General features: G+C 49.1%; 398 protein-coding genes across 398 annotated transcripts; 185 read left to right on the top strand and 213 right to left on the bottom strand.

Annotated features, from left to right (window-relative positions):
* Positions 1 to 324: 324 nt before the first annotated feature.
* N7468_006552 (putative GTPase NOG2) lies at positions 325 to 2469 on the top strand (the record flags this gene model as incomplete). The annotated part of the gene is made up of 4 exons (XM_058475848.1): positions 325 to 422; positions 485 to 1232; positions 1643 to 1990; positions 2050 to 2469. The coding sequence occupies 4 exons, from the start codon at positions 325 to 327 to the stop codon at positions 2467 to 2469; spliced, it is 1614 nt and encodes a 537-aa protein (XP_058328738.1).
* Positions 2470 to 3030: 561 nt separating this feature from the next.
* N7468_006551 (protein kinase IKS1) lies at positions 3031 to 5131 on the top strand (the record flags this gene model as incomplete). Its single annotated transcript, XM_058475847.1, has 3 exons — positions 3031 to 3060; positions 3106 to 3197; positions 3247 to 5131. The coding sequence occupies 3 exons, from the start codon at positions 3031 to 3033 to the stop codon at positions 5129 to 5131; spliced, it is 2007 nt and encodes a 668-aa protein (XP_058328737.1).
* A 406-nt stretch (positions 5132 to 5537) lies between these two features.
* Positions 5538 to 6312, bottom strand: N7468_006550 (uncharacterized protein; the record flags this gene model as incomplete). Its single annotated transcript, XM_058475846.1, has 3 exons — positions 5538 to 5645; positions 5726 to 6071; positions 6176 to 6312. The coding sequence occupies 3 exons, from the start codon at positions 6310 to 6312 to the stop codon at positions 5538 to 5540; spliced, it is 591 nt and encodes a 196-aa protein (XP_058328736.1).
* Positions 6313 to 6762: 450 nt separating this feature from the next.
* Positions 6763 to 8142, top strand: N7468_006549 (Zn(II)2Cys6 transcription factor domain-containing protein; the record flags this gene model as incomplete). The annotated part of the gene is made up of 1 exon (XM_058475845.1): positions 6763 to 8142. One exon carries the CDS (start codon positions 6763 to 6765, stop codon positions 8140 to 8142), a length of 1380 nt encoding a protein of 459 aa, XP_058328735.1.
* A 337-nt stretch (positions 8143 to 8479) lies between these two features.
* Positions 8480 to 10252, bottom strand: N7468_006548 (prefoldin-like protein; the record flags this gene model as incomplete). The annotated part of the gene is made up of 1 exon (XM_058475844.1): positions 8480 to 10252. The coding sequence occupies one exon, from the start codon at positions 10250 to 10252 to the stop codon at positions 8480 to 8482; it is 1773 nt and encodes a 590-aa protein (XP_058328734.1).
* Positions 10253 to 10455: 203 nt separating this feature from the next.
* N7468_006547 (TFIIH/NER complex subunit TFB3) lies at positions 10456 to 11675 on the top strand (the record flags this gene model as incomplete). The annotated part of the gene is made up of 3 exons (XM_058475843.1): positions 10456 to 10495; positions 10553 to 10793; positions 10865 to 11675. 3 exons carry the CDS (start codon positions 10456 to 10458, stop codon positions 11673 to 11675), a joined length of 1092 nt encoding a protein of 363 aa, XP_058328733.1.
* A 379-nt stretch (positions 11676 to 12054) lies between these two features.
* Positions 12055 to 15001, bottom strand: N7468_006546 (uncharacterized protein; the record flags this gene model as incomplete). Its single annotated transcript, XM_058475842.1, has 3 exons — positions 12055 to 13080; positions 13155 to 13996; positions 14023 to 15001. 3 exons carry the CDS (start codon positions 14999 to 15001, stop codon positions 12055 to 12057), a joined length of 2847 nt encoding a protein of 948 aa, XP_058328732.1.
* Positions 15002 to 15023: 22 nt separating this feature from the next.
* On the top strand, positions 15024 to 15233 carry N7468_006545 (uncharacterized protein; the record flags this gene model as incomplete). Its single annotated transcript, XM_058475841.1, has 1 exon — positions 15024 to 15233. One exon carries the CDS (start codon positions 15024 to 15026, stop codon positions 15231 to 15233), a length of 210 nt encoding a protein of 69 aa, XP_058328731.1.
* A 981-nt stretch (positions 15234 to 16214) lies between these two features.
* On the bottom strand, positions 16215 to 17391 carry N7468_006544 (uncharacterized protein; the record flags this gene model as incomplete). Its single annotated transcript, XM_058475840.1, has 2 exons — positions 16215 to 17273; positions 17332 to 17391. The coding sequence occupies 2 exons, from the start codon at positions 17389 to 17391 to the stop codon at positions 16215 to 16217; spliced, it is 1119 nt and encodes a 372-aa protein (XP_058328730.1).
* Positions 17392 to 20267: 2876 nt separating this feature from the next.
* On the top strand, positions 20268 to 21575 carry N7468_006543 (glycoside hydrolase family 64 protein; the record flags this gene model as incomplete). Its single annotated transcript, XM_058475839.1, has 1 exon — positions 20268 to 21575. One exon carries the CDS (start codon positions 20268 to 20270, stop codon positions 21573 to 21575), a length of 1308 nt encoding a protein of 435 aa, XP_058328729.1.
* A 227-nt stretch (positions 21576 to 21802) lies between these two features.
* Positions 21803 to 22667, bottom strand: N7468_006542 (alpha/beta hydrolase; the record flags this gene model as incomplete). Its single annotated transcript, XM_058475838.1, has 2 exons — positions 21803 to 22141; positions 22257 to 22667. The coding sequence occupies 2 exons, from the start codon at positions 22665 to 22667 to the stop codon at positions 21803 to 21805; spliced, it is 750 nt and encodes a 249-aa protein (XP_058328728.1).
* A 394-nt stretch (positions 22668 to 23061) lies between these two features.
* N7468_006541 (ABC transporter ATP-binding protein) lies at positions 23062 to 27438 on the bottom strand (the record flags this gene model as incomplete). Its single annotated transcript, XM_058475837.1, has 7 exons — positions 23062 to 23951; positions 24011 to 24130; positions 24180 to 26199; positions 26251 to 26458; positions 26500 to 26743; positions 26796 to 26887; positions 26981 to 27438. 7 exons carry the CDS (start codon positions 27436 to 27438, stop codon positions 23062 to 23064), a joined length of 4032 nt encoding a protein of 1343 aa, XP_058328727.1.
* Positions 27439 to 27958: 520 nt separating this feature from the next.
* On the bottom strand, positions 27959 to 28661 carry N7468_006540 (polysaccharide biosynthesis domain-containing protein; the record flags this gene model as incomplete). Its single annotated transcript, XM_058475836.1, has 5 exons — positions 27959 to 28007; positions 28060 to 28096; positions 28164 to 28412; positions 28538 to 28562; positions 28617 to 28661. 5 exons carry the CDS (start codon positions 28659 to 28661, stop codon positions 27959 to 27961), a joined length of 405 nt encoding a protein of 134 aa, XP_058328726.1.
* Positions 28662 to 29138: 477 nt separating this feature from the next.
* N7468_006539 (synembryn) lies at positions 29139 to 30916 on the bottom strand (the record flags this gene model as incomplete). Its single annotated transcript, XM_058475835.1, has 7 exons — positions 29139 to 29270; positions 29296 to 30138; positions 30195 to 30314; positions 30375 to 30533; positions 30555 to 30642; positions 30743 to 30809; positions 30889 to 30916. The coding sequence occupies 7 exons, from the start codon at positions 30914 to 30916 to the stop codon at positions 29139 to 29141; spliced, it is 1437 nt and encodes a 478-aa protein (XP_058328725.1).
* Positions 30917 to 31689: 773 nt separating this feature from the next.
* N7468_006538 (uncharacterized protein) lies at positions 31690 to 36986 on the top strand (the record flags this gene model as incomplete). The annotated part of the gene is made up of 5 exons (XM_058475834.1): positions 31690 to 31744; positions 31845 to 33596; positions 33661 to 34604; positions 34655 to 34948; positions 34971 to 36986. The coding sequence occupies 5 exons, from the start codon at positions 31690 to 31692 to the stop codon at positions 36984 to 36986; spliced, it is 5061 nt and encodes a 1686-aa protein (XP_058328724.1).
* A 358-nt stretch (positions 36987 to 37344) lies between these two features.
* N7468_006537 (GNAT family N-acetyltransferase) lies at positions 37345 to 38109 on the top strand (the record flags this gene model as incomplete). The annotated part of the gene is made up of 1 exon (XM_058475833.1): positions 37345 to 38109. The coding sequence occupies one exon, from the start codon at positions 37345 to 37347 to the stop codon at positions 38107 to 38109; it is 765 nt and encodes a 254-aa protein (XP_058328723.1).
* A 271-nt stretch (positions 38110 to 38380) lies between these two features.
* Positions 38381 to 39483, top strand: N7468_006536 (D-hexose-6-phosphate mutarotase; the record flags this gene model as incomplete). Its single annotated transcript, XM_058475832.1, has 3 exons — positions 38381 to 38623; positions 38703 to 39023; positions 39097 to 39483. 3 exons carry the CDS (start codon positions 38381 to 38383, stop codon positions 39481 to 39483), a joined length of 951 nt encoding a protein of 316 aa, XP_058328722.1.
* A 292-nt stretch (positions 39484 to 39775) lies between these two features.
* N7468_006535 (putative choline transport protein) lies at positions 39776 to 41294 on the bottom strand (the record flags this gene model as incomplete). The annotated part of the gene is made up of 3 exons (XM_058475831.1): positions 39776 to 39892; positions 39964 to 40658; positions 40721 to 41294. The coding sequence occupies 3 exons, from the start codon at positions 41292 to 41294 to the stop codon at positions 39776 to 39778; spliced, it is 1386 nt and encodes a 461-aa protein (XP_058328721.1).
* Positions 41295 to 44700: 3406 nt separating this feature from the next.
* N7468_006534 (sugar phosphate isomerase/epimerase family protein) lies at positions 44701 to 45886 on the top strand (the record flags this gene model as incomplete). The annotated part of the gene is made up of 4 exons (XM_058475830.1): positions 44701 to 45060; positions 45111 to 45697; positions 45749 to 45822; positions 45873 to 45886. The coding sequence occupies 4 exons, from the start codon at positions 44701 to 44703 to the stop codon at positions 45884 to 45886; spliced, it is 1035 nt and encodes a 344-aa protein (XP_058328720.1).
* Positions 45887 to 47443: 1557 nt separating this feature from the next.
* N7468_006533 (uncharacterized protein) lies at positions 47444 to 48547 on the top strand (the record flags this gene model as incomplete). Its single annotated transcript, XM_058475829.1, has 1 exon — positions 47444 to 48547. One exon carries the CDS (start codon positions 47444 to 47446, stop codon positions 48545 to 48547), a length of 1104 nt encoding a protein of 367 aa, XP_058328719.1.
* A 622-nt stretch (positions 48548 to 49169) lies between these two features.
* Positions 49170 to 51082, top strand: N7468_006532 (putative MFS multidrug transporter; the record flags this gene model as incomplete). Its single annotated transcript, XM_058475828.1, has 3 exons — positions 49170 to 49807; positions 49865 to 50078; positions 50165 to 51082. 3 exons carry the CDS (start codon positions 49170 to 49172, stop codon positions 51080 to 51082), a joined length of 1770 nt encoding a protein of 589 aa, XP_058328718.1.
* Positions 51083 to 51278: 196 nt separating this feature from the next.
* Positions 51279 to 51737, bottom strand: N7468_006531 (huntingtin-interacting protein K; the record flags this gene model as incomplete). The annotated part of the gene is made up of 2 exons (XM_058475827.1): positions 51279 to 51383; positions 51441 to 51737. 2 exons carry the CDS (start codon positions 51735 to 51737, stop codon positions 51279 to 51281), a joined length of 402 nt encoding a protein of 133 aa, XP_058328717.1.
* Positions 51738 to 52144: 407 nt separating this feature from the next.
* On the top strand, positions 52145 to 53852 carry N7468_006530 (3-deoxy-7-phosphoheptulonate synthase class II; the record flags this gene model as incomplete). Its single annotated transcript, XM_058475826.1, has 6 exons — positions 52145 to 52166; positions 52241 to 52365; positions 52410 to 52473; positions 52535 to 52627; positions 52683 to 52734; positions 52805 to 53852. The coding sequence occupies 6 exons, from the start codon at positions 52145 to 52147 to the stop codon at positions 53850 to 53852; spliced, it is 1404 nt and encodes a 467-aa protein (XP_058328716.1).
* Positions 53853 to 55113: 1261 nt separating this feature from the next.
* On the bottom strand, positions 55114 to 59466 carry N7468_006529 (uncharacterized protein; the record flags this gene model as incomplete). Its single annotated transcript, XM_058475825.1, is given in 4 exon segments — positions 55114 to 55674; positions 55742 to 56237; positions 56254 to 57073; positions 57087 to 59466. The coding sequence occupies 4 exon segments, from the start codon at positions 59464 to 59466 to the stop codon at positions 55114 to 55116; spliced, it is 4257 nt and encodes a 1418-aa protein (XP_058328715.1).
* A 54-nt stretch (positions 59467 to 59520) lies between these two features.
* On the top strand, positions 59521 to 59810 carry N7468_006528 (uncharacterized protein; the record flags this gene model as incomplete). Its single annotated transcript, XM_058475824.1, has 2 exons — positions 59521 to 59725; positions 59755 to 59810. The coding sequence occupies 2 exons, from the start codon at positions 59521 to 59523 to the stop codon at positions 59808 to 59810; spliced, it is 261 nt and encodes an 86-aa protein (XP_058328714.1).
* A 233-nt stretch (positions 59811 to 60043) lies between these two features.
* N7468_006527 (lysophospholipase family protein) lies at positions 60044 to 62142 on the bottom strand (the record flags this gene model as incomplete). The annotated part of the gene is made up of 3 exons (XM_058475823.1): positions 60044 to 61247; positions 61306 to 61972; positions 62100 to 62142. 3 exons carry the CDS (start codon positions 62140 to 62142, stop codon positions 60044 to 60046), a joined length of 1914 nt encoding a protein of 637 aa, XP_058328713.1.
* Positions 62143 to 64790: 2648 nt separating this feature from the next.
* Positions 64791 to 65785, bottom strand: N7468_006526 (uncharacterized protein; the record flags this gene model as incomplete). The annotated part of the gene is made up of 3 exons (XM_058475822.1): positions 64791 to 65546; positions 65602 to 65694; positions 65744 to 65785. The coding sequence occupies 3 exons, from the start codon at positions 65783 to 65785 to the stop codon at positions 64791 to 64793; spliced, it is 891 nt and encodes a 296-aa protein (XP_058328712.1).
* Positions 65786 to 66151: 366 nt separating this feature from the next.
* N7468_006525 (uncharacterized protein) lies at positions 66152 to 66433 on the top strand (the record flags this gene model as incomplete). The annotated part of the gene is made up of 1 exon (XM_058475821.1): positions 66152 to 66433. The coding sequence occupies one exon, from the start codon at positions 66152 to 66154 to the stop codon at positions 66431 to 66433; it is 282 nt and encodes a 93-aa protein (XP_058328711.1).
* Positions 66434 to 69104: 2671 nt separating this feature from the next.
* Positions 69105 to 70295, bottom strand: N7468_006524 (putative short chain dehydrogenase; the record flags this gene model as incomplete). The annotated part of the gene is made up of 3 exons (XM_058475820.1): positions 69105 to 69416; positions 69642 to 69977; positions 70080 to 70295. 3 exons carry the CDS (start codon positions 70293 to 70295, stop codon positions 69105 to 69107), a joined length of 864 nt encoding a protein of 287 aa, XP_058328710.1.
* Positions 70296 to 75220: 4925 nt separating this feature from the next.
* On the top strand, positions 75221 to 76081 carry N7468_006523 (uncharacterized protein; the record flags this gene model as incomplete). The annotated part of the gene is made up of 1 exon (XM_058475819.1): positions 75221 to 76081. The coding sequence occupies one exon, from the start codon at positions 75221 to 75223 to the stop codon at positions 76079 to 76081; it is 861 nt and encodes a 286-aa protein (XP_058328709.1).
* Positions 76082 to 76127: 46 nt separating this feature from the next.
* Positions 76128 to 77918, top strand: N7468_006522 (uncharacterized protein; the record flags this gene model as incomplete). Its single annotated transcript, XM_058475818.1, has 1 exon — positions 76128 to 77918. The coding sequence occupies one exon, from the start codon at positions 76128 to 76130 to the stop codon at positions 77916 to 77918; it is 1791 nt and encodes a 596-aa protein (XP_058328708.1).
* A 37-nt stretch (positions 77919 to 77955) lies between these two features.
* N7468_006521 (uncharacterized protein) lies at positions 77956 to 78375 on the top strand (the record flags this gene model as incomplete). Its single annotated transcript, XM_058475817.1, has 1 exon — positions 77956 to 78375. One exon carries the CDS (start codon positions 77956 to 77958, stop codon positions 78373 to 78375), a length of 420 nt encoding a protein of 139 aa, XP_058328707.1.
* Positions 78376 to 78966: 591 nt separating this feature from the next.
* On the bottom strand, positions 78967 to 81717 carry N7468_006520 (uncharacterized protein; the record flags this gene model as incomplete). Its single annotated transcript, XM_058475816.1, has 3 exons — positions 78967 to 79894; positions 79953 to 81326; positions 81464 to 81717. The coding sequence occupies 3 exons, from the start codon at positions 81715 to 81717 to the stop codon at positions 78967 to 78969; spliced, it is 2556 nt and encodes an 851-aa protein (XP_058328706.1).
* Positions 81718 to 83988: 2271 nt separating this feature from the next.
* N7468_006519 (FMN-binding negative transcriptional regulator) lies at positions 83989 to 84747 on the bottom strand (the record flags this gene model as incomplete). The annotated part of the gene is made up of 1 exon (XM_058475815.1): positions 83989 to 84747. The coding sequence occupies one exon, from the start codon at positions 84745 to 84747 to the stop codon at positions 83989 to 83991; it is 759 nt and encodes a 252-aa protein (XP_058328705.1).
* Positions 84748 to 85293: 546 nt separating this feature from the next.
* N7468_006518 (uncharacterized protein) lies at positions 85294 to 86048 on the bottom strand (the record flags this gene model as incomplete). The annotated part of the gene is made up of 2 exons (XM_058475814.1): positions 85294 to 85676; positions 85793 to 86048. 2 exons carry the CDS (start codon positions 86046 to 86048, stop codon positions 85294 to 85296), a joined length of 639 nt encoding a protein of 212 aa, XP_058328704.1.
* A 1225-nt stretch (positions 86049 to 87273) lies between these two features.
* On the bottom strand, positions 87274 to 88312 carry N7468_006517 (putative oligosaccharyltransferase subunit ribophorin II; the record flags this gene model as incomplete). Its single annotated transcript, XM_058475813.1, has 4 exons — positions 87274 to 87513; positions 87562 to 87846; positions 87898 to 88096; positions 88173 to 88312. 4 exons carry the CDS (start codon positions 88310 to 88312, stop codon positions 87274 to 87276), a joined length of 864 nt encoding a protein of 287 aa, XP_058328703.1.
* Positions 88313 to 88810: 498 nt separating this feature from the next.
* N7468_006516 (putative GPI-anchored cell surface glycoprotein) lies at positions 88811 to 90937 on the top strand (the record flags this gene model as incomplete). The annotated part of the gene is made up of 1 exon (XM_058475812.1): positions 88811 to 90937. The coding sequence occupies one exon, from the start codon at positions 88811 to 88813 to the stop codon at positions 90935 to 90937; it is 2127 nt and encodes a 708-aa protein (XP_058328702.1).
* A 791-nt stretch (positions 90938 to 91728) lies between these two features.
* N7468_006515 (uncharacterized protein) lies at positions 91729 to 92239 on the top strand (the record flags this gene model as incomplete). Its single annotated transcript, XM_058475811.1, has 3 exons — positions 91729 to 91865; positions 91995 to 92059; positions 92169 to 92239. The coding sequence occupies 3 exons, from the start codon at positions 91729 to 91731 to the stop codon at positions 92237 to 92239; spliced, it is 273 nt and encodes a 90-aa protein (XP_058328701.1).
* A 468-nt stretch (positions 92240 to 92707) lies between these two features.
* Positions 92708 to 95385, bottom strand: N7468_006514 (putative regulatory protein Ral2; the record flags this gene model as incomplete). The annotated part of the gene is given in 4 exon segments (XM_058475810.1): positions 92708 to 93076; positions 93118 to 94765; positions 94807 to 95071; positions 95082 to 95385. 4 exon segments carry the CDS (start codon positions 95383 to 95385, stop codon positions 92708 to 92710), a joined length of 2586 nt encoding a protein of 861 aa, XP_058328700.1.
* A 796-nt stretch (positions 95386 to 96181) lies between these two features.
* Positions 96182 to 96909, bottom strand: N7468_006513 (peroxiredoxin; the record flags this gene model as incomplete). The annotated part of the gene is made up of 2 exons (XM_058475809.1): positions 96182 to 96827; positions 96890 to 96909. 2 exons carry the CDS (start codon positions 96907 to 96909, stop codon positions 96182 to 96184), a joined length of 666 nt encoding a protein of 221 aa, XP_058328699.1.
* Positions 96910 to 98661: 1752 nt separating this feature from the next.
* N7468_006512 (EVE domain-containing protein) lies at positions 98662 to 100154 on the top strand (the record flags this gene model as incomplete). Its single annotated transcript, XM_058475808.1, has 6 exons — positions 98662 to 98733; positions 98839 to 99120; positions 99211 to 99562; positions 99617 to 99634; positions 99694 to 99810; positions 99865 to 100154. 6 exons carry the CDS (start codon positions 98662 to 98664, stop codon positions 100152 to 100154), a joined length of 1131 nt encoding a protein of 376 aa, XP_058328698.1.
* Positions 100155 to 100715: 561 nt separating this feature from the next.
* N7468_006511 (aldehyde dehydrogenase family protein) lies at positions 100716 to 102498 on the top strand (the record flags this gene model as incomplete). The annotated part of the gene is made up of 4 exons (XM_058475807.1): positions 100716 to 100936; positions 101002 to 101201; positions 101317 to 101634; positions 101699 to 102498. The coding sequence occupies 4 exons, from the start codon at positions 100716 to 100718 to the stop codon at positions 102496 to 102498; spliced, it is 1539 nt and encodes a 512-aa protein (XP_058328697.1).
* Positions 102499 to 104829: 2331 nt separating this feature from the next.
* On the top strand, positions 104830 to 106479 carry N7468_006510 (uncharacterized protein; the record flags this gene model as incomplete). Its single annotated transcript, XM_058475806.1, has 4 exons — positions 104830 to 104873; positions 105158 to 105319; positions 105473 to 105628; positions 106014 to 106479. The coding sequence occupies 4 exons, from the start codon at positions 104830 to 104832 to the stop codon at positions 106477 to 106479; spliced, it is 828 nt and encodes a 275-aa protein (XP_058328696.1).
* Positions 106480 to 106899: 420 nt separating this feature from the next.
* N7468_006509 (uncharacterized protein) lies at positions 106900 to 107121 on the bottom strand (the record flags this gene model as incomplete). Its single annotated transcript, XM_058475805.1, has 1 exon — positions 106900 to 107121. One exon carries the CDS (start codon positions 107119 to 107121, stop codon positions 106900 to 106902), a length of 222 nt encoding a protein of 73 aa, XP_058328695.1.
* Positions 107122 to 109473: 2352 nt separating this feature from the next.
* On the top strand, positions 109474 to 109662 carry N7468_006508 (uncharacterized protein; the record flags this gene model as incomplete). The annotated part of the gene is made up of 1 exon (XM_058475804.1): positions 109474 to 109662. One exon carries the CDS (start codon positions 109474 to 109476, stop codon positions 109660 to 109662), a length of 189 nt encoding a protein of 62 aa, XP_058328694.1.
* Positions 109663 to 111316: 1654 nt separating this feature from the next.
* Positions 111317 to 112726, top strand: N7468_006507 (uncharacterized protein; the record flags this gene model as incomplete). Its single annotated transcript, XM_058475803.1, has 1 exon — positions 111317 to 112726. The coding sequence occupies one exon, from the start codon at positions 111317 to 111319 to the stop codon at positions 112724 to 112726; it is 1410 nt and encodes a 469-aa protein (XP_058328693.1).
* Positions 112727 to 115974: 3248 nt separating this feature from the next.
* On the bottom strand, positions 115975 to 116222 carry N7468_006506 (uncharacterized protein; the record flags this gene model as incomplete). The annotated part of the gene is given in 2 exon segments (XM_058475802.1): positions 115975 to 116096; positions 116114 to 116222. 2 exon segments carry the CDS (start codon positions 116220 to 116222, stop codon positions 115975 to 115977), a joined length of 231 nt encoding a protein of 76 aa, XP_058328692.1.
* Positions 116223 to 116242: 20 nt separating this feature from the next.
* On the bottom strand, positions 116243 to 117767 carry N7468_006505 (F-box domain protein; the record flags this gene model as incomplete). The annotated part of the gene is made up of 2 exons (XM_058475801.1): positions 116243 to 117363; positions 117446 to 117767. 2 exons carry the CDS (start codon positions 117765 to 117767, stop codon positions 116243 to 116245), a joined length of 1443 nt encoding a protein of 480 aa, XP_058328691.1.
* Positions 117768 to 118609: 842 nt separating this feature from the next.
* On the bottom strand, positions 118610 to 119748 carry N7468_006504 (putative pantetheine-phosphate adenylyltransferase; the record flags this gene model as incomplete). The annotated part of the gene is made up of 2 exons (XM_058475800.1): positions 118610 to 119052; positions 119190 to 119748. 2 exons carry the CDS (start codon positions 119746 to 119748, stop codon positions 118610 to 118612), a joined length of 1002 nt encoding a protein of 333 aa, XP_058328690.1.
* A 358-nt stretch (positions 119749 to 120106) lies between these two features.
* N7468_006503 (uncharacterized protein) lies at positions 120107 to 122117 on the top strand (the record flags this gene model as incomplete). The annotated part of the gene is made up of 5 exons (XM_058475799.1): positions 120107 to 120594; positions 120692 to 120833; positions 120895 to 121501; positions 121560 to 121640; positions 121699 to 122117. The coding sequence occupies 5 exons, from the start codon at positions 120107 to 120109 to the stop codon at positions 122115 to 122117; spliced, it is 1737 nt and encodes a 578-aa protein (XP_058328689.1).
* Positions 122118 to 122875: 758 nt separating this feature from the next.
* Positions 122876 to 124505, bottom strand: N7468_006502 (acyltransferase family protein; the record flags this gene model as incomplete). The annotated part of the gene is made up of 2 exons (XM_058475798.1): positions 122876 to 124081; positions 124134 to 124505. The coding sequence occupies 2 exons, from the start codon at positions 124503 to 124505 to the stop codon at positions 122876 to 122878; spliced, it is 1578 nt and encodes a 525-aa protein (XP_058328688.1).
* A 2402-nt stretch (positions 124506 to 126907) lies between these two features.
* Positions 126908 to 129286, top strand: triA (uncharacterized protein; the record flags this gene model as incomplete). Its single annotated transcript, XM_058475797.1, has 3 exons — positions 126908 to 128560; positions 128670 to 129104; positions 129140 to 129286. 3 exons carry the CDS (start codon positions 126908 to 126910, stop codon positions 129284 to 129286), a joined length of 2235 nt encoding a protein of 744 aa, XP_058328687.1.
* A 792-nt stretch (positions 129287 to 130078) lies between these two features.
* N7468_006500 (uncharacterized protein) lies at positions 130079 to 130402 on the top strand (the record flags this gene model as incomplete). The annotated part of the gene is made up of 1 exon (XM_058475796.1): positions 130079 to 130402. One exon carries the CDS (start codon positions 130079 to 130081, stop codon positions 130400 to 130402), a length of 324 nt encoding a protein of 107 aa, XP_058328686.1.
* Positions 130403 to 130535: 133 nt separating this feature from the next.
* N7468_006499 (uncharacterized protein) lies at positions 130536 to 131140 on the bottom strand (the record flags this gene model as incomplete). The annotated part of the gene is made up of 2 exons (XM_058475795.1): positions 130536 to 130909; positions 130978 to 131140. The coding sequence occupies 2 exons, from the start codon at positions 131138 to 131140 to the stop codon at positions 130536 to 130538; spliced, it is 537 nt and encodes a 178-aa protein (XP_058328685.1).
* A 33-nt stretch (positions 131141 to 131173) lies between these two features.
* On the top strand, positions 131174 to 131476 carry N7468_006498 (uncharacterized protein; the record flags this gene model as incomplete). Its single annotated transcript, XM_058475794.1, has 1 exon — positions 131174 to 131476. One exon carries the CDS (start codon positions 131174 to 131176, stop codon positions 131474 to 131476), a length of 303 nt encoding a protein of 100 aa, XP_058328684.1.
* Positions 131477 to 134531: 3055 nt separating this feature from the next.
* N7468_006497 (uncharacterized protein) lies at positions 134532 to 136240 on the top strand (the record flags this gene model as incomplete). The annotated part of the gene is made up of 3 exons (XM_058475793.1): positions 134532 to 134765; positions 134839 to 135779; positions 135856 to 136240. The coding sequence occupies 3 exons, from the start codon at positions 134532 to 134534 to the stop codon at positions 136238 to 136240; spliced, it is 1560 nt and encodes a 519-aa protein (XP_058328683.1).
* A 1142-nt stretch (positions 136241 to 137382) lies between these two features.
* Positions 137383 to 139039, top strand: N7468_006496 (Zn(II)2Cys6 transcription factor domain-containing protein; the record flags this gene model as incomplete). Its single annotated transcript, XM_058475792.1, has 4 exons — positions 137383 to 137800; positions 137853 to 138115; positions 138181 to 138868; positions 138930 to 139039. 4 exons carry the CDS (start codon positions 137383 to 137385, stop codon positions 139037 to 139039), a joined length of 1479 nt encoding a protein of 492 aa, XP_058328682.1.
* A 204-nt stretch (positions 139040 to 139243) lies between these two features.
* Positions 139244 to 140849, bottom strand: N7468_006495 (NAD(P)/FAD-dependent oxidoreductase; the record flags this gene model as incomplete). The annotated part of the gene is made up of 3 exons (XM_058475791.1): positions 139244 to 139664; positions 139727 to 140151; positions 140220 to 140849. 3 exons carry the CDS (start codon positions 140847 to 140849, stop codon positions 139244 to 139246), a joined length of 1476 nt encoding a protein of 491 aa, XP_058328681.1.
* Positions 140850 to 142193: 1344 nt separating this feature from the next.
* N7468_006494 (uncharacterized protein) lies at positions 142194 to 143545 on the bottom strand (the record flags this gene model as incomplete). The annotated part of the gene is made up of 4 exons (XM_058475790.1): positions 142194 to 143007; positions 143066 to 143133; positions 143195 to 143338; positions 143390 to 143545. 4 exons carry the CDS (start codon positions 143543 to 143545, stop codon positions 142194 to 142196), a joined length of 1182 nt encoding a protein of 393 aa, XP_058328680.1.
* A 901-nt stretch (positions 143546 to 144446) lies between these two features.
* N7468_006493 (uncharacterized protein) lies at positions 144447 to 145315 on the top strand (the record flags this gene model as incomplete). The annotated part of the gene is made up of 2 exons (XM_058475789.1): positions 144447 to 144672; positions 144738 to 145315. The coding sequence occupies 2 exons, from the start codon at positions 144447 to 144449 to the stop codon at positions 145313 to 145315; spliced, it is 804 nt and encodes a 267-aa protein (XP_058328679.1).
* Positions 145316 to 145935: 620 nt separating this feature from the next.
* spt5 (transcription elongation factor spt5) lies at positions 145936 to 149178 on the bottom strand (the record flags this gene model as incomplete). The annotated part of the gene is made up of 5 exons (XM_058475788.1): positions 145936 to 146513; positions 146564 to 147030; positions 147153 to 148804; positions 148869 to 149018; positions 149080 to 149178. 5 exons carry the CDS (start codon positions 149176 to 149178, stop codon positions 145936 to 145938), a joined length of 2946 nt encoding a protein of 981 aa, XP_058328678.1.
* An 897-nt stretch (positions 149179 to 150075) lies between these two features.
* N7468_006491 (putative acyl-CoA dehydrogenase) lies at positions 150076 to 151991 on the bottom strand (the record flags this gene model as incomplete). The annotated part of the gene is made up of 5 exons (XM_058475787.1): positions 150076 to 150569; positions 150627 to 151368; positions 151430 to 151701; positions 151758 to 151769; positions 151877 to 151991. 5 exons carry the CDS (start codon positions 151989 to 151991, stop codon positions 150076 to 150078), a joined length of 1635 nt encoding a protein of 544 aa, XP_058328677.1.
* A 663-nt stretch (positions 151992 to 152654) lies between these two features.
* On the bottom strand, positions 152655 to 156354 carry N7468_006490 (proteasome regulatory particle base subunit RPN2; the record flags this gene model as incomplete). The annotated part of the gene is made up of 5 exons (XM_058475786.1): positions 152655 to 152978; positions 153043 to 155262; positions 155323 to 155849; positions 155918 to 156087; positions 156215 to 156354. 5 exons carry the CDS (start codon positions 156352 to 156354, stop codon positions 152655 to 152657), a joined length of 3381 nt encoding a protein of 1126 aa, XP_058328676.1.
* A 32-nt stretch (positions 156355 to 156386) lies between these two features.
* On the bottom strand, positions 156387 to 156695 carry N7468_006489 (uncharacterized protein; the record flags this gene model as incomplete). Its single annotated transcript, XM_058475785.1, has 1 exon — positions 156387 to 156695. The coding sequence occupies one exon, from the start codon at positions 156693 to 156695 to the stop codon at positions 156387 to 156389; it is 309 nt and encodes a 102-aa protein (XP_058328675.1).
* A 148-nt stretch (positions 156696 to 156843) lies between these two features.
* Positions 156844 to 158201, top strand: N7468_006488 (uncharacterized protein; the record flags this gene model as incomplete). The annotated part of the gene is given in 3 exon segments (XM_058475784.1): positions 156844 to 157494; positions 157514 to 157756; positions 157767 to 158201. 3 exon segments carry the CDS (start codon positions 156844 to 156846, stop codon positions 158199 to 158201), a joined length of 1329 nt encoding a protein of 442 aa, XP_058328674.1.
* Positions 158202 to 158542: 341 nt separating this feature from the next.
* Positions 158543 to 159555, top strand: N7468_006487 (uncharacterized protein; the record flags this gene model as incomplete). The annotated part of the gene is made up of 2 exons (XM_058475783.1): positions 158543 to 158787; positions 158850 to 159555. The coding sequence occupies 2 exons, from the start codon at positions 158543 to 158545 to the stop codon at positions 159553 to 159555; spliced, it is 951 nt and encodes a 316-aa protein (XP_058328673.1).
* Positions 159556 to 160082: 527 nt separating this feature from the next.
* On the top strand, positions 160083 to 162563 carry N7468_006486 (putative Patatin family phospholipase; the record flags this gene model as incomplete). The annotated part of the gene is made up of 5 exons (XM_058475782.1): positions 160083 to 160340; positions 160434 to 160747; positions 160795 to 161277; positions 161329 to 161515; positions 161577 to 162563. 5 exons carry the CDS (start codon positions 160083 to 160085, stop codon positions 162561 to 162563), a joined length of 2229 nt encoding a protein of 742 aa, XP_058328672.1.
* A 2305-nt stretch (positions 162564 to 164868) lies between these two features.
* On the top strand, positions 164869 to 165417 carry N7468_006485 (uncharacterized protein; the record flags this gene model as incomplete). The annotated part of the gene is made up of 1 exon (XM_058475781.1): positions 164869 to 165417. The coding sequence occupies one exon, from the start codon at positions 164869 to 164871 to the stop codon at positions 165415 to 165417; it is 549 nt and encodes a 182-aa protein (XP_058328671.1).
* A 2875-nt stretch (positions 165418 to 168292) lies between these two features.
* Positions 168293 to 169196, top strand: N7468_006484 (uncharacterized protein; the record flags this gene model as incomplete). Its single annotated transcript, XM_058475780.1, has 2 exons — positions 168293 to 168803; positions 168853 to 169196. 2 exons carry the CDS (start codon positions 168293 to 168295, stop codon positions 169194 to 169196), a joined length of 855 nt encoding a protein of 284 aa, XP_058328670.1.
* Positions 169197 to 170561: 1365 nt separating this feature from the next.
* On the top strand, positions 170562 to 171484 carry N7468_006483 (uncharacterized protein; the record flags this gene model as incomplete). Its single annotated transcript, XM_058475779.1, has 2 exons — positions 170562 to 170577; positions 170814 to 171484. The coding sequence occupies 2 exons, from the start codon at positions 170562 to 170564 to the stop codon at positions 171482 to 171484; spliced, it is 687 nt and encodes a 228-aa protein (XP_058328669.1).
* A 1986-nt stretch (positions 171485 to 173470) lies between these two features.
* N7468_006482 (uncharacterized protein) lies at positions 173471 to 174259 on the top strand (the record flags this gene model as incomplete). The annotated part of the gene is made up of 1 exon (XM_058475778.1): positions 173471 to 174259. The coding sequence occupies one exon, from the start codon at positions 173471 to 173473 to the stop codon at positions 174257 to 174259; it is 789 nt and encodes a 262-aa protein (XP_058328668.1).
* Positions 174260 to 175397: 1138 nt separating this feature from the next.
* Positions 175398 to 176655, top strand: N7468_006481 (uncharacterized protein; the record flags this gene model as incomplete). Its single annotated transcript, XM_058475777.1, has 3 exons — positions 175398 to 175662; positions 175718 to 175957; positions 176033 to 176655. 3 exons carry the CDS (start codon positions 175398 to 175400, stop codon positions 176653 to 176655), a joined length of 1128 nt encoding a protein of 375 aa, XP_058328667.1.
* A 2718-nt stretch (positions 176656 to 179373) lies between these two features.
* med8 (RNA polymerase II mediator complex subunit MED8) lies at positions 179374 to 180090 on the top strand (the record flags this gene model as incomplete). The annotated part of the gene is made up of 1 exon (XM_058475776.1): positions 179374 to 180090. One exon carries the CDS (start codon positions 179374 to 179376, stop codon positions 180088 to 180090), a length of 717 nt encoding a protein of 238 aa, XP_058328666.1.
* A 195-nt stretch (positions 180091 to 180285) lies between these two features.
* N7468_006479 (putative monosaccharide-P-dolichol utilization protein) lies at positions 180286 to 181255 on the bottom strand (the record flags this gene model as incomplete). The annotated part of the gene is made up of 2 exons (XM_058475775.1): positions 180286 to 180558; positions 180629 to 181255. The coding sequence occupies 2 exons, from the start codon at positions 181253 to 181255 to the stop codon at positions 180286 to 180288; spliced, it is 900 nt and encodes a 299-aa protein (XP_058328665.1).
* Positions 181256 to 181426: 171 nt separating this feature from the next.
* cox10 (protoheme IX farnesyltransferase) lies at positions 181427 to 183023 on the top strand (the record flags this gene model as incomplete). Its single annotated transcript, XM_058475774.1, has 2 exons — positions 181427 to 181647; positions 181808 to 183023. 2 exons carry the CDS (start codon positions 181427 to 181429, stop codon positions 183021 to 183023), a joined length of 1437 nt encoding a protein of 478 aa, XP_058328664.1.
* A 255-nt stretch (positions 183024 to 183278) lies between these two features.
* N7468_006477 (uncharacterized protein) lies at positions 183279 to 187355 on the bottom strand (the record flags this gene model as incomplete). Its single annotated transcript, XM_058475773.1, has 4 exons — positions 183279 to 184963; positions 185034 to 185568; positions 185621 to 187212; positions 187262 to 187355. The coding sequence occupies 4 exons, from the start codon at positions 187353 to 187355 to the stop codon at positions 183279 to 183281; spliced, it is 3906 nt and encodes a 1301-aa protein (XP_058328663.1).
* A 440-nt stretch (positions 187356 to 187795) lies between these two features.
* N7468_006476 (aspartate--tRNA ligase MSD1) lies at positions 187796 to 189925 on the bottom strand (the record flags this gene model as incomplete). Its single annotated transcript, XM_058475772.1, has 2 exons — positions 187796 to 189633; positions 189697 to 189925. The coding sequence occupies 2 exons, from the start codon at positions 189923 to 189925 to the stop codon at positions 187796 to 187798; spliced, it is 2067 nt and encodes a 688-aa protein (XP_058328662.1).
* Positions 189926 to 190516: 591 nt separating this feature from the next.
* On the bottom strand, positions 190517 to 195391 carry N7468_006475 (uncharacterized protein; the record flags this gene model as incomplete). Its single annotated transcript, XM_058475771.1, is given in 5 exon segments — positions 190517 to 192331; positions 192402 to 193598; positions 193615 to 194871; positions 194883 to 194990; positions 195074 to 195391. 5 exon segments carry the CDS (start codon positions 195389 to 195391, stop codon positions 190517 to 190519), a joined length of 4695 nt encoding a protein of 1564 aa, XP_058328661.1.
* A 1088-nt stretch (positions 195392 to 196479) lies between these two features.
* On the bottom strand, positions 196480 to 197945 carry N7468_006474 (uncharacterized protein; the record flags this gene model as incomplete). The annotated part of the gene is made up of 3 exons (XM_058475770.1): positions 196480 to 197022; positions 197080 to 197274; positions 197409 to 197945. 3 exons carry the CDS (start codon positions 197943 to 197945, stop codon positions 196480 to 196482), a joined length of 1275 nt encoding a protein of 424 aa, XP_058328660.1.
* A 358-nt stretch (positions 197946 to 198303) lies between these two features.
* N7468_006473 (FAD-binding oxidoreductase) lies at positions 198304 to 199784 on the bottom strand (the record flags this gene model as incomplete). The annotated part of the gene is made up of 2 exons (XM_058475769.1): positions 198304 to 199478; positions 199529 to 199784. The coding sequence occupies 2 exons, from the start codon at positions 199782 to 199784 to the stop codon at positions 198304 to 198306; spliced, it is 1431 nt and encodes a 476-aa protein (XP_058328659.1).
* Positions 199785 to 200535: 751 nt separating this feature from the next.
* Positions 200536 to 201584, top strand: N7468_006472 (YeeE/YedE family protein; the record flags this gene model as incomplete). Its single annotated transcript, XM_058475768.1, has 2 exons — positions 200536 to 200823; positions 200892 to 201584. The coding sequence occupies 2 exons, from the start codon at positions 200536 to 200538 to the stop codon at positions 201582 to 201584; spliced, it is 981 nt and encodes a 326-aa protein (XP_058328658.1).
* A 112-nt stretch (positions 201585 to 201696) lies between these two features.
* N7468_006471 (glutaminyl-peptide cyclotransferase family protein) lies at positions 201697 to 203144 on the bottom strand (the record flags this gene model as incomplete). Its single annotated transcript, XM_058475767.1, has 2 exons — positions 201697 to 201752; positions 201905 to 203144. 2 exons carry the CDS (start codon positions 203142 to 203144, stop codon positions 201697 to 201699), a joined length of 1296 nt encoding a protein of 431 aa, XP_058328657.1.
* Positions 203145 to 203790: 646 nt separating this feature from the next.
* Positions 203791 to 204405, top strand: N7468_006470 (uncharacterized protein; the record flags this gene model as incomplete). The annotated part of the gene is made up of 1 exon (XM_058475766.1): positions 203791 to 204405. The coding sequence occupies one exon, from the start codon at positions 203791 to 203793 to the stop codon at positions 204403 to 204405; it is 615 nt and encodes a 204-aa protein (XP_058328656.1).
* Positions 204406 to 204839: 434 nt separating this feature from the next.
* Positions 204840 to 208727, bottom strand: N7468_006469 (mismatch repair ATPase MSH6; the record flags this gene model as incomplete). The annotated part of the gene is made up of 6 exons (XM_058475765.1): positions 204840 to 205535; positions 205595 to 207786; positions 207827 to 207991; positions 208041 to 208218; positions 208290 to 208340; positions 208407 to 208727. 6 exons carry the CDS (start codon positions 208725 to 208727, stop codon positions 204840 to 204842), a joined length of 3603 nt encoding a protein of 1200 aa, XP_058328655.1.
* A 362-nt stretch (positions 208728 to 209089) lies between these two features.
* Positions 209090 to 211139, bottom strand: N7468_006468 (tyrosine--tRNA ligase MSY1; the record flags this gene model as incomplete). The annotated part of the gene is made up of 7 exons (XM_058475764.1): positions 209090 to 209220; positions 209258 to 209801; positions 209853 to 210198; positions 210251 to 210537; positions 210587 to 210740; positions 210820 to 210989; positions 211107 to 211139. 7 exons carry the CDS (start codon positions 211137 to 211139, stop codon positions 209090 to 209092), a joined length of 1665 nt encoding a protein of 554 aa, XP_058328654.1.
* A 383-nt stretch (positions 211140 to 211522) lies between these two features.
* N7468_006467 (putative raffinose synthase protein Sip1) lies at positions 211523 to 214440 on the bottom strand (the record flags this gene model as incomplete). Its single annotated transcript, XM_058475763.1, has 2 exons — positions 211523 to 214180; positions 214252 to 214440. The coding sequence occupies 2 exons, from the start codon at positions 214438 to 214440 to the stop codon at positions 211523 to 211525; spliced, it is 2847 nt and encodes a 948-aa protein (XP_058328653.1).
* A 450-nt stretch (positions 214441 to 214890) lies between these two features.
* Positions 214891 to 216111, bottom strand: N7468_006466 (zinc-dependent alcohol dehydrogenase family protein; the record flags this gene model as incomplete). The annotated part of the gene is made up of 5 exons (XM_058475762.1): positions 214891 to 214935; positions 214993 to 215439; positions 215506 to 215765; positions 215846 to 215894; positions 215953 to 216111. The coding sequence occupies 5 exons, from the start codon at positions 216109 to 216111 to the stop codon at positions 214891 to 214893; spliced, it is 960 nt and encodes a 319-aa protein (XP_058328652.1).
* Positions 216112 to 217858: 1747 nt separating this feature from the next.
* N7468_006465 (uncharacterized protein) lies at positions 217859 to 218728 on the top strand (the record flags this gene model as incomplete). The annotated part of the gene is made up of 2 exons (XM_058475761.1): positions 217859 to 217969; positions 218120 to 218728. The coding sequence occupies 2 exons, from the start codon at positions 217859 to 217861 to the stop codon at positions 218726 to 218728; spliced, it is 720 nt and encodes a 239-aa protein (XP_058328651.1).
* A 1722-nt stretch (positions 218729 to 220450) lies between these two features.
* On the top strand, positions 220451 to 221578 carry N7468_006464 (aromatic ring-hydroxylating oxygenase subunit alpha; the record flags this gene model as incomplete). Its single annotated transcript, XM_058475760.1, has 1 exon — positions 220451 to 221578. One exon carries the CDS (start codon positions 220451 to 220453, stop codon positions 221576 to 221578), a length of 1128 nt encoding a protein of 375 aa, XP_058328650.1.
* Positions 221579 to 223235: 1657 nt separating this feature from the next.
* Positions 223236 to 224641, bottom strand: N7468_006463 (uncharacterized protein; the record flags this gene model as incomplete). Its single annotated transcript, XM_058475759.1, has 2 exons — positions 223236 to 224483; positions 224597 to 224641. 2 exons carry the CDS (start codon positions 224639 to 224641, stop codon positions 223236 to 223238), a joined length of 1293 nt encoding a protein of 430 aa, XP_058328649.1.
* A 1285-nt stretch (positions 224642 to 225926) lies between these two features.
* Positions 225927 to 229168, top strand: N7468_006462 (uncharacterized protein; the record flags this gene model as incomplete). The annotated part of the gene is made up of 6 exons (XM_058475758.1): positions 225927 to 228151; positions 228208 to 228559; positions 228633 to 228887; positions 228938 to 228997; positions 229060 to 229089; positions 229145 to 229168. 6 exons carry the CDS (start codon positions 225927 to 225929, stop codon positions 229166 to 229168), a joined length of 2946 nt encoding a protein of 981 aa, XP_058328648.1.
* Positions 229169 to 230415: 1247 nt separating this feature from the next.
* Positions 230416 to 233886, bottom strand: N7468_006461 (EF hand domain protein; the record flags this gene model as incomplete). The annotated part of the gene is made up of 3 exons (XM_058475757.1): positions 230416 to 230580; positions 230628 to 233382; positions 233405 to 233886. 3 exons carry the CDS (start codon positions 233884 to 233886, stop codon positions 230416 to 230418), a joined length of 3402 nt encoding a protein of 1133 aa, XP_058328647.1.
* Positions 233887 to 234371: 485 nt separating this feature from the next.
* N7468_006460 (putative MFS multidrug transporter) lies at positions 234372 to 236283 on the bottom strand (the record flags this gene model as incomplete). The annotated part of the gene is made up of 5 exons (XM_058475756.1): positions 234372 to 234715; positions 234770 to 235443; positions 235502 to 235680; positions 235732 to 235989; positions 236068 to 236283. Coding segments are annotated over 5 exons (1671 nt in total), but the record flags the coding sequence as incomplete, so codon positions are not given.
* Positions 236284 to 237144: 861 nt separating this feature from the next.
* On the top strand, positions 237145 to 240130 carry gua1 (GMP synthase (glutamine-hydrolyzing); the record flags this gene model as incomplete). The annotated part of the gene is made up of 22 exons (XM_058475755.1): positions 237145 to 237189; positions 237339 to 237362; positions 237466 to 237625; positions 237678 to 237710; positions 237760 to 237799; positions 237856 to 237864; positions 237917 to 237981; positions 238044 to 238168; positions 238219 to 238291; positions 238352 to 238380; positions 238432 to 238819; positions 238877 to 238908; positions 238960 to 239036; positions 239085 to 239128; positions 239196 to 239224; positions 239278 to 239292; positions 239356 to 239367; positions 239426 to 239467; positions 239525 to 239698; positions 239751 to 239903; positions 239978 to 240036; positions 240094 to 240130. 22 exons carry the CDS (start codon positions 237145 to 237147, stop codon positions 240128 to 240130), a joined length of 1665 nt encoding a protein of 554 aa, XP_058328645.1.
* A 2372-nt stretch (positions 240131 to 242502) lies between these two features.
* N7468_006458 (aminoglycoside phosphotransferase family protein) lies at positions 242503 to 243381 on the bottom strand (the record flags this gene model as incomplete). The annotated part of the gene is made up of 1 exon (XM_058475754.1): positions 242503 to 243381. One exon carries the CDS (start codon positions 243379 to 243381, stop codon positions 242503 to 242505), a length of 879 nt encoding a protein of 292 aa, XP_058328644.1.
* A 2341-nt stretch (positions 243382 to 245722) lies between these two features.
* Positions 245723 to 246091, bottom strand: N7468_006457 (uncharacterized protein; the record flags this gene model as incomplete). Its single annotated transcript, XM_058475753.1, has 1 exon — positions 245723 to 246091. One exon carries the CDS (start codon positions 246089 to 246091, stop codon positions 245723 to 245725), a length of 369 nt encoding a protein of 122 aa, XP_058328643.1.
* A 978-nt stretch (positions 246092 to 247069) lies between these two features.
* On the bottom strand, positions 247070 to 247837 carry N7468_006456 (kinase-like protein; the record flags this gene model as incomplete). The annotated part of the gene is made up of 1 exon (XM_058475752.1): positions 247070 to 247837. The coding sequence occupies one exon, from the start codon at positions 247835 to 247837 to the stop codon at positions 247070 to 247072; it is 768 nt and encodes a 255-aa protein (XP_058328642.1).
* Positions 247838 to 249827: 1990 nt separating this feature from the next.
* N7468_006455 (TauD/TfdA dioxygenase family protein) lies at positions 249828 to 250923 on the top strand (the record flags this gene model as incomplete). Its single annotated transcript, XM_058475751.1, has 3 exons — positions 249828 to 249950; positions 250008 to 250214; positions 250297 to 250923. The coding sequence occupies 3 exons, from the start codon at positions 249828 to 249830 to the stop codon at positions 250921 to 250923; spliced, it is 957 nt and encodes a 318-aa protein (XP_058328641.1).
* A 241-nt stretch (positions 250924 to 251164) lies between these two features.
* Positions 251165 to 254096, bottom strand: N7468_006454 (uncharacterized protein; the record flags this gene model as incomplete). The annotated part of the gene is made up of 2 exons (XM_058475750.1): positions 251165 to 253318; positions 253386 to 254096. The coding sequence occupies 2 exons, from the start codon at positions 254094 to 254096 to the stop codon at positions 251165 to 251167; spliced, it is 2865 nt and encodes a 954-aa protein (XP_058328640.1).
* A 733-nt stretch (positions 254097 to 254829) lies between these two features.
* Positions 254830 to 255171, bottom strand: N7468_006453 (uncharacterized protein; the record flags this gene model as incomplete). The annotated part of the gene is made up of 1 exon (XM_058475749.1): positions 254830 to 255171. The coding sequence occupies one exon, from the start codon at positions 255169 to 255171 to the stop codon at positions 254830 to 254832; it is 342 nt and encodes a 113-aa protein (XP_058328639.1).
* A 1334-nt stretch (positions 255172 to 256505) lies between these two features.
* Positions 256506 to 257816, bottom strand: N7468_006452 (cobalamin-independent methionine synthase II family protein; the record flags this gene model as incomplete). Its single annotated transcript, XM_058475748.1, has 2 exons — positions 256506 to 257473; positions 257558 to 257816. 2 exons carry the CDS (start codon positions 257814 to 257816, stop codon positions 256506 to 256508), a joined length of 1227 nt encoding a protein of 408 aa, XP_058328638.1.
* Positions 257817 to 258421: 605 nt separating this feature from the next.
* On the bottom strand, positions 258422 to 259752 carry N7468_006451 (methionine aminopeptidase MAP1; the record flags this gene model as incomplete). The annotated part of the gene is made up of 3 exons (XM_058475747.1): positions 258422 to 259066; positions 259127 to 259525; positions 259618 to 259752. The coding sequence occupies 3 exons, from the start codon at positions 259750 to 259752 to the stop codon at positions 258422 to 258424; spliced, it is 1179 nt and encodes a 392-aa protein (XP_058328637.1).
* Positions 259753 to 260114: 362 nt separating this feature from the next.
* Positions 260115 to 262005, top strand: bna4 (kynurenine 3-monooxygenase; the record flags this gene model as incomplete). The annotated part of the gene is made up of 3 exons (XM_058475746.1): positions 260115 to 260235; positions 260545 to 260759; positions 260824 to 262005. 3 exons carry the CDS (start codon positions 260115 to 260117, stop codon positions 262003 to 262005), a joined length of 1518 nt encoding a protein of 505 aa, XP_058328636.1.
* Positions 262006 to 262283: 278 nt separating this feature from the next.
* On the bottom strand, positions 262284 to 263456 carry N7468_006449 (WD40 repeat domain-containing protein; the record flags this gene model as incomplete). The annotated part of the gene is made up of 1 exon (XM_058475745.1): positions 262284 to 263456. One exon carries the CDS (start codon positions 263454 to 263456, stop codon positions 262284 to 262286), a length of 1173 nt encoding a protein of 390 aa, XP_058328635.1.
* A 54-nt stretch (positions 263457 to 263510) lies between these two features.
* On the bottom strand, positions 263511 to 264129 carry N7468_006448 (Pre-mRNA-processing factor; the record flags this gene model as incomplete). The annotated part of the gene is made up of 2 exons (XM_058475744.1): positions 263511 to 263918; positions 264013 to 264129. The coding sequence occupies 2 exons, from the start codon at positions 264127 to 264129 to the stop codon at positions 263511 to 263513; spliced, it is 525 nt and encodes a 174-aa protein (XP_058328634.1).
* A 778-nt stretch (positions 264130 to 264907) lies between these two features.
* N7468_006447 (cornichon family protein) lies at positions 264908 to 265555 on the bottom strand (the record flags this gene model as incomplete). The annotated part of the gene is made up of 4 exons (XM_058475743.1): positions 264908 to 265000; positions 265058 to 265124; positions 265203 to 265358; positions 265455 to 265555. 4 exons carry the CDS (start codon positions 265553 to 265555, stop codon positions 264908 to 264910), a joined length of 417 nt encoding a protein of 138 aa, XP_058328633.1.
* Position 265556: 1 nt separating this feature from the next.
* Positions 265557 to 265815, top strand: N7468_006446 (uncharacterized protein; the record flags this gene model as incomplete). The annotated part of the gene is made up of 2 exons (XM_058475742.1): positions 265557 to 265629; positions 265661 to 265815. The coding sequence occupies 2 exons, from the start codon at positions 265557 to 265559 to the stop codon at positions 265813 to 265815; spliced, it is 228 nt and encodes a 75-aa protein (XP_058328632.1).
* Positions 265816 to 266471: 656 nt separating this feature from the next.
* On the bottom strand, positions 266472 to 269890 carry N7468_006445 (putative ATP-dependent permease ADP1; the record flags this gene model as incomplete). Its single annotated transcript, XM_058475741.1, has 4 exons — positions 268274 to 269890; positions 267727 to 268221; positions 266776 to 267704; positions 266472 to 266708 (listed from the first exon to the last, which is right to left on the bottom strand). The coding sequence occupies exons 1-4, from the start codon at positions 269799 to 269801 to the stop codon at positions 266472 to 266474; spliced, it is 3189 nt and encodes a 1062-aa protein (XP_058328631.1). The 5' UTR covers positions 269802 to 269890.
* Positions 269891 to 270449: 559 nt separating this feature from the next.
* N7468_006444 (putative aminotransferase) lies at positions 270450 to 271851 on the top strand (the record flags this gene model as incomplete). Its single annotated transcript, XM_058475740.1, has 3 exons — positions 270450 to 270482; positions 270588 to 271051; positions 271110 to 271851. 3 exons carry the CDS (start codon positions 270450 to 270452, stop codon positions 271849 to 271851), a joined length of 1239 nt encoding a protein of 412 aa, XP_058328630.1.
* An 814-nt stretch (positions 271852 to 272665) lies between these two features.
* Positions 272666 to 274718, top strand: N7468_006443 (uncharacterized protein; the record flags this gene model as incomplete). Its single annotated transcript, XM_058475739.1, has 2 exons — positions 272666 to 273499; positions 273555 to 274718. 2 exons carry the CDS (start codon positions 272666 to 272668, stop codon positions 274716 to 274718), a joined length of 1998 nt encoding a protein of 665 aa, XP_058328629.1.
* A 950-nt stretch (positions 274719 to 275668) lies between these two features.
* On the bottom strand, positions 275669 to 276025 carry N7468_006442 (uncharacterized protein; the record flags this gene model as incomplete). Its single annotated transcript, XM_058475738.1, has 1 exon — positions 275669 to 276025. One exon carries the CDS (start codon positions 276023 to 276025, stop codon positions 275669 to 275671), a length of 357 nt encoding a protein of 118 aa, XP_058328628.1.
* Positions 276026 to 277526: 1501 nt separating this feature from the next.
* On the top strand, positions 277527 to 278459 carry N7468_006441 (esterase/lipase family protein; the record flags this gene model as incomplete). The annotated part of the gene is made up of 1 exon (XM_058475737.1): positions 277527 to 278459. One exon carries the CDS (start codon positions 277527 to 277529, stop codon positions 278457 to 278459), a length of 933 nt encoding a protein of 310 aa, XP_058328627.1.
* Positions 278460 to 278521: 62 nt separating this feature from the next.
* Positions 278522 to 280066, top strand: N7468_006440 (uncharacterized protein; the record flags this gene model as incomplete). The annotated part of the gene is made up of 1 exon (XM_058475736.1): positions 278522 to 280066. The coding sequence occupies one exon, from the start codon at positions 278522 to 278524 to the stop codon at positions 280064 to 280066; it is 1545 nt and encodes a 514-aa protein (XP_058328626.1).
* A 367-nt stretch (positions 280067 to 280433) lies between these two features.
* N7468_006439 (WD40 repeat domain-containing protein) lies at positions 280434 to 282221 on the top strand (the record flags this gene model as incomplete). The annotated part of the gene is made up of 1 exon (XM_058475735.1): positions 280434 to 282221. The coding sequence occupies one exon, from the start codon at positions 280434 to 280436 to the stop codon at positions 282219 to 282221; it is 1788 nt and encodes a 595-aa protein (XP_058328625.1).
* A 5810-nt stretch (positions 282222 to 288031) lies between these two features.
* On the bottom strand, positions 288032 to 291409 carry N7468_006438 (histone deacetylase hosB; the record flags this gene model as incomplete). The annotated part of the gene is made up of 3 exons (XM_058475734.1): positions 288032 to 288294; positions 288324 to 288913; positions 288993 to 291409. 3 exons carry the CDS (start codon positions 291407 to 291409, stop codon positions 288032 to 288034), a joined length of 3270 nt encoding a protein of 1089 aa, XP_058328624.1.
* A 537-nt stretch (positions 291410 to 291946) lies between these two features.
* N7468_006437 (uncharacterized protein) lies at positions 291947 to 292240 on the bottom strand (the record flags this gene model as incomplete). Its single annotated transcript, XM_058475733.1, has 1 exon — positions 291947 to 292240. The coding sequence occupies one exon, from the start codon at positions 292238 to 292240 to the stop codon at positions 291947 to 291949; it is 294 nt and encodes a 97-aa protein (XP_058328623.1).
* A 1532-nt stretch (positions 292241 to 293772) lies between these two features.
* Positions 293773 to 294615, top strand: N7468_006436 (YggS family pyridoxal phosphate enzyme; the record flags this gene model as incomplete). Its single annotated transcript, XM_058475732.1, has 1 exon — positions 293773 to 294615. One exon carries the CDS (start codon positions 293773 to 293775, stop codon positions 294613 to 294615), a length of 843 nt encoding a protein of 280 aa, XP_058328622.1.
* A 285-nt stretch (positions 294616 to 294900) lies between these two features.
* Positions 294901 to 297902, bottom strand: N7468_006435 (AP-2 complex subunit alpha; the record flags this gene model as incomplete). Its single annotated transcript, XM_058475731.1, has 4 exons — positions 294901 to 295020; positions 295083 to 297016; positions 297072 to 297406; positions 297460 to 297902. 4 exons carry the CDS (start codon positions 297900 to 297902, stop codon positions 294901 to 294903), a joined length of 2832 nt encoding a protein of 943 aa, XP_058328621.1.
* An 846-nt stretch (positions 297903 to 298748) lies between these two features.
* N7468_006434 (putative copper resistance protein Crd2) lies at positions 298749 to 299209 on the bottom strand (the record flags this gene model as incomplete). Its single annotated transcript, XM_058475730.1, has 3 exons — positions 298749 to 298819; positions 298893 to 298988; positions 299050 to 299209. The coding sequence occupies 3 exons, from the start codon at positions 299207 to 299209 to the stop codon at positions 298749 to 298751; spliced, it is 327 nt and encodes a 108-aa protein (XP_058328620.1).
* A 2158-nt stretch (positions 299210 to 301367) lies between these two features.
* N7468_006433 (uncharacterized protein) lies at positions 301368 to 301652 on the bottom strand (the record flags this gene model as incomplete). Its single annotated transcript, XM_058475729.1, has 1 exon — positions 301368 to 301652. The coding sequence occupies one exon, from the start codon at positions 301650 to 301652 to the stop codon at positions 301368 to 301370; it is 285 nt and encodes a 94-aa protein (XP_058328619.1).
* Positions 301653 to 302383: 731 nt separating this feature from the next.
* N7468_006432 (uncharacterized protein) lies at positions 302384 to 303951 on the bottom strand (the record flags this gene model as incomplete). Its single annotated transcript, XM_058475728.1, has 4 exons — positions 302384 to 302724; positions 302804 to 303421; positions 303492 to 303628; positions 303692 to 303951. 4 exons carry the CDS (start codon positions 303949 to 303951, stop codon positions 302384 to 302386), a joined length of 1356 nt encoding a protein of 451 aa, XP_058328618.1.
* A 6560-nt stretch (positions 303952 to 310511) lies between these two features.
* N7468_006431 (THO complex subunit THO1/HPR1) lies at positions 310512 to 312701 on the bottom strand (the record flags this gene model as incomplete). The annotated part of the gene is made up of 4 exons (XM_058475727.1): positions 310512 to 312074; positions 312130 to 312248; positions 312308 to 312386; positions 312462 to 312701. 4 exons carry the CDS (start codon positions 312699 to 312701, stop codon positions 310512 to 310514), a joined length of 2001 nt encoding a protein of 666 aa, XP_058328617.1.
* A 232-nt stretch (positions 312702 to 312933) lies between these two features.
* N7468_006430 (RNA helicase aquarius) lies at positions 312934 to 317334 on the top strand (the record flags this gene model as incomplete). The annotated part of the gene is made up of 5 exons (XM_058475726.1): positions 312934 to 313160; positions 313220 to 313320; positions 313379 to 315415; positions 315472 to 316854; positions 316913 to 317334. Coding segments are annotated over 5 exons (4170 nt in total), but the record flags the coding sequence as incomplete, so codon positions are not given.
* A 586-nt stretch (positions 317335 to 317920) lies between these two features.
* N7468_006429 (PaaI family thioesterase) lies at positions 317921 to 318957 on the bottom strand (the record flags this gene model as incomplete). The annotated part of the gene is made up of 10 exons (XM_058475725.1): positions 317921 to 317990; positions 318043 to 318121; positions 318172 to 318190; positions 318246 to 318292; positions 318340 to 318411; positions 318475 to 318517; positions 318638 to 318703; positions 318758 to 318770; positions 318830 to 318870; positions 318931 to 318957. The coding sequence occupies 10 exons, from the start codon at positions 318955 to 318957 to the stop codon at positions 317921 to 317923; spliced, it is 477 nt and encodes a 158-aa protein (XP_058328615.1).
* A 191-nt stretch (positions 318958 to 319148) lies between these two features.
* Positions 319149 to 320689, top strand: N7468_006428 (TFIIH/NER complex subunit TFB2; the record flags this gene model as incomplete). Its single annotated transcript, XM_058475724.1, has 3 exons — positions 319149 to 319272; positions 319329 to 319416; positions 319474 to 320689. 3 exons carry the CDS (start codon positions 319149 to 319151, stop codon positions 320687 to 320689), a joined length of 1428 nt encoding a protein of 475 aa, XP_058328614.1.
* A 210-nt stretch (positions 320690 to 320899) lies between these two features.
* On the bottom strand, positions 320900 to 322579 carry N7468_006427 (uncharacterized protein; the record flags this gene model as incomplete). Its single annotated transcript, XM_058475723.1, has 1 exon — positions 320900 to 322579. One exon carries the CDS (start codon positions 322577 to 322579, stop codon positions 320900 to 320902), a length of 1680 nt encoding a protein of 559 aa, XP_058328613.1.
* Positions 322580 to 323219: 640 nt separating this feature from the next.
* On the top strand, positions 323220 to 324376 carry N7468_006426 (NADP-dependent oxidoreductase domain-containing protein; the record flags this gene model as incomplete). Its single annotated transcript, XM_058475722.1, has 3 exons — positions 323220 to 323665; positions 323736 to 324275; positions 324334 to 324376. The coding sequence occupies 3 exons, from the start codon at positions 323220 to 323222 to the stop codon at positions 324374 to 324376; spliced, it is 1029 nt and encodes a 342-aa protein (XP_058328612.1).
* A 523-nt stretch (positions 324377 to 324899) lies between these two features.
* Positions 324900 to 325843, top strand: N7468_006425 (uncharacterized protein; the record flags this gene model as incomplete). Its single annotated transcript, XM_058475721.1, has 2 exons — positions 324900 to 325094; positions 325133 to 325843. 2 exons carry the CDS (start codon positions 324900 to 324902, stop codon positions 325841 to 325843), a joined length of 906 nt encoding a protein of 301 aa, XP_058328611.1.
* A 778-nt stretch (positions 325844 to 326621) lies between these two features.
* N7468_006424 (uncharacterized protein) lies at positions 326622 to 327506 on the bottom strand (the record flags this gene model as incomplete). Its single annotated transcript, XM_058475720.1, has 1 exon — positions 326622 to 327506. One exon carries the CDS (start codon positions 327504 to 327506, stop codon positions 326622 to 326624), a length of 885 nt encoding a protein of 294 aa, XP_058328610.1.
* Positions 327507 to 327534: 28 nt separating this feature from the next.
* On the bottom strand, positions 327535 to 328052 carry N7468_006423 (uncharacterized protein; the record flags this gene model as incomplete). The annotated part of the gene is made up of 2 exons (XM_058475719.1): positions 327535 to 327744; positions 327825 to 328052. 2 exons carry the CDS (start codon positions 328050 to 328052, stop codon positions 327535 to 327537), a joined length of 438 nt encoding a protein of 145 aa, XP_058328609.1.
* Positions 328053 to 329165: 1113 nt separating this feature from the next.
* Positions 329166 to 330356, top strand: N7468_006422 (uncharacterized protein; the record flags this gene model as incomplete). Its single annotated transcript, XM_058475718.1, has 3 exons — positions 329166 to 329426; positions 329518 to 329814; positions 329892 to 330356. 3 exons carry the CDS (start codon positions 329166 to 329168, stop codon positions 330354 to 330356), a joined length of 1023 nt encoding a protein of 340 aa, XP_058328608.1.
* A 772-nt stretch (positions 330357 to 331128) lies between these two features.
* N7468_006421 (uncharacterized protein) lies at positions 331129 to 333416 on the top strand (the record flags this gene model as incomplete). The annotated part of the gene is made up of 4 exons (XM_058475717.1): positions 331129 to 332068; positions 332118 to 332544; positions 332599 to 332887; positions 332940 to 333416. The coding sequence occupies 4 exons, from the start codon at positions 331129 to 331131 to the stop codon at positions 333414 to 333416; spliced, it is 2133 nt and encodes a 710-aa protein (XP_058328607.1).
* Positions 333417 to 334389: 973 nt separating this feature from the next.
* On the bottom strand, positions 334390 to 337594 carry N7468_006420 (uncharacterized protein; the record flags this gene model as incomplete). The annotated part of the gene is made up of 19 exons (XM_058475716.1): positions 334390 to 334606; positions 334663 to 334692; positions 334744 to 334894; positions 334951 to 335015; positions 335067 to 335197; positions 335257 to 335281; positions 335337 to 335439; positions 335493 to 335535; positions 335583 to 335626; positions 335676 to 336061; positions 336113 to 336235; positions 336299 to 336383; positions 336433 to 336482; positions 336544 to 336702; positions 336753 to 336858; positions 336905 to 336960; positions 337009 to 337019; positions 337138 to 337243; positions 337296 to 337594. The coding sequence occupies 19 exons, from the start codon at positions 337592 to 337594 to the stop codon at positions 334390 to 334392; spliced, it is 2190 nt and encodes a 729-aa protein (XP_058328606.1).
* Positions 337595 to 338049: 455 nt separating this feature from the next.
* N7468_006419 (uncharacterized protein) lies at positions 338050 to 339738 on the top strand (the record flags this gene model as incomplete). Its single annotated transcript, XM_058475715.1, has 1 exon — positions 338050 to 339738. The coding sequence occupies one exon, from the start codon at positions 338050 to 338052 to the stop codon at positions 339736 to 339738; it is 1689 nt and encodes a 562-aa protein (XP_058328605.1).
* A 445-nt stretch (positions 339739 to 340183) lies between these two features.
* N7468_006418 (uncharacterized protein) lies at positions 340184 to 342451 on the top strand (the record flags this gene model as incomplete). Its single annotated transcript, XM_058475714.1, has 4 exons — positions 340184 to 340560; positions 340630 to 340657; positions 340712 to 341188; positions 341240 to 342451. 4 exons carry the CDS (start codon positions 340184 to 340186, stop codon positions 342449 to 342451), a joined length of 2094 nt encoding a protein of 697 aa, XP_058328604.1.
* A 129-nt stretch (positions 342452 to 342580) lies between these two features.
* Positions 342581 to 344754, bottom strand: N7468_006417 (uncharacterized protein; the record flags this gene model as incomplete). The annotated part of the gene is made up of 2 exons (XM_058475713.1): positions 342581 to 344622; positions 344688 to 344754. The coding sequence occupies 2 exons, from the start codon at positions 344752 to 344754 to the stop codon at positions 342581 to 342583; spliced, it is 2109 nt and encodes a 702-aa protein (XP_058328603.1).
* Positions 344755 to 346597: 1843 nt separating this feature from the next.
* Positions 346598 to 347589, top strand: N7468_006416 (uncharacterized protein; the record flags this gene model as incomplete). Its single annotated transcript, XM_058475712.1, has 3 exons — positions 346598 to 346740; positions 346798 to 347047; positions 347101 to 347589. 3 exons carry the CDS (start codon positions 346598 to 346600, stop codon positions 347587 to 347589), a joined length of 882 nt encoding a protein of 293 aa, XP_058328602.1.
* Positions 347590 to 348295: 706 nt separating this feature from the next.
* N7468_006415 (uncharacterized protein) lies at positions 348296 to 349212 on the top strand (the record flags this gene model as incomplete). The annotated part of the gene is made up of 2 exons (XM_058475711.1): positions 348296 to 349065; positions 349128 to 349212. The coding sequence occupies 2 exons, from the start codon at positions 348296 to 348298 to the stop codon at positions 349210 to 349212; spliced, it is 855 nt and encodes a 284-aa protein (XP_058328601.1).
* Positions 349213 to 349494: 282 nt separating this feature from the next.
* Positions 349495 to 349974, top strand: N7468_006414 (SRPBCC family protein; the record flags this gene model as incomplete). The annotated part of the gene is made up of 1 exon (XM_058475710.1): positions 349495 to 349974. The coding sequence occupies one exon, from the start codon at positions 349495 to 349497 to the stop codon at positions 349972 to 349974; it is 480 nt and encodes a 159-aa protein (XP_058328600.1).
* A 449-nt stretch (positions 349975 to 350423) lies between these two features.
* On the bottom strand, positions 350424 to 351380 carry N7468_006413 (PhzF family phenazine biosynthesis protein; the record flags this gene model as incomplete). The annotated part of the gene is made up of 1 exon (XM_058475709.1): positions 350424 to 351380. The coding sequence occupies one exon, from the start codon at positions 351378 to 351380 to the stop codon at positions 350424 to 350426; it is 957 nt and encodes a 318-aa protein (XP_058328599.1).
* A 619-nt stretch (positions 351381 to 351999) lies between these two features.
* Positions 352000 to 353064, bottom strand: N7468_006412 (uncharacterized protein; the record flags this gene model as incomplete). The annotated part of the gene is made up of 1 exon (XM_058475708.1): positions 352000 to 353064. The coding sequence occupies one exon, from the start codon at positions 353062 to 353064 to the stop codon at positions 352000 to 352002; it is 1065 nt and encodes a 354-aa protein (XP_058328598.1).
* A 608-nt stretch (positions 353065 to 353672) lies between these two features.
* On the top strand, positions 353673 to 355155 carry N7468_006411 (uncharacterized protein; the record flags this gene model as incomplete). Its single annotated transcript, XM_058475707.1, has 4 exons — positions 353673 to 354219; positions 354276 to 354710; positions 354766 to 354972; positions 355022 to 355155. 4 exons carry the CDS (start codon positions 353673 to 353675, stop codon positions 355153 to 355155), a joined length of 1323 nt encoding a protein of 440 aa, XP_058328597.1.
* Positions 355156 to 355288: 133 nt separating this feature from the next.
* On the bottom strand, positions 355289 to 358896 carry tof1 (putative DNA repair protein (Tof1); the record flags this gene model as incomplete). The annotated part of the gene is given in 5 exon segments (XM_058475706.1): positions 355289 to 356304; positions 356363 to 357892; positions 357903 to 358499; positions 358553 to 358783; positions 358860 to 358896. The coding sequence occupies 5 exon segments, from the start codon at positions 358894 to 358896 to the stop codon at positions 355289 to 355291; spliced, it is 3411 nt and encodes a 1136-aa protein (XP_058328596.1).
* Positions 358897 to 359190: 294 nt separating this feature from the next.
* On the top strand, positions 359191 to 360297 carry N7468_006409 (3-hydroxyacyl-CoA dehydrogenase family protein; the record flags this gene model as incomplete). The annotated part of the gene is made up of 3 exons (XM_058475705.1): positions 359191 to 359316; positions 359366 to 359465; positions 359567 to 360297. The coding sequence occupies 3 exons, from the start codon at positions 359191 to 359193 to the stop codon at positions 360295 to 360297; spliced, it is 957 nt and encodes a 318-aa protein (XP_058328595.1).
* Positions 360298 to 362298: 2001 nt separating this feature from the next.
* On the bottom strand, positions 362299 to 363887 carry arp6 (actin family protein; the record flags this gene model as incomplete). The annotated part of the gene is made up of 4 exons (XM_058475704.1): positions 362299 to 362437; positions 362494 to 362556; positions 362613 to 363309; positions 363383 to 363887. 4 exons carry the CDS (start codon positions 363885 to 363887, stop codon positions 362299 to 362301), a joined length of 1404 nt encoding a protein of 467 aa, XP_058328594.1.
* Positions 363888 to 364196: 309 nt separating this feature from the next.
* N7468_006407 (uncharacterized protein) lies at positions 364197 to 367198 on the bottom strand (the record flags this gene model as incomplete). The annotated part of the gene is made up of 2 exons (XM_058475703.1): positions 364197 to 364357; positions 364405 to 367198. 2 exons carry the CDS (start codon positions 367196 to 367198, stop codon positions 364197 to 364199), a joined length of 2955 nt encoding a protein of 984 aa, XP_058328593.1.
* Positions 367199 to 368123: 925 nt separating this feature from the next.
* Positions 368124 to 369784, top strand: N7468_006406 (uncharacterized protein; the record flags this gene model as incomplete). Its single annotated transcript, XM_058475702.1, has 3 exons — positions 368124 to 368133; positions 368228 to 368415; positions 368483 to 369784. The coding sequence occupies 3 exons, from the start codon at positions 368124 to 368126 to the stop codon at positions 369782 to 369784; spliced, it is 1500 nt and encodes a 499-aa protein (XP_058328592.1).
* An 820-nt stretch (positions 369785 to 370604) lies between these two features.
* Positions 370605 to 371727, top strand: N7468_006405 (60S ribosomal protein eL13; the record flags this gene model as incomplete). Its single annotated transcript, XM_058475701.1, has 6 exons — positions 370605 to 370607; positions 370734 to 370767; positions 370864 to 370910; positions 371061 to 371219; positions 371294 to 371440; positions 371512 to 371727. The coding sequence occupies 6 exons, from the start codon at positions 370605 to 370607 to the stop codon at positions 371725 to 371727; spliced, it is 606 nt and encodes a 201-aa protein (XP_058328591.1).
* A 1040-nt stretch (positions 371728 to 372767) lies between these two features.
* Positions 372768 to 374715, bottom strand: N7468_006404 (uncharacterized protein; the record flags this gene model as incomplete). The annotated part of the gene is made up of 3 exons (XM_058475700.1): positions 372768 to 373713; positions 373766 to 374462; positions 374514 to 374715. 3 exons carry the CDS (start codon positions 374713 to 374715, stop codon positions 372768 to 372770), a joined length of 1845 nt encoding a protein of 614 aa, XP_058328590.1.
* A 317-nt stretch (positions 374716 to 375032) lies between these two features.
* N7468_006403 (oxidoreductase-like domain-containing protein) lies at positions 375033 to 375695 on the top strand (the record flags this gene model as incomplete). Its single annotated transcript, XM_058475699.1, has 1 exon — positions 375033 to 375695. The coding sequence occupies one exon, from the start codon at positions 375033 to 375035 to the stop codon at positions 375693 to 375695; it is 663 nt and encodes a 220-aa protein (XP_058328589.1).
* Positions 375696 to 376157: 462 nt separating this feature from the next.
* Positions 376158 to 380710, top strand: N7468_006402 (uncharacterized protein; the record flags this gene model as incomplete). Its single annotated transcript, XM_058475698.1, has 8 exons — positions 376158 to 376326; positions 376517 to 376911; positions 376984 to 377253; positions 377314 to 377649; positions 377701 to 378811; positions 378898 to 379592; positions 379690 to 380397; positions 380483 to 380710. The coding sequence occupies 8 exons, from the start codon at positions 376158 to 376160 to the stop codon at positions 380708 to 380710; spliced, it is 3912 nt and encodes a 1303-aa protein (XP_058328588.1).
* Positions 380711 to 381056: 346 nt separating this feature from the next.
* On the top strand, positions 381057 to 381688 carry N7468_006401 (DUF3245 domain-containing protein; the record flags this gene model as incomplete). The annotated part of the gene is made up of 2 exons (XM_058475697.1): positions 381057 to 381238; positions 381307 to 381688. The coding sequence occupies 2 exons, from the start codon at positions 381057 to 381059 to the stop codon at positions 381686 to 381688; spliced, it is 564 nt and encodes a 187-aa protein (XP_058328587.1).
* An 885-nt stretch (positions 381689 to 382573) lies between these two features.
* Positions 382574 to 384555, bottom strand: N7468_006400 (heat shock factor family protein; the record flags this gene model as incomplete). Its single annotated transcript, XM_058475696.1, has 6 exons — positions 382574 to 383352; positions 383409 to 383478; positions 383533 to 383876; positions 383945 to 384012; positions 384102 to 384200; positions 384254 to 384555. The coding sequence occupies 6 exons, from the start codon at positions 384553 to 384555 to the stop codon at positions 382574 to 382576; spliced, it is 1662 nt and encodes a 553-aa protein (XP_058328586.1).
* Positions 384556 to 384643: 88 nt separating this feature from the next.
* Positions 384644 to 385009, bottom strand: N7468_006399 (uncharacterized protein; the record flags this gene model as incomplete). Its single annotated transcript, XM_058475695.1, has 1 exon — positions 384644 to 385009. One exon carries the CDS (start codon positions 385007 to 385009, stop codon positions 384644 to 384646), a length of 366 nt encoding a protein of 121 aa, XP_058328585.1.
* Positions 385010 to 385803: 794 nt separating this feature from the next.
* On the bottom strand, positions 385804 to 386950 carry N7468_006398 (F-box domain protein; the record flags this gene model as incomplete). Its single annotated transcript, XM_058475694.1, has 3 exons — positions 385804 to 385971; positions 386005 to 386824; positions 386880 to 386950. The coding sequence occupies 3 exons, from the start codon at positions 386948 to 386950 to the stop codon at positions 385804 to 385806; spliced, it is 1059 nt and encodes a 352-aa protein (XP_058328584.1).
* Positions 386951 to 387470: 520 nt separating this feature from the next.
* On the bottom strand, positions 387471 to 389300 carry N7468_006397 (succinate--CoA ligase (GDP-forming) subunit beta; the record flags this gene model as incomplete). Its single annotated transcript, XM_058475693.1, has 8 exons — positions 387471 to 387605; positions 387671 to 387963; positions 388029 to 388075; positions 388138 to 388683; positions 388743 to 388842; positions 388906 to 388978; positions 389071 to 389157; positions 389247 to 389300. 8 exons carry the CDS (start codon positions 389298 to 389300, stop codon positions 387471 to 387473), a joined length of 1335 nt encoding a protein of 444 aa, XP_058328583.1.
* Positions 389301 to 389572: 272 nt separating this feature from the next.
* On the bottom strand, positions 389573 to 390760 carry N7468_006396 (SDR family oxidoreductase; the record flags this gene model as incomplete). The annotated part of the gene is made up of 6 exons (XM_058475692.1): positions 389573 to 389933; positions 390006 to 390100; positions 390163 to 390314; positions 390371 to 390378; positions 390438 to 390662; positions 390717 to 390760. 6 exons carry the CDS (start codon positions 390758 to 390760, stop codon positions 389573 to 389575), a joined length of 885 nt encoding a protein of 294 aa, XP_058328582.1.
* Positions 390761 to 391246: 486 nt separating this feature from the next.
* Positions 391247 to 392880, top strand: N7468_006395 (tellurite-resistance/dicarboxylate transporter family protein; the record flags this gene model as incomplete). Its single annotated transcript, XM_058475691.1, has 4 exons — positions 391247 to 391619; positions 391671 to 391986; positions 392043 to 392424; positions 392527 to 392880. 4 exons carry the CDS (start codon positions 391247 to 391249, stop codon positions 392878 to 392880), a joined length of 1425 nt encoding a protein of 474 aa, XP_058328581.1.
* A 191-nt stretch (positions 392881 to 393071) lies between these two features.
* Positions 393072 to 395253, bottom strand: N7468_006394 (uncharacterized protein; the record flags this gene model as incomplete). Its single annotated transcript, XM_058475690.1, has 5 exons — positions 393072 to 393161; positions 393215 to 394383; positions 394435 to 394749; positions 394822 to 394884; positions 394938 to 395253. The coding sequence occupies 5 exons, from the start codon at positions 395251 to 395253 to the stop codon at positions 393072 to 393074; spliced, it is 1953 nt and encodes a 650-aa protein (XP_058328580.1).
* A 483-nt stretch (positions 395254 to 395736) lies between these two features.
* On the top strand, positions 395737 to 396178 carry N7468_006393 (dolichol-phosphate mannosyltransferase subunit 3; the record flags this gene model as incomplete). The annotated part of the gene is made up of 2 exons (XM_058475689.1): positions 395737 to 395784; positions 395867 to 396178. 2 exons carry the CDS (start codon positions 395737 to 395739, stop codon positions 396176 to 396178), a joined length of 360 nt encoding a protein of 119 aa, XP_058328579.1.
* A 393-nt stretch (positions 396179 to 396571) lies between these two features.
* N7468_006392 (xanthine phosphoribosyltransferase) lies at positions 396572 to 397545 on the bottom strand (the record flags this gene model as incomplete). Its single annotated transcript, XM_058475688.1, has 5 exons — positions 396572 to 396620; positions 396680 to 396792; positions 396859 to 397171; positions 397274 to 397380; positions 397513 to 397545. 5 exons carry the CDS (start codon positions 397543 to 397545, stop codon positions 396572 to 396574), a joined length of 615 nt encoding a protein of 204 aa, XP_058328578.1.
* A 367-nt stretch (positions 397546 to 397912) lies between these two features.
* Positions 397913 to 399317, bottom strand: N7468_006391 (thermophilic desulfurizing enzyme family protein; the record flags this gene model as incomplete). The annotated part of the gene is made up of 3 exons (XM_058475687.1): positions 397913 to 398426; positions 398490 to 398963; positions 399025 to 399317. The coding sequence occupies 3 exons, from the start codon at positions 399315 to 399317 to the stop codon at positions 397913 to 397915; spliced, it is 1281 nt and encodes a 426-aa protein (XP_058328577.1).
* A 502-nt stretch (positions 399318 to 399819) lies between these two features.
* N7468_006390 (uncharacterized protein) lies at positions 399820 to 400681 on the bottom strand (the record flags this gene model as incomplete). Its single annotated transcript, XM_058475686.1, has 3 exons — positions 399820 to 400238; positions 400303 to 400498; positions 400562 to 400681. The coding sequence occupies 3 exons, from the start codon at positions 400679 to 400681 to the stop codon at positions 399820 to 399822; spliced, it is 735 nt and encodes a 244-aa protein (XP_058328576.1).
* Positions 400682 to 401435: 754 nt separating this feature from the next.
* Positions 401436 to 402735, bottom strand: N7468_006389 (uncharacterized protein; the record flags this gene model as incomplete). The annotated part of the gene is made up of 2 exons (XM_058475685.1): positions 401436 to 402362; positions 402421 to 402735. 2 exons carry the CDS (start codon positions 402733 to 402735, stop codon positions 401436 to 401438), a joined length of 1242 nt encoding a protein of 413 aa, XP_058328575.1.
* Positions 402736 to 404369: 1634 nt separating this feature from the next.
* N7468_006388 (ABC1 kinase family protein) lies at positions 404370 to 406520 on the top strand (the record flags this gene model as incomplete). Its single annotated transcript, XM_058475684.1, has 3 exons — positions 404370 to 404870; positions 404935 to 406274; positions 406331 to 406520. The coding sequence occupies 3 exons, from the start codon at positions 404370 to 404372 to the stop codon at positions 406518 to 406520; spliced, it is 2031 nt and encodes a 676-aa protein (XP_058328574.1).
* A 399-nt stretch (positions 406521 to 406919) lies between these two features.
* N7468_006387 (holocytochrome c synthase CYC3) lies at positions 406920 to 408023 on the bottom strand (the record flags this gene model as incomplete). The annotated part of the gene is made up of 3 exons (XM_058475683.1): positions 406920 to 407169; positions 407231 to 407889; positions 407946 to 408023. The coding sequence occupies 3 exons, from the start codon at positions 408021 to 408023 to the stop codon at positions 406920 to 406922; spliced, it is 987 nt and encodes a 328-aa protein (XP_058328573.1).
* Positions 408024 to 408364: 341 nt separating this feature from the next.
* N7468_006386 (uncharacterized protein) lies at positions 408365 to 410283 on the bottom strand (the record flags this gene model as incomplete). The annotated part of the gene is made up of 4 exons (XM_058475682.1): positions 408365 to 409136; positions 409206 to 409330; positions 409394 to 409713; positions 409773 to 410283. Coding segments are annotated over 4 exons (1728 nt in total), but the record flags the coding sequence as incomplete, so codon positions are not given.
* Positions 410284 to 410996: 713 nt separating this feature from the next.
* On the bottom strand, positions 410997 to 411940 carry N7468_006385 (ubiquitin-conjugating enzyme E2; the record flags this gene model as incomplete). The annotated part of the gene is made up of 3 exons (XM_058475681.1): positions 410997 to 411720; positions 411776 to 411855; positions 411914 to 411940. The coding sequence occupies 3 exons, from the start codon at positions 411938 to 411940 to the stop codon at positions 410997 to 410999; spliced, it is 831 nt and encodes a 276-aa protein (XP_058328571.1).
* Positions 411941 to 412149: 209 nt separating this feature from the next.
* On the top strand, positions 412150 to 414002 carry sam50 (SAM complex subunit SAM50; the record flags this gene model as incomplete). Its single annotated transcript, XM_058475680.1, has 4 exons — positions 412150 to 412239; positions 412297 to 412413; positions 412543 to 412726; positions 412792 to 414002. The coding sequence occupies 4 exons, from the start codon at positions 412150 to 412152 to the stop codon at positions 414000 to 414002; spliced, it is 1602 nt and encodes a 533-aa protein (XP_058328570.1).
* A 485-nt stretch (positions 414003 to 414487) lies between these two features.
* On the top strand, positions 414488 to 415610 carry N7468_006383 (transporter YIP1; the record flags this gene model as incomplete). Its single annotated transcript, XM_058475679.1, has 2 exons — positions 414488 to 414838; positions 415005 to 415610. 2 exons carry the CDS (start codon positions 414488 to 414490, stop codon positions 415608 to 415610), a joined length of 957 nt encoding a protein of 318 aa, XP_058328569.1.
* A 277-nt stretch (positions 415611 to 415887) lies between these two features.
* On the bottom strand, positions 415888 to 418272 carry N7468_006382 (putative ubiquitin fusion degradation protein (Ufd1); the record flags this gene model as incomplete). Its single annotated transcript, XM_058475678.1, has 1 exon — positions 415888 to 418272. The coding sequence occupies one exon, from the start codon at positions 418270 to 418272 to the stop codon at positions 415888 to 415890; it is 2385 nt and encodes a 794-aa protein (XP_058328568.1).
* Positions 418273 to 418648: 376 nt separating this feature from the next.
* N7468_006381 (uncharacterized protein) lies at positions 418649 to 420238 on the bottom strand (the record flags this gene model as incomplete). Its single annotated transcript, XM_058475677.1, has 1 exon — positions 418649 to 420238. One exon carries the CDS (start codon positions 420236 to 420238, stop codon positions 418649 to 418651), a length of 1590 nt encoding a protein of 529 aa, XP_058328567.1.
* Positions 420239 to 422051: 1813 nt separating this feature from the next.
* On the bottom strand, positions 422052 to 423381 carry N7468_006380 (proteasome regulatory particle base subunit RPT6; the record flags this gene model as incomplete). Its single annotated transcript, XM_058475676.1, has 3 exons — positions 422052 to 422310; positions 422386 to 423061; positions 423147 to 423381. 3 exons carry the CDS (start codon positions 423379 to 423381, stop codon positions 422052 to 422054), a joined length of 1170 nt encoding a protein of 389 aa, XP_058328566.1.
* An 875-nt stretch (positions 423382 to 424256) lies between these two features.
* Positions 424257 to 427574, top strand: N7468_006379 (calcium/hydrogen antiporter; the record flags this gene model as incomplete). Its single annotated transcript, XM_058475675.1, has 4 exons — positions 424257 to 426086; positions 426136 to 427002; positions 427062 to 427225; positions 427310 to 427574. 4 exons carry the CDS (start codon positions 424257 to 424259, stop codon positions 427572 to 427574), a joined length of 3126 nt encoding a protein of 1041 aa, XP_058328565.1.
* A 348-nt stretch (positions 427575 to 427922) lies between these two features.
* N7468_006378 (FGGY-family carbohydrate kinase) lies at positions 427923 to 429776 on the bottom strand (the record flags this gene model as incomplete). Its single annotated transcript, XM_058475674.1, has 3 exons — positions 427923 to 428972; positions 429032 to 429592; positions 429648 to 429776. 3 exons carry the CDS (start codon positions 429774 to 429776, stop codon positions 427923 to 427925), a joined length of 1740 nt encoding a protein of 579 aa, XP_058328564.1.
* Positions 429777 to 430263: 487 nt separating this feature from the next.
* On the top strand, positions 430264 to 430892 carry N7468_006377 (uncharacterized protein; the record flags this gene model as incomplete). Its single annotated transcript, XM_058475673.1, has 2 exons — positions 430264 to 430772; positions 430829 to 430892. 2 exons carry the CDS (start codon positions 430264 to 430266, stop codon positions 430890 to 430892), a joined length of 573 nt encoding a protein of 190 aa, XP_058328563.1.
* Positions 430893 to 431239: 347 nt separating this feature from the next.
* N7468_006376 (F-box domain protein) lies at positions 431240 to 432983 on the bottom strand (the record flags this gene model as incomplete). Its single annotated transcript, XM_058475672.1, has 2 exons — positions 431240 to 432099; positions 432164 to 432983. The coding sequence occupies 2 exons, from the start codon at positions 432981 to 432983 to the stop codon at positions 431240 to 431242; spliced, it is 1680 nt and encodes a 559-aa protein (XP_058328562.1).
* Positions 432984 to 433426: 443 nt separating this feature from the next.
* On the bottom strand, positions 433427 to 435681 carry ptpA (uncharacterized protein; the record flags this gene model as incomplete). Its single annotated transcript, XM_058475671.1, has 4 exons — positions 433427 to 434170; positions 434235 to 434283; positions 434327 to 435221; positions 435306 to 435681. 4 exons carry the CDS (start codon positions 435679 to 435681, stop codon positions 433427 to 433429), a joined length of 2064 nt encoding a protein of 687 aa, XP_058328561.1.
* A 1363-nt stretch (positions 435682 to 437044) lies between these two features.
* On the bottom strand, positions 437045 to 437506 carry N7468_006374 (cytochrome c oxidase assembly protein COX16; the record flags this gene model as incomplete). The annotated part of the gene is made up of 2 exons (XM_058475670.1): positions 437045 to 437125; positions 437183 to 437506. 2 exons carry the CDS (start codon positions 437504 to 437506, stop codon positions 437045 to 437047), a joined length of 405 nt encoding a protein of 134 aa, XP_058328560.1.
* Positions 437507 to 437924: 418 nt separating this feature from the next.
* Positions 437925 to 441382, top strand: nic96 (linker nucleoporin NIC96; the record flags this gene model as incomplete). The annotated part of the gene is made up of 5 exons (XM_058475669.1): positions 437925 to 438355; positions 438432 to 439092; positions 439174 to 440179; positions 440229 to 440959; positions 441056 to 441382. The coding sequence occupies 5 exons, from the start codon at positions 437925 to 437927 to the stop codon at positions 441380 to 441382; spliced, it is 3156 nt and encodes a 1051-aa protein (XP_058328559.1).
* Positions 441383 to 441771: 389 nt separating this feature from the next.
* Positions 441772 to 443631, top strand: N7468_006372 (RibD family protein; the record flags this gene model as incomplete). Its single annotated transcript, XM_058475668.1, has 1 exon — positions 441772 to 443631. The coding sequence occupies one exon, from the start codon at positions 441772 to 441774 to the stop codon at positions 443629 to 443631; it is 1860 nt and encodes a 619-aa protein (XP_058328558.1).
* A 523-nt stretch (positions 443632 to 444154) lies between these two features.
* Positions 444155 to 445863, top strand: N7468_006371 (RCC1 domain-containing protein; the record flags this gene model as incomplete). The annotated part of the gene is made up of 2 exons (XM_058475667.1): positions 444155 to 444979; positions 445039 to 445863. 2 exons carry the CDS (start codon positions 444155 to 444157, stop codon positions 445861 to 445863), a joined length of 1650 nt encoding a protein of 549 aa, XP_058328557.1.
* Positions 445864 to 446373: 510 nt separating this feature from the next.
* On the bottom strand, positions 446374 to 447301 carry N7468_006370 (Chromosome segregation in meiosis protein 3; the record flags this gene model as incomplete). Its single annotated transcript, XM_058475666.1, has 3 exons — positions 446374 to 446886; positions 446953 to 447031; positions 447093 to 447301. 3 exons carry the CDS (start codon positions 447299 to 447301, stop codon positions 446374 to 446376), a joined length of 801 nt encoding a protein of 266 aa, XP_058328556.1.
* Positions 447302 to 447521: 220 nt separating this feature from the next.
* N7468_006369 (putative NADH-ubiquinone oxidoreductase 21 kDa subunit) lies at positions 447522 to 448317 on the top strand (the record flags this gene model as incomplete). The annotated part of the gene is made up of 5 exons (XM_058475665.1): positions 447522 to 447578; positions 447639 to 447655; positions 447724 to 447929; positions 447979 to 448181; positions 448249 to 448317. The coding sequence occupies 5 exons, from the start codon at positions 447522 to 447524 to the stop codon at positions 448315 to 448317; spliced, it is 552 nt and encodes a 183-aa protein (XP_058328555.1).
* A 261-nt stretch (positions 448318 to 448578) lies between these two features.
* Positions 448579 to 449400, bottom strand: N7468_006368 (nucleoside deaminase; the record flags this gene model as incomplete). The annotated part of the gene is made up of 5 exons (XM_058475664.1): positions 448579 to 448643; positions 448710 to 448807; positions 448857 to 449065; positions 449126 to 449230; positions 449284 to 449400. 5 exons carry the CDS (start codon positions 449398 to 449400, stop codon positions 448579 to 448581), a joined length of 594 nt encoding a protein of 197 aa, XP_058328554.1.
* Positions 449401 to 449901: 501 nt separating this feature from the next.
* On the top strand, positions 449902 to 450504 carry N7468_006367 (uncharacterized protein; the record flags this gene model as incomplete). Its single annotated transcript, XM_058475663.1, has 1 exon — positions 449902 to 450504. The coding sequence occupies one exon, from the start codon at positions 449902 to 449904 to the stop codon at positions 450502 to 450504; it is 603 nt and encodes a 200-aa protein (XP_058328553.1).
* Positions 450505 to 451380: 876 nt separating this feature from the next.
* On the top strand, positions 451381 to 458700 carry N7468_006366 (phosphoinositide-3-kinase-related protein kinase family protein; the record flags this gene model as incomplete). Its single annotated transcript, XM_058475662.1, has 23 exons — positions 451381 to 451481; positions 451536 to 451934; positions 451987 to 452139; positions 452192 to 452288; positions 452383 to 452862; positions 452923 to 454401; positions 454452 to 455010; positions 455067 to 455571; positions 455629 to 455935; positions 455986 to 456083; positions 456141 to 456233; positions 456293 to 456454; positions 456516 to 456615; positions 456671 to 456865; positions 456922 to 457210; positions 457265 to 457462; positions 457514 to 457638; positions 457701 to 457789; positions 457850 to 457972; positions 458034 to 458121; positions 458179 to 458263; positions 458329 to 458447; positions 458509 to 458700. 23 exons carry the CDS (start codon positions 451381 to 451383, stop codon positions 458698 to 458700), a joined length of 6036 nt encoding a protein of 2011 aa, XP_058328552.1.
* An 85-nt stretch (positions 458701 to 458785) lies between these two features.
* N7468_006365 (Serine/arginine-rich splicing factor SR45) lies at positions 458786 to 459961 on the bottom strand (the record flags this gene model as incomplete). Its single annotated transcript, XM_058475661.1, has 4 exons — positions 458786 to 459271; positions 459342 to 459448; positions 459535 to 459640; positions 459698 to 459961. The coding sequence occupies 4 exons, from the start codon at positions 459959 to 459961 to the stop codon at positions 458786 to 458788; spliced, it is 963 nt and encodes a 320-aa protein (XP_058328551.1).
* A 534-nt stretch (positions 459962 to 460495) lies between these two features.
* N7468_006364 (Peptidoglycan-binding Lysin subgroup) lies at positions 460496 to 460948 on the top strand (the record flags this gene model as incomplete). The annotated part of the gene is made up of 1 exon (XM_058475660.1): positions 460496 to 460948. One exon carries the CDS (start codon positions 460496 to 460498, stop codon positions 460946 to 460948), a length of 453 nt encoding a protein of 150 aa, XP_058328550.1.
* Positions 460949 to 461326: 378 nt separating this feature from the next.
* N7468_006363 (putative AAA family ATPase) lies at positions 461327 to 463629 on the bottom strand (the record flags this gene model as incomplete). The annotated part of the gene is made up of 2 exons (XM_058475659.1): positions 461327 to 462052; positions 462106 to 463629. The coding sequence occupies 2 exons, from the start codon at positions 463627 to 463629 to the stop codon at positions 461327 to 461329; spliced, it is 2250 nt and encodes a 749-aa protein (XP_058328549.1).
* Positions 463630 to 464493: 864 nt separating this feature from the next.
* Positions 464494 to 465239, bottom strand: srgA (Rab family GTPase srgA; the record flags this gene model as incomplete). The annotated part of the gene is made up of 3 exons (XM_058475658.1): positions 464494 to 464826; positions 464869 to 465150; positions 465210 to 465239. The coding sequence occupies 3 exons, from the start codon at positions 465237 to 465239 to the stop codon at positions 464494 to 464496; spliced, it is 645 nt and encodes a 214-aa protein (XP_058328548.1).
* A 750-nt stretch (positions 465240 to 465989) lies between these two features.
* On the bottom strand, positions 465990 to 468121 carry N7468_006361 (NCA2 family protein; the record flags this gene model as incomplete). Its single annotated transcript, XM_058475657.1, has 4 exons — positions 465990 to 466224; positions 466278 to 466403; positions 466468 to 468021; positions 468105 to 468121. 4 exons carry the CDS (start codon positions 468119 to 468121, stop codon positions 465990 to 465992), a joined length of 1932 nt encoding a protein of 643 aa, XP_058328547.1.
* A 160-nt stretch (positions 468122 to 468281) lies between these two features.
* On the top strand, positions 468282 to 469708 carry N7468_006360 (sterol desaturase family protein; the record flags this gene model as incomplete). The annotated part of the gene is made up of 4 exons (XM_058475656.1): positions 468282 to 468286; positions 468699 to 468939; positions 468993 to 469078; positions 469147 to 469708. 4 exons carry the CDS (start codon positions 468282 to 468284, stop codon positions 469706 to 469708), a joined length of 894 nt encoding a protein of 297 aa, XP_058328546.1.
* A 47786-nt stretch (positions 469709 to 517494) lies between these two features.
* Positions 517495 to 517832, bottom strand: N7468_006359 (uncharacterized protein; the record flags this gene model as incomplete). The annotated part of the gene is made up of 2 exons (XM_058475655.1): positions 517495 to 517640; positions 517688 to 517832. The coding sequence occupies 2 exons, from the start codon at positions 517830 to 517832 to the stop codon at positions 517495 to 517497; spliced, it is 291 nt and encodes a 96-aa protein (XP_058328545.1).
* A 1098-nt stretch (positions 517833 to 518930) lies between these two features.
* N7468_006358 (uncharacterized protein) lies at positions 518931 to 519344 on the top strand (the record flags this gene model as incomplete). The annotated part of the gene is made up of 2 exons (XM_058475654.1): positions 518931 to 519056; positions 519168 to 519344. The coding sequence occupies 2 exons, from the start codon at positions 518931 to 518933 to the stop codon at positions 519342 to 519344; spliced, it is 303 nt and encodes a 100-aa protein (XP_058328544.1).
* Positions 519345 to 519972: 628 nt separating this feature from the next.
* Positions 519973 to 521331, bottom strand: N7468_006357 (phosphotransferase family protein; the record flags this gene model as incomplete). The annotated part of the gene is made up of 1 exon (XM_058475653.1): positions 519973 to 521331. The coding sequence occupies one exon, from the start codon at positions 521329 to 521331 to the stop codon at positions 519973 to 519975; it is 1359 nt and encodes a 452-aa protein (XP_058328543.1).
* A 23834-nt stretch (positions 521332 to 545165) lies between these two features.
* Positions 545166 to 545552, bottom strand: N7468_006356 (uncharacterized protein; the record flags this gene model as incomplete). Its single annotated transcript, XM_058475652.1, has 1 exon — positions 545166 to 545552. The coding sequence occupies one exon, from the start codon at positions 545550 to 545552 to the stop codon at positions 545166 to 545168; it is 387 nt and encodes a 128-aa protein (XP_058328542.1).
* Positions 545553 to 549283: 3731 nt separating this feature from the next.
* Positions 549284 to 549671, top strand: N7468_006355 (uncharacterized protein; the record flags this gene model as incomplete). Its single annotated transcript, XM_058475651.1, has 2 exons — positions 549284 to 549613; positions 549666 to 549671. The coding sequence occupies 2 exons, from the start codon at positions 549284 to 549286 to the stop codon at positions 549669 to 549671; spliced, it is 336 nt and encodes a 111-aa protein (XP_058328541.1).
* Positions 549672 to 553945: 4274 nt separating this feature from the next.
* On the bottom strand, positions 553946 to 554230 carry N7468_006354 (uncharacterized protein; the record flags this gene model as incomplete). Its single annotated transcript, XM_058475650.1, has 1 exon — positions 553946 to 554230. One exon carries the CDS (start codon positions 554228 to 554230, stop codon positions 553946 to 553948), a length of 285 nt encoding a protein of 94 aa, XP_058328540.1.
* Positions 554231 to 557419: 3189 nt separating this feature from the next.
* N7468_006353 (uncharacterized protein) lies at positions 557420 to 559064 on the bottom strand (the record flags this gene model as incomplete). Its single annotated transcript, XM_058475649.1, has 2 exons — positions 557420 to 558708; positions 558872 to 559064. 2 exons carry the CDS (start codon positions 559062 to 559064, stop codon positions 557420 to 557422), a joined length of 1482 nt encoding a protein of 493 aa, XP_058328539.1.
* Positions 559065 to 560809: 1745 nt separating this feature from the next.
* N7468_006352 (DNA-directed RNA polymerase core subunit RPB10) lies at positions 560810 to 561196 on the bottom strand (the record flags this gene model as incomplete). Its single annotated transcript, XM_058475648.1, has 4 exons — positions 560810 to 560852; positions 560910 to 560996; positions 561052 to 561110; positions 561161 to 561196. 4 exons carry the CDS (start codon positions 561194 to 561196, stop codon positions 560810 to 560812), a joined length of 225 nt encoding a protein of 74 aa, XP_058328538.1.
* A 259-nt stretch (positions 561197 to 561455) lies between these two features.
* On the top strand, positions 561456 to 564270 carry N7468_006351 (WD repeat protein; the record flags this gene model as incomplete). Its single annotated transcript, XM_058475647.1, has 4 exons — positions 561456 to 561745; positions 561802 to 562532; positions 562597 to 563729; positions 563782 to 564270. The coding sequence occupies 4 exons, from the start codon at positions 561456 to 561458 to the stop codon at positions 564268 to 564270; spliced, it is 2643 nt and encodes an 880-aa protein (XP_058328537.1).
* Positions 564271 to 564582: 312 nt separating this feature from the next.
* N7468_006350 (Clr5 domain-containing protein) lies at positions 564583 to 566485 on the bottom strand (the record flags this gene model as incomplete). Its single annotated transcript, XM_058475646.1, is given in 4 exon segments — positions 564583 to 564770; positions 564782 to 566014; positions 566029 to 566274; positions 566392 to 566485. 4 exon segments carry the CDS (start codon positions 566483 to 566485, stop codon positions 564583 to 564585), a joined length of 1761 nt encoding a protein of 586 aa, XP_058328536.1.
* Positions 566486 to 567069: 584 nt separating this feature from the next.
* N7468_006349 (uncharacterized protein) lies at positions 567070 to 568422 on the bottom strand (the record flags this gene model as incomplete). The annotated part of the gene is made up of 1 exon (XM_058475645.1): positions 567070 to 568422. One exon carries the CDS (start codon positions 568420 to 568422, stop codon positions 567070 to 567072), a length of 1353 nt encoding a protein of 450 aa, XP_058328535.1.
* A 1151-nt stretch (positions 568423 to 569573) lies between these two features.
* N7468_006348 (Het-C domain-containing protein) lies at positions 569574 to 572435 on the top strand (the record flags this gene model as incomplete). Its single annotated transcript, XM_058475644.1, has 4 exons — positions 569574 to 569908; positions 569977 to 570149; positions 570234 to 572088; positions 572147 to 572435. The coding sequence occupies 4 exons, from the start codon at positions 569574 to 569576 to the stop codon at positions 572433 to 572435; spliced, it is 2652 nt and encodes an 883-aa protein (XP_058328534.1).
* A 374-nt stretch (positions 572436 to 572809) lies between these two features.
* Positions 572810 to 574440, bottom strand: N7468_006347 (uncharacterized protein; the record flags this gene model as incomplete). Its single annotated transcript, XM_058475643.1, has 3 exons — positions 572810 to 573457; positions 573534 to 574154; positions 574207 to 574440. 3 exons carry the CDS (start codon positions 574438 to 574440, stop codon positions 572810 to 572812), a joined length of 1503 nt encoding a protein of 500 aa, XP_058328533.1.
* Positions 574441 to 575087: 647 nt separating this feature from the next.
* Positions 575088 to 576268, top strand: N7468_006346 (NAD(P)-dependent alcohol dehydrogenase; the record flags this gene model as incomplete). The annotated part of the gene is made up of 2 exons (XM_058475642.1): positions 575088 to 575267; positions 575342 to 576268. The coding sequence occupies 2 exons, from the start codon at positions 575088 to 575090 to the stop codon at positions 576266 to 576268; spliced, it is 1107 nt and encodes a 368-aa protein (XP_058328532.1).
* Positions 576269 to 576630: 362 nt separating this feature from the next.
* N7468_006345 (putative Ras family GTPase (Rab4b)) lies at positions 576631 to 577836 on the bottom strand (the record flags this gene model as incomplete). The annotated part of the gene is made up of 4 exons (XM_058475641.1): positions 576631 to 577487; positions 577548 to 577582; positions 577659 to 577723; positions 577774 to 577836. The coding sequence occupies 4 exons, from the start codon at positions 577834 to 577836 to the stop codon at positions 576631 to 576633; spliced, it is 1020 nt and encodes a 339-aa protein (XP_058328531.1).
* A 920-nt stretch (positions 577837 to 578756) lies between these two features.
* On the top strand, positions 578757 to 579698 carry N7468_006344 (uncharacterized protein; the record flags this gene model as incomplete). The annotated part of the gene is made up of 1 exon (XM_058475640.1): positions 578757 to 579698. One exon carries the CDS (start codon positions 578757 to 578759, stop codon positions 579696 to 579698), a length of 942 nt encoding a protein of 313 aa, XP_058328530.1.
* A 718-nt stretch (positions 579699 to 580416) lies between these two features.
* On the top strand, positions 580417 to 580818 carry N7468_006343 (putative extracellular serine-rich protein; the record flags this gene model as incomplete). The annotated part of the gene is made up of 1 exon (XM_058475639.1): positions 580417 to 580818. One exon carries the CDS (start codon positions 580417 to 580419, stop codon positions 580816 to 580818), a length of 402 nt encoding a protein of 133 aa, XP_058328529.1.
* An 857-nt stretch (positions 580819 to 581675) lies between these two features.
* N7468_006342 (putative mRNA processing protein (Mss51)) lies at positions 581676 to 583385 on the bottom strand (the record flags this gene model as incomplete). Its single annotated transcript, XM_058475638.1, has 3 exons — positions 581676 to 581703; positions 581777 to 582434; positions 582512 to 583385. The coding sequence occupies 3 exons, from the start codon at positions 583383 to 583385 to the stop codon at positions 581676 to 581678; spliced, it is 1560 nt and encodes a 519-aa protein (XP_058328528.1).
* Positions 583386 to 583686: 301 nt separating this feature from the next.
* N7468_006341 (ATP12 ATPase F1F0-assembly protein) lies at positions 583687 to 589429 on the bottom strand (the record flags this gene model as incomplete). Its single annotated transcript, XM_058475637.1, has 5 exons — positions 583687 to 584469; positions 584525 to 586242; positions 586310 to 587565; positions 588090 to 588861; positions 588964 to 589429. The coding sequence occupies 5 exons, from the start codon at positions 589427 to 589429 to the stop codon at positions 583687 to 583689; spliced, it is 4995 nt and encodes a 1664-aa protein (XP_058328527.1).
* Positions 589430 to 590478: 1049 nt separating this feature from the next.
* Positions 590479 to 591197, bottom strand: N7468_006340 (uncharacterized protein; the record flags this gene model as incomplete). Its single annotated transcript, XM_058475636.1, has 2 exons — positions 590479 to 590592; positions 590916 to 591197. 2 exons carry the CDS (start codon positions 591195 to 591197, stop codon positions 590479 to 590481), a joined length of 396 nt encoding a protein of 131 aa, XP_058328526.1.
* A 490-nt stretch (positions 591198 to 591687) lies between these two features.
* N7468_006339 (glycosyltransferase family 2 protein) lies at positions 591688 to 592727 on the bottom strand (the record flags this gene model as incomplete). The annotated part of the gene is made up of 2 exons (XM_058475635.1): positions 591688 to 592536; positions 592686 to 592727. 2 exons carry the CDS (start codon positions 592725 to 592727, stop codon positions 591688 to 591690), a joined length of 891 nt encoding a protein of 296 aa, XP_058328525.1.
* A 4520-nt stretch (positions 592728 to 597247) lies between these two features.
* Positions 597248 to 597475, top strand: N7468_006338 (uncharacterized protein; the record flags this gene model as incomplete). The annotated part of the gene is made up of 1 exon (XM_058475634.1): positions 597248 to 597475. The coding sequence occupies one exon, from the start codon at positions 597248 to 597250 to the stop codon at positions 597473 to 597475; it is 228 nt and encodes a 75-aa protein (XP_058328524.1).
* Positions 597476 to 597660: 185 nt separating this feature from the next.
* On the top strand, positions 597661 to 597930 carry N7468_006337 (uncharacterized protein; the record flags this gene model as incomplete). Its single annotated transcript, XM_058475633.1, has 2 exons — positions 597661 to 597742; positions 597794 to 597930. 2 exons carry the CDS (start codon positions 597661 to 597663, stop codon positions 597928 to 597930), a joined length of 219 nt encoding a protein of 72 aa, XP_058328523.1.
* A 298-nt stretch (positions 597931 to 598228) lies between these two features.
* On the bottom strand, positions 598229 to 599164 carry N7468_006336 (SSH4 family protein; the record flags this gene model as incomplete). Its single annotated transcript, XM_058475632.1, has 1 exon — positions 598229 to 599164. One exon carries the CDS (start codon positions 599162 to 599164, stop codon positions 598229 to 598231), a length of 936 nt encoding a protein of 311 aa, XP_058328522.1.
* A 778-nt stretch (positions 599165 to 599942) lies between these two features.
* On the top strand, positions 599943 to 602533 carry N7468_006335 (uncharacterized protein; the record flags this gene model as incomplete). Its single annotated transcript, XM_058475631.1, has 2 exons — positions 599943 to 600053; positions 600107 to 602533. The coding sequence occupies 2 exons, from the start codon at positions 599943 to 599945 to the stop codon at positions 602531 to 602533; spliced, it is 2538 nt and encodes an 845-aa protein (XP_058328521.1).
* Positions 602534 to 603793: 1260 nt separating this feature from the next.
* Positions 603794 to 604950, bottom strand: N7468_006334 (NADPH:quinone oxidoreductase family protein; the record flags this gene model as incomplete). The annotated part of the gene is made up of 2 exons (XM_058475630.1): positions 603794 to 604795; positions 604918 to 604950. 2 exons carry the CDS (start codon positions 604948 to 604950, stop codon positions 603794 to 603796), a joined length of 1035 nt encoding a protein of 344 aa, XP_058328520.1.
* Positions 604951 to 605718: 768 nt separating this feature from the next.
* On the bottom strand, positions 605719 to 606795 carry N7468_006333 (Clr5 domain-containing protein; the record flags this gene model as incomplete). Its single annotated transcript, XM_058475629.1, has 2 exons — positions 605719 to 606610; positions 606668 to 606795. The coding sequence occupies 2 exons, from the start codon at positions 606793 to 606795 to the stop codon at positions 605719 to 605721; spliced, it is 1020 nt and encodes a 339-aa protein (XP_058328519.1).
* Positions 606796 to 611861: 5066 nt separating this feature from the next.
* Positions 611862 to 616815, bottom strand: swr1 (putative SNF2 family helicase/ATPase (Swr1); the record flags this gene model as incomplete). The annotated part of the gene is made up of 2 exons (XM_058475628.1): positions 611862 to 614599; positions 614691 to 616815. 2 exons carry the CDS (start codon positions 616813 to 616815, stop codon positions 611862 to 611864), a joined length of 4863 nt encoding a protein of 1620 aa, XP_058328518.1.
* A 460-nt stretch (positions 616816 to 617275) lies between these two features.
* Positions 617276 to 617887, top strand: N7468_006331 (uncharacterized protein; the record flags this gene model as incomplete). Its single annotated transcript, XM_058475627.1, has 3 exons — positions 617276 to 617401; positions 617474 to 617785; positions 617858 to 617887. The coding sequence occupies 3 exons, from the start codon at positions 617276 to 617278 to the stop codon at positions 617885 to 617887; spliced, it is 468 nt and encodes a 155-aa protein (XP_058328517.1).
* An 891-nt stretch (positions 617888 to 618778) lies between these two features.
* Positions 618779 to 622951, top strand: N7468_006330 (C2 domain protein; the record flags this gene model as incomplete). The annotated part of the gene is made up of 4 exons (XM_058475626.1): positions 618779 to 619846; positions 619893 to 620698; positions 620760 to 620945; positions 621001 to 622951. The coding sequence occupies 4 exons, from the start codon at positions 618779 to 618781 to the stop codon at positions 622949 to 622951; spliced, it is 4011 nt and encodes a 1336-aa protein (XP_058328516.1).
* A 705-nt stretch (positions 622952 to 623656) lies between these two features.
* On the bottom strand, positions 623657 to 625355 carry N7468_006329 (uncharacterized protein; the record flags this gene model as incomplete). The annotated part of the gene is made up of 2 exons (XM_058475625.1): positions 623657 to 625003; positions 625212 to 625355. The coding sequence occupies 2 exons, from the start codon at positions 625353 to 625355 to the stop codon at positions 623657 to 623659; spliced, it is 1491 nt and encodes a 496-aa protein (XP_058328515.1).
* Positions 625356 to 627901: 2546 nt separating this feature from the next.
* Positions 627902 to 628150, top strand: N7468_006328 (uncharacterized protein; the record flags this gene model as incomplete). Its single annotated transcript, XM_058475624.1, has 1 exon — positions 627902 to 628150. The coding sequence occupies one exon, from the start codon at positions 627902 to 627904 to the stop codon at positions 628148 to 628150; it is 249 nt and encodes an 82-aa protein (XP_058328514.1).
* A 534-nt stretch (positions 628151 to 628684) lies between these two features.
* N7468_006327 (adenine phosphoribosyltransferase APT1) lies at positions 628685 to 629379 on the top strand (the record flags this gene model as incomplete). Its single annotated transcript, XM_058475623.1, has 2 exons — positions 628685 to 629159; positions 629234 to 629379. 2 exons carry the CDS (start codon positions 628685 to 628687, stop codon positions 629377 to 629379), a joined length of 621 nt encoding a protein of 206 aa, XP_058328513.1.
* Positions 629380 to 629828: 449 nt separating this feature from the next.
* Positions 629829 to 630524, bottom strand: N7468_006326 (gamma-glutamylcyclotransferase family protein; the record flags this gene model as incomplete). Its single annotated transcript, XM_058475622.1, has 1 exon — positions 629829 to 630524. One exon carries the CDS (start codon positions 630522 to 630524, stop codon positions 629829 to 629831), a length of 696 nt encoding a protein of 231 aa, XP_058328512.1.
* A 1146-nt stretch (positions 630525 to 631670) lies between these two features.
* N7468_006325 (uncharacterized protein) lies at positions 631671 to 632475 on the top strand (the record flags this gene model as incomplete). The annotated part of the gene is made up of 4 exons (XM_058475621.1): positions 631671 to 631803; positions 631880 to 631893; positions 632101 to 632274; positions 632329 to 632475. 4 exons carry the CDS (start codon positions 631671 to 631673, stop codon positions 632473 to 632475), a joined length of 468 nt encoding a protein of 155 aa, XP_058328511.1.
* A 182-nt stretch (positions 632476 to 632657) lies between these two features.
* Positions 632658 to 636075, bottom strand: N7468_006324 (uncharacterized protein; the record flags this gene model as incomplete). Its single annotated transcript, XM_058475620.1, has 2 exons — positions 632658 to 634886; positions 634942 to 636075. Coding segments are annotated over 2 exons (3363 nt in total), but the record flags the coding sequence as incomplete, so codon positions are not given.
* Positions 636076 to 636645: 570 nt separating this feature from the next.
* N7468_006323 (WD40 repeat domain-containing protein) lies at positions 636646 to 637965 on the bottom strand (the record flags this gene model as incomplete). The annotated part of the gene is made up of 5 exons (XM_058475619.1): positions 636646 to 636698; positions 636753 to 637511; positions 637570 to 637650; positions 637706 to 637751; positions 637825 to 637965. The coding sequence occupies 5 exons, from the start codon at positions 637963 to 637965 to the stop codon at positions 636646 to 636648; spliced, it is 1080 nt and encodes a 359-aa protein (XP_058328509.1).
* A 307-nt stretch (positions 637966 to 638272) lies between these two features.
* On the top strand, positions 638273 to 639154 carry N7468_006322 (TRAPP complex core subunit BET3; the record flags this gene model as incomplete). The annotated part of the gene is made up of 5 exons (XM_058475618.1): positions 638273 to 638307; positions 638362 to 638370; positions 638456 to 638675; positions 638761 to 638952; positions 639035 to 639154. The coding sequence occupies 5 exons, from the start codon at positions 638273 to 638275 to the stop codon at positions 639152 to 639154; spliced, it is 576 nt and encodes a 191-aa protein (XP_058328508.1).
* Positions 639155 to 641115: 1961 nt separating this feature from the next.
* Positions 641116 to 643714, top strand: somA (putative cAMP-dependent protein kinase pathway protein (Som1); the record flags this gene model as incomplete). Its single annotated transcript, XM_058475617.1, has 7 exons — positions 641116 to 641616; positions 641673 to 641824; positions 641911 to 642253; positions 642311 to 642453; positions 642579 to 643161; positions 643248 to 643493; positions 643553 to 643714. 7 exons carry the CDS (start codon positions 641116 to 641118, stop codon positions 643712 to 643714), a joined length of 2130 nt encoding a protein of 709 aa, XP_058328507.1.
* An 848-nt stretch (positions 643715 to 644562) lies between these two features.
* Positions 644563 to 644901, bottom strand: N7468_006320 (uncharacterized protein; the record flags this gene model as incomplete). The annotated part of the gene is made up of 1 exon (XM_058475616.1): positions 644563 to 644901. One exon carries the CDS (start codon positions 644899 to 644901, stop codon positions 644563 to 644565), a length of 339 nt encoding a protein of 112 aa, XP_058328506.1.
* Positions 644902 to 645332: 431 nt separating this feature from the next.
* Positions 645333 to 646867, bottom strand: N7468_006319 (uncharacterized protein; the record flags this gene model as incomplete). Its single annotated transcript, XM_058475615.1, has 5 exons — positions 645333 to 645970; positions 646034 to 646072; positions 646132 to 646335; positions 646459 to 646502; positions 646566 to 646867. Coding segments are annotated over 5 exons (1227 nt in total), but the record flags the coding sequence as incomplete, so codon positions are not given.
* Positions 646868 to 648269: 1402 nt separating this feature from the next.
* Positions 648270 to 649602, bottom strand: N7468_006318 (RNA-binding protein; the record flags this gene model as incomplete). The annotated part of the gene is made up of 5 exons (XM_058475614.1): positions 648270 to 648677; positions 648766 to 649045; positions 649116 to 649259; positions 649333 to 649437; positions 649502 to 649602. 5 exons carry the CDS (start codon positions 649600 to 649602, stop codon positions 648270 to 648272), a joined length of 1038 nt encoding a protein of 345 aa, XP_058328504.1.
* Positions 649603 to 653775: 4173 nt separating this feature from the next.
* Positions 653776 to 654816, bottom strand: N7468_006317 (uncharacterized protein; the record flags this gene model as incomplete). Its single annotated transcript, XM_058475613.1, has 2 exons — positions 653776 to 654254; positions 654438 to 654816. 2 exons carry the CDS (start codon positions 654814 to 654816, stop codon positions 653776 to 653778), a joined length of 858 nt encoding a protein of 285 aa, XP_058328503.1.
* Positions 654817 to 655449: 633 nt separating this feature from the next.
* On the bottom strand, positions 655450 to 656485 carry N7468_006316 (putative ribosomal small subunit assembly protein; the record flags this gene model as incomplete). Its single annotated transcript, XM_058475612.1, has 2 exons — positions 655450 to 655458; positions 655568 to 656485. 2 exons carry the CDS (start codon positions 656483 to 656485, stop codon positions 655450 to 655452), a joined length of 927 nt encoding a protein of 308 aa, XP_058328502.1.
* A 1031-nt stretch (positions 656486 to 657516) lies between these two features.
* On the top strand, positions 657517 to 658455 carry N7468_006315 (uncharacterized protein; the record flags this gene model as incomplete). Its single annotated transcript, XM_058475611.1, has 2 exons — positions 657517 to 657824; positions 657876 to 658455. The coding sequence occupies 2 exons, from the start codon at positions 657517 to 657519 to the stop codon at positions 658453 to 658455; spliced, it is 888 nt and encodes a 295-aa protein (XP_058328501.1).
* Positions 658456 to 659165: 710 nt separating this feature from the next.
* Positions 659166 to 660627, bottom strand: N7468_006314 (recombinase DMC1; the record flags this gene model as incomplete). Its single annotated transcript, XM_058475610.1, has 8 exons — positions 659166 to 659233; positions 659312 to 659474; positions 659525 to 659547; positions 659599 to 660026; positions 660099 to 660202; positions 660268 to 660363; positions 660431 to 660523; positions 660589 to 660627. 8 exons carry the CDS (start codon positions 660625 to 660627, stop codon positions 659166 to 659168), a joined length of 1014 nt encoding a protein of 337 aa, XP_058328500.1.
* A 798-nt stretch (positions 660628 to 661425) lies between these two features.
* gisB (putative zinc knuckle nucleic acid binding protein) lies at positions 661426 to 662480 on the bottom strand (the record flags this gene model as incomplete). Its single annotated transcript, XM_058475609.1, has 6 exons — positions 661426 to 661878; positions 661941 to 662056; positions 662115 to 662156; positions 662245 to 662256; positions 662309 to 662344; positions 662426 to 662480. The coding sequence occupies 6 exons, from the start codon at positions 662478 to 662480 to the stop codon at positions 661426 to 661428; spliced, it is 714 nt and encodes a 237-aa protein (XP_058328499.1).
* An 863-nt stretch (positions 662481 to 663343) lies between these two features.
* Positions 663344 to 665001, bottom strand: N7468_006312 (UDP-N-acetylglucosamine diphosphorylase; the record flags this gene model as incomplete). Its single annotated transcript, XM_058475608.1, has 3 exons — positions 663344 to 663415; positions 663476 to 664210; positions 664276 to 665001. 3 exons carry the CDS (start codon positions 664999 to 665001, stop codon positions 663344 to 663346), a joined length of 1533 nt encoding a protein of 510 aa, XP_058328498.1.
* Positions 665002 to 665487: 486 nt separating this feature from the next.
* On the bottom strand, positions 665488 to 667083 carry N7468_006311 (PPIL4 family peptidylprolyl isomerase; the record flags this gene model as incomplete). Its single annotated transcript, XM_058475607.1, has 5 exons — positions 665488 to 665880; positions 665949 to 666145; positions 666209 to 666700; positions 666753 to 666898; positions 667004 to 667083. The coding sequence occupies 5 exons, from the start codon at positions 667081 to 667083 to the stop codon at positions 665488 to 665490; spliced, it is 1308 nt and encodes a 435-aa protein (XP_058328497.1).
* Positions 667084 to 668493: 1410 nt separating this feature from the next.
* On the top strand, positions 668494 to 668709 carry N7468_006310 (uncharacterized protein; the record flags this gene model as incomplete). Its single annotated transcript, XM_058475606.1, has 1 exon — positions 668494 to 668709. The coding sequence occupies one exon, from the start codon at positions 668494 to 668496 to the stop codon at positions 668707 to 668709; it is 216 nt and encodes a 71-aa protein (XP_058328496.1).
* Positions 668710 to 670098: 1389 nt separating this feature from the next.
* On the top strand, positions 670099 to 671851 carry N7468_006309 (uncharacterized protein; the record flags this gene model as incomplete). Its single annotated transcript, XM_058475605.1, has 2 exons — positions 670099 to 670291; positions 670638 to 671851. The coding sequence occupies 2 exons, from the start codon at positions 670099 to 670101 to the stop codon at positions 671849 to 671851; spliced, it is 1407 nt and encodes a 468-aa protein (XP_058328495.1).
* Positions 671852 to 674487: 2636 nt separating this feature from the next.
* Positions 674488 to 675275, bottom strand: N7468_006308 (40S ribosomal protein eS24; the record flags this gene model as incomplete). The annotated part of the gene is made up of 3 exons (XM_058475604.1): positions 674488 to 674564; positions 674675 to 674922; positions 675199 to 675275. The coding sequence occupies 3 exons, from the start codon at positions 675273 to 675275 to the stop codon at positions 674488 to 674490; spliced, it is 402 nt and encodes a 133-aa protein (XP_058328494.1).
* A 257-nt stretch (positions 675276 to 675532) lies between these two features.
* On the top strand, positions 675533 to 676769 carry N7468_006307 (protein-lysine N-methyltransferase; the record flags this gene model as incomplete). The annotated part of the gene is made up of 3 exons (XM_058475603.1): positions 675533 to 675760; positions 675875 to 676420; positions 676476 to 676769. 3 exons carry the CDS (start codon positions 675533 to 675535, stop codon positions 676767 to 676769), a joined length of 1068 nt encoding a protein of 355 aa, XP_058328493.1.
* A 932-nt stretch (positions 676770 to 677701) lies between these two features.
* Positions 677702 to 681076, bottom strand: N7468_006306 (uncharacterized protein; the record flags this gene model as incomplete). The annotated part of the gene is made up of 4 exons (XM_058475602.1): positions 677702 to 678977; positions 679055 to 679749; positions 680272 to 680581; positions 681033 to 681076. The coding sequence occupies 4 exons, from the start codon at positions 681074 to 681076 to the stop codon at positions 677702 to 677704; spliced, it is 2325 nt and encodes a 774-aa protein (XP_058328492.1).
* Positions 681077 to 681897: 821 nt separating this feature from the next.
* N7468_006305 (uncharacterized protein) lies at positions 681898 to 684190 on the bottom strand (the record flags this gene model as incomplete). The annotated part of the gene is made up of 7 exons (XM_058475601.1): positions 681898 to 682028; positions 682079 to 682585; positions 682638 to 682884; positions 682937 to 683067; positions 683117 to 683343; positions 683430 to 683453; positions 683565 to 684190. The coding sequence occupies 7 exons, from the start codon at positions 684188 to 684190 to the stop codon at positions 681898 to 681900; spliced, it is 1893 nt and encodes a 630-aa protein (XP_058328491.1).
* A 115-nt stretch (positions 684191 to 684305) lies between these two features.
* N7468_006304 (uncharacterized protein) lies at positions 684306 to 684527 on the bottom strand (the record flags this gene model as incomplete). Its single annotated transcript, XM_058475600.1, has 1 exon — positions 684306 to 684527. One exon carries the CDS (start codon positions 684525 to 684527, stop codon positions 684306 to 684308), a length of 222 nt encoding a protein of 73 aa, XP_058328490.1.
* A 966-nt stretch (positions 684528 to 685493) lies between these two features.
* N7468_006303 (uncharacterized protein) lies at positions 685494 to 686383 on the bottom strand (the record flags this gene model as incomplete). Its single annotated transcript, XM_058475599.1, has 3 exons — positions 685494 to 685902; positions 685984 to 686299; positions 686362 to 686383. The coding sequence occupies 3 exons, from the start codon at positions 686381 to 686383 to the stop codon at positions 685494 to 685496; spliced, it is 747 nt and encodes a 248-aa protein (XP_058328489.1).
* Positions 686384 to 687439: 1056 nt separating this feature from the next.
* Positions 687440 to 688667, bottom strand: N7468_006302 (J domain-containing protein; the record flags this gene model as incomplete). The annotated part of the gene is made up of 4 exons (XM_058475598.1): positions 687440 to 687961; positions 688037 to 688102; positions 688147 to 688560; positions 688623 to 688667. The coding sequence occupies 4 exons, from the start codon at positions 688665 to 688667 to the stop codon at positions 687440 to 687442; spliced, it is 1047 nt and encodes a 348-aa protein (XP_058328488.1).
* Positions 688668 to 688840: 173 nt separating this feature from the next.
* N7468_006301 (DNA-directed RNA polymerase I subunit RPA43) lies at positions 688841 to 690149 on the top strand (the record flags this gene model as incomplete). Its single annotated transcript, XM_058475597.1, has 2 exons — positions 688841 to 689829; positions 689891 to 690149. 2 exons carry the CDS (start codon positions 688841 to 688843, stop codon positions 690147 to 690149), a joined length of 1248 nt encoding a protein of 415 aa, XP_058328487.1.
* Positions 690150 to 690393: 244 nt separating this feature from the next.
* On the bottom strand, positions 690394 to 692191 carry nfr1 (putative AIF-like mitochondrial oxidoreductase (Nfrl); the record flags this gene model as incomplete). The annotated part of the gene is made up of 3 exons (XM_058475596.1): positions 690394 to 691624; positions 691687 to 691879; positions 691969 to 692191. 3 exons carry the CDS (start codon positions 692189 to 692191, stop codon positions 690394 to 690396), a joined length of 1647 nt encoding a protein of 548 aa, XP_058328486.1.
* A 2630-nt stretch (positions 692192 to 694821) lies between these two features.
* N7468_006299 (uncharacterized protein) lies at positions 694822 to 695205 on the top strand (the record flags this gene model as incomplete). The annotated part of the gene is made up of 1 exon (XM_058475595.1): positions 694822 to 695205. One exon carries the CDS (start codon positions 694822 to 694824, stop codon positions 695203 to 695205), a length of 384 nt encoding a protein of 127 aa, XP_058328485.1.
* A 179-nt stretch (positions 695206 to 695384) lies between these two features.
* On the top strand, positions 695385 to 697922 carry N7468_006298 (fungal specific transcription factor domain-containing protein; the record flags this gene model as incomplete). The annotated part of the gene is made up of 4 exons (XM_058475594.1): positions 695385 to 696492; positions 696569 to 697078; positions 697135 to 697355; positions 697413 to 697922. The coding sequence occupies 4 exons, from the start codon at positions 695385 to 695387 to the stop codon at positions 697920 to 697922; spliced, it is 2349 nt and encodes a 782-aa protein (XP_058328484.1).
* Positions 697923 to 698512: 590 nt separating this feature from the next.
* N7468_006297 (putative ABC multidrug transporter) lies at positions 698513 to 703266 on the top strand (the record flags this gene model as incomplete). The annotated part of the gene is made up of 15 exons (XM_058475593.1): positions 698513 to 698713; positions 698763 to 698807; positions 698862 to 699024; positions 699073 to 699320; positions 699371 to 700421; positions 700476 to 701085; positions 701139 to 701413; positions 701464 to 701639; positions 701695 to 701788; positions 701843 to 702150; positions 702204 to 702410; positions 702459 to 702618; positions 702671 to 702864; positions 702941 to 703111; positions 703168 to 703266. The coding sequence occupies 15 exons, from the start codon at positions 698513 to 698515 to the stop codon at positions 703264 to 703266; spliced, it is 4002 nt and encodes a 1333-aa protein (XP_058328483.1).
* A 969-nt stretch (positions 703267 to 704235) lies between these two features.
* N7468_006296 (uncharacterized protein) lies at positions 704236 to 704646 on the bottom strand (the record flags this gene model as incomplete). Its single annotated transcript, XM_058475592.1, has 1 exon — positions 704236 to 704646. The coding sequence occupies one exon, from the start codon at positions 704644 to 704646 to the stop codon at positions 704236 to 704238; it is 411 nt and encodes a 136-aa protein (XP_058328482.1).
* Positions 704647 to 705118: 472 nt separating this feature from the next.
* N7468_006295 (uncharacterized protein) lies at positions 705119 to 709063 on the bottom strand (the record flags this gene model as incomplete). The annotated part of the gene is made up of 3 exons (XM_058475591.1): positions 705119 to 706295; positions 706349 to 708633; positions 708716 to 709063. The coding sequence occupies 3 exons, from the start codon at positions 709061 to 709063 to the stop codon at positions 705119 to 705121; spliced, it is 3810 nt and encodes a 1269-aa protein (XP_058328481.1).
* Positions 709064 to 709541: 478 nt separating this feature from the next.
* On the bottom strand, positions 709542 to 710456 carry N7468_006294 (uncharacterized protein; the record flags this gene model as incomplete). The annotated part of the gene is made up of 1 exon (XM_058475590.1): positions 709542 to 710456. The coding sequence occupies one exon, from the start codon at positions 710454 to 710456 to the stop codon at positions 709542 to 709544; it is 915 nt and encodes a 304-aa protein (XP_058328480.1).
* Positions 710457 to 711450: 994 nt separating this feature from the next.
* N7468_006293 (arrestin (or S-antigen), N-terminal domain protein) lies at positions 711451 to 713379 on the bottom strand (the record flags this gene model as incomplete). Its single annotated transcript, XM_058475589.1, has 5 exons — positions 711451 to 712023; positions 712091 to 712684; positions 712734 to 712943; positions 712996 to 713109; positions 713167 to 713379. The coding sequence occupies 5 exons, from the start codon at positions 713377 to 713379 to the stop codon at positions 711451 to 711453; spliced, it is 1704 nt and encodes a 567-aa protein (XP_058328479.1).
* Positions 713380 to 714229: 850 nt separating this feature from the next.
* On the bottom strand, positions 714230 to 715696 carry N7468_006292 (triglyceride lipase; the record flags this gene model as incomplete). Its single annotated transcript, XM_058475588.1, has 9 exons — positions 714230 to 714255; positions 714315 to 714586; positions 714648 to 714777; positions 714837 to 714875; positions 714928 to 715016; positions 715079 to 715080; positions 715137 to 715146; positions 715205 to 715445; positions 715507 to 715696. The coding sequence occupies 9 exons, from the start codon at positions 715694 to 715696 to the stop codon at positions 714230 to 714232; spliced, it is 999 nt and encodes a 332-aa protein (XP_058328478.1).
* Positions 715697 to 716185: 489 nt separating this feature from the next.
* N7468_006291 (uncharacterized protein) lies at positions 716186 to 716850 on the bottom strand (the record flags this gene model as incomplete). Its single annotated transcript, XM_058475587.1, has 6 exons — positions 716186 to 716359; positions 716433 to 716533; positions 716593 to 716601; positions 716665 to 716698; positions 716750 to 716788; positions 716848 to 716850. The coding sequence occupies 6 exons, from the start codon at positions 716848 to 716850 to the stop codon at positions 716186 to 716188; spliced, it is 360 nt and encodes a 119-aa protein (XP_058328477.1).
* Positions 716851 to 717077: 227 nt separating this feature from the next.
* On the top strand, positions 717078 to 717408 carry N7468_006290 (protein PET117; the record flags this gene model as incomplete). The annotated part of the gene is made up of 2 exons (XM_058475586.1): positions 717078 to 717173; positions 717235 to 717408. The coding sequence occupies 2 exons, from the start codon at positions 717078 to 717080 to the stop codon at positions 717406 to 717408; spliced, it is 270 nt and encodes an 89-aa protein (XP_058328476.1).
* A 1765-nt stretch (positions 717409 to 719173) lies between these two features.
* N7468_006289 (indoleamine 2,3-dioxygenase family protein) lies at positions 719174 to 720954 on the top strand (the record flags this gene model as incomplete). The annotated part of the gene is made up of 6 exons (XM_058475585.1): positions 719174 to 719666; positions 719775 to 720095; positions 720155 to 720315; positions 720380 to 720528; positions 720572 to 720683; positions 720739 to 720954. The coding sequence occupies 6 exons, from the start codon at positions 719174 to 719176 to the stop codon at positions 720952 to 720954; spliced, it is 1452 nt and encodes a 483-aa protein (XP_058328475.1).
* A 565-nt stretch (positions 720955 to 721519) lies between these two features.
* N7468_006288 (Leucine Rich Repeat domain protein) lies at positions 721520 to 723522 on the bottom strand (the record flags this gene model as incomplete). Its single annotated transcript, XM_058475584.1, has 7 exons — positions 721520 to 721979; positions 722032 to 722249; positions 722296 to 722860; positions 722910 to 723034; positions 723084 to 723194; positions 723251 to 723385; positions 723433 to 723522. The coding sequence occupies 7 exons, from the start codon at positions 723520 to 723522 to the stop codon at positions 721520 to 721522; spliced, it is 1704 nt and encodes a 567-aa protein (XP_058328474.1).
* Positions 723523 to 723879: 357 nt separating this feature from the next.
* On the top strand, positions 723880 to 727452 carry N7468_006287 (uncharacterized protein; the record flags this gene model as incomplete). Its single annotated transcript, XM_058475583.1, has 6 exons — positions 723880 to 723927; positions 723979 to 724059; positions 724111 to 725337; positions 725388 to 725572; positions 726137 to 727157; positions 727198 to 727452. The coding sequence occupies 6 exons, from the start codon at positions 723880 to 723882 to the stop codon at positions 727450 to 727452; spliced, it is 2817 nt and encodes a 938-aa protein (XP_058328473.1).
* Positions 727453 to 730300: 2848 nt separating this feature from the next.
* On the bottom strand, positions 730301 to 731620 carry N7468_006286 (Zn(II)2Cys6 transcription factor domain-containing protein; the record flags this gene model as incomplete). The annotated part of the gene is made up of 2 exons (XM_058475582.1): positions 730301 to 731458; positions 731552 to 731620. The coding sequence occupies 2 exons, from the start codon at positions 731618 to 731620 to the stop codon at positions 730301 to 730303; spliced, it is 1227 nt and encodes a 408-aa protein (XP_058328472.1).
* A 2085-nt stretch (positions 731621 to 733705) lies between these two features.
* On the bottom strand, positions 733706 to 734287 carry N7468_006285 (uncharacterized protein; the record flags this gene model as incomplete). The annotated part of the gene is made up of 1 exon (XM_058475581.1): positions 733706 to 734287. One exon carries the CDS (start codon positions 734285 to 734287, stop codon positions 733706 to 733708), a length of 582 nt encoding a protein of 193 aa, XP_058328471.1.
* Positions 734288 to 736236: 1949 nt separating this feature from the next.
* Positions 736237 to 739398, top strand: N7468_006284 (putative nuclear pore complex subunit Nup85; the record flags this gene model as incomplete). Its single annotated transcript, XM_058475580.1, has 4 exons — positions 736237 to 738315; positions 738390 to 738891; positions 738958 to 739182; positions 739235 to 739398. 4 exons carry the CDS (start codon positions 736237 to 736239, stop codon positions 739396 to 739398), a joined length of 2970 nt encoding a protein of 989 aa, XP_058328470.1.
* A 2329-nt stretch (positions 739399 to 741727) lies between these two features.
* N7468_006283 (uncharacterized protein) lies at positions 741728 to 741976 on the top strand (the record flags this gene model as incomplete). The annotated part of the gene is made up of 1 exon (XM_058475579.1): positions 741728 to 741976. One exon carries the CDS (start codon positions 741728 to 741730, stop codon positions 741974 to 741976), a length of 249 nt encoding a protein of 82 aa, XP_058328469.1.
* A 768-nt stretch (positions 741977 to 742744) lies between these two features.
* N7468_006282 (uncharacterized protein) lies at positions 742745 to 743266 on the bottom strand (the record flags this gene model as incomplete). Its single annotated transcript, XM_058475578.1, has 1 exon — positions 742745 to 743266. The coding sequence occupies one exon, from the start codon at positions 743264 to 743266 to the stop codon at positions 742745 to 742747; it is 522 nt and encodes a 173-aa protein (XP_058328468.1).
* Positions 743267 to 743962: 696 nt separating this feature from the next.
* Positions 743963 to 745576, bottom strand: N7468_006281 (uncharacterized protein; the record flags this gene model as incomplete). The annotated part of the gene is made up of 10 exons (XM_058475577.1): positions 743963 to 744083; positions 744130 to 744558; positions 744620 to 744880; positions 744936 to 744976; positions 745035 to 745107; positions 745157 to 745198; positions 745253 to 745282; positions 745342 to 745398; positions 745460 to 745503; positions 745553 to 745576. 10 exons carry the CDS (start codon positions 745574 to 745576, stop codon positions 743963 to 743965), a joined length of 1122 nt encoding a protein of 373 aa, XP_058328467.1.
* A 1962-nt stretch (positions 745577 to 747538) lies between these two features.
* esdC (GTP-binding protein EsdC) lies at positions 747539 to 748335 on the top strand (the record flags this gene model as incomplete). The annotated part of the gene is made up of 2 exons (XM_058475576.1): positions 747539 to 747883; positions 747916 to 748335. The coding sequence occupies 2 exons, from the start codon at positions 747539 to 747541 to the stop codon at positions 748333 to 748335; spliced, it is 765 nt and encodes a 254-aa protein (XP_058328466.1).
* Positions 748336 to 750998: 2663 nt separating this feature from the next.
* On the top strand, positions 750999 to 752072 carry N7468_006279 (uncharacterized protein; the record flags this gene model as incomplete). Its single annotated transcript, XM_058475575.1, has 1 exon — positions 750999 to 752072. The coding sequence occupies one exon, from the start codon at positions 750999 to 751001 to the stop codon at positions 752070 to 752072; it is 1074 nt and encodes a 357-aa protein (XP_058328465.1).
* A 716-nt stretch (positions 752073 to 752788) lies between these two features.
* N7468_006278 (DNA-directed RNA polymerase II subunit RPB2) lies at positions 752789 to 756816 on the bottom strand (the record flags this gene model as incomplete). The annotated part of the gene is made up of 4 exons (XM_058475574.1): positions 752789 to 752896; positions 752992 to 753145; positions 753204 to 753981; positions 754005 to 756816. 4 exons carry the CDS (start codon positions 756814 to 756816, stop codon positions 752789 to 752791), a joined length of 3852 nt encoding a protein of 1283 aa, XP_058328464.1.
* Positions 756817 to 757786: 970 nt separating this feature from the next.
* On the top strand, positions 757787 to 758079 carry N7468_006277 (uncharacterized protein; the record flags this gene model as incomplete). The annotated part of the gene is made up of 3 exons (XM_058475573.1): positions 757787 to 757897; positions 757961 to 758010; positions 758073 to 758079. The coding sequence occupies 3 exons, from the start codon at positions 757787 to 757789 to the stop codon at positions 758077 to 758079; spliced, it is 168 nt and encodes a 55-aa protein (XP_058328463.1).
* Positions 758080 to 758801: 722 nt separating this feature from the next.
* On the bottom strand, positions 758802 to 759683 carry N7468_006276 (uncharacterized protein; the record flags this gene model as incomplete). Its single annotated transcript, XM_058475572.1, has 3 exons — positions 758802 to 759003; positions 759166 to 759357; positions 759412 to 759683. Coding segments are annotated over 3 exons (666 nt in total), but the record flags the coding sequence as incomplete, so codon positions are not given.
* A 2404-nt stretch (positions 759684 to 762087) lies between these two features.
* N7468_006275 (transcription factor domain-containing protein) lies at positions 762088 to 764489 on the top strand (the record flags this gene model as incomplete). The annotated part of the gene is made up of 2 exons (XM_058475571.1): positions 762088 to 762699; positions 762768 to 764489. 2 exons carry the CDS (start codon positions 762088 to 762090, stop codon positions 764487 to 764489), a joined length of 2334 nt encoding a protein of 777 aa, XP_058328461.1.
* A 266-nt stretch (positions 764490 to 764755) lies between these two features.
* N7468_006274 (nicotinate phosphoribosyltransferase) lies at positions 764756 to 766351 on the bottom strand (the record flags this gene model as incomplete). Its single annotated transcript, XM_058475570.1, has 5 exons — positions 764756 to 764973; positions 765030 to 765354; positions 765417 to 766036; positions 766110 to 766193; positions 766243 to 766351. The coding sequence occupies 5 exons, from the start codon at positions 766349 to 766351 to the stop codon at positions 764756 to 764758; spliced, it is 1356 nt and encodes a 451-aa protein (XP_058328460.1).
* An 834-nt stretch (positions 766352 to 767185) lies between these two features.
* N7468_006273 (putative PHD finger domain protein) lies at positions 767186 to 768343 on the top strand (the record flags this gene model as incomplete). The annotated part of the gene is made up of 1 exon (XM_058475569.1): positions 767186 to 768343. One exon carries the CDS (start codon positions 767186 to 767188, stop codon positions 768341 to 768343), a length of 1158 nt encoding a protein of 385 aa, XP_058328459.1.
* A 762-nt stretch (positions 768344 to 769105) lies between these two features.
* On the bottom strand, positions 769106 to 770158 carry N7468_006272 (RPC34 RNA polymerase subunit family protein; the record flags this gene model as incomplete). The annotated part of the gene is made up of 1 exon (XM_058475568.1): positions 769106 to 770158. One exon carries the CDS (start codon positions 770156 to 770158, stop codon positions 769106 to 769108), a length of 1053 nt encoding a protein of 350 aa, XP_058328458.1.
* A 383-nt stretch (positions 770159 to 770541) lies between these two features.
* On the top strand, positions 770542 to 772486 carry sti1 (Hsp90 cochaperone STI1; the record flags this gene model as incomplete). The annotated part of the gene is made up of 6 exons (XM_058475567.1): positions 770542 to 770606; positions 770667 to 770824; positions 770924 to 771303; positions 771350 to 771627; positions 771677 to 772268; positions 772334 to 772486. The coding sequence occupies 6 exons, from the start codon at positions 770542 to 770544 to the stop codon at positions 772484 to 772486; spliced, it is 1626 nt and encodes a 541-aa protein (XP_058328457.1).
* A 2218-nt stretch (positions 772487 to 774704) lies between these two features.
* Positions 774705 to 779559, top strand: N7468_006270 (uncharacterized protein; the record flags this gene model as incomplete). The annotated part of the gene is made up of 6 exons (XM_058475566.1): positions 774705 to 774911; positions 775013 to 775072; positions 775121 to 777782; positions 777837 to 777977; positions 778027 to 778169; positions 778222 to 779559. The coding sequence occupies 6 exons, from the start codon at positions 774705 to 774707 to the stop codon at positions 779557 to 779559; spliced, it is 4551 nt and encodes a 1516-aa protein (XP_058328456.1).
* Positions 779560 to 780133: 574 nt separating this feature from the next.
* On the top strand, positions 780134 to 782773 carry N7468_006269 (Tetratricopeptide-like helical; the record flags this gene model as incomplete). Its single annotated transcript, XM_058475565.1, has 3 exons — positions 780134 to 780237; positions 780461 to 781061; positions 781331 to 782773. 3 exons carry the CDS (start codon positions 780134 to 780136, stop codon positions 782771 to 782773), a joined length of 2148 nt encoding a protein of 715 aa, XP_058328455.1.
* A 779-nt stretch (positions 782774 to 783552) lies between these two features.
* N7468_006268 (alpha/beta fold hydrolase) lies at positions 783553 to 784523 on the top strand (the record flags this gene model as incomplete). The annotated part of the gene is given in 2 exon segments (XM_058475564.1): positions 783553 to 783570; positions 783582 to 784523. The coding sequence occupies 2 exon segments, from the start codon at positions 783553 to 783555 to the stop codon at positions 784521 to 784523; spliced, it is 960 nt and encodes a 319-aa protein (XP_058328454.1).
* A 2292-nt stretch (positions 784524 to 786815) lies between these two features.
* On the top strand, positions 786816 to 788737 carry ugp1 (UTP glucose-1-phosphate uridylyltransferase; the record flags this gene model as incomplete). The annotated part of the gene is made up of 3 exons (XM_058475563.1): positions 786816 to 786908; positions 787315 to 788412; positions 788471 to 788737. 3 exons carry the CDS (start codon positions 786816 to 786818, stop codon positions 788735 to 788737), a joined length of 1458 nt encoding a protein of 485 aa, XP_058328453.1.
* A 1773-nt stretch (positions 788738 to 790510) lies between these two features.
* Positions 790511 to 796235, top strand: N7468_006266 (C6 transcription factor; the record flags this gene model as incomplete). The annotated part of the gene is made up of 11 exons (XM_058475562.1): positions 790511 to 790669; positions 790792 to 791349; positions 791430 to 791758; positions 791832 to 792167; positions 792280 to 792834; positions 792929 to 792968; positions 793410 to 794054; positions 794193 to 794798; positions 794869 to 794927; positions 794986 to 795869; positions 795937 to 796235. The coding sequence occupies 11 exons, from the start codon at positions 790511 to 790513 to the stop codon at positions 796233 to 796235; spliced, it is 4470 nt and encodes a 1489-aa protein (XP_058328452.1).
* A 2084-nt stretch (positions 796236 to 798319) lies between these two features.
* On the bottom strand, positions 798320 to 800032 carry N7468_006265 (uncharacterized protein; the record flags this gene model as incomplete). Its single annotated transcript, XM_058475561.1, has 1 exon — positions 798320 to 800032. The coding sequence occupies one exon, from the start codon at positions 800030 to 800032 to the stop codon at positions 798320 to 798322; it is 1713 nt and encodes a 570-aa protein (XP_058328451.1).
* A 1039-nt stretch (positions 800033 to 801071) lies between these two features.
* On the bottom strand, positions 801072 to 801499 carry N7468_006264 (uncharacterized protein; the record flags this gene model as incomplete). The annotated part of the gene is made up of 2 exons (XM_058475560.1): positions 801072 to 801232; positions 801277 to 801499. The coding sequence occupies 2 exons, from the start codon at positions 801497 to 801499 to the stop codon at positions 801072 to 801074; spliced, it is 384 nt and encodes a 127-aa protein (XP_058328450.1).
* Positions 801500 to 802337: 838 nt separating this feature from the next.
* N7468_006263 (uncharacterized protein) lies at positions 802338 to 803823 on the bottom strand (the record flags this gene model as incomplete). The annotated part of the gene is made up of 6 exons (XM_058475559.1): positions 802338 to 802450; positions 802516 to 802530; positions 802584 to 803016; positions 803080 to 803263; positions 803385 to 803555; positions 803615 to 803823. The coding sequence occupies 6 exons, from the start codon at positions 803821 to 803823 to the stop codon at positions 802338 to 802340; spliced, it is 1125 nt and encodes a 374-aa protein (XP_058328449.1).
* A 1306-nt stretch (positions 803824 to 805129) lies between these two features.
* N7468_006262 (uncharacterized protein) lies at positions 805130 to 805484 on the bottom strand (the record flags this gene model as incomplete). Its single annotated transcript, XM_058475558.1, has 2 exons — positions 805130 to 805383; positions 805442 to 805484. 2 exons carry the CDS (start codon positions 805482 to 805484, stop codon positions 805130 to 805132), a joined length of 297 nt encoding a protein of 98 aa, XP_058328448.1.
* Positions 805485 to 806233: 749 nt separating this feature from the next.
* On the bottom strand, positions 806234 to 807773 carry N7468_006261 (putative sugar transporter; the record flags this gene model as incomplete). The annotated part of the gene is made up of 2 exons (XM_058475557.1): positions 806234 to 806599; positions 806646 to 807773. The coding sequence occupies 2 exons, from the start codon at positions 807771 to 807773 to the stop codon at positions 806234 to 806236; spliced, it is 1494 nt and encodes a 497-aa protein (XP_058328447.1).
* A 918-nt stretch (positions 807774 to 808691) lies between these two features.
* On the bottom strand, positions 808692 to 809999 carry rhgB (putative extracellular rhamnogalacturonase; the record flags this gene model as incomplete). The annotated part of the gene is made up of 5 exons (XM_058475556.1): positions 808692 to 808963; positions 809027 to 809247; positions 809295 to 809317; positions 809410 to 809616; positions 809676 to 809999. The coding sequence occupies 5 exons, from the start codon at positions 809997 to 809999 to the stop codon at positions 808692 to 808694; spliced, it is 1047 nt and encodes a 348-aa protein (XP_058328446.1).
* Positions 810000 to 811110: 1111 nt separating this feature from the next.
* On the bottom strand, positions 811111 to 811661 carry N7468_006259 (uncharacterized protein; the record flags this gene model as incomplete). The annotated part of the gene is made up of 4 exons (XM_058475555.1): positions 811111 to 811300; positions 811349 to 811460; positions 811513 to 811584; positions 811652 to 811661. 4 exons carry the CDS (start codon positions 811659 to 811661, stop codon positions 811111 to 811113), a joined length of 384 nt encoding a protein of 127 aa, XP_058328445.1.
* Positions 811662 to 812324: 663 nt separating this feature from the next.
* On the bottom strand, positions 812325 to 813975 carry N7468_006258 (uncharacterized protein; the record flags this gene model as incomplete). The annotated part of the gene is made up of 3 exons (XM_058475554.1): positions 812325 to 812834; positions 812864 to 813814; positions 813865 to 813975. 3 exons carry the CDS (start codon positions 813973 to 813975, stop codon positions 812325 to 812327), a joined length of 1572 nt encoding a protein of 523 aa, XP_058328444.1.
* Positions 813976 to 817092: 3117 nt separating this feature from the next.
* N7468_006257 (uncharacterized protein) lies at positions 817093 to 817901 on the top strand (the record flags this gene model as incomplete). The annotated part of the gene is made up of 2 exons (XM_058475553.1): positions 817093 to 817158; positions 817221 to 817901. The coding sequence occupies 2 exons, from the start codon at positions 817093 to 817095 to the stop codon at positions 817899 to 817901; spliced, it is 747 nt and encodes a 248-aa protein (XP_058328443.1).
* A 1171-nt stretch (positions 817902 to 819072) lies between these two features.
* Positions 819073 to 820460, top strand: N7468_006256 (uncharacterized protein; the record flags this gene model as incomplete). Its single annotated transcript, XM_058475552.1, has 2 exons — positions 819073 to 819110; positions 819167 to 820460. 2 exons carry the CDS (start codon positions 819073 to 819075, stop codon positions 820458 to 820460), a joined length of 1332 nt encoding a protein of 443 aa, XP_058328442.1.
* Positions 820461 to 821224: 764 nt separating this feature from the next.
* N7468_006255 (putative MFS transporter) lies at positions 821225 to 823094 on the top strand (the record flags this gene model as incomplete). The annotated part of the gene is made up of 7 exons (XM_058475551.1): positions 821225 to 821396; positions 821450 to 821475; positions 821529 to 821838; positions 821892 to 821989; positions 822051 to 822364; positions 822415 to 822882; positions 822935 to 823094. The coding sequence occupies 7 exons, from the start codon at positions 821225 to 821227 to the stop codon at positions 823092 to 823094; spliced, it is 1548 nt and encodes a 515-aa protein (XP_058328441.1).
* A 1470-nt stretch (positions 823095 to 824564) lies between these two features.
* N7468_006254 (uncharacterized protein) lies at positions 824565 to 825350 on the bottom strand (the record flags this gene model as incomplete). The annotated part of the gene is made up of 1 exon (XM_058475550.1): positions 824565 to 825350. One exon carries the CDS (start codon positions 825348 to 825350, stop codon positions 824565 to 824567), a length of 786 nt encoding a protein of 261 aa, XP_058328440.1.
* A 3075-nt stretch (positions 825351 to 828425) lies between these two features.
* Positions 828426 to 830269, top strand: N7468_006253 (sulfatase family protein; the record flags this gene model as incomplete). The annotated part of the gene is made up of 5 exons (XM_058475549.1): positions 828426 to 828434; positions 828512 to 828627; positions 828683 to 828717; positions 828761 to 828923; positions 828979 to 830269. The coding sequence occupies 5 exons, from the start codon at positions 828426 to 828428 to the stop codon at positions 830267 to 830269; spliced, it is 1614 nt and encodes a 537-aa protein (XP_058328439.1).
* Positions 830270 to 830401: 132 nt separating this feature from the next.
* Positions 830402 to 831438, bottom strand: N7468_006252 (uncharacterized protein; the record flags this gene model as incomplete). The annotated part of the gene is made up of 3 exons (XM_058475548.1): positions 830402 to 830905; positions 830967 to 831317; positions 831388 to 831438. The coding sequence occupies 3 exons, from the start codon at positions 831436 to 831438 to the stop codon at positions 830402 to 830404; spliced, it is 906 nt and encodes a 301-aa protein (XP_058328438.1).
* A 3024-nt stretch (positions 831439 to 834462) lies between these two features.
* On the top strand, positions 834463 to 834819 carry N7468_006251 (uncharacterized protein; the record flags this gene model as incomplete). Its single annotated transcript, XM_058475547.1, has 1 exon — positions 834463 to 834819. The coding sequence occupies one exon, from the start codon at positions 834463 to 834465 to the stop codon at positions 834817 to 834819; it is 357 nt and encodes a 118-aa protein (XP_058328437.1).
* Positions 834820 to 835277: 458 nt separating this feature from the next.
* On the top strand, positions 835278 to 836974 carry N7468_006250 (uncharacterized protein; the record flags this gene model as incomplete). Its single annotated transcript, XM_058475546.1, has 4 exons — positions 835278 to 835299; positions 835352 to 835636; positions 835697 to 836062; positions 836121 to 836974. The coding sequence occupies 4 exons, from the start codon at positions 835278 to 835280 to the stop codon at positions 836972 to 836974; spliced, it is 1527 nt and encodes a 508-aa protein (XP_058328436.1).
* Positions 836975 to 837183: 209 nt separating this feature from the next.
* N7468_006249 (uncharacterized protein) lies at positions 837184 to 837983 on the bottom strand (the record flags this gene model as incomplete). Its single annotated transcript, XM_058475545.1, has 4 exons — positions 837184 to 837444; positions 837501 to 837641; positions 837747 to 837888; positions 837913 to 837983. The coding sequence occupies 4 exons, from the start codon at positions 837981 to 837983 to the stop codon at positions 837184 to 837186; spliced, it is 615 nt and encodes a 204-aa protein (XP_058328435.1).
* Positions 837984 to 838245: 262 nt separating this feature from the next.
* On the top strand, positions 838246 to 838503 carry N7468_006248 (uncharacterized protein; the record flags this gene model as incomplete). The annotated part of the gene is made up of 1 exon (XM_058475544.1): positions 838246 to 838503. One exon carries the CDS (start codon positions 838246 to 838248, stop codon positions 838501 to 838503), a length of 258 nt encoding a protein of 85 aa, XP_058328434.1.
* Positions 838504 to 839467: 964 nt separating this feature from the next.
* On the top strand, positions 839468 to 840592 carry N7468_006247 (uncharacterized protein; the record flags this gene model as incomplete). The annotated part of the gene is made up of 3 exons (XM_058475543.1): positions 839468 to 839656; positions 839730 to 840356; positions 840404 to 840592. Coding segments are annotated over 3 exons (1005 nt in total), but the record flags the coding sequence as incomplete, so codon positions are not given.
* A 3044-nt stretch (positions 840593 to 843636) lies between these two features.
* Positions 843637 to 845748, bottom strand: N7468_006246 (uncharacterized protein; the record flags this gene model as incomplete). Its single annotated transcript, XM_058475542.1, has 4 exons — positions 843637 to 844722; positions 844771 to 845231; positions 845299 to 845546; positions 845603 to 845748. The coding sequence occupies 4 exons, from the start codon at positions 845746 to 845748 to the stop codon at positions 843637 to 843639; spliced, it is 1941 nt and encodes a 646-aa protein (XP_058328432.1).
* Positions 845749 to 846562: 814 nt separating this feature from the next.
* On the bottom strand, positions 846563 to 848065 carry N7468_006245 (Zn(II)2Cys6 transcription factor; the record flags this gene model as incomplete). Its single annotated transcript, XM_058475541.1, has 1 exon — positions 846563 to 848065. One exon carries the CDS (start codon positions 848063 to 848065, stop codon positions 846563 to 846565), a length of 1503 nt encoding a protein of 500 aa, XP_058328431.1.
* Positions 848066 to 849156: 1091 nt separating this feature from the next.
* On the bottom strand, positions 849157 to 850718 carry N7468_006244 (uncharacterized protein; the record flags this gene model as incomplete). Its single annotated transcript, XM_058475540.1, has 10 exons — positions 849157 to 849242; positions 849306 to 849385; positions 849452 to 849761; positions 849819 to 849909; positions 849969 to 850015; positions 850067 to 850109; positions 850163 to 850222; positions 850271 to 850279; positions 850330 to 850490; positions 850580 to 850718. 10 exons carry the CDS (start codon positions 850716 to 850718, stop codon positions 849157 to 849159), a joined length of 1026 nt encoding a protein of 341 aa, XP_058328430.1.
* Positions 850719 to 853750: 3032 nt separating this feature from the next.
* On the top strand, positions 853751 to 855304 carry N7468_006243 (sugar porter family MFS transporter; the record flags this gene model as incomplete). Its single annotated transcript, XM_058475539.1, has 1 exon — positions 853751 to 855304. The coding sequence occupies one exon, from the start codon at positions 853751 to 853753 to the stop codon at positions 855302 to 855304; it is 1554 nt and encodes a 517-aa protein (XP_058328429.1).
* Positions 855305 to 855528: 224 nt separating this feature from the next.
* N7468_006242 (uncharacterized protein) lies at positions 855529 to 856277 on the top strand (the record flags this gene model as incomplete). The annotated part of the gene is made up of 4 exons (XM_058475538.1): positions 855529 to 855548; positions 855591 to 855677; positions 855736 to 855810; positions 855866 to 856277. The coding sequence occupies 4 exons, from the start codon at positions 855529 to 855531 to the stop codon at positions 856275 to 856277; spliced, it is 594 nt and encodes a 197-aa protein (XP_058328428.1).
* Positions 856278 to 856575: 298 nt separating this feature from the next.
* Positions 856576 to 858020, bottom strand: N7468_006241 (Zn(II)2Cys6 transcription factor domain-containing protein; the record flags this gene model as incomplete). The annotated part of the gene is made up of 4 exons (XM_058475537.1): positions 856576 to 856929; positions 856997 to 857026; positions 857096 to 857845; positions 857940 to 858020. The coding sequence occupies 4 exons, from the start codon at positions 858018 to 858020 to the stop codon at positions 856576 to 856578; spliced, it is 1215 nt and encodes a 404-aa protein (XP_058328427.1).
* A 758-nt stretch (positions 858021 to 858778) lies between these two features.
* Positions 858779 to 860402, bottom strand: N7468_006240 (uncharacterized protein; the record flags this gene model as incomplete). The annotated part of the gene is made up of 2 exons (XM_058475536.1): positions 858779 to 860167; positions 860214 to 860402. The coding sequence occupies 2 exons, from the start codon at positions 860400 to 860402 to the stop codon at positions 858779 to 858781; spliced, it is 1578 nt and encodes a 525-aa protein (XP_058328426.1).
* A 2148-nt stretch (positions 860403 to 862550) lies between these two features.
* On the top strand, positions 862551 to 862864 carry N7468_006239 (uncharacterized protein; the record flags this gene model as incomplete). The annotated part of the gene is made up of 2 exons (XM_058475535.1): positions 862551 to 862660; positions 862708 to 862864. 2 exons carry the CDS (start codon positions 862551 to 862553, stop codon positions 862862 to 862864), a joined length of 267 nt encoding a protein of 88 aa, XP_058328425.1.
* Positions 862865 to 863434: 570 nt separating this feature from the next.
* Positions 863435 to 865363, top strand: N7468_006238 (putative acetamidase; the record flags this gene model as incomplete). Its single annotated transcript, XM_058475534.1, has 4 exons — positions 863435 to 863475; positions 863537 to 863940; positions 863997 to 864467; positions 864540 to 865363. 4 exons carry the CDS (start codon positions 863435 to 863437, stop codon positions 865361 to 865363), a joined length of 1740 nt encoding a protein of 579 aa, XP_058328424.1.
* Positions 865364 to 865821: 458 nt separating this feature from the next.
* N7468_006237 (uncharacterized protein) lies at positions 865822 to 867033 on the top strand (the record flags this gene model as incomplete). Its single annotated transcript, XM_058475533.1, is given in 4 exon segments — positions 865822 to 865975; positions 866041 to 866398; positions 866451 to 866520; positions 866539 to 867033. 4 exon segments carry the CDS (start codon positions 865822 to 865824, stop codon positions 867031 to 867033), a joined length of 1077 nt encoding a protein of 358 aa, XP_058328423.1.
* A 972-nt stretch (positions 867034 to 868005) lies between these two features.
* Positions 868006 to 869864, top strand: N7468_006236 (uncharacterized protein; the record flags this gene model as incomplete). The annotated part of the gene is made up of 3 exons (XM_058475532.1): positions 868006 to 868522; positions 868576 to 869083; positions 869141 to 869864. Coding segments are annotated over 3 exons (1749 nt in total), but the record flags the coding sequence as incomplete, so codon positions are not given.
* Positions 869865 to 870372: 508 nt separating this feature from the next.
* On the bottom strand, positions 870373 to 872652 carry N7468_006235 (putative MFS transporter Fmp42; the record flags this gene model as incomplete). Its single annotated transcript, XM_058475531.1, has 3 exons — positions 870373 to 871870; positions 871927 to 872089; positions 872319 to 872652. The coding sequence occupies 3 exons, from the start codon at positions 872650 to 872652 to the stop codon at positions 870373 to 870375; spliced, it is 1995 nt and encodes a 664-aa protein (XP_058328421.1).
* Positions 872653 to 874501: 1849 nt separating this feature from the next.
* N7468_006234 (Zn(II)2Cys6 transcription factor domain-containing protein) lies at positions 874502 to 876653 on the top strand (the record flags this gene model as incomplete). Its single annotated transcript, XM_058475530.1, has 9 exons — positions 874502 to 874512; positions 874582 to 874610; positions 874685 to 874879; positions 874946 to 875232; positions 875291 to 875558; positions 875655 to 876122; positions 876197 to 876303; positions 876364 to 876463; positions 876517 to 876653. 9 exons carry the CDS (start codon positions 874502 to 874504, stop codon positions 876651 to 876653), a joined length of 1602 nt encoding a protein of 533 aa, XP_058328420.1.
* A 156-nt stretch (positions 876654 to 876809) lies between these two features.
* On the bottom strand, positions 876810 to 879379 carry N7468_006233 (putative C6 transcription factor (War1); the record flags this gene model as incomplete). Its single annotated transcript, XM_058475529.1, has 3 exons — positions 876810 to 877343; positions 877406 to 877926; positions 877975 to 879379. 3 exons carry the CDS (start codon positions 879377 to 879379, stop codon positions 876810 to 876812), a joined length of 2460 nt encoding a protein of 819 aa, XP_058328419.1.
* Positions 879380 to 880423: 1044 nt separating this feature from the next.
* N7468_006232 (uncharacterized protein) lies at positions 880424 to 880891 on the bottom strand (the record flags this gene model as incomplete). The annotated part of the gene is made up of 1 exon (XM_058475528.1): positions 880424 to 880891. The coding sequence occupies one exon, from the start codon at positions 880889 to 880891 to the stop codon at positions 880424 to 880426; it is 468 nt and encodes a 155-aa protein (XP_058328418.1).
* A 999-nt stretch (positions 880892 to 881890) lies between these two features.
* Positions 881891 to 882466, top strand: N7468_006231 (Clr5 domain-containing protein; the record flags this gene model as incomplete). The annotated part of the gene is made up of 3 exons (XM_058475527.1): positions 881891 to 882009; positions 882064 to 882275; positions 882324 to 882466. 3 exons carry the CDS (start codon positions 881891 to 881893, stop codon positions 882464 to 882466), a joined length of 474 nt encoding a protein of 157 aa, XP_058328417.1.
* Positions 882467 to 882937: 471 nt separating this feature from the next.
* Positions 882938 to 885445, top strand: N7468_006230 (uncharacterized protein; the record flags this gene model as incomplete). The annotated part of the gene is made up of 2 exons (XM_058475526.1): positions 882938 to 883645; positions 883787 to 885445. 2 exons carry the CDS (start codon positions 882938 to 882940, stop codon positions 885443 to 885445), a joined length of 2367 nt encoding a protein of 788 aa, XP_058328416.1.
* Positions 885446 to 885807: 362 nt separating this feature from the next.
* Positions 885808 to 887773, bottom strand: N7468_006229 (phosphatidylinositol-3-phosphate-binding ubiquitin-protein ligase; the record flags this gene model as incomplete). The annotated part of the gene is made up of 2 exons (XM_058475525.1): positions 885808 to 886383; positions 886436 to 887773. The coding sequence occupies 2 exons, from the start codon at positions 887771 to 887773 to the stop codon at positions 885808 to 885810; spliced, it is 1914 nt and encodes a 637-aa protein (XP_058328415.1).
* A 1163-nt stretch (positions 887774 to 888936) lies between these two features.
* On the bottom strand, positions 888937 to 892347 carry N7468_006228 (uncharacterized protein; the record flags this gene model as incomplete). The annotated part of the gene is made up of 3 exons (XM_058475524.1): positions 888937 to 891667; positions 891731 to 892197; positions 892243 to 892347. The coding sequence occupies 3 exons, from the start codon at positions 892345 to 892347 to the stop codon at positions 888937 to 888939; spliced, it is 3303 nt and encodes a 1100-aa protein (XP_058328414.1).
* Positions 892348 to 894860: 2513 nt separating this feature from the next.
* On the bottom strand, positions 894861 to 896069 carry N7468_006227 (FAD-dependent oxidoreductase; the record flags this gene model as incomplete). Its single annotated transcript, XM_058475523.1, has 1 exon — positions 894861 to 896069. The coding sequence occupies one exon, from the start codon at positions 896067 to 896069 to the stop codon at positions 894861 to 894863; it is 1209 nt and encodes a 402-aa protein (XP_058328413.1).
* Positions 896070 to 899301: 3232 nt separating this feature from the next.
* Positions 899302 to 902523, top strand: N7468_006226 (uncharacterized protein; the record flags this gene model as incomplete). Its single annotated transcript, XM_058475522.1, has 3 exons — positions 899302 to 899745; positions 899801 to 902204; positions 902267 to 902523. 3 exons carry the CDS (start codon positions 899302 to 899304, stop codon positions 902521 to 902523), a joined length of 3105 nt encoding a protein of 1034 aa, XP_058328412.1.
* Positions 902524 to 902638: 115 nt separating this feature from the next.
* On the top strand, positions 902639 to 903142 carry N7468_006225 (uncharacterized protein; the record flags this gene model as incomplete). Its single annotated transcript, XM_058475521.1, has 1 exon — positions 902639 to 903142. One exon carries the CDS (start codon positions 902639 to 902641, stop codon positions 903140 to 903142), a length of 504 nt encoding a protein of 167 aa, XP_058328411.1.
* A 125-nt stretch (positions 903143 to 903267) lies between these two features.
* Positions 903268 to 904524, top strand: N7468_006224 (cystathionine gamma-synthase; the record flags this gene model as incomplete). The annotated part of the gene is made up of 2 exons (XM_058475520.1): positions 903268 to 903426; positions 903487 to 904524. 2 exons carry the CDS (start codon positions 903268 to 903270, stop codon positions 904522 to 904524), a joined length of 1197 nt encoding a protein of 398 aa, XP_058328410.1.
* Positions 904525 to 904734: 210 nt separating this feature from the next.
* N7468_006223 (S-adenosyl-L-methionine-dependent methyltransferase) lies at positions 904735 to 905922 on the bottom strand (the record flags this gene model as incomplete). The annotated part of the gene is made up of 3 exons (XM_058475519.1): positions 904735 to 905154; positions 905193 to 905618; positions 905698 to 905922. 3 exons carry the CDS (start codon positions 905920 to 905922, stop codon positions 904735 to 904737), a joined length of 1071 nt encoding a protein of 356 aa, XP_058328409.1.
* A 2391-nt stretch (positions 905923 to 908313) lies between these two features.
* N7468_006222 (uncharacterized protein) lies at positions 908314 to 910014 on the top strand (the record flags this gene model as incomplete). Its single annotated transcript, XM_058475518.1, has 1 exon — positions 908314 to 910014. The coding sequence occupies one exon, from the start codon at positions 908314 to 908316 to the stop codon at positions 910012 to 910014; it is 1701 nt and encodes a 566-aa protein (XP_058328408.1).
* Positions 910015 to 910119: 105 nt separating this feature from the next.
* N7468_006221 (uncharacterized protein) lies at positions 910120 to 910557 on the bottom strand (the record flags this gene model as incomplete). Its single annotated transcript, XM_058475517.1, has 2 exons — positions 910120 to 910329; positions 910462 to 910557. 2 exons carry the CDS (start codon positions 910555 to 910557, stop codon positions 910120 to 910122), a joined length of 306 nt encoding a protein of 101 aa, XP_058328407.1.
* Positions 910558 to 911510: 953 nt separating this feature from the next.
* Positions 911511 to 912074, bottom strand: N7468_006220 (RPEL repeat-containing protein; the record flags this gene model as incomplete). Its single annotated transcript, XM_058475516.1, has 3 exons — positions 911511 to 911680; positions 911773 to 911873; positions 911941 to 912074. 3 exons carry the CDS (start codon positions 912072 to 912074, stop codon positions 911511 to 911513), a joined length of 405 nt encoding a protein of 134 aa, XP_058328406.1.
* An 863-nt stretch (positions 912075 to 912937) lies between these two features.
* On the bottom strand, positions 912938 to 914329 carry N7468_006219 (uncharacterized protein; the record flags this gene model as incomplete). The annotated part of the gene is made up of 2 exons (XM_058475515.1): positions 912938 to 914109; positions 914209 to 914329. The coding sequence occupies 2 exons, from the start codon at positions 914327 to 914329 to the stop codon at positions 912938 to 912940; spliced, it is 1293 nt and encodes a 430-aa protein (XP_058328405.1).
* A 502-nt stretch (positions 914330 to 914831) lies between these two features.
* Positions 914832 to 915823, bottom strand: N7468_006218 (sulfurtransferase; the record flags this gene model as incomplete). The annotated part of the gene is made up of 2 exons (XM_058475514.1): positions 914832 to 914889; positions 914949 to 915823. Coding segments are annotated over 2 exons (933 nt in total), but the record flags the coding sequence as incomplete, so codon positions are not given.
* Positions 915824 to 916068: 245 nt separating this feature from the next.
* Positions 916069 to 916512, top strand: N7468_006217 (anaphase promoting complex subunit 11; the record flags this gene model as incomplete). Its single annotated transcript, XM_058475513.1, has 4 exons — positions 916069 to 916210; positions 916289 to 916320; positions 916369 to 916432; positions 916481 to 916512. 4 exons carry the CDS (start codon positions 916069 to 916071, stop codon positions 916510 to 916512), a joined length of 270 nt encoding a protein of 89 aa, XP_058328403.1.
* A 769-nt stretch (positions 916513 to 917281) lies between these two features.
* On the top strand, positions 917282 to 917980 carry N7468_006216 (uncharacterized protein; the record flags this gene model as incomplete). Its single annotated transcript, XM_058475512.1, has 1 exon — positions 917282 to 917980. The coding sequence occupies one exon, from the start codon at positions 917282 to 917284 to the stop codon at positions 917978 to 917980; it is 699 nt and encodes a 232-aa protein (XP_058328402.1).
* A 528-nt stretch (positions 917981 to 918508) lies between these two features.
* Positions 918509 to 922186, bottom strand: N7468_006215 (putative kinesin family protein (BimC); the record flags this gene model as incomplete). Its single annotated transcript, XM_058475511.1, has 4 exons — positions 918509 to 919465; positions 919522 to 921669; positions 921729 to 921812; positions 921884 to 922186. The coding sequence occupies 4 exons, from the start codon at positions 922184 to 922186 to the stop codon at positions 918509 to 918511; spliced, it is 3492 nt and encodes a 1163-aa protein (XP_058328401.1).
* A 319-nt stretch (positions 922187 to 922505) lies between these two features.
* N7468_006214 (UPF0183 domain protein) lies at positions 922506 to 924101 on the top strand (the record flags this gene model as incomplete). The annotated part of the gene is made up of 2 exons (XM_058475510.1): positions 922506 to 922552; positions 922637 to 924101. The coding sequence occupies 2 exons, from the start codon at positions 922506 to 922508 to the stop codon at positions 924099 to 924101; spliced, it is 1512 nt and encodes a 503-aa protein (XP_058328400.1).
* Positions 924102 to 924654: 553 nt separating this feature from the next.
* On the bottom strand, positions 924655 to 925172 carry N7468_006213 (uncharacterized protein; the record flags this gene model as incomplete). The annotated part of the gene is made up of 2 exons (XM_058475509.1): positions 924655 to 924919; positions 924973 to 925172. 2 exons carry the CDS (start codon positions 925170 to 925172, stop codon positions 924655 to 924657), a joined length of 465 nt encoding a protein of 154 aa, XP_058328399.1.
* A 1604-nt stretch (positions 925173 to 926776) lies between these two features.
* N7468_006212 (uncharacterized protein) lies at positions 926777 to 930979 on the bottom strand (the record flags this gene model as incomplete). The annotated part of the gene is made up of 6 exons (XM_058475508.1): positions 926777 to 927656; positions 927722 to 928342; positions 928412 to 928616; positions 928822 to 929977; positions 930035 to 930827; positions 930885 to 930979. The coding sequence occupies 6 exons, from the start codon at positions 930977 to 930979 to the stop codon at positions 926777 to 926779; spliced, it is 3750 nt and encodes a 1249-aa protein (XP_058328398.1).
* A 1924-nt stretch (positions 930980 to 932903) lies between these two features.
* Positions 932904 to 936019, top strand: N7468_006211 (isoleucine--tRNA ligase ISM1; the record flags this gene model as incomplete). Its single annotated transcript, XM_058475507.1, has 3 exons — positions 932904 to 932929; positions 933066 to 935550; positions 935606 to 936019. The coding sequence occupies 3 exons, from the start codon at positions 932904 to 932906 to the stop codon at positions 936017 to 936019; spliced, it is 2925 nt and encodes a 974-aa protein (XP_058328397.1).
* A 397-nt stretch (positions 936020 to 936416) lies between these two features.
* N7468_006210 (opsin family protein) lies at positions 936417 to 937570 on the top strand (the record flags this gene model as incomplete). Its single annotated transcript, XM_058475506.1, has 4 exons — positions 936417 to 936556; positions 936613 to 937224; positions 937281 to 937415; positions 937489 to 937570. The coding sequence occupies 4 exons, from the start codon at positions 936417 to 936419 to the stop codon at positions 937568 to 937570; spliced, it is 969 nt and encodes a 322-aa protein (XP_058328396.1).
* A 433-nt stretch (positions 937571 to 938003) lies between these two features.
* Positions 938004 to 939499, bottom strand: N7468_006209 (uncharacterized protein; the record flags this gene model as incomplete). Its single annotated transcript, XM_058475505.1, has 3 exons — positions 938004 to 938388; positions 938444 to 939248; positions 939394 to 939499. The coding sequence occupies 3 exons, from the start codon at positions 939497 to 939499 to the stop codon at positions 938004 to 938006; spliced, it is 1296 nt and encodes a 431-aa protein (XP_058328395.1).
* Positions 939500 to 941013: 1514 nt separating this feature from the next.
* On the bottom strand, positions 941014 to 942037 carry N7468_006208 (40S ribosomal protein uS5; the record flags this gene model as incomplete). The annotated part of the gene is made up of 3 exons (XM_058475504.1): positions 941761 to 942037; positions 941342 to 941599; positions 941014 to 941271 (listed from the first exon to the last, which is right to left on the bottom strand). The coding sequence occupies exons 1-3, from the start codon at positions 942022 to 942024 to the stop codon at positions 941014 to 941016; spliced, it is 780 nt and encodes a 259-aa protein (XP_058328394.1). The 5' UTR covers positions 942025 to 942037.
* Positions 942038 to 943007: 970 nt separating this feature from the next.
* Positions 943008 to 943598, top strand: N7468_006207 (Mpv17/PMP22 family protein; the record flags this gene model as incomplete). The annotated part of the gene is made up of 1 exon (XM_058475503.1): positions 943008 to 943598. One exon carries the CDS (start codon positions 943008 to 943010, stop codon positions 943596 to 943598), a length of 591 nt encoding a protein of 196 aa, XP_058328393.1.
* A 534-nt stretch (positions 943599 to 944132) lies between these two features.
* N7468_006206 (eukaryotic translation initiation factor 4E) lies at positions 944133 to 944974 on the top strand (the record flags this gene model as incomplete). Its single annotated transcript, XM_058475502.1, has 2 exons — positions 944133 to 944141; positions 944507 to 944974. 2 exons carry the CDS (start codon positions 944133 to 944135, stop codon positions 944972 to 944974), a joined length of 477 nt encoding a protein of 158 aa, XP_058328392.1.
* Positions 944975 to 946096: 1122 nt separating this feature from the next.
* xanG (cytochrome P450 monooxygenase xanG) lies at positions 946097 to 947828 on the top strand (the record flags this gene model as incomplete). The annotated part of the gene is made up of 4 exons (XM_058475501.1): positions 946097 to 946702; positions 946776 to 947210; positions 947282 to 947626; positions 947694 to 947828. Coding segments are annotated over 4 exons (1521 nt in total), but the record flags the coding sequence as incomplete, so codon positions are not given.
* A 3739-nt stretch (positions 947829 to 951567) lies between these two features.
* On the top strand, positions 951568 to 953433 carry N7468_006204 (peptide MFS transporter; the record flags this gene model as incomplete). Its single annotated transcript, XM_058475500.1, has 2 exons — positions 951568 to 951602; positions 951732 to 953433. The coding sequence occupies 2 exons, from the start codon at positions 951568 to 951570 to the stop codon at positions 953431 to 953433; spliced, it is 1737 nt and encodes a 578-aa protein (XP_058328390.1).
* A 1054-nt stretch (positions 953434 to 954487) lies between these two features.
* N7468_006203 (syntaxin) lies at positions 954488 to 955760 on the top strand (the record flags this gene model as incomplete). The annotated part of the gene is made up of 5 exons (XM_058475499.1): positions 954488 to 954493; positions 954547 to 954703; positions 954768 to 955231; positions 955329 to 955608; positions 955708 to 955760. The coding sequence occupies 5 exons, from the start codon at positions 954488 to 954490 to the stop codon at positions 955758 to 955760; spliced, it is 960 nt and encodes a 319-aa protein (XP_058328389.1).
* Positions 955761 to 956429: 669 nt separating this feature from the next.
* Positions 956430 to 956894, bottom strand: N7468_006202 (BolA family protein; the record flags this gene model as incomplete). Its single annotated transcript, XM_058475498.1, has 2 exons — positions 956430 to 956795; positions 956853 to 956894. The coding sequence occupies 2 exons, from the start codon at positions 956892 to 956894 to the stop codon at positions 956430 to 956432; spliced, it is 408 nt and encodes a 135-aa protein (XP_058328388.1).
* On the top strand, positions 956863 to 959226 carry N7468_006201 (acyl-CoA synthetase; the record flags this gene model as incomplete). The annotated part of the gene is made up of 6 exons (XM_058475497.1): positions 956863 to 956940; positions 957178 to 957502; positions 957582 to 957880; positions 957937 to 958844; positions 958909 to 959135; positions 959186 to 959226. The coding sequence occupies 6 exons, from the start codon at positions 956863 to 956865 to the stop codon at positions 959224 to 959226; spliced, it is 1878 nt and encodes a 625-aa protein (XP_058328387.1).
* Positions 959227 to 959342: 116 nt separating this feature from the next.
* N7468_006200 (exoribonuclease II) lies at positions 959343 to 963344 on the bottom strand (the record flags this gene model as incomplete). The annotated part of the gene is made up of 3 exons (XM_058475496.1): positions 959343 to 962390; positions 962734 to 962748; positions 963180 to 963344. 3 exons carry the CDS (start codon positions 963342 to 963344, stop codon positions 959343 to 959345), a joined length of 3228 nt encoding a protein of 1075 aa, XP_058328386.1.
* Positions 963345 to 964947: 1603 nt separating this feature from the next.
* Positions 964948 to 966597, top strand: N7468_006199 (FAD-binding oxidoreductase; the record flags this gene model as incomplete). Its single annotated transcript, XM_058475495.1, has 4 exons — positions 964948 to 965440; positions 965497 to 965974; positions 966026 to 966221; positions 966274 to 966597. The coding sequence occupies 4 exons, from the start codon at positions 964948 to 964950 to the stop codon at positions 966595 to 966597; spliced, it is 1491 nt and encodes a 496-aa protein (XP_058328385.1).
* Positions 966598 to 967559: 962 nt separating this feature from the next.
* Positions 967560 to 968236, top strand: N7468_006198 (uncharacterized protein; the record flags this gene model as incomplete). Its single annotated transcript, XM_058475494.1, has 3 exons — positions 967560 to 967718; positions 967772 to 968100; positions 968155 to 968236. 3 exons carry the CDS (start codon positions 967560 to 967562, stop codon positions 968234 to 968236), a joined length of 570 nt encoding a protein of 189 aa, XP_058328384.1.
* Positions 968237 to 968661: 425 nt separating this feature from the next.
* N7468_006197 (Homoserine dehydrogenase) lies at positions 968662 to 970466 on the bottom strand (the record flags this gene model as incomplete). Its single annotated transcript, XM_058475493.1, has 3 exons — positions 968662 to 969054; positions 969379 to 969634; positions 969697 to 970466. The coding sequence occupies 3 exons, from the start codon at positions 970464 to 970466 to the stop codon at positions 968662 to 968664; spliced, it is 1419 nt and encodes a 472-aa protein (XP_058328383.1).
* Positions 970467 to 973548: 3082 nt separating this feature from the next.
* N7468_006196 (uncharacterized protein) lies at positions 973549 to 973728 on the top strand (the record flags this gene model as incomplete). Its single annotated transcript, XM_058475492.1, has 1 exon — positions 973549 to 973728. One exon carries the CDS (start codon positions 973549 to 973551, stop codon positions 973726 to 973728), a length of 180 nt encoding a protein of 59 aa, XP_058328382.1.
* Positions 973729 to 976045: 2317 nt separating this feature from the next.
* N7468_006195 (glycoside hydrolase family 5 protein) lies at positions 976046 to 977250 on the top strand (the record flags this gene model as incomplete). The annotated part of the gene is made up of 3 exons (XM_058475491.1): positions 976046 to 976232; positions 976285 to 976649; positions 976711 to 977250. The coding sequence occupies 3 exons, from the start codon at positions 976046 to 976048 to the stop codon at positions 977248 to 977250; spliced, it is 1092 nt and encodes a 363-aa protein (XP_058328381.1).
* Positions 977251 to 977878: 628 nt separating this feature from the next.
* Positions 977879 to 979116, top strand: N7468_006194 (uncharacterized protein; the record flags this gene model as incomplete). Its single annotated transcript, XM_058475490.1, has 2 exons — positions 977879 to 978134; positions 978185 to 979116. The coding sequence occupies 2 exons, from the start codon at positions 977879 to 977881 to the stop codon at positions 979114 to 979116; spliced, it is 1188 nt and encodes a 395-aa protein (XP_058328380.1).
* Positions 979117 to 982242: 3126 nt separating this feature from the next.
* Positions 982243 to 982549, top strand: N7468_006193 (uncharacterized protein; the record flags this gene model as incomplete). Its single annotated transcript, XM_058475489.1, is given in 3 exon segments — positions 982243 to 982341; positions 982398 to 982481; positions 982493 to 982549. 3 exon segments carry the CDS (start codon positions 982243 to 982245, stop codon positions 982547 to 982549), a joined length of 240 nt encoding a protein of 79 aa, XP_058328379.1.
* A 1142-nt stretch (positions 982550 to 983691) lies between these two features.
* N7468_006192 (uncharacterized protein) lies at positions 983692 to 983967 on the bottom strand (the record flags this gene model as incomplete). Its single annotated transcript, XM_058475488.1, has 1 exon — positions 983692 to 983967. The coding sequence occupies one exon, from the start codon at positions 983965 to 983967 to the stop codon at positions 983692 to 983694; it is 276 nt and encodes a 91-aa protein (XP_058328378.1).
* A 2544-nt stretch (positions 983968 to 986511) lies between these two features.
* On the top strand, positions 986512 to 987469 carry N7468_006191 (zinc-binding alcohol dehydrogenase family protein; the record flags this gene model as incomplete). Its single annotated transcript, XM_058475487.1, has 2 exons — positions 986512 to 986747; positions 986821 to 987469. 2 exons carry the CDS (start codon positions 986512 to 986514, stop codon positions 987467 to 987469), a joined length of 885 nt encoding a protein of 294 aa, XP_058328377.1.
* Positions 987470 to 987782: 313 nt separating this feature from the next.
* On the top strand, positions 987783 to 989748 carry N7468_006190 (acyl--CoA ligase; the record flags this gene model as incomplete). The annotated part of the gene is made up of 5 exons (XM_058475486.1): positions 987783 to 987816; positions 987876 to 988136; positions 988199 to 988530; positions 988581 to 988683; positions 988769 to 989748. 5 exons carry the CDS (start codon positions 987783 to 987785, stop codon positions 989746 to 989748), a joined length of 1710 nt encoding a protein of 569 aa, XP_058328376.1.
* Positions 989749 to 990037: 289 nt separating this feature from the next.
* N7468_006189 (sugar porter family MFS transporter) lies at positions 990038 to 991748 on the bottom strand (the record flags this gene model as incomplete). Its single annotated transcript, XM_058475485.1, has 2 exons — positions 990038 to 990697; positions 990768 to 991748. 2 exons carry the CDS (start codon positions 991746 to 991748, stop codon positions 990038 to 990040), a joined length of 1641 nt encoding a protein of 546 aa, XP_058328375.1.
* Positions 991749 to 994472: 2724 nt separating this feature from the next.
* Positions 994473 to 996294, bottom strand: N7468_006188 (putative amino acid permease; the record flags this gene model as incomplete). The annotated part of the gene is made up of 5 exons (XM_058475484.1): positions 994473 to 994702; positions 994796 to 995376; positions 995435 to 995634; positions 995696 to 996159; positions 996207 to 996294. 5 exons carry the CDS (start codon positions 996292 to 996294, stop codon positions 994473 to 994475), a joined length of 1563 nt encoding a protein of 520 aa, XP_058328374.1.
* Positions 996295 to 997209: 915 nt separating this feature from the next.
* Positions 997210 to 998385, bottom strand: N7468_006187 (zinc-dependent alcohol dehydrogenase family protein; the record flags this gene model as incomplete). The annotated part of the gene is made up of 3 exons (XM_058475483.1): positions 997210 to 997298; positions 997367 to 997462; positions 997533 to 998385. The coding sequence occupies 3 exons, from the start codon at positions 998383 to 998385 to the stop codon at positions 997210 to 997212; spliced, it is 1038 nt and encodes a 345-aa protein (XP_058328373.1).
* A 394-nt stretch (positions 998386 to 998779) lies between these two features.
* On the bottom strand, positions 998780 to 999010 carry N7468_006186 (uncharacterized protein; the record flags this gene model as incomplete). Its single annotated transcript, XM_058475482.1, has 1 exon — positions 998780 to 999010. The coding sequence occupies one exon, from the start codon at positions 999008 to 999010 to the stop codon at positions 998780 to 998782; it is 231 nt and encodes a 76-aa protein (XP_058328372.1).
* A 453-nt stretch (positions 999011 to 999463) lies between these two features.
* Positions 999464 to 1000694, top strand: N7468_006185 (TauD/TfdA dioxygenase family protein; the record flags this gene model as incomplete). Its single annotated transcript, XM_058475481.1, has 3 exons — positions 999464 to 999566; positions 999622 to 1000201; positions 1000265 to 1000694. 3 exons carry the CDS (start codon positions 999464 to 999466, stop codon positions 1000692 to 1000694), a joined length of 1113 nt encoding a protein of 370 aa, XP_058328371.1.
* A 182-nt stretch (positions 1000695 to 1000876) lies between these two features.
* N7468_006184 (LipA and NB-ARC domain protein) lies at positions 1000877 to 1002694 on the bottom strand (the record flags this gene model as incomplete). The annotated part of the gene is made up of 1 exon (XM_058475480.1): positions 1000877 to 1002694. The coding sequence occupies one exon, from the start codon at positions 1002692 to 1002694 to the stop codon at positions 1000877 to 1000879; it is 1818 nt and encodes a 605-aa protein (XP_058328370.1).
* Positions 1002695 to 1003067: 373 nt separating this feature from the next.
* N7468_006183 (class I SAM-dependent methyltransferase) lies at positions 1003068 to 1004483 on the bottom strand (the record flags this gene model as incomplete). Its single annotated transcript, XM_058475479.1, has 9 exons — positions 1003068 to 1003119; positions 1003173 to 1003492; positions 1003543 to 1003645; positions 1003701 to 1003841; positions 1003892 to 1003955; positions 1004005 to 1004130; positions 1004181 to 1004208; positions 1004259 to 1004372; positions 1004421 to 1004483. 9 exons carry the CDS (start codon positions 1004481 to 1004483, stop codon positions 1003068 to 1003070), a joined length of 1011 nt encoding a protein of 336 aa, XP_058328369.1.
* Positions 1004484 to 1004890: 407 nt separating this feature from the next.
* Positions 1004891 to 1005320, top strand: N7468_006182 (uncharacterized protein; the record flags this gene model as incomplete). The annotated part of the gene is made up of 2 exons (XM_058475478.1): positions 1004891 to 1005194; positions 1005256 to 1005320. 2 exons carry the CDS (start codon positions 1004891 to 1004893, stop codon positions 1005318 to 1005320), a joined length of 369 nt encoding a protein of 122 aa, XP_058328368.1.
* Positions 1005321 to 1006872: 1552 nt separating this feature from the next.
* N7468_006181 (GNAT family N-acetyltransferase) lies at positions 1006873 to 1007391 on the bottom strand (the record flags this gene model as incomplete). Its single annotated transcript, XM_058475477.1, has 1 exon — positions 1006873 to 1007391. One exon carries the CDS (start codon positions 1007389 to 1007391, stop codon positions 1006873 to 1006875), a length of 519 nt encoding a protein of 172 aa, XP_058328367.1.
* Positions 1007392 to 1007675: 284 nt separating this feature from the next.
* On the bottom strand, positions 1007676 to 1008632 carry N7468_006180 (aromatic alcohol reductase; the record flags this gene model as incomplete). The annotated part of the gene is made up of 1 exon (XM_058475476.1): positions 1007676 to 1008632. The coding sequence occupies one exon, from the start codon at positions 1008630 to 1008632 to the stop codon at positions 1007676 to 1007678; it is 957 nt and encodes a 318-aa protein (XP_058328366.1).
* A 1096-nt stretch (positions 1008633 to 1009728) lies between these two features.
* Positions 1009729 to 1010568, bottom strand: N7468_006179 (A4/G1 family peptidase; the record flags this gene model as incomplete). The annotated part of the gene is made up of 1 exon (XM_058475475.1): positions 1009729 to 1010568. The coding sequence occupies one exon, from the start codon at positions 1010566 to 1010568 to the stop codon at positions 1009729 to 1009731; it is 840 nt and encodes a 279-aa protein (XP_058328365.1).
* Positions 1010569 to 1012038: 1470 nt separating this feature from the next.
* Positions 1012039 to 1012669, bottom strand: N7468_006178 (hemerythrin domain-containing protein; the record flags this gene model as incomplete). Its single annotated transcript, XM_058475474.1, has 2 exons — positions 1012039 to 1012470; positions 1012556 to 1012669. 2 exons carry the CDS (start codon positions 1012667 to 1012669, stop codon positions 1012039 to 1012041), a joined length of 546 nt encoding a protein of 181 aa, XP_058328364.1.
* A 910-nt stretch (positions 1012670 to 1013579) lies between these two features.
* erg9 (bifunctional farnesyl-diphosphate farnesyltransferase/squalene synthase) lies at positions 1013580 to 1015066 on the bottom strand (the record flags this gene model as incomplete). The annotated part of the gene is made up of 2 exons (XM_058475473.1): positions 1013580 to 1014939; positions 1014999 to 1015066. The coding sequence occupies 2 exons, from the start codon at positions 1015064 to 1015066 to the stop codon at positions 1013580 to 1013582; spliced, it is 1428 nt and encodes a 475-aa protein (XP_058328363.1).
* A 416-nt stretch (positions 1015067 to 1015482) lies between these two features.
* Positions 1015483 to 1017157, top strand: N7468_006176 (DnaJ domain protein; the record flags this gene model as incomplete). Its single annotated transcript, XM_058475472.1, has 5 exons — positions 1015483 to 1015588; positions 1015644 to 1015687; positions 1015756 to 1015849; positions 1015916 to 1016943; positions 1016999 to 1017157. The coding sequence occupies 5 exons, from the start codon at positions 1015483 to 1015485 to the stop codon at positions 1017155 to 1017157; spliced, it is 1431 nt and encodes a 476-aa protein (XP_058328362.1).
* Positions 1017158 to 1017590: 433 nt separating this feature from the next.
* Positions 1017591 to 1018404, bottom strand: N7468_006175 (uncharacterized protein; the record flags this gene model as incomplete). The annotated part of the gene is made up of 3 exons (XM_058475471.1): positions 1017591 to 1017915; positions 1017975 to 1018103; positions 1018157 to 1018404. 3 exons carry the CDS (start codon positions 1018402 to 1018404, stop codon positions 1017591 to 1017593), a joined length of 702 nt encoding a protein of 233 aa, XP_058328361.1.
* A 2076-nt stretch (positions 1018405 to 1020480) lies between these two features.
* N7468_006174 (histidine phosphatase family protein) lies at positions 1020481 to 1022219 on the top strand (the record flags this gene model as incomplete). Its single annotated transcript, XM_058475470.1, has 3 exons — positions 1020481 to 1021123; positions 1021177 to 1021306; positions 1021361 to 1022219. 3 exons carry the CDS (start codon positions 1020481 to 1020483, stop codon positions 1022217 to 1022219), a joined length of 1632 nt encoding a protein of 543 aa, XP_058328360.1.
* Positions 1022220 to 1022677: 458 nt separating this feature from the next.
* Positions 1022678 to 1023070, top strand: N7468_006173 (thioredoxin family protein; the record flags this gene model as incomplete). Its single annotated transcript, XM_058475469.1, has 2 exons — positions 1022678 to 1022700; positions 1022773 to 1023070. The coding sequence occupies 2 exons, from the start codon at positions 1022678 to 1022680 to the stop codon at positions 1023068 to 1023070; spliced, it is 321 nt and encodes a 106-aa protein (XP_058328359.1).
* A 1064-nt stretch (positions 1023071 to 1024134) lies between these two features.
* N7468_006172 (uncharacterized protein) lies at positions 1024135 to 1025481 on the top strand (the record flags this gene model as incomplete). Its single annotated transcript, XM_058475468.1, has 3 exons — positions 1024135 to 1024232; positions 1024287 to 1024437; positions 1024489 to 1025481. The coding sequence occupies 3 exons, from the start codon at positions 1024135 to 1024137 to the stop codon at positions 1025479 to 1025481; spliced, it is 1242 nt and encodes a 413-aa protein (XP_058328358.1).
* Positions 1025482 to 1025791: 310 nt separating this feature from the next.
* N7468_006171 (uncharacterized protein) lies at positions 1025792 to 1027590 on the bottom strand (the record flags this gene model as incomplete). The annotated part of the gene is made up of 2 exons (XM_058475467.1): positions 1025792 to 1027013; positions 1027079 to 1027590. The coding sequence occupies 2 exons, from the start codon at positions 1027588 to 1027590 to the stop codon at positions 1025792 to 1025794; spliced, it is 1734 nt and encodes a 577-aa protein (XP_058328357.1).
* Positions 1027591 to 1028173: 583 nt separating this feature from the next.
* N7468_006170 (Y-family DNA polymerase) lies at positions 1028174 to 1030073 on the bottom strand (the record flags this gene model as incomplete). Its single annotated transcript, XM_058475466.1, has 4 exons — positions 1028174 to 1028389; positions 1028460 to 1029702; positions 1029752 to 1029885; positions 1029939 to 1030073. 4 exons carry the CDS (start codon positions 1030071 to 1030073, stop codon positions 1028174 to 1028176), a joined length of 1728 nt encoding a protein of 575 aa, XP_058328356.1.
* Positions 1030074 to 1030250: 177 nt separating this feature from the next.
* On the top strand, positions 1030251 to 1032663 carry N7468_006169 (DNA damage response protein RcaA; the record flags this gene model as incomplete). Its single annotated transcript, XM_058475465.1, has 5 exons — positions 1030251 to 1030287; positions 1030341 to 1030403; positions 1030460 to 1030554; positions 1030603 to 1030754; positions 1030812 to 1032663. 5 exons carry the CDS (start codon positions 1030251 to 1030253, stop codon positions 1032661 to 1032663), a joined length of 2199 nt encoding a protein of 732 aa, XP_058328355.1.
* Positions 1032664 to 1032986: 323 nt separating this feature from the next.
* N7468_006168 (glycosylphosphatidylinositol-alpha 1,4 mannosyltransferase I) lies at positions 1032987 to 1034275 on the bottom strand (the record flags this gene model as incomplete). The annotated part of the gene is made up of 2 exons (XM_058475464.1): positions 1032987 to 1033253; positions 1033307 to 1034275. The coding sequence occupies 2 exons, from the start codon at positions 1034273 to 1034275 to the stop codon at positions 1032987 to 1032989; spliced, it is 1236 nt and encodes a 411-aa protein (XP_058328354.1).
* Positions 1034276 to 1034909: 634 nt separating this feature from the next.
* N7468_006167 (uncharacterized protein) lies at positions 1034910 to 1036703 on the bottom strand (the record flags this gene model as incomplete). The annotated part of the gene is made up of 1 exon (XM_058475463.1): positions 1034910 to 1036703. The coding sequence occupies one exon, from the start codon at positions 1036701 to 1036703 to the stop codon at positions 1034910 to 1034912; it is 1794 nt and encodes a 597-aa protein (XP_058328353.1).
* A 1131-nt stretch (positions 1036704 to 1037834) lies between these two features.
* Positions 1037835 to 1039023, top strand: N7468_006166 (Aminoglycoside phosphotransferase; the record flags this gene model as incomplete). Its single annotated transcript, XM_058475462.1, has 2 exons — positions 1037835 to 1038008; positions 1038064 to 1039023. 2 exons carry the CDS (start codon positions 1037835 to 1037837, stop codon positions 1039021 to 1039023), a joined length of 1134 nt encoding a protein of 377 aa, XP_058328352.1.
* Positions 1039024 to 1040296: 1273 nt separating this feature from the next.
* Positions 1040297 to 1040801, bottom strand: N7468_006165 (uncharacterized protein; the record flags this gene model as incomplete). Its single annotated transcript, XM_058475461.1, has 2 exons — positions 1040297 to 1040423; positions 1040485 to 1040801. The coding sequence occupies 2 exons, from the start codon at positions 1040799 to 1040801 to the stop codon at positions 1040297 to 1040299; spliced, it is 444 nt and encodes a 147-aa protein (XP_058328351.1).
* Positions 1040802 to 1042030: 1229 nt separating this feature from the next.
* On the bottom strand, positions 1042031 to 1042348 carry N7468_006164 (uncharacterized protein; the record flags this gene model as incomplete). The annotated part of the gene is made up of 1 exon (XM_058475460.1): positions 1042031 to 1042348. The coding sequence occupies one exon, from the start codon at positions 1042346 to 1042348 to the stop codon at positions 1042031 to 1042033; it is 318 nt and encodes a 105-aa protein (XP_058328350.1).
* Positions 1042349 to 1043760: 1412 nt separating this feature from the next.
* N7468_006163 (uncharacterized protein) lies at positions 1043761 to 1044036 on the top strand (the record flags this gene model as incomplete). The annotated part of the gene is made up of 1 exon (XM_058475459.1): positions 1043761 to 1044036. One exon carries the CDS (start codon positions 1043761 to 1043763, stop codon positions 1044034 to 1044036), a length of 276 nt encoding a protein of 91 aa, XP_058328349.1.
* Positions 1044037 to 1046147: 2111 nt separating this feature from the next.
* On the top strand, positions 1046148 to 1047069 carry N7468_006162 (uncharacterized protein; the record flags this gene model as incomplete). The annotated part of the gene is made up of 2 exons (XM_058475458.1): positions 1046148 to 1046283; positions 1046414 to 1047069. 2 exons carry the CDS (start codon positions 1046148 to 1046150, stop codon positions 1047067 to 1047069), a joined length of 792 nt encoding a protein of 263 aa, XP_058328348.1.
* Positions 1047070 to 1047264: 195 nt separating this feature from the next.
* On the bottom strand, positions 1047265 to 1053483 carry N7468_006161 (uncharacterized protein; the record flags this gene model as incomplete). The annotated part of the gene is made up of 13 exons (XM_058475457.1): positions 1047265 to 1047377; positions 1047435 to 1047575; positions 1047644 to 1047917; positions 1047979 to 1048190; positions 1048400 to 1048660; positions 1048711 to 1049620; positions 1049670 to 1049961; positions 1050023 to 1050803; positions 1050859 to 1052668; positions 1052721 to 1053105; positions 1053159 to 1053230; positions 1053287 to 1053372; positions 1053430 to 1053483. 13 exons carry the CDS (start codon positions 1053481 to 1053483, stop codon positions 1047265 to 1047267), a joined length of 5391 nt encoding a protein of 1796 aa, XP_058328347.1.
* Positions 1053484 to 1055892: 2409 nt separating this feature from the next.
* On the top strand, positions 1055893 to 1058386 carry N7468_006160 (uncharacterized protein; the record flags this gene model as incomplete). Its single annotated transcript, XM_058475456.1, has 9 exons — positions 1055893 to 1056272; positions 1056321 to 1056551; positions 1056606 to 1056878; positions 1056938 to 1056997; positions 1057054 to 1057107; positions 1057163 to 1057622; positions 1057681 to 1057938; positions 1057992 to 1058246; positions 1058309 to 1058386. The coding sequence occupies 9 exons, from the start codon at positions 1055893 to 1055895 to the stop codon at positions 1058384 to 1058386; spliced, it is 2049 nt and encodes a 682-aa protein (XP_058328346.1).
* A 3856-nt stretch (positions 1058387 to 1062242) lies between these two features.
* On the bottom strand, positions 1062243 to 1062825 carry N7468_006159 (uncharacterized protein; the record flags this gene model as incomplete). Its single annotated transcript, XM_058475455.1, has 2 exons — positions 1062243 to 1062473; positions 1062514 to 1062825. The coding sequence occupies 2 exons, from the start codon at positions 1062823 to 1062825 to the stop codon at positions 1062243 to 1062245; spliced, it is 543 nt and encodes a 180-aa protein (XP_058328345.1).
* Positions 1062826 to 1063852: 1027 nt separating this feature from the next.
* On the top strand, positions 1063853 to 1064458 carry N7468_006158 (alpha/beta fold hydrolase; the record flags this gene model as incomplete). The annotated part of the gene is made up of 1 exon (XM_058475454.1): positions 1063853 to 1064458. The coding sequence occupies one exon, from the start codon at positions 1063853 to 1063855 to the stop codon at positions 1064456 to 1064458; it is 606 nt and encodes a 201-aa protein (XP_058328344.1).
* An 853-nt stretch (positions 1064459 to 1065311) lies between these two features.
* On the top strand, positions 1065312 to 1066094 carry N7468_006157 (uncharacterized protein; the record flags this gene model as incomplete). The annotated part of the gene is made up of 1 exon (XM_058475453.1): positions 1065312 to 1066094. The coding sequence occupies one exon, from the start codon at positions 1065312 to 1065314 to the stop codon at positions 1066092 to 1066094; it is 783 nt and encodes a 260-aa protein (XP_058328343.1).
* A 1410-nt stretch (positions 1066095 to 1067504) lies between these two features.
* On the bottom strand, positions 1067505 to 1068516 carry N7468_006156 (uncharacterized protein; the record flags this gene model as incomplete). The annotated part of the gene is made up of 2 exons (XM_058475452.1): positions 1067505 to 1067849; positions 1068085 to 1068516. The coding sequence occupies 2 exons, from the start codon at positions 1068514 to 1068516 to the stop codon at positions 1067505 to 1067507; spliced, it is 777 nt and encodes a 258-aa protein (XP_058328342.1).
* Positions 1068517 to 1069999: 1483 nt separating this feature from the next.
* Positions 1070000 to 1073934, top strand: N7468_006155 (uncharacterized protein; the record flags this gene model as incomplete). Its single annotated transcript, XM_058475451.1, has 3 exons — positions 1070000 to 1071958; positions 1072041 to 1072800; positions 1072922 to 1073911. Coding segments are annotated over 3 exons (3709 nt in total), but the record flags the coding sequence as incomplete, so codon positions are not given.

The following is a 1073934-nucleotide window of genomic DNA, read 5'->3' as shown; positions in this document are numbered from 1 at the left end:
CTGCCTAGATTGATCCTCTGGTCGGAGAATCAGTAAATTTGACAGACCTGATGTCTGACACTGATGAGTAATGGAATCTCAAAATGGTCGCTCCGGCTAGCGGAGATCTCATAAAAGGAGGATTAGACAGAAAGTAGCCGGAGAGCAACAGAAGCGGATTTTCCTTGGTCCGTGCGTGGGCTTGGCGCCAAAAAAAAATAGTTTCTTCCGCCTTTTTTTCCTCCCTCTTCTTGCGCTTCACCACTCCTCGTGTTTGGTCTCGCAGTTAAATTTTTCACGAAGTCCGAACTACCGTTTAGGAGATTCAAATATATCCTACTCATCATGGGTACCGGAAAAAAAGAGGCCACTCGTAAGGAGCGGCAAGGGAAGAATAGTGATGGCATGGGCAACGTTCGGACCAAAGGTGAAAACTTCTACCGGTAAGTTCATGCGATGTTCCCAGAGCAGACCCTCAAGTTTATTTGGTCTAACTTACTTCTAGTGATGCTAAGAAGATTAAGCACCTGAATATGTTCAAGGATGGCAAGGCTCGGCGAAATGCTGCAGGAGACATCACCGTAGCCGCCTCCTACCAGTCTCGCGATACGCCCACTGCTCGTATCGAACCGAACCGGAAATGGTTCGGCAATACCCGAGTCATCTCACAAGAAGCACTCACCTCATTCCGAGAGGCTGTTGCGGAACGTGCGTCAGATCCTTACCAGGTGCTGCTGAAGACAAATAAGCTTCCCATGAGCTTGATCCGAGACAATGACACTGTCAACGGCTTGAAGCAGCATCAGGCCAAGATGGAAATTGAGAACAACCCTTTCAATGACACATTCGGTCCCAAGGCTCAAAGGAAGCGAGTTAAGCTTGCTGTCACTTCGCTCGAGGACCTAGCTGGCGAGACCGCGAAAAATCAAGACTCATATTATGACAAGCAGGATCAAGGCACACACGAGGATGGTACCCCCATCGTCGCTAGTGATGTCACCGTCGGCTTCACTCAGGATAGCACCTTGACTACGTCTCGAGAGAGTGTTTTCCTCAAGGGTCAGAGTAAGCGTATCTGGAATGAGCTGTACAAGGTAATCGACTCGTCAGATGTGGTCATTCACGTTATTGATGCCCGTGACCCCAATGGAACTCGCTGCCGCAGTGTTGAAAAATACATTCGCGAAGAGGCTCCTCACAAGCATCTTATTTTCGTGTTAAACAAGTGCGATCTCGTCCCTACCGGTGTCGCTGTAAGTTTCAACTCCCCTTGTCTCAATCTGCAACCACTCTTCTCTTCCTATCATCCCAATTGCTTTTTTGCTTTTCCTTTTCTTCGGCCTTCTTGCCGTTCCATTGCTAAGTCAAGGCTTCTCCCTGCGACTCTTGTCGTATTTTTTTTTCCCTCAATGGGAGTCTGTCTGTTACAGCTTTGGTAGATTGATCCTGTCCCGCACCGAATTTCTTTCTGAAGCTAGGTTGATAGTCCTTCGTCTTGAAGGGCTATCGCAAGGGACAGATGTGCTTTGTTTAAGAGTTGAGGTCTGCTTCTGCCTTTTCTGGCGGCCTCATAGCAGAACTCTTAGTAACATCCCACACATTCTCATCGATCTACACTATTTGTTATTTGTTCTTGATTAGTGGCTAACATAGCTCTCATCAGGCTGCCTGGGTTCGTCATCTTTCAAAAGATTATCCGACTCTTGCTTTCCACGCTTCTATCAACAATTCATTCGGAAAGGGGTCCCTGATTACTCTTCTCCGCCAATTCTCGTCCCTGCACTCCGACCGCAAGCAGATATCAGTGGGCCTGATTGGTTACCCCAACACTGGCAAATCCTCCATCATCAACACTCTTCGTAAGAAGAAGGTCTGTACTGTCGCTCCTATCCCTGGTGAGACCAAGGTTTGGCAGTATGTCACATTGATGAAGCGGATCTACCTCATTGACTGCCCTGGTGTGGTCCCGCCCAATCAAAACGACACCGAGGAGGATATTCTTCTTCGCGGTGTGTGCCGAGTGGAAAATGTCGAGAACCCCGAGCAATACATTCCCGCTATCTCCGCAAGGTCCAGCCCCGCCACCTGGAGCGCACCTACGGGATAAAAGAGCCAAAGGACGCCGTTGATCTTCTGAGCAGACTAGCTCGTAAAGGTGGTCGCCTTCTCAAGGGCGGTGAGCCTGATTTGGACGGTGTTGCAAAGATGATCATTAATGACTTCCTGCGTGGCAAGATCCCTTGGTACACACCTCCTCCCAAGGCAGATCAAGGAGACGGCGCCGCTGATGAGAAAATCGAGGGCCGAGATGGTCGCCTTGGGGAGATGGGCCGCAAGCGTAAGCTTGATGAAACCGAACCTGCTGAAGAGAAAGCCTCTTCAGACTCCCAAGATGACGATGAGTTCGAAGGATTTGACGAGGATGACGATGATAACGATTCTATTGCGAACCTGGAGGTCAGCGATGTTGAAAGTGGCGAGGAGGACTGAAGAGCTGGTATCTCTTCACGCCTTGCAAATCTCCAATTCTGTAACAAGCACCACCTGAGCCGGCCTGATCGAGGCGACGAATTGAAGGCCCGATACTGAGCCCAATCCGAGTTTGTCTCGCATTTAAAGCCTGGTGATATTGTGCGCCCGCCCGGACTAAAAACTTTTGAGTTGTCGTTAGGCTCGACCGCATCACCTGGCTTCGGCTTTGTGGGAACCTTCTAGGACAGAGACGAGGCCACTTGGGCATTCGCGTCAAGCTGCACCTTTTGACCCGTCCAGACCAATGCTTAATGCCACAAACGTGCAGATGTGCGGCCCAACTGGAACTGCGCCATTGCCTGGTTTGTGGCCAACCCAGATCATTCTAGATACCCCGGTTCTTCCATCAATTGAAACCAAAAAGCTGTTCTTGGCTCCTCTCCATCTCTTCTATCGTAGCCTCGCCCGTAGTTTAGGCATTCCGTTGGACCAGCATAATCTAGCAATCGATCCTTGTCCCATTCGCCACCGTTTCCAGAAGCTCCAAAAAAAATCGGCCCAACCGTGGGTCGTGGGAGGATGGATCCTGGGGGCTTCACCGCCCGCGGGGTGGGCTCTTAGTTAACTATTAATCTCCGTTTAATCCAACTGCAGTTGCCACGCGCAGGTCCCCGAGATGTGCTTGCAGCCATGCCGGATCATATGTCGATGATCCCCTACAACGGCGGAAACCAAGATGTCGTTCTGTACGAGAGACCCTCCCGCTGGATTTCCTAGCTAAGCTAACCAGAACAGCCGACACAATGATTCCGTCGTGGTTTATGACCGCGACTCGCAGCAGATAGCTCTCCACAATGCATCTGAAGCTCCCGACAGCGATGTCGAGCTGGCGAATTGCCCATTGTGTCACCGACCCATGCGTGACAGTAGCAGGGGCCGTCATCGCAGCGATAGCCATCGCGAGGCTGAATTCATCAACCCAAACTACTTCCGCATGCTCAATAACAGCCTCCCAAGCTCCGCCAGCTCGTCGACCCCGCCTTCGCCTCGTCGTCGTTTAGTACGCCCTGCCCTTCCAGATGGCTCTGCGAATGAGGGACCTACCAGCGCTCCCTCTGAACAAACTCCTCCGCAAGGAATCTCGTCGGCCGCATTTAGCCCGGAATACTTCAAAAAGTTCTTTGTGGAAGAGAAACTTCTCGGTAAAGGTGGAAAGGGCGTCGTGTTGCTCGTTAAGCACGTGCTGGACGGCGTCTCACTCGGTCAGTATGCTTGCAAACGTGTTCCCGTAGGGGATGACCATGAGTGGCTGGAGAAGGTCCTCGGTGAGGTACAACTGCTACAGCATTTGTCCCATCAGAACCTAGTGTCCTATCGCCATGTTTGGCTGGAAAATGCCAAAATATCCACCTTCGGGCCAAGTGTGCCCTGCGCATTCATTCTGCAGCAATATTGCAATGCCGGCGATCTTCATAACTACATCTGCGGCTCTGTCCAGCAATCAACGACAGCGCAGCAGCTTAAGGACCGACTTCGCCGAAGATCCAAAGGCGAACCAGACATCCAGTTCGACCAAGCAGGAGCGCGCACACTCCAGCTTGATCAAATTTATTCTTTCTTCCGTGATATCACGGCTGGCTTGCGCCATTTGCACACTAATGGGTACATTCATCGCGACTTGAAACCCAATAACTGCCTGCTCCATGAGACTAGTGATGGGATCCGAGTATTGGTCAGTGATTTCGGTGAAGTCCAATCACAAAATGACATGCGCAAGTCTACTGGGGCAACAGGGACAGTCTCGTACTGTGCACCCGAAGTTCTGCGCCGTCAATATCCGGGTGGTCCTTTCGGCAACTTCACCTTCAAGTCTGACATATTCTCTCTGGGGATGATTCTTTACTTCCTTTGCTTTGCAGAGCTTCCATATTCCAGCGCGGACATCATTAACGAAGAGAAAGAAGATCTAGACCTGCTGCGAGAAGAGATTACTCGATGGACAGGGTTTGACAATGCTCGTCGAGTTCGTCGAGATCTTCCAGACAAACTCTATGACTTCCTCGAACGACTGCTTTCGGTGAATCCCGATCGTCGTCCCACGGCAGACGAAGTATTGAGCGGAATCCAAGTCGGCGCAATTACCAGCGACAGCTTTCGCTTCAAAAGAGCAAGTTCTGCGAGCCCTGATGTGACCGGAAGTACTCGCATTCGCCCTGTGGATAGCCCCCTGCCCTCGGCGGATGGACGCGCTCTCTCGCCTACCAAGAAGAATCCCTTGAACCAGGTCGCATACCGACATGATTCCATGTTTGACTCCAGTGGATCGAGAGGCAGTCCGACTCCTGCTTCTGAAGGGGTCATAGATAATCGGCCCTCACTCAGTCCAGACCGGGACTTGGTAGTGCGACCTCGGTACTCGACTTCTCCACCGATTTCGCCCACAAGGGCGAGCCATGGCGAACTTCACAGCGCCAACTCTTCTCCAGTTCATCGTCAACAACTCCTTCCTCCTCCCCCTAGACGATTTTCAATCCTTGAACCCCTCCGAAATCCTGCAGTCTCTAATCTTTCACTGCAATTTTCTCTCTTCCTCCTGAAGATTGTTACTGTGGTTCACCCCTGTTCCCCACTCTCTGTGAATCCGTGGGTCCTCTATCCTCTCCTTCTTTCGCAGGGGTGACACTTGGCTTCCATGATATCCGAATCCAAGCTGCCGTGGCCTTTGCCCATGTCACCGTCGTTAGTGTGCTTTTGCAGTTCGGTGCTCTTTGTGCTTGGCCTGGCAATTCTTCCACCCATCCCGCATATCACCCCTGACCCTGAACAGTCTTCCTCCTTGTCTTTTTTATTCTTGACCTGACGAATTCATGAATCTACTATTAATGCCCTCGAGATACCTTGTCCAGTTCGTTATGCGTTCTATGCTGCATATTCTATCCATGTACACAATTGGCGGTGGCAATGCTTCAAGTCTCATCCAGACCCGAAAATGCATGATATTTTCCATTAATACATGAGTGGAATTATCTCTATAGCAACACAAATCTTCATAAACGGGGCCATCAGGAGTATACCAGTAGCAACTTCTAGATTAGACAATCAAACTCCACGACTGCTTCAGACAAATTTCCGAGAGCGCGTAAACGATCCAATCCTGCCATGAACTCCGGATCATCGGTTGCGTTATCACGTTCCTAATCCCAGTCAGCCATAATGCATACAACTTTTCCTCTACTCTACGATCATGTGAATTCAAAGTGGAATATTTCCTTACCTCCAAGCTCTCCCAGCCCAGAATACCAAGAACTACATCCTCCTGGAGGTTCAAACTCTTCCCATGAGTAAGCTTGGCTTTCACGCCAGCTTTGGCATTGAGCTTCTGGACCGAATCCTCCCATGCAGCTCTGGCTTCGCTGACCTTGTCACTCGCAACACTGACCCGATAGATCTCCACTACAGGAGAACTGGCAGGCTCTGTAGGACTTTGATTTGTCTCGAATAGTTGCAGCTCCGGAGGTCCTAGCACGAAAGGTTTGACCAGGCCAGCGAATTCCTTGAATTTGTCAGAGCCGATAAAGTTGTGGAATGAGGCTGCCTCGTTCCATTCTACCTCAAGGGCCCTATTAACACATATCTCAATTTCTAAGACTTCGCGAAGACATTACCAAGGATTAGAGCCTCCAGGCCCTCGCCCCTAACACTCTTTCCGTCTTTACTGACATACCAACCCCGAAACATGCTGAGAATCCCTGGGTTGGGGTCTGTGAAATATTTCTTGAGTCCGGGGAAAATCTTCTCGACATGTTCCAGATTGGCTGGGTCGGGATTGACAGAGACGGTGACGATTTCTGTGATGGCCATTTCTCGAGATATGGTTGATGGGTGATTCTGAGATTGAATATTGGAATGCAGCGATGGGTATATTATTTTGGCTGGATGGTAGTACAATATTCGTTCACTGCGATGACTACATCTGACTATATACTAGCTACGTCGGCTTCGCAATGACCATTCTCGCACCACATCACTATAACCCATCCGGAGTTCAAAATTCCTTAGAGCGGAGTTTAGTTTCGAATCTCCCCCCCACTCAAGTCACTATCAGGCTGGAAAAGCCCAAACCATGAGTCCATACTACTAACAGTCAGAACCTTAGGAATGATTCCCCGGGGGCCAACCTCGATAGGCTTACAAATGGGGGGCGCTGCGGAGTTGCGGACTTTGGCCTGCGGACTTTGACAGCCCTCGACCTTCAAGACCCCCTAGAAACTCCCCTGCCCACCCCCCTAGCCCATCCCCAGAGCACTAACGATGCCTCGCATAACACGCCCAGGGCGCTCGCGCCAAAAATCATGCACCGCGTGCGCGGCCGGCAAGCGTCAGTGCAACCGCCAAACTCCGCACTGCGGCCGCTGCCTCGCGCGCGGGATTCCCTGCACATACATTCACGGGACGCCTCGCGTAGTGCAAGCTCGAGCCAGGAGCCCCGTTTCTTCAGATGACACACCTGCATCATTTGAGTCACTTGATCGGTCGATTCCGGATCTCTCCGATGAATTCCTCTCGATTGCAGAGGCCTCCGAGCCCTGGTTCTCGGGGTACGAGGCAGACGAGGACTTCTTTTCGTGGATGAGTCTGAGTCCGTCGCTGCTGGGGTTCCCGCAGCTGTCACCGATGGAGGAGACCCCGGATATCAGGCGCATCGACAAGTGGTCGAAGGAGCAGAGTCTCCGATGTATTAAAGAGTTCTCGCGGATGTTCGCCAAGCATCGGTGCACGCCGTTTATTCACGCCCGGTTGTACGAGGCGGAGCTGCCGGATGCGATGGCTGATGCGTTCACGGTGTCTGCGGCGTATCATGCGAAGAGTCCGGAGACGCAGGATCTCGTCTTCCGGATTCTGGAGAAGAAGAGCAGCCAGCTTGCGTACAAGGATTACCAGCAGGAATCGATAGCGGAACTGCTAGCGGCGGTCCAAGCCTTGGTGCTGTTTCATACTATCCAGTTATTCGATGGCGATATACGGCAGCGGTCTATTGCGGAGCGAGACGGTGAGCAGTTCATGCGTATGGTCGAACAACTACGAGTGCGGGCCATTGAGCTGGGCCCTGCGTCGACGTGGCAGGCGTGGATCTTTGGCGAGAGTCTTCGGCGAACGGTGATTCTGGCGTATTTTATGATGGATATATTCCAAACGCTGAAACAGGGGTATTGTTCGAATGTGCCTACCCTCAGTGTACTTCCCTTCACGGCGGGGGAGAACCTGTGGGAGGCAACGACGGATGCGTCATGGCAGAAGAAAGTGAGTAATGCAGATTCGACTATGGTCCTCTACGGAGACTTCGCATCATCTTTTAAAAGGGGCCGTCTGCGAGGCAAACTATCGCCTTTCGAGCGATTCTTACTCAGGCCTTGCGCGGGAGAAGAGTACCGGGAGATCATTGAGCTTCAAACCCCCGATAATGTGGGAAATGAATTATTAACGAATCAATGTATTGTAACGAATGTCTGGGCTGAAAAACAACCACATCTCCACTGTTCACATCCTAAAACCAAGCAATCATTGCCAATAAATCCCCCCCGTATGCACCCTTGCGAGCTCAGTACAGAGAAGACCTCCGGTAACAGACCATTCGGCGTAGAATGGAAGGTGATGAGGCCAGAGAAGCCCTCGTCTGATCTTGGAAGCTGATGTATGGATCATCCTATACGCGTGTCACCCGAAGGGAAAGTATGTCCATGTTCCCAATGCGTAAACAATGGGATCAGCTTCCTGCAATTCTACTGATAAGGTTCGTCTTTGGGTTTCCGTGAAAATGTGAAAAAAACTATACTATTCGGTTGTTATAGGTTCCGAATACCCTGGCAGAGCATTAAATCATAATTGGTGTGATATTTCAATTGTACACGTAAAGTGCTCATACGTTAGAGAGCATAGACCTGTGTCAGTGATCCAGAGACACTGGACACAGGTCACTTCATCCTCGCTGCTTTGAACTTACTGATCCGCTTTGGTGGCTCTTCAACGTTCAAGGGTACACCCTCGGGCTCCTCGTCATTGAGAAAGCCTCCGTGGTTCTGGATTTTTCGATTTCGCAAACGGTAAAATTCGCTTGCGATCTCTTTCCGATGAATTTCCTCATCAAGCTCATCAGGCTCGGGGCGTTGACTGGACCTCGGGCAGTCTCGCGCTCGACGAGCATATCAGCTAGAGTTTTGCCTTGAGGGGGCTGGGGAGCAGAGGGTGTATCCGAGTTGTCTGCGATCGGAGTTAAAAAAGGCTTTGGTTCTGAAGGGGTGGCGGGGAAAAGAGCTGGGGGAATAGCGGACGGCACGGCATTAGCTTGCTTTCGAACGGGTTGTGGTCCTGGAAAACCCGGGCTCGAGGTGGATGCAGCCAGCCCTGATGGGGCTTGCACTGCAGCGCGAGCACTTTTGAATCGAGAAACCTTCTTTGGTGCTTCAGCGTTCTGATGGCTCTCCGGAACACGATCGGTACGCTCAATAATGGCATCTGCAAGCGGGGGCGCCTCGGGCATTGGAGGCAGGGTCCTCTTCTCCGCGGAAGGAAGCTGCTCAATTGAGGGGCCTTCGGAAGAAGGAGCAATATCAAGTTCATCCGCAAAAGCGACACGCTTCTTGGCTTTCTTGTCTTTCTCTGAGCGCTTGGAAGCGTCACCCATTGGTACCTCCTCAATGAGTTCCACCTCTGGTTCGGCTTCTTGGATTTGTACATTTTCTGGGATCGCTCGCACGTCTTTGCCCATATTCAACATCTCGCGTCCGGTCAGTCTCTTTTCCAGTTCACGCATCTGTTGGTGATATTCCTCCGTGAGCTCCGTGTGGGAGCGACCGAATTCGTCCTCATCCTCGTCGTCAGTTCCAAATTCGAAGTCTTCGTCGTCCACGGAGAATTCACTGCCCTCCTCATCCAGTTCAAGCTCAGCAACGATAGCTCCAACCTCGTCAATGCCGTACTGGAGCATTTCACGGCGAAGGCGGGCATCTTCCGCTGATTCTTCCACATCCGTAACGGGTGGAACGCTGCGATCTTCGTCTGTGACCAATGAGACTGGCTGAGATAGGTCCAGTTCTTCGCCTGCCTCCTCTTGTGAAGAGGTTTTTGTCTCGGGGGGAGGGGCAGGGCTTGCGTCACTCGTTGCGGCATTAACAGCTGGCTGCGCTTCCTCGGCGTGGCTAGGCTCTGCGTCTGCACGGGGGGTAGTACCCTTGGCAGCAAGCTCCCTGGCTTTAGGGATGTCGGGTATATTCTCCACCCCGGCTTTCTTCAGAAGGTCTAGCAATTGTGGTGCTTGGTCGCCGGGATCGTTCACAGAGCTAGATATGATAGCTCCATCGTCATCCAATTCTTCAAAGATCTCCTTCATCGCAAAGTTACAGCCACCCTGCACTGGCGGATGATCTCCGGCATCTAACGCATAGAGCTCATCCTCCGCAGCCCGCAGGCGTTTTTCCACAATAGAAACGTTTTGCTGCACGTAATCAATTCTCCGTCCAAGGATATCAACAACTTGATCGCGTGATCTCCTCGCGCCCTTTGTATCGAGAATGCTTTTCATATCCTCTTCCTTCACTTGCGAGCTACCGAGTTCGCGGGAGACAAGAAGGAATTCGTCGGTTGTCGCGTCTTCATCAAGGCTCTTGACTTCGTCGCGGAGTCCATCGTAGTCTGCTTCGAGAGTGCGCCAGTGGTAGAGGGATTTCTGAAGTTGGAGGATGTTCTCTTCGAGGGCTCGTCGACGCTGCTCAAGAGCTGTCAGATTATGTGTGGGAACCCCCATGTTTCCAGCTTTTACACCAATCGGTCGATTCCGTGAAGAATACCAGCCTGGCCAAGTTGAGAAGACGGTGGAAAGAAATAGTCGAGGGGCAAAAAAAAGGTGAAGATGAAGAAAGTGGTCCGTGCGCGGGTGGGTCCGCTCTTTATCGGCAGCTTCGTTGATCTCCGACTCATTCATTCCTCCAACAAACCCCCCCCCCCACCATGGCCTCCAGAAATGGTGTCGACCGCCGGGACGACGATGGTGAGCTAATATTCTCTCCTCAAGATGTTTCTGGTTCCCAACTAACTCCATATTCAGAGGTTTGCCCCGTATGCAAGTCCTCGCGGTACCTGAACCCGAATATGCGGTTTCTCATCAACCCGGAATGCTACCACAAGATGTGTGAGTCCTGCGTGGACCGCATTTTCTCGTCCGGTCCATCCAGTTGCCCAGTTGCAGGTTGCCGCAAGACACTGCGTAAGAACAGATTCCGGGCCCAGACCTTTGAGGATATAGGAGTAGAGCGAGAGGTTGATATACGGCGGCGCGTGATGCACATGTAAGCCAACAGCCCTTTCAAGCGCTTGAAGTGCTTCCCAGCTGCTGACGATTCCCCCCCCCCCTCGCCAGTCTGAATCGCCGAGAAGATGAATTCGATAGCAAGCGCAACTACGACGACTTCCTCGAGCAACGCGAAGAGATAATTGCCAACCTAGTCTCTCGCATCGACGTCGCCAAAACCGAAGCCCAGCTCCAAGCATACGCCTCCGAGAATATGGACTCCATCCGCGCAAACCAAGCCCTTGAAGAGGAAGAAGCCTCCACCTTCCAAGCCCGCGTGACAAAGGAACAAGAAGAAGCGCGCCAACGCCGCCAAGCAGAACGCGACCGGCTCGACGCCGAGCGCCGCGAAATGCAAGCTGGCCGAGAAGATTTCTTATCCCGGCTGGCCTCCGGCTCCAGTGCAGACGCAGGCAAGATTGCTCGGGAAGGCCACAAGGTTCTTCTCAAGAAATCTTCCGCACGGCGCAGCGAGGAGGATCGCATTCGACAGAAACAAGCTGCGCTGCGCGGGTCCGAGACCAAGCGGACTGGCACGACTTTGTCTTCGGTGGAGAAGTCGGGCGACTCGGGGCTTATTAAGGGCTTGCGGAAGATCAAGACGCCTGAGCCGGAGAAGCCATATGATCCGTTCATGGGCTATGTGCCTGAAAAGCGGGACTATTATACTCTCAAGCAGTCCTACCCGTCTGGATATCTTGATCGCATCCGGAATGATCCCCAGGCGCAGGCCGGTGGGTATGACTTGCGAGAGTATTATTCTCGGACGCTTCTGGAGGCTTTTGCTGGGTTAGGCGTCTTTGTTGAAGAGGAGGTTACTCGGCGGGATGTCAGCCAGGCTGCTGCGACAGAGGGCGCGGCGGTGGCCGTCGAAGAATAAAATGGGTTTCGTGTGGTCTGAGGATTTTCTTGTCGGTTTTGCAACTTGGTACGGCGTATGTGGCATAGCGACGGCGCTTTCAATCTGCGTTTCTACAAAAAGTGTTATTTTTTTTCCCTTTTATTGGCATTGGAATTTTCTAGTATTGGCCATGAACAGGGCATTAATCTGCTCAAGGATAGCATGGAATGGTGCAAAGTTCTCCCTAGCTACATGCGTTATACTCTCACATAAGAGTTTACTATTTCACTGCCTAGGTATTCATGAGAGAAAACAGTCAATAGACTGACAAAAACATCCATTTGAATTGATTGGGTTCCCGCAAAAACAAGTGCAAAACAAGCTACGCTCAAGTGCTGATGCTAAAAAAAAAAACAACTTAGGTGCGCCCAGTAATCTCAGCTGTGCTCTCGATACCCTCCCAAGGCAAATCATCATCCAAATCGATCGGGTGCGACGATTTCGAGGTCCCAGTTATATCGCCGCCGGTTACATTTGCATCAATGCCAATAGACTCCAGGGTCATTTCCATCTCCTGCTCCGTCATTTCCTTCACGTTCCGGTGACTCTCAAGAACATCGAATAGAGAGTAAATTTGATCAGACTTCATATCAATCTCCCGCAAAATTAATTCAATCTTTTCCATCAAAGCCTTGCGCTGTTTCTTTCCGAGCGATGCATCCAATTTATTGAATGCACTCTGGTAGCTAGCGAGTTGCATCTTCAGGTGAGCCAACTCATCCTCGAGGGCCTTCAGCACATTGGCAAGCGCCACAGCGGGGGATTGCGAAGGGCGCATTGTAGGCTCTTCGTTGTAGATAGATGGCTTGGGCATGCGCTCAGAGACGGGTACGGGCTTGGGCACTTTGACAGGCTCGTGGTTACAGGCCCCGTCGTGAGGAAGGACATTCTTACAAACCATGCAGTTCTTCCCATTGTGCTGGGCAACGCCGTCCAGAGCCCGCTGTGCAGACTCTGGCAAGCGAGACGGGTTGCTGGCCGCAAGCTCAGCACGGCCAAGAGTAATATCGGGGAGGATGAAAGCAGATGTCATGTCCTCGATATTGCGGCGCTTCTTATGCTGGGCGACAGATGCGATAGAGGCGACAGAGTGATCAGAATGGCGTCGTGGGCGGTCAGCTGTGGGCACAACCAGGCTGTTGTCGCCCTCACTCGTAGCAATTGACCTGGTGGTAATATCGCCAGCCGCTGAGGCTGGACGGGGGATGGCAACTTTCGGTTCACGCAGTGATGATTTCCGTGGTAGAGGCGCCTTCAGGATACTCTGCCGCGTCGAGTTGACGGTCTCATTGGCAGGAGGCTCCCTCGGAGCACTCGAACGTCGCTGCTTTCGAAAGTTTCTTTCTTCCTCCAAGCTCTTGCGCAGTCGAGAAAGTTCGGATTCCTGAAACAAGTTAGCTGAATTCACATCCAGAGCGGGACTATCTTTCAGGGGAAAATAAAGAAGAAAAAACTCACATCCACGACGCTGAGCAATGTCAGGTCAATAGCGTCAGCAGAAGCAGTCTTGCTCTGCTCCGTAGCCTCCAATGGCTCCGATGCATCTTCCACGACTACTCTCTTGATTCGCTGCTTGCTGGTATTTGGTTGCTTTTTGGATGTCTTTGTTCCGGACTTCGCTGACTTGGAAGCAGATGGGCGTTTCGGAGTGGGCACATTGATAGAAAACAACTCTTCTTCAGCACGTTCCTTTTCTAATCGTGAGATCTCTTTTTCTACCTGTGTGGAGACACGAGCACGTGAGTCGTCGCGGCGTCGCGACTTCAAATTGGACCGACTGCTCTTAGCTGTCAGGTCCTTTGTGCTGCGACTCATATCACCACTTCGCTCAGTGTAACCCTGGCTATCATCGACGTCGGAGCCAGTCACAGAAGCCTCGGATTCAACATCCTGCTCATGGGACTTCCTCCCCGCGTATCGAGAGATTTGTGACCTCAACTCTGCGTTCTCCGCTCGCAGCGCTTCATTCTCGGCCTTCAGCTCACGAGTCTCAAGATAGGCCACGCCAAGTTGCGAGATGGCGGATTCTTTGTCCTGGTTCAAGCGCTTGACTGCTGCTTCCTGCACTTGAGACTTACGATCGGCAATGTCCAATTGATTTTGAAGAGCAATGTTCTCCGCCTCTAGCTTACTCTGTGTCTCGCTGACAGACCGCTTGGACACCTTCTTGCTGTCAGCATCGAAGGCGTATTTTTCGGGGTGACGAGATCTGCCCGCCTTGAGCGCCGCATTCTCCTCGCGGAAGTGCTCGAGCCGCTTTTCTGCGTCGGATTTGTACATCTCCAGTTCGGCTACCTTGTCTTGCAGGAGGCGCAAAGACACAAACAAAGCCTTCTCGTCGTCGGGGATTGGGACAGCATCGAGAGGAAATGCTCCCGGGTCAGGGAGACGTCGGTCGCGTCGTTCGGAGACACAAATCGGGTCGAGCGCACCCGATTCCGGGAGAAAACAGGCGTTCCATCTTCGTAAACACCAGAGACAAGTTCTGAAATGTTAGGGAGGTCGGGTAGGAGAAAAGAGTTGCGGGTCACGGTATCCCCCATGTTGTTGACATTTGTTTGTCCCGAAGCAACACGTCGAGGAGTACCTGCTACACTGCTCTTCCGGGTCTCTTTTGCATAAGCGTCTCGTGACGCGCGCTCGACGGCGTCGGCAATTTCTTGCGAGCTGTTTCTGTTTCCGAAACGCGTAGATCGTGGCTTCACGTCTATCGGGGCTGGACGCTCATCTCCGAGAAATGAGCCATCGTAATCATCTCTGACCTTAGCATGCATTTCAGAGAGGGTGCGGCGGTGGTCGCGTTGGTTCTTAGAGACCTGGGGACTGGCGAGTATCTCCTTCTGGGCTTGGTTGGCTCGTCGCAATTGCGCGTCTTTGCGTAGGTTTTCGCTGACAGCGCGCCGGGCGGTCGAACGAGCAGGGCCTGCCTTCTGAGGCGTGGGGTAATCGATTCGGACAGCAGGCGAGGAAGAGCGAACGCTGTTTTGAAAACTCATAATCGAGCTTCGGGAGTCGTCGAGCCGACGCGCGGGTTTGTTTACACCGCGTCCAAGCTCCAGAGAGATATCGCTGTTCGAATCCGACATATTGTCCATTTCGTCTTCCGAAGGAGACAGTTGGGAGAAGTCAGGAAAAGCTTTGTCAAGGGTGGAGGTGTGAATGTCCCAATCAGGGTCGTCCTGCTCGTCCTGTGCGTGCTGGTAGGTGTTAGGGAGTTGGGGACTGCCAAATTCACGGGTAGAAGCCAAAGCCTCGTGCTCGGGATCAAAGTCGGACAGAGTCAGACTCGCATCGGGGAGAGGCATAGTCAATAATCAAAACGGGCTCATGGGAAGGAACGTCCGGAGCTTGAAACTTGAAGTTGCGAAGTCCGTTTGTTTTGCTGCCGAGAATGTTTTGGTCGCGCGCGCACGGCCAATCACGAGCGGTCCTGTCCCCACATCCGGATCTAAACACTGTGAAGAGCTTGTTGTTTACTTCTGGTTCATCGGCCCAGGTGGAGGTATGAGATTGATGGAGAAAGTAGATTCTAACTAGAAGACTTCCAGTTTCTTCTTTTGGTACTATATGTTCTAGCCCTAATTTTGTCCGGTACTTCAGATTCCAATGTTCAACTTGTGTTTATATATAAGTCCACCGTAACTCGGTCACGTATACATGAGAGGAAAGAACGTCAATTTGGTCCGAACTTGAAGTACAAGCTGCCTGAAGCCCATGAAAAAAGTAATTGGTGAGCCTTGCCATGGAGAATCTGGATTAGCATGCCATGCTGGGTGAGGTCAATCCTAGCCTTGGAAGACTTCGATGCTGAATATGTCAGGGCTACTACTATTACTGTATGGAACAAGATCCTTGAAGCCACTGGCACTTTCAGAGTACCGCCAGGGAGGAAGGTTCTTATAAACCCTCGTAATAGCCTTCTTACTTGGGTTTTCCACGTCGATAGATGAGTTCTGAACAGTAGACCTGCTGTTGTCGCAGCGCGCATGAGCTCTAAGTAAAGACTGTAAATATTTAGTTCGATTTACTATCATTTGCCCAACGGGCTACATAGCTCTACCTACATCCCATTTGCTTCTATCCAAAGAATCCAAAATTAAGGAGACCAAAACTCGTCAAACTAATAAGAGTACTGCCCACGTACCCACGAACGCCATGCCGGCCAAAATAAACGAATGGAAAGGTGGTGATAGAAAAGACAGAATGCTAATACAGGTCATAAATCATGCTCATTAAAGCCATTTTGTAGAAATGAAAAGTTCACCTCCTTTCACGGTGGGGCGCCATCCCGAGCAACAGGGCCATGCTCTGAAGTGGAGCTTGGTGTCACACTTGAAGCAGTGCTTTGTGACTGCAGTGGCTCTTCAGGGTTCGGAGCTGCGGTTTCTGGCCGTTGAGCTGATGGATCGACAGGCGACGCTGGAGAGAGGGTTATGGGGCTTGCGATATCAACGCGAATTGAGGGAAGTCGAGCGAGATCAGTGACCGGTTGAGACACTGGAGCTTGGTTCTCGGTTTCTACAGTGTGATTTGCATTTGCCTCAGCCTGGTCCGGACCCTCGTAGGCTGGGGCATCACCCCAATCAAGATGCTCATATTCCGGGGCGGTGGGATGTTGACGTCGCCGAGATCAGCCTCTTCGAATTGAGAAGCGGGACGACTCGAGCCTTGAGTCACGGTTGGAACTAGCGTAAGAGTGTCGAGATCGACACCACCTGTATCAACGGTTCGAATAGACGAGGCCATGGATTGAATGCGCGAGCTCCCGCCATCCTGCTGATCGGCTAGCGACGGCGACGAGGGATTTCCGGCGGCATTTTGGAGCAGCGGGCGATGATCCGAGTTCGCAGAGTCCGCGCGAAGCCGGGATCCATCGTGGCGGACATGGCCGAGATCAGCGTAGCTCACGCTCGCGATGCGACGTGCCCGTTCGCGAGCCTGATTCTCTGCTATCACGGCAGATGCGCTCAAGGATGAACTGCTGTTATTGCCGCTTCGGCGGTTGCTGTTTCGAACCCGGGATTCGGCAGCTATTTGGGCGAGCCGGAGACTGTCACCACGAGCTCTTGCGGCGCGACGTTCTTCGCGACGGGCATCTCGTTCGGCTTGTTCCTGGCGACGGTTGAGGCGAACCTGATAGAGCGCTTCCATCTGTTCTTCACGGCGAGCCTCTTCCTCTTCGGCCGTCTCTGGGAATTCCACAACCATATCCATACCAGCCCGCTCACCTTCGCGTGCAACGACTTGCTCGGTTGGGTTCGGATTGGCGGAATAGGCAGGCAACGTGATGACCGACCGAATAGAGGTTTCCCGCCGCACCTCCGCATTGTTGGTCGTTGTCATCTCTGGGGGGTTTGCGCCGCCTCCGCGGTACGAAGTATCCTGGTCATTATTGGCGGCGGTTTGGCTGGGAACCTGACCGTATGATGCCTTGCCGCCCGGACACCATTGCTGCCATTTCCGCTTCAAGGCCTTTCCGGGGATATACTTCGGGTTATAATGGCGTTGGCGTAGATATCGAGCGAGAAAGAAGCCGCATACACAAAGGGCAAGGAAGAAGATAATGGTCACAAAGATCTGGAGGGTCAGCTAGGCAATAAACAAGATACGGATGCGGCGGAACCTTGGAACGTACAATGATGAAGATGTGATTCTTACTTCCACTGCCAGTGTCCCGTTTCTGAGGAATGTACATGATGGGCAACGGGCCCTACAGATCTGCACAAGGCATGAAGTCCTCGACTCCCCAGAATTCAAAGAATGTTAGAGGGAGGGAAACACAACAGACGACCAGCCACGGTAAATCCACCCAGGTGGAGCCGCCCACGGTCGCGGCCAGTGGCTATTATTATCGAGCCACGAGTGGATCAGGGAACCAGTGAGACGATTGCGTGGGCCCAGTAGGGAACGTCAGCGATAAAGCAAAACAACGAATGAGCACATTGCAAGGCGCCTGATTCAGCCTGCACCGCCGTCGATCGTGTCTGAGGCCACGCACGCCCTTTTGGGCCCAGAATCCGGGCCCTTTTCGACCATCTTCGAATCCCCCGTTGAGAAGATTGACAGGTGGGGCAGCTCCGTTGAAACAGAACGGCCCTCGAGGGCATCGTCATTGGTAGCTCGTGAAGGGATGGCACGAGTTGGCCCGGATCGAACGTCGTGCAGCAAGGGTTTGGTTCCTCTACTATGTGATACAAAACTCCCCCCGCCCTTACATGGGGTGGGAAGAGAAAGTACTGGGGCCTATATAGGGTGTCAGGGGGCCTCCAATCTCCCACTAATTACTCTGACACTAGCGCTCTGCTTCAAAGCGCTCGAAGCCACTTCCTATTCATCGGATATCGCTTGTGGGCGATTAGCCAGCACAACTGACAGCACCCCCCCCCCCTACCCTCACCCCGGCAAGCGCGGATTTACCTATCCAATGCCTGTATTCAACACCTGCAATTTACTTCTGCAATATGAACTGCGCAATGTTCCCTTCTTGTCGCTGCTGCCTGCACCATGCAACTTAACAACCATGTCCCGGTAAGAACGGCATCACCGGTGGTGGCTGGGAGTTCTGGTTTGGAGGCTTCCTATTGGAGATTTTATTTTCCCACCACCTATACCATATTCCGACTGCCCCTCATTAATTGAGGCTTCTCTAGTCTCCACGTCACAAAAATCTTCGGAAATAGTGTAAGCCACGAAAGATAATCTAGATCGCATTTTGCAGGCTGTTAATTTTGCGTAAGCATGGGCTCTGGGTTCGAGTTCGCAACAGTTTGAGATGCCTTATTTTTAGAAATCAAATTCAAAGGCGGCTCACACCTTGCATACTGCATTGTGAATCCAAGACATTGGCGTCTAATCTCCCAAGGAATGAATGGCAGTCGACATGCTCATTTTATTCAGTCTCGTCCCCCTATTTTGATTTTCAATGTAAGGTTGAGTTTTACCAGGAGAGGGAAAATAGCATCGTAATGATCCGTGGCGAATAGAGCGAGAGACTAAACTCGTTCCTGCTAGTGATCAAAAGAATTACAATAGAGCAAGCATTTGCATGATCGTCAATTCGAGCCGCAGTACGAAGTGCATCTTCAAATTGGATCGGGCCGGACGGCTATGTACACATCCTATGACACAGTGCTTGAAGGTGAACGGCAAGGGGGCGATCGACCCAGACTCGAGTCCTGGGATAGCATACTAATGAAGACAAATTATTAGTATGACAGTATGACTCTCAACCTCGTGACAGTTTCCGTGGAGGCGTCGGAAGAGTCGGCCACCCATGCACCTACAACATAAGGAGATATCATTTTCCGGTAAAGTCATGCCTATATCAGATGGACACCGCAATTCTGCATGCATAGTACATGCTACTCAAGTAGATATGCCACCCATTCCTGTTTTTCACTCAGCAGCCCGAGCCTGCCCAGGTGAGTCTTCTTTGGATGACTATGCTCTCTCACTTTGGAAATGCTCCCGTCTCACTTTTCTGCCCCCACATTTTTTTCTCTGTGGAAGAGACCCAATAGTAAGACCCTTTATGGTCCCCTATGATAATCACTAGTTACTCCCTGTCAGCAGGAGGGGCGGATATTTGTACCAGTAAAATAAAGCGACACCTGATTCCTCTTTCATACAAGCAAGACACCACGCTATATCATATAGCGTCCGTACTAGTAGCACTTGTGTACTGACATTTACTGGTTGAAGAACTCCGCCAGGCCCAAAATGGTTAATGCACACTGATGGAAGCAAAGCGGGATGGGAATCAAATGATCAACCTGTATCCCAAAGGCCAAGAGCAATGCCGAACTTGCATTTAGGTTGCAACACTAACGACCTTCGTTTCATTAGTCCGAACCCATTGGGGATGGGCTGGGATGAAAGAAAAGCAAAACACCCCCCCAATTACTAACTAGTGCTCCTAGTGCCTACTACCATAGGCCCATCAAATGTCATGCTCTAGCGCAGTTGGCATTAGTATGAGCTGTCATACTGCAGGGTCTAGCCTTAAATTCCTCAAGTCATTCCATTCCCCACAAAATAGGCAACCCCCGCATCCCCAGCTAGAACTCATGACACACCGACAGCCAGATGATCGCGTGGTGGCGCCGATTGGCGCCTGGAACGGCGGTCGGTCCTCTTTGGGTTCCGCTACGATGCCTCGTCCCAGCAACGATCAACACATGGGCGACGATCTCCAAATTGACCCAATCCCCACCGAAAGCCTCGAGCAGATCATCACAATTCATTAAATCTCATCCAACCCGTAGTAACCCTGTATCACCAGGTCCTGTCAGCCAGCCGGACATGTGGCCGCAGAGGGTCCCTTGAAACCGCCGTCCGGAGGAAGGGAGCTCCTATATAACATACTCGCTGAGCCCGGCCAAACTGATCGCTCAAACTTCAAACTCCATTCATCTGCAGCGCTGCAAGTGCTTTCTGCAGCCTTGTGGGTCTGGAACAATTCCGAATTTCCGATCGAATTTCAGGGATCATCGATTGCCATTGCGTTCTGAATTTTGGCCCCCAAGTCGAATTACCGTCCTACAAGTTCATCCTGCTGCACGTGAAGTCATCATGGCTACTCTTGATTTTGCCCTCGTGAACAACACGGGGTCGGACACCGTCTACGCTTATATCACTGGCCAGGCCATTGACAACAACAATGCGGTGTTCCTGTTGCAAGCGGATGGCAAGACAGCTTATTATCCGACTTCCCCGTCAGCAACAGGGTCAGCATTGGCACAAGACTGTGCTATTCCCCTTGGGGCATCTGGAAGCACAAAGACTGTTACTATTCCACATATAGCTGGTGGCCGACTATGGTTCTCTCGGGATGCCAAACTGACCTTCCTGCTGAACCCTGGCCCAGCTCTCGTGGAGCCTTCCTCATCCAATCCATCGGATCCTAACTATAATATCTTTTGGGATTTCGCCGAGTTCACATGGAACAGCTCACAGCTCTTCGTCAACATTAGCATGGTTGACTTCTTCAGTCTTCCCATTGCCCTGGCACTGGAGAATACCTCCGGTAGCACAAATACCGTCAAGGGTCTTCCCGCCGACGGACTCGAGACTGCCTGCAATGGTCTCACAGCGCAAGACGCCAAGGACAACGCTGGCTGGAGCAAATTGATTGTCAAGCAGGGCGGTGCTAACCTCCGCGCTGTATCTCCCAACACCGGCGCAGCTCTGACGAGTGGCTTGCTTGCCAATTACTTTGACGGCTACGTCAGGCAAGTGTGGTCGAAGTATGGTTCTGATACCCTGACAGTCGACACCCAGGCAGCCGCGGGGAAGCTCACGGCCAAGGTGCAAGGCAACAATCTCACCTTTTCGAGCGGTGGCATCACCTATGCTCCACCCTCGAGTGCCGACATCTTCGCCAATAGCTCTGGCGTGTTTGCCGTGAGTAGCGACGACACGAAGAACCAAGTGTCTGCTCGTCTGGCGGCCGCTTTTAATCGAAGCACTCTGCTGACGAATGCCAACCAACCGGATGGTGAGGTCCCGTCGAACTATTATACCAACCCTGTGACGAACCATTACGCTCGTATTTGCCATGCCACAGCTCTTGATGGCCGCGGATACGCGTTCCCCTATGATGACGTGGGCCCTTCGAATGGTGCAGACCAGTCTGGTAGTGTCTACGATCCCAACCCAAAGCTTTTGACGGTGACTGTGGGCGGGCTTACTAGCAATTCGACCAAGAAGGACGCCAAGCAAGGCGATACTCCTCGGTCGGGTGGCGATAACGGTGGTCCTTCTGCTGCTCCTACCCAGCCTTCCCAGGGTGGGAACCGGAATCCAGACACTCAGAAGCAGTCTCGGAGCCAGACCTTGACTACCATCCTGCACAAGCTGCTCTGCCACAAGAGCTCCTGATCACGTTACGACTCGGCTCTTTCATATGGCTTTACGATTCGAACGGATATACCCATCATCAATTCCACGTTGTACTGGTAAATACGCTACTCAGTTAAACGTTCATACTACTACTATGTTGTATAGTTGTTAGACAATGTGAATATATCATGTTCGTGTTTTTGATATCATTTCGCAACCCCCACCCAACCAGAAAAAAAGGAAAAAAAACAAATCATTACATCAGCTCAAACCTCTTCACCAGCCTGTCGCCGAATGTAGGCCACAAACTTCTCCGGAGCTGCAAGCCACGGCGTATGCCCCGTGTTGATCTTTTCTGTCTCGATCTCGGCGCCCTTTCGCCGGGCCCGGTCGACCATGACCTGTTGCACAGCCAGGGGAATCGCACGGTCCTCCTCGCACAGCAGGTAGTACGTTGGGATGAAGAAGTACGCAGCGCTAGTCGAGGGCGTATTCTTCGTGACCCACGAGTGAGGCTTCAGAGCCGCAGCCCACTCCTTGCCATCGGGCACGTCATGGAAGAACAGTGTATATGGATCCGTGGTCGTCAGAGTCCCACTTGCCTCCTATGCAGCCATCAGCACAAAGAAACCCATATGATCCACACCCACGAGGCAGGTCGCACCTGCGCAGGCATTTGAGAGAAAAAAGGGGAAAAAAAAAAAGAGTAGAAGAACTTACATCAAGAACGTACCACGGCGGCGGCGTCCCCCCAAACGCCCCAATCAGACTTTCGCCAATATTAGGAATAAAAGCCGCCACAAACACCAGCCTCACCACCCCCCCCGCCTTGCCCTCCTCCTCGCGCTCCTCCCGGCTCAGCCCGTCCAGCGCGCTATTCACTGGTAGCCCGGACCAGCTGTGCGACACGACAATCACGTCGCGCCCCGCGTCCGCCTCCTGTGCGACTAGCGCCCGCACCGCCTCGATGTCTGGTTTGAGGTCTTTGACACTGGCGGCCTGCTGCACGGAGGGAAACGCCACGGTGTGACAGTGGCTGTAGCCAAGCTCGTTCAGCTTGGTGATAGTAGGGTCGAATGCTGTGGGCGGGTACCACGCGCCCGGGGCGAAGATGAGTGAGGGCTTTGACATTTTTGGAGTAATTGTGAGGTTCAAATGGTGGATGGGGGGACCTGTAGGGTTTTCCAATCTTAAAGATCGAGACCACGTTTCATCGAGAAAGAATAACAGATCAGCCTCGAGATAAGAAGGCGGCTTTGTTGATTGCGTTCCCTGATTCGCTTTTGCCGAAATCTACCGAATTGAAAAGTGGATTGGAGCCCCGCGCGTAGGGCCGCTAACCGGGGAAGGTTGCAAGGCTACAGTGGGGAAAGGACAGCTTGATCTCCAAAATAAATAGAAAAGTGGGTCGAATGGGATTCCTTTGAAGAACGTAGTGAAAACAGGACTTTCGCTATGTACATACGTGTTCAGTTATTGTAGGCTTGATCTGACATTATGTCATGGACATTGGGAGATGCCTTGTTTAGGCGCCACTGTTCCCCTCCGGATCGTTGATCAGTTCGCGTAGTCTGCTATTTTCTTTTTTTACGAGAGCCCCGTATGACCCGTCCTCGACGACCACACCCTGATCAAGCACGATGACGTGGTCCGCGATCTGGATCATGTCCTTCGCGTGCGTGATGATGATCACGGTGAGGTTCTGCCGAGTGGCTACAAGTCGCTGGATTGTTAGACGGACGAGCTCCGCGCCGGCGGGGTCAAGACTGGAGGTCGCTTCATCGAGAATAAGGATCTGAGGGTGGCGCAGCAGAGCTCGGGCTATGACCAGTCGCTGTTTCTGGCCGCCTGATAGACCGATACCGCCGTCGCCAATTACAGTCGAATAGCCCAGAGGGAGAGACATGATGAACTCGTCGATTCCGGCTGCCTGTGCTGCGGAGCGCACGCTGTCGAGAGAAGCGAGCCAGTTGGTGGGGTTGAGGCCGTAACTAATGTTGCTTTGGATGGTGCCTGGGAAAATAGTGGGCTGTTGGGATACGACGGAGATCATGGAGCGGAGGGTGGGGACGTGGAGGTCGCGTATGCTTTGGTTTCCGAGGGTTATGCTGGCTCGACCAGTTTTGGACCCCGGAGCTTCGTAGAGCGCGAGCAGTAGGGAAGCAATTGTGGATTTGCCGGAGCCTGATCTTCCAACAATTGCTGTACACGAACTTTCTTGGATGCAGAACGAGACGTTCTTCAGAACAGGAGTCTTGGGCCTAGATGGGTATCGAAAGTAAAGGTTCTTCAGTCTTATCGGTGTAAGACGAAAGGCTCTCGTTTTTCCACGGTGCTCGTGAGAGTTGTGCTTTGAAAGCTGTGACAGTCGGAGCAGATGGGTCGCTATTTCTTTCGAGGTGTTTATCTGGGGAACTATCAGGAAAGTGTCAGCAGAAAGGTACCAAAGGCAGAGATGGTGTATGCCAACTCACTCCAAGATAATATTTGTGCAGCATATCCAATGCTGAAGAGCAAGAGGGAAAATACTTGGACAACATCGTCGACGGTGAACTCTGAGGCGGCCAGGATTGCTCCATAATAGAAGATCAGTGCTAGATTTGTTAGCATACAGCATTGTCACTATGTCAAGGACGGACTGACCACTTGCTAATATTACAGTAGTCTCGACAAGACCGAACATGGCTCCCGTGTAGATGGCCCGTTTCAGCCCGACATTGAGACAGTTCTTGGCCGCTGAAGAGTGTTTGTCGCGGAAATAGGGCTGGAGCGTGAGTGCCCTGACTGTGCGAATCTCGGAGAATATCTCAGTGAAGATGTCAGACACAATGGCATTGGCTTCATTGCATCGCCTCTCCCATCGCCCATTGGTTATCTCGAAGCCACGGGTGATGGCATAAATGATCGGTCCACAAGCCAGGGCCACGAGAGTCAGCTTCCAACAAACGATCAAGCTCCAAATAATGGCAATAATCATGATAGAAGCTGCAGTGATGAAGAATCCAGCGAAACGGCCAAGTAAATTCCGCATGTCCTCTCCGTTTTGGTCGAGGTAAGATGCAATTCTGTAAGCACCGTTGCCATCCTCTTCGAACCAGGCTTTGGGCTGGTCGAGAACCCGCTTAAAGGATTTCTTTCGCAGTGTATTCATCCATGCTTCACCACAAAATTCCAGAAAATAGTGCATGAAGAATGATGTCACCCCATCGCCCGTAGATACACCAAGAACAGCGAGTGACCACACCATGGCCATATGTGCGCTATTTTCTGTGATATAGAATGTTGCAACCAGCTGGGACAGGCAGTACGAGAATATTGGAGTCGCACTTGCGTGGATGACTGCAGATAGCACCCCAATGAGAAGGATGAGTCTATCAATTGGGGTGAGACTGGGTATTATCGTGCATAAGATCTTGGTCAATGTAGCTGGTTCTGGTTTCTTCTCGCTGGGTGATTTGGGAATAGGTTCCAATCGCTGATAACGGGCATGTACTGTCTGGGATGTAGACCGGCGATGGACCGTTGGCTCAGGCAGCTGCGGCAGAGATTCTCCTGGGTTGGGCCTGTGTGGGTTGATCTCTGCCAGTTCAATTCCTTCCTCTGAGCCTTGGGAGTATACTCTTGATGGTGATGCTGGTCTTTGCATGGTTTGGCTAGTCAGCAGGAAAAGAGATTCTCGAGAGGATATTGGAAGTTTCTTAGCAGCTCTGAGAGATTCGGAGTAAACCTTGTGTTTTCGCTTCGGAATGTCGTAGATGCTCGACCGGAACCCAGGAGGTAAATGATGTTGCAAAAAGGAGGTCCTCCGAGATTGGCGGACTCGCCTGGGCAGCTGAGTTCTGTATTTCTTGCTCCTGCGACTCCGACGGCTCCTGACAGATGACGCGATGGACGAACGACTGGGTTGCTTTCTAATGGACTTGACTTTCAAGAGCTTCGCTCCAGAACGAGATCTCACCATAGATGGGAAGTACTTTTCATTTCCCGGAAGCCTTTCCACTTCGTATCTGTAGCCTTCATGAACGATTGACCCATTCTCCATAATATAGACGAAATCATCGGGCCGAATGTGTGACATATCATGAGTGATGATGATTGTGGTTTTTCCTTTTCGCCACTCGCGAATAGCTTCCATGACTGCAACACGATTCATATTGTCGAGGGCACTCGTTGGCTCATCGAGGATGAGGATCGGCGTGTCACGAAGCTTGGCTCTGGCGATCGCAACTCTTTGGCGTTGACCCCCACTGAGGAAACTTCCACCAGGGCCTACTAAAGTATTCAGTCCTTTAGGCAAGTTGAGAATTGTACTTTCAAGCATCGCGAGCTCGATAGCCTCGTTTATGTCCTTTGCGTTGACGACGGGGAAGTTTTTGAGACCAAGTGTCATATTTCGGTAAACAGAATCATTGAACAAGACGCTCTTCTGTTCAAGTAATGTTATGTTGTTCCTGATCCAGCTCACATCCAATGAATACAGCGGATATCCATCAACCATAATCTGGCCTGTTTTCGGGAGGTAGAATCGCAGAAGAAGTGCACCGAGGGTACTTTTCCCTGAACCGCTCTTTCCTATGACGAATCGAGTTTCACCAGCAGGAAAGACAAAGTTCGACGGGGTAAGGACATTTCGTTCAGGCTGAGTAGGGTATGCGAAAGACACCTATTCACGTTAGTAGTGCGAGACAGAAATGGGGATGCTGACATCACCGACATTTTTCACCTCAATCAAGCCTTTACAATAGAGCGGATACTGCGTTCCTCGCAGTTCACTCTGAAGCCGATGTCTTCCACGATCTCGGACGATGGAACTAAGAATTGCACTAGCAATCTTACCCTTTTCCATCACGATGACCTGTGGTAGAATCTGCTCGATAGACTGAGCAGCAGTGGTGCAGGCCCAGAATGTCCGAACCACGTTCCTGCAGATAGATTCCCTGCGCGCGCTAAGCTGCTGCCATACCAGAACCCCTGAACAAACATCCCGAACATCATCCATCGAATCATGGCGATCTGCACGGAATTCAGCCGTGCTTGTTGGAGATAGTAGAACGCTGATCTCTCAATTCGCGAAGAGTAGCTCTCCATCTCGTTTTCCTCCGCATTCAAACATTTGACGGTATCAATAGATGTAATGGCATTGTTGACAACTTTGGATGCTTCCGTGAGCTCTACTTGTTGCGCCGTGATGCTTCCTTTCATTCGCGCTGTTAAATACGCGATTATTGCGGCGAACAGGGGAATCCCAGCCAGAGTTACCACAGATAATCGCCAGGAGGTATAGAATGCCAGCACGAGAGATGCGACGATCCGGCATGAATATTGTAAGATTAGCCCCAGCGGCTGGGAGGCTGCTACTTGCAAGTCATGGACATAACTGGGTGATTGTAAGCAAAATCAGAAGGCCCAATTGTTCTGACTGGAGGAAGGAGAACGGTGCGTACGATTGAATACCGGAGAGGAAAGCGCCCATGCCTTCTTTGTGAGCTTCAAACCACTCGACGTCGCGTTTCAACAGCTCCTCGAAGACTTTATCACGGATAACGGAAGCTTGAATTTCTCCGAATGCCACGAAGACCATGAAGTAGGCCCCGTTGAGTACCAATCCTGCACCTGCAAGTCCTACCATACCCAAGCAATTTGTGATCATCGTCGACCGAAGTGAGTTCGCGTTCGAATGACCGGCGCCGAAGGACGTGAAAGCGTCAAACATGTTTCCGAGAAGGACAGCGAGCACTGGGGTCACACAGCCAGCGAGCAGGGCAAAAAGAGTTCCAAGCGCCAAGACTGGAACATGTTGGCTTGCCGTGAAAGTGGCGAGTGATTTCCAGCTTGTTCTTATTGTCGGCTTGGTCCCATGCATCGAGTCTCTATCGCGAGCTTCTCCTCGTGTATCAGACATCGCGTTGGGAAACAGATATTTTGTGGTGCATTTGGGATGGAGGTTTAAAAATGAGAAGAAGCGATGGGAGAGAAAAATTTTAGGGTGCGATTTCCTGGGAAATGTTTTGAAAATCGATTGTCTCTTCGTAGAACAATAGAAGGCCGGCTCCACCCCCGCGGGAGCAAACAAAGACTCGACAACCGGTCACCAGACTAAGATAAGAGATAGAATGGGAAGGTTCAATGAGAATTGCCAGCATTCATACACTGGATGCTATTAATTTCGGGGTATATGGACAGTCCTATCAAATGCTATCCACCGAAATATTCTATAAACTCCAAGTCAATTTTTCATGGTAACCGTCAATTCGGCATAGCCAAAAGTTGGCTTCACGCGAGACCGCTTGTGGTGCCACTTTTTCGAAGGTGTCGTTACGCCACAAACGAGATATCTACATGCCGTCGGCTGTACAGTCGGGGTACCTGGCAGGTCATGACAGAGTCAAATGCTGACAGAGGTATGGTAGCATTGACGCGCTTTATTTCTGAGAACGCTCGTAGATCCAGTCATTGAGACCAGCACGGTTTCTAACCCGGTTAGAGGGACGACACGATATATATGCCAAGGTAGGCTACTTACCGCGCAATTTCAATAGCGTAAAACTGCATACGGACACCTGATGCCAACTTGTCAGCTCTGCCTTGGAACACGCTTTCTCGCTAACTGATCGAAAGGCTTCTCACCGAAGATGGTAGTGTCCTGTTCGTATTCGACGTCCGCACGGTTGCGAATGATGGTGCCAAAATTGAAGTCGTCGATCTTCTTCTCGTACTGGTTAATCCAGTTTCGCCACTTCTCCTTGCCGGCCTTGCTCTTCATCAGGTCCTCATTGATGGTGGCTGCAGGGTCGAAATCGGGGAACTCGGCTTTAAATGATTCGTAGATTTCGTCGTCCATCTTGGTCAAGCGCAGTTGAGAGCCCTTGACCTTCTCTAGGATTGCCCAGTATGTCATGAGGTGTTCGACGGCTGATTGAGAGGAAAACAAAAGGTCAGAGCCGAAAAATGAAAAATGTGCGTTTTTAAAGCCTTCGTGGCTGGAACAAATCCAAGCTAACCTTTGACAGCGAATTGCTTCTCCATCTAATGGGAGTGTTAGTGATGACAGACCCGTGCTTCTGCAGGAGGGACGCTTACATCCTCGAAGTTCTCGGCCTCCTCTGGGTTAAATGGCTTCGACATTTTGGGCGGTTGTAAGAAACTCTGGATTTCAAGTTGGAGAGTTCAGGAAATGAAAAACTGGACGAGAGACTGAGTCGCGATGGGGGGGGATACTCACTGCCCCGCGAATAATTTTCGGCGGGCGGAGAGATAATTCTGCCGGTCATTGAACGACGTCAGCGGGGCCCGACCAACTGTTTAATGCATATGATTGGCTCCTAGCTGATGCAAAAAGCTGATTAGAGACTGGAAGAATATCTCAGGAACAAAAATGACTTCTGTGTATCGAGACATATGCCGGCGCATTGGAATAATGTATACAGTACCCATTATTATATAATATTATACATTCATCATACTAGTAGAGGACATCCTGCCATCGCCGGCAGGCCAATACACGTAATAAATCAATCGGTGGCTATATTCATATCATGCCAATATCGCATTTGACATTGTAGAATAAGAGAACCAGTACTGCAGAGCAGATATTGAATGGGATCAGTCGCTATCAGCATCGTCGGGTAATTCCTCGAATCGTCCCTCGCGTACAGCCTGAGCTACGGGGTTCTCCATTTTTAGAATACCATTTGCGCGCGCCCTGAAGTTACTTAGTATGAGAAGTTCGGCCATCTTAGACAAAATCGTAGTGACATACCTTTCGAACAGAACAAAGAGTCGCTCCGCTTCTCTCCTCCTTCTCTTCCTGGGTCATTGGTGGGCCCGTGTCCTCGGGCTCTGCAGCCCATCGTTGCCCTGTGATGGGGTTGACTTCTGAACTCACACCCTCAGCGTTTGTAGCGAAGGCTTCACTAGCATTTTGCGGGATCTCCAGTCCACGAGATGCAAGGAACCCGGCAGCAAACCCGTAGCCAATCCGGCGAGTAAGGTTCTCAGGGTTCTTGCCAGAAAGGACAAACATCAACTCCGAAATACTCGTCTTGAGATTTGGGTAAGGAGTGGTTGAAAGTTTCAATAGCCTTGACGCTAGTGTGTCTGATCGTCCAATCGGCTGGCTGCGGTCGTTATCTTCAGGCAGCAGAAGCCACTGCATGTATTTTCGCGACCCCTCAGGTGCTATTTCGTGGATGATAATGAGGGAGTGTAGAAGTGGGACGGCCTTCTCTTCTAGTTCCTCCGGGGGATATGTTAACACAGCTTGATCAAGAATGTTGATTAACTTGTCCACATTGCAGTTCTGATTGAATGTTGGGAATAGTGGGTTATTCTCCAATTTGCCTTTCTTCCCCTCCAGGTCAAGCACGGACAGAGAATTGATCAGGTAGCTGACTAGGCCATCTAGGGCCTTTGCTGGAATCTCCATGCGGCTGATGATCTTTAAAATGGACGGAATAGATGGCGAGAATGTTCCAGAGAGATCGGGGTAAATTTTTGAAACGTTGAAGATCACTTTGAGGGTGTCAATAAGAGCGAGCTCATCCATTTGAGTTAACTGCTGCTTCCCGGACTTGGGAAACTGTTTCGCGTGTCGACTCATTTGCTGCAGAAGACCGGTATTAGTATGCCTATAGGCCTCACCAAGCCTTGCGAACTCACATAGTTCACGTTATCACCCAGAGAATGATTCTTGATCAGATCGTCAAAGTTGATATTGGTATCGTACGTGATCAGGAAGAGGATGCGGCTGGCGACCATTTCATCCTCAGAGTTGTCGGTCTAAATTTGATTTTTCGATATTAGTGTCAAGCGCATGAAGCTAGTACGACTAGTACCTACCCTAAGTCGTTCGGCCAGTTTACCCGCATACCCTGTATCCACAAAGACCTGTCGCATTTTTCCATCAAGCAGCAGAGCGTTGGCAACGCATCGCAAAGCCGCCCGGCGTACATCAGGTGTCTCCCCATCTATTCCATACCGCGCTAGTATTCCGATGCCCTTGCATTCAAGTCAGAGAACCAGTTTGTCCAAAGTTAGGCGTGGTGGCTTGTACTTTACTGCAGTAGATTGGACTCGCGTCGGTAGGACTCGTGCCATGTTGACGCAGCTGCAGAAGGGTTTGAACTCTTTCTATATGCGAATTGCGAACGGTCAGAAGTGGCTCGCTCCGGGTCAGAGTACGAAGGGAAGCTCACTCACGGGCTGACGTTAAATTTTTGTCTTGCAAGTCTGTTTCCAGAGACTGCAGCAATTGTGTCACTTCTTGTAACTTGGCTAGAGGGGGAACAACAGAGTACTCGATTAGTTCCTTAACCCAAGTGCGCCTCGCATGAACTCCGTATCGATTACTCACCAGGTCCCTGCAGCTGCTGGAAGGCCATGATGTGTCCTGCGTCTGTGGAGCAGGAGCTCGGACGAATGGCAGATACTATCTTCTAATGCGGCCGGTAATAGCCGTAACAGAGGCTAGCGTGGTATAGAAATGGGCGACGAGTCACCGCAGTACGGAATGCGGGAGAAGTTGTCGACGCGGGGAAGTTGACCTAATACCGTCATTGGGGAAGCTCGGCAGAAGGGCTCCTAACCCAAGCTGTCGCCTCTGCGGAGCTCTGCGGAGCTCTAGTGGCTCTAGCCGTCAGTGCACTCGGAATCCCTCAAGCGTAAGTCCTGGCCTCAGTTGATTCCGGTAGACGCGTTTTGGGTTTGCGTCTGCAATATCCTTGTCGACACAATATGTACCGACCCCGGGTTTTTAAAGTTCTGTTAAAGTAAGGCCTGAGGCCGCCGTTGACCATCTTATTATGTATAGTGCTCACGATAGGCAGCGCGAAAAAAAAAAAATTCAGGAAGAGGAAATGACAAACATAAGTCTTCAAGGTCTCTCAATGTAAGAGGTAATCTTGATATGCGATACTACCCTTTTCGAGCTTTGTACAACTCGCAGCAGAATCGAGAATCAGGACGCGTGCCTGAGGCCAGAGTCGCGGTCCACACTTGACACTTTACGCGACTGCGCGACTCGGAGGCGCGTCCGGGCTCCAGTTTTCCCGAGCCCTGGCCTCAGATCTCTTAGGCGCTTCTCTACAGCAAGAAACCATAGGGAAATGCTCTATTTCCCTTCCCACTGTTCCTTCCCTACCTGAACCTGGGAACCATGGTGGAGATGCTGGGTCCTATTCCTGCTCGTCCACCAACGCCCCCACGGCCTGGTTCTCGAAGCGAGAAGGACGAGACCGACACGCCTATTCCCATACTCACACCCGGAGAAGCGTCACACACAGCAGTCTCATCGAAAGCCCCCCCTTCAAGTCGAGGTTCGAAGCGAGTCACCTTCTCCCCCTTGGCTGCACACCTCGATCAATCCGAATGCGACCCCGTCGAAGGATGGCAAGGCCAAGGACAGCCCATTCAAATCCATCCTCAAAGAATCCAATTCCCCGATTCCTGTATGGTCACCGAACACCAACGACTTCACACCCGATTCCCTTGCGATGCTCCTCGAGTCTGTGAGCCAACAACTTGCCAGCGGCTCCGTTACCTCCCGACTGGACGCCTACATGCAATTTTTCGGGGCATTACGAACGTACGATGGCTTGCCAGCTGTAAATGATATCAAGGGAAAATTAAGTCTTATCACGGATTACATTCAACGAGATGTGGCTCAAGAATTGGTGAATGCCTCACCATTGGAAACCAACCTCGTCACACAAGCATTGAAGCTATCAGCTGCTTTTGTTTGGCACACGGACATCGCATCAAACCTGTCCGACGACTTCAAGATTTTTCTTCTCGATCACGCTATCGCTTCCCTAGAGCAGGCAAAGGCGCCAAAATCCGTTTTGACGCACTACATGTCGATCCTTTCAACACAAAATTTTGGCCCCCGTGTATTAACAAATGCTCGGATCACAAAACTTCTCACTGTGTTAAAAGACTTGAGCAATCGAGTTCCCGGGAAAGCTATAATTTCAAGCCGTCTTTCAATCTACCAGCGCCTTCTTGCCCAGTCAGAAGCCCACTTCATATTGTCCTCGTCGCTGTGGGTAGAACATCTTGTCACGGGCGTCCTGAACCACGTGAAAGAGACAAGAACCAGAGCGATATACTTAGGCTTCCAAGTCTCTGCCATTGCGGGACCAAACCAGGCTATTTCAAAGACAGTTCGCGATATGTTTGATCGACCGCTAGACAATGGGCAGAAAATGGTTACCGAAATTCGAGAGCGTTTGTCGCGCATGGTGACTCAACCGGATGCAGGGGTTCACGTGCCTCAAGCATGGAGTGTCATTGTTCTTCTATTGAGAAGTAAAAAGTGGAATTGGGACCAGTGGGAGCATTTCAAAGAATGGGTGCTGATTCTTCAAAAATGCTTCAATTGTAGCGAACCTGCTATCAAATCCCAGGCAATCCTTGGGTGGAACCGCTTTGTGTTCGCAATTGGCCCTAATGAGTCTACCAGTCCCAGCCTCCTGAGGATGCTGGGCAAGCCCGTCATCTCCCAATTCGAACGGAAAAAGTCCGATAAATCCGCTACACCTACGCCGCTTGCATTGGGCAGTTACCATAACTTGCTCTATTATGCTTTTCGCCCATCTGCGCCCCGTGAGTTTCTAAATACTGCTTGGGATGAATTCATCGCGAATCCATCGTTTTCCATATTCTCATCACAGCCAGCCTTAAGTGATAATACATCGCGTGTTTTGGCGAGCATGTTGTGGAGCGCCCAAGCCAAACTTTGGTCAGCAAATCGTATTTACGAGGCAAAGAAGGTTGAACCAGAAGAACTACCTTCTTTTGACCCGCAATGGGTGCGTTCAAGGATCCCAAATATCTTGGCTGTATATGAATCGTTGTTCAGAGCTTCAGTCTGGGATGATGATGAAATTCATAAATCGGGCATTGCTCTTTCCTGGGTCAGTTTGTCGAAAGCTTTGTGCATAGCTTCCAGTAAGGAAATCACTCCGTCAACTGAGACTATGCAAGTTGTTGCGAGTTTACTTGGCTTGCTGTGTCGGCTATGGATAATTGGCCCGCTTTCCCTGAATGCACCATCTGAGGGTGGTGCCGAGATTTTTTTTCGAGAGATTCAAATATCTGTCCACCACAATGATTTCCTCACTGGGAGCAATCCCATTCACTGAAAGGCTTCTGTTGAAAACTTCCCCAGGAACATTCCAAACGTCAAATACCCCGATCCACCGCAATTCCACCTCAGGTACGGACCTGAATAGTCCGATTCTGCATCTTTTAGAGGCCGTTCGCACCACGAGTCTCATCTCAGCTCCAACATTGTCATACACTCAACTTGTCGAGGGAATCATTGGAGCTTCCTCGAAGGGTAGAAGCTCCCGCGGATCCCGCCTTGAGCTACTGCAGCAGTTTTCGAACTTGGGGAAATCTCAAACCACAGTATCAGTGCATGGAACTCTTGATGCTGTCCTGTGGAAGGCGAGTGCGCGAGCAGCAGCAGACGCATTGCAGTCTATTCCGATCGAATCAGCTCGTGAGCGAGATGGTTCGGTATCAAGTGATTACGACAACGTTACAAAAATCCTCCAAGCTGGCCTCGGGTTTCCAGATGTTCACCAGGACTGGTCCCACCTTCTAGGTTCCTTCGGCCGAGTCGTGAGAACAGAAAAGGGCGACCAGGCATTGCCTGGCTTGATGATCGAGCCTCTGAGCAAGGAGTTGAGCACACTCGACGTTCAAGAAACATACATGCCCTTGGCGTCTCTTCTTAGTCATTCTCTTTCCATTTCCTCTTGGCCTGAGACTGGGAGTACACATGCTGCATCTAGTTCCGAACAACACTCGTCACCATCAATTCCTGTGAACCTGCTTGATGCCGTGGGGAGAACATTGCACTCTTCCTATGATCATTTCAGTGTCTCTGAAACACTTGGCCTTGCGGGGTTCATCGAGTCCCTCACGTCCTTTCTGGGCTCTGGTTCATTGCCATTTCGCATAACCGTTTTGGAGATCCTCCAAACATCACTCCGTCCCTGGGTGCAAGATGAAAAACGCAAATTCGATGTACAGCTTGGGGTCGATAGCCGTATCTTGACCGCGGTAAGTGGCCAAGATCTGATTCGTTTGCATTGGAACTAATAATTCTGTAGTGCCGAGCCATAACATCTGCTGTGTTGAATATTCTGCAGACCGGGTGCTCTGATATTCCTTCAGCAAAAAGATTCGAAACTGCCATTTGTGCTGGTCTGGACTCACCTCATGCTTCCCGATGCAGCAAATTCGTGGATTTCTGGCAGTCTACAGCCCTAGATGTCGACGAATGTGGTCAAGATTCAGCCCTTTGGCGGTCGCTACAAGCGGCGAAGAGCAGACTTGTGGCAGATCAGACCGCGATAATCACGTCTTCCATTGATCAGCAGTATCTTCATATCAACTCGTCGCCTGTCATTGGGTTTCGAAAATCAGCCTGTTGTCGAATCGTCTGAGTCAAAAGAACCAACTTTGCCAGTTCAACCCCCACTCTCTGAGGAGTCCATTGAGCAGGAAGATTCGAAGTTCCAGAATGTGCACAATCGTCAGGAAGTCTTCAAACTCATTGACGACATTCGCTCTTCGTCTCCCGGAAATACACCGGGAGGGCTAGGATTCAACACTCCTGTTCATCTGCGAAGATTTCAGGGACTATCTATGCATGATGCCCCTCTAACTCCCACACTTGCAGCAGCTGAGAATGAAGACGGCTTTATTGGATCATCTCCCACACCCGCAACCCGCGACCCAACTCCTGCATCACATGTCGGGGCTTCGGCACTGGGATCTCGTGACGTGATAATGAATGATGCCAGCGACATTCCATCCTCCCCACCTGAAATTCATTCCAACACTCCCAGTCCACGCAAGAAATCCCGACGTTCGAAGGCAGCCCGAAAGAAGGAGAAAAAAGCCTTGGCCCGGAGAGCAGCACTTGAAAACGGCACAAGCAGCAACCCAATTGCCATTTCTGACTCGTTCGATCGCCCTCAGGCTGAAACCCAAGATGCGAGTGATAGTAGCATGTCTTATCAAGTGGACGAAAGGCCTCCAAGTCGACGTACTCGATTAGCCCTGAGCCAAAGCATAGACAATGTTCAAAACACCGACCACTCTGAGGCAGCTGGAACCCCCATCAAGCCCACTGAGGCACTTCCTGCGTCCAGTTCCAAGTCCAAATCCAGGTCAGCATCACGAAATAAGAAGCGGAAGGCAAAACGTCAAACCGATGAGAACCACTACCCTGGCTCATTGCCTGTGACACCGACTCATGCTTCTGAATTGGTGGAGTCTTCCAGCGATGACCTGGAGGAGCAGATTGCCTCGCAGCTTGTACAAGATCTTGAATTGGCAGTCGACCAAACCAGTCATGGCCAGAGCCCGGACATGACCTCCCATGAACCCACCCAGCCCCAACCTTCGAAGAAAGCATCCAGTGGAAAGAAGCGAAAGCGAGACGAGGATTCCCAATCAAGCTCGCACAATTCTACACGCCGATCAAAGCGACTCTCTACCGTGAATGACGTCGACGCAATTCTCGTTGACGACCCCGAGGCTACACAGTCCCAAGAGCCCGATGTTGCGATGGCGTCACAAGCTGAACCAGTCCCACGACCACCACCCTCGGCTACTCGCCGCTCGACTCGTGGTTCACAGCGAAAGGAGGAAGCGGCCGCGGCTGAAGAGCCTATCCCTATAATATCTTCTACTGACAAGACCGCTCCTGAACCTCTTCCACCACCGGAGAATTCAGTCACAAACGACAAGTCAAAAGACCAAGAACTCTCTCAGCGACCGACCAAGCGATCGCGTAAATCTCTTCGCGGTCCAGAGCAATCTTTTCCTGTTTCCACTGCAGATCGGCCTACCACTGCTTCAACAACCCATACTACCCGCAATCGTAAGAGCCGCTCAACACGCCCACCGCCAAGTCAGCAAGTTCCTTCTCAGGAAGAATCTATTCAAGTAGAACCGCCGACAGAACTGCCAGCAGTGGATGCCGAGAGCATCTCTGCACTGATGGTTGAAGAGCGTGTCCCTGAAAGCTTTCTCACGTCTGAGGCTATGCCAGATACTACCATGGATCCTCTCATTTCTACGGAAGAGGCCACAAACTGTCAGGTCACCGGGGTGGATCTAGCGACTGACACTGTGTCAGCCCCTTCGGAGGTCCCTATGGAGATGGATGTGGAGCATGTACTCGAAACAACAACCCAATCCCACCCCCTCGAGCAACCAGTCGACGAGCTCGCCGCTGGCACTCAATCTGAGCCCAGCCCCAGCCGCGAAGAAATGTCTAGCGAGGCTGGTATTACATCCTCATTGAAGCATCTCCTCGAAAACATGAAATCAGCCAACTTGAGTCCTGCTGGTCTTCGTGAGATTGACGATCTTCTTTTCAATATTCGCGTTGAGGCGCACGACGCATCACGACGCTACAATTCCGCATAGCGATGGCGTTACTGAAACATACACTGTCGAATTTTCCACTTGGCATACACCCTCCTTGTTGTTTTTATTCCCGCGTGCATATCACATACCACATGATCCATAAAAATAAGGCGCGGTTTTTGCATAAATATACTCTCGGTATTGAATTGAAGGCTTTGGTCCGAATGAATTTCTATTCTGAATGTCTCATCAATCCCTTTGTAAAAACCACTTACCTGATGTCATGTAGTATCGCCAACCGTATAGTGGAGACCCCGCTCAGGCCACCCAGATTGCTTGTACGCGTCCATGACTCAGTAGCAACTCCCATCCCGAAGTCTCCAGCTGCTGCACCTCATTCCACTACACCCCAACAATAATGTCTGAAACGAATCCAAATAGACAGTTAACCAAAGCCGACGTCCAAGTTGAACAGCTCCAGCAAAATGACTTCGAGCGCTTCTTCGACATCGGAATTGCTTGCTTCGTCAAACAGCTAAATGATGGTTTTTGGATCACCATGCACCCAGGCTACGACACAGAAGCAGGCCGCAAAGCTGCAATCGCACGGCTCGTGGCCAGGTTCAACTCAGTCACCACGAATCATGCCGGCCAGCCTAACACCATCTTCCTCAAGGCAACCGTCCCGTCACGGACACAACCTGGTGCGCGCGAGATCGCCGGCGTCGCCATCTGGGACCAGGCCTCCACCGTCGAGGGCCATGGCAACATCCCCATTCCAGACCTCGCGGAGGCCATGGACTTGAATGCGCTGTATCCTGAACAGGAGGCGGAGCAGCGGTATGCGCGGCAGCTAGACCGGTCGTTCCGCAAGCGCCGAATTGAGGTTGTGAATGAAGCCTCAAGTGCGAATCCACCGGCGGTCTTTGTGTTGGATCTTTGTGAAGTCGATCCGGCGTTTCAGAGGCTAGGAATCGCGACGAAGCTCGTGGAGTGGGGGCTTGCTGAAGCGAGGGCTCGTGGGGGCTTGGAGGCTGTGCTGGAAGCGTCGACGATGGGGAGACATGTTTATCGGAAGCTGGGATTTTATCAGGATGGCGAGTGTGAGTACATTGTCGACGAGGAGTTCCAGGACCGCAGCAGGCCGTCTAATATCTTTATGCGCACTGGGAGACTCGTGTAGGTGGATACTGGGTGATTTTTTTTTTTAGATTTAGTATATAACCTAACGCCGTCGAATATTACTAGATTGCCGGAATAATTCGCTATCTTGCGACCTTGATTTATGTAGCATTGCGATTTTTGTGAGGTCATAAACACCTTCATAGTTCTAGATCGAAAGACAAGACGAAGAATGCGGGCAATGCAGTAACAGGTACCGCAGGTGGGGCCAAGATTCCCCCCGCCATCACTTGAACCCTCGCAACAGTTCGACCTTCCAACCTTCAACAACCATGGACCGTTCAAACAAACCCTCTGCCATCGGGCTGGGCAAGTCCCTTCCCCAACCCACCGTCTCAATCCAAGACAACACCGTTGAAGCCTCCCTCCCCACCGGCGAATCTGTCACAGTCCACCTTTACGGTGCCACCGTCACCTCGTGGAAAGCTAATGGCCAGGAACAGCTGTTCCTCAGCCAAAAGGCTCACTTAGACGGCTCAAAGCCCATTCGTGGAGGTATTCCAGTTGTTTTCCCGGTACGATCGCTCCCCACTTCCCTCTCGAATCCCCCTTCTTACGAAGCTATTTGCTAACTATGGTTCTTCCGGCTCACAGGTCTTCGGCCCTCCCCCCAAGGACCATGCCACCTCGGCCCTGCCCCAGCACGGCTTCGCCCGGAACTCAACCTGGGAGTACCTTGGCAAGTCATCGTCGGAGTCCGCCGACAGTCAGGGTGATATGACCGTGAAGCTTGATTTTGGCCTGTCCCACACCTTGCTGAGCGAGGAGTTCCGGAAAGCCTGGCCGTACGAGTTCGCGCTGGTCTACAGCGTGACACTGAATAAGAACTCTCTGATGACTGCGCTGGAGGTACGCAATGAAGGCAAAGAGAACTTTGATTTCCAGGTGCTGATGCACACGTACCTGAGCGTTGAGGTATGTATATGCGCTTTCTGCCGGCGCTACCGGGCTATGGCGTGCATTGCTAATATAACTTCACTTTTTCTAGGATATCTCCGCTGTTCGCGTCAAGAACCTTGAGTCTAAGACCTACATCGACAAGACCCAGAATGCTACTTCGCACACCGAGGCTTCCAATGCGCTGGCTATTACCGGGGAAACAGACCGAGTCTATCAGGCGCTCGACCCGGCTGTTCCTATCATTGTCTCCTCCGCTGCGGATGACAAGCCCCTGTTCTCGATTACGCGCGAGGCGCTAACAGATGTGGTGGTGTGGAACCCCTGGATCGAGAAGGCCAAGGGCATGGCCGACTTTGCGCCGGATGAGGCGTACAAGAACATGATTTGTGTGGAGGCCGGATCTGTCTCTGGATGGCAGACCCTTGAGGCTGGGGACTCCTGGGAGGGTGCCCAGAACATCAAGTCGCGTCTTTAAACGGCGATGGCTGCGTAGTGTTGAGCGGCTGAGGGCGGTTCGCCTAGACGATTCTGATGACCCAGAACTTTGCTTTAACTTGGAAGTTTCAAAATGAATAGAAGATTTGATATCAGAAAACCGGATGCCCCCATTTTTACAAGCTAATAGTATATCCAGGATCGCATTCGTAAGGTACATTTTCGCATAAGACTTGAACGCTAGACCACAAGGCCACACCGATTAATCGTAACAAAAACTGAATGACAGACCAGCATATTTACCTTGGAACAGGCCCTCACGCAAGCATCAATTATAAGATCATCGTCGGAGACTCAAGGTGTCGACTCGCAAAAGCGGGATGCTCTGCCAGCGGCGGAGCAGCAATACTTGCAACATCAATGAACGAGCGCCGCCCCTCTTTACCCGCCTGCAGTGTGCTCAGCCTTTCCGCGGCTTCGAAGCTATACTGTGGACCCTCATACTCTCTCCTCCCCGGACCAACCACCACAACCCCATCAACACCATCAACCCGGTAGTAATCACGCTGGTATAGTTCATGTTCTGCACGGTCACGGGCAACTCCAATGGGAAGCAGAAGAAGACGACCGTGACGAGAATATAGATAAGTGCCACGATGTTCACCGTCATCCCCAGCTTCTGACCCATGTAGAATGGCCCAGGGACCATGTTCCGGCGGCAGGAGAGTACGTGCGGGAGAATAGCTCCAAAGTAGGAGAGTGAGCTGAGGACGATAAACGACGATATCAGCGCCTGAAAAGCCGTTGTGCTGCCGATATATATGCATCCGAGGCAGGTCACTAGTGTGCTCATAGCGACAGTTGCCCGGACGGGACAGTTGAGCGTTGGGTGGACGTGGGCGAAGTAGCTGGCGAAGGGGGTCGCGTTATCCCGAGCGAGACTCCACCACATACGGCCACCGGTCACGAACGTGCCGATTAGGGTGGGAAAAGTTGCGAGGAAGAGCACTGCGATCAGGGCTATTGCGCCGGCGTTGGAGCCGGTTGCTTGTCGGTAGATCTCGGCTGTTGGGAAGAAGCCGATGTTGCTGGAGTAGACGGCGTCGAGGTCTCGGATGGAGTAGAAGAGGGCAATCAGATAAACGAATGAGCTAATGAATGCCGTGAGCATTTGGATCATTATGCCTTGTGGGACTTTGGTTTCTGGGCTGGGGACTGGAGACGAGCAAAGGGAAATTAGTCGACGGCTATTTCTGATAGAGCTTGGTTTTGGGTACCTTCTTCAGATAGATGGCTGATGCAGTCGGGGACTCCAACGGCAAACGCTGCATTCAATAGCCCTGTCATGAAACATACCCCGTCTGACCACCCGCCGGTTTTGTTGTGGTATTCCGTCCAGACTTGGGCGTTCGAGGCGTATCGCGTGGGCATTACCAAGAGCACCACGATAGTCGCAAGGAGCCCACTCATGGAGAGTGCTAGCGCAATGCGGTTGATTAGCGGGATGAACCGATTTCCAAGGCAGACAATAGCACAGCAAGCCCAGTTGACTACCTGGAAGCAAATAAAGACCTGCCAATTCTGCCACCTGACGCTTGTATTGTTGAGTAAATACATGGCAACGGCCTCGTTCCCCAGCATGGAGCTCATCGAAGAGGCAGAGAGTAGCCAGGCGCATGCATTCAAATATCCTGTAAAGAAGCCAGCTCCACGGCCTCGATTGCGGCTCAGAACAGATGACCAGTAGTATACCCCGCCAGCCGAGGGCATTGAAGAGGCGAGTTCGGCTAATGAGGCGGAGATCGCTGTGTAGAATATGCTCACGAGAATGAGCCCGTATATCACGGCCATGGGGCCTCCGTTTCGAAGAGCAGCGACAATCGTTCCTCCGGTTGAAGCCCAAGAGCTGGAACGTGTTAACGCGATACAATTACACTCCAGAAGGAACAAAAAAAAACATACTTTGCGATCACAATTCCCAGGCTAGTCAGGCTCCATAGCCCGAAGTTTCTCTTTAGTTCCTGCTTGTGCCCCAGTGCAGCCTCGAGGCGCACTTCATCGATCTCTCCTTTGATCTTCAGGGGGCGTCACCCCATCTGGGGAGGTTCGTGAGGCCATAACCATCTTTTCATTCCAGCCTCCTGCCAGGCTGGAACTGTATTCAAAGGAGCGTTCGGTACTGAAGGAACGGGATATGGCCGGCGAAGCCCTCTCAATGATGGAGGAGAACGATTAAAAAGAAACGCAAGACAAGACCTCTTCAGCGGAGAAAAAATAGGGCAAATGCACCTTGAACCCCCCAGAAAAATATCATGCGAGGGGGGACATCCCCGATCTCCATATGGCTTCCACGTGCATGGGGCGCATTCCTGATCATAAATCTACGAGATCAGGCTCCTTTTTCCGAGCGAGGGGCTATTGAGCCAGAGACTGTGCTGAGAGGGTGATTGGAACTAAGCCATGGCGGCTCGCATAAGAAGCTTTGTGTCCACTCTATTGAAGGCTGCCGTGGCGGCTATTGGCAATAGTACAAAATCTTGCGCCAAGCCGACCTGTAGATTCGATACTAGTAGAAGCCATGCAGGATGCCGATCGAAGCAAGTGTGGCGCACAAAAGGCGAATCGGAATTCTCGACAGGCTCTCGAGGCCTGGCGAGAATGTGAGCTGTTGAAGTTGGTGGCTCGCCACGCATGCAAGGGGCTTGGTCTGAAGAATCGACGTACGACATTTTCTGTCGACCAGGCGACATTTAGTCTCCTAGATTTCATAACCATGAGACTGACATCAATCACAAAATAATCTATAAGCAAGTAAAAAGTCAAGGGACCGCATGCTCAAGACATGCGCTCTCTACTTCCACTCGAGTGAGCGGGTCAAGTTGCGAGAAATAAATTCCAGAAGAACATTTCATCTTAGAAGTCGAAGTTGTATATAAGTTCACCTTAAGCCTCCACGGGGTGTCTTCAACATATTCCAAAGTCCTCCACGGATTTGAAAACCAACCCCACCATGCGCTGTCAATGGCTTGCCGTCCGTTTTGCATGGTGTGTGACGGCACAATCACCGGATCGACCAATAGGGATACCTATAGAAAACACATCAGTGTTGAATATTGTTAATTTTCACGTCCAAAATCCCAACCTGTCAACGCTGTCTCCCGGCTGCATACCTTCACTAATGAGGTCTGCCAAAACATTATGGATGAAGAATATTGTATAATCGCAAAAGCCTCTTTCAAACCCCGCCAAAGTAACATGAGGCTGGTTTCGACTATTCCAGGGATATATCCCAAAGGGCTTCAGCGTGGGCACAGGACAAACCTATCGTGGCTCCAGGTGAACCTCTGCCGCTAGAAAGGGCTTTGCACAGATCTGCTGAGCGGGATCGGGTCCCAATGACAAATAAATTTGGCATTAATACCAACGGGCCCATGGTCCGATGGCGTTACTCGTCTCTGAAATCCACAACCGGTGTCGTGGATATCCAGAAGACTACGAAGAGGCTTTTGTTTTTCAAGGCCCGGATGTGTGAGGATCTCCTCTTAACCATCACACCGCAATTGGAATTGACAGAGTTGAGATTGCTGGATTGACTACCTACGTATATTTTCGTTGCCATTGAGAGAAAAGAGTGGAATTGTTCATTCAGTAGAGCTTCTGCTTCCCAGCGTTGGGTTTAACAATCTCGAGATTGGCGGATATACCGATCAAGTGGGCGTGCTGCAACTGAACGGAACAAACCACCCGCTCGTGTTTCAACTAGCCGAGACCCTCAATGTATTCATGAATTCCATCTCACGACAAGCCGGATATATCCTCGAACATATTGACAGAATATTGAATACATTCAACAGCGTTTATTACGGTCCTGACTGTTAAAGACGCCGACGAGTGAAATCTCCAACCATGCAAAAAGTATCAACGGACGATTCATCTACAATTAATATCTGTTTGGCAGACCCGAAAGATGATTACCATATCTTGGGAAGACCTTGATGGTGACGACTAGTCACGTACAGAACTCCCACACGGAGTCCTTGGTTTTGGTGGCTTTCAAACTACATGGACAACAACTATAGCCTCCGTTGGAATTCACTGCCGAGGGTGAACATGCAGAGTACGTCCTGAACATATTCGCGAATTTGCATGGCGAGGTTGCCTACAAAAAGTGTATTGATGATTCCCAGGGCCTTCGCTGATCCGAAAAGAGCCCAACGCTGGAGGGGGGTTGGCTTTTCCCACGGTCGGCCAGCACAAGCTCTACATCTCCACCTCCGGCACGGAGAGCAATGTGAGTATCGCTCTGGCCGGGGCTTAGAATTAGCGGCAAGCCCAGCTTAACGTGGATTATTTTTATTGGTGGGCAGGCCGCGTGAACCATGGCTAGAGTAGGCGAAGAGCCTCTTCCAAAATTTCCATATGAGAGAGCTAACTGGAGGATTAGTTGGGTCAGGGGAGAATGGGCCATCCGCGGGGCTGTCCAACTCCTTGTACGTCCGTCCCTGTTTGATGTGGGCCCGTTGCATCGAGCACAGCTAAATCGGAGAGAGACATAGGGCCGGTAGACGAAGCAAAGGATACAATTCAGACGTGGATGGGCAGGTTGGTGACCGCGTGAAGGGTGTGATAGGGTGATGTTGGATTGAAGCTGCAGGCGCCAACGACCAATTCGGGGAAGTGCGGCGCAGCGAATGAATGCCATCGTAGAAGCGCCGAAGGCCTTAACAGAACCCCTCCACGTGCATGTGCTCGAGTTGGCTGAGCCAGGCAGTGGAAAAGAATCGGGCCTGCTTCTCCCTTCTTATCGACCAATCCTGCTATGTTCCGTCTTATCATTGGTGGGCGAGGTCTCAGTCATCGTTGCGTCGTCACGATGCTAGTACGAAGATCAACCTCGGCCACATACAGCTTGGATGGAAGAAAGGTACGGAAAGAGCTCTCCAAGCTCTGGATCTCATCAGGGTCAAGGCTATTTGTTTGTACCCAGAGAACAAGGTTCGAATGGCATGAAGTATCCAAGCAATTTTAGCCGCATCGGGAACAGAGCAGCAGTTCACGTTCACAGAATAAGGCCGCAGGCGCAGTGAAGACGGACAGGGATTAAAACCCCTCAGTTTCGACCCCACCCAACAACCAACACAATCAACCCCGCTTCTGTGGAAGACAAACAACATAGGAGACCTGGCAGAGATAAATAATAGACGATTCCGTGCAAGGCAACGATGAAGGCTGTTGTACTGTTAACCCCGTTCTCGCCATGTCCGCCATCAAGGTCGCCATCGCGTCCAATTCCATGGGCAAGTCCGTCGCCGGGCACACCATTGAGAGAAAACTAGAGGCTGCAAAGGCACATGGCTTCGATGGCGTCGAGGTGGCTTTTGAATGCGTGGAGGCCAATGCTACCCAGTTCAACACCATGGCCACTCGCGATGACCGGCTCCGCGCCTCCGCGGCCGACATCTATGAAAAGGCCCAATCGCTGGATTTGAAGCTCATAGCATTGAACCCATTCAGAGATTTCGATGGACTGAGGAATCCACGGCAAGCGAACGCTCGGTTACAAGAGGCTGATCTCTGGTGTCAATTATGCCAAATCATGCATATTCCCATAATACAGGTATGATCCACTGCCATGACATCCATTCGCGAAAGCTGACCCATGCTTAGGTCCCCACGGCTCTGTACCCTCTCGAGGAATCCAAAGTCACGACTGATGTCTGCGTGATAGCTACCAACATGCGCAAACTCGGCCGGCTGGCAGAGAAATATGACCTAAAGATAGGCTATGAAGCGCCCTCGTGGGGAATCCATAAGAGTACATGGCAAGAAATCCAGGAGATTCTTGCGCGTGTCAACCTCCCGAACGTCGGGCACTGTCTTGACACATTCCATATCGCCTCTAAAGAGGCCGGGGATCCATTCAACGCATCTTCTCCCATCCGAGGCTCGGGATTTGATGACCTTTACCGCAGCTTGGATGAGCTCAAGAGAACGGTTAGCCCCGAGGACATCGTTTACCTGCAGTTAAGCGACGCGACGACGGCAGATCAAGAGCAGAAGGGGTATCCCAATACCGACCTCGACCAGCCCGCATACATGACCCAGTCAAGGAATTGCAGGGTTTTCCCATGCGAGGAACGTTTGGGAGGCTCCTTACCCGTGATGGAGGTTGCCAAGGCTGTCTTTGACATGGGGTATACTGGCTGGGTCTCCATGGAAGTATTCCACAAGGACATGTTCCATGAGGGAAACTCGTGAGTTCTTTTTCTCAACTGAAATCAGGGTTTTCTGTTAACTTTGTTCAGTGTTCCAGATGACTGGGCGAGACGGGGAATGGAATCTTGGAAGAACGTTGCCCTTCGCTGTGGGCTTGACCGCCGTAAGTAAACCGAAAGGGGGGGGTTACTTGGCAAAGCTAACGGATTGCAGGCGCAAAGATCTAATACAGGAATGCGGGAGTCACAAAAACGAGCGTTGCCATATAAGGAGAAGTAATAGTTGCATTGGAGCTTCAGAGCAAAATAATCTAGGTCAAGAGAATAGCGATGGCATAATTCAATCCTTCCCTCTGATGTGACACGGTAGCCGCCGGTCAAGAATGGTGCGGTGCATGCGGATCTCTGCAAAAATCAGGGCAAGGGACAGAGTCCACTCTGACGCAACGGTATTTAACACTACTGTCGGGATCAAAGCTGAGTGGGATGGACGCTAGTCATCCAAGACATAATTACGCAGTAGCAATCTGGCAAACTGATAATGAGAGCATCCTAAATAACCTGCTCGAAGCCTTAGATCAACCGTAGAGGACATGCGCTTATGAGCCGTTCATACACAATGAGATCTCCAAATCTCTTGCTCATATATTTCTGAGAAATCGTACCTATGCTTGGCAGGAATGTGGCTACCTAGGTAAGTTGTGCAATTATAATATCGGCCGCATGGACCATCCCTACTCTGCAATATGACCTGTCAACTGGCTTCTGGAGAACGTAGCTCAGGGTCCAATCCCGAACTTATTGAGATCGTGCATATGATTGACAATGCATCAGCCCGGTTTTCGGGAGCCGATGAAATCTTTGTTGGATGCTACCTTTGCCTAACTTCCCACTCTACCATCCCGGAAAGAGGGAACTTCGGTCCTAGTAAGGATGTATGTCGTAGGCTGAGTCAGTGAGTTATAACAATGACAAAATGTATTCAAGATGCTTTTTATAGTGGGTTGGAAAATAGAAACAAGGGAGGGGGCTAGCCTCCCGTCCACTTTCCTTGCCAATAATGATCTGCATTCCGGCACGAACTGCCATCAATCAACTTTTGACAGTTTTTGCACCACCCCTTGCATGGGCTTTCGAGCGGCTCCTTGCTTTCAGAAGCTCTGATAATTTCAATAACGAAAAAAAGAAAAAATTAATGCCGAGATACTCCAAAGGGTCTCTCGAGTCTATCTAAAACTAGCTTTCAGCTAAAGCTGGGGTTTGTTTCAGTCCAGCGACTGCGATGAAATCTCCTTGGCCCGGCCAGCTTTAGCTAGCCCTAGTTGCCTAGTCACTTCTAGAGAGCGAATGGGCACGTTTCTGAGAACTTTGATACTTCATTCGCTTTTCTCGAACTCGCTGTGTTTCTTCAGAGGATGGCCATATTTTTCTTTGGCTATATTGGAGGTTAACATCTGAGGTGCTAGCGGTACAAGTCTGCTCTTCCCCCCAGCATGGGGAATGTATCGCCCACTCCGCATCAGCTATTTCTGGAAGCTGTGATATTTTGGAGTATAGCAGTGGTTATTTATGCTGGGAGAATGTAGGACGAGATGAAGTGGATTCGAAGTCTCATGCTGATGCAAGTGTAGGGCTTCACGAATTATTTCCCATGGATCAATCAAAGGGTTGTTTTGTAAGATTGTTCCAACTCGTTATCGTTATGACACTTTCTGATCTTAGTATTTTGGAAATACCAGGGGACGATTATATTATGACTGCCACTTTTGTGAGAGCAATGTTTCTATGGTGTCTTTGGAGTGGACTTTTGCTGACGAATGTCCACAGATAATCTATACCGCACTCCTCGTCTTAATCCAAATTTCAGCTCGCTATGCAACCAATCTTATGGATCCTAAAGACTACAGCGCTGTTCTGGCGGACCCGAAGCAGGTTAGCGACCGAATCTTTGGAAGCAAGATCGTGATCGGATTAGAGCAATGCATGCTTTTTTCGACATGGGGCGTCAAGACATGCATGTTGATATTCTACTGGAGGCTAACCCAGAGTCTACGGTCCAACCTCTATATCAAGATCCTGACCGGATACGTGGTTCTCGGATTCGTAGTCATCATGGTCACCTACTATGCCGTCTACTGCCGCCCGTTCTCTCAATACTGGGCTATGCCCGTCGAAAACATGCAATGCGCAACTTACCAGCACTACTCGATAACCCAGGCTGTGTTCAACATCTCGTCCGACGCAATCATGTTCGCCATCCCGATTCCTCTGTTAATCCGCGCCCAACTCAAGAAACACCGGAAGATTCTGCTCCTGTGCGTGATGAGCCTCGGGCTATTCACCATCATTGCCGCCATCCTGAACAAATTCTTCAACTTTGCGTCCCCGTTGACGACAACGTACCAGATATGGTATATTCGCGAAGCGAGCACAGCCATATACGTTGCAAACCTCATGTGCTGGTGGCCGCTCCTCCGCAAACTCTTCGGCTTCAAGGCATTTTCCTACAATAGCAATCGGCGGCGCGAGGGACTGAATAACGGGAACAAATTCAGCAACAGCTCCGCGGCCAACTCGCAGTCCCGCCCCTCTTTTTCCTTGCCCAGGGCGCTGCAATTCATTCGGCCGGGCGTGAATAAGGCGGGGAAGCACACGCCAGGAGAGCAGCAGACTGCGATCCATCGATCAAGCGAAGAACCCATCACACATGCTTCGCGTGATGGGGATACCGTTGAAGCCTACCAGCTGGATTATTGGAGTTCCCCTGAAGCACACGGGGCGAACATGGAACACTTGAGAGCGATGAGCCTGGATACTCTTTCTGCGTATGAGAGTGCGCATTCGAAACGATCCGAGGGGGGGTATGGTCATAAAGGGATGGGCTGTTAGATACTGCTGCTGAGCGAAGATCCTACTACGACAAAAAATAATGCCTACAGTCCCTCCTTACATTATCAACCCCATACTGTATTTAAGTCCATTCAAGCGGGGCATATAGATGAAGCCCGTGGTTCATATGGACGAAAAAGGGCTATAGAGTGGTAGCTGACCAGGCCAAAAGTCACCTCTTCTGGTACTCCTCGCGCCGATGGTCAAGGGGTTACGATGCCATTTTCCCATTTCCACATGAGTCAGATGGCGACCCGGGTTCGAATCCCGGTCGGCGCAAGAAAGATTTACTTTTTTTGTTTTTGCTATTCATTTCAGATATCCATCCGAGGAACGATCAGAAGCATATACTAGGTCAAACAGAGCAAGCCAGATCAATAATAGGCTGTAGTGCAGTCACGATCGTCGGAATGGACCCGCGGCTAGGTCGGCACTTCGCGAGATTGCGGGGACGATGGTGTCAAGTGGGTTCAATCTTTGCCATTCGGAGCCTTCTCCACCGTCAATGAGTTTCTTTAGACCTAGAATTTTTCGTTAGATAAAACTAATCCTCCATAAACCGTCCCAGACGCCCATCCTGTATACTTCGCCCCGCTCGCGTGTCACCCCCGGCTTGGCTTAGATGGGCTCGTCTTCTCCCGAACACTCGGGCCGGCCCCAAGCAAACATCTCCGAGCCATCCAACGACTTCAACTTCCGTAGATCCCAGGAAGGGGAAGCCCAGACGCATCATGCGAGCAAGCCCAGTCACGTGGCCCCGACTATCGTCACCAGCGGGATAAATACGCCCGAAGTTGAACATGCCGATGCCGAACTCAGGCCCGACTCTAGCACGCCGGAGAAGCCTGTGACGTGGAGTTCGTTGCCCAAGAAAGGGCAACTGGCTATCCTGACGCTGGCACGGCTGTCCGAGCCGCTTACGCAGACTTCGTTGCAGGCATATCTCTTCTACCAACTGAGGTCGTTTGATCCGTCTTTGCCCAGCGCAACGATATCAGCGCAGGCTGGAGTCCTACAGGCTAGTTTTACTGCGGCCCAATTTCTGACAGCCTTTTGGTGGGGCCGGTTGGCGGATACGGAATGGATGGGACGGAAGAGAGTCTTGTTGATTGGCTTGTTTGGCACTTGTATCTCCTGTTTGGGGTTCGGGTTTTCTCGCAACTTTGCAACGGCGGCAGTCTTCCGGACGCTGAATGGGGTGTTGAATAGCAATGTCGGTGTTATGAGGACGATGGTCTCGGAGATCATCGTTGAGAAAAAGTATGCCTTATCCAATACGTCTGGAAAGAAAAATTAAGCTGACAAGTGGGAAACCAGATACCAGTCGCGCGCATTCTTACTCCTGCCGATGTGCTTTAATATCGGTGTCATTATAGGCCCAGTGCTCGGCGGCTCATTGGCTGATCCAATCAACAGCTTCCCAGGTATATTTGGCCCTGGATCCTGGATTGGTGGCGAGAATGGCGTCTGGTGGATGAAACACTGGCCCTTCCTTCTTCCCCAATCTCTTAAGTGCTGTGTTCATTCTTATGTCCTTTTGCACGATCCTCTTTGGCCTTGAAGAGGTAAGCCGCTCTTCCAATCGAGCTGTTCATACTCTACTAATCACGCATCCAGACCCATGAAATCGCCCGCTACCGCCAGGACTGGGGCCGCGATGTCGGCAAACGAATCGCCCGCTCCTTTACCCGACGGCCACAGCACTACCACTCCCTCACCGTGGCCGGTGAAGAAGGCCTGTTCGTTGACGAGAGGGTGGAGATCAATTCCGCACCAGCAAGCCCCACTGGCTCTCCCAGGCCCCTTCCTCGACCTCGTCAACGCCCGCCCTTCAGCCAGATTTTCACCCGCAACGTCCTCTTAACCCTCTTCGCCCACTTTCTGCTTGCAGCACACACAAGTGCCTTCAATGCGCTGACCTTTGTGTTCCTGCCGACTCCTCGCGCACCCGAGGGCTCGAGGACCGATTTCTTCCACTTTGGTGGTGGCCTTGGGTTACCATCTGCGCGGGTCGGTCTCGCGACGGCTATCATTGGGTTCATTGGTCTTCCGCTGCAGATATTCGTATATCCGCGTGTACAGGGGAAGCTAGGGACGCTTACTTCCTTCCGCTTCTTTCTTCCTTTCTCCCCCTTGGCTTATATACTGATGCCGTTCCTGGTTGTTCTACCGCGAGCTGCGGCAATTGTCTGGCCCTCCTTTAGTCTGGTTGTAGGGCTGCAGGTTTTGTCGCGGACCTTTGCGTTACCGGCTGCTATTATCCTTGTGAATAATTCTGTGACAGATAGTTCGATTCTAGGAACTGTCCATGGAGTTGCGCAGAGAGTCTCGAGTGCGGCCCGTACTTTGGGGCCGCTGCTTGGTGGTTGGGGTCTTGGACTGGGCTTGTCTCATAATATTGTGGGTGCGGTCTGGTGGGCCTTGGCTGCAGAGGCTCTCCTGGGGTATGTTGTTCTGTGGACCATTCGAGAGGGCAAGGGGGTTGAGCCTCAAAAGTTTGATGTAGAGGAACTTGAGGAGGAACTTGACAGATAGACAGTCTTGTCTCGCGTGGAGTTGACATTGCATAGCCATTTAGGATTTGCTCATCTAAAATATGATTCGCCTTATTTTGATACATCGCTAGATCAATGGACCCCGTCAATAGAAGCGGCTCTCCCGAGCGATTTTCATCTGATGGATTGGGCACTGTCCAGCAGGAACACGGTCATCGAATCACCAATCGATATCTTCAGAACACCGGAGTAATGAAAGCCCGCAGAGCACCCACCACATCTCCATCATTCGCCCTCAGAAGCTCCGTGGCTTTCACCTTGTTCAGATCAAGCTGGTCAATCTGACGGGGAAGACTGTTATTATGGAATCAGACATCAGACTAAGGAACTGAACTCACCAGCAATGTTACATCGGCGGCATCGATTTTGACTGTTTTCTTGACCTCGGCCTTCTTCTTGCTTTGCTTGCTCTCCTTTTTAACCCCTTGCCCAGAAGTCATCTCCAGACGGCTCATTGCCTTTCCCAAAGCCTCCTGGTCTGCAGCCCCGGTGCCCTTCGGTGAACTTGAGTCGGCTATTTCGTTCTCGTTGAGGGAAGACAGAGCGGCAGCTGCTTTGCGGTCTTCCGCGTTGACTGGAGGCTTCTTTTCGACCACATCAGGGCCTCCCGTGGCGGAGGGGATTGGGTCTGACATAATGAAGTCGGCTTTTAATGTGTTGCAAGGTACAATGAGGAGTATATGTTATTGATAAAGGGCGAGACGCAGAGCGGGGCGGGCGGGGCCGAGGCGTGGATCTGCTAACGTCCCAATACGAATTAGTTAGCCTTCCAGATGTCTAATGCTGCCACAGTGCATGCCATCCGCTTCAGGCACCAAGATGACTCACTCGGAGCCGTGAATAAGCGCGTCTGCGAAGCTTTGTGCTCAATTTCCAGTGTGGTCTTTTCTGCTCATGAGCTGCATTTCATCCGTCTTTCGCTGATCCAGCACTGCTCCGATTTGAGCACTCACGACTCTTCAGCCGACTCATCGCCTTTCGAGGCTCAATTCCATTTTTATTCCACAGTCCCACCAGGCGGGGTAATTCGTGAACTGACGCCATGGCGGACTGGACCCCCAGTTGTATGTGCTGCATATCTCGCGGCATCTCTTCGATTCCTCATGCCAACGATCTGACCGAACTTGACCTATCACAGCTTGGACCACGAAGCCTATCAAGCAGGATGTCGTGTACGAGGACGCACAGGGAGTGAAGGATGCTCTCACGAGACTCCAGAAGCTCCCCCCCGCTCGTCACTACTCAAGAGGTGCGGCGCACTACGTTCAGTGGGACCTTGCATTGGGTTACGCTAAACCGCTCTTCAGATCGCGAATCTCAAGGCTAGCTTGAGAGAAGTCGCTCTGGGCAATGCCTTTGTCTTGCAAGGCGGTATGTCGTCCAATTGTCCGAGCCCTAAAAGCCTAAACTTGTCTCATCTGAACAATCCTAGGGGATTGCGCCGAGCTATTCGACTACTGTAACCAAGAGATGATCGAAGCCAAAGTGAAGCTACTGCTTCAGATGAGCTTGGTCCTAATTTGGGGTATAGTCATACCTTACCACAGCTAATGAACTCGCGGTCTAACGAGGTATCCTAGGCGCCAATAAACCCGTTATCCGTATCGCACGAATCGCTGGTCAATTCGCAAAGTAAACAACCACTTCCTCAATCACACAATTTGAATCGCAACAACCAGCTAATCTCTGAAAAAAAAAAAAGACCCCGTTCTAGTCCAACTGAGACCGTCAACGGAGTCGAAATGCCCTCTTTCCGAGGGGATAACATCAACGGCTTCGATGCCGATCCTGAAATCCGTAAGCCCGACCCATCACGCCTCGTGTCGGCCTACTTCCACTCCGCTGCAACTCTCAACTACCTGCGTGCATCGCTCTCTTCCGGACTCGCCGATCTGCATTCCCCACTCGACTGGGGCCTCGGCCACGTCATCACACCGGCTATCAAAGAGCAGTACAGCAAGATCGTAAGCGCAGTCAAGGATGCCCTCCGTTTCATGCGCACAGTTGGAATCGACAAAGACCGTGGCGTCGAGACTGCCGACATCTACACCAGCCATGAAGGCTTGTCGCTTGAATACGAACAAACACTTACACGAAATCTCCGCGACCCCATCGAGCGTTCCGCACGGAACATCGGCAGCGCAGAGCCCACGTCCAGCTTCTATGCGACGTCGGCTCATTTCCTCTGGATCGGTGACCGCACACGCCAGCTCAACGGCGCACACATCGAGTTCTTCCGCGGCATCGCCAACCCCATCGGCATCAAGATCGGGCCCTCCATGGCCGCCGACGAGCTCGTCGCCCTCCTGGACGTGGTCAATCCTCGCAAGGAAATCGGCAAGGTCACCCTGATCTCCCGCTACGGCGCGAGCAAGATCGCGCAGTTCCTGCCCGGTCATATCGCGGCCGTGAAGGCTTCAGGCCATGTCCCTGTCTGGCAGTGTGACCCCATGCACGGCAACACACAGGCGACCCCATCAGGCGTTAAAACGAGACATTTCACGGATATCCTGGCAGAGCTAAAGCAGGCGCTGGAGATCCATCGCGCTGCTGGGTCGTTCTTGGGCGGCATGCATCTCGAGTTGACGGGCGAGGCTGTGACGGAGTGCGTCGGCGGTGCGGCTGGATTGACCGAGGATGGGCTCGGTGAGAGGTACACGACTTTCTGTGACCCTCGATTAAACGAGAAACAGGCGCTTGAACTGGCGTTCCTGGTGGCTGGTTTCTACCGCGAGGAGGAAGGTCAGTAGAGGGGTTTCTACGCGATATCTTGATCAGATAAGATATCGCAAAAAGTTGATGAGATTTGGTCGTCATTTATTCATAGACTTGTGAATTACAAAGAATCACTTTGAAAGGCCCCTGTTGGTCCCTAGACTTTTTCTCCAAACTCCATAACCTCCAAATCATGACGGAAGATGGGCCACAACACCATTCGAATGTGGTTTTGTGGCAATGAGCGGCTTACTTTTTATTCTGGCCTCCAATTTTTCCTCCTCATACCTTGGTGGGAAGTTAGAAACCTAGTAAGACTGATATTCCATCTGTACCGGGATGACACGGAGTATCAAGCTTCTCTTCCCGCCTGCTGTATCTTGCTGTATAACCAAAAAGCTATTTCTCCAGTTCCCATAAACTCCTGTGAGACCTGTGTATATTTATTGTCAGCGCTCCTCAGTCTCGCCACTACGTTTGCTTGTTGCGGGAGATTCGTTATTCCAGCCCACAAATCAAGCTACTAGTATAAGGCATCTTGACCTTCAGAAGTCCCCATACGGACCTTATTGCAACCACTCCTTAGGATTGATGCCTCCCATCGCGTCTGTCGGGATGTGATCCTTTGATCTCGAGTCTAAATGGCCCGTGCATGGGTCCACTTTCCCGGAGCCTCAAAAGGCTTGTTTCACTTCATAAGCGCGCGCATTTCCAGTAAAGTAAGACATGGTATCCGGTACCCTCTAGGCTTGTCTCAACAGATGCATATGACCGGCAATTGTCTCCAATTCTGACAATCTTACAGCGAGATGCGCAATTATATCCTGACGAGAACAGCACGTCGATTTCTTTCAGATTGCAAGGGAATTGCCTTCATCCTTGAATCCCTTACGCATAGAGAAGGACTGTTATTAGGTGGAGTCCGTTGGGTGCAAAATACCTCCCACCCCCCCTTTCCAGGTTTCCTTTCATGGGCACGCTCATTACCAGAGCCCATGGCAGCGCTGAGAAGAGATGAACTTGAAGTAGATATTCACGATAGCTTGATTCATTGAGCGTTTAACAAAGTCACTTATAATACGACGGTCAGGCAGACAGTGGACAAATTTCAAATGATTGCATTCGACAAAATAGTCTCAGGAACCCTTGGTTTTCAAAGTAATCCCCAATTCCAAGTCCGTCCCTCGCCGGGGTCCAGGGTAAAAACCTCATTCACAAAACTCCCAAAGTATCCCCCCATATGTACAATGAACACGAAAGGCATTGACGCATTCATGCAGAAAGTCAAAACACAAATTACCGGGCAAGCGGACTAGCAACAGCGGGTTTATGGAAAAGACTCTTCCGTCTCGCAGCTTCCATCATAGCACGCTGCTTGCGGCGGCCAACATCTTCGTCCTCGTCTTCAAAACTCAACTTCTTACTGGTGTTCGAGCTCGGGAACAGACCCCGGTTGCTTTGCTTAGGAGGGCAGGATTGTTGGACGAGCTTGCTGCGGTTGGAGAGGAAGTATGGGGTTGCCGGGGACATGCCCATGGCGTCAAGGTTGTCAAAGTTGTAGCCCGGGGTCGCAGGGACGTGGTAGCGGTCCGTAGATCGCTCTGTAGGTGTAGAGGGGGCTTCACCGGCGCGGGGGGTTGGGGGTGTGATTTTTCGGAAGCTCTCCATTGCACCCCAGTCAGCGCCGCAGCGACGGCCGCTGGCTGAGGGGGTTGAAGGCTCGGCGACGTGGACAAGAGTGCCGTTGACGTTGCTCAGGGCACGAGGCTCCATGCTCTTACGGCGGTTGGCCCCTCCGCGGGGAATGATAGTACTGTCAACGGTATAGGGGGTTTCGTCAAGCCATTTGCTTTCTCGCTCGCAGCTGAACGTTTATTAGTAATTTGCAGTACAGCAGTCTGGATTGATAAACTTACTCAAGAACCCAGCCTACACCAACACATTTGACAAGGCCACCGGCGTGCTTGACCTTCTCCAAGGTCCGTAATCCACCGTCCTTGTAGACAACATGGGTGATACCAATCTTAGCATGGGTATGCATAGGGTCTTGGCCATCAACTGGGGACGCGCTAGAGCGGGGGTTCCAAGACCAGGACTTGACACAGCGAGCACCCATCTGTTGTAGCAACTCAACAAAGATTCCCGATGCATCCTCTCCTTCCGTGGTATGTACGTTGACATGAACCACAGCACCGTTCAATACCTGCTTCTCTTTGTTCACGCTGGATTTCCGTCGAGAGGTCTTTGCAGGACTGCTGGCAACAGAGGGGCTTCGTGGAGGAGGCATCATCGAGGATCGAACGCTGGAACGGCGAGCGACACTACAACGGCGTTTCGGACTTGGGCTTCTATCGACCTGTGTTTTGGGCGGAGAAAGAACCGGTGCACTGTCATTCCGAGGGAAGGAAATCGGTTTGCGGCTACGGGGAGAAACACGGGTTGGAGAGGTAGCTGTCAATGAGAGACCGCGCTTTCGAGGCATCTTCAGAGGAGATACCTCTCCCTCCCCTTTCAAAGGAACCTTTGAAACGGTATGAACGGTGCGGTGGCTGTTCGGCATTGATCTGACGGGTGTGGCTGGGAGGACAGGGGGGTGCAGGGGAATTTTCTTTATTTTCCTCTTCGAGTGGCTTGTCGTTGCTTTCAGCTACAGAGCCAGGAAGACTGAAGCGAGATTGCTCTCCAGGAGACACAGGCTCGTTGTCCTCAAAAATCTCGTTCTTGGTAGGCGAATCTATCATATCATCATCTGCCTCAAGCAAGGGGGAACTTGCAGGACTATCGAATGCAGGTGCCGGGGACGATTCGTTACTCCGAGGTTGAAGGGGCAACTCTGCGAAGAGACGTGGAGTGTTCGCAAGAGATGGACGCGAGAGATCAGGGTATGAAACCTTGCCTTCGTCTGGAATGTGGGTCTCACCAGGCTGATCCAATGGACCAACAAGAGAGAAAACACCTCTTCGGCGTGGTCGGCCTTCTCTAGCCTTTGGTGTGTTGGTTTGCCAGCTGCTGAGTTGATTTACGAGTGGCGTGAAGGCCATATCAACGTTGAAGTTGGAGCGACGTCGGGTGTGCGGAGTACCCTTGAGGCTCGGTGGAGCGGGTGTTGGAATGTCGGATTCAGTAAATTCGAAAGGACTATTCTCATAATCAAATCGAGCATCCTCAGTGTTGAAATCGAACATGCGCCCGTTGGATTTGACACTCGCTTCTCGTCCGATAGACGAGGACGTGCCTGGGACCGGAGGGGTTGGAGCTGTAGGTGGAACGTGTATCTCCCGGAAGGGGGGAGTCTTCGTGCTCGCCACTCTCTTCAGGGGTTTGAGACCGAGCCTCGATACTGGAGCTGAAGTCTGCATGGACGGGGGTAGCCTCAGTATCGGAATGGTCATCCTCAGTTTCAGGCTCTTCGATCTCGTAGTCATCTCGTGCGCCCAAGGCTTGATGAACAACGCTCTCTTCGACATGGGCCTCATACTGTTCTGGCGCGTCAATTTCGATTGTTCCATGAACAGGGGCAGGCGAGCTAGGTTCCACAAGAGCGTCAAACGCAGCCAAATCGAGGGTAGGCGAAAAATCGGGAACAACATTTGCATCTTCATGTGCAGGAGACAATGGACTCGACCTTCGAGAACAGAAATCATCTTTATCCTCGGGTTCAGACTCGATAGCATCGTCTTGTTCCACATCGTTTATCTCTTCTTCAACATGTTCGTCGACTTCCTCATCTTCCAGATTCTCCAGAGACAGCGGTTCAAAGGGCTTCTGCAAAGCTTCCATGTTATTGAAGCAGAGTGTTCCAAAATCATCCGGCTCGCGCTGGATCTCGGCCTGAAGAGCATCAAGCTTCTCGTCAACAGTCTGACCGTCGTACTCCTCTTGTTCCGGCTCCATATCGATATCATCATCGCTCAGAGCGAGCGGCTCTGGCTGTGGCTCTAGCCCTGACTCTGGCCCTGACTCCGGTTGCGCCGATTTGTCTTTATGGGCAGATTGCTGCGAAGATGACAGTTCAATCCCAAAGATATCGCGAGCGACCTCTTCGACCATTGATAGCTCATGGTCATCTGCTGGTTCCTCTTCATCATTGTGAAACGAAAGGCGATGGCGAATCACAGACCCTGAAAGATTTTCGGTGTCCGCTTGAGTGGGAGATGGGGCCTTCGTTGGTGCTGGAGATTTGGCGAATAGAGAACTCTTGAACGGCGACGCAATGCGTTTCGCAGGACTTTGGATCAGCGATGCCTTGGGTTTAAAGGATGGCGTAGCAGTCTTTGCCGGGCTTTGGAATGACGAGCCTAATTTACCCTTCTTAGGGGACATTTTAAGCGGCGAAGTCGGTCCTTGGAAAAGGTCTGACGCATATCCAGTTTCAAGTTCTTCGCGGAAAAGCCTGTTCCGGCTGGGGGTGTCCATAATAGAGAACTTGAACGGCGACACCTCCGGGCGTCTGGCCGGGCTAGACATCATCATTGAGTTGCTGAAATCGAAAGAGCTGCCAAGTGGAAGTGCTAGGTGACCATTATCAACAACAGTGTTCTGGCTTCTGTTTGGTGTGAAATTGATTTTGCGGACCGGTGAACCAAGTCCAATCGTCGAGGATCCGTGTTTGGGTGTAGGGACTTTCAGTTCCCCATTCTCGTCAAGTTGACGTGAGGCTTTATTGGGCGTAAAGTTGATTCTGCGGACAGGCGAACTCAGTCCTGAACCTTCGGTGTGCTTTACAGGCGAGTGGACCACGAGTCCGACAGGACTCTTAGGATCAGCCTTGGCTACACTCAATTCGTCTTCCTCATCCTCAGACTCTGTGTAGATGCCAAGAGACTTCGCCATCTGCTTTGTTTTCTTTGGAGAAAGTGGCTGCGGCATATCTTTCTTGGCCCCAGGTTTTCGTCCCCGAGTTGCGCTAGTCGCTTTACGCATCGGAGTAGCTCCCAGGCCAGCTCTACCTGGAGCTTTCCTTCGTCCTGCAGCTGACGCAGAGGACTCTTCAGCCTCTGAGTCCGAGTTTGATACGCCTTGAAAAGTGACGGTTTTCTTCTTGGCGGGACCACGCAGAAGGTTCGAACGCATAGTAGTCGAATTAGTATTGATCACAATATGCGTAGGATCCGCCTCATCCGTCGACTCAGTGGATTTATTAGTAGCTCGTGTAGCTTTTCTTGTGGTGGCTGGCTTTTTCGCAGCAGGCTCAGCCTTGGGTCGTCCTCGAGTCTTCGTCGCGCCTGCGGCTGACTTGGTTGGCTCTGGGGTGGCATTCTTCCTAGGCCGGCCGACGCGTTTCTTCACTGGCTCTGCCTTGTCCTTGTCCGCCGTCTCTGCCACCACCGCGGCAGCTGCAGCGGCAGCGGCAGCGGTAGCTTTCTTGGTTCGGGCGGTCGCAGCCTTTGGCGCGACAGGTTTAGTCACAGCACGCCCAGCAGGCCGGCCGCGAGGCTTGGCTTGTTTATCTGCATCCTCCATCATCATGCCGAGCTCATCGTCTGTATCGTCGGAGTCGGCGCTGTTCAAAGAAGCTAAATGGTTCGGTCTGACTACATTCCTTGGTGCTGCAGCAGTCTTAGCTTCTGTCGTTTTGGTTGTTGTCCGGGGAGCTGTCCGAGCTCCCCGTTTAACTGGAGATGGTGGGAGGACAGCCGCGCGTGCCATTGCGGCGATTTATTGTTATGCCGTCGTGAAGCAGTCGTCGCGATGGATTTAGTGATGTCGGATTTGCTTGCTCATGGCGGATCTGAGCGTGTCGAGATTGCGGGTGGCGGTCAACGTCAAGAATGCACTATGCAGGACGAAATGGGCGCGGTGGAGCGTGTTTTCCTCAAACTGCCGGACCCGCGCCTGGTCGCCCTGGCAACAAATCACGTGACTATCCAAGGATCTGCAATCGATGGGGCAGCGAGGATCAGCCGAAGTATATCTGCATGATTTCTCTGATTACAGTGCATATCGTTGGTGCCTATGGGGTGCATCTCTTTTTCGCTAGTGACGGTGGCTAGTGAAAGTGCTTATCAGAATCCAATAACACAAAAGATAGTCCTAATTTGGTCGTAACGCACTGCAGGTCAAGGCTATCTAAGAGAACCAAGACTCGAATATACATGTTTTCATAAAAGTGGCGCGAGAGAACGCAAGGCCTGTAATAATTCAAATGTAGGAATGAAAGAATGGAAAAGAATGGAGAATCCCCGACCACGAATCGCGCCCGCGAAAATGCAATTTATCTCTCCAACTAAACTAAGGAGAAACCAACGACGGTGGCCACCATAGTAGCCAGCATAGCAGGAACAATGGCGTTGACAGCAGCATCCTCCTTCACAGGGTCTAGGGCCTTGGGCTCATATTTGGCAGGGGTGGTGGAGTTGATCTTGCCATCCCAGCAGTATTTGCTGAAGCAAGTATCACAAATGTCAGGAAGCTTGGTGCCAGTGCGCTCGAAGGAGCGCTGCAACATCGCACAGCCAACACACGCAGTCCAGTTGCCATCGCGAGTACCGTTGCCCATGGTTGCAACCTCATAACCGTTGGTGATAAGGCTGTCACGCTGCTCGTCAGTGTATTCCATCATGAAAGTCGAGGTGTTGGACAGGTAGGAATAAGGGTAGTTGGGGATGTAGACAATGAGCGGGGTCATGCTGGTGGTGTTGGAGCTGTTGCAGCCGAAGAAGGTTGGGCGGGTGTTCAGGCCCTCGTTGACGAAGGTATTCGTATCGGGAACGGCAGGGAAGGCAGTGTGGTTGCCGATTCCGGTGGCGTTCAGGCTACGCTCATAAGTGGCAACCAGAGAAGTACCGTTAGGCCAGTTCATGTCGGTATCAGCAGATGAGTCAATGGCAAACACAACGTCAATGTGACGATTGGGCTGGATCACGGGCTGAAGAGGAATGTTTTGACCATCCTCGCCACCGTCCACAAGCTCCAATGTAGTCTGAGCAGCGTAGGGCGAAGTGTCCTCATTGTAGCGGTAGAAAGGGTTAGGGTCGTAGGGGGCGATATCGTCGTCAGCACGGGATAGCTTGGTGAGGAACTTTCGGACGAGGTCCTGGACAGCACTGGGGATCGAAGTAGTGTTCAGCTGGAGCAGAAACTGATTGAAAAGGGTGGACGAAGTTCCAATGATGAAACCGGCGTTGTCAAAGCCACGAACACAGGATCCGTTACTTGGGAGCTTGCCGTCCTCGAATGGCGAACCCAGGTATTCCAAAGGAGCGAAACCGTAGATAGTAGGGTCCCAGGTGCCGAACTCCCAAGGGTTGAACTCGTAGATGGTCGCGTTACCACCGACCACTTTTTCGCCGGGGTTACGGCCATCAGCAACCACGAGAGGCAGGGGTTGGTTGCCCTGCTTGAAATCGGACATATCGGCAATAGAAGACCAAGTGTAATCGACACCTCCGTCGGTTCCATTGAAGAACTGGTAACCCAAGGCACGGCCCCTATTATATTGAATTAGCATAAGGCACGACCTACTTCGAAGCCTACGCACAAACTCACCAAAGATCAGTAACAGCAGTCTCGTAGCCAGCATCCTTCTTGTCGTCGACCTCATCAACGAGGTTCTTGTAGTAATCCACGGTGTCAAAGATGTGTAGACCGCCCTTATCAGGACCACTGAAGATAGAACTGCTGAGCTGCCACAGATCACCGTCAGAGGTGGTCTGCAGGTCAGAGATGGTGGTGAAGTTGTTGACCCAAATGGAGCCAAGCAACCAACTACCACCACTCAGACCAGCGACATAAGTGGCAGACTGCAGCAGACCACCCAGGTGACCCTTGGTAGTCGAGTTGGAGATACGGCTGTCAAAGGCCTTGATCGCACCGGCACCGTTCAACATGGCACGGTAACCACCACCAGAAACTGCAACTGCGACGTTGGGAAGACTGGAGGCATTTGAGGCGTGCTTGTCCAAATATCCCGCTACGTCATAGCCGCCCACACTCACATGGCCGAAGAAGTCCTTCATCGCATCCAATGTCTTGTTGCGGCGGACGGGCAGCCATTTCTCCTCATTGTCTGACAGCGTCGAGGCACTGCGAATGGATGGTCGCGTAGACGGGCAGCTTACATTCTGGGGGGCGTAGCCGTCGGGAGCATTAGGCAGCGCACGAGCTATAACCTCAACAGCGACTTCATCCAGGTTACTGGGGGCAGCGATTGCGCCTAGAGCAATTTGATGCGTCAGCCAATCGATCTTGAATCGGACCCCCCGATCTCTGTGGAGACGCGATCTCCAATGGGGGGAGTGTCGAGGTAGGGGGAGGGGAGGAGAGTGCAATCGGAGACATACCAGGCAGGGCCAGGGCGGTCGCGATCAATGCAGTCGTCTTCATGGTGAGGACGTTGAGTACGAGTCGCGATGAGATACGAAGCCAAAGGGGGGACCCTGATATTATTTATTTTCGGGACGACCGGAAGCTTGGCGAGGGTTCCATGCCAAGGATCTCGCAGATGAAGAGTTATGCCTATCGTATGCGGGATAGCATTAGTGCTCCTGGGGGAAACGAATCAAGGCAAAGCAAGTGGGTTCGGACGAGTTCGAAGGGCCTTGGATCGTGTGTGATGTCAATCGCAAAAATGAACCCCAAAGGGGGGGCCGCGGACCCCGGGGCTTGAGGACTGCTCTGACTGGCTGCTCGTACTTGTGTGTTGGGGGAGCAGTATGGGGCTTCTTGGTGTTCTCTTGGCAACCGCCCCAATTGTCGACGCCTCGTCTCTAGCTGCATCGTGCCTGGAAGTGACTGTGCCACAACGTATTTCGGGTGTCGGGGGCCAGGCACCGCCCAGTATGCCCCGAACCAGCATTTCATCAGCTGGCCGTTTGTTTTACATGGTTTAATACGAATTCCCAGGTCCCAGGTCCCCTAGGTGGGAAATACGAGGAGTTCGAGGTTTGAAATTCTGTTATTCTGTAACGGCGACGAAACCCGCTTGTCGCAAAGGATTCCTCCCAATTCCACTTGCTCCACTTAGTACGGCGCACAGCTCACAGGAAGAGTAATTCCAGTGCCATGTCTGCCCTACGGGCACGCCACCCCTTTTCCAGCCCCACTCGTTTGCAAAACATGCTGTGTATACCTGCGGTGCAGCAACACATCAGCAGAGATGCGGCTGTGCCCGCCGCAAAACAAGGACTCGAGCAGTGGACCCATCTAAGTCATCAAAATTCGCCTCCGGCAATCCACTGGAACCAGTGCTGAAGTCAAGCCACAGCCGGCAGCATCCGAGAACCCTGCAACCGATCGGACCAGGCAGCCACTTTCCAGAACCTTAAGCTTGTGATTCCAGTACGGAGTACGGAGTAAATTGCGGTAAAAGACGTTGCACCAGTCGAGATGAGGGCCTCCGTAGGCCCTTTGGGGGTAATCGAGCCCCGGATGGGGTATTTGGAGCGTTATTTACGGAGCTGATGTGATCTTAGGCAGCCGTACCTAGGTACAGAAAGTATATGGAGTTGCTTACAGCGGGAAGTCATGGTGCTTGGCATCCGGCTGTGTTCTGAGCATGGCCCCCCGAGCCTCGGAAAATTATTCTGGGCAAAGCAGGACTTGGGAGCTGGCTAGTATTTGAGACTTGGAAGTGGTACTAATAACAGTGCCAAAGGAAGTCTACTAAGTGGCATCAGTAGAGCTTCGCTTGCTACGGCTTTCGTGTGCCTCCAGAATATATCGGAAGATCGGCAGTGGCTTGTCGATTGCCGCAGGATCGACCGCTGGCTGATCGACCGCCTTTACTACCACCGGCATAATCTTGAAGGCTGACCCCGCACTGGCTGTCAGGCTGGCTGGCATACAACATGGTGCGGGCATGCTAATTATAATGTAGATTCAAGTAGTTCAAATGTTGATGCTCGTTCATAAAATACCAAATACCACCACCATTGCTACGGCTAGATATTGAGCTCCGACAGGTTAACGTACGTCACAGTCTGCCTGTAAAGGGATCTAAGTCTCAAAGTTTCAAGTTGAACTAACCAAGGTTCTCATTCCAGCTTCTTCCATCTCATCTGTATATACGGCGGGCAGCCATTCTCCTTGTGGCACGAAATCTAGCTATGTGGAGAAAACCTCGGCATCCTTGGAGATCTCAGCGATCTCGGCAACTTGGGTCACACCGTTCCACTGATATTTGTCTCTGTCATCTGGATCCCATGTAAGTGATCCCCGCGCCTATATCTAGCCCTCGGTTTCTGAGTTCCTAAAGCTTTTTTTTTTTTCGATTTAATGACCAGGAAAGACCTGGCAGTTATCTAGATGCTACTTATCTTGTTAGAACGTAAATCATATCATTGGCTTCAACAAAGCAGTCCAGCCTGAAGGTTCTTTACAGCGCACCTCGGACAAGATCCATGAATATACAGGTAGCTTTTTGGGATGACTACTCCCTGGAGCGGCGCAGTTATCTGCTGGACAGATCAAGGCACTTGGAGCGCTGAAATCCGGATTATCATAATCAGCATCCATCGCATGTAGGTTTACCATTGATATCGGCAAGCTTTTGGCAAGACGCCCATTTCTTTTGACTGATAATCTCCGCATTGTCACAGCAAAGGCACGTTTGCGCTGTTATCATCGGGCTGTCGCAATACTACTCGGCCTATCTACCATTTTCTTGGCTACAGGGGTTGGAATTTTTATGAGCACTATTGATTAGCTTCGGAACAAGGAAATAGCTGTCTATTATAGGAGAGTAAAGACATACCAATAAACTTACTGGGCGTGGTTGACGTGCGAGGATGGAATGTGCGCAGTCGCAGACATACCTTTCGGGAGTTAATGGTCCGATCCAGGGAGCCTCACCGATCGGCTTTTTTAAGATCATCGGAATATGCAGAAGTAGCCTGTGAGGGCCTAAATGGCCCCTACATGCACAGTGCGGTAAAGCAAAGTGGATACTTTGATATGAAAGCCCCAGGTTCTGTCAGCTCCTGATACTCGTTTTCTATTGGAGAATAACTAGTCACTAAATGAACTGAAATTCGCTAGTCGGTAGACTCCTCATTACTTTCCGAGTCCAGATCAGGCGGTCCCATGGGCCCTCCAAGATCATAGGCCGGGCCGATACTTGCTGTTGGCCAGTGTGTCGTGTCATCGAGCTCGAAATGGGACAGACCTTGTAATTCCACGGCATGATCGAATTCTTCGCGGCAGTAGCGGACTACTCGCCCACAGTCATCATAGAAGGCCAAAAGAACATTGCCTGCATCAGGTCCCTCAGAGGCAAAGGTTGTTGCATCAACGATCTGGAGACGACCTACGACTTGGTGCATATGATAACTGCTGTAAAAGAATTGCCACGGAGTTGCATCCTCATCGGGGTCATAGCCGTTTTCTATCGCACGGTCCGGGTCGGAAGCCTCTTCTTCAAGCGCTTCTCGTAAAAGATCTTGGGATTCTCGCTCATGTTCGTCGGCCTCTTCTGGCTTCATTCGTATCTCAACAAGTTGGGGCAGGCGAGTGAATATTCTCTCCCAACTTGAGCCATAATTGAACAGGACACTATCACTGCAAATTCCAGGTTTGAAAGGATCCAAAGACAATATACGATCCTCTATTTCAGCCCATTTTTCTTCGGACGAGGGGTCGTAACATGTACGGAGCCAACAGACGTAATCAATTGAGTGTAACGCTGCGCGCTCCACACCAGATTGACCGATACGATCTAACAGCTGTTGACTCTTCGCTGGAAGGTCTTGTCTAGACTGAATACGACCCTGCATCAACTGAGTCGCGTATGGCTACTCTAAAAATTAGTTCCTGCATTTCAGAGGCTAGGGGGACCTTGAGGATTACCACACGACCGCGGAGTCCGAGCTTGACGAATTCATCAAATAACTGTTCGCGTTGGGCATCCGTGCCTAGCGGCGAGTCTTCCTGCCATCGCTCCTGTAATCATTTAGCTCTCGTACTTCTTCTCGAACAGCGAGGGAACTACCAAAAGAAATAGGTCGGCTTGAGAAATTTTGTCGTTAGACATTTCGCGTCGTAGATAGTGTATTTCGCGATGCTTCGTCGTTTTTCTGAAAATGGAATGGCAACTAGAGAATGTCCTGAATCGAGCAGACCGTGCAGAGAGGCAACTCGAGAAGAACGAGACCCAGAAGATTGATCGGGAGGAAAAGGGAATCCAAGAGTAAAAAGACCCAAGAGAGAGATAGCGAGTCAATTTCGAAACAGGGACCAGCTAGTGAGGCGTACCTAAGGTGTTTGCCCCGCCCCCTCCATGTGGGTCGGTCTCTTAGTCCTGCGGCTACAGCGATTTTAGCGTGAGACAGTAAATTGCGATTTGATCGAATCGTCCGGAGCTGCCTTGCTCACCGTTACAGTATTTCCTATATATACTATGCGCCCATTCAGTTCTGGATCTATCCATTTCATTTTGCCTTGGTGGATCAGCGACCATGTTCGGGCCAATTTCGGCATCAAGGTCACTGGTTTTCTTATTCCCGACCTTCAAGACATCTGCAATCCAACTGTTCAAAGAAGCTCCATCTGGTATTCCCTAGTAGTAGAAGTAGTAGTAGAAGTAGTAGTAGTAGTAGTAGTAGTAGTAGTAGTAGTATTTATTAACGTCCAGGGTGCTGGTGGTGTACGCCGCCAGCTCTTAGCCTCCCTTGGGGTATAGGGACAGGCAGAGCTTCTTAAACCCATTGGATTGGACCTATAATGTTTCCTGCCTCACCAGTGGTGAAGAATATTGTTACTCGCAGATCACAAATTGCAACTTGCTAATCCAGGATGCTTTTCTTTTCTTTTTGCTTCGTGCAGTGTTCCAGCGTCGAGCTATTCCTATTCAACAACAACAAGCACCATTACCCCAGTGACTTCTCCAACCTCGCACGTCACAACGCCCTCTAGAACTTATGCGGCTACTACTTAGACCTTCAAAAAGGGCAATAGCTGTGATTCAATAACATCTGAAATAATATCGCCACGGACCGATTTATGACAGAAAGTCACTTCGATATCAGTTTTGCACTTTGGAAACCGGAGATGAGGTCTCTCTGAGGCCAGCTTGCTCCTTGCAAAGTGCAGGAGAACGATACTTGCAATTCAATTTTGTCAAGCTATACTCTTTACATGAATCAGTTCCTGTCATGTATCCCGTTAGTCTTGCCTTCTTTCTTTGCCGCGACAAAATTTCGTGTCGCGTGAATCATCAAAGAGCATTTCAGTATCACCATCCTCACTATTCTTGCTCATTAAGCAATGTTCGGATGGATCTTCCCTGATGTCAGCCTTGGCACGGAGGGCTGAGCCTACCCTCCAACATGTGTACGGCGGATAGAGCGGAGCTGCTTAATATCATGTAGGACATTTTCCTTGAGCGGGAACATCGGCACGACCTTTCATCGAGCTATTGTGTTGACCTTGGTATTTCTCACTGTCTCACGGATGTTGTTGAGTCCACTGGCCAGCATCGCTGGACCCCAGAAGCTTACGGAGTACTCCACAAAAAAATTTCATGATTTGAGTCGATGAGTCCGTTTACGATGGGTTGTCTTTGCTCGCCGGCTGCTCCGAAGTTGACTATCTTGACCGGTACGATATTATTGGATTGATATTAAGCATATTCCACATCCACAGTCAAATCCTACGTATTCCGCGGTACTATTGATTCTAACCCCAAACATTTGGCTGAACTTGTTGGTCCAGATATTGGATTCGTACTGTCGAGACTCGGGCAAGGGATTAGCATGATCAACTCGGTGCTCCAGCCCGCGATTCACATCATAAAACGGCAGTGGAAATCATGGACCGGATATCAAACTCTAAGGAAATGTCAGCTTTATCTTCCATCGTATGGAATCCATTCAATCCTGCTTCTGCAATTATAAGGTAATAGAGTCACGCGGGCGCATGGGGGGATCCTGGAATTCCGCCCAGTAGGTCGGCTTTCGGAGCCGAAGAAACCTTAATATTCGCAGAACCAGTTTTGACATATCAACCTTTCCAGAATTAGATGAGCTTGCTATGCCAAACTTGGGCAAGGGGTACGAGCCAACAGGAATCCATCTTTGAACGGTCGAAACAAGGCACACGAGCACTATATAACGCTCAAAAAGGAAGTTCCGGAACTACCAGCCTATCAAAACGGCGGCACGCGATACTCGCCCAGTTTGGGTTGCCACTAGTACATTCGTCAAGTCGTGGTTCGACGTTCCAGATTCCAGGATCCCTCCGTTGAAATTCGTGAGCGTGCTACTATTTATAGCGTCACCCCGCTTCAGATACTCTACCATCAGGAAGGCTATGGGGGAATGGAACATGAGATCAAGCGCCAAAATGGACGTGTGCGTCTCATAGGAATATAGCTTTCTACTCATAGTACTCGTAGAGGAGCAAGTGGCATTCAAGCCAAGGTAGCGCATGGAGCGCGTACTCCAAATCAACTAAAGGAACGGGACAAGGAATCACAGGTCCGAGTCATAGCACATTGCCTATACCAAGTTATTTGACACCTGAGATCTGGGATGCATGAAAGTAACTCACTTCGAACAAGGTACCCTTTGTCGCTCATTTCCAACTTTGAGCTAAGAGACTGGTGATCTTTTACAGTCCATTGCTCCCACCCAGCTCGTGTTGATTGTCTATTACGCAATGAAGCAGGCACATATCAACCCACCAGTCATTTGACGTTCTGAAAGTTAATATGACATGGCTCTGGTTGGTGGGTGGCAAGGAACCAAACAAAAGAATCCGGGCATCAGGATGCCTCACGTGTCCTCGCAACTCAATCCTAGAGAAGCCAAGGGATAGACACATCATCCACTGGTCATCTGGAAAGCTTATTTCCCAACAAAAGTTCTCTACAGCCAATAGCTCGCAGATTCTCGCCATCAGAAATTAGTCGGTGAGAAGCGAGCCTATGGGAGTTTCCCCGCAAGGAAAAGCAAGCGGCTCCGATAGGATCGCTCGCCCGGCACTTGACCTAACTACACTTAGGGGTTATCATGACTTCACCAGTGGAGCCAAGCTGTCAAAAGTGGAGAAAGTGGGCCAGAACATATCGAAATAGTAGAGTGATCGATTAATCTAATTAATAAAATCGTAACGGTCCATTGAGACAGACAAAGTCGCTAAAACCTCCAAAACAAGTTTTGACCAAGGCCGAATTAGACAACAGCAAAAATGCGCGCTGCGCAGCTCCAGAACCCCGCAATCCGTCGAACCACCCTTATTAGTGAAATATTATATAGAAACGCCATGCCATGAGACACCTGTACACGGGTCACGCGCAGGTAGATTGAATGAGTCATCGACTCTTCCTTTGCCAAGCCCTTCTTCTGAGGTATCTACCATGCGGCGTGGCCACCGTCCATGCGCAGGTCGCTACCAGTCATGAAGCTACTGGCGTCGCTGAGCAGGAACACGGCCGCACCACGGTACTCCTCCGGTCGGGAGAGGCGGCCGAGCATGTTCTCCTTAGGCCACTGGTCGCGGCGCTCTGGGAAGTCCTCGAAAAGCTTTTCCACCATCGCAGTCACGATGTAGCCCGGGGAGATTGTGTTGACGCGGATGTTGTACTGGCCCCACTCGGCAGCCAGGTTGCGGGCGAGCTGGATAACAGCAGCCTTGCTGGCGTTGTAGGCGGGGCAGATGAGACCCTGTGAGAGAAATGTTAGCCAGATGTCATAAAATTCCAGTATAGTGATATAGATGATAAGAGTGTCAAGAGTCGGAGGGCTCGGAGATGCTGTGCTTCTCGGATCCCTGCAGGGTTCCGAAAAGGGCAAATAGAAGACCACACGACGCAAAGACACCGGAAAACATCCAAAAAAAGGGATGGAAACCCCCAGAGTTGGGGTTGCGGGGGATGGCTGGGTACGTACCCTATTGGCAATGGTTCCACTCATACTAGCGATCATAGCAATGCTACCACCGTTGCCAAAGCGAATCATTTGCTTGGCCACGGCCTGTGCGGTCATAAACACGCCTGTGACATTGACTTCGAACATGGTGTTGCTGTCTTTGGCAGAGTACTCGAGAGCGGGCGTCTCCTGTTGGATACCAGCGGCGGCAACAAGGCCATCCATGCGACCCTCGGCGTCGGCGATCGCCTCAATCACGCTGTTCAGAAGCTCTGTGTCACGAACATCAATGCGGCGGTAGTGCAACTCGGTTCCCAGTTGCTTGGCGCGCTCTTGGATGGCTGAGAACTCTGGGGCCTGTGTATTATGTTAGTCTATTTGGGATCTGGAAAAAGATCATTCGTTCGTTCGTCCAATATGAGTGCCAACGAACAAACAGGTTTAGGGAATAGAACATACCGGCTCAGGTAGACGGTCCAAGGCATAGACTTTCGCGCCAGCTTCCAACAGGGCCTCGGCTTGAGTCAAACCCAGCCCACGACCAGCGCCAGACACCAAAACTACCTTGCCAGCAAGACTGAACTCGGGCATGCGAGCTTGGTGTCCCAAGAGGACAGGCTGCTGGGGAGCCGTAGGGGCAGTAGGAACTGCAGTGGACTCAATGGAGACAGACATTATTGTATAAGGGTGTTGTGTTATTAATTAAAAAGTTGGTAGGCGTGAAGGGCTGATAGTACAAGGAGTCAGGAAGATCTGGTAAAATATACACAGAAGAGTAGAGCGTTGGATGGACTGCTGGATGGACTTCACGATGGAGTGAACCAGCCTTTATATGTTACTGGCAGGGGCATCGGCACCGCAAGCCGACGAAACGTCGAGCCCACCGAAGGGTTTCCATGCGAGAGGTCTCGTGAACACTCTCGAATTTGGAGCGAAAACATGATTGTAGAATCGACAGAATTGGTCCTTGGCGCCGGCCCAGACCCCGACAAGCCGTCCCGGTCTTCCGGGGAATGCGGCAGAGTCGTGGCGACATCTGGGAACTCAGATCGACTGGGCTACTCCTATATTGCTTTTTCTTTCCTTCCTCAAATAAAATTACAAATATTCCAAAAACCCGCTTTTACAAGAATGCGAACGTTCAATTTGAGACGCTGTGAGATCTATTTGGCTCTGTTCGCTTAACGGTGCTATTTTCTAGAGCTTTGGCTGTGCAAAGTCCGGGAGATCAAGATGGGCTGTAGATCGGATATCTTGTTTGGGAAAGCCGGCGCCACCAAACCCATTCAGGTGACCCCGGGGAATCTGGAGCCTTGCAGTTCTTTGGGGTTCCCCGGGGTTCCCCCCCGGACATCAACCTTCAAGCTCCTGAGAATGGTCAGCCCCGCATAATTTCTTTTCTTACTTTTTCATATCCTCCATTTTGCCTGTCATGTGGTCGCTGGCATCCAATCAAGGTTTCTACTCATCCCCGTGCTTTCGGTTCCTGGATGTCGGGTAAACTCAATGGCTCATCCCGCGTCTTTCTGATCGAAAATGAGACGACTAAAAAAAAGTTTCGATGTACTTTTACAAAAGTCCCTACCTTCACAACCTCGTTGAGCGCGCAACTGGTGGATTCCGAATAGCCTCTAGAACGGACTGTACAGACTGCGGCCACTGTCTCCGACCGTGCCCATCATATCGCAGTGACCCTTCTCAATAGTCCAGGTATCTCAGCTTCTGGGCTTAAAAAAGGGTAAGGAACTAACTACACTGTGGGTAACAAACTTGAGGCTTACCCAATTGAGCTTCTTGTCGCCGAGCCCAGGCACGAGTGAGATAGATCAGTCTAGTCCGTCGCGTTAGCAAACCCGCGCTCAAGGCGCCAAACCACGAGAACCATGTGACCCTAAAATTTTTTTTTCCCTTCGCTACAAACTGGCCAACCTGACTTTACCTAATTGGGGATTCCGAAGCTGCCACGACAGGAGACACACTCAACAGCATAGCAAGATAGCGGGCCCACTTTTGTCCGCGTGAGCAAGGTGTTAGCCCTCCAATCCCAATAAACGTCGATCGGGAGTCTTCTAGAAATGTCCGCGAGCCCCTGTCCTTCGCTCCTGCATAGTTGCATCTCACCGCTAGCCTCATATCTTGGTTCCTATCGAGATAACGACAGGTCTAGGCCCGAGACGTTCAAGCATTGGACCCGGCGGTGGGTTGTCTAAATCCTGGAAAACCGGCTATGGCTTATCTTTGAAATGCTGCAAGGATTTGACCATGTGTGCATTGTGAGTAGTACGCCCACCCCTCCCTTGGTCTCTCTGTCCAGTCACGGCTTCCATATCTGGGTTCCCGTTGGAAGAAACCATGTTCGCTGGCTGGAACAGCATCCGGGGATCGCGCGCTGATCATCCCGGCAATTGCGGGAGCGTAAATCTTTTGTATCCTTGGTAAAGCCTGTTTTGTGGAGGTGGCAAGGAGTATATTCCAATGGCTCCATTGTTATCGCTTCCCAATTGCAACCAGTGTTTTTTTTTATTGTTTTAGAACTGATGAAAGTAGCCAAAACGGAAATAATAGGATCATCAATCAGACTGCGAGAGCCCAACGGCCGAAAGCGCAATCGTATGTAGCACTTCGATAAGCCATTCTCTGTGTTGCTGGAGTAAACTTTGCCGCCAAAATTCGCAATGGAGCCAGTGATGCAGTAACATTTTGCGACGTGGATTTTTGGCGGCAAAATCGCCAGGGTGTATAACCCTGCTGTTCCAGGATTCTTGTTGGTTCTGCGAGGGCCACAGGACTCACCGGAATTGCTCTTTGCAGTATTCGATTCCAGTGGTGGCACGAATTCTCTCCCCGTATCCTCTTTGGATCTTGTCGTGGCCACGTTGCTTTGCTTGTGTGGGGGTGAAGGGCGATTGTTGGGATGGGCCTCCTGGGTTCGGTAGTCGAAGACGGGATTCTAGACATGCAGATCCATTGTGGTGTAACCGTGATCTGCTCACATTCTGGCCACATTAGAGACCTTAGCTTGGACAAGCCAGACATATTATGTGATGCGAGCCACGTGGCTCCCACTGACAACAGCAAGCGGGTGTGCGCACCAGATGTGCGGTGAGAATTACTACAGGAAGTTGGAATGAAATATATATTTTCTATTGATTGATTTGGAAATAGAAAATAATATAGAACCAAAGACTCCAATGGAATTTGACTGTCTTCAACTTGCATTCTGGTTTGAAGAATACTTTGGGAGTGTTGGGGAGAACCTCTTCGTGGAAAGGGAAACGAAAAAGTGGCAGGATATTTCAAGACACATCAAAAGAGTCGACCCGAATAGTATTGGGTGAGAGAGCAACATTAGGAGGATTACAGGTACAAAGAACTCAGTGCATTTACTCAAAGTTCCCCTCGGGTAGTCTCGTGGTTATCCGCGTGGAGTAGACGGTGCAAATCCTCATCTCTATTCAGCAACTCGTTCATTCCTTTCTCTAAGAACCTTGTTTATTCCAACAACTCATTCATGAGAGCGCCTCTCACGTAGCCAAGATGATGCACCAAGTTATTTTATGCTCTGGCAATGATCCCCTTCTCCTCGCTTTCGGCTCTCTCGCTTTGCACGCCCCAGCACAACTGGGAATACCCCGCTTAACGATTTCCCAGCAGCTGTAGGAGATTGGGATGTCACTTACTGTATTATGATTCTGACAAGACACACAGATCAGAGCTGCTCTAGCGCCATTTGCGTCTGTATGCGGGGCTGCCGAATGGCAGGTCATGATGAAGTTCCTCAACTGTCTCGACAAAGCCGGCACCATGATCGTATTATGGTGGCGAGTCATTCACGAAAACTGACTGATAAGGAAAGAAGCATAGCTAACGACAATCCAAAGGACCATAGGGTTTCTAGCTCAAAGGACTGGTAGCGCCAGCGTAGGAGCTAGGAGACAGGCGCAGCCGCCGGTTGGGAACAGAATTCCTCGAGTCACTCCTTGTTATATCTCGATATGTGGCAAATGTAAACCTGATGATGCCAGATTGTGTGGGCTCTGTGGATTTCCTGGAACGATCAATAGCTAGTTAACTCAGGCCAGATATTCCAAGAGTCAACTAATATTTCCGTGAACCTAGGGTGCTATTCCAATTCTTCAAGCAACTGGATTAGCCTCTAGTTATCCGACATTTACCAGTATGGAATTTCAACTCCTTGCGGCCTTCGTTCTCCGAGTCCTCCTATATCTTCCTTCCACATTAAGTTCTCACTTTCCCTAATCAGGCGTAACAGAAGAATTCTAAATACACGCAGGACGGTAATTGCCGTTTGTCATTATACTCGTTTGTCATTATACCAATTATACGCTCAGCATGATCTTTCTAGTTTGAAGACAATCGACTCCTAACCGTCATCCGAGTCGTCAACGCTTGCTATTTCCTGAGTCCAATCTCCGACCTACTTCCGCGGCGCATAGGCGGCTGATTGGTGGTCACGCATCTAAAGAATATTTTCAAGTTAATCTATGCCGAGGCACTCCTCATTTAGATCGAATTTGATTGCTAGGTTCTATAAACCGTCTTGTTGGCCAGAATGGCCTTCCACTTTTCTGCAGACACTCCGACTGTGTATTAATCGCCGACTCTCATCACAGCTTGTCTGTACTGATATCCTGAAATGCTAATTGTGCAGGATCATGGGCCACGGCGTACTAAGACTTTCTAATATAAAGTCCGAAGTCTGAGGTTCTAACGCATGCGGGCTTTTCAATCCGGTGTATGACTGAATGGGCTTTCCCTGCGTCATTTTATGAGGCAAGTTGGCAATTCCTGGAATATTGAAGCTGTGGCCCAATTTGATTTAGACATTCTGCCCTCGATATTCTTACAGAGACAACTCTAAGCATATGAGTCAGCGGACAACTTGATTTAACTTGCAGGAAGGCGCATTCCTTATGAAACCCATGCCTCGGGGGCACTCACAGCGGTGAGCGATTTACATATTGAGGCCACAATATCGATTCCAATACTATAATCTGATAAAACGGAATAAATATGCTCTCTTGCACATCAATATCTTTTTCTTGTGGATTTAACAGTAACAACACGTCCTCAGTACCCTCTCGAAGATCCGTTGCCTGTCTCCGAATTCTACCTATTATGCTGGCATTCCTCATCGTGTCTATAGGTTTTCTTGATGAAGTCATGTCCTTGACGGCTTTTACAGTCTCCTAGACTACTATAGCAGTGGGAGGTGCTATTACTATCATCCTGAGTGCTGCGGACGAAGAATCTATAGCGGATCGCAGAATGAGATCATAAACTCGAGATAAACTACGAGTGCCTGAGATAGTGTAGACGTAAACGACAATGCGGTGTACCTAAAATACTTCCTTAGATATGCTAATGTGAACAATACCACATAGGCACCTTGTACTTGAAGGAGCTGGAAAAAGCCCTTCGATATTTCACTTTCATTCTACTTCCATTTCATTTTCCCTTCTACTTGTCCTCGGTTTCCATGAAACGTCAAGCTCCCCTCCAGACCTCTTTCTCTCTTCAATATCCTGAAGCATTCTATCTCTGGGGCTCTCTTGTTTGTTTAAGCATCACTCTAAACCATGCCTCACCCATACCAGCTCACGACTCCGAGTCTACGGGACTGGTATTGTCACCCTCACGGTGCCGACTATCCATCAGCGATAGCATCGGCGGCGAGTAATCACACAACCTTCCATATGACCTTCTACGACAGTAGAATCACTCAGTTCTACATTATTCGCGCTCGTTGTTACATTGAATCTCAGCTTCCGAGGCTTCACATTGGTCCTGACTTCTCTGCCAACGGTGAAGTGATCTTTACCGCTCAGCATACCTTCGACTTCGCTCTCGAGGTCGAGAACAGCCCACTTAGCCTCATCTACCACCACCATCGCCGAGCCTGTCCTCTCCTCTTCTACTCGCGCGGCTGCCAGGACACCCTTACCCACTGGAAACAGGTGTCATTGGTCACCATACGAGTGAACGTCCCGCCTATCGTGTTGGGCTTCCTACCTCTCGATCCTCAGCGAGGACAAGCACAAGATACAGACGACGCATGGGAGGCTCTGACCTCTGCGGCGCCAGGTCAAACCATCTGTCTCTGGACGAGTGTTGGCCCCGCGCAAGGAAGGGGACTAGAAGAGGTGTGGAGCTTGATGAAAGAGCTGGTCCCACTGGCTCGCCAGACCGAGGGCTCGTTCTGGTATCGCGAGCTCCATAAACCTGACAGAGAAGGGTGCCGGCCTACTCCTCCCTGGTTAGTTTTTCCTAACCAGCGTGACCGCGTGACCATGTTGTATCCAGCCATTCCGGCTTTCCTCGACCAGCGAGACCGGCTGTGCCGGCTCCTCGATGCCCTCTATTTGGAGAGGCGTGAGCAGCGTCGGGTTTTTGGGCGATTATTGCAGTTTCGCATTCCGCATGTTGCGTCTCAGCATTGAGTTTCTTGCGGCGAATTTGTTTCGCGTTCATGTCAATATCATGAACATGTCTACTCCACCCGTTGTTCCGGAGATGACGAAGGTGTTTTTCTCGTTCAAGGTCCCGGGTAACTCGCTGGAGGCATTCCGGCAGACCAGTTTCGTTGGGACGGTCGTCGAGGATGACTCCATCTGTGATTTCACGATTGCGTGTCGCGGTGCGGTACCCAAGAGACTTCTTGACTTTTCACCGTTTGTGTTTTTATCGCTCGAGGGAGTCACGTCGCCCCTTGAAAAACAGACTGTTGCGCTCGAGAAGACGGCCCAGCCACTGGTCGAAGGAGACCTTGCGGAACGTTTCAAAGTGGGATTCTCCTTGCTGAGAACTGTCCTGAGTCATGGAGTGGAGATGAACCCTGAAAGCCCTCTCTGTTTCGAATTGAGCATCAAGGATCTCTCTCCTCTTCCACCAAAGGAGGCGTCAAGTCGTCTCCAGATGGTGCAGAAGTTTTTCGAGGACAAGCTCGACAAAAGCCAAAGGAAAGCCGTTCGCCTTTCTGTGGAACGCTTGCGAGGAGGACTGAGCATCATTGTCGGCCCTCCCGGGACAGGGAAGACTCTAACTGCGATCCCAGTCATTGTCAGTGCGATGGCTCTGGAGGTCCCGGTCCTTCTGACAGCGGCCACCAACAAAGCAGTCGGCAACGTGTTGGCTGCGCTGATGAACTTTCTCCAGCGCTACCCATGCATCGGGTCTCTTTGTGGCCTTGCCATGAGACTGCGTGCCGTTGACGAGGAGCTTGCAACACTTCGTGGGCACGGCACGGCGGAGCGGCCCGTCGATGCCACAATCCAGCAAGCTGAGGCGTACAACCTGGTGGTGAAATATGCCACCATGGAAAAGGATCGTAGCAGCGACTGCCGACGCTTGATCGAGCTGTTGGATATGGACTTGAAATTCGGCGTGAGCGGTCCGCCGTTAAGTGAATTGAAGAGGCTGTATAAAAGCACCCTTGGACGGGTTATTGGGAAGGCCCGATTGATCGCGGCCACACTGATTGAGTCAGGAGCAGAGATCCTCAAAACCTCAAAGTTCAAGCCTGCATTAATGATCTGCGACGAAGCCTCTCAAGCTTCAGAGCCAGAGATGATGATCCCCATGACACTGAAATCATTCCGTGGACTAGTCCTGATCGGCGATCCCAACCAGCTGGAGCCTACAGTCCTTTCAATAAACGGCAAAAACGAGCATGCCCTCTTCCTCAAACGGTCTTTGCTCAAACGACTGGTTGACGCAAAGTATCCCCTGGCTCAGCTCCAAACGGACTACCGGAACCACCCACAAATCATGGAATTCTTCAACCGCCGAGTATACCTCAACACCTTGAACGTCGGCGCCCATAAGTCAATCCCCTTGAACAACGAGCGAGCGCGCGTCGGCCAGGTCTTCGACTCCTTCATGGAGAGCTACGTTGCCCGTGCCGAGCATTGTCACATCCCCAAGTCAGAAGTAGCCCGACTAAAGCGAACGGTCCCGGGACGCCGACGTCTATGGCTGAAAATCCAAAGCTACGCCAAGCGCGAAATTTCCGGCCAATCATGGGAAAACAAACCCCAGGTTACGGCACTCAAGACCTTCCTCCTCCAGCTCTACCGGTACCAATACAAGGGGATGAGCATTACACCGGACGACGTGATGGTCCTCTGTCCCTACCGAGCCCAACAAGAAATATGCCGCCTCGAACTGCAACTGGACGCCAACCTCGCGGGCGAGATCATCCCCGTGGACGCGGCTCAGGGCCGAGAGGCGCCGATGACAATTCTCATGCTGACGACGCCCGGACGGGGGGGACTTTGAGGATCTGGGGATCGTGAACAGCGAGGCACGACTGAATATGGCGCTCAGTCGGGCGCAGCAGGTCTGCCTGATCGTGGGCAATATGGACATGTTCACCCTCTACGCGAGGAAAAGGATCAGAAACAATGGGAAAGGCTCCTATTTCTTGGAAGTCCTTGCGGATATCAAATCTAGACAGAGCTGGTTCTACCCGCTTACCAGCAGATATGTCACTAGAGAGCCTGCGACTCCTGCGCCAGGAGTACAGAGGGCTGTACGGAAAGATGCGCCGAAGCCGGTGGACCCCGTGGTCCGGATGAAGAACGAGCTGAGGGCATTGGAGACTGAAGAGTATCGATTTGTGAAGAGGAAGGAGAAAGTCCTGAAAGATTTGGACTCGGAGGAAAATGCCTTGACCAGGAAAATGGCCGAGCTGAACGAAAAGATAGCAGCCAGTATTGCCGCAGGTCAGCCATAAGGCTGGAGGAGACAGCTAGGATGTGCATTTTGCGAGATTGAGAAGGCCTTGTGTGATTATTCAATTTCGTATTTGTTCTATTTTTGAGGATTCCCATCGTTTACAGGTGCTGGCTAGAAGGGGGGGTTTGGGGGGCATTTGCGCTCATGCATGATGAATCCAAGAGAGGATGGTTGGTTTTCCACTGGTTTTCGTGCTCGGTTTCATTATTCTAAGGGCAAGGTATCATCACATAGTCGAACATAAAAATTCCAGATTAAGTGTTAAGTGCTTTTTTGTATACGGCAGGAGCCAATCTCGAGACATTACCATAGAGACGGCCCTTCTCCTCCATGAGGTATGTACATTAAGCAGCCCAGGTACTCGGGTTCTGCCGAAAGAAAAGGAAAAATGACATGAGGTCGGTAGTAATAACACATGAAGAAACCCTCCTGAATACCCCAAAAACTCCATCCGGAACCAGTGGCATAGAGGGCATCGAAATAAGGCAAGTTAGGAGATAGATGATGGCGATGCATGATGCGTAGACGAATCAAAGGAAGGAAGGAAGGAAGAGACCCGAGAAAATGCAAAACAGAGAAAGCTCAGCAATCAGGCTTCGCGGTAGCCCCAGATGCGTCTTTGCTGGCGAACCCACCACTTGCCAACCTTGCCTGCGCTCTCGAGCCACTTGACTGCGTCGCTGCCGTACTCCTCTTTGACTGCCTTCTTGAGCGCACCGATCGACCAGGCTTTGGTCACGTGTAGCTCGCCCGGGTCCTTGTCCAGGTCGGAGAAGATATACTCGAACTCATTCTTGAGAGGCAAAACCAGGCGGTAAGGGAGACCGGCAGTTGTGACGGAGATCATGGAACCGCCGCCGTTAATGATGCCGAAATTCCACTGGTAGCGAGTGGCAGGCATTTCGTTCCCTTCATGTTTTCGCGATTCGCGGCCTTCGATACTGGTGTCATTGATGGAAGAGAGGAATGGGCGGATGAGCGACTGTCCTTGGTACTCTGGGAGGAGGTGGGAGGCGATATCGGAGTCGTGGTCATTGAGGGAGCCAGATTGGACGAGCATGTCAAGGATGGTGGGGATGATGGAAAGAGAGGTTGCGTTGGCGTCGATGTCGATGCGCGGCATGTGTGGGTGGCGAAATACGAGAGGGACACGGAAGTTACTGATGTGCCCGTTCTCATAGGTGCCAGTCAGGTCTTTGTTGTCTTCGGCGAAGGCTTGGCCGTGGTCGCCGACGATGACCACTAGAGTCGAGTTGGCGATGCCGGACTCGTCGAGCATGGACATGATCTCGCCGAGCCAGCCATCGACGAAGTTGACGGAGTTCAGGTAGCTGTTCATGGCGTCGTGCTTGATACCTCCCTCCCTGCCGAGGTATTTCTGGGTGTCGAAGTCTCTCGGGGTATTCCAAGGGTGGTGGGTGGTGCTGGTCACATGGGAAAGAAAAACACGAGTATTGTTGTGCGCGGCTTCGTTGAAGAGATCTTGCAGGTATGGCCTCAGCTCGGTCTCAGCGTATCTAATTGCTTGTTAGGAATTTTCTATATCAATGCCAACTAAGAAACCGTTATACTCACCCAAAGTAGTTGATCTCCTTGCTTGAAGCCCGGTATTTGGAGGTCATCGAAGTCAGATTACTCTTGACAACATGCTCCTCGAACCCCATTTGCTCGTTCATTTCATTCTGTCGGTCATATTCGTCGGTGATCGACTGCATGAAAACAGACTTCCAGGGGCGCTCAAGAGCATCGACCTCCTCTGAACTCAACTCGCTCGACGACTTCACACGATTAAACAACTCAAGCAGCTGCGGCAAGCAGGGCTGGTAGATTTCCAGCTGAGTCTCCTCCAGCAAATCCACCGGCAGAGGCTGAACACCACAGTGACTGCCCAAAATACTCTTGAAAGTCAACGAGCTCCCCGTTACCGCACCGCGGACATTCAGACCTCCCATACCGTCTGCCGTCCTGTCGTGCCATTTCGTCGCATTATCTGGCTTAATGGCCTGGCCATTGCTGTCGAGCACCGTTTCACCCGTGAGCATCTGTGCGACCGGAGTAATCTTCAGGAGCCTATCAATGGCGTCCTTTTGGGCATGGGCCTTGTGCGATGCGACCAATGCATCGAACATGGGGGTACCCTGGTGTATCGGGAATAGCTCCTTGCGCCCGCTTTCTAGGGTCAGCAGGACTACATGGTCTATAGAGACCGCGTGATCCTTGAAGGCTTTTTGCAAGGGCTCATAAATCTCGCCGCCAAGGTTTGAGATCTTCAATGGGTCATCGAAAGGATTGAAAAAGGCACTCTCGGCGTCGTTGCAGAGATAGTATGCGGCGTTATCCTCCTCCGCGCGCTCTAACGGGCTCTTGACCCAACGACTGAATCCCGACGGCGGGTTCTCGGGAAGCCATGAAGGACGAGACCATTGCGCTGGCGTGAATTTGTCACGATTCCAGAGCGGGAAATTCGGAGCAGGCTCCCGACAGCCTTGGTCGGTGGCGGATTTCTTGGTGAACGCATCGAGGAGCGTGAGAGGCAACGCGCCGGAGATATGATTATACGGAATTGCGGGTCGGGTGATCTGCAAGAACAGTAACGAGGTGAACAGGGACACGAAAATCGCGATTCGGCGCATGGTCCGTAGGTCGAACGTTGCAAGCCATGATTTGCTGGGCTGGCCGATCAAGGTATATCGCGCCTTGAAAAGACCCATGACCGAGTCTTGCACCCCCTGTAATGCCAGTCCGGTCACGTTGTAAAGTCGTCCATAGATCGCCCATGCGGCAAAGCCAAGCACCGTTGAAGCAGCGGAAACGGTTGTGATGCCGCTCAGCAGGATCTTCATGGCGGCGGGATCACTTAAGAAGCTGTTGCTAGCAGCCCAGGCGACTTCCGCACCGGTTTGGAGGAAGAAGCCGAACTGGATGGAGGCCGCTCCCCATGTTATCAGGCTGTGTATACGTTAGCTGGTCAAGTTTTGAGGGATACTCCAAAGAAGAAAATCAAAGAAGAAAAACATAGAAAATAAAAAAAAAGGAAAGGAAAGGAAAGAAGTAAAGAGGGAAAGAGGGAAAGGAATGGGACTTACGACAGAAGTCCCCCGATGCATGTCGAAAGCCATTGCAGTCGAGTCTCTGGCGTTGGAAAGCGTAGCAGGATACGTCCACAGGTGATGACGAGAAAATCAGGCAGAAACAGCGTCGGCGAGTACAGCGCCAAGTAAAGAAAGGGCAAAGAGTGGAAATGGAGACCGATATGCAAGATCTTTGCTGCGAGCCCGCTCACAAACAAGGTCGAGAACAGAAACTGGGGAAGTGGCGGAAGATAGGATAAAGGCGACATGGCGACATCAGCTCATAGTTCAGAGCTGGGTAAGGAAAAGAAGAGTCGGAGGTCACGACCACAGGCCGCAAGGGGGGAAGTTGGTGGAATGGAAGCAGAATAAAACGATTGGAAGGGGCATCAGCCTGGAATGGGGGGGGTGGAAGATGGAAATTGGAGGTTAGAGTAGATTCAAGCAGAGAAGTGCCCAGAAACTAGCGCAGGGTCTGCACTAAAAAGGAATACAATGCGGTACAGGGGAAATCAGGCCCACAAGTGTAAAAATAAAATTGGGGGGCTGTAAGTGGCAGCTGGGCACGCGACTGGCTGCAAGTCTCCACGAATGAATTGGCGTTGACCGCTGAATACCTGGTTTTTCAATACAGAGTGGTATTCTTCTTAGTGAAGCCTGCATAAACGGGCACTTCTTTTCTTTCCTTGGCCTAGAATTACCGCCCTTCCGGATTACAACAATCACAAGACGTTCCTGTCGGCTGCCTCCGCTTTCTCCCTGTGGAGCCTTTGGAACGATTCGATTCTTGTGAGCCTGGGAGCCCCCCCCCTTGGATCCCTTGGCTTTCGCGGGGACAGAAGGCTTAGACTGTTTTTTACTCCATTGTTGGTACCAGAGCGTGCCACGTTCCACCCAATGTTAAGTCTAAAAAGCACCGGTCTTCAAGATCTGCCCCGTACAAAATATTGAGCTTGGCTGTCAAACCAAAGAAAAAAAAATTTTTTTCGTACCTGTTCGGAGCCTGAGACACGTCCGTGGTTCTCACTTACCATTCGATGGGCTGAGAACACCCGGATCATAATCTCCACCCGCAATGGAGCCTTTACCCAGGCTCCTACTTGACTTCCGTTCGTGCCGACGTTGTGAGGGTGCCTGGAGCGAATGCCTGTAAAATATTCACTCATTTGTGGCAGAGGCTGTACGGGTCCGGGACAAGGGGGGAAACCAAGCTTTGTACGGTAAGGGAGACTACAGCGCCGGGGAATTGATCAGACCAGCCAGACGCCATTAATTGCAGCCACTGCATCACCTTGCAGGCCACTGGTGGGTAAGCCCGGGGGTCAGTTCCTCCCGAGGTCCGTTAGCAAGACTCGAAAATGCCCGCTTCCCCTGAGAGTCTTGGAGTTGCCTTCTGTGAAAGGGCTTGCGATGGAGCCCATCACCATTTTTTTTCTGCTCTGACGTGCTTGACAGGATGAAAGACGATCTAAGCCCTGTGGACCCCGAGACGATCTCATGAAAGCCCTACTGCCCGTGTGTTGTAAATTCCTGTTTGGGGTACATTGGAGTCTTATGTGCGCTGGTCAAATCACACCAATACAACACGAGTGCGACATCAACGCTTGGACATACTCGGTCGCGTGTCGGAGCCGCCATTGCGGCTGTGGAAGTCGATGTGGAGCCTCGGCTAGGGCTAGGCCGATCGTAATCACGGAAGCCTGAAACTTGAGGATGAGAGGATCACCAGATGACTCAGGCGGTAGACAGTAAAATGGCGTTCGGATCCATTGATCTAAGAATTCCGTTGTACTCCGTACCTTTGACTCTGCTTCGGTATTCTTTTCTAATGCGCATCGCTAAGCGTGGTTCAAATCTCCCAGTGGCGTCAATTACGGAGTCGAGTCATTGTCCCAGTTCATATGTCTCTGTACTGCGTACCTAGTACGATGTCAGTGAATGTATTAGGACTCGTCTAGACGGGTCTCACGGAAAGCTAGCTGTACGACCCAGTAATCTTCAAGTGCCACTAACCTGCCACAGTTCATCAGATCATTGTTCCACTAGTGCGAGGACCTTGCCGAGCTAATGTGACGATCACTTGCTTGGGCTTGTAAATTCTAATCCTAGTAGAACACCTACTACGTAAACTTCTGAACTTCTTGGTCTAATTCGAGATACTCAATCACTTTCCAGAATTGGCTACACTATAGAAAAACGTAATATCTAATCTTGTCCATATTTGCTGCTAAAATTAACCTGAACGAATTGCCGGGCTTTCCATCAAGGCCCACCTTTGCTGTGTAACGAGTGGACTACGCAACGTGTCCGCGCAAACATTCAATCCAAATGACACAGGCAGCAGCATATCACATATCTCAAACCTTGGAACGAGTCCATGCAGTTCCGTATACCCCCCCACTCGTCAGACGCAAAGCCGGGCCGCCTGGAAGCCAGCTTCCAGTGCTGCAAGTAGCTCACTGCTCGTGAACAGCGGCCACCGCAAGTGGCCAGCATCTTCGCAGCGTGGAAGAAAAAGAAATCCAGGTTCCCGGAGCGACTCAATGCCCATTTCCTCCATCTTTAATCGCAGCCCTCTCACGCACCGTCCTCGCAATCCCATCCCCAACATCACTCCCCAACCCTTTAAATCCCTCAACCACACCTTCCCGATCCCCTTCCGCGAGCTCCTGGCTCATTTTAAACTTTCCCTGTAAACGTTCAATCCGTATCTCCACCCCGATAATCCCCTTCTTCATAACCTCGATATACGCCCCCGGCGCCTCGCCCACAGTCCACGGCTTCTCATACCCCATCACCGATGTCTCCGCGTGCCGCGACAGATCCTCCAGCTGCATCTGCAAGAACGCGCCCGTCTCTGCGGATTTGGGGTTGCCATGTACGGTTATCTTGCCGTAGGCCTGGACCGCGGAATAATTCCAGGTCGGGACGACCTTCCCCGTTGCGGGCTTGGTCGCGGTGTAGAACTTGGGCGTGACGTAGTGGTGATGAGGGCCGTTGAAGAGGATGAGGACTTCGTCGGGGAGTTCGAGGGTGTCCTGGCCGGATTCTTGGTGCGAGGCTAGAGATTCGATGAGGGCTTTGGCTTGGGGATTTGCGCGGGCGATGTGACCGCGCAGAACGCCGGGGGTGTCGGGGTCGGTGGAGGGGATGTCGAGGATGAAGGGGATGTGGCTGGATTGGATGAAGGATTCTTGGGAAGATTTAATGGCTGTGGTGAGGATGCCGAGGGGGTTGTCGCGGATGAATTGTTGGAGGAGGGGGATGTGTGTCTCGGCGTGTACTGCGCGGAGGTACATGTTTGCGATTTATGGGATGGTTAGTGAGAGTGGCTGGTGAGGTAGGTCTGGTAGTCAAACGTGAGCAAGTCTGTAGATTGATTGCTTGGGTGGTCACTTCTCGAGCTTGATCTTATCCATAGTTGATACTATACCACGCCCTATTGTCAGTTCGCTTTCTGCGGTTTGTGATTGGTGGTCGGCGCCGATAGCTTCTCCCATCTTTCTCCCGCATGACAGTCATAACATTGGGCCGGTAATGAGTCAGACCACGGGGAAGAGACAATATGGAGGTGCTTGACCAGACCCTACCCCAGAATGGAAATTGTCAGTAGAATCGGTGGGGCATCCACCGTACCAGCAGAAGAGCGCAGAAACGTGGGGCGTGTAGGCAAATCTTTGTGTATGGGATATTGGAGCTGGATTGGGAGTATCATAGATAAAGTACATCATACTATACATGTTTTGTGAGCGATTATGAAAATTGGCAACACCAGCTGCAAGACCACGCGTCTCAATGAGGGTCGCCGCTCAATCAGACTATTGTAGATGATTGAAGAGACAACTTTACGCAGCTGGTGACACAATGCCAGCTTTCCCAAATCGGGCTACCGTGCCCTTCTTCAGTCGTAAGAGCCGTTCGATTTCACTGTGTGGTAGACGCTGTTGGTCACGCATCGTCAGCGCTTGGTGAATCGTCAAGGAGTCGAGGAATTGTCGGCCAGGGAAATTGGCCAGTCCCATTTGCGCGGTCTCTTCTTGCGCCGCCTTGGTAATTTTATCACGCGCCGTGATCGCTAATAGCGCCGGGTTTGAGGACGTTGGGAACACGGTCTGGACGGAGCCTCGATCGTGGACATGAGGGGGTTGGTAGTTGGTGGAGGGATCAACAGGTCCAATTTTACGGAGGGAAGCGGCGAAGTCGGGATCTCGGCCATCAAGGTCAATCGCTAGAGAGGGAAGCATGTTAGTAGCTTGTTCCGTTGGGCAGGACACAATAGCTCCCAAAAGTTACTCTGCAAGTCTCGTTGCAGCTCGGGTTCAGGTTTGTGCTGGGGTCTCATACCGGGAGATTTCACAACAGAGGGTGGTTCTTTGGAGTGGTATACTGGGCCTTGGGATGACGCATTAGGTGCCCTTTGTGACTGCGAGGTTGCGCTTGCTGGCTCTGGATTGGGAGATTGTGAAGGTGTGGGAGGCACTGGGGTTTCCTTAGGCGCTGGCGCTGGTGGCGCCTTGGGCGGAGGAGCAGGCCTTTTAGGGTACTGACGCGCCGCTGCTCCAGCAGCCGAGCGCGCTGGCTTTGAAGCTGCACTGCCCATTGTGAAGAGTCGCGGTAGCGAGCTGTGAATGAGAGACTTTGGTGATTAAACTTGCGGAGTTCGGAGAAAATCGCGGAGGTTCACCTGGCCAATGCGTTCCGCCCTCGGTGACGTCAATTGGATAGAATCAACGAATTGGACACTTTTACTCTCAATAGTATCCATCTCAGATAGTAAAATTCTATTCACAGCGGCTAATTTTGAAGACGGCATTATATAGAATCTTAATTCCAATCTCTATAGTACCGACCACAAAACATTCCACAATTGGCAGCATGCGTCCGGCAGATGCTACTGCTAAACCGAATATATACTTAGCTATCTAGGTCGCAATCATGACTTCTAGGAATCTTCAGGTTTATCTCGGTTCTAAGAGTGAAAACAACACTGAGTTGCGAGCAAAGTCGTTGGATTTCCAGGTTTGTCCAGGCAGGACCAGGACCATGATGGAATTCCGAAGGCTTGCTAGGCAGGGTGCAGCATATCCCACCCTCTTCAAGTTTTGGAAACTTGAAGTCACGAATTTCCGGATCTCAACCTAATTCGGACAACTAGGGGTGATAGAGTTTCAAGTCACATCTGTTCCTGAGAGGAAATTTTGCCGGATCTCCAAATTAAAGAGTGGAGGCCGTGTTGGCATATTCAGAGGTGAAAAGTGTAGGGCTTACAGGACTGCCTTTATTTTTTCCAGTAGAGATGACGATGAACCAGACACACCCTGAGGGTCGCCTACCCGGTCGAAGTAGGAGGTGAGCAAGAAAAGAGGAAACTAGACCTGTAAAGCCAGGGATGAGCAACTAGTGGGTGGAGGGCGTCCCGTGATTGTCCAGGGGCGGCCATCGAGTTGTACGCGAGGTTTTATTGGCCTCATTTTCTCTTCCTCTTTGAAATCTTTAATATCAAATACCAAAGCTTGGCGCGTTCCCGATGAAACTATATTGCAGCACATGCATGACCAACCCGTGGTCTTTGTTGCTTAGGACATGATGGGAATAACATGGCGGGTATGTTTCAATTGGGCCATATTTCTTGATTCAGGCTTCTGTGGGGGCCAGCCTAGGAATCAAGACCCTTCTATGGTAAGGACGAGCTGCTCATTTGCAAGGACGTTTCTGAATACAACGGATATCATAGCTAAGATACATTGCAGCCCCACAAGGGTCGAGTTTTAAAGATAGCAAAAGGTAACATGGAAGCTTACCCGTCTCTGCGGTGTTTTCATTATTCACCGAAGACCGGCCAGCCGACGGCCCTGTACCTCGCCAAGGGCGCGACTGCCGCTCACGAACGCGACCGCGCCGATGGCAGCTGCGGCAGGGAGAGTCTGGAACAGGTTCCAGGATGTGTAATATAGAAAGAAGAGGCCCTCGAAGGCTACCAAAGACCCAAGGAAGAAGGCATGAGGGAGAGGGGCCGACTGGAGGGCCGCGGGGAGGTGTTTCACGTTGGCACCGAGGAGAAGCCACTAGCCAGGTTAGCAGTGTTTGTGACAATGAGTCGGAGAAGATCTTACAAAGCCACCAAGAAGAGGAAGAGCAGCAAGGACAAGTCCGACAAAAGCTAGAGTAATAGCCACCGGAGGGCTGGTAGGAGAGCCCTTAAAGATGTGGTGGATCTGAGGTTGCTTGCCATATCGCGCCACCTCCACAGTGGGGACAGGCACATCGGGGTTACGTTCAATCGAGAGCGAGAACACGGAGTTGTCATAAGGAGTAGAGCTTCCGAAAGAGCCAAGAACCACCCGTGCATCGACTGGTTCGGCAAGGGAGAGGAATTGGATAGGCAGGTCCTTCTGGGTCTTATGTCCGAATTAGCTTAATGCGTCGCTGAGCGCACTGAGATCCCATACCAATTCAACGCGCGATTTGCCATTTTCCTTCACAGTAAAAGGGTACGAGACATCCAGCCCACTCTGAGTATCCTTCAAGAGAAGGAAAGCTTGGTGTGGTCGCTTTGCGGAGCTACCTTCTTGAGTCGTCAAGGTGACGCGCAATGTATCCGCACCGGCGAGCGAGACGGGTTTGGAGAGGGGGGTGGATTTGGAGAGCCTGGAAAAATTACCGAAAGAAAGAATTAGCTTCAATTTGGTCGTAAGCCATAGATGATTTGCCGGTGCTTTCGTACTGTTCTTTGAATCCGCCGTTAACACCAGCGCCCTTAGGCTGGACTGCCACGGTGGCATCAGCAAACCCCCAATCAGCAGCGGCAGCAGGAGCTGCTGCAGCAGCTAGCAGACAGATAGAAGTGGCCTGCCACAAATGCATTATGCGAAAATGAACAAGAACCAAGGGCAGAAGAAGAAGTGGAGGGAGAAGCTGGGGAACTAGAGGGTGACAGATTGCAGAATGAAGGCGGAACGAGGGAGGCCGCGGCCGATAAGCGCCGATCCCTAGCCCTAATTTCTTTTCTTCTCCGACCTCATCCCAACCCAAGCGGCGACGCCCTGGGTCAGCTTCGGAAGTCTGATCCAAGGGGGCAACCAAGCATCTATTGTGTGAGGGTAATCTTGGAGGGCTACCTGGGGTCAGCTTCTACCTGTGAGTCTTGTTTCTAGCCCTCTGCCCTAAGCCCCAACTTCCTTGCCCTGGCCAGCGGGGATTGTGATAGTTAATTAGTCGCCTATGTCAACTTCTGACGAAAGCACTACATTAACTAACCAATATCACTCCTGCTATTGGCCAAGACATGTGTATTGTTGCTGGCTAATCAATTATCGTCACCTGTCGTGGCGGGGCTAACGTTTTGTGAACGCGGTAGTGAATATGGCGCCCCTCAAAGACCGTCGCAGGTCGATGCCTGCAACCATACATCAAGACTACACCCCATCCAAAAATTCCAAACCTACCACGCTCACACCCTCGCGCCGTTCACCTCGAGTTCCCACGAGCACCACAAAAAACAGATCTTCTTCTGCTCAACCTCACAGCCTTCCTTCCACACCTTCCGATCCCACGTTCCCCAGCGCTCCTCAAACTCCTAATACCACTCGATCCCCGAGTCTACGACAGTCCACGATCAACTGGAAAACTGTTAGCCTGCCAGACGAGCCACAGTCGCGTCGGAGATCTTTCAAACCTCGTCCATCCGGTTTATCGAACGTGTACACACCTGCAGTGGAAAAACAACCAACGACTTCGAGCAGTCGCCGAACAACACGGCGACAATCCTCATTACAAACACCCAAAACCCCGCAGTACACATTCTCCGACCACGAGTCGCTTGAGAGTACTGCTAGTCTGAGTCCAACACTCGACCAGTACGCGAGTGACCTTGACGAATCAACTGCTCCACCTTCTCCTACAGCGTCTTCGAACACCATGCGTTCATCCGCTCGCACCCGCAAACCGACCCAGCGCGCCATGGAAGCGATGGAGTCGGCTGAGAAGTCCCGTCGCAGGAAGAGGGCTACTTCTACTCATCCTCCTTCATCCTCTCCTCACGTCACAGAGGAGCTAGCCACGTCCGCACCATCCGAGCCTGAACCACTGCCAGAACCTGAACCATTGCCAGAGACTGTGTCTAAGCCTGTCAAGCCTGTTAAGCCTACGCCTGTTCGAATTGTGAAAAAGAAGCCCACAACAAAAGCAGAGAAGAAGAAGGCATTGCTGGCAAAACGTCAGCTGACTGCAGCCTCTAACAAGCTGCTTGCCCTGGTCGAATCTGCCACTGACCCTAGTTTCACTCCTGACTATGACCCTGAGTGGGTGATTCAAGATGCTCGATTCTGCTGGTGGCAGAGGACTCATCCGAGCGAAAAGCCTACCACCCGACCCTCACTCGAGCCGGCTGATCTCAACCAGCCAAACTTGTACGACAGTGATTCCGATGAGGCGATGGGGGTAGAAAAGCCCTCAGAAATTGAGAAGCCCTCCACTGTTGAAACGCTTTCTCCCGCCAAAAGTCTGGCGCCTGCGGAGAAGATCGCTGACAACCCCGTGCCCGTTGAACAACCCGTACTCGCTGAGAAGCCTGTGCCCCTCAAGCAGCCTATGCCCGCTACTGAGCCGTCGCTTGCAAAGGAGCCTTCGCCTGTTGAAGAGCCCTTGCCTGCTTCGAAGCCCGCGGCTGGCAAGAAGTCAGTCATCAGGAGGCAATCTGCCAAGAAGCAGATCGCCAAGAAGCAGCCCGCCCGGCGCCAATCGGGCAGGAAGGCCGCCCAAAAGGTGCAGACGGCCCTTGAGGCGGCCCAAGCGGAGAAGTCCACCGCTGCGGAGGAACCGGCCATAGTCGAAATGCCGGCTATGGAAAACCCGGCCCTCCGAGGCCTGGCAAAGAAATCGGAGCCTCGCATCGCCGCTCCCGATTTCGTCGAGACGGGCCATGTCAACGAGTACGGGGAGAAGCTGCTGGTTATCTCGGGTGGGTACACCGTGTACCGCCCACCACACACCTACTTGGATGCGGCCCTGCCACAGCCGCCTCTCCGAGTACGGAGCCAGCAGCAGGTCCAGGCCGACCTGCGACTTGGATTCCCTCCTCTCTTTGGGGATCGCAATATCCCCTTTGATGCGGAGACGATGATGAAGGAGGCGGCTGCCCATCCCGCCTCCTCCTCCGACGCTAAGGCGGAGTCAAAGGCAGAGCCCGAGGTGGATGTGCAGGAGTCCGGGCCCACGACAAAGCGTCGCCGCCTGGCCAGCGGTCGATCGCACCGCGTGGCGCCGACTGTGACGAGGCGCATCCGACTCGTGGTGAAGCCGGCTGCCGCCGAAAGCGCCCCGGTTGAAACTGAGGCCTCCTCGGTTCAGAACCAAGAGGCCCCGGTCTCAGCGGGGAAGGGCAGGAAGAGAGCTGCTACTCTCATCTCTGATGAGGGAGAGTCTGCGACACCTGCCCGTCGGGGGTCCAGGTCGGCTGGAGGAAAGGGAAAGAGGGCCCGCCGCGGGTGAAGGAAGAAGGGGGATGGTGATGCGGTTGGGCGATGAGGAAGAGGAGGATGATGGTGGTGGTCTGGGAAGAGTGGATTGGGGGGTCAATTCTAATGAGGTTACCAGCAGGTGGCCTTCATGTATATATACACATTTCGGCTGCCTACGAGGCATTGTTATCTTCTTTTTGTCCTTTTTGAAGTCGCCATTGTGTTGCTGTACATGGCGCATAAAAAAGCATAGCGTGGCGTTCAAGACACCAAAAGAATCCTATTAACATGGTTGGCAACATCTGACGTTCTATATAAACGTAGTGGTATGACCCATCTTCATGTCCGTGTTTGCAGGAACTAGTTTTCGTCTGCAAAGAGGGCAAGCATGGAATCTGGACGAATGACCTTGAAGCCAAGTTTTACGAAGCGTTTTGAACCGCCTGGATTCTGCGTTCCGAGGTTATCATGGATGGGAAGGGGGATAAAAAGCAGATATAGTGTCTTATCCGAGCGTGTCGTCTGACTGTCTACTACCTAGGAACCTTAGAACCTTCATGGCTTGACGAGAGCCACCGAACATAGCGCAATCCCATTGCATCCTTTCCCATTCGCAACACTCAAGGCCCCAATGAGGAATCCTCGCGTGATTGCTTCGAAGAGCATATGATGCTGACCTTGTGGACATTCAATGAACCTTTTCGCGCTGGATCTTTCTTGTATGAGTGCCTCAGGCACCCGAACGCCCGCTACGCAAAGACTAATCCAACCCAACCCCCCCTCCAGCTCTCCAGTATCAACCGTCCAATCCACTCGCCAACGATGCCGCAATATCCTTCAGAGAAATTTCAGACAGGCCAACCGACTCGGCCGCCCCGGCCTCCCCGGCCCTCTCCCTCCAACCTGAAGGGCCACCCTAACATCCGGTCGACACCGGAGTATAAGCGCGCTGCCCGGCGGTACGTACCCTCCGCGAACTGAGTATTACTGTGGTATTGTGTGCTTTTTTCTGCTTTTTCTCTCACATTGCTCGTACTCTTGGCTCGGAGACTTGCTGTCGTCCTGACTCATGCTGATGGAGCTTGTAGCTGGCTCTCGGTGATTGTTGCGACGCCTGTGCTTTTGGTTACAACTTATATGTTGTTTGATCGCGGTAAGTCATCTTCGTTCTTTTTACGACTTGAGTGATTCGGTAGAGATGCCCCTTTTTGGAGAGTTTGAGGCAGGGGTATGCGGGTTGAATTTGCGCTAATGTTGGGCAGTTTATGGGAACAAAAGTCCGAAGAAGTTGGTGCAGAGGCCGTCAGGAGAGCAGGACTCGACTTCACCATAGTGTTGGTTCGGGTCTTCGATGGGTTGAGGTTGAAGGGGGCGGAGACTGTAAATTAAGCGCCAGGAGTTATCTCGTTGCATGTACTAGTACTACTTCTAAATCCCTGATTGCAAAATCTTCGGTTTGATATCTGATTTGTTTGACAAGTCAGTAAGCTACTCATACTAGTACTGGAATGTAAATCGGATCTCTTGTGACGCTGAACCAAGGGTCTAGCTCAAGAGCCTGAGACGGCATGAAATTGGCAAACAGCAGGACTGTAGTCTATGAAAGTTGTATCAAGTTTTATATCGCGAGATATTTGCAAGATTGGAGTGGTAGGAAGACCCCTCTACCGCACAGCCAGCTGACGGGTAGAAAGCGCAAGAAACAAGAGCAAAAAAAAGAGGGCATGGTATCCTGATCAAATCCACAATCCAAAGAAACAAGCATATAAAGCATAACGTATAACAGACATATCACAATATTCTACCCAGTAACTCCCTGCATAATGAAGTGTGGTTCTGAGCCCGAGGACGCAGGAATAGAAGTCGTTCCGCTGCCACCGCTGGGAGGCTTTGCAGAACGCTCGCGCATCCGGCGGCCCTCCATCAGACCACGCAGACCACGCTTTTGCAGCCCAATTACGCTGCTCAGGTCGCCCGTCCAGATCTCGCGCTGGGGTCTGGTATCTGTGTCATGGCGGTGGTGACTGCGCGACGCCGAACGACTGTCAGTATCACTTATGAATTCCGAGTCGGATTGACTGTAGCTGGCGCTAGAAACGGATGTGGCGGTACTGGCGTTGCTGATGGAATCTTCTCTCTCGCGACGGGCGTCACGGTGTTGACGACCTCGCTGATGAGGGAAGTTCGTGTCGATGCGCAGCGATGGGATACCCAAGAGGGGTTTGTCAGGTCGTTTGAGCTGCTAGCAGCTGATGGAGCCATGCCGCCATTTTCGGTGTCGGAGGAGTCCGAGGCCAGCAGCAGGCTCTGGTTCGACTGGCTTCCTTCTGATAGACCGATCGCGGAGCTGCTGCTTCCTGCGTGGGAGCTGTTGAGGGCCTCAAGAGTCCCTCCTAGGCCGGATGTAAATCCAGTGCCGCGGCCACCACCTGCTGCCATCGCAGCGGCGTTGAACACGGCCGCTGCATTGCGCCCATCGAGGACTTGGTGTAGCCGTTCCACCGTCGCTTCAAGCAGTCCATCGATCTGGTACGGGCGTGCAAGTTGTAGGAGGGAACAGAGAATCTGTGGAGTGCAGAGGGAAGAGCCGGGCGGAGGGAGAGCGGATGTATATAGGTATTGGACAAGAACCTGGAGAGTAAGAATGGTGTGCGGAAGGTATAATACGCGCGGACGAGAAGTTGGTGCGAGACCATGGGCAGACGGAGCCTCCAAGTTGTCGAGGAGGGCCTTCGAAGGAGCAGACGGATTCACTAGAGTTGTAGCGTTTGAATAACTGCTGTTCTGGCCGATGGAGGGAGTGATGGTGACGGTCGAGTTTCGACTAGGGTATCCTTGCGCTGGACGCAGAGTGGCCCCATCTGCAACACCGCTTTCTGATGACTCGCGGAGCAGCTGGATAAAATAGGGCCCCCACCGACGGGCAAGGATGCGAGAGTTCACAGGAAGACGCTCTCCGCCCATGGCTTGCAGTTCCATGTCGGAGATCTCATGGAGGGAAAGAGCAAGCTTTCCAAGTTCGTCAGATGTGGCGGACATCGGCCGTCCACCTGTTGTAAGCTGGGAAAGTTTCGCTTGTAATGATGCCGGTACTGATGGGGCGCTGTATGACTTATATCCCGATGTCGAGGCAGTGCGAGTGGGATTGTTGTACAGGCCAAAGGCTTCGAGCTCGACCAGGCAAATATGGGAGAAATTGATTCGGCGATGGTTATAATCGTCGACAAGGCTCCGTTTACGGTGTCCAAGAATAACGAAGGAGTTTCGACGGGGCCAGAGAATGCCTCGGTTCCAGCTTCCGTGACCAAAGACCGACCCGCCGGCATCAATGCGTCCCCAGGTCAATGTCTTGAGATCGAGAGCCCAAAGTGCATATTCTTGTTTTGACGAGGTTAGATAAGTCCCGCTCACAACGAAATGACCATTGATGATGCCTCCGTTCGGGAAGCGGAGTCCAGGTGGGGACGCCTGACTCTGCATTGGGCGTTCAACAAGACGCCCATCCGGTAGACGGACCTGCAATTCCAGCTTGACGTTCAAGAAGTTGTAGTTGGAGTAAATCAGCATGGGGCATCCCGGTTGTTCTGCTGGCTCAATCGGTTCCTGCGTGTCAGCGTCAGGCGCAGCACATCCTATTTCCGACACATCCATGCCAACCAGCGGCGCAACAACGCTACGGTATGCACCGCAGCTCCGTCCCAGAGGGCTTGTATTAGTCCACTTCAGACTCCGCAGGTTGAACACACTGATCTGCTCAATATAATGGTTTGAGCTGTCCTGGCCACCCACAACCACCATCTCCGCCCCGCCAAACCCGTCGATGTCCACACCAAGCGTCCCTGGTGAGGCGTCGCAGACTCTGGATTATGGTGAATAGCCGATAGAGGTGCACTGGGGGACGTGAAAGTAGCGCTGGATGGGATAACCGTGGCACAATGGGCATACCGACCCTGTGGGGACTCATGCGCCGCAACCCGAGTCCAAGTACGCGATGGGACGTCAAATATGTGGATGTCCGACATGACCACCACCTCCGCTTGTGGTTCTGACCCTGGTGTGTTTGGCTCCTTGGGCGTGCCCGGTGCTGGCGACATACCACCATACGCTACCAACTTATTATCGCCGAGGGCACACACGCTGTGGAAGTAGCGCGGCGGCGGGATGTCTCCGCTGACCTCGACCTTGGTCCAATGTCTCCTGAATCAGATCAAGTTCGTATATATCTGAAGTCAACTTGGGACGGGTGCGCGAGAGCACTCTGCCTCCGAAGACGTATAATTTGTCGCCCAAGATGGTTGTGGTTGCCCCCACAAGGGGATGCGGCTCCTTGCCGGTGGTTCGCCGCACATTGCATACCAATCCAGAGAGGTTTATGGGCCCGGAGGCGGGGTTCTGATTGAAGGACGGGGATACACCTGGTGCGGAGGATTCGTGGACGTCCAGGTATCCTCCCAGACTTGACTGGCTTCGGGACATCATTGTGAGGGTTCGTTGCAACGGCAGACTCGTCGACAATGGGCTCTCGTTGTCCAAGGCCGATCTGGGATTTGCCGCTATTCTCAGGTAGACTGAGCCGTGTCGTACATAAGAAGCCCCCTTCCCAAGTGAGGGTGCAACCGTTCAAAAGCCGCGAGAGATTATGTCCTGGAAATATTGTGTGGGGCGCTGGAGTTCGTAATATAGGGGGGGTCCTGGGTTCCAAGGTTGGGGGCCGGAGGGATTTCCCCGCGAGGAAGGGGTTCTGCTGGGGTTTGAGGAATCAGGCGAACGAGTTTCTTGGACTGGTTCTTCCAAGTGGAGGACGTGTCAGACGGTGGACGTTGTGATCGTCACTCGACAAGGCGGTCTCTGCGGTTTTCCCGCAGTTCTTTTTGGGGGCGACCGTGGGCGGGCCCCCTCTATACTGCATACGAAGTATAAGGTGCTGTGCAGGCAGGTCGGAACAGCCATATAGTGTCGCGCCAGTTCATACTTTGTATCTGCTACTATCCTATTGATGCTCTGAATCCTACTTGTCCATATTGGTGACATCTGACAATTCGATCTTACGTTACCCCTCGGATCGGCAATTGTACCGCAAATCTCCATGGCATGAGGCTTACACAACGTACGACATGAAAAACTGACCTACAGTATAAAATAAGGGAAGCTGGCCATCGAGTCATGTCATATTGGTATCAAGTAAGCTATATCTTGACAAAACTGCTAATTAATTGGGTTCCTTCTTTTCTTTTTACTTGGAATCTTTTCGCGTCACGTCATAAATTCCCACTCTTTACTGGGGAACCTTAGTGAATCGCAGGTAGGGCTTAGCCTCGCGAATCTCACCAAACTTGGCCTTGGCGTCGGCAGTAGAAACGGTGGGAGGAACGACAACGTCGTCACCGGGGAGCCAGTTGATGGGGGTGGTCAGACCGTGCTTGTCGGTGGTCTGGAGAGCGTCAATGACGCGCAGGACCTCGGCGGTGTTACGGCCGGTGGAAGCAGGGTAGGTCATGATGAGGCGGATCTTCTTGGCGGGGTCGATAATGAAGACGGAGCGGATGGTCAGAGCCAGACCCTTCTGGTCGACGTTGGTGGTGTCCTGGTAGTCAACCATGTCGTACAGGTAGGCGACCTTGCGCTCAGGGTCGGAGATGATTGGGAATTTGAGATTGGAGCCAGTGACCTCATCAATATCCTTGATCCAGCGGTGGTGGGAGTCGACATTGTTGGCACTCAGACCAATGAGCTGGACACCACGCTGGGTGAACTCGGGCTCGAGCTTGGCGAAAGCACCGAGCTCGGTGGTGCAGATGGGAGTGAAGTCATCGGGGTGGGAGAAAAGGATGGTCCACTTTCCACCGAGGAAGGTGTGGAAGTTGATAGGACCGTTGGACGTCTCGGAGTCGAAGTCAGGGGCAATGGAGCCCAAACGGAGGCTATACAAATACTTGGTTAGCTCATTATGGGATACAGATGTACCTGAAGACAGGGGACTTACGGAGCAGCACGGTCAGCCATTGTGAATTGATGGGGGATAACGGAAGATTATCGATGGAGTGAAGAGAAGAGAAAACTTGAGGGGAAACACCAAGGTTCAAATACCCAGAGCTGCCCCTCCTGGTTGCGATGGTCCTCGTTCTATGACCAGACGATCGCCTTACCTCATCCGGCCATACCTAGCACGCAATTTCATACCGCCCCGGGCAGAACGCCCTCATTGGCTGTTTAACAAGGTGGGCTGTTTAGTGTACCTGATGCCATAGGGGACTTGGCTACAGAATACGGAAACTGCGCGAAACAATTCATGACCAAGCACGCCAGCGGCCTTAGCGTGGGTTTTCTTTTGAGTTCGTGGGATCCCCTCCTCCGCTCCCGCGGGGAAGGACATCTATATCTGTATACCCGCTACAACACGCATCTCCCCCCAGACCGTCATCGCTTTTTTAAATCATCAAATGGTCGCTCCGCATGGCCACTCAAGCGGTAGCTTTTCTCACCCGAAATTATCGGCCGAGCAGCTCATGTCAAAAGATAAGTCGGCCGACAATCCTCCACCACGGAGCCAATAGCGGCTCGACTAGATGGCGCAATTCGACAGGCGCTCGTACTCAGAGTTCGTTCCCAAGGCAGTGGGCATTGGCTGTGTAGAGTAGTACAAGTTGAGCGTTCGCAATAGAAATACTGGAGTATATCTAAACCAATGAAATAGGGCCAAATTCTCGCCTTTGGAAAAGTCGATGGTGCATTCGCAGCAGGGGGTCCACAGGTGGGGCAAGATCGAGACGCTTCGTACGGCTGTCCGATATCGCTTGTCGGCTATTCCTGCTGTCACACTCTAGATCTTCGAACTTGTTATAGATCTGGGTGACTGTGGTGCAGTAATAGTTTAGAAGTCAATGATCGGAGGCTTACGGAGAAGATATACAAGGAAAATTCTCATGATCTTCCGAGATCTACACCCCGGAAGATCAATTGAATAAACCGTCATGGTGGTGCGAAACCGTCGTTGGCGCCTCTTGACCCACAGGGTACTCTAGGAGGGGAATCGACCCGGAGGCACCCTCACTATTGGATCCTGCCTCAGCGCTGCAAGTTCTGATACGCAGAGCCAGATAACCTTAATTTGATAAATTAGGAGAATCTTGCATCGAATTTGGCCAGCCTTGAACTTTTGGGTCATTCATGTGGATAAACTACGTATAAGTCGTTCCTCAGAACATTAATTTGACTGTCCAGGTATATTTACAAGAGGTACGCGTGCTATTCAGGTCCGGCGTTCTATTCCAGCCCGAACTTCAGATGTCGACCCTGTCCGAGTCTCAGGCTGTCTGTACTGGCATTATCGTGCAGACAAGGGATTCTCTGGCAGGAAGGGCTATGCGTCCAGAGGAATACCAGAGAACATACCAGAATCTCAATTCGCTCTTCTCACCTGTTAGCAGATGACACAATTGGTCTTCAAAGACTGAAAGACGATATTTCTCTACCCATTAGCCTCCAGATCCCGAAGATCCCTGTCGATCAGGCCTGGATCACGTGAAACAAGACCCACCGTCGCGTCCCAGTTGAGATCAAACACTAAGCTTTCCCCAAACGCATTGGCAGTCTTCTCCATTAAGGACTCCTTGCACGTAGTCCATTCGCCGTGCTTTGCTATCGCCTTCAATTTGATCTGAAGTTTCTCTCCAACTTCGATTTCGTTTTACCCCTATTTGTCCTACATCACCTGAGTTTCATACGCACAAGCGCAAGTCCATCAGCGCAGCAGCGATGTCAGAGACAAGTGACCCAACGCCGAAGGACGGCGACGCTTCGGCGAACAAGGAGGAAGGAGCTTCTGAGGTAACTCGATACCATGTTCATTTGTTTCCTGATGATACAACGGCACAAGCCATCCGGATTCGCGACGCACTTCAAAGCACGCGTGATGTTAACCATTGACTCTAGCTCGCGACTCCCAAGACGGGCGATAAGCGCAAGCGCGGTCGGCCACGCAAGGACCCCGCGGACGTGACCCCCAAGTCCGATGGTCCCAAGCGAGCCCGTGGGCGCCCTCGCAAGGTCGTCTCGGAGGCTGACGCTGCCGAAGCTGCGAAGAAAGCCGCCGCTTCATCTGGCGAGAAGAAAGGACGTGGACGTCCCCGCAAGGAGCCTGGTACGACTTTGAGCCTTTCCCTTTCTATTGATGCTTTCCGACCAATTTCCAAGACCTTGTCTTTCTCTTTCTCTGTCTCTGTGTTGCTCCTTACTGAACTCAGTCTTGGCGGATGGTCGTAGATGAAGCCAGTCAGAAGACAAATTGCTAATACTGCTATATAGGCGCCGCGACACCCAAGCCCAAACCAACTGCTGCTACTCCGAAAAAAGGATGGCCGTGGCCGGCCACGCAAAAGCCTCCCTTCCAATGGCAACACCCCTGCTTCATCTAAAACCACACCCCCTAAGAAGAAAGATGGCCGAGGTCGTCCCCGCAAGAGCCTGCCTGCCAATGGCGATGATCCCCTCGTGGAAGAACAGACAGAGGTGCCCGCTTTCACTGTGCCCAAGGAGGATACTGGCCGTTCGTACTGGCTGATGAAGGCCGAGCCCGAGTCACGCATGGAGAAAGGCGTCGATGTCAAGTTCTCGATCGATGACTTGGCTGCTGCAAAAGAACCCGAGCCTTGGGATGGTATGAACAAAACTCATCTATATCAAGCAAGGTCTTGACTAACCAATGACACAGGAGTACGCAACCCAGTTGGTATGGATTTGGTGGACGAAGTATCTTGACGCTATTCATTGAAACTAATGTTATGATAGCGCGAAACCTCATGCGCGAGATGAGGAAGGGAGACCTTGCATTTTTCTACCACTCTAACTGCAAGTCTCCTGGCATTGTGGGAGCTATGGAAATCGTGAAAGAGCACTCTGCTGACGGTTCGCATTCCCCTAAACCGAGCTATTCTAAAACCCTCGCTAATTCCCCTGTAGAGTCTGCTTTCGATCCTAAGCATCCTTACTACGATCCCAAGTCGAACGCGGATAACCCCAAGTGGGTCGTCGTTCATGTTGAATTTCGTCGAAAGTTCAACAAGCCAGTCACCCTGACCGAACTCAAGGACCATGCTGAAGCTGGGAAGCCACTTGAGAACCTCCAAACCCTCAAGCAGTCTCGCCTTAGTGTCTCCTCCGTGACCCCCGCCCAGTGGCGCTACATTCTCGAGGTGGCAGGCGAAGAGCCATTTCCAGCCCCAACCAAGGACGAAAGCAGCTCCGAGTAAATGTTTACCAATCTTCCTTTACAATTGATGCCGGATTGCAAGGCGCGGGGTCTCATTTGTACAGTTTTCTAATATCACATAAGCTTTCACGGCGTTTTTCGGCGGGCCGCAGGCACAGCAAAAACAATAGGATATTCAAAAAGATCTTTTGATTCTGGCATATATCGCATCTGCCGTTGTTTTTCAGACTCCCGTAAATCCGCATCGAGTAGTCACGCAAAGTACAAATCTCCTTTCAAGGAATATTCCTTCTTAGCAGTTCGCGATCCGCTTATCGATCCCGACGTTGGTTCTCGCGATCCCTTACGGGGGCCGTACGGAGAGAATCTTATAAATTGCGGGGAGTCTCTGGCTAACCTCGGGAGTAGATTAGGCCGGCTCGTCAGCTCTGGGCCAACCAAAACGGCTCCGCTTGAGCCTAATCGACCCAGCTCTCCAGCGGTTGCCCACGAAGAGTAATTCGATCCGACGGGTGGGCCTCCCGTTATCCTTATCGCGGGCGGGGAGCTTTCGTGGCGGTTTTTTCTTAAGACGTCGCCTTCCCCTCCTCGACGCGCGCGTATGTTCGGCTGCACTTTCACTCTTCGGCCTTTGCGCTGTATATCACTCTCCACTCTGCGCTTGCCATCTCGTTCTTTTCATAGATCTGCTATCATGTCCGACCTTTCTGTGCAATTGACTGCGCCGAACGGCCGCTCCTATACCCAGCCAATCGGGCTGTTCATCAACAATGAGTTTGTGCCATCCAAGTCCGGCGAGAAGATCACCTCAGTGAACCCGGCGTAAGTTCGATATGCCCGGATTGCAGCTTTGCTGCTTCAAGCAGGTTCACTGATGCTCTCTATAGAAACGAGGCCGAGATCGCCTCCGTATACGCCGCTGGCGAGGAGGACGTCGATATCGCTGTACGGGCTGCGCGCAAGGCCCTGAGGGATCCCTCATGGAAGCAGCTCCCTGCTACCGACCGTGGGCAGTTGATGATCAAGCTGGCCGATCTCATTGAGCAGCACAAGGAGACTCTCGCCACCATCGAGACCTGGGACAACGGTAAGCGTATCTCATACATGCTGGCAAAAGACATGGAGAAAACAGAAAAAAGAAAAAAAGAAAAAGAAAAAGAAAAAACAAATCTGGAAAACACGACACTGATACACTCCAACAGGCAAACCTTACTCTGTTTCACTGAATGATGACTTGGGCGAGGTCACCGGCACCCTCCGCTACTACGCCGGCTGGGCCGATAAGTCATTTGGCCAGACCATCAGCACCACCCCTGCCAAATTCGCGTATACGCTGCGCCAGCCCATCGGTGTGGTTGGACAGATTATCCCCTGGAACTTCCCCTTGGCCATGGCAGCCTGGAAGCTGGGTCCCGCTCTCGCCTGTGGCAACACCATCGTCATGAAGGCCGCCGAGCAGACCCCGCTGAGCATCCTGTACCTCGCCTCACTGATCAAAGAAGCCGGGTTCCCCCCCGGGCGTGATCAACATCATCAACGGCCACGGCCGCGTCGCGGGCGCCGCACTCGTCCAGCACCCGGAAGTTGACAAGGTTGCCTTCACCGGGTCGACGCTGACAGGCCGCGAGATCATGAAGATGGCAGCTGGCTCGCTGAAGAACATCACGCTCGAAACGGGCGGCAAGTCGCCGCTGCTAGTGTTTGAGGATGCAGACCTCGAGCAAGCGGCCAAGTGGGCCCATATCGGAATCATGTACAACCAGGGCCAGGTGTGTACCTCCACATCACGGATCTTGGTGCATGACTCCGTGTACGACAAGTTCGTTGAGCTGTTCAAGGAGGTCGTGGCTACCACCAGTAAGGTCGGAGATCCTTTTGCCGATGATACCTTCCAGGGTCCACAGGTCACCAAAGCTCAATACGAGCGGGTGCTGTCATACATCGAGGCTGGAAAGTCTGAGGGCGCGACTCTGGCTGCCGGTGGCGAGCCACACAAGAATGTGGGTGACGGCAAGGGCTTCTTTATTGCGCCTACCATCTTCACCAATGTCAAAGATCACATGCGGATCTATCGTGAGGAGGTCTTCGGACCATTCGTCGTTATCTCAAGCTTTACTGCTGAGGATGAGGCAGTCACTCGGGCTAACGATACCACCTACGGGCTGGGAGCGGCTCTCTTCACTCGTGACATCGAGCGTGCGCACCGGGTGGCCTCGGAGATCGAGGCTGGTATGGTCTGGATTAACAGCAGCAATGACAGCGACTTCCGTGTTCCTTTTGGCGGTGTCAAGCAGAGTGGTATTGGCCGCGAGCTGGGCGAGGCGGGTCTGGAGGCCTACTCTCAGATCAAGGCTGTGCACGTGAACATGGGCACCAAGCTGTAGATGACTAGAGGATCATTGGATCTTCGTAACTAAATGACATATTTATGATGACTAGCAAATATGACAATGCCTATTGAGGCGATGAGGCTCCATGGTATGCACGTCAGTCATTTCTCCCAACGAGTAACTTATTCTCCGAATTTGACTACACGCCTAGTCTACCGTTGGGCCTACCGTCCCTTGATAACTGTGTCCACTGCATATCTCTGATAACTGACAAATCTCTGCAACTTCCTTTAGTCATTCATTCCTGATAACATGTTCAACGGTACAAAAGATAAGGCTACCCATCCAGCCTCGATCTTACCTACCCCATAACCCTATCTAGAAACCAGATAGCTCCAGATCCCAGTGGAGCAGATAGGCAACAAAAGGTTAATCTGACCAAACACCTCTCTCAGCTCATCGCACAGCCATCCAAACCCCCAAGAACAGAAATCCAGCAACCTACCCGATTCGAATCAACAGACATGTGGCCAACAATCGTTAGTCGCCTACACAACTGACAGCTCCGCCTCACCCAGGCCCCGAAAAAAAAAAACAAAACCAAAAAAGCAACCAAAGTCCACCAAAACAATGCCCCCTTCCCCCCAAATCCACCAGTAAGATAACCCAGCGCCGAAACCGCTCGTCACCACCCGATCTCGCCTCACAGAAAAGAAAGTTCAGATTAGGCCGTGACAAAGAAAAACACGCGCATACAGTCCCCTTCCTTGATGCCCAATCTCGGAAACTACGTCCCCACGTGTCTGGGCGCATATGCGCAGCGAACCTGAACCTACCAGGGGGGAGAGCGGGCTGCTGTTCCCCGAACGCAAATACACCTTTCCCGCACTAGTGCCAGCGCGGCGTGCGAATGGCGCAGGCCGGATTGGATGGCATGCGTCGCGCGGAGCCAAGAGCCAGTCAAAAAGCATGCAGTCCGGTTCCAGCCGGGCTTCCTTATACGGTGGGTTCAGGGCTGCGGCGGTGCAGGGCCGGGCTAGGGCTAGGCTAGGTTAAGTATGTGTACACCGGCGCCTCTGCTCTTTGCGGCTTTGTGGCTGGGAAAGGGTGACTGGGGGGGGTTGCGTCCAGGTGCACATGGGCCCATGGGGACCGCGGACACTAGTAGATTTGTTTACTGGGATTGGGAGACGAGGGAGGAGGGACGCTGGTCTGGGACTGTGGCTGTAGTTGTGGAGGAACGTACTCCGTACATAGGGAATTTCCAACCCCCCCCTTTCCTCCCCCTCTTCTCTCTCTGCTTCTTTTCTTCTTTTTTAAGCAAGGATTCAAGATGCATGCGAGTGTGTCGGGGTTACTGGAGGTATAAAGTCAAAGAGGTGACGAGGTGCATTGGACTGTTTTACATATGTGCTTGCGAAAGCCCGGGGGGGATGTGATTGGGTGGATGCAAGAACAAGATTTCGGAGGGGGGCAGAGAGGGGGGCATTGCGTGCCGTTGATTTTGGGATTTGGGTTCGGTAGCTCCCTTTTGCGTATTTTTGTTCTTGTTTCGCTTTATTTCCCTAGGGGTTCCCGTTTTCTCGGTGTGCAAGGAGAAGTGTGATTGGATTGGAGGGGGGAAGTACTTGCTTTTTTGGCTTCTCTGAGGCATGACATCGCCCCTGGGGCATCTCCACACTCCATACTTTCTTGGTGCGATGTGATAATGGTGGTGCCCGCCCAGATTACAATGTTATCAACCAGTGTCGTTCACTATAGAGAAAGAAGTGCGGCATTTCCCGCTGTCGAGGTAAAAACCCCCCTCGTGCCAAAGTCTAAGACTCGCAGCGTGCCCAATAATTGGACGAATCAGGCACGAAATTAGGTGGGTGGCTTAGCGCTCCCAACGCATACCTGCATCAATCTCTTGCATGCAGGCCTGGTCATGTGAATCCACTTGTACAGGTTGGGAAAGGTAGAGTCCTTGCCTGGACTAGTTCCAAGTCCTTCGACAAAAGTACCGGGTATCTCGAACGGGCCAATTTCAAGGGAATCTGCAGATGCGCGGGATCCATTCCGAAGCTGTGCCCGTATCCCGTTCCTTTTTAGGTCCTTGTGTGACGGGTTTGGGCGATTCTAGATCTCCACCCGGCCTTTTTTTCCTGATTGTGGGGGCGGGGCCAGGGAAAAAAAAAAGGTCAAGGGAAGTTCGGACGGTTCCCGCGATCGGCGCTGCCACGAGAGGATTTCCCTGATCCCACAAGGCCCATCAGGGTAGCTGACTTGCACTGCTTGGCCCCCCACTTGATCTTCCCGTGAAATCTGTGGTCCTCGATTTTTCCTCCTGCCCTTCTGTCCCAAATAGCGGTGTCCACCCTCGTTTCGACTTTCATCTGGATCGACATGTCTCAAATCCAAAGGTGGACGGTTAGCGAGGTGAGCATCAGGTTTTCCTATTCGTCCGTGGGTTCTCTTTCCGCAACGACAGGGATCAGGTTCCTGGGAGGGGAGCTTGGTTTTTCTGATTGGTCTGTTCTTTCAGTCGGTCAAGAAATGATGAATTGTTTGGTCCCAATCCAGCAAAGAGCATCGCCGGAAAATGAAATCCTCCAGGGGTTCCAAAAGTCAAAAAATGCCAACAAGCCAAAGGCAAATTCCCAATATTCGAGCCAATCACAGATCCCGATGGATTTCTTTCCCATATGCTAATTTTTCATTTGCCAATGGCTAGCCCTATATCGACGTCCGGGGGCACTCTACTCGAGGGTCCCTATCACGACGTGGCCAACAACGAGTTCCGCTTTGTGGATATCTGGGAGCATAAGCTGTATCGTGTGGATTTGACCCGGGGCCCCGAGTCTCTATCCGTGGTTGACACCGGCACGGCTATTGGGTTAGTACAACGTCCTGGTTTAGAAATGCTCTCTGTGGGGTTTGCCTCTTTATCCCAAATGTCCCAAGGGTTCTTTTCTGCGCTGTTTACCTGAGCACCCGAAAAAAGAAAGAAGTCACCGCTAACCTCGACTACACTATTGTCGGCTTCAAGTGTCACCGCCAATATCGGCAATGCAAGTGAATCCAATGCAGATCAACTAGTAGTTGCTGCCAAAAAAGGATTCGCCCGGCTGGACCGTATCACCGGAAACCTATCCTATATCCGCGAAGCTTGGGGCGAAGAAGACGGGCCCGGAAAAGTGGACTTGTAAGTGGTGACCCGCTAATCCTCCCCTAGATCCCCATGAGGGATGGTTTGATTCGGGGAAGAATTCCGTCTTCTCAGGGAAAATGTGGAAAACGAAAGTGAAAAAAAAAAAGCCAAAAAGCCAAAACGGGAGCAAAAGAAGAAAAAAAAAAGACACAAAGAGATAGAGAAAAATAAAAGGAGATGAAGGAGGGGGGAGAAACGCCCTGAACACCAACGAATCATTGCACACCGACTAACGTTGCCCCCACCGACCACCAGAATGCGTTTCAATGACGGCGCTGTCGACAGCGCCGGCCGCTTCTGGGCCGGCGCCATGAACGACCCCAAGATCAAGTCCCCGGAAGCCGAAGGCGTGCTCTTCCGCCTGAGACTCTGATCTCAGTCTACACCGGATGCTAGCGCCGGTGACCATCCCCAATGGAATCGGCTGGAACGCCGCGGATGACACGATGTACGTTACAGACTCGCCGACAGGCAAGATCTTCGCATTCGACTACGAGCCCGTGACGGGCAGTCTCGGGACTCGGCGCGTGTTCTTTGATCTGGGCGAGCCGCTGGAGCCGGATGGATTTGCCATCGACGTTGAAGGCTGCATCTGGAGCGCTATCTATGGCGGCGGGAGGGTTATCCGGATCTCCGCCACTGGGGCCCTCATCGGCCAGATCGATCTGCCTACGCGAAACCCAACCTGTCCCACCTTCGTGGGCGAGGAGCTCTGGATCACCTCGGCCAAGGATGATAGGGACGACGCCGTGCTGCCGCAGTCAGTGCGGTATGGGGGCTGTGTCTTTCGTGTGAACGTGGGTGTTCGGGGGCAGGCGAAGAATGAGTTTCGGCTTCAGCAGTAGTTTTCCACTAGGTGTGGACTTGGGCCTTGGCTTTTTTCAGGTTCACGTTGTTGGGCGACAAAAGTACCTCGCTTTTGGGTCCTATGCATCTCTAGCGCAGCTAACGGGGCCCGTATTATTGGCGAAGAAATCGCGAGATCGACACTTGGGGTTTTTTTTGTGCATAAGTTGCTGTAGAGATTAGCGGGATCGACATGTCCTGACCTTAGTCTGTCAACGACGTGAATAATTTATAGGGGACCCAAGCCTACTGTACAGTCGATCATTAGGGGAAGGTCGACTGCTCCAGCGGTGGCGGCTACGGCTATTAATAAAGTTTTCTGCGGGCATGGATGTGCAGATATTATACTTCACATGTGGCTAAAATGATCGACTGCGCATCTCGCACGCCATCTCATGAGTAAAGCTCTTAAAGCCTTTTTAGCCTTTGCAGCGCTGTCCAAATCCGCGAAGGCTGGTCGTGGACACATCATGGTGGAGACGTCGATCACGAAACACGGGCGGGAGGGGGAAGAATGACGGACCGCTGTCAATCTCATGGCCTCGAAACTTGACACTGCACGCGGTAAGGAGGGGCGCTCCGGTTGATAGATAATCTGGATAGAGGCGGTATGGGCTGCTTAGGCCGAAGGGCCCGTCCATCTTGTCTGCAGGCAATTAATGTGTAACCACCCGGCGGTCAGTGTCGAAATAGCACATATCAATTATCTCCCTGGAAAATCGAGACCATGACCCGCCTTGCTTACAAATTCCAAGATTGTTCCAAGTTTCCACGATTCTAAATTTACCCATGCTTCCTATTGTCTTATGCATGAGTTGGTGCCATTGCCTGGGCAAGGCAGGCAATCAGCGCCATGTGAAGCGGGTCTGCCGTGCAGGGCGGAATGCAGGCACGGAGGATTGGGTGATGAGCCTAGACGTCGGTGTGGCAGGCTACGTAAAGTAGACGTGGCGAGTCCCGACCGTCTGGGTGGGGTGGGCTCGAAAAAGCAAATAGACGCATCTCAGATAGGAACACGGAAGGACCCAGGTGGAGTGAAGATTACTGCAAGGCTAATTGCCAACCGGTCTGGGATCGGGTGCGGTCATATTATCATCCGTCATCTGTCATCCGACTAACGAGCACTTCTTCTGTTCTTGGGGCCTGTTCAGGGTGCCTTGGACTCAACAGAAACAAACCAAAGAACGTCAAGGCCGACATATCCGATCCTATAAATCGAGTTCAAGAACTTCCGCCCGTTGTACATCCGCGTACCAGTAACTTGGGACTGCACTACCCATACCCGCAATCCCTGCCAGCCCCTGGACCCACGGGGCCCATGACACGCATGGGGTGTTCGGTCCCGACATGCCGGGAATACGCATTGGTGGGATATCTACCTTATTGTCTAGCCTCTTGGCTTCGAATGAAAAAAGTTCCATCCAGGCTTCTTCAATTTGCAATGCTACCAATTCCGGCTCCCGAGGAGCGTTGGATGTATCAGACCGCTCAAAGCTTTTTCCGCGCTGGGAGTGGTGATTCGCTGCCTTGAAGGCGGCAAACTGATGCAAGCCTCCGAGCGGGAAAGGAAAAAGGAAGTGAAACATCGAGCCCTGATCACAAATAGCAAGTGATAGCAACTGCGCCGGCTCCAATCCACCTGGGCATACTCGTACTCGTACCTTTTCCTGCTTTTAGCTCAAGGGGTCAAACAGGAGAGACTTCCAGGGCTAGAGTGCTCGACCTTTATAATCACCGACTTTATTCCCGATCTCTGAAGGGTCGGGAGTAGTTCTTTTAGGCACTAGGTTCGTGTGCGGAGCCGTCGAGCATAAGCTGTCAAGATCCTCGGCCCCAATCACAACGTTAGTTCTTGCGGCAGGAAGCTGTCGCGGCGATCTTACCCCGTCGCGGCTTAGTAGCAAAGACCTCGTGAGGATCGGCTCAGTACCCTCATTTCCCAAGCTACGGGGCTTAGCGCAGCAGCTACTGCAAGTGAGAAAGTAGGTGAGCGTGCGTATCTCAGCTCAGCCCACTTATCGTGATCCCCCCATTATCTCAGTGGAAGGATCAGGGGCAGAGGCTCCACTTTGCGGAGGAAAAGGAAGCTGGATCTTCAAGCGTTGAGTCACGCGGTTGTTATTCGTGCGCCGAAGGAGGTTGGCCGCACCCCACCCATCTCCACTGCGTTCCCTCTTCCCCGGGAGGTGAGGCTTGTACGGAGTTCCGGAGTACAAATTCCAGACTCCCAGGGTCCCACAAATCCCCCTTCCCGGTGATAGATCACCTACAGCCAAGCCCGTTTTCGCGGGTTGGCGATTTACCTGAGCTTGGTTCGCACAAGGACAATGGCCTCGGGCAAGTGGATAAGTACGAAGTTATGTTGTTTGTGTCCTCGGCGCATCTCGGTCCAGGACCGTCCATGCTTCTGCAGATCAGAGAACCGTCTGGCGTGTATTGATGTCAGCGTCGGGCACCCCTGTCAATTATTAACCCAATGACGTATCTGAGAGGGAATTTGCTCGAAGATGTTTCTAAATTGAAATGACGCGGAAAATTCCTTCGAATGACGGGGGTCCGGTTCCCTCGGTCCTCGATTATTCGTTTGCTTTTTCGAATGGCTGATCTTGCGCCCCCTTTTCCCCTCTTCCAACGTCGCGTCTTGCTTAGGAACCCAAAAGTTTCACTGGGGAGTAGAAGTAGAAAGGATAATCGCCAACCACAACCCTCTTCTCCAACCTATCTACTCCAGCTAGTGCACGTCATTCATAAGAGGGACTGAAAAAGAAACAACACGCACATGGGACAGGTATATTGAGAAAATTCTACGGGTCCACTGTCCCCCTTTGCCTAGAGGAAGGACTATTGGCAGCTGCCAGTCCGTTCTGGGCTAGACGGGTCTCCCCGAGGATTGGTGAAGCCAACCTTATTGCTGCCAATAGTGTCCAATGAATCTTTTCTTCGCAACGGCTGGCAAGAAATTGCCTTTTATGGTCGGTGAATGCATGCACAACATGGCTCGGAGTCCAGGAAATCATAACATCAACATGGTGGGAAATGAGGGACGCTCTCATACCGTATTCTTGAAGTCCGGTCACAAGAAAGCCGAGGCCGTTATCCTCCGTACCACGAACATGTTCCTCTCCAGCTGTGCTTGCTCATACTCTAATGGTCCTTCCTGGGACGAGAGCATGTACCCATGAGTCATTGGTTGTCAGAAACCTCCCTTGAGGCTTCATTCTTATCTTTTTATTTTATTTTATTCTATTCTATTTTTTTTTTTTTTTTTTTTTCGCTTTTTTTTCTCAATTGTATCCACTTTTCGGCCCTTGTGGGTTTATGTGCTTGAGTTTACTTCAAACTATTCCGGTGCCAGACCCCCGGAAAATGACAGGACCTGGCTCGGGGACCGTCATTTTTTCCCCGTCGCCACCTCCATAGCCCCAGACCAGACTCGAGCTAGTGTGGATCAGTGGAAATGACTATTCCTCCGTAGTGCGTCATTATTGCGAGGGTGTTCCCCTATATCAGGTCTCCACATGGCATAACCCCGACGCAACCAGCGTCGGGGAACAGCTTCGAGAACAGCACGAGTCAGTCCCGCCAGATCTGTAATCTTGGAAGCCATATCCATGGATGTGGGCTGTCATGTCATGCTGATGGAGCAACTGTGAGCGAACTGCCGGCTCCACGCCACGTTTGATAGAGACCTGTCTTCATTGGATTTCGACAGGCTATCAAACGTCAAATGTGAAAAAGGGGTGGACGGGGGAGCCGCCCAGGCAAAAGCAGGCAACAGAACACCAAAGAGGGCGAAAAGGCGAAGAGTTCTGGAGGACAAATAAGGATCAAAAGAAGGCTCCACCCGTCCCTTTACCATGCTGTCGGTGACGGCACTCGCGCACTTGCAGCTCCCCCCCGCTCCCTCGACGATTGCCGATCCTGAATCCCACGTAGAGGTTTCTTTCCCCCTCGATCCTCTTTCCCCGAGCACGAGATGGACACTAGCCGTGAATCCTGTCTCCACCTGCCTATTCCCAGGCCCAATTCCAAACTCAGGTTAAGGGGGGGGGAAGCAGGGCTTATGAATGGAGCGTAGGGGAGCCACTCCCGGGAGGACATCACTGAAACTTTCTGGAAAATAAAAAGAAAAATGAGAAAAACCCAAAAAAAAATTATCGAACCAGAAAATCGAAAATGCGAAAAATGGGGGGAAAAAAAGAAAAATAAAAAATTACAAATTAAAAAAAATAAAAAAAGGACACCCAAGGTGCAGGGCGATCCTGCCCAACACATCCGGCTACTTGGGTCGGACAGACATAACCTGCGAGCAAATCAAAAATGATGGATCAATGGGGGCCTTCACCGCTGAATCTCAACGGTTCTACTTAATTCTTCCCCCTTTGACTTTTTTTCTTATAGCTTGGACCGCCCAAGATCTTTTCCCCTCCCACTTTATAACTTTAGGGGGCCTCGGACCGCTGCCCATGCACATGTTTCCTACTGGATCCGATTACTTTTTTATCCATTACTTTCTTTTTTCTCCCTCTTATCATATCTATTTGACGCTTACTCTCGACTCTCACCAACCCTAGTCAATTTCCTGGACTTTGTACAATCGGCATCAATCAACTCTGGTCACATTCACCATTTTCCATCGTGGCTACTCTCGGGCTGAGCGCATTGACTGCGCCTTATTCGAGGTCGCTTCACCCTCTGACCTTGTCGCATTATCAAGCAGACCCTCGCTTGGTTGCTGGCTCCCTCTCTCACTCTGTTCGTGAAACCCCCCGAGATTTCGAGAGAGGGGGGAATCGGTCATGCCCTAACACCCCACCTGTTCAGAGAGATCAGTCTATGTCGCAGGAGCCGTTGCACGTAGCTCGATTGTCCGAGGATGCGATCCAAGACCGCACCGTGATAGACAGTGAGCAGGGATCTGCAACGGCTCGTCATTCGTCGCGAAGGCCACCGTTGAGGACTCGTCCGCAGCCGTGGCATCCATATGGCCCTGTAGAACCGCCGATGGAGTCGTCCTCTTCACGGTCGATTGGCGTTCATTCTATTTTGAACCCCCCGGCACAACCAGAGGACCAGGCTGACAGCAGTCGAGAGAAACATAGCGGGCCGGCACCCTCTTCTCCTCGTCCACGCAAAGGTTCTTCTCCAGCACCTCGCGCCATGCATCCTCTCGTACAACAACCGTTGTCTCCCAGGGCTCGTGGTCATTCGATGGTGAACCCAGGCTCACCTTCGGCACGATTTGTCGGTTCTGGAGGGCGAAGTGGACGATCAAGCGTTTCACACTCACCGCTTGTTCCTCATGAGCCTCCTCTGGGGATACGTCAGACGCCGGCCAGCTCGCCGATGTCTCTGGATTCCACACTTCGTCCTATCACTTCATTACCAGGTACCCAGCCACCCGTGTCGGCATCGCTGCACTCAACACCAAGCGTGCAGTCGAGGCAAGCAAGCACTGGTCTTGGACCATTAACAACGCCTGTCTCCCAAGAACCAAGTCCTACGACACCCCATTCTTCATACACTTTCGGCCGTGGCTCTCCCGCCGCGCCGAATGTCTCCATGGCCCCAGCACCACCTGTCTACGCGGTCCCATCCGGCCCATCAGTCCCGTACATGACAATGGAATCCCTCAATCGCGGCATCCCTGCAGCGTCCGGGCCTCGTATGAGCGAGATAACCGCCGTCCCCTCCCGGGGCCAGGGAATTCCTCTCTCCCCCGAAGCCCCAGGCATGATCCCCTGCTTCGTGGACCTGAAATCCGGCTCCTCCAGCCAAGCCGAGAAGCGCAAAGCCAACAGCGATGCCTCGCGCCGGTTCCGCAACCGCAAGCGCAATGAGATGCAGCTGGAAGCCCGCCTAACGGCGCAGCAAGACGAGATCCGCGCTCTGCTCCAGCAGCGTGACCACTACCGCTCCGAACGAGACTTCTTCCGCGAGCAACTGAGCCGCTCTGTCCCCTTGTCCCAATTACCACCCAGGCCGTCTTCGCCGCGAGCTGCACCTTCGACGCTCGTCCTGGGCTCGCCGAGCGATACGCCGTCTGCCCCGGTCTGGTCGGGCTCGGAGATAGCGCGGGGCACGCAGACGCCCGCTACGCCTTCAGCCCAGCGGGGTTTGGAGCCTGCTCGGCCGCAGAGTGGTTGGCCTGGATCATCGCTGAGTCGAGATATCGCACCTTCGGGGCCATCAGTTGCTGGTGGGCCATTGCCTCCGTTTCAAGGGTCTACTTGGTCGCGGCAATAGCGCATACCATGGTGTCGGGTTCATGAAAAAAAAAAGTTTTACTTTTTTTTGAATATCTTTATTTTTTTTTTTTTTTTTTTTTTTTTTCCCTTACGTGTTTTCTCTTTATCTATCATATATATTACCTTCCTTTTACGGTATGGGATCAGCGGTCACTGGCATGGCTGTATGGTGCGGCGACTTTGTGTTTATCGGGTTATTCCAGCGGCGGGCTCTTCTCTTCACAAAAGCGCCTGACCTTCTGGCTGTGTGTATTACTATCTATATTTTTGGTGAATCGGTGGTGGATCTTTTTGGCTTCTGGGTGTCTGTTCTATACCTCTACAACTCTTTCAATCCCTTCCTGGGGTCTCTATGCATCAAAGGTGTTTCAATCCCATTCTCCTTGGCATCACTCCCGTCTCTCTTACACTGTAAGCCTTGGCTTCCCTGGTACCTGACAATCACGTGCAACTCTTCCTTCGACCATGCGCGCGATCCAGATGCCCAAATTGAAAACAGAAAAAAAAGGGGAGGGATGATCAGAATCATCTTGCTAGGGTTTCACGATGACGTAGAGCATGTAACTGCCGGGCGTCGGGGAACGCGGCATAGTCGGCAGTTGCCGCCAGGCCCTGAACCTGACAGGCTCTGGGGGGTCCCCGATCAACTAGTATAATTCGTAGTTTACTGCGTAGGCAGGGCAAACAATACAGTTTTCTTTCTTAGAGAGGGTCAAGAAGGGTCTCTGCCAGACCCACTCGACCAATTGCCCTTTTCGAGCTCACCCCTACCAGTTAGAAAATCTGGTTTCTCACTCTAACCCTAATACTGCCACTGCCAAGGCCAGACATCCGGCCCCATGTCAAACCCTCGCCCTGGATCCCCCAGCCTCGAATGTAGAGTCCGCCGTACCCGCCATAAATATATATACACCAGATCATCCCTAGGACCAGGCTTAGTCTGATATACCGGCCAAGCAGCACAACTATTATTATGCGTCCCCGCTCCCCCCCCAGTATTGCACTGCCACTGCATCGCACTCATCCAATCGGACTGACAAATAAAAAAAAAAGGCGACCAGAGCATGCCGGCAATTTTTTCCCTGCATCGCCTCGCCCAAGTTCCTGCAGTTCCCTATAGTTATGGTCGAGCCGGTCCAGGCCCCCCCCCTCCCCACACAACTCGCATGATCGAGGGCATTAAGGTAAAGAACCCCCTTGCGGCCGTTAGCGGGCGCCAAACTCCGATAGCACCGCAACGGTCGCAGGGCTGCTAGCTAAGTATGTGGCTCTGATTAGTACGTGGCGGAATGATTGATCCAAGCTTCGCGCAATCTTGTGTGGCGTTGGCGGCAGAGGCGCATATCGCGCGCGCTCCCCTCCTTTCCCCCTTGCGGTGTAGGCTAGGCTTGACACTTCTGATACTACGAGTAGGATTCTGACAATTTGAAGGATCTAGTGGGGGGGGTTGATTAAGGTGGATTAGTGATTGCGAGATATATTGCCGCGTGGCGCGGGTATTAGGATGGTGGGGGCAAATCTTTCTAGGCAGTTAGTTTGAACAGCTGATAGTAGTGCAGGTAAGGCAGTGCGGTAACTTGTCCTAGGCAGCGTCATCATGCTCGAAGGATCGCCTCAGGATGAATTTTGCTTTTTTCTCACTGGATAATTGGGATTGTTGCCTGCATGAGGCTGGGAGTTGCGGTGTGTCGGGCGTGCGTGTTGGATAGGTAGGAATTGACGGCCTGGCGGTGTCCTGTGGCGCGGATTGGGAGTTCAGGGGAGGCTTAGATGTACGGCGTTGAGCCGTGATGGGTTTCCTTATCATTAGGAGCAGCTTCACAGAGATTCATGTTCCAAGGACTTGAGGTTCCTCATCCAGAATCTGTGTAAAGATTGTGCCGAAGCTTGAAGGATCTACAAGTAGTGGGAGAGGGTATCCAGCTGATCACTAGTGTAACCGAAATGGGATTTGGAGGACTGAAGAGAATACTATTTTCCTAATGAATTGTACCTATACTGGATGAGTTCGAGCTCATTAAAGTACTAGAGTGTTTGTTTAGCTCATTGAATTGATATTCAAGCCGAGGACTGAAGGGTCTAGGCAGCACTTTGACTTCCGAGACGCTTTCACGATTCATGGAGGTCTTCCACAGCGGTGAACCAGTTGAACGGGCCAACAAACCCGCTATTCGACAGCACGGGCTCCTCAATATTGCTAGATGGGATGCAGAACCTCAGCAAATAGTTTGTCACCTCCACATGTTTGGTCTACATGCTTGGATATGGTGGCTGTTGCAAACGGTCTTGCTATCGGAGAAATGGACTTTTAGCCATAATAAATACTTGGCTGGCTGCTTGGCATATTATGACGCTCAAGGCGTTCACATTCTCTCCAATCCTATCTGGCGCAGCTTCGGGAAACCATACTGCTGGATTTCAGCGGTCATTATGTTTGAATGCTACTAGTACTTCGAAGTGTAAGAAGATAGCTTCACCTTGTATAGCACAAGATCCAGAACCAACATTTGGCTGAAGGATTCTCTCTCCTCACATGAAGCAAAGATTTCATAATATTTCATCCCAGCTTAACAGTAGTCGTTTGACCCGTTCTATCCAAAGATGATTGCAGAAACAATCTAGAGCACACCCATGCGGCAGAGCCATGAGTCCTGCTGCCATCCTAATCCCACATACAAAGTGTGCTGGAAGTAATGCTGCTGTTACAACAGGCCATGAGCGGCGGACAGCTGCCAAAATCCGTGCCTATTTCCATATAGCCAATGTCCATATGGGATCAGGCACGTATATGTTTGATGTTTCATGTAGCCCTGTAACAATATCTTGAGACTTCACAGCTAAATATCTCTACCAGGGCCATATGACCGGACTCCATGCCTCTAGAGGAAGCATCGAAATTGTCAAAGAAAATGCCTTTCTGCGGGAAACATCAAAGCATCCCTGCCAGATGGTGTCCCGAGTATTGGCATGGGCTCAAACACAAGAACCTCTATGGAGAAGCGGTATGTGTTTGAGGCCTGCGATGCTGGTGGACTGGAGAGCCTGGACGACTTCCAGGGTTTTTTAGGACCCTGGCGATGCAAAGTAGCATGGTTGGACATGCGAGTGAGGGGCTTGGTTAATGAAACGAATGCGTACGCCGATCGCTAAAATCCCAAAATGAGTTCATAGCTCCTTATTGCAAGTAGACGAAGTGCGATATGTGGAAAATAAGGTAAATATGCAAAGAACCAAGAATGCGTCCTCTCAACAGCAAAAAGTCAAAAAGCCTCCAACACCGATTCTGATCTTGACCACCCCTTCCCTTTTCAATCGTGACGCCATCCGCTCTTCCTCCTTAAAAGCGATATCCAAGGGCTGGGTGTAATCTGTACTTTGTGATGACCTGTCGTATGCAAAATCTGCGAATCGTTTTCCACCTTCCTATAGCCCAGGCCGCCTCGGCCCAGATAGAACCCACGTTTCCCATAGTCGTATCTGCTCTCGATCAACATGAATGCCTGTGTCACCGAGATCATCTAGCGCCAACATACGCATCTTCTCCCACGACTCGCGTCGCAGAAGTGTCCTCTTTCCACGCGCGCGTGGCGGAAGCCACGAGCCCCCCCGCGTCGGTCCCAAAGCCCGAAAATGGCGGTAACTCCGGCGGCGATGTCCCCGCGGCGACGGAAAGAGAAGATGACGCTGGTGCGACTGGGTCAGGGGCGTCCACTCCGTCAGCGGAAAGCTCGACTTCCGGATGGGACGCGTCGTCCTCGTAATCGGAGACTTCGACACCGCTAGCGTTCTCGTGGATGTCGAAGCCGCCGTCGTAATCGATATCGCGCAGATCTAATCGGTCTAATTGCTCCATTTCGTAGCGCAGGACGGTTAGTACATCTGTCCAGCGACTGCCAGGTCGGAGGTAGATGGCAAATAGGCGGAAGTCACGCAGGTGTTCGCGGTGGCGGCGTAGCAGCGCGTTTATCTCTTCTGCGTCAAGACGCCATCCCTGTAAGCTTAGCATCCGCAATGTTTTCCATCTGATGTTGTGGAATATAGATTCTAGGTCGAGGTTAAGTGGGCTCTTGGGTGGAAATCCAATATGGATGGCCATCAGATTCTTGGCGGCTAGGAAAAATCGATGAAACACACTCGACAGGTCGGCCATTTTAGGCGAGATGTCTGAATGTGAATGAAAATTGATATCGAGACTTGTCAGGCGACCGGCCATGTCGGCCAAGATAGCTGAGGGGGCCTGCAGAAGCTGCAACGTTGCCTCTGGACTGATTTGGGGGCCAGTGAAGCGGATCGAGCTGCACTGGGAATCCAAGAGCGCGATCCCGAGGTTTTTCACGGCGCGCGAACAGGCTGAATCCCAGTCAAGTTGGATTGAAGATGACTCCGCGTCGGTATTATTGCGAACCGTACGGATATATTGGTAGCGCTGGAAATCAAGGAGACTCTCGTCGGCCTCATCCTGCGTCCTGAAGAGCTTGATCTCCTGTAATCCCGAGAAGGCAGCTATTCCGCGTCGGAGGAGCATGAGGTCGTAGTTTGCATTGAGTATCGAATTCTCCTCCTCCAATCGCTGGTGGTGAAATTGGGCGAGAGCCGGATCTACATCCCTCAGCGCAAGCAGTATGGAGGTCCATCCTGTATTTGAATTATATCGTTAGCCAGATATTGCTTTTTTCCCTTGGGTCTTTCCTAGTCGTGGGAGAAAGAGGACTGGTACCGCTGCCTTTCCAGAAGGGTCGTACGAGATATGTCAGCGTCTTCACATAGCACGCGCGTTGCATGGCCACGAGCTCCTCAAGTCGGCGCAAGCCCTTTTTCGAGAAGCGCACATTGACACGTGAGAACTTGCGCGGGGTCGCGATGTGCATGAAACGCTTGCAGACCAGGCGGAATCGATCTAAATCGGAGTTCTCGCCATATTCAATAGGATAGTCGCGGTCCGCGTGGCCATTGCGCCCAGATCTGCGCTCCAGTACAAACGCCAGGATCTCGGCGAGCAGCTCGTCGGCGAGATGTAGAATCGGGGGATGTAGAGGCATGATCGAGCACAGCCGGGTTCGCGGCTGCGTAATCGAGTAGCCACGGCATGGAAGGACGGAAGGAAGGAGAAGAGAGGAAGCTATAAGATGATCATCAGGGCTGCACGATCGGGGGCACACCCGTCCCACTATAAACCGAGGGGGTAAAAAAAAAAAAAAAAAGCAGAAAAAGGAAAAAAAGAAAAAAGAAAAAAGGTACAGGTGTCAATCAAGCGCTGGAAAGGTTGACCCCGGGAGTCTTGTCTCACCATGGGCGCATAACGACACTTCTGGCCCTAACGCTGCGCCGCGACCGGGATGATCGTCGAGACCCTAAGCTTAGCGCGCATGGACGACAGGCCTGGCCTTTTTTTGGCATCACGATCTGATCAGTCTCATTGGCGTTGCGCTTGCCACCACAATCACATGATTCCTTCAACCTGCGGCCAGCCATATGGGAATGCATTGGGATTGGAGAGCAGTTGAGGATCCTCCTGGCGGTGGGGAGCGTTCAGGAGGAGAACGCGCGAGGTCTATGCAGGCCCCGCTCTAGTTGTCACATTTCTGCATAGTGACGGCCTTGCGTTTGGTGGAGAAGACGCCGAATAAGCAGGAGTTGTTTGAGAGGGGTTTGAGGTATTGGACAGCAATTTGTGGTGGTCTTGGTGGTTGGTAACTCTTTATTTATTCTACAGGCTCTCGATGCTTCCCTGGCGGTGCTTTCCCCCTTGGCGCCCTCCCCCCCCAAATCTTACATTGAAGTTCTTCGCCCGTCCACCATCATCAGCTCCACTGTGTCAGACTAAACTTTAGCTTGCAGTCGTCTTCGCCGGATGTCTGTGCTGCTGAGCTTGGACTCGAAACTATTGGTATCCGTGGCCTCTCCCGGAATGAAGGACATCTACTTCAAAGACGGCCAACGTATGCCACCCTTTTTTAGCCCGCTCGGAGTTCACAAAGGCCCCTCCAGCCTGAGTCTCCTTGGACAAGACTAGGGCGGTGATTTCCTCGTCGGTCGCTGTGGGCCCACAGACGTCGAAGAACTCCTCGAATTTGAAGCGAAGGTACGGCTGAACCTGCAGAAGAACCACCTGCCCCCTCCCATCCGCCGTCCTGGTGCGCTCTACTTCCAAGTTTTTATTCCCAGTGAAATCCATTATTGCCGAAAGGAAGGCTGCCGTACTCTGATAGCGCTGTTCCCAACTTTCCAAACACTCCGCGTACTTCTTTTTCTTCAGCAGTTCATCTCCCGTCACTCCAATAGTCAGGATTCGTTCTCGGTCCGGGCTATTGGGGCCGATGGGCTCTAGAGCCAACGCAGTGGCCGTTAAAAGAAGCTTGTGACCAAGGTGAAGGTGATCAAATGTTCCTCCCACTGCCACTGAATAGTGGGGAACTGGTGATAATTGGTCGCTTGGAACGAGGAGGCCTTCCGGAACCAACCAATCCCCGGGACCAGATATGGCGGTGGCTTTCGATACTGTTGGACCTCTGGACGCTTCCGCGATGCTTCCCAGAAAAGAGGGCGCAACTCTTGCCCGGCTGTATTGCCGAGATAGAAGATTTGGTCCCACTGTCGACCTGAGGACGCTATTGTTTGTAGACTTACAATGGGCCCGGTTTCGAAATGCGAGCCCGTGTAAGATACATCTTGACTAGAGGTCGGTTGGTCAAGGAACACCACACGAATGTCGAGGCCGCCGGGAGAGTCCAGCTCTATATCTCGTGCGGTAGCAATAGCGCCAATCAAAGTATAGAAACTTGCGAGGTAATGCTGCAGTGGGGGAAAGATCTTGGCTTGTGGTTTATTTGATGCGGAGTGCAGCGTGGGGACTGCCAGGGCTATGTCAAGGATGGCAATCTTATCAGTTCCCCTCACGGACTGGCCGAGCCTAGATAGAACATCTGATAGTGGTTGTTCAAAGGACACCTTGACTTCGGCAAGCGAGAAGGAGGGTGGGGGCGGCAATAAGAACAACGCTGCAGCAGCACGAGACGCCATGATGGAGCAGTTATGTACAGGAAGGGAGAGCTAAGTTGCGAAAGAGTATCACTTTTTGAACGGCCAGGAACCTCGGGTAGATTTAGACGGGACGCAACCCTGTACGCCGCGCCCCCAGCTGACTCAGCAAGGCACCCAGTGCTGTAACACATCGTGAAGCGTCCAAATACCCTTTTGAGAGGTCTGTTGATCCCATCGCGTCTCAAGAGCCTTTCTTGAAGCTCCGATTCCTGGGCACTCCGCTGCTCCCCTCCCTGATAGCTCACCTTGGACCCAGGGGGAAGTGGAGTCCAGCCCCTCTTCCAATCCACCTCCCTTCGACCTTCGGACCGCCTGCAGTTTAGCCGCCCTGCGCACCATGTCCAATCCCTCCTTCGACTCTTCACGTCGGTCTGCTGTTGGCCGTCAACCGGAGGAACTACACATACCATCCACAGGGCTGGTCAATCCGAACTTGTCTCGCCAACTGCCCTCCAACGAATACCCCACAACTCCGGACGCCCCCGTCCCATCGATCAACGTCCACTCGTCCTCCCAGCCTCCTCACTACGGGAGTGGGAGTGGAAGCAACAGCAACGTTCGTCTTCCAGGCGCCCTGACACCGGGTAACCAACAACGCCCGCCCGCCGTCTCCGTCAACACTGCTCCGTCGGTGCTCCCCACCTTACCGCAGGCCTCATCGCAACAGAGTCACCGGTCTAGCATGATCAATTCGCATGGTCATTCTCGATCTAGCCCTGCAGGATTCGATCAAACAATGTACAAACAACATGGTTCTGCCGAGGGCTCGAGCTATCCCTCCTCTCCAGGGGCCGGGTACCCGCCTCAGACCCCGCAGGGCTCGAAGTACTCGCCGCTCGGTCTCGCAGACATTCGCCCGCCGGGAAACCATCTACTAGGAGAATCACTCATGAGTCCATCGGCCATGCAATAATGGGGATAGTCCGGTGCCAAGCAACAGTAACTACATCGCTCCGTGGCCTATATATGCGGTCGACTGGTGCAAATGGCCGATACCCGGAAGTTCAAGCTCTTTCGGGGGCAAATTGGCGCTAGGAAGCTACCTGGAAGATAGCCACAACTATGTTCGTTTGCATCATGTCGAGCTGCGTTCCTTTCGGCTGAGATTACTAACAGGTTTCTCAGATTCAAATTATTGATACACATTGGGCTCAGCCCGACCCAGACACGCAAGACGCTGCAGCGGGCGAGATCAAGCTCGAGTATGTGAAGACAGCTGAAGCGACCCATTCTTACCCCGTGACACGTATTCTATGGGAGCCCCCTTCGTCTCAGAAACAGTCCACGGATTTGCTCGCGACGTCGGGCGATCATCTCCGACTCTGGTCACTGCCCAACTCCCAACCTTTGCCAAGCTCAAATTCTATTACCCGCCCTTCTGGCCAGCGAGATACACCAACCTCCAAGCTTTCGCCGCTGGCGCTGCTCTCGAACTCTAAATCGCCTGAACACACGGCCCCCATCACCTCTCTCGACTGGAACACTATTTCCCCTAGTCTGATCATTACCTCCAGTATCGATACCACCTGCACGATCTGGGATATTCCAACTTTGACAGCCAAAACACAATTGATTGCTCACGACAAGGAGGTCTTTGACGTTCGATTTTGTGCCAACAGTGTTGACGTATTCGTGAGCTGTGGCGCAGATGGAAGTGTCCGCATGTTTGATCTTCGAAGCCTTGAGCATAGTACAATCATTTACGAGCCAACAGACAAGGTGGAGCAGCGACGTGAGTTCTATCTTCAATGAGCGCGCTTCTAACCAGTGTCGATGCTAACTATGCGTAGCGGTCATGAGCCCCGGTAACGCCAGTCCTTCCGGCCCATCCTCCTCGGGCATGTTCCCACCACCTTTGCTGAGGATAGCAGGTATGCCATCTCATATCCCAAATGTCATTTACCGTTACAGAACTGACCCCCTACCAAGCATCTCCTCATGATGCTCACCTCCTGGCAACTTTCTCCCAGGACTCGAGTGTCGTCCGCGTTCTGGATGTCCGCCAACCCGGACAAGCCTTGCTTGAACTGAAGGGCCACGGAGCTCCTCTTAACTGCGTTGAATGGTCTCCAAGCAAGCGAGGGCACCTCGCTTCCGGTGCTGACGATAGTCTTGTCCTTATCTGGGACCTGATCAACCAACACAACGCTGTGCCCCTCTCGCCTCAAGCTCACACTCCCGGTACGCCAGCCACAACCTCTGAACGTGGCCCTACAGCTGCTTGGCAATGTGACTACGAAGTCTCCAATATCAGCTGGTCACCTCAGGGCGGTCCAAACCACTCCGGTCAACCGCGGGAATGGCTCGGGGTCTGCGGCGGCAAAGGCATCTGGGGCGTGGCCCTATGAGAGCATGTAGTTGCAACCCTTTAAAAACAAAAGAACTTCAAAAGGAAATCTGGGGCTGTTCTGACATCCATATCACGGGCCTTAGTGCCCTCTTCTCTCCCTGGTTTTTTTTCTTTTTTCCCGCATACGCTTCGGGGGTTTTCAAAAATCCTGCTCCCCATCCAACTGCATGAGATGGTTCCAACCATGCGGTGGGTTGAGCTGATGCATTTGCATCCCTCCGCCGTGGGCCCATCATCCTCGTTGTCCTGCAACCCCCGTTCCAGCCAGCTCCCGTGTAATCGGGCCTGCCTTTCTCTCGCGCCTGAAATCTTTCACTGCATGTGCCGCAACTAGTTAATTTCGTCGATTGGAGGATGGAACGGGGCCTGGCGATCTACTTTGATATGGTACGAGTGAATGAATAATGAACGATACATCAGATTCTATTCTCGGTCGCGGAGCGTCTTCTCTTTTTCTTTTCTTTTTTTTTCTCCTATCCAGCTGTACCCTACGGTTTAGACTTGACGGTGGTAGGAAACAAAACATCTTAGTATCATCTTCAACTTCAACAATAAAATCAAGCCAGTGGACTTTGAATACGCGCTTGCTGGTCTATCCAGTGCATAGAATTAGAATTCCTTATTACCATACAGCATTGTTACATAGCTCGTCCAGCGAGTGTATGAAATGGCACGAGCGGTAAGATAGTTCGCACTATGAGAAGACAAGGTCCCAGTTTTCAGTATGGCCTGGGCAGAGCACAAGCCACTAGTCCATTAGTCTCTGTTAGGTTGGGCCGTTGAATTCATAGCCATAGCAGGCGTTCCCTTGGCAACAAGTCTGTCCTCCAGCCACCGAGCGAATTTCACGCTGGGAACATCAACCATGCGCCAGAATACATCGCCCGCCCAGATGGCTATGGGGAGACAAATAGTCCACCCGACAAAGAAGCCCAGGCAGTACTGAAAGTTCGTCTCCTTGCCCGTGACCGCCCAGATATTGGGCATAAGCGCGTATCCCAAGGAATGCAGAATCGGGCCGTGGACAATGTAGAACGCATACGAGATCTTACCCAGATACTGCGATAGGGGGTTTGTGAACAGCTTCTGGATATCAGGCGAGTGATTGATGCTGAAGACGATGAGTGCCGCGCCGAGAGTCTGTGGGAAACGGTGCGGCTCGCCGTACGTCCGGGGCGTGATGGACCACAGCCATCTGTATCCGGGTGTCCACTTGAAACCGAGGTTAGGCGAAGAGCCAAGATACAGACCTACAACGAAGAGGCCGATCCACAGGCGCCGGCGTGAGATGGTGCCGACGATTTTGCCTTGGGGTGGTAGGCGAATGTGAATGTTGTCGGAGACTGCGGAGGGAGGTCGCTCCCATGTTCCGTTAATCAGGTCTAGTTCGGCCATTGTCATGCCGAGTAAGAAAAGCACCACGTCCCATCGGCCGTAGCGCATACAAAACCAAATGAGACTGCCGACTAGGCACATGCGCACATTTGAGACTAGGCGCGATGTTGCAAGGGTTGTGAGGAAGAGGACCAGGGAGCAGCGAAACTCGACAGGTATGGTCCATAGGTGGGGGTTATAGTTGTTGTAGTAGAGAGCCCAGTCGAATGGGTTCATGAGGCGCGCGATCGTGTAGTAGAAGTCCCAGAATTGTTTCCCCAAGGTTTGATATACTGGGGGGTGTTGTTCATTCGTCCCGGCGATCGTGTGACCTTCCTGTATCACTAGCCATGAGTAGTTATAGATTCCTAGTCGTACGGCTATGAAAACAGTTGTAAGGCCAACTAGGGACGGGATGTAGAGACGAAGTGCTCGGCGAAAGGTGGAGGACGCCAGGGTCGTGAATGTTTGGTCGAACGCGCGGGACCGGATCGTTTTTAGAGCCTTGTAGGAAAGCACGTAGCCTGAGATGACAAAGAAAATCGCAACCATGATATGACCCGAAATCAACATGTGGATGATGGGCAGCTGGTGCAATCCCCCAGTTGTTTCCACTAAAACCTCCAAACCCCCATCCGACGGCGACTTTCCAGGTGTAAGTAAATAGGAAGTGGAAATTGAAGACGAGAAGACAAGCCCAACCGCGCAGCCCATCCAACGCGGCGATCGCATGCAGCTTTGCGGGCTGAGGGGGATCAACGCCAACGTATTTCTGGAGAAAGCTGGGAGTGAGCGCGATCGTGAGCCTTATCACAGTATCTTCGGCGTATGCCAGCCAATCTTTATCGTTCGAGGCCAGTCCGTCTGGATGTGCGAGGACGTTGGAGGGGTGGAATTGGGAAAATCCATTCCAACGCGAGGCATTGTGTGCATTTTCATGCTTCGATGCGGATTCAAGGTCTGCGAGAGGGATATTGGCCGTGGTCGAGGCCTCGGGCTGGGGGGTCGTCATGGCCAGGGTCGCGATCAAGAGCTCGGTAACATGGAAACCCTGCAAGTCGGAATGTTTTTAGACCGCGACCATGAGATTTAGCTACCCAGTATCCCTCATTCAGTAGAGTATTTGTGTCCGTTTAATCGGCACTTGTCCGGCGAGGCTCGGGTTGCGCAAAGATTGGGGATGTTGCAGTCGGAGCCGTAGAAATGGGGGAGGAATACGTCAGCGACGGCGGTTTGCACCACGCAGTGCGATATGGCGATAACACCCTCAATGCAGTATCCTAGGAGACGAGAAACGTGCGATGAGAGCAGAGATACCGAGAAAGCGCTTGGAAGGCGACACTTCAGTCATGTTACAATATGAGAAAGCAGGAACGGTTGATCGGCTGCCAGATGCGGAGCCCCTATGACCCGTGTGCGGACTGCGATTCTTAGCTGAGATACCAACTATACCTCCAGCGAATCGTTTCGCACAATACTGATGTCAAGGCAGTATACAGCTAGCTCAATTTCGATAGAAGCAATACACCCGTCTACCATCCGTCTACCAACCCCTGGCCGTAGTATGTCTCGTGTTGTACAGTCAACTACGCTATATTGTACCTCACACGTGTAACCCATCGAGGCCCCACATTACGAGACAGCTCCGCCATCACCTTGGAGCCCTCTCACGTGACGTATAGAACGTCGTTCTGCACATAAATGCTTATCTTGATCTGTTTGTAAGGCTGAGAATAGTTTCAATATCCAGCTGGAAGTTGTCTGCCACACAGGTGTCGCCCTAATGGGACAATCGTTTCTGTGAGTTCGCTTGCAGTGGCCATTGGGTTTACAAAGGTCTGAAACGTGGTTCCAACATGATGCAATGACACTTCGCCAATGGCACCAAGGCAGGGAATGTGCTCAGAAGAATAAACCCCATGATGAATTCCGCGCCGAGGTTCTCGCAGATCCCCGAGCCTATATTTCCTCCGAAGCTCCTGCACCTTCATTGAACCAAGTGTCTGCTATTCCCACTCCTGGCAAACGATGTTTACATACCATGCTGCTAGAACAGGTCGAGCGAGGTTGAATGCCAGACAGACCGCGTGGAAGTCTTCTGCCATGCTTCTGGACGTATATTGCCCTCCCCTTATCTGGCTGTTCACTACGACCATACCCCCGAATGTCATACCGAACCTGGTCCGATGTTAGCATATTGGTATTGCACACTCAAGCTTCCTCTTACAAGGTTCAAAATGCTCCTCCGCTCCTCATCAGAGAATTGATTTTCAAAAGCTATACTTGCGAACCCAAAGACATGGAGAAAAATGATAAGCGATTTGGTAGGATCACCCGCTTGCTCTGCCCATAGCTTGGTCCCATCGGCCGAAACGACAAATTGCTTTTGCATTGCTCCGACGTCACACGATCAACGCTTTGCTCTCAAACTGGAGGCGATAAACTAAAGCAACTGTAGGAATATACATATTATTAAGTATCTTCCGTATGCAATGTAAATTCGGTCTCGGTCGTTCAATCGAGGCTGATACCGAAAGCCCAGACTCGGCTCGGTCTCCGTATACTTATGCAGGGATCGGAATTCGATGCCGGTTAGTGCGGAGAGGATCTTCAAAGAAATGACTCGGGAGATGAATCAATGATACGCTTGCATTATAAAAGACCATCGTTTAAGAAAAGTTCCCAATTACACGTTCATGCTTGTGCAATCTAATCTTGGAAAGCAATCCGACCTTGGAAGCAATCCGATATACAACCTTGGAATTCAGGCATCAGATTACTAACGCCTCACATGATCCCCGGGCCACTTTTTACATATGCGTGCCACAGTGGCCTTTCGACCATATGATCTTTGCGATCTAATGTAGCAGAAGGAAACTCTAGCGAGAGAGTAGGAAAAGCAAAAACACAGGGTGTCCTTGTAGAGGGATTGGATTGCTGTCACGTGCTACATACACTTGGCCCAAGCAGGTTATCAATCCAATGAAACTAAAATTCAAGGCGTTTAGCTGTATAGATCGAAAGCGCTGCAGGGTACTACGCTAGCCCCAGGTCACGACTGTGGGAGCCTCCAACCGTAAATTAATGGCTAATTAATGACACTCTCGGTCAGATCTAACATAGTGCAGCCTCTGGCGAGCCCCTAATGTCCTCTTTAAGAGCAATGCGATTCTGTGGCCGTCCAGCCAGAGCCTCCCCGAAGCGGCGATGATCCTCTTAAACTCCCTGACTCGCGGTCCGCAGCGAGAATTTCTCCCTTCCTCAAGTTCTTTGTCCTGCACCCGCTCAGTGACCATCCGCCCCTCTCTGCCCTCGCGACTCCTTGCATCCTCGTCTGGATGACGCGATTGACGGTGTGCGCCCTGCGATAAACCCTCCTCGCGCCGGTGGTGGTGGCCCCGAAAGAGAACCACCATGGATTTGCGCAACATCATGAATAACGACGCCGGCGGCGCCTCCAACGCTCCGCCGGCCACAGGATCCTCAAGCCCTCCGTCCGATCCAGCCCATCAACAGCGCGTGCCAACAAGCTATTCAGACTACCCAGCACGTCCTCCCCAACCCCAACCTCCAGTGCCGCATGCGCAGCACGCCTCGCCAGATCGCTCTTCGCCTTACGGCCCTCCCCAATCACCGTACGCACCGTTCAACAACGCGAGGCCTCCGCCTTTGAATACCACCGTACAAGCTCAAAGAAGCCAAAGCCCTACACACGTTTCGACGCCCTATGGCGCCGGTGCGCGTGATTCCTACGGCGCGACGGTGTACAATTCTCAGCCTCAACATCCGTCGGTCCCTACAGCTTCGCCCTACACTCCACAACAGCCTGTGAGTGCGGGTCCCCAGTCAAGTGAATCGCAGTCGTACTTTGCGCAACAACGGTCTCATTCACTACACACTGTTATGACCAATCCGCCACGCCCCATCCCTCAAGAAACTTCTCCCTCCACCGCTCCACCTCTCCCATCGCAGTATTCTTCCACACATCGCTCGGTCTCAAGCACACCTCTTGGCCCACCTCCTGCTTTTTCACGTCACTCCCCTTTGTCTACACGTCCACCATCTTCCGGCCGTGATTCTCCGCGTAATCCTCTTTCCAGTCCGAGACCTACCCCCGACCAGATACAATCCCCAGTCGCTCCGCGAAATTTTTCGCCAGGCGCCCGCCCATCAGAATCAAATCCCCAGTTCTACCCGACAGTTGTCAAACAAGAGCCCAGTGAGACTGTAAGTCCTCGCTTTGCCTCTCGGCAGAATAGCGCCGCTGCCACGTCCGATTCTGCTGGGCCCCCTTCCCGCTCGGATGACAACAAGTGGAACGACAGCCCTACAGCGCAGTCCACTGCTCGACCCAGTCCTGATCCTGTCAATTCCCAGAGTACCTCTTCACAGATAAGAAGCTCACCGTCCGGCCCCCGGGCTCACAAGATTGCGAAAATGGATGCGGATCACGAACCGAGCCCGCGCGTTTCAAGCCAGCCACCAAAGCCCAAACGAAGACGCTACCGCGAGCCTCCAATTTTTGCTCAGCGAGTCGTCCGGAACAAAGGAAAATGCCCTGTTATCCCTTTCCCTCAGCCTCCCATCACAAAGCAAGAAAGACGTGACAACGCGGATCCCTGGGGAACGCGACGAGGATCCCTGTTGGCAAGAGTTTCAGAAACCACATCAAAGGCACCGATCACTCCGTCTCAAACCGCTCCAACCCCCAGCATTCTTCCAACAAACAGCAATGGTCCTCCGTCGCAACCACCATCAGCTGTATCCCAGACAGGGTCATTGGGAGCTTGGGAACCGTCTATCACTGGGTTCATTCCGCATGAAGAGATTACAAAGATGCTCTGCGACTTCTTATTTCAGCATGTGGTGGTCCGAGAGGACGTGGCCGTAGGACCAGCTGGCTCTGCTGCTGCTGGTCAAGGTGCTATCATCGAAGTTGAAGCGAAGCTTGGTCATGTCATGGACATGGATCGACGGGAAAGATTGAGTCTGCCAGTCTTGACTGAAACTGTCCTCAATCGCGAGAACTCACAATTTCGGACCTCGTTCGAAAGCAATATGAGTGTCGTAAGTTGCCCCCTGACCTTTGAACACTTTACGCCCCCCCCCCCCAAAAAAAAGAGAAGAAATGAAAAGAAGTAGGTAAATAAATAAACTAACACAAAATTCTCTCTAGGAACAACACCGCGCCATGAACAATTTTCTAAACGATGCCGTCAAAGCGTCCATGCCCAACACCAATCCCAAGCGCGTCCCGGTGTCCTACGCCCACAAGAAAGAACGCGACACCTTCTACGAAGTCTCCCCGGCCGACCTCCCACCCATAATCCGCCAGAACCTGAACCCGCGCCACAAGCCCAAAGTCCGCGTAACAACAGACCAGCGAACCGGCGAGGTTCTCGCCAAAATCATCAAATGCCGTGTCGCAGACATAGACGTTCTCAGCCCTTGCACAGCTGTCGACTGGCGGGTCAGCGTGAACCTGGAAATGGAATACCCCGGCGATATCTCCAATCTTCCCGTAGTCGACGCAAGCAGAGGCGGCCGTGGGGAACGCAACAAAGATCGCATGAGCTACCGACACCTGGCCTACCAAGTCGATTTGACCCAAGTAGCTCCAGCCGACACAGCAAAGGGGAATTCGAGCACGAGCTCGAGGTGGAGGTTTCTGCGGCTGAGCTCCGGCGGCAGGGCAATCTTGCTAGGAAGGGTGACCCGACACATCAGTACGAGGAATTGGTCAAGGGTTTCGTGGACAACATTCGAGTGCTGGCGCGAGCTGTGCCACGTTGACGATGTTTCCTATCTGTATTATGTATCATGGCGCGATTAGGGCCGTGCCTATCCCTTTTATCCTTTTGTCTTTATTCCTTTCTCTTTTCTGGCCCTGCAGGTTACCATACGGCTTCGGGTGGACAGTGAGGCAAAATTATATTCTGATAGAATCGAAGAATATGATTCGGATTGTCATTTTTGCTATGCAAAGCAACTATGGATATGAACTTGCATTTTGCTTCCTGAACGTGTGTGATATAGAGGACCAAGCATTGAGCTGGGATAATACTTTCTGGCAACTAGGGCTTCCTCAGAGTCTAGGTACATTTGTCGATCTTGGGGAACTCGTCGCACTCTTGCCTACTAGTATGATGGTAAGACATGGGGATGGCTCTTCGTTGATTTGATGTGGCAGTTGTGCAGCTATGCAGTTATACAAGAAGTGACTTCTGCAGAAGACATTGCCATCTTCTAGACGTTTTTCGTACCCGCTGGCAGGTCAATTCCTATCATGTTTTTGTTAGTCTCTGTTTTATTGCTTTTCCATTTTCCTCCATCGGTAAAACCAAGTTCCTCAATGGCTGCTGAACCTGTGCAACAGAAATTGAGTCTCCGCATATATGGCGGTACAATGGAAGACGTAAAAGACTCGACTCCATTCACTCCAGAACCACCAATTGAGGCCCTATAAAGGTATCTAGAGATGACTCTGGGTAAACACTAGCGTATTTGGGTTCAATTCCACGTTGAAAAGGCTACTTGGCGGCATAGATGAAAGGCCCTGTCAGCCATAACCTAGTTTAATTAACGATGCCGCCGGAATTACATAGAATATGTTACGGCTGTGACATGATAAAACCCGGCGGCGACCCAGAGGAGGACGTCTGTTCAGCAAAGGCAGGGAAAGTACATTCTCGCACTCGACTTGCTCTGAGCCTGAAAGACAAAGGGCTCTTTATGGAGAACGTAGTCAAAAGCAATGTGGCTTTGTTCTATCTCAATTCCAAGGACAATTCTGCCAAGCAGGCACAGCCCTTGCCACACAGCTCTGCAGATTCCATATCCCATGCTGTCCATAGTAATAGCACACTGAGAGAACATTTCACTACTGACACCATGCAATATTGCTATTGACGCTGGCCTCATCTTACCTTCGGCTTACTTCCCATCTTTACGTCGTCAAGGCGTCCTTGTAGTGTCTGTTGACGGCTTGTATATTCCGGTAGATATCTGCTGCAAGATGGAGGTTTCTTGCAGGGGTCGGGAATTACGCCCGCTGGTCTACCGCCGGGATGGCCGCACACGTAACTTGGAGCTCCTTGATCAGGTCCTTCAACGCCGGGTTCATCTGGAGCAGCGCGTTGAAATCCTCGGTCCACATCCGTGCCCGGCGTCCCTTAGCTGAGAGTGTCTTGGTTACCGCGTAAACATGTTCATCTGATAACTTATGGCTGGAAGGGGGTAGTTGGCATAGCCTGTTGATGAACGGGCCGAGCTCTTCCCGCCATCTGGTAATTTCTCTGGTGATGAAGCCCTGAACCGATGCTCTATCTGCGTCTGTGCAGAGTGCATCGGTTATCTCGCGGTTATAGGGGACCGCCTTCTTGTAAGTCGGCTTTCGGTCTGTATGCTCGGATCTATCTGCGTGACGCTAGTGAAGCAGACGGATATCCCTAACTTCACTTGATGTGTTGGCTTGATAATAATACTATTCTCTCGAATAGTCGCCATCATGTCTGCAAGTATCACAGATTGATGACCGTCGCGTTTGCGCCGAGCAATCTTGTCTTGTAGCTTTCCAGTTAAGATATTTCGTGGTGGTATAAAGACGACAGGACTGCTATCATCGCTCGCAGAAAGAATTTCGACCATGCGGGTTGTAGGATGATACGCTTGCGTGGCGACATGCGAGTAACAGCAATCCAGGACGAAGTCAGTGTCTGTGTCTCCGATGTCGAAGTCCTGGATATCCCCTGCCACCACGGAATCAATGATCCTTTGGAGGTTTATGCTTCGGTTGGGTCGGCCTTCAACAGCAAAGAGCTGTCCCGTTCTAACCTCCCCATGCCCATAATCCGGTCGTACCGTGCCTGCGGGCTTGGTTACCCTGTTCGCTCAGGAGTAATGCCTTCTTTGAGATGGTTGCGCTCTGTAGCTGCAGCCTGGTGGTCACTTCTTGTGCCGTCTCGTTGTGGTAGATGCGCGTGATCGTTCGTCGCGTGGATTGACGCGGGCCTTATCTTACCTTCGGCTCACTTCCTATCTTTATCTTCAAACTTACTTCCCATCCTTATCAACTCACTGCTGGGTCCTACTTGGACCGGCGCCAGGCGAGGTATGTTGGTTCGAGAATTCTGCAATGAGATCGTCCGCTGTGATATCTTCAGCGGCCACCCATTGATCTTCGTGTGCTGATAAGGATGGGAGGTGAGTTTGAAGGTAAGATGAGGCCAGCGTCACTGCTGTGTTGTGCAGTATCTGAGGCAGAGTCGACCTCGATGCACCATGATCAGACCTATCTTTGTGTTGGCCCCTCGACTAGTACCACTAAGGGGTAAGAAGAGGATTTTTGTTGGGGATAAATAGAAGCAATGTAGTGCTTAGGAGAATATGCGGCTGGGCTGTAGCCGAAGCTGGGAGATGTAGAGATGTTTTATTAATCTATCTACGGATTGCTAGATGAGAGATTATACACGTGACCGGCCGTCCTGGCTTGGCGGTGACAATATGCCCTCCGAAACAAAGTATCGTCCCGATGCGAGAAGAAAAGATGCGAAAAAGAATGATTCAAGATAGTACTGGTTGCTTGCTGCCTTGACAAGGTCGGCTTGTTGCTAAGGAATTCAGGTTCGTCTTTTTCGCTTTGTTTAGAATAGACCGGCTTCCCCGGGATAACTTGTGTGGTTTATGACTGAAGTTGCGGTTGTGGTTGGGATATTTTCGTTGTTTTTAAAATAATCTGGCTTATAAAAGCCGGCCTCGATGTTTGTAGGGCTGGTGTACAGTGTCTTAAGATTCGCTAGTGTTGTAAGATTATCTTGGATTAGCTTAGTGAGTGTGCTTAGAACAGTCGCCGCTATTAGTCCGGGCTGGACTGTCTTGAGCTTCTCTTCGATTCTCTTCTATATTGTTAAGGTATTCTTATATTATTGGTTGATAGCTTGTATATCTTTTTAGATATCTGTTATGATATTAAGGTTTTCTGAGAGAGTCGGAAATTGTCACGACACGCTCCGACTAATCGACTACAAAGGAGTTGCTGTCACGAGACACTCCGACTAATCACAAAGGAGCCGCGGAGGAACTCGAAGGAAGGCTCGGAAGGCCTGGCGCCATTATGGCATGACTCGAGACCCATAAAGGGGGCTCGCTAGTTAAATCTCGCAATATATATAGGATAATCGTGGGAGGAACCGAAGGGTTCTCCAACGATTAGTTTGATTATCTTGCTACAATCGAGTCCCCTCTCTCACGAACTCGTAGTAGTATCGGCCTCCCTCAGTCGTATCCCATAATACTCCGAGCCTATTAACATTCAGACATCACAGAAATTGTCTTTTATAATCTATCTTTAGGACCGCTGTGTATATTGTTTGAAGTTTATTAATTAGATTCCCGAATATTAGGTTTATTTCTCGAAGTAGTTTTATCATAAACTTTTTAGATTCTCGGGTTTAAGACTTAGCTTTGATATTGACTAAAAGTGTAGTAAATAATAGATAGTCTATAAGTTGTATAAAGAAGAGCTTATTTCTGATATTTATCAGACTGAGATCAAAAATCTGTATAATAATCCGATCGAATGTGTCTTATAGACCTGGCTATTTCGCTTATTTGGTAATAAGATATTAGTCGAGATGATTATATCTTATAGCCTTAACTTTATAGTAACTATCTTCGCCGTCTTGTCATGATAAACCTGTATAATCGTTCGGCGTGTTTTAACGAGGCTTGCTTCTGCAATAATCGGTCCTAACAGCTAGTCTCGCTCTGCAGTTTTGATTGTTATGTTATTTTTCACGTTTGCTAGTACGCTATAAAGTTCAGGGCCTTGGGAGCCGGTCAGGATATAATAGCCGCGATAGAGCGCTATGTAAGGGACCCCGAAAACGTAAAACAAGGGGCTCGGATCGAGTGGGATACGCTCAGCCCTGATATCGCCGGTTGTATTGAAATCTTCTGTCCAGCGCTATGCGCAGCGCGCCTTGGCAGAAAGGGTTTTTGTTACCATGTATACGTGTTCATCTGAGAGCTTATGCCCGGCTGGAGACAGCTGGTATTTTCCCTCAACGAAAACCATTTCTGTGTATCTTGGGAGGGCATTATCCGGATTGCCGCGGTTGGGTTCGTCACGCCATCTAGCGATCTCCTTGGCGATGAATTTCTCGACCGACGGTCGATCGGCTTGTGTGCAGAATGCATCTGTGAGTTGGCGGTTATACGCCACAGCTTTCTTCTTGCAGTTTATATGGGCACCATTAACAATGGGTCTTCAACCAATCAAACTTGAGCCCCAAGAGATTTGCGATTCCTTGATAAGAGGTATAAGAGGTAACCTTCGGTTGAGAGATGAAATTTGCCACTTCTAGTGGAGATAGCCCTAACTGAGCGCGGAAGATGAAAAGGGAGGACTGAAAGTGAGAGTCCTATAGTTCAAGTTGGAGTGAAGCGAAGGATCGACGCTCGTTCTAACGACTTTGAATGCTAAAATTTTATTGATTTGAAATGGCTAGATAGATCACAGTACTGAATTATTTCCGTGGCAGCCATTTCGTCTTCGACGGAGTATAATCCGCGGGAAAGACGCCCAAAGTCAAGAGAGCACATGTGCCGTGGGCCCGTACGGTATGGATGCCGTGAACCGACGTGGCTTAACGCGCGATTGCTTCATGGATCCGGAGGGAAGTCGAACCACAAAGCAAACCTACTGGCACCGCGAGTGCAAGATTCCCTCATTGGGATATCCGGGGTTGAGGGATGGACTCCCCGCAAAATCCCCCCCCACGCTTCCCCACGCCCCTGGCTTTTTCCACGAACCAGGCCAGCTCCCTCCCTGATTTTCCACCAATTGCCATCCTGGTTAGCTACCCCGGCTTTATTCCCCAGGAACTGTGGGGGTTTACCCATAAGCAAAAGGGAGAATGGGCGAACGGACCATTGGCACCTAGTATTAATCAGTACTGCTGGATTCCCATCTACCATCTTTCTACCTATGTTCGTGCATTGCGTGTGCTAAGTGATAACAAGCCTCTATCCTTCCACTATGGACACTAAGAGAGACGATATGGCGGAAGTCGCGCGCATTGAGGATGTGGGGGCGGTCGAAGTCGATCCCAAGGAGGCGGCGATGGTGAACCAGGCTAATTCGGAGCTATACATGGAAGCCATTCAAAGATATCCAGTGGATGAAGCAATTGATTCAGAGGAAGAAAAGCGGCTGAAGAGGAAGTTGGACATTCGGATTCTTCCTCTTCTTGGAATATGTTACTTCTTCTACGTGAGTGTTTCTAGGCCGTCAGGCTTTCGGGGAAGAGAAAAGGAAATAATCTAAAATGAAGCTGATTGTATAGTATGTCGACAAAACGACCCTCTCATATGCTGCCATCTTCGGCATCAAAGACTCTCTGCACTTGGTGGGTACCCAGTACTCATGGCTGTCTAGTATCTTCTACTTTGGTTGGCTGGCCTGGGCGATTCCATCCAATTTGATCATGCAAAGACTCCCACCTGCCTACTACCTCGCTTTCAATATCTTCATGTGGGGAGCCCTCCTGATGTGCGAGGCTGCATCGAAGAATTTTGCAGCCCTCGCCGCTCTCCGAGTGCTTTCGGGAGCATTTGAGGCGATTGCGGATCCGGCGTTCATGGTGATTGTCTCGACCTATTATACTCGGGAGGAACAACCATGGCGCATCTCAGCGTACTATCTGTGGAACGGTCTGGGGGTGGCCGGGGGCGGTCTCATTGGCTATGGCATTGGGAACATCCAGGGCGCCCTCGAATCATGGCGCTACGAGTTTATCATTATCGGTGCCGCCTGTGCATTCTGGGGCATCGTGATCATTTTCATGCTTCCGAACTCCCCTACTACATTCCGAGGCTTTAGCCATGAGGAGAAGCTGATCATGATCGCTCGCATGCGCCGCAACCAGACTGGCGTCGAACAGAGAAAGATTAATTGGGCACATATCAAGGAGGCTTTTGTTGATTACAAGACATGGATCTATTTCCTGCTCGGCTTCGTGGGCAATATTCCCAACGGTGGGATCTCTAACTTCTCGACTCTTGTGATTGAGGGATTGGGCTTTAATACCTTGGACACGGCCCTCCTCGGTATCCCACAGGGTATTATTGTCGTGATCTGGATTGTGCTCGGTGCCATCTGCAACCAATATCTTCCAAAGAACAGCAGAACTCTCGTTTCTGCCCTATTCATGCTTCCGACCATTGCAGGGGCACTTGGCTTCCTCCTCGCCCCTGATGATGCTTATGTCGGCCGCTTGATTTGCTTGTAAGTAAGCAGTAAATATTACCACGAGTCCCCCAAATAGATGCCGGACCTTGCTAACGTCAATCAACAATTGCAGCTACCTGACTGGGTCATACCAAGCCTCCTTCGTTGTTTGCCTGTCCATTGTCACTTCGAACACCGGAGGTCAGTCCAAGAAGATGATCGTTTCCGGAATGACCTGGTTCGGGGTGTGTGTTGGCAACATTGCCAGCCCGTTCTTTTACAAGACCGACCAGGCTCCCAAATATCCTCTTGGCATTGGCTCCCTTCTGGTTGCCAATGTCATTGAGCTCTGTATCTTCTTCGTGTTACGATATGCATACAAGTGGGAGAACCGGCGCAAGGAGAAGGAGCGAGAGGCTCTAAGAGAACAGGGCCAGGATGCAATGTTGTCGCAGAATGCGACGGCCTTCAACGATATGACTGACCGGGAGAACCCCAACTTTGAGTATGTTTACTGATTCATGAGTATTGTGATACCTGGAATCTCTGGTGGAAGACGTATCAATTCTTGTCATTTCTTATCCGTCAACGAAATGTTATTTCTCTTGCCTATGTCCTTCTGCTCATACGTTGTGTCGGCCTTTTAGAAGTCCTGGCAATCTCTCTGGTCTGACTCCAGTTGCTCAATATTCATGAGACTGTCTGTATTTTGCGGCTCCTGAGATAGACCTGACTTGTTACTCGGAGGATGGTATGCTTCTGTCACTTCTTGAGTTGTCTGTTAGTCGGTTGTCATCGCAGTTCTGCTGGACTCTAGATAGTGAAGATGGCCCTGTTTATGCTCAACTGCGACCGTGTGCTCCGAAGGTTGTTTTTGCCCACAGAAGCCTTCCTTTATCCCGGCCCTCCATTCTTTTCTATATGGCCTCGGCAGTCTCACAGCTAGATTCGGATCTCGGTCAGTGGCACATGGTAAAGCCAAGTCTGTTGAGATTGCATATTTGATTGTCATTGGACCTCGCTCACTTTACCATCGAGCGCTATTTCCGCGGTGTCTCTCAGGTAGTGCACTATGCCCCATTCGGGTCAGTGGGGACAACTATAGATGCACACCAGCTTAGGCCGTGAGCACTTGACGTTCCCCCCCCTGTTTTGATGGAGCCCTAGACCAGCTCCCAGAAGCCACGGAAAACGATTCTGTCGATCAAAGACACCTACCGATTCTGCAACAGTCGCAGAAAGTGAACCCACTTATCACCGCTACTACTGATGCTGTACCTGATGGCTTCTACCTGATGGTTTCGCCAACGATTTCCTAACTGAGAGTGTTATGATTAATGATTCTCATGAGCGACATCTGTTCCTTGCGATCTTGGGCGACACTCATAAATGCATATGTAGCATGAGAAGCTAGGCCCGATATGCAAGACCTGCTATATGGCAGGCAGAAGCGTTTTCGCAGGACACTCCACTAACATACTCTCCCGCTACAACCGTCTATCTCGCATGATCATATTGAGCCTCGAGCCCCGGCCTTCCCAAACAGGCAGCTCGACCCCGTTATCTGCGGGGCGCTCCACGAGATCCACCGTCCCCGCGTGGTTGTAGATATTGCGGGTACCTTCGTTCCGATCCAAACACCGTTTTCACCACGTGTGGCATGTCGACCCGTTCGCACCAAGGCTGTTGGACGTGTAAGCGCAAAAGGCGCCGCTGCGACAACGCACAGCCTCATTGCGACAATTGCGTCCGTCGGGGGATTGAATGCGAAGGCTACGAAGTCCGGCTGCGCTGGGGGAGCGGGATCGCCTCACGAGGCCGGTTCGCGGGCGCTGATAAGCCGTTGGAGGACAGTGTGCCGTCTCGGCCCAAAGGAAGGAAGCGGGACTTGAGAAAAGAAAAGAGGCCTGAGAAGTTGGTGTCGCATGAGTCTCATGACCTGCGTGACGAGCGACGGCCGTCCAGACCGAATGAGTCGTCTGAGGGCGTATACCAGGGAACTGGAGGGCCTGCGGTTCCCGAGGATAGTTCATCGCAGCCACGCAGATCGAAGACGGATGAGGCTCTTTTTAGCAAATGTAGGTCCTGATGCATTTGCTCTCACCATGAGGGAGGCTGACTCTGCGCAAGTCATGAACAGTGGCATAAATGTGTTACATTCAACAACGGCCGGTGACGACCTGCTGCAGCCTCGACTGCCCGAATTATGTTGCGAATCCAGTGCATTATACACCATCTGCCTTGCATTTCAACTTTCGCTAGAGACTGTTCAATCGCCACAATTCTTCGAATATTTTGACAAATCCTTGCGGGAATTTCGAGCCGAACTAGACCGGAGCACAACCCTGCCAGATGGGACTTTACTAGCTGGGCTCTTGCTATCAAGTATAGGGGTGCGTTGGATCGCCCTGCCTGGTTTCCGTCCCTGACACTTCTGTTCTGACCCTTACCCTAACAGTTAATGCATGGCCTACCGTGGACTATACACCTCGAAGGCATGCACAACATCCTGCAGAGCCACGACCTTGCCGATCAGCACTACGTTGCCCGCAGCAACTCATTTAGAGCCCACCTCTTCGAAGTCATGGGCGTCATGGACCTCCCGCATTTTTCGGTCGGGCGCCAGACCCCTACGATAGGCATTTGGAAGCGCTACTGCCAGCCCTCATTCCACAAGGACGGCCCAGAACCCATGAGCGGCCTGCCCAGAACTCTCTTAGATCTTTATGCCGGGATCGGCACGAGTACCACCGAGCAAAGCTTGTGGGATTGGCCAGGTGAAGCCGGCAGTTTTCTCCAGTGCTACCTCTGGGAAGCGCATCGGCTGGCTGGTATTCTTGCTCTCCGTCGCGGCAATAGGAAGCGCCAGCAGAACTCACCGACCGAGCCCAGTATAGCAACGTGGCGGCAGTCACGGGAGTGCCCCGCGAGCGAGACCGTGTTAGTGGCGAGGATCCTGGCAAACCTTGATGCGCTTCGTCTGGCATGTATGGAACGTCCCTCGGAGGATAAGTTCATTAGGAATGCAATTCTGTTTCCGGTCTTTCATGCCGGGCTGGAAGTCTCCGTGCTTTCGCAGAATCCGAAATGGAAGGAGACTATTCAGAACTGTCTCCTTGGGTCGCCGCAGGATGCCATTCTTCTCAGTCTGTTGAAGGGGATGTGGGACAGAAATGATTCAAGTCTGGATGTTAACGACTTGGCAAGGTCAAGAGGGGTGGAAATGGGGCTGCTATGATGCTTTTGGTGAGCAGACTGAGTTTACCTTTCAGACTTACATGAACGAGCTCCTCATCTCAGTTTACTATGCAAGATGAAATCTTTGCGCTCTGTAGATTATACGCGGAAACGAAGGCAATGTGAATTCAAGAAACTTTCCTTGCACAGATCGAATAAAATATCAGCCAAGAAATTGTATATAAGGGGGAGCAAAACTCCTGGCAAATCTCAAAACATAACCCCCTATCCACTGCCCTGATCTAGCTACTTCTTCACACACCCAAGGAACCCGCGAACAACCCCTAAAGGTTCGACTGTCGTCGCGTATCGGTGACATGTCTCGGAATCTCAGCCCTCGCCACCCGATCTTCCGACACAAGCATCTGATCCGGCAGCCAAGAGATATCAGCGCTGGACCCATCAGCAAGTTGCCCATCTTCCAAAAGCAACATTGTTGCAACTGCCTTGCCCGAAAGCCAGGCCTGGACCATCCCATCACCGCCAAATGCAGCACACACCCACTCAGATCCCGATTCAGTCGGATCTGGCAGAGGCCGCTGCGTGACAGATCCAGGTAGTCGCCCCACCCATGGAAAGCTGTCTGTACTGAACGCCATGCTACCGGTCCACATCGACTGAATCGCTCTCCCCGGCACACAACCCCACGACTCCCGACCAAACACCGCACTCAGGGCTCCCGAGAGATGGATGTCGATATACACGCTCATCTCATCGTCAGTCGGCACGCCCAGCTCTGCTATTCCCCGCCTTCGCCGCGAGAGAACCCTCCGCCGAACATCATCTGGCCGCCTGGAAGCTGGGTCAAGTAGTCATAGCCCCGGTCGTAATTGAACAGCCAGGAATGTTTCTCTGCCTGACGTGGAAACAGCTCGCCAGGTGTCTGCGCTGACATCTGGCCGCGCACGGGGAAGATTCGGCCCCGTAGACCTGGGACTAAATGGCTGACGTGCGCGTTGGTACAGTGGATGACATGCCGGGCAGAGATACTTCCATATTCGGTGTTGACCTTGAATTTGTATTCAGAGGCGTCGTCGACCGCAATGGACTCGACACTGGTGTGGTCGTTGATGCGGAAATCATCTGGATATTCAGAGAGAAGGCTGGCAAAAATCCCGGTGACGAACTTGTAGGGCCACACAGCGCCAGCCGGACCAGCAACGACGCCATCCGCGCGCGACAGTTTGAATTCCTGCCCGATACACGTTTTAGTATACACAGAACCCTCAGTCTTCTGTCGTGGGGAAGGAGTGTTCCTACCTCGGGAATCGCGTCTCCTTCATAAGCTGTCCATTCGGCTGCTTCTTCTGGCATTCCTTCCTTGAACCGCTGGAACCTCTCCAGCGCATCCTTCCAAGGCTGCTCTCCGAAGTAAGCGCTCAAAAACTGCACTTTCCGGGCCTGGGTCTCTTCAGTCAAGCCCATTTCTTCCGCCACGCTCAACATCTCCGCCAGATGCGACAGCCGAAAGCCGATGATTTTGCGCGCGGCTTCTTCGCCATGCAGATCGACCAGTTCGGCATACTCGTCGGCAGTCTCGAGGATATGGCCACCATTTCGACCGGTGGCGCCGCTGCAGATGTCTCGCGCTTCGAGGACCGCTACGGCAGGGTGGGAGGGGTTTGGAGGATTGGACTTGGCGCGGTTCTGGAGGAGAGTCCGGGCAATCGATGCACCAGTAATTCCAGACCCGATGATCACGACGTCTGCAGTTTGTGGCAGCGGCTGTGATATTTGGTCGGCGAACCTCGGATGAGGGTCCTTCAACCAGAAGGATGAGGTGGTCGAGTCATTTGGAACTCCAGGGTCGGAGTATATTCTGTCCAACGCTTGTTGACGCTCATAAACTGGGATTGAAGTGTCTCCCAGGAGGAACGTTGCGAACGGCATCACTGCAAGGTCCGGTTATTCTGCAACAGATGATGGGACTTCTTTAAGAGTAGGATGAGAGTCGCGGAAGAGGAAGTTCGTCGACAAGAGTGTACTATCTGGACCGAGGAGAGCCTTCTTATACACCTCATCGACGGCGGTTATCAAGATCCCTGCTAATCGGGTTGACCCTCTTGGACTTCCCTATTACGGCCTTGCCTAGTGATAGAATCTATTCACTTATACTCTGTTAGGGCGGCCCTCAAGTGATTAGTGGAGGCGTCGACCTTCTGTTTTAGAGCTGTCGATAGCGGATGCCAGCGGGACGCTCCTTTGCTTAGCGTATTGAATTTGGCGTATGAAGTTTTCGGAGGGCCCATTCTTTTCATTGGCGGTTTCCCTGCCGCGTGATTAACTTGACCAGAAGAAAGGCAGGCAGTTCATGCCAACTGATCTGTTCGCGGAGGATCAAATAGGATTTGCCATATACGCCTCATGATGCATGTGTGGCTGGGCCGCATGATTCAACGCCATTGAAAATGATCGGCAGATGCAACGGGTTTCCATGCTGATCACAGTGAGGCGATCTTAATGGCCGTATGGCCAGGTTCGAGTCCAGATCGGGCAGGTGGACGCACTCAAGTGGAGACCCAACACGAGCGTTATCACTGGGCCCAACAACACTGCACTAGTCAACTACCTAGTTGACTAGTGCACTGTCGTTGGGCTCAGTAAGCAATGACGTATCGTATCAAAAGATGATATGAGGATCAGATACCGCGCCCTTGTTCTCCCAGGAGATTGAAAAAAAAAGCCACACATCAACACATCACATGCGACCAGATGATGTCAAAAGGTCTTAGAGATGTCAGCTCATAGTAGAATCAGATTGGAGACGTTACTCGGGCATCACGGGCCCACTCATAAATCAGGTTGAAGCCAATAGTTAACAAGTGATAGCCCAACGTTATAATAACACGTTCACGTGCCGATGGCAAGGTTTATTCTGTTATCGGAGAAATTAAAGTATAAGAAGTGGCCTAATATCCCCGGGCGACACCTTGTTGGGATTATATATGCTCAAATCCCGTAATGTGATTGCAAATCAACTAGAGCTTCCCATACTGTACACAATCTTGCTCCTTCCCTCTAGAATGAACTCAAACTTTCCCTCGCATTCCAACAATCCGTGACGATTTGGGTCACTGAGGTAATTAGCCACTATACTGGTTTGATTCCGTTATATTCATTCCTAATGGCCAATGGAGTTATTTCGAGCCGCACAGGTGATTTTGATGGCTAGACAGCTGCACAAAGTCCACATTTGTTACTAATTGACTTGCTTCGATTTTTTTATTTGCCCCGCTATAAACGTATGGGTGTCGCTCTATGGCTTCGTTGATTCTCATCAATGGCAACTGAGGAAAGCTCGGATTGACCGTCTTCTCTCTTTAGATAAATTGATCCTCGCCCAATGGGGACCGCATCCGAAAGGACCGGCTTCTCAACATCCTCCCACGTTGCGCGCACAGGCTCTCCACTGAGGATTTGCTTCACGTTGAGCATGGTGCTATACAATACTCCCCAGCTCGCAAACCCTACCGCATCTCCCTGCTGATCATGAATGTCAGATCCTTTTTCCGCGGCGCCAGCTGCACGGAAACCTCCTGTTAAGGCAGGGAAAGGCGCAAAACAACGCAAATACCCATTCCCGCACATGCGCCCTAATGAAACATCGAACTGCGCCCCGATATCGATCTCTTCGGCCAGTCCGGAGGGATTTACGGACAAGGCCGCGAGAATGCGCTGGGCGCCGTGATAACTCACAGCATACATGCTGGTGCATACGCCGTCTTTGGCCGTACAAGTTAGGCGAGCATGGTCAGGCCGCTCGAACGGAGGCGAGTCGCGCAGATAGGGAAGGAAATGACGAGGTTCAAGGATCGTGGGGTCATTCGGGGTGAGGTAGAATGGGAGTTCGGTCTTGCATTCGATGCCGCAATGACCCAACCACAGAATGTCCCAGTCATCGCCGTATGGAGACGTCTTCGGTATACCAGTCGTACCTTGGAGGGCCCGTACTGAGAGGGCAAAGGTCTGGAGTTGTCTCTTGATGTTGACGTCCCAGTCCGCGTCATCTTCCATAATGATTGCGCTTCCAATTCTATCCTCGACAATTCTATACATTGTCAGTGCTAATTCAGCGTGATTCCGGGAATGATTGATCTATTATTGACCTTTTCATTCCGTTCACATGCGCACGGCGGGCAGCATATTCAGACGCCTTGTGGTCTTGGTTCCAATTCTTTCGTTGAGAGCTGAATTAGTGATGTGTTACCGATAGACAGATGTTACTTGAAACGAACATATGGGAAGGTTTTGGAATTGACTTCTTCCGGAAACACACCATCGATCCAGTCGACGAGGAAGTCGCACACGGAAGAACCCAAGACAATATTATCGCGCTTATCAACCCGGCTGGGCATGTTGATGGCAAAAACTTTCCCGAACTGCGAATCCGTTTAATATATCGTTATCGCAACCTACAAAATGGGACTTACGCCCAATGTCTGGTTTTCAATAGCAGCAAGACCATCCCAGGCCTGCCATTGCTGTTCAGCGGAGCGATGCGCGTGCAGTCTTGGCCAGAATACCAAGGCGAAAGCGCAAGCTCCGAGAAGCCCGAGTAACACTCGTCCCAAGCGTAGTTGAATCATTACTAATGCCTTGCTTAGTTGTAGGGGCGTTTCTCCAAGTCCCGAGCTCCACAGACCATCTCGAGGGACGAAAGAGCCAGCGGTGGTGCCGCAAAGAGCACGGCGAAGAAAGCAGAACTTGCGGACTGTGCGGGTGTTAAGAAATGAGAAACGAGCGAGGAGTAGGGAGGAAACCAGTGATAAGCAGTTGATTAGCGAGGTGGCGTCGGGAAGAAAAGCTGAGCTCAGGTCACTTGGAAGCGGCGGTCGATCTGTACCTTTTTTTATCCCGGGCGCTTATGGATTGACTGATACGTTCGTCGTAAATTACAGGATCGCATTTCCTGGAGCCAATAGCCAGAGGTGAGTGAAACTGCCAATGACCACGCACAGGGAAACGCCAATGCCCCACATACTCAGGTGGAGGTTCCCGAGGCGGCCCGCAAGCTTCCACCTGGCAGTGCGGGTGTCTGATGTCGTAGCTGTACTCTTGAAACAGAGTCCAGCACGCACTACTTGTAGATGGCTCAGGCTCTCTCACTCCAGCGCGTTTTGAAGTTATTTCAACCCTACTATACTCTAAATCCTATGTTTGGCTCTTAGCAGAATTCGGACATCTGGAGGATCAAAAATCATCAGATCAATACCTCCCTTGGTGGCATGTGTCTGGCAAGGATGATTTCGAAGGGCCTCTACCCTGATATAGTACACGCTCTGATCTGGCAGAGCCCCAGTGCGGCGGTTAACCAAACGACAAAATTCACGGACATGTCATAGTGTATGACTCCGAACTTACCTTACGAACGCTATTAATAGACATCAGCTTGGCCTTTTATCCTTGTTGCCAAGTTCATCCAAGTCCAACTCAAGATCCGCTCTCTCAAAGCCTCTCCCGCCTCATTCCCAGAGGTTCCAACTCATCATGCGGTGGGTAGGAGCTCTGGTGATGCTCTGTGGGATTGTCTTGGTAGCTGCCGACACCAAGAACTATTTTACCAGTCCCGCCTCGAACAATGGCATCAACCCTGTATATGCTATCGGAGATGATCTGCTCGTGTCATGGGTTACAGAGCTAGGCGTGTTCAACATAACCATCTGGCAAGAAAGTTTGGTTCAGCAGAGCGCAGCAAGTCAAGGAAATATCTACTGTGAGTCTCTATAATGGCAGGAGCCATCGCGCCGCATTCAAGGCGAAACACTCAAAGATTCGTAGCCAAAATCCATGCCAGTGACGATGTTTCCAATTTTACGTGGAATGTTCAACTTTACGGCTTTGATCTTTCATACTCGAACGTCTTCTTTATCTGGCTCAATCCGGACGGACCAGATGGCTTTGTGTCTACATATTTCAATATCACAAAACCAACCAAGTCTGCCACAACCACTGTCGTTCCTACACCTACCTCTCCACATGGCCTCAATCTGGCCTCGCCGCCCCCCTCATCCTTAACACCATCGCCCTCCTCATCGCCCTCCTCATCACTCTCCTCATCAACCTCCTCATCCCCCGAAATGACGACTACGAGCAAGATTGCGCTTGGTGTTGGCCTCGGTCTCGGACTGCCGATTCTATGTGCAGTCTCTGTTCTGGTGTGGCTGAAGCATCGACAGTCTAACGACTATAGCAATAAAGCTATAGCCCAAATGGCAGCTCCGCCCTGGCCCACACAGCCCGCTTTCCCAATAATGCGGCAGCGGCACTTTGCCTCGAGTGATTCTCAGCCGGTTGAATTACGTGACTGGCGAAAATCAAATGCTCATTACGAGTTGCCGAATTCGCCATATAAATAAGAGCAATTGGTTCTTGCAATTATGAGAATGGCAAATATACGAACGGGTAAAACGTGACTTTCCAACCTTGGGAGGAGACTGAGAAGACAGGAGAGTGACCGAAGATATGCTTTTTGGTGGTCAGTTTTGGGCAGATGCTAGCGATGCCGCGGATAGCGACATCCTGCCTGGAAAGCCACAACGGGCCTTACTGTCCTAGAGTACCTGCTGATAAATTGGACCTAGCTTAGAGCTTGACACACCCAGGAATGAATAATAATGCTAATAATAAATTCTACCTCCGACTAAGGATATCCGAGAGACAGGCTTTTCAGTGTGCTTCAAGTTATTACAAAAAGAAGAAAAGAAAAGAAACATAAAAGATAAAGATAAAAGATAAGAAACGCTAGCAATTCATTCCAGCGTCGATTCAAATCATGCGAGGGAGGAGGACAATCATTTCCAGTGCTTCGTGGTTCAGATTGTTAGAAAAAGATGAAAGATGAAAAACGCTGGTAAATAATTCCACTTTCGAGTAAAGATATGAGGGACAACGCAAGCTTTCGACGGTTCAAGTCGTTGGTAGAAAAGAAAAAGGAAGCAAAAATACAAAGGTGAAAATGATAGAAAGCGCCGGCAAATTAAGGGCTTGGTGTACCCTCGTCGTATCGTGGACCACCATCGTCGTCCCCGTACCCAGCACCAGGAGTAGGAGCAGCACCACCCAATGCAGGAGTTGGCGCATCATACGCTGCGGGAGTCGGTGCATCATAGCCACCACGCTTGGGAAGGCCACCAGGAGTAGGGGCATTAAAAGCTCCGCCTGGAGTGGGTGCATTGTCAGCCCAGGCACCAGGAGTCGGGGCAACGCCGGGGGTGGGAGCTCCGTATGCGCCGGGGGTTGGGGCAGAATAGTCTCCACCAGGAGTAGGAGCATCGTCATAATCGCGGTGATCACGGCCGTGAGAAAGGCCTCCCCATGCCGGGGTTCGGTTTCCAGCACCCGCACCACCCCAGGCGGGGGTGCGCGAGCCTGAAGCAAAAGCATCGAAGCCAGAACCAGAGTCATAAGGGGTGCGGGAACCGGAGTTCCAAGCTGGGGTACGATTACCAACGCCACCATACGCAGTACGGCTTCCATCGTAGGGATTCGAGGTACGGGAGCCGTCGTTCTTCCAGGCAGGAGTTCGAGATCCACTCATCCCAGACCAAGCAGGAGCTTTGAACAGTGTCAGTATACAAACAGGGTAGTGCTATCGAAAGACTTACTGCGAGCAGATGCACTGCCTCCCCAAGCTGGAGTTCGTGAAGAATCACCAGCCCCGATGGGTGTACGGCCGCCATTCCATCCACCACCGCTACCGCCTGCTCCTCCGGCAGGAGCGCCAGAAGATCCGTATGGGACACGCGGGCCTCTTCCACGGCCCAGAGGCAAAGGCTGTTTGGAAATCGGGTGCTTCGGAGCAAGCTGATCGCGTGGAATGAGAACATGCTTGCTGCTCATCGTGTACAGCTCAACTCGGGCGATCTTATCATCGGCATCCCGCACTATACCTATGAGACCCTTGAAACGACCCTTACGAACGGAGACAGTCTTACCAATCAGAACGTCCGTATTACCTTTGGGGAGGGGGGAAGGACTCCGGGTCCGCCGGGGCCGACGGGTGGCTTCATTGCCATCGCAGGGTTCATTTTGGTTAGATCGGGGCCAGAGGGACGACCGCCGCGAGCGGACACTGAAACCACGTTAGTCGATCGCACAACCGAAATCCCAGCATTCTCTGCCTGCGCCTTGTTGTGTAGAAATAAGAAAGAACGATGAATGTGAAGAATTGAACCAGTCCTCTGCTCTCCATACACTTCGCGAACGGTATCACGAAGTCTGATTTGAGCGCCGTTTCGATCAGTTGCGACAATCTCGGAGTTAAGTCGCTCACGGACCGCGGTGACTTGGGTCGGGAGAACGTCGCGGACAGAGCCGTTCTGGTCCATGACACGAAGTGATTCACGGTCCACCTTGATTATGCAGCCCACTGTGGCAGGATCGAGCTGGACAAGTTCATGCACATCGAATTTGCCGACTGGGCCATCAGTCAGATCTGCAGAAAGACGCAAATCCTTGCCGAATACTGTGATCTCTCTCATACTCATGTCGCTGAGCAAGGTGACTTTGTCGCCCTCGACGCTAACGACCATGCCCGATTCATTCTGGTTATGGCTGCCGCCAATCACTTTCACGTGGTCGCCTTCGCGGAAACGCTTGCGAAGGGTTCGAACAGGGGCGTCGATGACTTGGCCAGCCAAATCTCCATCTGTGACCTTCAAGGACACAATATCGCCTCGGGTTGATTCGGTGCGACCAATCAAGCCTTGCTGTTCGCCACGATAAACCTCAACGGGATCACCGGGCTGGAAAGCACCCTCAGCGGTGGTATTCTTCATAGTCTCGGCGAGGGTAGCCAGATCGAGGTTTTGGGCACCATCCTCTCCACCACGAGCGAACATAGTGACCTCCTCCAGCCTTGGGTTGACATTTTTGGTGATCAAGTGCTGCACGCGCATATCCTTGATAAGGAATCCGTCCACGTATAAATCGTTCTGGTAGTTCCATGACTTTCCACCCAGGCCGGAAGCCGACGAGAGATATTTGGCGTGCTTTTTCTTCGCCTCAGACACGTTGAACAACCGCTGCGGTGGACGATGGTTCACTGCGAAGCCACGTTTGCGCTTGGCTTTATCAATGTCATAGACGTCGTCCATCATGCCATAGTCAAGTCGAGGAACAAGTCGTACAGTCACGTTCAAGCCATTGGTCTCGACCTCTTCGAGTTGTGCAAGATCGTTCTGGTATTTACCACGCTTAATTCGGACCCAACCACCTGGCACAAGATCTTCGGATTTCTGAACACGCAGGAGGTCGGGCATCTCCTTGACTGGAACCAAAGTCAACTTCTGGGAAGGGTAATAGAAGTTGATCCCTTGCAATCCCTCAGTGACATCGACTTGGCGGCGTGCTTCACAGTAGACCCATCCCTGCATGACGGCTCCTCGTTCAAAGGCCGAGATGATTCGCATTGGGGTACGTGAACCAGCAGGACGTTCTTCCATGCGTCGTTGGATCGCAAAGACCACTTCTCGTTCCTTTCCAGGCTTGACACGGCATCCCCAAATGCTCGGATCCTCGACGCTGGGAAGCAGGAGACGCTTGGGGATCACGAGTGCATCAGTAGCAGCCGCACGATTTCTTCCGTAGCGCTCCTTCAGCATTTGCGCCTGCTTCTCAGCATCCATGGTCGCATCGAGCTCACGTCGGCGATCCAGCTCTCGGTGGCGACGGTCGTCTGTTTCGGCTCCAGGGGGAATATCGAGGTCATCAGGGTGCATTTCGGCTCCGAACTCGCCAAGCTCGTCCTCCTCGTCTTCGACCTCATCTTCTTCTTCGTCGACGCCGGCCTCTTCTTCGAAGAAGGACTGGATACCACCACCTTTGCGGCGCTTGGCTGGTCGACCCTAAGGTAGCACATTGTTTGTTAGTTGGATCATAATAGAGAGATGAAGCTGCTTGGGTACCAACCACAGCTTCCTCTTCCTCTTCTTCCTCTTCCTCTTCGTCATCCTCTTCTTCGTCGTCGTCGCCATTTGCATCTCCGGCAGCTTCGTCATCGTCGCCGCCTTCGTCTTCGTCAACTTCAGCGCCTTCATTGCCTCGGCTAGACTTCACGGCCTGGGCATCGTCCATCCATTAGCCTGACATCAGGATCTATCAATCCTGAATAGTGACGAACCTTTGGCTGTTCGGCATCAGAGTCATCGGCCGCGACGGGGTTAAAGTCATCATCCTCCTCCTCAGAGCCAAAATCTTGGTCGAGCAGATTCGACGACATTGTGAACTTGACGTATCAACAACGACGTGAAGATCGCGAAAATTTGAGATGGGACTTTGGGAAGAGGGTGCTAGAATGCCTATAGACGTAATATATATGTTAGAGCCAGCGCGGGGTATTCACACTGGCGATGGGCCCGCGAATCTGAGATGTACCTACGCCTTGTAGCAAGTCGCTGCTCCAAGGAACAAGACACGACACCAGGGCGCTGGTAACGATTCTCAAGGGGACACGAGAAAATTTCAACAGGTTGGGAAATTTGAAGAGGGAAAAAGAGAAAGAAGAGGGGAGACTCTCTCTTATACCCAAGAGACTGGTGAGGGATCGAGGGAAGTCTAAGTCGCGGCGAAAGTTGAGCACTGAACGAGACTCCGGGCCCACGTAGGGACCCACTACGCAGTTTACCGCCTATCATTCAGTACTTTTCGGCAGAACTGCCAAGTTATTAAGGCATCGACCCTTCCCAAGGACCTAGAGAAAAAATATCTCAATTCTGGACTGATGGTTTCACCTTTACTAGTAGATGGCTTGCGTATTCTAGTATCGGGTACTTATCTCTCTTATGCAAACCCACCCCCGTCTAGAGTACTAAACTTCGGAGAAAGTCCAAGTAAAACACTAGTACAAGGATGCGGATTGAAGATGCAAGTGTTTGGACAGTTTCATGTGTATTTGGTCTTTATATCATTCTAGAGTTCAACCAAAATAGCCAATATGCGAGGCGATGGTATATCGTACAAAACAGAATCAAAATCATGAGGAAAATGCGCCACAAGGCCAGGATATCTAGTCACAGGGGTCCAATCCCCTGAACAGGAGAGCTGAAAAGTAATTCGCTCGAAAATGCGAGCTTGAAGCGAAGGGATTTCAAATATAAATAAGACGTCAACCCTCAACTCAGAGCTTCATGCCAAACATTTCATGCACACGCAGACTCTGGCGCATGCTCAGGTCAAGCATGATCTCCTCGCTTCCGCCGGGAATAGCGTAGGCACGCACATCACGGTACAGACGCTCGATCTTGCCACCCTGACCGCCGCGGCTGTAACTCAGACCGCCAAAGATCTGACTGGCCTCGCGAGCACAGAACTCGAAGGTCTGGGTGGACTGGGCCTTGAGACCAGCAATGGCGCCGCCCAGTTTGAGCATGGCCTCAGTCTCCTCCATGGACTGGCATTGGAAGATGATGTTCTCCAGCCAGTTGTAGGTAGCCTCGATCTGGCGGGCCATGTGGGCCAGTTTCATGCGAATTACGGGATGCTCGATCAGAGGTTTGCCGAAAGTCTTACGCTTGTGGGCGTACTTGACAGACTCCTCGTAGCAGACACGGGCAAAGCGGACACACTGGATAACAATTCCGATACGCTCGTGGTTGAAGTTGGTCATGATGACTGTGCGATTCGTTAGATCCATAAACGTTTCAAGTTTTGACGGATGTTCAAACTTACCCTTGAAGCCCTGGTTCTCCTTGCCAATCAAGTTCTCGACGGGGACCTTGACATCCTCGAAGGTGACATAGGTAGTACCACTGCTCCAGACACCCTGGCAGTCCATGCGGCGGGTGCTAACGCCACCAGCCTCGCGCTCGATAAGCAGCACACTGAGACCGTTCATACCAGGCTTGCCGGTACGGACAGCAGTGGTGAAGTAGTCAGACCAGACGCCGTTGGTGATCCACTTCTTCTCGCCATTGACGATGTAGTGCTTGCCGTCCTCGCTCAGCTTAGCCTCGCAACCCAAGTTGGCAACGTCACTACCCGCGTCTGGCTCAGTGATAGCAAGACAGATGCGCTTGTCACCAGCCAGAATGCCGGGAAGGATACGGTCAACCAGAGCCTTCTTTCCGAATTTCACGAGAGGAGGGCACCCAATGCCGAAACCACCAATCAGGTTCCACACAAGGCCACCGCTGGCCGCGCGAGACAGTTCGTCAGTGAGCAACATCTCGTGGAACAGGTCCCAGCGCTCGGCGGGCACAGATTGGACTCGGTATGGTGTGTGCTTCGCTGGGAATGCAGTGCCGAGCAGACCAGCGAGGTATCCGCGCTCGCCCATCTGCTTATAGATCTTCGCGGGAACTTCCTTGCCCTCGTCCCATTCGGTCACGTATGGTTCGATCTCTGTCTCGACCCAGTTCCGAACCTCCTCGCGAAGAGCAGCATGGGTTTCATTGTGGTAAACGGAGGAGTGCTACGTACATCCCAGAGTATTAGTATCCGACATAATATTCTCTGGTCGCTCAGAAACTTACACCTTGGTACCAAGAGGGATCAGCAAAAGGAATCAGGTCTCCGAAGGGATCTTGAGGAGCCTCAGCGGTCTTAGGCTTGTAAGACGTCGGTGCGGCCTGAGCCTTAGGTTCGGCCTTAGGGGCAGGGGCAGGAGCGGGAGCGGGAGTGGGAGCAGCCTTCTTAGTGTTCAAAGAGCCGATCTGCAACTGGCCCTTGTACTTCTTCAGAATACCCGCGTTGTGATACTTCCAGAACTGCTTGGAAGCATCCTTTCCACCAACTCGCTGAAGGACTAAAACACTGTCAATATCAGGTGTAGTGGGTTCGCGTTCCGAGGCTCCGACATACTCTTCTTGCCACCTGCGAGCACATGTTAGTTATGTGATTCCACTTTGCGCGTGATGTGACCGGCCACCGCACCACATACGCGGTACAGAGAGATCAGCAGTAGGTCTTGGTATGCTTACCTGGGTGCTCGTCTTGGAACTTGGAGACGTCGTAGACATCCTCGTCAATGATGATATAGATGCTGTCACCTTTGCTATGCGACGCTACGTCCTCTTTGGAAAAGGTCTTGGACATGGTGGCTGACGACAAAAAAACGATGACAGAGAAAGTCTGGGGTATGGGGTACGGAATACAGGGAAGGGAAATCCAAAGAGTGTTTTCGCGGGGAGGAAGAGAAGAAGAGATAGATTCTGGGGAAGATGGAGCACATGGGATATAAGATGGAGCGCATGTGATATTAGGCCTGTGGGGCAGCGCCAGATGCAGCTAATGCTCCGTGCCTAGTATTCCACACCATTCGGGGCCTCGGAGAGCGTGCTACGATGGAGTCTTTCAGCTGCTCATCCCTCGGTCGCTGGTGGACACGGTCAGCGCAGTTTCCGCCCACGCTGATTGGCCGCAGCTGCGTCATCATGCCTGAAAATGCCGAGGCGCATGCTTATTAAGACCTGACATGTGAACCTTGGAACCTTCCTTGGAGCTCCTCCGCCTTGCATTCTTGCCGTGGATGACCCTGCTTCATCGGGCAATTTGCGATTCGTGGGTTAGTACGGAGTATCCAAGTAATCAATAGATCTACTGTGGGGAGCTACTGAAGTAATATCATGTGAAGAATGGTAATCGAAATGCTTCGTATCACAAGCGGAAACCTCCGCACTCCCAATAGATCAGGAGAACCCTGATGCATCTAGTAATACATCCAGCATCAAAGGATTTCTATGCCGAAAACTGTCTGCTCTACTCTTCCTCGTCTGGTTCCGTCTCGTACACAAACTCATCTGGCACCGGAGCATCTTCCACACCCTCCTCATCTTCGTCCACAGCAGTCAGCACACCTGCGGCTGCGGCGGCGCCGCTAGCCGGTGTACTCGAGAGAGCTGCACGAGCGGCAGCCCGTTGAGGAGTCTGGACGGCGGCAGCGCCGATAGCAGCCTGGAGGCGGTCTTGTGGAGTCTCGGTAGGCGGAGCGGTCTGCCGTGATTCTTTGCTGGCCTTCAACTCCACAATATCACGGGGTTCATCGGGCTGCTTGTCAAGGACGACGACAACGCCACCAGTAGGCTATAAGGAAAGAAAGTTAGAATAAAGTTTCTGTGTAGAGTGATCGAGATGCATTGTAACATACCCTCTTGACCGGCTCGTAACGGGGATCGGGGAAGGTGAGATATTTGAGTTGGGCCGGAAGCACTCGAGACATATTGTCCAACTCATATCCAACCTTTTCCCGCTCAGCCTTCTTCTTCTGACCCTCGGTGGCGCTCTTCTCACCCTCCTTGCCCTCTTCTCCTTCGGTCTTAGCATCCTCGGCCTCCATTTTCTCGGGCAATTGGTCTGGCTTAGGAGTAGTGGGGGTCTGGTCAATGTCCATGCTCTCACGTCGTGCTTGCTTCTCACGACGCTGGGCGCGGCGCTTGGCCTGGGCAGTGGTAGAGAGCACAGCAGTTTTAACCTTCTCCGGGGCCTCCTCGGCCTTGACTTGCTGCTCTGGAGGATAGTCGAACAGGCTGGGGCGAGTGTTGCTGTGGAACTTGAAGTTGGGGACCTCAAGCTTCTGATCCACGCCGATGACCGATGTAGGGGCGAAACTGAGGGAGAGGAAATGAGTGAGCGGGAACCAGTACCAGTATTGCACGAAGACAGCGGCGCCAACAATTCCGGGCATGTTCAAGTTTCCGGTCTGTGTTTGCAAGCTGATTGTGCAGTTGCGGCCACCGGCATCGATGATACCGAGAGCAACAGCGCAACCAAACTTGGCCATAGCATCCTCATGGCGGTCACCAATCATCTTCATCATGGCCTTTCGGAGACTCACGACACGAGGGTTCATGGCCTCGTTCTGCTGGACAAGAACCATTGCAAGAGCAATCAGGGCACCCTGACGAACGAAGTCAGTAGAGTCCTTGAGCATTGGCTCGAGCAGATCGATGGCTTCATCCAAGCCAGTTCCAGCACAAGAAATACCGAGAGCCATAGCGGCACCATATCGAACGTGAGGATTGTAAGATTCTGAGAGCAACTCGACCATACGGGGGACGCTCTGATGCTTGCGAAACAGGATGAAACCCAAACTCAATACAGCAACTCGGCGGACATCATCATTGACATCGCTGACAGCCACGTGCAGAAGCTTGCGAACGGCCTTGTTGCTACCGCTGCCACAATACGCGAGCGCAATGGTCATGATACCACCGTAGCGAAGGGTGGGGTCAGGGTCACCAAGCAGGCCGTTGATCAGTTCATCAGCAGCCTCTTGGCGACCATACATGATCAGAGCCATACCCATAGCCAAACCACGAACAATCTTCTCGTGCTGAGTATCATGGGCGTACTGGATCATATCCTCCAGGGCCCTCATGTTGCCAGTTCCCAGCATGACAAGACCCATAGCAAGACCAACAGCCTCACCATTGAGAGCCGAGTCAGTGTACAAGACGTTTCGAAGATCTTCGTAGATACCCTCGTCGCCAGTGGCCATACCAGCAACACCAAGACCCAGAGCACCACCGTGCTGAACAACCTCCTCGGTGGCCTTCTTGAAGTGCTCGCGGATCAAATCGACAGCCATTCCACCGTGGTTGGCGTAGATAAGACCGAACGCGTAAAGAGAGCCACCTTGGCTGTAAACAGAGCCTGAGCCGCCAACCCCAGCAATGTGTTCGCGGGGCAGGTAGGGCTGCAGCAGCTTCTGACCTTGGCTCAAGTTACCACGGTGAATCACACCCAACGCGGCGGTAGCTGTGAACTTAGACCAGTTGACAGCCTTGCCGAGCCATTCTAGGTTATCACGGAAGAACTTGTCGTGCGTAGTCCCAGCATGCATAAATGCGTTGGAAAGTGTGACTGCAGTGTGGAAAATAGAATTCCTGGCCTCCAAGCTGTCGCGGATCTTATTCAAAATGGCGATATCGGCTTTATTACTTCGGTATAGGAATTCGAGGTTCAACTGAATCGTCTTAATGCCATCCAAGATTGCGAGAATATTCTTGAATGCACTGCGTGACTCCTCGGGGAGGTTCTCGTTGCCAGTTGGTCGGGAAGAGGACTGGTCCTCAAGTAGGGCATCGGTTTCCTTAGGCTCTTCCTCGGTCTTCTCGGAATCGTTATCTGGCACAAGCTCCGCAATCTCTTGTCGAACCTTTTGCAGGAACTCCTGGGTGCTGTTATCGTATAAATCAAAAGAGATCTGGTAAGCGACTGCCAAAGATCGGGGGTCACCCTTCTCCACGAGCTGACGGAGGATGACAGAAGCCATCGAGTGTTCGTTCAAATAGACCACGCACTTGGCGATAGAGAAGTAGTCCGGGTTGGGGATTTCGTTAAGGAGTTCAAGAATAAGCTTCAGAATCTAATTCACATGTCTTGATTAGTACATCGCGTTGGGGCCTCAGGATGGAAATCAACAAACCTCGTTACGGAAAGCCCGTTCTTGGACAATTCCCATGCAGATATCGAGAACGTATTCCATGAGCTCTTCGCTCCGACGAGATTCACCCTGCTGTTTCTTCTCATCTTCGCTAGCACGCAGGATCGCCAGACGCAGAACATCCAAGCTTTTAGCCTCGATGGCGATTCCAATCACTTGGCGGTAGCGCTTTTGGCGGAAGCACTCTTCAAACAGCCTCTCAATAATACCCTGCAGCTGACCTTGGACACCACGCTTCAGCACAAGTGGGGTTTCCTCCACATGCTGAACACTGGTATCTTCGCCACCAGGGTGGGCAGCATCAATGCCGGGAACTTCTTGTCGTGAAAGAAGGGACTTTGATGGTAAGGCAGACTTGGAGAATGGTGTAATCGGGGAGGTAAGGCTGGCGGATGTGCTGGTAGCACCGTCTCCGGACGCAGGGAAGGAAGTGTTTAGGTTGGCGGGTTGATCGCCCACGCTGGGCTTCTGGGCGGCAGACAACGAAATGAATGTATCAACGCACTTAGCTATACAGATTTAAGCTAGCGTTAGCCATTTGTCGGTAGAAGCATAAGCAATGTATGGTTCAGCGTACCGATGATAGTCTCTTCGTACTCGCCACCCTTGTCGAGCTTGAACAGCTTGCCTGCACCCAGAGCGAGGACCATGCTCTCATTATATTCCTGCAGATGGTAGTACACCTTAGAAGCGAGCAAAGCAGCAAGCTCCCGCTCTGGGAATGTTTCATCTTCGTATAATGCCTCACTAGGACCCCATGGCGTCAGCGATGTAAAAGGGACATTAAGACGACGCTAGTCATCTCCGAAAAAAAAATGGCTCGGGGCTCTCGGGGCTCTAAATGCCAGACGCGCATCATGTATGAGTCACTCACATCTCAGGAACAGCGTTCACAACTTCGGTCCATAGCAGATCGATCTGGGAGTCTAATGACTTCAAGGCAAACACCTTAAGCTCAGGGTCTGGCTCGGAGAGGAATCCGACTAGGCCGGCGGCCGAAGCAACTCCAACCATGTTGGCTGAGCTGAGAAATAGGTGCTTGAGACTTAGTGACAGATGTCAAGCTGTAATAAGGATGGTTTTGTCGAGGTGACGAAGCGGCGTCGCTCGGGACGAGCTATGATGACAGAACAGCGAGCGAGTCCCAAAGTAGGAACTTGATTCAGGTGGGGATTGCAGTGGGCCCCAGATAAGATGATGTCGAGAATTAGAAGGACAAAAGAAATGAGAAACACACTATGTGATGAAGTGAAAGCGTGAATGGAAGCTGGGAGCATGCAGCGGAAGCTTTGCAGGCGCGACGGGACAACGTCAACGGAGCTGACTGTCTGGTCACGTGTTTCAATCTCATGCATCAGGTCAAGTGCTCCATGCAACAGCCCAAGCCCATTCTTGGATGAATGACTCTGGCTTGTGCTTAAATATGCCTTGAGGTCCCCTTTGAGGTCCGGAGGCACTATCTTGTCTCTTCTTCACAACCTTGACTACGTCTCCTACCTCATGATGTCTACCTTACTCCCGTTTCGAGATGAGCGACTACCTTTAGCGGCTTCCACTTATCACCATGATCCTCTTGTATTCATCGATCGGCAGACGAAATATATTCAGCGCTCACTACAAACTTTTATTGATGCGCAAGGCGAAGGTCTTCTGTCGGGGCTAGGCCACACCCAAACGGACGGTCCTTCAGACGGAAGCGACACGCCTACATCCTCCAGAGCTAGTAGGACCTTATCTCCGACATCCTCGTCAAGGAAACTCCCGCCACGGAAGATTGGACTACGTACGGCACGTGAACGCATATTCCAGTCCATCTATGACCTGCTCAAGCTGCGAGAAGAGGAACATGCCATACTATCGTCGCAAATTGATGAAAGGGACACTGCGCTTCGCGAGATTGAAAGCTTTACTGCGAAGCGGAGGAGCTTAGAAGAAGCGATATCTGCTATCCACAACGGCAGAGACACTCAGCGTGCCAAAAGTCTTAGAAAGGAAGCTCATACGCTTGAAACTGACATTCTTGAGCTGGAAACCAGACTTTATGAGATGAAAGCCAGGCACCGTCACCTAATCGGCGAGATCTCGGATATCGAAAACTCCGTCGATGCTAAACTCTCCTCTTACAATGAATCTCTGTCTCTTCTCCAGTCCGATGTCCATACCTACCTGAAAGAACCCCCCCGTCAAGCCCCTGTCGCAACGTGTGAACGAATCTACATTCTATGCCTTGAATCCGGAACGTCGGACCCTTGCAATAGCTCAAGATCATTGGAAACATGAACAACAAGAGATCCAACAGAGGCAACAGAAAGTGGATGCAGAGATAGTGGCTTTAGAAGAGGGAGGTGGGGTCTGGAAGCGAGCTATCGCTGACGTCTCTGGCTTTGAAAAAAAAGCTCGTGGTGTACATGCGACGGTACACGCAGTTGAGTGCGCAAGAAGAAGACGGCGCTCCCATTGGGGACAGTAAGGAAGAGGTAGCCACCAGTGTGTCGAAGGACCTGGAAGATGTTACCCAACACCTGCAATCGTATCTGGCCCGGGCTGAGGACCAGAATTGGAAACTCCTTGTCTGCTGCATCTCAGCGGAACTTGAAGCACTTCGTCTAGCTAAACGGCTTCTTCTGCCAGCATTCGGTATAACTGACTCCGAGGAGCCAAGTGCAGGTTCATCTGGGCAGACCCTGCAGGGGCCATCGAGCGACCATTTAGATGAACCTCAACACCGTCCCGAATCTGCATTGGAGAATGATAACCCGGAGCCCCCGTCAGACCTTCTGAAAGATGAAGATCATCATGCAGATAATGCTTCGAGATCAGAGGACGACGAGCCTGATCCATCGTGGCTCCTTGAAACCTGAATAGCATAGAATTCTACTAGGATCACAGCGAATTGCGTAAAGCGTCTCTTTCAAGATTTTTATTGGTATTCGTATTCGTATTATTTGGGGGGAAAAAAAGGAAAAGAAAAGAAAAGAAATAGAAAATATAGAAATTAAATTCTGACACAGAGCTTCGTAAATCAAGCTGGGACATGCGTCTTGTTAGTGGTGAGTCCTCCCTAAATTGGTGGATGTCAAGTTCAGGTTCTTGCGGAAGGTCTTGAACCCAAAACACACCTCAACATCATCGATGCCCCTTTCTCAAGATCAAGTCAATCTGTCACTCCTGATGATTACTCCTCAAATGCTACAATTCCACCATGAGTCTTCCCAGGCCATCCTTCTCCTTCTGGATTCCGTCTGTTCATGATGGCACGAAGTTAGAGTGCCGCTTATATATCCCTGGTGGGCTCCAGGATAAACCCACACCAGCCACGAGAATCCGAGGCGCCATTGTCGCACATCCCTACGCACCCCTAGGCGGCTGCTACAACGATCCGGTCGTCAATTTCATCGGTCGCGAGCTGTACGAGGAGGGATTCGTGGTCGGAACCTTCAACTTCCGGTACGTGTAACCACCCATCATCCACGGACCCAACCCGCAGTGGCTCGACTGACAGCAAGCAGTGGAGCAGGTAGGTCTGGAGGACGTACCAGTTGGACTGCTAAGCCAGAACTGGCCGATTATGTCTCTTTCTACGGGTTCATGTTGCAGTATCTGCGCGAGCTGCTGCCCAGGGGCCACCAAAGCGAGACAGAAGCCCAACGCCCTGACATTCAGCTGGTGCTGGGAGGTTACTCCTACGGGTCGCTGATCGCATCCCATGTCCCGACGGTTGATGTCATGATGAATCTGTTTGCCCCCGGTTCTGCAGCTGCAGACAGCTTCCTTGGCCAGATTGGCCGGGCCGCGGGGAAGATCGCTGCTTCGACACGAGAGCCGCCGCACGAGGAGGGAGGCGAGATATCTACTACGACCCCTTGTGACTCCATCTGCGTCTCTTATCTGCTTGTTTCCCCGCTGTTACCCCCGGTAAGTTCGTTTCTGACGGTCTTTTCTACGCTAGCCATCGATCTTGGGGGTCGGTCAGCTCAGGCCCGGCCCGCCCGACCGGCCGAGCAGCTGAGTGCTCACCGGACACTGGCACTGTTCGGCGATGGCGACGCTTTCACATCCGTGCGTAAATTGCAACGGTGGTCAGCCGAGATGGGTCGCATACCGCAGAGTCGGTTTCAGGGCTGTGAGATTAAGGGTGCGGGGCATTTCTGGCGAGAGGATGGTGTGGAGACAGAGGCAAGGCGGGTGTTGCGAGAATGGCTTCGTGGGATTTAGCGGTTGCCAGTGTCTCAACTGGTAACTATACTTTATAGAGTTCCGGACCAAGAATCAAATGACCAAGAATTTACGTTCATAGATATAGATAGGACCTCCATGCATTAGCTTTTGTCTGTCAACAGATTGTGGCGTTCGAAAGGATATCTCACATGCAGGTGCATGTGAACCAGGGGACGTCCAGATGATCATGACGAGGGCCTAGTGAGAGATACCGGGTTATGCAAGGTTGGCCCATGATGGGATTACACATACTCCTCTTTCTGCTTCGACTTCCTCTCAGCTAAGCAGTAAAACCCGCGGGGAAATCGCGGGGAGAACGCCCCCTCCCGAAAAAATCAAGTTGGGGTCATCGGCTCGCTTTTACTATTGGCGCTCGTGACCTTTTTCTCCAGACCGCCAACACTCCCTTTAGGAACCGTGAAGGCTGAACTTTCAACTTGCGCAAAGACTCTACAACTCAGCACTCTCTCGGCTTTGGACTCGTCCTCAGCTTGAATGGCGTGGTCTCGATGCACAAACCTGTGATGTCAGTATTGGGCGATTCCGCAATAGCTCATCCGAACTGCTACCCGAAGAAAGACTCAACTCTCATTCCCTTGCCACCACGCAAGTCCTTGCGCAAGGCGATCTCGATCCCTGCAGTATCGACGCTGGTGAAAGAATCTTTTACTTGGGCCGGTGAGACACTGAATACCTACCGCGATGGCCTTACACCGGAGCAACGGAGGCAACGCGCGCAGATCGAGGACCGCAAGCAAGTTCTCTATCTGCAGATCAAAAATGTAAGTCGGACAAGCGATCCGGGAATCTAAACCGGTTCCTGGCCTTTGGTCGCACTTGCGCCGAACCCACTGCTAATCGGAACCCGGCTGCAGGCGGTGTCGTACGAGGAATGGAGCAGCTGCGCCAGCGAGCTAGACGTATTGGAAGAAAACGATCTATGGAAGGAGGCGTTCGAATGCACCGAGTACCATCCTCGGCTGGTGCAGGAACGGCTAGCACAGCTGGAGGAAGCGCGCATTAGCTGTGACGTGAGTCGCATGCTATTCCTGGTGCGAACCGCACTGAGCCGCGATCTCGGGAAAATGAGCAACGCGTCTCTCTACCGGCATTCCCATATCGGGACGAAAACGCTGGTCGATAAGTATATCACAACAGCCTTAGATACTATCACAACATTGGTAGATCTGTCAGTACACAACCGCTGCGACGGGCTCGAACTTAAATATATTCTAGATCAACTGCTAGCAGCTCGGCAAGCATTTGGCCGGAGTGCATTGCTCTTTTCCGGGGAGCGACGTTCGGCATGAATCATATCGGTGTCCTGAAGGCGCTATACGAGGCTAATCTGATACCTCGTATCATCTCAGGGGCATCTGCAGGCAGCATCGTCTGCGCGGTCTTCTGTACACGCAAAGATGACGAACTTCCCGCGCTCCTGGATACGTATGCACATGGCAAATTCGATGTATTCAATGAAGCGGGCCGGGAAGAGAACATCTTCCAGAAGACTGCTCGATTCCTCAAATACGGCTCTTTTCTCGACATTTCTCACCTGGCTAACACCATGAGGAGTTGGCTTGGCGACATCACCTTTCAAGAGGCGTACAACCGGACTCGTCGGATTTTGAACATCTGTGTATCCAGTGCCGGGATGTACGAGCTTCCTCGGCTCCTGAACTATATCTCTGCCCCAAATGTGCTGATTTGGTCTGCTGTGTAAGTCTAGCCGTCCGCTTCCAGGGAAATCATCTAATTATGCATACGTAGGGCCGTTTCTTGTTCGGTGCCACTGGTGTTTCAGCCATTCACTCTGATGGCTAAAGATCCCTTGACGGGAGAGGCACAGCCGTGGAATGACTTCCATAAGCAGTATATTGATGGCTCTGTCGACGGTGATCTTCCGATGACACGGCTCTCCGAGATGTTCAACGTCAACCACTTCATTGTGTCTCAGGTCAACCCCCCATGTGGTTCCTTTCTTGCCCAAAGAAGACGGGCCGACAAAGGCTCCTGAGGGGGGACCTTCATTGGTCCCTCGATGGATGAATACAGTGACCCACCTTGCTAAAGATGAAGTGCTGTATCGAATGAACGTGCTCTCAGAGCTAGGGATTTTCTCAACATCCATGACCAAATTGGCTTCCATCATGAATCAGAAATATAGTGGTGACATCAACATCTACCCTGAACTGATTTCCTCCAATTTCCCTAGAATACTGGAAAATCCAACGACGGAATTCATGCTCGAAGCTTGCCTTAGTGGCGAACGCGCAACATGGCCTAGGCTTAGCCGCATTCGAAACCACTGCGCCATCGAACTCGCACTCGATGGAGCAATCCAACAAATGCGAGCCCGGGTAGCATTCAGTCCGGCGCAGGTTGAGCAGCGCATCTATAACTCATTAGCACAGTCCAGCGAATCAGCAGAGAGCAACGCTAGCCGTGGACGGATACGGAACCGACGAAGAGGATCCTATAGTCAAGAGCTCGAAAGAAGGCGCTCGAAAGGCACAGCAACAGCCTCAATGGAGCAGGGATTGCGCAAGGCTCGAAGCAGTGTGTCCCTTGAAAACCACCCCTCCAGTATAGCACATGACCTCACCTCTTTGCCAACCCGTTCGCGGGCCCACCGGCGATCTTCGGCGCCTTTCGGCGATGGGGCCTTCGAAATTGAATGTGGCAGCGATGAGGATAATGGCATTGAATTCTCGTTCACGTCACGCCCTCGGCTGCCTAAGAAGTCCTCGCTTTGGGATACATCGTTCTACTCTGAAACTCTGGGCCACAACTCGCGCAGTCCGGCAGGGTCTCGGCCATCATCCTTCTCTGGAAAGTCTCAGCGGTCCGGTTCTGGGCATCGAGGATCGCCCAAACAGGCTCATGCGCCGTCTCCTCACGAAGTCACCATGGCACTATCGCCTTCTTCTCGTCACTATCTCAACATGACACCCAGTGTTCAGCCGAGCTCTCCGGATTCTTTCACCCGCACATCATGCAATTAATTGGATTACGAAATGGACTTAGACGGGCAAAGATTTACTAGAATACTATTGCGACAACGAACCCATACACCGAAACCCGGTACAAATGGCTGTCGCGCCTGTCCCGCTGCTGCAGGCCAGGCGGGCAAGGATTTCCGACAGAGATCGTCATCGTACCTTGAAATTTCACTATACCCAGCCATGCGTTTTCTGCATTTCGTTTTCCTGGGCGTGCCATGGATTGGGCTCTTGGACTTCTTCCCTCTAGAATGATTGAACGGGGCTATATTTCGGGATTTTTCCTGTTTCGGCAAGGTTAGACGGCCCACGGGAGACAGGATGACGAGGGCGACAGGCAGCTCAGGGTTATAGCTGCAGTGCCCTTTGCCAGCCCGGACGATCCTCCCCGAGAACAGGTCAGCATGGTCAGCGTTAGAGATCACTAGATTCCCCAGTTCAACCAGCTCTTTACAGAGTCTAGACCAATACGACAGATCTGGTTCACAATACGAGCTTTCACGCTCTGGCCATTGGCTCGTAGAATCACTGATATCTGCTCGTAGTCGATCCCAGATCCCAGATCCCTACGGAGTCCGGACTAGAAAGACCTCGTGCAGTGCACCAGAAGGAATCATTGGCGGATAGGGAGATACCGAATGGGGGAACTATCGGCAAAGAGATCAGACGGCAAACTTCACGATGCCACCACGGGTTGGGCTGTCCAAGATGCCTTTTTCCATTGCCGGAAGAATTGGCTGCGCACCCGGGACAGTGATTTTATAACTCATCCGCAATCTATCCGCAGGGTTCCGTCGTCTAGTGCCTATTGCTCTAGCTCGAGTCTTTAGGTGATGCGTACCCGCACGACAGGCACTAATCCCGGCCCTCGTTTCTCCTGGATCCCTCATAGGCTGATCCCTGCTGTTCCAGGTACTAACGGTGCCCACTTATGGGACTTTTCACGGCGCACGTTGTGGCGGTTTCTACCTTGCCCCACTCTTTCCCCCTTGATCTGCATTCTGAGCTGAAGACGACACGATGATAACAGGCCCTTGGTCTGGTTTGTCGTCAGATTTGAGGAGCCTTGGCCCGAAGCCCATTGGGACAGAATCCATGGATCCATGAATCCATGGATCCTTCATGAAACGTGACTCAGCAACGCCGGCGTTTCAACCCCTCCTAACGAGCCCCGAGATCTCGAGGTGGGCCTCTAGGGCTTTTTGGCATCGGGCGCTTAATGTTCCTGGGAGTCTAGAACAGAGGCATGAAAGAAAGAAATGGAAAGTTCGTATGTCACATCGACAAAGCTCGCATCCAAAGCCCTACGAAGGCTAAGCTCACGGGTTACCAAGTCCTCCGCGACGATCGCAATGCACCCAATCTATTTTGCTGGTTATCGATCGATTGGGATGTCAATCTCTTACCCAACGTAGACTGTCGCCGGTTCCTTTTACCGCAATGCAACCCACAGCCTTCGTATCTGCTACAGGGGGTGCAGGCAAACGGGGAACCCCGACGAATACTGGTACTTGCTGAAAGGCATTCCAAATCCATGAGGCGGCGCAAAATAGAAGCAAAAGATCATTTCAGCACCCTACTTGAAGGAATGAGGAAAGGGTGAGACCACCACTTAAGATCGAGAATTGGCTCCATGGGCCAGAAGCGCTTCAAGAAAAGAACCAGATGAATTAAGCTCGCCCTGGTCAACCTCAATCCAGCCCCACCATCGGAAGAATAACGGACAGTCGCACGACTTCCAAGGCAAGCCGAGACGGGAGGCCAGCACCGGAATCCCAGCGGAGGTTTCGCCAAAAGAACGCGGAAACTATGATACGCCAAATCCAAACTTTGTTGGGCCAGTCACCACAATGAGCGCCTGCAGCGTCACGTCCTGATACGCTGCTAGCGCCTATCTTGTACGCTGTTGGGCTAGTGTGGACGCTATCGGGCACCCAGGGATTTCAAGGGAGGTTTAGACTCCAGTCCCGGGTTCCTGCGGCTTTCGACTGGTCGTACCCCTGAAGGCCCCCCACAGCGCCTGGACCGACGATCGACATCCGCCTTCTATACCGGTTTAGAAGCCCAAACTCGGAAAACCCATGGCAACAAATCTCTGACAACTATGCCATGATAGAGTCTCCGCTACCTTGGGAGGGTCTACGTGGGTCGATCCACCTACAGCCAACTCCCTATAAAACAGTCGAGGGCCGCCTGGACGCCCGGGGAGGGTTCTCTTTCTTCTGCGCCACAACCCTAATTCTTTCGTTATAGACAATCGCTTGAACTATACATCCAACCGTCGGTTCAAAGCCCCCGATCATTCAAAATGAAGTTCACCGGTGCCGCTCTCATGGGCTTCTTGGGCTGCGCCCTTGCTGTCCCTCACGTCGCTCTGTCCAGCTCGACCCCCGTCAGCTCTTCCTCTGTGGCCTCTTCGTCCTTCTCTTCGACCGCCACCCCGACCCCCAGCGCCCTCATCGGTATCCCCGCTGAGAAGCGTGAGTGGCCTCACCACCACCCTTACGGCCCTTACCCTGGCAGCCCCTTCGGTAGCAGCAGCTCCGGCCTGAGCTCTTCTGCTACTCCTACTCCTTCTGGCTTCCCCGGCTTCCCCGGCTTCCCTGGAGGGTTCCCCGGTGGCTTCCAGAAGCGTGCCGTCGCTACCAGCTCTGCTAGCTCCTCCGGTGTCAGCTCCACCGCTACTCCTACTCCCACCTCTACTCCTCTGGGCTTTCCCTTCCCCGGATTCGCCGGAGGTCTCCCTGGCGGCTACCACAAGCGTGCCGTTGCCACCAGCTCTGCTAGCTCCTCCTGGGTCTCCTCGTCGACTCCGGCCTCTTCTTCCACCCCCGTCCCCGTCTTCACCATCTTCTAAGGACCCTACGTGTCCGAACAATGATTGTTCCGATGGGGTGTGAGGATTAGCTCGGAATGGCCGCTGTAGTCATTGACCGGAAGCGATTGATAGAAAGTAGTGCTTGCGCAGAAAGTAGGATCTGATGTATTGATTGCATCAGGATCCGCGAAGGATCAATTTAAGGCTTTTGGATTTTTGGACTATTGGCTTTCCCCCGCGCACACTATAGATGGTTTGCATGTTTCAATGTTTACACTGACGGCAAAGCCATCGATACGTTGAGCTTGTTTGTTTGTTGGTTACCATTCAATACACTCCTTTTGCTACGGCAATCTACTCGTTCTTTCTACCAATGTTTAGCAGAGGCACCCCTTAGCTGCTGAGTTTCCATGGTTTCTCGCACAGCGTATAGACTAGGTCGATGTTGACGGGTTAGTGGTTAGGTATTCATTGGCTAATAGGATACCCTTGTTCCTAACGAAGATCGCTGGTGGCTCGGGTCCCAGATATCTGATGAGAATCGGGATGTCCTTCATACATGCAGTTCCCCCGCTTGGGTCTACTGTATCTGGTAGAGCGCCCGTGTACAGACTCCGTGCGAAGTCATGTCAAGCAATACTCTGAGTCGCAAAGTTCTTCATCGTAATACTAGGATGCGCGGACTCAAAGGTTCATGCCCGCCTTTGACCCAATCTCCATGGTAGAATCCAGATATTCGACGAAAGATGTCGATGCAAAGAGCTTTGTCCCTCTGTGATAGCAATGGGAACTCTTCAAGCTTAGACCCTGAGCTTTCTTGTTTTCGCTCATTTTTAATTTTACTCTATCTCATCTTATTTATTTTTCTTCTTTCGAAATTGTTGACGAGACAGAAATTTTCACTGTCGGGGCATAGTGAAAAACATAGAACAAGTAGACTTGTTGCTTTGAAGAGGGCTCCAGTAGAATAATAATGAACAGTATTTCATCACCCCGAAAACGCTCTCTGGTGGATGTCCGAAACATGCGATGCCAAGATAAATCAATCCCTCGAGCTGTATGTTCAATAACTCTGAATAGCTCCGTTCTAACAGTTTCCTCAGAATAGCAACAGCGGCGCTTCACGAATAGTGACTTATTGCAGAAAGCCATGCTCGGCTCTGCACTTACCTGATCTACTTCTGGTACATTGCTACAAGACCTTTCCAGAGTGCCAACAGCAGTGTGGCAACTTGAAAGTAGCGATTCGCTACGTGCCATGGTACACGGGAAGCCAAATTGAGAGCGATCGAAAGGCTAAGGCTTCAGATAGGTATTGACGACACCCAATGGATCGGCGGAGAAGTTTAGTCGACCTACAAAACGAGCCGGGCAAAATTTGTTGGCCAAAACCTGTGTGTGCTTTTCATAACAACGACAATTTCCTTTATTCCGCCGTGTTAACATTCTACAGGACTCTGGGCCCTGTCGCTTCTATCGCCCTGCCTGGGACAAGCACAGCACTAGAGACACCCGCTTTGGGAAGAAACCGCCGCGCAAGCATAAGCCGGGCAGTATATCGAAGTCAAAGGCAAAGACGGGTGGGTTGTCGGGGTGGAATAGGATGATTCTTGCTTGAAACTTGGCATTTTCGAGCATCAAGTATAGAGAACTAACCTGTGCGGAAACCACGAGTAGTAGTATTTTCCGAGTCTTCTCTACTGCTAAGACCGATCACTACGATACCCTCACGCTTGCGCAAACTCGGAAATATAGTGTGGAGATAACCTGTTTACATGCTCGTTTTGAGTGCCCTCAGTATCCCTGAAATTATTCCTAGCATATAGTACTCAGTTCATGTTATTCCAGGTTCTTTTTCAAAAAAAAAAGAACCTCCTGGATTGGCCAGGGAACGTCTACATTCGAACTCTTTCGGAGCGCGAGTGCTAACGTGGCGCCGGTGTCATCCATCACACGGACAAAGGAAATCTTCCTGACAGCGGGACGCAATGACCATATCTGAAACACGGCGTGCAGCGGATCCGCAAAGTCCTTCAGGGGTCGACGTTATTTCTTCCGCGCGATCAGAACAAGAAAGTCCGAAGAAAGCGCCGGATTGCAAATCAACCTGTTGTGACCGTAAGAAGCTAATTTCTAAAAATAAGTTAATTTGCCTGCATTATGGTGGGTTGCATCCAAGCAGGGATAAGGAAATGCAGGCTAATTTGTTTCTATTTTAGGGGTCAAGCATGGCTAATTAAGGCAAGATTGGCCAGATGCAGCTCCTGCTGAGCGGTAATGCACGCGTCTGATTGGCCTTCGCGGGAGTCCAGACGCAGCTGGACCTGCTATCGAGGTGCTGAATACTCCATCGTCATGCACGCCAGAGGGTCATGAAACTTGGAAGCCACGTTATCTGAACTGGTGCACAAGCTTTAATACCCGTGCGCCTCCCGCCCCAAAGCTTCAGATCATCCTGCGGAGGCTTGAAGTACTCGACTCTGGCTTCAAGTCATTGAAGCGTTCGGACTTGTCATTTGCAGCCCGAGCAGCATACTCCGCTTCTTCTCCTGCTCCTCTATCGATTGGGTAGCATTACTTCCGCCGCTCTCCAGACCCTTGTCGACCGGAACCTGGTCATATCCAATCCTAAACAACCCGTCCTGTTTGCCTTTGTGTTGGTTAGAGGCCCTTGCACCCAACCAACACCAGAATCCCAGTCTTGACGGGTACATCCAATCTGCCAAGAGACCCAAAGCAAGCTTTTTGGGTTTATTCCTCCCAAGCTTGCGTCATCTAAACTACTCTGCTTGCGTCTGCGTAGAGACTCGGTCCGGATTAAAGTCTCTCTTTTATCTTGTCTATACCTCCCGCCTGTTACCCCAAGGTCGAATGTTGCCCGGTGCCCTAATCCGGACGAGACACCCGCATCAATATGTCTGGCATTGTCACTAGACCACTTTCTGTTTTCCGCCGACCTGATTCCTCCAAGCCATTACATGCTCGATGGGGCGACGTGGGTATTTCAGTCCCTACCGAGGGATCTTGGAACCAGATCGACAACCCTCATCGTCGCGCTCTCGAAGAGCGACAGAGATACGGGCCCGGCTTTGTACCCGGCTGTGTGAGCCCCATCCGAGACACTTCGTTGGTAAAAGACGAAGGAGAGGAGGATGAAGAAGAAGAAGCAGACGAAAAAGAGCAAAGGCGAGAAATAGCCGACAAGCCTCTCCCACGTCTTCCCAAGCGCCTCCCAACCCTCGGCCGAAGCAACTCACTACAGCCTGGTCGTCTCTCAGTGCGCCTTGCCTCACGCCCCAAGAATATGAACGGTGAACCAAAGACAGAACAAGAAGTATACCTAGAAAAATCCAAGAAATCCGACTTCACCTATAAGCCCATTCAGCAAGACTACACTGCCGAAGCCACCGAAATTTCAAAGCGCGGTTCCATCTCCCCTTCCGCTATGTCCCTACAAATGCTCGCTACCTCGAGGATACACCCAAAATAGCCCCTCGCAGCCAGTCTGCCGGGCCCTACCGGTCCTCCGATGGAAGGCGCGGCTCATTCACCGAACCGCTTGGGGAAAAAGACATCAACACGGACCAAGTATCCCTCCACAATCCCCCCTACAGAACGAAGCTCTCGGAAAGAAAGCAAGCGAAGAAGCTTTCTATTCACCCCAAAAGGACCGATCAACCAGCTCGAGTCCTAGCGCAGCCTATGAAATGCCACCCAGGCGGCGCACTTCGCCTTTTGTTGCAGCTGATCGGAAGCGCAGCTCGCTTGTGCGACCGATGACTTTGACTATGGTTCCTGACTCGGAGGAACTATATTAAATGATGATTGTTGACGATTATGAATCTCGTTGTAACTCAGAATGTATCTACATGTGCCTGACCTACCAGCGACCAGGGGTCTATGATAGTGCACCATTTCACGAAATAGAAGCTTTGTACTTATTTACACTCTCCCTTGGCATGCACGAGGCAACAGCTTCAGCTTCTCTTCTGGTCTGGACCCTACCAGTCATGCGAAAGGTATCCACACCATTATAGAAGAATCTTCCTATTACAAGAACGGCACAGATTCTTGGTATAGCATAAGTTCCTCGTACATTACTAGTTATCTTGGGCCGAGTATACTTACAACCGTGGCTCTCAGAGTAGAATAGTTTGAGCGGCAACTAATGAACCCCGAATGATAATCCGTGTCGTTTGGAAAGCTAAAGTCCCGTCTTGAGGTGTCGCAGTCACTAAATCACCAAGTTGAACTCTTTAACGGAAAAGGTTTCCGTCTGGATTTTGGGCTTAGTTTGAATTACCTCGAGGTTCGAGCGGAGGGGCTTGGCCTACGGCGAGCCGCCCTTATCTTGAACACATGAGCATTCCATGACAGACATGTCGCTTAGAGTCCCCCTAACTAATACAGAGCAAGAACATAAACACAGACCCATAATGAATCCTAATCATCTCTCCACAATACTAGCTGCACTGACAACAAAGAATGCGTTTCGTTACGTGACGAAGACTAATTCAAAATGTTGGTCTTCCGCAATCAAAAGCCTGATCTGAAAGCTCTTGACTCGACATGGCTCGTCTGCTACCCCACTTGCTAAAATCCAGAATGCCGATCACAAGCGGTGATCGCCATATGAAGAGGCTGTTGGTGATAGCTAGGCCTAGCGAGACGCTTCGGGGAACTGGGCGCTTAGAGTCTACCAATCACAAGCTCGCCGGAGTTTGTTGGTTCCCGCTGCTGCAGTAGGTGTGATGTGCGGACATGCAGCGGTGCGCAAAAGTACTAGTCCGCCTCGTAACCCTCCGTGGGCGCTCCGTGGGCAGAGTCTGGCCGCTGGCTAGGCTGCATTCGGACTAAATCTGGGCTAATTATGGGCCTTTGGGTCTCGATTCTATCTATAGTCGGTTAATTTGTTCTATCTTTGTTCTTCGAGGAGGCGCCTCGTCTCAAAATAACCCACCTGAAACAGGGTCCTGCTGTCAGAGAAGCTTCGCGCGTTGACCCCGTAAACCATATATCAACCCTGACATGTCAATGCTTCCCAGTATCACTTTTCTCAAACACTCCCTTGGGGTCTGCTCTTTACCAAGCTTTGGGAGACGATTGGGGCCCGAAAATTAGGTGCTGAGTGGTATGGGCGTCTGTTTGACCTCTTAAATTTTACTTCGGCGAGAGCTTGCTGCATGTTGAACGTCGCTAGTCCTTTTCCCTTGCTGGTTTTTGGGTTTGATTTTTTTTTATTTTTTATTTTTTTACTGGCCTTGATTTTACCCTGGGCACACGATCTCCAACAAAAATACCGGCTTAAAACATTAATCTCAATTGGGTGCCTGCAGAGCGTTGGCTCATCCTTGCAAGTATGAACCACGATTTATCTATCTTTGCCCGGCAACGGACCTGGCCAGTTTGGGGGAGGCATGCATGCTAACGAATAGTCGCAGTGACGGGACTTTTGCACCTCTTCTCGCGTAAAGAGAGGGCGAAGCGACGACACGCTCAACAAGAAGCGGAGTATTCGCCCGTTCAAGTGCCGTCGGCCTACACTAAAGACGACTATTATCCACCAGCGGCTGGTCCCCGATCTGCACATCCACGACCACTTTCCTCCTTTGCGCCGGATCTAAGTCGCCAATCATACTATCACGCACAGTATGCGCAGTACGCACAGCACGCACAGCACGCACAGCAGCCTCGAGCCTCTTGCGACCAACCCCCACTCCCCACATACGATCCATCCAAATACCAACCCCAGCCTAGCCGACCAACGTCGATCCCCAACTATGACCTGTCGTCTTGGCAGTATCCGTACAACAGGCAATCATCCCAATTGAGCGCTGCACACTACAACCCACGAGGCTCGGTCTACCAGCCCGTACCGGCGGCCGGAGTGGGCCCTTTCCCTGCACCGCTGCCTTTTGAGTCGGCGCCAAGTAATAGGCGACAATCTGCCATGCCGTTTCGGCCGATGTCTGATAAACTGGAGCCCCGGACAGGTCGCGAGCGCAGTTCTTCGGAGCCGCTACAAGTGGAGCCTGGTCGACAGCAGGACTCGAGCGGACGGCGCCGGGCCAAGCCTGTCCTTTCCCGGCTGATCACAAATTTTTGAGACGCAGGAGATGGCAGGGCATGAGTGGATTTTATTTTGTTTTATTTATTTATTTCTGTATCCTTTGTCTTCCTGCTGCTTCAGCTCGATGCCGCCCTTCAGATCTTGCTCGGGCTTTTTTGCTTGGCTGCAGGGGCAGCTGGAGATCTTATGAACTATCACGATGAAACGAGGGCGTTGGTGGATATTTTGCTCCACTTCATGTTTGTACTTCGTGTTATGCGCATGTTGTGCGTTCGAGCATAACAAGGACTTATTCCTTTGGTCAGATTGACAAAAAAACGAATAACACATGTGTCTGGATTGGGACGAGGCATGCGAGTAGACAACGGCCACGCGCTTACGTAGAAGGCTTGAGTAACTAACTAACTAGTGCCCGGCGAGGGAAAAGCCCTTTGTTCTTCCGGGGATGTCGAGCTCTCCCCCTTTCCTTTCTTGTTTTTCTCCTCTAAACTCCCTCAACCGGCCTCCCCACTTGAGATCGAGACCCAACAGCCGCCTTTGGTCCGTGTCACGTCGATCTTGCATTCCTGTCACCGTGCTTTTGCTCCTAGAAGGTTTTGTGAAATGTCGATCATCATGCGTTAGTTACTGGCCTAAGCCGCTGGTCCTTTGGCTTCTTAATGGCCACCCTTTTCAGGGCCTCGCCTGCACGATAAGCCTCATGGACCTCGATTCGGAGTCCCCCGCGGGTCGATCAACCGCCCCGTCCCTGCCGAGCTAAGGTTAATCGGTTTCCATCGAGCGGGGCTCAAGCGCAAGACAATGACAAATTCTTCGAACAATGCATGCTTTGATCTAATTGGGAGTGCCCAGAGTGAATATAATACTTCTCCACCCGGAGGGTCTCCTAATCCACTTTGTTGCAGGGGTTTGACTGCGCCATGAGTGAAACATAGTATTTCTCTGGCAAGTTCGAGGGGGGGTGCCACCATCATACCCCTCTTTTGAAAAATAATCCCTGCCACTCCCGCTTCCTTTCCTGGTTCTCCAACCCGGAATTTCCTGGTGATCACACTCGATTTCTTTGTTCCAACCCAACCCCTGCCTAGCCAGGAGGTTTAATAGCCAATGTAACACCCAGATCCCTCCGGCCGTAACTCGATCTGATTGCTGATTCGGGCAGCACGAGCAATCGTGGGCAGGCGCCGATCCCAACAAGCGCCATGCCAAGCCCCCGGTGGAGACGGTATGCATTCATACTATGCACTACTTGACTCGACATCTAATGACTCTATCTCCTGTGCCGTGAAGTTGCAACCCGCTTCCAGTAATCCATTTCCTTTTGGTCTAGAGGAACCGGGGAAGAATGGGGGCCCAGGTCTATCCACCGTTTTTTTTTCCCTTTTTCGTTCCGTACTGTCATGGGTTTCATCCTCTTCTCCATACCCTATCTTTCTAGGCTAAGTCGATGTACCAACACTGCAGGTATCCTAGTCTCTCAGCTCACACTTGGGGCCGTTTGCTAGCCTCTCGCACCCGGTCATTTTTCGCGCTTGCGGTTCGTCCACTGCCACTCTTGAAGCGCTCGTTCTCTCCCGAGATACGCACCGTCTTTCTAGTGGCGCCTGGGGCCACCGACAGAAAGGATGACCCATTGCGTCGGTCGTCTACGCGGGTTTCTTCATCATTTGACGAGTGTTCTTTTGTTTTCCCTCCCCCTCGCCAACGCCAACAGGTCAGGGATCTAGAAGATCTTCTCTTTTCTAGGTCTGGCGAACCAACATGCGCAGTCCACTTAGTGTTTTGGAGGACTTCTGATGATATAATTTCTACCCTTGCCGACACTTGCTCTCCACGGTTGTGTCCCTTCCTCTTCACAAGTTCGAGCTTGGGGAGGCGTCCCTTGGCAGACAAGCTTATCGCTTCCTGTCGAATTTTATCGAGCTTGAGATGAGTGCCGCATTTGGGGTGCAACCTCCCCTCGAACCATTTCAGACTGAGCTTTGATTGTATGCCAAGAGATATTATATCGGAGGCCTTTCGATGATCAATCCTTTCAAGGCCATGGCGAGCTTTATCAAGAAGATTAAGCGGAAACGCAGACTTTCTTCCGAACTTCACGACCGTTGGGGCGATCCGTCCATCAGCTACCCCAACGATGGATCATGGAACCAGTGGAATCAACAGGCTGGATTCATGGCCAATGCCACTATACCACACGCGAGAGACAACGAGAGATCTCGACGTCACGCCAGTCCATCCACAAGCCCTGGCTCTCCCGACCCGACACACACCACCGCACCCTTTCCTACGGGATACTACAACGAAAACATACGCCGATCGGATAATTCTGGCACGACGCGAGGACTGGGCATCACCACACCTTCGCGACACGGTTCACACGGCAGCAAGGCCCCTACAGAACCAGAGGACTCTTGCGACGAGGACGAAGAGCGCGATACATTGGGCGACGACCCCGGAGAGAGCAGAATTCAGCGGCATTATATGACAGGTGATCCGCGGCCCTCTGGACGGGACGAAGGCGCTTACTCGGATCGCGCATCGAAATCGCCTGCGCTATCCGTAACGTCGCGGATGCGCCGATCGAGTACGCAAAGCTCCGCGACGACATCCTCTGTGGCTGGCGCCACGTCGCGGCGAACCAGCTACACGACGGCGGCCTCGTCTGTTTCAGCACCTTCCCTTCCGCCTGACACCCCGCGGTTTGCCTACAGCAATATGGAGAAACGGGCTCCCCGCCCCAAGCGGCGGGAGCCTGACCCCGTGGCTATGCAGCAGTTGGTCCCCTCTTATGACGAGCTTTACGGTTAAAAGCTCCTGTCAACTTACTTCTATTCAGCATTCTTTTACTTTGTCTCTTCCTCATTTTCCCTCTCTCTATTGTGGTTTTGCGCTTGAAGAAAGTCGTGGAATGATATACGTCGGGTAGGCTGTCTGATTTTGTTTCTCTTCTGCTGGGGGCCCAGATTGAGTTTCCGTTGTTCAATGGCGATTAATTATATCCTTCAGGCAGTGCGCCTATGCCGATCTACATTGAAATGAATTTGACATATTATTTAAGAGTGGTTACAACTTGGCCTGTACTAAGCGAAATCCTTTCCATAATGCGAGGCAAGTAATTGGCGGGGCAGGACAGGATCTCTGCTCGAGCATCCGATCGCCCCCCGCAGTCAACAGCCCCATTTTTCACCCCCATCAAACAGTCCGACCTAGGTAAGCTGTACGCCAGGCAGGTTCTTCTCGTAAGGCCTCTATTTTGCGGCAGTTCTCCAATGCCGGTACTCCGACTGGGTCCCAACTTGGCACGGTTCCTTACACTGCTGGCGCAGTGCCTTGGCAAAGATTTTCTGCATAGGAGTGTCCGTGCAGACGATGCAGGCCTTGTCACAGTCACAACCGCCGTTCACCAATCACTCGCCCAGATGGATCACACTCGTCACACTCGGGGGCGATCCACCCCAGCCAGGATGAGTGGCCGATTCCCTTCGCTAGCCAATTGTTGGCGTGCAACCACTCCGTCTGGTGGCTTTCGGCCAGCCTCTCTGCGACCAGCTCTAAGCGCCGAGGAGGAACGACGAAACGGATGTGCTTGATTCGACCGGCGCATCCTGTTCCCAGAACTAAGCCCTTTCACACTGCATTGAGTGGAAGTTTCCTACACCACCGGCTGGTCAATCTCCACTCGATCGTCCCACCCCTCCCCTTGCTCCTTCAGGCGAGGGAGCTCTGGACTCAAAAAAAGAAGCTTCCCTCGCTCCCGCTGTTCCGATGGTACTTCACCCTTCAGAGCGGCCACTCTCATGACTCCCTGATCACCAAATCTGCGGTGCGCGCCTCTGTTTCTGCTCGGCGGCTGAAGAAATTCAGAACCTGCGAGACGTAATTGTCTGCTCCCTTCCATTTGTACAAGAAAATATTCCGGGCGCGGAAGCCCCGATTTCCTTCCAATATGCGGGGAGGCCTTTTCCTCGCTGTACTGCTCTGCAGCTTCATCCACGTGTTGGGTCTGAGAACGACTCCAGGTTCCCCGTGTGAGGATCGCTGCAAGAAGCAAGGTCCGACCACGAACACTACCACTGCGGAGATCTCGTGTCTGGATACGCAGTACAACAGCACCTCGAAGGGCGAGGACTTCGAGGATTGTACCACTTGTTTGTTGGAAAGCCAATTCGCGATCTTCTCTACCGGGGAATCGGACGTAGAGTGGGGTCTCTGTAAGTTGTCGGCGACCAACGTATCACAGACTGGTCTAATGTGTTCATTCTCCAGACAATCTACGATTTGCAGCCTCAAGTTGCATTTTCGGAGAACCGGCGTTCGCCTCGAATGTTTCCTCGCCTTGCCCAGTGGCCTGTGAAGATGTTCAAAATGCCGTCGTTTACGACATCAATGATCCGTCGGTGAGTAACTTGAACGACTGGTGCTCAGTATCCTCGTTCGCGGACAATGTCATCAACGAATGCGAGTTCTGCTACAATCTCACCTACAATCAAGTATTCCTGGGAAACTGTACGTACCGACCAAATTACCCGATTCGAAAAAAAAAAAGGCAAGATAGGAAACAAGTACTCACCAAATTCACAGTCCTCGAATCGATCCGGTACAACTGCCACTTCAGAGCCAGCACAGGCCACCCCTTCGACATTGCCCCCTCTCGCATCTTCAGAGAAGTCCTCCTCCCCTCCAGTCTTTCTCTCCCATCCTCAACCCCCAGCCCGTCGCACGTCAACCTGGGCCTGGTAATCGCGCTCCCGGTTCTCGCCTTTGTGATCATCCTTCTTGGCTGCACTACCTGCTGCTTCTTCTTCATCCGGCACCGCCGCAGGCGCACCCGCGGCAACAGGTTCCAGCACCACATGTACGCCGGCTGGAACGACCCCGTCAGCGCGCTACACCAAGGACCCGGCGATTTTGACCACAAGGCATACGCCGACTTCCGGTTCCAGAACCAGATGCACGGCGGTGCCTTCAGCGGCTACGGCAGCCCCATCAGCCCGGCCCAGCAGTACGGCCTTGGCGTAGCTGGCCCGTTTTCGCCCTACCATGATAACAAAGGTGAGCAGGGCCATGAAATGTATGGCTACTATACCCAGCCTACCATGGCGCCTGTGCAGGAGACTATCACCGAGACCATCACGGAGACTGGGCCAGGGAGCGTCCCGATTCCGGGGCCGCATGCCGGGCCGGGCAATCGAATTGATGAGTGAGCGTTGTTGGCATGTTTGATATACCCCGGATCCCTATGTCATGAATCTATATCCTTGTTGATACCCGGTTTCTGCTGTTGAAAAAGCCGTGTAGTGGTCGCAAGATCCCGCGGCTGCTGCACGATGCACTCATTATTTGACCTGTCGTCAACTGAATTCTGGCGTTGGTGTTTTTTTTTTTTTGTCTTTCGGTAGTTTCGAATGCTCTGTTCGAATATGTTCCTGGCATCCTGTCTTTTTGCGTTTGTCGCTTGGTCCTGTGCTGTGTTGCACAGGTTAGCCAATGGGTTGGGAGGAAAGGGCTCTTGATACATCGAATACTGAGCCCTCTGGGGTTAGAGTGGAGAAATGACATCTTGATATAAATGAGAAAGAGATCCTCTGTCTCAGAAAGAAGGGTCCAGCGGCAAGCTCTCTCTATTTAACAAATCTCCCAGTCTCTCCCGCCCTTCATTCTGCGGAGAAGACGGGACAAGACCCCTAAAAATAAATGCGGTGTAGTGCTTACTCTCGACACGTTTGTTGAACGCCATTGCTTCTCGTGGCAGAAAGAGGCGAGAGCTCCACTCCCCGCGCTCGACTTAAGGGGACGCCTCCCAGGCTCGCAGTTTCATGAAGCACTGCCAAGAACACGAGAGTCCAATGGCAGGTAGGCTGGGCTTGGGATATTTTTGGATGGCGGTGGGTCTGGGTCTTTTTATAGAACTAGTATAGGCAGCTTTGCAGTTTAGTTGCCCGTTTCTGTCGGAATTCAGGACTTGAGGGACGGATTCGGTCACCTGCGTTGACGAGGAGGGACGGTCGTTAGCGAGACTACATGAAGTCTTTCCCGTTTTGCGAGATCGGTGGGCATTTGACGGCTGGGGGGCTTCATTGCCATATAATATCTTTGGTTAGGTTCAGATGCCTTGCGCCCAATGGGAGGGTTGGTCTGCATGGGATGTGGCTCTCTTGTCCAATTCAGGATTCATCAGGGCGGGGGGAGGTTTCCTCTTGAAGGGTCATCTGGTCAACATCCTGCATTCTCTGGCGCCGGAGGTCGAAGGAATGCATTGTCGTTTCAAGGGCTGGCCGTGGATCGTTGACGATAGACAATGTATGGGGAACAAGGCTAAAGGTGGGATCTAATCCTTTGTGATCCCCTCTATTCTGAAAGTGATCAATTTCGACTTGTGGGTTGAAGAGGGGGATGTCGCCTTTTCTACGACCAGCTTCGATTGTGATGCTGTTCGAGGGCTCGGGATGGACAGTGTCACTTCCAGTTAATCGGTCTCGGTGTATTCTACGGTGCATTATGACTGCCAGTGCCGGTGCGCCTGAAACATATCCTTACCCAACTTCAAGGGGAAATGCGCTCACGAATGATGATCATTCTAGTTTCATGGTCCTATTAGTGATTGCATAGTAACAGCCCTCGATCAGCGATAGCCTATGAGCCGGGAAGTTGCATCGGACATTAGAGTCGACCGTACTCTTCCAGCCCAGCCAAGTTCCTGCCGTAAAGCGTGACAGGTGCATAACTTGCACTCGAACATAAATTGCATCAGTACATAAATTATGAGACAATAACTTGAAAACCGGGGTGGTCGGTGGCTCAGCGTGGTGCCAACTTCGAGTTCCACCGTGATATGTGCAGCCCTGAAAAGGCAAAACCATTGAACAGGACCTGTCTCTATGTGCATCTTCCAGTGCCGCCTACCTTCAATCAACTACCGATACTCGAACCCCCTGACCATGTCTCGAGAGATGGCATGGGCTTTGAAACCAGTTCAGGCCTCTGATCGGCATCACGTCGTTTACACCATTCCATAAACAGGTTTTAAAAGCAAAATTGGACAGAAAATCAATCGATACTTTTTCTAGAAACCTGTATTGGACTTTGAGTACCTGTATCTACAAAATCTCACCCAGGTGCACAAATTAGTACCGGGTCCATGTGCAGTTTTTGCGCGCTATTCGAACTTTCAGGGTGCCATTCCACGCCATTCTGTTCAAGCACTTTCGAAAAGTATATGAGGAAGTCCGAATTTGGGCGGAAGCTAAATTCGATCATTTGCACGTGTGTATATTGAGCTAACACCCAGTTATAGAAAATCCCACCCAGGTGTACTCGGAGAAACCCGCACCCAGTCTCAGCGTTCGAGGAAGGTTTCAGAGAGCCATTCCCAATCATTTTTGGGATCCTTGGTTTAGTTCGAGGCTTCACTTGCAAAGCTTCAATTCTCTCTGTTCCAGACATAATTCCAGGCATCAGAGCCACCATTGGAAAAGCGTCCAGCGCTCGCCAATCACCTTTTCCAGCGAATATCAAAGTGTTCAAATAAACGATGAAGATCGCCCCTCAGCTATGGAGTAGAGTAAGCTAGGCACCATATTACATTTACATCCAGTGAATATTATACCACACCTCATTCCCCAGAATGAGAATAGTAAGACCAGTGACAGGTCGTCCGATGTCGCAAGTCAGAGAGTCCTGCATACTTCCTGAATGGACGATGCGGGCAACTAGACCTTGTGGACCCTCAGCCCGGAAAGCTTCTATCTTATCCTCCCACTCCGAGCTTCGAACTTTGCCCCAACCCAACCCCCCTCAAACATGGCAGCCTTAACTCAAGACCAAATCAAAGTCCTGGAGCAATCCCGCCAGCGGCTAGTCCATCTCACCCGCTCATTGGGCTCTTTGATCGCAAGCCTGAACCAAAGCGACCCTCTGCCACCATGGTACGCAACTCGAGCCCGATGTCCCTGCTCCCCTCTCACACGAACACCAGGTCCTCGCTCCAGTCCCAAGCCACTATCATCTCCAACAACCTTGTCAGCGTCTCCGAACACCTCTCCGACCACCGCGACCTCCTCTCCTCGCTAGTCGCCTACCCGGGCCCTGATTACCCCGGCCGAACCCAGGCCGGCATTCTCGAGCAACTCCTGCGCACGAAACTCGACCCCCGCGTCGAAGACTGGGTCGCGCGCGGTCGTGCTGCGGGGTCTGGATCGACGCCTGCTTCTGCCTTCACCACGTCTGATGCTGCTTCCGTCCCTGCGCCAAGTGCCCTTGCGGCCAATGACTTCAAACCACTCAGCGATGCGGAGCTAGCGGAGCTGTGGGCGTGGGCGCCGGTCGAAGCGAACCAGGAAGCCCGACGGAGGAATTGGGGAGGGAATTTCACGCTGGAGGAACGGGAGGCTGGGATTGAGAATGTCGTGACGGGACTAAAGCGGCAATTGGAGGACGACGAAGGCGACGAGGAGGACGAGGAAGAGGAGGGGGATGGTGACGCCGAGGGCGAGGACGAGATGGAGATTGTCGGGGTGCGCCGCCGGTCTGGCGCCGGGACGGTGGAGTTTGATGTTGCGGCGCCTCATCATCACAAGGCTGAGCCTGTGGTTCCGTTGCCGGAGATCCTGAGGTATATGACTACGGGGCGCATGCCGTAGCGCTCTGCTTTGGTCTAGACGGGTTGTGGCATGGACTACGGCGGGGTTTCCATACATTCGCATACTAATGAATCTGGAGTTTGAGGCAATGGACTAGCGACGTGCATTCCAAAACAAATTATTAAAGCATCTGAGCGAATTACCAATCAAAGAAGGGGGAAAAAAACAAAAACAAAATTAGGACTCGTTTAATATCTAGCCTCGGCGACGCGTGGTAGGGGTCTTGGAGCCAGGCTTGGGTGACACACCGGAGCTTTGCGCAATGGGTGCTTTCTCCGCAGCCTGGGACTTCTTCGACCCGGATGCCTTCTGCTTCTGCGCGGGGGCGTTCCAGTAGTATAGCATCTGGCCTGCAAGGATTACGTTGAGAGAGAAACCGGCGATGAAGCCGTATAGGATTAGCTTATCATCAACCTCTTGAAGGGTGGTGAAGATGCGAGACAGAGAGCCAACGAGGTAGTTGAAAACCTAAAGAGACAGATGTAGATGTTAGTATATGAGGGGGGGGTTTTTTGGGATGAACGAGAAGTGAACATACGGCAAAGGCACTGAGCTGGCCAGTTCCACCCTCGCTCCAGATAGCAAGGATTTGAGGAACCTTGCTGGCGATACCCAGAGCGCCAGCACCTGCCTGCAAGTAGGACATGGTTTGCGCATCAATCAGAGTCTGGTCGAATAGCAAAGCATACACACTAGCTGCGACAACGGCAACAAAAGCCGCAGCGGCAGCAGATCGGCCCGCAAAGATCAAGACAAGCACACCCACAGCGATATCCTGCACTGCGATGAGGGCTGACTCGCCATAAGTGCTGAACGGGAACTGGTTGCGCACGCCGTAGGATAGGGTGATGAGTAGGCTGGCGGTTTCAAGGGCGTAGGAGACGAAAGAGACACCGGCGGAGGAGCGCGAGTTGATGAGCTTGAGGATTTGAGGGACCTTGACCACTGCACTGGCTCCGACAATCGCAATACCGAGAGCTTTCGAAATAGCCAGAGAGGTGCACGCTGGGTCCTGGGTGAGATCGAGATCGAAAAGTAATGCGCTGTGGCATGGCGCGCCTATCAACGAGATAATAGCATCGTGGACCGGTTGCGGGATGACCTTCACTATAGGTTGAAGGAGTGGCTGGAGAGGCTCGACCACATTTTTCTGAAGGACGTCCATGGTGGCTGGTGAAAGAGGAAAAGTTGAAGAAGTTCTGACTACGCCCTTGAAAGTTTAACTGTGTTGACATTCCGCGGGACTAGAGAGCGGGCCTGGTCCGTGCGCCCCGGGGGAAGTTCGCATCTTCCCACTTTTCTCTTGTCGCTCTCTATTGAGGACTCAACCCACGCCATGATCCCTCTACGGTCCGCCATATCCAGGGCGGGGGCTCGCCGAGAGGCATTGGCGTGCTTGCAATGTCCGAAGATCGCACGGACGAAGTCTCCATCCGCCGTTCGGGGATTTCTGACATCCTCAAATCGGAAGACCGGCATCGCGCATCAATCCTCAACTTTTCAGACGGCCTATTTCTCCCCCAATCGACTGTTCGACAGCTTGAAACCCATTGGGGGGTTTTTCTCCTCTGTTGCGCCTGCCAGCTCACACTATTCCCTCCGATCCTTCCACGACCACATTCAACGGCACATCTACCAATAGCCACCCCGGTCCTCAAGCAGCTTCGTCAAGCTCAATTGGGCCCGAACATAGCCAAAATGAACTGCCACATCGCAGGAGGAGGCGAAGAAAGGCATCAGGACCTGAAGATGTACCAGAGGAGCACGTTATCCCTCCCGATGCGTCGGCGCAGCTGTCAGCGTTCTCCTCGGCCCTCCCCACCACCTCGCTGCGCCGCAAATTGGCCGCGTTCCTCGCCCTCACAAAACCTCGTCTCTCATTTCTCATCCTTCTCACCACTACCTCCGCATACGGCATGTATCCGATTTCGAATCTCTTGACGCTCGACCCGGCGATGACTCCTCTCCCAACACTCTCCACCTCCACCTTGACCTTTATCTACTTGACCACCGGCACGTTTCTCTCGTGCTGCAGTGCCAATACCCTCAACATGGTGTTCGAGCCAAAGTATGACGCCTTGATGTCGCGGACCCGGAACCGCCCTCTCGTTCGAAAACTTGTTTCCCGCCGGGCCGCGGTTCTTTTCGCTGCTGGCACTGCAGTTCTGGGTCTCGGGCTCTTGTACGTGGGAACCAACCCAACCACGACAGCCCTGTCGGCGGCAAACATTGCCCTCTATGCATTTATATACACCCCACTCAAGCGAGTTTCTGTCATAAACACCTGGGTCGGTGCCATTGTTGGTGGTATCCCACCTCTTATGGGTTGGGTGGCTGCTGCTGGACAGACTGCAGCTTTAGGCCAAGATACTTGGCGCGACATGCTTTTCAGCGAGCAGAGTATTGGTGGCTGGCTGCTGGGAGGCATTCTGTTTGCATGGCAATTCCCTCATTTCAACGCCCTTTCGCATACTATCCGCGAAGAATACAAGGCGGCTGGGTATAGGATGCTTGCGTGGACAAACCCAGCCCAGAATGCTCGCGTTGCATTGCGATATTCTCTCATCATGTTTCCTCTCTCTATCGGGCTCTGGTGGGTTGGCGTTGTGGGCCATGGCTTCTTGGTTGGAAGCACTCTTGCAAACGGCTGGCTGGCACGTGAGGCCTATCGCTTCTGGCGACACCAGGGTGCCCACGGCACCGCCCGGGGTCTCTTCTGGGCTAGTATTTGGCAATTGCCTATCCTCCTCGTAGGCGGACTGGTTACAAAGAAGGGCCTTTGGGATGGCGTCTGGCGACAGGCATTTGGTCAGCCCGAGGACGAAGAGGACGATGAGTACTTGTACTATGAAGACGAAGAGGAAATCCGCGCAGAACCTCAACAAAGACCTCGATCGGGATCCGCCAAGCCAAGTACTCTGTCTACTGCGTAAAGGTCCTGGTCAGGACTTCTGTTTCTCTACCACATCTCGCGCATTTCATTCAGTTGTGTCTTACCCTGGCTCTTGATTTGTCGGTTTTGCTCTTATACAGCGGCTGGGAGGGCGTTTTTCTCTTGATTATTTATTGTATAACAACAATGTGCATATGGAGCCGCTGCAGGCCTTTCCCAATTTAGACATCTCTTCATGAAATTTGTTGAACAGTCTCTCTCGGCAGAGGAGATGGTGGATCTGTAGCCGACTATTTCAAATCCGAAAAGACATGAAGGAAACCCGTCCTGACGAATGCCCAATTGCGAGCTTATTGCCTTCAGTCGTGAAGATATGGACCCCTGAAAGCTTCCCACCACTGTGCAAATTGGTAGGCCGGAACTCCAGAGGAAGCCAGAGTGCTTTTTGGCCCTGCAGGATGACCCATTGCCCGTTTTCGATAGCGATTTCCATCTTCACGGGGGGCATAGTTGACGGGTCGGTTTGCCAATTTGAGGAGACATTGAACGAGCCCAGTTCTGTGAGTAATGATGAGCCATCCCGGGAGAATCTCAGCTCTTTGACCGGTATTCCCAAATCCCAACTCTGCAAGAGAGAGCCAGTCTCAACATCCCAAACCTGTAACACCGAATCATCCGAAGTGCTCGAAACTATCCATTGTCCGTTCGGAGAGAAGGTCGCCAGATTTCCAGCCCCTTGGTAGCTTTCCATGACTCGGCCTGTGGGATCTGGGGCAAGGTTCCAAAGGACCATTCCTCTACCTTTGCCCAGTGAGCCACTGGATGCCAAGATATCGCTTCGTTGGGGATGATACGTCAAAGCCCGGACGGAGTTTTCTTGCTCGAATTCCTGGCATAGACTCCCTGTTCTGGTGTCCCATATCTTAATGCGGCCATCGCTACTTCCAGATGCCAGGCTTTGGCCGTCTGGTGAGAAGGAGATCGCCAGAACAAAGCTTTGGTGGCCCTGGAGGGTCCGATGTGAGCCGTTTGCGATGTTCCAGAGACATATCGTCCGGTCGTTCGAGCAAGAAGCTAGGAGCTGGCCATCGGGCGAGAATGCCAACGATCGAACTTTCTCGTCGTGCCCTTGAAACGTATGCATGAGATCCCCCGTTTCGACATCCCATACCTGTATGGTCTTGTAGACGAGGCTGGCGAGCATACTTCCATCGAGTGAGAAAGCAAACAGTTCCACCACATCGTTCACGGCAAATACATACTCAAGTGTATCAGAGTGACTCTTTAAAGTGTGCAACACGGTTCCTTCTGCAGTGTCCCAGATTTTAACTGATTGGTCCTCCGAAGTAGAGGCTAGTCGCCTAGAGTCTGGAGAGAACATAATTAAGCTGACGGGCTGTGTGTGAGCTGCCAAATGTTGTTCAGAGAGCATCACCGTCAAATCCCACAATTTGATAGTAGCGTCGCTCGAGCCTGTAGCCAGTAGTCGATTGTCACGCGAAAATGCCACCGATGCTACCGCGTTAGAGTGCCCCGTCAGGATCTGGTGAAGCTGCCCCTTTTGGACGTCCCAAAGCCGCGCCGTCTTGTCACCGGACCCTGTCGCTAGCATTCGTCCGTCGGAGGAAAACGCCACCGCTGTGACGATGCCTGAGTGACCCTCGAGTTTATGGTGTATCTCGCCGGACGCTGCATTCCAAAGCCGTACGATCTTATCAGATGCGCAGGCTAGCAGACGATCGTCGGGCGAAAAGGCAACAGAATAAGCAGCAGACGTGTCTGCGTCTGTGTCGAGGAAGAATTCCGTCCAATTCATTTCGACTTCCTCCAAGAAAGTACGCTCCAATGCGCCTGTATCGACGTTCCAAAGACGCATCTTCCCGTCAGCAGCAGTGGATGCCAGCCGCCGGCTATCTGACGAGAACGCCATTGATGAGGTAGGGTTATTCCATCCCCATTTCGTATGCTCGAGAGTTCTCCCTTTTTTGGCCCGACTCGACATCCCACAGCTGAACGTTGCCATCAATCCATACGCTAGCCAGAAGCTTACCATTAGGAGAGAAAGTAACTTCTGGGTAGAACCCAGTGGGTACTACTTTGGTCGATTCAGCTTTAATGGTCCGGAACTCTTGGTCTTCGGCGATGTCCCAAAGCTTTACTGATGTGGCGGAGCTGGATGCCCAAAGCCGACCATCCGGTGAAAAGGTGACCGTGCTCAAAAAAAAATCGGGCTCGTCCATATAATTCTGGAGCAGAACACCTGTCGACACTTCCCAAAGTCGGATATCTTCCGAGCCAGACAGTAGGCGGCCACCGTCGGGGGAGAATTCAACCGAAACAACCGTATTATTATGACCTTCAAGAGTTTGCACATCTGCACCCCAGTTCTCGCCGGGGTGTGGCAGTTGAGAGAGTCCAGATTTCGCAATCTCTGATTTAAACGCTCGGCGGACTGATGTCGGCGGTGCAAATATGAGCCCCGTACAATAGATTTGGAGAGGCGCCAACTCAAATATAGCGCGATTCTTGGAAACGAAGCGCCTGGCGTCTTGGATGAATTCTGCGAGAACAGGATATTGGTCGTCCTAAGCTCGTCAGGATGAATGGTTATGATGAAGGTTCCGGCGAGCGGCTTACTGGTATATTCTTTCTGAGAAGGTCAAGTATTCCAACAACCTCCGAGGAGAGTCTTAACAAACTCATGGCTTCCAACCAGTGGAGAAAGTGCTGATAGAGAAAGATTAATAGCTCGTCGAGGACATTCTCTGACTCGACCTCGTCGCCAACGCCGAGGCATCCCACCAAGTGATGAGCCCAGTATCGACAGGCATACTGCAGCTCTGCGGGGAAGCATTTCTGGACCATTCCGAAATCAATTTCTGGGCTTTGGGTCCCATTGCTTGGCAACGAGCACATGTTCCTCCGCAGACACTGAGCTACAGAGAAGCATTGTATGGCCAACCTATGATGGGACATCTTCTTGTCTATCGACAAAGGGGTCTTCTCTTTGGTTTTCGGATCAAGGAGATAATCTCGGAACGACAGATGGAAGAGTCGCAAAGGTGAATTCACATCTTTTGGTACTCTAAGGACGGAATGAAGTTGCCCTAATCTGAAATAGATATGCCTGACAGTCATACTCGGAGTATTCAGGAGTCTCGAAAGGGATGAAACAGATAGTGGAGTCTCTAGAATGATGATCGTACCCACTATCTGTTGAAAATCTTCGATCACTTGTTGCCTGTGCTCTCCGCTGACGCCCCAAAGGATCCGGTTCAAAACAGGGAGGTAGGTCCCATCTAATTTATCGCCATCGTTAGTTTTCTGATGGGCTAGAATCTCTGGGAGACTCTCATAAGGGTCCCATTCTTCGTCTCTGAGAACCCGGCAAATGGTTGCAGCAATGATGAAAAGTGGAACGCAAAGATCCACCAGCCGTTGCATTATGGCCTCGCCCGGCCAGTCCATAGGCAAAGGTTGATCTCGCTCTGTTCTTATTTCCGCGATATGATAGTTGAGAAACAGAGAAATGTCATGGCTGATGATGGGCTTTGGTATTTCGTGCAGAATCAGGTCCTGGTGATCTTCCTCTGCTAGGTCTCTGAAGCCTAGCCGCAGGGGCAGCTCTGGCCTGCTGGTCAGAAAAACGCGGAGCCGAATAACACGGAGCTTGTTCAACTGCGGAAGAAGTTGAATGATCCATCGGATGTCTTTGTCGCCATCACATTCGTCAAGTGCATCGACGACCAGGACAACACTGATAGTGTCTTTCAATGTACCGGAGGCATCCAACTTCTTGAGAGGCTCGATGAGGATCTTCTCGAACTGGACTTTCATGGCCCTTTCTGCGATCCCTGGGTTATCGCTTGCCGCAGCCGTCATATAGGAGAGCAGTCCAGGAATCTTAGTCGCCAATTGCTTCGCGATCGTTGGGAATAATCTTGTGGCATTTCCTCGATCGGTTTCGCCTCTCTTAAAGAAGAAGCTCGCTCCCATAGCCGGCCCATCAGTGAAAATCTGCGCAACAGAGCGAGAAATTGTGGATTTCCCTGTTCCTGCCACTCCACATAGCCAAAAGATGCATCTCTCCTGCTGCGTCGAAGTGGCCCAGTTTTGGATCTCGTGAAGCACTTCGGTTCGCGTGCCGGGGAGACACACGTCTTCATGCTCAGTCTCTCGGGAGTCAAAGATAGCCTGTGGGGCTGATGCCAATAGCTTCTCTAGAATGACTAGCACCAAAGTCAATGTAGTCCAGACTCATTGCTCTGGGATGCTCACCAAGGGGCGGATCCTCATGGATGTTGACTGTGCCGTTGTTGACACCAATCTGGGTCCCGCGGTTCTCACCATGGAAGGCTATCTGGGGCTGCATGCTGGATAAGGTAGAATTCCACCCCTCCCAGTACAGCATACACAATTCTTCCTACGGTTCCCAATGAATAACAGTTTGGACCTCTTGCCCAGCGTCAGCTGAAGGTCAGGTGACATACCACTCGAAGCGCTCTTGAGCCCCATCTTGGGGGCCGAGAGCCTACAGGTACAAGCGGGGTCGTGCAATTAGCCCGCCGATCCATCTACATAAATGTGGCGACCGATTTGTCTTCTTCATAGAATTCCTTTCTATCTACTTACAGAACTAGGAGACGAATTGGACTGGAACGGATAAATTGACGAGGAGATTTTCAACCTGGGTATCTCATATGGTACAAACCGTCTTATCTATCATACAACTCTCAAAATCAGCTCAACAAGCGGAAACGAGCATGGGGTTCTGTCTTGAGTCTGAGCCCAAAAAAGGAACCAGAATATAGACTATTCCCGCAATCGCAAATGATACGTCTCCAACGCCTCCGCCGTCATAGGGCTAGGCGCACGAACCATGGCATCATCACCCCCCTTCCCAGTCTTAGGGAAAGCAATGACATCCCGTACCGATTCCTTGCCAAGCATAACAGCGACCAGGCGATCAAAACCAAGGGCGAGACCGGCGTGCGGAGGACATCCAGCTCGCAGCGCATCAAGCAAATGTGAGAAATCAGCGAGCCGCTCGGCGGGCATTTTCAAGATATCCCTGAGAATAAATTCCTGCACAGCAGCATCGTGGATACGGCGACTGCCGCCGCCAAGCTCGACGCCATTCACGACGAGATCGTAGTGGTCTGCTACAGCCTGTGTGGGGTCTGAGAGGAGCATGTCCACATCGGCGGCAGTCTTGGGTGCTGTGAACGGGTGGTGTGTGGACGCGATACCCGCTGCACCGCCTTGTCCAGGCTCGGAGTCGGAGGAGGGGGAAAAGAGGGGAAAATCGACAACCCACATGAAGTCAAACCCTGTTGGCGCAGGTTTAAATCCCGTGGAGACGGCGAAGGCGTGCAGAGCGCGGCGAAGGTCGCCAATTGGCGTTGAGCCGCCAGAGAACGGTGCACGCGGGCGAGCTTGGAGGATGATCAGGTCTCCGTGGTCAGGTTCCAGAATTTCCTCCACCTGCTCGGCGGCTTCGAAGCCGAAAGGTTGCAGTCCGCACAAGGGCTGTTTGCCGTTGTAGACGAAGACGCCTGGTCCTCCGTCTGGGTTATTGTTGAAAGGGGCACCGGCTGGGGAGTCGAGAAATTGTGCGATGAATTGTCCTGTCTCGGCAGGATCATTCTCATTACTCTCGACCTTGAAAGCCTCGACGATCGGGTCCTGGAGTCCGCTTATCTTGTTGACAAGGTCCACTGGAAGTGCATGATCAAGGCGAATAATCTCCATGCCGTACCGAGTGTCTGGTTTGTCTGAACCATAGCGGGCCATGGCTTCTTGATACGGTAGTCGCCGGAATGGCCCCTCTGGCGCAGGATCTTTCATCAATGTTGACCAAAGTCGGCGAATAACCCCTTCAATGGTGCGCATCACATCCTCTCCCTTTGCGAATGACATTTCCAGATCTAATTGGGTGAATTCCGGTTGGCGGTCCGCTCTGAGATCTTCGTCCCGGAAGCAGCGCGCGAACTGGAAATACCTTGGTAGTCCACTGGCCATCAAGATCTGCTTATACTGTTGCGGACTTTGGGGCAGCGCATAGGCCAATCCAGGTCGGCGAGTCGGAACGAGGAATTCGCGAGCTCCTTCGGGCGTAGACTTAAACAGCAGGGGCGTCTCAATTTCCACGAACGGGGGCTGGGAGTTTTCTTCCAGCTCCTTCTTACATACATTACGCACCTGAGCACGGAATCTCAGTGCCTCCCGCAGCTCCGCATCCGAGCGCAGCTGCAGATACCGCTGTTCAGGAGCAAATACGGTCTCCGGGGTCATGATGATGTCCTTTGGGAAGTCGTTCAAAGCATTTATATCTTCCAACGCAAGCTCCCACATATCTTCGGCAGGTTGATCGGCTGTGTCCGATGCCTTGGCCTTCTTCTTTTGGACTGTTCCGCGCACTGCGACAGGACTGTTTGCGTTGAGCGCTTTGAGCTTCTCGAATGCGTCATTCTTGGCAAAAGCGACAACCTGTAAACTGTATTTCATCGTTGGGTCTGTAAGCTTCACGAACGAGAGCTTCTTGGACAGGTCTGCCCGAGGTCCCAGATACCCATGAAGGACAACTTCGGTATTTGGTTCAGCTCGAGCAAGGAACGTCTCGAAATCATGAGTGGCAGGAGGAAATTCAACTACAGACAAAAAGCAATAGATTCATTAGCTGCAGTTGATCCACTTCCGTCCGCCATGCTTACCGGCCTGTTTATAGGTCTCCAGAAAGCTTGGGACCTCCGCCCGCTGATCTCGGAGACAAGTCGGGCGATGGAATCGCCGCGTTGCAGCCGGCAACACACGTCGCGGGCATGAGAAGCCCTCAAGACAATCCCAATTGGCAAATTTGGGCGCACCCGTACGGGCAGCCTCACAGAAGCACCTACCATTGTCTGGGAGAATGACGAGTTGAAGGTTGCGCCATCGAACCATCCGCTATTTGCGGCAGAAAAAAGGCCGCGGCGCAACCGCCCGCCCAAGACAGACTAGTGCGGGAGCCTTTTAAATTGCAGGTCAGCTCCGCTTTTTTCTTCTTTTCTTCATCCTTCCAAGTTTTATACATGTGAGTGTGCCTGCTTTGCTCTCTTACTTGTTTTCAAGTACTAATGTCCTCTGCAGATGATGAAAGCCTAGTGTGTTCTATATGACTGCAATCACTCCCCTCTGAGACGCACGGCTCTTCCTCTTTGAGGACCCAAGGGCTGGGCGACTCGAGGGGAGGGAGAGTGACAAAGGCGTTCGGCACACCCAACCTTGTTTATTAACGGACGCGATTAAGGCATCTCTGACCCAATTTGAACTTGGAGGTGTTTCTGTTGGCTTCTAGCCAAGCGACAACGATCAGAAGATTTAGGTCTTCGAAGGTATTCATGGTTCATTCCATGAAGGCCCCATGACAAGGCACCTTTCTTCGAGAATCAGGAAATTTATTCAGATGTTTCAATATATTCACATGCTGAGGCATTCTATCTGCAGAGTAGCGACGAAAAAAAAAAATGAAAGAACATAACTTTTCTAGTCTTTTTACCCAAATATCATCTGCTCCAGAACAGCCTTTTCGCCGCTGTTGTCCACCAGGTTCTTGAAAACGCCATTCTCAATGCCCATAAGATCCTTTGGCGCACCAAATTCAACCGCTTTGCCCGCATCCAGTACGAGGATGCGGTCAAAGTCCGCAATCGTGCTCAGTCTGTGCGCAATGACCAGCAAGGTAGTCGCGTTCCGCCCAAACTCGGCTCGAATGGACTGTTGAATCAATGTATCGGTCTCCATATCCACGGCAGACGTTGCCTCGTCAAGTACCATGATCTTAGGCCGGGCAACAATGGCACGGGCCAGACAAAGAAGCTGGCGCTGGCCTTGGGAGAGGTTGAGACCACCCTCAGAGATGGGGGAAGAGAGCGAGGAAAAAAGATTCTTGTTCGAGGCCTGTACTGTCGCGGTATCGGGCGTGGTAGCGCCAGGGGTGCCGGATGGTCGGGGCGTCGCAGTTTGAGAGGTCAGGGTTGCCTCGTCATCGCTGGACGCAACCAAGTGCACGCGGACGAGAGCATCGAAGAGCTCGGTATCGGTATACTCGTCGAATGGGTCGAGGTTGGATCGCACGGTGCCGGAGAAGAGCACTGGGTCCTGTGGAATGATAGCCAGTCTGCTGCGCAGGTCATGTAGCTTTATCTTGGCTACGTCTAACCCATCAATGTAAATCTGACCCTGTCGCGCTTCGAGGAACCGGAAGAGGGCGAGAGTCAATGACGATTTGCCCGCCCCGGTACGACCGACGACGCCGACTCGTTGATTCTTCTCAACGGTAAAACTTAGGCCCTTGAGGACTGGTGGCAAGTCGGGGGCATAGCTAACTACCAGATCGTGCACCTCGAGACGGCCTTCAGTAGGCCAAGCTGCAGGTGCATCAGCGCCGCCTTGGTTCTCGAGCTCGATGTTGCAGTACTCGTAAACGCGCTCAGTGGCGTTCATACCGAGCTCGATATTCGAGTATTGGCGGAGAGCGAAGGCAATAGCGGTGTTGCACTGCAGCGCGAAACTAAGAGCAAAACCAGCGAGCGAAGCAGAGATACCCGGGAGAGAGACAACAAGTGCGGCAGTCAGTGTCGCGAAGATCGCTCCAACGAGGTTCATGCGGATTCCTAACCATCGGTTGAGAAGCCAGACGCTCCACCACGCTTGAGCATGCGAGTTGATCTTGTCGTAGATGATGTCGATGTATGCATCGCTCTTGCTAAAAGCACGGATGGTTATTAGGCCTGTCAAGCTAGCCCCAAACTGCTCGAAGACAGGGCTTTTGGCTGTACTCTCCAAGCGCTTGGCTTCGCGGGCCCCTGTCAGATATGTGACGGAAATCTTCAGTGAAATCACTAGAAGAAGGATTGCCAAGATGATAACAACTGGAGAGATCAAGACACCTGCCACGATGATTCCACAGACATCCAGAAGATTTCCGATGAGAAAGCCCAACTCGTATCCCAATCGAGAGTCGATTGTATGGAAATCGGCGGTGAATCGGTTGAGAATTCGACCGACGGGGACGGTATCTAACCAACGAAGAGGGGCTCGAAGAACAGCAAAGACAAGGGCATTGAAGATGTTTCTTGACGCACGAATGCTCGAAGACAGGATGAAATAGAACCGCGAAGTCCCAATTATGAAAGAGAGCAGTGAGATTGTAATGTATCCACCAAGATACATCATCAAGTTGTCGTCGGTCTGGGGCTTGCTAGTGGTGTTGTTGCGGACCATAGCATGCTGCAAGAGTATCTGCATTTGTTCTGGATGCGCTGATGCTTTTGACGATGAGCTGGTCCAGACATTGATCCACCAAGACTAGAAATCTCATGTTAGTACGATTGTGATGCATGCAACCACGCGTTTCATCTGATTTTTGCCAACTCACCCGAACGATCATTAATGCAGCGTAGCCAGTATAAACTAGAGTCGTCATTGTCCACGCAGTAACGCCTCCACCCATAGACAAGTAAGCCTTATAGACTGCCAACCGGACGGATCCCTTTTCGCGCTTTTCATCCTCAACAAACTTTTTGGGTACACCATTGGCAGGGACGGTGGTAACGTTTGGGGGTGGCGCGTTGCTCGCGCGGCGATTGGACCGGTTAGAAATGACTTTTTGGAGGGTATTCCCATCCTCGGGTTCCTCAGGTTCAACATTGACTGACTGCTTGTCTGCTTCCGTCTCATCGCCATCCAGAATATCATCAAGATGGTTGTCTCTGCGAAGCTCTTCAATCGTGCCGGCATATTTCACTCGTCCGTTCTCGAGGAGAACGGAATAGTCCGTACGAGGTAAGCATAGGCCAACGTGATGAGTGACAAGGATTCGCGTTCTGTTTTCTCCGAGCTCGCCCGTGAGTGCGTTTTCGAAGACAAAGCGACCAGTGTGAGCGTCCAACGCGCTAAAAATATCATCCATGACAAGTATACCAGCGCGGGAGTACAGGGCTCGTGCGAATGACACTCGCCATCGCTGGCCACCACTCAAGTTGACGCCGTTGGCGCCAATGTCAGTAAGCTCGCCATCTGGAAGCATCTCGAGGTCCTTTTCGAGAGCACAAGCATGGATCGTTTTCTGGTAGCGGTCCTCGTTGTAGGGCAGCCCGAAAAGAATGTTGTTTCTGATGCTCGCATTTTCGATCCATGGAATCTGGGCCACATATGCAATTGCGGAATCAATGAGCCAGTTCGCACTAGTCGCCTTATCATCGAAGCGCTCCTTTAGCGCAGGTGGAACCGGCACTTTGACAGTACCGTATAGGACATCACATTCCCCCAGAATGGATGAAAGAAGAAGACTCTTTCCTGAACCGGTACGACCAGCGATCACGCTAAGGCCTTTATTGGGAAACTTGATGTTGAGCTCGCGTAGGAGGAAGAGGTCATCGTCTTCAAGCTCTTCCTGCTTTTCGGCGTTGTCCTCAGAGGGCCAAGAAATAGAAGCGTTTTCAAAAGCAATGTAATCGGCCGGAACGGTATTCACAATCTTCTCTTCGGATGCCATGTAGATATCGATGCGGTCAGCGCTGACCTTTGCTTCCAATCCGTTGGTGATGATTTCAGGTAGAATTGCCAGTGACATCTCCAAGGAGCCAAACACTGCCATGGCTGTGAAAGCCACTGAGGCAGATAAGCCCCCCATGCTGAAGGGCATAGACGGTCAAGGAAACAGCGGAGAATCCAATAGGACCAATGAGCCAGATGGCCATAAGCACGACATCGTAGAGGAAGGAAACCCACAGTGCCCCCAGTTCATTCTCTCGGATTTGCTTAATCTTTGACTGCCACTGCTGCTCTAGTGCGGAGAATTTGATCTGGCGAATACCCTGCAAAACCTCCGTGACAACAGCCATCTTCTGATCTCTCAATTTCATGAGTTTATCCTGAGCGTCGGTATACCGTTTCGTACCATAAATGTTGAGTGGTGCGATGAGGACCGCCACGGCAAGACCAGCGAAGGCGCTTTGCCATCCAAGAATTTGAACTAGGAACGCACAGCCGATCGAGATCTTGAGTGTCGCAGAAGGGATGAGGTAGGCGTAAGAGGTGAAATCGGAGATACGGCGAGCATCTACAGCAGCTAGATTGACAATGCTTTGCTGGCTCTTCTTAACAGACTCCTCCTCATCCTCCTCTTCTTCATCTTGGGTCAAAAGCGCTTTTGCAGAAGCCGCGGCACCGTTTTCATCCTTGCTCTTCTTTCTTTGCTTGGCGTCTTTGCGACGCATAGATTTCGCAAAGACCAGGGCCGACAGTTCGGCATAAATAGGAACTCCGACCTTGGAGCAAACAGCCCAAAAGAGCCATGCTTCCACGATCGAGAATAGAAGTTGGAGAGAGCCCAGGCCAACAACCCAAATTGAGGATCGAACAGGGGACCAAGAGGCATCATTGCGGCCTTCCAAGGAGTCGAGAATGTTGAAAAGAGCGAACTGGGGACCAAAACTCAAGAATGCGATGGCGATGGTCAGTAGGAGCTGAAGGCCCAGAGAACGCCAGTGCGCCAGCACAAGTGCTTTCCATACTTTCCGGTTCCCCTTGACATTCTCCAAGGTCGCTCGGAGATTATGGACTCGCTTCTCCGACCGAAGTTTGGGTAGATCAGCCAGCTCTATATTCTTAGCTTCAAGGGTGAAGTTCAAGAGGTCGTTCGCCCAAGAGAAAGTATAGCGGCCGAAAGCCGTCACAGTAAGCTCTCTGTCGACCAGATGGCCCTGGTAGTAGACATTTGGTCGACGGGGCAGCAGGACGGTGAACAATGCGCGGAGGAGCCCGCTAGCAAATTGGCCGGCTTGCAAGCCCACCCACGCCTGATTGTTAATCAGGCTACTTTTAGAGGTCCATGCTTGTTGGACCTCCAAAAAACGACAACGGCGGTGATAACGCTGCCGACAAATGCGTACTGGCCCAATCTGAATCGACTGGTAGGGCGTGGCTCAGTGAAAAATGCAATGGTTTGCAGCGCTAGCACAACCTTTTTACAATTCAGAGTTAGTTATGGTCGCGACGAAGTAATCTGCGGGGTGAGTTCAGAGACTCGGGGTTGGATTAACATACCCAACTGCTGAACTGGAGCCAGTTCGCCACTCCATGGACGTGGCTCTGAGTTGCAAAAATAGCTAGCGTCAACGAGGTGCCCAGTCCAGTCGCGGAGAACAGAACAATGGCCGCACGTTGCCACTTATCCGAGAAGGCGCGAAGTGATTCCTCAGAAGCTTCACCGTCCTCGTCGCGATAAGCCGTCTTGGCCAAGCTTTCCTCTTCATATTGGACTCTGCGGAACACCCGGTCGGCGGTGCTCTTGGTGGCAGGGATACTATCAAGAGCGACCAAGAGTAGGGCTGCGCCCGTCACAAGGTTCTGATTAAAGGACATTCCTCATGTCACCTACGGAGGCGGGGAGTGAAAGAGAAGGAAGTCAGCAGTGGCGGGCCCTACGGAATTATGGCCATCACTAATCGGAGATATATTGCAGATCCACGGAGTCACCTAAATCTAGCCCGTAGCCTCCAATCTGGCCCCTGCTCCCTATCGCGATCCTAGGCAAAGATTTTAGCGTGAGGAGTTGTCAAGGTCGCATCCGAGCGGAGAACAGGCCCCGTCGCGCCGTTCGTGTCGAGTCTTAATGACTCACATTGAGTCAAAGATCGCGTCGATCCAGGCAGCGGGCACTGACCCTGGAGAATCTTTGAATGTACAGAGTACATTTGGAGGTTCCTTCGACTGGCAGAAAGTTCCGTCACAAGCCCCCGGCGCGTGGAAAAAACGGTGTAGAGTCGAGCTACATCAGCCATTGGTTCCGCGACCTGGCTTGCATTATGCAGCAAGCCAGAGCTCCAAGCGGGCACCTGTTCAGGCTAAGTGGGTATGGGGCGGGGCGGGGAGGAAAGGCTCTGTAGCCCGGTGCTCTCGGACTGATACGCGTTCCTGCTGAAACTCTGGATGGGTTCTAGCCTATATGGTAGGCATTTCATCTTGCCTATATATTTCTGAGCTATGCAAGCGTCTTCGTAAACCCCACAAACTCCATGAAACTTTCATGGGGCCGGAAGTGACTGCCTCTGACAGAGGGGGGGCTTTATCAATACTAACCCGGAAGGATCGGCAGCTCGCCATCATGCGCAAGTGTAAAGCTCATTCAAATTAAACGGACTTCATAGCCCCGCATTTGTTAAAGCTCCCTCGGTCTTCCGAGTCTGTATAATTAAAGCTACACTTGTAAGAATACTCTATAGCGATATCCACGATCTACCTAGGCCAGGCCTTGGTGCAACGGGGGCTCCAAATATGTTCTCCAGGATTTGACCACCGGGACTTTAACTGACCAACCCTTTCTTTCGTTAAAGGATATGTATGCAGTCTTCGCCGATCCCAACCATACCACCCAACAAGACGGCATCAAAGCCCCGCCCCCTTCTTATCGCAGCAGATAGCCATCGATCACATCCTAATCATCTCCAATGCTAGTTCAAGACTGGCCTCCACCCGCGCCTGGGGTGGAAATCTACCACATTCTCATCGTCGAGAACATCTTGTCCGCTTCGCCCTGTAACGACGCTCCTCTCAAAATCTGGTCCGCGAACATAGAATGGGTCGAATCCAAGCAAACCGTCACTGCTACCCTTCCGCACCCATCTTCTCTTCTTTGAAGAACTCTTCGAGCCACTCGTTTCCTTCTGTGGTTCGAATCCAGAACTCTCGCGTGCCATACTGAGATACCATTTACGTTGGTGAATAGACCCGATCGTGTTCACCGATCCAGGGTATGCGTTGTTCTTCTGGATATCCAGGTCTACGCCATTGTCTGAATGACCGTCCTCTGAGTCCTCCGCATCTGAACTAGATGTTGATGGAGGGGGAGGCCTTGGAGAATTCTGATGAGCTCGTCGTCGGCGCTTTGGTCCTTTTCGAATTGGTCGCGAAAAGTCGGTTTTCTTGTCCATTCGGAGAAGGACCGTGTAGTCCTTAGGAAGGCGCGTCCCATGTAGTCTTAGGCGAATTTTACGCTTTCGCAGTTAGCACCGCCATCTCGAGAAACATCACCGTACATGCATCGTGCTCACGTTTTTAAATCCCTCTTTCAGTTTATGGCTGTGCGAAACAGCTTCGGAGCGGGTTTCAGGGCCGTCAGAATCAGACCTGGAATCATCGGTCTCTAGTTGTGATTGCTCTTCTTCGTATGGTAGTACTTCATACTCTCCGGTGTCCCATATAATCAGGCTGCCAGTCTTCGGAGACGCAGTTTCAATGAGGTGGTTCTATTTCCAATTAGTATCTCGCTTGACCAGAAAAACCCTCCCCGCTCGTTCAATCCGCCAGGTCAGATTAAGCGTTCCCGCCATCGCCCTGAATCCAAGACATTGGGAAAACCAAATGATATCTAAAGACATACCCATAAACAATGCACCCGAGTCTCAGTCGCATTCCGATTCAACCTCTCACTATTGGGATCACCCGGTAGCCCGTACATAATCGACCAACTGACCGAGCTAGTCTCTGAAAACTGCAGCCGAAGATCGTAATGTGGGCCTGCAACAGGATGGTCGTGCTGATGTATCACAAAATGGCGTCCGTTCGGGTGCTCATTGCGCCGATACAGCTGTATCCAGTCTCCGTTTGAAATCCGGGGTAATTTTTCTGACTCTAAGGCAGGTCGGGTGAGATCGCTGAGTCTTTTTGAGATGACGCTCAGATGGTCATCAACTTGGACCTGACCTGCTTCGATGGCGGCTAGATCGTGGGGGGTGTCAGGCTCTGCTGTGGCAGTTGCTGACTTTGACTCCGAGGAGTTTCCATTCTTTGAGTTGGACAGCCTTTTCCGAGGTGGAGGTGATACAGGTGTCTTTAAACTCGACAGTATGGGAATTGAAATTGGAGACTCTTGCGGGCTTGACCAGCGATTGTTGTCCGAGCTCGCGGCACGTTTCATTTTTGTACTTTGTTTCGAGTCCAGGCGCGGTATTGGTCGGTGAGCAACGCTCTCATTGCAATGGAGGTTAAATCAAGGAGATGAAGATATCGACTGAATGGCAATCTGATATCATTTGCAGCTAACTGATACGTTTGCCAGCTCGAATGCGAAAACCGCTTAGTCATATTCTGGAAGCCTCGGGCCATGAACGATAATATATACACGAATTTTCCATGGCATTGCTAGGAGTTGCTGCAGCGATGGATAATGAATATGGGAAAACTAGGAAAGCCAAGCAACTTGAACTCTTGGGGGTACTCCCGCGCAATGCGGCCAACCACCCACCCAATTACAACCAGTCGTGCGCATTCCTCCCTCAATGAGGGGCAGCGTTCACGCGGACGCTTTGCGGGTTATGAAATACATCTTGTGGATCAATACTCGTTTTGATGTCTTGCAGGCGTGGCAGATTCACACCCCAGTATTCCGCCTGTGCGTTCTCCAGATATGGATCGACAAAGCCTGGATAGGCACCGAGCTCAGCGATGTCAGTTCGGTTGGCCGTAATCACGCTGTGAAGGCCGTTGAGAAATTGCTTCGTGGCCGGAGGCACCGGACCGAAAAGGCTGATGGCGTAAGATTCCATCAAAACGATGACATCGCGATGCGGGTAGGCAGTGGCTGTCGTCGAATAGTCGTTGACCGCTCCACCTTCCAAATCGAAGATCACGAACCAAGCAGGCGTGCCCTTGTTCACCGTATCTAGGTACCGGAACATCTCATCGACATCTTGGTCTGGTATACTTTGGTTATCTTTGAATACCATCGACTTGGCATAAAATGAAGCCGGGGTGCCGCCTATCGCAGAGACGATGAGATTCTCGGCTTCACTGGTCACCATACCCGCCCAGTCGCTCAATTGGAGGACAGTACCGCTGTTTCGAATCGGAAACTTGTCCTCAAGACCAAATTCAGCGAATTCCTCACGCGTTCCAAAATAGAATCCAGAAAGCAGGGCGCTCTTTTCGAAGAGCACAAGCTCTGAAGAGAACTTCCGGGTGATGTTGGGCGTATAGACCAGTTTCTGCCAGTCCTTGAATAATTGCGCCCGGTCAGCTGTGCTCCCAAAGTTCAATTGATAAGTATATTGGATTGCGTTTTTCAATGTCGCATGGGTCAGAAGCTTGAACTCGGTCACGATGCCAAAGCTGGCCGCAGCACCTTTGATTGCCCAGAACACGTCAGGGTTCTCCGTTTCGGAGGCTCGCACGATGCTTGAGTTTGCCAATACAACCTGGGCCTCGATTACATGGTCAAGGGCCATACCCCATTCGCGGGACATAGTTCCAAGACCACCAATGGTGAGATGTCCACCAACGCCCACCTGACGGCAAGTACCATGCGCGATAGCTCGACCCTCCGCGGCGAGTTTATCATGCAGTTCTCCCAGGTTCAGGCCAGGTCCTGCAGTCGCAATGTCCTCTGCATCCATCGAAAACTGGCGAAAGTGCTTCATATTCACAACGACGGCACCGTCTGTCCCTCCAAGGCCTGTGAGAGACGTTAGCTCTAGCCATGAGTTACGTAGCGGACTCCCGGACCGTAGTTTCCATAGCTGTGACCACCACTGTAGGCCTGAACCTTGAGGTTATAGTCCGCGGCACATTTGACAATCTTGGCGACTTGCTGGGCGGACTCGGGGTAAGTTACAGCAATTGGGGCCACCGGAATATTCAGATTATAGCGCGAGACGTGGGAGCTAAAAAGAAGGTCGCCATTGAATGCAACAGAGCTAGAGCTGTTACCGACTGCTGCAAGTAAGCAGCTGTGGGCAGCGGTGCTCTGAGCAGCGCCCATGGCTCACCAATTGAACACGCTGAGGCCAACCGAAGGCGAACGAAGTGATGCGGGGGAAAAAGGAGTGAGGAATGCAGATTGAGATGCCAAACACTCAGGCTGATCCATTGGGATGGAAGGAGAAGACAAATGGAAGGCGCGCCTGTGGCTTCAAGGGAGGAGCTCGAATGAAGAATGTGCCCTTCACCCCAGTTCTACATGTGGCTTGGCCGCTCATGCTCTCCAAAATTTGTTCTACCTGAATGACTTCCACTCCTACTAGTAAAAAAAGGAATCAATAATTAGCTTAATCGAGGACTGATTCATCCCATTATGTACAACTCAAAGGGTATTCATTCTCGATGATGATGTACCAGTCCGGTTCGATCCGCGTATAGCGTCAGTCATCGAGCGGCAAGCGTATACTGTCGGAGAAATAAGCGGCAGGATTAACTTCCAATAGCGTCAAGTCATGCAGGGAAGTAGTCTAGCCAGTTGCGAACCAAAGAAAGGATCATCGATCCACCTCGGGGACAATCAAAGCCTGTTCGGGGACCCGCGCGTTATTGGTCCCCGACTGGGAATTCCGCCCTGAACAAATGAAATTCCTCGAATTTGCAGGGCATAGCCTGGGATCTCTCGCAGTTGCAGGGAGATATGGTTATATGGTCTGTTACACACAGAGCCTCTGTCCTGTTCCTGTTTCTATGATACCGTACCAGGATAACATAAAAGTCTAATCCTACGTCTACCGAGGTTCTCAACAAGGATAATGTTCACCCCAGTCCAGACCTCGCTGGGGGCTCTACTGCTGTTTCACGGGTCATCGGGGCTGCTCTTTCACAATGGAGTGGTTTTTGGCATCTCCTCCCTCGTGTCGGGCTGTATATTCAACCCTAGCCGGGATAATGTGCCGATTGTCGCCGGCTTGATGTCGAGTATTATACCGGTCTGTCTGTTCGCACCATCTCTCATTCCGGACTACCCTGCATCTCCGAACTCGCTTGGATCTTTGGCGGCCACGATGGGCGTTGGGTTCCTTCTGGGCTGGGGAACAAAGGTAAGCAAAGTCAAATTCGGAAAAGGGAGCTCCTGCACATACTAATCCTGGTCTTTTGTCTGGAATAGAATGGTCGGGGTTGCACTTCGGGCCATATGCTCTGTGGATTGTCCCGTCTTTCCCCACGCTCCCTCATAGCAACGGCAGTCTTCTTTACCACGGCCCTAGTGACGGCGAATATCTCTGGCGCGTTCCCATCTTGCGGTACGAAACCATGCTACACTGCCGTTTCTCCCACCGGTGCCGAATTGGTCTTTATGGGCAGTGCAGTGGTTTTGGCGGGCATCACGAACATGGTGGTTGTTCCTAAGGCATTGTCTCGGTCAGAAAACTCTCAATCTATCTTTTCATATCTTGCGGGGTTGGAGTTTGGCTTGGGCTTGTTGATCTCGGGCATGGCAGATTCCGCCAAGGTGCTGCGATTTTTTGCATTTCCCACCGACATCTCTAGATTTGATCCATCTTTAGCATTGATCATCGTGTTTGGCATTGGTCCATCCTTATTGGCATTTCTAACACAAGGGCCAGGTCAAGCCACCGAGAACCGGCCGAAGACGAAGCCTACCTTGAGCGACCATTGGAAGCTCCCGACAGCGACAGTGGCGGACATCGATTGGCGATTTCTCGCCGGCGCGGCAGCCTTTGGCGTTGCTTGGGGTCTTCGGGGCGTCTGTCCGGGGCCTGCTCTCTTGCGCGGTGCCTTTCAACCCCTTTGGGGCGTTGCGACGTTGGGTGGGTATATCCTCGGCAACTTATTCTAGGGCTGGAGCGAACCCTCCCCTCCACCAACCCCGGTATTATGATCGACTCGGAATAGAGCCTTGATAGAGAGATGACGACCTGACATAATAATATATTGTATAGATATTTATTCTAGTCATTATCAACACGCAGAGCTCCGAAGCATGGGCGCCAACTCGTATCAGGGACTATACACGTTATCAATATCAGCTCCAATGACCATGCAGTAGTTGCAAGGGTTTCAGGAAGAGAGTACACGGTTGGACGGGATTTCTGAGAATCCTATCCTTGGAGGAATGACTCATCGGAAGCCAACAATAAAAGAATGGGAAGAGCTTACAACTCGGTCTTCTTGTTGAGACGGATGGCTTCCGCCTCCAACTCTTCGGCTCGTCTGGAGTCCTTGTGATTTTTCGTGACTTCTGGTCTCTCGGGGGCGTCTCCCTTCCTGGAGCATCTGCAGTGGGCATGTGTCCCTCCAACTCCATCCACTCCGCTGCGAATCCTGCGACCAGGACGGACCAGTCTTCGACCGTAGGCATATCCAGATGCTCGCCGTCATCTTCTATGGTATGCCACACGGAAGGGAAGCCTTTGTGTGGTGTAAAGTCAATGACATGGACCACATCCACACCTCGCACTAAGAAAGGAATGTGATCGTCCTGAAGGCCGCCCAGGGGTTCGACTTCGCGAGAAGTCTTCAGCGTGTCCACGAACCAAGGGTCAGCCCCGGAAGATTTGAACTGGCCAACAGCTCTCAGACGACGTTCCAAGTCGCCCAAATTACGATAAGCCCAATGAGTGGTGGGGTAGAAGGACTGGATATATGGATCCTTCGAGCCTAGTAGATCCAAAAGGACGAACATCTCAATGGACGCCAGTTCGGTCTTGAATGTCGACATAGCTGGATTGATCGTTGAGTCCCAGCTTTCAGCAAGGGACCGAGCACCATACAAAGAGTCGGTCGCAGTCCAATGTTGGAATGCTTCTTCGCCGTCGAGGAAGATTATTTGGATACCACGTGTCTCTTCAAGAGTCATGTCGATACCGTGTTCCTCTGCAGTGGCCCACTTTTGGGTCAAGGCTTCATCAATATTGCGCATTGCATGCAATAGCATTGCACATGGTGCCGCGCTATCGATAGCTCCAATGAAGCCTTCCGGTTCTAGCTTGCTATCATAGTGTGCAACGAGGGTCAACCGAGCGATGTCGCCGACGGGGACACCAGGGGGGTCACGGCGCGCAATCAAATTCACAAATGGGATGTCTTTGTTGCCGGTGACCGGGGTCTTTGACGTAGAGTTCTGGAATGCGATTTCCCACTTGGGTAATGTGGTTTGTACGTATTTCACCATATGCTCGAGCACGGCGGCATGGCCCGAGGTGCCAGGGACGCGAGGTTGGAGGAACGGAGAAAGGACCGCGCCATTATGAATATCAAATTCGTCGCCAGGGCGAGACAAAGCCCTCAGGGTATCGTCAGACAGTTGTTGATAAGCTTGGATTGGGGTTAAGACTAGAGAGAGGCCGAGGCAGAGAGCGAGAAAGTGGCCGCAGAGGCCGCTAAAAGCCGGGAACATGGCGACAGTGAGACGCTGCTACACTCTCATGGTAGGTGAAACTGTCGGAATCCCACAATGAGAGCTAGACCAGCTAGCGGCCTCCTTAATGATACCCCCGGGGTGGAAGCACTCAGGAGAGCAAGTCAGCCAGGTAAACTGCCAAGGCGGTCGGTCGCTTCGCTGTTTGGTGTCGCAAAGATCACCCTCCGCAAAAAACGACCCGGATCTGCGAGTTTGCAACTCTCCGCCATGCGACATCTTGCTCCTCCTAACATATTTTCGGCGCTTCCTAGGTTAAGGCAGGGCAGCCTTTGTAAACGACTATGGATCCGACCCAATTCCCAAGTCCTTCCGGCCAAACACCTTGAAACAACAATCCTACAATCAAGAACGTCAAGATCCGCTTGCTTTTCAACATCTCGGTCACAGGCTTCAGCAGTTACACAGGCGAAGACTACAGCTCGAAAGGGTCGGTAATACCAATGATACGGCGGTTACGGCGCATATGCTGAGAATGGACCACAGGACCCCCGGAGAGAATCCTCGTCTTTTATGGAGGAACGGCCCGAACTATCTTCCTGGGCGCTGTGCGCGTAACCACCATTCTTCTGTTCGGTGCATCATGTGCCATAGGCTATAATTTGAGCTCCACAGACGAATATTCATGGATCGCCGCGCCATTAGGTTCGTTTACCGAGCATATGAACATGCCCGATCCCGACTGACCCATGTATCAGTTCTCGGCGGCGCCATACCCATGGCTTTTGTCGCATACACGTCTGCGCCGCATGTGAGCTTCGTCCATCTAGCCCTTCCTGCCTTTGCGCGCCGGTCCCGGGAAGCTGCCCTTAATTATGTGAACAACCTCCCTCCAACCGCAACCCTCTATCTCACTACTATGCGCTTCAACACAATGCCCCGACAGACCTCCGTGCGCCTCGGCGAGCTCGTTGCAGATAAGAACCCAATACGGCCGGTTTCCTTCCGGCATACTAACCCGGCACCACGGCCGTGGTGGATGCACAAAGCTCCAACCCAGTTCTATACCCCGGATGTCAGCAGACCAGGGAGGAAATCGTCGGCATTTTATCCTGAATTTTGGCCAAGATCTTCGCACGGATACAGAGCCAGTCTACTGGTAGGTCACTCAGTTGATCTAGAACCTTCCAAGCCTGTGACTTTGTTGTATGGTCGCAATGGATGTAGAATATGTACCCTTTCCTCTTGTATAATCATCATGGTCGTGGTCTTGTGTGGCGCTATGACCTATACCAAATGAACGAGTTAGGTCTATTTATCTCTCTATGATGGGATTAGATAAACCAAAGTATCCCAATCCATGGGACCAAATGTTCCCAGATCCATGTCTAGAATGCATGGACGTTGAATGTACCACCCAGCAGCTCTCGGAACCTAGTGCTGCCAGTGGCTTTTTGACACATAAGTTGTTCTAATGTTACGATTATGAAGATTACGTTTATCTAGCGTGGTCTAGACAAACGGACTCGCCTCTCGATACCTCGAAGTCGATGCCATCTGAACACAGGGTGTATAATATTAAAAGATAAATCTTCTCGCAAACGCCTTTCAAGCCCAGCTATAAGACATAAGAAACATGATCAGGTAGAGATCTGGAGTGGAAGAAATGCAAGGGAGAAAAATATGAGAAAAAGATCCAGCTGTATGAAATGAGAATGCCACAGGACTACCTACTCAGAGCGCCTCGATAGCTTTGCGGAGAACCTCCAGTCCGAGATCGCTGACGCCCCCATTCTCACCCTCTTCACTGCTAGGTTCCCGCAGTGCCCACGCAACGTCACTCCACCAGCCGAGCCCAACGTAGCCACCACCCTTGCGGCGCTCCAGGCTTTCCTTGAGACGGCTCGTGTGTTCCCACTGTTTGGCAGCTTCCTCGGCACGTTCAATGACCTTGTTGGAAATGCCACACATAGATGCGCAGTGCATACCGAAACTACCTTCTGCGACGCCTTGCTCCAGTTTGTAGAGGAAGGTGACACGGCGCTCGACATCATCGACGTGAATAGCCATCCGCTTCGGGGCAATCTCTGGGTGATTCTCGAATTCGGCAGCAAGAGAGTGGTAGTGCGTTGCGAAGAAACCCATCGCGCCGATGTGGGTCGCGATGTGGTGCAGGACTGCTTGTGCAACCGCTACACCATCGTAAGAGCTAGTCCCGCGGCCTAATTCGTCGAGAATAACAAGCGAACGCGGCGTAGCCTCTGAAAGAATCTTCTTGGTCTCGGATAACTCTACGAAGAAAGTGGACTGAGCTGCAAAGATGTTGTCATTCGCACCGAGACGAGACATGATGCGGTCGACTGGAGTGAGGCGAGCAGATTTGCAGGGTAAGTAACAGCCAATCTGGGCCATAATCACAGCGACACAGGTCTTGAAAATTGACGTTAGAGATCTTTATCAAATTCAGAGGGATGAGAACGAAGACGTACCATTCGAAGGAGTGTAGATTTTCCGGCCGCATTAGCACCGGTCAACAAATCGATGTTAGCATTCTTACCGCCAAGTTGCACATCGTTAGGAATAAAGTCTTCGACTGAAGAGAGTAGACAAGGATGGCGAAGTTCCTCGAACTCGAGCACACTCCGCTCATCCTCAACAAAGACAGGCCGGCAGCTAGGCTGTCCAAGCGAAGACGAAGCCTTGGCCAAGCTGATGAGACAGTCCAGCTGAGATACTATTCGAACAGCAGCAAGCCATGTGCCGTAATGCTCATCGAAGCGAGCATGGAACCGGCCAGCGACTTCTTTAACAATCTGGCTATGGGTTTCTTGGGCCTCCTGGAGCTGGCGAATTAGGTTGCGAAGTTCAGGGAAGTAGTACCGCTTCACCTGCTTGGTAGCAGACATTTGATCCCAGTCATCAGGGATGTTTTTGATCTTGATAGGAACTTCAAGTTGGTAGATTTCCTTTCCATTGTCCTTGTAGACAATTGCGTTTGATCCAAGGTCACGGCGACATTTCTTCAGGAGACTATCAAGATCTTTGTGGATCTGCTCGATATGGTCTTGCGAGCTATCGAAGTCCGACTCGACACCACGTTCGGGAACTAGAATGCCGGATTCTTTGGCCTTGGGACGATCAAAGGCAGTCTTCCAGTAGTCAAGTAGTGGAGGTAGGTCGGGCATCGATGCAATCAACTGCCCGATGATGCCGTCGCCCGAGCCGGAGTCCTTCAGAAGCCCCATGATGTAGTCTATTTGCTCGAATCCTTCGAGGATACGGACAAAATCTTGTGCCTTGCACTGACCCGCATGGACACGAGAGATCAAGCGCTCCAAGTCGGGCATCTTCGTAAGCTGTGACGAAAATTGATCTCGAGTGGTAGGGTCTGCGTTCAGAGCATCGACCGCATCCAGTCGTGCGTTGATCCGCTTCGCATCCATGAGAGGGTGGCAGACCCATTGCTTGAAGGTACGCTTACCGAAGGGTGTAATGCACTTATTAAGAAGATGGAACAAGGTACCATCAACGCCGCCGTCAAAGGAGTTGGCAAAAATCTCCATGTTGATCAGAGTCTGACCGTCCAGTACAAGACTTGAAGCCTTCTTGATCGGATCATACCATGTGAAGTTCCCGATGGTCACCAAGTCACGGTCAATCTTCAGCATTCGCAAGTATTGGACTAGAGCCCCAAATGCGGAGATAAGAAGATCTTTGTCTCGAGCCTGACGCAGCACTTCAGGCCAAGCCTTGACATTCTCGTCATTCTCGGAGACGAAGTACTCACTGGCATCAAGCTCCTTAAGCGTGATGTCAGCTTCCCAGAATTCCCGACCTGGCTTCATGTGGTTCCACAGAGTCGTCGGGCCGGTATTGTTTTTCAAAATACGCATTGCCTTCTGGGAAACACAAGATTTTTCCAGCAACAACTCTTGGGGGCGGGTCTGCGCAACGAATGTTTCAAACTTTGTCATGTCCACATCGTCAACAAACTCGGATATGAAAAATTGACCTGTGGCGGTGTCAACAAAGGCCAGACCGAAAGCAGGGCGATCATCTAGGACAGCCTCCTTGATGGCAACGCAATAAGTCGACATGTCGTCCTGAAGCATGGAGCCCTCCACCAAGGTTCCGGATGTAAGAACACAAGCTAATTCTCGCTTGATTATCTTGTCTTCTTTCTTGCCCTTCAGGGCATCTCTCTCACGCATCTCCTTGCCCAGCGCAGATTCAGATTGATCGACGCGAGCAATCTTGAAACCCTTGGCTACGAACTGGTTTGCCCAGCGGGACAAACTCATCTCGGGAACGCCGACCATGCGCATATTGACGCGATCTGTGAGCTTGAGATCGAATAGCTGGTGACCAATGGTGGCATCGTTTTCGTACAGTTCATAGAATTTGCCCTTTTTGAAGAAGACGACAGTATCCCAGAACTTTTGCTTGATCTCCCAGTACTGCTTCTCGAACGGAGAGAACTTGGACCAAGCCAGCGGAGGAATGTAGATTGTGCGAGGATCGTAATCTGGGTGACCAGGCGGGTTCCCGTCGATGTCCTTGATCGAAGCAAGCCACGGGTATCGCTTCTCAGGTTCAGTGACATGTGCTTTTTCTTTTTTGTTGCTCGATGCACTCTTCGAACTCTTAATTGCCGGGCGCTCCTGTCGAGGCTCCGGGTTCTCTGGGTTCGAAGGTCCACTTAAGGGCAGTGCCAGCAGAACCTTCTGGGAGATCGAGGTCGAGATCATCATCGTCCGGCGGAGGGGGCGGGAGGGACGAGGATTCGTTGGAAGCTTTGCGAGATGGCTTGGTAGCTGGGCGCTTTCGCTTCTTTGCTGGGGCTTCATCTTCATCGTCTTCGTCCTCGACGATGAAATCGTCCATTTCTGTAGATGTCAGCGTGGTTTTATCACCGGTGTTACCGGACGAGCATACCGTCATCGGAGTATCCAACATCAGCCTCATCCTCCTGGAAATCGTCTTCATCGCTTTCAACTACTGTCTTTTGTCGCTTTGAAGCTCGGCCGCTTGTGTTTCGACCGGATCTGAAGATCACGTCGTCGTCCTCCTCTCCTTCGGAATCAGACTCCTTGTAGCTGACCTGTTTCTTGTTCTGGATCGGGATTAGAAATGAGATTACGGTATGTATGAGAGAATGAAAGGATTGTTTCGATAATAACGTACTCGGCGGGAGGGAGACATTGTGCTGTCCTGGGCATTCCTCGACTCTGCCTGCTGGGAGGGGGAAAGAGTTAGGACTAAGTCTGCGAGAAATTACTAGAACAATTTGGGAAAGCTTACCTTGAGATCATTGCTATTCTCCTCATCTTCGTCAGGCACAGGGAGATCGCTACTTGGGACCGGAGTCAAGTCTTGTGCAAAACTAGAAAAGCTTCTCTTCTGTGTTTGCTTGACTGGGCTACCACCCCGATTTTCAGAGGCACGTTGAGCAGGCGAAGAAGCAGGTTCTTGGTTCTTCCCAGTCTTAGGGGTCCCAGGCGAGGATTTTTGAAAGAATCCAAGGATGGACTTTTGGTTCTTCATATTTTGGGTACTGGGCGTGGCGCGCTTCAGCACAGAGGGCGGCGTCGCAGCAGGTGAGGATTCAGCCCCCTTGGCCATGATTCTTTTTTCGTATTAGACTCAATTGAATACCTGAAGCCCTATTAATATAATGCTGATATAGGACGAGAGGGGCCTGGGGGATGGGATTGAAGGAGCAGAGGGGACCCCAAGGGAAAATGATAGGGAGAGAGAGATAAGGCGCGGATCGCGTCGACGCGTTAAGTGGCGTCAGGGCTTGGCGCTCCACTTCCTACTCGACATGTACACTGTGTACTCGGTACAATCTCTTACAATCGCTACTTCGATCATGATTTGGGCGAAGACGCCTGGATTAATGCAGTATAATACATTTTAAAGTTCGCTATTTTACACAGATGCCACTAAAATTACAAAGCGGAGAGTGTTGTGCTTCCACTGACTCATTTCTGGTCCTCGGTCTGGTCCTCCCATCCTGGAGCAGTCAGACCCTGGGCGCGGAAATCCTCATCGCTGATAATTTGGATCATGCGAAGCTTCCACTTGCCCATTTTGATCATGAGATGGTCGTCAACTATAAATTCCTGAGTTTTTTTCTCCTGGCCAGATACGCAGAGGCATGAATGTAAGGTTGTCGCCCATGGCGGCGCCGGTTCCAGGCTTGCAGCCTACGGTGGCTCCGTTGTTCTTGATGACTCGATGACCCTCGCCCTTGGTGGCAACAAGACCTGCAGACCAAAGGATCTTGTTGAAAGGCTGATTGTACACCAGTGAGCGGGGAAGAGTGACTTTGAAGTTGCCCATGTTGGCAAAGTTGGTCTGGGGTGCGAAAGGGTTACCGGACTGAGGGGTGATCATACCCGCCGTGACGGACTTGGGGTTCTCTTTCGATGGGGTTGTGTTCAGAGGCAAAGGCGAAGGCTCGCCTGTTGATGATCGGGAGCGGAACAGTTGACGATGCTGAAGTGATACAGCCTCCGCCTCGTCCCGTCCGTGGATAAGATAGACGAATTCGTAGGCTAAACGATGCTGGGCAATTCGCTTTGAAGGGTCTTTGTTCTGTTCTTCCATTATGGTCGCAATCTCGGGGATTGGAATGAAAGTAAACAGCTTCAGATAACGCTCAATCGTGTCATCTGGGGTTCGGATGAAGAACTAGATTCAAACATTAGCGCCGATTGATCAATTTAATCGAATCTTGCTTACTTGGTAGAGCTCGAACGTCGAAGTCATGTCTTTGTCAAGCCATACAGCATTACCAGCTGATTTGCCAAACTTCTCGCCGTTGGGGGCAGTTAATAAAGGCGTGGTGAAGCCGATAGGGCGATCCAGTTCGGATTCTAGAGGGTTTCGGACCTGCTCAAGCACAGTGTTCCTGCTGATGGCCTTCACAGCATCCATCCCAAAGAGAATATTACCATATTGATCAGCGCCTCCCACCTGGACCTGACAGCCTTTCTGGAACAGTGTCCACCAATCCCATGCCTGCAGGAGTGGGTAAGAGAACTCTGCGAAAGACATACCATCGCCCTTGCTCAATCGATTTTTGACACTGTCACGTTATAAGTGACTCGTCAATGAAATTATATGGGTATTATACTCACGTATCACGTCCGAGCATGGGCCCAAGCCTCATGTACGCACCCAGATCACGAAGCACCTCGATGAAGGGCATTGACCCCCACCACGTGTTGTTGTTCACCAGGGCCCGCTTCCATATCATCTCCCGTTTATATCCGTATTTGCTTCCGTACTGCTCGATGCTAGCGCCCAGTTTCTTGAGCTGCATATGCATGCTGGCCATGTTGGCTTTGCGGACCGAGCTATGAACTTGATCCCGGCCCTTCAGTCGACCTGTGGGGTCACCAATACGAGACGTGGCACCTCCTAGCTATGTCTCGTCAGTCGCAAGTTGCGCGAGGTTTCCAAAAGTGACGTACCAAAAATGTGACCGGTAAACCCCAAACATATGCCCATGCCAATACCATAAACGGTAACATATGACCGACATGCATGGACGGTGCCGTCGGATCGATTCCGACGTATAGTCCGGTCCGCTTCTCGGTGAAGAGCCTATGCAGGAGATCTCGCTCGCTACGGAAAAAGGATTAGCAAACTGAGCATTTATCCTGCGATCGAAGATTGGCCATGTCCAAGCCAAGAATTGACGTACCCAACAACATCATGAATCAAACCTCGCTCTTCCAAGTGCTCGACAAAACTTTTCCTCGTGCCGTTCTTGATCTCCTCCGCATGTCTGGCCCATTCTTTGCGGCCTTCTTCTTGTCGCGCAAGCCATGCTTGTGTGATCCATCTCTTCTGCTCCAAAACCTCTTTTGATCGCTGAAAAGTCGTAGAGTTATTGCTGGTCCTGCATCGGAGCGGGTTTGTTTGCGCCGTCGTGACGAGGCTGCGCGCTCCGTACAGGGTTCGATGGGGAGACAGGGAATAGCGACAAACCGCTCGTGGGAGCGGTGTCGTTTGCGGCCGCATCAGAACGAATGAGTTTAGAATTGAGGGCAATTAAGCCTGCGATGGACTTTCGAGAAACAATAAATTTCCCCAGAGACACCTTCGATAAGAGTCGGATTATCGTTAACGCGTCATTGCCACGTGACTATCGAGCCGCTGGTTGGGATGAGGCAAGTTAGCATAGATTGAACAATAAGACTAGTTTAGTGTACCCGGGTTTCGTAGCATTAATGACATGGCCTCGCAGTCGAACCTATCCTCCTCCGACTCGCACACTGTGCGATTGAGTCATTTGAAGAGCAAATGGGACAAAAATAAAATAATGTGTGGTAGGCCCTGTTTTATAGAAAACTCTGACAAAGTTATTCCGAAATGTGCTATTCTGTAAGCTATAGTGAGTAAATTCAGCCGACAAAAACTTGGACTACGACTTCATTACTCCATCCACTGTCCAGCTTCATCTCTTTCCACGCGGTGAGAACATCGATTGCCAGCACCGAGGAACCATCTCCGCCTTGTTTCCAGACAGTCTTCTGAGGTATCGCGCGTCCCAGAATAGTGACCATGAAGTTTTCAGAAATGTCCCATTTCGCAAGGTCGGAAAAGTAGATGCCAAGCACACCCAGTGCCTTCAAATGGATATTGAATTGCAGTCGACCGGTGTCTGTCTTGTGTATATCTGACGATACCGTCGCCGCAGCACCTGTCATTTTACCCAAGAGACCAAGGACGGCTACATGAGTGGACTCCGAGTCTTCTTGCGCGTCTGATAAACTCTCCTTTCGCTTGTGCTTCAGAGTAAATGGTCGAGTGGGGTAAGCCGTCAGAATCTCCCATCCCCTTTCCTCTAGCAGAACAGAGACTAGCGAGTCTTGCTCAAGAGGGTGCAAAAGCCCTGTGACCTTGCCACTGGTATGTGCACGTATAACATAGGAACCAGTCGAGTCGGCGTGTATACCTGGGAAATCCCTCAACGAGACGATTGATGATGATTGTCCGGACTGCAGGTTGAACAGTCCTAGGATGCCGCTCCCGGTCTTCGCCCAGCCGGTGTAACTTCCCACACGCAGAATATTTCTTTCGTTATAGTCGTGGTATACATCGATAGTGCGACCGACGACACTTGGCCGGAGGATAATAGTGCCTCCTTGGACGGTAGGTGCCAGCATCTCTTCCAACAGCTTTAGATCGTGTTTACCTGGCTCATCGGTAATATAGACCGGGCCTCCGGAGATACAGCGTGCAGCACCATGGAAGGAGGCATATGGATGGCTCGTCTGGAACATATCCCAGTCAGGCAGAGCATTCAAGTATCGAGTGAAAAGAGAGTTATGAGCATTGCAGAACAGATGCCACGGGTGAGAATCATTGATTTCGGGGAAGTAATCATCCGAGTTTCGCAATATGATAGATGGCTTATTTGTTGGGAGCTGGGAGTGGAAGATCATCTGTGGAATTAGAGACATGCAAGAGATGGTCTTCGTGCCGAAATTTCGTAGTGCGGCGATAGACCACGCGTCTTGGAAGGAGGTGATGTAGCTCTTTCGGTCCTCGGGGTCATCTAAGAGATCGATGAAGAACTGAGCGTCGGCTTTCACGGCATCCACTCCAGCGGATCGGAGAAAGCCATAGAAATCGTTGTAGAACTGCTGAATATCGTCTGGATGGATTGCTAGAATCTTCCCCTCCGGGACATTATGTGCAATTGGACCTCCAGCAGCAGGGTCTTTGACTCGCACTTCTTTGGTTTTATACTTCTTCGCAAGTTCCCCATCAGGACTGATTCCGCCCCAGTAGCCCAGCAACGCATGCCAAACTGCAATATGGCCTACATTGGGGTGAAACTGGCGAATCTTCCAAATGGCCTGTTCCAGTCCTCTTGGAAAAGCTTTTGGATTCGCATCGAACTGCATCCAACGCCGGCGGAACTGTGACTGGCCTTCGTTATCCAGGCTTTGCCAATTATCATCGATGATCAGATTTGTTATCTTGATCCCATTGCTTTTGAGAGCATCTAGAGCTTCGAGAATCTTATCTTGGGTGAGACTTTGACCCAGTCCATTCCATGTGCAGTATGTCAGCCCGTCATACCACTCAGCGAGCCACTGAGCTTTCACATCTTTCTCCACGAGCACCACATCATCTCCTTCGGGTGAAAGGGGTCGGTCGTTTTCTACTGTCTCGACAGAATTTGGGAAAACCGGATTAACCAATTTTCTTGATTCATAAACCAATGCTGCGAGGCCGACCTCGAAGTCTTCCGCGGCAGAGATAAGGACGTGGAAATTCGACGCCTCGTGGTTGTCACTTCGTGATTGAACGACCACTTCCCCGTTCTCGCCCGATTGGAAAACAGTCAAGACATCGTTAACCCCAGAGACAGCCAACAGGACCAGGTTGATACCATCGTCACGAAGGAAAGAGCACATGATCGCATCCTCCGTCAACTGGAACCTGTCCTTGCCATGCCTTGGGCCAAGCCAAGGACTCCATATGCGTACCAAGGAGAAATATCTGTTGAACAACGAAGGAGTTCCAAGAGAGAGCTTTTTAAAGCCAGAAACCCCCTCTTTGGCGGGCTCTGTTGCTCCATATACTCGCCAAAGCAGAGACCCCGGGGATTCGCTGTGACGGGACTCTATTTTGACGTCAGGAGAGAGATGATCAATGTATCGCGCGAGATCATCCCGAGCACTGGATGGCGAAGGCTTGGACGCTAGAGACTTTGCAATATCTGATTCTCGTGACGAAAATATAAGCTCCCCGTCGCTGAGCGGATGCTGCTGGTTTGCCCATTGCCATTCAGTGTTCGGGTTAGTTCGGAAGCGCACTGTGAACTTTGCGTGGCCCCCGCGAGTTGGGAGTGGTATCTTTTGCGCGAATACATAGCGGTAGAAGTTATATTGCTTTTCGTCTCCACTAAGCAGTGGCGCATTTGTGGATTCAACCCGTTGTAGCGGGAGGGCTGACCATTCTGGGCTAGTAATATTGTGCCAGATCTGAGCTTCCCACGATTGCTGCGGGAGCGAAGTGCTGGATTCGATGACGACCGTGAACCGCACCTACCAGGACATGAGCTACTTATTTTCGAGCTTGAGGACAAGGAGAGTCAATGTTCTTTTAGGTTACTTACTACATCTCCTGTTGAGCGGCCGGGTAATCTCTTAATACAAGTCACCTGTCCCAGCGGTGGGTAAGATGTCACTCGCGCAAAGAGACTCATCTGGGCCGGACGAATAAATGTTGCTTGCGATGGTTTCAGACGTTCGGCCGCCCCGGTTATTGGGAGAGTTGAAGCGTCTTTGGCAATGTGCTCGGCCATCGGTGCGTGAGGGGTTGAGGTCCCTGTTTCAGAAGACTGACAGAGCTCTGACGTGGTGACGCGCACTATCGGATTAATTGATGGTATAATAGAGTTTACCCGCAGCTGAGCCCAAAATGAGTAACTCGTCTAATATATATAAGAACAACGTGGATTGATAGTATTAGTTGGGGTGGATGGCTTTCTTGGTGTTTATGATGAAATGGCGGGGAAGCTGATCCACCGACAAAATCGCGCTGGGCTGTCGGCGCCTGCATGGACCTACTACTACTGGCCACAAACGCAAGGCTTCTTCGATAAAAAGTACATCACACAACGAATTTCAGATTCCTAATTTTGATATGAGACTATATAGACGTAGGATTTCCAATCGCTGCGATAAATCATTAAAGAATAACCGAGGCTTTTTGTCCTAGTTGCCCTTGTTTCAAGGTATGCTGCCTTGGAGGCTTAGGCAATCTTGATGGTCAGCTTGCCAAAGTGGCTTTGGGCCCACTGTTTCATACATTAGCACACTACTTCGTATGTTGTGAGGGCAGGTCTTCTCCCTACCTGATACTCATAAGCCTGCCGAGTCTGGTCCAGAGTGAAGACCTTCTCATCCACCACGGGGTGAATGTCGTTGGCCTCAATAGCTCGGATCATATCCCTCATAAGAGCTTTGCTGCCGACATAAACACCGCGAACTGTGCAGATGTTCGAGAGTGTGTCCAGGATACCTGGCTGCGAGCTGGCGTCGGTGCCGCCGAGGAAACCAATGATGCTGATGACACCCTCGAACTTGATGGCCTTGAAACTTTGCTGGAGAGTGCCGGGACCGCCGACTTCAATGATGTGGTCCACGCCGGCCTTGTCGGGGGTCAGGCTGCGAGCAGTTTCGCCCCAGTTGGGGTCAGTCTTGTAGTTAATGACGTGGTCGGCACCCAGCTTCTTGAGCTTCGCTGCCTTAGACTCCGACGAGGTAGTAGCGATGACGGTCGCGCCAGCAGCTTTCGCGAACTATAATGTGGCAGAACCCAACTCAGTCAACAATGCTCGGTCTCTCTAGGTTCATGTAGAACGTACCTGCAAACCAAAGGTGCTCACACCGCCAGTACCCTGGACCAGGACAGTCTGACCCGGCTTGAGGGGCTTCAGACCGTACAGCGCATTCCAGCTTGTGACAGCTGCGCAGGCCAAGGTGCTGTTCTCAATCGCGCTAAGGTTCGAAGCAGCCTTGACAAGACCGATTTGGTTAAAGACTGCATATTCCCGGAGGACACCGTCGATGGCTCCGCCGAGGCCAGTGAGGGCCGCGGGGCCATCGATCTCACCCATTGGTGGCCCTGGTTGAAGAGTGTAGCCACTTTGTCCCCCTTCTTGAAATCTGTCACCTTGGGGCCGACCTCGACAACCTCCCCAGCACCGTCGGAGCCTGGGACCACAGGGAAATTCACGGCGAACGGGTATAGTCCCTGTTAAACAGCGATTAGTTTCGCGAGATAGCTTGAATCATTGGCACGGAAGTGTTACCTTGGGAATGATCAGGTCCCGGTAGTTTAACGACGCCGCCTCGAGCTTCACAAGGACTTCATATTCCCCCACCTTGGGGATAGGAGCTTCTTGAAGAGAAAGACCGTCGAAGTCTTTGTCCTTGCCCTGGACAACCCACTGCTTCATGGTTGGAGACATTTTGACTTGGAAATCAGGGATCCAAAGTAGTGTATAGAGTTATTTGACGGAAATCAGAAGGCTGTGTCAAGGGATGGAGGAGGGTATTATATTATCGAGGACTGACGTATTCGGTGGGCTGCTGTTCCACTCACCCGAAATGCCGATCATTAGTGAGCCCGTTAAAAGTCTCCGACGGGGAGCTTAAAACGGAACCACACGGAGGCAAATCCCTCCGGAAGCTCTGGAGACCTTGCGAGTTTGTCAGTCATTGGCGGCGTTTGACGAAATGCTGATCCCATTATGAAGCGGACGTTCAAAAGGACGCACTTTAAGAAGTATCTGCTATACCAAAACCTGACTGGAGGCGCTCTATAGGTATCCGTTTCATCCTTTTCCGCTAAGCTGGCCAGGATGGATTAAGCTTAAGTGGGTCCTCAGCACCTTACAAGTTACCCGTGCCATTAAGTTAGTTAGTTAATAGTACTCATTAGCTAACAGCAACGGGAATCCAATACCGCGTCCAGGCCGATGGGATTACTAGTTTTCTTTTCGTTTCTAGGGCTTTCCAGTGCCTCCATACTGTGAAGCTAGCTCTGACTGGGGAAGTCTAGAACAAACAAGATTGGGAAAGAAAACTCGGAGTGCTGTGTGAAACCCTCGCCTTTTTCACATGCGGGCAGGGTAAGCTAGTTACTAGTACAGAACAGGATGATCGCCCAGCCCGCGTGTCAAAGTTGTACTAGTATTGGCTTTGCTGAAGCGACATTCGCGGCAATAGTTAGTTATGACATATATCTTTGTAAGCCATTCACCGATTTCAAATCGCCGATCGCTGTGGAGACACTAAGTATGTCTCGACTCTCACGGATCTTTGGTATAAGCTGCCTCGGGCTTTGATGTGATCAAACTGGACAAAGAATCATCTCGACTGTCCGAGTTGCTCTCGACCATGTGGGTGCAAGAAAGCGAAGAATTATCAGCAAAACAATGAAGAAATAGGTACCGCTAACTTCATTCGTTCCCCAATAGGCTTCTTTCGAAAAGGCCCTAAAGGTAAATAGTAGCACAGACAATCAAGACAACAGATCCCGACCCCAAGGTCCTCGTAAGGCATTGGCCGACACAGACCTAATATGGGTTGACATGCAAAGAGCGAAATGGCGCCCCGGAACAAAGAAGACTCCTGGATCCTGCAATTATTCTGTGTAGGTCTCGCCAGACTTGGTCGTGAGATATCGTGTTTGCGGGAATATAAGATGCTCCCACACCCTTGGATGACATCTAAATACAAGAGACATTCCATATCCAATCCTCGGAGTAGCCTTTCGATTTCACATAATTGAAAATCTGGCCTCTGCTAGGTTCAGGTCACATTTAACTTCAATTCAAGCCGTAGAACGGTCTCGGTCGGCTTAGTGCCGCGATAATTGCCTCAATGCGATCTTCCAACATTTGCCATTTTCTTACGATATTAGCTCTAGAAATCTTATACCTAAGATCTATAGAGGCTCTCTCGCTCTTACCCACTACCACATTCGCTCTTCGACAAGCTTCGGTGTTGGCCGATGGAAGGCTTTTGCTCGCAAGGGATGCACTTTGTCCGAATTACACGGTCCAAGCCGAGGAGACCTGCACAACAATTGCCTTCTCCCATGGAATCACCACGGCCAATCTTGAAACCTACAACTCTCAAACTTGGAATTGGCATGGTTGCTCAAATGTAAAGCAAGGCGACTACATTTGCATTGGTCCCGGGGCGCCGCCAATGCCCGTGGCTCTTCCCCACGCTATCTGTGGACCTCAGGTGCCCGGGACAGCACGTCCAAAGGACATGACGACCCTCGCGTCTTTGAATCCGTGTCTTTCAGGTGATTGTGTAAGTAGACTTGTCGACCTGCAAATGAAATATTCAAGTTTGACTCACCCCTGTGCGTGTAACTAGTGTTCTTTGCAGGGCCAGTGTGGGACAACTGCAAACTTCTGCTCCGCGACTAACTGCCTCTCTAATTGCAACCCTCCTGTACAGAAGGCCGGTACCAAAGAAGCGACCCCGCATAAAACAACTACCCAGAAAATGACGACCACGGAGTTGACCAAACCGACGACCAAACCACCTCCCACAACTGCTGCCCACACGACCGTGAAAAGCACACCCTCGACCGCGGATCCTGTACTTCCAACGGATTACTGGCACCTTGATAAATACAGTGATACTAAGTGCGGAGATCAACTCTCTGATGCGAAAGACAGTGGCTACTATCGGATACAGGGATACAAAAATGCCAACGATGTCTGTTTCACGCTAGCAGGTGGGAATTTGTCAACAGATGACAGCGGCTTGGATCTATGGTGCCAATGGTGGCCTGGAGAGGGGGCAGATGGATACAGGAATTGCGATCAAAGTCCTCCACTCGAAAAGCCAGGATCGTGGAGATTCACCGCTGGCCCTTCGGGTGGTCATTGTGCGAGTTTTACGGACGCCAAGTGCACGCACGAGGAGCAGTCAGCCACCATGGGCCGTGGAGGGACGGGCTGTGTCAAGAACACCAAAGCGCCAGGTTTTGGCTTGGGTAATAAGGTTTTCAAATCGATCAAATGCGGGTTGGGTAACTATGCTTACGAGGATTATACTTGAAGAGTGGGGATGTAGATAGCGGAGTTTCATGTATAGGAGGGTCTGAGATAGCTGGAGTATAGGATCACACTCTTTTGAAGCACTGAGGCTTCCCAGATGCGGTGAGACATGAAGTTTGCTTTCAAGGTTTATCCTGATAAACTAGATAGGATCGTTACATGTGAATCCTTGAATCCAATTTTCAGGCTACCATGGTTTGGCCATATTGATAGGAAGAGAGCCCAGTAGATCATTGTCTTATCTTCAGGATCGACGATGAATAGAAAGTCACGGAATTTTCCGGTATGGCTCCAATATGCTGTCGGTGAGAAGGATTGGTTCGGTGGCTGAAGGATCACATGCCCCTATCTCCACGCCATGTGTAGAATGATAAGTGGCGTAAGCGTGCACCTGAAGCTTAAAGTAACCGAATCAATAGCCTCAAACACGGTATCCGCTGGTTTCTCAGACCAATCGTTGTAACTTGACTCCGTGGCTGTTACAAGTCCCGTACTACCCGAAGCACTAAGATGTGAGATCTCGAACCGTAGAATACGAAGACAGGCTGAGCAGGCCAGTTGTAGACTCCAGAGCCGATATTAGCATCCAGCATTGCAGTCCAACTCAGAGCCAGGACTATTCTCGACTGGCTTTTGCATGATTACATGAAGCTGCAGACCTTCCAGGGGAAGCTTTACTTGGGAAGTGTAACTGTTGATCGGGCGGTGATGCCGTGAACCGTGAGCCGTTCCGATATACGGCGCCACGCCGACCTTATCGGCGAACGGTTTTGGAGAACCGCCTATCTGGCCTGGGGAGCTGTTCTTTCATCGAGCTCCCTTGGGTCTAGTACTGACGTAGTAACTAATTCCAGGCCATGGTCGTTGCCATTTCTTGGAACGACTTTGCTGATGCAGATGGGAATTCAGGGACGAATTGCTACAGGCACGCGAGGTTCGGCATTAGGTGCAAGCCATAGGTACCTGTGGGGCATCATGGCTTCATCTGCAAGGAGCCTGGAGAGTAAAGCAGCCATGATTCACGGATGATGATCCGGGGGTTATCAAAAGCCTCATCAGGAGAATCGGACGTATGTATGATGTCGCTCGAGATCAGCAGGAGGAAAGAACAAGGAGAGGCCGGCAGAGGCATTGATCAGTCAAATATTGCCCTTTTCAGTTTAAATTCCCAGACAGATACGGATCAGCCCCGTGCCGGTCCCGGATCTCCCAAGGCCCTAGATCTTTCGATCCCTGGGGAAGCCAGCAATAGGGCACGGGATGGTCGGGACTGGGGGATACGTCCGGCCTGCCCACTGTGGCTGAGACCGTCTGCCTTTATGCTGGATGAACTCTAGATTACGCTGCTCGCGCGGTGGTTATCTGCCAGCCATTCGGGCCCACAGTGGGGCTCACCCGATCAGCTGATCGGTATATAGATATCAACTCCCGTTACTCCCGTTGGTATCTGGCCACCTGATGTCAATGAGGCGTGTATGTTTCTAAAGATGTCATTGATATCGGGCATGAAGGAGCACGACCCGTTGGATGGATCGGGTGGGGTCTATCGATTCCGGGGTCAATCTGCTCGTGAGATAGCTATATAGAACCGCTGATGTCTTCGGTTTGAAGTATCATCAGCACCACAGATCAATCAATCAGCCAAATCCCCAGACTCCAAAAAGTCTAGCTCACTTCTTAAGTCAAGAAAGCTTTATTCAGCTCCTCACCACTCATAACTACAATGTCCTTCTTCAGGAATTTCTTTGGCACCGCCCCTGTTCCGGAGGCAAAGGAAGATGCCAAGGGCCCTGCCCCTATCCGCGCTCTGCCTGCCAACTGGTACACCTCCGAGGAGATGTTCCAGCTTGAGCGTCGTGCGATTTTTGGTCGCAAGTGGCTCTTGACTACCCACAAGCACCGTGTCCCCAAGGTGGGCGACTGGGTCCAGTATGACGTTGCCAACTACGAATTCATCGTCGCAAAGGATGAGCAGGAAAAGATCCAGGCCTTCCACAAGGGCAGCCTTCTCCCTATCCACGTGCACATCGACAACAACGGCTTCATCTGGGTCAACTTGGACAGCAAGGAGACTCCCGAGGTCGCGTGGGAAGATGACTTCGCCGGCTCCGACATGCAGCCTCGATTCAAGTACTACAACTTCGAAGACTACACCTTTGACCACACGTGGGACATGGAAGGAGAATTCAACTGGAAGATCCTGGCCGACAACTACAACGAGTGCTACCACTGCCAAGTCGCCCACCCCGATATCCCCACAATCGCCGACCTGAACTCCTACTGGGTCGAGACCAAGAAGGGCGGCGCCATCGAGCACTACGGAGCGCAGCGTCCAGACCAGATCGAGAAGGGCTTCCGCATTGCCACCAACTACTACTGGCCCAACGCCTCCTGCAACGTCAGCCCCAACTTCTTCTTCATGCAGCGCTTCACCCCTGTTAGCCCTACCAAGTCTGTCATGCGATACGAAGTCTACCGCCACAAGGATGCCACCGACGAGGCATTCAACCTCATCAGCGATATGTACAAGCGCATCATGGGCGAGGATAAGTATCTCTGCATCCACACCCAGAAGAACCTGAACACTGGTGTCTTCGTCAACGGCCTGCTCCACCCGGAGATGGAGAAGGGCCCTCTTCACTTCCAGCACACTGTCCGCGAGGTCGTAACAGAGCACCGCAAGAAAGAACTGGCTGCTGGCCATGAGATCTCACCGGCTGCCCAGGCTCCCATCACCACTGAGGACATTTCTTTCCGCACTGGTGTGGATGCGGCCAACAACTACAATGTGACAGACACCCTCAAAGAGGGGCTGGGTACCACTGTCACCGTCTCAGCCATTTCGGTCTAGATCGTTCGGTGATGGATGGGAACGGGACTGGTTCCTACAGCATAAATTGGCATTGCATTCTTGTTAGCGTTGCGCTTGGTTTTTTAGAACTTAGTCTTTTTTAGTACATACTGGTTATGACTTAATGAATTCTCTCTCTCGTTCGAGTCTTCACATTATGCTAGATGTATTGGAATAAATGATCTTGGAACATCAGTATGACTAAATACCTGTTCCTCAATCCATGTCCTATCTGATCTAGCTATACATTTCCTCCTTATCTTTGATCTGTTTTAGCATGGCTGGAATTGGAGAGGTCCTCCTGAAATAAGAAGCGACACACGGGAATTTGGGCTGGTGGTTGGCGCCGGAGTAGGAGTGTTACCAATGGTCCTTGAACGCTAGCGCAAAGAATTGACATATGCGTTCTTGATAGATCTCCAAGTCTTCCAGCACTGCAGGTAAAGTCACCATTTCCATGACTCAAAATCCCGAGTCGGAAACCCGCACCAATCAAATCCGGACGATCCATTTTCGATCGGCCGGAACATCATCCTGCGTCTCTAAAGCTACTGGGATGACCTTGCCGCCGAACGGATCATCAATATTGGATTATTGGCATATCATATATTGACTGGAGAGCGTCTCGGCAGCTGGATCTGTCACAATTCGAACATATCGCCGAAAACCCTATCACCACAGGTATATGGAAATTTATATATGTTGAAAAAACAGGCAACAACTGAGACTGTGTGTCCTTCTAAGAATGATATTAAGCGGAAACAATATATAATAGCCTTCAGTGATGCATAAGGCATCATCAGCTTATTAATGACACCCACTCCATTAGAAGTTTCGCAAAAGCTCCGCAATCGTATCTACTTGTTCTCAATCTCACAAAACGAGAGATTCCCTGTAAGTTTCTGTGAGATTTGATTCTGGTCTCGATATAATCCATGTCTAGTAGCAAGATATACAAACATGCCTGTACAAGTAGTATGTTAGGATATTAGGGGTAGTTCCATTTCCATGTGGTAAGGATATCGAACTTTCGGGCTTCTCCTGGATATCTGTATGACTCGCAAAATATATATACGTGTATTTTAGGGAAAGTAGATCTTGCGTTATAGCATCGATTTCTTCTGTGCGTATAATATGACTCGGTTGATGCCCGTTGGAACAAGAATAGAATAGTCTCATCTGTGCAGGTACTTAAGGAAATGACCAAAGTATCTTGAACTTTGTTGTCAACAACATAAGTTACTTCAGGCAAAATTTGTAACGACACGGAAGATTTTTAGTTATCCCGCTGAGTGTAGATTATTCTTTCCCCATTGAGGCCAATCTCGGGGTATGCAAAAGGGGAAGATAAAATGAGTGGATTTACTAGACAATACCTCTAGAGGAAAGGGAAGGATATGAGAAGAAGTGAACAGCTTGACTTCAAATAACTGATCAGTGGCTATAAGAAATGTATTTGATATTTGACGCCTCAGGCTTTTCACGACCTTGTATGTATGCCGTAGCTTGTGTAAGGACGTGTTGCTGTCTTGGCCCTGCTTCAATGTGATCCATAGATAGTTAGATTGGGACCTTGGATATTCATAACTCGATGACCTTTCCGCGATAATATAACGAGTATGGAGAGCCCTAGAGAAAGTATTGAAGGCAGGATATTTCACACCACGGAGAAGGAAACTAGACCGTCCTTTTCCGGAATTGGAAGACCCCTTTCTTCGAGAGTTCGAATTCTTTTAGCCCTCTTCTTCGAGGATATCCTCGCCCAGTTCCGGTATAGAACTACATCTTCAAGCGAAACTCTTGGAGGAAGAGATTTATCCGGGGATTCCCCAGGCTCGTCGACAGGAGGCTCTTCAGGAATAGGCTCCTCAGGCTCAGGCTCAGGCTCAGGCTCAGGCTCATCATGAAGAACCTCGTCAGGAACAGGCTCAGGAAGAAACTCATCAGGAATAGGCTCCTCAAGTACAGGTTCATCGGCAGGAGGTTCCTCAGGAAGAGGCTCCCCGGCAGAAGCAGGCTCATCAACAGGAGGCTCCTCAAATATAGGCTCCTCAGGAAGAGACTCCTCGGCGGGAGGTTCCTCAACAATAGGTTCGTCTACAGCAGCTTCCTCAACAAAAGCTTCCTCAAGAATAGGCTCCTCAAGAATAGGCTCCTCAGGAAGAGACTCCTCGGCAGGAACAGGCTCATAGGCAACATCCTGCTCAAAAGCAGGATTTCTCTCTGTTGGTATATCCATATAATGTCGCCCATTCGTTGATATATTCGGGGGTTGGTCTCCTGATGTGCTCCACTCTTCCTGCTGACTGTGTATCTGCTCGCAGGGAGTCTTGCCGTCCTGCGAGGTAATTTCCTGGGGACGAAGGAGTATCTCAAGCATCATTTTCGTCACAAAATTATCAAAATGATGATCCTGACCGAGAGCATTGTAAATCTCGTCCAGATCAAATTTTGACGTACTAGAAGTCAAAGACTGCCAGAGGTTTCTTTCGATATACTTCGGAAGCCAAGTTTCATCGTCGGGGAGTTTTGAAAAGACTTCCGTTGTAGTCCGCAGTATTTCAGGCATAGACAATTCTTCGCCGAACCGTTCTATGTAACTCCTTGCAAAGGCTTCAAGAGCAGGAAGCTGGTATGTCCTGGATGCCTGATAAACCAGAACACTTCTCTTATACTCTCTCGCTACATCAGACGTGCCGTCCTCGACTGACGACCTTATTGTCTCATAGCATCCTGAATATAGATAATGCACAAAAGTATGACCAATGTCCTCGTGAATGTCAGACAGGGTGATGTATGAAGAGTAAAACTGGCGATACTCAAGTTGTGGGCATTTCTGAAGAAAATACCTGGGAATGCAATATTCCTTCTTCCCGATTCTAGCGGTTATGTATGGAGCTTCGTACTGTCTATCAAAAAGTTCAGACAGAATTGGATATAGTGAATAAATAGCACTTCCGAGGACAAAGGCTGGACATAATCGATCTTTGGCGATATCTGGAGAGACATCGGACTCACGAGTTCCTTTTGCGTTTGACGCTGTTTGGATTTCTTCTTCGCCATCGGTCCCGGAAGTATATGGACAAAAGATAAAGAGGAAATTGAGGCCAATGTAAGAGAATTTTAAGAGCAGCGGGATGCCTGCCTAGTTCTTTGGGCAGCAAAAAGGGGGGGATTTCAGGTATGCAGGTATGAGTTGTTCTGCATGTGCTAACGCTGTCGCACCGCCATCGCCAGGGTCTTCCAAAGCTACAGCATGCCAAGTGCCTATAAAGTCCCAGAGTAGCTGTGGCCCCGGGTGACTGGAACAGCTATAGGGTGGATTTTCGTAATATTATGTCCCACGGAGCACGCCCTGCTTCTCTTAACGAATAAGATTTATGTCTTCTGACATGAAATTGCAGCCTATCACACATTTAATGCAAGATGACTTGAATCGGGTTGGTATTAATCGATACAGTAACTCTGCTAATATCCTGCTCTAATCATGAAAGCGTGCCTCAGGCCGATTAGTTGAATCATGCCACAAAACAGACGCGTGGGCGGAACAAGGGAGATTGCATGATCTTTACGGAGCGTGCCGAGCAGCCGATAATATTTTCATCGTGGCTAGTTTCCCTTTCGTTGGTAGTAATCCGAGCTTGATCTGACCGACACGACAGGGGCAATGGCTGTCCTCGCATGACCGAGTTAGATCGAAAGTAAAAAGGTTGCTAAACCTTCGAAGAAGCATAGGTCTATATGAAACTTATGGGTGCGAACGTGAAGATGCTCATTGAAAGCGGAGTGGCCGAAACAAGCGCTTTGGCTGGGAATGGATTTCAGTGGACTTCTTTCGCCCCAACGACAGCTATTATCCCTCTCTCGCCACCTATAATCGACGGTCAACAGGGATCATACAGACCAAAGAATTCGTAACATGCGGGGTTTGGTTTGCTAGCGATACCGCCTATTTCCTCTCTTTACCTTTCAAGCTATACATTAGCCTTCAGCGACAAGTTCCCACCGTTGATTCATGTCACGAGTCCGCTTATATTTCCCTCGGTGAAACTTGGCAGCTGACCCGCGTCTTTCTTCTCAAGAGGGACAGAAAGAAAAAGCCATTTAGCGTTGAAAAGAGGCGCTTTGACCTTCTTTGGCAAAATGCCGTATCTGACCGCACAGCTAGACTACGATTCCCAGCCTAAAATCATTTGCGGCTACCCAGAAGAGGGTTCGATTTCAGGCAGCAAAGCGATCTCAGTCAGCCGCCGAACTGCCCGCCGAGTCTCAGGGACTGTAGTTCTTTCTTCCAGAAAGCGACTCATTGACTCTGGTAACAATCTTCACGAAAAGAAACCTATCAGAAATGAATCCACTATTGTGTGATAATGACGCTCCTCAAAATGCCAATAGCCAAGCCGAACTTCAGCGGGAACTTTTCTCAACGGTGACCTCCATGATAAGGAGCCCCCGAAAGGGGATGCGAAGGAAAAGGCTTCAAAATCTCCTGAGAGACCCAGTAATTGACGTCAACTTTCATATAGACGGCATTTCGCTCTTAGCAAAGGCGACATCGGAATCGAGAGTGCTCGCTGAGGTCTTGCGACACGAAGGAATTGACTTGAATTTGTGCAATCCAGATGGCCGAACAAGCATATTCTTCGCGGTTGAGAACCGGAAAACTTATTCATTGAGACTCTTGATAAAGAAAGGGGCTCTTCTTGACGAGAGGGATAACCAAGGCCGTACTCCGTTGTCACTAGCGGCAGAACTTGGGAATGTTGAAAATGTAAGAATTCTCGTCGAATCTAATGCTGATATAAACTTGGCGGACTCAAAAGGCTGGACACCGTTATTCTGGGCAGCTTCAAGGCAGCATCTTGAAGCGGTGGACTACCTTTTGTCAACTCAAGGCGTGAACAGCGACCATCAAGATATCGACGGCCGGACACCTTTAGCAATTGCATCGGAGACTGGAGATGCTAAAATCATAAGATGTCTGCTCGATGCTCAGTCCAAAGGAAGGCTTATTTTTGGGGTTGAACGCGACCTCCTACTATGGGCCATTTTTCACCGCGATATACCTACAGCTCAACTTTTACTCAAGGTTGGCCACGGTCTGGTGAACTATCGCATAGAAAGCCGTACTCCTCTATCTCAGACTAAAGAGCTTGGACATATTGATATGACCGAGATTCTCATCGATGCAGGTGCAGATATGCATGCACTAAATGAAATAATGCTGCGAATTGAGCTCTTCTTTGCCGAAAATTCCCCAACGATGCAACCTCCGTTATCTGAAGCAGAGTCACCAAGTGCCAAAATTTTACAGGGACTGCTTGATGCCGAAATAAATGTGAACTCGCTTGGTATAGAAAAGTGGTCCGCGCTAGCGTGGGCTGTTGAAAAGCGCCACGACGTCCTTGTCAAGTTCTTACTCGAGATCCCGGGAATCTCCGTAGACTCTCGAGATGCGACTGGCCAGACCCCTCTGATCATGGCAGCACGACTTGGTGAAACCAATATATTGAACCATTTACTCGAATCAAGTGCAGCGATCAATTCAGAGGATGAACAGAAGTGGACATCACTCTCCTGGGCTGTTGCAAATGACCATGAGCAGACAGTAAAGCTTCTACTCAGAGCACCAGAAGTATTTGTGGACCATAAAGATAAAGAAGGTCGTACTCCGTTTTCCCTGGCTGCAGAGCGCGGATACATCCAGATCATGCTTTTACTCATTAAACATGGAGCGGATCCCCATGTGCCCGACAACGAAGGCCATACAGGGTTCTGGCGGTTTCTTCGAGCAAGGTATGATAAGTTTATCCGGTCTCCAAACCAATTGGGCTGGCCAATGCTTGGTGGGACGGTGAATCCTTTCACACTCCAATTTTTGGTCTGGGCCTTGCCACTTCCAAATAAAAAAGATCGAAGCGGTCGCAACTGGCTCTCCTGGGCTGCTGAATATGGCGACAACGAAGTTATACAGTGCTTTCTAAATGACGAAGAAAGGGCGGATAAAGTGGACATAAACATTTGTGATGGAACGGGAGACACATTTTCCCGGACTCCATTGATCTGGGCATTGGAGAGGGGCAATGATGCCTTGATTGATTTATTGAAAGACGGGGACACAATTTCCCTGCATTTATTGGTCGAAGGTATAAGCTCAATCGAACAAGAGAAGGCGTTAGGCTTGGTGACTACCCTTCTTCAGGCGGGGTACGAAGCCAACCAGCCAGACCAGAACGGAAGAACTCCTCTGCACCTTGCATGTCTTGAGGAAAGCAAGGAACTTATTGCGGCCTTGATTAAAGCTAATGCAAAGCTGGATGCCGTAGATCATACTGGCAAGATCCCTTTACAATATGCTTTGAAAGTGCGGAACAAAGCTATCATAGATCTACTGCTCGAGGCTCCATCGGCAGTTCTTGAACCTGTTCGGTCACATGAATGGTTCGCGATGGGAAACAAAGTACATTATTGGATCCAAATCACGAGGATGAGCCAAAACCGTGGCTTTGAGCTGAAGTCAATTAATAAGCTCAAATGCGACTGGTTGCCCAGAGCAAAAGAGGCAAGACTATGGTAAGTAAGACTCTAATCTACTGTACAATCGGCATTGTGTTCCCTAATATCTCAAGTATTTGCGAGAAATCCTTGATATGGTCTCGCTTACCACAGGAGCTTGACATCCGTGACAAGCTCAACAGCGAAAGCTATTATTGGAACTGTGCTCAGAAAGACTTTGGGTATCGGTTGGTAACCTATATCTCATTGACCTTTCCATATCAACAAGGCAAAGGTGGTTATCCATGGGGAATCGCCTGGATTAGCAGGAAGACAGCGGAAGGCCTTGCTTATGGATTTATCAGCATGCTTCCAAGCGGCTGGGTTCCAAGTGATCCTTCTGACTTTTTCAATCTGTTTCTTGAGGCTCTGTACCACAAATGGAGAGCAACCTGTTCTGATGAAAATGCAAGGATTGAGAAGTTGGTGAGTTTACTGGACTTCTTAATCACTTCCAGCCAAATAAAGCACAGAACTGATTCATGGTGATTTCTACTAGCGACATGATCAACTCAAAAATCGTGGTGGAAATTACGGTTTAGTCGATGAGCTTGCCAAGAATGCTCTAGAGCGTGCAGAGCTCCGGCAATGTCTGCAATCACACATTGAAGGACTCCTTGACGTGGTGAAATTTAATGCTTCGCTCCAAACAGAACGTAAATCACAGCTTAGAGAAGTTGTCGATGAACTTGAGCAGACGGTGACCACGAAGCTTGACAATATGGAACAGGCTGTACGAGATCTTCTACAAATTGTATGCTGGCTCTCGAAATTTCCTTGCGGACACTAATTTAAATCTAATAGGAGCTTGCATGGGTTTCTACAAAGGAGGCGGCAAGCTTTAAACGTCTGAGCTGGATTTCTGTGAGCGAATTCTCTAACATCGCTTGCGAGGCTTGTTAATAATCAAATCTCAATATTTTTAGTTCATTTTCCTACCGCTGATGTTTGTTTCAGTAAGTGGAGCGGTTTAACCCTGACACCAAGTACCTGATGACTTTGACTGATCAGAACACGAGAGCCTGTTTGGAATGAACATAAACCTCCTTCAGAATAATCCTGATTGGAAGTGGGTTATATTATTTGGGTGTGTGTCGCTTATCATCACCGGCGGTTTGTGGTTGGCATCCAAACGTATTCCCGTTCGTATCCACGTTCATATCATCCTAGACATATCACAGCAGGAACTGATCTATACTTTAGCAAGTGATACAGGGCAGTGTCCTATGCAGATAAATATCCTCGCGTGGAAGAAGAGAAAGATAAATGCAACTCATTTGGATAATTCAGAGCGCTAAATGGATTTGAGAATTTTTTCGCACTTTACCTGAACTATGACTTCTTCTTTGCAGTATGCCAGCACAAATTTCAGAAAATATGGGGAAGCAAAAGTGTGGTCTAGGGCAGGTAAGCAAGGGATTTGTTTATCGCTAAGCTGTCATCTCGCTATGCACTTCTAACTAGTCCTCGTAAGCAAGCCCTTAGAGGTGATACTTCTCTTAGTCGCTTACCACCCTAAGTATATCTTAACTGTCTTGTAACACCCACATAGTAACAGGACTTGGATGCTTACGTCTTTAAAGGCCTTATCTAGTAATAGAGACGGTACTATGAATATTTTCATGGAGTTATAGGTCTCCCCTTCATTTTTAGGTCGAAGTATTGTCAGGGCTCAGGGCTTCCGAGCTATTGCTGGAACCCTCAGACATTGATGTATGAAAGGAATTGGCTTAGTATTCCTCCGAACCATTTCCATCTGGACCAAATATCACAAACTTAGTCAATCTACTACGCGCTAGAGGATGCAAGTTCCTAAGCAAAATACGGGCACCCTTTGAAGGCACCTACACAACCTCGAAAGATGGTTTAGCTATTCATATAATATACTACATATTCTCCCACCCTAGAGGAGCAAACAGCTCAATCAACTGCCTTCCTTCCACGCCAGTGCTCACGGGTACACCTGAGTCGCAGTGGGACCTTCGGCATAATCGTATGGGGTGCACATGTCGAGAAAGGTCAAGATTAGAAGATGCAGGATCGGTTTCCTCCTATTTTCGCCGAGGAATGAATCTAGCGATCTATGAATAATTTCATCCCTGTTAAGGGTTTCCGTTCCATATTTACTTGTTGAACCTGAACTCCTTTCAATCTTCTAAAAGTTGACTCTTCGCTTTCAGGATTAAAATCGATTTGTGGATTTTCGCCTACTCGTTAGTATTGACTTTTCTTGGTCCAAGTTGGTAAAAGAATAAATAATGTACACAGGCGCGCCACGCCAATCAGAAACTAGCCATCTCAATCCAAGTTACCACAAACGCGAGCCGGCGGCCCTTATCAGCCGCCATTCGGCGCTGGAACTCTTCGAAGTTCAGTTTGGCGCCACTGCCGCCACGACTCTTGGCTTCACGCTCCACTTGATTCAAGTATGCCCATCGGGCTAGAACCTGGGCGAGGGCTTTCGCGGGGCGCTGATTTCTTCGGGTGAAGTGACTGCTTTGGGTGGAGGAGGGAGGGGCTGCATGGGAGATGGAGGTTGTTTAGGGGCTGTTGCTTCAGCCTCGGAGGAAGAGGAGCGAGGTGAAGATGGAGCAGGTAAAGAAGGTGTATCATCAGGCGCGAGACGAAGCCGACTTGAAAGATTCGAGGTAGGGTTGCAATGGAGAAATTCGGTGTCGTGATAATTTGCTTCCACCCACACCTGTGGCTCGGTGTGGAAGACAGGCACAGCTCGAGGTGTATCGTTCTCAGGGCGGAACTGTGGCATTGTAGGGTCGTACCCGGGCCTTTCTTCAAGATTGGAATCGGGACTCTCGAAAGTAATATCAGGACCCTCCTGGAAGTCGGCATCGGCGTCCTCCTCATCAGATGATTCAACCGAACCCTCCTCATCTGAATCGGAAGACCCAGTTTCCGAAGCCGATTCTGTCTCAATGTCGTAAGAGTAAGCCTGGCCCAGTCCTTCTTGATCATCGACATTTGGCAAATGCGTTGGCCGGACATCATCGTCTGAGTCGAACACTTGTGTTGAAGGGGGCGCGAGAACGGGGCCTTCGTTCGCTGGTAAAGTCGGACTTGCAATAGCGTAACCGGAGCGTTGGAGCAAATCATCCAGAGATCTCTCGCTTGTAATAGCCTCTAGCTCTTCCTCGTCCTTCGCCTGCACAGGCTCCTTCAGCTCTGGTTTCGGAGGCGGGGAAGCTTGCACCATTTCGATCTCTTTGGCCCAGGTCTTCCGATCGGCCCGTGTGCGGTGAACCTCCATGAGAAGGTCTTCCTGTTGCTTAAACAGAAGGTCGAGGAGCTCATTAAACCCTTGCTGTGTAACTTGATACAAAATCTCCTTGCCGACATCTCTTTCCATTTCTGGGATCTCAAAGCCACCCCATCGCTCACTGACAGTTACACTCCTCGAGGAGGTCGAAGGGTTGGACCGGATATCATCAAGGTCAGTAGGAATGTCATCTTGGAATCGAACCTTTGACGAAGAGCGAGATCTTGGCGATGGCGGGTGTGAGTCTGCAGAGTGATCTGAGTCGTCGTCACTTAAGTCGTCGAAAGACGGATCGTGTTGATATCCATCGGGGATGGTGGCTCCGTCTTCCTCATCGGTGTAAAAAGCGCGCCGTCGCCAGCGCTCGTCGATTCCATTTCGACGGGCGTCGTCGATCCGCCTTTGGTCTTCGTCGCGTACCCTGTTGTATACGGCTGTCACGACACGGGCCCTATCGATAGGGTCGTTGATTTCCTGAGGGGGTACATACGTTCCAAGGGCGTCAATGATATCTTCTTCGCTGATATGCTCTGGTGGAGGCCAGACGCCACTTATTCCTGAGGAGCCGGAATCATCATCAGACTCGCTGGCATCTGGGTCATCCCCTTCGTCATTTCCCTCATCTTCGTCGTCAGCCCGTTGGGCACTCGACTGGGTACCACCCTCGGCATTCGCCAGACGTATGGTGGATGGGAACAACGGTCGTGTTCGACCAAATTGATGGCGGACTGCAGCCTCACCTACGATCGAGTGGCGATCAGCAGTATCGGAGCTATCTTGCCGCAAGACTCCTTCGTTATCGATAATTTGCATATCACCGTCCTGGTTCAGACGCTTGCCTTCGCCAGTGCGCGATGCATCACCAGACGGAATGCTGCCTGGAAAAGCGGAACTGATTGGTTGACTACCAAGAACAACGTCCCGCGCTCCACCTTCGAGAAAGTCATCCTCCATTCCAGCAATCATGTCGCGAGTCAACTCTCGACTCAAAGCGTAATATGCCCTGAAGATTCGAAGGAAATCTTTGCGTTCCACATAACCATCTCCATCGATATCATATCCGCGGAAGACACGGCGCAATCGCTCATCATTACTCTTGTTGTTGAGGCTAGCCAGCCCTTTCAAGAATTCTTCGAAGCCAATAAGGTTGTCACCATTGGTGTCGTAGAAAGCAAACATGCGGTCGTAGATCAAGCTCGGAGGAGGCGGGCGAATAGAGGTGTGAGGAACGAAGCACCGATCAAATGTCTTGCGATCAATGGCCATATACAGTTTGTTAGGGTCATCGGCCCATTCGTAGTTTGCCAAGCAACGAAATTGGTCCCAAAGAGCATCTAGCTCGGTGTTTTCAAAATTGGTTTCGCGACTGAACTTCTTGGCAAGCGGCCGTGGAAGGCTTCGAGGAAGCATTGCCGGCTTGCCAGGGTACCAAACTGGTTGTGACTGTCGTGGGTTTCCAAGGAATGGAGCTGGAATCCGAACCTTATAGAAGAGATGGGTTTTTATGTGCACTTGCATAGCTTCACACGTCTCACAGAGGTCATAGTCAATGCAGTTAGCACACCTGTATCTGATACCTTGAATCGGCATAGCGCCACAGCTGTTGCAAGTGACTCCACGGTGAATATACCCATCTCGCCGTGCCTGATCCTCCGCGATATGGTATAGCAAGTTGAGGAGATTCTGGCCCTCGCGTGTCGGAGATGCGTCATTATGGCTGTCGCGCCAAGAGAAAACGCTCTGATCATCAACGACCGTCTCTCCACCATCAAGAGTTTGGAGAGGTTGTTCCGCCTCTTGCGCGCCTCCGTCCGGTGCTGCTGCATCGAGCAGGGCCCCATCATGGTTGGTAGACCCAGCAATATTGATGCGGTGGGTACCGTTCCGCCTTTGTCGCAGGTCATCCCCAAAGTTCTCGTCGGCATTGAATCGAGCAAGAGCTCGATCAATACAGGAGCGCGAGATCCCCCCGACGCTGTAATTGCTCGATGAAATACGTCCTCTCAGCCGATCCCTCCTCCAGTGTATGGGAAGGAGGAAATTCAAGAGCCATAAAGGTCTCTAGGAAAGCATCCTCCATTGTCTCGCGCATGCTTTCTGCTTGTTCCATCAACATACCGACTTCTTCTACCAACTGCTCGGGGGTACCCAGCAGAGAAGGTAGAAGTCCACTTTCCACTCTCCGGCCATCATGCGTCTCAACACGAAATGTTCCATAAACACCGTTTTGTCGTTCCAGTTGATCTAAGCGGGTTATCGCGCGGTACGAGGGCGTGTCAGCTATTCCCAGCTCGTCGGCTTCAGTTCGTCTTGTGCGGCGTACGGCGCCTCGGCGGCGGAGCAGGGGTTCCGAGGGACTTGATGAGATTATATGGTTCCGTATGTAAACGAGGGTATATGCAGCTGCGACACCAGTAAAGAGGTAAAGGAAAGGGCGGTATCGCGCCAACGAGACCGGCGCGGAGTGCGGCTCGGACATTGCGGAGGTTGAGCTGGAAGCTGCGTTGCGGTCACGGCTAGAAGTGGAGGATCATGGTTGAATTCCACGTGGGACTGGGAGAGTAAAAGAGAGATGATCTCTGAGGATTTTGGGCTGCTTTCAAAGCAGTCCAAAGGGGCCGGAGGATACAGACAACTGGTGTGTTGAAAGAGGAAATTGTTGATGTGGAAGTTCAGATGTCACGGGGTCGGGAAGCCAATGAGATGCCATACGCGATCTTACCCACATTCATGGGACCGCGCCCAAGATCATACATGTGGTGGGGAGATCAATCTTAGAGTATTCAATTAAAGAAAGTATCCATATTGAAAAGCTATTTCTAGATGAACACCCTTATTGCCTCTATCGTTCTAATGGCACTGCAAGCAAAATACTTTCGATGGGGAGGATTAGCAACCTCGGTGCCGATGCAGCTAAATGAAGACAGATTTTCTGTCCGAAAGTCCTTTGGGACCTGGAGGAATTTAGCGGCTCAGCTTGGCTTCGCGGATGAAGAAGCTGGAAAACAGGGCAAAAGAAACGATGCCGACAGAGAAGGCGAATCCCTTATTGGTTGACCAGCCATAACAGTCGCGCACAATCTCCGCAACGTTTGGGTCTAGCTTTTTGATGAAGTCAAGACTCTGGCGAACACCACTGACGATTTCATCAATATTCTTGCTGTCATGTAGCGCGGATAAAAGCCGATCACGGAGCAGTTGTTGCACGACAGTCGCAGATAACGAGAGCCCAATCACGGACCCCAGAGAGCGGAAGAGATACGAACAAGCGGTCACAACTGCCTGATCCTCAGGAGCAGCGTTGGATACTAGTGAGAAGGTTAGTAGGGAGACGCTTTCTCAGACTATCAAGGAAGACTCACTCAGTCCGATCAGTGTTGTAGTGACACCAATTCCGTTTCCGAAGGCAGCGAAGACTGTTCCAAGCACCATGGGAATGGTACTGCGGATCAAACCGCCGGAGAAAAGATATACCAAGAAGGTCCCAATCACTACTGAGGTATATCCAGCCACGGTGAGCCAATAATACTTTCCAGTCCATCGCATCATCAAACCGGCGAACAAGGAGCCGGAGAACCCCGCTAGGATACTGGGCATGAGACGCAATCCAGCGCCGGTTGACGAAACTCCATCAACAGCTTGAAAGTAAAGTGGAATATAGAATATCGCGGCGAGCCAACCACCGAAGCTGAAAAAGTTGCAACTGTAAAGAGAAAAGAGTGTGCTGTCGAAAATAATGTGACCAGGGGCGAAAGGCTCGTAGGCTAGGTATCGCTCGACCAGCACAAAGACCACAAAAAGAACAGCCGATGCGCTTAAGGAAATCACTGTCAAAGGCATTGTCCAAGATTCGTTACTTCCGCGATCCAACCCGAGGATAACACCAAGGACAGCACCGACAAGCACTATAGCACCAAGGAAGTCTATCCGACGCAGTTTGGCCTTCCAATGAGTGTCCTCTCGCGCCGGGAGCTTGAGCACAAAGGTCACAAGAGCGAATGCCAAGCCACACAAAGGGAATTGCGCCAGGAACGCCCTGTCAGCATCATGTTAGATTATTGCGGGGTCTGACAGATTGAGAAAATGAATCGTACCAGCGCCAGCCGATGTAGTCTGCTAGAATTCCTCCAAGGGGAGCGCCCACCCCAGATCCTGTGGCCCAAATGATATTGATAATACCTTGCCACATGCCTCGATCACGGAGGGGAACAATATCACTCATCAGAATACTGACAACCGTCGTCATGCCACCTCCTCCAATGCCTTGGAAAACCTGTGGACTGTGTTAGTGAAGCCGAGGCGAGGCAAGAGTTAAAGACCATACCCGTGCTGCGATGAGGTGATAGATGTTTTGCGCTAGTCCGCAGAAAAGACATCCCGTGCCAAAGATGGCATAAGCAGAAAGGAGGCATGCTTTCCGGCCAAAGATATCACTCAGCTTGCCGTACAATGGCTGGAAGGAGGTTAAGGTCAAGAAGTACGAGGTGGCAATCCAGCTTGTAAGGTTCAAAGCTTTCAGATCACTTCCAATTTGCCCATAGCTAGCCATAATAATTGTCTGATCCGCTGCAGCAAGGAATACCTACATTCAATTGATTAGCCGGGGAGCGGACATTGTGCCGCACCGGAACGGGCAACTTCAGGGATGATGAGAGCATACACCGACTGATACAGCAGGGATGATTAACACAAGCTGTTTCTGTGCATCCGGAGAGTTATCCTTGGTTTGGCCATCTTCCGGCTGCCCAATCTGCCCTGCCTCTTCACGGGGAATATCAATTGCGCCTGTTGAGACATTGCCGTTTCCCGAGCTCAGCAGCGGAGAGGCCTCGGTTGGGGGGGTTTGCTGGCGCCATGAAACAAAATACCTCCTGACCTAACTAAAGCAAGCAAGCCCGGGACTTTACAATAGCGCAGCGGCCTCAATGAATTAACGATCAGTCGCAATCAGTGAGTCAAATGGCAACACGGTGCCAATCTCTCCAGCAGCACGTGATGATAAATACTTCCCCGCTCTCCAACGGTCCACTTGGCTTATCGGACCAATCATCAGTCGGGTTTCGGAAGCACGGCGAGTTGTGCGATGTATGGCCGACTTGAGACGGAAAAACCCGATTCGATCTTGTAGACTATAATTTTCAGAGCAAACTAGGGCGAAGTCCCTAGTTAGCCGCTGAAATAATACAGTGTATGTCGCATATGTCTCGTCAGACTCCTCTTGCTCCATATCAGTCCGATCTCTTCTCAGTCAGTTCGAGACCCGCGGTGTGTATGACACGGAAAACTCTGCTCAGATCTATCAATCAGTCACCAATGATAGGGCTAAGTGATTATCAATGAAGTTCTTGCCAGCCTGGAGAATAGTCGAATAGTCCTTGCATACTGGTATCTCTGCGTTTGCATGGTGGCGCTGAAGATCTAATACGCGGTTATCTGCGAACGAACTGTTTTCTCCGAGCATTGGGGCTAGTCGTGATATATAATATGCTTATTATGAGACATATAAGACTGATTAGCTCTCTTGTGCTTGTTCGCACTTGCGAGTGTCAGTTGTTTAAGCTCAGGAGGCCTGATGACTCGCAAACGGCAGGAGCCCCACCTCCGTAGATTAGATAACAAACTTTTTTCTGTACAAACTTATTTTTCTCATTTCAAGACCTTCAACTTTTCTTCGGCACCAGACCCCCTTTTCGATAACTCCCAATCCTCTTGGCTCACCGTCAGGACTACGGATACAATGGCTCGCACTCTCGAGGCTGAGACGCCGCACAATAACTTCGACGTACGTCCCAACGACCTCCTATGGAGGGGTAGAATGACTCACTTATTCTACCTCACCGTGACTTGCAACCAATTTTCGCCAGATAGATCGTGCAGGCGCAATGATCTATAAATGCGAAAAATCGAATTGGCTAACAATTGGCTCTTTAGACAATTCTCGTCCTCGATTTCGGTGTATGTAGCTCTCCAACCTCTTCCCCCCCTCCCTCGGCTTGCTCCAGCAATTTTGAACCACGAAGTCGATAAAAGAGCTTTCGTCGTGCTGCACAGATTTTAGATCCCTTCAAATAACAAAAGCTTACTCTCGTTGAAGTCCCAAACCAGTCACCTTATCCTGCGCCGACTTCGCGCCCTGGGCGTTTTCGCTGAGCTGCTTCCGTGCACCACCAAGATCGCCGACCTGACATGGAAGCCTAAGGGAATTATCTTCTCCGGAGGTATGCTTCCTCATAAAATATGAGCTGAGAATAGGTCTGACTCGACCACCAGGTCCCTCTTCTGTCTACGACGAAGGCTCGCCCCGTAAGACTTTCGCTACCCGATTGTTATGCTGCCTATACTCATTGCTCAGATGTTGACCCCGCCGTGTTTGACTTGAATGTCCCTATTCTGTGAGTTTAGATTATAATATTCTCAACTCTGAGGATGAACTAACACAGAGGTATAGGGGAATTTGGTACGAGTTGTTCCAACACCGATGTCAGTATGATACTAATACAAATCATCAGCTATGGTTGCCAAGAGATCGCATGGCGCATCGACTCCAAGAACGTTGCTCGTGGAGAGGCCCGAGGTTTGTCATTTTCCAGATCATTTTTCAAACCATTTAAAACTCCTCTAACTTTTCGCTTGCAGAGTACGGTCACGCCGATGTCAAGGTCACTAAGGTTAACGCTCATGTGGACCGACTCTTCGCTGGTTTGGGTGAGGACGTTTCCGTCTTCATGTCTCACTTCGACAAGCTAGTTAGCCTTCCTGCGGTAAGATACAACGGCCCCTGGTTTCGGATTATTCTTATTGACTTTGCCAGGGCTTCGTTGTCATTGCTGCTACCAAGAACTCGGAATTCGCTGGTATCGCCCATGAGGAGAAGCCAATATTCGGTCCGTTTGCCTTTCATCTCATATCCGTGCTTGAATATTTTACTGACGCGACATAAATAGGCGTCCAATTCCACCCTGAGCTCGAACACGTCTGTAGCCCCGATAAAACCTGCATAATCTTTCCTAACATCAAAATTTAGACCCCCTGCGGAAACGAGATCCTCCGCAACTTCAGCATTGAAATTTGTGGAGCTCAAGCAAACTGGCAAATGGGCGACTTTGTCCAGCTCGAGATCGCTCGTATCCGCGAGCTTGTTGGCGACCGAGCCCTCGTTCTTGGAGCTGTTAGCGGTGGTGTTGACAGCACTGTGGGCGCAAAGCTAATGCAGGAAGCCATCGGAGATCGGTTCAAAGCTATCATGATCGATAACGGATGTTTGCGTCTCAACGAGAGCCAGCAGGTCAAGGAAAACCTCGGAAAGCACCTCGGCATCAACCTCACCGTTGTTGATGCTGCTGACTTGTTCTTAAGTCGTCTGGAGGGTGTTTCTGACCCCGAAAAGAAGAGAAAGATCATTGGATCTACTTGTGCGTATCCAATGCCATCGCGGACTGGTTATTAAAATGATGCTGACGAGGCTGAAGTCATTGACCTCTTCGAACAAGAGGCTATTAGAGTATGCGCACTCTTTCATGTCTTACAAATGACTAGCTAACAGATAGCACAGATTGAGAAGGAAGCAGAGAACACCCCCAACACCGGCAAGGTTGAATGGTTCTTGCAGGGAACCTTGTACCCCGATGTGTAAGTTACACTGGATTCAGCGCTAAGGATATGCTAATGGTGTCTCAGTATCGAATCCTTGAGTTTCCGTGGTCCCTCTGCTACTATTAAGAGTAAGCATTTGAGAAATATCAGGAGAGAAAAATAGTTCCAGAGATCGTGAGCTAACAGCAGAGATAGCCCACCACAACGTTGGCGGTCTGCCTGAGGTAAGTGACAGCCTCCTGGCCAAGCAAAAGTATATTAACTAACTCGGCTGCAGCGTATGATGAATGGCGTAAGTCAAATCAGTCTAATGCAACTCGAGTGATTTAGTGACAAATTAACTCTGCTCTTTTAGCAAGGCTTGCGTGTAAGTTTTCCTTCCGGATTCCCACAGAAGCAGACGACTAACGACACGTTGATTATAGCTTATCGAGCCACTGAGAATGCTCTTCAAGGATGAAGTTCGGGTAAGACGGTCTTGGTTCGGTATATCTTCTGTTCAAACCTAATATTTGAAACAACAGGCAATCGGTCGTCAACTCGGCATCCACGAGTCACTAGTCGGCCGACACCCCTTCCCCGGTCCCGGAATTGCCATCCGTATTCTTGGTGACGTTACCAAGGAGCGAGTTGAGATTGCCCGCCAAGCCGACAACATTTTCATCAGCATGATCCGGGAGGCTGGCCTCTACGACCAAGTCAGTAATTGACAAAATTAGCGGAAGACCCAAACTAATCATAGTTTTCTAGATATCCCAAGCTTTCGCTGGTCTTGATACTAACCGCAGTGTTGGCGTCTTTGGTGACCAGCGTGTTTGGGGCTACATTGTCATTCTCCGTGCTGTCCGCACGAAGGATTTCATGAGTGCGGAGGTGTTTAACTTCGATAACGCCTTCCTCGCGGTATGCCATCCCCCCTTAGCCACACTCTTCAGCATCTCTCCACCCCCATACCCTTGATACTAACTCCGCGCCAGAATGTTTCGCGTGCCATCTGTAACCAGGTCGAGGGCGTGGCCCGTGTTGTCTACGATCTGTAAGTCAAGTTCCTCAACTGATAATCCTTTCTCCGTCAGCTGACATCAACTTCTAGGACCTCCAAGCCCCCTGGCACCATTGAGCTGGAATAGACGGCAAATCGGAAGGAATGTAGATATAATATGGACATCCCGTTGGCTTAGACTCGAAAAAGAAAAGACTGCCATGGATAAAATGGCTTCGATGGCGTCCACAGGCTTCGCTGGCAAAACCTAGAAACGGGACCTAAGAGGAAAACCATTGCATGATGCCAGCAGCCTTCAAAAAGAAGAGAAATGATTTGATTACGACCTTTGATAGAATGAAAATACGTTCAAAATTTACAGGACAGCAGGCCCCCGGGAGTCGGCGTTAGAATGATGTTTCACGCTCGAAACGAACTTCCTCTTATAGCCTTGGGAAGGGTCTAATGACACAACGAATCTCGAACTGAGCAATGCCATTGATCGATACATTTTCATCATTGGCTTAAGCTGTCACCGCCTTGACACTAAAGAAGGACCGTCCGAACTACGAGATGGATGTAGATGGGATAGAGGTTCGTGTAGGAGTAGATAGGTCGTTATAGTAGCTCCTCCCCCTCTCTCCTCTCCTTCCCTCCTCTAGTTCTAATATTTCGAATGAGAGCGCTGTTGCTGGTTCTTTTTTTCGTTCCTAATATAGACCAACATTAATAATACTAGAACTTAACCTTCTTACTTTCTTTACTATGATATATATCGTTGACATCACAACCTTGTTATACTCAAGATATCTACTATAGCCAAAAATCACCAAAACCCCGCCAAGATAGCATCTCTTATGATATAGAATCACTCGAACAGCCTAGACTATATAACTGGTAATTAGACTTCCGCACAACTAGACTTCTGTATAACCTAATTTGGGTCGAAGATTGCGACCTAGAACCTAACCCAGTCTGTGTGTCACAGGCCAGGGCCTGGTGTTGATCATGTAGGACATGTGACCTTGGCATACTAGTAACGGGGAACTGGTGCATTGAACTCTCTTTCTTAAGTTTATCGAACATAGTTCGTGGCCTAGTATAGATTGAATCAAGTCTTGCTTTAGCCCTTCATATTCAATAAACTTCGCTTGCAGAATAACTAAACCTTTACTGGTTATTGGAGGCCTTGAAGTAGTCGGCTTGAGTGTAACGAATTATCCCTGAATCGCTGCTGATTCACTGGAACGTCAGAACAGAGACGTCGATATAATAGATATATCGAATATCGAATATTAGCGAATAACGGAAGTCTCGAGGTAGTCGGCTTGAGCATATATTGGGTTATCCCTGAATCGCGATCGATTTAGCGGAATATTAGAATAGAGATGTTGATATAATGGATATGTCGGATGTCGAGTATTAACAAACAACAAAATTCTTGAGGTAGTCGGCTTGAGTATATATGAATTACTCCTGAATTGCTGTTGAGTTAGCGGAGTAGTAGAATAGAGACTTAGCTTGAGTATATAACAGTTTATTATGGAATCAAGATCGATTTAATAACAAGTACAGGGTTGTGCTTCCTGGATTGATAGGATAGTGGAGCATGTTAGTCCCACCACGCTCGGAAGTAGTGGTGGACGAAGTGATGGAGGCTGGATAAGTAAGATCACCTGTAGCTATCAGTAGCTCTGGTTGGCTTAGGCTATTCCTCTGTGTTAGCCTTGTCTGGATAACAGTATTAGAGTCACACCATACTCTCCCTCCTACCCTAATGATTTGCTGCCAGGTAAGAATTTGATCCTTAGTAGTAGGGTCCTGATGGTATACTTTCGCTTCAGAAACACAGTAAGAAATCTATAGGCTCCATCTCTCTCCGCTCAGGCCCAGTAAAAGCTGTAAATGACAGGATCCCCGCTTTCATCTCAAACGCCTCGAAGGATGCAAAGTGGCTCCAGATCACCAATGCAACAGACATTTCTCAACGTCCTGGGTATAAAAGAGATCAAAAAGCTCGTCAGCCTTTTTGCATATCAAGCCCTTGAAAACAATTGAGGCTCTTGACTTGCTCCAGTATCCCATACTTCGATTAAAAGCTCCTGAACCTGTATTATCCCTAACAAACTTTCGTTTTTTACTTGTTCTGTTACAAAATCCTGACTCCATCATTGGGATCGATAAAGATCGAAACTTGTTGAAGATGAAGTCCCCCCAAGTGCGATAAGAACAATATCACTGGGAGAACCAACTGCGAATTCTGTGGTGCTGAGCTCCCTGCGGCCATGTCCCGACCTGTCATGCCCAATATGGTACGTACGATGATCTCGACAGGGTCGATTTTAATATCATTGACGACTGAAAGAACACGGCTATTTATCAACAAAGCGGCACGATCACACTGGAAAAGGAATAGGCCGGCAGGTCCTAAATGTCATATTTGTCGGAAGCAGTGTCACTCGTTGCTTTTACTGTGGAAGGCCTGTGGAAGATCAGCAGAAGAGTAGCTCGATTCTATTCTTATGCCTCATTTGGCATGCTCAATCCACAACTATTTAAAAAACTTAATCCTCTCTCGTCCAAATTCGGATATTTGCGCAAAGCAAAGAAATCCAACCAAAAATTGCGAGCCTCAGTATGGTCCGGCAGATGCTTGCGTAGTAGCTCTTTCCATTCTTTATCCTCTTGCCCTAGACCAATTCCTGCGCAAGTAAATTCCCACCAAACAGGAAAATAACCCGAAGATTCCCAGTCCAGAATACCTACCAAGTTACCGTTATCCACGATGATATTGACATTGGTGAGGTCGGAGTGAGTGAATGTATACGGAGCAGCACTTGGCATACGTTGACGTAATCCCAAGCGAATTTCCTCTGGCACATTTGACAAGGCCAACGACATCTCCGCCCACAGCTCATCATCAGACGAAAACGGCCCATGCCCAATACCGTAGCCATTCGGAAATAGAAAAGCCGAGTATAGTGGCCGTCCGCCTAGGCATTCCATTCGGTTGGAGTGAAGTTCGCGAAGCTGCATCACATATTCAGCGGTCTGTTTTGCGACGCGTTCTTTGTCCGCTCCGGACATGGTAGGCCAGATTTCACTCAAGGTGTGGCCTTGAATCCGTTTGGTAAGCAGGAAATATGTCCCGTTGTCTTCCTGCCACTCTTCTACGATTTTGGGGATAGGTATTGAAGTTCTTTCAGCCAAGAAACGAATGTTGAGAGATTCGAAGTTGGGTGGCTCAATGGACCGTTCTTTCAGAATCAGGTTTGAACCCAGGGACCATACTCCTCGATTGCTGACACCGTAGAAAATTTTCACATGACTGTTGTAGCGACAATCCTCTTGACGTGTTGGTGACCAGCTACAAGCTGAGCAGATATTTTCGGAGGCCATCTGGAAAATAAAGGGCAGAAATTGTCTTGCAACAAGTAATAAGATGGATAACTTTGAAGTTGGAGAAGTCTGGGGTTCTTATATGCTCGCACCAAAGTTTGAAACGACCAACACACCGCTATTTTTTTCAACCCTTTCCCTCATACCGCCTCATTCAACCCCTAGGAGTAGATAGGTCGGTATAAAAGCTCCCCCCCCTCTCTCCTCTCCTTCCCTCCTCTAGTTCTAATATTTCGAATGCGAGCGCTGTTGCTGGTTCTTTTTCCGTTCCCAATATAGACCAACATTAATAATTAGACTTCCGCACAACCCAGCTTGACCCGGACCCAACCCGGACCCAACCCGGACTGGGTTGGGTTTTGGGTCATATCCACTGTATCAAGAAATCTCTTTCTAATGCAATATCTCTGGCAAGTGGATTGTCGCCGATTCCTGCTCAGGTTTCTAAAGGGCTATAATCATGCGCGCTCTTCAGTAATAGTAGTGATTAAACCTTCGATCCCGGCTCGTAAAGATCAAGATGAATAAGGCATAAGATTTGTAGTAGCGGTATTTAGGTATTCGAATTTCATACGCCTCACCCTAGACGGGCTGAAATATCTATCTACTCTGCCTTCTTGAGGCCAGATCAGCAGTCGATAGCCAAAAGATAAACCCTACCCTGGGGCTCTTTCGAAGATTCTCCCAGTCCGAGTATGTTACGGCTAGAAATATTAATTTAGGATTTAGCCTTCATGGACAGTAACCATTGGCTCCCATTGCCACAGTACATTGTTCAGTCTGCTTAAAAATCGTTTCGCCCAGATTGTGTTACTTTCTGGATGATCAGTGCAGCGGCGGGCAATGGCGCAGGCGATGGTCCTAAGAGAATGAGATACTGATTGGCTCCGTACGGCATCCATAGAGGTCAGCTAAGTGGAAGCTATATATGTCCGCAGTACAGCCGATCGGGGAATACAGTGCTGAATATGCAAATGCCTATAAGTATCAAGCTTCTTGTGGTAAGTTTATTTCTCATCAAAATATCAGATAATATGCTCCCCAAACGAGACAAAAGCGCACTCAGGATTGCTGATGCCAGAGAAACTATGAGGGCTCCGATTCCGAAGCCCCCTTGAACGTCGTTCCGTTGAGCTGGCCATAACACTCCCACTAAACTGCGCCCCCAAAATGGTGCTCATCATGATCCAAAAGATGACCTCAGGATACGATCCTTCAATAAAATCTATATGTACCCCAACCGAAGAATGCCCCGTCAACGTCAAGGACTCTCTGTTCTTTCCGCTTAGGCAAGCGTGGAAGCCAACCATTTCGCAAGGGGTTCAAGACTCCTTTGCTGTGTTCACGATGGATGAAGATCTCCAGTGGCACTGGTGGGAGCGGTGTCAGAGGTCTAGAAAACTCATTCATAACAGTCGTCCGGAGAACAGCTTGGCCGGTCCCCAAAGTGGCGACATATAAGGATATGCCCATAATTTGTCGATTCGACACGCATCTTTGTTGTGTATACCTCGCTGGTCGTCAATAGATGCAGTTTCAAGCTTTTAGTTCGAGAAGATTGTATAGAGCTCAGCACTCTCACGGCCTTCAGGATAATGGATGCTGCGGGCTGCTGGTGTGTCAGATGGTAGTAGCCGTGAATTAGGACTCCAGGAGCGCACCACGGGTCCAAAATTTTGAGGCGGCCCGAAGGCTAGAGCATATGAAATCGGAATCTACTTTGCAATCTTTGCGGAGAGGGAACAAGAAGCAGTGTACACCCAAATAAGAAGGGATAGGGCTCTGCATGGATGGACGAATCTTGCCCGTCGCCTTGGGGGAGTTGGGGGGTCTGAATATCTGGGGGACCATCCCCGGCTCGCGAGCGCTTTGGGACCGAACCAGAACATGCGCCTGTGCGCATTTCAGAGTGAACTTGAAAGGCATTATGTTATTGTTCTGTATCGGATTAAATGGCTAGGGACCAGTATACTCATGGTCGTGCCGGACCAGAACGCCGATGGATACCCTTGGCCCTATTCCAATCGGCACCAGCCTCATATCTCAACAACAACAAGAAGTCTTCAATCCTTCCGATCGTGGAATCTAAATAGCTTTATCGATCAGGACCTTGCAATTGACATATGCACTCTTGCTTGATTTATAAATTTGCTAATAGAACTCCCCCTGAACCATGCGTAATGGCTTTCGCTCTTTATGCATGTGATATAGATATAGTAGATTCGGCCAAAGTTGGCTGGGAGTAGCCTGGTGGATATAGTTTTTCTGCGCCAAGTCGGATATGACCGTATACCTAATTTGGTAAGCCAGCATGGGAATGCTTTCAAAGGCTTTCTTGAACTTACACCCACCACCGGCAACCTGAGCCTCCTCCCGACATCTCATATCTATCACGGCCAAGGCTGTAGATGAGGCGCGCGAAGAACAATACAGTAACTCCTGCCGTAACCTGAAAGTCCCAATGCATGATGGCAGATGTAGTTTGGGTATAGCCATGCCGGGTCCACTCAAGGATCCCAGTCGGGTTATCAAATTCGGCTCTCATGTTGATACGAGTTGATGACACTTGATCGGAATGGATCAAGTACATTGACCAATGATTGTCGCTGGTATTTGGCCCGGCTGCACCAAGGGTGTGTACCACAACACGGACTGTCGTGACTGGAGTAGGGTCAGCCTGCACCACTTGCGGAGGTAACGGAGACGGCATAGTGGAAATGTAGGTATCGGGTATGGTAGGGTAATCTCGCAAGGAAATTTCCGAGTCCGCCTCAATAGCTGGGTCTGACGGCTTCCACGCGACAATTTATATGGGCTGAAAAGGTTGGATCAGAGAATGACGCATTGAAGCCTGTGGCTAGTTTTATTAGCGTAAAGCTCATTAACCCTGCAACCGCCAACGATTCAAGGGTGGCGTTGTACGGTAAATCCAGCTTTAATTGATTGGGCAGGGTAGGATGTGGAAAGGGCACGGTCCCTGGTAATAGTTAGTGATAGGAGGTCGTATAAATAACTACGCGTATTGTCAGAACACACGGTGCTGTTGAGCGGCACCGTATTACCGTCTATTCATTCTTGGCGAACAACAAACTCGTTAGTTAACTAGTTACTCATATTAGGTAACTAACTTTTCTTATAGTTATAGGGAACTCAGTGTAACTTAACTAGTTAACGAGTTAACTGACTAACTAACTATAAAAATGCGGTGTCTGTCATTTTAGAACTTGCAGGGTTACATTTTATACGGTAATACTGTTTTCGAATTCTACTAAGTAAAACAGTACTGTAAAAAGTCGGTACCCGGTCACAAGGTGTCCTTGGATAGGAGAGGATAGCTCGTATATTTCTCAGTAATCGTCTGCTACAGCAGTCATGCTAGGCATCTCCGGATAGTTTATCGCGCGGGACAAATAATGAGCACAAATTGGACAAAGTAAGTACAAGTAAACCGTGGAATCGGCTTTTCTTTCTAGCTTCCAGAACCGGATTTCGATAATCGATGGAAGTTGGACTCTCTCGGGCCGAGCAGTCGTGCTCAGCTTGGTCATACCAATCTGGTGGGTATTCCGGCATTGAAGGGGGCGCGGCAGGGATAGATTGTCCCAATAATCTTTGGCATGAATTGGGTCTTTTGGTCTGGCTGGTGGTAGGTGAGTTTCAATCAATATATGTCTAGAGTCCCACGCACTTACAAAGGATACTTCTGGATATTTCTCCAAAAACACATAATGGACTCTTTTTGCGCCATCTCTTGAGCGGATAAAGGGTTCATCTTGGCTAAGAGAAGGGAATTAAACCTGCCGTCCTTTCCTTCAATAATCCACTGCACACAGAACTCAAATAACCTTGGATAGTAGCCGGCAGATGCCCAATCAATAAGGCAGAGAGACCCATCTTCCTGCCACAAGATGTTTCGAGGTGCTAAATCCAAGTGGCAGAGAACAAAGTCACAGCCCTGAAACGACAATTTCGGATTGTGCGAGAGCAGCCGGCTATTAAACCACTTTTCCATCTCGTCGGGGCTCTTGAATACCAGATCTTCAGTGTCAGGGAATAGTAGCCCACGGCAAGGCCCTTTACATAAAGATCCAGGAGTGGCACGCTGTAGTGTTGCAAAATAGTCAAGCACGCCTGCAACCTTTTCGACGGCGCCTAATTCTTCCAATGGGTCAATTACCTTTCCGTTTATCAACTCCATCACAATATAACCCCGGCCTTGTTCATCACAAAAGAAATCATACACACGTGGAATACGAACTATGCGACTATCCACAAGTTCATATGCTATCCTCTGGTTTTCAGCTTCTTCAATCGTTACATCTGGGCCCCACTTCACCACTTGCTGATCAGATATTCTGATGACACGTTTTCCGTATCGACTAAGAATATTATCGGGTAACGGATTTTGACAATAGGCAATCACCGAGGCTTGTCGAATATCCTGGGGGAATGCCATGTTCTTGTGCTGTGTGGTGTCGAAAGAAGGAGCCTATAGCTTTACAGACTCCAGGTCTCAGGAAAAGGTACTAGAGAGCGAAGATAAGGTAGATGATAGGTCGAGGCTAGATACCTCAACAAGCCAGAGACATATGGCGAGAAAGGGGAGCTTCTTGAACAAAACGCGATTTCAGTTGGGAGTACAAGGCGGTGTAAGGGATCAAGAGGCAGAACAAGGGAAAGTACCTTTGTTATTGAGCTCTCCTTTTGATGATGTGATGACGTAACGAACATACAAATTCGATTGGACTCCAGCCTAGCCTATTTTATTAGTTCATTGGTCAGTGTTCATACTATGCAGTACACAGTTCTTCTTGGAGCTGCAGAAGAAAAAGGGTCTGTTGTTTCTTCTGCCAGTTAGCAGTCCCAGTCCGGGTTGGGTCCGGGTTGGGTCCGGGTCAAGCTGGGTTGTGCGGAAGTCTAGTCAGGAGAGACTCGGAAGCACCAGCGAATCTTGATGGCTACTGATCCTGCGAGTATCCATGAAGTAACTGCTATTCATAATATTTATGCATATGCTTCAAATGATACTATCAGCGTAGCAATGATATACACCAAAGCATAAGGCTCTGGTAGGATGTACCACTGCAATGAGATAGGAACTCCCGCGTAACCCTAACAGATTCTCCACCATATTCCATTGCTCCACTCCCATGCGACTTCCACTAGTTCCATGAAAAGTGTAAAAGACTGATCCAACATATCCTGCAACTCCCACTGTGCCTACTCCGCATATTACTCACCAATTCGAATCATCGAAATGCACGCTACCATGCTAACAGCTCCCAACGTCTTTTAGCCCTTGGGGGCTCTATTCGCCTAAGCTCCCATATATGTCAATCATTCCGTGGCATTCGGCAGATTGCATAATATGAATCTAGAAGCTTAGACCATGATCTCTTCCACCGAGGCATCAGAAGGCACTACTGAGAGGCCACAAATCCAGGGCCAGCGTTTCTTTAAACGCGCGTCATAATGCACTGCATACATGGCATGATCAGGGATCGGCAAGATCCCATTCTAGCCAATCGGCACCAGGGCACTCATCAAGTCTGGAATGTATGAAGATAAGACTGCCCTCCTATTTCTCCCATTGGGGTTCGATGATGCAGCTCCTCACAGGAGCCGACTAGCCCCCAAATCATCCGACATGCCTCCTCACCGCCCGAATCCTGATCGTACAGGGCAAACTCAGGCCAATCTGATAATTGCCTGCGCGAGCTGAGACCCTCTGCGTACGGACACAAGATGGCATGTTGCAGACATGCGAATTGGCCCCTTCCGCCCCTCTGGCCCCGAAGCCTGACGGAGCAAGGCCTTTGCCCCCACTGCTATGGAGACACCATGTTGGGCGGTCTTAGTGGGGGCAGAAGGATAGCCTGAAGGATTGAGGATCGTGTCATGAAGCCCGAGAAATACTCATTTCCACGAGTTGGCCAGATCCTTTCATCTCGGATTGTTTATTGCCAGTTCAATGTTTCCTGGGAAAGTCGGAGCGCACATCATGCGGCTAAAAGGCTCCGAATGGGGAGGCGTCCCTACTGCGATTTTGATCAGATGCTCAGACGGCAACTAAATGATACCAAGCAAATCCTAAAGTCAATTTTAAGGGGCGGAGGGGCCGAAACGAGGCTTTTATGGGTCCTGAAGAAACCCGGTTGAACGATTCCTGGCGGGATTCGTCGAATCCATGCTTTCTCACAGTGGAGTCAAACCCAACACAAAAGAAGCGCTGCCTTCCTAAAACGCGATTAAGTTACCCCGTAAGCCTTATGGCCATTCATTGCAGCTGCGTGTACTTCATTCGAGCGTAATCTTTACGCTGTGGGAACTCACGCCACGGGCGGGATTAGACAAAGTTACTTGCCGGGATTATATTCATATAGAAATAGATTCCGGTCTGTGAACCCGATCTTCCCTCCATCTCCAGGTCACGAACATATCCAAAAATGTTCAAGCACATCTCTATCGAGGAACTTCACCCAACGTTCGGTGCCGAGGTCAGCGGCGTCGACTTCTCAAAGTCGCTGGACGATGAGGTCTTTGAGGAGATCAAGCAGGCGATCTACAAAGTAGGTTCCTTTCCCAGAAAGCTTTAGAGTGCGGGAAGCTAATTCATACCTCGATAGTACGGCGTCCTGGTCTTCCGAGATACAGGCATCACTGACGAGCTGCATGTCGAGTTTGGCGAGCGATTCGGAGAGATCGAAGACGCCAGCCCCTTCGTGAAGGATGGCAAATACAGATTGTCAGACACCAGACTGTTCGACCTCAGTAATATGGACGCTGATGGAAACATCGTCGTCCCCGAAACCCTCCACGGCGTGTGGAACAAGGTATGTCTAAACATCCTAAACGCCAGAATAGGGAGAACATATACCCCCATAGCCTTTCCCCCGAACTAACCAAAAGTCCTAGGGCAACACAATCTTCCACACCGACCTGAGCTATAACCCCCACCGCGCAGGAATCAGCATCCTCGCCGCACACGAGCTCCCTCCGCCAGGAAATGGCGGAACCACCGAGTTCGCCGACCTCCGCGCCGCCTTCGACGACCTGCCAGAGGAGCAGAAGAACGAGTTACGCACCAAGGGCTACATCGGCTCCCACTCCGTCTGGCACTCGCGCCAGCTCGCCTCGCCCGAAGTGGAGATCCTGTGGAAGTTCAAGCCCGACGAGCACCCCGTGTCCAAGCACAAGATCTATCAGATCCACGAGGGCTCCGGCCGCGAGACGCTCTATATTGCGTCGCACATCTTCCGCATCGATGGCATGAGCCAGGAGGAGTTCGACGCGTTTTATCCCCCGCTGTACGCGTTCGCCCAGCGCCCGGAGAACATCTTCAGTGTGGAGTGGAAGCAGCCCGGTGATATTGTGATGTGGGATAACACAAGCGTGATGCACCGGGGCACTGGCGGAAACTTCACTGGCAAATACCGCCGTGACATGCGGCGAGCGACGGTGTACGACGGCGGCAAGGAGGGTTGGGGTGTTAACCAGCGTGATGCGCAGTTCCAGGGTCTTCTCCAAGAGGCCTCTGGTTAGAGTCCTTTTTTTTCCTTTTATTTCTCTTTTCTTTTTCATATGTAGTCTAGTATCATAGGAATTTGAAAGCGTTATTAGGTGGAAAGAAATTATTTAAGTCTTATATGCATTGGCGTAGATCTATATCATTGCTATACGAACTCAATGGAGATAGAAGATTCAACGTATAAAAAGAACAACGTAGCGTCATCTCTGGATTTGTCATAAAAAGAAGGGGAAAAAAAAGAACAATCGTGCAAGTTTACAGACGGATCGTTCCCAGCCACTCGAGAAGAGCTGCTCGGTCCAACGTTTGTGAAGCGGTGCGGGGAAGCTTCTCCACAGCAAGCCATACAGAAGGCACCTTGTCTGCGGTAAGTTGAGACAGAGCGCGCTCCTTGATTGCTCCGATCACCTTGTCAGCCGCGGCCTTGCCTTCGTCGGCAAGGAGTTTCAGAGGCGTTTCGCTAGGAAGCTTCTCCTCGGTGAAAGACACTACACCGATGATCTGAGTGCGGCCCTTGACAATCTTATTTGTGACGGCCACTTCGGCAACGCCCTCGTAGCTTGACAGCTCGTTCTCAACCTCCTCGAGGTGGAAGGTTTGTGTCTTGATGCTGATCTTGTTGGATTTGCGTCCAACGAACTCAATGTTGCCGTCGGCCGTGTACTTTGCGAGATCGCCAGTGCGGAAGAACTTGGAGTTCTTGAATCCGGCGTCAACAGCCCATTGAGGTGCGGGGATGAAGAGCTCGCTCCCATCCTTCTCGCTTTGGAGTGCTTGAGCGACAGCTGGGCCCTCGAACAGAAGTTCGCCCACGCCGCCGATTGGACGCAGGCGGTCAACGTTCTTGACGTCAACAATCCAGGCGGTTGACTTGGTTGGCTTCCCGAGAATGTTTGCAGGAGTATCGGGCTTGACCTCGTTGAAGAGTTGGAAGCCCGAAGTGCCAAGAGTTTGGTATCCATTGAACAGCTTCACAGCTTGGCTCCAGGTCTTGCGTGAGGTGGGATCGACCGGTTCGTTATACGATACAACGGCCTTGAGGGTGGGAACAGATTCAGGGGCAAGCTTGCGAAGGGTGTGGGCAGGCAAAAAGGCAGTGTTGACCTCGTTGTCTTTGATGGACGCACCCAGGGGCGCGGCGTCTCCAGGGACGACGACGGAGCCACCGCTCAACAGGGCTCCGAATACCTCAGTGACGCCAACAATGGATGCAAGTGAGGCATTTTGCAAGACTCGGCTTTCGCTGTTGAGACCAAGGACCTCGGAGGCTGACTGAACGGATTCGAGGAGTGGACCATGCTCAACAACAATACCGCTGGATTTAGGAGTAGGGTTACCTGGGGAGAAGATGAAAGCAGCCGCGCTATCAACAGATAGGGCCTCGGCAGACTCGGTGAGGGATTCGGAATCGACCACAAGAAAATCGAGGGCGGATTTTGCGGCATCCTCCTTCTTGGCTGGAGAGGTTAAGATGACCTTGGCATTCGCCTGGCCAAGGATAGCTTCATTAAGGCCCTTCTTGGCAGTGGGCTCCAGTGGCACAGACACGGCGCCGGCCTTGAGGGCTCCAAGGATGGCGATGACGGGCCAAACGGACTTCTCGAATAGAATAGCGACCGTGTCACCGGCAGCAACCCCCTTTTGCTTCAGCTTCTGAGCAACCTGGTTTGACTTGTCGTCCAATTCCTGGTAACTCGTAGTGCCGTTACTGGTGATGACGGCGGGCTCGCCAAGCCGAGCTTGAGCGCGCTCGCTGAAGAGACCATGAAGGGTGTGTTTGGCGAAGCTGGGGGTCACAGGCTTCTGCCATTCAAGGATCTGCTTGTGGTCCTTCTCATTCAGCAACGGCAAGTCCTGAAGCTTGGCTGTACGCTCGGCCTTCACGAGTGTGACAAAGGTATGCGCGAGTTGAGTCATGAGTCGGTCGAATTCGACTGGCGAAAAGTACGCTGGGTCATAGCGGGGCTTGAATGCAACTCCCTCTTCTTCGACGGCACACATGATCGTCAGAGGAAATAGGCCTCGGTGCCAGATAAATTGAGACATTTGGGCATGTGAGTCGTCGTTGAATTTCTGGATCACGGGGCGAAAGCTCAGAGCAGTCTGGAACTTGGTCGCGATCTTCGCAGATTCGCTGATGGCGGCAATTTTTGGCAGTCCATACTGAATCCACGGGCTGGTGGTTAGTTGACGCATAGAAGTGACGCGATCTCTGATGAAGGCTTCCGAGGTCGATAATGGGTTGATGTTGGCTTGGACAGGGACTTCCACCCGAGTGGTTCCCATCCAGGTCTCCTCGATGCCCAAGCCTCCTGGACGACCAGACAGGTAACTGCCGTAGATAATAAGATTGCTGTCGGAGTAGAGACTGGACACTAAAGTCCAAGCTCCCTCGAAGTAGGACGGAATCTAAGTAGGGTCAGCGCTGCCACTAGGGCGATCATCGGCATTCCGCCTTATATCTCGTCGAACATACCTGGGCCGTCATGAGCTTTTGACCGATCTCCTCCCAGGTCACCAATGTCGGTGATGCTGTTGCTCCGTTTGGTACATGGCCTGGCTTGGGCTGGGGATATAAAGTGCCATTGCCACGGAAGCGGGGAGCCCAGAACTTGGTGGCTCCAGCCTCGTCTAGCTCCAAGCTTTGGATCACGAAGTCCTTGTAGGGAACTCGTTTCTTGGGCTTCTCGCCGTGGTAGAACTTGGCCACTTCGATATCCAGGAAGAGCTCCCATGAGTAGAGATCCATAATGGCATGCTGCATTACAACCACGAGATCCCTTCCAACACATTTTGTTTGGAATAATGGTTCGCCGGGCTTGATCTCGATGGCGTCGGGCTTCTGTACATAATCATTGACATTCCCCGTGCAGCGCTCGGTAACGTGAGGCTCATTACTCACGACCTGGACCCAGCCCAGGTCGCAGTTCACGAGTCGAGTGCGGTACACACCGTGCAGAGCCACCGCGTCCGTCAGCGCTTGCAAGAACTTGTCCAGATCTAAAGCGGGGTCGATAGAGATGACGAATTGGTAGATGGCATCTTTCCGCTCAGTAGCGAGCAGCTCCTGCAGCGGTGTGCAACTAAAGACATCTTCAATGGATTCTAATGGCAGATTGCAAGCCTTCGCGATCGACTCTAGGGTCGCAGGGTCGACATCCTCCCGCGACTTGATGATACGGGACATGATGAAGAGATTTGCAGGTCAAAACGCTCAGCAAAAGCCAATAAAAGAATGTTTGAAAGCTTGGCGACAAGAAGACTAAGGACGATCAGGGCTGACTTGGCTGGCTTGGCTGACTTCAATCGGTCCAAAGAGCAACAGGCGGGGACTAGGAACTCTTGGCGGATGGTGACGATTCAGCCGGGGGTCTCTTGGCGATTATAACTATTTGTACGAATCGTAAGCTGGGAAAGTTTGTTCGGCGAAGGATTCAGCGGATTTGCAGATTCAACTCCTGAATTTTAAACTCTTCTGCTCGGAAAACAGGCCCCCTTCCCCCTCCGAGCTGTTGGCGGGATTCCCTGTATACCGTGCAATTCGCTAGGGAAGTCACCCTAGTCCGGCTTGCGTCTTTGCGCCTCGCATTCTCTGGGCCAGGCGTCCAAAACATGATCCTTCTTCATGAAGATCTATGAATCTGTGATCGCCAGTGGAGCGGGCTTGCCGAGTGGCATGCCCCAGCAGTAACGACAGCGGCGAGATGGGGGCTATGGAGGCGTAATCGATCATCTCGAGACCCTCGAATAAAAGGACTCCGCGAGAAACGACTAGTCCTCACTGGTTGAGCCCTCATCTTTCTCATACTGCCGGTCGCCTGTATCCCCCGTTGGCCCCCAAATCCCGTCATGGCTGTGCAGCCCCTATCTCGACGCGCTAATTCTCAATCCGCGCGTGCAGAGTCCCAAAAGACCTGCCATTACTTGGGGCCACGTTGATTGGGGTCCATTTGATGAAAATTCCGAGATCTGGAATTGGTGGCCCCTGCATGCTGAAAGGACCCATTGTAGACGTCAATTGCTTGGCTAATCGGGGCCCACTCAAGTTTATTCAAGCCTATTAGTTTCTGCATGGTACGGCGTGATGGCCCCCCCGTTGGCCAAGTGGACCCCGTTAAGCCCATAATCTGGCCCCATGCACGGCACACCGGGGGCAGCAAGTGATTAGACCCCGGGTGCTTTGCCACACCCAAGTGCGACATATGGGGTCGATGGACCAGCTCCTCCGCAATGTTGCTCATGGTAGCCGCCGTGCCAATCATTGGGGACAAAACCCTGCCGCCGGCTATTAGCCATTTGTCACGGAGATGGGAGCTAACGTATACAGGGTTCTGAGCGGGTCCTTCTTGCCAAAAGAGTCTAGTTCCCCGGGTCGAGCCAACGTCAAGCATTCTAGTCTCGGAGGAGATGAAGTCATCGTACATATAATACCCCGAGTCGACTTATCAGTCTGTTGATCTGCACGTTACCTCCGTAGATCTTGCCCAGACCTGCAAATGGGATTGGGGGTTTTGCGAGACGTTCCCGTCTGGCCAAAACTTATAAAAGTCAGGCTAGCTGAAAGTGGTGTCTCAGGGTAGCTAATCAACTTGAAGTACTATGGGAGATTCTATGTTTGGTTTCGCCCCTGCCCCGAGTAAAAGGAAATACGGCTGGGATCTCTTCATGTGGCGGGGGGGGATCGAGGCGTCCCTCGTTTGGTCTTATCACGCATCCGACATTCGAATAGGTCACATTGGAGCAGGCCTCGGCGCTGTGATTCCTTTATCGCCTCTGCATCATGCTGTTTCACTCACTAGCGTTTGCAGATTTGTGTCCCAAATGCGAGCATACCACTTGACACCCCCATACTATCAATTGTGTGATAGCTTATCCTCATTCCTTTCGTACCACCCCGATGGTAGAAACGCAGTGTCTCTCTGCATATCTCACACCCGTTCATCATTGCTCTCAGTAGCCGATCTAGTTTCAGCAGTACCCTCTTTAAATTATTCATGCGTTTGCCGTAGTCCGTGAATAGTCGCTAAGCTTAGGAAACCTGCTTATACCACCGGAAGAAATGGGCTTTCCAACCCGGAGGCTTGACTGTCAGGACATTCGCCTACTCAAGTAAACACTCTTTTTGAACTACTGCACTACGCATTACAAGATCGCCCAGTCCACCGTGGCTGGTATGTCCGGATATTCTGATTTGGCAGAGGTAAACGGCACCAGCTATGCAGCTCCACATCCTTACCAACAACTAAGCCAGCTGGAATAGCCCTAAACAGTTTTCGATCGACGATACTTGACCCGTCTTGGAGCAAGTTGAGGCAATTCCAATCGGGTAAGAATAGAGGTCTGAGTCCCCGTATTAGCAATGCCATGCTGCTCTTAAATGCATCCATCGTCCGAATCGTTTCCCCTGCGAGATCTTTCTACTTAATAAATACCACTACTAACCACAGGCCCTTTCAACTAGTCAATCATCAAGGTACCTACAAGTATATAATAGCACTTGAGAGTATAATAACATTTTACTTCCAAGCCGATGGTTCTAATTTGACTGACACTAGTAGTATGAACATGATAAGATTATCGAGAAACGTCGCTCTGCTTATGGTTCGCCCCAGATCTCATCAGCAATTTGGCGGACAAGACCCAGCTTCTTCTTCTCGTCCTCAACAGACAACGGGTAACCGCTCTCGTGGGTACTGAAGCCACACTGAGGGCTGACACAGATGCGCTTCAGCGCCTCCGCCCGCGACTCCCCACTGCCCGAAGCCACAAACTCGGCAGCCTTGTAGATGCGCTCCTTCATCGCCTCCTTGTCCTCCAGCGCCCGGAGCTTCGTGCTGATCACTCCCACCACAACATTCTTGTTCTTAGGAAGATACTTGAGAGGCTCAAAGCCCCCAGCCCGCTCGGTATCATACTCCAGATAGAACGTGTTCACGTTCAGATTCTCAAACAGTTTCTTCGCGATAATATCGTACGATCCCTCCGAAAAGTGACGCCCACCAATGAAGTTGCCCCGGCACAGATGGATCCCCGTATGCATGTCTTCCGGCGTCTTGCTAATCGAATCATTGTACAACTTAATGTACGCATCAAGCAGGTCCTCCACCGTCCCCTCGTTGTCCTTATCTTCCTCCCAGCCTTTGCGGAACTCCTTGGAGCAGAAGTAAGCCATGCCGGGGTCGTCGAACTGCACATTGCGCAGACCCGCCTTGTACAGGGCGTCCAGCTCCGCCTGGTACACCTTGGCCACGCCGTCGAAGTACTCGGCATCGTTGGCGTAGGCCTCGGGCGTGTACGCTTTGCCTTGCTTGTACCGCATGTGGAACCAAGCGGGAGTGATCATCGTCAGCTTGATGTTGCCCCACTCGCTTTCCGGAAGGGCCTGCTGCACCAGCTTGAGCTCGTGGAGGTTGGAGGTGGACTTTGCAGGGTTCCAGGAGAGCTTCGAGCCGGCGATCACGGAGTCGCCCGGCATGACCTTGCGGTCTTTCTCGATAAGACTGACCACATCCGGGTGATAGAGACGGAAGATGGAGGCGTCGGCGTCTTGGAGACGGATGGTTCCTGGATAGGAGTTTAGCAATCGAAGTTTTCATTCACGACCATGGTTATCAACTGAGGGTATTTCGCTCAGGTTAGGGATCCCACCTTCAAATTCATCCCACATCAGACCCCAGAACCGGGTCCGGTTGTACTCGCCGGACCCAATGGCCTTGAAGCCGGCGTCTTTCTGGAGCTTGACCACGTCTGCAACGGCTTCCTTCTCCACGGCGGGCAGACCAGCTGCCTCTTCGGACAACCCTTCGTCGCGGATCTTGGCACGAACTTCGAGCAGCTTGTCCGGACGCAGCAGGGAGCCCATGTGCTCGGCGCGAAAAGGTGGTGCGCTGTGGAGTTTGCTTGCCATTGTGCTTGTTGCTTGATCGGTGTTGCCTCAGGGAGAGATTTATTTGTGGGAATTGAGCTTCTCCGGGCGATAATTACAATTATTCCGGGGAAAGAGCTGGGAAGGAAAAAGAGGCGAAATGACGCTGGTAATTGTGTAGCTGATCCTCAAGTGGAGGAATGTGGGGCTTTTGATGATGGGGCTCCGATGGTGCTGTGGTGAGGTTCGTGGGGCAGTGGACGAACTGCCTCCAGCGCCAAGGAGATTAGATTGAAACCTGAGATCCAATAGAGGGCCAATATGGTTTCGGAGATTCACAATGTCTTTATGACTTTGTCAGATTACCAAAACGCACCATCGCACTCGATTAAGCCTGGTTTCGCAAATTTCGCAAAGGCTTAAGTTCAAGGCTTGACGATCGATGTGGGGCTTACGATAAGCATTGCTCAGTAATTGAATGAGGCTGGATGGGATTGGCTCAACTATGCTATTGCGTCAGAATATTCGTATTCTATGGAGAAACGAAATCTGAGTCCGGCATGAAGACATAAACGTGTCGTGAATTTACTTGCAAATGGTATCTGAGTATGATGCAACGCCGCTTTCGATCATTTACCATGCTCCTCTTATGCTGATACGGGCATCGGCACTGGCCCACCTGGAGAGGTTGGCAGGCGAGCCGTGAGAACCTCTACTCCATCTTCGGTTACCAAGAGGGTATGCTCAAATTGCGCTGAGAGGGACCCATCTTGAGTAGTGCTGGTCCAGTCATCGGGCCAGGTGCGGTCGCGGTGAGTACCGATGTTGATCATAGGCTCGATAGTGAAGCACATGCCAGGCTTAGCAGTGCCCACGGCCTTGTTCTTGCCGTAGTGTGGCACGTTAGGCGCACAATGGAAAAGTTGGTTGATACCGTGGCCACAGTAGGTCTTGACAACACTGCAGTTGCGGCTCTTGGCGTGCTTCTCGATGACGTTTCCGGGGTCGCGGAAAAGCATACCGGGCTTCACGAGTTCGATCGATTTGTCAAGACACTCGCGGGAGGTCTCGACCACGCGGACAGCATCGGGGTTTGCGAGCGCCTTGTCGCCGACGTAATAGGTTTCGTTGATGTCACCGTGGAAACCCTTGTGGTAGAGAGTCACATCGATGTTCACAATGTCTCCATCCTCGAGGGGGCGTTGGTCGGGAATACCGTGGCAAATCGTCTCGTTGACCGAGGTACACACTGACTTGGGGAAGTGCATGTAGTTCAAGGGAGAAGGGTACGACTAAGATTCGAGTTTTGTTAGCCGCTTGTCGACCAAATTTGTTGCGCGTATTGTCCTTACCTCGCGTTCAATACAGGCCTTGTGCACAACTTCGTCGATGTAGTCGGTTGTGACACCGGGCTTGACAGCAGCCGCCGCAAGGTCGAGAACCTCACGAGCCAGGCGGCAAACCCGGCGCATACCTTCCTGTTCTTCCTTGTTCAAGATCTTGATGCTGTGCTGGCCAAACAGGCGCTGTTCGGAGCGAGGGATACCATCTCCGGCGTAGTCGGGGTACGGAATAGACTTGGGGACGGTACGACGGGGAGACAGAGGATACACTGGCCGGAGAGAGCCGGTGTACTGGAAGGACGGGAAGGGGTTGAAGAGGCCGGTAGCTGGATCAGGTTCAGAAACTACCTTCGGAATGCGTAGGTTGGAGAGGATATTACTCTTTTTATGGATAGTCTTGTGGTCACTCTGAAGGGTCGAGCATGGTTAGTAACAGATAAACATAACAAGGACTCGCTTCGCGCCACGCGCTACTACCGAGCTTTTGTATGTGCGCTTACCCAGCTTCGCTTGAAACAATCCTGCGAGCAGAAGAAACTGTCCGTCCCCGCCTTCAGACAAGTGGGACACTGCAGGGTGCCGGCATCATTGGCACAGTCGACACCGATGCACTTTCGAGTAACCGCGGCAGCCATGATGCGCTGAGAAGGAGCACAGGCAGGCCGGAGGAATTCGGAGATTGAAATGGGACGAATTGGGGAAGAAAAGTAAGAGTCTCGAAATCTTAAAGATGCCCGAGTCGAAGGCTTCTCGAAGAGACACTAAGCCTAGAATGGACTAGCCCAAAATTTCGCATCGCTGCCTAACCCTCCAGGCCACAAGCCGCCAGGGTCGCCTCCGCCCCCAGGGTCTGAGTCATCAGATCGGACTTACGCCGGTATAACGTTTTAGGAAAAAGAGCAAAAGCCGATGTCGCAGCACGTGATGCCTCAATTGAGCCCTTAAGTGCTTGTTAATCATACCACATCATCCCTTGGGTACTCTCTCCTGCTGAAGAATGACTGCAGTTCCTCCCAAGCAGAAGGTGGTCGTGGTGGGCGCTGGGCCAGTGGGGTCCCTTGCGGCGCTGTATGCGGCTTCCCGTGGTGATGAAGTTGAAGTATATGAGCTACGCGGAGGTAAGTCAGACATGGTTGTTTCTTTGATTGCTGCACCTGGCAGGCCTGTTTGGAATTGCAAGTCGCCGCAAAGAGCGCCCCGCGAAACCACAATGGTGCCCTACAACATGCGCTTGAGGGTCCCGGGAAGCGATCATTTATATAACGCATGCGGCTCACAAGGTCCCTGGCGCCATGTCCAACCGATGTATTGGACAGGCAGATCCTCAAGAAACGCTCTTTTGAAGTCGTGATGCCGTGCTATTTGCTGCATGACCGCTGCGAAATTTCCCGAAGAAAAAAACCAATAACTTTTCCTTGCATCCGTAGATCTCCGCAATCCCGAAACGGTGCCATTGAACTTCACCAAATCGATCAACTTGGCCCTGTCAGAACGTGGCATCAACTCCATCAAACAGGCCGAACGAGATGGGCTCGTCGAGAATGTCCTCCGCGACACCATCCCCATGTATGGCCGCATGATCCACGGCCGAGAGGGCGGATCATTGTGGGAGGCCGCTCAGGCCTATGACGTGCACGGACGGGTGCGTACATGCATTTGCCCTGCATGGGAAATGTTCCGCGATAAGATACTGATCTCTACCCCAGGCTATCAACGCGGTCGACAGGGGTACTCTCAACAATGCCCTATTGGATGAACTAGAGCGGACTCCGAACGTGAAGCTATTTTTCAATCATAAGCTGACGGGTGCTGATTTCAGAAGCAACAAAGCATGGTTTGAGCGTCGCATCCCAGGCGAGACACCCCAGGCCGATGCTCTGGGTGTGGCAGGTCGAGTGCCGGAAATTGAAGTATCCTTCGACTATCTGATTGGCGCTGATGGAGCCCATTCCGCCAGCAGATTCCATATGATGAAGTTTGCCCGAGTGGACTATCAGCAAGAGTATATTGACACCTTATGGTGTGAATTCCGGATCCCGCCCACCGAGGACGGCCAGTTTCGCATCTCGCCAAACCATCTCCATATCTGGCCAGGCAGAGAGTACATGTTCATCGCCATTCCCTCTGCAGACAGATCATTCACATGTACTCTCTTCGCCCCATCAGCGTTCTACGCTTCCCTGGAGGGCTCGCCACAGAGCCTCCAGGCTTCGTTCGATGAGTACTTCCCGGGCGTGTGTCCGGAACTCATCAAGCCTGAGGCTCTCGCTGAGCAATTCGCCATCAATCCGCATCTTCCGCTGATCAGCATCAAGTGCAAGCCACACCATTTCACCTCGAGTGTTGCGATTCTCGGCGATGCCGCACATGCCGTCCTGCCTTTCTACGGACAAGGACTCAATGCGGGCCTCGAAGACGTGCGGGTCCTTTTCGAGAAAATGGATCAGCACGGCGTCTATGATTCTGACTCTTCGGTGTATACTCGCAGCGTTCGTCGGCAGGTGGCGTTCCAGGCGTACACGAACCAGCGCTGCGAGGACGCTCATGCGATCAATGACCTGTCCAAGCAAAACTACCTGGAGATGCGATGGGGTGTGAAATCTCCGTTGTACAAGGTTAGAAAGGCGGTGGAAGAGACTATTGACCAGCGGCTGCCGTTCCTGGGTTGGAAGACCCAGTATGCTCGAGTCAGCTTTAGCAACCAGCGGTACTCCGATGTTGTGCGTGCTGTGCAGCATCAAAGCGAGATGCTAGGGTACGGTCTGACATCCAGCTTGGTCGTTGGATTAGGAGTGATTTCGGTCCTCTTGTGGAAGCACCCGCCTGTGGGAGCTGCCAAAGACGTTTTCCAGCGAGTGGTTGATTTGTGGAGGAAATTCATTGCATGAGCTTGAGTTCCATTATGTTTCTTATTAGGATGGTCTTTGAGCCTCTAGCTAAAGGATGGGGAAGCATGACAGGGTTGCCTTAGGTCGAGTCTCCCCTCTAAGGTCTGTCATAGACAATTGCCCATCCTTTCCAGTGTAAATAGTTTACTAGAAAAGCGTACGTGTGTATATGCGTTGAAGCAGGCATGCTGAATCATATCATTTTGAACGCCCCCGAGGGCGATAATATAGATACGCCCAAAAATTTCCAACCGAAAGACAACTCCCTGAGAGGAGTCTTAATCCCAGTACCTAATGAGACCATCCAGTCCACCAGTGACAACCTTACTTGTCTCCTGCGGATGCCAATCCAAGCAGGTGACTGCACCTCCCTCTTTCCCACCCGCCTGAATTTTGTGGTACATTTTGCCAGTCTTCCAGTCCCAGAAACAAGCATAGCCCCCGCTGTCGCCAGATACAATGAATTGTCCATCGGGCGAGACCTTAATGTCAACAGCATAGCCTGAAGTGTTGTGACCTCGGAAGCTTTTCTTGCGGTTCTGTCGGAACTTATCGGTAGCCCCGTAGACCACAATTTGGTTATCACCAGACTGGAACGCAACGTACTTGCCATTGGGATGCGGCGTAGCACGCGTGAGGGCGAACATGTATGGCTCGGCAATAAACTTGATTGGAACAGGAATGCCGTACTCCCACGCACGCAGAGACTTGTCGTCAGATGTAGTGATGAAACGGCGGTTTCCGTCAACGAAAGTGATGGTGTTGACGGCGGCCAGATGGTGGTCATATTCCTGGACAAGCTCGCCGGATCGGGTGTCGAACTGCACGATCTTCTTGTCCGACATACCAGCCAGGAACTCGTGTGAGTTTTCAGCGCTGGGATTGAAGCGCACGACGTGCGGCGTTTTGCCGGTTGAGAATCGCCCAAGACACTTGCCATACTCGGTATCCCAGAGCTTGATCTGGCGGTCATAAGACCCGGTAAGGAAAGTCTTGCCTGAGGGGTGGAAATCGGTGTCTGTGATAGCCTTCGTGTGCCCAGAGAATGTTCGCAGCAGCTCGCGTTGGTGGTATACATCCCAAATCTTGGCCTTTCCATCCGCTGCCGCCGAGAGCAACAGATGGCCTGATCGAGGGAAAAAGCGCAAAGAGGTGATGGGCTTTGTGTGTGACTTCCAGGTATGCACCAGCTTCTTGGGAACGTAGTTCTTGATGCTCCCCGGCTCCTTGCGCAGATCGATATCCAGGTCCTGGGGAACGTGCATGTATGTGCGGCCCAGATAATCCGTCTCCGCTGAGCCGTGGAACTCGGTGCTCTCCTCCGTTGTAGAGTCTGCTTGGTAGTCGGTCGCCGCTTTGCTCATGGCAGGCATGGGGGGCTGGCCCGTATGACTCCTCCTCGTCTTCCTCCACCCATTCCTCGTCGCTGGCGAGCTCGCGTTCCTCGCCATCGGCAACCTCTACATCTTCGTACTTCAGCTCGTTTTGATATTTGGCCCAGGGGCCTAGGTAGGCGCCTTCCCCTCGACGATACTCGAGTCACCCTTTTTCTGTCGCTTCGCCCGCCATGCTGCTGATGCTTCCTTCGTGGGTTTCATCTGAACGACATCACGACCGCCGTACTGGGACGCCTTATTCACATCACCCACGAATTGATCTGGACGGGTGGGGTTGCGCGTGTAGCCCAGGCTCTGGAAGGTGCGGTGTTGAGCGGCGAAGGTCGCTTCGCTAATAGCGGTCTCTTCCGCAAAGCCCGCTGGTACATTCTTGCGCTTGACGCCATTCCCTGCGTCGGCGGGTTTGAAAGGGTTGGCGGGGCCTTGAGATGGTCGCATAAGATCATCGTAGGTGGCGTTGTAGGTGAGGGCGTTTGACGAGGTGTTCGCAAGGGTCATCTGCATGTGCGCATGATCCTATTCGGCTGTTAGCATTATCTAGATCGTCTGCAAAGCCCAGACTTGGCTTTCTGAGTCGTGAAGAAGGACACGGGAGCTCAGGGAACCAAACCTCTGTATTGACTTCTGGAGCCGCAACGATCGTAGTCGCGGTCGTTAAGGAGGACTTAGGCATGGTAGGGGCCTCATCGCCAACAGATTCATAGCCAGCGCCAGGTAATCCTGACATTGTGTCGTATTACTCCAGAGGAATCTGGAGCTCTCACGCGACCGATAAGTTGAGTAGAGAGGTTGTCGGAGGATTTTTACGGGCGCGCGGAGAGGCCGTTAGTGAAGACCGCGAACCGCTCTGGGGAACCTTGGGACGATTTGGGACAGGAACAAGCGTATCTCCTACCCAGATGGTACAATGGCCTCAGGCTGGTCTATCATATTAGTACTGTTTTTATCTAAACCTCGATATTCCCATACGCAACACTGAATATGTTTTCATAATGAAGGTGAAAGCTTAACCAAACTGGGTATCGTACGCTCTTCATTGCCAAACCGCTTGGAGGTATATACAACTCACAGGCCGAAAGACACCGCAGGAACACAGGACGGACAGACAAGTGTAACACAAAATAAAAGCATGACGCCAGAAGAGAATACACTAGTAGGCCTCTTCCAAACGCCCGCTCAAAGCAATCAACACCACCACTAGCCACAATCTCTATCATCTCCGAATATCAGCAACGACCGTCTATCTCAAATTCGAAGACAACAGAATCTCGTAATCAAGTATTTGGTTTTTATCTGCTCCGAAAGCCAGGTATAACTCAAGGACCCTCAATTTTGCAAGGCAATTGACATCATATCCCCCAGCAGCAAATATAGATTAAAGACGTGGGCATCATGAAGACGGCATGAAACGCGACATGTCTCCGAGATTAATTTTTGTCGAGAAAACGTTTAATAAGCTAGACAGGACGGCCGTGGCGCATAGCATACTCGGTCTGGTCGCGAAGTCAGTGTCCTTCGTCACGGATGAGAGCGACAATCATGCTGTAGAGGTAGAAGAAGAACATGAGGAGGTGGAATCCTAGCTTAATAAACGATTCCTGTAGCACGAGGGTCAGTATGGGGCCTTTATTCCAAACGGGATCACTTGAACGAACCTTCTTGTGGACATTCAGCTTGCGGAAAATCTCGGTGGCATCCAGAAGGTGCTGGTTGTCGTAGATCCTATACGAAAACCTCAATTAGTCCTTGGTTTCGACAGATAGATGGAAAGGAGGAAGCCGAAAAAGGGTGGTGACTAACTTCTTCGCATTGAAAGCGAGGAGAGGCAAATTCAGAATAATGGCGAGCCAGTAGCCATTGATGATGAACAGGAAGGTGAGGAAAGCGTGGACAGCGGCTTCGGGGATGATGTAGGCGTTCAAGCGGTTGCAGAGGTCGATGGGGTTGATGTAGTCACTATGCAGGAAGAGAAGTCAAAGTCAGTGCCATGTCGCTGTGAAATGTGGAGCTCCAGAGTTGAACTGGGAAACCGCAGTTGGAAGTAGCACTTACCACTCAAGATCACTGTACATGATCGTGAAGAAGACCTGGAGGAAGAGGTTGACGGCGTTGATCAACACCGACAACAGGTAAAGCCACGCTTCGCCGGACATGATGGAGACGATGCGAAAAGGAGGAGGTCGAGACTGGGAAACGGATAAGTTCTGTGCTCTGTGCTCGGTTGGAGGTATGTGTGAGGGTTCTGGGAAGTTGCTCAGTCCGTTCGGACAGCAAGACCAGAATTGGAGACAAGTTTTGTGGGGTTCTTCGTATCTGGGGCCAGGGGCATCGCGTGTACCCCTGGAGGGAGGTTATCGAGGCGCACTCACAGAAGATGGTCCGGGTAATGCCTAAGCTTGGGCAGAAGGGGTAGAGTCGTGAGGGCAGAAGGTTGAGGGGGGGTTAGGTTTGCGAATCCGACTGAACCTGAAGTGGTCGGCGGTGGGCAGCAACTGCGGGCATTAGCGCCATCGTTAACCGGAGGGGCTGGGGAAACCCCATTCGCCACTCACGAGGCGCAAGACTCCAGCAACACCGCTTAGAGGGAGTTTGATTCTAGCTAAAGCTCCAGGAAGGGTATTTCTGCTTATGTAGCTCATTTATGGAACTAGCATGTCTGCTCCCCCACCGGAATTCTTTGAGAGGAACATCGCTGCCCGCAGAAAAGCTCCGATTAGCCGCAATGACGCCTACAAAACGCGTTGGCCAATGCAACCCATCGGATGAGAATATTGTCGCCGGACCCGAATCTACTTGCACATCAGGGCTTTCGAGCTGCCGGGGCGCGAATATAAATTGTGGATACAGAAGTCACTCTCTATTTCAAAGGTATAGACGATCGTAGTATGATCTATGTACATCTGATCGGCCTTCGGTTTCTGGTCGCGATTATTCTTGAATAATGTTTGTTCCTAGTATTCATAAACCGATCCAAGATTGCAAAGAAAGAACCCCGGAATTTAAACATGACAAAATGGAAATGATGGCCCTGCAGCCATCTTCTCAGGACTGAAGCGTCTAGCTTCTCGCTTATCGTTTCTCAACAAGAAGGAAATGCATGGCTGCATATGCAATCACAATAAAGACGGCTGAGATGACAGCAAGCCCACCAACATCGTACCAATAGGCGAGATTGTCGAAGCCGAAGGCACTCAAGATTGAGGCGCCCGGTACCTCGATATCCAGCCCGTACTTGTGATCAATGAGGGTGAGAAAAGTGACCTCGTTCACGATGAGAGCCTCGAATCCATAGTGGAAGATGGAAAGCTGCATTTTGTGTTAGTCGAAATCTCACAGTACTTTCCCGGATGAGCGGAGTGCGGATGATACTTACACTTTGTAGCCATAGCGCAGACGCTGGGATTGCGTCATGGTTCAACAGGAGACCGGCGAACAGCAGACTGAAGAGCATAACCAAACTTCCGATCAGATTGGCGACACCACCATCACGGAAGACGATGCCAATGAAGAGACAAATGTTGGCCGCGGCCAAGTTGAACAGAACAAGAATCAACATGAACCGTGAAAACTCGGGCCACGCAGGAATGAGCCCCGTCATTGGATAAACAATGACACCCATGATGATGGGAGGAATTAGTCGCAGGGGTACAATATCAAATAGCACCTTAGACGCAAAGTACGTGATCGGATGGTAATATCCATTGGCACGCTCCCGCACAAACAGTAGGCGCTCGGTGGAGAATACCGTGAGACTTGTCAGGGTGCTGAACCCGAACAGGGCAAGGATGAAGAAGAACAGACCGAGGCGGTTCTGGAAGCCCTTGATATCGTCTGTCAGACCGTAGAAGAGGTATCCAGCGAAGACGGCAAGGAGGATCGAGATGGCATAGTGAGTGAGCATCAGCATGGGATTGCGGTAAAGATTTCGCCAGGTACGTTGAGACAGAATCAAGAATTGCCGTCCCAGGCTGATACGAGCAAAGCCTTGGGGCTGACATTGCACGGGTCCACCCAGGGCATCCGAATTCGTGGAACCGTTAGCAGCCTGTGCACTTTGCACTGCAGCCACGATCTCGGCGTGGACGTAGCTGGCCACATCAGATTCAGCGAAGCTGCTGACGAGGATATCAAGGTCACTTTGGCCAGGGGCGGGCGGAGGAAGCTGATCTGGATCTTCTAATACTTGTGGGGGGACATCACCCTGTTGGCGCGAAAGACGCAGCCATTGGTCTGTGTTCTCGACGGTCTCGAGTGTGGCGTCTTCATCATCAGTCTTGGTGTTCCGGGGCTTGTTCAGCATAACTTCGGCGAGAGTAAAGTTGACGTTCTTGTTGCTGCTTTAATGAGAGCTTGTGCTTATGCATCGATCGCCGAGTTGGGTCTGTAGTACCGCTGGATGTCTCCTCGAAGCTCACATTTGATGCACTCGCAACAGATTTGATGGCTCTCAAACTACTCGAAGCGGTCTTAGGTGGCCTTCCTTCCACCGGAGAATTCATTTCGTCCGTGAAAGGTTGGCTGCCACCAGCATGCATGGTCAAATCAACCAAGTAGTCAGCAATATTGAAGCCCGGCGGGCAAGAGTAGCCGATTTGGTCAAAATACGCCTGGCAAGAAGAGAAGGGACCCGAGTATACAGTGCGCCCTCCTGCAAGGAGGATCAATCGATCGAAGAGAGCAACGATATTGGAGCGAGGCTGGTGGATGGTGAAAATGACAGTACGGTTATACGTTTTGGCCAACGTGACGAGAGCACTCAACCACATTGAATGCGTTGAATGCATCCAGACCGCTGGTTGGTTCATCCAAGAACAAGATACTAGGGCTGGTGACCAATTCGCAGGCAATTCCGACTCTGCGCTTCTCGCCACCAGAAATGCCACGGCCTTTCCCTTCTTCAGAACCGATAATCTGGTCTCTGATATGACCAATCCCAAGTTGCTTTTCCACTTCATATACCCTTTGCTCCTTCGCTGCTCTAGTCATATCCCTGGGAAGTCTCAACAATGCACTGGTGAGGATAGTCTCATGAACCGTCAGGGTAGGAAGCATCGTATCTTCTTGATCAACAAAGCCAATCATGCTTTTAAAATCCTCATGGCTCATCTTCTCGCCATTCACGTAGAAGTCACCATGGACAGTACCACGCTTATTCTTGCGGGCTAAGATGTCCAAGAAAGTGGTCTTTCCGGCTCCAGAGGCTCCCATAATAGCAGTAATCTCACCGGGAGTGGAGGCGCCCTGAATATTCGACAGGATTTCTTTCCCGTTTAGATCGTAGGACACGTTCTCCCAGTATAGAGCCGCTTGGCGGTGCTCAGATAGCAGTTTTGCTGTATCGTCGTCCGAGTCGTCTGACAGAGAGAGACGAAGGTAGCCACGACGGGCAGCTCGTCGAGACAGATACCAAACGAGCAAGATGACGGCCACGACAAAGAGGCCACAGCCAGCAATAACACCTGCAATGAGAGGGGTATTGATCTTCTTGACAGGCCGCTGGTAGCCTGGCAAGTCGGTCTTATAAAGACACTCTCCGGCATTGCAGGAAAGATAGATGCTGGGCTCACCGAAGAAAGTCTTGATAAGACCGTTCATCTCCTTTTCTGAGAAAGTGCTCTTGGTGCCTTCGTTTGTCGCAGTCGTCGTGAAGGACGCGGGTCCCTTGATCAACTGGTCGAGGAACACCCCAATGTCGACCGAGCCGTTCTCACCACAGAGGAAACGACCGGGTATACACCTGCAATCCATAGTTTCGCATTCGTAAGCGGTGACATTCTGATCAGCTTGAACATCCATGTTCCAGTTACACTTGTCTAGACCACAGTAGAATGATTCTTTCTGTCCGACCCAGAACTGGAAATTACAGGTGTGATCTTCAGCAGTGCAGGAGAAGGTAACCTGTGGCTTGCGATCTCCAAGCTGATTCAAGATACCCTTGTTGGTCACGTCACACATCTGAAAGTTCTCCTTGACTGTAACACCATCCTTATAGCATGCTCCGTCTTTGCCTTCGGGCATCATCGCATCGCAGGCACTGTCCTGCTCACAGACGTTGCAGTTGATGCCACCCCAGCCATCTTTACATTCGCAGGAGCCGCCCGTTCTTGGGAATCGATTCTGGCCATCAGCTAGGGAGCCACATGTTGGTGTGAGGCAGTCATCTCCGCCGAAACCGGGAGGGCAGGAGCATTTGCCGTTGTATTTGTTGCAGTCGGCGAAGTGGGTGCAGTTGTAGGAGTCGAGTTGACAGTTGAAACAGGACGGGTTGTCGGCGGCTCGTTCAAAGATAGAATCGGGTCTGTACATCAAGTTTGCATCAGAAAAGTCCTCCCACACTGCATATGCGGTCGTCGGGGTCGCTAGAGCGATCCCCAGAAGGAAGGTCAATGCCGACCGCATGACGAGTAGGGATTTAGCTTGAATCCCTGTCAACGAAGCCGTCACAGAGACCGACGACCAAAGAATAGGTGCGAGGATCGCCGGCAACACTTAACGAGAGGGTGAGCTAAGCATGGGAACTGGCACTGGTTGAAGAGTCTAAGGGAGAGTTTAAGGGAGATGCCGAGCGGAGGTCAGGCCGAGCAGGTGATGATGACGCGGGCGGAGAGGCGGACACCTTAGCGCCAGGAACCCGTGGACAGCACCCGCAGGGTCATAGGCTTATCATTGGAAGATCGCTTGTTTTTGTTCTTGCACGAGGCTTACGTAGCATTAGGCAATATGTAACTAATACGTTGAAGAGATCTAAATACTGTTTATCACGGTCTATCAGCAGCGCAAGCTCATTTACCATTCCTCCCTATTTCCTAAGGGACCCTATGCCTATGTCCGCATCCTAGTATATCCATCACGTCCGAATTGGGGCAGCTCCAGCTCTTTGCGTGCGGGGATGCCACGTGACTCCCGTACTCTTTGTTTTTAGGTTTTTGTGTAGTAGAGCACATCTTCCCCTGTCGTCGCAGGCAACAGCAGTGCTCACGACAAAAGCAGGCAGTAGCCGTCAAGGAAACTAGGTTTTTTACCCAATAATTGGGGATAGCCAGCATCATGGTGAACATTAAAGCGTTCGCAGTGGAACAGGTATATTTTGCTCCCCCTCGGCGTTCCCCCGGGGCCGTGTGACCCGCGCTTACTCTGGACTCTTGTCCTATGAGGTGCTCTGAACTGACTCTGACGGACTATTAGTGGATGGACAAGTATGAGATGATCGCTAAATACAACACTGCCGAGACCTGTTGCGCTTCTCTCTCAGTGGATGACCTGCGGGAACTTTCTGAAGACAAAGACTCCAATCCCCTAGCCCAGCTGCAAACCACCAAGCTCACATATGGAGCCATTCGAGGATCCGAGAATCTGCGTCAGACCTTGGCCAACCTATATTCCGCCAAAACACCCACTCCACTTCCAGCGGACAATGTCCTGATCACTCCTGGTGCTATCCAAGCCAATTTCCTTGCTCTGTATACCCTAATCGGCCCAGGCGATCATGTCATCTGTCATTATCCTACATACCAACAGCTGTACTCGGTTCCTGAGTCATTGGGAGCCGAGGTCAGTCTGTGGAAATCGAAGGAGAAAGATGGCTGGCAGCTTGACCTCGACGAGCTGAAGAAGCTTATTCGCCCTAACACTAAGATGATCATTATCAAGTGCGTTGGATTAAGAAGTCGGACAGATCTGCAGGCACTAACGCGACCGCTTTCCCAGCAACCCCCAAAATCCTACTGGGGCCATTATCTATCGCGATACGCTCGAGGACCTGGCCGATATCGCACGCGAGTCCTCCATCATACTGTACGCTGACGAGGTCTACCGCCCTCTGTTCCACAGCATTAGCCCCGCGGATCCGCAATTCCCTCCCTCAGTTCTGTCGCTTGGATATGAGAAGACTGTCGCAACCGGATCAGTATCAAAGGCATACAGCCTAGCTGGACTCCGCGTAGGCTGGATCGCGTCGCGTGATCGATTCATAATAGAGGCATGCGCTGCTTCGCGAGATTACACCACCATCTCGGTGGGTCAGATCGATGACGCGGTGGCCAGCTTTGCATTAGCGCCGGAATGTATCCATAACCTCCTGAAGCGAAATCTCGATCTCGGCCGAACGAATCTCGCTCTTTTGGAGAAGTTTATTGAATCCCATCGCTGGGGATGCGAATGGGTCAAGCCCCGCGCTGGCACAACCGCATTTGTTAAATTTTCCAAGATGGGTAAGCCTATTGACGATGTTGTATTCTGCGAGAGGCTGCTTGAGAATACCGGGGTAATGCTTGTGCCTGGGAGCCACTGCTTTGGCGGAAGCAAAGAATTCCAGGGCTACGTTCGCATCGGCTATTGTTGCGAGACGAATTTTCTCGAACAGGCCCTCGAGGCCTTGGCAGGATTCATGGAGGAAGGATTCGAAGACGTACCTACGTTAAAGAAGAATACTGTCAAGGCCCCTGAATAATTGCAGTTGCATCCAATCAAGTGTATAGAACCATAGCGCGCCAATATTTTTATCTGCATTTTAGGGTTACATAGCCTGCTTCGCAACAGACCTGCTCATAATCCTTTCTACTGTCGTACTTCAACTGACTGAAAGCACAGTTTTGCAGTATGTCGGTCTTATCCATCCAAGTATCTAGACTCCCAAGGTGGACTCGCCGATGTGGGGAAGCAGCTGCGGAGCAGTGATTAGCACGGCCAATAATTCAACCCATGTGAAGTGTCACTTTGCGCCGAGATGCCGGCGCTAGACCAGGACTGGTTATGTACGCAAGCTGGCAATGATAACAGGGTGAAATACAGTCTTAAAAAACCGTCTTAAAATGAGAGAAATAGAACTGTTGAGCCTATATTTTGACGAAGAAAAACATAAGAAAGAAAGGGACATCATCCTAACGGGACCGCAGTCAAGTAATCTGAGGCATTCTGTACAAGATTGTGGCCACTTGGAGGTCCACCGGGAGGCATGTATTTGCCCCGAAGCAGCGATCCCGTGGCGGGTCTTCACGGGGACCGCGGCATCACGAAACCGCTTTCTTTCCTTCTTTATTCCCTGACAACCTTGCGACATAATCATCCCAGCCCCTTCCCTTTAACTGCGCTCCACTCTCACGGTGGCAAGTGCTGCTCTAATTTTGCAACTACCACGGCAGGTCCAGCTCTTGCAGCTTGATTGTCCGCATTCGCATTGCTGGTTCTAGCCTCGATAACGCCACAACTGCAATTATGTCACTGCTACCAATACCGAGTAAGTTCCGTCAATCCATTGTCATTCTATGACCTTGAAATTGCTGGAGGATCCTAATGACAACCTTTTCGCGGCAGGTATTCCGTGGAGCATTGCTCTCCCTGCCGTCACAACCGCATATGCCTACCTGAACGCCAAGTACTCCATATTCTACGACCTAAATCTGATCAGAGGACTGCTTAAGATGACCTTGAAGCGTCGTCTTGCGGAACGTGGCGACCGTCTGAACATCTTCTATGTCTTGGAAAACATGGCTTTGAACCCTGCGACTAAGGACCACGAATTTATTGTCTACAACGGCCAGTCATGGACGTCGCATGAGGTCTATTTAACGGCACTCCGATATGGAACATGGTTCAAGACAGTGCATGGGGTGCGACGAAAAGAAATTGTCGCCGTTGACTGCATGAACTCCTCCACCTTTATCTTCATGGTTCTTGGGCTGTGGAGCATCGGAGCTGTTCCCGCATTTATCAATTATAACTTGACTGGCAAGCCTCTAGTTCACTCTGTCCGCACATCTTCAGCCAGGCTTCTTTTCGTGGATGAAGAACTTCGCAACAATTTCCCGTCTGAGCAGCTAGAAGTCTTCTCTTCCTCCGACTTCCGCGACGGGAAAGGGCCCGTTCAGGTCGTTTTCTTGACATCTGAAGTGGAATCGCAGGTTTTGGAGACGGAGCCCAGGAGAGAAGATGATAAGGAGCGAGCGGGTGTGCTACCACGCGACATGGCGTTGCTGATCTATACCAGTGGCACCACAGGTCTCCCCAAGCCGGCTATCGTTAGCTGGAACAAATGCTGGGCTGGCAGTTGCTTCGTAGCTGACTGGATGGAGCTTACGAAGGAAGATCGGTTTTATACAGTGAGACATATCCCCGCCTTTCTTATAATTAACCCTTGCTAACGATCACCTCCAGTGTATGCCTCTGTATCACTCATCAGGCTCTGTCTTGGGATTTATAACTTGTCTGATGGCGGGCACCACATTTATTATTGGCCGAAAGTTCTCAGCAAGGAATTTCATGAAAGAAGCTCGGGAGAACCATGCTACTATCATCCAATACGTGGGTGAAACTCTCCGATACATTCTGGGTGCACCGCCTCAGACTGACCCGGTGACGGGAGAAAACTTGGACAAGAAGCATAATATCCGTATAGCGTTTGGCAACGGCCTACGCCCAGACATTTGGAACCGTTTCAAGGATCGCTTTAATGTTCCCACCATTGCCGAATTCTATGCTGCGACGGAAGGCACTACTGGGTCATGGAATCTTTCATCCAACGACTTTGCCGCTGGTGCAATCGGCCGGAACGGCATTATCGGTGATATGGTCCTCGGCCCTGGTTGTGCCATCGTGGACGTCGACCACGAGACGCAGGAGCCATGGCGAGACCCCAAAACAGGGCTGTGCAAGAAGGTTCCTCGTGGCGATCCCGGCGAGCTTCTTTTTGCCATCGATGCTACTGACCCCAGTGCCAACTTCCAGGGCTACTTCCAGAACGAGAAAGCAACCCAGAGCAAGATCATCCGTGATGTCGTGAAGAAGGGTGACGCGTTTTTCCGTACTGGTGACATGGTTCGCTGGGATCGCGATGGCCGTTGGTACTTCTCCGATCGCATCGGTGATACTTATCGCTGGAAGAGCGAGAATGTTTCGACGAACGAGGTTGCCGAGGTCATTGGTGCTCATACGGAGGTCCACGAAGCCAATGTCTACGGCGTGTCTCTGCCCAATCATGATGGACGTGCTGGTTGCGCCGCTATTGTCTTCAATGAGCAGCTGACCAAGGGCAGTGGGTCCGATACAGCTTTGGAACCGGCGAAAGCCACTCTGGACAGCTTGGCTGCCCTTATCCTCCAGCAACTACCGCGTTTCGCAGCTCCATTGTTCGTGCGCGTGATGTCAGAGATGCAGTCGACAGGGAATATGAAGCAACAGAAGCATGTGCTGCGAACTGAGGGAGTGGATCCTTCGAAGGTATCTAAGAAAGACCGTCTGTACTGGTTACAAGGGAACACATATGTTCCTTTCACAGCCCGGGACTGGGATCGGTTGAATGGTGGCCAGGTGCGCCTCTAGATCATTCCAGAAGCTTTTTTCTTCGAGTTTAGATGACCTTCAGCCTATGGTTTTATTCAAGCGTTGAACCTTCAAATGTCAATCCCTTATGGATACCCTGCACTATTATGAAGCAACAATTGACGATGCCGAACCAAAATATCAGCTTCTTTCGATTAATCCCCCACACTACCTCGGGTATACTGAATTAAAACGTGGGGTAAACCATTCCGAAGTAATAAACGCGGAGGATATTCCGTACAACCCACTAGTTGGGAGGTTGCGAGGAATGAAATGCAGCGAATTCCTGTGCGGATCTTCCAAGGGTCCCGCTATTCCCGCCATCAAGGAATGTTTTTTCATCTCATATATGAGGTTCCGGCCTTCTGAGTATCATGGATGCACTCAAGAGCAAAATAATCCATGCCCCCCAAAAGAGGCTTGATTTCAATAAGCGCTTGGTCTTTACGTGATTCTGTCTGACAAGATTACAACTGAGCACACTGCTCATCACGAATGGGAGACCCGAGATACGATTGAGCCAAGTGCTGCCGATTCTCCGATTGTAAGTACTGCTGGTGGTTTGGTCATAAGTGCACAATCCGAGATCTCACAAGTACAGCATTGGTCCTCCCTTCGAAAACATATCATCTTACTACAATGCGAGTTTTACGCCTTGGGGCCTGGCTTTGCAAGCGCAATCCTGATCCCAGGGGCGAATGACATTGCAAAGAATTCGACGTTACGTCGCAAAAAGGCAACATATCTGGTGGCGGTCCATGTCCTCTTCCTAGGCACGGGAACGTTCGTCTGAATCCCCGACATTTCTTTGAGCCGTTCCTCGTGCTCCAAGCGCCTCAGGTTGTACTCGTTGCTTTTGCATATGGCGTTACATTTGCAATCGTCTCAGTCTGGCTGTCCACCATTGTGCCGATTGCCCTGGCAAGGATATACGGCTTCGGCCCGGTAGCTCAAGGTCTTTTCTTTCTTGGGCCGTTGATCGGTGCGTTGCTAGCGGAGCAGATCATGGGACCGATGAGCGACTGCGTTAACAAGCGAGAGCGGCAGAGGATTTCCAGAGCTTCCAGTGGGGAGTCAGAAAGATTTGAACGTCTTCTTGTTGGCATGTCGGGCTTATACTGGCCATATCCGGAGTCCTGATCTTCGGTTTCACGCTGGAAAACAAGACACATTGGATCAGTCCATGCACGAGAGTTGCGATCGCAAACTTCGGACTCCAGGTAGTCACGAATCCTCTCAAGACTTAGGGTGTTGACTGCCTCCAGGCTTATTCTGACTCTGTGCTCCAGCTTATCAACACCGTTCATCGAGTCATTTCCTTCAGTGTGCCGTTCTGGAGTCCGAACTCGGGTGAGAAGTTTGGATACGGTCTTGGATATGGGTTCGAGGCAATTATCGTTGCAGTCTTCGGGCTTGGGTGTCTTTTGACGTTATGGAAGGGTGCATCTTGGGGAGCAGTCGTGCGGCTGAGGGTACTTGGAGAAGTCCTGAATCATCAATCATCGGAGCAGGGAATATGAAAGTGGGCAAAGGATTTTGACACTGGTGAGGTTAAGCAGCGATCCAGAGAAGAATCCTAGATTAGCGATCTGGAGCCGTCAATATTCGATCCTAAAGTATCGCAGATCATCGATCGATACCGAAGTCGTGAATCTTACAGATTTCGATCTCTTGGCTTTCTTCCCGTCCGTCTACCGACTAGCAGAGGCAAAAACAGTTCAACAGATGATTTCAATGTCCTTAGCATGTTCCAAAATTCATCCTTGATACACCAACCGCGCAAAAGTCTGTGTGCGCTCGAACCCATTACCATCACCCTAACAACCACCTACATTTTTATTTTCTCGCCTACACCTCCCCCATGGCATCGATCACTATCAATCTGGAATGATTTTTTAGCAAGATAGCAAAAAGATCTATATGACGAAAGATATACAGGTTTGGTTTAAGAAGCACAGGATATACGTTAAAGATTGGTCTGTATCCTCGCCTGATCTTAACCCTATTAAACTGGTCTGGAAAATACTAAAACGTTGTCTTTGTGTATTCAAATATAGACGAGAAGATCTGAAGAGGATCGGGCTTATCTTAAAGAGTGTATTGATGCTGCATAGGACGTGTTAGACTAGACGAAGATTGGTACGTTAATATTGAGTATAGGAAGAAGGAAGGATAGATAGATTGTATACGAACCAGGGTTATCATACGAAATATTAAGCAAGACAACTCTGTAACTATATAAACCTGATTATTCAGCATATTGAATTTAGTATGATCCAATAAGGATTGGTGGTGTAGGATATGTAACCACAAATATACATAAGTATTTGATGGGGTAGGTGAAGCGGTATGCACACAGACTTTTGCCCCCTATTTACATCCCTCCCTTGTCGCTCGCTCAGGTTTAGACTGAGATTGCAGCCTAAGATTAGCTAACCGCTTGAAGTGTCTGACTTGAACCCCATATCGGGCCAATGAGGTGCACAGTGTAGACGCCCACCTCAACTCCACCTCCCAAAAACTGTATGCCCAGTGGCTCCGGCATGCCTGCGGCTGCAGGGTGGCAGGGATTAAGAGTGAACACGTCAAGTATTGTCGCCCAGCCCCGCACCTGACTTAATCTCGAAGAGCCCCCATTCCAAATTTTCCTTGCGAGAAATGCTTCCGTCGTGACCCAGCGATACTGGACTGCCTCTGTTAAATCACTGCTTGAAAAGTCAGGATCCAATTTGGTGCCTTTATCACGACAATTTCGTCCCCTTCATGTTCAAATAGCTTAGCCCAGAGCTTTGAACTCGCCATAACACCATGAAAAAGCTTCGAAATCTGATCAAAGGGGAAAGCCCCGCGCCTTCTGAGGCCGAATCTGAACAACCCAGTCACGCGGTGGCCTCGATCGAACCGACAGAAGATTTCGCCGCACCGTCCTCTTTTCCAGAAGGAATCAAAATTCTACATGACTGCCAAGATGCAACCGTTGACATTTGTTTTATTCACGGCTTAACTGGAGACCGAGAGAACACTTGGACCGCCGACGGGCAGTCTGCACCATGGCCACGCACCCTTCTTCCACCAAAGCTCACCACGGCTCGTATCATGACCTACGGCTACGACGCCTATGTAGTCCGCAAGTCAGTTGCTGGAACCGAACGACTGATTGATCATGCTACGAATCTTGTCCATGATCTGACTGCCGAGCGAGCAGAGCATAATGCGTCATCTCGTCCACTCATTTTCGTCACTCACAGCCTGGGCGGTCTGGTCTGCAAGAAAGCTATACTGTCCTCACGTCACAATCCCGAAGCTCACCTTCGGAGCATCTTCAGTTGTACTAAAGGGATAATTTTCCTGGGGACCCCCCATAAAGGGTCGTGGATGGCGGACTGGGGCAAGATTTCAGCTAAAGCTCTTGGTGTTGTCAAGTCCACTAACAAGTCACTTCTCGACATCCTCCAGACTAAGAACCAACTACTTGAGGCCATTCAAGTTGATTTTTGGTCCATGATCCGGGAGCAGCGAGAGGGTGGTCGATTAATTGAGGTCACCTGTTTCTATGAAACATTGCCCTTATCCATAGTTGACAGGGTTGTTGTGTCCAAGGAGTCGGCTGCCCTTGAAGGCTACAATTCAATTGGCATTCGAGCGAATCATCGCAACATGGTCAAGTTCGATACCTCTGATGACAATGGGTACAAAAGGATTCTTGGGGAACTGGTCAGATGGGAACGGGACACAAGGTGACTATTGCTTGCCCCGTATAACCTAGCGTGTCTCTGCTAAGAATTAAAAGTGACACTTATGTTATGGATGATCAAGACCGCCAGGTTCTGAATAAACTATGGAGGAGTGATCCCAAAAATGAAAAGAAACGTATTCAGAATACCAAGGGTGACCTCCTGAAAGATGTATACGAATGGATCCTCAGCAATCCTGACTTCAAAAGATGGCTGGATGGCCAAGAGCATCGAATTCTTTGGATCCGTGGAGACCCTGGAAAAGGGAAAACTATGCTGCTGTGTGGCATCATTGATGAACTGCAACTTTCAATCGGGGAATCAAAATTACTATCGTTCTTTTTCTGTCAAGCTACCGATCCAAGACTCAACAACGCCACGGCTGTACTTCGCTGCCTAATCCGCCAGCTCATCGACCAGCAACCATCTCTGATCTCGCATTTGCGAAAGAAAGCTGACAAGTATCAAGACATATGGTCCTGGTACGACTTATTGGAGATTTTCACTGAGTTCGTAGAGGACGAACGGTTGAAACCTACCTTCCTGGTGATTGACGGTTTAGATGAGTGTGGCGATGGTCTTACAGAGCTGTTCACGATGATCATGGAACATTCTTCGTGCCCAAAAATCAAATGGGTTGTTTCCAGTCGCAACTATGCCTCTATTCATGAGCAACTTAGCCGTGCCGCACAATTATCTCTTGAGTTGAATGCTCAGTCGGTCTCTGACGCGGTTGAACATTATATCCAACACAAGATGAGGCAGTTGACGCAGCGGAAAATGTGGAATTCCGAAACACAAACTATCGTACGAGACCACTTGACTCAGAACTCAGGCGGCACATTTCTCTGGGTGGCTTTGGTTTGCGAGCATCTCATGAAAAAGTCTTTCCTGTATCCTACTACACAAATGAAGCTATTCCCCCCTGGATTGGATGCACTATATGAGCGCATGTTGCAGAGGGTAAGTGAATCTGATGGGAAGGACTTCTGTCTAAGAATCATCGCCTTAGCTGCAATGCTCTACCGACCGATCACATTATCGGAACTGCTACACTTTGTTGAAGTTCCAGAGGATGCGCGCGATCATGAATTAGACTTCCTGCATCATGCCATCGTCCTATGTGGATCGTTCCTGGTAATTCGTGAAGACACTGTGTACATCGTGCATCAGTCAGCGAAGGAGTTTTTGGACAAAAAGGCGGCTCAGAAGGAGATATCATCCGAGGCTGAAGAAATACATTTCCATGTGTTTTCAAAATCAATGGACGCCATCTCTGAAGGGCTGGTTCGTGACGTCTATGGTCTACGTGCCCCTGGATATTCGATCGATCAGGTCAGGTGCCCGGTTCCCGATCCGCTGGCCACAATGCAGTATGCCTGTGTCTACTGGGTCGACCACCTCATCGAATGCTATAGCCGAACAGAAGTCTATGGAAATTTCAATGATGGCAGCTCGGTTGAGACTTTCTTTTGTAAAGATTACCTTCATTGGCTCGAAGCACTGAGCCTTTGGAGAATATTACCAACCGGGATAGCTTCAATCCTGAAGCTCAGAAATTATTTGGAGGTGCGTGTCGTGGTCATCATAAACAACGGATTTCTTTTAACTTAAATATAATCAGACTTTGGGAATCAACTCTGGGTTGTTGAGCAGAGTTCACGATGCGTATCGTTTTGCTCTATATCACAGATCAGTCATTGAGAGCCGGCCTCTGCAAGTCTACTACACAGCACTAGTATTCAGTCCAAGAGGAAGTATAACAAGAGACCAATTTGAATCCCAAGGGCCAAAATGGATAGCCGAAACGGAAGGCATCGAGCAAGATTGGAATGCGTGCCTACAAACACTAGAGATAAGAAAGAAAGATCCCCTTTCTCCAATGGCAGTCTCTCGGGATTCTCAGCTTATTGTCATTGGTTCATTTGATTCCGTGAAAGTTTTTGACACCAATAGTAGGCGATCCCTATGGATATCATACATGTCCGATTGGGTGACATCGTTCTGCATTTCTCATGACTCCAAGCTGATCGCATCTGCATCTATGGGAAGGAACGAGACTATGAAAATTTGGGATGCTAGGACCGGAGAACATCTACGGAGCCTGGAAGGTCCTGCTGACTCTGCATTATCACTTGACTTTTCCCACGACTCTACTCTGCTTGTCGCCGGCTCGTCTGATAGATCCGTCAAGGTCTGGGATGTCAAAAAAGGAATATGTCTACAGAAAATGAAAGGACATAGTGATAGAGTGACATCAGTCTGTTTTGCCCACGATTCCAAGCAGGTTGCATCTGCTTCAAGGGACGGGACTGTCAGAATTTGGGATACTATAACCGGACAATGTCTACGGAGCCTGGGAGGCCCTGATAAAAAGGACCAAGTAGCATCGCTTGACTTTTCCCACGACTCTACTCTGCTTGTCTCCGGCTCATCTGACGAAACCGTCAAGATCTGGGATACTAGGACCGGAAAATGTCTACGGAAAATGAGTGGGCATACTGGTAAAGTGGAATCAGTTTGTTTTGCCCACGATTCCAAGCAGGTTGCATCCGCTTCAGCGGACTACACTGTCAAAATCTGGGAGCCGAAAACCGGAGCATGTCTGAGGACATTAGAGGGTCATGCTTCTTCTGTTAGCTCGGTGGCCTTCTCTTATGATCCTCAAGTTATATGCTCCGCGTCAGCAGATGGGACAATCAAAATATGGGACATTACTAGCGACGACGATCACAAATCTCGGGATGAGAACCAGCAAGTGCCATTGGTCATTCTTTCTCCAGACTATCGACTACTTGCCTTTGCCTTTGCCTTGGACCAGTTAGATTGTATCAAAATCCAGGATGCCAACAATGGAAAAGAGCTAAGGGTACTCGAAACTAGTCATTTCATCAGTTCAATGGCTTTCTCTTACGGTTCAAAGCTACTTTTCGGTTACTCGCCGTCATGTGTCGCAACTGTCTGGGATCTCAATAGTGGTCAATGCTTGCAGACAATGAATGAGCATACTAGAATTGATGAAGTGGCTTGCGTTTGTTTTTCCGACGACTCTAGCTTGCTTGCATCCGGCTTATGCGATGGTACTATCCAGGTCTGGGATACTGGCACCAGAAAGTGCCTGTACACACTGTGGGGTACATCTCAAATGAAGAAGATCAGTGCAATTGCCTTTTCTCATGATTCTGAGCTACTTGCTTATTCTTCTCATGAATATGTTCAAATTGTGAATCATGGCCGCAGGCACTATCTGCAACTATTAAAAGGTCATCGTTGGGTTGAGTCAGTTGCCTTTTCGCGTGACTCCAAGCTTCTTTTCGCTAATTCATTTGGTACGATTGCGACCTGGGATATCAGCAACGGCAGCGGCAAATTCCTACAAAGGTTTGACACCTTTATGTGGAGCATGAAATGCATAAGCTTTGATACAACCAACTCATGTCTTATCACCGAGAAAGGTATCATCCGATTATCTTTGGTATCGGAAAAAAGCCGTGAGCCTAGGCTGGAAGCACCACGATTTCAAGGTTACGGCATAAGTCCCGATGGCACCCGTATTACTTTCAATTCCAAAGATGTCCTATGGCTACCACATGAGTACCAGTGCGCGGATTATCATTATCCTTGTTCTGCTGTATCCTTCTCAAGCGTTTTCATTGGTCGTAAATCGAGGGGGGGCATTTGTGCTCAGATTCAACTCCCAAAATCCTCTGTAACCCCGGGGCTACAAAAGAACAATGTCTTCATCTTGCAAGAATTATACCAACGTTAGTCACCAGTAGCATCGGAACGTTCCAAACCGCTCCTCTTCACGTATCAGAAGATCCTGGTAGTTCTGCATTGACGTCAACTTGTGCTAACCAATGCGACTTGCAATATTTCGGAGTATTTCGGAGGGCCTATAATACATATACGGTCTTCTAAGCAGTAGTCTATCAGCCTCGTATCCACGAAATGACCGGTAGAAGGGAAACATCCCGAGCTTGCACCGATGTATGAACTTTGCGGAGTTTTTTGGTCAATACCTGCCTGATGCTATGATTGGCAATTACTTCCTTACATTGTGAAGTCGACTTAGTTAACTCGGAACAACTTGAACTTGAAGCCGCCTACTTTCATAGTTTAGATATCTCAAAAGCCCTCTACCAGATCATATACACGGTCAACTCAAACCGGACGCTCATTTTCAAATATGTTTGCTTCTCCTGTTATTGAAATTAAAACGATCTAATCACCTAAATAGGGCAACGTGGAACAGGTAAGTCCGACCTCCACGAGGAGGCATCTTAAATGAGAACCTTAAGATAGCTGTACCCGCATGAACCGAAGCCATGTTGGAAAACTTCATCGGTCATGGAGATACATTCTCCGCCTACATCTCCGGCTACTAGTCTCAGCCAGGCTATCGCCGACGGAGGAAGAATCTTCTATAACTCCATCACCTTCAACAATTGGAAAGGACCATATGTGAACGGGTCCCAGCGCCCACTCCTCCTACATAGCACTCCATGGCCGAACGCACAGCAGCGCTGTTTCGTCGTTGGTGGTCAATTTTGGTAGTTAGGACAAGACTCGATGAAGGAGGAAAATAGGAAAACGGTGAAAAAAAGAGGAGAAACAAAACTTACAATCCAGCTCAAGCCCATGAGGATAGACATTGCGATATTAATTCGTAATTTCGAGTACAATCTCCAGAACAGATGGGCTGGATATGTGGCTAGCGCAGCATCACAGAAGGCATTGAAACCTGGAGAATGTAAAGAACTTGAACTATATCAGCAAGATCAAGACCTCCAGAGCAAACAGCGTCCATGGCTTGTATGCCAACTCCTCTTTTGTTCTAAGAATATCACCTGCGTGGAAGATTTACGGCTGTGTTCCGCATATACGAGCTCTCACCCCATTGTAGCACTCCCGTGGGGCGGAAAGTTGATTTTGGACACTGGCGGGCTTAAGCAGGGAACCACACAAGTATCCTAGATTAGCAATCTAGAGCTGGCAATATTCGATCCTAGAATATCGCAAAATATCGAAACCAAAGTCGTGAAACCTTGCAGACTTTGATCTCTGTCCCTAGCATCATCTGGCTACAGGCTAGCAGAGGCAGAACCACTTCAATGGCTGAGTATAATACCAATCAGCAATTAAGTCTTTCGTAAATATTTCTTTAACATTCAAGTTGCTACCATCGCCAATGATTAGACCCGCGTGCGCATTGTATTTGACCAGACCCTGTAAGCTTATTAATGAGGATTTGATGTACCTGGCCCAGACATCATTCGATTGTTGCATCATGAATTGAATGAGACAATATAGGCGCCTCCTTATCTCCGACCTGCTGCAAGTTTCTGAGAGTCAGGCAAGGGGCAAAGTCACTTGGTATGGTCAGTAGCATATCTCCGGATATTGGTGTCACCACATACGCTCCGCCCAGGTAGCAATAGTTCTAGAAACCTGAAATACCAGAACCCTAAATCACGTTTGAAAGGAGCCATTTCGCCTCATCAGTTCTGGTGCACCAGAAATGGCCGGGCCGTTATGATAGCGCGAATTATGTTTACTCCCTGCCATGTGTAAGCTCGCACCAACTTCCAACGCTCCCTCAATTTCTTGGTTGGCGCATATACTTGCGCTTCTCACCTAGGGGCAGACTACGCTCGTATTAACTCGTGATATTATGAGCAGTGATAATCTAACTATCTATCAGATGGCAGAAGGCTAGTTGCAGCAAGTGCGTCATTGCCATGATTCAGTCTAACCTGCGACTCTTCGGTAGGGTCAAAGCCCCTCCCATCAAACCTGGACCGCCATAGTGCATCACCCCAACTATACCAGGATCTCTCTGCGACAATCTACTCGAGGACCCGAATCGATGCCTTCATGAGATATAGCTCTTCGTTCTTGATGGATTTGATGTATACGGACCAGAGTTCATGAGCAGCGACGCCCCTTAATGCGAATGTTGATCCAACAAGACCGCTCGACAAGAAGGAAAAGCGCGTGACCCCAATTTAGGTGCTGGTTACTGTCATATTTTCTCAGAATATAACTCCTCCCGTCGCGATCAACGCTACCAGATTATCCCAACATATACTCAGGACGAAACCCTAGCTTCCCGTCTTCTGACGCGGCACAGATGCTTTATTATTCGAAGCTTTTGTTGAAGAACTTCTACATCACTGATGGAGGATCCCCGGCGCCAAGTTCTGTTCCTGTTATGTACAATACATCCTTCCATTCTTCTGGAAAGATCGATCAAATTTGCGTTGGAAGAGGAGCCAACTGGTGTATTTACCTCCGTACTCTTCTGATCTCAACCCGGTGGAAAATTCTTCGCAGAAATTAAAGCTTTCATTCAGCATCATCGGCAGTCATATACTGACGACTTAGAGCAAGGATCTGATAATGACCTTGACTGGTACATTGATAAGGTTGGAGCAAGAGTACAAAGCAAAAGGTGATTACCAGAATGCAGGAATCAATATTGGATATTTGTGTTGCAGACTAAGTATAGATTACATTGGTTAGGTCTCTCTCTACCTTTGATTAATTATGAAGTGCAATACAATGTATACGCATACTTAGTATTCTGAAAATTAAGACTGTAATAGAATAAGAACACAGCAATCATCTTTCACAGAGGAAACAGATGATGACATGACGTTGACGACCTTCGCAAAAGTGTCATCAAATACGTCTCATACAATATGAAGTTTGATCAATTGCTCAGCAAGATCATCGGAAGAAACAGCGAGCTGCTGCCCTTGGCCATTCCAGTATGGTTGATAAAAGTCACAGGCCCCAAGCCTGCAGACGTAGTGCAGCCCCCGGGAACACGTTTTGTAGTGCCTGCCATCTGAGTTTTGCTAGAAACTCCACAGTGGCAAGGTGGATTAAGGGGATCATTCCCCCGCTCGTCGATGAAGCAAAGGAACTTGTTGCAAGGCGGACACTTGTAATAAGGCCGCCCAGCATTTCCGTTTCTGTTAGATTGCCGGGTGCATTGCTTAACACCAACCCTGTTACACCGAGAGCATCTAGGCGGAGTTTGTGGAGGTGGTGCGAGTTGAACAAGCCTCAGGCTTTCCATATCAAAAGTAACAGTAACCTATACGATTTCAGTATCTACGCCTACATATTAAGGGAAGAAAAGCACTTACTGTCTGATTTGGTTCCATTGGGAATAGACTGTTATGCGGTGGAAGCACTGAACGCGAAGAAGTGTAAAATAGATATCGAGTTGAAAGGAAATATCTGGTTTTACGAGTGGGCGTGTCAGGGTATTAGGGAATACACGTGACGCTAAGGTCGACTGAGGCGTCGGTGAGCAACGACCAATAATGATGATTAGCCACCCTCCTTCTCGTATTGATTGGCGCTTGATCAATGAGGTTAGGCAAGACACGACAGCACGAGTCATTGACGGTTCACGAGGCTTATCGACGTATCAGTGGGCTTAGAACAGAGAGTGATTTTCTTCGAGGAGAGCGGGGTAGGCTGATCGAAAAAGATTGTGTCCAAGCAAAGTTCTTGTCAGGTATCCAGGATGATCCACCTGAATGATCTTAATCTACTCCTAATATACCCTTGTTAATGAGGCTTCATTCCTTGCTACAGTTCTTTCACGCCGCCTAGCCATTTTTCACCATCCCGTCAAAAACGACTAATACTAAGAGGCCATTTCTTACTATGATAATCTTTCAATTTAGTATGACTTTTGGATTCAGTCAGGTCTTGAAGTCTTTTTTCCCTTTGTTTATAGTCCAACGTGGAGCCGATCTACCCGACTCGGCCCACTTTTCTCCTATGAGGTGGGATTGAGAGCAGATCTTCCCAGGTGAAGCTGATTCCCCGGGGAGCCTTGCATGACCAGTAATAAGCACAACGCCATTAAATCCCGCGGATTTTATCGCATTTAAATCATAATATTTTTATAAAAAAAAGAAAAAAAGTTCTTACCATGTTTCTCTTAATCTTAATAAACAATTAAGCTTTTAACAGGTATAAAGCGATTACGAAAAGTATTGGATATGTCATCATATGCTTCAATGCCCAGGTGTCTCCTCCTATTGCATGTATCTGGTAAGAGACCTCAAAGTAATCAGTGATGCTTTCCCCTGTATAGATCTTGCTAGGCATATCAGCTTTTGTAGTGGTATGAAAGTCTATACTAATGCACTATTCTATACACATCTCACCAGATTTTATAAGCCCTGTCAATGGGAGCCAATCATTATCGGAGCAAAGCGACAACGGCGCATGCATTTGACATACTAAGGCTGGATAGAGGAAAAACAGGAGAGACGCTATGAACGACTTAAATTTCTTCTATTATCCAACCAGTCCACCGTCCCATTTTCCTGTACATCAGACGATTAGACGACAGCTTCAATTACTAGCAAAGATAGAAGGCAAAATCGAGTAACGATGATGGCCCCCAGAAACCTACTCCGCATCTGTTTCAGCGTCACGTCCCATAATTATTCTATTAGGGATAGAGGATTCTCTATTTTTCTTCTTCTTTTTCTCCTAGATAAGATTCATCCATGATATTCCATACAATATAGTCGATAGTGATCTAAATTCGGATTTCCTTACCAAGACAGTAGAGTTCAGTCCATATCAGCAGCTAGATCTCTACTAATCAACACTAGCTTTCAAAGTGCTTGATGTGTTATGACTAGCAATTTTCATTTGACATTACAATTTGAAGAAGACACTTGCTTGGAAGAATGGAGAGATTTGATTAATTTTGCGACCAGAGTCACATATCCCATCCAAAGGATCGTTCAATAACTTCGCCATTGGCTTACATTGTCCCAGGATGGTTCGAGGACGGTGATGTTGATAGCAAAAAAATCAAGACCCCCCCAGAACAATCAGCGGCCATGGCTTGAAAGAATGCCGGCCCCTGATTTGTTCTAAGAATATCACCTCCGTGGAAGATTTCCGGCTGCGTTCCGCATGTACGAACTCTTAGCCCCATTGTAGCATTCCCGTGGGGAAGAAAGATGAATCGCAAGGACGGGTTCCTGGGCCAATGGAAGACCTTTCCTCCTAGGCTACATAGATGTCTTAACTACTACATTAAGTATCATGAGGCGTGGACACATTAGTCCCTCGGGAAAAGGGTGACTGGTGTATTCCTGATAAGTATAGCAGAAGAACGTACGTTTTACTGCGGTTTATGCGTGTGGAGCGTATTTTCCTTGGAATATCAGGTAATTGTAGCAAGGGGACCGTGATCGCAAATGGATTGGAAACTCATAGTGGTAAAATAGTACTGATCAAACATCGACCGCAGAACAGAGCAAGAAATGAGATAGTCAAGAATAAATTCTACCATCATGCTCCATAACCCCATGAAAACACCAGATAAAGCCGACATAAACCATCCAGGCACAAGGGGTATATGACGCAAACAAATAGTAGAGAGGACAGCCGATCACATATCCGGGTATCACACATAGCCGACACGACGCCAGGGCAAACAACACAAGCAAAACGCAAGGGAACGCAAGGAGACACAAGAAAGAAAGGCATGATGGTTTTTGACATAGGTTACGAGGTGGTATCCGTACCCTAATTCCCCTGAGCTTGGTGGGAAGCGCCAGGCTTCTGGCTGGCTGCATTATTAGGCGTCTCAGGTGGAGCAAAGGGAATTGGACTACTCGACGTGAAGACCGGAAGGCCGGTTCTTGTCTGGGCAGCAGAGGTATTAGGGGAGAATATGCTCGAGTGCTGCTGTGGGAGATCGGGGTTGTCGGGTGTATGAGGCGGGGAGACGTGGGAGGGAAAAACGCGGGGTTTTGGTTGATGGCCGAAGGGACTGGTTGAGTTTGGAACTGAGGTGGATGATAGGTGGAATGCCCACCATCACCATGTCCCGGTACAGGCTCAGGGGTAAAAGGAGATGCGAGGGGCTGAGAATAGGGCCCGGCGTTCGGTGCTGGCTGCTCTTGTTTCACGGCAGTGTCCATAACACCATCCATAGAAATGGCCGGGAGAGGAGGTGGCGAGCTATCAGGCGTCGCTTTCGCACGCGCACCCCTGGAGCCGTTTGCCTTCCGGGGTGTCCTCCCAGGCGATTTCGTTTTCGCTGACTTTGAGGACTGCTGGCGCTCTTCGGCAGCTTTCTGCTCTCGAAGAGCTTGCTCCTCTGGGCTCGGCATGACCAGTTTAATCTTGCGAAGGCCCGTTGTCAAGTTCTCAACATCGTCGGTCGGTGTTTGGGGTACCTCACCAGACAACTTTGAAGGTAGAAACGAAGGCGGGACCTTGGGCACCGGAGGAGCAGTCTTCCTCGGGCTCGCCGAGCGCTTCGGCGTGCCTGAGCGTGAGCCACCGCTGGTCTTCCGTGCACCGGTAGCGGAAGCAGATCGAGGAGTACTCTTTGACGGTGTTGCAGCATCTGCAGTGCTGGTAATATCGGCCATAGATGCCGCCGTGGCACTCTTCCGCCGACTAGCATCTACCGACGGAGATGGCTCCTGTGAAGCATCGGGTAAATCGTTACCGTCAATAGTTGTTCGCCGATTCTTACGCATCGCCTGCTGTCGAGGTGTAGCAGGTCGCGGTGAATAAGGCGTAGGTGACTTGGCTTTTCTCACACGGAGTTGTCGCTTTTCCTCGGTAGACGGGGGGGGCTGGCGGGGGAGGAGGAATGATTGCAGGGTTGACACCGCCATCAAGTGCAACTTGTCGCTCTCGTCGTTGGCGAGACGCCTCGGCATTGAGATCCTCTGGCCTGCAGCTTGTAGTTTGACGGGTTTCGGGAATAAGGACTTTAGAAAGCTCATGCGCTGCCGTGGCCCAGCCAACTTCTGGCATCGGGGGCAGGCTTGTGTCGATTGCAATGCCAGAATAAGAGCCAAATGATTTGCGGTCACGCGCGGGGGTGGAGACCACCTTGGCCGAGAATGAGCGGGTGGAATTGAGGAAGGTTGGCGTCGACTTGGAGCTCAATATAGGAGGAGACACAAGGGCCTCCAACTCGGCCAAAAGCGTGGGTGACCACCATTCCGGATCATAGTCCGCTTGGGCTGGATGGGGCTTGAAAGTAGGCTTCAATGTGTCAACGGGAGATGTCGTGGGAGAAGGAGGAATGGGTGCATCTTGAGAAGTCGGATGCGTATGTGCTACCGCGCTGGACAGCCCAGCTAAATGGCTCAAGACACCGCTTGTCAGAGCTCGGTCACTGTAGCCACCCTCAAGAACACTGATGACACGACCGTCGGTCCCAAGACCTTCTTCCTGCGACATGCGGACCACATCAGCTGTAAATTTGGCGTAGAATTCCGTCGGCACGTTGACCTTGTGCCGTTGCATCCCCGTCCCCTCCCACTCGCTTGCATCAAACCCCGCAGAGAGGAAAATAGCTCCCTTCGGGGGCGGGCCATTAGGTGTCTGCGCCAGTCGCTTTGTCTGATTGCGAAGGAAATCCCGCGCCTTGTTTATCAGGATGGTGTACTTGTTCCTGTACAGCTTCCAGAACTCGGTCTCAGTCTCCCAAGTATCCAGGTGAACGTTCCAAATCGACTGGCCATGGGCCCCATCAATGCAAACACTCGCATTGCGGACTTTATCGAAGTCACCGCCCTCGCAAGGGTACGAGTTGATGTCATGGAGACTGTAATAGCCGATGGCCGTTTTCTTGTAAGCGGGTGCATTCTTGGACGCGGTCAAGGCTTTGCTATTCTGAGCCCATGTGATGTCTTGAGAGCCATCGCCATGGTGTAGATCAAAATCCAGAATGGCTGCGTGAGTAAGCCCATGCATCTTTGCCGCGTACGATATACCGACGTGCACATTATTGATCCAGCAAAACCCGGAAGGAAAGTCGGCAGAGCAGTGATGACCCGGTGGGCGAATGCAGACAAATGCCCGCGTGGCCGGGCTAGGGCTAAACACAGCGTCAATCCCGTCGCAGACGCCACCTAGCGCACCTTGAAAGGCATTCAAGGACTCTGAGCATAGATACAGATCGCCAGAATGCAGCTCGGGGCTGGTTGTTTTTATGCCCTCGTTTTCTTTGCTGCGAGGCCGGACGAGTTCTTTGCCGGTCAGCGCTAAGCGCGACTCAGCGACCTCACACATTGCATGAAGATCCATCATCCAAGCATTTGGGTGTACATTTGTCACCACCTCATCCATGATCGACAACGCGCGCGAGGACTTTTGCATACGGAATGGGGGCGCAGGTAGCATATCAAGGTTGAGATTAGGATGCGGCGCAAAAGACTCCCCTGAGTGTCGCCGACCCATGCGGGCATATGCAGCAGACACTCCTACCACGCAAGCCCGAATGCGCTCCGGTCTCTCTACAATCGAAGCCAGCATGGATTTCGAGGCGCGTGGGCGCGAAAAGCGATGCCCGTAGCAGGCATCGTGAACGACTACCACGGTTTTGGCCTGGGGATCTACCAACTGGTGGTGCTCAACTTCTTTTCGGAAATGCTCTGCAGCAATCGACGCGGCCGTGGGGGCTTGCGGCTCTGGAGGGGCAGCCGCAAGACGCGGTGGCAACATTGCGGGCGACGCGGCGCCAGTGGGGGACCCCGCAAAGTTGGACGAGGGCCGGCGCGACGACTCTGGGTGCGGCGACGGAGGACCATGGGGTTGGGAAACAGCCCGCAGCGATGCGTTTGAGGCGCGTTTTTGTAAGTTGGGAGACGACTTGCGCTTCTGGAGGGAGGGGGTCGAAGGTGTTGACTTGCGGCGCTCGTCGCGTAAAGAGCTGGAACTGGGCGAACGCCGCGGCACGGGGAGCTGGTTGGAAGGCTGCATCGGGGTTTCATGGGGCGACAGGAGAGAAGGCGAGTTGGGCAGCGGGGTTGTTGTTGCATTTGCCAGCGATAAACGATCCAAAGATTCAGAGAGATCGCACGATTGGACCATAGTCGCCGGGGCGTTCTGCGCGAACGGAGGCGCAGGATCGTGCGAGTGATTGGAGGGTTCCATGATACGTGCAGATCATCGATCTGAGAAGCGTGAAGAGGTGCCCTGGGCAATGATAGAAGCCAGACTCGACGCGTTGAAAAGGGGGAAGTGACCGAAGATGGCGGGACGAGTCTTGGATCCGATCAATCTTCATGGGGCAAGGGGTCAGTCGATCTCATTCCAACAACATTAGGCATTCTTTTTACTCGATCTTTACTTCGCGGTCTCACTGGAATATGTCTACTTCAAAAGGAACATTCTTTCTGGGGAGCGCCTTCCATGGCACGCAGAATTGGTCTATTCTGCTTCTCTAATCAATTGTAAACATAAAAAAAAAAAAGTGGGCACCCTGATCGTCGCGGAACTCTTGCCCAACTCTATTTTGGAGCTCCGAATGTAAACACAAAAGAAATGACGACGGATCGACAAGACTCGAAAAATTGCAGGTTTGTTCCACCAACACCAAAGCTTGGGAAAAAGAAAAAAGAAATTTCAAATCAAATTTTGACATCGAAAGGGAGAGAAAAAGGAGAAAGGAACCCTCGGGGTAATAGTTGACTAGCGGGCCCGCAAGCCCCGCCATTGATACCATTGGTACCACCGGCGGCCAAAGGAGGATTTCTCGTCGAAAGACTCCTGAGATTGACGGCGAAGCTTCTTCTCTTCTTGCCGACGGGTCTTTTTCTCGCTTTTAAAGCCACGGGTTGCGTGAGAATGGCAGAAGCATTGCATGTGCACTGTCTCGACGCTAACTCCCGGGCAGCTGCTACGATGCTGGCCAGCACAGGCGCTTTGGCCAGCCTCTTCCTCGCAGTGGCACCACTCGTAAAGGGTGTAATATTGGCGACACATTGTATGTATGGAGCAATTGAACAGTTCGGTGATTGATTGTAGCAGGTCACACTAGATGGTGACGACGTAGCTTTGAGTAGATGGCGGCGAATTCGAGGTTGACAGCCTCCGAGGACTCGCTTCAGATTGGTTGAGAAAGGTCCTCCGGAAGACTCTGATCGATTTCACAGATCTGTCTTGGGTCGGTCTTCGAATATGGCCGTTTTTGGTAGTAGGAGATGGAGTGGTAGTGAATGCAATACGGCAGTTGCGGATGTCAGGTTATTGGTGTTAGAGCAAGATCAGTCCAGCTGAACAGAATGAGTGATATATTTGCAGAAGAAAGGGGAAAAAAGGGAGTAAGAAAGTGTAGATCATCAAGACTTCTTATACTCCACAAGGGCAGAGGGACAGAGACCGGCTAGGCCGGCACCAACCTATGGGGAGTAGGGCTGCGCAGTAATTCCATGGGTGTGAAGCTTCAGCTGACGTCAATCATGTTGCTCGCCAAGCTCGCCCGATACCCTCGGACAGTGAATACTAAGCCCATTCTAGCCACTGGGGGTATTATTGGCACTGTCGGGGGGAGCCTTTCGAAGAGATTTTAGAGAGTGGACTACCTTGTCCGGCGCTACGCGGGTGCTACGCCGGTTACATTTGGTCAAGCCTAGCGTGGTATTGGCCGGAACCCCAAACTCCGCAGCCCATGGCTGGTCATTATGAGACACTATTCACTTGGCGCTTTTTGTTCAGACCTTGTGACTATGCCATTTGCAAATCGAAGAGGGGTAGCTTGGCTGAATCCGACTTCAATGTGAAAAATCTGGGGGGGGGTGCGTCGGACCGCAAGCGCCGGCCCAATGAGGGTCGGGTGGAACAGCAATAGGGGCGGCTGTAGGAGCCCGGCGCCTGTATAGGAATAGGAAGCCAGTCGCATCCAATCGACAGGAATAGAGTTGGCGGGTATGAAACTTTGGCCATGGGTCAGACTAGTGTCAGGTCCAATCTGGTGTGTTTTTGGGTCTGACAGGGATCCGCGGTGACCCGAGCGGTTTCTCAAACGGTTCCTTTAACGACCGGCAGCTTGACGCCTCGGGCCTTCAGTCCGGGGTCACATTTAGCGCCGGGATTATTGTAAAGTTCATGTTGCACGGGTATGCATTCTTAGTGCCGCATGGACAAGATCAAGATGGATGATATCATGTCGATCTTTCCGCATACGCAACCGCAAGCGGCGTTGAGCCACAGAAACAACGAACGGTGTGGCTAGAACCTACCAACTCTGACAGGCGGTGTGGCAGGACGGCCCTCGAGCATGGCACATCATATGACCTCGAATTTCCCGCGGAGGAGTGCCTCAGGCTACGATATTTTCACCGCGGAGTCAAGGATAACTGTTGTCTCGTTGCCCCATTGCCGCCACCTACAATCTTTGATCGAGGCCAAATATATGCGACTGGGATACGCATACAAAACCGCATAATTTGGAACTCTCCAGCCGCCTCATACCCAAATATCTCCCGTCGAACGAACCACTTCACAGCAACCTTGTCATGACAACCACATCCCAAGACTCGCAACCGCCCAACATGGCCAGCACTCCCGCCAGAGCCTCCTCTCTTTTATCCAATCTAACTGCCGTCTCTGCACGCATCAGCACGGCCGTTGCGTCCTCCCCGGCCCCAGCCAAGCCCGTCCGCCTCGTCGCAGTCTCCAAATTAAAGCCCGCATCCGACATCCTCGCGCTCCACCAAGCGCCCGCCTCGCAGCAGCACTTCGGCGAAAACTACCTGCAAGAGCTCCTCGAGAAATCACGCCTGCTCCCCAAGACCATTAAATGGCATTTCATTGGAGGCCTACAATCAAATAAATGCGTCAATCTGGCCCGCGACGTGCACGCGCTGTGGGCCGTCGAGAGCGTTGACTCGGAGAAGAAGGCTACCCTGCTGAATAAGGGATGGGGTGACCGAAAGCCCGAAGTTATGGGTGAGAGGGAGGAGTCAGATGCTGAGGCGGACAAGCTGCGGATCTACGTCCAGGTGAATACCTCGGGCGAGGAGAACAAGGCGGGAATTGACCCCGCTGCGGCGCCGGCACTGTGCCGCTTTGTTAAGGAGAAATGCCCGCGGCTGAAGTTGCAGGGGCTGATGACTATTGGGGCAATTGCGAGGTCGAAGGCCACAACACCGGAGAATGAGAATGAGGACTTTGTTTGTCTGAGGGATACCAGGGATCGAGTCGCTGCGGAGCTGGGGCTTGGCGTGGAAGAGCTGGAGCTTAGCATGGGGATGAGTTCGGATTTCGAGGGTGCGATTGCGTTGGGGTCGGATCAGGTCCGGGTGGGCACCACTATCTTTGGGGATCGGCCGCCGAAGAGTGAGGCGAGGATTGTGTAGACTAGGTGCTTGGGAAAACTTCATAGAAGGCGTTTTTATGTCATGTATTATGAATCGTTGCATTTGGCACTGTCACATAAAGGTTATATACGACAGGCATGGAAAGAACACTTTAAAAAGATATAGAAGACAGCAGGAGCCGAGTATTGTATGGAACATCACGACCCGCTGCAGAAACGATTGTACAAGAAGGTGAGAGATCCGAAAGGAATGCTCGCTAGTATTAGCTCAAAAAGCTGATAGGAGAATATACATGCTTGCTTCCGCCATGAATGCACTGACTGATTAATCGTAGTTCGAGATAGGCCCAGTCTCCTTGACACCCTGGCCCAACTTCTGCTCCATTTGCTTGACAATGGCTGGTGGAACACTATCCTGCGTCGCGCGAACTGTGATACGGTACATCTATTGTTTGTCAGTATTACTAGTTCAATGTTCTGGGGTTGTTTGATCGCCAGGTTGCATACCTTCTTCTCATAGTTAGGTTCCAAGCGCAACAGGCAGCCAGTCTTCCCGCCCTCCATATGATACACGGCGCAACCAACAATGTTCTTCGGGTTCGGATCCACGTTGTCCAAAATCTTCCATCCAAGACCCTCTACCATGTGTCGAGTAAAAGCCTCGTGGATGATCTTGTTCTTTCCGGAAAGTCCAAAGGTCTTCTGCGTCTCCATAGGAGGACCACCAATCTGGCGCCAGCGCTTAAAGAAGTCTTCAGCTGACAGAGAGGAAGGCTCCATGTAGCGGTGCATAAGGACAGGAAGCGCGAGGGTATAAGCTTGCAGAGCACCAGCCAGATAGGAGATACGAATGGTTGGATAGTCATTGAAGGGGCCATGGGCGACACAGAAGAAAGTCTGTTGGGTTTGACCTGCGGCGGGGACCCTGGGCTCAGGAAGATTCTTCGAATCAATTTTCAGGTTGGGGGAGGCAGGATTGTCAATGGTGGTAGTCAGTGAACCAATCGGGTACGATGATTTGTTCGAAATATAGAGCTTGACAACTCCCATATTGGCACGGTATTCTGATCGTAATCCAATGTGGACCTGAGCATCTTCGAAGAGGACCCCTTCGTGTAAGAAGTACAGCTTGTTGAAGCCGATGTCCCAATCTGGCGTTAGATGAGCAGCACTGGCCATGTTGGGTGCAGGTTGAGCCGGCCCGCTGGAGAAATCCAGACCCTCCAAATCCCCGGATGCACTCTTCGTGCCGGTTGGTGACGGAGTGATTCCGTTGGAACCGGTCCGGGTGCCATTGACGATAGTGGTAAATGAGCGCTTGAGACCTGTGGACTGCGCCATAAGGACTTCTTGCTTGTCTGCATTGGCGGCTTTGCCGCCAACAACCCACGTCTTGCGTTCACTGGTACCAGCTGTCTTCTGATGAAGTCGCGACAATAAGATCGAGGCCCGTTCCGAGAATGGTGGCATTTCATCACATACGGTCCGCAGCAGATCATCTGTGGGTAGAGTGGCCAAGGACAAGTACTCGAATGCGCGCTGCTGCAGTTCAGAATCAGGCGAGTGGCTGTACAGACGAAATATTTGTAAAAGCTGGGGCTTGATTTCCGGGAACAGGTTGACAAATTTGACGAAGGAAGACAAAATCATGGCTCGAGTATTGTCCGAACCGGTGAACATCTTCGCCTGCAATGCCATAAACTGTTCAATGGGGCTCGATCCAGGGTTATCGGCAATCAGATGGCCGAACTCTCCAAGCACGTAACAGCCAATCTTCACCAAACTCTCGTGGCAATCGGTCTTCAGGTAGGTCAGCAGAGTGTGAGCCGCATATGCTTGTAACTCTTCATTATTGGTCACAATTTGAATAACCCGCTGCCACACCTCGTCATTAACATGGTCACCAGCAAGAGACAGCAATTTTAACGTCATGTCAATATACCACTGGGCATCTGTGGCATACTTCTCCGTCAAAATGGCGACCTTGAGAACCATCTCCTCTCGAATCGCATAGTCTGCTGTCTGCAGATAGCGCAGCAGCTCATTCACGATGGGGCCGGCGTTCGAGGTATCGCACATGCTGTACAGCAAGTCCAATCCCTTCCGTCGAACACTGATATCTCGGTCTCGGAGCGATCCAAGAATAATGTTCTGATGTTGTTTGATAGGGTCGAGTGTTTCTGCTCGAGCTGCGAAGTGGGTCATAGCATCCAGACCAAGGTACCGGACGTTGGTCTCGCGAGACTGGATATACTTGCCTAGGCGAGTGGAAATCTGCATCATAAGAGTGTGCTCGGAGTCGAGGTGAATGAGGAGGTTGATAGCTTCAAAGAGAATCGCGTTTTGCGCGTTGTTTTGTTGAACATTTTTAGGCGTCTCCATGGCAGACTGCATGATCTGTCGGAGGGACTCACGGATGATCTCACGGACATGGCTATCCTCTGGAAGGGCAGTCAGTATCTGGATATTCACGGGACGGAAAGGATCGGATTTTACCTGATGGAGGGTAGTACTGCAGAAGTCGAAGCAGCTTAACTTGGATCCATGGGCACGGCACACGGTAGTAAAGGTAGTCCGGCGCAATGTCGCTGTCCACCACTATCCGCTTCAATCGCTGAGCAGCCTTAACATAACAGCCCTTGTACTCGTCTGGGAGGTCCTGAGCCAGCGCCATAACCAGCGAAGTCACTGACAATGTCACGCCCATGTCAGGGTCATCCATAATAGATATGATTCGTTCGGCCCACTCGTTCCGCACAATGCCGGGGTATTTCCGGTAGAGACGCAGAAGGGTGAGAGCGGCCTTCTTCTTCACGAAGGCTTTCGAGGTTCTGCATGTCATTAGTAAGTTCACGTCGTTTGCCAGTTAGACCAGATAACCCACGGAGAGATCAGGAGTCGATGGACTTCGCTGCCAAGGGCCTCTCCAAGCTCCCGCCCACCGACATTGGCCACTGCATGCAGTGCCAAACAGATATTCAACTCGCTATTATCCAATAAATCCTTCCGGATACTGTTGACAACCAAATGCAGCAATTCGTGTTCTTCGTGGAGGAACAGAGTGACGGCGAGGTAACCGATTTGTTTCTCCGAATACTTGGTAGACGAAATGAGGTTGACGGCTTCAAGATGGCCGAAATCGACATCGTAGCCTTGAATGTACACGTAAAGGAGCTTGCAGACGTATTTTTTCTTTTGGTAGCCATTCAGATTGCCACCCTTGAACTTCTGTCGGATGTTAGCAAGTTCCTTGTTCACACGCTTCTCCTCCAGCTCACGCGCCCGCGCATTGCGCAAGTCTGCGATGAACTGGACAAGTCCTTTCATTGACGACATGGTTTAGATCGCCGGACACGGGTCTTGGCGAGAAGCGCAGGAACTCTTTCGCACCAAAGACCGAAATTGTCTTTTCACTTCGAGGGTGGGGTTGGAGTCGAAAAGCACTCGGCTCGCATGCCACGCGGAGATGACCTCAGGGGTTCGCGTATAGACGGATAGCGTCACACAACCATGTCCTGTTGCTGCTGTAGTGTCGATGGGGCATTGGCCGTCCACGCTTGGCAATGGGGCCTCCGGATGTGTTCGCAGGGGAGCTTAGAAACAGGGGTTCGCTAAATTGTTACACTTTGGGTCAGCTCCGGTCAGGTAACGAGACTTCTGCTCGTGCGTGGTAGAGAGAAAATGTCAATCAAGAAGAACTCACCCAGATTCACTTGGTGGAATGGATCCCCAGATAATAGGAGCGCGTCAAGTGTTAGGTCCCCCATCACACACCTCCGGCTTGCCCTTAGGCCACTTTCCGCTGTCGATCATCGGCTTCCGCTGTGGCGCAGGATTAACGTTGATGCGGCTGTGGCGGTGCATCAACCTGTATCTACTTGGTACTTTTGTAATTTTGTACTTTTGCTAAAAGTATACACTAACTCTATGAGCTCAGCGCGGATAGAAGGATAATATTAATCATGACTTGTCGGTAATTTTTATTCCATTCTTGGTTTTCGTTGTCCTCGTAAGCACACACACAGTGCGGGCCAGACCCTTTAATGATACATTACAACCCCTGGGTAATCAAATACACAAACGCCATCCCAACTGACTCCAATTTAAAAATGCAAGTAATGCTGGAGCTTCCAGAACCCATGAAGCGTTCATGAGACCAGTGGGCTCGGCGATTTAGGCGCGAGTAGTAAAGTCGGTTTCAAGATCAGACTGAATGGCTGCCGCCTTCTCACAGGTGCAAGAAGCTAAGGTTTATTAGCATAAGTACATCAAATCGCTTCTCAAATCCAATCTTTGAAAACTGTTAGTGGTACTTACCAGCTGGGCGTGTTCCACAGGGACACTTTTCGCCTTGTACAGGCTTGTTCTCGCTCACAGCGCGCTCACAAGTACACGAACCAGCGGGGCGAGCACCTGGTAGATATTAGTTATCATCTTCAATCGAGGAATGAGCTATAGTGCTATTGGAACTTACGGCATGAGCAGCGAGGGCCAGTGATGGCGTTTTCAGTAGCAGCCTTGTTGCAGGAACAGTGGAGAGCACTCTGCTTGCCACAGGAGCACTTGGCCTGGGCAGCACAGACGCAGCTACCATCTTGGGTAGCCTTGCAGCAGGTAGTGGCAGGGGAAATCATCTTGTCGTTTAGTGAAGTGTTGTCTGATTGAAGGAAGACTTCGAATTGAATCTGGTAAGACTGGAGGCGGCTTGAAGAATGAAAGGAATAGCTGGAAAGCAACAAGCTGTATTTGAATAAATCATAGTTACAAAGATCGGCCTGATTATCATTACCCACTTTGTGATTGGCTGATATACCAGTGATCATGTGATCTGTTTCTCTAAATTCTCGCTCTGATTGGCCCCGCGTCTACCATGACCAGCTCCGTCTTCCCTTGTCTGAGATGCTTGCCACTTGAATGGCTACACAACTCTTCTGATTGGATGATGCAGATTTCGATGACCATTACCTTCATTTTCATTCGTTGAATTGGTCCATGAACTAATGGTGGTCTGATGCAAGATTCGAGGACTGATCGTGCGGCTGTTTACTAGCCGCAAATGGACTGCACTCATAGACAGCATCACCGATGTACGCGGATAGGGCCTTCGCTTTTACGAATTGATAGAACTCTTTTTGTCCTTGTTTCATTTGTGTTGGTTTCTGATCACAACTCTCTTGAATAGACTCGGAATCTCATCTTGATGTTACTCATGAGTGTTGGATTTTGGCTACATATATTTGGCGCTCCGGTAACAAATTCGAAGAGCACCATTTCAAATTGCGCCACGGTCCCACGACTACTAGTGGTAGTCCTAGCCTACCTAATCCATCTTTATGAAATACTAGCAGTGGTCTTGGAGTCTCCAGCTTCGGTGGCAGATATCTTCAGGACATCCTAGCTGCGCATCATGCTCACCTATGACGATCATCTCAGTTACGGTCAATAAATTCAATACCAAGCCTTAAGTTGCTAGAGGTAGCTTAAGCAGAGGGGAGAAGGAGAAGGACTTGAATTTAGATGGAGAGAAGTGGAAGATAAGTCAACCGGCCTCCTGTTTGTGCAAGAGTTGCTCGCAAACCCATAGAGACTGCCAAGCTTTAGAGGAAGACAGAGCTGGAAGCGGCTTTGCTATGTCTCCTCTCTACGATTGAGGAAAGCCTTGCGGCTACCGCAACGTTTGACGCGGAGAGTCTCATCACTATATTCTCCCTTCTTTACCTATGAACAGATGATTCACAGGATTTTTCTGTCTGATCCATTCGAGGTAGTATATAGAACCTTCTCGTGGCGCGACAGAGTTGCTTCAACCGGCCAAATACCATGGGAATCTCATGTTAATATGTGAGGGAAAAAAAGTCTCAATTTTAATGCTATTATCCCTATTCTCGCTAATGCGTTTTTACCCTTGGCGTTATGCTTCTCCGAGAATCATCGAGCGAGACTAGCTGTTGTTTATTGCAATAGTAACTCCAAGCTGCTCTTGAGTATTTCGCATTCCGTTCAACGAGAGGCTCGTAGCAGGACATTTCAAAATGCTCAACTGAATACTTTTGAAGTATTTCTATTGTGGCCAATACTGAACTATAACGGGATGAAAGATTTGAAAGCCAAGAACGAAGAATCTTCCCACTCGAGCATGTATAAAGTAGTAACGCCGATATTGGCCCGAAATGAAGCTTTTCTTCTACGGCGAACAGGACTTTGTACCCCTATAGAATGTCTAGTCTCTGCTAGAGAAAGAGCCAAGCATGACCGATTCTATTCGTCAGCGCTTTCTCAGCCATATTGCCTCCCAAGACAAAAGAACGGGGACAAAAGAACGGGCCACTTGCGTCTAGTCTTGTTCATTTCGTAACAAAAAAAAACCATATCCGTCGTCGCATTCCATCGCTTCAAGTCCCGAATATACGAATGTGAAACCCGGGAAGTCAATCAAAGACATCTATGGGGCTCCCTTGGGCACCATATCGGGCATGTCCTACCTCGGTACTCGGTGATTGCACAAGCATACTTGCCGGGCTTCCTGAACTGGCAGGAGCCCATACTCTTTGTTTGCCAACAAAGCTGCGGAATGAATTTCTTCTGCAATCCCAACAACCGGACTCGGTTTCAATCAATGTAATATCCCGAAGCTCACAGTATAACAAAGCTGGACGGATCCAACTGTCGTCTCCAACAATCACAGCCACTTCCTCTTGCCCGCAAGTTAGCTGGGAAAACCCAATGACGCCGGCTGGCGAAGCCTATCGCCGGGAACACGACTGTCTACCTCTACTACTATAGCTTTTTTTTTTAGTCCTGAAACCATTCGACCTTCCCAAAACAGCCAGAGATGAGGGGGAGGGGGGTCGAATAACCTTTACCCCTGAAGCACAGCAGGGTCGCCTCGAACATGCTCAGTGCTGCGGGGGCCCCAAACAGCAGCCGTTTATGATTTGCTTCGAGAAGCGTGTTTCCGGGCTGCAGAACATACTGGCCCGTGCTTGTATCAGATCTCGGCCGATGAGCCCCTCGTTCTTTTTCGCCCTGCTCGACTGATCGCCGAGATTCGCCCGCGCTTTCGGGCTCTCCGATCATGAGCGACGATTTAGACTGTCGAGCTTGGCCGGCCTTCGTCGCTCCAGAGCACACGTGAATCAGAGTTGTCAAAGGATTCAGTCAGCCACCGGAGAACAAGTATATTCTCCTCGACTATAGACTCTGGGGAACTGCTGGGAGAATTTCCCTCGATTATGCTGGTAAATTCGAGGTTCCAGCTTCGAAGGTTACCTGCAGAGTGGTGGATACGCAGGTGAAGAGCCATGGCTTTGGGTCTTTTCACTAAATATGCTTCACTTCTGGTGCAAATGATTGGCTCAGTAGATTGCGTGTCATGGATTTAGAGTAGAAAAATTAATATTAGATGGAATTCCTTTTCCCAGATCAGAGATGAAACTAGGGCTAGTACATCAAAGAATCGTATATACAGTGAATCGCCCGAACCCGATGCTCCCGAGTCTTATGGAAGAAAAGATGCCCCAGAACAGTTCAGGATGCAGACAAACACCCAGCGGTAACAGGTGCGTTTCAAAAAGAAAAGAAAAGAAAAGAAAAAAAGAAGATACACGAAATAACAATTTTGGCTATACAGAAGTATTAAAATTAAAACACGCTGACTTGTGTCAAATGCCGTTTTGCTGGCTTAGCGAGAGAAGTAAATTTGCGAATGGAACGAATGGATCTAAACCGCCCACCGAGTACCGTTTTTAAAGCTTTTGCGCCTGCTGAAATGATGTTGGAAGACAATTCTGGACCAGCCCCGCCTTCTATTATTGCTGAATATAGCCTGCGTAGTTGAAAGATGGGTTTGTGAACTTATTGCGCACGGTGTCAATCGAATGCACCCCCTGCTGCATCTGATCAGCCGTGATGCCTTGATCTGAAGGTGCATATGTCGCAGGGAGGTTGAGGTTCGAGGCTCCACTTGCGGGAGCATAGTTGAGGCTACCGAGTGGGGACGACGTAGCACCATAGGAAAAAGGACGGTAGTCCTGCGGAAGGGACTGCAGAGAAGAGAGAGGTCGGCCATTGGGGAGTTGGGTGTTAAGCCCGAGTGCACTGCTCTGGGCTGAAACAGGCATCCGAGGCGCATAATTTGGCGGTTGCGTGCCTATATTGCATCCGAGAGTTAGGGTTCGCTCCTTTTCCGGGCCGTTTTACACGGCGGGGGAAAGTAATCAAAGACAAACCTAGGTTGCTCATGTCGTACTGTATCTGGTTGCCTTGTGTGTCTGTAGGCGAAACCGAGTTGTCGAATGACTGGGACTGATCGTAGCCTGGCACCATTCCACTCGCGGGCCGAACCACCGCGTAATCTATTGGCGATCGTCCGTAAGGCAGACCTGGTCCACTTGATGGTCCAAGGCGACCGGGAATCGGATAGCCCGCATGGAAGGTGTTGGGTTGGGGGGAGGTATCGGATATGCTGCTGGACCGGGTGATGTTGTAATCGCTGCGTATCGGTCGCTGCTGGTCCAGGGATCCTGTTGCGCCCGGGCGACCAAACATCACACTCGAGGAAGAAAAACCCTCTCGTCCCTGGCCAGCAGAGGACATGTAGGGCCCGGAACTGAGCGGAGAGACGAGGTATTCGTCGTCACTGGGACGGAAGCCGTCATGGCGTATTCCTCTGAAGCCGGAGTAGGTTGTATTGGGGCTATTGAAGTCATGAGGCGAGGTGAGGGATGTTTGTCCAGGTTTTCCCTCAAAGGGCGTACGAAGTACTTTGCTAGTATCGAAATCGTCTGGTAGAGCTCGAGACTTGAGCATTCTTTCGCGGTCGTTCGTAGTGAGACGCTTGAGCTTTGCTCTCCTATCATGATCATACTGTTAAACCCGCGCCAAATTGCCAGATGAAATAGAAGAATTGATATTCACCTGTTCTGGAACCAGACTTGGACTTGTCGGGCGTCAAGCCGGGGATCTCCCTCGACAGGCGTTCGCGATGAGCGGCATCTGGGTGTGCTTGCCGAGTAAACTCGCTCATCAAGAATCGAGTTTGGTTATGGGTCAAGCTGTGGATGCTGTTAGCAATCGGTACAAAGTCTTGTACAGGACTCGGGAGTCTCCCGTCGTACCGGAATCGCTTCATCTTCTTTTTCTCCAACGACGATGTGTATTCATCGCTTCCGGCAGTATCTCCTCTGCCATCGGAGGGACTCATCGAAGAATCCCTGTCGCGTTCCTCCTTCAAATCCAAACCTAGGTCAAAATTGGAATGACTGCTCGTTTCTTGTCCAGGGCTAGGGCCAGCCCGGGGCCGTAGCAGAGAGCCATCCGTGCTATCGCCCGCCGGAACTTGCAGCTTCATTCTGGGTAAGAGGTCTTCTCTGCCCATCTCGGGTTGCTGATTGAGTTGGGAATGCAAGGCCATTTCTCCGTCTGCACGCCCGCTAGATACTGATCCGGTCATTATTGCAGGTCGTGAAGAGGTATATGAGGAGTCTTCAGCCTTGCTAGAAGGTTGTTTGACAGTATATAAACCGGTCGAGGATCCAGACTCGCGTTCGTTGTATAGTGGCAATAGTGGGGAAACAGTTTTCTGTGCGGGAGGGGGCCCAATTTTCAGTTCTATGTGCCCCAGAAAAATGGACTGGAACAGAAGTGAACGGAGAAGGCAGTGGTGAGGACAACGGAGGCATCCAAAGACAAGGACCCCCGATGGACATGGTAAGAGTATGGACAAGGATCGTCCCTTTTAGAGCCGAGTTGGGGCCAAGTCCCAGATTTTCGTTGATAGTGATGTGCTGAACAGACCCAAGTCTATTCAATGCACAAAACCACCAGAAGAAAAAAAATTGGGGGAGGGGGTGGTGGGAAACAATAAAACCGTTAGAGCGCCCTTCTGCAAGATGAGACGTAGGTGGGTCTGGATAAAAGGCCGGGGCGCCTGTGAAATAAGTCCAGGGTTCCTTACGCAATTAAACGGAATCACGGGTGAGGCCAAACCAAACAGAAGAGTCTCAGTATAAGATGAAGCGGAGGGTCTCTCGGGAAAGGAGGAGGGGGGAGGAAGTTAGGCGCCGAGAGCCGTGGCCACAGATATGTCAAAAAGAGCGGACCAACGGCCCGCGTAAGATCTGAGATCGCTGGGAAGGTATACCCCGTTCCACTTGGTGATCTTTACGATGCTCCGTTGGCAGTGTACGCATCCACTGGTCCTCCGGGGTCCGCTAACTGGGGCCTTGGAGGTGGCTGGCCTGGCGTCTGGACGATCTCAGAGGGTGGGATTATACAGTACGGAGAAATGCACAGTAAAACAGCGACTCCTGAGTTAAAAAGCCCCTTGCCAGCAAAAGCTTGTGCAAGACAAGTGAGTTCCCTTCCCAAAGATACGTATTGAGGAAACAGCGAGGGAAGAGGCTGGGGGGGTGGAAATAATGGCAGTTGGGTCACGATCTTAATCCGGACGCCCACATTAACCTCCCAGGGTCCACCAAGGGTCGAGGGCGAGCTGGGGTGGTGAATAATTGACCTAGTAGAGGACAATATACAACTGTTGTCAAGATTCTATGGAACAATCCTTGTTGAATGAATAGTTCCTGCAAGCCGAAGGATTGATATGTCTCTCGGTAGTTCACGCAAGACGACAATATTTGCGACGGCCAAGCGGGAGGAGAATATAAAGTTCGAAAAGCTATAGCTAGAGAAAAAGGCGCATTTCTAAAATGGAAAGGTCTGATGAGAGGGTCGAAATAAGGGAGCCGAGGAGATAAAAAAATTTAGAATTTAAAAATGCCGAAAGCGATTAAGAAGGGTCCCAGCCCAACGACCCTGTCGTCAACCTTGTTGTGCTAGGGTCAACTATAGTGGGCCGGAGAGAAGAACAGGTTAACCATTAGCAAAGCTAGCTCGGTGCTAAGTTCCATGGAGAGGAAGGATCCTCGACGGGGCATAGTCCGGGAGTTTGTAACCTCCGGGGGCCCCGTTTAGTGTCTTGTCAGAATAGAATTCTTAGAGAAATTCCTAGCAACGATCTCCAGAAGGATTTGAAGCTTCAGATCTTTTTTCTTTTATCAGGTGCTGAAAGCCTTGAAACGCACAGAGCAGGAATGAGGCGTTTCCAAAGGCCTGGACCGATTGCTGAAATTACGGGGTAGCCAGACCGCATCCTGAGACTTGCAATGTGGTAGATTCACAAATGACAGTTCCTATCTGGTTGGATGTACCAGAGTTCTGTCCCACGCCCTGCTCCCCGTAGATTAATGCCACGGGTTACCTGTGGCAAATGGCGGTTCTGCCCGAGTGAGAAGTGTAAAAAGAGAAAACAAGGGAAACCGAAAAAACCGAAAAAACCAAAAAAAAAGGAAAAAAAGAAATTCATCCCAAAACGATAAATAAATCAAAAAAAGGGCCATTAGCCACGGCCACGGGCAAAAGGCTGGAAAGGTCCAAAGAAAAGCTCCTGGGATCCTCTTGGGGTCCCTACACATGGGAGACACAGCAATGGATCTATTGACCCACCAGGTACAACTGTGTTCTGTATGCTCCCGTGCGGGTACTATGAACCCTTGTTGAGGTCCTTGGATACGATAGAAGCAATGTGTATTTTTATCCTAGTAGCGGGACTGCAGGGGTGGGATAAGTCAATCGTGTTCTCGAACTTGACAAAGAACAGAGGGCTGGGGGGTGTTCTGACGAGGTGGGGAAATATCCTAATTCGTTGTTAGGGGGGTGACCAAAAACCAGATATCGAAGCTGCATGGACCGCGGAGGATTAGGGTAGCGTCAGATACTTGGCCCATGGTGGAAGCCTGTCACTTTTTTGGCAACCAAAAGCCGGATGCTGGATAATCCATGGATCGATCAAGGGGAAGTCCGTGAGCCACTCGCAAGCCACTATCCGGTGAGCCACGCAGCACGCTTTCCGCCACCGTTCGTCTTGAATGGGTGCATGATGTAGGTGCATCAACATGTAGCGATGGTGGTCCAATGAGAACTACACTATCGCGAGTTGCCAGGAAGGGAAAAAAGCAAAAAGGAAAAAAGAAAGAAAAAAGGGAAGAAACAAAAAACCCCCCCCAACCAAACCGGGAGAGAGAAATCAGGAAAATAGACATCCAAGAGTAATCCCTCTGTTCGCAGTAGGTCCACGTAGACATGTGGAGGGACTGGAATATTCGAGTTGGGATTTTGTGTCTATTTCCCATTCTCAACCGAGATCATCCATGGTCAGCGATCATCTGGCAATCCGCTGAAGCCCCTCATTGGTGTTGCGATGGATACCTGAAACTCGCCATTAGGGGGGGGGGCGATCGGTTAGACGGTACCGGCCGCTCCAAGACGGGCACTGTCGGGCAAATTGCCCCCGGTTAAGAGCCTCCCAAGGATTCCGCTTTACTAAGGTCATTGATTTCTCCGTCTTCTTCTTCTTCTTCTTCTTCTTCTTCTTCTTTTTTTCCTGCGCCTTTGTCTTTAAATGCTTCTCCTTGTAATCACGTCGGATTAAAGTGATGGACACTGCGAGCTGGCTAGCTTACAAAGAAGAAGAAGGGAGGCGAGAGGTGTTTCCAACTGCCAGACTACAACGGAGTCCGGGCGTGGCTTAGGGCTAACCGTTACCTCCTCCCCCCACCGGGCGCTCTCCACCGAAGAGAGCTCCTTGAAATCTCCACATCCCAGCCCCGTGAAACATTCCGAGTCGCATTGGGAAATGAAAGGTTCAAAGGTCCTTTGCATGGTGGGGGGGGAGTGTGGTCTGCTGTAGACGAATGTGAAGAACAAGCACATGATTCTCCTGAGCCTAGGTTGCCCAGTTCATCTAGACTCTCCGATCTGAGGTGTACGGAGTACTTCCCACCTGGAGCATTGTGAGTCCGAGTCCTGAACTCGGATGCCTATCGTACGGGGGATCAGCTACCAAAACTAGTCCCGATGAATCACAGTGGAGTCGCCATTCATGCTCCAATGCTCTAGCCCTCGTCGCTGCTGTGCTACTGTATCGACTTCAAATTCCATCGGGCAACCGGCCATGGTGCATATCATTCCTTGTCTTGGCTCGTATGATGAGGTCATAACTGCAAAGCATACTCGTGCCGATGGGAAACACTAGCTTGGAAGATGGGGATTGGTCGGTGGCCTTCGGTGGCTTCGGATTTTGGCTTTTGCGAACGTTAAAGTAGCTACTCCGTCCATTGTACACATCTCCAGCGCGTCCGCTCAATAGTCGGTGGAGATTTGCACCGCCCGTTACTGTTCTTACGTAGAACCTCGCCCACTCAGGCCAAAATATGGAGACTTAAGTTCGGCGGGTCTCGGAGGGGAGAAAATTCGGGACCGTTAGACTGAGATCCCGAATCAGAATCCTCGATTCGCTCTCTTTCTACGGCGCTCTGAACGGCCGAAACCATTGTCGACCGGAGGCTGCCTGTGTATGCGATCAGATTCTCGTTTCCTTTTTCGGTATGACGCGGCTCTCTCCACAGGCCAGGATCAGGAACGGGATCGATTACATGTAAGCTGGGCATGTCACCCACGTGGAATCAGCAGGATTTGAACCCACGGCGAGGCCCTTGCGTGCCACTTGTCCCTTCCCCGTCTGTGATCTATCATGCATACGGGTCTAGGACCCTTACTTGAAGACCAAGTAAAAAGAAAAGAAGCAGTGTCTGCATGGATACGGTGAAGCGTCGAGTCAAAACGACGAGTCCGATTAGGGGGGGCCTGGAGCCTCTGAGCCCTGCAATAGGCATTCTCCCTCCCTTGGCCCGCAACCTTGGAAGGATACAATGCCTTGCTTCTGGAAAGGTGCGGGGAACCAGCTGGGCGGGCTCGCACCCTCACCGCGTGGGAATCCCTTGAGAGTAACTTTAATCTTTCGGCCCCTTCTAGCTTCATTAGCGCACGTTGACGATACGCACAGCGGTAGCCGTTCAATCACTGGCTCCGTGCGCTGTCCGCAGAGTGACTATGTTACTTCGATAGGAAAGAGGCTAGGCGGCTTACGCAAGCCAATCTGGACACGGGACCTTCCTATTGTAACGCCAATGGCCAACTGTTTTGGAGTTCTTATCCCCCTCCTTTTGGTGTAAGACCCCTTCGACTCTATGCTCACCGTGTGCCCAGTGCAACTTATGCATCCTACCCAAGGTATCTTCCACCGGTAATTTGGTCCGAACCTCGTTGCCCTGCAGATCAAGAGCAGTGGAGCTATGGTTCTGCAAAACGCTCGTTTCTATACGCCAGCCAGGTTATTCTTTCCCTCTCCTTTTTTTTTTCCCGCCCCTTTCCCCCCTTTCCCCCGCCCCGTAATACGTCCTTTGTACATACGCCTTGCGGGTCTTTCCAACCCTTCAACTTTGGGTGACACCCAGCTCCACGAAGATTCTCACGGGTCGATCAGAGGCAAACTGGGCTGTCGCGTGGAGCTACTACATTGCTTCTTCCCAGGGGGTATTGAGGTGAAACTTTGCTCGATGGAAGGCCCCATATATGCGCGAAACGCCGGGCTATCGTCCAACTTTAGAAGGCACCATGAGCTCGTGAACTCGCATTCCGTCTACAGACCCTCTCGGACACATGTTATTCTCCGAATCACCGGTGGATCTCCGATCCCAGATCGGGAAATGCAATGAGCTGACACCATCGACGCCAGCCAACGGGCATCGGTTGCTCCTTTCCAATTTCTGGTGTAGCGTCCCCTCGTAACTCCACTGTGGAGCTCGCAACTCCCTCGCCCTAACAAAGTGGACCATACGGCGTCCTGGGACTCTCGGTCCTTCATACGATCCATGCGTCTTGTTCTCGAAGAATCTTTCCATGAACTCCCGCAGGCACTCTAGTGGCTTCCAAAAAGGGACCCAAAATGCAGCTTAAATAAGGAACCAACTCTAACACTGCATGGCACTGGGGCCTACTCTGATGCTTAATGGTGACGTTTGGTTCTGAAGGACTAGGATAGGATTCAGCTTCGTCGTTTTCAAATCTGCGTGCTCATAAAGCGTATTATGGCTCGATCCTCTATCGCCGAAACTACCACCATCCTCATACTAGTCTACTCGCCAAGCGTCCGATGGTGAAACACGGCTGCGACGGCTCGGTGCCCCAGCCTCACTGCACTTAGTTTTGGGGGAATTTCAATTTCTCCGAAAAGCCAGACGTGATACGTGGAACCCCCGCTAGAAGGCTGCGGTGGTTCTTTAGTTGGTGGAATCTCATGCAGGAACCCTCCAGATGGCGCGCCGAGCTCAAGATACTTGTCGATCAGCTAGAAGAATTACAGAAAACCAAAGAAATCCCCCGCGATCGGGAGCTAATATTCCGACAGTAGATGGCGCTCACGCCGATCCCACTCTATGTAAGTAGTTTGCCGGTGGTGGCGAAACAGGGGAAATGGTATTGTTGAGATACTATCACCGAGCCTCGCTAAGCTTTAGACCCAGCATGCTACTTTACTTGCCTTCAATCAGGAAGGTCGGGAGTGAGTGCCAGTCAATGCGTCCATCAACCCCCAAATCAACTCCCTGAATCCTTTCTACCGGACTAGAATTACCCTTTGCCCCAGTGCATGCCATATTAACCTGGCGGATCCTATGGACTCTTTCTGCGTGTACCCTATGATCATTGGGGCCGGGGCAGTAAAACTGGGTTCCCTGGAGCAAGTGAGGCGAATGATGTGGACCTCCCTACACAGCCATCACCTTCGCGGTCATCTCCTGAAAACACAAGCGGCGCTGGAGTTCAAAATTCTTTGCGTTGTTCCCGATATCCGTGAAAGGCTTCACAGCCCTCCAGATCCGACTAGCTGATTGTGGATCTTGTGGGCTTCGCCGCCTAGCGATACCCGGTGCGGGTATTGCTCCGCACTCCCGAAGAGGGAGGTCAAAGCTCAAAGCAGACAAGTGCGAACAGAAAAAAAAAACCTTCTTGGGTACGCTAGACCAGGGTCTAAGGGTCTATTCAGGTGGCTGCCTCGGGGCTTGTGATTTCTTCTCCGGTATTGGCAGTTGAGTTCAAAGGACCCTGGTCTGTTGTCGTACTCTCCTCGTTAGCGGCAGTCGATTCCTTCTTGGCGGCATCGGGGAGAACTTCGTTATCAAGAGGTCCGTTGGGTGCTTCTTCGACCCCCTGCGGTATGTCCTTGGCGTCTTCGGTATCCTCCGCCTCTCCTGGACTTTCCACTGCCGCGGCTGGGGCTTCGAGCAAAACTTCGAGCTTGTTGCCATCTTCGATCTTGTCGAATGCGGCTAGTTTTGTTTTCGCAGACAAGCGAAGAATGCGCCAGGTTTGGCTGGTCTTGGATCTCACGGCTTCATCCTTCTCATCTTGGTTTGACGCCATGTCAATATCCATCTCACTGTCTAGTATTTTGCCCATGTATGTTTTGGCCGCTGGAATGGTGTAGCGATCTTGCTCTTTAAGCCGCTCGAAATTCGCCTGTGCCGCGCTCTCAGATAGGAAGCTCAGGTCGAGTGCTCCCATAGGCGTGGGGCGAAGACGTTTGTTGGCATATAGTTTACTGGCCTCCTTTCGTGCCTGCATAGAATCGGGAACAGAGACAGCTGGACGTTCAATCGGTGGACATCCTTCGGCCTTCCAGCGTACCCAGTTCTTGTCCCGAGATAGGACCGTATCGACCATTCGGTAATAGAACTTGCCGCTGACTCCTTCCTGTAGGTACCCTTCGATCCTTTTGCGCATGGCCGTCACCCATTTGGTATCTTCTTCATTTAGTGTAAAGCCGTAGAGCACCGACCTGTTAGTCAGGTCGGTAAGACGTGCTTTGGCTTTAGGATTCAAGGATAAAAGGAAGTCAAACAGAATCAATGCCTGGACAAGGACATGTCGGCGAAATGCTTCGTCGCTGACTTCCAAGTCGAAAAGATCCCGGCTGGTTAGGTATTTGGGGTTGAAGCTGGTGCCAATCTCTGCCTCGTCAGACACGTGCTTTCGTTTGTGAGAATTGCGCTCTTCCTCCGTCTGGCGTGAAACAGTTCTGTTGTCCGTATTGATGTTTTTAAATGCATTCAGCGTTGCTTCGATAGCTGCTTTGAAAGATGCGAATTGTTCCGAATCGAAGGTCTTCGTTGGGTTGGAGAAGTAGGCCTGTAGCCCCCAGAATAAGGGGTATAACTCTCCAAGATCGACCTTTTCGGCAGGCGCCGCTTTTTTGCTGTCATTGGAGACAACCACCTTGGGTGTTTGCGGCCGGGATCCCTGGTCCCCAGTCTTAGGGGACTCCTCCTCTCTTTTTCCTGTCGCGGGGGGTTCCTCATTACCTTCAGCCATAGTCGTATCTTCTTCATTCGATGGGGCTGGCTTCGGTATGTCATCAAAGGTAGTAACATTTTCTGTGTGAAATTCGCCACGCAAGTTGACTGAACTCTTGTCTCCGAGGGGGAAGCTTTGGAAGAGAAAGATGAACACCCGACCGCAGAACACTGTGTCCTCGGCTCGTGAAAGTCTGCGGAGGAGTTCATTGCATGACCGTAGGATGATCAAATTCTTTTGCTTGAAGTGCTTCTACGAAATGGTTAGCCATGACCATCCAAGCATACCTGAATCGACGGGGACTTACTCGAATATTACGCTCACGGCGTGATTCAAGGTAATCGAAGACCTTGCGGCATCCATCTATTGTTTGGCTGTCCAGCAGCTCTTCGATGAGCCAGAATATCAAGCCAGGCTCGCATTGTTCTGGAGGGGGTAATCAGCACGAGTAAAGACGGTTGTCGGAATCGCTTGAGGCAACCCACCATTGTCGGAGACGATGGACACTATGTCGAGTAGGTTCCACATGTCAATAAAACTCGGATCATTTATGGAAGTGCTTGCCTTCAAGAAGCATCCAGTGATTAGCGCATATTCTATCAATCATGGTTGAGTCCGGGGCGGAGTTGAGCTCCTTACCAAAATATGGTAGAACTTCTCTCTGAAAGCAATCTCTGCCGCTGCGAACTGAGTTTGCTGGCTCAACTGCGACACTGTTCCTTCATGTTCCTTTGAAACCTGCCAAATGGCCTCGCCTAGGTGTGCTTCGGTCAACGGGGGTTCGATTTGTTTGTCGGGCTTGGCCTGCGCGGCGCGGTCCAACAGGCTTTCGATTAGCGTCTTATAGACACTAACCACCTCCAGCTCCTCCTGGGCCATTTCGCCGGTGTTCGAGTGACTTGGAGGAAATTCCGAGGATCCAATCGCAAAAAAGAAAGAAGAAACGCGAGTTGAAGAAACGCGGAAGGTTGCAAAGTTGCGGCTCGGCGGAGAGGAAGCGCCAAGACCTTTTTGCCGGAAAAAAAGCTCCCGTAGCTTCACTACTCGGCGTTTCCGACGTGCGCGTGGATTCGCTTCTCGTCCTTCACCACTCCCACCCTATCAACAATAGGGACAATCGAATGCGGTGATGGCGCAGAGTCTGGAAACTAGGCCCACTGTCGTGGACTTTCGTGAAGACAGCCCGTGGGTGCAACTTGCTAAGGCCCACTGGTTAGATGTGAAGGTTCGCAAGGTAAAATCAGACGCGATCAAAAAGCAATTATGGGATCCGCTTGAAGCCGAAGGTTTTAGCAGTCGGTCACTGCTGGTGTTAGAGAACTTGAATGTCCTGGAGAAGTAAGAACCGCACCAGATAGCGTGAAGGGAGAGCGAGAGCCCGAGCTAATATGCGACAGGTATCTGTGGCCCACGTACACTGAAGATGCATCGAATCACCACGTACTCTTGATTGCGATAATCGTGAGTATTAAGTATCGCGACCATCTGCCAATATGGGGTAAGTGAGTGCGACAGTGGACCCGTAAATCTTAGTGAATACTAATAGGTGAATCTAGAGGTGTTTTCGGACCGCAGCGACGACTTCTCCAACCTGTTCCATCGGATTCTATCTATGAGCATCGATCATTCCCTTCCAACTAGCTCGCGCCTCGCGATCCTTTCCTTCGTCATCGGCGCCTTCCAATCCTTGGAAAATCCATTGATTCGGAAGGAGTGTGCCCCGCTTGTTTCAATCTCTATCTGGCACAATCTGGCCAGCGAAGGTGCCCGGGATCGCGTAATTGCCAAATCACAATCTCTGAAGAAAGCGTGGAGGGCATCAGCGAAGCGATACGATGCGGGAGACGAAGCTGCTAAGGCCAAAATTCGCTTCGAGCGCGCTTGGCTGTATAGCATGCTCCTGGACTTTACGCAGAAATTGAATGGGCCGCAAAATCAACCAGCGGAAAACGTGTTATATTGTGAGCGGTTTCTGGAGCTGTTAGTCGACCTCTTGAGTCAGTTACCTACCCGCCGATACGTCAATACTCTTCTGAAAGACCTCAACCTTCTCCCCGTCATCCGACTTTCGCAGTTGTATCTCACCCCAGGAAATGATCTTTTCCGGGACTTTTACAACCTTTTGAAGCACTTTATCAACTTCGCTATTGACGATTATTCGGGAGATGCTCTTGCACCGCAGTCAATCTATGATCTGCACTGTCAAGAGCTAGCGCGACTGCAGAGAACCGCCATGAAATCTTTCAAAGACAAGCTCATGATCCTTGCCCTCTCCAACCTAGGGTCAATAGAGCAGCGATCGGAACTTGAAGGACAACTGTCTTCTCTGAACGAATCGGAGCTGCAGAGCCTCTGCTCTGAGTTGGGATTCCGAACCACTTATCCCAAGTCAGCGAACATCACTCCCGATCGCTCTTTGTATTTGGAGGTTCTTGTCTCGTTCTACGAGCGCAAACTGGCCTTTCAAGAAGTAGTCTCACAGCTCAAGATCGTACCCACAGAGGAAAGTCTCTATGATCCGGCACTGCTGCGGAATGAGACTTACGATGGCTCAAGACCTCTTGCAATCCCCAAGTTGAACCTCCAGTATTTGACACTGGGTGACTTCCTCTGGCGATCATTCCTCTTGTACCGATCGGAGGCATTTTTTCAGATCCGAAAGGATATGGAGGCTATCCTCAAACGCATGCAACCACGCGGGAATCGGGATGGGAGTTTGACCTTCGAAGGATTCTCTCGCATGGCAATCCCTATCTCAAAGCCTGCGATCATCGAGGTTGCACCAGCGAAAGTTGGCTCACCAAACCCTGCCTTTGTTCGTGCAGAGATTGCAATCGAGGTCGGCAGGCTAGCAGATCACATTCGGAAAGAATGGGAGTCACTTCGCCCCGATGATGTTGTTTATTTGATGGCTATCCAGTCAACTGCGGCTCCTCCATCGGGCATTCGCGATGAAACGGCAGAGGGCCCACGTTTAACCCACCTTCGGACAGCCGAAATCGTTCAAGTGTTGGATGACCAAGGCCGTCCGCTGCGAAACCCAGGTGGTGGCCAAACAAACGGTTACAAAGCTCGGCCCCGCCTCCGTCGACTACTTGTCAACCTGGATGCTGCAGCTTTCAAAGAAGACAAGGACAGACAACAGCAGGGTAAACCAGATATCTATCCTCTGATCAATGTTATTGCCAGAAGAAAGGGCCGCGAAAACAACTTCAAATCAATCCTCGCGACGATACAGAAGCTCATTGTTTCAGACATGACTCTCCCGTCTTGGCTCCAAGATATCTTCCTGGGATATGGAGACCCATCAGGTGCCCACTATTCACAACTGCCCAATCGCCTCAAGTCTATTGATTTCCGCGATACGCTTTTAGATTGGGCTCATCTTGTGGAAAGCTTCCCAGGGAAAATAGTCGAACCGGCTGGCTCCGAGACATCTAGCTTTGGCCCTCCATATATCCTGGAATCTGTCCAGGCTGAATCCTCTGAGCCCCAAGAAGTTCCACAAAAGAAGCGGCGACGTGAGCAGGCTGGGCAAACAGAGCAAGGCCCTAGTACCATCCGGGTATCAACTTACAAGCCTCCAAACCCAGGTCCCTACCTGTGGATGCCCCCAAACTCAATCAAGTACGCTTTACATCCGCCCAAGTCGAGGCGATTGCTTCTGGTACTCAGCCTGGACTCACTGTCATTGTGGGACCCCCAGGGACCGGCAAGACTGACGTCGCGACTCAAATCATCAATAACATCTATCATAATTTCCCCCGCGAGCGCACGCTTCTTATCGCTCATAGCAACCAAGCACTCAACCAGTTATTCCAAAAGATCATCGCTCTCGATATCGATGAACGTCATCTTTTGCGATTGGGCCACGGCGAGGAAGAGTTGAATACTGATTCCGATTACAGCAAGTATGGTCGGGTTGAGTCTTTCCTTGACAATCGCAACAACTACTTATCAGAAGTGATGCGGTTGGCTGCTTCGATCGGTGCTCAGGGAGCGCACGGGAACTCTTGTGAAACAGCTGGCTATTTCAACACCGTCTACGTCCAACCTGCCTGGGCCAAATTTTGGGACCGTGTCAACTCTGAGGAGATTTCTTCGGAGGACGCTGCCGCCTCATTTCCTTTCCATGCATACTTTTCCAATGCTCCACAGCCCTTGTTCGATCCAAGCGCTTCAAAAGAAACAGTGCTGGATATTGCAGCAGGCTGTCAAAGACATCTGGAGCGGATTTTCTCCGAGCTCGAGGATATCCGACCCTTTGAGATCCTTCGGCAGCCCAAGGATAAAGCCAATTACTTGTTGTTGAAGGAAGCCCGCGTGATAGCCATGACATCGACCCATGCAGCCATGCGTCGTCAGGAAATTGCTGATCTTGGCTTCCATTATGACAATGTGATCATGGAAGAAGCGGCCCAAATTACTGAGGTCGAGAGCTTTATTCCAACGGCTCTTCAGAACCCCAAGAATGGCGAGCTGCCTCTCAAGCGAGTTGTTCTCTGCGGAGATCATTATCAAAATTCCCCTGTCATCCAAAACATGGCTTTCCGCCAATACGCCCATTTCGAGCAGAGCCTTTTCTTGCGCCTTGCCCGTCTCGGCGTGCCTGTGATCACCCTGGACAAGCAGGGTCGATCTCGGCCCAGTATTGCAGAGCTCTTCCGGTGGCGTTACAAGGAGCTGGGTGACTTGCCCGTCGTTGAGACCGCGCCACAGTTCCAGCTCGCTAATGCCGGGTTCCAATTCGAATATCAGTTCATCAACGTGCCCGACTACCAGGGCAACGGTGAACGCGAGCCTACTCCTCACTTCATTCAGAACTTGGGTGAAGCCGAGTACGCTGTGGCTTTGTACCAGTACATGCGTCTGCTCGGCTACCCGGCCGAGAAGATTTCGATCCTGGCCACGTATGCTGGGCAGACTGCTTTGATCCGGGACGTGCTTAACCACCGCTGTGGCAAGAACCCTTTGTTCGGACTGCCCAAGATCGTGACGACTGTGGATAGATATCAAGGAGAACAGAATGACTGTGAGTACTTTCTGTCAAATAGCTATTGCCGCCATCGCTTTTACTAATATGTCTTAAGACGTCCTTCTTTCTTTGACTCGCACTCGCACTGTCGGCTACCTCCGTGACGTGCGTCGCCTTACAGTTGCTCTCTCCCGAGCCCGATTGGGTCTGTACATCCTTGGTCGTCGGGAAGTGTTTGAATCATGTTACGAGCTCAAGCCGGCCTTTGACCAGCTCTTCCAGCGCCCCGACAAGCTCATGCTTTTCCCTGGTGAGATGTTCCCAAGCACTCGGGCGCTAAACGCTCCTGCCGAGGGTACTGCTATGGAGAGCGTTGAGCATCTTGGTCAATACGTGTTTGAGATGACTCAGGCTAAGGTGAAGGCTATGGGTGATGGGGAAATGGTTCTTGATAATGAGGCCCCCGATGGTGAGGACGGCCTTTTGGAGGACGATGCCTTGGAAGGAGACGAAGAGGACGATGTGGAGATCGTATGAAAATCTTGAAATTAATTTTGCGGGAAGCTGCATTTCCAACGCTGATTCTTGGTCCTTCGTATTTGTAAATACTGAGTCTCCTGCTGTCATTCACCTCGTTTCCTTTCAAGTCCCTCCTCTGAGAATCCGAACAGAATCCGTGCATAACTCATGCCCTACAGTGGGCCAATCCCCTAACACCGCTCTTCATCATCAAGGAATGCTTCATTGCTGACGTCCGCCCACAATCCCACCTCCTTGCCCCCATATAGCTTCCGCCTCTAGAACCAGTCATCCTTGCAGCCGCATACTCCAGCTACGTTTGAAAAGCTGGCTTCCCATGGATCCTAGTTGATTGGCGTTGATTCTTGAGTACATCCTGAGCGATATTGATACCCAAGTTACTGTTCTTTCTACTATACTACGGCACATGTATCAGGTTTTCTGTATTCAAGTATCACGATTCATTGCCATTACAAAGTCGAGCAGTCTTCATACAATCTGACCAATAGTCATGATAGAAGCCGCCCTTAGGTCGTATGGCGCTATAGTTTGCCGTATTGGCGAAGCAAAAACTAGGAAGGAATTTCCGAGTGTAGTTGGCCATTTATGGCTCCTTGAGATTGTTGATCTCCTCCACAATGTTGTTCGGGTCCCTCCAGGCCAGTGTCACGTATCTAGATCGTCAGCAGATTCCTTCGGGGAAACTACGTTTGACGGGTGACTCACTTGGTGTGGCTGCCTCTGGCGACAACGTCTCCCTTGGGGTTAGTGAATAAAATATTGGTGAAAGCAAGCGTTTTTCCAACTGGGTTACGTTAGCTTGCGCTATGGAAGCAAGTACGGCTGGTCTCATACACTTGTCACAGGTGACCTCCTAAAAGCATATTAGCAACCATCAAGGCATCAAATGCACTTTCTTCAGAACATACAGCCAAGATTTTGTCGCCCACTCTGCCGCCAGCGTTCAAATAGGTGACTGCCCGGGTTAGAGGTGTTAGTCCATGAAGGGTAGGGGTCCCGTACCATTTAAATCGGTAGACACTCCGGTAGCGAATAATCCCCTCGAAGCCACAGCTAGGGATCCACCCAGATCAACTGGTGAACGGTAGATGCCAAGGTTAGCTACCAGTCATTGACATGGTCTCTCAGAAAACATACCCATGCTTGCAATGGTGCCTCCATGAATAATACTCAAGCGGTTCTAGTGCGATGTCAATCACCCGGGTCGCAATTTTGGGGACACATTTCGGATGTAGTATAATGCCAGACATCAACCTTATTGGGTCTGTGACGCTTTTATATATTAGATGTCATCACTTACAGTGTGTTCTTTTTGGATGTCAAGCTCAAAGTTCACGGTTCCGGGTCGAGCAGCAGTCACTCGAAGCTGTATTTGAATGAGCGAGGCCCCTTAAAAACTCAGCGCTTGAGAGATGCATACATTGTTTAGGAGCCTTCAGATGATCTCATCATCAGATTTGCTTTTTGATTCAAAGTGAACATCTTGGCTTACCGAGGCTCTAGACCTGAGGTGGCTCGGAAGGACTCCCAGACCTGAGTTAAGAGCAGTAAGTAATAACCCAGTAGTGTGTGTGAGGCACTGCCATAACGCACCGACCGGACAAATCGAAGAGTAGTCATTTTGGTAGGAATTGGAGAAACCAAAGAACTGTTTATAGCTGACGAAGTGCTCTGCCGGCAGTTGAGTCGTTATCGCGGGAACTGCACAAAGTGGCCGCAGCGCCCGCCGGAACTCGAGCATGACTTCACCACGAACTTCTTATCCATCCAACAAAGCGAGGCACTGGCACCAGGTCCCTCCGGTCTTCAAGATGGCAGCATCTATGTCTAGGCCTCTGGAGTACCTGGAGAGCCTGCCGGGCACTACCTTCAAGAAGCTCTACCAGCAGCCTTCAACTGCGCTAGCGATCTTTCGGCGCATGTTACCTGATCTAGGTACCTGGAGCTTTGCTTTCGTTCCATAAACACAGTCAGACTGACTATTGTTACAGCAAAATGCTTTGTAATGGCTATGCTCTACTTGAAGGATCCTTTGCCGACATCTGATCTGGAGAAATGGGTCAGATCTGACAGTAAGAGGTGAGCTTCGACAGTTCTGAGTCGATCTACCGCGATAAGCTAACAACTCCCGCTAAGGCAACGCGACAACGCCTTGTCAATACTCGGACGGCTCCATATCCTCTCAACCACCCTGACCGACAATAATGTGCGAGCATGCATGGTCAACGACCCGTTCGCATCTTCCCTCCGACAGGCGCTCATGGGGTCTGATGATGCACAGTCCTTCGGTGTTCTCTCTCAAACCTCAAATGAAAGTACAATCACGGTTGCTGATTTAGACGAATACGCCCGACGGCAATGGGAAGGAGTCCTGGGCTACATGGTGGGAACGAGTGGTTTGGGCCAACGCGATATCAACCTGAGCAAAGGTGTCAAACAGCTTCTTCAAGCAGGGCATCTCGTGGAAATCAGAAATCATCATGTCGATATCACCAAGGATGGGTTCGGCTTCGTATTGCAAGACGTCAATACCCAGGTCTGGCACATCTTGATTCTCTACGTGGAGAGCGCCCAGGCCATCGGCATGGACAGCGTCGAGGTGCTCTCTTTTCTCTTCCTCCTCAGCAGTTTAGAGCTGGGTCAATCATACGACAAGAAGGGCATGACATCTGTGCAGCTTCGCACTCTGACTGATCTGGCCGACTTTGGCATTGTGTATCAAGAATCTCCCGACGCGACGCGGTTCTACCCCACCCGCCTGGCGACCACCCTAACATCCGACTCCAATGCGCTAAGCACCCCTGCTAGCGGTTCATTGAATGGACCAGGCCAACCCGGCATTCCAGGCACTGGCTTCATTATTATTGAGACTAACTACCGACTCTACGCTTACACGTCATCGCCCCTCCAAATCTCCCTCATCTCTCTCTTCACCAACCTCAAATACCGGTTCCCGAACCTGGTGACCGGCAAGATCACTAGAATGTCTGTCCGCAGAGCCATCGATAAGGGCATCACGGCGGACCAAATTATCTCCTATCTCCTTACCCATGCGCATCCCCAGCTGCGGAAACACAACGCCGGCCAAGCCACCAGTAGCTCTTCTACCATGCCTATTTCAGTGCTCCCGCCAACTGTCACGGATCAAATCCGATTATGGCAATTGGAGCGCGATCGTCTCAAGGCCACCCCTGGATTTCTCTTCAAGGACTTCAGTAGTCTTGCTGATTATCAGACTCCTTGTGAGTATGCTCGAGATATTGGGGTGCTAGTCTGGAAGTCGGACCGGAAGCGCATGTTCTTTGTGTCTCGCCATGAGGAAGTGGTCGCTTTTTTGAAAAGCAGAAGCTAGATTGAAGGCCATCTTCCCCCCCCCAAAGGGCATTAAAAGTGATATTTTAAGAAGGCCTTCTGGTCATTCATGTTCTATATAAATAAGTACAGAGTGATTCACTACGGCTGGCGTTGGCTGAAGATCGGGCAGGTAACGACATTACGATTGGGCTGCGTTCTCCGGAAATATGATCATTGAAATTTGAATAATGGAATTTCTATCACCTAATCACGTTCCTGATATTGACCCCTTATCCAGCATCCAATGATCTGGCGGGGAGGCTAAGCCTAAGGACGAGTACTTCGTGGAGGGGCTGAGTTTGCTCAGCCATCCGGGCTGGACGACTCGAGAGAAATGCTGCCATTTCCCTCCTTCTCTTTTTGAATACCTCATAAAAGTGTCACCGTCCACCCGGTCGGGCAGAATGACGCTCACATCCGAGACTCGCATTTCCTTCTTGACCTTCGGGGGCGGGAGGTCCTTTGCAGGCGGATCTTGAAACGCGATTCTGTCATTTACCGTGGGATCATTATCATAGACTCCGGCTTCTTCCATTTTCATGAGCTGCTCTGCGATATCTGCCAGCAACGGCCCATTCCAAACACCTTCTCTGTGTGGAACAGACCGTAATATTGCAATGGCCTGGCGCCGGATCCCAGGATCACGGCACTTGAGAGTCGTGTAATATATTGGTGGTATGAAGCCGGATTCGACGGTGAACCCATTCCCGGCGCATTTATCACTCGGCTCATCCATGATCTTCCTCATATCTCGTATCCGAAAGTCGAGAGAAGCGAAGAATTTCCACATGTCCAAAAACGCAGTCAGAATGATAAGGAATCGGTGCGTGTATTGGTCAAAAATCATCTCGTCGTCGGACAAACAGGTTGAGCCCTTGATCATAGCCATCTCGTAGTAGACCACCAGCAGTAGATGTCCGAACTGATCGCGCCGCCCGTCTTTTCCCGTCATGAAGCGAGGAATCGAATTATCGAATGCTTTCCGCCAGAGCGCGAGATCGCCCATGATGACCTCCTGAGTCTCCACCATTTCTCTCATATCGTCTTTTGATTCGTTTTCCCTAGAAGCGTACGAGTGCCTCTTCAGACAGTGTATCCGGTTGAGGAGATCATCGAGAGTCTGGCGCGCCTCGGAAGCCGAGGGGAAGTTATATGGGAGCGCATTGGTCTTCGGGTTCCGAATCACAGCACACATGCTGGCAGGGACATGGCCGAACATGGCCGATTGGATGGACAGCCGCGCGTACGAATCAATCAAAGCATTGTGCGCGAAGTCTTCCGCCGCGTCGAAAACATTGGGAGTCATCGGAGACTTTTTCTCCGGTATGTTAGATAGGAGCGCGATCCCATGGCGCAAATGGGCACTGCCCCTCTTATACAGCCCCCGTAGATATTCCAGCGTCACGAAAATCATGCAAGTGATCAACGCAACCCGCACATCGTTCTTCTCATTGCGCCCCATTCGGAGCTTCAGATGCTGAATCGCCTTGTTGTATTGCTGCAGCGTAAACTGCTCGGCATCAAACGGGTACGTAGTCGGGATCGTCCACGGCTCATAGTTCGGATCGAAGCGGTGCGCCGCCGATAAGGCCACGACCGCGTGGCGCACGGCCGGTTCTTGCGCACTGGCCTGGAAGACCAGTGTCTCCCAGAAGTCGGATTTGAAGAGCCCGGCGAATTTCTTCGTCGTCATTTCCTTGAACCAGTCGAACGACATCTGCTCGTCGTGGTTGAGGCTGCCCGCCGGGACGGGAGTGCAGTACGTTGATAACGCGCGATGGCTCTGTGGTTGGCCATACGGAGTACCTCCTCCCCCCAAATGCCGTAGCCGTCGCACACACGTCCTGTTGATACACAGCGCCGGCAGGCTGGACGGCCTTCGTCGCATTTCACCCGGCGCACCCTGACGCAGTTGGGTTAAATGTACGGTATATATACATATTTCGAGCGATATGCTGCGACTTACTTGCATGTTTTGCATCCTGTCTTGACCTTCCTGCGACTTTTCGCCGGGGATCCTGTGTCCATTGAGTTATATATGAGGAGGAAATTAAAGACAATTTAGAGCGTAGAGGGATATGGACCTTTGAATACAAGTAGCACCTCTTAAGGTTGACAGTACGCGAGGCTATTCGAGGCGACTGGCTCGCTCGGAAACCCTCGATGATGATTGGCCAGCGGTCGCAGCTGCGGGGGAGGACCTTGGACTTTGTAACTGCGTATGCTGCTGCACATTGTGGGTCTGCGCTTCTTAACTCCGACAGAGCTGTGGTGGGGGGAAGAGCCATGTTGCAGATGACCGGAGTTTAGAGACAAGATGACACCCATAGAACTGCCTGGAGATCCATTGGAAATGGAATCACTTCCGGACACTATCCGACAGAAAATATTTAAAGGTCGCTGTGTTCCAAGCAGTTCCGGTTCAAACTTTTCACCTACTCTCATTATCCTATCTCCACCTGAATTATTTCTCTCTTCCCACCCCCACCTTTTCGTGTTTGACCTCAAGTGCAACCTCACCTTCTTCAATGTCTCGTGAATTTCCACTTCGTAGTCTTGGCCGTGATGGCCCCAAGGTTACCGCTGTCGGACTGGGCCTTATGAGCCTGGGCGGTATCTACGGTGATCAAGACTCCTTGGAGTATAAGGTGTCCTTCTTGGACCACGCTCATGCCATTGGCCAGCGGTTCTGGGATACTGCCGACATGTATCTTGACAGTGAAGATGCGGTTGGAGAGTGGGTGAAGCGCTCGCACAAGCGTGACGACATCTTCCTTGCCACCAAGTTTGCTTGTCAGTTCGACCTCACCACCAAGAGCATGAAGGTCCGATCGGACCCCCAGTATGTCCACGAGGCGTGCGAGAAGAGCCTCAAGCGCCTGAATGTCGACACAATTGACCTTTATTACTGCCACCGCATCGATGGTGTCACCCCTATTGAAAGGACCATTGAGGCCATGGTTGAGTTGAAGAAGTCAGTGGCCCCATCTCCGGACCCACACCGTGAATGCGCTCGTATGCTAATACTGCTTCCCACTGGATAGCCAAGGCAAGATCCGGTACCTCGGTTTGTCTGAAGTATCGGCCGCAACCCTGCGCCGAGCACACGCTGTGCACCCGATTACCGCCTACCAGATAGAATACAGTCCCTTCGCAACCGATATCGAACGGCCTACCATTGACCTTTTGAACACTTGCCGGGAGCTTGGCATTGCCGTAGTGGCTTATAGCCCGGTCGGCCGGGGAGTTCTTTCGGGCCAAATCAAGTCGGCTGATGACATTGCGGAGAATGATTTCCGCAAGACATTGCCTAAATATTCCGCGGAGAATTTCCCTAATATCTTGAAGCTCGCCAATGGGTTTGAAAAGGTAGCCCAGGCCCACGGCTATACTTCCGCTCAAGTTGCCATTGCGTGGCTGTTGGCTCAGGGACCGGACATCATTCCTATCCCTGGTACCCGCTCTACAGCTCGTATCGAAGAGAACACTGCTGCTTCACTGGTGAAGCTGACCGACGAAGAGCTGAAAGAGCTCCGGGAATTGGTCGACAAGACGGAGATCCCGGGCGAACGTTATCATGCCAGGTAAGTGCATCTCCGATCTGATGCATCGGGAGATCCCTGATTGACACGAGCCTTATAGCATGTCGGCAACTACCCTACGCGACTCTGTTCCTCTGAAGTGATTCTATCTAACACTGGCAACATTGAAATAAGATTTGCAATTTAACGTTATCTGATGCGTACTGCGTAGTGTAATTCAATCGGGTCCGGGTGGATCCTCTTCTCTTGCCCAACTGGCCTATGTATGTCCGACCGCGAAATGCTGTTATGTCGTGCTTGGCTCAAAAATAAGCACAGACACCTTATCTTTCGCCTCCCAATCACATGTGATTCCCCATTCTTGTAAGCTCCCGCAGCATCGTTATGGGGCTGGAAGATAAGCTTAAGTTTTAAATACGAGACGTAGCCCTCATGTCGAACAGCCTACAGGATATACTCCCCGAATCTTCGTCCCCGGTCGCCAAAACAATGCACTTCACGCCGGAAACAGCAGGGGGTGGTGGGTCGAGGGCGGCCCATCCCTGTTGCCAAGGCTGGTTTTTACCCTCTCGAGTCGGACTAGCTTGGAAAGCTCACGAAAGGATTTCCCCGCGTAAAATCCTCTTACCCCCCTAACCCGCGCGTTCCCTCCATGACCCTCACACGATGTCGTCCTCCAGTGATGCCAGCCCCAGCAGCTGGATCACTGGCAGCTACACCGGCGACAGTAATGGCCTGCGCATCACCATCGCAACCTTTATCGGGGTCGCGTGGTACAACGTCATCGAGCTGATTGTCGTCATCTTCCTCACCTTCAAGCGCTACCGCGGTCCCTACTTCTGGAGCATGTTGATAGCCTCGGTCGGCATCCTCCCTGCTCCGTGGGCTACCTGATCAAGTTCTTCGCCCTGACCACCGCGACATGGCTCCCGATCGTCCTGCTCACCATCGGATGGTGGACCATGGTTACCGGCCAGTCATTCGTCCTGTACTCCCGGCTGCACTTGGTTCTCGAGAACCTCCGGATTTTGCGCCTGGTAAAGGGGATGATTATCGCGAACATCTTCTTCCTCCATATCCCGACAACCGTTTTGACCTTCGACGCGAATTTCTCCCACACCGACGCCTCGGTGCGCGGGTACGATATTATGGAAAAGATTCAGCTGACCGGCTTCTGTGTCCAAGAAGTGATCATCTCCTGTCTATACATGTGGGAAACGTGGCGCCTGTTGCAATTGAATCCTGATCGTGGGACCCGGAAGACGATCATCCAGCTGCTGGCGGTCAACGTGTCTTGTGTGCTCATGGACATCGCGCTGATGGTCATCGAGTTCATGAATTTCTACATCTACCAAACTACCCTCAAGGCTACGCTCTACAGCATCAAGCTGAAGCTGGAGATTGCCGTGCTGGGAAAGTTAGTCAATGTCGCCCACCGGCATGTCTGGCAATCGTCCTTTGATCGCGTTGGCGGCCCCCGCTACCCCTCTTTTGTCGATCCTTCTCAGCTCATGACCGACTACAACCACGCCGACTCTTTGCCTACGAGCCGAGGTTCGAAAGGGCATGCAAACGGTCTAGAAGACGTGGACTGTGACGATTCTCGATGAAACCCGGCCGGATATCGAGGAAGCAGTGCGTTATTGCGTGGCGCGCCTCGATCGGTAGGCGTCTCGTTCTTTCTTTCGCGCAATTTCAACAAGGCCCCATGGGGCTGAACAACACATTTGCATACAACGGCGCCTCTCGTTCTTCTCATATACCCCGCACTTCTTTTCTGTTTGCACACAGCACAACCAATGGGTTGGCACCAGGAGTCACCGACAACGTCTCTCCTTGGGAAAAAGCATCTGTATGTTGATCGCGGCCGTCACAAATCGAGGAATCCGCACCTACAACGGGAACGGGCTTTTGCATATACCACGAAGTTACGATGAGCGTTTTCCCATATCCTATGATACCAAAATACTATCTTACTAATTAATTCCGGGCTGTTTGACGCCCGCTAATATCAATACAACTCTTGAAACATAGTCGTTTTCTGGAACAGTACATCGGAACCCAGCTACTCATGCAAGTGGATGCGACGATTCTGAGTAACAACGGAATGTGTGGAAAGGCCTCCTTGAGCCCGGTTGTCTAGACTAGTTCCGCGGGGGCGTCCAGACTGTGCGTTCGGAATCGACAGGCTTGGAAAAAGGTCCTTTGCCAATTCCCTGTCATAAGTCATTTTCATTGTCAGGTTGTTTTCGTTATAACTGTAGTATAGCCTCTTCTATTTTTGTCCAGGTCTGGGGCTGAAAAGTTCCCAAGAACCAGCAGTTTTCACCGTAGTCCTTCCCCAGCATCATGAAGATATTCAGATTATCCGCCTTGCCTACCGCCTCATTATAGTACCAGACCATGGTTCCGGGGGGGGTTCGTCCTCTCAGATGAAGGCTCTCCTTGGCGGATAATGGCCGGCGAAAAGTCCACGGATTGCATCAGATTGGCTTTGAATAGGTTGTTGGTCAAGAGCACGACAGAGTCCGATTCGCCGAACAGAAGCCGTGGACTCTTGCCGGAATCGATGTCTTTGAAAACACTTCTCATGAAGTGTATCGTCTGCTTCTCGGTCGACTGCGCCGTGAATTGTTGCCGGTGGGACAGTGCAATCGACGCCACGGATCCCTGGGCCTGCCTGGCAGTGAGGAACGAGTATGTTGCAAGAACCATATTCTGCACAAAGACCCCTCCCCATTTGAGCAGACTCGGAAACCTGAAACGAGTGTTCAGGAAACTGAAGATGACCAGCGGTCGAGGCTTTGGCTGCGCTGCCGCCAGGGCTCGCGCGACCCACGCAGTAAGTATATCTCCTTCACTCGCAAAAGGCTTCGCGCCGAATCCGTGCGCACCCTCCGCGATCTCCTTCTGAACCGTCTTCTTCAGTTTGAGAACCGTATCTCGGGGCATATAGATGACTCGGCGCTCGTAGTTGGAGTTGGTAGTCATCTCCCACAGAAATCGCATGGAGAACTTGAACAGGTCGCGTCCTTTGAGCCGCCTCTTCTCCAGCTCGAATTCTTCGCCGAGATCGTCCGCCGAGGTTTCCAGCACCTCCCGGTGGGCGTCTTTCCGCGCGCCGACCAGCTTCGGAACCTGATCTTCACGCCCCGCTAAGACTGATGACCAGGCGGAGAGCAGCGCATGGCCGCCTAAAGCGTCCATCATGACATGAGGCCATACTAAGGCGATTAAAGTGGCGTCGTGGAACGAGCTGATATGGACCGACATTGGGGGCAAATTCTTTTGGATAATCTCCTCAAACGTCGGAAAGTTCGTCCGGGCTAGAAATGGCCGGAAATCGGGAGATATCGAATGCAGCGATGGACCGTGAGTCGCGGGGGAGACGGCTGCCCACCGGGTGGTCTCGCAGTCTCATGTCGTATGAGGTGTGTGTCGTATACACGTATACATTGTGCTTATCTGCCGGCGAGGGCTTCTGCACATGAATCTCCAGTTTGCCATCGGGCTGGCGGATTGTTAGCAAATGCTCTGCGGTGTCGGAAGACTGCCACGCCTCGAACAAGCCGCGACAGATCGGCGCAATACCTTACGTCTTAATCGCCCGCCTAGTTTGCGCCAGTCCCCAATCTCAAAAAGGCGTGATAGAGCCCTGTTGAGCTGATTCGCGTCCAGGGCATCGTTAAAGCGCATGAACCAATTGACGTAGGAATAGTTTTCTTTGATGTTATCTAGCGTGTGGAGGGGATAGATGTCCACTGGGGCGCCGCATTCCCCACACGTATGGGCATGCGGTTGTTTGGCGCCGAAGTTCATGCCGTCCAGTGTTCTGCTCTGGCAACCTGGAAGGACTAGAGAAGATTTTTGGAAGATTTGCAGGCGTGATGCAATTATTAGCCGTGGGGGAGGCTTCTTAATGAGAAGTGGGCCTGACAAAAGCCCCAGTCAATCGGGGCAGTCGATAGGCCGAACGGTATTCAGCGTGGTTCCATGGAATTAAGATCGGCGGGTTTCCCTTGGACAGAAGTTTTGGTGACGCAGATCGCGACTGGTGTCCGCCCAGCGATCGGCGGATCAGGGGGTTGATTCCAAGGGTTTTCGGCCTTTTGCGATGAATTATTGCCTCCAGCTCCACTAATTAGTTATGTCCAAGTGGGCGCTCTCGAGGCTCGTGTCATCATACGAAGAGGTCCCCTTTCACAGATGCACCTGATCAGCAAGCTAGGTTTCCGGACGGTCTAGAGGGAAAGCCTCTTCGACCTCCTGTTCGTGATTGGTATAAAGCCTGTGTGTGACAAGAATCAGCACTCCGTGATAGATCACCTCTTGCTGTCTGTTTCTGGGGATCATACTGTTGAAATCACCCATGGGGTACCTTATGTTACATGATAACTAGTACATGATCCAGACCAGGGCCTCGGGACGCGTTGTGCCAATGAAGGCAAGGGTATATAAGGTTGGCCTTGTATCAGATTGGCTCAAGAGTGGGGTCCGCGAGATCATCTATCGCTCTCTTTGGGCCATTTTGGCTCTGGCTCAGACTAGTCGGTCATACTTTTTCTCGCTAATCTTATTTTTGGTCACGGTTAGGTGTTTCCCTGGCACTAGCTATCGCCCCAGTTGTGTGGTGTTGTAGGCCAGCCGGCTTCATCCCCTGCATACTAGTCTGTACGCCGGTGCTACCCTATTTTGATCTTGATTATGCTGGCTACTCATCGTGACTGTGGGGACAACGATCGATCTGCAATACAAAAATGACTATCATCTCGTCTTGCCCGACCATTAGTCCTTCTTTTGTCCCCATTAACATCAGGGGGTATTCTCCAGTCGGTGGGACCTCTTTGCCGACTATCATGTGACTCCATGACATCAGCCGGAGCTGCATCCACGCTGTTCCCAATACCCAAATACACAAACAATATCGACAGAATGGCACCCCACGAAGGATTGGTTCACCCCAAGGAGTATGACATTAAGGACAGCAATGTGGAGTTGATTGGCTCCGATCTGGACCACCGTGTGAAGTACAATTCGGCTGCCTCCGAGCCCGCTTGGAACAACGGCAAGGTCGGTCAGGTGCCCGGACTCTTTATCTGGCGCATTGAAGACTTCCAGGTTGTTCCCTGGCCCAAGGAGAGGACGGGGGAATTCTACGATGGAGACAGCTACATTGTGCTGCACAGCTACAAGGTCGGTGACCACAAGCTTGGCCATGACATCTTCTTCTGGCTCGGCAGCAAGACCACGCAGGACGAGGCTGGCACTGCCGCGTATAAGACAGGTGGAGCTAGATGAGTTCCTGCAGGGCGCGGCAACGCAGCACCGGGAGATTCAGCAGCAGCCCTCTGAGGAGTTCCTCGCACTTTTCCACCATATCAGAATCCGCTCTGGCGGGGTGCGTTCTGGCTTCACCCACGTTGAGCCCGAGGAACCTAAGGAGATTCTCACTTTACTCCGCATCTTCAAGCACCCAGGCTCTGGCCGTATCAGCCCCATCATTGTGCATGAAGTGGAGCCCACTTGGGAGAGTCTGGACGAGAATGATGTCTTTGTTCTGGACAAAGGCGATAAGATCTGGGTTTGGCAGGGAAGAAATGCAGCCCAATGGAAAAGGCCAAGGCTGCTCAGGTTGTGAACGATATGACTCTGGCAAAGCATGTCGATGTTGAGGTTCTCTCTCAGCTGGAGTCTAGATCCAGAATCGTGGTTGACTTGCTCGGTGGTAAAGAGGCTGATCAGTCCTCGCTACAAGCCCCGAGACCCGGGTACTTCTCAAGAAGCTTACAGAGCGACTCCAGTAACGCCCGTCCACGTAGATTGTTCCGACTCAGTGATGCATCGGGCACCCTTTCCTTTGATCTCGTCAACGAGGGAGGCCATGTGCAGCAGTCAGATCTCGATGGCAACGATGTCTTCATTTTCGACACCGGGTCCCGTCTCTGGGTCTGGCAGGGCCTTGGCGCCAGCGAGCAAGAGAAGCATCTGTGGCTCAAGGTCGCTCAGGCTTATGTTCGCTGGCTCCAAGAGACCCAGGAGGACTCGGAAGCTTATTTGACACCAATTTCGAAGGTCACGCAAGGCCACGAGTGCGCTCCATTCTTGAAAGCCATTGCGGCCTAATCATGTACATAAATACCAAAATGAACCTCATCAAGCAATTCTCAAGTCTTCGATCAGAGATTTGCCTGCCCTTGCATAGTCAAGGCCGTTCGCATATGAGTCCTAGTCCTCCAGTCTGAGACTAAGTCTGACATGGATATTGCTCATCAATCATATATTAATACTGCTATTTTACCACAGCGGCACCATCGCTCACTTACTATCATAAATTAATACTCATCTCCTGGTTTAGTTCCGTGCGTTGGATTATGTTAACCCTTTTAACTAGGAAATAAGGCTTCAACACCGAATCAGTCTGCGCTGTCGCACAAGCAGGAAGCCCTTGTACCACGAGATAGCAGGTGTACTAGTAGTATGTAGAATGTAGCGAGATTCAACGAGATTTATTTGCTTCTATTTTTCTGAAGATCAGACATTCGCTTTTCGAACTTTCAATCACTTTGTGAGTCAATCAAGATTAGGATGGAATGGCCGGAGTAGATTAGCCCGGTTAGTCCGATACAACCCCGATACTTCAATTTCACCGCCCTGTGGGGACATCGTCTTCCACCTTTCGCAGGACATGAAATATACCTGTAATTTCTGGTAAGAATTACGCTCTGGCCAGATAAACCGACATCGAATGTTCAGGCACCAAGAAGCACACATTATCGTTTCCTTTGTGTGTGTCAAATCCGATGCCTGCTCTGACCCGAACTTCTCTTCACCCAATGGGGAAACTTCGACCTTCTCGCTTCGGGACGTGTATACTAGTGACCCATTGAAGCATACCATGTCTACTTCTAGTCGCCGGCGCAATCGGTCGTTGGCTTCATGCGAGCCGTGCCGTAAAGCAAAAGTCCGATGTGACCACCAGAAGCCTGTCTGCGGCGGATGTCTCCGCAGACAACTGCAAAATAGATGCTGGTATCACCCAGCGCCACTTACCAGGCGAGCTACGGCAATGCCAACCCCGATCCTGGACCCAATACAGCCTATCTCAAATCTATTAGAGACACACACGTTTCTCGATTCTCCGCAAGCAAATGAATCGGTCAGCCAGGGTAGGGCAGAGATGGAGTCAATCAGGCCTGCCACATTCAAGCCTTGGCTTTGGCCGTTTGCTTCCTTGGTCGCTCCCGAATCGAGATCGTATTTCTCGCGCGTGGAGACTGAGAGTAAGCTGGCTCATGAGGCAAACCTGGCGACCATGATCCATCTTGTGTCAAAGCTCTCATTGTTGCCGACAATTGAAAGGCTGTTAAACGAGTACTACAAGTTTAGCCAGGCTGCGCTGGTTGCAAGGCCGATCGTTTCTCAGCTCATAGCATCCATGAAAACCGGTCTGACCATGGCAGGCTATGCCAACGAAAGTGAGGATGGAGTACTGGAGATCCAGGACCCTACTCAGCTTGCAAGAGGCGTACTTCAAGCGTCGTCGCTCGAGATCACGATAACACCATCCTTGGATCCTGAAGGATTTTGCGCACTTTTCACGGGTCCTTGTCTACGTGTCGAGGCTTTGGGTCTTGTATATACCATTGCCGCACGTTCGGCGCTGTATTTTTCTCGTCATGAGGATGAAAGTGAAGATGCCCTGATGCAGGATATGATATGGTATAGCGATTCTTGTCTGCGCCTTGCGCGGGAGTTAAGCCCACGGACGACAGACTTGATTATATGGCTGGCGCAAGAAAATCTCCAACTTACAACGCTTCTTGCAGGAGATGCGGGTAAGTCTCACAAGACCCATTTTGTTTGCTTTAGTATTCACGACGGAAGGACTCCACGGCTGGCGGCGAGTTAGCGATCTCTCAAACGATGTATTCGCGCTCGGTCTCAATCGCGAGGCAACCTACTCCTCACGCGCAATTCCCTTCTTTCTGGCTGAATGTCGAAGAAAGACATATGCTTCCTCCTATTACCTGGACAAGGTATTTGCCATAGTACTCAGTCGGCCACCTCGTATGTCAGCTCGTCATGCAGACTGCAAACTGCCTCTCGATCTGGCATCAAGGGATATTTTCGTGTCATCGGAGGCAGAAGTCGAGAGCTCGTGTAGGAAGGTGACTTCCGATGGTTGGGCAAATGATTCGAGATATCATACGACAACATGGGCTCGCGTAAGATGCATCCTCGGCGTTTTCCGGGAGGAAATGATTGAATTTCAGATTTCTGCCGTGCGCCCTGTCGACAAGACAAAACTTCTGTGAGACCCCTCTTGCTTCAGGTTTGATCAGACCCCTTGCTAATTGACAGAAAGAGAGCTGTTTGACCGTTGTATACAAGTGTGGGATTCTTTGCCTCCCCATCTCAAGTATCGCCCCGACTGTTGGGACTCGGATATCCCTGTGGCTGGCTGCTTTATGCTCGGCAAAATCTATTTGTCCTACCTTCACATACAATTTTACATCCAAAGGATCCTAGGCGAAGGGTTGCAAACACCTTTGCCAATGCTACTGGAACTTTCCTCCAGCATTTTGGAAACAGTCATCCAAATGACAAATTCCCGGAACAAGACATCCTTTACCTTTCGTGAAGTTCCCGAGATCGTGAGTGAATTCTTCATTCATCCCCTGAAAGGACCCGACTAACCAATTTAAGTTGCTATCTTACGGATTGCCCTGTGCCTCCATTCTGATCACAGCTCTGGAAAGTGCTTCTCGAGATCCGACCCAGCCGCTTCCACCCCTTTTAAAGCCGAGTGCTTTGATTCGGAACCTGTCGGTCTTGGTCGCCAATCTTGATCTTATGACGCGCCCTGGTGACCCTAATCATACTTATTGCCAACAGGCATCAAAGACGCTTTCACGCAAACTTGATCGCATTTTGGATTCATTTGCCGGGCTACGCACAACGGGCGCCCCTATTGACAATGTTTCGAGCTCGAGCAATGACAGGCAGATCTCCGATATCACTCCTCAAACGATCTCTGCGTCAACCCCACTGACTGTAGACACCGCCGCAGGATTCTCAGATCTTGATAACATTGATCTAGCGGATTTCGATAACTTTGATCTCGCAACATGGGTTATGGATGTTGACTTGGACCCAGCTGGCGGGGAATGGAACACTGAATGACCGTTTAGCTCTGCTATATCAATGGTTCAAATTTCATCATTCTTAATGATAACCCACTATAATATAACATTCTGCTCCAGTATACTTCATCCCAACTTTAAAACATGCTCTCCCAGTCTTCGCAGTTCTTTGTTTATTGCTCGAGATCAGCATCGTCAAGACTTGGATTTCACCAGAACAGAATGATCACGATTCAGTCCCTGTGTCGTGACAATTCGTGACTGAGCCGTGATTGGCTGGTATTCTCTTCGGTCCTGTGGTCATTTCCCGCTTTCCATCCGCATGCCATTTAAATAAGTTTATATAGTCTTATGTAGGGATTGGTCTTGTGAACATAGCATACGGCTCTTTCAATCGGAGTCAGACGACAACTTTTCACGGCTGAGCGCTCTTAGGCGCTGGGCATTTTAGAAAGTCATCTTGTGGACTCGAAAATGGAAAGCTACTAAAGCGAAATTTTCCGAGAGCCGACAATAGGGCAGCTGGCAGCGGCATCCGGCTGTCAGACTATGGCGAGTATCGTCCACTTTGCAAAGCTACTCAAGTCGAATTCTCAGTGAATATCATAAGAAACTTATAACTCTTTATATCCATTGTCTATTTGATCCTGTATCGTAGCGTAGCTGGGGGCCCCAGAGTCCTTTGATCGCTGAAGCTACACAGATGCAAATCCGTCCTTACCTAAATGATGGGATCGAGCTCCCAAAACGAGCCACAGAAGACACTCATTCTGAGAGATATTCTCAGACTAGATTATGTCGCGCAAACACCACGGCAGCCATGCGATAAACCATGTTCAGCATGTTCAGTCGAGAAAAATGCAAGTCAGTACTCCCGATCAACCATCTACCATGTGGCTGGGCCAAACTTCTCTCCAGGTGCGACTGTCTTCCTATAGGCAGTCGACAGGTAATCCTAGAGTCGGGTTAGTGGGAACTTCCAAAGATCAAGTCGTATGGCACGCACCATCGTTTCAAAGGGGGCCGAGTTCCCCCCACCAATTTGGCACCGAAACCTCGGGCAATGTTATGGCGAAGAAGATGACAATGGTGGACAGAATGAGGCCCGAGTCGAGTGCAGCAGCCGTGATGTAGTTGTAGTGGCGCCACCATCCGCCCCACCGACGACGGATCCAGTAGTTGAAGATGAGGCCGAAGATGATCCAAGACGAGTAACTGATTGGAGTGGCCCTAGGATTCATTAGCGCACAGAATAGTACAAGCACGGGGTCTTCATGGTAACTCACGGAGGCAGCCAGGACATGGCGCCGAGCATTCTTGCATCTGGTCAGCATTAAATGGTCTGGAGAAGGAAGCGGTTCACGTACACGGGAGCATTCAAGAGTCGCAGTTTGGATGTTGGAAACAGGCGCGTGAATACATAGAACACAACAGGGAGCCCCGCGCCAATGAGCCAGAACCATTGGATCGAGGTGTAGATTGCGCCGGGGCCAAAGATTCGTTTGGGCCCGATGACACCTACAATGAATCAGCGTCAGGTCAAGGTATGGTATTGCTGGTTGGGCTCAACGTACCCCATACGATGCTTGAGGAGAAGAACGTCCGCCCATTCGGGCATGAAAAATGAGAGGCTTGATCTCTAATTCATGTAAGCAAATTTTCAATCTTGAGAGAGAGAACAGCAACATACGCAGCGCAAACATTATCAATATGCCCCATAGTCCAGTTCATGACTGCAATTTGCACAAAACAGGCCCATAACGAAGCGATGACCTGAGACATAAATGTGACTCGGGGTGGAATTTTCATGTAGTGTGCCAACTGTGGGGAATATCAGTTATCACACATTCGACGCATATAGGATTGAAGCTTTAGAGTACCTTCAGATCTTGACAGTAAACTTGCCTATATAAGCGTCAGTCGGGATGATCAAAACAGCTGATGCAGAGTCATGACTCACGCTTGCCCCAGTGTGATCGTGCTGAAGACTTTGAAAACCATAACACCGATTGGCCTCCCGGGGATCATAAACCCAGCCAAGAATGGGGACAGGACATTAAGAGCTGCATCTGATGAGCTTTTCTGACGGATTATCGAACATCAAAGAGATACTTACAGAGCTGGATGTTCGTGACGGCCATTATCATGCAAGTTGGAATCTTGGATGGATTAGTATCGGGCATCACCGAGGCGGGTTTAGACTCACAATGAATATAAACGCAATGATCAGAGACACGAAGAAAGCCCACCCTGTGAAGCACATTAGAATCTTCACGGGACAATCTCGAGAGGAACGTACAAGGCATATTCGTGTCATATCCGAGCACACCGCCAAGACCAAGCGCAATAGCCCCAATGAAAAGAGCTCCATACCACCATTCAGGAGCTTCGCGATACTTTTTCATCATCATGAGATGAATGTCGGATTCTTGGTTTCGAGCTTCCCTGAAACGACGCCATATCTCCGTGCGGTGGTATAAAACAACGTGCACTAGCACCGCAGTCAGGGCGGCGAAAGAGAGTCCGTAGTTCAGAGCGAAGGTGGGTGCTAGGAACATGGGCGAGTAGGCTTTGTATTTCTTCTCATCAAACGAGAAGTTGGGGCCAAGGATATTTCGAACTTCGTATGCTTGCTGTGTGTTGTCAAAGGTAGTGGACGTATTTATAGGAAGGTATTCAGAGTACCTGGTATGTTGTTAGATCAAGCGAGGCTCACAGGGTAAAAGTTCCACATACAAGGCTCCAGTGTACGCAATTCCGATCGTAGTTATCAACACAAATACTACAAGTCCGATCATGGTGTTGAAGATTGCGTGAGCCGGGGTCAGCAACGGGTCCAAGAGATAAGCAGAGACGTATCTTCAAGGGGTCAGCGTCATGAATGGGGGTTCTCTAGGAAGGGCTTTCTGTTCTTAAACTTACGTCCAGTCGAATGTGATTGGAATGAGAGAAAGCCCAGTATAGCCACCAAACAGCTGGTTTAAAACCACATTGTTCGGTTTAATCCCTTGTCGTCCGTCAGTCTAGTCAAAATCAGGTGTCGTCACAAGCCTTACAAGTAATGAATGCAAAGACTGAAAGGCTTTGCCAAACCACGCCCGGTAACCTAACTGATTTAGAGAGCTTTCGCCGGCGCAGGCACAGGAAGGAATAAGCAAGTAACTCACCAATACCAGCAAAATGCGCCTATCATGACATACATGAAGTAGCGATAGCGCGAAATACTCCATCCGTTTGTCTCCAAAGGATTGGATGGGCTTTTGTCATGAAGGGCATAGAACAAAGTGGTATTGGCGAATTGAGTTGGCCATATCATGGCGGCCGGCCTTCGCATCATTAGAAACATCGTCTTTTGCCAGCGAGGTGGACAGCTCACCATATCAGGAATCGGCGAAACATCCCAGCAAGTGCAATTCCTATGACTTGACTACTTAATGCGAATAGAAGCTGGAATCCCCAGGACAGATCCAAGTTGTACAGGGCTAAGTCTTATTAGTATTTACCCCTTTTGCCATGGCGTTCACATACATGGTGCTTTCAATGCCAGCAATGCATCAGTACAGTATGCATAACCTATCGAGACGCTGGTTGGGTTAGGAGACACAGTATAGTAGTATCACCTGCAAACTTACTTGGCCATGATCTATAAACAAAGCCCCGTTAGAATCTCGAAAGTCGTGAAGGCCCTATTCGAAGACGCTTACTGTGATTACTGTATGCTCTTTCATATTAAAAGGACCTGGATTGAAGGTCCAACGCACCCCGAATGTGTTGAATGTCTTGGTAGGAACAACTTTGGCCCATAGGCAGCCAAAAGGATAAACCACCAATTGCACAACAATGGCAGGGATCGATATCGCCGGACTCCTGTTAGAGGCTTTAGCTTGCATTTTGGTGAGTATGGCAGGTGTCCAATTACCTCATGCTCAGAAACATGTTCACTCCACTGCCGACTGTGCAAAAGATCGTCCCCAGGATCCAGGCGCGCACTGTATTAGCGGGCTCCCCGCCATCTGTATTGCGCACAGCAGCACGAACTGATTCATATTGGGAATCTTGCACCAAGGACTTCTCGACTTCCACTGCTTTTTCTTGATCTTCTGTGATCACTGCTTCGTGGATCTCCTCCACCTTCTCCTGTGGCAGGTTGGGGTCCCACTGGCGCGACTTCTCTATCTTGTGATCGCCCTGGGGCTCGTAATCTCCTCGTTCGTGCATGGCCAACGAGACCGCGTGTCAACGATAGGAATAAATGACAATGATCCTCGAATCCAGACATGAGGGAATCCTGTTGTTATGCATATCTTGCGCGTTCAGCCCTGGAAAGATAAGAATGTAACCCTTTGTTGCTTTTCCCCGCACGCCATCCCGTTGTTGCGTTAGAGTGCGGCCCGCCACTCTGATAACCTCAATCGCCCCCCGTTTGGGTAAAAAGGCGGAGGCTGATTGCTTAACATATTAGCCCCAATCGCACCAGTCGGAGCGGCTGGCGACATGATAGCCCTTGGTCGCTTAATGTCGGGGCGCTCCCCCGAAACTCACGCCTGGACCTTCCGGGCCCCTGCTCTGGCGGGATTTCTTAGGCTTCTTTGCACTTATCAAGCTTTACATCTTGTCTCGCCGTGCATGCACCTCAAGTCTCTACTGATAACGAGAAACTAGACTATTTTGCGATGGTTTCCTCGAGCACCCCGCGAGGCATCGCCCTGCGGTACTCCCACGGCGACGATATTCGCGAAAGGATCGAACGTGTAAAGGAAGATCTGAAGGAAATCAAGAGGTTCTACCCTATCACAATATCTCCTCGCAGAGCAAAGCGGCTATATGACTTCTTTGATCAGGAGCTCAGTGCTCTCGGTGATCAGCCCTTTGACGTGTATAACCAACAGGAAAAGATAGACTATCTCCTCCTCAAGAATTACTTGGAGCGACAGCGTCGCGAATTAGATCTTGACTGCAAGCAAAATGAGCAAGCGACGCCTTTGCTGCCCTTTGCCCATATCGTCGTTGACCTATGTGAAGCTCAAGCTCTAGGTTCGCCAATGGAACCCAAGGCTGCTGCTCAAACGCTTTTTGAGTTATATGTGGAGGCAAACAACCTGATCGACCAGATCACAGCCAACCCTGTCCAATTCCAAATTGGCAAAAACAGTGCATTTCGGGCCGCAAATGCGGTCCAAAGCCTTCGGGGTCACCTTCGGGACTGGTTCAAGTTCTACAAGGGATATGACCCTTTGTTCGACTGGTGGGTCGAAAGTCCGTACAACTCGGCAGATATCTCCCTTGAGAGGCTCGCGGCTTTTGTCCGCGAAACCCTCGTAGGTATCGAGCCGGGCAATGAGAATGCCATAGTCGGTCAGCCCATTGGGCGTGAAGGCTTACTCGACGAGTTGCTGGCAGAAATGATCCCATACTCGCCAGAGGAGATCCTTCGAATTGGCGAAAAGGAGTTCCACTGGTGTATTGCAGAGATGGAAAAGGCGTCGCGGGGGATGGGACACGAGGACTGGCATCAGGCTCTGGAGGAAGTCAAAAATGACTTTGTCGAGCCCGGAAAACAGATAGATCTCGTCCGAGGCCTGGTTCAAGAAGCCATTACCTTTGTCGAAGATCATCAATTGGTTACGGTACCGCAGATCGCCAAAGAGACCTGGCAAATGTTCATGATGTCGCCTGAACGGCAAAAAGTCAACCCCTTCTTCCTTGGTGGAACATCAATCATTGTTTCTTATCCGGTCGGCTCGATGGCGCACGACGAAAAGCTCATGAGCATGCGTGGAAATAACATTCACTTTTCTCGCGCCACTGTCTTTCATGAGATGATACCGGGTCACCATCTGCAGTTCCACTACAACGCAAGGCACAAGCCATACAGAAAGCTATTCGACACTCCATTTTGGATTGAAGGATGGTCACTGTACTGGGAATTCCTTCTCTGGAACGACGACCGCTTCAAAAAGACTCCCCAGAACAGGATCGGGATGCTCTTCTGGCGACTGCATCGCTGTGCCCGGATTATCTTTTCGGTCAAATTCCATCTCGGTCAAATGTCTCCCCAGGAATGCATTGACTTGCTCGTAGCCGAGGTCGGCCACGAGCGTGCGACGGCAGAGGGTGAAGTCAGGCGGTCCCTGAATGGTGACTATTCCCCATTATATCAAGCCGGATATATGCTGGGGGCTCTCCAAATCTTTACCTTGCGACAAGAGCTTGTGGAGACGGGAGCTATTCCAGAGAAAGATTTCCACGATCGATTTTTGCAGGGAAATCGCATGCCGATTGAATTAGTCAGGGCCTCAATGATCCACCAGCCGCTGTCTCGCGACTATAAGCCCTCATGGAGGTTTTACGACCTTAGCTGATGTTGCGTCGAATCAAAGGGTTTTAGAAAGAAAACTCCAAAGCTCCTGCAAGATGCACCAATATCATGAGTACAAGCGTGCAACCGACTAGTAGATACCAAGCAGATCCCGATTATGCTTCAATCCATCCAAAAGCCAATTCATAGCTATTCATCGCTTCAAGTGCAAAAGCAGAGGGTCTGGTTTATTGGATCTTGGGCGTCTTTTTGGACAGCCACCGTTGGGGTCGTAACGTAAAGCCCGGGCCTGAAACTTCGGGCAAAACTGACCTCCGGACGGAGAATAGAAATCCCCGAAGCGTCACGCTCACTGTATCGTCTCTCGGGCCCCAGGGAATACAAGAATGGATTTCCTGTCAGAGATGAGATCTTCTCTTAGTACAAGCCTGCTCCCCTTCGAGTCTACACTGTGATCCTGCTGGGTGGGTATAAGGCTGGACTGGGTCATGTCGGACACCAAGAGCTCTGGCGCAGGGCCGCAACACCCGCCCTCACAGCCCAAGATGCAGCGAATCTTGGCCTGCGTGAATTGCCAGCAGCGCAAAGTCAAGTGCAATCGCCAATTTCCTTGTGCCAATTGTCTCCGGCTCAAAACACAATGTGTCCCGGCAACGCAGACACGCCCACGGAAGCGTCGATTCCCCGAACGGGAGCTCCTAGGTCGTCTCCGCCAGTACGAAGATCTACTTCGCCAGAATAACGTACCGTTTGATCCACTCCACAAAGAACAAGGGCCAACGGCAAATGGGGAGGATGACGAGTCGGATGATGAGCAGCTTGCAGACGCAGCTCCATCTGCTTCCACTCCTTCCACATCGCCCAAGTACGTTTTTCTACAGCCTGACTACTGTTCCACCCTCTGGACAATGTGAATTAACAAACAACCGCTCAGGGATATTTGGCGGGCTATGAGCGGCGGGGTATGTCTAAGTTGGGCAAAATATTATTCGCAGTCTTCTCTAATTCCAATCTAGTTCCCAACTCCCAATCCAGGTTATGCGTTGACCGAAAGCGCTCCCGAGTCAGCGGTGAAAGTGTCGTGGGATCAGTCGTTTCAAAGCGATGACCATATTATTCTGACTTCACGCAAAGAGCTTGTTGACATCTCGACGCTCCATCCAGAGCCAGTACACATCTTTAGGCTCTGGCAAATATACCTTGAAAACGTAAATCCCCTCTTAATGGTCACGCATCATCCCAGTCTTCAAAGCAAAATCATCGAGGCGGCTTCCAATACGTCAAACCTCAACGCCCATCTCGAAGCCCTCATGTTCAGCATATACAGCATGGCCGTCGGGAGTCTCCCGGCGGCTGAATGCGAAGCCCTCTTTGCTTTGTCAAGGGATGATCTTTTGACGAGGTATCAGTTCGGCTGTCAACAAGCCCTCTTGAACTGCCGGTTCCTCCGAACTGATAATCGCGACTGCTTGACAGCATATCTTCTGTTTCTTGTAACTTCTCCCGCCCGATCTTTAGTCGACATATTGCTTAACACCATTTAGGTATCACTGCATGCCAGAATGCATCCCCGGTCTCTAGGATCAATGTTAGCTATTGCAGTGAGTATCGCACAACGCATGGGAATACACAATGAATCAGATCTCGCGCGGTGCACTCCCTTCGAAGCCGAGATGCGACGAAGACTGTGGTGGGCACTTGTCTGCTTTGATGCGCGCATAGGCGAGCTCAGCGAGTCCAAAACATCGATACTCAACCCGACCTGGGACTGCCGAGTCCCTCTCAATGTGAATGAATCCAGTCTCTGGCCAGAAATGAAAGTGCCTCCTAGCCCTCGTGGAGATGCCACTGAAACAATGTTCATTGTAACCCGCAGTGAGCATGCGGAATATGTGCGAAATGCTCCATTCCACTGTGAATTCAGCAATCCGGCCATGAAACTTCTCACCAAGTCATACGGGGAAATGAACACCTTTGAAAACAAAATCCATCACCAATATCTCCAGTTCTGCGATGAGGGCAATTCGCTTCATTGCATGGCTGTTTGGATGTCCCATGTACAGCTTTCCAAAAGTCATCTATTGGAAAGTTATGCGAAGAACATGGACGCTGCGAAACACCTGACAGGGTCCCAAATCGAGTCTGGCATCCAGCATGCTTTTCGCATGCTCGAGTGCGACACCAAAATGTTGACGTCGTCTCTCACTAAAGGGTACACTTGGATCATCTCTTTCTACTTCCCCTTCCCTGCTTACGCGCACATTGTACAAGAACTGGTAGCTCGACCTGCCGGGAAGCATGCAGAACGAGCATGGGAGATTATGAACAGCAATTACGAGGCCCGGTTTGCTTCGGAGGATACGCCGGTCGATGGCCTTTTTGGAGTGTTCTCGGGCGTCGTGTTAAAGGCCTGGGAAGTTCTAGAAAAAGTTGCCAGTGATGCAGGGGAGCAAAAGGCCCCTCCAAAGATCGTGCGGAGTATCAACCGAAGGATTCACAAATCTACACAGCGTGCAGCAAATGCCCCTGCTGTGCCGAATAATGGAGTGGCCACCGATCTGAGCACTACCCCCCAATCTATGCCAGTGGATGGGAGTGAGTATATGTTCTACGGGATGGGCGAGCCATCGAACATCCCATGGGTAGATCCCAGGATGCTCGCAAACATGGGGCCCGGTCAGCCATCCGGGCCGGACATGAGCCATCTCAACTGGGCGTCGATGGTCTGGGGGTTGCGTAATGGCCGCGGGTGGTAATTTAGCAATCGTGTGAAGCACCCATAGGCCATGTCAGATAGTGAAAAAGTCATTAATTCGAATATATTCAAAACATAGCATCCCAAAATACAATGTGACATCAGGTCTTAACTTCGTTATGTTGCTACACTAAGCCTCCGCGAAACTGTTGAATATCCCATTAAACCACCTGTCGAAGTCGATCTCCTCCTGGTTCCACGGAAACTGCACTTCGTTCATATCCACAGAGTTCATGCCATCGGGCGTATTGGCTGACATTTTACTTGGTGTCATTTCATCAGAATACGGAATGACGCTCGCCCGACTCAAAGTCGAGAAATTCGAGATGATGCGATTGAAGTCGATGGAAGTCTGGTTGTTCGTTCGGGCCCCGTCGGAGCTCGACTGTTCGGCGATCAAAATCGAGTCAATCAGCGCGACGCCTCTTTGCGCCAATAGATCGCCAGTCCGAGCTGCGAGGCGATTGCGGGCAGCAATCACTGCTATTCGGTACATCTCCACATTCGCCTTGTCCTTGGCGGGGTCTTGGATGAGTGCGTTCATTTCAAAGCACAGGATGACTCCCGCGGTGATCGCGAACGCCGTATGGGTCCAGATAGAGAGGTCACCCTCTTCGACAATCGTTTCGTGTTCTCGTAAGATCGTCATGGCGGCGGCCACGCAGGTTCGTCGTGAGTGGCCGTAATTCGAGTCGTGGAATGATCGGAAGAGGAATAATCGATGGATCATAATGATTTTCTCTGCGGCTGTGATTGCAAGACTGCGCCGCGCGATGGTGAGCCATGGTATCTCGGCTTCCTTTGCGGTATCTGGGCGCAGCATAAATAACGGGATATTCTTCACAATTGTTCTCATTCTCTGGTCCACCTTCAGGATATGTTCGTACTGCTCCTGGGTGGGTTTGCGCCGATTCATAGGTCCTAGCCCGTCGACGAGTCCGGGCATCAACGCGGCAAGGCTCACGAGGGTTCGTACATAGCTGCTGATGGTCGGGGTCTGACTTGGGATATCTACTAGGTCATGGTCGTCGGCATTGAGCGGAAGGCCGGTGGAAAAGTGCATCGGGGAGATGCTATATGTATCGGTGAAGGGGATGGCGAAGTGATCTTGAATGAGCATCTGACACCACACACGCCGGCCGACTTCTCGCTCAATTCTCTCTTCCCATTCATCCCGGTTTTGGCTAAATTTTTTCGAGTGGTCCTTGATCTTGTGGATGCCCAGGCATTCGGCAATGCGCACGGCGGCGTTGAACAAGGTCGCATTCAACTGGCTCAGGCCAAGGTTATGCGCGACCTCGGTGGAAATGACGACTGCCTGGACAGAATATATGGATAAGTTGTTCAAGAAATGGCAGCTATATAGTGTTTGCACCATGGCGGAAAACAGCTGGTGAACCGATTGCATCGCGTCGAGATCTATATTGACCAGGAGTCGGAGCTTGACGCTGTTCTGTATTGAGTTCACCGTACAGCTGAGCACGGCAAAATAAAGTGCCATCCAGAGTGGGTGGTCACATCTCCCAGTTTCCCAGAAGAGCTGGCACTGCTCGAGGAATGTCGGTGTATGAAAGGCGTTGTGATGCCAAGTCAGATGCGTGACATGGAATTTCACAAGCTTTTGGGCGAACTCCGTCGGTGGGAGCATCACGAGGGTTTCGAGCGACGAGCCGTATATTTGGAAGCTGCCACTGTTCATCGATAAGAGCTCGGGGGTGTCTCTGCGATATTCACAACCACACCGTCTATGGGGGAAGCACCCTGCCGAATTCCGCCCCCATGCGAGGTGCTCAATTGCCGTGAGGAGCGGCGGATCATTCCCTTCTGGCGGGATTTCTACGAAACGATGGCGCAGGCCCTTGTCCTCCTGGGTTGTAGAGGGGGTCTCTTGATCATCCGCTGCCGACACGGAGGCAGCCTCCTCGGAGTCATTGCTATGGCCAGTTTGGAGTTGAGAGATCCGATCCCTTAGCCTCCGGGCAACTCGCGGCACCTTCTCTGCGGAGAACGAGTCTAATTCACTTAATATTGACGCCAGAAATTGAATCTCCGAGGCATGTTGCACAGTATTCCGTCTTAATTGTACTACCTCGACGGAACAATGCAAATTGAGCCTCCTGCACCTTGAGCACGGGACCTGCTTGTCACATTTCCTCTTCCTCTTCGTGCACTCTGGGTCATGTCAGCGCAATGCCACCGAGAACAAAAGAAACCAGAAGCAAGGGATGAAGTATTACCGCGGCAGGCCAAAGGACGACGCTGTGAGACGCGCAAAGGAGGCGACGAGTCTTGATCGACTGGCATGGAGTCTAGCCTCTCCTGTGGGGTAGCCCTACTCGATTCCGGGGCGGGATTCTGGGAAGCAACCCTCTCGTATTGCCATATGCGCGTTCAAGAAGGAGAGGGGGCGCCGGGTGAGTTCGGAGACTCGCCCGCGCCCGCCAATTTATATCGGCGAGCTTATCTGCCGCTGGAGATAAAGAGCTGACTCCCCCATGCTGCTCCCTTCCCACGCCCAATCAACGCGGCTTGGTTTCTCTCGGAGGCCAGCGATGAACTGGTGTTCGCCCAAGGCCGATGGTAGATGCCATCATAATTGAGAGGCGATCGCCGTCACTGAGATAGTTGAGCCTCCCAGCTTGTCTCCTCTACACAGGCCTCCCAGCATGCGATAGGCGCATCTAGAATCTTCAGCTTATCATCGACCTGCCCTTGTTGCCTGTCGACGAAGCCATCACTTACGTGCAGTGTCTAGGAGGCCGGATCAGCTCGGCTCGACATAGGCCAGGATAATGTCCGCCTGGTCTTGATCCTTCGTTCAGTGCGACCGAGTAGCGCGTCGTGTTCTTAGACTCCCATTTCGTTCGAAACGAGTTCTTCGCAGGACACAAACGTGCTATTTATCTGGCCTGCTTGGCCCGCTGGGACATTCCGGGAGGTTCCAGGCCACATTGGAGTATCCTGCCACCCACAAGTTATAGGTGTGCCAGGCTGGTCATGATTTGGGTCCACGTTATACCAAATAGGCCACACCCCCGCAGTCTCTCGGCAGGAGCCGTGGGGGATTCCTTATCATTGACATCGGTTTCGAGAACTTGGGCATGCAAAGCGCCCCGATTTCAATCTGCAGGCTCTGAAGGTTCTCACATGTCAGGAACAGGATCACCCCCTTCTCGGGTTTTCCTTTCAGCGCTTAATATGAATCGATCATTGCCCTACTAAACTAAAACCCTTGGAAGTTATCGTACCGCTTGTCCTCAAATTAACTAGCAGTGAAGCTCCCAAACACAGACGCTCTTGGTTCTACTAGTCCATGTGTGCAATGGTTGGCCCGGGGCCTGGACATTCGAGGAACAAGAACATGAGAAAGGCAAATGTAGAGGAGCACCCCAGATGTAGCTGATTGCCGAGAGGAAGCCGGGCCACGTTACCATTGCCTGAAGCCTGAAAGACTCCCACTATTGCCCAATCTCGAAACAAACACGACCCCACCACTCTCCTCCAAGTCGGTGAAGAAGTGTTGGTCCCCAAAGTTCGAAACTCGACCCTTTCCAAGGGGGGGCTTCGGATGAATGCGGGGACAGATCGCGACATCATTCCTCTTGGGGCAATCCCACGCGTCTGATTTGGAGGTGTTGTTCTGCGCGATTCCTTATGATCTGAACTCACCCATCTTCCAGAAGGTTTTGTTCCTGAAGACCTCAGAACCAATCTCGGCGATTGGGCCAACCAGCGCCACGCATGCAACACCGGCGCCCGGGCCGGGGGCGCTCTGATTGGTCGAAATCGCCGGTCTCGACTCACGATCTATAGATGCCTTCACAGCTTAATCCAGCATTGTTGGGCGATAAGATGGTTCTCATTACATTATTGCTTGCTCTGCGGGGGACCTATATCTTCAGGCCTGTGGCTCGCTTTCTCTCTTCGTCTTCTCCAGTCTATACTTGCTCCCACAAACAATACGGTCGACAGTAAGTCTCGGTGCAATCGACTGCCCCGCGCCCAAATTTTCTTTATCTAATCGTCGCAGCCCTATTCCCCCTCGAGTCCAGCGATCCCATCGGTGTGGTGGGCTATTACCACCCTCGACTACCATAGAGCCCCCCGAACTGGGCGACGACCACGTCCCTTCCAGCCTACAGACGCCATGACACCCGACCTGCAAGACAAGTCGATGCCCATAGGCATCCAACGAAGCCGGAGCCGGCTCGGGGAGCTTCTGGTAGCCGACACACTAGTTGCTGCGGGTTCAGCAACCCTTATTACACCGGCGGTGATGATCTTTGACAGGTGAGCATGGAAGCTCGGTGGACGCCATTCCCCCCTTCTTTTCTCACGCATCCGTAGACTCGTCGTCGAAAAGGCCTTCTACAACCAACCACTACTCCCAGCGTTCCGCAAGCATCTCTGGTTCTCGATCACTCAGCCCGCTACATTCCTGACCTCACGGCCCAGTCTCCTTGTCTGGGGCCTCTACACGGCAACTTTCGCCACTGCCAATGCCTCTGAAACGATTTTAAACAAAGTATACCCCAAGATCGACCATGCAATTGCGGGTATGACCACCTTCGCATCTACTTTCTTTGTCAACTCCTCAGTGGGAATTTGGAAAGATGTCAAATTCGCCCAACTATTCGGCCACATGAACAGGCCCCAATCGACAGCAACCCCCCCCACCAGCATCCTCACCCAACGCCCAAGCTGCCTCTGATACCCCTCCCCCCCAAAACCGCTCGCTCTATCGGACGCACCCGGATTCCCTTGGCTACCTACTCTGCTTTTCTCCTTCGAGATGGATTGACCATCTTCGGATCCTTTACACTCCCCACCATGGTTTCCACCGCCATACCCGACTCCGTCGCATCGCAAGAATATCTCAAGATCCTGATCGCGCAACTCGCCATCCCTGCATCCATCCAACTTCTCAGCACCCCGATCCACCTCTTCGGACTCGATCTTTACAACCGACCCCAGGTCCTCCCCACCAAGGACCGCATCTCCCGCATCAGTCGCGACTGGCTGGGTGCATCCCTACTTCGCATGTGCCGCATTATCCCCGCGTTTGGAATCGGAGGATTCGTGAACACCGAAGGACGCCTCTATCTCCATGAACAATTGGATGGACGGGCGCCCTCCTAAGCTCTTTTGTTGAGAATATAAATAAGGAAAAATTACATAAAGCCGAATATATCCTTACCGATTCACATTTCGAACAAGAATTTTTGACCTGATCATAGATTGTGTGTCTGACCCCACCCTAGCCCGGGCCGGTTCTATGCGCCTCGGTAAGCACCGGGCGTCTTCCACGGACTAAGTATTCGTACTATTGCCAACTCAGCCACTTTGCACTGACTTCGTCAAGGTGATGCTGGGTGGTCCGCGGTTGTCCTCAAACTGCGTGGAAAACCCACCACGATCTGCTCTACTGACTACTTGTGTCCTTTGTGTTGGCTGGCCTACATGAAATTTGTACAAGCCAAGCGCAGTTTTACCCCCCATCCATCCCAATTAAATAGCTTAAATAGATAACGTTTGGCTATGACAGCATCCCGCCACCAAGGCTGTGCAAGCCCTGCCCCCATTAGCCCCGTCAGTTCCTAATAGTTTAGGCGGCTTAAACCCCCCCCGCAAGCCATGCTGTCCCAGCACTAGGCAACAGAGCCTCAGCAGGGGTTGACTCACCTGGACGCCTTACTATGCAATAATATGCAACAAGCAGAGATCCACATAGCGTCGCAGAATGATACAGGTTTAAATTGGCACCAGCATCATTTTCTCCGATCTTCTCCAGTCCCTCGCAACTGGAAAAGGTTTCTTGGGACTTCAATCCACCCTACTCGACACAATGGGTTCAAGCATCCCCGACCAATTCCTCCGGGGCCCACCACCCCCGGACGTCTGCGCCCGCCAGCTCTTCAAGGATTCCTCTATCCGGGCATATCAAGACTGCTTCGCCGCTGTCATCGACAACCTCTTCAGCGAAGCCGAGTGCAAGGAACTCCTCCGCCGCGCCGAACAATCGACCTCCGCAGCTCCCTCCGCCCACCCCACCCCAACATGGGAGCGCGCCATGGTCAACGCGGGCGCAGGCAAGCAGGTCATGTCGGTTGACACGCGGAAAAGCGGGCGCATAATCTTCGACTCTCCCGACCTCGCCCAGCGCCTCCTCGACCGCATGATGCCGTTCATGCGCGAATGGAATCTGGATGCCGTCCGGGACCGGCCGCTGGTGACGGGGCTCGGGCCCGCGAGGCGCGGCGAGACGTTCCGGCTCGCGAGGCTGAACGAGCGCCTGCGGTTCCTGCGATACGAGGGTGGGGATTACTTCCGCCCGCACTGGGACGGGTGCTATGTTACACCGGATGGGAAGGAGCGGTCTTTGTTTACGATTCATTTGTATCTAAATGGGGAGGGGGAACAGGATATGGAAGAGCTTACGGATGCTATGCGGCGCTTGGAGAAGGAGAATGGGCTGGCGACGGATGAAAAGGGGGAGGTTGGTCTCATGAAGACCGGGGAGGAGGTCAGTCCTCAGCAATTGGATTCGTCGAAAGAGCTGGAGAAACTGCTGGGGGGAGCCACTTCGTTCACCGACAATTATCAGGGACGGGCGCCGTGCGCGTGTTTCCCAGGACGGGCTCGGTGTTGATTTTCCAGCAGCGTGGTCTGCTGCACAGCGGGGACGATGTCTTCCGCGGCGTCAAGTATACTGTCCGGAGCGATGTGATGTATACCCTGGCGCCGGGGGACCAGAGGGAGTAGGAAAGTGGAGAAAGCTGGTTAGCGGCACCCTCGAATGAAGGTTTAGTTCCTGAGTTTAAGAAGGAAAAACGCGACCAAAGCGGTGGAGAAAAAGTGGAGATACGTCACCCCTCTCCCCTGGGTCAGCAGCTGTTGGAGTAAAGTTGATAATCTGCGATCTTCATAAGTAGATTTAGACTTGCTTTTTGGGGGAGTTTAAGGCTCGGCTGCTGTGTCCTTCTTCCTTCTTTCCCCTCCCCCATCCTATCTCCTCATCTTTGGTAGATATTTTTTTTTCTCGCCATGCCCTCCGCAAACAACATCGCCTACACAGCCCCAATCAACCCTCCTGGAGAGACCCCGCTGAGCCGTGACCAGGTCTGGGCGGGCCTCCTCCTGAAGATTCGCTCGGCCGAGACTTTTGTTCCTTCGGCGATTGAGTCAACGGAGGTGCTCAGCGAGTCGGTGGAGCCGTCGACCGGGAATGCCGTCACCATCCGAGAAGTCGCCTTTCGAGATTCAAAGTTGAGGATCCAGGAGACCGTGATGGCATTCGAGCCCTGTCGTGTGGAATTCGAGCAGGCCAACACCAGTGTCAGCAATGTGATCAGCGAGGGCGCTGATGGGAGTCTCTACCTCACCTATATCTTCGAGTGGAGGCATCCTGGTTGCTCCCCCGAGGAATTGGCGAAGAAGCTAGGCAAGGAGAAGCGGATGAGTCAACTCTCGGTCGAAGGCACGATCAAAGTGCTTCGGCAGTTAGCGGAGGCCGGCCGTCTTTGACTGGGAAATCCGATTCTGGGTAGATACGGTGTCTAGGGTTCAGGTCTTTCGTTATATGGGATAGAAAAGGGGTTGCGGCACTGGGAGGTTGAGATGTTTCGTCCCAGCTCTTCTCCCCGTTGCCAATTCCTATCAGATCTTCCTCGAGCCTCTGGCCGAGACAGATTGGTGAGACGGGTGCATGACCGTGTTGTACTTGAAGTCCAAATTCGGGGCAGTGTAGCTTAGCATATAGAGATCCGCTACCGACTTTGTATACCCCTGTCATGTGTGATAACACACACCTCTCCTGGCGACATGAGCTGTGTGCATGAGGAGTAATCTTTTCAATCTACATTGTAGTAATACCAGCAGCTGGAGCTCAAACTCTTTTTAGTACAAATTATACTGGTACACCTTCAACTTGACATTCGTGTAGAGTACTCAACCCCACTGTGCCATGTCTATAATTATTTCTCCTCATCCGGTACCAAGATCTTACCCTCCGACACTTCGACCGCCGTGCCCGTCAATTCAACCTTCGCAACCTGCTTGCTGCCATCCAACGTCACATTGACGCCAATATCACTGCGTCGCCCCATCTCAACTCCCTGCACAACATGGTAGCGATGCTCCTTCCCCGCCTCGCCTTCCGTCAGCGTTAGATAGGCCGTCAGCCCACTCGCCGCGCTCCCCGTGGCCGGATCTTCCAAAGTCCCCAACACCATGCGCGTCCGGATCACCTTCTGGTTCATGACACTGTCCTGCACATCTCGCACAAAGAAGTAGACACAGGTCAGCCCCGCTCTCCACCCCTCGTCCAGGTACGTGCCTCCTTCGGAATCCACCATCTCGCCCCCCGTCGCAGGCGTCACGGCCGCCAGCGCCTCCAGCGACGGCAGCTCGACGAGCACTTGGCTCATGCCATTGACGATCGAGAAGACCGGAAATGACGCATCCTGCGCGCAAAACGGCGCCAGCGTCGGATGCAAGCGCAGCAGATCCTGGACCGAAAACCGCGCGCCGTGAATGCGCGTGTTATGCGCGATCTTGGCCGCTACATACTGCGTCGCCGGGTCCTGGATCGCGATCTGGATGTCGCCGGACTTGGTGCCCAGCGTGGTCACTTCGCCTGCGGCGGCGTCCGGCCCGTGGCAGAGGAACCATGTCGCGGCGCCGATGGTGGGGTGTCCTGCGAAGGTCAGCTCGCCTTCGAGCGTGAAAATGTCGATCGAGCGCTTAGATGCCTCCTGCTTGGGGTGGACGAAAATGGTCTCGGATAGGTTGAATTCGAGCGTGATCATGTGTTTTTGGCGTTGGGTTAGTGCGTGCGACTCGTCTTCGGGGAGGAATACGACTGCCAGCGGGTTGCCGGAGTACGGCTTGGAGGTGAAGACGTCGAGAGTGATGAATTTGAGTTGAGTCATGGCTGCTACTTGTGCTTTCCTGGTTTAAGAGAAGGATATCGGAAGATGTAGCTGGGTTTTATACTTCATACATCCCCCCGCATTGACTCACAAGTGGGTCTGGCTGCCGATGACAAGCGGGCTCCGGCAAAGTAGAAAGTTTGATTTTAGGGAGTCGGAAATAGTTATGAATCATTTATTTTTGACTAGCATATCGCTGTTCACGGTTTCGTGAAATCCTCTTGCATTACCCGATTCGTCCCCACCCCCCCCCCCCACTGTTTCCGCCCTTCGATTGACACCCGGCTAAATCACACGTGGTAGCGCAATCGCCATGTGTATAGTGGCCGATGCTGCAGGGGCACCGGTAGACTTTTAGGGAAAGAAACTCCGCAAGAAGCGCGAGTGTGAATTGGGCCTTGCGGAAGTGACACGCAGAGGTCAATCATTTTTACTCAAGGCATTCTGACATGTATGAGATGAATTCCAGAATCAGAATCCAGTCGAGGGGAAACTGCGAATACGGTATTGAGATGCACGGGCCATGTGGTAAAGAGTCAGCGCCTAGGCTTGGCAAGCCTGCACTTTCTCTGCCCAGATGGGATTCTTCTGGGTCAAGCTCTTTCTACCGAGGGATGGCTCACTGAGCATTCGTTCCTTGGCTGAAGTCATATGCGTTGCCAAATGCCCGATTCAGGTATTGGGCGGCCACCGCCGCTCTAGTGTCCCAATCGACCGGGATCTCTAACGAGTTGGAAGCTTCGATCAATGGCTTCAGATCGTCAGCGAGCTGTAACCGCATCGGATTGCGGTACCAAGGTGCAAAGTGAACTGATTGAGCGGAACAAATTAGCCATGGATCCTGGGGAGGGCTGTACTGTGAAGACTCACTCATCGCCAGCATCACTCGGACGGTGTCAGTCTGGTTCCCAATCCCAGCGTGCCAAAGTCGCAGATCCCGGATGACAATCGAGCCCTTAGGAACAGTGGGCTGACATGGAGGTCGGATGGCCCGGCGCTTTTCGAGCTCCGCGATTTTGATTCGACCGCTGGCGCGTTCACCGTGCTGGCCGTCTTGGAAGCTAAGATCAGTCTCTTGATGGGTGCCCAGCCACACCTCCGTAGAGCCATTCTCCGGAGTCATTTCAATCAACGGGATATTTACAACGTATGCAAAGGGGTGGCTTGGGTGGTCAAAGTCTGCGTCGGTGTGTACGGGCTGCGAAACTGGTGGGTTTTCAGCTGTGGGTGGCATGGCTGAGTTGCCTGAGCAAAAGGTCCATTTGGGGAGTGGACCAAGGGCAGTCGATGTGAGCTGGGTTGCAATTGGATCTTTGAGATCGTCAGTCATTGGGGTTGGGCTATTATTTTCCGAGAGGCGGGGGGTTGTCTCCGACTGGCACCTACTGAGGAAGATTCGAGCGTCAAAATACTGTCGCATAGGCGGCGGGTCTTGCTGGATGTTGTTGGGGTTGTAGTTGAATGGACTGTTCTCCTTTCGGGCGTACAGCGTATATGCGTCTTGCACCATTTTCTCGTTGAGTTGGTCGAGGGTCTCATGAGGTACAACATCGTTCACGACCACTAAACCATCATGGTGCAAGCTACGCATGGCAATCTCTACGTTCTGCGGAGTGAGACTACCTCTTTGGATTTCTGCTTTGGATGGTCTGATGGCTGTTGGATGGCTGCGGTTTGTACTCATTGGTCGAACAACACGAGCGGACTGGACAGAGGCCCAGAGAGAGCGCGTACAATTCCAATTGGACAATTTGAGCATTGCGACGCCTGTGCTGGAAACTTGGCGGAACTGAGGAGGAATTCTTCGAATATATCCAGTTCTACGTCTGAATGGCAAAGGCATTAAGCCAGCTTTATAACTTTCTAGCTGGTCTACAACAATCGAGGCCGTGCACTAGTGTGGGGGATGTGGGCCAGCTGGGCCAATCGCCTTTGCTTGTCGCCTTTCGCTCTTCGTCATTCCTCGCCTTTCGCCTTTGCGCAAACACAACCGGTGATCATCGAGCGCGTAGAGACCTCTTGGCTCGCATACTTCAATCAGGTCGATCATATTCCAGGGTGCCGTGGTCTAAGAGCCCAGGCCCATGCCCCGCCAGTTCCAGCGCAACCGTTCGTGCCCCTCGTACTCAATATGCACACAAACTAAGTCCTGCAGGGTGGTAAGTCTTGGTTGCATCTTCCAGGGCCCTTGATTCTGATGAACGAGAAGCGAAGAGTGTCGGAAACGACGAGTACGATGTAAGTCCTTTCGGTTATCTCAGCATCAGCATATAATATTGACCTCAAGAGGTGATGGAACTCGCCCTTGCTGCTCCCCCCTGTGCCAGGCTCCATCGTAGGTGCCAGTGGCCCCCTCGAGCTAGTGGCTCATCTCATGCACTGGTAGCGCCTCTTGAGCGCCTTCGAGGAGATTCAACGATAAGATCTTTGGTCTCGACCCCACCACAGCTCTCGAGCTCCTTCCAAGCTTTCCGCTTTGTGTCAACGGATAACCCGGAAGTGGCGCTTCAAGATATCGAGGTGTTCCGCTTGTTTCGCCATTATATGTTGCACCTCGCCACTTGGTATGATCTGAACGATCACTGTCGACACTTTGGGGACCGTGTCCCCGTCATGGCACGACGGAACCCACTTCTTTTGAGTGCCATCTTAGCCTTCTCAGCTGCTAGTATCTGTCACTCAAATGATGGGGGTCGTCGGATGGTAGAGAAGGCTGAATTCTACCATCTCCAGAGTATCAGGATCCTTCTTCGCGTCACAAGCACCATACAGGATGCTATATCGAATGGTGAGATGCTAGCAGCAATCTGTCTGCTGCGATCCTTTGAAATTATTTCCCGTGAGATTTACCGTCTGTATCCCCACTACGGCCCCCCCTCCGCTAATCATATCCAGATAACCTCACCTCTCAGAATCATCTTCAAGGATGCTACTCCATTCTAGCAAGTCATTCCATACAGCTCCAATCAGAGTCGGGTCTTGCCCGTGCGGCGTTTTGGAATTATCTGCGAGAAGACATCACTATGGCCTTGATTGAACGACGGAGACTGATGATCGACCTTTCAGACGAGCACCTCCCCCAAGAACTGGAATTTGACGATGACTATGCAAACCACATCACGGTTCGTCTAGGCCAGGTCATCAATAAGTGCTTTAGCGATGACCTACATCCCTTCGAGATCTCAATATATGATGCGCTTAAACACAATCTGAAGACTTGGTATGACCGCTTGCCCGCCTCATTTACTCCGATTACGATGAAAGCAAGCGATTCTTCCCCTGGTAGTGACACAGGGTTCCCTTTCATTGGCACTCTGCACGGGTGGCACGGTTCGTTGCATTTGGTCCGCTGAGTTGATTTCGCCAAGCCTGACTCTCGTAACAGCTGCCGCAAGGCAATATTATCAAACAGCGATGATCATTCTCCTCGTAGCGAAGCCGAATGACCAAGAAGCCTCAATCAGGGATAAAATGACGCACATGTTGACCGTCGCTAAAGAACTCGAGGACCGTGCATCCGAGATCTGTGCCTTAGCGTTGTCAAGTGACTCGGAAGCTGTCTGGGTGAATTCATTTGGCCCGATAGCTTTCTGTACGCCATCTTCTTCACCTCTTCGCGTTCTCGGCTAACCTCTCCATAGGTGGTTGCTTCCTCCGCGAGCAGGTAAAATTGAATACAATCATTGAGGCGGTGCAGGACTGGGGTGGGCGAACTGGGTGGCCAGTCTCAAAGATCATCCGATGCTTGGAGGATCGAGGCAACGCTACTGTATGAAACTGAAAGAGATAACAAAAATGTACATGTATTCTCGATTCAGAGCTAGATATTGTTCCATGCATGACAAGGTCCCAGTCGCTCCCTAATGCAAAAACGCCTCGTCAAGTCATCACAAATGTCGTCCACCTGTTCATTCTGAGTCGCTATCGATAACAAATCCACCACGCACACGCCGCGATGGTACCACCGGTGCGTCTTCTTCCTCAGCTTCGTCACTCTCGAGCATAGAGGGTTTAGATTGGTGGTTGCGGCTGAATGCGAGATCGTCATCAAACATGAGTTCATCTTCGGCGGATGTCAATGGGGTATCTTCGTCGTGAAAGCCATGACTGGCAGAGACATCCTGTTGTGAACCAGGCGATGCAGCATCTACGTCTGCCATCGAGATATCCTCATCGTCATCGCCATCGCCATCACTTCCGGCAGACCCGGATTCATGCCGGCGCCGTTTCGGCTCCGAAGTGCCTGTGTCGCTTTTCCGCTTGCGCACGCTTGCTTTCTTGCCCTTCTGCTCGGCGATTCCAAGGAGCATGGCTTTCTTGACCTTCGCGGCTTGTTTCTTTCGCCGCTCTTCTTCGAGTCGAAAGAACTCTTGGTCTCCGTCCTCGTCGCTTTCCTCATCACTGGCATGGATGAACAGATCACTCTTGATCTTTGCCTGGCGGGCAAGGTCATTGGTAAGACGTGATTGGCGGCGCGCCTCGATTGTCTCGTCATCCAACGGCTCTCGCTCAGAGTTTGATTTGCTCTTCTTCTTCCGTTTCTTCTTCAATTCATCCAACGCACTCGACTTGGTTCGTGGGTTTGGAGGGAACAGTACTTCATCAGGCGCAATATCTTCGCCTTCGGAGTCGGAGCCGAAGTGAACTTGGTACGAGTCTCGCATGTCACGCGCAGCTTTCTTGCTCTGAAGAAGCTTGCGAGGGTCCTCTTCAGTGCCTTCTAATCTCGGGTTGACCATGATTCTGTTGATTATTTCAACGCTTTCCTGAAGATCGTGGGCCTTCAAGCTTGGAGGAATCACCCAAGCAGCACCCGGAACGTCGGCCACACCAAGTCTTTCGAAACCAGCCAGCTCCATGAGAAGCCGGAGCTTTGCGTTCGAAAACATGGCTTTTTGGCAGAACTCGTCACGAGCTTTGACGTCTGCGCAGCATTAGTAGTGTTTAATGGCTTGGGGGGGGGGGGGGATCATAACACGTACGAATCATTGGGTTCGGGGTGCTAGTAGCTTCAGGGTTCTCAGCACGGCGAGCTTCCTCTTCGGCCTCCCAGGACTCTCGCTCGGAAGCTGCTGAGCTGAGGGTATCGAGCATCCATTTCATAAGGTCCAACTGTCCGTCAAGGGTAAGAGCGCCTGCCACGATACCAAATTTGGCTTGCGGTGTTTTCGCATCTTCGTGATTGATCACTAATTTGGTCGGCGCTTGCTTAGCCCTGGATATAGTCTGCTTGTCGTGTCCATACTCCAAATAAAAAGCAGTCGAGTTCATCTTGCTGAAAAGCATCTCGGTGACCAGTCCAGGGCGTTGGTCGATTTTCTTAACCAGTCGCCGAATAAGCTGCCGCACGAGCTCCTCCCATTCTCTGAAGACCGATCTGTTGTCGGGATCCATGGCGCCTGGGCCTTTGATCATCCGGTAGAAGAGATTGATAATGTCCACTCTGAACAGCAAGACCGACATCTCGTTCTTGAATGCGACACGGTAAAAATAGCGATGGGCGCGTTTGAGCTGCTCAGCGCTTAGTTCTCGATATGAATGCGTAAAGGCGACAAACGTATCAACGCAGCTTTGGTTGCAGAATTTGGCAGCAAAGCGTTTGAAATCAAATGAGCGCTCCTTTGACACCTTGGCAGCGTCCACTATATCCTCCTCTTCGGATTTCTGGCCTTCGTCATTGTCTCCGCCGTCTTGGCCAGTGGCATCTTCAGTCTTTTTCTTGTTGCGCCTAGCCTTTCGACGAGACCGCACCTGTAAGTCGACATTCTCTTTTGAGTATCGCTCAAGCATTCGTAAGAACACATGTGCAAGCTCAGTTGCAGCATCCAAATAACCGAATCCTTGGTCCTTATACCCACGTACGATTGAAATGATGCGGTCGTGAGTGGTTTCCTCGTAGAAAATTCGGTTTTGGATATTTTCCGCGATTTCCTGATCCTCTTCGATTGGTGATGCAGCCATCTCTTGGACAGTCAGAAGAATCTGGGTGAAGCACCGCATCTGGGCAGTGACATCTTCCCATTCCTTTGAATCCAGGCTATTCTGCATTGCACGGTTCAGGGAGATAAACATTTCCTGATTCAAGACCGCAGCCACCAAACCAAAGCTATCCGGCTCAGGAAGTTTCCGTCCTTTCTCTGTTTGGGCCATTTTAGCCACCTGCCGTGACCGCCGGGCACGTTCAGCTTCGAGGAACCAGCCAACAGTGTAAAAAAATTGGCGCGTATTGATTTCAAGGATCCTCTCGGCCTCCCGTTCAATAGCCTTGCGGACGTGGGTGAAGAGAGGATTGAACCCAGCATCGAGGAACTCCTCGACGAAATCCCGGAGGTTTTTCGACGCGCTGAAAGAGAGAGGTGTGGGCATATTGAAATTGTTATTTTGGACCACATCTTCTTGTCTCTTCCGAGGCTTGGGCTTATTCCATTTTTTGGTCTCATCCATTTTCTGGAGAGTTCTCTGGTTATCTTTCAGAATGCTCTGCCCAGAAACGGTAGACACTTTGTCATTATCTCGTTTGACCCAGATCATTGTCCCAAAACGCCCGTGTCGCGTGGGGGCCGTTTTTCGAGTATTCCTTCTGGGCCAATGCTTCCTTGCGTAGCATTTCTTTGAGCTCATTCCCACCGTTGGATTTTTCCCTGGGGTCGTCCATGAACAGCTTCTCAACATTAACACCTTTCACAAGATGAAAGAGAATCTCCAATAAAATCACATCCTGGAGATTGAAATCCTCTCCAACGTTGGAACACATGGTCAGGATGAGAGCGAACGCATCCTGCTGTTGAAAGGCGTCGATAGTGGCCGATCTAGAAGTCTCTTCCTCCTCGCCATCTGCGGCCAGTCTTGCATTGGTGGAGATTATTGCAATATTTCGGAGGAAGTATAGCATGAGCTTCAAAATGCCCTCATCGCGCGCTTCACGTTCGGATCGAGGCATTGCCATACTCGGGATAGCGATTCGAATAATGGTACGGAGGAGGTTCGGGCCGCCATATTTAAGCACGCCACGCTTGTATTGGACTTGGATTTGTTGGAGGTATGCGGTATGGCGATGGTGGTTCACGGTCATTTGGCTGTGATATTCAATGGGCCAGGTCAAAGGGACGAGGAGTTCCACTAGAAAAGGATGAGTTTCTTCCGCCATGAGAGCTTATAGATTAGCCACTTACGACACGCCAGGGCAATACGGGTCATATGTTTGTTCTTCTGCCCGTTCGCCCACCACAGAGATAGGATTGGGAGAAGGTCTCCGTTCACCAAATTGGCTTCTCCGAGGCATCGCGCCACGTCCATTCGATTGTTCTTTTCGTCGTAGAGCTTGAGCCATCGTTTGATATCGCGGAGACATGCAAGGGCGTCATCACCCAGGATGTAGCGGTCTTGGTCCTCGCCGTTGAACCCTCCAAGCTAAATTTTGAAGGTCAGTCGGCGTAATCTATTAGGGGACCAAGACTTACCGCAGTGACTAAAGTATACACATAAGCGCGCACATCTGGATCAATGACTTGGACATCATGTCCGGGTGCAGCCAATGCGACTGGCTCCTCGTCCATGATGGCGAGGTGGGGTGCAAGTAAAGTCCAATCCACCGCGAATGTACCTTAAACGGGCAAACGCGTCCAGACGCGACCTCGGCGATTCGGAGAAACCGCGTTCCCTTGATGAACTAGAAGGATTATGTAAACGAGGGCAATGTCCGAAGTTAACCGGTGACGTCGGAGCACACGTGAAGATCTATGAAACACTAAAGATTCTCGGAACTTCTTCCTGGCTTTTGCTTAGACTTGTAAAGATCGCTTCGTACAGTATGTTTGCCTCTTCCCTTCGTTCTGTTTGCCGCAATGGCCCTGTCTTGGGCCGCAGCTTCTCCTCAACCGCCGCTGCAAGTGCAGCCGAGGTCAAATCGCTGGGCGTGATCGGTGCCGGCCAAATGGTAAGTTCCAGCGCCACGACCTGCAGAAAAGATTCTCACACAATAAAAGGGATTGGGGATTGCGCTGGTCGCTGCACAGAAGGCTCAGGTCCCTGTGACCTTGGTCGACACTTCACAGGCCTCTTTGGATAAGGGCCTCAAGTTTGCTGGTAGGATCTCCTCAATGCGGGCGAGACTCAAATGGACCGATAGCGTCCTTACAGGTCCCAAATTTCTGAACATTTATCACTGACAATACTGGTGCTCTCAGATAAGCTGCTAGAGAAGGATGTTTCGAAACAGCGCATTACTCGGGAGGCCGCTGATGCTGCCCGCGGACTGCTCTCTCCCAGCCAGAAGATGGAAGACCTGTCTTCGGTAGACTTCGTCATTGAAGCTGTTCCCGAAATCCCCGATCTGAAACAGTCTATCTTCTCCAAGCTGGCCGAGATTGCACCCAAACATGCCATCCTGGCTACCAACACCTCTTCCATCTCCATCACAAAGATTGCAGCTGCGACGTCCACCGACCCAACAGATCTCCAAGCTCCTTCGCGGGTCATCTCTACTCATTTCATGAACCCCGTCCCAATCCAGAAGGGCGTTGAGATTATCCGCGGTCTTCAGACCTCACAAGAAACCATGGATACCGCCATTGCCTTTGTCGAGCGCATGGGCAAGGTTGCCTCCATCTCGGCAGACTCACCTGGCTTTTTAGCAAACCGTATCCTGATGCCTTACATCAACGAAGCCATCATCTGCCTTGAGACCGGTGTCGGTGGCCGTGAGGATATTGACAACATCATGAAGACTGGAACAAATGTTCCCATGGGACCATTGGTCCTGGCTGATTTCATCGGTCTTGATACCTGTCTAGCTATCATGAACGTTCTGCACCAAGAGACTGGGGACAGCAAATACAGACCCTCTGGCCTGTTGCGCCGCATGGTCGATGCTGGCTGGCTTGGAAAGAAGTCTGGAAAGGGATTTTACGACTATTGAGGCATCTGATATTAGATGTGTATTGTCGAGGTAAAACTCGTAACAATATGTTCGTGTGGATCCTGGGATAGCTTTTGTGCCAGCTGCCAGCGCAATGACCCTATCCTGAGATTGGTCCCTGAAAGTAGAATGTATAGTCCTAGGGAGTTAACAAGTTTATATAATAAACATTGGGCTCGCAACGCCTTTTCCCCCGACTTCCCCAGATCTAGTAACTCCAATTTCTTGAAATGATTCCTCCAGTCTTTCTTTTTATGATGATACAAGCTATTGGTTAGATGTATTGGTCAAATACTCAGTCCTGATTCACCTCCCTCTCCGTCACTTGGAATCCCATTCTCTCTCTTCCACGTGCGCTGTCATCAATTCGTGCCTGAGGCGCTGGATAAAAGTAGCATCTAGCTTGGCTTTCACAGGAACACTTCGATAATGGATGGCCACAGCCATAGCTAAGGCATATCAGTATCCCCTTTAACTTAGGACCAAGCTGATGGAGGCGATATACCAGAACTCTGCTTTGCATTTGCATATCATATGAGAACATCCTTCTATCTTCTCCACTAGAACTCCACAACTCCAACACTGCTGCCAGTGGTTGTTTCGTGCGAGAGATAGCAGGTTATTGAGGCCTGAGTCGGGGTCGCTGGAACAATCCTTGCCTGCATGGGCAAAGTCCCGACATTTCAAACAGATCGAGATGTCACAATGGGGACACTTCAAAGAATTGGACCTAATAGTCAGGTGCTGAGGGTGGATCCATTTACTGCAGTTTGGAAAAGGGCAGTATATCCTCTCTGACGGAGGAGTTGCTTGCTCTTCTCTTCGACTGCAGTACGTCTCTCGCTCTGGGGGTTTCAAGGCCGACGCAACTCTTTTAACTGGGAGCTCTTGGTCACAGCATTGGACTGGAAAGGTAATGTCATTACCCAGAGAAAGTTTTGCCATTTTGCAAAGACACTGCATGCAAAACTGATGCTTGCACTGGGCGATGACGAGTCGGTGGTTCGGCACCTTTCTGCTGCATGCTACGCAATGACTTCGGGATGGTGAGCTGAGATCGATACTGTGGTTGTGAAAAGATGCCATTACGGACTTTTTATTGGCAATCACATTGCTCCAAGCGCTTTTCAGCAGTTGTCTGAATCTCTCGGTAGCTTGGGATCGCGTCTGTGCCGATTCCATAGGGCGTGGAGTTCCATTCGACCTATCTCTGACCCCTTGCGGCTGAATTGGTGAGCGTCTGTTGCTTTCTTGGATAGCATCTTGAAAAAGACCAGTTTCCATAATGATGAGAGGCGGTTAGAGACTGTAAATATCGTAATTCTGATCGATTATCGAAGACGCGCAGAATGGCCGGTATCAATCGTATGTGAGAGGAATCGAGATACCTTGTCAAAAGAAATTGCCCGAAGTCCTTGCGAGACCTTGAGAAAACCGGAAGAAAAGGGTTGTCCCGCTGTAAAAGCTTGCAGTCTTTCTGAGATCGACAACATGGGGAAGAAGCAAGCCTTGTGTCTGGCTCTTCTCTGAAGAGCTTCCAAAACCCAGTCGCCAGTGCAACAAGGCAAGGCAGCCCTAACCTTCCAGCCAACTGTAATCTGACACTATACGCGGATTTCTAGAAGCCCCAATCTTGGAGTTTCTCACGACAATTAATAATTGAAAATCCGTGAAGCATTCACCAGCGAAGGTGTTTTGTTTACCCCTGCCTACAGGAAATAATCCAAGAACACAGGCAGCTTTGGGTAACATTTGATCATGAAGAGCGAGTAACGAAAGCGTCATCCAAAACGGTGTGTTTATTTTGATAGCTACGTCGATTCCGGTCCAACCCAAGGAATCCCTTAGAGCAACCATGGAACCAGACGCTCTTCAAAGACGGACTGAAGCATCATCATGAAAGGCATGGGTATCATTTTGTTACATACGGCTTCGAATTGACCAAAACACCCCAACTCCGAGAAATAGCGCTCGTCTTTTGTCTTCTCTTTTGCCGGCTCTTCATATCGTCCCAGCAAATCGTCGTCCAGCCCAGCCGGATCCATACTCTTGGTATTCCTGGCGAGTAATTGCAACTCTACTAAGCTCCTCCCGATTATTTGCGAGACGAGATCCGCCAAGCCATGTGGAGACAATTGGACTATTTCATGTCAGTCAGTACAAAACAAGTTGAATCATCTGCCTCGAACAACTTACTCTTCCGCGCGTCCGACTCTAACTACACAATCAGCAGATGCAATTGGGCGCAGTTCCGTCTCCCTGGTGAAAAATGGATTAGGATCTTCATCAGCTGTACTCCGGGTTTGTGAGCTTACAGTCGTTCCATGAAGCCTGGGATGGCAGCATTCCCGCCCACCACCAGCACATTTGCGAGAAAGGCTGCATGTAGTCCCGCAGGAAGTACTGACAAGCTCTGGATGATCATATCTGGGATTCCAGCTTGTATTATTCCGATGTCGCCAGGACTGAACAGCAGTTCCGGCACTGTAAATCGCTCATTACCAAGGACTAAGACGTCTTCCGACAAAGTTTCTGCGTCAAGTCCGGAAAGAGCACCCTTCTTTTTCTTCGCATGTAACAGAGGATCGTGTCGCCGCAAAAACCCTTTCTTGCCAGCATTGGGGTCCGGCAAAACATAATCCACAACGACGCCATCCTCCGTCTGGCGCTTTCGGTTGGCTTTCCAAGTCCGTTCCATGTCTTTGTTGAAATCATTACTGACAAAGCAGGCGGCTTCCTTGACCTCATTCATAATGTATGTTTCGTCCACCATATTGTACTGTCTCATTGACACGATCTCTTTCAGGTAGTTTGTGAGGAACTTGCCTCCAATATCGAGACGACGGATAGCGCGCTGGAGTGCTTGCCCTCTATACACTGGAGTGACCGTTGTGTGAGAGTATCCGGAATCGACAACGAGTAAGCAGTCTTTGGGAAGGATTTCAGAGCCGGGTTTGACAAGAGGGTCCCCAAAGGTAGCATGCAGATCGTTCCAAGAGTTTAGCGTTGGACCTATTGATTGCCACAGTATTAGTATTCCAACGGTCCTCAAATCTGTAAACCCTAGATGCCGAATTTCTCTTACCCAAGCATCTGACATATCCTCCAAACCCCCACTCCTCCATGACCATCTCGTCGGCGTTACGTTGTAAGATCGGCATTGCATTTGGCGCCTCGGTCAACACAAGTGTTGTCTCTTCAGGCGCGGAAATTCGAAGGTTTTTGTTCTTTGCAGTAGCCTTCTCCTCGAAGAATGTTTGCTCCCAAATCTCTCGCTCCGCTTCCCAATTGACAATGTAGCCCTTCTCAACTGGCCGGCGGAACATAGCCTCGTTCCAGTCGCTGACCTGCGTTGATATCTGTGCGCCAACCACAATACGATTGTCTCGAGTCCTGACCAAGGTATTTGGAATCGAGGAACAGTTGGAAAGGGCGTCTTCGGAAGAGGACGCCGGATCCGCGGCGTACCCTGCCTTCATGGTGTACGCACCATTGTCGAGGACGAAGGTCTTCTTTGGAAGGCTTCGTGTTGGAACATCCGGCGATTCTTTTGCAGCCTTTGCAGCGCTGCGAGCCTTTGTCGTTCCCATTATTGTGATTGGAGAAACATTGACAAGTTCCTGACCAGGAAACTCGTGGTGACGCGAGTGTTTGCTGTGTTTGCAATACTTCTCTGGGGTTCTGCCACATGCCACCGATTTAGGTCCGTGTATACTCCCCAATCAGCTTGTGCATATGTAATGTAAAGTATTCGGGGTCTGTGCAAGTTTTCAATATCCAGGATAATAATTCCGATCATTAATATATGTATACAAGGAAATGAAGGTATCACTATGTACAAAACAGTAAAAAACTCTTTCCGCCGTGCGGGAATGTTGAAGCGTGCGGTTGAAATATCGTCAATATGCATCAACGAGTTCAGCTTCATGCTCCCATTCAGGTAGTTGATCAACTGGGATGTGCTCTCGGAGGTATTCAAGAATGGCCGCAGTGCCTTTGGCAACAATCTGCCATCGAGGCACTCGGAAGCGATTCCCTGAAACTTCGAAACGCCTCAGTGCTACACCAGTGCCCCAATTTTTGGGGGGCGTTCAGGACCCAACAGACCAATTTTGGGGGGAAGGGATTCGATGTCATTGTTGCTCACATCCAATGCCTGTAGTCCTTGTACGGCCTCGAATTCAAGTCGAATAATTTTGTTATCGGCCACGATGAAGCTTTTGAGATTCGGGAATGTTTGCCGCGTGTTAGGCAGATCGCCGGTCAAACGGTTCTTGGACACGTCCAGCAACGTGAGGGAAGGAGCTTTGACATGCGTCAGAAGATTCTCAAGTGTTGTGAGGCCGGCAGCACTCAGATTCAAGGTCTGTAGCTTTGGCAACTCCAAGGCTGAAGACAAGAGATGGGAATCGCCCAGCGGGTTATTAGAAAGATCAAGTTCGACAAGGCCCTGGGCTAAAATTTCAAGGGCTGGTACAGGCAGCAGGCTTAGCTCGTTGTGCTGCAAATACAGGCAACGAACGTCCTGCACATTGATCGAGCTCAGTTTCTCCACATCTAGATCCTTCAGATCCGAATGCGACCTGTCAAGAACACCACCAGACTTGATCTTCCATCCACTTTGCACTGTCGGAATCTCAGGTGCATCTGTGAACTGGGTTGCCACAGACCCTTCATCGTCTGTCTCCTGAGGCTCGGGCTCACATCGATTCTGCATGTCCCGTTTAATGTCTTCTGTTTCCATATTCAATAACTTGCGCTCAACAAGGGGGTTATTAGCCACTCGTAGCAAGGAGAGTGTATCCATAAATCCAATCCTCTCATCCAGCCTGGTAATGTTATTGCCTGTAAAATCAGCGCTCTTGAGCTTCTTCAAATCCACAAATCCAACGGGAAGTTCAGTCAAGTTGTTGTCTTCAGCCGAAAGAGTCAATAATGACTGCCATGAAGAAAGAGACGGTAGCTTTCTTATACGGTTTATTCCGATGAAAAGGCTATGGAGATTAGGCAGGGACAACTTTTCGTTGTCTGCAAAGATCTCCACAAGATTGTGAGCAATATTCAATGTCTGCAAGGTATCCAAAGAGTTGACAGATGAAGGAATCAGTGTGCCATCGAGCTTGTTTTTGGGAGCACTGAGGGTAATCAAAGGAAGCTTGCTTAAGGCTTCAAATGGGAGAGAGGTCAATTGGTTCTCACCCACTTCCAAAGTTTTCAGGCGAGTCAGCTCGCCCAATTCGGTTGGCAGGAGCGTGATTGCATTTCCTCGTAGGTCCAGAGACTCCAGGTTCCGAAGATTGCCCACAGCTTTAGAAAAAGACCCTTGCAGTTTGTTGTTTGCAAGTTTTAAATCCGAGAGAGACGGGATCTCCATCACAACGCTTAAATCTTCCATCCTCAAGTCATTATTAGAGAGGTTTAGGAAGCGCAATTGATGCAGTCGTCGGAGTCCCAAAGGCAGTGAGCGGAGCACATTACCGTGCAGATCCAGCGATTCAAGGCCTCCGAACTGCGGGCCTCTTTCGTCGCTATCAGGATCGACATCCTCTAAATCCATGTCTGGGAAAACTGCGTCGGCAATTTCGGCCAAGTCGTTATCGGCCGCAATGAACTTGACGAGATCCACATTCTCGAACCAATTATCGGCTTTCTCGGGATCAAACACGTACATAGAGATGACCTCTTCGGGAATTTCAGTCAAAGACAAAGCCGCGATATTCAAAGTGCCGGAGGTGCGTGCGCCATCTACTCGCTTACGAAGCACATTGGCATTCGATCCCTTGGGCAGTTGATTGAAGGGATCCTCAGTATCTATAACATCCCACGAGTTGGCAACTGTTGGTACGTCTGGCCCATCTTCCTTCTTATTCATTGCGGCCGCTTTCTTTGCGGCTTTTGCCCTCGCAATCGTATCTCGCAAGGTGCTCGACGATTTGGAGGCTTTTCTTGACTCGTTCTCTGCCTGCTGCTCTGGGGTGAGATCATCCTGCAAAGAGGAAGCAGCAGAGACATATCGAGAGGTAGTAGAGGGAGACCTAGTGGAAGATGGGGAATCGGCCGGGGTTTTCCTCGTCTTCCGAACTTGTAAAGGTCGCTCCGGAGGGCCCATGCTGGACAATGAAGACTTCGATGAGCTTCTCGGAGAGGGTCGCACGTTTGATTTTGCAACAGTCGTGGGTTTCTTCGGAGTTGCACTCGTATCCGAAGATTTGCTTGGCACAGCAATACTCTGTCTCTTAGGAGGCGGTGGCATCTTCGTAGCGCTGTCATCCGCATCGACAGTACCTCCGGGAAGACCAGAAGATGATGCCACAGACATACGGGACCGAGATGGAAGACGCAGCTTAGAGACCGGCTGTACCAGCAAATCATTGCTGGCTTGGTTGCTCGAAGAGCGCGACGGGGACCGGGAATAGCTGGACACGTTGGATGGGGTGCGCGAGGGAGAACGAATGGGACTCGCGCCATTGAAAAAACTATTCTGCCTCTTCACAGAAACCGGTGAGGGCGGGATACTAGACAGCGTCTCAATTGTCCGTTCTGATAACGAGGGTCGGGTGCGTCCCCGGGTCTCGTACGCGGCGACATCGTCTCTTTTTGCTGGCGGGCTTCCTTCGGGGCTATGTACGTCATCCGGCTCGTTGGCGACTTCTTCTTGCTTTGGCAGCTTTCCGGGTCGCGGTTTTGCAGGCGAGTAATGGGATCTGGGCTTCTGGAGGAGTGATTCGTAGGAAGGCCTACGTAGGCGCCGGTCATCCAAGCCAGGGTCAGCTCGTAACCTTTCGCGAGAAGGAGACGGACGAATTGACTTGGAGGTTGAAGATGTCGGCAAGGGCAGTCGGGAGACTGGGCGCGGAATTCCACTCGAAAGGCGCGAGCCAACTCTGGATTGACCTTCCATGGCTCACGAGCCTTATAGAACGAGGAGCTAGATTCCCGGGGACCGGAAAATAAGCAATGAGAGCGGGAATGGAACCCCAAAGAAAAACTGACGAACACAAATGGTGGGGGGGCCGGCTTAGGGGGGATTTTGGGATGGATCGAGGCCCACTAATGCACAGACGAGTTCATCCCAGGCAACGGAACTTGACGTTGTTTACTTGGGAAATTACGATCATGAAAATCACTCGAATTGGACACGCGGCGCGGCAAGAGCGATAACCGCCTCAGGCAAGAATCCATATCAATGGGGATTTCTTTATCGTTTTCTACTTTGTTCGTCATGGATGAGCAAAGCATAAAATAAACCTTAATAGCACATGATACCAATGGGGCTCCATTTTTCCTCTCGATAGATAGCCTACTGAGCTCCAGAGGGGAACGGCCATGAGGGTCATACTGTGGAATGTATGCGGAGGGGGAGAGAACCCTCGTGGCAAAGATCGTTGTTGTGCTGGGCTGAATTGAGAAGGCTTTTCCAAAGACGTCATGCTCAATCCTTACAATATTAGGGAAACAAGATATCTCCACTGGGCGCTTAAAATAAATACATCTGTCGTCATAGTCTCTTGGGTATTCAAAGAGCTGGGGCTGGATTTGAGTACTAGCGTCGCTTAGCCTACGTTGAAAGAGGGGGTTGACAAGTGGATAAATTGACAAAACCTATGGGGGGGGCACTCCGTACTCTGTGCAGAGAGAAGGCAATCACCACGTACAAACCAAATGGCTGGGTCAGCGCTTCTAGCAAGGAATTACATTAGCAGGACACATGAGAAGAACCATGGACAAGCTTATCCGTTGCCAGCCCAACCTGCAGCTGAGCGATTGTTCACGGCTGTTTACTTGCCCTGAGCGTCCCGTGATCATCCATCTAGCCGCATCAAGAAATGTGGGTCGGTCAGAGAGTTCCTTGATTGGATGTTCCCCATGTACTCCCTCACATGGTTGGTGCAGGCTGGGCACTAAGCCAAGTCCAGAATCAGATCCCCAGCCGCATTTCGCACTGGGCCGTTCCCAGCCTCCCAGCCCCCTCCTCCACGATATCATCCTCCACCTGCCCATCTTAAACCTCATCTCTCTGTTCGTCTCACCCCTACTGTCCCGGTCGTTCTAGTCGTCGCTCCCACCTCTGTCTTTGAAGTCCCTTTATTCCGCGCTCTGTCTCAAATTCCATCTCCGGTATGTATCTGATCGCTTATCACTATTGATCATCCGAATTGACCCCATTCCAGTGTGAGGACCACAGTTCCCCGCGGTTGACCCCTTGCCACTCTTGATCGATCTACTCCGACCATGTCTCAAAATACTCGTCATTCTGAAAGTCCCCCTCGCTGCCCCAGCTGAGATTATCGCCCCGGCAACTCCTGTTCGCCGGGCTACTTTATCGCCCTCTCCAGATCTCAGTGCCGGCATCAAGGCACGATCCTCGCAATCGGACAGGAAGCTCGAGTCCTCACAACCTCTTTCTTCGTCTGATATGACTCCCCCACCCTCTACTCAGATCCCCGGAGCGCCTCTGCGCCGATCGCACTCTCGCTCTATCAGCCCATCTCTCGTCACTCCAGCGAACCTCGATAAGTCGCTGTACGATGCCTATGGGGCATCGGACAATCTTCCAAGCATTGAAGATATTAACAATGCAAATGAAACGCAACTGCGCTCTATCGCCAAAGACCTGTTGGCTGCTGCCCAGGAAGCCCGCATGTCTGCCTTGCACTTCAAGTTGCAAAACAGTCTCGTTTCATTTGCCAGCAATGAGGCTGTAAAGCGTGCCGAGGTCGAGCACCACTTGGCGAAGCGGGAGGTGGAAATCTTGCAAAGCGCTGAATACCGTCGGTCTCGTCCCGTGGAGCCCCTCACTCCCAGACAATCACAGTCGGTATCATCCGAGGATTACTTCAATGCAGTTCAGCGCGCTAAGGAGCTTGAAAATATGAATGCCGTGCTAGACCGTCGTCTTCGACGTGCCAAGCGTGCCATTGATGATGAAACCGCCCGGTCTTCTGAGTTGAAAGAGAAGAATCTCATGTTGAGAAAACGCATCGAAGACAACCGCTCTCATTTCTCTCAATTATACAACTTTGGTTGCCTATCTCCAGGCATGCAAAATGAATTACACAATATATGTCGTGGCGAACCTACGGACGGTCTTGCTACCCTCCTCTTCGCTGGAGAGTTCACCAACCGTATCCAAGAGCCTACGTATAGGGCCCCCACGCTTCCAATGACCCCCAACCGCTCTTCTCAGCGAGAGGAGTATTCGACTCCTCACCAGGGCTCACAGGATCACCGATACGATAGTGATAGCACTGTTTCTCTTTCTGCCCAAGAATCTGAGGAAGAAACTCTGCACCCGCAACATCCCGAGGCTCGGTACACTGCACCCAAGACCAGCACTCTTCTTCAAACAAAGTTGTTTGGGCAGGTCAAGAAACCTGGTGTGGATCGCAGTTCGTCTAACAAGCGCAAGGCTGGTTCCAACGAGACCAGCTCTACACCCAAGAGAGCTAGAAACAGTGGTGGGGTCGGGTTGGGTATTGAAACCTAAAACCAGACATCTTCTCCACTTGACTGTTTTCGCAGTCCTAGAAATGATTCATGAACTAGCGTTGACCTCTTTGCACTTGTGATGACTTGCTTCCCTCGGGGATTTTACGATTAATGAACGTCATGCCCACAAACATTGCGATTTTTTTTTTCTTGCTTTACGTTGATTTTGGTGTACTGCTTTATATTTGGCTTCCTTTTGGATATCCATTATACATTGGGAAATCCCAGGTAGTCCTGTTGCCGGCTATCTTGGTGGCGTTTGGATTCTGCGTCTTACAAAAAAAACTGGATTGGCTGGCTCTCGGTAGGATTGTGTTCGGGACACTTTGAAATGAGTTTGGGAATGCCGATCAGGAAACGGGATATTAGCATCAGATTGCATGCCCGCAAAGCTGTACAATACACATTGAAGCAATCAATTACATGAAACGATCAGCACTAGAACATCCTTTCGTAAATCGGCATTAGCAACACTCTAATCCTGCCAGTCATGGAGACAGCGAGTAACTCATAACTCCTAGCAGCCGGGTGTCGCCCTCTGTCGGTGCAAGTACGAAAGGTGATGTTTGGGCCCGGAAAGTCCAGTTGACCCAGAAACATGCCCCGGTGCCCAGGCGAAATGCGGCTCGCTGACTCAGCCTTCTGCCGTTGCTCTGATTAGTCAGTGGGACGCACCGAATAGGCCTAGTTAGGGCCTCGCTAAACTAGGCGGTGAACCGCAAAGCGGGCCACACGAAAATTGGACACCCGAGACTTTCTTGAAGGCGAGATTTGACCAGCATCCCTCCGACGACCACGCTCGATCCCCATCCGTCACCATGGTGCGTTTCCCCTCGAATATACGATACAGAAGTGAAGGAAGAAATGGAAACGAGTTTATCTCGTCGGTCCTGGGTTACTTTTTGGGGGAGTCGACGGCTGACGAACATCTGTCTTGCGATTTATAGGCGATCAAGCACAACAACCAAATCCAGAAGAACCGTGAGTGACCTTCCACAGCCCTCCAGCGTGGCGCTTCTTTTACTGCCATGAGTATTGCGATTTTGGGGAGTCGATTCAACTAACTGTCTTTTGCAGACTTCCGCAAGGACTGGCAGAAGCGTGTGCGCGTGCACTTCGACCAGGTACGAACTCGAAAACCCTTTCCTTCCCCCTCATCTGGGGTTACCACCCGGCCAATTGAATCAACTCAACGCACCGGATCTGAATTGGACGGCGTCTTCTGCATGGAATGAACTATTGGAACTAACATGGAATTTTTCCGCGATCCACAGCCCGGCCGTAAGCACCGTCGTCGTGAGAACCGTATCGCCAAGGCTGCTGCCGTCGCTCCCCGTCCGGTGGACAAGCTGCGTCCCGTTGTGCGATGCCCTACCGTCAAGTACAACCGCCGTGTCCGTGCCGGCCGTGGTTTCACCCTGGCTGAGCTCAAGGTAAATTTCAACCCTCCATCTTTCATCGACATGATAGCCTTTTTGAACACAGACTCATATCTCTACGTCTACAGGAGGCCGGTATCCCCAAGAAGCTTGCGAACACCGTCGGTATCGCTGTCGACCACCGCCGCACCAACTACTCGAAGGAGTCCCTGGTCGCCAACGTTGCCCGTCTGCAGGACTACAAGGCCCGCCTGATCCTCTTCCCCGCAAGAGCGGTCAGTTCAAGAAGCTCGACTCTTCCGCCGAGGAGGTCAAGGCTGTTAAGGCCGCTACTGCTGACGGCAAGCGTGAGGGTGTCGCCACCCGTGTCGAGGCTGCTTTCCCTATCACCAACCCCGCTGAGGAGCACGCCATTTCCGAGATCAAGCGCAGCGATCTCCCCAAGGGTGAGGAGGCTGCTTACCGCCGCCTGCGTGACGCCCGCGCTGAGGCCCGTCACCGCGGCAAGCGTGAGAAGCGCGCCAAGGCCAAGGCTGAGGAGGAGGCCAACGCTAAGAAATAAGTGTGATAATTTTCTGCTCGTGCTGATGATGATGATCGGGTCGGTTTTCGGATCGGGGATGAGTGTACTGTGGCATGGCGTGGCGCCTCTTCCTTTTCTCCTTTCAAACTGATTCCCTCTTCCCCTCCTACCTAACCCTTTGCCCTTTTTGTCCCTAAAAATGAAAGAACTCGGAAGATCCTCTCGAAATGCAAAACCGCCCAATACTTTTCAAATCTGGTCTTTTATGTTTCTTTTGTTGCTTATGTTTTGGTGTTGGGGACTTGGGACCTGTGGAAAATCTACATGAGACAATCCTCTGATAAGGATGGGTTGATCTTCTTGTGGGTATGAAAAGTATGGTATTGTAAATTGGTTTCAGTTAAGAGTAGGCAAGAGCTACGCCATGGGAAGAATTTTTGCGCCCTCCAACAAATATATTCAGACTCCGTGGTCTCTATTGCTATAATGTACTAGCGGTATCCGTTGACTGGTAGATTGGCTCGAGGGTAGTACACAACTTGGACTCAGGGGCTTAGACTGACTCGAATACGTTTAGAGAACAAAATTTCAAACCACACTTTATCTAACGAGGTTAATGGCTTATCTGAGCTTCAATTTCTAAGCTACCGACTCGAGATCAAGGGCTGCGGCTGCCAGTGGCCGTGAATTGCAAACTGGACATTACTGTACGTAGTGTGGACTGCGGGGAGGTATATATAGCTCCACCCGAGTCCAAATTCAAGATCAGCTTGAACTCGTTTCCTTGCAAAAAATTGAAGAACTCGTGATAGCAATGAAATGTAACAACATCAGTGGAATGTAACTCTAGACACTAATTGATAGTCAATCAAAGCAATCACTGGTGGTACCTGTAAGGCTCTCTGAACAACGTGAACTAGGATGATGATTGACCAATTATCATATTAGTCTGAATCCTATATTCACTTGATAGGAAAAGAAAACTTTCATATTGATTCACGTCAAATCCCAATGCAATGCATCTTCGATCCCCAGCGCCGTCGCTATAGTCAAAGCAGAATTCAATAGGACAACGAAAATCAAGCCCGTGTTTGTAATGCGTCCAATGTAGCTTTCGTGGTGCGGGAAATGGCAACAAGATTGACCTCCCCTGCAATTTTCGAGGTCGAGGTGAGATCGTTTGCGTGCAACATGGTATGAAATAGCTTCTTTGCTTCTTGGTTGACTTTACTGCCCGATCCTCCATTCGCACCTGAAGATGAAACCCCAAGGTCAGGGTCCAATCGTGGCTCTCCAGTCCAGTCGTCCATAGTCAATATGTTAGATAGCAGAATGCTTGGAGCGGTACTGGGCGGGTTCGGTTTTATGATCATCGTACTGCGTTCAAGATGTGGAATTAGTCGCCGGACATCTGCAAGAGAAATCACTCCGGCTTGAGAACCGATCGATGGTTTTTTCCCCGGTTGACTGCCGAAATTCTCATCAATTTGGACCCACAGATGTGCGCGAGCGACACAAGCCTCCCAGTATCGATTTATACCCCAGCAGAGAGTAGCAACATCCAGTTTCAAAAGCGGATTCTCTAGCCGGGAATCTATCCATTGGCGAAGTCCCGTAGGGACTCTCCGTTTCTTGCTGCTGCTACCTGTTGGGACTGACACTGATGTCACACATTGTGTCTCGGGATTTGTTTCATACACAACCGAGACATTATAAAGGGTTGGCGGGAAAGGGCGGGGTGCGGTAAAGGTCAATGTATGGGTTTCGATAATGGCTGCTTTCGATGTAGTCGCGCGATTGATGGTTGTATGAAGGGCGAGAGGAGCGAATACCGTCAGGTAAGGGGCTGAACGAGAAGTTTCTTCAAGGGCGTATGGGTTGGTGGGCAGAGGCGATGCTTCACGATAAGGTAGAGGAATATTGGTTGAGAATGGCAGTAGTCGGCAGATAATCGATGACATTGATGCCCGATTTTGCTTGGGGGCAGGTCGATTTAGATGTGAAGTTTCTTCTGACAGTAGTTCTCTGCATTTTTGTCAGATGAAAATCTACGAGATGATATCAGGCTGAAACTCACAGGAAGTCGTCAAGCTCCTTCGAATCCGTTGCCAAGTCCTCATTCGACTCAACCCTCCCCGTCCATTTCGTCAATTCGGCAACTTCGTTCCTGAGTTGCTGCAATTCAGCTCGGAGGCTCTTTCGTGATTGCTGCTTCTCCAGGATGGCTGCAGATAGCTCTTCTGATTCCGAAAGTACATCGTCTGCATCTTCTGGTACATCTGTCGACCCAAATTTTAAGGCTTTCAATGGGCTTCCCTGCAAGGCTTCTGTAGCCCTCCGTTTCATACGCTTTTCGTGTCTCGCGCTGGGACTACTGCTTAAAATTCCTCTGGGTCGGCCTGGCGCCTTTTCCAATCCAAGTTGGGTTGGCGTTGGAGGAAGATCTGGTTCCAATGGGTCTTCGTCCTCAAAATCGACATCCATCGACCCATCTAGTCCGGCACCGAGACTCATTCCAACACTCGCATTTCTAGTTGCACTCCCTAGTTCCTGAGCCAACTGACCTTCGGGGGTGTTCGAGAGAGGCTCTTCTGCCGGTAGCGTTTGTCTCCTTGCTGGCGATCCGAAGAAGAAGTCGCCGGGTTTAATTTTGTTCGATAATCTCCGCGGCGGTTTCGTAAACGATTGGATACCACTGGGCTTTCGACTGGGAGACAGATGTGGACGTTCCTCGGATAATTGCGACGGGTTTTTCAATGGACTTGAGCTTGCGCCTAATGAGAGTCTGACAGGTCTTCCCCGTATTCCAGCAAGGCTGGTCCTACTTGAAGCTCCTCGCTCCGTTGGGCGATGACCCGGCGATCTGCTGAGTGCGCGTTCGAGGACATCTGGGTAAGCTTTGGCAAGACTTGACCGTGTTGGTGACTGGAAAGAGGGTTGGCGAGCGGAACGTGATCCAGGAGGCTTTGCAGACTGCAAGGTAACGGCTCCCTCGCTCCGTCGGGGGCGTTTTGGTGGCGAATTCATTGTTGAGTCTGGGAAAAATTTACATTTCGCATGTTCTCAGAGCTCGGCGCATCGCATCGCGTGCATAAACAATCAACCCGCGCCCGCATGGAGTTTGGAGTTTGCCGTGTTTGCATCTATGACATAATGCCCCAGTATGTCCAAATCTCGGTCTCGTGTAGGATTTCCTTGTCCTCTTCCGCACATAATGGAAAGCCTCGCGGCAGGCAGGGCACTCACTCAGGAGAGTGAGGGCCTTTTATACTTCTCCCTCCCGTCAGTTTTCACCTTCTGCACCAATCTTTCGGCGGTATGCCTTCAGCACGACTCCACAGCGCATGGATGCTCAGAGCCAACCCGATACCTCCCGTCTCTCTCCAGGCGAGAGTAATGATTCATCTCAAGCATACCCGTTATCTGGATATTACTCTATGATAATGGATTCTCAGCCTCACTACAAAGGCCAAGTATCGACTGCACGAGCGGCCTCCATGCGAGAAGGTAAACCATCAGCATCTATGCAAGAGGCGAAAACGCCCCAAGAAAAGATGGCTATTGTATTCGGGACACGACTCGCTGGCCCAGGTCGTCAATCCCGGTATAATCCTGGGGAAATGCCACCGGAGGCTCAATGGAAAACAATCAATGGTGTCGCAATCCCACCGCGTCCCGAGGAACCCGACAATTGCTGCATGAGTGGCTGTGTACACTGCGTTTGGGACGACTTCCGAGATGAGATGGAGGATTGGGCCGGTCGAGTTGCCCTGGCAAAGGCCAAGGGCGGTCCCTTGAAGGGCACGGCAGACATGCGCGCGGCTCCTCGCGCCGAAGTAGGCTCCGCTAGTCAAAGTATGGATGACGATGGCGGCGGAAGCGATGCAAACTGGTCTCCGCTCAACGAGGACGAAGATCTATTTGGAAATATCCCGGTTGGTATCAGGGAATTCATGAAGACGGAAAAGAAGCTTCGCACCAAACGTCAACAGGCGGAAGCTTCCTAGATCTTCACCGGCTCTTTTCTCTCATTCTTCGTTGATACCCGTGCTATATATCATAGAGTGAAGAAAACATGGTGGAACCTGCGTTATAGAAAGTGCTATGTATATTGATGAGAGAATCATGTATAGATCAATCGTTTTTAGGGTTGAATATGAAACGTTTGTCCGAGTCTCGCGAAATTCGTTGCCTGTCCGGGGAATAGGATGGTGCTTAAACAGGACTAGTCCGACGAGCTACCCATGAAAAAAATATTATTGCTATTGTTATTCTCAAGATAATTTCGAGTTGATGACAAACTTGGCATTCACTGTCCACTTCAAGGCTCGGGTAGGCAGATCAAGCTTCGCTGGATAAGCCATCGGAGACCCTCTTATCTGGGCTGATACGGGATTTTTTTTTTGCCTGCGCTGCACAGCCTTTATTACCGCGCCCTCGACATAAATCAGACCCGGCGCTGGTCTTCTATGTCGGCGCTGATGCTCTTTCCTGGCGCTTCTCCTCGAATTGGTGTCAAAGCCTTCCCATTGGATCCTCCGCAAATCCACGCCTTCCATCCCTCCCCTGCGATGACCGATCCAAGTCTGTTCAATGGCAACAACCGCATCCCTCAGTACACATTTGTCTTCCCCAGCGGTCATGTTCACTCGATATGAGCCAAGTTATAGAGCTCTTCACTGGGCATCTCTGTCAGGCTCTCGAGCGCGGTGCCAAAAGACCAGATGCGCGACTCTCATTCGGAATCGCCGCAGCTTGACATCCTCAGCTCGCAAACACGGAATATCCTCAACCAGCGCTCAATATGATACTACAACGACAAGACCAGAATACGGGGCCATTTTGACCGATTCTTTGTCGCCTTATAATCCTGATGGGCACGGTATGCGCTCCGCCCATATGTCACGACTTGATGATTCGACTGCCAAATCAAGTGACAATTTGCAGAGTATGCACGCCGAACTCATCGAAAATACACTTGCGGAGTTTCCCGAGGCGATTGCGGTATTGAGCCTGCGAACTCTAAATGCTCGGAGTGCAGAGCATTTCCCAGAGGCTTTACAACGCTGGTGCCAAACCAAAAATTTGACACTCCGTCGCCACTTTTCCCGCCAGAAAATCCTGAAAGAAGATGCTACGACCAACATCCCTCTTTGCCGTCTGGTCATCCAAGGGCCCGGTATTGAAGGGGAATTGCAAACATATGGAAATGGGCCAAGCCAGGTACGTTTGAGATGCGGGTTTATATGCCGTTGAATGATCTGGAAATATCCTGACAGTCACCCCCAAAAACAGGCCGTCGCAGCACAAAATTCCAGCATGGCTATGCTTTCTGAATTGGAAAAGAAAGGACAGTGGAATCTTACCCAGAGAGCCATCGCTCTTCGTTTGTCCAGCAGGCGGGAGAGACTCCGCAAGGCTAGAGCGTTACTTGATGATGGATCTATTGAGGCCACCTTTGAGATTTCAGAACCCAGTCCAGGTGTCTATATCTCCCACGCTGTTTTTCGAGTGCCAGTCAATGATAAACTGGAGAGGCATATTCAAACATCTGGATCCACACCAGTACGTATCCCCTTCTATACCCATTCATTGAACGATAAGCCTGACCATCCTGGTGTTTAGCGTGAAGCAAAGCTGATGGCTATATTGCGTTATGTTTCGCATCTGGAGCTGGTACATCAGAAGGACTATTTTGCTCTACTGTTGCAGACTGCCGCAGATAGACGCGCAAGGCAAGCTTTACAAGATTTAATCGAATCATCTGAAAGAAAATCAGTTTCCAATGATGACCTTCAAGCTCTTGGTCAGATGTGGGATCAGAAATGCTTCCGAATCGACCTCCAAGAGACCAAGTCGTCCTGTACGGCCTCACTCGTGTTGCTTCAAAAGAGATACATCCGTCCGAGTCGGCGGTCAAGAAGTATCATTTCCTCTGCCAGTTTTAATGGTCGTAATATGGTGTGTGATGAGTTTCTCCAGCTGGGGGGGCGTATACTGACCACAAAGCAGCGTCAAAATCTTGAAAAGGCAATCCTTGGTCTGATTCCACGTCTAAAGGAGAAATCGGGCCTGTGGGCCATACTTCAGGATCGTGCATCGGAATCTCAGCTCTCCATAACAGACAATCTGCTTCAGGAGATACAATCGGCGCGGGATGATCTGCTTAAAGCAATTGAAAATCTCCCGAATGTTGCGGCGAGCGAAGAATTACCCCAGGGTTATAAAAGAAGTATTTGCAGCCCAGAGTATGAACGAACCAGATCCTCCCAACTCAAACTCGCTTTGCAAGAACGCGAGCGTGATCGCAAGAAACGGAACCCTCAAGCTGAGTTGGAAAAAGACAAGCTCCCTGTCAGCAAGTTCAAAAAAGAGGTCTTGGAGCTAGTCAATGGCAGCCTATTCAGCGTTTTCGCTTCCAAAACTGGCTCTGGAAAATCGACCCAGGTCCCTCAAATTCTCCTGGATGATGCAGCTGCCAGGGGGAAAGGTGGGCAATGCCGTGTCTTGTGTATACAGCCACGGCGGGTAGCAGCCCAGCTCCTGGCCGAACGTGTTGCGAAAGAAAGGAATGAATCTGTTGGGCAGACCGTTGGGTGTATCGTGAGGTTTCATCACCGGGATCCGTACCCTGCTGGTTCGATCACGTATTGCACTACAGGCATTGCGTTGGCCATGCTCGGATCCCGAAGCATGGATTTCCTCGCATACTCTCACATCATCCTCGATGAAGCTCATGTACGTGATGTGGGCATCGATCTCCTGATGATACTTCTGAAGCGGGTTGTTGTTGAATGCCAATCGAAAGGGGTTCCCGTTCCCAAAATTGTGATCATGAGCGCTACGATAGACCTTGACCTTTTCACATCCTATTTCAGCGTCAAAGACTCAGAGGGGAGACTCATCGCTGCTCCTTCTTTATCTCTTCCTGGGAACGCATACAACGTCAAATTCCACTTCCTTGACGATATCCTCGATAGCTTGACCACCACTTTTACGCCGGAAAAATTGGGCGAGCTCATGGAGTCAGACCAGGAATCGACTCAGTGGTATCTCAACGATCATTACAAAAGATTTGATATGGGCCATATGATAGAAGAGCCTGATCTCGAGCATGCCGCTCGTTGGGAAACAAGAAATCTCCCCTACCGTCGATCTCTACCATGAAGAAGGGGCTTGAGCTGGATCCATTGATGCCTTTGGGACTAGTTGCTGCAACAATTCTCCATATCTTGTCTACCACAGAGTCTGGTGCCATTTTGGTGTTTCTCCCAGGCATTTCGAGCATCCGAGCCCTCGATACTTATATCCGGAGAGTTGCCGAACCCCTAGGATTTGACTTATCGAATGAGGACCTGTTCAGGGTCATCATTGCGCATGCCGAATATCCATTGGAAATGGCCAAGATGCGTCTCCCCTATCCAAAAGAATGCAGGAGGATATTCCTATCAACCGATGTAACTGAGGCTTCGGTAACTATTCCGGACGTCAATTATGTGATAGACACCGCAAAACTTCACCGAATCATCCATGACCCTGTTGGCGGGGTTTCTGAAATGACTTGTAGTTGGATCGGAAAGTCCAATGCAACCCAACGAGCTGGCCGAGCTGGCAGAGTTCGCCCTGGAGAGTACTTTTTTCTTGGAACCAAACGACGCTTTGACACACTCCCAGCCTCCATCTCCCCGGAATTTATACGGAGCGATCTGCGAGCAATATGCCTGAAGGCAAAGGTCATTGCCCCCGACATTCCGATTCCAGAGCTTCTTGCACAGAATATTGACCCCCCGGACCCTGTTGATGTGAATGCCTCCATTGAGTCACTGAGGCTCCTCAAGGCGTTGGACAAGGACTCGGAACTCACACCTCTGGGGGGGGCTTCTCTCTCAAATCCCACGTCACCCGTACCTCGGGAAGCTGATTCTTTTGGGGGCTGTCTTTCGCTGTCTGGATCCAATGATAATCCTAGCGATAATGGACGCAAGTTCACCTTTCCACAAGACAGCTGAGGAGTGGGGAGCATTCGACGATCGCACAGGCTTTCTAGGCACTCCCGAAAGTGACCATATTAGCATGATCAAGACGTTCGACATGCTTAGAAAATTGGTACATGAAAAAGGCATTCCAGCGGCCTTGCGTTGCGCCACAGAGAATGGATTGAATGTCCCGAACCTGAGGACGGATTTCTCGCTGGCGCATCAAATTCTTGACCATTTGGCCAAGATGGATATCATCCCAAAGTCTGCTGCCTCACCAGCTGCTTCGGCAAAGAACAAAATCTTCGGTGGACCAGAATTGAATACCAACTCCAATAATGAAGCCCTCATCAAAGCTCTGCTGCTACATTGCCTCCCGCGGATTGCCAGACCACACTCAACCAGCCAAAGATTCCGGACCAAAAACCAAACCGACCTTCGCTTCCCTGTTAGGCTCGCTAGTGTGAAAAATCACTTGAAGCAAGTAATTCACCGCCGACAATTTGCCATTTTCACGTCCTTGTTCCAATCGCCTGATGGCTTGCTCCAACCGAAGAACATCTCTTTCGTGACACCGTTGATGGCATGTCTTTTTGGAAGTAGGCTCGATTGGAGCCAGAACAGGTTGAGGATTGATTCGTGGCTTCCAATCCGCCTTCGACTTGCGGGAACGTCAGTCTCAGAGGAGGAGGCTGCTCATGCGATCACCAGCTTTCGGGAAACTATCGACATGGTGAGAATCTGCCTCCGCCTTCGCATCATTACCGGGGCAGGACTTTATGTAAAATGGATTGACTAACTTGGAGATCTTACTCTAGGCTCTTGACGCTGCATTAAGCACCTTCAGCCCTGAGTTGGCGTTCGAAACAGAAGATCAGCGCAAACAGTTCATTCACCAGCGCTCTCAGCTCTTGGAGAGCTTCCGGAATGCCGTCTGCCGCGTCATCGATGCTGACACCCATCGAATAACTTCTTTCCGACCTCCAGTGAAGTCTCATCCAGCTCCCAACAGAGAAGCAGACCCGGTCACCGCGATTGAAGCTTGACTCGATCCCATAGCGTCCGCTGAATTGCCATAAAGGGCTTGTTTGTGTACGGCTTCGTGGAGCCCAAGAAATCACTTTCCATGTAATATAGGTCTATGTTTATAATATCTGTACAATACCCTCTGCTGATACATGATTCTCTTTGTATCCGTGTTCATACTACTCCCACAAGGAACCTTGTCATTCTATGTTATCTTGCATTTTCTTATATGTTCTGGACGTATGCGATGAGCATTCTGTATACTTGATTGTCTATCGGCCTCTCACCGCCCTCATACTGCCCTTATCGCCAAAAGCTTCGTTTTGGATTTTGAGAGTTGCAACAAAAAGTCTCCTCACGCCAGAAATGGCCGCTTCGAAAAGCGAATCCGATGTGATTCTCAACCGCGCCAATGTTGCGCTTGCCCGCAGCCAGCGTCTCGTCGCCTCATGGCTTCCTGCACCAACCGAAGACGAGCTCGCCAACACCAAGTCCGAAGAAGAGCTCCGGCGCGAGGAAGACGAGATTTTCACCGCAGTTCCCGAGACGTGAGTCATTTCAATTGACTGTACAAGGTTTCTGAATGCTCCTAACTGTTCCTTCTTTTTGTTAATAGACTCGGCGTTGGTGCTCCGCTCCCCGAAAAAGCCGCCGATGGAAGCTGGAACCGCACAGAACTGAGTTCGAATGATAAACTGCGCAAGCAGTTACTTGGCAGGAATTACGATAAAATCATGAAAGCATCCGCGACGAACCCAGCAAATAAGGGCGCAGCGCCGGGCTTTCAAGCAGGGAAAACGGCCCCGTCTGCGGCTCCCACCAATCAAGACGCCGAAAGCGACGATGATGAAGAAGGCCGGACGGCTCTGGTGGGCAAAAAGAGGCGAAGAGTCAGCGCATCGATAGCTTCCAAGGATTCTCAATCGAAGGACCCATCAGAAGAGCAGGAGGGCACCCCTAGTACGAAAAGATGTGCCTGTGCGACAGGCACCTTCTAAGGGGAAAAAGAAGGCGACGAGCTACCTGGATGAGATTCTAGCACAGCGGGCTAACAAGAAAAAGAAGAAGTAAGGTTCTTCTGGATACTTGATTGACTTCAACTACTGCCCGTCACGGCGTCTTTTGAGGGATCCTCGATGAACACAAATCTGTCGGGCCAAGGCCCGTGGTTATGGCGCTATCGCGGTGACTCCTGCTCACCAGACGCTGCCCTCAATGCAATGAGATGAATCAAGATAGGCGTCCTGCAATGGCAAATCCAACAGAGGCAGACTCGAGTGCGCAGAGGTTATATCCATACAAAAAAAGGGTTGTCAGCCGGCTGTTCCTTCCTACAGACATGGTTGGGTGAGACTTGATTAGATTAAATACTAGTATAAACTGTTGCAGACTTAGAATACAGATTTCCATTCTAATCACCTCTAGCTGCCATGTGTATCTTTCATTGTTCCGACTCCTGGGTATATAAGATGCGGCCAAAAATCCAAATATAAACCACGAATGAGCCTTTTTGCCATTTGGAACCGACGGGGATAACCTCGCCTTCCAGTATCCAAAGCATATGAAATGAGAAAAGGGAAACGGTTGTTGAGGGGACGGGGAAGAGACGGGTGAAAGCATCTACAGACTCAAGGAGCTTCAGCACGGCAGTCCAGGCTGCAATTGGTCTTGTAGAGTGAGCGAAGGAGAGGGGGGATTTTCAAGTATACACATCACATTGGATGGAAATGTCAAATGTAGTCAAATCAAATATGGTAACGTAGCGTCTGAACAGTTTTGACGTGTGCTCGTATTTTGCAAAATGGATCAGGAGATGATGGCGCCAACACGGGTACGTTCGAGAGATGTCATAACCAAGTTCCAATTGTCTGTGAATGATCTAATCACTCCAATCGTTTACGCTTGCGATCATCGTTCATCTGCTGGTCCTCATCCGGCCGTTCGGCGGTGTCAGCGGGATTCAAAAGCGAATGAACATTACTAGCCATGCTTGAGCGACGAGTTGCTGGTAATGATGACTCCTGGCGCGGATATCTAGAGCCTCCGATGGCCCATCCGTTGTCGGCACTCAGCATGGATGGAGATGGCTCGGCATTTGCAGGCGGGGTAGCATGTCGTGACTGATCCTGGAGACGTCGGGGGGCGCCCATTTCGTACTGAGCGAGAACATCCCGCACTTGCTGGTCACTCGAGGCGGGTGGACGGTGCGGGGACGAAGGCCAAGCTCCGCCACTGGCGGTATTACCCGGAGGGAAAGGCGAGTTCCCCGGGGGCCAATCATGCTGCCGGATGTCCGCGAAGGTATGCCGACGTCCCAGGTTGGGCCCCGGCGGGGTGGATATAGATAAAGGATGAGGGGTTGGTTGTTGTTGCGCAACCACAGGAGGAGGCTGTGCTCGATTATAATTAGTGGGAGGATTGGGGCCGCCGGTAGAACCGAAACGGCGGGGCGATACGGCGAGATGAGGGGGAACAGGTGGTCGGATCATGGATTGACGGCGGTTGTCGTCTTGTGGTAACTGGCGAGGAGACAGAGGCGGACCGGATTCAACAGTCATGCCTCCGAAAAAAGGCTGGCGAGGGGGCATGAGAGACTCGTGGGATGCCTCCATTGCGCGCACAGCTTCCAAGTGCTTCTCGACTTCTCGTTGCATATTTGAAACTGGAACAAAAACTGTCAGTACCTCTGGGACCAAGATGCAGGAGAGATGGGCGTACTGTCGCGATACAGAGCACTTTCTCTATCAGGTACAACCCCCTGCAGAAAGCGAGAAATAGAGTGTGTCCACTAAACATTGCCCGTTAGAATTGAAGCGGTCATGACGGGTCACGATAGGCATACATGATAGCATTTCACCAATCCCTCGGCCATGCTTTGACATTTTGAGTTGAGAGCGTAGTTGCTTTCCTCGGCGCGAGCCAGGCGGTTATGCATGTCGTAGAGGGTATGCTCAAGATTCAGCAATCTAGCTTCTCCTGCATCTGGGACAGGCTCTGCTGGGGTACCGGGTTGCGATACCGCAGCTTTGTGCCCAGTGAACGAGTCGCGATGGATCAAGGCATGGCGTGAGGCGCGACGTTTGATCTCTCGAAGGCCCACAAGATCGCCCCTCTTGAAATTGCCATTTCCGTGTTTGAATTCCCATAATGCGGAGTCCGGGGAACCGGTATGAAACACATCGCTCACTATATCCATCTCAACAATTGCCCTGGTTTTTCATTCTTTTTTTTTTTCACCGGATGAAAGTACATACCTTTGTGGAATCCATACATGTTCAATTGCCGAACGAAGGAGGAAATATTGGTGTGTTTAAAGTATTGCCTTGGGGGTTGTTAGTATCCTACCAAAAGGTAGGAGGGCCAAAAACAGAATCGAGAATCAAAAAAGCTCCAAGAATGGGAATTACTGACGCTAGAACTTTGGAGAATTCAGACGTTGGCGACATCACAAAGCTGTCATTGGTACTTGACCATGAGATAAGATGCTGGATGCTGGTATCCTCCAGCATACTATTCTAAAGGTAAGCGACCAGTATTTCCGGAGACGGAACCAGGCAACATACTTGTAAAGCTTATGAATGAACGCAGTTTGTACCACTTTGGGCTGCTGAGCGGCGGCGGCGGCCCCAACGGCCGGGTTAGAGGGATTACTCGTGTTCCCAGCGTCGGCGCCATTGGTATTGATGGGGACCCGGTCAGGGTCGGGGCTGCTATGGACAGCCAGGCCGCCGGCGGTGGTGGGCGAAGGGGGGGTGAGCTCCATTTGTCGAGCGTGCTGGGCGGACGATGGAAGAACGGGGAGATTTCGTGTTTTACCGGGCCCGGCGAAGGTATTCCTGGAGGGAGGATCGGCGAGACCACTCATATCGTACGGTCGCAGATGGGAATATATATGGCGTTAACGACAACTAAAGCGGGCAAGGCCAATGAAGCTTCGCGCGGTCGCAAGAGGGTCAGGATCGAGAATCGCGACCGTTGAACCGCTCGTGGCGGGAGAACGTGGGAGGACGGATAATCGCAGGGGCCCAGACTAGGCGCAGATCAACACCCCAAGCATCAAGGCCATGGCGCGGAGGGTCCAGAGAGAGCCGGAAGAGCCAGGAGAGAAGTTCCTGGAGGGAAGGGGGAAGTCGCAGGAGCTTGGTAACGTGGTAGTTGTTCGGGGGGTCCCCTATCAGCTCAAGGGGAGGTGGTGGAGGGAAGTTTTCGAGGAAGCTGAGGGTGAAGAAATGAGTGGAGAAGAAAAGGGGGGGGGGTTCTTTTCTGAGAGCGAGACCTTCTGGGTGACCTGCTCCACTTGGCGATATACTACCCTTCATTTCCCACTAGTTTCTGATGAAACTGGGAGCTTCTTGGGTGGTTCTCTCTGGCTTCCCCAGGCCATGCCTCCTCCATTCCGGGGGCATTCTTGTGTCTTGTATAGATCACTGCCAAATGCCTGCCAGGGGCGCATATCGCCGCATTTTGCCTGGTTTGCCTCTTCCTGCAGGTATGGGACTCGACATACCATCTAGAGCTTGGCAACCCTGGTCCTGTGTTCTGTTCCTTACCTCTACAGCTTCTATCAAGGTTCTAGACGTTCTAGAGTTCCCTGGTCCGGTTTTGGACTCGGAAGAAAAGTCCACGAACATATTCACCCGGAAAAGCTCGCAGTGGTGGTTCTGCAAGCTTCCCCGCTTCCATCAATATATAACCCTGCACCAGTAAGACGGCCACGATCTACGCACCACAAACCGACCCTGTACTAGTAGCTGGTTTGATTTTTTTTTCTTTTCTTTTCAAGAAAAAAAAAAAATAAAGTAAAATAAAACTAGTGGCCAAGAGGCGACTAAGAGTGATGGTCTTGAATGATTCATTACGCGATGCTGATCCTGGCATTGAGTAGATTAATACTAGTAGCCCTTGGGACCTCCAGAGAAGCAACCTGGAGGCACAGGATCCTTCTCGAACTGCTGCCTACGACAAGGAGTATGACTCGTAGTACTGAAGCTTCAAGGGATTCGGCGCGAGGTATGAAGAGCGTTACCTGTATCTACTCGTACAGCCCAAAAAAAATTGGAAGACAAGAGCACCGTGACTCCTCAACCGCTCAGTAGGAGCAGGTTCTTCTGCCTCACTCTTCATCGAATCTCCAAATCTCCATGACACCTGAAGACCGATGGAAGATGCCAAGAAAGTTCTCATTCCCAAAGAACCGGCTACCCTCATTCCAATCGCCATGGGGAAGATTCTTGGACAAGCGAGACCGATCCGAAGCGCTCAGTACGTTCAGTACATTGTTCTGGCTCATGTAATAGAAAAGCCCCATACCTACATAATGGCAGAACGGCGCATTGGGTGGCAAATCTTTTCTTTCGTCGGGCCATATCATATTGGAGGTCTTGCTGGCCGACCATACGGCCGTGTCTAAGGCTCTGGTTTCGGCTATACCTGATTCCCACTCCCAGCTAACCATGCTGTCGTTGCGGGAAGGTTTCTCAGCAACCATCACATTCGAGCCGTTGACTCGCACGTCAGTAAAAGATGCAGAAGGTAGGCGAAAGGATCTGTACTCATGGGAGACGATACTCCACACATGACAATGTCCCCGGTTTGAGACCGCGGCCACCAATGCTTCTGACATAGCAGGAGAGTGCAGGCTTTCACGGTTTTCGGAGCATAAGTCGGAACGTTCCCCATTTTTCGCATCGAAGAGAGATATGATTGTGCGGTCATTGGAGCGATGCCATGCTGCGACGCCATTGAAAGTGCAGTCCATCCATAGGCTGTCATCAAGGTGTATCATTCGCGCATCTGCCGGTGGCATTATTCTGCATCGGGATCTGGAAACAGGGTCTCCGCGCTCGATTCGAACCCTTTGTCGAATGAGCTTGTTCAGGTCCACAGTAATTTCTCCCGGATCGAAAGCAGCTTTGATCGCAGCGGCCTTGACCTCTGCCGAGGAGAGAATTTGCCTCCATCGGCGCGAGACTCTCTGATTCTTGATAATGTCCACTAACGGGAGGTTTCCCGCGACAAGTGCGACAAGCTCGATGGGCAGTTTTCCTAGTATATCGCAATATGATCTTTCACGGGTGCGAGCTTTAACGCTCATCCATTCTGACGAGTCCAGCCCGTCAAGGATACCATGGATTCTGTGAGTGTAAGTACCTCTTCGACTTGGACTATCCTGGTATTTCCGGAACATACACCGCGCGACGTTCTGTTCGAGGGAGACCGCGGAAACAGGTCAGAATGGCCTCCACGTCTGAGTCAGACATGACATTTTCCAGGGCTTGACCCAGGGGTGGGTGTCCAGGACCAAGAGGAATATTTGCCGTGGAAGTTGATGTGTTTCGGGAGGTTCCGTTGGATTCGAACCCAAACCTTGGGAGAGGCTGATGGGATGCACGACTGTCGGGCGGGGAAGGGCTGTTGGGAGAGTTGCAAGGTTTTCGCGAGAATCCAGGTCTGTGTTCTCACCACGAATTTCCCAAACCACCGCCTTTTGGGTTGTGCCTGTTACAAGGTCTATTCGGCTATCCACTTCAGAGCCTGAGAGCCTTTCTGGTCTACGGCCTCGTACAAAAGAATACATCAAATTTCATATCGCCTTCCAATTAGGAAATGATCTAGAAAGGTCATAGAAACACTCAAAGAATACAGTGACAAAAGAAAATTAAATGACACAGTAAAAGGTGCCGCAGCTTCCGACATGCTTTGATTAAAGTGTGTTCTGCGGCGTACCTGCGGGCTCCCCATGCATGTCGCTCTTCTCTATAAGGTCAGGGCTCCACCCATTTAGATACCCAGGGTGAACTCAACGCCAACATCAATCTCACGGGCCATCTTGACGACCTTGGAGAACTGGACGGACTTCTCAGCAGCGTTCTGGAGGTCCTCAATGGAGAAGATCTTCAGGCCGGACTCGTTGATCTAAAAAGCAGTGGTCAGCAAAATGCGCCATTACATGACAAGGAGATAGAACGAATAGAGCTTACCAGCTTGTGAGCTTGCTCCATGTTGGTACCCTGCAGACGGGCAATGATGGGGGTGCGCAGGCCCATCTCGTTGACAACGTTGATCAGACCCTGAGCGATGGCGTCACAGCGGACGATACCACCGAAGATGTTGACAAAGACAGCAGACACCTTGGGATCGCTGGTGATGAGCTCGAAAGCGCTCTTGATAGCGGCGGGGGTCGCACCACCACCAACGTCAAGGAAGTTGGCAGGGTTTCCACCGTTCAGCTTAATGATATCCATGGTAGCCATGGCGAGACCGGCACCGTTGACTGTCCTTCTATCAGTATTGACTTCTCACCATATGACACTTCAGGGATGGAGAGGCGATGCTTACCCAGGCAGCCAATGTCACCGTCGAGCTTGATGAAGTTCAGGCCGTGCCTAGACAAGGTTAGAACAGGGCGATCTAAATTTCCCATCTGAGATGTATTATGGTCACTCACTCGGCAGCCTTGACCTCATCGGCATCCTCCTGGGTGGTATCGCGCCACGAGAAGACCTCCTTCTGACGGAACTCAGCGTTCTCGTCGAAGCCGAGCTTAGCGTCCATGGCGAGGACCTGGTGGTCGGAGGTCTCGGAGAGAGGGTTGATCTCCAGTTGAGTAGCATCCTTCTCCATGAAGACACGGTAGAGGTTCTGGATGGTGGTCTTGGCATCCTCGATGCACTGCTCCGAGAAGCCAAGGTCGGTGGCGATGGTGCGGGCCATCTCATCGGTGACACCGACGTTGATATCGACCTTGGTAGTGATGATAGCCTCGGGGTTCTCCTTGGCGACAGTCTCAATGTCCATACCACCCTGCGAGGAGGCGACGATAACGGGGCTCTGGGTAGCACGGTCCATAAGGACAGCAAGGTAGAACTCGCGGCGGGCAAACTTGCGCTCGACGATGTACACAGCATTGCAAGGGCGACCAGCAGCACCAGTCTGCTTGGTGATAAGCTTGTGGCCGATCATCTGCTCGGCGAACATCTTGGCTTCGGTAGGACTGGAGGAGAGAATGTTAAAACCTGTCATCATCTATTGGATCGACCATGCTCGACTCACGAGTAGATCACCCGGACACCACCCTTCAGACCGTTGTCGAAGTGACCCTTTCCACGGCCACCGGCGAGGACCTGAGCCTTGATGACCAAGTCATCGTTACCTAGGAACCTATAGTTCAGCAGGGCGCGACGAACCCGGGGGGGTAATCAGCATCATGGCTTACCGATAGACTTGGCCACCGCCTCAGCCTCTTCAGGGGTACGAGCAACCTCGCCCTTGGGGACACCGACGCCATACTATCCTCTTTCATCAATATTTTGAAACTCGTTGATTCTCGCCCAAAAGAAAGGGAGGCGACCGAGGCAAAAGCGGGCGACGCGGCACATACCGACTTAAGCAGGTTCGCGGACAGGTACTCGTGGATGGACAGGTTACGCTTCTGCTGCTGAGCCAAGCTAGGGCGGATGGAGGACTCCTGGACGTTGTGTCGACGAGGTCAGTTCGAGGACTTATGTTGACAACAACCGAGCACCGGACCGATAACACGGCATCGCGAGAACTTACTGTAGCGGCGCGGAGGGCCGCAGCGATTGGGCGACTGCGAGCGAGCTTGAACATTATGAATAGGAGGAGAGGAGAGCGTAGAATGAAAGACGAAGGAGTGGGGAGTTGAAGAAGGAGCCCTTGCAGTAGAAACGACTTGGTGTCGGGGATGAACAGCTTTCTCGATTTTCGTTCGGGATGGACATTGCACGTCGCGGTAAAACCGGGTCACCGCAGCCAACCAGCGTGCGCGGCTAGCTGAGTCAGCTGCCCTGTCTCTCTGCCGGGCGCAAATACTCCGGCCATTATGTACAATAAACCCCTTCCTTTACAGAAGATTCATTCCTCTAGCTACGTCTGATTTGGTTCAGCTTGAACGCCTTGCTCATATACCACCCCATAAGGCCAAACCAGGTAAACCCGCCAGACAATATGTATATCAGCCAAGCCCCACGGCCTGCCCAGATATAATGCTTGTTTCCTTGTGCCCAAGGCCATAGCCATCGCCATGGAGCAGATCCCCAGAGAATTTCGGGCACCACCTTTCGGGCGTACTCTTCACTCGTCCAGGAGCCGGCTTGGCTATGCACGACCCGGCGTTGATAGGAATCTTCGATGTCTGCGTAAAGAGAGTCTGCCTTCAATGTACGCTCGGTGCGTGCAATGCGAGATTTGATACCCCCGGTGACAATGGTAGTGACTTTGACTCTGTTGCAGCATCGTTAGTGTGACTGCTCGATGGGGTGAGAAGAGAACCCCGGGGGTGCTGCAGATACTGACCCGTAGGGTGCTAGTTCGATCCGAAGCGAGTCGCTGAAAGCATGTAGTGCTGCTTTGGACGCGTTGTAGACCGACCCAAAGACATAAGGAAGAACCTGCATATGATTAGTCTCTGAGATCACATTTGAATTTGAACCGGTCGGGATCGTGGACGAACAGCGGTGACTGAGCCAATCTGCACGATCGTCCCCTTAGCCTTGATCAAGAGAGGGGCAAACGTCTGGCATATCGCGATGACGGCAAAGAAATTAGTCTCGAATGTCTGGCGAGCCTCTGTCAGGTCGACTTCCAGTGCAGGAACCGTCAAGTCTAAGAAGCGTCAGTCCGGATACCCCGGCCTTGGGTGTAGGCAAGCATCGACGTACTGCGACCGCTATCGATGTCCGTCAGATATGGGAGCCACTGGGTAGATGTAGATGTATATGAACGTACGCATTGTTGACCAGGTAATCAAGACCCTTATCGCCCAGGCGTGACTCGATCTCCGCATGGCAAGCCTTGATGCTCTCCGGATCATCGACGACGAGGGTGAGAGTTTCAATTCCAAGTTCAGCCAAGTCAGATATCGCGTCCGCCGTTCGGGCGGACGCCAGTACGCGTAATCCATTACGATGGAACTCTCGCGCGAGGGCATTCCCGATGCCACCCGGCGAGCACCTGCGACGAGTCAGCCGCAACAGCCGATTCATTGGGGGCCCAATTTCAACATACCCGGTGATCAAAACGGACTTGCGGGTATCTGTCACTCCCGGCATGGTCGCTTGTGCGGTGGGTGAAAGTCCAACGTGAAAAAGTTCCGAGTGCTACAATGCGACAATTGCTCGATTGTCACGGGGCCCAAGAGAGGCGGCTGACTGACCAGTTAGGATCTACATTCTTTCGATTGGTCTACAGTACAAAGGATATAATAAACTGGATCGAACCCTCCTCTTATGCAAATCCTGTTCTGCAAGACCAGCCGTTCGCATTAGGAAATCCCAGCACGCATTGGCTCCAATGGTTACACGTCCTCGCCTTGTGGGCCTGCCGGCTAACTTGCCGGCTCCTGAGGGGAATTGCCTCCCGCGTAATGCCCCCCCGACAGAACTCCCTGATCTGCCTGCAAATGAACTGCGGACAATCCCTGAGTACTTATTGCGATCGTTACCGGGGCCAGAGACACCGGATCCAAAGGTTGGACTCATCTAGGTGACGGGGATGAGGAGACTCATCCGGCTGTCTCTTCGTCTTGCGTACTCACTATGCAATCCAATTTCCCGGTGCCCAGGCATCTGAGAAATCCTGGAGAGGAGGGATATAGAACCCCTACTATCGAGGATGCAGAGCGTACGCTTTCGATGTTTGGTGCTGGGGAAAGTCCAAGCAGCGTCGCGCGCGACTTTCATACAACCGCGCTGGAAGCTGCTGTTCAAAGAGGCTCGTCCCGGGCAACAAGCCATGAAGAACGCAAAGAGCACCGCAGTGATGCGGACCGAAATGGTACAGGAGTTCATCGCACCGTCACTGAATCGTCTGCCCCTACTCTTGGGTGGAAAAAGCGAATACGCCACGTTACCTGGGCATACTTCACACTAACCATGGCCACGGGTGGTCTTGCCAATGTTCTATATGAAGGTATCCCAACCCATGCTGTACGCCATCTTTTATTATATTGATGATTCATAGTTCCATTCCGCTTCCACGGCTTGGAGACCATTGGCGTAGTCGCCTTCTTGCTCAATATTGTTCTTTATCTATGCATTTGGGCTCTACTACTGGCTAGGTTTTACTATTACCCCTATACTTTCAAAGCGTCTTTTCTGCATCCGACGGAATCCCTGTTCATCCCATCATCGGTGGTTTCTTTTGGGACAATCTTGATCAACATATCTCAGTACGGCCCTGGAAAAGCAGGCCCTTGGCTGGTCGAAGCTGTTGGCATCATGTTCTGGATCGATTGCGTACTGGCCATTCTGTTCTCCGCAGGAATCTATCTTATACTGTAAGTTGGAAGCATCAACTCCTTCAGGCCGCCATTGGATCGCTCACTCCCCTCAGGTGGTCCACACAGACTTTCACCATAGCACAAATGACCCCAATATGGATCTTTCCAGCCTACCCGATGCTCATCATCGGCCCACATGCTGGCATTTTGGTGGCCAAGCTCGAGCCCTCACGCTCCCTTCGCATCCTCGTCGGAGGGACGACGATCCAAGGAGTTGGGTTTTTGGTCTCTTTGATGGTATACTCTGCTTTCATCTACCGACTCATGACCCAAAAGCTCCCTAAGGAGAACATGCGACCAGGCATGTTCGTTTCTGTAGGACCGAGCGGCTTTACCGTTGCCGGCCTAGTCAATATGGCCGCACAGGCGCATCGGTGCTTTCCTGCTGACTTCATGGGTAATGGGCCGCTGGCAGCAGAGGTGTTGAAGGTGACGGTTAACTTCTCTGCGCTGTCGCTGTGGGGGTATGTACTCCGGTGAAATACTAGTACACTAGTAGATGTGTTAAGTCAAGCTTGCTAACGTGCAGCAGAATAGCAATATTCTTCTTCATCATTGCCACGGCTGCGCATTGGTCAGCCGTCGCTGGCCCTAAATCGACTAGTATTTTCCATGACGTGGTTTTCTTTCGTGTTTCCTAATACTGCGCTGATCACGGCGACATTCGCGATCGGGAAAGCATTTTCTTGCAAGCCCATCAACATTGTTGGATGCGTCGCGGTCTTCCCTTTGTTTATAATGTATTTCTTTGTGTGCTATCGAATGATCCGTGCCGTCGTGAAACACCAAATCCTCTGGCCTCAGAAGGGAGAAGACCGAAATGAGGGTGGGTTTGAGGTTCAGGAATTGAATCCTGATCCACAGACCTCGGAGGAAAGCACAATCGTCTGAAAGGTCCTCGAGCGTTCCATGATTATATATTCCTTACTAAAACTCTACTTAATGAGATCCACTTACTTTGATCCAGAAAGATCCCTCGTAAACTCGGACAAGGCATATACTCAACTTCATAGAGGCCATATTCATTCAGTCTTGGCTGGCATATCTATTCTCATATCACATCCCGTGCGCAATTCGGTCTCCTAAGTATTCTGAATATTCTGCAGTCGAGAAGCGTATCCCTTTGCCATTCTTTCCAGCGTCTCTCGATAGTTCGCGGGGAGTGATCCGGGCTGTCACCCAATTAGTATGCATGAAAAATCATACAGTGAACGTTTGAGCTCACCTCGTTCTTCAACAGCTCCTGTACAAGAACAAAAGCATTATCTTGGTCTTTCTCCATTTGGGAAAGGTCTTTCGCTTCGGTCTCTTCGGTGGCTGGGGCATATCCGCTCAGTGTTTCCTCAAGAAGCTTCCTCGTATTCTCATCGTCAAATACGTTCACGACAGCAGCGCAGCCGGCTGGAGTATTCGCCATCAAGGCAAGTGCAAACCAGCCCTCACTTCGTACAACAGGCCACTGCGTTTGAGTAATCATTGCCCCCACTGGACGGGCGACTCTCGGGTGCAAGCTGAATAACCTGTCCAGTGATGTAACTGCCTTGGGATTGCCCTCCCGAGCCTTTGGTATAGCTGTTCGACAGATAGAGGCAATCGTGCGGCCAATTTCGGTCTTAATCGGTGCGGAGTCTGATTTTTCGAAAAGGGCCAAGAGTAAAGATAGATATGTCTGCTCATCGGATCCTTCCGATGGGGCGAGCAGTTGCGAAATGTTGTCCACTGATGAAATGATGATCTGGCGTGCTATACTTGCTGCGGCAAATTGGACCTGGGGAACAGTTTCGAACTCCCACAGGCGTGATATGGCGAAGATGCCCGCCTCTACCAGCTTCGTCCGGTTATCGCCAGCAATAGCAAGATTTTTCAAGAAACCTAGGGAGGCATGCAGAACTGCGCCCCGTGAGTTTCCCTTGAGCACAGCAATCAGCTCTTCATGTATCTTGAGATCCTGTACCATCACCTGGCAGACCTCATCGGACCGAGCGAGGTTACCAAGCATTACACAACCGCAAATTTGAAGCTGGTCCTCATCGGCGACGACCCAGGTCTTGAGCTTTTGGCAGAGAGGTGAGTCAAGGGGATACTCTTCGGAAAAGAGAGGAGACGCTGAGGTTTCCGCAAGAGCTTGGTTGATCTTCAGGCGGAGCTGAGTTATAGCCTGAACATCTTCTTTGGAAGAGAGGTCGACCTCGATGGTGAATGACCCCTGAAGGATTTTCAAAACTTTATCAACCAGATGATGTGATATGCAGACTCTCTGGAATTTTTCTTTCTCCAAGTACGTAGCAAGACAATTCGCCAGCGGAGAGAAATGCTCGAATTCCAAATTGGGATTCGAGGCATTCTCTATCAAGAGACATGTGATGCCATCCGGAGAATTCTCGACAGCTTGTGCTGACCTCTAATTTAGCGATACCCAAACATTGTATATAAAGATTTACATACCTTGCTCGGATGCTAGCTCAATCAAATCGCATGAGAAGCCCAGAAGGGATGCGTATTCGTCAAGAAAGCCATCCCTGAGAAGCTTCGACAGGATATAAGCAGTTTGATTTTCTGCTATTTGAGCATGCGCAGGCTCTTTCCAAGCCGTCAGTAATGAGTTGAGAAGAAAGGATAATAGGTTGTTCGAAGTCTCACCAAAATCCATGCAGATGTTGTAGATCACTGGAATGGCGACCTGAATCAATTCCGGGTTCACGAAATGGCGGAGAATAGCCAACGTGTAGTTGCCTTCCACGACAACTTTGCGGTTCTCATCTGTATCAGCGCAGGAGTTGCCTGCCAGGCGCAAGGAGTGCAATAATATTTCTGTTCCCACAGATGACGTACTGGATATCACATCCAAGAAAAACTTGAGGATCCCCGACTGTCCAATCGAAGCTCTCCATAAAGCTTTGACATTGTCAGCAAGAACGGCTCTCATATAATTACATCGATATGCTCACGCTCTCGACTTTTGTTGGCTAGGACTTCGGCCGCTTGAACCAGAAGATCCGAGCCACATGCCCACAGTTGATTGAGGAGATTCGGTATATCCTCCAGGGAGCTCGGCTCCGCTGATAATCCATCTTGAATGGATGAAAGCATCGCAGTTTGCTTCGATGGATCTAGACTTTCTGAGCCTCTTAAAGGCAGCGAGGTGGGGATGCCTGGAAGCCTGGCTAGCACTTCATCCACCGAGGGCAAGTCAAACGACGTGCCAGAGGATGCAGGCTTCTCTCCCAAACCCCGGGGATCCAATCCCATCTTAGAAGACGCCATTGTATCCTCTTTCTCGTTTGATCAGAGCCAAGTCTCGACGGCTTGGACGGAAGCTTTTCACCCTCGAGAAGCGACTTAGCACCGCAACAATGTGGAGATTGATGCCTTATATGCAAGGCATCCACACGAGCTGCAGAGTGGAGAATCAGGAGGGAGTAGGTATACTGGTCGGTGAGATAGATGAGACTCTGGGGATGAAGCAATTTAAAGAAACCTGGAGTCGATCGCATAACCATGTGATGCCACTATCCATCATATAGGGGATCATCATCGCGCACGATCTCCGGGGATCAAGTTCTCGATCAAAACGTAACGCGATTCCGCCTTCGGGAGAGCCAAGTGGTTTGTTGGCCGCACTTCTCCCTCCATCCCTCATTCTCTCCTTGATTCTGTGCATCCAATTGGATCGGGTCGTCTGATTCGGTTGTCCTCTCCTTTATCCTTCGTATTCACAACGAGACTTATCCCTGTCCACATTTCATCATGACGCGCGCTCAGCAGACGCTCTCCGTTCTCCTTCTCGTTTCCTCCGTACGTCGCGAGTTCAACCCTCCCAAACTGGATCGAAGATATATCGCAAATCAACCAAGAACTGCATACTGATATCTTATAGCTGTACCTATCTCTCTATCTTGGCCTGGTTCCCTTGAACGAGACCATCCAGACCGAGATCATCCCTGTGGTATGCCGTAATCCTCCAACACGGACGCAGAACCCCTGCGTCTCTCCAAGCTATAATACTGATAATGCGAACCACGAGCAGCTTCCGTTCTGGGGAATCATTGTCTTCGGATGCTACCTCCTCGGCCGTCTCGGTATTGCGATTTTCACCTTCAACGATGTGCCCGAAGCCCACGCCGAGCTACAGAAGGAGATTGAACAAGCCAAGATCGAGCTGCGCCAGGGCAAGGTTGATGTTGACTAAATTTGTGTCGGAAGAACATTCATACGGGGGGAACGCCATGCATAACCACTGCACCACCTAATCGAGGCCATTTACGTGGACCCTGCAATACGCAGGAGGATTGGACCATCCTCCAGTCGCAGCGGGCCATTCTGAAATATCATGCTTGTTCATTGCTACTCTATGCGTCAATCCATTTTCACTTGATACCCTTTGAGCAATGCGCCACTTTATCTCTGAAGAGCTCCTCTTTTTTTATTCTTCTCTTCTAGAGTTGATCATGTTTATCGTAACATTATTATCCGGGTCTAGTGAAGCGCCAGGAGTCTTTTTTTTTTCTGGCTCTAAATGCCAACTGCGTACCGAAAGCGCCACGGAGGATTTTCACCTCTATGCAACACCGGTCCAAGAGTCTCAAACAAGCGGGTTCTCCTTGGCGAGGCGGTCGTGCTCGTCAATGTCCCTGTATGACATTAGATTCTTGCTTACGCAACTGCAGGAAAGGGCTGACGAGAAACATACTTAGCTTCCCAGGGATAGCAGATCCAAACATCGTCGGTGGTGACCGAGGCGTGGTAGCGACCACCCTCCATCATGTCGGTAGGCAGCACACCCTTCTTCTGTTTGTTCTTGTTCTATTGGACAAGGTCAGTAAGGAACTTCGAATATCAAAAGAATTGCTAGCGCGAAGGTTGACTCACGTGCAGAACAAAGATGAAAAAGTTGGTCTTTTCGCCCTCACGGCCAAGCTGCTTCTGAGCAATCTGTACGTCCTTCTCCAACTCGCGCACGGCGTACTCCAAAGTGGTACGGGTGTCGTCAACCTCGTCCACAATTAGGATATTCTTGCCAATCAGGTTGGCCATCTCCAGTGAACTCAAGTCCAGCCATTGTGTGCGGGTCACCTTAGTTCCGGGGACCTCCTCGGCGTCACCGCGGCCGAGGTCCTCGTAGAGGGACAACCCGATCGCCTGGATGGGGATGTTGGGGTCGCCAGGGCGCTTGAGGAAAGATCTGTGAGGGGAAATAACCGATTAGAAACATGCTCCGAGTTCTTTCGGGATCTGCTTTACCCAAAGGCACAGGTATCTTAGCAGGCGTTAGATGGAGGCTTACCGGAGAATGCGCGCAGGAACATAGCCGCCACCGCCGATCGCGATCATCAGGTTAGGGTGGAACTCCTTCAAGATCGACTCTGCCGAAGTCTGACAGAGCTTGTGCACCTAATCACAAGGTTAGATGCCACCTGTTCAGCAATGACCAGACGACGTTTACAGCACGAGAGATCCCTGAAGAGGGTCGCCGAGTGTGACTTGATCGTCGGCCTGGGAAGTATGGGGCACGAGATCCCGTACCTGATTGTAAGTGACATAGACTTTCTGAGGCATCTTGGCGGTTGAGGACAGGGCTAGGCCTTTGAAATACTGAGGGTGAGATGCTGACCGGGTGGGGTCAGATTGCCTTGCCGAAGGGAAAGGAGAGTAAGGACTCCAAAAAGAAGAGGGATCTCTAAATGGATCTTGCGCCCACGAAAAAAAAAGAAGAGAAAAAATTGGGGGGCAAGCGTTGTTATCGGGCGCGGGGCGCTTATCGCCGAGTACCGCATACATTTGACAGCTACCGGCTATGGGGAAACCAACTATATGTCTTCAATTGCCACGCATTCTTAAAGCCTAGAACATAGCCTTGATCACATAATGGATGGTATAGGAAGTAGCGTCAAGAAGGATCTGATTTAATTAAGGGTAGCCCCGCTTAGGTGTACCATGAAGGCGCGGGGTACTCATGCAGGAGCGCATACCGTCCCTGTTCCCGATTCTTATACGCCACGGGATCATGCAGGGTGTGTGTGCGGATGTCGCGCCAGAACCGATCAAGTCCCACCTTCAACGAGGTTGCGCGGGCTCCAGTGACTTCGAATACTCCAGAGGTCACGCGGAGTCCAGTGTCAGTTGTGACTACCTTGACACTAGCGACCCACTCGGCCAATTCTCCACGCGCTTCGGCTGTGAGAGCGGCTCGGTTGGCGCCGTACTGGTTATACACTTCGGACGCCTTCTCGCCAGCCCGGTCGGCTAAGGCTTCCGCAGCCCGCAGGTGAGCGAAAAAGTTGCCGTATCTCTCGAGGACGTAGAATTCTTCAGTGGCGGAGTCCTTGTTGTCTCCGCCAAAGGGCCAGGCACGGGTGTGCTGCTTGGTGTATTTCGCGGCAAACTCGAGCGCACCGATGCCAATACCCAAGTAGAAGTTGCTGAACACAAGCTGAATACTAAAATGGCCAATCGGGTTAGCTACTGCGATACCATTACTTCTCGTAGGAGGCGGAACCTACGTTGGTAACAACAGAGAAGCAAAAGGAATCTGTAAAATATCGTCCCTGGGCTTCTTGGTACTAGGGTCCCAGCCGAGAGCATCGCTCCAGGGAGCTCGAACATTCTCGATCTTGACACCACCAGACTCGGTCAGCCGCAGACCGATGTTGTGCCAATTGTGGGCGAACTTGATTCCAGGCTGCACGGTTGGCACGAGGGCAAAGATATGACCATCGGTGCCCTCCAGGACACCTTCAAGGACTGTTAGGTCAGAGACGACACCACCGGTGTTGAAGAACTTTTGGCCATTGAACACGATATGGTCCCCTTCTGCAGTGATTTTCAGATCGCTGTCGCGCGGGTTTACAGCTCCGCCGACAAAATAATTGTTCTTGATGATCGTCTCGTGAGTGCGTTCGATTTGTTCGGGGGTCCCAACCACATTAGCAGTGGTCGACCAGAGAAGGTGATAGCCCAGAAGCATTCCAATTGAGCTTTCCAAGGATATATTAGCGAATATCTCCCACATCACCCCTGGCTCGATCTTTGACTTACCCGTCTGCCTTCGCGACTTCGCGAATAGTCTGGTAACCTACCGACCAAGGCTGTTCGCCACCACCATACTTCTTAGGCCCAAGGACCTTAAGCAAGCCAGAGTGCTTGAGAAGCGCAACCTCGGCGCGTGGTGACTTGTTCTCTTGGTCCCGTTGAGCGGCGTCCTGTGCCAGGACGTCGGCTACCTCGCGCGCCCGAGCTAACCACGCATCTGCAGTGTCCGGGAGCGCAGCCCATTTCGCTTGATAGGAAGCATACACCGCGGGGTCTGTAGCTGGGATACTGCTTGCCATTCTGAGGGAATTTTTTTTTTTGCTTTGGTTCAGGGTTGTATAGGGTTCGAGCTCTGTCCATGCGGGCAGAGGTGGCTTATATCTCGTACTTGGCGATCACACCTTTCCATCGACCTAAATGATGCCATGTGGTGTGATAGGTGTGCTACCAGCTAGCTGCTCCCAGTAGGGCGTTAACTCGGCCGACATGTATTGCAAACGCTTCGTCACTTTCGTGGCCGATGTCGTTATTTGATCGACGCGAATACAGATCGTCCCCGCCGGAGAGGTGGAGCACGAGCACGTCTTCGAGGGGACTGCCCAGCTAGACCAGACTCTAAAAATTACGAGATTTGCGCTAAACGGACGGTCGCCCAATTTTTGTGCATATTGTGCAGATCATGGCATTATTGACCCCTAGGGAAGTCCTCAGCTACTATATCGAGTTTGTCGCTCCACTCAGCCCCATTATCTTCTCCCGGTTCGTATTTACTGCGATGGGGCAGGACCCTTAGCACGCAATCTACTGAGCCCTGTGCCTCTTCTTCTTTGCGAAATATTGCGACGTGTCGCCCAGTGGGATGTCCAGAAGTGAGTCCTGAAGAAGCAGATGGAACACAATGTACCAGCCTATCAACCCGGCCAGAAAGCAAAAGACGCCCCCGGATTTCTTCAGAGCCAGCGAAGATGCAGCGTGGCCATCTGCTAGGGCAAAGTAGCTTGCAGCAACCATCAAGAATCCCAAGTCCACAAACAAGAACACCAAGATGTACGCAATGTTGCTGGGCAGCGATGCGATGAGGAATGTGAATACGAACACCGTCCACAGGATCATAAAGAAGCCCACCGCATTATTATACTCTGCAGTACTGCTTCCACCATATGCCTGAGCGACCCCAAAAGCCGGTGTCAGGATAGCGCCAAAGCCCGCGTAGAAAAGACCTATGGCGCGCGGATAAGCATGGGCGGAGGACGTGATCTAGATCTTCAATTTGCAAGCCCTTACCAAAAGCACTGAAAACCGTATACGAAAATCCGTTGCCAATTGACAGTTCCCATTGGGCGGTGATCACGAGCCCAAAGGCTGCGATGAAGAAGAAGTTGGCGACAAAGACGTTCTCGGTGGTCACGCCGCGCCATTCCATCAAACTCAGCGAGAGAGTCGTCAGGGTCGTTCCGAAAGCCCCCAAGGCCAGCGCAGACTAGAAGTAATTCCATAGATCAGCCACGGGCGCCCCCTTGCCATTATCATACTAGTGACTTACCCCGGCACCAAGAGACTTGGGAGCCTCATACAAAACATGAGGTACATCGCTCTGTCGCTCGAGATCGAGCGGAGCAGCTTTCTCGCCGCCATTGGCGCCGTCGTGAGACCCTGAAGACATCCTGCAGGACTCGAAGTGGAAAGACAAGAGACAAGAGCGAGAGGAAACCCTTCAAGTTGGACTTCGTTCAGGGCCGTGCGTGATATTATATACGTCGCTCCACCAAGCAACCTATCGCATCATAGCTGAGTTTCATCGCATCAAACTCCCTTGGGCCCGCGACAGAGCCATTCCCTATTACTGTGCCGTGAGGGATCTACATGTTCATGCGCTGCTCTAGTCGAACCAGGGGATCGTGTCGGCCTTAGCAAGTAGGAGCCCCGGATGCTCCACTTGATCGGCAGAGAGAAGAGGGCTTGTGGGGTATGCTAATGAGGCCATCCGCTACACGATGAGGTGCTTGGGCTTGGTCTTCAATCCTAGAATGGTGCATCTCCCCCACTGTTCCATTCTATGATTTCATGCGATCCCATCTTTAAGCTTAAAGTTTTCGGCCGAGAGCCTGGCCAACTCGAGTAAATCGGGCCTCGCCCATTAGCTGTCTACTTTCGTAGACTTACCTACGAATTGGAGGACCCTTTCGAATCTGCTAGCTCCAAAGTCATAGTATTCGAACGAGAAAGCGTGGGCTTGCCTTCTTATATATGCTTCCTGGGTACGGTTTAGAGTCTTTACTTTCTGAACTATTGATGCGGTTCTTGAGAAGCTTCAAAATGAGATTGAACTAGTGCGAATATGTGCGAATACCAAAAAAAATGATGCGTATATACTTCTACTATTGGTATCTGATCGACACCGAGTCGGACCCCGAGGGCTAGCGCGTGTCTCGACAAACCCTCTCCTGTGCATAGGCCCGATACCGGTCCACAAGGTCGGTCGCGTCTAGGCCGGACGCGCCCTGAGAGGCCGAGTAGTGCGACGCTAATCCCTTCCCATCGATGGTGATACGAGGCTTGTTCCCATCTGCATCTGTCCAGCTCCGAAGGAGTTCTTCGCTGCCCAATTCATGCTCGAAGATACGGCGGAGAACGCCTGCGTCTTTGCCCCAGAAGCATCCGAAGTTCTTGCTGGTGGGCTCGGCCGGGTCGACCCATAAAGGGAATTTGTAGCGAGCGAGATCCTTGGACTCTAGATGGCGTAGGAAAGAATAATGCTGCTGCGCTGCGACTGTCCAGTCGGTCATATTGGGTCCAAGCTGGGTGTAGATGGAGGCTGATATGGGGTCCCGATCCGATCGAGGTTCCGCCGGCAATAACCAGCGGTGGCCCTCAAAGGGAGGCTGGAATCCCTTTCGCACCCGGAAGCTTGCAGGTCCTTCCCAAGTAGGAAGACTGGAGGCTCGCCAATCATGACGAAGTTGGGATTTAGAACGGGATGGCTGCTCGACGTGGTATAGTTCTGGAAGGTAAGGAAGAGCAACCCCGGGGTGACTGTGAAGTGCGGCTAAGGCTCCTTCATTGATGACGTTGGCAGAGACCATCAAGGTGTCAGGATTGTCGAGTTTAGTCTTCACGATCGTGGGGATTGTATGATCTTCCATAAACACAGTATCACCGTCGATACGGATATACATGTTATCACCATGCGCGATCTTCCAATCCATCTCATGGCCTGAAGGAGCAATGGCATATTCTTCGGTCCTAGAAACGATCGAATACAGCCATTCCAGACTGGCTTTATCGTCGGTCTGAGGAATGAAGACTACTTTGTCAAGAAATCCATGATTCTGGACCAGGTTTCTCTTGGGGAATACGTTAGGATGGCAATTTGATGAACGGTGGAAGAAGTATCCAACTTACTCGCAAGTAACAGTCCAGAATCTCTGTACGCTCAAAGTAGGTGAAAGGCACCAAAGCGATGATCTGGAAACCATCAGGCTTGGGGAAGTACCCTGCGCCTTGGGAAAATGCAAAGAATGGAGACACTTCTTTGTTGAAGAGCAACGCGACCGGGTTCACGGGCAGCAGAGACGGATGAAAGTAGCCCACAATGATCAGGATGAGACACATGTATCCAACTGTGCTCCCTATCACTATGGATGCCCAGTCACGCCACACCGAGCGCGTCTGGCCCTCGTGCGACTCGACGTCCCGAATCTCTGAAATACGACCCATGATGAGCAATCCACAAGCCAGTGGGGGTGAGGGCGATTCTGCAGCACAAGACTGGTTGAAGTTACATTGGGCAGGTCGGGGCTCTTTAATTCTACAAGACTAGTAATCGCCATCGCTCAATGAAGTCTTAGATCCCCGTTTGCGGGGGACAACAATCCCCCGTGGCCAGATGCTGCCAGTTCAAAACGGCCAGACAGATCAGCGATCTGCCATCCATTGGAAGAGTCAGTGCATCGAAGCTACCGGGTTCAGCACTAGTAACACATGTCGTAAGGGATCCAAGAAGAATGTGGACTGGAATGTGGAGACGTGCTGGCGTCTGAATCCGGAAGTCTTCGAGGATCACCTCAATGGGAATGATCGGCTGTGATTGTAGGCGAAACCCAAAATAAAATCAATACAATGCTGAGTCCGTCTCCTGTCTGAATTCGCCAGAACTATTTTAACACGAGACGTTTATAGTCTGGTTCCCTTCGGTAACCTGGTTACCAAATTGGTCAGTCCCCTTTGTTCCAGCGACAGCTCCAATCTTGACATGAAGAGAAGTGGAGTGAAGCTGCCATTCGACTGACAGAGCTTGCCCCGAGCCAGTTGCAAATCTTGGAACTGTGCGCTGGCACTGTGAAGCCCCATGTCAATGCTGCAGCTGGTGCCGAAATCCAAATTTTGTATCTAAAGCCTCCAGGGCCGTTCGCTGGACGCAGCCCTGCCGCCCATTCTGTCAGGAACGTATGCCGCAGCTCTTCCCCATGGGTGATTGAAGCTGGTAAACAAACCCAGTCCAGGCAAGCCACCTTGATCAAGATCTGTCCAACTTGCCGCGGTGGATGTAGCGTCATTTCCGAATCCATCTTTCCACCCTTCGGGCAGCATAGCTCCCCAGAGTGAGTGCAGAAGACCACGGGCGGCAGCGGTAGCATTACCCATGAACAGGACAGCAGTATGGACCGTTTACGTTTGGAGAGATATTAGTGCTGGGATCGGCACTGCTGGCACTGTTGTCATCCTTATAACCTGGACCGAGCTTCAGCTGCTTTGAGGGTCTGAGACGAGGTTGCCCGAGAAGCTTGAGTCAAGCTGGTAGCCCCAGATGTGATGCAAAATCTAATTCCAGCCGCGCTGTAATCTGTTTTTTGAAATGGAATTAAGGAGGATACCCCAACTTGTTCGTTCCATGCGGAGGATTCTCCGCCTCCGAATGTGGAGACGTCTTAGCAGGTCATCTTGGACTTGGGGCATGCTAGTGTATACTAGCCGTATGGCTATTTTAACCAATCTTGCTTCCAATTGGGGACGATTCATTCCTGGCACTCCTGTATGCTTCGAAACAACAGAACCCATACTCCAGGGATCAATGACCCAGAAGGAGAGCATAGTCAACAACGCAATATGGACTTGCGCGCTTAGAACTTACTCAGCCAAGGCCCCGAAACCATCACATCCTTGTATCCAAGCAATATTGATCCTATTACCAAGTATGATTACCAAGTATGATGACGGGATCACACAGATGATTCCGTATACTTGATGACGTCACCTACACGTGCGTGTTATCAGGTTATCGTTCCGGAATCGCGCCGCGGCCCATCCTCCTCGTCTTGGGTCCTCTGAGTCCTCTCCATGCCAAATCAACCATGAGGGCGGTCCTCCTTGGCCGTTTCTGCCTTAGACGTGGGCTCCAGCGCCAGCCCCAGCGTTTCTTTTCACCATGGCGTACACCCTCCAAACTCTCCGCGCCACGGCGAACTCCCATAATCGGTGGGGTTCTCGTAGCAGCATTGGCGCCGGCGGCCTTTCTGAAACTAGTGGAGGACTCCGATGGGAAGACCGGTGAAATGCAAATGTTAGAGGCCTCCCGAGAAGAAATCCGGAGAACCGTGTCGCCAGATGCTAGAGGGCTCTCGCGACTTTGGCAGTCATTTTCGATTTTCTTCTATCATTATGTCTACGACCCCATTGCGACTGGTTTCCGGTTCTTACACCTAGTGGTGATATTTGCTCCTGTCATTGTGACGGTGCCAGCAATTTGGATTGGAAGCTCGGTGGGGACTGTGGATGGGACGCGCTCGGGGACGTTGTGGTGGTATCGATTCCTGGTGAAAGCCATGGAGCGTGCAGGGCCGGCGTTTATCAAGGTAACTAGACCGTATCTGAGCCCTGCAATCCTCTGCAACCATTCTAATATACAGCGATTCCCAGCTGGGCCAATGGGCAGCATCGCGTACGGATATCTTCCCGCCCGAAATGTGCACTGTCATGTCTTCCCTCCATTCACACGCCCCGGCCCATTCCCTCCATGAGACTAAGCGCATCATCCGGAAAGCATTCAACGGAATACCGTTTGAGGATATCTTTGAGGAATTCCAGGAGACACCTCTGGGTGTTGGAGCCATCGCACAGGTCTACAAGGCCAAACTAAAGCCGAGTCTGGCTGGGACCTACCAGGAACTGGGCCAGGAACCTGTGACATTGAGCGAGAAGATGCGGAAGAATGTGGACGTCTTGGTCAAAAGCTCGCCACAGCGAGTGCCTTCCTCTTATGTGGCGATCAAAGTCTTACACCCACGGGTCGAGAAAGTCATCCACCGGGACTTGCGCATCATGCATTTCTTCGCCTCCTTGATCAATGCTATTCCAACAATGCATTGGCTCTCGTTTCCCGATGAGGTCCAGCAATTTGGCGAAATGATGAAGCTCCAACTAGATCTCCGCATCGAAGGCGCGAACTTGGTCAGATTCCGTGAAAAGTTCAAGTCTCGGTCCACGGCCTGGTTCCCATATCCATACCTGGACTATACCACTCGTGAAGTTCTCGTCGAGGAATTCGCCCAAGGAATCCCGCTCGCCACTTTCTTAGATATCGGCGGCGGCGTCTATCAGCGTGAGATCGCCAACGAGGGTCTTGACGCTTTTCTGCACATGCTGCTGATTGACAACTTTGTCCACGCAGACCTGCATCCGGGCAACATCATGGTCCGCTTTTACCAGCCAAGCGAGCTCGACCTGTCTCTACAGAAGAATTCGCGGGCCACTGATGCTCCAACCCGAGCAGAAGTGGATGTAACAGAAGCCGTGCTCGCGAGACTGCGGCCTTATAGCGGAAACAAAGATGCTTGGGATGCAGCTCTAGCGCAACTGAATGACGAGGGCTACCGCCCGCAGCTCATTTTCATCGACACTGGTCTTTGTACAGAGTTGAATGAGACCAATCGGCGAAATTTCTTAGATCTTTTCAGAGCCATCGCGGAATTCGATGGTTACAGAGCTGGACAACTGATGGTCGAACGATGCCGAACTCCTCAGGAGGTGATCGACCCCGAGATATTTGCACTCAAAATGCAGCACCTTGTGCTGAGCATCAAGTCACGTACGTTTGCCTTAGGGAACATCAAGATCGGCGATGTGCTCAGCGAGGTTCTCACCATGGTTCGAAGCCACCACGTTCGCTTCGAGGGAGACTTTGTTAATGTGGTAATCTCGTGTCTTCTTCTGGAGGGGATTGGGCGCAGCCTGAACCCCGACCTCGATCTTTTCAAGAGGTAAGCCACCATATCGATCTGTGATTCGCAGAGTAGAACTAACCGATTTCCCTTAGCGCGCTTCCCATCCTACGACAGCTCGGCTCGGGCTCTACCTTCTTGCAAACTGTGCTCTCGGGCGATACTTCAATGCTTCGTGTCTGGGTTGGCTTGGAAGCTCGAGGATGGCTGCAGGCCAGCGTTGAAAGTGTGGAGCACTGCGTCAAATATGACCAACTCTCCCCCGAACATCTGAGTTTCCTTTGATGCATAGACCGCTTCTCTCTCTGAAAGCTTTTACCCTGGTTTGACAATTCTTTGATCACGTTTGCATAGAACAACTGGCCTACATGTACATACTTTTTCCCCGCATACGATACACGTAATCAATATCTCTAGTCGAATACGACACGGCCACCGAAACGCTGCTCATTTAAGCCAGACATCACTTCCATTATCATATGCGGGGGCGAGTAATCCAATAAGCGCAGGAAAAGAATAAGAACACAGTTTGGAGAAGTCGAAATGAAAAGCAACCGCAATCTCATGAAGTTGTACACAGTGAAAGCAACTGAAAATAGCGCCATATCCATGCCAGATCTAAAATGTACAGGTATGAGTGGAGAAGGCCATAAGAAGCCAGATACAAACAAGAAAAAGAAAAAATTAGGAGCGGTTCTGTTCCCGAACAGAGCCCCCACTGGCGCGCCACCAGACATCACCGCCCCATCGCATCAATCGTTCAACAGCAGCGCTAGGGGAATCTAAGGCAGGACGAATGTCAAGGTAAAAGACGGGTTCGCCTGTTGGCTCTGGAGGGCCCGAGTAGTAATCGATCACATAACGTACTTGCTTTGGACCCGCGGGGGTCTGTCGTTGAACGTACCAGTCATGACGGTCGAAAGGCGGTTTTGTTCTACGAGCAGAGGTTAGTTTATCACAAGACCTGAGAGGCGGCTTGTATCGGTTGCACATACTCGAATTGTGAGGGATAGATCCATCCCAAGGTCTGCAGGATCCGAGCCTTAGGAGTGAGCTCCTTTGGTCGACCCTGGAAGCGAATGAGACGTGGCTCAGATGCTGGATCGACAGCACCGGTCATCTCCGCTTTGTATAGATCGTAGCTGAGATTTTCCTCGCCTCGACGGCACTTCTCCCATCCTGGCAGGAGGCCCTTTGCGAAGGTGCGCTCCCACCGGACGATCTCGTTCCAGGCACCTTCATTCAAGAAGTTGTGAACGGCCACCATAGCCTCCACCGCATCTTGAGGGGTGTCCGTGTGGCCCTTGCGCAGCATCGCATTGTACATCTGCTGAGGTGATGGGTATTCCCAGTTTTGGTCGGAATCGCCCCGTGGGATAGTAGATATTTCGCGCTCGACGCCAAGGTCCACAGTCTGGTTGGGCGCGCGTTCCTGCGAGAGAGATGCGAACATGAAGTTCAGCGGATTCAGCTTGGACAGGGTCGATGAGGATTTGGCCGGCGCGGCGGGCTCTGGAGTAGGTGGAGAGGCTGATTTTGGTGGAACATAGAAGGGGGAATCGGTTGATCGGTTCATGGGGCAGGCGCTTGGAGGCGCTGCAGTTACAGGCGCTGCAGATGAGCCAGAGCCAGGCTCGTGCATCGGGCATCCTGGCTGTCAATACCGGTCAGTCGCGGCTGCGAGAAGTGTATCTCATCTTTTGAGCGTACCGGAATAGCTGCATTCGGGGACGTTGGATGAGGTGCCACTGGGGCCTTTGGCTGTGAGTCTGCCCAAAACCAACCCATCTTTCTTTGTCTCTGCGTCAAAAGGGTAATATCACCCAGGTAATGTCACCAAACAACGATATAGTAGCAAAACCAAATGACCTCGCGATAAAAGACCGGAGCAAAAATCGCGCCGTTGACTAAGCACAAGATAACTAGTCAATTCAGGGCACGTGATTCTTCTGGTGCCGGGTGGTGCCGAAGTATAGAAATGGATATTGGGACGGAGAAAAGAGTTGGAACCAAAAGAGACCAAGAAACGACGCTCCAATGATTCGGGAATCGCGCCCTCTCAATAAATCTTACACCACAGTAACAATACATCGCCTTGTAAGAGGACCTTAGTCTAGCAATTAATCAAGTCATGATATCGCATCTCCAGGGACCACGAATCCAGCCATTGCCTCATCCCAAATGATTTGCCAGCTAGGACCTTGAGCTTCCGGTATGAAGTAGTAGTCTGTTAGGATTCGAGATACCTGTTCCCAGGATTGCCAGCCACATAGCATGGCAACGTGGGCCAGCCGCTCCACAAACAATCGTCGCTCGGGGTGACCGAGTGAACCCTGAGCCCCAATGAACAAGGACCAGGCATAGAGCCCGGTATTTTCTTTTGGCAGCTCCATAAGCAGACTAATCTTGAATCTGCGTACTTCCTTAACAAGGTGTTTTGTTAGAGCTCGGCCAAGGCCCGAGGAAGGAGGTGACACGATTAAGAGGTGGTTCAGAAAGCATATAGATGCCACACGCGTGACAGATTCAATAGGATGGATTTCAAGATCAGGTTCGGGGGTTTGAGAAGACTCCGAATCATCGGTATAGATGTAACTGAGCAATTGGTGTTCAGCCTCGCAGTTCAGGAGGTGAATGAAGTCATGGTCACGTTGCTCAATGGCCTGGGGCGCTGCTCGGAGAGTAATACTGTAGAAAATCATGTCTTGGATTACAGTCAAGATACGTAGGAGTGGTTGACTAAGAAGAGTATTGGCCCAGAATCCAGATCCAATTCTCCGAATCGGGGATGAAGCAGGTGGCCTAATTCGCTGTTGGATATCGGCGGGGACGGGTTGTGCATCCCAAGTCAAGGGGAAGACAGGTTTGGTCATGAGTCCAGTACCTGCTTTTACATCGCTCCTAAGGAAGAGATTAGATTCGGATAGTTTGGCGGATCGTTTGGGTCAGAACCCGGAGCAAGGGCCATACGTTAGAATTGCAGATAGCATCGATGATCTGCGAATACTTTCGTCTGCAATGCCTCCTCGGAGGTCCACCATGTGTTTGAGGCCAGTCAAGTGGATACGAGCTTCATCAAATTGGCCCGCAATCAACTTTGTTGCGAAGACTTAGTCAAGGGGAACCTACTAGGGTTGAGAATATGCAGGAGCACGTACTGATCCGGTTAGGAGGTTCACAATGGTATCAAATGCCTCATCAGTTAAGGCCAGTGCAGGATCTCGCACTTTGACATTCATTTCACGTATAGACTTGCCCTTCATGACACAGTAGTCTTGGTCATTGGCAACCAAATCAGTCGCAACTGTCCTATCCGAGGGACCTACCCCCAAGGCAGCTCGATGTGCAGCGCACATGGTCATCAAACCAAAGAAGCTTCCGGGATCCGAGAAAGAAGATCTGACCATCAACTCAAGTTCTGGTATCTGTGAGTTCTTCAGGCCACTTGGGAATGTCATCGGAACAAAGGTGTTCTTCCCTGCATCCGTGTTAGCTATTGTGATAAAGCGGGAAATTTGTAGTACCACTGCCACGTACAATAGTAAACCAAGGTACCGACAGTCATGGGTAGCTCCCCCGACCCGGGCAGAGAGCAGAATGGATCGCAGAACCATGCTGTCGGCAAGGAATATGGACTAGGATTCCAATGAAAGACTAATGGGTGAGTGGTCCAGCGTGACGGGCGGCGCCGGTGCTTGGAGGTAGACAGGGAGGCGGTCGAACTAGAGCCTACGGGCGAAAATGAAGACTGAGAAGAAGAATATCTGAGAACCAGACATTGCTCTTCTGGTACCTCGTCTTTGCATTTGGACTTCGTGGCTGAGTTCTGGCCGCGGTTCTCACGCCTGGATGTCCGTTTAGTTCCTGCGAGCCGCTCCCGCCGTCGCACATCGCGCATCACGTGGGAGCGAATAGCCTTGCGAGCATTGATATCCTTGATTCGTTTCGAGGTTAAGTCGTCATCATGGTCGATGAAAGTGAATGACGGGCGATCTGGCGCCGGAGCAGGTCTCGAAGGGGGTTCTGTGACCGAGGAATTAGCACGGATCCTTTATATTTATTGTGGTATCTGCTGTCCGCGCGTCTTGATTCGACCAGCCTGCCCCTGGAGGGGGGTGATCGCGGGCTAAAGGAGTGGACTCCCATTTGCTCTCTCGGAAGCCTCGAACATCGCACAGATGCATGGGGATTGGTGGGTCTTGCGGCTAGGGAAGGTACGGGAGACTTGAGCACGAACCTGAATCGGAAGGTCGAGCACCCAACGGCTGCAGATGACGATCCATCTCTTAGGCCCGCAGGCCAGTGCGAGGGGAGAAATGATCTTCAACCAAGCCAATATAGTTGGGGATAGCGGGTGGGGTTGGGAAAGATGACGGGATCGAGGAAGAATAAGGAGTAGTTTACGTTTGTCGATGCGGGGGGAGCATGGGAGCACCAGCCCCATTCAGATCCGCAACCATAATTTATCAACTAGGGGCGACCCGGCAGTAATTGTGTGACCGACTGCCCAATTTCACCTCTGGAGAACAGGAATAAAAGAGTGTGGCATTAATCATGTACACTAACAAGGTGGGGGAAAATAAGCTCCTTGAATCCATCAGTAGAATAAAGAGAAAAAAAAAAGAGAGCCAACAAACCCATCTTATATGCGCCCGAAGATGCCGCCAATAGATCAAGTGCGTCAGAAGGGAAACACGCGCCACCCTGAACAAGAAAAGGAGAGAGAGGAGAAGCATAGACGCTTCACTCTTACGAGTCGCTTCATCCCTGAACGTCACTCACAAGTCGTGAGAGTAACGCATACCCAAGAAGCACCGCTAACCCGATCCAGACCCTATTACGGCGGGCCCATCCTTGGCCGGCTTCCCGAGCTACATGGCCTCCCTCCATTACTGCTCCAAGTCCAGGGGTGCTTCCATTTGGACGTCGACGGAGAGCACTGGTTTCCGGTGAGCATTTAGTAGGGGCGTTGGGATCGGGTAGGATCTGGCCCGTGTGGGTGTCGATGCGATGCTCCTTCATCCACGCCCAGTTCTGTTGGTCTAACTCAGGCCATTCCGTACGGAACTTTAGTCCTCCATCGCCAGCCTTCACATTATTGATTCCCTTTGAGGTTCGCGCGACCCCAGGCGTGGCAACGACATGCGATCCGCCCCCGGTGGAGTTCCACCATCGAGATCGTGCAGCAAACACTCGGCGCTCCGCCTCTGACGCACTAACACTTCCCGTCGTCATTTCCTCGCTCGTCATGAATGACAGCAACCCAATCAAGATCGTTGAAACCTCCCAGGCGGGGTTGAAAGACTTGGGGTGGAAATCACTGATGCTCAAACAAAGCCGTGTAGAAGGTTGAAATCGACCGCTGGGGGTGTGCATGCGAATCGCTGGCGGCGCAAAGGGATACTCGGGAGGGAATATCAAAGTACCCCAATATTGGCCATTCTCGTAAGGAGTCCCGGGAGGCCCAGTTAGGATATAGTGCCACCTAAAGACAATGAGTTCAAGCGCATGAAGTAGTCATCTCGTGAGCGAGAACATACTCAAGAATGTTAGACTCTGAAGGATGAGCGATGATAAATGGAGGCGGGTTCTTCTGGATGTTTTGGTATTCGCGAGTAAGCTGCGCAGGACGTCAGTTTGCGCTGTATCAGGCTTCTGGATATAAGTGTTGTCCTTACCCGCTTGAAGGCTGCCTTTGTTGCCATCTTGGCTGCAGAGAGGGCAGCTAGAAAGATTCGTCGTCTGTTGGGTGATATGAAGACTCTCTCGAGTTTTACAAAGGAGCCCGGAAAATAAGGGTCACAGTCAGAGTAGATTTCTAGACCGAGACGTTAAACAATAGATGGAGACGATTTGCGGCGAATAGGACCGAGTCACGTGGGGGCCTCGACTTCCGCGGCAAACGAATCGGGGCATGCGACGTGACGCTGTTCTGAACGTTCGCAAGCGTCGTGCCATTGCAGCTGCTACAATGGCTTCGCCTTTATCTTCTGGAGATGATGGTGTATGCACTAGCCCTCGAGCTTCTTTTGTGTCCTATATCAAACTAATCTCTACCTAGATTTTCGAGCGCCTGCAGCAGCGCCAGGACCCGAAGGTCGCCGAAGAGCAGCAGAATGCCCTGAACGAGCGAACCCAAGCGATCCTCCAGAAAGCTCAATCGCATCTCTCCTTTCTGGTATGTCATGAGCAGCTTGAAACAAGTCGGTTCCTGTTTTGTTCTATTCCATTCTATTTTTGTCTCAGACACCTTTCATGGTTTACAGAAGCTCTTGGGATACTCCGCTAACCGCATGTTTCTAAACAGATCGACCAAAACTCAACCCTACCTTGTACCGTGTCCTCCGTCCAAGTCGTCAGCGCTCCAAACACTCGCAGAGGCTTCTTAAACCACATCGTCAGCCCACTTTTGCAGGCTAAGGACCGTCCCCAAACTTTATCCGATATCTTGCGGGAAGTGTCGGCTACTGCAGACACCTTGGGAAAATTTGGTCCGTATCTCCAACACTCTATCGTGCAATTGCATGGTATTTGTTTATTTCTAACTTTCTTCTAGATCTGTTCCAGCAGCCGATTTCTGTTCACCTCGATGCCTCCAACAGCAACGGCTTAGACGACCTTCGCAATGTCGATGTAATTTTCGCAGCTCGGGAGAAAAGCCGTGTGCTTCTCAAGACTGGAACCGATCTCGGCAATGCAGAAGGCTCAGCTTATGGCAACCTCCTGTGGCGCAATGTATTCGGTGGTGCTGAAACATTGAATGTGAACGCTTCCATGGGCACTCGCACACGATCTGCTTATCAGGCCGCCTTTGAAACCCCACTCTTTTACGATCCGAACTTCCGTTTCGAACTCGGAGGAATTGCCAGTGCGACCCAAAAGTCGTGGGCAAGCCACGAAGAAGTGCTGAAGGGAGGCTGGGGCAAGCTTCGGTGGTTGTCTCAATCTGGTCATCACCACGAATTGAGCTACAGCGGTGCTTGGCGACAGATCACCGGTCTCGGCGAGAACGCATCTCCTTCTGTGCGGGCTGATGCAGGTGATAGTGTGAAGAGCAGTGTGTCGCACAGCTGGGTAAACGATAAGCGGGATAATCCCATGTTGCCCGCACGGGGTTACTACGCGAAGGCCTTCAATGAGCTTGCCGGATGGGGTCCATTGAAGGGAGATGTCTCTTTTTGGAAGTCAGAAATTGAAACACAGGGTGCTGTCCCAATCCCTATTCCAGGAATCAAAGGGGACAGTGGCATCAGCCTGACCACTGGTTTCCGCGCCGGCATTCTGTACCCGCTAGGAGTGGACTCGAAGCCTCAGCCCCAGCTTTCTCGTATCAATGATCGATTCCTTCTTGGTGGTCCTACTGATGTACGTGGGTTCCGCCTATGCGGCTTGGGTCCTCGCGAGGGGTCTGATGCGCTCGGCGGTGATGTTTATGCTGCCGGAAGCGCAAACCTTCTGCTTCCACTGCCCCGTCTGGGCGCCGAGAAGCCAGTTCGATTGCAAGCCTTTGTGAATGGGGGACGACTCCTGCCGCTACAAACATCCCAGAATAAACCTCCCGCCACTAGTGGAGAAGTCCAAGATGCAATGATCTCAACTCTCTCAGAGCTGCAGAACGGCCTGCCTAGTGTTGCAGCTGGCCTGGGTCTCGTGTACGCCCACCCGGTCGCTCGGTTTGAACTCAACTTCTCCTTACCAATTGCTATTCGTAAGGGCGAAGAGGGTCGTAAGGGTCTTCAGCTAGGGATTGGCATCAATTTCCTTTAGACAATACGTGTATCTTACTAGTTTAGCGGTCTCAACAGCTCAAATTCTCTCTCTTCAGCTCAGTCTTGGACATGCCCGACATAATCACTGAATCTTACAATAATACAATTGTCAATAAACTCGTTATCGTTGGACTACTAATCGCATTGTAGATGTATGGGAACGTACCAGTATTCGACTCGGATCTCCAGGGGGAGGAGAGTGGGTGAGCCTATACTATAGAAGGAGTGAAGAAGCCATTAGATATCAAGCTCTTCGGATGTTTTAGGGAAATGACCTTATATCCTTTCTATCTTTCTTCAAAGTGTCCAGGGCTCCAGGGTTGCCCAGGTGCACATTGCGGGGCTGAGTCAGCGGCCCTTATGACCGCCAAATGGACACATCGGAGCTTCCAAGCTCCCTCAAATTCCACATTAAGACGATTGCATTACGTCCTACGCTCTCGGATCTGTTGCAGCAACTGTTCCCTGTGCCATATCTTGGCCATGGCTCAATATTACCCCCAACAGCCCCAGCAGGGCTATGCGCCCCAAGGTTCTGCGCAGAACCTCCAGTTCTTCCCCTCTTCCTACGGCTCGGTCTCCGGCCACACAACGCCATCGCAAGCGTCCTATGGCGCAGGTTTTGGCAGCACCTCCAATCCAGCAACAGCACAGGCCTATCCATCCGGTGGATATGGTGGGTTTGGATCTCCCAGTGCAGGTGTGAGTGGGAGAATGGGAGATCAAGGTGGCTTGCGGACAGGCTGGTTGGCTGCGTTTGGAACGGAGGGCTACGATGGAGAGCCCCCATTATTGGAGGAGCTAGGTGTCAATTTCGAGCATATTCGTACCAAGGTGAGATACCAGCTTGCAAGTAATCTGAAGGAGAGGGCCGTATAATGCTGTTGAGTACTAAACATGTTGACAAACATGTTCGCTTGCAACATTATGCGTCTGCTTTGTCTGAATCCTGCGGCATTAAGAACCAGCAACTAATGTTCTTTTCTTTTCCAAACTCAAGACTCTCACCGTCCTCAACCCATTTGCATCCATCGACAACCACCTGATGGATGACAGCGATCTCTATGGTGCTCTCCTATACATCGTACTTTACGGCACCTTCCTCCTCCTCTCTGGCAAGGTCTTCTACGGTTACATCTATGGTGTTGCTGTATTTGGCACTGTTGCACTACATTTAATCCTCAGTCTTATGTCGCCAGCTCTCGACGCCGCATCCACTCCCAATGCCGCCGACCCTACCAACTACAACCCTCATCACAAACCATCCGTGTCCGGGTCCTCAGTCGCTGGACATTTCTCTGCAACCCTGACCTTTCCCCGCTCTGCCAGTGTTCTGGGTTACTGTTTCCTTCCTCTTGTGCTCACCAGTCTCATTGGTATCCTGATCCCCATGGACACATTGTTTGGATATCTTCTGACCACCGCTGCGGTGGGCTGGTGCACCTACAGCTCGTCTGGGATGTTTTGCGCTGTGGCTCGTATGAGTGGAATGCGCGGTTTGGTGGCTTATCCATTGGCTCTGTTCTATGTTGTCTTCGGTATCATGGGCATCTTCTCTTCACGGGGCACAGGCACCCTCGCAGCGAGGACTGGTGCTGCTGCTTAGATTAAAAGGCACTCCAACTTTATCATTGAGCCCTATGTGTGATGGATTCTTCATTCTGCCTGCTAGTAGGCGTCCCTACTGTCGAGCTGTTCAGTGTTGTATTCCCCAGTAACCAAAAGTTTGGTAGGGATATTTGAAGGGGACCAGAAGCCCCCCCCTGACTGCTCCATTTGCATTTTAATCATGAATATTACGAGATTCAGCCTTGTGTCATACATTATCGATCATTAAATTCGTTACTTGATTAGAATAACCCTCTTTTCAAGTCGTAGATGGTCTATAGTTTCTCCTGATTGGCGGTCTCTTCTTGCGTTGGAGCCCATTTAGCAAGCCATTCTCTGGCCTTGTCCAAATCACCGCCTGCTGCTTCAGCGCCAGCGACACACCAGGCAAAGTCATACCCTTTACCGGAGACAGCGCTATCTGCGAATATCATCTCAGCGATATTACGACGAATCTGACCAAGTTCGTCGGTACAGAAATAGAAAGGCGCGGTGTTCGGGGTCTCTGGTTGAACACTGATAGGTTCCACTAATGGTCGAGTGATTTTCATAATGTCGGCAACACTTAGGCCAGTAGCTGGAGTAGCTGCCTGGTTATTCTTTTGCTTCCCGTTTTTGCAATATCTGTTCTGGCACCATGGTTTCGCGCATCCGCTCATCATCTGGGACAGATAACGCCGCTCAATACGCCGCCGGAGAGCCTTGCCCTCGGGATCGTACGTATCGACGTATAACGGACCAAAGCAAACACTGCATAGACCGAGGGATTTATTGCTCGCACTAGACAGGGTACGGCCGCAGTTCTGATTCAGACAGATACGGGGCGGTGGACGTGAAACTCGCTCTAGATCATGATGGCGAAGATGTGTTTTCATGTCTCGTAGTCGAATGATCTTGCCACAGAGATGGCAATCGGTAGTTCGACCCCCATCGACGAGTTCATGGGGAGTGAGGCCGGACAGCATGACTTCTGGATCCAGCAAGTCGGGATCTGAATCCCCCTGTTGAGGCACAAGAAGATGACAGAATTGGCATAGAATGAGTTTCTTCGGACAGTCAGTAGTTCGATGATGTGCTAGAGCAGGAAGCCCTTCGAATTGGGATCCACAGTCGACGCAGGCATGGGGGGTATGGAACATCGAATCATGAACGGTCTTGCTCGGCTCATCATTCCCATACGAGGAATCATGGGGACAATGCCAGTGACTTTGCCACTCAGGGGATCTTTTTTGGAAGACGTTGTGGCATTGGGGGCAAAAGATATTATTGCGCAGACAGAAGTTCTCGTGCAGAACCAATGTCCGCTGTGGTACCCATTGGCGGCAATTTTGGCACTGAACATCGCCGGGCTCGTGAGAATCATCGGTTTCCAGCTCTTCATTTGATTCGCCTTTCGATATTCGCAGGGTGTATTGTACCGGTAGGTTCTGGGTGGGGGCCGCAGAAGGCTCGGATTCTAAGGACATGGGACTAGCATGGGCAGATATGTAAAGAGCTTCTGCGCCTTCGAGAGCCATGTTTGTGGGCTGAATGATTATTCGCTTTGTTGACGGGCCAGGAAACTGCCCCCACACATGTATGTCTGTCCGAGGGCGGCCTTGTTGGCGGGAGCTTAACGGGCTCGCGAAGAGACAAACCGAAGGATCATCGCTAACTATCTCGAGTCGTACTGTGTCTTCTCGAATCCACTCCCGGAGCTCATAGTCCACATACTCTCCTGGTATAACCTGGGATGCTACCTCTTCGCCCAAGGTCAGAGTGCCTCCGACGGAACTACCATTAGCAGTGCCTGGTGCGCGAGTTGCCCGTTCCAACCGTTTTTGTAACGTCTCTCGAGCTTGTTCCTCTGATAGTGCGACGATGTCGACCTCGAGATCCGTGTCGACCACACAAATGCCGTCACCTTCCGGATACAGTTTATCCACTAAGAATCGGAAAGACTCGTTGCGAGTCCCGGGGACTGTGAGCAGCTCATTGACCGTCAGAGTGGTAAAGTTATCTCGAAGATGGCGTTCCAACAAAGCCTTCCAATCCTCAGGATCATACCCAGCTTCCAGGGGTCGCAATCGGACGTACGTGCCTTTGGGCAGTTGTTTTGCGTGCACGGTTACGGAGGGATTCGAGTCTGAAGGCTGTCCTGAGTAGACCACGTCTGTGTCGCTAATCGCAAGGTCTTCGGGCTGGAATGAGGTATCCTGGATCCCAAGCGACTCTTTAAGCAACGCACTTAATATCACTTCGTTCTCTGCGGCGGAGAACTCGCGGATCCCTGCATACACAAAGCGTCCATTCTCGGGGTTCACGATGCGAAATGTCAGAGGGTGGGGGAGCTGCTGCTGGCGATGCTCGACCTGCTGGCGTGCGATAGATTCAGCGGCAAATGTATGAGGGTTGAAAGGGTCGAAGGAGCTGGTATGTACGCGCGGGTTCGTGGAGACCGCTTGGAGCGGGGCAGCAGCTAAGAGCTGCTCTAAGGCGGATTGAGGGAGTACAATTTTATCACCAGGCAGGCGGGGGGGGCTCTTTTTGGAGGAGTTACAGCCAGCTGGGCCGACCAAGTTAGAGTATTTCCCTCCATGGTAGGAAGGGAAAGAGAAGAGTGGCATTGCAGAAGTTAAGGTGGAGCTGAGAAGTTCTGGAAGCCTCGGCCACCCCCACATCTCTACCTAAAATACAAAGACTAATAATCAAAACGCCGCAAACTCCCTGCTTAGAAATCATCTCACTTGGTTCCAATACTTCAGGCTCGAATGCGGTGGCGAGAGCTGGTGTTGCACCAGTCGCACTTTGGTTTGGTCAGTTGGATCCGATATCGTTGGGAAAAGGCTGCTTATGCTTACCATGGTCGCAGAGCACCCTTCATTGTGCTCGATGCAATAGTCGCCTCGGCAGCTTTGGCAAGTGTACTGACAGTCCAGCTTACACGAGGCACACTTGGCGATGGAAGTTAGAAACATCCCAGTTTCACGAGCTCGGGTTGCTACTCACAGTTGGGCCACATTCCCAGCAGTCTCTGCTAACACCTTTCTGCAGACGCTAGACGAAAATGTGAGTCGAAAGGCATTTACTGGGAAGCATCTCGGGGAAACGTACCTCTCGGTTTACTGGTCTAGCAGTGGCAGCCATGGGACCATGGCCGTGACGCACTGCAGTCTGGTGAGGCGTCAAATTTGCTTGCAGGTGCTGCGGGTTCGGGAGGCAGTTGGAGCAGAACCATTTGTTGCACCTGTTGCACCATCTATCTGTCAAGCAGTCTGTACATCGAGCAATCAGGCAAGGGTGTCTTCCAGGAATTTGCTCCGGTCGCTTTGCTGCGGCGATGCTCGACAGGTGTAGTGGGATTGGGCCCAGCAAAGGGAACTGTTCATCAGGGGATTGTCCCCAGATAGCTGGCCCTTCGGGAGAACTGTGACACCCGTCACAGCCTCGAGGTCCCAGGGCTACAGTAGCTATCGCAGGAGTGAGAAGGGGTGCCTCTAGTGGGGCACTCCCTTCGTCCATGGAATACGCATTGATATCATGTCGAAGCCCCCGGCAAAGTACAGCATCAAAGGCAATGATACCTTCGCATTTCTGCAACGTCTGCGCCCACCCGTCCTCGATGCTGTGTTTGAACATCTTGCCCGAGGGGCTGTACCATTCATTCTGCACGGGCTTGGGCAGCTGGGGATCTTCTTCGTTATCAGAGGAGGCGCTAGATGAACTTTGGCTTGAGCTTCGAGAAGATCCCACGCGCGAACTCCACCATTCACGATAACGACGGCGCACGGGAACTCGTGGCGGGCTGTGCACAGGAGAGAAGTGGTAGATACCCTTGACTCGTGGGGTGCCCGCTGGACGAGTAGGACGCACGGCATGTTGGATGACTTGCATCAGTTTTCGTTCATTAAGGTGGCGACACTCGCGGATGGAGAGGATGTTCACACTGAAACGATCAGTGAGAATGATGTCGGCCACAAGGTCGGCTGGCACCGTCAGGCCATCTAGGACCAAGGTGCGCACATCTTGCAATATCAATCGATTCTCGAGACTGGAGAAGATATGACGCAGAGGTGCGGAGTATATCTCATCCTCTGTCCGAAGATCATCGGCCTCGTGTTTCGCCGGGTGCTGAGCACCTCGACAACAGGTCAGATCCAGATGCCGGAAAACATACGGCGTCTTAGTGATCATATCATGCAGTAGGCGCGAAGTCGAGGCGAGGGCAAACAATGAAGATACCGAGAGATAAGGTGCCATGTGGTCCAGAATCAAACTATTGGTGAGAACATCCTCCAAAGGCGCGCGTGAGGTCGCTACAGGGAGCGCCGTGGCCTCGGGGATCACTGTAACAGTAGGCGATCTGTAGAATACAGGCTCAAGTCCTATCTCCTTTGGGGTCAAACGACGGGCGCTATAGAAATCCGGGGCGCGGTCGATGAGATTCTGGCGATAGGAAGCCATAGCTCCAACGGTGATTTCATCTCCAAGGCGTGTGAAGGAGGGATGTGGCTGAACCTCATGGAGGGCAGCCCGGGCTTTGATGAGCTCGGATTCCAAGAGGTTGATGGTTGATTGGAGGACAGCAGGCATGGCTTCAGTGTTGGGATCAATCGCGTTCATCAAAGAAACCCACAGGTCAGACATCACCCGGCTATCTTGAGTACTCTGTACGGAAAGAAGGAGGATCCACCGAACAAGGGAATCGGGATATATGTCAAGATATATCTGCGGGAAGAGCGGGGGCAAGAGCCAAACGTGTAGAGCTGCACAGGACAAAAGATAGGGCCAATGAAGCTCTGGTGGGGTGGAGATTCGGAGTGGGGAATGTTGGGAAGGATTGAATTATTCCATTGAGTAATTTGCTGATGGCACCATAGATTGCACAGAATCAGCAGAAAAGTGTCGGTCAACGTTCGGACATGAACGTCTGTTACATTCAGGTCCGATCGCGGGGGGAGTCAGATCAGGAAACCACAGGGACTTGGACCGCGATATATTATTTCTATCTACGGAGTAGAACAATTAAAGTAAGGATAAAGGGGTGGAATTAGGAGTATAAGAGTGTGGATCTCTTGGCAAAGAAGTCTTTCATCGAGATCGCCAGCTTATCATAAGAGGAATGTATGATAAATCGTTAAGAATACAGAGATAACTTACCAATTATACGAGGTCCCCTCAATGGACTCGGGGAACCAAATCGCCAAATCAGAAAAATCTTTAAAAGGAATCCCGTCCAGTTCCAAAAACATACACCGGGGAGTCGGATGAGGCGGGTCCATCTGTCTTTTGAGGCTGGGAGAAGGGCCAAGTAAGGGGGAGTACTGGGTACTGGGGGGATACTTGAAGGTCACCGGACAAATGCCAGGTATCCCGGCAAAAACAGAAGGATAAGTAGGTACCCATTGAGTACTGAGTACCCCACTCCCTCGCCAAGAGCTGACACTACATACTAGTATGTACCGAGTACTGTTCATATGTACACAGTATTAACCGGACTCTGTCAACTGCCCCCACTGATCCGCAGGTCACGCGCTTCTTTTTAGCGCTGCCCCACTTTGTTCTCGAATGGAATAAATGGAAATTTAGCACTGGCTTAGCCCATGGGGGGCTACATGGTGGCAATGGTGAGACGGGACCTTCGTGTCGTGGTCCAATAGGCTTGAGCCGCTGCTTGGATGTACGTGTGGTGAAGATCGTATCATCTCGGGCTATCGTTTCCGCTTCGAGGAGTTCGTAAAATGTCCACTGGACAGCAGATGGGGCTCCGTCACCGGCCTTTAGAAGCACGCTAGGTATGGATACGATCCATCGCAATCTCCAAAGGTCAGCCCCCTGACGCGAAGCGGGAGGGAATGTGACCATAACACTCAATAAGCTGCAGAGGTTCAGTTTCAGACTGCCAAGGAAAGTAGGCTCTCTACGGAAGATCCGCGCCAAGCGTCGATCTGAAATGCAACACATTCGGAGGACGGAGGCCTGATTTCAAGCATGTTGATGCTCATGGTCCTGGGGCCCGGAGCTGCCGTTGCGCAAGGATATCTCGTCAATATGTAGTTATCAGTAACCTCTTGGCCCCCTCTCAGTTATTTACGTCTCTCCTGTTTTCCAAGTCTCGCCCAGCTCGGGGGACTATGATGCACGTCGGCCTCAAGGGGCCAAGACCTCAGGGGGTGACGGCCAAGACCTTAGGCTACATATTTTCTAGCCCCCTTCACTCGGACAAGTTGCATCAAAAACTCTTGGTTTCCCAATTCGTGCCCGCGGCAGCTTGCCAAGGGAAGTTATTGAAACCGCTTGCTTGTGGATTACTATTGGCAAGCTTGGCTGAGGTCAATCAGCTTACAGAGAGTACATCTCGGTCAAGAAATGGTGATAGTCCAGGTGATAGTTCAAATATTGAATTAGAACTAGCGATACAGGTTGATCTTCCCCCACAGGGGTTCCCTGTCAAATCCCCTCACTTCCACAACTTCGACACGGCAACTTCCTTATCGTCGTGCTTGTTGAGGATCTTGGCAGTGGCCAAGTCGAAGTCCTCCTGTGTGACGTGCACTCGTCGCTCACGGAGAGCGTACATACCTGCCTCCGTGCAGACACCCTTAAGCTCCGCTCCGGAGCATCCGTTCATTTTCTCGGCAATCTTGGTCAAGTTGATACCTCGGGTCAGATTCATCGAGCGGGAATGGATGCGCAGGATATCGGCACGCGCTTCGACCCTGGTAGCAAAGCAATCATGTTAGTATAATTAGGAAAACAAAACAGTGGGGGTGTAATCCGCTGGGTAAACTAACGAAGGTGGGGGGAATTCGATCTTTCGGTCAATTCGCCCGGGCCGCAGCAAGGCCGGATCCAAGATGTCCAATCGATTGGTCGCCATAATAATTTTGATGTTTTTGGTGGGCTCGAAACCGTCCAGCTGGTTCAGCAGCTCCAACATGGTTCGTTGCACTTCAGAATCACCGCCTCCAGCAGAGTCTATCCGACTGGAACCAATACTATCAATTTCGTCCATAAAGATGATGCTTGGAGCATGCTCTCGTGCCATCACAAAGAGTTCTCGCACCATGCGACTGCCCTCGCCGATATACTTCTGCACCAACTCTGAGCCGCTTACACGAATAAACCGACACGCGGTATGATGAGCCACAGCTCGAGCCAGCAACGTTTTACCAGTACCTGGGGGACCGTAGAGAAGAACACCCTTCGGTTGCGCGATACCGAGTGACTCAAACAGTTCTGGATGCTTAAGACCAAGTTCGATGACTTCCTTGATCTCTTTGATCTGCTGGTCCAAACCACCGATCATGTCGTATGTGCTGTCGGGAACCTTCTCCACCATCATGAGCGATACCAGAGGGTCGACGGAAGAGGGCAGCATCTTTTCCAGCTTGTATGAATCCGAGAGGAGGGCAACTCGCTTGCCGACGGTGAGCTTGGCCACGTCCACGCCATCTGCAATATCCACCACTGTGTATCGAGGAAGCGTTAGCAGGGCTCTCACTGGCCAGAAGGATTGACACCTTGAAAGTCCCATGTAGCTCCGTTTACGTACCGTATTTTCCTTCCGGATGTACTTTCACAAGCACCTTCTTCGTGCTCATGACTTTGACCACCTCACCCACGTACGAGCCAGGCTGTTGGAGTAAGCCGAGCTCCTCCCGCAACAGACGAACCCGAGAGTTGTAGTCATTGCGTTGTGCTTCTAATCGTCTTAGTATCGCCTGGCCTTGGATGATCTCGAGCTTCATGCCCTCAATCTTATTGCGGTAATAACTGTCCAGCGCCATGTTGGAAGAGTGACGCTATCCGGGGAGAGGATAGGTCCACAGGCTTCGTGGTGTCTCGTCGGAAGGAATCAAGAGGGCTGACTGGAATGTATTAGATGCAAATCGAATGTGCCAATGAGATGATGGCGGACAACAGGAAGAGAAGGCGTGTAGACAGGCGCCTCACATCGGAGCTGGAGCATCACCGCTGGGCAGCTTCGAAGCTGCGGGAACAAGATGACTAAGTACGACACCTTGTCGCCTTATAAAACAGGCACCAGATACAGGCCTGGGTCCACGGGTCATCTAACATGCCTTACGTCATCAGATAGAGCTGGGGGACCTCAGATCCACGCGGGCATATCCCAAGGCTGTGATTGGTTTACATCCTGGCCCAGCCTGTTGAAGATCACGGGTCGACCGTTTGCAAGCTCTCCACGCGGCGGTGGTATCACCCGCAGCCTGCAGCGTTGATTTTTCTCTCGGCTGATGCCATGCGCATGAGCGGTGTTCTTTTGCTCTGTTCCAGCTAAGCACTTGGCGCTGGCTTGTGGTTGAGCTTTGACCTTCTCTACTACTTCTTGGAGTGGGGTTGATTGATCCGCTTATTTTGTGTTTGTTTTTTCTTTACTTCCGACTTGCGCAGGTGTTGCATTCATCATGGGAAATAATAAGGGTAAACCCGAGGCTCCCGACGCCAACGAGGCTTCAAGGACAGCAAATGTGGACTCTGCTACTGGGTCATCGCTACCTGCTGGTAGATCAACGCCTTCTCTCCGGAGAACCTACGGTATGACTGAGAATGGAAAAATTTTGCCTGTGTAACAAGGGGAAGCGATACAGTTGTGCTAATATTCTGGGCAAAAGGAACTCTAGACTCCCTCCCTCCCGAATCAATGACCGAGATGCGCGTGAACGAGACTCAGGAAGATTTGACCAACCGTACCGGAACCTCCACATCTGCCGACAGACCTAAAAAGCCCGCGGTCACCCGGCGCATGTCCTCGACAAGACGGATTCCACATAAGGGCCAGCAATTCTCGGCTGACGATGGACTCAATGAAGTCGAGGAAGATGCGGCTCAATATGCACCTATCTCCCAGGCGTCTCCAAGAATTCGCCCACCAGCACGCAGCCCGAACCTTCAACGACGGCCCAGCGCGAGGCCCACTCCGGTGACACGAGCAGACTGGGAAAATGCGAGTATGGAGAACCTCGACCTACCAAACCCTGGTCTGGATGCTTCTATTCCGTCTCTCAGAGAGTCTCAAGGCGGGAGCGATCGCGGCGATGGGGATGAAGACGAAGACGACGCTCACGAAGTTGACGATGAGGATGATGACAGTGACGCAGCAAGCTTTACCCTCAAGGACCGACAACAAGCTATCAATGATACCCATCCTTTTGGACTGAGGATCTGGAAACCCGCTTTGTACAAGAAGAATCGATCTGTGGAGAAGACTGCGGAGGGTGATATTCATTCGTCGCCTGGGGCACCCGGCTCCCGCGTAAGCCCCATGATATTTCTGAGCAATGTTGTATGGTCCCTAGTCTTTGGGTGGTGGCTTGCTCTCGTCGCGTTGCTGGCTGCGGTAGCGTGTTTCTTCTTCGCCTATTCCTCCAGTGCTGTCGCCTATGGAAGAGTGTTCTCGGGGCTCTCCAGATATCTCCTCTATCCATTTGGGTCTTTTGTTCTTCTAAAAACAGATGACGCCTACGCGGAAGAGGACGAGGGAGAAGGCCGCAGCATCGGCGAATACGAACGGTGGCAGAATGGCGAGGACTTGGAGGAAGGCGTGACCCGACTGTTTTTTGGTCCCGAAAGTAATCGGTCTCTTATAGGCCGTCGCAGAAACACTGTGGACTCGGCTGGTGAGCAGGATAGTCTGCTCGGTCGGCCGCAACGAGGCCGGCGGGATGACTCGCAACAGGGCCCCCCGAAGCGTCGCCTATTTGGCCGTGGAGAGTGGACTTTGGGTCGGGTGGTCTTCTTCATCTTCTTCTATTTCCTCGTGGGGCCCTTGATGCTTCTTGTTTCCCTGGTATGTTGGCTGTTAGTATTTTGGATCCCCATGGGCCGTGTCACATTAATCCTGGCGAGCCATCTGCGACGCCATCCTCTCGCCCTCTCGTTTCACTCTGATACTTCTTATGCTCGACTCAGCACTGGATTCTCCTCTCCATCCATTCTTCTCTGCACTTACCGAGCAGCAGGTTCCAGATACTGGAAGTACACGATTGACGGTACTAACATCTTCTTCATTAACCTCCTGAGCGTGGTCGTCTTTGTGATCGCCGACTTCCATATTCTGGACCGACTTTTGGGGGTGCAATCCTGGGTAACACACCCAGGCCTTATTTTCACCTTGTCCTTGTTTTCGATCATCCCGTTGGCCTATTTCATTGGACAGGCTGTGGCTTCGATTTCAGCCCAGTCTTCGATGGGGCTAGGTGCCGCCATCAATGCGTTTTTCTCAACGATCGTGGAAGTTTATCTTTACTGCGTGGCCTTGACCGAGGGCAAAGCTCAACTGGTTGAGGGCAGTCTTATTGGTAGCATCTTTGCCGGTATTTTGTTTCTGCCGGGCCTGTCCATGTGCTTCGGTGCTATCAAACGCAAAACCCAGCGGTTCAATGTGAAATCTGCTGGGGTGACCTCGACGATGCTGCTTTTCGCTGTTATCGCGGCTTTTGGGCCTACGCTCTTCTATCAAGTGTTTGGCAGTGTAAGCACTGATCGCAACTTCCAAGTCATCTGATTCTAACGTTTTCTAGCACGAGATCAATTGCCATGCCTGTAACGGAGTATTTGATATCGGAGAAGACAGAGACTGCCGCCAGTGCTTTTTCACTCAATCTGCCGCTATTCAGGATACCTTTTTCCAAAAGGCTGTCCAGCCTTACGCCTGGATTGCAGCGGTGTCTCTTTTTCTGTCTTACGTCATCGGTCTTTGGTTCACTCTCAGAACCCACGCTGCTTTGATCTGGGCAGAACATGATGAGAAAAAACCTATCCAAGATTCAATCCACAGCGCCGTATTGCCTGAAGCATCAGGGGCCATCCGGGACGCTCACAGTTACAAAAGAGTCTATAATAAATCGCTGCAACATCTCAAGTCCGATGCCAGGCGTGCAAACAATGCAGAAAGGGCCGAGGACGAACTTCGGAGTCATACACCTCATCTAGTTCCTCCATCCACGAATTGGGATGGACGGACAAATGCAACTAGCACCCCTGGCCTCAATGAGGAACAAACCGATGGCCTCGCCCCCCATCTAGCGGCTGCAGAGGTCGCAGCGGGGACTATCCGTGACAACGCTCGAAACCGTAAACTTTCGGGGCAGCAGACTATCGGACGTCATGCGGGTCGGACTGCTGCTGCTCAGGCAGTTCAATCTGGCGAAGAGTCCGGAGATCTTGGTGTGCCCGTAGAGCCTGCTCAATCGAGCGGCGGCCACGACGCACCGAACTGGAGCAAAACTAAGAGTTCAGTTATCCTCCTCGGAGCAACTATCCTCTATGCAATCATTGCGGAGATTCTGGTTGACACTGTCGATGTGGTGCTGGAGAGTGTAGATGTTGACGAGAAGTTCCTCGGTATCACACTCTTCGCTCTGGTTCCCAACACGACTGAATTCTTGGTAAGCTAGAGCCTATTCTTTGCTTGACTCTATGTTCTGTTGTATTAACTGCGCTACAGAATGCCATTTCATTCGCTATGAACGGCAATATTGCACTGTCTATGGAAGTCGGCTCTGCTTACGCCCTGCAGGTCTGCATGTTGCAGGTACCTGCCCTGGTTCTCTTTAGCGCTTATTACTCGAGCTCCGTAGACCCAACCGAACTTGCATCGCACTCATTCAAGTGAGTAGTTTCCTTGCCACTGTTTGCTTCGCTATTGTCACTGCTGTGCCTTCCTTTGCTAACCTAAAATTACCACACTTATAGCCTCATCTTTCCACAGTGGGACATGATCACTGTAATTCTCTGCATCTTCTTACTGTCGAATGTCCACGGAGAAGGCAAGAGCAATTACTTCAAGGGCTCAGTTCTTGTCCTCACATATCTCTTCGTTGTCATTGGATTTTACCTGTCTGGCTACAGCAACATGAACTCCATGGGTGTAAATCGATTTGACACGCTGGCCCTTGATGCCAATCGCTCCCAAAAGTTTTACACTATTGGTCGCGCCGGCTCCGGGGCCGCTTACTAGGCTGCACATATCTGACATGCGATGAATGATAGTCGCCTGGCAATTTTGAAGACAGTCTTGCTGAAAATTTCTGCGTGATATCTATCCGGTTTCTCGCAAGTATAATCATTCTAGCGGGCGTGTTTTCTTTCTTGTACCTGTCATTCGTTGGATTCGAGCTTTCTGCCTGGCAGGACTGGCGTACATATGGCTTCGTGGACATCAATAGCTTGCATAGTAATGAAACCTAGCACTAGTATCCATTTGCAACCCAATTACATTGCAAGGTCTTGTCCGTCAGACTCTTTATCTAATCCTATGGGATGGAATAGCATACCGTAGAAATGAGGGCCTTTTCCGAGGGCCAAATTAAGCCCAATTATTAACAACCTCGTCAATTGACTTGCGATACTTCTGCTGTGTGTTGCACTGTTCCAAGAAGATCCTGTACTTGGCCTCCAGCAAAGACTTCTGCCTGGCATCTTGTGTTGGCATCACACTTCTACCAGGCTTACTCATACGGTTCATGATATCCCATAGTTTTTCGCCTCTGCCATCCTCAGTGGCACTGGCGGCTTTCGCTCCCATCATTGCAGATCCATGACAGACAGCAGAATCGACATACTTGGGGATAACAACGGGCCTATTGCATGCCGACGCAATGAGGGCCACGAGGATCTCGTTTTTGCACTGCGAGCCAGACATGAAAATGGATTTGAGGCGGTGTCCCGCCTGGCTCATCGTCTCAACGATATGTTTCGTTTGCAAGGCAATAAACTCGAGGGTCGCATAGTAATATATGGCGAGGCTGTCGACAGAGTTGTCACTTGTCAATCCAATCACCGACCCGGCCATCGAGGGGTCAGCAACAGGGGATCTGTTTCCATACAGATCGCCGTAGAAGGAGAAGTGACGGGCAAGATAAGAGATGAAGGGCGCATTTTGACCTCTCATCATATCCTTCAGATGACCATCCAAGTAATCGTATATACTTTCCCCTGGGCCCATGGAATATTTTGCCTGTCCATAAGCTGGATGATTTTCGACGACATGCCTTAACAATTCACCCGTGGCTGTCTGGCCTCCCTCTGTGATGCAGTAGCCAGGAAGAACGACGTCATGGAATGGACCCCAGATACGATCAACAAATATTTGATCTGGAGACAGGGCCAAATGACATGTTGATGTTCCGGCAACGGCTGCGAGTCGTGTTAAGGCTTGAGCCTCGTCATTTCCTGGGACATCAGGGATCATATGGCCAGGTCCCAGGTCGACTTTGGCTCCCACAGTACCAATCCAACCAGCATAGGCATCAATAACGCCGCTGCCGATCGGAATCCCTGGTGGCAGACCGAGATCCGATGCAGCCTTCTCACAAAGATGACCCGCCAACTCGCCTGCACTTCGATATTCGCCGCTCTGATAGGGAAAGATCAGCAAACTCCGTCATGCAGCATATGGAGAAGAGAATAAAGGACCTTATTCACGCCACCGATCCGCTTATATCCATCCTGGGCTAAATCTCCCAGGCCAATGGCCCTCAGAAAGTTCTCCTTCCAGCCCTTGACACTTCCGTCAATTCCAACCGGCATGGAACCGCTTTTTCGATCAGCGATTTGAAAGCTTTTATCTTCTGTGCCAGCTGCGATGTGAACAAGGGCGTCAGCCAGGTCATAAAAGCTACATTTATCAAACATCTCCTGAGGCATGTGGTTCTTGAGCCAAAGAACCTTACAAATCTCCATTTCAGGAGACATCTTGCTTCCTACATATCGGAGCAAGTCAGGATCAGCAGTGTTGTTAATCTGCATGGTTTCTTCGATTGGACGCTGGTCCAACCATAAGATGACGTTTTGCTCGGACTTGAAGTCTGGGTATGTCACAGAAACTGGCTCGTCAGTTTCATAATGAAAGACTGCGAGGGAGCAGGTCGCATCGAACCCGATTCCACGAATCGAGCCCGGGTCCGTATTGTTTTCTTTCAAGGCATCTTTGACTGAAATACAAACACTTTGCCAGATATTTGTTGTAGATTGTTCCTAGATCCTGTTAGCATGGGAGGTTGACTGGCGCAGATCATTCTGGGTTGGGTACATGGAATCCATGCTCAGGATCTTGTCGATCGATATTTTCTGAGCCCTCCCCGACAATGTCCCCCGCTGAGTTGATGATGCAGGCACGTGCACTGCCTGTGCCGACATCAATGCCAATGTAATGATCCATTCCGGCACCTTCGCAATTCCAAGCAAGATCTGGAGGGTCTGTGTATTCGTGAGGAAAGGCGGCACCGCGGGTGTGTGTAACTCCAGACGTAGAAGCACCACACGGTTTTGGATGCTAAACAGCGCTCAGAGGTAATGACAAACTTGAAAGAGGGCGCAAATGTGATAGGGGTGGGGGACTTGGGGCAAGGGAAGTAATTTCGGAATGAAACCAACATATATTGGGTTGGCGATAGCCCAACCGTGGAGGTATTTCTAGGAACAATAATTGAGACTCGAGGGAAATCAAACATGTCAACCCCGTCAAGAAGGATGCGTTTCTTTTCCTCCCATGTGCCAACAGAGTCGAATACACGGTAATTACTCCCAGCTGGCAATATCACCGGCTGGTCTCACCGCATTGCTATAAATTACTTATAATTACAATACCAGTGGCACCCCCATCTCACCATGGAGCTTCAAGTTCTCTGCTTTCCGCTTCAACCACAATGCACCTGCGGTCTCTCCTCGGGGCCCTCGCCCTCCCAATCGTTGCCCTCGCAGATATCACGACAGATATATTCTACTGGCCAGTACATGATGCGCAACCGACCGTCCTTGCGCGTGTCTCCTACGACCCGGCGACATTGAAGTCCGACTTGCTATCCTACCACCCTCCCTCCACCACCGACTCCGATGACCTTCTTCGAATTGGTCTCTACACTTCTACATCCGAAAATCCTAAGCTATGGTCTGGAAGCCTTGTGTCGCGGTCCGCCTTGTCTAGTGATGCCCATCAACCTCAGCTTCGTCTCCATCTTGGTCCAACTCACGAGGTCTTCCACGTCTCGCTGGGTGCCACCCCAGCAACCTCTTCTGCATCACCTGAACACACGGACCTGAAAGTGCAACTCATATCGAGTGCGCCTGGCCCGCAGCCTCACCTGAACCGACCGGTGGTCATTGGCCCCGATGGACAAAATCCGGAAGAGGTGCCGGAGAAGACCTTGCTCCAAAAGTAAGTTATATGTCTCGGTTCCGACAATTTGCTTCCTTTCTCTAATAGTTGAATAGGTATTGGTGGGTGCTTCTAATTGTTATGTTCTTGACCATGTCCGGGGGCGGGGAAGGACAATGAGCGCATGATATAGTCTTAATAACATCCCAACTTTACATATGGAACTACAATTACTCGTCTGGGATGCATCCATAATATGCTGCTTTTGTGGAGTTCTACAGACACGCGCCGACTAGGATGATCATCAAGATTCCTCGATGCCCTCATGCAATTGGTAGCAAGTTCGTAGAATCGTTCATGGAAAGAAGCGCAAAAGAAAGGGCAAAGCAGCCAACGCTCAATACGACTTCGACAACAGTACCTCGTAAATTCGAAGAAATCCCATCCTTCCCAGTCGTCAGATCCGACGCGGATTTCTCTCGCGCAACAATCTCGGCTCAGCTGGGCACCGTGGCGGAGAATGGCTATCAGCCCATTTCTTGCGTCAGGAGTTCGTCTTCTCGGGGAATCACCACTCGGGCCCCCTTTCCATTTGGCTCAAGATGCAAGATAATAAGTCCCTTGTCTGTAATAGCAATGAGTTCATTTTCGTCGTCGGTGAACTGAAGCTGGCAGCAGACAGCATCAAGCTGGATGACAACGGGTCGAAGTATGAGATGGCCTTCTTCTGATCGGCATGAATTTCGATAGAAGATATCATAATCGTAGTCAAGGAGGTATGTGATCAAACATTGGGGATTGATAGGCCATACGGTGACAGTCTTCCAGCTGGCCATCGCCAGTCGAGTTCCGAGGACCGAGGCTGCGATGAGCGACCCTTGGGAAGTAATTGATTCTTCATATCCTCCTAGCTGGGCCATGATCGACCATTCGTCGAACCGTCGTCCTCGCTCGATGTTCATGACGTGAGTACATCGCTGGGCTCTCGGAAAGGATTCGGACATCAGAATACATGCTACAGTCCAATGCTCAACTCTATGGGTTGCAATCCCAACGGCAAGATATCTCCAGTGGCAAGGAACTCCGGCAGCTATGTCCCCTTCGACATGAGCACCGAAGAATGGTATGCCGATGGAGAACTGGAGGGAGAGCGAAGTTGAGAACTGGACATTGCACTTGTTGTGGATGGCCCTATGAGCGTGAATCGGGTCTAAGTTGGAAACCCTATGAAACGAGCCGAAGAGAGTTTGTGCCCGATAGTAATGGAGTAGTTGTTTGCCTCGGTCATTGAAAGCCAACCTCACACTGGGGCCCTTCAACTGGGGCCCGTCGCTGTTGGGCATGCTGCGGCGGATGTCAGACAGGAGATGCGACGAATAAGCGCAATCTATTAGAATATTGTCCACCCGGTCAGTCTTCGGTTCAAGTCGCTGGGTTTGGGGGGGGCAAACTGATAATTTGAGGATGAGGTTGGCCTTCAATCTCTTCAGCCAGTGTATCACTCTCGTTCTGCTCATAGGCCTCATCCATTGAGTAAAGGAATACGCTATGGCTGTCTTCTTCGTCTTTGTGCTGCCAAGAAATGGCGAAATTGTCTCCATGCACTGCAAGGCATATCGGCTTGTATTCACTTTCCTCGGGGAGCGTGTACAGCTTTATGGTTTCTTGCTCAGCTTGAAGATCGTAGCAAGCTAAAAATATCGAGTTCTTCTGCTGCGCATCTTTCACAAATGAACCGCCCACTTGTGTCGGATCGGGTGCTAGGCGATGTAGAACGTAAAGCCCGCGGTGGTCCCACACTGTTTGCAGAATGTCGACCTTGCCGAACTTCTCTGCGGGTGACTCTAGTCGGCGTCGCAGGGTGAGCTTACCATCTTGTACGTCCATGAGGTAGACCGTCGAGTCATTTTTGAACACGAGAAATACCCGTCGGGTCTTCGCAACATCTGTCAGGGACGACGCATGGGCGTCGATCACCCGACCCCCAAACTTGTAGAGCTTGCTGTTAGAGACAAACTCCGCTCCATAAAGCTCACGTCGAGCGACCCTGAGCAGTTGACGGAAGAGCTGTTTGTTCGTGAGGCCATTAACCTCATCAAGGAATCCCGGTGATTCTTGAAGGTGGTGGAGAATGAGGGCGCAGCTGGAACAAGCGTTCCCCAGTAAAACCCGGCACGAAAAGGCCGCCTGGAGAAAAGAGGGCAGGTCACATTTCTGCAGTATCAATTGAATCAACTCAGGGGGCAACGAGGTAAGAGAAATTCTCGCCATTTTGGGTGGGAAGGGGTGAGTGGGTTGTAAAGGCGAAGTACTTCAAGCGATGTTGATTTTATAGTCCGGGTGAGTTTGGTAGTTCGGCGCACGAGCCGCTTGTTGCCTTGAGGTCTCTCCACTTGGCCCAGGCAGCTCCGGATCTTCAAGTTCGCTCATTCTCCACCTTGAAGGAGCTCTGGGCTCTGAAAGAGGCTTGGGAAATATTTGGCCCTGTCTAGGGCCTCTACTGGCTCTTAAAGAGTCGCTTATTTGTGAGTAGGCTCGATTTGGCACCCATAGATTTGATTCTACTTTCTATGGCTTCAAATCACAAAACAAGAAAGCGTTGACAAGGAAACACGAGCGGTTTATCATGCAGGAACTCAACCCAGACCTCCAACCCCCTAGAGTATGCAAGTTTCAAATGACAAGTCAGAAAAGAAAATGGGTATCTCCAATCATCACCGTTGGTCGTGTTCATCGTCCATCCGCGAGACCAGCCATTCAAGGATACTTTCATAGCAGAGGACAAACTGGTTAAGATTTTGCACCATGCTCGGGCGCTGAGTCCGAAAGTCTTCCACGGTCTTAGTGATCAAGTCAATATTGGGATCGTCGACCCATTCCGGAGAGCTAGTAGTTTGTGCGTCCGGAGCCCGTTGTCGTTTCAGCATGTCCAGTACACTGTCCACTGTGCAGAAAGTCCCTGTCCTCCCGCAACCCGCACTGCAGTGGACTAAGATTGGTCGCTGACCGCTTGGGTTCGCTTCGTGACTACTGAACTCTGTCTTGCTGGTGGCACGCACCGCTTTGTTACATTGCTCAATGAGACTGAGTAAATGAGCAGGCTGCGAGGTGGTTCCAAAATCAGGCCAGTAAGGGTACTGGAGCTGTGTGATATCTCGAAGCGGTTGGAATGGTAGAGCGGTATGGTAGAGGCTGAAATGCCGCACAATGATAACGGGGTTTTCATTGTTGTCATCTGTTCGCTGTGTTCTTTGGTCTGGGGCGGAAGACTTCTGGGACTCGGAATGGACTGGATGGGGTTCAACATTGATGTGTCGCTCTTGGTAGGCTTTGACCTTGAATGGCCCGTAATCCCCAGACTGCCAGAAGGGATGGCATTTCACTTGGCCTCGTTCCACTTCAGCGGTCAAAGAAACGAGGACACGGACGTCTTGTTCCCAAATCAACCGCCAAAAGTCCTAGATAATGTCATATCTCGGTTAGGCTCCATCCAACATCTTTGATTAATGGGGTGTCACTTACGTTGAACGTATCGGGGACTGGGGCTTGTGTTGCAATGTAACGACGGTTGCTATACTCAGCTTTAATATGATTGGCATTCACATAATCACAACCCCCCCAGCGGTACTTCTTCAAGTCGGACTCGAGAGTGATCAAATGGATATATGTCGTTGTATCGGTTTTTTGTGCCCTTTTCGATACCGGCGACTCTGTACTTCTTGGAAGCTCCTCCCGCCGAGGCCGAAGATCCGTCATAAGATAAAGCCTGCTTCATCCGCTCAAGCTCTTTCTTTTCCAGATCGAGGAACTTGTCTGATACCACATGGCCTTGATCTTTAGCATCTGAAGCATTTCGTAGCCAGGGAGGAAGCCGCCTCCGCTTTGATTCTGTCAAGTTGTCCGGTAATTTCAAGGCGATTTGCCCGACGCCACCCACTAGATCCATGTTTTGACGAATGTTACTGAAGAACGGATTTGCAGCCGATGAGGAGTCGGGTAAAGCACACCCCCCAACAACAGGGGCTATCGACCCCAGGTTAATGCTCATTGGGTGCCGTTTCTTCGGAGACTGGCTGGCTGTTTCCATTTGGGGTCTGTGGAGCAAGAAGGGGAAGCGGGAAGAGAATGTTTTGTAACCACCCCATAAGATTAAGCCTTCACCTTTCCAGCCTTCTGCCTGGAATTTATTGATAACGTTCAAGAGAGGAGCCGAATCCTTCGACTCAGTTGTGGCAGCGTCATAAACGATGATGGTATGACACTCCTTCCATTTGGCGAATTTCTCCTTGTCAAGGTCGCTTGTGAATGTACCTTCGAGTTTTTGTGTATCGAATGAACGGCGTTTGAGCAAAGTAGTTGGTATGCATAGATTCAATGAGCCACGTATATTGGATTGAGAGTAGTGGGCAAATGGTCGAACATCCAGTAAGAGTACGCCTTTGGCAGGAGGTTTGACAATATCCGCGCAGCGCTCAGGTGAAACCCACTGGGACGATCCAGGCGCCAGTTCTGATGGAATGGTAGGTTAGGTATGGTTCAAGTTGCTGTATAGGGAGGAGAGAAAACCAGGGGGTTTGTTCACAGAAGACTTACCTATCGAGGGCGTTGTCGAGTTCTTGTGGTCTGCCGGCTTGTTCCCGCCAAAGTGCAATTGAGCCCACTGGGTTGACTCGCCATTCTTCGTATCCGAGCTGCCATCTTGAGAGGGATCACGCTTAACAGCGGATTCCCGACGATCTTTGTCGGTATCAGATTCAGATCTCAACAGGTTGACGAGCCCCTCGGAGACGGACTCTTGGGAATATAATTGTAACTTGGGGCTTGGCAGAGTAGACTGGGCTCGAGAATACTGGCCCCAGTTCTTTTGTGCATGAGGTCCTGGAGTGGAAGTTGGGGGATTGCTCGTGTTCTCTACGGTGATGCCAAAGTAGTTTGAGCTAGGTCGTTCTGATATGGAGCCGCTCTGCATGCCGGTGTTCGATGGCGAAACGGGACGAAATGATTGCTGCCCTTTGCCCTCGCGAGGGCTTCCTTGTGCCTGTGGTGCCCAAGGCGAGGAAGGGGATCGCCCAGGACCCGTCATGGCCACTGGTCTAACGCCCAGTACTTTGAAGCCCAGGTGTATTCAAGTGACAATAGCAGGTCATACCATCCGTCACTTTTCCTAGAATCGTAGTTGGAGCACGGGTTGCAATTCAATATGGGCGAGCCCTGGAGATACTATTCGTATGGCGAGGGTTTTGAAGAGAAAGTGAGCATAAGAAATGGTGACTGACGTAAGATGGGCTAGAAGGCGTTCGAGGGGGAAGAGGACGAAAAGGGTCCAGCCAGAATGACCAGGGCAATTCAGGCCAATGGAAGCGAGGAGCAGAACCTGATATCCAGCGCCGATGTCATTCCATGATTATTAAGGCACCGGGAGAGGTGGCAGTGGCTTCGAAGGGAAAAAGAACTATGACGTTATTGTGTGGGGATCACGGGCCCAGCCCTCGGCTCGGGGAAAAAGTCCATTTAAATATGAAAAAAACAACATGCGATTGGTCTCAAACCATTCATATTGAACCGAATTATACGCGGGTTTGGGTCCTGGTGTTCAACGCGCATGCCTCATGCCCATGTATCCTTGTCCTAGAAGCTCTAGAGTGGTCTTCGTGGGATAAGTATATCATGGGACCAGTTCCTCCAGAACAAAACGCCAAAACTCAAAAAACAACGTTGGGGTGGGAATCTACCGATGTAATGTCTCCACTAATGGCGTGGGATCGCTTTCTAGAGTGGGTATAGATACAGACAGTCTCTATGACCAAGGGTGAGGTATGAACGTAGAAGATTACTTGGAAATGTCGGGTTTCAGGGTTAGCCACATTGGATATAGGGTCTGAGCAGTTTGCAGGTATTTGGAAGCCAGAGCCAAACTGAAATAACAGATTGACACCAACCCCGGCTTGCTCAACTTTGGAATGGCTGGGAAGGCGGAAGGGGTGGCGGTTCCGGGAGTAGCCTTGCTGGAAGGAGGCTGACTATGGCCTTGATGCAGCATATCCGTCCATCCGTCTCACCTCACCTCACCTCATACATTATCCACTCTATTGTCCCGAAAAGCCACAATGATGAGGCGGGTGGGTCTCTGGGTGGCGAAAGCAATCGAATAGCCAGGCTGATACAGTAGATACACCGCACCAGGTTTTATGGCTCATGTAGTGAAGGCTAAGTGAAGGCTAAGCAAATGATCACCCTCCCTTCCGGGGATATTAAAAAGCCAAAAGCCGCATGCAGCATCTCAGGTCTGGGGTGAAGTTCCTCGATGGGATCGCACGGATGTGTCGCATTTCTTAAAGCCTTCCATCTGGTTCACCTTCAAATCTCTTCACTCGCTTTTGTTCCCAGTCGTCTAGGTCTTTCGCCATAAGTCTCTGAAAAGGAATTAGTCAGTTTTGGATGGAACCACACGGATAGGTCTGGAACTGTACATAGTATTCCTCTCGCTCATCGCCAATGACCCGTCGACGCGGGTTCCGCTTGATGCCCTCTTCGCCATCCGGGCCTTTCAGGCCAAGATTGAAGGCCTCTTCTTTGCTGACTTGTTGAACTTTTCTGTCATATCGCTCATACCGCAGGGCCGTTGCAGGTGTCAAAGCAAAAGACGCTGCGACAATGACAGTCATGAAGGGTAGGCCAAAAAGTAGAAATGGATGGCGAACTAAGCGCGCTCGATAGAATGCGCCAAGCCTCTCACTGAGTGATGAGGATGCAGTGGTTGCCCGTCGGAAGGTTTTGGATTGGAACGTTGGCATGTCGGCTGGAAAGCGAAATCGTATGACAGGGTCCAAAGGGAATAGATCGAGTACTGTATGGAATAAATCACGAGATTGAGCTACAGGAGCATCACGGATAAACAATTATCCGGGCCGCCGCGTTTGGGCTTCTTATTTTGTATTTTGGAGCTCGCAGCGCGGGTTCACGAATTTCCCTTTTATCGCGTTGTAGTCATTGGAGCGACCAAGGGCTGACTGAACATTCACTACTGACAAGGTTCTCTACATCGGTGGACCTTACTCGCCATTGGCCTGAGGCATTGTTCATAAGTGTGCCATCCTTCATCGCAGATTCCTTTCATCTACAAAGCTCTACGCGCCGCAGTCCCCCTCAATCCCAACATAGGAATTCTGTCACTACTCTTATCTGGACTTGCAACGTTTCGCCTTGCCCCCCATGAACTCCAACTCGGGATCCCTTTTCGGAGGAGGTGGTCTAGGGACCACAACAAAGGCTCCATCTTCCAGCCTTTTTGCCTCCACCAATACACCAAGCGCCTTCGGTGCCACTACCGCGGGAACCCAGCCAGCACAGACTTCATCTCTGTTTGGCCAGTCGCAAGCTCAACCTCACCCTCAAGCCCAATCCGGAACCCAGCCGAAAAACAATGAGCAAGAGCAACTTTCAGCTCAGTCAACCAAGCCTGCATTCTTCAATAGCCTACTGGAACGAGGTAAAAAGCGCCCATTGTCGGGTACCGGGCAGAATGGGAACTTTGATGACGTCCCCAGCCTCCAATTAGGCCTTGACGACATCAGAAGAAAAGCGAGAGAACTAGGCCCTGGGGGCAGTAAAGATTCACAACAGCACAGCACAGCGACTAAGGCGTAAGTGATATCTGTTATGCTTATTGCTTCCCAGTATCGCACTTTGTGATGGGCTAATAACTTGTTTAACCTTCAGCCATTACCTCCTAGCATCCTCTGGCGTTTCTCCTGGGCGAGCCCTGCGAGATCTCCGCTCATTGGACCCGCAGGCATCCTTTGCCCCAACCAGAGAAACTGACAACTTCGATCCCGATAACCAAAAGTTTTTGAGAAGCATTCAGCAACGTGGCCGACAGGTGATGATCGCCGAAAGTCTATCACGAGCTCAAAAAGACTTTGACACATTCTTGGAAGAGAAAGTGGACATGGACTGGGAGGACCAACGTCAGAAAATCTTTCATCATTTTGGATTGTCGCAGAAGGACAGTGTGAATGATGGAAGCTTGAGGTCGACCACGAGAGGCGGTGCTTTCGGTCGCTCAGCAAGACAGTCCAAGGCTGGGGCTGGTACGACCAATGCGGCCTCGCGACGAAGCGTTTTTGGACGTTCAGCTCTTGACAAATCAGTTATCGGAACTCCCGGTACAGGACTAGCTAGCGCCCAGCTCTTTGAAGACCCTGCTGAAAGAGGCGATGGACCATCTGCGTCTTCGCCTGATCTCCGATTCCTACGCGAAAAGATGGGTCACTATGCTGAGAGAGTCCAGCAACTGAACATCAGTCGACTCCAAAAACAGACATATCCTATACTCCATCAATTCTCAGAGGTTGAGAAGCACATCAGTGGCGATGCAAGTGTTCCCTTCCACGCTAACCTGCTTTTCGGGTTGCGCACTTTTTCTTTGCCAAAAATTCAACTAACAGGCTTCTTCTAACAGGCACCTCGACAGTTATCGGAGGCTTACCATGCCTTGATAAAGATAGTGGGCGAAGTGCCAGGTATCACGAGTATTTCGGATCCTGGCACGGTGAAGGCACGCCAATATGCCAAGGATTACTTGGAAGAGTCCAATACCTCCCTTAGTACTATCAACCTGAAGAAGAAAATTCTTGAAGGCTCGCGAGGATTCCTCGAACAGACGTTTTACAACGAATTGGAACATGTCATTGCGAAAAACCCTCGAGAGGCTCAGCTGGGCGGTATCCCAACTGTGATCAACAAGATACGTGCATATGTTCGTCTCCGTGCGGCACGAAAAGATCTCGTTCCCGATGGTATTGATTTGCAGGAGGTTGACAACGAAAACTGCTGGGTGCTCATATTCTACCTCCTTCGATGTGGGTTTGTCACAGAGGCTGCAGAATATGTCAGCCAGAATCCTGGATTCAGATCAATGGATCACAAATTCGTGACCTACATGACAACATATGCCCAAAACAGGCGTCTCCCGCGTGATCTGCAACAAAAAATCAATGGCGAATATCAGCAACGGTCACGGAATGCTCCTGATAACACGGTTGACCCCTATCGGATGGCTTGCTACAAAATTATCGGTCGTTGTGATCTCTCACGCCGTCGGCTGGAAGGTGTCAATCAGACCGTTGAGGATTGGATGTGGTTACAGTTTAGTCTTGCTCGCGAGGACGACCGCGCCGAAGAAATAGCAGGCGACGTCTTCGGGTTGGAAGATATTCAGACCGATATCACCGAAATCGGACAACGAGTGTTCGCCAAGGGCCAGGATGCTCCTGGTGGCTATGGAACCTTCTTCCTTCTCCAGGTCCTGGGAGGCATGTTCGAGCAAGCTGTGGCGTATCTCGGGACTTATGCGCCTGTCACTGCGGTACACTTCGCCATTGCGCTATCATATTATGGTCTTTTGCGTGTCTCGGACTTCTACACTTCCGGGAAGAAATCTGTAGGTGTCAATCTTGGAATCGCAGGTTCCTACCCGATTCATCCTCTTGAGTTGCTAACATTCTAAAATTCCAGTATCTTTCACCGTGAAACAATATCCCCAGATCAATTTTGGATACCTCATCACGCAGTACACCCGTGAATTCCGCACTGGCTCCGTCGAAGCTGCTATCGATTACTTCACTCTTATTTGCCTCAATGCAGACCTACCAGGCTCTCTAGGTAAATCCCAATCATCGGTCTGCCACGAGGCTCTTCGTGAGTTCATTCTGGAGACACGGGATTTTGCCAAATTGCTGGGCGATATCCGTGGCGATGGCGCCCGAGTTAAAGGAATAATCGAAGAGCGACTTGATTTGATCAACTTGGCCGATCAAGATGACTTCCTCAAGAATATCACGGTGCAGGCTGCCAGTGTAGCGGAAGATAAGGGCCTGATTATCGACGCTGTTCTCCTGTATCATCTGGCAGAGAATTACGACCGCGTTATCGACATCATTAACCGTGCGCTATCGGATGCAATCGCAGTTGAGCTGGGTGGAATTATGCCGAGGCTACAACCTCTTCGCCCCAGAGTGGAGCAAGGCCCAGGCCAGGCGGAGACAGCGACCAAGGGAACCAGCTTGAGCCTGACTGCCGTGGATGACCCTGTTATTCTGGGTAAGAATATGATCATGATCTACAATGAGAAGCCAATGTACTACGAGAAGATTCGTGCTTCCAACCGTGATGCCTGCATTCTTCTTCTTCGCATGGTAGAGGCAAAGATGGAAGTCGAAGCCGGTAAATGGGCGCCTGCACTGGATGTAAGTCCCTGCTTTCCTTTCTCTTTCTTTTTTCTTTTTATCTTCAACGATGAATCTATTTGGAACGGTGACTGACTCATGACCTCTTGTTACTAGGCCATTGATCAACTTGGCGTCCTTCCCTTGCAGGCTCAGGGCTCAATGCCACATATCCGCAATGCAGCCCAAGCTTTTTCCTCCTTCCCAGATATCATCTCCCGCAACATCGGTCATGTCATAATGTGGTGTATTGCGTGCATTGGCCATGAGCGCCGACGCCAAACTTCGGGTCCATACGAGACCGACATGCACCAGGGTTTTGCAGCGAGGCTTTTGGGTATGGCGAAGGATCTGATGGTCTTTTCGGGAATGGTGAAGTACAAGCTGCCACCTAAGGTCTATGAGGCTCTTGCTCGAGCCGGGGCCGACATTGGAGCGTACTAGATGTGGGCATCGAGCCGATGGAGATGTAGTGTGCTTACGTAGCTATCTTCTAATCGATTCTTTTTTCTCAATAAATCCGGGGTGATCAACTTAGAACGTTACGCTAGAAATTCCAGAAAAGAGCAAACCACGCCAATTGTATCAATGTATTTGAAATCTTGTGCTCAATAGACTATTCTAGAGTATTATAAATAAAGTCCATAGGAAGCTTGGAAGTGTGTATGCGGAGAGCATCCTCATGTTTTAGCTCCGGTGCCAAGCCGCGGGATTTTCTTCTTTATAGCCTCGCCCGGGAAGCTCGACCATTTTCTGACGGGCGATCCACAATGGCTCAAATGTCCGCAGCTACCCTGTCATATCCTTTTGACGGCTGTCTGTGATCCACAAACATGGAACATGCCTTCAACACCTTCAACGCAGACCCGGCACGGGCATCTGAACATGGCTTGGGTTCCCCGCGCAGAGAACACGGTCAAAGCCAAGTGCCAGGACAATCAGCTCTCCAGAATAGGGAGGATTCCACACCGGGTCCGCCTCAAGCACCCGTGAACTTGTCAGATGCATTAGAACGACAAGCGCGACAAGGAGACATGACAGGAATGACCCCTTCGGGCAATTTTCATAAGACTGATGGGACTGAAGGGACAGACACACAGCCGGCTCATAGTCTTCTCGACAACCCACCTAATGTGTCCAGGATTCGAAAGCTCCTATTTGACTGCAAGGACCCCTTCGAAATCAGTCACGAGGAATTCGAGACGTACTGGCCGTTTATCGATAATGTATGGATTAAGCAAAGGTCACATACAAATAAAGAAGGTCATTGTACGACCGATTACTACATGTGTCGACTACGACGTCCAACTCATCGCCCTTCGGAGAGCCGGCCATTGCCCGAGGGGAAGCGAACACGGAAGAAACGCTCTCGAGAAGGCGGAGCCTGCAATGTTCAGATCAAGGTCGCACGATCTGAAGGTGCATATTCTACAGTCACCATCTCAAAGACCCGTGGGAGCAGCAGCAGTCATACTCATGATCTCGACTATAGTGACAATCTCAAAAGGAACTCAGCGCTTATGGAGTTCATCTGGAAAGAGGCTATCAAAGGCTATCTACCGTCATCTATATTTGCCAAATTTCAGGAGGAACCGGCAAAGCTCCAAGAAGCTGGCGGGCGATTCATGACCATTACTGACGTACGCAACGTTTCAGCGAAGTGGCGTATACAGAATCCCGAGGTGACGCTTCGTGCGCATGAAGGATATGTACTTCGGAAGGGAACAGGCATTCTTAAACCCTCCAGAGCCAATAGAAGCCAGGGGAATTCTCAGCCCCTGACGCAGTCTTCGTCCACGCCGGCACTACCGCCGGATATCCTGTCGTTCCCTCAGTTCTCGCTAGACTTCCTGGAGCCCTATCTTCCCCAGCGCCCTGAGCAATCCAAATCATTTACAGGGCGGCCCTCGAAGGGAAGAACATTCCCTCATATCACGCTTTCTTATGCATCATCCATGGACTCCAAGGTCTCTCTGCGGGCGGGAATGCAGACAGTCCTTTCCGGGCCTGAAGCAAAGCTCATGACCCACTATCTCCGCTCTCGCCATGACGCAATTCTCATAGGAGTTGGAACTGTTCTTGCTGACAATCCTGGACTGAATTGCCGCTTGGAGGGGGCAGGTGGGTTCGGGGGCTTGGGAAGGATGTGGCAACCTCGGCCAGTGGTAATCGATCCTACTGGAAGGTGGCCTATCGAGCCGGATTGCCGTATGCTTCGAACCGCCGTGGAAGGCAAAGGTAAAGCCCCGTGGATTGTGGTGTCACCCGGGGCAGAGATTGACCCTCAGAGATTATTGATGCTCAAAGGTTACGGCGGGGATTATTTGCGTATTGTGGAACATAATCATCAATGGCGGTTGCGCTGGGAAGTCATTCTCCGCGCTCTCGCTTCTGAAGGCATCAAAAGTGTCATGATCGAAGGCGGTGGAACCGTTCTGAGCGAGCTTCTTAACCCAGAATACTCCAATTTTATCGACTCGATCATTGTCACCGTGGCGCCGACATACCTCGGCCGCGGCGGAGTTAGTGTGAGTCCAGACTCCAAACTCGACCCTGAAGGCAACCCTAATGCAGCCTTGAACCCCCGCGATGTCAAATGGACTCCTCTCGGACAAAATGTTATTATGTGTGGGAAAATACGTCCCCAGCACCTGCCAGCGGAGATTCCGCCGGCGCCAGAATACGCAGCGTAGGTGTTTCTGACCAGCAAAGCGTGAAAGGGTAGATTCGGGGCGGGGGAGGGCGAATTCAACGAGTAAGGGCGATTCAAGCATTTCTGAGGCTTTATTCTGATCAGCGTAATATGTCCTAATCAAGGTTAATAAATAAATGAGACATACATTTGACGAGTGAATGAATAGAAAGGACGCGGAATGAACTTGAAGATTGTACGAAAAGATGGAAACTGAAATGAAACTATAATGATGTAGCGTCAGACAATGCATTAGCCGAGTGGCTGTATACTTTGATGCAGTACGTACATGATTAACGGTCCAATTGTTAATCCTACATATGCACGAGTAGGGCAGGGCGAGTGAGACCAGGAGACATTAGGTTTGCTTTGGTTGGTTTTCGGGGGCTGCGGAGAATGCGGCATTATTTACGTGCGGCGCGCCTTGGCCTTTTTTTTTTTACCTCGTCGCGTTCCTCCGTGCTTCGCTTTCCTCGCGGCCCCCCGGTTCCCCTACATCAATTTCCTCACATTCCACACACAAAATGCGTCCGAAGAAAGCCACTCCAGCTTCTGCTCCCAAAAAATCCGCCAGGGGAGCTGCAAGCAAGGCTGCCGCCAAACCTGCCCCTAAAGCCGCATCCGAGTCTGCATCCAAGACGGCGTCCAAACAAGCATCGGCTAGCCGTGGACGCCCCAAGAAAATGACTACGGACGACACCAAGGCTTCCACCAAGAAGGATTCCGTGGAAACCTTGAAGAAAACCAAATCCACCACCCCAAGCACTGCCTCGAAGAAGCGCAAGGCTGACGAGGCCGAGGACAAGCCTCGCGAGCAGAAGAAACCCCGAGTCATTGCTCAACCCCGGGCACCTAAGGCTAAAGCTGCCAAGCCGAAGGTTGCGATCAATGAGGCCCCGAAGACTCGATTGAATGTGTATGTCTGCGGTGAAGGAAGTTCCGGGGAACTTGGTCTCGGTACAGCGAAGAATGTTATCGATGTCAAGCGGCCACGTCTTAATCCACTCCTAGCAGCTGACAAGGTTGGAGTTGTCCAAGTGGCCGTTGGAGGCATGCACTGTGTGGCTCTCACCCACGACAATCAAATTCTTACCTGGGGTGTCAATGACCAGGGTGCCCTCGGGAGAGACACTGCATGGGATGGTGGCTACAAGGATATTGATGACAACAAGAGCGACTCAGACTCCGATGATGAAGACAGTGGTCTCAACCCGCACGAAGCGACGCCTACTGCTATCCCGGCATCATCCTTCCCAGAAGGGACCGTGTTCGTTCAAGTAGCTGCAGGAGATAGCTCTAGTTTCGCTGTCACAGATGATGGGCAGGTCTATGGCTGGGGAACCTTCCGCGTAGGTCTATCCTGAAACATTTACAACACTTTACTGACAATACTCATCATTTTGAATAGAGCAACGACGGAATTCTCGGCTTTGACTCCATTCATCGAGTTCAAACCACCCCTCTCTTAATTCCCGACCTAAAGAAGATCAAAAGCATCACATGCGGTGCCAATCATGTGCTTGCACTGAATGAGAAGGGAAGCGTTTTTTCCTGGGGATCTGGCCAACAGAACCAGCTCGGCCGCCGAATTGTTGAGCGTAACAAACTACACGGCTTACAGCCCCGCGAATTTGGACTGCCAAAGAACATCATCCACGTTGGTAGCGGCTCATACCACTCATTCGCTATTCACGAGTCCGGTAAAGTCTACGCCTGGGGCCTCAACAGCTTCGGTGCAACCGGCCTGCGCGAAGGTGCTGGTGATGATGCAGCTATCGTTGTGCACCCGGTTCTTGTGAAGTCTCTAACCGGCCGCGGTATCATCCAGATCGCCGGCGGCTCCCATCACTCCATTGCTCGGACTGTTGATGGTCAATGCTTGGTCTGGGGTCGCCTGGATGGATTCCAGAGTGGCTTGAAAGTTGATACCTTGGCTGACGACGCGATCATCAAAGATGAGCATGGACGGCCGCGAATTCTCATTGAGCCCACCCCAGTCCCAGGCATCAGTGCGCAATTCGTCGCCGCTAATTCTGACCACTCTCTCGTGATCGATGCAAATGGGCGTGCTTGGTCTTGGGGCTTCTCTGCGACATACCAGACAGGTCAGGGGACTCAGGACGATATCGAAGTGGCAACAATGATTGATAACACCGCTACGCGTAACAAGAAGCTCAACTGGGCCGGCGCTGGCGGTCAATTCTCTGTTTTCACTGACCCCGCCGACATTTAAGCTGATCGTTCTCCAAAACATTCTTCTGAATAACGGCTCGCCTTATTAGTAGCATCTATTCATCTCAAGTTTTTGTTACATCTTTTGGTGGATAGTTATTCTTGTGACATTAGCTCTCTTTACCAGTTACTGTTATGTCTATCATGGCAATAATACTTAACCAAGTTTCAGTCTCTCCACCTGAGAACACAATGCATTTGATTATTCTACAATCTCTTTCAATCCTTCCTTCCTTTGGTCAGCGTTGAAGAAAGAGGTTCTCCTGTAGCCTACCCTAGTCAAGCTCCCGAGGCTATCATCGGCCGCTTAGCTTTGACCGGTTACCTGAATGTTGGATAAGGATGCGAATGACTTGGGCGATCAATTCTCCCCTGTAGCTCTATATACGCGAGAATATACCATTCAAGCGCATCGAAGACAATAGACTAGCTCATCAAGTTCCCATTTTACAGCACCATTAATTTTATTTCATCAATCATTCAATGTAAGACAGACAAGCGAGACATTATGCTACATCCCAAGATCATTCATAACTTCATACTCAGCATCAAATTCATCAGGAAAGGTACTCGACCCTTTTGGCCTAGGATCGCCGGGCCCGATGCCATCTTGCTCTTGCTCTCGAAGGAGATCTTCCAAATCATCACCATCGGCTTCCGGGTGGTTTGTTCCCGCTTGCATCGCTGCCTCTGGGTCGGAGACAAAAAGATCTGGATCAGCTTCGCCTGTTCTTTCAGAGGCTGCTTTCAGTTCTGAAGAATCCGCTATTCCACGGTCTATACCGTTGTCATCGTCGGCTGATCGAGTTGGAAGTTCATACTCCATGGGGTCTTCTCGTAGGGGTTCGGAATCCTCAAAGATCTTGCGTTTCTCCTCGTCAATCCATTCCCGTCTCATTGTTTGGATACGCTTCGTGTGTCCCAGCTTTTCGACCATTGCTAGCCCATCCGCAAACTTTGCACGGGGAAATAAGTCATCAAGCCATAATTGGTAGAAGTTCAACAAGCGCGCAGCATCTGAAAACTTGATATCAGGAGTAACATCGTCAGTCCCATCTTGACTTCAAAAGGTACAGGGTCGACCGCTAACCTCATGGCCTTTGCCCTTGAATCGGAGCTTTTGTTTTGCTGTCTGTCGGAGTTTAGGAATGCCTGACTGGGATAGTAGTCTTCATAAATTAGAGAACGCAAGGCTTTTCTTGAGGCAGTGTTACATTCAGGAACACTTACCGTCCCTCATCGAGCTTTGCTACTGGCTGACGCTTTTTCGTCACCTTGACTTCCTCATCAAGGCCAAGCGAATTGAGATCTCCCGTAGGCTTAGAAGCATCGGTAGGAGCGGTATCGTTCTCTTCCAGGATGTCGTCAAGCCCTAGATCATAGTCAAAGAGGTCGTGAGCCCCAGAAGGAGAGCCCATGTGTTCCGCTGAAGTATCCATGGCCCAAGTGGCTTCAGTAGCAAAGGGTGAAGCGCGCCGTCGAGACGATTTCAACCAGTGAACACGCGTAGGACGCGCCAAGTCATCTGCGCCCTGATTGGTGGGCACCGGCTCAATTCGCCCGCCAGGCGCCAAGCCTGATCAGGCTAGCGCCAGAGCCTCTCCAACTTCCGAACATCGACTCTGCACAACGCCCTCCATCCCTCCAACTCGTCCCGTCATGGCTTCTCCCAGTACGGCCATTGTGCCTCCTAAGCGGGCCAGCACTGACTACCCGGTATTTTTTGTTCCTTGCTCATACACATTGAACTCTTCAGCTAACTTCCAGTCCCCTTAGCTCATCGACTCCGACCCGTACGGCTACCCCCGATCATTTCCCCTCTCATGTTTCGATTTGTCTTAGCTCACCTTCCGAGATATAGTCACCTCCGCCGTGTTATTGGATATGCACGTCCCTCCGACTATGCCGTCGCCGGTGCAGCAGCGTCAGCCTCTCCGATCGCTTTCTGGATCATGGAAAGAGTCAGTCCGTCGCATGTGGGCCGAGGTGGGTTTGCCCCCGTCATGCGCCTGGCGACAGCTGTCGGCATTCTCGGTGGACTTCATGTGTTCTACCAGCGATCATGCCGTATGTTTATCCGAATCCACTGCCGGTAATGCTGCTCACATAGTCACAGAACGCTTCTACGGCTTCACCGAAAACTCCAGGGAAGTTGATATGGACATGCGAGAGATGGTGCAGAAGGTGAAGGCAGGTGAGCCTCTGTACGGCAAATCGAAGGTGTCCCCCTATCTTCAGGGAGTTGCTGCCCGTAACTCGCGGTATTCCGAGCTTTTTATCCACGTTTTGCCATGGCTCAACATTGTGAACCACGACCAGGTTTGTTTTCGCCTTGGTTTTAAACGCCCTCTTTTGGAATTCAAGCTAATTGGACTGCACAATACAGCATGGTGTGGATACTGCTAAGTACTATCAGCAGGCTGAACGGGAACTTGAAGCTGAGCGAAATGCCTAAAGCTCTCCGGGTGTCTCCAGCCTTAAAACCGGAGTTGCAAGTTTCATGTACACATAACCATTCTTCGCTGATTCCTTTTTTTTCCATTTTTGCAAAGGCGCATTCGAATCAACAATACAATTCCATGTTCAATCGATTCGTGGATCTTAAATTTCACCGTCGGTCAAACCCAGATGAACGGCTCTACAAAACACGCAATCCTTTCTTCAAGCTTCCTTCATTGTTCTTTTGCTTGGAACTCCCGCATTGGATGCATTGCCCCTAGTTCTCTTCCTCGTCGAACTTGGTGTTGAGTTGGCGGTTCTTCTTGGATCGAGGGTTCGGGGCTGATAGGATGTGTTTAGCTGGGGTAAACTCCGAGATAAATTTCTGTATTCTCTTTAAAGACTCACCCTTGTCGTTTTCCTGGATGTAGAACCGACGAAGTAACATGATGGCTTCTTCTCGAAACAATCCACCATAGACGGGGTAGGCGGGGTCGATGGAATGACTGCGCAAATTGGTTAGCCACAATTGTTTAAAGACATGAAGGTACTGACTCTGAATGAAGTGACAGAACCCCTCCAGTACCCCCGAAACGGTCGTTGTTGCAACCGAAATACACATTTCGGACGCGGTATTGCTTTAATGCAGAAGCACACATAACGCAGGGTTCAACTGTCACGTAGAGATCTGTTGATTGGAGAATCGATCGAGGGTATGTTTGAAGCACCTCGGCAATGGCCAAGAATTCGGCATGGCGGGTTCCCTGTGCACCGTCAGCGGTCTTCGATCATGTCGCCTCGTTTTGTTTATTCAAAGGTCTGACATTCATCGATCGGTTGGTGTCATTCATTCCGTGGCCCACGATTTGGTCGTTGTACACTAGGACACAGCCTACCGGGGTTTCGCCAGCTTGCAATGCCTTTTCGCCCTACAGAAAGCCTGTCAGAATCCTTTGGTTCCGTACCCATGGTGTTCGCTAACCATCAAAAGTGCTTGCTTCATGAAGTAGGTATGCCCTGGATCCGCTGCTAGAGCAGATGGGCTGGCGTGAGGCTCTATGGATGGCCAGTCCATATTATCCGAGAGTAGTGATGCCATAATGAGAAGACTGCTAAGAAGGGACGGAGGGGTGCGGGCAGTCTAATTCTTCATGTCTGTGGCACACGCTCAGCCCAAGGGGAGAAAGTATGAGGAAGAAGAGAGGAATGGGTGTGACTGAGGCCTGGATAAGTAGGAAATAAAAAATCACCATGGGTCTACGATTTTGAGGAACGCCCCACGTAGTCTTTGCCAGCAGAACCAATAGACCCAATAACTGAGTATTGTGGTCCCCGTGGGATTGATCTCTAGCTTCTTGTTTCCTCGTCTATCCCCTCTCTACTTCCAACCGCTTTAGTGTCAGTGCCATCAGTGGCAGTGGCTGGTTATCGCTGGCGTATCATTTTGTGTTATCGTTATCTTTATCGGCTTATCGACAAGACCGCGTCTCTTTCCCTGCGTGTTTGTCTCGAGATCCACGACGACTCGCAACCACCACGTCTTCCTCCAGACACCGAATATCTGGACCTTTAGTTCTTTCCCCTGTCATGCATATCTCTTATGGCCCGCAGTGAGGACTATGATGTGGCGGGGTACGGCTCCCCACCTCCGCCAGCCTCTTCCTTCCTCGCGGCCCACCTTATCCCTCGTCTGGCCCAGAGCCACGAAACACACCTAATCCCTCGGGAAACATTTTCTCAGCTACGGCAGGAGCTTCTTGGAGAGAAACAAAGTCAAACACGCGTGGATGATGGCATCACTGATCTCAACAAACTGGTCTGTATTGTGCTGAAGGCAGGCCTAGATGTAAGACGTGATGGCAACAGCGCTCCTGAGAATGATCTGGAGGGACAGATTCAGGATTGCTTGGATATCATCCAAGCAAGCATTGAAAAGGCCCCACAAGCCCTGTGGGATATTTCAGATCCTCTGATCTTGGGGGAAGATTTTCAAGTGCCGCTGTTCGTGTGGGTGATTCTACGTCTGATCAAACTTGCCGTTATTTGGCCCTCGGATAATGTCCAGGCGCGAATCCATCGCATATTTGGTACCCTTGTCTATTTTCAATCTAAGCAGACCCGCTCCTCACCTGCGCACGGTTCTATTTCAGCATTTGCCCATGCGTGCATATCAGGTTTGCTTTCCTCCTTAAATCGATTGTAGACGTGCAACTAAGAAGCTTTAGATTTATTGTGCTCATTGGAAAATGGGCATTCCATGTATTGGCGGAGTCTTCATCGCGTCCAGATATCGATGCCTGCTGTTCATGGCTCATTTCTAGATGACCTTGACAGCATGTCTCTTCCCCGTGGTCTTCTACGAGATGGTCTAGCTCTTGGGCCTTTCGGTAGGGTAGTCGCTGTGGCGTCCCTGTTTCTAGACTCTCTCTATTCGAAAGATGAAGCACAAGGCCCAGCGAAGAGGCCAGATCTCGCTCGACGGTTGAATTCACCGTGGATGTCAAATGGATATCATCGACTACGAAACGCGGTTTCTAGCTGGTTGCGCAGTAGTGGATCAACCTTGAGCTTGGCAGATGAGCAAGTCATCTTGCGCTCGCTGGATTCGATGTACCGGTTCTATCTGACTGAAATATCCATGACGACTTCTCTGTCTTGTAATAATTCAAGCTACCAATGGCCGCAAGTCTTAGGGCAATTCCTATTGCTTGGGATTAAGCATCATCTACATATACTTCAAACTGGACTGAGTCGATTGTTGAACGAAGGATTACAGCTCGTTCCGCCTTTCCATCTACCACTCGTTCAGTTGAAGGAAACATTTTGGCCGGTTCTTGCAGAGATGGAGAACAACGAAGGCACCCATGCTCCCGTAGAATCCTGCCTATCGACGTCAATCGAATCCCTCCGACTTGAAATACTTAATTCGTTGACACCCACGACTCAATTGACAAGAGGCTCGTTGAAAGGTCACAGCGTCAGCGGTTCTGCTGTTAGCCAGTGGCCTGCTCCTCCACCGCATGAATTGGAGTCGAATCAAGACATAAGAGCCTCTAAACGCCTGTGTTTGTCAGCTGAAATGCCCACCGAGGATCCCTTGCAAGTTCTCATGAAAAAGCTTTCGGGACTTTTGGATTCAACTTCGACAAAAAATTTGGCAAGCTTGCGTGTTGCGGTTGAGTAAGTGTGCAGAGCGATCGGTTAGAATTATAAGATCCTGACCCTTCTCTGCAGAAAAACCTATGAGACTCTATCGGAGTCACAGAAATCTGATGTCTTAGAAGTGATTGGTAAAGTACCTTGTGCTATGGCTGGGATGCTGGTTCAAAAGCCATCACAAGTTGCCGGTCGAAAGACCCTCTTTTGCAAAGAATGTGACTTTGGTCAGCATGCAAATGGAGAGAAGTCCAAGAGTGACATCCGTGCCTTTGAAGAGCTGTGGGCGATTTTCGACTTCATCTTGCCAAAGCTCACGCGCACCCCTGGTCCCCGGATAGGGGCAATGATCACCCTAAGAAGGATTCTCATGCACTCCCCCAGCGTCGATCAGATGCATCTTTCGGCATCTACGCCCGGGGAATTCTGCCTTCATTCTCTGCGTAGCTCTATTCGCGAACTTCGTGTTGCAACTGGGTTTGTTACAGCATCCACATTTAAGTTGACAGCTATATTAACCGATACGTAGGCACTCGGTCGTGGCTTTTGTTCGATCATCTCTGCCATCAGAAATTCGCCGTGCCAATTTTGTGATAGTACTTGAGTGGCTTAAAAATTTGGCTGAGAAGAATGACATGCCTCTTCATGAAGCATGCGTACTGACACTCTGCCAACTTGCAAAGTTCGTCATCTGTTGTCCTTACAATTCTATGTTTTCTGACAACTTGAGACAGATTTTCTGATGAAGAGGAGCGCAACATAATTCTATTGCGTCTATTGGAGTATCTTGGTCACCCAAACCCTTACATCTGCGCGGTTGCATATAATGAGGTATAAATTTCCCCAGCTTAGTCCTGAGCCTATTACTGGCTCGTGTTAGACTGCCCCAAGGATTTTCTTGCCGAATACTGACATATCCTGAAAGCTGTTCAAGCTTGCTCAGCAGTTTGCACTGACGCCCGCCGGCTTGTTTCGCCCTTACTGGAGGACGCTCTCGGTGGCTGTCGTCAAAAATCTTCAATCCAGACCCTATATGGCAGAACAACTCTGTGAACTGTTGGGAATGAAGGTTGACAGCTTTCTTCGGCTCACAGAGGTACATGTCCTCCCTTATCTCGTTTTGACTAGAAAAAGAGATATCATCTGCAGGATCGGTGCGGGCCGTACTGAAGGAGAGACGCCATTTGATGTCTGCTCAGAGAAGAATAACCTCGCCGCAATTCTCGCCTTTCTTCTGGCTCAAGAGTCCAATAACCCTGAGGTAATGATCATGTCTCTTCTCGCCGAGATAGATCCTGCCTTCAAAGGTAGGACTCTAGCAGAGTTAGTACGAATCGAGCCAATTCTCATCGCTTGCGATTTGTTGAAGAGCCTTGGGGGCGCCGGTGAGCATAACAAGGAGAGAGTATGCAGACCATTCCCTGTGAATCAGAGGGACTATCTCAAGCTAATCAGGAAAATACAGTTCCACCAAGCCCTTCGTCGCCTAGCTACGTTTGTTCCACGAAAGGTCACTCACGGAAATTCGGCCAAGAAGGCTGATTTATTGAGCCACTTCATTGAAGAGCACGTTCTTGGTATCATCACGCAGTTTGCAAATGCCATCAATGATTTCCAAGTACGGCAAACACTCGCCGAAAAGAAACGAAATCTGAAGGCGATCGAGGAGATGATCAATATTTCCCGAGGCCATGTCAGTAACGCATTGCCCCAAGTCTGCGCATGTCTGCGTTCTGCGCTCGATATCGAAGAACTTTGTGATCACGCCTTCTCGGCCTGGAAGACATTGATCAGTTCGCTCAGTGAAGAAGATATTGAGCCGCTGGTTGACCAGACCTTTGCCATTGTTATCAAGTATTGGCAGACTTTGACCGGAGACAGCAGGGCTCACGCTTATCAACTCATTGATCATATTCTCACCAATTTCCCGAATCTTGTCCGGGATACATTCAACACTATGCCGTCGCTTGCCCCCATTCCTGAAATGGCTGCACTTGAGGCAAGGATCAATGAGCTGCGAGCTGATATGGATGTTCGAAGCCGATTCTTAGCCTTGATTCGCCGCTGTCAAAGTGAGAATGCCACGGTCGTTGAACAAGCGTTGGGGGAGTTATTACCTTTTCTCGCCACGAATGAAGAGTTCCTACATGTGTCTGTTCTCAGCGAGCAACCGGACCCTGTCATTGCACAGTTGACAAGAGTGCTACTGGACTGCTGTGTCAAATTTAACACCAGTTCCGACTGTATCACCTTGTTGTCTGCTCGATGTCTGGGTCACGTTGGATGTCTCGATCCGAATCGCGTTGAGACTATCAAGGAGAAGAAAGATATACTCGTATTGTCCAATTTCGACCGCATGGAAGAGACAGTGGAATTTGTTCTTTTCTTCCTACAGAATGTGCTGGTTGAAGCATTCCTTTCCGCTTCCAATACTCGCGCCCAGGGGTTCCTTGCATATGCCATGCAAGGGCTCCTCAAGATTGTTCACCTACATACAGCGGTTACTCAGCGGTCCCGAGATCTCCAAGGTGATGAGAAGTACCAAAGATGGATGGAGCTACCAGAGGGCATTCGGAATACGTTGACTCCTTTCCTCACTTCGACGTACACCGTAACCATTGTTGCAACTAACCCAAAAGTTGAATATCCTTTGTTTTCTCCCGAGAAAACTCATAGTGAATGGCTTCGAGGCCTGGTGCAAGATCTGCTTCAAACCGGTAATGCAGACAACGCTCGACTGATTTTCACGGTCTGTAGTCGCGTTGTGAAAGGACAAGATATCTCCATATCTTCGTTCCTTCTTCCATTCGCTGTTCTCAATCGTGTTGTAGGGGGTACTGTGCAAGAGCAGGAGGACATACAAAAAGAGCTGCTGAACGTGCTTTCCCACCCTCTTCCAGATACCACCAACCATGCCCGCGAGACAATTATATGCTGCAGTCAGGTATGCCTCTTCTCTGAGCAACATATCTGCTATTGAATGACTAACTAAAGGATCGCTTCCAGAGCGTCTTCGATGTCTTAGACTACCTCTCGCGTTGGCTTCAGGGCAAGAAAAAACAGCTCAATGGCATGGGGAATCAAAACCAGTCTTACCAATCCAGCCGCTCCCACAAAGATACTAGTCGGGATACTCTCCTTGAAAAATATTCTTCACAAATCAAATCTGTCGAGAACCTTCTAAGCTCGATCCCGCCTGAAATTATCTCCAAGCGTGCGGTGGAATGCAAGTCTTTTTCCCGGGCCTTGTTCCATTGGGAACAATACATTCGCAAATGCAATTCACGTGAAGAGCCTCAGGGGGCCTCTAGTTCGGAGCACCTGTATCAGCGACTACAGGATATCTATAGTCAAATAGACGAACCCGACGGGATCGAAGGCATATCAAGTCATTTATCAGTCTTGAATGTTGATCAGCAGGTCCTAGAGCACCGGAAGGCAGGAAGATGGGCTACCGCACAGAGCTGGTATGAGCTCCAGCTTGAAAAGGAACCTGCAAACATGGAAGCTCAGTGGAACCTTATCACCTGCCTGAAAGAGTCTGGTCAACACGGTAAATTTGCACATCGCTTGTAAAGTGCTTGGTCTAGTTTGCTTACATATTCCCAGATGCGATTCTCACCCGGTTTGAAGCCCTTAGAGAGAATGAAGGAATCGCCACGTCTCGGTTCCTTCCATTCGCTATAGAAGCTTCATGGATAACGGGGCGATGGACGAAGCTCAAAGGCTACCTTGATTTATGTGCCCGGCAAGGCACTGGTGACTTCAATGTTGGAATTGGGTCAGCTCTCCATATGCTCCAAGGACGAAGAGACAGTGACGGGAAGGTTTCAACAGAGAAGTCGCAAGAATTCACCAGGACCGTCAATGATCTTAGACTGAACATTGCAAAGTCCTTGACAGCCAATTCCGTGACTTCTTTACAATCTTGTCATGACGATATGCTCAAATTACATGCGCTGACAGATGTTGAAGCCATTGCAAACTCTCGGAGTAAACTCATTCCATATGCGGACTTGCCATCTGCTTTGACGCGGCGGCTGGATGTCTTGGGAGGGTATATTGCAGACAAGCAGTACCTTTTGGGCGTGAGACGAGCAGCAATGGAATTGACGTGAGTAGTGTACAACAACAACCTTGTTGATGCAGTACTGACTCTTTTGGCTTCTAGCGGTGACTTTGATGATGCTGATATCTCGACCGCGTGGCTTACGAGTGCCCACCTCTCCCGAAAGGGCAACTTCACTAGTCAGGCATACCATTCAATGCTCAATGCAGCCAGACTCAAAGACCAGGCGGCTACCAATGAGCACGCCAAGCTTCTCTGGCAAGATGGGCACCATCGGAAAGCTATCCAGACATTGGAAGGAGCTATTGCTACTAGTGAAACGGCCCCGTCAGCATCTAATTCGGTTGAATCGGATACTGCATCTTTTGCCTCTGGTCGCGGGAGAAAACAAAATGATGTCTCTGCCAAGGTAGGTTCCTCCTACAGTTCAAAGTTATTTACCAAACTAATGGTGCCTAGGCCCATCTCATGTTAGCAAAATGGACGGACAGAGCTGGCCAGACCCACTCACAGGCTATTGTCCAGCGATATCGAGAAGCCATCAAGCTATATCCAAGGTCAGTTGAACTCCGTTTTCCTTGCTTTATTCCCAGTTATCTAACAAGGTTTCACAGGTGGGAGAAGGCCCACTACTACTTGGGAAAGCATTACAACAAGATACTCGATTCAGAGAAGGCCAAGCCTATGGGCAAAGAGGCTCAAATTTAGTAAGCAAATCTTCTAACTTTTAGGAAGTCGCCTTCTTCGTCACTAACTAAAGATCTAGCCTGAGTGGAGAAGCTACCAAGCTAGTGATTGACAATTACCTTCGATCGCTGACGTATGGAAGCAAATATGTCTTTCAGACACTACCGAAACTTCTGACTCTATGGCTCGAGCACGCATCCATTGTTGACCAGCCTCTTGACCCCAAGAGAGGAGATAATGAGTAAATATTTTGCTATCTGTGACCTTGTCTGCACGTTCTTGGCTAACGAGTGATCCTTTAGGGAATTCCAGAGACATACCAAAGCACAGCGTCAAAAGAGTTTGGATGAAATGCACGCGCAACTCAGAAAATACATCTCGTCTCGTCTACAGCCAGCTCTAGTAAGTGAAGCTCGATAAACCGTAACTGGAATCACATCACTGATGGACTGTCTAGTTGTTCACTATACTGCCACAGGTGGTTGCCCGAATCTGCCACCCTAATACCACTGTCTATGATCTCCTTACACGTATTGTGGCCAAGGCTGTTCATCATTTCCCGCAGCAGGGCCTATGGACAGTTCTTGCGGTGGTGAAATCTTCTAACAGGGATCGGGCTTCGAAAGGCTATAACTGCCTTCAGAAAATCACGGTAAATCAAATTTTTGTTAGAACTTCAGTAGCCCCCTTCTCACATATGCTCTTTAGGATTACACCAACAAACACAAGGCAGACGCGACGGGATCTGATATTCGACGCATGATAAACCAAGGTCAAAAATTCGCCGAAGAATTGCTGTCATTGTGTCTTGCACGGGTCGAAGACCGGGTCTCTCTGATTCATCTTGCTCGACATGTTGGATTCAACCACAAGGTTGCGCCATGCCGGCTTGTGGTGCCATTCCAAGCTATGTTGATTCCAAGTCTCCCAGCAAGCCATGACATGGAGTATCTGAAAGGGTTCAGGGCCTTCCCCCGTGACCCAACTACAATTGAAGGTGTGTACACATACCTTCTCTGGCCTTTGGGCTACTTCGCTAATTAGCCTCCAGCCGTACTCGATGAGGCCCAGATTCTCAACTCCCTCCAAAAGCCCCGACGGATCAGCATTCGAGGCTCCGATGGGAAGATTTACAATGCGCTTTGTAAACCCAAGGACGATCTACGAAAAGACCAGCGTCTCATGGAATTCAACAACTTGATCAACCGATCTTTGAAGAGGGATGTTGAAGCGAGTAAACGAAGGATGTGTAAGTCCAAGGAATAGAGAGACCGGCGACCACTGCCTAATTCGAGACCAGACATCAAGACTTACGCCGTGACCCCCTTGAATGAAGAGTGCGGCCTCATTGAATGGGTCGACAACCTCCGCACTCTAAGAGAAATTGTCATCAAACTTCTCCGGGAAAGGGGCATCTCACCAAATGTAAGGCGATATCATGAGTATGTTCTGTACAAAGGACTATCTTGAACTGATGCGGTCAACAGTACACCGAAATCAAGCATTATCTGAATGAGATTTGCGGAGACCGCACGAACACTAAGCTGCATCTTTTCACAACTAAGATCCTCGCAAAGTCAGACTTTCCTCGCTTCGTGCTCTTGCTATCCACCTGCCTAACTAATAATATCCATAGGCTTCCACCGGTGTTGCATGAATGGTTTGTTGAGATGTTCCCAGAAACTGAGGCTTGGTTTACTGCAAGATTGCGATACACTCGGTCTTCGGCCGTGATGTCTATGGTTGGCTATGTTCTAGGGTGAGGATCCGTGCGATAATTGGCGTCGTTGCATTGTGCTGACTTCTTTTTCTTCACCTAGACTGGGGGATCGGCACGGTGAAAACCTATCCTTCGAGGAAGGTACCGGTGGTATTCTCCATGTCGATTTCAACTGTCTTTTTGACAAGGTTTGACCCTCTTCTGCGATCCTGCACGAGAGAAAAATGCTCATCCTCGCTTTCCAGGGACAAACTTTCGAAAAGCCTGAACTCGTGCCGTTTCGACTCACCCACAATATGATTGATGCCTTCGGCGCCTACGGTTACAATGGTAAGTTTAGCGAGGCTGCAAGGTGAAGTTTACTCCTATGGCCTAGATTCTGATGATACAAATAGGGCCCTTTCGACGGACCTGCGAGATAAGCCTGGGCCTCTTGCGACAAAACGAAGATGCGTTGATGACTGTCCTGGAAACCTTCCTCCATGACCCAACTACCGATTTCATTGGGAAACGAGTCAGTGCTACCCACCCTGAGCGCCGAGTGTTCATTAAACTAACGTCTGTTCATCTCCTAGCGGCGCAATCATACTAATGTCCCCGACACACCCGCTGGTGTCCTAGAGGACGTTCGTAATAAGCTGCGGGGGTTCATGTCCAAGCAACCCATTCCACTTTCGGTGGATGGTCAGGTCGATGAACTCATCGTGCAAGCAACCGATAAGAAGAACTTAGCAGCAATGTACATCGGATGGTGCGCCTTCTTTTAAAGGGTCCCCCCCGTTTTTCGCTTGGACAGAGCAGTCTTGGAGTTTTTGGGGCATTTTTTTGGGCTTCCTTTCGTCTCGCATATTTTCAGCACGTGCAAGGACGGAAATGTTGATTTTGTGGGTATGCGGCAATGGAAAGAACGGGAGGATTTCTCATCGAATAGTCAAGATATCTAAGCAAGATGCACTCAGGGAATTCCTCAGACATCATCCACTTCTGCGCTTGTAAAAAGCCAACACCGGAGAACGCTTTGCGAGCCAATGTAGACGAAAATTGTGCAGGTGGGGGATTAATTCCGACCTCGAGCTTTGTTTGGACTTCTGCTTCGATCGCTTCGACTACCATAACTGTCATAGCTAGGACTCCGACGGCGGCGTTGTCGCGGGCTCTCTTGGCGAGTGCTTGCCCTTCGTGGGGAGCGGGAGCGACTATAAGAACGCGAGCGTACAGTAGACCGGGACCTTGATAGCGATTGGGGACGGTACACATCATGTCGATCATGCTGTCGCGCACGGCCTTGACGTCTGGGAGGTGAATTTCCATAAGTATTCTTTCCGAACCATGGCCGGCCTCCGTTTCCTCTGTTAGATGCAGGAGGTGGTGATCGAGAGAATGTTCGTCGAGGAAGGACAATCGATACATTGAGCACGGCACCATCGAGCTGCGCTTCGTGCATATGAGAAATTGCAGCCTCTGCGTCTGCTGGATCGAAGTAGGTGATATAAGCAGTGCCTCGGTTGGTCATGACTAAAAAAAAAAAAGGAAGAAAAAGAAAGATTAGAACAATTAGATCCAGATAGGACGGGGGTTCATGGCAAGGTAACGAAGCTTACAGGATCGATTGATTGGGAGATCTAGGTATTCGATGTCCCCAAAACTGCCGAAGATTTCATGCAGGTGGCCTTCGGTCACATTTTTGGTCAACTTCTCCACCACGATCTACCGATTACTGGTCAGTAGAGCTCAGAGTTGGCATAAAGCAATAAGTGAACTTACCTTCGAGCTCCGTGGAGGGCTAGGATCTCGACTCAGCGAGCGGCTGTAGCTTCGGGAACGGTAACGACGGCTTCCTCGGGCAGGACCTCGAGAAGAAGACCGAGTGCGACTCCTTGAACGTCGCTCGCGTGCAGGAGTAGGACTGCGCGTGATGCTACGCGATCGCGAATCGGGCGATTTCAGATGCGCAGAACGTGAGCGACCTCTGTCATGATGAGAACTTGGCGAGCGCCCCCGAGAGGATCGAGGAGAACGGGGCACCATGGCTATCTTAGATAGAGAGATCTGTGTTGGGCGCTGGGAAAGGAAACCAAGGTGCGCAAGAGAAGAGGGATGGTGAACGGTGAACTGGAGCTGGACGCGGGCCATATGCCGGCTTATGTAATCGTATTTTATGCAGCCCTGCAGCTCCAGCCCAAGCTCCCAGTCTTTGGTTTTCAGCATTCCAAGAATTCTGCAAGTGCAGCCACTAGCTTCTTCTGAGCTGTTCCTTTATACGTTTCCAGGAAAGTGTTCCCTGTTTGAGGGGCGAAAAATGACTACCTCCCCACTATCCCACGGTCCGTACCTTTTGAAATAAATCCTCCGCTTTCTACACAGTGTATATTGTTGTATATTGTTGACGCGACAGATCCACCTCTCGGGCAATATTTCTTTGTACTGTACGGGTTCCCCTCGGGGTGCATTGGCCTGCATGCAGAACTGTCCATGTTGATGATCCCGAGCGAATTTAGGTTTTATGTATCAACAGTCATTTTGTAACCTTTTGAAGAGGATTTCTACCAATGTAGAAAGTTCATGAAATACGCCGTCATCCAAGTTGATTTGAACAATCAATTTAGTCCCATCTCACTCTGGCTACCGCCGTGCTACGTACTACGTACTACGTACAGTGCCTGCAGCGAATACAACCTGTTAATAGTTGCCATATATACACAGTGGCAGCCTCGGATACTTGTCGAAGATTGCTCAGCAATACGGGACCTCAGCTGCCCAGAGCAGTTCAACATGGGGGGCTGGACGGGCTGCGATGGCCTGGAGCAAGGGGATCTCCTCTGTGTTAGCGCCGGCGACCCTCCAATGCCTGCTGCCCTGCCACGGGCCACGGGTGGTCCTCAGGCTCCTGGGGCTGCCCGCCCGAGCAACTATGTGTCTCTTGTATTCATTGAACGCATGTCAAGCAGATCAGCAGATCATCGTGTTAGCAGAGTTATCAGATATCTCAAGTCTACCATAACTAGCGGGCTCTAGTGCGTTAGCAACGGAGCTTTCTCTATAGAATCAGAGACCCGTCATTCCAAAGACTGCATACCAGGCTATAGGGCTTTAGCCAGTAGGTGTACCCACTCTCAAGGTCTCACCTAATATCCTAATATCCTCTCCTCGACTATCCAGCTGGTGGCAACCCTCCAGCTCAGCACACTGACGTCGAGCCCGAGTACTACATCTCTATCTATATTGTCCCACCCCCGAAGAATAGCCACATGCACGTAGAAGCCGGGAACCACCAGTGAATCCTGGTCAAGACTCGGACCTATTAAGCTGATATTTTTTGTTTCTATTATATCAAGGAGTTGGATCGGTCTCGCTGTCTCTCTCTCATTGGAAATAACATTGATAGCGGGGTTCCTACTTCTGGGCGTCGCGCCATTCTGCATATTCTTGAATGACAGCATCGGTGATCTGCCGTCGAACCTGGCCCAATGCATATTCGAAATGCCTCAAACATACTTCTTGCTCCTGCTGGGTCTCTTCCTCCTCGTCTAACGCAGCATCTCCCGCGGTTTCGCATATGCTAACCATTTCGGCTCCCGAGTAGCCCTCTGTCCGAGCCGCAAGTACCTCCAGGTCCACTTCCTTGTGAAGGACGGATTTACTTGCCCAGATCCGTAATATTTCCTTTCGCGCTTCGAAGTCTGGGGGTCCAATGTAGAGAATATTGTCAAGGCGACCAGGACGCATTAGAGCAGGATCGAGAACATCCGGCTTATTGGTAGCGGCAATCACTAAGACGTTCCGCAACTCCTCAATTCCATCCATTTCGTTGAGTAGAGTCGTGAGTACATTGACCCCCCCCTGAGAATTGTTACTTCGGCGACCCGCAATCGCATCAATCTCGTCGAAGAAGATGATACTGGGTCGAGCAGCTCGAGCTTTCCGGAAGATCTCTCGCAACGACCGCTCGGATTCGCCAACGTACATACTCAGGATTTCTGCACCCTTCACGGCCAGAAAATTGAGACCAGCCTCCGTTGCCAAAGCCTTCACAGTCAGTGTCTTCGAACATCCCGGGGGTCCATACAGCAAAACACCCTTTTTACTCTTCACGTTCAGACGATGCATGCGCTGAGGATGCTATGATGAACTCTTAGCCACATGAATTGGGGATTTAGAACATATTGACCCACCTTAAGAGGCCTCTCAACGGCTTGTTGAAGCCGTTTTTTGATATCGTGCTGGCCGCCAATGTCAGACCACCTCACCTTAGGGGTTTCCAAGAACACCTCTCGCATGGCCGTTGGGCGAACTTCCTGCAAGGAAGAATATATATCACTGTCCCGGATGACCAGATCAACCTGCATAGGAGTCGGCTGGTCATTTACCTCCGAGCAAGGTTTTGCCTGCACTTCAGAGTGGTTCGCCGAACTTCGTTCAAGTAACTGCCGCTGGCGTGCCTTCCTGCAGACCAGTTGCAGCAAGGCAAATAGGTCGGCTCCCACATACCCGTGCGTCTTTTCAGCAATATGGTCAATCAACTCGTCGGTTAAGCCGGCAGTGAGAGGGCCACAGATAGCGCGCAGGATCTCCGCCCGATCTTGAGCTGTCGGGACCTGTATCTCAATTTCCGTTCCAAGGCGATGGGGGGTCCTAAGTGCATCATCAACATTATTGGGATGCCGTGTCGCACCAACGACCAAGATAGAGGCACTCCGGATTGCGTCTAGGTTCTCACACAAAACAGTCGCCAGTGATGGGGTCTCGAAGGAAGTCCGCCTAGGTGCGATAAAGTCCAACTGGTCGAGTATGATTACACTTGGTTTAGATCGAGCTGCTTCTTGGAAGATGTTCCGTAATTTTGCCTCGCTTTCACCCACGCTTCGTCCTAGAGAGGCTGTGCCAATTTTGAAGACCTGTCGCCAACCTGCCTTTCCTATTTGCTCTAGGAGCGCTGTCTTTCCTGTTCCCTTTGGACCATAAAGGAGAATTCCACGCCCGTGCTCATAAAAGGAAGGCATAATGAGGCTTTGCGAATCGATATTCAGATCCGAGAGGCATTCATTAATTTCCGCAATTTGGCGGGAAAGCCCGCCAAGTCCGTAAGACTGAACGGTAATATCAGCCGGAGCTTCGCGTACTTCCTCGTTTTCGAGCCCAATGGAGACCTTTGTGGCGCTTGTAAACCGAGCAATGGTTCGACCGGAGCCAGGGCTCACAGTACGGATTGCAACGATTTGGAATGACCGATGTTGACCTTTGAGATCTAGATCAAAAATCAAGCCTTCAGCGAGGACCTCGCTCCTTAAAAGTTGAAACTCGAGCGCCCATTCCCAGTGGCACCGATCTGCAGCAGCTATGGGCCCGTACCTGGCGATCTTTTCAGAATCCGAGGAGTCGACGAGCGTGATCGAGTCGATGTCTTCCAGGCCACCGGCGATCTTGGTAATACCCACCTTCTCTCCAATTTTGATTCCATAGCAATCCTGCAAAGCCCTAGAGGTTTGTACGACTGTGCTCTGTATGTTTTCCACTGCCGTCCATGCAATTGCAGTCTTTGGTGATCCTTCGGCAGCTGTCAAAGTACAGAGATCGTCTGCTCTCAGTCGCAAAGCTGCCAAAGAGGAAGAAGAAAGATACACCCGGAAGGCATCTTTCAGGTCGGTCCGCGATTGTTTGGATAGAGGTCTGACCGTAAAGCTGCGAACGTCTGCCATTTTTCTTTTCTTTCCTTTCCTTTCCCTTTTCAGAAGGCGGGGAAGATTTATGAAGAAGCTAGCGCGAAGGCGAAACCGAACGACTGGTGTTCGACGTACGTAGCCGGACCTAGGTACTTCAACGATATATTGTAGAGAATTCGAGATTCGTGGCTGGGCAGCAGCGATTGGAAAATCATTCGTAGACAGCCAGGGTAGGGCACCACTCAATTGTGAAATGACAAGGTCTGAGAAATCCGAAAGAGCCACCAAGCCGACCCCATCTAGATCCCGAGTTGAAAAAGTTAGAGATTAGAAAATGTGGTATTAGTGGGGGGGATCTTATCGGTGGATTGATACGCGGAGCAGGACAGATTGGGAAAGTAAAAGTGGGGCACCGATGCACGGCCTTTAGGGGCACATGTATACAACTAACGGAATGGACTGGGATATTCGATTTCACTTATATATAGAGCGAAACAAGAGAGGCAGGGAAGTTCGACAAAATATAGACATCTGCATCGGTAGAGACAAAGCAATCCACTACACGGCACAAAACACAGATATGTGGCCTATTGACAGAAGCACGTAGCCCTCGAGCGTCAAAACAAGGATAGGGAAAAAGAAAAGAAAAGAAAAGAATAAAAACAGCAGGCGCCAACTCTCCATAGAAACTGGGCATTCAGATCTTAGCACATGAAATCGCACGCCAATAAAAAGGATATGTGGCAGGTTGCGTGTGGGAGGGAATCCATTGGGGTCAATAAAGAAGACGAGGAAATCGACAGATGACTAAACAAGGGACGGAATACGCAGGGAGCAGCCAACAAAGAACTTTAGTAAAAGAACAAAAGGGGGAGGGGGAGAAATGGTGATACACCTGGATTAACAACACTTTCCACCCGAGTTGCCGTTCAATCCCGAACCGTTATCTATAGCGAGCCCTGGACTTGGCTCGGTCTTTGAGGTGTCCATGCCCTTCTTGATGTCCGATGCAAGGTTATAGAACGCCTTCTCGATGTTGATGTTGTTCTTGGCAGACACCTCAAGGAATGGAATGCCAAGTTCATCGGCAAGTTCCTGACCTTGCTCGGTGGAGACGGCCCGCTTCTCCTCCCAGTCGCATTTGTTTCCGATGAGGATCTTGTGTACTCCCTCGCTGGCGTGTTGCTCGACGTTGGAAAACCAGGTGCGTATGTCTGTTTTTATTCGGGCGCCCTTGTTAGCTCAATCTTTACCAGTCATGGAAACGAAACAAACCAAGGGGTGCTTACTCTGAAACGATCGCTCATCGGTGACATCGTAAACCAGGAGGATCCCCATCGCACCACGATAGTACGCGGTGGTGATGGTCCGAAAGCGTTCTTGGCCGGCGGTGTCCCAAATCTGCAGCTTCACACGCTTGCCATCAAGTTCGATCGTACGGATCTTGAAATCGATGCCGATGGTCGTGATGAAGGACGGGGTGAATGAATCTTCACTGAAACGTAACAGACAGCACGATTTGCCCACGCCCGAGTCGCCAATCAGCAATAATTTGATCTGATGTAAATAGTTAAGTCTCACAATTATTTATGATAGGGCTCGCCCAATGGACTTACCAGGAAGTCATAGTTCCTTGTGCCAGCCATGATGGAATGACGATAGCCCCTAGAGGGTTCTGTGTTTCGGAGATAGGAATGGCCGGAGACAAGATAGGTCTCACTGGTATCCGAAGTTCAGTTGTAGTCGAGTAAGTGGAGAGCTGGAAGTCGAGAGATTCGTGCGAGGAAGGAGAGGGGGAGCGGGAGCGGGAGAGACTTAGGGAGCAGAAGGTAGGATTCCGTGTTTCTAGGGACGGTATCAGGAGTGTCGGAGAGGAGGGGGCGACCTGTCCAAGCTTCGCCCACCTGCGCACCAATATAGCAAGGGAACAGAATTGAATATTTCTGATTCAATCTCACAGGATCCGAGACCACATGTAAATCTCAAGAATTGTCAGGAAGACAAGCAAAGCAGAACGTGGTTCAGAACTAGAGTGCATTAACGTGGAGTGATGATGGTCCACCCGTGGGTGCTTGGGTGAGGTTACATAAGCCATCTGTTGTTGGCCCCGGGGGTAGGCCGTCTTCAGGCTCCAGTCAACGCTTTTCACTTTCTCAACTTCTCAATATTTCCAGTTCAAATTTCTAATGCTTTACGGATGGGATACAAGGGGACAACAGTATTAGAGCCAGTTATTTTTTTTTTTTAAAAAAAATCTGAAATAGACGGGGAGTTGCTGGTTGGATGAGAGCATATATTGCCTGTTTCCCGTTGCATATTGCTGAACAAGTTAGACCTCGGCCACTCTTCCAATAGTAAGGTCACATTTTCATCCACACTGGTATCGAACGGTAGCATCAAGGGAAGTACGTCCATTGGATCCGCTCCAAAACTCGAAGTTGCTTCTTCACACCTCCTTGGATATCCAAGAGGTCCTGAATATCTTCGCTAAATTCGCGATATTGCCTCCCTCCGATCGCCTTGAAGACCTGGCGAAGTAAGACCTCAGATTCACAAAGCAGGCGCCCGGAGTCTTTGTAAGATATGACTCCATTAGTGACAGAGGCAGATGTAAGTATTCGGTTGATGTTTCTGCGTCGGTCAGCAGACTGGCAATTTGCATTGGTTCAGAAAGGGAGTCTTACCGCAACCCACGTCTCAGTTCATGTCGTTGTTTGCCCCTTCGTAGACCCTGCCGGTTATTGAAAAGCCCACCGAGCCATTGCAGTGTAGTATACGAGACTAGGATCCCAGGTGTCAACCCAATGAAGCTAGATCAGGGTCAAACATGGTTAATTAAATATGTCAAAGATGAGTGTGTAGAAGGGAACTCACCCGAATACAAGTTCCTGGCTCTTGAGTAGAGAATTGATTCCACTTATGGCAATTTCTACATCGACTTTAGTCTTCTGAATTTGAATCAAAAGGGCTCGAACAAGGTCTCCACGAATTGTCCCAGTAAGTGGCGAACGAAGGTCCCGTTCGTAAGCTTTCAATACAGGAGTCAGATCTCCCTCTTTGACGGCATTTGCAATTGCAGAGGTATCCTCTGGGGTTGTGCTGAGGTTTGCGGAATCGGGTCGGTCATGAACAAAATCGATGACCATCCGCTCCAGGCTAGCACGGTCTGCAACTAGGCTATTCTTGCTCATTATGGCAATCTCGCTCTTCTCGTCGTGGCGTATAGTCCCGATAAGTTTTCTGACCGGTTCAACCACCCAATTGACGCCGAAATCAATGATAGTAGACCCCAAGCCGAGGATCCACTGCATGATTTCGTCCTGGTAGTGGATCAAAATCCTCAACGAGACGCTAGCCGACAGCAATGCAGCCGATGCTGGAAGCCAGAATCGCATGAGCCTCGATGGGCGTCCATCCCGGATAACGAGATTTGACATTGAGGATCTATGGTTCGGAAGATGATCCTGTACCAGACGCTGGAGGCGTTTGATCAAAACTCGCGGCTTTTCAGCGTCAGGCGATTTTGACGACTGCACCTGTACAGATGTCATGTCGGTCGTGACTGTTTTCTCCACAGATTTTTCAAATTGAGATGAAGTCGATTGCAGAGGCGCCTGCTTAAGGATCGCTTCGGTCATGAACACGGTTTCTGAAATCAAATCTTGCCATTGGGCCTCTGAGTTGTGTCCGTCTCCTTGAGTCCCAATAAAATTTTTCGCTTGGAAAGACAGCCACCTTTCCATGAGCAACCCGAGACTAGTGGTATGAATGTCTTTAGCCACTAGTAGAGAATGCTTCTTCTGTCGAATTTCAGCTCGGCACAATCGAACAGGCGAGGAGAGTTTCAATTGCAACGACGAGTCAGCCATCTCTCGTATGTTTTGTAAAGCAATCTGGTAGAAATGGTCCCATCTGGCACCTAGTGAGGCGGATAAAGATGCAGAGTCTTGTCCTTGGACAGCGGGGCCCCGGAAGACTTGCTTGGACCAGTTCCATAGCCGTTTGGGGGATGTCTGCGCCGCGTACAGGCCACTATACCAAGGAGACCCTAGAACCTTGGTCCAATATTCTGATTCCTCGTGAAGCTCTAGGGTGCGATCTAGAAGAGTATGCATGGCCAACCCGGATGCTTGGACGGCCGCTTTAGCGGCAATGAGCCACAGGTATTCTATTTCATGATTTCGACGTGTCGTCTCCGCGGATACGAAGTTGTCATAAGATATGGCAGGATCGGACAACAGCTCCGCTAGCCGAGGAGCAGAGAGGAGCGGTTGGGTTTTCGAAGTAATAGAGAAAGAATCGATTATGTTCTGTAGCCGACGGGCTTGGTAAGACGTGGTAGTGGTAGTGGTGGAAGCGGACACCTGCTCAGAGCGGATGATCTGGTGTTGGAGACGGTCCAACTGGACATTTACGCCACAGGCATTTCTGTCACAGGCATGAAATGATCAGGAAGAGGCTCTTATATGGACGATCTGGAAATTAAGCCTCAATAAAAGGAAACCACTTACTCTTGCACAATCGACATAGCTCAATCATCAAGACGTGTCGGAACGTGGAGCTCCAAAGCTGATGTCATGGGCATGCAAGGCGTGCAAACATAAGAAACAGAGCAAACACAGAAGGCGGTCTTGGAACTACAGCGTAGACTTCTTCAAGGGCAGAATGCAGAACGTGCACCGCCCAAGATGGTGTGAGGAATTCCGGTTCTGCAGCCAATCATATGGTGGCAGATCCGCATTATACCTGCAGTGGAGCTCGGATGGTGATCGGCTCGCCAGTGGCCTTATCTTCCCAGGCCCCCTTTCCCGGGTTGAGTGGTTCGATCAGGGGGAAGGAGGGGGTCTCGCCACGCCGGGAAAGGCTTGTCCCTGCCGCCGGGGCAAAATATTCTTCTTTTTTTTAAACCTTCTGGATCCCCGGCCTTTCCCTCCTTCTTCATTAAGTACTTCTTCACCTTCCGTGTGGTATCTCTGGCGCTCAAGAGTCCCCTTTTTTTACCTTGTTCTTACCTCGCACTGGAAAAACTGCCATGTTCGTCGGACCCTGCACTAATGACTTCGAAAACCCTCCTTGCTGTGGTCGGTTACTGACTGCGACTTCAGGAATTCCACCGTGGCGCCTGCCCTCACCTACTGGGGCCAATTTCAGGAAATTTCCCAGCACAATGCCGACCTCAATGTGGCTGAAAAGCTTTGGGCCGCTTGGTATGCCTGGATGCAGAACGATGTCCTGGCAACAGGCATCATGTCGTTCATGATGCATGAGCTCGTATATTTCGGTCGCTCTTTGCCCTGGATTTTCATCGACAGCTTTGGTCTTTTCAAGGGTTACAAAATTCAGAGTGTAAGTGGAAGCAATTGATTTGCAATTGGTTGCTCAAGCTGACATTTATGCAGGGCAAAGTTCCATCGCTGCGAGAGCAGTGGGATTGCGCCAAGTTTGTCCTTCTCAGTCATTTTACCGTGGAACTTCCCCAGATCTGGTATGTTTTCAACTTTTCGAGGCGTGTTCACCATTGGACCCCGCTAATAAGAATGCTTCTCCTTTCAGGTTGTTCCATCCTATGGCCCAATTTTTCGGACTTTCCACTTCAATTCCATTCCCGACCTTCTTGACTATGGCTTACCAGATCGCCATTTTCTTTGTGATGGAAGATGCCTGGCATTACTTTTCCCACCGTGCCCTTCACTGGGGCCCCCTTTACAAGGCCATCCATAAAATTCACCATCAATATTCCGCACCTTTTGGGTTGGCCGCCGAGTATGCTTCGCCAATTGAAGTCATGATTCTTGGTTTCGGCACTGTGGGCTGTCCAATCGTGTGGTGCGCGTTCACCGGTGATTTGCATATTCTTACGATGTACGTCTGGATCGTGCTTCGCCTCTTCCAGGCAATTGATGCCCACAGTGGCTACGAATTTCCATGGAGTCTTCACCATTTCCTCCCGTTCTGGGCTGGTGCCGATCACCATGATTTGCATCACGAGAAATTCATCGGCAACTATGCTAGCAGCTTCCGCTGGTGGGACTATTTGCTTGACACTGAATACACTCCCGATGCCTTGAAGCGGCGCCGACAGAACAAAGGCGTTTCTGATAAGAAGGCTCAGTAGATCAAAATGGATCAGATGAAACTCCGTTGGCCTTTTTATTCCTTATTCTCCCCCCCCCAGCGCTCTGGCTGGCCATAAGAGATGCGTCATGTTCATAATCATCGGACTCCTCGTCGATTTGTTGGGTATCATATAAACCCTGCCTCGTCGACAATATGTGATGCGAAATTAATATCAAGATTTTTTAATGTATCTACTCCTAATCTATCCTGGTGAAATATTCCGGTTGTATAAATGCTCGAGGATCCTGTTGAGGCCACTGGAAGAAGAACCTATGGTCCCTTACTCTATGTGACTCTACTGTACAATGTAGATGTATTCATGCATGTTGGGCTTAGGCCATAGTTCCTGAGTTCATCGGCTTGTGTGTTCTGGATGGCGTTTCAGTGCTCTCCCCTATACATGCAGGCAGCCCTGATGATACAACGGGCAAAGCAACTCATATATATACTATAGATATAGAAATAGAAATAGATAAATAGCGTTACTGATCGTTGCAACTGATGGAACTCAGTTGGCGAGCGCGAGTTGTCTTCCGGTCTCAATGTCGCCGCGGGGTTGGTTTACACAGGTGGGATATAGGGTAAAGGGCTTGCAAGGTAGAAGGTATGGAAGTGAACGAACTTTGAGTGAGCGACTTTGAAAGCAAGGAACCCATACAGGATGAGCGGGATGAGCGGGATAAGCTGGGGAGCGGAAGAAAAAAAAGTACTCTCATTTTCATGAGAAATGGTTATGCAAGGGACGAGATTCGAACTCGCGCCTCGAAAGACTGCGGGAAGTCAAATGACCTAAACACAGCGCCTTAACCACTCGGCCACCCTTGCAAGATTAACATAAATTTCGCGGTTCAAGAAATATCAACTTACCCTTCCTTTAAGGCCTTTTTCACAGAATACGTACTAGCAGTTCAGCAACCTATATACACAGTGTGTACAACGAATGTCGATAGGAGCCTATCGAGCCTCCATCTCAAGTTTGCACTTCCCATAGATCGGACGACATCTTATGACGCCAGGAAGGTGACAGGCGGCAAGATCGAGTAACGGTGATACCCAGGTGCTAGATATTCTAATCGTTACATGGTTCGAACAGTCGTCACACTACTTGATATACAGATGCCAAAATCAACCCTACATTATTAACTCGCCGAACATTTACACAGTAAATGACAATCGCGATGAGGGCCTAGTCGCTCTCTGGCGATTAATTTAGTTGCACTGCTACCATCAAGTTATATTGCAACTCATAGCAGTATCTCCTTCGGTCGTATCGTATCCGATATTCGGGGCTATAGTGATACAGGCTACATAATCTCAATTCCTCGTAGTTCAGAGAATACGCATTCATAATGCTAAAGCAGTGGCAGCGTTATGATCTAGATGTGAGGCTTGACGGATGAGCAGAAAGCCCTGCACTACTTGAACTCCTTTGGTAGCGAAGAAAGTACTTCTTGATGAGCGATTTATTTACATGACGGATATACCTGCATGACCATACCCAGGAGTATCAAGGCTTTTGCACTTGTGTGCTAAATAGAACTCCGCAATCATTGACTTTCCAGCCGTCTCCCCATCCAATTGCTTAGACCCAGATTTCAGACGTCCTTGTGGATTGTTGGGCTCTGTAGTTGTTTTTCTTTTATCCAGTCCCATTTTTCTTTCCTTCCTTTACGAAGGAACCAATACCGGTCTCCCCTTTTCCGTTCTTAGTTTTGCCTCCCGCTCCACCAAGTCAATAAAATATCTTGACAAAATACACCTTCTGTCAACTGGCTCGTTCCCGTAAGATTCGCTGATCTGGAGATAGCGGTCTCGAAACGCTTTCCAAAGCTCAGAGTCTTTGCCAGGCCGGGGGTAGTAGGGATCATTGCGCCAAAATGCCCTTGCAGCTTGCTCCATTCCTTCTGAGTCCATTGTCATACTCCTGCATAAATCGAAATCTAGCACCCACATTGAATGTTTTCCAAGAACCAAGGAGTCTATTTTGAAGCTATTATCCCTTGGTGGCGCAAGAACAAACTCGATATCGTTGCCATCGAGTTCACCGACCCAATGCATAATTGCGAGAGTTTCAGCCATGATCGTTGCATACTGTTTTATCTCGTCGATGGGGATTTTGAGCGACTCCATTTGATCTAGATGGAGTGGAAAATTTCGTAGAGAAAATGGCTTGAACCTCGAGGTTGTGTGAGGTCGGTATATTCGTCGTCGGCCCAGATATGGTCTGATCAAGCAGTCTTTGTCAGGCTCACTGCTGAGTATTTGCGGTATAATCTCCACTGGGCAATATTCATTAATGAGCAGCTGCCTTGTATCTTCGAGAAAGGGCTGAATGCGCTCAGAGATAATGATATTGCATGGCGTGTGCCCTGGTGGGAATTTGTGCTGGTTCGTTGACCACCATATGTCATCAGTTGAGTTGATAAACTCATAACAGGCCGGTATCTGGATATTCGCGTGGAAGCTGATTGATTCTTGAAAGCTTTGAAGCACTCGTTGGTGCATCTTGAATTCATTTTCCAAAGATCGGGCAGGCCCACCGTCTTCCCTTTTGAATGCAGGCCCTGTCGTTGCAGCCCAAACTGTACCGCAAGACCCTTGCCCGATCCTGTGTAGCACGGGGGCTTCCGTTTCTTTCATATGTTTCATGATGATGATATGCATAATTTCTGTGTGATATGTGATTCAAAGGAAGGGAGAGTGTGACGGATATCCATTAAGCCAATGTAATTATGACACAGACAACCGAGAATTCAGCTATGCCGCCGCCTAAAGTAGACTAGTAGACTAACCAGTGAACCAGTGATCTGTCTGGCCCGGACTAAGATCGGCGTTTTTGCTTATTTGTGACACCATATGTCTCTTTGGCCAAATTGGATGATGTTGTTATCCGTGTAATATAGTAGGCGCATGATTCTTCCGAGAAGGTCTGTGCTATACTCTATCTGCCCATTACAGCGACACCCAACATTACCCTCTCTTATGAGTCACCCCTCCACTAACCGTCACTTCGTATAGTGCGGTATTCTTTATGCTGGTTGGCCGACAGCTGTATCTAGCCTCTGTGCCATGTGTGTTGACATATCAGTTGGTCGTAGTTGACTTATTTCCCTCAACTGAAGTGGGTCTGCAACATTATTTTAATATAAATATATATAGAACTCTACTTTATTAACTTTAGAGTAGAAATAGATGGAGTTTCTTATAAATTTATATATTTTTGAAAAATAAATCTTTAATTGATATTATATTTTATTTAGGTTAAGATATATTATATATATATCTATTTATAAAAGTAACTTTAAATAAGATATTCGTAAAATTATACAAATCGATAGATCTAAATATATTTATCAGAATCTTTAGTTTAATTCTAATAACTAATTTTAAAAATAATTATTTTAGTAATATAAAATTCAATAACGATAAAAATATATATAGTACTAAAATATAAAATTCTAATAATAAGATAATTAGAAAAAGTAACAAAGGATTTAATATAATAATCTATATAGATTATAATTTATAAATTTATATATGATAAAAATTTTATATAAGAATACTATCGATAAATAAGAAAAAAATATTTTATAAAAAGATATCTAATATTATAGTAATAATAACAATTATAATATATTGAAATTGTATATAGGATTTTAAAATAGATATAATAATGAAATATTATAATTTTATAATATATAAGCTATAAAAAACTAATGTAATTTACTACTACCGAGAGGCCACCCTATCAAAAAATGTGTTGTTTAATCATACCTTCCTTCACCAACTATCTATTATACCACTAATTCGTACTGAATCCTTTCAATAATATATAAAGTAGGAGGGTAGGATTTTATTAGCTATCTAAGCTATTAAAAAACAAGAAATTCGATTAATTTTCGGGGTTATAGTCTAATTTAATATATCTTATATAATACTCTATCGCTGTCTTGCTAATTAGATATATTGTGTTGAGATATGTGCTAATTGTTATAAATTGACTTAAATTATAGAGGAAACTTTTGAGAAATAGATTTTTTGTATAGATATTATAGAGTAACCTTCTAGTTTTTTATTATTTAAGAAATAGCTAATTTATTATTTGTTATATATAGATCTATATCTTCTATTTTAATTAGAATAATATTATTAATATTAAGAATCTAGAAACTTTCGAGAATCTCTTTAAGAAAAGATTATAGAAGTTATAAATAATTATTGTTATTATCCTCTACTTATTAAATAGCTATCGATCTATCTACTAGAGCTAAATCTATAAAATCTAAGAATAATATCAAGAAATAATAGATTAAGTCTTATATATAAAAAAATAGCTTAAGAAGATAATCTAGAGATAGAAGAGATCTAAAAATAAATACTAGATAATAGTAGAATCTCTTTATCAATCTCTAGTCTAAAATAGAAGAGAAATAAATATTATATCCTTAATAGATTAATATATTAAGTCTTTTAAAATACTAGATATATCTATATTTTCTAAAACAGATATTTTAAAGTTTAAATAATAATATATAATAATAAAATAGAAGTTATAACTAAATATAGATTATTATCTAATAGTTATTTATTATATAATATATATTACTAGTTATTATAATAGTAATATACTTTTCTAGATTAGATCTTAAATAATACTAGAAATATCTAATAAATATACTAACTTTAGTAATATATTTAATTATCTATAATTAATCTATTATAATCTCTATAAATAAAAGATAATTTAGACTATTTTTAAAAAGCTAAAGATAAAGCTAAAAGATAATTTTAAAGATTTTATTAAAGAATTTACTAGATTTGTCTTATAAGATAAAATATTTAAGGATAATAACAATATAAAAAAAGAAATTTTATAATTATCTTCTAATCTTAATATAGAATTATCTTTTTTTAGACTATAATAACCTCTTAATCTTATATAAAATATTTTTAAAAGAATATTATATATCTAATTAAATTATTTACTAGTAATTAAATAACAGATCTAGATATCGACTATCTCTAGAAAATAATAAGAGAATTAAATCGAAAGAGATATAGTCTTCTCTTAGTCTATAGTTAATATTTTCAAAGTCTAGTATTATAGATAATAAGTTAAGTAATAATTATTATAAATTCTTTTATTAAAAAAAAAAAAGTTATTATCTAGAAAAAGACTTCTATTTATTCTATATTAAGCTAGACTATATTTTATATAATTATTAAATATATCTAATATAAAATATTATTATTATACTAGTTAATATTATTATAACCGAGAAAAATAAAGATTAGTCTAAGATAGGTTTATTTAAACTTAAAGACTTAGAAAAAGAATCTATCTAAGACAAGTCTCTAGTCTAGACAAATATATATTACTACTATCTTATAAGATTAATTTTAGATATCTTATAGATAATAATAGTCTTATAATCTATATAAAGATAGTTTATAATAGATTTTTATTTATTATTATACTAGCTGATATAAAAACTAAGATTTTTATTCTAATTAATTAAACTCTAGTATTTATATTAAGATAATAATTCTAGTTTTAAACTAAATATCTCTTCTAGCTAATCTCTTTTTAAATATTTAATGACTAAAATATTCTATCTATTATCTACTTAATAAAATTAATATTAATACTAAAAAGATATTATTTAGCTTAACTCTTTATAATAATCATTTTATTAAGTTCTAGAAAAAATCTTATTCTTAAATAATAATTCTTTAAATATTTTAGTATTAGAATATACTATAAACTAAAAAAGCTTAAATAACTATAAGATTAATCTAATAAAGAAAAAGATCTAAACTAGTACTCTAATAGTTATTATTAATTTTTTTATAAGATATTAATTAAAAACTAAATATTAATAATAATATAGATAATCTATTAGAAAGATATAAATAAATATAATTAAAGATAGGAAGCTAAAATTCAAAAGAAGTAGATAAAATAGAAGATTTTATAACAAGACTTACTAATCTAAGCTAATATAAAAAGATAAAGTATATATTAAAAGAAGTTATAATCTAGATATACTAACTAGAGACTTTTTATTAGTTAGTATAATAAATAAAGCTTATCTTAATCTATATATTAACTAGAGAGAATATTATTATTTCTATTATTAATAGTATAGATTATTACTATCTTATAAAGAGATAAAAAACAGAGATTTTTATAATCTTAATTAATTATATCTTATATATTATAAATAAGTTAAATAAGCAAGAAGATTCTAGCTAATTTCATAAAGATATTAAGATCTGCTAGATATTATCAAAAGAATATCATAATTTTATTAATATATTCTCGAAAATTAAATCAGACATATTATTATCTTATTAAGAAAATAATTACTAAATTAAATTAGAGAATATAGATATTTAATAATTAACTCTAGGATATTATCTTTATAAAATATCTTTTAAAAAGTTATAAGTAGTAAAAATCTATATCAAAGATAATCCATAAAAAAGATTTATAGTTTTAAATAAAATTTTTTATATCTTGTCTATCTTAATAACCTAAAAATAAGATAATAATTTTTATTTTTATATAGACTATTAAAAACTAAATAAAATCATAAAAAAGAACTAATATCTTTTTCTAGTAATTAATAAACTATTATATTATTTAAACTAAATAAAATATTTTATAAAGCTAGATATCTGATAAGACTTCTACTAGATATAAATATATCTTAATTCTAAAGATAAAACTATATTCTAAAGTTGTTATAAGATATTTAAATATCAAGTACTTCTTTTTAGTCTTATAAATAGTCTAGTTATCTTCTAATAATATATAAATAAGATATTATTAGACTATTTAGATAACTTTATTATTATATTTATAGATAATATATTTATTTATAGCAAGATCTTCTAAAAATACTAATTATAGATTTATAAAATCTTAGTCTAACTATAAGAAGTAGATCTCTAAGCTACTATCTATAAATATAAATTTAGTATTATTATAATAAAGTTTTTAGGATTTATTATAAAAGCTAATAATAAATAAATAGATCTTAAGAAGATCGAGATAATAGTTAACTAGAAAACTTTTAAAATAAAATAAGATATTAGATCTTTTTTTAGATTTTATAGATTCTACTAAAAGTTTATCTATTATTTTAATAAGATAGCTTAACTATTATATTAACTAATAAAAAATATAATTAAATTTAAATAGATTTAGAAATATTAGTATATCTTCTAGTTATTAAAGAAATAGTTAATTAAAATATCTATTTTTTAATATTATAGTTTAAATCTTTTAATATAAATAAAAACTAATATATCTAATAATATATATAAAATAATCTTATTATAGTTATAATCTAATAAATAATATCTAATAATCTATTTCTTAAAGACTATAAACTATACTAAATTATTTTATCTTATTTATAATAAAAAGATATTTATAATTATATTTATATTTAAAAAATAATATCTTAAATTAACTAGTCTTTAATAAAAGAACTATTTTAAAGTTCTAATAGATTATAAAATACTAAAGTATTTTAGTATAAAATAATAACTAAATATAAGATAGATTTATTAGATAAAGAAGATTATAGACTATTATTTTATTATTAGATATTAATTAAGATAATAAAATAAGATTATAGATATATTATTATAAAAAGAATATAGAAAGTCTATTATAGAGATATAATTATTATCCAAGAATAGTTATAAAAATATTTTTTAATCTAATTTTTTAATAATAATATATACTAGTTTTTAAACTATAATTAAATAGATTAAATAAGTTAACTAGCTATAAGATAATCTAACTAAATATTGAGATAAAAAAGATCTAATATTTAAAAATAAGAAATTAATTATATTAGATATTAATTAATTATAAACTAAATTATTAGACAAGATTTATTAATAGTTATTAATATACTATCTAGACTAAGATTAAATCTTTTAATTATTATAAGACTATTTCTATTAAGAATAGATATAATAAGATATATAATAATATATAAATAATTATTAAATATATAAATAAACTAAAATCTAGAGAGATAAGATATCTAGTCTTTTATAACTATTTAAAGTATTAAATTAATTATAGATTTATATTATAATAGACTTCTATAATCTTCCGAAAAATTAGTATAGTTATAATATAATAATAATAATAATTAACTGATTTATAAAAAGACTAATCTTAATATTTTATAATAAAATAGTAACTACTAAATAAAAATATAAGCTATAGTTTTTATTTAACTAATAAACTTTTATATCTACTAATAGCTAATCTTTTATATAGAGAATATAGAATATATAGATATATATTTAAGATAAGATAAAAATAGAATTAAAAAATATAAAAATAATAAACTAATTATTACTAGAAGAAATCTGATTTTATAATAAGAGATAAAGTTTATATAATAATCTAATATTAGCTAACTAGCCGACTAAGTCGAAAACTTATTAATATTATTATAAGATCTTATAAAATATTTAAAAAAAAAAGATTTTTTTTAGATTAAAACTACTAAAAATTATAAAAGTCTATAATATCTTCTTACTAGACTAGTATAATTATTAGTTTCTAATCTATCAGAATAAAGATATTAGCTTTTATATCAGTTAATATAATTATAGAAAATATAAATCTATTATAGATTATCTTTATATTAATAATAAAATTATTATTATTTATAAGATAACCGAAATCAGTCTCTTACTATAATAATAATATATATTTATCTAGATTAGGCTTCCGCATAACCCAATTTGGGTCGAGGATCACGACCCAGAACCCAACTTTCGACCCAGTTTCGACCCAACTTTATGCAAAAACTAAGCATAAAAGCACTAAATAGGAAGGTCTTGGCATATTTATGTAGTTTTATGCAAAAAGTTGGGTCGAAACTGGGTCGGGAAATGCCAAGACTGGGTCGAAAGTTGGGTTGTGCGGAAGCCTAATCTAGATTATAGACTTACCTTAGATAGATTTTTTTCCCAAGTTTTCTAGTTTAAAAAGCTTTTTCTTAGATTAGGATTTCTTTATAATAACTATATTAATTAAGATATTAATAAGATCTATATTTAATAAGTTTTATAATTATATAATAGATAATCTAGTTTAATATAAAAAAAAATAAAAGTTCCTATTAAACTAATATTTTTTTTTTTTAGTTTTTAAAAATCTATATAAAAATAGATAAAATATAAAAGTTTTATTTTAAGATTATAATATTTTTTATAGATTATCTTTAAAGTAAATTTATACCTTAAGATTTATCGAGAGATATCTTATAGAATAGATAGTATCTTAGAGTTAATTATTAGATATTAGATATCTATTTTTAATTCGATCTAATGATTTTTTTTTAATAAGATAATAATATTCTAAATTTAATTTCTAAAATATATTAATAAATTTATAATATTCTCTTAGTAGTATCTAGTATATTTTAATAAACATTTAGAGTTATTTAGATTTCTATTATTTATTTCATTTATCTATAGTTTATAAAATATAATTCATTAAGATCATAAAAATTTCCATTTTTTATTTTTTATAAAATAATAATAATCTATATTATTAATAATAAAAATTATAATATCTTCTCTAGTAATATATAGACTAAAATAAATTTTATTTGTTATTTTTTCTAGTAAAGATTTTCTAGTTAATATATTAAACTATAATTTTTTCTAATATATATTTTATCTTTTTTATATTAAACTAAGTTAGATAATTTTATTATAAGATTCTCTATCTTATCTATTTTTTCTAAATCTTAGTCTTATATTTTTAGTTTTATCTATTGATATCTTTCTAATATATTATCTATATTACTATAAATATATAGTTTTTAGATAATATTTCATAAAAGAAATTTAATAATAATAACTAAAATATTAGTTTATATTCTTATTTTTATTACAATAATTTTATAACTATTTAAATTTCTTTAAATTATAGTATATTCTAATATTATAATATCTAAAAAAATTATTATCTAAAAATAAGATCTTTTTAAAAATTTAGTACTATAATTATTATGTAAAATTAAGCTAAATAATATTCTTCCAAAATTAATATTCATTTTATTAAATAAATAATAGATAAAACATTCTGGTTGTTGAATATCTAAATAAAAATTAACCCCAAAAAATTTTAGTCTAAAACCAGAACTATTATTCCAAAATAAATACTAATTTTTCATTAATTAGGATCAATAAGTTTTTAAATATTAAATAATATAATAATATTCAATAAAATCTATTATAAACTATTTTTATATAGACTATAAAACTAGTATTATCTATAAAATATCCAAAATTAATATTATAAATAAAAATAGTATATACTTATCTAGGCTAGAGACTTATTCTAGATAGATTTTTTTTCTTAAACCTTTAAATTTAAATAAATATATTTTAGACTAATCCTTATTTTTTAATAATAACAATATTAGTTAGTATAATAGTAATACTTTATAATAAATAAACCTAATAGTCATGTAAAATATAGTCTAGCTTAGTATAAAATAAATAAAAAGCGTTTTCTCAATATTAATTTTTCTTAGAAAAAATTTTTTTATAATAGTTATTATTTATTTAATCTATTATCTATAATTCTAGATTTAGAGAGCATTGACTATAAACTAAAAGAAACTATATCTTTTTTAATTTAGTTTTTCTATTATTATTTTTAAAAAATCCTAGTATCTAGATCTATTATTTAATTATTAATAAATAAATTAATTAGATGTATAATATTTTTTAGAAATCTTTTATATAAAACTAAAAAATTATTATAGTCTAAAAAGATAATTTTATCTTAAATTTCATAAAAATAATTTTTATTATCTTTCATTTTCAAGGATTATAATAAATTAGTTATAGATAATTAAATATATTATTAAAATTACTATATTTATTAAATATTTCTAGTATTATTTAAGATCTAATCTAGAAAAATACTATCCATAATATATATTATAATAAAAAAATAAGAAAATTAAATTCAAGTATTATTAATAGTAGTCTATACTAAAAATAGAACAAACTAGTAATAATACTTATATTTAAGATACTAAATCTAGAAAAAGAAGAAAAAGAGAGAGAAGAAGAAATTATAACTGTAAAAGAAATAAAGACTTGATTCAATCTGTACTAGACCACGAACTGTGTTCCAAATACTTAAGGAAAAGAGTTTAATACGCCAATTCTCCGTTACTAGTATGCCAAGGTTATGTGTCCTATATGATCAACACTAGGCCCTAGCCCATGACAACAACAATAATTTATCTAGTCCTACACAAATCTCTATCCTATCTTCGTCTATCTTATAGTTTAGACAGCTTTTCTCGATCCTAAAATAGGCAATAGTACCAGAATCGGATAAGATCTAATATAATCTAAAACTTTATAATATATATATATATATAATATAATTTAAACTTAAAAATAAACTAAGATTAAAAAGAGAAAAATCTTTAGATATTATATAATATTAATTTTATTAATAATAATACAAAAAAAAGATATAAAGACTATATAAAATCTAGATATTATTTAAAATCATTCTTATAAAACTTTCTATAATAATAAAACTATAAATCTTTTCCTAGAGACTTAATAATAACTTCTATAGATATTAGTTCATAAAAATAATCTAAATATTTTAATATATCTAGATTTATAATTTATAATATTTGTCACGCTATAAAATTGTAACGCCGGACTGTCTCTGAGTTAGATCTACTCTGTGTAAAAACCTTATCTTGCGCTTCTGCTATTTGTAGCTCTTCGAGCTATATCTTGTCAATTATCTTATATATAGCTGTTATTATAGCCTGTCTGCTACGCTAGCCCCTAATATATCTGCTATCGGACCTGTATCTTAATAATATTGAGATAAAAATTATTTATAATATTCTAATAATAATATATATTATTATTTTTATCTAAACTAAAATATTTTATATAATATATTTATAAGAGTTTATTAGAATAAATCTATTATCTTTTTTTTAGAAAAATATTAAATCTATTTTTCTATTATAATTTTTATATAAAATATATTATTAATTCTAATAATTAATATGAATTCTAAATAATTATTTAATATTATTTATATTATTTACTATTATTATTTAAGATATATAAAACTAGAAATAATAAAAGAATTAATAATATTTTTTATATATCATAATTTTATATATAGTGTCAAGGGGAAACCTAATCGGAGTTGAGTATATAGTAACAGTAGTGTTTTAATTTGAAATACTAAAGCTAGGGAGGGGAAAGAAGAAGGGGAGGAACTATAGTGATAATCTATCTACCCTCTTGCGAACCTCTGTCTCAATCTTTACCAGTCTCGTAGTTTAGATAGATCTTGTTGTCTCCCTAGGTGGTGGGTGGTGGCAGAATCGGCTAGCGGCTGATATATAGAAATTAAAAAAAAGATTTTTATTAAAAAAAGAACTATTTTTATAAAAACAAAAAAAAGAAAAATTTAATAAGATTAACATTAAGTTTATTAATAATTTAGAAAAGTTTATAAAAAAATATACTAATTAATCTAATTAATCAATATAGAATTAAAAAATTTTAATTAAAATTTATTATCATTATAGATATTTAATATTTAGTAGATTTCTAGAAAGAAATAGAAGACTTTATAAAAAAAATAGAGATTCTAAAATTTATCAACCAGAATTATATAATATAAGATAGAATTTTCTTCTAAGTTTATCTAATAGTATAATTTTTAACCTTATATATTCGATATATTAGTCTATTATACCCTGACTAAACTATCTTAAAATATATTTTATAATTAAATCTATCTTATATATTATAATACTATATTATAATCTAACGTAAGATCTTAATAATTTAGCTAGATTGTCTAGTTTAATCTTAATCTAATTATTAACTAGACCAAAAATCTCGATCTAAAACCTAGCCTAGTCTAGATTTCGTCTAGATTAGATCTAGATCAGACTTGATTAGATAGAAGTCTAATATAAATAATATATATTAAATTATACTATCTTATTATTTTAATATTTCTATTAATCTATATATATCTTGATTTATATTTATATTATTTCTATTTTATTAATCTATCAATTTATTAATTTATTTTTTTTATAGAAACTACAAATTGTATAACTATTTTCCTAATATATAATTCTTTTTGAATAATATAATTAAAATATTTAACTATCTATTTTAGATCTTTATAATATATTATAATATAATCTGTTATCTTTGAATGAAATTCTAAAATTATACATCTTTCTAAATATCTTATAATTTAGTTTTCAAAAATCTCTATTTTATAAATATAATCTTCTATTTTTTAAAAGTAGATTTTTAAACTATTATTTATAAATATAAATTTAGTATAATAATAATAGAATTCTCAGAATTTATAATAGAAACTAATAATATATAAATTAGTCTTAAAAGGATTGATATTATAATCTATTCGGAAATCTCTATCTCTAAAATAAAATATTAGATATTTTTTCGATTTTATAGATTTTATTAGAAATATATCTACTTTTTTAGTATAATAATCTATTTATTATACTAATTAATAAATAATGTAATTAAATTTAAATAGATTTAAAAATATTAATATATTTTCTAAAATTATAAAATAGCTAATTAAAATATCTATTTTTTAATATTATAATCTTAATTTTCTACTATAATATTACCCTAAATATCTATTAGAGTATCTCTTTTCTATACCAAAAAAAGATATAAACTATATTTCTTGTTCGACTAACAAACTATAATATCTCTTAATAGCCGATCCTTTATTTAATAAATACAAGATATCTAGATATATATATAACAATAAATATAATAAAACTAAAATATCTAAAAATAATAGATAGACTACTATAAAAAAAGCCCGACTTTTTAATTAAAGATTAAGTTTATATAACAACTCGAAATTAGTTAATAAAACAGCTAAATTATAAACTTATAAATCTTATAATAAGATTATATAAAATACTAGAGAAGATAAGATATTTATTCTAACTTAAATTACCAAGATCTATCTAAATCTATAATATCTTTTTACTAGACTAATTATATAAGATTATAAAACTAGAACCTTTACTAGGATAAATCAAAAATCTAGTACTATCTTTAATTATTAATAGAGAAAAAGAATAGAAAATTAAACAAGTATTTAATTCTTATTTATATTATTAGAAATTCTAGTATAAAATTAAATAAAAAGATTATAAAGATAATAATAATAATAAATAATATCTAACTACTAATTTTATAAATTTACTATTACTATTACAAGACTTCTATTATCGATATCTAAATAAAATAGGACTATTATTATAATTAAATAACTAGTTAAAATATATAATATAGTCTAAACTATCGACTTAGAGACAAGTCGAGTCTTAACAGGAAAATATTAGCTATTAGCCGATTCTGCCGCCATCTACTATCCTAGAAGTCGACGAGGTCCATCTAAACTACAAGACTAGTAAAGATAGGACGGAGGATCGTGTTAGAGTTGGGTATTAGATCGGTCGTTATAGCTTCTCCTTCTTTCCCTTCTCCTCTTCCCTTCTTAGCTTTAGTATTCCAAATTGAAACACCGTTGTTGCTATATCCTAACTCCGCTTAGGTTTCCCCTTAACAACTAGTAGAATTTCATTTTAATCTTATTTATTAATTCAGGAAACTTATTATAAGATTAGATATACTCTTATAGTATAATTAAGATATCTTTATATATCTTATTAATAAATAATCATTGAATTCATTCTGAATCTTCCCTATTTAAAATAGCCAAGATTTTTATAAAGAAAATAAATATATAACTAGTAAATAAATAGATAAATAATAAATAATTAATTAATTGATTAATAATAAAATTAAATTTCAAAAATAATATCTCTTTATTTAAAGAACTAGAACTATAATCTAAAAAAAAAAGCCTAAATATAAGATAAAATATATTAGTAGATATTATATATTTCATATAATAAAAACTAATAATTAGCTACTAAATAAGATATAAAGCAAAGTTTAATAGAGTATTATTTAGACTATTAAAAGTTACTTTATTTCTATTAACAAGTCTAGATCCTAGATAACAAAGTATTATATATAATAGTATATCTAGGTTAAGATATTATCTATATAATATTATCTTAATAGTTCTTCTGGTTTAGAATAGTAAAAGATATATATTATTTTCTATAAAATTATATTATTTATAAAAGAAGTTCGGTCTAATAAAATACAAAATATAAGTTATTAAAACCTTTACTAATTCTATAATAAATATAGATAGAATTATTTATAAATTTTATTATTAGTCTATCTTTATTAAATATAATAAAAACAATAGATTATATAATAATAATAGATTAGTTTACAAAGAATATTATCTTAATAAAAGATATAAGATATAATAAATATATTTCTAATATATTTCTATATATACTATAAAGTACTATAAATAATAATAAATAACTATAGTCTTTAATTTACAAATAGATTCTAGAAAAGACTCTATAAGAAACTATTAATATAATAATATTTATTTATAATATTTTATTTATAAACTAATAGTACTATAAAATATACTAACTAAGAGATCGAATATATTTTATATATATAAGATAACTAAAAGAAATTACTACTAATTATTATTATAATAGTTAATAATTATAATATTATTATTACTAGAATATTACTATTTTTTTATCTTTAGATATTATATTAATCTAATTAAAATTAATAATATTAATTAATCATAGAATATTCTAATATAGCATAAATTGATAAATAAAATCTTTATAAATTATTTATAAAAAATTACTAAATAGATCTAGATAATAAAAAGTATTATATAAATAATATAAAAAAAATAGATAAATCAATAATAATACATAGTACTAATATATCAAAGATTATATAATTAAATCTATAAAATATATATATCTAATATCTTTTAAATAAACTAGATTAGTTATATATATAATATTAAAGAGTTAATATTTTATCTCTATATATTATATAACTCGGTATTCTAATTTCTTACTAGTATTTATCCTATATTCTATATTAAATTAATATAACCTACTATCATAGATCTATTATCTTCCTAGATTATAAATAATATACAACTAACGTGGTCCACAAGTGAGTTCCGCACACAAGTGACTTCTGTAGCCTTCCGATGCGTCGCGTTTTTTCCTCCTTCAACCTATTACCATGCCTCCAAAACGCGCCCAAATTCAATCAAATTCAGAGGGTAAACTTGTCCTCGCTATTAACACTATTCGCAATAAACAAATTCCCTCTATACGTCAAGCTGCCTGTGTTTACGAGGTCGACGAGTCTATGATTTGTAATCGATTATGTAGAGTCAAATCTCGGAGTGAAACATATCCAAAAAGTTATAAATTAACGTTTCTTGAAGAGGAATTGTTAAAAAAATGGATCCTTAATCTAGATCTTTATAAAGCCTTTTTCTGACTTACTTAAATTTGAGAAATAGTAAATTTATTGTTTAAAAAGTATAAATCTATAATAATATTAATAGTTGGGATAAATTAGGTCTTAAATTTCGTGAAACGCTATCTAGAACTCCGAGTTATTATATCTCGATAATATGATTATTAAAAGGTTTAAAACAAAGATCCTAGAGTTATCAAAAAATAGTTTAATTTGGTTAATTATATAATTTATGATTATAGTATTATTAATCAAGATATTTATAATTTTAATAAAACAGGTTTTATAATTAGAATTGTAGTAACTAGTAAAGTTATTACTTAAGCTAGATATTATAAAAAAAAAAAGATTTTATAATCTAGAAATTATAAATAGGTTACTATAATTAAGATAATCTCTATTATTAGATAGATATTTCTATCTTATATTATTATAAAGAGAAAAATTTTTATCTAAGATTAGTTTGATTATCTTAAATCTGATTAGTTTCTTGAAATAAATGTTAATAGTTAGATAACTGATAAAATTAGAGTTTGTTAACTTTAAAAAATCTTTATTCTAGCTATAATAAGTCGAACTATTAGAAAATATCGATTTTTGATATTTGATAATTATAATAATTATTTAACTCCTTAATTTAATAAGATCTATAAAGAGAATAATATTATTCTACTTTATATATCTTTATATTTATTATATCTATTATAATCTCTTGATATAGATTATTTTAGTATATTAAAAAAGATATATAGAATACTTATCTAAAATCTTGTCTGATATTAAATTAGCTATGTCAATAAACTCGATTTTCTCTAAATCTATCTAGAAACATAAATAATAATTTTTAAATTCGATAATATTATAAATTTATTTATTATTACTAGTTTAGTTTCTTTTAATCTAGATCAAATTATCTCGAAACTCAATATCTAACTTTATATACTATCTCTTCTAAGCTTAAGTTTATCAAGTAAATTTTTACCTAAAATATTTATAAATAAACATTAATTATAACATTAAATTATATCTATTAAATAATTAATAAAATAATATTTCCGATCGCGATCTCTAAAAAAATTATTATATTAAATTAATCAAATAGCTAAAAGTAGAGAGATTTATATAGATTAAGTTACTATTATTTAATATAATTATAAGATCTATATCTCTAAAAACTAACATCAAACTATAAAATATAGTAAATCAAAGATCTAAATACTATAAAATAAAGAGATAACTGGTATAAAAGCCTTAGCGTTGCTAGAAGCGCATTTAAAAGTATTAGAAGAGAAAAAAAGAGACCTCAAATTCAGAACAAAATTTGTCTTTATAGTCTATTAAACGAAGGCCTCTAACTTGTTTAATATATAAAATAATTAGATATATGTATAATAGATGTATTAATAGGCAGTAGAATTAAATTTTGTGTAGTTAATAATATAAAATTTGAGTTTTTCTCTTAATTTAGATAAAGGCCTGCAGAACTTACTTGTGTGCGGAACTTATTTATAAACCACATTATTATTATTATTAATAGATAATAAATTAGAATATAATGGTAAATAAATTATAGCTATATAATATAAGAAAATTAGATAAGGATATTATAATAAAGTTTTTATAAAATAAGTCAGCTAGATTAAATAAACTTGCCGGAAGTTAAGTGATCTAGAAGATCATATAATACTAGATAAGTTTAATATCTAATATAGCTCTGTTTAATAGATAATCTAATAGTAATTAGAGACAGAAATATATATTACTATCTCTATTATATAAATAAAACTAAAAAAGAGATATTATTTTAGATTAACACCTGATATTAATTATATAAGATACATAATGTGGTCCACAAATAAGTTCCGCACACAAGTGACTTCCACAACCTTCCAATACATCGCGTTTTTTCCTCCTTTAACCTACTATTATACCTCCAAAATACACCTAAATTTAATCAAATTCAGAAAATAAACTTACTCTTACTATTAATACTATTTATAATAAACAAATTCCCTCTATACATCAAGCTGTCTGTATTTACAAGATCAACAAGTCTATAATTTATAATCGACTACATAAAATCAAACCTCGGAGTGAAACATGTTTAAAAAGTTATAAATTAATATTTCTTAAAAAGAAATTATTAAAAAAAATGGATCCTTAATCTAGATCTCTGTAAAATCTCTCTTTAATTTGCTTAAATTCGAGAAATAACAAATTTATTACTTAAAGAATATAAATCTATAATAATATTAATAGTTGAGATAAATTAGGTCTTAAATTTCGTAAAATGCTATCTAGAACTCCGAGTTGTTATATCTCAACAATATAATTATCAAAGGGCTTAAAACGAAGATCCTAGAATTATCAAAGAATAGTTTAATTTGGTTAATTATATAATTTATGATTATAATATTACTAACTAAGATATCTATAACTTTAATAAAACAGGTTTTATGATCAGAATTGTAGTAATTAGTAAAGTTATTACTCGAGCTGGATATTATAGAAAAAAGAAAATTTTATAACCTAAAAATCATAAATAGGTTACTATAATTAAGACAATCTCTGCCGCTAGATAGATACTTCTATCTTGTATTATTATAAAGGGGAAAGTTTTTATCTAAGGTTAGTTTAATTATCTTAAACCTGACTAGCTTCTTAAAATAAGTATTAATAATTAGACAACCGATAAAATTAGAGTTTGTTGGCTTCAAAAAATCTTTATTCTAGCTATAATAAGTTGAACTGTTAGAAAATATCGACTTTTGATACTTGATAGTTATAACAGCTATTTAACTCCTTAATTTAATAAGATCTGTAAAAAGAATAATATTATTCCACTTTATATATCTCTATATTCATCACATCTATTACAACCTCTTAATATAGATTATTTTAGTATGTTGAAAAAGATATATAGAACACTTATCCAAGATCTTGCCCAATATCGAGTTAGTTATGTCGATAAACTCGATTTTCTCCAAATCTATCTAGAAGTATGAGTAACAACTTTTAAATTCGATAATATCATGAATTTGTTTACTATTACTAGTTTAGTTCTTTTTAATCTAGATCAAGTTATCTTGAAACTCGATATCTAACTTCGTATATTATCTCTTCTAAGCTCAAGTTTATTAAGTAAATTTTTGCCTAAAATACCTATAAATAAATGTTAATTATAACGTCAAATTGCGTCTATTAAATAGTTAATAAGACAACGTTTCCGATTGCGATCTCTAGAGGAATTATTACGTTAAATTAATTAAATAGCTAAAAGTAGAGAGATTTATATAGATCAAGTTACTATTATTCAACATAATTACAAGATCTATATCTCCGAAAACTAGCGTCAAACTACAAAATGTGGTAAATCAAAGGTCTAAATACTATAGAATAAAGGGATAACTGGTGCAGAGGCCTTAGCGTTGCTAGAAGCATGTTTAAAGGCATCGGAAGAGGGAGGAGAGGCCTTAAATTCAGAGCAAAATTTGTCTTTATAGCCTACTAAATGAAGGCCTCCGACTTGTTTAATATATGGAGTAGTTGGGCATATGTGTAATAGATACACTAATAGGCAGTAGAATTAAATTTTGCGTGGTTAATAATATGAAATTTGAGTTTTTCTCTTAATTCGGGTAGGGGCCTGCGGAACTTACTTGTGTGCGGAACTTACTTGTGGACCATGTTAACCTTGGTATATTAGTAATAAGAAATAGACCTTACTATAGAACTTTCACGGATAGAGATCTTGGTTCTAGTTCCGTAGGACGGGTAGGCAAGTCCTACCTATTACCCATTCTTGTCTATCTATAATGCGAAGCCTACGTAAACATAGGAGTCCGCGTTCGCCACAAGAATTGGATATCCCTCTTGAAGAAATATAGACTTTAAGGGTACCCGCGGGTTACCCACGAATTACCTAAAAATGTATGATTACCCTTTTTCGGATATGCCAAGCTGTATAAAATCGTTTACTTACCTAAGTAAATTATAGTTTTTAACTGTTGCTCTGGTAAGCCTTCAGTTTATGAAGCGATATTGATTATGTAAATCAAGTATTAAAGTTGAAAAGTGTTATTAGTAGTTTTGGTAATAATGATTTCTATCTATATCTAATAGATTAAATCTTATAGTAGATAGTTGTAGGTAGTATTATAGATTATATATTATTAATTGCTGAAAATATATATTTATACTAGGAAAGAGTAAGTATATTTTTGTGATAATATGATTATATCTTTTTTATATATTTTTATATTAGTAAATCTGATTATTTATTCGATAAATTGAGTTATATATATTATTTTTATTTAAATATAAACTTTGTTTTAATAGAAATATATATATTAAATATAAAATAGTCTTAAATAGTGATATCTATCTTAATAATAATATTTAAATATAAAAAAAGGGTAAAGTAAGATAAATAGTCTAAATAATTTATAAGTTATTTATAAATTATTTATAGACTATCTATTTATTTATAATTTATTATAAAAAAAGAGATTAGAGTTTTTAAATTTATTATAATAAATATTTATTTTATTATATAATTAGAGATAACTAATTTAGTCTTATTTCTTTTATTATAATATTTTAATTTTTCTAGTTTTTCTAGTTTTTTAATATATATATATATTATTTTTATATAACATTAATAATCTAGATAATCCTTAGATTATATAATCTAATAATCTTATCTTTAATTTTTTATTTAGTTAATGAATATTATAATTAATAATAAAAATAAATAATAAAATATCTAAGATTATATATAAATAATATAAAAAAGTATTTAATTCTCTATAATAATATAAAAATAAGATTATAATAATAAAAAAATATTTAAAAAAATTAAATATTATAATAGAAATAAATATAATATTAAATAATTTTTCTAAAAGATAGTTTTATCTTATATTATAACATTTTTTTATTAATATCTTTCTAATATAAACTATATTAGTTTTAGATAGTCTTAATTTTAATTAAGAAGCTTAAGAAATCAGTTTATTTTATTTTATTATTAATTTCTAGCTATTATTCTAAATTTTTGAATATCCTAATTTTTATTAGTTAAATTATATAATTTTTTATATTCTAATATATCTATAAATCCTATCTATAAAAATAGTTTAATATTAATTTTAAGATATAATTAGTAAAGATTAGAATACTATTTTTTAAAAGCTATTTAAAGATAGTAAACTATTAATTATTTTTAATTACTAGATATCTTTATTTTAGTAGACATTTATAATAATAATTAATTATTTTGTTAATAAAGATTAGAACTATTAAGAGATATTTCTTAGCTCTAAACTATTTTATAGAATATAGTTAGATATTAATCTAAGTATTATCTTTCTTAAACTTTTTTAAAAATACTAGAATATAGATAAAATGATTATTATAATTACTATTAATAATATATTAAATAATAATATTATAATATCGAGTATCTGGGATTTTATCTAGTCTTTTAAGATTAGTAATTATATTATAATTATTAAAGTTTTTTATCTAATCTATATTATTTAATTTAGTTTAAAATAACTTTTTAAATAATAAAAGATAAATCTAAAAAATAATATAGCTAAATTATAATAGTCTAAAACCTAAGATTAATTAATCTATTTAAAATAATAAAAATAAAAAATTATTAATATATTTAATAAGATAAGTTTTTAATTTTAAATACAAAGACTATTAATTTATTTAATTATATAAATATAAGATTTAATTATTTTTAATAATACTAATCTTTAATATCTAGAATTATTTTCTAAAGTTTAGATAATTCTTAATATCTTTTATACTAATTTAAGATATTTAAATATACTAGAACTTCAACTTTTTTATATCTTAATATATTAAATAATTATAATCTACATTTAAATAAGTTTTATACTAAATATAGATATTTATATTTAAAACTGAATCAAGAATAATAATATTAGATCGATTATCTTCTTTATATTATTTCATCTTTTTTTTAATTTAAAAATATCTTAGAAAAAAAATAATATTAAATATATTTTATATAATAAAGATAAAACTTTTCTAATATTATAATAAGATAAATAATATTTATACTATAGAATAAGTTCTAATTTTTCTTAAAAAAAATTAGGATAATAAATAATATAATCGATATTATCAAAGTTTTATAGATTATTTTGAATTTTATAAATAATATCTATTATTGAATTAGATATTATTAAAGATTTATATATTTATAATATAGATCTTAGAATTTAATCTTAAATAGATATTTAAAAAATCTAAATCTTAATAAATAAGCTTAATTAAATAAGATAAATTTATAAGATATTTTAAATTTAGTTAATATTATCTTTATTTTTTATATATTTTATTAATAAATATTAGATACTATTACTAGAATAACTATTTAAGTATTTTAGAAAGACTATTAATATAAATTTCTTATTTTTATAAGTCTTATATAAGATATCCTTATAGTTCTTATTATAGATATAAATATTAAATATCTTTTTAACTCTATTTAAGATATCTATTATTACTATTAAGATTTTTAAGGTCTAAAATAATTTAGAAATTTATAACATATAGATTTATAACAAAACTTAAAATTTAAAAATAATAATCTTACTTTTAAAAAAGAATATCTTATAAATAAGAAAATCGAGATAAAGAGAAAAAAGAAAAATCTTTAATTATTATTATGAGATATTAATCTTATTAATAATAATAAAGAGAAGGATATATAAATTATATAAAAGCTAGATATTATCTAGAGTCTTTCTTATAAAGCTTTATCTAATAATAAAGTTATAAATCTTTTTTCAAAGATTTAATAATAGATTTTAGATAAAAGTTAGAAGTAAAGATAGGATAATAATTAGTTTATTAAATATTAGCTATAAAATCAAATTAATATTTTTTTAACTTTTTTACTACTAAGAAATCTTAAATATTAACTAGTAGTTATATATAAAATACTCAAAATTATAGGATACCACCTATTTATATTATTTAACTATCTACAGATACCCAGAAAATACCCATAGATATTAACCAGCTTCCTACTATCTATATATAGATAGACAAATCCTACCTATTATCTACTAAAAAATAGGTAATAGATATCTATTTAGATAGACCTACAGATCGTGGCGAGATCTAATAAGAAACTGGTATATTAAACTTCTTTTTTTAAATTTAACAAATATAGTTTATAACCTAATATAGATTAAATCAAGTCTTATTTTAGCCTTTTATAAATATATCTATAATCTTATTCTATTATCTTAGATAATATTTAATAATAAAATAATAATCTCTAATCTTTTCTATTAAATAAACTTATCTTAAATTTAGTTATTATCTTATATTTTAATATTTTAATATTATATAATCTATAAAGCTTTTAGAATATTTCTGTTACACGCTACCTAGTAAGTCTCAATAAATAAATCCTTAAAGGTTATACTTCTCTTGGTTACTCTATACACTAAAGATATCTCGTTACTTTGTTGTAATGTTTACCGATCGCTTATAATAACAGGTCTTAGATACTTAAATCCTTAGAGGTCTTACTTAGTAAATATAGAGCTATTAAGGGCACTAACAAGGTCAGGTTTTTATAGATCTCTCTTACATTATTAAAATCTGCCTCGAAACAAGTAAATAATAAACTATTATTATATTCCAATCTGAGGTTCTTAAATAACAACTTGTTAAACAAGAATGATTGATTGCAAAGAATAAATATATGTTGTAATAAATGTTCTTATATATCCAGTCCTTCTTATCACTGATATGTCCAGGATATATCACTAATACGTTCCGCGTATCGCTAATATACAGCGCTTATCGCTGATAAGTCGTTACTATTTTACTATCTTAGTAGCTGTCTCTAGCTTCCCGTTAACCATTATATTGAGTAGTACAATATTCTTTGTGCCAGTTTGTTGGTTAACTATCGTATCCGGCCCTCTTGTTACATATATATCAATCTTGACAGGTTAGTTGGTTGTGGTTGACTTACTTCCTTCGACTAAAATGGGTCTGTAACAATTTCTTTATTAAAAACTAGTTAATTTAGAATACTAGTCTCTAAATCTAAATATAATCATAGATATCTTTTTATTATAAATAAGATAAAATAATTTTATATAATTTATAATCTATAATATTTAAGAAATAGATTACTAGATATTATTGATTAGATTATAATTATAATAAGATTATTTTATATATATTATTAGATATATTATATTATATATATTAGTAAAATCTGTTAATCCGATCTAGTCTAACTAGTTATCTTAATAGTAGTTTATATAAGATCGGAGATATTATCATAAATACTAATTTATAATCTTAGTTTAATTATTAGTCTATTAATAGTAAGTAGATAAAAGTTTTCTCGAAATTTGTAAGATCTTGTAGAAATCTTTTTAGAATTTAGAGATAAATTATAATTCTTAATCAGATATAATCGAGTTAGAAAGTTTTATATAAAAATATATATAATTAGTAAATAGATAGATTATTTTAGTAGTATTAGTTTTTTTGTAATATAGAATAGATATCGATCTTTTAATAAATCGGTTAATTATTATTATAATAATATTAAAGTCTTGATAGTCTTTTAGAAGATTATAAAAATCAACTATAATATATAACTATAACTTATTTAAGATTTCTAGTAGCTATAGTAGGCTAGAAGTTTTATCTTTCTAAATCTTTATTTATTTATAAATTTAGTAATTATCGATATATTATTATATATCTTAATATATCTAGTCTTAATAAAATCGATCTCATAATAATTATAAGATTCGATCTTGTCTTAGATAACATATAGATAACTATTTATAGATTTTGTCTAATAGTTTAGTTTATAGCTAGTTAATATTAGATATAATAAGTTTTCTATCCTTAAAAATAAGTCCTTCTTTAATTTAATATTTATATAGATTATTTTATAATTAGTTTATCTACTTAATTTATTTAATTATAATTTATAGATCAATATATATAATAATTAGTAGTTTGTCTTTATAATTATTATTAGATAAAAATTATATCTCTATAATAGATTTATCTTATTCTTTTTAAGATAGTATATTAATAATCTTATTTTATTATCCTAGTTAATATCGAATAATAAAATAATAATCTATAATCTTTTCTATTTATTAAACTTATCTTATATTTAATTACTATTTTATATTAAAATATTTTAAGATCTTATAATCTATTAATATCTCGAAATAGTCTTCTTATTAAAGACTAGTTAGTTTAGAATACTATTTTTTTAAATACTAGGATAATAATTAGTATTTCTTTATTATAGATAAGATAGAACAATTCTGTTTAATTTATAATCTTTAAGAAATAAGTTATTAGATATTATTAATTAGATTATAGTTATAATAAGACTATTTTATATATATTATTAGAGATATTAGTTTTGATTTATATTAGAAGATCTAGGTTATAGTACTATAAAATAGATATCTCGGTTAATTATCTTTTTAGCTCTTAAGATATATATTGATATTCTAGGATCTATTTAAACTTGATTATATTTTTTATTAGTTAGTATAATAGATAGACTATCTTATTAAAGTAATAGATAAATTTTTGATAAAATCTGTAAAATCTAAGAAATAATCTAATTTCTTACTTAATTTCTAGATATTTCTAGTAAGTTATAAATCTTAATCTTCTTAAGATTAATCTATATATTATTAGTTTTTATAATAAATCTTAAAAATTTTATAATTATAATATTAAATTTACATTTATAGATAGTAGCTTAAAGTTTTATCTTTTATAGTCAGGCTAGGACTTTCTAGACTTATAAATAATATTCTTAAAAGATCTTGTTATAGATAAATATATTATTTATAAAAATTATAATAAAGTTATCTAAATAGTCCGATAAGACTTTATTTATATAATATTAAAAGATAGTAGAGTTATTTATAAGACTAAAAGAAAGTATTTAGTACTTAAATATATTATAATAATTATAGAAGATAGTCTTATCCTTGAAGTTAAGATATATTTATATCTAGTAAAACTTTTATCAGATATCGAGTTTTGTAAAATATTTTATATAATATAATTAGTATAATAACTTATCGATTAATAGAAAAAGATATCTATTTTTTTTTGTAATCTTATTTAATTTATAATAATTAATATAGAAATAAAGATTATTATCCTATTTTTATATTATTAAGATAGATAAAATAAAAGATATTTAACTAAGAATTATAAATCTCTTCTATAAGTTATTCTTAATATAGATCTTAGCTGTCTAGAGTTCTTTGAATGATATCTTATATAATAGATAATATTCTAGAATTAGCTATTAGATATTAGTCTTTTTTTAACTTAATTTAGTAGTTATTATCTTAATAAGATAACAAGATATTAGACTCGATTTTCGAAAAGATATTAATATAATTATAATATTTTTTAGATAATACTTAATAAATCTTTACTTCTTTCTCGAGATAACTAGATATCTAAGACTTATTTATTTTACTTATTATCTATAAGATATAATCGATTAATATAATAAAATTTTCTATCTTTTGCTTAGTTAGAAGATAATAATATCTAATATTACTAATACTTAAGATTATAATACTTTCTATATTTAATAAATAGATTAGACAGAGTTTTCTTGAATATTTTAATTTAGAGAAATATTTTAACTTTATTTTTAAGATTATAAATTTTTCTAGTATATAATTTATCTTTTCGATATCGAGTTATATTAGAGAGTCTTATTATAAGATTCTTTATCTTATTTACTTCTTCTAGATCTTTATTTCTTATTTCTAATTATATCTATTAATATTCTCTTATTATACTATTCTTATTATTAGAAATATCTTATTCTTAATTAATATCTTTCTAGATAGATATTAATAACTAATAAAATATTTTATTAGATCTTTATTATTATCTAGCTAGTTTTCTGGTTATTTAAAAGTTTTTAATTTATAAGTTTTTAATTTATAATATATTCTGATATTATAATAATTAAAGAATTATTATCTAAAGATTAGATCTTTTCTAAGACTTAATTATATAATTATTATAAAAAACTAGACTAGCTATTATTTATATAAGATTAAAGGTAATATTATCTTATATATAATTAAGAGGATATCTTATCTATTAAATATTTAAAAAGAAATTAGATAAAGAAATTATTAGATCTAAAATTAGAATTATTATTCTAGTATAATTTAGTTTCTAGTAAAAATATTATTATTATTTATAATAGTCTTTAGTATCTCGGTATAAAAGATTATAGAATTATAATTCTAAGTTTATTCTATCTTATTTAAGTTTCCGAGACTTTTATAGATATTATATACTTGATCTTATTAATTTTAATTAGTAATCTCCTTAAAGAGATAATATTTTTTTTTATAAATATCTAATAGCTAACTCTGTTATTCTTGTAGTTAAAAAATATTAGGATTTATATATATAACAGAAGTTGATTATATAACTTTTTTTTCTTGTTATTATTATTTATATGAATCTCTTTTTAGAATATTAAATATATAAATTTTTTTATAAAGTCTTAAAAACTATTCTTAGGTTTTATCTTTAGTTTCTTAAATATATTTCTAATAATCTTATATTTATAGAAATTTTAATAGATTATCTTAAGATAGTCGAGGATATCCTAGAAATTAGTATATTTATTATCTAAGTTAAAGATAATATATAGACTAATCTATTTAAAAGTATTTCTTTTATATTAGCTAGATATATATATTATATAATATAAGACTAATAAATAATAATCTTTATTTAGTTAAAGTTTTTATTTAATAATAATATATTATTATTTAAATTAGATTAATATTTTTCTATTAAAAAAAGATATATTAGATATTTTAGAAGATTTCGATCGATCTCTAATTAAGCTAGTTCTTTCTTAAGCTTAAATTATTTCTTATTTAGAGAATATATTATTATAACTATATTACTTTGAAGATATTATAGATTTTACTAAAATAGTTTATCGAACTTTTTAAACTATTTAATATTAATAGAAAGATAACTATTCTGATAGATATCTATAATTATAGTACTAGAGATTAACTCTATAAGTAACTTATAGATAAGATTCTTACTATACTTCTCGATCGGAGATTCGGGGAATATATCTAGGATAGAGATATGGCTCTAGGTCTGCTGCTCTACTCTTTCTAGATTGTGCTTTTAACTGTAAAGAGATATGTTGAAGATAGTTTCTGTTATAACAGATGTCTTGATACAATCGATGTAAAATCGAGTGTCGGCGATGTGCGTTATAGTAAAGAAAAGAATTAGATGAGTTTTAGTATTGTCAAGGGGAAACCTAAGCGGAGTTAGGATATGGCAACAACAGCGTTTCAATTTAGAATACTAAAGCTAAGAAGGGAAGAGGAGAAGGGAAAGAAGGAGAAGCTACAACGACCGATCTAATACCTAACTCTAACATGATCCTCTGTCCTATCTTTACCAGTCTTATAGTTCAGACAGACCTTGTTGACTCCCAGGGCGGTAGGTAGCAGCAGAATCGGCTAACGGCTGATACTAGTATATTTATTTATTATATTTAGTATTTGTTTAGATATTATATTTTACTAAAATACTAGAGATTCCTATAGTCTATTATAATTATAAATTATAGTATTATTTTTAACTCTAGTCTTTATTTATATAATACTTAAATAATTATTAGTAGTTTTTATTATAGATTTTATAGTTTAATTTTATAAGAGATGACTTCTATAAAAGATGGATATATAATTATAATCCCTTATCTATCTTATATTAGAATAAGACTATTTCTGTTATCTAATTTAGGATATTAATTTTAATAACTATATTCTATCTTTTCTTAAAATAAATTAATATTAGAATCTTAATCAATAGATCTTTTAGCTTTATAAAGATTTATTAATAATTGTTATTTTATTTAAATATAATATCTTTTCTTATTAATTTTATAAAAGACATTAAAAAGTCTGTAAATTAAAAAATAACTTTTCGAAATTTATAAATCTTATAAAATTTTATATATTATATAGATTTGAGATATTCTTAGACTTAAATTATTTTTACTCTTTAGGATCTATATAGATCTTTTTCTTTATTTAGATAACAAACTCTAGATATTTAACTAAGCCTTATTTAAACTCTGATTCTATAATATTATATTATAGGTTTATATTCTTAAACTTCTATAATACTTTATTAATCTTTTACTAATAATCTATTAGACTTTTATTAGAGTATATAGTAATATTATTAATATATATTAATATAAAATTATGGGGAAACTTATAAAAGATCTAGTTAATATATCTTTAGAATATTATTAGTATATCTATTAATATAAAGAAGATTATATTTTATTGATAAAATCTATAATATATTTACAAGACCGTTTTCAATTTCTTTTTTAGAGTTATATAAATCTTACAAAACATAATAATAATATTAAATTTTATAAACTATCTTATTTAATCTATATTTTATAATATCTTATATATTAGAGATATAGAAGATAATAATCTTTTATTATTTATTTACTTAGTTTATAATAATTAATATAAAATTATATATTATTATCTATTTTTTGTACTAATAATATTAGTATTATTATTAATAATTAATTTATTTTTGTAAAGTTTTTATTAAATAAATTTATTAATTTTTTTTAAGGTATAAAATTTCTTTTTTATTTATATTATATAATAATTTATATAGTAATAATTTCTTAATCCTCTATTAGTCTTATTTTAATAAAATTCTATAATTAATTCTAGATGATATAAATAGTACCTAGCACGCTAATTATTAACTAAAGATTTCTAACTATTATTAATAATATTTTAGTAATTTCTTTTTTATATTAATATACCTTTTTAATTATAAGATTTTCTTAATATTATCTATTAAGACTTTTCTGATTTATATCTATTTTATATTTATCTTATTATTAAGATTTCTTCTCTTTTATATGCTATTATTTAAGTTTTTCTATATAAATAAAATAATTCTTTTTGTTCTTATTTAATTTAATTATATTTATTAATTAGTTTAGAAACTATATAGGTCAAAAAATATAATCTTAAATAAAATATTTTCTGTAATAGAAATATTTATTATCTTTTTATTATTACTTTATCTTATTTTAGATTATTTATTATTTTATATATAATTTAATATATTTTATTTATATTATTAATATCTAGTCTATTTTATTCTTAGTCTTTATAAAGATAAATGGCGTATATTAGTCTAACTCTAGTATATCTTTATTTAGACTAATCTTTTATAAATATATAGCTAGTCTTAAATAGATACTAGAGATACCTTAAACTAATAATATTTCTTTTATTTTCTAATTTATTATAGACTATAAGATATTTTATTATATTTTATCAGACTAATTAATAATTTTAGTATTTATAAGTTTTCTCTCTAGTCATAAAGGAAATTTTAAGAAAGTATTAATATAGTATATAAAATCTTTTATATATTTATATTTAAAGATTAAGATCTTTATAGATCCTTTCTAGATATATTAATAAATTAAAAATATTATTATTATTATTATTATAATAAGATTTTATAAATAAATCTTTATTTGTTAATACTAACTTCTCGAGTTAAAAAAAGATATATATTAACTAATTTTATAGACTTCTAATAGTCTTACTATCTATTTTTCGTTCATTCTATATTACTATTTTTTATACTAGTTATTTAGATATATTTCTAATAAATATTATTAGATCTAAAAGATATATATAAAATTATTATCTTATTATTTATATTAGTTCTAATATTATTTCTATCTTTATTTGAATAAAAATATCTTATTTATTTCTATTAAAGTTCTTATTTACATTATATTAAAGATTATTCTATTAATATTTAGATCTATAATAAAAAGTCTGTTCTATTATTATCTTTATTCGAGTTATCTATATTTTCTATTCTATAGTTTATTGAATCGATCTTAATTCTATAATAAACTATTATATACTTAAGCTAAGTCTTTATTCTACTATTCTATTAATTTAGTAATAATTCAGAGATAATTTATGTATACTTAAGCTGACTATCTTAAGACTTTTATTATTTATTAATATTTAATATCCGATATATCTATTATATCGATATTTCTATTCTAATATTCTATTAAATTAATAGTAATTTAGAGGTAATCTATTATCCTTAAACTAACTATCTTAAGGTCTCTAATAACTAGTAAAGGTTTAGTTATTCTGTAAGCGGAGTTTTATCGAATGTAAAGGGCTAAGATAAGACTTGATTTAATCTATATTAACTCATAAACTATATTCGATAAACTCAAGAAAAGAAGTTTAATATACCAGTTCCCCGTTACTAGTATGCCAAGATTATATGTTCTATATGATCAATACTAGATCCTAGCCTATGATAATACTATCTTATAAAAAATATAGAAAATCTATTAGAGAAATATACCTATTATCTAAAGATAGCTATAAAAATATCTCTAGATCTAGTTTCGAGTAATTATTAATATAATATCTAAATCATAACCGAACTTTTTATTTATTATAAAATTATTTCTAGTAGAAATAAATATATTAATATATATATTAATATATAGATACTTACTAGACTTATAAATAGGCTAAAATATAAAGAGATAATATCTCCATTTTTTTTTATAATTATTTAGGATTCTAAATAAGCTATAAATCTATATTTTAATAAACTTCTATAGTTGTTTAAAAATAAAAAATAAACATAATATTATAATAATAGTTATTAATTAATTTATAAAAATACTAATTTTAATATCTTATAATAAAATAATAATTTTAAAAATATAATATAATTATTTATTAATTGTATATAACTTTATATTAAACTTCTATATTTAATTATAGACTTCTAGGAAAGCTTTTATTTAATCTTATAAATCTAAAAAAAAACTATTATTAATATATTATTAATAAACTAATAACTAAACTAAAATTATAAATTAGTATCTATAAATTTAATAATATTGCTATTTATATATTAGTTATTAATAGAATAATTAATTAAATTCGATAACATTTATTAATTTTATTATAATAATAATAATCTTCTAGACTTTACTATAAATATTATGATTCTATATTAAATAAAAATATAAATTATATCTTATATTTAACTGATAGATCTTTATATTAACTAGTACTTAATTATTTATATAGAGAATATAAATAATATAAATATATATATAAACTAATTTATAATAAAACTAAAGATTATAGAAATAATATACTAATTATTATTAATAAGAATCTAACTTTATAATTACAAATAAAATTTATATTATAATCTAGTACTAGCTAACTAAACAGCTAAACTAGAAACTTATTAATATTATAATAAAATCTTATAAGCTAATTTAAAAAATATTTTTCTCGATTAAAATTATTATAGATTACTCGGATTTATAATATATTTTTACTAGACTAGCTTTAAAAAACAGTCTAATAAGAGTCTGTATTAGACTAAATTAAAAATCTAATTCTATATTAATTATTAATAAAAAAGAGTTAAGAAGTTAATTATATACTTGACTTTTAGTTATGTTACTAGAAACTTTAATACAAAGTGATATAAAAAAGATATAATTATAATAATAGTAATATATAGTATCTAGTCTTACATTTTATAGATTTGTTATTAGTATTATAATAAATCTTTAAATAATATGTAGATAAACTAGAGTTATTATTAAAATTAGATAAATAATTTAAAAAAATATTAATTGTGATATTAATTTATTTAGATTTAAGTTAAGTTTTGACAATGATTAATTATTATTTACTTAATTCTACTATTATTTTATAATTTAAGACAAAAGTACTATCTAAATTATAAGACTAGTAAAGATAGAATAAACATTTATAAAAAGATAGATAGATGATTATTATAACTTTTATCTTCCTTTTTCCTTGTTTTTCTAGTTTTAATATCTTATTAAGAATTAGCATCTGATTAAGAATATTTTATTTCTAATATAATAGTTAACTATTAATTTGAAGATACAATTATTAAATAATATCTTAAGATTAATTACTAGATATTAGCTTTTTCTAGTTTAATTTATTCATTATTATTTAAGTAAAATAGTAATATAAAATAGTAGTATATTATATTTAATCTTCTCGAAGATATAATTATAATTATAATATTTTATATTATCAAGAATAGAGATTATGATATTTTCAATATTTGATAAATATATTAGATATAGTCTTTTAAATATTTTAGTTTAGATAAATATCGCGATTTTAATTTTAAGATTATAAACTTTTTTAGTATATAGTTTTTTTGGAATATTAAATTATATTAGAAAATCTTAATATAATATTCGATATATTATCTATTTTTTCGGAATCTTTATTATTTACTTTTAGTTATATTTATCTATATTTATATTATTTTATTATTAAAAAAGTTTTTTTTAATAATATTTTTTAAGTTGTATATTAATAGTTAATAGAATATTATAATAAATCTTTATTATTATTAAACTAATCTTTTAGTTATTTAAAAGTTTTTACTCTATAATATATTCTTATCTAGTCTAACTAGTTGTCTTAATAATAAGTAATATATATCTAAAGATACTATATTTAACTATATAAATCTATAAAATTTTAGATATTATAAATACTCTAGGATTAAAGCTATTTAAGAATAGTTTTTACTCTTTTAAGAATTATAATAAATCCTAGAAACTCTATATATTATATATAGAACTAGTATTTTAAGGGTTTTAGATGTAATTTATATTTTTTGAAGACTTTATAAGATAACTTATATATTTTATATATAACTTAGTCTTATAAGAAGATAAAGATATTACCTAAATAAACTACTACAAAAATATCTATAAAATCTATTAAGATATATTTAATATAAGCCTAAAATATTATTAATATATTTATAAATCTAAAAGATATTATATAATATTTAAAAAGATTATACTAAGTTCGGAAAGTAGACTTTTAATTTATCTTTATATCTTATCTTAATTCGATAATATATATCTATTAGATCTAGTTATATATATATAACTATATTAATAAGTTAGTTTAATAACTCTATAATTAATAATAAAAGATATCAATTTTTATAAATAATCTTATTTAGATCTTAATAATCTATATATAACTAGAGCTCTTTATTATCTTTTAATATAAAAAAATTAGAATTCTTATGCTATTCTATAAAGATTAGATCTAATCTTTAGCTAAGTTATTATTTAGATAATCTTAAAAAGGTTTTATTTAGATCTTTAAAAGGAGATAAATTAGTCTAAATAATAATTATATCTTTTCCTTAAGGTTAATTATATATTTAGTCTTTTTAAATACTAGTATAAATTCTATATTAATAAAATTAAATATATTATAAAAGTATTTATATTCTCCTAGAATTTTAGCTAGTATATTTATCTTTAATAAAAATATTCTTTTTTACCTTAGAACTAATTTTAGATATATTAAGATATACTCGATTCTATAATTTAATACTTAAATAATATTAATAGATATATCTATATCTTAATATCTAAATAAGAGATTAGTCTAATTAATATCAAGATTAATAATTTTTAACTAATCTATTCTAAGAATAATATTATAATAATCTATATCTATTATCTTATAATAACTAATATAGATTTATATTATTCTTATATTATTAATAATCTTAAAAATAACTTTATAATTACTATATAATTAGATTTATTATCTATTAATTATATTAACTTATCTTAAAAATTAGTTAATTTTTTCAAGATATTATTTAACTCATAATTAACTAATAAAGCTAGCTTTTATTTTATTATTAATTAAGATTTTTACTTTAATTTCTCTTTTTCTTATATCTTTATAATATAAACTAGGAAATAAGATTACTATTTCAGAAAGACTATAATTTTTAATATAATAGTAATAGAAGATATTAGAATATCTATTTTTTTATTTTTAATCTTTCAGATTTCTATATTTAGACTAATATTTCTTTTTAAGATAATTTTTTTTCTTATAGTAGATATAGAAAGAATATATTTTTAGATTATTATACTTTTATTTTCTTAATCTAGACTTTCTTAAATCTATTCTAGAAATCTTAATAGTATTAGTCTCTAAAGATATAATAAAATAATTTATTTTTTTACTTTTTATCTTCTAAAAATAAGATATAAGTTCGAAATAGATTAGAGATTCTTTTCTTTTAATATATTAATCCTTTTTTTTCTTAATTCAAAATAATAGATCTAAGTATAATCTTATCTTTCTATTTTTCTTAAAGATTAGTAATATATTGATTCTCTAAAGTAATCTAGTCAGTTTAAGAAGATAAAGATATTTTTTTTTTATTATTATTATAAAATATTTCTTTAGATTTTCGAGTATCTCTATTTTTAGATTAGTTATAATTTAATATATCTAGTTAAAAAATTTCTTATAATAAGTTTAGTTTTTATATTTGATCTTACATAATTTCTAGGATTTTTATAATATAAAATATCTTCCACTAGTTAATAATAAAATATCTTTTATTTCTTATAAAAACCATTTAAGCTCAATATATATAGAATCCTAAACTTTTCTTAATAATCTATTAAATTTTAGAAGATATTTGATATTAGAAATAATATCTATCTTTTTTATATAATCTTTTATTAAAAAGGCTTAATGAAGTTTCTCTAACTTTCAAAAAAAACATATTTTTTAAAATATAGATCTTCTATATTATCTTCTGCTTTTATATCTCTTCTAACAACTCTAATCCCGACTCTAAGAATTTAATATTAAATAATCTTTTATCTCTCTTTAGAGAGATATCCTTAGTATAACTCTTATTTATAACTAGAGATTAGATTGAGACTATAATATTAAGAAGCTTAAGAGAGTTATTTAGTTTATTGTATATAGTCGAACGGTTTTATATATTTTATAGCGATATTTCGGCTTTAACAATTAAATCCTAAATTTGTGGAAGTAATTAGAATATAAGGCCTATTATTTAATAGGCTTAGATATAAGATAAGATATAACTAAAAAAGACTAATACTACTATAAGTTAATAAAAGATAACTCGAAATAGTAAGATAACCAAACTAATTACTTAGAAAACTTTCTAGTTCTCTTTGCAATAGTCTTTATATATTATACAGTTTGTTTAGTAAGCCCTCGAATAGATCTAGTTCTACCCGATCTATCCGCTCAATCTCTTCTAAACTTCCTCCACGGCTCTCTTAGCACCTTTATAGGTTGAACAAAGTATATCATAATAAATTAATAGATTATAATTAGACCTAGTATTTATCCGCCCCACAGATCCAAGTTCAGAAACCTCCACCTACACCTCAAAGAGTCAAGATCCAACCTCGTTGACCCTAACCCTGACCCTAACTTTCTAAGGATCGCTTAAGGATCACCCACATCAATCCTCGTCGATCCTTAAATATATAATTCCTTCCTACTTTACCTATTTCAGATATAAAAATTTGATAATTCAACTTTTAAAATACTATTATTTACCGCTACTCTAGTATATACAATATTAAGATAATAATAAATAGTAAAATCAAGTAATAATAATATATTATTAATATATCTTTTTATTCTCGATATAAAAAAATAGGAATATTAAATTATATAAGATAATTAATCTTTAAAAGTCTTATTTTATTTTTATTAATTTATCTTATCTCTAATTATCTAGATCTTATACAAAAAAGATTAGAAAATAGTTGGAATTAGATAAATCTCATTATAGATAAGGATTTTTATTCAAGTTTTGTAAGATAGATAAGTCAGTCCTACCTATTATCTATGTTTATCTATCTCTATATTTATCTATCTATAAATATCCTAAATTATCTATAGATATTATCTAACTATCCAAAAATTATCTATAGATATAATCTAAAAACTATTTATAGGTTATAGATATTATCTAGCTATTTGTTATTTATATTTAAGATAAAGATAAGCTTTTATATGATCTAATTATTTAATTTAATCTAGATCTAATATTAGATCTGAGATCTTAATCTAAAAACTAATTTCTAGATTAAGCTAGATTATATAGAAGTCTATTAGAAGGTTAATAAAGATAACTCTTATCAATTTTTAGAATAATCTTTTTTATCTATATATATTTTTTATATTAATTAATTAGACTAGATAATTTTAATTTAAATAGATCTAGAAATAATCTATTAATTTTAGATTTTTTTATAACTAGGATGAACCGATTCCTTTTTTATATAATAGTTTTTTTCTATTTATTTTTTAATAAATCCTTTAAATTATATCTTAATTTTTAGATAGATATCTTTTGTTAATAGTTAAGAGAATTAGAATAGATAATCTCTTATATTTTATCTTAGATAGTATTTTTTTCTAAATCTATTTCTATTAAATTAATCTTTACTTAGTATAATACTTAATAATTACTCTATCTTTTAATAGACTAAACCTAACTAGATTAATAAATATCTATTATATAAATAAAAGATAAATAAAAAATTTATAGAACAATAGCTTCAAACTAATTATAAAAAGAAAAAAATAGATTGATTAAGATATAAGATATTATATATCTTACTAAAAAGACTTCGATTAAATAATTTATATTAAAAAGAGAAAGCTAGATATAACATATAGATAATATTATATAGTTCTTAAATATCTTATCTTAGTATATTCTAGTATATTATCGATAAATAAATATCTTAAAAGATTATAATATTAACAAAGAGTAGGAAAACTAAGTATCTAAAAACTATTTATCTAAGCTATATATATAATAAAGTTTATCTCTTAATTTAGGACTAATTTAAAGATAATCTATTAAGATTAAAAAGTATTTAAGTATTTATATAAAATATTTAGAACAGAAACTTCTAAATCTAGTTACTATATTATATTTATCTTTCTTATTCCTTAAATATCAAGAGTTTTATAATATTATATCTTATATATAACTAATCTTTTTGATATTAGTTATTCTTTCTTGGAAAGTAATCTGTATAAGATTTTATAAATTTATTATAGCTAATTAATAAATTGTCTTTTAGAATCTATTACTAGATATAAAACTATCTTTTATATTTAATTATTAGATATTATTATTCTAATAAATATCTATAATAATAATATATTTTCTTAATCGAAACTAGGATTATTATAAAGTCTTTCTTAGATTTAAATTATTTTTTATTATATATTTAAAAGCTAATCTTAATAAAATTATTATATAGACTCTTTAATAGTATCAAATCCTTAATCAAGTATTTATAATTATAATAGATAATATATCTAACAATATAATCTTTATGACTATTATTAATAATATAATCTAGACTCTAAAGTTTAATATTAAGTTTATAATCATCTAAATTCTTTATATTATATATATAATTTAATTAAATCTAAATAATCTATTTAGGAAGATAAAGGTATTATTAAAGAATAAAACTATAGAGATTAAATAAAAAAAAGATTATATATAATAAATATTATATATTTAATAATAAAAATATAAGATTATTAATATATTAAATAAGATAAGTTCTTTTATTCTCTAATTATATAATTAATTATATTTATATTTAAATATATAAGATTTATAGTCTTATTTTCTATATTAATATAAATCTTTAATATTATGATATTTTCTATAATCTCTAATCTAATAAGCTAAAATTTATATTTATCTAAAATATATAAATATAATAGAATCTAATACATCTTATATTTTAATAGATTAAAAGACTTTGGCTAAATTTTGATAAATTTTATTTATAATATAATTAATCTTATTTTATATTCAATAAAAAAGAATAATAATAAATTAATTCTCTACTATTTTTTTTATAATCATTTTTTAAGTATATTATAGTTATTTATATAAAGCTAAAGGCTTAAATATTTACTTAGTCTTTAGTTTCTATAATAAGTTTTTTGATTATCTTAAAAATTTAATCTATTAATTTTGATAAAAAAACATATCTTAGAAATAGGTAATATTTTTATTATTTAAGATTATATAAGAGAAACTATTGAGATATTATAGTATCATAGAAGATATTAAAAATGATTTTCATATAATTAGTATAATTTTAGTATTTATTAATAAGTTCTAGTTTTTCTCGATTAAATATTAGAAATCTAATAATCTAGAGAAAGACTATAAAAATATCTATTATAAAAGATTTCAAGTGTTTTTTATTTTGTATAATTAGAAATATCTAGAAGAAAAATTATAACTAGATATTAAGTTATCGATAATAATAATCATAGATATTAATCTATCATTTAAAAATTTATAAACATTCTTATTTTTATAATAAAATAAGTTTATAAGATATTCGTGAAAGTTATATATATTTGTTTTATTTTTTATTATATAAGATTTTTTTAGATCTTTTAAAAAGATTATAAATATAAGTTTCTTATTTTTATAAATCTTGTCTAAGATATAATATTAATTCTAATAACTGAAATAGATATAAAATATCTTTTTAATTTCGTTTAAGATATCTATTATTATTAATAAAGATCTTTTAAAGCTAAAAATTATCTAGGATATTATATTATAGATATATATAATAAGATTTAATTTTTAAAAAAAAAATAGTTTATATTATAGGAATATTTTTTATATTATGAGATTATAGTTATAATAGAATTTAGTAAAATATAAGATAAATTGTTTAATCTAATTAGTGATATTAAAAAGATTAAGATCTTTTATCTAAAATAGAAGATATATATATCTCTAATATATAGTCTTTTTATAGTCTTGTATAAGAATATTTAGTCTTAAAGATAGCAAGATTATAGATTATGATAAGGATAATGATGATGATATAAACTTTTTTTATTTGATATATAATAGTATATATCTAGTAGAAAGTATAAGTATTTAAAGTTATTTGAGGGCTATATACTTAGATCTTAGTAATTATTATATTATTTTATTCTCTATATCCTATATTAAATAATTTATATATTAATAAATAGAGTTTTTTTATAATTTTATCTCTTGATTCTAGATTTCTTATTCTATTATTATATTTAAAATTATAGATAAATATACAAAAAATCAACATAATTTATACATCACAAGCAAGTCATGTTTTTTACCTATTTGTCTTGTTTGTCGACCCTGAGGTGCACCTGTGGGTGACCCTTTTGAGGGTCGGACCTCTAGGTGTGCGACTCTCAGGGTCGACAACTTGATCGCTTATCCACCTGCGGGGCGGGTTAGGTGAAGGGTCCAGAGGGTCACCCGCGGGTGAGTGCCAGGTCTAATTATGATTATAAAAGGACTCTTTGATTATAATCTTTTATATAGTATTAATAGTAGTAGCTTAATAGTATAATAATAATTAGAATAGATAATTCTTGGTCATAGTAGACATATTTCGCTTATATTTGCTAGTAGATAAAGTAGATTGATATTTACGACTATAATCATAATATAAAACAACCTTCTTTAATGTATTAAGTTTATTTTTTTTACTTCTCTGCTTTACAACTATATAACTATAGTCTTTCGCAAAGTCGTTAAGACATTTAATTGCAAGATCGACTGTTGTGGATTCTTGATTAAGCCGTGATAACACAAATTGTGAGACAGGTAGGGCTGGCGAGGTTAAGCTTGGTGATAAGAGATCTAGCGATATTAACGATTCGGAGGATGATAGCAGCACGAGGGAAGCACAGATGGTGTAGATATGTCCGATCTAGCGGTTTCAAGATCTTCAAGATCTATATTAGCGTGTTGATGGTAGGAATCTGGAAGTCTAAAGGTCTAAAAACGCGTTTTCTATAGAGATATCGGAAAAAAACCATTTTCCGAAAGCGGTAATATTAATTCCTGAGGCATTCACTAAGGCCATATTTATTCGGCAGAAAATTTATTTGAACCGGGATTACGTGGTTTTTGCCAGCCAAATTACTAGTCACATGATATCCAGACATAAATAAGACATTACTATTACCAAATTAGGCAGTTAAAGTCACATAGGAAGAGGAGGTCAATATAACATCGCCCTTTGAATATTCTATAATAACTCTAGAAGATAGTCTTATTTTTAGTATTAGGATATATCTATATCTAATAGAATATTTACTAGATATCTAGGTTTATAAAGTATTTTATATAATATAAGTAATATAATAGTTTATTAATCAATAGAAGAAGATATTAAATTTTTTTTATTATATTATTTAGTTTTAATAATCTATATAGAAATAGAGATTATTATCTTATTTTAAGGTTATTAAAATAGATAAAGTATAATATAATTCACTACCGAGTAACTATCTATTATTAAGTAGCTATCCTATCAAAAAATATGTTATTTAATCATACCTTTTTTTGCTAACTATCTAATATGCCACTCATTGATACTAAATCCTCTTAAAAATATATAGAGTAGGAGGGTAGAATCTTATTAGTTATTAAAGCTATTAAAAAGAAATTCGATTAATTTTCGATTTTGTAGTCTAATTTAATATATCTTATATAATGTTCTATTATTATTTTATTAATTAGATAAAGAATATATTAATTATTATACATTAATTTAAATCGAAGAGAAAACTCTCGAGAAATAGATTTTTTCTAGAGATATATATAGAATAGTCCCTTAATCTTTATTATTCGAGAATTAGTAAATTCATTACTTATGGTATATAGATCTATATCTTCTTTTTTAGTTAGTAAAAATTAGATTATAAAATTTATAAAATAATATCTTTTTCTTTTCTCTCGATTCTCGAGATATTATAATTATTAATAAGCTAAATATAAAGATCTAGAAGTTATTTCTAATTAGTTCTCTTATTGGAAAGACTATCTTTTAATATAATATCGATCTTAATAATATTCATAATTTTAATAAGACTAGTTTTATAATAGATTTAATTATAATAATTCAAATTATTATAAGGAAAGAATATTATAGTTAGAGATTATTTTTATAGTCTAGAAATTATATATAGATAATTATAATTAAGTATATTATTAATATAGTAGACTAGGTATTTTTTTAATATATTTTAAAGACAAAATTTTTATTAATTTATAATTTAGTAATCTTTTGACTAACTAATAACTCGAAGTTAGTCTAAATAGATAGACTATTAATAAAATTAGTCCTTATTAGCTCAAAAAAATCTTTATTTTATCTATCTTTTTATATATATAAGAAAAATATTGATTTTTAATTAATAGTTATAAAAGTTATTCAATAGAAAAGTTCGATTAAATATTTAAAAAAAAAAATATTATCAAAATCTATATATTTATATATTTATTATATATATTATAATCTCTTGATATTAATTATTTCATAGTATTAAAATATATATATAGTTAACTAGTTAAATTAGATTAGAAAACTGATTAGAACTAATTTTATTAATAAGTTTGATTTTCTTAAAGTCTATCTAGTTATATAAAAAGAGATCTTTAAACTAGATGTTATCAAAAATAGCTTTGCTATTATTAATATAATATCCTTAAATCTTAATCAAGTTCTTTCAAAACTTAATATTCGACTTTGAACTCTATTATCTCTTTTAAATAAAGAAATTGATTAGATATCTAAAACTCCTTTAGATTTTATTTAATTATAAAGTCAAGTCTTTTCGATTAAAAGATTATTAAAACAATATTTAAAAAGTCTACTAAATCTGCTTAATATTATAATTAATCAAGTTTTAAAAGCTTATTAAGTGATAATATAAGAGACTATTTTATTCTGAAAGGAAATAAATAAATCATATAGTGAAAATAAGAAAAAGAAACAAAAAATAGCTTATTCTATAAGATAAATTATCTTTAATAAAAGTCTCTTAATTTTAGAGATATCTTAATTAATAAAAGAGCTAGAACTAGCTAATTTAAGTTTTAATACTATCTGAAACAGGGCTAGGTCTAGAATCTCCTTGGCTATATATAAAGGTGCGGCTGATATATAGTGTATATGGAGTTAGAGGATATAAATTGATTATATATCTTAATAAAACTTGAATTTAGTTTATTGAATTTAATAGTCTTATAATTAACATAAATATATTTTAATCAATTATATTTAGTAGGATAACCACTTAGTAGTAGATAGCTACTTGAGAGTGAATTATGTTAGAAGATCTTGTTTAGGATTATAAACCTTTTTTAGAGATTATTTTTAATATAGATTTTTATAATTTAAAAGTTTTTTAAAAGATATCTTATAGAGTAAATAATATTTTAAAGATTAATCACTCGATATCTATATTTTCGAGTTCGATTTAATAACTATTTTTTTTAAATAGAATAATAATATACTAGACTTAATCTTTAAGAATGTATTAATAAAATTATGATATTCTTTTACTAGTATTTAGTATATCTTAGTATCTTTTTTAAATTATCTAGAGTTTTGTTATTTTTTTAGTTTATCTGAAATTTTTAAGATATAATTAATCGAGATTATAAAATTCTCTAATTTTTATTTTTTATTTTTATAAAAAAGTATAATCTATATTATTAATAGTAGAAATTATAGTACTTTGTCTAGTTAGTATATAGACTAGAATAAGCTTAGATTATTATTTTTTGATAGAGATTTTCTAGTTGATATATTAGAACTATAATTTTTTAGATATATATTTTATTTTTTTAGTATAAAGTTAGATTAGTAAATTTTATTATAAGATTTTTTATTTTATTTATTTTATTTATTTTATTTATTTTATTTATTTTATTTATTTTATTTATTTTATTTATTTTATTTATTTTATTTATTTTATTTATTTTATTTATTTTATTTATTTTATTTATTTTATTTATTTTATTTATTTTATTTATTTTTTTAAATTCTTAATCTTTTATTTTTAGTTGTATTTATATTTTTTAATATATTATCTATATTATCATAGATATCTAGGTTTTAGATATTATTTTATAAAGAAATTAATAATAGTTCTTACGATATTAATTGGATTTTTATTTTTATTAGATTAGTTTTATAGCTGTCTGAGTTTTTTTTAGAATATAATATATTTGGTATGAAAATATTTAATAAGTTATTATTTAAGAATAGGATTTTTATTAGGATTTAGAGATATAGTTATTATAGAGTCAAGCTAGATAATATTTTTTAAAGATTAATATTAATTTTGTCAGATAAATAATAGATAAAATATCTTAGATATTAAATCTTTAGAAAGAAATTAGTTTAAAAAGATACTCACTCTTAAGCTAGAATTATTATTTTAAGATAAGTACTAGTTTTTGATTTATTAGGATATAAATATTACATTTTATATTAGTTAATATAGTATCTGATCTTATAAAATAGACCTAATAAATTTTTTTAAGAGTCTTTAATATTATTTCTTACTTTTATCTCAAGTTTTTCTAAAAATAGATAAGACTATTTTTTATATATAAAGATTATAATAGATTAATTATAGATAATCAAATGTATTATTAAAGTTAGTATATTTATTAGATATTTCTAGAATTACTTAAGATCTAATCAAGAGAAATATATTATTATTATTATAGCTAGTAATATATATTATATAATAGTTATTAGAACTAATTTATATTTAACTATAATTTCTATTTTATTATAATATATTCTTATTTAAATTTTAAGATTTTATTCTAAAAATATAGATATATCTAGTATCTTAGAAAACTTAGTATATTAGGTATTATAAAATATAATATTTATTTTTTCCTCTATTAGATTTAAGACTAGTAAGAAAAATTTTACTATTATCTAGTATTTATTTTTAAGTATTTTTATTCTTGGATCATTCTTTTTAAGCTATTTTTTAATATATAAGACTTAATCTATTTTTTTTAATATTATTTCTAGATCTTATAAACTTAATTCTATAAGATAGAGTAGTAATTATCTAATAAATAAAGAGTAATAAGTATAATTTTTATAGTTCTTTGATAAAAAAGTTTTTAAAAGTTTTTAAATTCTCTATATTAATAATATTATTCTAGTGTATACCACCTATAATAAAATCTAGGAATTTGATCTTAAATTAATAGAAAACATATTTAGAAGATAAAATGTTCGAATTCATATATTTATTAGATAACTTAATAGAGATAATAGATATATTCTAAACAAGTTTTTAAGAAAATTAAGATATTATTAAGATAAATAATATAGATATAACTTTAGAATATTACTAGTATATTTATTAGACTAAATAGTATAACTATATATTCAAAATAGCTATATTATATTCAGAATATAATTTTCTATTTATTCCCAGATATAATACAGATCTAGTAGTAAATGCTCTAGATATCTATCTTCGAGAACTATTAGACTTTTTATAGATAATCTAATATTTCTATAATTAATAATAAAGAATAACAATTCCGAATCAAAATATAATTAAATCTCCTATAATCTATATAAAGCTATAAATTCCTATCTTTTTTAGATATAAAAAAGATTAAGACTTCCGCAGGATTCTAAGATAGACAGATCTATCTTAATTTAATATCTTTATCGATATATTTATAAAGAACGTCTAATTCTTTCTATAAAAATAGATAAATAGGTCTAAATAGAAATTATTCTTTTAGCAATATCTCGATATAATAGTCTGTTAATCTATATAAGAGAAGGCTCTGTAACTTTCTTAGCTTGAATATATCCTAAAACTAGTCTAATTTGGGAGATAATATTAATAGATCTGAGATTAAATCTAGTATTATATTTTAGATATATATATACTTAGATTTATAAATCTCTTCGAGAAGTTGGATTATAATATATATATATATATATACAATTCTGTATCTTCTTTTTGAATTGTTGTACTAATATAAGTTAGACTGATCTAGAATCGATCTCGAACTAGAAGAAATTAGTATAGAAGATAATATATATATAGAAATTGGTATGAAGGGTTATTAATAATAATATAAGGCTATTTTCTAGGATAATATACCGCTTAACTATAATATAAATCTGTTTAAGTCGGTAGATAGTCTTTCTAGAATTGGTTAATATAATAGAGATTATATAATATCTATAAATAAGATATCTTAAATTGTTTATAATATTAAGACAAGAAACAAAGATCTTAGTTAGATAAAGATTATATTTATAGATAAATTTGATATTGATAAGGTTATATTCGGTATCTATATCTAGATCGATATTAGTCTAGATCGAACCTGTTATAATAGTAGAGATATAAAATTATAACTTTATTTATATATAAGACTAGAGAGTTAGAGATATCGCCGAATCTATAGCTCTTCTTTATTTTTTATATCTATTTTATCGATTAGCTCTTATACTCGAGTAGAGACCCTTTCCTTTAATCAATTAAGATAATATATAGTAATATAGCTTAATTAGTTATATTTATAATAGATAATTAATATAGATTGGGAGTAAATTAGTAGTAAATTGTTAAAGATTCTGGATTAATTTATCTTATTCTATTAATAAAAATAAGAGAGAGATCTCTTTTATATAGATTAATAGATATTTATATCATTATAGTCTTGTTTAGAAGGATGTTAAGTATGAGTTGACACGGTAAGCGGGGCGCCGGAAACGGCGCTGCCTATTGCACCGCCCTTCTGTCGCCCCGACCTATTGCCCCACATCTATAAAAGACCACGCCCTCTCCCACTCCTCTTATCGACGCACTCTCTCCTCTCCTTCACCCACCATCCCTTCCTTTCTCGCCCCCATCGCCTCCTGCGCCTTGGCCCTATGCACTGCCCCTTTAATTTCGACGGAGATGCCGCTCCATCCGACGCCGCGCCCTGGCCGAAGGGCCACATTCCGTCGCATAGCAAATGCGCTATTTGCGAGCCCTGAGTTGGGAAGGACCCCTGTCATCGAGCAATGACTTCTGGGTCTGGTTTCTTTTCAGGAAAAACGCAAGGGAACTTCGACTACGTGAAGAGATGTATCACGGGGCCGGTTCTTCGAGACTCGATACGAAGCGACCCCAAGCAACCGTTAACCGAATTTCTGCTCTTGCGTCAAAATGCGCTTTTTCAAGCGGTTTTTGCTTGCAAACCTACAAATTCTCTGGCAAGCGTTTAACAAAGCTGTAAACCCAGTTTTTTTCTACCTTCAGGGGCTGAATTGACGCCTCATTTGGTGATTTTGCCGGCGTCTTTGGCGGTGTTTGATATTGTAGTTCTGCAGTGGTTGTGGCTGGCCTCTTCGATGTTGTTTTGGAGGCCGTTTCGGCTCGCATTTTGGATACCGCGCTTCGCCCCAATATCTGATTCGCAGACTGTTCAATCATCTTGTAGGTGGGTAATATGCCCATGGAATCAATACGTCGGGTCCGCTGAATCAATCCCTTCTCTTCTACATCATTCAGCGCTTTGTGACAGTTGTGGTTGGCGAATCGAGATAGACAGCTCGCCATGCGGGCGCGTAGCCAGGGGGCAAAAACGCCCCATTCCCGCGCCAAAGTGGCCATATTGGGCTTCTTTTGCTGCTTGGCGGCTTCATATTTTTGGAATATGGCTCTTTCCATCTATTTGTGTATCAGCCCTATTGGGTGGAAAATAGAGAGATTTTTAGTGGGATATGCACGTTCGTGTGGGAAAATACGTTGGTGTAGGGAGCACCTATACAGCCAGGTGTGGGGCGACGAAGGGCACGGTTAATTCTATTCGTCGAAGTCAAAAAAACTCTTCGCGCCGAACGTAAGCGGTTACAAAGTCCTCACAATTGGTTATTGGAAAAAGGTAGGTGGTAGATCCGCACAATGGGGCCCCGATAGAAGATCAAAACAAGAGGTCATAGTGAGATAACATAAGGATATCCTAATAAGGTCAGACTGTGAGAATAACCCCTTTAAATGCACTTAGCCGCCCACTTTCTTAATGAAGTAATGATTGAACTGTCTCATCATTTGTAAAACGGCGCCTCGTCTAACCAGATGACATTAGCCAGTAGGTGGTACGTATGTCGAGTCCAGATTCGAGTCCAGATGTTCCTACATTTAATTTTTTTTGATGGCCACTTTATTCTTCGAAATTCATTCGAAGTAAGTCAATCAAGTAATAGATCTGGAGCCTCTTAAAATAGATGAAACGCTCCAACCCCGCACAAGTTTCGCCGCATATGGTCTCATTGACTCTCCCCTGATCAGTAGAATATATAGTCCAAATCGCCTGATTTCCTGCCGGAGGAGGCTCACCAATTCAAGAGTGAAAGTACATATAGCATGTTTTGGTGTTCTACATACTAGTAAAAACACTTATGGCTTCAAATTTTAACAGGTGGATAGATATTCTGCAAAATTCTTTGGCATGTTTGTTCCGAGTTCCAGATATAATGACCGGACAAGGAATGGACAGTTCTTGCCGCGCGCTAACAGTGCCTCAGAGTAAGCAGGGATAAATTAATGCGAAATCCTAATTGCCGTCGAAATGGAATGTGAGGGGTAGCGACTTTATGGCTCCACGTAGTATTATAAGAGGCCCGATATATCGCATTTGTGTTTGTAAAATACTACCCAGCTTTTATATTCTTATAGGCATATACAACCTCCTCGAAACCTTTCAGCGTTATGGGAAAGGCTAGCAAAGCCCTCAAGGCCTTCATCGTCGGTATACCGGATGGTAAACTATCCGGATTTACTAGTGGTGAGCATACATTGTATAGCGATGCCGATTTTCGATTGGATAATCAAGGGGTATGACCATAGAATACAAACTCTTCCTCTCCTATCCTAGTGAAGCCCAGTTTGATGTGCCTATTTTTCCCTTGTCTAAGTTTAAACCAGCTAATTTTGTTCTGTCTCTAGCTCACCACCGGTGATCCTCAATACTACAACCTGCATGTTCAAATCAACAACCAGACTACCATTTCCACACTGCAGCGAGAGAAGGGGGCGACCATCGCAAACACGCTAGTCCCTACCGATGGGTCATGGACCCCCGAGCAAATCCGGGTGGCGCTTCTGGCCAATATGAAGATTTGATGACGGGAATCCTAGGCCAAATATACATGGCCTGGCCGGCAGAGGGCGGACATCGAAGGGATACATGGGACTTACTTTTGGGGTGTTTCCAGTGGATTGGAAAGCGGGGAGATTGAGAGAGAAGAGAGATATTAGGAATGAGTAAATAGAAGTGAAGAACACTCATTTATCTGACAGAGAATTGTTATATACTTTATGTATGTACGCAAGTTTCGATGTTCTGAAACCTGTCACAACATTACTTCTAGGTCGCTGGGCGATGAAGTCTGAACAAGTAGAATGGCATACGCGCCTCTTTAAAGTTAATATCGCATTTTTACTGCGACTGTGAAGTTTGCTTTTTTTTTCAGACACAAAGAATTGGATCCTTCGCTCCGCTTCCGGCCCAGATGGGAGTTTTCCTGAATGGTCTTGACCTAGTCCGAAAGGTAGTAATCAGCTATACGTTTGTCCAATCGACACTATCGGCCTGTAAAAGTAAAAGTATAGTCTAGCATCAATCAGGTCTACCAAGCATTGAAATTGGAGTCAAGTTGGAGAGTGTAAGTGCGTTTCTCGAACAGAGCAGGTATTTCTTTATTTAGCACATATAGATAGTTCTTACTCCCATTGGGCTGCTTTGAGAAGTTTAATCCTCATCAATTCTATCGCGCAGGCTCCGATGGTTGTCCACCCCAGCAGTGAGGTCATTAATCCATGCACGTATATGCCGGGCAACAAACTCATTATCGCAATTTTGCACTGCAATGTCGAAATCTCTTTGACGTTGGCTCTTGTGGAAAATCTCCACCCATCCCGGTTCCAGGCTTTTCATTTTATCAATAAACACATCACGAAGGAGAGTAACCTCATACTCCCATAGGTGTTCCCAGTAGAGATCGGAGGCTTCTCCGCTCGCTTCGAGTTCATATCGTCGTAGATCAGGCTTGAGGCTTCGCGGTGGCCCTTTCAAGAATGCAGGGTAATAGCAGGCACTCCATAAAGGGAGTGCTGAGACACATTCCCAGTCTAAAATAGCTGCTAGCTCTCCGTTATCATGAACGAGAATATTTCGGCTAGAGAGGTCGTCATGAACCAGGACTGAGGGCTCCGGATTGTCTCCATTTGGTGGAAATAAAGATGGAAGCAGGGTTTTCAATTTTCCAATAATTTCCAATGTTCTTCTTGCATCATCTGCATCATCTTCATCATCGCTCTCAAGATCGCTAGATGGTAAATTGTCTAGTACCGATTGATAGTCTTTCTCGCTAAAAGAAAGACGTGATGTAATCCAGTCGCTACTAGACGTAAATGGCCCTCGAGGAACATCCTGAAGGATATGCGACCCCCAAAAAAAGTGCATAGAAACAATTCTGCCCACATCTGGTAATCCTGCAGGCATATTTTCCTTTTCAGATAGAGGTGATTTATTAGAATGTGCTGGGTTTCCAGCAGGCCAGGTCGCTTCAGACAGTCCGGAATCATTGAGAGTAGATGCTGTCCTATAGAGATTTCCAATTCCCTGGAGTTGGTTCCGAAAAAGACAACTAGAGTAGGCCGCAAACTCTTCAACCAGACTTATTTTTGCAGAAAATGATAGAGAGCGCCACAGCTCTTTCAAGGGTCTTCCAGGCATTCTAGTCATGATGATCCATTCAAATCCGATAGGATTTTCTCGTGAAGATTGATAAGTGATGACTCGAGGAACAGGGATATTTGCGGTACGGGATACCCAGTCCACTGTTGAGACTTCACTCATAGTTTTATAGTACGGATCAACAGGCAACGAGACTCGCATAACAAAGACTTCATTGTCTATTTTCACGTCATAGAGTTTGTTCAAGGCGCCCTGGGCGAGGAAGGTCACCTGGATCGTGCGCGATGGTAGTAGCGACTGTATTGTCTGCTTGATGACCTGAGGATCGGGCTCCACCGTCCACTGAGGTTCAAGATTGAAAGTTCTTTGAACCCAGGCAAGGCCCGGTGGCTGTGCCTCCAGCGATTTCATTTCTGTCGTGATGTAAGGGAGTTGTGTTGTCCGCTGTGAAGTTCGGTATTAAGATTCTGTGGTTTAAGCTTCAATTTGAAGGGTAAAACAGAATATCCGTAAAAGTTGAGGGAAACGTGCTAAAGAACATGTGAGCGAGGGACATATCGGGCCGGAATAACTATGATACAGCAGGGAGGAAACACCGAATACACTTTACTAAAGGATTGAGAAACAAAAGGAGAAGAGGGCCCTTCAGAAAGGCAGAGGATAAGGGAAGTCTAGTATTTGGAAGTGACTACCTAGCAGCATAGATATACCGCCTCTCGGAATATAGGTCACGTAGAAGGGTGCAAGGTGAGAGCTGGTATAGATGTCTGAGCCAACCTGACCGCCCACTACTATCGGACTAAGATACTGCGATCGGCGAGATTTCCACCAATCAGAGGCTGACTTAGTGTTTCTATAATATAGCCAAATATGTTGTCTATTCAGCTCGTAATTCAGCAGAATTTTAGACCAGACTGTGCAACAATTCTTGGAGAAAAGGACGTGCATAGCGGCGTTGGAAGGCAGAACCATCGGCATACATCGCAATGATGGGGAGCTTCCTTCCTTCTTATTTTTCCTTTCTCTCCTCGTCTGAGTATTCGTTTTCAATGGACAGTTCCACCTTTCTTTTGAACTTGGCCTCGTATCACAGACTGCACACATTTAACCTCCTTTTTCAGTAGAAACTCGATAATAAGAACCGCCCCCTTCTTTATTTTTATTTTTATTTTTTTTTTCTTTATTTTTTCAAATTTCGATAATCGAAGGATTTTCCTGCACTTACTGGGATACCATCTTTTGGTTACCTTCACAGTTCGACAGGGCGAGAAAACATGCAACGAGTAGGGGAGCTCCTTAGCGACCGACCTGCTCGGCGCTCTATTCAACGCACCTTGTAAGCACCAATAGAACCAGAGTCCATAGAAGGCCCAGCATGGCGTTGGTACGGGTGAGGACAGGCTTGGGGCCCATAGGAGCAACATTCTCAGAGAAGCATCACCTTTGCGGAAGTTACTCGCCGTGTTTGGATAGCAGTTCGTAACACCTGCCTAAACTAGGTATTAATAGGGAAACACCATTTTATTTTATAACTAAAGGTGAATAGGTAGATCAACAAAGGCTAGCAAGTCATCTATACTTACACTGTTTCTAACCATCTAGTACAACTAGCCATTAGTCCTTTACCATATAGATGAAGTGAGCATCTACTACTTAGTGCCGCTGACACTAACTGGTATTGCATGATATGTCCGTGGAGATAGTAACTAACTATGGATTCAGTGCATCGCTTAATCAACACTAAGCGCAAAGGGCCAGCTGCTTCAAGAAGGGGTGGCAGTAAATCGTGTCGGCCGTGGGCTTAGTATATATGATATATAAGAATTATATAAAAAATATATAATTTCTATATAATAATATATCTAGATTAAGATATTATATATATAATATTATCTCGATAATTCTTCTAACCAAAAATAATAAAAAGTATATATTATTTTCTATAAAATTATATAATTTATAAGAGAAATTTAGTCTAATATAATATAAAATATAAACTATTGAGATTCTTATTAATTCTATAATAAATATAGATAAAAATATCTATAGATTTTATTATTAATCTATCTTTATTAAATAAAATAGAAATAACGAATTATATAATAATAATAAATTAGTTAATAAAAAATATTATCTTAGCAAGAATAAAAGATATAATAATTAAAGATATAATTGTAAAGGGCTAAAGTAAGACTTGATTTAATCTATACTAGGCCACGAACTGTGTTCGATAAACTTAAAAGGAGTTTAATACGCCGGTCCTCCGCTATTAGTATGCCAAGGTCACATGTCCTATGTGATCAACACCGGGCCTTGGCCCGTGACAATATCTCCTTTCTAGCTTTATTTGTGCGATAGAGATAGTAATATATGTTTCTGTCTTTAATTACCGTCGAATTACCTGTTGAACGAGGCTGTATTAGGTCTCGAACTCGTCTAGTACTATATAGTCTTCTAAGTTGCTCAATTTCTATCAAGTTTGCTCTGTCTAGCCGGCCTATTTTACGAGAGCTTTGTCGCGATATCTTTTCCCAATTTTCTTGTGTCGGACAGTCATAATCTATTCGACTTTATACTCTAATTTGTTGTCTATTAATAGTAGTAATAGTTGTATATTGTTTATGATCTAGAAAGGAAGTAGGTCTATAGTTGTAGGTTGTATTAATTTGATATAGAATATAGGATAGATATTAGTAGGAATATCTAATTAGATAATATATAGTAATAAGATATCGACGATTTGATATTATATATATAACTAGTCTAGTTTCTTTAAAAGGTATTGGATATATATATTTTATAGGTTTAATTATATATAATTTTCTTTCTGATATATTAGTATAACTTGTTGTTATTAGTTTATCTACTCTTCTTGTATTATTTATATAATAGTTATTATTATCTAGATCTAATTGGTAGTTTTTTATAAATAATTTATAAAGATTTTATTTATTAACTCTAGTTATATTAGGATATCTTTTAATTAGTTAATATTGTTAATTTTAATTAGGCTAATATAATATCTATAGATAAAGAAGAATAGTGATATTCTAGTAATAATAGTATTATAATTATTGATTATAATAGTAATAATTAATAGTAGTTTTTTTTAGTTATTTTATATATAAATAGTAAATATATATAGAATATATTCGATTTTCTAGTTAATATATTTTATTATATTATTAGTTTATAGATAAAATATTGTTAATAAATATTATTATATTAATAGTTTTTATATACTTTTTTCAAAAATCTATTTATAAATTGAAAGTTATAATTATTTATTATTACTAAAAAGATTTTATAATATATATAAAAATATATTAAGAATATATTTATTATATCTTTAATTATTATATTTTTTATCTCTACTAAAATAATATTCTTTATTAATTAATCTATTATTATTATATAATTTATTATTTCTATTCTATTTAATAGAGATAGGCTAGTAATAAAATCTATAAATATTTCTATCTATATTTATTATAGAATTAATAAAAATCTTAATAGCCTATATTTTATATTATATTAGACTAAATTTCTTTTATAAACTATATAATTTTATAGAAAATAGTATATATCTTTTATTATTTTTAGCTAGAAAAATTATTAAGATAATATTATATATATAATATCTTAATCTAGATATATTATTATATAAGAATTATATATTTTTTGTATAATTCTTATATATAATATTTTATTATCTAGAATCTAGACTTATTAATAGAAATATAATAGTCTTTAATAATTTAAATAATATTCTATTAGACTTGTTTTTATATCTAATTTAACAGCTAATTATTAGTCTTTATTATATAAGATATATAATATCTATTAATATATCTTATCTAATTTTCGGATTTTTTTTATTTAAACTATAATTCTAGTTTCTCGAATAAAAAAATATTATTCTTAAAATTTAGTTCTATTATTAATTAGTTATTTATTTATTTATTATCTATTAATTATATATTATTTTTCTTATATAAATCCTAATTATTTTGAATAAGATTTAGAACTAGTTTAATAACTATTTATTAGTAATATTTATAAGAATATTTTAACTTTATTATAAAAATATATCTAGTTTTATAATAAGTTTTCCTAGTTAATATATAAACTTAAAGTCGAATTCTACTAATATATCTATTTATTATATTTATTATTTATTTAAGTATTATATCTTACTAAAATACTAGAGATTCTTATAATCTATTATAATTATAAATTATAATATTATCTTTAATTTTAATCTTTATTCTTATAATACTCGAATAATTATTAATAGCTCTTTATTATAGATTTTGTAATTTAATTTTATAGAAGATAACTTTTATAATAGATAAATATATAACTATAATTCTTTATCTATTTTATATTAAAATAATATTATTTCTATTATCTATCCCGAGATATTAGTCTTAATAACTATATTTCTTCTCTTTTTAAAATATACTAATATAGATATATTAATAAATAAATCTTTTAGTTTTATAAAAATCTATTAATATTTATTATCTTATTTAAACATAATATCTTTTTTTATTAGTCTTATAAAAAAAATTAATATATCTATAAATCAGAAGATAAATAGTTAGTAGAAGTTTATAAATCTAATAAAATTTTGTATATTATATATTAATTTAGGACATTCCTAAGCCTAAATTACTTCTATTTTCTTAGGATCTATATAGATCTTTTTTCCTACTTAGATAATAAATCCTAAATATTTAATTAAATCTTATTCAAATTCTGATTTTGTAATATTATATTAAAGATTTATATCTTTAAATTTTTATAATATTTTAATAATCTTTTACTAGTAATCTTTTAGATTTTTACTAAAATATATAATAATATTATTAATATATACTAACATAAAATTATCAAAAAACTTATAAAAAGTCTAGTTAATATATCTCTAGAATATTACTAGTATATTTATTAATCTAAATAGAGTTATATTTTATTTATAAAATTTATAATATATTTAAAAGACTGTTTTTTATTTTTTTTTTTAGTATTATATAAATCTTATAAAATATAATAATAATATCGAGTTTTATAAATTATCTTATCTAATCTATATTTGATAATATTTTATATATTAGAGATAAAAGATAATAATCTTTTATTATTTATTTATTTAGTCTCTAGTAATTAATATAAAATTATATATTATTATCTAGTTTCTATATGAATAATACTAGTATTACTACTAGTAATTAACTAACTTTTATAAAGTTTTTACTAAATAGATTTATTAATATCTTTTTTAGATATAAGAGTTCTTTTTTATTTATATTATATAATAATCTATATAATAAAGATTTTTCGATTTTATTCTAGTCTTATTTTAGTAAGATTTTATAGTTAATTCTAGATTAATATAATAGTAATTAGTTAGCTAATTATTAGTTAAAGATTTTTAATTATTATTAATAGTATTTTAGTAGTTTTTTTTTTTACATTAATATATTTCTTTGGCTAGAAAACTTTCTTGATATTATTTATCGAGATTTTATTAATTTATATCTGTTTTGTATTTATCTTGTAATATATTAGTTTGTTGATTTCTATTTTTATTATTTTTTTAATCTATAATATCTTAACTTTGATAAATCTAATCGAACGATCTACTTGATTTTAGTATCTAATATATTTTCTTAATTTTAAAAAAATATCTAGATATCTTTTCTTAGCTAAATAATATCTATTTATTTTATAAAGTTATAGGTCTTTTAGAATTATATTATCTTTTTATAGTTTAATAATATAGATAAATACTCGATCTTAATAATAATTATAAATATTAAGATCAAAGTATATAATATAGATTATTTAGTACTAGTTTAAGACTATTCTATCTAATATTTATAAATATATTTTGATATATAAAAAATTAAATAATTATATTAATAACTAGTTTATAGTTATATAATAGTAGTAATTATTATTAATAAAAACTAGGATAAATTAGATTCTATTAACTCTAGTATCAATTATAAATAGTAATATTTTGTTTTTTAATAGTTTCTTAATCTTTTTTTACTCTTATTTATAACTTAGAATAGAAATTATTTGTTTTCTAACTTATTAGAAATAATCTCTTTATTTTTATTTAATAATAAAGTCTTATTCTTTTTATTATCTATAATCTTTAATTTCTTAATTTATATAATATATTTCTTTTTGTTCTTGATTAATTTAATAGTATCTATTAATTAATTTAAAGATTATATAAATCGAAGTTTATAGTCTTAAATAAGATAGTCTATTTTATTATAATAAAAATATCTATCTTTTTTTTACTATTATTTAATCTTGTCTAGAGTTATCTATTATATCTATTTAGAAAAAACTTTTTATAATTATAATTATTTTATATAAGATTTAGTATATTTTATCTATATTATTAGTATCTAGTCTATCTTATTATTAATCTTTATATAAAGATATATCTTATATTAATCTAATTTTAGTATATTATTATCTAAGTTAATCTTTTATAAGTATATAATTAGTCTTAAATAGGTACTAGAAATATTTTAAACTAATAATATCTCTTTTATCTTCTAGTTTATAGTTATTTATAAGATATCTTATCTTATTTTATTAGACTATTCTATAATTTCTATATCTATAAATTTCTTTTTAAGTTATAAGAGGAATTTTATAAAAAACTAATCTTTTTATTAGTATAATATATAAAGTTTTTTATATATTTTTATTTAGAGATTAGGATTTTTATAAATATCTTCTAGATATACTAGTAGATTAAGGATATTTTTATTATTATATTAATATATTTTTATAAATAAGATATAGTTTTTTATTGTTAATTTTTCTAAATAGAAAAAGATATTAACTAATTAGTTTTATAAATTTTTAATAATATTATTCTCTATCTTAAGCTTATTTTTTATTATAATCTTTTATATTAGTTAATCAAATAAATTTCTTATAAATATTACTAGATCTAAAAAATATATATAAGACTATTATATAATTATTTATATTAATTTTATTAATATTTCTATTTTTATTTAGGAGAAAGTTAATAATATATCTATTATCTTTATTAGGATTCTTATTTCTATTATTATAAAAGTTAGAATTATTATTATATTTATTAATAGAGCTTTTAGTTAGATTTTTAATCTTCTTATCTATTCTTTTATAATCTTTTCTAATATTACTTGATTTTATATTAGCTAGTTTAATAAAATCTGATTTATCTTCTATATCTATACTAGTTAGCTTACTAATATCTTTTATTATACTATAATAATACTATTATATTCTATATTACTTTATTCTATCTATTCTATTAATATTTAGATCTATAATAGAAGATCTAATAATCTATTATCTCTATTTATATTATTTAAGTTTTCTAATCTATTATCTATTAAATTAGTCTTGATTCTATATTAAGTTGTTATATATTTAAGCTAGTTATTATAAGATTTCTAATATCTACTAAATTTTAATATTTAATATATCTATTATACTAATATCTCTATTCTACTATTCTACCAAATTAATAATAATTCAAAGATAATCTATTATATACTTAAGTTAATTATTGTTACGTACTACCTAGCGAGTCTTGGTGAGTGGTTCCTTAAAGGTTATACTTCTCTTAGTTACTCTGTACGCTAAGGATGTCTCGTCACTCTGTTACAATACCTACCGATCATATACAGCAACAGGCCTTAGATGCTTAAGTCTTTAGAGATCTTGCTTAGTAAACGTGGAGCTGCTAAAGGCACCGACGAGGTTAGGTTCTTATAGATCTCTCCTACATCGTTAAGATTGGTTTTCGAACAAGTAAATAATAAATTGTTATCATATTCTAATCTGGGGTTCTTAAGTAATAATGATATAGAATCAAGAAGATTAATTACAAAGAACTAAATATATGGTGTTAAATAAGTGTCTTTATATATCCAGTCCTTACTTATCGCCGATATATCTGGGATATATTATTGATATATTCCGTATATTACTGATATACAGTATTTATCACTAATAAGCTGTTATTATCTTGTTGTCTTAGTAGCTTCTATTAACTATTATATTAAATAGTATAGTATTCTTTATACTGGTTGGTCGGCTATTATATCTAGCCTTTTTATTATATATATATCAATCTTGATAAGTCGGTTAGTTATAATTAACTTATTTTTTTTAGTTAGAGTAGATCTGTAATATCATCTCTCTTTTTATAGTCTTTATCTCTAAAGACTTAAATAGTGTCTTCTCTTCTAATAAGTTTTATTTTCTATATTTTCTATTATCTTGTTACTATAATATACTAGTCTTCTATTTATAAGAATAATCTAATAACAAGAATTAAGAAAGAAGCTTTTAAGGCTATGATTCTTTATAAATATTATATCTATTTAAAATAAGTATGTTTTTATGTTAAGTATTCTGATAGGTGTCTTAGCTGTATTATTAGTAGTAGTTAGACTAAATATATGATATTAAAGCTGTTATATTCTAATATTAAATAATATAAACTAGTTAAAATATAATAAGAGATTATTATTTAATAAAAGAAAGTATTAGTTTAAATTATATATTTTAAGTAATAAGAAATATTATTATATAAATATATTAGTGATTTTATTGTTTATAAATTTAAAGAGATCTCTAAACTAGAGGATCTCGAATGTTATAAGACTAAAGAGTTTGCTTATATTAAGAAAGAGTATATTAATATAGAAAAATAAAATTATAATATAAAGAGTGTTTATATTACTAACAAGGTTTCTTAATCTGTTTTTTTTGATCTAGATAGGATTCTTATAACTATATTAAAAAATCTTATTCTAATATAGATTTTTGTATCTGTTAATTTATCGAGTTTTATAGATTAGGATAATATTGATTTTGATATTTTTGTTGTTATTATTGGTAAGATATCTTTTTTGTCTTATAGTAATATTATTAAACTAGTTAATAGTAGTCTTTTAGATTTATAATAGATTTCTAAGAATCTTATAAGATAAGATATCTTTTTTAATATATTAGGAAATATTATTAATTATTTATCTATCTATCTCTTAAGATAGTTTTGATTTTATATTTATCTTTTATTTTATTTTTTGTAAGTTTAATATTAGTTTCAAGATTTATATTTTCTAGTATAGATTTAAGTAATAAAATATAGAATATTAGGAATATTCTATATATGTTTCTTGGTAGTTTTAAGTAATAATTAATTAGTCTGATTTTCTTTTTAATTTTAAATAGTCTAAATTTTAAGTAGTTAAGTTTTGAGTTTAGTTATTTAGTTTTGATATTTTGTTATAAGAGATATATTTTTATCTTTTTTTTTTAGGTTTAGCTTTTTTATATAGATATAATTATAGTATATTTTTATTTGATAGTTTATAAATTTAATATCTTTACTAAGTTAGATATATAGTTATTTGATATCTTGTGTTATTAGTTATATATATTTTATAATTATTTTTTTTCTAATTAGTTTTTTTAGTAATATAGGGTTTTGTCCGAAAATTGTAAATATTAGTATTTTATTGGTTATTAAATAAATAGTATTGTTGAATATGAATTATATAATAGATAGGAGTATTGTCTAATTGTTTTATTAATAGTTGATATAGTAATATAGTTATTGTTTAATTATCTGATTTATTTGTTTTATCTGTCTATTAATATATAGGTAATAGGCTGTTAAGAGTTATAATTCTATCTTGATTAAATCTATAAATGATTATTAGAGTCTCGAGATAAATAGTTTATCTTAGTTAGATATTATAATTCTAGATATTTTGTTAATTATAAAGATATATCTTATAAGTAGATCTATTATTTCTTCTATTATAATCTGTTTTATAGTTATAATTAGATATATATATTTTGTAAATTTATATATTATTATTATAATTATATCTTGTTTATCTAACTAGGATAACTTAGTGATAAAGTTAATAATAATAATTTTAAATAGTATTATTAGTACTTTAATAGGTTATAGTTTTCTATATTATATATATCTTATTAGTTTATCTTGTTAATAGATATTATAGTTTTATATATATTTCCTGACTTTTTTATAGATATTTAGCTAGAAATAGTTTTTTATAATATTTTTGATAGTTTTTTCTATTTTTATATATTCTTTTACTAGGGTATTATAATAATTCTTAATTATCTCTTATCTTAATTTTTCAGGTATATAGATTAATCTATATAATATATAATAACAAATCTATTTTCTTGAGTTATCTTTATTAGTATAGTTTTTAAGATTTTCTGGATGGTTTTATCTTTAATTATTTTTTTCTTAAGCTTAGTTATCTATTTATCTAGGATTTTACTAGTTATAGCTAGTTATTAGTAGTTATAGATAATATTATTTTTCTTGTCTATTCTTAAGATAGCTAATAATATTTTCTTGACTCTTTCTTGATAGTCTAGTTTTCTATTAAGTATATCTATTTAATTATTAGTTGTTTTTTTATAATATTTAATTTAATAATTATATTAGGATAGTTCTTTATCTATTATGTTTATTATCTAGTAAGTTTTTTGGTAATAATAAAGTATATCAGATTTTTATAATCTGATTTTATTATTATTTAGTAGTTTGTTTTTTTTAAATATAGTTTTTATATCTTAAATATTATAATTATTATTAATAGTTCTTTATTATAAATATTATAATTTAATTTAGTTAATATTATTTTCTTAGATTAAAATATAATTAGTTAATATTTTTGTTTATTATTAGGTTGTATAAATCTAATTTCTAATATATAATCTAATATATCTATTTTTATAGTATATAGTTTTTATAGATTATTTTTTATAAGTATGATTTGTTCCGAGAATAATCGTTTTAGTTTGTTAAACAATTATTTTGTTTTATTATTCTATTCTTATAGCTAGTCTTTTTTTATAAGTTATATTAAGTTATGTATTTTTATTAAGAATCTTCTAATCTATTATTAGTAGTAGTTAGCTAATCCTAGAAATTATTATACTTTCTTAATCTTGATTAGTTATAATTATTCTAGGAAATTTTATATTTTCTCTTTTTTTATACTAAATCTTTTTTTAATAATAATATATTTTAAAAATCCGGTTTCTTTTGTATAGAATTTATATTTCTTGAGTTTTAGTATAATCTTTATTTTTTTAAGTTTTTAGAGTATAAGTTTATTATATTAAATATATTTTTTTTTGTTGTTTAAATAGACTAGAATATTATCTAGATAAATAATAATAAAGATATCTAGATATTCTTTTAAGATATCTAAAATAAATCTTTAGAATAATATTGGTATATTAGTTAATCTGAATAATATGATTATATATTCGAAATATCCGAGTTTAGTTCTAAATATTGTTTTCTATTTATCTCTTTTCTTAATTTATAATTAGTAGTAGGCTTCTATAATATTATATTTAATATAGATTTTAGCTTTTTTAATAGTATTTTAAATACTCTAAATTAAAGATAACAGATATCGGTCTTTAATAGTAGTTTTATTTAATTATTTATAGTTAATATATATTTATTATTATTTTATAAGATCTTTATATTTCTTTATAATAAATAAGATAGGATATTTTGCTGATAATTTAGATAGTTATATATATCTTTTTTTTAAGTTTTTGTTAATATATTTTTTTAAGAGATATTTATTATTCTTATTAAGTTAGTAGATTAGTATAAATTTAGATTCTATTCTTAGTTTAAACTTGATCTTATAATTATATAAATTATATTTTAATAATATACTAATTAGTAATAGTATAAATATATCTTTAAATTTCTTATATTATTTAGATATTTATATTTCTTTCTTTATCTTATAAAGGATTTTTGTATCTTTAATATAATTAATTATTATATAATTATTAATTTTGTTATCTAATATTATAATTTCTTCTATAATATAGATATCTATTTTTATAATAGTATATAGGATCTTATCTTCTAAGGATTAAAGACTATACTAGATTTTTTATTTATATATATTCTCTAGTATATTTATCTATTTAAGATTAAGTTTTCTAAATTTAATAGTTTTCTTAAACTTATCTATTATCTTATTATTTGTTATTTAGTATTTATATTATATAAATTTAAGTATATATATTTTCTAATTAATCTTAAGATTATATTATTTTAATTATAGACTTTCTAGTAATATATTATATTTCTCTAGTTCTAAGATAATATCGAAATTATTTATTTTAAAATAATTTCCGAGTTATATTAGTATCTATCTAGTTTTGTATTATATTTTTGTTCTATATATATATCTATCTAGCCTAGTAACTAGTATAATATTAGGATTAGTATAGACTAATATCTTATAGGTTTTAACTTATATTTTAGATATAAAGTTTTTATATATTCTAGAGTCGATAAATATTTATACTTTCCTTTCTATTAAATTTAACTCGATTTTTATATAAGATTTTTATTATATTTTATAAATTAATTAATCTAGGATTTTTTTAGTAGATTTAGATAATATTAATTTATATCTAGCTAGATAGTTATTCTTATATTAGTATTATTATTATAGTATTTTTTTATATATATTTATCTTTAGTCGATAGGGTTTAGTCTTAGCTTTTTCTTTATTATATTATAGATAGTAATATAATTTGTAGTATTATATAAAAGATATTATATTATAGTCGGGGTATCTAGTATATCTATAATATAAATAATTTATTTTATTATATAGATATCTTATATTATAGGATATTTTGTATTTTAGTTAGAATATATATTATTATAGATTATATTTAATCTAGGCCTTCTTCTTTTCTTTTTTAATAGTATTCTTGTTTATAAATTTGTATAGTTTATTTAATTTTATAATTATATCTTAGATATAAGGTTCTTCTTTGATAATCTAGTTAAATATCTTAATAACTTATTTTAGATCTTGATATTATATTTTAGGATTTAGAGGTTTAAGCTTAAGATCTTAGAAGTCTTCTGTTCTCTAAACAAGATTTTATATCTTTTAGGATTATTCTTTTTATTTTTAAGACTTAGTCTTGTCTAGAGTCTAATTTCTGTTATCTTATTTGATTTCTAGAAATTTATATTACTAATTTTCTTTTAATAATTCTAAAATATCACTTTTTTTATATATCTATATTTTGTTGCTAGTATTATTATCTAACTTAATCTTGTCGAGTTTTTTTCTTATTAAGATTTATCTATATCTCTAATATATCTTTAAATTCTTATTTTTAGAATAGTCTTCTTAATTTCTTATACTCTTCTATAATATAGAGCTGTTATATTTTATTATTATATCTATTTTAGTTTTCTCTTGTTATTCTAAGTTACTAGACCTCGCCATGGAACTTCCACGGGTAGGGATTTTGGTTCCAGTTCCGTGGGACGGGTAGGCAAGTCCTACCCATTACCCATCCCCGTCTACCCAGTGTAGACCATGGGGAACCCGCGGGTTACCCACGAATTACCCAAAAATGCATAATTACCCCTTTTTGGACATGCCAAGCTGTATAAAATCGCTTACTCACCCAAGTAAATTACAGTTTTTAACAGCTGTTCTGGTTAGCCTCTAGTTTATGAAGCGATACAACCACATTGACTACGTAAATTAAGTATTGAAGTTGAAAAGCGTTATTAGTAGCTCTGGTAATAGTGGTTTGTATCTATATTTAATAGATTAAACCTTATGGTAGATGGTTGTAGGTAGTATTGTGGATTATATATTGTCAACTGTTGAAAATATATATTTACACTACAAGGGAGTAAGTGTATCTTCCTGACAACACAATCATACCCCTTTTATATACTCTTATATCAGTGAAACTGATTAGCTGTTCGACAAATCGAATTATATACGTTATTTCCATTTAAATATGAGCTTTGCTTTAACAAAATTGTATATATTAAGTGTACAACAGCCTTGAACAGTGGTATCTATCTTGAAAACAATGGCACTTGAATATGAAAAAAGGGGTTAAAGTGAGATGGGTAGCCCGTGGGTAACCCGTGGGTTACCCGCGGGTTACCCACGGGCTACCCATCTACCCACGAATAACCCATGAGTTCAACCAATTAGAATATATATCATAGATATAGTGGGTCATTTATTCGCAAGTTATCAAAAAAAGGGGGCTAAAGTCTCTAAGTCTATCAGTCGCAAAATTTACTATAGTAAGTACTTACTTCGTTATGTGATTAGGGGTAACTAGCCTGGTCTTGTTTCCCTTGCCATAATGTCTCAATTCTCCCAGTTCTCTGATGTGTATGCATCATCTTTATATAATACTGACAATCCAGATAACCTTCAGGTTATTCAACCCGACGACCTTACCTCTAACCCTTCGTTTAACCAACAAACATCACAATCAATCGCCAATTCGGATTTCATTTATCCATCCCGTGTGGCCCCTATACCTCCCTCCCTTGAACGTATCTGTCCTGACCGAACTTCGGCATACCTTGTTTATTCCAACATGACAAAAGACGATTTTGTGAATTGGTGGCTTCAGACAGACTTTGGACAAAAAAAGCCGATACGGTGGGATGCTCGACAGCAATCTGATGTGTGGAAGCACTTTGACCAGGTAGCAAAAGCGAGCGACGGAATGCCCAAGGTTATGTGTAAACGATGCAAGAAGGTGCTCGATCATCCACAACAACATGGGAATGGGACCACAGCGATGATCAAGCATTTGAAAGGGATTGGGTGTCGTGGCACAAATGGGCATAATATCAAACAATTTTTCCACGAGGTAATTTTATCTTATATTATGATATCTTTTTACTAATATCTTTCTAATATAGGCTACACCAGCTTCAGATAGTCTCAGTTTTACTCAAGAGGCTTGGGAAGCAAGTTTACTTCGTTTCATTACTGATTCCCGGCTACCATTCCAAATCCTCGAACACCCCGACTTTCATCAGTTGATTTACATGGCCTCCCGTGCCCCAATGCGTCCACAAATCCCATCTGCGAAAACAGTTCGACGTCGACTTCAAGGCACGATCACTGAGTACCAGAATACTATCCTCCAAAAGCTACCTAAAGATGGTAAGCTATCAATTGCCCTTGATTGCTGGACATCTCCATTCCAGCAAGCATTTATGGCAGTAACTGGTTATTTTCTTGATGAAGATTGGAACTATCGGGAGATACTGCTTGGCTTTGAACCACTTCATGGAACACACTCGGGTGTCAATCTAAGTGCTGTCCTTCTTGAACTTCTTCAAAAACACCAGATCACAGACAGAGTGCTTGCAATTACTACTGATAATGCATCAAATAATAGCACTATGATGTCGAGTATCCAGGATTCTATCCAGTCTCTTGAGATTAGCGATCATACTACGATCATCAAGGTTCCCTGTCTAGCCCACGTCATTCAACTTAGTCTGAAGCAGCTTCTTGGGCAAATGAAGGCAAATCCAAAGAACAATATAGCTGAAATGCAGTGGTCTGAAACCCAAGATCAATTGATCCGCTCAAGGCAACAAAAACGAGAGATTGTTGACACACTGAATAAGGTAAGTTTATCTCTTCAGATATAAAAACTATCAACTTATTTAATTATATATAGATACGAGGCTTAGCTGTTTTTATCAATGCTAGCCCTCAACGTCTCGAGCTGTTTTCTAAGCTTCAAACAACCTCAATACCTCTTGTGCCAATTCAAGATGTTCGAACACGCTGGAACTCGACCTTTCTTATGCTCCGACGTGCCAAGCGATTACAGTCTGTCTTTGACGAGTTCTGTACTAAATATGGACATTCGCATTTGAAGCTTGATCAAGAGCAATGGCGTCAGATCGACTACCTCCTTTATATCACTCAACCTTTCTTCCAATTCACGAATGCGCTTTCGAAAACAAAGGATGTTACCATACATCTGATCTTTGGTATCTATAATAAGCTTTTTGATCATCTTGAGAAGTCGATCAACCAGCTTAGATACAAAAAGGTACCTTGGAAGAAGATGATGCTAAATGCGCTTTATGTGGCGAAGACAAAGCTTTCCCAATATTATAGCAAGACAGATGGCGTTCCTGGAGACCTCTTTGCTATTGGAACAATGCTTGCACCGCAGAATAAGCTCCAGTTTTTTCTAGGAAAAGATTGGGGCGATGAGTGGCGTGATCGATATCGCCAAAGCTTTGTGGATTACTTTGAGTCTTATAAGCAACGTCTGTTACAGAACCAGACATTACTAGAGTCTCATATATCCACAACACAGACCTCGGAGTTTGATCTTGAACGGATGCTTAGAGAGTCTGAATCTCAGCAAACAAGCTTAACTGAGCGGGATGAGCTTTCAAGATATCTTGAATCTGGTCAGTATTATCTTGGTTTATTGTGTGTTTTATTAATAAATATTAGGTACTATCACTGGAGTAACCATTCGAGCGTTCTGGAAAGACCATCAACATGAATTTCCTGCTCTCGCAAGCCTTGCACGGGATATTCTTACAATTCCTGCTACAGGTGCAGGGGTTGAGCGTCTCTTTAACTCTGCTCGGGACATCTGTCATTACCGTCGAGGCTCTCTAAGATCTGAAACTATCCAGGAGCTCATGATGTATAGGTTCGCAACAAAATTTGAGCTTGAAGATGACAACCTTACTCTTAAGAAGGAGTATCTTACAAGTGGGGAGATTGAGACAGAGAGAGAAGAGAAAAGTCCTCAGTCACTACAGGATATTGATCCTATCAGTGATAATGAAGAGGAGGATATAGAGGTCATACAAGAGCCAGATACTACCCAGGGCCCTTCTCATGAAGCTTTATCTGACGATGAAGCTACAAATCCTCTCCCAGAGACTCAACAACGGATTTCAGGTAGAAGTCGGAAGCGGAGACGGGATGATGATCAGTTTATTGAGTATTAGCTATAGAATCAAATTGACCTTGTTTTAACCTCTTTAATACTGAGAAATCTCTTGAATCTTGACTGGTAGTTGTATATGAAATACTCAAAATTACAGCTCGAATATGCATAAAATATACAAGTCACGGGGTCCCACCTGTTTGTATTGTTTGACTACCCGCGGGTACCCAGAAAATACCCATGGGTATTAACCAGCTTCCCACTACCCGCACGCGGGTAGGCAAACCCTACCCATTACCCGCCAAGAAATGGGTAATGGGTACCCCGTTTGGGTAGACCCGCGGGTCGTGGCGAGGTCTATAAGTTACTATAATTATCGCTACTTTTGTAGTATTAGATATTTCTTTATAAAATATCTTTTCTTGTTATAGTTAAAGTATTTTCTTTTTATCTATCTATATTATTTTTCCTTTTATAAGCTTTCCACTATATCTAAATCTATTAACTCTAGCTTATAAGGATCTTATTTCTAATAGTTTAAATTTTATTAAGATTAAAATTATTATCTTATATTATTTTTTTCTAAATTTTGTTTCTAGTTTTCGATTTCTTATTTTTCTATTTATCGATCGAAGTAATAATTATCTATTTTAATAGTAATATTAATAAGACTTTTCATATTATCTAGTTAATCGATTTATACTAATTTATTTTTTATATATAACTTAAGTTTTTGAATATATAGAGAGATCAGGATATAATCTTTCTAATCTAGTATAATTATAATCTATATAAATTCTATAATATATATTATAATAGATAAGATTTAGTATATTCTTATTAATCTTTATTCTATATTAATTTTTTTATTAATTTCGCTAAATATATATTATAAATATTTCTTGAAGTTAATATAGCTTACAAAGATTTTCTTGATAATCTAAGACTGTTCCTTAACTAGATTATTATAATAGTCTTTTATATATATTTCTAACTAATCCTAGACTTAATCTTATAAATAGATAGATATAAAGATCATTTTACTAGCCTTATTCTAGAGTCTTATATTATTAATATTTAGATATAACTCTATTTATATTAAGAATCTTCTAAGCTTAGATCAGGTTTTATTAAAGATATCTATCTTCGGTATCTTAATTTAGTTAGCTAGTAGTCTATATAAGATAGCTTTAATCTAAATTTATATTTATTTTTTGGTATTATAAAGTTTAGTGATAGCTATATCTTGTTAATAAATCTGTTTAGCTAGGACAATTATTTATTATCTAAGTTTAGTGATATTTTTATTATTATTATCTTTAAAAAATATAGTCCTAGATTGTATTTATAATAGAATAGATATTCTATCTTTTTAGTTGTTGTTTTATATATTATTATTTTAGATTAATATATTAGTATTATCTTGTTTCTTAAGATCAGAGTATTAATACTTATTTAATATTACTTAGTTCGAAAAGATAGTGATTAATATATTATATACTATCTAGCAAGTCTTAATAAGTAGTTCCTTAAAAGTTATACTTCTCTTAGTTACTCTATACACTAAAGATATCTTGTTACTCTATTACAATATCTACTAATCATATACAATAACAGGCCTTAAATATTTAAGTCTTTAGAGGTCTTGCTTAATAAATATAGAGCTGTTAAAGATACCGACAAGATTAGGTTTTTATAGATCTCTCCTATATCATTAAGATTAGTTTTTAAATAAGTAAACAATAAACTATTATCATATTCCAATCTAGAGTTCTTAAGTAATAATGATATAGAATTAAGAAGATTAATCGCAAAGAACTAAATATATGATGTTAAATAAGTATCTTTATATATCCAGTCCTCACTCATCGCCGATATATCCGGGATATATCGCTGATACGTTCCGTGTTTCACTAATGTACAGCACTTATTACTGATAAGCTGTTACTGCCTTATTGTCTTAGTAGCTTCCGTTAACCACTACATTGAGTAGTGCAGTATCCTTTGTGCTGGTTGGTCGGCTGCCATATCTAGCCTTTTTGTCACGTATGTGTCAATCTTGACAAGTCGGTTGGTTGTGGTTGACTTATTTCCTTCAGTCAGAGTGGGTCCATATGTTACGCACTACCTAGCGAGTCTCGGTGAGTGGGTCCTCAAAGGGTGATACTTCTCTTGGTCACTCTGCACGCCAAGGGTGTCTCGTCACTCTATTGCAATGCCTACCGATCACACACGGCAACAGGCCTTAGATGCTCAAGTCCTTAGAGGTCTTGCTTAGTAAACGTGGAGCTGCTGAGGGCGCCGACGAGGTCAGGTTCTTATGGATCTCCCCTTCGTCGTTAGGTTTGGATTCGAGACAAGTATGAACAATGAACCGTTGTCGTATTCCAATCTTGTGGTTCCTAAGTAACAATGATGTAGAATCAAGAAGAGATTGATCGCGAAGAACTAAATACATGGTGCCAAGTGAGTGTCCTTATATATCCAGTCCTTCCTGTCACTGATGTGTTCGGGACACATCGCTGATGCGCTCCGCGCATCGCTGATGTGCAGTGCACATCGCTGATGAGCCACTGTTGCCTTGCTGCCTTAGACAGCTGTTCCTGGCTCCTTCATGCCAATTGGTCGGCTGCCATACCTGGCTCCCTTGTCACGTGTGTGTCAATCTTGACAGATCGGTTGGTCGTGGTTGACTTATTTTCTTCAACCGAAGTGGGTCCGTAACATCATCCCCCTCCTTCAGGGTCTTTGTCCCCAAAGACTTAAATAGCGTCTTCCCCCTTTGGTGAGTTCCTGTTCCTCATGTTTCTTCACCTATTTCGATCATCATGGTGTGTCGTTCCTCTGTTCGCAAAAATAATCTGACGACGAGAATCGAGGAGGAAGGTTTCAGGGCTGTAATCCCTTGTGAACGCTGCGTCCGTCTCAAACGAGTGTGTTTCCGTGCGGAGTGTTCCGACAAGTGTCTTGGTTGTATCGCTGGTGGTGGTCGGGCGAAGTGCGTGATGTCGAAGCCGACATATTCTGACGCCGAATGGCGTAAACTGGTCAAAATGCAGCAAGAGATTGCTGCTCAACGAAAGAAAGCGTTAGCTCAAGTTATGCGCCTTGAGCAACAAGAAGCTTTGTTAAGAGAGCGTGCTGGTGACTTTATCGCTCGTGAATTTAAGGAGATTTCCGAGTTGGAGGATCTCGAACGTCGTGAAGCTGAAGAGCTTGCTCGTATCGAAAAAGAGCGTGTCGATACGGAAAAACAAGATTGTGGTGCAGAGAGCGTTCGTGCCGCTGGCGAGGTTTCTCAATCTGCTTCTTCCGATCCTGGTAGGATCCTTGCGGCTACGTCAGAGGGTCCTACTCTGACGCAGATTCTTGCGTCTGTCGATCCGTCCAGTCCCGTAAATTGGGACGACATTGATTTCGACGCTTTCGCTGCTTCCGTTGGCGAGGTAGTCTCTTCGCCGCGCGATAATATTGTTGAACCAGCTGGTGGCAGCCCCTCAGGTTCGAAATAGGTTCCCATGTGTTTTCCGAGGTAGGGTACCCTTTCCATTTAACCAAGAGCTTCTGCTGATTATCCATCCATCTATCCCCTAGGATAGCTTCGACTTCGTATTCGTCCTCTGTTTCGTCTTCCGCGAGTTCAACGTTGGTTTCAAGGGTTGCATTTTCTGGTGCGGGTTCGAGTAACGAGATATGGAATGTCGGGAATATTCTTTTCATGCTTTCTGGTAGTTTCAAGCGATAATTGACTGGTCCGATTTTCTTTTCAATTTTAAACGGTCCGAGTTTCAGGTGGTCGAGTTTCGAGCTAGGTCGCTTGGTTTTGATGTTTCGTCGTAAGAGGTACACTTTCATCCCCTCTTTTAGGTCTGGCCCTTCCGCGTGGGTGCGGTCGTAGTACATTTTCATGCGGTAGTTCATGAATTCAATGTCTTTGGCGAGTTGTGCATGTAGTTGTCTGATGCCTCGAGCCATGAGTCGTGCGTTTTCGGCGACTGGTTTCTTGCCGATTGCTTCTCCTAGCAGTGTCGGGTTTCTTCCGAATACTGCAAATGCTGGTGTTTCACCGGTCGTTGAGTGGACGGCGTTGTTAAACGCGAACTGTGCAATAGGTAAGAGTGCTGCCCAATTATCTTGTCGGTAGTTGACGTAGTGGCGTAGCCATTGTTCAACTGTTTGGTTTGTTCGTTCTGTCTGTCCGTTGGTATGCGGGTGATAGGCTGTTGAAAGTCGTAGCTCTATCCCTATCAAGTCTGTAAGTGACTGCCAGAGTCTCGAGGTGAATAGTTTGTCTCGATCAGATATCATGACCCTGGGCGTTCCGTTGGTTGCAAAAACGTGTCTCACAAGCAGGTCTGCCATTTCTTCTGCTGTGATCTGCTCCGTGGTTGCGATTAGGTATGTGTACTTCGTGAGTTTACACGTCACTACCATAATCATATCTTGTTCGTCCGACTGGGGTAACTTGGTGATGAAGTCAATGGTGATGACTTCGAACGGTGTTGTCGGTGCTTCGACAGGTTGTAGCTCTCCATACTGCATGTGTCTTGTTGGTTTGTCTCGTTGACAGGTATCGCAGTTTCGTATGTATTTCCTGACTTTTCTGTGGATGTTCGGCCAGAAGTAGTTCCTTGTGATGCTTTCGATAGTCTTTTCTGCTCCCATATGTCCTTCCGCTGGGGTGTCATGGTGGTTTTTGATCGTTTCTTGTCTCAATTTTTCGGGTACGTAGATCAATCCGTGTATGATGACAAGTCCGTTTTCTTGGGTCATCTTTGCTGGTGCGGTTTCCAAGATTTTCTGGATGGTTCCGTCTTTAGCTGTCTCTTCCTTGAGTTTGGCCGTCCATTCGTCTAGGATTTCACTAGTTGCTGCTAGCTGTTGGTGGTTGTGAACAATATTGCCATATTCATCCATTCGTAGGATGGCTGGTGATGCTTCTTTGACTCCTTCTTGGTAGTCAGGTCTTCTGCTGAGCGCGTCTGCTTGACTGTTGGACGTTCCGCTGCAGTGTTCGATTCGGTAATCGTATCGGGACAGTTCTTCTGCCCATCGTGCTTGTCGTCTGGTGAGCTCCTTGGTAGTGGTGAAGTATGTCAGATTTTTGTGATCTGACTTCACTACTACTTGGTGGTTTGCTCCTTCCAAGTATGGTCTCCATGTCTTGAATGCCATGACTATTGCCAATAGTTCTTTGTCGTAGACATCGTAGTTTAATTCGGCTGGTGTCATCTTTCTGGACCAAAATGCAATTGGTCGATATTTCTGTTCGTTATCGGGTTGCGTGAGCCTGGCTCCTAACGCGTAGTCCGATGCATCTGTCTCCATGACATATGGTTTCTGTGGATCATTTCTTGCGAGTATGATTCGTTCCGAAAATAATCGTTTAAGTTCGTTGAACGATTGTTTCGCTTCGTTGTTCCATTCCCACGGCTGGTCTTTTTTCGTGAGTTCTGTTAGGCCGTGTGCCTTTGCTGAAAATCCTCCGATCCATCGTCGGTAGTAGTTGGCTAACCCTAGGAATTGTTGCACTTCCTTAACCTTGGTAGGTCGTGGCCATTCCAGGATGCTTCGTACTTTTTCTTCTTCCATGCTGAATCCCTCCTTGGTGATGACATATCCTAAGAATCCAGTTTCTTCCGTGTGGAACTCGCATTTCTTGAGTTTCAATGTGACTTTCGCTTCTCTGAGTTTCTGAAGAACGAGTTTGTTGTGCTGCACGTGTTCTTCCTCGTTGTTGGAGTAGACCAAGATGTCGTCTAGGTAGACAACAACAAAGATATCTAGATATTCCCTCAGAACGTCTAGAATGAATCTTTGGAATGATGCTGGTGCGTTGGTCAATCCAAAGGGCATAACAGTATACTCGAAGTGTCCAAGTTCTGTTCGGAATGCTGTTTTCCATTCGTCCCCTTCTTTGATTCGTAGCCTGTAGTAAGCTTCCGTGATGTCGTACTTGCTGTATATCTTAGCTTTCCCAACAGTATTTTGGATGCTTTGAATCAAAGGCAATGGGTGTCGATCCTTGATCGTGGCTTCGTTCAGCTGTCTGTAATCGATGCACATTCGTTGCCGTTTCGTGGGGTCTTCGTGTTTCTTCGCAACGAATAGGATGGGGTATCCTGCTGGTGACTTGGATGGTCGTATGTATCCCTTCTTCAAGTTTTCGTCGATATATTCCTTCAAGAGACGTTTGTTGTTCTCGTTGAGTTGGTAAATCGGCATGAACTTGGGTTCCATCCCTGGTTTGAGTTTGATCTCGTGGTCGTACGGACCGTGTTCTGGCAGTGTGCCAATTGGTGGTGGTGTGAACACGTCTTCGAATTCCTTGTATTGTTCAGGTATCTGTACCTCTTCCTCTGTCCCACAGAGGGCCTTCGTGTCTTCGGCGTGGTCAATTACCACGTAGTTGTCAATTTCATCGTCTGACATCGCGACTTCTTCTGTGACATAGGCATCCATTCTCACGATGGTATGCGGGGTCCTACCTCCCGAGGACCGAGGACTATGCTGGGTCTGCTGCCTGTGCATGTTCTCTGGTGTGTCTGCCTGCCCAGGGCTAGACTCCCTAAATTTGGCGGTTTTCTTAGGCTTATCCGTCGCCTCGCCGTTCGTCGTTCGGCATTCACATCGTGTGAATCTGAGTGTGTGCGTTTTCCAGTCGATTTCGGGGTTGTGTCGTTTCAACCATGGACTTCCTAATAGCACATCGTACTTCCCTAGTTCTGAGATGATATCGAAATTATTCATCTCGAAGTGGTTTCCGAGCTGCATTGGTATCCATCCTGTTTCGTATTGTATTCCTGTTCCGTAGGCGCGTCCGTCTAACCCAGTGACTGGTACAGCATTTGGGTTGGCGTAAACGGGTACTCCATGAGCTCTGGCCCATGCCTTGGACAGAAAATTTCCACATGCTCCAGAATCAATGAACGCTCGTGCTTTTCTTCCCATAAGGATCACTTCGACCTTTAGGTGAGGTCCCCACTGCGTTCCGCAAATTGATTGGTTCTGGTTCTTCTTGGCAGGGTCGGATGGTAACAATCCGTGTCTGGCCAGGTAGCTGCTCTTGTACTGGCGTCGCCATCGTGGTGCTTTCTCGTATACGTTTGTTTCGAGTCGGTAGGGTTTGGCCTCAGCTTTTTCTTTGTCGTGTTGCGGGCAAGAATGTAGTTCATAGCACCGCGTGAAGGGTATCGTGCTGTGGTCGGGATGCCTGGCGTATCCGCGACATGAGCAATCCGCTTCATCGCACGGGCATCCTGCGCTGTAGGGTATTTCGTGTTCTGGTCGGAACGCGTACCGCTGTGGGTCGCACTCGATCCAGGCCCTCTTCTTTTCTTCTTTGGTGGTGTTCCTGTTCATGAGTTCGCACAACTCGTTTAACTTCATAACTGCTCCTCTGATGTAGGGTTCTTCCTGACAATTCGGTTGAATATCTCGACGGCCCATTCTGGGTCCTGGTAGTGCAGTTCGGGGCATGGAGGTTCGTATTCGAGGTCCTGGGAGCCCTTCGTTCCTTGAACGAGGTTTCGTGTCTCCTGGGATAGTCCCTCTTGCTCCTGGGACTCGGATTCGTCCAGAGTCCAACTTCTGTTATCCCAATCGATCTCTGGGAACTCGTGTCGCTGGTTTTCTTTCAACAGTTCCGAGGTGTCACTCCCCTCGTACGTCTGTGCTTCTGTGTCTTTGTCGTTGGTGTTTCTCGCGGTTCCGTCCGTTGGTTCGCTGTCTGCGATCTCGCTTTCACTTAGCGTCGTCCATGCTTCAAGCATGTCTTGGATGTCTGATAATGTTTCGTCCCTCTCGCGCTCTTCCGTGGCGCAGATTTGTTTGGTCTCGTTGTATCCGCCTCGGCTCTCGTTTGTTGCTCGAAGTTGCTGCGGTTGTCGCGGTTTCCGTGGTTTAGGGCATTCTTTTGCGAAATGTCCTCCTTGGTTGCAGTTGAAGCATTTTCCTTTCATCTGCCTATATTGCTTTTCCTTTCGTGGGTTTTCTGCCGCGTCCAGATCCATAGGTTGCAATCCATATGGGTCATTGTACTGGGCCTGTCGTGGCTCTCTTCGACCTCCTCGTCGTCGGAATCCGTGGGTTCGGGGAGGTTGTCCTTGTCCCCGCCACTGTCGTGCTTCTCGTCGTTGAAGCGATCTTTCGTATAGTCGGTTGTCGAACTTGACTGCGACTTCCATGAGTTTGCTCAACCTATCGGGTCGGTCGATTCGCATGATTTCGTCTTTCACATCTTCCTTAAGACCGTCTTCATAGATGGCGATGTACGCATCCTCATCCCAATCGAGATGAGAGATGATTTGTTGGAATTCAGCGGTGTATACACTGGCTGATCCAGTTTGTCGGAGTCTCCTCAATCGTCGTTCCGCGGTACGGGTTGCATCAACATCCCCAAAGGTGGCTTCTAATTTCTTCTTAAAGTTGGAGTATGACGCGAAAACTTCTTTTGTAGCTTCATCGCGGTCCTTGCTGGGTTTGTCGGTATAGTCCCGGATGTATGGTTCGAACCATTCGAACGCTTGTCCTCGCAGGTACGTGGATGCATACATGACCTTATCGACTTCGGACTGGAAGTTGACAAGTCGTAATTGCATATCCATCTGCGTCAAGAATGCTCGCAACTTGCCTCGGTGTCCTTCGAAGAAATCTGGCTTCGGTGGTTTGATCTGTGGCAATCGTTGCTTCTCTAGTTCCATAATTTGTTCCTGTAACTGGCTGAGCATGCCTTCCAACTGAGCGTTGGTAGGTGGTGCAGCTGGTGCTGGTGGGCGTGGGGTATTACTGCCTTGAGTCGACATAGTGGCGTCAAGGTCAGGGCGTCAATTGCTGTTCAGTGTCGTACTTGTTCGAGATGGGCGATCAATGTGTTACGCACTACCTAGCGAGTCTCGGTGAGTGGGTCCTCAAAGGGTGATACTTCTCTTGGTCACTCTGCACGCCAAGGGTGTCTCGTCACTCTATTGCAATGCCTACCGATCACACACGGCAACAGGCCTTAGATGCTCAAGTCCTTAGAGGTCTTGCTTAGTAAACGTGGAGCTGCTGAGGGCGCCGACGAGGTCAGGTTCTTATGGATCTCCCCTTCGTCGTTAGGTTTGGATTCGAGACAAGTATGAACAATGAACCGTTGTCGTATTCCAATCTTGTGGTTCCTAAGTAACAATGATGTAGAATCAAGAAGAGATTGATCGCGAAGAACTAAATACATGGTGCCAAGTGAGTGTCCTTATATATCCAGTCCTTCCTGTCACTGATGTGTTCGGGACACATCGCTGATGCGCTCCGCGCATCGCTGATGTGCAGTGCACATCGCTGATGAGCCACTGTTGCCTTGCTGCCTTAGACAGCTGTTCCTGGCTCCTTCATGCCAATTGGTCGGCTGCCATACCTGGCTCCCTTGTCACGTGTGTGTCAATCTTGACAGATCGGTTGGTCGTGGTTGACTTATTTTCTTCAACCGAAGTGGGTCCGTAACACCATAATAATTATCTCGAGACTTTTATTATTTACTAATATTCGACATCCAGCGTATTTGTTATATTAATATCCTTATTCTAATATTCTACCGAATCGGTAGTAATTCAGAAGTACTTCGTTATACTTAAGCCGACTATCTCGAGGCCTCTAATAACTAATAAAGGTTTGGCTGTTCTGCAAGAGAAGTTTATCAAATATAAAGAGCTAAAGTAAGACTTGATTCAATCTATACTAGGCCATAAACTATGTTCGATAAACTTAAGAAAAGGAGTTTAATACACCAGTCCTCCGCTATTAATACACCAAGGTCATATTGTTACGGACCCACTTCGGTTGAAGAAAATAAGTCAACCACGACCAACCGATCTGTCAAGATTGACACACACGTGACAAGGGAGCCAGGTATGGCAGCCGACCAATTGGCATGAAGGAGCCAGGAACAGCTGTCTAAGGCAGCAAGGCAACAGTGGCTCATCAGCGATGTGCACTGCACATCAGCGATGCGCGGAGCGCATCAGCGATGTGTCCCGAACACATCAGTGACAGGAAGGACTGGATATATAAGGACACTCACTTGGCACCATGTATTTAGTTCTTCGCGATCAATCTCTTCTTGATTCTACATCATTGTTACTTAGGAACCACAAGATTGGAATACGACAACGGTTCATTGTTCATACTTGTCTCGAATCCAAACCTAACGACGAAGGGGAGATCCATAAGAACCTGACCTCGTCGGCGCCCTCAGCAGCTCCACGTTTACTAAGCAAGACCTCTAAGGACTTGAGCATCTAAGGCCTGTTGCCGTGTGTGATCGGTAGGCATTGCAATAGAGTGACGAGACACCCTTGGCGTGCAGAGTGACCAAGAGAAGTATCACCCTTTGAGGACCCACTCACCGAGACTCGCTAGGTAGTGCGTAACACATTGATCGCCCATCTCGAACAAGTACGACACTGAACAGCAATTGACGCCCTGACCTTGACGCCACTATGTCGACTCAAGGCAGTAATACCCCACGCCCACCAGCACCAGCTGCACCACCTACCAACGCTCAGTTGGAAGGCATGCTCAGCCAGTTACAGGAACAAATTATGGAACTAGAGAAGCAACGATTGCCACAGATCAAACCACCGAAGCCAGATTTCTTCGAAGGACACCGAGGCAAGTTGCGAGCATTCTTGACGCAGATGGATATGCAATTACGACTTGTCAACTTCCAGTCCGAAGTCGATAAGGTCATGTATGCATCCACGTACCTGCGAGGACAAGCGTTCGAATGGTTCGAACCATACATCCGGGACTATACCGACAAACCCAGCAAGGACCGCGATGAAGCTACAAAAGAAGTTTTCGCGTCATACTCCAACTTTAAGAAGAAATTAGAAGCCACCTTTGGGGATGTTGATGCAACCCGTACCGCGGAACGACGATTGAGGAGACTCCGACAAACTGGATCAGCCAGTGTATACACCGCTGAATTCCAACAAATCATCTCTCATCTCGATTGGGATGAGGATGCGTACATCGCCATCTATGAAGACGGTCTTAAGGAAGATGTGAAAGACGAAATCATGCGAATCGACCGACCCGATAGGTTGAGCAAACTCATGGAAGTCGCAGTCAAGTTCGACAACCGACTATACGAAAGATCGCTTCAACGACGAGAAGCACGACAGTGGCGGGGACAAGACCTACCCGAACCCACGGATTCCGACGACGAGGAGGTCGAAGAGAGCCACGACAGGCCCAGTACAATGACCCATATGGATTGCAACCTATGGATCTGGACGCGGCAGAAAACCCACGAAAGGAAAAGCAATATAGGCAGATGAAAGGAAAATGCTTCAACTGCAACCAAGGAGGACATTTCGCAAAAGAATGCCCTAAACCACGGAAACCGCGACAACCGCAGCAACTTCGAGCAACAAACGAGAGCCGAGGCGGATACAACGAGACCAAACAAATCTGCGCCACGGAAGAGCGCGAGAGGGACGAAACATTATCAGACATCCAAGACATGCTTGAAGCATGGACGACGCTAAGTGAAAGCGAGATCGCAGACAGCGAACCAACGGACGGAACCGCGAGAAACACCAACGACAAAGACACAGAAGCACAGACGTACGAGGGGAGTGACACCTCGGAACTGTTGAAAGAAAACCAGCGACACGAGTTCCCAGAGATCGATTGGGATAACAGAAGTTGGACTCTGGACGAATCCGAGTCCCAGGAGCAAGAGGGACTATCCCAGGAGACACGAAACCTCGTTCAAGGAACGAAGGGCTCCCAGGACCTCGAATACGAACCTCCATGCCCCGAACTGCACTACCAGGACCCAGAATGGGCCGTCGAGATATTCAACCGAATTGTCAGGGAAGAACCCTACATCAGAGGAGCAGTTATGAAGTTAAACGAGTTGTGCGAACTCATGAACAGGAACACCACCAAAGAAGAAAAGAAGAGGGCCTGGATCGAGTGCGACCCACAGCGGTACGCGTTCCGACCAGAACACGAAATACCCTACAGCGCAGGATGCCCGTGCGATGAAGCGGATTGCTCATGTCGCGGATACGCCAGGCATCCCGACCACAGCACGATACCCTTCACGCGGTGCTATGAACTACATTCTTGCCCGCAACACGACAAAGAAAAAGCTGAGGCCAAACCCTACCGACTCGAAACAAACGTATACGAGAAAGCACCACGATGGCGACGCCAGTACAAGAGCAGCTACCTGGCCAGACACGGATTGTTACCATCCGACCCTGCCAAGAAGAACCAGAACCAATCAATTTGCGGAACGCAGTGGGGACCTCACCTAAAGGTCGAAGTGATCCTTATGGGAAGAAAAGCACGAGCGTTCATTGATTCTGGAGCATGTGGAAATTTTCTGTCCAAGGCATGGGCCAGAGCTCATGGAGTACCCGTTTACGCCAACCCAAATGCTGTACCAGTCACTGGGTTAGAGCGGACGCGCCTACGGAACAGGAATACAATACGAAACAGGATGGATACCAATGCAGCTCGGAAACCACTTCGAGATGAATAATTTCGATATCATCTCAGAACTAGGGAAGTACGATGTGCTATTAGGAAGTCCATGGTTGAAACGACACAACCCCGAAATCGACTGGAAAACGCACACACTCAGATTCACACGATGTGAATGCCGAACGACGAACGGCGAGGCGACGGATAAGCCTAAGAAAACCGCCAAATTTAGGGAGTCTAGCCCTGGGCAGGCAGACACACCAGAGAACATGCACAGGCAGCAGACCCAGCATAGTCCTCGGTCCTCGGGAGGTAGGACCCCGCATACCATCGTGAGAATGGATGCCTATGTCACAGAAGAAGTCGCGATGTCAGACGATGAAATTGACAACTACGTGGTAATTGACCACGCCGAAGACACGAAGGCCCTCTGTGGGACAGAGGAAGAGGTACAGATACCTGAACAATACAAGGAATTCGAAGACGTGTTCACACCACCACCAATTGGCACACTGCCAGAACACGGTCCGTACGACCACGAGATCAAACTCAAACCAGGGATGGAACCCAAGTTCATGCCGATTTACCAACTCAACGAGAACAACAAACGTCTCTTGAAGGAATATATCGACGAAAACTTGAAGAAGGGATACATACGACCATCCAAGTCACCAGCAGGATACCCCATCCTATTCGTTGCGAAGAAACACGAAGACCCCACGAAACGGCAACGAATGTGCATCGATTACAGACAGCTGAACGAAGCCACGATCAAGGATCGACACCCATTGCCTTTGATTCAAAGCATCCAAAATACTGTTGGGAAAGCTAAGATATACAGCAAGTACGACATCACGGAAGCTTACTACAGGCTACGAATCAAAGAAGGGGACGAATGGAAAACAGCATTCCGAACAGAACTTGGACACTTCGAGTATACTGTTATGCCCTTTGGATTGACCAACGCACCAGCATCATTCCAAAGATTCATTCTAGACGTTCTGAGGGAATATCTAGATATCTTTGTTGTTGTCTACCTAGACGACATCTTGGTCTACTCCAACAACGAGGAAGAACACGTGCAGCACAACAAACTCGTTCTTCAGAAACTCAGAGAAGCGAAAGTCACATTGAAACTCAAGAAATGCGAGTTCCACACGGAAGAAACTGGATTCTTAGGATATGTCATCACCAAGGAGGGATTCAGCATGGAAGAAGAAAAAGTACGAAGCATCCTGGAATGGCCACGACCTACCAAGGTTAAGGAAGTGCAACAATTCCTAGGGTTAGCCAACTACTACCGACGATGGATCGGAGGATTTTCAGCAAAGGCACACGGCCTAACAGAACTCACGAAAAAAGACCAGCCGTGGGAATGGAACAACGAAGCGAAACAATCGTTCAACGAACTTAAACGATTATTTTCGGAACGAATCATACTCGCAAGAAATGATCCACAGAAACCATATGTCATGGAGACAGATGCATCGGACTACGCGTTAGGAGCCAGGCTCACGCAACCCGATAACGAACAGAAATATCGACCAATTGCATTTTGGTCCAGAAAGATGACACCAGCCGAATTAAACTACGATGTCTACGACAAAGAACTATTGGCAATAGTCATGGCATTCAAGACATGGAGACCATACTTGGAAGGAGCAAACCACCAAGTAGTAGTGAAGTCAGATCACAAAAATCTGACATACTTCACCACTACCAAGGAGCTCACCAGACGACAAGCACGATGGGCAGAAGAACTGTCCCGATACGATTACCGAATCGAACACTGCAGCGGAACGTCCAACAGTCAAGCAGACGCGCTCAGCAGAAGACCTGACTACCAAGAAGGAGTCAAAGAAGCATCACCAGCCATCCTACGAATGGATGAATATGGCAATATTGTTCACAACCACCAACAGCTAGCAGCAACTAGTGAAATCCTAGACGAATGGACGGCCAAACTCAAGGAAGAGACAGCTAAAGACGGAACCATCCAGAAAATCTTGGAAACCGCACCAGCAAAGATGACCCAAGAAAACGGACTTGTCATCATACACGGATTGATCTACGTACCCGAAAAATTGAGACAAGAAACGATCAAAAACCACCATGACACCCCAGCGGAAGGACATATGGGAGCAGAAAAGACTATCGAAAGCATCACAAGGAACTACTTCTGGCCGAACATCCACAGAAAAGTCAGGAAATACATACGAAACTGCGATACCTGTCAACGAGACAAACCAACAAGACACATGCAGTATGGAGAGCTACAACCTGTCGAAGCACCGACAACACCGTTCGAAGTCATCACCATTGACTTCATCACCAAGTTACCCCAGTCGGACGAACAAGATATGATTATGGTAGTGACGTGTAAACTCACGAAGTACACATACCTAATCGCAACCACGGAGCAGATCACAGCAGAAGAAATGGCAGACCTGCTTGTGAGACACGTTTTTGCAACCAACGGAACGCCCAGGGTCATGATATCTGATCGAGACAAACTATTCACCTCGAGACTCTGGCAGTCACTTACAGACTTGATAGGGATAGAGCTACGACTTTCAACAGCCTATCACCCGCATACCAACGGACAGACAGAACGAACAAACCAAACAGTTGAACAATGGCTACGCCACTACGTCAACTACCGACAAGATAATTGGGCAGCACTCTTACCTATTGCACAGTTCGCGTTTAACAACGCCGTCCACTCAACGACCGGTGAAACACCAGCATTTGCAGTATTCGGAAGAAACCCGACACTGCTAGGAGAAGCAATCGGCAAGAAACCAGTCGCCGAAAACGCACGACTCATGGCTCGAGGCATCAGACAACTACATGCACAACTCGCCAAAGACATTGAATTCATGAACTACCGCATGAAAATGTACTACGACCGCACCCACGCGGAAGGGCCAGACCTAAAAGAGGGGATGAAAGTGTACCTCTTACGACGAAACATCAAAACCAAGCGACCTAGCTCGAAACTCGACCACCTGAAACTCGGACCGTTTAAAATTGAAAAGAAAATCGGACCAGTCAATTATCGCTTGAAACTACCAGAAAGCATGAAAAGAATATTCCCGACATTCCATATCTCGTTACTCGAACCCGCACCAGAAAATGCAACCCTTGAAACCAACGTTGAACTCGCGGAAGACGAAACAGAGGACGAATACGAAGTCGAAGCTATCCTAGGGGATAGATGGATGGATAATCAGCAGAAGCTCTTGGTTAAATGGAAAGGGTACCCTACCTCGGAAAACACATGGGAACCTATTTCGAACCTGAGGGGCTGCCACCAGCTGGTTCAACAATATTATCGCGCGGCGAAGAGACTACCTCGCCAACGGAAGCAGCGAAAGCGTCGAAATCAATGTCGTCCCAATTTACGGGACTGGACGGATCGACAGACGCAAGAATCTGCGTCAGAGTAGGACCCTCTGACGTAGCCGCAAGGATCCTACCAGGATCGGAAGAAGCAGATTGAGAAACCTCGCCAGCGGCACGAACGCTCTCTGCACCACAATCTTGTTTTTCCGTATCGACACGCTCTTTTTCGATACGAGCAAGCTCTTCAGCTTCACGACGTTCGAGATCCTCCAACTCGGAAATCTCCTTAAATTCACGAGCGATAAAGTCACCAGCACGCTCTCTTAACAAAGCTTCTTGTTGCTCAAGGCGCATAACTTGAGCTAACGCTTTCTTTTCGTTGAGCAGCAATCTCTTGCTGCATTTTGACCAGTTTACGCCATTCGGCGTCAGAATATGTCGGCTTCGACATCACGCACTTCGCCCGACCACCACCAGCGATACAACCAAGACACTTGTCGGAACACTCCGCACGGAAACACACTCGTTTGAGACGGACGCAGCGTTCACAAGGGATTACAGCCCTGAAACCTTCCTCCTCGATTCTCGTCGTCAGATTATTTTTGCGAACAGAGGAACGACACACCATGATGATCGAAATAGGTGAAGAAACATGAGGAACAGGAACTCACCAAAGGGGAAGACGCTATTTAAGTCTTTGGGGACAAAGACCCTGAAGGAGGGGGATGATGTTACGGACCCACTTCGGTTGAAGAAAATAAGTCAACCACGACCAACCGATCTGTCAAGATTGACACACACGTGACAAGGGAGCCAGGTATGGCAGCCGACCAATTGGCATGAAGGAGCCAGGAACAGCTGTCTAAGGCAGCAAGGCAACAGTGGCTCATCAGCGATGTGCACTGCACATCAGCGATGCGCGGAGCGCATCAGCGATGTGTCCCGAACACATCAGTGACAGGAAGGACTGGATATATAAGGACACTCACTTGGCACCATGTATTTAGTTCTTCGCGATCAATCTCTTCTTGATTCTACATCATTGTTACTTAGGAACCACAAGATTGGAATACGACAACGGTTCATTGTTCATACTTGTCTCGAATCCAAACCTAACGACGAAGGGGAGATCCATAAGAACCTGACCTCGTCGGCGCCCTCAGCAGCTCCACGTTTACTAAGCAAGACCTCTAAGGACTTGAGCATCTAAGGCCTGTTGCCGTGTGTGATCGGTAGGCATTGCAATAGAGTGACGAGACACCCTTGGCGTGCAGAGTGACCAAGAGAAGTATCACCCTTTGAGGACCCACTCACCGAGACTCGCTAGGTAGTGCGTAACACATATGTCCTATATGATCAACACCAGGCCTTGGCCTGTGACAATAATAAATATATTCCTAGTATATTTTTATATATATTATAGAGTTCTATTAGCAATAATAAATAATTATAATCTTTAATTTATAAATAGATTCTAGAAAAAAAATATATAAGAAACTATTAATATAATAATATTTATTAATAATATTTTATCTATAAATTAATAATATAATAGAGTATACTAGCTAGGAGATTAAATATATTCTATATATATTTATTATCTATATATAAGATAACTAGAAAAAACTATTACTAATTATTATTATTATAATTAATAACTATAGTATTATTACTACTAAAATATTATTATTCTTTTTTATTTATAGATATTATATTAATCTAATTAGAATTAATAATATTAATTAATTAAAAGATATCCTAATATAGCCCAAGTTAATAGACAAAATCTTTATAAATTACTTATAAAAAACTACTAATTAGGCCTAGATAATAATAGCTATTATATAAATAATATAAAAAGAATAGATAAATTAACAACAATAAGTTATATTAATATATTAAAAGAGAGACTATATATAATTAAATTTATAGAATATATATATCTAACATCCTTCAAAAAATCTAGACTAGTTATATATATAATATCGAGTAGTCGATATCCTATTACTATATACTATCTAACTAGATATTTTTACTAGTATCTATCTTATATTTTATATCAAATTAGTATAACCTACAACTATAGACCTACTTTTCTTCTAGATTATAGATAATATATAGCTATTACTATTATTAATAGACAATAAATTAGAATACAAAATCGAATAGATCATAGTTATTCGACACAAGAAAGTTAGGAAGGGATATTACAACAAAGCTCTTATAAAATAGATCGGCTAGATAGAGTAAACTTAGCAGAAATTAAACAACTTAGAAGATTATACAACACTAGACAAGTTCGAGGCCCAATACAGCCCTATTCAACAGATAATTCGACAGCAATTAAAGACAGAAATACGTATTACTATCCCCATCACACAAATAAAGCTAGAAAGGGGGTATTATCACAGGGCAGGGCCCGGTGTTGATCATGTAGGATATATGACCTTGGCATACTAATAGTAGAAGACCGGCGCATTAAACTCCTTTCTTTAAGTTTATCACACAGTTCGTGGCCTAGTATAGATTAAATCAAGTCTTGCTTTAGCCCTTCACAATAACAACAATAACATTTTAATTTAGAATACTAAAGCTAGAGAGAGAAGAGAAGAAAGGAAGGAAGGAGAAGCTACAACAACCAATTCTAATACTCAGCTCTAACACAAATCTCTATCCCATCTTTACCAGCCTTATAGTTCAGATAGACCTTGTCGACTCCTAGGATAGTAGATGGCGGCAGAATCTTCTAGGCTCAAAAAGAAGTCCCTCTAGATATAGTAGGTAGTAGAGATCAGCAGAATCGGCTAATAGCTGACAGAAATAATCTCTTTTAATAAAAGATAATTTTAGAAATTAGGATTAATTAATAAATATACTTACAGTAATAAGGGATATATTCTATACTAATATAGTTATTATAGTATTAAGTCTTTTAAGCTGTTATTAGAGATTGATATAACTCTATTTCGCTTTTATTTGATAATAAAGCTTCTCGATCTTCTAGATTATAAACTTCTTTATAATAAATATAGTCGATAAGATAAACTCAGTTATCGATTTGTTCTTTACGCTGGAAGATATACTATTATAAGTGGGTTTAGTGGATATATAGACGTTCTATCGATACCGATTCTTAGGTAGTCAGGGTAAAGCTTTAGAATTATAAGAGAACTACTAGATTTAGATAGTATTAGTTGACTAGACAAGATAATAATATTCGATAGGATTCTACGATAGGGCTCCGGTTAAACAAAGACTAAAGCTTACTCTTCCTATCTGAAAGAACAGCCCCTTTCATAAGAGGGTCCGTAATGAGTTTGGCCCCGGCTTAGGTGTCAGCCCTAATCCAACTAATAGGATATAAGAGAGTCCCGGGGCCCCGCTTCCCCGGCCTTGAATGGTGCAACTTTGGCTCAAAGGGTCCCGATATATCCTCAAAGGCGCGTCCAACGTTGATTCGATGGCGTTTCACCATCTAATCTCATTGTTCCTTGACAGAATATTAAAGCTAAGAAGGGAAGAAGAGAAGAGAAGAAAGAGGAAGCTACAACAGATCTAATATTTAACTCCTACCTTTCTATCCCTTTCTCGTCCAAGTTTAGACAACAGTAGTTCGGACAATGCTACTATTTGGGGCGATGGCAAGCAGCAGAATCGGCTAACGGCTGAGACTAGCTGGAATCTGTGATAGTATAGGCCTAGCGGCGGAAAGATGAGATATGTAGCCAAGTTTCAACCGAGAGGCTTCAATAGGTCTTTAAATGGTATCTTGGAATATAATAATCACATGTCTCTCGGAGTCTTGTTATTAACGCTGTCATGTCTGGATGCTACTGCTCTTTCGGCTGATGGCATCCTCCATATTAAAACCAAAAATGAAGCGGTAGAGATCACGTAGCCATGAATACTGACCCCCTTGGACCATTGCCTGACAAGCGCGAGCCATGTCAGTAGCACTGACTCTTGCCTGGGGCCCAACATTGCGAAAGGCTGGGTCGAAGCCAACAAGCTTTCTATAGTACTTCAATAAAGAAGTTTGCCACGGAGAGGAACCAAAAGCATCTGGTGGTAAATTCTTGACAAAAGAGGATAGACTCTGGGAGCCTCCACGCTGGTACCCACTATTCAAGGCCGCCTTGGTTATCAAAACTTTCAATCTCGTAAAGTTGGGATCTTCAGGGGCAGTGGTCACAGTGTTTGCCGAAGACGCAGTGCGACTTGATGCGCGGGAGTTGTCCGACATGCTTGACGCACTCGAGGGCCACTTCGAATGTGAGCCATGACTATTTCCATGACCTAGCACGAGGATATTCGGAAGTGGGGCCTCATCCGGGGATACTGTAGCCATATCCTCAAATATGGTTGTCGGGGTTTCAGGATTGCCAGGAAGTGCTGAAGTGTCATCGACAAAGTCCAGCTCTGAGCGCTGTGTTGCCTGCTGGAAAGCTTGAGCAAAGGTGGTTTGGCTGGGTCGGGGGGGGCCTCGATCCGAGTTACGCATGCTATGGAGGGTCCAGCCCTCCCGGAAGATGTCGCAAAGCTCCCAACAAGCTTGGACGGCTGACCCGAGCAGTTCTTCGTCTAGCTCTTTTCCTTCTCGTTTGCTCTGGCGAATACTGAAAAGCATTTCCGCCAGTGTCCAACATGCACTGAGCAGCGAATCCGTCGTGGTTAGCCGCGTTCGTTGTTTCATCAGCCGGTGACATAGTGTAATATAAAAGTCCAGCGTGCGCTCACGGAATGCGTCGGGCAGCTTGCGATCATGGGTGTTATACAGGTGATTATTTAGTTCAAAGCTTACTCGGAGGACCGAGTCGGTTAGATCACTATCACAGTTCCGCACTTCGAAGAGGGCCTGGCAAAAATCCCGACAAAGGTCTAGTGTTGGATTGACCTGCGACGCAAAATCATCATCGCGCGTATCATATAGCTTTTGACACAACCGCCAGCAGGACTTCCAAGCATCTTCTTGCATCCCGTCTTCTTGCGTTTTGAATAGTCGTTCTCGATTGATGTAGCTCAGACTGGCAAGGGTATTGCAAAGTGTCCAGCATTCTGCGAGTGCTGTTCGTAGAGCACTGATCTCTGCTTGCTTCCCAGAAAGCCCTATCAGAAGAGTTGGCCATTAGTATCAACAACTTAAGGCCAGGGGCTGCGCGAAGCTTGAACTTGAACTGTAAACTGTAGTGTGCATACCTTCGGGGATGCCTGAGAGAATTGATTAGTCTTGGATTTCCAAATATTGACGCAAATGGCAACAAGGGTATACCTTCCAGGCTACTTGTACGGCTGTGACGGCTGTAACTTTCTGATTCTTCAAACGCATACCTTGTTTGAGCACGAGGTGTTGCTCTTTCAGACCAATCCTTGGATGGGGGAACGGTAGTGGTCAACGGAGGCGGGGATATTGGGCTAATAGCAGTCTTTTCTAGGGTTAGACATGGCAACGACTGACTCAACATGGAAAAATTTCTCTACCTTTATGGCCCTCTCATTCAATTTTGATGTCTCTAAGAGTGGCTCAGTACCGGAAGAAATTGATACGTCGATGTCGCCGCCGCCACTAGCGTCTTCGGTGTTTTGTCGTGCCTGATTAGCAGGCTTGCGGTTAGTGACACCAAGCAGAGTTGCAGCTGACAGTACAAAACTCCCAGAGAGAAGAAATGATTAAATGCCCTTACAAAGTCACCAAATCCAGATGGCATATGTATCACTGATTGCGGTGGCTCATCTTCATCAGATCTGCTCGCCATAATCCCAGCAGGGTGGGTTGTTTGGATCTACTTATGTCAATGCTGTCTGTTGTTGATACACGAGGGTTGTGAATCCACATTTTCGACCTACAGTTAATTCTGGTAAAGAAGGAGAACTGGATTTTTGCGGCAGGATCACAGACGAGGTCGATTCAATGGGTGTATTCTGATCAATTGCTTCGTTCTGATCGATAGCTACCATAGTAGAACCTAAAGACGAGTCTGTTGAACGGCTGTGATCTGTACTTGGATCTGAGTTGGGGTTGCCCTCAAGGCTGATAGACGTGGAATCTACTCCAACAGACCTGATTTACTATAAGCGTAATGCGCTTTATCTTTCGACACACAAGCTTACCTTGAATCCATTGCGCTAAACAAGTCTGAGGAATCCTGATATGATAGTAAAGATTGCGAGGAGCTGACGGCCATTGTAGGCTGTAATGAAAGAAGAAGGTCGTTGCACGACGTCTGGGGGATGCTGGGTTGAGAAAGGAGGAATAAAGCTGAACCACCTGTCCATTTAGCTTCCCAAGGGCTTAGGCCGCAAGAAGTGTCTTGACACAGATCCAGCAGCCCGGTGCCTGGTATTTGATCACCTCGCCGATTGGGGGAGAATTTTAGAACCGATTCTCTTTATGCGAGAACTGGCAAGAGGGGCTGAAGCACACGGAGGACCAGGCGCCTAGGGCGTGACGAGCATGCATGCCGACTGTCAGTACCCACTCATATGCCGCGCTGCGGGTCCCAGCTAATCCTCTTCAGGCCGCAAGGCGCTTGCACAGCTAAATGGTTCTTAAAACTGTAGCTGGGCCGGTAATAAGAACAAGTTTTGGGGCCAAGTCCGGGGAGCTCGGACTTGTGTAGGCATTAAGGGGCTATCTCAATATGTTATCAAAATAAAAAGAAGCATTGAAGAACCTTCAAATTTATATCCCCACCAAAGACTCGACCTACCGTGCTGCCGTAGATTCCTATGGTATCGTAAACAGTATAATGAATGACAGTCCAATCACCTTTACGCAACGGAGCAAACTTTTGGGTGGTTGCGTTAGCCGGAAGCAGAATCAATGCGCTTCTATTTTCTATCACAAACTCGTAAAAATCGATCGACGCCGGCTTCCTCTCAGAATATGTAACGCCCGCCTAGAATGCCCGCAAAGAAGAGGAAGCTTGTTGCCATGACTGGATGACTAGGTAGTATGAGAGGGAATGAAGTTGAATAACACTCAATTGCACCCATGACCGAATATCAACGCGTGAGAGGTGCGTAACGGACGGCGTGCTTTGGCACATATCAACGACTCATATTGTGCATGCCATGGACCCATATGAATGGCACAGCTGGTATATCGAATAAAGGGAGTACGGGTAGGCAAAAGGTCATCCGTAGGGTCGCGTTCCGAGGGCCAAGTCTCAAAGAACGAAAGGGTTGGAAGAAGTGGAATGAAGATAAGCTATGCCTGAGCCTTAGATCGATCCTTTTCAGCAGAGTTGTATCTGTTCAAAGTCACTAGTGAGCACCCAGTCATGGATCAAGGATTCTTTCGGACATACCGAAGGAGCTTTTCGATCAGATCCACGTGAGTCATGACCATTCGTCGGCAGCAATAACGCCGGCAGCCGAGCTGATCCATCGCATCACTAGAGAGCCGTTAGATCTCTGATAGAAAGATATATAAAGGCTATTATCTCATACCCATCCGGGACACCATCGTCTAGCAACTGCAAATACCGTTCCCAGAGGTCGCCGACAACCTGGGGTTGCCATTAGTAAATATTAAGATGGGTTCGCCATATCGACTTACCTTCCCGCAAGAGAAACAGCGCACAGGGATAATCATCGTGGCAGCGACAGACAGAGAAGAAGCTATGTCGTTAGGCGAGGCCGCGCTATCGAACTTTTCCAACGAAGGCGGTGAATATACACCGTAAATTACTGCCAATCATCTCCGCCTTTAATTTCCGCCCGGAAAAAAAAAGAGAGAGAAAAAGTGGAGAACGTGGAACTAACTGAACATCCTTGGAGTTTTGTCTAAGATTTCGAAAGATTGATACTGTCTGAATTTTTTAGTGTGACCCAGTCTCCCAAGAACCCTCACAATGGCTGTGCATCAGCCAGGACACCGGCGCAAGAGACTGCGAGCCAGTGACGCTGCCGAGAAAGCCTCGCAATCTGGCGACGACCAGCCCAAGCGTCGCCGTGTTTCCAATTCACATGCTATATCTAAGGCTGTGGCCGCAAATACGTCGGAAGACCCTACAGAAAGCGCAAAACATACGATTCCGGCCTTGCGGGAAGAGGAAACCAGAAATCAAGGGTCATGGTCGCTATCCCCCCTCGCAGGAGGTCGCTACAGCAGTTTGGACCCATTGATGACTCTAGATGAGGCGTGAGTAATGGTTTTTGGTTCCCACTGGGTTCATTTACTTAACTCTGAACCTTTAGGTATCTATTCATAGGGCTTGAGACCGCGGTTCAAGTCCTCGCCACTTCAACGAATCGTGTCTTGCGAAGTTTGCAGGTGAGAGGCGGACAAAAAGTCGTCGGGTTCAGACTCTGCCCAGTCCATGAAGAGGTGATTTATATATTTACCCCTTCCTCTGTGAGCAAGTGGAACTGGAACTCCGGGCAGCAACTTGATGGCTGGAAGACAAATGATGCAACGATTGCTGTGGATGTGCCTTGGGTTGAGGAAGAGAACGAAGTATTTTCATACAACCTTAAATCCAAAGGTGGAAAAAGACAAATAGTTGTCTGTTCCATTGACAAGAAGAGTTCCACCGGGGTTGTCGTTCTAGAAACGAAGGAGCTTATCAATAAGATTCAGGTGGTAAACAGTGGGAAGGTAATCATTGCTTCCGATGGACATCGCCTCTTTCTGGGGAGTACGCCTACCATTGACTCAGAAAATCTTCAATCTCTGTCATACAACTGGAGAGAGGCATCCCTCCCTTCTTTTTCGACATGCTTCCATGTTCGGGTGGCAACTACCCAATCGAAGTCTGGGAGAACTTCAGATCCGATCAACTTAGTGCTAGGAGAGGCTAATGGATCTCTCTTGATTTTCCAAGATATTTTGAATACTCTTTTTGGCCGCAACGGAGACAAGAAAGCAGCGCCCCGCAAGTTACATTGGCATCGAGGCCCTGTCAGCGCGGTGCGATGGTCGACAGATGGTAAGTCTGCCTCTACCTGGAACTGAAAAATTCCATTTCAAATGTTGTCTAATTCCTGTCTCAGGTAACTACGTTGTATCTGGCGGAAACGAACCAGTCCTTGTCATATGGCAACTGGATACCGGTAGGAAGCATACTGTGCCGCACTTATCCTCACCCATCTCCAATATTGTGGTCTCCCCCAGGGGCACCTCGTATGTCGTACAGTTGGCCGATAATTCGACTGGTATCTTTTCTACCCGAGAAATTGGGTCTTCCGTCAATATTGTCGGTTTGCAAGTCAGCGCAGACGGCTCCAAAGATCTCGCTGGAAAAAGGTCGACTGGTGCAGTTGCGGTTCTGCATCCGCAACACCCAGAGCAGTTGCTCGTTGTTGTCCCGTCTTCTCACCATTTGAATCAGCAGAGCACTGGGTGCTCAAACTCCGCGGTGTTACAGACCTATGATATTCGAGCAAACTATCATATTGCACGTCAAGCTCTGGCGCGAACAAACACAACAACTCTGAATATAGGCCCTGAAGGGTCTCCAATAGTGACCCCGGATGTCCAGAATATGGGTATCCTGCATGATGGGAACTGGCTGGCCACTGTGGACTCCTGGAGCCCCCGCCCTCATGATGTGGAAGCCTTTGTCGATAAGTCTTCTAGTCGATCTGCAACGACTCTTCCGCTAGAGACATATCTTAAATTCTGGAAATGGAATCCCTCTGCCAGCCATTGGCAGCTCGTGACTCGGATTGATGGGCCTCATTTCAAGCATGATCGTCATTCCCCGGTGCTTGCCCTTCTGGCTCGACCATGCTGTCAAGAGTTTGTGACTATCGGAGCGGATGCATCGTTGCGCTTCTGGTGCCCCGCCGCCTCTCATCGGGCAAGCCTCGAGAAAAAATCCTCGGAGTTCCGTCATAATACGTGGAAGCAAAGGAACTCGATTGACCTCACCGCATACCTACGCAATGCTAGTACTTCGTTGAAGGAAGCTTGCATAAGCTTCTCCGAGGATGGATCAGTCTTAGCTGTTTGCCTACCTTCGGAATCTACGGTAAACGCAGGGCTTATCCTGCTTATTGATGCGCGTGCCTGCACGGTTCACTATCAGCGAGCGGGGGTGTTTTCTGGAACACCGTGTTCAGTTAACTTCCTTGGCAGACACCTCATTGTCTCTTCCACGAAGTCAGTTGTTGTTTGGGATACGGTGGATGATTTCGTCAATTGTGTTCGCGTTTTCAAGTCAAACGACGCAACAGATACCCCCCTTGGTTGCAGCCAATCCTCGCAACCAAACTTTTGCGATTACGAGTACGATTGTTGATGACACAAACATCGCACATCCCATGAAGCGAGGAGCAAAGTGTCGTGTTCAGGTCTATAGTATCGCATCATTGAGTCTTGTGTTCCAAGACGCTCTCGGAAACACTCCATTGGCGTTGTTACCGGATATCTACTCGGGCGATTACATTATCCTCGGTTCAGCTGCCACTGTGCAACGTGTCACTTGTTCAGACAAAGCATCACGCCAAAGCATGCAGCCCCTTGATGTAGCAAGTCAGTTGGACACTGGGCTATCAAGTATCTTCAGTCAGGGCCACGAGCGGGCTTCTACCCGGGCCATTGAGGATGATAGGCCCAGTTCACACACCAAGGCGCTATCTCATGTGTTTGATGCCCCCTCCTTCTCATTGCCTCCTGTTGGGGCATTGTTCAGAAGTGTTGTCGAAAGTCTACAGAGTAATTAATTTCTCAAGTGGGGGGGGGGTGTTTCGCTGACTCTAGACCTGTGTAAATTTAAGCGCAAGACCAATAACATGCATTCCTCTTGTCTCTTGAGAAGAGTTCCAGCCGTGTCTCGTCCATATAATAACATGACTTTTTCAAGGAGTATCATGTCCTTCCATATCCGATGGCCATCGACGGTATAGCAAAGTGAAAATTTTATTAGTATTCTATAATAAAGCACATACATTGTCGAGGGCTTTGTATCCATTGTAAGATGCTCTAGTACTAGTAGTGCTTGTGGGTCACTGTCAGCTGTCGGAAGGACTTGTTGCTCATTCAATCTGCCCCAGGGTGAAAAGTAAAAGCGGTCTTCTTTCGTGGCAATGCGATAGATACATATCCAGCTCATGATCACTTCCGATTGGCATATACGATTCGGAACCATTGTCATCATTATGCACTCCTTCAATTTTGTTGATTATGGAATATGGGTACCGAGTCACAATGATCTGTTCAACTTCTCCCATAGACCTGGTGGATAACTTCTCGACCCAAGGCTTCGTATCGAATGGTGCATTATTATCGTGAGACCGCCCTGGAACGACACAGTAGTGTTAAGCAGGCTGGGAGAAAGCATGGGATCAACGTATTCAAACGTATTTCCAGGCTCGGGTGGACTATTTGCTGAAAACGTAGATGGGCCATTTGCGGCCTCTAGAAGAGATGGATCGATTTGCATATCGTTGATTTCACTAGCAGTGATCGGAGCACTGGCCAGAGCCTGCGACGCAAGAGTGCTGATTCCGTTGCTGATTCCGTTGCTGAGGAAGTTGGGTGCCGGGGCCGCAGTGCTCGAAGCTTGTTTCCGAGAAGCGGAGCTAACGCGAGTGCTCTTCCGCGCAGGGTTCCGTTTGGATTGATCGTCACGAAGGCGCTTCATTACATCACGACAAAGGACTTCCAAGGCTTTCAGCTTGACTGTGTGCTGTGGGTCGGTGTTTCCTGGGCCAAGAATCTGCTGGAGGAGTGGCTGATCACGAATCCATTGTGCTTTCAGCTCCTGCCAGTGCTCGTCTCCGGCTTCTAATTTACTGGTGAAATGATCCGTCTTCAATGTGTCATAGAAGGCGTTCCGTATCTGACGGCTCTCCTCCGGATTGATGCCGAGGGAATTTTTGGCTTCGGCAATGGTCATTCGTCTCTCCAACGTCCGCATGCGTTTGGTCACATCCGTGCACACAACATCCAGCGCGAGGGCCTTGGCATCACACTCGGTAGGCTCAGCCTCGAAGAGTTGTTGAAGATGTGGGATCTCCTGGACTAATCTTGTTTTCGCCGCCTGCCACTTCTCTGGGCCTGCAATCGTCTTTTTAATGAAACCCGATTCTTGACATATCTGTTGAAACCGCTCTCTCAGATCTCGATACATCTTGTTATCAAGCCGTAAGTACTGTTTGCTCTCGTCAATTGTTGTCTCCGAAGGAAATCGAGGCGGCCCTGGAGGATCTGCCGGCAATCCACCCCAACCACGAGTACGACGCCGGCGTTTCCGAGAAGCCCATCTCTCAGCACTTTCAGATTTGAGACGATCCAGTCTCTCCTGTCGGCGTGCAAGCGTCTGTGTGGACAGGCCCGGGGGTGTTGGGCTTTTCCCTTTGGGCGTCACTGATTCACTAGGGAAATCGCGGTTGGCATTGGCAGTTTCTTCGTTCTTATACACCTCTTGCTGCAGGGCTAGCAGGCCCTCATCCTCGGGGGTGTATCCTGCGGAGCAGCACTCGGTGATTCTGGAGCATGTGGCTTGGTCCCGTTGGGTACGCGGAGAAGCCAGCGATTTTTGGCTCGGACGCGCATGAGCTCGCGCTCCTTAATGTCAAAACCCTCGTCAGTGAGGATCCGGAGCATATCTCGCTGATTTGTATTGTGTTCCCATAGCTGCTTGATCCGAGCCACGAGCGCAATGTTTTTGTGCGCTGGGTTCTGTTTCGAGGGAAATCCCCATCTTTTGAACTGGGTTTGGTATGCTCGCTTACTATTTGAGGTCACATCGTCAGCAATGCTGTATAGTTGCGAAGGGGAGGAGCTTGATCATCTTAATTTATCGTAGAACCGAGCTTACCTCGGGGAAAAGTGATAAACACTTCCCATGTATCGCATGATTTCCTCCAATGCCTTGTTCTCCAGGATGTACATTGTGTAGCAGATTTCCCGCTTCCCAGCCCAGTCGTATACCATGGCGGTATAGCCCTCCTCCCCTGGTGGAGAAGGGTGTGGAGGTGTGGGTGTGATTAGGATGAAGCTCTTATCAGACGCTTGTTGTCGCTGCTGTGCGCCGTAGTGTCGAAGAGAAAGCAGTGGCGGCGCACAGGCGTCACTTGCGCAATTTAGTCACATGCGTTACACGTGACACGTACGGATGGCTCTACTTTACTCGACCACGACTTGTGTGCATAGAAACGAGCGCAGGAGCGCCGATGACGATTTGTTGATGTGAAATCACCTGTTTTATATGTTATCGGATTTTACTAATCTCTGAATTCGAGATACGACCTCTATATTCGAAGAAATGGGCCTTCATACGCCGCTAAAAAGGTTGGAACGCCACATCAACTCCAAAATGAAAGGAATAGACGCTGGCAAGGGGCGGTAGGGAGTGCAAAATCAAGAAGTCGAGTCTCCTTCCGGGCTGAGGGAGACCTGCTCACCATGAAAAAGAGAAAAGAGAACAAGACAGAAGAGAAACGCTACATTATTGGACCAAAAGGGTAATATGATGCCTTTAGGACACCAACTGAATCCAGACCAAGGTAGATCGTGGGCTATCTCTTTCGCATCTTCCGCCGGAATTTGAAGAGCCGAGTTCGAAGCCAGGTCATAAAGAGCACCCATGTGCTTTTTGACTGTGATTTCCATGACGCAGGTTGTGGACGCGTAGCAAGGTCCGTGTCTGCGTGCTTGGAGTTACGCTTTTTCGGGTTTTCTGGTATCTTGCCTTCAGATTGGGTTTCCTCAGTTTGGGTCGCTGAGGACGATTCCTCTCCAGTGATATTACGCTTAACTCGACGTCGAACCTGCTTTGCTTCGGATTTCATTTGCTGCTTCTCGAATCGACGAGCTTTGGCGGCCTCTTTCTCCTCAAATGCCTGTCGCGCGGCTTGAACAGTGGCAGCTCGAGAGACCGGATCGGTGCTTGTTCGAGTCCGTGAACGAAAGACATGGTCTAGGGAATTTCGAGAGATCGGGGATGCAGTATCAAGGGTACTTCCGGTGTCTCTTGAGTATCCAAAAGATGGCCGGCTAGCATTCACTTGCGAGATCCCGGGTAAACGAGTGAACGAGTCGTTCTCGATCTGTAAAGATAACCGCGGGACTGGCCCCGAGGAGGCACGGACGAACCTAGGGGTTTCGGTGCCAGACTGGGGTTTCGAATCAATATCGGAACTGGCGTCCTTCAGATCATCACTATCGTCTTCTGATACAGGGTGCGATTGACTGGGTGGGGGAGTGTTCGCACGGGGGGTGGGGCGCATTGCGAGTACATATTGTGACCCTGGCTTGCCGCCGCTGGATCCTGTCCCTGTTGAATATTGCGATGTACCACTTGTAGACCGATGGTGAAAGCTAGAGGTCCTTCGATATGGCGTGCCTATGAGGGATTCACTCTGGCGCCGGTCACGTTCCATGTTCATATATATGCCTAGGCCCTCTTGGTCGGTTGAAGATCGGGATAGATCAATAGATGTGGCCGGTGCATCATCGCGAGACATCTTTCGAAGCATAGGTCGAATATTGACTTTAGCTTTCCCCGATTTGCCCTTCTGTGCACGATAATCGAGCGTGTCGGTTGTTTCGTTTGGTGTTGTGCTCCATGAACTACCCGGAGTCATCCGCGGAGTGATCTTGGTCGAGGATGTAGGAGTTTGCTCGTAGCGCGCTTCGGGTTGCAGCTGGTCATCGAACTCCGGAAAAGGAGACGGTGCTTGTGATTCATCCAGGTAAGGATGAGATGGCGTTATTCCTGCATCTTTGCCTGCCCAGGCACTTCCAGCTTCAGCCTGCGACGAGCGGGAGTTTCTTTTGGCCCGCGATCGCCTCACAGAATCACCGGAAACCCGGCCCTTTGGGATTGGAAATTTCGAACCCCGGGCGTGGTGGACGTCGGTGCCAGCCATGGCGGCAGACTAATTTCCAACTCTCGCTGGTGGTATACTCAGGGACGGAACGCGCAGCGCATGTTGGTGATCACTATGCGGAGGGGCCGATATATTGAACGGGCGCAGAGTCGTTTATTCCTGTCACTGCAACAGGATGTCTCTACACCAGACCAGGTAGGGGTATCATTCAATGCTGCAGATGAGACGGCTCCTGAATGGTATCATTCAGATAAGGTCTACTGGGCGTAGAGAGAGTGTGTGTGATGAAAGGGTCCCAATATTCGAGTATTCAGGCGTAGGCCTTAAGTGTTCATGAGAACTTGAATCGCAGGGGAATCTCACGTTGGGGCCGAAGCAAAAGGAGGAACTAAAGGGGGAGCGGTGAAGCCGGAGCGGAGCGCCTCCGCATGCGGCGCCGGAGCAATAGCATTAGCGCGAAAGGTGACATTTAAAATGTCATCGTACGCGCTATCTTGTTTTTTTTTCTCGAATTTACGGGGCTCTTGTTCCTCTTATCGTATTCGAGGCCCTCGGGGGCTGAATCCGTCTTTCTGCCTCGGATAGTTTTGTGGAATCCAGGACGAGGATGTATGAATCATGGCTTGCGCTGGCTTGCGCTGGCTTGCGCATTGTGTATGCACGAATTACAAGTTGCATATTCCCCCGGGGCCGTGCTAACTAGGCTGTATTAGATAAACTGGGGTGATTCTTCCATGTTTCTCTGATATGGAACCAAGAGTACCACCCAAAGATACCATAAGTCGATCCATTGGATTATTTGGTTCCCTCGAGACAGGTCATAGGGGAAGTATAATTGTATATAGTAGTCTACTTCCAAGCCGCATATATAAAATATTTATACTAGGACAGCTCTTGATAGATCGGGAGTTCTTGACGTCCAAGGATTTGGCCTGCGACATGTTAACTCGAAGCCATTCTGCATTGCCCCATCCTAGGAAACAATGGCGAGGTCTCTTATCAACTTCATAAGGCACCTACGGAGTACATTCCTCCTCGACCCGCGCGCCAAGGCTATGGAGGGGCAACAAGCGATCAACCAGGGCTGCAGCCAAGAAGCGTGTATCCCAATGCTGGGCACAAATTGGGTGTCTTGAGTTCTTACCTTTTTTCCCTTCCCTCCCCATCCAAATCGAAAGCAGTACATCGCTATGACGAGCCTATCATCCCAAAGCCTACTTTTTTCCCTTGTGATTATCCTTGTCTTCTCTGATAAAGCCTATGGCTTTGGAGCAGGAAATATCGCTTCTCTATCTAAAATCGAAGGCCAGAACTGGCGCCATGGAGATATCGAGGATACGCTCCTGAGCCTGTTCTTGGCCAGAGTGGCTGGTGGCCGCAGGTTTGGCAAACTGGATGTGAAGCGCGTGTACTTTGGTAACTGGCTACGTGACTATAGCCAAGCTGTTGATGTAGGCACGGTCAAATATGTCAGCGCAGAGGCCATCCGTATACTGATCTGGGTATTGGGCTTCATGAGTTTCGGGTTAGTACGCGAAATGATCTTGAGGGGCAACCGAGGCGTATCAATCATTGAGCTCATCTCTTGTTTAGATATGGTACGCGTGAATTCGAAGTCACCAGCGAGCGTCTGGGCTGCTACCAGCCGACCGAACACATTGATAATCCTTTGGGATACGCCGAAGGCGAAGATGCTCGGAACTACGACCGTCGTCTGCGGGGCCCTGTGGATGAAGAGCGCGAGCTATCGGTCGACCCTCGGACAGGTTAGTGACGCTCCTCCAACCGAAATCAACTGGATAGAAACCGACGCAAAGGAAAAAGCGCAAGTACACTGATACCCATCCTAGGCCTGAAAGCATACATTGCATCCGAAGATATGGGCATAGATACATCGGCTGCGTTGATCCGCCATGTTTTCGGTCGCTCAATTCTCCTTGGTCGTCGCTATGCTCGTTCGCGACAGAGTGACGATCTGTACGAGGCTCTGCGTCTCATGGGGACCGGTCTACACTGTCTAGAGGACTATGCGGCCCATTCAAACTATACCGAGCTAAGCCTTATTGAACTTGGAGAGCGTGGTGTCTTTCCCCATGTAGGCCGCAACACACCCGTGCAGGTTGAGGGTGCTCCCGACAACGTTTATCCCATCGTGACCGGAACTTTTGGTGGCGTCGATTTCTTTCATTCTGTACTCGGAGAATTCTCAGACAAGACCAAGCAGTCCGAGTTACAGTCTTTGGAGGGAGTTATCACCGAGTCTGAAAATGACGGACCCTCCGAGAGCTTTATCCAGAATCTACTCAGTAAGATCCCCGATGGACTTGTTGGGGATAGCGGTGCGCAGGTGAGCCAGATGGACGACTTTAAGGCCAAGGCAGATGATGCAAAGCAGAATGCGCAGGATGTCTCGCCGCGTGAACCCGAGGAATGGACTCGCTATTTAAATGACGTGCAGAAGCAAGTCTACCCGATTCTCGAGTGGCACGATAAGCTCCTGAAAACAATCAACGACGCCATCGAGCACATCCCGGTCCTACCGGAACTCATTGAGCAGCTCCAGGACCAAATCACCATTTTTGTGTTCTCGATTCTCGCTCCGTATATCCTGCCCATTATCAAACAGGTGAAACAGGAACTTGAGACTGGCTCGTCCGAGGTGATTCAAAGTAGTCAGCAGCAACAGCATATCGTCTTCAATGATGACGATTCGTCAAACCCCACACACTCCATGCTTTCAAAGGACCACTTTTCGAATGTACTCAACGAGCCAGCTGGTCGTATTGCCTCTAATGTGGTCAGATGGACGGTCCCCCAGCTAATGCACTGCTGGGACGACGAAGAGGCTGATGTCGACCGAACATTGACCAGAATCATTTCAGGAGTTTTCCACCATCCAGCTCTCCATGAGTACGGTGATGATGGGGCCAACGAGATCCGACAGATCATGTTCTCGACAGTGCAAGAATGGTGGGGTGAACATAGCGACGAGGCGCGCGATTATCTCCGTGAACAACTGAGCCGGGAGGGCGTTCTTGAAGGGAAGAACCATAAGGAAGGCATCCAGGATTGTGGACATGGATGTGGCAAGCCACTTTCCTTACCCAAAGGCCCGGGCCGTGACGGTGGAATTGGCCTTTCCAATGACTCGGGTCTGGGAACTGTTGCATCCGAAGCACTAGGAGGAGGTGCCCTTGGCGGATTGGTCGGCGGACTTGTTGGCAGCCTGGGATCAATGGTCCTGAACGACAGTGGCCTGGATGACCGAGCGACCTCTAAAGCCCAGGAGAAAGATGATGACAACTTCAGCGATGAACATTCGCATCGCCACCAACGCAAACACCATCACAGAGACCGGGATCAGGAGGCATATGAAGATCGACATTCTCACCCACAAGGCTATGGGTACCAGGGCGAATCAGCTCAGTATGGTGATCAACCATCTCGCTATGCTTATGAACCGAATGAGTACTCTCGTTCTGATTATCCACCCGAGCCTCCGGCACAGGACTACCACCGCGAAGGATATGGATCATTCCAGGCAGAGAGCATCGGAGCTTACTACCAGCAAGAACGACGAGAGACCTTTGAGGGCAACCACGGCCAATATGTCCAAACGCAGTCGCACTACGAGTATGCCACCCCACAGGACACATACCAACGTACTACGGAGTACAGCAGCTACGGCCGAAATGGGCTTCAAGAGTGAGTGACAGACCTCTTCCTTTGCTATTGACAATTCTTAGCATACTGAACCACGCAGGGAGTTCACGCCTGAGTACGGAGAACCACCCTGCAGAGGCTATGAAGAGTTCGAGAGGCCTGCTGATCCTCCATTCGAGGAAAGTTATGGCCAACCAAACCGAAGAGGGGATGACGGCGGATACGCCGGAGGGTATCATCACCATAGCGAGCGTCAAGGTAGTGATGATTCGGGGTCTCAGAGTGGCAGTGACGAGGAACATGCCCGCCGTCATCGCCGGCACCACCGGCACCACCACCATCACCATGATGACTACGAGCGGCGTTCCGGCTCAGACGACTCGGATTAGACGGTCTACAAGGGGATCCCACGCGTAATTACCATTCTTTAACCTCACCAGGAGCTGGCTGCTCGATTCGGACAACCTTGTCGCAATTGAGGAGACGCAAAGGATCAAAGGCTAATTTCAGCTATAAAATGTTCATGTCAGCGTTTCACGAGCCAACTCAAAAGAGTGAAAAGGTCATCATCACTTACCCGGCGCATGGCGTCGACTGTAGTCTCACCTAATTCATGAGCAAGGTAGTCTCGTTTAACAAGCCCAACCCCGTGCTCGCCTGTGACGGTGCCCTCCAATTCCACAGCCCGCTTGACCATACGGTGGACAACCCCTTCAGCCATCTTCCTCTCGCTTTCGTTGAATAAGATAATCGCTGGGACTAGTTAGCTAGGCGTCCTCTGATCGTGATGAAGATGAAGCGTACCGTGGAAGTTACCATCACCAACGTGACCACAGATTCCGGCAAGCAGCCCGCTCTTGGTCATGTCCTCCTTGGTGGCTTCAATAATTTCAGGCAGTTTACTCATTGGCACCGCGACGTCCGTGGTCCAGATACGGTCTTGCGGGCTCCTTCGCATAGCCATTACACTCCATAGCGCTTCCTTCCGGGCACTCCACAGCTCCGCCATCTCCTCTTCACCGCGGGCAAATTCGAAAGATTTGCCTGAGGCCTTGGAGGCAATCTTTTGAACCATGCCGATTTGCTCCTTCACGGCAGAGGGGGTCCCTGTGAACTTGAAGAAGATTGTTGGAGCCTCCTTCCACTGACGGCTGGTTGTCTGGCTACTGTTGATACACTTCATCTGAACATCGTCAAGAATCTCCACTCCGGCCACGGGAATGCCTGCTCCCACGACGCCAGTAACACACTCGGCAGCCGTCTGGATGCTGGGGAAGGTTGCCACAGCTACGTTTGTGCTCTGTGGGCTCACAGTCAGTTTGAGAGTTGCTTCCGTCACAAGACCGAGAGTGCCCTCGCTGCCAATAAAGAGCCTTGTCAGGTCATATCCGGCACTGGACTTGCGCGGGCGCTGACGGGTCTTGATCACGGTTCCATCGGCCAGGACAACGGTCAAGGAGAGAACCCATTCACGCATTGTTCCATACCGATAAGCATTCGTTCCTGAACAGCCCGTTCCTACCATGCCACCAATCATAGCTCCCGGGCGGGGTCCGGGGGAAGAAAAGTCCATCCTTTTTGAGTTCATCGTTCAGATCCTCCCAGCCGAGCGCTGGTTGAACTACCACGTCCAAATCGGCCTTGTTCAGCTGCAGAATACGGTCCATGCGTCGGAAGTCGATGCAGACTCCGCCGCGGGTTGACGCGTAGTGGCCTTCTAAACTGGTGCCTCCAGAGTACGGAGTCACTGGAATGACTCGCCGATGACAGATCTTCATGATTTGCGACACCTCCTCCGTGGACGACGGGTAAAGAATAAGGAAAGGCTTTTCGTCGTCCTTGCGCGAGTAAGATGTCCAGTCTGAACCGGCGTGCGACTCCAGATCTCCAGGTAGGGTAGAGACGTTCTCTTTGCCTAGAACCTCGACAAAGTCGGCCCAGGCGGCCTGCAGATTGGCCTGAGAGATATTATGCGCTGGCGGCTCGAGATCCGCGAGTGGTGATGTTGAGGACTTGGGGAAGGAGTCTGGCTTAAGGGAGCCGAGGTAGTATGCGCCGCTGGAGAAGAAGAGCAACGCTGAGCGAAGAAGGGATCCGTTAGCAAAAGACTTCGGTTGAATCGATGGAGTGCAGGGGCTAAGTGAGCGTACAAAAGATGACGGCAGCATATTGGCCAGTTGAGGACCGAGTCTGGTACTGAGCAAAGCGCTCTTGCTCCGCGCGCTCCCTCTTCAGACGCTGCTGCGTGCTCTCGTATAGTTGACTCTTAAAAGATTGCTGCGGTTTCTCTGCGGGACAGCGAGCTGTCACACTGAAGAACCGATTAGGAACTAGAGTCGAACGAGCCCGCAGGCCGCGCAGGGCGCCTCGAATGGCAGGCTGTGGACGAGCCATGGTGGTGTAGAAGCGGAGAGGGAGAGTCTCCGGGTAAATGGGAGGGAGGAGGTGCCAATCGAGACAGGAACGCACACCATCGGGGCTCCACCAGACTTGGCACGGGCCCAGGCGAGTTCGGGATGTCAAGGCTTTTATCTTTTCAATTCAAGTCGATCCTTCTCGCTATCCATCAATCGCATTCTTCGCTCCCTGCTACGTGGATGTGGGTCTCGGTTCTCATCAGAAGGGGTAGGCTTCGTAGTTTTGATAGACATACAAGCATACTCAAGAGGAAAGCGGAGATAACCATGGATATAGAACGCCTGCTTATTTGGTCAGGATCTGTAGGGCAGACCACATGATATCGATGGTTATATCGATGGCTAGCTCTATCCTACAGGGCAAGGCAGAACAAGGCAGCTATCGATTACCATCGATGACATAAAAGGGCAAAATCGGGTAAAAGACCCCCGCGGTTAAAATGCAGGATCCACAACTCGTGGGGGTGTTCGGTTTGCCCTTCCCGGACTTTCTAGCTACACCGAGTTCTTAGGCAGTTCCACGGATCCTTTATAGCTGGAGATTCGACCTCTTTTTCTGCTTTTACTCCCCATATACGACCATGACTTCCGCCGAGACAGCCCAGGTATGCAAGCCCCGGGCACATGCCTTCCCCGCCACGACCCTCCTCATGCAGGAAGCTAATACCTCGACGTACACAGAACCTTTCGTTCGTCCTCGAAGGAATCCACAAGGTGAAATTCGAAGATCGCCCAGTTCCGCAGCTGAAGGACCCTCACGATGTGTTGATCAACGTTCGATACACGGGCATTTGCGGTAGTGATGTAAGCGCTTCTGGCCCACCTTGAAACCATCCTATAGCACGAGCATGGCTGACTGAGGCGTTGTTTAAAATCAGGTACACTACTGGGAGCACGGCGCCATTGGCCAGTTTGTGGTTAAGGAGCCCATGGTCTTGGGACATGAATCGGCGGGGGTCATTTCCCAAGTCGGGTCCGCGGTCACTTCCTTGAAGGTTGGTGACAGAGTGGCTATGGAGCCTGGCATTGCGTGCCGACGATGCGAGCCTTGCAAGAGTGGCAAGTACAACCTCTGTGAAAACATGGCTTTTGCTGCCACCCCGCCATACGACGGCACGCTCGCGAAGTACTATGTGCTTCCAGAAGACTTCTGCTACAAGCTTCCCGAGACACTCTCACTGGAGGAAGGTGCCTTGATGGAGCCCCTCAGTGTGGCTGTCCACATTGTTCGCCAAGCCCAGGTGAGCCCTGGTCAATCGGTGGTCGTTTTCGGCGCTGGTCCTGTTGGTCTGTTGTGCGCCGCCGTTGCCACGGCATTCGGAGCATCGAAGGTGATTGCAGTGGATATCCAGCAGCCTCGTCTGGATTTTGCCAAGCAATATGCTACCACCAGTACTTTCTTGCCTGGAAAGGCGTCGGCGCAAGAAAATGCCGAGCGTCTGAAGAAGGAAAATGACCTTGGCACTGGTGCCGACGTTGCCATCGACGCTTCGGGGGCCGAGCCTTCAGTTCACACCGGTATCCATGTTCTCCGCAACGGTGGCACATACGTGCAAGGTGGCATGGGTCGAAGTGAGATCCAATTCCCTATCATGGCCGCGTGCTCCAAGGAATTGACCCTCAAGGGAAGCTTCCGCTACGGCAGCGGCGACTATAAATTGGCCGTGGGCCTGGTATCCGAGGGCAGGGTCAACGTCAAACAGCTGATCACCGGCACCGTCAAATTCGAGGAAGCTGAGCGGGCATTCTTGGAAGTGAAGGCCGGAAAGGGGATCAAGACACTCATTACTGGAATCAATGAGTGAGGGTGCTGGAGTATTTCTGGGTATTAGTTATGAAGATAATGTGGCGGCTCCTATAGACAGCCGGATGTGAAAATGACACTAGAATCTGACCAAGGAGTGAATGAAAGGTATCGTTGTTGAATTTGAATCGGGTGGACTTCGAGTAGCAAGCGGCTGGCACGCCTGACCCAAGGTCAGCAAGAAGAGATATATCTGCTCTCGAAGGCCAAGCGCAGAGGGTATCCGGTTAAGGTCAAGGAAAAAACGAGATAAAAGAATAGCGAATATTGCGAAAAGGTCGAATAGGGGTATCGTGCAGAAATTCAACGAAAGACATGATCAAAATACGCGTCTGTCAAGGGCCGAGCTGACCTGGAGGATATCTAACAGCAGCCGCCGTTCCCGTGTGACTGAGATCCTCCCAAACGAAAGACGTCTTCCCATTCTCTCAAGCCACCCTTCCAGCCTTGCGGATTACTCGAACCTTTGCCGCCCCGTCGTGAAGTTCGTCGAAGAGGTACTGCTCCGTCTTCTAGCGTTGTCCGGCTTCGGATACTAGACACATCACTAGTGCCATGGCCGTAGAGACCACCATCTCCGTATTGTATACCGCTCTGAGGGTCGTCCGGGTCAATTTCGCCGAGCTCTATCTTAGTGAGAATGATTCGCGCCAGCCGGTGAAAGACTTCTTCTATGCCATCACCAGTCAGAGCAGATACTTCAACTGCAACAGGGATGTTCGACTGTGCCGCCCAGCGCGTCGTATCCGCGAGAGTTACTTCTCGGCCTTCAGCAAGTGTGGCGGTCATGCGAGTACCGGTACCCAGGTAATTGGAACGAATCGAGGCGTTGGCGTCCCAAGGGTTGGACGACTGTTTACTTGAGGTGCTTGAAGGAGTTGGAGGGGGTCGCGCGGAATCTTCCAAGGCATCCGAGGCTGTCGTATCCGCCAAGTCGGCTTTATTTCCAACGAGTAAGACTGTCAGGTTCGGCGACGCTAGCGCTCGTGCGTCCATGAGGAAGGTGGGGAGAGAGGCAAACGAGGCGTATGAGGAGACATCGTAGATCAAGATGGCGCCTGCAGCGCCGCGGTAGTAGGAGCGGGATACAGATCGAAATCGTTCAGTGCCAGCGGTGTCCCAGAGTTGCAGCTTGATGCGTTTGCATCTCGAGCCCGTACCCAGCTTGACAATGCGAGAAGAGAACTCCACTCCAATGGTCTGTGATGATAAAACTCGCCCTACAGTAGAAGAAACAGGGATTAGCGCCGACTAACGCGAGATAATATGATATTCCGTACATTCATTCTTCACAAACCGATGGAGCACGCAGGATCTAAGGAACCAGCAGATTAGAAGCTATCCGTTCCCCCTGTTTCCTGCTAACACGTCTGGAATGAGGTGTGACTTACTTTCCTGCCCCGCTGGGCCCCACGAGGATTACCTTTGCGAGGTAATCATACATGCTCCCCAGTTCCTGCAGGAGATTAGCTTGCCGCAGGATAGAAAGGGGAGAAATTGACCAACCTGCTCCTGCTCAGGAACTGAGGATGCAGTCGAGATATTGGAGAGGCCCCGGGGGCGCACCATCAGGAAAGAGGAAAGGTCTGGGGTGGGGAGAAGATTGAGGATCCCCAAGGTCCCTCTGGTGAGAACGAAAGGTGGTTATCTCCGACCGCCGGCACATGCGCATCGGCCCGGGGATTTGCGGGAGCACCTTGCACTGTCTCTACTAGCACTGGGTTGTATGTTTTTAGAGTAGGATTTGTGTTCCATTTCCTGATCAGTGTACCGGGGTACCTTGATATGTGTATACACGAAGATGAGTCCTGTTCTCCGTACTAGGGATCAAAAGATCCTTGGAATGGCTCCAGCAAAGTGGCTTTGTGGCTCGGGTGGCTGAGACGACGAGCATGGCCAATCCAAGACCAATGGAAGCCGAGGAGTTACTCAACTGTACAGTAAGCTCGCATCTGCCCTGTCTATATTGAGGTGGCACATGCACAATTTACATCATAGGTGGCGCCCGACCTAAGGTAACTGCATGTGCATGGCAGTTCCAATCTTAAGGTTATTCATTTCCTATTCGGTACTTATGCTCCGCTACGCCCGCCAACTCCGCCAACTCCGCCAACTACGCCTTGTTCTGGGAAGGACTTTCTGTTACAATGACTCGAGCAGTTGGACGGCATGACGCATATCTGACCTAGGATATGAAGTTATGGAATTGAAGGATCCTGGGGACGAGACTTCTCATCGTATCGCCATCGCCAACAAAGTTCAGACTAAATACGACCGGGCCTGATTTCGTGGCGGAGCTATCGTATCGGGGACTCCGCTCTTTTGGGTATCCGCGTATTCCAACAATCAAATTAGCCTCGTTCTTTATTTTACAGGGTCCGCTCTCGGTCCATTCCCCACCCCCTTTGTCTCATTTTGACTTAAAACAAGGGACTCTCCAGTTCCTTGATCCTTGTCACATTCTGAAATCCATATTGAATCTTCCAATCATGAAGTTGACTTGGGCTGCCGCTCTACTGATCCTTGGCTCCACCGGGGTCACATCTTTATCAATACCAGACACTGCTGCCCTCATCGACGCAGGAACAGCTTCCGTTGACCAAGTCGTCGACCTTGAGAAGCGACGCGGTGGGGGTGGAGGCGGAGGTCGTGGAGGGAGCAGTGGCGGAAGTAGTGGAGGAAGCAGTGGCGGCCGGACCTCGAGCTCAAGTGGCAGCTCTGGCAGCTCTGGCAGCTCTGGCAGCGGATCCAGTGGCAGCAGAGGAGGAACATCGGGGAGTACGAGTTCAAGCAGCAACAGAGGCGGTGTCTCTAGCACAGGCTCCGGCACTCGTCCTCAATACGGCGGCGGCAGGTATGTCGGTGGATCTGCATCCGATTGTTATCAGATCAGTCCAGCGCTTCAAACCAAGACGTTCAACTCGCATACTGACGGCTCCATTAGTTACTATGCAGGTGGTGCCTCTCGGCCTTACTCGGCAGGCAGCAAATCCCCTCTGGGTATCACTCCATACGTGGCAGGGGGTGCAGCCTTAGGGTTGACCTTTGGCGCCGGGCTATGGCTGTGGCCTGTCTATGCCTATAACTACAATAATGACTACCATTACCATAACACCGACGATAACGAAGATGTAGACTACAAGGTAGTCTGTCTTTGCGAGAAATATCAAGAATGTGGCTGTGACAACAACAATAACAGCACCTACTATGACTCGCTCTTCAACGGAACTGCTCCCCACAACACTAGCACAGTCCAAGTCATTGATGAAAAGGGTAACCATACAATTTACATCAACGGCACCCTGCCCAATGGCACAACCGCGGCTGACGGCACTTCGGCCGCAACTGGGGCGATGACTACCCTGGCACAGTCCAGCGGTTTCTTAGTGGCGGCCAGTATCGCATTGGCATCCGTTTGGATTGGCATGTAGAACAAGGCTTGCAGATATCGCAGACCCTGTTTCACTGGTGGAGACAGCTGGTCTTGGCTCTGATGTCGCTTGTGTTGCTCTTGCTGAGCCTGGTACACGAGGTCCGGGGGGCGGGAGCTCACTTCTTGACACAACCCTGCACCTCCCAGGGGCAAAAAAGTCACACCTGGAGAGCACTTAGCTGGGATTGGCTGTTTGATATTATTCTTTTGCTATTTTAAATATTCGATACCCCCTACAAACGATAGCTTACAATCTATCACCGCCTGTACATTCGATCCAAAGGAATCTCAATATACCCCAGGACTATGATCAGAAGAAAAGTAAATTGTGATTTCAGGGACCACCTCCCAATTTTCAAAACAAACAAACAGGACTCTGTTGGATCTGTAGGCGCTGCACGAGGCTGCGGGTTTCACTTGCGCCGCGCGCGCGAAAATGACGATCCAGGAAGCGGCTCTAGCTGGATTAGGGTAAGCGGGCGCCCCTAAGATTGGAATCTCATTTCCCGCTCAAACCCCCTTCACCCCTGCCCTCCTCTTCTTCTCTTCTTCACTGACCTCAGTGCCATTCTTTTATTTGGGATCCTCCAACCCGACACGGGCTGTCACACTCTTTTTTTTTCCCTCTCAGCTCCATTCATTCTTTTACATCGGATATCTCCAAATACCTCGGTTTCAATAACCCTAAAAACACAAATTCCAAGCATAACCTCACAATGCACTTCACCAAGGCTCTTTTCTTCCTTCTGGCCCCTGTCGCCCTCGCTGCGCAGGCTGCTCCTGCCCCTGAACCAACCAGTACCAGCACACTCACCCTGACTGTGACTCTGGCTCCCTCGGGTTACACCTCCACTCCAACTGTGACCCCTACCTCCACTCCTCACAGCACCAGCACTCCGCTGAAGTCAAGCTCCAGCTTCATCCGAAGCCCATCTTCCACTCCTCTGGCCCGCCCTACCGGCCTCGTCCTGATCGAGACCTCTGCCAGCGGTGCCAGCGCAACCACTACTGCCAGCCCGTCGTCCACTCCTGCTGGCACCAATGCCGGTGTTGGTCGCCAGGTCCCAGGTGCTGTCGCGGCTGGTGCGCTGGCCGTCGCCGGCTTCTTGCTAGCCTAAATGCGCACTTCGCAAGGATTACCTTTTGATGACCATTGTGTCGCGTCAAGGGGGGTCTTGACGATCCTCGTTCCTTATGAGCTGCATCTCCTCAGTGGAGCGTCCTGCTAGCCGCGGCGCTAGCAGACTACTGACCATCTAGGATGGTCGCGTTCGATATCTTTCATATTGTTGGAACTCCGGGGTTTTCTTTCTATTTTTTGCCGAGGTTCCACCCTTCCATTCTTCTATATATTTTCTGATATACCTTTTTTTTCTGAACCCCCCTCGATGACCACCGTGACGTGTTCTCCGACTTCTTATGCTTATACCCTTTTATCTTCGATTCTCAAGCCGATTTTCAATTTTTTTTTGTTTTTTTTTTGTTTTTTTAATTGAGTTGCTATCCATGATTTCAATTCTATTATTATACTATTTATTCTATGATATTAATCTTATTACTATTTTATCACATCCGCTCGGGTCAGACGTAGGGCATGTGGTTTCGCTTCTCGTAACTAGAAGTGAGGCTTTGTTTTGGTACAAGAATTGGAACCTCGGAACCAGGAACCAGGATGTTTGTTTATGTAATACGTAGCTGCATGGCCGGGGACAGTGGGTCTATAGCGCGTGCTCACATCGTCTCCTCCTTGGTACGAGTTGGAGATCTGCAAGGGTGATCATGCATTGATCAAGTGATTATCGACGAGCCATACATATAAGGGATCAACGTTGCGTAGTTCGGAATTAATAAGCATCTATTCAGCCTTACAGAAGAGGAAAAGTTGAGAGGAAACTATCTACTACATGAAGTCCCTTAATCAGGGGACAGAAGAGGGGGACGGGGGGAAGATATCGTACAGATAATGTGCCCGTGTCTACTCGTTCTTGAATGTGGCCTCGTACCTGTAATGTAAACCGGGGTGTTAGCCCAATCTTATCAAGGGAAAGGGAAGGGTATCAAGAAACCACAACGTACCTCTTGCCTCGGAATCCCCAGAGGCCCCAGTTACCACAGGAGACATCATGCGGATCTAGATCATTCAGGTCCCAGCGGAGACTACGGAAGATGTTCTCGCCAGGCTCAAGAAGCAAGTCGAATTCACCGGCGCACTTCTCGTGGACCCAGTTGATGTCCCGCTCCATGTCCCACTGCGTATATCCGGTGCAGAGAATGGGTACTTTCGTCTCGAGGAGCTGAGGAAGCGTCTCTTGCCACTCGTGCGAGCTGGCCGGGTGACCCAAGCCAGGATGGAAAAGCATGAAGCAGTCCAGGTATGGGTCAAACGGCTGAAAGTAATTGGCCTTGTACATAGTGTGAAAGTAGTCGACATATGTGGTTATTTTCATCTGTCCGCCAAGACGGTCCTCCACAATCCCACCGAAAGGGTTTTCGGGGGTCCGCGCTGGCAGTGGGAACTCGGCATCGCGGTTGGCCATGCTTTCAGGTCCGATAAAGATCACATGGATTAAAGCCCGAGGGAACATATACTGCAACTGCAACCATACTTCCCGGGGCAGGGAAGACTCGGCTCGAGCACCCAGAATGAAAATTCGGACGGGAGGAGCCTTGAGACGAAGACCCTTGAGATCGGTCGACTCGCCAGTTCGAGGGGGGTGAAGGGAATATCGAAGAGCTAGAAAAAAAGAGAAAAAAAAGGACTTTCAGTAACTGTCGGGGCTCGAGTACTAGTTCAAGAACCTAGAAACTTACCGCTGAAACTCTTCAATCCTTCCGCAGTCAGCCGGTTCTTTCCATGGATGCTGTACGGGCTCAATTCATGCAAAACGCTGGTGATTGTTTGCGGGTAAGTAAGCATACGGGTGACCTGGCGCAGGGAGCGATCATCATTAATGGCATCATATTCGCGCGTGTAGAGGTACGTGTCCCAATTGGTCATGTTGACCACATAATTGTCATCCTGGACACCGGGATAGTTGAATTCATTGAAAATACGACCAGAGTGCAGGTCATGGTCGTCCTCATTGATTTGGCGAATGGTGTCGCACACCTCGAGGTGAGCTTCGTAATCGTCCATCCAATGGCCTTCCGAGCAGTAAATTGGAACGCCACAGTCGGGGCACTCGAAGTGCGAGTGTGCTGGAGGCAAGTGGGTTTCCTCGGGAGTCTTTCGTGCTTCGGGGTCATGAGGAGAGACTGGCGCGCGGGTCTGCTGGTGGCTCGGATGAGGACAGAATGCATTCTGCTTAATAAACGCAGCTCTTTGCCGAATTGCAGGTGAGGGAGAGTTGGTGAATGAATGAAAGAGATTATCGGACTTTAGGTAGGTTCGTGTATCAACGGAAGGCCCGGTGGACGTCGACGCTGTACGGTGGGAGAGCGATGGCGGAGACGATGAGGATTTCAGATTCGATGCTGGTTTCACGTTGGAAGGCGGCTTATCCGTAGTGAGCCCTCCTAGCGGGCTATTCTTGCGCTCTGAGCCGAAGCTGCGAGTCCACGGAGTAGACACAGCGCATGTTCGCCGAGAATGAGCCAGGCCACGAAAGCGAGTTGGGGTACTGGCAAACCGGACACCTTGCCGGAGCACCTGGAGGCATTGAGCACATGTGTAGCTGCCTGCCATGGTGAAGCTGCGGAGATAGGACTGGGAGTAACATGGCTTAAGTGGTGCCATTTTCGTTTGAAGGTTCTCCGGAGCACGTGATGTGTGGAGCATGAGCGTGTCCGTCGAAAATATGTATTTATTTTTACTTGCAAATTCGATGCTAGATCTATCATGTAGATCAGGTGAATCAAAAGCTCACTATAGCTTCAATACAGCGTCCATGTTGCTTTGCGTATTGTTAATGTAAATAATTAGGAGGGAAAAGAGAAACGAAGTGTTGTATATCCAAGAGTTACAACCCCGAACACATCAACTCCACTTATTCATCCGTGGAAAAGATGTCTTGGGCGAGACTCCAATCCTTGCTTTCGCGGCTGGCCCAGTATTTACCGTTGTGAGCCCAGAATTCTTCACCGGTGATAGGGCACCTGTCTCTCATAAACCACTGAGGCTGGTAAATTTCGCCCTTGGCCTCGCGCTCCCTCCGTTTAGCACGTTGCTTTTCTTCAACGCGGTGCTTCTCTTTGGCAGCAAGATCGTACTCTCCATCCTCCATGGCTCTTTGATCCGGACGGAGTCGGGTATCCGTAGGAGGCAACCATGGTCTGAGGTTATCAGGAAGAGCATTCAGGGTAATGACAAAAGGAGTCAAGTTGAAGGGCACGCCTTTGGGCCGTTCATGTGCTTGCCAAACCAAGAGGGTCTTGGCAGACTCTGGGTCCTGACCAGAGACAGGAGCCTCGAATCCAGGAGTATGACGAGCATAAATTTTGTCGTTCCAGCGACCGCCGATACTCCACTTGGGAGAGCCAGTATTGTCGACTATCTTTCCAGTGACTTGGTAGGCAGAGGATGCCTTCCAGCCACGAGGTTTAAAATCAAGGTAGCAGACTTCACCGGTCGTCCAGTTCTTGATCTCCATCAGACCATAGTTATCCACTGTTGGGTTTCCTGTGATGATACCAATAACAGAGGATGTAACCTTCTTCCAGGTGTAAAGCTCTTCACCCCCAGTGCAGGGACGCAATTTGAGGAACCAGGTACCAAGAAGATTAATATCGAAAGATTTACCGTAGAACTTAGACTTGAGCGAAGATTCTCCCTAAAGAATGGTCAGTAAAAAGTCGAGATACAACGGTGAGAACAGAAAGGCCTACCCAGTAGTCCCACTTTGGAGACTCTGCCCAAGCAGCTCCAATGGGGGGATGATGGCTGACTTGTTCTATGAAGAAGCGGTAACCCTTATCGGGACGCACATATTCGAACGTCTCTCCAAGGAGAGGGTTGAAGGGTTTCGCAACACGTCCAATTGTAGAGGCGTACTCACTCGCTGCGTAAGAAGCTACGTAGACCAGACGCTCCATCGAATCAGTGCGATCAGCAGCAACGTCAAGAAGGTCAGTGTACTCAAGATCCTCTGCAACTCGTTGAAGCAAAGAAGTCGGCTCATTGAAAGACACAGGCAGAGTCATTTTGGTCATGTCTTTGCCAATCATGGACTTGAGAATTCCCCATAGAGAGATCTTGGGTCTGTCATCACTGTCCATCTTCAGCCTTTCCCGCACGGGATCTTCGTAGCCTTTAAAGGAGGGCTTGATTGCAAGGGCTTTTTCGTTACGCGCCTGAGCACTCCCATCCACTGATTCTTGAGATTCTTGCGCTTCAGTGGCTTGATTGAAGTCCTCAACTTCGATTTCACCAGCATCAATGGCGTCAAAAAATTCATCCTCATCAGACTCCGAGTCGTAGAGACTGCTAAGGCCAGATGGCTTGCGGGAGAGGCTAGGCTTGACCTCCTGTTGAGCTGTCTCGGCAGCCTCAGAAGATGCTGCCTTGGGGCCCGGGGCCTCACTTTGGGAAGCCTCAAGCGCCGTAGATGGGTTCGTTGTTGACCGGGATGGCGGGCCGCTGATCCCTCGACTGTTGGCGGTCGCGTTCTCAAGTGCCTCCTTCAACGCACGTTTGGTTCGCTTGCGCTTTTCCTCGGATTCGCCCATCCTCGACTGCAGTTCTTCATGCTCCTGGGCAACACGAGCCATGCTCTCCTCCCACATCCGGCGGAGACGTTCTTCTTGGCTCAATCGGTATTGCCAGTATGAATCGCGGTCTCTGGATATTTTCAAAAGGCTTTGTACCAGTCCCTTGAGACTGCTTGTGGCGCTCTCGTAGGTGGTAAGGGCCTGCTCAACAGCAGGATCAGCTAAGGACATCTCCGGATTCCTGGACCTTTCTGCCTGCAGTGATGCGGCAACACTGGCAAGAAGATCTAGTTGGAGCTTGGCAGATTGAGCAGTAATATTGAGAGCATCCTTATCATTGGCCGGGACCTCATGGCTAGAGGCATAATCTCCATCATCAAACTCGTCTTCCTCCCCATCGGGTGCTGTGGTGTGGTTGAAGATTCGGTTCACATCATTGGGAGTGGTGCTTTGGTCAACGGAGCCATACAGTGACTCTTCCTCCTCAATAGTCGCCGTCTCAAGGGTTGTCCGAGATGCATAGGTGTTAAGCCTGTTGCTGCTAGCACCTGGTACTCCTAAAGTCGAACCAGTCGGAGCCTTACTCGAGCTCGCCTTGCGACTCAGACCAGACTCGGAAGCAGTATCTCCAGTGTTTTGGTCGAGCTTGGCCTGGCGTAGCGCTTCTGCATTCTTTGAGCGTTGACGCTCTTCCTCTTTAGCTTCATCTTTGGCCCACTGGATCGCATTGTTAAGGGCCCAGAACCACCGCTTGGCTTCCACGACGTGGTTGGCCTTGAGGTGATATTTCACTGATGATTTGCCATGTATTTCAAATCGGGTCTTATCTTGAGCATCCATGGTGAGTCGAGCAATCTTCATGTTGATTGCTCCACGGCAAGCAGAGCCAGCGTCATCTGTAGGGCCGGTTAGATTAAATCCGTAGCTAGTTCAACCGATTTCCTAAAGGAATCTCTGGCATACCTTGATGTTTGTAGTAACTTAGAACACCATCCTCCAGAGCGAACCAACGAAGCTTATAGCCGCTTGTATAATTGGTCCACTTCTTAAGATAACCTCTCATTTCACGTGCATCCTTACCAGCTAGAGCTGCCTCCCCAGCGGAGACTCGACCAGCAAGACCTTGAGCATTCGTGTTCCCGATGATAGCCTTCTCTTGGATGCCGCGCTGAGCAATAGCAGCCGCGGGGGATTTCTTCAAAAGGGCGCGTGTCTTGTCATCCTTGGTAACGTCCTGTGGTAATTTGCCTTTCTTGTCGCGTCGGAAAGGATCCGCACCATGCGTCAGCAAGATCGATATCAGTTGTGCGTCTTTGTTACGAGCACCCTCATGCAGCAAGGTGCCCCCGGATTGGAGGGTCGTGCGATCGGTGACCAAATCTAAGCTGTCCACGTCCAAGATCCCTTCCACACGAGGCTCCTCAAGGAGCTTTTCCAGGTTATCATATTCCTTCTTTGCGATCAGGGACTGAATCTCCTGGGTCTTGCTGTCGATAAAGAGCGAGCGGGCCAGCTGCAAGTGCTGGAAGATCTCCGGAGTGCGCGCGACATCAAGAGCTGTCTGGCCTCGGTAGTTGACTATTGCGTCATTTATGGAGGGATGATTCAGAAGTTCCTTGACAAGCGCAACACGGCCCAATTGAGCTGCCAAGTGCAGTGGAGTGTTTCCCTCCCGATCACGGGCATTAATGTCGAGTTCGTTTCCCGAAGATAAGACGAACTCTACGACCTGAGGTTCCGCACACTGGAGAGCGAGGTGAAGAATAGTTGTCCCGTATAATGAGTTGGCTACTTGAGGATCCTTGGACTCTTTGATTGCCTTCGCGATGGCTGTTGTATCACCACTGCGCAGTATCTCGAAGAGACGGAACGTCCGAACTGACTGATCCAGAGATAAGCTTCCGCCTTCCGTCTGCGGCGTCACTGACGGTGTTTGCTCCATCCCGTCTGTACCTTGCTGACTTTGGTTGGAAGCTGTTGGTTCAAGAGCCCGCTGGGATGACGAGGGAGGGGATGGTGGACTTGGATTTGGGTTAGCCTTTTGGCGATGTTGGCGGCTGAAGCTGCGATTGTGGGATAGTGGAGATGATCCACTCGTCGACACTGAGCCGACGGAGGAGGAGTTTTCGGAGGTTTCGTCCTGGGGATCCTTGTCATCCCCCTTGGATTTATCGCGGTGTAACAGGGCAAGCGCCAGGGAGCTGCGGGAGCGCTTATGCCTGGATGGTAAATGGATCAGTCACATGTCAGCCACTGGAATTGATGGGATGGTCTGATTCAGTCTGAATACAAATGCCCACTCATTTTCAATCGCGTCCCTTGTTATCCGAGGTTGGTTGCCCCTCCCTGGAGGACACTGTTGCCACGAAGCGTAGGCCTCATGCGCTGGAGGAAACAGGGACTTGGACTCACCCAACGGGTTTCTCAGACATAATTTCAGAGCCTGACACTATACTCGGTGCATCAGGAATTCTGGAGTCAAGAAAATTCCGGAGCGAGGGAAGTTTGGGGAGGCGGGGGGCGACTCGAGCTGTTTTGGGGAAAGTTGGGGCTGATCGTACTCCGCCTTGGCACCCGTGGCTTTATCAGTGCCTCCGATTGCACTGTTGATATTTACGATTTACTCTACTGAAGACAGATCGCGATTTACTGGTACAGTTATAATTCCACGTCTATAATTATAATACAATGAGTCTGCAAGAAAGGGAGGGGTCTCCTTTAACGAGTCTCGCCACTGACCAACACCACTACACTGCCCAACTGTCGCTTCAGATCTTCTTTGTCCACATCGTGAGTATCCTCGACTTCACCCCACATGTCGGTCTGCCACTTTACCTCCAAGCTCGAGGCCTCGGCAGCCTCTTCGAGTCCAAACTTTTTGGTATCGGTTGCCGATCGTTGAATGGAGCGGAAATTCTCGCTCCATTCCACCAACAACCGCACTGCCACGAGAAGACTCTTGGAGGCCAAGATCCCTCTCTCCAGACCAGCGATATCGTGCGGTGCAAGCTCAGAAACCCATTTTTTGATACTGTCCTGGGTTGTGGGAGGCTGGGCCACAGGAAGAATGCTGTCCGAGCCGAGGATAGGCACGATCTCGAGTCCCGGCCAAACCTTGGTAGACAAAAAACTCATAATGTCCTTGGCGACTCGAATTTGGATTTCGCGTAGACTCTCGATCTGTTTATCTTCTCCCTTCCGTTCAAATGTAGATGACTCGTGCTCGGGCTCCCAGCACAGCAGCGTGTCGGTCTCGAGGTAGCGCATGGCTGTGTTGATGATCTGATCTCGGGTGGTGGTTTCGCCGCGCGCGTCTTCGCGAACAATGTCGGCAGCTCGAGCAGATAGAGACGTCAGCGGGATAAGATGACTCTTCAAAGCCTGTTGAGCGGAGGTCATCGTGTCCCATTCCAAAGCGACAGCATGGGCGAGATGGGGCTTCGTGGGGGGAATTGAGAGGACCTCCTTGGTCGGAGTTCTCACAGGTCTTTTATCAAGCAGCACTTGGTATTCATCTGATATCAGAATGGTAAGTTAGCATATTATTTAGACTTGATAGAAGCTCAAGCCACGTGCATCCTGGCCCTGGAGGTCTTATGAGTCAATCCAGATCATACCTTGCTTTCCATGGATGTGAACATCTTTCCAGAATCGCTTCTTTAACAGCTGAGACTTTGATGGTTGTGAGGGCTCCTTCTCTGTAGCCTGCTTTTCTTTTTTCTGTTCGGATTCCTTCAATGGGACCGGTGGTGCTGGCGGGTTTGGTGGAGGACCATGAGCTGTGATAGGGTGCGCGACGGCTGCGCGGAGTGGGGAGGAGTGAAATTGACGAGCCCTGAGTCGAATGGACAGCCCCAGCTGCGGACAAAACGCAGCGCGTGATAAACTGGCCATGATTCTGATTGAGGCGAAGAGGGTGGAAGTGGAAACTTCTTGAGCTGCGGCCGGACGGGAACCCCGGCCCGGGCCGTGTGGGTTTTGCTTACTCAAGGTGTACCAGACAACCCCGTGGATGGAAGTATAAAGACGTGTCCACAGATCATGTTTTGCGCAGCGCCGATCATGCTCATTTGCAGGGATCATTTGAGTTTGACCTACAGCCTCTCTTCTAGAGAGGCTGCCGAGCTGGGACAAACCTGCTGCACCATTGCGTCAGGGATGGGTGCTATGATCGGGGGGCATGTCCGATGACACCAGGCCTGAGCGAAGACTCATTACGAAAACTAGAATATCATAGTTGCGCATCTGGTTGATTCGAAATTACCAACAGCAGGAGAACGCGAATGACAACAAATCAGAAAACCACCCGTGCATCTAAGAAGCCCGAAGACAAGCCAAAAGGATAAAGAAACACACTTCAAGTTGACCTCCGAGGGGGGTAAAAGAATCAGGGAATCAAAAGATAGCTGAGCTCACGCATCGAGACGCAGAGCACAAAAAGAACAAGCGCAAACCGACGAGATCCGCCCATGCTTTTGTAATTTACATAAAAGAGAAATGGAAAGGAAAACCAACAAAAGCCCTGTAAGCACAAGAATAGCCACCCTTTTTGCAGTTTTTCGAATGTGGACTTTTTTTTTCTGGCTTCGCAAGATGGATCATGTGCTGAGTGGGAAGTAAACGAAGAGGGGAAATGCAACGGCAAAAAATTCCGAGTGGCGCGGAAATACTACGCAACAGCTGAGATGGTATCACAACATCGTGGTTGTGGAATCTCAAAAAGCTTGGCTCCAAAGGGTCTTGTTGGTGGGGAGGAGAGAGCTTGCGACGAACAGGGCCAGGTCGAATCCGAGTCCGTTAATGGCGCATGGAAAAGAAGCTGGCAAGGAGGAATAAAGGCTGCAATCAAAGGCAGCGCTAAAGAGGCATCTAGAACCGGAACCAAAACCAAAACCAAAACCAAAACGAGAAAAAAAACAAAAGTTCAGAATTTTGGACATGGTGGAAACATGGTCGTCACGGCATTTCATCGTAAAATGTTGGGTAAACGAGTCCCGCTCGATCTCCAAATTGCACGAGCGGGGGGGGAGGGGTTAAAGGTCTAGAAAGGCCTCCTCCGGCAGCACATGCAAAAGGGCGTCTCTCGCAGAACCTGAAGAAGTCTTTTGTCCCACAGGAGATGCCAAAAGACCTTAATTGGTAAGGTAGCTGGGATAATATGGCTGCTTTCTGCGGTCGGCATCGGTGAGTTTCTTCATACGCTCGGCGTCGTAGTCGTCGGCACCGTCACGGCTACCCCAAGTGGTCTGGAGAGAGGAGGTTAGCGAGTATCCTCCAGTATTCGCAACAGAAAACCAATCACAATACGCAGATCTGAGCACAAAGCAAAAAGCCGGAAAAGGTAAGAGAGGCATCGCACGGGAAGGGCGAGTGGGTATAGACAGCTGCACGAGGCACCAGTTGTGATCAAAGCGTAGGAATGAGGGCTTATCATAGGGAGAACCAAGAAAGCGGAAGAGGGACGCGTCTTAGCCAAAAACCACAGACCCGCTCCAAATCACCCAAACACCCCTCAAAAAACACAAGGCTATTTCAATTGCGAAAAGAACTCAAAAAATACGATACGTACCACATTCAATGTCATCACAGCATACACCTTGATTGCGCCGTGGAAATATCCAAAGAGGATAGAGACGGGCAACAGGATCCAGTCCACAGGATATCGGATATAGTGGCCCAGGAGCTTGATGAACTTGCTGATAAACATCCAGATGTATAGAGCCCGGAGGGCTCGATTGTTGAAAACTTCACCATAAGGGGCTGTGGCTCGAGCGCACAACCAAATCAGCAGTAAATCCCCGAGCAGGGCGGGGGCGATAACGTCGTCATGTGGACGGCATAAGCGCTCCATGGTTGGCGACTATTGACACGTTAGCTACTGCGGCTGAAAGAAAAAAAAAAGAAAGAAAAGAAAAGAAAAGAAAAAAGCGTATGGATCATGTCTTCAAGTCAAGCTTTGGCAACCTCCGTGGCCGATTGAGGAACGAAAACAACAAAAATCCCCTGTAGAGAACTAGAAATAGCTCGAGATCGACGGGTTTGTTTCAGGCAAATTCGGCATCTCCAAAGACAGCCCTTTTGCCTTGTTTCCACCCACACCAGCTTCGGAGGTTACCCTGGTTACCCACATGCCCTTTGGCGGAGTTTCAATCAAAGGAACCGAGGGAAGAACCGAGGGAAAGCGGCGTCGCGCCCGAGCATGCAAATGGCAGATGCAGGCGACATGCATGGTAAATGCTTCGGGTGAAGCCATCCGAGGAGGTCGCAAGGTCGGGGAAAAGCATTGTCCAACGAGGGAAGCGGAGAAGGGGGGGGGGAGAAAAACGAGAGGGTGTCACTTACTACCAGATGTGCTTCTCGTCGCACATGCTCGTCAAATTGCTCCGCCAATTGCTTCTCGACCAGCGCGCGCATTGCTTTAAGAATCGGGGGTTATCTTCCAGTGTGGTGAGCACCTCGGCCTCCGGGTGGTATTGCATGAAAGTCTCCCAGCCATGCGAGACCATCCAACGGGTAATGAAGTTGTCATCGTCCGCATTGAGCTGATATCGGCCGAACCACCATTCCTCGTTGGTGAACGCATAGGTGAATCCCTCGTCCTGGAGAATCTTGGTTCGATAGGCTACCGTGCGGCCTGACATGCATGGTAGTCCACCGTCCAGATTGGTCGTAGCCCCGCAGTCGAAGTTGCGACGCTCGAGATACAAGGCGCCGAGGAAGCCCCAGATGCGCTGTGAGAGGGTTGGCGCAACGGCACGACGTAATCGCTGGCAAGTCACCACTCCTCCATACCGCTCGTCCTTCTCAAACGGAGCCAGAATCCATGGGAGCACTGTCGAGGGCCAGCTCACATCGTCGTCGGCAAGCAAGGTGATCGGTGTCCGGACCTCTGGAATCGCTCTGGTCATTTGGCGGCGCTTATTCGGGTGCGTGACGGTAAATAAACGAATACGTGATTTGGAAGCCGGCATCACATCCAACATTCGCTCGGCCTTCTTCCGATTGGCTTCAATTGTGACCAAAAGGATCTCAAATGGTTGGTTTTCGAGGATCGAGCGAATTGTCTCAACCAGTTCATCACCACAACCTTCCAGCGTAGGAATAATGACCGTCACATCTTGAGAGGTCAATTTGGGGTTTTTCCGGGGGCGGGATCGGCGTGAAAGACCAGAAGGAAACCAGGTTAACCACTAAGCGGACATAGCGATAGAGGCTAATTTCAGATAGTTAGCTCCCCGGAACGAAAATTAAGTAAATCCAAGGGTCTCTCGGAGTCTCGAAGTGATTGGCCACTGCCAATTCCTTCCGAATCACGATTCCAAAGACAAGGGTGGCAAACTAACAATAAGGCGATGAATGCTCGCATGAACGGGAAAGCCATGGTGGAGACGCGTAGACCGATTGCCCTCTGCCAGAATGGTTCGCAATGTTCGCCGATTTCGATGGATCTTCAATTTTGACGTCTGCCAATTCGCGTCAGCTCAAGAATAGGGAAGAATTTGAAACGCGTTCTGAGGTTCTTACCTGCGACCAAGTTGTCCCACACGGCCAACTATGGTAAAAAGGATGGGCTGGTTAGGGAAGAATGAGGAAGCAGGGAGAAAACGAAAGTCGGAGAACGATACGGCTTCCTCAACCAGCCCAGATCAGATTGAGGGAAAGGGAATGGAGAACAAGAAAAAAAAAATTATAAGAGAGGACAAAGTACATGGGAGTCGACCGTGGTTAATTTGTAGGGGAGCACAATGCCCACGACGACAATCCTGATACTAACCCACGCGAACAATTGAACCAGATTTAAGAAAAAAGAAAAGAAAAAGAAAAGAAAAAGGCTAAATCCATAAAAGAAAAAAGAAATCGAGAAAAGATTTTTTGATTCTATTTTTTTATTTTTTGATTTACCTCTTTTAGCTCGAAAATTAAAAATAAATGGAGGGGGGGGGGGGAACAAAAATACAAAAATGAAAAGGCCCCAGTTAGATGTTGTCGTTTTGAGAGCGCTGCAGGTGTAGTTTTGCCTCGTGCGTCAGAGACCCTGGATCTAGATGGAGGCATGCGAGGCAGAGGAATTCGAGGCATTCGCAGGTGGAGAGGGAGAGAGGGATTGGCGGCGGCCCATGCATAAGTGACATGGAGTCCCCACTTGGCCTCGGTCGCTGATACATGCGTATTACGCGGTCAGATAGTGTTGTTCTGTCGGCAGTTCTATACTGTCTAGTCAGGCTAATCTGTCAGGCCCGTTTAGCCTGTCTAGCTCACTCTGTTCTTACCATGGCACTCCTGCAGTCGTGGGCCTGAGCAGTCGAACATGGTCCTACAGTAGTTAGAGACCATAGATGCACGATACAATGCGATCCACGGAACCACTCTAGCTTTAGGCGGGAACCTCGCAGTATCAGCTACACATCGACATTTGAATGACGAAACGCCACAAGGCAACCGTCGGGTTCCGGGGCACGACATGAGCACTTGACCCGTGGAATGCCTCTCCAGTTGGCCTTGTCGTCGCAGGTACCATCCTGCACGATCGAACCTACTCCCCTGTGGCATGCATGAGACCAGCACAAAAAGCAAATAATACCTTAGGAGAACGTCTCCGATCCTAGGCTTCTGCCACCCCCCTCTTTTTGCTTGGAAAGATCAGCGACGCTGCTCATTGGTGCCCAGTCTTTCATGGGCAAACCTTTTTTTCCTTCCCTCTCTCAATGCACGGAGTATCCATTTCCTATTTCTCTCTCTTACTTTGCCTTTCGGTTTTATGCCGCACGGTTACCCGCACTTCGATCAACCGTCTTAAGGCTGGCTTAACTATGTATGACCGCGTAGGTATACTGAGGCATGACCTGGACGAAATAACACGCTCTTTCAAAACTTGAATACCTGAATTCCTCGACTTCGTACGGATGATCGCCCCTCTGTTAGCGCCGCGGTGGACACCCCTTCTTTCCCCGTACCATTTATCTGTACTTCCCGCTGTGGCTCCAGATGCGTGATCCACGATAACCAGATGCATTTCTTAATTTTAACGTGCATTGAAACAAGATGTGGAAGGAATCCACTTGGGCAAGGAACCTAGGAGGGGCAGAGGCCAGTCCTCAGCCGCTCCCTTGACCGTAAACTGTTTTAGGGGAGCGCGAGAAAACGAATCCTAGCGGCGATCGACACGCGCTGTGCCCAAACCGTTCGCGGTGCTCTGGGAGCTTGAGTGGAGCTTGTGATGGAGGGGAAAGTGGAAAGCTGTGGGATTCGGAATATTCAGAATGGTTCGAATGACAAATTGGCTTGAACTTAACGGATGCTCATGTGGGGGGGGAGGTGGGATCGATATCCAGGCCTATAAGCCTCGAGCCCTCTGGTCAATACCTAGTGGACACGGCCCAGACATCCCAGGTTAAGTAACCCGAGATGACAGAAACACGACACTCCAAACTATCAAGGCGATGCTCTCGGAGGAATTCTGCAAGATAGCGAGGTCGTTCTATTCCGACACCGATTCCAGATGGGGCACTCTACAGGGAGGGGATTACATCTGTATACAGAGTAATCATGGCACCGTATTGTACCATATCATCAGCCCCAAGCCCGTTCATTCTTCTACGAACCCCAAATCGCCGGGCCCAGGCACAATCGCACATGTACAAACCCTGCTGCGGCGTCCAGCAGAACCAGGATGCCAGTTGAACGAGGCTTCCATGTCTCAGTTTCCACAGTAGACGCGCCTCGCTATGGCGTCTAATCGAGGGCATGCTGACGGGGGCACAGCCCTTTGCCTGTTAGCGGCCAAAGTGGACTCTGGTCAGTGCATCTGCAGCCGGCTGAATAGGGAAAGCCTCTGGGATCTCCGCCCCAGGACATACTGCGTAAAGAGAAAAAAGGCGATCGGAAGGTCGCAAAAGCATCATTTACCCATTCATGCCAAGTCTGCCTAGAAGACTACGTACTTCTGCTCCCCTTCGCTAAGGCCGTGCAGCTCAGGCCGTTTAGGATCTGCCTAGTGGCAATATCCATCGCGGAGGATTTTGTTCTTTTGCGTTTGGAGTACTCTTACGATTTGCCTTCTATGATTACGGTGGAGGTGCGGTCGCATATTTACCCCCCTGCCATCCAAAGATCGAGCGAGACGCCACGGAGGTTTCTTGGGGTTTGATCGAGAGGCGTGTACTGTATCCACCGGGAGTATTCACGGGGGATGAGGAAAGGGCAGCTCTCTGATCGCAGTCGGCCGAACTCTGCACTTTTAGGCCAGCACGGCCGATTGGAGAGAATTCAGTGAAACAAACGCGTATCTCCGCTGCACGGACTTCTTCCATTAAAAAGGCACGGTCCTGGAGACTCCACAAGAAGTTTCGTAACGTCCTGTCCCTCGAAATCCACCAAGCCCACTATCCCATCCGAATCCCGGGAGAGCCCGGCTGCGTTATACTGTACGCTGGAAGAGTTCGCCGAGGCCCTCTTGATCTGGACTCGAGAGCTCGAGGGCAACGTACAGAAAAAGGGGAGGGGCGACAGATTCAGCATGGGAAACCTACTAGAGCCTGCAGAAACAAGGAATCAACAGCACGGATTGCCATCCTAGCACCTCCAGACTGACAGCACGGGGCGGAAAAATGACATGCAGCGGTCGATCAGACGGATCAGACGGCCCCTTCCCCTCTTTTGGTTTCATTGGCGCTAAAGGCCGCTCTTGGCCACTATCAACTTTTTCCCCAGCGAATCACCGCCCCCGGAGCCCCATCTCGTCTTTTCCCAAGGGGAGCTTTGAGTGTCCCTCATTAAATTCATATGGCTCGTGTCTTCCCCCATTTGGAAACAGTGTAGGAACAGGATTGTCCAGGTCATCCAGTGGGGCTTGTTTCTACGGTCGTACTCCGTAGCGCGTTACAGGTGCACGCCGTCAGTGGATCAATGGACTTTTGTCCAAAGGGCACGATATTTTTTTCCCATGGACTTTCCCAGCGACTTGCCGCTGCACGGTGCAGGCGGCTCCAGTAGATCCACCGTAATCTTTCCGGCCTCGGCATCCAGCGAAGAGTCGGGATCTAATACAGAACGAGTAGCGCGATCTGGTGGCAAGGTCTCGTGTATACTGGGATTGGAGGCGGGAGAGGGGCGGGGGCGGAACGCATGAGGGGCGCCCCATCGTGCGCGTTAACCCGTATTCACTATTCTCCGGAGGCTCCAGAGAAAGAGAGCGAGAGACCAGGGGGGAACCGATACCACTCTAAAAGAACCACCCCCGCTAACCGGGGGGGTTCCGCCCTGATCCTCTAGCTGCAGGCCACTAGGGCAGCCTCGCTGCAACTACTGCAACCACCGTGGCATTAGTCTCGGGTTAATCACCGACTTCGGTCCCCACTGTTCTTGCGGGTAATTCAGATACTTACATTGTTACCACGAGTGTCCGGAAACATCAATACATAAGCTTATGGGATTTACTCAACCATTGAGGAACCCTTGATGCTGATGGCACCACCGGCCTGATCAGCGTGATTCTTAGTATTTGTTGATATTCGTAAGCCGACGCAGAGTATCTGTGGATGAGACATGCTATGATTTCGTCTTGGGGCATGATAAACTGTCAACAATGGAAGTGACCTAGATAACCAGAAGCGAACCATTGGGAAGATTCGGGATGACGCGCCTGGCAAATCGATAATATCAGATGAATGCATCTTCAACTGTCATATCTTCAGCCCTAATTCCTGCAATCCCACTCGAGATCCGTACCCTCCCCCCAAAAGAGGGTGCTCTACGCCGTAAGGTCTCGTCAATGCGCGTCTCCAGCCGCACTGGAGTCATTGCGCTGCTATTCCGTGCATGGCCCAATAAGGACGATCAGGCCCACCCCCCCTTTCTTGTCCCCATGAGTCGAACCACGGCCGCATAGCCCGGTTCAGCAGGATGTCAGCGCGAGATTATCGTTCCCCGTTCTTCCGGGTCTTTCTCATGGTCGAACAGGGCCTAAGACCAAGAACGCGCGTCTGCACAGAAGGCAGCAAAAAGATGTCTCTCAAACATGAGGACGGGACCGAGACCGGCGATCCTCCCAACACGGTAGCTCGCCCACAGGCCCTCTTCGAGATCCTCCTTCGTGACGTCAAGCCATGGCCGTTCATGCAGCTCGATTAAGTCGGAGATTTGTCTGTTATGAGGGGTAAGGAAGAATGCAAGCCCCTGCTCATCTTGCTCATCTTGATACAACTGCAGTGTATGGCTCGGATGCACCTCTCGCTTCCCCCCGAGCGCTAATGCACCTCTTGACTAGGAGGACAATCCTGAAGTGTGGTGGCCGATTGCTTTCTAGAACCGTGTACATGTACGATAGAGCGCCCAACTATGCAGGTGCCTCGGTCGACGCGCCAGTTCCAATGGCACAATCTTCAATATGCGAGTCCAGTAAGTACAGAGCTAGCCAGAGGCAGTAAGAGTCTTCTACCTTCTCTGCAGAGTATCTTGTCGTGAAGGAACCAATGGCTGAAGTGTCAAAACTCTCTTATATGACGAGAAAGAAGGGCCAAGACGAGATTCAGGGTCTAAAAGTAAACGACGGAAGCCCCGGTCTTGACATGCAGGAGGCATGGTGAAGCCATCCCATATCCTCCATACCCCGCCACAAGAAGAAAGTAACTAGAGTGCGATTTTTAATTTTAAAAGACCAGAAAAAATAAAAGAAAAGAAAAGCAATTACACGCGATTGATTGGAAAAAGGTTGAGCCTATCAAAATCATCCGTTCCCCGATGCGCTGTTCTTCTCATCTCCTATAGCCCTGTCCTAATTACCCTTGTTGGCCCATGAACTCCATACGACAGAAAAGGAGCAACCGAGTATCCATCCATCCATGCCACATTATCCCATGCAGCCCGGCCAAAAAGTCGGCAGAATTACATGCTGGGCTTGTACAACCAGCCTGCAGGGTCGAAACAAGAATCAAAATCAACGCCACCGAAAAGGCCAATGGCGGCGTACAAGTCATAGTCGCCTTCCAATCCTTCAATCCCACCAGAATCCGCATCCACCTCTTCATGCAAGTCCCACCCGCCGACACTTTGCCCATTCCGGGTGAAAAAGACCTCCACCTTGCAAGTCCTTTTGTCAGGCTTCTGTGCACTAGCGTCATCCGGAAGAGCAAAGATCATTCCGAGCCCAACGGTTTCCCCCACGTTAAAAGCTGTCGTGAACTCGCGGCCGCCCCACGAGTCATTTACAAAGCGGCAGCCGTCATCTGAGAAGACGCCCAGGCTGCCCCGTTCCCAGCCGGGCGATCTCCAGGAGGGATAGGGCTGGGCGACGTAGCCGATAGACACCCCACTGGCGTCGTCCGGGCCGGTTCCGGGCCCGGCGCGTAAAGCACGCAGAGTGATCTCGAAATAGATCGTCTTTCGCCTCTCTCGGATGAACGGCGAATCCTCCGCGGCAAAATAGAGCGGGAGGTGCGAGAGCACGAGGCTGTCACCTGCGCCATCGAAGGTGCGCGCTTGCCAACGTCCGAGGCCGGCCGGGTGCAGCTCTCCAGGGAACTCCTGCTGTCGGACGGGCCGGAGATCATGCTGCTGCACGCTGCTGTACACTGAGGGCGACGGCCTCACGGGCATCCACAGCGGGTTGTTGTTACAGAAATCGTGAGCTCGTTCGGCATCGTTGCTCGAGGCATTCCCTGACCCGGAAGCGTAAAAGCCTGTGACTGGTGGGGGAGGGAAGGTGGAAGTATCGGGTACTGCGTCTTCCCAATTGTGGTATGGAGGGGGCTCTGCATGCCTCTGTGCTGCATCGTAACTAGGAGGCGCGCCCCAGGACTGGGGTTCTTCTGGTCGTCCCATGATGATGTATTATCTATGAGCGGGTCTTGCTATCTTGCTTATTCTTTTCCCTTTCTGCGCGCTCTCTCTCTCTCGCTCTCTCCTCGCTCTCTTGTCGTACGTTTTGGTTCTCTGGGAAAGTTCGAAGCTGTCCAGGAGAAGTGAGAACTGCTTGAAATGGGCATAAGGCCCCGATCCAAGTTGGTTTAAAGTTGTCGAGAAACCCACGGTTGCCAAGCGGGGCTGAGCCGTCAAAACCCGCATTTTCATCCGTGGATTCAGTCTTGGAACAAAGGTTGAGGATTGGCGGCACAAATACATTTCCAATCTGGCTATGCTGGGTTTGACATTTGACTCTTGCTGGCCTGACCGGGAATACTTGGCTTTCGGCAATTACTACGAAAGCAACGAGGGCTTTGATTCTTCTAACCCCGTGCAAGATTCCCCTTAAATGTTCTTCCATGGATTGGGAAGGCGATGCACTTACGAGTATATAGATTTTGGATCAGTTCGTATTCACGAAGGTTGGCATCGTATAATTGGCCAGCGGACCAAAAGTATCGTGATTCTAAATAAAGCAATGGCGATATCCGGCTTAAGACTCGTTGGGCTGCAGGTCTCAGATTGTTCCGCACACGACTGGTCAACTGTGGCCGGTTTTGAATTTTCATCATTGTTCAACGTCTGTCTTCCTTGATCCTCTACACGCATATCCCCCCATGGATAACTGCTGGTGCTCATTGACCCTCAAAGGCGGCGGTCATTCCCTTCTTCGATCTCCCACCCTCTTCGCCTCGCAATGACGACAATGACGGCAATGACGGCAATGGCGGCCGATCCTCCCCGCAAACGACGATCGTCCTTTTCCGAGAATATCCAGCGCGTGTTTCATGTCGATCGATCCGATAAGGTAACTCATATTGATGTTGATCTCTATCAAACTTGCTCTGACAAGGGCCACAGAGACGGCCAACCCTCGCTCCCAATGGCAAGCCATCTCAGGCACCCGGAACACCAGTGAATGTTGACAGTCACGATCCCAAGCCTGAGGCCAATAGCCCGGGCACTCCAGGCCACTCGGGGCTTGACGAGACTGGTGTCAGCTCCTTTAGTTACTCATCCTACAACTCTCGAAAGCCGTCCCTCGGTACTCCCGACTCCAGCGCCTCTGTCCATCCGGTCACCTCCAAGGATGAAGGCCATTTCCCCGACCAAATGGCACCCGCCGAAGTGAAGGATCAAAATGTAGAGCACGACCATGTTGGCACATCCCCTACATGGCGAAAAGACACTACGCGCAAGGAGAGAAGGGCCACTCAGCGGCTGGAAGCCGAAAGGAAAGAGCTGGAGAAGCGTTTGCTTCGACTGGAAGAATCTCAAGCTCGACTGGACCAAGGCATCTATGAGCGGCAATCACGTCGTCTAAGCAAAAAACAGCCGCTTGGCAGCTCAAGTCGGTCATCCAGTGCCAATACCGAACGACCTCGCTCGTCCAGTCTGTCGGCCTTGTTCTCGCGCTCGAGGCGAGGATCTCGATCACGCGCCAGTTCTGCACACGGGAGTGACCGTGATCGCCGTTCTAGTGACGACTTTCGTTTTGGTCCACCCAGCTTGCCTCTGGTACTTCCGGAGAGATTTGGTACTGCTGTTTCGCGGGAGCTGGCCAATAGGCACGGAACTGGTCTGGGGCAGCTACACTACCTGCCTCCCTTCAAGGCCCAGTCCGCTAATCACTCTCTCCATTCGTCTCACAAGTCCGACGACCTCCGTGAAAGCTGGAAGATGGCAGAAGCTTGGCAGAAGCAACATGGGAATGCTGATTTGAGCAGTGTGACATCAAACCAACTGCAGTTTATCGCTGCGGGCAACAGGCCCTGGACTGAGATGCCTAATCACCGGAAAGATCAGCCAAACTCACTGGCAGCGATGCAGCGCGATGCGGAGCTTGATCGGGAGAGATTCACTACTGCTCTAAGACAGAACAAGCGGGCTTCGAATCCGATGCCAAGTGTCCAACTTCAGAGTAACTCTGCCTCTCGAATGATGGTACTCCCGCTGCAACACAATACACCCGCAGACGGAATTCAACAAGCTCACGGATCTCCGCCTCCCAGGGTCCATCCTGTTGACGGTATGCTCAATGTTCAGGGGTCCCCTGGCCCCTCCGTTATTAGCCCTCCACCTGAAATGTCGGGGAATTTAGCAAACGCCTATTCAAAGGCGTACAAGTCCTCGCCCTTGGCGATGAACCCGAACACCACAATTCCACCTCATCGAGTTAATGAAATTACTACCCCATGGACTGCATCACAGCGAGACGCAAACCAAGTCTCTATACCCAAGCCACTTCGAATCTTCCGCCAGCCCCGGTCTCAGTACGGCGAGAATCGAGAGCGCTTTGGGTCTTCGGTGCCTTCTTATCTTCCTGCCCCGAACCAGCCTCGACAGAATGCCATTCAGGCTCCACCAAATAGCTGTCTAGATGCGAAACAGCAACAGATCCCCCAAGAAGCCAAACGACCTCCACGAGTGATACCGCCTCCCAAAAACCCTCGCCGAAGAAGTACTTCGGTAGATCGAACGAAGTCAATTGAAAACGAGAGTCCTAATAATTCATCATTGGTTAATGCTGCTGGCAATGGTTCCCCGGAGCATGTTTCCCCACAACCGAGTGCGCATGCTGATAGCAACACTTGCACTAAATTAAATGGACCAGGTCACCTCCGATCCCAATCAGACCAGTCCTCGCGGGCATCCAGCTACAACACAGCTGACGAGGAGGTTCTGGATGTGCCTGCAGACCGGAATTCTCGACATAAACATCAGGTTCCCGAGACCAGCTGCCCGGTATCTCTTAACGTCCCGGATGTCTCCCAAGAGAAGACAGTCAATCAAAACATCAAACCCGTCAACTTTCCAAGCATCCCATCACTTGCTCCAGACGGACCGCTCAGCTTACAGAAGAAGAACGCCATGCAAAGAGCAAGGGTGCCTCGAAAGGATGAAGTTGTAGCAAAGGCATTTGTCATTTGCTGTCAGTGCAAGTACTGGCACGATATGCCATCGGAAGTGTACGCAAGGCTAGCGTGCCCGGCGCGGTTACCGTCTGATTCTCGCTTCGCGAGAACTTTCTCGCGAAGAAATTCTGTCAAAAAGGCTCTCTTTCCTCCAAACACCAAGGTCACACGACGATTTCCGGTCCCAAGGCAGCAGACTTCGAACGACCCTCGTGGCGTACCAACTCACTCTGACGCAGGGGCTTCGGCACCGCCAACTTCCCAGCCACCAGCACTCTTGAACTCTCAGTGCTGCTGGTGTGGCCATGGCATGGGCAACTCTTGCTGTCAAGGCTGGTCAACGCTTGTCTCGATGCGTGAACGATTTCACTAAATGCTTTGTATCATATGTTTCATGATTCCCAAACAACTGATGATGACGACATGAGCCACGATTGATAGCACCACTGATGCCCGCTTCGTATTCTTTTCCTCAAATGTATTCTCTTTACTTTTCAATTTCGTCTATGAAACATTACATTGCAATGATAATATGACGTTTTGAGGTTGGACCTATTTCTTTGGTGGTATACACATCCAGCCTGGTTCTAAGTAGGCTGCGCTCTTGACTATGTACAAGTATCCGTTCTGAGTGTCCGGTCCGAGATGTCCGGTTGCTAGTAGTGGAGTATCAAAATCAGGAGGACCAGTAGCGGTAGCAATTCCCGGTCACGGTCACATTCCTCATATCCGTACTTATACCCGGGTAGACATATACTAGTATCATGATCCAGCCTGCGCTAAACCCTGGAGGAAGTTGAAATGATTTGGTCCTAGTGCTAGTTTGAAAAATTCCATATTTTGGAGGTCAGTTCTTTGGAAAATGCAAGTTGATCCCGAGGGTATGCACAAGCCATAACTATCATGCTACAATCTACCGTCGTGAAGCTGCAGCAATTGAAATTCTCCAGTTCCAAAGTTCCAAGGTCCCAAGGTTGGAGAAGTCCCGCTGACTAAGACGTAAGCGAGTGGCCGTCTCGCAGCAAATTTCGGAGCAAAATTCCCATTCACCCCCATCCCCCGTTTTACGCGACATGGACCAGGATCTAATGTGATAGCTGTGTCTTCAGAGCTCCAATTGATCATGATATCTACCTTCCGTTATACTAATTCACCAGACTATATATATCCCCCCCGCCAGCAAGATGCTCTGACGCTTCTTATTGCCGCCTTATCACATTCGTCGCAACTCCTCAGTCCAGCTGCCCCCAGTTCTTACGAGCTTTCCACGGGCTTTTCCTCCGAAGAACAGCCTGCACAATGCTGCGTCTTGCGGCGGTGATCGGCTGGAGCTGGATTGGGCCCAAAGGATCTTCTTTTGAAGACCCCTTGGCTTATTCTCATAGTTGCTAGAGCAATCAAGGGCCTTCATAGTTCATGTTATACTTGCTCGAGTCCCCTTCTAAGGCTATCTCAGCTTCTACGAGAGCATGACTCCTTGCGCACCTACATCCAACCAGCACACCTTCACCTTAGCCTAGATCCTAGATAATATGATATCTGTGCATTGATTCTTTCCTTAGTTCATGTCTTTTTTCAAGGATCCGCCATTCAAATTCTTCTCAATGTAATACAAAAGATATGGCATTGCAGCTCACAGTTTACTCTTTGCCTTTTCATCGCCGACGATGTTCACGACGACCTTGCCCCAAGTCTCACGGCCTCCCAGCGCCTGAAGAGCCTTGGGCACGCTCTCGAGACCAGCGAAGCTAGCATCCTTGAACGCCGTCCCGCGGAATTTACCCTGAGCGACCAGATCAAAGATACCCTTCCAAACCGTGCCCACCGTTTCAGTCTCAAAGCGCGCATACTGGCCCCAATGCACACCCACCAAGCTCACGTTCTTCAATAGCACCCTGTTCAGCGCCACCTTCTCGATCTTCCCAGCTGCAAATCCGATAACCAATAGCCGCGCATTCCACGCAACACATTTCAAACTCGGCTCAATCATGCCCACCGGGTCATACACGATATCCACCCCCGCCTTCCCATTCCCCTTCCTGTGCGCTCCACACAACTTCTTCACTTCTTCCGGCCACGCCTTATCCGTATAGTCGATCACGTAGTCCGCTCCAAACTCCTTCGCAACCTCCCTCTTCCGCGGAGTCCCCGCCGTCGCAATCACAGTCGCCCCCTTGGCCTTTGCAATCTGCACCGCCGCCAACCCGACGCCGCCCGCCGCAGCATGCACAAGGACCCAATCTCCCGCCTTCACGCCCGCGCGGTGCACTAGTGCTCCATAGGACGTCGGCGCCGTAACGAAGAGGCCCGCGGCATCCTCAAAGCTCCAGCCATTCGGGATCGGCAGCAGAGTGGATTCGTCGGCCAGGACATGGGTAGCATATGCACCTTGGTTCGCGCCGAAGACGCGATCGCCGACCTTGAAGCGGGGCGAGGAAGAGGATGTGGGAACGGCGGCGATCGTCCCGGCGAATTCCATGCCGCCGATCCAGGGGAGTGGAGGCTGGTGCTGGTACTTGCCCGCTATCTGGAGGATGTCGAAGAAGTTGGTACCGGCGGAGTGGATCTCGATGAGGTATTTATCGGCGGCGGGAGAAGGGGTTGGGAGGTCAGAGACTTTGAGCTCTAGGGGCCCCTACAAGTCAAAAAAGGTTAGGATAAGAATTCTCCGACTGGACACCGGCTTTGGTTTTCAGGGATAAGAGCCTTGGGGTGGTTTCGGATGGGAAGGGGGATCAGGGGATAGGAGGTACGAACCTTGACGTATTGGCTCACTTGGATGGCGCGCATGTTGGATGGTTTACAGGAATTGAGAGGAAAGGAAACCAGAAAGTCCAGAAGAAGGGAACTACATGCGGAGAATTTAGAGGGAAACCTTGGGAGGTTGGGGTAGCGAATGTGGTTCCCCGCGTAGACGTGCCGAGGTTGTTTTTCGGGTGAGACTCTTAAGACTGCTTGGCCAATCTCTGGTCAGCTTTGGATCCCAACCAAGTATGGAGCACATGCTTGGATATGCTTACCTAGACCCCATGCCTATCCGAGACCCTACCCGAGGGCCTATCCGAGGGCTTTTCAGCGCTTCAGACGAGGAATATTGTTCACATCTGGCTATTGTCAAGTGCTGGACTTCGCGGATCGAGTTTCATCATCCAAAGTTCTTGATTCCATAACAGCTAAAACCACATCAGACGTTCCCAAAACACATTGGCATCGAATGTACATATCAATTCACACGAGGTATCAAACGTAGAAATGCCACCTGGCAAGCGCCGAAATCGAAGAAAGAGAGACCAGACCAAACCACCAACCACCCGAGCAACACCGAATATGTCATACATGAAAGATCTTTTGAATACAGATCGCAGCTCTTCCCCGTTAAGAAACAAAGACGCCAAGAGAAAGGGAGGGAAGGGTAAAAAGAAAAAAAAGGAAATATGGAAGAAGAATATGAAGAGAACATTAACGAGAAAGGTATCGGGTATCATGGCGCGCAATGCAATGAGGAAAAAAAAAAGAGCCAAGTATCCCACGCGGGGAAGGAAGGATCGCCATTTGCTCTTAGCTCATATATGAAACAGGAGCACACATCATCGGATGAGAGGTAGCAGACTGGCTTCCAGGCACCGGGACCATGGCGGGCGGAAGAGGGGCATGAGAAGAAGGCTTTCGGTCGGAGTGATCCAGGCGAGGATGGCCATGAGGGGAATAGTCGTAGTGCAGGGGCACGGGCGGACGCTTCCACGGCTTGGGATCATAGTGATGGTACTCCGGGTTTTCATAGTGGTGAACGAAATCCGGCGAGTAGACTGCAGGGGCAGAGACTATCATCGGCATCTGCTCGTGGTAGCCGGATGGAGGCATAGGAGCTGAGTGTGGGATGCCCGATGGAGGGGTCACAGGCTCGAAAGGTACCGGCGGCATCGAGTACCATTGACCTGAGTGTACAGACGAGTTGGGAGGCATGGGCATCCCATCTACCGACAAGGAACGAGGTGGCTGCTGCCATACTGGCAAAGCAGAAGTCGTGCTGGGTCCCGGGCTTGGGATGCAAGAGTCGGGTGATAGTGGATATCCCGGGTAAGAAGAGGCCAGAGCAGAAGTCGTGTTGAGCACCAGGCCCTCACCGGGCGGAGAAGACTGAGCAGGTTGTTCGAAAGAACTCGAATGTTCCGTGAATGAGTGAACGGATGCGCGATGAACGTGCTCGCCGGACGGACTGGGCGTCAACTGAGGCACATCATGAGGAGAATATGCGTGATGGGCGCCCAGCCAGGTTGGACGAGCCGCAGAGGCCTTCTGCTTGGGTACTGGCGCTGGTCTGTTAAGGGGAGATTTGGATAATTCCTTGGCCTCTTTCTCTGATTCCCCACCATCGGAGGGCTTCTTTCGGCATTGGCGTGATGGCTTGGTCACTCGCCATTTCTTTAACCGACTCCGCAATTGAGTCTCGCTGGCACGAAGTTAGGACGGAGTCGGTTTGAAAGGGTGACGAGCATTGGGAACTCACCTGGGATTGAAATCGTCAGATCGGATCTGCTTGATGACTTGTTTCAACGGCCATTCCTCCTCCATATACAACTTGGCGATCAAGGCTTTCTTCTTCTCCCACACATCTGAGGAAATAGACGTCTTCATTTTGGATATCCAAGCAGTAAACGAGAGAAGAGATAGAAGTGGGGAAGGTCTTATGAGGATGGGGATGGGAAAGAGGAATTCAACGGGTAGAAGTAGAAGAAGCAGACGAAGCAGGAGTTAAGAACGTCCACGCAGACAAGTAATTCGGGGAAAGGGATCAATGGTAGCTAATTGTAATTCCTGACAAAAAAAAAGTATAATAAAATAAACGTCCAGAAATGCCCGGGAAATGGCGACTAATCACGTAAAAGACGACCTAGAAGTCCCTGATGCCTGGAAGAAAATCAGAAAACGAAATAATGCTGCATTGGGCCAACCAAATAGAATAATCCAAAAGGAAACGAAGCGAAAAAGGAAAGGAAAATAAAGAAACCTGTAAAATCCAAAAGTATAAAAAATAAAAACAGGCGAAAAGGGCGAATAAACCCCAAAGGCCTGCAAACCTTCAAGTCCACCCAGGGAGCCAGCGACCAACCAAGGCGCATCGGCTGCCCATCCCCCCCCACCCGCTAAAGCCCCCCCCTTCTCCACCTTCATCTCCCGCCATTTTGGATCGCCATCATCCAATCCCTTTGAGCAACAACCCACGGACGATAAGGGTTTGCTATGACGATAGACGATCCTCGTGGTGGATTGAACCTCGTACCATGACCATCTGTAAACTCGGGGCTCAGGTGTCAGTATGGAGTCTGTTTTGCGTAGAAAAGCTCACGGAAGATCAATTGCAGCCTTGGGATGACAGCAGCCTCTATTGTTCTGTTGTTTCTGGAAAGGGGACCGGTTCGATCTATCGATCTGACGATGATCTATCCATTCCTATCCAAGCCCATCCAGGGCTATGACACCCCGTTTCTATTTGAAGCACGAGCAATCTACCGCGGGGACTGTACAGGACTGTACTCCGTGTTCCCCGGAGGGACTATAACGCTATTCATGATGCTGAGGCTATGCTTTGTAACCGGGCGATTGGCCTGGTTGATGTTTTCTCAAACGTCGTAATGCGTTACCGGATTCCCCCCTCCGCACCGCGGGCAAGTGTAAACGTAGATCCCGTTCTTCCAGTGCGGAGTACTGACTTTCGCCGGCCAGGATCTCCAGGTAGCATCCAGGAACTAAACTGGTTGTGGTCAAGCGGTTCCAGATCTTGATGGCCAAGCCCCGCCGATCTTCACCCGCTCACGAGGTCGAACTGTCTCCCCCTTCCCGCCGTTGGGCGTCTGAAACCTTGAGTTTCGAAAGTTGTGAGGATGGAGGTGCCCTCCTCCCCGAGGCGATCAGACCTTGACACGCCTTGGGCACAACCCGGAAAATCCAGGGCCTTTCGCCTCCCACACCGCTCAAAATCTGGGCTGAAGTTGAAACAGACCGTGCAGCGCCGACCCTCCATTCCAATGACCTCCAATCTCCAATCTGGACCCGGTACCAGATCTTCTCTCGTTCGTTCCACCGCACTTGGGATGATTGCCGGTCCCGAGCTCCTGGGACAAGTTAGCCCCCTCATTTGGGAAATTTCCCCGGAGAAAGGCCGTAAGGCCAGAAAGAGCCTGAACTAGTTGGACCTAGCCTTATCCACCGCCCCCCCCCCAAAAAGGCCAATGGCGACGCGAATGATGGGGCGTGAGTTCGTGAAGGCGCCAATCGATCGCTTGATGATGGAGATCTTCCTTACCCGATCTCCCCCGGGTCCTCGTCGGGTGGATTAGGAGTGGGGCTCAAGTGCCCTCGAGCCACCAGTCGGGTATAGCCTTTACACACTGCTGCCGCGACCCTCCTGGGCACGGAGAGATCGGGAAGGATTTTACGGAGTGCATTGACACTTGGTGTGAGGGGCAGACAGCATGGAAAAAAGTCCGGCACATCTGCACCCTGCATGGCAAGCTGCTTCAATACGAGCCAATCGACGGGGTGTGCAGTATGCCCCCCCGTGGTGCATCCGTCACATCTCAAGAGGGGCTTGGAAGGACTCAGAGTTGCCTTGCAACCAGACAGAGTCTTGAGCGGATGGTTCCATGGTTGACATCTCGGATACCCCAACTCTACAAACTACCGGGCTCGGTTACCCAGAGCCCAGTGGATTCTTCGCGAACGGGCTTAGAAAGATGAACGACCCCGAATAGAAACCCAAACGGACGAAACGCTGGAGGTTCTTTTTCGGAAGTCTAGCACCGAAACCTTAAATGCATCTTTTTTTTTTCCGGGCTCCAAGTCCTCCCCCGACATCTCCACTCCACGGCCGTATCTTCGTATAGGCGAGTGGAGCTTATTCAGAAATACGAGGCTTTTTGAGAGGAAAAGACCGAAGGAGCTGGGACGATGTCGCCATCATCCCAGCCCGTCTGTCATTGGATTCTGCGCCTGCTTTTCCCTGTGGAAAAGCTTCGGACGCATCAGATGTCGAAGGCCCAGGGCTGTTGATGATGGAGTGGAGACCACACCATAAAATTCCCGGACGTACATATCAGACCGGCCATTTCTTTCCTAATGAGAGAGATGACCCCTGTCAGTTTAGGCGTCAAACCAGTGATTCACGAAGGATCTCCAGATCGTCGTCGATCTCCCCTGCAGCTCATGATCCTCAGTGACCTCCACGGATCGCGGCCCGGCCTTCTTCTCGCTCTAGCAGATCCCTCCCCACCCTTCTCTGGACTCTGTTCTGGGTGTCTTGTCTGAGGGGGAGAAGAGGACATCGGCAATACTCGACGGCCAGATGGACGGAGCAACTGACGAAAGGAGTATGTCTGTCGCACCCGTGGCTGCTCGGTGTACCTTCCACCCCCAGCTAGTTCCTAACGGTTTTGATTTCTGCAGACTCTCGGAACCAGAACTTCTAGTGGAGCCCATGCCGGGTTCCCCTGTCACTCCAGCGCTTCAGGTGCCCTAAATGGCCCTCGTGAAGGGCCACGCTGGCCCTTGGGCCCAATCATGACCCAACGGACTCTGGAATCCTTTAATTTCCGGAAAAGCGGGGCGTGAATCCCCACCTCGTGAGCCAACGACTGATGGGCCGTGGGTCTCTGTGAATCATCCCCAGTGTCTCTCTTTTTTTACTCCTATTCGGGATCGGCTAACCCCCAGGGAGGAAATGATTTTCTCCAGCCTGGATGTTCCTTGACTAGCCCGGAGTCTTCTGGCCGAACGGGTATGACGGCCTTGTCGCCATGATCTACCGGAATGTACCATGATCAACCGGCAGTAGTACTACTTAGGAAAGGGCTTGGAGATCCCACATGGTCGCCGCAGGGATATCCGAAGAAGTTAAACCCGAATGGCCTCTCCGATCCCCTAGTGATTATTTCTAATTCACGAGATAACTCTGTGGCGATAGTTCGCGTGGCAACTTTCTCACTCTGAATACGCGCATGAACCCCCCTTCCCCCTTTCGCCTCCCCCGAGGGCCCAGGATGCTCTCTCAACGGCCGTGCGAATTGACCTCTACGGGCGTTGGCGGAACTATTCTGGGATTAAACTTTCTGCTGGATACTAGCCCAAGTCCCGCCCCACGAGCCTCGTGGTGAGGTCGGTTCCGGGTTCCAGTGATGGCATCTTAGCGTCCGAAACTGACGAGCGCGTCCTCTCTGGAGTGTAATCTTTCTCATTATCTCCTGGTCTGCTGATATCAAGGTGGGGGCGGATTCAGTCTGAAATCATCACAAACTTAATTCTAGCTTGTCTTGAATGCGAAACACTAGCCAGGAAGGCAAAGATAGGTCACAACATCAAAAGTACGAAGGAAAAAACTCAACCCGGTCAACTCAACACGCCATGTGTGCCTGGTCGTCATGGAGGCTTTAGAGGCCCGGGACTCCTACCGAACGGGTACAACGAGGCGAAGATCGCCGACTAACTAGTAGATGAACAATGACAAATTGTGCCTGTACAGAGGCCGGGTGGATAGGGGGGGGGGACTTAGGTGCACAGTCCCTCTCCGATGCTGGGTGGAGAACAATTGATCACGTTGGCGTAGATCGAGTCGAGATCCAAGCCTCGTCCTGATATGATTGCTTGACATGGTATCTCCGCGGAGTTGAACGTCCACTGAACGCTACCGTCCAAAATGGACAGGCGGTCAACCGCGGCCCAAACGCAACTAGAGAACGCTAAATGATGACTGGTCTGACTTTTCTTCCCTGAAAAAGGCAATTGGTCATGGACCCTTAACTACGCATAGGATTCTGTAATGATTTGACCCTATGAGAGGCATCGGATGTCTCTTATCCTGCGGGGATACCCCTGTTCTGGGTACAGACAGCGGAAGATGACCGGGGACTACGGAGTACACTATAATGCATGGATCCTCAAGCATCAGAGTTTGGAAGATCCATGATTACACTGTACGGAGTAGACACGCAAAATAAGGGTAATCATCGGAAATTTCTCAGCCTGAAAATGTGATCGTCCAAAACGTGGCAAGACTAGCGTGGAAGGACTTTAATTAAAGCACTGACAGCACGAGAATTCTATAACCCCAGAAGGGCCCAATAGACTCTCGGCACCTCTTGCGTTATCGTCAATACTTTTGAATCCGCCCCTCAGACGTGAGGCCTGATCTCCATATCTTGTCCTCGACCCACTCCACGAACTATCGCAAAACATCATACAAGGCGCCCCGCTCGAACGCCAGGTGATAACGGCAAAGCGTGCAGGACGCTTGGGGCAACTGCATGCACGTTGTACAGATGAAACACCATCGGAAGAACAAAATTGAGTCGATTGAAGGTAGCTTAGGTAAGAACGTGGGAAATGAGATCTTCAAGGATAATACTAGTCACGAGGAAGCTGTGGAATTTAACCTCCCAACCCCCCCCCATGTGAAACCAATCAAGAATACAAACGCCATCAAATGGTAAAAAGAAAAAAATAGGGGGGGAGAAAGTACAAGATAGAAGAAAACATCGATGGAAAGTTTAACCGGGGGAGGGTCGTTCAGACCCCCTTAACGCATGTCTGGTGCCATTCAAGACATAGGGGGAGGGGGGGGAGGACAAACTTTGTCGCCCCCCCTAGAAGGCGACACGAAGTCACGAAGAAATTAAAGTTGATGGACGCTCCTAATAGAGCGAACCAGATCAACGGCGGCGTTTGAGATGATGCTCCTTTCCTTTCTTGGACCTCTTTTTCCTCTTGTCCGGAGGAAGCACCAAGGGCTCACCGCGTAGGTTCCACTCCATGAATCGAAGCAGGTAGTCGTCAATATCCCCGGGCTGCGGCTCAGCGGTCTCTATACCCGCAGACTGAGTTTTTGATTCATCGCCGTCTAGGGGAGTCCCTGCTTGAGCAGGAGTGCCATGCGACGTGCGATCTTCAAAGTCCCCATCATCGGCATGTTCGAGCTCCTTCTGTGCATTTTTGGCCGCGTCAATGTCCTCCTTGTCCTCGGCCTGTTCGAACGCTCGGGACCCGCTTGCCACACGATTGCCTAGGACGCGATCCATGGCTGCGCTGGCCTCGTCATGCCCGTCGCGCTCGTCTGGCTCGGCGGGATCCTCAAGTTTGGTGAAGTAATCGGTGGTGAATTCTCCCTCCTGGATGATCACGTCGTCGAGCATTCGTTTCTGATTGGCCTTGCGGAGAATATTAGATTCGATCGTATATTCGGATACGAATCGGTAGATGTGGACATCTCGCGTTTGGCCAATTCGATGACAACGATCCTGGCATTGCTTGTCCATGGCCGGGTTCCAGTCCAGATCGTAGAAAATGACCGTGTCCGCACCCGTCAAATTGATACCCAGACCACCCGATCGACTCGAGAGAATGAAGGCTAGAATGCGGGGGTCACTGTTGAATCGCTCCGTGAGCATCTGTCGCGCCTCCACCTTGGTGGTTCCGTCAAGGCGTAGGTAGCGGTGCCCGTGGATGTTGAGGAATTGCTCTAGAATATCCAGCATTTTTGTCATCTGGGTAAAAATCAATGCGCGATGCCCGCCCGCTTTCAAATCACGAAGCAGCTTGTCGAGCCGTTGTAGTTTACCACAATCGTACTGGAGGAGTCGCTTGTCGGGGAAGGCAATGGACAGCCGCATTCGCGCTTCGTGGAATGGATCATAGGGTTGCTCCTTCGCGGTGTTGGTCAGGAGTCTGGTTTCCACGGGTGTCAACGCAGCCTCCGTCATTCCAGACGCTACAACTGCAGGAGTCACACAGGCAAACCTCTGGACGTAACCATCCATTTCGAGAGATCGCTCTTCGAGGGTAAGGATCATGGACGCCAGGACGGAGGATCGACTGGAAAGCCATTCAGCCATCTTGTTCTTTCGCAATGGAGCGTTAGAGAGGGCATGCTCTTTAGTACCCGCCCGCACGAAATCAAACAAACTACTTCCGTAGATGGGACGGCGACCGTGACGTTTGGATTCAAAGTAGAGGCACCGTTCCAGCTCGGCCATTCTTCTCTTGCGGCAGGCATTCTCTAACGATTCTAGGACTGTGCCCATGGTGGAACCGTCAAAGTCCATTTTCCAGTTCGTTCGGTTGTATTGCCGCTCCCGCAGGGTCTTGAAGGGGCCAAATGCCATGAGTCGAATGCTGTCATCGGCGAGGCGTCGCGAGATATCCTCTCGGGACACGGGGGCCAGATTCAGGAAGTCCAAGTCGACTTTGGTGAGGGGGTGGTCAAATAGCAGTCTTCGCCGGACGAGACTTTCCTTCACATTGTACTCCGTAGCGACCGAACGTGGCATAGCGAAAGAGGTGGAGATGGGTCTCGTTTCAAAAAGATCGGGGTGGTTGCAGACCTTGCGAAGTTGCATGAGACAATGAATGATTGAGAGGAAGTTGCCTGATGCTAAAGTTTCTTTCGTTTGGGCCATCGACATGAAGCCATCGTAGAGGAAACGCTGACGTTTCGAGAGGCGGCAGTAGACAACATGCTCATACTTGCCAGGCATTTGCTTCTCGACATCTGCTTTTAAGCGACGTAAAAGATATGGACGGAGGACAGTATGGAGTTTCGTGACGACTTTTTTCATTTCGTCATCCATCGTCTCTCTTCCATGCTCGAGGATCTGTTCAACGGGTCGCCGGAACCATTCAGAAAAGTCCTTCAGGTCAGCAAAGCCTTCAACACCAGTACCATCGCCATCAGAAGGCATCAGGAAGAACAGAAGGGACCACAACTCGGTCAGATTATTCTGGAGCGGTGTTCCCGTCAGAAGAAGTCGGGCGCGAGTGCGGAATGTCAGAAGAGCCTGCCACCTTTGTGACCGGAAGTTTTTGATGTTATGAGCCTCGTCCAGGATCATGTAGTGCCAGTTTCTCCGCTTAAGAGATGTTTGGTCTTGCAAGATAAGTTGGTACGAGGTAATTAACACGTTCCATGAGTTGTCGTCGGTCCAGCCTCGGCGTTTGTTTTTGCGCTCCTCTTGATTTCCGTAGTAGGTCATGATCTTGAAACCAGGACACCACTTCTTGAACTCCATTTCCCAATTCAGCATGACACTGGTCGGGACAATCACGAGATGGGGGCCCCAGACGCCATGCTCCACAGCAAGATGAGCAAGTAAAGCAATAGTTTGAATGGTCTTACCGAGACCCATCTCGTCTGCCAAAATGCCATTGATATGATTATTGTACAAGCCCGCGAGCCAGTCCAAGCCATAATGTTGGTACTCACGCAAAGTGCCGCGTAACAGATGGGGTATGGGAGTCTTGAGGCCAGAGGCTGGGATATTATTCGTCTGTAGGGCCTTCTCCGTCGCGGTGTCGGCAGTCGGCTCTGCAACGGGTTCATATGAAGAGACAGACTCTGGTTCCGATGGCTTTGTTGCAAATGTCCCAGGCGAGGCTTCGCTAGACATCTCCTCCACTGGGCCGGGTGTCCTGGATTAGCTCTGTGTCCTCCGGCTGTGGCTCGTAATTTTCGTTGGCAGAAACGGCTGTGTCGGCAGCAGCTTCACCTTCTTGATCTTCCATGGGAGTATCAACCATAGAGGTGCCCTCTGCCTCGGCAGGGGTACCAATAGAGGCTTCCACGATCGCAGAGGGTGTTACTGCATCTGATACATCTTCACTAGCATCAAATCCACCAGGAACTAAAGAAACCTCATCGATGTCCTCATCGTCTTCGGCCATCTCGCTCTCTGCAACTTCTGCGGCTTTCGGGGTGAATTCATCATCATTCTCATCATCCTCATCGTCAACAGCTTCCAAATTAGGCTCGCCGCCTTCTTTAGCTTGAACCCTTGAGTTTCGCGAGAAAAAACCAAGAAGACCAGATGGGGCTTCACTGTCATCTGATTCTTCTTCCGATCCTTCTGCGTCGCCAAAGTCACCTTCATCACTATCGCTCATGTCATCATCATCCATGTCAGTGGATTCATCGCTGCCATCCATTAATACCGAGTCAACGTCATCTAGCTGCGTATCACCTAGAACAGCTTGAGAATCGGTCCCATCCGGAGGAGCCTCGCTATCGACACCAGAGACAGAAACGATAGACATTTGATCTTGTGTCTCTTCGGCTGGCAAATTGGCATACTTCAAGCGTAGTTCCTCGGCTGTAAGATTCGCGTCATCATCCAGATTAGCCTCGTCATCGGTCTCAGATTCCGAGGTGGACATGTTGCTTTCATTGTCGGCTGCATCAGAGTTGGACGAATCGTCGGTCTCTACCTCATCATCGCTGGTGGCAGGCGCATCACTAGCGCCCTCGCCAAGAATCTCAGCGCGACGCTTCTCGAAAAGCATCGTCGATTTCTTGATAGCACGATCCAATGCTTGCTGGTCTAGTACCTTGCGCTCTTCTTCCCAGCGGGCGAGACGTACGCGGTCAACTTCTGCGCGGGCCAAGTCGAACATCTTCTGAAGATCCTTGGCAAGCTGCTTGCGCTTCCCGCGAATTTCTTCTTGTTGCTCGCGAAGAATATCCTCGGGGTTCTTATGCCTTTTCCTGTAAGCGTCAGCGCACCATTGGGCAAAAAGTTTTGCCATTTGCCGATGCCGTTTGTGCTCCTTGTCCATAAGCTTCTGGAAATATAAGGCATGCGCAACAAGGTGATCTTGATGTGAGAACTGTGGCGGAGGTTCATCTTGTTGTTCTGTAATGTATGCAGAGCAGACCTCTGAACTCAAAGGACCACCAGGCTCAGCAGCATCCAGAACCTCGATACGCCTCTTCGCTTCTTCTGTAGCCTCTTCCGATGAAAGAATATTTGGAGCATCCTCCTGATTGATCCATTCCTTAAAGGACGCGAACTTTTTGGCGGGGATATGGCCAGGATGACGAACTGGCAGGGATGGTTTCTTGACTTTAATTCGAATACGAGGTAAGATCCGGGACCCTGTATCAAATTCTTGATCTATGTCGGCATCGTGCAAATCGCTGCTTGGGACGGGAGACGGGTTTGCAAGGGAGCTGCGGTCGCGTAGATGACGAGGAGACGCGCCGTTTGCGCCTGTGCGAGGGGTATGGGTTGGAATAGAGGCCCGCGCGCGCGTTTTATTTGACTTTGTAGCCGGTGACTGTGTTCCTTGCAACTGCTTACCATTCACATTTTTCGATGGATTCGTCCGTGGTGATCCATTAGCAGCAACCCTGCCACCTTGCTTTCCATTGGCTTCGGCGCGCGGCTGGGCCACAGCCAAAGGTGACGATGTAACAGGCTTCGTCGCACTGCCCTTACGAGTGTTCTTGTTCACGTAGACTTGCTGTGCGGCTCGCGTTTGGCGTTTGGCGGATTGAGGCTGCTGTTCCAGAGGGACAGCGTTCGTACGCGACGACCGGCGTCGGCCCTCCACCACAAATGAGGTTGGCCCCTCGACACCCACTTTTTTCCATGGCGGCGAAGGCGGACGGGGAGTTGATCGACGCGACGGGGTGGTTTCGGTCAATCTTCGTTTCTTTGATGGAGGTTCATCTAGCTGTTGAATAGCTTCGTCGTCAATCGGCGAGCCAGGGTCCAGCTCGGAGGGGACAGAATCAGGCGGATTTCCCAAAACGGACTCTTCGAAAGGCGGAGAAGTTGGTACAGGGGATAAGCTTTCATCGTTGCGTGATGGGCCATCTGGGCTGCCGTTTTGCATGACTTGTAGCCGCGGATGACAGGGGCCTTCTCGACGGATGACCCCAGTTATCCAAACGATGACGCGGTCGCAGTTGACGAAATGGGCATCAACGGGTAGGGCTAGTTGACTTGAGGTCGCACACAAAGTTTGGCATGCTTATCGGCACAGTAGCATGGATGAGGACGGAAAAACCAGCTCGATGGGAGGAATACGTGATGAAGTAGTTTTTTTCGGGTGATGACACTGCACTTGTATGTAAGCGCGCCCGCGTTCCCGGTTCACACCTGATTTTTTAGGCCGTCGGAAACCTCAGTTTCCTGAACATCGACTTCCGACCTTGGCTGCTCCTCCACCGACTCCTCCGCATTCAATCCCTTCCACCTTCCCTGGACCTCCGATCTTTTGGTATAGCAGTGAGTACTTCCTACGGATACGTCTCCCTTCACTTACACTAATCTTTACCTCCCTTTCCTGACAGATGCTGCCCCAACGGATCCTGGCTCGGCGTCTGCCCCAAGTGGCTGCCCGCCACGCCATTGCCCCTCGCGCACCTTTCTCCCAGGTCGCAGCCCGTCGAGCTGCGGAAATTGAGGATCCTCTTCAGGTACGGCGGTGATGTGCAATGCATTCCTCCCATCCCGTGACCAGCAGGGGTGATATCTGACCATGACGACAGAACAACAACTACCGAAACCCTCCTCGCGAGAAGCGTTCGTTCAGAGACCCCTACGGTGGCTGGTGGGATAAACAAGAGAGGCGAAACTTTGGCGAGCCCGTTCACGAGGAGAACGAGATCCTCGGTGTTTTCAGTCCTGAGCAATACACCCACGTCTCTGCCGGCAAGGGTGCCCTCCACTTCGGATGCTTCGTTGCGGCTTTCCTGGGCTTGTGCGGCGTTGTCAGCCTTTTCTACCCTGACAAGCCTAGCGTTCCTAAGACTTACCCTGGTGGTTTGGAGAAGGAGCTGGGTGGACCCAATGCCGTACCGGTATGTACACAACTATCTTCATTGGACCCTATTATATCTGAACGCATCGCGACGACTGACTCGAATTCGTAGGCTCGCAAGGCTGGCGAGGACAAGTGGTGATTTCCTCATTAGCTGTTCTCTTCCTATTTCTTTGTTGTATGTGTAAATACCAAGACGATTTGTTCTATCCCTATTCCTATTCGGCTCTTATTTGATGGTCGATGCGCTAGGAAAAGTGTTTCCGGCTATTGAACACCTGTATGATGGTCTAGAGTCACGAGGTTCAATTCCAATCCTCATCACTGTCACTTTTATTTTCCTAAACTCTCTTTTGTCCTTACTTGACAGCCGAGGTAGGCCACAACAGGCTGAAAGCCCAGTCGTCAGTCGTCCCACCTGCGCCACAGCACTGTAGCATTTTAGCTTTGACAACATCCTAAGAGGCAATGCTGGCAATGCTCGATCGTACCACCTCTCAGGTAAGCGCTCATCCTTGTGTGGCCCCAGATTACTTTCTTCATACCACTCTATTAGCGCCCTTGCATGTAGCCGCCCTGTTTGAGCGCCCGCGTAGATCATCAGCCCCTCAAGGGTGAAGATAGGGCAGGGGGTAAGCCTGATTTAAGCAAGAAAATAAGCTGTCGTCCACTTCAAATTTGTGTCTTTTCAGATACCGTTGACCTGTCTTTTTATTGTGCCGCAGAAATCGAAGAACGAACTGGTTTGGGACTGACCACCGAGCTCAGTGGTTTTGGTGGTGTTTCATTTGTTCCCCTCCCTTTTCTTCCCTTTCAGGTAAACATTTTGAAACAAGTCACAACTGTTCCTGCTTCCGCAAGACTTCTCCACCAGCTCGGCCCTACACTCTGACCGCCCCCCTGCAGAGGCAAAGAAAAGGCTATCTGAAGGCCCCCTGTCACTTACGGATGCTGGCTCTGCGCCCATCTTCCTCTATGGTCCCGCATTTCCCCTGCTCCCCCTCTTCAAACCGACGAGCTTTCCAGTGAACCCATGTCGACAGCATCTGCTCAGTCCCGAGGAGTCAACCGAAGGATCAATAGCATTCAAAATGATGGTCGCCATTCGCGTAACTCCTCGGTCTCACGCCGCCGCCCGCTTAGCGCCAACGTCGCATGCAATCATGCACTCCGTGTAGCCTACCTGACCTACCTCCTCCACCCTCGCTCTCGTCGCATTCAGAATTCCCAGGCCGCGCCGGCGCGGCCAAAACGGTCCTCAACCTCCATCCATGATTTAATGAGCGACTTTTCCCTGGTCAGGGACTCCAAGAGCACCAGGATACCTCGAGGCTTCGTGGACGAGCTCGAAAAGCGGTTGACAGGAGTGTTGATGGGCAAAGAGAAGCGGAAAGAGTACCAGGATCATTTAGTGGTGCGCACCTTCGCGGCCTTCCTCAATGTGCTCAAGGAGGATTCATTCCATAAGCGCATGGAGAAGGATCGACGCGCTGAAGACCTCGTCCTCATTTTCTACTCGAACGCCATCAAAGAGCTAGGCAAGGGCAAAGATCATGAGGACGATAGCTGGAAGCTGATGGTCGACCGCCATGTAGCGCTTTTTGTGCGTCTTCTGGCCTTGATCTTGAAGAATCATGATTGGGCCAAGGACCGTCCAGAGTTAGCAAACCGATTATCTGTTTTGGAGAATAAACTGCTGTCGCAGGATCAGGACCTAATGGCTTCAAACGGTGCTGCATCCGCGACTGAACCCGTGGCCCCACTCAGCTATGAGGTCAAGGATATGCCATTGGTACAGCATGTCGCTAAGATATTTGGGATGACAACCTCTCAGGCTCAGGCAGAAATTGATAAGCACAAATCCGTGTGGACTGAGAAGGCTGCACTGCAAGATCTCAAAACATACCAGGCCCATCTCAATCTACAAACGCACAAAACTCTGTCACGGGATGATTTTGAGTCCGACGAAGCCTATGAGGCTTGGAAGAAGGGTGAAGGCCCTGACCTCTCTCAGATGATGCTTGCTATTGTGCAGTCGAATCCAGAGCTTGCTAAGAGCACACCCGGGAGTTTGCCTCAATTCAACGCATCTGGAGAGGAGGTCGGTTCACCCAGGGGGCAACAGGTCGTCGTATATGATTGACCAGCCTATTGACATCAGTGGACTGTCATTGGGTAACGGCGATGACTCGGAGGAATCAGACACATACACATTTATTCCATCTGATCCCCGGGCTGTGTATAGGTTTATTTTGTCTCAGACATTGAGTCACGACCTGCGGGATCGCGATATTGAAGCCTCTCAGGCTACGGCTGACACCCCCTCGATGAAGCTTCTTTCCAAACAATCCATGGAAATGCTCAATGAGATATGTGTCCGCTGGCGGATTCCCCATTTCTCTCGCGTCGTCTTGTTCCTGGACGTCATTGCATCTAAGTTTGTAGACAACGAGATTGACCTCAGTACCTTGGACTCGGGGTTCACTTTTGCGAAAGAGCCCCCGCCCCCGACAGAGGCGCGGAGCAAGCGCAGCAGTTATGCTGCCCCGTCTCTCTTTGATCGAAAGAAATGGACTGTACACGATTTGCTCCTGATGCAGCAACTGCTGTCCAAGCTTCATGAGGCGATGCTACGAGAACTTTATGACGTGATGATGGACTGTTTTGAAGCCAAGCCACGCCCGCTGGGACCAGTGATGTACATTCTAGAAAACCACATTCAGATGGACGAGAACTATACAGAGGATCCGGAGGATATTGACCGATTCTCTTCGTACGTACAAGACGGGCTCGCTCAAAAGGCAACTGAGAAATATCAGAGTCTTCTGGCACAACTGATTCCATTGGAACAAGAGTCGTGGCATGCCGACAACGTCATTCAGCTCGCCGATGCGATTTCGAAACTCGCTTTGAAAATCCAGAAGCGGTACAGAAACAACCCAGAGATCATGGGGTAAGTTGCTTATATCCGTTCCATACCATCTACCTACCGGATCTGGCTCTAACCTATTCAGTGTTAACCCTCATCTCACTCTCTGTTCCAATGTACTCCCCCTGTTCGCCGAAGATGCACATGAGATGGTTATCCGAATCCTCGAGCAGGCCAAATCTCGAGGTGAGGAAATTGATATTGAAGACGGATTCGACCTATACAAGTCGCTTGCTAAGATCAGAAAACTGTTTCTGAACACCATACCTGAGTAAGTATTCGACTTCAAAAGCAAGATAGTCGGAAATGACTAACAACAATGACAGCACTCCTTTTCCTTTCCACGTGGAGAGTCTATTGGAGGAATTCGTGTGGCGGTGGCTACGCCTGACAGATCAAAGCGTCTTGGAATGGGTGAATCAAGCGACCAAACAGGATAACTTTTCGGTGCGCGCAAATGCAACCACTGAGGATGTGCCCGAAGATTCTCGCCACAGTGTCTCGGTCATCGACATATTCCGTTCCTTCAATCAAATAGTGGAGAACCTCGTGAATCTTGAATGGGATGACGACCTCCAATACGCGAAATTTATGACAGCCCTGTCAAAATCCATCGGAAAGGGTGTCGCCCAGTACTGTGACTTCTTGGAGCAGATGTTTGCTAAGGAAATGGACCGCCTCACGCCGGAACAAGAGGCAGCTCTGAACCAGACGACTCAGGAGAAGCTAATGCAATTTGCCAAAGACACGTGGACTAGCAAGGATAAAATCGAACCATTCCAGTTCTCTTCTGAGTCCCTGGTGAAATTGAACAACATCGAATATGCCCTTTCGCAGCTGGACAGACTTGAACGCGAGATCAACGTCGATGCCTGTGCTGAGGTCATTGCGAAGCATGCTCCTCCGCAATTGAAAAAGGTTCGCAAAGCCACCACATACGTCTTCACAACCAAGATTGTGGAAGCAGAGGACTTGAAGGCGTGTGACATGAACGGTGGTAGTGATCCGTACGTGGTCCTAACAGATGAGTACCAAAAACGAATTGCTAAGACACGTATCATCTATAACAACCTCAATCCGCGCTGGGAGGACACTGTGGATATCACGACCCAAGGTCCTTTGAACATCATTGCTACAATTTGGGATTGGGATGCTGTTGGTGATCATGACTATGTCGGCCGAACGTCTATCAAGCTTGACCCAGTCCACTTTAGCGACTTCCTACCTCGCGAGTATTGGTTGGATTTGGATACCCAAGGTCGGCTTTTGCTGCGTGTGAGCATGGAGGGTGAACGTGACGATATCCAATTTTACTTCGGTAAAGCCTTCCGTACTCTCAAGCGAACCGAGAGAGACATGACTCGACGAATCACGGAGAAGCTATCTGCGTATATCAGCTACTGTCTTTCGCGTCGAACACTCAAATCCTTGCTCTCGCGAGGCATTAGTATGTCCACTGTATCGAACTTTCTCAACCGAAATCGAGGACAGCAAGTTGCCCAGGGACCGTCACCGGCCGATGTTGAGAATGCGCTTGACCCACTTTTCAATTATTTCAATGACAACTTTGCCATTATGAACAAGACACTGACGGGCGAAGCCATGCGGATGGTCATGGCCCGTCTGTGGAAGGAAGTTTTGGCTACGATTGAAAGCCTCCTGGTCCCTCCCCTCTCGGACAAGCCTTCTCACCAAAAACCGCTCACAATTCAAGAAGTCGACATTGTCTCACGATGGCTTGTTCTATTGCTGAATTTCTTCCACGCAGTGGATGAAGAGACAGGCGAAGCTGGCGGGGTTCCTCTGGACATTCTCAAGTCTCCGAAGTACCATGAGATCCAAAGCCTCAACTTCTTCTACTTCGAGCCTACAGAGAACCTGATTCGCACATCCGAGCGCATGGCTTCAGCGACCGTCAACAGGCAGCAAGCCAATCGCAACCGCGCCTCGGCCCCTGCCCATCTTGGCGCCACTGGGCCCGGTCACGGTAGTCTCGGTGTCCCTGGCGCTCGCCGTGCCAAGAGTATCATGCTCTCACGCAACCTAGGCACAATGAAGAAGGCCAAGGAAGAAAAGCGCCGTGAGGCACAGGCCGACCCTAACGATGACATGATTCTTCGTATCCTGCGTATGCGCCCGGAAGCCGCAGGCTACCTTCGCGATCGTAGTCGCCAGAAGGAGAGACTGGCAGCCGCCGCCGCCGCCGATGCTATCGTTAAACAAAGTCTGATGGCAGGCGCAGGGACTCGAATGAGTGGAACGATCGGCCGGCACTAATGCCATGTTCGTTTTCTTTAGAGTTGTTTCTTTTCCTTTATGTGACATATGTTTTCTTCTCATATCCCTTTTCCTTATCATCCACCAATTTCCCCCGTGGTTCTTGTCTTTTATTCATTCGTCAAGCGATCGGAATTTCTTAGGATACCTTGCGTGATGATAGTAGGATTGCCAAAGTTTGTATGACCCATGTCAAATGCCAATTATATTTGATTTGTCTTCTCTTGGTGTAAAATAATGCAGGAGAGACCTCGAGAGCTCCGCGATGTGACGCTTCTGGAAAAATCTGCCGCGACGCCGACCTCTTGCAATCTCAGTCTCATTCTAATGTAAGCTTAAGCAACCGCGGCAGCTACGAGCCCATTTATTGAATCTTACCAAAGTCTGCTGTTGAACCAATCTCTAGATCTTGTACTGTACTCAAACATTTACAAGGAGCGGTATCATGCGCCTCTGGAAGTTAGAGGGTTCCTTCATTGTGAAGAAGTAAATTCGCTAGTTAAGAAATACACCTTGAAGCAAGTCATGTCACCATCTGGGAATATCGCTGTACGCCAGAAAAAAAAAAAAATAAAAAAATAAACAGAACTCAGAAGTCCTGCCTGGATCTGAATACTCAAGAGACACAAGTCATCGCCGGCGTAAAAGAAAGATCAAAAGAAAAAAAAAGGGGCAAGGGAAAAGAGTGGCGAGTAGTGATACAGCTTAGGACTTGCCCCAATCTTGCAATTGCTGCATAAAACGGGCAGTTTCTTCGGCCGAGTATCCAAAGAAAACGGGTCCACTGAAAATAACATTCGCAGGTTGTGAAGTTCTTTCCGACTTTGCAGGGTCTGCCTGGGAGATATTTGGCTTCATGGCGTTGTCAATGTCCTTCTGCGCCCAGCCAGGCCAGGGTGCGTCCGGCTTTGGCGGAATTGCGGCCTCTTCGGGCTTGGGCGCTGGGTTTGAAGCACCATGACCGAATGGGCAACGACCAGCTGGGTTTTTGGGAACGTCGGCGACTTTGTCCGGTGGCGCGGGATGAGACTCAGGAGACATAGGCGCAGGTGGTGAGCCAGGCAAGGCAGAAGCATCGGCTTGTTGGGTGATGGGGACTGGAATCCCCCAAGGCCGGCTTGGAGATTCGCCGACACGGACTTCTCGAAGAGGGCGGTCGAAATGACCCTTGCGATTCTCGTCGTCTTCTGTCTCGGTTGGAGGACTCGGACCGGGGTTGGCGGGGTGGACGTTCTCTGCCCACTGCTCGACTCGTTGTGTGGAAGCTGAGGTGGACCCTTGGTCGTCGCCGTCTGTCTGGCGATTGGGAAGGAAAGCCTGATGCTTAACTGAGAGACCGTTGATCATATTGGCCAAGCCGCCATATTTTGCATCGAGCAGCCGCATATTCTGCGGGTCTCGTTGATATCGCTTGACGCAAATGGCGTGACTGCGCGGAATCTCATGTTTATGTCGCTCCACGTACTCAGCAATCTCCTCAGGAGAATGTTTGTCCATGTAACGAATGGGACATCGAGACACGGGGCACTGTCCACTGGACGTCCGGGTCCTGGCCGACGGGGTGGTGCTGGAGCGCCGCTCCTCCTGATCAGCTTTGATGGGATCCAGATCATTTCCACATGTATCGACCTGGATCTTAGGGGCATCGCTGCCATCTGCGGGGTTCTGCGACATCTTGGGTTTGGAGAAGGGACAATGCAAGCTACCCTGCGTCCCGTTTGTGGTGAAGTCCTGCTCCAGGCACACTGAGGGATCAGGCCCTCGGGCCAGGATGCAGTTGGAGGAAATTTGGGAGAGGTTATCCTGGGTACGGAGTAAGGCCTTATAGCCTTTCACTCCGGCCACGATAGCCCGAGTGGCATTTTCGTCTACATTTTGGTGCGAGACAAGCGTCTTGATTACATCCATGGAATTCAGCGACTGTTCTTCGATTCGGGACTTGTTGTGCACCAGGCCTAGAGACAATTCCTTCTGTTGATCCAGTAACCTTTGCTGCACTTCCATTGCATGGGGTTTATCTTGGGGCGCCAACTGTCGGGTCACGTTGGTATACTATGGGGATGAGGCGTTAGCAGGCAGATCCCAATCAAAGGAGTTCATGCAAAGCACGCTCAAGGGTTTGGTCTCATCAGATAATACATGTTATATCCGTCACCGCCACATAAGTGGCTCCTGATCTAGAGCTAATCAAATTCTCTCTTCATTTGAGACCTTTGAGGTGAAAGGGGAGTGAAGGAAGCAAGGACAAGGGTATCTTTACCTGCTGGAACATCTCTTCAGCATGTTGCTTAAGATCATTGTGCCTGTTCGTAAGTCGGTAGATGGTTAGTAGCAAAGCGTCAAAAGCTTTGCCGACTGCCTGCAGTGGATCCGAGTTCGCATCTGACTGCTGGTCCGGCTGCATTTCCCTCAGGGATCGCAGCAGGAGACATGTTGCAGATTTCCAGGGGAATGGTAATATTGTTTACAGTAAGAGGGCTCTGGTGACATTCAGAGAGCCGTCCTCGTCGGTGGTGTAAACACCGGGAGGCATGGATGATGGAAGAGGAAAACACGCCGTGGCAGAGCTTTTAAATCCGATGGCGTGAGGCCGGAAAAACGTTAAGCGAAATGGTCCGATGCTGTCACGTGATGTGTCGCTTGCGGACTGTAGACCTGCATAAACTGCATAAGCAGCACAAGTATAGAGTATCAAACTCGAACTTCGCAACGTGGAGATCATGACCGCTTCCTAATATTCCACTTGAACTACGCCCTTAGTCATCTAATCTGTCAGATCTACGGATCTTTCTTACGTGCATATTGCATTGCTGGCGGCGGCCCGTGTGCTGTGGACCAAGACGGATTGCTAGCATATCTCATGGCAGTCTGGGTATTACTTTCTTTGTTTGGCAGAGGCATGGCATTCGCTGTTTTAGACTCGTGCTACCCTGGGATGGCTGGGTCTAGTATATTTTGGTGCACTGTGGACTGGAGTGATTGCCATCCAAAGCAGCACAGGTCTTGTTGCTCACGCGTCGTACTCGAATATATATATTCCCTCTGTTTTCGAAGTTTCATTGGTCTCCACCCAGACTTTTGAACATATTGGTCTCTTCATAGCTTACTTACTTCTCACTTCGATGCCGAGGATATATTGGGACGGAGGTTTGTTTGAAGGTAGGAAGCTGCAACGACCCGCTCAGCTTCTTGATGCCTGTCCCCATGGGGGTCTTGGTGCTTTCGGGTCTTGCTATCGGGGTTTACACATGACCTTGCCCAACTGAATCAATGCGGTGCCTTTAGATTAGAATCTGAAGATTATGATACGAAAATTGCCCGAGCTCTGCCCTGGCGGACGCCTTATCTTATCACTGACCTTGAGCGACGTGGGGATATGTTGAGGTTCATCCATGCACGAAACGGTTTAGCCTGAGAGCCTGTGGCATACCCAGGCCCAATTACCCCGACTCCCGACGACCATAATCACAAATTTCGAAACCCTTGAGCGGAAATGCATTACCCCCGAGTTGAAATTGGAGGTTGCGCACGAACCCTCGAACGGCTTTCATACGGTAATACTCACGTCACCGTCTCCAACATCCTAACACTCCCGAAGGTTGGTTGATACGGAAGTTGTCAGCTCTGGAATACGCCTCTTGTCGTCTCCAGGTATCATCCCGAGATCTCTCCAGAAGCTCACATCTGAACCCTATGGCCCTCAAGAACAATGGTATACCCTGTTCAAACGCCGTCCACCTCCCGATCGGCGTACAATATTCTGCTGCATCGCGGCACCGAACTCGAGCCTTCAAGCTGACCCTGGCTACCCCAGCTGCATACCTATCTGATGGAGAAGGGCACAGATCCTTCCTGGTGCCAAGATAGAAGCCAACACATCCTGAAGCCACAGAAAAGAGACAGCGAAGCAACTTGACGTATGCAGTTTGACGTGTTCCGCGTGTACTCCATGCATGGAATTCCCTGCGTCTGCTGTGCTGTGAAAAATGGACGTAGGAGCCACACGGACTTGATTCCAACTCTTATGTAGTCAATCCGCAGATGGCGATCATCCTTCCAGTTGTCGCGGGCATCGCACCCACCTGCCCAAATGAGAGCCCAATATTGATTAGACCCTTGGACGCTTTACCGAGTCGCTGGTAGTGTCAAGTTCTCAACGCCTTCCAACAAGCCCTGCCGGGCTAGCTCAATCGGTAGAGCGTGAGACTCTTAATCTCAAGGTTGTGGGTTCGACCCCCACGTTCGGCTATTCCTAAAAATAACCTGAGATATCCTTTTTTTTTTTTTTTTTTTTTTGTAGTTGTAGTTGTTGTTGGGAGCTGCCATCTGAAGTCCGGCAGTTACCATTGCATCCGAAATAGTCAACCAAGATCAGCTCTCATGCAAAACAACCCTGATCTGTCGCAACTCGTCCCTGGATGGACTCTACCCCTCCCCCCACTTGGCCTGCAGGATAGATCACCCACCATGGTACTTCTCATTGTCGAGATCATTCGCCTACTGCATGGCCTAGAATCGTCGTGGTGACGAATCCTCCGAGCCTCCTGGGGAGCAAATGATTGGTCCTCTTCTCGGATTCACCTGTACGTTGTGCTGATCCTGCATTGGAGGGGCAAAGTACCGTTGGGTCTTAGCCGCCGTCGCCGCCTTTCTCCCTTATAGAACCAATGCGATACGCTCTCAGCCCCTTTGCCATGCCATGAACGGTCATGGTCGACTCGGTCTGGACAGGATCTAGTTCAGACCGGTTCAGATCGGTCCGGAGGACATTGGGCCTGATCCCAAAGGCATGATCCCCGTCGGATCAATCCAAATGAACCTTGAGCCACCCCCCCATGATTTCTCCCGTGTGATGGGTAGACACCGGGCGCTCATTCGTCCGGGTCGATCCAAAGGAGGCGTCCCTTAGGCCCAGCGACTAGGTAACATGCAGGCCTAGACAGGTGGGTGATGCCGCAGATCAAGAACGAACTGGGTATCTCTCCTACGCCGAGTCCCGCCACGGGACCCAGAGAGAAGACTCACCTCACCCGGTACCAGCCCGCTTTCCCTGTCGAGCTGCATGTTCAGATTCTAGAAACCGGGTCGAATGCATATTGCGTGACACCAAAAAAAAAATTACCAAACACCGCTGCTCGCGTACACTTCCTGTACACCCAGATACATAGATCGCTTCTCGGCCCCCCCGAACCATCTTGACTTTGGCCTAAATGGGCTAATTTGGAGTCCTCCACAGAAAATCTGACCGCCGGTTGATCGCCCTCTCAGTGGTATACGGAATATGCCTAGAGGAGGGGGAAAGGCTTTTTTGGGGGGGGGGAGCGGGGCTTCGAGGGAACCTCCAAACATATCATGAGATGCCAGTAAACTAACATTACGGACAGATTAGTCAATTGATAGATTTGGGGATTACTCCATAGATCCGGACCTGTCAATCCCCAATCCAAAGAACAAAAGAACCGTGTGTTGTACCTGGTACGAACTAGCCTAGACCCGCGAGGGGCAACTTTCCGACTTTATCTGCTTATCAACAGCCCTTTGAACCCGTAATTTACACCAAAATTTTCTTCCCTTTCCTAAGGTTTTATTCTTTATTATTATGTTTTAGGAATTTTTGAATTTTTGAATTTTTTTTTTTCCCCCTCAGACCTTACTATCTTTACTCAATTCTTCTCACGCCTCTCTCATTTTTCTACCCCTCCTTCTCCCTCTCTTTCTTCCTTTCCTCTCACCATGTCCCAGTCCTCCCACCTCGATGCCTCCGCCCAAGTCCCCGGACACTCCGCCGCCCATCCCACCAGCGCCGCCGAACTCGCCAGTCTTAAAGTAAAGCTTCGCGCCGCCCTGCGCCAGTTCCCGGACTTCCCCTCCCCCGGTATTCTCTTTGAGGACATCCTGCCAATTTTCGCCGATGCCAGCTTGCACGAGGCTCTTATTCGCTCCCTGGAACTGCACATCCTTGCCAACTACGGTGACCAGAAGCCCGATGTCATTGTCGGCCTGGAGGCCCGTGGCTTCTTGATCGGCCCTAGTCTGGCCCTTCGGCTGGGCGCCAGCTTTGTCCCTGTGCGCAAGCAGGGCAAGCTGCCCGGTCCCTGTATTACTCAGGCCTACGAGAAGGAGTATGGTCAAGACTTCTTCCAGATGCAGTCCGATTCCATCAAGCCCGGGCAGAAGGTGATTGTGGTGGACGACATTATCGCCACTGGTACGTGATTCCCCACATGGCCCCGTCTGGGTTATGGCTTTGGTTTTACAGAGTTGCTAACCCACTCCCAATAGGTGGCTCTGCTTGGGCTGGTGGAGAGATGGTCAAGAAGCTGGGCGGTGATCTCGTCGGCTTCATCTTCCTTCTTGAACTCGAATTCCTTCACGGACGCGACAAGCTCCCCGCTCCCGTCTACACTCTGCTCTCTGGCCAAGCTTAATTAATCGTGTTCTTCTGTGCTTCAGCCTTGCGCCATGACATCTACATCTAAAAGTTGCATTGTTATTGCGATCCACGATATCGCTCTCTTTAATGACAATTGCCCGCACCGGACTTGGCGGCCTCATACACCTCCCGACCACAGCTGAACCACCCAATACCGGTTTGGCAAAAAAGTCCAATCTCTATGACACGGTCCCTTAATTCCAGTGTGGATTTTCCGGTTGGATTTAATGTTGCTATCTCACTGTGGATTGGAATAAAAGCCGGGCTCAGTGATTGAAACCTCCTTTTGAGCTCGAATCCCCGAATATAGACAGAGACACCTCCGATACCAGGCATTCCTTGTTTTGCAAACGTGTTGATTTGATTTGGCTATGTCCACTTGAATACTACTGTTCCCAGCCCTCGACATGTAATCTCTATCTCTATACATCCAATCCGACCAACCTATTTATCTCTTGGAATAAATGGCCTCAACACTTCCTCCAGCCAGGACCCATTAAGCCCTAACACCTCCGATTCCCTCATCGCCCGGTTCATCCGCGCAATGTACTCCGTCTTAGGTGGACTCGGCCTCACCCGCTCCTCATCCACATAAACCAGCACGGGAACCTCCGCCCCAGCCTGAACCCTAACCCCGTGCTCCTCTCCGCCAATCCACTCCACCACCCTCGCAGTAACATACCACTTATTATAATGCCCAACTCCCTGCTCCCTCGGCCGGATGGCAGTACTCACCGCATCCCCCTCAGACACCGCGGATCCATGATCAACACCCTCATACCCGTCCAGGATCCTCTCATCGCCTCCATCCATCTCATACAACACCCCATACACCCCATCCGCAGACCCTGACACAGGCACCGTGCGCGCATCGCGTCCATTCTGTGGTCCCACCCGGAGCCCCTCCGGCGGGAGCACATTGGCGTAGCCCGCTTGGCAGATTAGCCAGCGCCAGTGGGGGAGGAAGGCTATCGCAAGGGGCCTGGAGGAGAGGGTGGGGTTCACTGTGCAGCGCTGTTTCATCTGGGTGGGGGAGAGGTTGGAGCCGTAGGCAAAGTAGAGATGTTTTGGCTTGGTGCGGGGTTCAAGTCGGTGTACGACGGAGGGGCCGCAGTTGGAGAGGTCCTGGTTTATGTGCATGTTGGAGAGGGTTGGAGAGGTAGAGGAGGGGTTGGTAGGGATGTCCTGGTTGAGGGTGAGGGAGGAAAAGTGTAGGAATCGGAGTATTTATTTCCCTTGGTAGGGCGAGAGCAGAGAGAGAGAGAGCCCTGGGTATCTGCGATATCGGGGTACCTTTGGAGTTCCGCCATCGCGTTATCGTGAAGTCTGGGGGTTTCGCTTCCTTTTACATGGATTTGGGATTCGAGACTCGGATCTGGAGCAGACATCTTTGGTTGAAGGCGCGTGGCTCAGAGAAAATTTGGGGTGATTTCAAATCATGAGGATGAGAACTGGACGTTATCCTCCTTGAGTGTGTATGGGTGCTACGTACTAATAACCCTATGCGCAGAAACAGAGAGAATATTTCATTTTCCTATGTTCATTTCCAGTTGATCAAGTCCACGATTGTCGAAAGGATCATCATACCAACTTGGCTTCATATTATATAGAAGCAAGGCATTCCGTCGACATACACCCTAGTCGGATGATAGTTGTATAAATAGTTTCATCCTACCCTGGACCATATTCCGAGATTCAAGGAGAGGGTTTGACCCCGCATACCCGGAATATGGCACTCGCCCGATGTCAATTGCCCTGAGAGCATTGGAAGGACATACTTTCATCACAGCACTGAGACCTCCCAGGACTCGGGATTGCTGGGATATACTAGAAGGTTACTTATCTGGTACCCAGCAGCATTTTGGACCCCTGCACGGTTCGTGCTCGCTGGAATGTTGTCCTGAAGAGATAAGGATATCAAAGATTGGCGGACCAGGACTAAATTCTCATCGAGCAGCGACCGTGAGCATCTATTGAATGGAACAAGAGTGACCTAATCTTTGTATGACTCGGACTCGAGGCATGAGGGTTGAGGCGTGACATTGGAAGAGTTCACCTGTCCTATGATCTTTTGGACGGCTGATCCTCGAAATGTAGCTCGTATCCAGTGCAGCAATGTAAGCTCGAAATGCTGCGCAGGATCGAACCTTGGGAGCAGAGTATTACCAAGAGATAAGCTGGAAAGGAGACACTTTCCGTGGCGACTTGGCCGCGGGAAACCAGTGGAATATGAAACCCCACCGAGCCCAAGTCCGATCAGCGGGGCAGCTCTTATATCTCCCCAACATGCTGCGCGCCACTTCTCGTCTGCAAGCTCTTTCCTCCACTCTGTCTCAACTTCCGACTACTCAGTACCGTGCCCAATCTACCAAAATGTCTGCCAACATGTCCGTTGTCACTGCCAAGGATGCCTGCCCTCGTAAGTCTTAACCTTGGGGCTGTCTGACACCCGCGCACGAAAGTCGAACTGTCAATTGCTCACGTCCATCTTATAGCTGCCGGTCCTTACGTACGTGAATGGCAACCCTAAAGTTTCCCTGAGATTCTCTTATTGCAGCCTTCTCTCGTATCCCCCCCACTTTTGGTTGAGGTCTTTGGCGCTCCCGGGTGCCTTTGACTCATCTCCCCCCATTCAATGCAATCCAATGCCAATTCCTACTCCGAAACACCAGCTAGTACGACAATAACAAGAGTCACTAAGCTAACACCCACGCAGTCTCAGGCCATCCGTGCCAACGGTCAGATCTTCGTCTCCGGCCAGATCCCCGCTGATGCCTCCGCCAACCTCGTCCAGGGTAACATCGGCGAGCTGACCCAGGCTTGCTGCGACAACATCAAGGCCATCCTGACCGCTGCGGGCTCCAGCGTTTCCAAGATCGTCAAGGTCAACGTAGGTTCCACTGCACGATTAGCGCTGTGGTCGCCCACTAACGTTTTACTGCAGGTCTTCTTGACTGATATGGCCAACTTCGCGGAGATGAACGCTACCTACGAGAAGTTCTTCACCCACAAGCCTGCGCGTAGCTGCGTTGCGGTTCACCAGCTGCCCAAGGGTGTCCCTGTCGAGATCGAGTGCATTGCCCTGGAGTAAAATGCATGTCTTAAGGAAAATGAAGAAACTGAAGAAACTGAATTTTAGAGACTTAAGAAGGGTTGACCCCAGGCCTCATACAATCTACTCAAAGTAAGGATGTGGCTACTGTAGGATGAGAAGATGAATAATAAGATGACCTTAACACTCCATATGTCTTTTGGGGTATAGCAAAATGTCTTCTATATGATGTACAAATTTGTCACGGGAACACCTTGCGAGCGCACCGAATACCGTCTACGGATGCCGACGCCGGTGGCAGCGCGGAGGAAATTATACGTCTCTTCCCCGCCACCGACCATGACTAGGGGGATGAGATGGTTGCGGGCGATTCCACTGGCCGTAGTCTGTGTAGACTCGAGATGAGGTCGGACGAGATATGACTCTGCGCGCTGAGCCGCGAGAGGCTTGATGAGCTTTGGGTTTGGATTTGAGTCCGAGGCTGCAGTCTCCTCGACGTCTTCGGGAGGTGAAGAGAGCATTTCATCGTCATACGAGACGACAATTACCATTTTTAAAGAATTGCGATTCGGCCTGAAAGCAGCGATGTTGCGCAGCTTCTGTGAAAATGTGCAGCCGCCGCGTTTCAGTACCAGAACCTCGTGGTTCTGTGCTATGTCGCGCGTGATGCGCTCGTTGCAGAGTTCATCTGCGAAATAGATTGACGACCATGTCAGACGTTTGGGTGAGCCGCTCAACCCAGAGACACTCGGTGCATCTTCGACTTCGGGGAGAGGAGCAGCTCCAAGGCCGGTGGGAATGCTGGCCGGGAGGCTGAGCCGGATGGGAGGGCGCTCATGTGGATCGTCCCGCAGAAGCGATGAGAGTGAATTCACTAAGGAGGACAGTATGGTTTTCACCGGGGAGTCGACGGGGAGGCTGTCGCGGACCGGGGTAACGGATGTGGGGATGCTTGGAGGAGATCCTGGGTCTTCTGGACCTGGTGCACTTTCTTTTGCAGGCGGCTCAGCTCGTGGATGAGCTGAGCCATTGTTTCCGCGAGAGGGCTCTGGAAGAACGTCAATGACGAGGTCAAGCATGGCGGTGTCGCGGACCCGGGTGAAATTGGGATCATATGGGTCGACGACATCAAAGGTGATCTGTCGCGAGAGGAATACCTTCTCATCTTTCCCCAAAGGTACATTGTTGATAACCTGCACGCGGAACCCATCCTCCTTCTTGCCCTGGTCGGCTGGGGCCGGCTTTCCTAGAGGAACATCCTGCACCATGCTGAGTCGAAGCCCGCCGATGGTCTTCACCAGGACTCCGTCCCGGACTCGCTCTAATGAACCCGGCCCAAGGTTGATCCCCCCAGGGAGAGAGGGGAATGAGATGTCCAGTGTGGGCCGAACGGTCATCGGTGCGCTGGTAGCGTTGTGAGGGACGAGTTGCGGCGGCAAGGTCCAGGGATAAAACGTGTAGTTACTAGGCGACGAAAGGTCGGACACGGAGACGCTCTGATGATCGGACGAGTCGGCCATGATGGGTCCTTCCGTGCCGCGATGAGGCCGAAGATGCAGTCGCGCTAAACTTGCAGCGTGGAAGATATCAGACCTTGATGCTGTGGACGATATCCCGAAGAGTGGGCTAGGAATCGCATCGCAAGTGTTACTGGCCGTGTGCTGGAATGAAGCGTCTCTTCGGCCATGGTGACCCGGGGACTTTTTCGGAATGATCAAAGGATGCCCCTCCGTGGAAAAGACCCAAGGCGCATCCAGTTTGTTCAGAGGATGCTCAGGGGTGAAAAGGAGGAACATGTATTTAGCCGTTTCGCCCAAAAAGAAGCTTTCCATGCGATCAATCATCTCTCCAGTCTGGACATCTTGCAACCCTGCCCACCCACACTTTGTCCAGCATCGCCGTTTTATGTCACGGAGGACCATTTCCCCAACATGCAGATACCAGGGATCCTGGGTTGCGCGGTAGATGTAATAGGTGGATTCAATGAACTCCGGTCGACCTCCATACCAGGAGAGACCACCGTCGATCTCACCCGTGGCTACATTCCACCGTTCTGGAAGACCCGAAAAGCGCGACCAGATCGCAGTCGTTAAGAGGTGGATCTGAATAGCTTCGTCCAGCTTTCCGTCAAGGGCGAGTAGACCTGGGTAATATGCACTCAGGCTGTCAATCCAGAATGCTCGAGTAGCACCGGTAAGGAAGTCCCCCACAACGAGGTGGGGGTGTTGATAGCCTTCACCCCGGTAGAGATGCCGGTTGATTGATATGTGGGAATCTTCCCAAACCTGCAGGAATGCATCTGCAGAATGCTGATCCTCGGTCAGAGGAGGGTAGTAATCATCCAATGCACTCCAGGGGCTATTGGGGTCGAATGGAATATGCTGTCCCTCCGATAGCAGAATATGGGACTTGAGGGCATATTCATAGAAGCTGTCAATACCAGCACCAATCTACCAACCTTTGTTAGCCTATGTTGATGGTGAATTCTGCAGATTGGCATCTCACTCCTGCATATGGACCGACCCATTTCCCAGATTCAGCATCAATCCCAAACCCGACCAGTCCAATCTCACTCCTGTGAGCCCAAACAGCCCAGAATGCCCTCTTCGCAAATTCCTCATATCGACCATCGCCCGTGAGCCGGCTCAGGACGGTGAACTCAAGGACTAGACTGCCCGCACCTGCGCTGCAGGTTTCTGTGATCTCTGCGCTCGTGAGGTACGGGTATTTCCGTTTCCTCTCACGCTCCCTAGATTTCAGATTCAAGGGCGAGTTTTCATAAAATGGAACCCCATATTTCAGGTTGACTCGCGGGTACGGCAAGCCCGTCTCTGTATAGAATGCTGGGAGAAGACGGTCGGCCAGATCAACCGCTAGACGGAGAAATTGGCCGTCGTAAATAAAGCCATTGTTCCACACAATACCATGATCCGACTCGGTAAATGAGCTTTTATCCCATGCACTTGCGTATGCCGCCTCTCGTTCGAGTGGGTCGTAGCCAGTAATTGGCAGCTCACCAATCGCAAACAGATGCGAACTGAGTAGTCCTCCAAGTCCTCGAATCACTGTCTCGAAGACCTGTACCTTACTATCAATATCAAACCCCCTCGCTCGCTCGCCCTGACCAGCAGGGCCCAGCGAACCGTCTCCATACAATGTCACAAAGTTCTGTACACCATTCTGGAAATCCGCGAAAGCTCGATCGCCGCTCCCCGGACTCGAGGACAAAATGGCGAGAGTCGATAGGCTGTCGATCAACGTTAAGGAATAATTTCCCAAGACATCATTATGCTCGTTATTTTTCTCGTCTCGAGTTAAAGGGCCGCAGGTCAACGGGCGCAATTCGTCTTCGGGAAACGCGTGGTCCAGGTAGTTCTCGAATCCATGGTAGAACATGCGTTCCGTTTCTTGTCTGGCGCGGGGGAAAGGGTTAGCATAGAGATCAGAGCAGTAACAGCCATAGGTTGGGGAGGGGGGCGCTTGGAGTCTGTACCGGAGCTCATTAATCTTATAATCTCTCATGCCCTGGGCCAGGGTAAACCATAGGCACAGTATAATCGGCCAGGTCGCCATTGTCCACGCGCGAGGGATGAACATATACAAGCTCCAACATCGCGTGCGCATCACCCAGGGCGGTCGGCTGCCAAGCAGGGTAGGAGCGGACGACAGGGCTCTCGAAAGCAATGTGAAAGGATATGGGGCCCTGGTGTTTATAAAAGAAGGGAATGAGCGGAGGACGGAGAACCTTTTGAAGTGGATACGGCCAGATAAGCCGGTCCGGCAGTATTCTGCGTTATCTGCAAGTAACATCATATCCAAGCACTCACGACATCCCCTGGTCGAGATTTCGTGAACCTTGCACTCTTAGTAAAGGAAGATAGTTAGAGATTTTACGTGTAAGAGCGCTTTGGATGATAGTGACGAGACGCTCAGCCGGCCTACTTCATTGAGATCGTGCACTCTGCTCTATAGGTAGCATCCGGTCCACTTCTATTGCAGAACCAGCTGGCAGGAACTAGTTTCAAAAATACCCATGATAGTGTACATAGTCAACCATATGATTATTATGATTGCAGTGCCGGAATCATTGTTCCTGCTGATTCGGTACCTTAAATCGAAAAAAGGTGGCCTAAAGATCGAGGCTCATACATCAACGCCCGCTTGTCCCGTCATTATTATTTTTCTTTGATACTTGAGATCCTTGATAGTCTATTTGCCTAGCTCTCCAAGCAAGAGAGTGTGATCGGAAGAACAGGAAATAACTGATGGCTAAAAGTTAGGAACTGGAAATGTATCGACTGGAGGGCTCAACTCACCAATTGGCTCGTCGCTGGGAGAGAACCGGGCATCGTTGACAGTACCCTTGTGACCAGGAAGCTTATACAAAAGCTTTGCAGACTTTGCGTCCCACACGACGACACTTTGGTCTCCACTTCCGGCAGCGATCTTCTCGCCCTTGGGATCCCAGCTGGCCCGGATAAGGTTCTTCTCAAGCCCAACAGGTGCACCGTCAAAGGTGCGAATCTGGCGGGAAGCGGTGGGGGCAAAGGGACGAATGTCCCATGTCCGAACTGTCGAATCATGTGAGTTAGATAAAAGTGATTGGGAGTCGGGAGAGATCTGGAGCGATGTGATGGTGTCGGTGTGACCAAACATGGAGTACACGATGGCCTTCTTGCGGATATCCCAGACATGAATGGTGTTATCGATCCCGCCGCTATAAATCTCATTTCCTGCTTCAGATAAGGCCACCGCGGTGATGGGCAGTTCAGTCTCGATGTAGTCCAGCGCATCCTTCTGACGTGGATCCCAGATTCCAATACAGCCATCATCACTGCCACTTAGGAGTAGTTCCTGACCGCGCTTACTGAGGTCCACGCAGTTCACAATCTCTTCATGGCCAATATGGCGCCGCACACGCTGTCCGGTCTCCACATCCCAGGTACCTAGTGTCATGTCTGCTGATGCCGAGAAAATAGCCCGCGAGTCGCGTGCCCATTGCAAGTCGAGGACGGCGCCATGGTGCCCATTCATCTGACCATAGTTTTCGCATTGTCCATACGTATTCCACAGCACTACATTTCAAACATTAGTATTGATACAGCTTCGAGAAGGCTGGGATTTTTGGCGTACAGATTGAGCGGTCCATTGAACCAGATGCAATATGTTGCGCGGAAGGATCGAATCGAACTGCAAAAATTTCCCCCGAATGACCTGGGTCAAGACTGTTAGATAATTGTCCGCACATGCCAGGTCATATTTGCCTTACCTGTGAGTTCCATGATCGGCGCATCGAGACCACTGGTGCGTGGAACCTGCGCAGGGCGTTAGCCAGACTCTCCCAAAATTCGCGTCTTGTCAAAAACTCATAAAGACAGAGAAACATACTGATTGAATAAGAGCTCCATTCTGCGACGACCCTTTCACAACAGCTGTACTTGGGTTCTGGCCATCGGGCTTGTTTCGCTTGACCACAAGTTGATTGGAGGACCCGAAGGCTTCTTGAGCGGGGCGCTTTTCGCCAGACATTTTTCAGGCTGGGAAAATAACCTTGAACCTGAATCAGCTAGTCGAAGAGCTGGAGTGCCTTGTCTGGAGAACTGGGTCGGCGTGCGAAAGTCTCCAGAAGCTGTAGAGCAAACGGGAGAACGATAATCCCACCTGCGGGCGGTGAGCGTTTCGTTTGTACAAGCAGCTCCAACACCTTGCACTCCCCGCAGTCAACCCTCCCCAAAACCTTAGGATTTCAGTCCGAAAAGGCTCCTTGTTTATTCTCAGAACTAAGGACTAGCCCCTCATACGACATAATTGTACTGACTACACCGAAATTGCAACCATGTCAACTCAAAAGGCCTCCAGAATAGGAGAAGAGTGAGTGAACCTAGGCTTCCGGGCCCAGAACGAATACTAACTCATCCTGATTAGGATTTGGAAGTCAGTAAGCAGCGTACTGGCATGAGCCAAGACCAATGCGTCAAATTGGATCACGCCCCATCGAGCTTGCACTAACTCGAACCAGAACGAGAATCGATAAAGTCAACGCTGAGCTAGTCACACTAACCTACGGGACTATTGTGGCGCAATTATGTCAAGACTATGATAGTAACTACCAAGAAGTGAACAAGCAATTGGACAAGATGGGATACAATATCGGAATGAGGTTGATAGAAGACTTCCTGGCCAAATCTGGTGTGGGCCGCTGCGCAAACTTCCGAGAGACGGCTGATATGATTGCAAAGGTGGGTGGTCAAGTGCCTGGAACCTTGAAACCCCTAGTCTAGCCTCAAGTGAAATATGCTGGAACGTCGCTAATTGGGGAATCAGGTCGGCTTCAAGATCTTTTTGAATGTTGCGCCGACAGTCACAAACTGGACCAGCGATAACAATCAATTCTCGCTGATTTTCGACGACAATCCACTGGCGGATTTTGTGGAGCTTCCCGATGACGGGCGAGCGCAGGATGAGCTGTGGTTCTCTAATATCTTATGTGGTGTTCTGCGCGGGGCACTGGAGATGGTACTTCTTCCTTTGAATGTTTTCGTTAGCCGTCGGGGCCGGGAACCTTTGTGCTGGGTTCGATCGCTAACCCGAATTCCAGGTTCAAATGCAGATCGAAGCACACTTTGTGAGCGATGTCCTGCGAGGTGATGATACTACGGAGATGCGGGTCTCGCTCGTCCGGTACATCGAAGACGAGATGCCCCCCGAGGACGATTAGATATGAAGCATCAACGGCGTTCAGGCGATAAGGGCTATAACCTGAGGGGCTTTTACGTTTAATTTCTCTGTTGAAGCTTTCTTTTTTCTTCTTCGTAACAATTCCATATTTTGACTTTTTATTTTTCTTTTCCCTCGGCTTTTGTCTTTCCATGGCCTTTTCAATCACTTGAGTTCGCTGCAGAGATCGGGTTGATGCACCGTGATTTGTGTGTTGTGCCGGCATTAGGCTTTCTGACGTATCGCCCTCTAGGAACCGCCACGCGACAGATCACGGGGGTTTGTTTCAGGCTATCGAACAGTACCTGGGGGCTGTTCGGGGATTGTAAGGGGCGATTTTTAGGGTTTAATGGGGGCAGTGTCCCTGACAATGACTGTAAATGGCTAGGGATAGGAAAGTTATGCCCCTATGCGCTATACTTAGCCGTCTGATACCGGGAGGGAATTACAGTGGCACCTAATGATCTGCAGAGTACTCGGGGCCTAATTTGAGGTACGAGGAACTATGTACGAGCAGGTAGGGGGAGCTCGACCTACAGCTTAGATTTCTTTGTAGATACAAATTTCAGCCAGAATCGCTTGAACACTATTAGCCTATCCTGCTATCAAGCTTTCCCTGGACTTCTGACACATACAGTGTCAGGTCATATATAGACTGAATAGCCTGACAGAATGAAAAAAGATGGTAATTTTACGGTACGTTACCAACTCCGGCCCCTCCATTTTCTCTTTTTTCCATGCAGTTCTCATGTCCCCATGCTTTTTCTTTGACAAGGCAAGAAAGGGTAAACTTCCTACATGTCCATTCCTTTCCTTCCTCATCCTCCTCACTCTAGATTTTTTTTTTCTTTTTTTGGATTTCCTTCCAATCGTCGGACTGAATCGCCGATCGTGGTATCCGTATACTTGTGCCTCTTGAAACGGGCATCCGTCGCATATAGTAACGCCGCTGTGTACCGCTCTCGCCTGATCGGATCTTTCCACCTTTTTTTTTCTCTCTCTCTCGCCTCATCTCCCCATTAATTTTCCTCTACTGCATTTCCCTCCCCGTGTACACTGTTTGACCCAGTTCACCCGGCCTGGCTCTATCTTTTATGGTGTTTACCCTATAAGTGCTTGGGTCACGACTTTGCTCCTACGGGCTTTCTATACCCAAATCTACGCGGACCCGCGCCAACTTCAGCCCCAGGCCTCCGGGTAGGTTGATCCGATCCGAAACAAGCGATTCTTCCCCAGCGTCTCGCTGAGTCGCCCGTACCCCCCGGCTCCTCTGGCTCTGGCTCTGGCTCCTCTTTCTTCCCTTCACAAGTGAGATCCACCTCCCCTCAACGCTCTTCATTTCTTCTCCACCTCTTTTTACCCTTTTTTTGCGTTGTATGTGTTGTTCGGTTCTCTTGGTTCTTTGAACCCGCCCGATCGGGCTTGTCTGGTCCCAACCTCCTGCGACTCCGTTCCTCCTGGTACTTCCGTCATCGCCCCAAAATCCTATCGTCCGCGCTCTACTTATCGAGTTCATACATATCTGACCTGTATTCTGACCTGTTGGTGTCGTCATATAGGATTTGGCGCTTTTGGTAGTCTTGGTAATCGCGCCTCTACTTGTTCGCTGTCTTCAATCTCATCGCGCGTGGCTTTATCACCGGACCCCCACAAAAAAAAAGGCCCCAGCCTCCGGGGATCTTATCGCATCTCTGACCTCGCAATATACTCCCGATATATCGCGCGAACATCTTTTCGGGGAAGCGCCCCTCAACCGCGCCAACTGGGCCTCGTTTTAGCGAGTTGGACACTGACCGCTACTACCCCCGTCAATTCTGCTCCCACGCGTTTCCGCCCTCCCACCCCCGCGTCCGGTCTCGATTGGATTGTTGGACGCGTATTTGGCATTGAACCAACCGGTGATCTGTTGAGCCCTTCTTTTTCATAGGCACGGGTGGACTGCTGTTCCATCATCTCGCCACTATGAATCAGATGCCCCAGATGAACCAAATGAATGTCCCCGGCATGACCCCTGGGGTTGGCGGCCCCGTGGGTGGCACCCCTATGATGAACAATGGCTCTACAGCGCCTCGTAATGACGGCTCCATGATGTCTCCCGAACGTATGATCGACAATCTCAACACTTACATTTATGATTATTTTTTGAGACGAGGTTACCATGACTGTGCTCGCGCCCTCCTTCAGGACGAATCGATCAAAGTGAACACCGATCAGGGCCCCAAACCAAGCCCGGGAACCAAACGAGAAGATATGAACGGTATGGATGGCGATGTCATGATGACGGATGGCAAGGACGGCGAGAAGATCAAGATACCCGATGATCTTCCCCGTCCCAGTCTCCCCAGCGAAAGCCTTCAGTCTTCTTTCCTCTTGGACTGGTTCAGTCTCTTCTGGGAATTCTTCCTGGCGCAGCGCAAGCGTGGGAGCAACCGGGAAGTTAGCCAATACCTTCAGCATACTCAGGTTCGTGAACACTATGGTTGCGCAAGTGCGCCCCTAAGTCTGACTTTGGCTTACAGAATGCGATGCGAATTCGAGAACAGCAGCAGAATCAACTCCTGCGGCAGCAACCCCTCATGCCGGGTCAAATGAGCCAGCTCAACATGCGCGGGCGTAACGGCATGATGCCTCAAAATCTGCAGAAGACCGTACTGCAGAATAACACGAATCTGTATGCCTTCTAGATCCGGTCCCCCGAGCTATTAATACAGAAGTGAAGTGATATGCTAACCCGCATGAACTTTTTTTCTTCTCCAGAAATCCTCAGCAAATGGCTTCCCTCCAGCAAAAGCAACAGATGCAGATGATGGCACAAATGTCTCGAGAGCAGTCTGATATGGACATGAATGGAGCTCGGCCTCAATCGCCTGCCTCAGCCGATAATGCCCCCTCCCCGTCGAAACGCCCTCGTATTGAGGGTGGACCTGTTAACGGACAGCAGATCGCTCCCAATGGACGTCAACAAGGACCAGGGATGCAGGGACAGCCTAACCCGCAGGCAGCCATGATGATGCAAAATGGGATGGGACAACGCCCCATGAACCCGGCGCAATTCCAGCAATTCACACAGGGGCAAGCCGCGCAGCAGAAATCCATGCAGGTAAGTTATGCTCATACCCCGGCCCTTCACCGCATGCACTCAGCAATAAATGTACAGGGAATGCCAAATGGCGCTATGATGAACCCCAATGTCATGCCAAACCAGGGTGACCTGGTCACCATGCCGGATGGACAGTCAATGTACCCCCCCAATGGGCGGAGATTACTATCAAAATGGTCAAATGGGTCAGGCTCGTCCGGGTATGGCAGGCGCAGCGAATGGCCAACACGGCAATCACGGCAATCACGCTCTTCAAGATTATCAGATGCAGCTGATGCTGCTTGAACAGCAAAACAAGCGGCGTCTGATGATGGCACGACAAGAGCAAGACACGATGGCCGGCCGCGAAGGCCAACCCCCGATGCCAGGCCAGTTGCCTCCGGGCACTTCCCCCCCAGGGTAGCCGAGCAGGTGCCTCGCCAAACCCTAGTGAACAAATGAAGCGGGGTACACCAAAGATGCCTCAGACTGGTCTTCCAGGATCGCCAAGTGCTGGCGACATGAATCAGAACCGTGGATCACCCGGCTCTATGAACCTGAACGGTGGCCAGATGCAGCCTGATATGTCGCAATTCTTCAACCAGGGAGCTATTCGACCCCCAAGTTCTAACCCCGCCTTCAGCACCGGTCCGATGGGTCAGGCGATTCCTGCTAACGCAGGCCGTATGCCGAATGGCCAGTGGCCTCCGGGTTCGATGCCATCCCAGAGCTCACCCGCTAATCAGCCCCAGGCTGGTACTCCGCAGCAAGAACAGCGCGGCGGCAACATGCCTCCTCCTCAGCCCCCAACGGCTGGTGCTGCTGCAGCCCGAAGTCAACCCCAAGACTCCCCTCAAACTGGGAACGCCCCTCCTACCCCCCAGCCGCAGACCAAAGCCGCTGGCAAGAAGAAGGAGCCGACTCGCAAGGTATGTATACAATCAGCTCATTCCCCTCCTTCGACCCCAGCCCTTCTTTGGCCCCAACCCGGTTTCCCATTGCTGACTTGTCCAAGCGTCCTCAAAAGAAGAACACTGGTGCTGGGAACGCTGCAGGAGCCACACCGGTCACCGAGCCTGCCGAGCTTCCCACGCCCACTCCATCCACCCCAGTTACGCCCTCGCACCCTAACTCCTTCAAGGGTCCCAACGGGACTGCAAGTGCGCCAGCGCAGCCAACCACGGCTCCTGCCCCCCCGCCTATGCTCCCATCTACCTTGGATCAAAACCAAGCACCTTTCAATGATCTTGGCATTACTGATGTAAGTTTCACATTCCTCTTTGCGGCTTTTCTCAGCCCATACTCACGTCCACTCTATAGTCATCTGCTTTCAACCTTGATTTCAGCGCTTTGGATAACCCAGATATCCTTGAGAGCTTTGACTTTGACACTTTCCTCAACACCGACGGCGAGACCGGATTTGGCTTTGACCCCAACTTGCCGTACACTGATGGCGTTGAGACCGGAACCGGCGATCAATAAATGATCGAACAGCGTTGACAGCTCAGGTGCTTTCCTTCTCATATACCCTTGTTTTGTACATTTGGATTTATTGTTTGACCTTGACGGATACTCATCGAAACCTGTTTTTTTTTTTTTTTTTGTTTCCCTTCCCCCAAACTTTTGACTACCTTGGTTTCTGGTTGCCTCCCCTTTGGATGTGTGTTTCTGCGCATGTGTTGGGAAATTGGCGTTGGTGTCCTGCAAGTGGCCGCATTTTCCCGTCGTTCCTCCCTTTTCACAAGTCCGCCACGCTTGGACTGATGCCGGAGCTTCTTTCTGTATTCGAGATTAGTGCACTGTGATCTACGAGTTTGTCGGTTTCTCCCCTTTCTATTATCACCTATTTATTAACTGTGGTTGCTTAATCCTTGCTCTCAACATGGCGAACCACGTCGACTCCTGATCAAAGTACACATTCAGCGCGCTGCCGCTTTTTCCATTTTCTTCTTCTGTCCTTGCGGACTGGATTCCTTTTCTTTGGTTACCCCCTTTTCTCCTTTTTTGGTCTGTTTCGTTTCCGTTGAATCAAAACGCTGGGCGTCCGCAAGCCAGATCGAAGTTGGCTGGAAAACGTGCTTCTACTTTTATTCCTCACTCTTCCACTTGAGGGCTGCGTAGTTGCCTCATTTCTATGTTGATCTTCCTTTACATTAGCCTCAGTCCGAATATCTCGATTCGAACGTAGTTGCAGGAGTGAAAGCCAATGAAAGCCCGGTCCAGAGAATACTGGCTTCTATAGCATGTGCGACGAGGGCTTGTTCTCCCTCAGTGGATTGATTTGGCCTCTTCATCCCCCGGTAATCTATTCTGTACGTCAGATCCGTGTTCTATTGATCAGTGCTCTTTGAGCGTACTGGGGAAAGTAGACTGTCGAGGCTCCACTGGTGTTCAACCGTACTTGGAAAGGTCTTGGGGGTTCTTTGTTTTTCGTCGAGCAGGCCCAGCAGAGGAGTATCTCGCAGAAGGACTTGGTGGGGAGATTCCTTGGGTGTAGGAGCGTCTGGAAATCCACGCATCATAATAGACAAGCTCTGCTGGCCGAGGAAAAGAGGAGCGTGTCTCAAGTACGAAAGAGAAGCAAGCTCCTGATAGCAGGTCTTATGACTTTGAAAGGACTCAAATAACCCAGTGCCGTCTAGTGTGCAACAGCGAAGTCTCGATGCCATTAGGCTGGTCTGTAATACACGTAACTGATGGTGATGGGACGATATCATACTAGAACCAGGTGCATTGCCGGTAGGCCTGCTTTGTTCATCTCGAGGTACAAGAAGCAAGATATCAGAGGGCGAAACGGTGATTCGACCAAGTCGAAGAAGTAGAGGTTGCCACAGGAAGAGAGCCACAGATGGTTCATGCACAAGAGTAGCCGGAGAAGGTGATATGGAGACAAATACGACAGAACAATGCAGGAGTAGGAGTCAGTGGAAGACGTACCTGTCCAGCTTGGCTACTTCTGGACGTTCTGCTATTGGCAGGTGGCAAATACTGATCCACAGCCATGAGAATATGTTGAATTTCCAGTTGCTATCGAGTATAATAAGCATGCAGGCTAGGAACAGTGCATTAATGATACAGGCAAATTAGCAACTACATGTTGTCAAGCGTTCGGCGTATCCTCCGTGACCGTCTCGAACTGCTGGGGAATGACCTGCTCTGGTGTCTCTGTAAGAGTCTTCTTGGGACTTTTCTTAGGAGTTTCCATGGATGCTTCCTTTCCCTTAGCGCCTTCTTTCTTCCCTTTGACCGCTCCAGGCTGAGCGGTAGTAACCCCAGCCGAAGGAGTATTGGAAGGCGCCCGTATACCAATCGTGGGAGGCTTCGTGGGAGTCAAGGCTTGGATCAATTCGTTGTACTGCTCGTCATCTATACTTCTGAGGTTGTGATAGCTCGAACCCGTCATACTCGAGATGGCGCGGCTGCTGGACGAGCTTGAGTAATCAGGCATTGGCACATCCTCACGCGAAGAACGAGCACCCCGGTGGTTCCAAGACGATTCTTCGCTCACCAGGGAATCAATCGTCGGGTCCATGAACGGCTCCTGGAAACGATCGAAGCAGCCCAAGCGACGATCTGGGCATCGCGGCCACTGCGATGCAGGGACCGGGAAGGCACGATGAGAGACCCAAGCATTATACATCGTGCCCTGGCCAACGAGTGGAACAGTCGACGCTGCACCTATTGGCCGATGCTCAGCTTTCCCCGGAGAGTGCGCATGGAGGTCGTCCCGGTCCATGGCTGCAGTATAATCAAGTGCAGCATTGTATCGGAATCCAGCTCGTGGAGCTTGAGACCACATACTCGGGTTGGGCCACGCGATATTGGAGTATTCCAATATATCTACAAAAAATGTCAGTAGGTACCTTTCCATCAAACCCAGGCAACCTGTAGGAACTCACGCAGAGGAGCATGCTGGAATGACAGGGACACCACATCTTTGACACGCTCAAATGGGGGAGTTCGATTGGGTCGAGCAAAACCTTCTGCAATCACAACCTTTATCCGACCATACACATCGCCTGCATCCCAATGCCTCTGTTCCAAGATCTCGGGATGGAAAGCAGGAAAGCGGAGATTGTCCGGGTTCCCGTCGCGATCGAGGTCTGCAGATCGTTAGTATCTCTCAGCTTGGCCATTGGGAAGAGTAATGTGATACTAGAACTCAGATCTTCAAAAGCTTCCTATCAGCATGGTCCCTTGAAGTAGAATGGTTCTTTCACACTCACCGATGACATAGGGCCACAAAGCCCTCTGCCCAAATACGCCCCCCCTGCAGCGAGAGCCATTAGTTGGAATCCAAGCAGATGGAGTCCAAGTAGAATGGTCAACTCACGCCGTAAGAGTGCCGTCTATGAAGACTCGAGCCTCAAACAGAAGCACATCGTCCGGCTGCATCATTCTCTCCATGAATCGGGAGGGGCGAGGCTTATCCCAGCTGTGAACGGAGACTCGAAATGCGCTGTCCTTCTCCAGGCTGGGGACAAAAGCTGTCAGCACCGGGATTTGACCGACATTGCCCTGGAGAGGGTAGTATGGCGACGGATTAACAATCGCCGGGAGCTGGGTATAAGGTGACGCGGAATCTTTTGTCACGTAGCATTGAGTCTTGAATTCCTGGATAGGCACCCTCGAGCCCTCTGGAAGAAGGGAGAATGTCCCAGTTCTCGTATCGCATGGCGGTGGCGGTTCTGGAGAAGTCTAGGTTGGGCGGCGGCAATCAACGAGAGCTTGCAGATGAACTTGGGAAGGAAGCAGACGCAGGAAGGAGCGCTTGGAACCAACCCCCCAAACATACAAAACCCCGTCTATTATGCCATCCAGGCCTTCTGATGCTCATGGTTCTACGTCTACGGGCAAGATAACAACATCCTCACTGAAATGCAGACTGGGGAGGCTACACTGGATCGACCGGCCCTCAAGACATGGAATCATCAGCGTGTACTAAGTATCCATCATATTCCATAATTCCTGTAATGATCGCGAAAGGGGAATCATCCAAGCCAAGAACGCCGGCGAGCTCGACGAGTTGTTACAAAATACGATGTGACCAAGATGTTATCCAACGCAGAAAGAAAACACCACCCCCAAAGCACAGCAAATCGAGCCAGATCCACACCATGCTGGAGGCGGGGTCCGGTGCACGAAGATGCGAGAAAGACCAGCGAAGAAAGAAAGAGCGCAGCATGAACGTGGCGAGGAACACCGACCAACGCGAATAGAGCATGTTGTACAAATCCCCTGGTCTAACAAAGAAGAAAAGCGTCAAGGAGAAAGAAGCGAAGAGAAAATGTGCGTCAAGTGGTCGAAGCGAACATAGTTCAATTTGGCTGTTGACTGGAAGCTTGAAGCTCCATCCAACGGATGACTATCCCACGGTGACGAGGAAGAGAAACAAAAGGGAACTGCAAAGGAGTAAAAGTGGAACTTTTCGCAGAATGCCTGCCCAAGGAGTATAGAGTAAAAAGAAACGCATGAACAATACGCACTTTCGTTACACGCGAACGAGGACCCCTAGGGCGGGGGAGAACGAATAAAGAAATCGAGATAGCAGCATAACGTAAGACTTCGAGGGACATTGAGACGCGGAGACAAGAACAGAATGAAAAGGTGGGGTGGGGGAAGTGGTACGAGAGGGTGGAGATACAGGAGTATTGGGGTTATCAAGGAAAGGGCAACGTCCATAGATCCTAAGAGACTGATAGGACGAAGCCCAATAAAGATAAGGTAAGAAAAAGAAGAGTGGGTTTAGAAAAGGAAAAAAAAAAAGAAATGTTAATGAAGGAAAGGAGGAGCTCAGATCTTGCGCAGATACGAAGCGCTCACGGAAATGCGTAGCACAGGAGGCAAAAGCAGGCTCATCAAGAGCTATAGAGCAGAAAACTCTTTTGAGAAAGCAGGGGAAGAGCAAAATTGTGTATGACACAAAAACGAGGACCTCATGGGAATGACGCAAACAACTCCTGCTGGTGCTTTCTGGAATCAAAGGAACGCTTACTGGAGAGAGAAATTGTAAGAGTCAGCCGACCGAGCCTTTAAACTAGTGTTCTGGTGCCGGGCTGCCGGGGTGACTGCTAACCTTCATCGGGGCAAATCCGCCGTAATGCTGAGCGGCTGGGGGCATGCCCATGGAGGGGTACATGGGAGGAGGGGGAGGGGCTGGACGGTACGGGCTGCCAGCAGGGCCGGAGTTGTTCTGAGAGCGGCCCCAGCTCAGGCGAACACGAGAGTTGCCGATAGGGTATCCCTGCATCTGGTTGATGGCCATCTCGGCGGCGTGGCGCTGAACGAACTGGACGAAGCCGCATCCCTTCCCGGGGGGGATCTTGACGTAGGTGATCTCACCGAAGCCCTGGAAGAACGAACGCAGCTCATCCTCGGTGACGTAGCCAGAAAGGCCGCCGACGAACACGGTGGTGTTGTTGGGGTCAGTGAACTGGTTCATGGGCTGAGGAGCACCGTAGAAACCCATAGGGGGGACCGCCCATAGGAGGATACATGCCGGCGGGGCCAGGCATGCCCATGTTAGCACCAACACCAGGACCCTTATTCTTGGGGGTGGCGGTGGAGATACGCATGGGGCGGTTACCACAGTAGACACCCTGCATCTCAGTAAGAGCACGCTGCTGGTCGTTCTCGTCGGAGAAACGGACGAAGCCGTAGCCGCGAGACATGCCGCTGATGGGGTCGGTCATGATCTTGGCAGACTTGCAAGACGGGAAACGGCTTTGGAAAAGGGAAACAAGCACATATTCGTTAACCTCTGGACCGAGATCACCGACGAAGATGGAATACTCAGGGCCGCGGTCATCACGGCTAATCAAAGCATTAGTCTCGAAACGGCCTCCTTGGGTGATAGAATGCAGATAGAATTTTGGGAACCCACCTGCGGTCAGCGAGACCACCACCAGTCGCCCAGTTCAGCTTGAACACACGGTTGGTGTTGGGCATGGGGGTGCCGTTCAAAGAAAGGGCCTTAGCGGCAGCGGCTGGGGAAGAGAAGTCGACAAAGCAGTAACCAGCGTTGCTCCTACTACCAAATTAGGACCTAAAGATCGGGCTGGGAATAGGACGAAGGGGAGGGCAACTCAGGATAATCTTACCCAGAGAATTTGTCACGGATCATCTTGACGTTGACCTGCTCACCCATCTGGAACCAAAGGTTACGGATGAAGTTCTCGTCGATCCAAGGCTCAAGCTCACCCATCCTATTCGACCTGATTAGTTTTCTTTTTGTTCTCGGATGCGGCATGCTGTTTTGTCGAAACATACCAGAGGGTGGTCTTGCCATCGGCGCCCTGCTGAGGAACAGGAGCAGCAGAGGGCTCACCAGGAGCGGGGGCCGCGAAACCAGCATCGCCGGTGCCAGTCATAGTAGCGTCGGCGGAGCAGGGCCACCGGGGGCGCCGGCAGCAGCGGGATCAGCGCCGCCGGGAAAAGAATTGAAGTTTTCGAACGACATTGTGCAGTGAAACTTGTGCGAAAAGTCGACGTAAGGATATGAACCGGCCTGTTGCGACTAGAAGTTCGTGGAGTCGTTAAGTGAAAGACCGTGAGATCAACGAGCACACTTCGTAATGAACCCAAAAAAAGAGATGGGTGTGGTTTTCTTGAAAAAGAAGATTGTTAAAAACTGTCAAAATCGCGAATCAAGAGTGAAAGGTAGAGAGGGAAGAACAGAGAATGCGCAAGGGGAACAGAAAGAACGAGGACACAAGAGTGAAAAGTGTGTAAAGAAGTAGGAATTATAATCGACGTCCCACGCGAGGGAAGTGAAGCTGAAGCTAGTGAAGGGCTTGGGGGCCGAGTCGCAAAACAGGCAATCTCAAGCGATCAATGTTCAATCGCGCTGCTATAGGCACCCGACACCCCAACTGCGACGATTCGGAGAGACGTGCCCCAAGTATGGAGTGCGCGAGGCGAGAAGGTATCAACCAGTAAAGAAAATGATAAACTCTGTGGAGTGACGATCGAGAGCTGCGAAACAAGCTGCTGTCTGCCCGTACTGGTTCACTTCGTTCGGGTCCGCCATTGCGCCGGCCGTTTCCGTCGAGTCTCGTCTTTGGCCATTGCGACCGTCTAATTTTTGGGCCCACTTGCATCGCCCAACTCACTTGGCTATCCTGGAAAGACCGGTATAGTTGGTGATCTGATGCTGGCGATTCACGAATTGAGATGGGAGCGTGGAGGCGACCGGCGCAAAGTAGGTTAATGCGCGAGGGCCGAACCCGAAGGAAGCCGAGTTGCGTCGCGGGGTCAAGCGATCGTGGTCGGTCCAGGGCGAGTAGCGACGGAGGACGAGTCGGTGAAAATGCCACGCATCCAAGCTTCACATGGGAGGTTTGGGGGGAAATAGGGGGAGAAGTTTGACCGCAGGAAGGGCAGTGGAGAGGTGATTTGGGGAGAGCGCAATGCAGTGAAACTTACCAAGGGCAGAGACAAGAAACCTCGAGAAAAGCAGAAAGAAGAAGTTGGAGAGGAGAATCTGAAAAAGCACAACTCCCGAAACGGCGCAAGACAGAACGAAATCCGCAAACCGAGAGTGGAACAATAGGAAAGGAGGGGGGAAAGGTTGGAGGGGAAAGTGAAAGCAATGAAGAATGAAATCTCAGATTCTGCGAAGGTTAGAGGAGGGGAAGAAGGCGGCAGAGCTGTTACCGTGGGCGTGACGGAACGTGACGCGGTATGGTATGGTAACCGTACGGTCATCTATCCAAAGATGGCGGCCTCCGGGCACGAAGGCCCTCGAGACAATGTTTAGCATCCAGTAGCTATTAATCGCCGATCAAGGAGTTAGGCAGTCTTCGTCTAATAACCCAAGAAAACATGATCACTATCCATAGTTTCGGCAGTAGCTCCAGGCGCTATCCAATCCTCCGTAAATCTTCTGCCCTCTTTATGATCTCAGATCTGCGGGGGAGTCGGTCTCATTCCAGGATCTCGGGATTTAGGCGCACGCAAATGGGCGGATAATCACTTACACTCCGTGGACCTCATCATTTGGTTGGTGCCATGTCCTTTCTCCATACTCCGTAGATGATCTTTTGTCCCTTTGTTCCCGCCAAATCTGAAGGGCCCCCATCTCGAGGGCAAAAGTACCATCTATTCGCGATCACATCGACAAGGTTCTCGGTGTATGACTCTCCCAACCAGGCAATCCACAATACCCGAGAATTCGGATGGGAAGGACGAGGTAGCGACCCAACCCAACATACAGAAAGGGGGAACGCATGAAGATCTGCAAGGACCATGTCGCCGTCCTCGCAATGTGACCCGTCGCCAAAGTCAGCCCGTACTTGCATAGCCGATGTAAGTCAGGGCCAGTCTCCGGGATATAAGCACAGAGGCTGAACGATGTATTTACGAGGAAGCTCTAATTTTTCAGCTCTTGCAATACTCACGTACATTCTACAGCTTCCACAGGTAGCTCCAAGCTTCCCATAGAGATAATAGGTAGAGCCAGGAAAACCCCACCCCCCCCCAAAAAAAGCCTGCAATCAAACGGGACTAGACTCCACCAAGCCACACAGAACCGTGGAAATCACCTGTAATGTTCTGTTCTTTCACGACGCTGCAGCCAACCAGTATCCCGATACCCAAGCTTTTCAAACCGGATGCTCCTTCGGCGAAGGGGGGGAAGGGACCTTGCCATGAAGAAACCCGGGGAGAGGTTTTACACGTATTGGTAAGCTTCTCGAAGCAAGGTTCTATAATCCATGTTCCCCCCCGCGCTTGCTACGCAAGGGTAGCTACGTCACTACCTGTACCTGTAGGAGGCGGATACTAAATACTAACCCGATCTCTGCGAGGTGGGCGGACCTGAAAGGGCCGGCTCGTATTGGGATTACTGACTACTTTAATTTACTGTACGCTCGGAGGGGAAAAGTACGTTAAAAAGCCGCATTCTTGGCGAGCTGTTTTTGCTGCCAAGTGGGCTTTTCGCTTTCGTCATAAGAGACGCGAAAGCGGTTCGGAGCCCGTAAAGAACCAGCTGGAGAACGTCCGAACCGAGAGCTTCAAAGCGTTATGTCAATAACGTGCGAGCTCCGTGGCATGTTGAAAGGCGATTTGGTATGAGCAAGGGAGGATGATCCATTGAGACCATTGCAACACGAGGGGATCCATGATTGATGCCCAAATCCCCGGGGAAAAGACCCTTGCTTTCTAAGTATACAGAGGGCCTCCTAGGATTATAGCAGATCGCTCGTACCAGTATGAGGACCCATCCCCAACGTCTTCAAAAGGGCCCGCGCAAATTCAACCTCGTACCTCGAGTCATATTTCGACGAACCGACCATGCGCTCGTAAGATACGCGAAATCCGCGATCAGCCGCGCACCCTTCCCAACCCAGCTATATTAATAATGTTCGCGCGAACCTTGGAACCATGGAAACATGCTGGGCCTAAGGGCATCTGCCCTACCCATGAAAGGCTCGCCCTGCAAAGAACCCTATCAAAGGATTCAAGGCCTGTTTCAAGCAACCGAGCCAGTAGGATCCAACGGGTAGCCAAAGAGCCCATTCCCGCGTGGCTCAGGCCCGAGGCTGAGCAGCCCCAAGACCTGAACGAGCCCAATGATGCTCCACTTTCAGGGCTCGCATCCACACTAGTTCGCGACCCTCCGTCCAAAGAGATGCCCGGAACTCGCTTCGATCAATACAAGTGGATTGGCTATTGTTTGGGTAGGTATGACTCCTCACCAGATACTCAGCTGGTATTGAGCATACCGCGTGCCTCGCCAGGTTTATTGCCATTACATTGTTCACCCCCCTCCTCTTCCCCCTCCCCCTCTACATTGATCTCGGGACGATGGTAAGTGAGGCGATGTGGTACTTCGTTAATGGTTACGTGCAAAATCCAGTTCATCCCAAAGCATTTGAAGTATCATCTTTCAATAATGCTGGGCGTGAAGTCGCCTGTATTATTCCTCTGTATTTATGGCCTTTTGAGTGTACTGACCTAATTATGAGTAAAGCAAAAATCAAAAGACCTTCATTCGAGCGATCTGCCTCAAGAGTCGCGACAGGCCCAGCCCTATGTACCTAGTCCTGATAGGGTCCCATTCTTGGCTCCTCGGTTTGTACACAGTATTTTTTTTTGGTGGGTTTTTTTCCTCCGATGGGGTCTTCTCGTTTTCTAGCGTCTTCGAGAAGTTTCACATTGGGTCCTGGTGGGACTCTTATGTTGATTTGAGCCTGAGGCTAGCACTGATAGCTCGTTCTGGGTTTTGATCTAGGAACCAGTGTGGGTTGTTGGGGATGGTGCGTGGGCCAGAGGCCAGGTTGGACCATGCTTGCGTGTAAATACAAAATTATAATCCCGGCTTACCATGATAGTGTTGATATCTACGGTATGTACTGTTTACAAGATAGAAGGGAGATATATCACTGGTCAAAGCCATATTTTTTTTTTTTAAATCGAACCCTGGAACATTTGTTTTCTCAATCACCGAAATGCAATACATCGAACGGGAGACAAGTCGAACACCATAGCCACCACATCCCTTAAATCATTTCACAAACGCCGACCAATGACATATCCCTCGCCTATTCGAACGCGAAATTACCGAGCAGCATCAGCGTGCGCTCGTAGATCTTGTTCACTTCCATCCACCACGGCGCATCCGCAGTATCCGTCTGAGTATCCACAGGGAAATCTTCCTCCATATCGTCCTCGAACTCCGAAGGCTCATCATTCAAGTCCCCGTTCGTAAGCTGGCTGTCGTCGGTCAGTAGAGGGCCTTCGCTGGACCCCGAGCTGGTGTACAACATGCTAAGCACAGTACCCCGGGTGTTCTCTGCTATGCTACGCATGCGCACCTTCTGGGTCTGCGTCGCGAGTGGACGGTCGCTCAGGCGAGGGAGTGGCTCTCCCGTATTTGGATGTTTCTCGGTGCAAAGAGCCTCGAAGATGATGTCGAATTTGTTGAGGATGTCTAGAGTTGTTTGGATTTCGATGCTGTAAGTATTCATGGATGTGTTGAGGATCCCGGCCAGTGCGAGGAATCCTTCCACCGAGACGGATGCTGCGGCTTGTGTTAACATATTTTCTTTGCTAATCATAGGAAGACTAGAACAAGGGGCAGGGAAAGCTGAAGTCGGGCATGCCATGCGTATTTCAATCAAACCACAATATTCAGATATCGAAGGAGAGATGACAGATCACGCATGGCTCGATCATGGGGGTTGATGCGAAAGCTGAAACCTACTTGTTGCTGAAGCCCAAAGCGTGTCGGTCAATTTCTCGATAGATGCGCACAACTCCTTGAAGCTGCGGAATGGACCGTCTTCAACGTGGTTGGCATCAGAGGACATGCCAAGGGCTGCTTTCATTTGGCGGTAGTTGATTTTGTCCAGGCCAGCAGTCAGTGTGGCGCGAAGCTGCTCTTCTTCCTCGGAGCCTGAGGCAAAAGGCCGGGCTTGTTGATCAGGTAGGTAGCATCGTGTTGCCCAAGGGGATCGGTCAAGGTCAATCACAATCGAGTGGGCAGATTCGGGCTCCCCGGGCTGAACAGGCTGGCGTCGCGGAAACGCATCTTCGAACTCGACATCCTCCTCTGAATCTGAACCTGACAAGCTGGCAGACATCTTGAAAACTCCTCGAGGGATTTTGTCCGAGGAGACCTCGAGGGAGCGCGTTTATGCGGAACAAATATGCGACGGCAGCCTGCGAAGGTGAGAGTACGAGGACAGGCAGTGCCTGGAGGCTGGGAAACGTGAAAATCGCGTAAAGACGGTAGATAGTACTCGCGTTGCCTGAGGTCTCGACTACGCCAAATTTAAAGAAATCTACAATGGACGGTGGCGACAAAGCCCTACCTCTTCTGCCACGCAGTAGACGTCTAAGTGGGATGCCATGCCAAGCCTTGGTCCGTGCACATATCAAAAAAGCTACTCGTATAAAGTCATATTCCCTTTTTATCATGAGATCACTGAGAGTATACTATTGCCATGCCATAGTCAGTAGAAAGTCAGAAAGGGGTTTTCAAGGAGTCAAGGAAAGATAAGTCCCTTCAGAGAGTTGAGAAGATTGGAGTTTATGGCTGGTGTTTGATGGCATTGGAAACAGCGGCAAGCGCGTTTACCTACACTGGCCCCAGCGTGCTCATCTTTGGATAGATAAGATAATGAAATAATAGAGAACTTACACCTTAGTAAAGGTTTATTGACAACCATGTCCTATAGAAACACCCAGAACGCCATGCTAGCCTGCCATGCATATCACTCGGGCTGGAAAATGGAGTTAGTAAAGCTCTATGAGGTGCAACCAAACACCCAGGATGTGTTGAGGGATACGGCGGCAGCTTTGCTGAAAACCCCCCCAGAGATTTTGACATACCCTGATTTTGCCTCTCCGCATCTTGATCTCCTCCAATTTCTTCTTGTCCTCGCCAAACTTCCTGAGTAACTCATTCTGTCGCTCCTTCCGTTTCTCTCTAGACTGGAACCGATAGAAGTCCTCCAGGCCGGCAGCCTTCTTTTTCTGTCGCTCAACCAGCTCCTTCACCTCGTCCTCACGGGCGGTCGAGTTCAACTTGGGACCATGGGTAACCGTAATGAAACCATCGTCATCCGGTTCAGCAAACTTCTTCGCCTCTTCTCGCTTCCTGGCTTCCGAGACCTCAGCGTAGACAGTCATGAACTCATTGACTGTGTGTAGCAAGGATGCCCTGTCAGGATAGCGCATGTGCTCGTGAGAAAGATATCTCTGGGTACCTAGCGGCGGAATCTTAGACTCCGGGATGCCCTCTCCCCAGACAATCTTGGTGCCCTTCTTAGCCGCCTTTGCAGCTGCTTTCATGCTGGCCTCCATGCTGGACCGATCGGCAAAGACAACGATAACATGCGCGCCGCTCTTATGGAGCTGTCTATCCCATGTTTGCGGGAGTGAGATGTCGTCGAGCTTGCTTTGCAGGTCGTCTGCGGTGGCCCGCTTGCGCTTTTTGGGGCGGTGCGCGAGGTTGGATTCCGTAGCTGCGGCTACACCTTGCTTTTTGGTGGGCACGTCTTCGAATTGGACACTGGAAACGCGGCCAGCCGAAAGCTGGGTCCCAAAGAGATGTCGGAGGTGGGTTTCAGTTGTGTCGATGGGCGCGTTGACAAGGAAGAGTGAGCGGGCGGAATCTGGGTCTGGAATGCGCGGCTCGTGTGGACGTATGTAGAGATAGTGTGTGGCCTGAACCGAGAATGCAGGGGTTTGAGGTAATTGGAGCGGAAGGGTAGTGTACCCAGCCACTTCTGGGGCCTGCTTCTTCATTTTGAGTTGAGGTTTTAGACGGGTCGACCGCAGCGGAAAAGGCGTCGCAGTTTTTTTTAGTTCTGCCGGAATTTCTATAGCGGTCTGTAAGGCGGTGTGATTATAGGGCAATCGCTTCTCCATTACTGGATCTACCTTTTGGGGGGGGGGGGGTAAGAGGACAGCTTGATGGTTCTAAGAGGATTTCCCTCGTATAATGCTCTGCAAAAATACCGCATATGGATTGTCAGGCCACCGTGAGCCTCGGCTCTGCTATGAGCCGAAACCGCATCTACTAGTTGATATATGAACACTCTTCAACGCCAAACCAGTGCAGACTGAGCGGAGAATCCTGGAGACTACTTTGGGATGGAAGAGTTAATTTCTCGATAATGGATCTTCTTTCAAGTGCCCATTCAAGAATAATGGTTTCCAGCAGTAGGAGAGACCCGCATGCAATAAGATAGCATATGCAGAGTTTATACCCCGTCTTCTATCTTATTATACCGTTCTTGTCTGAAACCAGTGCACAAGGAATTTACCAACGTTCGAAGGGAAATGCAAATTATCAAGTTTTCCAAAGGCCTTTCTCATTTCATGTTACGGTGTGTTAGCGAACGAGTGGGTCCAGATCGGTCGAAATACGATGGGAGAATCCACCAAATCCACCCCACCCAGATAAACATAGAGAGATATGAGAAAAAGAGTAAGACTGGCCTCGGGAAAGAACGAACGACTCAAAACTTGGGCTGCGCTCATGCCAAGATTTGCTAGACTGTATTGGCCTTCCTTTTCTATCTAGTCCATGGCTAAACATGCACCTAGTGTCCCGAGACACGATTAATCCCTGTCGAACCCCTGTAGTTACCACCCTAAGAGGCCCGGTAGTAGGGGGCCGCAAATTTCCAGGGACTCCCGCGATGTCGATCGTCTATTTCTTTCTCTTTATGTACCCTCAGGCCTACAACTCTTTATTTTGATTTCAATCGAGGGCTGCCCAAGTCCTCCAAAATAGAAAACGACGCGGCCCAGCCGATTTGGAGCATGGGACAATGTCGCCAGCACCATCGACGACAAGAGTTAAAAGATCGTCAACTGTTGGGCCATCTATACTTCCCTTAACCACGGTTTTTACACCCCCTGGGGATTGTGCCACGGCCTTCCCTTTGCCATCAGATCTTCAGACCTTCGACGACACTACCATCCTTACATTGGGCGCAAGCTCAGTATGCTACCCGAAAGGGTATTCTACCGTTTCTTACTATTCACCCGGAGTATGTCCTTCCGACTGGGAGCTCGTGAAGGCTGATAAAACCTCCGTTAATACATGGACGGAAACGCACGGAATATGTTGCCCATTGTAAGTGGACTACAGGTTTCTTGCCATCATTATGACCTTCTGAGCCTCCAGAGATATTCACACGCCCGACAGCAACCTGGACTTCGACAAATATTCTACACGCTGTGCACTGGTGCTTAATCTTGACACAACTTCCGAAGTAATATACGCAGACCTAGTATCCATCGCATGGCAATCGACCGATTTCACAACCCCCACAACAACACCGACGGCTGCTTCGACGTCTATCCAACTAGCAGAGAGTTCTAGTACGAATACTAGCACGAGTACCATGACCGAAACCCCCACCTCCGCCCCAAAAGCTCACTCTGGACTAAGTGCCGGAGCACAGGCGGGCATCGGCGTGGGTGTCTCGATCGGTGTTCTGAGTGTTGTTGCAATCGCCTTTGGGATCTTTTTCATTCGACGGAAACGACGTGCCGAGCTACCACAAGATACCAGCTTCCCTGCAGATGATGACCCTCCTGCAGAGCTGCCACATGATGGGAAAAGCGGCCGGCCTCTATCGGAGCTTCCTACGCCGGCGTTTTTCACCCCCGAACTACCAGGGAGTGAGGTGTCTCAAGGGGGATCAAATCTATCCAAATCAGAAGGGCCGACCGGGCCAGCAGAGCTTGGCCCCATTCTCTAGTTTCTATCGCATATTTGTATAATTTGTCTAATTTTTGGGGTTTGTTCATGCAAGGGCAGGGCTTTGTGGGGGGACTTCATGAATATACCCAGTTCTTTTCAGGTAATCATTTAGTTCTGGTGATCATATTCCTAATATCATAATGAACCTTTACTGCGGTCGTGTCAATGGCCTTTACCCAAATGAGGAAAGACTAGATGGCCTCAGCGGTAGCTTCGGCCATACTTTCTAGTTTTTTCTGAGAATCCTCCGAGAATAAAATGTCTCCTGCCACGTAATCTGCTTTTGAAACGCCCCAAAAACATGTGCACCTCGTGGCTTGCGGAGAGAAATTAGCTGCAGGAAACGTGCCTGGTGATTGGCAACACGAGTAGTCTAATTTAAGTAGTTCGCGCTACTGGTTTCAGGTTCATGCAGCTACTAAGCCACGGATCGATCTAAGATGATCAATCCACGGAAATCCCCGGCTGAAGATCATAAACACAATAAACGAGATTGGCGATACGACAATCAGGGGAAAATTGGAGATCTATTTTCACTTTGTCAAGCTCATGCATCTCATTCGCATATAGATTATGTTGAGCACAAGGCCGAAACGTCCGATTACTCCACGAAGTTATCACTGCCCAGTAAGCCAATATAATGTCATAAATCATACATCGTGCCACCCGTCATGTTCCATACCGTTCAGAACAAGTTTCTCCCATCCCTTATAGCTTGTCTGGGTCATTGATGCCTCCGTTCGTGATAATATAAATAGCTTCTTTCTCGGGGCAATCTGTGGACAATGTCAGAATTCGAACTCAAAACCCGATACCCTGCCACGCCTAGGAAATAGAGTTGAAGAGTCACTAACCAGGTGAATCTTGAATCTTGGCCACCCGCTCCTCCCCTCGGCCCTTCCGGAGCAACACGCGAGTCGTAGACGCATGAGCCAGCACATGGCCACCAACAGGCTTCCGACCATCAGCCCCAGCGAAGAGCGCACTCGCACCAGGGTCACTCTGGACTTGGTTTGTCTCCCACAGTCAGAAGGATCTCACCACCCTGTTACTCAATATAACCTTACCATCAAGACACAGACATTGAATTCTAGCGCACATTAGCACAATCCATCAAGTCTGAACCCTCTTTGATACTCACCCTCGGCCATATGAGCCAATTTCATAAGAAACTGATTCAATTTCTGCTGCCGCTCCGCCAACTCCCCCCGCCCGCAATAATCCACCCGGAAACAATTCATAATGCTATCAATGATAAGCAACCGGAACGCACCATCCGCAAACTCGCGACTCAGCGTATTCAGCAACTCAAGCTGATGCTCGCTGTTCAGCGCCCGCGCATACGCAATGTTCTCTTGCACCGTATCCGGCTCCAGCTCGAAGCGTTCGGCTATCTGGGCGATGCGCTCGGGGCGGAACGTCCCCTCCGTGTCGATGTAGGCGACTTTTCCTTCGGCGCCGCCCATTGAGCGGGGGAGTTGCGCCATGACGGCCATTGTGTGCGAGAGCTGGGTTTTGCCGCAGCGGAACTCGCCAAAGACTTCGCTTATGCTCATGCTTTGGAAGCCGCTGTGCTTTGTGAGTTGGAGGGGGTTTTGGTGGGGTATAGAGAAGGCTAGAATGAAGGGGAGATCTACTTACCCGCCGAGGATCGAGTCGAATTGCTTGCTTCCTGTGGAGATGCGGACGACTCTCTTGCGTTGGTGGAAGAGTTCCATGGCCGTGATAAAGCCTGAGGCAGAGGGCTGAGAGGGGGAATCATTAGATGCATTGTGCTGTAGCTATCTGGGTTGAATGGGATGGTACTGACCAAGCATTTCTGGATGGCTTCCTTGATCTTTTCGACTTTCACTTCGCTAAAGCCCTTAACTCTCAGGAGAGTCCGGCGTGTGGCGCCGTGGACAGACTTGAGGTGGGTTGAGTTAGTAGGGCTTCATGGATATGAGACGATAACAGCTGAAACTTTAGCTTACTGCAACAGTATAGAAGCCATTTGCTTTCAGCTTGGTGATGTCTGCTGCTCCGATACCGTGCGCTTGAATGCTATCGATATCAACAATGAAGCTCTATACCAACAGTTAGATGGGATTGAGTATGAAAATCAAAGTGAACACTAGGGGAAAAGAGATACATCATCATTGAGCTCTTCGCCAGAGTCAGATGCAGTCATTTTGTCGATGGGTGGGTGGTTTTAAGGTGATGATGTAGGATGGAATGGTGAGAGAAGTGAGTAAGGTGGAGAAATAGGCGAAGGCCAAAGTCTCATCACACCCGTATCTACGCCCACATATTACGAAGATAGCACAGGGTTTTTGGAAAAAAGTATTGCGTTTTCATGTTCTCAGCACCTGGAATCTTCCTACCGGAAAGGCCCCATCCTAAACACACTGCGATCCGCTTCTTTCTGCATCCACTCTCCTCCACTCCGCTCTCTTCGCGCTCTCTGGGCCCATCCGGGAAAAAACCGCAACCAAGAGTAGATTCATCCAATCGAGAGATCATCCGTGGGAGAAACAAATAGACAAGACGCCAACCATGAGACGTGACAAGAACTTCGAGAATTGTGGAGTCGAAGGTTCCGAGGTTTTCAGTGTAGGAAAGGAGAAATTCGTGAGTTCAAAACGAGAAAGCCGGACTTTTTTCGTTTGATCGTATCCAAAGTCAAAAGGGGACCATAAGAGGAGAAGGGCATAAAAAGAGGACCAAGTGCAAACCTTCGGCGAAGGCAAAGGGCAGGCCAAAACCAGAGATCCAAGGAAACCAAATATGTGCAAGGGAAGGCAGGAATGGGAAAGTCTCCGAAAAGATAGAAGAGAAAAAGAAATGACCGTTGTGGTTTGAGGAAACTGGCCGTAGAACAGGATTGAGGGAAGAGATGACGACCTAGATGATCCAAAAAAGTAGACCAATTCCTGATGAAACGGCGAGACCCAAAAAAAAAGAAACTTTTTTTTTTAAGAGCAGACGTTTATGCGACGGCAGTAGTAGGAGCAGCAGCAACGGGGGCAGCCTCGACAGCGGCCTCGACAGCAGCAACTGGAGCAGCAGCATCAACGGCCGGCTGAGTAGGGGCAGCAGCGGCGACAGCCTCGTTGGTTGGGCAGTCACGAGAGATGTGGCCAGCCTGAGCACACTTGTAGCAGACCTTGCCGGCTTGGCTAAGAGGACCACCGTTAGGAGCAGTACAGTCACGGGAGATGTGACCGAGCTTGCCACAGGCGTAGCACTTCATGGCCTGAGCCTGGCAGTCACGGGCAAAGTGGTTGGGGCCACCGCACTTGTAGCAGGTAGCCGCACGAGGGTAACCGCCAAAGCCGCCGCGGAAGCCTTGGAAACCACCACGAGGACCACCGGCACCACGACCAGCACCAGCTCCAGCACCAGCACCGGCGCCGGGGGCAGCGGGGTTTGTGCAGTGACGCTGTAATCAGGTCAGTTCAGGATCCGAAGGCGTGAGCACATGCGGGGAGAAACCGGGCATACAGCAAGGTGGCCGGGCTGGCTGCAGTTGTAGCAGCGGCCGTTGGGTCCGTTCACACGCAGGGTGGGGCAGTCGGCCTGGACGTGACCAAGGCCCTGGCAATTGTAGCACTGCTTAGCTGGGAGGGAGTCAGATATTAGATGGATATACAACAGGAAGAAGCATTGGTGCCTTACTCTCTGTGGTACGAGGACGAGGGCAGCTGCTAGACTCGTGGCCTGGTTGAAGTTAGACTCGAATCGAAGACGAATCGAAGAGGATCACAGGATTGATTGTGAAAATTGTCGACCGGGTTTTCCTACATACCAGGCTGTTTGCCTATGAAGTCAGAGTTAGCAGGAGAACTAATAACAGCCAAGGGACTACATACAGTTGTAACAGAGACGCTCTGAGGACGAGCAAACCTCTATAATACGTCACGTCAGTCACTTTGACACACGAGCCACCTCAACCCAGGAAATTGTGCCTGGTACAGCGATCCACTAACCCGCATAATGGCCAATATTGCCACACTTGTAGCACGCACGACGAGACAACATCATCTTCAATTATTCTGACGACGTGTTAGTGAAAAGTTCCCAGAGGTCCGCGGAGGTGTGCGGAGGTCTCCCAGCAAATTGCCTTCCTCCCATCGCCATATTCGCCATTTTCCTTCCCAAGTATCCGTCGCATGGATGCAACGCTCTTTCACAGAGAAAGAAGAGAACCGGTGGCAGGGCGTAAGGACGATCTCACGGGGAGTCCAAAATTTGCAATGGCGGGATGGAGGGGAACCGACGATCCGCGGGGGGGGAGAAAGGACCAGCAAGCGCATCAGAGCTGTCACTTACCCAAAGCAAATCCGGATCGGAACTTTTATGGTCTGAAGAAGCGAGGAACCTTGTTAGTTGAGAACCTTTGGAGAAAGTAGAGTCGAGGCACCACGTTCCTGACAGGGCACTAAAAAATCCCGAATAGAAAAAAATAAAATCACACGCCGAAAAAGTGGGGATTAGCGCGCATCACCACTTACCAAGCAATTCCCGTCTCGACAACAGCTTCGCTTCAGCTTCGTCCAGCTTCCGTCAGCTTGAGTTAGTACGAAAGAGAAGAGAATCAGCGGATGCAAACTCGACAAAATTAACTCCCGCGCTTTTCCGCTCTGAGGTTGCTGAATCAGGCGAGTATCTGGTACCGGGACCTACGAGGCACGAGGTTAAAAGTACTGAGATCTTCGAGAAGCTCTGGTCATCTTGGGTTCCAGACGGAATGAGGTTCTCCCTACATTCCTCGTTCCGCTATGATACTACCCCAGGTTCATTCTTCGCAGAAAAGACAATGTGATTCATTTCTTCGTTCCAATCCTATCAGGGGACACAATTACAAATATGCACTGGCCGTAGTTTTGAGATAAAAATGTGCGCATCTATTCCTCCTTCTCGAGGATCGCCGGGGCCTTGATCTCACGCCCAGACAAGAACTCCAGGTTCTCTCCGGCCTGGAAAGGTACGAGTCAGTAAAGAGTTGTTAGGGGGATTACAGGACAAGTTTCACATACGTAGCTGATTAGAGGAGAAACCTCGACCCCGAATGCCTCGCCATCAGTGATCACAACAGCACCAGCAGCCTCGACCCATCGTTGGCCTTGCTTCAGAATGTCTGCGCGGCTGGTATCCGGGTCATCCTCGCCGGTGCCACGGGCGTTCTTGAGAGGCGAGAACTCGTCCTCACGGCGCACCTCAAGGCTGGCGAACTTGTCCAAAGGAGTCATAGGGAAAACATCGAAGATGAACTGTTCGAGCTTGATGCCGTTGGGCTTCTCCGGCTTGACGGCCTCGCCGTTCTCAGGGTTGACACAGGCAATCTTCTTGCGGGCGACGTGGTGAGGCAGCTTGTGCACCCAGTTCTCAATGGACTCGAGGAAGCGGAAAGAGTAGTAGTGGTTGACGATGTTGGCGGCACGGAACTTGAGCACGTCGGGCTGCTTGGGGTCCTTAGCCTCGGCGGTCTCCTTGTCGATCTCCGAGTACTCGACGACATCGGGCTTGCCATTCTTCTGGATAATCAGGCCGACGGACTCGGTGGCATTGCGCTTGCGCACCACCTTGGTAGCAATGTCGACATCCTTGGAGGCAGAGAAACCAATGAGGACGGGGTCGGCCACCTTAACGAGACAATTGTCCACGCCGAAGATGTGGATATGCTGGATACCACGCGTGCGCATGTCCTCACGTGCACCGGAAGTCACAAGTCCCTGGTAGATACCGCCGTTTCCATCGGGGGCGACAGCGACCTGTAGTTTTATTTCACGCACTGGTCAGCGGTACACTCTTTCAAGGTTAAATCGAAACAACTTACCTTGCCCTTTGCCTCGAGCATGATCTTGCCATCATTCGAGATACACGGTAGAACCCCCTGCTCGAAGATAAACACGTTCTTCTCCTCCAGGCCGAAGTAGCTGTGTTTTCGGAAGAAGTCTTCCGTTGGCTTGCGAGTAGGGCCGCTGGTCATCACGTACCAAGGAATGATAGGCTTCTCGACGCCATGTGCCTTCTTAGCCAACTCCTGCAGCCTGATGATACGCTCAGCCTGGAGCTGGAACAGAGACTTCTGGCTCAGCAAGCCAATGTCAAAGCACCCCTTGGGAGCAGAGCTACCGAGGCGGGTACCCTGACCGCCAGCCATCAGAACGACAGCGACCTTGTTGGCGGACACCTCCTTCAGACCGAGGTCGTACCATTTTTGGACGTCAGCGGGGTCGGAGTCGATAATGGAGGCAGTGGCAGCTTCGGGCAAGGGCTCAACCGTCACGGTGGTCTGCTCGGTTTTGGGAGGGTGCAGGGCGGTGTTGGCCAGATCATTGATGCGGGCGGGATCGAAGTTATTCAGCTGGTGGAAGAGGATTGACTTCTCGACGGTGGACAGCTCCTCAACAAAGGCAAAGACGTGGCCTTGTCCAGCGTCGGTGTACTTCTTCTGCAGTTGCTGGAATTCCTCAGCGGAGGGCTCGCGGGGAGCGGGTTCGCCAGCGCCTGTGACTTTTCCAATTAGATTGGAGACGGTTTCTTTAATAGCCTCCGCCATGGTGAGATAGGTTTGTGTAATTCAGAGGGTGGGAAAAAGGGTAATGGGAGAAAGGGATAGTGAAGGTGAGGGAAGAAGGAGGAGGGAGGGGAAGAATACGGTAAACAGGAGATCGCGGGGTGAAGCTCTAAAGCTCTTAGTCCGCCTTCTACACCGTAACTGTTCCCTGGAACATACGCAGCGTATTTATTTTTAATTGTACGGCGTGGCTCAGACGAATCGGAGCCACGGATTGGAGGTAGCATGAGCACGACTCAAGTGAGACCTGTCCATTGGAAGAGCTCTCTGGCTAGCCTTTGGCCCCGCTGTTGGTGGCGGGACCCAGGGCGGGCTCGATTCCATGACTGAGTGCGAGGTTTCGTGGTTTTACTTAGTACTTCTGTAAATTGGAGGCGGATGATCCAGGCTTGCCTTTTCCACATATATCTCCATGGAAATGCGTCATAAGTGTCCATGGGCGAATCTATTCTACAAGTAGCCCCCAAACTAAGTTACATTAACGACGAGCATAACGGTCATCACGGTAGCGCCGATCACGGTCACGATCACGATCACGATCACGGTCACGGTCACGGTCACGGTCTCGCCGTGAATCTCGCCGGTCCGGACTTCGACTGTAAGATCGACGACGGTATCGTGGTGCTTCTCGTCCTCGCGGACTGCGTTCCCTGTGCGGAGGTTTCTCCCACGAGGGCCGGAATGGCGGCGAGACTTGTCGAAAACCATTCCATAGGAGTCCCGGCCATCGCTATCCTTTTCAGTATTCTCGACCGCTCGGTACTGGCGTTTCTTCTCTAAATCTGCCACACCACCGAATCCACCACGCTGTCTGCGCTTGGTGACGGTGGCGTTGCGCCAACTCTCAGAGAGTTTTGACACCTGAAGAAGTTCGAGTTAGTCAAGACGCACCTGGGGGGCTTTTGGGTGGTGATGATGCAAGGACGTACACTTTGGGAGAAATCGACGTGGATACGGTGGTCATCAATGAGCACACCCTGCATCTTGAAGTATGCTTGTTCGCAGTCTTTTTGATTCTCGAATTCGATAAACGCATACTGAAGACTGTCTCCGGTGCGCTTGTCTCGAATAACCTCGCAGGATAGAATTACTCCAAACCGGCTGAAAATCAACTCGAGATCCTCATCTATGGGAGTCAATTAGCCCTTTGCATGGTACCATGGTGGTGAAGTGACGTACCTTGCGTTACCGGGTTGAGCTTGCAGACGAATAGAACATTCTCGGGGGGGTTTGACCTCGGCGAATGGAAGATCGCCCACCATTTCGAGGGTCAGCGCCTGGGCGCGCGCTTCGCGGTCCCGTCGCAATTTCTCCATCGCTTCTTCGTCCATTCCGTCATCCAGTTCTTCGTCATCGGCGATCCGGACCGTTGCCAGCTGGGCCTTAGATGGTACCGGACTCTCGGGGGGCTCAACCAGCCCAGGAGGATCGTCGAACGGATCATCCAGGACAACAGTATGTCGGATTCGAATATCTTTCAAGGGCCGGCCCTTGTCATCAATGAATGCATCGTTGATCTTCTCTAACACATCGAAGCCCTCTACTACCTTGCCAAAGATAGCCGCTTTTCCATCCAGGTAGTCTAGATCATCGCCCAGGGTAATTAGGAACTGGCTAGCTGCGAGTCGTTGGTCGGGATCGTTGGGGGCGGGAACGGTTGCCATGCTCACCGTTCCGCGGTCTGTGTGCTTGAGCATCGGCAGTTCAATTGGAAAGGTCCGTTTCGAGGGGACCGTCCAGAAGTCCCCAGATCGAGGACCCGCCATCGCTCTCGGGGGCATCTGGGCCCAGCGGGTCGCCGGTTTGGAAAGAAAAGTTCTTCTGGACGCTATGAACCGGGGAGAAATTGTAGTATTTGGTTTTGCAGAGCTTCAGGAAGCTATGACGAAGAGGGTTTTTTTTTAGTTCACGGCTCAGCACTTGGGGTAGGGACTTGGTGGGGGGTTCAACTGGGGCCGGGGCGTCGCTTTTGCAGGGCGCTTACTTTTCGCAGGCTTTGGGCGACTCGTCAACGAATAAGTCAATGACGATATCGCCCAGTGATGTCTCAAGGAGAGCACTCATTGGATGCGACCCAGGGGGGTGTGAGGGAAAGGGAGAGAGATCAGCACCGCAGAGAATAAAATCAATGAGAAGTTGAAAGTGGAAAGCGGACAGAGACAGAGAGGACAGCTTTGGCCAACCAGAGGGCCCCTTTTGGCCGGGGAAGTGGACTCGTGCATCACGGATCTTTTTGGAGTTGGCATCTTCCCCCCCCCCCTTTTTGCCTTTTCTTTTCTTTTTTTTTTTTTTCTTTTCACCTTTTCTCTTTCCTCTTGGCTTCGTGGTACTTGAGGCCTTCAGGAGGATTTTTGATCAATGATCACCGTGCCCACATGCGGACTTCCCAAGCTCTCGGATGATCGACCCGGATACCTTGTACAACGTCACTTCACAATTCAGCGGCATATCTTCCGAGTGTCCCAGTTGGACGCTAGCGTCATGGCCCTTTTCCAGCTTTGTTTGCTGCGATGCAGCTGCTAGCCCTGGCTGGTCCTCGCCTCTGGGACTAGAGCTAAAGCCACGTCGACATTTGCCCCTTTCTCTTTCTCCACTATTGATCGCCTATTTGCTCTCGATGAGTTGAGAGATCTCACGATAACTTCCTCGGTCACAGTACCATTGCGCCATGACCTCTTCTCACTTTCCTAGGTCTAGCCTGTTTCACCGCAGAAAACGGTGGGGGAAAGAACAGCGAGGATGAAAAAGGGAAGAAACGGGCGGCCTACTGCAGCTATAGTCCGCGCTCGTCATGCCCAGCTATCAACCCGTCAATCCCAGCGCCCACACGTGGAGGTGAAAATTCTGATGCCCTAAACCCCTAAACCTTGATGGCCCCTTGAGCTTTATTCTCAGAGGGAGGGAAGTCTCTGATAAGAGAACCAGGGAGGTTGCGTAAAGGAGAAGCTAGGTTATCCCCCGTAGGGCTAGAATGAAAGGACTAGTTCCAATCTCAATGCGCGTGCCTGGCCCTGGGATAACAGATTAGAGAAGAAAAAAAGTCAGCTGGTTGAGCCGATGTCTCTGCTCTGGAAGGTCTTTACATGTCGTGTATTGTCAGACCTGGAGGCGGCGTGGTTGGAACTCGACCACTAACGAACATTCTGCGTATTTTGCAACCCCTTCTCAATGAGGTATGTGTTGACTACCTGTTTCTTTCATTTATTGCTTTCTTCTGGGGATCGTGATTCAAGATCTCCATCAGTGACAAGGGCCCCTGTGGAGTAAGCGGACAACTGACAGATGTCCTGGAATCTCCTGCATCGGGGGCAGTCCTCAGATTTTGCCCCTTTTTCATCTTCCTAGGGACATTCCGAGTTCCTTTGACCATAACAGGTGGGAGGTTCCAGACCCGCCTTTTCTTGATCAGTCCCCCTCGTGAGGAAGAGAGACTCTCTTTACTTTTTCGGGGGGTTCATTTCCCTTTCCATCTAGATGCGGCGCGGCGGCGGAAGCGCTAACGATAGTGCCCAAACGGATCCACCGTTCACCCATGTCGTCGATCAAGGCGCAACGTTAACACCGCTAATCCTTGCTCTGCCAACTTCTTTGGCGCGCTCTCTCTCTCTCTCTGCTGGCTTGACCATTTCAGTGCTAGCGCCGGATCCAAATGACAAGTGTCAGGCAGATTTCTTTCAACCGGGGGTATAGCACCTGTTGAGTTTTTTTTTTTCCTTCCTCCCGCAGTCGTCCCATGGTCTGAGACATAAATCCTCCAGTTGAAGCATTTATCTTATTATGATTTTTGTCTTGCATCCTGTCCTTGACTCATGCCTCTATCATGTGTAGGGGTTTATGTACGTGTCTGTTGCTCAGGACCTACTGGGCTCATCGGCCGCGACAGTGCTGGCTCTACTGGCCAAGAAAGCCCCCCCAGAGGACTTGACGAGACTTACTGGAGCATTCGGCTCAACGTCCCGGGACCCCCCGTTCGGACTGTTTAACCCGGTGTTTGATGCATCTGGAACAAGTACCCCCTCCACGATGGCTGCAGAAGCCACACCAATCAGCGTTTCGACCGGTCCCCCATTGAAGCAAACATGCCTTAGAATCTTGATCGCCATCCAGGAGCCAAATCAAGATTAGTAGAAACGGTAGAGCTTCTTGCAAACGTAAGAAGTAGCCTTCCGCGTCATACTAGACTTCAGACTCTTGCCCTTGTTCTCGTCACACTATATATGTCCTTGACCATGGAAGGAGACTATGGGCATCTAGAGGCATTTCATCTTCTCATCGCTATCAGGTCATGTCCGTGTGACGTTACTTTTGTGGAACCAAGTGTCTAAAATGCCGGGGGCGGTCCTGCTAGTTTTCATGCCTATCTACTAGGAGAATCTGGATTTGATGCATTAGGCGGAACTCTGCATATCATTTCCCCTGGAGTACAAGTAGTAAAAAGAAATTATGAAAGGCTAAGAGTAAGAAAAAAAATATTATTACAGAAATAATAATAGTAGTTTAATAATAATAAAGGAAAAGAAAAAGAAAAGAAAAAGAAAAGAAAAGAAAAGAAAAGAAAAGAAAAACAGGCCAAAACATACTGAATCGTTGGAACAAGAAACGCCCCCCCTCCCCAGTGACTTGCGCCCCTGCGATCTCCACTGCACATCCCCAGATCGCCCAACATAAACGATGAACTGGACCAGGGAGAAGAATAGCAAAAGGGAAAAAAATGAAGACTCCAAATCTAAATTGGACACGGGTTGGGAAAGGCAAAAGGGAATTGGAAAAGGGAAATAAAAATAAAATAGCAATAAAATCCCCCATCCATTTGCCATAGACAAAATAAAACAAAGCCTAGCAATCACACCGATTGTTACCAAAACATGGCTTAAATCTAGCCCTAGGTCCAGAGATATCCTTTCCTTTCTGCATCCTTCTCCTTTCTCTCACCTCCACCCAGATCAGATATGGTCCTGGGCATCTAAGAATTTGCATAGTCTTTGTCCTGACTACATTCTATTCTTTGCGGGTGTGTTTCCTGTCGTAGGTGCTCTTCCAACAGCCGATGGTCATGTTCTGCTGACAAGTTTCACAGCCATGGAGTCCTTCTACTCCGAAAAAGCTGGCTACGACCAGTCTCGTCATGATGTACTCTCGCTATCCCGCTCAATGCGAAACTTGAACCAGCGCGAGTTGAGTGACCACGCCAGTGGTGTTATTAGTCCGACGACGGAGATGGAGGGGAAGTTGCGCAACTCCCAGCGGCGTCGGGTCCCGGTTGCTGTAGGTTGTCCTTGAGAACCTCCACAGTGTGGAACTCCTACTCATTTCTGATTAGTGTGGTCGGTGCAGGAAGAGAAAGATCAAGTGCAGCGGAGACTCTGGGAATGGTCAAGGATGCTCTAACTGTCGAAGCGCGGGCAACAACGATTGTCAATTTTTACGAGTTAGTCTGCCCATAGTACTCTGCCCTGGTGCCCGTCGGGGGTTAAGGAGCCAGATTTTTAAGAGCTGATGATTCCTCCTCCAGGTCAACTCTCATGAGCTGAATTCGCACAAGAATAGTGGATGGCCATATCCTCGCGTGGCGGGGGCCGTGGCATCGTCTCATCAGCTGGGACTGATAGGTATGCAAGTTCCAACAAAGTCGACTTTCCTCGCTCTCGAGTCTCAGCATCGCATGGCTGGTCTCCAACGGACGCCTGACTTCGACCTGAGCAACCATCCACAAGGCTTTGCCCGACCTTCGAGTATGGGCTTCGTGAGCTACGATGATGAGCAGTCAGCTAGCTACAGTCAGCCTCCATCCTACGGGATGGTTGGAGCGCCTTCAGGAACTTTGGTGGAATATGGCACGTCCTCTTATAGTCCGAAACCATGGGACTCTGTGATGAATGGACGGTCTTCTAACGAATGCATCTATCCAGAGTCCGAGGCCAACTCGTTCAGCCATGGCCCGTTCACCTACATGGTACCCAGTCAGGGAATGATGCCTTCGAGTGATCTGTCCCCATGTACAGGCTCAGGATTGACAGCCGTCCTGTCCTCAGATGCTCCAGGACCAGATCGCATCTTGCCTACACCCACCTGCCGCAGCCAACAGGCCCCGAACACAACAGCGGGATTCCTACCAGTCGATTTCTCGGGCTTGCCTCCACCATCTGACTCCAAGAACGCCTTCTGGAGTCCACGCCTCGGGGGTTCTCCAGATCAAAGACAGAGTCCAGCACACGTTGTCCCTAGCAATGACCAGTTTACCCTCAACTCGCCATTAAGCAAGGATGTCAACAGCACCGCCCCAGAGCTTCTTTTCTCGTGTCTTCCAATTTCAACAGCTGAAGACAGCTCCCCGCCCCTATCAACTACAGCTCCATTGGGAGTGACTAGTGCCGGCTACTCAGTCCTAGAGACACTTGAAACGGAATATCCTTTGCCGCCAGAGGTTCAAACGCGGTCCTTCTCGCGTGATCGCCTTGCGAATAGCTCCCAGCGCTTCTTAGCCCTGACGGACGAATGCTCGCCCGAGATCTACGGTTACAGCAGCAGCGAGAAGACCAAAGTACGCCGAGCTAGGGCGAGCAGCGCTTTGGGGAATTCTTCGGGAGCTAGCGGCACGCTTGGCAGCAGCAGCGATAGCTCGGGGTCAGTGTCGGGCTCCGGAGACGACGAGCGTTGCTCCACTGCGACGCTGATAAGCGGTCTCCCCTACACCCGCGTACAGCATCGCGACTCCCCCGCATGTTTGCCCTTCAACCTGCTTCCGGATGCATTGCCAGAGTACCACCGTTCTGTAGCGACGTATGTGCACCGGGCTTCTGTTGGGCCCTTGGGTAACCAAGGAGCTTACTAGACCTTGTTCGAGATGTACCAGTTTTTCATTGTTACTTTGTGGACTTTCCTGTTTGTATATGTGTTTCCTTGTTCATCTCCTGTGCGGTTCCCCTCTCTGTATCCTTCTGCTTTTGGTTTAGGAGGGTTGGAATTCGTCAAAATGTGCATGGGCATCGGAACCGGATTCGATTTGGAGGATATCTCGTTCTGCGTTCTCCTGTCTTTCGCATGACCCATCTGTGCCTCTCTTCCCTTACGCTCCTAAGACTTGCACCGGATCCCTCAAGCTCAAACCCTCTGGGTTTGGCACAGCATGGATCGACTCCACGCCGACTGGTCCGGGGAACGCGGATCGACGGAGGGAATTAGCCTCTCCCGCAGACGCTGCATAAGGCGTACCTGGATCTCTTGTGAACCCTCGATGCCCTATTCTGGATTTAGTGTCGCATATGCCTAGGCTTCCCCCAGTTGGTGCTATCTTTGAAGGCTTTGTTTTCCCTTTTCGGGTGTGTGTTCTGTTTTTGGCTTCGGTTATTCGTCTTTCAGTATATCTGCATGTCCCCCGAGGACATCCTGCTTCAACCTCGTTCTTTTTTTTTCTTTTCTTTTCTTTGGATTTTCCCCCCTTACGTTTTTGCTCTTATCTCCGATGGTGGGAAGTCCTTGTTCTCAAACCTCCTTTTCCCTCTCCCTGCAAAACCCATATTTGCTTATTGGGTGCACATTTTAATACCCGTTGAAGCAGTGGAGGATGTTATCTGCAATCTTCTTTCGTTGATATTTTGAATTGAATGCGGAGGGTGCTGTCTTTGTTTCCTATGGAATTCATTTTACTATCTGAAGGGAGGATTTATGGCTGGTATTTTGAATTACATGTCTATCGTGTTCTTATCACCTCTATTGCCTAATTGGAGTCACTAATTTTAGTCGCAAGTTGGAATCACCAAGGCGCCACAGGTATCTTGATCACTGTAGGTGTTGCTCATACCAAGTGTTTCAACACTGTATCTCGTGGCCACACGAGCAGACTAGGCATGGGTTCGTCATACTTGATATTTTCTTCTGTGATGCCTCCACAATCGGCGTGGCTGATTCACATCATATAATTATTGTATGCTATTTTTACCGCGAGTCTCCCCACCTAGACTCTCCTAGCATATAGTCTCTACTAGCATACAGAGTTTCAGAGTATCATCTTGAAATTAGGGCTGCGACGAAGGGATCTCGTCCGCAAAGTACCGTGATAATTCTCCAGTACAATGCCAAAACGAGGTGCTAGCAAATACAAACTAGTATGAGAAAAAAAAAATGGCGTGAGAACGGAAAAAATCCTTCATTTGGAGAAACATCACACTCCAACCATAGAAATCAGATTCTACGGTCCCCGTCTGTGTAATCTGCACAACCCTGACTCCACATGTCCCCGGCCTAGGAAAACGCCGCCCCTGTCAACGGCCAGACCGCTCCTCCTTGCAAAAATGAGGATGCATCGACCGAGAACTATCCTTTCTGATGTCATATACAGCCCACCATCCCCGTCGGTTTCTCCGCTGCCACTTTCCTGATTATGCCGATTTTGCAAGGGTGCGTTAGTTGGTCCCCGAAGTGGCTGATCCCCGAGTCATTGGTGCAGCCCCGGCGACTTGGTAAGAGCCAGTCATAGGCTGGTTATATCTGCATGCGATTAAGTTTGCCAGGGTGCTGCAAATGACCTGACTTAGACTTTTCCGTGGGTTGCCTAAGAAAGTACCTTTGGAATAGAGTTCGGGGGTGCATGCCGCTGTGGTACATGCAACCGTCTATGGGGGGAAAGAGGTGATGGACAAATCGAGCATGGTAGGAAGGGATGTCGTTGAGTGGTCTTTGTGGTCTTGGGCGAATGAAATGCTGGACTTGGCGGTTGGGTATCTCGGACCTGAGTGACATGATTTGTACAGTACTGGTCGTATCCCCGGGGTGTGCTAGAACCACGATAATTCTATTCGCCTCGTTTGAGACTGATAAGTGCAGGTTGGGGTTAGGGATGATTCAATCGTCCTACACGAAAGCTCGAACTTCTACTCCCGAATTGGCTAGCAATAAGGCCAAGTCCGGGGAGTTGTATCAAGTCTGCAAGGTCTAGACTCGTGGTGGTACTAATACCGCTTCGCAGAGGACGGATCTACAAGTCCAAGACGAACGGAACCCTGCCAAGTTCCAAAGGGTTCAAAGGGCAACATACCCGGAGAATAGACACAGCAGCTACAGGTAGAGAGCGGGTTTGCCGGTCAATGAACAGAAACAAAATATGTTATTCATCCCGGAAAACTGAATTCCGGTTCTCATATCCCTCGCTGTTGTATTCGAAACCGATGATCCAAACCACCATAAAAAACAACACTGACGCCTTTTGAGGGGGATCACCGGGTTTCCAGACAGGGGGCACAACCACACAACACACTCCTGAGATGGCCCGCAGGCGACATTCTTTTTTTAAAAAACCAGCGTAATTTTGATGCATCCATTGTCGTCGCGTCCATCCCCCTCCATCCAGACACCGACCACCCGCCCACGATTCGTAAGACACCGTAAGCGGGGGACTCTAGAACCACCAGGCCACCAAACGTTGCATCCATCTGCCATTCATCGGTATATGAATCACGCAGAGCGAGACGCTTAGTCCTTGCTCTTCTTGGGGCCCTTGACCTTGGCGGTACCACGGAACTTCTTGGAGCGGTTCTTCCGTTGCTTGCCTGTTGGGAGGGGAAAAAGTTAGCAATATGCACATAAGATATGAGCGGATCGAAATGAGCCGTATGGGAGCAATAAAAGGAAAAGAGGGAAAAAAAGAAAGGGAACGTACGCTGCTGTCGGCTGGGCTTCTCAACCTTGGTGGCGGCACCAATGCGGATGAGACGGTAGGCAGGCTCGAACTTCTTCAGGGCCTCGTGGGAGTCGTAGACGAGAGCGAAGCCGGTGCTCTTGCCACCACCGTACTGTGTGCGGAATCCGAAGACGGAGACCTGGTCCTTGTTGGACTTGTACAGGTCGGCCAGCTTCTCGCGGAGCTCATCCTTGGAGACGTTGGGGCGGTTGGGGTGGAGGACGTCCCTGAAGACAGAAAATGTCAGTCGCAATTCTTAACCCGTATGTGTGCGTTTTCAGTATTATGAATTTCCATCTCGATAGTCGATTTGATTCTTGCTTTGGTGACACGGTGATTGTTTTTTTTTTCTGCGGCGCTTTCAATTTTCCTTTTCCTTCTTGCCGCCTGGTATCGAGAATCATAGATCGAGTCGTGGGTTTGACGTTGGCGCGGTGTCCCTTCGCATGGACCAATTCGCATCGAGAAAATCGGGGAAGAGGGGGGAAAGAAGGGATTCTTACACGACCATCTGCTTACGGGCAAGCAGAGGGTTGCGGATGAACTTGCGAGTCCGCAGAGTAACGGGAGTGTCGGCCATTTTGGTGATGAGTGGTGATGCAGGAAACGAATGAGTGTGGATGTGTCGACCTTTTTTTTCGTGCGGTGTGCTCGGCTAGAAGGGTACACTAGTCCCGGTTAGGAAGACCCCGGTCTGACTAAGTGGTGCTTATGTCATCACGAGCCCTCGGTCCAGCCTCAGGTGTCTCTCCGATAAGATAAGCAGATAAGCGGAGCCCCAAATCCTTATCGGTGAGAAATTTAGACGGGCCCCAGTCTTCTGGGAAGAAGAGCACGATGGACGCTATTCGCAAATTGGTTGCTCAGTACTTTCAGCTTGTGGATCCTCCCAATCTGGCTCTTCCTCCAGGCCATGTACTTGTGCGCCCGGAAACCCAGACAGCTCTGTATGAGCGTATGTTTGACGAGTCTCTCACCCCACTCCCGCCAACCAACTACCGCGCCCGTGTTCTGAAAGTGATACTGGCCCAAATTGAAGCGTCTATACAGAACCCAGATGAAGATGTAGGGAACACACTAGCCACGTCATTGCAGACTATAACTGTAGTTCACAATGGAAACCCTATGGCTTGAAATCTTTCCTGTTCATTGGATTGATAATCGCTAACACAATCCCAGGAAATCCTCGACGACCTCATGACATGCTGGGCCAATTTGATTGCACAGCCCAAGCCCAGCTCTTTAACATCTGCGCAGCAGTTGTCTCATATCAAATATACCACCCCAATAAATCCTTCAGATGCTGCATTAGAACGGACAGTGATTACATCCGAGTCCCGTGGCCTTATTCTTGCCGGTGGAACAACTGGGTTCAGGACTTGGGAAGCTGCCCTCCATCTCGGATCATTTCTATCATCCCCATCCGGGGAAGAGCTAGTACGAGGGAAGCGCGTGATTGAGCTGGGTGCTGGAACCGGGTTCTTGTCACTATTGTGCGCAAGGCACTTAGGGGTGCGCGGGGTTATAGCGTCGGACCGGGAGATCACACTTATTGAGAATATGAACCGCTCTGCTCCCTTGAACAGGGTTGCAGATTCAGAGAAGCCAATGCCATTTCATGCGGCTTTGTGGGAATGGGGCACCCCTCTGGAATGGACGGACGACATGCAGGATTTTGTGGAGAATGACCACATCAGCTTTGATATTGCTCTTGGGGCAGACCTGGTGAGTTACCCTCAGGTTTAACATCTGTAGCCTACCCTCTCATCTCCTGCTCTAGATTTATGACACGGATATTGTTCCTCTTCTCTTATCAACTGTGAGGGATCTTTTCGAGAATTATCGAGTCCAGCACTTCATCATCGCGGCAACAATACGGAACGAGGATACCTTCAAAACATTTCTCTCTGGATGCGGTAAGCAATACATCGTCACCCGTTTTAGCTTGAAGGGGCAAGAGGAAGTGCTAACTGCAACAGATACACACCAATTTGCTGTTGAACGCATCGCTTTCGAATCAACCCCTTCGGACCAGCAGACTGGATTTTTCCACGCGACAAATATCCCTATTTGAGACGTACAGGATCTCTCCTTCATCAGTAGATTCGCCGTAGTCCTATCGCCTGCAATAGCTACATGAACTCGGGAGCCTTGCAACAGCAAGTCATGTGGCTCAAGCTACTATTACGAGGGCCCACGACTTAAGTAGCGAGAATGAGCCTGATTCTAAATTCCTACAGAGAACAGCTCAAATCATCAAAGTCCTATTATTGGTACTAGTACGTGCCACTCGGTCTCATCTAAAGACTCGGATGCTGTGCACACTCTTAATCTGAATGAGCTCGCCCAAAATTCCGTATCGAATCCTTTACTAGTAACGATTGTTCTTTTGCTACATTGACCTAGGTCCATTTGCAAGCGTCTTATATGCGTTTCTATGAACTTGGAAGTGCCCGATAAAGTTCTGTCAGGTTAAAAACTTATGGCATTCCTCGTATCAGGGAGGCGTACATATTGAAATCAAATATATCGACCTAAAATTCATGTTCCTCTTATTGAGCTAAAGGAATTTGAAGTCTCGAACACGTTGAGAAATCCTATCACGAAGCTCAATAGATAGTTCCTACGAAGCTTTGCAGGCACCACATTGCATAATTTATCTTTAATATATAATAAATCTAGGCCGAAACAGGAAGCCAAAATAAGCACAAAGGCATGTCTCCGTCAGGGTATCACATCATAACCAAGAACGCCATTCCAGCAAGTAGCCACCTGGGCACCTACGCGCGCTTTCCAAAGCAGGCCAAAAGTCAAAGTTACAGGTTATCAAAGAAACAAGGCAATGCAAAGAGACACCGGCTAAGGCTATGCTAAAGGTAAAGATGGGATATGAATGAAAGGAGTCAAGAGAAGACGGGAAGGGAGGTATGAAAAAAGGAGACTTGGCTGAGGAGCTGGTGTAAACGAATATGTGTAGAGAAGAAATGAGCGAGTGTGTCCGAAGGATCACCGATGGGCTTCTTCTGCAAGACTTTCGCGCAGCAGATTCTCATCGATTCCTTGGACCTGTACAGAGACCGGAGCAGGGCGGGGAGGGAGAAATCCCATGATTGGACCTTTCTGGTTCACGCCTGTAACTCTGAATCGGAGCGGCGGCGGCTCGTCCGATGTTTTCCGGCGAGTTGTCACAGTAGCCGGCGATGGCTCCCCCTGTGGAGGGTCCGCGGATGCTGGCTTTGTGGTAGCCTGGTTTCCATCACCGGGGCAATCACAATTCTCGGAGACAGGGGCCATGCCCCATCTGCCGCGCACCCAGCCACCTACACGACGTGTCAGTGCAGATGACTTGCGGGGCCCGGGAGTGGTCGTAGAACTGGTGCTGTTGCTGTCGACAGACACTACTGACGCAGAGTCCGAGGGGATACTACTTGCAGCCATGGAGGCCAAAAGAGCTCGAGATGACTTATCGGAAGCTCGGGCACGGTCCGCAACAATATTGGCAGTTGATATGATAGGCGGTGTTGACGACAATTCCACGCTCGGCGATACCAAACGACGCGGAATGCGCATTCCGGGGTGCCATATGCCCATACGAGCTTCGCGGTCTGTCGATGTATGGATGTCCATGCCGGCTATTGAAAGAAGACTCTCATGGGAAGCTGACTTGCGTAAAGGGGTGTACTGCATATGCAGATCGAAGATGTCATCTCCAGGCGCTGAGGACGGGTCACCAGTGAAAGACTGATTTTTGTCGGGCCCAGATCCAGATGGCTCCGACTCTTCTGGGATGGCGGGCTGTTTGTCGTGGTAGTCAAGGATTGTGGGCCGATCGTAGAGGTAATCATTGAAGAGATCGGTCGAATTTTCCAGCTGGGCTGAGTCATTATCAAGGTTGCCCATAGGCCTGATAGGCAGATCTAAGCCTTTCACATTACGAGCACTAATGAGCGGGGACGAGAAGACCGTACTGTCGGGACTTGTCGGTTGAGAGTAATCGTCTGATCCACGATCCACGCGGTCAAATATCGAGGATGTGCGGAAGGCCGACTGCGGGGAGCTGGCCAACGAGTCTAATGCTGGTGACTGAAGGGACCACCTGCGAGACGATGCGGGAGGAATAGAGACAGAAGTTTGCGAGAGAACGGTGTTCATAGACGAGCCAGAAGACTGGGAGCGATGAATTGACCTGCGGGGTGATTGTGTTCCCACAGCAGAATGCATGGAATAGGGCTTCCCAGAATAGGGCGCTTCTTCTTGGCTCGTCGATTGATCGCACCCTTTTCTTTGCGTGCATTTGAGGTAGGCGAGTGGTAATGATGGTGGATATGGAATTCTTGCGAGATACGACGCTCTTTTGACTCCAATTCTTCGCTGAGAGTAGCAGTTGGAGTGACCTCAGCATCGCCTTCATCGCCGGCCAGCGGTTGATGACACAAGACCTGATCTCGGAGGTTTTGCACCTCCTGATTGGAACTATCGAGCATTTCCCGGAGTTCCATGATCCCAACTTGCAGGTTCGCATTATCCTGCAAGATATCCTTCACGAACCTGGAAACCACATGTGTTCCAGAGTTACGGCCAAGTTCAGACGCAGCTGCGGCCCCCTTCAAGCGGCCCGCCGCATTATCCAGCTCTCGCTCCACCGTTCGCTTACGCTCCATCCGCTGAATCAGCTCCTCATGTCTCTCGCGCTCTTCACGCGCTTCCTTCTCAATTCGCTCGACCTGGTCGTGTAGACCACGCAGAGTACTCTCCGCATTGCGCCAGCGCTGCACAGCAGAACGCTCATCTGCCTTGACGGAAGAGATGGTTTCATGGAGCCTCGACTGTTCGGTCTCCATCAGCGCAAGCTGGGCCTCGAGCTCAGCTGCGCGCGCTGCAGCAACAGTGAGCCTTCGTAATTCGGCTTCGGTGCTCTCAAGCGTAAGAGTCAGGGACTGAACATGCTCGTCGGACTCCAAGACAGCATTGTTCAAATTGTCAAGTTGTTCCAGCAGATCACGGTTCTCTTCCACGATACGCGCGTTTTCTGCTTGCACTTGGCGCTTTTCGCGCTCGAGCGCATCCACACTGTCTCAGGAGGCGGCGGCGATCCTCTTCCGCCTCGGCCATGTAGCTTTCATGGCGATGTAATAGTGCCTGTAGAGAAAAGGTTAGCGATGACGAGCCGTGACAATCTGCCGAAGCATATGCAGTGCATTTCAAGGTAGTCATGACGGACGCCAGCGCAATAAGACAAAACGGAGGGTTTTCTCCTAAGAGTTTCCATATGACGAAGAGATAGATTGGTGATGCTCAGGTGAGTTCTCTCTTGGGTTTGCGAGACAGTGCCTTGTGCAGCAGGGAAATTCAAAGTATGAGGGAATAGTGGGTGGGGATGAGCGATCTCTGAGGAAAAGCGAAGACCCGCCTCGGAAATGACAGGAATGATGTATCAAACATGCAGCTCAGCTCGCCACGGTTACCACCAGTGGACCATGAGAAGACCTAACAAACAAGCCTAGTTCCACATAGAGAAAGACAAAAGGGAAAAAAAAGAAAAAGAAAAGAAAAGATGAATTAATCTCTCAACATACCTGGCCTAATTTAGCTGCCGTCTCGAGGTCCTTCTCCAGCCCCTCGAGGGCTACATGATTATGCTCGAGCAGAGCACAGTCTTCTCGCCCGCAACAACAGCGCAGCGTGTTGGAGCGGGAGCGAGAATACGTCCGGAATGCTGGGATAAGGCTCCGGGATTTGGCCCGAGCTATGTGGTTGCGAATCCATAGGCCCTGGAATGTGGCCCCTAGAGTGGAGGAGCAGGGCTCATCGAGGATGAGAGCTATCAACCTCTCGAAAGATGCAGAATCCAGGTCGTACAGGTCCCGGTGGCGCGTACCTGAGTACCTGAAGAAGCGGAGAAATCACGCGAACCGCTGATGTAACAGATTAGGTAAGGGTACCTGACCACGCCGATTGGGTATCAATGGGATCCTGCGGGGGGAATTTCGTGGCACAAGGATGAGGTGGACGAGGGTGGATTGTAATGTGTTGGTGATTTGCGCAGATCAGAGGGGGGAAGTCGGTGAAAACTCAGACCCCCCATGACGGTGGAAACTCGAACTATGCGCTATTCACGTACAGCCCTACATGCCACGCCATTCACCCCAATTCCTTGCGTTCGAATTGTCAGAAATCGCCAAGTCCCCTGTGCTCCAATACGGAGTACAGATCTTTAGTTCATGACAGACCCCGCTAATTCTGCAGGTGTGAAATAGTCCTTGCGACCCGCGTGCGATCTATCATGTTCTTCTTATCTTTCATCCTCAAGATAAGGAAAACCAAACCGTCCCGTAACGATGGATGGCTATTATTCACATCCAGATGTAAGCCATCAGACATAGCGAATATCCCTGGTTGCTTTATCAACTAGCAACAGGCGATCGTCGGTCCAGAATCGATCTTATCGCCAAGGCAAACTAGCAAGGTGCCTCTGCCGAACGCGTATCGATCTGAAAGCTACTAATAGAGCTCTCGTCTCAAAATAGCCCCCGCCATTCCGGGCATGCTGTTTCATCAGGCTATCCACTTGGAAAACCGGAGTACTTGATATACACACCACTGTCAGATTCAGTGCCAGCCGGTCCAGTCGATCAATAGTTAACTATTTACCAGGGACTTAGGCCATCTTCACACTCTCAATCGTGTACGGTGAGACTCGGTCTCGGGTACGAGACTGCATGTACAAGAGCAGCTCGAATCAATCCGGTCTTTCTGCCACAGTATCGAAGAGAAAAACGTTCATACACATCTGAACCATGTGGCAAGATTAGCTGTGGTCCAAAAGAATGGAAGACGCTACGTCACACGTCCTAGTACCACGGAAGCTATTATCCCTAGGGTGTCTATGGAGTCATTACTGGAGTGAATTCATTGAAGGCCCTTGGGCTATTACTCCGCCGTGCCTAGCCTAGGACAAAGGACAAGCTCTGAGGATAACAAACAGTCTGGCTCGCACAATAGTGGAGAGTAAGAATAGAACAACAAAACTCCCGCGGGCCAAGTTTGCTAAATTCAGAAAAGGCGCTGCCAAATGGAGCAGTATGAAAACAAAAGGCTGTGGGACAAGCCGTAACTGGCAGAAAATCAGAGATGCAGTCCATGAAAGGTGTCCAAGTCAAGTCAACTTGAGGCAGAAAGGAAAAGAGAAACCTTGCGCCAGCTCAAAGCAGAATGTCGTCTCGAACATTAATGAACGCCCCGGCGCCGCCGTCTTCACTGATTTCGTTAACTAGAACCTCTGTTTGCTGGTACAACCACTCGAGGGCTGCTGAAGAGGATTTCCCGAGGGACACTAAAAGCATGTTAGATGCACGTTGGTTCAACCTGGAACAAGGACCTTACCTAGTATGGCTGAGTTTAGCTCTTCGGCCACTGCCACCCGGCCAGCAGGATCAAGGTAATGGCCATGGACTGATCGCTTGGGATCTGGGTAAGCAACAAGTGAAAAAATGTCATCTAACATCTTCTTGTCGCCACCATTCTCGTCCGATGGGAAGTCAATGGATAGCTGTTGGCAATATTGCACAGCCTCTGTTAGGAGATTGTTGTGTTCCGCAATATCAGACTCGGTATCCATGCCATCCGCATTCCACTCCTCGCCATCATCAAGCTCCATCTCTTGGTCAAAGACAGCATGCTCGTCCGGACTGGGGGAATCAGTGCGCATGCGCTTCTGAGAAAAGTTGGATTCGGTGGATAATTCACTGGCTCGGCGCATCATCTCAAGGAATTTCCGGCATCGCAATTTGAAGTGGATCTGTGGGTTACTCTCCAAAACCTTAGCATAGTAGGCCTTAGTGTGCTTGAGGGCTTTGTCGATGTCACCGTCGAGGATAGCAGCGCGGATCCCTGCCTAAAATTAGCGAAAGCAATTAGTTTGAGCCAGGAACCCGCAGCTTACTGTTTCTGTTGATGGCCTCGCGGTCCTCTTCCACTTCATACTTCTTCAAGGGCTCCTCATGTCCGTTTTGAAGAGCAGCTGTCTCTGTAGCTACCTCTTCAGCAAAAGCTCGGGCGGTCTCGACATACCCATCATGGGCCAAGAACTGAGCAACCAGCTCTTGAAGAAGTGCTGATTCGCCAAGCGGCGGTTGCAGGCTGTCAACGCTGGTGTTTTTAATCTGCGCCTGTATCTTTGACCTCTCAAACTGCGGCAATGTCAGAATAGAGCCTAGAGCTGACAGACGAAGGGTAAAATACCTTGACCATGCCATCAATATCAAAAACAAAGGGGTATTGACCGAAATTAGCCTTGAGGTGCACTTTTGGCTGTTTCTTCATGCCCACCGACGGGTATAACTTTACGTTATGTACGTCATGAAACGCATCGCCTTTGATGGTTAGCACGAGGATTGCTTTAATAAAGGAGACCGCACATACCTAAGAAAATGCCATTCTTTGTAAAGAAAGCGCATCCAGTGGAGAAATTCACCCCACAACCTACAGTATCACCAACACCGAATGTCGGTCCATATGCTCGTCCCTGGCCTTGACTTTCACCAAAGAATGACTTCCCGTCATCGCCATGGTAGGCCCATGACTCCTGCTCCCAGCCGGGTAATCTCTCGACCGAGGCCTTGGTACTGGAAAATCCTATGCCGATCATCCTAGACATAAGTCCCAATTAGTCAAGGAATTCCTGACTTTTGAGGAAGACAGGAATGCGAAAACAAGAGGGGGGAAAAGAACCTACCCTTCCTTGGGCTTAGCTTCAATCCTAATCTCGAAGTAGTAGATCCCACATTGCGGCGGCATCGGGTTGTCAGCCCGCAGGCAGCGGCCTCATGGTCATGCTTGTGAACTACACCGTCATATCTGACGTCGAGACCATCGCCCGATAAATCCAGCCCGCCGAATTTGTCTGTTGGGGCTCCACTGAGTCGGGAGGGGCATGAGAGGGTCGGGGGTCGCAGGTGGGTGCTCGATAAGATCGTAGGTCATGCCACGATGGGACAGGGCCATCTTAGGAAGATGAACATTGCTAGAGGAGGTGGAGAGAGATGTATTTGGGGCTGAGGTAGAGGAGCTCGCATCGCGCTGCTGGGCGGCAAGCCTGGCTCGATGAGCGGCATCGAGGCGGGATACGTATCGGGAGTGGCGGAGGTAAGAGGGAGTGAAGAAGGAAGGAGAGTCGGGGAAGCTCAGGCTCGGGGAGAAGTCGGATGAGCGCATGAGGCCGGCGTATTTGAGGGAGTGGGATGGCAGCGAGTCTGATGAGGACCTCCACGCGGAGTTATGATGCATGTCTGCGGCATCCAGGCCGGACAGGGCCCGGTGGAGTCGGCCGTCGGGCTGGAGAGGCGGAGGATATGAAGAAACGGTATTAGGATTCAGTATGTTCGAGAAGGAGCCGGAGATCGGGGGAGAAGGCGTTGCCAGATACGACGGAGGCGTAGGAGGAGCGACGTGGGCCCGAGATGTATGGAGCTCGAACTCCACCGGGAAAAGGAACATCGGCCATGACGCTTGTGGGTCGACCCAGGAACTTGTCTTCGTTTGCCTCTTTTTTTTTGGCCTTTTTTTCTTATATATTTCCTCTCTTTTTCTGATGCTCCTGTGCCAGCAAGACTCAATAGCTCAAGCTAAATCCCATCAAAGCGGGCGTTCCGGCTTTCTTCTCGGCTGACTGTTGCGTGACCAGTGGATCATCTGGGTAACCGGAAGCAGCGATGAAGCCCACAAGAGGGCTCCGTAGCCCAGACCCGGCAGCGATAGGGGTCAGCAGAAGGAAGATCGCGTTAGTGGCCACAGGTACAGAAGGCCAGATGCTGAATTTGGGTTGACAGGGCATCAACGCATTATGAATTGCGGGGAAAACCCGATGATTTTAAACGAAAGAGGGGACAGGACGATGAGACAAAGCGACTGGGGCACGGTTGTCACGGGGGCCCCTCCCCGTTCAGCGCAGACCATTTATCAATCGGATGTGAGGACGCTGTTTTGTCTTTCGTTTAGCCTTTCCGTACAACCTAGACTCTGCTCTGTCAGTCGCAGAACTATATAAATAGTTTTGGACAGACCGGGATTCCCATGGATGCGGGGCCACGGCAACTTGAAGACAAACGCGGCCAATGTTGAACTTTGGATCATATTCTGGATCATTTGTTACTAGTCTTAGTAGGGTTTCTCACGATGAAAGAACAGTAACTATGGATCTTGTCTGTGTACATCTATGGATGGAGCCCAAGAGAGCCAAAAGAGACTCTGCTTGGACATAGTGCAGTCTACTAGGGCACCAACGAGAGCGGCCTCCTGCCACTTTGATGTTCCTAGTATCTGCCAGTGTCAACTGGGCAATAAAAGTGTTGGCGAGATATTCATATATTTGGGTTTTTATTTGTCCTATCGCCATGACCTTGAGCAAGATAACCTTAGGAAGATCTGGATGAGCTAAAGGGCAGGGAAGTCCCTCGAATGAAATCGAAACCGCAATTTTGGGGGCTGCACTATGATTCAATCGTAGAGAAAAGTAGGCAAAGCCAAAGACATGCAGTCAAAACACCAGCACCGGAGGGAAAAGAAAAATCCGAATCAACTATGATACATGACAGAACCCAATGCCCAGCAAAGCAGCCGCGAGTGCAAGCAACATATAAAACTCCCATGCCTATAAAAATCATGCCATATTCACGCCGGACCGAAACCCGTAACCGAGGTACCGAAATAAAAAAAGAGTAGCGTCTTCAAAAAGATGTCGAAGAGAAAAGAGAGGGTAAGAACAAGGAAGTTAAAGGGAATGTACAACCCGATAGCTCGCTTACGCCGTCATGGCGATTGCTGGCGACGAGGGCTCAACGAGGTTGGACGGAGCAGGGGTGACATCGCCATCACCATCACCCGTGCTCTTCTCACTGGGAACAGCGCTGCTGCCATTGAGAGTGTCGGGGCCGGGCGCCGAGGTGGGCTTTGCATCGCTGTCACCACTCTCAAGCGCAGCCGACTTGCTATCGTCGCTCTCCGGTTGAGACGATTGAGGGCTACGCCAGGAAGGCAGCTGCCAAAGAACGCCAGTGAAGCTGCGGAGCTTCAAGGGCTGTCGCTCCCACCTGCGACAGGGAGCGCCGGTGCGGTCCAAGGCGCGCAGGCCAGCATTGATAGCACCGGTGTTGGCCTTGGGCCCGAGGCGGTGGGTGGTAGGAAGCTTTGCGGTATCCGTCCCTTCTTCACTGTTTGGTTTATTCAAGTTAGTCGATGATCACGCTGGTCGGGTCACAAACGATGAGGGGGAGGGGGGATTTAAAACGTACGTCTTGGGCTTCTTCTTCGGTCCGGGTCTACCCCTAGCTCGCCCTGTAGGTTCGGTCTGCCCATTTGTCCGTTTGTTGCCTGGTTTGGGACCCGGAACTCCCTTCCGACGTGGGGTATCGCCAGGAGTTGCGCCCGTGGCTGGGGTCGAAGCGGCATCGGCATCGGATGCATTGTCTGCTGAGGATGGTCGGACGACAGGGACTTCCGTAGATGAAGCCGGCGAGGAGCGTTCGGCACTCTTCTCGACGAGAGCTTCACTGGAGGAGTTTTGTTCGGGGTGCCGAGAGCGAATTGCCTGAGGGTCTTTGGCGGCAACTTGAGTTTGATCACTAGTGACTGGGTTGCGTTCTTGGAATTCCCGGCGCGATTGGCGCGACCGTTAGCTGGAGCGGCGGGCATGATGGGCGACGGCTTCGAGGATGGATGAGGAAACCCTCGACCTCGTCGTTGATGGAATTTTGGGGGGAAGATGGAAGATTGGGGGTAGATAAGACTCAAGTTAGGGGCGGCGATTGTGACGTGTTGTTTCCACCGCCTGTGCGATCAGGACCGGGGGGCGCGTGTCAGGGTGAGGCGAAAGTGTGAATGTTGAGATGGGATCATAATCTGATGGGAGGTGGGGGGAAGGAAGAAGAGATGGGGAAGGCAGGGATGAAAGGGGGGGATGGATGGGGGGAACCGGAAAGGGGACGAGGCGTGTGGATTTCATCTCGTTTAATTTTCTCTGGATACAAAAAAAAGGTTCGTCCGTGAGAGAGACAGGGCGACGTTCGTAGGTGAGGCCTCGCGTTGGTGGTTCTGGTATTACACAGGGGGGAAAGTAGCTAATGCGCGGGGATTTCCCCAAGCCAGGTACCGCTGTCACAGGAGAAGGGGCACCTGTGACAATACCAATACCATTTCGGACCCGATCAAAGGACTGCAGCCCTTCTATAGTTACATACTCGCATCATAGTCTTGATCTCGACCTGGGATGTGCACTTACCGACTGGCCTTTGTTCACGTCCTAGAGGGGTTTCAAGGCCCCCTCAACCAGTCTACTCTGGTTATTTTTTCTGGCTTCCGAATCTCCATCGTGCTCGGGGCGTACGATGAGCAGGCATTCCGAGTCCAGATCGTCAACCCTAACCCGTTGACGGATCTCATTCCAGTCTCCGCCGTGTCCCGAAAATGGCTCACGGGCGAGGTAGCGCTCCATAGATTACGACTAATGAGACTAGGCATAGCCGGATTTGCAATGCCCAGTAATTTATTTCGCCTCTGCCTGTCGAGGATTCACAGCTGACCGACACGCCACCCTTGAGCTCGCATCTAAGCCCCGAGGTCACCGGGAAAATTTCTTTCACCGGACTTGATCATCCCTAAATCATCAGGCTTGGTGCGGGTCCGATCTACCATACTTCACGCATAGAAAAACTGTTCTTCCGACTCTACAAGTTTCATTAGACTAGGGATTTACGGAACCAAGGATGCAATACTTTTAGTCGCTCGGCATCTCTTTCTCTCTTTCACGCCGTTCAGCGACCTGCGCAACAGCTCGCTGCACCTCTGGACTGAGCCGCACCCCTCCTGAATCAGGCCTTCTTGCATCCCTCGCCGCAGAGCGGAGACGCTCTCGCGATCGCCTCGGAACGGCGCCAAGCCAAGCTGAAGCATCCGTGTCGCCTCAACGTCGGTCGCCCGAGTCGCAGCGGCGAGCTGACTGAGTCTTTGAAGGGTGGCTTGAGGAATCTTATCTCCACCGATGCTTAGACTACCACTCTGAGGAGGAGCCGCCTGTGAAATGAATATGTGCAGGGTAATCGATGCGCGGCGAGCGAGAGTCAAGATCTGAAAAGGGAGTAGGTAGAAGGAGTTCTTCGGTAGCCAAGCGGACACAAAAGTAGGAAGGTATGCAGTCGGCATGAAGACGGCTTGTGGGTGGGTGATCAAGGTGAGCTCGAGAGTGAGCAATGCAGCGAAGGTATAAAAGCGCCACTGCCAACAAGAAATGGTGAGCTTTGATGCTTTATAGACAGGCGAGAGACGAGATGATAAACAGAAAACACTCACGTATCGTCCCCAATTCGCCCACCACAGCCAATTCAGCACCATCATCGTCACGAAACCGACAGCGTACTGCGGTAGAACAGATCGTGAAAGAGAAGCCATCGCAAAGTCACGCGCAGTCCTCTGCTCCCCCAATTCTGCATGTCAGGGCCAAAACGATCGTACGCAAAGCGTTTCACCGGATCGACCAGTGTTTCTTGAGCTCGACGCAGATACATGAAGTACGCCTCAGAGCCACCCTCGAGTCCAATCTTATCCGGGTGGTGCTGGGCAGCAAGTCGACGAAACCGAGACTTGATTGTTCGTTCATCTGCAAAGGGCGATACGCCTAGTGCCTTGTAAAAGTCTCCCGCTAATTGAACTTGATGGAAGGTTTCGTAGAGGGTGTAGAGGAGGTATGCGACAATCACAAAGATGAAGATACGGCGGCGATCTCGTTCGTAACGAAGGGTTTGTGGCATAGGTCTGGGATCACCGGCTCGAATGGTAATGCCATAATAGATACTCTGGAGGAAACTCGTCGCATACTGAATCAATCGATTAGACAACATCCCACGCGGCTGGATATCCGCATTCTAGCTCCACATACGTTGGGAAGAACAGCCCACCCAATAAACGGTAGGAGTGAAGACATGGCACACAGGCTTAGATATCAAGAGCCCAAAGCCCTGGGGATTTGCAAAACTTAAACCCTTTCTCCAGCTCGGAATCGAACTCATCTAATGCTTGAACACCGCAGCACAATGCCAGCGCGTCCCGAAAACAGACTCACCGCCAAATTCACCGCCTTCCTTCACCAGACAGAAAATGCAAGATGAAAAAAAGTTTCTCAAGGAAAAAAAAAAGAGCGACATCTACTTCGAACTCCACAGCTCTACGGAGCAGCGCGAATATAAAATGGCAGTCGAGGCAATGGACATTGACACACCTCCCCGGGCAAGTACAGAGGTGGAGCGCAAGCGCAAGAGCAAGAACAAGGATCCTTCTTCGCCATCAAAAAAGCGCAAAGCGGACGCCGACAAGTCCTCCAAATCTAAATCCAGAGACCAGAAAAGCATCTCGAGCCAGGCTTCTGCTGGCGCACCAGACCCTGAATCTCCGTTCTCTCTGACAAAGGCCACCTTATACCTCCCACTTTCGCCCATCTCCATCTCGGCCACCCATGCGCTATCCTCTCTGCAAGCGGAGCACCTGTCTCCGCTGCTCTTGACCTACTTTCCTCCATTAAAGGGTATTGTCCTAGCTTACTCCCAAGCCTCAATTTCGAGCTTCCCACCCTCGTCTCAACCGAAGAAGCATTCCGACAACCCGGAGCCATTGACCATGGCCAAGACGGCGGACGAGTACGGCGTGCTCTATGTCTATCTTACAGCTACTTTCCTCGTGTTTCGTCCTCAGCGCGGACAGACGCTCGAGGGATGGGTTAATGTACAATCAGAGGGATTCTTGGGTGCCGTTGTTTTCAATTTATTCTCCGTCGGAATCGAGAGCAATCGCCTGCCCAGAGACTGGAAGTGGATTGCACCAGGCGCTGAGGACGAAAGCAATGCGCCCAATGACGTGGCTACGACGGACGACGAGTCTAGCGCTGGTAAGGCACCTGTTGGCTTCGATGCTGAGAAGGAACACTTCCAGCCTGGGTCCGTGGCGGAGGAGCTTGATGCCGATGAGGATGAGGAAGAAGAGGTTGCTGCGTCCGGCTACTTCCGGTCTGTGTCAGGCCACCGGGTACGCGGAACCGTGAAATTCCGTGTCGTGGATATCGACGTTATTCCGGGGTCAGAGCGGGACCGTGGGTTCTTGAGTATCGAGGGTACAATGTTGAGTCCTGAGGAGGAGCACCAGTTGATGAACAAGGAAACAAATGGCCTGGCTGGTTCAGCGTCGGCGGCTCCCCCAGAGAAATAGCCGTGTCATTCCTATCACTGCTGCTCCTGTGTCTTCCGCGCCTGTTGTTGATATCGATCTGGAGCCAACTGAGACTCAGAGGGAGGAGAAGGGAAAGAGCGAGAAGAAAGAGAAAAAGGTAAAGAAGGAGAAGAAGGAGAAGGAGAAGAAGGAAAAGAAGGAAAAGAAGGACAAGAAAGAGAAAAAGGAAAAGAGCAAAGAGAAATAAGGCCTGTATATGGTGATATAACGGGTTACTTTCTCTTTTTCTTTTCATTGCTTTACATCCTATGATTTCTACATCCGCGGTGGGCGTTCAGGTTAAAGGATTATCGTCGATGCCAATGTGTACATGTCAATTGATCTCTTTAGTTCACTATGTAATCTGCACATTAATCATATTCAGGTACAGAATGATGGATTCAGAACGATGGATTGGAATACTAAGAGAGGTTCAAAAAGCCTCAAGAGACTTAAAGATCGAGTCCGAGGACATCGACACCATCCACAATCTCTTTTTTGCTAGGCATTTTGCCTCTCCGCATCAGTTCCGCCGACTTCACCATATAAGGATCCATCCCCATCGTCGCAACGGCGAGGATCACATCCCCTTTCGCGTAATATGCCACGAACTTGCCATTGTCAGGCTCCCCACGCAAGACCACATCGTCAAACCCATTCACCGTGTTACCGCAGTATCGCAGCTGTGCCCCAAGGGCTGACCAGAAGACCGGAATGAAAGACCGCACCTTCAATGACTCCAGTCCCGCATGCTGCAGATGGCCTATCGCCCTCGCAACGGATCGGCCGGCGTTCTGTGCCACGTTCCAATGCTCGATCCTCACCGGCGCGCCATTTCCACCGGGTCCATGGTACGGATACGTCGCGATATCGCCCACCGCAAAGACGCCCTTTAACCCGGGCACCGCAAAATGTGCGTCCGTCGCCACAGACCCGTCCTTCTCGAGCTTGATCGCCGCATTCCCCTGGAGGAAATCTGTCGCAGGACGCACGCCCACACCTACCACAACCACGTCTGCAGGCAGCACGGTGCCGTCTTCGAGGTGCACGGCGCCGACGGCGGACGCGTTCGACGCCGAGGGAGTCGCTTTGCTGACTCCGGCTTCGAGCTTGAATTTGACGCCGTTAGACTCCAGGTTTCGTTGGAATATCCGGCCCACTTGTGCGCCCATCACGCGCTCCAGTGGCGCGGCCTCCATGCCCACGACTGTCACGTTGTTCCCATCCGCGAGGGAGTTGGCGATTTCCATGCCGATGAAGCTGCTGCCAATCACGACAATGTTCTTACCTTTTTCTTCGCCGACGGCGGAGACAATGGATTGGGCATTTGCGATGGAGCGGAGGGTGAAGATGTTGGATAGGTCTTTGAAGCCTGGGAGGGGGAGGGAGCGGGGGATGCCGCCCGGTGCCAGGACAAGTTTCGTGTATGGCAGGGTCTTGCCGGAGGCGGTGGTGAGGGATTGTGAGTCAAAATCGACTGCTGTGACCTTGTCGAATACACTCTCGATGCCAGCTTCTTTGAACCAGTCAGGAGACCGGAGGCGGATCTTGGATGGGTCGGTAATTAGGGCCTTGGAGAGCTTGGGGCGGTCGATCATGTCGGGTTCTTGCGTAACGATAGTGATCTGGCCCGTGTATTTCTGCTCACGGAGGCCTTGGACAACGCCGATTGTACCACTTCCTCTGTTATGGGGCGTTAGTTCCATTCGTGCTGGTTGATCTGGGATCTAATGGTAAATGCCTACCCTCCGACTACGACGAGCTTTTCATCGGACTTGGAAGCACTGCATTTGATGCCGGGGCTTCGCTGGCCGGCCTTGATGTCGGCTTCTGTCCCGCTGATATAGACTGCGCCGTCCTTTTCGAGGACATCAAATGTTTTGAGAGCATTGAGGGCTGGTGCATTTTCAATGTCTCCAGTAGCAACATTAAAGCAGGCTACAGGAACGTCAGTCTAACTGTACAGGAATTCTGGGGGATGGTCTGATGCTGAGTCGATGAACAACAGTGTTCAACGGCGAGCTTACCTCCGTGCCAGGGACACATGATTCGTCCATCTGGAGATACGACACCGCCCTTCAATGGTCCTCCATAGTGCGTACAGCGGGGGCTAAGGGCGTGGATTTTCTTATCGTGGTTGAGCAAGAGCACCTTCCCATCGGAAACGCCCTCAACCTCGGATTCAATTTTGTCGCCGGGCTTCAGGTCGGACAACGAGGCGATGTCCTTTAACTTGAATTGCTGTGCCATATTTGATACTGTAGAGAATGATCGAAGAAAAGTAGAGTGGTGGAGACGTGAATGCGTAAATTGATAAAGGTTTTGGGAGAGGGGCAATGACAAATCCAGAGTGGAAGATGACGAGGAGCTGTGGATAAGTGGGCTGCAGGGATGGTTCCAGCCAGCGTCAGATGGTTGCAGCAGGAGCAGGAACACGCCGTGACACGACGACAACCACACCGACAAGGAGGAGATCGGATGGTTGAGAGTTTAATTGATGTGATTGGGCGACGGGGATATTGAAGAGCGCGGCCTACGGAGACTGACATGGCCAGATAGATCTCCTGCTGTCAGTGGGCTTCTTCTTAAATCGTTTCCGCAAGCTACGGAGCTCTTAAAGAGGGCGTGGCAGTATACTTCATGTCACGGAAGCTAAGAATGCACGGTGACATCACCACTTGCCAATCACAATCCGGGTTTGGTCAACATTTCTTGATTTTCTACGCTGTGCTTGGTTGCTGTTTTACGTACCGTCGACCTCATTAGGGACCCTGCTGTTGGGATTTTGGTATTAATGAATGAATATGAAGTGTAGACTATACAATTTCTAGACAAGCCGGGCGCGCTTTTTTTAGCATTCAGCCAAGAATTACCTGCTCCTTAGTCATACAGATCATGACTCTCAGCCTGATAGGCAGATATTATCTGAATCTTCAAGTTCGAGTCGTGCCTTACCATCGTGCCTTACCATCGTGAAGAGAAGATTACTCAGTGCCCATGAGCAGGCTTTTTGGTAACCTCGCGAATCTTTCTCTAGGTAGTGAAGGTGCAGGGCTGGAAAATCGAGCCGGATACTAGTACGCTACTTAATGTATAGTTATGTTTAGCCTCCAAGGGCCCGCCAGTGCCTTTCATTACTTGATCAAAATTTTTGTGACCTTCGCGTTCTTGAGTAGCGCAATCAAAGAGACCCTTAGCGAGAATCCTCGGTCGGCGGTTTCAACTCCAGAATACTGCGGAAGTCGGAATGATCGCCCATCCAAAGATTCTTAGCAGAGGGAGCCCATGAGAAGGGTTGAGAAGCCAACCAAAGGGGTTTCAAGGAGAAAAATTGCAATGGGTGACATTCATCAAAGCAGACCAAGACGATCGATACCCTCGACTTGAAGACCTGAGATGCATTTGAAGAAAAGATAATCCAATGGCGTGCGCGCAGTGGCTTAGAGCGATTCAGAAATACGCAGACAGTACCTGCGATATCTCTCCAGCATGGCTTCTGGGCCCAATTTCGGCTGCAAATTGATTCTAAGGGTGGGCTCTTGATGCAGCCCAGAATCTCTATCTGCTGATTTAACTGAATCTGCCGCACGTGGGTCTGCTCCCCTTTCAGCGTCCTGGTAAAAATCCTTAGAGCCGCAAAGGGATATCGATGTGTCGTCTAGCTCGTCAAGTATGACCGAGACTGGTCTGTCCCTTTCGTGGAATGGATCAACCGTGGTATTCTGTGGTGCATCTGGAGCTTTTTGAGATCTACTTGGGCAACCAAGGTAGTCCAGATGCGATAGAGGCTCGGGTATCTTCAAAGTCCGGAGGCGCTTTGGTTGATGTGATGAGTTGAGGGCACTTGAAGACATAAGTTTGCTATGGCTAGCCATCTCATGCCTCGGCTCATTTTGAGGATTTGAATTCGCTCTCTGTGAGCACGAACGACATCCATTTGAGCGTCGTAGTGAGAACCGCTTGCGGGCCTGGCAACGAGTACCTGGATCTGCCATTAGCTTCGATCGGATCTATATGATCAGTGCGGCTTACACGGGCGGAAGGCATGTCTGTCTGGTCGCTCTCGCTGATCCATTATGGAGGCAATCAGATGGTAGGTTTTTCTCGGCCTCCTCCTTTGGGCGCAAAACGCGTTATAACGAAGCGCATGTTTCGGAGAAATTCATTTTCGACTCCAATAGCTTGATGATGATAGGCTCGCAAAAGTAGCCCTGGAGTGGTGTGGAGGGATCAGTAGCCACCAACGTGCTTACTGTAATTGGGCGAGGACCAATCCCCCACTGATCTACTAGAGTGAACTGCTCCACAATCGTACTCAGGCGTCAGAGACACAGTCGCAGGATATGCCCCCGGTAGAACGCCCGAGGCCACGATTCCAGGCGATCCCTCATGATCCGGAATTTGCGGCACGATTGCTCCACAGTCTTAGTTCGATAAGTGCATGCTCCGCTTTAGCTCGGGCCTTATGTACGCCTTAAAAAATAAATGCGAACCAATTACGTTACAGATGACCTGTGTTTGGCATCTGAGTTGCCCATTATGGCGTTTGGAGTCGGCCAGTCCGAAAAACAGGTGACGCTGCGCGATGTTTACTGATGGGGGAATCCGATGCGATCTGACTATCTGGACAGAATCTTCTCTGCCCCCGTGAATGGTCGCTTTGGTCCCTTATGATTTCGGATCCGGTATGGTCTTGCTGAGTTTTCTTCAAAAGGGATCATGAGCTCGTGTGAGACAAACTGGACTGCCGAATAGGATATCCACTGAACGCCAAGAGGTGTTAAGCATAGTATCAGTACTAAGGGCTCTCCACCCCGTCCAAGCGAACAGGGGGTAGGAATCTAGTTTGATCTAATGCTTACCAGGACAATCCCATCAGCATGATTCTCACATATTCATATTCCTGGCCCACCTGTCAATTGCAGACACCCGACAGAATCCCGTGGGCTCTGCTTGACCATGCCTTGATGAAGCCCCCAATCTTGCAACTGGGTGTAGAGGATTCCTGTCGCATGCTAATGCCCCATGAGGAGTCGCGAATGGACGCTATGAAGATAGCTTCCGAAGATGCGCCTCTTAATGCTCAAGTCAATCAAACATCAAGCTATCGGGGAAGGCCAGTCATTAATTATGTGAGCGGATGTTTCCGATGCAGCTGGCTCATGTGTTTCCTCTTCAAGGCATATGATTCGAGCACCTACCCTCTCCGCGTCTGGCCTCGCAGCTTCGACTCCACTTTCAAGCTCTTCGAGGACGAACTGTAACATGACTTTTCGAGACCAGGGATTACCCGATGAATTGACTCTTTGGCCTCAAAGGAACCCTCATCACGACGATATCCAAGGAGAGCCACTTTCTGAAGCCTACATAAACTCTTGAGTTACTGGGATTAGCAGCTGTCTTGCGGGAGGACCGGCGGTCGGTTTTACAGCCCCCTGACACCATGTTCCCCGGAGTCCACTACATTGTCTACCGCAGGTTGAAGTTTCGTACTTTATCTCCTCTCATACCGCCTTGGATACCTGTGTCTCATGCCAGAAGCTCAGTAAAGCACTGGAGGAAAACACTCCAACGAGATCATGTGACCTCGGAAATACGGATAAAGCCACTGCGGAGAGACAATTGCTGTCTGGCGAAGAATCTTGCTCCGTGCTGTGGTGTTCCTATGCGCTTTCAGAATGAAAGAAGGATCAGCGACCCCTGCGACTGTTTGGCGGATTCCCAAGGCGTGCCAAGAATGTCGCAAACGCAAGGTTCGCTGCGACGGCCAAGAACCGTGAGACGCCGAGCGCTGCCCCGAGCAGACTATGGACTAATTGTATTCAGGTGCAAGACATGCCTGCAGCGGCAAACCCCATGCATCTACAGACAGCTTGTCAGACAACGCAGAAAGAGGAGCGAAATTGAAAGAGATGAGCTTTTGCGTCAAGCCTCTGGCACGAAAAGACTCTCCCAGCGACGTGCGCTGTCATCAGTATCGAATTTCTCACGCAGTGTATCAGCCACACATATGGCATCGCCTTCATGTGAGATGCAGCTTTACTATGGGCCCACGTCCTACTTCTCCTTGATGCAGCATATCTACAGTGACTTGGTATCTCACCCAGCTGCTTATCGTGGCCCTACACAAGAAGTCGAAGAAGCAAGTGCTGGACTGGACCTGTTCAGCTTTCGTCGGGTCTTCTTTGGAACCCCAGAGAAATCGGAGGCCGTAGATGCATCGAACAGAGGTGATATGTCTTTCACTTTTTTACCAGATGGTCTGGCGAGGTTCTTTCTCGCACGGTTCCTCTCCACGCTTCATCAAGTGATCCCCTATAGAACCCAGGCCGATCTCGAGGGCTCCTTAGATCGGCTCTATAGCCCGGTTCCCGATAATCATTTAGATCCATCATCACAGGCTACTGTCTTGATTAGCCTGGCGATAGCCTCTCTCGGCACGGAGCACTTTGCTTGGGCGGATATTCTCTATGAGCGGGCTAAAGCTTGCCTTGTACCTTATGACGATGTGGTGAATATTCAAGCCGTCCAAATATCCCATATGATGATAAGTCCTCCTAAACCATATTGATATCCTTGTATACTGATCGGCATTCGGTACCTACGCCTGTTATCAAAACGAGAAAGGTCGGCCAAACGCTGCATTTTTGCTCCTAGGAACGGCTTCTCGTAAAGCTGTGGCCGCTGGCTTGCACAAAGAAGGCTCTCACAACGATACCCAGTCTCCGGAGATCATCGAAGCACGACGAATCACTTTCTGGTCCTTATATGTCTATGAAACGTGCGTTCCATTCTTAAGTTTCTCTCTTGTCGCCCCTAACCTTGGAAACTTTGATAGGTGGTTTTGCTTTCATACAGGTCGACCCAATTCATTATTTTCCAAAGACATATCAATAGAGCTTCCAAGGGACCCTTTTGTGAGATTGCTTGCTCATCTCTCCAAGACAATATCTCGATCCACCGACGAGATATATGGCCAATGTCATGAATCGTTATTGCATATGTGGCGTGTAGCCCGCTCCATCGAAAAAGACACCCGCAGCCACGAGGCACAGTTCCAACAGGTCTTTGGATTTGGGATAGACGCTGAAATCAAAACAGGGGCTATTGGTGTTCGCCAGACTGTTTTCACTTCCCGTATGTCTCCAAATTGCTACGTGAAACTGGAGCTTATGTACTAATATCGTGAATAGTGTATTATCACACCTTGCTGTTGACGTTCCGCCCGTTTCTGATGTTCCGGGGCCATTGGCAGCGAGAGATGCAGGTTCTCACCAAGAAGTCTACCCATGGGGACCCGCCCCATTCAGAAACCCCCAGTTGGTTGAATGAAGCGTGCAATTATGCTATCAACGCTGCTAGAAAATCGATCCATCATTTGAGTGAATCATCAAGAGTGAACGAGCTTGTCAGAGTATGCGGCTTCATGAGCGTCTTCTTGTTGGCTTGAATATTGACGTTCTCATTCCAGGAATTGAGGTACCATGGGTATTTCATGAGTAGCTCTGCTTTCACGCTAATTTTTGACTTGATGCATGATCCCAGCGTTGCGAATGCTCACCTGCCATGGATATATGCTTCTTTGCATACTATGACGACAATGCGACACGGAGACCCCATAATGAGCTCAATATCAGCGATACAGACAACTCTACGCAATATCAACCCATCATATGAGTGGGTGCCTCCTTCAAGGAACAATGGCCAATCCTATAGCCAGCCTGAGGGGATCTCTGCGACTGAATCGTCTCAGGATACCAATTATTCAGCCGAAATGTCACTGGCTGCCGATTCCTTGACTGAACCTACTTTGTCAACACCCCAATTGGATGTTTCAGACCTCCAGACGCCAGATCTCAGCTTGTCCGCTGGCTCTGCCGATGACCTTTTTGACTTCACGCAATCAGGTTTAGGCTGGGACCTTGATTTTTCGACAATGGACCTGGAAACCTTCTTTTCCATCAACGAATTTTCAAATTAAGTGGCCCCCCCCCTGGCCAAGCACTCCGTGCTCCGGAGCCAGATACTTGAAATCGCAGAGTTCGCATATGTCAGAAGACGAGCAATAAAACCATGCTATCCTTATATTCCATCGTACTAGTATCTTATTCAAGCCTGCATTTACACTGTGACTGCCTAGAGAACCTCTGGAAGTTTCCGGATGTGAGCTTATACAATTGAGGGATTGCTCATTTTCCCGGACGTACACATCACCCTCCGGAAATACAAAGATCTCCACTTCCACGGAAAAGCGGATGTAAAGAAGCCACTGAGTGGGCCCTCCTTCGACGGTCGAGCGTCGGAGGGTCACAGTTTACACCCGAGGAGCAATTACATACATCCGCGATCTAGTATCCACCAAGTATGAGCAAATCATTCGCGTTGGAAAATTTTGAACGAAGACTCGGTATCAGGCGAGATAACCCGGTCTCCGTTATCCGGCATCCCGGATGACAATCAGGTCCAGACTAGTTATGTATCCGGTCTTATATAATAGTTCGAGGGACCTCGAATGGAGGATTTGTTGTCGAAGAGAGTAACCTGTTTAGCAACAATTGAGAGCCGCTAGATATGGAGCCATCCTCAGGATCCGTGACTCCAGTTGATGTGGAGAATGGCGCTGTTCAGATGCGAAAACGACTTACCGTGACCTTTCGGGACTTGAATGTTCGAGTGACGGCCCCTGATGCAGCGCTAGGGGATACATTATTATCCGAGATTGATCCTCGTCGATTGTTGGGACCCTTCAAGAGAGGCAAAATGCGAAAGAGAGTATGTCGAGCGCCGCCTCGTGGACTGCAGCTACTCACATCAGGTGTAGACGATTCTGAACTCGGTATCTGGTCAAGTTAAACCGGGAGAAATGGTAGGAACCCGCTCTCCATGACGAAAATTATGGCACTATTGACACGATAAATAGCTACTTGTACTAGGTCGACCTGGGTCTGGATGTACATCACTCCTTCGGGTTTTGTCCAACGATCGCGACTCATTCGACGAGGTCAGCGGCGAAACGTACTATGGAGATATGGACCATATTTCTGCAAGGAAATTCCGGCAGCAGATCATGTTCAATAACGAAGGTTCGTGTTTTTTGCCCGTCCGGAGAGCTTTTGCTGATAGCCATACAGACGACATCCACTTCCCTACGTTGACTGTGAACCGAGCCTTGAAGTTTGCCTTGCGAAACAAAACGCCGAGCACAATGCCCGAAGACATAGACGACCGTAAAAATTTTGTTTTGAAAAAACGCGATGAAATTCTCGACTCACTGGGCATTAGCCATACCAAAAAGACCCAGGTGGGGAACGAGTTTATCCGCGGAGTTTCTGGGGGCGAACGAAAGCGTGTATCTCTCGCTGAGGTGATGGCAGGACAGGTCGGTTTGCTGATGGCCTCGCTATCTGAACAGAGCTGACAACGCAATAGAGCCCAGTGCAGCTGTGGGATAATCCCACGCGTGGGCTCGACTCGAAGGCTGCGGTGGAGTTTACGCGGTTGCTCCGACGTGAAACGGACGAGAAAGGCAAAACCACTATCCTCACAACTTATCAGGCTGGCAACGATATATACAACCTGTTTGACAAGGTTCTCGTCCTCGCCGAGGGACGGGTGATGTACTATGGCCCTCGGGCCTTGGCCCGCGCATACTTTGAAGACCTGGGATTCATCTGTCCCAAGGGTGCGAATATCGCCGACTTTCTGACCTCCGTCACTGTTCTGACCGAACGCACCGTTCGAGACAACCTGGGCCTGAAGGCACCGGATACCCCCGAAGAATTCGAAGCGCGCTACCTGAATAGTTCGATTTGCAGGGAGCAGCTAGATGCGATCGAGCCCCCTGACAAGCTATTCTACGAGACAGAAGATCTTGACACTGCCGTGTCTCAGGAGAAGCGAAAACATCATCTGCCTCGCAACAAGAGCGTCTACACCGTCAGTCTGTGGGCCCAAGTCGCCTCGTGCGCACTGCGGCAGTTCCAAATTATGTGGGGAGACAAGTTCTCTTTGATTGTCAAAGTATGCTCGGCGATTATCCAGGCTCTGGTGTGCGGATCTCTATTCTATAACCTGCCTGAAGACAGTTCTTCGATTTTCCTGCGTCCAGGTGTTCTTTTCTTCCCAGTGTTATATTTCCTGCTGGAGTCGCTGTCGGAAACCACAGGTTCTTTCATGGGTCGGCCGATCCTTTCGCGGCACAAGCGATTCGGATTCTACAGGCCAACGGCGTTTTGCATTGCGGATGCTCTCACCGATATACCAGTTGTCATAGTCCAAGTGACGTGTTTTTCCCTGATCCTGTATTTCATGTCCTCGCTCCAACACAACGCGGGGCGCTTCTTCACGTTCTGGATCATCGTCATCAGTCAGACCTTGTGCTTTATCCAAATGTTCCGTGCCGTGGGCGCTATTTGCAGAAAATTCGGAAATGCGTCCAAGATATCTGGCTTCCTTTCGACCGTGTTCTTCGTTTATGGGGGTAAGGATCTCCAGCGTTCTTGGTACATTGTGTATCTCTGACTTTTTCTGAAAGGTTATTTAATCCCATTCCATAAGATGCACGTTTGGTTCCGTTGGATTTTCTACTTGAATCCAGGAGCATACGCATTTGAGGCCCTGATGGCCAACGAGTTCGTTGGAAGAAAGTTCCGATGCATCGCGCCAGATTATGTCCCTTACGGCCCGGGATACCCAAGCTCTGCTTCGCCGTATCGGGGCTGTTCGGTTCTTGGAAGTGACGATCAAGGTATAATTGATGGTGCAACATACATTCGAGAGCAGTACAACTATTCATTCCACCACATCTGGCGCAGCTTTGGTGTGATTGTGGGCTTCTGGATATTCTTCATTGCGCTCACGGCAATCGGGTTCGAGCTGGGTAACAAGCAAAACGGCTCGTCGGTGCTTCTTTACAAGCGCGGGAGCGAGAAGAAGCGTTGTATTGCGCGAGACGAAAACACTGAAAAGCCCGCTACAGAGATCCTGAGTGGGAACCTGAAGCAGTCGACCTTTACTTGGCACAATTTGGACTACTATGTCTCTGTCTCCGGAGGACAGAAGCAGCTTTTGAACAAAGTATTCGGATATGTGAAGCCCGGGAACCTGGTGGCGTTAATGGGGGCTTCGGGCGCTGGTAAAACAACGTGAGTGCATTGAACCAGTCTCACCGAGGCAAGTACTGACAAAAGAAAAACAGTCTGCTTGATGTTCTTGCGCAGCGAAAAGACTCTGGTGAAATCCATGGCTCCATTCTTATCGATGGGCATCCGCAAGGAATAAGTTTCCAGCGAACTACAGGATACTGTGAGCAGCTCGATGTCCACGAGAAAACAGCCACTGTCAAAGAAGCTCTCACGTTCTCTGCACTCTTACGCCAACCGTCCACTGTCCCCCACGCCGAAAAGATCGCTTACGTGGACCATATCCTCAAACTATTGGAGTTGGAGGATATTAGCGATGCGTTGATTGGAGGCAAGTATCCTTTACTGCCCGCGTTGAAATTCCGGTCTGACCTGTCGCAGTTCCCGGTGCTGGTCTCAGTATAGAGCAGAGGAAGAGAGTTACTCTAGGTGTGGAGCTGGTGGCGAAGCCAACTCTTCTCTTCTTGGACGAGCCGACATCTGGACTTGATGGTCAAAGTGCGTTCAATATTGTTCGATTCTTACGAAAGCTGGTTGATGGCGGTCAAGCGGTCCTGGTAAGCTCGAAGCTCTTTACAAGCCTAAGCTTCTTGTCGCTCATAGATGTCTCAGTGTACCATCCACCAACCTTCTGCGGTTCTGTTCGACGCGTTTGATGGCCTCTTGCTCCTTGCGAAAGGAGGACGAATGTCTTATTTTGGGGAAAGTAAGTTCATCCCGAAGAGATTGCATTGGTGGAAGTAGCTGACCATCGAAACAGCCGGGAAGGAGTCCACCACAGTCCTCGACTACTTTGCCCGAAATGGTGCACCGTGCCCTCCTGATGCAAACCCCGCGGAACACATCATTGAAGTTGTTCAAGGCAGTTCAGGTAGCAATGTCGACTGGGTTGAGGTTTGGAATCAATCTCCGGAGCGTGAGAAGGCTTTGGCAGAGCTCGAGGCTTTGAATAAAGCCGGTATGGCTGACCCCAACTATGTGGAGGACACGGCCGATTATGCCACTTCACACTGGTTCCAATTCAAAATGGTCACTAAGCGCCTGACGGTTCAGATTTGGCGCTCACCAGTAAGTCTTTGGGGCGACAAGAGATGACAGTTCCCTTACTAAAAACTTCGAAGGACTATATGTGGAATAAAATCATCCTCCATATCTTCGCCGCTCTTTTCAGCGGATTCACGTTCTGGCAGGTCGGCAACGGCACATTTGACCTTCAACTACGACTGTTCGCTATCTTCAATTTTATCTTTGTGGCTCCCGGTTGTATCAACCAAATGCAGCCGTTCTTTCTGCAGAACAGAGATATCTTTGAGACCCGCGAAAAGAAGGTATGTTCCCTAGTCTACGAGTGAGTCGGGATACTAATGAGACGCTAGTCAAAAACATATCACTGGATCGCCTTCATTGGCGCTCAAACAGTGACCGAAATCCCCTATCTGATCATTTGCGCTACTCTCTATTTCGTGTGCTTCTACTTCACTGTGGGATTTCCGACCGCCTCCAGCATTTCTGGCCATTTCTACCTCCAAATGATCTGTATGCCAATCAACCCATTGCTTTCGGGAGCCTCTCGCTAATTCTGGACTAGTCTACGAGCTGCTGTACACATCAATCGGCCAGGCTATTGCGGCATATGCCCCTAATGAATATTTCGCAGCCGTCATGAACCCTGTGCTGATCGGAGCCGGTCTGATCAGCTTTTGTGGCGTTGTCGTCCCGTACAGCCAGATGCAGCCCTTTTGGCGGTACTGGATGTACTACCTCGATTCATTCACCTACCTAGTAGGGGGGTTGTTAGGAGAGGTTCTCTGGGATGTGAAAGTGACATGCGAGCCATCCGAATATGTCATCTTCAAAGCCCCCCGATGGACAGACGTGCGGGGAATACATGGCCAACTTCCTCTCATCACAAGCTGGGTACTTACTGGACGCGAACGCAACCAGCCAATGCTCATTCTGTCAATACTCCACGGGTGCAGACTACGCGAAGACCTTCAATCTGAAGGAGAAATACTATTCTTGGAGAGATGTACGTGTTTTCATTGAGCCTGTTGCGTAAGGATTTTGGCTGACAATATCTTGAAGTCCGGGATCACAGCCTTGTTCTGCATCACATCTTACGGATTGGTCTTTTTGATGATGAAGCTTCGAAGTAAGAAGACCAAGAGTGCGCTGTCGGAATAAGCGAAAAGTACTAGCCTATGATGTTGATGGGCCCTCCTGGAACTAGAGGGATCAGCTCCTGGGTGCCCTAATCGAACGTATGGGAGGATAAACTGCCATGCCCCGGCATATCGACAGTTATTACTTTAGACTTGATTTAGTTCTATAGGTTCACTTTATATCGAGTAAGGTAGATTGAATGTCAATTTACCTACCTCCGATGAGACCGCCGACGAAAAAGAACGCCTTGGTTCGATGTTTGAACACGAACAGCCTTTCTCTACCTCGCAACTGAAGCTACAAATTCTATTGGGGAAAAAAGCCATTATCTCGCTTTCCTAGCTATAGCTAGGTAACCATCTAGCCAACTGCAATGCCGAAAGCTTCGAAAAATTCTTGCGCAGAACACAAAGGCATCAATTACCAATCGCCATAAATGACCCCGGGGCAGCCTCGTCCATTGCGTAAAGTTCGGAATCCTTTCAATCTTGCTAAGCATGTATCAATTTCCACTTGGCCTATCCTGGATGTCATCCAAAACGACACAAAGCTACCATGTCGAGCACCCAGACCAAGCAGTTTCCAGCGGTCACTTTCACCCTATTCCCCTCCCTGCCACCTGAACTCCAGGACCATATCTGGGATCTCGCAGTGCGTCCACTGCCGGGAAACCAACACGTACACGAATTCCTCATCGTGGACCACTACTGGGGAAGAAAGGACCCCGTCCTCCGAGCACCCTGGAACGGAGATCCCAGCCAAGAGATCAAGGGCGACTTTATCCGATTCGCACCGGATGGATCCATGGGGAAGGACATCTGCCAGTGGGGGTTGGCCGTGCCCCGCGACCACGACGTTCGAGGCCCGAACACATCTGCGTATTTACTAGACAGCGGACTCTGGACAGCCTGTCGGCGCTCCCGGAAAGCTCTTGAGCGCTTCTTCTCCAAGAATGAATGGTGGTCGCACCTCCCTGGACCCAGCCGCGGTTCAGCGGGCGAGAATGCCTTCGCGGGCCAGTCGGGAGTCTCGCACACCGCGTCGTATTACGATGCGCGTGGCGAAGCGCGCCATATCACGATTTTGCCAGAAACGGATCTTGTGCATCTTCTCCGGCTGGATTTCTGCTGTCATGATTGGCACTTGCATTATGCTGGGGATAAATATCTCATCGAGCGATGCGATTCGTCGGACGGCCCGCGCTTTCTCGGGCTGAATGTCGCGTTGACGTTCGATCCTGTGTGGACTACGGGGCCTCCGGCCTCCGTGGTGGATATGCTGGTGGTGCTTCATGATGATACTGCTCGGGTTATCTGGTTCATTGATTTTCGCCTTCGTCGGTGCGGCTCGAGTTCTGCGTCGGAGAAGCCTGCCCTGCCCGTTAACAGAGAGATATTCCATTCCTGGGGTTGGAAGTTCACAGAAGTGAAAGAGGAAGACCAGGATCTTTGGGTCATCAATGACGAAGAAACCAAGTCTCGGTCGGTGTTTGACTTCTTTCGCCCGGAAGTGATACAGCCGCTTCGAGTGGAGCTTCAAGGGTCTCCTCGGGTTAGGGTTTTGGCGTGCGAGGCTGAAAAGTAGGCATGGGCAGGCATCTTCTTGATTACTCTTTATTGAGGCCTTTTAATGTAGCAGGAATAGACGTAGGTCTGCGTAGCGGTATGCCAGGGAATAAATAGTTTGTAGCTAATAGCATCGTTGGATGTACACAAGGCACCTCCAACTTCCAACTTGAACTTAGGTAGAGTAATAGAGAGATAAAATTCGGGCCGTGGCCTTTCCTGGTAGATACAAAGAGAGAATCTTGAATAGATACAATGATAAGAATAAGTTGATAAACGCCACATGGGCCATGGGAGCAGCGCAGAGCTTAGAACTTCCGCGACAGTCTCCTCTTCTTCCTCTGGCTACTGCTTGGAGTATTCTGAACAACGACTTCTGCCAGATGCTGCGTTTTGCCCGACGGTGTTTGAGGTTGCTGGCTTGATGACTGACGAGTAGACTTCTTACCACTCGAGCCGGGAACTTTAGAGGCCCGATTTTGTGACTTCTCATTCGCGAGTGTTTTGGCCTCTCGATCGGGGCTGTTTGTAAGGTCAATGACCTGTGATTCCTGGGACGCCTCCGGTGGACACGGGTTATGAGAGGGGCCTTTCGAGGGATTGGAATTCGGTAAGGATTCTGTCTGGATCCCGGTGATGTTTGATGACTGTGAGACTAGTTCATGCTGGGCGCTCGTGGGAGGGTGAGGCGAAGATCGCGGTGATGATCTGTGAGAAGACGAGAGGTTGTTCTCCTCAGGGGAAGAGGCACGAGGAGAGAAGACATGAGTACTTTGGCGTCCGCTATGGATGACACTATCCTGATCATCGAGGCCGTTGCTCACGCCTTCGTGATCAGCGTTATCCGTCGACACCTCGCCTGCTGGGATTTCACTGGGTGAATCTCGTGGTTGAGGCTCTTCCAAGCCATCAGAATGGGCTTTACGCTTGCCCTTTTGGGAAGAGGTTGGCTTGTAGATGGCAGACTGGCGGCGGCTAGAACTGTCGGTAGCCGGGACTGAAGATGCTGAAGCATGGCCCTGAGATGACGGGCGGATGACTGGTGAGCGAGAGACCTGGGAAATTGAAGACGCCGCACCGGAGACATTCCCAGATAGATGGGGCTCATCTACAGCTTGGCCGTCATTTTCATGACCTGGGCTGGTAGAAAGAAAGGATAATGCAGAGAGGTCATGAGGGTTATCCGCCACGCTAGAGTGAGCCTCCCCAATCAGGGTATGTCCATCAAGGTTGCTATCCTCGACTTGAATGCGAATTCTTGTCCCGGGAGATGACTGTGCAGAATGGAAACCAGAAAAAGATGGTGAAGGGATAGCAGGGCTGTCGCTTTCCTCATCATCCTCCCTGTTTATTCGCTGTCTGCTATGCGTGCTGTGAGGGGTTTCTTCGAGATAGCTGACAGCGGTAGCCAGTGTAGCGAACGTAGTGTCGTCAAGGTCCATGTCCCCAGGAGGGATTTGCATAGAGTCTTGCACAATGGAGATACTTCAGGAAGAATGAGCATAACAAGACATACTTCGCGAGGTCAGATTACCTACTTGCTACCTTCAGCATCAGCTGCCTCATTGGCCGCATCATTGGTGATAACGGGCGCAACTCGTAAAAGCTTCGGCTCGTAAAGCTCCGCAAAAGCAAAATCTCGGTGGCCATCATCCTCCTCGTCATCAAGTCCCGGCACTCCATGTTCTCCGTAGCTTCGTCCTTGCTTTTCTTCCTCCTCAGAAGTATTGGGACGGCGATCGCGGATTGCAAGCCGAATGTTCAAACGACCGTCGTCCTCTCCTAGTACTTCCGCCACCTTATATTCAGACATGCGGGGCTCCCATTTCGTTTCTTTGGACACATCGAGATGCTTGAAAGCAATGATAGCCCCAGGCTTACACTCACTTTCACATAGATCAGCGAGCGAGATCAGATCTCGGGGCAGAGGGGGAAGATCGTCCTCAGAGGCGTTCTCATCCGAGGCGCCCTCGAGAGATCCTCCAGCTCCATCAATGGCATGATAGTCCGGTTCTTCATCGTAGTCAAGGTGAAAATGTTCGGCCCCGGCCTGTGATTCACCATAATGCTCGTCCTCAAGCTGTTCATAGACCTGGATTCTCTGCTTACGCTTCCGCTTGTTACGCCCACCCTTGCGTGCATAGATAATATCGTTTGCCGTTTTGTCCCATCGCTGCACAAAAGGGAATGGAGGAGCAGTCATAGGGACATCAGTGAACACACACTCAGTCGTCCTGATGTCTAGCTTGGACTGCCAGTCGATTTCGTTGAGGCTGGGATCGGGTTCTTCGGTAGCCGGATTGCGCTCTTGTTTATTCAGCTGTGAATGAACACTAGCTTTTTCTGTGAGCTTTTTTCGGGTTGCTTCCTCCTCGTCTTTGGTTTTCGGATTGCGCACTCCAAGGGAGCCGAAGAGCAGACGTCGGGAGCTGGCTATGTCTAACTGACGTCGGGAGGCTTTATCGGCTTCCACTTTGGCGTCGGAAGCCACCTCGGAGGCGCTGGGATCTGAGACAACGGCTTGGTCCTTTGCAGTAGTAACAGGTTGAGGGGGTACATTCTCCTTTTCCGAGGTCTCTTCAATGTCCATCTCGCTGGTAGCAAGGGCGCGTAGAAGTTTCTCTCGTTTGGCCTCGAACTCGGCCTTTTCCTGGTCGCGCATTTCATCCATACGAGGTGTGGGCCGGAAGTTTGCGGCCTTGTTTATAGGGAAACCTCCATTTTCTTCTTCCCAGGCCCTGAGAGCAGCAAAGTCTGCATTTTCATCTATCAGGCCCTGTTGTTTTAGCAACGAAAGACGTCGCCGAAGTTTGACGCGTTGGTTACTCTTGCGAGTCCTTATAGAGCCTGACCCGGGTGGTTTGTTGCCAACGCCCGTGAGTGAGCCTTTGTTCATCTGGAGAGATTGCCGAGTGTCGGCACTACCAGACGATGAAGACGATGAAGTCGATTCCGAATCGTCAGAGCTGGAATCGGTGCTTGATATCTCGTCAGATTCTGCAGCGGACTCGGCACTGGATTCGTCAGATGAACTGGATTCTGAACCGGAGTCGGAGCTCGAGTCTGAATCAGAGTCGGAGCTCGAACTAGATGACTCGGAGATGCTTTGTTTTTCTGCTGTATTTGGAAGTTGTTGTGGTTGTTGACTATTGGTGCTGGGGTTGGAGTTAGGGTTGGTAGTGATTTTGTCGTTTTTGTGGTTGTTGAATCTCACAGCCTTAGAGGCCCTAGGTGACGAATCGTCCCCACGAGAACGCTTACTTGACGAAGAGGCACCGGCTAAAGAACTCCTGCGCGGTCCCAGAGAAGAAGCTGGCCGCTTCGCACCTAAGCCCGAATGCAGCGATGTGCCGAGACCCTGGCTCTGGTTGAGTGGCTCCATAATATGAGAGGGAGGGGCTTCGAAATCTTCCTTGAGAGCCTTGAGTTCACTCTCCAGCTCTCCCTCTTCATAATCGGAATCGTCCTCGCTGTCTTCGTCGGCCGAATAGTTCACCGGGTGTCTGATCACGGTGCCCATCGACATGTCATGATCAGGTGGTATAATCGATAGCTCCTTCCCGAACCCATGCTCACTCGGAGGCTGCCAATCTGCATCTCCTTGTTCATCGGCCAATGATTGCTCTGGTCCATAGCCAGCCTCATGATCCCAGCCTGACAGTACGGTTCTGCGCTTCTTTCTGGGCGGAATCGTTATGGCGGGCCGGGTGGATACGCTTCGCGAAAAGAACGCCTTGCCAAATGGCACACCATCAATCAAGTGTTTACCGTCCGCGGTGATTTGGTGCCGGCCACAAAGTCGCCTTGCGCGTAGTTCAGGAAGCTGGAGAGCTCGTATGCTGTCATGGTGATGGGTCAGTAAATCAGGGTTCTTGTAAGCGTATATATGATCACAGAACACTTACACGACCTCGTCGCCCTCTCGAAGTATTCCGTCTACTTCCATGTAATGCAAGCACTCCGATCCCCCCTACTTCAACCACATAGTCCTCGAGTCCCCACTGGCCGCTCCGGTCGTTGTCGAAGATCCTTGGTTCCGTCTCGAGTGGCACGACCTCATTCACATCCTCCAACAGTTGAGCGATAGTGTACCCGCCATTTCCAAACGCACTATTCGGGGTACGCGCAGAAGCAATGGCGGAGGTTGACGCGGCGTTGCGAATCCCGTATTCCGCTGCCGAAGAAGCCGTGGTCGTCCAGAGAATCCGCGTGACTGGTAAGCCATGGCGCGATATCACAAGGTGAATCCGCATATTGGCGCAACTGTTCAGACAGTCATACCTTGAACGCGAAATTGAGCTTGTTGGGCCACGGGGTAGGCGCGTTTCAGTTCTCAATGAGGCGCGTTTCACCTATGGTGGCAGGCGTGACAGTCGAGTAAAATGAAGCAAGGTAAGGGTGATGGTCTCGGTGGGGAAGGTCAGTCCGTATGCATGGGTGCCTGGACCATGTCAAGCAGCAACTCGTGCAGCTCCAAGCCCAACCTAGAAAGAAAAGCCGGTCCTCTTGGGAGTGGGGAGCCGCTAGCAGCCGCTAACCCTGATATAGCTTAGCGTATGGTGGGCGGTGACAGCCGCCCAATCATGCAGGATGGTTGTTTTGTCGAGCTCCCAGTGCGTAAGCAGATCCAGGCTGTCATGACCGGATTAACTATTGATACGCTGTTCAAGAATGTAGAAATTTTGCTCTTCATTTGCTAAAGTACTAGTGATGAACCGTGGATGGTTCTATTTAAACTTTGAATCTGGTATCCCAGTTTGCAGCAGCCAGGCCAGTCATGATAACCAACAGGCGCAGATCATTGGTTTCCAGCCCATCAACTCCATCAACCTTCTCAAATCCATCCAAGAAAATAATTCCATCGCGGTTCATAATTGCAAGAGCTCTGTCAGAATCTGTGTTCCCAATCCGACAAATACGCGTGTTCATCCCCATCAAGATAGGCTGATCCCCGAGGATTCTCTTCTCCTCCCCATATCTAGATCTGTGCCACACTATTGTCCTTAATGCCAAGGGGCCATCTGGGTTCTCTTGGCCTTGAGGACTGAATAGATGAAGATCGCAATCTTCTTCTCTGTGTTCCCAGCATTCGCCGTTAGCGAAATGTATATTTCCTCGGTGCTGAAAGCAACAGCGGCAGGCAAGGTAGGGCGGCTCTTCAACGTGGACAGCTGCGAGAACATTGGATCTTTCGAACTGATATTGATAGGGACTCTCACCATCCTTCGCGGCTTGCCAAGAGTCTCTTGGCTTGGCCAGGATCAGATCCTTGTGATAGAACTTCCCAGGATTAGTGCTAAGTTGTTCCAGGTCGACACCCCATATAAAAGCCGGCCGCCAGACATCGAACGCCACACCTGGCGTTTCTATGTCCCAGGAGTACCTTTGCTCTAAGCGAAATGCTAACTTGGTCTTAGTCGACAAAGCTCCGAGTCCGCAGGTTAGGGGTCCAAAGTTGATGGCGTCAGGGCTTGTTTTGCGGAGCAGCTCTGCACATGTAGTTGAAAGTTCCACATTTTCTGGAAAGCTTCTATCGGTATTTGATTCTGTATCGTCCCGCGGCCCCATAGAGATGTCATTCTTGGTAGCAGTGGAGTCTGTATCTTCCCAGTTCACCATGGGAATGTCATTCTCCGTACTAGACATTGGGTTAGCCGTAGTATCGAGGCGAAATCAGTATATATTTCATACATGAGAACGGGCTCGTCGTCGATGGAAGGTGTCATCGCGAAACGCTGCTGTAATGGCTTGTCGAAGGTAAAGGGCAGCTTAGATTCGTAAGAAAAGATCTGGAGACAAGTAATACCAGTCTTGCCTAGAACTGCAGATGTGAAGGAGCATACCCACTATTATGAGGGCTACATTGGACTACTTATGCAGTGAACGGGAATGCCCTGGATTCAAGGGCAGAGGCCGAAATTGGGAGCCTCATCCCAAGTGCGGGGCTTCATTCACCATTCAGGGTACTGGTATGGGGTGGGAAACCAGAGTCCCCAAGCTAGCAGATTGGGCGGTCAATAATTGGCCAGAACGCGAAAATACTTCCAATAAGCACATATTGCCCGATCAAGTAGGAGAGCGCTCTAATTTGCAGCCTTGAGGCAACCCTATTCTACGGTCATGACACGTGGAGCACTCGAAGCAGTTAATACACCTTCAAGCTCATGGCTCCTAGCAAGCAGTATTGGAACTTTCACAGGGAACAGAAGTACGAGCCGTTACTAGCATTTTGGTCGTTGAGAGCTAGACTTGCCCATAATAGTACATGTGCCGAAGCCGGATGCTAAAAGTTTACAAAGTTTATTGATCAAAAGAATTGCACAAGATAATCATTGCAACTGGAATGATAAGTGCGATATCCCCATTGATCCAGAAGAAAGTGGCCCAGAAATGTCCAAAGTGTCCATGGGGTATCAGAGATGCAAGCAGAGAGAAATTTCTTTAATGCGGAGGGATTCGTGCGAGCGAGTCGCGGGATGATCATCGATTAGGTGTTGGTTGATTGGAGCTGCCTGGTACCGGTTTCCGGGAAGGTACACCAAGGTTCATTGGACGCAGGTTATTTCGTGAGGGCTGGTGATTGATTGTATTAGGAGCCTGCTGAGTATCTGCAATAGGCTCATACTGGGGAGGGCTGTCTTCATGCGTCGTATTCCGATGAACCTTCATGACGCTGAGATGTCGGTGCATCGTTGGTGACCCCGGGGGGTGATCCAGAGACCGACTCGGGTGGAGTTCCCGGCAGCATATCAAAAGATTCGGAGGATGAGCGGTGATTGGAAGGGTACTCATCTGAGGGGGGGTGGCCGCCCAGGGCGGGACCTCCTTCGCGAGCTCGACTAGCTTCGACTGGAGATTTGCCGTCAGTCCCATGGTCCATGGTTCTTCGGGGAGGAGTGGCGTCGGGTGGGTGATACTCGCGACGTGGCCCATCTACTGGACTTAAGTTTTCAGCCATTGCATCCTCGTAGCTCGGCGGTGCATCGTCATAGTCTGGATTCGCTTCCACTGGTACCGGTGGCCTTGTTGGCCGTGGAGGCATTGGCGGGCGAGAGTCCGACCCCTGCCCAGCTGGCCAACTAGGCCTATGTACAGGCTGAACAGGAGATGATTGCATTCTTGCTGCAGCTATAGCATCTAGAAGTGCTTTAGGGGGCGCGATTCCAGAGTAGACCTTCACAGGCATTCGCAAGGGTAGGACAATCAGTTGGGGCTGTGTTGCCAGATTAGCAATCTTTTTTCCTCGACAAACAAAGATAGGTCTTGATAGCAATGTATACCTTCATGTCCCGAGGAGTCCCGCGCGTCAACCCGACGCGAATTTCCAGCTCGTAACTTCGCTCGATATTACAAGTCTGAAAAGTTGGGGCCACCGAATTGGGAAGGGGCAGAGTGTTCCACAGTGATGGGTCAATTGTGCAATCAGTGCCATGAGGTTCGCCAGGGTTTTCCAATGGTTTTCCCGATGGTAGTCCCAATGGCATGCCCATATTGCTGCGGCTCAAAATGACCCATGAGTTAATCTCTTGCCGAGTTAAGTCATGCGCCATGACCTTAGTGTATGAGATAAGCTCGATTTGGAGCATCTGTAGAAACAGGGTGTCTGGAGATTCAGTGGTTTTTCTTACGATCAAGCGAAGGGGAATCGGCTCGTTGCAGGTGAGGATAGAAGGGTTAGGAAGACGAGCGTCAATCGATACACGCGGCGCATTGGGTTCTTCTGGGATGGATCGGGAAAACAAGCCCTTTTTGCTAAGACCCTTTTGAATTTTATTATTGGATTTCGAAAATTGATGTGTTCTCCTGGCGTATGTTTCCTCATTTGGATTTCCAGTTCTTGGTGGTTCAATCGGGAGAAAATTCAGAGGCATAACCTAGATGATCATTAGCAGAATTGACAGACGGTCGGCTGAATGAGCATACCGATCGAATGTTCTCTTTGTAGAACTGCGGCCGAATCACCGTCGCTTTGATAAAGTATCGGATCTCGGCTTCCCCGGGGAATCCACTCAAAGACGGGGGCAAAGTTTTCTTGACATGGCGGTTGCTATCGCGGGCCACTTCCACCTTGAGCCCAGTGAAATTGATGTTGGTGAGCATGCTATTTGGGCTACATGCATTATTAAACGGGAACTGCGAATACGTCAATTGCTTTGCTCATAAGGGCGGGGCAGGTGGGCTTTACTTTGAACTCGAACGGGTAATCGTAGGAACCGGCAGCAAAAGTGTACGAGGGCGCCGGATTTCCGCCTTGCATCACAGCTGCTGTCGGGAACACAGTTGCAACCTTGTAAAGGATCTGTCTTGTATTAGACGGTGTCTGGGATTGGCGTCTAGCTCTCCATCTATCACGCACCTTGTGAACCTCCAGCTCTGTCCGCTTCTTATCCGAGTGCACATTCTGAGGATTCCGAGGGCCTGATAGCCGTGTGCGGCTCTCCCCTTCTAGCTTGACCTGTATCCCTGATATCGGCGCTTCATTCTGGAGTGTCAGAACCACCCGGCCGGAGAGCGTATCGAGATTGGTGAAGTGTTTGGGGTAGCTATCCAAGAAGATGGCGGCGGACATAGCGCCGAACGCGCGGGCGACTCGCCCTCAAATGAGGAGCTATCTGAGCTATTCAGGCGTCGGGTTGTGGATTTGTGACGAGCCTGTGTTCCACAGAAACCACAGAGGGAAATGATCGGGTTCGTAAGGTGGGACGATCGTTGGGGCAGGATGCGGTTATATGCGAGGGGGCGCGGAATGACGTTGGTTTCCTAAAAGTGTGGATCAACTCATCTTTTGCCGACACCACCGATCATGCTTTTCGGGTGTCGCGAGAGAACAATCGAAGAAAGGAATAGGAATGGAAATCGCTGCGCCTCTTCAGGCTCAGCCACACTTGGGTTCCAGAATTTGAAAGTACTCTGGCCCCAACTCGGTTGTGGGTGCATTAACTCGTTGCCTGGAGTTTTATCTACTTGGACAAACGCGCCAAAGTACGGGGACCCTGCACTTCGGACGAAACATGGGGCCAGCTTAGCTCCTCGTTATCCGAGACGATCAATTGGTCTTTAAATATCCTCATGCAATGCAGAAACTCAGCCATGAAGCTCAAGTGTATGATGCAATTGCCGGGGTTCCGGCAGGCACCAGAGTTTCTGTGATTTCGCCTCCACATGGGACTCTATTTGGCTTTCACTCGTTCTGGATTCGATAAAAATATCACAACAGCCGCAAACGCATCCAACCGAGTCTCACCTAGGTCTACAGCCCTCTTGTAGAAGTGCGTCTAGCGAATGGCAATATCGTGCCATGTCTTATCTATGAGCCTGTCTTCCCAGTACTAGTGGGTTCAAGAATCAGAATAGTTGAAGATTACGAGGTGACCAGTGGGTGATGATTGTTTTCATATGCATTTAGCTATGACTCTTGGTTACAATCCTTCTTTAGACAGCATATCTATAATATAGTCAGCGACAGCGAGCCTTGTCCATAGGAGTGGGGCGAGGTATACAGACCTGCAATGTCAAGGTAGAAAGCAATCGCATTGAACTTTCGAGGATGGCCCATGATGTCCCCCGCTAGCCATTTCAGTCGATTGGTCCAGTTGATCAGGTCCAGGTGGCTCACCCCAGCCAGCGTTCCTTTATAGCCAGAATCACCTCCCCAGCGACTGCTTGCTACACTAACAAGGCCATCATTCGGCCCTTCAGCTTCGGCTAGGATCTTGTGCGGAAGGCGAAACACAGACCAAATACTGGGTTCAACTGCTGCGCCGTATGAGAAGTATCTGCGCACGAGTGAGTACAGAGCTGGAAGTACTGGTATCCGGGCGTGAAATCGTAGCATACCTCACATCATCTCTGTCCGGAGTGTTGGGGTTGAAGATATCACGCATGTACTTTCTTGTCAGCTGTTCGAAAGCACCCGTTTCAAATTTGAGCCGGTTCAAGGTGTAATAGATCTGTGGGAGGCGGTCGGCTATGTGCAAACATTCAAATCAGCTTTAGCTTCTGGATTATCTCGCAAGGTCAACTGACATCCAATCTGTTCGAAAACGTAGTCTGCAACCGCAGAGCCTATGCATATTGTCAACAGCTTAGCTCTATGGGCTGATAAGAGCCCAATTACCTCGATGGGGACTGGCAATTGTCGTCAAGGACAGGACCTTGAACTTCTCCAGTTTAAGTTTACTGATCATGTATCGAGAATCGAGTCCCCTGGGACCACCATGATCAATTACTGTCACCGTGTTTGCTCTATTTGAATTTCGTTGACATACCCCTATATTCTGGGTTAGTAAGGCTACAGCTTCCATGTTTTTCTTAAGCTGTTGTTACCATGCTATGTCTGTACTTTATCGTTAGAAGTGGCCTGGCTGTTATCACTAGCAGATGCTGTAACTTACGCAATAATGTTGACATCTTTGCCTTTAGCCCCCGCTTCGATATCACGGGCCAACATCTCGGCACGCGCTTCGATCGACGCAGAAGGAGGCACCGATGCCGTGATGACTTCCACACCCTGAGCAGTGAGCGCCTCTTTGATCCCACGCCAATACTGGACGCCGGGAAGATAACGCCCAGCCAACCGCAATTCATCAAACCCAAGGAGGCCGTGGGCGAGAACAATAGGGTACTTCGGCGCATCTAGATATTCAGTTTGTTAGACACATATACGGATTTGGAAACTTCCCTAATGCATGCGAACCATATTTGTCTCGAATCAAGGAGTATTCGTCGCGGATAACACGGCCATGATCTTCCAGTCGCGGTTCTAGAATTGACTGCCTTCCCTGTGGAGACGAGTGATATGCCCGGAAATTGGACGCCGACAACTTGAAGGGCAGTTCGCCCCTGGCTAAGGCCCTTCGTATCCTTGGAGCAACCGCATATCGCATTGTTATTGCTACAACGCGTTTTACAGTCGGGAAACGGAATAACATGATGTAATATCTGTTGCTGCCTCAGGTGTCGGTTTGCGAGCAATAGGCACGAGCTAAGGATAGTGTGCTACGCTCTGGTCTAGCTTTTGGCTAAGTGCAAGGAACCGAAATATGTCGCGTTGTCGCAAAATATCGTAGGCTCAAGGGGAGCATTAATAATTCAGCAATCTTCAGTTAAGTACACCTCGCGTTGCTGACAGATACGCATATACGTCCAGTCTAGCCTGAGACCATATACCCTCACATTATTGCTGTCCAAAACAGACCAAGCATACATGTAAGATTACATTGTGCTTTGCAGCTGCGTAAAGAAGTTGGGAGTTAAGACGTAGCAATCAAGGAACAGAAATTCATATGCGTATGTTGCAAACGTTGGATATCGACGAATGGCCACCAGCACATCTTTCTAGTGACGGCGAAAAATAAATAGACGCTGCATGATTTCTATGCCTTGACCGCGATCTTCTCAGGAACCTCAGGCTTCACATCGGTGGTGGCCTTGATGAGGTCGTCCACGACCTTATCGCCGTGCTTCTTGCCGGCGGCCTGGATCTCCTTCAGCTTCTCCTCGGCCTCCTTGTTTGCGGCCTCCTCGGCGACTTTGAATCCACTCGAGTGCTGTATAGCAGCCGCGTTAGAAAGCGTACTTGATAATAGCAATCGCTGGATAGCTGGGATCGTCGTCTCTTACCTCAGCCTCGAATTTCTTGAACTCCTCCTCCTTGGAGTTACGGTATTCCTCAATTTCCTTCTGCGCCTCTGACTTGGCGTCCCTTATGCGCTTGGTGCGGTCTGTGAGCGTGGAAGGTTAGAGGACAAGCGCATACCGACCGGGGAGTTTGACCGCATACATTCTCGGGCTAGTGAGGGGAACCGTCAGTGTGATCGAATACCTCAATGGAGGAACACCCAGTTGCACAAACCTTGCTGCACAATCTTTTGAGCCTCTCTCTCGGCCTGCAAACCATCAGTATCCTTTGTGCGAAGCTAAACGCTGTCCGGACGTACATCGAGGAGGGTCTGAATACCCGCTGAGTTCTGAGCAGACTGATACCCACGGATGTTAGCAACTGCATCTTCTTTCTCCAAAGAATGGCCTGACTCACCATTTTTGCTCTCTAAACGCTTAATTTGTTGGACGTTGAAGAGAGACGCAATACAGAAACGAGATTCGGAGCTTCGAGCTTCGATCAGCCACGCATGAACCCCCCGAGCGGTGGAGTCGTTTTGCCGTCTGAGACCGCCCCGATACCGATAAACCCACATTTTTGTCGCGCGCCTCACAGGTCCAGCAGCAGGTCGACTCTCTCCGCAATTCCGGATTGGCTTGCATATAATGTCCCGCGCAGCGAAATTCACACTGGCCGCCACCGGCCTGGGTACTGCGGGTATCATCTGGTTCGTGCACTGGGCGCAAGAGAACGACCGAGCGGTAAGCTATGGATCCACGCAAGTAGTTGAAGGGCATCGAGCTAATAGATCGCTCCGCATAGGCAATGCACAGAGGCGTCGAACGGGATATGGAGAAACAGCGCATTCGCCAAGAGCGTCAAGCCGAGTTCGAAATGCAAAAAGCCCTGGAGCAAGAATACCTCAAGTTACAAACGGTACACAGCACTACGAATCCAGAAAGTCCAGCAGACCAAAGCCCGGGCTCGGGGTCATAAGACGAATTGCTCCCCAGTGAACTATCATCAGTGGCAGGTACCAGCCTCGGTGTTTGGTGGACACCATGGCAATACTTTGTCGGCTGTGTACAATTCAATCGGCATCTTTGCATTCGTGCGGTTCGGCGTGCATATCTATTGTACAATATCTTGTATCATATAAAATTCATGCAATACTATCATTTCTTATGCTATTCAATTTCCCGTTTGGAATTACAGCTTGATGTGGCTGCTGTAATCAAGTCAGCCATATTCCTGCATAGCAAAGCAGAGCAAACAATTTTGGAAGTGCAAATGGCCCGGTAAACCGGCGACCTTGATCAAAGTGTCAGTGTCAACAATATCGTGAATAGGGCTGACAGCATTCTACACCTTGCGGCCGATCTACATACTGAAATTCGAGGAACTCAAGGCATATAGGGGTGCATTTACACGAGCCGTAGATGCCGTGATGCGAGCCCAGAATTCAAATGCGTTGGATGAGTGCATTCTGCCCGGTGAAATTGACATCCCTGTCCACCCCGTGGAACAGACTTTAAGTGTGACTGGAGCTGAGAAAGTAGACAAAGTGTATCCTGAATCAAGAGGCCTGGATGGGGAGCTGGGCATAGAACAAATTGGAGCATCATATTGGTATTGAGCTTTTTTATTGAGGATTCGTCTAGTCCAGCCTCAGGGTATTCTTCGCGCAATGTGTATTAAGAATTATAAAAGACAAGACGAAGAATGCTGCTTATCATGGGAGCTGCGCTATATGGCCGAGTCCTTCGAAAGTTGGCGGCAATGCCATAATAATACCTCTGAATGTAGACTTATATGCTGTGAATACGGAGTTAAGTAGGTCCAGCGGCCCTGATATATTCGAAGTTGTAGCCTGTTCAAGCATAGAACCATCGACAAGGCATTCACGTCTACCCCGGACGCTTCCGACGGAGAGAGGAAGATCGGTTATTGTCGGAGGCCGGTTCAATTCCGGCCTCTTTGCGCTAAGAAAGTTTATTTTGGGCTTATCGTCCAATCATCAGCCGCGGTCTACGGCATCGTGCTTGGCATGGGTTGTCATATTGAGGCTGAAGAGCGAATATTGACGTGGAAAACGTTCGTCATGGTCGGTTTTAATATATTATGATACCTCCTCGATACAATTGAAGACCACTCGGGAAGCTCTGAGCCATAGGATCGCCTGTTCCACACGTAATGAGGCTAATATTAGGTGCGGTGATACCCAGGTATATGGCCTAATCGGGATTAGCGCTTCCACAAGATCGAGATATATGCTCGTTCGTCAAGTAGTAGTATAAGCATTCTTGAATAGCCTCATTGATGGCGAGACCGCTAATTTTGACGTGAGACAAAACACGGCCATTGTAAATTCACCTATAAAGGCATGAGAGGTCGTCGACCCCACCCAACTGCTGTCTTTGACTAGATCCACGCTACGTTGCGTTCCTTTTCGTAATGGTGGACTTGAGGCCGGAATTGATACCGGCCTCTGAGGGTTATAAGAGTTGGCTCGATTCCCGCTCAAACTCTGGAGTTCCTGTTCTTCTTTTCACCCCGAAGGATCCCACACAAAGAAATTGCCCTTTTTTGGTCCCTCCCCCTACCATTTTTGGATCTCGAGTTAGACTTTCATCTGACTTGTACCTTCCATCTATCTCCCTGCTTCCCCCTTTGCTTCCATACCACCCATATCCTTCCTCCAGACCTAGTTGACTGCCCTCATACACCTTCATAAGGTCCTATCACTGTCACTATCCCCATCATGACTGTCACCCAGGTCCCCTTCCCTTCCCCTTCTACCTTGAAGAAGTTCCCTCACATCCACGATGACCCCTCTACCATGTCCCATGCCCTGGATCCCTTCACCATCACTACCTCTACTGGATTCTTGCCGTACCAGACTGCCCCAGTTGAGTTACCCGCTGCCTTCGAGCCACTCTTCACCTTGATCAACCGCCTTCCTGTCGTCAAGGCAGATGGCACTCCTGGCTTGCTGGCTACATATGAGTTGGGTCATGCTGTCGATACTGAGCTTCCCGACTTGACGGATGAGATTCCAAAGTTGGTCTTGCCTGATGGATCTCCCGACAAGTCTCTCTTGCTGCTGTATTCCGTGACTACACCTTCGTGGCCTCCTCCTATCTCCTCGAGCCTTGCTGGGAGAACTGGAACAAGAACCCCGACGGAGGCTATGGACTTGGCCGCACCCTTCTCCCTAAGTGTGTTGCTCGTCCCATGTATCGCTGTGCGCAGATGTAAGTCTTCTTGCCGTCTCCACCCCCTCCCCCCAGATATTGGTTGTCTCTGTGGTCTGCTAAGACCAGCACCTCCCCTTCCCATGATACCTGTATCCTAACACTAAGATAGCTTGGATCTACCTCCCTTCATGTCGTATGCTGCATCATATGCGCTTTTCAACTACACTGTCGCCGACAAGTCTAAGGGCCTGGAAGAATATTCTAACTTACGCCTTATACGTGCCTTTGAGCGTGGCCTGAGCCCCAAGAGTTCTGAGGCCGGCTTCATCTTGACCCATGTTGACATGGTTAAAGAAACTGGCCCTCTTGTGAATGGAGTTCTCCGAGTCATTGACACCATCGAGCAGCGTGGCTCTCGTGCTGAAATCAATGACGGTTTCCGGGAGATCTTGCGCTCCATGGAGAAGATCGAGGCATCTATGGAAGGTATGTCCCCTATAACTGCGGAAAACCGCATGGACGAAGTGAAATCTAACGTTGAACAGAAATGTGGGCCAACTCAAAGCCTTCGGACTACCTCTCTTTCCGCGTCTTCATCTTCGGCATCACCAACCAGTCCATGTTCCCTAACGGCGTGATCTACGACGGAGTCCTGGACAACAAGCCTCTGGAGTTCCGAGGCGAGAGCGGAGCCAATGACAGCATCGTGAGTACTCATCGGCATACTCAGACAAGGTCCCCTGTAAATCAAATTAACAATTCTTCAATAGATCCCCATGCTGGACCATCTCTGTGAAATCCCCATGCCCTCTACCCCTCTCACAAAGATCCTGCACGAGTTCCGCGCCTATCGCCCCCTGCCTCATCGCGAGTTCTTGACCTACATCCGCGAGAAGGCCGAGACGATCGGCGTCCGGAAGTACGCAGTGCAAGACTCTGAAACTGCAGTCCTGTTCCTGAAGGTCCTCAACCACGTCCGCAGCTTCCGCTGGCGCCACTGGCTCTTCGCACGCGAGTACATCATTCGTCGTACTCCGCACCCCGACTGCCACGGGCGGAAGTCCCATTGTTACTGTAAGTTTCTGCATTCTGTTTTAACTATACGAGTTCCAATACCGACATTTTACAGTGGCTTCCCAATCAGCTGTTTGCTGTCATGGAACTGATGATCATCATTTATGACACCCATCTCGCTCCCAAGCAGGGCGCTGCTATCGTCCACAGTGAGCAGGATCTCATCGCGTCTCACCGCAAGCAAGTTGAGCCTATGATGGAGAACGTGCGTGATCAGAAGGAGAAATTGGAGAAGGAAGTTGAAAAGTGGTGTAAGGAGCGCGGGGTCTAGATAAGCAGTGTTTTGGCCCTTGATTCCGTTTTCTTTTACATACCCTTAGAGGAGCGTTGTATCAGCTCAGTCGTTCAAGTTATACATTTCTTTTCCCCGTTCGCATGAAAATTGATTGTTAAATGGATGAAAGTTCTGGGTAGGCTTTATTATTTCGTAGCTAAAGCTTGGTGGGTATCACGTCGGTCTGATGCGTTTCAACCCCTCCTCGTGACGTCTGGCAAGTTGTCCCGGAGGCCATTGGTAGAAATGTCGTGTAAGCCCGCAATGTGCACGATGTCTCATTCCGACAAGGCCCCAGCACGGACTTTCCGGTACAGGAAGTGTTTTCACCCAGCAGATAAGAGCGATCCTTTACATCCCGGGAGTTTTAACCACATTCGGAATATTGTGTCACATGAGGCGATCTGCATGCGAAGATCTGTGCGAAGTGCAGCGCTTACGTGGGTCAAGCCAGCCGAATGTACACAAGTCACTCGTGCAGAAACCGGCCGTAGTAGAGGCTGAGATCTTGAGGTGATTCGAGTAAAGGGCGTTCGGGGGGGGGTGATCTCGTGAGACCATGTCAGATCACAACATCGAGTCCCTTCTCCCGTCCGTACAGGACCGCATCTGACGAGATGCGTTCGCAGTTCTTCACGATCAGGCGATCGAGCTTTGGAACTGCATGCGAGTCCGAGTTCCGTGCGTCGGCGAACTTACGGATTGTGAGTCCTGTGATCTCCGTAGACGACAAATTGAGGCTCTTGAGGTCGGAAAAGAACTCGAAGAGCTTTGTGGCGTATTTATCCTCTATGTCGCGGAAGCTAGCTAGGCTTAGGTCGGTCAGATACTGCAGCTCCGGCGTACCTGCAAAGTCATCCCAATGGAAGTCGGTCGGTTTGAACCTAGGACATGCGTCTAGGGACAGCGTTCGCAGTGTTGGCTTGAAAGTGCTGAGAAAGTGCACAAGAGTTCCCACCGTGAACCACCCGGCATCATTAATGACGAGGGAATGTAACGCCGGGAACTGTTGTTCGTATCTACTGTGAAATGTGAACTCCCCCCGTTGCCATCCTGCGGCCACCCTGGAAGCACAAAGACTCAATTTTACCAGGCAAGAGCTGTAACGCTTGTCTGCCTGGGACGAGACCGCGTAGCTCAAGGCAACGAAGGGGAGGAAGAGAAGGAGGCACATCATCTGGATCTAAGCTCGTGAATGGGTCGCTGTCAACAAATGCATTTTGTGACATCTTCGGTGGGCTCCAATCCAATCGAAGTTCTTCCAGCCTTGGATAGAAGCTCGGACGATATCCCTATCCACTGTGAGTCAGGATACAGGGAAGGAAGCTGACGACATACCATTTGGCGTTCCACAAAGCTTGGGTGGTTGAGGAATGGAAGAGCTAGAGGTTTTGTGGGCGGATTGTCATCGGTCATGTTCCTTAAATCAATACTTCTCAAGTTCGGTAAGCTCTCTGGCCACCCCAAGGTGAAGTCAGGTGGAGGTAGGGGGACTAAAGGGCCAGTAAGATTCAAAATCTTGATGTGCTCTAGTTTTCGCATCTCTTTCAGCAGGGTAAAGAAAGAATCCTGCGGGACGGCAATATCTGGCCCCAGCACGAGGATCTTGACTTGTTTGAATCCACGGAATAGGGCGGCAGTCTCTTTGTAGCCATGATCTACCCACAACTCAAGATGCTCTATGCGAGGACATCTGCTGACAAACTCCAGGCTCTTCTGTGTTGAGTTGAATGGCAGGTTCTTGATAACTGCATGGGAGAGGTTTCCTTTTGATTGACGAACGTACGACCGGACAGCGGGCCAGGGTACCCGTGTTCGAGCGCCTGTAAAGTCCATTTTGAGCCACAGGTGCGGTAATGAGTGGATGAAACGCTGCCAGCCTTTACAGACTCTCATAATTCCACTGAGACATTGTTAGATCTGACCGGACGACCGAAGTACTTCAGACTCACGCGATCTGCCGGAAGGAAAACTGATCGAGGACCATAATAGCCATTTCTAACGGCAAGATGGTAAATGGATCATGTCGGTTGAGCATCAAGCCATTCTGGAGCTTCTTCTGCATGAGTTCCAGAGTCTATATCTATATTAGGATATAGTTAGACACGTAGTAGAGATGGAAGTACCTCGCGACGTGGATGCCCAGCGGGGAGACTTTTCAAGCCGTATGCATAGATCTCTAGGGCCTTTTCGGGTTTCTTCTGAAGCACAAGGACCTGGCCACAGCGTAGATATCCCTGCAAGTGTAAGCGGAGATGACTCAACTACCAGATGCCCAAAATAAAAGACGTACTCGTTCATCTTCTTTGCGACTCTTGATGATAAGCCTTGCATCACGAAGAGCCTGGTCATATTTCTCGAGTTTGCAGAGCGCAGCACATCGATTATCCAAGATTCCGATCTTATCCCCATCTTGCTGGCTCAAGGCCTTTTATGAATTAGCGACTGCTCGTTTAGATGTGGGGATACGGATACCTCTCCGAACGCCTCTACCGCGGCTTCAAAATCCCCGTTTCGATAGAGCCTCTGGCCACGCTGATGCGCGGCAGATAAATTCGGTGACATCTTCTCATTTATGCGACTGGAACTAAGTCGAATTATTTTTTTCCTGATCTGATCACGGGACGCGACGATAGAAACCAGAAACCGCCCTTGCAAGTGGCCCGTAATTCCGCGAACCACAAAACCTGCGCGGTTGGCTCGTCTCGCTCCCCGCATGTGCTCGAGCTGCCAATGTTTACTTTCTTCCGCTTTGGATCATCGCCCGCTCTCAACCATCGCAACGGCCGTCATGGAGGCGCAAAACTTGCAGGCCGCGTCGACCTACATCAACAACATATTGCTTGCGCGCGGATTGCTGAACTCCAGTCGCCCTATCGATTTTGCGCAACCCGAAAATGAGGAGGGGGAACCGAAGCCACTATGGCCCGGGTCATCAACCTGGTCAACGACCTGGTCCTACGGAGAGATGTGCGTCGCTGGAGGAAACACCTGTCGTGGTCACTCTAACAAAGCTTTTAGAAAGAGTCTGAACACCGCGAAAACCTAGCGAATACGATCCGAGTATTGCGAGCAAACGAGTCGGAGCAGACTTTGGAGATAGTGCGTATAAAAGGAAAAAAATTGTACAGCTACAGCTACAGCTGATCACAGCTAACCGCTTTTCGCTTCCTACAGAACAAGCTCAAAACAAAGAAGTCGGAATTGACCAGATCCTTAGCTCTGACGGAAGCTTCAGAGCGCGCTCTCCAGTCAAACATGGCCGGCGCAGAGGCAACAATCAGAGCACTCAAAGAGCAAGTGCAGCGCATGAAAACTACCGTCCAACAAGTACGCGCGCAATGCGCCAACGATATCCGGAAGCGAGACCTCGAACTCCAGAAGCTCAAATCACACCTTGCGGAACGGCAGCGGGGCAAACGTGACGGATTGGCCGTGACCACGATTAACATCAACCCTGCCGCCGACCGATCGCGACTTAGAGCCAGCGGGGGCGATGACATCAACAAACCGGGATACAGCCTCGAACAGGAGACTACTGAATTCCTCACCCAGCTATGCCAGGGTATGAGTGACGAAAATGACACGCTGATCGAGCTTGCCCGAAACACCATTGAAACGCTGAAGGAGTTGCAGGGGCTGCCACAAGCGGACGAGGGGCAAGAGATCGACGATGTCTCCGGCATGGCTGCAAGTACGGGTCCCCAGAAATCAACCCCAGGAGCTGTAGCGACGCTTCCTACGTCATGCGAGGAGCTGTCTGCACGCATGGAGATGGTGCTTGATCACCTGCGCACACTACTTACCAATCCATCGTTCGTGCCTCTTGAAGAGGTCGAGATCCGTGATGATGAAATCAAGCGGCTCCGGGCGAGCTGGGAGAAAATGGAGAACAGATGGAAGCAAGCAGTCACCATGATGGATGGATGGCAGCGGCGCCTGGCCGATGGTGGAGACTCCGTGCGCATGGATGAGTTAAAACGCGGCCTCAACCTGGATCTGAGCTTCCAATCGGAAGACGTCAGTATGCAGAGCCACGACAACCACACGATCTCACCCATTATCGAAGACCAGCAAGAAGAGGAACAGATGAGCGGGACCGAAGATAATGCGCCTGAACCCGAGCCTGAAGATCTTCCGCAGACGAGGTCGAAGATCCGCAAGGTGCCTGAGCGTTCCGAGCGAGCACTGCGGGAACGCAGCGATAATGCTCCTGCGCGGCCCAAAAGGCTCCGCAAGGTGTCATTTACGCCTGGTCTGCAAGGGTCACCGTGTGTGCCCAGCGAAGACGATGAAACACTCCAGGTCAAGGCGCACAAATCCGAAACCGTAACGCGCAGACCGTCTCGTCGAAGGGCAGACTCCAAATCAACACGCCAGGTATGAAATAGAGCATCCCATCTGTTCTTTGTATACTAACCATTGCCCAGGCCAGCGACGAAAGCATGAGCGTTACGCAAAAACTAGCAGCCGCCGAGGACGAAGCTCGCTCCGCTGAACATTCACGCAAACAACGCGAGACTCGAAAGCGAAGTCGACCGGAAAAGTCATCCAGCCGGCCTGGTAATCGGCGCCGCAGTACACTCACCAGTGATGAACTGGAAGATCTTATGGGGTTGGCGGCTCGGTGAAATTGACACTACTCTAATTGCATTGTACATATACCTCCAAGCAAGCATATAATCTAGCGCGTCTTCGTGTTCTGTCGCTCGGAATGCATCCTATCTATCTCTGATATTGACATGAGTTCAGTCCTAATGAAGTCTATTCGTGAATCAAAAGAGCTCTTGAGATTTCAACCCACTCTCGTTCTAGTACTCATGCCCTGGAAATTAGACTTGTGAATACTTACTACTGCTAGCATCACTAATAGTACTCTTAATACAAGGAGTTTTTCTTGAACCCACGCATGATCTTTGAGATCTTTGTATGGCATCCAAGTCTGCTTCCTCTTTATTGAAGGACGAAAGTCCAAAGCGAATTCACAGCTTTGATCTATAAAGCAGAGGGGCCGAACGTTCTCGACCCAAGGAAAGTACCTCGGCTCCCCCCGTTCGGCTATAGATCGCAATTCACACGTCAGTCCCAGCATACGAGGCAACCACAAAACTGTCTTTACAAGAGCTGACGCTGGTTCTAATACTCACTCTGCAAATCAGGCTCCTGAATATTTTGGTAGCCCACGGCCCTCATCTGCGAGGGGACACCGTCTCAACGCAAGAACGCATCTCCGTTCGATTGACCGCGGTTCTCCACCCGACCCCACAAGCACGACCTTGAACCCCCAGAAACATCAATTGAAACATACCTTGCTCAAGTTCCCAGATCCAACTCTGCTTTTTCCCCCCATTCAAGCAATCAATCCTTCAAAATGCCAACAGCCGCATCCGCACCCCCCAGTCAAAACCTTCAACGGCTGGGTCGCCCGCGACGCCAAAAGCGCACTCCAATACACCACCTTCGAGCCCAAACCCTTCACAGCAACAGACATCGAGCTCCGCATCACCCATTGCGGCATCTGCGGCTCGGACATCCACACCCTGCGCTCCGGCTGGGGCCCCACCGACTATCCCTGCGTCGTGGGCCATGAGATCGTCGGCATAGTCGAGCGGATTGGCGCCGGCGTCCCGACGCTCTCCTCCTCGCCCGCATCAGCCTCCATCCGCGTCGGTGACCGCGTCGGCATCGGCGCACAGAGCGGCGCCTGTCTGCGCGCGGAGTGCGAGGCGTGCGCGGACGGCGAGGAGAGTTACTGCCCGCGCATAACGGGCACGTATAACGGGCGATATGCGGACAAGAGCAAGTCGTATGGCGGGTATGCGGAGCGGTGGCGGGGGCCGGCGCATTTCGCGTTCAAGATTCCGGACGGGCTGCCTTCGGCGGAGGTTGCGCCGTTGCTGTGTGGCGGGGTTACGGTTTATGCGCCGCTGAAGAAGTATGGGGTTGGGCCGGGGAAGACGGTGGGGATCGTGGGGATTGGGGGCCTGGGGCATATGGGGATCCTGTTTGCGAAGGCGCTGGGGGCGGATAAGGTGGTTGCGATCTCGCGGTCGTCGAGTAAGAAGAAGGATGCTGTGGAGGGACTGGGGGCGGATTTGTTTATTGCTACTGCGGAGGACAAGAAGTGGGGGCGGACGTATGAGAGAAACGCTGGATGTCATTGTGTGTACTGTTTCTGGGCCGAATATGCCGTTCGCGCAGTATCTGAGGCTGCTGAAGCGGAATGGGACTTTTGTGCAGGTCGGCGCGCCTGAGGATGCATTGCCTGCGTTGCCGGCTTACTCGCTCATTCAGAAGGGAGTCAAGGTTACCGGGTCGAATATTGGGTCGCCGGAAGATATCCGGCAGATGCTCAAGCTTGCTGCGGAGAAGAGAGTGCTTCCTTGGGTGCAGAAGCGAGCCATGAGCGACGTCAACCAGGCGTTGGAGGATTTCGAGGCCGGAAAACCGCGGTATAGGTTTGTTCTACAGAATGGCAAGAGTGCGCGGCTCTAAACCACGGGATGTTAGGGGACCTTGGGAGACTCAGCTGACGGGGGCCTGTAGAGTCGGAATGAGTAGTGAACGCTGATGATAATATCTTAAGGTTTCTTGGTTTTCATTGCTTGAGAAGAGTGTGCAGACGAATCCTAGTCATCTGAAAATCCTTCCCAATATTAAGCCAATCTCGCTTATGCTAATCGTCAATCTCCTGTCGCGAAGGACAATAAGTGTCTTTATGCAATCATTACCCACGCCTAGACTGGTTATACGAGTGGACTGGGCGTCCATGATACCATGTATCCCAGTGCTTTTACCCATGGTGTTGAGGATTGACTTCGTAAATGTGCGCTGAGGCCGTATATGCATGTAGATCACCAAGAGTTGGCTGTGCCCGGAACTGGTGGATCGCTAGTCTCATTAGTACAATGACATCACAACCGATTCGAGGGCTATTCCTCTTCGAGCTTTGGTCTGCGAATTCGAATGCAGGACGTCTTGAAACGCATTCAAAATAAGGACTTTGTAGGGTCTGCGTCCTTACATGAAATTTTAAGTTGAACGACAGAACTATATCAGTCGGGAATTGTGATAGAGTATCAGCCTAGTTAGTCTATTTTGCATGGCTCTTAGCTTGGTTGGCCTCATCAACCTAAAGAAGCCTAGTCTTCCATAGCTCAGGGACCATATCATGCCAAGAGAAAAGCACAAGGCTTGACAATAGCACACCAAGAAATGTGAAACATCTCATACGTAAGATCATATGTTGGTCCTAGCTTTTCATATGATTAAGCGCGCACATGGAGCACCGGCACTATAATAAGCTTTCGAGGTTCCCAGGATGGAAGGTAGCCACGAGTGAATACTCTTCTAGGCAGCATTGAAAGGTTTCAAATGCCCTAGCACAACAGAGACTCCCGGAGCATGTATAAGACACCTTGGGGCATCGATACCGATCACATACCGTACATTACGAGTAAGGCGTAACAATAGACGCGTACGGTAAACTTTAAATTTTTCAGCCTCTCGTCAATACGCCATGTATTGACTGGTAAAGGTAAGAGGCAGTAAGCTTTGATTTTTTAACGGCGGTGTGGTCGGCATCGAACAATCTGAATATTTAAGCTAAGCAGATCCTGGCAGACCATGGGACTATGCGGTGTGGGGGGTCACTAGCAGAAGTCATTAGAAGGCTACTCATCTTTGAACTCTTTCGCTATTCTACTCGCAATTGAGCTTTCGTCAATATCTGCCGTGAGTCAAATGCAGTACGGTTGCTCTCGGCTTAGCTTGCCCTCTTCTCTCGCGGCACTTCAGGCACCCGTCAATCGATTCTATAGGCCAAACCTTGGAAAGGAGCGGGATTATAAATCAATGACATTCAACTCTAATTTGATTCGTTAAATTTTGTAGAAGAGCTCTAGCCTTGTTCGATTGTTATTTCTCCTTTTTTTTTTTTACTCAATTCGCATTGTTACTATGTTCGTCGATGACTTGGACTCCGCAATGCACCAATTGCATATACTAGTTGTCATATATGAGGGAGCAAAGGTAAGGGTTCAAATGTGAAGCCAAATCTACGATAGGCTCGATCATAGGATACGACTGAGGCCAGTACTATGCGTTCGTGGTGCGATGACTCAATGGGAGCAGGAAACCGTGCTAATCGCTGGGGAACCCCTCGATTCTCCTCGCGATTTGCGTGTTGGGCGAGCTATCACGTAGGTTCGATATATCTACAGTAGGCGATGCGGTAGTCCTCCGAACTACGCAGTATGCGACGATTGCAATGCCCGAGGACCGAGGATGCACCGAGCGCCTTCCGCGGTTCGGAAGGCGTCTTCGTAACTAGAACAAAGCGTGTCGTGACTACAAACCTCAATTTATCTGAAGAACCCCTGCGCTCATTACAATGGATCAGCTCACCCCCTGACCGTCCATGAGAGGCCACAATCCAGCTGAGGATTCTGACATTTGTACGAAGATTGAGTAGATCGCTTTCCAAACAGAGAATAAGCATCAAGATAGGGTTTGGCTGCCAGGCAGCGGTGTAATGATAACAGTGACTGGAGTTCCATGGGTCTATGATAGCCATGCAAAACTTGAAGTGCAGGCCTATGCTCGGGATATTGAAATAGCATGTAAACTGGTCCACGGATCCACTCTTAGGCAGAACAGTATCAATCCCGAACATTGGCTCCCATTTTTGCCAAGGATCTAGACTATGTTTGATTGAAATCTAGGTAGTATTGAGGCTGAGTATATACAACGTGGGTGATGAGCTAACTACGGCTTAAAGACAAACTGTTTCAGAATGCCTTCAGGGCCTAGAACCCTAAGAAACCTGTATGCAAGCCGTGTGATTCGGGTGGGGAGCTGGCTGAGCCTTTGTACCCCCATTCTCCAGTATAAACTCCAATTTGTTTCAATTGGAAACTGGCTTTAGCCCTGTCGAATCCCACTGAGCCTCGTCGGAGCTGACTGACCAGGCCTGGATGAGGTGAGTCTAGATCAAGGGGAACATGGTCGCCCTATTGCAGATCCTCCCTCCTTCGGATCTCAGCCTCAACCTATGTATCAATAATCCTCCAATCCTTTAATCCGCCGGGAAAGGCCCTCGTAATTTCACAGGCCTGCACCGCCGATTGGAGAGTTTTCAGACCGAATTTCCAACGCGCCATGCTGTTTGTAATATCCCCATATCCAACTCCTAGCACCCAGAAATCCCCCATCCTGCCAACCAGGGTACCCAATGCAGTAGTAAACGTATGTTCCGTTTCACATGGAAATTTGCATGCTTGCCCTCCAGAATACCCGTCTCATCTAAACCGCGCCAACACTCCCAGGTCACACGCTGCCGTACCTATGAGAATGCACCCACGCGGTCGCGATAATTCTCGCCCAGAATCTCGCGCATCGCCCAATGAACCAGCGGTCTCCACTGGTCATCCAGAATCGCCCACACAGCTTTCGCAACCCGTACGCTCCACTCGTCAAAACACCACCGATGCTTCAAATGCTGCAGGAGCACGCCATAATGCGCTAGCATGACAAGCGCAAAGGGCTCCCGCTCCCGCAGGAGTTCCATGAACCGTGCGGGCAGCCTGATCGCCCAGTGGCCCGCGATCGTGGTGGCTGTTCCGCCGGCATACACGAAGCTGAGCATCTCGCCCAGGTCGTCAATGGTTGCGGCGTAGATTTCGGTCTCATGAGCCTGGCCGCGGGCTCCGCAGGAAGCGTTCGCTTCGTGGAGGTGGCGCAAGACGGCGGTTGTGGTTTCGGGAAGGGGAGCGCGGGCTTCTTCGATGGAGAAGATGGGCGCGAAAGAACTTGAACCTAGGGAAGAGGTTGGGGCGCGGATAACCTGCTGAATACCGCGGGTGAGGACAAGGACTTGATGGAAGTCGTCTATGCAGGACCAGGGGTCGTGAACGTCTGGGGAATGGGGAAAGCCATAGGTGTACACCACGACAATGCCGGAGAAGGCGAACATGGCTTTTGCGTTGGATTCTTGGATGTCGGAGAGGAGCTCCCGGAAGAGGGCGAGGGCTTGATTCTGGTGGGCAACGGCGCGGTTGAGATAGGCCGCGCGCTGGGATGGGTCAGGGCCGGTGCGCGCGAGATGAAGAGACGAGAGGGCTAGGATGCCGTGCATTAAAAATGGGTGGGTGAGTGCTTCCTCTGGCACCGCATTGCGCCAGATGCGATCTGTTTCTGGGCCGCGCGAGAGTGTATGGTAGGTCTCGTTGCACCATTGCATCATGAGCTCCAGGTCGTGGATGTTCAGCGCGGGGGTCGGCGACGAGTTATCGCTGCTGAATCGACCTAGTATGCCAAGCGAATCGGAGCCTGGCGAGCCTATTGCCGGATCGCTGGGCTGGCCGCTGTCGGATCCAGAGGCGCGGAATGATTGGCGCGATGATGTTTCCTCATTCGCCCAGAGTAGAGAGCTTGATGAGCCATATTCACATTCAGAATGACGCTTAGCGCAATTGGAACATGTTGGGCGGGCCTCGTCACACTGAATGGGATGTCAGATCGGGATTCCGAGTCGAGGACGATTCGCAACACAGAGGATGGTCGCACTTTGTATAGTTCTAGACGGGGACGATACCTTGACTCGACGTCGCTTGCACTCCATACAGCCGTGACGTGATTTCCGGTGAGGTCGTCGGAGCGCCATGGTCATGCGAGTGGCCTAATTTTCGCCATGACCAGAAGAAACGAGGGGGACAGAGAGAAGATAAATTGAGGCTCGTGGAGCCCGTGGGGGGAGGGTTAACAATTATTCCAGTAGGCGAATATTGACCGAAGGTTACTAGCCCCGGTTTTAGCAGGTGAAACAGCGATATAGTGGAATTGGATGACAGTGCCAAGCAGGCAATGCAGGAAGCAGAAAATTGGAGGGAAGAAACCACGCCCAATCTGAGGCCTCTCTGCATGAAAGGTGGGTAGGCAGCAGGATTTGGGATCCATTGGGACACTGCACGATACAACATACGGTTTTCTGGTTTTCAGCTTACAGGACGGGTGTTCCAATTGCCCAATTGCTTTTTTGGCGAACCCTGTCGATCAAACCCCTTTTGGGGGCCAAGAAAGGCTTGTCTACCTTTTCAGTTTCCATAAGCTCCCACGGGCCAATGATCGACGCGGATGCTATGGCAATACTTGCCCCATCCGCCCGTCACTACGTAGCAGTCTTGGCTTTCCCCAGGGCTCGCCTACATGCCCGAATCTGAAACATTGTCTTGCTTTATTTTGCACTGCCTCGGCTAGGGTCTCTTTGAGGACTAGCGGCCGTTCTGCTTCAGCTCTATTTCGATCAGCCTTATTTGGTTCCTGAAAGTTGGATAGACGTCAGAATAATGGAGCCTAAACCTTGAAGCCGTGAGCCCACTTCTCGCCGGGATGAATGGGAGATAGTCGATTGGATGGGGCATCACGTGCGCCCAAAGCTGGTTAGTCCCACGATCTCTATCCCCATTTTTCCCAAAGCAGTTTAAGTCTGTAAGGTATTATACGACAATGCGTAGACACTTTGGAGACACTATGCTACAGGAGTACAGCTGGTAAAATAGAATGGGAACTTATCTCATGAGAGCCTTGGGAATCGGCGTGGCTTCAAGAGTATCTGTGCTAGGGATCGTGACTGTAGATACGGATTCTGGGCGTGCTTGATACCTCTGTGTGTTCAAGGTCACGCTTGGGTAATCTGGAAGCCCAGCCCCTGAAAATAGATCAATGATCTGTTTTGTTAGCAATGATACCATCACTAGCGATTCATGAATGACTCGGCAGTTCAAAGAGCAAAGCACCAGGGAAGATCCTCGGTATTCCTAACCACAAGACAATTTCCATGGTAAAGAGTCCATGGAGAGATGTGTCGGAAAGGGAGTTTTCATGAAGACGACCCTGATGTGAAACCGCGTATCAGTATTAATAAAATTCATGTTTTCCCTTTCCAGTCCTCGTCAACTATCCTTTCTGAAGTGCTGTCTACGAGCCCTGCCGCGCAGAAGTTGTATCTATAGAAACATAACAAAAGCATACTATAGCCAAACTTCTCGGGGAGTGCTCTGAGAGTGCTTCGATTTACACTAGTAGGAAGGACGGTGAGCGAATGAATCCACGAGAATGGATTGCCCAACTTGCCATACCATGTGCTCTCGTTTCGCTGATTCAATGGTGGAAGCACACAACTTCAGCCTGAGCGCGAAGTCGGTATAATCCGAAATGAAGACAGTACTATTCCTGCTGATTCCATGGTCGGACGGTTAGTGTGGCATTAAGAAGGTATCCTCGGTCCCTGTTTGACTATTTGGACTTCTAAAGTGTCCGGCCTAGTATGAACTTGCCCATATAATTGACTCGCAAGTCAAGGTAACCAACGTCAGGATCTACGTAAGGACAAAGACTGAAAACGGTAGAATACTTGGACTTGGCTGTATTAGGAAGGTTAGCTTTGGGCCAATGCGGGATGAACTCATTGACTCGTGGTATCACGCGAACGCCAAGCGCACAGCCGACAACTTAAAAAATTGAAAAAATAAGAAATAAAAAAAAAGGTTAGAAATACGAGAAAAAAAAAACGAGGGGAAACGCCTCCGTACAGTACATACCAAGCCTTGCACAGCCTGTATGATCTTATACCGCCCCGTATAATACAGAGCTAATTACCTGCTACGGATCCTTCCGAGCAATCCGGCCCTCTGGCCATATAAGCCATAGTTCAGTCTCAGACATCGCCCACGTTTCTTCCTAATTCTCCTCAAGCCCCGCCTCCTCCTGTAGCCGCAGCACTAGTGTTCGTACGGCGAGTCCGCTCCCGCAATCCAAGACATGTCTGCAACACAACAAGCTCGAACTGTGGGCCGTAATCCACATACACCTCAAGTTTGCCCGTCTTCTTCAAGAACGATTTCCTCGAGCTGAACACGGCGATCACGGCCTCTGTCGAGTCATCCACTAGCTTCAGGTTCCCAAGCCTCCCCTCCCCCAGACTGTGCGTGCGCTTCCATGTAAAGGAAGTCTGTTTCCCACCTATACTAACCCGGAAGGTATGCTTGAGGCTCATGTGTGATTCGCGCGTCATGCGCTCCCAGCGCACGGCGTGGGCATTTTCGGGGTCGCCGACGCCTACCTCCATGTCTGAGGAGAAGTGGTGGAATTTGATGGCTCCTGCCACGGGCGCACTTTTGTCTTGGCCTTGGTGGAACGTCAGGCCAAACTTTCCGACCCCTGATTTGGAGTTTTCGACGTAGTAGACGTGGCGCCCGTTGGTGGAGACGGCGTAGTCATGGCGCCAGACAGTATCTGCGATTTCGTAAACAGCAACGGTTGGACCCGACATGGTCTTAGGACTCCTAGGTGAGGTTCATAAAGATGTCCCCAGCTTTTGAGGCCATGTAATCTCTCAGGTCTGCTCTTAGATTAAGGTGCTGTGATCGCGAGCGGTGGGATTAAGCTTGTGGAAAGAAGTGCTTATATGGCGTCGCCTTTGATGATCAACGTCATCTGCAAAGAAGTCCGTGGCCTAAAATAGAGTGATCGGGAATGCCAAGACCTTTCCCCTGAGTTGCAAAGCGTAACCTACTCGCCCCGCCCCGAGCGCGACTGGCGATTCGTGCGTTGCAGGGTCCCCGGGTCCAGAATCTGATTGGGTCCAGTGCACTTGGCTCCCTAGTCGAGACTTGGCGCAGCACTGCCTGGGCCGGCTTTTCTTCTCGTGTTCGGGCTGTGTAGAGCTTCTTAAGTTGGCCCAGTAGACTCTCATGATGCTTTAGACCAGAAAGAATATCTAGCACCTATATCCATTCCCGAGGCTAAACAGAATGCGTCTAAGGAATCACCGCTATTCAGATGTGCCTTTCCTCATCTACAGTGGCAGCAAGCCTTGGGAGGTTAACTACTAGTATCGTTGTTCTGAAGACTCCATCCATTGTAACACGTATAAAAGACTCCAAATAAGCTGTGGAATAATCTCTTCTTCATACTCAAGTCACTGACCTAATGCATGATGAAAAAGGGCCCACGAAGTGGAGGGTGCCAAAGAATACTCCTGACAGAAACCCAGAAGGCAGCTGGACAGAAAAGCCCACCACGAGGTGCAATGCAGAGGCTCGTCTATGGTAGACCGTCTTCATGATCACGGCCACCCAGGCATGGTAGGTATGGAGAGGAAAGAAGAAATCAGGAAAGAAAATCAATAGCCAGGGGAGTTTTATGGTCCAAGGCGGTGGTGTACTTCTCCACAATTGGTCTTTGTTCATGCACGGTATGTAAATCAGACCTCAGCAGAGTGCCTGTCCGGACATGCAAATAGTTTTCAAGAGCTGGCAAGAGCCGCTTCAGTCTCCGCTCTGTTCCAGGCTTCGAAAGCTTGGAGCCCAGATATTCAGTCACGCGGTGCTACAGCTTATGCCTGTAGATGTATATATCGAAGGCGCGGATGAATATTTACTCTAGCCCATCAAAGGCTTGAGTATCTTCGATCCTGGTATTTACGAACAGCCTCAAGCCCAGAGGAAATCAATCTGATCTCTGAGCAGAGTCAATTCGAGCTCATGCTCTGCTAGATATTGGGCTATCAACTCTCCATGCTCTAGCCGTGTTGACGTCGATCCACCGTGACATAATCCAGACTCCTCACGTGATCTAGAATTTCGCGGCGACGAGCGCGCGTTGGAGTGACCCGGAGCCACCACATCTAAACACATTATGGGTCGCATCTGACCCTTGACAACTCATTAACTCCCTGGCGCAGTTGAATCTCTGATCAGCCTGTTCCTTCTGCATTGACCTCTCTGTGTCGCTGTGCTTGCGCTGCAGCTGTTGCGGCCCAATCCCGTTTCATTCGCTCTTAATCCGTCTTCATTGTTTGCACCTCCCCTCACAATGACGTTCCAGGTCCCCCCACGAGTCGAGTCCTCCCGCGACTCCGGACAAGACTAAGACACAGAGCTTCTGGAGCAACATCTCCACCACCCCAGCCGGTCCGCCGCCGTCGAGCACGAATTCATTCACGCCTCAAGGACACCCCCCATCAACCATCTACAACACTTCCCAGCTCGGCAAATCTCAAAATGAGCACTCGAACTCTCTCTTTACGAAGTCAGGAGGCTTCAACACTAATGACAGCATCTTTGGATCATCATTTGGCTCTACCGACTTTGCCATGCCTAAAAAGGCCCCGCGCAATCTTCTCGCCCCTTCCAATCATCACAGCCGCGCTTCAGCACTTTCTCCAATGGCTCCGCATTGGGTCAGAGCACCAAATTCGGCTCCAAGTCGAATGCCTTCATGTCATCCCAAGCGAGCCATTTCACCAATGATGACGCAGGCGAGGAAGAGGAGGAGCTCGAGGAGGACGAAATGGAGGAGGACGCAGATGAAGACGCGGAGGGCGACATGGACCTGGGCACTCGTGAGCCTAATCGGCTCAGCTTTCTGGACTCCCAATTCGGGAAGCCGTTTGCGACGCAACCCACCACCACCACATCCTTCGACCACCCGAAGCCCATCTACTCCAATCCCACCGATGCCAAGCGCCCACGATTGGACGAAAACTGGACTCACCGATCGCCCCTCCGCAAGACTAAACTATCACCTAAGAAGACATCCGCCATGCCTTCGATCCTCCGCAACCTCGCGTCCCGATGTCGCCCAGCCCCTGTGACTGAGCCAGCCGATATGATCATCAACACAGAGGACTCGCTTGGTCGCATGTGGGATGATCTCCGGGAGACAAACACTAGACACATAGACATGGATCTCTTATTGTCGTACACCGCGAATAAGGTGGCTGCTACTTGGGACATTTGTGCAGATCGCAGTGGGATCACTCGTCCATACGGCAAGGGCTCAAGCATTGGCCCCGGCGAGGACGCACCAAACCTCGTCAAAGCGAGCTACTTGGCTTCCTTGTTACTGCAAATCCATCACCCTTCTCGTGCCTCCGCTCCAATCGCTTCGGCATCGAATCCTGCTGCTCATGGCGGGCCTGACAGTATGATCAAAGCTATGCAACGGGCTAGTGTGGCGACCCCCGTGCCTCAGATTCTCCTTGATTGGCTGAACTCCAGCCATTCGTCGCAATCAAATGATCTTCAGGCGTTGCGGTACGTGGAGCCAAATCCCACTGCGTCGTCCAATTTCTGGGACATTATCAATGCGACTGTTCTGCGCGGCCGATTCGTGGAGGCTGCTGAGGTCCTTCGATCTGCGGATTTCAATTACGCTCGATCTGCTCTCGAAGATGGACTTCCCCAGCCCGGCTACCGTGGCAAGCAGCTTCAGAATATCCAACACTGCGTCAACAAAGCTTTGCACATTCTAGACTCATGTCCTGGCTTCCAAGACGATGACTGGGATATCACTGGTCCCGACTGGACTGAGTACCGCAAAAAAGTGCTCAAGGCAGTCACTGCCCTCGAAGAGTACGCCGAAGGTGGAGAAAAGGACGAACAACTTGAGCCCGTTCAAAATCAGGGCTTCCAGGCCGTGAACTTTGGATTCCCGAACCTCGGTCCGAAGCCCACAAGCTTTACTCAATCGGCGCGTATGGCAGAGAGCCGTGTTCCTTGGTCCATTTACCAAAATCTACGGGCCCTTTACCGTATCATTCTCGGGGATACATCTACAATCAAGGCTTATTCTCAGGATTGGGTAGAGGCGACTATCGGGTTGACCGCTTGGTGGGACGGCGAGGACGACGACACCATTTCTGGCCCAGACTTCCGCACAAGCACAGGCAGCAATGATTTCCGACGGTCTCGCGGATCTAAGAACCTCCGTGCCGTGGATCGCAACATGCGCGATGCCTATCTCCGACGTCTGGATCTGGCCTTCGGCAATGTTACCTCGAACGACGGCGCGGAGAAAGGATTCCAGGTGAACACTTTGAACACCTTAGAAGTTGGACTCGCTTCAGTCTTCGAGGGCAACACTCAAGGTGTCCTAGAGCTGTTGCAATCCTGGTCTTTGTGTGTTGCGGCGGCTGTTGCGGAGATCTCCACCCTCGGAGGGTGGTTCGGCGTGTCCAGCAGTTCGAAGATGGCTGGTTTGAACCAGAATGATCTGATCGTTCTCTCTTACGGACAAGATACGCGGCCTTCGCAAGAGCTCAGCAAAGACCAAGTTCTTTGCAATTATGCAGCCGGGCTTAATGTGCGGGGGAGAATCGAGAATGAGACTGGGTCTCGCGACGGCTGGGAATTGGCTTTGGAAGTCTTGAGCCGGGTGGACGACGGGCCCATGATGAAAAAGGCTGTCGCCGAGATCATCGACGCGCTACCGCTAGACGATGTCACTCAGCTGGATCGACTGGTCATGCTTTGCTCGGACTTGGGACTGGAGGAGGAGGGTCGCCGTATCTCTGAGGTATGTTCGCCGATTCGGCCTGTTCCTGGGGTCCTAATCATAGTCGACAAAAAGTTAACTTAAGCACTCTGTAGCGTTTTGGTGATTCAATTACCAGCGATTCTGAGAAGTTCGGCATGGCGCTCATCTGCTATGCTCGTTCGCGCAACCGGCGCAAGGTCAAGTCGGTGATTGATCTGTTGATATCCTACAGTCTGGTGCACTCGCGCGCCTACCCCGCCGCAGAGGATCTGGATCCCGAACTCCGGTCTTTGCTCAAAGAGCCTAAGACCTGCCTTTCGGCTATTGCTTCCGTTGATGAGGAGGCTGCTCGCATCCTGCAGTTCTACCTGAGTGGATATGCCACCCTGCGTCGGTTCTACGAGACTCGTGACGAGGCCTTGAACCTCAAGGAGGGGGAGTTGCCGCGCTTCAAGCCTCTTGCCCGCCGTCGCATGGCTGGTAAGGCCCTCGCTGCTGTCATCAGTAGTGCTGCAGACAATATCTATGGAGGCTTGTATGACCCGTCGCGCGATTCCGCTGTTCAAGTCGACGGTCTGCTTGCCCTTCTTGGAGAAGCGCTTGTCTTTGTGAACCGTGAGTCACTGTTTTTTTTTTTTGGCATGCCCCGCAACTCTCAGACTGAATACTCACCTGCAACAGAACCTACTCCCGTCTTATCCGTCTCGGAGCAATTCACCATTCTCTCGGCCATCGAGGATCTCGAGACGGTGACCCCTCGGGTCTTCGCTCAGTGTGAAGAATGCTTCCGCTCCACCCTCCTGGCACAACGCAATGCCCCTGATGGATTTGCACCGCCTTCTCCTCGCGAGATGCTGAAGAAGTCTGTCTCCGGCCTGGCGGGATCCACCTTCTCCCTCATTGGCAGTGACATGTTGGAGTCAGCTCGCAATGGGTCTGGTTCTGCTTCGGTGGGTAGCTCAGGGGGTTCTTGTTCCTCACCCGGAGAAGGATGCGGGCCGAGCCCGTGGATGGGACTGGCGGGTCGGACTGCCTGAGTCGATCAAGGGAGCCGACGTCCTTCGGCTTCTGCGCCTGGGCCTAGCAAAGGGCTTGAGCTACAGTGCTTTGGGGTCGGTTTGAAAATGAGCTGAAAGATGGGGTCGGTGGGAGGGAGCCACCGTGTATGATTAGTTTCTGTCCAGACTTAACGCTTCTGGGCATTATGATAGCCTGTCCGTGCATGCAACAAGCATATCGCAATTTCTTATTCCCTGCTCGTGCCAGCGTCTCCACTTGGGCTTGCCTTCAGCCTGGATAATTGGGGTGGGGGGGATTCTGGGCACGGAGCCATAATTGCCCTGGCCTAACTAGTTCATGGTCATACGTAGTTTGTACTCTGGTCTTTATCCGTGGGTTCTACCTTAGTGGGTATGAGACATGAGAGGTCGGAAACTCCATTTGTCCTAAAGCCGTCCCCTCCAGACCCACGAGGGCAGGGTTTCGACGCCAATCACCCCTGCAAGTAGAATATGGAGCTTGTCGACTACAGCTGAGAGCGCGTTTCACATCGACACCAATCCCAAAACAGACCAGCCTCCTGTCTCAGCCCTATCCTCAAGGCCACGATCCACGGTTCGCCAGCAACCGGGGCAGCCAGTGAACGTCAGCAGCTGAACGAGGGAAGCCTAGACGCGCCAAACTCCACTCGAGCCACTGTGCAGATGTGCAGATCACGAGTGCTGGAAGGTTCTCCCTGCCCGACACCGCAGGTCTACCGTGTATCTGTCGTCCTCGATATGTGCAAAGCAAGCCGAGAAGACGGTGAGTTCAACGCCCGCTCAGCGTGTCCGACCAAGATGAAGGTATCCACGAGGCGGAGTCGACGCCCGACAGCGATCTCCAAAAGCAGGAAACATTTCGCGCTAACAGACCTTCCACGAGGGCCCCCGCTGAGCTATTCCAGGTTTAGTATAAAAAGCGGGAGAGAGACGCCCCAGGCAGAAACGCCAGTGGGGACCGGGCTCAGCCTCGCGAGGAAGAGCCACACTCGTGCTTTTGACCTTTTTCACCGACTCCTGCACCTATTTGGACTCCCCCGCGTGATGCCCTTAATGCTGCTCTCACCGTCTCAGAGCTCGTAGACCCACTGCCATGCACCCCAGCCACATGTGCTGTTAATCATGGGATTTTTTTTGCCTTGATTACCTCCCCTGGTGTTCCGCTCCTATGGGAATCGTGCGGGTGGTTCTAGTGTCCCCGAGTCTTCCGTAGACGAACTTAGGGAACGTCGTCATTGCTCTTGCCTGCCTTAGAGTTACGACTTTGGGGGGATTATGCCCGGTTCTTTTGCATTCGTCTAGCTTCTAGTCTGCTGTCTTTTCTTTTGTCATTCGGTATTTCGGGGCTGATTGGGCGCCGGTGGAAAGACTTGGTTGTATAAGCAGCATCGACATCGGCAAAACACTACTGTCCTCCGGCAATATGAGCTGTTCTACGGTGGGCTTGGAAAATAGTAGCATTATACATCTATTTTTGACGAAGACCGACTCCGCTGGAGCCATACTTTCTTTTTGCTCCTAGTAGCGTGTCGGGTCGATTCGACTGACGACCGAATCCCGTTAGTGACCTTGGCAGATCGGGTGGCTGAGCAGCGTGCGGCTCCTCATTATCGGCGTCCTTATTGCGTAGTAACAGCATTAAGGCCCAGATTTTGACCCAGTAAGCTTCATCCTGCATGAGTCAATGGCCAAGACGGGTGATCTAATCACGAACCTCCGAAAATATACAGGAAAAAAATGACGATAATAGAATGCCCCATGTCAAAAAGTGGAGCCGTCCAAGGGGACTCACGCGAGAACTAAGCTCGTCTTCAGCTGTATTCGTCGATTGGCGCCTGAGCCCCATCGGTCTTTTCCGACCATGGGAGCCTGGGGCCCCTATACCCATAGGGCTGGCCGTTGGGATGCCTTGCAGCTTGGATCACCTCAACCCGGTGGAGCAGAACGTGTCCACTTTGGGTGTCAGGTTCAGTTTCCGGGGCCTGCAATACTTCCAATTCCATATATAACTCCCGGTGCGGCCCCGTAGTTCGTCTGGCATATAGCGCTCTGTGATCTTTCCTTCGCCCGTTTGCCGTTCGTTGCTCAATAGCTTCATAATTACCGGGGCTGGTCTCTTTTCTCTTTCGTACCTTTTGCCCCCCCCCTCTGTGTCAAGCGTCAAGTCCCTCCACTGTCTTTCTGATACTCCCGGGACTTTCTTACGAGCGCCACCGTTCGTTGCCAACCTCTTGCTCTCCGCGTCGCCGAGTCCTTTCTCGAACTCTCTGCGTAACCAGTCGCGATTGTATTCCGATCTATCTTTACTTTTTTTACTTTTTTTTTTTCCCCTGGTCCATTCTCCCCTGCTCGAAAACTGGAATATAATTTTTTCTACCAATCTTACCCGCTCCCACGCACCATCGCCCACAATGTGCTACAAAGTCGTCGAACGCTACTCTGTCTGCAAGTGCGTCTACTTCCAACACTCCGTCGACCCCTGCCAGGCCTACGGCCAACGTGGCCACACCGTCCAGGAAAAGACCGTGCTAGTCGGCTACGCCTGCCCACGTCACTCCGCTAATGCATCCCCCCGCTTCTCCTACCGCTGGCCGCTGGCCGGATTCGGGGTACTCCAGTTCAAAGGGTTCGTACCGTTGATGTTTCCCTCTTCGCTCTAGCCCCGGTGGCTAGAGCTCGAGAAATCTTGAACTTGTGAGACTGGTTTCTCTGGACGGATCTGGATTGAACTGGAGGGTTGTGGGGCTTGATGGGTCTTTCCCCTTCCTCTGTTCCCTCTCCCAAATCCCTTATGTCTCGTACTGGTTACGAGGGGGTTGTGGTTAGTTGAGAGTGGGGGACTGAAGAGGGGGTTTCGCAATGGCTGCTTTGGCGATGGTCCCCACGATTGAATGTTGCCATTTTTCTTATGGAAGATTCGGGCTTCACTTCCAACTCCATCTGTCTGGATCGGTTCGGCGAGCCCGGCCGCTGGTTTGATGGATTTTCTCGTTCTTTCCCCTGTCTCGCTGGGCGAAGTGGGAGAGGGCAGTTTCGCTGGTTTCGTGACTGCTTGTACGAGTGATGGGGTTGGTTGGGAGGACCTGAGATATGTATGATTGACGTGGTGAGATCTTGATGTGAGTATGGCGAAAAATGTATGGTATACGAGGGATGTTGGCTCTGGAAGTTTTGTATGACTTTTTATATGGAGGGCTTGGGGTTCCTGCCAGCGGGTATGGTGGGTATGTCTGTCTCTTATGTTTTTTTGTTTTCGATATCTATGCATTATGTAGCGATGGGGTATGTGACTGTTTTTTTTTTTATACATATACATATATACAAATACACTCGTTAATATTTTTGTTGCGCATGCTTTGTATACTTGATCCACATCAGAGACGGCAGGAACATACATCTACTTGCATACTCTATGCCAGTCCGACCAATCACGGTCTCCTCGCCAACAGAGCAGCCTCATACGGCGCCAGCCCGATCCCCTCGAGAACCCTAATTTCAGAGACGCCGACCCAACAAAACACACCTCGTAGTCCGCCCAATCGTATGCCGGCCCTCAGCCACAGAACGACTTCCACCGCCCCATCGCCATATTGGTCCAGATACTTGGCTACCAGCCGCGGATCACGCGGGTAGACAAACATCCACGCCGCGGCGTCCTTGGCGCGAGGACAAAGACCCCAGGCCCCGCCAACCACATGCATTGCTTCTTCCGGGACGAAGCGGTTTACGGAGGAGTTTACCTCCACGCCCTCGACTACTGTGTCTGCATCGCGATACGTGATGAGGCCTTCGAGGAGACCGCTTCCGCTGCCGATGGAGAGGGTGTAGTGGGGGAGTTTGGGGAGGAGAGTGATTAGAGCATTGAGGAAGGGGGCGAGAGAACGAAGACAGCAGCCAGGGAATTGGTTGGGTGTTTCGGTCAGTTGCTCTGAGATTTGGGATATGTCCATCATCAGCGTTGGAGAGAGGCTTTGATGTGGTGGGCTTCAGGGTTTGTAGAGGCAGTAGGTCTTGGCGTAATTTTGGTATTGGATTGTTACGGCAGAGGTAGATTATTTGTTCTTATCAGGGTTGGAGTTGACGCACCGGGGGTTTTGCAGGGGTGAATGACAACGGGAGTCACGTGTGCTCATTTCAATAAATACAGAGATGGAGTTGAGCCCTTACCACGTAGTATGGCATTGTTCCGCTGGCAAGTTGTCCATGGAGCATCTGTTTCGGTCGAGCCTGCGGTAATATGCAGGGCGAAGCGTACATACGGGTTGCTGGGAAACTGTCGTATCGAGCGCAAATGTTGTTATCTACAAGGATCAATATTCAGGTGTGGTTCCTGGTCTTATGAAAAGGGCCGCGATCGGTGAAGCCATGATGTTCCCTCTACTACACCCTCTTAGGTTGAGCGACTTGGAAGCGAGTCTTGGTATATAGATCTGTCCCTGAACTCTAACTTGGAAAGATACTTGAGTGCTCGAAATATTTGACAGCTACACTGACTGCCTGCTACAAGACAGGGTGAATATCAATGGATATTCTGCAGCCTAGTAGGCCTCCGAGTTGTACAATTCATCCCGACACCCGAGCCCTAGAAATGACTCAAACATTGATGATTCGCGCATCAAGGTCAAGGCAACCGGAAATCCAGGCCGCTATCTCCACCACCAATGCCGCGAAGGCGACACGTTGGCTTCCAAATCATCCAGCGTAATAATCTCCGTTTCTCTGAGATTGAACTCTGCTTCTGTTGGTTTGCGGGCCCAGACCCGTCGTCTTCGAATGTCAGCAAACACACATCCCATACACATGCGCTACTTACACGTTCTGATACATGTGGTACTCAGGGTTTCCCAGTTCCTCCCGCACTTTGTCCAACAAGGCCTGCACTTCCTCCTGTGTCCACGGCTCCGGTCTGGCCCACTGGGTCAGGAACCTCAACACCCACCCCTCCATCCCAGACAGCCACTGGTAGTAGTGAAGCCGTCCGGCTTCCTTGGAACGAGCGTCGTTGAGCCATGGCCCAATGGCCCATCGATAGGACTTTTCTCTGATATCAATGAAGCCAGCATTTTCGATCGACGCCCGCATTGTCTCGCTTGTGTCAAGGTGGTGATTCCAGTTGCTACCCGCCTCTGTCGTTGCGGCGACTAGGTAGCGGATGCTCGCGTTCGGCGGGAGGCTGTCGTCGTCGCATCGGATCTGTGGGTCGATCTCAAGCTGCTCGATCCAGCCCTCTGGTGCGAGGTTGCTGTGGAGAGTGATAGGCATTAGACTATGTCCCCGTGGCCGAGACAGATGAATCTCCTCACTCGTAGCAGCGCTTGTAAATGGTATTCCAGTCTTCTGGCGTCCATGAGCCCGTCATAAACCGGAGGTGGATCAGATCAAACGGGGATCGCCACGTCCAGCTCAACAACAGGTCTTCGACTTCCATATAGCAGTTCGGGGGCACCCATTCGGTGGGCGGGGGGTATAGATCAACGCCGCGGATAATTGCTGCTCTTTTTGTCGGTAAACGTTTTTGGAATAGACCGGAGCGTCTTACCGTCGGGTATCTGTCTGCCACGTCGCTTGGAACATTTTTAGATGGAACTTGTTGACAGTGCGGAGGAAGAAGAAGCTTACACGGCCCAACTCCCTTTCCCAGTTCCCATGTCTAGGATGTGCTGTCGTGAATTGCGATCAGCGGTTATTTTCGCCGCTACTGCTGCGGCTGGACTATACCTTCGGGTCTTCAACAGGAGCCTGAAAGAATTGGTTGTCGGTGTTGGTGTCCAATAGTTGACAGATTGTGTGGCTGGTCAAGTTAGCAGAGGCTATGCAACATTTTGTTTCTTGCTAAGTACCCGACTTCTTGACTTTCGAATTGCTGGGCATCGCATGGCCCCCTGAAGCGGGTATCAGTCACTTGCTACGGAAGATCAACCTACAGACGTGCCTACCAGTAATCGCCTTCTCGAGTTGTCTGGTACCTGCGCCGTTACAGATAAACTTTGACCATTTGACCATTTGGCGCATTGGAAGGGCATACCGTCTGCCATTTTCAGTCACTCCATGATAGATCGATGCCGCAAGAGAGGTCGTCTCTCTACTTCAGGGTCAGACACACACTGCCGCATCCTATGGGGTCCAAAACGTTTCGTGCATACGAGTTTGGCTCATGTGACTGGCATGGCTCCGGGGGATCAGGATCCTAGACTGTATGAGTTTTGGCGATATCCTGCTCGTCGAACAAAACGCACCACTTCGATGTACTGCTCAGCCATGGGGCAAAAGTCGACGCTGCGGACTGCCTCCGGAGGGGATTTAGCGACGGACTAGGTGCTTAATCTACTTTCCAGACTACATGACTCGGGGAGCGGATACTTAAACCATAGACAGACCCAGGTCACACCCACCGTGGTCTGCCCCCCCTTGCTACAGCCTACAGAGTTCGTGGCTTTGATACGATGGGTTCGCTAGCCTAGTCTAGCGTATTAGCAAACGAACCGGGGTAGATACAGATCTAGGGCCTCGAGATCGAGATTTATGGCTCGCCCGTCTGGGGTGGGCGTGGAGGGAGCCGCACTGGCACAGTTCACGCAGTAATCGGCTCTGGTCTGATTCGTCCACGTCGGAAAATAATCCATCAACGCCCTACAAGTGACGGGGGGGCGCTACTTCTCTGACATTGCTCGCTTTCCTGTTTTGCACTCGGCGTGCAGACGCGGAGGTCCAATCAGTGCTTTTGATCACACCTATCGCTTGTTGTGGGGCTGACAGTGTAGCCTTGTGGCGAGACAAGGCGAGAGATGTGAGAGATGTGAGAGATAAGGACGCTCAGGCGAGTCTTTTTGTAAGGGTAGATGGTGTGGGACTTGGAATTTGCAGGTGTACAGGCTCTTGACTGCGGGAGTTGTTGGGCGGGAACATTTGCGGGGTCCCTCTCAGAAACTCCACGCTAACAAGATCTGGATCAGCAGGATCAAGCACCAACGCCATTTGTGGATGGCTGTTCTTGTTGAAAAAGTCTCCGAGCTCTCAGTCCACTACGAACTGTACGCAATGACTTAGTAGACCTGCGGTCGCAATAGATAAGCGCGTTTGCCACGCGAGACTTCCCTGCCCAGTGGGAACCGGTCCGGGACAGCTTGTCAAAATCCCATCCTCTTGCATGCTGATAATGTGGCAGTCACGGTCGTTGGGAGAATGCCAATGCATCGCACACGAGCATTCCCCCCCCCTTCTTCCGTCTCTCATGGAATAGACTCCGGCCCGAGACCGTTCCCCTAATCCTTGCAGTGTTTCCTCAGAGGCTCGAAAGGGTGGCATCGTGACCTTGTCAGATTTTGTCAAGGGATCTGACGTGCATGCTAGTCTACCTTGGTTGCTTTAAATCATCGAAATATTCCGAATGGGAAGACCCGGGGACTCCTTAACGGGCTGGGATGCAAGTCTCAGGGAATGTGACCGGGATTATTTTTGGCCATCACCAGAACAATAAGGCTGATTCGATGGAGGAGTCAGGCTAGTGGGCTCTAGTGGCTTGCAGCAGACCCCACCGGGCCACGATGAGCGTCAAATGGCCGGGGGTGATTGGGAGCAGACGAGGTTGACAGTCCATCACGGCGACCTCCCCCCAGCGGCCAATCACGCCCCAACACTACCCGCCCACGCTCGCTCCAACCTTCGGCAGCGCTGATCGATTCGCTTCCCTTAAAAGAATCCCAGAACCGCCCAGGCGCTTTTTTCTCTTTCTTTCTTCAGCGAGTTTTTTGTCGGTTGAGCTGCCTTGTTCGAGTTTGTTCCTAAGCACTGGTTGCTAGGTTTCCTTTTCTTATCCATTACAATTAATTATCCCATTTTGACAACCCCCCCCCACAAAACCCCATTATACACATCACGAGCTGTGCTCTTTTGTGTCTTGATTCCCCACCAATTTCGCCTTGCTTCGGTCCCAACTCGTCTCTTCATTCTACACAGCCAGGTCTTGCGCCTCAAACCTTCGTTGCCGGTCAACGTTGTGCCTTGCTGTCTCAGTTTTCATCGACAAAACACGTTAATCTAATCTCGCTCGATTCTATTTTCTCGTTGTCGTGGACAGGTTCCCGATCCCAGAGTTCTATATCAACAGACGATCAAGACTCCGGTAGTTCTTGATTCATATTTCCAACTCTACCCTTTAACGCCGCGACAACTTCTACACATCTTTTTTTTTGTTTTACATATTTATTTACCCTCTGTTCATAATGGCCGCCGTTCAGCTCAAGTTCTCTCTGCGCACCTCGTCCAACGTCAAGACCGTCCACCTGGTCGGCTCTTGGGACAACTACGCCCGCCAGCTGCCTCTGTCTGCCGAAGACAAGCCCGGTGCATGGGTTGGCAAGTTCCGCTTCCAGACCTCCATGCTGCAGCTGGGAGGCCGCTACTGGTACTACTACATCATGGACGGCTACCACGTCTCGCACGATCCTGCCGTCGAGTACACCGTCGAGCCCACCACCGGCCGCAAGCTCAACGTCCTTGATGTCCCCGGGGGCAAGTCCACCCGCGATTCCCGTAGCGCTACCAAGGCCCGCCGTGGCTCCGTCAACGTCGCTACCGGCCGCGCTCTCTCCCCTCCAAGATCCAGCACCCCAAGCCTTCCAAGCCCTACGCTTCGCGCCAGCTTCGCGAGGCCGAGTTCGGCGCCCCTACCGTCGACGACCTGACCCGCCGCTTCGCCGGCTCCCGGCTGTCCGACGAATACTCTTACTCCAACAGCCCCCCCAGTTCCGTCGGCTCTTCGCTGTCTTCCCGCTCCTCGGGCTCGACCTCTCCTTCCTCTCTGTCTTCCATGAGCGACCCCGCCTCCCAGTGCCACTGTGAGCGCTACGGCATCACCCGCAAGGGCGACCGTGTCAAGCTCGACTGTGGTGGCAGCCGCTGCGGCTACATCACCGAGTCTTCCGATGCCAGCTGCTCCGAGGACGAGGACGAGAGCGACGAGGAGTACCGCCGTGCCCGCAGCGGAGTCCGTCGCCAGGGCATCGTTGTCCGCCGCTAAGCTCAACAAGGGTCGTTCAGATCGGTCTCCCGGGATCTGGACTGGCTTGGGAATTCCTGTTTTCGTTTGGCGTGGTCTTTCAGTCTCACGACTGGACCGTGGTCGCAGGGAATCGGTCATTGCTTGCTTTGATTGCAATGCTTTCTGAAACATCTGTTGAAACTTTTGCAAAAAAGACAAAGAAAAAAAAAACAGCCCGAGCCGCGGGTGAACCGGTTTCACGCCGTGGGTGGGCGGGGATGGTAATCGTGGATGCTGGTGGATGAAGTGGAGGAGCAGCAAGAAGACATCGATGGTCCGTATCCGATGCAACCCGTCAAGTTTCCACCCCGGGGAACCTCTGCAAGAGGTCCTTCCCCGGCCAGGTGGTCGACAAGCTTATCTCGCGCATTGCGTGAGCCATAAGAGTCAATTCCGTTCTGTAGATCCAGCACACTTCGCTTCTCCTTATGAGGAGTCGAAGGGGACTACAGCCGCGCGGCCCATGTATCTCGCTCGCCAACAAGCATCCGTGGATGCCCGGGCTTCGCCGAAGCCTTGGCGGTTAGTCTTATTGAGATGCGATGAAAATAATGAGATATGACCATTGGATCCGTTGGCGCCAATGTCCCGTCGTAGAGTAGTCTCGAGCATTGACGTAGAGTGTGCAGCCCGCTAGAAGGACGCTGAGCCAGGCCCCAATGGCTGGTATACTTCATGCTCTGTGGAAGTCGCCCTGTAGTCGTGCCATAATGTATGACTGATCACTTTGAGTCTCGTCGAGACTTACGTTTCAGCCTCAGATGGGGAACCAAGTTTGCGCTTAGGCCAGTCGGGGCGGGAAGGCATACTAGCCATCTTGCTATATTATAGGTGCCAGATATTTCCAGAGATGGACTGTTCGCTCTGGCTGCGTGGTGTAAGCCATTACGAACAACTAAATAGTATGACTTTCTTCCCTTTCCAGCTTGCGCTATGCATTCCGAGCTCAATATTTTGACTATAAAGGGAGTATCGGACCTCGTCAGAGTTTCCTCAATCCATATCGCCATGACTTCTATCCCCCACAGTACAATGCTGACTCAGTAGAGTCGCTGATGAAAGCCTTCAGCTTTCGTCATAAGAGGGTAAAAGATTAGAAGTCCAAGTCTCACATCTAGATAATCTAGTAGTTGCTTTTGCAGACAAGTGCTGGGAAAGTAACCATTTATGCGAAAACTTCTAGACCCCTGTCTGCAACCACGGTTGTCCGGTAAGTTTAAATCCATTCTCTGGGTTCTGCTTGCCCCCATACTTGTAATACCGATAGATTCCTTCTGGTCCGAAAATCCTCCAAAATCAATTCCCGAGTCATCATCGCGTTGGATATTACCCGGCTCGAGACGCTTCTCCTGATGGAAGTGCTCATCCGACGCGGCACTTCACCCGAGGAAAGCAGCGACGAGATGGTATAACGGCCTCGCCTGAGCTTGAGAGTCCGCGGAATCTTGCAATGCTATTCCTAAAAGCCCATATGATTGATCTGCATGCAATCTGGAATTCCAAATGCGCCTGGCTCAAATATGTTTATCTACTCTTGGAGGTGTTCGATCACCAGACATCTGACATCATGGATGCCTGAGGACATCATTTGAGAGCTGCCGGAACTTTGCACCCTTTGGCTGTTTCAACCGACAAAGTTCGCGATAGCTATTGGGGGATTGGGAGGGATGCAATCCTGTTGAAGCACCTTCTTCAAATCCATTTACATGGGCAATGCCTGGCGCTTGGTTTAGTCATGCTTAATCCCCCATCCATTCTTACAGCTCCCCCCCCCCGCTCGAGCTTGCCAAATGACACCGTGTTTCACCTTTGTGGACCAAATCCTGACAGCTGGCGAGCTTCAACGGGCGTCATAGCCAAGTTCCTCGAATATCAAACAATCGGTGGAATTCGTGGCGACATCAGCCATGCCCGGTTTTGTACGGTCTCGTGACCTGCACGCGCCACAGCAGGTCTTGTTTGGAGGGGTGGATGTGACATAAGCGGCTTGAGGGGGACTTGACCTTCACAGCCATTTATAGCGAACCAATCAGATGTATGGACGGGCCCCAGGTGTAGGCCTCCAGCGTAGTACCGCCATTTTGATGGGGTTGGGGCTGTGGAGAGCAGCCCCGTCGAGCTCAGGTTTTCTGTAAGCACGCTCAAGACTTTGATTCCCATAATGTCTAGCGTACACGCTTGACAGCGGCTAAAACTAGTTCCATGCTAGGCAATTGGCTTTCAAGAATTGTCCCTTGACAGGCGTGCGTAAGGCTGATCGAGATCGTTAAGCTCCGATCCCCACATGACGTTGATCCGATGTCATCTGCTTATCTTTGCTTGCGTAGCTCCCAACTCCGCAACTGATCGACATGCAATTAATTTAATCTGAACCAGGGACACTTACACCGTGGATGGCTCTATCCTTGCCAACGCCACTCCGTTCGTCATGTTCGTCACTTTGCAAACGGTCGTACAACTGTACATGGCGTCATCACTATTTGTTTGTCTATATAAGCAATCCTGGAATTAGCCGTGTAGTACCAATACAAGCAAACAAATTGTCTACTTAAAAGCCCTTTAAGCCCTTTTCAAACCTTTTCACATCTTTCACCTTCCTCTTTTCCAACATCACTTCGATACAACTTTGATATCCATCCATCATGTCTGGCATCATCAACAAGGTCAAGGACGCTGTCTCCCACCACCAGAAGGACGACGTCGATGACCGCACCGACAACAACACCTTCAACGAGAATGCGCGGTCCTCCAACCACGGTCCTCATGCCAGCAACGTTGCCAACGAGGCCGACCCCCGCGTCGACAGCGACCGATCTAACGTAGCTGGCTCCACGGGTGGCTCCACGGGCTATGGCTCCCAGTCTACCAACCACGGTCCTCATGATAGCAACATCGCCAACAAGGCTGATCCCCGTGTTGACTCGGACCTGGACAACACCCGCACCTCCCACACTGGAGCCACTACTGGTGCTACTACCGGCTCATCCCTGAATGAGCCCACTACCCGTGGCTACGGCTCGCAGTCCACCAACTATGGCCCTCATGACAGCAACATCGCCAACAAGGCCGACCCTCGCGTCGACTCGGACCTTGACAACACCCGTACCTCTCACAGCCAATCTGCCGCCCCCGGCATCGCCGCAGGAGGAGCCACAGCCACCGGCGCTGGCCGTGAATCCCTTCAGCAGTCTCGCACTACCGGTCCCGCCTCGTCCACTGCCGGACCCCACGACAGCAACGTCGCCAACAAGGCTGACCCCCGCGTCGACTCTGACCTCGACAGCACCCAGCGCAACAGCACAAGCGGCACCACCAACACCGGCCGTGACTCTCTTCAGGAGTCTCGCATGACCGGCCCCGCCTCTTCCACCGCTGGACCCCACAAGAGCAACGTCGCCAACAAGGCCGATCCCCGCGTCGACTCCGACCTCGACAACACCCACCACTACGAGAAGGAAGTCCGCAAGGACAGCCTCCTCGGTACGGCCGGAGAAATGGACGGTGACTTCAGCAACGGCCCAACCTCCACCAAGACCTTCGAGGAGGCCCAGCACGCGGGTGCAGCCGGTGCAGGTGCTGGTACGGGCAGCAGCTACAACAACCCTTCTAGCCGCTCCACTGCCGGTCCCCACGACAGCAACGTTGCCAACAAGCTTGATCCCCGCGTGGACTCTGACCGGGACGGCTCCACTACGATTGGTAACCAGCGTGCTTAAAAAACAGATCGTGTACGATATTTTATGATGTCTGATGAGTAAGCGTTATGACTTTTTCCAGTGAAGCTTTTTTTTTTTTCTTAATCCTTGCTTGAGCCATAAAGAAATGATACATGGATTTATTGTCTTACTCCTTCGATTTGCCGTAATATTTCGTAAGAGAAAGCCTGCTTGTAGATCTTCAGAGTTTTGGATTGTCGAGAGTGTCACATGTGTGACGCATGTACGATCACTTGATTTATCAAATAAGATGCATTGAGTCGACGCGCCGTCCCGGACCTGCAGTGGTGTAGATCTTGACAAAATGGGAATAGAACATCGGATCAGATTGGACAAGCTTCTCGGTGAAAGGACCTCCCTTGCCATGCTGACGGTTCTACTATCAGATCTCATTCTGTTGACTAGTGTATGACGGGGACGGTATCTGTGGTATTCCTCGGCGCTCGCATCTTTAGGAATTTAGGGTTGTGACTAGAACCTGAACAAGTTGGGATTTCGCGTTTCATGCTAAATACATGGGAATCGTTGTGTTGGGTACTTAGGTATCAATATACCCCAGCAAGGGCAACAGAGGGACCTCGTACAAGAATGGCTTAGACAGGACCACCGAAAGATCTAAGACCCCAGGATACCCCAAGTCCCCCCAACAGTGTCATCATAACATGATACTCCGCATATCTCCTAATAGCTGCACTGGGAGCAGACCAGCAGTGCCTCTACAAATACCACAAAGAGACAACAGACTCGTTGATTCTGACTTTCTGACTATGTATGACCAGATGGATGAAGATGCGATGGCCCACCCCCGACGCCGCAACATAGTCCTAAGACCCGCATTTTGTAAATCATTAAAGTACAGTTAGAAAAAAGAGGAGGAAAAAAAAAAGTTGAGGAGCCACGCAAAACATGATTAGCGCACCGACACTCCAGATCGACCGGTAAACATCCGCGCGGCAATGTTCATCGAGGCCAGCTCTTGGAACAGAAGCTTGGCGGCGTAGGGGATGTGCACCTGGGAGATGCGGTGTTTGTTGTTGCACAGGCGGCACTCGAAGAGACCCTTCTTGAGTTTACTATAGTGATTGTTAGCCATGGTTTTCTCGATATCGGGGTCATGGAGCAGAAACTTACGCAATAGGGGTCATCAGACCACAGTCGTCGCAAATGTGGACGCGGAAGGGGTCCGACACGTCAAACAGACGTTCCTTCAAGAACGCACTAGCACCGTGAGCGATCATGCAATCGCGCTCCATCTCTCCGAACCGCAGACCACCATCACGAGCACGACCTTCGACAGGCTGGCGGGTCAGGATCTGTGTGGGACCACGAGCACGAGCGTGAATCTTGTCATCCACCATGTGGCGCAGACGCTGGTAGTATGTCGGACCTAGGAACACCTGTGCCACCATCTTACGACCGGTGTGGCCGTTGAACATGACCTCAAACCCACGCGACTGGTATCCGTGCTCGCGGAGGAGGCGGGAAATCGAGTCGACAGTCACATCGGTGAAGGGCGTGGCGTCACCTTCGAATCCACGCAGCGCAGACACCTTACTCAACTGACACTCAATCAAGTGAGCAATGGTCATTCGAGAGGGAATGGCGTGAGGGTTGATGATCAGATCAGGCACGATACCCTCGCGAGTAAAAGGCATATCTTCTTGGCGGTAGGTGATACCGATTGTACCTTTCTGACCGTGACGAGAGGCAAATTTGTCACCGATTTGGGGAACCTTGGTCGTACGCATGCGCACCTTGACGAACTTGAGATCGTCGTTGCCGGTTGAAATCAACACTTGATCGACGATGCCGTTCTCGGTGCTCCGAAGAGGCGTCGAGACGTCAATCTTGGTATGGGCTTTGGTGCGCTGGCCAAGTTCCTCGGCATCCGGAGCCAACGGGGCAGTCTCTTTCCGATGATGATATCTTCACCAGATACACGAGTACCCGGAGCGATAATACCATCATCGTCCAGTTTGTCGTAGGTTCCTTTACGCATACCAAGGGTGTCGGCACGCATGGGCCTCTCGAACCGCTCCAAAACACTCAGGCCCACCATCTTTTCACTGTCGGTGTAGGTTCGGTAGAACAGACTGCGGAACAGGCCACGGTCGATACTGCTCTGGTTCATAACCACAGAATCTTCCTGGTTGTATCCGGAGTAACAAGCGATGGCAACAATAGCGTTCTGACCAGCAGGCAGCTCACGGAATCGCAAGAACTCCATAGAGCGTGTAGTGGCAAGAGGCTTCTGCGGGTAGTAAAGAATGTTTGCCATGGTTTCCATACGCTGGGCGAAGTTGGTCAAGAACACCCCCATAGCCTGTTTACCCATGGCAGACTGGTAGGTGTTACGAGGCGACTGGTTATGATCGGGGAAAGGAATGATACTGGCACAGACACCCAGGATCATACTAGGGTGGATCTCACAGTGAGTCCAAGTGTGCGCCTTCTGAGTCAGAACTGAACGGACACGCTTGTTGGGATCGGCCGATTCATCTTCTGGCAGAGCGTACCCGGCCTGGAGCTGCTTGGAAATTTCCAAATCCTCAGGGGTCATGACAATCATGATGGTCTCTTCTTCTTCAGCGTCCACGTATTCGACGGCGCCAGACCGTACCAACCCATCCCATCCGAAGTAACGCTCCCGTCGTTCCTCGGGGTCGAGATCTGGTGGCAGATCCTTGTCTTGCTCCAGCTTGTGGATATGCTCCTTGTTGAGGATCAGGGACCCAGCGTTTTCGCTCTTGAGGTCGTTGTCAACCACGAAGAGGGGTCGACAGACACGACCAGCGTCGGTAAAAATCTTGAATTCACGCTCACGAATGTCACGGATCAAGCTGACTTCGTGCGAGATCATATTGCGACGACGCAAAGAAGACATGGTGTTGACCAAGTGGGACGGATCACGGTGGATACCAACCCAGACACCGTTGACAAACACCTTCGTGGCATTAGGTGTGACCTGAGGTTCAAATTCTTCGAGGACTTCCATGTTCCGTTGAATCATGAAATCAATGATAGGTTCGCTCGGAGTGCCTACAGTGATGTAGCACATAAGAGCCAAGTTCTTGACCAGACCACAAGCCTGACCTTCAGGAGTTTCGGCAGGGCAGACAAGACCCCAATGCGTGTTGTGCAACTGTCGGGGTTTAGCAATTTTACCATCTCGTCCGATGGGCGTGTTGGTCCGTCGCAAGTGAGACAAAGTCGAAGCAAAGGTATAACGACTAAGCACTTGGGACACACCCGCCTTGGCACTGGCAGCCTTCTTCTGTTCACCCCAGTTACCCGTAGCCAGCGCATACTTCAAACCACCGGTAAGGGTACTAGCCTTGAGGCCGATGTTGAGGTAAATCTCACGGTTGCTCTCAACGCAATGCTGGACATAGCGCTGCAAGTCCCGAGTGACACGAGTAAAGAGGACACGGAACAGGTTGGCTAGCAAAGGACCAGCCAGATCCAGACGCTTCTTACCGAAGTGGTCACGATCGTCAACGTCACGACGACCCAGTGCACACTGGAGCAGTCTATGCACCATGTAACCAAGGAAGAAAGCCTTGCGAGTTTCGCTTCCTTCGCTTTGCGAAATGTGAGGGAGCAATTCCTTCTGCATGATCTCTCGCGCATATCGCACCCGACGTTCGTGATTCAAGTTCGCTTGAGAGGAGCCACGCTTGGCAATGAAATCGAGGGCAACTTCGCGGTCTTGAATGACAAACCCTTCCTCGATACAGGGCTTCAACATCTCCAGCATGGGGGTATCGTTTCGGTCGTAGCAAATGTGGTTAAGGATATCCTCGTCAGACACAACACCCAAAGCACGGAAGACAACGACAATGGGGATATCGGTCTTGACGTAAGGAAGGGTCGAGCGGATGGTGGGACCAAAGCCGCCCTTGGCACTGTCACCCTTGGCGAAGAGTTTAAGAGCGAGTTGGGACAGCAGACGTGAGCCCTTCTCGACGGCACTGCGAATTTCAGCAACATAAGGCGTTGGGCTCGGTGGTGCTTTCTTGAAGACCTGGACGATATTTCCGGCACTTCGTTCCTGCGCAATCAAAACCTTCTCACTACCATTAATAATGAAATAACCGCCAGAATCGTAAGGACACTCGTTCCAAGCGTAGAGCGACTGCTCGTTCAGATCCTTCAGGATACAGTATTTGGACTTCAGCATGATGGGCATCTTTCCGATGAACACTGTTTCCTCCTTGGTCTGCTCCGCTGAGAGTTGTTTTTGTTCCCACTGCAGATTCGTACCACGGGCTTTACGGTCTTCATCGTTGTCCGCAGGCAGCTCATCGTCATCACCATCGCCGATCGGACGTTCCCGTCCTTCCATAATCTTCTTCGTGACACCCAGGTAGAGCGGACTGGCGTAGGTGAGGTTTCGCAGACGCGCTTCTTGCGGAAGCATGATTGTGGTTGCGCCATCACCTTCTGTTACCGATGGGCGCGAAAGCATGACCGTACCAAATTTGAGTTCATATCGGCGAACCACCACGGGGTCGATTTCGTCTTCGGCCGGCGGTAGAGTCTGGTCGAGAACCACTTGTCCTTGTTCCTCGACCAGTTCCTGCATCGTCGAAGAGATGAATTCATCGAATGAGTCGAGCTGCTGGGAGACCAGACCCTTGGTGTCGAAGAACGAAGATATCACGGTCCAGCAGTCCTCCGAGGTGATTCCCTCATCTCCTTCCTCGTAGATATCCTCCTCGTAGCCATCGTCGTAGGTATCCATGATGTCGGTTTTCAAGCGGGACCGATCTTGCGGTGAACGGTGGCGGAAGGAAAGATTTGCGGACGGCGCGTCGGGAGTCGGGTAATGAGTCGCCACCAAGAGAGTGTGGTGTCTCACAGAAACAAACGCTGCCGCGCGGAGAGGTGGGGAAGGGAGGAGGGGGAGGGGCGAAGGAAGGAAAAGTGAATGAAATCTGGGATGAAGGACCAGCTACCTAGCAGGTCACCCTCGCGCTTGTAATCGGGGATCACCAAACACGTAACTTGAGCCCGCCTGTAAGAGACTGAAGAAACGTTCCTGCAGTCTTCCCGCAAGTTGGGGACAAGCTAGGGGAAGAGCACGGTGAGCTTGATAAGACTTCCCTGTCGCAAGGATGAAGGGACTGGAGATCACCAAGAATCTTGATGCTTCGGCGGTCTTTCCGCGCTAACCTTGCTGAGTGTTATCCCACGTGACGTGACACGTGATCTCATAGATTTTGCCTTCGCGCAAGCCGATCTCTTTCTCTTTCAAAGAAACGTTGCCTATTTGCTAGATAGTATGGAGTATTACGGCTTTGAAGCTAGTTCTATGGTTTCTCTCTGTCTATTGACGTCGTTTCTCCATAGTAGCAAATAATACATCTAACACCATGGAGCATAATGCTTTAGACCCGCACAAGATTTTGTAAGGTGAAGCGAAGTTTTATCGAATTATTGATGATACTGTGGAATAGAATCTCCTTTAGGAACCCTCCATGTCATTCTTAATCGTTGTATGAGGATGGATTCTTTGACCTTGATATAACCATTTCTTGGTCGCGATCTAGTGTCCCGACAGCAAAAACAAGTACGGGTGCCCGGACGGACCCACGACGCAGCGACCGCCAAGCCCGCTCCGAGTTGCCGCAGATTTGATTTCTCAACCTCCAACTTCGATCATCCCCATCTAAAGCTCTCCCTGATCTTCAACCTCCATATCATCAACCAAAATGGCCCCCAAGCGCGTTTCCCACGGCCAGAAGGGCCTCTTCAGCACCATTTACGATGAGGCCACCAACCCCGAGAACAACACCATCGTCCGTAGCCTGATCGTCTTTGGTGTAAGTGCCCTACCTTGATTCTATCCAGTGATTTCCTGAATCAGATTCTAACTTCTTGAATAGGTCGGCGTCGCTTTCCTCCACAGCAGCCTCGGCGAGATCCTCCTCCCTCCGTAAGTCGATCAGGAACCGAAGCGTGTGATCAATCACCGGAGACGTCACTAACGTCCATCAGCATGTAAATCAACTGTGATTCGAAATCCTATCCTTCCATATCGATTACTCGCCCTCTGTGGCAATATAATGGCCTCGATTCATGAGGAAGGTGCTATGGCGCGTTCAGACGCACCGTCCTTCATCTCTGTACAATAGTTCTCTTCGACGGGATATTGCGAGCACTGTCATGTTTGCCCCGTAATGTTATGAATACCAAATGTCTTGGGAAATTGGCATATGAATATCTTCACGGACTTCCAACTACTTACGCTAGCGACCGTAGCGGAACTTCAGGACTCCTTGCATTGGCTAGTGAAAGCGTTAATTAAACTACTCGAGATTTAGCGTTACTCTAAGCGGCGCTCCTCGAGACTGTTCGGCTTGCAGAATGTCGAGCTTAACTAACCCCGTTAATCACGACATACTTTCAATATTGTGCACTGTATTTGATACTGGTACGTGGATGGGTTGTCTAGGTCTATGTTGGTCACGGTAGCTCAAGATACCAACACGGGATCTCCGGCCAGATTTCAAATACGTTGAGAGAAGGACCGACATATGCCATCGCTCAATAAGCTGAAAAAGGATATATAGTCGAAACCTTTGGATAAAAAAAATAGTGAAGTCGTTACATCCTAGAATTGCCGGCTAGGAGAGCGACTCTTACAAGCGCGATGGACATCTGCAAAGTGCGCTTCAGAGACTCCGAATAGGTATGGATGATTTCCGCGCGAACAGGATTGGAATACTAATCGACGAAAGCCTCCGAGGCGCGTTCGTACGCCTGCCCATCACTCAGGGAAGCTCGGACAGCTGGATCGGAGATCGTGGACAAGAGCGACTCGAACCGGTTCATGATTGCTGAGGAAATGGTCATGCCCCAGATGATACCGAAGTTTCGGATGAAGGCCCAGAATGCCATGGCGGCTGCGGTGCTCATCGAGCCCGGCCTGTACGGCAGGAAGGAGGCATGGCAGGATCAGATTGAAGAAGAAACCCGCGAGCATTCGAATGGGGACCGATGCTGCGGTCGACGGATTTCCTCAAGGATCGTGAAAAGCCCTTGTCCGACAATGGCCACTTATAAGCCCACGAATTGGACAGGGGCAAACCTGCCCACAATCTTCATGAAAGCATCGCCGATGACCACAGCAGGAGAAGAGTGATCTTTTGGGAGGATCTGGACTCCGGTATGGACAGGAAAACACGTCTGGACAGCACGGAAGTAGACAGATAGGAAGTAGATGCGCCACATGCTGAGGATAGACCAGATCAATGTGATAGAAAATCCTGCTGCGGAGGTACTGTTGTCGAACAGTCAAAGAGACACGACGATCTAGCTGCATGGTATTGCCGACAACGTGAATTTCACCAGACGCTCCTTAACTAAGTTCTTGCGATAGCTGATGCTGAAGCCAATTGCGACAACCACGGCAGCAAAGCCGGCAATGGGAAGACTGACGTAGAACGCCCATCTCCAGGAAATTGTATCGACAATGATACCTCCCGCGTATGGTCCAAAAGCTATTCCGATATATACGGCAGCACAGGTGATCCCTATGGACTGGCCACGCTGGCGGCCGGGTACAAGGTCAGAAACGATAAGATCCAGTTGGTACGTTGTTACGATCGCTAACCTTCGAGGGAGTTGAGGATATAAAGTGACTGACCATCATGACTGTGCACCAACTTGCCCGCTCTGGAAGGTACGGTCGGCAATAAGTATGCCCATATCTTTATACAGCTAGCAAGACCACTCCCCAATAGGAGCGCGTGAGCAGCAACCGTGACCAATCGATGGCCGAATGTGTTAGCCAGCAGGCCGTAAAGCGGCCGAAGAACGCCATTTTTCCACAATTAGCGGCTAGTAGCTAGGAACACATAAGATCCACCTTACCTTGTCAGGATAAAAGCGTTAATCACCCTGACATGGTTGGCACCTGTCTTCAGCTCGGGAGTGATAGCTGGCATGGCAGTGATTATAAGGAAGCCTTCCAACGAAGCGAGGAACCCCGTGATGCTGAGAGCAGGGAAGATGATCCAGAAATGCCACGTATACTTGTGTTTCTCTGGTTAACCTGTAGCATCAATAGGAGCGTCACTGGCCGCTGCATGGACCACTGGGGCCGAGCCCCCCCTCCTTAGAGAGTAATGCTTCTACAGGCGAAGAAATTGTTGTGACCGAGGTGTTGACAGAACCTTGAAGCTTCCCCTTTATGTGTAAAATACTGGATTTGAGGTAGCTTGTGCAAGAGGAACAAGATGAATTTGCAATGTCCGAACTGGCAATGAACCTTCAATCAAGAGGGACCTGAAGAAGAAAGGCTGTCAAGAACTCTCAGTAGCTATAGCTGCTGTTTTCCCATTTGGAAAAGTTAATCATTCGGCAGTCGGTTTATTTTGTTGGAAGTTTTTGGATCGGAACACCAAAGATTTGGAGTCGCGCTGATTGGGCAGGGACTTGAGCTCGATTTTTAATCCCTTATCATTGGGCCAAAAGATGATCGGCCACCGAACCCTAACTTTCTAAGCCAAAAGGTATATACTTCAATTGCGGTATCAGAGCGACCTGGATACCTTAAACCTGGGGTCTCATGTTGTAAATCTACTGATCTGTACGAAGTCAACGGGTCTTACAACAAAGAGATTTAACCACACTCCTACTTGATAGTTGCACCATCTCAACGAGCACACCAACAATGAAGCCCTCAAGAAAGAAATTTGAGCAGTTTTAGTTTTCTTATCGCGTTGAATCATACCGCTAATATCTCTCTAATAATCTCTAAGTCGTCGGCGTGAACTAGCATATAAAACAGAGTGGCTTGTCAGGTTTATACCTGTAGTTCTTCTTGGGGATTCTGAGGGCCCAGTATTTACTCTTCCGATCGGCCAACCCCCCTGAGCCCATCTGAAGCATACCAAACCACCGACCCCATGAGTAACTGGTAGAACTAGACTGTTATCAAGCCCTGGCTGAATACTGAAGGAATATTAGTTGACACCTTAATACCGTGTAGAGCCAGAAACCAATCCCAAGTTTGAACACTATTACGAATGTCCTGTCTGATTTCTGGAAGATCAAGCAAGGACGGTTGGTTATGCGGTAAGCTGCCAGGCGTCACAAAGCATATTCTTCCAGCCCTTACTTACGTAGGATGTATAGACTAATACTATTACTAGTGATAGGATGCACCCCCTCGCCTAGGTAGTACCTGAAAGTACTACTGTCATCGGCAGAACTATTACGACACCATCTGTAGCGGGTACGCGATAGGACCCCGATAAAAACTTCGGGTCCGTTCAAAATTCCGCTCAGAATCGGGGCACAAATACGATGGAAAATGAGAAACTTGGGGCAAACTTAAAGACTGATGTGCAATGGTGGGCTTAACACTTCCGCGTCGAGGGCTGGTGTTTCTATAATGAGGGCTCCCAATGATGGATGCCACGGATGCGAGTATTTCCCACGTCGGAGAAACTTTTAGTTTAGTTTTAAAACATCTAAGCCTCGACTCATAGTTTAATAAGCTGTAGCGAGTCCTAGAGGCCAGATGGGATTTGGCCACCAATGAGATCGCTGGCGGGTAAAACCGACTCCCGACATCAACTGCCGCGATGTTTCGCCCTCTCGGTTTGGGCCTCGGTGACTTCCTGCTATATAATCATATATCATTTGAACAGAGATGGTGATTCAAGCTTCCAATATCGATAGATTTTTCGCATTTACTCTCTGGATACCGTCCTGTCGCTTTTAAAACCGTCGAAATCCGGGGTAACTGTCGCCCGTTAGCCTCGTAGCCAATCCAGCGATAAAGGCAGCCCCACACGGCAGAGGACATCGGGAACCAGGAGTACAGAAGTATAGCAGGTCGTCAATCTGGCTGATATTGGCTCTAGCCCCATCCGCAAAATTTACCCCACATCCCCGTGCGTTCCGGCTACCGCCCTTGTTCGTTTTCTGGGGTTGTTCTCTATTCTTCCGTATCTGGTCCTGGTTACATTTTCTTCCCTTGTCGTTGCGGCGTACTGTGGATATGTGCCCGAGGCGATGTCTGTATCCCCGACTACCAGCCCGCAGGCCTGTAAGCGCAAGTTGCAAGACACTGAGGACTTCGGCTTTGAAAGAAGATGCCACACCCTGCAGAGCTACGAACTGCAGGCCCCCCTGGCTCTCAGCGCCTAAGCCTCCCAACGGATGGCGAATGCTTGGTGATCCGGCTGTCCACAGCTCGATGCCACTGGCAAATATGATTTCAGCGGTACAAGACCTTATTGATCCGGATTTCGACCCCTTGACTGCTATATTGGATGAGGAGCCGCGATTCTTGAAACCTCTACCGACCCATATCTCTCCCGAAGACCTGGAGTTCTTACGCTTCCGCGGTGCCCTTACGATTCCTGAAAGTGGCCTGCGGAATGAGCTCCTCCGCTCCTATATCAAATGGGTACACAGCTTCATGCCCGTCCTGAACCTGCAACGGTTCTTAAGAAGCGTGGCCGAGAACGATCCTAATGGGAACGTCAGTGTTCTCTTGTTTCAAGCGGTGATGTTTGTCGGGACTGCCTTTGTCGATTTGAAACATTTGCAGGACGCAGGGTATTCGAGTAGGAAGAGCGCGCGGGACGCATTCTTCACCAGATTACGAGTGAGCTACTTACACCATGCACAATACCCCGAGTTAAGATTGTCCGCTAATACACTTTCCCGTTCTAGTTGCTTTATTCACTCGACTGCGAAGAGGACCGCATCGTCATCCTACAGGTTTCACTGTTGATGACTTACTGGTCAGACCCTCAGAACTGCCGCCATCGCGATATTTGGGACTGGATCGGAATATGTAACACTCAGGCTCACTCCATTGGTTTGAACGTTGACCCGTCAACGGCCAACGTTGATCCGCAAACAAGGCGACTGCGGACACGGCTATGGTGGTGTTTGTATTCGCGGGATCGGCTTATTGCGATGGGAATGCGCCGCCCACTTCAAGTGAACGAGGGGACCAGTAATGTCCCAATGCTCAAACGGGAGGACTTTGATTTCGAGCCGTTCTCTCCCTCTGCGGTTGCTCTTTTCCGTTGCCGGCAGCTTGAAGATAGATCTCATCAGAAACGTCTTGCCACAATGTTTATTGAGAAAGTGAAATTGTGTCAGTGCATTGGCAGGGTACTATTTGCGCAATATACCCCTTCTCAGCGTCAACTGGGAGCTACAGATCGTACAACCGTGACCTTGATACCAAGACAGGCTTCGGAATCAGAATTCACTCGATGCAGGCAGAAATTGGATTCGTGGCTTGGTGGTCTTCCAAAAGAGGCCCAATTCATCCCAGCTTCTGGAAATAGTCAGTTCCGCGATGGCGAAGATGTGTTGCTGCTGCACGGTGCCATGTTGAGAATGCTCTACCATGCCACCAGTAGTGCGCTGCATCGTCCTTGGGCTGCGAACACAACAGACCAGTCAAAGGCTCGTGTCCAATGGCGCGACACCGCTCGGAGTAGAATGCATGAAGCTGCCACCGGAATAACTCATATCATTCAAGGCCTACATAATATCAACCTCACAAGGTTCTTACCGCAATCCGGTGTAACTGTGGTACTTCCAGCTGCAGTGGCACATCTGTCGAATTCGATGTCCGAAAACCCGGCGATTCGTGAAAGCAGTCTCTATAACTTCCATCGATGTATCCATGTCCTACACTGTCTCAAAGACATGTATCCTGCTGCCAATATCGAGTTTGCAAATCTGGAAGCTGCTATAAAACATCAATCAGGAAACTACAATTCCAACACATTCTTCCAAATTATGCAACACAATTTTGACACCCCGACAATCTCGCTTGGAGACTTGCAACATAACAACAATGTCGATACGGTCTCAACACCAAACTCCCTCGACCGACCTACACCAGAGAACCCTTCACGCAACCGTGCAGCATCCTCTTCCGGGGCCCAGGCACAAAAGATTGAACCGACCCCCACACATAACTCAAATGCATCTCAGCCGAATACATACCAAACGCCCTTCCCTAACGACTTCGACTTTAATGATAACTTTGCAACCCCAGAAACGACCGCCGACCATCCCTTTCCTTTTCTCGCCACCGACTTTGACGCTTTTCCTGACACTGCGCCGCCTGATCCTCCAACGTCTTTGCCCATCCAATCACACGAGCTGGATGATCTAGACTGGGTGCAAGCTCTGTTTCCAAGCACGCCAAATGCAGAGCGAGCGACAGATGACCTTTTCGATCATACTGCTGGACTTGAATTCCTAAACACACACGAGACTGATCTGGATTCTGATCCGAGCCCCTTTGATTACTCCCTACCGGCTGCTGACACTGGAAATAAGCGACATTATTCGACTAGTCATACAGAGATTACGGGTGATTTGGACCGGGATTTGGGATTGAATGACGGAAATGACATGTTTTAGCTCGCTACTATTTTCTAAGCGATATGGCAAAGGAGCGAGTCTTGTTCGATTATGGTTTATGAGCGTTCAGGGGATATGACATACCAACTAGATGGAAATGACATGCATGAACGAACTCTTCTAAGAGGATACGGTATTGCTATGGAGGAATAGCCTTTTTACTGCGAACACAAAACCCACCGTCTATTGAAAGGCCCCGAAGCTATCTTGTATCATGCAAATGTTAGTTCCTCAACTTTAGACCTGGATACGGTCAGCCACTCCCATTACTTCTTGGTCCAACGGTTGCTCTCATCGATCTCGTTCCATTTCTGTTCCGTGTATCCCAGCTTCTTCTTCACCTCTTGCACCTTGGCAGAGTCACCGGTGTTTTTGCCGAGGTTGTCACTCAGCTTGACGGCGGGTTTGCCGTTTGCAGTAGCGATCTTGATGACGATGTTTAATGGCTTTGATTTGTCACCGGTTGACTTGTTGACGAAGTCATCTGCGCAAGGAAGCATGTTAGGTCATGAACAGAAGTAATAGCAGCGTTGAACCTACTCGTGAAGAATGTGCCGACACCAAACGACGGGGCCAGTCCGGCATCTTCAGCTAGCTTCTTGTATTCCAGACAGTGGTCGATGTTAAGGGAGTCAGAGAACACGACTGTCTTCTTATCGGTGATACCTTCGCGGTCGTAGAACTCGCGTATGGTTTTGACGAAGAAAGCTGGATCTCCGGAATCTTGTCGGACACCGGTGTAGGTTTGAGCAAAGGTTTTACTGCTTTCCGTGGGCTTGTCATCTTCAATAGATGAAACAGGCTGTCGGAAAGCTTTCAGGAATGCGGGGGTACCAAAGGTATCGGTAAGGGCGATGCCAAGGACCTATTGACGATATTAGCTGATATCCAGTTTCCTCTCGCCAGAAAAATAGCCCAGGTACTTACTCCTTCTCCGAAACAGCCGAGCCAATACCTGAGTGCCAGCTCATTGGCCTTCTCATAATCGTCCGTGATCGCCGCAATAGCCATGTACCACTCATGTGCCACTGTTCCGACGGCATTTGTATCGTATTTCATAGCGAAGTGCACATTACTGGTACCAGTCAGGACACCTGGCCAGCCATTCTTCTTTCCCTCTGCCGCAGCACGAGTCAACCCCTTCATCACAAGATCATGAGTATGGTAGTCTCGTCTACGGCGAGACCCGAATTCCGAGAAAACGCAGCCGTTTTGCAGCAAGACACAGCCCTTGCGGAAGGCCTTCTCCTCCTGACCCTCGTAATCCCAGTCGGTATTGCTGAATTTGAAGTAGGCTTGGCTCGTCAGTGCCAGCAGTGGGATTTCGTAAAGAATGGTGTCCACCCAGAGTCCTTGGATGGTGTACACTACGGTGCCCTCATCCTTGTTGCTGCCTGTGTCTTGTGTGGGAGTGAAAACGAGTTCAATTTGTTCGCTGGGCTTGAGTCGGAACGTCTCGAGGAAGGTAAGGTATGTTTCGTTCAAGTAGGGGCATTTCTTTTTGAGGAACGCACGTTCTTCGGACGTGACGCGGATATTTGACAAAGCTAACGTCAGAATCATTAGGAAAAAAGCTCCAGCAGCTCTAGCTAGGTATGGAGGTATGAATTGTTTTCGCACCTTCAATTTGCTTCAAAAGCCATTTGTATGCCCCGCGTTGCAATTTCATGTCCGGGGTGCGATTCGTGAAGCTATAGGTCACGTCTGCAACAAATCAGTAAGACATCGTGAGAGCGAAGTGAGCTCTACTTACGAACGTCTGAGAAGTACTTGTAAATCGCGCATTGCATCGTCAGTTTGTAAAGATCAGTATCCAGAAGGGAAAAGATGCCCTCCGGCAAGGGAGCTTCTTCTTGACCCATTCTGTTGATGGGACGGGCTTCAAATCTTGTTTAAAGAGATGAAAGTAGCTCGCGATTTATATGACGGTAGTATGAATCTTGGAAAGAGCAAATAATTGGAAGGTAGAAAGAGTATGTCACTATTGCTTGCGCAAGCTTCCGCTACCGCGGGGCAAACTCCGACACCCATAGCGGGACAATTTTCGGTTTGCGCTGTTTGCATATTAGACGCATGCATTTTCTACCTTGGCTGCTCTAGTCGAAGACCCTCAAAGACCTGTGGGATGTCCTAGTGCATGGTATTCGGGCCAAATTTCGAGTAGCTCTAATACTCGTACTCGTGCGTGCCCGCAATCATGGACTTCCAAGTAGTATGTATCAATTAATCTCAAGGATATGATTAACTATTGTTCGAAAATTTATCTTAACTTAGTTTACTAATTCCAGTGCTCATACGCATAATGAAGATATGATACTTGAGCTAGATCTACGAGATCAGTTGCTGCCGCGCTTATCAGAACAGCTCTTCCTAAATTCTATTTGGAGAATACCAGAACCTGAGGACGGTGTGAAAGATCATCATGACTAGTGTTTCAGCCTCTCGTGTATTGATGAGTCAGCATTCTTCATGTGGGCAAGGACAGCGCCGGTCGGGTGCCATTTCAATCTTCCCAATCGCCTCTCCCCGTTTTCTTTGCGTTTCCTGTCGGCGGAACGTCACTCAACCCCTTCCGTAAATCGGTATTGATATCGAGGACTGATACCACGCGTTTGCCCTTGACTCGTTCGCAACAACGCTGCTCTATCTCTGATCCCTCGGCCACCGCATCCTGCCGAAACGACCAGATCTAAAATATGGCACACGGGGCCGAGGACTGCGCGACTGTCCTGGAGCAATTCGTGCACGATGCAGCGAACTTACCAGCCGAGATAAATCATTTGATGGAAGAAATTGAGGCTAAAGACAAAGTGATGCAGGAGTGTCGCGCAATTATCAACTCCCGAGACGGAAGCATCCAAAAGTTCATCAAACTCAACGGTAGTCTCGCGCCAAATCCAAAAGAAGAGGAATACAGCAAAGCCGTATTGCAGAATCTCGACCGTAGCGAGCAAATCCAGAATGAGAAAATCCAGCTCAGCGAAAAAGCATGTGTGCTCCTCGATCGTCAGATCAAGCGCCTCGACGTTCGCATCCGCGACCTGGTCAACGAAGGCCTCCTCACAAATGACCCTCCTCTCCCCTCTCTCTTCGACAGCAAGAAAAACTACGCTGACCCACCTCGCGCTTTCTTCACAAACCCGCGCCCTACCAACCCCACAAACGACACCAAGAACCCCATACTCCACGCTGCGCAACAACTAAACCAGTCTACTTCCAATACCCCGCGCGTCGCGCAAGCTGCCAACCTCGTCGCGCAAGCATCAGCCCGCAGCTCAGCCCCCGCGACCCCAGCCGGTGTATCAGGCGTCCCTCATCTGCAGCGCCAACGTGAGTCCTCAGCCGGCGCCGTCGACAGCAAACGGCGCCGTCTAAACGCCACTCTCGGAACCCTCCCAACTACATCCTCCAATCTCCGTCAACCATCCATGGGCCCCGGCACCCCGAAGGCTGGGACTCCCGTCTCCAGCCGCGCGGGCAGTGTCGGTCCTCGCACGATGGCCGCTGGCATCGTCAAGAAACCACTCACCAAGAAGGTCGCACCCCACCAGCAGAAGAAGCACAAGAGCGGGTCTTCGCGAAAGGGCCTGAAGCATTCGAGCGGCAGGGTTAAATCACATAAGTCGCCTGGCGGGGGTGAGGAGGATGATGATTCCATGCTCAGTAGTGCTGACATGTCTGAATCGGATACGGGGGTGGAGAGGATGATATGGACGAGGACGAGGACGAGGACGAGGGGAATGAGGACTCAAAGGTCTATTGTACCTGTCGCACAGTCAGTCATGGTGATATGGTCGCTTGTGACAACGATAATTGTCCGTATGAGTGGTTTCATTGGAAGTGCGTGGGGTTGACGAGGGAGCCCGTTGGGACTTGGTTTTGTGAGGAGTGTCGGAAAAGTTGAGGATATGGTTTTGAATCGATTTTATTTCCTCTCCATTCTGGATTTTGAATTTTGTCGCTTGGTTTTGATACCCTCGGCGTTTGGGTTTGGGCTATTACGAGCTGCAAGCCTGTTCTTGGATCATAGCGCTTCCCATCAATCGGTCGGATAGTGGAACTTGAAGATGGTTTACAATAAGAAAAACGTTCCCCTCAGTGACATCCGAGTCGTAGGAGTTTGTAGGAGTATAAGCTGCTAGTGGCACCATATCGGATCGATGAGCACGCCGGAAAATCAGCAACGGCCAAGGTGTGCAATTTTGAGATAGATCTACAGGATAACGCTTCATGATAATACTGTGCCAGGTGACAGGCTAAGGAAGAGGAGGATAAATCTCCCGGTGGGATAACTATTCGTTATTCATCTAGATGTTTCGAGCAGTCTCTAGTCTTGAAGTAGCAGACGGCCTAGACCCATGCGGGAACAAGCAATCGATGTCATGTGTGATACCGACACCGAAGAAAATAACAACGCCTTTCGCTATGCACGAGATTCCCTTTTTTTTTAATCCTCCGTCCTCCATGCAATTGTTGTTGCAGTAGCTCGCTACTGTATTCATAATAAGAAGTAAGACGATAGCAATTGCTTTCGGCTCTTTTTCTTTTTTTTTAGATCCTTGCCATGTCGAAGTTCAGTTTGCCACGACGTGCATGGCATGAATAGCGGGAGTTTGTCAGAATCCGAGGACGTTTTGCATCCAGGGATCGAAATACTCGCATGTTTCGGGGCTGATGGCGGCGCCGGGCGAACACAGTCGGAAACTCGGGCAGCGGCCGCAGGGTCCTTCAGTCATGCCATTTTCACCGAGAGATTTGACAGGTTTGTGAGGCAGGTCGGGCTCGCCCTGCTTTTTCTGCTTAACCATTTGGGGGTTTTTGAGAGCTTTGTATGAATTGCCGTCCGGCATCGCGGTGATCTTGTGGTCAAAAACAAGCAGATTTAACAGCTGGAGGACCTTATCCTCCGATAACTGGACTGGTGTTAGGCCACTCGAATTGACGATGTTGGTGAGTTCTTGGACCGTAGGGTAGTCGGGGTAATTCGGAGGATGAGGAAGATAGGATGGTTCGCCAGATTCGAGCTTCACATCGGCTTTGCCACTGGCGGTCTTGACACGCTTGTTACGGCCATGCTCGGGGACTTTGTACCAGCTCTTGTCGCTGATGGTGTATTCAAGGTAGTCTGCCACGCTGCTGATGAAGGTACTATCGAGGGCTCCGTCGGTAAACCAGGCACCTCCAGTGACGTCTTCGCTTGGAGCGAGACCTGCGAGCATGTACATTTTCCGGCTAGGGAATTTGACATTCTGGACGGCCTTGATATAGTTCTTACTCTCAAGACTTTTGATGCAGCGGTCCATGATCGTCTTATGCAGGCCAGTGCGGGTTTGAATGTTGCGGGTCCATATTCCTACACGCGCTGAGCTGTGAATCACACTGAACACGAGGGACTCGTCCGGATTGAGGTTCGAGAGCTTTTCGGCATCTTCGCGGGAAACAATTCGCCATGCGAGACGTTTGTTCTGTGTCTCCAAAAGCCGAAAGAGCTTTTGGTCGACTAACGACTGGGTGCATTGTAGGAGTAACTCGATTTCATTGGGGCCCTTGGGAATAATATTGAGGTCCAGGAGGGCGCCCTGGTACCAAGCGCGGTCACTGTCGGGGTGCTCGGCGCATGCATCGTAGAGCTGCGAGGCGAGCTCGGCCACTGACCCCGCGGAGGCCATGGTTGGAGGTTCGGGATGGAGTCGACTCGAGTGAGAGGGCGAAGAAAGGACAAATCATTGGAGAATGAGGGGTGGCATGGTTTGACTCAAGCCTCTTGCAAGAGTGAGGGATAACTTAAAGACGCATGGTTCACAATCCTTTGCTAGAGGATCTCTTGTGAGTCAAGGAAGAAAAAATTAGTTATGGTGTTTGGCGGCTTTTTTTGCAAGCGGGGATTCCTGATTAGGCCTAGCGTGCCAGAGCTTGGACGTTTCTTTGTTGCCTCAGGGCTCAGGCTGTCTGGAAATTTCGAGAAGCGTAGTCACCACGGCAGCTAAAGAACCGTCTGAACCCCATCTTGGATCAGTTGCACTCTTCTGAATCCATAATTCTTCACCCCAGAATGGCGGACGCTTTGAAAGCCGAAGGTAATAAGGCCTTCTCGGCCAAGGACTACCCGACTGCTATGTACGTACGAGTCAACCCCGCTATCCACCTTGCAGGACTCCGCTGATAAAGATACAATAGTGCGAAGTTCACTGAAGCCATCGCGATCGAGCCCGAGAACCAAGTCCTCTTCTCCAACCGCTCTGCTGTATACGCCGCTCAGAACGAATTCCAGAAGGCTCTTGAGGATGCCGACAAGGCCATCAGCATTAAGCCTGACTGGTCCAAAGGCTACCTTCGTAAGGGGAGCTGCCCAACGGGGCCTGGGAGATCTGCGTAAGTTGAGATGGAGAAGGAAAGGCATTGAGAATATTGGAGTAGCTAATCCGCAAATTTAGTGGCTGCCCACGATGCCTACGAGGAAGCATTGAAGCTCGAGCCCGAGAACGCTCAGGCCAAGTCTGGCCTCGCTGCCGTTCAGCGTGCAATCAACGCCGAGGCCACCGCTGACGGTGCTTCAGGTGATCCTTTGGGTGGCTTGGGTAGCATGTTCAACGACCCCGGCATGATCCAGAAGCTTGCTAGCAACCCCAAGACTTCCGCTCTCTTGGCTGACCCAGAGTTCATGGCGAAGCTGCAAAAGATCCGACAGAACCCTAACAGCGTTGGCGAGGAGATCCGTGATCCCCGTTTCTTGCAGGTCATGAGTGTCTTGCTTGGAATTGACATGAACTTCGGTGGTGAGGGTGCCCCAGGCCAGGATCAGCCCACCCCCGAAGCAAAGCCCGCTGCTCCCCAACCACCAAAGGAGCCCACCCCCCGAGCCCGAGCCCGAGGACGAGGAAACTATTGCGAAAAAGAAAGCTAAAGAGGCCGGCGATGCCGAGAAGCTCATTGGGACCGATTTCTACAAGCAGAGGAAATTCGACGAGGCCATTGAGCACTACGAGAAGGCTTGGGAGTTGAACAAGGACATTACCTATCTCAACAACATCGGTGCTGCCAAGTTCGAAAAGGGTGACTACCAGGGTGCCATTGAGATCTGCCAGAAGGCCGTTGAGGAAGGACGTGAACTCCGCGCCGACTTCAAGACCATCGCCAAGTAAGTTATACACCACCCTCTGCAAGGAGACGACTCCTAATTTTTCCAGGTCTTTCACCCGTATCGGAAGCGCATATGAGAAGCTTGGCGACCTTGCCCAGGCTATCGAGTACTATAACAAGTCTCTTATGGAACACCGGACCCCCGACGCCCTCACCAAGCTGCGTAACGCCGAGAAGGCCAAGGCCACCGCTGAAAGGAATGCCTACCTGAGCCCTGAGGAAGCCGAGAAGGCCCGTGAGCTTGGTCAACAGAAGTTCCAGGAGGGTGACTGGCCTGCGGCTGTGGAAGCTTTCAGCGAGATGATCAAGCGTGCCCCAGAAGACCCCCGTGGCTACTCCAATCGTGCCGCTGCTCTGATCAAGCTGATGGCTTTCCCCCAGGCTGTGCAGGATTGCGACCAAGCCATCGCCCTGGACCCTAAGTTCATCCGCGCTTACATGCGCAAGGGACAGACTCTGCTTATCATGAAGGAATACAACCGTGCTCTGGACACTTTCACCGAGGCTGCCGAGCATGATGACGGTACCCATGCTCGCGAGATCGAGCAGCAGCAGCAGAAGTGTCTCGATGCGCAGTTCAGTGCTCGCGCTGGTGAGACGGAGCAGCAGACTGCTGAGCGTATCCAAAATGACCCAGAGGTATGTTCCTACATTAATAAACCACCCTCACGTCTGTTATGTCGCATACTAAAATTCATCCCTAGATCATGTCCATTCTCCAAGACCCCGTCATGCAGAGTATCCTCCAACAGGCCAAGAGTGATCCTGGTGCTCTTCAGGAGCACATGCGCAACCCGCAAGTGCGCATCAAGATCCAGAAGCTCATGGCTGCTGGTGTGATTCGTTTGGGCCGGTAAAGGACCGAGTTGGGGATGTGAGGAGGCGAGTAACGCCTATTGCAACGAATTCAAGATATGACGAGCTTTGTTTACAGATATCTTTCTATTCTGTTCTAAAATCATTATTTCATGAGTTGCTAACCATGATCTCTATCTCAATGACGGAATGTTTATCATACTGCCGTTCATGTATACCGGGGCGTGTAAAACCCTGAACACATAATTGGAAAAGGTAAATTGAAGCCATTGGGAAGCGTTGGGTTCGGAATCACATGCCTCGCACGTGCTGCTAGTAAGAATAGGATAAAAGACTGTCGCCCCGGCCGATCCATCTATGACCCTTCCATTGACGCAGTGTTTCCAACTTGATTTCAAAGGGGAATGGAAGCCGAAACTGACTTCGGAGAAATAGCACACGCGCGGAGTACAGCTAGCTAGTACTCCGCAACAGAACTAGATCCTTTTCACGGTAGAGGCAAAATCAATTGGGTTCTACCAGACCAAGAACTGCAAGCGACTCAATCGAGCGTAGCTGAGCCGCTTATCTACCAGCCACATTTCAATTCCAAGGTTCCACCACGTTAGCGCAATTCTTGTTTGCATTAGCTAGCTCGCTAACACGAAGGATCGGTTTACCTCGGCGTCAATCCGCGCAGATCTCACGGCCAAGCCCAAAGGAAAATGATCCTAGCTGACCAGTGGGGGTGGAGACGGGTTCGAGCTCCCAAGGTCGGGTTACGTAGGCCCTGAAAGTAAAGTACCAGTACTTCGACCTTGCCAGGACATGCTGAGTCTTGAAACAGAGAACAGCAGCCAACGCTCCGCACACAGGCCTCGTACTCGCTTCCTGATGGATCAAACCTTGCGGTCTGCACCTGCATGCACTCGCACGGTGCTACGTCCCCGTCCCGTCCTGGAAAGGAACGCTCAAATTACACAGATCGGCGCTAGGGTATGGGCCCCAATGACGAGAGATACGATATCGAATCACAAAACTTGAGAACTTTGGTGAGTGGATTTCTTGGAAATGCCCAGTGTAGTAGGTGCGCGTTCTCCTTGGCGTTGCTCGTCCGAGGATACACTAACTGCTTTGGGCATGTTGGATCTTGAATCTTACTGTCCAATCCACTATTACCGAAGCGAAGTGGATTGCAGTCTCCCACATAAGTACCTAATAGGTTAATCATTGTTGAACAGGGGACTTTGAAACTGCTCAGCGGAGGGTTTAGCGATTGGAGTCCTGTCCGATGTTTGTGAAGCGTAATCATACTCGTATGAGCTGGAGGTCCGGCGCCAACTCGATTGCTGCGTTGATCGTGCCACGTGTACTACATTGGCCGGTGCAGCTAAGCTCAGCTCGCAGTGGCAAAACTTGGGAGCAATAGCATCAACCCATTAACCTGTCATTCTTGTAGAGCGTGATCCCTAAACAGTGCTGCCTGGTAGGGCTGTTCCCCTTTCTAGCCACAATCTCCACTCTGGAAAAAGGGAGAATGTGTGGCGGTGCACCAGGAACTAATAGTCCACACTAGTGGACGGGGCCGGTTCTGTCCCGTCGAGAATAAGGGCCGGGCTCCCTGGAATAGGACCATTTCCGGGCTTGAGAGCCCATCAGAATACTCGAGGACTGGACAGAAGTAGATGGGTAATTCAGGAACTCCATAGCCGCAAAGCTGGCAACCAAGGTTCCGCTTCATTGCTTCCCGAGCTTGCGGAGCTCGTTTAGTTGCTAAGCGTACGTCACTGATCGAAGATCGTGGGGCGGACGATCGCTCCCTTTTTCTGAGAGAATTTTCTCTGGGATTTAAATGCCCTAATGTTGGCTTGTGAAATTGCCATTTAGGCTACAATTGGATCGACACACTATTCCTGCAAAAATCGGCCCATTGGCCTCACTTCCCACTCCGGATATACCAGCCACTGCGCTTGACGCAAGCGGCGGCTACTTTTCTCCAATTCCCTCTCCACTTCTCTCGTTTGCCCAACTTTCCCCTCATCCAAAACACGCCTGGGACTTATTCACCCTCCTCGCCCTACGGTCCTAAAGGGAAACCTTACCATCTCAGCACGTCGGTCCTTCTGCGAGGCCCCCTCTCGCTCATAGCCTTAGGCGCCCGGGATCCCTTCTCTCCAGCTCGTCCTGCGACCACCAAATCGCGTAACGAGCCAATTCCTTCTAGGCCCGAAGAACCTTGATCGCTTTTACATCATTAATCAATAAGCGCCGACCGCCGACATGGCGTCTGCCGACGCAGAAAAGACGGAGATGAAGATGGAGGGCATCGTTGATGCTGCCTCGGAGCTAGCTCAAGACCCCCAGTCGAAAGTTAATCCGGAGATGGTGGAAGAGGCGTTGGTGAAGGAGGTGAGAGAGGCGGGCGTCCCTGCATACCAATTCAACCCGAATGCCTCACCCGAAGATAAGGCCTTGGCCGCTGAAGTGGTAAGTGACCTCAATTCCAGACCTGGGACCGGAGAGAAGGAGAAAGCACAATGATATTGGGTACAGCTACGAGATTGACAGGCTGATCGGGAATATCGCAGGGACGACCGGGTGGACTGCAGGAGAAGAAGCCACACGGTATGGCCGTGATCACAGACCAGGTAAGCAGCCCCACGAGCTGATTAATGTGTAAATTGTACTAAGTCTAGCTTAAGGACCTCAACCAAAAAGCAGACTACGACTTGCCACCACCACCGCGATCGGCGACAGCTGTCCTCGCCGAAGAAGCCAACGCAAACAGCAAGACACAGGATGAAGAAGATCTGAGATGGGCACGCAACCGCACTGGCTGGGCGCCCAGGCACCATCACGAACCCACTGAGGAGGAACAGGCCGAGGGTACTTTATTAGACCACCAAACTTTCCTCGAGGGCAGATTACCGGAGAATTTGTTCGGCGACTGGTACCACAATGCTGGGGTCATTGTCTTTGCCTCTCTATTTTCCTGGTCTGTTGCCACTCTGGGCGGTGGTATTGGATGGGTGCTTCTGGTCATGGCGGCCTGCAGCACTTACTACCGCACATCGATTCGGCGAGTGCGTCGAAATTTCCGCGACGATATCCATCGCGAGATGTCCAAGCAGCGACTGGAAACCGATACCGAAAGTCTGGAGTGGATGAACAGCTTCTTGGTCAAATTTTGGCCTATCTACGCTCCTGTTCTCTGCGACACCATTATTTCTTCCGTCGATCAGGTCCTCAGTACCTCTTGCCCTGCTTTCCTGGACAGCTTGCGCCTCAAGACCTTCATCCTCGGTACGAAGCCTCCTCGATTGGAGCATGTCAAGACTTACCCCAAGACCGAGCCGGACACTGTGATCATGGACTGGAAGTTTAGTTTCACCCCTAACGACACCATGGATTTGACCGCGCGCCAACTGAAGGATAAGATCAACCCCAAGATTGTCCTGGAAGTCCGAGTGGGCAAGGGTGTTGTGAGCAAGGGCCTGGACGTGATCGTCGAGGACATGGCATGCTCAGGTTTGATGCGCGTGAAGGTTAAGCTGCAAATTCCATTCCCGCACATTGAGCGCGTGGATGTCTGCTTCTTGGAGGCACCAGATATCGACTATGTCTGCAAGCCGCTTGGTGGTGATACCCTTGGATTTGATATCAATTTCATTCCCGGCCTGGAGAACTTCATCAAGGAGCAGATCCACGCCAACTTGCAGCCTATGATGTACGACCCTAACGTGTTCCCTATCGAAATCGCCAAAATGTTGGCTGGAAACCCTGTCGATCAAGCTGTTGGTGTTGTCGCCGTCACTCTGCACTCTGGTAGACAGCTCAAGAATCCCGATAAGTTTTCCGGTACTCCCGACCCTTACGCTGTTTTGGCATTAAACAATGGCAAGGAACTGGGCCGCACCAAGATTATTCATGATACCGACAGCCCTATGTGGAACGAGACCATCTATGTCATTATCACTTCGTTTGCCGACGCGTTGAGCATCAAGGTCTTTGACTGGAATGAGTACCGGAAGGACAAGGAAATGGGAGTTGCTTCCTTCGCCCTTGACAAACTAGAGCACGAGCCGTTGCATGAAGGTCTTTATCTCGAGGTCATGTCTAGCGGTCGCCATCGTGGTGCTGTTCAGGCTGACATCCGTTTCTTCCCTGTCGCTCAGGGAGCCAGGAATGAGAACGGCGAGGAGGAGGCTCTTCCCGAGTTGAACACTGGCATTGCGCAGTTCACTGTTGAGCAGGCGAAGGATCTGGATGGTTCTAAGAGTTTGGTTGGCAAGCTGAACCCTTACGCTGTCCTGCTTCTCAACGGAAAGGAAATTCACATCACGGGTAAATTGAAGCGAACCAATAATCCGATTTTCCCGAACGCATCGAAGGAATTCCTGGTCACTGATCGCAAGAACGCTAAATTGGGCCTTATCATCAAGGATGACCGTGATCTCGCCACAGACCCGATTATCGGCCGTTACCAGATCAAGCTCAACGACATGATGAAGCTGATGGATCAGGGCAAACAATGGTTCCATTTGCACGGCGCTCAGACTGGACGTGTCAAGTTGACTCTTGGCTGGAAGCCTGTTCAGCTTGGTGCTATCGCTGGCAGTGCAGGCTACATCGACCCTATTGGTGTTATGCGGTTCTACTTCAAGGCTGCTCATGATCTGCGGAACCTGGAGTCTATGGGCAAGTCTGACCCTTATGCTCGCGTCCTGCTGTCTGGTCTACAAAAGGGTCGCACCGTTACTTTCCGCAACAATTTGAACCCCGAGTGGGATGAAATTGTCTATGTTCCTATTCGCAGCGCTCGCGAAAGACTATTTATCGAAGTCATGGACGAAGAGACCATCAACAAGGACCGAAGCCTGGGCTGGGTTGAGCTTAAAGCATCGGACTTTGTTCGCGAGACAGAAACTGGCGGGTACGAGATCGATGACGAGAAACAACTCACCACTAGTCCACTCACCATGGGCAAGGGTACCCACAAGGGTAGGATCGAGTATTCCGTTGCTTTCTACCCATGCGTTCCTGTAGTCAACCCCGAAGACGAGGAGGACGAGGAAGAAGAGGAAGAGGTAACCGAGGTTGCTGCTGGCGAAACGCCCGCTGCTCCTGCTTCCCCAACTTCCACCAAGGGTCACAAAAAGAACTTCAGCGTGGACTCCAAGGCTTCCAAGGTTTCCAAGGCTTCTCGAAAGACGAACGGCACCGTTCCTAATGGCCGCCCTAGTCTCGAGTCTAACTCCTCTCGCCCGGCTACTGGTCGTGACTCGGAGACTGGCTCTGTTCAGGATCTCAAGGAGATTCCAAAGACCTACATCAGTGCCGATGATCTTGACAAATATGGTAAGGCTTAATTCTTCCTATGTTGGTTTGACCAAAGCTAATTCGATGATTCAGAATCTGGTTTCATTGTCTTTAAGTTCCATGAAGGGGAACTGTCGCACAAGGATGTTCACCTCGAAGTTCTGATGGACGACTACATGTTCCCTGCTTACATATCGTCGAAGATCCATACTCACACTGTCAAGACCGCTGATGGTATGTTCGTTTCTCGAGTGTGGGTGCCCTTTTTACTGACCGTCTCCAGTCGGCGAGGCCTTCGTTCGTGAACTAGAATTCTCCAAGATCACTTTGCGTCTAGTCAAAAAAGAAAATAGCAAGGACTCGAAGGAAGACCATATTGTCTCGAAGCTGACCGGTGACACTCTTTCCACTCTGTCCCGTATTTTGGTATGTTCCTTTCGGCGTCGCCATATAGTTTGATATTAACAGCTTCATATAGTACAACCCCACTCAACTTGTTCTCCGCTCGAACAGTGGAGAAGTGAGCAAAATCACCGTTAGCGCTCGTTACATCCCCGTGGAGATGAAGCTTGACCCACGTGAAAGCATTAACAACATGGGTGACCTCCGTGTCGATGTCTTGGATGCTGCTGACTTGCCCTCAGCCGACCGGAATGGATACAGTGATCCATACTGTAAGTTCCGCATTGGCGATGACCACAAGGACATTTTCAAGACAAAGGTGCAGAAGAAGACACTGCATCCAGCTTGGAATGAGTTCTTCGAAACTCCTATCAAGTCGCGCATAGGCGCCAATCTACATGTTGATGTCTACGATTGGGACTTTGGTGAGTCTGCAGACTTTTTGGGTGCAGCCAAGATCGATCTGGAGGCTCTTGAGCCTTTCAAGGCAACTGAGGTCACACTTCCATTGGACGGAAAGTCTGGTGTCATTCGCTTGAAGCTCCTTTTCAAGCCTACCTACGTCGTTCGGTCCCGCCAGGGCTCCTCGACTTTCTCTGGCACCTTCGCCGTGCCCGGTAAGGTCATCGGAGCTCCTGTCAAGGGAGTCGGCTTCCTCGGCAGCAATGTTGTCCGTGGTGCTTCTTTCTTGAAGCACGGCCTTACTCGCGGAAGGAAGGACAAGAATGGCGATGACACTGCTTCCATTAACGCCAGTATCCTCGAGGAGGAGCCTCGCCCCCAGACCGGTGGCTTGTCCCCCGCCACACCCCTGCAAGACGGTAGCCCTACCTCTAGCCCTTCTACCCCGGTGAAGGAGCATTCCCGCAATCGTAGTAGCGTCTCCCAAGTCGGTGATCGCCACAGCATCGCTGGCGGCCGAGGCGAGACCGGCACAGCCAACATCACAATTGTCTCCGCCTCCGATTTCTCCACATCTGCCAATGTGCGCGTGATCGTCAATGCTCTCAAATCCAACAAATGGAAGGAGGTCCATAAGACCAAGTCCCACAAGGGAAGCGGCGAACCCATCCAGTTCAATGACTCATTCCGCGTTCCTCACATCACCGCCGAAACTAGCTTCCAGGTCAAGGTCGTCGACCACTCGACCTTCGGCTCTGACGACGTCATCGGCGAGTCCCTTTTCTTCGTCGGTGACCAGGGCTCTGTCGCAGACCAAGATAAATCTATCAACGTTGGTTCCGGCACCGTCGTCATCCGCTCAAGCTTCACCCCTTCAGAATCTACTCTGCGACCTACTACTTCCCACTCCACGGCCGCCACTGGGGCCGAGGATGGCGCTGAGAGCCCCGATTCCAAGAAGGTATCTCGCCGCAGCTTCTTGACCAAGAACCGGAGTGTAAGCGGTGCCTAAGCGTGATGAATGCCATTCCTTTTTCTTTTTCTGTGACCATTGTCCTTCCTGGAATTGTATTTTGGCACTAAAACCTTTGATTTGCCTTTCCTCGTTATGTGATATCCTCTGTTCGGTGCGGTTTCGATCTTGCAGCATCCTTCTTTCTTTCTTCCTTGTTTTTTGCACCTGGCCTCTATGTTATTAGCCAGTAAAGTGTGAATAATCCTGTTCTGCGTGTTCTTCTTGGTATACTTTGAATCGATCAATTCAGGAGATCTTGCCATCAAGTACATCGGTCAAAGCCCCAACATGGCCACCATATCCCAGACAATATTAGTGGTTTCTAGAGAATTCATCTCCATCGTGTAGTTCGATACGAGCGGTTTACCTCGAAGTTGCGACATCAATCTTAAATGTGCATATGACAACCCAGGTGTCTCCGCAGTAGTGGGGGCTGCTCCACAAGGCCAGGGATGACAGCACTCGGCGCCACAGTCACCTGACGGTAAGGCTGGTCGTCTTTCCCTCTCATTTACGGCTGCTAATGCGAATAACCTGCCCTTCGAGGGTATGCGACGATACTATACGTATCATGGCGCCGGCTGATGCTGTAGGAGCCTCGATCAACTTCGGTAGTGGGAACATTGGTACGCAAGTAGGTATCAGCAATGGGCCGATATACGTGACTTCAGGTATGTGTGCGATAGGCACTTGCGAGGATCACAGTAGCATACTAACAATCGGAGACTTAGAGCGCCCGCAAACGCCGCGACCTTCCCCTCAGTCTCTTGTCCCCTTTCGTCGTGATCCACAGTTTGTGGATCGTGGCACTTTACTTGACCAGGTCCACGGAAAAGCCTCGATACCTGGTGGGAGAGTAGCGCTCGTTGGCCTGGGTGGAGTTGGGTAGGTTTTCAAGACGACTTTGCTTCTTCGGCTCATGGGTTGGCAGCAAATCGCAACTCGCCATCGAGTTCTGTTACCAGGTCCGCGACCAATCTCCTGAGAAATGGGTTTTGTGGATCCACGCAAGCAATGCGGCACGGGTCGAGCAGAGTTGTCGCGGCATCGCAGATCGGCTGAAAATACCCGGTCACCGAAATCCACAAGCCAATGCCCTGAAGCTTGTATGCGATTGGCTGAGTGATTCCGAGTCTGGAGAATGGGTGCTTGTACTGGATAATATCGACGACGAGGAGATTCTGACTGCGGTTTCGCCAAGCGAGTCTGTTAATTCCGACCTCTCCATATGGGCCTACTTCAGCCAGCTTACGAAAGGCTTTATTGTGGTCACCAGTCGGAACAGAGCTGTTGCAGCGCGAATAGCGGAAGACTATGATATTCTTTCGATTGAACCGATGGACAGAGCACAGGCTGTGTCGCTCTTCACGAAGAAGCTTGCAGCTCCGGTGGACGAAAATGACGTCTTTGAACTGACCAAGGCTTTGGACTTTATGCCGCTTGCCATCGTCCAAGCTGCTGCTTACATTAAGCAGAGGGCCCCGCCAGTCGGTCAAGCGGTATTTGGAGGACTTTCTAGCGAGCGATCATCAGAAGATCAGTCTTCTGATTCACGAGGGGGGCCACCTGCGTCGGGACCTCGAAGCTAAGAATTCCATCATTGTTACTTGGCAGATATCGTTTGATTATCTTCGGAGAAATGCAATTCTGCCGCAGAATTGCTGGCGTTGATGAGTTTCTTCGATCGACAAGGGATTCCGGAAAGCCTTCTTCGAGATGTCAAGCAGGCGGAGATCGTATGTAAAGCTGGACGGGAGTATGTGGGAAGGGAGCTAACTTTGTGCAGTTGACCGGTCATCTTTTCGAATGGGACAGTGATGTCCCGGACGCCGTATACGAAGATAACTACTATAAGGAGGCGATAAACAGAGAGCCTAATAATTTTGATACATTCGAAGACGACATCTTTATTCTTAGGGATTATTCCATGATATCCATCGGCCCTGACGGAAAGGACTTTGAGATGCACCGACTTGTCCAATTATCCATGCAAAAGTGGTTGTCGGACCAGGGACAATTGGATGCATGGAAAAAGTACTTCTTCATCAAGCTCAGCAGGCGCTTTCCCGTAGTCTCGTCTGCCACCTGGCCGCAATGCCGACTTGTCTGCACCCATTTCCAGCGAGAAAGCAAGCGGGAACCTGGAAGTGACGAAGCTCTTGACTTGTGGGCCATGTTGAACTACAAAATGTCCAATTTCGCCTATCTGGAAGGCAGGTTGGCGGATTGCAAATTGGCAGCTGATAGGTCCAGGCTGGCTCAACTCAAGCAATTCGGCCCGGAACATGAGAAGACGCTTGCAAGTACTGAGCTCCTAGCCTCAGCACATATAGCTATGAAAGAACCTCAGCGAGCACTAGAGCTACAGTCATCTGTTCTTGAGGTGAGAATGAGAGTGACGGGGCCCAAGCATCCACTCACCCTTCTCAGCATGGACAAGCTTGCCTACATCTATCAACATGACAGAGTAAGGCGGTACAACGAAGCAGAGGCCCTTCAGTTGGAGGTTACTCAAACCTCCCAAGAGCTCTACGGACTGAAGAGTTTAGCGGTCATGCGAGGAATGGAAAGCCTTGCCGACATTTACGAGTCCCAAGACCGACTCGAAGAAGCAGAGAAGATGTCTACCCAGGCCGTGAATATTGCGCAGGAGGTCTTTGGTCTTGACCATAAATATACTCTAGAGCAGGTAGGGAAGTTATTGTCCATTTACCAGAAGCAGAGCCGTTGGGTGGAAGCGGAAGCTCTGCATGCCAAGGCGATCGAGGGGAGCAGGATCGCCTTTGGGCCCGATCACCCCGAGACGTTGCACATGATGAAAAGTCTAGTGGACACGTACAGATACCAGAAACGCTGGGATGATGCAGAGAAGTTACAGGTTGCTATTATAGAGGGTCTAAAGAAAGCGCTAGGCCAATACCATATCGTCACCCTCTCAAGCGAAGCAGATCTGGCTCTCATCTATAGTGATCAAGCCCAATGGGCGAAAGCTGAGGAGCTGGCACAGCATGTCCTGGCAATCCGCGAGGAGGCATTGGGTCCTGAAAGCTCTCATACCTTGAACAGCATGAAGGATTTGGTACATATATACCGCTGTCAACGTAAAACTGACGAGGCCGAAGAGTTTGCCTACGAAATCATGGAGAGAAGCAAGAGAGCAGTTGGCGCGGGCATCCCGATACCCTGCAAAGCATGGGCAGAGTTGCGATGACCTTACTGGCGGCCGGCAAGACCGATCCAGGCATGCAAATGTTGAAGAAATGTGTCCAGCTATGTGCACATCATTTAGGGCCTGAAGACCCGAATACTCTGCATTTCGAGTGCGAAGCTCGTCTCTGGTGTGAGTTGATTGAGCGGTCTGCTGAAGAATCATCGAGCGAGGCCACCGAAAGGGACGACGATGATTGTGATGCGCGAATTTGCCAGATGGGCGAACCAGACCAAGTCTATGAGGACCAGAAAGAGCGATATCAACATATATCGAGCCTTCCAACGGAAGGCCGCCGGAATGCGCCTCGCAAGCTTCACCGTTTCTTGCGTATCTTGCGCCGAAAATAGACTTGATATTGCGGCCCCTGGCGAGGGGTTCGATACGCACCGCAGACCTCTCTATCTATTTTGTTATTTCATTGTGATTCAAGTTTAATTAGCGGTGCATGCGGGTACTGGGCTACAGAGCATACCGGATACCTTCATTCTTATTGAATGGATCTATCCTACGTTACCTATGCCCCCCTACCCTAGACTCTGGCTTATCCGTAGCCATTATCAGTAGCCACAAGCCTTGAAACGCTGCTCAATTACCTTAGCACAAGTCAGGTTTGCGGCTCGGAGGCAACTACCTCAGAGATCGAAAAGTGGAGACAAATGACGAAGTTTTAGAACCCCCACCGCGGATCACAGTTGATATAAAACCGTCTCTGGGGGTATTGCGTTATTTCAAGATTTCAATTCTATTAGACTGTCGTCAGCCGTGCATCAACTTGTACAATGTCAGACAATTTCCTTGTCCTCCCTAGGCCGGGAGCACCACCGGCTCGGTCCCAGCCAATCCAGGCCCCATCCGAGGCCGATTTCACATCGACCTTCGGAAATCTCCTGCCACCAGCAAGCTACCTACAGACGCCACAGGGAAAAGCCGCCTACTACGAACTACCACCCACATCTCCGCCACCAGGAACACCCCGGTGGCCCGGGTCTTCCTCGTGCATGGCGTCCAGACCCCCGCTCTCGGACTGCAGCCTCTAGTTACGGCGCTAAAGTCCCGATTCGCCTCTACACACTTCGTCCTCGTGGACCTGTGGGGTCATGGGCTTACAGATACACCTGTTGCAGCACATGAATCGGCGCTCTTCCACGCCTTGATCGAAGCGGTTATGGCGCGCCTAGGGTGGGACAATGCGCATTTCATCGGGTACTCTTTTGGTGGGGCGACGGTGACTTCGTTCGCCGCGAAGTATCCTGCCCGTGTTTCCTCGCTCGTGCTCATCGCGCCTGCGGGTCTAATTAAGTCTGCCTCTTTTGACGAGACGCAGCGGGGCTACTTGGCAGGAGGGGAGGGATTAGAAGAGCGAGCTTCTGCATGGATCTTTGAGTACTTGGAGGGGGGCAAGTTAGTCGTGCCGTCTGATTGGAGGGAGAGAGTTGCGCAGGGCGAAGTTGTGGCGGAGGCTGTGAGAGAGTGGGAGCTGAGGGAGCATGCGGGCCACAGGGCGAGTGTTGTGGGGATCTTTCGAGATGGCGGGGTGCTGGATCAGCATGCTGCGTTTGCGGAAGTGGCGAAGAAGGATATCCGGTGCCTCTCTATCCTGGGTGAATTAGATACTGTGTGTAGTGAGCAGGATTTACGCGGGGTTGGAATGGAGGATATTGCCATTGTGCCACGGGTTGGGCATGCGGTTGCGAGGCAGCGAGTGCCGGAGGTCGCTCAGCTGATTGAGAGCTTCTGGAATAAGCTTTGATGTTATCCACTCCCAGTGCCATTTGGCCCGCTGCCTCGTGAGGAAAGTCTAGACCGTCCGGCGGGATTTGGTGAGAATGACAGTTGCCCTGTGCGGATCTCCCAGTCGGTTCTTAAGCATTGGATGTAGTACAGCAATCTTCCTCGATGCTACGCCACCTAGTGGTCAGGAACGAATCTCCATATGAGCAAATCAGTTGTTCTTCAATCGTTGAATACCATATTGAAGCTTAGGGCTGTAAAAGAAGCAGGCAGGCAAGGACACAAGAGCAGTCCAATGTCTTATCAATGTCATCTTTGCTTTAGATACAGGCCACCGGCCCAATTAGATTTTTCTTTGTGACACGCCTGCACTTAACTCAGATAACTCAGTTGGATTGTATATGAGCCAAGCCGCTCGTAGCTACCAGGCTTTGCAACCAGGGAGCTCTTTGCTCCGCCAGACCCGGAATCGCGATCTGATGAGCCCCCTATCTGCAATCGACAGAATCCAGCCCCTCTTTTTCCAAGTTGCACAGCCCCTTTGAGAGAATGGGATCTGCACTCGTCCCGAAGCTTAGCCCCGTACGGAGTAGATACAATTGATGTGCAGCCCTGCACGGGGTTCATTGCACCTCAACCAGGAGAGTACTTCAACTGGTATTTATAGTAGGTATCAATAAGCTGAAGAGTCTCTTGAGCTCATTAAGTGGCAAAGTCTGGACTCGTGGCTATATATAGACCCAAGACCACTAAGGAGAAAGGAGAACCGGATTTTTCAGACTTGGCACTCACGTAGGGCGCTTTTTTGGCACATCTAATGGTTCGGTGGGGAACTCATTTTATTAGCTTGGTACCTTGACCAGGAACGTTGACGGCGTCCCACTTAAGCTCCGAGCGCTTTCGAGGGACCAACCCTACGATTAGTGAAGTTCTGAAGCCACCCTGGATTCTTCATAGGGTTGAGGCCTTTTTTTTTAACATTTTGCAGAATGTTTCAGATGTCATTCTCGGGTTTGACACCGGCGGTCTCTGTTTCGGATGGCCGGTAAATACTTCCGGAGACTATACTCTATGCCCTCGGGAGCCTTTTTCTTTGCGCCCGCTCTGTATGTACGGGGGAGACTTGGCATCAAGCTTGAAAACGGTCACTTGGACACTGGATGCATCGAATGGCTGTGTCGTCAATTTCGAAGAGCGCCCGTCCTGGAAATGATTGCCGGTGTACAGCATTCCGCGGGATAATTATAGAACGTTAAAGAATGGACGCGATAGCACGCATTCCAGAAGCATAGGCTCGCAGCCGAAGAGCCTCAGGGTGTTCAGCACCGTGTGTTTTTCTGGAACATCGCCAATGGATGTAGAATCGGTAATCGCTCCGGGTAATGAAATTGGCGATTCCAGGCGACGATAGCCAGCCATATGGTGGGGGTTGTGGATCAAGCCGAACACACAGCTCGGGTGAAACTGCAAATAACCCAGTAACCAGAAGTAAGCCGACGAAAAAGGGGGCAGGGCTCAGTCAGAAATTGGCATAGAATTAAAGATTTTTGCTCACGTTAATTTTTTTTTAAATTTTTTTTTTATATTCCATTATTTCCCCTTTTTCTTTAGAGGGGCCAGATCCAGGCCCCACGGGACTATGACGCCCCCCTTTACTGGACCAGCACTCAACCCCCCTTTTTGCGGCCGCAAATGGCGGTAAATCGAACTTAGGTTATCAGGAGCTTTCGCTTTGGGAGCTCTCGACCAGCCGCAGCTGTATTCCAGATCACCTCCTGAATGACACGAAACCATTAATTCAGAAGGAAAAAAAAAGAAAGAAAGAAAAAAGAGCTAGGATCGCGGGGCAGCCATGCGGAACTGTGTCACACGGACCCGTTGGTGCTTGAATGCGAATTGAGGAAAGTAGAGTCGTCTCCGTATGTTTGTTTCAATGGAGTAGACTGGTGGGCTTTTGGCATCCATAATCAAGCCCAAACCGGAACTCTCATAATATCCCCCCCCAACGCCCGCTGCTTTCCTGCTCTCCAGCTCTCCAGGACACCTTGCGTGCTGCCAATCCCGGTACGTTCCCACCCAACCATAATGCTCCCCCCCGCCACTCGTTGCCAATGACGGCAACTTGTCGACATCCGTGGCTGCGCGAGGACTGATCGACATCTGTGGCAACCCCTCTTGACTCGAGAGCGGAGGGGAAATCCACCTGGACGAGTTTAGCCACGTTTCCCCCCGAAACTGACCTTCTCTTATCTGCAGACTCTGTCGCTCTTTCCCTTCTTCACCCTCCCCCATCGTCCGTCCACATCACATCATGGCTTCGAAAGCACTCCCCGCTCACCTTCGAGCTCCCGCCGATGAGTCCAGTGGCTTTGGCAAGCACCATGGCAAATCGCAGTCCCATATGGTGAGTGTCAATTGCAAATAAAGAACTGGCGGTACTCTTGAATCGGATGAGAAGCTTGTTTGTCGTTGCTTTTCATCGTGTGTTGGCTTTTTTGGGTTGCTCCTTCTATTCTGCCCGTTGCTCCTGCACCTTTTACGTCCTGCGACCCGTGGCAAGGCCCAAGAGCTTTCCCTCCCATGAGCTGTTTTCGAGCGCATTGTTGTGTCTGTGAAAGCATTCCCCGCCATCCCTTAGCACCCATTCATCACATCCCCAGCTTCTCTATTTTCTTATCTTGATCCTTCCATTCCCTTTTCCATCGTGAGCGTCTGTGCCAATCCGTACTGGAGTTTATCTTACCCCTCTATTCGCCTGCTGCTCCATCATGGAGGAAACTTCGCGACTAACCCGGATGGCTTTCTCCCAGGCTTTCGAAAATGCCTCCACCAGCGTGGCTGCTTCTCAGATGCGCAATGCTCTGAATGCCCTCGCCGATACCGTCACCGACCCTAACGAGAAGAAGCGTTTCGAAGCTGAGATGGACAACTTCTTCGCCCTTTTCCGTCGCTTCCTGAACGACCGTGCCAAGGGCAACGCGGTCAACTGGGAGCGCATTGCCCCTCCCCAGCCTTCACAGGTTGTCGGCTACGATGAGCTCGGTGCTGATGCCTCCGTTGAGTTCCTGAACAAGCTGGCTGTCGTCAAGCTCAACGGTGGTCTCGGTACCTCCATGGGTTGTGTGGGCCCCAAGTCCGTGATTGAGGTTCGTGAGGGCATGTCCTTCCTCGATCTTTCCGTGCGTCAGATTGAGCACCTCAACCACAGCTTCGGTGTCAACGTCCCGTTCGTTCTCATGAACTCCTTCAACACCGACCAGGATACCCAGTCCATCATCAAGAAGTACGAGGGCCACAATGTCGACATCATCACCTTCAACCAGTCTCGCTACCCCCGTATCAACAAGGACTCCCTCCTCCCCGCCCCTAAGAGCTACGACTCTCCTCTCCAGGACTGGTATCCTCCCGGTCACGGTGACGTGTTCGAGTCCCTCTACAACTCCGGCACCCTTGACAAGTTGATTGAGCGTGGCATTGAGTACATTTTCCTTTCCAATGCTGACAACTTGGGAGCCGTCGTGGATCTCCGCATCCTCCAGCACATGGTGGACTCTCAGGCGGAGTACATCATGGAGTTGACCGACAAGACCAAGGCCGATGTCAAGGGTGGTACCATCATTGACTCCGATGGCAAGGTCCGCCTTCTTGAGATTGCCCAGGTCCCCAAGGAGCACGTCAACGAGTTCAAGTCCATCAAGAAGTTCAAGTACTTCAACACCAACAACATCTGGCTCAACGTCCAGGCCATCAAGCGCGTTGTGGAGGAGAACGAGCTGGAGATGGAGATTATCCCCAACGAGAAGTCGATTCCTGCGGACAAGAAGGGCGAGGCCGACCAGGCCATCTACCAGCTGGAGACCGCCGTCGGTGCTGCTATCCGTCACTTCAGGAACGCCCACGGTGTCAACGTGCCCCGTCGTCGCTTCCTGCCCGTGAAGAGCTTGCTCGGACCTGATGGTTGTCAAGTCTGACCTGTACCGCCTGGAGCACGGCCAGCTCGTCATGGACCCCAACCGTTTCGGTGGCGTCCCCGTTATCAAGCTTGGCTCTGACTTCAAGAAGGTCTCCGACTTCCAGAAGCGCATCGCCAGCATTCCCCGCATTGTCGAACTCGACCACCTAACCATTACCGGTGCCGTCAACCTTGGCCGTAACGTCACCCTCAAGGGAACGGTCATTATTGTTGCCACCGAGGGCAGCACCATTGATATCCCCCCCCGGCTCCGTGCTTGAGAACTGCGTTGTGCAGGGCAGCTTGAGAATTCTGGAGCACTAGATTATCAGATCAGACCCTTTTCCCGCCCATGGGGCTCTACTGTCAGGTTTAATCCGTCCTGCATCTCAAGACCTTCAAGACCCGAGAATATGAATTGGGTCTGGGCGGGGAGTAGGCGAGATGGGTTGATTGGTTAGCCACAGGCGTTTGAGAAAGATTTTGTTTCTGCCACTTCTGCCTGGGAGGTGCATTCATGGCTACAAAATCCCATGGAGCATGCAAAACATGTTGCCTGTATTACACTTGAATAATCCAGCGTTTTGTCTTTTCCTGTTCAATGTTTTTAATCCGCATTGGGAATCCACCTTTTTCTACAAAGTACCCTTGTTGTCCTGGACTGCTCGTATCAAGGCCAGGCTCTTAAAACCCGAAACCGCCTCCTTCTGTCGACCGCAATGCTTTAGCGTCTGGAGCCGTAGTATTTGTATTTGCATCATGAGGCCTGTGCCAACTATGAGCCGTGATCAGTTGTCCGGCTGGCGCGCTCTTTTCCAGCTGGCCAGTGTCAGTGGGCATGGCATCCGAACTTGAATATCTACGAAGGCAACCAGCTGTAGTATTTTGGGCTGTATGTCGTACGCTGCAGGGTGGTATGACTTTGAAATACAGTTCAGGTTTATGAAAGAATAGATTCGGGCTAGTAGTATAAATCGGAGTTAGAGTTCACATATTGCGTTGGAGAGCCTCTACTGCTAGTACTGGTACCAGGACTAGCGAGAATTTATGAATGGAGACTGCCTGACTATCGCGGTGTATGGACCCAGCGGAGAGCAAAGCGCATCTAACTATTACAAAAGTATAGGCTGAAGATCATATCGTAATTGGCGTATTTCGTATTCCACTCCAGACCGAGGCGGGTACTTGACAACCCGTATACTTTAGGGTATGGCTCCCGCATACCTGCTATTGTGAACCTCCCAGAACCTTCTGCCCAGAGACAAGGGAAATTCTACCGTGGCATCCTGGACTTGCAAAGCGTATTGAATACTTCGGTGATCACATGGTCACGTGCTCGGGTTGCCTTCCACCTACCATATTCCATATGCATGATCCGCTATTCAATAACGCCCTTTGCAGAGACATCTTTCAAGCTGCATTTCAAGGTGGAGTTGCTAGCCAGAGGTATATTTCGCGAATAAACGTTCCGCTCTTGCAGGGCTGCTCCTGATTGGCGTTATGCTATTCCAAGCTTGCCACAATCAAGCCCATGCGCAGTACAGCTCGCCCTGTGGAGACCAGACTGGCGGAACGTATTGCCGATGATTTCAGTGCGCGTAATATGCGCGCGTGCCACCTTGAGATCCTGGAAGTACAGCCACTGGCGATTCCAGCCCCATTTTCCGAAAGGCTGTTATTGATCAGCCCCGGATGGATGGCCCTGTTTTTCTGAAAAGGTAATTCTCCACAAAAGATAGACCATCTTGCGATTCTCCCGAACGGCATTCTTGGCGGGTAGTTGGACCTCGTCGGTATCAGCTGTCACCTAGTAACTAGGGCTTGCCATGCCAATATGATATAATGGCCTCTTGTTCGAGTGCGTGGCCATTGCCATTGACCTTGTGCCACCGCCACGACCCACCGTGGGAGATCTTTTTAGTCCGATGGGGAGGGCATCCAGAAGTATTTTACTTCTAGTGCGTGTGTGTATATATATACATATATAGATGTCTTACCCCGGAGAGATCGGCGTCTTGTATATATGCCTTCATCCCGACCCCTTCAACCGCAAAATGAGCCCCCACAATCGTCCAGGACAAGCCGCTCTTTCACCAACCTCAGATATTGGAAGCCTTTTAAGAGATGAGACAGCGTCCCCCTCCAACTTGAAGGGTCCCTGGAAGAAAAGAGTGTCGACCGCGTGTCTCGCCTGTAAAAAGTCAAAACGAAAGGTATGACCGGCAGTTCCTCACGGAGAATCTCTCTCATCTAACGAACTCTGTTCCAATGTTAACTCATTCTGTAATCCAAGTGCTCTGGCACTCCCCCATGTGATAACTGTCGCTCCTTACAGCGGATCTGCATCTTCGACGAGTCGCTCGATCAGCGTCGCCGAGTTGCTGCCAAACGCACCGCGAGCGAGCTCACGTATCATCGTGATCTTCTGAATGACATCTTCAGGGTTATCCGCGAAACTAATGAGTCCAGAACAAATGAGCTGCTCGGCATCATCCGGCAAAATGCGTCTGCTGAGGAGATCCGGACCTATATCGATGATGCTCTGTCATCGCTAGGCAAAGACCCCTCCAGTTCTCGCGAAACGGTGGCTAAGCTGGAGGATGCCCGCAGCCTCATGCGCATCGAGTCCGACAGCCCGGCCTTTCGCAGTAAAGTCATGGATATCCACTATCTGTGTGACGAGGCGCTGTTCAAGGTCCCCGCGCATCCGTGGACGGCCGTGACCGACGATGCAGATCTGGTATCACATCTCATCTCGCTTTACTTCACGTGGGATTATCCATTTCTCCGGTTTTTAGACCGGGATGTGTTCTTGAGACATATGCAAAGCGGGGAATTGTCGTCCGAGTTCTGTACTCCGTATCTGGTCAATGCAATGCTTAGCAATGCCTGTGTATGTCTTCCAATGCAGATAGGCCGCTTTTCTTCTCTCGTCTTGTCACTCCGCGCGGGCTCATAGCTAATCCTGTCTAGTTCTTTTCCGAGTTCTCTGAGTCCTACGTAGTCCCGGGCGAATTGTCTTCTAAGGGAAATGATTTCCTGGCGGAGGCTGAGAGATTAAGGGCCATCCAGTCTCCCCGGCCGAGCCTTGCCCTGTTGCAGGCGACGCTCCTTATGCACGAGAGGTATGCCATGTCATGCAATGATGACCGGGGCTATATCATGCTACATGAGGCGATCCGCATTGGGGAGGCTTTGGGTCTTGTGGGCAGCTATGGCCCGAAGATCGTCCCAGAGCATTTCTCCGAAGAGATGGATATGTCGTGCAGAATCGCTGGTTGGGGTTTGTTCAATATCGATACGTATGTAAAAATTTCCAGCTCGCACCGAATGAGATCTTTACTGTTTCGGGGCAAAAGTTGACGATGGCACCAGCATTGTACATACCGGTTTTCTCAGGCCATGTCTAATTGATCATGTTAATGTCCCCCGTCTGAACGGCAGCTCCACTGACGACCATTGCTTATGGCGGCCGTACCCGACCCATCGCGAGCCGTGTTCGTCCCATGAAAGTTTATTCTTCGAAGAGACATGTAATCTGTCTACCATTGCTCGAGACATCTCGCGAATTTTCGGGGTCAAGGAAGATTACATAGACCCGCTTCAGCGCCAGACTCGCGACGTCCTCTTCGAGAGACTTGGTCGGTGGCATCACTTGCTTCCAGGGGTGTTTATGGCTGATTTTCAGCCACCACACATGTTACTACTGGAGTATGTACCCTGCCGAATCACCGTGCCGCTCCTAGATTTAATCATCCTAACGTCACGTCTTCCACGCCTTTTATAGAATGCGCTGTCATACTCTGGCTATCAACCTGTTTAGTTGTATATCTGAACAAGAACGGCCGAAAGCTTCCTGGCCGGCACCCAAAACGCCAGAAAGTCCCCCGCGCAACTCACCTGAGTCCAAGTACAATCCATGGGAGGTGACTCTCTCGGCAGCGCGAAGTATCGCCGCGCTCGTCCAAGTGCTGCGGCGAGAACATGGTGTTAGTCGGGCGCATCACTTCGCCATGTACTCAATCAACCTCGCCTTGTTTACTCTCCTCGAGCACCCGAGCTTCGATATTCTCGACCCCGACTTCTTGTCGCTGGTCAGTTCCTTCTCTGTCATGGCCAGCCGATCGCCCCTGGGCCGCAATTTGTTCCATCTCTTTCGCCAATCTGTGCGGGCTAAGGGCCAGGGTGAGCGGATTCGCAATTCCGACCGCATCCCCGAAGCCCTGAAAGATCTGTTTGACGAGGACGCTTCAAACAAACTCCAGAATCGGTTCGATGGCTACGCGGAGGGGCTCGAAAAGCTTAATCAAGACAGCAAGTACCACGGAATTGGCCGTGATGGATGCACAAACCTCCAAGATTATCCTGGCCTCAACCTGTACGAGATGCTTGATCGTTACGAAAGCTTAAGCTTGGGCAAAGACGGTTTACTAAGCGAGCGCCCGCCACAAAGATGCTGACAAGTGCCAAAGTGGCGAATCCAAGCTGAATGGCGATCGGGGTATTCCCAAGGTATGAGCAAAGGAGCAATAGACGATCCCAGACATCGGGGCGAGTCAGCTGGGCTTTTCCGTCGATCATCCTGTGGTGGGACCCATCCGGTATCCAGACCCTGCCAGTACCGATCCAAGTTGCAACTATTCCGCAGCGCGTGCCTTGCTAACCGCCACGCACAGTTTTACGTCAAACCAAGTCAACTTTTCCATTTCCTGTTTTGCCTCGCACCATGAACCGACCAGTAATACCAGAAACTTTCCCGTTATATGCTCCCCATTTTTACTTCCAAGCTACCACGCTCGGCACCCCGCCCGGATGCAGAGCGACCAGTAGCGACCAGTCAAAAGCTAGACATGTTCAACCAAAATCTTCTGAAATCGAACAGGGATACACAACTGTGTCTCCTTTTATATCCAAGCTTTGCGGATAATTCACCCGCCTTACTTGGACCTCTAGATCCCTGGAAATCCTCATACCAATGTGGCCCAGCTGGCTCTATCATCTTTTTATACCGATATACCCCGTCTGACGCTGCCTCTGATGAGTCGTCATCGTGAACGGCGCTCGTCCACGCCCGAGTCGGTCCCAGGCCGCTCCGCTGCACCTGCACCGCTCTGGCCTGCATTTCAGACTCCAGGGGTACCGATGCTCCAGCGGGGATTTCCATATCCTGGCTCCTATTCTGGATCCTTGGCGTTGACCTCTGACTCCCGCGTCGTCTCGTCAACTGCTTTCTCGCCATCGTATCAACCTCCGCCAGCTGCCTTCCCGTCGGGCGCTGTACCATCCAGTTCGCCGCCTCCAAATAAGATCGCCATCCCGCGAATCGCAGCTCCTAGCAGGCCACTACAGCGACGGCGAGCAACCCGAGCCTGCGAACCCTGCCGAAAACGCAAGGTCAAATGCGATAGCAAGCAACCGTCTTGCGGGCCATGCACGTATGCAAGCAGACGTTGTGTTTATGAGGATGTCAAGCGAATCCGCAACGAGAAGAAGATCGACCAACTCACGAAACGCGTCGAGCGGTACGAAAATTTGCTTCGCGATCTGGAGGGAGATGTCGATTCTCCCACCGCGCACAGGATTAGAAGAGCTATCCGGGTAAGTATACATGCGCCGCTTCACCAAGGCCGGATCCATGACCCCCTCCGTCTCCCGACCACGACCTTTGAAAATCGTATCCCTTCCCCGCATATGATTTGGAATGAAGATGGGTTTAACATCAAGCTTTCTCCCTAGTTCAAAGATGAAGATCCCTCTCCTGTGAAAGAAGATAAGGACGCCGACACGGCCTCGTCAGTCGGGTCTCTAGAGGCCCTGGACGAGGTCGGAGAAGATTTGAACCGAGATGAGACCGCGCGCGCTGCTGGGTTCTTCGGCAAGAACTCGGAGGTTTCCTGGATGCAAGGACTGAGCGGCGGTATGCGTATGCGGGATCATAGTACGGAGCAAACCGCTTCTCCCCGGTCAGGTCTCTCACCTGCGAGTTTGCCGGATGCGCCTCCAGACGCCCAATCTCGCTTGACAGGACATCTCCCAATAGCAGTGATGAACTATCATCTAGACGACTTGGCCCTTCCGCTTCAGCGCAAAGATGTGGACCAGCTGGCTATGCCGCGCAAAGAAATCGCTAGTGAATATTTCAATGCATACGTGGCGAAGGTCCATCCGTTCTTCGAGATTGTTCGGGAACAAACCTTCACTGCTCAGTACGAACAATGCATAAATCATGATATCGAACCGCCGCGGAAGTGGCTCGCGATATTGAATATGATCTTCGCTATCGGGTGCCGACATTGTCGGCTCACGAACCCTACTCACACTGATGCGTACGATGATGATCTGGTATTCCTGTCCCGGGCATGCCATCTCGGTCTTCGTGACAATGTGCTTTTCTGAACACCCGGAGATTCAGCAGGTCCAGCTGGAGTTTTTGATCGCCCTCTACTTGCTGTGTCTGGGGCAGCTCAACAGGTAGGGTTCAACGCATTCCCAGCCAAGCCCACACCGGTGTTGAAATTCGATAATCTAGGGCTTCCAAGTTCTCAAATATGGCGTTACACTCAGCGATGTCCCTCGGGATAAACCTTCGCCTCAAAGATGATACGACCGACTCTTCCAAGGAAGCACGCTGTCGTCTTTGGTGGTCGATATACTCTTTGGAACACCTCATCACTTCCATGAACGGCCGCGCGTCTTGCATCGGGGAACAAATGTGTGCAGTCTCCCTTCCAGTCCCTGTCGAAGAAGAAGCATTTGGCCATCTTGGCGTACAAAGCGTTTTCCAAGACCAAGGCCTCCGCGAGGTTCTCCTCAGCGCAACGCTCTTTGAAAAGTCTTTTGAGATACAATCGACAGAGAAGCCATGGGCTGCTACTAACTTCCAGCCCAACCCCTCGTTATTCTTCTTTTATATGACCGATCTTTCGCTCCTCACCCAAGCCGTCCTCAACAAAGTATACAGTCTCGAGGGCGTCCGCAACGGAGCCTCTCAAACAGAGTACCGTTTCGAGGACTTCACCCTCCGAATGGACCGCTGGATCCACAAGCTCCCCGACAGCTACCAATTCGTTCTCCCCGGAGGCGGCCCCTGGCGCATCAACCCTGACCTGGACAACGAATCGCTCCCCTACGCCCGCGAACGCGTCTGTCTAGCACTGAACTACTACTCCGCCCGCATCACCCTCTGCAGACCCTGTCTCAGTCTTCACAGCCTACCCTCCGACTACTCCGACTCCCCCACCCACTCCCTTCGCACGACGCTCAGGGCAGAAATGACAAACCACTGCCTGCAAGCCGCGTGCTCCCTGATCTCCATCCTCCCCGAAAAAATCGACATCACCTGGCTCGCCCGCATCGCGCCCTGGTGGAGCGTCCTGCACTTCCTCATGCAAGCCACCGTCGCCTTGCTCCTCAGTCTCTCCTCCTGCTCCATGCCGACCGAACTCGGCCTCGGGTGCACCCGGCGCCACTCACCATGCAGCTCCGCAGCACGTCCCCAATCCGGTCTTTCAGACCCTTCGGGAGCAGGATCTGCAGACTGCTATCGCGCAGACCCGGAAGGCGCTTGTCTGGATCCATGCCATGGCATCTGTAGATCCCGCCGCGAAGCGCGGTTTCTTGCTGTGCGATAGTCTTCTGCAGGGGGCCGCGCCGGCGCTGAAGATCGATCTGAAGGATTGGCCGAGTGCAGCGTCCTTGGGCGTTAAGGGAGATCGGGGTCTAAGTGTTCGGATGGAGGGCTTGGAAGAGTGGATAGATTTCGAGGGCGGGGATTCTTGAACTAGTGTTCCTGGGGGTTACTTAGGGCCTAACCCGGGGATGACTCGTTTTGTTAACTTTGCATCTTAAGTTTGTTTTCCACCTGGAAGAACCTCATCGTTGTTCAAGTCTGCACGTTGTAGTGGGGACCTCGCCAATAGAATTTAGATAGGAGAGCGGGTTTTTTTTTCCCCCTCTCGGGAGGCTTAGTGTGGGGTTGTGGCGGGAGCTATAGATTGGTGTTCCCTTCGCCGGCCGCACTGAGCATCTATTACACATTCATTACTTTTTTCGGAGCTGATGTCTACGTTTCTTTGCTGGGTACGTCCTTGTAGAGTCGGGCGTGTCATTCGCCCTGCCCCTCCGCCTGTCATAGCCTGTCTTAGGGCGTCCCGGTTCAAGGCCTATGAGGATTCCAAATTCTCCAGTAGATCACAGGTACAGTAGGGTTTTACTAGTATATATCAAATTAAGTTCTCGGCCTAAATCAACTACGGAAGTCCCAAGTGGTGATTACACAGAATATCAAGCTGTTAGTACGAATCTATCTTAGTCGGCCTAAACCATTGTATATATTAGGAGTAGTGCCGAGAAACAGGGCTGAGACAACTCGACCATTGGAAAAGTCCAATTGCATTACCAATATGTACTATGTGATTAGATATATATCGCATGGGGGAAATATCAAATGAACGTGCTAAATCAAGACAATGCGTGTCATGCCCAGGAGTCAACCAGAGAACCAAAAGTACCAAATGCAATAAACCCACGACCAATCCTTTCCATAACTAACGGATCATCATGAATATGACATGCACAGAAAAACCATGCTATTTGATACTTGCGGGAATATTGGTAACAGTGAAGAAAGATCGACAAAACGGGGTTGGGGAATCAAGAGGCGACTGTTCCATATACTCGGGTAAAAGAAACACGATACCGAGAGAACGAAACAGCTTTATAACGTTTATATCACAGATGCAGCAGGTCAAGATTGTACAAAGTTAGGCAACGGTAGCACCGATTCAGGACGGCTGTGGTTGGAGCTGCACCTGGAAGGTATGTTGATGCTGATGCTGGGGTGCAGGCCGGGGCGGCGCTCGAGGCTGATGGGGCTGGGGTTGTGCCTGAATCTGCCCTTGATGCTGGTGCTGGTGTTGGGGCTGGTGTTGCGGTTGTTGTTGTTGCTGCTGCTGCTGCTGCTGCATGTGGTGCATAGGAGGCATTTGCATAAACGGATGCGAAGGGTTCGGACGCTGAGCATGAGCAGGGACAGGAGATTGCTGATGTGGGTGCATTTGCAGGTGTTGCAAAGAGAGGGGCTGTCCAGGCTGTGCGGGCATCGACTGGACTGATTGGCGGTGTTGGTTTTGATGTTGCGGATGCTGTTGCGGATGCTGTTGCGGATGCTGTTGATGCGGCTGCTGCTGTTGCTGCTGTTGCTGCGGAGGGAATTGCTGCCCCCGTTGAGCTCCCATGTGCTGCTGCTGCTGCTGCTGCTGCTGTGAATATGATGTTGTTGGATCTGTAATGGATGACCCTGCTGAGGGAGGGTATGATTCTGGCCATGCATAGCTTGGTTTGGCTGCGGTGGCAACTGGATTTGCCGAGGGTAAGGAGGTGTGGGCGTAGGTCTCTTATTTGGGCCGTCGTCTCCAGTCGGGGCCGGTCGCTTATTTTGGTGGTTGGCGTCTCCATTCTCCACTTTCAGGTTCTCCAGCTTCATCACCTCTCCGCCAACAGTTGGGCCATTTCCGGCTGCAGCTGCGGCAGCGGCAGCCGCGGCTGCTACATCAGCTTTGCGAGGTCTCCCTCGAGGCCGACCTGTGCCTGGAGGCTTAGGCTTCTTCGGCCGTGGAGCCGGCGGCTTTCTGGGTTTGGGTTCGGGCAAGGGCTGACCAGTTGCCATGGCCCATGCGATTTGGTCGGCCTTGCGCGGGCGTCCACGTTTCCTCTTCAAGGGCAGCGGCGTGCCGTCAGGACCGATGATCGGAGTCGGCAAGGCACCTATCGCCGTAGGTGTCATGTTCTGGGTGAAAGATGCTTGCCCTGGCTGTGGAGGTGGCAGCCCAGCTGCAGCAGCTGCAGCCGCCGCGGCCGCATTTCTAGCTGCTACTTCTTCCTTCCCGCGGCCGCCCACGCTTGCGGCGAGGCGTAGGAGTCTCAGTGGGATTCACACTAGGAGGCCCCATACTGGGGGTGAGATTAGTGGAATGCTGGCCTTGTCCATTTAGCTGTGTTGGAGTAGAAGCAGGTGGAGGTACAGGAGCAGGCATGTTGTGCGGTAGCTGAGATTGGCTTGCCTGCGAAGGCGTAGCAGGAGGGTTTCGAGGCTTCGCTTTCTTTTTGGCAGCGGGGCTAGGAGCTTCAGGGTGTGACGTAGAGTTTGTAGCAGATGTCGAAGAAGGCGGTGCAACTGTTGGCAATGAAGGAGTGCTCGTTGTCTGAGTGGTTGGCGGCTGGTAGTGTTGGAACTGATGGGATTGAGTAAACTGTGGCTGCGCAGGCTGTGTAGGCTGTTGGAATTGACTATGCTGCTGAAATTGGCCGTGCTGCTGGCCGTGCTGCTGGCCGTGCTGCTGGCCGTGCTGCTGGCCATGCTGCTGCGGAGGCTGATAGTGATGAAACGGCGTTTGAGCATGTGGCGCGAAGGGAGAGGGGCGTTGGAAGAGGCTTGGCGTTTGCGATCGTTGCTGCTGCTGCTGTAGCTTTTGCATTCTTTGCTGCTCGAGCATCTGCTTCTGTTGTTCCATTTTCTGCTTCTCAATCCGCTGTTGCTCTTGCTGCCTCTGCTGCTCTAACCGTTGCTCTTCCTGTTGCTGCTTCTCCAGCCGCTCCTTCTCCAGTCGTTGCTGCTCAAGCTTTTGCTGTTCCTGTCGTTGTTGTTCCTGACGCTGCTGCTCCTGTCGTTGCTGCTCCTGGCGCTGCTGTTCAAGTCGCTGTTGCTCCAGTCGCTTCTGCTCTAGCTGCTCCAAACGCTGCTGCTCCAGTCGCTTCTGCTCTAGCTGCTCCAAACGCTGCTGCTCCAGGCGTTGCTGCATCTGCTTTTGTTGCTCCAGTCGCTGATGCTGAAGAAAATCTGGGTGCTGTTGGTGCTGGTGGTGCTGCGGGTGCTGCGGAAGTTGCTGGTGTTGCTGGTGTTGGAAGTGTGGATGTCGTTGTTGCAGTTGCTGCTGGGTTTGCTGCGGGGACTGAGGCTGCGAATGAGGCGGACGTGGCTGATTGAAGGCAAGCATTGAAGGACTCGCCATGGACGGACTCGCAGCCGGATGATTGTCGCGGGCATGTACATTCGATTGGGGGAGCCTGTTCAACGGTTGTTGTGGTGATGATACATTCATGCCGTGGGGTATCATCGCGTTGGGTGGACTCATTGCTGATTGTTGATGCAAATGAGCAAGCGGATTGTAGCCTCTTTGTATATTTTGAAGCGCCATGGGATCCGAATTCCGAGGCATCAAGTCCGGGGAACTCTGCGGCGCAAAGTGAGGGAACTGCGCGGGGAAGCTCGTGGTGGTAGGGTATCCAGCCAAGGATCCAGATGTCGGCGCCATCTTCCGCATGTCAGGCGACTGCGCAGCAGTGAAATTCTGCTGTGGCTGGGCGCGGAAAATGGGCTTGTTGCTGGTATAGGGACTTCCATGCTGCGGCAAGTTTGGAGCGGCGGCTAGCGATGGCGAGGGCACATGCTGACGTTGAGGACCGAGGGGATGCGACGGTTGCGGTTGTGGTTGCTGTGGCTGTGGCTGCTGCTGCTGCTGCTGCTGTGGAGGTTGCTGCTGACGGGGGTGGAATGGCGGTCCCCCGTATCCCATCATCTTTAATGATATAATTATCTACCCGGTAAGGTGACAGCAAGTTTGCGACGTAAAAGGCTGGGACGTTTACGCGCAAGACGTGCGACCACCGCCGGTTCCAAAAGACCGAGTCTAATCCAACGCGAGAGGCCAGGTCCTCGATCGCCTGCAATTAAACGCTCAGGGCAGTGGTCGCGCACACGGCCGGATCAAGATTCACGGTGACAGGCAGTGGGCCGCTAAAGTCGCGCCGCGTGTTTGTGTTGTTTCGGGGCGACCTGAGCCAGGCAATCAGGCAGTAAGGCAGTAAGGCAGCAAGACCCAATATGGCCAAGGCACCAAGGCTGCAAGGCCACAAGGAATCAAAGATGGCCCGAAGCGGTTTAGCGGCTACGGAGGCCGAATTGCGCCGGTCAGCGCAGGCGAAGAGAAATTCGCCCAACTCGCACGGAAAGGGGGCTTCAGGGGCCTCCGGACTACCAGGGCCAGCAGGCAGCTTAGGCAGGGGCGAGGCTGGCAAGACCGTGCCCAGAGGGGATCAAGGGACACAAAGAACGATCGGGGAAACAAAAGTGGATGTCCGCTGGGGGGGATCTCGCTGGGCGAAGGGACAAAAAATAATTAAAATAAAATAAAAAATAAAAATAAAATCCCAAAATTCGAAAATCCGAAAATCGAGTTTGTCCCCCACATCACGTGACTCCGGGGGCGGTACACGCCATACGTAACACGACGGCAGGGGACAGCCCTGCTAAGATGGTCCAGCTAGAAGTTCCACTCCCTGCGTATTAGCCATGATAAGCTCTCTGTATTCATGATGTGGATATGCTGCAGAGTCTGATCATCCGGACGGGCCTTTACCGTCCGCAACCCATGAGATCTCTGCCCATGAAACTAGTATAGAGGATATCCCGTACAGAAATGAAGTACTTATATGTCTGTGAATGACAGACGTATTCCTGTCTCTGATGAGCACTTATCGCCCCATCCGGCTAGTCACGTAAGTCGCGCCAAGATGAGTCTCAAATTTAAACTTGAAATCCAGTTATCCGGCTCTGCTCTACCCGGCGAACAATGTTCTCATGCTGCTTTGCCACTCTCCTCGGTCGCTACACGCAATTCCGCGAGGCAAGGTGCGTGAAATATTTCCCCCGGTATCACACTTTTCGAACTTCTGATACTCACAATAATCTAGATGACCATCACGCATATCGAGAGTATCTTCAATCAGAGTTAGCGTAGCATAAAATTAAGCGGACTTCAACCATCATTTGGGGTATTGACCATCCCTAGGATGTTGAAGAATCTGAAAGGCAGCTCGGATCCCACTTGAACTGTGATCGCAGTAAACACTCGAAGTAGAAATATAAAACCCCACCATCCAATGTCGAAGGGGAAACTCTTCAGTCGTACGAGTGTAGCCGATGCCAAAAAAGCCAGACAAGGCCAAAGAACCACAGAATGAGAGAAGGTCTCACAATGCCACATACCAACCAATACCCACCCTGGCCAAACGGGGCCATGAGCAGAAATTACTGACAACGATCGCTCTTGGCGGCAATTTGTAGAGCGTGAGGCGCTGGAGGTAAATGTCCAAGACCATCATTACTAATGGAGCTCTCATACCCCATGGAGCGTAGCTGGCCAGAACAGTCCACAGTGCATGTTGGTCGTTTGGAAGTATCTCGGCTACACCCAGAAGAAGCAGCCATGACACAGCTCACAATAGGGAAGCCATACAGCTGTCATGAAGACAATTGAGTTTCATTTCCATATACCGTTCTGATCAAGTTGGTAAGGGGCATAGAATTCGAATATCAGATAGAACCGACAAAATGAAAGGCAAATGAAAGGCGATGATAGGGCCGTCAGCACTGAAATAAGTGCATTAACGTTCCACAGCCCCCAGGCAAAAGGAGTGTTCCTCTGGGTAAACTACGATGGGGTGAAATTGCGAAATATCCTCCTCCACCCTTATTGTTTGGCAGGTCTGCTGGGACAGGCTCGCTGGACTTCGGAGCCATTTTGGGTAGAGCAGAAGATGGACGTCTGCTTGGGTGGAGGCGATCTTCCGTTCCTCAGTCGGTTTTGAGCTCCGGTCAAAGGGGATATAGATATGTGGGTAAAAGTCAGTTCTGAACCTTGGAGGTTATCCGAACTGCCTTCCTTCCTCTTTATGTGCCCTGCTGCTTCTTCTTTTTCTTTTTCTGTGAAGTTTTACTAGTCTCCCAGGAATGAATGTTCGTTGCTGTGATTCAGAAGTATCACTCGACCACTTACTCCACCGACAATCGGCTAGCCAGCGCCACACCGTTCAGCCCTGCGATCAACAGTCAGCTTCAATTTGCTCAAAGTATGAGTGTTTTGTGGTGAGTTTTATCACCCAGGCTTCCTCGTGACCCAATAGCTGGCGGTGAGAATTCTCGTCTTTGAGCGGTACTGCTATTGTTAGTGAATCCTGGGTCAGGTTCACATAGTGTATTTCTAGAAAATGCTGCCCATACGCTTCAAGTTGATGGCTACAAGCTAGGGATTTAACGGCTATCAGGGTCTTCGCTATGTCAAGATGTACCATTGAGCCACTCTATGACTGGATGAAAAGTACTAGAGTTTGGAGTTGGCGGTAAATTTGGAGTGAGGATGCTTTTTGAACTGTCCATTTCCACATCCGCCAGCCAACTGAACCCCCATTCTGTCAGCGTGTCTGCGTCTGCGCTTTCAGGCACTTGCTTCTCCTCTGGCTTCCGAGTTGGGGACAGGTAATTGCTCCAGTCCTCGGGTTGTCGGTCGTGCTCATAATGCCGGCGAAGACCCCATTTCAGTGAAAGGGGAATGATCGCGGCATAAATGCAGATGAAAAAGACCGATCGGACGACGACCATCGCGCACCGAGTGGTGATGGATGTATGGTCTAACCTGAAGTCCCATATGATATCTGTCACTGCTTTCATCATGTTGAGTCCGAAGAATAACGTGATGGTCACTAATGACAGGATTATCGGTTCCTATTGATGAATAGGGTGGTCAAATCAAAATCTGCGCACAAGGAAAGAAAGGGGGTGTCTCACTCTTAATGTGCGACGCGGGCCGGTAGTCTTGATGGTCATGAATACATTCAAGACTAGGATTTCAAGGGACGCTGCCCAGCAGATAATCTGCGTAATGCCGTCCATTAGGTCTTCCACGGAGAGGTTCCAGGGGCCAATGACGGGCGAGTCACCAGGGATGAAGTATTCACCACTCCAAGATCCTCTACACAAATAGGCTGTATTGAACGACCAGTCTCAGGATCACAGAAATGACAATGATCCCAAGTATGGACCAATGAGCCACTTGCAGGCGGGAGATACGCTTGCCGAAGAAGTTTCCACACCTGAGAAGAAGGTGCGTAATTTGGTAGATAATGTAAAAGAGAAGGCAGTTGGTGAGATGCAGCGCGAATGTCGATACTATCCCCGCAGCTGTGTAGTATGTTTTGAGCGCGTGGGACGGCTCAGGATGCTCCATTCGAAGACCATTGGCGGAGCAACGAAATATCTCGAATCTATTTTGCATCTTGAGATTAGCCCCGGATTCTGCAAACAGAATTATTGTCGTCCTTACAGTGACATCGATCCCAAGCAACCGATAATAGCCCATTTTGATGGCTCTTCAAGGTCGTATTTCCGCCATCGGCGAAGGTATAGAAGGACAAGAAATGTGCCGAGAAACGCCACCCCCAGAACGGAATCTAAAGCAAGCGCCACTTTTAACAGCGTCTGGTCGAGACTCTGGAGCCCCTCTGGTCTTGAGGGCTGGACATCTGCGTCCATGTCTCCGGGGAGAGTTCTTTGGATGAGGGCGGAGATCAAGGATTGGACATTCTCAACTGTTATGAATCATTCCTGAACTTGATTTGGACCCTGGGGACTGACGAACGCCCAATTTAGATCACGCCAGCTGCATCGACGGGCACGGACGCGGTAGTTAGTTAAAGGAGTGTCAGCTCTGTCAGCGCATCCTCAACGAACTCCGTACGGAGTTAACCCATTCGCTAGCTGGCACCGTTTAGAGTTCATAGCGCATGCAATTTACTTGCCCCCCGGAACATCCGGACCAGGCCTTTCCAGGTCCGAGAGAGGGGATCGTCAGTACATGGCTGGTAAACGGCTTTAGAGAACACTAGCTCGCAGGTGAAGAGCAAGAAGTATTGGGATGAACGGTGCAAATGATTAGTGATCATTCAGTCTGATCGACTTGGCTGTTAGCTATCCTGCCTCCTGCCTGGCTGCGCCCTCGTCCTCAAACCTTGAAGGATCCGCCTATGCTGATTCTAGCTTAGTTCAGGCCCCGCAAGGTTGTATGGACAGTGCGATATCGAACACCCCGGGGCGCATTCCCTACCCTGAGACTTTTTTGAATCAGGGAAATGCTCGTGCGCATCCACCTCGTATTGTGCTGTAAACGAAGAATTGAAAGATAAGGACCACAGCTGATACCGTTCCTGACCAGTTATCTTGGAGATATTTTGCAATTGGCCAATCTGGGGTTTACCCCTTTCGTCAAGACTAAGTTTTGGGAATTGGTTCCATCTGCATGAGCGTCCGAGATAGCCGCACATTAGACGTCCCTCCGGATTAAGGTTGGTACATGAGCCTCGGTACTCGAACATAGAGCCTGCGCTATCTTTTGAGAGCCCCATAGCCTGGGAGACATCTCTGGTCAAACCGGTGTCCTCTCGCGCGCCTCTGCAGGCCCTGTTGCTTGTGCGAGGTGGAGTAGTTCAATCCTATGCCACCAAGCACGAGCTAGCAGAGGGCCAGAGCGACCCGCGTGATACATAGAGGTCCAGGGACGGCTTGTACCGGCTTCATTTTATTTAAGGCCTAATCTCCAGCTGTCCGATCATGCAAGATGGACATCCACTTCACAAGCTAACCAGCTGGGGACCAAGCGCCGCGTGCCGTTGCGGCTTGTTAAATTAAGCCCCGCCAAATAGGGGTAACAGTCTCCAAACGGTCGAGATGTCTCCGCTGCCAGAAACATTTATTCATTCATAATTATACACAAGACTACAATAGTCTCACATCACGCGAGGGGGAAGTGTATTGCATAACCGATGCCGAGTAATTCACCAAATCAACGGTTGAGGCCAAGAGGGTTCTCTGCATCCTGCTTTTTCCCCCCAATGCTCTGGAATCCACCCTGGACGCTGTCGCCGGCGCCCTTCGTGGTGTTTCCAAGACCCTCGCTGGCACCTGATACTGTCGACCCGAGTCCTTCGGTCACGCCTCCGACGGTGTTGCCCAGCCCACTAACTGCGCCGCCGACTGTGTTGGTGACGCCTCCAACTGTCTTGCCGACGGTGTCCCCTAGGCCACCGAGGATACCATCTGGAAGATTAGGTGGTTAGATCGTACCATGGGAAAGTGTGCTGGGGTCGAAACGTACTGTTGTTACCCTGTCCCTGTCCCTGTCCCTGTTGTTGAGACATTCTGATTCGTGAATATGAAGAATAGCTTTGGGTTTGCTTTTGGGAATTAACTTGGAAAGTGCTTGTGGTAGAAGGCCTTATTGAGGAATAGTGGTAAATTTTTGAATTTGATAAAGTGCTGATTCAAGCCTCTGGAGTCCTGCTCCTAAATACCCGCTCTGGCATTGACAGCATGATGATGAAACCCGGTTGGCGGGCATTATATCATACGTGCAACTTCACAAGCCACGGACCATCATTTTCATATATTAAGTCTCTGCTAATCCTGAAGACCATAACGAATCAGAGCTTTTCGCGTGCGGGTATCTTGACATCAGCCACCCGATCTGACGTATTTGTACCCCGGTTCCCCACAGGGCTTGGTCGGCTGTTGGAAGTGTTGGTTCCATTGGGCGAGGTTCTTTGGTTAGACAACCTAGGCAGCTAAACATCGCCCTGTCACCTGTCATGAAGCTGCTGAGAATATATTAAAAGGCCGCCACTCGAGTCTGAGCGCTCGCGTACATCTATCTCCTTGTTTCTGCGTAAGAAGGGAAGATGATGTCATGTCAATAGATTGAAAGTATGGAACCGACCAGTTATTAGAGCGGGCCACAGTTGAAGCTACGTTTCAAATTTAGGGTAGACATCATTAAAAGGTCTATGGAGTGTGATATTTCAGATATTACAATTAGAGAAACAATATTCTAGCCAGCAGCATCATGAGAACCGAATGAAGTCCTATCAAATCCAAGTATACCCAGACTTATCTAAAGACTAGCCTGGCCTCTCGGTTCAAACGGCATAAACACGACCAGAATCCCCGCCGCAATGAACAGCGCTCCACTGACATAGACAGGCGTCGGGGAATTCAAGTTCGCATACATCGCCACGATGGGTGACATGATACCGAAGATACGATTGGCAGATGCCGTCAAGGCGTTCCCAGTACCCCGATCTTTCGTCAAGAAAATCTCAGGTGTATATGCGTACAGAACGGCATACATGAGACTGCTCATGAAGCTGAAAGCGCAGTTCCAGCCAAGCAGGGCATTCGACGTCGTCGCGGTCGTCGAGGCAAGCAGGAAGGCCCCGGTGATCGCCGTCGAGGCTGCTAGAGCGCCTTTTCGACCGATCTTGGGGGGTCTCAACGAGCAACCCGCCAAGAAGACAGCCGGGTACTCCCATCACGGCCTGGATGAGAGTATTGCGGTACGTGATATAGGTCGAGCCGTCGCCAAAGTCGGCGCCCCGCTGGGCTTGAATGGCGGGGAGGAACGCGTTGTAGAGGGGATATCCGAGACCAATGAAGGCCCAGACGAGGACGATGAGGGTTGTGGAGAATGCTTGCTTGCGGGTTCGGAATAGGGCCCGGATGTGCTTGAAATTCAGCTTGTCGAGGCGCTGGCGCACGAGGCTTGAAGCACCAAATTCGGAGATTTCGCCCTGGTCGTAGCTGTCGAGCTCCTCTTTTGTCGCGGAGGATGTTTTGCTGTTGATGCGGGCTACTTCGTGCACCACGGCGATGGCTTCTTCGTTTTTGCCTTTGCCCATCAAGAATTTGGGCGACTCGTAGATCCGGAACAGCACGAAGCGAATGATGAACATGATCATGGCCAATCCGCCCATGGCGATCAGGAAATACCGCCAGCCCATGTTCTTCTGCTTTGTGCAACCGTCAGCACTCTCACAGGTGAAGTCGCCCAGCAAGGGCCAGGCGACCAGGTTCGCGACCACCTGCGCAAAAGCCCAGTCAATGGACAGGACGGTCAGCAGATACTGATGCGACCCGGGCAAGAACTCGAGGAAGATGGCCGAGTCAACAGGAAGGTTCCCACCAACACCCACCGACCACAGCGCTGAAAAGGTGCAGATAGCAGCGAAATTCGGCGACCCAGCAGCGATCAACCCAAAAACCGCAGTCACACCTATCGTCAAGTTGAAGGCCCATCTGCGACCAAACACATCACACCCGAACCCCCAGAAGATGGCCCCGACCAGCAGCCCGATATTCTGCGCGAGTGTCAGAATGGGTCGCTGCTTCGGGTGGAATTCGTTTCCCACAGGCGTAAGAATCAAGCCTGTAACCACAGGCCACAGATTGTCCATCGCCCAGCCAAACCCCACCACGATAAAAAGCTGCCATTGGTACCAGCCCATGCCGATATCCTGGATGGCGCGATTCAGGACCTCCGCTTTGCCCTTGTATGCTGCATCAGGGCCATCGCTTGAGTCTGACGGGGGCGAAGGAGGGATGGATTTGGCGACGGGCTCGATGCCTGGCGATTTGACCGGATCAGACTCGATCATGGCTGGAGTCTAGCACCGACGAAAATAAATGAAGGAATACGAGTACAAGAGGGGAAGCTTGCTACCAGAGGGGCCATCTCCCATATTTGACTTGCATGTGCCCCAAGGGAAGGCGGGTCCCCAGGACCGCCAGATGTACGATCCTTTAACCCTTGATATGTTGGAATCTAGACCACATACGGTCGAATCAGCGCGCGCAGTGACACGCGATGAACCTTAAAGATTGGCGGTCCTGTTTGGCTTTGCGTGAGAAGCTGGGATTGGGCATACATGATTGGGTTATTTATGGCGTGCTCTTCGGGCGGTTTTTGCCAACGATGACAGGAGTCTGTTTTCCCCACAGCGAACGCTCGTGGTTCGCCCCTCTGACAGCGACCGGGCGCAATCAGCACATTTGGGGGGCAGGTTTGGGAGATCCCCGCGCACCGGAAGTCTGTTCATATGTATCCTCCAACTACTCTTTGGGAAGGAGGTGAAAGGGTCCAGGTGGCTTTGTTTTAATTTACAAACACGAACCTCGTCATCTCTCCCGATTATTCCTCATTGCGGGGATGCGGGGAAGTTGATGAGAATACCCTCCGAAGTTGAACCTTGGTATCGAAGAATTGGGAAAGATGGAAAATTGGAACGAAATCAGACGAAGATTCCTAAATGACCAAGAGTGCTAGAGGGTACTTTTATAATTATCCCTACCTTGCTTATCAGGGCGATTTCCAAGCAGATATTGCCCGAGCACCGGCCAAAGCACTCGACGGCTTGAGTCCAGGGTAGAAGGAGGTTGGAATGGGAGGAATAGGAACGGGAGCATTTGTGCCAAAGGCCCTCGCGAGGTCGGACTGCATTCTGGCCGCAGGATACCCAGACGGGGCCGCCGTCACGGTCACTGTGGTTGTATACGAAGTATAGTCGGAGCCGCTTTCAAGGGCATGCGCCCTCGCCGTAAGCGCTTTCGCAAGAGTACCATTCGTAGTCGCCCTCTTCAGTCCAGATCGCAAAGTCCTCGATGGTGATGTCGGTGCAAGGAGCGCCCTCCGCGCATGCTACCTTGATGGGGCCGCGTTTGGCGCCGTCCGCGGCAGTGCCCTTCCAGTTTCTGATGGTGATGTTGTTCAGCTGCACCCCGTCACCGCTGCTGGTGCTTTGGCTGCTCCAGTACTGGTCAATGTCGAGCGAATAGGCATTGCCGTGACCTGATGTATTTGCAAGACGCAGTTAGCTTGAAGAACTTGAGCTTGGGGCGCGCGGATCTCTACCAATAAAGTTCTCAAGAACGACATTGTCGACATTCCCATCGCCACCATTGCTCTTGATCATGTACATCTGGTTGGAAGACCAGGTGTAGATGTTGCGATAGGTGATATCGGAGATGTTGGTCCCCGTGGCAAGGGAGCCCATTGCACATCCGCCACTCCAATTGCAATAGATGCTTTCGACCAAGATATTCCGGGCTGGGCTCTGGGATGCTGTCAATTGTCTGCTGGGTCATTGCACGCATCTCAACTTGCCTTGACGGTGACACACTCATCCTTGTTGGTCACCTCGATCTGCAAATATCATTAGCAGATTCCATGTCGAGAGCACCAATGCCTGAAACATACGTCGTGGATCCAGATGTTCGTTGACCAAACGTCAATACCGTCAAGTCCTCCTCATTACCGCCGCGAACGATCATGTTATAGACTTCGCCGTTCTCACAGGTATCCATGCTGAAATGGAAAGAAGGCGAGTCGACCAGAGCCAAGTCATGAACTGAGAAATCGGCAACATCGTACAGGCGAAGAATACGCGGTCCAGAGATATCACCACCAGCGTGGAACTCATATCCAAAACCCTGGAAAGCGCCCTGGGAGGTAGTACTGAAAAGCTCGAAATCAGAGGTATGCTCGATATAGATCATGTTACCCCGTCCTTCCCAGTCCGATAAATAATGCCATCGATGACAATCGCACAGCTGCTACCACCGGTGAGATCAACCCAAGTGGCGAGCGCATAGTCACCCGAGGGAATATAGACCACGCCGCCCGTTTTGCAGTCATCCCAAGCAGAGCTTATAGCAGTACCCACGTCAGTTGAGTTATCAGCCACGGCACCATAGTTCAGCACGTTGCAAATTTTGTGGTTCGCCTTCATAGAGTAGGAGGTCGTTGGGCCCACCGGGCTCGACAGCTGGGCAGTTGCGAGTAACGGCACCAGGCCAAGTACGAGCAAAGTCCGAGAAGAGAGCATTTTGCTACTGCCCGGAAGTAACAAATGGTCGGGGCTGGTAGGGGCCGTAAGGAACGAATATGTACCTTCGAAAGGCGCAAATCTAAGCCTTGGAATAACTATCACATAGACCCAGAGGCCAGAGCCTTATTTGAAAGCTCCCAAAGATCCCGGCTGGCATTCATGGAAAATGTTTTTCCGCCATCAACATCCAGCCAATCCTCGGCTAACAGAACGTCCATAGCTCCAGGCGAATCCACAGCAGAAACAACCACCAGCTATCGTCAAACATGGTGGGCCGCGTGGCGCCCCCGCAATGGGTAATCCCGGCATATCATTAGCGCTGGAGCACATGGCAAGTTCCAGGGTCGAGTGAACACGCCAGGGGGCAAGGGGTTAGGCTTGCACGGTAGAGATTAGAGGGGAAATCGGGCCCTAAACCCGTCTCGTTTTGAGTGATCGGCAGCCTCAGACCTAATGCCAGCATCTTTAGGCCGCCCTAGCGTTTGGGTTAAGTAGGCATTCGAGAGCACTAATGTACGCCATCCTTTCTGTCTCACGCTAGGGCGTTTCGTCACCAGACCGTTGGATCGTGTCTCATGACGATACTCAATTACCGATGGTCAAACGCAGGCGAGGGATTCTTAATGGCATGATGTCGGCGTTCTATGTGATTTCAATCACTGAGTGGCCGCAGGATAGTGTCCGATCGCTTCGCGAATATGCGCCGACCCGTTCTATACCCTCAGGCACGATCATGTTCGGATAACTTAATCCAATAGCAACTTCCCGGAACGTCCTGACATTCTGCTGGACTTCGCTCGTAAGTCCCAGCTGGAACGAAACCCAGCCTACTGTGATACTGTCCTGGGTGCTATCCTACCGCCTCATCCTTCACAGAGGACGTCTACTAGTATGGGGAAAACAGAATTCTCCAAAATGATCTCGGTTCGAAGTACCACGATAGCTAAAGAAAAATCTAGTTAAAGACTTTCAAAGCAAGAATCGACTTAGCAAGTGCAACAGGGACCATTATCTCGTCGCAGCCAAATTGACAACGAGTTAGACTTCCAAGCCCCGAAAACACAGGGCCCCTTCCACCGAACCCGATCTTCCTGGCATATTGCGTTGCTTAGACCATCAGGCGCTCAACCTGGGTCTTGACGGCGCGGATCTGGTTGTTGAGCTCAGAGGCCTCGTTGGTGGTGATGCTGCAAGCAATCACGGGGCGGCTCACACCGGTCGCACGACCGAGCGCAATCTTGCTGGGAACATAGACGTAGGGAACGTTCTTGTCCTCACACAAAAGGGGAAGGTGAAGACTGGAACTGAGTTAGCGGTCCTCAGAACTAGGGCGATGGGAAGGGAACATACATGATGGGAAGGGGGTGGTGTCAGCAGCCAGAATAATAATTTCGGAAACACCGCGGTTCAGAGTCTTGGTGGCCTCGTTGGCACCCTTGCGAATCTGGCGGTAGTGGCCTGCAAAGGTCAGTACACAGAATCTTCTGATTAAGACATAGGAGAAACTCACTGGCTTGCTGGACAAGGTCCAAAAGAGACTGGGTAAGAGCCTCGTCGGCGATGGGCCAAGCGGCGCTGGAATCTAAACGGTCGCATTAGAAAGGTTCTTTGATAAGTTCGACGTAGCTCGGGGGGGTTTCTAAGCATACCTTCGGCCATTATTGTGGTAGAGGGGATTTCAAACCAGATCTTAAGAGAAATGGCTCACGCAAAGGATCACTGCCGTGTGAACTAAACAGAAGTGTTGGGGTATGTAGAGATGTATGAATGTGAAGAGAAAATTTTCTCAGAACGGTATAGGCAGGGATACCGCTTGCCGTTTATGAGAGTCACGTGGCTTTAGTTATGGCATATCCCTGACCGCCCGGATACCTCAACTGGACATCTTTGAAGTTCTCAGGCAAGCTCGGTCAAGCTCATTGGTCTAGTCGCCGATTCTGACAGCCTGCAGGGTATGAGACTTGAATGCCTAGAGTCTCAACTTTTGGAGGAGAAGGCTCATTTGCAATTCGGAAGATAGCATTTTCTGACGGTTTGAGTAAAGCTACCTTATTCACGGCTCTATGCAATGGTTCCCAAGCTCGGTCACCCACTCTGTCCTTCGCAGCTAAAATACTTACCCTCTGTGATGCCAAGTGTCACTACATGGCGATATTATGATAGACTGCTAATCTATGTCACGTTCGTAATTAATCTACTATTCTCTTACCCGGCGGTGGGGACCCCTATTGATACGAGAATGGAAACGAGGCAGAATCTTCACACAGAACTTCATTTTCATCATATATGCAGTACAGTATCATGCAAGTTATGCTAGAATATTTACTGAGCACCAGCCTGAATGGTGGTACTGGCCAGCTTCGAACGAGCTCTCAGAGCAGGTCCGAACTTAAACAACACGTAAGGAATCAGAGTCAACAGGGTCGCAATGAGCGCGAGCAGAAGACCAGCATACTGACTGCCCAGGTTCGTGAAGAACTGGGTCGCGAACAATGGCGAAACGGCGCCCAGCGTGTTTCGCATGAATCCCTGTCCGGCAATCGCCGATGAGGCGGTCTCTCCGTAGCAGTCTGCAGTATAACTGTAGCAGGACTCGAAGATAAAGAAAATTCCAATACCAATCAGACCCAATCCAATGACAGGGCCCACCCATGTCAGCTGCTTGTACTGAGTAAAGCTGTAAATGAAGAGGCCGACGGGGAGCCAGAGAGCACCGCACATCGCACCGTACAGACGGGCTTCGGGCTCGACTTTGCCCTGCAACGAGACAGTGAGAGACTTGTACTTCCGAATCTGGAAAAAGTTGAGGGCGAATCCAAGGTGGTACCAATGCTGAGGGCAATGTAAGGGAGGCCAGCAACACCCTCGCCCCAGCCGCGCTTGTCCTGATATGTGATTGGAATGACGGACAAAAATAGGAAGGTCAGGAACCAAGCAAAACTGATCCAAAGACCAAAAGCGAACACCACTGGCTCGGTCATCAGCATGTGAATGGCCTTGACAGATGAGTTGTGCAGCATCTGTTTGATGCCGGGAGCCTCGAGCTCACTGTGGGTCACGAAGCGGATATCGCCGGTGCTTTTACGGATCTGCTTCGCTCGCTTGGCTAAGGCAACACCGCCCCGAGTCTCACGCAGGAAGATGGCAATGAGGATCATAAGAGGAATGTTTGCCAGGCCTTGAATACCCTCCAACCATCTCCATCCGAGTGCTTGGTCGACAAAACCGGCGTAAATAGGGGCAGCGACGGTTCCGAAGATGGCGATGAAAGAGAAGGAGGCCATGGGAATGGCGCGGTGGGCGGGTGTGTACATGTCTCCGAAAGTACCACCCACCAGGATCGTGCCCACACAGCCGAACAAACCGAGCAGGGCACGGCAGACAAGGATGGTAGCGATGTTCTTGCCGAGCGCGAGACCGATGAACATGAGACTGAAGCAGACATATGACCCGACGTAGACAACACGTCGGCCGGCGAGTTCACAGAACGGGGCCAAGAACAGCGGCGCCAGAGCACAGGTAAAGTTGAAGCAGAAGAGTCCCAGTTGACCGAGCTCAGTGGAAACTCCCAGGTCTGAGACCATGCGAGAGATACCAGAGCTGTACGCCGTGGTGGCAAGACCAATGAAAAGGGTCATCAAGCAGAGGAGTAAACTGATGAACGCCTTGTACTTGCCACTCCAATTGAAGGGGTTTTCCTTATCGCCTGGGGCAAAGTCCAGGACCAGGAAGGTCTGGCCATCGTATTCGGTAGGAGTCGTCACGGTGAGAGGAAGGTCGAAATTGACTTCTTGCAGCAAGTTGTTCTCGATCTCGGGAATGCCTCTTCTTGCAATTGTTCCCGGTATTTGCCTCCAACGACCCAGCCCTTCCTGCTGGCTCCTTCTGCGTGTAAGGTGACTGGCTCCTCGCTAGGGACATTCTCGTTGTGAGAAGCAGACGCGGGCTGCTGTTGTTGTGGTTTGGCCTCCATATTATGAATGGGATGAAAGCCACAGATGCTATCGAAAAGAGTGGGAAAGGACCAAGGTAAATAGGTTTTCGGATGCAGGGCAAATTCCGCCAAAAAAAAAATGGTTCACTGATCCTGTCGTCACTTACGGGCCCCCGTAATGTGATTTATGGGGCATTGCGGGCCTCCAGTCCAACTGTCCATACGGAGAACAGGTTGGGGATCACCTGAACAATGCCCAGTTTTATGCTCCGATCACTATCGTATGTCACGCCCAGGGATAGATGAAATTTTTCAAGTGGAGAACTGCGTCCCATGTTCGAGAAGAATTCTGTCCGGTCCCTGAAGAACTGTCATGGTCCCCATTTCGGAATCGAGACTCAGGTTCCCCAGCCTATGGACGAACCTCACGGGCGTCACCGCCAGGACACAGATTATCGAGCCTCCAGTGCGTCTCCTCGCATACAAGAAATGTTGGGTCCACTAGTTCGCCTCACGTTTGTCTCGGGCATATACCGCGTTAGTCTCATGTCGCTTAGAAACCCCCGAAGAGGCCCCGATGACATCCCGAATCTTATACTTTCCGGGCCGGCTCGGTATGTTTTCCGCTTGAGGATCCTCTCGGCTTGCCGAAACGAAAGTCGGCTGTCCTTGAGAACCTTTTCAGAGGGTTGAATCAGCTCCACAATGTGCGTGGAAATTCTTGTCTTACTGGCAAATCCATCGTATGTTGATTATGTTTGTTAAGACCCTCCTTGATGTGTTTTTGGTTGAGGTGGCCCGATTTCCGCGTTCGTTGACCGAAACAATGTCCCGTCGGAAGATCTTCGGAGACTCCACAACATAGTTTGGTCGATGACGATCGAAAACCAAAAATCGGCGCTTGGCCGAAAGGATGGAAGTCGGTCAATCCGTTCCTTCTTCCGGGTGGTTCCGCATGCGCGACAGCAGACGAAATACATGAATCAGGCGACGGAACGTGTGCTCTTTCAGTATCGAGCCGCCAGGATCGAGGGGGCTCGGTCAGATGCTGAAACGCCCCTGTTTTCCCCCGGCGGTGATGGCGGAGTAAATGATGGTATGCCAGTCTGCCAACACATGCATGGGGCACAGAACACATCCTTATGGTGATCATCATCGCGCTACATTCCCGTAATAGAAGGCCTCGCCAAGACGTCATGATTTTTTTCATGGCGTTTCCAGATTCTTGACCGCTACACAGACCCGATTTGGCCTAAATAGTCTTATATATTCGAGTTCCAGGTTGAAGATTTGTGCGGGCTTGAAACACTCCTGGATCGACAACACATTACCGCCTTCGAAGTTTTGCTATGTCGTCGCAGGGCGTGCATCTCGTCCAAATTGTGGCTGTGGAATTTGAACGCGCTACAAGATGGCAACAAAACTAGACTTTAGAATAAAATTCAACTCCGTCCGGTGGATCTCAACCCGTCGACGATGGAAAAGGGGACGGCGAGAAGGACGTTAAATGGGAAGGATACCAGGAATAGATGGTATTCAAATATATGTTGCCGCTTTCCGCGCAGTACTGACACTGACTGGCACTGGTATAGAGTCTCTGGCTCGAACATTATACTTATGATCGTCATGGTACGTACAACACAACTTGAGTTGAATACAAGATAGATCAAATTATTACCGATAAACTCTACTGGCGCTTCTAAATTCCTCAGCCCTTGTACGGTGCGATCGGTTAAAAATAGAGTGCCATACTAGTCCTGGCATATTTCCCGCGAGGTTTAGCGTGTCGCGAGGCTTGTACTCAGGCAGTGCCAACGCAGCATCGATCGGTACTGGCGACTTCAAGTTGTAGCTAAATTCAAGGTGTCGAGCTCGGGCTGGGAGCCGGAAGATTTCGACCAGCCCTTGGTGATGCAAACTCTTTAGACGCGTACGGGCAGAAAATAGTGGTAATATTAGTACATGGAATAGGGTGACCTGGATACAAAGAAATTGCAAAAAGACTTTGAGCAGTTCGAGGGTGAAGAATCTGTTGCCGCCGTGCTAATGTTGCAATATTTTCCCTTGGCCTCATTTTGCCACTCCTCCGGACTGTCAAAGTTTGAACTTGATCACTTGACCTGACAGTGCCTTGTCGTTCCCCATAGCTAGACCAAATACGCAAGCTATTATTCTTTAATATATTAATTCCTACACAAAGCCATTTTTAGGGTGTACTGCCGGTCTTGCCCAAAAGATGACAGTGGTCTTTCAAGGCTGTCCTTGGCTTGATGTTGGGAGGTGAATATATCGGTACTAGTATGAAGCGAATCATGATTGTAACACTAAGGTCCTACATGCTTAGACTTATTTGGTTCGAAGCCTCTATTTCGCCATGTCTGTGGGGGTTAAAATTTTCGTAGCAACAATTTGCTCTAAAATAAGCTCTGAGTCTTGTGGGGCTGCGGGCCGTCCAGGTTTGAAGAGTGACTGAACTGGAGTTTTTATATATACTAAGCGCTAATCAGCCATTTTCGGTGTCATCAGCACCTAAATTGTTTAGCTGCTGATGAGCAATGATATATGAGTTCCCCTATAAGCTATTGGCCATTGGGTTAGCTTCGAAGCTATGAATATAATTCATGAAGGACCATCGTTACATTAATTTCTTTGCAAGGGGAAAAAAGACATCAATGCTTGGGGGTAACAATTTCATAAACAGAGGGTTGTCCTAATAGACGCTATACCTAGAGTGTACAGAATACAATGACACCTAGTGAAAATTCAACTATAATGATGCAGGGGATTATTGACAGCCGTGCAGAAATCATGGAATAAAATAATACACGAACGAACCAAAGAGAGCGCCTAGCTGTTTCTATGATATCTTATAACTGCTTCTACGGATTATCAAGTCCCAGTTTCTGAGTTGCTATAAGGGTATAATATCATGCCTATTTCACCTGAATATCTATAAGCCCTATTGAAGGAATCGAATGGTCGTCTGATATCTCAGTACTACTCCCCTTTCCTCCAAAACAATAAAAACTACCACTTTGCACTTCAACTCCCCCTCCTCCAGACTTCCCCTCTCCATCCACGCGCCACAAAGCACGAACGAATCCTGGAAGAGCCATCACACTACCATCCAAATTCTTCACGTTGTCCATCATCACGATGCCTAAGAAAGCTGGGCCTAAGAACAAAAGTGGATATGTCTCTTATGACCATCCTCTTCGCGATGTTAGTTAATGAGCGCGCCTCAAAGACCCCAATTGAAGTTTTAACACAAAGACGCGTTCCAGTTCCACCACTGCCCTGCCCTGACCGACCAAATCAACACCCTGGGTACCCACTCTACCCCTACCGATGTTGCATCTGTCTGGGCCAGCATCCTCTCTTTGTGGTTCCCCGTCAGAGAGGGATACCAGATTCGCCAGATCATTGTCGACGCGTGGATCGAAGTCTATGCCATCCGCGTTGCCCTCCGCCGCCGAGAGGAAGAGGTCTCCTTCAATCCTGTGATGGCAATCCGCTGCCAAGGGGGCCTTCCAGACCGACCAGAGCCGGTCTCCTGGACCGACATGATGAAGGACATGGCTATCACCATCAAGGCCGTCTGCAACAGCGTCCACGTTACCAATGCGCGCCACCGCCCTGCATGGGCCGGCATGGCCTGTGGGCATATTGTCTTCTTCGCGAAGGTGAACACGGTCACCTTCAGCGTCACCCGTACGGAGGCTTATCCGTACACTCTGTCCATCCAGCACTCCAAGGATGACATCCAGGAGTTCTTGGATGGGGTGAAGGAGGGCTTCCTCAAGAAGTGGGGTCCTCTGGCCGGATACTCCATTGAGTGTGATGTTGAGGAGGGCAGCGTCCAACCTGCCGACTCCGCTGAGCTTGTCCGTGAGTCGGTCGAATCAAAGAAGGAGGACTGCTTGGTCGGTCCTAACGGACGCTGGACGCTGAAGCTCACGAAGTAAGTGGCTAGTGAGCATAGAGGGCGACCAAGTGGTTCTAGCCTCCGCCTATTGGTGCCGCTGTGACCCACCATGTCAGCGGGCGTCAACGAAGGCTAGGCATGGTCCACAGTCGCGGGGGAATTGAGGTGTTGCGTTCTGCAACAAACAGGCTACGTGCCTTGCTCATTTTCAGTGCATAGTGCCTTCTTGTTTTTGAAATTTTTTTGTTTTCTTGATTTCCCCCAACACTTCGTAGCCTTTAATAGTAGTACTGTTAACATGCCCCTCTTCCCTTAAACTTTTGTAGAAAGAATCCCTGGATCTGAGACTTTACCTAAAGCCTCATTGTGGATTTCGCTTCACATCTTTCTTACTTTGAATGAGTTGCTGTAACTGAGCCTGGCTTAGTATCTCTAAAGGTAAGGAACTTCTTCTTTTGACGGGTCGCTGTTATTTTCTCCCGGGGCTATACTGAAGCCTACCGGGCATGGTAGACTTATTGGTTCGTAAAGCTAATAGATACCTTCCGGAGCCGCTAACCGAACCACGGATCCTCTTGTAGTCTCAGTTCCATTCAAAGCTCTTTGACTGAACAGCAATTTTTCTATGTGGTGACAACCCTAAGGAAGAGCGTGCTTTTTGAATCGCAGAACCAGATAATCAAGCCTAACCGCCAATAGATGACTTTGGTGCAGGATTCCAAGCAGAGGACACCCGACACCCAAGAAAAAAGCACATCTTAGCAGACTACGTATGAAATAGAAATGTGAAATATTGTGCAATGTCTTTTTAAGTGAGGCCACCAAGGTAGGTGAGCATAAAAGGCATCACAATTTTGACCCCACGAGCCGACGCAGCCGACGCAGCCTATGACATCATCACTGGATCTCCCCATCTCCCCATCTCCCCATCATGGCCAAGGCAGCAAGCCCGCTTAACGCGGGGTGTGTTGAAGATAAATTGATGGTCTAGCCCAATCCAGAGATCTCGTCGTCATGATGATGCACACCACCTGTAGAGCTTCTCCAAAAAAAAAAAAGTTGGCTGCCAAGATGTTCGTTAAGGCCAAGCTTTCACTATCCCGCACTATTGGTATATTTATGCCTTTTTCCCCTGCAGATCTCCTGCAATTTTCATTTCCAAGTTTGCTTTTGCCTTCTGTACCAAGCCTCGGGAAAAATTTCAAGACATAATGTCTTCCAACTCTGATCATGCCCATCACCTGCACCAGTATGTTTTCTGGATCACTGAAAGCCCAGTCAGAGTAGGAAACCTAACATTGGCAGTGTTGGCAACTGGATGCCGTCAAACCATGCCGCCCATAAGGAATGGCTCGGTGGGATCATCGACCATGTTGACAACAACAAACAGAAGTTGCACCCGGTGTTGGAAGAATTCAAGACTTTAATTGAAACAAACCCGCGGGTGTACATGCTGATCGAAGGAATGTTCAAAGAAGTCCCCAACAAAGAGCCATACCGAAAGGACCCCACCGGCCACCCTGAGATCCGCGACTATCACCACTTCCTGCAAGTGCTCAATCATATTCTAACAACTGCGCCCTCGTGGACCGACAAGTCCCATCGTGTGGGGCTGGTCGGGCTTCCCATTGCCGCCATCCTGGACTGGCCCATGGGCACGCCCAGTGGCTTCGCTGCCTTCCAGGACCCAGAGATCAATGCCATGTTGAAAAAAGTCCTGAATGCCTGGGGTGAATTCCTGCGATCCCCAGCTTCAGCAAAGGTTCTGAACAGCTCCTCGAATGGATGGTTTGGCAAAACAGGCCACCGGGACCTGACTGCAGTCGCCAAGGTTGGGCCCACCATAGCGGAGAATCTCGAGTTCCAAGACATGTTCCACTGTGACCCGGCGGCTCCAAACTTCGGCTTCCAGTCGTGGGATCATTTCTTTACTAGGACCTTCCGCGAGGGGATGCGACCGGTCGCCCAGCCGGAAAATAGCAAGGTTATCGCCAACGCGTGCGAGTCGAAGCCTTACAGAACAGCCCACAATATTCATGCCCGCGACAAGTTCTGGCTGAAGAGCCAGAACTACTCCCTTGTCGACATGCTCAATCATGATCCGTATGCGAAGGAGTTCATTGGAGGTACTATCTACCAAGCTTTCCTGAGTGCATTGAGCTACCACCGCTGGCACGCCCCCGTCTCGGGCAAAGTGGCTAAGGCCTTTGTTGTGGACGGCTCATATTACTCCGAGCCCCTCTTCGAAGGGATCGGATATTCCGCTGCGCAGAACCAAGATATCGACATTGGCAACCAAGTCACTTCTCAGGCGTATATCACGTCTACGCAGACTCGTGCGGTCATCTTCTTCGAAGCGGATGAGCCTGCCATCGGCTTGATGGCTTTCATTGGCGTGGGAATGGCTGAGGTGTCTACTTGCGAGATTACGGTTAAGGAGGGCCAGCACGTAGAGAAGGGCGATGAGATTGGCATGTTCCATTTTGGAGGATCGACCCATTGCCTGCTCTTCCGGAAGGGCGTCAACGTGACTGGGTTCCCTAAGCCGGGCATGGAGCATAATGTACCGGTGCGGAGTGAGCTAGCCGTTGTCTCATAAGCTCTGGTGGCACAGTACACGAGATAACGCGGCTACCGTATGTAGTACTGAATATTATGAAATTATGGTGTGAACTAGATCATGGTGTTTACACGACATTATTGTACGTCATGATCATCTCCCTACAGACGTAGGGCAAAGTGGCCGAAGATGAGAGACGAGACCTACCGCTATTTCCACCGGGCTGTCGTTGGAAGAATGAAAGAAGCTTTCCTCCTGCTAATATTTTCTAGATTTCACTAGGGGGTCACGCTTTCAAATTAAAGAGCGATAGATTCCAGCAGCCATAATCACTGAATCCGAATCATTTGCCGATCTGGATCTGGTCGTGCGAAAGCCCATGGTTCTTGACGCAGAAGAAGCAGACAGGGAAAGCTCGAGTAAACTCTGCAACACTCTTGTTTACTCGACTTTCCCCGCCCCACTTTGTCCTGGTTGAACCACTCAACAGCACTTGGGAGAATTGAAAGTTGCACCGCTTGGAGCTGGTAACCCGACGAGGCTTTTTCGGGCTTACTGCCTACATTACACGCCATGTTTTTTGGGGGAATTTTTCCTACCATAGCGTTAGTCGACTGTATACATTAGCGCGGGGGATAGCGCGGGGAAGCACGCGGGATAAAATTGACCCTAGCGGTTCTCGGCCGTTTCGCGCGTGGCGGGTAAAAAACTTTAATACGCAGTAAGATCGCAGTCCCCGCGAGCAAACCAGCCTTGTGGAAGATTGGGGAACTATTTAGGGTAGGTTGCAGTTTTCGCTTGCAATGGAGGAGCCGCATCTGCATATTGGGGATCCCATGTGGAGCGTCGAGAGGGACCTACAGGTCGACGATAGTGCAGACTCGATTGGCGAGAAAGCGCGACCCTTTGATCCCAATCTCGAGAAAAGAGTGCGCCGGAAAATCGATCTCTGCCTCGTGCCGGCGATGGTGATTGGTATGCCAGCCCTTCCGAATCATATGATTTCATGTTTGATTGATGTCATCTAGGCTACGGGTTGGTTTACTACGACAAGGTGAGGACAGTGCAACGGATCGGGGGCGGTCCACGATTCGTCGCCAAGAATAGGGATTCCTAACAGCAATTTTGAAGGCGCTTCTTGGGAACGCAGTCCTTTTTGGAATGACTGCAGATCTCCAGCTCTCCGTCACAGATACATCGGTCAGTCCGCCAGTGAAGGATACCTCGAGACTGAGCTGGGCCACTTCGCTCTTCTATTTCGGTCAGCTAGCTGGGTCATATCCTATGACATACGCCCTTCAGCGATTCGACTCACGATTTGTGCTTGGACCGATGGTGATGATTTGGGCTATCATTTGTGCTGCTACTGCTGGGGTCAGCTCCTGGCGAGGTCTCTTTGTGCAACGCTTTTTCTTGGGTAGGCAGCAGGTCTCATGACTTCCGCGGGATATGTGTGCTGATTAGATTTAGGCTTCACGGAGTCTATCATTCCTACTTGCTTCATGGTCACTGTTAGCGGATTCTATACACAGTCAGAACAATCGTTGAGACAGAGCTGGTGGTGGTCGGTAAGTCATCAACTAGCAATGATGAGATTTAAGGCTCTTTGGCTGATAACCGCGTGTACAGGCGACTGGGTGGTTTACGATTATTGGTGGTGCTATAAGCTACGGCTTTGCCCAGATCGAAGGAAGTCTGCAGCCATGGCAGTACATCTATATTTTTGCCGGTGCCTTGACCTTCTTGTTCGGCATTGTCTGCTTCTTCATCCCAAACGCGCCCTCCAATGCATGGTTTCTGACACCCGAGGAGAGGATCGTTGCAGTGGAGAGACTAAGGATCGGCCAGACTGGTATCAAGCAAAACAAACTCAAGCTCTCTCAGATCAAGGAAGGACTGCTGGACATTAACGTCTGGCTAGTTTCTATCACAATGGCCGCCGCGTAAGTAGCTGTCCCTGGGAATCTTTGGATCAATTACTGATGTGTACCAGGTACACTGTCAACGGCGCTGTGTCCGGCTTCGGCCCACTTATCGTATCCACATTCGGCTATTCATCGCTTGATAGCATCCTGTTCCAGTTCCCGCTCGGCGGGGTCTCCGGTGTAGGAATAATCCTTACTGGCTGGCTGTGCTCAAAGGTCAAGAACATCCGTATCATTCTCCTCATTCTATGCTGTCTGCCGGTGATAGCAGGCTTTGCTATGATTTGGAAATCGACCTGGGGAACCAAGCCCGTGACGCCCGTGGCAGGATACTCGCTCCTTGGCTTCTTTGGTCCGGTCGTCGGTCTCATTATTTCCCTCGGATCTGCAAATGTTGCGGGCCACACGAAAAGAAGCTTTAACGCCGCTGCCATTTTCGTCGCGTACTGTGTTGGTAATATTATCGGGCCCCAGTTGATTCGGAGCCAGACAAAGGGACAACATTACCCGGAACTATGGACGGGGCTGATCATTTGGTAAGTGGTGTTATGGGAAATGATTTCGTCTACAATGCTGACCTCTTCCCAGTTACTGCATAGTCATCCTTACTTCATCCATCCTGTACGTGCTGTGGTCCCACGAGAACAAGCGACGTGTGTCATTAGGTCTCGATGAAGCTGAGCGTGAGAGACTGGGATTCAAGGACTTGACCGACAAGGAGAATCTTCATTTCGAATACGTCTACTAGGCAGCCTCAACCTTTGTGTCGAATAGCCTAAGATTCGACACCCTGCAACTACACTGTATCTACTTGTACATAATAACACTATACACTATGAAGGTGGATAGGGCAGACTGTACTTCATGAGATATGGGTCTTTCTCGTAAAGAAGCTCTCTATTGGGCAACATTGTCTAAGACATAACATGATTATCTAACGGCGAAAACTATTGACCTGCTGATTCATAGTACGGACCTCGATTTTCTTCCAGAAGAAGCATGTACCCACATAATGAGGTAGAGGCATTACGTGTTATGATTACAAGAGACCTCGATCTCTGTGTTCAATGCCACTAAACCCGATGTGGCTAGTTTTGAACCTAATAATCGAACCAGATGTACTCGTAAAGGGCACCCATACCAGCAAGAGCACAGTGTGCAACCCGGGCTTTCATTATGCACTCCGGCTTCCCTCTAAAACTGGATCTCGTCTCCTTTATATACAAGGCCTTAATCCACTGGAGGAATACAAGTCAGACGAAATGCTGAAGGAGAAAATGTCTGAAATCTACAGGTAAGCCTCTAGGATAGTAGGATTCTTGACGCTGTTTCAAATCCAGTATTTCTATCACTATTTTTAAACTCTTCCGTTTGACTAGTACTATTATCTCCAAACATCTGAGACGTTCTAAAATGAAAGACGATTATATTACAGACATTGAAGGCCACTTCAAGAGACTACTGCTAGTACAAACCCAGGACATTTGAAAGACGGAAAATTCTTCCAGCACATCGTATCGAATTTCCCTTTTTAGATCTGTGGTCTTCTATTCTTTGAAAGGGCATTCGAAAGCGCAGGCCTCTCATATTCAGGAGGAACAAGACAAATTGCAGGAACTAAACACCGGAAAGTGGCCCAGAGCAGCCGCCCAGCTAGCAATCATAGCGTAAAATCGCCCGCGCTGGCTTTTGAAGGGGACGCCAGTAATCCTTGAGGAAGACAACTGGAGAAGGGAACCAATAGCAGATTCTCGAAAGCTTGATTCACCGTGGCTGAGTGAAAGTGTGTCCGATTTTAGCGAGATGTCGTTGCTATTCAACCGTAAGTCCGGCAAGAACGCGTAAAATTGACATAACGGTGTTACCTGGAATGGGAAGTAGTGGTATTTTCAGAAGCCAGCAAAAGAGGGAAAGAATAATGTAGGACTCTCTGTCCTGGCCTCCATGACGGGCCCAGGCATTTCGTGGATCAGTATATCCCAGAGAAGGACAACTAATCGCAGCAGCAGGTGACACTGAGCGCATTTGCGAAATCGAGGTTCTCCGTCCCCAAGTAACGGGCGGGTATAGCGAGCCGACTGGGTATCTGACTTGACTAATATGAATCATGATACGAAGGCATTTGACAGATATTGGGGTATTTGCGTACAGCCGGAAAAAGAATCTTGCTTTTCTGTTCTTCATTCTTAGTCTTTCGTTTGGCGCAGATACCGAGCGTTTAGGCGTTCTGGGCATCTGGGTTCTCTTCAAGCCAAACTTTGACAGCTGCGATGAAGGATTCCATTGTAGCATGATAACCATCAATAGCCTCCAGAAGCACCGGACCGAGGAATATGCTTTCGAGGCTCTCGTCTTCGTAAATCTCCATTCGCTCATGAGCCCCGGTGACAAGTTTGTATGTGATCTCGACTAAATCGGCGACTTCGGTTCTTTCGACGTCTCCTGGCGACTCCTCGGAACCAAGAAATTCGGCCAATCCAAGATCACAGATATAAGGAACAAGATCATCGTCAAGGAGGATGTTGCCGGTATGAAGATCATTGAATGCCACCCCCTTCTCATGAAGCCGGATGAGCGTCTCGCCAATGGCAACAATCCACTGGGAGACTTGTTTCTTCGTGGCCTTTCCTACCCGCTTAAGATATGCGGCGATGGTCCCTTGTCGCATGTATGGCATCTCAATACATTTGGTGCGCTTCTCACTGTTCAAAACTGGGAGGACACCAGGCAGGCCTTCAATAAATTTGTACATTTCCACTTCATGTTTCATGTACATGATATGGGCACTGGCGCGGTTCTCCGAATAACGTTCCGGGTCGGACATAGCTTTGGGAACTTTCAGGATACGCTTGCCATCTGCGTGCAGGATAACCGCCCCATGACTGCCAGAGGCAAGATGTGTCCCCTCTTGGACCCATTTCCGTATGAACTCGTCTTCCGTGAGGTCCTCTTCTTCATTTACTGTCTCCTCACATTCTTCTTTAGTGGTTGCTTCCAATTTCATGGGCTTTGAAGACGGACCTCCTTGGAATGCCTCAGTTCCCTTTTTATTTTTGAAGTCCCTGGCTTCTTTCTTGAAGCCACCTCGGAAGCCTGTCATCATAGGCTGAGGCTTGGTAGATGACATAGGAAGCAGTGAGAAGAAACTTCAGCAGCAGGGATTTTATCACCGCTAGAAATAACTGAGGTGAAGGAGATGCAGCGGGTTGTGAAGGAGGCAGGGAGAACAACAGAAGGTGAAGTTCTAGTTGGAGCAACGAAAGGGAGGGTGGGAGATGAAGGATGAGGAGGGGAGGAGCCTCGATGGGTTGGATCAGGTCCCTGCTTCGTCGAACAATCCAGCAGGTTAGTTGATCCATATTTAGCCAGTAGAAATACGAACCGTTAGAAACCGAGATCCAGTGAAACGAATGATGTGCTGTGTTGCTCAAGATGCGGCCACGCGCTCTAAATGATAATAAGTATATGATAGCCTTAGACGAGATGGACCACCGTAAGACGTACCACTCCAGGAGGATAGCGAATAGTTGTTGAGGATAGCCTTTAATATTCGCCGCACAGTTGACAAGAACTGATTACCTCGACAAGCAGTGAGTTTTAGTGAGGATCGAGAAATCTAAGGGGCGGGGGTGGCCTTTAGTTATAGGCGCACCAGAAGGGCGGCTTCAGCTTGAAAATCACCCCTTCATACGCATTGCATTATAGTAACGGCTGAGCTGTGACTACTTCTCTTATTCAAGTACACGAAGAAAGAGAGCAATGGCCTTGTGATGAAGGAAATCATGACATGGCTCCATCGCTCCAACTTGAGGCAGGTGGCAGATACTGTATCCTGGTGTGGGTAGTTATAGAGGGTTTTGAATACCATGCAGGTCTTTTTAAGTCCTAAAGCATTCCTTAATTCGAAGCAAGGGAATCCAGCCTCGGCCGGTCTTATTGATGCCGAGCTAAAATGCAAGATTGGTCCTACACAACGAGGAGGCCGTTGGTTCAAATTTTCACTCTCCCTTCTCCAAGAAAAAGCTTTTTAATCTAGTTCATATGGAATTCTCGAGACTAAATGCAGAGAGGATGACGAGGATGAGGCAACCTTTATCTCTAAGACTAGAAAATACCAAAAACACAAGAATCTTTGAAACAGATTTAATATTCGAGTCCAAATGAAGGTGTAACTGAAATGGGAGGCCTCTCACTTAGTTCTAGTCTTCTGCTTTGAATGGCTTCTGTTTTGGGACATAGGATCCTATGCGGGCATTGTGTCCCCCAGATATGCTCCCCAGATATGCTCCCCAGATCTTTGGGTGGGCTATTCCTTGTAGCAAATCCATCTGGCCAAGTCGCATTGTACACCTCTATTCTCAAGGAGTTATTATTACGCAGTTTGGAATAGTGCGATAAAAAGAAGTAATGGTTACGCGTGATGACTTTGCAAATCACTAAGCCAGGAACTGTGATCCACGGATTCCATTTTGGGAGGCTATCTGGTATATAGCGTCGATTTCGACGGAAATCCCCAAATCGCAAATTCCATGCCTGGAGACCCATTCAAAAAAGCTTTCCCTTGATGGGTGCCAGCACGGTAGTTCTTCTGGAGTAGAAATGTTTCCAAGTGTTTTCAATTTGGAGGAGCCATTTCAGTATGAGATCCTGTGGAATATTATCTGTTCCTAGAGGAAAACCTATCCAGAGTTTGTTCACAGCGTAACTAGTCCATCGCCACAACGTCCTCATTTATGGAGTGCAACATAATGCGGCGGCAGCTTCATAGAGCTTGAATAATTCGTGACCTTTTTTCTCTAGGAAGATTTGGTCCAAGATAGTGCGACGGGACTACCCCTCTGCCCAAGAGAAACAGGCGAACCTTCCTGACGCGTCCCCACCAGAGAACTAGCCACCGCACACTATTCCCTGCCAAGGAGAGTCCTATGGGCAACAATAAATCTTACGTTACCCATACACATTTCGCCAATCCAGAGGCCAGGAACAAGCATCTCAGCCATGATAATCGACGCGAATGTGGAGGTGGAGGATCCGGAAACGGTGGTTTCTAGACAACCTTGGAAGATCTAGCGAGGGAGTGAGCAAGAAGAAGAGTACTCTAAGATGTTAGCATAGATAATTTCCCGTCAGAGCCAAAACTGGATATCATGACTTGACCTTGTGTCGATGAACCGAGCTTGGGAAAAGTGAAACGGAAGGAAGACAGGTGGGTGAAAGGCCAGTCACCGTCCTTCACTATCGAAGACTTTCAAGGCAGGCCCTCAGAGCTACTGAGGCTCGTGTATTCTGCTCGTCTATTTCATCCTACTTCCTGCTCATCTTCTCCGTGAAGGGCAGTATTACAATTGAGTAACCAGCCAGGGAATACTTTTTTACAGGGCAATGCAGAAACTGGCAACTATTCCATATCACCTTGACAGCGAACAAAGATAAGATTCATCTGCAGACCCATTCAGACGTTCTTAATGCTCCACTACGCCTCAAGGAATTAATCTTAGGTCTGCAAGAAATCGACCCGAAGTCAACCATGGTGTTCCAAAGTATTCATGGCATCCACCGACCTATGCAAGCTCCAGAGGGTATTTCTTTTGTGTGATGCAGAAGAGAATACCTCGGCCTAGTAACTTCGTCATCAAGCCTCGCAGTGACGAAAGTCTCGAGCCGATAGCCGGTTCTTCGTCAACCTGTAGCCGACTTCCGAGAACCTGTTATGAGTGCAGGCGTCCAATGTGTACCCCGCAGGTGCATTTCGTGATCAATGATGATTGGGACTCTCAAAGATCGACATGGGATGTCGCCTTGAGCGGCCAATGAGAGGTGGTTCGCGCTCTCGGTTCCCCCTGCAGGCGGTGCGGGGAATATTTGCCAGTATAAAAGGCGGCCGGCTTTTCTAATTTTTCCCCCCTAGTAGTAACCTGGATTTGATTGCTATTTTACGTGCGGTGGACCCTAAGCTGGTCCAGTAGTATTTTGTTCAATATGCTGGCTCTGTCACAGGCCCTTGTGGCGGGCGCGCTCTTTAGCAGAGCAGCGTATGCTGCAGATAGCTCGAGGCCTAATATATTGATGATTATGTCGGATGACCAAGGTAGGTGCATACGGGATGAAAGTGACTGTACTCGCTGGCTAATTACACTAGATAAACTTCTGAATTCAATGGATTAGATGCCCAATGTCAAGCGTCTCTTAGGGGACAATGGAGTCACTTTCGACAAACACTATTGCACAAGTGCTTTCTGTTGCCCATCGAGAGTTAGCCTATTTACTGGGAAGTGTGTCCAGTAAGTAAACAGCCGGCAAGGAGAAAAGGTAGCACAACTTTTCTGACAACCGTAGCAACACTAATGTGACCGACGTTGTAGTCCCATGGGGTAAGTTAGCTTCCGTTGCTCGAGGATCCAAGCTGATGCGCAGGAGGGGGTTACCCTAAATTTATAACTCAGGGCTTGAACGATGACTATCTGCCTCTTTGGCTTCAGGAAGGTGGTGTTAACACATACTATGTGGGAAAGTTTGCGAATGGCCATAGCGTGACGAACTATCTTGATCCCCCTGCCGCAGGATGGACTGGCAGCAAGTAAGGATTCGCATTGATGGTATTTATACCGGAAGATTATCTCTAACGGCCCCAGCTTCTTACTTGAGCCTGGTGTCTACGACTATCTCAACACAACCTGGACAAAGAACAACGGACCTTTCGAATTCTACTTGGAGAGGCATGCTATCAACATCACAACCAAGCATGCACTAGAAATGATCGACACGGCTGTGAGCGATGCCAAGCCTTTCTTTCTTACTGTGGCGCCAGCAGTGCCCCACGTTGGAATCAATGCAAGTGGCAACGGAGAGACATTCTTTCCGATCCCCCAGCCAAGATGGGCAGACGCTTTTCCTGACGCCAAAGTCCCACGAACTCCTAATTGGAATCCGAAAGAGCCCAGCGGAGCATCATTTCTACTAGATCTCCCATATCAGAACCAGTCCCTGGTTGACCAGCTGGATGAGCTCTATCGATCCCGACTCCGGGCCGTGGCTGGCCTGGATGTGATGGTCAGTCAGATTGTGGGTGCGCTAGCCAGCCATGGCATCTTAGACAACACCCACATCATCTACACTGCTGACAATGGCTATCACATTGGGCAGCATCGCCTGGGCTGTGGTAAGAAGGAGGGATACGAAGCTGACATCAATATCCCTTTTGTTTGGCGCGGGCCTGGTGTTCCTAAAGGGCAGGTCAGCTCTGCCGTCTCAACTCACACGGACCTTGCGCCTACGTTCCTCAAGCTTTTTGGACTGCCCATGAGGACAAAGCTTGACGGGAAGACTATTCCTGTCGTCACCGGTGAGACAGACGTGAAAGCTGCTGAGCATATCAACGTCGAACTTTGGGGATCAGCGGACGTCTATGAGACCATGCCTTTCAAAAATAACGTTCCTCTCCCAGTGGCTGTCTCTAACAATACATACAAAGGATTACGGATTGTATCAGATGATTATAGTCTGTACTATTCTGTGTGGTGTACGAACGAGCATGAGCTATACGACATGGTGAAAGATGAATACCAAATGGACAACTTGCTACGGGATACGACCGACATCACCCGCATTAGCGCCAGATCGACATACCTTGGCCGGCATCTTAGTGACACTGTGGCACGGTTGGATGCTCTTCTGATGGTCTTGAAAACATGCGTGGGCGTGGAGTGTACAAAGCCATGGCTCCAGCTCCATCCGCAGGGTGACGTGAACACACTACGGGATGCTTTGAATGAGGATTACGATGATTTCTATAGGTCTCAACAGAAAGTTTCTTTCACTGCTTGTAAGCAAGGGTATATTGTTGAGTACGAAGGACCGGCTTCAGTAATGCAGTATAGTGGGTCGGCATCGTTCAGATATCAGCAGGCGTTAACGGGGAACTAGTCAGATGCCTTGTCAACCGCGAGACGAGGACAGCTCTACACTGACAGAACAAAGCTTCAAGGCCTCGAGCAAAACCCACTCAACAAATACATCGCAAGAAATGAATATGTTTTTCTAAGAGCCTAGATCTCCCTATTGAAGTGGCATACCAACTCCACGCTGAGTGTTCTCGATCTCCGCTGTGCCATCCGCCAGTTTCTTATGCACTGACATCGGCACCTCGACCTGTTCCCTCAAAGCCCAGTATCGCTTCCAATTGTTCGGACATTCCCCGCCTCCATCGCATCCAGCAAAGTGAATGAGAAAGTCTCCCGCCTGCCAGCTCTCACCAAGAGGATTACTCGCCGGGTAAGAGTTCATGGATCGCTGGCTAACACAAGCAGAGTGCTTTCGCACGATTTCATGATTCTGCCACATATGCGTCCAAGCGTCGTTTTCTGCAAAGACCCAATTTTCCTTGACAAATAGCGGCTCAAGCCACATGTCCAACAGCCAGTCACTCCATTCACTTCGTCTCATCAAGAAGTTCCCAGCATTCATTCCCCAGTGGTCCTCCGGAATGACGAAATTGATATCGTCGTAGTTGTATATCGCCGGAGTACGATATCCGGTTTCCCCGCCGCCAGCACCGGTGAGCTTTTTTGTCGAGAAGGATGTTACGATCGAGTCCCTCTCGTGTGAGGATATGGTCGTAGACATTGAGGGACATATTCATGATGATGATATCGATATCGATCCACCACACCCACTCAGCGTCGGGGAATCGATCAAACGCTTCTTTCAGGACGGGCATCTTGTTCCACACTAGCCCTTCGCCGTTGGGTAGATTGTAACTGGTCATATTCGCCCACATGAACTCCAGACCGTGCCGCTGAGCATATGTCATCCTGTTCTCGTAAACCTGCTCTTTAATGTTGGGTAATGACAGGATTCGGCCTGAGCCTGAGCTTGCGGTCACCATGACAATCTTGCGTGCATCCGTCGTTTTTGCCGGTAGTAGCGTGCTAGGAAGGGGAACACGGGGGAAGAAAGGAACGCCCCATAGCCACTGGAAATACCCATTAGCCACGATTCTTAAGATGCAATTCTTAGGATCTGGAATATTGATGTTTACTTACCAGGCATCCAACGACGCTCACGACGATAATCACAACGCGTGGGAGCAACATGTCCTTCCAGCGCTTTACAAAAGTCCGTTGCGATGATTCAACGAAACGGATGACTGGGGCGAATTTTACGAAAGACTCAGCGAGATAAATTGGAATTCGATAAATCGACTAGAAACCACATGGAGTGCCCTTCGGACCGAACGTTGGCCTCCACGCGCAACTTCCGCATGCGGCGCAACTGTCACCCTCGGATATCACAGCCAAGCTCCAGTCCGCTCTTAGAGTCAATCATTCCTTCTGAGGTGGAACAGAGCCTCTTATGGTAGGCCACTTGTTTTTTTCTCAGTCCCCATTACTGCCATAGTTATACCAAGGATTTGACAAGTCAATTGGGTCAAGAAATATGTGGTGAAAGTTCCCGCCATGAATGTGATTGCAGACTCCACTCCTAAACTGAGTTAACGGACATTTTTAACAAGCTTAGTCTCTCTTTACTATATTTACTTTGATGAACAGCTACCTTATCGTACACATGATCCAGAGTCGTTTCTTCTATGCGAGAGAAAGTGGGGCAAGCAAGTCCTCCAATATTGGACTGCATGAAAACGTAATCAAAATCGTTCTTCTGGGTCGAGACTTCTCAATGGGAATTTGAATGTCCAACCTATCCACTTCTCCTAGCTACCAATGCTATACAACGCAGCTCAGTGCTATGTCCACCACATACGACCATAGGGTGTGGAGAACAGGGCTTCCCGTCCGCTCAGCCGTACTTAAGCCACATATAGTACGCAGTCAATTCTCAATGCGCCCTGAGCTCTAAAATGGCGTCGGATTTGATCCTAGGGTGAGTGTGGGTGATATGGGTGAGAATTTTGGAGACTGGGGTGATAGAGGTGAGAACGGGGTGAGAGCCGGGTTCCAGCTCAGCGGACCCCAGAAATTTCTCAACGGACCCCAAACATTTTCTGACTAATGCTGGGGTCCGCCGAGGTCGCAGAGCTCACCAGACCCCAAAAACCAGTCTTATATAATCCTCTATGTCATCAAATTTAGTGCTCCGTCGGGAAAACAATGTTTTTGGTTTTGTTTTCTTGGTTACCCCTGTTTATTCGCACCATGACGGAGTCAACTTTCCCACTACGACTTTTGGGCTCTTGCAACCTTCATCAATCAGGGGTAAATTTAGATGACACGGATTCTTTGACGCGATTTGACGCGATTTGACGCGGTTGTATGAAGTTGTATGGAGTTCGGGGTTCAACTTGGCGTGTTATATAATAAGATACACAAAGTCTGCATAAGTCATGTGATGAGGCCGACCATGCCTAAAGGAATTTTGGGGTCTGGTGAGCTCCGCGACCTCGGCGGACCCCAGCATTAGTCAGAAAATGTTTGGGGTCCGTTGAGAAATTTCTGGGGTCCGCTGAGCTAGGTGCCCAGTGCAATCACTGCATAATCACACCGATCATCTCAGGGCGTTACGCGGCCTGACCGGGGGCTGTCTTTTCATGATTGGACGGTCAGGCCTCGCCCTGACCAACTTACGTCTGAGACTCTGCGTTCTTTTCTTTCCTAGCGTTTTACCTCATAAGGAATCTGCGCATATATGCGCAGATTCCCCATGAGGTAACTCATTGACCTACATAACCCGCAAACCCTACATTCCCTACATTCGCTAGAGAGATTCTCATACGACGGTAGTGGTCTGGAGGCGCTTTCTTAAGTTTGATAATTTGGTAAGATTGCTGATTGCGTATATTTTCATACTGTAAGCTGCAAGCGGCATCCCTCGACATCCTATCGACAAGATAATCCTTCTTTTTTCCTCTGCTCAATCATTCTAAAATCGGTGAGCTTTAGATGGGGATTTGTAGATCAACATGGGCCAGAAAATGAAAACTCGCCAGGAGAGTACTAACAGGTGGGAGATTGCACCAACTCCCACGTGGTGTCGCTTAGACAGAATTCCCCGCTGGGTTGATCCGCGAGCAACTCATCCTGTAAGGGGTAACGCGGGAGCCGTCACCCGTCTATGATCCCCAATAGATCGACGCTGCTTCTCATTAATGGGCATATATTATGCCGGGAAAAGTGCTTTTGCGACTCCTCTGATGGTGATCTGCGAGGCCAGATCACTGAGTTCAGTCCCACGCATCAAGTGAGGTGTGATCTCACTGGTCGATTATATACATTGCTGGCGGAGGAAGTGGGCTCCATGTCGCATAATTGAAAGCGAAGGGTCAGGGTAATTGACAAACATGCGCGCACGCAAAAGCTAACAATAGGCACACCAGGTGCCTGGCTCACACAGCAGATGCAAAGGCGCGTATTCAGAACTGATAATTGGTCGAACAATAGCTGCACCAGCTAGGGCTAGTGGCTGGTCTTTCAAGTGCCTCTAGAGGTTTTGCGGAAGCGCCGGAGTGTTCTTAGCCCGCAGCCACCAACACACCATTGGCACGACATAGTCTCGAGCATTGGCTAGACTATCACACCAGACCCTCCTTGTCCTCATTTGTCCTTCCATTTTGGTTCATGCCGCAGGTTGCCTCGCCTGTGCGAATCAAGGGCCCATGCTAGCGCCGTGAGAGTCACCGGTACCAATACCCCCCTAGAATAAGCCACGTACCTCCGTGGGACTTGGCATTTATTTCTTTGTAGGCGCCAGCCCCAACGGCAGCACATACTCGAAGCGCTTTATTGTGTTTTGGTGCCCTTGGGCCCAAGTGGCAGCGGATAGCGCTTCACTCAGAGCTCCAATTACAAGGGTTCAGTCTCCTCTATTGCAGCCACTAATGCATGAACATCGTATATTTCTTGTTTCAAGATATATTTCTCTTTTGTGGCGTTTATTAACTGCAAGGACTGTCCGTCGGGAAACGGTAGTGAGCCACGTTATATAAATACTCTACTTTACACGCGTCAGTATCTGTCAAGGAAATTAGTTCCCTTGATTCTACACTGCTAGCCCTCTGTCCTCTGCATGGTATGTCGACTTATCCATTCCCAGATCAAAACTACGCTGACAATTTAGCTATCCGCACAAACTACGATCAAAGCACATGCTCAATAAATCGCAAAATGTCTAAGGCGTTGACGAACTTTGCTCAACTGGCGCAGAATGTCAAAAATGCCTCGTCCAAATTTACTGGCGCCGCCGCTGAAGGCAGCCGCCTGATCCCATCAAGAACCAAGGACGAGCAATTCCAATTACGGATCGACGCGGGTCATTACAACGACAACACGAAAGGTCTGAATGTAAATTTACAGGTCAATTCTCAAGCCAAGAGTCCAGCACTGAAGGACTGGGTCAAAAAAAATACAACCCACGAAAACCTTGCGACTGCGACTTTCAACACCACGGCCGAGGACAAAAATGCGGAATATGTTCGAGTAGTGAACGAGTTGGTGCAAAAAGGAAAACAGAAGCTTGGCTAATGCTTTGGAAGCCAACCAATCTTGCCAATGGTACACGGTTGACAGTTTTGAAGAATCTGGCGAGCGCGGAAGAAGTGGGAAGACAGGAGATTTAAGTGGGACTGTTGTGATTGGCAAAACTTTTGCGTTGGTTAGATTCTATTTGTCGATAGTCTCATCTTAATACTATATGTCCTGTCTATATGCGGTTCGGTTAGATGACGTATACGCGGGTCCAGTCTTGGCAAACTTCAAGCCTGAGTGGCAGATGATATAAGAATCATGCTACCCCTGACACTACTCTCTAACCCTTTCGCACTATGCGCCGCGCAAAGCCATTTCGGGTGTTGCAAGTGCCTTTATTCTTGAGTCACCATTCTAATCGGTCTCATTATATTTGGTCTTCCCTTATTCGCGAATCCACGTCCGCAACCCCCTTCTCCAAACTCGGTCGCGTGCAGTTATTCTCAGGACGCGCAATGGAGCAGGCAACGGTACACGGTAAGCCCAGTCGAGGGTTATGTGGTGTACGTTCGTACTGATGCGATCTTAGAGTTTGATCCTTACTCATACACGAGCGGTCGGTGGCTTCGGAACGACAAACGTGAACGCCAAAGACGCCGGATTGACTTTCACTTTGACGAACTCTGCCGAAAGATAGTGGGCTTATCTGACGGCAAAAGATCCATCAAAAATTGCGAGAAAAAGGAAGGTGGCTTCAACAGGGTGTTCATTTTCACCATGGACGATGGCTCACGTGTCGTGGCGCGACTGCCCTTCACATTAGCTGGCCCTGCGAGATTAGCCACGGCTTCTGAAGTCGCGACAATCCAATATTGTACGTGGATTCATCATATGACGAGAATATTTGAGCCTCACTAAAATTTATGTAATACAGTGCAAAGAAAAACCAGCGTTCCGATCCCAAAAATTCTTGCCTGGAGCGACGATGCAGCGAATAGCGTTGGAAGTGAATATATCATCATGGAACATGCGGCTGGTATACAGCTACAGCAGAAATGGCCCAACATGTCGGGGGATCAGAAAGTTCAATGCATAGATGCCATCTACAGAAAGCTAAGAGAGGTGGTCGACATCGAATTTCCCGCCTATGGAAGCTTATATCTCTCTACCTCGTTATTGGGCTCTTCCTCTAGGCTACCGCTAGAGGGCGGCTTTTGCATCGGGCCCCACTGTGGAAAAAGATACTGGGACTGTGGAGATGGCAGGTATTACCAGTGTACCATTCCCAATCAAGGCCCTTGTGAGTCCATTCCGACCTCAAGCCTTAAGAAGATGAGGGCTAAAGACATGAAATATAGGGTTGACGCTAAGTACGTTTTCTGATGGCCTTATTGATGCCGGTCTTTCAAGGATTCCACCGAGAGACTCTCTGTGTTCAGACCAGCCACCCTATCAGGGCTCGATTGAAACACATTTAGACCTTCTCGAACGTGGACGCACGGTGCTAGATGCAATGTCTGCAGATGGCCAAGTGCAAGATGCAGCTGTGCCAACATTGTTTCATCCGGACCTACATAAAAGAAACATATTTGTTTCAGATAATGATCCTTCGATAATAACTGGTATTATTGATTGGCAGTCTTCCAGCATAGAGCCAGCTTTCTGGTATTCAGATGAGGTTCCAGACTTCGCGACTTATTCACCCCCTGCTCAAGGGGTAGATGATAGCGAGTTATGCACAAAGGCGTACGAGGTCTGTACTCAATTCCTCACTCCGAAGCTCGCTCGCCCTAGATTGATGGATGAAGGCATGTTTCGACCTTTTCGGTACTGCTACAGAACATGGAAAGACGGCGCAGTTGCTTTTCGACATGAGCTTATTGAGACGTGTAAAGACTGGGAGGCACTTGGATTTGCCAACTCGTGTCCATTTTCCTTACCGACGCCAGAAGACATGGCTCTGCATCGGAAGGAATATAGATGCTTTGAAGCGGCCCAGAATCTGAAGCGTGATTTGTCCAGCTTGCTTGACAGTGCATCTGATGGATGGGTTCCTCCAGAGAACTGGGAGGTGGCAAAAACAGAAAACAAGGCTATGTTCAAGGGGATGTTGCAAGCAGTACTGACAAATAAAGATCCGGACGACGGTGAACCAATTAGGGATGAAAGAGACCTGCGAGCTATCTGGCCTTTTGATTTGCCGAAGGTGTAATTTGTGTTGTCTTTGATACCGCTCTCCCATTCATTGGTTCGTGAGCGCTACATGGTATTGTAGGGGATCTTCTTGTCACCGCGCTATATTACATGCTCAATGCAACTCACTCTTCGAGTCTCCAGACGAAGAGCCCGGATGAAATTCACTACTTTGACGCCCGCGTTTCCTCTCCCTGTTCCTTTCTATTGATGACTCATCCTCTGAGGTCAGTTGTTCGGGCGGCGTTTTGAGGTCATCGACGCTTTAATGCGCCTCGTCGAATACGGTTGATTGAGCCTAGATGTTGCACTGTATCTGCTGCCTAGCTTTGGCACTTGCCAGAAACTCACAAAGCTGCTCTTTGAAGTTAGGAATATTTCTCGATCGAGGTCTCTCTGGCCTTGTGAGAGCTCATCCGTCGCGAAGTCTCTAAGTGATAGTCGTAATTCTGTTCTCTCAACGGCACATCCAGCATCTGTCCGAAACGGCTTCGCGGAATTATCAGCGCCAAATAATCAGACGTTTTGCAACATAGGGATTATACCTTTGCTTCTACCACGGCGGTCGCCTGGAACTCTTCCACGCCATCTACCATTTTGTACTCCGGTCGCCATACGGTGATGGTTCGCTCTCTTAGTCTCTTTATAATCGATGTCAAAGGCAACCACCGCATTGACACTCCCATCTGTATTTAAGATATAGTGACGGCAGGGATCGTAATCGTAGCTGTGAATACCTATGTGAGCACATCTACCTTCTAAAGCGAAGCCTAGGGGGGTACTCACCGTACTTTATCTTCCACGTAGTTTCGAAGGGGTTCATCAGCATCTAGCGCATGCAAGAGCTGTGCGTAGACGTTCGGTCTAAGTCGATGCTCCCACCAACTCCTTAGCCGGTGACCTGCACGATGGAGTCGCAAACAATTTACAACACTTTAGGCTTTCCGTGATACTGACTTCTCTACTGTAGATGGCGGTGTGAGAGGAGGCTCAAGGATACTCCCTGGCGGAGTAAATCCAGCTGCCATGGACGGCGGACACTAATTCAGCTTAGAAGTTGGGTGCGATTTGTTATTTATTTATGCCGCATCGAGTGGGAGATTGAGAGTGAAGTTCACGTGAACCGATAGTTAGTCATCTTTTGGTAACCTGGTTACTTGCGCGGAACGGTGACGGCCACGTGATGAAAGGCAGTTAACTTCTTTTGAAGGCCCTGCTGCTTAGGGCATCTTGGCCTCAGCAGATCTGCCTAACCGCTATCGGTCGCTCCTAGGCTGATTTGCAGTGGCGATGTGCAGATACCAAGAGACCAATTGCTTTGGGAGGGGGAGATTTGACCCAATAATATTCAACTCCTGCTCAGCTGAAAGGGTCAGTGCAGCGGTCGCGCGACGGAGGGTGATTATCACTCAGCTCTCACCCTGTCTATTGCGCACTCACCCTACTCACCCCCGGTCGCGCGACGCTAAAGCGGCTCTCACCCACTTCTCACCCGGGCGGCACCCACCCGACTATTGTCCGCACATAAGCCACACGCCGGTCAGTTAGTACTATGGTGGGTGACCACATGGGAATCCTGACTGTTGTATGTGTTTTTGCTCACCGAGTTTTCATTTCTAGATTCACGTAATTTTAGAAGATTATTCACTGCGCTTTACAGAATAACAGACCTTGATGATCATTTGAGGGGCATCTGGGGCGCGCTAAACTTGATCGGGTGGTGACCCTTATTACGTAATGGCTCGTTGCGGCTCAAACAGTGTCATGCCTGAAATGTAAGGCAAAATAATCTGTCTTGTTATCCGCTTGCGTCGATTTTCTCGATTCGCTTCAAGTCTGTGTCCGAATAGACTAGTAAATAGCTGTTTTCAATCCTTACTCTAGCTATGAACTAAGAGATTAATGATGCTGGCTGCCTGCATACTCGATACAAGTGGAAAGAAGTGAATATTGCCGATATTCCCATTCGGAGGTCCTTTGCAAACACATAATCGTATGATATCGACCACGGAGAGTCCCCAAAGGATGTGGGATGAATTAGAAACCCAAATCGAACTTGATATTGGAACCCAACTTGAATGGTGTAGACTAGCAATCTCGGGGCATATCTACCAGTGATCAGATAGGATCATGCAGGATTATCTTGGGGCTGTTTTGCTCTCACAATGGCGGGAAAGACCTGCAGTCTCGATTCTACTAAGCTCATCTTGTAGGGATGGATAATTGTTAATTCTTTCCCTTTTCCATGAAGGTTCCATGAGCGGAGCAGCGAAGCCCCACTTTAAGACAAGCACTCCGGGGTATTCACGATGCGACATCGAGGTGAACTAGACGCATCCGTCTAATACCAAGAGAGCGTGGCTCCTATCGGTACTAGGTCTGTGACTTTGCTGAGACTTCAACGCAAAGTTGCCTGTCCTGCTCGTCGCCCCTCGAAGAACCTAACACCTCCGTATTCGTGATGTTCTCTTTCCTTCAGCATGTCGAGGCCAGGCTTAGGGGAGCAAAATGGATGCAATTTAGGCCGCTCAGCTCCGCTGCTCATCTGCTGGCAACCGAGCCAAAGTTTCTGCCCATCGACGAGAGAGGGCCCTTGGACATCGAGTCGCCGGAAGGTCATTGTACGCCAGTCCGTCTCTGCCTTCCGAAATTCAGAACTTTCATGTGGATCATAACAAATGTCCTGTCGACAGTCTTGATCGTAGGTCGCCTTGCTTCCAGGATAGCCTCTGGGTTCTAAAGTGGTTGGGGTCTAATAAATCATTCAAACATAGGTTTTCACAAACAAATCAATCTTCTCCCATGAATCTTTCCGAAATTGCCAAATGGCATTTACATCGTACCATTTCTCCGTCACTGCAATCACCTTATACATCATGTCTCGCCCATCTGTCGGTGCTTTCACCGCCAAGTCACTGTCAATCCCCCAGACTCTGCTCCCTGCTGGCCTAATGTGTCTGCAAATTGTCTTCCAGAACGTTTCTCTGGCATACTCATCAGTCATCTTTCACCAGCTCGTCCGCCTACTATTGACGCCTGCAACAGCACTATGCAATCTCGTTCTTTTCCAGTCACTGATTCCGAGAACAACGATTATCCCGCTGGTGATTATGTGCCTCGGCGTCGGCGTCGTTGTTTACTTTGACTCGGTCGCGAACGCCGACAACTCGAAGATGACTTCTCCCACAGGCGCATTTGCTGCCGTCACTGGGTTATGTGCTAGTGCGGTATACACTACAATTGTGGGCAGCTATCATAAGAAGTTTGAAGTCACCAGCATGCAGCTCCTGCTCAATCAAGCAGCGCTTGGATCCCTTATGCTATTGTGCTTTGTGCCTTTCTTTGATACGTTGCCGCGATTGGACGACATCTCCACGTCCCTCGCTCTATCCATATTGCTCGTACGTACGTCCTTCGATCTTGCAGAGGATTTGCTAACACCTCACAGAGTGGGATCTGCGCATTTCTAGTTAATCTGTCCATGTTTTATGTGATCGATGCCACGGGGCCGGTCAGTAGCACGGTTATCGGGCACCTGAAAAACTCGATTGTAATTGCTTTGGGTTGGGTGTTGAGTGACCAGATAATTTCTCGTCAGAGCCTCGGAGGAATAGCGATGGCTTTGATCGGGATGACTCTGTGAGTGACGCCGATTCTTTCTCTACAGTCTGGAAGACACAGCTAACGTGTTCGCTCACTAGTTATATGATAGCCGTTATTCGGGAGAAGAGGTAAAATACCCGAAAAGTGTGTTCATAGCCTGCTGCGTTAAAGCGACACCTAATGATGAATTCAACTGCCCACCTGTTATTTCAATATGTCTAGAGCTCACAAGCTCTATAGAAGTCTTCTTAATTGACCTTGCGTCGACTGATCCATCATTTAAGTTCCCAAGAGAGATTCATGCCGGGACACATGGCGCAAATGCCTCAAACTCGACTCGGATGCAGGGTGCTATTTCCATATGAATCGTCCCTGTCAGAATGACGGAAAGCCATTCGATAGACATTTGAGGTAAATCCGTAACATCCACGCTATTATCATTCAACTACGTGCTTGACACATTTAAGTTCGCCAAAAGCTACCAAACAGGAGTGTATATGCACCAAGAGCTACCGATATCCTCTTGGATCCGATAAGATACACTTACTTCTACTACGATACACTAAGAGCTGTCAAGAACCACCCGTATTACATTTGAAACACCAATAATCAGCTTATTACACCAGAGCATGCTAAAAATGATCAGAAATAGGAATATAGACACCAAGATATGGTAAGACACACCCAATTCTGCCAAGATCTGCCGAGAAATTTCAGGTGGTAGAATAGTCTACACGAAGCTCCCCACCACGCCTCTTGTTTGCACCTGTACATACCCCCATCAACAACAGAGGAAGCACACCAAGATCCACCCAGATCCCCAACATTGCCTCACATATGCTTGGACATACGCTTGGAACCTCCAACCATCAACTCTCCCCGCCTGAATCTGCAAATCATACCCAGATGGAAAGAGAAACACCAGCCTCCAAAGCCATGAAACATCTTTGCAGTAACCTCATTCGTTCACTCCCCTCCCCTTTCTAACTTAGCTTTACTTGATACTCCAGACTCCCAACTCCACAGAGATACACCTGTTCTTCTCCAAGCGATCGGGCAAGCCGACACAGTTGATGAAAAAAAAGGTGTTCGCGTCGAGAGGGGACAGTGTAAGCCCAATGACACAGTACGAATAGCATGCGCAAGCACAGAGGCCACTCGTCGTTTCCAAAAATCAGGTACATCAGACAGCCCTCAGGACTTCTGAGTCGTCCCTGCCGTTAAGCGAGGGTCATCTTGAAGGCCTTCAAGATGTCTGTTGGCAGGAAAGGACACTCACCCCAGCGCTGAAGAAGAGAGAAGGAAGAGGAAATCCGGGGTGATCTCGATGCTTTTATAGTCCAGCAAGGACCGCGATTCTACGCTAGTGATCACGCTAGTGCTAAGCGACGATTATCCGCGTTTGCAATCAAACGCGCTATCTGTACGGAGAACGCCTCTACCATGGAGATCGATAAGCCTCTGCCCCCGTCTTCTGCCCACTTCATCTCCTTCTAACCTCAATCTAGATAAGATAAGGGTAAGCTTCGCCCGCACGGGCGTCACAGAAAAGCTTATCTCCCCTTCTACGAACACCCAATGAGACAGCAACCCCTGATATTTGGAGCAGCACGACGAAGGAGGCAGATCGTCTTGCTTGTTTGCTTGTATAAAGCATACTATATCAAACTCTTGGCACGTATTGAGAGCGTCTTGCTTGTTTGCTTGTATAAAGTATACTATATCAAACTCTTGGCACATGTTGAGAGCGGGCGATGGTACACGAGTTGTATGAGGCGGAGCAGGCAGGCAGGCAGACAGGCAAGCAGGCCATATAGCGCTGAATGGGCGTATTCCATGACCCATCACACACAGTTTTGGAATGACACTAGTTTTGGCCGGAGCACACCCGTATACATTGAACCACACCAGCGCGTGCCAAGACACACTATACTCGAGAACAAACAATAGATTGACTAGATGTGGTTTTATTCCTCCAGTTCCCTGACCTGGCAACCACCAGAATTGGCTTCTACACACCTGTTCCATTTACGCGCAAACGGGCGCGTTTGCACCGAGAACACTCGCACCTCAAGACACCAGATCCCACGATACTGTAATTGAGAACTGTGGGCACGGACTTCGTTTCCTCTAGCACCCCTCCAAGCTCTGACTTCGTTTGTTACATCATCTCGGGGCTGTGTTTCTCCCAACGCGCTCTCTACACACCCATTTGGGCAAGAGTACACTATGCCAGAGATCGAGGCGGCCCAGCACATTAGGTGTAGAGTTCGTTCACCCACTCTGTACCTCTTACGAGGACCACCGTAGGCACCTGATTTCACCCAGTCAGGCCTAACTCCACCAGCTTCCAGAACGAACCCAACTCCCTGGCCCGCCTATAAAGGTCGTTCGCCCATATTCCCTGCTAGTCTCTCTCCTACTGTCCCTGTTACTTGATTCTGCTGCTAGTTACCTCTCTGGCATTGGTTATCATTGACACTCACCCATAGAGTCCGTATGGCACCAAAGGCTGCCAAGACACACCCGGTTGCGGAACGAGGCTTCTCATAGAATTTACCTACCCAGTTCGTTCTTGCTCTTGTTCACTTCAAGTTTGCTCCATTCTGAGTCTTGAACCTTATTCGGCTTCCAGCTAATGAATAAAGTTTACATGATGACGCAAATGGCGTACCGTATATCTGCCTGCCCCCAGACTGGCGATCCCCCGCCGTTATAGTGGGGCATTGTTTCGGTCTAAGGTAGATCTGCTGACCTTAAAAATGTCGTGTGACGTTTCTATACTTTTCCTCGGGCTTGTAGATCTGACAACATCGACGTCATTCCATCGTGCCCCTTTATACGCCAGGCCTGGAAGAATGTCTAGCAATACTATCCCTTGGAGGCTTCGAATACGGACATGAGTACGTAGAGTATACTTTTCTCAGATTCATCCAAATTACTGTACAAAAAGCTCTTCGCCAATTTTTGAACCCCCCGTAGCCTCCAACTTCATCATCATTAGGCATATCCCAAAGAACTCTTGCGTAAACATAGTCCGAAAGTATAGTACAGGAATAGAAAGGTAGTAAACATGATTCATTGCACGCCAAGCACACGCGACTCCATCTGCGCAGGGTAGGCCATATCCACATGAGGTGCAGATGATCTACGCTCGGAATAGGCGTAGTTTCCCCCGTCAAGGCTCAACGAATCCATCATTTTCGACGCCCATGATGTCACCTGGCTAGCTTCCCGGTACACGTCGCTAAGGCCTCTCAGGACCTCGAGCCCCGCGTGGAAGTTCTGCATTGACTCCCCGCTGTCCGCGGACTGGGATCTGATTTCCGAAATCTGGATTATAATGGCTACCAGGATGGCGGTGACGCCGATGACGGGGAGGCGGGTGTGCAGGTTGTGCTGGTGGATCATCGTCGCGATGCGGGTGATCTGCTGCGAGGCGTATTTGACGCAGAAGCCCGAGGAGGGCAGGTGCTGGGACTGGTAGAAGACTGCAATGGCTGTGTAGAACTGCAAGTGGAGGATGTTGCGCTGGAGAAAGAGAGTAGGGTTTTCTGTTTTGGCAAGGTCGACCACGGGGAAGGAGGTTGCCCATTCCGCGAGTCGCGCTTCGGTTGCGGATACTCGGGCGGAGTTTTCCGAGTCTTCCAGGCTGTGGGGTGGACTCGGGATTGAAGGTGAGCCCGCGGGGGTGTTGTGCTTGGCTTGTAGTTGGAGGACGTCGTTGATGGATGTGCAGAGCTGTGTCTGCGCGATAAATAAGGCGTTCAAGGCTTGTTGGGTGCAGATATCCTGGATTTGAGGTAGATTGAAGCCCGGAATTGAAGGATCGGATGGAGTGCATAGGTCGAAGTCTTCTTCTGTAAGCAGCTGGGGGTGAAACTCCGGGCCGGTGATAAATGGCACGCATCTCAGCTTGAGTGCGGTTTGGCAGTCGGTCACGTAGCATGACCATGCAATTCTTTTCCAGAGGCCCTGGTTGAAGGTCAAGTCATGCTTTGTAGACGCATCGTCGAAGAGACCGATTGACTGCGCTGTGGAAATGGCGACGCTGGTCCAGTGGCGGCTGTCAAGGCCGTCTCCAGTCTGCAACCGGTATGAAAGAAGCAGAAGGGACTGGACGATAGTCAGAGCGTTGAGCTCGTATTCGGTCTCGTAGAGAAGCTTTATCCGGTGTTAGATCCTGCAGAGATTTGGACCCGGTCAACGTACCTTGGCCTTTCGATAAAAGCATTCCTGGGCCTCCGTGCGACTGGAGAAACCAGCCTCGTAGAGATACCCTTGGTCCACAAACGTAGTGGCTGACATCAGCACCGCGTAGAAAAGAAGCAGACTGATCGAATCAGCGCCGTTGTCACGATATTGAATGATACCCAAAAGCCGTGAGAGCTCGACGATTGGCATAGACGGAAAGACACAGTCGATGAAAGTCTGTAAAAGGGCATCCTGGAGGGGAATGCCTGGCAGTGAAAACACTCCGTTGGTATACAGACATTCAATGTTGGCTGGACTCATCATCATTGGAAGTGGTTGAATGAACCTTGGGAGCATAGCCTCCGGATTCTCCTCTTCTTCCGAGGAAGGTAGCGGTGATCCGAGGTTTGTAAATGCATTCCATACTTCTTCTTCTGGTTGTTGGAATGGAAGGTTCTTGAAAGACCCAAGGTCAGGCGCTGACAAACATTGTCAGTTTTGATTCATCCAGTTCCCTTTTACACTTGTGGTGTAGAACCGACTTACTCGTTGGACTTAAAGAGACATCAGGCCAGCCGGCTGCCGGATCGGGGGGAGGGAAAGCGTTGATATTCGTATGGAGAAAATCTTCCTGAACAAATTCATTGCCGTAGGCGCCTCCGGTGGAGCCGGTGGAAGACCTTCGCTCGCTGGAAGGCGCTGGGAAAAGCATGGATACGATCGTAGTCGCCGGAGACATGGCCCCGGGAGCTTTCTTCGGGAACATGCCCAAGGTCTTGAGTTGCACTCGTCTTCTGCAAGGTGGGTTAAATTGCGAGATTCCCTGGCTTAAGTTATCGGTCCATCATACCTCTTCCGGGCGCGTTGGTCTACGACGCACTTGGCGCCTTTTTGGTCGCAATTACTGCAGGGGTTCCCCGAGCCCGCCACGGCATCGCAGCGGACTTTGGTGACATGGCATAACTGGCATGCTCTCTGGATCCTCCTTGACGGCATCCCTGACTGTTGCGTTGTCCTAATCGTTTTACCTAGCGGGTCTAGCGAGGCTGCGTCCTTGGACAGAAGAGATAGATGCTTGGGGCCGCTCTTCTGAAGCTAGACGTGGTGGGACAAATGCGCTTTGTGTAGAAAACCTTTGAGGCTGGTTACAGGTAGAAAGGATGGAACGACAATCACCGTCCGGGGCCTGTACTCTTTTCATATACGAAGCCCGGCCGTTTTCTCCAGGTTTCGATCATCGGATGCGGGGGAAAGGATATCGCGAGTACCGTGCGGCTATGGCCAATCAGAGGTCCATCTGCAGGGGGAAAAGGCTCGTTCTGTTTGTTTCCTCATTTCCACACGAATTCCTGATTCTAGAGCGTCTTGCATCACCAGTCGCAGATCCCGTAGTACAAATCCGGTCAGTTATTGCTCGAAGCGGTTAGGCGCCATCCACGTCTTTGCGAGGCTTCTGTGGGGCGCACGCTTTCCCCCTTTCCCGGGGAGGACTTTGGGTGCGGTGGATGAACTAGCCGGTGGTTTCTTTCCCGATTTGGGTTCATCCGCGCGCGTTGGGATCGATAACGGGCTGCGATCCGGTGGATTCGTATCAATGTGGCCCACGAAGAGTCTCCATAATCTCGAGCCTACGTGCGGAAGAAAACTCCCGGCGGATCCGAATCTAACTGATCCAGCAGATCGCAAGGGATCTGACGCGCAGTTGGCTAGCCATAGATTGGGGCGGGGCCTCACACAGAAATCACTTAATTACAAAACACATCCGCAAAATATCCCATAGCGAAAGGCGGGAAGAAGCCTAGACCCTCTTTTAAGGTGGCATCGCCACATGCAAATGATCTTCCACTAGTTCAAACCATGTTCCCTTGAATCCTGCCTCCTTGGCTGTCCTGACAGCTTTGATGAACCCCCGCAGTCGAACTGCACTGATATTTTGTACGGTAAACGCTGCCAGTATGTCCAGCAGCCGCTCCCCTGGGCCTTCGACCTCCAGCATCGCCATTGTTAACGGGAATACCATGGGCATGGCGGTCACTTTCTCCGCTGCCGACGAAGCGAACAACGACATGGCCGAAAAGATGCCCTCCGCGAGTACTCGTGCGGTCCCGTCCTCGACTCCCAGTGGATACCTCAGTCGATGAATAACCAAAAGGGTGGCCAGACGATAGACATTGGCCTGGGTCATCATGGCGAGAGCCTCATGTTGTGAGAAGTTGGCATACAGGATGGGCTGGTGCGGTGGCTCCCATTCTTGAACGTGGCCCTCGATCTCTGCGAGTCTCTGCCACACTGCCATCCGCTGCGCCGACTGAGGCTCACTGCGGTCATTTTTCATGAAATTACTACATTCGGCAACATCATGGATATGGGGGAGAAGCGTCGTCATAATGCCAGCATATCGATCGATGATGACCCGATCGGTGGGAGGAAGTCGGATAATGGGAAGCTCGCGGTGCGCCACCGCCTCCACCGTGTCAATCAACACGGGGGTCAAGGTGATGGTATCCATGATCGGATACATGAACAGGCTTGGAAACCAGTCGCGCGTCGTGAGGAGCGCGTTCCGCACAATCGAGTGCGCGGTATTGGAATAGGGGGCGCTGACAACGTTGAACACGTACATGATCTGACCCAGGAAGAGCGCGCAAGCCGCATCATACACGTGCCTAATGTTCACATTGCGCAAGCGCTGCAGTCCCTTGGCTGCCTTTTGCATGTCCGCCTGCTGGGGTCGCATGACAAGTGACCTCTGATGGCTCGACATTAACGAGAGGAAGGCCAGATAGCCCTCGGTGAGGGTGGGTCCGGAGCAGGACAGGAGGATAGTTATGGTTTGTTGGGAGACAGGGAAAAAGCTGGCCCCCATCGCAAAGGGCCCATGTATAGCAGCAAACTGCTGTGTATCCATGACCGTCTGCAACGCGTCGGCGGTTGTTTGCAACCTCTTGGGCGTCGCAAGCAACCTCTCCGGCGACAGCATGAGTAGGCCTTCCCTTGTCGGCGTCCAGCCTTCTTCTGAGATATCGGATACGGACTCGGCGGGGGAGGCGCGGCTGGATGAGGGTGATGTGGTTTTTCGACGGACCGTCAGCTCGGATTCGGGCTCGTCGCTGGGCTGAAGGTCAACACTCCAGACCTGCATTTGACCATGCGGGAAGGCCTTTGCAGATGGCCGGCGGCCTATTCGGCCGCTGCGACGAGAAACGGAACATGGGATCTTCAAGCGCTTGCACCGAATGCATTGTTGGTCATTGCCGGTAAAAGTGCATTTTTCTTTGGCGGAATGGCAGCGATTGCATGCCTTCACGACCATCTTCCCCTACAGCTGGCCGTGCGGATCGGGACAGCGCGAGCAAACTAGAATCGAAGACAGTCGCCCAGACGCTAAAGCGGGGGTGGGTTGGGATGCGGTGACGCGTTGAAACGAGGAGTGCAAGATAGCCAACTCTTGCCATCCGGTTGTTTTCCCCGCTTTACCCCACAAACCTTCCAAGAGCCAATAAGCGAAGCCTGTGAAATTGCCCTCGGATAAGTAACTATCCACGACTTGCCTTTCTGACTAATTCCGGTTTTTCCCCCCGGGGCCCAGGCTGGGGGTTCTGTCTGGGGTTTGCGTCTGGGGGGAAGTGCACCTTAGAGAATCTGCGTAGTTTCGCTCGGACCCGATTCGGATCTTCGTCGCAGTCGATTAACCTTGTAACGATGCACATCACTCCAATAGTAGCAATTAGCAAGTTGTGCGCGACGCATTCTGGCCGTCGATCACGGTCCTCATCTGCCATGATTGGCTAGTGTGGCGTAGTCGTAGTGTCTGGTGGGGGGCAAGGATCACAAGGCCCTAATTGCTCAGTGTTTTAGGGGGCCAGTTGGATTTCCCGGCTTCGCAGGACCCATTTCAGGGGGAACTAGAATCCACCCAGGATCCATCCAACCTGCCAGGGGAACCGTGGAGGCCGTTCCGTGGATGCTGTTCTCTACCAAAAGCTGAGGTGGGTAACCGGATGTAGTTTTGGTTGGGGACTTTCTGCGGGGATGTGAATCCCCCGACAGCAATCACCTCGTGCCGCACACAGCATGCAGGGTATATTAGTAACGTTAGGCTCGTAGTATTCCAGCATTTGCCATACAGATTTTTCATCTTTACAATCACAATATTCAAGTGCTCGTGGTTGGGTTTCGAACTGTCTGGTTTGGAGCTTTGGAGATATATATCTTTCCACTGTTATGCATAGACACCGCATGTCAAAACTTAGAGTTCTCGAGCTGAGCCGCCGACTCGAAAACCACATTGGCAGGGCCGTGATTTCTACTACTAGTGTCTAGGTACCGAACTTAAAAGCTGTACTTTGTGCAGCTTATCGTACTAGTACTTTTCTGTACCCCCAGATATTAGACTGGCCTCGATCATTCAGCCCCATCAGCCGGTCCTGCATTTTGCCGCTCACGAGCCCAGCGCTGCTCCCGACTCTCGCTCTCAGGATCGAAATAAGCTGAAGACTCGATTAGCTCGGTCTACCGTGCGATCAGAATACCGAAATACATGTAACACCCACGTTTTTCACCAAATACGGTTGTCCGAATGCCTCGGCGCTCTCCCTTATACGTGCCCGGGATGACACGATGCAATGTACAACTGCGAGATGATCAGCGACCAACTTCTCGATCCATCAACCATCGCATATTACTCCTTCAGACGTACCGGTTATCCCACATTGCGACGCTGCCAACTGCCCACTTGAACCGAACGTAGTGGTCATCCGCGGAATGAATGTGATATGCCAAGAACTCCAAAATCTTGTCTAAGCAAAAGATCAGCGGATTGTCCGTCTCATTTGGGCCAGGGATCCCACCGGACTCGAGTTTCTTGAGCTCGGCAAACCCGGTGACAAACCCAGGATTCACATTCAACGCTTTCAAGCCTGTGACAGGGTGAGTGCGCACGGCGGGGTGGTGTGTATCGATTGGAGGGCGGTTCGGGCCAGTGCCCCATAGGTCTAGGATTGTGTCGTCTCGAAAACCACTGTTAGCTGAGTGTCTCGCTTGATTGGCAGCGATTCGTGACATACATTGCAACCGAGAGGTGTGGACTGCATGGAGCCCATCAAGGAATGTCTGGTATGCTTTGCTCAGAGCATCGTATAGTCCGTATTGCGAGACCTGGATAATAAGCACAGGAGCTTAATTTTCAAGAGATTCACGTACCCAGGCCGTATCACCCCCACTGCTGGATGCTCTTCCATTCGCAGCAGCGAGTAGGACGGGGCTGCGAATAATCAATGTTTTTTTCCCTTTTAAATCAAGCCAGTGAGCTTACGATTGATTTCAAATGAAGTGTCCGCATGGAAATCTCCACTCGGCTTCGACAGTTGTTAGTTAGATATGTTGGAAAGGTTTCTAGCTCGCCTCTTACCCAAGGAGTAAATTTCAAAATCTCACGATGGTCCTCGCGACTCCCTTTGATATTCACAAACTGACTACCTTAGCCATGGCTGCAAGATTTGGCTTCGTTTCTATATACCTTTTGGTCCTAGTGAGGAAGTTAGCTTGGTGGATCATGCGTTATTTTCCCAAATTTACCTTTTGGGCGGGGTGTCTGTCCAAAACACCATAATGCTCAAATAACTTAATCTGCTGTTCTGTAGTCAAATCCTGGTCGCGGAAAAACACTACACCACGCTCATTGACCAGCAAAGCTAGCTCGTCAAGCTGCTTCTCGTCAAGCTGCGAGAGCTGCACACCTTCCAAGACGGTTCCAATGGACTCAGTCAGAGGCACGGGATGTGCCACCGCCAATAGCGCCTTTTCTCAGGATCTGCGAAAAATGCACGATCCTTTGGTGGGGCGAATGCCTCGCGAATGGGCTCTGGAGGAATGTGATGCCGGATCTTCTCATTAAAATGGGGGTGAAGGGTCACATGGAACCCCGAATCAGGCGAAATATGGCGACGGGCTTCGAGGTGGGCCATCTGAGCGTGATGAGCAATATTGATACTATGTGGAATAGTTTTCCGAAGGAAGTAATTGCAAAAAACAAAAAAAAAAGCCGACGAGGGGTTGGAGCTGATTTGCCTTATAAGTGGCTTCGTATCTCTCTAAACACCTCACTGCGTGAACACTGTCATGTTATTTGTCTGCTATTCGTCACTACCAGGGTGTAGCCGAACTATCGGCAGTGTAGGAAGCCACTAATAAAAGCCGTCAGAATAAGCAAAAGGGACCACCAAGCTGATGTCAGACCCACTCGGATAGTTTAGATAGTTTTTTTTGGCGTCATCGCGAATCGATATTACGGGATTCAGGATGACGCGACCGTGCACATCAATTGCATCAACCGACTCAGACATGCATGTATGGGGTCTACTCTGCTCAATGGGTACCCATCTCGATCTCATCATTTGGAAGATAGGCCTGAGTCAAAGCATGGTTGGAGTATCGTCAAGATCTTAGAACGAGTAATCAACTATACCGATGAGTTTGCTGGTACCGTCAAACAAGGCATGGAAGACACTTACTCTAATAGCAATGTCTTATAGGGGAACAAGTCATCGCGAATATGAGGACGGGATAGCAGCACTGGTATTTTAGTATGCAGGAGCCTGCAGCTATCTTCTATTATATGAATTCCGCCTACGCTGTATGATCCTATTCTATAATAGCAGGCCCTTAGTCCCAGAAATACTATAGTGATCACCCGTTGTAATAGGCATGAGCTGATTCTTAGCAAGAGGAAATTTGAAACGATGTGAGGGTCATGGATTGACTATCAGTTTGGAGGTTGTTTCAAACCAAGGCTAAGTCATCATACTGCCGGTATCAACGAAAAAGTGCCTTTCTGGAGCCTCGTAACTAAGTCCTTCTGGCCATATGATATTCACGTCTCACCAATTTCAGTATCATTTACTTAGGCGTCATCCTGTTCCTCTGTGCCTCGTTTCTCGCACTATCTCCTTGACGTACTCATCTTGAAACGACACTCATTCCTTGATGTTGAGAGAGGCAGATGGTTGCTTTATACAGCAGATGTCAATAGTTAACAGAAATTCTATGTCCAGAACCCCTGAACGAAATATAACTCAAGGTGTTCTCATTCTGCAGCCTCCGCTCCCTTTGGTGAGCTTCATCAATGCACTTTCAACGCTTTAGGCCGTTTAACTATTTGTGTCAACATCAAAATTTGCTCTGCGGCCTTGGAAGATCCGTATGACACGCAATCTGCGAAGAAGACAAGGGAGGCGGTATAATGGCTGGGGGTTGAGTTATTAAGAAGGATCTTCGGGATGCATTGACTAGAGGAGGTGTACGAGTAGCCGGCCCAGAGGACCCGAGACAACAACTTCTAGTCGCTATAGGAGCAAGTAGACCCAGTAGCATGCTAGTTATTACTGTCCACTAGAAAGTCTATCATCTCGTCTTTTAAAACTGGCAAAATCCAGAATTTAGCCTTGAGTTTTCCTGTCGTTGAAGTTAGGCGAGTCTAGTAGGAGATATTCGACGCCAGGTAGTTAATTGCCAAAGGGCCCATCAGATCCCAACCTTCCGATTTCTGCATAGATCGACGATTGGCTGGGTGGCGATGTTATTGTTTCAACACTCGCTACTCTACCCATCAGAGCCGAGCGGCGTGTGCAGCACTATCAACTTGGATACTACTCACGTACAATACTTGGTGCCAAGAAATGCCTATTGAACCCCGTGACATAACAAGCGGCTGCTCAAACACACAGAGAAGTGACCGCCCTGTGTTCCTCCGAATCCCAGCTACCGTGCCTGATGCCATAGTGCCAAGACCTTCCGGTATGGGATCCATTGAACCCCAAGACGTACTAGGCTGAACCCTCCTGGTACCGCGATGATGACGGCATCGGCCACTCGCAGCTGCTGCATAATGTTTTTAGTTCTCTTGTTCATACCCGCAATGCCAACCCCAAGCCTGAAATGCCGAAATCGGTGGTCCCACATCTCCCACATCTGTCTCGACATCCTCTGTTTTCCCGCGCCAGGGCGATCCGTTTCAGAGTGCGGATCCAGACCACTTCATTTCGGGGAAGCGCCATTCGTCGGAGGAATTGCCTTCCGGGGGGAATACCGTGACCTTTGGACACAAATCTCCCTCACCGGTGGAGGATAACTCGCAGACTCGGTAAACCTCCGAATCCCCCTGTTGCTTGGCGGTTCAGCCATTGGGCGAGACGGGCCGAGCATCCTTGGCGCTATTTCTCGGCATGCAGAAAGGAGGCCCGACAAGCTTCGATCATCGCCTCGGAATCGCGTTTCCAGACGGCCAAGAAGGACTTGTACAGCGCCGAGAGATTTGTCACATCCAGCATAGAACTATCTGAACCCCGGATTCAACCCCGGATTCAGGAGGTTCAAATATGTCTTGGGACCATGGGAATCGCCTCGGGAATCAAACTCGGGGAGGTAAAGCCCTACCCGCTGGCTTAAACTTCGGTAAAATCGGTATAAACTCGGACTGACTGGATAACCTTCTGGAGCTGAGTCCCGGTTCAGGCCCCGCCACTTTACTCCAGCTTTTTAATCGTGCGGATTGACCCCTCGCCCCCTCTGGGGTCCTCGCGGCTTACTCCGGACTCTTAGTGGAACACCAGCTGGGGAAATCAGGGCCTATGACTACAATATCCCGACTGTCGGCGGCCCGCGGAGCGATCTGAACCCTGTTCACGAAAAGGATAACGGGCTCCTGAGTCCTGAGTCGTGGATGTTCGCCGAGTTGGTTTTAGAAACCTGGGTTATGGTGGAGCTCTTCCATCATATCACCCAATGCGGGCCTATCAGACTCACCGGGCGATGGATATGCTCTCGATCATTGCTAAAGGTGGGAACGGAGCTAGCTTCGTTGTCCACTATATCCCCATGACAGAGATTTTTCGCTGCGGGGTCTCCACGGCCTCGCTCGGGGAGGGTGAGGGGACCTCCCTGGGCATAAAACCCTGTTGGAGGTCTCCTAGGTGAACCTTTCCTCCCTCTGTCACCCATCATGCCGGCCACGATGTTACGAGGCAAGTCCCTGAGCTTGGCCCAGGCTCTTCTTATTGTTGCCCCGGCCTTTATTGTCTTCGGATACAACCAGTCCGGCCTGGGCCCTCTCGCTACACTCCAGAGCTGGGTGCATATGTTCCCGGAGATCGATACGATCAACACTGAGGGGGCGACTCAGGCCAAGAACTCTACTTCGAAGGGTGCTGTGATTGCTTCCTTCCAGCTCGGTGCTCTTGTCGGAGCATTGTCATGTACTGCGCTAGGTGACCGACTTGGACGCCGCAAGACTATCTTCCTCGGTGCAATCCTGACCATCATCGGTCAAGTCCTGCAGACTTCCTCCTACAGCCTGGCCCAATTTGTCGTCGGTCGTGTCATTCTGGGTCTGGGAGTTGGACAACTCAGTGTTGCTGTCCCTGTCTGGCAATCCGAGTGTACGTCGGCCAAGCACCGTGGACAGCACGTTATTGTGGAAGGTATCTGTATCTGTCTGGGTTATGCGTTGTGTAACTGGATTGATTTCGGTCTGAGTAAGGTCGACGGCACGCTACAGTGGCGTCTCCCGCTTGTGGTGTCACTCTTCTTTTCTCTTATCCTGACCTGCTCGGTGTTCTTCCTCCCCGAGTCCCCTCGTTGGTTGGTCAGCGTTGGCCGTACCGAGGAGGCAACTCACAGTCTGGCTGCATACAGAGGTCTTCCGAACGACGACCCTGGCGTGCGGATCGAGATCAGTGGCATTGAAACCTCGCTCGAAGTTACAGTCGACAGCGCCAAGCTGAGCGATATCTTCAACTTCAAGAAGCGGGACGACGAGCGCCTTCTCTACCGATTCTGCCTATGTGTCTGTTTGCAATTCTTCCAGCAGATGTGCGGTGGTAACCTCATCTCGACCTATGCTTCTACCATCTTCGAAGAGAACCTCCACATGGACAGCGATCTCGCCCGTATTCTCTCCTCCTGCGCCATGACCTGGAAATTCCTGTGCAGCTTCGTCGCCTTCTTCGCCATCGACCGCCTCGGTCGCCGAAAGATCTTCATGATCAGCGGAACTGGGATGTGCGTCTGCATGGTGGTCCTCTCCATCACCAACAGCTTCGGCATGAACCACAAAGCTTCTATCGTGTCCGCAGTATTCATCTTCCTCTTCAACTCCTTCTACCCGATCGGATTCCTCGGCGGAAACTTCCTTTACTGTACCGAGGTTGCGCCCATGAGACTCCGTGTCGCCATGTCGGCGATCTCGACTGCGAACCACTGGCTGTGGAACTTTGTCGTTGTCATGATCACCCCGGTCGCTCTCGACACGATCGGATACCGCTACTACATTGTATATGCTGTTATTTCGGCGTGCATCCCCTTCGCTGTGTTCTTCTTCTATCCTGAGACGATGAACCGTAATCTGGAGGCTATCAACCATGTCTTCCAGGATGCGGAGAGTCCTTGGCATATTGTCTCCATGGCTCGTCACCTTCCTCAGGGTGAGGCTGCTGAGGTGGATGCCTGGGCGCGGTCCGAAGAGAAGCGTGCTATTGAGCAGGAGGAGCACGCCTAAAATTGATGACCTAGATGTCTTAATGCAGTATATAGCTTGATTCGATGAACAATGATGATATTAGAACCATTTTCTGGATTGAACTCGACCAAGGAGCACCCAGTCCAACGTATAATCCCCTCTAATTTGACTGAGCCTCTGCCTCATGGGCCAAGTCCTAGCATACGCACTCCACGCACTCCATGCACTCCATGCACTCCCTAGCCTCGTTAGAACCAAACCTAATGGGGCCGAGTTTGACGGGGTTTGCATTCACTGTGATTGGATAGAATGACCCTTTTCTCAGGAACAAAGACGAGGTTGAGAAAGCGGCGGGGATTCCGTTGACTATTGTCTTGCCCGCTCTCTTCGCGGAGTCTGCGCTGGGCATGGGGTAGGTTTCCTTGTTGCTCGAGTTTGTCGCCGGGTAGCTTCGAGGCTAACTGTTGCAGGCTACTCGAGGTTGATAGAGTCGGGAATCGCCTGGCTATCCCTGGAGACGGTGATAACCAGCCGTTATTCGTCTGGTAAGTTTGTTCCATGTTCGGCCGGTGTCTCGGGTCCGTACTGATAGTTGTCTAGTACCCGTGAATACATTGCGGCAGCTTACGCTTCTATCTTCGCGGCTACCCCCGTTGCCCGGCTCCAGAGCCGTGTTCTGGGGTTGACGGAGGTCCAAGTAACGGGCAAAGAGCTCGCCAAGGCTCTCGAAGCTAAGAACGGGGCTCCGCCCAAGATATTTTATCACAGTCTTGAAGAAGTGGACAAGAATATAGAAACGGCTTTAGCACAGGGCCGACCGTTGGCATTGGCCTGGTTGTGCCGGAAGTTCTGGGGGGCTGGGATGTTCCCGGAAGCGATTGGCTCTGATATTTGGGAGGTTCCGGGGTATAAGAAGAAGACTATTGAGGAGTTGATTGTCGAGGATCAGTTGGTGTCGTACAGGGATGCGCCACCGGAAGTCCATGCCGCGTTGGAGAAAACTTTCTACTAGTGTAGGGCTTTGGTGTTCTTGGCTGCTTTGGTTTCTTGCGATGGGTTGCGGGTTGCGGGTTGCTGGGCATACCTGTTCGGTTCGGCGTGTGATTTCCGAAGTTTAATTATCCGATTTGAAATTTAATGTGAAATGAAGCGATGCTTTATACGATCATCTGTATAGAGGTAGGAGGGCATATATCATTACTCTACACAACAATGAACACGCCCGAGATAGTCATAAGTCATAGATGCAGCGCATCTTCATACAGTGCTATACAATTCCAGAATGCTAGCCCGAGACAACACATTGCATGTCAAACCTTCACGGCCTCCCTAATCCAATCCACCATCTCGACCCATTCAGGTGGGATATCATCCCCCAGCGGATTCAGAACACCCCTCACTATCCTCCGCCCCGCATCTAGCGCGTACCATTTCCTCGAGAATAGATGCAGACCCAATCCCTGGAATAGTAATAGTATGCGGGCGATCCAGTCGCCTTCCTCGACCAGGGCTATAAAGGACTCGCTGATCCGCACCGGCCAGATCACGTTCTCGTTCTCTCCAGGCCACTTGTTGAATGCGCTCATCAGGAGATTGTACGCGCCTTGGTAGGCCACCCGGCGCAGTCCGTACGTTTGTTCGATTAGTTGGCCCACTTCGTGGAACTTGACCAGAATTTTACTGTCGCATTGTTAAGTCATATCCCCACCGGGGTGGATAGGGCTTTCTTACTGATGCAGCTCGACCATCTCGGGCTCTTCTCTGTAAAAGAAAAAAAAGGGGGCTCAAGTTAGCTTTCAGTCCTTTTAATGTGGGGATTTTTATATTGACATACGAGACTGTCGAATGATTCTTCGACCGATCCCGATGAATCCACGGCTCGATCTTGATACCCTTTGCAAGGTAAATCTGATATAATAATACCGCACTTCCCTTGAGAATAGATCTAATCATCAGAATCTCCTGCAGCGGATCTCCTACCTCCCCGCTCTGCGCAATCCCCGGATGTGCTGTGATCAGTACGATGATGAGAATCGAGCACGCAAGCTGGATCTCTTTATTCGAGTCCGGATTCGCGCTCGGATCGTCGACGGCAATGGCTAGGTTCTCCCGTAATCCGGTAATCGCTCGATTCTGATATGAGAAGACGGCTTCGAGCCAGTAGGATTTGTTTTCCGGTTCCAGGTGCGCGAGGTGCAGCGCTGCGACGGCTAGCACGCCGTCCATGACGTACTCATTGGCGACGGCGAATTCGGGCAGCGTTATTTGCCAGAAATGGAGGCCTGTGTGGTCTTTGGCAAGTGTGGGAGCGGTGATCACGCTTGCATGGTGGAAGAGGCGCATTTCTTGCATTCTGGAGACGCGGGATACTTCGACGCCGGGATTCGGTAATGTTCTTGTTGTTTCTTGCAATCCACACAGCTCCCTTCCGTGTGAAGAATTTGCTGGCGGTACATCTATTGATGGGAAAGATGACGTTGCTTTTCTCTTCGCCGGCGTCTTAGAGGGTGCTTGAGTGGGGTACGTGCAAGGCCACTTGCGGCTAGTGCAGAGACTGCATGATGGGTGTTGTTCATCACACTGTAATGTCATGATTAGAGTTGGTTCGAGTCTGGTGCGAAGTAGAAGCGCAAGGCTTGAAATCCGGTATGGCGCCCTTCGAGGTTATACTTACTTTCACATGGCGTCTTTTGCACTCGGAGCAGCCGTGGCGAGACTTTTTGTGTCGCCGGCGAGGTTGATTGAGGAGATGCATCCTTAACTGAATCACACTCCTGACATCCAAATAGTGTGTCGAGTAGGGGGATCTGGCTGAGATAGACCGCGACGGGTATGGGAGGTGTTTTGTGGGCCCCGGGGATTTCTGGACGTCTGGCCCCCCGGACTTTTTGGGCATTGAGACTCTTGCAAAGACAAATTGGTATAGATCGGCCGCTCACGGAGCTCAAGATAACGAGTTAGCCTGTGGGGGGGCTGAAATCTCTTCACGGCCATTCGTCCATACTGACGGCCCCCATGTTTTCAGCAGTGGGTTTGGTTATGCACGTTCCCCATCATCCCTGTTAGCGTTTATTATGATTGCCACCGACTGACATTCGGGACCTTCCGGCACAAACCTATGATCTTAAAATAGTAAAATTCTTTGGGAAGAGTGTCCCGTATCTCAGGGACTAAGAACTGGGGCTATCGAGACCCAGCGCATCTTCCGCTCGGGCCATTGAGAAGAGAAAACACAAGCAGACAAAAGAGCACTGCGCCTCAAGTGAAATCAGACAGCGAAAACTACAGTGTACAGAGATTCAAGCTCAAACGTATTGACTAATTATAAGTAAATCTGAAAAGCCCCGGGGGAAATAATACTCGCGCTCAACTCTGTGAAGTTGTATATCATGGTAAGATTGCTGTCGTATGATGGATGAGGAGCGTTGTCCGTGGTAAATTGGAGTAGACACTATAATTTTCATAGAGATAAACATGTAAGAATAGGAACGCGTGTTAAAGCATTGCAAGTCGTCAGTCATAAATGGGCACTCTTCGAGATGGGCCATACCCGGCATCGTCTGCCAAGTGCGACGGTACCATTCGTGATTTCCGCGGTGCGAATCCCGCATTCCCATAAGAGCGAGATCGCTCGGAGCTGCTCCCGCTACTATGGCTTCCCCAGCGGACATCGTCGTAGGGGTCTGGAGGATAGCGGTCCCGGGGCGCCATTCGTGAGAATGGAGGCGGTCCAGATACCGGTCCACCCAGGGTGTAGTCTCTAAACTTCCCGCTGGCCGGGATACTACTTCGCGGTCGAGATCGAGATCGCTCTTCGGGATACAGTCTTGTCGACTCGGAGGTTGATTTTCTGGTCTTTGGCGGTAGGAAATCTTTGGTTCTATGGCTCATTCTATAGGCCGGGTCGGGGGAAAATTGGCGTGCAGGCTTGCGCGTATAGGCATCGTGGGAGTGACGCCGAGCACGGGGGTCTGATGGCGGAGACAGGTGGCGAGGGCGATGGCGATGTCTAGGTCTTGCGAGTTCTTCTTCATGGATGGTATCGTCTGATGTATCATCTTCGTCTGCTTCTTGGGCATCGCTTTCCGCTTCGGGACTAAATGGTCGGCCATACCAAGACGCACGCTCTCGGCCTCGTGAGTGCATGGGACGATCCCGGCGAGGCTCTGGAGAGGTGGCCCGAGGGGATGTCAGGCCAGATCTACCCCCATCTGGTCGAGGAACAAAACTCGGCTCTCGTCTGCGAGGGGTGAATGCGGGGTAATCGGAACTGAGTCGCCTGCGATGCCCTCGGTGACTGCCACTCTCACGATCCGGGTCAGCGTAGCTATGTTGGCGCGACCTGGAGTGCCGATGCGGAGGACTGAAATACTCGTCCTCATCGGGGAGTGCTTCTTTTCCATTGAAACGATAACGCCAATCTCCAAAGTTTGGCGGCGAATATTGTTGGCTCTTCTTTTTCTCCCAATCGCATCTCTTCTCGTAGTCATACTTCAGCCTCTTGCTAACCCCTTCATGCCATTGCAGCATTTCCGGGTCCGGTTCCGAGGGCAATGCCCCTCGGGGGAGTTCCTTGGGGAAGTAGTTACCCTGGACGTCAGCAATCTCCCACAACTTCAGTGCATTTTGTAAATATTGCCAGTTCTCATCCGGATCCATGAGAATTTGGATTGTTTGCCATCGGACAAACCCGTTCGGGAGGAGCGAGGGCACGCATGGTGGCTTATATGGGCTGTCGGCGGGCTGCAGGCTGTGAAAGCAGCCGAGGGACTGGTAGATAAAAGATAGGGCCTGAGATTTAGTTTCGAGAAACAGTGGATCGTAGTTTCCTCCGACCTGGCGGTAGAAGGCCGCGAGGCGTTCCGGGGTAAGGTCGGCCGTGACACCGTTATCGAGCGAAGGCTGACTGGTGGTTAGCTGGGTCCGGTGGATCGGTGACGTTACTAACAATCTTCTGCGCGATTCCGAGACATAGTTGCTCCAACAGCGGCGCAGGGCTCTTGTCGGAGTTGATCAACGTCCCCCAGTGGTTAGATGACATGGCCGGATTGCAGACACTGTCGCAAATCGCGAGCGCATTGCAGGGGGACGAGATGCTTTTGTTGGCAGGCAGCGAGGGGCGGTCAGGCACGCACATGGGGTCCACCTGGGGATCGCGGCCCCAGTTTTTGCTAACTTTCGAGTGGTTTGAGTTGTACACAGTAGTGACAGGAAGTGTGGACAGTCTTTCTCTCTTTCGCTCACTCCACAGGAAAAGGTAATCACAGGTGACATGAGGCGACTAAATGGGAAGATGGTCATCCTCGTTTCTCACGGTAATCAGCCGCTTGGCCGCCCTCAGCTGCCATCATCACGTTGCTATTCGTTACGGACTCCCCGCATCTCCGATGTGTACCTAATGGCCAAACCATTGGGTAGACCCCACTAATGCATGTTCGAATTCTATTCCGGCCTGTTCTCGGTACTTTTTAGATCGGGTGGGATCTCGATCGGTCTCTTCTCCAGTCTTCCTCCAAGGGATTCCAGGCTTCCGTTAAGGCAGAAGGCTTCGGCCTGGCTACTCACCCAATAACCCTCACTTGGACGGTCCCAGGTTTGGATTTAGATCGGGTTGCACTACCGGCTGGAATACTGGGTGGCAGATTTGGCAGTGGCGGTGCCCTCCGAGGCCTTGGCGTCGGCCACCCTCGAGCGAAGGAAGTCGAGTGGTCTGATGTTATCCTACGTCACCATCGACACATGAATGATTCGTCTCCAGCAGTTGTCTGTGTGGCATGACATTCAGAACATGAGGTCTCCTGGGCAATGCGTTATTTGCCCGGTCGGAGCGTTCTCCTAGCAGACATTACCTTGCCATTCAACTGACGTTGCTCGGATGATTTCTGAGATCCGGTGGGACGAATCAGCAAACCCATGAATCCGTCTAACATAAGTTCCTCGGAGGAGAAACACAGCTCTTACGGGTCCTATCCAGCGCGACCTCGTCTATATGCGTCGACACGTGTGATCGACCATGTAATCTCGATGTTGACTCCGCCCCTCCACTTTCATGCGCGTGCCTTGCAGGCAAGATGCATGTGGGTATGCTGAACCCTCAAGCACTTGCACACCACCAACGCAGCGCTACGTTGGTCTTCGTAGTGGAAGGGGAGGAATAGACTTATTTCAGAGAATTGGACGTTCTGGCTTGCGTGTTTTCTCCGCTGGGGAGGAGAGACACTGTCACCATCATCCGACGATCCGACGTCTCTTTCGTACCTTCCTGCATACCGGCATAAGAAGAACGGATACGAGGCTAACACCAGCCGACGTGTCGTATTTTCTGAGCTAAGGTCATAGAAGATGATGAGGGATTACAATAGCCACTAGCGTCGTTAATATCAGACTGTGCACGCAAGGGAGCATGCTGTACATCATGTGTAGCCAACGTTGCTCTCCGCACTTGAACCGCCTTTATTCGCCCTTACTTGATTAATCCTTAGTACCTCAATTCCATTCGGCATTGGCTATAATTGTATATCACTGATGTGTACACAGGCTCTTACGTATATACTCAGTGAGGTACGGCCGAGATCCTAGCAACAGACTTCTCTTTAAGTTTATGAACTCGTCGGTTACGAGTACAAATGCCCCTGAAATTTGTTGAAAGCTCACTTGCGACTACTCTGTTGTTAATCTGCATGCCATTTCCTATCTTTATCTAGGGATCCGGTCGGTTCTCCTCTTGTCTGACCAACGGTCCGCTGCACAGCGAGACCCCTTCATTCCGGATCGACATGCCACGCAAGACAGCGGCATTCGAGTAACACGAGAGAGATCGCCAATTGGGCGTCGGTCTCCATGGCAGCAAGATCGAGATTCGCGGCCCTCTAGCCCGTGCTTGGAGTCTGCGTGGAACAAGTAGATGCCTCACCGAGAGCCACCCATCCTGGCCTGTCCCCGTCCCACTAGGCCACGAGGTAGCAAATTCCACGCAACGGCATCTGATCGTGCCCGCTTTGGTTTGTATTGTTAAGTCCAGGCATGTCCCCCGGCTGCACGCCGACTGCCGCTCTCACCTGTTGTTGCCCGTCCCCCATTGCTACCACTTCATTTCGGTCAATTTGCAAAGGCCACCTTCCGTCCATACCCTGGTGCTATTTGAAGGCCAGTGTCGCTCTCTGGGATACCTCACTACTACGAGTACCTGCATAGACAAAAGCATCTTGAGCGGACCCATCCTGTTCTCCAGCTGTCTTGGTACATCTCATCTCATAGTGCGGAAGATTGTCTTGCCCTTTGTACAATGGCACTCGTCCGTGACCCATACTTCTGGAAACGCTTCTCGACTGCGGTGCATCTCGATGAAGAGTCAAAAGGCGTGCAATGCAACGTCGAAGCACCTCAAACGGAGAAGTAAGAGCGTTATACGTCTGATACAGAATACAGCTAACCAGTTCTAGGCCCCCGATCTCATGGCTTGAGAAAGAACGAAGGAAGAGTAAACGATCGCTTATCTGGGGCTTCGTCATATTCTTCTGCATCGTGCTCCTTGTCACCGGTGGAGTCATTGTCTGGTGGCTCAGCAAGCACAACTGGCTGCAGAGCATCGAACCATAGCAACATCGACTTATGAATCCTCCCCTTTTTGCATCACCGAGACTGGACCGGTCTCGCGGGTCTCATGCCCTTGCTTACGACGTGGAAACCTGGAGATATACCCGCCGCACCTCCAGAGCGGCTTCGATTAAGCCCATTGTGTGGGTCTAGTAGATAATTTAGTTAATACTGCATACAAAAGATGATTGAAACGTTATCTTCCTTCCCCGAATATCCTCACTTCCAAGATGGTCAAATAGCTCGCGGCGAGCAGATCTACTGCCACCTAGGCGGTCATAGAACACAGTGTAGTAGGTTCTAACTACCTGAGGAACGATTGTCTAGAGGACTACTTCTAGGTAATTACGAGGTTCTGCCCTCAGAAGGATCAGACCACTCACGAGTCGTTGAAAATGCAGATAATCCCTCGACCATCCCTGGCGGACTTCCGCCCGCCGGCGCCAACCGAGGTCTTATCAAGTCGCCTTATCTATGCGCCCTATCACCCCCACAGCTTCCCCCGCAGGACTGGAACCGTGGGTGAGCAATAAATAGCGCCGCTGCTCCCATTTTGTGTCTGACCACGCCAATATGCTTCCGCCATTTGACTACTTTACGTACCGTCGTGTGCGGTAAGGGCGCTCCCACATATAACCCTCATCTACCCCCGCTAAGAAGCTAAACTCTAACTAGGGACCAAAAACGAGCGGAACGAGCTGCTCGCTTCGCCTCTCTCCCTCCTCCTTATCTTCTCCCCATTACAGCAGACGACAAGGAGATCATCAACCGGCCAATTGAGAAGCTAGTTCAAGATGTGCAAAGCTCAGCCATTACTCCACTGTCTGTCCTTCAGACATACGGCAGGGTTGCTGTCCGGGCTCAGGAGCGCACCAACTGTATCACAGAGCTCCTGCTGCCAGAGGCGGAATCATGGCTACAGTCAGAGGTCAACCTCAAGGGCCCATTGGCGGGTATCCCAGTCTCATTGAAGGACTCTGTTCAGATCAAGGGTTTTGATACCACCCTTGGCTACTCGGCCAAAGCCAACAAACCGTTCGCAGAGGATGGCCCCATGGCCAAGCTACTCAAGGATGCCGGTATGCTGATCTCGTGATCATCTGGCCTAAGTGAAAACACTAAACTTTATTCGCAGGAGCTGTTCCTTACGCCAAGACTGCTTTGCCTATTACTCTTCTTTCTTTCGAGTCCGACAACGGGTTATGGGGCCCGTGTCTCACCCCCCACGTTCCTGCCTACTCACCAGGGGGCTCCACTGGCGGTGAAGGCGCTCTCCTCGCACAGGGTGGCCGGATTGGTATTGGATCTGATGTTGCCGGATCGGTGCGTGCTCCAGCGGCCTGGAGTGGGGTTTATTCTCTGCGCTGCACCACCGGCCGTTGGCCCAAGGTGGGCGTGAGTACTAGCATGGCTGGCCAGGAAGGCATCCCCAGTGTCTTCAGTCCCATGGCCCGCACCTTGAATGACCTGACCTACTTTACTCGTGCGCTCATTGGCATGAAGCCTTGGAAATATGATTATACCGTCCATCCCATTTCATGGAGAGATGAGCTCGAGGCTGGAGCAAAGAGCCGGCCACTGCGTGTTGGATTGATGAGCAATGACGGTAGGTCTCCCCTTTTTCTAATACACATCTGTACGATACGTCGTTGGGGACAGAGATTGATTGAAATTACAGGCGTCGTCCCCCCAACCCCAGCAATCGAACGAGCTCTGTCTACTACCGTCGCCGCTTTGACCGAAGCTGGCCACACTGTATCCGAGATCACCACCCCTGAAGGTGCCGACCCATTCACTGGCCTCAACCTGGCTTCTCAGCTCCTCAACTCCGATGGCTGCTACCATTTCAATGACCCATTGCGCAGCTTCGAGCCCAGTGACCCCGGCGCAGCCCAATTATCTGCAGTCGCTCACTTGCCCCGTCCCTTACGTTACCTCTACTACCTCTTCGTCCGCTACATCAAGCGCGATAAAATCCTCGCCACGCTGATCCGCGACTTTGGTCCTAAATCCTCCGCCCAGCTCTGGCCCCTCGTCGCTCAGCGCGAAGCCTTCCGCGCTACCTGGCACAAATGGTGGGATGCAGAGCCCCAGCAGTATGATTTTATCCTCTGCCCCGTCAACGCTACCCCTGCCCTCCCGCACCAGGCCATGCACGACGCTGTGTCGTCATGTGGCTATACGTTCCTGTGGAATTTACTCGACTACTCCGCTGGTGTCTTGCCGGTCGGTCATGTCGATGCTGTCCGTGATGCCCTCGTTGCGCCATACCGCGCCGTTCTTAAGAAACTAGGAAGCGATCATTCCGTTGCACGCGGTGCATGGAAGCACTACGATGCTGGTAAAATGGCGGGCCTGCCCACTGCTGTGCAAGTTGTTGGGCGTCGCTGGGATGAGGAGCAGGTCCTGGGTTATATGGAGGTTGTGGAGAAGGCTTTGGAGCAGTACCGGGATCCGCAGACAGGCAAGAGCTCGAAGTATACTCTGCTAGAGATTGATTAGATTGAGGTTGTTGTGTCAGCTTTCAATTCAAGCGAGCAAACCTCGGATACTAGCAGTCAATGATTTATATATTTCGTCTAATATATCATTTCCTTTCCTAATAACCGTTACAAGGCCTTCCTAGCAGTTCCTGACTCCTAGTATCACCGGCAGTCTTCCGCAAAAAGGCAAAAAGTCCAGTTTTGGGGGAGCATACTTGCTTTTCCTCAGCCGTCGCGCCAAGGCTGACTGGGCAAGCCACGTTTTGGAGTGGCTCATGACCAGAGGGGCTCTGCAGGGCACTTCGTATTCCCCCTCTTCCCGCAGGCCCGCAACTCCTTTCTCCGATCTTGGAACTTGCAGACACGGAATTTCCAACGAATCAGGACCTACCGGTAGGGACGCGGGCATGTTGGAGGGATACCCTGCTTCTGGAGAAGATTAGAGGCCCCGCTATCAAGCACGCTGGGCATATCGACATGAGCAACATTGCCTTTTCAGGTGCCAACCGAGGCCTCCAAATAGGGGTAAATCATGGCTCAATCACCAGTTCTTTCAACACGTACAACCAGAATACCCAGGGAGGCCCGCTCTTCAACGGGAATATATCGGCGGGACGCGACGTGCATATCAGTAGGCAGATTCAACCTTGGGGACAGTCATAAGTGTGAGAGGGAAAACTAACGTCGAATGACCAGGTAATACGATCAACAAGGCATATCATCTTTTCCAAAGCTCTCTTGATGCTCCGAGCCTGTTTAGCCAAGTGCAAAGCGACCTGGGGATCCTGAACAGTGTCCTCACGCTAACCCGACAACGATTCGGCGAATGCAACCCAAGCGAAACAGAGCACCAGACATTGAACGCTGTGCTGAGAAGCTGCGATGATGCCTTTGCGGATCTCTCGCAAATGAAAGAGCGCTTCGATCATGTCGATCCGGAAACGCAGGTCCAATTCGAGCGGTTCGGTATTGGCGTGGAGCAAATTCAAGATATCCGAGCAAGAATAACGAGCAATATCCAAGCTTTAAATCTCTTGACATCTGAAATGACAAGGTAGGCTTTCAGGGAAGCATATAAGACATACGGAAGCCTCAACTCTCAATAGGTCCTCCCAAGCCAACGTTGAGCGACTATTGACCAAGTTCATTGGCGAGGTCCGCGCTGGAAAACGCGATGTGTCCAGGTTCTCACAGGCGTCACTCACTGAAGACGAGGCGGAGGCTTGGAGACTGATACGAAAAGATTTACAGAGCATCGGTCTTACGCCTGATGCTTTCCATAAAAATCACGACTTTATTGTCGCCACTCTTCGAGATTCGCTGCCAGTCTTTGGAGTCGCTCTCCCGGGAGATACTGAAGTGCTGGACGACCTAAGTGACGAATTCTACGATGCAGAAGATACCCCCAACGAGAAAACGAGGGACACGCACATCCCAGGTGTCCAAGGCCCGAGCTTCCACCCTTCCGAGAACTGGCTAGAATATTCAGAATCTGAATCCGAGAATGAGAATGACCGATCTTTGAACAGCAGAGGCCTGACTATCCAAAGAGGAACTGAAAGTGACCCTCGAGAACCGGAGTCTACCCCGGAAACCAGACTCCGTGGGGTTCGGGTTCTTCCTCTTTCTCGTCCTCTTCGGCGAGCGGGGGGTCACACTAGCTCTGCTGTTGATTACGACGTGAAATAGAATAGAAGCTTGCCAGTATGCGTGATGGGACACCAATCGGCACTACATATTCGGGCATCCAGTCTACCATAAGACTTGGCCCGCTCTCACCCCAGTATTCTTCCTCGATCTTGTGGATACGTTCTATCCCAAGTATATATCCATCCCATATCAGCTTTCCACGTTCAAAACTCTAGTATCAATGACCACAACCGACTTTCCTTACTATACCAAATATATAGGGGATAAAAATTGGAGCAATACCGTTGATCACCACATGAACAGAGTGACGCCGCAGTCCATTTCTAGCGTCACTGTGCTTTTACCGCCCTGAGCGCCCCCTAATTCCGATATGCATCGGCTGGAGGGAATTTTGTAAATCGCGACCAACTTTTTAGGGTGATCGGCGCTGCCACGATGCGGTCATTGTCCACCGATCGACCGTTTCGACCAAGGAGCTGGAACTACGGAGCGCAATCGCTGCAAGCCAAGCACAAATGAGACAAGTGGCAGATACTTCAGCTTGTCAGCGCAAAGAGCCCAGGGTCAAATCAACCGGCATTTAGCCGGTGCCAGATGACCCACGCGGTCGGGCCCCTATCGGCTCCTTATCCGTGGATGCGATGACTTGCGACAGCTTGGGACTAAATGATTAGTATTTACAGCGTCCGGAAATCCCCCGAGTAATAACAGTTCTCGAACTTGCTGAATCTGCAGGGTGACGAGCAATATCCACGGAGGGAAGATCCAGATCGACACGTCACGAGAGTCCCTCATTTCGAGCATCCTTCTGGTTGTTTTTGGTTCGGCTTTGAGCCTGGGCCTCTTGGATTTCAGCTGCGCTACAGGCACGTACTGGACAGCCATCGCGCTCTTCTCCTTTTGGTGCCTTCTTCATCTCGATCCTGTGTATCTCCGGGCTCGCAGGATGCCGCATCGCTTCATGTCCCCTTCGAACAGCCCCTCGTACTGGTAAGAAATGCTTAGGGCGAGATGGCCCCCAAAAAGAAGCACCCGGGCAAACCGGAAGGGATTCATTTCGTCAACGCCAGACCATCGTCCGAGACAGAACGTGTCAGAGCCCAGCGCATGGTACGCGCACACGTTGGTCGCTGGATCTCCGATCAGACCAAAGACCGCGACCTGCCAAACCCCTCGAATCCCATCTATAGCAGCTCCAGCTCCAGCTCCAGCGTCAGCGCCAGCTTCAGACCCAGTGCTCACAACCCTCCCCCCTCCAGGACTCTTATCTCACGATCACGCAGCACCGACCATCCCGCGCAGTCTCTAACACTGAGACAATGGCCGACATTTCCACAGCCCCACCCCAGCGATTATAGCGATAGCAGCGACGACGGCGCTTCGCCGCCGCAGTTCAACGATCCCTCGGCTGTCATGCCGTGGCAAAGGAAACCCCACATCGAGCGCGAGGTGAATCGCATACTAGATCCGTTCGACACCTTGCCCTCGCGCTTTCCGAGGGAGATAATTGATAGCTGTGAAAATTATTGTATGTTTGATGTTGGCGTGCCATAGTTGGGCTTATATTGACCTGCTTACTAGTACTGAAGGTGCTCTGGCCAAGCCTTCTACCCATAGGGCCGCGCAGTCGACAGGGACCTGGGGAGTCCTGGTTTCCACTTTCACTCACCGACCCGGCCCTCTTCAACGCTTTCTTGTATGCGTCTATGTGTCACCAACGAGCGCAGTGGCTGAATGGCTGGATTCCACACGCTGACTACGGCCCCTCACAAGCCAAGTTCCTCGCATTAATTGAGATGGAATCAATCCAACTGATCAGCCAAGCAGTCCGCGACCCCTCGCGCGCAGTTAGCGATGCTGTGCTATTGAGTGTTATCTGCATGATGCATCACCAGGCCCCCGACTCGACGAGAACCACACGATATAAGAAAACACCTTTCAATGCGCCTCATCAACGACTGCAGTGGATGGATGTCTATGGCTGCCTCCCACCCAATATGATCCATGCCACTGGCCTGAAACAGTTGGTCAAAATGCGGGGAGGATTGAAGAATATCAAATCGGGCGGGTTGGCACAGATCATCAGCTTGTAGGCTAATTCTCCACCCCCGGCTCATTGGCGCGCAATACTAACCTTCTTATATAGCTCGGAGGTATTTTCAGCTGCTCTCTTAGGCGCGCAGCCGATCTTCGATTTCTGGCCGCTCGATGAATCGCGCCTCGGTCTGTCCGTACAGGAGTTGCTTGGGTTCACCCCCGAAGAAACGCAATGCAACTTTGGCCGTTTCCACCACATCGGCTTCACGCCCCAGTTATCAGAAGCACTTCAGGCCCTCACTACCTATACTATAAGATTGCAAGCTAGCCTTGCAGGAGCCACGGACGTCGCCCTTCTCGCCGACCAGCGTAACATGACCATCTATACCCTCATGTCGGTCCCTTCTGCGGCAGACATATCCACAACTTTCCGTTCCCCCGCGCAAGAAGCCACCTACGAAATGTGCCGTCTCACGGCACAGATCTACGGAGTCGGCGTCGTCTTCCCCCTTCCCGCGCAGAACACCCCCCTCCCTCTCCTGGCAAAACATATCCGAGCCATCCTCTGCCACCCCACTTCCTCTCCTCTCTGGTCCTCTCCGGATTTCCGGATCCCCATGCTTTGGACAATTACTCTGGCCGGCATCGCCGCCTTCGGTGCCCTGGAACGTCCATTCTTCGTCTCCGCTCTGAGCCATACATCCCGCCATTACGGCATCCGTTCCTGGGCAGAGCTCAAGCGCATTCTCCAGATCGTCCTGTGGTACGATCTTGCCTGTGACCAAGCGGGCGAGGCGCTGTGGGACGAAGCGATGAATTTTCATCCTACAATGGTATGATGGCGCGAGCTTTTATGCGTTCATGCGGCGTTACTATACGGGCTTCTTTTTTTTCCCCTTCACTCTCACCTCTCCCACTCTCACCTTCCCCATCATCTCTCCAACTATCACCTCTCCCACTAACTCTACTCCCTGCATGTCATGCCAGTGGTACTTTCTTGTATACGTGCGTACATATCCTGCTTCGATCTTATTGATAGCTTTGCTACTCTGATATATGATACCCATCTCAAGTGATGAATCTGTCCAGGTGAATACAAAATAATTTACCTGCATACGGCAATTCCACATGTCGTACTAGGATTTTCTTCTTCTGAATTGATACAGGATGAGACAGCAGTTACTAGTACAAGTACCTAGCCTAGAACCCATATATACATCCCATATCGGGACAACCTAAGCTGTCACCAAAGTCGACAGGCCTCTACCAAGTCGAATACTTCACAGGAATAATGCAGGCACACTACATCTATCCGCTCGAGCTGAACTCATAAAAACCCCATCAGCCCGAAGACCCATACGCCCTCCTCTCCTGCCCCTCACTCAGAAGAGGCCTACTCTCCCAGTCCCTGACCGCAGCTTCCAACGCCCCCGCCCCGTTCTCCTCCACCGTCTCTCCCACCGTCTCGGCTCCGTCCCGGGCGAGAACCTTCGTCTGCCAGCTGACATAGCCAACCAGCGCACCTCCCACACCCGCAACAAGAACCGTCAGCCCCACGTTCACGGGGATCGGATTCCCCTCAAACACTCTGAGCGTCAGGGAGTCGAGTCCCGCCTGCGCGAAATTGCCCACGCCCGCAAGGCAGATAATCAGCCCGTACACTTTGCCGAAGGTCTGGAACCCGAAGACTTTCGCCGCGTAGTCCGAGACAGCGGTGTAGTAGAAGGGTCTGTACAGGACGAAGAGGATGATATTCCCGTACGCCGCAGGCCGCGAGTGCGGGATGCAGCCCAGGATCCCGATGAGGGTTGCCGTGGACATGAGGATTGCGAGTACGGTGCGGGTTTGCAGGGTGTCGAGGAAGGTGCCGATGAAGGGGATGGAGAGGAGGCCGCCGACGGGCAGGAGAATGTCGAAGACGGTGTTGATCTCGGTGGCTAGAGCGGGGGAAAGGAGGTAGGTGTATTGCTGGCGGAGGGTGGCGACGAAGTAGTTTATGCGCAGCATCATCAGGACAGTGAAGAGGGTGATCAGGATAAACCAGGGGGTGCGGAGTTGGGAGAGGGCACTTTGGCCGTGGAGAACGCCCCAGACGCCGCTTTTGTTTGTTTGGGAGGCGTTGGGGGACAGAGCGGGCTTGGAGGTTGTAGCGTTGTTATGAGTGCTGTTTGGCAGCGATGCGTTGAAGATCGTGTCGTCGATTATGGCGGTGGATGCCACGGAGGAGCGATCGTCGAAGAGATCCTGGATGCGGTGCACGATGCTCGCCCGGCGCGTGCGTCGGCTGTTTCGTTGGCGTTCTCGCTCATCGTGATCGTTGATGCTGTCGTCGACACGATCGTTCATTTCTTCGATGGCCTGCTCATTTGCGTAGTGGACCAGCTCGCCGGCTGTTTTATACGACGTTTTCGGCATCACCGCAAGCTCCGCAACCGCGATAAATACCGGGGCGGCCAAGTAGGCCAAGAAAAACTTCTTGATGGAAATCGAGCCATTGGTATGTTGGTTCAGCAGCCGAAAGATCAGGAAGAGGGCGCTGGAGGCATCGAATGCCCCTGTCAAGGTGGATAAGATTAACCCTGATCGAGTTGGGAACGTGTTCGACAAATGGAACGAGGAGATGAACACGAATGGCCCCCCCAATGCTAGTAGCAGATAGCCGGGGATGTATCCGTCAAACGGGAGCTGGTCAGCAAAGGCGAAGAGACCAGCTCCAATTGCCAGCAACATGCTCCCAATTAACCCACATACCCTTGGGCCATATGCATCGAGGATGGTCCCTACGGGCAGTGCCTCAACATTGGTGGCCACTGCGGCGATCGTAAACATAAGGTTTAACCTGGAAGCCCGTTAGTCTCGCTCTACCCCAATTGAACAACACAGGATCGTCCATACTGTATCTCCTGCCCTGCACAGACAGGCGCATGGTCCTCCAGCTCCTTCCGGGAGCATCTATTCCGGTATACATTTTCCTGGAGAAGCACTGGCTTCAAAGCGGCAAAGCCAAAGACGATCCCCGCCGCCAGGAAGCAATAGATCACGGCCACCACGACCTGAACTATATGATGGAAACGAAGATCAGTAATCCAATCATCTGCGACCAAGAGAATCCATGGGTTGGGGCCCACCGCGCCCCGGAGAATGAGGACGTTCCAAGACTAGCGACTGCGGTGGAGAATGGAGAAAAGCAGAATGGAGAAAAGGAAAACCAAAGGTCTAAGGGGGAGGATAGTTTCGTACCAATCCGCTTTGCCGGGCTCACTTCAAAGGCACTTGTTGTCTCGGACCACCCCAAGGGCTCTCTGACTGGCCCGGACAGTGGTACAACGGCAGGACTTGCCGGGCGCTCCACACGAGTCTCCCGCGTCGTGGGGAGAGTGCCCGACCCAGGGATCCGTGAGAGCGATCGTCATGCTCATCAGTCGTTTCGTTCCAGCCAGGCCCCGCATAAGGGTTGAAATTGAGCCTGCTATATGTCGAGGGGAAGGAGGAGGATAGCGAGGCGGTCTCTGGCAGGTCCTGGTACGTGTCGGACTCGGTGTCAGATGCTTCGCCCCGCCGCAGCAACGCGGCCGGATTGCGCTCCCATCCCTCAAGAAAGGAGATGCGTGGAAGGGACATGGTTTTACGGGCGGAGGAGCTTTTAGAGCATTGAGAACTGGAATAGCTGCAGCTTCAAGCAAGCTGCAGCTGCACCATCACGGCAGTCACCTGACTTCCCCGCGCTTATCTGCTGGTTTGGGTAAGCAGCTCTTGTCAACGGACCAGGAGGTTTATCGGAGTCTATCTGGTTATCTGGCTCTCCGTTATCACGGTATGAGTCCAGTGTTTTATCTCATCAAAATAACCAGAGAAATCTCGGTTCTGATCTGTCTTCCGCATTGCTCCCCGTTTCACCCTGAGATCACGGCAGTAACTAATACGGCGGGGTGTAGCGACGCCCTAAGCTCCGGAACAGGCAGCTCAGATGTATGTATGAGCCATTGACACCATCCATGGCACTAGGGCTCCAATTGAGCTTTGGAGTAAAAAAGAAAAAAAGAAAAAAAAAGCAATGAGACGAATCACAGGGTCGGCATATCGCCAACCCGGCCCTCCCTTTTCCAGATCGACAGGGTTTGACGGGCCCGAGATGCAAAGCCCACCTTTTTTTTTTACCGACACACATCGCGGGCAGGGCCGACTTCCTGTTCGGGGCCCACGGGCCTTTTCTCTCCACCGAGTTGGACTCGTGAGCGTACGAAGTGGGTAGGAGTCGATCTCGGCAAGACCGGCCAGTTCCCCTTGGAGATCAGTTCTGCAGTCTCTAAGAGCAGCCATCTGAGTGGTTTTTTGCTGACCAGTATATGGGAGAGTCGTGGTTGGGGCTTGGGACCGAGGTGCACCGTATACAGTATTTCGTACTGGCACAAATTCAACGTTCTTCGCTCAACTGGGGAGGTCGGTGAGGATCAGCGGGGAAACGCGAACGCAATCCTGGTCTGGAGGCGGTGCGTAACTGATCTACAACCCTGGAGAGGCGCCGTCAGACATCGCCCAAAGGATTCATGTATCTGCCACTGACTCGTGGAGATGCAGATTGCGCGGTTCATTGGCGGGCCCGCGGCATACTCTACGTAACCCGGTCGAGTTTTGCAAATCAACAGTTGAGCCATTTAAGAGGCCGCGCCACTGCTCAACCCGATCCCAGCATCTAGAAGAACAGGAACAGAGCAAATCTTGTCGAGTAGATCACTCGCTTGTTCTTACCAGGTCCAGGGGCTTCCGTAGCCCGCCGTGGACCAGGGCCACACTAGAGTGACCAAAGCACCAAAGCAAAACCAAAGCACTAGATCGTGGATCAGGAAATGATCCGTTCTGGGGGCAACAAAACTTTGATTCGCATCCGCGTGGGGCGTACGCGGTAATTGGCGGGATCAGCACCAGTCAGAACCAGTCAGGGCGCACGCGAGACTGTCATCATCGCGCAGGGTGGGGTTGCGTTGCACCGTTGAGAGCCGTGGCCACGTTGGCCTCCTGCTGAGGTTGGTTTTGACTGGCTTCCAGCCAGCAGAATTTCGGAGGATGAGGATCTCCCTGCCCAGCCCCTGATCTGGCATTATGTACTCTCGAACTAATCTCCAACGCCACACGCGTCCAGGGCAATCGGTCGGCGGCAAAAAAAAAAAAGTTGGGGCGTGACTCCAAAATTTTTACTCCATGATATTGTGAACCAGTAAAGCAGCAAAAGAGGAAAAAGGAAGAGACCAAAAAAAAAAAAAGAAACAAAAAAAAAAATTCCCGCTCCACACCTCCGCCAAAGTGGTTTCCCTGGGCCTGGATTGATTATAGCACTTGTGCCCCGGAAAACCTAGCCATTATTATGATCCAGGAACTGAGATTGAGGGTTCCATAGAAATTATTTATCTTAGGCCCGGGATGCCGGTTTCGTGCTTCTGGAAACCTTCCTTGTTCGACGTTTTTCGACGTAATGAGGGGATGGTAAGTGGCCTTCCTCATCCCTCAAGAGCCTCTAGACCTGCTAGGCCCGAGAAGCTAACCTCTGTTCAGCCTCACCTGTCGTCTGCGCCATCTGAAATGTATGTGAAAATCTCTTCAGGGGAAGATATCTAGCCCTGGAGGCTGCCTAGATCCTGACTAATCGCCTCGCCAGGTGACAAAACAGGAGCAATATGTCTGCGCTGTCAACGATCGGGTCGTGAATGTGTTCCAGCGCCAGGCAAGTCGGAGGAAGTGTCATTTCGCCATGGCCAGAATCCTTCGTTGCGAGGGAAAGGTCCCCCGAGGTACGGGGAGAGCGACTTGACCTTCCCTCAGAATCAGGTTTGGGTCGACACCTGCTCCGAGTGTACGTACCTTTCGAGTCTCTCGCATGCCTCTATTCCTCTTTGGAACTAAAAGTTTCCCTCTCTAGACTCATTCAAAGATGAGACAGACCAAACGGCCTCCGAGTACTATGTCGTGCCAGTCAGCGGCATCCAAGTGGGCTCCCGCTCATCATCCGAAGCCCGATCCACCCCATCGTCCATGATGGACCAGGTGCCGGGCAATTCGGCCATTCCACCGTATGTGGATTTGCAGGGCTCGCGCTCGGCTTCGGATGACTCGTCTTCAGTGGCAACCCCGGTCGGGAAGCCCAGACTGGGCGATATCAATGAAGCCTATCTCCTGCGCCATTTCCAGCGCCATCTAGCAGACTGGGTACGCATCAAACTCACACACCCCCTGCAATCGACTCATCCCATCTAATTGCCATCAGCTCGATGCCGGCGATCCCGAACGCCGCTTCGCTGCACAGGTCGCAAGACGTGCAAGCCAATCCCCGCTCTTGCTCTACGCCTGTCTGGCCGTAGCAGCATGCCACCTCTCCCGCACCACGCAAGCCGTGTCTCCCGAGGTCGCAGACAGCTACCACGAGCGCTGCGTCTCCATCATGCTGCCTGCCCTCGAAAACCCTGAATTCGACATTGGCATCGACATCCTTCTCAGCTCCACCGTTGTCCTCCGCTTCTTCGAGCAACTCTCCTGTAAGCCCCCCCCACCCGCATCCATTCATACACGCCTTTAGCTCTGTTCCTTCTTCTTCTTCTTCTTCTTCTCCCCTACTAACAACTGATGGCCAGCTCACACTCCCTCCAACGACCCCCAACGGCATCTCCTCGCCGGCTCCGTTTATATTAGCGCGCACGTGGACTGCGCTATCTCAGGCGGCCTTGCCTCCGCGTCCTTCTGGGTCTTCGTCATCCAAGATATCCAATTCGCACTAACCTACCAAAAATGCCTAAGATTATCCTTCGCCCCCTTTGACGACCGCCTCCGCCACTGGTGGGCTGCGAAACCGGTCCTCAGCGACGGCGACTGGGTGAACCGGGCGATCTGGCTCCTCGCCGAAACGATCGACTTCTGTTACAACGTCAACGGGCGGAATTTCGGTGCCAGGCTCGGTCCGGCCGGTGAGAATGCGCTGAAGCTCAAGATTAACGACTGGGAGGCTACGAGGCCCGATACATTTGTTCCGTTGCATATCTCGCCGCCGGATCGGGCACGGGGGAAGCCGTTTCCTGTTGTTTTGTATACCAGTTTGTGGCATTGTAAGTTCTTCTTTTTTTTTTCGTCACTTTTTTTGTTCGGCTTTGCTTTAAGGGGTGATGCTGACTGTTTCCAGCTACCGCCATGCAGCATCTTTGTCTCGCGAAGGTGTTGCTGTTGATTCGTGAGCTTGATTATCACGAGGGCGGTGTTGTGTCGACCGAGCGACGAATTAAAATTAAAGTACGTCGCAGGCTTTGCATGATCGCTGAATGGTTGGATCTAATCTTTGTTCCACGTTAGGAGGCTATCACAGAGAACCTGAATTATCTTTTCGGCATTGCTTTGTCGGCTGATGACGAGCCGTCTTTACGAATTATGTCTTGCCACGCCATGTTTGCTTGTATGTCGCACTCGGCTCCTACTTGGTTCCGACAAATACTGACTGTTCTGTAGGCAGCGCATGGATTGATGATCCCCTGGCTCGGCATCTACTTTTTGATCTTTTGCGGCGGACGGAGAGGGACAATGGGTGGCCTTGGGCGTATGTGGAGCAGCGCATTCTGGCTACATGGCACACTAGTCCGAGATAAAAGCATTATATACCCACCACAGTTAGAACGACAGTTGTACAGTTACAGATTTCACCGGGATATCAAGTCAGGTTTTCCATATGTTTTGCGTCGGCATTACTAGTAGGATATTGCGCGGTAGGGGTATATCTAGAGCTAGGTACAGCGTCGAGGGTATCAGAATTGGAAGTTTCCGTCGAATGCAAATGGAAACGAGAACAGGCCTTCTTCAATGATGTTGCCGATTGCGAACAGGTTGTCGGTGTTGAGGGCCCCATCCATGGGCATTTCTGGGGCCATTGTTGTCGATTGTCCGATGGGCATGCCCATGCCCGGCGCGGCCATATATGAGTTGTGCATAGACGGTGCCTGGGACTGCATCCCGTATACGGGTGAGGAGTCCGCGTTGGGGAATTGTTGATAAAGGGGCCTGCTCCCCGTCACACTGGGGTCATGTGAGCCGGGAATCGGAGGGGAGAAAGACGGGGTGGGCCAGGTAGGGTTTGCTGGAGCGGGGCTGGGTTCAGATCTTGAAGATGTGATACTGCCCATTGTGTGGGCGTGAGATGATGCCCCGCGGTTTTGCGTCCGTTCTTGATTCAGCCTTGGTGGTGAGAAGACAGCCTTCTTTCCACGAGGGGATGAGGTTGCCGGTGGGCGAGATGAGTCCATGGCTAGTTCGCTGAGAACATGCAAGGGTGTGTTTCTAGCCTTGACATGCCGATGCAGTTAGCTTGGATCCACTCGAGAAGCTTCTGGACTGGGTGACTTACTCGATCACTGGGCGTGTCCGATCTTGTCTCCGTACCAAAGATCTCTCGCAGCTCTGGGCCGTTTTCCTTCTTTTTCATAAACCAATTCCGTAGCATCATGAGGATATTGCCAAATTTGGCAGCGACCCGACCGGCGTTCAGGGCAGCGGCGGCGCGATAATGGTCGATGACTTTCTCCAGGTATTCCTGTACTTTGAGGCTATCCTGATCAACGATTTGGCTGATGCGTGAGCCCGGCGCGGTAATGAGGGAGTAGATCTTGACCAAGCTAACCACCGGGTACGCAGTGCGAGCAACTGCCAGAGTGGGCAGGTTGGTGAATCTTTCCACGTCCACATTGGAGATGGTATCCAAGGTTTTGTGGATTGCGTGAATACATGACGAGAGTGCGTCGACGTAAGGGGCTATCGCCGCCGGGGGGAGTTCCCCGTTCGTAGAGTTGGACTCGTCTCTGCAATCGACCCCCATCGCACTTTCATGAACAAAAAGTACCATTGCGTAATATGTATGAGCAAGAGGAGCTGGATTCGAGTCAGAATGTTATCACAGGCTCAAATAGGTATACTTACTTGTCCAGAATTCCTCCGGGATGTCTTTGCGGTACTGCGATAGTTGGTTCGAAAAAGCTCTGATCGTGTATCGGACCTTGCTATCAGCAAAAGCAGTTATTGATTTGGAGTCCTCCGGGAGGAGCTGCAGTCCAGCCTGCTCCATGATCCACCCCAATTTCGCCCACCAAACAAGTCTGCGGTCACTGGGTAGAGCATCTGGGTGGTTTTCCAGAATTTGGATGCATTCGTCCATGTACGGTTGCCATCGGACAAGGTGAATTCGCCTCAAGGCTGTTGACACCTGCACGCCCAGGAAATAGCATCCTAGCCATGTACGCCTCGCCTCGGGTCCGTCCAGGTCGACTGCTGGGCCAAAGTGTTTCTTTGCGATAATATCCCGAAGTCGAGCCAGTGGTTTAATGTCTCCGTTCGAAAGGCGATTCAGACCCAAATCCATGGAGACAGCAATGGCCATGTGAATGATTTGGTAAAACTTGAGTTCCTCCAGATTATCTGGGGGGATGTACCAGATTGCTTGCACTAGTAGGGCCTGAACAAGCTCGAGGGACTTGTTGCCCTTGACGACTATGCTCTCTGCAGCGAGGCGGAAGAAGTCTGTGATGAGAGGCATCTGAATCTCTTTGTCGAACTTTCCAACAGCTACACTAATGACTGACAGAAACAGAGCCGGTTTCCCGCGGCGCACGTCGTCCATCGTCGTCCCTGGCGGGAAAACGACCACCGGCATCTCCTCTGCCATATCCTTGACATACCGGTCGAAAGACGCGCTTGCGACTTCAAGACTGATCATGCCTCTATCAATGACATCAACATAGTCAGCTTCGACAGTGGGCTTGGCGAAAGGTGGTGCGAATCCGCCAGCAAGAGGTCTACGCCAGTGCCTCGCATCTGTTTGACTTGAACTCTGCTGTGTACTATCAGGGTGGTTAGGTGGATATTGGGAGGTATCGATCTCCTCATAAGGTCGCTTAGTGCCGGCTCCATTGGGAACTTCATGGAGCCATCGCCGTGATGAGCTCTGACTACTTGAGGGCGCTCCTAAGGACGGACTGGGGTTATGTTGGCCATGCTGCCCAGCTTGCAGGGTGGCAGTCAAAGCGTCAATTTTTCGTTCCAGCTCTGTGACTCGACTATCCGTCTTCTTCTGGCGCTTACGAGTTGGCGCAGTGACAATGCATTGGCGTCGCGCCTTAGCACAGCGCTTACAAGCGCCATCAGGGCGCGCCGGGTCCGGGTCACATCGGACCTTCAACTGGCGGCACGGATCGCAGGCTCGCGGACGCTTGATCTCCAAATCTGCACGTCCGTCATCCGCCTCGGTGGAGGGGGTGCGCTCAAGGTGTGATCCAGCTGCATGCACGTTTGCAGAGAAGTGGGACGGTGGCTCAGAGTAGTCTGCCATCCTGATCGGTCATTCGGAGCGACGAAAGATCCGGTCAAATTACTGCGCGCGTGTACCCTGTCTATGCGCTTGAAGATCTTTATTAGGGTTCGGGTATGGCGGGACCCTGGATCAATTCGCGAGCCAGTCACTGTTTGAACCGGTAGGGCCCCCGAGGGGACAAGAAGCTCAGAGGTGTCCAATTGCGAGGGGAGCTCCCCTGGGCTGACGGAGTGATGAACCCCACAGTATTGCTTGTCTCTCACGTCGGAGAGATTTGAACGGAGGGCCGACCGCCGACTCGCCGACGCTGGGGCTCAAGCCAGTTACCCCGGCTGCTCCGTGGCTGGGCAGTGGTCTGTCTCACTGGATGCAACCGCTGTTATACTGCAACCGCGTCTATCTCAGAAATCTGGAAGACTCGCTTTGATGCCGGAGCTGCACCTGCAGAAAGTAAAGACACCTTCGTGTCGAAAAAGTTGTCAGCACACGTGATCGCGGCCACTTTTCCCGGTCGCGCTGTTTGAATCTGCTCCTTCAAAGGTACTTGTTACTCGAGTCTACAATTACACTTATGCACAAAGATTCATAGGTAGTACCCGTGCATCGACATGATAACTTTATTCCCACGTGCAACGATCGTCGCGCGGGCGAAATCGCCAAAACATTTCTAGAACGCAAGAGGAACACTAACGTACATTCCGGCTTTCGGGCCTCCGTCGACTTGCCACTGCCAGTCCTCGATGGCACATAGTGGCTCCACACCATTTGAAGTATGATTTGGAACACACAATCCAACCAGAAGCAGACTTAGCCATTCCCCGTGTATGGATTGATGGTGCTGCGGGTCGATGAAGCTTGCGGAAGACCCTCTAGTGAGAACCGTGGCAATTCCGTATGTGTTGCTTGAGATTGTCTTTGCGTTTGCAAACCTTCGTACAACCTTCGGCAGGGCAGCGATGCATCTCGGGAGAAACGTGGAATGTTTGCAAGTGGCGAAGAAGAGTGGATTTGTGCAGGAAAGCCCCGTGGTATTCACAACCATTCCACTTGCAATAAAACATCTCACGGGCAGGTTGGGCAAAGCTTTGAGATGAGATTGTCAGAAGAGGCGTTGAACTTCGAGTCTGAGTCGGCCCTGGGGGACAACTTCCTGTGAACATACCGTTCTGATTGCGCATTGGCTGGGCCGTTGGACGAGGTACCAACCGACAGATCTTCTGGGCGATTTATACCTCCCCCCATGTTGCCCATGACTCTCCGTATGTGGTGGGAACTGCGAGGCACAGGACTGAGAGAGCATTGAGTTTGGAAAGCTTTCATCCGAGAACAAAGCGTCATGCATTGTGGAGCGAACTGAGGGCTGAACAGAACCTGAATACGCGATGTTGATCGATGCCGGCACTTCCGATGCCGCTGTCCTTCGGTCGGCTCTACCAATGCCAGGCGGATGGGCGATTCTAGTGGCTTGTATGCCTTGGGTTGGCTGATATGGTACGTGACTGATGCAGCTGTTCTCTCCCGACCAGGCATGGCCGCTGGCGAAAGGTACGGGAATGGATGAAGGTGTATTGATGGCACCATTCCTGGAGTTGTACATGTTGTTCTCATACATGTTCAAGTGGTGAGTCTTGGCCCTCGACGACTTGCCAAGGCTGTACACGGCTATCGAGTAGCAAAAACTAAGGAGGAACAATATCGGTACCGGTAAGAGAGACCGTCCGATGTTCGAAAAGCTCTGGGTGGTTGTCCCTGGATTGGTCGGGGTGGACAAATATATACTTGAGAGAGTTCCTCGTGTGGCATAATAGCAGGATTTGCAGTACGCAGTCAAAATATAGGGGGGGCGCAGGATCAGGGCGATGGTAAGGAAATGCGTTCAGCCTCGGCCAGCACATTGGAGCGATATTTGGGAATGGACGAATCACAGTCTAATGGATAGTAAGGAAACTTTCCCTATTCCAAAAATCCAAGGCGATATTTAGGTAGTCCGCAAATGAAAACTTTTCTATCATTTATGTTCGACGGCAGAAAGAGGAGTATAGCGGGTTGATGGTCGAGCTTATGCAGGTGCGCACACTTTTGTCCCAGGTTCCCAAACGGGGTCCCTGATCAGTACGTGCGGTGTGGAACCGATATTATGAAATCAACGAATCAGCACACTTTGCCCCAGTGTCCAACCAAGCTCCCTCCCCTTGATAAGTACTGGCGGGGTGGAACCGATATTACGAAACCAACGAATCAATCCACAGGATTCCGGCGACGCAGTCGGTGGCGGACACGAAATGGCGGTGGGGCTCATCATCGCGATATTCTGTAATCGCCCAATCATGCAGCAGCGTGGTAATCTGTCCGGTTGCCTTGTGGCCCCCATCGGCGGCTCTAGTGCGACTGGCTATAGCAGGGAACAGAAAAAGAAAAGAAAGAAGAGGAAAGTACTTAAACACCATCGAAGAACACATTTCTTCCCAAAGACTTCCAAGTCACTTTCCATTTCCTTCAAGATCTTCCCTCCCCCAACAGTCATAAACGATGTCCGAGGAAGAATGGAATTCATTCAAACAGGAGATCGAGCGTCTCTATGTTCATGAAGGACATTCCTTGAAAGCAACTATGGCTTACATGTCATCTAATTACTCTTTCAACAAGTCGTATGTCCATTAACAACTATCCCCTCGGCAACATCGAGCTAATGCGGAAAATAGCAAGGGCCAGTACCAGAGGAAATTCACAAAATGGGGTTTCAGGAAAAATTGCTCATCGGAAATCCTAAAGTGGACCAGTAAAAGAGTTGACAAAAGGAAACGCGTATATGCCAAAGACAGCGAGGTCTACATTGACGGGACTCGCATTTCACCGCTAAAACTCTCGAGGGCAACATATGGAACAGGCTACGTCACAACAGCAGAATACAATGGTAGGATGCAAACAAGGAAGTGACATATCTAAACTAACATGCTTCAAGCTCCATCGCCAAGTACCCCAGGAGGTGTGGAGATACGGACTCCAGGGCCACCTAGTGCGAGTATTTTCACTACCACGACCTTGCCTTGGTCAAGGTTTCTTAGGCAAATTCGAGCACCCATTGAACACGGTATGGCCAATTAGACCAAGCACCTCCTACTTTTGAGCTAATATGGGAGGGGTTCCCTTAGAAATATCCTTCCCGCTCATGTTTTTTGGGGCGATGCAGTATGCCCACCATGAAATCGCAGTTCCTAGAGATATCCACCGAGTATTCTTAAAATTCTTAAAAGCGTTAGGGATTTTATCAAACAGCAATATCAACGGAAGCCTAACAGAAGCACAATTTGTGAATTCGGCGAAAAATTCCCTAGCAGTCCTGATGCCAGAGGAGTTCGAAGGCCAACACGACCGTCTTATATGTCCCATCAGCAGTCCAGGGCGAAGAGGTGAAAACATTCTAGCAGTGGCTCTTTACTTTTGGTCAAATAAACTTGATCTCTACGACGAAGGTTTTTTTTGGCGAATCCCTACAACTCTTCAAAAATTCAATCTGGTGTACCGAAGAATATTTCAAGTTACTCTTTGTATTCATCTGAGCCAACTGCCGAAGCCATGACGGAAAGGCTGTTTTCTTGTGCTCTATTGTCAGATGATATCAAGCCTGTGGAGATGATGCTGAAAGCCGGAATGGACCCTAATAGACCGGTCAATACTGGCTTTGGGGAAGCTGGCACCCCTTTAGAAATCGCAGCACAGGAAGAGAACGTAGAGCTTCTCGAGCTCCTAATTTCCTTCGGTGCGGATGTGAACCTCTCTGTTGATAGTGAGACACCGCCACTCTATCACGCAATTCTCGGCATCTGTGATACCGCGCCGGTGTTATTATCCCACGGGGCTATCCCAACGTTTTCTTGCGTGCATGAGCTCCGCTTGTGGAACTCAAATCGACATTCGGGCAAGGAAGTTATACTTGCCACTCCTGACGTTAACATAAGAGCACCTCCAGAACTCGGATATAGGTACGATGCGCTGCTTCCACTGGCTGTGGTTCGCGGGTCTTCTGAAGTGGTTGAGCTTCTTTTAGCCAAAGGAGCAACAGTCAATGGTGATGAGTTGTTCGAAGTGCATAGCGACGATTGCCCCCCGCCCAGTTCTCTGTTGCCAGGTGAATGCAGACGAATTTTCACTACATTATTGGGCCTTGTTTCTACCCGTCTGTTGAGACGTAAGTCCGACCTCTCACAGTCCACCCTGGAGACTCTCAATCATATGAATCCTGGACCAAATCCCACAGGTTACATGTCTCCTTTGACACTCGCTGTGCGTTTTAATGACCTTGCTTTATGCAAAAAGCTTATTGAGATCGGAGTTGATATATGAATCGCGGATAGCACTGAGTACCTTTTGCTTGAGTACGCTGCAGCAAATCAAAATCTGAGGCTTTGCGAACTCCTGATACAGCATGGGGCTATGCTTGAAAGAAATACCTTCACATTCGATGGAGAACTTAAAACTTCTCCTTTGATGAAAGCTATACAGAGCGAATCTGTAGATATACTTGAGCTTCTGATTCTTTCGGGCGCAAGATTCGATGACAGATACACCCAAACCCCAGACACTCTTCTCGGAGCGGCTCTTGAGACTGGCAATATGGTCATGTTTGACTACCTACTGGCCCACGGAGCTGTCAACATGCCGCTCAAGATGAACAAAATACCCAGTTTACGGGTAGCGGTATATATGCAGCAAAACGGGATTTTGCAAAGCGTTTTACAGTCATCTGGCCCTCGTATACTCACTGCTGTCCTTGACTCGAAAAGGGACGTGGATATTCAATTGTTTCTCCACCTACTTCAAGTGTACAGGGGCCTTGGCCATTATGGAACTCACAGCTTTAGTAAATCCATATCAGGGCTGCTGGAAGTTGTCATCGGAAAAGACCAAAACGAGCTACTATGCGCCCTCTTGGAGATTGGAGCTTTAGTTACTGAAGAGGCTGTCATTGTGGCGCTGGAGAAGAGACCACATGATCTTGAAACTGCTCGACTCTTGCTATCCAGGTTTTGGGGCTACGCACCCTCCGCCGTTGGAAACACCATCGCTCTCTTTCACCAATGGTACGGAAAAGATCGCTATGGGAAACAGGGACTTGAGCAGCTTTATAGTATTCTAGCCGTGTTTCGGTCAAATGGCATTAGCCCTAGGGGAGTTCCGCTCAAGCTAGGAACAGAACGGTGTTTCTCTCCCCGCGCATTCAAGTTCATTTCAGTCCTGGACTTAGCCGCGTACTTCAGAGACACGAGGCTGCTCAAAATTTTGATTGAATGGGCGCCCTGGGATTCGGACGAAGTTGGACATGCTTTGGTATATGCAATTCAACGTGAGGACTTTGGTTTCGAAACGACCCGATTCTTGATGAACCTGTCTCCAAGACTGGACATAGAAGCTTATAATTATTCGCATAGGGCCACATCATTGCAGGCTGCTGTGACCAATCAGCTATTACCAGTTGTCCGAGATTTGGCACCGCTAGTTGATGTCAACTACTTGGGTGAGGGTGGACGTCGACGAACGCCCTTGCAGTTAGCTGTGGAGAAAGGTAACCTGGAAATCATTGACATCCTCTTGGAGCATGGGGCGAGGATTGACGGAGCTCCTGCTGAAACTGGCGGGGCTACTGCCTTACAGCTCGCCGCCATCAAGGGCTTCTTCGGAATTGCCCGAAAGTTGATCGATCTCGGTGCCGATGTCAACGAGCCTGCAGCAAAATACGAAGGACGAACTGCCCTCCAGGGGGCTGCAGAATATGGTCGAATAGACATGTTGAAAATGCTGTTCGACGAAGGAGTTGTGATCTCTGGCAAAGGGGCTGAACAGTATAAAGAAGCAATCCGACTTGCTGAGAAGAATGCGCATTGGGCTGCTGCCAAACTCCTGAGGTCTTTCAGCAGGAGGAGTCTTGAAAGTGACTCAGAACGGAGGAATGAAGAGTGGTCTGTTGATCTAGATTGTATTTTCGCTCAAAAGTTGAATTTTTCTCTTTCCGGCTTTAGAATTAATTATAAAGAGGCTCTCTATTACAGTAGTTATGGTCCCCGGAATTACATGTTCAAGTTGTAGTGGATCCCCCGACACCATGCCAATCATCTGAATCCAGTTAATCTTGTCTTCGATCTTCTCTTAGTTCTCTGATACTAGGGATTCTAGGATAAAGGGGAGGGCCTTGCTAGTGGTGAGATCTGAGTGCGCTGTTTGCCTGCTCTCTGCTTAGCACAAGCTACCTTAAGAGCATCCCAGTTCGAGGTGTACACTACAAGTATAAATTTCGTTCTGTAAATGAAATCATTGTTCAGGGATATCTAACCATAAGAAGACCGCCAGACGCTAGGTAAATTCAGCAAATAAATCAAAAAGCACCAACTTGGCATATTTCGAGAAGTGCTCACCCTGCTAGACGAATCACAAGCTACATGCCTCAATTCCTAACAGTACTTATGTACAGGACACTCCATCTTCTGCTTGAACCAGCCAATAATGCAGTCCTTATGGAACTTACACAGGCACTCTAACCGAGCTAGGCTTTCCCCGACCTCGTAGTCCTCCATGCAGATGGTACACTCCCCAACACCACCATCCTCCCCGATGCAGTCTTTCTCCGTAGCAGTAAATTCTACCATACGGGCTGCAGGTGGCGGCGGCGGTGGAGGCGGAGCAGGGCCCCGTCGTGTAGTTGTAGCTCCACTAGTGGGAGTAGAAGGACCACTTACTCGAGGCGCTGAAGCGCCAAAGTTCTCGATACAATCGCGAACATGCGCTTCTCGAGCTTCTGCAGGGTTTTCCGGGCTGAGTTCTGGGAAAAGTCGACCACAAATCGGACAAAGGTCTTCCTCGGATATGGTCCTGCGTCTTGGCTGGTGGGCTAATGGGAGAGATTGACGGGGTGGGTTGACATAGTACTGAGATTGGGATGCCTGTCGGCGCTGCTCTTCGGCGCCCGGATACTGAAAGAATTCGGGGCTGTAGCCGCGATTTTCGCGATCGCGATCTGGGTCTTCATCCTGTTGATATGTTAGATGCTGTTACATCAATATCGGGGACTGTGTAACTTACCACCGGCCTTGTTAGGAGGTTGCCAATTGAAGGCAGAGAATGGGTAGATCTATGTCCACGAGACCGAAGTGGGCCATAACTCAGAGGATTGGGATTGGGATCTGGGACACACGGGTTGCAAAGGCGTACTTCTTCCCCGCCACCGAGTGCGGGGTTGAGTACAGGAGATAATATAACGGGTTCATCGCCAGTCAAATCAACCACTTGACGAGCTGGCGCCGGGGAGGCTTCTTTGGACTGTCCAGAGTCTGGTGGGCGAACGATGTATTGTCGGGGGATCGTGATTCGATGCGGAGAGCATGAAGCGCATACGACACGTCCACACTTCCGACAATGATGCTTCCGATACCAGAAGCTGAATTCGTTCCCACAAATTGGACAAAAATCAACTTCCGAGTCAGGTTGCCACCGTGGCAGATCTGGTTCGACTTCCTCGTCATCTACATTGATCGCGCGTCTCAAATTCTCTTCATCCATCGTGCCTGGCTGCCACGGAGGAAACTCAATCCCAGAGTATCGAAGACTTCGGGATCTAACAGCATCTGACTGAACGCGCGGCCGTCCGGCTTGCATATTGTCGCTTGTGTTCTCCCGTAGCAGTGTTGAGTGCTGCCTTCGAGGCATGCGTGGCATGGAATAAGTGTTCGAAGAGGAGGTATGGGTTGCAGGGCTTTGGGCGGCGACGAAATTATCAGGGTTAGAGTAATAGCGCGGGAAGGTCTGTGTTTGATAAGGGAGAGCGTTGGGGGTGTTTGAAGATCGCCGGGTGCTGCGCTGATTAGCCCCCGAAGGTCCTGCCTCCGGTGGTGATGAGGTGATATCTATTGCTGTAGCATAGGACGACCCAGGGTCCGGTGCCGCGGAACTCCGGCTAGATGAATGGCCCGTCAAAGAAATCGATCGGTACGGCAAGCCTGGATGACGGTGTGCTTGGCGGCTATCTTCTCCAGATCTTGTTCGCTGTAGACAAGCCTCTTCACTTGCGCTAGTCATACGCCTTTGCCCGTAATGAGGTTCAGTAGGGACCCCACTGTCTGCGCACCCTGAGACCGTATCTAGGGTTAAACAGTCCACTGATCGAGCGCTATGGGGAGAGCTGCCATCCGAAATTTCGATGGTTTGAGACTGTTCTGCTTCAAACTCCCCTTCGATATCTCTTCCTGTGCCCTCACTTCCCGGGGCTGTTACCGTCCCATCACTCCTCACTTCCGTGTCGCCACTTTCTGGGCTGTCAGATATCCTCATAGGGCGCACAGCGTCACATTCCCTTGGCTCCTCGCTCCATTCACTGCCACCGTCTGGGATCGGGGCCGACCACGAAGGGCTAGGGGCGTCCATTATGCGTATCTCCTGGTTTCGAGCGAGCTCGCGTGATGGTATATTTGGATCACAACGAGATCTTTGGGTCATTAGAGTCGACTGTCGATCATATTATACCGAGCATTCAGCCTTTATTGCACTTTGAAAGTCGTGTCAGTGTTTCATACTATATCAACATGGCGCCATGTGCACACTCACAGCTCTTGCTAGATCATAGCTATTAATAGACTCTTCCCGGGCACAGGCAACACTCCCTTTCAGACACCACACTACCCACTGTGATGATCTGTGCGACTCGAGAAGGTGTACAAGGGTAGTCCTCGTAGCAAGGTAGACAGACCAGCTGAGACGCATGCAAGCCAGAGGTTGCGGAGATCAAACAATAAGACGAATGATGCTCGATGACCAAAGGCACCGCCCCCGGAGCTTATCGGTGGGTGGGGCCGGGCGGTCACGCGAGGCAATACAGCCCTTGCTTATCTTGGCCGCTTCCATCATCGGCCGATATGATTCGACGACTCGGCCTTAGGGAGGCGATCGAAAGTTTCGTCACTTGAATCAAAGGAAATCTGAACTTGTACTTTGCAAGAAAGTATCTGTTCAGGTGCATCGGAGAGGACCTTGAGCCCTCGAAATGAGACAATCTCCAGATACTCGGGAACTCGGGTTTGTATGGCCCACAGGAGCTAATTATAGCCAGCAATCTGAACTTGGAAGTACGAGTGTCGTCTGTGTTTGCTCCTTGTTTCAGTAACACTATAATTCAAGTCAAGCTTGTCCGAAGTATTCTTCGTACTTGATCAATTGCATTCTTAAACAGCAGTACAGCAAATGCCTGAGCAAGGTATTTATTAGAAACACTAGCCAGAGTATTAAAGTCGCAACTGCATTGCAGCTGCACGGTCAAGCAACCCAGAAACTTGAATATAAGAGATCAGAACGCCTTGCAGCAATTTTGGGAAACAGCGTGTACAAAGAATACAAGAACAGCCAACGACATGGTTCGAATGGAAAAAAGGAAATTCGTCACTGTGGCATCATGCAACTTCCAAGCCGCCAAAGTCCAAGACAAGATGTTTGAGTGGAGGTAGATGGAGGAAATTAGGAGGTGTATGGTGATGTGAGGGGTATAGCTTTTTGAATGTACGAAGATGACCGCAATGTTTATAAAAAGGGATTGCTCAAGGTCCGGGATGGTCCTGCTCGTCAACTAGCTCTGCTGTACTACCGGCGAATGATGGCTCGTCCGCGGGGCTGGCTTCGTGGATGTTATCTGACATCCGGTGTTGGGCTACGTAGCCCACGCTGGAGGGCCGTTCACTGCGAGAGCCTTCATGAGCGATTTTGTGGCTGGAAGTAATGGAGCCAGATGTAGATGCAATGGACTGCTCCCGATTCCGAGAAGGTGAGCTGTCGCTGCTAAAGGGCAACCGTGCGTGGGTAGGGGAATCTGGCCGCAAAAGTTCCGAGTCGGGAGTTTCCGTTCGGGGTTGAGGAGTAGACGACGAGGTTTCAGTCACAACAGGGAGACCTTTTGGCGTTACGTCTCCACGCTCTATGTTTTGTTGAGTATGCTGGGATCCTACACGGCTCGGCAGCTCAATACTACCGACAGAGGTCACCTGCGGAAGGACAGGGGCTTCGACTCCGGCCGAAGTTGGGGCTTCGCCGTCACCTTCAGAATCACGATACGGCTCATCGCCTCTTGATACGTGACGCGAGTGGCCACCGCTCTCTGGATCATCTTGGTACGGCTCGTTATAGGTAGCCTCCGGAAAGAGGCCGGGAGGTGGTGCCCGAGCACTTCGTACGACCTCGAAACCCTTGCCCTTGTCCTTGGTCTTTCCCTGCAGCAAGTTGCGGAACCATCCTGTAGCAGAAGAGACGGGCCCAGTCGGGTCTGCGGGTCCAGTCTTGAGCTTTCGAGTTCCAATTCGGGATTGCGAGAGTGGAGGACCCCGGACCCGGTAGTAGAAGTCAACTTCGCGAACTGCGTAGTCCTTTGGTTGGTTGCTGTCATCCAGCTCCATGTCATCCTTGGGCGCTGGAAGGTACGCTGGCACAGGCGTATTCCGACCGGACGCACCAGCTTCACTCTCCAGCTGAGCCACTTTGTTGCGCCTTAAAAAGCTTCTAGACGTTGGTTTGCGACGGTCAGGAGCTTCCGGCTGGGAACTCTGGCGGTTTGGCCTGGGCGGTCGATAGTACGGATCACGAGGCTGAGGACTCATAAACGTGCTGCTACTAGGTGAAGCAGCACCAGCTCCTTGGTACGCAGTCGGAGACTGAGCGTAAAGGTTTGCACTTGCAGCACGGCTATGGCCGCCCTGGGAGCTCGCATAGTCCATTCCACTCACACGCCCTTCACTTGCGGTCGCGCGATTCAACAAGAGAGTCGAGTTGCCCGACAAGCTTCGTGGGCGAGATCCATCAAATTGAGATGACATCCTGCTGTCCGGCGCGAGCATGGCAGCTTCGGAACCCAAGCTCTGCCTCGTGACCCTAGGGTTTCGTCTGGACAGCTGCCGCTTGCCAAACACCTTTGTGAGACCACCACGAGCAGCACCCCCAGCGCCAGCAAGACGGGCAAGAATTTCGATCAAGGTCTGGAGGGCATTGAGGAAGAAGCCGAATATCAGAACCAAAGCGTGCAGGACAAGAATGAGATATCCAATCCAGCCTCGTGTGCTGCTGGAGATGGCAAGCGATGGAACAAAAGTCACCATCAGGATAATAGTGAGGAATCGAACGATAGAGAATATGCTATGATAAAGATTCATGTGCGTCGGTCTGGGGAACGGTCGGAAAGCGATCAAAGTGAGAACTGAGATCACTTCGCAGATTGCAAGCAGGACGACCTGGGCAATACCCGAGGGCTGCAGAGCGCCGATACCGACACCCCGAAGAATGTTCAAGACAATCGGCACCATGGCAAAAGCTGCGGCATCGTCACAGTATGTGTTATAAAGCGGCCCATAGAGCAAAACCGTAGGGAGATCGTCGAAAAGATGAGATGTTGGTCTGGTGGAGAAAATGACGCGCGCGAACCAGACAAAGAAACAGATCAGCACAACGATTACCAGAGCAGCCAAAGCAACACAGTACGCCGGGGACGTCTTTGCGATGACCAACTGGAAGAAGCAAAGAGAGACGACGGGCAGAAGCAGATAGTTGAACACGACGCGGATGACATTGCCTACCGTGAATGGCATGTTCTTAGCTCGCAGGTCTTCTTCGGTGGTATCGGCGAGTTCGCGATGCATCCAGCGTAGCAAGAAGCCCAGCTGAACCACCACAATTACGACTGCCAATATGACCAGAAGCCAAACCATCATGCCAGGCCAGATGTCCTGAGTAGAGTCCATACCCACCAACTGATTCATTCGGTCCATTCCATATGTACCATTGACCGTGTATACACCATCTTGGACGGGGGTATAGCCACCGTGCGGATGGAGAAAGCTTTGGTTGAACATGAGAGTGGACCAAGCCCCATAGCTGACAGCAGGCTGGAAGAACCCCGGGTAGTCCAATGATAGAGCGCCTGTCAGCACCACGAACTGAAGATACTGTAAGCAATCAGCAAACCCTGGCGTGATTAGACGCAGGACATCTTCATCGCGTCCGTAGTTGCTGGTCCAGCGAAACACGTCAACGGTGCCCCATGGCGTGAACATGCCAGCTGCAGCCGTGGCGATCCCCATCAGTATCAGGATAACAAGGGGCACATATCGCAATGCATTTTTCAGAGCTCCTCCAAAGTCCGGTGTGATCGGAACCTGTATGCAGCCTAGGATGGTCTTCGCACGGTCGCCAGATATAATTGTGAAGGTCGAGGAGATGGTCGAGAATCGGTAAGTCGAAAGCATGTTATGCTTCATGGAAAAGGCGTCCAGCGTCCGGACATCGGTCCTATATCGTGGAAATTCTAACGTTAGTTCTACTGCTGCATCAACACTAGGCTGGCATACTCACAGGTTGCCGTGAAAAACAGGCGCGAGTGGACAGTGGCCTTGTACGACCGTCCCACAGAAATCAGTGCCATTGGGCCACGCAACGTAGCTCAAGACATCGAACTGGGTGATCAAGGTGGTCAAGCGATTATTCTCGGTGTCCAAGTTAGCGATCTTCCCCACGGTATCGTTATCATTGGACCAACTGGGATCGTCGATCGCGGGATAAGTTTGGCTCGGGTCGGCTAGGCCAGATACGTTGCCGTAGACGGTGACATTCAGTGGACGCAAGGGATCCGTCAGGTTGAACCAGACACCGACGTCGAGGGGTACGTATTGGAGGGCTAACGGGTTGGAGTCGATGGTGTCTTGGCCTAAACAGTTTGAAAATTCCAGCAGCGCGGCGGTAGCGGGAGAAATCCAGCATAATAGTAGGCTTCCGAGTAAGATCCACCAGCTTGAACTGCTCCACGAGCCTGTCCGCCGCCTCTGATCCGTGTCTCAGCGATCGGCTCTCGACAGTTGTAAGATCACCGCGTCGCGAAGAACGGGTTGGGCTGGACCGAGCGACCAAACTCTCATCCACGCTATCCCGCGGGTGCGCGCCAAATCGTACCACATCTCCAATGTCTCGGGCATCCGGGATGACCTCCTAGGGGAGGTCAGCCCCCGTGGGTGGTCGAATCCACGTTGTGTTGGCAATTGGGGGAAGCCAGGGTATTCGCGGTCCACCTGGCGCGCGTGTATCGACTTGGGATCGAGGCGAAGAGCGAGTGAACACGGTCAGAATGGAAAGGTGAGGAGTGTCGAGCGTGAGCAGGGGGCAAGTCAGGTGTCAGAAGGGAAGGGGGGGGGTGAAAGGTCGGACACAAAGTACAGGGGAATGCAGACCACGGCACGATCCGGAGTTGAGGGAACGGGGAAGAATTAGGAACCCGTTTCGACAAACTATCTTGAGGGGAAAATTTCTCAGTACGGATACTCTCGATTGTTTACTGCGCCTTGTTGGGTCAGGGTGGATACGAGGCTACGTTTAGGCATCATAGTAAGATCTACGAAGTACTGCCATTTCTTTTTTGTCTGTAAAGAGCCTAACCCTTTCACCCTTTACTCTCATTTCAACCCCAGCGAAGAGACTAAGGAATGTCCTTGTGTCTAAGATGAAATATATTGGCAAAGCCCAGGCGCTTAATCTGAGGTGTGGCCGTTCGGCAGTGTGGCAGTGTGGCAGTGTGAACCAAAATAGAAACTCTAGACCGCTGCACATCCCTGGCTCGTGCGTCGATGCCTTGTACGAAGCTGACCATGCCTATTTTCTAACCTTACCCTCTTGCACTTCTTAACTGATCATGGCCCATGTTATCCATTACAGACATCCCAAGATTGCCGTCTTGTCGCTGAGTATTTTGCGCAAGCATACTTCGAGCCACCGACATGCGTGCTAGTGTTTCACTTGACCTTATCGCTCATGTCTCACCGGCTGACCGGTTCCCACTCAGTTATTACTTGCTAGTAGACGCCATGTCCGGTGTGTTCCTGCTGGCTACGCTAGTTATTTGGCATCCTTTGGCACAAAAAGATACCGTCAGGTACGCCCAGCCACCAAATGAGACATGCTCTGCACGTACTCCGTAATCCACTCCCTGTGGCTTGCGCTCAAGCTGGAATCATATTCTAGTCCACAAGACCTGCTCAGTGAATGGCAATGTCTCAGGTCTTGTGGGGATACCTGAATAAAGGTCGTTGGGTGGTTCAATGGCAAAACACAGTCGCCAATAGCGGCAGCTGATCAACATGACTAGCTCACAGTGGGTATAGGGGTCGTCGCACAGCCCTAGCCGTATTATTCTGTGTCAAAGATGACGATGGCAAGCTTTCATTTTCCAATTTCCTAGAAGAAGGAAATCTGGATACTATGGCGTCTTGGCAATGTCTTACCCATTGGGACGTACTCTGGAGCTATGGTAAATTTAGTAGCAGTTGAGCTTGAAACTTGAAGGGTGAACCGGGAAGATGTTGGCTCCATGGAAATCTTCCGAGGTTAGCCACTGAAATATGACTAAAACTTTTTGGTGGTTCGGAGGACTGAGGGCTGAGCGTAGGGCTGCCCACGAACCTCGTGGTTCGTGCAGGGCTACCCCAGCATGGACATTCACAATGCGATTTTCACACTGAGACTCGATATGTTCTCCTATTGGCGGGATGCCATGCCCTCAAGAGCTTTTCCGTGTTAGGCGTTGCCTCTCGGTAATTGCCATAACTCACAAGAGCTGTGTGCTCTTCTCCAGGGCATTTGCTGCCGTGGTCAACTACAGGAGCTTCTTGCTTCATTTGCCAACCGCACCATACCCTGCAAGACCAATGGACATACTATACGAACCATCAATTTGACAACTGATTGATATTTAACAGATTCACGTCAACCATTAGTATTGCTCCAATCCGTGCCTCCTACCTCCCCATTAAAATGATCGAAGCCTCTCCTGCCAACGACGCCGTGAAAAGTCCTCAGACTGCCCCTCCGAGCAACGGAATCCTATAATCACGGGTCTGCACCCTGTCAGACTATGTCCATGGTTCTCGCATACTTGGATGTTCTAGACCAACTGGTCGCTCCCGCCGAGACCCCTTGCAGGTCAACCTAGCTGAATTCCATTACCTGCCAGAAATCGAGTCACCGTTAGAAGGTTAGGAATTGAGTACTACAGAAATTCAGATTCAAGCGAATGGTTCAATGAAGGGAACAAGAGCTCTCTGCCTTTGAGACTCGTGAGATAACTGAGCTTTGATATATCCGTACGGACTACTCATAACCTGTAGCTCAGCCTTGGAGCTCATTACAGGCACTGGCACAAACAATTACCCTAAATGCCCTTTCTATCCAATATTTCTCTATTGAGCTTATTACGGGGATATACTAGTGCTCTCATACAGTTGTTTAATGCCACAGTCCGGACGTGTTGAGCATGCATCGATGCGGTTGAAAACTCACCTTAAAATCTTCTGGCTCCTCACAGATATTTCTAACTCTTAGCAAGATCAGATTTCCCTTACTATGAATACTACATCATGTATGTACCAGTACATGGTATCCAACGCAGATGCTCGGGTAGAGTGAACTTATATTCGTCTGATAATTCTAAGGGTCTATATCAAACAGTAGGAGAGTTCTTGTCAATCTTGATACCAAACTGCGCCTCCGCCATTGAATAACTCTTTCCCACTGCCTCGCTGGCATATATCCTCATCTGCTTCTCATAATTGGCAGTAATGTCACTTCTATATCCACCTGCCTCAGTTAAAAGTCTCCCAAGAAGTGCCGAGTCGCGAACTGCCGTGTTCGCACCAATTCCGCCCGCGGGTGTCATGGAGTGCGCAGCGTCCCCGATGACAGTTACCCGAGGCTCGTTCGTCCATTCCGGGACACCAGTGGGCGTAGAGCAGGTGATCTTCCAAAATGCTGCTTCGGAGACATTCATTTGCTCGAACAGAGGCTTTAGTCGCGGGTGCCAGTTCGTCGTCAGTGACTTCGCAATATTTGCAGCCGAAGACCCGATAATAGAGAAGTCGTCGCCGGGTACATTGATGACGCCTGGCTGCGCTCCCATCGTCCAGCCAAACTCAATATTGGGATTGTCGACCTCTCCCGGCCGTACATTCGTGATCGTGAACACTCTACCACCAGGCTTAGTATCGTCTGTCATTCGCCAAACGCCCTCGCCGAGCTCTTTAAACGCCGGCGCCGGTGCTTGGCCGTGAATTCCTCTCGCGCCAGTGTCGTACACCTTGAGCTTTCCTTGGGAAAGCTGCTTTGCGACCTTTGAGTAGATTCCCTCGCCAGCAATCAGCATCTCCCCTTCCTCGGACTTCGATCCATCGGCGAAAATGGCCCGGACGCCATCAGGCAGTAGCTCGTACCCTGTGACTCTGTGCGCCCACTTGATATAAGGCTCACACCCAGTCATGAAGAGCCTGCGCATGTCACCGCGGGAAATGCCCACAATTTTATCCCCGCGCGATTTCAGAACCTCCTTCGGAATGGGCGGGGTTTTATTGTTATCAGCTGTCAGCTCGGGATGCTGTTCGCCCGTTATCGCGTCGATGGACGAGAATCCAGCCCCGCCCGTCTTACCGCATGTATCCCAGAATGTCTTCCAATCTTCGGGCGCGAGAACCGACTCTATAGCATCCAGGCCTTCGACGGACAGGCGTAGTCTGTATCCTTGGGCGCGGAATGAGATGGAGCTGTCCCGCTCGAAGATCAGGAATGGGATTGAAGCGCGGCGGAGGGCTTGGCCGAGGAGAAGGGATGCCAGGCCTGCTCCGGAGATGAGGATAGGTTTTCGGGTGATTGTAGTCATTGTGGGTTTACAAATGCGATACTTTGATCATCTGGAATCTGGTGAGGGCATCTACAGTTATAAGGTTATAGATCCCTTTGTTGATTTAGGTTTAGATGCTCGCTGCTCGGTCCTCCGATGGATTTATAATCGGCGGCCGCGAGGCCCCGGGCCTGCGAGACGCGACTGCGACCTCTAATAGCAGCCATGGTCAATATGTGGGGGCGCAAATGACCGCGATGCTAGTTGACAAAGCAATCGCTATTGATTCACTTGGAGATGCGTAATCTTGGTCTAATCAAATGAATTATTCAGTTCCGTCGAACAAATATAGATTCGACCCGAACTCGTCAGCACGACTTGCGACGTCGCTCAGCTTCAATTGCGCTGGTATCTCCACTTACGCAATATAAGAGCATGTATGCCAGCCTGATGATCGATCCCTGCAAAGCCCATGTAGGGCACGGGTTCAGATGGCAGCTCTGGACCAGTAATTCTTCTGGTCTAGCATGCTGAATATCCGCTCTGGACCACAATCCTCCCGAGTTCCTTCAGAGTAACAATAGTAGAGGCTTTCCAGTTCATGTGAATGGAATCTAGCATTTCGCAAGGCGTTAAAAAAAAACCAAGTATGCCTTCAATTAGAAGCCAGACCCCAATTCCACTCCAAGGTATACAGCCTCCCACGGCTTCCCCTATTTATATCTCCAAGCTCTTTTATTACCTTTCCCACAAAAACAACAGCCTTGCGTACCATAGCTTTAACGAGTCAAAACCCAGCAGCACAAGATGGCAACTCCAAACAATCGCCAGCTCTACTTCATCCGAACAGGAGATGGTTGACAGTTTCATTTTATTGATAGTAGCTACAAATTTACTAGCAGATATCAGCCCCGCGGCGGTTCTGACTGGCCTATACTCTCTCGACCTATTAGTTGCTTACACGGATATCGAGCAGGTCCACGGGTCTACTTTTACTTGACAATTGCGTATTTGAACTGAGCAGAAAAATTTTCCAGTATACCCGATAAATGGCCTTCCTCAAGGGCAGAAGCATTCCTTACGTGCGAGAACGCGCCAATCCACGGCTTGCATTATCTACTGGTCGACCTATTGCGATATCATCATAAGAATCTGGATTGAAGGCCCTGATGTTCTTGAGATGTTCCGAAGTAAGCTTCCACAGGTAGGCAACGCATAACACACGCTATCGCCCATGAGCACGTGCTGTATTGGCAAAATCACTGGCACAAACCTACGGGTCGGGGCGGAATGCGAACGACACAATTCAGCAAAAGCATAGAATTTCCCTTTTTATTCGCTCCAAGTTTACACACGAGCATGACTGCCATTAAGTAGGTGAGTATTACTTGTGCAGCGAACATGCACCATCTCTCTCTTTCCTGCTACAGCGTACGTTTGTTCAGAAAAATTGGTGATCCACATGGTCAGAGCACATCTTCTCCATAAGCTGCCATCGGGGTGGATTGGGCGGCCCACTTGACTACCGAGCAGGGTTCGCGGGTGGACCTAGCAGACCTGGAGTTTGGAAAATGGGCTTCTGGCACGAGAAAGTTTTACCCTGGGTTGTGAGTGTTTCAAGACCGGGTCGAGAACCATCGATAAAATTAGAACCCCCAGAATGGCAAGAACTCGACATTATGAACTAAAAAAGTAGCGGTGACGTTTGGGCTGCTCCGCCACCGTGATAGCGGAGCCAGATTGTCTCGATCTACGGAATGCAATCTTCGGCAGTATGGTGTATGTTCTGGACCTGGTGCATGGTCTCCAATACGAAATCGTTACAAGTTCGAACCAAAAGCATTTTCCAAATCTGCTAGGACGCTGTATATCTCCATGCATGTACCCAGTACATGCCTTTGAGCGGATCCCCTTACGGGAGGACTAAAAGGGGAAGCCGGAGCATCTGACCAACTGCTAGATTGGACGTCCTCTATGTCTTATAGTTTGATAGGTTTCTCAGGGGGGGTTCTTCGAAAAACTTAGCCTTTTTTTAACGCCTACTTTGACACGTGTTCCAAGTGTCATGTCGTGGATCGATGGAAAACCCGAAGGGCTCATAGAGTCGTCAGCGGGACCCGCCCGCACCCCTCAGGTCCCTTTGGGTGCCTCTGGCTGCCACCCAAAACGGGTTAGGCGAGTTTCACCATGAGACTGAATCGGGCTGTGCTCGCTGATTGGCTGATGATTGCGCTGTCGTCGGTGGCGGGGGATTTCATAAGATGAGAATTAAGGACTTCTACCGTGTCCAGTTGGTTTGGTTGTTTTAGGTGATGAAGCCGATCAAGCATGATTCGCTCTCCAGGGCGGGTTTTACTGTAATCTGTGTTTATCGTGGCATTGTGGTAGGTGCGACAACGCAAGAGGCTGAAAGTGGTGGCGCCGTCTTGAATTTAAGGGGTGTCATGCTCGTAGATATACCTGTACGCTGTGTATACCCCAAGGGATATCTCAGGGGACACGCGATAACAAGTTGGAAATAAAGCGTCTTTGACGTCTACTAATCGTATGCGTAGCTACTGAAAGCGCTTACCCATTCCCCCACTTGGGAAAAGCCGTGGGAGGCCTCTTAGCACCAGGTGCCGCTGTGCTCCACCGAGGCCCTTTGGGTGCGTTGCGGAGTACTTTCAGCCTTGGATGATTGTTCCCCCTGATCAATTTAATCAATTGACCAGGGGCATTCCTGTCTGTTCTCTGATCCACCAGCGCCATTGCGATTCTCGGGTTCTGGAATTCGGATTTTGGGTTCTTCAATTCTCACCCACCCAAAATTGTCAAAACCTCCAGCTTCATTATCAACCGTTCCAGTCCCGCACTCAATTGTGCATCCCCTTCCCCCCCAAGCCACTTGACGATCTTTACTCCACCTTGACCTCGGGGGTCATCGCAGTTTACGGGGCTACTTAGGCTCTCCTTTGGGCGAATGCACGGGCTGATTCAAGCCCCTCCTTCGCTCCTTGCCTTTTTTTTTTCCCCTCTTGATATCCCACGTTCACGTCCTCCCCTTTCATACTCCCCCCGGCGCTGCGTCCCCTCTCCCCCTTCACCACACACTCTGCCTCGAATCCGTGCTTCGCGAGCTGTCGACCGCCCTGTCTCTGCGTTTCTCGGGGAGGGGGATCATATTTCGATTCGATAGGGCAAGGGCTGGTTTCCTTGTGCCCGGTCTGAGAGGGACTGCCCCCGCTGGGACGTGCGATGTGCGAATTGCCATCTAATCCTAATCTACAAGATGCCAGGCGACGACCCATTCGGCTTTCTGGGCGCGGAGCAGCTTCAACAAGCCAGTAAACCAGTTGCAAAACCCGCAAAAAAGCAGCATTGGAGGGAGAAGCTCTTCTCGAAGGACAAGAAGAATGCATCTGCTGATCAACGACAAATTGATGACTTCCTTGCCTCTAATCGGCCACAAGCCGTCGATACTCACCATCTCGCTCCCGTCTCCGCAAAGGTTGATTCTGATCTTTTACCCCCAACTATCTCGACACAGCAAGTGCCGTCGCACGATTTCACAAATGCTTCCCCGCCGAGAGCCCCGCAACAATCTCAAATCCCGAGCGAGAACTACACCGCGTTCAACTTTACCGACCATACCTCCGATCAACCTGCCCCGCGATCCCACCCACACCGCCCTCGCAAAGGACTTCGAGTTGCATTTTCTGAACAAGAACCTGAAGTGATTGGAGAGGGAGGCGATGAATCGGAGATCCCTACTGCTGAAATCTCTTTAGCTCGCAAGGGAGCGCGCGGCAGACTTGCAGCAGCAGACCCGAGTGATGCATCTCGGTCGCCAGACCCATCAAAGGCGCACTTGCCAACATTGCGACTCGACACATCGCTGGGCGATAATTACGATGAACAACGTGGACACAGCCAGGATGGAGCCGGCGGCATCAGCCCTGAGTTGGAAACCGCCATTGGTCGCGAACGACGGTCATGCAGATCTCCTAAACACCTTACACATCAGCAAACCCCATTCTCGCCTCTCGTTCCGCGCATCACCAGAGTCGAACTCATTTGCCGAGCGAGTACGCAACCAGATGCAAGTTGAGGAGGGGCGGGCGTTGCATAATCACTTTGACGATGAAGAGTCTCTATCCGACGAGGACCAGTATATAGATGACGATGCCAATGAAGAAGACCTGAGCCCTGTGCTCCCTTCGCATAACTCACGCAGCCCCGTTGAGTCAGCCCATGATACGCCCATTTCCCACAAATCGAATGCTCCGTCAGTGAAATCGATCGCCCACTCCCTTCGCCAACCCCAATCTCCAGCCGCTAGCCGCGGACCAAACCTGAGCCCTATCGAGCGTGGGATACCTGCCGGTCTTACTCCTGGGAGTCCTTTAAACGCTTCTCCAACCCCTCCTCACGCTCTTCCTGTTCAAGCTCCTCCGATGCCGCCTCCCGCCCCTCCTCCGACTGAAAAGGTCCCATCCCCGCCCCGACACCAAGCACCAGCACCAGCACCAGCCCAAGCGCCGGCGAAGAGCGCCGCACCACCGAAGTTCTCCCTGCGAAGTTTGGCGACCCAGGTAGGAGATAGCTCATACCTTGAATTTAAGAACTACATTGGAAACTACGACGATCACCTGAAGGCTGCTGCAGAGAGTGTTAAGCCACTGATGGAAACCTCTCTGTCAGAATGGGTTCGTGCTGCACTGTGGTGGTTTTTGCGAGGCAAGACGCGGTTGGAGACTTTCGCTCGTACTCGCTCACACTGCCCTCCTAGCTATGCGAAGCAAGCAGTCATCGATCTTGGGAAGGCATTTTGGATCAATGAGAACATCGTGCCAGCACACTCTGAGTTATCCAGATACGGTCAGATGAGCGTGGATGCGCTGCTAGCAGTGGCCAGCACCACTGGCAACAAGGATTTGGCTGATCTCCTGAGTTTGCATCAAAACATGAACAACCACTTGCGATCGCTGTCTATGTCGATCAAGCGTAACAATATCATTGATTTGATTCTTGAGAGCGATGACTCGCCAAGTCAAGCGGACACGAGCGTTTGGTTGCGTTACCCATTCTTCGCCCCCGATGTCGCTGCAGTCCTTTCTGGCGCGGCTTCAAGGTCTATGCTGGCCGATAAGCCCGGCAAGTTACCGAGCATGGTGTATATGATGCCCCTCGGAGACTCGAGTGTGTATTTCTCGTACGGGAGCATGTTCGTGCAGGCCTGTGTCAGTTCCAGGGAAGATGAAGGAGGACAACAATATGCAATGCCTTGTTGCTTGACGATCATCCGAGAGCGGGTCGATTGGTATGTGTGTGCTGCGATCACAAGCCAGAGCCAGCTTGTGAATATCATGATCCAGGCGGATCGGAAACAGGGGCCCACTTGGGATGATGTGGATTGGCAAGTCCATAGCCACTCGATGAGAGTGAAGCTCCCGCGAGGGTTCGAGCTGGATGTGATGTTCAAGGACGATGATTTCAAAACTTTATGGAACATCGTGAAATACACCCAGAAGTCAGAGGCCAGTCTTGCGCCAGAGCCTGGCGAGAAAGTGGTTTTCGAGAACACCGTCAAGGTTTTCCAGTATATGGACCCGGGAACCCCGAAGTCTTTCCCTTCGGATCCAGTCGAGCGTTGTCGCGTTCGCTTGTTCGAGAGGTTTGTAACGATTAAGGAGGGCACCGGCACGCGCGAAGCGCACCGAGGCTTCCGCTTAACAGTCTTGACCAGCCCGAAGGTAAAGACCCTGAGCAATGTCAAGCACATCTTAGGCCAGGGCACGCCGGTTGTGTTTGGCCTTTTGAGAGGGGAAGATGGCGCTCCCGCTATGCTTCTGAAGGTCACCGAGGACGGTCGCACTCGATCTATGCTCATGACTTTCCATGAAGTCGAGGAGCGCACTCAAATGCATGCAGTCCTACTAGGAATGGTCCCTCGGGAGGGAGAGTTAAAGTCTCCCGAAATCGCTTTCCGTTCATTTTCTATGGAGCAGCCAGGAGACGCTGCTACCGGTCAGCCGCCTGTCACCCACATCCAGTTCCCGCCCGGCAACGTTTTCGTTATTGACCAGGAGAATCCATACGGCGACCATGGATATGGTCCTACCATTCTGTCCGAGAATCTAAGAGCCTTTATTGCTACTGAATGGGGCTCTGTGACGGATCGTATCAACTTAGGTAAGAGAGTCCACTTTTCTACGATCACAACCAACTAGCTAATACTGTTATAGGTCCTGGAGAGCTGAAGATTGGTCTTGATCCAACCAAGCAAACTGCAATGAGCCTGTACCGTCCGGCACAGCAGGATCTCACTATTTCTTTGGCGGACAACCTTATCCCTCCAGAGATGCCTGACCAAGTCGCGGGATTCCTCGAAAAAGTCACAGCCAAGCCGATTATTCGCCGGTTCGACTTCGGCACAGTGAAAGGTGAGTCGAACACCCCTTGGTTGGACCATCTGTATGCTGACGTTTTTCAGATTTGCATCACTTCGTAGAGGCAGTGACTGGTTTCCGGGTCATCTATGATGGGTAGGCGCTCCGACTTTCCCTTCTCCAGGCTTCACTAACAGTCATAGAATCGCGTCATCTTTCACCATCTCCCGCCGTCGTATGGTTGTCCCGATCTATAAGAAATGGGAAGCCAGTTCTGCACGTCTTCAGGTTGTCCGGCAAGACAAGACCATTCAGTTGCTGGCTTTCTTCCCTGATTTCCATTACGGCACCTGTATGAACTTTGTTCTCAAGGGTACTGACCAAATCGAGGCCTTCAACCGATCCGGCAAATACGGGCTTCGCATTGTCGATGCCAAATTCGCCTTGCCCAAAAAGGATGACGACCCCAGCTCCAACTTCGTCTGCCTAGACATGCCCGAGTACCCGATTGAACATGACGATATCTCGATCACGTTCGAAAATGACGCTGGTATGTCATGTCTCTTCCCGCTGCGGCAATTGAAGGCCCGTGCTAATGAATTTGTTTTACAGATCGCAGCGTGTTCAAGGCGGCCTTGCCTGGGTCGGTTAGGGAAATGTCTCGGATGGGGTCTCTCAGGCGATGATGATGAGAATTGCGTCAAAACCCACTTCTCTGACTCGACCTCGGGCTCTGACTAGTTCACTCGAGTCTGTCCCCGCACCACCACGTGATGTCCAACGTGCCCCTCTTCTTTCGTGCTCGCTGTACCATATTTCTCAGCGCCTTTTCCTGTGCATACAATTTCCCCGAACATAGCATAACCATGTCGCAAAGCATTGGCACTTCTACGCGCACTTTACACGCGGACGACGCGCTAAATGTTGTCAGCGACGTGGCTCCACCAATTCACGTGGCTACCACTTATCGCTATCCTACTGATCCTGCCGCACTAGTCGCTGCGGCCGACTCTGACACTGCCATTGTATGCTTTCATATGAACCGTCAATAAGCCATTGGATTTCTATAGTAACGCCTTCTGTAGTCGGAACGCAATCCCACCTCTCACGTCTATTCCCGTTACACATCACCCAACCCTACCCGCTTCGAAGCAATTCTCTCGGATATCCTGAATGGACATGCCATTAGCTATTCCTCCGGTCTCTCTGCCCTCCATGCCGCCCTCGCCCTCCTGAACCCGCGCCGTATCTCCATGGGCGAAGGCTACCATGGCTGCCACGGCGTCGTCGCCCTCGTCTCTCGCCTAACAGGCCTCAAAAAGATCCCGCTAGACTGCGCACCCTCCGACCTGGAAGCCGGCGACGTTATCCTCCTCGAAACCCCCCTCAATCCCACAGGCACTGCCTCCGACATCGCCGCCTACGCCGAAAAGGCCCACGCGCGCGGCGCAATCCTCATCGTCGACAGCACGTTCGCCCCGCCGCCGCTCCAGGACCCCTTCCTCTTCGGCGCAGATCTCGTCATGCACTCCGGCTCGAAGTACTTCGGCGGCCACTCTGATGTCCTGTGCGGCGTCCTCGTCACCCAGCGCAAGGACTGGTACCAACAGCTCTTCGGTGACCGCCTCTTCCTCGGCAGTGTCATGGGTAACATGGAGTCCTGGCTTGCTGTGCGCAGTATGCGCACCCTGGAAATTCGTGTTCAGCGGCAGTCGGATAGCGCGGCCCGTCTTGCGAGCTGGCTGCATGCGGCTCTAACGGCCCCCTCGCCGGCCCAGGGCAGCGATGAAGCTGCTGTCCAGGGCGTCGTGGGAGAGGTTCTGCATGCTAGTCTGCAACAGGTCGAGGGCGACTGGCTGAAGAAGCAGATGCCGAATGGCTTTGGACCGGTGTTCTCGATTGTGCTCAAGAAAGAGGACATGGCGCGTCATCTGCCGAGTAAATTGCATTATTTCCAGCATGCTACAAGTCTGGGTGGGGTGGAGTCGCTGATTGAGTGGCGGGCGATGTCGGATGAGACGGTTGATCGACGGTTGCTTCGTTTGAGTGTGGGATTGGAGAATTGGGAGGATTTGAAGGGGGATCTTGTGAAGGCTTTTCATGCTTTGACGGAGTTGAACTAAAATTTGTTGTTAACTGGTAGGTCATAGATATTAGCGTTCATGGAACATGAGTTCTTTTCTCTTACTGGCACTGACTGTAATGGTCGTCACCTTATAATATTTAAGGCCTGGGTTTCTTGTGTTGATTGGAACAAGACAACCATCAATTTGATTACGGAGGACTCTCAATATCGTATAACACTATAGACCACGGCTACTGGAAGATATTCTCTAGGACTTGTAACATTCGACGCACCTTAGATGGGCGAGGCCCTTCAAAAGACGTCCGTTCGGCGACGAGATGATACGCCTGTAGACTATTCGACTTGAATGCATGCGTTCCGCCCACAAGAACAAGCGGAACAGACGGTATGTCTCCTCGCCCCATCCAGCGATGATGGTCTCTTTCGCAGCATCGAGTCGCTTGGCCCATTCGAGCATCGTCAGCTGGTAGTCCGTCGTCTCCCGCGCAACATCGACAATTTCAAACCCGTGATACAGTAATTCTCGGATGACGTCTTGCAGCGTGAAGAATGTATGCGTGCCACCCCAGATATATTCTCGAGTAAAAGCGCTGGGGCTATACTTGGTCACTGCTGCAGAGCCATCAAGGTACATCTTGCCTCCCGGGCCAGGAGTTCCCAGACATGGCTTGCAAATCGCCGATAATTGGGAATATGTTCGATTACCCCGAAGATGACAATATGATCGTACGGCTTCTGAGGCTTGTGGTTGAAGAAGTCCTGCAAGAAGACTTCCCCGGGGAGATTACCCTCCGTAATAAGACTCTGGATAAACCGCGCAGAATCCGCCGTCAGTGTCAACGTCGTGACATGCACCCCTCGAGCTCCACAGTACTGCGTGACTCCACCCCATCCACCCCCGATATCTAATATCCGCATGCCAGGCGTCAGGCCTAGACTCGAGAACATGGTTTCCATTTTATGTTCCGATGCATCTTCTATACTCTCGTCTTGAGACTTGAATAAGCCCTGCGAATACATCCGGTATCTCTTGTCGATGAACGTAAGATAGAAGTCGTCGCTGCGGCTGTAATGCTCGCCGATGGCTTTCGCATTCATCTTTGTCGCGTCGCGGAGGTAGTCGTATACGAACTGCAGTTTCTGGCGCAGCGGGACTCTCTCTTTTAGGCTCTGTCGCGCTGCGAAGAGTGCGCCGATGTTCTCCCTCAACGTCGATTTCGCCGGTTAAATAGGCGCGGCCGATGCTGAGTTCTGTCATTGGGGTTCGGAGCGCGCGAGCTGAGCGGAATATTACGCGGTAGATTGGCTCGCCCGCGCCGACTTTCACGATCGTTCCATCGGGAAGTTGGATGGAGCCGGGGATGTCGAGTTGAGGGAGGAGGGCCGCGAGGCCCGTCCGTGGGAGGGAGCGTTGGGAAGTGGTCTCGATGGTCATGGTGCTTTGGGTGGAATATGAGGGGCCGTCTGAAGGTTAGTTGGTATACTATTTATGCTCGCTTTGGCTGTGATGACTCTGTCTCGGCTGGTCTGCTGATTCGTCGGTTGCTCGCCCAAGGCTCGCGAGGATGTTGTCCTGTCAGCACTAATTTAGTGTGCATGGCAATTCGGATTGTACCAGATTTGACATCGGGAATAGTTGGGGTGGAGAAATGTATCTGACAAGTACTTTCTTCTGCCAAGATCGGTGTACATGTAGGCTCAAGCCTGACTGGTCCGCTCTGGCTGGAGTTGATATTAGAATCGTTTAATGATACGCATATGATCAAGGTTTGTATGAACAATTCATTTGATAATCGATATTCATTATCATGATCTAATTTACATGTGTCTCCGCTGCCCTTCAATCTTTTTTACCCCCTTTTTTCTTTTGCTTTGTTTTGCTTTATCTTGTCTTGCCTTCCCTTTCTCTTGTTTTGGCTTGGTTTGTGTTGGTTTGACTGGCTTTTGGTTGGCTTCCTTTTTTTTTTTTTGTTGGTTTGGCTGGCTTTAGCTTGGATGGTTTTGATTTAGTTGGTTTTGGCTTGGTTCCCTTTTTTCTTTTTTTCTTTTTTTCTTTTTCTTTTTCTTTTTCTTTTTTTGGGGGGGGTTTGGTTGGCTTTGGCTTGGTTGGCTTGGCTTGTTTTCTCTTCTTCTTCTTCTTCTTCTTCTTCTTTCTTGTTTGGGCTATGCCTCGTCTGTATTTTTGTACGGAGATTGTGTTGAGACTCCCGGCAAGTTGGAGATGCTCAGGTAGGAATGGCTGGAGAGCATGACAGCCTTATTGCTTCGAACGTGTCGATTTGCAAGTTGTATCCACCAAGTGTTGGCGAGCGTGGTTGTTGAATTGCTCTGCTGACGATGGCTGGAGAGCATGACAGCCTTATTGCTTCGAACGTGTCGATTCGCAAGTTGTATCAACCAAATGTTGGCGAGCGTGGTTGTTCAATTGCTCTGCTAAAGACAGCTGGAATTGCAGACCAAGCTTGATCAATTCCGTCGACACAGCATGTCCTTGCCCAAAGCTCCCCTTAGCACCCCTTAGTACCCCTTAGAGAGAGCTTCCCCTTTGCCAGATTCATGTTGGTTTGTTCCAGAGATGACGTATTGAAAATGCATAATGAAGAAGACTGCTGAGTGCTGTTCTATTCGGATCAGCGCCAGACGACCTGAGCGGCTTTGTAATACACAAGCCCCCCCATGCACCAGAGTGAACACACTGTGTGACTTTTTAAATCACCCGCGTCTCACACCAGAGCTCCATCTTCAAGAGCCGCACTATCGGCTTTGAATCCTCTGGAGATAGCATTTAAAGCGCGTATAACCAGGGGCAACCGAAGTATACCACCTTGGCCGGGACACTCAACAATCTTCTTCAAAATGTATAACCAAATATCACCCGAGGTACCAACTGCCGAGTGGGATATAGGGCGTGCATCGATGAGGATTCGTAACAAGGACTGATGATTGTGCGTAGCGAGTATCGGTCTCGAAGGTATGGAGGGGATTCGAACTCGAATTATTGCAACAAGTAGTGGTCACGATGATCTATAACAAACATCAAAAGAGTATGTCAGTAACCAGTGTTAGGTGTTGTGAGTAGAGGGCGCATACCTTGAATACGTTTGACCAGTAAGGCCTGGGCTTCAGTCATGGATGATGGAAGATGAGATGTGGCAAAACTTGAAGGAAGACATGATCAACTAAAGGTGGATGAGGCTTGAAGACCTTGATGCATTGATAGGTTGATGCCTTATGATGATGAGGTCTGAAGTGGATGATGCTTAAGAGTGTGGCAAAGTGACCTTTCAAGATGAACTTGTTGACTGATCAGAAGACCTTTGATGAGAAAGAAGAAAAAAAAGAGGAAGAAGTTGGGGGGTGGCCGAAGACTATATACCCAGGGGGACCATCCAAGGCTCCCCACTTTACAAGCTAGCACGCTAGCTTGTAAAGTGGGGCGCCTCGTTTGTCCAGCCAATGGTAATGGATACCTCTTTGTATCCGCTTATACAGCCAATAGTGTTAGATATTTCTTCGCTTAGCGTTTAGTTTGTACGGGAGGGGATATCCCCCTTTTTCGACCAATCATACGTAGCACGTGCCATCTGTCTCCTGCCCCTCCTGAAGTCGCCGCATTCGGTATAGCTGCAGATCCACCTTAACCTGGAGGGCCTTTTCCCCTCGCCACTGCAATAACAATTCCTCTCCAGCGTGCATATATTCTTCTCTGCACTATTGAGTGCATTTGTCCCGGCAATTGCTGTTGCATTTATTTTTTTTTGCTCAGACATTCCTGCTCTCGTGCCCGCCACACTGCAAAATTTGGCCAGACCGCATTTTGAACACGATGGCCTCCCTCGAATCTCAGCTCGCTTACGAGCCCCAAGTCCTCAAATTTGGGACTAGCGGTCGCCGCGGCCTGATCATTCACTTGACCCAGCTGGAAATCTACACCAATGTCACTGGCGAACTTCGGTACCTCCAAGCCCTTCCTCCTTCCCAAGGCGGCGTTCGAAAAGGCGACGATTTCTACTACGCCTACGATCTGCGCCCTAGCTCAATCAACTATGTCGAGAACAACCGGGGTGGCCTGTGTCAGGCAGTTGAAAAGGCATTGAAAGATGCGGGTATGAACCCTATCAATCTGGGCGCCATCCCCACCCCAGCTCTTACCTACTATGCGCTGCAGAAGGGCAAGGGCAGCATCATGGTGACCGGCAGCCACATCCCATTCGATCGCAACGGCTACAAACTGAACACATCTTTGGGTGAGCTGCTGAAGAAGGACGAGCAGCCGATCAATGAATCGGTTGCCGTTGCCCGCAAGGAGCTGCTTGCGCAGCCCTTTGCTGAATCGCTTTTCGACAACCAAGGCATGCTGAAGAGTCGCGAGACTGCCCTTGAGCCAGTCATTGATGATGGAAAAACCGCCTACTTCCAACGGTACATTGATTTCTTCAAGGGTGAAACTCTGCAAGGTTTCAAGTTGCTGGTCTACCAGCACTCTGCCGTTGGTCGCGACTTCATAGTCGAACTTTTCAAGGCCCTTGGCGCCGACGTTCTCCCTATTGGCCGCAGCGACACCTTCGTCCCTATCGACACAGAAGCCATTGATCAGGCCCAACTGGACACTCTCCAGGCTCTTTACGATGGCACCGGCCAGTCTTTCGATGCCATCCTTTCGACGGACGGAGACAGTGACCGCCCCCTGCTTGTTGCGCCTGACAATGGCAAACTGCGATTCTTCAGTGGTGACTTGCTCGGCATGGTTGTTGCCGAGTTCCTGGGCTCAGATGCCGTTGTCGTCCCCATCTCTACCAACGATGCTATTGACATTGGCCCTCTTGCAAACTTCACGGAGCCGAAGACGAAAATCGGTAGCCCCTACGTGATCGCTGGTATGCAAAATTCCGTGGCGAAGGGTCGCTCACGTGTCTTGGGGTGGGAGGCCAATGGTGGGTTTTTGACCGGCTCCGATATTGAGTACGACGGCAAGGTTCTGCCAGCCCTCCCCACCCGCGATGCTGTCCTTCCTCTTCTCTCGGTCCTGTTTGCTTCTCGCAAGCAGAACGTTTCCATTCCAGCTTTATTCAATAAGCTTCCTGCTCGCTTCAGCCGCGCTGCGGTTATCCGTAACTTCCCTCGCGCAAACAGCTTGAAGATCGTCGCTCGCTTCTCTCCCACGGAGATCAAGGGCATCTACGAGTTGAGCTACGAAGGCGACAAACGGACCAACCGTTTCGTAGATGGTGATAAGGTGGCTGAGGTTGACTCTGCGCATACCAAGGCGGTTGACGACATTCGTGCTGGTTTGCAGAGCGTCTTCACATCCGAGCGGGGATTTGGGTCCATCATTCGATTGAACTATACTGATGGAGTTCGTGCTATCTTCGACAACGGCGATGTTGCTCACATCCGACCATCTGGCAACGCTGACGAGTTGCGAATCTACTCTGTCGCTAATAGCCAGGCACGCGCTGATGAGATCTGCGACCTGGGCATTCAAGAGCCCAATGGGCTACTCAGGCAACTGGCGAAGTTGGTTTAGGCTGGCATCTCTAGACATTACGAAAACATTATGCATATATAACGAATCTACTTCTGATCTTGGATTTAATCATACCATATCGTCTCAGCAATATCACTAGTCTATCTATGCAGCCGTGTGCTCTGTGTACTCTGCCTGCTCGATGACAGGCTTCTCGATCCTTCCTGTATTAACAGAGCAGTGGAAATGCGGCTTCACAGCATGGCCACAGGTCTCAAAGACGCCGCCAGTGAGGCCGTCTCGTGCACAAAGATGGTCGACATATTCCAGTGCCAGCCATTTAGTTTCAGGGAAGAAAACATATACGATTGAAGTCTAAAAGAGCGGACATTAGATATGACAAGTCCAACACACCTCGACGCGATGATGTCGACTTGCCCATGTTGCACATAGGAAAACACTGAAAAGCGCTTAGCGTAGCTTCAGGCAGAATCGTGGACTATATACCTCGATACCTGCTTTATGAAGGAGTTTTTTCAATCCAGAGACGCTGCCTTGTACGAAGGATTGCTCAGAGTTTCCCAGGGGAGCATTCTGGTCCATTCTGTCTTTACTGTGATGATTTGCGCCCCCTCAAATGTGCTCGTCTCAGGACAAGACCTCACTATCGCCGGTGTTATTGATTGGGAATATACCTATGTGGCCTCTCGTGAATCCGCTTATGCGGCACCATGGTGGCTACTTTTTGAGACCCCGGAAGACTAGAAGCCAGACTTGAACATGTTGTGCAACGCTATATCCCTTATCTACAATTCTTGCTAGATCTCCTCCGATTCTTGGAAGACCGGCAGATCGCGAGTAAGAGATGGGTGACTCCGAGAGGCTTTCGAGAAAGATATCAGAGTCTATAAACAATGCTAGTTTCTGTTTTGCCTTGCTGCAAGAAAGAGTTTTCAGGTTTGATGATATTCATTGGACATTTCTTGACCGGAAATTTTTCGGAGACGGATCAATCGACGATAGGCTCTCGCTTCTATCAGAGGATGAGCGAGATGAGCTGAAGAAGATTATTCCTCTGAAAATGCAACAAGCTCGGGAGGAAGTTCTCGAGGACCACTTGACGTACGGAATAGTGGATCTCTAGGTTTCAGCTAAAATGTCCGAAACAGTATCTCTAATAAAGAGTTTATAGATGACGAGCTTCGCAGGATAGTTTACCCAGGCTCGACGAGATATCCATACCTCTTGTGTCTTACGGTGGACTACGATAGACTTTCGCAGGGAAAGATAACCTAATATTGTGGAGTGGTCGCCAAAAGGCGTCACGGTGACATCACCATCCAAACGAGCGTCTCCAACAAAGTCAACGAGATCCCAGAACGCCGGAAATCAGAACATAAAACCCTAAGGATCCATAGCCCGCCATTCTGGTAATCCAGCGATCAGGATCCAGCGAATTGGTTTATGGAGATCGGACACTGCCCCTCATGGCTGTCGGGTCCATAAAACATTAAACCACACAAATCGGAAACTCCAGCAAGCTAGACCATACAAGACTAAACACGAGGATCCTCGTCCTCTTCCAGAATGCCCTGTGCAATCAAAACATCAGGCTCGGGGCGATTCTGAATCTTGTGCTCGAGCGAGTCGGCGAGCATGTTCTTCTCCAGCGATCGGGCGTTAGCCTGCAAAGCGGGGGCCGCGGTTGAAGCGGGGAGAATGTGGCCTGAAGGGGTTAGCTGGTTGTCGCATGATCCAATACCCTCCTTTCCCTGGCGCGAAACAAATAAAAAAAAGAAGAGAATCCAAAAGACGTACGATCTACCAACTCGTCCCGATCGGGTCGGTTCTGGATCTTGTGCTTCAGATTATCTGAGATGCGCTCGCGCTCCAGCTCTTGCTGTGCGGATTGCAGGGCTCTGGATTAATTCCCCCTCTCCTGTTAGCGGGAGATCAGTACGGGGAAAGTGGGTGGGGAGCTCCTACGGGGCGACGTTGGTCTGCAGGAGGATATGGCGGTTCTTGAGGTCCTGGATCTCGGGACGAGTCTGGAGGTGCTTCTCGAGAGAGTTGCGACGCTCCTGAGAGGAGAGAGCGAGGGAGGTTTCGTCGATAGACATGATCGTGAATAGGGCTTGGAAAGGGAGAGTATTGGATTTGGAGAAAGATGCAGGAGAAAGAAGTTCCGGAGGCGAAAATAAGTTGGATGAGCACGAAGTCAAGTGACTGGTGTCCCACGGGTCTGGTGCACGCGGGGGAAACACACCTCATGGGCCGAAAGCATGGCCTTTAAATGAGAACCCAAAATTGTATTTACGAATCTACTGTCACAAGTTTCAAAAATCGAGGGGCGGCACGGGGCTTGTTTCATATCTGTGACATGAGGCAGCTCTCGTGGTCCTAGCCCGAGTAGTCCGGCGTTTACAATGAGAAGATCGTTCTATTCCTGGGACAAGTTGAATTTCAAGCACCCGCGTAAACAAATGATTTTGGATTCATCGTAGATCTGCCTAAAATACTTGTTTACTGTGTACATCGCGAATCGCCTAACTAAAGAACAAACTAACTTCTCGAGTGCCCAAGGGAGGGGAGGCCACGCAGTGCCTCCACCGAGGAACACAAGGAACTGGGAAATATGCGCAAATGAAGGGCACGAGTCCTCGCAGGAACTAAGCTCTTGCACGGGTCCGATCGGTACATTTGAGCCCTTGGGCGAGGGTCTCATCGGGTCGGAAACCTGATCATTGGCGGTCGGTATCGCGTCAAGCCAAAGGGGAGGAGAGTCAGATGGCAAAGTGAAGCAGAGGGTAACATGCCCTGCAGGCGATCACCGTCCTGGTCAAAGGACACCATCTCGTATCTATGTACCCGGCAAAGGAAAGACTGCTGGTTTCGGCTCGGAATGTATTGGTCGATGAAGTAGAATCGCTTGGTCTGCTGATCGACAGCGTCTGCTGCCGCATCAGCGGACCTGTCCCCTTGTTCAAGGAACCCAGAGCTTGCCACGACCACGACCATTGCCTCGAGTAGACCCCCGAGAGCCTCCACCTCCCCGACGGGAGTTTGGTGCGCCACGGCGAGAAGCGCCCGCGGTTCCACGAGCTGCAGCTTGCGGGGTGCCCTGTTCCGCGCTGGGAGGTGTCGCAACTTTGCTAACCCCGCTGAGATCGCGGCTGAAAGAGTCGGGGTCAATGGGCTGAGTAGGAATCTCGATTTTCTTCTCGACAGGGACTGGGCTTGTCGGGTTGGGTTTCACGGCGGCTTTGCGACCTCCACCACGAGCACCGCGCGAGGAACCTTTTCCGCGTCCTCCACGAGGGACGAACACTAGCTCGTCTTCATCAGTTTCTTCATCGTAAGAAAGAAGCGTCTTGGGCTTGGGTTCTATCGCCTGATTCTGAGTCTTTTCAACGTATTTGCATCGGTTTTTGTACTCGCGTTCTTCGTACTGGATTGCTGTACGCAGCTGCGCAATATTCTTCACCCCAATGCCGAATTTCTGGGCCCACGTCTGAGTCGTGCGATCGTTTGTGATGAGAATGCAATTTTTCGCAGCGTTCTTGGCATCGGGACCGTCGTGCAGTCGCCACAGGAGCGCGCTCAGCAACGGGCGCAGGGAAGCAGGAACCACCGGGATCGTAGAGCCAGACTTGCTGCGTCGGTGCCCGCCGTTCAGGGTTGCTCCAGGCTTCGACGTCTGTTCGCCATCGTGCTGGGCGCACTCAGGGCTGGTGCGCGAGCTGCGGGACGAAGTGCGCGAGGCTGGGCCGCTCGGGGAGCCCGCGGAGGCGACGGAGGGAACGGATGCGGCTTCGGTGTTCTTCTTAAAATTCAGTCGGCTCAGCAGCATCTGCGAAAGATCGTCCGCTGCATCAGTTTTGTCGGCTTCCTCGTGCTCGGGGGCAGGCTTGGAGGAATCCACGCGGTTCGCTGCTTCCAGCTCTTCTTCCAGCTCTTCTTCAAATTCGGGAAGAAAGAACTTCTCGGCCTCATCCCAGCTTTCGTACTGCTCAAAAGGGCCCTGGAGGACAACGCGCTCACTCGGAATTTCTTTGTCTTTGCCGGAGGTAACTTTGTCGAGAAAGCGAACGGTTTCACGAGCGTTGATGGCGACTTGCGACCCGGCGCGCTTCAAAGCGTGGAGGCGCTCGAGGGCTAAACAATAGAAGAGTCAGCACATGCACTCCCAAAGTGTAAGCAGGATGCAAGAGTAAATCTGAGTTCCCCTGCGATTTCTCGACTCAACACACGTACTGTAGAGAGGGACAATCAGGTCGATAGCGCCATGGGTGGTCCATTTCTTGATCTCGCTGATGTTGGTGGTGAGGGCTGTCTCGTCGACAGCGCAATGGAAAACCTTGCGACCAGTCGACATGGCGGCCATGAACGAATGTAAAGGGAGTTCGGCCCTATAAAGGGGAACTGGAGTTGACTGTCGTGGCTGGGAGGGGGTCGGGAAAGTCAGCAGATGAAAAGGTTGCGGAGGGAGTGGGGTCCAGCCCGGCTAGGGTATGACGACGGAGGGGCAGCTCACGATATGAAGCCAGTGAAAAGGAACTCATCTGCAGCATTTTTGACAGGACAACCTAGAACATGCCGAGACTTGGAGCATCAGATCTAGCGGGGGAGAAATTGAAGCCGCATTGTGCACAAACTGCGATGACTAAGCAGCTGCATCAAAGCCCTGCCCGGGTGCGGTAGATAGATAAGATACAAGCAAGATATAAAGAGATGTAAAAATAGACAGCTGCACGATGAGCATACAGGGAATGGTAGAAAGCTAAGTTGTTTCTATTGATATGAAACGCAGAGTGGTTATACTTGAAACGATGAAAGAAAATCAAAGAAAAGAGAACTGTATCCAGGTGACCTGCCTCCTACTGCTTCAACTTCCTGATAAGTCCGTCCGTGGGCTTGACGCGCTGGGCCCATTCGCTGGGGAGTTATGTTAGTAAACTTCTGTGTAAATGAAAGGGAGGTGAGGGAGGTCTTACGTCCAACTGCCATCATAAACTCGACGCAGGTTTGGGTCTCCGTACTCGGCCTCTTGAAGGGCAGTTTCAATAATTGCAGCGGTGACACCACTACCACAGCTGCTGATAATCGACCGTGAAGGATTCACTTGGCGGTCTTCAAAGACCTTGCGAAGCTCAGCCGGGGGCAAGTAGGTCTTAGTCTCAGGGTCAAGTAGTTCAGAGAAGTTCAGACTCTTGGAGCCTGGAATGTGGCCGGAGGAGAGCTCGGGGCGCGGCTCAGGGTCGATTCCAGCCCAGCGGTTGTATGAGCGGGCATCCAAAACCTCAATTTCTTCCGCGCCCTCCTTGCCATAGTCCAATGCCAACTCTTTCATCTCACGGAAGGAGATCACTAGCTTGGAGTCGTAGTTGGGGACCGGATACTTCGTTTTCTCGAATGAAGCAGGCTCACCAGTCTCTGTAGGGTAGCCCTCACGCTTCCAAAGACGGTAATTGTTCAAGATGTGCACATTGGGGTGACCGAATACTCGGAGGGTCCAGCCGACACGTGGAGCGCTGAAAATTCCCAGCTCCGCTGTATCATAGACCACAACTTCATCATCTCGACGAATTCCAAGTTCACTCATCGCCTCGGCGAATGTTTCGGCCGTGGGTAGCATATGAGGGTACGGTGAATCATGGTCTTTAACTGCGTCCAAATCGAAGAATCGGGCCGAGGGGATATGCGACTGGCGGAAGGATTCAATTCCAGTACGTTTCTCTGGATCGTTGGGCATGAACCAAGCTGCACATAACGGAATGACCCGGGGTGAAGTGGAAATCTTGCTCGGAGGGTTCTTTTTCAGGGCGTCACTGAGCTCCTTGGGGGTGACCAGGTATGAGGAGAAAAGAGATCTGGCGGGTGCCAGAAATTGAGGAAGACATGAAGCGTGACAAGCGAAGATTTCTCAAGGCCGAGAACGCCATGATTACAGAGGGGAAAGGATTTGGCTTTCAAATACCTTCTCTGTATATCCGCTGGGGGGGGGTGGAGTCGGTCTGCGGAGAAACTCATGTGATGTTTATCGTCCCGCTTCCCACTTATCGCTTTCTTCCTCTGGACTATCTCTGTTGACATTTTGACGCCGCAATTGCCCCCATGAAGGTCAAGATTAAGGAATGGAATGCCATTGCTACCTGGCATTGGGATATGCCAGAGGATGAGGTGTGCGGTATTTGTCGCGTCCAGTTTGACGGGACTTGTCCAACCTGCAAATTCCCCGGGGATGATTGCTCGCTGTGTAAGTCGTCATCCCACCTGTGGATCCTTCCGATCTATTAGACAAAGTGATTACAGACCCTGACTAATGCCTTCAAAGTGCTTGGGAAATGTGGGCATTCGTTTCATATGGTAAGTTACGCCCTTTACCGGGGGAGGAATAGCCTAACGATCTAGTAGCATTGTCTTTTGCAATGGATTCAACAAGAGACTTCGAAAGGGCTGTGTCCCATGTGTCGCCAGAGTATGTCTATCTATTCCGGCCAGCGAGCCTAAGCTAATGACCCCTTAGAATTTGAGTGGAAGCAGAGTGATGAACAATAGCGTGGGAATGGATTGCTTTTCTGGCGTTCCGATGGATTCAAGGATACCCCGGTTTGCGTGCATGTTATGATCGGCTGCCATGGAGAATAATCCTGGGCTTGACCGTGTCAATCTTCGTTCACAAACTACCCTTATTCGATAATTGTACGGTGTTATGTTCTGTGGGTGCCAAACTGAAATCAATAATCCTAATTGCTGACCGAATCCGCACTGCCCGGAGGTTTTCCACATCGTAATGCAGATATATATAGCTTGGAATAGTGCAATCTTAGCCTCTTATTGCGTCACATCGGACCTTTGTCGGAGGCTTAATTCCTATGAATACTGTATGGCCATACTGAATATGTGCTCGCTAACTGGAGAAGGCTAAAATGCCGTCCACGCTGGACAGACCGGCAGGTTCATGTACCAGTGATCCAAAGCGTGCAGCCCTTCCTATCTGAACGGTTCAAGTTTGGCAATCAGATCCACCTCGATCACGTGTTGTCTTATCGATAAGAGCACCTGGTCAACCCCGGTTTCCAGTGTCGATCATTCGATTCTCTAGACATGCAGTTACCGCGATGTCTTCAATAAACCAGGCCCAGTCTCTCCCTCAGTCACCGAGGCAAGCTGAACCAATGGCCTCAGGTTCATTTTATGGAGATGTGGGCACCCCCGGTCCCCCTTTGACCCTGCGCTCGATGAAAGCCCTCTCCATGACGACCGCAACCCACATCCACTCGCGGCCTCCACCGAACATCCTCGCCCGCCTCTCCCATTCTTCACTATGATCGAAGATGAGAGCATGAACAGGCCCTACTCTGGACCGATCTTTCCAGCTGTACACTACATCTTCGAGGACGATGATACGGACATCCTGACCGAGGCCGGTTTGCGCAGCATGGACGACCTCGACATGCACTCCGACGATCAGGACGTTGACCACGATGCCACTTCCCTCCTTCCTCCTCCTGTACCCGGCGTCCAAGATAACTACGTCATAGTCGATATCAGGCCGACGACGCCGGAGACGGCAACGGCCCCGTCTACCGCCGCGGTAGCCTCAGGTCACGCGAACGCAGCCCAGCAGATTTCCTCCCCCGTGCCTTCCCGCTCACAGCCCCAATACCGAATCGCCAGGAGCCAGAGCCTGTCATCTGGCTGGCAAGTACTAGGTAGCGAGCTGGTGCCCGCCCCGACCTTTGAGAATGGTGATCCCAGTCAGTCATCCAGCCACGGGCTCATGCTGAAGATTCGGGGCGCGGACCGCATGCCTGCCACATTTGCTGACAGCCGCGATAAGAGTCTGGAGGACATGATCGGCCACTTTTCCAAGAGAATGACCGAGCTGCGTGCTATCTTCGAGGAGGCTAACCTGGAGATATTTGAGGGGCAACAAGAGGAGGGAGATGGTCAGGCCCAGATGGGAGAGAAGCGTGAGGAGGGTGAGCATGGCCCAGAGGCTCAAACAGAACTACAAGGATGACAGCGGATGATGACTTGGAAGGGCAAAGCGGCGAAGCGGAGCACTGGACTACGAGGCTTGTTTTGCCCACTTAATGATTATGACTCGGGAGTAAAGGCGTTAATGCATGGCGGATGCGGTTTCTTTCCATAGCCTTCACACAATACCCTCTTTCCATGAATTGCACGTTCGAATCAACTGAAGCCTACATGCCTCACTTAATCCACTACGTCATAACATTTCAATTTGAGAATATCTGTGCTTACCTTACAAGCAGGGGATGATAGTCAAGATGGACGATGAAAGAAACGTGATGTCTGGATTAGACCATATCGGGTCACTAGGATGCAGTTTTATATGATGGTGCGATCCTGAGAATTCTACCCACAATACCAGAAAGAAAGGAAAGGAAAGGAAAGGAGAAACGATCGATAAGTGTACATTGTATTTACAGCCCCGGAACTCCCGACAGCAAACAAGCGACATTGGGTATCAAAAAATTATATAAAAACCGCAGTTCCAAAACCTGAACAAACAAGAGAACGTGAACTAGTTCGCAGAACGAGTTCGGTTGTAACGGCCACCTCCAGGGATGGCGGATGGGGGGACGTTCTCGCGACCCCCCATCATGCTGGCGACTTTTTTCGAAGGCATCTTGCTTGGATGCTTTGTCTCGGCACTGTCTGCGTCGATGGATGAGCGACGGCGCTTGAGCGACCGTCGCTCACCCTCATCCCTGGAAGCGGTTCCAGGAGTTTCATCCAGCTCAAAAGGCTGAGAAAGAGCCTCATCGCCGGCAGCCTCCTCACTGGTGGATGGGTTTGCAACGTTCAAGTCGACTTCCCTAAGGCCAGCGTTGGAAGGGGGCTTTGCGGCTGAGGATGGGCTAATATCTACCTCTTCCGCAGCATCACTAAACACAAATTGCTTTGATGGAGATGACGCGGGCGAGGAGGGCCCGGTAGCCGAGACAGGCTGAGCCTCTTCTTCGCTGAAAGGCAGGGCGGTGAATTGCTTCGAAGTTCGATGTCTCTTCCGGAGGCTCTCGTGCGACTCAGTGCGTGGTAAGGTAGTGGGATACACGTACTTCCTCTTCTTTGGAGAATTTCCAGTCGGGCTGTACTTCTGCATGGGATGGCTGTGCACGTGGCTTGAAAGCTCTTGGAGTGGCTGGCGGATTTGCTCTTGCAATTTCCCACCTTCCTTGCCGAGTCTACCGAATGTAGTGTCAACCTCCACCTGCAATCCGTCCATTCGCCCCCCAAATGCCTCCAGCTGAGTCTGGATGGCTGAACGGGAATCTTGTACGTTCAAAGAGATGGTATCCAGGCTACCCAGCTGGGCATCATGGAACGAACTATTGTAAGAACGAGCCTTGGTGACAAAGTCATCCAATGCCTCCATTTGGCTACCCATGTCGTTCATCTGAGCATCAACAATGCGCACCGTCTCTTGATGAACGGATTCAGTCGTTTTGGTGATGGAAGCATTGCGCTTATCGTAATCCTATGGACCGTGAGCAAAACGAAAGCTTCGAGCAGAAACAGATGACAATAGCTTACCTCCCAGTCGTTCTGCAACTTGGTTTTAATCCCATCTTTAGATGCAACCACATCCTTCGCAAACTGTTCTTCTTTGAAAATCCATTCGTCGACTTGTCGGTCGTACTTTGCTGTGGCTTGCTCCAAAGAATCTCCAGATGAAGAGATGTCCGTGCGGAGACAGTCAACCTTGTTCTTGAGGCGAATAGTTTGGCGCTGGTTAGAGTCCTCGAGCAGAGCACGAACTTGAGACAGGAGGTTTTCACGCTCAGCCTGGGCAGTGTTTTGTTCTTCTTCTATTAATTGGGCAAGGCTAGAAGAAGCCTTACGGCTGGACTCCACCGACTCCCGATTAGCCTGTTGCAGCTCAGTGCGCAGTCGGTTGATTTCGGATTTTTGCTCGTCCATGTGTTTGGCCATGCTTTCAAACATAGATCTGAAGTCCTTGCCCAGGTTACTGTAAGATGAATGCAGCTGAGAGCGGCATTCGTTTAATTCACTGATGACCTCCTCGGAGATACGACCTGCGGCCACAGAGAGCCCTTGGAGTCCCTCGCCGACCTTGGTCTTCACATCCTCACGAAGCACTTTGATCTCCTCAAGAATCTCGTTCATCTCCGTGTGCGCGGTCGATGCCTGAGCTCTCGCGTCGGCTTCAACATTCTCGAATGACGAACTATACATCTCAATCTGAGACGTGACTTGTTGAGCGGTCTCGAGCTCGTTGCGAATGAAATCATTCATTTTCTGCCACGATTCATTCACCGTTGCGGCATTGGCCTTTTTGAAAGCTTCCAAGTGTTCATCAACCGTCTTATAGGTACTGTCCACCTTCTCGGTGGAGCTTTCCCACGACTGGAGATTGGTGTTCTCGAGGTTATCCTTTACCTCGATCTTGGCATGCAGATCACGGACATCTTTGACCGTCCCATTCAAGGTAGAAAGCAGACTAGCTCCCATATCACGCAATTTAGCTTCTGTGTCTTGATGCGCTTTGCGCACAATAGTCTCCTCGTCGAGCCTCTCAGAAGTATTCTTTAAATTTCGTTCCGTCTCGTCCAAAGCCATGCGCGTTGTATCCAATTTGCCTTGTGTTTGTTCATTGTCCTGCTTCAGAGAATTGAAGTTTCCGGTAAGAGTGAAAAGCTCCTGAACCTTATGACGAAGGTTCGCCTCCATGGATTCAATCTTTGCGCGTTGCTCTTCGTTGACGATCCTGCGCGATTCACTCTCCGTGGTCAACTGCTCATAAGCATCGGGTGCCATGTAGACACCATTACGGTGACGCGTTGCAATCAGATCACTCTTGAGTTTTTCGATTTCCATACCAATATCTCGCAGCATCTTGTTCTTTAAGATAAGAGAGTTGATCTGGGGCTTATTTCGGATATTCTTGGCACGGAAAGCATAATCCAGGGTTGAGATGGTTTCCTCCAGATTGCTTTTGGCGGGGGAAACGGTGGCGATAATACAAGTCTTTGTCCGACCACCGAGGGAGTCTTGCAAGAGCCTGGTGAGCTTGGACTCTCGATATGGAATGTGGGAGCTCTTGTCAACAAGCGCATTGATGACCCGGCCGAGTGTAAGCAGACTTTTGTTGATTAGGCCTGCCTCAGCAGCACGCTTATTCTCGGCTCCGCTTCGACCAATGTTTTCGCTGCCGGCTAAGTCCACCAGGTTGAGTTTGCCGGAGCTGATGTACTCCTCTCCCGAATCGGTCGTCCGTTTCGTGAGAACGGTAATGGTGAAGATGGTGTGGCTGCGGGAACTGAGGTCGTTGCACTTTGTTGCCGCTACCTGACGCTTGTGACTACCTGTCTGTAATAGCCGGATGCCGTTAGAGGCGGAGTCGATATATGTTTCCTCCATTCCTTGGACCACGGTCGCCGGATGACCCTTCCTTTCATTCTCAAAGATCTTCAACTTTGTACTGTCGTCATATGCAAGTAAATCACGTAGCTCCTCGTTATACAGCTCAATGAATGAGCACTTGACTGTGCTTTCGGTGTCTTCGAGTTTGTTGAACAGCGAATACAAGGTACGTGGAATAATACCGGCGTCATCAGATAGAATTCCCAATGTGTCGGTCATGTCCCCTGACATTGTGTATGTTTTTCCTGTTCCAGTCTGTCCGTATGCGAAAATGGTGCAATTGTATCCAGCGAGCATCTGATGTATATTAGCAAAGGACTATCGTTGCAATATTGGGGAAGTGGGGTTGTACTGACCTCATTGACAACGGGAAGAACTGATTCGTTGAATACAGTAGTCTGGTCTGCCGCAGGCGAGAAGACTCTGTCGAACGCGTAAGTCTTGTTGGAGAGCGCATTGGGCCCCAGTGAGAGATCCAACTGTTTCCAATGACTCCTTCTGTCGATAGTACTACACCACTATTTTCCTTGATCTCCCGGTCATTGCGACCACGGCAGCGCACGACCACGTGGATGCTTGTGTCTTCGTTGATCTCGCGCTCATAGTTAGGCTCTTTCCGCTTGGGTTGAGACTGTGGTAGATCAGGGCTAGGCCGTGTGGAGGAGGCAGGAACGGCCGAAGCCACAGATGGCCGCGAAGATACTGCTGTCGAACCACGTCGCTCTGGCACCGCAGATGTTGTTCGCCGAGTTGGTTGGCGCAAACCCGATCGCTTCGCCGCGGCGGACGAAGCAGGCCGAGCTGGGCCGGCCATCGTATTGTTCGTAAAAGGCGGCAGCTTACTAGTTCAAATAAACTGCGATTTGTGTGATAAAGGGAGATCAACCAGTCGCATGAAGCTCTTCGCGTTGGGGAAGAATTTCGGGAGCGGGAGCTTTTAGTCGAGAAGAATCCAACCCCATCGGGAAAAGAGTAAACAAGACCCACGTGACCTTTACCCCCGCCGCACATGACCCGCGTCATCGTGCGTGACCTCGGCGGCCTCTTGGTCACATTCGACAGTCTTTCTTCTCACCTTCTCTCTCCCTTTTTCTTCTTCTATCTTGGATGGTAACGGTCGCTTCTCCATTATCATGGCTGCCAGACCTGCGGCGCCGGTCCATATTGTCCCCGGCAAAGGGTTGGGTTTAATCAGCAAGTCTCTCTCTTCCGCATCTCCCGTCCCCGCAGATCTACATAGACCATGAAGCTAATAGCTACTCAGCTCTGGGTGCTTCCCTGCACAATGTCCTAACTCGGGTCAAGTCACACCCTCAAGTATATCCCTCGATCGATCTATCATATTCCCCACCGACCCTCTGCGTAAACCAGTCGTGTTGCAGCTGCCTTCGAACGGCCTGCGACTGAGATTCGATGGGCCCGACCAGCGACTCCGTCTGATCGAAGTCTTGGATTTTTCGCGAACGAACTTGGTATACAAGAATCAAGATGTTCTGAAGGGCGCAAAATCCGCGGATCAACCCGCAGGTTCTTCGCAGGGCCCTAGTTTCCGACATGTCTACAACCGGCTCTTTGGCCCTTCCTACCCCGGCGAATATGTACCGCCAGCAGACCAGTCACCTTACGGGACTTACGTGCTATCTTACCCAGGAGTGGCTTTCTCCTTTCCTCTCCAGCACTCAGCTTGGTCTGATCAGTGCGACTTCGTAGCCCTACTCTCCTCTTCCGCTGCATTACCCGCGACATCCATGGCCATTTTCCAAGGGCCCTCCTGGCCCGAGATTCGAGCAAAGCTCTTCACGCAGCCACCTCAATACCCACGGTTCTCTGCTGTGTCCAGCAAAACTCGAGATTCCTTCGCAGACGAGGTGGAGGAGTTCCACATCCTCGGTGCGGGCAAGTTAGAAGTAGTCCGGCGAACAAGCCTGCCGCTGCTGATCAGCCTGGGAGAAACTACACCTCAGGATCTGATTGCAGAATTTGGCCCACCAGATGCCATTTATCGTAAACACGACCGTCGGATCTCCATTCACCGTGCTGCAGGAGTTGGTAACGACGCTCTGCATTTGAGTCCACCAGCCCGGGGAATGGATATTCCGGACACTGACCATTCATCCACCAACAGCATAACGGACGATTCGGATGACGACTTTTCCCCTCACAGTATTGGTGACCCCACTTCTCTACCAGCAGAATGCTTCTTCAACTATTTTCACCACGGCTTTGATGCCTTTATCTCATACCCTACGACCCCCGGGCCAGCTTTCCCTGGTTCCGGGCTACCGGACCCGTCTACCCCGCTCCCTTCCACTCAACTTACTGTCACCAAGATCATCCTCCATGGAAATGTACCAGGCTCCTATCCTTTCAACCGCCATCGGCGGAGTCGGTGGATGGTCCACCTGGATCAGTCAGACTATGGATTCACGTCAGAGTCACCATATGACGAGATATCTGCGCAACTGCGTGAAACATGGAAAGATAAGTATAACGGTACTCCAGAGGAACGCGCTATGCAACGGCCCATGGTATTGAACCGGGGCTGGGGCGACAGTCCTGAAAATAGTGTCGAGTTCCTCGGTGGCTGGGAAGAGACTACAGCCCGCGGGCCTCGAACGGGCCCAGACGGCCATGATGGTGGCCTGGGGAATACTGAGCTCTTTGGCTATCCAGGTCTCTTATTCGAGGTCCTAAAGAATGGTGCGGTGAGCTGCTTAACTGTTTACTAAGTTTGGGGACGTTTGGCGTTCATAATATAGGATTTTCTTTTCTTTCTATGCATATGTCATACGAATTACGAATGGAACTGGTATTTCCTAAATGAGCACCGTTCATGTCCCTCAATGAGTAGATCAAAAGAGAAGAGTTATCGATGTAAGGGCCCCAAAACTGCTATTTGCACCCGCTAATCGGTCTTGTACATGTATCTCGATCTGTACCAGCAAAACTTACGATTAAGGATAGTAGTTTATATTTCAAGCTTGATGAACAGTTTGAGGAATACATCGTCTATTAAGCCTTTCCAAATCCAATATAGATTGACCCCAGTCCTATGCTTGATGTACATGTAGAGACCCAGCTTAGGATTTGGTATGCAACCTCGACCCTCCAGATTCTTTTCATGATTTACGATATCCAATAGTCTTGAGTTAGGTTATTCCACATTAAGCTTCCATTAACTAGATACAAAACATCGGTCGTCTTCGTCATCGTACATAATGGGACATAAAGCTCACTTTTGGCCTTGTGACATCATATCCGACCGCATCAATTTAAGGTCCCCTACACATTGATTCTCAAGGTACCGTCATATGAACAAGCGAGGTTCACACCCTCTCTGGCATTTTTGCGACAAGACCACTTGCTGGCAGGAGCATTCCCATTCGCATTGGAGTCGAGCACCGCCTGGCCCTTTTCAGGAATAGTGCCATTGACGCGCTGTAGGGCTAGGGTGAAGTGATCAAAGTTGACAGGACCCTCGGGGAACTTGATGTAGTACGCGCCGTTCTGGCATCGCGCGTTCAGAGGAGGCTGCTCTCCGTATTGCCTGGGTCCTTTAGCCTTTGTTTTGAGTTTCTCCACCGAGATCAAGCTACTTACCAGATGACGTTGCATTCGGTTGGTGTGTCGCGGGGATACTGGGCATCTTTTAAGAAGAAGTCGATATAGGCGCTGTCCCCAACGGAAGCGGTGTTGGCGTAGAGATTGGTAATTTCGAGGGTATTGGCTCTCTTGAAGTTTGCTGGAGCCGCCAAGGCTACGCTGATCGCAAGCATAATAGGAGAGAGGGAAAGCTTCATTATGATTATTTTGGGTAATAAAAATGGGATTTTTGTCAAGAGGGTATTGGAAATCTAACAGACCCCTAACGCAGGATTTACATCTCGTTTATATGCTGAACGATTTGGAAATTGCGATATTCAAGACCAAACAAGCTCCACATTAAAATGAGACATGGCGTCTCATATAAGCCCCACACTTCCTGGAGGCGGTATTCAATTCAACATGGTAGCCACTAAACAGGCGAGGCCCGCCCGAAATAGAATCCGACGCGCTTGAATTACAAGATGGGCGCCACAGATGCCGATCACCCCAGCCTCTTTCGCAGAGCTCATGAGGGCCAGAGCATTTTTGCAAATAGCAGATTTGTTTCATCCACGACTCATCTGCAAGGATGACTGGTTCTGCAAGATTCGTGTTTGAAGCATGCATGTCTGAGATGGGCTACGGGTTGTGGACCTGCAAAGCTTGGGCTCAACGCGCTAGGCCCAGATTAACACGCGTTAGTGTGTCTTGGTCAGTTGACGTAGCTGACTCTGGTTGAATGTACGTGCAGTGGCAAGGATTCCAACTTTGTAATCATATCCAAAGTTTCAATGCATCTCAAGTCGAATCAGGCAGTTTCGGCGTTGATAGAAGTCAAGAAGAGGCTTCGAAGGGAATTTATCGTGGGACAAAACAGAGTAATGTGCGACTACTCGCTTCTATGTAAATCGCCGACCGTACCGCCCCAATACTGCAGCTAACAGCCACGGCCGACCCGGCCTCTTTGGCCGTGCCAGATACCCAAATGCAAAGAATTGGTTGGATGACATACGAAGCAGTGGCAACCATCAAGGATCCGAATTTCCCAATAGGCATATTATAAAAAAGAGAGGACCTAAGCAAGCTTCTCGGAAAGCCCTTGACTAAATTGAACTGGTGAGAGGGTATGCAAATAGGTCAAAAATCACTAACAGTAACCGACGTGCGTCCATTTTCATTCTCATACGTATAAAATAAAGCAGTCCCGCGAGACGTGGAAAATCACGTGCTGGAACTGGAACAACTTCTGGAGCTGTCTAGTGCCCAGCTATTTCACGATGCTCGGCATCATCCACTGAATTCCACTGCAAATGACCCCTGCGGTTTGAAATCCAGCTTACCTTCCAAAAACATTTTCCATGGGTCAAGATAGATACGAAGACCAGGACTCTCTTTGAGGTTGAATACGCGAAAGACTAGGTAGACGTCGGAAACAATCCCTTCTTTCCTATCGAGGCTCCAAGAACGACACTTTCATGATGAGCCATATTCTCTTTCGGATAAGTGACAGGTTGCTTACCAAATTCTGTTGATTGTAACTCATGTAAAAAGGCTCATGACAGGCTCCAGTGGTAGATTTCACCTCAATGTGAAAGGTCGTAGTGCTGTCCGCCCAACGATCAGTGTTGAGACCTTGGCCCAGAAGAAAAGCTGCGAGTTCCTTTGCTGTATCTCGTAAAGTAAAATCAGAGTAGAACGATTCTAGCCCTGTGAAAGCTGGGAGGCCATGTCTTTTCCTCATATTGCTAGTCCAGCAATTGGCTCCAAAGCTAGTGGGAAGGTTGGAGCAAAGGAGATTATAGATCTGTTGAGGATTAGCTTACAGCATGATCAGGCTCGTTGCGCCGAGACTCACCATTAGCTCTCCTGAATATCCGGTCTCTTGGTCGTCTTCCCAGGCTGCTTCACTTCTTGGCGGGACGTGTGCTCTGTCAAACATATAACTACGAGAGTATCGCGGAGACTTTGAGGGAGTCTTTTTAATGTTTGCGTCTCTTCCCGGTAAAGCCGACAGTAATCCTTCCATATCCCAAACTCGTCCAATGGACTGGGGCCCACCTTCGAGCTCTGAGGAAACACTTTTGGTTTGATTATCAGCTGTTCCTTTTCCAGAAACGGTGATAGGGCGTGAAATTTCGAAAAGACGATCCAAAAAGCGTACGGGTCGAGTCACCGAGACCCTTGACCGGCTGATCCCGCTATTGTCTTCTCGACTCGCAACATCATGTGCTTCCAGGATCTCCTCGGTGGTTTCGTAAGATATTTCATTGTTTGCTTCAATCGTCTGTGAAAGCTCGACTGAGTCGTCATGGCTTGTGTTTGGTTGATTGCCTAAGCCCGGGCCATTATCTTGGTGCAGCTCCGAGTGGAACCCGTATTGCTCTAGGATTGCATCAAGACGACGGTGGCTTTGAGTGACCAGGATATCCATCAGTAGTCGGTTGCGTTCTTTATCAATTTCCAAGATCCCTGACAGAAAATTGGCTAGGGCTGAATATGGGACATCGCCGGATTGAAGATCTGAGGTTTTGATATATAATGCAAAACCTGTCTCAGATTCCGAGGTAACGAGGTCCCCTTCACCGGACTCGCCCTGTATTTCTCCTAGTTCTCGTTTTAGTATAACCTTGGTCACGCCGAAAACTTTGAGATTTTTGAGCTTTTGCATTGAAGTATTATCCGTCGCACCTGCAAGGAGACTGGTCATCCGACAACATATTAGATGGCGCGATGAATGAGTATTGTAATGGTACAAGACACTTACCGCTCTATGAAAGGTAGTTTTTGAAGAAGCTTATCTGTGAGTTTCTTCTCAAAAGCATAGTCACCCTCTCGCTCAGTAGTCTCCTCCACCTGATATGACAATTTTCGCTCAGCAAGTTCAAGCTGAACAAACAGATGGTGCAGTCGGTTGATTTCATTGAGTGAGAAATCCAAAAGAAGCACTTTGGCTTCGAACGCTCGACGGAGGGTGGGTCTGTCGGCAATAAACCAATGCTGGTTCAGGGTCGCAAACCTGGTTGTTTTCTGTTCGTGCAGAATTTGATATACCGGGAACGCAGCACATCTACCTAGCTTCTTTCGCAATTCGGTGCTTAGACCATGATCTTGACACGCATTGTCGCTTAGCCAAAAAAGAAGATCTTTCACGTGGGATATCTGTATATTGTCCGGTCGGAGTGCAAGCAGTTCATTGACAATATCCACCGTGGCAGCATCTCGTAGGCCAAGGGTGTCCTTGAATAGTCGAGTGCAATCAGGATAGCGATTGAAGATGGAAATAGCAGATCTCAAACAGGGGGGTGCTTTCCAGAAGCAATCTTCCATTTTCAGCCACCGCGGACTTGGTCGAGCAACGAAGATTAATGACCCTTCAGCAAACCGTCTCTTACAATCACTTACAGATTTCAGCCTTATTTTTTCTTTGGTCGCGTTATTAGGTTTTAAAACTTACTTGCGCTTTGCAATGTCCCTAGGCAACAGTTTGGTCATCTCCTTGTAGATGTCGTGTGCATCTGCCGCTGTGAGGGATCTGACCTGGATGCCTCTCAAATATTGAAGGTAGTATTCTAGGTTCAGGTCCGTCGTAACACCCAACAGGGAGAACTTTTGCCACAGAATGTTGTCAGGATCTGGAATGTCGAGAAACGGTAAGATGTCTCGGCATCCGTCAATATAGGTCATATGAGCTCTTGGAAGGAATGATCGACATATAGCAGTTAACTTGCCATTAGAGCATCGTGTCTGCAGATTGGTCCGTACTACAGAAACTGCACCCGCATATTCCTCCTGTCTGTTTGTATTCGGGTGGGAAATAATGGTCCCAATGATCTCTAAGCAGTAGCAGGCATTGCGCCGGCGCACATTCGAAGAGAGAGTGAAATTCGGGAGTCAATGTGGTATAAGAACCAACTTCTCTTAATCGTGGAAGCCATGCGACCCGCAAGGTATTTTGCAGCCATCCAATCCAGGCCTCCGTCCGATTGGAATTTTGTTGCAAATAGAGGGGATGAATCAATGGAATAAGGTTTTCATCAAGCATAGCAAAGTCACTTATCCGAACTTTATTCGGGAGTTCCATGTATAGCTCTTTGCCCTCCGCGTACTTGCCATTTGCCCCGGCCAACCAGAATATATCAGAGGGGAGTATTTGGAACCTGTCTCTTGCACGGAACATGTAACATGCGTGGGAAACGAGATCTTTTGTGGAGACACGCCACGACCGGGCGTTTTTGTGAGTTTCGAGAATTCTCTTGCAGACACCAATAATGTCGAGTGTCTTGACGCCCAATATCTGATACAATTGCCGCCGATCCTGACACTGTGCAGCGGCCTCGTCAACCAACAAGACATCAATGCCATCGGGTATAAAATCATCGCCGGCTTTTGTACTTGCGAAAAATATGTTGTCATGGGCAGGGGTGACCCAGGAGCCGTCCTGAAGAGGAATGATGCGGCAACGCCGTAGCTTCTGATAAAGGCCGGTCTGTCCTTCCTGCAGCGCACTCGCTAACTTGGAGTGCCATGGATGAGGTTTCCCTCTGAATTGCTCACTTTCATCTCGAATAAAATTTTTCAGATCACTCAGGAATGACTCGAAAGGGAGACTCTCCACGCCCAATATCGATAATTCACGGACCTTGTATTGACTCGATAGAAGCTGCTGTTGCCTTTCTTCGCTTCTCAACAAGTACTCTCCGTCATCATCCGTGAAAATGGGCCGTAGATAGAGCAATTCAGTGGGTCTTCGATATGAACCGCTTTTGCTCTCCAAGATAGGCTCAGTCTTAAGTCTAGCTACCAGGCGCCGGCGAAATTCCTCAAATAATGGGGCTCCTATGGAAGAAGACAGACATTTCAAGTAAGCAGGCCAGCTGTACTTCAAATTTGTCAATCTGAAACGTTGGACAGCCTGAATGAATCCCTGCTGCACCCCAACAAGCAAGCCACGATTCCAGTCCGGATTCTCATCGACGTCTTCACGATTCGCAGTCAGGAGAAAGTCGGCATGAATGAGAAACTGGCAGATGTAATTTAATTAGCCCTCTTTTATATCATCTTCTGGCTGGAAACTGACCGAGAAGCCATATTGTCGGATAGGAAGAAAGTTATAAGTATAACAATCTCGGGTCCAGGGGGATTTGCAGGCTGTCAGCGGAAAGGCAATGGCGACTTCGCTGTGATTGATACCAGGCCTTTTGGGCTCACTCGGCATATCTCTGTGTTCATATCGTTGCACAAGGTAAAGTTCTAATGTGGATCCGGAGGGAAGGGAATCACTGTGGATGCTGACTGCTTCGCCTGCTAGATCACGAGATTCATGTCGGACTGAATGTATCTTTTTGTGAGATAATTCTCCTTCCAGGTTTATTTGACGCAAACGGCGAAGGAAAATCAAGAGAGATGGCTGTAAGTGGCGGAGGTCGTTGGTCACGCTTTTAACATTGGGTTGAGAGGGTATCTCAAACAGAAACTGTGTCATCCCCACCTGCAGGTGCTCGGTTGGAAAATCTTCCCAGATGGGCGTAATCATTCCAAGAGGATGACTTTTTTTCACAAACTTGAAAGAGTAGGCCCTTGATGATATGTGTATAGAGTCTGCGAGTTTGAAACTCGATTTGAAGCCAATACCTTTCTCTCCTATGTGGCTCGAAGCGTCCCTAGATGCAGATTTTGTACTCTGCCCGACATGACATATAGCGTCAACGTCACTAGGGGAGAAGCCGACTTCATTGCCGCTAACTAGGAGAAAATCACTCCCAAGATAAAAACTTATTGTTGGGGTTTCCGTCGTGTAGTTGTTGTCATCGGCATTCTGGATAAGCTCAAGGATGAAGTGAGTAGGAGTAGAGTAGAGATTATCGGCTAAACTGGTAGGGTTGACAACGTCAGATGTGGAAACCTATCTTCACAAGGCGATTACCTACATCTCCATCGCGTTTTGCAGGGCTCGGGCAATAACCTCGGACTCGCAGTGCAACCTCTCGCGGCGTAGCCGCTCAATGTGTTTTCTGGCTTCCATTTCCGTAATGTCATGAGAGACTCATGAGATTGAAGGAAATGCCTACACATAGAAGTCGTCTCTACTTATTGGGTGAGGGCACTCACGTGAACATAGCCTATCTTTTGCGCTTGGATGCTATTCGTTGCGAAGAGCGTTTATCTTCCCAATATTTGCCCAACCATTCTTATATGAGCGTGACTGGAATGTGGGCAACGATGCCTTGCATAAGTAAAATCCTTGTTGATCCCTGATAGGCGTGGTGGGCCCGGAAGACTCCCCAGTATCCCCGACGCATGCGACCATTAACAGCGCGTAGAGACCGCCAAAGTCTGGACCATTGCACGCAAGGTTTTTTAGTGGTGATTGCTGTCGCGTCTACCAATTGCAAGCCGGCGATTAACCCTGCTAGACTCGACCCGGTTAATCGGACAAACAATGCGAGTTTCTGTATCTCAATGTACAGAGAATGCACGACCGCGTTTGTCTCTTTTTCCAGGGACAGAATAACAAAAGTGAGCTTCAAATGCAACCTGGGTCCTCTGAAACTGTTGCTCGCTTATATCTGTCCGTTAGCAATCTCATCGAGGGTATTATCTCAGACACAATAGAGACCAATCTACAGCAATGGCGAGATGTAGGAATTCGGAAGAAACCGAGATCAGACTAGGGATTCCCACGATTGAAGGAAAGTAGGTATTCTTGCTCAGAACAATTTGGGCCCAGTCTTTACAGTTCTGTCTTGCTTTCTTGGCAATCCAATTTGAGGTCTTTTTGCTTCGATAAAACGCAAGCTGGGCTCGTCGCTTAACGTGGAAATATTTGATATATTTTCTGTTTCATTCAGTCCGACCTCATCAAACGTGAAAATTGACTGGGCTGCGACTCAAGAGCCTGGCTGTAGCAGATAATCAAATGCTCTAGAGCTATCAAACTTTCAAAGAAGATTTTCAATTCAACATATCAAATTTACCAGCTGAGTGGTGACAAGCGGAAAGATCACACGAAATAGGCCTCAAATGCGACGCGAGTAGGATGACCGCAATATTTGGATACAGTCTTTGGAGAATCTGCCAGTGATAAATCACCTCGGCCCTACAATGTTAGTAGATAGGGCGTCCTCCTTGATGGAAGCACAAACATATTATGTTGGCTTCTCGGAAATTCTAGTGGTATTGTCCTACAGAAGCAGACTATATATGACAGCTCAAATAGAAATTGTTAGACGTTCCAAAAGGAAATCGACACCAAATAAATCGATGTCTGCGAGCTTGCTGTCTTGCATGGAAGCATAAAAAGTTTTTCGAATTCACAGCCGTCGGGGAGTCATGCCTTTGCCATGGTGGAAGGGGAAGAACTGCGCTTCGGGATCGCGCATGCTGTATGGAGAAGCTCATCCCTTATCTTACTCGATGAGGCTACCTCCGCTGTAGATGCATAGTCGGGGCACCATAGTTACATAAATGGGATGTTTTGGCCCCTAGGGCATATTTATGTACGAGCAAGACCGACCGGATTCGGGCCCCAAGTGATGATGAAAAAAAAACCCCGTCTAGCGCAAAGTTCTATAAGTAGGGATAAGGAGCTCTGAATTCACTAGAAATAATTGTTTCCTAAGAATACGACTGGTAGCATTGGAGCAGTCGGCGGGTTTTGACCACAGCCTCTCATCCCTAATTTATCCTGTTCTTGCCGTGATTCTCCTATTTCTATTTCCTAGTAAAAATACCAACCACCTTTATAAATATCAGTACTCGAATCCTCTGTTTCGAAACTTGGAACCCAGTTTTTCGATGACCATCTCATTCTCACGTGACCTCCACGAGACTTACACACCAATACTAAGAGGGCGGTGTGGAGATAGTATGTTACTGCTGGCACATCAATAACAATGGATGTTTTTAGAATACATATATTACCAGTAATAAACTCCAATATCACTGTAATGATACGTAATAATGGTCACGGCGGGTAAATCCAACTCCCGGACTCTCACGATCGGCGCAATTTTTCCAATCAGCGCCCAAACTTAAACTCGATGGCATGAAGGATGTCGAAACCTCGGTCGCTCCCCAAGTCGTGGACGTCGACCCTTAAACTCCCCAAGTCGACATTTCCCCCCACGAGTGTCGCCGGCCGACCAGAAGAAATACCTCAAGCGATGCACCGATGACCTTTACGCCTGGCAGCGCCAGGAACGACCCGCCAACCAGCCCTTCGTCCTGCACGATGGCCCTCCCTATGCGAACGGCGAGCTGCATGTCGGCCATGCGCTCAACAAGATCCTGAAGGACATCATCTGTCGGACACAATTGGGGCGAGGAAAGCGCGTTCGCTATGTCCCGGGCTGGGATTGTCACGGTCTACCTATTGAACTAAAGGCGCTTCAAGGGCTACAAGATACGGATGCGAAGGATGGATCTATGGGTGCAGCTGTCATTCGCAAATCAGCACGTCAGCTTGCGAGGCAGACTGTCAAGGCCCAGATGAAGGAGTTTCGCGGGTTCGGCGTCATGGCTGACTGGGACAATCACTGGAAAACAATGGATAAGACGTTTGAGATGCGGCAGCTGGGAATTTTTCGAGAGATGGTCGACCGGGGGCTTATCTACCGGAAATTCAAGCCAGTCTACTGGTCTCCGTCTACCGGGACAGCGTTGGCAGAGGCGGAGCTTGAATACAAAGACGATCATGTTTCAACGGCTGCATTGATCAAGTATCCGATTGTGGATATTCCGGGGCATGTTGCAAACCTTCCAGAATTGCAAGGAAAAGACCTTAACGCAGTTATTTGGACTACAACGCCATGGACACTACCTGCAAATGCCGCCATCGCTGTCAGTGATTCTTTGGAGTATAGTGTCGTTCACTCTCAGTCCCACGGATACCTTCTTGTTGCACAGTCGCGGGTTCAGTACCTTCAGAGCATGCTGAAGGAGGATTTACCTGTCATTGTACCATCTATTCTTGGCTCAGATCTTGCGGAAAAAGCCTCGTATCGACCTCTGTTCAAGGGCCCAGAAGCCGAGCCCCAGCCCATCATTGGGGCGGAATTTGTCACAGCAGACTCGGGATCTGGACTAGTTCACTGCGCGCCTGGCCATGGTATGGATGATTACGAGGCCTGTCTTGCTCGTGGAATCCCTGTCTTCGCTCCTGTCAACGACGAAGGCAAGTACACGGACAAGGCTATGCCAGAAGATCCTGCGCGCTTGACTGGCAAAGCTGTCCTCGGGGAGGGCAACGGTGCTATCTTGGAATACGTACAGTCCTCTGGCCACCTGCTTGCCCAGCATCGCTATGAACACAAGTATCCTTATGATTGGCGCTCGAAACAGCCGATTATTATTCGCGCCACCGAACAATGGTTTGCAGATGTTGCGGACATCCGCGGGAATGCGCTGCGTGCCCTCGAGGACGTTCGCTTTGTTCCGGAGACTGGTAAGCATCGCCTGCAAAATTTCGTGAAGAATCGTAGTGAGTGGTGTATTTCACGGCAGCGTGCTTGGGGAGTCCCTATCCCAGCGTTGTATCACCGCGTCACCGGCGAGGCGATTCTTACTAAAGAGAGTGTCTCTCATATAATGGAAACCATTGAGCAGCGTGGTATCGATGCTTGGTGGACAGACAGTGCTGATGATCCTGCTTGGGTCCCGGTCTCTCTTCGAGAAGATGCTACTGCGTACCGTCGCGGCACTGACACCATGGATGTTTGGTTCGACAGTGGAACCAGTTGGTCCGAGATCGACGTCCCTATCGAAGGACGTACCCACCCTGCAGAAGTATACCTGGAAGGTACCGACCAACACCGAGGCTGGTTCCAGTCTGGTCTCCTTACTTACATCGCTCACCAACTTGCCTCTGGCTCGTCTGAAAAACCACGGGCCCCGTTCAAGAACCTTATCACGCATGGCTTTACCCTCGATGAGGACGGTCGCAAGATGAGCAAATCGATTGGTAATACGATCCCCCCGCAAACCATCATGGACGGAACTCTCTTGCCTCCGTTGAAACCACGAAAGGGCAAAGGCAAGAAGCAGCCGGAAAGCCAGGAGCCAAGCTATGATGCCCTGGGCCCCGATGCTCTTCGGATGTGGGCGGCAAGTAGCGACTACACGCGCGATGTGGTCATTGGGAAACAAGTTCTCCAAACCGTTCACACAAGCCTCCACAAGTTCCGTGTGACGTTCAAGCTGCTTCTCGGGGCGCTGGCCGATTTCCGACCGGAATATGCGGTGCCATACGAGCAACTGCAGCAAGTCGATCGGATTGCCCTGCACCACCTCTCAGACATGGTCCTGCGGACACGGACTCACTGTGACAACTTTGAGTTTTACAAAGCTGTCAATGTGCTGAACCGCTGGGCTAATCTGGAGTTTTCTGCTTTTTACATGGAGGCCATCAAGGACCGACTCTACACTCTAGGCGAAAACAGCACTAGTCGCCGTGCTGCTCAGACCACTCTTTCCTACGTGTATAAGCATCTCCAGGAGACCCTGGGCCCCATCACCCCCTTTACTGGTCGAAGAGACATGGGAGCACACTCCCGAGGCCATCCGCTCACAGAGCGGACATCCTCTCCAGCGGACTTCGTCACTACCCGCCCCCGAGTGGCAGAACGCGACCTTGGAAACCAATTATGAACAGATCGTTGCGGTTCATACCGTGATTAAGGCCTTGCAGGAGAAAGCCCGAGGCAGAAAACAGCTGGGCTCGTCTCTGCAGTCGTTCGTCCACCTGGCTCTTCCGAGTGGCATGACCGATTCGGTCTTCCACCAGCACCTCTCCGAGCTGCCCGACCTGTTCGTGGTCTCCCAGGTCACCGTTGCCAAGGCTAGCCAGGCTGCTCCAGCAGAGGTGACCGAGGCTGAATGGCAGTACCAGGAGGTGTGTGGGCTGCCTGGCCACCCGGACGCGACCGTCTATGTTTATGCGCCTCAGGCATCCAAGTGTCCCCGCTGCTGGCGTTACGTCGTTCCAGAAGCGGAACCGGTTCCAGACTCTGAAGCTCCAGCGCCGATCTGCGATCGATGCGCTTCTGTGATCGACGAGTTGGAGTAGATCTCTTTACCGTGTTCGAAATACCGTTTGACGTGGAAACGAGCACGGAAGCCAATTGTCGAGCATTACTGCACCTTGTACCATATGCATCATGTACTACTATATTACTTTTTCCCTCCTCAGCCTATAGATCATACCATCCTCCCACAATGTGGGACTCGCATACATCATTGGTGGAAAGCCCAAGCTTCAGCCTGCTGTCCCGCGTTTTGAGCTATTTTAGTCATAAGTAGCAGCAAACAAGCTGAAGGTAATTACTGCCGATCCCCAAGGTTTCCAGGATGACGCATTCCCGGGGGAAATCTTGGCTTGCCACTCGCCCTCCCCAACTGGAACTTCTTGAATTTCTCTTCTTTCCACTCTCTTGTCTCTCTTCTTCATCTGCCAAAAAGTCAAGATGATGATCCCTGAGCCTGAAATGTTTCCCTCTCTCACCGCAGCTTCTCCCTCGGAGACTTCCGTGGTGCCTCTTCCTACGGTGATTCCGGGTCTCCCAATCACCCAGGAGCTAGGCGTCACCGGCAAGCGAACTCTCTGGTACGAACCTCTTTCCTAGACGCGAGGAGAGCTCATAGCTAAAAGGATTTCTACAGGGTCGTGACCGTGTTGATGGGCATCTCCTCGCTGGTCTTCTACAGTCTTGCCGCCCGTGCACCATTGGTAAGCTCTCCTGCAACCGCGCAGTTTAAGCACCGCACTAACCCCCGCATCCCGCAGACCAAGCGGGTATTCCACACTTTAAGTGCGCTGATCACCACCATCTCCTTCATCACCTACCTCGCCCTTGCCACCGGCCAGGGCACCGACTTCAAGTACGCCCACGTCCTGCAGAAGCACAAGCATGTCCCCAACACCCACGACGATGTCTTCCGTGAAGTTCTGTACCTCCGCTTCGTGAACTGGGCCCTCACTACCCCCCTGCTCCTCATCAACTTCGCCCTCCTCTCCGGCCTTCCGGGTGCCCATCTGTTGGCAGCTATCGCGGGCACATGGGTCTCGCTTGCCGCGGGTTACCTGGGCTCTTTCGCTGAGCACACCTCCGTGCGTTGGGTCTGGCTGACGATTACCTGTCTCGGGTTCTTGGTGAGCCTGCACCACGGTGGGTTCCACGCTCAGCGGGCGGCCCGGAACAAGGAGGCTCAGACCCAGCGGTTCTTCACGGCTCTCTCGGGCGCGGGATTTGTCGTTTCGGCACTGTATCCGATGTAAGTTAGCTCCTCCGTGCTCTGGTGACCTGGGATTCCTCGCTAACGCAACGCAGTGCCTTGGCTGCTGGTACCCTCGCCCTGAAGATCAGTGTCGATGTCGAGACCATCTTGTTTGCTGTCCAGGACATTTTCGTTCAGGGCATTTTGGGCTACTGGCTGCTGCTCACGCATGACAGCGCGACTGGAGTGTAAGTTCTTGCAACTCTACCCCCCCCCTCCCCACCAAATAGCAACGGCGTATTAACTTTGTTGTTTTTTTAGGACCCTCCATCTGGATGGTTTCTGGTCGCATGGCGCTGGCAACGAGGGCACGATCCGCCTCGCTGAGGAAGAGGGCGCTTAAGCACCCCAAGTATTTGTACGCCTGTCCGATTGTCGAGAGATTAGTCGGGCAAGGATATTCCGTTTCGGGTTCTAAAATTGTTCTATCGCTTATGCATCAGGCTGCTTCCTGCGATGCTGTACACGAGTAATAAATGTTTTCGTAGGTCTCGTTTCATTCGATGGGGAAGCATTATTTCAGACTGGAAAATTGAGTCACAGCCTTTAAAATATGATTCTCACTTTCTCCCCTCCCTCCTGCTCCATAAAAAAAACAATGCTCCATAACGCCTCCGTAACTCATTGGTCATAGCGCCACTGCCTATCTGTAGAATGAATCTTACCTTTGCCCTCATGAATTCACAGCCCTCAACCTGGTTCTGGTCAGGAGCTTTCTCAAGTGAGATTTTCAAGTGAGATTAGCCGCCGATTCCCTGGGGTAGGAACATCACAAATTACTTAGCCGCCGCTGGTTTTACATCGACCAGCTTCACGTCTCTTCCGATGTCCACTCGAATAACACCCGCCGCCACAGGCTTGTAGTCCATCTCCTTGGCTACCCGGATCGAAACATGGCTCATTGACTTCGGGAGCCAGAAGCCTGAATCGATACAGTTGGCTTTGAAATGGATGCTGCGAAGCATCTGCGGGTCAAACCAGTTGAGGAACGGGTCTGCGTCGACGATGAATCCATTCAGAGTTAGCTTCTTGATGGGCAGGCGAGGGTTAGTGAGTCCTCCTGCCACGACGGCGCGGATCTTAGCCTTTTCGATGGCGAGCTTATCGAGGTATTCCCCCTCTCCGTGGTCGGGGTGTATCTCGCCCGATCCTCCGTTGCCGCTGTTTTAGATGTTAGCTGGTCCTCCCACGCGGGGATGGACGACTTCGAACTTACTAGTAAACAGGCTTGCCCCCAACACGATTGTCCATCTTCCAGCTTCCATCAATTGGCTTCCATAGCTCCTTGCATGGACTGTCCAAGCGCGGCCCAATGGCCATCTCAAGCTCCAGCTCCTCAAGATGCACATTTGCCCACACAGCCTGCCAGATGTACGGCTGGAGAGAATTCGTTATGAAGCTGATGTGCAGGGAACGCAACTGCCGAAATCCAAGCAAAGGCTTCATTTCCTCAATCGCAAGGAAATCATCCTCGGCGGACGGTGTAAACGGGATGAACAGGTCCAAGTGCAGCCGTTTGACATTGCGTGGGATGCCTTCCCATGAACGATCATCCGCGAATTTCTTGAAATAAGGTTGTTCAAAGCCCTCGAGCTGTTCTTCTCCCGGGGTCCGAACGCCGCGAGGGCTTGGAGAAGGAGACGAAGAAGGCACAAGCTTGTTAGGTGACAATAATGGGATTTCGCTTTCCGGAAGGCTGAATTGTTTAGGCGTCTTCGGCGCTCCGAGTAAAGGGAATCGGGAGGACAGCGGGCTCCATGTGCTAGATGTCTTGGGCGAAGCTGGAGATTGAACGCGACGCTGAACCAGCTCAGACCTGCTTGTTGTCGCGGTGACGGTCGAAGTGCGACGAAGAGTTGTTCGCACGCGCAACTTGGGGAGATCTGGGATGCTCACGCCGCGGCGGTGTTTGGCTGGTGGGGTTGGTTCGTCTTCCTCAGGGACCGTTTCAGTGGAGATGACTGTGTCTTTCTCAATGGCTTGATTGAACGGGAATTGCGTATGCAAGCCTTGCTCTTGATCTGGAAACTCGGGTCAGCCTTTCTTTCTTCACATGTTCAGGTGGGGAAGGACAACGGAGAGAACAAAGAAAGGTGGCCTCGCATCGAGGTAGACTACCTCCACAGCTGGGCATGAGTCCGGCGAAATCCCACTGTTAACTCTTACTTTGCTGTAATTCCAGGGCAGGGCGCTGCTCGTGAGTTGCAGCGTCTTCCCAGAATTCCCGACCCATGAGGGTGTCCTCCCAGTGCGCAAGATGCTGTTGATCCATCTTGGTGGCGCGACGAAAGGAGAGAGGGAAGGGGAGTGACGAGGCAGGAAGAAGAATCGCGACACAAGATTCAGCTTCGAAGAAAATCAAAGAACAGGCTGCTGGACCTGCGGCCTGGCTTTTTGGGCGAGGCAGGAGCAACAGTAGTCATTGCGCAGCTCTGGCAGAAAACTGAAAGGCGCTCATCAAGAGCTCGTTTCGATGTACTATGGCTCCTCTGACCTATTGCGATAAGTTCTACAAAGATCTCACGTGGTATTCAATGCACGCTGACGTCTGTTGTTCTGCGGAACTCTAGCCTTCGTATACAACGGGCTTTCCTTGTCGTTATCATTAAGGTATGACAGGTTGGCAGGTAGCCGCAGCACCGGATGAGTTTTCCCCCATATTTCGAGCATTTTTATTAGCTCAAAGCTAGCTAATGTCTTTTTGACCTTCATTAACGAGCCTCGATGGCTACAGGAGAGTGCAGTTGGCTCTAGATGTGTACTTTGCATTGATACCGGGCCAATATTGACTGCCGACTCGTATAGGCAGTAACCACCTGTATCCAGTCGGGTAGAATCACTTAGGCACACAGGTATGCCAGCTTTAGCCATGGATAGCTGGCATCCTGAGCTAGAGACCAGTCAAGAGTCATCTATCAAAATCGCCCAGGTCGTGCGCGCAGGCCCAGGAAGCCATATACTATCAGCGGCATTTTGGACCATATTGCCACAAAATGTGGGGAAATGAAGTTTGAGCAAGGGTGGCCGAGTGGTCTAAGGCGCCGGATTTAAGTTTATCTAAACGGAACCCCGGTCTCGAGAGAGGCGCGAGTTCGAACCTCGTCCCTTGCATCTTTTTGCTTCTTGCGTTTTTTGCTCCCAATATTAAGAAAGCAAAAAAGACAGAAACTACTATAACCCAACTATTCTGTATTTTGTCAATGGAGAAGCTCCAATAGTGTAGGTCTGGTTCGAAACCGCCTGTCCATTTCTGAGCTCTGGACTTGAGCTACAGCGTCACTCTGAGAACTCTGAACCGTGAGGTCGGTTCTAATTCTGGCCCAACCTTAAATTATATATCAGTGCAGTTGTTGTCCAATCTAGCGGGTCCTCCTGATACCGGTGGCAACTGTGACAATTTTCTTATCGACCCGTCATGTGCGAAATCCTGTCCAATATCTACTTGACCATGAAGGCTGTTAATGCGGTCCGAGTCAAGGGGAGCGATTCATAACGTTCAATACTCAGGCTGGGAGTGAGTGGATGGCCATGCTATTTGATCACCACGGGCGCAAACCTGCCAAGTGGACTCGAACAAATACACTACAAGGAACATTTTGAAGTTCAGCTGATAATGGCGGACTTGTGTTTAGTTTTTCCCTTTCCCGCTAAATACATCCATGGACACCCAGGCTAACGGGGGAATCAACCCGCAAGCCACTTTTTTGCATCATCCCAGCTTCGAAGAAATGGGCTGTTAAAAGAAACCCGGAACAGTAATCATGCGTGTATCATTCCAACAATAACCTAGTACTTCTTACCCTGGCGCAGGACATCACCGAACTCCTCCAGAGGGCTGCGAGTGAGCTTGGTGTCCTTCCAGAGGTTGGGAGTAAGGAAACCGTAGGTGTTGACGACGGCAACGAAGGTGGCCTTGAGGGTGTTCTCGAGGGTCTTGGTGGATCCGGAAGAGGAGGTGTAGGCATCCTGGACACCAGCAAGCTGGAGGAGACGCTTGACGGCGGGGGAGGCGACAAGGCCGGTACCACGGGGGGCGGGGATGAGCTGAGGGGGTAAATTAGCCACATGTTTCTCCATAGTAGAGGCGATCGTCTCCAAGTTTCGAAATACTTACACGGACAGCGACGGAACCACACTTGCCGGACTGCTTGACGGGCAGAGAGTGAGGCTCACCGAGGTTGGTACCCCAGTAACCGCGACGGACGGGAAGAACGGCCAGCTTGGCAATGGTGATAGCGGCACGGATGGCAGTGGCGACTTCCTTGGAGGTCTTGATACCGAGACCAATGTGACCCTCGGAGTCACCGATCAGGACGATGGCCTTGAAGCGGGTACGCTGACCGGCACGGGTCTGCTTCTGGACAGGCTTGATCTGTAGATTGGAAGAAAAAAACGTTCATATTAGCAAATGCTGGGCTTGTCGCAATTCCCATGTGCTTCCTCCAGGGTCGACAGCGCGGCGTTCAATTGCAATGGTTGCAACTACCCCAAGCGCACGTATCCCCCGCACAATGGAATTCGGGTGTATCGCACCTTCATAACCTCATCCTTGAGCTTGGGCAGGAAGAAGTCAACGATCTGGTACTCCTTGATGGGGAGAGAGTGCAGGTAGATCTGCTCCATGCTGGTGATCTTGCCGGCCTTGACGAGACGGCCGAGCTTGGTGACGGGCTGCCACTCCTTCTCCTCCTGCTTTCCACCACGGCGACCACGACGACCACGGCCACGGCCACGGTCACCACCACGGTCGCCGCGCGAACCGAAACCTCCACGTCCACGGGGAGCAGCGTCAGCCATTATGAATGTATGTAGGGCGACGAGAAAGGGTTGTCGGGGGGATGTCGATGAGGTCGGACTTGGATAGCCTCAGATGTTTAGCCAAAATCTGCTAAGCGAGTGCGCCGAGCGGGCAAATTTAGAGCCCTAAGCCCTATTTTCCCGGCGGGGAGTATGCTTATATCAGCGCTCCCGGGTCACGGGACTCCGCAGATTTCCAGGTTAGATCCGCCCAGGTGATTGGACTACAGCTTATCTCAATAGGGCAAGTCAAGTGACCGTCCCACTCCTGAACAGGATTGGCGGATCGACTTGGCATCTCCGCTAGGACAAACACAGCAAGCCGAGCAACCTCCAAGCTTGACAATATAGCGGGTTTTATGTTCGAGACCCTGGCATATCTTCAGCATGAGATGTACGACAAACATGCCTATGGAAAATTGACAAGCAAACATGGCCGGTCCTACAGCACATCAATTACCCATCCAGTTATCCCCTAGAATAGAAGTACGGAGTTTCGCGACTAAATTTCCGTATTCGTGGGGCCGGCGGACATGGAATTTCCCCCGTTCTGTCGACTCCGCAGAATTTGAGATGTCATTGCCCCGTCTCGCGCGCTCCAGCCGACAGGGGCCAGCTGATTTCCCCTCTTCCTTGTTGCTTTTTCTTGCTGCTTAGTTTTCGTTCTCTCCTTAATTTCCTCCTTATACCTCCAGTATATTTTTCCTTCCTTCTTTGATTTCTATCACAATGTTGCGCTGGTATGAACCGCCCCTTGACCCGAACCAGGTTCCCCGAAACCTTGAAATCTAATGCAATCAATATAGGTACCAAGCTAAGCTGGCCAAGAGTCCAATTCTCACCGCGAGTGTCACCAGTGCTGTATGACTGCGTCCGATCGTTCTCCCGCTGTCGCTTCCTTCTGACAATTACATTCCAGGTGTTGTTTGGCAGCGGTGATGTCCTAGCTCAGCAGGCCGTCGACCGCAGGGGTCTCCAAAAGCATGACTTTGCCCGCACTGGGCGCATGGCTCTCTACGGTGGAGGTGAGTCGTATCATCAAGAAATTGTCAAAGTTGGCTTCGCTAACTGAATGGCTACTTGCAGCTGTCTTCGGTCCCCTCGCTACCGGCTGGTTCGGTGTCCTTCAGCGCCATGTCGTCCTCAAGGGCACCACTGCCACCACTGTTGCCCGTGTCGCAGCTGACCAACTATTCTTTGCGCCCGCACAATTGACTCTGTTCCTTTCGTCCATGGCTATTATGGAAGGATCCGACCCTGTCCAGAAGCTGAAACATTCCTTTGTTCCCACCTACAAGGCCAACTTGATGGTCTGGCCTTTTGTCCAGGGCCTCAACTTCACATTTGTCCCCCCTGGAGCTGCGTGTGCTTACAGTCAACGTGGTCAGCTTGGGTGGGTTGCTATTTTACCATGGTACCATGACTTCAGTACTGACAATGTTCTCAGGCTGGAACTGCTTCTTGAGTATCCTCAACAGCAGCTAAGTGAACAATCACATCTGATAGAATATAATGTGCTTTTTTGTATGGGCACAGTGTTTGATCTCAATTATCATTGTTTATGTTGTTCATAGAGAATCGGGTTATTGCGACATATACATGGGCCAGGGTCTCGTTCGCACTAGACGATGTAAGTATTTTATTTTTGATTGTTTTTTATTTTCTTTATTTTCTTTTTTTTCGTCAGGGCAAGAGGAATAGAACAGGGGATTTCAAAGGCATCCTATAGTTACTGTTAGAACAGACCAATAGCATCATAATAGTCCATGCGCACCTCAGGCAGGGAATCTCCAGTAATGTCGGGCCATTGCATGGCGACCTTAGGGCTGTGCGGCCCGGCCTAAAGAGGAAAGGCATTTTTTTTGCGTTGCCGCATCTCGAACTTCAAAACTTCTCTGCGGGTCTCCCTCTCCGTGACACGACCCCAATCGTCCCCGAATACGTCCCCTTTCTGCCTGGAGCAGATCTTTCCGACCCCGATCCAGGCTCCGCGTTATTCTTTTTCTCTCACTCAGCTACGCGCAACTTCCTGAAGTCTGAACTTGCCTCATTTCGAGCTGATTCGCGTCACCCACTTTCCCCGCGCATTTGCCTCCATACATACCACCATGGCTGCTGTTGAGAACCCCCCCAGTGGCTGATGAGAACACTGCGCCCGTTGCCGCTCCAGCCAGCGGTGATGTGGTCACCGTCTTCGATGACCCCAACAACTTTACCGTCAAGCACCCGCTGATGCATGAATGGACCCTCTGGTTCACCAAGCCCCCAAGTGGCAAGGTGGGCATCACCTGATAGAATTCTACAGTGTTCACAGGAACGCGCTGACTCTGGATTCATATTAGGGCGATAACTGGAATGACCTCCTGAAGGAGGTTGTCACTTTCAGCTCCGTTGAAGAATTCTGGGGCATCTACGTACGACCCCGCCCTCTCAAGCTCGATAAATTCAAACGCTTCTCTGCTAACTCTCATTTCCTCCCTAGAACAACATTACCCCCACCTCCGAATTGGGCCTCAAGGCCGACTACCACCTGTTCAAGAAGGGCGTGCGCCCCGAGTGGGAGGACCCTCAGAACAAGCACGGCGGCAAGTGGTCATACCAGTTCAAAGACAAGCGCTCCGTCCCCATCGATGAACTTTGGCTGCATGCGCAGCTGGCTGCCATCGGCGAAACTCTCGAGGCCGATGCTGATAACGAGGTCATGGGCGTGGTGGTGAACGTGCGCAAGGGCTTCTACCGTGTCGGTCTGTGGACCCGTACTGTGGGCAAGAGCATTCCCGGTGACAAGAACACCCGCACTCCGGCCCAAGGCAAGGAAATTCTGGAGGCGATCGGCCGTCGCTTCAAGGAAGTTCTGCGCCTGAAGGAGGCGGATGTGGTGGAGTTCTCTGGCCACACGGACAGCGCGCACAGTGGAAGCACCCGTGCCAAGGCAAAGTACACCGTCTAGATATGTTCTGGTGTTTCTGTACTTTTCTGCAAGCTGTATTTCTATCCCTTACGGATTGGGATGAACACGCATGGCTTTTTCGAAAAAAGAGAGATAGATGGCCTTTACGGAACACCACGCGGTCGAGTTTATGGCTACGGGCGCTGAAAATCGGGAGTTTGTTTCGAGAGGAGGATCAAGAAACACATGCAAAAACGAAAAGGTTCCCCTGAAACCCTGCATGTATAGCAGCTTATCTTACTGCTGATGGGCATTTAATGAGGCATGTCTCGTTGACCGGTGTCTTTTTGTCTTGGTATTTTTATTTGGTATTCAAATTCCACGTGATGAATCATGAGCTTCTTTGCTTTGGTAATTGAGCTGAGATGAGAAGAAGAGACGTGTGACAAACGGTCAGCGGAATCTCCCAGGTGGCCGTGAACGGGTATGTATATGTTGTTGATATCGGTATGTGTACGACATAAATACAGATTGAAACTTGCTAGATCGGTATACGAGTACTGCTATTAGATCTATTACCTCGAGGTTGATGGTTAATTTGCCTCAGAGACCATAAGCTAGTATAGTATTAGTTCCGCACTTGCTGGTTGTAGAGGAATCTCTAAGGTTGGTGATTCAAGGTTTTTAGATCCCCCTGGCGAAAATCTCTGCTTACCAGTATATACTCTTAATACTAGCGCTAGGAGGAGGCGAAGGTAAACAAAAGGCTAATTGCCTGCGGGGATAATTCAAGGCCCCAGTTATAATACTGCTTCTCATAGAAACCAGGGCCAGTCGCCCAATACCAACCCTTATCTCTGCCAGTCAGTCTTCCAGCCCCTGCGCTCGGTCTCTATAAACCGCCGGCGTAGCACAAGATCCATGGATGAGCTCAGACGGATTACGAATACTTGCTGAACTTATCGCATGTTACCATCTCATGTCAGCATGTCTCATCAGCAGTAAATCTTGTGTTCCCAGTCTGCAAGTTGGAAGGATCTCCTAAATCACTCCTTAGCAGAATATCACCTATCCTTCAGTTGAAATAGATACCGATCCCATATAAGTGTGGGCGCCTTACATTGAAACGCCTTTAACCTTGAAGGGCAGGTTTCTTTCCCTTACCCAGTTCCAGTTGCCAGTATGATTGAATCATTGCCCACGCTCAGTTGGGCCCGCGGGGCCATCGCCCTCCTTTCCACCATGGTCCTAGTGCTATATTGGTACATTCGCCTTCCAAGCGATATGCCGAGAAATATTCCCAAAGTCCCAATTTATATATCCCTCATAGGGCTATGGAGCGACATGGGCCAAGACGCAATCTTCGATCGCTGGCTGCGCGGGCCATTGGAAAAGCACGGCGCCGTCACAATCTGGTTCGCGGGTCGCTGGAATGTACTGGCTACTCGACCGGATCTTCTGGTGGACATGTTCCGGCACGAAGACGTCTATGCGAAAGCAGGCAGCCAGAAGAAGATTCCATGGAGTGTCATTGCGGCGTGTGTTGGAGACAATATCATCAATGCCCACGGCTATAATTGGCGGCTGTTTACCTCTATCATGAAGCCGGGCTTGCAGCGACGGATCCCGGATTCGGGGCCTCTGCTGCAGAAGTCGAGGCTTTTTGTTGATCTCTTGCTGAAAGACCAGAACAGGCTTGGGAACTCGAATGGTGTCTCTGTAAACCCCGTGATCCAGCGTTGGGCGCTAAGCTGTATGGGCCTGCACTTCATGGGCGTTGATCTACAGGTATAACTGCTGCCATGTTCCCCTCAAATGTTCTCCTCACCCATTGTCGCTAATAAGTATATGGGGGCGGCAGTGCCTCGAAAAGCCCGGGCAGCGAATAGAACAGCTCCAGACGATTATCAAGAAGACGCTCTTCAAGCCTCTCTTCTTCAACTTCCCAGACCTAGACCGATACCCGTACATCTTCCGCCAGCGCAAAGTGGCTTTCAATATAATGCAGGAGTTTGGCGACCTCTTGGTGGATACAGTCACGAAGAGACCCGCCGCCCAATTTGACGCCAACAACACCGAGCAAGTCGTCGATCTCCTCGATCAGGCATTCAAGGAAGGCAAAATCACCGAAGCGCAATACCGCAACAACCTCAAAGTGACCTTCCTCACAGCCCACGAGAACGCCCAACAGCTCCTCAACTCCGCCTTCTGGGAACTGGGCAACAACAAAGCCGCACAAGAGAAGCTCCGCGCCGAGATCCTGGCCATGAATACTACTAACCCAACCACCGACGAAGTAAACTCAATGCCCTACCTCTTCGCCGTCGTCCTCGAACTCCTCCGCCTATACCCCCCCCCGTCTCCCAGCTCATCAACCGCGTAACTACCGCAAGGACTACCCTGGGCGGCAGCATCGCCATCCCGAATCACACGTGGGTGGGCTGGAATGCCTTCGGCGTTCACACGGACACGCACGTGTGGGGGCCCACGGCTCGAGAATTCATCCCAGAGCGCTGGGGGACGGACGTCAAGACCATCCAGACCCAGATGCGCATCAAGACGACGCAGTGCCACTTCATTGCTTTCAATGCCCATTCGCGGAAGTGTCTGGGGCAGGGGTTTGCGCTGCTGCAAATGAAGATCTTGCTGTTTGAATTGCTGCGCCGGGTGCGCTGGGACATCGATCCCACGTATGAGCTGAAATTGACTTCGGTGAGTGAGATTGGTTGCTTGCAGTGTTTTTTTTTTTTCGGTGGGTTCTCGGCTGATAGGGTTGCAGGGAGGCATTTTGGCGCCGCTTGGGCTTCGTGTCGTTCTTCGTGAGCAGACATGTGTCTCTGGTGAAGGTCAACTTGACGATGATACAAGTTTGCAGAATGGGGCATTGAAGGGGGCTGCAGTGATTGGTGAGGCAGGTCAGTGATCCATCATACTTGGCTGGAGTAGATACTACTACGGGTGACAGTTTGATCTCGAGATACCGGCATCAGTACCAGTGCTGCTGCTAGTATTGAGAATGTATTACTGTGTATTCTCTGGCTGCCTCGCAGACATCTGCTCAGCTATATCGATGCGGTCGAACTTGTTGGTAGATATGCGCAGAAGCGGCGGTAGCACAAATCCCCAGCAGGATCGAAATATTACAGACGCTCTTCCCTTTGCCACTTCGTCGACCTGGATCTAGGGTCTTTCTGCTTCTAGTGAGGGCTTGAATTGTAGTTCTGAAGTCGAGCAATTTGTCCGGGAATTTGCTTCGAGTGTGCTCAAACAGCTTTTTGTCATGTCGGACAGCTGCCCGAAGGAAATGTTTAAGGTCGCCATCTTTGATTTATGAGAAAGTAGATATTTCAAGCTCTACTGGACCTTTGTAAATACTTTCCTATGCTTCTCGTAACAAGGTGGGCAATACATTACCGGTTTTTCGATGTCCGTACTGTGGCCCCCAAGAAACATATCCGAGCTGCCAACGCCCTAGAGATCGTAGTGGATCTTGTCATCGAGTATGGAGTATGGGTGGGCTGAGCTGCTTGATGCAGCGTGGCCAACCAAATGTTCCCTGTTTTCTGACTGAGGTCAACATTCAGGCTGGCCTGGGGATAGTAGATCTAAGATTGAGTTCTCCCTTATGGGGAGCGTATTGAACGGGCTCGTGCATTCCTTATTAGCATTCGACGCTGAGCTCCGGGCGATCTTTCTCATCCCCCGATGCCATTACTCGTAGGGCTTTTCATTGCTGTCCTAACCCATGCTTGGAATGAAGGGCGATTCGCTGGCAGATAAGGGAATGGTTTATACGAGAAGCACGCCATCGCATACTGTAAGCGGGAAGACTGAGGGAGCATCTCTGATTGGTTAACCAGTAGAAGCGCCTGAGCCTCATCTTCAAACACGAAGAAAGTTCCTACAGAGAGGTGTGTGTGAAAGTTGGCCTTTCATAGCTAGATAGTTACGGGCAATGCGTGATCATTTGAGCAGAATATTAGACGTGCTACTTGCCTCTACATGCCCACGCGTGTAAGTCCGGCTATCTTGACTCAAGTCAATCGCGCTGTCGCTGATGGGCGTGTTTGACCCACATGAACGTTTCGCATTATTTCCGCCCCTGAGCACTTTCTTTATCAGACGCCTACCTTCGACAACCGGCATGGCAGCTCGTATTAGATGACCAAGTCTGCGTGATTAGAGCACAGATCGAAAGATCGCCTAGTCAAGCCTGGGCTAATGCATATACGGAGTTCGGAGGAGATGTAAATGTACACAGTGTAGATACATCTCGAGATCATAAGATGCTCAGAGTCGCGAACGGGGTTTTCCTGGTACGGCAATACACCGAGAGCTTGAAGTGTCGGAGGCCGGAGTTAATACTCCGGAACCCTTAAAAGGCCATTCTCTCGACATATCGCCGGTGTCGGATTGCCAATATCTGAATACTCTTGGTATAACCCTTGGGAGAGGCTTGGAACTCCATACCTAAGGGGTGCTCAGAACCCCCCCAAGGCTTGGGAGGCTTGGGAGGCTTGGGAGCCTCAAATGATGGCCAGTCATTTGCAGGACGCGTAAGAAGCCCAGCGAGGAGGGTGGGAACTCCGGCCATGGAAATGATCCCATTTGTCGCCTTTTCCTATGTGGGAGATCCTGCCGGGAGCGAAGTCGGCGTTGACCTCGGAGTTCTTACGCCGGGGAATGTTGAAGACGAGTATTTATTTATGTGGCCGACCCCGTCAGCCCTGAAGGGCTTATTCTTTTTCTCCCCTTCTTTTGGCGTTAGAATCTTGCGACTTTCCCAGGTTCAAATGTGAGCCCTGACTTTGGCAGTTGCCGGTATCCATGAAGACATCCAGAACCCCTACCTATTAAGCACTACTCTAAATCCCCTCGCCTCTCCACCGTGACCAATACCGCCCACTACGCGAAACCTCTTATCTACCAAAATTCCTTGGCGAGGCGACCGCCAGGGCCTCCACTTCACGGGATGTTACGAGAGAATAATTACCCCAGAGTCAGGCCAGCGGACATGCGCCGTAGCTCCCCTGGACTTTATTGGGGGGGGGGCACATTCCCACCCGACGGCAATTCCCGAAAGCAGAAGGTCCTCCAATCCACCGACACGCCAGGCCATTGGGCCTTGAATCCCCGCATGGCCGGACTCCGGGGCTTCGCCCAAATTCCCAGCTCAATCGCAGGCCCGTGAGACCCCTCCCGAAACTCAAACCGGGTCGCAAATTGATTCGTCGCGCCATCGTCTCCATTGATAACAATCGCGCGGGGTGAATCTAGCGTTGCAATCGGACCCTGAAAACCATCAGCCGCATTGGACCTCCCAAGACTTTTCGACGTGTTCGAGATTCAGGGAATAAGATCTCACGCAGGAGCCTTTGCAGGCGCCTCCCGCCCAGCGACGGATAGTGAAGGCTTCCCCCCTGGTTTGGTTTCCAATTCGTCGCCACTGATCACAACCGAACCTACGCTAAGGCTGCGATCCTCATGTCGCTAATCTTCTACGGAATGATCTTATTCGCCCGGACGTTGACCTATCTCTAACAGTGCATGATCTTGGGATCCAGGCCTGGCCTGACTCATGCAATCAAAATCCCCAGCAGTACAGGAATACCTAGATCGGTCGAACCCGACCCAAGGTTTCTTTATTCATCGCGTGGACATGGTGGGGAGGGTTCCGCTTTGTCCTCGAGAGGTTATGGAGGGGGCAGATTTGCCACGAGGGCAAGGAATCAGGAAACTCGCTTCCGGTAAGCAGTGATAGCGGCCAACTTGAAATTGCCCCGTCTAATAGTCTGGTCTATCTAGGTCAACCGAAACGGGTAAATGAATAATATCATGTACGGCGGCTTCTCCGAATATCGCGTGATTAGTCTTGATAAGGGTGGGCCACAGTCCTTCCAGAAAAGCGCACTCCATAAAGAAGATTCTGGGAAACAGGCCCAAAAAAGAAAAAGAAAAAAAAATCTCAGGCGAGCTCATGCCTGGCCAGCGACTAATTGGACTCTCAGGCGCCCCGCTTGATTCTCGATTGGATCGAAAGGAGGGATCCTGGGATTCTATGGGCGTATTCGAAGCGGATCAGGGAACGGGTATTCCGTACATGTGGCAGCTGCAGGGCACCCCAGGACACACAAAGTCAACCCGTTTATCCAACGAGGAGCCACGGTCTGGGGTTACATCGGTCAGACCTGAATGGTTATTCGTTCCGGCAGCAACAGAGACCGCCGATCGCGCCCACGGGTCGGGGGTTCAAGCACAAGGGATTCGCTGTGGCTGATTGGCCACGCTCTTCGACAGCTGGACTTTGGCCGTGTTTATCGCCTCCACCTGTGGGCGGAGGCCTGCCTGTCCTGGTCTAAACCACCGGAGTCGAAGTCTTGGCTCTTGGCACGAATGTCAAAGCCCACTCGATTAACTGCTTTATCTCAGAGACATGGCGGAATTATTAGCATTTTCCTTTATTTTCGAGATCCTTTCGGTTCTCGTGCCGATAAGCCTATGCGAGAACCCTCTCCACTGTGACCTCGGAATTGTGGGTGGTAGAAAAAAAAAATAAAAAAATCCATCGGCCTATATAGTATACGACCTGCCTCCCTCTTGGTTTTCTGTTTTTTTCGTGTACTCCTCTATCTACCAGCACTCAATCATTCACCATGTCGGCTGTGGATCGCGAGGCTGAGGTTACTCAGTATGTATCCTGATTGTTTTCTCTCACCTTCGCATCACATCGCATCGCATTTGCCACTTTGGCGCTGCACGCGACTCCGAGGGTGATGGGAGAGATCGTCGGAATAAAAGTGTCTAACAGCTCTGATAGGCAACACGGAATCAACGACTCTCCCGTCGAAGAGATCATCGTCACCAAGCAGGATTCCATCGACTTGGAGAAGGAGGGACGTCCTACTGCCGACGGTGAGGAGCCCACCGACGACGAGAAGCGGGCTCTTCGCCATGTCGCCGAAAATCTGCCTGCCTCCGCCTGGCTGGTCGCCATTGTGGAACTGTGCGAACGTTTCACCTACTATGGTATGTCTGGTCTGTTCCAGAACTACATCCAGCGTCCATTGGACGGGAGCCAGGGCCGCGGTGCGCTGGGCATGGACCACCAGGGTGCCACTGGTTTGAACACCTTCTTCCAGTTCTGGTGCTACGTGACGCCCATCATCGGTGCCATCATCGCTGATCAGTACCTGGGCAAGTACAAGACCATTGTCTTGTTCTGTATCGTATACATGGTTGGTCTCCTGATCCTGGTCCTGACCTCCATTCCTGTTGCCCTGCAGCACGGCGCCGGTCTGGGTGGCTTCATTGCTGCTATCCTGATCATTGGTCTGGGAACTGGTGGTATCAAGAGTAATGTTGCGCCTCTGATTGCCGACCAGTACAAGCGCAAGAAGATGGCCCTGAAGACTCTGGCCAAGACTGGCGAGCGGGTTGTCATTGATCCCGCGCTCACCATTCAGCGTATCTACATGATCTTCTACGGTTGTATCAACGTTGGTTCGCTCTCCCTGCTTGCTACGCCTTACATGGAGCAGTACGTGGGCTTCTGGTCTGGATACCTGCTGTGTCTCTGCATGTTCGCCGTCGGTACCAGCGTGGTTATTCTGGGTCGCAAGTTCTACGTCGTGCGTCCTCCTCAGGGCTCTATCATCACCGATGCCTTCCGCGCACTTTGGATCATGATCATCAACCGCAACATGGATGCGCCCAAGCCTAGCTGGCAGCTGGAGCACCGCAATGTGCAGTCCACCAACAACTGGGACGACCACTTCATTGACGAGCTCAAGCGTGCTCTGGTCGCCTGCAAGGTCTTTGCCTTCTACCCCCTCTACTGGGTCATCTACGGCCAATTCTCTGGCAACTTCGTCACCCAGGCCGGCCAGATGGATGGTCACGGTATCCCCAACGACCTGATGCAGAACTTTGATCCTATCTCCATCATTGTGTTCATCCCGTTGCTGGAGACGCTCGTCTACCCTGCTCTGCGTCGTTTGAAGATCCCATTCCTCCCCGTCACCCGTATCTCTCTGGGTTTCTTCGTCGCTGCTCTCGCCATGGCCTATGCCGCCATCGTGCAGCACCTGATCTACGATGCCGGTCCCTGCTACGAGCACCCGCTTTGCGATGCTTCCATTGTCAACGGTGAAGCTCAGGGCAACAACGTCCACATTGCTATCCAGACCCCAGCCTACATGCTGATCGGTATCTCTGAGATCTTCGCTTCCGTGTCCGGTCTCGAGTACGCCTACACCAAGGCTCCTCCATCCATGAAGTCGTTCGTGCAGTCCATGTACCTGCTTACCAACGCTTTCGGCTCTGCCATTGCTGAGGCTCTGACCCCGGCTGCCTACGACCCTGCGATCTTGTGGATGTTCGTTGGTCTGGCTGTCGCCTCTACGCTGGTTTCCGTCATCTTCTTCGCTCTGTTCCACCACTACAACTCCCAGGAAGAGCAGATGAATGCGCTGGATGCCGATGATGATATGCCTGATGCGCACCACCCTGACTCAAAGTAGTAGGGTTACGCTGTATATTTTGCCTTTGCATCTCTTTTTCTTTCGCTTGTTTTCTTGCATTTGCACTGTGCAAACATGGAAGCAGGGCCTTCCTGCGTCTGGGCTGCTGGCAGATACGTGAGACGAGATACGACTTAATTCTTAGTACAAAATCCAGTATATTATGATATATCAATGTTTTCCATATCGAAGTATGACAAGCCTCAACGGTCGTATTGCGGGGAGATGCAACCCCCGCCTTTCCATCCTCGTCAATTGGCGCCAATTTGAACACCGGAACCGTTTTAGGCAGTACTATTCATTACTATGGATACCAAGCTTTGAATGCCACGGTCTGGTTGCACAGCCTCAAAATTGGCCGCGAGTATTAGTTAGTATTGGCCAAGTGTCATAACTAAGCTTCTGCAACTATACAACGGAGGCCTATGGGACTGTCCGTATCCGCAGCGTGGAGTCACCAGTCCTAGAAGGGCCTCATTTTAACTGCAATTATTCAAATAAATTTTCTTCCCTTCCGTCCAAGGTAATAAGCAATTGATCGCCGAGGCTGTGGAGAGAAAATGCACAATCATGACGTGCAGATGGAAATCGCCACAGGAAAATACTGCCATGTACCTGGTACCTGCGTCAACGTGCAGCTCAATATGGTAGCTTAAGTACTTGTGACCGCCCGCCAACTGGTGGAAACGAATTCCCTGACTGCTGCCTATCGCCGATCCGAGCCTCACAAATATAGAACATCAGCCACACTGAAAGGGGGGGGCCTTCTCGGGTCGTTAAAAAAAAAAAAAGCTCAATCCCTAATATTACCGACTTGAATTCCTCCTGCCTGATCGCTCCTAATACCATACTCCCCCCTCACCTTCTCATAGAAAAAAGAGCATAAGAGTTGTTGCTGGTAGGACCGAAACGCCCCTGACAATCCTAATTTCTGCCACTTCCACCCGCCAGCGGTCCCTATTCTCTCCCTTCCCGTCTCACCCTTCAAACCCTTGAAACCCCATTCCAACCCTGAGACCCTTGCACGTCCCTGTCTAATTATCCTCCGTTCATCATGAGTGTGAGTTTCAATGCTTGGTATGGTCTTGCTGAAACAAATACTGATATTCTTAGTATCAGAGCGTAAACCAGAACCAGGGCGGCTATGGCCAGTACAACCCCTACGGCAGTCAGCAGCCGCAGAATCCTTATGCCGAGCAGCAGAGCTATGGTTATGGCGGCGGCTACGGACAGGGTGGAGATGTTGAGCAGGGCAACGGTGGTGGTTTTGGTGAGTTTCAATGTCGAGTTCTTGGTGATCCCAATGCGACGCGCTAACAATGTTCGCTCCTCAGAGATGTCCAGCCTGCAGCAGGGCGGTCCTACCGCGATCCTCAACAAGTGCAAGGAGATGAACGATGCGATCAATGAGCTGCGCAACAAGCGAGAGGGTCAACTCGCCAGTGCCCAGAATGCCCTGCTTGACTCCAGCACCGGAAAGGAGGATCAATCCGCGCGCCAGAACGTCGACTACATTGAGGATGAGATCAATACTGCCCTCCGCTATCTGCGCGACCAGTTCAAGCGCATCAAGGAGACCCCCGGCTCCGGCGATGCGCGTGTCTCCGGCCAGGTCGAGAACGTCAACCGCAACCTCCGCCGTGAGATCGAGCAGTACCAGCGCACACAGTCCGACTTCCAGAAGCGCCTTGAGGAGCAAGTGCGCCGTCGTTATGAGATTGCCAACCCCGAGGCTACCCCAGAGGAGCTGGAACAAGGTGTCCAGCTTGTGCTTGCTGGTCAGGAGCAGAGCTTCGCTGTATGTATTCTACATTTCGAGACACTGGACCCCGTTCGGTCTCTCGACCCCCCCATGTTGACCAATTCGCTAATTTGGTCGTTTTTCTTTCGTATAGGTCCCTGGTACCCGTTCGCGCCAGGCCAACGATGCCCGCCAGGCTACTCTCCAGCGTTCCGCCGCCATCCGCAAGATCGAGCAGGACATGATCCAGCTTGGTCAGCTCTACCAAGAAGTCGCAGAACTGGTTCACCAGCAAGAACCTGCCGTTCAACAGATTCAGCAGAGTGCCGAAGACACCCACCACAACGTGGAGCAGGCCAATACCAAGCTGGACAGCGCTATCACCAGTGCTCGCAACGCTCGGAAATGGAAGTGGTACGCGTTGGGCATTGTTCGTAAGTGGAACCCACTTCTTGCGATGAACGATTGTATTCGTTGTCCACGTCGCAATTTTTCTTCTCTTTCTATATGCATTCCAGACTAACATCATTTAGTTCTCATCATCATTATCATCGTCGTTGTTGTGGTCGTCGTCAAGGAGACGTAAGCATGGTCTCCTGTGTTCGACTTCGTGCCCCCCCCCCTCCACCCGCATATCCGACTCATTTGTTTCCCTCCCCCCGAGAGGAAAGGGCCTCGAAAAGCAGATCGAGCTTCCTCCTATTGTACCGAACATCCGTCCCGCCTCCCAAACCTCCTTCGTTTCTATACCACCTTCTCGCGTGTCATTTTCCTTGATTTTGTGTAAAAGCAATGCTCGATTGGCTTCATTCCCTTGCGTCTCTTTTCTTTTTAAGTGGGAGGAGCTGTACAGCTGCCTAAGCCCGGTACTGTAACCACCGAATCCCCATTGATGATGACTTCTACTTTTTGTGCCTGTCTCTGCTTCCCCGTATTGGCCATGCTCGCCAGTGCCCTCGATATGGGGATGTACATACTAGATTGTTTGCTTTCTGTCGATGTTTTATTGTTTGGCGCTAGAAACTATGTAATACCGTCTACTAATTGACTCTTCTGCCCGAGATGTGAAATACAACAAAACACAATAATGTAGTTCTTTATGCAATTGTAGTCTCATGATAGTGTCGTGTCGATATAATTACAGCTTTTGCAGCCTTTATCTCCTTGTGACTCGACATTTCGCTGCCAGAGCAGAGCGATCAAAGCCTTAGTATGCTTTACGGCTCCCGATATTGCTAGTCGTAGCTTTCATAGCCTAAGCCTGCGCTTCCCTCTCCTTCTCCCGCTGCTCCTCGGCCGGTGTCTTCGTCTTCAATTGCAGAGCGTGGATCCCGCCTTCCTTGGCCATCTCCTCCTTCAGCAAAGCGTACACCATGCGGTGTCGCGCAGGCTGCATCTTTGACTCGAAGGCGGCCGATGTAATCGTGACACTGCCGACATTAGCATTCAGCCAATATGAAATGTATACATTGGTGTGGTCTGGCTTCATGGACCGAGGCAGGGGGGTGGCGTACTGGAAATGCGTCTCCTTGGACGTTGACCCTTCCATCGCAGCGTGGTGTGCGTGTTTATGCGAGTCATTGCGGATTATCAAGGTCGTTGGGGTGAACGCGTGTACGATCTAGAACAAAGCTTCTCGTTAATAGAGCCCGGGAATCGGTGGGCGCGTGTCGCTTGCCTTGTCGCGCATGAGGTCCTCCATCGGGGTCGCGGAGGCCATTTTGGCGGAGACGGAGAAGAGACGGCGCGGGAACTGCGATGGGAGGGTGCGGAGGAGCATTGGAGATATGCAGAAGTACGAAGTTGGAGGGGGACGCGAGACAAAGAGGCGTATAGAAAGTAATTGTCGAGGAAGTAATCGCGATGCGCGGATTGGACGGCCGTAACTTTTTTGGTTTCCGCGGAACTTCGAGCGACACATCGCATGACATCTCCATCTCCGTCTGCGTGGTTCCACCCTCCCCGCAGCTGCAGAGCGATGCTATTATTATAACACGCACTAGGTGAGATTTGATCTAATGCTGGCGCTGGCTTCGAGGCTCTTGCGACCGTGTCTGCGCGTCAATGCTGTCGCCAGACCGGTGTCAACGGCGTGTGCGCGGCTCTCGACGCTGCCGAATCTTCCTCTCTTCCGCGCCCTGCAGAATCATGATCCGGCCAGCTTAGCGGTGGAACATAGCAGTTCGTCTCGTGCGTTCACATATGGAAGCCTTGTGGCCGATGTGTCACGCGTTCAGCGCGATCTCGAACTTCACGCTGCTAAAACCGCCGGGAACCTAGCCGGAGAGCGAGTCGCGTTTCTTGCAGAGAACAGCTATGACTACGTAGGTACTGTTGCCCTGATCCTCATGATATACGGACCAATACGTTTCCATGATAGGGAACACCATGTGCTGACAATTGCTAGTGACGCTCTTGGCGATCTTTGCCAGTGATGCCATCGCATTGCCTCTATCTCCGGCCTTTCCTGTGAGCGAACTCCAATATATCTTGGATAACTCGCAGGCAAAGCTCCTCCTGGCAACAGAGAAATACGCAGAGAAAGCTACCCAAATTGTCAATGCCGGCCTTAAACGGGAGCCTCTTCTAGATATCCGGCGGAAGATCCATGCTGGGGCCAATCCTGAGCCTGTTGAACTGGAAGATATGAACCAATCATCCTCCGGAGGCATGATGCTCTACACTTCAGGCACTACGAACCGACCAGTAAGGCAGTTATGCATCTATTACCCGTGACGGGGCATTCGCTAAATCTTCCCCAGAAAGGGGTTCTCATCCCAAATTCCGCGCTCGCGGCACAAGCATCCTCTCTCATATCTGCTTGGAACTATTCCCCCCAAGATCGACTTCTTCACCTCCTGCCGCTCCACCATATTCATGGGGTAGTCAATGTGATCGTTGCTCCTATAGTGGCAGGATCCTCCATCGAGTTCATGTACCCCTTCAATCCAGAACAAGTCTGGCGGCGTCTAGCCGCTTCATTCCCCTCTGCAGCTTCCACTCCAAAACCCCAAGTCACCTTTCTTACCGCCGTCCCTACCATCTACACTAGGCTCATGTCCACATTCCCTTCTCTTCCCCCAGAGATCCAAACTGCAGCCAGAAAGGCCATCTCCCCAGAGCATCTCCGCCTCAACATCTCCGGCTCCGCCGCTCTCCCCACTCCCACCAAAGCAGCCTGGAAAGATCTCAGCAACGGAAATGTTCTCCTAGAACGCTTCGGGATGACCGAGGTCGGGATGGCGATAAGCTGTGGCCTCGACTTCTGCGACCGCGTCGACGGCAGCGTCGGCTGGCCTCTTCCCGGCGTGGAGGCCCGGCTGGTCGATACAGACACCGACGAAGTCATCCCAGAGACCCAGGAGCGGGATTCCAGTGGCCGGCTCCGAGAAGGCGAGATCCAGCTGCGGGGGCCTTCGATCTTCCACTCCTACTGGGCGAACGAGGCTGCCACGCGCGAGAGCTTCGTGGCTGATTCGCATGGCGGGTCGTGGTTCCGGACCGGTGATGTAGCAACGAGACGGGTCGTCGACGGGGCTGGGTCGGGCAGCAGCGGGGAATGGGCGAAGGGCCCGATGTATTTCATCAGCGGGCGGAAGAGCGTCGATATTATCAAGACGGCTGGGGAGAAGATTAGTGCTTTGGAGGTGGAAAGGGAGCTGCTTTCTTTGTGAGTATCGTGCTGGCCACTCTCCCTAACGCGGTTTGATTTCAATTTTCTAATTTTCTTCCAGGCCTCAGGTTGCAGAGGCGGCGGTCGTCGGCTTGCCTTCTGAGCAGTGGGGACAGAAGGTTGCGGCCGTTTTGGTCCTGCGGGCTGATGCTGCGACGAGCGGACGTAATGGGCGTGCTTGGGGACCAATGGATATGCGGCGGGCCCTCAAAGATCGGTTGGCATCGTACAAGATTCCTCAGGAGATGAAGGTTTTGGATAGTATTCCGCGCAATGCCATGGGCAAAGGTATGTCGACTTGATCTCAAGTTGGGGAATCCCGGCTAATAGTTTTGCAGTGAACAAGAAGGCCCTCCTTAAAGAAGTCTTTGGTGTATAGAAGGTTGTCAGTGCTGGGTAAAGCTGTACGATTATCCTGGAAGAGAAAATTAAAAATGTAGAGGAAGAACCGAGAGATGAGGTATCATGGTTTTCCGTTGTATGTCGAGAGTTAATCTACGTGATAATGTACAACATAGAATACAAGGATCCGGAGTTTTGAAAAAGATCCGGCATCTTAAGCCCACTCCCTGTCCTCTCGAACCCCTTCACAAATTTCGTGGCTTCCATCTTGACTTCCACGTCCGCCATATCAACACCGGTGATCCGAGCCTTGACAATACTCGAGACATCAATCTCGTCCCTGCCAGGGCAATCGTCAGGAATCTTCACGCTACATGCCACGCCGAGATTCGTGATGATGCCATTGTAAACCAGGCCCTCGCGTCGCGGCACACTGCGAGGCGCTCGTACGAGAACGGAGAAACTCGCGGGAAGTTCGCATTCGGCAAAGTAGAATGCGCGGAAGAGGAGGAGACAGGCCCAATGCTGGGCGGAGTAGTTCGAGACATCGCGCAGGCGAGCGCGGAGAGGCCCGGAGCTGGAGATGTGTGCGTCCAGGTCGGATTTCGTGTAGGGGAGAGGAGAGGATGTTGCTGAGACATTTTCAGCGTCCGGGAGGGCGTTCGGGTTGAGTTCGTCGGGAGCATCGGTGTTGGCATCGAACGGGCGACCGTGTTCAGCTTCGAATCGCAGGGCGGCTTCGATTTGGTAGTGGGCGATCACGTCATTGAAGCGGCGCAGTGGACTCGTGCTCTTGATGTAGGCGTCGAAGCCGAGCATGTGGTGCGGGATCGGTGTGGAGGATGCTGTTGCGTTGGGCATGGCCACCTCGTAGAAGCCCTTGCCGCCGACGCGGTTGAGATTGTCCGGCTTGGCTGGCTCGTACTCTGGATCAAACCAGGTGCCGTTGTAGACGGCGGGGATGTTTCGAGCCGCGCAGAACTTGCCGGAGATGTTCCCGGCCAGAGTCATAAGGAGCATGACTAGATCGTTTTTGGAGTCGTCGGGGACATAATGTGGATCGTGGTCCTCCATCCGGAGCTGGATGATTGGGTCTCCCACGAAATATCGGCCCTGGGAAACTTCCATCTCGTAGGGCTTGGGTGGTTTGCTGCCAAGCTGTATCGCGACAGACGGTCGCGAGCGAGGGAACGGCATCTCCATGGCCCCGTTTTTCCGGCGTTGGTTTCGGAATCCAAGGAGAAGCTGGCGCAAAGTGGTGAAGGTCTCTTTATCCTCTGGGGCAAGCTCTTTGCGGAATTCCTTCTCCGCGCTCAAGGTAGGCTCTGGAATTTTACCTCCAACCTCGAGAACATCGGCAGAGACCTTCGCATCTGGGTTGAGAAACCTTCTGAGGTCTCCATGGGTCAGGCTAATGACGTTGTGAATTCTTCCGTTAGTGATAGAAGTTTCAGATATCTCGCCCTCGAAGTTCATCTTTGCACTGAATGTGAGGGTTGGCCGGCCCTTTTTCAGACTGAAGTGTTCTTGGGTGAGGGCATTTGGGAAAATGGGGTACGTGCGTTCAGGGGCATATAGAGTCTCCAGTCGTGAGCCGGCATATTCAATGATAGGGTCGTTGTGTCCGATATAGGCCGTGGGGTTGGCAACATGGATGTGAATCCAAAAAGTGTCGTCTGAGCCGGGGATGCGCTCCAACGAGAATCCATCATCGATCTCTTGTGCAGTGACATCGTCAACACAGTAGACGGGGAGGTCTCCCCAGTCTTTACGCAGATGCTGCATCGAATCGGTCCATGTTTCAGAAATAGTTTGGCACCTCTCTTCCACTTCTTCCCATCTCAGATCGTCGGCAATGGACACGCCGTGTCCCGGGAGCAGCAGAGTCTGGTCCAGTAGACTCATGTTTTCCCATGGGGCAATGACGCCCAATTCTTGGAGGAAGAGGCGCGCGGAAGCTTCGCTAAGCCCGAGCGTGGTGTACATGCCCGTTGCTCTCATGATATGTGCCGCAGCAGACCTGTGCTGGCCTGAAGACATGATGTTGGAGGGGATCGAATAAAGCTGAAGGAACTCAATGATCTTCCGGTCCGTCTCGTTGAACTTTTCAGTCAACACCTCCCGGTAGACCATGGATTTCCCGTCTTGGTCGGGCTGATACCTCTGGTGAGAGGGTCCCACGCTAGACATGACCGTAGGCGAGCGAACCTTCCGGCTGAGTTGAATCAAGCGTTGGGCCTTTTGGACGAACTGTTGCATAGGGTGGTCCGACATCTTCGACACTCGTTTGCCTTGTAACATATTGATGAGATCATGATCACCTGTGACATAATCAGACTTTTTGAACACCGAACGAACCAAATGATCGGCGTGTTCGCGGCTCCATTCGCTGACTTGTTCGATGATCTTCGCAGTCCTCTTCGGCTGGATCGTATAGGCATCCGAGAAAAGCGTGGACCGGTCCTTCTCGATCAAGAAAGGAGCTCCTCGCACAGCACGATGCACCGAAAACAACATGACATTGTCGAGTTCTTCCTCCTCGACACCGAGACAGCGCATGGTCAGCTCTTCGAGAGTCATACGCTGAAGCTCTGTATCATCCGCAACCCTGTCGTAGATATTGTCCAAAATAAAAGCATTATTTCGGTAGAAATCAAAAATTCCCCGCTCGAAGTCGCGCATGCGTTCCAGTATACGGGCACCTAGCGGGCGAGGAAGCCCACCTTCTGCCACGGCCTGGATCTCTGAATCTAGAGTCGGACGCTTGGTAGGAAAATATGGCTTGATTGGCTCGAGGAGGCCTGGATCCACAAACCTCTTGAGGACTAGATCAATTTCGCCAGGGCTACACAAACGCCAGTTGCCTCGATTGGTGTAGAATTGTCTCTGCTTCTGGATCGACCGTACGTAGATGGCCAGTCCAAAGACACCCTCTGTTGTGAGCAGAGCTACCATGTCCCCTGGTTCTAGGCTCTCGCCATTGTGGTCTCTAGACGCGTCCACTTCGTCTTGGCGGGTCAGTTTCGACGTATCCCAAGCAGAGTCTCCTGGATCTCGCCCATTGAACATATTGCCATGTCGCCGTGTAGCCAGGTCATCCTCCGAGAGCTCGTTTTCAAAGTTGCGGATAGGATCCAGAAGCCGCGGGCTTGACCGCTGCCACGATTCCAGGTAAGCACGGATATCACGGTATGTATCTAGCTCGGCGTGCGCGAGGGGGGGGCTCTGCTATTTTGTCTGCCGCATTTGATGCTTTCGTCGGGGAAATGCTCGGCGGGGCCTGCCCTGCGGACTATGGAGAAGTCAGTTCCGTTTATCATAATCAAGTGCAGAATTTCCATACATCATTTTCGACTTGCCTGTTTGTCGCATGTAATTGTCTGGTGGCGGATGTGAAGCGTCGCCTTGAACGCTGAAAACCCACCAGCTGAGATATGCATGCTGCCCGTCTACGGTGAATATATGGGCGCAAGCACAAGCCATCCACAGCCGCGAGGCCCTTCAGCGCCTGTATTCTAGAGAGCACCATGGCTGTGGTTGTTACCTTCAGGTACGCGGTCTATCGAAAACTTGTTATATTCTGCCAGATAAATCTATACCGCCTTTGTGGCGGTGTCCGGCGCGGAATTGCGCGTGGCGAAGTATGAACCTTCACGTCGTTGGTCTAGTTAGAGCTGAAATATGCTCTGACGTGTTTATGTTGGGTGACAGAAAATAATACCTTGATGGTCCGAGGAATCTATGAAGCATCTGGGATTGACCTTTAGCTAGGTCATGCCCCTCTATAGTTTTTCGGGATGCGTATCGGATATTTGGGCGTATGATGATGCATTTCAATGTCAGATTTGTCATGATTAAATTGAATTTTCTTCTTGGACGGTTCTGTTAAATGGTAAGGCATGGTTCTTTTTGAGCAGACTGGTCTTTTGAGCGTTCGCGAAGTGCAATCTTTTGACTCCGAAGTTACCTTAAAATAGAAAGCAAGGATACAACTTGCAGGTGCGAAGAGATAAAATTCGTGTATCCAGACCGAGAAGCGTAAGGAAGAAAGTGACTAAATTTTAACGGTGTTTGGATCAACTTAATCTCTCTTTTGTTGTCCATATACTCTTTGTATCGCGCTGCTAACTTGACAGAGAGCACGACTACAAACATCACAAACTCGGAAATTTAGTATGCAAGCCATTTAATAGTCTATGTTGTAACCTCAGCTTGGTCCAATGGAAAAATCTTCTTATGTGGAGACAGGCTTCATACAATTGGCTGGACAAGTTCCGGGTAGGCAGGCATATTTACAAAGTACTAATCTGACACTTCGGTGGGCCTGCTCTGATTTAACAAAAATTGTCAACTTGATGCCCTGATACAGCGCTCTGCAGATCATACTGGTATGCGGGCAAGCAAATAACGTATCCCCCGTATTCGCTCTCGTATACAGAAGCCTTCTCGGTTCGGAGGCACTAGATCAGCACATGTGATGTTTAATCTTCCCGCTTTCGTAGAGATTGGCGAGCATCGTCGATCCTGGGAGACAAATGCCACCGCTAAACAAGGTCTGATCGTGACTATCCTTGCTCCCCTTGTCTAAGCGAGCTAGAGCCCGACCCTAATGGCAGCACTAGCGGTAAGCCCTAATCCACGGAGTTCGGTAGGGGACTTTCCCCCCCCGCACGCCCCCGCAAGCTTCCAGAGACCTGCGACGATCACCTACGCTTGTCGGCAGTCGATCAATGGACTCAACGGCGTGAAGTCGAATTGTCTAATGACTCTGATGTTGTTGGCAGGAAATGGATCAGTCTGGCTGTTGCAGAAACCGTGAGCCAGATTGTTTTGCTTATATTTGCTTATATCGGCGCTCCTTTTCGGCCCTAAGGGTGGTCGCCACGAGGTGCAAAAACCAAAAAAGGGGAAGCCAAGGATTTTTGGTGAGCTTCGTAGCTGTGCGTGGTTCCTTTCTACGATATTTTTGGTCTCGGCGTATGTGCGAATCCACAGATCACCGTTGATAGACCAGGCCATTTCCGTCTTAGGAGGCTTATGGAACTTTCGCCATACGGATTGGTCCTGCACCCTTCGTTCGTTCTATTTGTCCGTGTCGCTTAAGCCGATCTGGTAAAATGCACCGGCACTCAATTAGCTCACTGGAATTGAGGGCCCGTGAACAGAACCGAGTCTTTAAGCTCTTGTTCCCCGAGTCTATATGCATGCTCTGGATCGACAGAGCTGACATCTCGGCTACATCGTTGAAAACTTAGCAAAACTTAGATCCCTTGGTGTTGAAGTTCAATTTGATGGGCTATTCTTCCCGATTACGGTCCGAAGCTTGTAACTTTGTAACTCGGATATCAACATGTGGTCTTGCTGATCCTTGATACTACGGCCGCATTACACCGCCGACAATCGAGGCCGTGCTCTCGTCTTAGCCTCCTCAAAGGAATATGGAGCTAAGAATTGGATTAGGAACTACGTCCGTCGGCATAGATGTCAGATTATCCACTTCGCTTGGGGGGGGCTCCGAACCCTTAACCGGTCTCCACCAGATGGGCCCTACGGTCGCTAGTGGATATCTTCCGAGACCATGCTTAGAGGTTGCTAACCATAAATATAATGAGCGGGACTCGCTCTTGACCCTTGTAGTGTGCCTGAAGCATTACTTCATTCAGTAACTTAATCGCCCTGGCGTTCCATACCGTTCCTAGGTGTTCGAGTTCGTAACCCAATCCGAAAGCTTCCAGGGTCTTACTACCGTCCTTGAATCATGGTGTTGAGCAATAGCTTGCGCACCTTTGTGCTATCTGCTGCCGTGCTCGTACCCCTCGCTAGGACTGACATCTGCTCGACTCTTGAGCAGAGTGGCATTACAATCGAATATCCCCTTGCGCTGACATACTCGACCGACCTCACAAAGTACTGGTCGGCAGCATGTGGCGACCTTAAGCCCAGCTGTATTGCGGCGCCAACAAGCGCAGAGGAGATGGCTCACATCGTCTCCGAGCTGCATAATGTCGAGACCCTCTTCGCTGTCAAGTCGGGTGGTCATATGCCCAACAATGGATTTGCTAGTATTGAGGATGGGCTGTTGATTTCGACCAAGAACCTGGGCCAGGTTTATTATAATGCGGATGACGAGACTGCGGTAATTGGCCCTGGTCTCTCATGGGAAGAGGCTCAGAAGGGTTTGGATGGCACGGGGCGTGCTGTTGTTGGAGGTCGACTGGGCGGAGTCGGGATTGGTGGATACATGTTGGGAGGTCAGAATGATGTGACAGAGCCTATCACGTTGGATTTGATGCTAATTTCAAGAAAGGTGGTATGAGTTTTCTCAGTACCCAGTACGGGTGGGCGGCTAACAACGTCGTCAACTATGAAGTGGTCCTTGCCAATGGAACCATCGTCAACGCCAACGCTATGGAGAATGCAAATCTCTTTGCGTCTCTCAAGGGAAGCGGAAACAACCTTGGGATTGTGACCGCCTATACTATGCAGACTCACCCCATTGGCAAGGTCTGGGGTGGTAACTTTGTCTTCGGCGCCGACAAGACACCCCAACTTATGACTGCTCTGCGCAACTTTGTCGACAATTACCCCGACGACAAGGCTGCTATTATTCTGACTTCGGAGCGCGGTGCTTTGATTGACTTCTGGATCATGTTCGTGTTCTACGATGGACCGGAACCTCCTGCAGGCGTTTTCGACGAATTCGAGGCTATTGATCACACTTCGACTGCCAAGACGTGGGACACTTATTATGATTTACTGAAGAATAACGATTTCTTTATTCTCCAGTGGGTTTCTTCAATTGAAGTTCACCGTAGATTCCAGCTAACAGTTCACAGTGGGCAACGCTACGTTATTGCCACAGAGACTACGCCTGTCCCCAATGCCACCGTAGGGGCAGCACCGCTGCAAGACTTGTATGATCACTGGTACAACGTGACCGAGTCAGTACTTGAGGTTGCTGGGGTGCTAGGTTCTATTGCTTTCCAGCCTGTTCCGAAGACGTTCAGCCAAAAGGCCAAGGACCGTGGCGGAGTAAGTTTCAGATTCCGCAAGTCGATTAACGGAGGGAACTAACATATGCTAGGATCTTCTTGATATTCCGACCGATCAAAACTACATTTTTATCGAGCTGGACTTCTCCTACAGCTTCCCCGTGGATGATTCGAAGATCGATCAGGCTACACAGAACCTGTACACCGGCCTGGATAATTTGGTCCAGAAGAACATCGATGAGGGTCTCCTGCCTGACGTGTACCGACCGCTGTTCATGAACGATGCCTATTTCCGTCAAGATTACTGGGGACGTATCAAGCCAGAATCCAAGCAGGCGGCTCTGGATACTCGCAAGAATGTGGACCCTGATCTATTCTTCCAAAGGCGCACTAGCGGTGGCTGGAGGCTGCACTGAGGCGCCTTGGAACTAATTTGACAGATCTATGGATGCGGCTATTATAGTACTAAATCGTGTCGAGTATATTAATAATATCGAGTGAAGCCTAATATAATGTGGAATCAATTATTTAGGGTCTGGGTGCCAGCCACGCGGGAAGTAAATAGCGGCAAAGCGTCAAATGGAGCCGCGACGAGAATGTTGACATCTTGAAGCTCAAACGCGGGAGTTGGGACGGTAAAAATAAAGATCAAACACCCCTGCCGCCCGCATTAAAATAGATGCTGGAGCAGGATGAAACAACTACGCTTGACTCACCCGGGATTTAAGCGCCCGCATCAGACGAGGGCGGCGGACGCCAACGAGTGGCTGAAAAGCGCCCGCGGGATTAGGGCTCTGGCTCCACGCGCCGCGGTGGGGATTCCAAGCCCCCAGATCTACGCTCCTCTGCTACAACTTTAGCTCCAGCTTAAAGCTCTGAAGCTCTAACTATCTCTATGCAGGTACAAGCGGGCCAGTCTTTGCGACCAAAGACAGCTGATTCGTCCAGGTCGGCGGCTGTCAGTCCTGCCCCAATAACACATCAGATCAAATAAGTCGGGATCGCCGTGGGGCGGGTCTGGACTGCTGTCATGCTGCTAAACTGGTCGATTCTAGACCCCTGACTCTTTGGGCCTTCTCTATGGCGTGGGCGGCTGGAACAATGTTTTAGGGCTTTATAAAGGATTAGGGAACGCTCCCTTTGAAGCATCATCATCATCTTTCATTCAGCGTCTTTTTTTCGTTTCGGACTCGGACTGGCCATAATTCCACTCCTTACAACCTATCCTTCGCAAGCATTCCTTACAGCGTATATCATTCTCGACTTTCCTTGAAATCAACCCTTGGATCTTGTTCCAGCCGTCCGCCCGAATATTCTTCGCCTCGCGATCTCCAATCACCACATTCATTCGACGTCTTTTCTTCTTCCGGTATTCATAATGGCACGTTACGGAGCCCTCGGCGCGACCTTTCAGTTGGCCCGGCTATTCCAGTTCTGCTCGTTGATAGCCATTATTGGCATGGTGGCCAAGTTCATTGCAGTCATGGTCAACGCCAACGCATCTCCTCCGAGCATCTTGATCGGCACAATCACCGTGGTATGTCAAGGTTCCCCTTCCCTGTCCAGTACCCTCCATAGCTAACGTTCTAGACCTGCATTGCCGTCATTTACTGTATAATATCGGCGATTCTCTTCTTCGATGATATCTTGCCCTTCCTCCCCAGCGCCGCATTGGACTTTCTTGTCCTGATCGGGATGATTGTTGTGGCTGTTGTGATAGGCAAGCCCCTGTCGTACCTCAGCTGCAACAATATGTCGAACTTGGGTGACAAAGATGCTACTGCTTACGTGTTTTCATCCCACTTGGATAGCTACCTCAGTTCTCTGAGTGGCAAGATCGACTTCTCGGCATGGATCGGAGCGTCGAAGGCGATTTGTCTGGAGAACAAGGCCGTTTGGGGACTGAGCATTGCTTTGTGGTACGTTACTGACTTTCCTATCCTGAGGCTAAGTCGAGCACTGACGGGTTGTAGCATCCTGTTTTTCTTTTCGACTATTTGCAACCTGTGCCTCTGGCGCCAGAAGAAGGCCCTCGCTGCTAGCGACGACAAATAATGAAAACGAGGTTGGGAAGGGGGAATGTCGGTATGGGGGAAAGACTGCCAGCGGGCTTCTCGGTGATCATGATGCATTGCAAGGTTGTTTCTAATCTGGCGCTAGCGTTGGAGCGGGGTTGTGTTTCTTCATTTGAGTTTTGCGCGTAATAATGATCCCTCTCTTTTTGTTTTTGGCGTTGAATGGACCACTAGACTGACAATGGAATTGAATACATGGACTTTGTGTGATAATCGCATCAAATCGAGTAGTTTTCGTGGTGGAGCTAGCCGGTCATAATGGACCAAGCCAGATGGCTAGCAGCCTGTGAATCCACGAGGATCTCTGAGGGCATATCCGCCAATTCCAAGGTTATCGGAACCGTGCCATGACAAGCAGAAGCAAAGATTAAACGGTACAAAGGATCCGAATCCGCTGCCTGATGGCTAGCCGGAGCTCACCGGCGGGATCACAGCGACTTCTTCTCCGGCCTGGATGACACGCTCTGCATCTTCTTCCACATCGACATAGTCCCCTTCGAGGCTCAGGCTACAGGTCCCGAGGACTTTGGTGGTGATTCCTGGGTAGCGTTCCTCCAAGAGGGGGTATAAACGCGATAGTGGCAAAGGAGCGGGGAGACGCTCGGTATTTTTGTTGGTATATTGAGAGGCTGTGGCAAAATAGTGGATTGTAAATGCCCCAGTAGATCCTTGGAAGGATGAAGAATCCTGTGATGCCATTTTGATGGTGAGTTGTAGAGGCGGGGGGTGCGCGTTTAAGGAGATTTTCCGAGGCGGCCCCGATGCGGGGTCGATAACAAGCATTCTCATGCTCAGCCACTAGACTCGGAGCAGCACAAGAAGCTTCGAAGAAAAGCCATTTGAAGAATCTTGATAATTATTCCTCCAAATCTAACATATCTTCGTACGAATATTATAGGGATCTCTGGGAATATCTTAGATTGTTTCTTATTATATTTTATTTCTTACTGGATCTCTCGTCCGCATTCTTCTGATACTACAGAGCTATGCTGCATAAATATCCTACAATATATGGGGCAGACCACACATCAGCAGCTAGCAGAGATACCTGAGTACAAGGCGGCTTAGAATTGTACCGCCTAATCTTTATAGTGCAATCTCTCATTGCAGCCTTTCAATCACCTGTAGCAGGTCGGACATGACACATCTCGCCGTTATCTCTCCACCACCGCCACCGCCCTTGAGAATCACTGGATTGACAGGATCTCTCTTGGTATAGATGCTCACAATCTGGCTACCATTGAGCTTGGCAATGGGGTCATCTTTCTCGATATGTTCGAGCCCCACTTTGATCTTTTGACTGGTAAAATCGATGGAGCCAATGTATCTGAGAACCTTATCCTGCCTCACAGCCTCTTCCTTTGCCGCTGCCATTTGGCTATCGAATCTGGGCAGCTCTCGCATGAACTGTGCTCTTCCGCCGGTGATGACGGGAGTGACCTAAGTTCATCCGGGATCAGAGACTGCACGGGGAATGTCTCGGGTCCCGCAATGTGTAGTCCCGCAACCCGGGCAAGGATGCTGAGCTTTCTCGCGAAATCCATACCGTTGAGGTCGTCGCGAGGGTCCGGCTCCATAAACCCGATTTTCAACGCATGGTTGACGAGCGAGCTCCACGTTTGGTCGGATGTTCCGGATGCTGGCACGTACTCGTCGAATAACAGACTAAGAGTCCCAGAGAGCACACCTTCGATTCGGATGATTTCATCCCCGTTGGCAATAAGGTTTCGCAGAGTCGGTAGAACTGGCAGGCTTCCGCCGACAGTCGCAGTATGGTATACCAGTGCATTCCCTTCTGCGGCGGATGCAAAAATGTCATTGAATAAGGATATATCATAGGAGAAACCCTTCTTATTTGGAGTCACGATCGAAATACCCTGCTTCAGGAAAAAGGGGTAGGACTGAGATAGAGTCAAGCTGGATGTATTGTCCACTAGAATTGCTGGGCCTGGAGCTGATATCAGATGATTGGCGATCTCTTGCGGGGTCAATGCGGCGGTTTTTGTTATCGATGGTGTCGCTGCAGCATCTTCCCAATTTGTGAGCGGGATCGATGGCTCATATGATGGGGGTAGAGTAAGCAGTGCTTGTGATGAGCGAGAGAGGAGAATGACTTTCGGCTGAGGGTTGGGGATCTGTCCCAGCTGGGATAATAGAGCATTCCCTACCTCGCCGACTCCCACGATGCCGATGTAAATTTGTTTCGCCATATTCATACCCGGTCCCCTCCCGATGACTATTCAGAGAGATTAAAAGGGAAATGGAAAATGCAAGTTGGAACATGTGAGTCATGTTAGCATGTAGTCACGTGGCTTGATTTGATACAGGGAGTATGAGGGCTTGTGTTGGAGGTGGGGGCTGACAAGCACGCAAAGTTCATATATCAATTTCAGTTCAATATACTCTTCTGGAATGTTCATGGCATGACACAATTAATGCTGGAAAGGGTCAAAAAAAGCGGTTAACGACAGAAGAAGGATAATTCAAGAGATAGTGGCAGGATAGATGTTCATACGATGCAACTAATGAGCGAGTTCAACGTATAGCATTGGATTATAAACATGTTCAAGCTAGCGAGGAGAAAGAAAAGAGGAAAAGACCCTAAGTGGCCACAAGCCGGCAAGCCTTCTTCAGTTAAAGACGAGCACTAAAAGCTTTCTCTCCACTAGGATACCAAACAAGGTATATGTTCATTTAGGTTTTGACCATGATAAGCGGATGCTGCCACAGGGCCGGCATGTTTGATTGGTGAAGTACTTTGTACATTGATGTTTACAGATAAATTGGGGCTGATCAAAGATCCCAACTATAATCTAGGATATCCTCAGGAGCCTTCTTATAGTACTTCGACAATTTTCAATCCGGAGCCTCCATTTCCCCCTTCTACAAGAATAGCATCAACCCATAATACTGTGTGGTAGACGTTGTGTCAATACTATGATCTGATTGACACAGGAGAGGTATCTCTAGAGGCGATCAGAAATTGCTAGTACGACTCATGGGTGAGCGTGACTGTACTCGTATCATTTCTCGACTGCTCAGGGTCTGTCAACCATCTACATTCATTGTGATGACTGCCGGAAGCAGTAATTGGTCTATTAGTCGTGGAGAGACTAGCTTTTCCCGGCTCTACCAGCGCTCATGATCTGGGATTCAAAGACAGGATGCATTGCAAGTTTTGTATATTTCAATCTGCAGACCTACTTCGAATCTAAATGCACAGCCACCTCAAGTGACTCGAGTTGGTGACATCTACAGGGTCCTATTTTTGACAACTACTGGCGCTTGCCCAAGGAAACGCCCCTAGGTGGCCAAGGAGGGAGAACCGTAGGACGGGTGGCCTGCAACTGACCCCGACAAAGCTGGAAGGAGATCAACAGAACCCCCACAAAGTCTATGGCACGCAACACTTGTCCAATCGGGCTTCTCGAGTAATTCGTTCGTCTATTTAGGCGGGGCAAAGCAGGCATGGACAAACAAACCTAAGCATAGCAGACGTTATGTGGCACGGCTGCTTCGATGCGGTCAGGGGGTTATTCCCTCGTCGGGGCCGATGTAAAGCGCCTGGGAGCTACAGTCTGAAGAAACTTGTTAGCAAAGTCCTTCCATGTTTTCTGTGAAATGAGGTTTAAGGAGAGATGACAGTCATATGTCTGCTTAATTGAATAGGTTGTATCCTCATCTTTTGAGTCGGATATTGCGATAAATGGTTTTAATCATGTCATTGGGTAGGATCAGGCAGCTTGCGCGCACGTACCAGGTCTGAGAATAAGGCACTACATGTCCATGCTGAGCAGGGATCAAGAGTGCCATTCATTCCTCGCGCCGAGACTTCATTGTGCACTTCCGGAGAGACTGCAGGTGAGAAACTTCAGTATAGAAGCTTGCAAAGCCATCGAAGGCAGAGATTCAGAGTGTTAGTCGTCGGATAGAAAAGAAAACAGGAGAAGAACTCAGAATCCTGAACATCAAAAAGACTGAGTAGAAAGCTTTATTTATGGGGAAGGGAAATGAATTTTCTGGCAATACTTACCGCCTTGGGGTGTAGCACCAAAACAACTTGGGGGCTTTTGGCCCCCAACGGTTCACAGAGCTAGGCTCGCTAATATGTTTTAAGTGGGTTCTTGCAAATTGAACTCTGGCCCATTTGTGGGAGCGGTAATGTTTCCAAGTCCATGTAAGATTTTCAGCTTATATTCATAAAAACAGGAGTAAGTGGACTGAACTGCCTTTGCTGGTACTGACCGGTGGGACCCAGCAACGTCAAAGTTTACCGCTTTGTCTTGTTCACCCCTGTCACCGGCTTAGCGTCTAGAGGATGTCGTGGAAATCATGGCGAGTTGGGATGGAGGACCGCTTGGAGGGAGTTGAGTTGTCGCTGTAGTTCTTCCTCTTTCTTCCTCTCCTTTCTAGTTTCGGTAATCTCGAATACCAGGGCCGTTGGCGCTACGCTCTGGGAAAGATTGGCTCACAGAAGCGAAGATATATATATATTGACTAAATGACCACCACCCACCAAACTTATTGATCTATATCTATCACTATGCACTTTACTCTTTTATGTCTCTTACATATGCATATCTTAGCACCGGCATACCATGACCACGGAAATATCACGGATAAGCCTTCATCCAAGCTTCGGACCAACACGAGCTTAGTTCAAGCAAGCGTCAGCCCAGTATGCTACAAACCCAAGACTTCGCCTTGACAAAGAGAACGGGTGGGTTTGCGATGTGGCGGTGGGAGGCATCACCTTGTGTGAGCTGACCTTTGAAGACCGACTCTCGTTCCGACGCCATCTGCGCATACCGATTTGATGACATTGAACTTTGTAGTCCAGTTAGCGTCACCTAAGGGGGCCCTATGATATTCAGGAGCTTTGAGGGCTCATTTCACCTGGAGTACGTTCGAAGCAACTGGTAGCTCATAACCAACTAGGTGTCTTGTCGAAAGATGCCAAACACAGACACAGACACAGACACAGGACCCAAAAAAAAATCAAGACCAAAAACATACGACAGTCAGGATTCCCATGTGGTCACCCACCATAGTACTAACTGACCGGCGTGTGGCTTAAGTACGGCTGAGCGGACGGGAAGCCCTGTTCTCCACACCCTATGGTCGTATGTGGTAGAGTATCAGAATGATTGCATTATACAGTAGCTAACAATTCTGCTACCCAGTGCTCTCTACCCACCGTGGGAAGGGCAAGTGTGTGGTAGACAAGGACCAGCTGTATAACTCTCTCACAATAATTGAACGTCCAAGCCATTTCCGTCAATTTTGGCCATTATGACTCAGACCTCAAGGTCAACGACCGTGAACCAGGCTAAGCTTGATGCGGCCCAGCGACGATATTGTGAAGAGGCCAACAAACGATTCCGAGCTCAGCATAATGCGAAGTTCATCCAACTCATCGTGACGAAAGAGACCTGTCTTAGCGCTCTGGCCGCAGGTCTGATCTGTGGGTAGATCATAAGGCGTTGAATGTGCAGTGCTCCCTAGTTGTGAAGAAATGTCACATAACTATGGTGATTTAACTAACACTTGGCGCAGGCTCTGGCATAAAAGATGGCGTGGCTCCACCGGTACACTCGCCTTCTGGATGCTACCGGTGGTCTTGGGGGCCTGGAATCGATTCCCCTGCCTGCTTGAAGAAGCGCTAGTGAAATCGAGTGATCATCAGTCAATGCTTACTTAGCTCTTACTTAGCTCTCAACGCTTCCTCCAGGGCATTTCAATCAGAAAGCTATATGGAGTAGCAGTCTGCTTAACTGGAACCCGATCCGACCCAAACATGGTCTGGAACACGCCCCATTCGCATCCTTACGGCGTCGCTATTTTGGAGCCCTGGGTTTAAGACCACCCCCAGCTTTCCCCTAGCCAATCGCGCTCATTTATCATCTTCTTTGCAAGGCTCCAACCAATCGTATTTACCCTTCCTTCTCCACAAAAGGGGGAGCGTGATATAGAAATCAACGTCGAAGCTATATTGAACTTGCAGGAAGTCAAGGCGGCCAGAGAGGGTACTCGGACCTCCACACTTACCAATACCCGGCTGCTAATTCATTGGCAACAAAGTTCTTGATTGTCCAATGCAAGAAGCACGGCCATAATGAGGAACCCAGTACCTGGGCAGAAGGCACAGATCAGCTGCGGCGGTACCTTTCCAGTACCCATAAGACGCGGCGTTGGAGCACAAGGACCCCAGTTTACGGGATCTTAAGCGTTGGATATATCTTGCGTTTCTAGCAATATGTAGATCACACCAGGGATATTCGAGACCTGAATATCCAAAGCATCCTCCGCTCGACTCGTATTCGGAATGGGGGGACGTTTCATATAGAGGATAACTGTCGTCAGATCCAGCGAATTCTGAACCGATTCAGATCCCACGTCCAAGCAGTCATCAATACAGGAGCAATGCTGAGAGTGGCTTACAGACTTTGACAAAAGCATTGAAGTACAACTTCACACCCCTACATTTGACCCACTTGCAATCATTTTTGCCCACGGCATACTGTTCTGCCCTGTAACACCAACAGGGCATGTTGTATGCGGTCGTATTCTCACTTAGGAGCAATGGGATGGCTTCTACGGCACACTGCCAAATGTGAAAAACAACGCTACGATCAAGACCGCGGAACAAGACTGGTCATCAGGACAAATTCTCGCGCCAGCAGGTTTTGTTAACGCACAGCGAACCATCACGCACATTTACCACGATACGGGAGAGGCAGGCAGAAAAACAGGAGAGGTAACAAAGGGAACGCGACCTAGCGACGACGTTCCCCGAGTTCATCCACCGCTGCCACAATCTCCTTTCAAGACCACTCCGAGTGCAAACACAGTCTCGCTCTATAACTGTGAAGGATTATTCCTGGGCTAATATTCGATCAACTCAGCCAAAAGACCACCATATCCGCGCTTCATACGCGGATATACCCGGCACGCCTTATACAGTACACCCCTCTAGCTGGAATCCGTGACAAGTTCAGAGTCCACAAAGGGAATTGTGACCTCCCAGATCCCAACCTCCTCAGAATCCATGCTTGCATTGGAAACTTCCATCGTATGAGCGGCCAAGCCGAGATCATCGACAAAATCTTAAAAGATTTTGGAAGAATGTGGTGGGCTTGCTCCGAGTGGGGGGGCACCAACATTGAGGAGCTTCTTGTAGTGAGCACCCTCTCACTACTGTCCTCAAATGTCCGTGAAAGTTCCGCTTCCCAAAAGTCTACGGAGAAACGGCGCCCCACGGAGAACCAAGGACGCCTACATGTGAGATTTGCTGATACTGAGAGCAAACCGTGGACACACTAAATGGAATGCAGTTAACACGGGCGCGGAGGATGGCTTATGGAGTGATGGATTCAAGGCTAGGAAGATTAATCAGGAATTTTTAACTCATGGGGAAAAGGTGCGGGGGCCGATCAGCCGAAAAGAGGAATTGGTCTTAGTTTTTTTTACCCTTAGTTTTCGCCCCTGACAACCGCCAATCACAATGACCATAGCTACTGCAGATTGCCCCTCTTAGCCGCCCCTATGATTTGAATTAGTAGTTGTTAGTAGTTCCGGCAAATCAAGTTTGAGTAAATCACTAAGGACCTGCGTCAGTGAGGCTTGCTTGGCTTTCATGAACGCCCGAACTTGGCTAAGATCTTCAATGTCGCAATCCAGAGTCTCCTGTACAGGCTGCCTATAGATAGTTCGAATGTCTATAAGTTGACGTGCATATCCTCTCTCCTTTCAAGTAAATTCCTATCCCTATTGAATTGGGACCTTCACAATGCGTCTGTTCCCCACACTCGTTGCATGCCTTGTATCCTTGGCAGGCGCACCGCGCGTGTTCGCCGCAAAATCCTTTGCCGGTTCTAATCTGTACTATGCGGCTGGTCTCAGCTCTGATGAACAGGAAACACTCTTCTCTGGCCTTCAAGATGCAGGCGCCAAAGTCCTACGGGTTTGGCTAGACGGTGAATAACACCTTGGAGACTTCTCATTCGCAGGTTGCTAACTTGCCCACAGCGGAAGATAGCCCGCAGAAAAACACCACGTTCACCAGTTACCCTCCATTAGAGTCAGACAAGCCTGGATCGTGGGACGACACAGTGTTGAATAATCTGGACGATGTCATGTTCAACGCAAATAAATACGGCATCAAGCTCCTCATCTCGATCCACAGCTATAACGCTTTAGCCGGCAAGAACGATTTCTACGGGCAGTGGTATGGTACCGGGGACTTCTATACGGACAAGAATGCAATCCAATACTTCAAAAACCGCATCGCGCATGTTCTCGCCCACGTCAATCCTCATAATGGAAAGACCTGGGCGGAGAGCTCCGAGTACATTTTTGCATTTGAAGCCCAAAACGAGGCTATGCATGACCAGGTAACAACATCTACCCAAACAACACATTTTTTCCATGATAGGGTTCTAACCAACATCATAGGCCGATCCAGATGCTTTGACTGCTTGGCAATGCACCATGGGCCAAGCCATCAAGGACAACCTCAATGGCAACACTGGCATCCTCGTGACAACTGGTGGAGGTGCTTATCTTGCGAACTCTTTACTGGATGCTTATTTCAGCTGCAAGGCTCTGGATATGCTCGCAATCCATGCCTACGGAACAAGCGACTTTGCTACAGACCAACTCCAGCCATACGTATCCAAAGCCCAAGCCAGTGGCCAGAAGCTGATCATGGAAGAATGGGGAGCCTGTTACTTTGACTCTGAGAACAATAGCTGCCAGCAATCACAGCCCCTGTCGTCCGACACTCGTGACAACAATATCAAGAAGTGGGCTGATAGTATCAGTGCAGCTGGTATCCCTTGGCTATATTGGCAGATCCTGCCAAATGAAGACCCTCATGAGGGCTGGGACTATGAAGTCGGTATCAACGGCGTGAATTGGGATGCACTCAAGGCTGCGGCTTCGAGCACTTCGTCCTACGATGCAGCATTTGATTTCTCTGGTTTCTTGCTTTAATATGGTCAAACGTGTGGAAAAGTTAACAGGGCACAACCTGGATCTTCAAGGATGTCTAGAGTAGCCAGGACTATTTGTATTACTTCATTAAGCTTGATCTATCCGGTGGACAATCAATTCATGAATTATCGCTCCCGGAGAAAATTCGACACAGCTTCATTGCGTGGTCCTAAAGCTCTTTCGCTGAGCCGTCCTGATTGTACTGGTGTGATAGCTGTTGTACCTGCCGTTCGCAGTCGCTCAGTTGACAGTACACCCCACCACTGCCTGTCACAAGAATAGTGCCCTGCTCTCCTAGAGGCAAAGTAACTCCCTTGGAGGTGGTATCGACCTTGCAGGCATTGAGAGACCCGAGAACGGTCGGATAAAACCAAGAAGACGCGAGTGTAAAGGTGAGCGATTTCGCCTCTGCTTCTCCTTCATGGCCAAATTTGTTTGCCCGGTCGATTCAACCAATCATAATTGATTACCCACCGTGCCCCTTAACTACTTCCCCGTACTTCTTTCTTTGCTCTCCTTGCTTCCTTTCCATCCTTACCGCTCTGTCTCCCTTTTTCAAATACATCCAAGTTGCTTCCGACCTTCTCCTCAAATATTTGGTCTTGCCTCTCCCATATAGTTCTCAAGTATGGATGTTCGACGTCAATTTCCAAATGTGCACTGGATCTGGGGTGGAGGTATCTCTTTCGTTTACGAGGTTCACCCTCGCATTGTGGTCAAAGTTCCGAAGTCTGGAGAATTTGAGAGGGATCAATTTCGCAAAGAGCTCGAAATATATCGAATATTCGCCCAAAACCCCCCTTGTCCCTCCATTGTCCAGTGTTTTCACTTTTCAGATAGTGGCATCTTCCTCGAGTATATGAGAGGTGCGACCCCTGTTAGCGGTCAACTATTCTCTACTGATTTACCTTCTAGATATGTCGCTTTCTTCTAGGATACAAAAAAAATCATACTCGGGACCAGCAAAACATGGTGGTTACTACAGTAGAAAAGTTGGAACCTCTATCCCTACGGAAAGAATGGATGAACGATCTCGCCCAGGCCGTCGCCTTCTTGGAATCCCTTAATCTGGCCCATGGGGATTTACGTCCTGAAAATATTCTACTTGATCGCGACCGACTGAAGCTATCTGATTTTGATTGTACGACGAAAACTGGAACAATTTTTGAAGCTTGCATGGCTCCGTATGGCAGAATACTTAATATCAATGAGTCAGACCAGGGAGAATGTGGAACTGCTGGCTTTCTTGGCCCTCGGACGGAACAGTTCGCTCTCGGTTCCTTATACTATTTGATAAACTACGGTTTCGAAGTCTATGGAGATCGATGTCTAACCGAGGACCCTTACGAGCATGGTCCTAAAGTCGTGGATTTACTACAGAGTATGGAGTTTCCTGATTTAAACGGCGACCCCCTGATTGACAACATCATCGACAAATGTTGGCATAACAAATATGCCACAGTTTCAGAATTAGCTGCGCACACAAAGATGCTTTTGAAGCAAAGAGTTGATGCAGTGGAAAGTCATGGAAGCAAAAGGAAAAAGAGTAGCGACGTGGTAACTCTCGTGGAAGCAGCATTCATTGAATCATGGCGTGTGGTTATGAGTCGCATAACCCGTGGGATATATTGTTGCCTCAGAAGGTGGTGGAGGTCGTTGTGGCGCATTAATGACGAGATAACAGAGAAACCAAATGGTGATAATCGTGGTGACAAGGATCAGAGCCACTCAGGAGAGGATTTCCTTTCGAAGAAGGCATTCTGTCAGGACATGGAGAAGCGTGGACTTCTTCACGTACTTTCGTCAGGCGAGCCCGAGCAAATTGGATTCACTTTCGATTGGTATAGGTATAGCCTTTCGTGTTGAATGATTATATAAACTTCCACGGAATTTTTTCCCTATATCAACTCCTATTCTGCCTTCTTCGAATTTGCGGGGCGACTGGGTCCGGTGTTTCCGGGGTGATCCCTCGTTCAAGAATAACATTCCGAATGTCCTCACAAGGCGATTCAAGTGCGTGTTTGAAGAGATATTTCTTTAAGCCGCTGACGTATATGTTCGCACCATGCTCAGCCAGCAGCCGAAATTCTGCTGGTTTTTCGAGGTTGATCGCAGTGAATAAAGCCAAGCTAGCTTGATAAGCGTTTGCTCCAAACTCGATAAGTAATTTAATAAAAGGAAAGCTCTCATCCCGCTTTATAGTATGATGAAGTGGAAGTGTTAATCGTGATGCTCTACCAGGAAAGCCTCCTATTGATGGTGATCTGCTAATATTCGGATTGGCGCCCAATTCGAGAAGTAGCTTAACAACTTCTAGAGGGGATGGTGTAAAGACTATTGCAGCATAAAGAGGAGTTGAACTATTAAACTTGAAAGAAGTTAGTATCCATAATGAAAATATATTTGGAGTAAGATATACCTTGAATTGGAAATTGACATCAGCACCTAGATTGATCAAATATTTAATCCGGTTCAAATCGGCTCTTTTTGCTGCATATAAAAGCATCTATTGGATTTCAGATTGGATAGTCGATCTATGATAGAAGTAGCGGTAATTCTTCAACTCCCGGAGTAAAACGTCTGCTATATTATTATATCCTTGAGAAGCTGCAGATGTAATTACACATTGACCATATCTATTATATGATAGTTGGCATGCACCCATTGAGATGAGTATTTTGACGAGCGTAAAATGGCCATTACGAGCTGCCAGTGCTAGAGGGCTTCGGCCATAGCTGTCCCTGAAGTTTATATCAACTCCTGCTTGTAGAAAAATTCGCAAAATCTCGATATTTCCATTACTCGCTACGTAAGATATAGGATGCTCTCGTAGACCGTTTACTGGTTGTTTGAGATATGGCGCTCTCCTACTCCATGGCTTTGCGAGCATCCAATAATCGGACTTCCAAAGAACATCTGCTCCAGCATAGAGGATTCGCTCAAGGTTTTCTTGAGAACCATGTCTTGCGGCCCAGAAAAGGGCAGAGGAGACACCGTATTGAGCGTTGCAATAACAAAGGTAGTTGTTAAGTTAGTGGTAAGTTAATGGATGGATCTGGAGGAATGCGTTTAGATCCTTGCATTCAAGCTGTTGTGCAATGAGCACTAAAAGCTCAGATGGAAGCCGAAGAAGTGATATGGTGGTGGTGACTCAAGATCCAAATGGGCAATGGCTACTGTAAAGTGGTCATTTGAAGGTAATCAGTAAGCGAGCCGCCTACTCATATACGGCAATCCCGGGTTCCAGTTGAGCGGGTGGGTCCTCTAGAGCAGCATATATAAGCGAGCTAGTACGGACCAACTTCGGTGGAAAGAAATACCGTAATTAAGACCAACCGACTGTCAAGGCTGACGCACGTGATAAAGAGGCCAGACACGGAGGCCGACCAACCAGCGCAACGGATACTGTACTACATAATAAGACGGTTAACAGGAGGCTGTAAGCGGCAATGCTCAGGCAGTAAGATAGCAATGGCGCGCATCGGGTGATAAACGACTATACATTAAGCGATGCTCTAATTCTTCGCGATCAATCCACTTATCATTTTCATATTGTTACGTAAGAACCATAAGATCGGATACGACAACATTTCATTGTTTACTTGCTTGCTTGGAACCCTGCCCTAACGACGGAAAAGAGATCTATAAGGACCTGGCCTGGTCGGCGCCCTCACCAGCTCTACATTGTCTAAGCAAGACCTCTAAGGACTTGAGCATCTGAGGTCTGTTACCGTGCACGGTCGGTAGGCATTGCATTAGCGTGAAGAGACATATTCAGGGTGACGAGTGACCGAGAGAAGTATCAACTTTGAGGAACCACTCACAGAGACTCTCTAGGAGTGACTCTTAGGCCTAAAAGTTGGGCTATGGGCCTATATTGGGTTGCGCTTTGGACCTAAGGATTAGGCCTACTGTTGAGCACTGAAGATGTTTACTATTAAGAAGACATACTCCTGTCATACATTTTTTATGAAAATAGATCAAGGCAGCCTTTATTCCCTCCAGGTTTGATAATGGCATGAGGCTGAACGAACATATCTATTTCACTGTAGATGGATCTCTACAAGATTCATCAAGCCAATTGCACTCGTTGAGAGAGAGACCTGAAAAAGAGTGAGAACATGTCTATCAAAATCATACTCGTATCAGTAAGAGTGTCCCTTACCACAGGTGAAATAAGCGAATGTATCTTGCCCGAAAATTGGTACTTACCAAGGTCTCGTTTGTAAGGCTTTCGGTAATCTTACCGGCGTTTCGGAGTGATCGAATCTTACTGATATCTGTTTTTTTTCTCATCTTTTTTCGTCAATGCGTGGCAAAGCTCGAACTTATGGGCCGTCACTGCGTGTTCGTCCTTAGGCTTCAACTTAAATTCAATGTCTAAATTCGGCAATGTTTGCTTTAGTGGAAGAGAACTCAGGTGAATGATAATACAGATTATTATTCCTCACTTACCCATTATTTCATCGTTGAAGACCGATTTGGCGTGGGTCACCTCGTGTAAAAATGTGGGTTCAATGGCTTCAGATAGTAAGGAATTCAGATATTCTTGCTTCAATCCTGTCAAAGTCTCAGCCTTGTATCCGAGAATCTGCCGGTCCAGTCGTCCCAGCTATTGCTGCAGATTTTTATGAAGTCTTTAGTGTTGTGCACAGACTCCGTCATAAAAGCTGCCAATAACCACAGCTCCTTATTATCATCTAGCTCTTTCTCCTGGCATGGATGGTCGGTGCGGCCCTAAATTGCTTGTGCTTCCATAATGTCAAGTAATCTGAGTTCAATTAGCCTCTCTATCATAGAACGTGTTAGATGTTGGGTAAACTTTCCAGATATCCAAGTTAAAGACTTACCGCTGCGTTCCACATTTGTCCATCTAGCCTTCTTCCAATTGTTGTCCCCATAATACACATCAATATTGGAACAGCGCCACGACACTTTTGTATTGGACAAGCCCACTCGTCGAACATCGTCGACTCCACAAGAACAGTGTGAATGACCACAGGCTCGACCCCCGCAGGTAATATCGAGATTGCTGCCTCTCAAGTCCCAACTCCTGGAATCAGTCAGAACTTCATGGCGCCTGTCAATTATGTAAGTCAAACATTCTTACTGGTCATATTGGAATATTCATTCATCGTCCGATTTAGATCACCAATAAACGATGTCAAGAATGGACCATGAATACGTCCGTTATTTGGCTGCTGAAGGTTTCATTGGCGCGGAGGCAATCTGTATTGTCCAGTCCAAACGTGATCCACCGTCTCAAGAAATTGGCCTACGGGCAATTATACCACAGTGACATTAGCCTGGGCAGGCCATTAAGAAATGCCTCCTTAATCCGTCGATGCAGTTGTGGCTGTCAAAAAGGCCCGTCGTTTTGGCTAGATTATCCGGGACATCTACTGCGAAATTTTGGGGTGTTAAGTTGGAGGTTGTTCGAGTTTGTCCTCCATATTGGAGGAAAAGAAAGCCAGCAAAGATTTTGCGGTTGCTAATACACTCAACCGGTCCATATCCTCTCCCATAACTTTGTAACCGGTGCTAGATGACAATAATTCAAAGAAAATAGGGGCAGAGTGAAATTAAAAAATTCAAGAACGCATATTTCTCTTGTACATATAAAATACTCAATCAAACGTAGTAACGATTCAAACAGACCCTATTGCTATTGTGTATTCTATAAAGACCTCAAATACTGACGTTCGTGGGCGTAAAATTTTGTCGACCCATTCTCGTGCCCATTCTTCCTCGGCCCAGCAGGTGTAGTGTGCTTTACAATATTCCCAATAGCTAGGATACCACCCCTGATTGCGCCCAATCCACAATAGCAAGGATACAAACTGGCTTGCTAGAAGAGACAACGATGTTGCCTCGATGGAGATCAGCATGAGTAAACTTAATGTCCTCGTTGTCTGGTAAAAAATCCCTCCAAGGGTCTTCATATTTTACGGATGGGTGTCGTCGTCGTAGCAAATTAGCAAACCAGTCATTGAACTCCTTAACGGTTGAGAAAGGGCCGCCTTTCGGGTGCGACTGGCAGAGATAATCTTGAGCTTCCTGGTGGTTTAGGGAACCTAGAATGATTTTGTCAGATGTTTATCTCAATATTTCTATATTTTTTTTCTAGACATACCAATATACTGGTTAGAAGGATCTTGTTCCAATTGGCGTAGACTTTTGATAATCCGAGAGAGTTGATCACGGAGAGAGCTTTTATCCAGGTCATCAAGTTCATTCCAGCGATCCAATAATTTTTGTCCTCGGATAAATTCCATATAAGTAAAAACATGGCTTTCCTCGTCCACTCGCCACCCAAAAACCTCGGGGACTGGAATATCGTCACCACAAGCCCGTTTGATCATCCAAGGACACTGTGCTTCTGCAATTGTGACACAAGGGCCAAACTAATTACTGGTAAACGGTTCTGTAAGCTGCAACAGACTAGTCGCTGACTTCGTCACTACTCTCCCGTGGTCCCAAGGGTCCTCCGGGCCTATAGGCAGGGCCTATACGCGCTGTCTCCCAGTGCGAAATGTCATCCATCTCCTGATGGATCAGAGCTCCGGCTCCCACTCCCCAGTCGAATTCCTCGCGACAGTAGCGGACTGTCCGTCCACATTCGTCGTAGAAAACAAGAAGAATTTTTCCTGCATTACGCCCCTCGGAAGCAAATGTTTTTGCATCAACCACATGCAGGCGACCTGTGACTAGGTGCATGTGATAGAGTGCGTAGAAAAACTGCCAAGGGTGGCATCTTCTTCCGGGTCATAACCTTCTTGTTCTAGAGACTCCGGTCTCTTGCCTCACAGTCATATGCATCTTGAAGAAGCCTATCAGCTTCTTGTTCGTATTCTTCGACCGCCTCTAGCTCCATTCGTCTTTCAAAAAGTTGGGGCAGACGAGTGAATACTCTCTCCCAATTGGAGACATAATTGAACAGAACACTATCACTGCAAATTCAAGGTGTGAAAGAATCCATGGACAATATTTCATTTTCCATTTGAGCCCATTTTTCTTCGGTCGAGGGTTTGTAATATGTATGGAGCCAATAGATATAATCAATTGAATTTAACGCTGTACGTTCCACGCTGGATTGACCGATGCGCTCTAGCAGCTGTTGACTCTGTACTGGAAGCTTTTCTCGCAATTTACGATACTGTTCCACTCGAGCCGCATATGGCTATTCGGTAAAGTTAGTTTATATGGCTGAGATGCTATAGGACTCTTGGTAAACACCGCACGACCGCGGGCTCCGAGCTTAACGAATTCACCGAACAAATGCTCGCGCTAGGCATCCGTGGATAGGGGCGAGTCTTCCTGCCATCGGTCCTGAAATCATCAGACCACATATTTTATCATCAAATGGCAAGTGGATTGCCAGAAGAAACAAGTCGGCTTGAGTAATACGGTAACCAGACATGTCTCGTCGTAGCTGATATCTCGCGATGATCTATCGTTTTGGAAAGAGTAATTGTAAGAATATCCTGAAATGAGTAGACTGTGCAAAGGGAAGGGTAACTCGAAAAGAAAATTCAGGAGACTAAATCAGGGGGAAAGACAATGCGGGAAAGAAAAAAGAGAGATAACGAGCAATTTCGAAACAGGAACCAGCGAGTGAGGCGCATCTAGTGGGTTTGCCCCTCTATGTGGGTCGCTATGCGGCTACAGGGATTATAGCGTGAGACAACAAATTGCGATTTGATCGGATCGTACGGAGTATATCGGTCGAGTGCCGTTGGCGTGTGGTTGAGCCCGCTAGCGCAGTTGACTGTGCAAAGGGCTTTGCTGTGGCACCATAGCAACTTAAACACATATGCTATGGCTGTGGGTTCCACCGTGGCTCTTGCAGTGACATTTCTCAGCAGTTGCGCAGGAACCCATGACAAGAGCTGACCTTGGCTGGGGCGACGAGATCATCGATGCCGCTTGTTTCATCAGATCCTCAACCGTCTGCCGCGAGTAAATCTCGGCGGCCGGTGCGACAGTGTCATGCACCATTTCTGTATCCTCGGATTGGGTCCACACAGCTATATCATTGTCGGGAGTCAACGGTGAAGTATGATGTGCCGATCCATACTCATTGATGCCAGCATCCTCCATCACATAGTCATAGGTTGCGGGTATAAGGGCCACTGCGGAACCTGACCAATGACTCAATGTTGCATGCAATGCATTGTTATTCGGGAGAGCTGTAGAGCGGATATTGTAGAAAGGATCCGGCCTGCTGTAAGAACGCTGGATGTGGTCGTGAGGTACCAAGCTCGACAGGCTGACATCCGATCCATGAGGAATTTGTCGATTGACATAGGAAGCAGGACCGAGAACCGTATCTATTGAGGATTGCCAGGCTGAGCAGGCTTTCTAAATCAGTGGAACAGTCAGCGCTGATAAGACCCAAGACACTAATTTTAGGGAGAAGAGCGGGCCCAGGCGGATTACTTTCTGAGTCTGTGCAAAAACAGTATCAAGGTCGTAGTCGCGAGGGCGTTTTAACGACATCTGGAGTTCGAACGCCGGGGAACTCAGAGAAGAACCGTGGAGACGCGAATCCGGGGAAAAGGGGCGACGCGACCGCGGAACCCGCGATATACTTCCTTTCACGGGTAAGCGCGCGTCCATAGAAACTTCAGACCTGAGGCTGTTCCTCAGACCCGCTTGGCCATTCAAATCACTTCGCTATTTCTCTTCAAGTCCACCATTTCATCTGATCCCAATCGGTTGCCATTAACGGCTGGTCTGCTTCAGGGGCCGGAGATAAGGAGGTCTCCAGCATGTCTCAACTGGCAACGTGAGACCTTATTTGCTGAAGAAAGTCCTTGGGTCCGAAGCCCAACTCGACGCAGGCTTATCTCCATCCCATCTCCATCCCATCTCCATCCGTCCATCCATTTACAGAGGACGGGGACTGTGTGCTGTGGGATCAAGTGGATCCTCGCGGCGATATGGCACGGCTAAATCCGCGCTGCTCAACTGGGAAACCCCGAGGTGTGGCCGATCCGAGTCTCACGATTCATAAATATCACACAGCCACTACTGCGAGAAATCAGAGAGCGTCCATGGTCGACGATGACCTGAAATTCCAGTCACGGCTTTCTTAGCAATTCAGGGAACTCGTAATGGCTCTCCAAAATACAAAATATCTCGTGCGAGAGCTAGGGGGGAGCGTTGGTCGCTCAGACTAGCACAAGGGAAACCATCCTTGAAGCCAATGAAGTCATCATCCATATCAAGTCCGTTGCTATTAACCCCGCAGACTACAAAATGATAGACCAAGGCCATCGATTTACCTCATGGCCGCTTGTGCCCGGTCTGGATGGCGCCGGGGTGGTTGACCAGGTCGGCGCAGCAGTGGAACGGTTCAGTCCGGGCGACAGAGTCGCTGCCCTCTTTGCCCCTGGGGATCGAAGTGCCTCTTATCAAGAGTTTTCAGTGGTGAAGGAAACCTCTGTGGCCAAAATTCCGGACGCGTGGTCGTTCGAAAGTGCCGCAAGTCTCGGGTATGTTATAGTTGACGGCAGCTTACAGTTTCAAAGTCACCTAGGGCCACACTAATCATTCAAATTTTCCCAGGGTTTCTTATCTTACTGCCGTTATGGCACTTGGGGGGGGCTTGCAGTCTCCTCTTCCGTTTCTCGAGAATGGGCCAACCACGGGTTTCGTCCCTTCGAGTGTTCTGGTCCTGGGCGGTAGCTCTGCTCTTGGTGCTGCTGTAGTTCAATTGCTACGTCTTTCACTGCCTGGCAGCAGAGTATTCACTACGAGCTCACCAAAGCACCATGCGTATCAAAAGCAAGTCCTCGGTGTTGATCAAGCTTTCCCGAGAGAGTCTCCTTCTTTAGTCGACGATGTTAAATCAGCCACGGAGGGAGGCTGTGGTGTGGATGCGATAATCGATGCTGTCGGCGCTGGGGCGACCCAATCCAAAATTTTCGAAGCCTTCAATAAAGATGGCCCAAAGCGATATGCGCAAGTCTGGACCGGAGATGACGAGATTCGGGTACCGGACGGTGTGGACTCGGTTTTATTCCGCAGTCGCGACCTTCCGCAAATACAAGGCCACGAAAATGTCATGAAGGCATTGCAAGGTCTGTTAGAAGATGGGAAGTATCGTCCGCCTCTACCACTGCGCGTTGTTGGACGAGGTTTACCAGGCTTGAAGGAAGGCCTGGATATCATCCGCGGGGGTGTCAGTGGGGAAAAGCTAGTGGTCAATCTGTGAAGACTCAATAACATCAATCAGCCGATATAACCCTAATATTTACGATCACTTTTCTGAAAGAATACTGTCTCTAGTCAAACCGTGCGGGGCGTTTCTTGCACCCCCACGCTTAACTCGAGAGCTTTCCCCGCATCGCCCCACTTCAAAGAGCGTAGCCGGCTAAGGCGCCGGCCGAGGCCCGATCTCAATTGGATGGAAAAGCCTCGAACACCTACAGTCGATTCTACCCCGCTCCTAAAACATCATAAGTACATGCTGGGAGTCTTCTGATTTACTCAATTTTACTCAATTTGATTTGACTTCGGCACGCAACATGATCTTCCGCTCAGCACACCCCCCGATCTCAGGTATCCTGGTAGACCCGCCCAACAGCATACTCATAGGAGGCTCACCGATGTCTATGTAGTGCCATTGGATGTCACGCTGTGGGACTGGCTTTTCGACTCACCGTCATCTCCCCTCTCGCAGCACGAGGGCGCCAATCTGGGGGGATTCACGAATGCCATTACGAAAGAGCGCATTCGCTATGACCAGTTCAAAGAATATGCCTCGTTTATTTCCACGGCTTTAGTCCAGGATTTCAAGCTTGCTCCCGGGAACACCGTCGCCCTCTTCAGCCATAACACGGTCTGGTATCCCGTTGCTATGTTTGCGACCACTCGCGTTGGTATGGTTCTGACCCTCCATTCTATCTGGGTGACTGACGCTGACGGCGGATCAATTGGACAGGCAGTGTGATGTCTGGTGCATCGCCAGCTTACAATGTCGAAGAAATGACCTACGCCCTGAAAACCGCCGATGCGAAGATCCTGATGACTGCTGCGTCTTCGCTTTCGGTCGCCATTCCCGCCGCGGAGAACGCAGGGATCCCCAAGGACCGCATTATACTCCTAGAAGGCGAGAAGGAGGGGTTCACGACAATCCATGATTTGATCGCTCTGGGGAAAAAGAAGGGCGCTGCCAAACAGACTCCGCCTTATAAGTTTCGCCAAGGAGAAACTAACAGGGACCTCTGTAGTTTTCTCAGCTTCAGTAGTGGCACCACTGGCCTCCCGAAGGCTGTGAGTGATTTATACCATCAATCCGAACTCAAAGCTTACAATATGTCCAGGTCATGATCTCACACCACAATGTTATTGCCCAATGTATGCAGGTCGAGCCGCTATCACAGAAAGACCATACAAGAGTCCTTGCTGTGCTGCCTCTGTTTCATAGTAAGTATTTGCCCGGCCATATATTGCCGGGGAAAAAAAAAGAAAAAGGAAACGAAAAGGAAAAAAACCCTAATATCTCCTCCAGTCACTGGCCTCGTGCACCAAATGCACCTTCCCGTCCTTCGCAATGCAGAAGTATACATGCTGCCCGCCTTTACCATGAAGTCGATGCTCGACACGGTCGTCACCTATAAAATCCAAGAGCTCCTCCTCGTCCCACCCATCCTCATCCGACTCCTCCGCGACCCCCTCGTGAAGGACTACGATCTGTCGCACGTGCAGAAGTTCTCCTCCGGCGCCGCCCCTCTCTCCGCCGAGGTCACGCAAGAGCTGCAGCGACGCTTCCCGGGGACAGGGTTCAAGCAAGGCTACGGGATGACGGAGTCCTGCAGCTGCATTACCGCCCACCCGCTGGAGAAATCGACGTACGAGTACGCGCACCGCGTCGGCACCATCGTCGCGAACACGGAGGTCAAGATCGTGGACCCGGAGACGGGCGCCGAGCTCGGCGTCGGCGAGCAGGGCGAGATTCTCGCGCGGGGGCCCCAGATCGTCATGGGGTATCTCAATAACGAGAAGGCCACCCGGGAAACATTCGACGCGGAGGGCTGGCTGCACACGGGCGACGTGGGGTTCATTGACGAGGAAGGGTTCATCACCATCACCGACCGAATCAAGGAGATGATCAAAGTCAAAGGGATCGCGGTGGCGCCGGCCGAGCTCGAGGATCTGCTCCTCGGGCATCCGGCGGTGGAAGACGCGGCCGTGAGTCCCATTTCCGACGATTATGCGGGGCAGCGGCCCAAGGCGTACGTCGTTTTGAAGCCGAGCGTGCGTCAGGGGAAGGAGCCGCACGCACTGCTTCCTGTCTTGCGTCAGATTCTGGAATATGTGCGGGCAAATAAGGTGCGGCATAAATGGGTCACCGAGGTGGAATTGGTGAGTGAGATTCCCAAGAGCGCGAGTGGGAAGATTCTGCGGCGCGTGCTGCGGCGCTTGGAGCAGGACAAGGGGCCTGAAGGGCGGATCATCTTCAAGCAGGACGAGACAAAATCAAAGCTGTAGCGGGATTGCTCCTGTATGGCTATAGAGAATTTTCTATACGTGGATCTAACTATTCCGGGTTGCATGAGGATGAAAGGGTAGAAATTCGAAGAGGTATATTCAATGCAAGAGTGATATCAATAGTCTATATGCAAGTGATCCCATTTCCAGCCCAAACGTCGAAAAGACTCCAGAAGGTCGATGATTCGATCATCAAATCGCCCGTGATTTCGTGCAATGCATGCCGCAAGGAAATATTCATACACATCTCATAACGCCAGAACAGTGATTGAAGGGAAAAAGACATGACCTATGCGTCCTCGGCATGGGCGGGCTTCTCCTTGGGACCGAGGTTGTCTTCGTCGATGGTCCAGTCCTCACGGTGGGGAACCTGGTAGGAACTGCTCTTCCATGGAGCGACCTTGGCGACGTACATGTAGTCGAGCTCCTCCAGGGTGCGGCCCTTACCCTCGATGACGAAGAAGTAGACCACGAAGATGGCCACAAAGAGACAGCCCGCGAAGACATAACCGTAGGCGAAGTCGATTTTGTTGGCGATCCGGGTGGTGAAGTAACTGATCAGGAAGTTCCAAAGCCAGTTCGAGGCAGTGGCCAGCGCCATGCCCTTGGCACGGTACTTGGAGGGGAACAGCTCGGCGACGATGGCCCAGACCATCGGTCCCCAGGTCATGGCATACGCCGTGATGAAGAGACAAGCCAACACAATCATACCCTTTCCAGCACCGGGGGTGTTGGTAGGGTGTTTGACGTCGAGAACAAAGTGGCCGATGGAGGCGAAGACCATGAACATGATGAACATCCAGATGGCGCCGAAGATGAGGGACTTGCGACGACCGAAGTTCTCAACGACGTACAGGCCACCAAAGGTCGTACCGAAGTTGACAGCGCCGAGGATGACCTGAGTGACAAAGCTGTTCGAGATTCCAGCTCCTTCGAAAATAGTGGTGCCCTGTCCGAAAGATTGAGGTTAGTTCGGGTTTCCAATTTTTTTTTTCTTCAAAAACCATCCAGTGACTTACAAAGTAGAAAAAATAGTTTGCACCAGTGAGTTGCTGCAGACTTTGCAGGACCATGCCCAGGACAACACGGTAGAACATGCGGGGGGCAGTGAGGAACTCGTGCCACACTTGCGACTCGGACTCAGCCTCGTACTGCTCGCGGATCTCGCCCATCTCTTCGATGATGCGAACGTGGTTCTCCGGGATACCGTACAGCTTGGCCAAGGTGCGCCGGCAACTGTCGACCTTGCCTTTGCGGAACTCATAGCGCGGGCTTTCGGGGAAGCAGATCATGCCAATGCCCAGGATCAAGGAGAACAAGAAGGTGATGCCGAGCGTGATCCGCCACTGGCCCGTGCCGCTCATGGTGTTGGTGCCCAGGTTGATACAGTAGGCCAGGAAGATACCCAGGGTGACGAACAGCTGGTAACAACTGATCATGGCACCGCGGACGTGCCGCGGGGCGCTCTCGCCCTGGTACATGGGGACCAGCAGCGAGCAGCCACCGACCCCAAGACCGGTGATCGTCCGGCCGACGACCATCTGGTACCAGTGGCCGTCGGGGGAGGTGATCTGCACAATCAGACCCACGATCAAGACCATGTTCCACACCGTGATGGACCACTTGCGGCCCAGGAAATCGGCCAGCGGGGCGGCCACCAGCGCGCCCACGAGGGTACCGATACTGAGCATACCGACAATCAACCCCGCACGGTTATCCGTCAACTTCCATTGCCCGTCAATGTACTGGCCATATCTTTCCAGGTAGTTGCTCATCTCTTGGAACCCAGAGATCTGGCCGGTATCGTACCCGAAGAGCAGGCCGCCCATAGACACGAAGAGGGCCATGGTCAGAGATCGGAGGGTGATCATCGGGATCGGAGTGTCCACGACGGGCTCCTTGGGGTGTGGCGCCGGGCTGCTAGAGGCCGAAGTGCCAGGGGCCTGCACGGGGGCCGGGGTGATCATCTCCCCGTGGTCCGTTTCGGTTTCAACACCCATGGTGTGTGAATCGGGAGGTAGTAGTGGTTGTAGTAGTAGTTAAAAGGGTATAGTTCTTCCCAGAGTTAAGTAAACAACCAGGTACCGCCAGGGTCCAAGGGAAAAATAAGGATGAGAAGAAGAGATGAATGACCGGAGAAGAATACAGAACAAGCATCCCCGGGGGGAAGTGGGAAAACAAGGCCTTTTTGTAATGGCCATGCGATTGCCTCATCATTCGTCCGGAGCCCCGTGTGGAGAATAGTGTGGAGAGGACAGGCCCTGCAGTTGCTGCGTTTCACGGGAGACGGCCGAAGCCGACCCTGGGTTTTCAGCATATCCACTCGGAAAAACCAGTCTCTTGTCGTGGGCTGTGGTTCGCCAGTCAGAGCCCAGACGAACCACGCCCGGCATCCTTCTAGGCGATCTCGGGCCCCAAAGAGTTTTTTTAGTGGCAATTCGGCCCCGTCTAACATGCCGAGACCGTTTCTTGGCTCGGCATCGGGGGACGCTTCTTTTTTTTTATGGTTTGTGGTTTTTCTGGCTCTTTTCTTTTGATCGCGACAGGCTTCGGACATCTTGGCTGGGGGAGGAATGCTCCAGGCTGGTTACAATTACTGGGGACGGTCTAATAGCCTACACAAGATGCAAGTCGAATTAGGTTAGGGCATTTGGACAAGTCAGGAGCTGGAGAAAAAGTGGCCCGACTCGAGTCCCCCGGCCCTTCCGGGGAACCCCCAGACATTCTCCGGACTTAACCCCCCGAAGTAAACCCGATACAGTCGCCGGTGAGTCTTGTTCCGGGGACTTCCAGACAAGGAAGGTCTTCTTTGAGGGGGAAATGCGGAGGTTCGCTGGGATTGAACGGTCTCTGACGTGGGCAAAGAGCATGCCAGAATCATGTGACGTCTTCCACTGTTCGGCTGCTTCCCGAGGTCACTTATTGGCGACTCCAGACGCAAAGAATGGGACAAGCAGAAAACCGCCTTCTACATTTGAACCAGTCTAGAGCCCACTCAGGGTACCTGGAATATTCTATCCAGTTCGACTTTGGCAGGAATCGGGTCCGGCGTCCGCAGCGTACATGGTCGCCCAGTGGCGGCGCCACACCCGCAAAGTTGGTTGGCGACGTCATTGCAGAATCTGCATCGTGCAAAAAAAAAAAATTTTGACACTGGGAAACAGAAACAGGAAATCATGATCGGCCCTGCCGGCTCCTCTTTTGGTATTAGGTCTTCCGCTCCATGAAGTAACTGTCACCATGTGCTCTGCGTGATACGACGCAAACAAGGTTTGCGTGCGTGGATTTCTTCCCGTCTTCTCGAAGGCTGTCGTTTGGTGTCACCAACCGGAGTAGATCGTTTCCCCATGGGCGCACACCGCACGCGCATGAGACAGGCTCCGGGCCCCTTTAATGATTACCATTTGTGAACCACTATTCACGAGTCGCTTGTGTAAGACTTGGTCAGCGCTAGGGATTTCATGGTACCAGGCCTGAGGACCGCCAGTGGCAGCAGCTTGGTATTTCGGGGACTCGGCTCTGAGATGCATTGGGATTCCCAAAGACCGATCGCGATCGACTTGATTGCTTGACTCAAAGTACACAGTGTGTACTTCTTATAGGGTAGTCACGATGTGTCGTAGTAAGGGGAGTGCTAGTAATTTATTTCGAGGGCGGACCCACGTATATATTCTAGAAGTTCAAGGATTTTACTATCCGTACTTGTACCCCACCGTCCAGACTTGACACACTAATTATTTGATTTGCAATCCCTGCAATTCGAGCAACAGTAACTAGTCATTCAACGAATCTCCCCAACAATAGGCCCTGTGGCCCCTGGGCGCAACTGCCGTGACCCCAGACCACGTGACCCGACGCGGGGTCCCCGGCTTGTTACGAGTCCGACGCCTCGAAAGTAAAAGTAACGTGAGAACTTCGCTCGAAGGGTAAGGCCCCATTTACTAAAATCTTTGGTACCAAGGCTGGTCAGATGGACTAGATTGAAGATCCTCCAGATTGGTAGTCGGTGCAATTCCACTGCAATTGATAAGCCCAGACTATCTCAGGGCCCCTCCTAGTATCCTATGTCTGATCTCTGGTGTATCGGCCAGCGCGGCGCCGAGGACTGGAAGCTTGCCGCGCAAGACATGGATTCCCTGGGGTCGCTCGGGGGGGCTGTACTGTGCGCATCAGAGGGGACGTTACTGAGATTGTACTCGTGGGACGACCAGACGGCGATGCGCGTCACGCGGTGGCCTTAGTGGCCATCCACAGCTTTCCTTAAGAGAAATCTCTAGCCAACGGCATCCATACGGAGACACGAAGCGGAGAGCGTACGGAACGGAAATCCGTTGTCATCGATGATGCTGATTGATTTTCTATCCGGAGCCATGAAATAGAAAAGTATGGGCATGAACAGTCGCTATGCTTATATATACAATTAGGCGCGCCTGGCAACCAGTTATCCGTAATCCCGGGGTATATCTTTTGTCTACAAAAGGGTGCATTCGGAGAGTCGCAAAGGGCCAAGGATGTCGCATGAGGAACGTCGAAGTCGCAAAGGCCAGTCAGGGTTTGGTCGGATGGTCGGAAGGGCGGGGTGAAAGCAGGGAGTTGCAATGGTGGGAAGATTGCATGGGCTGTCACTGGCTGATGTTTTCTGGTTGGGGCATCTTTTTCTTTAATTTCGCGTTGTCGGCTTCGATCTCTCGCAGGGGCGGTAATTTTGATGTTGCAAGGGCAGATCAACGGCTCTTGGTTTTGCAGACTTCGGTCGCTTCGGGGTTAGAGTCGCTGTCGTGCTCTACTGCATCGGTCGGAGGACCGTGGTAGTTGTGGTATCCCCAGACGCCGTACCAGATGGCGGCGATGGCGACGAACCCAACGAACACAGCCGATGCATAGTTCATACTGTCTTTCGTCACTTTCTCCAGGGTGGGCATGCAGAATAGGGGGACGGCCAAAACACTCCACGCTACCAACAGTTAGCACCCCCCCCCAAAAAGGAAAAAAAAGGAAAAAGGGGAAAAAAAGGGAAAAAAGATTCTTCCACTGAAGCGAGACGTACCAAGGGCGATGATGTTGGAAATGAGACCGATGATGCCCATGTCATAATGGCCGTTTTTGATATCCTCGCGGCGACGGAAAATCAAGGAGACGGCAATGGGGCAAGCATAGCTGACGGTCAAGAAGATGACGCCCACCCCGGAAAAGGCATTGTAAGCAGCGGTGGAACCGAAGTAGACACAGCCGAGGGCAATCTCTACCACCATTCCAAGCAGCATAGCATTGAGGGGGATATCCAACTTCTTGTTGACGGTGCGCCACCAGCCAGAGCCAGGGATCCCACCATCGCGCGCAAAGGCCCATGTGCAGCGAGAGGTTGCCGTCACACAGCCGACGCCGCAGATGATGCCGAGCAGAAGAAGGGGCAGCAGCAACAAGAACGCTCCGGTGGGGTTGCCGATAGCCTTTTGGAAGATCACGGGGACCGGCTGGCCAGACACCAGGTTGACAAGCATCGTCAGATCAGGCATGACAAAGCACATGGGGACCAGGAGGACCAGACCGGCAATACAGTTGGCGACAATCGTCCACACCATGGCCTTGGGCACCATGATGGCGGGCTCCTTGACCTCCTCGCAGATCCTGGATCGCCATTAATATGAGAAACCACGTGCCGAGCAAAAGCAATGGAAAAACGTACGAGATAATCATGCCGGTCGCCGAGGTGGCATAAGCCGCCTGCAGCAAACCAATGAAGAATGACCAGCCCGCCGGCCAGCCAGCTTGGGGCTCGAAGTTGCCAAAGACCCACGAAGCGGATCGGCGACCCTCATGAGCAACAACCAACAGGCAGATGACGATGGCTACCAATCCGACCAGAGTCAGGAAGATCGCAGCAAACTATAGAAGAGCCGAATTAACAAGTGCTCTAAAAAAAGGGTTTTTTTGTTTCTTAACGGACCTCAAGCATAGGCAACCACTTGTTCGCAAGCGACGGGATCGCGTGGGTCACGACGGTGATCGCGAGGAAGACAAGGAATGTCTGCCAATTGGTAAAGTCATCGGTCAAACCGACACCGGGAGACTTCTCGAAGACGTTCAGACAGGCGATGATCAGCAGGGCATTTCCGAAGTTCACGGCGAGGGTGATTGTGATGTTTCCTGCCACATAGGACCAGCCACAGATCCATGATGCGACTCGTCGGCACCATAAAGGCGATAGGACGAACGTTTGGTAGTAGACACCGCCCGCAGTGGGATAAACGGACGTGATCTCCGCCAGGGAGATCGCGACGCACAGAATCAAGAACGAGACCAAGACCCAGCCCCAGATAATATCAGCCGGGCCGCCGGCGGCGAGGAATAGTAGAACGTCGTGCAGAGACCGAAAGGGACCGACGAGAGAATGAAGCACATAAAGGTGACCTGCAGGACGGACCGGTTGCGAGCCAATTCGGGCTTGTATCCCATGCCCTCCAGGGTTTGATCTGCAACCACCGCGGTGGTTCCGGTCTCGACATTGGCAGCCGATAACCGCGATGGGCGGCGGGAATCAGACATGGTTGGGTCGATAGGGCATAGGGTGGCTATTGGGCGATTAACGGGCAATTAATGGGCTCAGGTGGTACAGTAAAAGAGGCGAAAGGCGTTTTATTTCTATTAGCAATGGCCCCTACGGAGTATATGGACTAGATGTCAAAAAGAAATGGCCCAAAAAAAAAAAAAAAAAACGCCCGATTCCCAAACCAGGCCTAGCCGGGAGGCTTTTTTTTCTCCCTCCCTCGCCCATGCGGTTTGTAGCCAATTGTAGGGTGGTGTGTTTCGGTACCAGCCCCACACCCACTCCACAGTCCCTTTTTGCGCGACAAATCGAACTTGGAAGCTCGTCCAAACGGCCTTCCAGAAACCGGATATGATTGGCAGGTGGGCCGCACAGGTCGGCTCGTGTTGGGAATGTTGCGCAGACGGTTTGACAGCCCTGGCAACTCCTTCAGAGCCGATGTTGATCTCGGGATTGAAGATCTCGGCAGCGATATGCAACTTTGTGCTGTGCTATTTCTTCCGTAGGGCTTGGGAACTTCTAACGTACGAGACCGTGTGATGTCATAAGGGCCTATTACTCCAGGCGTACCATGTCCACCTGTCCACCGAGATGGGGCTCGGAGACGCACATTGGACGAACCGCAGACACACACGGATGCGGCAGGTCCTTTGAGGTTACGAAACGCAAGTCGCTTAGCGGAGCCCCTTTCGAGAGGCCAACCCGCACTATCCATTGTGGGTCCTGAATGTCTCCCTAGTTCCAATTTTTCGACTGTTGTGTCAGAGGCTGCCTACTGTGCGCCTTACATCAGTTCCGCTGTAACTGAGTTCAAGATCAAGGCAACGGGAGATGTTCGGAGAATACGGGGGTTCTGAGATTCTGATTCTAGTTTGATAAGCTTATTTAAGCCGGCCCTGTCCTGCCCAGGTGAATCAGAAATCTATCGCCACTTTGAGCGCCTGATGCTGTGCGGCGGTGCGGAAAGTTTCGTAGGCCTGGCCGGCCTTGCCACAGGCAAAATCTTAAATGAAACATGGTTAGAAGCGGGAGGAAAAAGCATCCAGGCATTCTCAGGGCGTCCGAACTTACGGTGCGTCACCAACGACCCCGTCTCTAAGACCCCCGACTCCACCAGTCGTAGGAGCCGAGGTGTGGTGCTCGCATTTACCAGGGCCATGTGGATACCTAAACAAGATCTCAATCAGGGGCCCTTCCCTTCTTCGACGAAGGGGGGATCAGTAGAGGATTCACGTACTAATGTTGCGGTCCCAGAGGGTCTCCAGGTGGAGGTCGACCTTAGTGCCATGCACGCCGACGTTGGCAATCCGCCCGCCAACCCCAACCAGTTCCTGGCATAGCTTAAACGTCGCGGGAATTCCCACAACCTCAATTACCGAATCGTACCCATCACCGTTCGTCAAGTCGAGGAGCTTCTGCTTTGCATCCGGCGCAGACGAATTGACGGTATGGTGTGCCCCGAGTTTGCGGGCGGTCTGTAGCCTGGCATCGTCCAAGTCCACCATGACGATCAAAGAAGGCGTAAAGAGACGAGCCGTGAGGAGGGTCGCCATGCCCACGGGGCCTGCCCCAATGATTACCACCGAGCTGCCCGGCTGGACATCGGCACTGAGCACGCCGCATTCAAAGCCCGTAGGGAAGGCATCCGAGATAGCGACAGCTGCCCGGGGATCGATCGATGCCGGCAGGGTATGCAAGGAGAGCTGTGCATGGGGCACTCGCACATATTCGGCCTGAGTGCCGTCAATGCGATTCCCCAGCACCCATCCGCCAGTTTCACAGTGAGCCGCGATGCCGCGCTGGCAGTACTTGCAAGAACCGCACTTGGTCATACAGGAGATCAGCACCCGGTCGCCGACATGGAAACCTTGGACTGCATCGCCAAGCTCTTCGACCACTCCAACTCCCTCGTGGCCCAGGATCAATCCCGGGTTCGCGCTGGGCACGTCGCCTTTGAGGATGTGTAGATCCGTGCCGCAGATGGAGGCATGCATCATCCGAACCACGGCATCAGTGGGTGCTTTGATGGTAGGCTTGGGGCGTTCTAGCACCTCGACGGTTCCGGGACCAGTATACACAAGGGCCTTCATGATGTGATCTTAGTAGATAATATCGCTTGTGAGGAAACGGGGATTCTGCTACGGGAGGGGGAGGTGTCCATTTTAACTGGGACGGGACTTGGGCACTCGTACCAGGGCCAAGGAACATCATTCGGTCTGTACAGCGAAAGGCTGGCAACAGGACCTCCCTTCTCCGGCGATGATCCGATTGTATGGACTCGAGCTCCCAGCCTAGAGTGCGGGGGAAGCGGGGACGGCCCCTCGTGTGATCATCTGCGGGGAGCTAGACTAGACGTAGAAGTACATCATGTATCCAATGATATCTTACAAAAAGGTGGAATGACTATAATTCATTAACTTTGATCTGTTTCGTCTGATTACGTGCAATGGGAAAGTACCCCTGTCTACGGATCATCGACATAGCTTAAAGGACCAGACTTGACGGGATCATGGCAAGCGGTACCGGTACATCAGCGCGCGGGATTCTAACGGTACTATGGACCAAACTGGCTCCCCACTCAATGATACAGAGCATAATGATGGAAGTGATCTCCAAACTGACAGACGTCTCGCTCTTTAGCGGCGAGTGCGGATCCGAGTGCGGCTCCGGGGCCCCGGGGCTGGGCCTTAGCGCTAGTTGGTTACGAGCTGTCATCTCATTTATCTACTGCTAACGCTGCTAGTAACTGATTCGGCCGGCGAGCATACACTTTACAATATCGATTCTCACGAACAGATACACTATCAATCTCAACGGAAAAAATCAGTATTTCGTCCGCCATGATGTGTATCTTATCGTTTTCCGCACTCACCCGCACGTCCTGTTTGCAGAGCTGACGACAGCGGGTGGAATCGATTTCTTCCAGAGCCTTATAAAAGCCCACCAGCTCCTTTTTTTTTGTTTCTCATCTTTCCAGCGAGCACCGCCAGCTGTGATTTCTAGAGCATCTCTTCAGCGCTGCCATTTCAAAAGTGTGAATTTGTCGGCGATACCGAGTATAAAACCCGCACGACCCGACATACCGAACCCCAGCAAGAATCATCAAGTCGAATTGATCTAAACCCTTCCACTGCTTCGTCTTTTCATCTTTTTTTATCTTTTGCAACAATGGCCATAATCACCCCAACTGTCCGTCCCTTGCAGCCCCCTCCCGGCTCAAGCATCAACTTTGGAGCGCAGGTGGACGGCCTCGACCTGGAGAACCTGACGGGTCCGTGCCCCCATCAATCTAATCGATCTAAGCTCGCCGCTAACAAACTCTCCAGACGACCAGTTCGCGGCCGTGCGCAACGCTCTCTACCAGCACCATGTTGTGGTGTTCAAGAACCAGAGCAAGCTTTCTCCCAAGGCACAGTACGAGTTGACCAAGCGATTCGACCCCGCAGCCGACAACTACGGCCACGGCAAGACGCTCGATGCGAAACGCAGTATTCTGCACCCGGACCTCAAGACCATTCCCCACCAGCCTCAGGTCCAGGTCATCGGAAACGGCTTTGTGCCCTCCTACGAGGGGCTCGAGAATATTCAGTTGAAGCACCCCCACCACCGGACTTTCCACAAGGACCACATCCCCGACGACAAAGACTACGACTTCACGCGCTTCTATCGCTGGCACATTGATGCTGCTCTGTACGACTTATACCCCCCCATGGTGACCACCCTCCTAGCCGTCGAGGTTCCCAAGGGCCGCCGACAGACTTTGCTCTACGACGACGGAAGCGACGAGACCCTCGACGTCCCCCTCGGCACCACCGCGTTCGTCAGCGGCGAGAACATGTTTGACCTGCTCTCCGAGGAAGACAAGGAGTTTGTCAAGACCAGCAAGGTCGAATATGCCCCACACCCGTGAGTCTTTCCCCTTTCCCCCCGAGTACAATTGAGCATCCAAGGCTAACCGCAAGCGCAAAGATACATCTGGATGAGTCAGGCTCACTCACTGTCCACGGGACTGGGCTTACACTCCGAAGGGCTGGAGTTGCCCGAGTCAGACCTGCCTCCTATCGACGAGAAGAAAATCATGAAGTTCCCGATGGTCTGGAAGAACCCGGTCACTGGCAAACTGGCCCTACAAATTCACCCCTCGGCTGTCCGCAAGATCCACTGTGCGGACGGTGTGGTCATCGATGACTTGGCCACGGTCCGCGAGATCGTCTATAAGATGCAGCGACCGGCTATCAGCCCCCAACACGTTTACGCTCACGACTGGGAAGAAGGTGATCTGGTTCTGTTCAACAACCGCGGAGTGATCCACTCCGTGGTGGGAGCTTTTAAGCCGGATGAGGTCCGCTTGTTCAGACAGTGCAACCTGGCTGCCTCTGAAGCTCCGATTGGGGCATGAGTAGAACGCTTGACTTGATGATTTTTCTTTTTTCTTTTTTTTTGAGCGGGTAAGATTGGGACATATTAAGAATGGTATTACACTAGAACGGCATGGAAAATTTATGATGCATCATATATTCTTCTATAGGGGTATCTCCAAATATGCAGTAAACTAGTAGTTGACGCCTTTTAAGAACAATATTACCGAACGATATAGAAGCCGTTCACAGCGATTTGCCTTTCCCGCACCTCGTCCGTCGCAGACCGGACCCCCACCCGGTGTAGCGGGATCTGGTCCACCAATTTGTGCCCCCGGTTCAAGATATTAGCATAGCCCTCTCGCGTCCGGTCTTTCCACCCTGTTTCCTGCCGCTGCCGCTCCGCGAGACTTTGAATCTCCGGGGCCCATGCCGGATGCGAGAGGGTGTTCTCCACGATCGACACATCGTATGAATCGGCGAGCGTGGCAGCCTCCGCGGCGGCAGCTTGCGACTCTGCTAGCTCTTGATGGGTTTTCCCCGTGGGCGGTGGAATCTCGGCACGAAGGAACCCCATCACGCGCATCTCAAGACTGCACGGTTGGACGGGCATGTCGTCCAGGATCCGCAAAGCAACAAAGCGCCGTGCAACTTGGGACATGTCCACTCGCGCCGCTTCGAGCGGGTCCAGGTTACGGATCGAGAGGATGCTCGGTCGCCACGGCTCGGCCTGCGCGTCTTTGCTGCTCCTGTCGAGTCGAGTCCAGCCGAAGAAGTAGCCTCGCAGCTGCTCCGGGACCCAGCTGGGGAATTTCTGGAGACTGAGCTTTGTGGAGCCATCCGGGCTGGCGGGGGTGGGGCTCGAGTAAGGTGTCCCGCGCGCTTTGAAGGTCATTGGGAAAGGCGCCGTCGGGCCTTGCTCATTCGGCGCCGGTAAGTCCAAGAACGACTCGGCCGCCCCGTCACCAGGTGGACCGGGGCCACTAGGGCGGGCGTTCGGGTTGATCACGCCCGCCACGCGGTCTTGGACGCCGCTGGCGGTGTACGCGGTTTCCAGCGCCGTCTGTGTCAGCCACGAGGGTTGGTATGGGGCGATTTTCGCTTGCACCGCCGCCGCGGCAGGTGAGGCGATGGTCCGGGCGGCCGTCTGCGCATACAAGCTGAGCACCATGGCGCCGACTTCCAGCGGCAGCGTGCTCAGGCTCGCGCCCCGCACCGAGTGCGGGCTGGCCGAGGTCGAGAGGACGCGGAAGACGGGGCTATTGCCGAGCACCTTCTTTTTGGGGCCTTCGCAAAGCACGATTTGAAAGTAGCCGTCGCCGGCCTCGGCGGGGATGCGCACCACGGCCGTCTCGCGGAGCTCGTGGGTATCGCGCTGGCGCGGGGAGGCTTTCTTCTTGAACTTTTTGATGTCGCGTTGCCACGCGCGCTCGTCGTCGGGCCGGACTTGGTCGGCGCGCAAGGGCATCATGGGCGTCACATCGATCCAGCTGTCATTCAGCCGGAATAAGGCCTTGGCCCGCATGCCCGTCTTGCCGCTCCATCCTTTGTTCTGGAGCCACAGGGTACGGTCCGGGGGCAGCGGGGCGTCGGAAAATATCGACACGGCAACGGAGGTGGCATTGCCACGATAGAAGACGAGGCCGTGGGAGTGACGCAGAATCGTGACATGTCTGTTCGACTCCGTCGGGTGGTTGATCAAGCCCCCGAGGAAGTGACGGGTCTCACTGTACGCTTTCTGAACGGCCGTCGGGGGCGCTGCAGCTGGTGCCAAAGAGGCAGATGAGGGTTCCCCCGAAGTCCGTGGCCTAATTGGGCTCACGGGGCGCGAACCCGGTGACGCGGGTCCATATAGATCGGCATAGGATGGCGGGTGCAAGGTAGCACTACTGGTTGGTACAGCAGCCGAAGAGGTAGCAGTATGCGTACGAGCCCCTTGCTGGGTATGGGCGGTCTGCCGTAGATTGGGGTTTGAGACGGGCTTCCGTCGGATGCGAAAGGCATCTGTCGGAGGCCCTGAGCCTGGTGTCGCGGACTCCATGAAATTACAAATAAATCTTCCATCTACGAGATCGAACTGGGAGATCGCCATGGACGGATCACCCGGAAACGCGAATACGGAGTGGCCGTTGAGTATGGATTAGTCAGCGGTGTTTTATTGAGGGCTTAGAGGGACTAGAATGCGTGTTGCTGTTACTATTCTGGAAATCACGAGATGTTTTTTAAGACCAATGGGAATATTCTATTATCATTAATTCATCAGCTGTCGTGCATTATGCTATTCCATGTCCTGACCACCTTGCATGCTGATGGTGCGCAGGTTGGTCGCTCGAATATCATGGCCGCGGATTTTACCTCCAATATGCAGTCTTTAGCGGTTGGAGCCTGCCTGTCAGGCGTAGATTGGATCTATGCTAGGAGCTCTCAATTGTCGGCCGTTGTGGCTTTTGCGCGGTAAATATGGAACTGGGCGTTTGGATTAGCATCAGCGTAGAGCCACAGGACCTTCGGAAACTTACAAGTAGGTGTACACATGCATCGCGTTCGAGAGCAACTCTCGTCGGAGATGCGCCAACAGGACCTGGACTTCCTCGGAAGACCAGTTTCCGAAGCGGGTAAACAAGGCCATGGTGTAGCTCTCCGCGGCAGTGTCGACTAATTGGTACCGAATGTATCGTCCCATTTCTTTCAGCCTAGGGTCCCTCGGCCAAGTGCCGATGGGGATTATTGGAGAGGCGTACTCGACGTTTTTGAATTCGGCACTTTCCAAGAAGCCGCGCATCCGAGGAACGGTGTCCCATAACCGGCCTTGCACATCAGCCAGCCGGAAGAACTCAGCCTATTCCCAGTTAGTCCGTTACGCAGGACTCGACGGCAGACTCGACGCACCTCCCATTGACGTAAGAAGCAGTCTTTTGGAAATGAGTCATCGTCACAGTGGAATCGGGAGATGAAGTCGGAAATTTCGATTCTTCCACCGGGCTTGAGATGCCTGCGATGGGTTAGCACTGTTGCTGGTACACGTCAATTCGCGTCCCGGGGCGCACCTATAACACTGCCGAAGAAAAGCCGGCCAGTGATCAATGCATCCCGAAAGCCCTCTGACGTGGATAAAATCGAACGACCCAGGAGGGAAATCCCATTCCGAGTTCGAGTCGTCAATCATGAACTTGACATTCGGGGGAACCCTGTTGATTATGAGAACAAAATATAGTTGCGGGCGGGAATCACGACTCACCAGCTTGGTTGGATCGGCGAGAGATCTACGCCGATCACCTCCGCTGCAGGGAATTCATCCGCCACTGGAGAAATCGTGAGTAGAGTCATCCTTAGCGATGCAAGTGGCCTTACTGTCAATCGCCCATATCCCGGTGCCAGTTCCGACATCAAGGATCTTCTGGGGTTTCGCGAGCTGCGTGTGGCACAGGTTTCCATGGAGCGCGAGTCGGAAAACGTGATGGAGCATATCCAGTCGGTCTGTTCGTCGTGAGCCAGGTCATCACTTTCCAGAAAACATGAAGCTTTACCTTGCTCGCGCTCATCATTGGGGAGGACCTAGAGTCATCAATCGCGCTGTTCAACATCAATAAAGGGATCGGGCATACATAAGTTCCGGATCTATAAGAGTGGTATGTGCGCCCATTCTCGTAGATGTAATTATAGATGGAAGAAGTTAAGGACTGCAGATCACCACCTTCGCTGTCGTAGTCGCTTGATGACTACGCGTGGGTCAGAACAGTTGCGTTGGAAGGGCATTTAAGTCTTACGCTGACATCGGTGTCCACCTCGATCTCGTGGTGGCCCGCCCGGGGGTCTGGTGGGGATGACATCGCAAAGGGAACAGATCATGAGGTGCCAGAGCACGGGTTCTTTGATTCTTATGATATAGGATCATGAATTGTGGAAAAACCAAAAAAAAAAAAAGAAAAAGGAAAAGAAAAAGAAAAGGAAAGGAAAGGGAAAAAAAAGTTGGTGGATTTCCTCGGTTTGTTTGCGAAAGGCGAACGCGGGACTGGTAATGTCACCAGAGTGTCGGGACTCGCCAGCGGAAGAATTGGCCTTGGGAGCGGTTGCCAGCGCCTTCGAGTCCCACTGGAAGACTCGATTTGGTCGTATTCCCGAAAGTTGCGAGTCGCGGTTTTGAGCCTGAGACACCAGAGGCCAATAGAGCATCTCCGCCCCCTAAACGTGAGTGGAAGCGCGAATGCTTGAAAGCGCCCCTGTTCTACAGCGCTCAATGGGGAGGAGCTCCTTCGCGCCAAGTCCTCCCAGAATCCTTCCGGAGAACCTCTACGCTATGAAGACTGCTAGCCCAGACGTCGCTGATAATGTAGCAAGGCCCGGTTTCCAGGATCAAGCCCCGAATGCAGGATGGCCTTGGCATCTGCGAGTTTGCTGGAAGTCTTTCGCAAATGCTGGCAATCTCAACTTCCGTGATGCGTCCCGTTCGACCCGGCGCTGTGGTTCGCATGCGGTCATTATCCATGGCCTCCTGCATGAGGGGTCAAGACTACGGAGCTCGAAAGTACACATCGGCAGGGGTACAGAAGCACAGGGTTACAATAGCCAGACTCTAATGGCTGTGATCTATCAGCCTTTTAGTGCACGCGCTATGGGGGATCCCCGGTCAGCCGCAGGGTGATCTCCCTCACGGCACTTCTTTTTAGCCCCTTAGGACGAGTTTAACTACCTAGGTATGCAGCTCTTGGTTACGTGATCGCGATCGATTAACTACCCACGCCTCCACGGTCCTATTTGGAAGCTAATTGGACACTAATCGCCCTTCCATTCCCTCCAGGCCTGCTTTTCTGCCCCCATTAGATCAGCGCTGTGCGAAACCCCTCCCGCCCGTTCTGGTGGTAACCAATGCCAGTGCACCCCAGCGATGCAGTGGGTAAATGGTTAAGTACGGTCAAGGATCCTTATCCGGCCTAGAATGCGCCATTTGGAGCTCCCTGATAATCAGGACTTCTTCAATGATTCAATCCCGCCGTCATGTGGGGGAGGGGAAAAGGAGGGGGGTGGGATTTTGGTGGGCGGGCGAACTCCCCGCTTCTGAAGACAAGGGGCTACGTAGATCAGCTCCAAAAAGCATCCACAAACCTCGTTGGGGGGAGGGCAGCGGAAGGGAGAGAAAGGAGAAACAGGCTTGGATTTGGATTTTCTGGAATGAGGAGACACCACGTCAACATGGTACCGACAGTATGGACCTACATGTCCAGGGATTCATGCTGCAGCCCACGCTGCGAAAAATTCTCCGCTTAACCCTAGTGCCCTCCCTAGCGTATTTCAACGAGCAAATCATTGCGAAAGTACGGAGTACGGACATGCTCAATCCTGTATGTTTTAGAGGGTAGCATTAGGGAAGATAGAATCCGGTACCCAATGATCGTTCGACGTCTTAAGGAACCGTCAAGCAGAAATGGACAAGTCAACATCAACAAGGATCCAAACTGCGCGAAGACCAGTCCTGTACCACCTGTTTTTGCGCTCGATCATTCGGAATGCTCCTTGGGGTGTTCGATTTCGTTATCGCCGACGCAGTTGAGCATGGCTCTAAGCTGCTCCCCAGCTACTGACACTGTCAGTCCTCTGAAGCTGGAGTGAGCAGCCCGAAGGAAGACTTACTCGTTGGTCTGGGTAGCAGGGTCGTGACCACCCCGTACACTTGTCCTGGTAAGCTCTGAGACTCTTTCGACTTGGGGCTTCCCTTGTGCCTGTCATGGCTGGGGGTGGGCAAGAATGTCTTTTCGCTAGACTCCAGCGAGCGAAGATGTCACAGTGTTCTCTTGTCCCCAACCGTCCGCCAACCCAGGAATTGCCGTTATTTACTATTTCCTTTCCCGAGACCGCGACAAAACTCACATTCCGTGTGAGAGTGTGACTTGATGTCTTTTGTCGAGGGGAATGCCGCTTTGTAGAGTTATGGGACAGGTTATAGTCCGTCCTATAACTGTACAGCGAAATGATTATCCGTTGTTTGGTTACCAGGGAACAGAATCTACGCTTAATAGTACTATGTCCTGATAAGAGTTCTAGGGCGCTAACTCCAAGTTGAAAACCAATACTTTCTCCATCGTGAGTATACCTCACTCTACGATTCAAAGACCTATCTATCTGGCGATGAGCCCGGTCGTACAAGATCAAGTCCAGACCGAGGTAGCGCCGCATTGACTGAAGTAGCCAAGAGGCATCTAGCCAGGGAAATGGGCCTGGTGATCATGGCTGACCAAATTCGCATCCCAAGAAGATGGTATTCTCAAGGGGAGTCTCGTAATACGGCTCAATCTCGGAAAAGCCATGCCGGGCATAAAGCCGTCGTGCGGTGGTCATGGTTGAGAGAGTATCCAGTCTGATGCCCCGATACCCTAGAGACTTTGCTTTTTCGAGGACTGCGGCCACGAGTTGGTCGCCAAGGTGCAGTCCTCTTGCCTCCGGGAGAACATACAGGCGTTTCATTTCGCACCAGTCATCTGAACTGCGCCGGAGGGCGACACACCCCAGGGCAACTTGGGCTGCGGGTGGGAGGTCGGGCTTTTCGCCCGAGCGTGCAGATGCACGCGCTATTAACAGAGCCCCGCCTTGTGCTTCGCTGTATTTCCCCGGTAATGAATCGAGCTCCTCTTGAAACGACTGGAAAGTGAGGTCGATCCCGAGCGAAGCTGCGTAACCGGAAAACAGCGAATGGATGGCCTTGGTGTCGGCTGGGAACTGGGCAGACTCGATACGAACCGCCATTATGATGTAAACTTCGTTCAATGAAGGAACGGGATACGATCTTAGTTCCAGAGGAGGTTGGAACTATACACAGTGTGTAGTAAACTAACCTATTAGTCGGATGACTCATAAGGCTGTCGGTTGGCGTCGGCTCAATTCTGCGCAGATCATTCTGTGTCTGGAAGTTGGTGCCGTAGCAATATGGATCTGAAGAACCTTTTTTCGTGCTACTCCCTACTTAATATCAGGTTGATTGGAGGAGGTTATGAATATTAGAGTAGAAATATGTCATTAAGAGGTGTCATCTAGGCTGGCTGTATTGCACTGTCCTTTTCTTCCCGCTGCTCTAGCAAGTGCTCTCTCGCCCACTCTTCGACTGTCCTCCCACGGATTCCACGTTTCTGATTCCAAGTCTCAGCGAGGTCCCATGCGACACCACGCCCGGCGCTAAAGATCCCCTGATATTTCAGGACATTATTGTCGGGGTCTTTTGCAAGCGCGGCTTTCACCTCGGGAAAAGAGAGGACAGTTCGCTTGATTGGCCGCTGCACGACTTTCTCAACCAAATTTGCGAGCTCTCCGTAGCTGATCGTGTCGCCGCCAATGAAGATAGGCTTGTTTGCGAAAGAATCGTCGTCGAGAACAATCTCTGCTGTGATCCGCCCGATGTCCTCTGGGGTGGTCAGGGTCACCCTGTTCTCTGGACTTCCCAACGCACGGACTGTGTCGGTCTGAAGATCTACGACTCCAAAGAAGGCTTCGAACAGGAAGCTGGTGAACATGCCCGTGGAAATAATCGCCCAGCGAGTCCTGTCTTGCGCTCGCAGAGCATCGCGCACATCGAGCTGCTCATCAAACAGATCTTGCGTCGATCCGCGCCCAATGACATCGTAGTCCACGCCGAACTGCCATGGAATAAATTTGGGAACTCCAGCTCGAAGCGCGGCACGAGTCAGTTTGAGCTGGACGCCTCCGGCGCCAGATACAAACCCAGCACAGCCAACGACCGTGTTGTATTTGGCGAACAGGGACGCTAGTTGCTGCTCTGAATCATGCGCGATGTCGCCCGGCACTAATTCAACATCCATTTCCCGTAGCGCATTCACTTCTGCTTGTTTTGAGGGATTGGTTGAGGCGATTGTTCCCGGGCGCAGTAAGACTGCCAATTTGCCATCTCGTCGGGGGTGCTTGGCTAACGACTTGATAACCTGGAGTCCCAACTCTCCTGCGCCGATCACGAGAATGTGGTTGCTTGGAGCCATCCTTCTTACGGGCTATAACATAAGTCGGAGCTACCTCAACGGCACAAATAGAGGATGCGGGGACCGCTTTATAGAAAGCTGTATCAACAGTCACAGAATGTTACAGAATGTTGCAGGCTTTTCGCTTGATAATCCATGCCACCGGAAGACAGAAAGTTCCTCCGACTGCGGGGTGCACATACCTGCTTGACACAAAAGTGTCCGAGGATTGGAACCCACAAGTGATATTTCTGAAGTCAGCCAAGACCGCCGGGTGAATACACCATCAGTAGCTGCTTGAGGCCCCCACTTACGGCCCTAAGACCCCGCGAAAGTCTCCGTGCGGCCATAGATACGCCTCCCAACAAAACGGAGCTCGATTGGCCGGGTCATCATCCTAGTGGGGGCTAATACGAGCTCCTGCACCGGCGCAAACTAAATATAGAATTTGGGACTGGTGAGAATCCCAGAAACCAAGAGCAACTCAAAATCTGTAAGCTCCGACCAGCCTTCTTCCTCAACATGATCGAGAGCCCCGCCATGATCGTCCGACCCCGCTCTGCACAAGATGTAGCTGACCTTGTCACAGCCTTGGTAAAAACCTCCCTCCCATTCACCATTTGTGCCGGAGGGCATAAAATGTTTGGATGGTCTCCGACTGATAACGGCATCACTATTGACATGCGCAGATCTCGCATATCAATCTGGAAAAAAAATTACAGACTGCGTAGATGGGAGGAGGCTTTATCATCTATCAATCTCCTATTGACTGGGTTCGGTAACACCTACGCGCAAATTACATACACGAGCAGGTATGAGCTCTCTCGGCAGTTGAAATAGGAATTTGACACCGGAAAGAAATTCCATGCTGTCATTGGGAAACTAAAAATTGGCGCATGGAAGGTTCATTGGCAGAAAAGACGAATTGGTTCAAGTTATTAGGAGTGTTTCGAAACCACAAGCAACCTACGTATCCCATCCAACGTCGAGTTGGTCTCGACCTCCGGCATACGTATCCAAGAGTACGTGAATTAGGACCTCCCATATACAGACCTGGAAGGCACCGTCGCCGAAAAAGTGCCGTGATTATTTACATCTTCAATGCTCGAGAAGTGGCTTACCCGCTGTAAGCAACAGAGAACTCAGTGTCGCTCAAGACGGTGGTCTTAGCCAGGATCTTGCCGTTCTGTTGAATGTCCAGAACCTGAGCACTGCTCTGGACGCCGTAGTCCTCGCCGTCAGCCTCAGCCTGGGCGCCCGTGAAGGTGACCTTGCCGAAGTTGACCAGAGGCACCATGGCATTTCCCGAGTTGAAGTCCTCCACAATCCACTCCGCATTCTGGCCACCCAGGGTGGCAGTAGAAGAAGGTGCAGAAAGAGACTTGGTCACCTTTTGACCGGTAGACTTGTTTTCAATCATGGCAACGCCCTCGCTGGGAGAACTCGACTGGACCGTGGCAACGATCACATCCCCAGCAGTGAGATCGAGGTCAAAGTTCTGCGCACTGTTGGGGAACCACTCATACCAGGCATCATATGACTTTTGACCATCCTGGATGTAGCAGTCCACGCCGGTCTGCAAGATGGCATTGGTATAGGTGTCACCGTCGATACCCACCCATGCTGAGGCAGCTTGCATGTTGCCCGAGTTGTCGGTGGCAGTGGGGTTGGGGACCGTGAATGTGGCCGAGACGGCGGTATAAGTGGCGCTGGCAGGAGGGTTCTCCCGCACAATACCGGCCCAGTTGTTACTGTACTGGACTTGGGCACCGTCATGGCCGCCCTTCTCGAGGACGCCCTTTTCCTCGAGGGGATGGTCAGCGCCGGCCTTGTCAGCCGGGGCAGACTGGCGGGAAAGGACGCCGCGGGACTGCAATCGCTCAACAAGGCCTGGTCTTGGTGCTGCAAAGGCACCAGTTGCTAGGATGGCAGTTGTGATGGCAGTAGTGAACTTCATCTTGGACGGCGAGAGAGCCGGTTCCCGGGGAAGCAATATGCGCAGGAGAGAACAGGAATGGGGCGAGATTCTTCCAAATCACTCACAGTGGAACGTCCCTCGAGAGACCTTTATACCTTGACATCTCCAAGTTTGCATCCGGTGACAGGCCGCATGGGGAAGATAGAGGTGTTGCAGTTTCTCCATTATGGGGCCCCAAGAGCCAGGACCCCGAGTACCCCACCCAGAGTGGATTAGGAGGATCCTTGTTCACACGAACAGTCAAAGACGGAAGGACGAGTGCTCATGTGGTACAGAGTAGAGATACCAAATTCAGGGCGATTATGGTCAAAGATCGTGCCGATCATCATCGTTCAGAGATGAGCCTTCAGCCTCTGTGCCCCACTGTTTTCACCGGATCAATCTAATCAGGGAAGCAAACCAAGGAAAAAGCGGGGAAAGGAGCCGGGATGGCTAAGAGCTTTCTCGAAAACAGAGGCATCTGATACCAGATCTTCGACGCATCAGCCGAGGATCGACATCGAATGCCGATCTTTCCACGCGGTCCAGTGGCGCCTCCAGAAGGCCCAACGCCCAAAGGGTGATACGGACCCACAAGATCTATGCCCCAGGGCTGCCTTTAACTCATGCTCTATTTATAGGCTTTATTTACAAATTGCTATCTTTGGAATCTCACCCTTCCGTCTGGAGTCTCACCGTCAACAACGCCTGGATACATCAATGAGCCGGGGTAGTAACTTGGACAGATGGCCGAAGACCATAGATCGGATAAATCCTAGGTTGACCACACGCACGACAGATTCGCCATCCTTGTCATTTGCCAAGATCATGCGTGAATAATAGCGTGATTACGAAGTCAAGGACGTGACCGTCGCGGTAGAGCCAAATCGGGCTGCATATTTTGTATGGAATGCCGCCGCATTCCAGAGCCACATCAGCCAATCCACGAACACACAAGGCGCATTGACAATTTCCGAAAGCAGTTATTTGTGTAGATCAATTCTTCGTTTTGGAAACGGTCGCTTGCACGATTGCCTGGCTAGGAATTATTTCAAAGGTTGCTACGGCTCCGGTGATGAGCGGGATCTGTTTCGTGAGTCCCTGAAAGCGATCCGGTCGCTTCATGATCTAGACCGTACTATTTATTTGATGGCATGCAGTATTAGAGGGAGGCTTTCTGCCATGCGTAATGATCGTGTCGTATAGCGACATGTCAAGAATGCCGTTGGTCTGGACCAAACCACTAGTGAGGCGGTGATGCTTATAGGCCGTGCTCACTATCGCAGTTCAGCCCATGACAGAACCTCTTGCTAGCACAATCCGGCAAATAAAACGAGCTATATACAGCGTAAATTTCATTAAATCTATGTCTTGACTTGAAATGACTCCTAGTATCCGCTCCAAGCCTCTTCTTCGTGATATACCAGTAGTCGGTCCGGAAAGTGCCCAATTGGGACTGAAAAAAGACCATTACATCGGGAGACGCTTCATCTCTTCCGGCGTCCAGTACTTGCGCATATTGTCAGCCCTTAATGCATGGACTTCCTCTGCCAAATGCTGCCATAGCACCGCCCCAAAGCTTTCCATCAACCGTCTAACCTCCTCACGCCGCAGATCTTCTTCTCCAGAACGACACTTCTCGAGATACGCCTCAAGCTTATCGGAGCCGGCATGGATTTTCTTGTGTTGAGTGAGTAACTCCAACTCTTTCTTAAACTCTGGCATTTTCTTCGCGAGAACGGGGAAGATGTGCTGCTCCTCGATTGAATGGTGGAAGCCAAGCTGGGAGCAAAACTGCAATCCCGTCATGATCATTTGGCGCCCAGAGAGCCCTTTTGAGTGTTTTGACGAAGGGTCACACGCATCCCAGAGTTGGTTCCATGTCATGCGAAAGTGGTTATGCTTGCTGCAGTTAGCTTTCATGTTCAACCTTACATCAAACACGATGGTAATCAAGCCATTCTCACGGATGGGTCTTGCGTCTTACAAATGCATCCATTTGCTCTGCCATCCGGTTGTATACTTTGAATTCAGCCGGTGATAATTTGGGCAAAGTCTCAGAGGCGTCTGAAGAGGTAGAATCATTTTGGACGGCGGCCATATTTGACGAAACCTTGGAGGCGGTGGTCGATAAAGGTCGAACAGTTGCGAATCGAGAGACTTGAGATACAATGCTGCGAATTTGCATATCCAAGATGGCTCTTTCTCGCGGAATATTGATAGAGCAAATATATCTGAGCCCGAAGAGCGACAAATGAACAGGATGCCATTGACGATTGAATAAAAAGGTCTACGATTCGAGGGAATTGTCCACGGGGGCCCACTCCTGCTGAGTCAAGGCTGAGTAAAACCGCCAGCTGCGACTCGCGGGTGGCGTAGAAAGGTCAGAACACGGCAGTTGCTTTCCGTATCTATGCCCGATTTCCAGCTGGGAATCTTAAACTGCTGGCCTGGAATGGCGGGGCTCGACACTATAACTTGTCCCAATACAACGTGAGTAGCAGCCTACAGCTCGTATTACCAAGTAGTTCCTCCATCTGAACGCAAGTTTAGCCCAAGATGATCTGAAATTGATTCTCATAGTTGCCTACGCAGCCTACTATCTAATCTAATTACGCCAGATATGTCCCAGATCTTCAATGGATGTATGCCACCTCGGTTTGCACCGTTGGGCACACATCTAGTACTCACTGGCCATAGAGAAAACTCTCCGCTCGATATAAGCACTTCTTCGGCACAACCACGGCCATGAAAGGGCCGGATCGCAATTTGACATCCGTGCTAACCATACAGGTTGATATGCTAAGGCACCCCAAAGGGACCAGAGTCAGCTTTTACTGGGAAAGGGGGAGGGAAATGGATGAGATGCTGGATTATTATCTGTACACTTCGTAATACCGGTGGCGTGACGGTGGCGGATATAATAAAACAAGCCAAAGCCGGTATGGGGGGGAATCGAGTATTAAAAAAGTTAGTGTCGTAACGCCGTGCATGAGAAGAAGAGAGCAGGATCACAGTTCGCCGTTGCGGGCGAGGAGCTTGTTGGCCTCGGAAGGTCTAAAGTTGCCAGACGTGATCTCCTTAAAGGCCAAGTCGAAACGGGCACCCAGGAACCAGGCGGTGCCCATCATGATCAGGGCCACAAAGAAGACAATGCCAAACATGATGAGCATCATGATGCACATATCGTTCCTGTTCTCGGCGTCTTCCTCGCGCTTCTTGGCCTCAGCTAGAGTCTGCTCGCCCTTGACCTGGCGCTGAGCATCCTCGGCCTTCTGCGACGGAAAGATGGTCTCGATGAACTTCTCAATCTTGCCACAGACGATGCTGATCTTCAGAAAGTTGGGGTCCTTGGGGGTGTTCTTTTGGTGAATTTCGCGAGTGATGCGACGGACAGTGTCGCAGAAGACAGACAGATTCTGTGTGGACTGGACCATCAAACCACAGGCTTCGCCCTTGGTAATCTTGATATTGCGCTGGAACATGTCGTAATTACGGAAGCACAAATTCATCGTGGCAATGGCCATTGACTGGGGAATGGCACAGAAGTTGAACACACTTTGCTCGCGCAGGCCAGCAAGATAGAAAAGACACTCCTCCATGTGTTCCAAAGCATTGAGAACCATGTGGGAGTTACAGTTGAGCGCCAGTTCCTTGTTCTCGGGCTTGAAGAGATCCTCAAAGTTGTCCACGTACTTGGACCAGATCTCCTTGGGCCAGAACCGACGGTTGTCATCAAAGTCCTCTCGGATGTCTCGGATGATATTCGTCTTTTGGAGGAAGAGGCCCATGGACTTATGGAGGTTGGGGCGTTTAAGCAGAGCAGGGTTTCCAAACCCAGCCTCAACAAAGAGGCGGGTAAGACCCTCGCCCACCAATCCAGCAACATAGTAGCAGTAAAGATCGTATTCTTCAACGGTCGTCACGCTGATCCCATCGTTCTCAGCCTTGACCACGTAGTCCGCCATACCGTTACCCATCTTGTCGGTGATGTCCTTCACGATGGCTTGGTAGGCAGGCTTCATGGCCTTGAACTCCTTAATGACGCAGTCGAACCGAACCAGCAGTTCCCGGTCTTTTTCCTCAGGACGATTTCCATCGAAGGTCCAGCCATCTTGAGTGAGGAAGTCCTTGAATGACCGCAAGAGTGGCTCCTTGGTCTTCAGCGGGATCGAGGTATCATCCTCAATGGTGTCCAGCCCACGGAGGACGAGATAGAATATGCACACAGGCATCAGCATCTCTGGGTGGAGCTCCTTGATGACAGCAGCAAAGCTACGGCTAGTCATGTCCAGAAGCTTGAAGCAGAGCTTCTGGTTCTCGGTGTCCTCTGCCTCATTTCTCTCGTGAGGAGGGTTGTGCCAGACTTTCCTGAGTAATGACCATGTTAGCGATCCAATACCACAGGACTAAAGACCAGGACGACCAACCATTGGATAATAGCGCGCAGCTCGAACGGGTGGAATGGGTAATAGACCAGATTCCCAATGAGACCCATAATGGAAGCAATTGACACGAATCGTGTCAAGTCCGAGAAGAAAGACGAATGCAACCGAGGGATATTAAAAGGGTGTACAGAGAAGAAAAGGAAAACAAAAGAGAAAGCTGGGGAGGAAAAAGGGGAGGAAGAGCGGGAAGAACAAAGGGTTTTCGACCTCGAAGGGGAAAAAGAAAAATTCCGGATCGAAAAGGGGATCCTCACGTGATACATTTATTTTTTGGCGGGGGAGGAACGTCGCGTTAGCGAGAAGCTACCCAGTGCTCAGTGACGGCTTCGTTTTCTGTCTGATCGCCGATCTTGGGCTTCTCCACTCCCGCGCTCGTCTCAGCTGGGTTTATATCTTTGCTGCATCCTTGACATCTGACCACCATCTCACCATTTTAACTCTGCCTCGTGCAGTAATCCCCCCCACTATGGTCGCTGACACCGCTTATTATGATGCCTTGGGTGTTCCGCCCACGGCTACCGAGCTTGAGATCAAGAAAGCCTATCGCAAACTCGCTATCACCACCCATCCAGGTAGCTTTTGACCTCCAGACCTCCGATTATGGACTCGATTAACAAATCCTGGCAGACAAGAACCCCGGCGATGAGACCGCGCATGAACGGTTCCAAGCGGTACGCTGGAAACTCCGCAGCCAGAACTCCCCGTCGCATCCCCGGCTAATATCTTCCCTCAAACCCAGATCGGTGAAGCCTACCAAGTTCTCAGCAATGAAGAACTTCGAAAGCGCTATGATAAATTCGGAAAGGAGGAATCCGTGCCTGGTGGTGGCTTCGGTATGTTTGCGCGCGGCGAACGCTGATACTGGAGATGACCCGACAAGCTAACTTGAAGGAATACAGAGGATCCCTCCGAGTTCTTCAGCATGATTTTCGGTGGCGAGGCATTTGTGGACCTTATCGGCGAAATTTCTCTCATGAAAGACCTGACCGCAACAATGGATATCACCACAGAACAGATGGAGGAGGAAGAGCTTGCAGCGGCAGCCGAAGAAAAGCTCAACATCCACGATGAAGAAGTGAAGGCTGGTAGAGCTGATGCTACCGGCACATCCGCAGCTCACCCGCCAGCTCCGGGCGCCGAGGCAGCTGGTGCCCATGAGAAGTCCCCTCAGACCTCCGGCGCCAGCACGCCCCGGCCGAGGATCGGACAGCAGATGCTGATGGACCGATCTGAGGAAGAGGCTCGCATGGATGCCGCGGGTCTGTCACAGGAGGAGAAAGAGCTTCGCAAGAAGGAAAAGAAGAAGGGTCTCTCCAAGGAGCAGCAAGAACGCCTTGCGGCCTTCGAGGAGGAGCGGAGAAAGGCCCGCGAAGAACGAGTCAACACCTTGGCAAATAAGCTGGTTGACCGTCTGAGCGTCTGGACCGAGACCGACAAGAGTGCCGATGTCACGCGCGCTTTCGAGGAGAAGATCCGCCTGGAGGTCGAGAACTTGAAAATGGAGTCATTCGGTCTGGAGATCTTGCATGCCGTTGGTGCTACCTACGTTCAAAAGGGAACTTCTTTCCTCAAGTCCCAAAAGTTCCTTGGTATCTCCGGGTTCTTCTCCCGTTTGAAGGACAAGGGCACTCTGGCGAAAGAAACCTGGAACACGATCTCAACCGCGATTGATGCTCAGATGACCATGGAAGAGATGGCCAAGTTGGAGGAGCGTGGAGGCGAGGACTGGACTGATGAGAAGAAAGCCGAGTACGAGAAGAGAGTCACCGGCAAGATCCTCGCTGCCGCCTGGCGTGGCAGCAAGTTCGAGATCCAGAGTGTCCTTCGTGAGGTGTGCGATCAAATCTTGGGCGACAAGCGAATTCGTCTGGAGAAGCGCGTGGAGCGTGCTCACGCCTTGGTAATTGCCGGTAACATCTACGCAAAGGTAAGAATTGCTGCGTCCGATCGAGTTGCAACGTATCATTAACCACTCTGTGCAGGCCGAGCGCGATCCCGAAGAAGAGGGTGACTACATGGCGTTTGAACAGCTCATGGCGGAAGCCATGACCAAGAAAGGCAAGGAGGAGAAAAAGAAGAAGAAGGAGAAGAAGCATGGCCATGAATCGCCCGAGCCTGCCCCTGCAGAGGCGGCTGCATGATTCTGCCTTTCCAGTCCTCAATTCCCTTGCTCGCGCTGTCTCCTTAGCCCCTCTTTTTTTTTCCTTCGCCCTTTCGTTGTGGACATATACTTTGTTTTATTAGCCTATGGTTTTGATTGCTTAACCTGCTTCGCCCCTCTTCTGTTGTACGTTGCCCAGTTTAAGCACACTGGCACATTTCTAGTCATAGATTGGCTGATATATCGGGTTGCGTGTTGCGTTTCATCGAAACTGTTCGTCTCATACGACGCTTTTAATAGACATGGAATGAAACCACTCTGTCAAGAATGCAAGAACGCGGGCAGCATAGAATTATTACGTGTAGAATTTCAACTGAACATAGAGCATTCATCCAAGTTCCGGTCACTTCAAGTTCTCATTAAATAGTCCTCCGTCTCCAAACTATACACCTGGTGGCCAAGACAGGATCACATCACGCATGGGTTGTCGAGTTGTGGTGGTCAGGGCTAACATCGCCACTCAACTCAGCGCTGGTGACTGCGGAACGCGACGAGGGGCTAAACGCCCTCGTGTGCGGCTGGTCATGCAAAGCCTCAGTATCACGAGAAGACAACTCTGACGGAGCAACAGGGTTCGTACTCATCGGCACATCATGGGGAGCAGCTGAAGCATCTGCTGGGGCTGACTTCTCTTTCTGCGTGTGCGCGCCACGGAAAGAGTGATAACCAGGCCAGTCCGATACGAGGACACCACAAAGCGCCAGGATGGTGACAATGAAGAGTGCGAGGAAGAGGAGCCTTGATTCCAGGACGTTAGTCAACCTGCACGCTGTAAATTTGCAGAAGGGGTTCCTCACCAATCAAGTACCGCGAAGGCAACAATGGCGCTCAGGTAGTCGCTGAAAAAGTTCCCATCGAAGTAGGAAACAAAATCGGCAAAGGCGGCCAGCCAGAAAACCATCGTGACAAAGTAGACCGCAGCCAGACTGACACTCAGGATCTTGTTGAGCTTGGAGCTCACGCCCCTCCGACCGAATACCCATGGGCAGCCAGAGCGCCAGCACTGGCAAGGATAGTCCAGCATGAAGTAAAGAGCAAGAAAATGAGGATCGAAGGCGTGCTGACGTGCCAATAACTGTAGCTATAGTCCCAATATCGTCTGAAAAGCTCTTCTCTCGAGTAATCAGATATGGCACTGGTAACATAAGCTGTGAGACCAAGCTCGATGATAGCGAAGGCTAGGGCTGTGGCCAAGAGAGAGTAAAGGGCAATATGGAGCGGCAGCATGGCGGCGGTTTTGCACAGATTAAAAAAATTAAGCCTGGAGGTCGTCTGAACGGAGAAAAAGGGCGCACTGCCTACCTATTAAGGCGACGAGTGCTGAAAAGCTCAGTCGAATTAATATAGCATGCAGGGGGCAGTCCCTTGCTCTTTATTTCTCCTGCTCCACGTGCGGCTGATACATGGCCAGGAGAGGGCGGCTCGCTGCGTCCTTGGAGATTGGAGTTGTTTGGAGTCAATATCTGCAGTCTTATTGGAGTCATTTTCCGCAGGCCCGGAAAGCGGACGCCACGAAAGAAGGGCCCTCGAGAGGACTCCAATGGGGGATAGCTGTATACGAGAATCAGCGGCGCGATGGCGTTCGCCTTGGCCCGATCGGGACCAGGTAGGCGAAAGCTGTTCCGAGCCCGCAGAAATTAGGGAGAGGGCAGCCTCTGCCCAACTGGAAGCTTTTTCCGGCCGCTCCAGCTTTAGTAGTTTTGGGTTTAGTGAGGATTACGAGCCTCTCTTTTGCGCTGGCAGAGCTTGGCGGAGAGGGGTTCTCGGGGCTGTAAGCTGTGTATATAGCGCCCGTGGGCGATCGCCAGCGCAGTTTTGGAGCTGAAACCTACAGCAGCGGCTCGGGGAATTCACAAGTATCTGCAGAGAATGGAGAACTCTAGCCGTATTAGTACTATTCAGAGTAGCTCTGTCGCGGTCCATCCGACACGGCGATGCGAGGCATAGTTTGAAAAAGGCCATACTCTCGGTGGAACTCGAATTCAGCCTTACAGCCCTAAGTTCAAGCTCCAGCTTGGTGGTTCCCGATACGTATACTACCGGTGGCAAGCCGTGGGGCTAGGTTAAAGGAAGTAGTAACCTCGGGCTGTCCAGGCATCCGGGTGTATAGGCCTATTCTAGCTTAGCCCAAGCAGCATAAGCAACTTGAACCCATGCTATGACCAGTGGCATATACGCATCAGAATATATTCAGGTCAAATACAGATATCATGTGAAGGGACCGTGACCGAGTGGATACACGGATTAGTGTGTCATAAACCCAAGAGGGCCCCTGGGTGAGCCACCCGGAGTCCACAAAGCACCAAACGGCCCAGGTGGAATACCGGCGGGTCCTTGGGTTGCTTTGGCTACTAAGATAGCGGGCCAGATAGCGGGCAGGAGAACGTGATCCAGTACGGAGTACGGAGTAGAGAGCGCAGTATACCATCACGGAGGGTGTGATATAAAGACTCCCATCCAATCGCGCTCTCGGCTGAGATGACCGTTAATTCCCACCTGGCGATGCGGGCGGTTAAGTGGTTCGTATTTCCCAGTACGAATGTTTGCATGCCCGAGGCCAGGTGGACTGGGCACATCCGTGATCGACAAACAGTTTCCGCTTTAGGGTAGAAATTCGTATACGATCGATCGACAGTCAGCATGCTGGATATGGACCGGCGGAAGGAAACCCCGAATTGTACTCCGTATGGTCTCCAAGGGTAGAATTGAGCTAAGATATGATAGCGCCGTGGCTTGATGTTCCAGCGAATCCTGTTCCGGTGGAGCCTCGGAGATGTCTCACCGTAATCTCCAGCTGTGCTCCTGTCGATCGCTCACGCGACACTCAACAAGCCTTACGATCGCCTACCGAGATTCGAGTTCTGCGGGGAGGTGGCGTCAAGAGGCTCCCTGTGCCGACCTTAAATAGAAAAGCTTGAGTCTGGGTTCACCTTCACCGAACTCGAACTTGACCTGAACACGCTAAAGTCCGTCGTGCACCCCCTTTGGATCCTTGCTTGCAATTGAAAATGGCGAGCCTTTTGGCTTATCAGACCTCGAACGGAGAATGCCGAGGATTCCCCGCTTCGATTGATTGCCTACCGGGCTTGTCTCCGGCCCCCGGCGTTGCAGTACATGACGTCTAATCGCACAGTGCGGAAAAATGGAGACCGGAGGCTCCAGGTCTCCCAATTAAGGAGGAGAGTCGTAGATCTAAGCCCTTTATATCATAGGGCATGGCAGGTTTTAGCCCCTGTGGCTGCGCTATTTAGTAACGGCCTTCCCCGGGATTTTGAGAAAACTGCCTTTGCAATTCCTGCAGTCATGACGGTCACGAATCCCTGCACGATCGCGATTCTCGCTCTTGCTGGCAGCTCTGCTGTGCACGCCCTCCCAGGCGCCAGCTCGAGTGCGAGTGCCAGTGCCAGTGCCAGTGCCAGCTCCGCGGCTGCTGGGCCCACGGGGACCTCTTATCCATCCGGGTTTGACATGACCAAGAGCTGGGGAAACCTCAGTCCTTATGCAGACTCTCCCGGGTTCGATCTACCGAAAGGGTTCCCCGTGGAATGCGAGCTGTCGCAGGTACATGTCCTGCACCGCCATGCTCAACGATACCCCACCGCGTACGATGATGACGGACTTAACCTGGCCCGGTTTGCAGAAAAGGTTGCAACTTACGCCAAGGAGCACCCGGATACCAAGGTTGGCTCGGGGCCTCTGGAGTTCCTCAACCATTGGGAGTACCTGCTCGGCTACGAGACGTTGCTCCCAACGGGCGCCGCGACCGAGGCATCGTCAGGTGCTCTGTTCTGGAGTCAGTATGGCCGGTTACTTTACCGGGCTGGCCGTAATGAAGCTGCGTGGGATTCGTCGCTCAATGTCTATCCGAATGGCACTGCTCGGCCAAAGCCTACTTTCCGCACCACTTCCTATCCCCGTATTCTGGAGAGTGCTCGCTGGTGGCTGAGTAAGTGGCTTCCGTCCATTTGTCTGGACGAGCTCGCTAACGATTTCATGAAGGTGGGTTCTTCGGAAACACCGGTGCCAACAGCTCGTATGCGGAGTACAACCTGGTCATCATCCCTGAAGAGGAGAACTTCAATAACACCTTGTCCTCGACTTCTGTCTGCACCAATGGAAGCGAGAATGCGTATGTGTATTGAATATGCCATCGAGCCAAAGAACACAGCTGACCAGTCTTTAGTGCCATTGACGAGCTGATCTTCACTGGAATTTCCACCAAGGCTGCGAACGAGCGCCTTGCGAAGTTCCTTCCAGATGACTTTGGGCTGAACGCCACTGACATCTTCGCCATGCTGAACCTGTGCCCGTACGAGTATGCGACTCTGGGTCGCTCATCCTTCTGTGCGCTATTCACGGAGCAGGAATGGCGTGACTTTGAGTACATTCTGGACATCAACTTCTACGGCAACTACGGATTCGGTGCCCCCAGCGGCCGCGCCCAGGGTATTGGTTACGTTCAGGAACTGGCAGCTCGCCTCCAATCCCGCCTGATCAAGAGCAGTGACAGCAGCATCAACTATACCTACGATGACAATACCAAGGATTTTCCCTTGCACCAGCCCATGTACATGGATATGTCGCACGACGACATCATTGTATCTGTTCTCACCGCGCTGGGGCTGGACTACTTCAAATACGGACCACACGGTCTTCCTGGCAAGGTTCCGCATGCCCCACCCCGCAAGTTCCATCTCAACGAGATGACACCTTTCGGCGCGCGTCTGTTCTCTGAGATCTGGACCTGCCCCAGGAATGTCTCCTTCACGAACCTCCAGGAGCAGCTTTACAAGAACCCTGATCTCTCTGCTGAGTCCAATACCACCGACTACATCCGCTTTGTGTTGAACAATGCTCCCGTCCCCGTCGAGGGCCTGACCGCTTGCAATGGCTCCGTTAACGGCTTCTGCCCTCTCGAGAAGTTCTTGAGTTCGGTCCCTAAGCTCACTGACGAGGCCATGTACCAGGAGGCTTGCTTTGGTAACTACAACATTACCGGGCAAGTTGGCAACGGCCAGCCTATCCAAACAAAGAGCACATAAGACGTGCATCAGAAGTAACTCTATATAATCCCAAATTCTACCTTGCCATAAGGGCGCTCATTTTTTGGGTCTCTCGATCAAGAAGTAACCTAGCTGCCTTTCCGATCTAATAGATAGTATATATAGCGACTTGCGGGTAATAGACCCCGGTCATGGTGGTATGGCTCACCATAGAGACTTCCACGTTCTACAAACACATTGTAGTGTGTCTGCCAGGGGAGGAACTGCCAGTGTCGCTGGCCAAATGGAACCAGCCATGGCCAATCAGGTCCGCAGGCCTCGATGGATGTCGTCACTCTTCCCCGCACATCACCCCACCATCGCATCCTGGGGACCTTCCGATCTAAAATCGTCTCTCCGTCTCTCCGAGCCAGCTCTATTTCTTTCTTCAATTTGGAATCGCAACTTTCCAACTCCAATTTATCTGGCCATACCCGCTCTGTCTCCCACTTTCCACAATGCCCGTTCACGAGATCACCAGGTAATCCGCTCACTGTTCTGAAGCATGGAGCATGAAGCAGGAAGCGTTCGACCTGATGCTGACTATCTCCAGCTTTACAGACTTCCGTGAGAAGATCCTCAACTCCGAAGACCCTGTTGTCTTAGACTGCTTTGCCGAATGGTGCGGCCCGTGCAAAGCGATCGCGCCCAAGATCGAGCAATTCAGCAACAGCTACACGGACGCAAAATTCTATACAGTGGATGTGGACAAGGTGGAGGACGTTTCACAGGAACTCGGTGTTCGTGCTATGCCGACCATCATGTTGTTCAAGAAGGGCGAGAAGATCACCGAGGTCGTCGGGGCTGATCCGGCCAAGATCGAGGACAGCATCAAGCTTCTGCTGGAGTAAGGGGTCCTCTTGAGGCACACTCACTGAGGAATGCCATGAGAGACGAGGCACGAAAAGAACCGGGCAGGTCTGATTATCGATATTTAGCCCCCGCAGGTCTTAATTTGAGATGCGCGGGTTTCATCCGACCTGCTTCAGGCCCATGACCAATTCCAATTTGGACATCGTAGACATTATCATGCCCAGTCTATAGGTAGCCCCTCAAGTCCTGATTCTCAAGTATACCATATATGCTTGTGGGTACATGGGCGGTAGGAAATGCGGAGGCGCCTTCATGTGATGCGGGCCCGTCTGGCCCCAACGCCAATAGCATCGCGGGGGATAATCCAAGTCCTCTCCAGTCCGTCGATCCCATCCATCCCAGGCCGCAGTGTTCTATTGTTTCCCCGGCCTGCGATGCATCCGGAGTGGTACGACGGCCTTGCGCTCGACTTCAACCGAGATGCCGCGCCTCTCAGCCTCAGAAGGGGGTATGCTTCTCCCTTATGCCGCCCATCAATTCCCTAACAAGCAGACTATGATTTGTATTGCCGCGCCTGTTGACCTTGTGATCGAGCATAATTGGGCATTATCCCCCCGTGTAACGGGGCCGCAGGCCAGTCATTAGGAAATTCTGCCAAACCTCGGCAGAGGCTGTTCTATCGCGGCGTTCTTGGATCTCACGCCACTCTCGTTGCTCTATTCAGCGGCCCCGAAGAGCTGGTAACTATGAAATTGAATCCTCCCGAGGCCTATCAGTCGCCTGGAAAGAAAGGTTGATCGGCACTATACCAGCCTAATACCATGATTCTGCTGCCCCTCCCTCCCGCTCTAGGTCTGACATTCCTCGGTCCGCTCAATCTTCTGTCTATCAAGGTCCGTCATACAGTCACGCCAATGAAGAGGCGGATTATTGGGAGGTCGCCGAGATCATGAAAGCCCTACTCTGGCGCAAAAAGCCCCAGCGCCGTAGAGATATATAAAAGCCCTAGACTTCCCTGGCTCAAGGCGTGAAATGGTTCATTATACTTTGGTCAACACGTCTTACCACTGAAGTATATATCCAAATCAAAGCCATCAAAGCAATGCGTTGGCCTCAAGTTCCCTCCTGCTTGCAAGGGCTCTTCCCGGAAGTTCTCAATACCATTGCCAAGGTCTCGCTGCAGGAGCGCATCGTCTCCGGGTTAGTAGGATTCATCGCATACATACTCTTCCAACAGTCAGTCCGATATCGCAGGCAGAAGGCAATCCAGAATGAATATCCGTACAAAACCCGAGAGTCCATGGCCCATATGACCGACCGCGATGCATGGGCTATCCAGAAGACAATGATGCAGACAGAATACCCCTTCATCGTGATCAAATCACTCCAGTTCGCCCTTTTCCGAGTAAGAACCCATATTCTCCATGGAAATAAAACCTCTCCCCCAATCTGACAGAGCCAGACATACGGCATCCCAACCATCTCCACCCTGCTGCTCCGCACATCCCAATTCTCCGACTCCGCCACCTCATTCAAGCGCTATGCTGACACAGGCACCCTCATTGGCGAGTTCATGGCCTTCGAGCCCAGTTCCGAACGCGCCCAAACCGCCATCGCCCGCACCAAATTCCTCCACAAAGGCTACCGCGCCAGCGGCAAGATCCTGGAGGATGACATGCTGTACACGCTCAGCCTGTTCGCCACAGAGCCGATCCGCTTCGTGCAGCTGTACGAGTGGCGCGCGATGACAGAGCTGGAGCGCTGCGCCGTCGGCACATACTGGAAGAGCCTCGGCGACGCCTTAGACATCAGCTACGCGAAGCTCCCATCCGGCCAGACCGGCTTCCGCGACGGAATCCACTGGCTGGAGGAACTCGGGGACTGGAGCCGGCAGTACGAGGAGGCGCACATGCGCCCGAACCCGCGGAACAAGGAGATCGCCGACAGAACGATCGACGTGCTCGTGTACAACCTGCCGAGCTGTCTCAAGCCCCTCGGCGTGCACTTCACGGCGCATCTCATGGACGAGCGACTCCGCCGCGCGATGATGATGGAGCGCCCGCCGGTTGTGCTGGCGGCGCTGTTCGCGACGGCGCTCCAGGTGCGGAGGCTGGTACTTCGGTATTTGGCGCTCCCCGGGCCGAATTGCATGCGGCTGGATGTGTTTACGGAGACACCTAATCGCCATGGGCGGCACCATGTGCGGATCTGGGAGGGCGCGCCGTTCTATGTGGCGCCGACGGCTTGGAATCGCTGGGGCCCGACGGCGTGGGTGATGTGGTTGCTGGGACAGCCACTGCCGGGCGATGAGGGGGACAAGTATTACCCCCAGGGGTATTATACGCCTGATCTGGGCCCGAAATACTTTGAGGGTAAAGGGCGGAAAGACTTGGAGGAGATCATGGAGAGTCTTCGGCGGCAACGGACGGGCAAATGCCCATTTCCATGAATACGTCAATGTAGCTGATAACTTGAATGCAGGGAGATGTCATGGCCTGACAAATGACTTTGGTCTATAGATCTCAATGTCCACACGCTCTATTAATCAATCTAATCACGACTCATTTCAATGTCATAAACGGCCCCGTATAAGGGGCCAAATGAATAGCTAAGACATTTGGGTAGATGCGAAAGACCCAAACCCGGGAAAAAGAACAAAGCCATTATCAGAACAGATGGGCCCGGATATCGGAAATGGATGGCAAGGGGTATTTTGCGTAGGCGGAAACAAACAGATACAAAAGAGTGATATTAGAAGATTAGTCCGTCCCACCGGGGGAGGAAGGTAGAGGGAACGTGGATGGGTCGAGGGGATCGTCGACAGGCCAACCCGATGATGAGAAGAATATGTTGTCGAACTCGGTGGAGGGACTCAGTAGTGCGCGGCCACTTTCCCCGATTTCACCCACTTCTTCGGGGGAGAGCACGCGGCCACCGAGCTCGACATCTTGCACATGGACGTTATACTCCAGCGCCCGTTGCCCTTCTCTGATGAGCTCTTCAGTCCACCCTAGGCATCGCTTGAGACTTTGGTTCATCTTTTGGCTATCAACCAGGAGCTCCTGGTGGCGGGAGAGGTCAAGCATAAATCGTTTTTCGTCAAGAGCCCGATGCTTAGCGTCGTGCTCAGCCTGGGAATCCGGACTCCGGACCCCGTCTTCGCCCGCAGAGTCCTCGTCACTGAAATCAGAAAAGTCATCCTGCATCGACGACAACTCACTGGTGCCTTCATCCATTTCACTCGTGGTCGACAAAGCGGCGCCGGAGAATGATCGAGCCGAAGGCGCCATCGACAGACGACCTGAGCGACTCAGACGCTTGAATCGGCGCAGCTCCGCAGTTTGCTTGCGCATTTCTCGTTCCAACGTCCGATTGATGGCCAGCAACGAGGAGTTACTGATCTCAAGATCTAAGATTTTGCGCTCCGTGCGCGCATTATTCAATGCGACATCCCCGCCTTCTGACTTTCCTGGGCTAAGGGGCATGCCGTTATACGGATCTGCGGAGACCGAAGAACCATTGCTGAATACCCGCGGGCGAAGGTTGGGGATCTGGTCACCCATGACAGGCGCTGATGTCTCGGGGAAGGTGCTAGGGGGAATAATTACTGGGCTGGCTCGCAGGCCCTCGTTTGAATTATTGTTCTGGTTGTTTGAGTCGACGCTGGATGATTTTCGATGTTTTGCGAGATAAGGGGCCTGCGGCCGTTCGGAAATGACATTCGGAGGCGCCCCCAAGCGTTGTAAAGCATTGTCGAGGTACTGTTCTGGATTCGGGCTGAATTGAAATTGGGCATCGTCGATGGAAGAAGTCGCGGCGTCGGAAACCCTGGGCGATTTCAAGCGAGGCGAGGGGGAAGGGCTGGGTCGCGGTGCGGGTGACGGACGAGAAAGGCCGCCTGAACGACGCTTTGAAGTTCCGAGGACGCTGGATTCATTGGCAGAGGATTGCTGTTCTTCATCGCCGTTCGCATAGACGAAACTTGAAGCGGACGAAATCGTTCCATGTTTGGAACGGGCCCGCTAACTTCAGAGGAATTCGTTGACCGAGTATCAGAGGCATGAAAGAATCTCGGAGAGTTTGCCGCCAGATCATTGAACGAGTTTGGTCGCGCTGCATCCACCGTCAATGTCTTTGCTCGTAAACTCCTTGGTCGGTCTGCTTTCACTGAGCGAGCGGGACTGCGTTCGGTTCGACGAGGGGCACTGAGGCCAAGCCCGATGGTAGGCTGGGGATAGGCGGCCTGGGAGGGCGCTGCAGGAGGCGTATTCGTCGGCGACGAGGACGCAAGGTCCCGTCTGGTGTTACGAGGACCAGACCGAGGGGTGACGTTGGCACTGAGGAAGGTGGGTGTGGCGGCGAGGGGCTCATCTTTACAGGGGGTGGAATAGAGGGTTGGCGGGTCATTCTGGGGAGCGCGGCGTGCGGATGAAAGATGCGGACTGGGGCTGGCGAGCTTCGGTGTTAAAGGCGTCTTATTCGAGCGGTGGAAGGCCGCACTGAGCGTGGGCGTGAACGGTTTGGCAAGATGGCCATTGTTTTGTTTATCGGAGGTCATAGTGCACGCGGCGACGATGGCAATGCGAGGCACCGCAGGTGCTCCAGCATGTTGATACCAGCAAGGCGAATCTGATCCTGATCTGATCCTGAATCCTCCAAGATCTTAAAGAGCAACCTCCTGAATTAGAACAAGAGGAAAGTGGGAGTAAGGATGGAAAACATTCACGGCCTAAATCGGGTTTAGGGCGGTGCCCAGGCCTTCACCGCATCGGATTCCAACGATAGCGGGACGCGCAGGAGGGGATGATTGTATAGAGGAGCTGGGGTTGGTTGGACGAGTTTACAGCGATGCTATTTGCAAAAGAAGCGCTTGATGTATGTGGAACTCTCGTTGGGTCATTTCTTCATCATTCGTCTATCAGCGCGGGTGATCCTCCTTAAGCTACCTGCATGACCTCCCGTATGCGGGATCCTTGATCCATCCACCTTGCGCCTTTATTGGACGGCAACCGCAACATACGACTGCGGGTGCCTGAAATTTCAACGCCCTGGGTTATTCGCTAGATTATTATCGAGTGTGATATCTTGTAAGAACCCCCAAGTTATCGATGGTTAAGAAAAAAGAGATCGCCAAGTGAGACTCATTGGAAGAATAGTCTCTTTTGCCGAGGATCGGGCTCGGAACTGACGGGCTGGGAAGGGTTCTTCCTCTTGCGGATGAGGTTGGGAGGGTTGGGGGGATTGGACGCCATGAGATTCGATAGTGCGGTTTCAGATGTGTCCTGGACCACTTCGCGGATGGTTTGCCGCGAGAGGCAGAAGTCCACATGGTCATTGAAAGTCCGGTCATCGGCAATCTGTGGTCGTCCACAGATAGGGCAATCCCATTGAACCGGGGGGGCCATCTATGCCTCCACCAGCAGATACATCCTCTGCTCCTTGCCCCGGGAGGCCGGTTTCCTGGCTAAGCTGCTCTAGGTCATTCATTTCATCCTGCACTTCCTGCCGGGCTGCGGCCTCAAAGGCTTCTTCCGCGCCGATTTCATGATCTTGATGTGGAGGTGGCTCCACTGTTCTCGGTCTTTGATGCGCCGAGGCTGGGCCGAAAAAGTTGACACTGATCTTTTTAGTGCTCACTAGATTTGAGCACCGCAAGCCAAGAAGGCGCAGTTTCATTCCTGGGATATCTTTCTCAAGCTTGGCCAACATTGGCACAGCGAAGTCGTACAAGTCCTTTGCCGAAGAGACCGCCCGTGGAGGGGCTGTTTGGCGCGTAAGAACCTCAAACGTGTGTAGTTTCACCTTCAGCGTGAGGGTCCGGCCCTTGAATTGCGTTCGCAACAAGTCTTTTTCCATTTCCTGGGCTGCCCATCGTAGTTTGTCACGAAGTTCTTCTTTATCGCCAATCTCGTGGAATGTACTTTCCGTACTTACGCTCTTGCGCTCATGAGTCTCCACTGGTTCGATCTTTGTTCGGCCTAGCCCAAGGTAGCACTGGGCTAGGAACTGAAAAGCCTTTTCACCAAATAACTTCGAGAGAAGGGCACGCTGGGGGTATACGTCCCCGCATGTTTTGATACCGATGGAATCCAGCTCTCGTTCAAACACTCGGCCAACTCCATTGACCTTTCGAACGGGGAGATCTTTCATGAATTCCATGACCGCTTTTCGCTCATTTGGTACCCGGAATTGTCCATTTGGTTTGTTGATATTTGACGATATCTTGGCTATTTTTGCATTGGGCGCAATGCCGGCGGATACGGAGATTTTGGTTCTCTCTAGGATCTGGGCACGCATTTTCTGCACGGTTTCTTCAGGGTCCATGTTGTTTGCTGAGCAATACGCAGTTATGTTCAAATAGGCCTCATCAACACTAGCACTCTCAAATAGCGGGTCATATTGAGCCAAGATCTCGCGGATCTCTTGAGCCTTGGCGGAGTACTTCTCGTAGTTTTGAGATACGAGGACTAGCTGAGGACATAGCTTTTTGGCGACAAAAGAGGCCATTCCACTGCGCACCCCAAATTGCCTTGCCACGTAATTGCAGGTGGTCAGGACGCCTTTCCCCACTGCCATAGGAACGGTCTTGAGCTCTGGCCGGTCCAATTCTTCGACGGCCGCGAAGAAAGCGTCACAGTCCACATGGATGACATACTGAGAGAGATCGCGGCTTAACTCGAGCTCAGCCAGGTACTCATCTGCCCGTCGGAGTTCATGACTCAGGTCGAGTTTCTCTCAGGCGTGCTTTTTCCTTCCGAATGCGCTCGATTTTGACCGTGAGATTTCGATCGCGATCTTGTTCATGGTTGAAGAACTTGGAGCCTTTCGAGGCATTATAAATGATTTCAGAAACCTGCATCGACTACATAAGCCAAAGCCCCGGTCGAGCTGCTGATTTTGACTCACCTTTTGCTGATCGACCTTATCTTGTCCAGCTTTGGTTAAAGAGGGTCCGAGGAGCTGATATTTCAAGGTGTCATTTTTCTCCGCACTAGACGACTCTGGTGGTCTCTTGTCACTAGGCCCGCCGGCGGACGTCATGATAATTGCTGTGCCATGAGAGGTCATGAAATCCAGCTGGCGAGAGAAGGCCAAAGGCCATAAGCGCAGGCATCCATGGCCAGAGCCTGCGACGCCTGATCACGTGCCCACGCGTTCGTTCCACGTGGAACAACCGACTCTCTTTTCATACCGTCATTGCCCCGTTCGACGGTCTCGATGTGGGTTCTGGATTCACCAGGCGACTTCCTAGACGGTGGGCATGGCAATGGTGATGTTTCAAACCCCAGATAACTGATCTCTTCTCAGGGAGGCGTGTGTGGTTGCGGCCCGGCAGGAAGTATCTCTTCGGTCGCCCTCCAGCGATTGGCGGTAGGTCGAAGATAAACTCATGACGATGTACCCACACTGATATTCCTCCCCTCAAGTTCACCGATCAATATCCGAGAAAGCGAAGTCCGTCAATTCCGTATCGCGACAGCATATCACGATCGAAGTGTCACCAGTGACCCCGCGCGATGGAGTATGTAGTCTCAATGCTACTCATCGGATGGTTTGCTGACGATTTCAGACCCGAACGCACACCCGCACGAACTTGACGGTGACAGACTTGAAATCAAAGCTGGGAACAACAATAGATGGCGAGCTGGTGAAAGGCGAGGCGCGAGTGCTCAGCGGGACTGAGCACACCCTCAAACTGGGTAAATCTGCGTATCCACTACGGTGAGCATGCCCAACTCGAGATCCGTGGAAGTCGCCTCTGGCCTAACCTCTTAGCAGTATCAAATGGGAGCCTGTTGTTCTGAGCTTTTCGTTCTCTTCAAAGGAAATGAGAGCAGAGGACCCTCTCGCAAAAGTCCGCTCCAAGCTGGAGGATCTCGATATCAAGACGATCATTCCATACTTAGTCGACCAAACCACCCATGTCGTACAAAATAAACGGAATACAGCGAAGGGACTTCAGGCATTGATCAACGGAAAACTAATCGTCAGTAATGCATTTATTGATGCTCTGGTTTACGCAACGACCCCTACGGATTTCGAGAATGCCGAGGCGATGTCACCACTTGAGATTGATTTCGATACAGCATGGCCCAAAGCGATCGAATACTTGCCCCCAGCCGGGAACGAGCCGGTGACTCGTCCGGCCGAAGCATTTGCGCCGAATCCATCACGGATCACCGTCTTTGAGGGATATACATTCGTATTCGGTGATAAATCCCAATTCGATAATCTCCAAGCAGCTATCAATAATGGCCACGGGAAAGCGGTTTACTTCGAAATTAAGGACGGCGCGACTACTGCCGCGGAAATCGTGGAGTTCATGAACGAAGTATCAGGTTCAAAAGGGATCGGAAGTGAGCGAGAGGGCCCTGGCGGAGTCGTGCTCGTACGGTTCCGATCGAAAGGTCAACACGAGTCCTGGTCGATCGAACTAGGGAACGAGGTTGCTTTGATGACAGATCAGCGAGTGATAGAGCAAAGAGAATTCCTGGATGCTATCCTGGGGAACGATGCCTCTCCTCTCTGCCGCCCACTTCCCCGGGAGGCATCACCGGAGGAAAACACGCAGCCTCCAAACGGCCCCCAACGCTACCCAGAGCCGGAACCCGAGCCGGAACCTGAGCCAGTACCTGAGCCCCTAAATGAACGGCCTCAACGGCCTCATCGCACTAGCAACTCCCCAGCGTCTCAAGCACCAGCGTCAGAGCCTATGTCACAGTCACAGCCTCCACCATCCCAACCGAAAGCCCCTCGCAAATTCGTCTCAAAGATGCAAAATTTCGATGATGGATTTGATATGGAGTCCGTACCCCTACATGTTTCTGACGACGATGACCCAGCACCAGTAGAATCTCCGGATGAGCCTACGCAGCGAACTTCCCATGCCCGGTCTCAAAAAGTGGAGGCAAAGATTGAAACGGAGGAAGATATGGTCATGGATCTCCTGCCAGGCGCGCGTGCCATGAAACGTCATCGGGAAGAAACGAGAACTAAACGCACTGCTCCTGCTCATGCGGAGCCCGAGCCAGCCCCCAAGCGAAAGCGTCCTAAATTAGACGTATTGGAAGCAGCTCGCAAGCACCGAGAAGAAGAAGAGCAGCAGCGGGACGCCGAAGAACCCGATAACAGATCTCAAGATGTCAATATTGAAGGCCTGAGGAATCTTGCCATTATCGAAGAGATGGATCTACCGCTCCGTGAGATGCCAGTGCGCGAAGAAGCAACATCTGATCGATGGGATGAACGATGGAATGGTCGCAAGAATTTCAAGCGTTTCCGTCGCAAGGGAGAGCCTCGCACTCGTCACCGAGTCCAAAGCGTGATCGTTCCTCTCGAAGAGGTTACCCGGAAGGGATATGGAATTGGCGAACATTACTGGTCTAGCAATCGCAAGTCACCGGAGCAGGAACAACCGCCTGCACGAACACAGCCGCCAGAAGCCGATGAAGATCCAGCTCCATCCCGAGCACTATCACGTTCGGTGGCTTCGGCTGCTCCATCTGCGAGCCCAGAGCCAACCCCGGCGCCCTCAATTCCATCACGAACACAAAGCCAGAAGCGCCCTCGCAGTAGACGAGATTCTGATAGCGATGAAGAGCTGCGATTCAGATTCAGACGAAAGCGTTGAATTTGAGGTTTGCGTAGTCTCTTGTTCGTATATGGCTTAGCGTCCGAATTGTGCTTTCAATACCCCAGCCTACCATACAGATTTTTATCAAGCTATTATGGCATCAACGCGATCTTTATAACCAAGCATGTCTTGCTTTGCCTAGAAATTACCAAGAGTAGAGGCGTTGAAGCACTGCTTTTGAGGATGTCTACCAAGTTCACCGCCTGAGTCTGCGTTGACCACCTCTCGGTGAGATCGAACTACAAAAAAGTAGGCTGAATGTATCAAGCAAAGCTTGAATATGTTCTGATTGGATTTTGTTTCCACTAAGGCCCTGTGGATTAAAGCACCACATCCCTGTCCTGACCAGCATCATGAACAATGATACCGAGAATCCATACATTCACAGCAAAGAAGAACAGGGAAGCCAGGAAAAGGCCTGGCACAAAGACTGAACGACCGAGGAATTCTAGATTAAAGCCCTGTTGCAGCCACAGCGCTTGCCCTAGAACCCATAAAAGAGCAGCGGCGATTCCTAATGTGCCTTTGCGAATGAGAGAGGAGGAAGGAAGATAGAATGGGAGCAATATGAGGTACCACAAAAAATACTGTAATGAGTGTTAGGACCTGGCACAGGACAACGAGGGAGTCCGACGCTTACCTGGCTGGTGCACACTTTGTTGAAAGTGACAAAAGCAAAAGTTTGGGCCAGCATGGTTGTGGCCAAATCCTTCTTGGCCAGGACTAGCGGGAGGAAGACGATAGCAAGAAGGAGCTGGGGTAGGAATGCCAACGCCTCGAAATGGAAAGATGTATCCCCAACTGAAGTGAGATATAGCAGCGTGCTGTATGGAGAAAAGTTGTGTCGGTGATCTATGCGGGTAACATGATGGAAGAAAGTATGTTGTAGGAAGGGAGTGCCATATTGCAGGTACATGACACTGTTCAGGGCAATGAATGTAGCGAGTGCAAAGCCCGTAAGCTTTAGACGTGACGAAGTAATGAACCCCAGGATCTGTGAGATCAGGTCTGACTTGGTAGAAGGGGGTGCGCCATCACGTTCGGCATCCCACCACCACAGAATCGAAACCCCGTAGATGAAGGGATAGATTTTGAAGTGCACAGCGAGCCCAAGGACAATCCCCGCCAACGCTGCTCTCCTTGTCAACGTGGCCCACAGCAACGCCGCAACAAGAACCCCAAGCAGGCCCTCGGAGCTGCCACGGGTACTGATATTGGCCACCATGGGGTTCCACAGCCATACTGCCGAAACATATCGGAGCGCTCGCTCTGATGGGAAGTGATAACACTTCGTCAATAGTTGCACGACCAGCCACCCAGCAATGATATCTGCCAGTGCAAACAGGACCTTGCCAAAGGCAAACATCACCGGCGACCATGCGGTAGGAATCAACATCCACGCAAGTAATGGCGTGTAGCGATAGGTGTCTCGAGCATACGGGGGCTCGCCTTTCGAGACAAAGCGCGCCGCATCAGTGAAGACCATGTAGTCAATATCCGTGTATTTGACCGCCGAGTTGGCATCTTGCCAGCTGCCATACACGAGCAAGACCAGACGTAGAGCCGTCGCAACCGCGAAAACACGCGGTGCGGAATCAAACAGGGCCATTGTTGTTTACGCCAGGTGAAGCATCCAGGCACTTTCTCCTATCCTGCTACCGTGTGGGCTGAGGATTCTACCTGCCGGGAGCGACACGGGGACTGTGTGGAGATAGCAAAGTGGGGTTTCAGAAGTCCACTATCAATCCCAGAAAGGCAACGAACTTAGCTTGCCATTGCTGAGCCAAAGCTATGTTGTCTATGGATTCAAAGCGGTTTCACGCCAGCAAAACGGAGGCGCTGAATCAGCAGATCCGCTAGTCCCGACGTCACATCCGGAATAGACCAGCGCTGCTTTTTCGCCATGTCACATGACCTATTGCCGCTATGAAGCAGTATACAGCCACTTCTCACTACCAGTTCAACCAGTCTGTACATTTTTGATCTCCAGTACGCTAAGAATCTACCAGTCATAGTGAATTGGATGAGCATTATTAATATGTGTAAGCTATCTGCGTAAAGAGATGCTATTCGGGAGTGAGAGAAAGATCATCGACGCAGATATATCCAGCGCGCGAACCCCTGAAACTACCCTTGCAGCTAAAAAAGGAATTTTGATCTTAGCCCCGCCTCGGAGTTATCATATCCAAAATGTTGCATATATTTAATCGTACCCTTTACTAGCTCGAGCTCTCGATCTTGCATCAGGACAGGTCTTTGATCTGGACATTGCTGAATCCACCACTACCATAACTTCCATAAAGACCTGCAGCACCGCGCAGCAAGTCACTGTTCGTAACTGTCACGGTAGTTGTCGCACCATTGCTTCCAGTCAGCGTCGCAACAAGGTTCGCAGATTGAACCGAAAGAGACAAGTGGTACTGTTGGCTCGCCATCACACCCCCGGTGACTGGCTGCGACTCCAACGTCGTTGTGTCAGCATCGCCCACTCGATACAGTGTGAGCTCGCCACGGTTGCTGTCAATGACGGCCGTATATCTGCTCAAGTGGGAATCGTTGGGCGAATTAGATGCCCGAACGAAGACACCCGCCACCCCAGACTGGCTCGTGATAATGACAGCCGCACTGATTTCATAGTCCGTCCACCCAGACGAGCCGGTCAGCACCATCGTTGGCTGTGATACAGATGGGAACTGGTATTGATCCCCGGAGATGGTCCATATTCCGTCAAAATCAACCCAGCCAGCTGCGCCAGCGGTTGAAAAGTTGGAGCTGTACGGCAAGATCGCGATGGGCGCCGCGAGTGTGCCCTCTTCACATTGATTGGAATCGTTCGGCGTATCCGTTGAATATAGAATTTCTCCATTTGGCAAAGGGAGCAGATCGGGGCTGTAATTGCTGTTGCAATCATCGGTACCAGCTGGGACGTACCAAGGGGCCGAGGCCCAATACCAGTCATCCTTCCCGTAATTCTGGTTGATATGGACAACATGGTGATCTTCCATGGTGGTGTCAGTTCTATTTTCGGTCTCCGATACAGAGAACCACCTCTTGGAAGAACTGGAAACGATCAGTTGTTTCCCAACTGGATCCCATATAGAATAAGGGCTCCCACAGCCCAGAACCCCATCGGGTGTTGAAACGTAGGTTCCATTGTCGCTCGGGTTCCATGACACGCCATCAGAAGATGTCTTTCCGTGGACAGGGCACGAGCCGGTGGATTGGTAATATCTGATATCACACCATTCATAGCTCATGAAATACTCTCCGTTGTCCATCTTGGCGACTGTAGCCATCCCGGGTCGGGACTCTTGGTCTGAGCCAACAACATCCGGAACGGGGTCATCTCCATTGCCACTCCAAGTATCACCTCCATCTGTGGAGACGAGGTGGACGAGTTGCTGGGAGTGTGTCTCACATTCTCGCTCATCGGAGAAAACCGCAACAATGTCATTCTGATTGTCCAGGAATAGGAACGGCTCCCAAATTCCGGCAGAAGGGTTGCCAGGTGCTCCAGTGATAGCATGTCCCTTTTGCCAGATACCTATGTCGTCCCAAGTTTCGCCGTGATCGGCCGATCGCCAGGAGTAGAAGTAGGTTTTATTTCCGTCGTGCAAATTGCCGACTAGCAGGAGAGTGCCCTCAGGGTATTTCCCTAGCTGCTGAGGGAATTCGAACAAAAATGGCTGGAAGAAGAAGAGATTCGGGACATCATCTGGAGCAGTAACTGTTGCCAGTGTACTCCATGACTGGCCCTGGTCGCTGCTTTCCTGGATGAAAAAGTTACTCGGCGTCCCGTTTGATTGTTTGTAATTAGTAGGCTGCCCAAGCGGGTAGTACCAGTGTTCAAAGGTAGCTAGCAAGTGACCAGTCGCATCCCCTGCATGCTTCAGTTCGATGACCCGCGCCGTCACAGCTGCCTCATTTGGATACTGAGGCTGCCAAATTGGAACGTAGGCAGTGGCTGTTCGGGCACTTAGTGCCGCCAGCAAGGCTAAAGCTCGTGCACTTCCGAAGATGCTACTGAATTTAACCATGGCTGGAAAGACTGAGTTGCTCGAGTCAATCCTCTGGACAGGTGTTTATCTGTTGCATGGGCTCTTCGCATGGACTCTTCGCTATTTATAGATCTGGACAGATGCCGATCATATGCGGTGTCGGGCACGAGGCCTCCCGCCGTCTTCTTGGTACGAAGATCAACGTGCTGAGAATTTATGCAGGGGCATGCATGGCAGTGCAACAGCGTGAAAATACATTTAGAAGAACTTGAATGGTTAATTATCCATGAAGAAACTTACCATTGCCGATTTGAGACCAGTCGTGGCAGGTTTTTCTCGACAACCCATATGACGATGTATTGTCGGGAGGCCTTAGTACGGGAGGCCCAATACCAGGAAAGAGGCGACAAACCATTGCTATTGCCCGGATGTATGATGCAGCAGATTAACATGAGGAAGGAGCTTGCTCGTATCCGATGAAGCTATGTCTGTCGGAAGCACCGTTCGTGCAGTGTAGCGAGTCCCCATACAGGCAGACTGGGAAGGGATTGCCGACACATTCTCATGCATGGGCCATTTGACACCAACCTACAGGCATCGGATGTCTACAATACGGAAAGCTATAGGCGCAGGCGGTAGAAATTCATAGACGGGTAGTACCAGGACCGTTTTATTCCTTTTTCCCTCTGACGAGTAGCCGCACTAATAACTCTCGATCGCCAGGTCAAGACGATTTGTATTAAATTGATTGACACCGGTTGCCATACCAATGGCAAAGTGCATTCTAGCCGCTAGATTTGCAACTCCACTTGAGTATTGGAAGTGCGTTGCCTATCTCTCAGTAGCAGGTTGTGAGCTGCCTCCGTCACGGCCAGGGGAAATTGCGGGATGGAGACCAGTGAAGAACAATTCCAACAAAGGCCCCGCGCCTGCACCAGATCTGTCTCATCCAGTTGCATGATTATTTCGCATCATAGAGATCGATAGTTATCAGCCATGTGCCGATAAGCAATTCAAGTTGTGAAACAAGCCCTCGAGGGGCAGCTTGGAAAAGAAATCAAGCCGTCCCACCGCCTTGATTTTGCCACAGCCATATCATACAAACATCCACCCCTTGACTCTATCTTTTGTGAACAAGTTTACTTCCCTTTGCTAGATTTCCACGAAAGAATGTCCCCCTCTCCCGAAAAACCAGGGATATTTACTTACGCCGATTTTGATCTGCAAGCTCTGTGTCGTCATGCGAGCATGCTGCGGAAGGGCATTCCATGTGCCTGTGACCCAGATCAACGCCCTGCTTCGGGGAGTTTCAACTGGGCTATTCTTGTCTCCTTTGAAGATCAAGTGCGATGGATCTTCAGATCTCCACACTCTAGGAAATTTATGCCAATGGAGATAGGGAGAAAGCTTCTGGCAAGCGAAGCTGCCACATTGCGATACCTCAGAGCTCAAAGTGATATTCCAGTCCCCCAAGTATACGATTATTGGTAACGCACCCTCTGACACTATTCTTCCGCCCTCTAACGTTTGTAGCGCCTCTGCCAATAACGAAATTGGACTTCCTTTTATTCTTATGAGCGAGGCACTTGGGCAGCCACTATCGAAGGCTTGGCGACCAGCTAGCTCTCCTCAACCTAGTCTGGAGACACCTAGCAAGGCTAAAGTTCTCTCGCAGCTGGGGAGAATTACTTGGAATCTTGCACAGTTACGCTTCGATAAAATTGGCTCACTTTTTGAAGAAAATGAGTCCTTCAACATCAAGGAATGTCTCTCACGCGGTCACATGATGCATGAACGATTTTCCTTGAGCATCCCGCGTGGACCTTTCACCTCCAAGGACGAATTTTATGACAGCCTCATTTCAGCGTTCTCTGAGCACGCTGAGGTCCTACCCTTATCACACCATTGCTTCATAGCGCCTGTCCCTTCTCAGGGCGAATACCCCTGCAAACTGCAATATGAGAATGCTGTGAACCTATGGAACGACTTTGTGACCGTGGGAGGCAAAATTGACTCAGCGGATAACAGGTTGGACTACATAATCACAGGGGATGCTCTTCGTGAAATCATACAAAAGCTTGAACTCCCTGCGAGCAATCCCGAGACGTTTCCGTTGTACCACCCAGATTTGAGCGTGAACAATATATATGTTGATGATGATTACAACATTACTTGCATCATTGACTGGGCTTTTGCTTCTTCTATACCCGAATCTATGCTTTTAACTGCTCCAGGGCTGCCACAATACCGCGACGAAATCAGCTTAGAGTTGCAAGTGTCCTTCATAGATGGGTTTATTGCAGCTATTCCGGGACCAACGGAAGGGGAAGTGGTCCGCAGATATCGCAAATCTCTTTAGCGGAGTCAAACCTTCTGGAGATTGAGCAGACTTCTCAACTTGGACTCCATTAATGACCATTTTTTCCTTGCTATGCTCTGGAGCGCTGCATATAATTCTGAGCAAGGCCTAGCTCAATATATTTTACAGCAACGCCGCTCGACTCACTACATTAGGCTTTATGACAGAATTCGACAGGAAGACCAGCCATGGCCAAAAACGGAAAAAGACGAAAACGATTATTTTCGAAATAAAGATATAAGAAAGACAATAGCTAGAAGGCTAACTTTCATTTCTGAATGGAAAACACAATTCACCAACGAAAATCCGCAAAGGCTTCGGAAAGATATGTTTGTGGCTTCTGCAAAGTTATGGAAGTGGATTCAGCTATTTATCCAGGACTGGGAAGACTTATATGGCTGAGTCTATTCGGTGTATTCCAGACACTAAGGTCTCAACTGTACTGGAGCCTGAAGTGGCGAGTAGCATACATCCTAGTAATTACTTCTCCCAATCTCATACCAATCTGAGAGATACTCTAAGTAGCCGAATACTTTAATAGCCTCACGGTGTGGTCTCAGCCAATAATGTACCTGTAGACAATAAATCTCATCCTGTCGATTTCTTCCAAAAGTGCGCCACTTAGCACTGTGACAAGAAAATAGAAAGGGAGGCCGGAATGAATCAGGCTTAAGTTGCGTAGCCGTATCGGCGACTCGCAAATTTTGCTGGATGAGACCTGCCAAGCATAAGTGTATGTCATTTTATGAAGGCCAGAGGCTGCTCTACCGATCCACGTGCATCTAGCGTGAGACAAGGGAATGGCGGGGTAATCGTAGAAGTTCAAAAGACGAGTAAGGCCGATAGTAATTTACCTGCCTGTCGGCTCACCCACTGCTAAGAAGCGGCTTCATGAATTGAGTCTTTGGCGACACAATATTACCAGCTGAATTAATTGCCATGGAACAGGAAAACAGGGGCAGGCCCAGAACCGATAAAGCTATTTCGAAGACGTCGAGGACGTCGCGAAAGTTTCTAAAGAGACATACGATGCTTCCTGAAGGGTTCCAACGACTGACGAAGTTAGGTAGACGTAGACCTTACGTACAACCGTTAGCACCTGGGAATGATATAGACTATGACTGGTTTGCAACTTGGTATCAAATGACAGACTTCAATTCAACTTTAGTATCGGTTTGGAAGTGTTTCACCAAGGCAGATAGTAAATTTGAATAAGTGAAATTTAGTAGTTAGAAGCCCACAGCTATCCTTGACTCTCTGAAGTGGGCCTTATTCAGATATCAATATCGGTAGATGGACGAGCGATATTGAACCTCCAGTGATGCTTGTTGATAGGGTTTTTCTGGTAAATGTTAAGCTCAAAGAACTTGTTGTGAGTGGTACATTTGAAGTTCTTATATCTTTGAGAAATTAGTTTCAATTCGGTTTTCTTTCGATGGAGGCTTGAGAGGACAAACTGACGTATTCAACTTCTGAAAGTTGCCGATGATCAGATCTTGCTCGGTAACCTCTAGGAAACCACAGTTGCCGTCGGTGGAATCATTCGTGGATGGGATGAAATAGCGTTTGGACTCAACAGGGCCGTAATTAATTTGCTGGACGAGCTGTACTGCAAACTCGGGGATATGAGCGGGAGTTTGGAAGTACGAGGCCGAGTTAGCCACAGGAGAGGACTTCGATCGCTGAGCCCAGGTCATGAATCGCTGGAACTTGCTTTCGTGCATCAAGAGGGATCCTCGGTAAGGAACGATAGAGGAGCAGCAGAACATGGAAGACATTGTGATTGAGATGAGAAGAGCTAGTAGATGATTGATACAGACCCTGATCTCCTGATCTTGGGGACTGGCAAGAGACATCCGGTGGGCTTTTATAATCGGACGGAAGTATCGTGATGTGAAAGGCATCTCCGGTCCAATACGTTATCTTGGTTCCGTGTCTTGTTCTTTGTCGATACTAGTTCCCACGCCAAGAAGGTTCATACTTGCCTTGGCCGTGACTTTTAATCAGGTCTGCCAATCATAGCTTTCCGCCCGGGGCATTATGGAGACATGAAGTATACGCAGATATCTTACAGCGTTCGTACTGGCTAAGCTGCCTGTGCATGCATGATCGTGAAAGTAAAATCCCGTGGTTCGATTTTTCTGCGTATGGGGAACTGTAAACGCACCAATCAACCAAGAGTATTCGGGGGCATTTCCGCTTGGGCCCCCGCTGGAGAGCCCCCGCAGATAGGGCCAAACCTGTCCTTGATGGATAAATAGAGGATGAGAGGATCCAAAAAGCGATTTTCTTGAGGCAGGGGCAGCCGGCCTGCCATCTCCATTCTTTTGACGTTCTGTTTCTCTGCCGCCCCTCAAGCCACGTTCTCTTTCACGTTGTGTTCGATCTTGCTTTTCACCTTCCAATCTCAACGCCTGAAGCAGTCTGGAATAGTCTATGTCCGTTATTCTTGAAGACTTTCTTTTCAAAGCCTTCATTTAAGCTTCTCCATCCTATTTGATCAAGCGGCGGTGTTGCAAAAAGTCAATCGCCTATTTGCCTTTTCCGAACGCGGTAACCCATCTCAGAGTCCCAGAATCTAGCCACTGATCGATGGTCCAATCTCCAACAACAATACCAACAAAATCCACTCACCGACGGAACCGTCAACCCAGCCTGGCTACCGAAGGAGGCAACTGAAGGTCCCTTACCGCACGCAGCCCCAACAAGTCAACACCGGCTTTATCAAACCGATGATGGAGAGCTTCTTAGTCAACATGGACTCCCAGGGCCGCCTGAGAGTTTGGAAGAATCTGATTTTATTGAAGATTCCCTTTTGTCTTTTTCCAACACGTTCACTACACACGATAATCACACTGATACATCTGCTCCGAACCCTGACGGCCCACATTCCCTAGTCAAATGCCATGACTGCGGACGGCAGCTCCTTAAAGGCCACCACTGGAAGTATGTACCCCATAAGCCTCAGAGAGTTCAATGTTCAAGGATGGATTTCTAACGCCTAAGATCAGTAAGCATTGCAGGAAATATGTGTGTCCTGACACATCTTGCACGAGGTATATACCCGCTGGATCGCTTTGTAGTCGCGAACAAGACGACAAAGCATTCGGAGGCAAAGCTGATCTCCGTCGGCACCTGATGACTCACCAAGACCCCAGTGCAGTCCACCGAGAAATGGTCTCATGTTGGATGGGAGATTGTGGCGGGAGGCAGATGAGGAAGGATAAACTGCCGCGTCATCAACAGCGGAAACATAAGTTAGATATGTGGCCACCGTCGACGCGGCCTTGATTGATCGACCATCTGTATGTAGAACTTCACTCATTAGGAATGAAATAAAATAAGGGAGCATGATCCAAACCTCAATATGTAGAGCATCGTGGGAATTTCAGATTGGTGTAGCAGCTAACAAAAAAGGCAGGGGTGACCAACAACTAGCGAAAGTTCGCCCAATCAACATTAAAGTTACGGGTGCTAAGACATTTTGCTAGATTAGCCATGGCGGTGTTTCATACCGAAAGTGGTCAGGGCTACAAATTCATCACAGAAGGATACAAATGGAATAGCCTATGCACTCATCTTGCACAGCGGTATGAACTATTGCAGACCTATTGAGACTTTCAAGACTACTATGTTGCGCTACCAAGCTGCCTCCCTAGGGCTTTTGTCGCTAGATTCACAAGATATACTGATATAAGTCAATGGGCTATCTTCGCATTTCCTTTCCTCCTTCCGCAACATCTTGGATAACGGTAAATTACGGAATAACATTACTTGTCCAAGAACTATGGTGCGTGGAAAAGGATTTTCTTGAAATTTGAGACAGATCCAAGCATGGGTCTCGACTAGACTTCCCAGGCACGTACTTGATGCTGGGTCTATTTAATACGCAACGGCGAGAACGGCCGGCCCAGTGCGAAATAATTTCTCCGCTTGTAGATTCACCAGCATAGGTGTGAATACGGCCGGAGTAACTCCGAATGGAAGAACGGCGAAAAGCTTGCGGTAGATCAAGCTAGTGATATTGCGCTTCTAATGAGAGTGTTTGCGTTCTTCAGGTCAGAGTGGGTGACCCATAGTTCGAGCTCTTTCAGCTGTGCAAGGTAAAATTGAAACTCCCCGCACAGGAGGTCTATCGACCTGGTTGACAGCCCTAAATGCTGGAAGACCAGCTTATTTACCTATTTGACTTATATAGAGCAATTTGGGGAGGTCTTATCAAAAGGAATCAGTGGCATTATTGAGAATGAAAAGATCAAGAAGCGCAGAGGACAAGCCAAAGTTAGTACTTAGAGGCGAAGAGACTAGTTTCCTGTGGAATGGAGAATGCGTGCACATAGCGAGTGAAGTTAGTCGGCCTAGGCTGAAGCGCGATCAGGTGCTAAGTCCCTAGTAAGACTTGATATCTCATAAATCGCACTTTTTACACAGTACTATCAACTAGTTGGGAAGGAAGTACCAGATCTCGGGTGGTATCCATTAATCAAGCAAGAGACTAGTATTTAACAAAGGCTTCGATTTACTGTGACACTGTAATTTCAGGGTGTGACCCACATGTACATGTGGAGACGTGAAAAAGTAAATGCATCGGGGCCCTCGGAAGGATATCCGTGCCCTTCGCTACGCTGCGACCCCCCACTCGCTTCCGCTCGTGGGTGCACCACGCTTTCTTCACCAACCACGCTTTTATCACCAATTTTTATCACACCACGCAATTGGCTATCTCAACCACCCAACATGCCTAAATCGTCCAATTTTAGCGAAGATCGAATGGCTAAGGCCGTCGCATTCGCTATAGCCGAAAAAAAACCGAATATCTCGAAAATTGCACGTGAATTCGACGTATCTCGTGAAACCCTCAATTCACGCATCAAAAAGGCTAAATCGTCTCCTACTCCAAAGGATTCGCATCGGAACAATCTCCGTGCGTTCCAGGAGAAGGCCTTGATCAACTGGATCGTGAAAATGCATAGTTGGAATCTTCCTCCTACTGCTGCAGTTATAGAAGCATAGGCAAATCAAGCGCTTTCCCGAGCTGGTCAAGAAAAACAGGTTAGCAAGATATGGGCCTATCGTTTTATCGAACGTCTTCCAAAACATCTACAACTAGCACCAATAAAACAGAAAACCAAAGAATTGAAACGAATTCAAGCGGAAGATGCTGGTTTTCTTGCTCATTGGTACGATCAGCTTGAATTTCTCCTCCGAGATGTTCCTGCACGGCTAGTTTACAACTTCGACGAATGCAGTTTCCAACCTGGTTAAGGTCGATCTCGAAACGTTATTGGATCTTCGTCATATTGTCCTAATTTGGCTGAATCTGAACGAGGCGAAAATATTACTGCAGTTAAATACATCGCAGCCGATAGATGGTTAATGGATCCGTTGTTTATCTTTAAAAGCACAGGTAACTTCATAAAAGCGTGGTTTGATAGTAGCGATAATCTTCCACTCAATTCCGCTGTTACAATATCGCAAAATAGTTGGATAACTAATAAATTAGCCCTTACTTAGCTAGATCATTTTATCGCTGCTACTGCTACTTCCGACTGGTTAAAAAGTGGTAAAAAACGGTATCTTTTATTTGACGGTCATAGTATACATCTTACCCTTGAATTCCTTCAAAAATATGAACAAAATTCGATTATTCTATTTGCATTTTTACCACATTCGACTCATATCTGTCAACCACTTGATAGAAAGCCATTTTTGAATTATAAACAACAATTTCGGCTTATAAATAATAAGTTATCATTCTAGGAAGGCCGACCGTACAGAAAAACTGATTTTCTCCAGATTATTAGTCCAATTCGCAAAAAGGCCTTCAACACACGAATTATTCGCACATCTTTCAAAGAACGTGGAATTTATCCAGTTAATAGTAAACAAATCGTGGCCAATTTATCAAATCAGATAGTTATTCCTGATGTCGATATCCCGGAACTTCGGATACCAGGTATACGTACACCATCTCCGGAATTTCTATCTTCTAGCGTGGAAAATAGCCCTCCAACTACTATTAAAACGCTCGAACGAAATCAGGTAAAAATTATCAGAGATATAAAAGAAAATTCGGAAAAAACCCAGCAAAATATCGCTAAAAACTTCAAACATCAGTTAGATAAACTCGAGAAGCTTGCAATGACACAAGATTCACTTCGACGTGTTCGGGCTGCACAAGCCCCCCAACGTCGTATTTATACTAAACGACAGGTTAAACCACTTAGCCAAGATGGTATCCTACGGTCTCGTGATACAAATCGTTCAATTCGACAAAGAAAAGAGAAGGAAAATATAGCTGAAAAAAGGAAACTTGATAAACAACTCGAGAAAGCGTATAGTTTCAAACCAATTCAACGCACTCAAGAGAGTATTCAAAGATCTATCAATAATACAAAAGAAGCAGAGGAGACTGGAGAGTTATTCTATTTAGATTATTAGTTATTTATTACTAGTTTAGTTAATTAATTTGATCTTTTTCTTGCTAATCGATTTTTCTTAACCAGCTCAGGAAAGCGCTTGATTTGCCTACGCTTCTATAACTACAGCAGTAGGAGAAAGATTCCAACTATGCATTTTCACGATCCAGTTGATCAAGGCCTTCTCCTAGAACACACAGAGATTATTCTGATACAAATCCTTTGGAGTAGGAGACGATTTAGCCTTTTTGATGCATAAATCGAGGGTTTCACGAGATACGTCGAATTCACGTGCAATTTTCGAGATATTTAATTTTTTTTTCGGCTATAACGAATGCGACGGCCTTAGCCATTCGATCTTCGCTAAAATTGGACGATTTAGGCATGTTGGGTGGTTGAGATAGCCAATTGCGTGGTGTGATAAAAATTGGTGATAAAAGCGTGGTTGGTGAAGAAAGCGTGGTGCACCCACGAGCGGAAGCGAGTGGGGGGTCGCAGCGTAGCGAAGGGCACGGATAGCGGAAAATGCGTCTAAAAGGCCCCACTGTGGTGCTAACTAAAACAGCGCTTTACCTAATAGAGCGCACACAGCGATCCTTTCCAAGGACAGAATGGTCAAGTCTTGGACTATGTATGCCTAGTGTATTTCTCCGCTTGTGCTATCTTCCTCTTACACCTCCCACACCCGAGACAAACAGAGTAAAAATGCCACTCCGCTTCATTGAAGTACCGAATCCCGAGGTCCCTGCTTGGGGCGAGCTTGAATTGGATGTCTATCTCCTTTCTGAATGGGACAAACCTCACCCTGACCCCTTGGTGTCCAACGAATCCCCTGCCGACCGTCGCAAAAGGCTTTTACGCCAGTTTCTCGCATTAGGAGACGAAGGAAGAGAGGTGCATACAGTCTATACCACATAAAGGACCAGGTCATTGAACTAACCGAATAATGACCTATTAGCCTTACCGACCAGGCAAGCCGCCAGCCTCTCCCACTCAAGCTCAAATAGATGATATTCTTCGTCCTGCACGGCCTGAAGCACTGCGTGTGTACGGTCATAATACTGGTGCCGATGCAGGATGCTGGATTCGTCTCTGCTACACAAATGAAGAGGGTCATAATGCTCTATGGTCTGCCAATGAATCCGCCCAATGGGTGACTTACGGCGGCGTTGTGCTTGATGACGAAAGTATCTTCGGTGGCCTGGATTTGGCAGCTGCCCTGGAAATATTTCCTGAGCGTGTCACAAACGAGGCGGTCAATATTGAGCTTAGAGAGGAGAGCCTCAAGGACGCAAAATGGTCCGCTGAAGAAGGCGACTGGGCTGAAAACCCCCTTGGCCCATATGCTCTGTATCAGGCGGATTGTGTTGTTACCCATATGTACGTGGAGGATGATGTTGCGGTAAATGGCGGGGGTGTGTTACACGTGTTTTTGGACGACCGTGGGAATGTGGTCAGGCAATGGCGGGTGCAAGATGATGGGTCGGAGAGTAACTATGATGGCACTTCGTTTGCGGGCGTTTGGAAAGTGGCTTTTGAAGGCGAAAAGGGAGAAGTCGGTCCTGCTTACCGCGAGGGCGAAAGAACCGCGGCGCCCCATACACATCTGGAAAACCTGAGGTTGTGAGCTAGTCCTTGTCGATATAAAGCCAGACATTCTCTGTCCGGTGAAGCAAACTCCCTGAAAGCGCCTCCTGAGTGGTGTGTTACCAAGCGGAAAATGGTGTGAAATGAATTGGAAGAAACAGAAGAGATATAATAAGAAAAGCTTCAATTCGCCTCGGGCCAGGATATCTGATACTGAGGGACGAGATGTTCGAAGTTAAATTGAATCTGCTGTATGCCCAAACTTCATGTCTTCAGAACTCAACATGTTCTCCCAGTCCGCATCGTCCCACGGCGGGAGTTCGTCCTCCTCATCAAGCAGCTCGATACCTGGAAGAGAAGATGCATGGTCAGCTTGCTCCAGAATTATGAGTCGATGTCACATACTTTCAATCTCCCATGGATCATTCCCACCTATCGAGTCATCTTGGTCACGTTTGCTGTACGAACCGGGAGTCTGTTGATCGGCGAACTTGCTCCCGGCGAAGTTAACTTTGCACATTTTGTATTCAGGGCGTTTCCCGAAGCCTTAAGGGCAAGTTACATCAGCTGTGTTCATCTTCCCTATCAATGAGCCTACAGGGCTGCGAACATACCTCTTTCATCGCGCCATCCATTGTTTCTGCTTGTATCAAGACAATACCCGTTACCAGTACCGTATCGATAGACCTTCGGTTGATTGAATAGGTTTATTGCGCAAAAGACATGTGTGGGGTCTTTGTCGACTGCACCGCCCGGAATTTGTGAATCCGTCAACGCCATCTTACCCCATTGATCGGGGGTATTCGAGAGACTCGTCGCGTACGCCAGGGACATTGTAAAATTGCGTTTGAAGTTATAGCCAAGCGTTCGACCGGAGTTTTCCCATTCCTGTAACATTCTCAGTAAATCGGATAGTAAAGCACAGATGTAAATAAATCATTGAACGTACCGTTTCGTCAATGCCGTGAGCGAGAGGGACTGGCTCAGGATATCGCGTCAACCGCCCGAAGGCTGGTGGGTCTTTATCTTTCTCGCTTCCTCCAGGGGTCCATCTTTCGTCCTTCCTGGCGCCCCGCCTGGACCAAAGCTTCCAATCTTCTTCATCCGATTTGCTATCACGATCAAAATAAGCCACGTTGGTGTACAATGTACTCAAAAGCGCTGAGGGGGTCAGTCATTTTTTCCAAGTAGAAATGAATACAGGCCAAAAATCTCACCGTTACAGTTTCCTTGCAATGACTGTTGTCACGTGGGCACGCAGTTGGCAGTTGGGGGGACCCGGTGCGGTTTGTATTTGGCACCCCAGTCTCCGCCCTCTTCGGTCCCACCAAAGGGAAACTCATCACAGCTGATTGTATCTACCGTCTTACCGAGGCCGGCGGCTGTATTGAGCTTCTCCTTCTGGTCAGTACAGTATGACTTTGCCTTTCCAATCGCGCTGTCTCTCCACCTGTTGCACGTGTACGCGTCTCGCGTTTGGCGCCGGTCAGGATCCCATGTGAGCTCGACACCATCGCTGCTGGCGCCATCTGACCCAAACCATCCGAAGATGCCGTCGCAGATACCTCTGACTGTCTGGGACGAACCATCTGTGGTAACAACCTGGTTGGCAGAGAATGCTTGGCAGTTATCTGTGGAAGTCAATAAACTATTTCGTCAGAGGGTGAGTATGAGTACATACAGCGAAATTCTGGAAGAGTTGGCTGTTTGTTCCCGGACTTGGGACAATCGAATTTCTGAGATCCGGTAAATGAAGAGACACCAGCCGTGTCTGGGTTTGTCCCATCGTCACTGTCTGCCCTCTTGAATATTATAGATCCCGCATCGGGAATGGGTGATGTAGCATTTGATTTCCCATCATTAGAGCCGTAACCCTTGCGATGGAGGTGCATATGGTTCCTGCGGTGGTGAAAATGGCTAGCAGGTGGGACATATGGCTCAAGGCCACTGTCAGCTGACAGTGCATCATCATAATCATCATGGAAGAGTCCCTTTTCATCTGCATCTGACAGTATCTTGACGTCTCTCTTTGAGTTAAGAGTGGCGTCTGATTCGACGTTGCTATTTTCATAGATCGTGTACTTGTTACCTGGCACACTGTAAAGGTAGACTGGCGTGAAGTGCCAATTCCACGTACCGCCGAGAATGTTGGCATATCCTCCATAGCCTAGATTATAGTAGAGATAGGCACCATATTTATAGGTGTAGGTAGGATCGGTGTCGGTTCCAATAGACCCTGTCACAGTGGCGGAGAAATCAAGAGTGCTGTTCAGGAAAGCTATAATCTGCGCGTCCACAAGATTTCCCTTGCCCAAGATGGCCGGCCCTACCTCAATACCAATTCGGGCACTGGGAGACACATCAATGGCAAGGTTTGCGGATGCCTGAGCGGAGGCGTAGAATTGTGGTTCCAGACCGGTTTTCGGTCGCTCTTGCTGAGACTTGATATTTTCGATCTTATCATAGTCCGTATCGCCTTTAGTCCCATCCTCGTCCTGAGGGAAGTAGAGTTCTGCACGGCCAAAGTGCACTCGAGCGCCAGCCTTGGCCTGTCCACTCAGAGTCACACTGCCGCGAATCTTTACAACATTCTGAAGTCAGTATACCTCTTTGACAAATACTTTGCGGCATAAGACTTACCCTGCCGTATATATCCAAGCTAGGTCCAACAGTTGCTATACCTTTGATACTCAGACCAGGGTAAGCAAGTGTGTCAATGAGCTTTCTCCAATCCGAAGTGTAAGTCATGATGGCATTTCCTTTGAGTCGCAATCCGAGATATGCGCTTGGCTCTACACCCAAATAGCCGTACGTATCATCCACCTTCAATGGCACGATAGTTCCAGAGAGATAGTAAGCATATGTCGCGTCCATCTGAACATCCGCATCGAGGTACATTCTCATCTCTGCATAGAAAGTTCGGCGGGCACATCTGTGCGTTATAGTCAGTAACCGAATGCCAAAGAATGGTGTTGGCATGGATGAGAGCTCACCCCTTTACAGCCCGGTATAGAAGAAAGCTCTTCTGGAAGGCCATGTTGAGGACGCCATCGTTTCCAGCTTCGACGGTATTCATCTTTTTCAGCCAGTCCACGAATTTGCCGAACCACCGCTTCGCTAACCCGGTGTCTGCAGTCTCCATCATGTCAGTGCTGCCGGAGGCGAGCTTGACTGAAGTGCTATTCGAGGCAGCTCTCGTTTTCACGTCCTTGATAAAAGATTTCCAATCATCTTTCGTAAGTTTCTCGTGGACGGATCTCTTTTTTGATGATGGCTTAGAGTCCGTTACTTCATCCCAGTACGGAAGCAGATTGGTGTAATCAATGCGCATGTTGACCGGACCATCGTTCCGCTTGATAAGATGGAAGTTGTAGTCTATCTTGAGCTCATAAACCTCGTTCTCATTGTTTTCCGCAGAGCGAGCTCGGACATGGTGATGGGGAAGCTCATACGTATCTGAGGCCTGTGCCATGGAGACAACGCGGGCGAATGGACCTTCTCCAACATGATCCGGCAGCTTGATGATCGTATCTTCAGCGCCTTTGCGAAAGATCTTCTCGCATTCAGGAGATCCCTTTGGGTAGTTGCAGTACACAAACATAGTCTCTTCAGCGTGGTCAAAGGTTGAGTCAAGGATAGTAGTGTTGGTAGTGATCATTGAACGTCTTCTGTTGGGCATTTTACTGCTGCGGCGGGCAACAGTGTATGAATCACCAAAGGCATTGTCAATTGATTCCGGCGGCCCATCCAACATTAGAAAGCCATAGGCATGATCTGTCGCGTGGTGCTAAGTCAATAATGCTTGCATCCGGAAGGGGCTTAGGTTTACCTGAAGGATCCTCTTCGATTGGATCATCAGTGGATTGATCATCATTGTTGCCCTGGTTGTCAGCAAATGCCCAGGCAACGTCGTCACCATCATCCTCATAAGCATCTTCCCAAAGATATGAGGGTGGGACAGGCCAATCCTCATTATACTGGGAAGGTGGGTCACAGCAGAGATAGAAGGCAGGATCGAACTCGGGCAGAATTGGATTTGCAGCGCATTGATCCCCAACAGTGCAGTCACCTTTGCAGTACTTTGCAGAATAAGGATTGATCATAGGCTCATATGCTTCAGAGATCTTAGTCTGGGTTTTCTTGCATTGACGCGGCTGACAGGTAGCATCATCCAACGTGCTTACAGCATCCTGAGTCGTCCATCTGCAATTATCGAACTTCTTGGACTTAGGACAGCACAAGCCTCGCTTAAATCTATCGTGCAAATCACTGCTGAATTCACGTGAGCACCAACCCCCGTCATCTGTATCAAACCGAGAGGCCACACTCTCATAGCCATCCTTGCACCCAGGTGTCCCAAGCTCCCCGATGCTTTGATATGGCATTAAAGGGCCTTCGCAACCACTCCAGTAGCACTGATGGAGAAGTTCCGTTGAGTCGCAGCATAAGGAGCGGTGACCTTGGAAACACTGCCCTTCTCCCAATGCGTCAGTGAATGTGTCTGTGGCCAGCTCGAACTGGCTATCGCCACATTTGCCTGAACAGCCTACTTCGCTGCGAACCGGCTCGCCCTGTACTTTGTGAATATCGTTCCGGATAGTGAGGCGATGAGAACTTACATTCCACTGGCAGTTACTTGGCATCTGTTTATTAGGACAGCACACATGTCGGTACCAACCTTCAGAGCATTGACCGATCAAGCCCACCGTACCAGCCTTCTGCAAAGGTGCATGGGCAGTTGACACAGAGGATGTCCCAGAAGGACATTTTTGCTTAGGGCCGCTCTCTTTGGAGCTACCGTCGGTGCAAAGCTCTGTGACAAAGCAGTTCTGGCCATTGAAGGATGCAAACTCATTGGTCAATTTCTCCTTTTGCTCATCACTGAGTTCGCCACCTCGTGTCAGAGCACCATCCATGGCTGCATCCCCGAAAAGAGCATTTATGGCATCATAGTCCTGTGTGTCTTGATCTATAGCCCAGATCATCAGGCCTGACAGACATTGAGATGTGAGAAACTTTTTCTTGGCTGTAAACGACTCCTCGTCGTCGTATGAGATCCACTGGTCAGCGGAATAAGTCATGTACTTTGTTGTCGACTTCTCGTCATAGTATGTGTCTGTGTTCAGGGAGTTGTTTCGTGAACGAATCTCAGCGTATGTCAGAATGCCTGCTGTATCAGAGCAATCCCCAGGCAGACCAGCTGTGGAAAACTGGCAGCCCTCATTTGGGTCATGACAGGTACTATCTAACATGGTAAAAGAGCGGCCATAGAAGCCGAAACCCATGACCACGTTTTCAGGTTTCACGTTGTTACGCCAAAGGAGATCCAGTCCCTGCTTGGCCTCAGTCAGATTTGTATGACCTTTCAGGTAGGGTCCGGTCCAATCATTGTGTTTGTCCCATAGACCGTGGAAGTCGTAAGACATGAGGTTGAAGTATGAAATATACTTCTGAAGCTGCTCAACATCAAACCCTCTGAGGTACCAATAACTGGCCGGCAAGGTGATAGAAATTTCCCAGCCGGGATTCTCTTGATCAAAACGTTCTCGAAGCCTGGCCACAAAGGTAACATAGTTACCGTAATCTTCTTTGGCACCTCCACGGTCTTCCGCAACAGGATATTCCCAATCCAGATCGACCTGTTGACGGATCAATTTATGCTGATAGAAAATACCGAAGTTTACAACTTACCCCATCAAGGCCATATTTCTTCAAATATGCTACCAAAGAATCCATGAACGTCTGGGTATTCTGATAGTCTGCCACAAGGTCAGACCAGATGGTGGCCGTGGCGCCATCATTGAAATCCCAACCACCAATGGCTATGTTGACGCGAAGTCCTTCAAACCGGTCCTTCAAGTGTGCAGCGCGAGTCACTAGGTCACTGTCGTCCTCCGAGATCTCAAACTTATCGCTAATAACAGCGAAGGCCAGGTTCAAGTGAGTCAGTCCACCCGCGGGGATATGCTCGGGTATGTATTTATCGCATTTTCTATTGTCCATGTTGAACAGCTCGTAGTATGCGACTCGGCGATCTAGCTTCATAATATCGGTGTGGGAGTCACAGCTCGGTTCACTTATTAGTTAGTAGCTGTTTTCATTTAATTGAAGACGTCGAAATCCACGTACTCTACTTCCTTACAACCAGACTGACAGCCATCTCCACAAAACTCTGACGTGGTACCGCAGAATCCAGCAAAGCTATATATAGGATCAGTAATCTGTTCAGTATGTCCTTGACATGATGAATGACATACCTGCAGCATACGCCCAGCGGACATCCAACATTCCCTTTTGAGTATTTGCCGCACTCTGCGGTGGCGTTGCAGTTACTCATACATCCCTCTTCTCGAGGTCAATATGTGGTCAATTGTCAGAACAAAAACAGAGAACTATTTACCACCACAGTGCTCTTCTGTGAATCCACATGACCCAGATGAGCTGCAGCATCCATTTTTGCACGGCATAAGCTCTGAGCAGACTGAATTCTGCTGAGCCCATACCGTGATACTCCCTGCTAGTAGCAGGGCCAAAAGCCACCAGGGCATAACGAAAAGATGATTTTGGTTATGTTCCAAAACCTAGACAGTCTGAATGATGAACCTAGGGGAAATCCAAGAGAAAATTCACGAGATTGCTGGCAAGGGTGCAACGCTTTTGTAGTATTCGGAACACCTGGTGCCTTACGTGTATTGTCTATGGATAATACCCAAGTATCCAGTATTGAAAACGGTAATTTCGACTTGGCGACACTAGTTCTGAGCCCCATTGAGCATTTATAACACTAGAAAACTCAATTACCCATTTATTAACACAGCAAGTGAAAGCAACTACTAATGTTTACTGGTGACTACCTGAAACGAGTAGCTAGCTGCTAGGTACGAAATTTGAATTTGTACAAATACTCTGAATCAATGCACCCTCTCGGTGGAAAAGACACGAGGTCTTGCCCAAGTGGCTATTATGTAAATAGCCAAACCAAGTGCCCATATTTTACTGATGAAAAAACTGAATTATGCCTCACTATAAAGTCTGTGAAGCGATCGCCAGGCAGGGTCGAATAACGGCATCTTGTGCAGAACCCACACTTGGATCAGGTGCTTGCACGGGTATTTTCTGTCCCATTACTCATATCAATGGTTTTAGATCTTTTTAAATAGAAGCTGTCGGTTTCAGAAACTCAGTTCATTGCACTACTGCAGGGGAAATGAAAGAGGGGTAACATCGGTACATTATCTTGGCAAGTTGATGACGCTCGGTGCAGGTCCGAAACGTCAAGCTTCACCTGTAGAAACGGCGTCAATAGCTAGTGGCTTCATCTTGCCCTGCTCATTCGACTCTTCATTAGCCCCGATGCATCCAGGACGGGTTCCTGAATGGGTGGGAACTCCTCGCTTCGCGAGAGCTCCACAGGTTGACCCGCTCTTGGCATATTCTCCACCATCAGATTTCTCATTTTTCAGCTCTGGACTAGTAGCCCCATATCCAATTGTTGGTTGGCCCCGGGAGTGGTCACGGGGGGCCTGACGATTCAGTCTCAAAGAGCTTTCGGAAGATGTGTATCTTCCGTATAGCCAAGAGGTTGTATGTTACAATTTCTGTCTTTTAGCGCGACATGTTTCCATCTTTCCATTCCCCATGGAACCACACTCAATATACTCTTACTAGTTACCCTGGACTAATATAAGCGAGAACATGGAGGGATTTATTTGTCAGTCGACCAACTTGAGTTCTCAATTACCATTCAGGTTACATGGTGAAATATGTCTATGTGTAATCGGTGCTGAATTGTACCTGATGTTCGATCTATGATCGTACCTTCTGGAGAATCTGGAATCGGAAGCAGATTTTATACACAATATTGGGAATGGTTGAAGAAGCCATTCCGCATCAAATCTATGTCAACAGCAAAGTGCTAGCAGTCTCGGGATAAACTAACTGGATATACCACACATAGATAGTGGTTACAAAAGCGGCTTTTCGAATGATTTGCTGTGGGTCACCCCTATCGCTTCGGCCCTAGGAGACCGGAGCAGCATCCTAAACCAAAGAAAAAACGGCAGGGGTGGAGGGTGGGGGAAGAGAAAGTGGTAATCTATCAGTCGATTTTACGAAAGACTCTGGGCCCTCTGGGAAAGTTTCCGAACATACGCCTCCTCGGTAAACAGTGCCGGTGAGAGGATAACGGTAGGGGACTGCTGAGGCTAGTCTTTTCTTTGCCAGGACCCCGAGGACGGGATGCAATGTCTTAGAATAAAACTCGTTTGGCGGCTGATAGAAAAACTTGGTTGGGGCTTCGACCCAAAGAGATAGTAGGTGGTGGTGAACTCGCCCTGCCAAGAAGAACGGAGTGTTTCAGGCAGCCAATCGCTCGAGGTCTCGTATCTGCGCCGACCCGATGGGGTTACAACATGCTGCCTTGGCATCCCGGAACATCTTGGCATTAGCGCCGAAGAGGCTTTGGCCCCCGCCAAGAGCTCCAAAATGGATCAGGAGAGAGTTCCATCCCGTGGTTTAAGGGCGGGGAAGCTCCACTTGTGGGCCCTACAGCGTCGGGCCGTTGATTTACAGAGATTGAGGCAGAATGGTGCTGCAAATCTCAAGATCGCACGTCCACTTATAGATTAATACCTTGGCATTGTGGCCTCCGTATATGATTACTGAGTGTAGTTTTTTCTTACTATCGCATACAGGGAAGTATTGTTTTGAATGGAGAATTTGCTAGTCACTAGCTAGGAATAGGCAGAATATGACTAGGACCTTTTTAACAGGTTTCGCCCCCCTGGGTTTCGCCTTTAGGTCCGAGTTGAGGTTTTCATCCTCAAAGATTTGAAGGCCAAAATACACGCTCAGCTTTTTCAACATGGAAGTGCCCCTCAACTTCATTTCTTTGGCCCTTGTGGTAAACCTGATAATTGCACCTGTATACTCCGTACAGATTCGGAATTCGTCCGGTGCACCCCCTGAGGGTATTGCCGTGGGATGTTGGAATGCATTGAGCACAAACATCACATGTAGTCAGTTGGTGCCCGCATACAAGGTCTCACAGCAAGTGCTTTACAGCAACACAGATCTTTCGAAGCTATGCACGACAACATGTTCGAATTCACTACATGAATTCCAAGAAGATGTCTATGAAAGCTGCGGTGATGCCACTCTGAGTTTTGATGGTAGAAATACTACTGCTGCTGAGCTTGTTGATCCTCTAGTTTGGGCGTATAATGTTACTTGTCTTCAGGATTCGTAAGTATGGTTCTCAAAGCATGAAAATATAACCTAACACTGGCAAAGTTCAGGATTTTGCAATCCTCAGATATTTAACTCATCATATTTTCTTGATGGCTGTTCCGATTGTGTTCTTTCATATATCGCTCGCATGCTTGAGTCCGATTACGGCCGCGTCAGATTCAATGATAAGGGCTTCTCTAGCCAACTCTCATCATGTGGTGTTCCTGCTACTAAGTATCCATATACGACCCCAACTTCGTCTCCTCTCTCATCAAGTACAGCGCCTGGGTCGGCGTAAGTCTTTCCTCGCCCCTTTGTTTTTCGCCTTCACTTGCTCACCTCTCAAAGGTCATCAACGCCTACAACGCGAGCCTGCAGTGGTGATAGCTATACCGTCGGTGAGGACGATAGTTGTGAGTCAATTGCTGAAGCCAATTCAATCCCAATCGGCACTTTTCTCGCCGATAACGGGATTGACCAGAACTGCACAACCTTAAAGCCCGGATCAGAGGTGTGTCTTTCACCCTCCTGTACACTTTATAAAGTCAAAGAGGGAGACACCTGCAAAACTATTCTTGAAGGAAAGGGTTACTATAAGAACCAGCTGCTATCTTGGAACCCGTAGGGAACACCCTTTTGTTAACAGAAAGAGACCTGAGATTGCGTACTGATTAACCCAGGACACTCCGCACCAATTGCGATAATCTTGAAACCGTGGTTGGACAGGGTATCTGCATTTCGTAAGCGAAAGATGGAAAATGCACTGTGATTGTCTAAGCTGATCAGAAACGAATAGTCCACCAGGAAGCTCGACATGGGACGTTACGACGACCAACCGGACGTCCACTATGTTTGTCAATCCCTTTGACAGATAGATTTAATGACCAAATACTAATACCTCTCAGGATCTTTACTATGTTCCCCGGGGACTGGGAAACCGGCCCAGCACCAACTCAGGTGACAGAATCTCCGACATACACTGCTTTGCCGACCAACTTCTCCCCCATAACAAGTACATACACAGTCAACCAAACGGCACAAAGTATGATTGAAGACTACTCTAAGTACTGCCCTATTTTGGATGAAGACTACGAAGATGGCTTCCGGTGGGAAGACCTTTCAGACACTTGTCAGGATCTGCTTGATCCTTACTGTAGTCCTGATATCCACTCCCCGTCGCCTAAATCAACCGAGTTCCCAGGCTCCTGCACGCCAACTGTTTCTGCTACTCCAACTGCCTCATCGACGCCCGCTCCGTCGCCAACACTAGATGGTACGACCGCTCGGTGTAACAAATACCATTATGTTGTGGCGAACGACACCTGTCCTGCGGTTGTTAAAAGATACGGTATTACGCTCACTGATGTAAGAGATGCCTTATTTTTCTTCCTTTTATCATGATTCATGACTGAACTTCCCTTAGTTTTATTCCTGGAATCCTGGAGTCGGACCTGACTGCCGCACTCTCAAGACCGAATACTATGTTTGCGTTGGTGTTTCTGGAACTTCGACCCCAACAAACACCATGGGAACTACTTCTGCGACAGCAACTACAACCGGTAATGCCACCCCTTCACCAACTCAGGATGGCGTCACATCCAACTGTGATGACTGGCATTATGTGGAAGCTGGAGATCAATGTTTTGACCTAGCAAAGAAGTATAATATTACACTCAATGAGGTAAGTAGTCTGTAAATTGAATTCTCTAAGAGGCTATTCTAACCACTTGACAGTTCTACGACTGGAATCCCGCAGTCGGGGAAGGTTGTAAGTCTCTCAAAACGGAATACTATGTCTGCGTGGGGGTAAAAGGTGGCACAGTTCCCTCTACGACTACTTCTAAGCCAACGTCTACCGGTGGTGGCACTACCACCAGCCCATCGGAGACCTTGCCAGGAACTATTGAGACTTGCAAAAAGTATTATAAGGTTGGGGAAGACGATGGATGCTATGACATCGCCGCTGCACATGATATCACTCTGAAGAATGTATGTGCTCAGCATCCCGTTTCCCTAATCAGTGGACCCGTTACTAAACTATGAAATTGTAGTTCTATGCTTGGAACCCGAGTGTCAAAGATGACTGCAGTGGCCTCAAATTTGACACCTACGTCTGTGTGGGGATTTAGGCGTTCCGTGAGAGCAGCGGCCTGCCGAGTTCCAGTGTTGTGCTTCAACCTCCAAATTGTGTTTTCGATATCCTTATTTTTAGCAATTAGCTGAACCTAAAATTTGCAATGTTGAAATCGATTTGTTCAAGTTCAGTTCTGACTCCATACAAATAGAAAGCCTCCAAAGGCCGAGCCCTTCATGAGTGGGGTCTCTGATTCGAATGTAGCAATGGTGGAAGGAGTGCCATTTCGGTGAAATATGGAAAAGCTGTCGAGAATGAACTAGTAGAGGCGGGACGATAACCCTAGCTTAGAAGCCGGATGATAAGGACTTTTTGGTCTTGAATGACCTCGGGAGTACCTGAGGAATTACACAGCATGAAAGTCCTAGGTTATGAGGCCATTGATCAACCTGTCTCGCAGTTCGTAATTTGAACTTATTTTTCTGTAAATTCCCCGCTTAGATCTTCATTCTTCAACTCTGCTTAGGTACACTCAATAGCGTGTCATAAACTTTGGGCAGCGCATGTTTTATAGGCGCTAATTATGTCCCATCGAAAGGGCCGATAGTTGCAGAACAAGACAGAGCCCAAGAGCAGGAATCTCTCATTCTCTTCATGTTGCTTTCACACTAAGAGCTGGCCTCGTGCCATTATTTGGTTGAATAGTGGTCTTCGAGGGATGGCGCATGCTAAACTAGTAAGTGAGCTGTTATAGACCTTATTATTGTCTTTCTTTTCTTTCATCTACACCAATAACACAGTCCTATCATGGAATCCAACCATTGGTGAAGCAGAATATTAGTGTGACTGATATTCAGGATGCTGAATCTATGGAGGAACGGAGAAGAAGAGAGGATATCAAGACACCACAGAAACAACCCAATGCCCAGACCCCCCTCCACCCAAATGTAATGAATGATCAATCCACCTATCGAGATGCCTGAAAATGACTATTCTGTAGAGCTGAATCGCCCCGTCATGCCACCTCAAATGTACCCTATGCCGCTGAACGTGCACTGTCAAGGTATATGTACAGTGAGGTCTATGTGCATTCCGCATTCATTGGAAAAAACACCCATACTCTAGTGTCAAATCAATAATCGCAGCGTCTTTCTATAGACTTTACTTCTCTACAACGTCCAAAATTCTCCAAATCAAGAGTTACTGGAGAAACAGAACTTCCCCTCTAGTTCAATATCCCCGCAATCCCCCTCGACCACCACTTTCAGAAAAGCTTTTCAACCTTCTGGCCTTGCGACAGTTGCCACCATAATACTCTGAATGCCCACCCGTTTGAGATACTCCAGTTCCATGAAGACAATGAACAGTTCATGCTGTTGTCCAATCCCGTAGTGCAGAATAGTCCGCCAGTCACTTCATCTATAATAGTTGCAAGGTCCTTTTAGCGAGCATCCCAGATTGGAACCACGACTCTTTTCTTACTGTTGGTCCAGAGCCCCAAAATCTCGCTGGGACACGTGGGCGACCCTGAGGCGACAGAAGAAGTATCTATACAAGCCAGCAAGAGGGAATGGCTATGAAAGGTTGCCATTAGGCAAATTCAGCGTTCTCGAAATGGTGATAATTGCATTTCCATCTTTCGCTCAGTTGAATTTAGCTAGGGTGAACTTTGAGAACAGGCTCACGAACGGCGGTTGTGAGCATGGACCCAGGGTTTCAGGTATCTCTAGCTGAGCTGGATGATTGCCTATGCTCACTGTCAACCACTCGATTCTGGGGCGTGTTTCTGCTTGAGCAGGAGAAGAAGTCGTCCGAAACATGCGAAGCTGGGATGAGGGACCGCCGCTTGAAGGTGAATCAGTTTGCTGCTATAGTTCTTCTCCTTCTTCTTCTCGTTCCTAATCCAAGTGTCTCAAACAAAAGCGCGGATGTCATTCTGCTCCGCCAATGGTTGGGCCCTATTAACACCTGCTACTTAAAAAAAAACTTGTCGAAGTATACTCTGTAGAGGGAATATGTAGCTATCATTTATACAGGAGAAGACCTATACACCGGTGTATATGAATATACAAAGAGGATGTGTTTAACAAGCAAATCCTTTTATGTAAACTCAACTTATAGCTATTCGAGCATATATCTCGCCCCCCCCCCCCTCCCTTTACGCACGCAGCTAGAATTCGCCAAGTTATATTGTGCTACTTTACAGTTGCGTGAAAGACGCGATCCAGGCACCTTTAATATCGGGTAAAGATATTAGAAGCCTATCACTTTGCCAATTTCTGCAAACTTCGAGTGCCAATTGGTGTTATGAGAGACAGTTCAATTAGGTAAGATAGGTGGCATGGGAATCTTGGAAGGCTAGAGGGGGCTTAGTATGGATAGGCTCGGAGAGTTCTGCCATTCCTGGCCGCCTTAAAGTGGCTTCGCTGGTAAGCTTCCCCTACTTTTGGATCTTTAGCCAATGCACGCACGTTCTTAATTGACCTGCTTCTCCAAATTTGTCTCTGAACAAGTCTAGTTCAGGCCCTGGTATTCGGGGATCCTCATTTTCAGTCTTGACCCATTCCGCCTTGCTCCGAAGAGGCAGGGATTTGGAGATGCGATTTCTGGTGGGGTGCCCGCTTAACTGGAACCCGTGGGCTAACTAGTTATGCTGATACAGCCCTGCCATAGGAATCGAAGTAACAAGTTACATTGTCATAGGACACTAGGGTTCTTTTCTCCACTTTGACCGACAATCTTATTTCATAATTTGAAGCCTTGCACACATATTTGTTACCGCTCAAAAGAATGTCAGACTTCAACCTCACCCCACTATCACCAGTATTCCTCCAGGCAACAGCACGAACTTTTTATGAGTCGTGGAAAAGTTTACCTCCTGATGTTGAAATCCCATCGACCCCTCTCAACACCTTGACCGGCTGTCGGGAAAGGCTTGAGTGGATGCTATCACAACCAGACACCTACGAGGTCGTGGTCGTTAACGATGCTACCTCTAAGTATTCAGATGGACCCGAGAACGAGCCCTCAACTGAAGACCGGGTACTGGGTTTCCTTTCAATCAACAAAAAAGAAAAGGCACTAGATCAGCTCTTTGTCCACCCTGACGCCCAGAATCTAGGACTCGGTGGGGTACTCCTTGATGTGGCTAAAAGAAAGCTTCCACGAGAGGATGGGGGATTTTGGCTACGAACCGCAGAGAAAAATTTGCCAGCTTGCAGGTTCTATGAGAAAAAGGGCCTGTGCCTGGTCAGAAGAGAGACGCACCCGGTTTGGGGCCATTGGACTTGTATCTATGCTTGGCGATGACGCTCTATGGATGGTTTGGGGTCACTATGCTTTGCGGTTAGGTGGAGGATGGGTGATACCATCTACATCGACCCGCTGTCTGCCGGTTACCTTATGCAGCGGTTGATTTTATGCGGTCTAACCTCTGAACAAGTGCTAATTTCATACCCACATAAGACCGGTTTAGGCCTAAGCAGGATAAGTGCATTAGAAGTACCATCTATCTCTTCCATTGATAGCAAGACTGATACCTTCGCTGAAATAACATTGTTTTTGCTTACCCCGATCCCCAAGGCGTTACTCCGTGATGATGGTAGCATAGGATGATATCTGCCGAAGGAATGATTGATGTTCACTGATCTATTTCATAGTATCAAGTGCCTCAATATACCTAATGCCGTTTAAGGTCCTTCATCTGATACATCGTAGATATTCCATGAATTAACTTGGAAACCTGATACTGTTCCTTATCGCCTTGTACTAAGAGAGCAAGAAACTGAATTGGCTAACTTAAGGACTATTCTATCTCGCATCAGACTAAGCTTTAAGCCTTCGTGGCACTTCATCATAAGTAGCGCTTGGGTCTGTGGCTGACGTAGCTCTCTAGTAGAGGAAAAATGTTGTTATGTAGCATCGGATCTTGCACCGCAGGATTGATCAGGACCGTCGCTTTTCGAATGCTCTTTTGGGTCGAGAGCTTGGTCGCGGTATGGAGTCCCAAGATACCGCTCATGGACCTTCCAGCCATTTGACGTCATCCTGAGACGATCTATCATAAACTCAACCCACCATATCTCGGGCAACGTATCATGCCTAATGGTATCGTGCCCAGCAATAGCATCCGCGCTTGGCCCCTTTCCATCCGTATCGAATAATATTTTCCTGGTATCTTACGAAGACTCCACCATCACCGTCACGGTCAACGACATGATTTGAGGCATTTCGAGAAATTCCGTGAATGAAAAATTCGGAGAAGTCCTCCAAAAACGGCTTCATCTCTGCGTGACCGTGCACAGTGCCGTGGCTGTGATAGACGAGCGCTTTTTCGAGAAATGTGTCCAGCATTTTGTCAATATTGAATTCTTGGAAAACGAAGTTGTGGCAATTGACGAAATCGATTGCAGTGCATCGCTCTTCAATAGACACGTCTCCCGTAGTAAACCTATTGATAGGCGGAAAACGTCCATTCGTAATAAAAGATGACATATTGCCGCTTATATTTCCAGAGGTGTGGACGAGGTGGGCTTTAGAAAGGATTGGACTTCCCCTGCAGACACTTTCTATCTGCCTTTATAATCTCAGCATCTAAATAAAGTGAATCACGGAAATTTTGATTATTTATCACGTACCTGATTACAAATATAGCGAATTTAGTCACCACAGCACTGGAGCTCGGTAGTTCGTTCGTTTGGAAAGCTTAAGGGGTCTTGGGGCACTTACAGGATGTGCAGCGTTTGGATGATAAATCTAAACCGGTTTGTGGAATACTGGTATAAAAAGTGACCAACAGATTTGTCTGGCAAAAAGGAATTATCCGGGGAAAGTGATCAGTAATCTTAATTATTGCAAGGTAATGTAATGGTGTAAAATCGAAGTTTTGAGTAATCTAGTTTGTCTTTCTATTACGCCACGGTACCCATCATACTTTCCACTGAATCCTTGCCCAATCTATGGAATGACTTGTTCCAGAAGGAGTCATAAACAATAATGGAGAACTGTTGGCGAACGCCCCGCCCCATCTGCAATGCAGAATGCAGTAACAACAAGGGGAATTAGATCGATTCGAAACACAAGTTACGAAAATCGCGAAATACAAACATGCTTAAACCGAAAGTTATCTAGCCCTGTTGGGGCCTCCTGACCGATTTAAGTATCAGTTCATTCTTAGAATACTAAGCATTCCAGCTGTCATCGAGACTGGCGCCATACGCCGCGCGCTATGTACCACTGCAGAATTATCTCGTCCATTTATCTGCACAGGAAATATAGATACATAGCGAGAAAAAGAAAAAGGACCAGCTGTGGTACTTCTTCGACCGATAAGTTGAAAGATATTAGTTCAGTTGGTATTCCGGTGAACCTGCGCGAAGCATTCGTCAGCAAAGAATCTGTCCAAGTTCATTACTGATACGCTGGAGAAGGCCCGCTGTTGCTATTTCAACGTGGCTTTCCAGATAATGCAGCAGCCTTCGAACGTCAGGTAACAGATTTTTTTTCGAGGGACTATACTGTTATGTGCCCTACTCTACCCGGTTACCCTCCAAGTGGGATACCAGAAGATGTAGATAAGTACGACTTGAAGGTCGATGCAGGTGACATATTGACCATCATTGACCACTTCAAAGCCGAAAAGGTAGTTGTCGGTGGCCATGACTTCGGTGGAGCTGTGCTACAAGCTCTGGCCCTTCTCTGCCCGGAGAGAATTGCCGGCCTGATCATCAATTCACCAATCATCCAGACTTTCTATGAACTTGTAAACTTCGATCATGCACAACAGCAGCTGTCGAAGTACAGGATCCCTTACATCGAATATCAGCCTGGGGATGACAAAAAGATAGAATCCATCGTCAGGACAATCAGGGACCCAAGAAGGCGCCAGGAGGTTTATGATTACCTGGTTAAATCATCCACGCACGGCATGATGAAGTACCATAAAAAGGATTATCCTGGTCCGGCTTATGGCGATCGAGTCGACACGTCCGAGATGTTTTTCACAGTCCCAACTCTGATCTTATGGGGCTTAGGAGATGAATCCTTCTCTTTAAAACTACTTGATGGGTTGCCTGGGCGCTTGCTAAATACTTTCCGCCTTGTCACTTTGTCTGAAATGGGACATTGATCATTTCAAGATAACTCCGCAAAGGTCAACCGAGAGATTCGGTCTTGGCTTCACGAATTATTCCATAAACAGAGGGAAACAACCACTGGAGCTCTCACTACCGCGCAAGCACCCGCACCACGAATAGCTTAGATATGTATGTAGATTTAAGCAACATTTCTTCCCTCATAGATGAGACTCAGGAAGACCCTTCTAAGTGTTCCCCTCAGATCGCATTGGGCATTCACATGGGGCACAAAATACTAAAAAGAATGTCTCTCATGTCTTCCGTGGATAGTCTCCTGCTGACGGCCTTTGTGGCGTAATAGAGCAAGCTATACCATGATTCCGCCATATCATGACGGCAAATTTTGTTTTCTCAACATGCTGCTAGTGAAATTATCACGGATTCCAGTTGGAGTGTGCTATATGAAGCATGCCTGGGCATATCCGCCCACATGGCATGGATATAATGGCCTTTTAGCGTAGCGTAGTTGAATGGCATTTTCATCATCATTGAATTCTGTGTTTTTTTTCACCGCCCTCGCATGGGGAGAGTGGTCCGAAATACGGGATGGAGGACAGGTTGGAGGGGGATCTCAATTGCCTCGGTAGCTTTTTTCTTCTTTCCTTTCTCCGGCTTTAATGTTTCGAATTCTAGCGCCGCTATCGCTCTGCTCCGACAGTGACTTGGCTCCACATTGACAGGTACCTGTAGGAAGATGAAAACTGGTTTGCAAAGAGTTACGTGTTCCGAATTGACTCAAGTAGCAAGTTCCCCTGGCCCCCTGGGGCCATTGCACCCCGCCAGGTCACGTGCCAAACAGGGGCCTAAATAGTTTCCCTCACTCATAATCTTTTTTCATTCAACACCATGTCGGCCGACTTATTCCAGAAACTGCCACCCGAGATTATAATTGCAATTGCGAAGACTACAGCTGATTTTGTTGGCATTGACTCTCTTTTGAACGCCTCGACATGGGTCCGTGATGTAATCTCTCATAGCCTTTTCGAAGTCACTGAGGATCTATTGGCATCATTTCCTATAACTGGAAATAGCTCCGAGATCCTATTTCTAATAACTTGCTTGGTAAACAAGCCAGGATTCAAATGTTCGGATTTTGATGACCTTCAATCAAACTTCACGGAACTTTCTCTGCGGGATTTCAGTGACAAGACGATCTACGGGACTCTTCGAAAGGGTGCACATATCCAGCGTCTCGCTTGTGCATGCATAACCAAATTTCGAGAGAATCTCATAACCGGCTTAGAAGCTGTCATGGATGCGAACTGGGAAAAGACCTTGTTTCATGATTGGCGGCAACATATGACTGCAGAAGCGTCATGGGTAGAAGAATTCCGCGTCTACAGAGCTCTATGGTGCTTGCAAATCCTATCTGATATTTACCACGCTTCTGGTTCAGTGGCCTCTCATAATGGCTGCGGGGGGGGGGATGGGCATCAGCTGAAAGAGAAAAGCTTCCTTCGTTTGGGTGGTCTCTTCCCACGAAATTCAATGAGCCCAATTCTGTTGCTGAGATACTTCTGGACCTCGGAGCTTCTTGCATTATTCCATCGGATGTTCCAATCGATCACGTTGTCTTGGGCTTTCCATCGCCGAAGTACCTCTATCCTATATTTGAGTCTTTGCGAGTAAAAGACCTGCAACGATTCGCTGTTTGGACACCACCATCCCCGCCTGGAAAGACAATGTTTGGCAATCCGAAAAATCAATGGCTAGAGGCCCAATGGGCTCGTCATCCAGCATCTCTCCGTGGATCGCAGAGGTCAGGGAAATGGGCACTTTTATACGAGCAGCAGCGGCGTTCAAAACGTGAATACAGGGAACAGTGTCCCTCAAGACGTCAGTATCCTCCGTTGCGAAACGTCAGAGCGTTGCATCGAATGGGGGTTTTTATATGGGATGATTGGAGACTGGTTTGTGTTGGGCTTGTCGAGGCGATGAACAACGATGTCAAATTTCCTGCACCGGATTTCTCTCGATGGTTTGAACCAACGCCGCACGGTGCTATACATCGAGAGAGTCCTCACTTGGAAAGGTGGACTGCGTTGGTGGAGACTAAAAGCTTGAATCACCGGGGCTAATTATTAATGAGATGCCCAAGGAGATGCCTTCGCCTCGCGAGACCAATAGCAGCCCCTTCTTGTAGTGCAGACAAATTCTCCTTCTCCTTCACCATTAGCTTAGTCCCTAGTGGAACTCATTTTTTCTCTGTTACTTGTCCAGTTGACTTCTCCTTGAAAGTCTGGCCAATTCTTCTATCAGTTGGGGTTCCCTAAGTCGCGATATTGCACAAAATTATGTACGAATGATAAAATCTTTTGACACCTGTCAATGGAGCCAATCGTTGGCGGAGGAAAGCTCCAACGGGAGTTGTATTCGAGATAGTAGAACTCGATGGAGGAGGGTAAGAAGACGAAGAATCTGAACTATAAGAACAACTTAAATCCTTTCCAACGATACTCCATTCCAACTTCCCATAGTTCGCTTCTCAATTCCCAATATACGGCCGGTGATAGGCAGCAGAATCGATTGACGGGTGACGACGCCCCGAATGTATTGAAGATTTGATTGTAATATACTACAAGTCGTGGTATTTATCATATGGCTTTTTTTTGATTCGGAGAAAACCCGCTGGGCTATGACAAGATCAGGAAACCGTTTGAAACATGGTGACTCATTATACGCGTAGCGTTTGGTAAGTGGTCGCTTGATATGTGGAGAAAGCTCGATTCTTAATTGGCATCTTAGTATATAAAATATTTAAAATGAGCATTTGCAATATATTCGGTTGTGTTAAAATACGACGATGAAATTATTTCAAGCTACATGTCATGAGTATTTAAGCTTCCACCGGCGTAGAAGTGCTTTTGCACCCAAAGGATATGTCTTCTGGATGGTGTCCTGACATTCCCCAACGTCGTCGAGATTTGGACATGTCGCCTGTTCAACATGGCCGTGACCCCAGTGCATATGCAATGACTCATTTCATATACCGTGGCTTCAACATTAGAAAACAACTATTTCCAGGCATCTTGACGTCGACTAAACTCCACTAGAGCCATCAGTTGGCTCAACATCAATGAAAAACATCATGTTGTACCATTCCAAATCCTCCTCAATTGTTTTGAAAATCTTGACCGATTTAATCATTTTCTCACCGAAGAAACCCTTGTGCGTGGACAGGAAAAATGGCACAGCACGGCCATTAGGGGTCCCTAAAAGGGCCTTTCCCTGTTCACTCTCGATGGGAAAATTTGTCCCTGGGTAAGGTTGAATGTTATTATCCGTAGCTTGATCGATGATGGCTCTCGTTTCCGGATTCTCGATGTGATATCGGAAGAAGTACTTCAGATTCTTCTTAAGTTTTGCAGACTTGCCAGCATATCTCTGCCAGTCGAGAAAGAGTACATCAGATAGCTGGCTTACCGTTGGGAGACCTTCTGTGGCAGGGTCCCTGGAGTCGTATCTTAAATACCATGCGGGCCCATAATTATATTCGCAAGATATAAATCCTTGGATAGGACTCATGATATTTGAATATACTGCTCCTGTGGCCTAATGGCTGTATAAGCATTTTATTTAATAGTGCGGGTTGCCTCTGGTTGATTTGAGAATCACTTACAGGTGTCTGATCTTCGCCATAACTTTTATCCTGTATCCAATATGAAGATTTGACTTTCTTTCCGATCTTGGTGTCCAGCCCCAAGGCCTGGAAAACTTCCGGGAGGCTTTTAGCGGTGAGAGTCTCTCCGCTGTAAGCTTTTTCTGTCCATTCCGATTGAAGTTCAGGTAGTGTAGCTTTCGAGTCACCACAAGCTCCCTGGAGGTTTGCTAGGTACTTTTCGCCTTTTTGGACAGCCTCTCCCCATGATAAACCGGCACGCCGCTCCAGAAAATGCCATTCGGACCTATTAGAGACAAGTTGTAGATCTTGATCAACAAAAGATCTCTTCGAAAGGGCCTGCGGGGACGTGGAAGTGGAAATATATAAGAGGCCGAGGGAAACAAGGCATATAATCGCTCTGACGAGATAGGTTTTGGAATGGGGCCCCATCTTGGCTCCGTGAAAGTAAGAGAATGAGCTGCAAAAAAGATTTGTGTCCAATTTCCATAATCCGTGATGAAAAGAAGAACCTTTTATTCTTTTACCGCAGTCCATGTATCGACATAATTTTTCGAGTACAAGCGCTAACATTCGGTTGCAACCTCGCTAACTTTAGTTTCTCGTAAAATACACCTAGGAGCACCCTCGAGCAACTTCTTAGTCTGTACCTAGGCACTATGAAACGAGCTAGTAGAGTTGTGGATCTTCGATGTCCGATTTCGAAGCGCTTAAAGGTCAAGGCAGACTTACTGTGGGGTATACCGATATGCCAGTGATAAGATATATAGTGTTGGTATGCATTATACGAAGAGATGCTCAACAAGTCTGAATTTTGGGAAGCCCCTAATGATAGAGTTCTCCGGCCCCCGGGGCGGCCCCCTTGTAGTATCAATCTTTAGCTCGATTTGGACCACTTTTCTCTGTCCAATAAAAATTTCGTTCGCGGCCCCCGGGGCCGGCCCCATGTAGTATTGGGTGGCACAATATCCGTCACTTGCGCTTCGGATCCACAAAAAAAAACAAGTAATACCCCTAAATCCCTAAGAAGGCTGGTAAATATCATTTGGATCTGCTCCGTATTGGCTTTTGGTCCGTAGCCTTTCTCCTTTGAGATGTTCAGGTGGCAACTCCGCTGTACCTTGCATATTTATCCTCAGGTTAGCCGAGATGGACCCCGTGAGTGGGCATAGCAGTGGATACTTAATATCCCAGTATTTATGAATCTACCCCTGCCTGTGCAATTTTCCAATGTGACCCATAGTCCGAGAATGAACCACCCCTAAAAACAACAGTATGGGATAGTTGTGTACAGAGTCGGGATAGGAGTAGTTACTGGATCCTCATTATTATACCTACCTATATTATATTTACACACAGATGCAATGAATTCAATAATTGCAGATGTATAGCAGATCATAGACCTGGTGCGGTATATTAGGATTTGAGGCGGGGTTGACTCCTCCGCACCTCGCGAGGCAATCTTCCGATCGTCGCTAGATCGGCTATACTTAGCTCTCTGGAGGCCCGTCGGGACCTATCTACTCCATATAGACTAGTTGCTCCATTCCAAATTCCCACGCAAGCCAATCAGTAGGGTTGGAAACCCCCTCAGATACGCTGGAGATACATGTTCTCAGCTTGTACTCGGCTTCCAACGGAAAGACCCCACCAGCCCCTTGGGGAAATTAGGCGAAATCCGTAGAGGCTACATGAACATGTATTGAGCTAGTATTGATCAACCCCATCAGGTTTTAGGGAATGCGCAGCCTGAGGGCATTTGATGTAGTGGAGGAAAATACTATAAAAAAAGATCGATTTCCCCTATGAAAATGAAACTCAAATTTTTAAAGCGCACTCTTCTTTCTTCATTTGACATTCTTTTGAAACTTAAATCATTTATGCTTGGGCTTTGAGGCCAAGCACAAATGGGAAAATGCCTTCCACAACACAAATTTTGATCGCGCTTGCACTCTCTGCAGGGATTGTTGCAGAGCCAGATTCTAGGACCTGGGACCTAGCCTACTTCGACTGCCCCATTGAGTGTGCACCCAGCACTGATCCTACTCCTGGGCAATGGAGCGTATACAGAGGCTTCGAGTCTCTTGCATTTTGCAACAAGACCATGTTACTAGACTTTTCGATCTACAACGAAAGTCCTTTTGTCAGTGTACATGCTTGCCAGGTTACAGCCGACTCTCAAACCTCTCCAACGACGAATACGAACGCCGTGGACGCATCATATTCTGAGGAGAGTCTCAAGTTCGAGGTTGGTTGGTGGGGAACCGCCACCTCCAAAATCTCAGAAGGGACCAGGCAGGCTCTAAATCAATTGAAGGTGTCTGTCTTGAACTCAAAAAGCAACTCCTCTAAATCTGAGTTTACCTACTCTGGAGGTTCGATTGGTGGCATATTCGTTGGGTCGGACGTTGAAGTCTCCGACGTATCAACCAACGTCTTGCAGAAGTTCATTGACGACCTCGATACAAATCTCATGCCTAGCCGAATAGTTTTTCAATTCTGTGGTACCGACTCCAGTCGCGGACTGGGTCTTGCTATTGATACTACTGGTGATTTCACCGGGTTAACAGAGATCATGCGCGGCTGGGATGAATCAAGATGCGCGGGGGGCTTTGACGGAACGCGTAATCTGTCGCAGTCTGTGAAAATGAAGACATTGCCTCAAATTACCCCTGGTAGCTCAGCATCCAAGAAGATTCATCACAGCTCACCCACCGGGCACAACTCATTACATCACAAATCATTACACCACCGTTCAACTTGCAAGACAACACAAGCCCAGGGTGGCGACAGCTGTAGCAGCATGGCAACGAGATGCGGCATCAGCTTGGACGAATTTTACAAGTACAACCCTGACAAGAGCCGTTGTTCTCCTGTGATAGTTGGCTCATACTTTTGCTGTGGTGCCGGGAATCTTCCTGACTTGTCACCAAAGCCCAACGCTGATGGCACATGTGCAAGTTACTACGTCCAGAAAGATGATTCATGCTCCAAGTTGGCTGCTGCCAATGACCTCACCATCAAAGATATTGAGAACTACAACAAGAATACATGGGGTTGGATGGGTTGTGGAGACCTTCAAGCACAACTCAATATCTGTCTAAGCTCCGGAGATCCACCGATGCCTTCCCTGTATGGGAATGCAGTATGCGGTCCACAGGTTAACGGTACCAAAAGACCGACCGATGGCACACCCCTTTCTGATCTGAACCCATGTCCGCTAAACGCCTGCTGTGATGTATGGGGCCAGTGTGGTATTACTTCTGACTTCTGCACAAAGACCAACTCCACAACTGGTGCTCCTGGGACAGCCAAAAATGGGACTAATGGTTGTATCTCAAACTGCGGTACAGATATCGTAAACAACGATGATCCTCCAAGTGAATTCCTCTCGATTGGATACTTCGAGGCATTTGATCAGGAGCGCGAATGTCTAAACATGGACATAACGAATTTTGATATCGGATCCTATAGCCATTTGCACTTTGCCTTTGCCTCAATCACAACAGACTATGATATCAACGTCACAACCGTTCAAGACCAGTTCGATAAGCTCAAGACCCTGAGTGGCGTCAAACGTGTCCTTTCGTTTGGCGGTTGGTCCTTCTCAACAGATGCTGACTCCTTCCCGATCTTCCGCAAAGGTGTATCAGATGCCAACCGGGCGCTTTTTGCCAAAAACGCCGCTAATTTCATTATTGATAATGGCCTTGATGGTATCGACTTTGATTGGGAGTATCCAGGTGCCCCTGATATACCTGGAATTCCTCCCGGTGATAAGGGGGATGGTGATCGCTACCTGGAGTTCTTAAAGCTGGTTCGCAAGAATTTGCCTGATAATAAGTCTCTCCCTTGCGGTGCCCGCATCGTTCTGGTACTTGAAAGGATTCCCAATTGGCAATATCTCGGAGACTGTTGATTACATTGTCTATATGACTTACGATCTTCATGGTCAGTGGGACTACGGACATCAATATCCGGACCCTGGATGTAAGTCTGGAGCTTGCCTTCGATCGCATGTCAACTTGACCGAAACGACAAGTGCTTTATCCATGATTACAAAGGCGGGGGTTCCGGGGTCAAAAGTCATCGTTGGTATGGCTAGCTACGGTCGTTCATTCGAAATGACTGAAGCGGGCTGCACAGGACCAAACTGCAAATATACAGGTCCACAATCGGGTGCCACTCCAGGAAGATGCACTAAAACGGCAGGCTATATAGCCAACGCTGAGATCAATGAGATTATTGATACCAACGATTCCGCTGAGAAGAGCTTTGACAAAGGAAGTGACAGCAACATCTTGGTATATAATCAAACTCAGTGGGTGGCATATATGGACGATACTACCAAGGATACCCGGACCTCTTATTATAAGGGGCTGAACCTAGGTGGTACGGTTGACTGGGCTGTTGACTTACAATCATTCACCGACGATTCTGGAGGCGGCGGTAATTCGTTAGACCAGCAGATTTTCTATGTCGATCCATCTGTTTGGGAAGACGACAATCCTGCAATGAACTGCGAGGCCCCTTGTGTTTTGGTTCTTCCGCCATGGCCCTTCGCACCAGGCTCTGTTTATCATCGTCCACCTCATACCACCACTCTTGACGTGGCTTGGAGCGTAAACGTCGATGTGACAGGCCCCAATGGGCATGTGACACCAACCCCTACTGTGTCGCGCGTTCTGCAAAAAACTACTATCTATCCGCCTGCTGGTAAGCTATTCCTTTACCCCCGTGCCGCTAAATGAGCCACAATAATCTGATTCATACCCAGTCACCCACTCGGAATTGCCCTTGGCAAATGTCAATATCACAGTCCCAATCAACGGGACAGGAAATTTGACTTTCGTACCCATTCCTCGCCTGCCTGAGCAAGTTGTTGTTATCGCAGACGATCCAAATCCCTTGTCTCAAAGTGGCGTTACCCATTCTAAAGTAACGCGAAGTGTGACTTTGCCCCCTTGGCCACACATCACGGATCTTTATATACCAGAAGATGTTGAAAATGGCAAGGATAATGACGACGACGACGATGAAGATGATGAAGGCAGTGGTTCCGACAGTGACAAAGATCAATTTCCGAAACTGCCTAAAGTCACTGTGACTCACGGAAAGGGAGGCCCAGGGCCATGTAAGAGTGGTTGTGGAACTCTTTGCGTGGGTCTATTCTGTGCGGGTAGCCATGGTGGCTCGGGTGGAGGATCATCTTCTCCTGATTTTGATCCGGACTTCGCTGATCCTATCGATCCTGATCCACCAGCTGACCCTAATGACCCCGACGAGTCCGAAACAGGTGATCCGGAGGACCCTGATGACCCAGATGACCACACCACCACAACAAGCTGCAGTGCATCCATGGTCACTGATTTCTGGGTTTCCTGTGCAACCAGCGGGACTTCGTCAACGTCGTGTACCACAACAAGCAGCATGATCGAAGTGGGATGCGATATCACTGCTGTCACCAGCACGACAGGAGTGCCAGTGTGCTATTCTCTAGATCCATATGAGGATCAGGGTCAAGACGGCGCGCTGGGTGCGATGTCAACTGTTAGCCTTACGCCTGTGACGAGTCCTGGGGCACCTTCCGCAACTACAACCACTGCTGAACATACGACAAGTACAACGAAAAGTTCTGCCACCACAACATTCAGCCCCACAGGGTTACCCGACGGTGAGGACGCTGAGTTGACTATCATGGCGTACGAAGAGATTGATCAAGGAAGGTCGACATGGTACTGGGTTGGGGATATTATATCATACCGGGACGCTTCTAATGAGGATGATACCTGCAATGGTGATCATTGCGTTCTCCAGGGGTTTAGGGGTTTAGGGGTTTTAGGGGTTAGG

Source organism: Penicillium chermesinum, assembly GCF_028974085.1.
Source record: "Penicillium chermesinum strain IBT 19713 chromosome Unknown utg000005l:1.0-4115287.0:1.0-4118363.0, whole genome shotgun sequence".
NCBI classification, from domain to species: Eukaryota; Fungi; Ascomycota; class Eurotiomycetes; order Eurotiales; family Aspergillaceae; genus Penicillium; species Penicillium chermesinum.
This window is presented reverse-complemented; position numbering and strand designations above follow the sequence as displayed.